We start from the raw sequence: 1,153,433 nt of genomic DNA, 5'->3' as shown, positions 1-1,153,433 counted from the left end.
AAATGAGCTACAAACAGCATTTAGCTATGCTTATCCAAGGGAGCGCCCGCTCATTATCTGGCCAGCAGGGAAAGATTCCACAAATACACCGCCCACTGACAAGTTACACAATTAGCCACAAGACTGTGATGGTGCATCTGCGGGCTTGCCCTCCCTCTCCACATCCTCCTCATCACTAGGCCAGCATACCTCCCTAGCTGCCACCGCAGCCATACTCACCCTCTTCAGCCCAAATTTTAATGAAGAGAAAGATTCCTGTGTATTTGCTTGGGAAAGACTGCATGTTATCTCATCAAGTGGGGTGTGATGATCTCCTTTCTCGAAATGTTTTCAACTCTCATGGGTATCTTTCCTTACTTTGACACACACCAAGACACAAACCTATCCACGCGTATATGCACACCGACTTCACCAAAGTGACTAGTTCTGCCCATCTTTTAATTTCATACTTAATGGTAATGAGTTCTTTCAAACAGAACCAGTAAAATGTGAAGCTGACATTGGTTGAAATTTAGGGCATCCTGCTTTCCTATACATTATTCCTTGCTTCTAAAATATTCATAACCACTTAAAGATGATTTATAGATGCATATCTAGAATTGTATCCTGATAATAAGAGCTTTACATATTTTTATTTCTCAGAGTATGGATATGTTTGGTAGTAATTGGAGACCAAAATGCAGTAAAATATTTGTATGTGTTTAATTATGTAATATAAATATACATGTAATACATGTACATATATATTGGCCAAAGCTCTACAATGAGAGATACCATGTCAAAAAGCAGTAAACTGTCAGGAATCTATGAATATAAATAGTTTTTAGCAATAGCATATTATCAAGGCATTCTTAACTACATTTGGCATTTTTGGAGCAAGAAAAATGCTGGGGTTTCATTAAACTGCAGTGCAAAGGAAATAGAGAATTTGGATCCTATACGGGAATGTCCTTGAAATGAATAGATTGCATAGAAAAGCGGAAAGGTTTGTTCATGCAAAAACACTCCCACCCCCCACAAAGGAAATCTCAATTCATTTTTAAGTGATCAGAAATTAACAGAAAAAAATGTAGTAAATAATTAAGAGTATGTTTAAATGTCATATACGACATTATTCATGATGAAAATGAAGTTCATAAAAGATTCATTTGTTTTCTTATTCATGTAAGAGAGCAAAATCAAATAGAGTGAAAAACTATATTTTTGTGATCCATCTCAATTGTGTACATTCTTATTTGATTCTGAGAAAATTGCAGATGATGTTTAGTGATTTACTGCTAGGAAAATATGTTTTTTTTCTTGTGATGTATGCTAAGGGTAAATAGCAAATTGAAGTTATAAATGATTCTTAGTATGAAACACCCAGGCGATATTTTTACTGTATTTTGGGTGCCAGGATATCACCCCAGGTACCTCGTTTAAGCCATCCAATCTGTGTTGTTCTCAGAAAAGAAGAATGCATTTCTGGGAAATTCGCCATTTGAAATTCCAATGGTTGCTTATCCCCTTCTGAGGCTAATGGTGCCAGTTGCTAAGAAAACAGGGCTTCTTGGCTGGCCAGAGGAACATAGCTCTTTCTCTGTGTTGCTGCAGGATCAGGGATCAACTCTGAGACACTCATTGTCCTGGAAAATTAGTGTATTGTGAGCCTCCTCAAACTTGGCATCCAAGAGTGTAATCCATATTGCTTGTTTTTTGATCCCAGGGAAGGCACTGATAACAATTTTGAAGTCAATGTGTGCTTGCTCCCAAGATGCTCATATTGTAAAGAACTTGAGGTCTGGCTGGCTTGTGGAAAAGACTTAGGGGAAGAATTTCTTAAGGCAGAGCCAAAGAAGAGGGGCTGGCTCTTAGTTATATTTTAAATCCCTAGCCTTCTTTCTCTCCCAACCACAGTGATAAGGTACATTAGTTTTGGGGTATGCTCTCTATCTCTTTATGTTCTGTTGGGCTCAGTGCTGGGCCCCTGATGACGCTGCTGGAAACGCGCTCTTAAGGAGGGGAACCTTAGTTTCTGTGCCTGCACGGCATGCTGAATTAGGCCAGAAACAAAATGGCTTACTCTCTCAAGATGAGACTCCATTATATGTAACAGTCAGGCTGCCAGAAGTAGTAGTCAGAACTGTAGACAGCATCTTGAATCAAATTTTCTCTAGAACCCAAGACCTCATTTTCACCTATGAACTAGATTTTTTTCTCCAGATCCTTCTGAATGTGAAATTCAAAGTCTATCTATATACCTAGAATTACTTGAAGTAGAGAATATGCTAACTGGCGGAAGTTCAGTTGGAGGGAGAAAGGTTTTAGAGGAAAGCAATGATTTAGAAAGATCTGTGGAGTGAATAGTGAAGGAAAGCAGTGTTGACCAACATCCCCCCCCCCCGCCCCGAAGATTGGTATCTATTCCCTGACAGTAAACTCTAACCTACTCCATGACTGCCACTAACGTCTCCCTTCCTCTGGCAGTGATGTTTCTCCTTTACCTGTTGTCCTCCTTCATGAAATAATACAAATGTTTTGACTACTACTAACCATTTATTATCTAGTATGTTCCAGGCCACATATGTATGCTATCAATAATCCTTACATAGACGGCTCAAAGGAAGTTAAATTTTCATCATTTTACAGATAAAAAAAAAAACAGACTGAGAGAAGTTATGAAATGTACCTAAGACCACAGAGCTGGTAGGTGGCATAACTGGTTTCAAATCAAGTTGGTTTTAAATCCAGCCTGTCAGAAGCCAGCCTGCTCTTTTACCTACTGTACCACACTCATGCCACTCTAGTGGTGTACATGGAACCTTCTTTATTTTCGCTTCCTCTGTCTAGCTCTGCTCAATAGCAGCAGCTTAGGCTCCCTCCCGAACCTGGGACCCCAAATCCAAGTCTATCTGATGCCAGAGCCTCACCATTTTCCACTAAATCTGCACTGTGCAATACTATGGCCACTAACTGTATGTGGCTATTAAGTTATTAATAACTTAGAATGTAGCTACTCCAAATTGAGATGTGGTCTATGTATAAAATACACACAGATCTTGAAGACTCCTACTGAGACTCATACTAAAAAACAATGAATTTAAAATATCTCATTAATAATTTTTATATTGAGTGCATGTTGAAATGAAAATATTTTAAATATATTGGGTTAAATAAAATACCTTATTTAAATGAATATTACCTGCTTCTTTTACATTTTATCATGTGACTCCTAGACAATTTAAAATTAATATGGTTCTCAGCATTTTTTCTATTGGGTGGCATCATACAAGATAGGATCAGATAGTGTCTATATGGAACTGTATAGTGAGAAGCTGCTGCCAACCTGATCAGGAACTTTACTATTTCCACTTTTCCAAGCCCTCAGCTCCCTGCCTCAATATCTTGTAAGTAACTGCTTCCCATAGAAACACTGGTGAATCCTAGAATAACAGAATTTTAAGGTTAGAGGGAAACTTACAAGTTATCTAGCCTAAATCACCAAAGCAGTACTTTTATCACCTCTCTTTATGGCACCGACATTGTAGTAGATTATGTCGCTGTTCCAGAGGTTTGCTGCCTTTCATACTTCTTCACCCCATTGATGCGAAGGTTGGCCAGAGGACTTATTATGCCCCTTCCTGGTGGAGGACTATATCTCTCCCCTCTTTGTAATGTGGGAGTAGCTTGTCACTTGTTTTGGTCAATGAAATATGTATAGCAATGTCACTTCTGAGCCAAGATTTTAAGAAATAATTCAGGATTTGCCATGACTCTTTTTCCTCTGACATGAGACCTACAATGTCCCAGGTAGGGGCTGCTTTGTCAGCCTGGGCCTCCAAGGGAGGAGGATACAGAAGAGATTCATGGCAACCATGATGGATGTGTGACCTGAGTGAAGTTAAGTGAATTGTTGCAAGCCCCTGAGGTTTTGGGGGTCTTTGTTACTGCATCAAAACTTAGATATAGATGCTATCTCCACCACCAAATTGTCAAACAATTACATTTGAATCCCTCCAGTGGCAGAAATCATTGCGTCTTTGGATGGTCCTGACTACTAGAAAGATCTTCCTCATATTGCACCGTAATCTGCTTCCTGGGACAAGCCTTTTCTTGTACAACAGATTGGGCTCCCTTCTAGCTGTCAGCACACGTGAAGGAGTAACAAGCCAAATCCAGAAGTTGGCTGGGGTCAGACATCAACAAAAGCAGAGGAGGTCACTGCAGCTTCCTTTAAGAGAAAGAAGAAGAGGAGGATGAGCCAGGGGACCATATTTATAGCTGGAGGGGAGAACAAGAAAAGCTGAGCCCAAGAGACAGATGAGCTCAGATCCATGGAGCAGATGAAGAGGAAAAGCAGGGGGAAGTAGGAAATTCATTCACAGCTGGTCTGCTGGAAGTTGTCAGGAGGCCTGTGGCACGACAGGCTCTTAGGAACACTCTGCCCCATTGCACATGCTCTGGTAATGTAAGAGACTGGAACTCTGAACTTGACATTGGCACCCTCAGTCATTTGCTTACTGGTTTCACCCTTAGAATAAAGTTTTCTTCTGCCACAGGACAGTCCTCTGTCTATTCATAGACATAGGTACATTTGTGGCCTGAGCAGACTAACATCAATATTTTGTAATTCAGCTAGAAGTATGGTGAAGTTTAGAACTTGCATTTCAGAGTCAAATTGGATCTTTTTTTTTTAAAGATTTTATTTATTTATTCATGAGAGACACAGAGAGAGAGGCAGAGACACAGGCAGAGGGAGAAGCAGGCTCCACACAGGGAGCCCGACGCGGGACTTGATCCCGGGACTCCAGGATCACGCCTGGGCCAAAGGCAGGCGCTAAACTGCTGAACCACCCAGGGATCCCCAGTCAAATTGGATCTAATTCTTAATCTTGACCCCCATCAGTTGATAATGGCATGGCTTTCAGCGATTTTTAACCATAGTAAGCTTCATTTATCTGTTAAATGGGAATACTTCCAGGCTTGAAGGGCTATTGCTCTAAGGATTAAATGAAATAATATAAACTGCATGCTACTTTATCTGTATCTGCCCTTCAGTAAATGGCAGTTATATATTTTCCTCTGGTAAAGCCAAAGGAAATGCTTTTTAAAAGATCCACTATAAGGTAGTAGCCACATTGATAATGCATTATACCTTTAGGGACTCATTTAGAGTCTTGCAAATTGCTCAGTAACTATATTGGTCCTTATATTTTAGGACAGAATCATCTGCTATTGAAGTTTTGCCACATGACCCCTTGAAGGTTCATTTGAGGTAATTCAGAAAAGGGATGCATTCCTTATTTCTATTTGCGTCCTACTTTCTGTTGTATTTCCTTATCTAATTTCTCCCTTCATTGAAGTCAATGCTGAGAACCAGCACCTTACAGGAACATTACAACAAGGAAGTGTAGGAATTCCACAGCCAATTTCATATAAATATTTGAAAGCACAAGAGAAGGAAAAGGTGAACAGAACACTTATCATGTACCGTGCAGTCACAAAAGCATCAGAAATATTGCAACAGAACTGGTCTAGCCGTCCAGCCAGCTCAAGATACTATCCCTGGCACCCAAGGTGTCCTTCCCCAAGTCACCTTAAGGAGTTTGAGTCTGCCACAAACAACTTTGCTTTACCTTTATATCCTAGTAAGCCCATTAATGAAGCATAATACATGGTTTTTAAAAATTCCTACTTCAAAAAAAAATTCCTACTTCAGTGTGTGTGTGTGTGTATGGAGAGAGACAGAGAAGGAGGGACAGTGGGACAGAGGATGGGGGTAAGGAGAGAGGGGGAATGAATGAATGAATGAATGAGAATATCCTTTGGCCCTCTTGAAATCACTATGTGTCATTAGAACTTACTGTCCCTTTTCACCAGGTCTTCCCCAATCCTGTGAGCAGGAGGTCTGGTTGTCTCTTCCTTTAGTCACTTCACATGTCCTTCTCCAACCTTTTTCAGGGTGCTTACATTTTAGTGAGGCCCAGTGACCAGAAATGCTTTGGGTAATGGGACACATTGTGGTACCTGATTTTCCCTGTCAAACTTTAATGCCCTGTTGATGATATTCAGGATGCAGACCTCCTTTGGGGCGCTAGTGTATCCATCTTATGACTCTAGTCTACAATAATTTGTGTACAAATTACACAAATATTATAGCTTATAAATAATACAAACTTGGGTCCTATAGTTCTAGAAATACTCTGAGGATCTTATATTTACATAACCCATCTGAGGGTCTTATATTTATGTAATCAATTTGTAGTATATTTCCAAATTTCTAACCTGATTTAAACTGTTATAGCTATTCTCCATCTGTTAACGGAACTTAGTCCTCAATTACATTGTGCTTACTTACCTTCGGGGGCTACAATAAAATAAAGTGCCTACATTTTTGTACAATTAGGGTTTTTAATTCCCTTGTACCATCTTCAATTAGCCCATTTTCTGTCTTTATTCATTACAGACTTTAAACTCTGATACACGTATATTATATATGTGAGATTTTGAAAATGTACTTATGACTCTCAACTTCTGAGTCGTCATAGTGGTAAATTGGATGTGCCCTATAAACCTTCCCCCAATTTCCTATTAAAATGCTCCAAAAAACATGTGAAAAGATAGATACTAGTAGAAGAATTATGAACTAAACTTGCCATGGTCAGAGATTTACATTAACTGAGTCATTGGTGAAAATGGATTGAGAAGCCTACTGTAGGACCAGATACCACAAACTACACATCCCACCCTGTGAACTAAAGCAAGGTGGGTACTTAGCAAGAAGGCTGTACTCATACCCACTGTCCAGGCTCACTGCCCTGCCCTTGAAAGAAGGGAGGTGCAACCCTATTCAACACTGACTTCTTAGCCCAGAGCGCTACTCTTCCCCACCCCCATGAGTTGTTTTCCTATATACATTCAGTCACTGTAACTCAAAGCTTACAACATGAAGTAAAGTGAAGTAATAGCACTTAGTTGTCTAAGGAAAAATCTCACAGGAATAATGACAGAAGGAGATTTATGGATGCTGGATGTTGTTTCAAACTGCAGTATTGTCTAGGTCATGTCCAAAAAGCAAGTATCAGATCAAGGTTCAACTGAACATACCCTTACACTAGAAGAAGCCTGTCTGTGGCAAACTGAGCAAGGGCACTGCATATCAAACTGAACTGAGTAGCAGGAACTGCCAAGTGAGCAGCAGGGAGAGCTAAGGGCACCCTCTTTTTTGGTGATGAGACACTAGCCCGAGAGAGCATTTTCTCCGTGTGGATGAATAAAGAAAGATGGATGAAAGGATAGATGGAGGGATGGAAAATGGAGGGAAGGGAGGGAGAGAGGGAGGAAAAAAACAAGGGAGAGATGGAGACAAATGGAGGTATAGATATAGGTGTAGACATAGACACAGATATGAATATATGTATTATGAATTGATAGTAAGACATAAAAAGACATTTTCTGAAGTCTTGGAGGAAGAGATTATCTTTAAAAACAGAACAAGAACAGGCTGTCACAACAGAAAATGACTAAGGTAGGGATAAATATGCCAAAAGGATGCAGTCGAAACAAGAAATAACTACAAAGCAATACAAATTTCAAGATTAGCTTAAAAATTCTTATGGGAAGACACGAAGCACGGCAGACTATACAACATTCTGGTACTACACAAATAAATGGAATCAGCGGTGTAAAGACAAATACAAATAAATAAACCATCCCAAATACATATGGAAAGTTCAAGATAAAAATCAATGACTGAGAAGCTGTTCAAGAGGAGGTCAGAAACTGACTTTACAGTAAAAGAACTATAAGTGATTTTGAGGATTAAACCCAAACAATAGAAACAGAGATAGTAATCCGAGATATGATAGAAGGTAATTTTTCTGTGCTAAGTAATGAATTGAAAGAACATAAATCAAACAAATAAAAAGAAATTCACACATTTGGCTTATCTAGTTAGCTAGCTAGCTAGCTAGCTTAACATCCTAGCAATGTTTCCAAATTTTGAACAAAAAGACCTCACACACATCAAGGAAGTAAAACAAGTTACCTTTAAGTTAGGTTTACCTCAAACTCCACCTTCAAATAAAGCAAAACAAGTGAAAAGCCAGAAAACAATGGCGAAATGCCTATAGATTTTTAAAAAGGAAATTTTGTGGTACATTCAGAACTCTTAACATTTATAAATGAAAGCATATAAAGAAAATTCTAGAGATACCTCAACAAATAAAATATATCATTTTCATCAAAATGAAACCAAGAATTGGGAAGTTATAAGACGTAATTGTGCTGGGCATTGAAACACCTGAAAAATAAGGGGAATAAGTGATCTCACTATGAGTCTATCTTTTTGAAATTGTTAAACAGGTTCTTGCTCTCACTTCTCATCTCCTAAAGCAGAATCTTTGAGAGATGGAATCTAGACATTTGTGTTTTCTAAGGGCTTCACAAAAGATTGAGATATGCAGGCAAATTCGGGAATCCTTGTAGTAAAGGGGCAATATTTTTGCTTGGACTTCCCTTCTTAACCAGTAATAAAGTAATACTTGTATATATTTATTAGCTATTTTCATTGCTTCTTTTGTGAATTATCTGTGTCTTTGACAATGTTTCTTCGAACATGTCAATATTTTTTTCTTACTATTTTGAATTTTTTATTGTATATTAAGAAAATTAAGCATTTGCCATAAAAGGTGCAGATGTTTTTCACAGTTTATCATTGCCTTTGAACTTTTGCTTGAAAGTATGTCTGGTCATTCACTTCATAATCATGGATTTTAACTATTCTAGAGTCTCTGGATCTGTATAACATTTTTAAGTTCTTACACATCTTTTTTGAGTGCCTGGCATTCATACATCAAGAAAAATAAGTAAAGAAAACATGTGTTTCTATCAGACAGCCATAGCACTATATGTAGAGGAAGGGCAGTAAGTAGTAGAGATTTTTAGAAGTAATTGTAACAACAGGAAAATCTCTGCATGCATTTGGCCTTTTAAGGCCATTCCATGTTGAGGAATCCTAGTTCAAACATAGAAAGAAGAAGAGGTAATGACTTTTCAGGCCATGATTTCACACAACTCACTCAGTTCTAATTAAGAACTTTTTTTCTAAACCCTCAGAGGAAGACTTGTCTTTTCCTCTTTGCTTTTTTTTTCTTTGTTGCACGTTTAGAAAAGCCTATCCCACCTAAAGGTTAGGGTTTTTTTTAAATTGATCTATACTTCTTCTAGCCTTATGGATTCACTTTTCACCTTTAACTAACAAAAAATGTGCAATTGGTGGATTATTTTTCAGGTGACAATATGAAAGCTCAGAAGTGATTTTAAAAACTTGGCTCAGAATCAGGTCTTCTGATTCTAAATCGGTTTATTTTCAGCAACCCTAGGATGTGAACTTGATTTTCAACCATGATAGTCTCATACAACTCCTGCCATCGTAGGAACTGTGTTAAAGAACATGATCTAGAATGGGCCAAAGACACAGGTGGAATAATGTCTGGCTCATCAAGCCCCTACCCCATTCAGTGCAATAAGAGTGATGGGAGAGATGCTTTGATACTGCACAAGGCAATGAGGTGTCATTGATTGGTCTTTGGGACCAAGTGGGAGCCACCATCATGAGTGTTCAAAGTTCAGCCATAAGAGCCTTTTCCAGAAGGGACCTCTGGAGCCTTCTCATATTTTGGCCCTATTATTTTTCTCCATATCTTTTTAAGAAACTATAGGACTAGGGTTTTCTTTAAATATTTTTTTTTCTTGAAGTTCTCTTTGGGGACTACTGTTTTTTTAATGATAAAAACAAAATTGCTTCTCTATATAGTAGGTACAAATCAATCAGTCTCAGTGGTATGAGTTGAACATTTTATCCCAGTGTTTGTTTTAGCCTATTAAATGAAAAATAATTACTGTGATCTTTCAGAAGTGTGCTTGTTTCAGCTTGGGGAATTATTGAGAAACATTATAACATCGGAGAAAAATATGCTAGATAGTATCACAAATTTACTTCTACCTTTCTGACACCTCTTCAGTTACTCTAACTCTGAAATGTAGGCACCCACTCAAGTCCTTTTGAGCTAAAGTTAAATATTAAATACATTAGTTTGTTAATACAGAGATTTACAAAAGGACTGAGAATTTCTGTATGTTGTTTGAAAAGTAAAATTCAAGATTCTAGTTAATAAATCCCTACTTGGTAGAGTGGATTTTTTATTGAGAAGAAAAGTAATGCCAATGTACAGTCTTAATTAAAACTCAGTTTGGCAATTGTTCTTTCTTTAGAAAGACAATGAGAAGTAATTTAATAAAAAGATTCTGGTTTATGAACATCCACATCTTTTATTGATATCTCATTGATAAGAATACATGGTTCTCAGAGTATAAACTAACTACTCACCTTTCCTTTCCTTATTTTTATTTTTTTATGGTAGGGATAAATTGCAAGCACACTTTTCTGAGATTACTAAGATAATTAAATGAGTTAAATGTAATTTAACACACCATGGCCAGTGTGGCATAAATACTTAGATAAGTTGGGCATTCTACTAGATACTTGGAACATAAAAATGAGGACCTCAAAGAGCTCACAGGCTAAAAGGGACTATGGTGAGTGACATCATTGCATATGATGTGATAAATGCTAAACAGAGCATGTGTAAAGTATTAATGCAGAATAGAGGAGGAAGAGGCCAATCTGCCCATGGGAATTAGGGAAGGCTTCACAGAGATGATAATATTTGGATTGAGTCTTAAAGAAAGGAAGTTTGCCACACAAACAAAGTGCTCAGAAATAAGTGATCTTAAAGAACAACGAATGTTATGTGTAGAATATAGTTAAGAAAATCAGTCTGGGGATGCCTGGGTGGCTCAGTGGTTGAGTGTCTGCCTTTGGCTCGGGACATGATCCTGGAGTCCCGGGATTGAGTCCCCACATCAGGTTCCCTGCATGAAGCCTGCTTCTCCCTCTGCCTATGTCTTTGCCTCTCTCTTTGTGTCTCTCATGAATAAATAAATAAAATCTTAAAAAAGAAAAGAAAATCGGTCTGATTTCAGAATATGGGGAAATAATGTTGGGGGCAGTTAGAAAAGGAGACCGAAAAACTGGCTGGAGGCCTAGATCTGAGTCAGCAGTTTCTTTTGTAAAGATAGTAAACATTTACAGCTTAGGGGAGACTTACTCAACTCTATCCTTGTCATGTGAATGCAATTGTAGACAATATGTAAATGAATGGGCATGGCTGTGTCCCCATAAAACCTTAACTGTACTTACAAAAAAAGTTGGTGGGCAAGATTTGGCCCAGGGGCCATACTTTGACAACCCATAGACTAACATGTGAAGGGTATTTTAATGTCATATTATAGATTTGAACCCCATGCTATTGGCATCTTTAGGCATGACATGATCAGACTTTTTCCAGGGAGGCTGTTTTGTCATCATGCAGCACAGTGGGAGTAGAGATGGACATTTGGAAAATGGTCTGGGTGCTGAGGGAGAAAAAGAAGGGCCAGATATTTGAAGTAGTTCCAAAGTCAGATGGACAGGAAATTAAAGGTAGAGTGGGAGGGAGAGACTGGAATTAACTTTACTCTGAAGTCTCCCCTATGAGTCTTGATAATCAATACAGAAAAGATGGGATTTTCCACTTCTGTAGCCCAGATATCCTTTTTGTCTGTTTTGAAAATGAAACTAGAAGATAAGACAAAAAGATCTGTATCTGAGGTAGGAATTGTCTGATTTTAGGTCTCAGGTCTTCTCCAGTTCTCAAACTCTAAGTAATAAAATTCTTGGAATTGGCCTCAGACCTGGCTATACCCAAGATCAGCAGATCAGTTCTCCCACTGAATGCCTGATAGTAAAGGCCTTGGTTTTTTTTTTTTTTTTTTTTTTTTTTTTTTCCTAAAGAATCCTTGGAGATCTTAAAATCTAAATATGCAGTACAAGGAATAAACAGAATGATGAAAAATTCAATTTTTTTTCATTTACATCTTGTTTTACATTCTCTTCATGGATGTTAAATGTTCCAAATGGTTGTATCTTGACTATGAAATGTCCAAAGTGCATTGGAACTTAAAAATAAATCACTGCCATGACTCAGAATTGAAATAACCGTATCATAAATTTCTTAGTAATCTGTCTATCCCTGGGCACCTGGCCTTGTCATCATGTGTTTAAATCCTGTGATTTACTCCTCACCCCTCCTTTGCTCTCCCACCCCCACGTTGGCTGTAATAGACCAGAGTCAACTCTTCTAGACAGAACATTATTGCTCACCATTAGTGGTTTGGCTTAGCCTTATAGACATAGATCAAGTCAGAGGTCTCCTGAAGCAGCTTTTAAAAACTGAGATACTTGACTTTGTTTGGTCATTGTATTTAAAACATGACTTATCAGTGAAGCTCATCTGAACACTTTTTTCTATATCCTTATCATGACTGATTGCTGGCTTTCAGAACTCAGTCTTCCCTTGTGCTGGGTTGCATTGTGGGGCCATCTTGCTTTGTGGGATTGTTGAGAACCCCAAGACTTCTCTGCCTCCTCAAAGTATTGCCTGGTAACCCTGAGATTTCCATTGCTGCAGGTGGATGTGTTTGACTGGCTTGTCTTTTTTTTCCTTTGAAAGTATAGGTAATCTCACATCTCCAACATAAGTTAAAAACACAAAGTGATAAATGAATATGGGTAGAATTTCTACTCCAGAGATATTCCTTCTGAACATTGTTTGCATGTTAATAAGGAAATCGCAGCTCATTTTTACGTGTGTTCTGGTTTCCTGATTGGACATATGGGCAAGCCAAGTACTTTTTTCCCAGGGATTTTGCTTTCAAAATGAAGGAAAAAAATCAAACACATTCTAGGCTTTTTAAAAATTTTTTTAAAGATTTTATTTATTTATTCATGAGAGACACAGAGAGAGAGAGAGGCAGAGACACAAGCAGAGGGAGAAGCAGGCTCCATGCAGGGAGCCTGACGTGGGACTCGATTCCAGGTCTCCAGGATCAGGCCCTGGGCTGAAGGTGGCACTAAACCGCTGAGCCACTGGAGCTGCCCCATTCTAAGCTTTTAAAAAATAGTTTAGCTTGGGCAGCCCCGGTGGCTCAGCAGTTTAGCGCCATTTTCGGCCCAGGGTGTGATCCTGGAGACCTAGGATTGAGTCCTACGTCAGGCTCCCTGCATGGAGCCTTCTTCTCCCTTTGCCTGTGTTGTGTCTCTGCCTCTCTCTCTCTCTCTCTCTCTCTCTCTCTCTGTCTCTCATGAATATATAAATTTAAAAAATTTTTAAAAATAGTGTAACTTGATTCAAAATAGTATGTATTAGGATGACTTTTAGAATGGCATATATTAAAAATATTTTATAGAGAAAGAGCCTTATGTAATTAAAGCACAGTTAAGACTTAAGAGAAGTAGGTTCTTGTTTGGATCTCAACCAGTAATTGTGTGCTATGACCAATTAAGTGATTATTTATTATTTATTTATTTATTTATTCATGAGAGACACACAGAGAGAGGCAGAGACATAGGCAGAGGGAGAAGCAGGCTCCCTGCAGGGAGCCCGATGTGGGACTCAATCCCAAGACCCCAGGATTAAGACCTGAGCCAAAGGCAGACACTCAACCACTGAGCCACCCAGGTGCCGCCAATTAAGTAATTTCTTATTTATAAAATAATGAACTTATATTAGGTGCTTCATGTCCCAATCAACTTTAAAAACATTGTATGTGTTTCTTTTGGCTCAAAATGAGATGCTTGACAGTTTGGCATACCTCTTATGACACTATGTCATCTTTCTAAAGAAGGAGCTCTGTCTGGGAATTGGGATATAGCTTCTGAGGCTGGCTCCGCCATTATGTTATTGTATGCAGGGATAGGATTGCTGTTCTCTCCCATCTGTGGAAAGGAGAAGATGAGCCTTCATGCCTTCAGAGAACCTTTACTTCCCTTTCTTTGCTGGATCTAGAGTGGAGAGCACATAGGAAATTCTGGATTATGCCAGCTCTTTCCCTGTTCTCACTTTCTTCTCCTTCATCTGGAAACAAGAGAGATGGATGCTGTGGTCTCTCGGGCCTTTTCAAGTCCTGAAGTTGAAAGCTAGCATATAATTTACTGTTTTGAATCATAACGTTTACTGTTTTCGAATCATAACGTTTAAAAACTTAGAGATAAGGTTTGCATGACATTCAGTGACATACGATCTCTGTGGAAACTGGTGAAGCAGAGAGAATCAGAATGATTTGGGAATATTGGAAAATAACATCAAGTTTTGTAGATCAGCAAGCCTCATTTCAGTCCGCATGTTTCAGCTGGCCTAAAATACTATTGTGACAATATGACTAGATATAGCTGTGTTGTGCCATATAATAATACAGCAATGCCAGGGAATGGTTTGGGGTTTTGGTGGGGGGAGGTTGTTTGTTTTTCTTAGCAATAATTTAGTCAGGGAACTTGACATTGAGATTTGTTCAATGTTTTGGGTTGGGGCTCCCTAGAAGCAGGTTCAGAGATGTGGTTTCTTGTCAAAGTGATTTATTGAGGAGGATCGCTCTCACTTGAAACTTGCAAGTGAGTGAGAGGATCAGCAGAGGGCAGGGGAAGCAGTGAGGCAAAGATATGGCCTGAGCTGACACCTAGCCGCAGTCTGATGCCACCAGGATCTCTGGAAGATACTGGCACCTTCCAGTTGTCCTGCCTAGATGCAACATGGCCTGTCTTTTCTAAAGATCAGTCAGTCATTAGCTATGGGTCAGCATCCCTGTCCCCACCCTTGTGTTATTCTTGACCTAAAAGTATTTCATCACTAAAATGTTTGCCCTACGTTGTTTTTTTTAAGATTTATTTAATTAATTTTAATTAATTAATTAATTAATTAATTAGAGGGGCGGGGATAGAGGGGCAAAAGGAGAGGGAGAAGCAGATTCCCTGCTGAGCAAGGAGCCCAACATGGGACTCCATCCTAGGATGTTACGATCATGACCTGAGCCAAAGGCAGATGCTTAGCTGACTGAGCTACCCAAGCGCCCCTGCCCTACGTTTTTGATAACTTTTTAAAGTTGATGGTATTTTTCCTTTGTTCCTACTTTTCTAAGAATTTTATCACTAAGTGTTCAGAATTTTATAAAATGCATTTTTATACATATTAAGACAATTATGTATCTTTTTTCCTTTAAGCTGTTAATGGAAATTAATAGTTTTTCTCCTATTAAACCACCCTTGCATTTTAAAAATAATCCCTTCTTAGGTAGATTATATTATTTTAAAACATACATGGTCGTATTCAGGATGCTTATATTCTGTTTGGTATGTATGTATCTATTGTCATAACTGAATTTAGCTTATTTGGTATCAAAGTTTTACCAGGTTCATACAATGAACTGCAAGCTTCCTCTTTTTTTCTCTATCATTGAGAATGTTTTTCATAATATTGGGATTCTCTATGTATTAGTTTCTTGAGGCTACTATTATTGGGTACTACAAATTTGGTGAGTTAAAACAACAGAAATTTGTCCTCTTATAGTTCTAGAAGCTGGAAGTCTAACATTAGGTTGTCAGCAGGGCCATGCTCCTGCCAGAGACCCTAGGAAACACTCTTGTCTCTTCCAGCTTCTGCTGGCTATTGCTCTATTACTCCAATCTGCTTCTGTGGTCACATGTCCTCCTCCTCTTCTGTGTGTCCCTCCTTCATGTATCTTTTGTAAGGACACATCATTGGATTTAGGGCCCATCTAATCTAGAACAATCTCCTCATTTCAGGATCTTTAATTATACCTGCAAAGGACCTTTGTTTTCACATTCCCAGGTGCCAGTGATTTGATGTAGGCATACCTTGGGGGGAGGCTACCATTCAACCTGCTACTATCCATTTCTTAAAAGTTTAGTAGATTTCATCTCTAAAATAATTTGCCCCAGGAGAGGGATTTGGGGTTAAATTTTTAAATACCATTTCAACTTCTTTAATGATTTTAGGCCTATTCATTATTTCTTCTTGAGTCTTTTTTGGCACTTACTTTTTTTTTTCTAAAAACATATCACTTTGACTGTTTTCAGATTTACTGACATGAAGTTGTACATTGAATTCTCTTAAGATTTTCTAATCAAAATGTATCGTAATGTACTTATGTACCAGAAGCTGGAAGAGACAAGAAAGAATCTTTCCTAGAGCCTCTGGCAGGAGTGTGACCCTGCTGATATCTTGATGTTAGATTTCCAGCTCCTAAAATTATAAAAGGATAAATTTCTGTGCTTTCCCAATATTGTTTATAGCTTATTACCATGAGTATATATTCATAGTGATATAATCTATTTTATTACTATATAAATACTTATCTATTATAGTGCTAATATTATTTCAGTGTGCTCTGTTGCTCTCCTTTTATTAATTTTTGATCATATTTTCTAGAGGTATCTAGTTCCATTCATTTTTAAAAGAACAGAAGGCATTTTCTTTGAGATTTTCTGGAGCCATCCCCTCTAAGATTTTTACCTCCCAGGTCCCATGCAATTTCATATTTTTTTAAGATTTATTTATTTATTTGAGAGAGACAGAGAACATGGGAAGGAGTAGAGGGAGACTGAGAGCCAAAATCTCAAGCAGACTCCCCGCTGAGCAGGGAGCCTGATGCAGAGTTTGATCTCAGGACCCCAAGATCATGACCCCAGCTGAAATCAAGTGTTGGATGCTCCACCTACTGAGCCACTCAGGCACACCCATCCCCCCATGCAATTACTGTATACAGCTTCCTTTCCTTATTTTTTCTCCTTAATACACATCACCATCTAGCATACTATACATTTTGTTTGTTCACTTTGTTTATTGTCTATCTGCCAAGTAGAATATAATTTCTATATGAGCAGAGATTTTTATCCATTTGGATCAATACTGAATCCTTAATATCTATAATAGTTAATAAATGTTCTTTGAATGAATGAGCAAAAACTTATCTTAAGTGTGTTAGTCTCTGTCATTGCTTTGTTTTCTGGTCATTAATTTCTGCTCTTTATCAGTTATCCTTTTTCCTCCTTATGTTTCAATACTTTTTATTTGTTCTCATTCCAACTTCTTGAGTTGAATATGTAGATCATTAATTTTTTATCTTTCTTCTTTTCTAATTAAGCACTGTAATATTTTTTTCTCTTGGTACCTCCCTTAGCAGTATGCTAAAGTTTTTATTTGGAGTATTTTCATTGCCATTCAGTTCTATATGTTTTATTGTTTCTTTATGATTTCCTCCTTCACCCATAAATAATTTAGTAAACTGCGGGTTATTTTGAAGGCTCTTAAAGAGAAACAGCTCTCTCCTTTTTAAAGATTTTATTTATTTAGAGAGAGAAAGAGAAAGAGATAGCATGTGAGTGGACAGACGGCAGAGGGAGAGAGAACATCTCAAGCAGACTCTGAGCTGAGCAGGAAACCTGTCATGGGGCTCAATCTCTCTACCTTGAGATAATGAGCTGAGCCGAAATTGAGTCTGACATATAACCAACTGAGCCTCCCAGGTGCCCCCCAAAAACCAGCTCTTATTTTGTTATTAATTTATATTTTATTGTACTTCGGTGGAAAAAATACTTGTAATATGAATTCACTGAAATTTGCTGAGATTTGCCATATGGCCTACAAACATAGAAATTTTTGTGAATGTGCCATTTGTGTTTGTGATATTACAGATATGATAAATTCTTCTATTACTTTTACACTTCCTTGACCTCAGGCATATGATTCTCGTTAGTAAAAAGTCTTGAACTTCAAACCCTATGAACACTTCCATTAACTCATAGATTTGTCTTCCTGACACTCTGATCACTGTGTTGCAACTATCAAAATCCATTTCCTTTAATAAAAACAATATTTTTTGCACATACACAAAGAGAAGTTAAGTTGTAGTTGGACATTACTCATCTGATTATTAAAATCAGCAGTATTATATATTACTCCAAAGTGTCAGACTTAAATTTCAGGACAAAAGTGTCTTAACATTTTTCAAAAAATAATGTGAAATATCCACATTGGCTTTCCTTACTATATCAATTGGAAACATTCTCATAAACTTTATTTCCTCTATTCTGTAAAACCAGGAACTGAAATTTTTTTAAATTGGCTCTTCCTGTATGCACATAGTTCCCTACCTCTTAAAAAGTTTGTTTTCAACAGAGTCCACTTTTTTTTTTTTACATTAAAAAGTTTATTCTTTTCTGGGAGAAAGATATTGTCATGCCAAAATGAGAATGTTTAAACTTAAAGAATGTCTCCTTCAACTTGAAAAATATTTTTGTCAGTGTAAGAGTTAAAATGAAATGTCAAAAAAATTAAACATCAAAATGCCACCAGCATCTCCTGACCCAAAATGTGGGTATTTGAATATATATGTCATGTATTATAATATCCAAGATAGTATAGGAAGCCTCAGCTCACACTAAAAGGTACCTTATAAAAATGTTCCTTTATAAGTCAGTTTTTGGAACTTGAACCACAGTGGTCCTCAAATAGTGTTAAAGGAAAAAATGAAATCCTAGCCTAGCCCCATTCCTAATGATTTGCTAAATCCAAATGTACTAGGAATACGGTGTAATATCACTTAATCGCCGATGAAATAATGTTCTCCCCCAAAAAACAAAAACATGTTTAGGGTTCTAGCTTTAGTGGGTCAGGCACCCATTCTGCTATTCAGTAAAGAGTAGAGACTCCCCTTCTCCTGCCCCCCTCAGCCTCAAGCTGCCAGTGAGGGACTGATGAAAATGCTTACAGGATCAGAGTTTGCTTGGGAGCTTCGGCACATTGCTGGTAAAATGAATTAATGCAAAAGCACAAGACTGAAAATAGTAGTAAAGACCGGGAGAAGTGCAACATTGCCTCGTGATTGGAATCTTTCCTCTGCTCCTTGCCTCTTGTCCAATCTTGGTTTTCAGTGCTTGCTCTGAAGCCAGCTTTCTCTTTGAACAGACTGCTGCACTATACTTGGATCAGATGCTTTCCGGGCCTATACTAGCTCTTTGAACCGTAATTCTCTTCCCATGACTCCACTTCTACCAGCTTGTTTTTGTGAGCCCTTGATTGCCAGATTTGTGAGATTCAGATTTCATCCAATTCCTGATGCCCTTGACTCTTGGATCTAACCAAATACGAGCAGCTAGTAGTCCGTACATTAGTCAAGGCACTGAAATAATACTGTTTTGTTCAACTTTGAATGAAAATTTCTTTTTTTTTTAAATATTTTTATTTATTTGATGGAGAGAGAGAGAGAGAATGAGAGAACGAGCAGGGGAAGAGATAGGTAGAGGAAGAGAGAGAGGGAGAAGCAGGCTCTCTGTGGAGTGGAATGGGGAGCTGGATACCAGGACCTCAGGATCATGACCTGAGCCAGAGGCAGATGCTTAACCGACTGAATCATCCAGGTGCCCTGAATGAAAATGTCTTAACTATAGACCACACAAGACTCAGAACAAAGCAGAGATTTCTAGATTCTCCTAATACCAGTGCCTGACACAAAATAGTGGTTGCATCAGTTGACAATGTGTTGGTCTCTAGTGATAGAAAATCTGACTGCAGTTGCTTTCACAAATAGGGGTTTATTTTTCTCAGATAAGCAGTCCAGGGGTAAGCATCTGTCTGTGTTGATTCAGCTGCTCACCACTGGGAATCCAAGCTTTCTTTCCTCCATTTTCCATAGCATATTGGAGTTTTGTCCTCATGCTTAACCACGTTCGCAAATGCCACCCCCCGCAAAGCCCAGGTATCACAAGGCAACATGATTGTCCAAGTTCACCCTCATCTCCCTCCTGATATGTTGCCACAATCTCCAACGCATCTCTCTGCTTTCACTCTGCCACTACCCCCAAGCCCATTTGCAATGTAACAGCCAAGATGATCTTTTTGAAAATAAAATTAGGTTGTATTTTTCCCCCTTACTTAAAACACTCTTATGTTCCTGAGATTTAAAGGAAACCCCAGGCCCTTGGCCTGCAAGGTGCTAGTGATCCAACCACTGCCCCCCTTTGCACCTCATCTGCTGCCATTAGACCTCTCTCTGTCATTATACTTGATTGCACTGCATTCTTGTTGTTCCTCAGAAGTATGCTTACTCTAGGCCCTCTGCACTTGCTCTTCATGGAATGGAATGTTTTGCTGCTTCTTTTTATCTGTATCTCAGCTCAAAGGCCATATATTTAGTGAAACCTTCTCTGACCATACACAGTAAATAGCCCTGCCCTCTGCTTTCCACCTCCCCCCTTTCCCAGGCAGTCCCTTTTTCTGTTATACCATGGCTACTTGGCAGTTCCCACTCCAGACTGCATGTCTGAATCACCTGGAATACTTTTTCAAAATATTGCATTGCATTCAGCTCCTATTCCATAGATTCAAATTTAATTGATCTGGGATGGGCCCCAAGCACTGTATTACCTTTAAAACACTCTGTATGATTGTGTTGTATAGCTAATATTGAGAACTACTGAAATACATGGTTAGAGGTAAGAAACCAGGAACAATAATTTTGGATAATCCTATAACACTGACTTTTTTTTTCTTGATATGATTTAACTTGATAAGGAGTCATTAAGAAGATATTCATTCTCAGTATATATTCCCTACAGCATCTAGTGGGTATTTGTGTTAAATCAAAACTTATAGTAAAGAATGATTTTCTTAGAAGAAGGTGATCCAAATGAGATAACAGTGTTTGCTGTGTATGTGTGTGTTCCCAGAGAGAACATGGTTTCTTGGGCTCAACAGTTGAGCATCTGCCTTTGGTTCAGGGTATGATCCCAGGATCCTGGGATCAAGTCCCACATCGGGTTCCCGGTGGGGAGTCTGCTTCTCTCTCTGTCTATGTTTCCATTTCTCTCTCTGTCTCTCATGAATAAATAAATAAAATCTTAAAAAAAAAAACAAAAAAACATGGTTTCTCAGTTTAGCTCACCCTCTGCACCCCTCTAGTCTGATTGCATGGGAGTTGTCAGTTTTAGGGAGAGGGACTGTGGAGGCAGGGACCTCAGGGGGCTCTCAGCAAGCCTGGAGCTGGCCCGAGTGGTCTGTGAGAGGGAAGGCACGGGTCAGAGCCTGACAGATGGTCTTTCTGCCACACGGACTGCAGGCAGATGGCTCTGACAGTTTGGACAAGGCCACAACTTTGGGTCGCTAAGGCAGAGCTCTGAAAAGATGCTTGAAGAAGCTTCCGATGACATCCCTCTTTCTTTCCCTGAGCAGACACTGAGCTTGAAGATGCAGAAGAGGTGGGGAGGAGGAGGAGAAGCAGGAGGAATAGGAGAATGAGGAAGAGAGAGAGATAGAGAGAGGGAGACCCTGCCACTTGCTTGCTCAATGGACGCAACTCTTCCACTCACCCTCTCCCTCCATGCTGCAGAAAGCCAGAGGAGAGCCAAGCACCCAGGCTGGGAGGCGGGAAGAGTAGTGGTTAAGTTCATGGGCTATCACCATGCACAGCTGCCCTACCTTCCAACTCTGCTGCTCACTGTACAACTTTCAGAGGTTATCCCAACATCTTGTTAATTCCAGTTTCCTCTTAATAATTGAATCTAACTCAAGGAATTGTTTTGTGGAGGCAACATTTATAAAATACTTGGCATAGGGCCCACATGAACTACTCCTGGCCAGTGGGCTCTGACTTGGGTGCCCCAAGGCCTAAAAGAAAGTAAACCCAAATGGTGGCCTTAGTATTAACACACCCAACATTTTTTCTTCTGTTATGTGACACCAGCCTTCTCTTTTCCTACCATATGCTTTATTTTAATTTACCAATAAGGTCCATTTTTACTGAAAGCAGGGAGATGAAGTGTAATTAGAAAGGAGCTCCATGAGGAGAAGGAAGCCTAATCTCATTTCTATCTCTTTTTAGCAGGAGGCCCAGGCACCTTACTTAATCCTGTGCAACAATTGTTGCCATTTTGTAGGATTTCTTTGATTCCAGTCATCTCTTTCAAAGTTCAGGTGAAGGTTTTTATGACTCTCCCACTTTGGTCTGTAGACATCTGGGCCCTGCGGTAAGCACGCCTGTCCTCTTTTCCCCATGCACCAGATTTTGCAAAGCCTCCTGGCACAGAACTACAGTAGACATTTAATTAACATAAAACACTCTATAACACCATTAAGACAGCTAGATTGGGAAGCTGGCAATTCCCCAACCCCATGCAGCCAAGTTCCCAGACACAGGTATGTCCTTCAGCTTGCTCACAGTAGTTGAAGTTGCAGGACGTCTTTCCCATTCCAGATCTATCACCTCTGAAGCTTTGCCACCAACATTTTCTGGTGTACGCATTTGGGGCAGCAGTTAGGGGGCACTGCTTCATCCCCTTCTTCCACCTATCTTTTGGGATCATTCCTTTGTGGTCATTGGGTCACCACAGCTGTATGCTGAATAACCTCTGAAAACCCACAACTCCAATTCAGAACACTTGGGGAATTCAGAGTCCCTTCATTTTTCCTTGCTTATGTCAATCTGCCTTCTTCACAGCTCGTTCCCAAGACCCCACCTTACAGTTTCCACCTATAATGTGACCAGAGCCTGAGGTCCCCTTGGAGGCTTTTATCTCTCACCTAACTTTGTGCCACACCTTCTTCTCCAATTAATTGTATCATCCTCATTTTAACTCCTGTCACGTGTAAAAAAAAGGAATTTGTCCAACTGCTCAACAATTGAGCCCTTGCTGTGTGTCCAGCAACTAAAAGCATAAGGCTGAATAAGATGTGTCCCTTGACACTGAGAGGACGTGTGGTCTGATGGCTAGGGCCACACATGCATCTCACTTTAACGTGATGTGAGAACCAAGCGCTGCTGAAGGGGAGACAAAGGACAGTCAGACTAACCCCCTAGGCTGGGGTGGCATGGAGAATCAGAAGACACCAAAGGATTTGTTTTAGCCAAGTTTCTATGACGGCCACACCCAGCCTTCTTCCTTGTTCCGGGCACAGCTCTCAGGTCTTACAAACACATCCAGTTGGATGATTAGGGATGTCAGAAGACCTCCCTCTGGGGCCTGGTCTACATCTGAGATGTCAGTGTTGGAGATTTTTTTTTTTTAATTGACATCCTTTAGGGAGTAAACACTCCTTGAAGAGGGAGCACATCAAGCCTAGAAGATGCTGTCCTTTTGAATTAATTGAGCCTCCTTTTCTTATTTTGTTCCTCTTTGGTTATTCTTTATTCCTAGAAGGAGAGAGTGACAACATGTGATTGGAAGGTAGAGGTGTGCTTAGAGGTTCCCTTAGGGTTGGGCCTTCACGTGGGTAAGTTTCCTCTTCTTCTTAGTGTAGCCAAAGACACTATATGATTTTCCAAAAGTTACTTTCTGAGGAATTGGGTGACTGGGATGGGGGAGGCAGTGGTGCATAAGGGAGGAAACAGCAGATGAAAGCATATAGCCCAAACCAGAAATAGTAGCATTTACAAAGACGGTCTGATGTGGTAGGGCACTGGTGGTTTTTTGTGTTAGGAGGCCTGGACTCAGGTCCGAGGGTAACTACTTTTTGGTTTGCAACTATCTTTGAACTTTAGCTTCCTCCCCTACACTTATCTACCTTTCAGGTTTATTTTGCATGTCACATTCCACACTGTTACTTGAGTGGCCACAGCATGGTTGGATAGGCACAGCTTATTTCACATGGATCCCCTTCAAAGTGTGTTCCTTGAACCAACAGCATCAGCCTTACCTGGATACTTGCAAGAAATGCAGACTTTTAGGCCCCGGCCCCAACCTAATGACTTAGAATCTGTATTTTAACAAGATCCCTAGTGATTCATTTTCGTACAATAAAGTTTGAAAAGTCCTGGTCTAGACCACTAGTTCTCAAATGTGGTTTCACATTAGAATCACGTAGGGAACTTTAAAAATACTGGAGGTTGAAGTGTCTTTCTCAGAGATCTTCATGTAGCCAGCCTGGCCCTAGAGGTTTCTAAAAGCTCCCCAAGGTGATTTTAACATGAAATGGTTTTTGAGGACCACTGTTCTCAACCAGTGTTTCTCAAACCATCTCTGGAAAATGATCATTTTGCTTGTACACTTCCAGTCCATCTGGTTGTAAAATTAAAAAGTGCTACCAGCTTTGCATATTGCAGTAAAGTCAAATTGGTATAAAGGTTAATAAATAATTACTCTCAATTTGTTCCACTGCCTGTCATAAACTTGTAACAAAAAGTTCTCAGACCAACAACGGTCCTTGGGGAACATTTGAATTGAGTTGCACTGTAGTCCAGGGCACCTGTCACCCCAACCAGGAAACCAGTCCCACCCCACCTCATCCCCATTGGCTCCCCTCTTCTAGGTCAGAAGTTAGGGTAGACTTTATTTTATTGAACACACACTTACATAGCACCTATCTTCTATCAGTGCTGTTCTAAGTTTTACAAGTCTTTACTAATATTAGTATTAAACTGATGTATCATTACCCCTTTCTTTTTATGGGAGCAGAAATGGAGGTCCCAAGAAGTTAAGTTACTGGCCCAAAGTCAGAGTATGTGGCAGAGGCAGGATTCTGAACCTAGGTCATCTGGCTCTTAAACAATAAATAGGCTGCCCTACCCATTAGTGCTTCTGAGAGAAAGGACTAGTCTCCCACATATGCTACATCTTTTTTTTTTCAAGATTTATTTATTTATTAGATAAAGAAAGAAATAGAGAGAGTAGGCAAGGGCAGAGGGAAAGGGAGAGAGTCTTAAGCAGACTCAATGCTGAGTACAAGGTCTGACACGGGGCTCAATCCCACAACCCTGAGATCACAACCTGGGCTGAAACCAAGAGTCAGTCACTTAAATGACTGTGCCACCCAGGTGCCCTTGCTATATCTCTTTTACCCCTAAATGTTTCTCAGTGCAATCCCTCCATCTCCATCCCTTTGTCCTCTTCCCACCTGCTGCCTCCATCCAGGCAGGCTCCCATTGTTTCCTGAACCATTGCAATAATCTCATCTCTCCCTTCTAATATACCTTTTGAAACTTTATCAGTATGATCGTTTTAAAATGCAAAGCAGGCCAGGTTCTAAATCCTTTAATGGCTCTAAATCAGTAATATTCCTTAGCACTGCAGAGCAGCCTCTGTGCAATGGAGCTTTACCTTTCTTGTTCCTTCTCCTCCCCTCCAGCCATACAGAACCAACCACACCTGCCGTGGACTTTGCCTCAGCCACTCTTGCATCATATCCTTTGTGCATGTGGCTTCCTGGATGATGGAGGTCCTCTGGCTAAAGTGAAGCTTTAACTCAAGCACTGCCTCCTTCACAAAGTCTTTCCTGAATACCCGCTACTGAAACCACATCTACTGATAGCCTACCGGCTTCTCATTCCTGCTTAAGCTTCTCCCATTGCATTTGCAATGCTGCTTCACGGTTCCTAGTTTCTGTGTTAGAATCTCTTTTGACTGTGAGCTCCTTGCAGCAGTGACAATGTTTTAATCAACTTTATATCCTTAAAACTAGTACAAATCCAGGATCATAGCAATTATTCACTATTTATTTGGAATGATTGAGTGAGTGAGTGAATGAATGCAAGCAGACTATTATACCACTTTAGAGACACAGTAGATGCCTTGTTGCTTTCTTCCTTCCCTCGCCCCATTCCCTTAAAACCCCTGCCACCCACTGCCTTTGAACAGGATACCTATGTGTCATCTTTTGACTTTGCTGAAGCTCTTTAACTGTCAGGTTAGGGAATGTACCCCTTTCCCCTAAGAGTGTCAACTGTTAGGCAGCCAGCACCAAACAGTGGTCTAGCTTCCTCTTATCACTTCCTTGCTCTGTGTGCCCTGGAGAGAATATTAAATGTGTCCACAAAGTACATGCTAAAATATTCATGAATATATTCAGAAGGTTTTTACTTAAGCCCCCTTTGTCTGAAAATAGAGCAGAAGAGACAAATAGGCAAACGTGACACACACAAGCATGGAGAGAAATATATAATAAGCAATTTTGCAACCGATCACTTTGTACTAGGCTACCGATCACTTTGGTACTAGGCTACCAAAGTCTTGAAACATACTTGAACATCGAAGGAGAGATATCCCCCCATTATTGGAAGAATATGCTTTTTTAAAAATGCATGTCTTCTTTCTGTCTTTATGACCCTGTGATCTGTCACAGTATTGTTCTACCTCCCCCACCCCCCAGCTTTTTAACATCTGCCCCATTTCTTGAGACCAAGCCCTCATGAGCATGGAGAATTGGATCAGTCTGGATGGCCTTGCCTCAACTTGCCTGGAGTTGTGCAGGGATGGACTGGGGAGAGACCTTGGGGTAGGCAGCCGGATGGTGATCCTAGGTGGTGACTACAGCTGGTGTTGTCAAGTAATCTTAGACAGAAGCAAGAATGAGTAGCCTTACTGGAATGTGGGGTCGAGGGCTCTCTGTCCTTAAGGGTCTCACACCTATGTTCCCCATCTCACTGGTTTGTATAGAGAGACCCAGTTCCTTCACCAATGCCTTGCCAATCAGCCTTGTCCCTGGGCATGTCCCACACTCTGACGTATAATGTTAATCCCTTTTACCATTCATTTTCTCCCATTTCTCTTTCTTTTCCTCCTTCCCTTCTTCTTTCCCTTCCTTCCTTTTCATTTTTTCCTACTTTCCTCTGGTCCTCTTTTCCTCCCTCTGAAGAATCATCTTCCTATCACTACCAAACCTGGAACAGTAGATATTTAGTAAGTGCTATTTTAACATTTAGTACATGATTTGGAAGTTAAGCTTCAGTAAAGAGTCTCAAAGCCCACTGTCCACTAAGATACAGCTTCTTTTAGGGGCTAATATGATGATACTTGTATAAAAAGATGACTGTGCTAACATCAGACTCAGGCTTTGGGAAATGCCTGGTGTCAGACTTAGACTGAGCAAGTGGCCAGGGTGTGAGAGAAAGGCCAAACTCTAGGAGTGGAGAAATAAATGTGTTTCGTTGTTGTTGTTGTTGTTGTTGTTGTTGTTGTTGTTTTTATTGTTTTTTCCCAAAGAGCATGAATTTTTTCTATGTCACTTCCTGGAAGGACAGTCCTAAGGTGGGAAATGAGAACTTGAGAGACAGGACTCAGGCTGAAATAAAAGAAGATCGAAAATGTCCCCTTTGCCTAGCACAGGGGTTGGCTCAGCCCTTAGGCCTACGGTGGTTTTGCACTGGGAAGCTATCCTCCTGGCCTGGGGAAGCAAGCAGTAGGTCCCATGAGAAGTCTCAATGTTTGTGATACTGCTCTGTGTTCAGTATATCTGTTTTCCTAATCTTTTGTTCAATTCTCACTTGAGCTACTGTTTGTGTTGTGTGGGGAGCTAGGGAGAGACTAGTGTCCACCCCTGTGGAAAAGGAGTATTGTGGGAACAGGGTCCTCTCCCTGAGGCCAGGAGTGGGGGTAAAGCAGCTTCATCGTGCTCAGGCAGGGCCAGGTCTCAGCAGGGCCATGGGAAGCCGGTTGGTGGGTGGTGAGGTGTCCTAACCAGGAGATCCAGATAAAGAATTTAAGTGCTTACATCCTGAGCAATGAAAGGTGGGGGCCTGGACTAAACTCTTCAATACAGCTGAAGGCTTTTGAGAGTGCTGACTTCCAGCCTAGTGTCAGCAGGGGCTGTGCCTCCATCATTGGTGGCCAGTGTCAGTTTGAACTCAGATAACAAAAGCTCCAGCTTAAAGGAAGACAGAGCCTGATCTGCTGAATGAAATGAGGGTCTTTATATTAGACAAAGCAGGGTTGGAATTCCAGGCCCACTACCTTAACTTAAATTCTAATACCTTAATAACAATTTCTACCATTTTCAAAGTGCCTCTCAGAGCCAGTATATTATCAGTAACAATAGGGATTAGTCAATGAGTCTGCTTGGAACTCACAAAAATAAAATCAAAGTGGAATAACCACAGTGCCTTGTGTGTATTGTTAGATGATCTAGATTATCATGAAAGGTTCTTTTCCCCTATATCTAGGGTTTTTATCAGCATTTTCACTTGACAGTGGGAGCTTGCACAGCTACTGGTAACCTGGCACTTTCATTCTCATTCTGTTCTTGTATCATGTGTGAATAGCATTCTCAGGGTAGGGAGTGGAGGAAAGTGGGGAAGAATGATTATTGGGAAAGGATATAATTGTTCCTGGGTCTCTAGTAAAAATCACATTGTAGTGGACAAAACTCTATTGTAATGCTTAATGATTATAAAAAGGAAATCGATCCAAGTAAGGATGAAGACCACTGTGGGAACCTGATCTAGACCTGAGATTTAGGGTTCCAACTTTCCTTTCAGATCAGAGTCTATAACCCTTCTTCATATGTTCAGTTATTTATCATTCTCACCTTGGCCTATGAAGTCCCAGGTCATATGCTGCCCAATACTGTGTTCTGACCTTGAAACCATTTTATTCAAAGGGATTATGTTGGGGGGCCAGATGTGATGGCCAATCCTAACTATTTTGTTAGGGCCTAAGGTTAATACAGGTTATGTTCTGCTCAAATCCTTTGAGGGAAAGAAAGCAGTAAACTATGTATGAGTAAAATGGGGTGTTTGATGTTCAAGGGAAAAAAAAGGATTATTGGAAATTATTGCACATTGCAAGGCACCATGCTGATGTCAAGTACTCCGATTACCGTAGAGGGGAAAGCATGGGTTCTAGTGGGAAAGACTCGAGTTTAAATCCCAGCTCTGTCCCTACCAGTGATGCGACCTTGAGCCACTTCCTCTTCTTTCTGGATATCTGCATCTTCATACATAAAAAACAAAACAGGGAATGACTGTATCCGTCATGCCTGAGATAATATATGGAAAAGAATTTTATAAACCAGAGCACAACGAGGTATTTTAGAACACAATGTTAATTGAGGGTCCTATGTATGTTTGTTGTTGGGGATTGGACTTGCCCTGTGAACTGACATGTGGAGAAGGGGCCCATGAGGAGAGCCCACACAGAACCATGAAATCAGCAGGGTCCTCAGATGATTCCTCTAAGTGTTTTCAACTGTAAGTGAGTGCCCTGGCTTCTAAGCTCCAGATTTTGCTAAGTCATTTAGAAGTTACATGCCTGCCAAGGTGCCAGAAGAGCGTAACTTGCTACACTGCTCTTGTGAGTGTGAACTACACTTCTCAGGTACGACAGGGCTGGCAGGACTATTATAATATTTGGTGTGATGTTGCCTTCTATTATCACCACCTTATCCTCTCCTCTTTTCCCAAGCTGTGAGAATGGGAGAGGTGCTATATGGTTCATATGACTGGGCTGTATTTGGGGGTTTGGAGAAAAGATCTATACATGCATTGTACCTCAAAAAAATGTTATTCATGCTGTTAGAGTCCTTTACATAGAATTTGGTGGTACTGGGACCACCCACAATTTACCAGAAACCTGAATATATATTTGTTTGGGATTTTTTTTCTCACCTCAAGACAAGTACTATATCTTTTCTCTTCAATAGATATTCAATAAATGTTGAATAAGTTATCTCTCAGTTGGACTTAGCCAGTTCACAATTGAAACAGCTATTCAAATGCTTAAGAACTGAACCCACCATCATAGAAAATCACCAGTAGGTATTGGCAATACTGAGTGTGGTGGTCAATATCAATAGAAGGCCTAAAACCAGTGGTTCTCATCCCTATAAACACATTTGAATCTTCATTCCAGAAGATTCTTGTTTAATTGGTCTATAAAGGACTGTAACTAAGCCTTGACATCTCTAGTAATCCACTGATACTGAGGCTTGGTTTTACTTTCAGTAGAGGATCTCAACATTGACTATATGTTAGAATCACCTGGGAAACTTTAAAAAGTGCTGATGACCACCAGGGTTTGACTCTCAGAGATTCTGATTTGATTGGACTGTATGGCCTGGGCATCAAGACTTTATAAAGCTCTGTACATACTTCACGGAGCCATGATTGAGAAACAATGACTTAGAGGGAGAAGCAACTATGTCTTTTTCTGACAAAATTACAACTCATACTTAACACAGCCAAATTTTAAATAATAAGATGTATAGGACTACCATTACACTGTTGTTCCTTATTCAGTGTTCACTCAAGTACATTTTACAGAAAACATTTTAAAAAGTCAAATACCTCAACCTTTTTGCATAAATCTTAGCTGTGAATATAACCTGAGACTTGAATAAATTACCTCTTTCTTAAATCTTGGTTCAGACTCCTGCTGAGATGACTCATGACGTTTAGGCCAGTTTGTTGTCAAAAATTTCTGGGAATTTATTCTCAACCTCCTGGCCCCTTTCTCTCACCTTAGCCATAAAGAGACTACTGCCCTCTAACCAAATGGATTTATAGAGCTATTCAAAGGCACCGCTTTCTGTCTGAGCAACAGTTAGGAAAATCACCTACTCCTCTGACTTCCCAGAGTTCCCATACTCTGTACAGCTAGAACACAGTTGCCAACCATATACATTATAGTATCAACTTTAAAGTTCAACCCCAAATCCTGTCTGGATTTCAATTGGGATGCATTGAATATATTGATCAAAATGGGAGAGGATTAATATATTTGCTGTATTAAGTGTTCCAATATATGGAGACCATTTTTTATTTAGGTATTCTTCAGTGTCATTCAATAAAGTTTTATAATCTTCTCTGAAGGATCTTGATATATATTTTCATCATGTATATTCCTAAGTTATTGAGGCATTAATTGTATCTTTTAAAAATTTATTTGTTGCTAGTATATGATTTTTGGAGTATTGATTTTTTTTTTTTCAATCTGGCAAACTTACTGTACTCTCTTATGAATTCATATAAATTTTCCATGGATTTTTTTGGGATTTTCCAAATATAGAATCACATGTTCTACAACAATGACAAAAAATTTTATTTCTTCTTTACCAAAAACTGTGCTTGTTGTTTCTTTTTCTTCTCTAACTCCGTTAGCTAAGATCTCTGGTGTCCAATGAAAATATCAAATAAAAGTGGTCATGGAGGCATCTTTATGTCCTCCAGTCTTAAAGGGAAAATGTTTTTGTGTTATAGTTAATATGGTATGTTCTGTAGGTTTCTGTTAATTTTTTGAACACCTTTCATCTGTTAAAAAAAAAATCCCTTTTTTTCTAATGTGATAAGCTGCATTATTATTCCTAATTTTCCACTTTTCCCTGCATCCATGCTTTCTGTCATGTGACATTGCAGTTCTTCCCACTTAAAATGGCATCTGTTTCCCTACCCCCATTGATAATTGGGCTTGCCAATGACCGTGACCAACAGAATGGTGATAGAAATGACTGCTAGTTCCATGCCTAGGCATGAAGGGATATCGTATGTTTCCACTCACTCTTTTGTTGTTTCTGCTATGACCACAAGAAAAACACATCCCTAATAGCCTATCCTAATCTCCAAATATGGACAGACTTGAACTTAACCTAAAATTTAAAACCAAGCCCAGACAAAACTGAAGTAGATCAGCCAACCACGAACTGACCCGGCATTGTGTTACATTGCATTATTGTGTCATTAGCTCACAAATGCATCTAATTTGCTAATAATGTTTTTAATCATGAATGAATTTTAAATTATATCAAATGTCAGCACCTCCTCTATTGAGATGAGCATTTTCTCCTTTTAATCTGTTAATATGATGATTACATTAATTTAATTTGTTTTCCTGATGTAAATCAGTCTTGCTTTTCTAGAATAAATCCTACTTGGTTATGATGCATTCTCATTTTTATAAATTACTTTATTTGGTTGGTTAATTTTGTTTTGGACTTTTACATCAATGTTTATGACTGGAATTCCTTGCCATTTTCTTTTCTTGAATTGAAAAGCTGGGTAGCTAGGTAGCAAGGCTATGGTAGTCTTATACAATAAAAAATAAGGATCACTCCCTTTTTTTTCTGTTATTTGGAAGAGATCATATAAAACTTGTATTTATTTTCTCCTTGAATATTTTTAGAACTTGCCTGTAAAGAAACTAGACCTAAAATTTTCTTTTTGGGAAAATTTTTTACTTCTGCTTTACTTTTATTTATGGCTCTGAAATAGTCAGGTTTTATGCTTATTCTTAAATCAGTTTTAATATAGTTTTTCTAGGAATTTGCCTATTTTATAAAAATTATTAATAATATCTACTATTATTTATTTAATGTCTGCAGTGATTATTATGTTCTCCATTTCATGCCAGATAATGGTTATTTGTGCCTTCTCTCTCTTTTAGTAAATATTGATCAATCTCACCAGTTTTAAAGTTTTTAAAATCATCATCTTTTTAAAGAACTAACTTTTGGTCTTGTCAGTATTCTCATTTTTTCTCAGTTTTATTAATTTCTATTCGTCTTATTTCTTTCTTTCTACTATAGCTTCTACTATAGCTACATAATTTCAGTACTTTGAAATCAGCTGGGAATTGCTTTGTGGCTCAAAATAGAGTAAGCTGTTAATATTTTACCTGTCTTTAAGGAATGTATGGTATGCAGTGGTTGGGTGTAGTGTTCTCTCTTTGTCAATTAGACCAAGTCTGTCAATCACATCATTCAAATCTCTTCTGTCTTTACCCATAATTTTGTTGTTGCTTTTGCCATCAGTTACTTTTACAAGGACTGTAGATTTTTCCCTTTCTTCTGGTAGTTTTGTCAATTTTTGCTTTACATAGACACATACAAGTTTCACATTGTTGTATCTTCCTGGTCAATGGAATCTTTATCATTATGAAAATTTCCTCTGTCTTCAGCATTTTTTTTCTTGACTTTAGGTTCATTTGGTCTGATGTTAATATGGTTACACCAGCTGTCTTTCAGTTAGAATTTACTTCGTCTATCATTTTCTATCCTTTTACTTTTAACCATTCATTAGTTTTATGGTATAGATGCAATTATAAGTTGTTAGCTTTTTAAAACTCATTCTGACACTTTTATCTTTTATTTGGAACATTTATTCACTTATATTTAATGCAGTTGCGTGTATATATATATATATATATATATATATGTATTTTTTACCATCATGTTTTGTACTTTATGTTTGACTCTTGTTTATGACCTTCTTTTCCATTAGTTATTTTAATCTTATTCAAGTTTTCTCTACTACTCTTTTGTTTTTTTTGTTTTTGTTTTTGTTTTTTGTCTCTACTACTCTTTTGGATTTGTGTTCTATGTTTCTATCTTCTGTGACTACCTGGGATATTACAGTGTATTTGTGTAATCTCTCAGAAGCTAAAATTAATACCTGTATCTTTCCCCAAGACAAGAAAAGAAACTAAGAAAAGTTAAACTTCCTATCTACCCACTCCCCAACTTATATGCTATTTCTGTAGTGTGTTCTAATTCAACCTTTTTAAAATAAAGCCCTTAGTAAAGATATTAGTTACATAGTGCTAGGCATTATAACAAATAAATCCAGGGATCTTAGTGATTGTACTATGAAAGTTTATTTCATACTCATATTCCAGTCCCATGGGGGATGCCTCTGATGGGACATTCTTCCATGGAGTCATTCAAGGATCTAGGTTCCTTCCATTCTGTGGCTCCACCCTCCTTTTAGTTTTTGGATCATTCTCCATTAAGCCACCAAATGGGGAAAGAGATTTTGGGAGAAGGTATGGTGATTTCCTTACCAGCTTATTCTAGAAGTTACCCATATCACTTTTACTCAAGCACTAACAGCCAAAATGCAGCCACATCACATGCCCATACGTAATTGCACTTAACTCAGATTCCTCATGATGAAATGGAGAGAACAGTGGTAACTACCTGACAGCATTTTATGAGCATGCAGGTGAGCATATGGATGAGTATCTAGTTAAGTGCTCACCATGTGGTAGGTACTGGGCTAAGCGCATAATCTTGTGTAATCTTCACAACTTGCAACTGAGGAGCTAGTTTATCTCCATCTTCAGAGAAGGCAATCAGGCTTCAGGTGAAGGGACTCTCCCATCTACAAAGTGGCCTGTAGCTACTTCTCTCCTATGCCAGTCTCCTCACAGCAGGAGAATCCTTCAAGGCTGAGTACTCCAGGAAGCCTCTTCTGACTCCTCTAGACCTTATGTATTTTCTCCTCTTTTCACATCTCAACTATGCCATTTGCATTTGCATGAGCCACCGTGCGTGATTCTATTGGTTCTGTGTGAATCAATGTTGTTTCCTCAATTAAATGGTAACTTCGTTGATGACATGTACCATGTCTAATGTCTCATTTATCATCTCCAAAACTGAAAGCACAGAACCCTGCACATAGTAGGGTCTTAATGCCTGTTGTTGATAATGCCTAACACCCTTTTTTTAAAAAATCCTTTACAATTCTTAACACAGTACTGAGCACATAAAGGTTACTACATAAATTGTGTTGATTGACAGATAAGTGTATCTTTAAGGGCAGGATTATAAATGTCAAGGTGGCCACGAATAGAATGGACTAGAAGCCATTAACTAATTGTGTGATTTTGGATTTTAATTCCCTGGGCTTCACCTTTCTAATTTGTGAAATCAGGTATCTGAGCTCAATATCATTAGTTTAACTCTAAGATTCCATAATTTTGTGGCATTTGGGGATGACAAAATTTTTAAGTTCTTACATAATTAATTCATTGAATACTCACAACAAATCTATATGGCAAATAATAATTATCCCAGCTTTATAGATGGAGAAACTAAGCCCAGAGAAGCTGAATAACTTGCCTAAGGTCACACAGTCACCAAGTAGAAGACTAAGGATTCATGCCTGAGTCCCACAGAAAGCAAAGCACACATTCTCCCTACTTCACCACTCAGCCACCTAAAAACCTCTGCCTTAGCAGTAATGGAAGATTTTTATCAAATTTCCTTTAACTGCTTTTCCTCTAAACGGACTGTCTCAAGCTTAACTATGTCAGAGAAAATCCTAAGCCTATTAGATCAGCAATCAGTCTCTGGAAGCCCCTCCTTGCAAGATGCATGTTTGGCTCACTTCAATTTGTCATTCATTAGGCCTGGAGGAATGGAAGGAGAGACATCTTTGACTTTGCAGGAGCCAGAAGAACAAAGTTATTACCCAAACTCAACATAAGCACTTGGGTATCATTTGGGTTTGAGATTTTGGCAAAGGTTCAGAGCTTTCCATTTCCTGTGAAGCCATTGCCCATTCCTGTCAGGAGATCAGTAAATTTTGAAAGAGATTCCAGAGCTGACGGATGAGTCACAGACGTCCAGACTCCATACAGCCTTGCTTGCACAAATGAAATGACCAGATAAGGCTTCTTTGTGTTGCATGGACATTTGCCATCAAACATGATATAGGACTGGATTTGTAATGCCAGTGGACAAGAGGACAGAAAATTATAAATGGCCACTTAGAGGAGTGTCCAGAGGATCTCCTGAGACTTCAGTCTGATTATATCTTAAGATACTGTCAAGTGCTGTAGAATCATCAAAGGTGCATCAGGTACAGTGCAGAGCAGTGGGTGAGGGTGTGGAATTTGGAATGGGCTGGCCTGGAGTTGAATGCCAACTCTGCCAAATATTCTGGAACTTGACAAGTTACCTCACCTCTCTGAGCCTCCGCTTTCTCATCTACGAAATAGGAATGATATCAGTAGAATGAGCTATTGTACAAATAACAAGAAATAACATATATGAAGAAGTTAGCACAATCCCCAGCACACAGTAAGCACCCTAGAAGTTGTAGTGTCTTTGACATTAAAATATCAAGTGTGCAAAGCCTTAGAGACCATGTGGTTCACTATCTTTTTGGAGAACCAAGGAAACTGAGGCCCAGACAGATGAAACAAACAGCACTTCACTTAATCAATCATGCAGAGGCAGGGTGAGAACCTGTGTTTTTTGACATAGAAAGTATTTCCCCCTATTGCTTGACTGAGCCACCTAGAGAAAGCTTCTGGAATGTCTTTACCAGTTCATCTGGCCCAAGGTGAGCAGGGAGCAGGAGGGTAAGAAAAACAGGACAGCCCTGGGTGTCTATGAGTGTTTGGAGGTCTCTATCAGGCTGGGCAGGTCAGACTCTGTGCTTATTATACCCAGCAGGACTTCAGTTTCTGACTTCATACTGTTCATTTGTTATTGCTTGATCCATGTAGAAAGCTGGGCTCTAAAAAAGTCTCAGAGGACATTTTGGAAGAGAAAAAGTCACTTTCTGGTCGGGCCTTAGCCTTTAGCAGTCTGGCTAGGACCTTCAGGTGCCTGACATTTTCAACCTGGGATAGAGCTGAAAGGCAGGTTGCATTTGCATTGGGAGAAATTGGCTTCCGTTGTCAAGGCTTCCCAGAAAACTGGAAACTGAATCAACGTTTCATCTAAGTAGCAGAGAAAATGTCATTGGAATCCAAATCCTAAGATAATAATAATGAAGAAATCTCATGTGTTGGATTTGTTTTCAGACTTTTTCATTACAGCCTGGGGCATCAGCTGAGTAGATGTCCATGGCTAGAAGTACTAGCTCTTTGCCCTCAAGTTTCACTGCAAAGAAAGGTACCATTGATAGCCGTAAAGAAATTCTGTCTTCTCATAAAAGACCTCTCATGTCAGTACCCCCTTCATCTTACACTCAGTGTCCAGGATGCCCAATAACTATGACAATAGAACTAGGCAGTTTATAAATTTGATCAGTCAAAACATTTTCCCCATGAACTAGAAGAAATGCAGTGATGATCTATATTACAACTTATATTTTATATTAGATTTAGAGGGTTTTTATTGGTTGTTATATCCCTGTGTGTATATGTTTGTACCACAATGTTCACTTCAAATTGATGCATTATGCATTCAATAAATATGTATTGAAGGCTTATTATATTCCAGGCACTCTTCTATTCCATTTTGTTGCTGTCTTTGTTTTATAGATAATCGTGACCCTAAAATTTCTTCCACACCATTAATTGACAGAGAAATTGAGAATATTAAACTCATTTTAAATAAATGTGGTAGAAGTAAAGTCTGCTGAAAGCTAATATTTCTATTTCTCAAGATATGTTCCTTCAAATGATAAGATCAGTATGTCCGGGGCACCTGGGTGGCTTAGTCAGTTAAGTGGCTCAGTCCTGATCCTATAGTACCTAGATGGAGCTCTGCGTTGGGCTCTCTGCTCAGCAAGGAGTCTGCTTCTCTTCTCCCTCAGCCTCTTACTACACTGGCTCACTCTCTGTCTCTCAAATAAATAAATACAATCTTTAAAAAATATAAATAAAGTTGTTTTTTTTAAAAAAAAAAAATAAAAGAACATTATGTCCAAAGCCTGATCCTTCATAAAGAGGGATTTCTTAAAAAATCTAACTGTTCAAGGGAGCAACTACTAGATTTCTAATGTTTAGTCAAAATTAAGGTATTCTGGTCATGATACTGTAATTTCTTCAAAGAAAATCACTTCTCCAAATATCTGAAGCTTCTATGAATTCATTTAGTTTTAAGGGGACTTGACCAACAAAATGAAGTGATAAATAGTTCTTTTTAATGCAACTGTAACTTATATACCAAAATATGTATCCACTACTAAAATAACCCCCAAACCACAACATTTTTATGCTCAATTAAATTTAAGTTTTGTTGTTTTTTTTTTTTAAAGAAAACTACCAAACATTCTTGACCTTAAAAGAACACTATTGGATAAAAGATACATAGAGGATACTGGTTTATGTGCTTTTAAAAGTATATTAATAGGGACATCTGGGTGGCTCAGCGGTTGAGCACTTGTCTTTGGCTCAGGGTGTGATCTCCGTCCCGGGATCGAGTCCCACATCAGGCTCCCTGCATGGAGCCTACTTCTCCCTCTGCCTACGTTTCTGCCTCTCTCTCTGTGTCACTCATGAATAAATAACTAAAATCTTAAAAAAAATAAAAGTATATTAATAGTTATTAATATTTTTGAGCACTTATTATGTGCCAGGCACTGTCTGGAATTCCTTGCATCCACTACTTCGTTTGTTTAATCTTCACAAATCACAATGAAATAGATACTATTCTTACTCCTTTTTAGCAGATGAGGAAAATAAGAGTAGAGAAGATAAGTAACTTGCCCAGGGTCATGGAGCTTATCAAGTGATAAAGCCAGGCAGTCTGTCTCCTGAGCCTGCCCTCCTTAGAGCCACAAAATAGAGCAGAGGAACATGGACCTTGAAGATAGATACTACCTGGGGATAAAATCTAGACTCTACCAATAACAGACTGTGTCACCTTGGGCCACACTATGTATTCAGAATTGCTATGTTGCAGACTGCTTGGCTGGTAGACAACACTATATTGATTAGGAATTATGCCAACTGAGTCACTGTGTGTTGCTGCATATCAGATACCTATAATAACTCATCAATACGGCCAGGGATGTTCTGGTAAATGTTTAATTCAGGCCCTGCAAAGGAAAAGATTTTCCTGATTGATAATGTTTGCTGATTTCCGTGGTGTAAATACTACTCCCATGGCTGATTTCAGTGTGCTGTAACTAAATACTGATTTGGAAAGATATGCACATAATCAGCTTTTCCAAGCTGACCTAGCTGGCTCCAGCACACCACCAAGTAGACTCATTCTCATATTCAGCAAGTGAGTATCTTGAGTGCATAGTTCAGGTCTTGAGGGCTAGATAGAACATCTGGACATCAGTCAAGTTACTCTGTGATTGTGATGCAATTTATTTATAAACCCACTAGGATATTCATCACAATGTTGCTCAAAATAGCAACAAAACAAAACAAAACCCTTAGACACAATTTAGTCACACAAAGTATGGGATTAGGAGGTACTACATTCAATGCAATGTAGAAGCGCTTAAAATATTCATGAAAGTGTTGTCAAATTTAGATCAATGCATACAGTTATATTTCTGATGCAATTGAGGGAAATACTATTATGGATACATTCAACAGCTGGAATGTTGTATTGGATGGGCACCTGAAATAGGAATAGAAAGGTACAACAAGGGATGCCTACATGGCTCAGTGGTTGAGCCTCTCTGCCTTTGGCTTAATCATGATCTTGGGGTCCTGGGATCAAGTCCCAAATTGGGCTCCTTACAGGGAGGCTGCTTCTCCCTCTGCCTGTGTTTCTGCCTCTGTGTATCTCTCGTGAATAAATAAATAAAATATTTTAAAAGGGTGGGGGGGGATGCCTGGGTAGCTCAGCAGTTAAGCAACTGCCCTTGACTCAGGGCATGATTCTGGGGTCCTAGGATCGAGTCCCACATGGAGCTTTCTGCATGGAGCCTGCTTCTCCCTCTGCCTACGTTTCTGCCTCTCTTTCTCTCTCTGTGTCTCTCATGGATACATACATAAAATCTTTAAAAAAATAAAATAAAATAAATAAAAATAAATTTAAAACTAGGTACAACAATTCAGAGGTAGGAGGAGGAGTAGCATCATGCCAAACTGATGCCAAAGAAAGACTTAGAGTTTACTGTAAAATATGAAAACTTGGTCTGTTGGCAATATAAAAGAATGTTGTAATGGCAATTGATATTGTTAAGTAGTTTCAAAGTGATGAAGGCTGACCAATTCCCTTCATCATTAATGCAAAGCTCTTAGCACAGTGCCTGGTACATAGTAACTGTTTGACATACATTGGCTGTGATTATTATTGTAATAAACAACAGCATCCCATATGGTCTAATGGTCATTAGATATATTTTATAGAAGATATATTAACATGAAAAGAAATTCACAATGCATTTTAAGATAAAAAATAAATTTTATTCTATTTTTATAAAATATGCATGCCCAGTTTTGGTAAGAGAAAAATATCCAAACTATCTAATGTGTTTTTTTATGGATGGCGTGATATTGGGTAATTTAAATTTCTTTGTTGTGTTTATGAAGCTATCCAAGTTTTTCTACAATGAATATGTATCATTTTTATTATTCAAAACAATTTTTTAAATACAAACACCTATATAAATATTTCCTTATTTTCCTGGAAGGAGATTCATGACCTGTTTATATGGTTCAACACCAGACAGCTAGCAAGTCTTGTCTTTGTTAATTTTGTTGAAAAAGAGGGCCTGAATTATATTTTAAGTGTTGTACTACCCCATGAACCTGGATGACTAAAATCCACAGCAGGCCCAGAGAATGGGAAATGAAGCTAGAAAAAAAAAATAAAGAACACATCAAGAGTAACCTCGTATCTTTTTTCCTTTTTTTTAAAATTTTTATTTATTTATGATAGTCACACAGAGAGAGAGAGAGAGGCAGAGACACAGGCAGAGGGAGAAGCAGGCTCCATGCACCGGGAGCCCGACGTGGGATCGGATCCCGGGTCTCCCGGATCGCGCCCTGGGCCAAAGGCAGGCGCCAAACCGCTGCGCCACCCAGGGATCCCTCTTTTTTCCTTTTTTTTAAACTTTAAACTATATCTTTATATTTAAAGTAGATTTTTTTAGACCACACATAATTGCTCATTTATCCAGTATGTCAATCTCTGTCTTTCATTTGGAATGTTAAGGGCATATTCATTTAATAAAATTATTAGTATGTTTAGGTATAAATATATTATCTTGCTATTTCATTTCTGTTTGTCCTATTTGTTCTTTGTACCTTTTTACTTTTTCTACCTTCTTTTGCACTGAATAGTTTAATAATCTATTTTGTGTCCTCTATTGGCTGATTAGCTATACCTCTTTTTCTATTTTTTATTTTAGTGGTTGCTCTGGGATTTACAATACACATTTTAACTTACCAATGTAATTTATTCTTCATTAAAGCTGGAAGCAAACACCTCATCACTTTTGTAGCATAGGTAGTATATAAGTCAACTAAAATTAAGGAGTAAGACATGTAACAGTAAGACAATTAAAAATACAATCATGAATCTAATATAGATTATGTACCAACTTTTCATGAATCTAATATAGATTATGTACCAACTTTTCATTGTAGGAGTACCTATATTGTCTGTGAGTAGATGTTATGCACAGTTTAAGAGTTTTCCTCCTTTGCCTCTTTCTACAGGGTTCTAAAGAAGCAGCACAATGTAATAGAAAGAGCATGTGCTTTGGAATTAGGATATCTAAAGTTAGATACACTGTGTTACCACTTTGTTTTGTGACTTTAGATTACTTAAAATCCTGAGCCTCATTTATAAAAAGGACATAATAATATTTATTCTTTAGGGACTTTATGAAAATAAAATGGTATTATGTATGTAAGCATTTTGGGAAGGGAGAACACATACTTAGTGAATGACAGTAGTTTTCAAATAGCAAGATAGGTACATCCTCATTTCGTAATTTTTAAATAACTTCTTTTAATCAAACTTATCTTGGAGTCATAATGAATTTTTATTTCTCTGCAGCTCAACCCTATCACCTCCCTGCCCCCTGCCAAAAAAAAAAAAAAAAAAGTCAGGCTTTAAATCTTGGCTCTCACACTTACTATATGAAGCTGGGTAAATGACAAACTTTCAAATTTTTGCTTCCTTCTCCATAAAATGGAGATTATTTTGTCATAACTTTTTCAAAAAAGCAAGTGTTAGATTGACTAGAACTCTCTTTTATAAATAATCCTACCACCAATAGAATGTTACTATCCAAATGTATAGTAATAATTGCTAATAATGCTTTTAATAAAGATGATAGTGATAATAAATACTGGAGTTTTTTTTTTACCACGAATTTATCCAAAACATATGACATGGGTTCTTCTCCCAGTGAACTTGCAGTCTAGCTGGAGGGAGATGGATGACAATTCATGAGATCATGTTAAGCATAATGGGTAGTGTGTCATCACCAAATGAGTAGTAGAAACACCAATGCTAAAACATTTCAGGGAAAGGAGAGTTCATGGACCCAAAAGATAAGAAAAGACTTGCATCTTAGGGACGGGGAACATGAGTAATCATAAAAATGGGGAGGAGTCATATGAGTGTGGGGAGGAGGGGAAGGCCAGATGGAGGACATGAGCCACACCAAAGGGTCAGGATGAGAAACACAAAGGCTGATGTGCTTATACCCAAAACAGAATATCCACTGTGAAATGGTTTTGTGGTGGTAACTAGAGCCAGACAGGGATACCAAGGCCTTGAATTTATCTGTGAGGAATCTAAACATTTTTCTGTAAACCAAATGCATTAGGAAGGGAGTAGACTGGAGTGGTATTGGGACTATATATGGAAAGAGGTCTTAAATTTAGTCAGACCCTATATTTGCTGTTCTGTCAAACTAACATCTAGCGATCTACAAACATACTTTTCTAAATGTAGAAATTTGTCAAGAATATTGCAAAACAATTTTATATAACCCTATTTATCTGGAATAGTCAACCAGTTTCAAAACTAAGTGTGCATATTTTATATAAAATAAGACTAGAGAATGTTTATGCAGAAAACAATATTTGTTCCACTTCATGGAAACCTTATGTAAGGGCCACACACCCTTTCGAGTTAGAATATGGAAGCTGAGGAAACTTTACAGGCTGCTCTCTGTAAATGATCCACTCTGGAAGCAGAATACTTTAGGACAGGATTTGAACTTGATTTAAAAGACAATGTGCAGACTTTCTTTTCGACTTTTTCCTTTCCACAGTTTTTTTGTCCATTCTTTATTGACTAGTTTTTTCTTCATAAGGGAAAATGTGGGTAGCAAAGTTTTGCAGGTGAAGTAAAAGTTATTTTTAGCCTTTTTTTTTTATAAGCTACTGTGGGAAATTGCATTTCATTTACCATATGTCATAATGGCTCTAGATAAAATGAAAAACGGTTAGACCTGAGCAATTGGAAGATCCAGGCCAGTAATACACATTTTGTCAATTCAAAAAAACTCTAGGATAGTACTCACTAGAATAACTATTTTACTTAAGCTATAACTAGTTCAGTTAACTTGGCAGGCTTGGATTCAGTTGAAATCCAATTCGGTTTTAAAAACACTCAGGCTGGCTGATGGAATTAACTAATTATTTGACTAAATTGACTCACAGTGTGAAATGACTAGTCAGTTTAATAAAAAATGTTCCTACTAGTTGTGCATGTTGATGTAAAAGTAGACATTTCAACATTCTCTCCCGGCTATTCTTTATTCAACAAAATGACAAATGTACAGAGTTTTATTAAGTATAACATGAATAGCAGATTATGCAAAATGGTCCAGAAAGCCAGCAGTTTTTGCCCTGGGATTAGCAGTCAGCAATCTCACAGAGTTTGGATCCTCTATGTGCCGGATTCCTGCTTAAACTCACATCCCATTCTCAGCTTTCCTTACTATCCCTATGATACTTCTGTTCATTCTCTGGACAAATAAAATGTTTTGAGGATCTGTTCTGTTCTTTATACACTGTTATACTTTACTCTTTATGCATACAAAAATTACATTTTCTATTTGAGGGGAAAAAACAGATCAAATCATCTATAACATGTTCTAACAATGGACCAAAACATTTTCTGCCTGGGATGTGTAATTGCCAAATTACGTGTCACAGGAAGAAAGACAAGTAGGGAAGAAAGAAGGGAGAGACGGAGGGAGAATGGAAGGAAGGAAGGAAAAAGAAAATTCATTGCATATTAGAGAAAAAATATTAAATGGAGTCAACATATAAAATGAGTTTACTCATATAAAATGAGTAAAACTTTACTTTACTCATATAAAATGAGTAAGTAATTGAACCAAATTAAAATATGGAATCAACTACCTTCTAACTCTAAGAACCTCTCGGTCTTTAAAACAAAATCATTCCTTAGCACAATTCATCCTTTTTGCCAATATTTTATTAAGATGCAGTGGTGCTTCTTTTTAAAGAAAAGGACAGATTTTAAAGATACAGCATATATTCAACAGCATGCAGGACTCTGGAAATTGGAGTTCTGAGTGCTGAGCCTGAATGTTACTGTCTTTTGGGAAATGGGTTCAGTAGATAAGTCCTCCTTATTGTGGAGAAAGAAAAGTTGAACAGTTTGAACACTTCTTAGCAGTGAAACCTCACTCTGAAGAGCCTTTGAGGTGAGTGAAATGAATCAGAAACATATGGATTACATTTTGCTTCAAGTGCCTCAGGGCTCAGAGTGTTTGGCTAAGTACATTTTAGGTTTTTCCCATTACAGAATTGAAAAAAATACTATTGCCTGAAGCACTTTCCCAAGCCCAACTTGTACTAGGATTCAGCTGAAGGAACGTCCTGCCCCTCTCCCATTAGAAATGCAAATGAGCCCAAAGCTTGAGTTTTTTCAGAATGCTCTCAGGGAATGCAAGCCTGATCTATAGGAGGCATCTGCATAGATGGCATTATTTATGAGGGAAAAAGGGAAGGGCGGGGAGGAGAAGGAGAAGGAAAAGGAAAAGAAAAGGGAAAAGAAAAAAAAAAAAGACCTCAGATCCTCCCAAAGAGGGGTGAGTAGTACTTTTGCTAAAATGGATATAAAAATATATATTACCTTCCTACTGCAAGGGCAGTAAGGATTTTGGTAGTAGATTTCAGTTGATTCACCTAGGATTCAAATAATAAAGGTTAAAACGATGCCAGATATTTATTTTATATGGATAATCTTATTTCAACAAATTTTATGATCCCATCTCTAAATTCTGTTTTAATTTTCTGGGATAGAGTATGGATATTTAGTGTCCAACAGAGAACATGTGCACCAGGAAATGTGTTTCAAGACTGGAGTAGTATTCTTTCTGTAATTGAAAGAACAAAAAACCTGAAAACAGCCCAAATGTTCCTTAAACAGCAATATGGAAAAATAAACTACTCTATTGCCGCACAATGGAAATTCTCTACAGCTGTACAATAGACTATGGACAAAAGCTTTGAACACATAAACATGGCAACATCTTAGAAGCACATGGAGGGGACACTCCCACTGGAGCAGCCACTCCTCTTGACTCTGAAGACCAGATGTGGCTGCCATTGCTGCCGCCTCCCATTGTCAACACAGATGTTTGCTGTCCCTGGGGTGATGGTATCTGACGGGCACACCTGGCCACTGCTTCCAAGACAGCAAGTATCTGTTACTTTCTAATTCTTTAGTGGTACGTAGATTAAGGTCTAAATCATCAGGTAGGAAATTTCTAAAATAGAGGAAGAGAGATTGGATAGGCAGCTGAAAAAAATAGGAAACGTTATTATAAACCTCAAGAAAAAAATATGAGATACAAGAAGCAGGAGTGAATCAAGAAACCAAATTCATAACTCTTTATTAAGTCTAAATAAGCTGTACTTAGTAAAATTTAAAAACGCTAACAATAATCTAGAGTTTAACTCCCAGATAGTATCTTATGGGAGATGAAGACATAGGGAATTAAACATATGCTAAGCTTTTTGTTCACTGAGGAGAATAATATAGATAATAATTAACTCTAGGCATTCACAGAAAAATATGTTTAAATAATTACACTAAAAGTATAAGGACTGGGGAGAGGGATGAATAGGTGGAACACAGAGGATTTTTAGTGCAGTGAAAATAGTATAATACTAAAATGATGGATACATGTCATTATACATGTGTCGAAACCTATAGCATGTACAGCACCAAGTGTAAACTGTCATGTGTCATGGATTTTGAGTGATAATGATGTGTCAGTGTAGGTTCATCAGTTATAACAAATGTATCACTCTAGCAGGAGATATTGATAGTGAGGGAGGCTATGTATGTGTAGGGGGGGCAGGGGACATATGGGAAATCTCTGTACCTTCCTAAGTTTTCTGTGACCTTGCAACTGTTCTAAAATAAAAAGCCTTTTAAAAATTGTAAGGGTAAAGTCTTGGGCAGTAATAATTGGAATGGACTGCAAGAAGGATTTCAGAGGTACTGGTAATATTATTTATGGGATTATATCAGTGTGAAAATATAGCATGCTGTACATTTGTGACATATGCACTTTTCATGTCTATATTATACTTCAATAAAAAGCTTTTCAGATTTTATGGGTTCATCCTAAAAAAAACTTTTTAGGAAAGTATAGAAAGACATAGAGTAAATAGTAGGTCTCCCTCATACCTCACACCCACAATCTCCTGATTCCTACCTAGAAGCAATACTGTAATAATTTCTTCTAAATCCTTCCAGAGATATTTTAGGATTATATACTGATGTTTATGTGTGTTTACATTTATGAAAAAATGTATATACATATATATTTACATGTATATGCACACATATATGTTCATGTATATTCCCCCTTTATTACATAATCAGTATGCCAGTACACTATCCATATTGTTCTGCATCTTGCTGATTATGTTGTCTCTTCCTTTTCAAGGGCTACACAGAAATCAGGGATTCTATTGTATAATTACTACACCACAGTTTATTTAGTCAGTCTATGGCTACTCAAAGTATTGCAGCAAAAAATATCTGTTTAAGGATTTCATTGCATAATACATGTATGAATGTATTTTATATAAATTATACATGAAGGTATGAATATATATACATGAACATATGGAATTTCTAGGACAAATGGCATATGCATTTCTAATTTTGATAGATATCACTGAATTGCTCTCTGAAAAGACTGTACCCTTTATGTTCCACCAATAGTGAATGAAAGTACTATTCCTCCCTGTCTTTACCAGCACAATATGTTATCAAACTTTTTTAATATGGATAGTCTGATAGGTGAAAAATGCCACTTGTTCATTTTAATTTGCATTTCTCTAGTCAGCTAATTTATTTACTAGGATTCCTTTCATATATTTAATATCCATTTGTATTCATTTTTCTGTATGTTCTTGTTTTGCTCATTTTTATAGTGAGTTGACATTTCTTTATTATTTCTATTGTGGCAAAATATACATAATATAACATTTACCATTTTAACTATTTTTAAGTGTACAATTCAGTGGCATTGTAATTTCACATTGTTATGGAACCAGTGGCACTACTCAGCTTCAGAACTCTGTCCTCATCTTAAATTAAAACTGTACCTGCTTTAGTTATTCCTTATTAGTTTTATGAGCTCTTAATATAATTTTTTAAAAAGATTTTATTTATTCATGGGAGACAGAGAAAAACAGAGACATAAGCAGAGAGAGAAGCAGGCTCCTCGCAGGGAGCCCAATGTGGGACTCGATCCCAGGACCCTGGGATTACACTCTGAGCCGAAGGTAGATGCTCAACCACTGAGCCACATAGGTGTCCCTGAGCTCTTAATGTATTAATGTAATTCATGATTTTGTTACTTAAATCCTGACAATAATCCTGTGAAATAGGCAATCCTTTTATGATTCACTCTAGTTGGACTTTACCCCCAGCACTCAACTAAAACTGCTCTTGCCGTGGTTATCAATGACCTACATATTGCTAAATCCAATCATCCATTGCAGTTTTCATCTTATTTGCCATATCAGCAAAATTTGATAAAATTTATCATTTCTTTTTTTGATCCTTTCTTATAGTGCAACTTTTTCCATCTCAGTCTCCTTTGTCAACTCTTCTTCAAGTTTCCTAAACTTTGGAGAGATCCAAGTCTCCGTACTTGCATTACTTTTCTTCTTTTTCTATACTCACTCCTTTGATGATTTCTTCCAGCCTTACAGCTTTAAATAATATCTATATGCTAAGGACTACCAAATTCATAACTCTAGCCCAGATCCCTCCCCTGAGCTCCACACTTGTGTAACACTTGTGTTTCTAACTGCCTCTTCAATGTTTTCACATAAATATGTAATAAATATATCAAGACTAACAATTTCAAAATTTATTTCCTGGATTACATCTTCTAGTAATAGTAAAACAATTTGGTTGTACTGTCCCTCTTATGAATGGCAACTATAAAATATGGGAAAATATTTTAAAACACACTTGAAAACAAATGAAGAAAGAAACTGTAGAGAGATTGACCCTTAAGGATAGTAATTATACATGGCAATGTATGCATTCTTGTGGCCATTTGCCTGAAGGCACTCACTGAATAACATGAGGCAGAGCTAGAGAAAATCATAGATTTACGGAATTGAGGTGTCAGAAGGCAGGCACATGGGCTGGCAGAGTTACCTGAAAATAAAAGAAGGGGAGAAATACCAGAGATGAGGGAGCTACAGAGGGGTCAGACCCCAAAATTATGAATATGACTCTTTAAACTATTGAGTAATAATTGAATTGTGTATGTTCTGGAGATATCCCAGGAGTCATCCAGAAATGGCATATGGAAAGTTCAAAGAACTGAGAGGGAATCTCAGCTGCTTCCCACTGCAAGAAAGACAGAGTTTTGAGTTTTGTCAATATTCTTCATGGTTAGATAATGGACTCAAGAGTCTCTACAACATATTTCATAATGTCTAGCATTTAGTAAAAAATTACTAGATAGATAAAGAAACAGAAAAGAGATCTAACTCAAGAAAAAAAACTATCAATAGAAATGACCCAAAGATTTTTCAGATGTTAGAATCAGCAGATAATAACCTAAAAGATGCTTTGTATACAGTGTAAGGAATTAAAGGAATAATGAATAATGATGAAAAATCTGGCAAAGTAATGAAAACTATTAAAAAGAATACAATAATTGAAATAAAAATTTTGAGTTTAGAAGCATATTGTAGATGGCAGAAAAAGAGCCAGTGAACCTGATGATGGATCAATAGAAATTAACCAACTTTAAAAATGGAGGAAAAATATGTAAGTATTATGCTCATCAACCTATGAGAATATTTTAAGCAGTTTACTATACATACAAACTGAGTTCCCAAAGTGAAATAGAAAATAGTGCAGAAAAAAAATTTTTTGGAAGAAACAATGGCAGAAAATTTCCAAAATTTGGTGAAAAATACTAAATTTTCAGATCCAATAAGCTTAGTAAACCTCATGATAAACACTATACCCAAACACATTATAGGAAAACTGCTGAAAGCCAAAGAAAAATATTGAAATCAGGAATAATTAAACAATACATTACAAATGACAAACTGATTTTAAATAAAAAATAAGACAAAGAAGATGATGGGATAATATTTTTAAGAAAAGGGCTATCAACTCAAATTTTTATATTCAGCAAAGCTACTCTTTGCAATGAACACAACAGAAATACATTTTTAGAGTAATGAAAACTGAATTTGTTGTCAGCAGCTTTGCCACTATAGGAAATGTTAATGGAAATTCTTCTAAATGGAGAGAAATGACACCTGATGGATAATAGGTAGAAAGGAAGAACATCATAAATGGTAGACATGAGAGTAAATATATAAATATAAACATGGAGTAATTACATACCTATATATATGGTGTTTTTATTTTTTAAGAGATATATGACAATTTAAAAGAAACAGCTATTTAAAATAAAAATTATGATACTATATAATGGAATTCACAATGAGTATAGATGTTTTATATATATAGCAATAATGCAAAGGATGGGGATAAAGGAAACTACACTATTGCAAAATTTATATATTTCATGTGAGGTAGTACATTATAAACTCTAACACTTTCCTAAATTAAAGATACATATAATGTTTCCTGAAGGAACTATTAAAAATAATGCAAAAAGGTATAGTTGAAATTTTAATAGAAGAATTAAAATGGAATACTAATACAATTCTATTAATCTAAACAAAGACAAGAAAAGAGAACAAAGAAACAAAATTAGATAGAACAAATGAAAAATACATGACAAAATGGTAGACCTAAATCTAACTATATTGATAATTATATTACAGGTAAATTGGTAAAACACTACAATTAGGAAGCAAAGATTGTTGCATTGTTTTTTTTAAAAAGCAGGACCTAGTTGTATGATGTCTACAAATGATACACTTTAGGTACGAAGATACATATGATTTGAGGGTGAAAAGAAAGAAAAAGACATAACTTGCAACAAAATAAACTTCAAGATGAGGGGCATTATCAATGATAAAGAGGAACATTTTTCAATAATAAAATGATTAGCTTATTAAGATGACATAACAAAAAAAAAGATGACATAACAATTATTAATATACTGTAGTGACAAATCTACACTTTGGTGCTTCAAAACATATGAAGCAAAAAGTGACAAAAGTAAAAGGACAAATAGATTAATACTCAATCACAATCATAATTGGAGATTCTCTCAGCAATTGAGAGAACAAGGGAAAAAACCCAGTTATTAGTATATAAAAGATCTTTACAACAGAATTAAACACATTGACATCATTGATATTTATGTAGTAACTACATTCAACAACTACAGAATACATTATTTTTTCAAATGTACACTCAACATTCATCAAAAAAGACAATATGCTAAGACATAAATAATATTTCAAAAGATTTCCAAAGTATGTCATGTGATCACAGAGGAATTAAATTAGAAATCAACAAGATATTGAGAAAAGCCCCCACATATTTGCAAATTAAACAATATAGTTTTAAATATTGCATGAGTCAAAAAAGAAAATAAAAATGAAAGTTAGAAAATATTTTGAAGTTAATGTTCATAAAAATACAACATGCAAAATTTGTGAGATGCAGTTAAAACAGTGATTGGAGGGTAATCTAGAGCTTTAAATGTTTATATATTTTTAAAGTGTTTAAAATCAGTGATCTGAGTTTACACTTTAATAAGCTACAAAAATAAAAGCAAATTAAACCCAATAGAATAGAATGAAGGAAATAAGAGCAGAGATTAATGAATTGATAAACAGAGAAAAGATTTGAAGTCAGTTGTGTTTCTGTATACTAGCAACAAATTAGCATTATTCATTTAGAATATCTTCAAAAATAACATATTCAAGAATATTTTTGTTTATGTAAGACTAATATCCTGAAGACTACAGAACACAGCAGAGAGAAATTATTGAAGATCAAAATTAGTGGCAAGATAGTTATATCATGTTTATCAATCAGAAGACTCAATATTGTAAAGATGCTCATTCTCCCCCCTCCATATTGATCTACATAGATATAAGAATTCCAGGCATAATCCCACCAGGTTTTCTTATAGGAATTAAGAAGCTAATCTTAAAATTTATATGACAATGAAAAGAACATAGATTAGTCAAAGTAAAGGAAGACCTGACCTCAAGACATTTTATAAAGCTACAGTAATCGAGACAATGTGATGTTTAAGTATAGATTAGCAAATAGGTCTATTAAAAAAAAGAGAGAATCCTAAACATTATCTCATATCAAACACAAAGATCCATTTGAGAAAGATTATTAGCCAAAATAGAAAAGCTAAAAACTATGAAGACTTAGAATAAATTATGGGGGAATATGTTTGTTACTTAGGATTAGTCAAAGATTCCTTAGAAAAGGTAAGAAAGGAAGTTTACCATAAAACAAACAGAAAGAAAAATTAGACCTCATCAGAATTTAAAACATTTGATAATCATGAAGTAATATTAAGAAAATTAGTAAATAAGCCAGAGATTGAGAAAATACTTGTGAAAATATATATGATAAAAAGAACTCTATAATCAAAAGACAAACTAATTCAAATATGTAAAAGACTTGATTAGACAATACACTAAAGACAATATAGGAATGGTAAAGCACACGAAAATGTGATTAACACCATTAGTCATTAAGAAAACGCAAATCCACATGACTTAAGCATTTCAGACCATTAACATGGCAAAGGTTAAAAAGACTGTCACTCTTCTTGTTGAGAATATAAATTGATATGCCACTTTAAAAAATCTGATAATTTCTTATAAAAGTAAACATATGTGACCTTGACCTGGCAATTCCTCTCCTAATCCTTACCTAAGAACCAAAAGCGTATATTCACAGAGACTTGTGGAAGAATGTTTACAGCATCTTCATTTATTATAGCTCCAAACTAGAAACAGCCCCATTTTTCGTAGGCCGAATAATGATATACCAAGTGTGATATGTTTACACAGTGAAACACTACAGAGCAATAAAATGTGGTATATTCATATCATGGAATACTATTTAGCAATAAAATGGAACAAATTAATGATTGATGTAACAGCATGGATGATTCTCAAAAGCATTATGCTGAATGAAAGAAGCCTTGCACAAAAGAGTACATACTGTATGAATCTCACAGATATCATGCTGAGCAAATGAAGCCAGACAAAAAAAGAGAGACACAAATGATTCCATTCATGCAGGCAAAATAAATCTATTCTGGAAAAAAAAATGCAGAGAAATGGTTGCCTCTGGTAACTGAGAAGGGACAGGGGGACTCTTGGGTGATGGAAATGTTTCATGTCTTGACAGGAATGTAGTTTAACAGGTGTATTCTTTTGTCACATCTCATCAAGTTGTAGAGTTTAGATTTATGCATTTGAGTGTATGTAAATTTTAGATTAAGAAAAAGCTGTAAACTAATAATTGAACTCAAATTAGTAGATTTCCTTTTTCACTGCCTTTTGTGTATTTCAGGCTTCAGCAAATGAGGAAATATGTAAAGGATGAAGAAAGTCAGGTTTCTCACTGTTTGGGAAGGGAGTTACAATAAAAGGAAGGAAAGGCAAGAATGTACCCAGTGCTTCTGGATTGGAATTGGAGATACCAGTATGAACTCATGGATATTAAGGTGGGTAGGCAGACGAATAGATGGAGAGATGAAGAGAGGAGAAAGATTTTATATATGACATATGAAACATATGGTATATAGACACATTGGTACTTATGTGTGTATATACACATGTATATACAGTTAATGTTTGTATTTCATACACACACATATCTATATGCCATAGCTATGTGATCCATACTATCAGCCATTGTTTGCTACAGGGCTCAGAAGCAATGACATGCCCATGGGAATAAATAGGAATAAAGGTAACTAGGGTCCAGATCGTGGTTTATGCCTGGACTATATCCACATGGCTTATCCCCTTAAACCCTTCAAGTATTTTCTTAAATGTTGTCTCAGTGATGCCTAGGCTAATCTATTTGATTTAAAATTGTAACCCTTCACCCAATCTGTACCCATCAGCCATCTTTGCTTTTTGTCCGCAGTGCTTATACCACTTTCTATCATGTTATATAGTTAATTATTTTATATATCTTCTCTCTCCCTGCTAGGGAGTGAGTTTTGGGAGGGCAAAGATTTTTGATTCATTGATGATTTGTCAGCCCTTAGGACAGGGTCTGGTGCATAATAGGTACTCAGTATAAGTATTTGTTGAATAAATGAGTGACTGACATTGTTATAGATAAGGAAACTGAGGTTTGAATTCATGGCAAGTAAGTGACACAGGTGGGGTGTATACCCATCTCCTGAACTGCAGAATTATTTCACAAAATGCCTTTATAGTGTGAAAGATTGTGATGTGGGACCAAATCTGACTCCAGAACCTAAGCACTACACCCTCTATGGCAGTGAAGATAAATTTTGTTGGCTTCCTAGATGGGTCCAGGCTAAGTCAAGGCCAGTGCAGTGATTATACTCAAGGTCTCTTTGTCTGGAATGTCCATCAGACCAGGCCTTTGAAATAGGTATGGTGGTGCCTACCAAGTGAGCCCACCCTGGGGACAATGCTTTCGTCAGCCCCAGAATTTCCTCAGGCCTCAGGTCACATGTATCCTGTCTCTTTATTCTCACTCTCACCAATAGCCTTGTAAGAGTATGCATGTAAATTCCTAAGAATTTGTCTATCTAAGGGGAAAAGGAATTGAAAATAAGAAAGATGTCACATTTAGAGAGTTATCTGTCAAGAGAAACAAAAATTAACATCAGAAGAAGCAGCTATTAGAGGCTAAAGGGTAACTGTTCAAGAGAAAGAAAAGACTGGGTTTCTCCTTAGTAGAACCACAAAGCTAAAGTCAACAATAAACAGCTAAACCAACAAAACAGGGAAAGCTATGTCTGGAAATTTTGGTTCAGAGCAATTGGAGGCTGAAAGAGGAAAAAGAGAATATGACCATTTAAGCATCATTCAAGTTTGTGGAATTGTGAATACAAATCTAAAGGTGCAGTTACTTTAGGTTTGGTTCCTCAGCCTGTTGGGTTCTGAAGGGGCTGCTAATTACATGATTTACCCCTTTGGTCATAGGGAAAAAAACATATTATTCTTGCCTGGTTGATCTTAATACCTAGAATCCTTTGTCATGGTGATTGGCTGAGAAATGATCTTATGCCTACATAGGCAGGATTTTTTTTTTTTCCAGATTTCATGTAGAGACTGAGATAAGCCCTCACTTTCTCCTGGGTTTCCTAAGGTGGAATGGTAGAAACTTGACCTTGTTAGTATCCCTGCTTCACTCCTCTTGCCAATAGAAAAGTCCATGGACAGGAAAAAACAAATGAAGCCAAAACCCAGTACTAACAAGATGGAGGGAGTAAGAGAAGCACTGTCTGAATTCCTGGTAGCCTTTATAACTAATCCTATTCCTGGACTTTCCAGTTGTTTGAGTTGTTTCTAGCTACTTCCAGCAAAGAGAGTCCTGGCCAACAAACACACCCCTCAAAAATCTCATTTGTCTTTTTGTCAAATGTTTCATGATACCATTCTAAGCAGTGTAAAGAGGGGAAAACTGCCATGAAGCCAGTACTCTGAAAGTTGAAAATATAAAGCATGCAGTAATGGCTATTTGGATTCTAACAGTCCCTCATTGTGCTTTAGTAAAACTCAGATGGGCTCACAGGGATCTAAGCAGCATTGATGAGGGGGACAAGGGAGGACATTTTGATGAGACCAAGTTCAAGAGGGACTTATGTAACAATAGGATGGACTGTGAGGAAAGCACTCAGAAGATCATATAAGAGCTAGATTTGGGCCAGTCTCAAAATCAAGGGAGATCCAATATAGGAGTGAGACAAATGACAGAAGCATAAATAGTGGATGAATCTGTGAGTCAGAAGAGATAGGAGAATTGTGGTTCCAGGCAATTAATCAACGGGAGGGAGAGATAGTGTTAGCCAGAGGCTGGAAGTGTGAGAGGTGGTGCCAAGATCCAATTGGCCAGAATTCAGCAGAGTGCCAAATAGGCTGTAGTTCTTTGGAGATTTGTTTTGCCTTTTCTGTGTGGACAAGACACTAGCCAAGTAGTCAAATTTCATTGTGAGAACTGAGAGCTTAGAATTCATAGAGGGCTCTGAGTCTTCACTGTAGGGGGTGAACCAATGATGAGTATGCACAATCATAGAAAGGGTCAAAGCATGAGCCAGAAACTGAAGTTGGGCATTCGTATCCAACGGCTTGTGAAAAATCTAGAACTGGAAATGGGAGACCAAGCAAAGTGGTCCAAAGCTGAAGAACCAAAGGAACAGAGCATGAGGCAAGAGAAGGGATGAGAACAAAGTGAATGCTTCTAAAAATTTTTCCCAAAGGAGATTGCGGTTCACCCAGCATGTTTTTATTAAAGGACTGCTAGGTGAGATGTGAGTAGGTCAGCCTGTTTTAAAAGTGTAGGGGCTGGTGGACATCAAAGGATAAGGAGATCGAAGGTAGATGTCAATGATGCAGAATGAGCAAACAGTGAGGCTCTGGGAAAGGCAGCATATCAGTAGGTATGCCGGATGCCTGGCTTCTTCCCTGGACAGTATTGGGGTGGAATAGTGACATTATTTACTGGATTCTGAGTCGGGGTCCCAACAACGGCAGAGTCCTGTTCTGCCATCCACCCCATTCACTCCAATAGAAGAACATAGTATAATCTGTATGAGCAGACTGCTTGAGTTCAAAGGCAAGGTTTACTATTAACTACCTCTGTGACCTTTAACAGGCTATGTATTACCCTAGTCTTCGTTTTCCTCATCTGTATAAAGGAGAATGTTTTGGTACCACCACATAAGATTATTAAAATAGTAACATTAATAAATACACATGAAGCACTCAGCACTGTCCCTAGCAAGTATTAAGCACTCAATGTTAGCAATTAATACTGTCTCTCAAGAGAGAAATACAGGGGAACAGTAAGCATATAGGAAACAAAGGACCACTTTGCTGTTAGCTTTCAAGAGTGCCTAAGAAGCCCAATGCAGAGCTCTTTAAAAAAAAAAAAATTATTTATTTATGAGAGACACAGAGAGAGAGAGGCAGAGACATGGGCAGAGGGAGGAGAAGCAGGCTCCATGCAGGAGCCCCATGTGGGACTCGTTTCTGGATCCCGGGATCCCGACCTGAACCGAAGGCAGCCCCCCAACCGTTGAGCCACCCAGGGGTCTCTCAATGTAGAGGTCTTAAGAACAAATGACTTGGCTCAAAGTCAAGGGATTTTCACCGTTCTCTAAAGCTTCAATCCAAATCTTGGATCTTAAGCAGTGTCTGGCCTGGCTCATTATTAAAAACTAAAGGAATGAGCATCATATTTGGGAATATGTGAGAAAAAAAAAGGCAAAACCTAAGTCTCCTTTTTCACCAGTTGAGTAAAGAGAGGACAGCAAAACGGGGAGTGAGCCTGGGGTTCTAACACTGAGTGACAATGCTCCTAGTAAATGCAGTCCAGCAAATTCCCCAGGCAGCTACACAATCATATTAGCAGCCTATTTTCCTTTTTAGGCAGAGGTAGTAGAAAATGGGAGTGGGGTGAATGCAGGCAGTAGAACCAGGTCTCTGTCAAGAGAATAGAAGTATGTACATCTACTTTCATAGATAGACATCTAGCCAATTGTAATAAAGCTACTTCCAGAATCCACAGTCTGGTGGGTCTGAGCTAATTTCAAAAAATCCTTTCATTTTTAAGATTTGCTCAAGAACGGGCTCATAAGAAGCAACTCATCATAGGCCAAATGGGCACTCTGGCAATTCACGGAAACTTTACCCTTGACCATACATGTCTAATTTCTAATGATGAGTGTACAAACTGGGATTGATACTTTCTAGAATGATGAGTTCATATTTACAACATTCTCTCCCCATCTTTTAAAGAAGCGCTTTTTTTTTTTTTTTACTACTAATTGGCTCAGTTAAAGCAATTGAAGTGTTAACAGTGGGCTCTTTCAGTGAGTGTCCTGCAGTGCTCTCCAACTCCTTTATAGCCTAAAGCACTACTGCGGGCTGCTTTCAAACTTATGGTTCCTGATTCTGAGGGCAGCCCCCAAAGCAAAAACCATACAGAGATAAGACACCTCCTTGGTGTGCACCCCAATTGGAAAGGATGAATACACACAGGAGGAAATCTGTAAGGGAATATTAAGAAATGTATACAATTAATATTTCTGTCATTATGAGGCAAGGGCATCTACTAGAATGTGATGATTGCATCTGAGCAGCGTAGTTACCTTCAAATCCAAGTCTCTCTTCATTTTTGGTAGATTGGATTCTATAGAGAAGATTTGTGGCAAACCTCCTACGGTGAAATATTGTTGTTAAATCTAGAAGAGCAGAAATTTTATTTTCCCGCTCTTGCTTTTTTCTTACTCCAAAATAGTCTCTTTTGATTAAGTACAGACAGAATCACATAGTCTTTCAGATCTGGAAGCAATTTCTTTGGTCATTGTTTTTTTTTTTTTTTTTTTTGGATACATATATCCTTTTCAGGATCATCTTTCTTTTACTTAAAGTACATGCTTTAAATATTCCTTGAGGATAAATCTGTTGTTGGTAAACTCCAAGTTTGCTTATCTGAAAATGTTTTGTTTCATCTTCATTTTGAAAAGATATGTCTCCTTGGTAAATAGAGGCAGTTATTTTTCCTCATAATTTTGAAAGTAATATTTTCCTGCATTTTGATTTTCATGTTGCAATAAGGAACCTGATATGGACCTAATTGTTATTTCTTTGAAGGTAATCTTTTTTAAAAAACTACTTTTGGTGTTTTTATTTATCTTCCTTATCCTATGACTTTATTTAGAGATACACATTTCTTTTGTGTTTCAGGTTTGTTATGGTTCCTGAATGAGACTATGTGATTTTCATTATTTCTGGAAGTTTTTCATTATTTTTTCAAATGTTACTTTTTCTACTTTTTCTAGTCTTTTCTTCTGGAACTATTAAAAAGTGTTTCCTAGATTTTTTTTCTCTTTTGATCTTCCATGTTTCTTTAAATTATCCCAGCACATTTTCATCTTTTTCTGTAAACATTAATTGTTTCAGTATACAGCAAAGTACGTAAGTGATTTCTTTAGTGCTATTTTCAAGTTGAATAATTCTTCCTTTAACTCTATCTATTCTGCTCTCTGGTCCATCCACTGAGTTTTTAATTTTAAGAGTTATAGAACTTTTTTATTCCTAGGTGTCTATATGTTTGTTTTTTCAAGGTTTCCTGGTGTATTTTTGCAAAACACATTGTTCCTTGATCATATTTTCAATTCTTTTTATTTCTTTTACAAGTTTTAAACATACCAATTGTTTATTATTTTTTTCTGAGAGTTTTTCCCTAAAGTCCATAAGAATGTAAATCTTTGTTTGTAGTTTGGGTTTGTTAGTGATTTTGTTTGTGGTTCTTACTCATTTTGGTTTGATTCTCAAAATTTTATACTTTTGCTATGTGAATTCTACAAAGTCCACTTTGAGAGTGGTGCTTTATAGGAAGAATTTACTTTTGTTTCTGCCCAGAATTTGTTACATGATCATTGTAAATTAATATTTTTGGCTTGAGGCTTCCTAGATCACCTAAAGGTATAGGAATAAACCTGAAACCCATGTGAGCACAGACCTGCGTTCACAAATTCTCAAAAGAGACATTTTTTCCTCGCAAGAGCTTACACCCAGATTAACAAGTTTATCATCTTGCCAGTAGGCTAGTGTTTACTACCTTTTCCTAAAATTAGACTGCTTTTAAAGCTCTTTATTCTGTATAGGAGTTTTAAATTTAATTCTATACCTTGCACAGTCCCAGGACTTCTCTCTTGTCCTCATATGCAGCCATTAAACCCCACTGTGTTCCAAGGACCAGCAAAGGCCAATAGCCTAAGCTTCAGTCATTCTTGATTTCTTTTCCCTTTGAGGGTTTGACACCTTAGAGTTTTCCTTACTTTGTTATAAACTTAGCCAAACCTATAAAAAGTCTTTATAAAACTTATATTTTATCCTATTTTTCTAGGTATTATTAAGCAGGTAGGGTTTTTCAAGATATTTAACTAAAAATTCCCTGATATGGATCATAAGTTTAATTAACCTAGGTCTGTTTGTTTGTATCTTTGTTTTAACAACACCACAACTCTGACTTCAAATGATTTGCAGAACTTCAATATGTTAAGATAAACAACAAACTAGAATAGAATAGAATACTAGAGAATGGAGTCAGTGTTTCTCTGGCTATAGCTGGGCAAGCCCAGAATTCTGTTTATTTGGAGTTTTTCTTGTTCTTCATGACAGCACCCAAGATACCTGCTGGGACCTGTAGGACTATACAGATCATACCTTGAGGAAAAGTCCAATGTTGACCAAAGCCCTGATTTTCAAAAGAAAAAAATCCCATATTCATATAGCTTGCCATAGTCCGACTTCTCTCCGAACTGAGTCCATCCACAGATGGAAATGAGGAAAGATGATAAATTCAGGATAGCATCTCTGCTATTGAGGCATTTGTTTTCCTATTTTTTTTTTTATGATAGTCACACACACAGAGAGAGAGAGAGAGAGAGAGAGAGAGGCAGAGACACAGGCAGAGGGAGAAGCAGGCTCCATGCCCAGGAGCCCCATGTGAGATTCAATCCCGGGTCTCCAGGATCGCGCCCTGGGCCAAAGGCAGGCGCTAAACCGCTGCGCCACCCAGGGATCACTTGTTTTCCTATTTGTAAATACAAATAAGGCCTAAAAAAAAAAAAATAAAAAAAAAAATAAGGCCTAAACATAACCTTAAGGCTGATGTATTTATATACTTCTCTTGTTTAAATGCACAGTAACATTGATTTCTAAAATAGCTACACTCTTGGGATGCCTGGGTGGCTCAGTTGGTTAAGTGACCAATCCTTGATTTTGGCTTACATCATGATCTCAGGGTTGTGAGATCAAGCCCTGTATCAGGCTCTGCACTGGACATGGAGCCTGCTTAAGATTCTTTCTCTCCCTCTGCCTCTGTCCTTCCCTACCTTCTCCCTCTCTCTTAAAACAAACAAACAAAAACAAAAAACCAAAACAAAATAACTAAATAAAATAAATAATAAAAAGTAAAATAGCTGCACCCATGAAACATTCAATATAAACCAAATCCTGTTTTCCTACTTACTTTCATTGTAGTGTCAGAGCTCTCTTCCTGTGAGAAAAACAGTATGGCCCCAGGATGCAAAATTACCTTAAAGAATGCAGAAAATCTAATATAAGTGCATGTTAATTTATATAAATCCCTTATTATAAAATATTATCTCTTAATAAAATATTAAGCAAAAAAAGGAACATTGTAAATTAGATTATAAATGAAATATAGAAGAAAGAAGCCTCATTTCATTAATCAAGCACTCCAGTCTTTAAAATATTTTATTTATTATATCCACCAACCCCATCACACTCAAAGACAGCTGCACTGAGCATATTTTGTCTGATTGTTCACTGAGAGTTTCTGGTTCATGCTTTTCCCAAGTGTTTTTGGACAGATGAAACTGTAGTAGAGTAAAAAGCTGATCGTAGACACTTAGCCTTGGATTTCTGCAACAAGAACCTTTATCATTGTGAAGCCTTCACTCTTTCTTTTCTGGCCACAGATACAAGCCAATACCTTGTAGTAGCTCATTTCAGAAGTCAGAGCCAGAAAGATTTGTGATTGAAAAGTTTGGAAAAGTGGGATTGGGTAAAATGGCCACATGGCTTGGAGGTTGGTTTGTTTCCTCAGCAGGATAACAAGAACAAAAACAAAAATGTAAAAGTGAAGAGGATCCCTGGGTGGCTCAGGCACCTGGTTTGGCACCTGCCTTTGGCCCAGGGTGTGATCCTGGAGTCCCGGGATCGAGTCCCACATCAGGCTTCCTGCATGGAGACTGCTTCTCCTCTGTCTGTGTCTCTGCCTGTCTTTCTCTCTCCCCCTCTCTGTCTCTCATGAATAAATAAATAAAATCTGTAAAAAAACAAAACAAAACAAAACATAAAAGTGAGGCAGAAAAGAAGGAAGAAAGACAGACCAAAGGAAAACACAAAGCAAGAAACAAAAAAGAGTGCCTTTCCTCAGATGAGCAGAGTCAGATTAAAGAAAAGGCATTTGCACCCTTCAGCTCCTCTCAAATCCCTCACTCAGTGGCCGGTATTCTCCACATTTTCTGGTATGACTTGTTTTCCTGACTTTAAATTTCTTAAGAGCAGGGCATAAATAATAATTATTATTTTTTTGTAACACTTCAAAGTTTATAATGAGATTGCCTCTTATATCATCTCACTTATTCAAATTAGGAAGGCATTTATTAAGATTATCTGCATTTTACAACTAAGAAAATTGAGTTTTAAAAGGTTAGGACATTTGCCAAGGGTCACATATCTAGTAAATAACAAAGCCAGGAGTTGCACAAAGTTCTTTACCAATGTTCCTGCGTTCTTCCTACCAAAGCAATACCTATGTTATATTTCTGTGTCAATCATCACATCTTCCATAGGATTTTAAGCATAGCAGATGTTTATTGGGTGAAGGAATAAATATTTTTGGAAGATAACAAACTTCACATTGAAGAGTCTTATAGGAATCATTTCAAGTGAGTCATGATAAACACTGTCCTATCCAATTTGACTCTCCATTTATACTTCATCTAATGTGTTATATGTGGTTAATCTGTGTCACATTGATTTTCCAAATGTTTCCAGACCTTTCTCCCATATGGTTGGAACCAATTATAGGATTAGAGCCTTTATATAATAGCTTACATTTCATGGTCTCTTCTGGAGGCTGGAGTAGGCTTCTGCCATTGGGAGTGATGGTCAAACTGCTAGAACTAACTAACATTTGTAAGCCATCCATCAGAGGCCAGGACAGTGGTTAGCATTTTGATTCTATCATATCATTTAATCCACTTAAATATGATTTTGTGAGATAGGATTATAACCAACAAGACTTAGAGGCATTTCTCAGATTAAGTAACTTTCCTGAGATGATTGTGCTAAGTGGGAGAGTAGGGATGCAAATTGAGGTTGATGTCATTCAGCAACATCTATACCAAACCCACTCTGTTCCAGTGAATTTTTAATTGAGCAGAGGAAGAAGATAGGCAAGATTGTAATCCTATGTGATAAGGGCTATTTGAGAACCAAAAGCAATGTACCATAGCAGAGGGTTTTAAGGAATAGCAAAATGAGATTTGGGGGTCAGAAGGCTTCTGGGAGAAAATGACCTTGAACTGAGTCTCTAGGGATGTTTGGAATTTAATCATATGCAAAAAGGGAACTAAACACATTAAATACAGGTGCTGTATTATGCATTAGATATAGGAAAGCAAAACATTGTAGGTCTTTGGACATGATGAATAGTCAATAGTAATTTCATAAAAGAATGAGTAAGTGAATAGATGGATGGTTGGTCTTCTCAGAGAACTGTCAAAAAGCCAAAACTGAGAGTGTGCAATGGAACTATGGAAGTAATAAAAGTTTTGCATCAAGCTAAATAGTTTGAACTTTGTCCTGGAGGTAATAGGAAAACCACAGGAAAATTTTGAGCAGGGTAGTGATACGAGATTTATGTTTGGGAAACACCACTCTTGCAACAGCTAGTGTATATTGTGAAAGTGAAGCGAGCCCAAACTCTTTGCAAAGAAAAGAGATAGGAAGCTCCCATGATAATACAAGATATTGTAAGAGGTTAGACTAAAGCAGTAATGGTGGAAAGGGATGGAACAAGACTAACTTGAGGAGACTCTTAGGACAAAGAACCTATAGGACTTGGGAATGATTGGATTTGCAGATGACTTGGCAGTGCTATTTCCTTTTAATGATGATAATAGTGACAGTAGAAAATTTGTGTAAGGGGAGTAGATTGTGTTAAATTTGGTGATGAACACCTTGAATTTGAGACCCCTATGAAAACATTGGAGGACACCTAGTTGAAAATGCAAGCTTGGAGTTCATGAGAGAAATAGACTCAGAAAATGGACTTGGGAGTTACCAGCTTATAAGTGGAATTTTAATCATGAATTAGAATAATATCACCAGGAGATAAGAAAGGGGAATCCAAGGATACAACCCCAAAGAACACTGAATATAAGAGGCAAAAAGAAGAAGAGCCCAAAATGAGCCTGTAAAGGATAACCCAAAAGAGGAAGAAAACCAGGAATATAGGAGGGAAAGTTGATATGGACACCAAGACTAAGAGGGAATGGTCACTTTTCCCAAAGGTCAGAGAGAAGACACTTGAAATAAGGACAGAAAGTTGTTCCATGGATTTCACAACAAGGAGACCCTGGAAGGAATGATATCTGGGTGGAGTCATGAACCACAGTGTGAGGGCTGCAAGACTGTGTGAGGAGTGAGACAACAGTACACATTCTTTCAAGAAGCTTGTCTGTGGAGGGACGAACTGAAATAGGACAGTACCTGAAGAATGATCAGATAAATGTATCGGGAATATTTTCTCCTAACCTGAGGATTACTAGATAATATTTGTATAAGCATGTCTCTTAATGAACATTTTTTTAAATGATTTTAGCTATTTAGAAAGAATGGCCATAAGGGGCAGAGGGAGAAGGACAAGCAAATTTCCCACTGAGCAGGGAGCCTGACATAGGGCTCAATCCTAGGACCCTTTGTTCATGACCAGAGCCAAAGGCAGATGCTTAACTGACTGAGCCATCCAGCCACCCCAAGCAGTTTTTTAAAATTTTGATGGAGTTCAGTTCATCTTTTATTTTTTCCTTTACGGTCAGGGCTTTCTGTGACTGCTCACTGAAATCACTACCAACCTCTTGGGTCATGAAGATATTCTCCTATGTTTACTTCTAGAAGCTTTCTAGTTTTTTAGCCTGATGTTTAAATCTATCATCCATCATAAATTAATTTTTGTATATAGTGTGAGTGAGGAGTTGAGTTTCATTTTTCATATGGATGGCTATCCAGTGGTTCTAGCACCATATTTGAAAATACTTTCCTCATTGGGTTTCTTTAGTCAAAGCAAAAATTATCAAAAATTATTTGACTGCCTAAATGTGAGGGTTTTTTCTAGCTTCTAAATTCTCTTCTGTTATTCTATTTGCTTACCCATTTGTCCATACTTTATTGTCTTGATGACTGCAGCCATTCTAACATGGTTCCAATTATTCAGTTTTTAAGTAACTAGTAGTTCAATTGACTCGCCATAATTATAGAGACATTTGCCATTGTTTCATTCATTCATTTTTTCATTTATTCAATACATGTTTATTGAATGCCAGCCTTATGACAGATGCTGTGGTTGGTACTGGGAAATAGCAATGGATAAGGTAAATGTAATTCCTATCTTAAGGAGCTACCATAGTAAGGGACACACTCACACAAACAAGTAACTATTATACAATGTGCTAAAAGAGATCACTCAGTCAATAAATATTTATTGAGCATATGCTATCAGCTTGGCAATGTGGAATCCTGAGCCCATGTCAAATTTCAGCTTTGCTAACACAAGTGTGAGCTTCTCTTCCTAACCTCAGGTCGCCCACATAATATGTTTTCTAAGCTACACACTCTCTGCTAATTAGTTAGATCCTTCTCTTTTGAACATTTTCCCACCACAAAAGCACAATAATATGAATAGTAATACCTTGTATTAGCATACTGCTTTCAACTTTTCAAAGTGGTTTTACATCCATTATCTTGTTTTTTCTTTTCACATTTCTCCTGTGCATTAGGAAAAGCAAACATTATTATTTTTATTTGACAGAGACAAGTAGATCACAGAAGCGGTAAGTGATTTGCTCACTGTCACACAGCGAGGGCCCCAGCCTTCCCCTTTCCCGCCCCTCACCACAACTCCCTTGCATCTCCTTGCCCATTATTCTCTCTCTTCAGCATCTTATCAGTACATACTGTACCTGGAAGGCTTCCAATTTCAGGTACCACTCCTGGGCTCCCAGTTAAGCTGCCACAATGGTACCTTATGTTGAAAGACTACAATAGATTGTCAGTGTTATCTTCAAGTGTTGACGGAGATTTATGAATGGGGATGGAGAAAAGAATCATGATCATTTTCACCATTACAACTGCCTGCAGAAGATTCATAAAATTTCTGACACTTTCTTCATCCTTTTTGCCAGGCATCAGCTGTCAGGGGAAGGTCGCCCCTTCCCATCCAGCTTTGGAATGAAGTGATAAATGTGTCAGAAAGCTCATGCCGGGTGCAATTCTCTGCCTTGTAAACAGTTTTCATTGATACATACATTAAAGTTTGCTTTCTTTTTTTAAGCCTCCATAAAAGTGCTTGGAAAAGGGAGTGTTGTCACTGATAAATGTCTCGCTTATTGTGGGACTTTTAAGGATGTGGGTTTGTTTAAAAAATATAAAGATGTATAAGTGGCTGGATATCTGGTCTTGTTTGACAGCAGGCCAACCGGGGTGTCAAGGTTGGTGCTTTTACATGAGGAAATTTATACCAGAGTTCTGAATTTTCATGAGCTCATTCTCTTCTGCTAGCCCCTCTCTTTTCCACCTCCAATATCTTACAAAAAAAAAAAAAAAAAAAAAACCACCTTATCAAGTCTCTAAAGACATGGAAATATTGAATGCATTTTTTTTTTAAAGGATTTGTAGGTCAGTTTTTTTTTTCAGTGTTTAATGCAGAAAAGGGCCCCATTTTGCATTCCCATCGGCAATGTAGACAGAGTGAGGAGTGTGTAATTGGGATCACGGCAGGAAGTGTGCTAGGGACTGAGAGAAAGTTTTGCAAAATTAGACTATCAAGAGGGTACAGTGGGGAAAAAGGAAGAATATCTCTTTGGGCAGAATACAGGATATAGCATGTGCCCATTTTTCAACAGAAGATGAAAGGGATGCGCTGTCCCTACCAAATCAGAAAACAAATAAAGCTAGCAAAAACAGAACATGAAAATGATCCGTCTAGCTCCTAGGTCTTCAACTCCTATTATTCTTGTTATTATTAAATCATATATTACCCAACCAAGCTTCAAGGTAAAGAGAATAAAGTCAAAATTGGATCAGAATGTTTGATCAAGGGACACCTGGGCCTGGATGGCTCAGTGGTTTGGCGCCTGGCTTCAGCCCAGGGCGTGATCCTGAAGTCCTGGGATCGGGTCCCGCATCGGGCTCCCTGAGTGGAGCCTGCTTCTCCCTCTGCCTGTATCTCTCCTGTCTCTCCCTCTCTGTGTCTCTCATGAATAAATAAATAAATAACTTAAAAAAAAAGAATGTTGGATCAAGCATACATCTACAGGACTCTCCTTTTCTTAGTCACCCAAACTCATCATCTTGGGCCCCACTGATGGATGAAGTCAAGAGAAACAGAGAGACTAAATGGTTTTCCTAAGGTCACACAGCTAGGACACCATTCCAGCAAGAAACTGAGTCTTTTTGAGTTAGTCTTCCTCTTCCCCATTCTTACCCAGTCTGTTAGAGTGCCCTGATGGTTTTTCTGCTTTTCTCCTTTTGTGTCATTTCTGCTGCCTCCCTGGTCACCCAGTCTCTCAGCACTTTATCAAAGGTCCTTCACTCTGGGCTCCTCCTGTCTTACATGTCTTAGACTCTGACCTTCAGAAGCATGGCTGTCACCATGTCATTCCCAGGCAGGTCTGCTCTCCTTCAGCTTTCTCAGTGCCCGTCAGAATCCCTCTAACCCATGCCCTTCTGTATTCATTTCCTACAACTGCCATAACAAAGTACTAAAAGCTGAGGGGTTGAAAACAACAGAAATGTATTGGCTCACAGTTCTGGAGGCTGCATGTCCAAAAATAAAGATGCCAGTAGGGCCATGTTTCCTCTGACTCTTTCCTTGACTCTTCTTGGCATTTGGTGACTTGCCATCAATCTTCAGTGTCCCTTGGCTTGCACCTACATAATTCTAATCTCTGCCTTCTTCATCATTTGGTGCTCTTCCTGTATATCTCTGTCTTCACATGGCCCTCTTCTTATAAGGATACCAGTTACGTTGGATTAGGGGCTCACCCAACTCCAACAGGACCTCACCTTGACTAAGAGATCTGCAATGACTCTATATCCAAATAAGGTTTTCATTCTCCAACCCTAATGATATCTACAGCTTGCATACCACAACTTTGCACTTACTTGTGTACTGCCCACCCTCTCTGCACCGGATGTGACGATTCATTCTCTGTCCCCCAGAGGGAAAAGACCTAGATGAACAGTTGGATTGCTGGAGTTCTTTAGAGCTAGATGGAGCTTAGACACCATCTATTCCATGATTTCTTAAAGTATGCTCAGGGGAGCCACGTGGATGAGCACAGTGAGAGGGGATGTGAGCCTGGAAGGGCTTCAAAGCCAGCAACCCCTCTGCAATCAGAATCACCTTCCTTTGATCCATTTTTTTTTTCTTAGAGGGAGCTGTATAAAAACATCATTTGGGTTTTAAAGAGTTCTTCGGCTAAAGAAAAGTTTGGAAACACTAATTTAGTTTCCTCATTTTACAGACAGCTAAACTGCAACGCAGGCAGGCTAAATGTCTCATCCACCACGACACAGCTAGTTTGAGAACCAGAGCATATTTTCCACATCTTCCTGCTTTCTATTTTCTTCTAGAAGTATATCTATTTCATCTTGTATAATTCTCTTGACAAATTTTTAGAACAGGCATTCTTATTTCTCTTTTAAAATTATCAAAGTTTAATGCAAAATAAAATTCACATGGTTTGCTTGAGCTATGCCAGTTAGCAGGGGTGAGAATGCATCCTAAATTGCCTGCTTATTCTCCTGGACCACACTGAATCAGAAGAATCCGAAACTCTTGGAGCTAAAGCATGAAGATAATTTAGTTGAACTACTCTCATGATGTTTGTGGTAGGAAAAGAACCCGGACCTCTAATCAGAAACTCATTCCACAATGGCCATCTCATGGCGGGTGATACACATTAGGGGTTCAGTGAAAATTGATTTCAATAAGGCTGTCATTTGGTCATATTTTAAATATAGACTCCCCCTGAAATTCATGTATTCAACTTTGTAATAAAAGTAGTATTCTGTTTCTCTATACCCCCAGTAAGACTGGTATATAATAGATTCTTATTTAATGTATGCTCCTGCTGAAATTGCATCATAGGGAGGCATTTACTCTATTGGTATCTTCTTTAGTGCATTATATGGAAAGACTTTAGTTTTCTTTCATATTCCCTCTCCTTTGTGCCTCTTTTCATTTCCAAACAGGCTGGCTTCTTCTAGAAGCACAGCCATAACTGCTTTTGGAAAAGTACTTCAGTTCTTCTGTGAAAGCCCACTTACAATCCACAGAGACTGAGTGAGGCCATATTAAACTAAGAGTCTACAAAGGTCCTGGTTTTTTTTCTGTCCTCGGGCAAGAGGTCTTCTTTGAAAACAAATAAGGATTTCTAAACTCTCCCCCTGAAACCAAGGTGCTGTAGAAAGTTAGTATATAAGAAAGCTGAGGAAGATATCTTTCAAGTTTCAAATAGTTGTTCAATATTTTATTTTTGCACACCTTTAAAGTTGCCACAGGGGTGGCTAGTGTCTCTCTGTGTTAGTTATGGGGGACACAGAACTGACCAATGAAAATTTAAAAAGGATACTTTCACTCTTGTCTGCTCTAGATGATATTTCTTCTCAGGAGGGTAGGCATAGTGGAATTTCTGAATTCTGATGATATGTTGTGGTATTTTGATATAGGGAGAGTTAGAAAATTGTCCCCAAAGTAAACATCCATTTAGAAAAAGAGTTAAGAGTAACATGAGCCCTATAGTGTTGTTGGATTATAATGAGAGGTATCAGTATGAACTCATGGTTTTATCATATATATACAAAATGATAGATATGGATATAATTATAGATGTGCATGTATGTATATATACATGACTATATATAAATACATATACATATATGTATTTCCTGGCTCTGTCCAGTGAGAGGATCTAGAAGAAATGGCATTCCAGAAGGAACAAGCACATCTGGTGCCCAGATCTTGGTTTCTAAATACCATTCCCCAATAAAAGGAAGAACTTGGACTCCTTGGAAAAGTGGTTGAGTATAGAGTTGGGGCAGGGAAGACACAAGAAGAGCCTGGAGTATCTGGGGTGCCAAAAAGTAAGTGTTAAACACAGGATGGGGATGTGCTGAAAGGTCAAGAAGTTCTCAGTGGCCAAAGTCAGAACAATTTGACAATAAAAAATAATGATAATATTGAATGATAGCCCATAAAATGAAATAAATATTCATAAGTCTATGCTACTGTAAATGAATAATTGAATAAATAAATACATGGAAAAGAAGGGACAATTTCTCCTTACAAAGGAGTTCCAATTAATCATTGTAAATGAAATATGCAAAAGACAAAATCAACATTAGAACCCCATAGTAATAATTGTTTCAGACAGGATATACCAGTGGATGCTAAAATTAGTGGGCAGAAGTTTGAGATGGAATAGGATATTTGCATAGTCTAAAAGTATCTCTCTCAGAATTTTTATTTATTAGAGAAGGGATAATGATAATAATTTTACAGTGGTGAAATCCTGCAGGGCACCATCTTCACCCAAGTGATCGAGGTCAGCTTTGATGTCATGCAGCTATGATGCATGGTGATGCACTTGCCAAGTTGGCAAGTTTTAGCATTTTTTGCCAGAAATGTATGATCCCAGTCTCATCATGATAGAACATCAAACAAATCCAATTTGAGAGACAGTCTACACACTAGCTGACCACTACCCTTTACAAGTGTCAAAGTTGTGAAAGACAAGGATAGTCTGAGGAATTGTCACAGATGGAGGGAGGCTAAGAAGGCATGAGAACTAAAAGTAACGTGGGATCCTGGGCTGGATTCTGAAACAGAGAAAGGTTATTAGAGGAAATACTGGTGAAATTTGAATGAAGTCTGGAGTTAGTTAAAAGTACTCTGCCAGTGTTAATTTCCTAGGTTCAATCATCGTACAGTAATTATTTAAGATGTTAACATTATAAAACTGGGTGAAGTGTATACGGGAGCTCCCTGTACTATTTTTGCAAATGCTCTGAAAATATATAATTATTTCAAAATAAAAAAAAAACTAATTGTAAGTAAGCATCCAGCTAGGACATTTTCTTTCACAGTGGAATTTGATTAATTGCAACTCAACTAACTGGAACCTGAAAGCATTGGAAATGTTTTTCTCTATACTTCTGCATTTAACAGAAAACCTTGCAAATAAGCTGTTACATGGGATTTATTCAGAAATTTCATTTCCAAGGGGAAGTCTGGGGTTAGTGTAGATCCAGTACAGTCCACAGTTCCAAATTCTGAGGTGAGCCCCACCCAACCTGTCTGTCCAGCGTCTTCATACCTGGGTAGCGTACTCTCCAACTGGTTTCTGAACCGAGCAGGCACTTCCACATCCCTGTATTGTCCACAGTCTTTCCTCAGCCAGAAAGTGATTTTTCCTTCATCTATGCACTGGCTTTGGAATCAGCCAGAGCATGGTTTAAATGATGGGTTGTCCTGGCAAAAATTAGTTATATGAGTGTAAGTGAGTGACTTTATTCTCTGAATCTCAGTTTCCTCGTCTGTAAAAAATAGGCACTAATCTTTACCCTACATAAGTTTTGAGGCATTTAGCACAATGGCTGATCCACATAGACACTCTAAATGGTAGCTCTGCAGTTGGTATTCATTAATGATGGAAAGCTCAGCTGTGCCACCTTTTCTGAGAAGTCTTTAATTGATTAATTCATTTACGTATTAATTCAACAAAAGTCTACTGAAATCTTCCTTGGGCCAGGCTCTGTGCTAGAGCTTAGAAATACAGCAGTCGGCAAAGCAGACTCGTTCCTGCCCTGGCACAGCTTACAAAGGTTAATACAGGACATAGGTATTAATAAACAAGTCATTCCCATGAGAGCTGTGCTGGAAAAGGGGAAATGTTGGTTTTGAAACCCGGTATACTCTAACTAATTAGAATCAATTACTCCTCCCTCTGCTTTCAGATAGCAAAGACAAATTCCTGATATTCACTGATTTCCTCTGGTTAAACAGGAGGAAGAGCAGGCAAAATTAAGATTATTTATGACTCGATATAAGAAATATCGAGTTTTGGGGAAAACTTCATTTAAATAGAAAGTGCCACTTTCCATTCACTGAGTGTCCTAGTTAACTGCAAATTAAGTCTAATTCTTTCTCAGTGCTACTCCATCTATGCATTCAGGTGAAATCTGCAAGGGCTTAGTTTTGGCCAAGTATTTTGTTGGACTTTGGCTTCACTGGAGACATCAGGATACCTAAATATTATAATGCAGTGTTAAAACCCAAAGGTGGGAGCATTAAAATCTGTCTTGAGGGAGAGGTCAGTGAAAACTTAACTAAGGAGGTGATAATTCATCGGGGTCTAAAGGAAAACGAGAGCACTTTTTTGAGAAGGACAGTGATATCCTTATGCAGAGGAGCAGAGAAGAATAAAATATTATTAACTACACAGTAGTATGTTCCCAGACCAAAAAGTTATGTTGTTTCTGCCCCACTGGATTTTCTAGGCCAGGAGGCAAGGACCAGTTAGAACTCTGAGAAGGAATACACTTGATGCTCTTTGCTGACTGTCCTGAGTGCCAAACTTGGGCTAGGTTTGGTTATGTTCACCGAGCTGGCACCAGTTCTGGGTGATTTTGTTCTTTTTTCAAGTGTTAAGATTCTTTTGATTAATATCTGCATATGAGTCACTCCCTAAGCTCTATCTTTCATACTCGTCATACCTCTTGCAGTCATTTTCAGACACCTCCCCTCCTCTCAAACGCTTCTCTGCTGTGGGTGTTTTTGCAGAGAGCAGATCCTCCCCCAGAAGCCCCGGGCTCCCATGTCTGTCACCAAATATACCAGCAGTCTATCCACAGTGAAGGTGGAAATTCCTGTCCTGGAGGGCACCATCTAACCCTCAGGGATGTTTGCCAGAGGTTCCATAAACTTGGTTTCTCAGAAGAGTCAGGCAATGAGATGTGCCAGAATGGGCATGCATATACTGCACCTGGAATCTTCTTCAGAGTCTACTTTTATTTTCAGAGCATACAATGGGGATGCTACAGCTGGGGTTATAGAAAGAGCTTTAACCTAGGAGTCGGGTGATTTGGATTCAGCTCCAGTTGTATCTCTTATGAGCCACTGTGAGTAAGCTTTAACCTCTCTAAATTTTAATGTCCTTTTCTGTTAAATGGGGAGAATGATAATTGAACATGCCCATCTTCTTGTGAAAGCCATATGAGATAATGAACAGGAGAGTGCTCCATAAACTATAAAGAACTGTACAAATTTGAGCAAGGTATTATTAATTTTGATGATAACCTTAAATAATCCTGAATATGATGAAATTATTCTCTGTTGACATTTTCAGATTTTTAAATTAATTAGCACCATTTTCCTAAGACAGATTATTATGATTATCACACTGTATAAGAAGAAATAAGTTGTCATTTATCTGAGCTTTTCTAGATACATCACTTTTTACCACGTATGTTCAGTTTGTCATATACTTCTAAACTCTTACCAAACTGCAAAGTTTTAGCATGAGGTGATGCATTTGGACAATATCCCTCCCACCAGAGTTTGCCTGTGAGGTCAGAGGGAGAAAAAGGCTGAGAAAGCATATCCAGTGCTAAGAGCTCAGGCAGGGGGGTGACCAGACACCTAAAGTTTGGGTCCTGGCTCAGCTGGGTCAGAGCTGGGTGACCTGGGCATCTTACTTGACTTCTCTGAGCTTCAGCTCCTCGCAGGAATAATTACACATCCTTGTTAGGTTAGAATAAATATTAAACAAGAGAATGCATGTGGAGAATTCTTTGTAAACTCTTCAGTACTTCAGAGAATTTGTAGTTCCTGTCATTAGGTGAGAGATCTTGTATTCTTCTCTAGCTTGACACAAATCAGTCATGCCTCTGGGCAGCCATGCATGTAGAACAGTGCTCCACATAATAATGCATTAGAAGGTAATGGAGAAGATGGTAAACAACAGTCTTCTTGAGTTCAAATCCTATCTGGCTCTACTCTGACCAGCTCAGTGACTTGGGGCAAGTTCTTAAACCTGTCTGTGCCACAGTTTCTCTTTTCTAAAATGGAAATGACAACTGCTTTGGCTTCATAGAGGTCTTAGGCAGAGAAAATGAGCAAGAGAATGAATGAAGGGCTTGGCATGTAACGGTGAATTCTTTTTAAGACTACGTTTTTTTGTCTGTCTAGTATTTCAAAAAAGCCTCTTCTTTCATGTTCAGAGTACAGACCTGCCAAAGGAAACACTTAAATACTGTCAGTGGGCAGCAGCTCTTCTATCTCAGAAGTCATTTTTCCATCAGCTGGTTTATTTATGCAGGGTTTCCATTTGAGAAGACTTGTTTTTCCTCATCTTTCTGCCTATGCCCTAACTGGCTGCAATATCCAAAAGCAAGATTGGCATTTTCTTGGAAACCTGCTGTCATGGGATGATGCATCCTCAACTCAAAAGGCTCGTTTGGGTTTTGCTTATCATGATTTAGATGCTGCTGTGTGGGAGATGGGACGCTGGTTGGGGAGTTGCCATGTTCTGACCCCAGCTCTGCCACCTACTTGCTGTGGCCTTGAGCAAGTTGTTTCAACTCTGTAGCTCCCTGTGTCCTCCTGTGTGCACTGAAGAAGAGATACTCCATTTACAGAAATGCTCTAGTTACCAAAATACCTTCTGTCTACATTTGTGTAAAAAATATGTTATTATTATTATTTTTATTTCCAAAACAACACACACACAAAAAGATGGCGGGGGCAGTGGAGTTATTTGGAGATTGTTTATTTTTTCCTTCAAGTTTTTTATTTAAATTCCAGTTAGTTAGCATACAGTGTAATATTAGTTTCAGGTTTAGAATTTAGTGATTCATCACTTTCATGCAACACCTGGTGTTTATCACAAGTGCTCTCCTCAATACCCATCATGCATTTCACCACCACCCCCACTACTTCCCATCCAGTAACCATCAGTATATTTTCTACAGTTAAGAGTCTGTTTCTTGGCTTTCATCTTTTTTCCCCCTATGTTCTTTGTCTTGTTTCTTACATCCCACATATGAGTGAAATTGTATAGTATTTGGCTTTCTCTTACTGACTTATTTCGCTTAGCATAGCACTTCTAGCTCCATCCATGTCGTTGGAAATGGCAAAGTTTCATTCTTTTTCATGGTTGAGTAATATTCCATCGTGTGTTTATACCACGTCTTCTTTATCCGTTCATCAGGAAATGGACATTTAAGCTCTCTCCATAGTTTGGCTGTTGTAAATAATGCTGCAAAAAACATCAGGGTGCATGTATCCTTTGAAAAGATTGTTTTTATGACCATTTTGAGGCAGAAGTAAAGCTGGTAATTCTCCATTGCTATGCATGTGTACTTTTTAAACCCCAATTTGAAAGCAACTGCACTAGTTCAGATTTGGAGGCCTGCACTAGTCCCTCAGTGCTGACTGCCTGATAACTGAGCCCCTGCTTCCTTACCTCGCCCACTGGAAGGAAAGACTTTGGGCATTCCACCTTGCCATCATTCATTAGGAATAATGGGCTACACTCCTGAGTGTGTTTCAGAGTTATTATTCCCTGGGAGCAAAGTAAACAAGTACAAGGTGTTTAATGAACAGTCACAAGAATGGGTAGTCACTTTTCATTTTTCTTTTTCCTTTCTCCCAGCACCATATCCCTCATCATCTCCTAGTGCATTAATATGTCTCCTCTTTCTCCTCTTTAGACCAGAAGCACCTTCCTTTGTGGGAGGGTTTTTTTTTTTATCTTATTCTTCTTTGTGTCTTTGGTGACTAGGACCTGACTCCACACATCCTAAACACTTAATAAACGTTAGTTAAATGAATGAGTGATAAATGATGGGTGTGTGATCTCTAAGGTCCTCCCGGCTTGCACATTTTGATTCCTAAACTAAAATAGTGGCTAGTTTATTTCAAATAGTCTTTTCCCATTATTTCTAGCATAGTCCCCTTGTCTATGAGGACAGCACTAAAGTATAATTTATTAAATATGGAAGCATGTCCTTTCTCCTTGCCTTCCTTTGATCTATAACAAACACTGTTAAGTACAATTGAACGGACATAATCCCTGCCTTCACAGACCTTACAGTCTTACAGTTAAGGAGATGATTGTTAAACAGATAATCCCAAAATAGAAAATCAATTACAGTTGAGGATGGTAGGAAAGCAGAGGAGAAGGCATGAGGGCAAGGGAAAGTGCATGCTTCCTAAAGTGGAAAACTCTGGGAAGCCAGCTGAGATCTTTCTGTTGGCATTTCAAGAGTTAAAGTAAGCTATGTCATAGATTGACTAAAGTGCTTCTCCTGAGACCATCCCTACTTAAATTCATCTCTGCCAATCATAATGTCCTACTTACACGAGCTTGCTCGGGTATTATCTCTGTCTGAGTAACGTAATCTTTTACCCTCTCCTACCTACCTGTGCTGCCATCTTATTTTTATCCTAATGGATCACATTTCCTTCTCTGTGTGACTCAACATAATATTGTTTAACTCCTTCACTGGTCAACACTCTCATTTCCCTCTCTCTGTTTTCCAGTGTTGATATTATCTGCTTTGTAGCTAGTCTTTCTACTACTTGCCCTATTAGCTAATGGGAAGCGAAGGATTATAGAGAAGAGAGTCTAGAGCCTGGGCTTTGAAGGCAGACAGACTTGAGTTCAAAGTCCAGCTTTACTAATTAGCAGTTATGTAACCTTGGGCAAGTGGTCAGTAGTTCCAAATACTCAGAGATGTCAAGTAAGATAAGGAAATTCAGAAAAATGTCTCCCTAATAATTTCATTTAATCTTGATTGGCTGAATGCCTTTTATAATAATACTTCTAATGGTGTGTTAGGCACTTTTATAAATGCCTTACACATATTCATTCATAAACCCTTCATAATGCTCCTAGGAGATAAAATAATAAACCAATAAAAACCTTCAATCTCATCTCTATTCCCATGTTACACACAGAACACAGAAACACAGGAAATTGAGGTGTGTGCCCAAGCTGTGACAGCTATGAATATCAGAAGCCTGCTCTCAACACTGACATCTCAGTTCACACCCATGCACTGTGGTGCCTCTCTGTCCCTAGTACACCTCTCAGTTCTCTCATCTGTAAAGTGAGACTAATAACATACACCTCTTGGAATTGTCATGAGAATTAAACAAGATAATGTATAAAAAACCCCTAATGCTCTGCTTGCCATTTCGTAGACAGTAGACAAATGTCCATTCTGCCTCCCTCCTTTATTAAAAACAAATACATTCTGTGATTTTCCATTTGTCTTCATTTTGTTAACATGTGCTCACTATGTGTTACCTATTCTTCATTCTGCATAGAAATGTGCCATGATTTTTCTTTTATAAATATTATCTTTTATATATTCATCCATTATTAAATTTCCTGACATTCTACAGCCTTTATTTAATAAAAATTATCTGTATCAATGTAACCACGTATGTAGTTCAAAAAGGCAAACAGTAATAAAAGATTTATCCTGAATGATATCAGTGCTCTAACCACTGATATCATACCAAGTTCTGTTCTTAAGAGGCAGTTACTTTCATCTCTTTTAGTCTATTTCTAGAGTTTAATTTTATATTTTTAAAAAACATACATATGCTATGTATCTTGGCTCTTCAATTTTTTTGAAAAATAACTTTTCTATTGACATCTTCCCATGGGGGTTAAAGAGCCACCATTCTTGGCCATATGCACAACAGCCACCATTCCTAGCCGTATGCACAACTGCCCCACAACATCCTTGTCTTTAAATGTTATCACAATTTTGAAAAAAAGTAATGTTTTATCTCTGTGTCATTATAAATACAGTTAAATATATTAATGTATGTATATAGATAGGTGGAAAATGTGTGTACGTGTATACATATATATTGTTTATAGCCTAATATAGTAGGTTACTATGATTACATTTAATTTATCATTCATATTTTTGTTTTTCTTAGAGTTAATAACTACCTTTAGTTTTCTGAGTCCTATCATTAAATAATCTGACATAAGGGAGATGCCAGACTTCTGACAGAAGGTAATATTTACTCTTAGCAGACCCAGGGCAAGAGTACAAATGGAAGCCCACATACCATATGTTTATATAGTTAAGAGTTATCAATAAAGCTAGTAAACTGTCACATAATTTCCTATGACCTCCTGCATTGAAAAATAATCAAAACAAAATATGTGTAACACAGCCAGTTTGTTTCAAATACTTGAAAAACAGTAACAAATTACTTTAATTTTCTGTCCAAGAGCAGCAGAGGTGGCCATTCCAAGGTTAAAGGAGGGAATAGAAAGAATTTCTTCTCACTTGCTGCTTTTCCAGAGCTGGCATCGCACATGTCCTCTTCCAACCCTTGAGAAATCTATAGGGTCAGTACACACTTTTTTTTTTTTCTTTTTCTCCTGTTGGAGGCTCAGTGGCTTGCCCATCCATCTCTCCTTGGGCAGCTTCACCATCCTGAGCAGAGAAAGAGAGCTGGGATTCTGTATGTAGACCTCCTCTCCCCTCTTGCTTTCAGTACAGTGCCTCACCCCTCCCTTTTCAGTGCTTCCTGTTCCCAGGTCTGGGGCTTTTCTGTTTCACCATATTCATAGAATAAACCTCTACTTCCTTTTTGGGTAGAAAACATTAGAGTGCCCCTAAAGGGATGTTTGGCAACATCTAGAGACATTTTTAGTTGTCACAACTGGAAAGGGAGGACTATTAACATCTGGGGCATAGCGGCCAGGGATGCTGCTAAATCTGCAATGCCAGATAGCCCCCCACACAGAGAATTCTCCTGCCCAAAATGTCAGTAGGGACAAGGTTGAGAAACTCTGCTTTAGACAGAATTTCCAGCAGTCATCCTGTTTGCAGTCCCTCTGTTGTCTCCAGAGGAACCTGGCATCTCTGATCCCTGAGCTTTTCCAAAGCACTAAAGCGTGAATCAGCTGGCTTTACACGAGTACCTCTCTATGCAGGCATTCATGTCCCAATTATCCTTCATCCACAACTTTTCTACCTTCCAAAATACTTTTTAGCATCTCTGGTCCATTGTTATCTCCTGTCCTATTCTTCTTGTCCTTGTAGGCTTAAAACAGTTTTATTCTTTTACTATCTTTTAACTGAGTTTTGAGAGAGAGCCAAAAAAAAAAAAAATGTTCAATCTGTCAGGTTTGACCGGCAGTCTAGAACCTTCCCAAAACTCCAAGAACTATTTTCTTACTTTCTCTTTACAATCCAGTGTCGTGAACTACAAATTGTTCCTGTGTTTATCAAGTGAAGATTCTGGGAGCCATAGAGCCAGGTGAATTGTTATATAAGGAGGATGGATGAGAGATGTCTAGTTCTTCTCTGTAAATGTGTCTGCATTATCAATGGAAACAGCCTTCAGTGGGCTGAGTGAGAATGCCCAGATTTGAGTGCTGGAGAAGCTGTTGGTGGCATCAGACTAGGGTTTCCTACCTCCAGTCATTCTGTCTATATCTATTTGCCTCTTGTACAAATAATAATACTCATTAGACATACTTCTAAAATGTAAAATTTTATTTATGTTCAAAGAAAGCATTGTGTTCTAATATTACCAGAATACCAGGATTACCTGCCATCATTAGAAAGTGACTTCAAATTCAAATACCATTGGCAGGAGCGGAGGGGCTATGATATTTGAATTCTAGCTAGATATTGCTGCCTGCCAAAGGTTCTGAGCTTTGGGTTTGTTTTGAAAGAGAAAGAAAGAAAGAAAGAAAGAAAGAAAGAAAGAAAGAAAGAAAGAAAGAAAGAAAGAAAGAAAGAAAGAAAGAAAGAAAAAGAGAAAATTGGTAATTTGGTAAAAAATCAGAGAGGTGTTAAAGATATATCAGCACCAAACTGAGGTCTTCTCCATGATATAATGCAAAGAAGAAAAAAAAATACTGAAAGAAAGTTACAAAAGAGATTAACATTTTTATTACGTAATGCCACATTACCAAATGTCACCCCAATCCCAGATCAGCTGTGTTAGGCCTCTCCTCCATTGGGAAGCCCTGGCCTAGTCTAATCATTCTCTTCATTCCTCAGATGATGAGGGGGAAACACCCTTCACCAGGGTCCCCAGCTAGGTGACAATAGTGCTGGGACTCAGGTCCAGGACTTCAGACTCCCTAGCCTGTGTTCTCTTTCCCGTATACCACCAATTTCCTGCGGAAGTATAAATGTGAATGAGGCAGTGTGGAAAGAACTGAGTGACAAAATAAGAAATCAGAAAAAGTGAGGCCTGTGTCTCTTCCCCCCTCTTTCTGTCAAATAAGGATGGTTAAATTTACGTGAATATGTCATGAAAGCTCTCTTTGTTCCCCTCTTCCTTTGGATCATTTTTCAGTTAAGGATTGTTTTTCTTTTGAAAATATGTTTTAGCTACTCTTTCACAACATTACCCACACTCTACAGAAAGGAAGCTTATTAAAAGTTAAAAAGGAGCACAGAAAATAGCACCTACGTTTCCGCTGAACAAAAGAATGCATATGGCGGAAAACTGAAAACTCCTGCCTTTATTAATTAAATGACAGGATCACAAGTTCTGTTTTCATATACATTTTTAACCAGACAGATTTAGAAATAGATATTGAACAGTCATGGTCCTGAAAATATGAATCATATTTTGACTTGGAGTTTTAAGACATGTAAAGAGAGGAAGGCAGATATCGGGCATAATTAATCTGCAATAGAGATTCTTACAAAGAAACAAAACCAAAGAAACAAAGTAATTCCCACAAATTCCTGGGCTCTTATTTCTCCAGTCTTTATTCCTAGATGCATTTCAAAGCCGACTTTCCCTTCCAATTAAGCTATTTTTGCCCTCTTAGAATGCCCCCATAATATGGGATGCTGGGGAATCTAACAATTGCTGAACACAGTTTTGTGTAATGCAAGAGGGCATTTTTTGTAATGAGGTGGGGTTCATCTAAACATATTACCCCCTACATGTTTTACATGTCTTATTTTATTTGCTACCATCATAACAGCATAATATCAACCCTAATAGATAAAGTATTGGCATGTTAGTCTTTTCCTCCCTGGAACCCTTTTTATCTTAACACATGGAGCCCCCTCTGGCCAGGAAAGCAGGGTTGTGCTGCTCTTTGCACAGAAGTGGTCCTTGACAGAGGCAAGATAGTCACTTGACCCAAGAAAGGCCTCCAGTAGTGGTCAGCAACCAGTGACCTGGTAGGAAAAGCTTTCTCCAAATGCGATGACAATAATGAGATAATCCAACCAGACTATCTCCTTCCTCTCTGATAAAACAGAACTGCAGTCAACACACAGCAATGGAAATGCTATGCAAAAGAAATAATTTGGACCATAGAAAAGTGCAAAGATCTGTAGGCTTCATTCTGAACAGCTTCCTACTTTCAGGTTAATCTGCTTGCATTTTGCAATAATTCCTTTTTTCTTAAGGGGGTTCAAGGGAAGTCTATTGCCTCACTGGCAGAAGTAGGTAATAATAGGCCCACTTTATAGATGAGGATGCTAAGGCTATGAGGTAGTCTATAAAAATCACTCATATAGTTCAAAGTCAGGCCTGCCTTTGTCTCAAGCCAGTTTACATGCCATGCCACTTCCCTAGAATCAGCATCAAAGATCCTCTTATCCTAGGATCTCGCACAAGTCCAGGAACATTCAGAAGAAATGAAAGGAGTCCTCTGTCAGACATACCATTAAAATACATCCCCCATTCTTCTACTTTGCTTCCTCTCCTCTTTTTACTCCCTCAGTTAGGACCTGGCTCTATCGTCTTGCAGTTGAAACAGGTGGACCTAAATGGACTCTTACCTCTGGCTTTTGCCTCCCAAACTCCTCTCCACTAGTTGCCAGTGATTTGCCTAAAATATCAATTGATGTTCAACTGATGTTCTGCTTCAAGATGGTGGATTGAGTATACCTCTTAAACTACCTGTCACCTACCCCACTTTCTAAATCCACTGGGATTAGGAAACATAGAATGAAGCACATTTTTTTTTTCAAGTGTTGAGAATGGGAAGTTGGGGAGATATATCTATAGTAGAGATTTTTATAAACTTCTGGAGGCTATAAGGGGGATGGAATTGTGTTAATTGGTAAACCGGTGAGAAGGGTGATCCAAGTCAGAAAGGCTGCAGGGAAGGCAAGAGTGCTCTTTGTGTGGAGTCCCCCAAAGTGGCTCTGGGATAGGAGGCAGCAGGCCAGAATTCTTCCTGAGGATAGAAGCCCAGAGAGGACATTGTTCCTAATAAGTCAGTGTTTAGTGCTGTTTCAGGTCAGATGCTCAGCATGATCCTTCATTTGTAAATATGGAAGAATGACCAAAGGCCACCAGAGGGCAGCCCCGGTGGTGCAGTGGTTTGGCGCCGCCTGCAGCCCGGGGTGTGATCCTGGGTACCAAGGATCGAGTCCCACATCGGGCTTCCTGCATGGAGCCTGCTTCTCCCCCTGCCTGTGTCTCTGCCTCTCTCTCGCTCTCTCTGAATGAATAAATAAATAAATCTTAAAAAAAAAAAAAAAGGCCACCAGACAGCTGAGGCAATCCAAAAGCAAGAAGGTCAACATTCGCAACAAATCACCTAGGAGGTAGGTACAGAGAGAATCCAAGGAAGAGAAGGAGCCTTTTAAAAAATTCTTATTAGAAAAAAAAATAATAATAAAATTTTAAAAAGTTCTTATTAGTATCCTCAAAGAGACTTAAGAATATATTTCACCTATAAAGCAAAAAAATAGGCCATTATGTAGAAGAAGCAGTCAAAAAACAAGAAAGAATTCATGGAAAGGAAAAATACATATGCTTGCCAACAAATTCATTTAAAGAGCTACTAGAAAACACTTACCAATTTCCCTACATGTGGAACAAAAACCACAAAAATAGAAAAAGAGAAGGGGAAAAAGGTTGGGACACAGAAAATCAATCTATAAGGGCCAACATCTATCAAAGAAAGAACAGAGAAATGGAAGAGAAATAATAAAAGAATAATAGGAAAATCTTCCCAGTACTAGAAAAACTCAAGTCTTCAGAATGAAAGGCTTCACTGAGTGTCAATCAGAAAGAGTAAAAAAAGAACCCCACCTAGACTCATCCTTATGCAATTTCAGAACATTAAGAATAAAAAGAAGATCCAAAAAAAGGGTAAAGACTTTCAAGAAAAAAATATAAACATATAATACACACAGGAAGATGATAGGTAGGTAGGTGGATGGATAGATTGATGGGTAGATGGATGGTTGGATGAATAGATAGGAATCTAGTTATAAGATCCTAAGTACTTTCAAATGGAAATATGAATACAGCCAGGCATACATCTGTGCTCACACACACAAAAAAAGAAATATCGGATTAGCATCAGACTTATTAGCAACATTTAGTCTCATCTGGCCCTTATAATAACTGTGAGTTATAAATGAATATAAAAAGCTAACTCCCTAACAAGGTAACCTGTATCTCTAATTACAGTGACAATGGAAAATCACATCTGAGTAATACTTTCTTCTCCAGATACATACCTTTAACAAATACAGTTGAAAATCAAGAAATTAAAAGGTCACGGCTGGATTAGAGAATTCAGTGTTTCTGTGAACTAGAAACAGAAGAGAAAATCCAAGTGACAATCAGAGAGTGAGGCTGAGACTAAATTGCTCCATGTCAAGAAGGGGACCAATGCTAATCTCCCTTCTTGAAGCCTGGGGTAGGTATACGGCTGCCCTACTCATGATGATCCTGAAAAAATGCTTTTGACCACCAGCTAGGGTTCTTTAGCCTTTAAAAAGCTACAAGTTTTTGAAAGCAGGATGGCATGGAGATTGTTCACAAACAGGATCCGACCCAAGTACCTCTGTCTCTCCATCACTTGATCTGTAGTGACCCGAATAGCACCTTGAGAAAGGAGCCCTAAAATGTCATAAAACAAGTCTAAACTGAGGCATACAGTGTTCTAAGAATGAGCCATAGGATAAAAAGGAATGTGCACAGAGGGAGAAAGAGGAAGAAGAAATATATGAACTAGAAACCCCCATTCAAACTGAGCCTACCCACTTAAGTTCAAAAACCAACAAAGAAATCTAAGAGTCAACAAGATCAGTAGCCAGCTATCAAAATATGACTTCATTCTGGATAGAATTAATCATATAATCTGCCAAGACTTTTTTAAAAAGGGATATTTAGAATGCACAAAGAAAAAGCAGAAATTTTTAAGAAAGAAAATTAAAACTCAATAGATGAGATAAATTTTAGATTGAACGGTTTAAGGAAGAATTAACAAAAGAGAATAACAAAAGGGCACTAAGATTAAAAGATGCTCAACTTCTGTAGTTATCAGGGATTCACAAATTAAGGCAATGGGATACTATTTCATATCCATTCTGTTGGCAAAAATCTTAAAGTCTTAAACCACTAAATATGGATGAAGATATGAATATAAATGGGAAATCTCATATACTGCTGAAGAGTATAGATTAGCACCACCCAGTTATTAAATATTTAGCAAGATCTAGTAATGATAAAGATGCACACACCCAACAAACTAGCAGTTCCACTAGTTAGTATCCTAGAGGGAATTTCATACATGAACATATTTGTAAGGAGATATTTGTAAGGTCTATTGCAGCCCTGTTCGTGGTAACTAAAAATTGAAAACAACTTTAATATACATCAACATAAGAGATAAATTTAGAAAGGGCTATACTGTTGAATACTTCATATTACCTAAAAAATAATGAACTACAGTATCCATGTATCAACATGAATAAATCTCAAAAATTCTGTTGAAATATGCATTATGATACTATTTATATAAATTTGGAAAAAATGTGCAAACCAATTCTATATATTGTTTTGGACATGTATGTGTACTAAAACTACAAAGTTTTGGAAGAGAGTGGAAAACACAATATTCAGAATGGCAGCTACCATTCTAGGGAGGAAGAGAGGAAGATGGGATTAGAGAAAGTTACATCGGAAACTTCAACGATATCTACAGTTTAAAAAGATATTCTAGAAAATCTCAAATATATACAAAAGTAGAAAAAACTGTAAAATGTACGTCCACATACCTAATATTCAACTTCAATAATTAGCAAATAATTAGCAAACACTTTGCTAATCATATTTCATGTATTTTCCCTCTACATGTATCTACTTATTTTTCTGGAATTGTTTTCTTTTTTCTTCTTCTTTTTTTTTTTTCTGGAATTGTTAAAGCACATATCAGACATCGTATTATTTCATCCATAGATATTTCGGCAAACATTTGTAACAAATGAAAACATTTAAAAAACAATAAATGTACTATCATCATATTTACCAAAATTATCAGTAACTTGTGGTGAGCTGAATAACGGTCCCCCGTCCAAACCCCTGAACCTGTGTATCTGTTACCTTATATGGTAAAAGGAACTTTGCAAGTGTAATTAAGCCAAGGATCTTGAGATGGAGAGATTATCCTGCATCATCCAGTACAAGAGTACTTAAACAGGGTAGGCAGGAGATCAGAGTAGGAGGTGTGATGAGGAGAGCCAAGTGAATTTTGAAGACAGAGGAAGGGACTGCAAACCAGGGAATTCAGGTCGCCTCTAGACCTGGAATGATCAAGGACACAGATTCTCTCCTAGAGCCTCTAGGAGGAACAGAGTCCTTCCTGACATCTTGATTTTAGCCAACTGAAATCCATTTCAGACTTCCAAGTTCTAGAAATGTAAGAAAATAAATCCATGTTGTTTTAAGCCACTGAATTAGTGGTAATTTGTTATAGCAGAAATAGAAAAATAATATAATTCTTTACTACCATCTGATGTATAATGAATACTTAAATTTTCTCATTTGTCTCATAAGTATCTCTTTAAGTGCTTGTGCCTACTCTTTCAACAGAAGTAAATTAGGTATCAGAGGGTAAGATTTCTTATTATTTGACTTTGGGCAATTTGCTTGCCCTCAGTGCTGTTTCTGGGGTGTTCTTTTTAAGTTATGTAATGGAAGTTTTTTAATTAACATCCCTGTCACAGGGAATGAATTAGCAAGTGTAAACATTTTTAAAGAGGTTAAAATATTATGCAACAATAAGGTAATTGGTTTATAATACCAATTGACCAAATATTTATTGAGCAACTATTTTTTTAAGATTTTATTTATTTATTTATGGGAGACACAGAAAGAAGGTAGAGACACAGGCAGAGGGAGAAGCCCGATGTGGGACTCAGTCCTGGAACCCAGGGATCATGCCCCGAGCTAAAGGCAGAGGCTCAACTGTTGAGCTACCCAGGCGCCCCTATTGAGCAACTATTATGTGCAGGACATTTCCAAGCAGAGATGGGACACCAGTACGAAGGGACCTGATTCCTGACCACAAGAGGCTTGCCATTTAATTGTGAGAAGCATCCTAATGTCAGGGAAGGCAGTATAAATAGTAGGAACACCAAGGTGTGAGAATCAAACAGAGCTGGGTCCAAGCCAAGTCACATTTCAAGCTTGACCAAGCCAGGAATTCTTTGAAAGGTTATTTATGTTCCAAGAGTTGTTGGGTCCTTTATAGGGTTGATAGAATGAGTAAAGGTGTGAAAGCCTTATAGAGTTATGGACAGATAAAATGTGTTCCAGGTGAGCTGATTTCCCTTCCAGGTGTTTTAGCAGTAGATAAACGTTACTCAGTCTAGATTCATGACTTAGCAGGATGACATTATTTAAAGGATGTACAAACCCAAGGTGTTACCAGTTCAGAGAGGGTGCGGCCACTGTCAGGTAGAGACTGAGGAAGCCAGTGGCTTAAAGGAGACAGTAGGCTTTGAGCCAAGCCTTGCCAAGTGTGGCCTAGGTGGGTTGGGAGAAAGCAGAGAGGAAGATATCCCAGGTGGGAAAGGACAGGGAAGGAAGAGTGGACCGGTGTTAGCCGTCAGACAGCAAGGAGATGGTCTTAGTGGCAGGGAAGGTTCCCAAAGGGCAATAGCAGAAGAGACGATGAGGATGGAAGCTCACAGCCAGATCATAGGAAGTTCTTTATTAAACATTCCTCATTTGTTACGTGTAAGTCCTAGCACCTCTATGTGCCATTATGACTCCTTCCCTTTCTGGCTGCTACAGCTTCTACAGAGAACCTTGAACCCCTGGTTTGTCTTGTCTTTTGGAATTCTGTAGCTTAAAAAAGAAATAAATAAGCCCAGTACAAGCAAAATTCATAAATCCCAGACAATGGCATCATGACAGAGAGCAGAGTATCTTGAGGCTGCTGCCAGGAGCCATTTCACAATTTCTGCTCTGAACCTTTCATTAATCCTTACTGTTTCATTTAATTTGAAGGCCTGAACAGAATGTCCCACACAGAATTGCTTGCTGTCTTTTTCACCTTCATTTCTGAGTTCCTGTTTGACCCTTACATTAGCATATATTACCAGTCCCATACCCTTCATGGTTTTCCATTTGAGGGACTGACTCTGAGTAAAGCCCTTCCTGGGACATATGCCCAAAAGGAGTCGAGTGGGCAGATGTAGGAAGGGGGAATTGCCTCAATGTTAAATTAAATACATGTTTCCTTTCCCCTTGCTGGCTGTAGGTTAGGAGGCTGGATAGGGAGTAGGCCCGCTAGTATTGAGAACAGCAAGCAGAAATTCCCTATGTATTTCCAACAGAACAAAATTCAATAGAGGGAATTGACTTATCGTTGAGAGGGTGGGAGGAGTGGACTCTAGGCTGACTCCTCCCTGCCAATGACTCCCAGAACATGGCAGAAGTGACCCACCAGGGTGCCACCTTCTCTGCTCCAATCAGGAGGCTGTGTCTGGAGCTGAGAACCACTCCAAGATCTCTGAGATCCAGGGATAGAAAGCCACTGCCACCACCACTGAAATTTGAAGCCCCTAAACAATCTAGGATGGACTGCATATCCTCTATCGTTGTTTATCAGTAGAAACCACCCAAACTGCCTCACTTCCTCCTTCTAAATCTTTTACAAATGTGAACAATTGATAGAACTAGGCAAAACCCTAGCTGCAAAGGATCTGAATATTGTACTACAGTTTCCAGCCTCTGTAGTGTGGAAAGATATATCAGAAGAAGGTGGGAATGGGTACTACGGGCCGTTCGACTTGATCTGATATGAGAAGGGGTCCAGAAAATGTCCTCAGTCAGAGATAGTGAAATAGGCAAAGGTTAAGGTCTGGATGTCTAAGTCTGTAACTAATTCGCAGCTCAACTCCTAGCCAGTGTGTGATGCTGGGCAACATACGTAGTTCTCTGAGACTCCATTTTTCTCCTCTGAAAGATGTATATAAAAATCCAATCAGGATGGTGTTGGGAAACTGGACCACTTTCTTACACTATATACAAAAATGAACTCAAAATGAGTAGAGGACCTAAATGTGAAACTTGAAATGATAAAAATCCTAGAAGAGAGTACAGGCAATAATTAATTTCTCTGGCATTGGCCATGGCAACACTTTTCTAGATATGTCTCCTGAGGCAAGGAAAATAAAAGCAATAATAAACTATTGGGACTGACCTGAGAGCCAAGAGGTCAGGATGAGGGGCAGGGACATAACCATCTGAGCAACAGCAAGTTTCCTGACACCCAGAAATGGTGCCATCAGCACACTTAGACCAGAAAGATTCAGGTGCAGCTCAGTGGACAACGGAGCAGGAGCCCGAAGCACAACATGCAATGTCACATGTCCTCTCATGGGGGAATCAGGGTAGAGAATCCAGAAAAGCAGGTGCACTACCTCCTGTATTCTGGTGCCATAGAAGAAGGAGATTGGGATAGTCTGTTTGAAAGGAGGGAAAAGTACAGATAGGGAGTTTGAACTTTGAACATTTATCAAACGAGAAACTATTTTAAGTCATAGAGTCACTTAAGTGGGAATGCGAAGTTTTTTTTTTTTTTTTTTTATCACCATCACTTGGAATCAAGGCTCCAGAGCAAGGTAAAGACAGTTATAGTAGGTTTTGAAATTTCTGTATTAGCAGAGCATCTTATTTGTGAGCATAGATTTTATACCCATTACAGATATAAATATAACTATAGATTTGGGTAAGAATGGAAAGAAATTAACCTAAATGTCAATACTAGATATCCCTGTTTTGTGAGAGTAAATATTTTAACTTAATTTTTTGAAATTTTCTCTCTTCCAATTTTTCTACAATGAGCATATATGACTTAGAATAACACAGTTAACATTTTTTGAGAGTTCAGGAGTCTCTTCATCTGATTCCAAAGGCAAGCCCTAAGAGCTCCTTTCCTGCCTTCCCATTACCCATGGCCCCCTTAGAGCACTTTCCATGCTGTATTCTAATTATCTGGCTTCCTCACAAGGCCAAAAACTCTTCAGAACAGGGGCAGTGTCTTTTCATCTATATATTCTCAGTGCCAGCCCAAGACATATAACCACTGGACATTTAATAAGTATTTGTTGAATAAAAGATTAAGAATCTTGAATGAGAGAGTCATTCTTTCAGCTTCAGACATTGTATTCTAAGGACACTTTTGCTCAGTTGCTAATTTCCAAGAGGAGAATAAATCCTTCATCAGCAATTAACATGCAGTATGGATTAACTGAATAGAGCCTAGAAAAACAACACAGCAGTTAGTAAATTGGAATTGTCAAGGAGGAAATAGAGACCGAGTCATGGGCCAGTATGCCTGGTGAAACGATACAAGGTGGGGTGATGGCAAGGCAAGGACAGGGTGAATCACTGGCCTTGGGTGCACAATTTCAGAAAACTCAGAGATCAAGATAAATCATATTTTAGTGTAACATTTTAAAAAATGGAATTTTTGCAAAAAAAAATCCATGATGAACAAAATATCAAAATTTTTTAATAAAAATAGGATCAGTATACTAATTTTTCTTTTTGCCTCAGGCTCCAGTGTGGCTCAGCAGAGCACTGCCACTGATCTTGTCTATGCTGAAAAATTTGGTATTTTGTTCATTCTGGATTTTTTTCATTAACTTTAATATTTTTTTTTCAGTATTGCATGGGAATATTTATCTTGATGACTGAGTTTTTGTTACCACCTTAAATTTCTCACACTCTTCCCCTTGTCCCAGCTATGTACTACCAGCTAAGTACTACCAGCTATGGGGAATATATGAGCAGGTCCACACTCTAGGGCAGAAGAAGGGATCTTGCCTGGCTCAACACTAAATGTCTTAGTCTGCTGGGGCTGCCACAACAAGATATCACAAACTGAAAGGCTTCGACAACAGAAATGTATTTCTCACAGTTCTGGAGGCTGGAAGTTTGAAATCAGGGTACCAACATGATCAGTGAGGACTGCTTTCCAGGCTGGCAGAGAGCTGCCTTCCCCTGTGTCCTCACATGGTGGACGCAGAGAAAGAGCAAACTCTCTGACGTCTCTTCTTATAAGGGCACTAACCAATGTAGGGGAGCACCCTCCTGATCTTATCTAACTAACCTTCATTATCTCCCAAAGGCCCCTTCTCCAAATACCATCGCATTGGCGCCAGGGTTCAATGTATAGATTTGGGGCAATACAAACATTCCATCCATGGCATTAAGGATCAGCATTGCTTCTGATAATAGTGCCTATAACAATAAGACGATTAAGAATATTAGTAATGTCCAACTTAAACCATATCCCAGGTTTGCTTCCATTGTCCACTGATCTTCACAAGAAGTCTGTGAAGGGTGAGACATTGTCCACACGCTTACAGAATGAGGGAACTGAACAAAGGCAAATTGTACATCAATAACAGAGTTGTTATTTGAAGCACAAGTTCTGGTTCCAAAGGAATATTCTTCTTAGCACTACAGTATCCTCTCCCTCTTCTGTGACCTGTGAAGGACGTTTTATTTAGCGTGGAATTTAACCTCTATTGACTCCTTAATGATTCTAAGAACAACTCTGTGAAGTAGGCAGGATGGAGATTCTTATCCCCACTTTACAGATGAGTGTGCGGAGTCCAAAAAGTACTGTGCTGGTTTAAACCATAGAGCACCTAAATGGGAGAGTCAGCTTTCAACCTCAGGTTCTCCAACCATGCCTCCTCCCTGGTGGGGAAGCACTCACGCCCCCACCCTTTCCCATTATGAGGTATGGGATCTCACCTGCTTGCTGAGCCCAATCTTGCTCTAATAACAGAGGGCCTTGCAAACCCACTAAGTCTTCCTGCTAAGGCATCATGCAATAGCATCTGGCTTCCTGGGATAATGGAATGTGTGGGTACACAGGCAAGCTGTTCACATACCACTCCAGCATTTACTGGAGGTCCTGCCAGTGCCTGTGATCTTCACAATCATCCTGCGGATGATGGCAGATCCCAGACTCACAATATGCAGAAGATCCCCAGAGCAGGCTGTGAGGGGCAGGAGAGGAGCCAGACTTGGGTTCCTCATTTCAGCAGCACTGGTCAACAAGTAGGATAGGGGCCTCTAGGGGCTTCCACAAACCATAGTTTCCTTAAAACAGGAGGCAGAACAAAGACCTAGAGCCCAGTTAAGGACTGTAAAAATACCAGCACCTGGCAAGTAGACCACAAATCTTAAACTTCAATTACAGTGACAGGAGAAAAATACTGAGAAGAGAAATTTGATCCCAGAGAAAGACATTGAATCAAAGAGTAACAAAAGGAAACCTCCTTAGGAAGAACTCAAGGGGTACCCCATACAAAACCCAGCTCTTTGAAACCCAGGGAATCAATCACCAAAGACCATCATGAGCTTAGTGGATTGATGATGAGTCTTTAAAAAGAAGGATGTGAAATTAATGTGTTTGTGACTCAGAATTAAGAATTAATAAGTGTCCAAAGGTCCAGTGGCCATAACATTAAATATGAATGATTGAGAATAAAAATGTCAGAGGCTGGTGGTGTGTTGGAAGCTGCCAATGGGACCAGAACCCAAGGAAATTTTTATCTTCCTTAGAAAGCATCTATCATGTAAGAATCTAGAGTAGACATGTTTAATCTGAAAACACCAGGTGTTGCCTCTTCCTCCTCCTCTCAATTCCTCCTCCTCCTCCTTCTCCTCCTCCTCTTCCCTTCCTCTTCTCTTCTTCTTCACTTTCTCTTTTCCCTTTCTCATCTTCTTTCTCCCTTCCTTTTCTTTTTCCTTCCTCTCTCCCTTTATCTCTCCTTCCCTCTTCTTTTAATCTTTCTCTTTCATTATTTATTCCCTTTCCCACTTTGACTTTTTCCACGCTTTTCTGGAAGATTATTCTGCTCCCAGATGCCTTTGTCTATGTGATCTGGGGCCACCTGAAAAATTCAGAAATCCTCCTGGAAATGAAAAGGCTATACAAGAGGCTCCTCGGCACAAGAACGGAGAGCATGTGTGTTGCTTGTAAGTTTTCCAAACTGGAATGTTATACAGCCATTAAAAATGATGGCCCCAGAAACTATGAAATGGCATGAAAACCGCTTATCCATTATATTTAAATGAAAAATTCAGGATGCAAAATTGTATGTGTAGCATGATTATGATTTTGTTCAAAAACGAGCCAAAATCTATGCACAGGCAAAGGCTAGAAGGAAATATGCCAAAACGTTAAGAGCCATTTTCTTGTAGTAGGGAGACTGTAGTAGGATTGTTTTCCATTTTTTACTCCTTTCCAGGTTTTATTTAGTAAGCACATATTGTCTTTATAATGATAAAATAAGCACTAAAATGGTCTTGCCAGACACTTGCTGTCAAGGCACAGCCATTCTGCAGCTTGAGGCTACACTCTGTAATGGGCAATGCTTGGTGCCAACTGAGTGAGAGGCAGCTATTAACAAAACTTCATACCAACCCCCTCACATTGAAAATTCATGGAACCCCTACTTGGCTTTTCAGCCTTGGGACAGGAAGCTCATATTCATTGGTTCCCTCTACTAAGGAGCAGGCATTGTTTTGGAAGCTTCACATGCTGTGTCATAGCTCATTATAGCCCTCAGGGAGAGGGGCTACCATCATTCCCATTGTACAGATGAGAATGGGATTTCCCATTCCCAAAACTTAGAAATGGTAAGTGATTCATTCGGCATCACACAGACACTCAATCATAAAATAAGTTTTACCTCAGTTTGGTCTGAATTCTCCATGACCCAAAATGATTATTCCCCAGGGAGTTCAAGGTTCCGAAAGAACCAGAGGAGAAAGCATCGAGAAAAGCATCTAGAAAGTGAAAAATTATAGAAACCAGTAAGGTTTGGGTTGAGAAAAGAACTAGCTAAGACTCCAGAGCTCCTTGGCCCTGAGTATTAAATGTTATTTGTTATCACAACTGCCTTCTGAAAATATATTTTCTCTTGACATCTTAGCTCAAAATGTTTCTATATGTGACCACACTATTTATATTAAGGACCCTAAGAGTTCTGCATTCAGTGCACATTTCCATGTACTACAAAAGGTAGATTTTAAAAATATTTTTCAGTCTGTGTCATTAGTTATTTTTACTTACTCTCAAGACAACTTTACAATATTCAAAAAGAAAAATTAGGATATAATCTGGCCACCCACTGCATTAACTATTCACATTTTTCATTGATTTATATAGCTTTTCATACATTATATGTGTTTATGTAGTTGCAATTATACTTGAATACAGTTTTTGCCTCAGTTTTGTCCCTAACATTTCATACACTCTTTTCTGTATTCTATACCTAGTCTTTTCTTTATTGAGGTATAATTGATACTATATTAGTTTCAGGTGTGCGAGGTAATGATTCACTATTTGTATACATTGCAAAATGTATTTTCCCCACACTACATCCAGTTAACACCCATAATGTGCTTAGTCTTGATCATTTTCAGTATGTCTCTAGTGTTCTTGGAATGAACATGCCACAATTATCTTAATTCCCCTATCATTGGGCATTCAGGTTTTTTTAACCATTGCAAATAATGCTGCTATAAATATGTTTTACATACCACTTTTTTTTCATCTGAGTTATTACCTTAGGACAAATTCCCAAGAGTCAGATTAGTGGTACAAAATATGTAAAAATAGTAATGACTCTAAATATGTACTGCTGAATTATAATCCAAAAGGATAGGCCAATATATAGTACCCAGATCTCAGTAGGTACTTAATAAATGTTTAATGAATACATGAACAAATGCCATCAGCAACATATGTAAATCTTCTTTTGAATATATAAACTGTTTGAGAAAAAAAGACTTGGCCTTACTTTATTAAATGCATGTATTCTAGTCACAATGAAACCAGAATTCCTGAGAAACAAATATTCTTCTCATTTATTTTAGTTTTTCTAACTGCAAATTTTCAAGAAAGGAGGGTCCTTCAGGACACTAACTTGGAGACCTCTGTGAGGGAAAGGGGGGAGGTAAGCCCCATCATCGTGACCACTGAGAGTCTGGATCTCGATGGGAAACACCTGGTTTCCATGGTCCCTCCACTCTCCAACCTTTTCCACATCCCCTTGGGCTCCCAGATCTGTGAATATTTCTTCTACCTCTTAGCATCTCTTGAGTCTAAAGCTCCAGTGCTTTCAGTTCTCCTTTTTTGATTCTCAACTCGAGCACAGTCTTAAAGAGTAAATATACCACAATCCGCCCACATGAAGACACATGAAATGAAGAAATGCACCAAACAGAATGCAGAATCTAAGCCCTGAAACCAATGTGTAAATTTGTGGAAAGTAGGAAGCAGTCTTTGATGAAGCAAACTCATATTACAACTCCAGAGAGGAATAGAAAGCCAACAAGAACACAGAGAAGACACCAAGGATGGCAGAGTCTCCCTAAAGGCAGCAACAAACATCTGATCATAGCCCCTTTGATAGATAATAGAAAAAAGAAAAACTGCGAGTGGAACCTTGCAGGAATAGCAAAAGACAGAACTGAACTTGTAAATGTGATAACAGAACCAAGGGCATCTATGGAGACCTTTCCATTGGAGTAAAGTATTGGCTGTAGAACCCTACACATACCCAACCAAAATGTCACACAATGAACAGACATTTGATGCACTGCAGGTGAATGAGAGACCTGGGTAAAAGAATGAGGAGAGTTATAGCAAATGGATTAAAAAAAATCCCAAGACCAAAAGCGCCCATGATGAAGAATGTAAAAGCTGGGGGCTGGGGGTGAGTTCAAGCAAAATGTCTGGTATGTGTGCTAAGAGAGTATCTCTCAACAGCTATCCTTAAAGATAGATTCCCCAGAAAGTGACCTGTCAGAATTGAAACTGAAGGACAAAGGCAAGCTCTATTAAGTAATCAGATGCAAAAATAAGAATTATGTCACACTTCACCCATCCACATTTGGCCCAGAGCGAGGGCCCTTGGAGGGACATCCACCCGGAGCTAAGAGAAATCACGCTAGTACACACACAGCTTCTTGCCAAGATTATAGTTCTCCTTGTAAGCACAAAGAGAATGTTCCAAGACCCACCCACAGGACGTGAAATGATTTGTTAACAAAGTCTCACAGACACAAAGATCACTTCAGGAGGTAATGAAGATTTAAAGCTCAGGAGAGTATAACTTTTTTTCCCCTTAAAGTTATCTACTAGCAATTAATATTCATTTTACCAAAATTTGCTATCTCATGAGTGATGTTCTGTAGCAAAAGTGCTTCTTGAGTTTACAGCTCTGGTTAACACACAAAGAAGTGTTGACCCTTCTTTTTCAACTTATCTTGTAGGGTCAAAGCTTTGAACTTCATAAGATGAATTTATTTTAAATGATGCTTTCTTCCAACTTTAGAAGCAGTACTTAATGCGCTGCTCTGCAAATTTTGGACATTTTGTGAGTGTTAGTAATAATAAAATGACCTGTGTCAAAGCTGGGAAAAAATTGTTTTCAAGGGTGTTGTATCATCTTGCACTGAACTTGGATTTTTTTAATTAATATTTATTTTCTCAAAATAATACATGCACATACTTTAAAATTCAAAAAGTCTTTAAAAGCTTAAACAATTTCTTAATAATTCCCTGTCCCCATCATTCCACAATCTTTCCAGTCTTCCTCTTCAGAGACAACTATTTTGTTTCTTTTAGTTTTATTTCTGGCATTTAAGCATAAGCAGTAAGCATTTTTAAATTATACACATATATTACTCTCTTTGGATTAATGAGTTTTAAACATTATCTTCTGATTTTCTGTTATCGTAGATAAGGTCTTAGCTCTTTCTTCTCTGCTTCTCCTTCCCCATCATATTTGTTTAAATCAATAGTCAGTCATTATCACAGATTCCTATGCAAATATTTCCAGCATTACACTGTGGAGTACTGTTTGCTTTCTTCCTTATCTTTTTTTTCTGAAGCGGATTGGTGTGTGTGTGTTTTCATATTATTAGTCATCTTTTAATATAATACTAATTTTCCCTACAATTTTCTTTCTTTATTCCCACAGTTTTCAAAAGTTTTTCAATATAGTCTTCTACAAGTCAACTACATAAAAAAATTTACCTTTTTCATTTCTTTTTCTTTGGTATGTCCATATGGAATACCTCCATCCTTCTTCTATCTCAGCTGAGTGCTATCTAAACCAGTGGAACAGTGTCATGCTGGAATTTTCCATTGGTTTTCTCCTAGGTTGGAGTCCCTGCTCTCTAGTTTTTTATGATGCTGTTTAGAAATCTGAACTTATTCTGCTGCTTCTTTTTGTGCACTTGTTCATTCTTATTGTCAGCTTGTAGTATTTTTTCTTTCAGCCAAGCACTCTGAAATTTCATAATATTGATGATAGTGTGTTTTCTTTCCCTGCACCCTCAATGGGCCCTTTCAATCTGGAAACTCAACGTTCTTCAATTGTAGGAAACATGCTTGAATCATCTTATTGATTATTTCCTCTCTTACACTTATTCTATTCTCTCTAGAACTACTATGTTTTTTGGAGTTGAAAAAAGTTATCTCAGTCTCTGATCTGAAATCTTTTTAAAAATACTTTTACTGAGATTTTTATTTCTGCTATCATATTTTAACTTCCTTAAGTATGGTGTGTGTGTGTGTGTGTGTGTGTGTGTGTGTGTGTGTGTGTGTTCTAACTGTTCCTTTTTCGCTGCATTCTACTTTAGTTTAATGGATATACTGTCTTTCCTTATTTCTGAGCATAATGATGGCTGATTATATATTTGTTTTTCTATTTTACCTGTAGAATCCCCATCACCTCTTATTTGCATGTTCTGCATCTTTCTTTTGGCTTCTATCTCCCATGGTAGAGGCAGTCCTCAGATATCAGGCAATCCTTATTTCTTCATGTTTAAAGAGAATGGGATAGTTGATTAAATTTGAGACCCATGAGAGTATTTTGGGGGTGAGCTGTTTGACCATGTATGTGATTATTTTTATGCCTCTTTCCTTGGGCTTTTCATGTATGCCAAGGAGTAGTCTTCTAATACCCAGCCTGAAGGGCAGAAATCTGGCTGCCAGCATTCTGGAAGCTGAACTACAAAAATTGGTTGAAAGTTCTTAGCATTGGGTATGTGATTAACCATTCAGTGCTGTCAATTATACCTATCTACTCCATGTTCAAAAGCCCTTTCTTATCTTCTCTAGAGTATAAAGCTCCAAACTTTTCATGAGATGGGGAAGGGACAGTCACCCAAGAATGAATGGGGGAGGAGAACTCCTTCAAAGGAGTCCTTTTACCAATCATTTTGATTTTTACTTTTCTACCTCTTCATTCCCAGTTCCAGAAGTTCTTCTGCTGATAGCTCCTGAGCCTTTTGAAGACTATTATGCAGTGCAACTTTGGTTGATCCTCAGATTTCTTCACTTCATTTTATAGTTTTATCCCACCTGCTAGATTTGTTATCACTTACCTGCCTGCTTTTGAGCTTCCAACATTTTGTAATTGTTGTTGCCTCTCCTGTTTTCCTTTCTTTGTAGGCTTATATTTTTAAAACAATCTGTTTTCCTTGTTTTAGCAGGATTTTAGGAGTGAGTAGAATTACTATAGGTGTTCAAGTATTTGCTTTTTTAGATTTGAACCACATAAAGCTGCCATCTTTTATAGGCTAAAAATTGATTGGAAATCAGTAATTTCATATAATTCACATTATGTATGCTTCTTTTCTGTGCCCATTTGAAGACTTCTTTTCATGGGATGGGAGAAATCACAGTGTATTTATTTTTAAGTGATACTACACAAGCATAGGATCACCCTGAGAAATCAACCTGAGTATTTTTGACTGAGTAATACCTGCCCACATTCTTACCCCTCACATTAATTGCTCTTTTTCCAGCTAGATAATTTCAGTGTACCTTGCCAGGGCAAAATAAGCCAAGCTTTGATATATTGAAATGAGCAATGGTGTTGACATTAAAAGGCCCATTTCTTACCTCCAGTATTTATTCTCTGTGTAATACAGATTCCCTGACCCTCAGTGTTTTCTTTAATAAAATCCTCTGTTTTTGGCATTAGACAGCACTGGTTTTAGAAATTGGTTAGCTAGGTGACCTTGGAGAAATTTGTTAGTTAGGTGGCCTTCATCTCTAAATGAGAATGATTGCATACATCTTAGGAGAACTAAATGAGATAATGAAAGTAAAGGTCTTAGCATGGTTCCTGACATGCAATAAAGGTCTCAATAAATGTTAGTATTATCATTATTACTGCTCTGTAAGATGTAAGAATCAAGTGAAACAACTTATATAAAATCTCGAAGTACATGCTATCTTTAGTGTGCTTTATTTGCAGACCATTTATCAATACCTTCCTTTGAACTGGCTAATCAAAGGAAGCTGCACAATGTGGAAGGGGACTGCCTAGTGCACCTGCCCATCAGACAGATGTATCTTCTGTTGCTCTTGTGCCTCTCTGCAGCGGCCCCCCAAACCACTGAGATCCAAATGGCGGAAGTGACAAAAGTCAGGCAAACCAAATCCTTTCTACATCCAAATATATTTTAGTTTTCAAAATTTAAATTGGTCTCAAAGAATAATCCTTTCAACTAAAACTTTCAAGAAATGTAAAATTAAGGGAAAAATAAATATTAGGCTTTCTTTTCCAAATGTGATCTTTCCTGTTTGTTTTTGATATGAGACCTATATGACTGACCAAAGCATGACTGCTTAGTGTGGCTTTTAGTTACACTCTGTGAAACCTACTGTGATCTTGTACAATTTCATGAGATGTGAGTATATGAAGAAACTGTAGAGGGATCAAAGAATTAAAAAAATTTCTAAGGTTATCTTCCCATTGGTTCGATATGATTTCTCTGGAAATGTCTCCAAAAAGGATATAAGTCTTTGGTCAATTTGAAAGACTGGAGTATGAAAAGGGGAAAGTCATAAAACAAATTGATTTTATTATTGCTAGTGACTTGTTAGGAGGAAATGACTTACAGAATAAAAGGATTGTTCAAATCATTCAATAGTCTAGTTTTTGGAATTATGGAATACTATGGTTACAAAACAATAAAAATGGAGGGGAAATTAAGTTATTGAGCACCCACTTGGTCCTCTGGAGAAGGAAAGGTGGAGATTATTAGCTCTCTACTAAAAATATGAGTAAACACAGGCTCAGTAAGATTAAATAATATGCCCAAGAACTCCCAGCTCTTTGTATTGATGCATAACTAGAACTCAGGACTGTCCTGTTCTAAAGTATTAGCTTTTTATTCTCCACTTGATAGATGAGAAAGCTAAGATTCAGAAAGGGGAAGTAGTAAGGTTGAGGTTTCACTGCTATCACAAAATGATGAGCAAAACACAGGTCTCTCAACTCAGTTCAGTTCACCATCCCCTACTGTGTATTGCCTTTTTCACAAGTCACCCATAGACTGTCTTTGGATAAATAATTCTCTCATGTTAAGAAGTGATAATGGATTTTCCATGGTCTCAGGCTTTAACAGAAGGTTAGTAGAGAGAATAGAGATGAGACTTGCTGTACCTAATGATGGTACTGAGTCCCACCTTGGGAAGAATTCATAGATGGCCAGGGGCCTGATCAGCAGAGACTCTTCGTAGTCTCTTGACTTGGTCAAATAGTGACTGTTGAGATTAATTGTCTCATTACTTCTCAGAAGATGTCTAAGTAATTGAGAACTAGTAAGACCCCTTTACAAGAGTGATAGTGGGGCAAAATTATGAGAACTTACTTTGTTTGACTTTGCATAAGGGAAAGTTTATTTGTCTACAGGAATAATCCCTTTAAGCATGATGATTCAGGCCATCATTTCTCTAAATCCACTCTAGTAATTACAGATTCCACAGGCCTGGTGTGGCAGAAGGACTTTAAATGAACCCTCTGGAAATGTTTTAAAGGGATATCTTGATAGCTAATTTCTGTACTTAATGCTAGGATGCTGGAAAATTTTGTTTTAAGTAATGGAATGTTTTCATGCAGTGAAAGAATTGCCTTACTAATGAGCTCCATGTTAAAACATATTGAATACCAACTCCAGATGTATGATATATATATATATGTATATATATCATATATATATATGACAAGAAAAATTATCATCATAAAAGCTACTGTCAACCTAGAATATTATAAAGGCAAAGAATAAATGAAAGAATATATTGAAGAGATCTGTGGAGATTATTAGCAAATAGTAACATGCAATGAAATTAGGATTGTTTTTCATTTTCACTTTTAACTTTATTGAATTATTAAAGTATTTGTCAAATATAACATATGTTTGCATGTATACTCTGTATAAAGATTAACAGGAACGCAGGAGCATATTTTGGTGAATTCTGATCTCATGACAGAATGATGTCAGATTTGAAACCACACAGACCCTTAGTAAGAGATGTAAATATTTTGAACTGTCTATAGAATCAAGATAATAATGCCTACCCATTAAGCATAAAGCTCTTAGATGAGTGCTTAGCACATTTTATAGATTGCATTATTGCCTCAAATTCTTCAACCTTTCCTGTGTTCACATTCTTTGCTATGTGCCTTTATACTGCTCTTCCCTCCCTGAGTAGGATGTACTCCCTTGCCTCTTGACTTGGGTTTGGACATGCAGTATGCTTTCTCAATAAAATGAGGCAGATTGTGATGTGTGCCAGTTCCTAATCAAAGCCTCAAGAGGCCTTATCTTTATGTGTTTCTGCTCTTCTCTTGTTTCTCCACCATCACTGTGAGAAGGTGTTAGAGTTAGGTTGCTATTCTCAGGAGGAGAATAAGAGACATGTAGGGTGGAAATGCCCTAATTAAGCTGCCCCAGGCTAAAGGAGAGCCCTCACCACTCCTCTGCCACAGCCAAACCCTAGACACATGAGTAAGTTCACCCAGGATGAACAGAGGCACTCAGACAAGCCAGTCTGTTACTCAACCCCCAGAAACATTAGCTATCATAATGTATTATTTATAAGTATATAAAATAAATTGATTTAAACTACTGGCTATTGAGGTGGTTTGTTACATGGCCATTACTAACTGATACATTCATAATAGATACCTAATAAGATCTTTTCTAATAAAATCTATAGTTGAAAAACCATAACACATGAATCTCTCAGCCACATGCCTGTTTGTACCAGTTTGGTTTCTTAACACAGTTCTTTGTGCATCCATGACTAAGGCTATAGGCACCCAAAAAAAGAAGTGTTTGAAGATTCCCTCTAGCAACTCAGAGTTGATCTCTAGTCCTCCCTTTATCTGATAAAATATCCTCAGATTCCATTATTTAGTACCTAGATTCTTGCTCTTGGCCCAAGTAAGCAGATTTAAATCGTGCTCATTCCAACAACTTCACTTTTTATTTTTTATTTATTTTTTATTTTTTTCTTCCCTTTTTATTTTGATTGCAGCTGGACACTCTGTCATCTGATACTCAGTTTTATGCCTGTAGCTCAAGGTGTCTGTCCTACCACATCTCCATACTCAGCCCAAACCCTGAGAAATGAGTTCTAACTTTCCTTTATTCTAGGAAGAAAAACTAAGCAAGAATTACCCAGTATGATAATGGCTTAAGCAGCACTCTCATTGTAACCTTTTTTGGATTCACTTGGCTAAACAATTCTTATTGTAGTGTGAGAGCAAAATAAGGTGTTTAGCTGAATTTTGTCAAAATTCTCCTCTCAGATAAGTGGGAATCCTGAACACTGGAATCCCAGAAGCCTGCTCTAGGCAGAGGGTTTAGGGAACCAATATTTGGGTCCATAGAGAATAGAAATAAACAAAGTCCAAGAGACAACATCCACAATTAAAACCAATATCAAAAGCCAAGTAGACAGTTCAACCAAAGTGCCAGTACAAAGGACTTATACAAAGAATAATAATAATAATGAATATACAAAGGAATAATAATTCTTATACAAAGAACAATAATAATCAGAATAATAATTTGTGAGGCAACAGATCAGAAACCAGGAACCCTAGTCCATGTGCAAGTGAAATGATTTCCACTAGAGAAGGAAAGGGGTCCTGGAGAACATCCATAAACTTTTCAGAGAGTACCTGAGAGGTCAAAAATGGCAGGGGATAAAGCTCTCCATGTCACCTGCCAAATCCAACAGCACCCTCAATGAACTATAAACCAACTAATCATTACTGTCAGAAGACCTCTAGTGGTTCTTGGACTGTGTATACAATACACATTCAAAAAGTGAGTCTCAGCCAACCATCTTTCTCCCAATTGCTCTCAATCATTCCACAATAGGAAAGGGAACAAAACAGTTGCCCTCACTCACCACACCCTGAAGACAGTTCAACTTTCTTATTTCCCAGGAATCCCATCGGTGCAGGGAGGTGTAGTTGACAGAGGGGAGAATTGCTGTCTGTATATGAAGGAAATTGTTCATATCTGTCCATGGGCCATGGACATGTTAAAATTAATAGAATTTTAACAAAAAAGTAGGGAGGAAAAAAAAGAAAGCTATACAACCAGGAAGGGATCAATCTCTCAATAGCTTGAATTAGTGGAGACCTAGGTATGAATGTAATTTCAAATGTCTAGTAAATCCTATTGCCCTTCAAAAATATCTCTGCCTGAAACTGTCATTAGAGATTCATTTCCTGGGTTAAAAGAATACCTTAAATATTTCTCCCATCATACTCTTTTATAATATAGTGGTCTTTGGGAGAAGTAAGAATCCACTAGTCATTTAAGCCCTAGTGGCAATTAGCTTAATAAAAGGAGGTTGGGGGGGGGGAATCCCTGGGTGGCGCATGGGTTTGGCGCCTGCCTTTGGCCCAGGGCGCGATCCTGGAGACCCAGGATCGAATCCCACGTCGGGCTCCCGGTGCATGGAGCCTGCTTCTCCCTCTGCCTGTGTCTCTGCCTCTCTCTCTCTCTCTCTGTGTGACTATCATAAATTAAAATAAATAAATAAATAAATAAATAAATAAATAAATAAATAAATAAATAAATAAATAAATAGAGGTTGGGGATAAGCAGGCAGATCTATTGGAATTCCACAGTGGCTATTGTAAGACCCTGATCACCTGGCTGTGAAAGTGATGGTAGGGATAGGAGACAAAGAGTAGAAAAGTAAGAAGAAACACAAGAAATGAGTAAAACTTCACACATTATAATAATTAAAATGTTGGGAACAAATAGAAAGAAAAAGGACAAGCCAGTGTTCTAATGTTAGCATCTTCCTCAGAGGACTGTCTGGAGGACCAGCCAAAATAATGCATGTAAAACATCTAGCATAATACTTGATATACACCAGGCACCCAATAAGCAACAACTATCATACTGTTATTTTAAGTTTCATTTCCCTAAGAAAATGTCTGTGTTCTTAAAACAAGTGCCAGTCTTTGAGGTCAGATCCTGAATCTCATAACTTCATCCACATCCACTCTTCAATCCTTATTTGATGCAATTCTCCTACTAACATATCAGCTACTCGTTTCCCATATAAGCCTTTCCCTTCCCTTCCATTTGGATGTACCATCTGGTCCCATGGTCCTTCCTTCTTACCTATTCTCCTTTTACTTCCTTGTTCAGTGTTTACATGGACCTAACTTCCTTTCTAGAGTAAACCATTCTCCAGATTCTCCTCCTATATACTGTTCCCCTTATGAAGAGCTTTCTAGTCTGTCTTGGATTCATAGACACAACCTTATAGAAAGAAACTAATACTTTTAGTAAACCTGAATGTCAGACCTAGTGTTGCCCTTGGTCACTGTGTGACTGTGAAAAAGTTATTTATCATCTCTGAGCCTCAATTTTCTTATCTAAAAAACATTTCTTGTCCTTTCTATTCATTTGGTATTCGACCCACATATACTGAACAGTGAAATAAGTACACTGTAGTGAATGAAAAATAGACATGGTCATTCTCTCCACAGAGCTTATAGTCCAGAATAAGAGGAAACTATTTCAGACATTCAAATAATGTAAATAAATACAAAATAATAAATGAGATTTTAAATAAAAGTAAAATAGGAACTGCAGCAGGTGCTATAAAGAAAGGATGTTGGGCATATAAGAGAAGAATTTTACATAGTTATGGGATCAGGGAAGATTGACTTTCCCTGACGAACTGAATCTTCAGCTAGGGTTTAAAGAACTAGTATGAGTAAACTAGACAAAAAGAAGAGAAATTATTCTGGAAAAATGGAACAGCATTTTGAAAGGTTCTTTATTTATGTGGCACATTGATAAGACTTGGTATTAGATTATATAAAAAGTTGGAGGAAATGAAAATTTGATAATGGCCTCTTTTCTTTCTAGTGGACAAATGGCAGCCATGTGGCTGTCAAAAACTTAAATCCTTAAAGCGTCTAAGATTTTACCCTACCGGAAGCTAACAAGTTAGTCTACTACAGCATCTTTTTTTGGAGGCTGGCAGCAGATATGAGGCTCCTGGGTCATAGACAAAGGACTTTCCTCTCATGGAATAGGCAGTTTCATGTTTGCATCAGTTTCCCTTGCCTCTAAATGTCATGGGGGTACATGGAGTGGCCCAGGTGGGTGCTGAGCACACCTTGATTCCTATCCCAGCTGAGGACCTCAAAGCCTAAGAAATGCAAATCCTTCATAATAGGTTGACACAAATCTTCCCTTTGCCCTGGGAAGAGACATTCTTTATTTTACTGGACAATAAGCAAATCTGCTCTTTGTTCTGGAGGTTGACACTCAGTATAGAAACATCCTTAATAAGACAGTCCACAAAAAGGACTGCAAGTGCCCCTGCTCACAAGATGTGCAAAAACACAAGAGACCCAGAGGGAATTGCTTTGTTACAGTGGTAAACCCTGGAAAAGAACTTGAGGTTCTATGGCTGAGGTTTTCTATGAGGATCAAACAACACAACGTGAGCTAAACTGACTGCAAAACTACAAAGAAAGAAGCAACCCACTGAGCCACCCAGGCGTCCCCAACCCCAGGACTTGACTACACTCACATAATATGCCATTTTGCTACATTGATCTTCACACAGACTTTATAGGGTTGGATTATCATCTTCATCTTTCACAAAAGAAAACTGAGAGCTTGAGATGTTCAGTAATTACCTTGACTTCACATTTGGTGAGATGCAAAGATCTGATGGGCCCACCTTCCTGAGTCTCACCGATAAAAGTGCCAGTAAGCAAAGAAGAGGGGTCATGGCAGGGGCTGCCTGTCCTCTGTCAATAAAGGCAGAATTGGCATCTGTATTGGTTCATTATCGGCTACTTTTTAATCTATGATAGTCCTGTGTAAGTTTTAAGCGAGTCTACTAGAAACGATGCTTTCTCTGATATTTCTTGGAAAATAGATAGAAAAGCCTTTCTTAGAATTTTTGTTACAATAAAGCATTGTAAATATGTCAAATATCATCATTAAGGTACTAGCTAAACAAACTACGGGATATCCATACTATGAGATACTATTTTTTTTTTAAGATTTTATTTATTTATTCACGAGAGACACAGAGACACAGGCAGAGGGAGAAGCAGGCTCCCTGCAGGGAGCCCGATGTGGGACTCGATCCCAGGACTCCAGGATCATGCCCTGGGCCAAAGGTAGGTGCTAAACCGCTGAGCCACCCAGGGGTATGTTAACATATGAGATACTATGTTAGCCTCGTATGTATGTATGTTATGGCATCCATAGGGATCTTTACATTTCATTTTTTAGACTTTAGTACTGTTTGAATCTTCTACGGTAAGAATGCTTTTCTATGTCACTTACACAACTGAATGTAAAGACGAAAAAATCTCAATCACCACTTATATTTGTCACTTCCAAGTGTCTTCCTAGTACACAGTTTGTGTCACAAAGACACATTTCCATTTATTACCACATGATCTACATTTAAACCAAGTGCCTGAATTTTGCATGGCCCAAGTACCTTTTTAACATTGCCCATGGAAGGATTGTCATTTAAAATATGTTTTGTACTGCTTTTGAAACACATTTAATCTTTTCTCCATTAATCTGCTTTCCCTAAACCTTTCCCTAATTCTTCTCAAGGATTTCCCACCTGCTGTGTAGGATATACAACAGAGTGACTCTAATCATGTTTGGAATTATTTTTATCAATTTAATCCATATTTGGCAGTTATTTTCATTCTAAAGTCTTAGACATTTTAGGCTGTATGCTGATCAATTTCTCAGTGTTATGTGACATTGGCAACAGATAAGATAATAAATGGATAATTATCTTCTGAAAAATATGTTAGCACTTCACATAGGCTAAGCTAAGCTTAGATCTATCCACTGAGTATGTTTTCAACCTTCCAGTTGTGGAGGTTCTCTACAACCCAAAATAATATCTTTTCACCAGGTTATATACAGACTGCATATGTTTTAAAGTCTTTTTTCATGCAGGCTTACAGGTTCATTTTTTGCTGGTTTATGGGTTACTTTCTGATGCAAAATCCAGTTTGAGACTTTAAATAGAGTCAGAAGGTCAGATGGATCATTTGAGACTCCACCTCCTTAGATTTGGCCAGAATTCTCTTTTGTCTTTGAAGGAAAAGACAGTCAGTTTCTCCTGGGATGGCCACCCCATTAGCTGCAGATGCTGGGTCTTCCTCCTAACATTGCATTCTATTGGTGGCATGCCCCTCACTATCTTTTCATTTTCACAGAATAGCAGCCTTTGGGAATGTGTGGGTAAAGCAATGAGACTGGCGTCAGAGAGCACAGCCACTGGGCACCAGGTGAGCACAGAGCTGCCAGGGGACAAAGCAGGCACCATTGGATTCATTGTTCGATTTTGTTTGTTTGTTTATTGTTCTTTTGTCATGAGAGGAAACCCATGAAATGATACCTGGTAGCTGTGATAGGAATGTCTGTGTTTTGAGCTATTACAGGCTTCATTTCCAATATTCTGACCTTCATAAAATGGAAATGATACCCATATACAGTTCAAATGGTGTCATAAAACATGAAAAAATCCTTTACAAAAGTGAAATCTCACCAAATTATAGTATTTAGTTACTTTCTGTACCTAAGGCTTTATGAGTTTGACCCTGGCTCTGCTACTTATCAGCTTGTATGACAAATGATTTAACCCCCCAAAAGCCTCAGCTTTTCCATGGATATGCCCTGGACTTCCCTCGTGAAATTTTCATGAGAATTAAGTGAAATAAAAGTAATCAACCTTGAACCCACCCTACCTCTGGACTTCTCAGCATGTGAAATAATTAATGTCATTACTGTTTAAGACACATTACCTGGGGATTCTTCTACTCAAAATCAAGAGCATCCTACTCAGTGTGCCACACTTGATTTTGCTGCTTCCAGCCCCTAGAGTTAGTTATACTTCAACAGCTGCTGCCTTGTCCTCAGGATTCTCCTGTGGCACAGTGGCCATCCATGGGTCCTTGTTTCCTTATATCCTGATGATAAAACATCTGGCAGAAACTGGAACTTTTCTTTTTTAAATTTTTCCTTTAATCACCCAGTGCTCATCACAGCAAGTACACTCCTTAATCCCCGTCATCTATTTCACCCATCCCCCACCCCCCCTTCTTTGTCATAACCATCAGTTTGTTCTCTACAGAAAAAAGTGTTTCTCAGTTGGTTTTTCTCTCTCTCTCTCTCTTTCATTTTTTTCACTTTATATTTGTTTTGTTTCTTAATCTCCACATATGAGTGAAATTATATGTCATTCTCTGACTGACTTATTTCATTAGCATTATATTCTTTAGCTCCATCCACATCATTGCAAATGGCAGGATTTCATTCCTTTTATGGCTGAGTAATGTTCCATCGTGTATACATACCACTTCTTCTTTATGTGTTCATCAATTGATGGACACTTTGGGCTGCTTCTATATCTTGGCCATTGTAAATAATGCTGCTATAAACATAGGAGTGCATGTATCCCTTTAAGTTAGAAATTAAATTTTGTATTCTTTGGGTAAATCCCGGTAATGTGATTACTGGATTGTAGGGTAGTTCTATTTTTAACTTGTATAACTGTTTTCTAGAGTGGCTGCACAAATTTGCATCCCCACCATTTTCTGCACATCCTTTCCAACCCCTATTGTTTCTTGTGAGTTTGATTTTAGCCATGATGATAGGTGTGTAGTGTTATCTCATTGTAGCTTGATTTGCATTTCCCTGATGGTTAGTGATGATGAGCATCTTTTCATGTGTCTGTTGGCCATCTGTATATCTTCTTTGGAGAAATTTCTGTTCACATCTTCTGCTCATTTTTATTTTTTTTAAAGATTTTATTTATTTATTCATGAGAGACACAGAGAGAGAACAGCAGAGACATAGGCAGAGAGAGAAGCAGGCTCCATGCAGGGAGCCCGAAGTGGGACTCGATCCTGGGACCCCAGGATCATGCCCTGGGCCAAAGGCAGATGCTCAGCCTCTGAGCCACCCAGGCATCCCTTCTGCTCATTTTTAAATTGGATTGTTTGTTTTTGAGATGTTGAGTTTTTTAAGTTCTTTATATAATCTGGAGCTTTTCTTTCTAATTCTTAGATATTAATTTCCTGAATTCTTACCCTATATTCTTTTTAATTGCCCCAAAGAGGCAAGTCCTTGGCTCCTTTCTCTTAACTATTCCACTTGGAATCTGAACCCTGGGGCCGAGTGCCTCCTTATGTTTGTCTCAGACCTGCCATTGACATGAAGTTTCTGTCCCATGGTTTCCATCATACCTGCAGCTGCGACTTTCCTGGTGAAGATCCCCTGCCTGCTACACTTCCTTTCTCAGCAAATAGGACAAAGCCTCTAAATGCCAAGTTTTACAGTTTCTCCAGAAAGGTGGATATACCCAGGGAAACATTTATTTATTTATTTATTTATTTATTTATTTATTTATTTATCTATTTATTTATTTACGTAAAGATTTTATTTATTTATTCATGAGAGACACAGAGAGAGAGAGATAGGCAGAGACATAGGCAGAGGGGGAAGCAGACTCCTTGCAAGGAGCCCAATGTGGGCCTTGATCCCAGGACCCTGGGATCATTCCCTGAGCCAAAGGCATATGCTCAACCACTGAGCCACCCAGGTGCCCCACAGGGAAAAATTTAACAAACGATTTTTCCTTTCCAGTTTCTTTTTCTTATATTCTTTTTCTCTTTCCAGTTATATATTAATACAATAACATTGATATATATGAAACACCTAGACTTCAATTTTCTCAGATTTCAAAGCTATTTTGTTGAATTTCTTCAAAGTTTACACTCCTTTATCATCAATACCTCATTCACCTGGATATTGTGTGAAATTGTCTGATCCTGATGAATATGCTCTAAACCACTATATTTACTTAGAGCAGGACTAGGTTTCCTGACTATTGAATAGATGAGTACCTTTCTTTTGCCTGATATGATAGCTACAGCCTCATGTGATTTTTAAATATAAATTCACTGAAACTAGACACAATTTAAAATTCAGTTCCTCAGGGGTGCCTGGGTGGCTCAGTTGGTTAAGTGTCCAACTCTTGATTTTGGCTCAGGTCATGATCTCAGGGTCATGAGATGAGCCCTGTGTTTGGCTCTGCACTGGGCATAGAGCCTACTTAAGATTTTCTCTCTCTTTCTTCCTCTCCTACTCTCTCTATAAAACAAATAAATAAATACATAAATAAATAAAATTCATTTCTTCAGTCACACTAGCCACTTTGCAAATGCTCAGTAGCCACATGTGGCTAGTGGCCACCATACTGGACAGTACAGGTTATAGAATATTACCATCATTACAGAGAGTTCAGTTATATAGCACTGCTCTAGGTTATAAAGTGTCAAATTTTAAAAGCTGAGTGTCAATATTCCAATTTTGGAAGGGATATAAGCTTAAATATGATGGTTAATTATTGACCCTCAGATTCATACCTCTGTTCTACCACCTAACTAACCATGTGACTCTGGACAAATTAGTTTACTTCCCTGAAATGTATTTATTTCAGATCTATAAAATGGTAATAAAATGTATTACCCATTTCCCTCAGCTATTGTATATGAAAGTACTTTGTAACTAAAAAAATGTATTACCTATTTCCCTCAGCTATTGTATATGAAAGTGCTTTTTAACTAAAAAAGTCACATTGAGTTTGGTTGGAGATTACAGGTAGGGCATGTTAGTACAAGTGATCACCATGTGTCTATTGCCAACACAATAAAATGGGGGAAAGTATTTCAGGGTTGACCTTCATAACAGGTAAGAAAAGAGATATGGTAGTGGCAACAGCTCCACCAACCCCTGGGATTGGCCACATGCTGTTTTTGACAGGTATATCTAACTCTTCTCACAACCCAGCTCCACTCAGGAACATATACTGATTGCTTGACTGTGTTTGGCATATTTCATCCAGGGCCCACAGCCTTTAGGGACAATTCCCAACCACCTTTTCACCAGTGAGGATCTTATTAACACAAAGGGGCTCTGGTTCTAATTGGTGGCTCTCATTGACCTTCTTGAGACCAAGTGTAGAGATTCCATTCTACTTTTTGATGCAAGTGCAGAGGTCTACCACTCACCCTATGATATTGCTGTTGTATAGCATTACTGAGATGACTCAAATAATCTCATCACAAACAATGTGTAAGCCATTTGCAAACTCCCACATTTTAAGCCATTTTCCCATAGAGGAGGACATTAGAAACTCAGCCCCATCTCATTATCCATTTGAATAACTTTTTCAATTTCGAGTTTGCTGCCTAACCATGAAGGCTGAATTATGACTAGATTCTCCCTTTCTCTCTCTCTCCCTCTCTCTTTCTCTCTTCCTTGCCTGTTGGGAGCACTAAATAGATAAATAAAAATCTCTGCAGATTAATTGTAGGTACTGTGGGCTAGAAGCCAGACTGGGCTGATCTGCAGCGTCTGAGCTTTGTCTGTCTGTGTCTTTTTTTTTTTTTTTTTTTTTTGGCTCATCATTATAGGGGATTCAATTATAATCTTTCTCCATAAGCACAGTAGAGGTTTGCATACACCAGCCCTGGGGCATTATTCATCATAATGCATTTTGAGAGTGAAAGAAAAAGTAGATGTCTCTGGTTTCCCCTAAAGCTGTATTTTTCATTTGGAGACTTGGTCAAATTTTAGTATTTTTATCCCTCCCCTAAGTCCCTTTCTCAAGCATAAGCTATTCTCAGAGTATTCTCACAAAAATGCTAGAGGATACTTAAGTATAAAGGCAGGGCTTGTTGGCATTTGCTTGGGAGGTCTCTCAAAAAAAAAAAAAAGACAAAGAAGTATAAAGAAATTTAAGCTTGGAAATTTGTCTCCTTCCTTCCATGCAGACTTCTGAGACTTGGGATAATCTTGGGGAAGTTTCCACTGAAAGAGAATCAACCAGACCTATAAGAGTCTGTTTTCTGTGGCACCCACAGCCTCTCCTGATAATGACAGCTACCGCTGAATGCTTCCTCTGGGCCAGGCACTATTCTGAGTGCTCTACAGGCATTAACCCATTTAAAATCCACAGAACTCCTTTGAGAAATATAGCATAATTATTCTCATTTTGCAGAGACAAATGTAGAGAATTTTTTTCTTTTGAAAACTTAGTTCTGTTCACAGAACCAGTAAATGGCAGAGATGGGATTCAAAATCTAGATAGCTAGAGCCTATGCTTTTAGCTTTTTATGTACACAAATAGTTTAATTTCAAAATAAGGAAAAAATACTCAAAACTACTACAGTCTTCACATAGTCAGGTGGCTGTGGCTACTATTTATAACTATTTTCTTCATTAATCATTCTGTATTACATTCAGCAATTGTGTTGACTGGCATGGTTCCTTGCCTGGTGGAGTGACCCAAACCTCTGTTCCTGAGGGATGTTGACCATAATCAGTCCTGTCTATATTGGGTTGTTATAGTTTTAATCATAGGACTGGGGAGTATTAAAAGGCTCCAGAGGATTTCTTGCATTCCAAACATATTCCTTCTTTCCCTCAGGTGGCAGCAAACCAATTTCCCTCCAGAAATTAGGTTCAGTCACCCTAGTTAGTAGGAATAAAGCCCTTTTTTGCCTCTTCATTCAGTGACTTGAAGATCCCCAAATGACCAGGTGGAAGTATCAGCTTCCATTTTCAGAGAACTATTGCTGTGTCCCATGGTAGAAGCATTCCTCCTTTGGAAAGTGTAACCTCTAGCAGAGTATATCCCACAGTTGTGGGGATTGATGAAAAAATATTTCTAGTGGATAACTAATGAGAGGAGTCTCTGCATTTTCATTCCTGATAACAATGCCATGAAACCTATCTATGGGAAAAGCAGCACTACATATCATTTGCTGATTTAAAGCACATACTGTCTCCTGGAATACAGTGTCCCAAACCTACAAGGTCTTGTTACCCATATGTCAGTGCATCTGTGCCTTAAAAAGCCATGCCACCATTCTATCAGGCCAGCCATTTTAGGGGAAATTGGGGAACATGGGCCCATTGTTATACTGCACTTGCTATAGAATGTGTTCTTTGATCAGAAGCTAGGCTATGTAAGTTATTATATTAGTGAGTGTGGCATTCACCAGTCAATGGGTGGTGGGTTTGCCAGAAATATTACAGATATGGGAAACAAATCTATATTCATCATAAGTGCTTATTCCAGTGAGAATAAAGCTCTCTGTTCCTTCCATGGTGGAAGTGTTCCAGTGTAAACAACCTGCCACCAGGTAGTTGGATGATACCCTTCGGGAATGATGCCATATCAGGAGCTCAGCAGGTTGTTGGCAGATTAGGCACTCTGTAAGTGTAAAAGCCAGCTTGGACTTCATGAATAGTCTGTGTGAAGGAGCTCATGCTTACCCTCTATCTATGTCGCCATGGCTACTTTGTAAGTTCAGTGGGCAAGAATAGGGGTGGCTGAGGAAGGAGATTCCCTGAGGTCCACATGGCACTTCATCTTATCCACCTGATTAAGTTTATGATAATCCACAGTTATTCTAAGACATATATATCTTCTGCATTGGTGAATGAAAATGTGGTAGGAATCATCCTCAAGTCCTCGATGGTGTCACTAATCTCTATAATCCATTTAGAAATATGATTTTGCTTTTGACTCACTATTTTGATAGATAGAGACAGTTTTAGTGGCTTCTACTTGGCTTTTAGTGGCTTCCTACCATATCTCTTATTTAATGGGTCAATGAGCCAACATGGAAATTCTCCCAGTTTCTTAGTATTTTTATTCCAGTTATGCATTCTAGGTCTCCTTTAGTACTCACTATTATTAATGACCTTTAGAGAACAACCACCACAGATCTCTTAGAGGAGGATGAAGCCCACTAACCTGGCAAATGTATTTTTCATAGCCTTAACAAATAGAGTGTATTTATAACTCTGCAAGGGACATGATGGGGGAGTGGGTGAGCATGTCTTACCTTAACATGATAAATCCATTCTGGCATTCCAGTCCAAGACTTTAGACACTTTCCTCTACAACATACTAAGGAAGTTCTGGCATTCCAACTTCATTTAGTGTTGGCTGCCTTAACATCCAGTTTTCATTTAACAAATTAAGCAAATTGTTAAAGCTATCCACAGTGACCCAATCCTGCACTTGTACAACTCTGAAGTTTTATGTCTAGGTGCCTTGCTTAACTCACCCTAGTCCTGAACCCAGTAGAACTGAAGAACAAAAAGAATTTTTCAGTAACCTAAAAAGGTATGTGCAAAGGTGTGGGCTACTAAGCAAAAGGTGCAAAGGTGTGGGCTGCTAAGCAAAGAAATGCTTCTTTAGAAGTATTCAGAAAGCTGGAATGTTGGATGTAAAGCATAAAGAGCTCATCAGAAAGCTGGAACTTTATAAAGCATAGTCCAGAAACTCTAGGCCTTGCTGAAAGGAAACTCCTGGGTTTGCTCTCAAAATAAAGCTGGTGGTAATCTGAATCTAACTAATGCTGTATCAAATTATAGAGCCATATAAACTACTTAAGAGATTAAAGAAGTTTCCTCAACTAGTAGTTTTAATGGAAAAGAGACATGCTCTTTTCTGAGAGTAAATATTGTTTAATTAATTCTCTACAGGGTTTTTATATACAATATCTGGCATATGATAATAATAGTAAAGATACTGGCAAAGAAGCAACGAAGTGTGAGCTAGTATAAAAAGAGGAGATGGTCAAAAAAGCATTGCTAGAGATGGTCAAAATGTTGGAATTCTCAACAAGGACAATAAAATAACTACAATAAATATATTAAAGGAAAATATTGACAATACATATTAACAGATGAGAAGTCTTTGCAGAAATGTGAAAACTTAGAAAGAAACAATATGGAAATACTAAAGATAAACATGATACAAGAAAAGAAGAATTTTTTTCATTTGATTATTTTATTAAAAATTTTTTAATAATAAATTTATTTTTTATTGGTGTTCAATTTCCCAACATACAGAATAACACCCACTGCTCATCCCGTCAAGTACCCCCCTCAGTGCCCGTCACCCATTCACCCCCACCCCCCCGCCCTCCTCCCCTTCCACCACCCCTAGTTCATTTCCCAGAGTTAGGAGTCTTCATGTTCTGTCTCCCTTTCTGATATTTCCTACCCATTTCTTCTCCCTTCCCTTCTATTCCCTGTTTATAGCAACTGGAAAATCAGAGGTAGTAATCAGTAAACTTGAAGAGAGGTCAGTAGAAATTAACCAAACTGAAATGTAGAGAGAAAAAAAAAAGAATGAAAAAAAAAAGAGAAAGAAACAAAGCAAATAAGAACTAAGAAACAATATCAAATGATCTATACATCTGTATTTAAGATTCTAGAAGTGAATGAGATAGAGGACAGAGAAGTATTTGAAGAGACAATGGCTGAAGAACTAAATTGTCCCAAATTGATGCTTTATAAATCACAAGCAAGAGAAAGAATTACAGCAAACCTAAACACATCATACTCAAACTGATATAAACTAACATTAAAAAGAAAATCTTTAAAATGACCAAATTGGAAATACACACACACACACACACACACCACAACACATTACATCCTCAAGAACAATTATAACAATTATGACTGACTTCCCATCAGAAATAATAGAGGCCAAAAAACAATGGGGAGACATCTTTGAAAGTGCTGAAAGGGGGGAAAATCTGTCAAACTAGAATCTCATATCCCACAGATAATATATACCTTAAAAATAAAGACAAAATAAAGACATTTTTAAGTATACAAAAGATGAGAGAAATAACTACAGCATACCTACATTACAAGAAGTGCTAAAATAAGTTCATCAAGCTAAATGAGAAATTATGCCATATGGAAGCTCAGATCTACAGGAAGGAATGAAAACCATCATAGGGAATAAATATAAATTTCTTAATTTATATTTGTACGTGTATTTTCATATCTTTAAAAGGCCATTAACATTTAAGCAAAAATAACAGCAGGGCTTTGTGGCATTCATAGTATATGAAGAAAGTAAAATATATGATGAGACCATAAAGAATAGTAAGACAGTAACATGAATTATACTGTATTAATAGTCTTATATTGTTTGGAAAGAAGTGTAGGTACATTGTTATGAATTAAAGATGCATATTGAATCTCTAGAGAAGCAACTAAAAAAAAACCACAAAGAGATATATCTAAAAAAATTAATAAAGAAGATAAAGGGGAATACCTAGAGTCCTTCAGTATACTCAAAGTAGGCAGGAAAGACCTAACAAAGGAAAAGAGTAACAGAAGAGACAAATAGAAAATATATACTGATATGATAGGCTTACCCAACCCTATCAGCAATTACATTAAATGTAAATATACTAAACACTTCACTAAAAGGTAAAGACTGTCATACTATATTAAAACACAAGACCAAATTTATGTCTTTTGTACGGATTAAAATCAAGCAAAAGAAAATAAAAAATAAAATTATAAGAAATAAATTGGATAAATACTAGCCATCAAAAAGCTTTAGCAGTTACATTAATATATGGCAAATATTAATAAAAGTATTATTATAGATAGAGACATATAATAATCATAAAAGGATAAATTCATCAAGAAGACATAATAATCTTACATGTGTTGGTCCCTAATAACTGTGTTTCAAAATACATAAGGAAAAATTTTATTACTAAACAGAGAAGTAGATTAAATCTCTTTCATAGTTGGAAGTTTCAACATTCCTTCTCAGTAATTAATAGAATAAGTAGTCAAATTATAAGTAAGTCTGTAGAAGATTTGACAATATTAATCATCCAATCGACCTAGTTGATATTATAGAATAACATATCCAACAACTGTATAGTACACATCCTTTTCAAAGGTTGATCAATAAAATAAGTATCAATATATATCAAAGGATATAAATCATAATATGTTTTCTGACCATAAGAATATTAAATTAAAAGTCAACAATTACATGATATCTAAAATTTGGAATATTTGCAAATAGAACAACATTTAAATGCCTTATGGATCAAAAAAAGATAGCACAAAAGAAATTAGAATTGCAAAATGAATTATAATGAAAATATAGTATATCAAAATTTATGACATGCTGCTAAAGTAGTGTTGAGAGGAAAATTATGGGTTTAAGTGGATATATTAGAACTGGAGAAAGGTATAAAAACAACAATATAAGTTTCCTCCTTAGAAAGCAAGAAAAGAAAAGAATAATTAAAACAAAATAAATAGAAGAAACTAAAAATTCCCCAAAACAAATGAAATATAAAACAAATAATAGAGAAAATCAACAAAGTTTAGGCTTGTAAATGACTGTGCATAGTATCTTTATTCATAATAGCCAAAAATTGGAAGCAATGTCAATTTCCATCAACAGATAAATAAACAAATTGTGTTATATTCATACAATGACATATGGAGTGAACTACTGATACATGCAACAATATAGATAAATCCCCAAAACATTATGCTGAATGATAAAATCAAAACAAAAGAGAAAATATTTTATGATTTCATTTATATGAACTTTAGAATAGGGAAAACCAATCAATCGGTGTTTGCCTAAACCAGAGGATGAATAGGGATTGACTAGGAAGGAATACAAAGGAGCTTTCAGGAGTGAGGAAAATGCCTGTATCATGATCTGTTTATTCATTTTTAACTATTTCATTGAAGTGGAAATACCATATAGTTCTTCCGTTAACAATGTTAACATGTTGTCATTTACAATTTGAAAATTTTGTTTTTATTTATTCATGACAGACATAGAGAGAGAGAGAGAGAGAGGCAGAGACACAGGCAGAGGGAGATGCAGGCTCCATGCAGGGAGCCTGACCCAGGACCCGATCCCGGGACCCCAGGACAGCGCCCTGGGCCAAAGGCCCACGCTAAACCGCTGAGCCATCCAGGGAACCCGTCACTTACAGTTTGATAATTTTTAGTAAATTGAACAATTCCATCACCCTAAAAGAATTCCCTTTCCTATTTGTAGTTTTTCCCCGCTTACATCCCTATCCCTCATAAGTTACTGATCAGATTTTTATTTCTACAGTTTTGCCTTTTCTTGAAATGCCCTATCAATGCAATCATAGAATACATAGTCTTTTATACCTGACTTCTTTTAATTAGCATATTTTTGAGGTTCATCCATGTTTTTGTACATATTAGTAGTACCTACCTTTTTACTGCTAAGTAGTATTCTATTACATTAATACACTACATTTTACTTATCTCTTCATCTAATGATTGACATTTGAAATGTTTCCACAACTTGACTATAACAAATCAGCTGCTGTTAACATTTGTATGTAAGTCTTCATGTGAATATGTGCTTTCTCTTGGGTATGTAGGAGAGGAATTGGTGAGTCACAGAATGACTCCATATTTAACTTCCATTTGCAAACTTCTTAAGAGACATTTTAAGAAACTGCTTTTTGGGGCTCCTGCATGCCTCAGTCAGTTCAGTCAGTGGAACATCTGCCTTTGGCTCAGGTCATGATCCCAAGGTCTTGCTTCTCCCTTTCCCTTTTTGCCTCCCTCCCCACAACTCATGCTCTCTCTCTCAAATAAATCAATAAAATCTTTTTAAAAAGAAAGAAATTGCTATTAAAGAAGCATCATTGAATTGGAAAATGTTTAGATTAGAGGCCAATAAACTTGCACTAACATCCTGTCCCTGGTTTGTAGCAGCTGAGTGACTATGGATAAGTCATTTAACCCCTGTGTTTCCTCATCTCCAAATGGGAGTAAGAGTATATTTTATCAATGTTACCAGAATTCATTGAGATAATGTTTATAAAGTGACCAGTAAAATACAAAGGGAAGGCTACCCATTAAAGGCAGCTAAGCATAATAGTAGTAGTGGTAGTGGTAGAAGTAGTAGTAGTAGTAGATAATGCCTCAAATACTTTGTTATTTGGGGAATTGAGTTAGCATAAGCAAAGTCCACTGATCATTCTCAAACTTCCAACCAGATCAAACAACAGGTATATGTTGTTTGAAGCATTTGCAGATATTTTCATTCTTCCTTCTTTTTCTGAGCTTCACTTGGCATAGGATCAGTAAACCCACCCAAATGCAAGCCAGCAGATAATGTTGTTGACAGGAGAGAAACTAGTACAAACCAGAAAAGCATGAGTAGTCTTCTAATTGTGGCTAAGAAAAACTTTTTCAGTGGCTCAAGACCTCAAGGGCTATCATATAGGAGAAATGTTTCTTTACGTAAATCTGTGCAGTGCAAAAAATTTGTCTCTCTACCTAATGTGTGCTTAGCAATAGGTTGTTAGGGGCTCATGGCATTTGGAGGAATACAAACATTCTTTGGCTTCAAGAAAATTGCCATCTAGTTAAGAGAATAAGGCCAACATCCAAGAAAGAGTCAAAAAGTGTAGTTCGTTGCTCTGTCATGTGGTCCAGATTCACTTACTATGGGAGTCAGGAAGGGAAAGAGATTTACAGATATGATGGAAATCTTCTTGAATGATGTAGGGTTTGAGATGGGTGCAAATCTTTCCTCTTTTAAGTTACAGAACTTTAATAAGGATTCAGAAAAAGAGTAAATACAGAAACTATAGGCAGATGTTTGGAGGACAAAAGGTAGATGAAATGGACATACTGTGAAATGACCACTCAATTCATATAAACTGACACTTCTGAGACAGATGGATACTAATATGGCCATTAAAATTTAATGTTCATAAATCAAATAGAAATGTCCCTTACATTCAACAATTTTGAGGTGAAGTACCCAGGAAATAGTCACCTTGCAAAAGAGAAGATGGCAAAATATCTTATAGTTATATACAATCTATAGCATTTCACAATTATGTCCAATTTATCATAGAATATATCCTGATCGTGTGGTAAATGCAGTGTGCACTCTGGGAACTTTGAAAGACACAGACACATACACATACACAAACATACAAAGGAAACTCATTTGGCCACAATCCAACCCTCCAGAGAATCTTCTTGCTAACATGTTGTCATTATCTTTTCACAACTGTCTATATGTGTGATTGAAAGTGTGCAGTCTCACAGAGCACATTAAAGCTCACTCATCCTCCCCCTCAGATAAAAACCAAGTCACCTTAGATAAAGAGAAGTCCTTCAGTCACTCTAGGTCACAGAACAGTTTGGGTCAGTAATTAATGTCCATCCCGGAGTAATAATATAAACTTCAATCTTCACTTAAAGGCCAAGCCCCTCCCACATTCTTTGCCTTTTAGTTGATCCACTACCTGCAGTGGTTAGGGGGCCTTTTCTTCTTTCATCTTTCCTTCTTTCCACCTTCTACTTCTCCTCTGACCTGCCCACTTGGTTTCTAATCCCACATAGCTGGAGTATTAGGAGTGAGAAAGGGAGGGGGACACAGCAGAATTCTTATTTGACTGATGCTGGTAAGTTGGCCTCAGCTCTATCTGGTCTTGGCAAGTATTTAAGCTCATTCTTTCAGTCATAGAGCATTTCTATGGGTTCTTTGGATATCCCCATACCATCCTTTTGTTGGGAGTATCTCACTTGGTACAGGTGGATGCATTTTTCTGGCCGGTCACTTAAGATGCTTCTCTGAGCCTCTAAGATCTGACAGCCATCTCCAGCTTGCTTCACTGCAAGTCTCGTGTTTGGACAGCATCTGAGACAACTGCTCACCAGTTCTCCCTGGCATACGGCCCTCAAACCTCACCCACAAGAAACAAATCTTTTTGTGGAGGGAGTGAAGTTACTCCCTATGCTGTAACCCCAGCCCTCCTTTGTCAGCTCCTTACTCCAGTGTTTTTCTTTTTAGGCTTCTCAAGCATGAGTCAGACACATTCAGGAGGACATAAATTAAGTTCTCCAAGTTGTCTCATTGAAATCTCTTTCCTAAGCTTAAAATTGGGGAGGAGAAGGATTGGCCTCATAGAAGATCAATAGCTCTCTTCTCTTTCAATAAATCCACTTTGCATCTGTAACTTAAGATTCTTTTTATACGAGAGGTTGAGTTGCAAGATTGTTTTGTGAACCCTTTCTTTGCAGATTCTACATGGTGCTTTCACCTCTGCTGTCTTAGGGTGATGGCTTAAATTGAGACTAATCTAGTTCTGTGTGTTTATGTGTGTGTGGATGTATATAAAGGAAATTTGGCTCCTATAAGACATGTCATTTGACTGTGACAGAGACTAGATACGTGTTCACCAACCATTTCCTCTTTTTCCTAGACACACAGCTATATAATATTTTTAGTTTCCTTGCACTTAATTATTCCCATGTGAGCATGACTTAGTTTTAACCAACAGAATATAAGTAAACATGACATGTGTTCTTTCAGGCCAGGCCTACAAAAACTCCCATACATGAACCCTCTAGATTTTGCCTCTTCCATTGTTTGGTACCCTGGAATGCAACGATCTTGGAAGCCACGTGTTGAAAATAACAGAGCCACAAGTGGAAAAAACTTGGGCTCTGAGTCTTTACAGGGAGAAAAGCTTTCCACCAATGAGGAATATTTACATGTGTTAGACTTTATGAGAGTAAGGAAGAATTTCTATTGCAATAAGCCACCGATATTTTGCTGTTCCAACTGCGAGCATTACCCTAATTAATATAACTTTGTTAGGTTAGAGTATTGGATTTTTCTTATTGATTTGTAAGATCCCTGTATTTATTATTTAATATATAATCTGCAATCTTGTCATGAATTTTGCAAAAAAAAAAAAATTCCCAGCTTTAATTTACATTTTACAGCTGTTTTCACGGTATTTTTACTACAAAAAAATGAAGTTTTTCACAGTGAGATCTGGCAGTCATTATTTTGATGGCTTGATTTTTTTGCCATTATGTTTTAGAAAGGTATTTTTGTATTTTTGGTATGTTGATAATTATAAATTTTGTTGCCAACCTCTCCACTGATAGATATGCTGGTATACTCAATAGCTCTTAATTCCTGGTTTGGAGGCTTCTCATCTAGATTCTACACTAAGATTTTGAAAGGGTCATTTGAAACTTACTTTGAGATACTGAGTGGAAGGATCCTCAACCAAAGAGGAAAATATATATATGTAATCAGTCCTGGTGAATAAGATCAATCACAAGAAAAACATCGTCAAAATTCACATAAATTCAGCTTTAGAGTTTTGCTAGTCCATCTCCTACCTGACACTCAACACTCCCAGGATAATTCCTTGCTGGTTAGAAATCTTTAAGAAATCTTTTGTTATTCCTAGCCTTTGAGCCATGATTCATTCACCCAAGTTTTATGATGCCACCCTCTACTTTGTCTCCCACATAAAAGCTGTTTTGACCTATAATCTATTTCTTAGGGCAATGGAAAACAGAATCTGATTTAATATGAGCCCAAATTATGCACATTTACATTACATATACCACACCAAAGCAGAGAATGGGAGAACTCATGCAGCCTTAGGGAAAGAATCTCCGAAATCCTGTTACTTTAGGCACTGCCACTCCATTTAGGAGCAGTGCTGACCTTAAGTCAGACAGTGATCAATATAATTATTTAGCCTCTGATTTGGTCACATACTAAAACATCTCCAGTGTTTAATAATCTGATTTCCAGCATTAGTTTACTCATGATTTCAGTGAAATACAAGGTGTTATTAGGGAAAAATTACGTGTCAAATGTGTCTTTCTTCCCAGAACTTAATCCAGTACCTGGCATATAAATCATCCAAAACATATGTATTGAATGAGTGAAAACTTTTGTCATCCTAGGACACAGAAATGGTTTGAAGGTATGATGTACAAGTTTACCTAAGAAACAAGAGAAACTGGAGGAAGAAGAATCGTGCTTTGCCATTATTTATATCTATTGTCCAAGAGCATGGGAACCTGAAGAGAATGTAAGCCCCAAGAAGAAGAAATAGTGAGCCCTGGGTGTGATCAGCAATTTCTTTTTTTTTTTTTTAACTTAAGTTTTCAGTAGTTAGCATACAATACAATATTGGTTTCTGGAGTAGAATTCAATGATTCATTACTTATATACAACACACAGTGATCATCGTAACAAATGCCCATCACCCATCTAGCCCATCCCCCACCCACATCCTTCTATCAACCCTCAGTTTGTTCTCTATGATTGAATCTCTATGGCTTGTTTCTCCCTATCCTTTTTTTCTTTCCCCCCTTCCCATATGTTCATCTGTTTTCTTTCTTAAATTCCACATATGAGTGAGATCATATGGTATTTCTTTCCCTGACTGACTTCACTTAGCATAATACACTCTTGCTCCATCCATGTCATTGCAAATGACAGGATTTTATTCTTTTTGATTGCTGTGTGGGGTATATATATATATATATATATATATATATATATATATATATATATATATCTTCCTTATCCATTCATCAGTCTATGGACATTTGGGCTCCGTCTATAGTTTGGCTATGTTGATAATGCTGCTGTAATCACCGGGACACATGTATCCCTTTAAATTTGTATTTTTGTATCTTTTGGGTAAATACCCAGTAGTACAATTAATTGCTGGATTGTAGGGTAGTACTATTTTTAACATATTGAGGACCTCCATACTGTTCTCCAGGGTAGCTACACCAATTTGCATTCCCACCAATAGCGCAAGAATGTTCTCCTTTCTCTGGATTCTCACCAACATCTGTTGCTTCTTGTGTTGTTAATTTTAGCCATCCTGACAGGTGTGAGATGGTATCTCATCATGCTTTTATGATTTGTATTTCCCTGATGATGAGTGATGTTGAGCATCTTTTCATGTGTCTGCTGGCCATCTGAATGTCTTTTTTGGAAAAGTGTCTATTCGTGTCTTCTACCCATTTTTAACTGGGTTATTTGTTTCTTGGGTATTGAGTTTGAAAAGTTCTTTGTAGATTTTGGATACTAACCCTTTATCAGATATGTCATTTGCAAATATCTTCTCCCATTCTGTAGGATGCCTGTGATCAGGAATTTCTATATGTAAAAGGGGACAAGGGCTGTCCAAGAAAATGGCACCAATTTGGAGAACTCCCATGTGTGAGAAACCAAGAGAAAGTTCCAAGGGAGAAAGAACCTAGGAGAGAAGCATATGGCAGAGAGCCATTCCAGAAGCCTCATAGAACAGAGACAGGAAGATCCCCACCCCCTCTTTATTTCAGGGACTGAGTACCTTGTTGGTGAGCCACATGAAGAGAATGTGAAAGTATTATTTTATAGCTGAGGTCAGCCTTTGACAGAATGGAATGATGGGCCCTATATTTGGGAAGAAAAGGAAAGCCCCTGGCATTGTCATTTGTCAGTAGACTTTTGCTGTCTTAATGGAGGCAATGAGAAGTTGAGGAGTCATCCAGGAGGGAGAACAGGAGACAACATATTTACTTGCTCTTAATTCCTTAGGCAAATAAGGAATTAAGAGGCAATACTTACTTGCCTCTCCAACTTATTCAAAGAACCACAGAGCATCACTGCTATTATAGAGAGCTTTACACAGACAACTGTGGTTTGTCCTCTAAAATAGAGCTTCTCAGACTGTAATATGCATATAAATTGCCTCACAAGCTTGTTAAAATGCAGATTCTGACTCAGTGCATCTGGAGCGGGGCCCTAGATTCTCATTTTTATCCAGCTTCCAGTGATGCCAATATTGCAGGTCAGTCAGCCATTGAAAAGCAAGGATCCAGAAGATGTGTTCATGATATGACACTAAATTGGCTTAACGTTGAGTGGAAGGTGGAGCTATTTAAAAAAGTGAGGAACACCTGGAACTAATTGAACAATAATGACAAATGGAGGCACCAAAAGCACAGAAGGAGAAAATATATTAGCTATAATTAGGAAACTGTAACCTGTCACCTGTTTTTGTAAATAAAGTTGTATTGGAATACACACCCATTCATTTGCTCTGTGTAAAACTTTATTGGAAACAGAGATCTCATGGTCTACTATCTGGCCTTTTGTAGAAAAAGTGTTTACCCCTGAGCTAGAGACATCTGCTTCACTCCCCTGGATCATAAGATACTCTTAAAAGAAAGAGGCCTGTTTATTTCTTCATTGATGTTCAGTCCTACACTATGTAAGAATTAGAACCAGGGCCAAGGAAGATGAATAGTGTGCATTTGATAATCATAGTTGTGTTTACTGTGTGCCCAGTCCAAGTTAAGCTCTTTTGGAAGTGTAAGAAAAGTCAGAGCAATATCTTAGTTTTAGGAAGCTTAACATCTCATTGAAGGTGATTTTCCCTTCCTCCTTTTGAGTTTTCTGTAGATCCTTTTTCAGAAGTTCAGGCATACCAAGCAATTTGACTAAATGGCCAATCCCCAGGTACTCACGAAAAAATAGTTCCTCCATTATTTTACCATTTAAATAGGATGCATTTTATCATGTTTATTTAAACTTTCTTTTAATATAAACATTTTAAAATAAGTAACAAAGCATATATGTAATTTGGTATTATAATATGTAACATAAATATTTCTCCATGTTACTCTGCAGCTTTTATAATCTTCACTTTTATGGCTGCATAATATTTTACTAATTGAATATCATAAATTTACTTAAACTTTGATGTATTATTGGTAACATATGATATCTCTAAGAGCTTATACATTTCATACCTGAAATAATTTTTGGATATATAGCTTTTTCTAAGTTTTGGGCTTTTCTCTTAGGATAATTTCTCAGAAGAACAGTTATGATACCAAAAAATATAAATACCTTTAAGGCATGCTATATGTATTTCTGAATTACTTTCTAGAAGGATTATATCAATTTACATTTCTATCAGCAGTGAAAAAGCCTTCCAGTTTGCCCATACACTTACTAGAATAGGATATCATTATTTTTGGCTAGTTTGGCAAGTATTACAGGACAATTATGGTACAAATACAGAGGTAATTTAATCCTCATGCCTGAACAGAAATTTCTATTATCTCTTCCTTCCTTGTACTTGAAAATAGAAAAAGAGTTGACATTGCTCATTCCCTTCATGGAACTAGAAACTGGAACCTTCTTATGATATTATTTGCTCAGGAGTCTGAATAAACCATCTCTGATTTGAATCACGTCTAAGAGTTTAGTTAATTTGGTTCTAAAAAGAACTCTTAATAACAACACCACATAGAAGGTGCTATCAAGGTATGATCCCTGAAGTGTTAAATTGAGGTTTCAATATGAAAAAAAGAAAAGAAATAAGAAAAGATAGAGTAAGCCACATTCAGTGTTTATAATTGCTCATATTTATATAAGCTTTTTTACTAAGAACTTTTACATTAATTATTTCATCGATGTAAAAGCATCATAAATTCATCTATAGGTAGAATAAGCACTGTTACTCTAAGTGTGAAGAAGCTAAATAAAACAAAGCTTAGGAAGCTTAAGTGACTTGCCTAAGGTTACAGAACTACTTATGACAGAGATTGAGCCAAAACCTAGAATATCTATTCATTAACCCATCCATCCATTTATTAATTAAATACTTATTGAGCATGCTGTATTTTAGTGCTAAGCCATAACATGAGAAAATTGACCAAAATAGAATAGTTCTTGCCCACACAGAGGTTATTGTCAGACAACAGGAAACAGACAGGAAAGTACTTACTGACATAACACCTAAATCCACCAACTGTATAAATTAAATTGTAGTCAATATTATAGAGGAAGGAAACAGGGAGAGAATAATGGAAAGCTATTTTTTTATTTTTTTAAATAAAACCAAACATTTATTTACACCAAAGAATTCTAACACTGGATCTTTCATATATGAAGGACAAACTATTGTATATGTATATACGCACACAGCAAGGGGTGGCAGGGCTGTAACAAGAGAGTTTATAGTTTTCCCACAATTACAGGTCTACCATTTCAGTTCCACTGGAGATAGTGGCTCTGCTCCTACCTCTCAGATACATTTACAAGACTGAACGGCAGGTCTTCTCACTGGATGGCATCTGAAGGAAGGGGAAGAAAGGAAGAAAAGAAGGTAGAAAGCTTGAGATGAAATTCAGTATGGCCGTATCTTCCATTAGCTCTTAAAGAGTTGCTAACATGAAACCTTTATAGACAATGTTTTTCTTTTGTAAAAAGCAGTAAGTTAAGCCCAGTAAATAACTGAATTCAAAATGGCCAAGTCAAAGAAAACTCAAAAAAGATTTTCCCTCCCTCCTCTTCCTCACCAGCCCAAGGAATAGAGCATGTGGGGAGATGAAAGGGGAGAGAACCAAGGTAAGGAGCCTGGGAAGGAAGATACTCTAATTTTAAACTGAATTGAAACTAAAAGTAAAAGTGAGTTGGGTTAGGGTTAGTTCAGTAAGACATGATTCATATTGAACAGAAGTTTTTAGGACCTGTCTGCACTTTGGGTAGATTTTCAGCATCTCAATGAAACTAAGACATATTTCCACTAGATTCACCAGAACAACCCCACTGAAGCACTTGGCATGAAGTGAGAAAAGTGACCAGCAGTACACTACTCTTATAGGTTGGGTCCTCCTTCCTCCTTCCTTTCCACCTTCTTGAAGAAGCTACATTTTTGTAATCTATGGAGAAGAGCATAAGATATAAACCCCACAAAGTGTGTGATGGTGGGGGAGCAGTGGTGCACATGGGAAGGTATCTCTACCCAAATGCAGCAGCCAGGATTGAGGCTGGTTCTTTGGTTCATCTTTGTTTTTAGTGATGAGAAACTGGATTTGAAAGGAGGGAAAGTTATGTCCTTGAAATATTCCACCTGCAGGTAATTTTACAAGAAATCCCCAAGTTGTGAAAAGTTTGAGTTAAAAAAAAAAAATCAGCCCACTATAAATTTTTTTTTTTTATGACTGAACTACTATAAATCCACAAGCAATGATTCCGACATGGTACTTCCAAGTATTTCAACTATCCCTGACAGGCACAAGCTGCATCAAGGAGGGTGCAGACTCCCCCACCTCTGCTTAGGCATCAGGAGACAGAAGAGGTCATTACTGCTGAGCACCAGCAGCAGCTGGAACAGGCATCCCAAGGGGATTGGCAGCAGCAATCACTGGTAAGCTTCCAGAGGTCCAAGGGGTGATGGGGTTGGCACTGGTGCCACTGACAGGCATACTGCCCCCCCCCCCCGCATATTAGATGAGCCCATTTGAGACTAGTCCTTCACAACAGTATAGAAATAGGAGTACTTCATGGCCTCTGTTGCAGCGAGTCGTGACTGGTGATCATATTGCAGCAACTTATCCATGAAATCCAAGGCTTCAGGGCTGACAAGGTGCAGGTTTTCACTGCGGACAAAGTGTTCCCATTGCTTCTGGGAGTGTCTGCCCAAGATATAGTTGAAATGTGGATCTAATTCAATGTTGTATTTGTCAATAGAGTCCTATAAATCTTCTGTTCCTGAACCTTGGCTATCCACACCAATTGATCATAATTGTCATGTCCGTGGAAAAATGGCTCTTTCCAGAAGATCATACTTGCCAGCATACAACCCAATTTCCACATATCCAAACTATAATCATACATCTGATAGTCTACAAGTAGCTCAGGACCTCTGACGTATGGTGAAGCAACTCTGACATTATATTCTTGGCCATGATGGTAAAACTCAGCCATATCCCAATCTCTTAGTCATAGCTTCCTGTGCTCATGATCAATCATGATGACATTATGGGACTTCACGTCTCTGTGCAAAATTCCTATGCTGTGATAATAATCCCGGGCCTTCAGAATCTCATACATGTAAAATAGAATATCATAGTCTGTTAACATCCGGTACAATTGCTCAAAGTCTGTGTTGTTTATATGTTCAAAAACCAAGGCAAGAGTTCATGACACAGGGTCTTTAACAATATCTGCCATTGTGATAATATTGGGACTGCCTCATAAATTCTCCAAAATCTTTATTTCACCTTTAACTGGCTTGCGAATTTTAACAACTTTTTCATTATTTGTGATGTTGATGGCTTCAAATACTTCCTTGTATTTATCCCAGCTGAATTTTCCAACCAGCTACTAGTTATCCTGATTACCCTACTCCAACACATGTGACTCATAGTCCCAGTACTCTTGGAGTCTATGTGTGTTAATATCTATTTTAATGCTGGTCCTGCTTGGCACAGATCCTGACATGTCAAACAGGTTGGCGAATGAAGGTGGACTTGATGTTTGGAGATGTGGTGGTCACTGTGTTCAAAAGTGTTTGTGGGTAAGACCTTGTTTCAGACCTGTTTCCTTTAAACTGTAGTGGAAGCAGCAATGGCAGCAGCTATCCTCTCTCCTCACACAGAAAATACAGTGGTGGCAGAAGAAATGAAGGGTTCAGCAGCCTGGAAAGCTATTTTATTTAGTTAAGATGGTCAGAGAAAGGGACACCTTGGTGGCTCAGTAGTTGAGTGTCTGCCTTCGGCTCAGGGTGTGATCCTGGGATCTGGGTTCTGGGATCTGGGATCGAGTCCCACATCGGGCTCCCTGAGAGGAGCCCACTTCTCCCTCTGCCTGTGTCTCTGCCTCTCTCTCTCTCTCTCTCTGTGTCTCTCATGAATGAATGAATGAATGAATGAATGAATAAATAAATAAATAAGTAAGGTGGTCAGAGAAAGCCTCTATGAAGAAGTGCTATATAAGCCAAGATCTAAAGGCTAAGAAGGCTTCAGATGAGAGTGTGTGTGTGTGCATTCTAAATAGATCCTGATGTCCAAAGCTTCTGAGATGGAAAAGATCTTGACAGATAGCAGGAATTGAAAAAAAAAAGTCAGGCTGTTGCAATTTTAACAAAATACACCAACTGATAAGCCCTACCAAGCTCACAGAGCTTACAAACAGCTTTTATGAACTGTCTTTTGAGTATAAATAAACAAAAAAAGCAGACATCTTAGTAACATCTCCAAAATGAAAGAAAAGAACAAAATAATTTTTTTAAAGAAGGAGAAGGTGGGAAAAATACCCCCAAAGTCAAATGATAATATTCTTAGAATGGTAAGAAGTGATATGATATCCATAAAACAAGGACAGGATGCTATGAAAAAGGAAAAGGAAATCAAGAAGAATTTTTGAAGATTATAATCTGACAATCAAATTTTTAAAAACGGTAGAACAGTTGGAGGATGAAATAGGGGCAATCTTATTGATCCTATAAAAGCAATACTAAAGATAGATAATAAACAAGAAAAGAGAAGATAATCAGAAGATTAATACAAGAAACAACCATCCAACTAATCTGTTTCAATAAAAAAAACCCACAAATTAAAAGACACATTTCTTCATTTCTTAAAAAGATTTTATTCATTTATTCATGAGAGATACAGAGAGAGGGACAGAGACATGGACAGAAGGAGAAGCAGGCTCCCCATGGGGAGCCCACTATGGGACTCAATCCCAGGACTCTGGGATCATGCCCTGAGCTGAAAGCTCAACCACCGAGCCACCAGGCATCCCCACATTTCTTCATCTTAAAAGGGATCATCATGTGTTCAGCACAATGAATGAAAGAAGACCTGGTACTTTCCATTGTGAAATTTAGAACCCAAATATAGAAGATCCTAAAGTTTCTAGATAGAAAGGAAAAATGACACACAAAGTAAAAATAATCAAGGTGACATCAGCTTTTCAACAGCAACACTGAAAATTAGAAGAAAATGGACCACTGGTTCAAAATTCTGATTGGATGTGATTTTTAACATAGAATTATATTCTATGTAAATTGTGAACCAAAAGAATAAAGATACAATAAATATATTTTCATAATTGCAAGGACTCAAATGGGTGTACTCTTCCTTAAAAAGGTATTGAATGTAGTCAACTACACTTCAGTAAAAGAAAAAAAAAGCTATTGAAGAATGGTCTTAAGCAAAGATTGTAAACCAAGAAAGAGAAAGGGATCCAGTCAGGAAAGATTTCACATAGCACAGGAGGGTGCTGAAGGGGAGTCATGAGATGTCAGTGGTGCTGGAGAACCAGGTTGAATTGATGCAGTAGGGCAGACATTAAGGAGGTAAAGACTCCAGTAAAAGATATGGAACTGTCAGGTTTTCTGATATGTTTGATTTGGGGAGAATAATGCCACTAGACATTTACCAGTATTCTTTGATTTTAAAACTCTGTGCTTAGGCTTCTTTGATAAAAACGAAAACCAGTTTTAAAAAACCACAAGCCACTGGACTGGATGAGATTGTTCAGGACAAGAGAAGAGCAGCTAAGATTGAGTCCTGAGAACAGTGTAACTAAGAGGCCAGAGAAAGGGAAGAACGAGAATCATGTGAGTCAGAGAGAGAACATAGGAAGGGGTGCTGCTACAGAAAAACTGAACAACATGAGGATTGAAGGTTGTCCATCTGATTTGGCATCCTATAGGTCTTTGGAAACTTTGGCATGCATGTTTCCAGTGGAAATCATTGGTGTGGGGATAGGGTCAAAAGCCAAGTTCAAGTGGGGAAAGTTAGCGTGAGGCCAATGTGTGGACAACTATATTTATGAAGCATTTGGCTCTGGACTCAAGAAATGAGGTTGTTCATGAAAAGCACTATGGGACAGCAGAGACTTTTTCTTTTGTTTTGCTTTTCATAAAACACGATAGAGCATGTTTGTTTTTTGGTGGGGCTGATCCAGTCAAGAGAGAGAAAGACTGATAATGTGCAAAGGGGGAACAACCAAAGGGAGAACAGTATTTGAGGGGATGAAATCCAGGCTGCGTGTAGATGAGATTGGACTTTGGGAGGCTGAAAGGCACCTTTTCCATTTTAACCAGAGCAAAGAAAGAGAAAATGGGCTCCAATGAAGATTGCAGGTTTGGTGAAAGGAAGATGATTTTTCAATTTTATCCATGAAATGAGAAGTCATCATCGGAGAGTAGAGAGGAAGGAATGTAGGAGGCTTCAGGAGAGAAAAGAAGGTATAAAATAGCCCTCTCAAGGAAGAGGTAAGTAAGCCAACAAGAGAAAAATATAAGGCCTGCTGGGCAGTTTTGCCCATTTGAAGCTGGAGATCATGTATTTAAATTGAATCTTCGAGCTCCATTGCACTTTTCTATGCACTTTCAGCAACCGAGTTACTGAAATCGGGAATCAGATCGGGGAAGGAGAAAGTAGAGCTCACCAGGAGCTGGGGTTTTATCTGATGAATAAGGTGGAGGGAGTGAGAAGTGGAAGGTTTTGCAAAAGAAAAGGAATACTGAGGGAATAGTGGAAGGCAGATGGCCAAAGGGCAAGAACTGACCCAGTGAGAAAATGGGTGGGGGGGGGGACCCTATGCAGGAAACCTCTCGCCCTGGGGATGTGGTCTTGAGGAAAAGTAGGTATTTGCACAATGTAATTATTTTTTCTGGGGTAGTAATTAGTAGAACAGGGTTGCATGCTTGCCAAGAGAACCTGTGGGGCTTTCTTTAAGGCTGATGTTCCAGGGCAAGACTAAAAGTGCCAACATCTGAGTTACTGCCATCTTCCTTTTTAAGACCCCCCAAGGGAAATAATTCATTTAAATAAGAGTTGATTTAAAGCTGACCCCTCCCCCAGTATTTTCCAGCTCTAATACTCCATGTGCTGTAGAAGGAAAGGTCTAGGCTATGGAAAAACTGGCGTTTCAAATTCTGCAGCTTCCACTTCAAAGGCTTTGGCTTCAGAGACTATTTGCCAGAATATCTGTTGTTTTTCATGTATTTCTTAGAGATCTGATATCCATTCTGAATAAGCAGAATGCACGTGTCCTGCTGTAGCAAAGAGAAAGTCATGCATCATCTTAAGCATAAATGATAGGGTTTTATTATGTCAAACGAGAAGTGTCCAACTGGCCTTGCTGAATAATTATTGTAAAGAGGAAGAGCTATGGATCAATTACTCTGAAATCAATTATTTTGGTTGACATTTCTAGGCATAACTGCATGGTAAATACCGAACCCATAAGATGTGACCATTTTAGTTGCGTATCGCCTGTTCTAACTAGCATGCTTTCTCTGGGTTTAAGAATTTCGTGTTCAGAATGCTCTTCCCCTGATCCACCCATATTTAGAGCTTCTCATCCTGTTGATCTCATTTGAATCCCACCTTTTTGGAGACACCTTCCCTGACCTTATATACCATCCCCATTCTTATTCTCTATCATAGATACACTCTGTTACCTTCCTCCTGGCACTTAGCACCTTTTATAACTATGTATTTTTGTGTGTGTCATTCAGTATCATATCCCCTATATGGCACCCATGATGGAAACCACAAATTTATATGGAATGTTTGAAAAAAACTGGAGAAGGATGCCTGGGTGGTTCAGTAGGTTAAGTGTCCAACCCTTGGTTTCGGCTCAGGTCACGATCTTAGGGTGGTGAAATCGAGCCCCACATTCAGCTCAGTGCTGGGAGTGGAGCCTGCTTAAGATTCTCTCTCTCTCTTCCACTGCCCCACCCACACTCTAAAAGAAAAAGAAAAAGCTGCAGAATCTTAGTATCTTGGGCATGAAGACTTTTTGTGGGATTAGGTGGTTATGCAATTGTTGGGTCTCCAATACTGGTCTTCCACCTCCATTTGGACAGTGACTTCATTTTTCTCTCAAAACGATGCCCAGTATATGACAGGTGTCCTTAAATATGCATTCGTCCAATAAATGAATGGATGGGCAGACAAATGGTATATGTTTCACAATTTTTCAGAAGAAATAACTGCCCTAATATAAGTATTCTGTAGATGTCTTATTGAGATTTTCTTTTAACTGAGTGAAGGCAAGTTACAATGGCCTTAAAATTTTTCCAAGTAAAAATATTTTATCCTTTTTATGGCTGGATAATATTTCATTGTATGTATATATACCACATCCTCTTTATCCGCTCATCTATCCATGGACACTTTGGCTGCTTCCTTGCTATGTGAAGTATAACTTAAGGCCTCAATCATTCATCTATCTGGATTCAGAAGAGCATTTTTGGAAAAGAATCCTGTTCCTACTCAGAATGTTCCCTGAATTTTACTCATCCCATACCAGGGTTGGGGTGGATTTTATTCAAGTTGTGTCCTTGTTATGCAACTGTGCCCAGTTTTGTTAACTTATTTGGGTCTACACTCAACCACTATTCCCTGCCATTTGAACAATGTCTAACTCACTATTACTTAGCATCTTCTATAACTGAGCTAGGAAAATGACACTAAAGGATGACAATGGAGAAGGGGGATTTATTGAAATATAGAGCACTTCCATTTCTCCAAGTTTTCCAAGCTGTGGTTCTGAACAAAACTGGAGTAGCCAGATGCTAGGTACTAGACTATGTCACATTTGTCCCCAAAAGACTGCATTTCTGAATATGCTTGGTTTTGATGCATCAGCCTCCACTGGGGACCATTGTAAACACAACCTGGGAAAAGCCATCCTTAAGTCCATTGTGAGTAATTGTTGAGAAAATCATTCATTACCAGAGCATACCATATCTTCTGTAGGAAAAGCCACAGGAGATATCCTCATATGCTCTGGGTGTGAAGAGAGGTTTGAAAATTGATTTTATAATTACATTATCATTGTGAATTGCTCACCTGATCAGATTCCTCTTTTCTTCTTGGCTTCTGGAAAGTTGATAACTAACTATGGCTTGCCCCTGCAGGCATGCAGTCCTTGGATGCTCATTGAGAACCACATTCCTGGCTTGACTTTGTCTGCACCCAGATTTTTCTTCTTGTGCCTGCATTTAAACCCATGCCTTCGTGTCCTATGTTAGATATTCTTGGACATTGCTTTAGATTATTTTATTGGAAAGTAGAATATGTATATAACGAAGTATTTATAATCCCTTTCTTGCTGAACTTCTTTAAGAATTACCTATAAGGTGTATGCAGAACTTAAAATATAAAAGGTACTCAATTATTGATTCTACTGCTGCAGCTCCATGATGGCACCTTAAATATTCTTACCTCGCCAGCCAAGTGTTGTCTGTAGCTTTAAATAGACCCTGGTTAGATTATTGTTTTAGCTTCAACTCTCAGCTCTCCCACACAATTACCCTAATGGCACATCCTGGATAACAGCTGGAGAGTATTAGAGATGTCAGTCTGGTTTTAATTTCATTAAGAATTACTTGGGACTGCTTCGCAGATCTGGCTACTAACTACTTATTGAGAGAAGGGAAGGTACTGAGCTTTGGAAAGAGGTCCTATTCATAATCCAGTGAGTAATTTGGAAGGGCCAGGTGTCAGCTAGGATTTTGCTACTCCAAGTGTGGTCAGCAAACCAGCAGCATCGGCAGTACCTGAGCACTTGTTTCTCAGGCCCCACTGCCCACCTCCTGAATAAGCCTCTGCAATTTAACAATAGCCCCAGGTGATTTGTATGCGCTTTGATGTTTGAGAGGCACTGAACTGGGACAAACTGTGAGGACAGCGGTGCGGGCAGCCTGCAGTAGCTGAGGGAGAAGTGCCTTGCTGCCAGCTCACTTGGCAGAATTTCCATGGGATTATGGGAAGAGGATGCACGCTGTAATCTGATGAGTGGTTCAGATCCCAGCTCCACTACTTGTGTGTCGTGTGACCTTGGACAGTTTGCCTCACCTTTCACAACCTTAGATTCTTCATTTGGTAAGTAATCACACACCCCTCAAAAGATTGCTCTGAGGATGGAAGGAAATGATGTATGATAAAATGACCCACAAAGAAATACAACAAAGTCTGGCAATTTCTAAGCAATGACTTATGACAACTGGCTGTAGTCTTTGCCTGAAGGACACCGGTTGTCATGGACATCTCTAGATCACAGGGCCTGGAGGGTGGATATCTATGGACCAGATGCCAGAGTCACCACACACTCTGTCTCTAAGAGCCCAGGGCGCTCCAAAATGTGAGCATCTACCATTGAAACTTCTCTACAAGCAAAAAGGAGCCAGGACTTCCTTGCCTGATTCTACCTCAGGGGGAAACCAACTGGGAGACAGTAGCCCATCCTGTAGAGTAGGAATTATGAGTTAGACAAAGAAAGGGGAATTAATTGACTCATAGCCCACAGCTGACATTCATGGACTTGGTGTTTGGACACAGCTCTTTCAAATCTGTGCTTCTTTTTTTTTTCTATATGGTAGTTATTGAGGATACATTGAGATACCCATCATTGTAATTAGGAGTTTAATGATACAAATCTAATAATATCAATCCTGGGGTGAGGTACCCTCCTATTTAATGCATATCTAGGTCCATTCACCAACATAGGGAGTTTCTTGTTTAAGCATTTTTGTAAATATAAATGATGTCTCCTTAATTACAACTCCCTTCTATGCCACTGGCCTTGGGGTTCTAATATGGTTTTATGATCCTGCTCATTGCAATTAGGATCTCATCTCACATTGAATGATCTTTTTTCCTTAAGGACAGTGACCAGTGGCTTACTCTACATGATTAACTTGGTAGTATTTCACCCACATCTTCCTGGGCTAGAAAGTGTCAACATTTCACATCAGGACCTTGATTTACTAGCCATCTGCTTAGAAGTCTGTCATCCACAGGGATGATTTCTTACTCCCTCCAGACTGCAAGACTTTGCCAAGGTTCTAGTGAGTCAAGGCCTGACCTTGAAGGCAAAAGGCATACCGTCCCTCACTCTTTAATTGGTTTAATTGTCTGCCTGTAAAGGTAGGCAGCACGCCACTGGTTTTTCTTGCCAAAATTTTTACACATTGGAGATGTGACTTAAAGGAAACCTCATATGGGATCTCTGAGGAATTTCTTTATTGAGACTTCAGTGTTAGGATCTTTGAAACAGTAATCTTTTAGTTGGAAGAAACACAGATCTGTTCAGGTGCCTCTGGGAGGAAAAAATAAGAGATTAAATGGAAAGATACAGGTGTATGCTAACACAGGAAAAGTTGGAGAACTGGGCAATAGCAAAGTCACGAACTGTGCTATTTTGGGGAATAGCGTTTCTTCACCATTCAATGACTCTTTCATGAGGATGCCCACTGTTTTTATTTCCATCACATTTAGTTGCGACTTCTTAATAATTTTATCCCACTTGCTACATCAAAGGCTGACAGGTCCCTCCACTCCGTGGAAAATCTTTTATACTCAGGCCTCATTAACAGTCTCTCAGTCTCTAAATGGTAGACCTATTGAAGAATAACTCTGATTGGCTCAGTTTGTTTTTTAAAGATCATGTATTAAATTGGTTTTAGGTCAAGTGCCCACCCTCGGTCCATTCTGATCATGACTCCCAGTCTTTTTCTTTCAGGAGGGACCATGGGTGTTTCCCCTGGGAGATGTCATGGGCAGGGCATGAATCTGTAATTCCAGGGCACATCCTAATAATTCCAGTTCTCCAACCCATGCTTTAAGCAGGACAGAACAAATAGTTACTGGAGTCATAAAAACCACCAGTTAAACAACCCCACCCCCTGGTGACCTCAGGAGCACCCAAACATAGCAAGACGACTGAATGAGAGAAAGATAGCAAACACCCTCTCCAGAAGGATGTCTAACCGTATAAGTTTGCCTTCGCTGAATCACTAGGGCATTCCAGGCCCCTTTTTGACCCTCTGGGTCTTGTGTATTCCTCACTTCCTGGCCTTTAGTTAGCCCTAGACTCTGACTCTGTAGACTCAGCCCAGAATTCTTGGTGCCCAGGTTTTGATTTGCAATTGCTGGCCTCTGAAGTTTGCCCTTTTACCTAATTTGTTTTCCTTTTCATCTTCTCATTTTGAAAATCCAACATGAGGACAAGATGCTATAGTGTCTCCCTCAATTATGAGCATCTAGCACAAGTATAATTAATAAAATAGTGTCCATTTAATACGGTGACTCTCCTCTAGAAACAATGTGATTGGGCCATCAACTGTGTGGAGTATAAAGTAACCATTAACACTGAGAAAAAAATTATAATTTTTGAATAAAATTATAATCTTCATAATCTATGAAGAAAGATTCTAAAATAGAATACTAAATAAAAATAGTGTAAAATTATTCTTACATTATGAGTATTCTTATATAAAATATGAGATAATATGGATAAAGAGAGTCAGAAAATTTTTAAAATGGAAACCTAGGGTGCTCACTTTGCACTTTTTCTAAAAATGATTTTGAGTTTTGGTTGCTATGTTGTTTTTACATTTAATTTTACATTTAGTTTAAAAAGGCTGGGGGAATGAAAATGGTGTGAACCTAAAAAAATAAGGAATCAGGAGAAGGAGGTTCATTTTAATTAGCCAGGCCCAACTGGTCATGCAGAGAGGCCCTGCTGCTTCCTCTCTCTCCCTTGAAAACAGTAGAAATGTTTTAAGGTGCATTGCCAGAAGTGATCAATAATTTTTCTTTCAAATCTTCTTTGTTGGGCTGATCTGAAAAGTGGAGAGTGCTGACCAGAAGCATAGAGGCAGAATGGGAGGAAATGGAGTTTGGGACTTGACTTAAAAGGACAGAAGCACGCATTCTGGGCTAGAAGCACCAATAGGATGAAGCAGAATGGTCTCCCAGGATGATGTGTTTGGCGGTTACTGAGATACCCAGAGAAAATCAGAAGATCTCAGTTGATTTTCATGAGTGCAAGGGACTGACATCACAGAGGCCTATGTGTTACCCAAGATTCCAAGGCCCAGGTGACTAAATGCTGGGGGACACTCAGGATGGGGAAATCAACTTTCTCAAGCTAATGTCTGTGCAGCTACTTGAGTTATTAAAGCAGAATTGTCCATCTGTGTGTGGCACCAGGTCTCATTACATCAGCATCTCCACACATGAGTTGTGGCTTCTGGTGGTCTGGCTGCACTGCACTGAATAGGAGTTAATACAGGGAGACTTGTGTTTAGTTTTGTGTTTAGAGATGAAACTGGCCTCTATCATATGTAAGTGACATTAGGCTTCCAAATAGGCAGCCTTTCTGTTGATGAATGTCATTTGTCAGAATCCCAGGGAGCATGCTTATATCACTAGGGATTTCAGATGGAATATTCTAGATCTTGAGTGTATTCCTTTGCATTGGAAGCCCAATAGGCGATAGATAGTGGCTCTTAGGAAGAGGATCTTAGTAAATCTAAATGAGTTTCATTATTCCATAGATGCCAAAGAAGCATGGATGGAAAGTAGTGTGCTAGAGTAGCAAGCGTGTTGAGATAAATGTCCAGGAATGGTATTCTCTTAGCAGCTCCACAGCTCACTTGTATACCTTTGGAAAGGTCTTCCAGGAGCTGAGTTTCTCTTCTATCATATGAGAATAGAGCTATTTCAAATTTGTTTTAAGTTATCTTAATTATTACCTGATTCAGTCCTATTACTCTATACCAGTCAACCCATTCCAGGTTTCCGAGCCAGAACCCAATAATAATAAAACCCTGAGTCTTTTGTCTAACTCAGAGTCACATCCCAAACTGTTTAATTTTGTCCAAGCTTGCTTCTTAGCTGAAGTGTCTTATCAACGGTGAGATGAGCTTCCTGGGGAAGAAGCCTATGACTCCAGTCTGCCCCTTCCCACACACTCTTTTCTTGGACTTGACATTCTTCTAGACCCTCCCATAACAGGCTGGCCCACTGGACCCTCCTTGGAAACATTCCACTGCATCCCCCTGCCCCCAGCAGTAAGAACTACATAGTCATTGCTTACTGCTCTGTGATTTTATTCTGAGCCCTGCACTTAATCAGATAAAGCATGTTAGTATAAGATAGGGGATGGGCCTTGCTTCTTTTTCTCTTGCTGATTAAGAAATATTTAATATTTCATATAGTTGTCCTGACTTGGGAACTGAGTATATTTTTAAAATATAGGTGACAGTAACAACCAAAAACATACAAACAAGCGAAAAAAATCTTGAATAAACCTGAGTCTCTGTTCCAGAGTTCATTACATATAAAATGAGCCCTGAGAGTCAAGAAAAGGTACCTTATAAATGAAAGAATTTTATGAACAATAAGTTTAGAAGATCCTGTACCATGCATGAAAGTATATTAAAAGCTCTGAGAAGTCCTATGTTAAAGAAACATATTTAAATTTGCCCAACTAATATTTGCCACATTAATTCAAACCAGAATCCTTTGTTCATGGGTGCATATGCATATATATCATGGCATTGGAGTTACATGGAGTACATTTAGGGAAACACCCCTTTAGAGAATCAAGATATCTGTAATGTTCTCTATCTTCACCTCTATCTCTCTCTTATCATCATAGTTATTATCATTTAATAAATCTCCAGTTGCCTGCAGGTTATAACACACTAATGATCAGAAAAAAAGCTGATGCAGTGCTGTACAAATATTGTGTTTATATACTGAGAGTAGCTTATGGTGATACATTCCTTGTGTCACTTAGAAATAACTTAGTAGTTACCTGCAGGCATCAAGTTCTAGATATGTGAAATGTATTAGATACTCTGGGAAAATGATCAAAGCAAAAAAGAAAAGACTTTAAAAGCCTTATAATCAAGTTGGAAGAAAATCTATCATATTACATACGAAATAATTTGAAAATAACTTTGAAGAAACCCATTAATACCTGAAAAAATAGTAAAATAAGGTCTATGGAGCTATCTAAGAAAATAATGGTTAGAGTAAAGTGAAATTGATATCAAAAGTAACCTGGAGACAAATACAGTGGTGAATAATCAGAGAGCAATAGAATTCTGGAAGCTGGAAAACTCTTAAGCAAGGCATAAAAAACAGCAGATCTGAGAAAACTCATTCTAAAATTGAAAAGGAAATGGCCAAAAATCTTTCCGATTTCACAGAATCTCAAAAAGACTCAGGAACTAATCCCATCAGTAGCCTCAGGAAGTGAGGATAGAGAGGTTAAAATTAAGGACATTAGGTTGGAAGTTTAAGGAGCATATGATCTCCAGATCTCCTTCCTTACTCCTGACAGCCCAGTAACTGCCCTTCCCTCACCCCTAGTAAAAGATTTTAAAAGGTGAAACATTCTCTGGTTTGGAGGAAGTCAGCACAGTTGAGAATAGGACTACTAAACTGAAACTGGGGCAATTAAGAAAACAGACATAGGGACGCCTGGGTAGTAAAGTCAGTTAAGCATCTGACTGTTGACTTCAGCATAGGTCCAGTTCTCAAGGTTGTAAGATCGAGCCCTGCGTCATGCTCCGTGCTCAGTAAGTCTGCCTAAGACTCTCTCTCTTTCTCCCTCTGCCCCTCCCCCACTAAAATAAATAAATAAATCTTTTAAAAGAAAAAAAAAAAAGCAGACATATTCAATGCCAAGAACTCTAATACTCTCACCTATACTGCAGTCTTTTCCTAAAACAGTGGAGGGCAGTCAGGCAGGTATAATCCAGACAGAGATTAGAAAAGTCATTTCTCAAGGATCTGAACTACCCAAGAGGAAACATGTAAACATAAAAGCAAGATAACAACAAAGATGAAAGATGTCTAGGGAAAGCCTCTAAAATGGAAGATGAAGACCCAAATAAACAGAAATTAGCAACTTGAAGGAAATAGAGACTAAACAGGAAGAAGGAACTTCTAGAATATCATCATCACTGTCCTAAGAGATTTTAGAATATCCTTCAACCATAAAACAAGAACAGTGTACTATTAAAGGATCATTCAAAGAACAACCACCACCATCACTACCTCTTGGAAATTCACATTGAATAGAAAAAAAATAAAACAATTGATAAGAATTTTCAAAGATAAATGCAGGAAAATTCCTAGAAACATAGGCAAAAACAAAGAGGAGAGAAAAATAAGAAAATTAGATAGCCAGCTCAAGAGGTGCAACATCTAAAAATTTAAGAAAGATGAAATAGTAAAAAGGCATGGAAAGAAATAAAGAAGATTTCAAGAAGATTTCCTGGAGATGAAAAACCTGAGCTGTCTGTTCAAAAAAAGGTTATCAAGTGCCCAGAAGAGTGGATATAAATACACCCATACAAAGAACATCATTCTGAAATTCCAGAACACACTCAGCTTAAAGAGAAAAACGTGTAAACTTCTAGGATGGAAAAAACAGGTCACATAGGAAGGGTTAGGAATCAGAATAGCGTCAGATCTTTCAGAATTAACGTTGGAAAATATTAGGTAATTGAGCAAAATTCTAAGGAAATGTTTCAAATCTGGAATTCTATAATAAGCCAAATTAGCATTCAAGGAATAGATGTGAGATGTAATATCTCAAAACATTTGTTCACTACGAGAAGTAGAAAATGTGAGATACAGGAAATGGTAACTCCAATAGAGCAAAGGAGCAAAGGAAATCTCCAAGATGATGGAGAAGGAAAATCCCAGCATAAAAGCTGTCTACAGGGTATGGAGAGCACCAGTCTACTGGGGAGTGGGTCAGGAGTCTACCAAGAGACTTCTTCAGAAGATAAAATTGGTAGAATGCCTACTGCATCTGAGTGTCCTGAAAAGAGATGTAGACAATTGATAAGGAATTTAGTTTGTGACTGAAGTAGTGACAAAACATAGAAACTAAGCAAAGAAGCAAAACAAATAAGAACACAATCATTTATTTTAGGCAAAACAAACATGATGCAGGAAAGGAAAAATGTCTCCATATTGAATAGCACTTACACAGTTTGCATAATAAAACACTGGTGAGGTCACTTCTAACCAAAATTATAACATGACTCCATTGGAAAGTAGATGGAGAGGAGGAGTGTCTATGTCTGTAGGAGCAGAAGAAGTAAAGAAAGATAAATCCTCATCTTTCATAGTGGGAAATCCATACTTATTACTAAAACTGAAGAATCAAGAGGTAGCAATGCAAGTGTATTTTCCAGAAATCTTGATCTAAATATCAAGATAGCTAAAAGATTTTGGACCTAGGGAGAGAAAAATGATAAGGGGAACATGCAAGAGGCGAGGGAAGTCTTTTTTTGGGTTCTGTGTGTTTTTTGTCATGGTTTTTGTAGCAAACCTTAAAGAAATTATTTTACTCTTTAAGATGTGCATTTATAACTTTGATATAAAGCAAAAAAAAAATTTGGAAGCAAAGAAATCTATGAAAGAAAAAATGAGGGAAGATTTTACAACTCATTTTTAAGGTTATTATAAGCTTGATCTATATGAAAATGAATTTACAGACCAATCTCAAACATAGGTGCAGGAATCTTGTATAAAATATTAACACATATTAACACATCTAATTTAGCAGCATCTAAAAAAATATGCCAAACCCAAATGGATTTTGTCCCATAAGTTAAAAGATCAAACAAGCATTTAAAAATTGATCAATTTAACACACTGAACTAGCTAATTAAAGGGAAAAACATCATCATCTTAATAGATTAGGAAAATAATTTGATAAAATTTGATATCTATTCAGGAAATAGATCCTTAGAAAACCAAATTTTGGAGACAACTTCCTTCATTTGATGATAGGTATCTATTAAAAATCTATGTTATACTTTGTATTTAATGAGATATTTTAGATGCAGTTCCACTAAATTAAGAAACATAATAAGAGGGATCCCTGGGTGGCGCATCGGTTTGGCGCCTGCCTTTGGCCCAGGGCCCGATCCGGGAGACCCTGGATCGATTCCCACGTTGGTCTCCCGGTGCATGGAGGCTGCTTCTCCCTCTGCCTGTGTCTCTGCCTCTCTCTGTGTGTGTGTGACTATCATAAATAAATAAAAATTTTAAAAAAATTAAAAAAAAGAAAGAAACATAATAAGAATACCCATTATCACCACTTCTAAAAGTCCAGCTACTGCATTAAGAAAAATAATTGTAAGCATTATACAGGAAAGAGAAATGTCCTTATTTATTATGATTGTTTTTATAGGAAGTCCACCAAAATTGATCAAAAGTTTTCATAATTAATAAGAAAGTTCAATATGAGAGCTGGTATCATTTTACTATTAAAAATCAATAGTGGGGATACCTGGATGGCGCAGCGGTTTAGCGCCTGCCTTTGGCCCAGGGCACGATCCTGGAGACCCGTGATCGAGTCCCACGTCGGGCTCCCGGTGCAGGGAGCCTGCTTCTCCCTCTGCCTATGTCTCTGCCTCTCTCTCTCTCTCTTTCTCTCTCACTATCATAAATAAATAAAAAAAATTTTAAAAAATAAAAAATAAAAATCAATAGTGGGGCAGCCCAGGTGGCTCAGCGGTTTAGCACCGCCTTTGGCCCAGGGTCTGACCCTGGAGACCCGGGATCGAGTCCCACGTCGGGCTCCCTGCATGGAGCCTGCTTTTCCCTCTGCCTCTGTCTCTGCCTCTCTCTCTCTCTCTGTGTGTCTCTCATGAATAAATAAATAAAATATTTTAAAAATAAAAAAAATCCATAGTAAAAATATATTTTTATATATACCAAGAATAAACTATTTCAAACTGAAATGGAAATAAAACTTTTATTCACAAAATAACTATAAATGTCTCAGGTAATTAGTACTATATATTAAATGCGTATTGCTCTGGAGAAGATTTTAAAACATTATTGAATAACATAAAAAGTGTCTGAATTAGTAGAAAAATATACTGTGATCATCAACTGGGAAAGTCAGTATCACGTATATGTCAGTGCTCTCCACATTAATCTATAAATGCAATTTATAAATGCAAAGAGTGTCAATCAAAATCCCAAGGAAGTTCTTAGAACTTGACAAGCTGATCCTAAATTTCATGTGTACAAGAAAAAAAGCCCAAAGTGGCCAATTCAGTTTTGGAAAAAAAGAACAGGATTGAGGTTATCAGTGCTGCTTGCCCTGTCAGATACTAAGATTTTTTATAAAGGTATACTAAATAAAACAAGCATTACAGACATAAAGATAAGAAAATAAACCAATAAAACAAACAGAAACAGCTATCAAAATGGATGATTGATATATAACAAAAATGTTATTACTAACATTTTTATTATAATTATTATTACTAAGTAGGGGAGAGCAAATGGACTATTAAAACATAAGATGTGGGGACAATTGGCTATCTATATGGAAAAAGATAAAATTAGATCCCTATCTCATTCCATACATACGTAAGTTCCAAGTGAATTAAAGACTTAAGTATGGGGGCAGGGCACCTGACTGGCTTAGAGGTTAAACGTCTGCCTTCGGCTTCCCAGGGTCCTGGGATAGAGCCACATTCAGGCTCCCTGTTCAGTGGGGAGTCTGCTTCTCCCTCTCCATCAGCCCAGCCCCTCTCCCCGCTCACATCATGCACACACACTATCTCTCTTTCTCAAATAAATTAAAAAAATTAAAAATATGTCTTAAAAAAAGACTTAAATATGGAGGAAAACTTTAGGTCTTCTATAAGAAAATAGAAGAACATCATTATGACTTAGGGTAGAGAAGGATTTTATGAACAAGACACAAAATATGACTACACAAAAATCATAATATTCTGTTCAACTACAGACACAATAAAAAAAATGAAGAAAACAAATCCTAAGGCTGAGAGATGGTACTCATCATGCACATACTTAACAAAGGATTGATTTCCAGAATCTATAAAGAACTCTAGAAATAATATGGAGCACAACCCAAGGTGAAAAATGGCAAAAAACAACAAAAAAAAAGCAGTTCAGAGAAGACAAACCTCAAATGAGAAACAAGCAAATGTAATCATGTTAGCCCTACTAATCAGAGAAATATGAAACAGAACAGTTTAGAGACCACTTCACACCAACCAGATTGGCAAACATTAAAGGGACTGACAACATCAAATGTTAATAAAAATGTGGAGATATGGGGCTCTCAAGAACTGCTGATAATGGTATAAATGAATACTGCCTTCGTAGAGAGCAATTTGAAAATACCTAGAAAAGTTAAAAACGTATGTGCCTTACAATTCAGCTCTTCTAGGTTTAGTATGAACCCTAGGGAAACAACAACAAATGTGCACAAAGAGCCATACAGAAAAATGTACAGTAGCATTGTTTGTAATGGAAAAAAAAAACCCTTGAAATATGATCTCAGCTAACAATGAGTATTACCCTTTGGACAGAAACACTAATACTGTGACGTATGCTGTGTAGCTGCCTTAAATCTCATCAATGTAGCAGGTCAGAAGTTTTCCGGCCAGCCACTTCAGGTCCAGTACCATGTAAGCTACATACATTTGGGGAAAAAAAGAAAAAACCTTCCCACTCTGTGTCACAGTGATCAAGAGGGCAAAGGTGTATCATCATTTAGAATAGAGTTCAGATGCCTTGGTAGGGACTAGTCCAAAGTTCTTTTTTTTTTTTTTTCTGATTTAAGAGAATACAAATATAATATTTTGGAATATGAACTAGCAAAGATTGACAGCTACGCTAATCAAATATTTATTTGTCAGTTGTAAAAATGCCTTTTAATTTTGTGCATTTGCACTTAGTGAAAGCTACAGGTTCTACAAGTGTAAATGTGGTTGGAAAGAATCGATATAAGCCAATTCCCTGATGATTAGTGGGCTCCTCTGAGTGGTCCCTAGTGACACATTCTCCTTTGAACACTTAGTACTTTTGGCAAGAGCCACCACTTGGACTGGGCAGCTGTGATTTCCAGAGGCTCTGAACATCTGTCCAAATTGTGGCACAAAACCTTCCTGTCCCAAATTGACCTCATTACTCATTTATAAACATACAAATAGATGATGGGGGAAAATCATCTTTGTGCTCCACAAGGGACTGCTCATTATACTCCTCTTCAGCTCTGCTGCTGGCTTGCATTTCTGGGGAGACCTGGAGAGCTTTTCAAAGGGCAGTCTTAACAAACACCACATTACCACTTTGGATGCAGCATGGACATAACAAGCCTGGAAAGAAAGCACAGTCTTTGTCCCTCCTATTCAGAGATGATTCATGTATGTAACGTGAACACATCGTCCAGAAAGCTCGTTCTTTGATGCTTATTTCCTGTTTCCTCTTTTAATGAGCAGCCCAGGTTTCCCTGTGTACTGTGGGCTTTGTGAGCCCCTAAATGGTTTCTAGGGAGCTGCCAGTAGCATTAGCTGGTTTGGTAAAGCATTTGGATATTCTCCCAGTTTCCACTTCACCTTTAGATGAGGAAGAACCCAGTTGAAAGCCCTGATCAGACTCTGTGCTCCCTGCAGTTTTTGTAAAAGCCCAAGGGCAGCTCGAGAAGGATGAATCTTTTCAATTTTCAGATCCAACCCAAGTAAGAGGAAATTAGTAATATTCCCTATTAAGCGCGAGCTCCTTTTTTGTATGGAAGATTCTTTATTTTAGAGTTATTTTTTTTTGTTCTGTATAAGACAAAGTCAATCGACCCATTAATAAGTGTTAAAACATTTATAGATTACCTAGCACGGACCACTTACAGTCAGTGGTCAAGGGTGTGGACAAGCCTGCGTTTGAACCCTACCTCTCGTACCTCCTAGCTGTGTGGTCTTGAGCAAAACCCTGAGTCTCCCTAAGCCTTGCTTTGCTCTTCTGTAGACTAAGGATAACACTAGCAGCTACCTCACAGGGTAGTTGTGAGGATTAAATGGGTTAATACACACAAAGAGCTTAGAATAGTGCCAAGTATGTGACAAATGTTCAATAAATGTTGGCTACTGTGAAAACCTAGCACTATGTTACACATTTGGGGATAAAGGAAATTATACAGCACTGTTGCTTCCCTCAAAGGTATTTAATTGAAAGAGACAAGTACTATTCATATGAGATAATTAGGGTACAAAACATTTTCTTTGTCAGCAGCATATGCTGAGGTCAATTCCTAAGCAGAGTGATGCAGACTATTAGGAAATTGATGGCATCCATTCCGCCAGTTCCGAAAGAGTTAACAGGGTGACTAGATGGAAGAGCAAGAGAAACATGAAAGGAGCCTCCCAGAAAAGGGAGATCTCTGGAAGGCCATTTTAGAAGTAAGAGCCATGTGAGAGAAGAGACAGATGATGTAAATGTGGCATGGAAGGAAATGGGAAGGCAACCCCAAAAATGGGCACCTCTGACTCTTTGCAGCATCGCTTCTGAACTGTGCACCTGCGGTGACCTCGTTCATTGCTTTTCCAAACAGACACCCTAGTTTCTGTCCATGTTATGTTTTCCCCTTAGCCCCTTTCCTTTACCCAGCAGTCCAGACACTTCCCCTCATGACTACAGCTGGAACCTTCCCTCAGCTGAACTGCCTCTGGACATTCTTGAGGTGTCTCCCACCTTAACATGGGGCCTGGTATCTATTCCCCAGGATAGTAGTCTTGTTGGATTTGAGCCAGATGAATGTACAGTAAATAGACATGCTAATCAATGAGATTTGTTGTCAGCTGCTTTGTGAATGCATTTTTTCATGTGAAACCTATCAAAAGTCTTTGTCGTCTTCCATTTAGCTGGAGATATAGCCAACTTATTGCTTAGAATCAGTATTACAAAAAAAAAAGAATCATTATTACAAAATCTCTTAGAGAATTGATAGATATTGTTTTGTAATTTCCTCACCAAATCTCCAGGTAAAAGGTTAAAGAAATTATCTAGAATACTTTCCTCCCCAAAATGCTTTATCTGAATAAAACTAACCTGAGCTTCCTTCAAAGTTTTCTCCCCCCGCCCTCCTATTGTCCTTTAATTGGAAATTTCATGTTCATTATCCATCTTGAGTGAAAACAAAAACCAGCTCGATGCATGCATGCAAGGAGAGAAAATGGTACAACAAAGGAGTGAAAGACTTGCTGGTACTCTAAGAAATGAGCTGGACGTTTGGTTCTTGGTAAGCCTAAGAATGATTCTCCATCTCTAAGTGGGGCTTTTCAACACTTGCCTCACATCTCTCTTTAGAGATTTCCAGGAGAATCAAATCTTGAGCCCTCTGACATTCACCAGCAGCAAGACCTCCATGTAATAGGCCCATTGCACTTGGTCTGCAGCTGAGTGAGGTAGACTGCATTCCTAGAGCGTGTTCATATTGGAGCATGTTCCTTCCAGACTGGTCCACAGCTTCTGAGCTCCAGGATTATGCTTTCATAGGAAAGGGTGCTGGGGAGAGAAAATTCTCATAGGGGAGATTTCCTATCCAAAGCCCAAGCTTTTCTCAACCCTTGACAAGGGAATCTCTTAAACAGTGCTCCTTCCCCCTCTAAAATGCCAGCATCTGGCAAGAGACCTTTGAATCAGAACACAATAATTCTGCACAATTGTATGGCAATTGCAGGCTTACTCTTTGGGAATCCACTGGCATACAATGCACTGGTGACTGGCCCAAAAAAGAAACACAGTCAAGGCAACAATAAAAGGGAAGACATTTTGCCTTTCTATGTTACAAGTCAAAGAATTTGTTATATTGAGTGAAGCAAACCACAAACATGGCTTTAAGCTAAATGTGCATGTGAAGCATCTAGATGATGGAAATAACTCTGAACTGGTCAGAACACCTCAGACGTACTAGATGGAATCTCCTCCAGTCCATAGATCTTTTATCAGTGTCTTACTACCTGCTAGGATTCGTGCAGTGCCTGGCACAGGTAAGTATTTAATAAGTGAACAAAAACTACACATTAATGACTCAGAGCATCTCAACAGAATCAATCAGAAGAGTGAGAGATTGGGGAATCAGGTAGGTTAATGGGGTTATGATTGTTTGTCTAGTCCGTAGGGGAGAAGACCTGAAGCATTCATGATTTAACAGGTCAGTTTCATCTATGCAGGAGAGAGCTCAGTGGTCCACGGTGTAGGGAATTTTCATTTTACTCTGGCACTAATTTGTATTGCACGTGCTGGTGGGTTAATGTGTGTGATCCCATCAGATGGCTCCTGAGTGAGCCTAGCAGACAGCTGGAATCTACACTTGAAACAGATTTTTGTTCTCTACTAGCATCTATGTGTGTGTTTTATGGGAGAAATTGTGTGGGCAAATTTAAAATTTCAAAGTCCTCAAGGGTCTCCTGGGATTAAAGACTTGTCATACAGAAGAGAAAAGAGCATCAAATCTAATAAATGGGCCGATGAGGACCAAAGGGCAAAAAACATAGGGAGGAAATTTCAATACTAGAATAAGTTTCCTTCCAGGGGAGCTTAATGACTTCTAGGGAGTCTTAAATAGCCAGTTTCTCCATGGTTTTGTGGTCAAGGGAACTGAGGACATTTATCTTCATATAACCAGTACTCAGCACAGTAGCTGGCACATTAAAAGGTTCTTGTGAAATCACAGAATATTAGAGCTTTCTCATCCAAGCACGCCACTAACTGGCGAGGAAAACAAGCCCCAAAAGGCTAACTGACTTGCTCAGCATCTCACACTACAAAATGGCAGAGCTGGTACTAGGGCCCAGGTCTTTTAGTACCATTTCAGTGCTATTCCTGATAGAGAAACACTTCACATTTATGTTCATCAAAATACTCTTGAGTGCTAGATATGCTACACATATTAAGTGGTTTCTCAAGCTATTTCTAGAATTTCCTTGAAAGGAAAGGTTGTTTGAGGACATGGGGAACTGAGCTTTCCCTTCACCCCAGCTTCATCATTGTTCCACCATCTCCTCCCCAACAGAGAATTATCGGGAAGGACACAACAAAGGAGCACAGGGAATTCACGGTCTCTGAAGGGTTAGACCCTCATCTAAAGAATTAAAACTTCAATATCTCAGTTGAGGGAGGGTCACTTCTCAATTCACCCACTTTTGTTTGACTCTGGCACATGGAGGAACCTCAACCATTCATTCAACCATTCATTCAACAGGCATGGGACACTGTGTTGGGTGCTGGATGGATGCAGAGAAATGCTGAATGCTAGTCCAGAGGAGACATGAGACCACTGCTTCCAGGCATGGTACATGTATGGAGGGACAAATGAAGTGCTGGGGAAGCTCCAGAGAAGGAAAGACCTCATCTCTTGGGAGGTAATCAGAAAAGTCTTTCTGGTCTTTGAAGGAGTAGGATTTGCAGATGTGGTTAAAAGGTCATTCTAGGCAGAGGGAACCAAGTGGGTGGAGCATAGCAGCTGGAAAATATGTATGTATGTATGTAAAATACTAAATCAGTCTGCCAGAAATGGCAAGCATGGGTAAGCGGTTGGTGCTAAATTACTGAGACTTTGATGTAGTTAAAGAGCTTAGAGACTTTTGGAAGTCATTAATGGTTGCTAAGTAAAGTGATGATTGAGTAGTAATATGGCAGTATTTTGCTGGCAGTATAGTGGAAATCGGTGTAGTGGACACTGTCAATACTCTGGCAAGTGCCCATGTCCCCTCAGATCCCTTTTACTATTTCTCTGTGCCCCTCTTCCCAGCTTGTGTGTGCTTCTAACAGCTCACACCTGTGACTTTATTCAACCGCCTGCATGCCCGCCTGCCTGCCTGCCTGCCTGCCTGCCTTTGGGCAACAAGAAGCACTTTGACAAAACAAGCAGAGTGCTGAGAATGCTAGGGAATTGACATCCCTTAGGGAGCCCTTAGCCAGTGATAGACAGTGTGGAGATATGAAAGCCCAGCTCTCCCCACCCTCCCCCTCCAGTTGGTACAAACTCAGAGGTGTGATTTATACTCCTGAGTTCCTTGTATGATCAGGCTGGAGCTGGGATTTTGTGAGAAAGCTCATCTTGTCTTCTTTTCTTCTCCTTCCCTATCCTGCTTCTGGTGCTCCTACCAGTTTCTCCCAGAAGCACTTCTGGAACACAGTAGTTGCTCATTAATCCTTATATCAGGATCTGCTTCTGACAAATGGGTTGTAGCCAGTTAGGAAGCTACTGCAAAATCCAGGCAAGAAATCACAGAACCCAGTGCCAAGACAGTAGTGATGTGACAAAGGCAGGGAAGGGACAGGTAAAATATTCCAGAAACAAATAGACAAAACTTTTAGAGCATATGGGGAGGAAGAAGTAGGAGTCAAACAAGAGTCTTTAATTTCAAGCTGGATAACATGATTCTGTGAAAGAGTTGGAGAACCCAAAAGGAAGAGTGTATTTAGGCAGGGAGACAGGTTCAGTTTGGAGATGTTGCTTTGCAGTAATAGGAGAAGAATGCCATATGAATGCTGAACAGCTTGCAGAAGGGGTCAGGATTAGGGATCTCCTTTTGGCAGTCATTAAGCATTGAACTATTCACAGAAACCATGATTTAGAGGAAAAACATCCAGAGAGAATCTGGGCTTTGTGTTCATCTGTGGGAGTCCCCAAAGAGGATATCACTGTAAAGGTCTTAGCCTTTGGAAAAAAACAAGTCCTATTCCTGCAGTGGGCATGACAAGGTCTGGGATGGATCTGACTTCTCTACCAATGTCTACTTATAAAAACATTCCCAGTGAGAACTCTGCCTAAGTACTAACCTCTACTCTCAAAGCTTCTTCTTCAGAAAGGTGTCTGGAAGGCATGCAGGGGCCTTGATGCCCACTGGAGAATAAACTGTGACAGTTCTTGAGGATGCCTTTCTAAAGCAACATTGCCTTTGAAGAGTTAATTGGGGAATTGTTGATGAATCTGTTATTTTCACCTAAAGACCTTCTCACAGAATTTTAAAGCTGGAAGAGACTTGAGGGTCTCATTTGACAGATACAAAAACTTGAGCCTAACAGTTGTGTGGTCAGTCATGGTGGGATCATGACCAAAGAACCCATGCCTCCTAAGTCTACCTCTGGGCTCTTTCTTCACCCAAGGTAGTGCCCAACCTCTTACCATGCTCTCCCTCCCTGTCCTGGACTGCCATTTCACATCCTGGTCATGTGCAAAAGGCTTTCTGCATGGAATCATTCTTTCTTGTGAAATAATGAGTTATACATATATATTGCAGCTCCTTAGTATGTCACTGTATTATTTTTAAGGATTTACTATGGTAAGGATGTGAAAATGTTTTAACATAGAAGAATACTATTCAAATGTACAACAATGCAAAATGTATCTATTCTCTGGTGTGGTTCCTCTATAATGAGTATAGATGTATATTGGGATCCTGGCATAAAATGAAGCCACTAGACCTATGTTGGACTAAACACCTTTCTATCATTTTCACTCGCACTGGCCTCCAAGCAACCAAATGAACATCATTTGTATCCATTATAGGGAATTCATGTTTAAACCCAAGCTCCTCATTAATTAAGTCAAGAAAATGTCCCTGCTATGAAATAATGAAGCTCACAAATATATACTGATTAGCAAACATGGGCCAGATATGATATGAGGTTCTAGAGTTAGAGAAATGCAGCACAATATATGCCCTCCAGAAGTAAGGTCTACCAGAGGGAAGAAATAGAAAGTTGGTGCTTGACACTGAACAGGGATGAGCTGGAAGTGAGCCAGACCGGAAAGGCAGGAATGGAGGACATTATTTCAGAAAAGTCAATGATAGCAAAGGCAAGGAAGTAGATAGTGCTTTGCTGCTTTCAAGAACTATAAGAGATTTAGTATCAGGCACATATGCGCTAATTGAGTAAATGAATGAAAGACTGAGTGAATGTCAGTATATGATAGCAATGGATTAAAAGGATGGGACAGGAGGAAAGGGCCAAATGTTTAAGGGCATTCTACGGACATCTAGGGGCTCAGTCAATTAAGCATCTGACTCTTGATTGTGGCTTAGGTCATGATCTCAGGCCTGTGAGATGGAGCCCCACTTTGGGCTCCGCGCTGGGCATGGAGCCTACTTAGGATTCTCTCTCTCCCTCTCCCATTACTACTCCATCCCTCTTAAAAAAAAAAAAAAAAAAGCATTCTATACCATCATGGCCTGCTGGCTTTATATACTCCAGCCCAGTGGTTCTCAAAGTGTGTATCTGGACCAGCAGCAACATCATCTCTTGGGAAATTGTTAACTGAAAATCATTATGTCTAACCCAGGCTTATTGAATCAGGAACCCTGGAGATAGGACCCAAGAATCTGTGTTTTAAAAAGACTGTCCATTCTGATGGATGCTGAACCACTGCTCTAGGCATAGGGAGAAAGTAAAAGTTGAAGGAATATTTTATGGGACAAAGAACCACATTTATTTATTGGGACTAAAAGGGAAAATGAAAGCATTTGCTTCTCTCTACAAAAATGCTAGCTTAATCCTCCAGAAGTGTTCAGCCAGAGTCATCTGGGGTCCTGCCTGGGTCTTTTCAATTGAGTCTTCCTGTCTCATCAGGTAAGTAATCTTGTAGAAACAGCACCTCATTACCCTCCATCAAATGAGCAGTGAGGAAGCACTTTTCATTTGAGAGCAAGATGACTGAAAAGATTTGTCTGGGGCAATCGCGGTAGATGGCAGTGATTTAAGCTAAATTCAGTGCTGGAAGACAGCTGAGCTATGGGACAACTTGTGTAAAGTTTAGGCTAAGGTATCAGCAGGAATGTCTAACAGAGCACTCAAACCCAAAATAGCAAGAATTAAATTCACTCATGGATCCTCTTTCAAACCAATTTATAGATTGAATAAAATGGAAGTTTGCACCTGGCCTCTGATCTGTAAGTGAAGTCAGACAGCCCACGGCTTGGTTGACTGAAAAAGCAAGCAATCAACCATCACTATCACCCTCCCCCAATAAAACTAATGAAAGAGAATGGAAAAATCAGTAGAGAAGCCAAATGATTCATAAAAATCAATTTTAAGCAGCATGAGATAAGCAGAAAGCTTAAATTTTTAAAAATGCAGTTAGGGCATCAGACAATTCCAAATGAAAATAAATATCTTTAAACAGAATTCTGAATAATTTTGGTAATTGTATTGAGCAGGATTTGACTGCAAAATCCATGGTTTAAATCCAGAGCAGTACCCTTGGCAAGGGAGGGACACATAATAGACCAAAGAAAAGGTAAAAGGAGCAATTTGAGGATCAGCAGTCTAAACAAGGGTATAGGGATAATGGACTAATGGACAGAGAGGCTCAGAAGCTAGTTGTATGTACATGTTGGGAGCTTCCCGTTTCACCATGACATGAGCTGCCCACCACCACTCCCTATCCCAACTGCTGGAGCTGGTGTGGAAGCCGGCAGAGCACATAGTCAATAGGCAATTACAGTAATCGAATCTTGGAGGAAGTGACACAAGTGTAAATAGCCTACTCCCAGTTGGCCTGTGATTAACGTGACAACAGCTTGGATGTGATTCCCTCCATGGAAGCAAGGGCAGCGTAGTCACTTGGAATAAAATTGATAAAAGAGTATCCTACTCTATCCATTATGCCCAAACTGTATCAACTAGAAAGGAAGCCTTTGATGAAAGGAATAGGTGGGTGCACTTAAAATAAGAGAAGCATGTTTTGAAAGTATCAAATTTTTACAAGATCTCATATGTCCATTAATTCATTCAATTCTTTATGAAGCAGGTGTTAGAATGAGCCCTATTTTATCCCTTTCTGACAAGGACTTGGATGCAGGATAGTAAAACAATCCTTCTAAACCAAGTGGCAGCACTCAGATTTGAACTCAAGGGCTTTCTGAACCTAGATCCTAAGCTCTTCCAACCATAAGAAGAATAAGATAATTAACTGGGGCTGTGGGTGAGGCAGTGGGATGCAAGGGTGTATAACAGAGGAGATCAATGAAAATCTTAGTAGATCCAACCTTAGGCGTTACATGGCCCCAAAGTCAACAACACCAACTCAATTGCTATGGCTGTGTGCTCATGTGGGTACTCAAAAACATGCAGACCCTTCAGACCTTGGCTGTTAATGTACCCTCAGAGGGAAAAAGACCTTTGCCTTCATTTTGAGATTCAAGAGACAGTAGCACCAAATGAAAAGACATGGAGACTTTCTTTCTTTCTTTCTTTCTTTCTTTCTTTCTTTCTTTCTTTCTTTCTTTATTTATTTATGACATGGAGACTTTAACTGTGGTTTGAACAATGAGGTTTGGTGGAGTAAGTTAGAAGGCAAGCTGTTGATGACAAACATGATGGGAGAGGGTCACACGTCACTTCCCAATGGGGTGGGGATCAGGAACTCCCAAGGTCTTGCTTTTAGTAGAGCTAACTTTAGAGAGAAAAGGGAATGTGATAATGAGAGCTCTCAGAGGATAAGATCAAGTGTAGTGGAACCAGAGATCCATATCAGATAAAAGGGAAAGGATAGAAAATCAAGCTATTCTAAGGGGTGGGGGGATGTCTTGGTAGGCAGGAGAATCTCATTTTCTTGATAGAGGATGAGGTACTAGAGAGACATAAGCATTATCTTGGCACAGGGGTAAGAGACCCAGGGGTGGGCTCTAGTTCTGTGGGAGAGGGAATGTAGGAGAAGCCTGACTGGTGGTGGGTTCAATTTTCCGGGAGAAAGTTTGCAATTGTACCATGGGAAGCCCATAATGCCACTCAGTTCTGCAGCTGGTGATCTGTTGACGCCTAACTGTTTGACAGGGTTGGAGGTGTCAGCAAGAAAGGTGAAGGCCACTCTTCACCCATAAGCAATCAGATCCAGGGAGAAATATCTCAAAAGAAGTGTCAGAAGCAGATGCTTTCAGATCCCTTAGAAGATAGGGGAGGCTGTGCTTGAGTCTGAGGAGACCTGGGTGCCACTGCTTATTTTGCCTCTTTCACAAACCATCACTTCCTTGAGAGAATAGTCATATAATAGTTTGGAAGGGAACAGGGAAGACATTTTATTCTTTTCATTGAGATGGGGAGGCACTCTAATAAGCAGCTCATGATGCAGGCTAAGAGACCAAAAGCAAGCTTGAGAGACCAGGGTGCTCCTATTTAGAAGCCCTTGGTTTACAAGTATCATGGCAGGTTTTGGCATGCACATGCAGGGAGAATTGAGACAAGAGTCCAGTGACACTTGTGAACTACATAATATCTGGGTTGAGGATAAAAGGACATGGCCAAGAAGCCAAAGGGATGTTGGGAGAACAGCAATGTTGAAGGAGGGATTTCACAGTGTTGGCCATAGGGTGATGTAATCCTCCTCTTCTGTGTCCTGTACAAAATCTTTACTAGACTGTAGTTGTTTATTGATGCTTTTCCACAAGTGAATTATTATTGGGGGTCAAGGTCATCTAGAAAATGAGCTAGTTCTGCCATTTGCAGAAACAAAGGAGCTTGAAGATTAGGAAAACAGCCCCCTGGGCTATACATGGATGTCTCATTTAACCATTTTCAGTGACTCTGTGAAATAGATATTATCATCATTTGGAAGTAAGGAAGTTGAACCTCCCAGAAGTCTGGTAATTTGTCAAGAAGCTGAGCCAAAGTTGCACCAAAATCCTAGTGATGTTAAAGCTAACTTACTTTACTTCCATATTAATGGTTCTCAAAGTGTGGTTCTCTCGGCCAGCAGCATTAGCATCACCTGGTAACTTGTTAGAAATGCAGTCTCAGATCCACCCTTAGATCTACTGAACCAGAAACTGGAGAGGGAAGGGGTGGGGGTGGGGACCAGCGTCTGTGCTTTAATAGACCTTCCAGATGATTCCAACGCATGCCAAAGTTTGAGGACCATTGATCTCCACTATAGTGTCTCTCAGAAAGCATGCATAGCATTTCAGGTCTGATGGCTCTGTGACTCACTGCCAGGAGATGACATGCCACTTGACAGTTCGAGGTGCCTGAATGAGCAAAACTTGCAGAGACACAAAATTCAGTCACTCGGCTATCAAATGAGATACAACCCAAAACCTCAGAGGAACTGAAGGGATCCCATGGGTGGGGATTGTGTAGACATAATTATAGCCAGTTTGAAAGTCAAGGCAATGATGTTAAAAGGAAATTTAACCAGCTTGCTCCAACATCACCGTGCCTTGAGACCACCTTTGCAGGATCTATATTTGGGCATGATTGTCTACTTTTTGTTTTGTCATGTCTATAAACCATCTTGGAAACTGGGGGAAATGGGTCTGTCGATTTTTTTCATAAAATATATATATGGCCTAGGAAAACTGAACTGTGTGCTGAGCCATAGAGGTTGGGAATGTGCCTGTGGGAGGTGAGGGCACCTGTCCTGGGCAGTGACAATGAGCAAGCCTCTCCCCTGGGTGCTGATGCAGGCTATTTTTCTGCACCATTTGTATGTGACCAAAACCTACTCCTAGAGCTTTTCCTAATTATATTGTATGGCCAAAGAGTCTGCCGGAGTACAAGTCAATATAAGGCCAGGGAGGAAAATAGATATTCAAGAGAAAGAAATATTTGAATGCAGTGTGTTTAGAATATATTTATAATTTCTGAAAGGAATAGCATGGTGGTAGAAAGAGTGCTGGCCACAGAAAAATGAAGAAAGTATGAATTTAAATATGATTCATAACAATACTAATACTAGTTAATTGACACTTGTTGGGTTCTTACCAAGTAGTGGGTATTATGCTATCGCCTTGTATGGATTATCTCATTTTGTCCTTCAAAGAATTCAGTGGATTTGATAGGAATATCATCCCCATTTCAAAGGTGAGAACACTGAAGCATGGTTATGTGATTTGCCCAAGGTCAGATGCATTTGAGAGAAATCAGTCAAACTCCAGAGCTTGAAACCATTTTGCTCAGTTCTCTGTGCCATCTGCAATGGCCATTCCTTACAAGCTGGGTGACATGGGCCGAATTACTCATCTCCCTGTCATCTGAAAATGTTCAAATCATAATAAGCCAGCAGGCCTCATAGAGTTGTTATGAGGACCAAAAAAAAAAAAAAGAAAAAAAAGAAAATCAAAAAGCACTTTAACTTACTACACATAAAACTAATTACTATTATTGCTAGCTTACTTACAAAAAGAACAAAGTACACATTTATTGTAGGGCAATTAAAATGGGAATAAGAGCGGTACCACGAGGCTAGGCTAATGTGAGTTACTGCAACTGAGCCCTGAATGCATTAGCTTGGAGCTTCCCATAAGTCAAGGCAAGAAAAACCAAAAAAAGAAAGAAAACAATACCTTTCATAGTTCTCACCAGCTTTTATCAAAGGAGGAATATGCCATATTATCAGGAAAGACCAACTTCTTGCCCTAATTCTGAGGACGATTCATTCCCTTATTATCCTATAAAGGATAGTTAAGAACACAGTAGAGATTGCTTATGTGATGATTTTTTTTAAAACTTCAGGGAAATTTTTTGAGTGACCTTCCTTGTAAAAACCGAGGGCTTACCTGTCATTCTCCGAATGTGTTGCAATGAGTTAAAACAATACAGTTAATGCATATGTTGGCTTTCTGCTGCCTTCTTAGAGAAATAGTATCCACCTGATGAAGAGTTTTATTTATTCTCAGCAACAGGGAAGGATTTTAAATATAGAGTCTTTTCCTTTGGGGAATAGGAGTCCAAAATTTCTCTAAGATTATTCCTCCTGCTGCCTTCCACTGTGTGAATAGAAAAGGACTCCTCACCCAAAGAGCTGCCAAGTGGAAGAGGGCACAGGCGTGGTTTCTGTATCCCTGTGGAGCAGACCTAAGATGAGTGTGGAAACTGTCCACAGATCCACTGATTCTATCACAGCATACAGTAGCAGTTATCCCTGCCTGACATGGAACTCTTAGGTGTAGCCTCAGAGGAGTTAACCTGTGCTGATTTTCATGGCTGTGACATCTCTGGGAGTTGGAAGTAGGAGGGGGAAGAGGAAATGGAATATTTTCTCCCCTTTCCACCTTCACTGTGAAATGCCTTTGGAAAGCAGCATAGCATGGTGTTGGAGGAAGGATTTCTGCTACGAAATTCCCTAGGTTCAAATCTAGCTGCTGCTATTTACTGAGGATGCTGGTGATAATACTTAGCTCTTGGGATTGAACTGGCTGTTCATCTACCATGTGAGATCCATTTTCACCCCTCTTTGCTCTGATCAGTACCCAAAAGGTTAAAATGTATGGACTGTATCACCCAGCTCCCAGGCCCTCTGACTTCCACTAGTCTTTGGCCAACAGAAGGTGGGAAGAGAAGGGTCAGGGTACTTACTACTTTCTAGTCTCTCCACACAGTCTGCATTCCCTGAGATCTTAATTTGGGCAGTGGATGCCCTCGACACCCAGACAGCCATGGCTCCTATGGGGAGGCCACAGCTCTCAGCTCTAGATTCTTTTTTTTTTTTTAATATTTTATTTATTCATGAGTGAGAGAGAGAGACAGACAGAGAGGCAGAGACACAGGCAGAGGGAGAAGCAGGCTCCACACAGGGAGCCCGACATGGGACTCGATCCTGGGTCTCCAGGATCACGCCCTGGGCTGAAGACAGCGCTAAACCGCTGAGCCACCCGGGCTGCCCTCAGCTCTAGATTCTAAGTACACCGTTACTGCCCCTTGTCCTTTCTCATTGCTATGATGGGCACTAAGGATTCCCATTATCTGTAGCCTGTGGGCACAGCACTATCCCTAGTTGGTTCTCTTAATCCAAACTACACATTTAGAAGAGTAAATAACTCTTTTTACTAAACTCTCTTCAATTAGACCCTTTGACTATGCCACTGTTTTGACAGGGACACTGACTGATCCAGATTTGTAGGTAAGTTAATGTGCTTAGCACCTGACACATAGTAGGTGCTCAATAATGCTGGGGATTGTTCTGAGCAGCAGCGGTGGTTGTGGTAATGGTGGTAGTATAGGCGGGACCCTCCTTAGCCCCAAGGGAAGTAGACAAGCTTTCTTTCTTTTTTCTTTTTTTTTTAAGAGAGAGAAAAGGAAAGGGGGTGCAGGGTGAAAGAAGGACAGAGGGAGAGGGGGGAGAGAGAATCTTAAGCAGGCTCCACACCCAGCTTGGAGCTCCATGCAGTGCTTTATCTCCCAACCCTGAGATCATAACCTGAGCCTAAATCAAGAGTGGGATGCTTAACCAATTGAGCCATTCGGGTACCCTGATAAGCTTGCTTGCTTTTATTGACTGACTGATTGATTGATTGATTCATTCATTCATTCATTCATTCGTTCATTCATTTTAATCTTTATTGTCTGAGCCATTCTGGGGCATGAAGCTCTGCCTAATGAACCACTGGATTCTCTGGTGGGAACAGATAGGCTGAAAACACTCATTTGATTTGGAGGAACCCAGAAAAGAGGGAGCTGATTTTGAAGGGAGAAAAAGGACAGCTCAGAGTGGAAATCTAAGATGGGGGCCACCACCCTACAGCAAGTGCTGGAGCCAGAGGATGGGGAGAAGGCTGCTCAGAAGGGAGCCCTCTGGACTGGTGGCTCTGAAAAGAGCCATCCCAGACCCAGACAGAGGAGACTCCCTGGGCAGCTGCCTATGCTTCGGGATGTGATTTGTCCACCATGGGTTCAAGGGCAGCATGAATCCACCTCAGAACACCCTAGGTCACTTATGAGGAAAGACTTCTAATGGGGGAGGGAGGAGTTCAAGTATCTGTACTTTGGAAGCAAACTGGGTGCAAGGTGGAAGAACCAGGAAGAGGAATGCCTGTTACTTGTGGAAGAACCTCTGTTGGAATCTGCCCGGGAGTAACTGCTTCTGTGGAAATGGTCCCCTCTCATTTTAAGTGTTTAAGTACACAACTCCCCCCATTTCAGAGGGTTGTGTCAACCAAGGTCCTGAGAGGAAGCAGATGACCCAGTGAAAATGGATCAAGTGCAGAATTGTATTTGGAAGCTATTTGCAAAGGTGTGGGTAGCCTGCAGAAAAAGCAGTGGTGCACTCAGAGTGACCTGTGACAGTCGATTGTGTGTGCCCCCTCCCAGCTCCATCTGCCGTGAGCGACCACGCTGGGAGCTGAAAATTGGCCGTGTTGGAGTATTTGTGTAATGTAAACCAGCAAACATGACAAATCAGGCTTTTGTTTTCGTTACATGTTTTGTGTTTTTGGTTTTTGGAGGGCCAGTTTATCAGCACATCATGGAAAAGAAGCATCCCAGGGCTATTAAAAGGGTTCGAAGGAACTAGGGGAGGCAGAAGTTACCAAAACCTCTAGGCAAAGAGCTTCATGGTTAGGCCTCCAGAAAGGAGCCTGGACTTTGTTGAAGAGACTGGCATAGCCCATGGCAACTCCACAGGGAAGAAGCCAGAGGAGCATTTACCAAACTTCACCTTCTTTCCTGCAGGGTTCCCATTGGCCAAACCCAATGAGAACCACAAGGCCAGGAAGCCAGTGTATAGAATTATAGAGGCCAGCTCCTGGGCCTAAGGATGAGGGCTAGAGGGCAGACCCAGAGAGCAAGCAGCAGTCCTACAACTCCCATGCTAGAGAAAATTCAAGCATTGTGAAGGAGAGGGAAATTTTGAACCTCTGGCAACTCAAGAGTCTAGGATAACAGGGCAGACTTTTCAAGGGTCTAGACAGATGTTTAGATGTTTGAGGTGAAAGGCATGGTATCATGAAAGACAATTAGGGACTCTGGTTGTATGGAGACCACTTTGCCTCCTTGGTTTGGTCCAGTCCAGCCCAGCCTCCAAACTGGAATTTGACTAAGGACTCCCTTTTCCAGAAACCTGGCCCTTAAGCCCTTGGAATTCATCATGAATCCCTTTTCTTTGGTTTCTGTTATTTAGCACATTTCAGACTAGAAAAGAAACACAAACATTTCCATGCCACATCTAATACAATTATAAGGTCATTACACATTCTGTAGCACAAAACAGCTGTTTCAAAGATCCTTATTAGAATTTAACAGAGTTTTATTTGTTTGGGGCAGAAAAAGCAATCTTTTAAATTATGATTTAATGAGACTGTTAAATGTTCATCACTAAGTGGTTACTTATTAAAGCTGCATGGAGCTTGGCTATTTGGGTTCATAGGAGGTTAACTGAACCTTTCTTCTGACCCCAGTCCTGTACACACACACACACACACACACACACACACGAACAAATCTACATGTTATTTTTTTTTTTTAGATTTTATTTATTTATTCATGAGAGACACACACAGAAAGAGAGAGAAGCATGCTCCATGCAGGGAGCCTGATGTGGGACTCGATCCCAAGACTCCAGGACTTAGCCCTGGGCCAAAGGCAGGCACTAAACCGCTGAGCCATCCAGGGATCCCCAAATCTACATGCTTTTATCTAAACCCTCTTTTCTCCCAAATTATGGCCTGTTCTTTCAAAGACAAACTTCATAAAGTTAAATGGGTCTAAGCCCCAAATTTTTATAGCTGAGTTGGCTTTTATATTGAATTTATGAGTCTGTATAAAGATAACCTTGCCTTCTAAAAATCTTTCCAGCACCTTTGAAGAGGGAAATGTTTGCATTGGAACTCACCCAATGAAAGGCACCTTGGAGGCTCTATCAGTTAAGCATCCAACTCTTAGTTTTGGCTCAGGTCACAATCTCATGGGTTTTGAGATTGAGCCCTCATGTTGGGCTCTGTGCTCAGGGCGGGGAGTCTGCTTGAGATTCTCTTCCTCTGCCTCTCTCCCAAGTAAATAAGTCTCTCTTTCTTTCAAGTAAATAAGTCCTTCTCTCAAGTAAATCTTTAAAAAGAAAAAAAAGGGAAGTAGTTTAATGATAAAATGTCTGTGATCAGCACCAATATTTGGGGTTCTACAAATACAGGTTCTTGTGAGTTTTACATTATTTCTTACTGGATTAAGAAACTTTTCTCATGGGCCTATTTTCCAGGGTGAGAGTTGGGGTGTAGAAGGAGGAAGGATTATGCTTGATGACCTACCAGTGATCTAATACAGATGTGTCATTTTGTCAGGCTGCAATGCTGGAGCAGTTAATCCACCAGCATTTCTAATAATTGTGGTATCCTGAGAAGTCGTACTGTGACACAATGTATCCCTGGAATTCATAAGTAGGTTGTTTAAATGCAAAATAATTATTAAGCACTCATTCTTGGAATTCATCCTGAGATAAGTAGCCCTTAAGAAAATGTCTAATACAAAATGACATTTGGGTTTTAGAATATATAACCTTTTGTATTAATGGTATCCCAAGGTGTTTTACATAGTAATTGGATGGTAGTGTGGTAAGTATTTCAGTAAATGAAATGGCTCTTGGGACTGAAGTAGAGGTTTAGCTATTCTTGGATTTCAAGTTGGATTTCATTGACTATGGGGAGGTGAGGTGGAATGCCAGGCTGTTTAAAAGTAGCCCAAGGCCTTCTTAAAACTTCACTGAAAACATCAGGAAAGAGAAGTGGTCTCAGAGGTAAAGAGTACAAACCCCTCTGGGATAGATGAGGGACCTGGGTATAAACGTGAGTTAGTAACCTGCACAGGGCTTGGACACCAGGTTTCCTAACTAAGAGGACCTGCAGTATGATACTCATTCAGGGTTCATATTTCAGCTCTCCCAGGTACTAGCTGGTTAACTTAGAACAAGGTACTTAATACTGCTAGGCCTCCATTTTGACATCTGCAAAATGAAAAATAATAATATCTGCCAGAGTCAGGGGAGAGATAAAAATAATATACATATAAACTAACAAGTACAGTTCCTGGAACATAATAGGTGCTTCCTAAATGACGATTATTATTATAAATCCATGTTGCCATAAATCTTTCCTGCTTGAACATTTGCAGTATCGATTTGCATCACTTATTGTATTAGTGCTGTTCTGTTTTACAATTACAAGTTATAATTAGGCAAATATGACTCATCCAGCTTTCCGTGTCCAATTCTCAGCACTCCACCCGCACATCAAGAAACAAATCAAAATGCAATTAGATGCCGACTGGATGCTAAATAGAAAGTTTATAATGTATTGTCTCATAGAAGATTACATTGTGAAAGTGAATTGATCTCATGTCAGTAACTGAAGGGTTGAGACTAGATCTGTGTCAGGCATGAAGAAGATTAATGTAGATGCCGACTTGACATGTTTTGTGGGGGAATGTCTTAAATTGCAATGGATGGGTGTTAAAAAGTACAACCACACAGCAACAGGCTGAGAGGGAGACTCAGTCTGGCATATTTGAACAGATAATATTCTGCATTTTCTCTATGTGATAATACGTATAAATGACCTTGAGTGTAGACCACTGCCACCCAATTCAGATCCATAGTTCATATCTAACCCCTCCAGAAAATTAAGAGTAATTATTAATTTTACCAAAGGAGTCACAACCAGAGGGTTCTTGAAAGTGGCTCATCTCCCTAGTGTGAGTAAAGTATGATTTGACTCGTTTTAAAATCAATTTACAAGTAAAAATTTCAGGAACACATCTGCTAGGTAAAGCAAGTTCTGCCAGTACCCTGCAATGAAAGTGACAGTGATATGTTCAGTTTTTTTAATGGATAAAATTATGTGAGCAGAGAACATAATTATATATTTTAGAAAGAGCATAGAAATACTTATAAACCTGGTCTTTTAGAAAAATCACTTTTTAAATTTCTAAACCAGTGTATGAAACTGTTCAGCATTTACCAGTTTCTCCAGATATGCCATCCTTGAGACACAGGGTAGGTCAGTCCACAAATAATATGAAAAACCTACTAACGGCTAAACCCTGGGAGCTATTAGATAAGGTGCAGCGTTGGCACACTAGTAACAAAATTTAATCCCTTGACAAGCTGTGGCCAGGAATGTTCTTATTCCCATTCTATGGATGAGGAACTTAAGGCTCAGAAAATGAACCAATTTATACAAGCTGACAAGGTCAATAATACATGGCAAAGCTGGAATTCTGGGCTGACCTTCTATGTATTTCTTAAAACTCGTCACTCCCTCCTTCTCCTACCACTGCCTAGTTCATCACAGCACCATGGCTCACCCCAACCATCAAGCAGCCTCCTCTTCCTTGTCTCTGCCTCTAGCCTTGTTCCCATCCACATATCACAAATCTGACCTTACCATACTCTCTGCTCAAAACCATCAGGGGTTTCTCATTACCAGTGGGTAGAGTCCACAGTCTACCATCTGCTCTCCATATATGTCTCTACTTTATTTTCATTCTTCCCTGATTTACATGTTTTAATTCCAGCCACGTGGTCTGTTTGCAGGTCTCTACAAATGGTACATATGTCACCTCCACTAGCTTGCTCACGCTCTCTTCTCTCTGAAATGCCTTCTTCCCTTCTTCACCTGGCTCCTCCTTACCCTTCAAGAATTTGTTTGGATATCACTTCCAAGGACCTTTCTCTGCCCACTTGCATCTTGCCTTGGCTGGCCTTCTGGGCCTCCCCAGAGCTTTCCTAATCCTCCATTATTGCCCTTGATATATCATCTCATGAAAATGTGATTGACTGGACATGTCACCAGTCAATGGTTCCTTCACAGCAGAGACTCTGTTACCATTTTTTCCCCCAGAGCCTAGCTTGGAGCCTCATTCACATTAGGTACTTGATAAACATTTGCTGGGTTGATAGATGTATACTTGAATAAGTAATAAACACAGTGCGATACTCTTAAATTTAAGTCCAATTCTCTTTCCAATATGCCAAAGCTCAGTAACAAAAAATAACAAGCTCTCTGGACTTCATGCTCAAGAAACTCAGACCAAACAGGCCTAGACACACAGATCTAGAGTTTGTGGGGCATGGCAGCAAATGGTGCTGCATTGAATGTTCAGGGATTCTGTGCGGCATTGTTCCCCCCGAAGGCCCCTCTGGTCTCTTCCTCGTTCCTGGGGGCTCCCAGAAATCCTTGGTTTGTGGCTGCATCATTGCAGTCTCTGCATCACTGCAGTCTCTGCCTCTATCATCATGTGGTCTTCTCTGTGTCTTCATGTTGCCTTCTTTTTATAAGGACACTAGCAATTTAATATAGACCCAACCCTAATCCAGTATGACCTTACCTTAGCTAATTATATTGGCAAAGACCCTTATTTCCAAATAAGGTTACATTCTGATGTTCTAGTAGACTTGAATTTGGAAGGGGGGAACACCATTCAACCCAGTATAATAAATATCTCTCAATCTTTTCTATAGATAGTATAGTTTACAAAGCAGTTACCAAGACCCATCCTTACCCTCTTCCCCAGGCTAGGTTGGAATGTGTGTAGAACTTAGACTGGATGTCTTATCCTTGGACCTCCAGTTTTCCCTGATTTGGATCCCAGTAACCAGTGCCAGACTTCCTTGTTATCAGCCTCTCCAGTCAACTTCTGTTGGTTGATAACGCTGAACCAGAATGGGCTCACTCTGGGCTTTTGTCTAATGGCACTCTGCATCCTTCTGATATTCCTCTCACAGACTGGCTCCCATATTCAGAGCAACCACAGACTCCTGTCTCTCCATGTGTGCTCCCAAGCCCTGCCCTGGCTCCCACACTCTGACTTCTGGCCTTGCCTAGGCCTGCAGCTATGATGGATTCCCGGTCCTGACATTCTGGGCTGGCCCATCTCACCCCTCACAAAGACTTGATTCTAACAAAGAAATATCTTTTCCCTGAAATAATTTTTCTCTTCCTAAAATCCCCTGTGACTGTTGCAGCTCTCATTTATAAACTGAAATAGTCCAGATGACAAGTTCCAAATGTACTAACACTTTAGCATCATAACCTGTTACAAGGGAAAATATCCTCGGTTGTCTTCCTCTCTTTAAGATGTTTTCTGTTGATCAATCTGCATGCTTCCCTCTAGGGCACCTCTTTAAAATACCTATGAAGGCAAAAGCAGAGTATACAGCTATATTTGGCCAAACATTGCTGGCGTGCTATATGGGAGACAGATGTGAATTTCATCTTTTATTAGCACAGTACCTATAGTCTTTTAAAAATGGACTTGCTTATGAATGTGAGGTATGAAATCCATCTGAATATACTCTTCACCTTAAAAAAAACAGCAAATTTCACACCAGTAACTTCCTCCTGTATCAGGCAATGGGGTGAGATGAGGTTTTGACAAAAATGGTAGGTATTACATAACACTCCCGTCTCCTTACAGATGCGTGCGCAGCTTTAAAATAGAAACGGGAAAGCGGTGCATTGTCTGCAGAAGCAAACTATTTGAGGGAGGATAGCAACTTTCCCATTGCCCATAATATGAACAAATTAGAAGGGGAGAAAGAAGATCCCCTGCTGGGCATCTTGGAGTGATCTCAGAGAAATGATGTTGGTTAGACATTATTCAAGAGAGTTTCAGTGGTCACAGGAAGGATTTCCATCCCCTTGAGGGGCCAGCTGTCTTTGTATCAGCAGAATCTGTCCCTGTGTTGGGAAGCAGGGTCTTGGTAGCCACTCTGTAAATTGTACCATTGATAGGATGTATTAAGTTAAATAATGTCCTAAAAAGTCATGTCCACCTGGAACCTCAGGATGTGACCTTATTTGGAAATAGAGTCTTTGCAGATGTAAGTGGTTAAGATGAGGTCATAGTGGGTAGAATAGGTCCTAAAGCTGGCCAGTCGTGTCCTTATATGAAGAGAATCTGTGTGAAGACACACAGGGAAGGCCATGGGATGACAAGAACGAGATCAGAGTGAGGGAGCTACAAACCAAGAAACACCAAGGATCACTGGGAGCCACTGGATGCTGGAGAGTGACCATGAAGGATGCTCTGGTGTTTTAAGCGCCCAGCTGATGATAATTTGTTACTGCAACCCTGAGGAAACAAACACACCACCCCATCCAGTTTCACAACAAGAACAGTCTCTCTGTCTTGCTCCTACCCCTCATGAAGATACCGCCCAACTTACACAAGTACCTTCTCTGTCCACCAGTCCGCCTTGCTTGTTCCCGCCTTTAGGCTCTGGCTTGTGCTCTTGAAATTGCCTTTTCTCCACACCCACCACCAAGCTTGTTCCCTCAAGACCTCACTCCAGGCTCCAGACCTCATCAGACTCAAACTAATTATTTTGGGGTATCCTTCTGCTCCATTAGGTCAATTATTTGTCCACCTCTGTCACCTTGAGTCCTCTTCAAATTCCATGCTCCTGTCATTCCTCCAGACATCCCCAGCCCTGGAAGGCCCTGCATATACAAGAGACAGTCACTAAGTTGGTGCTGAAGGTGTGTTATGTGCCAGGTGGGTCGATACCCCAACAAGAAATTGTGTAGCTTTTCATACGGGGCTTGCTCCAGCACTGCACTGCAGATCCAAACATGCTGTGCACGTTAAGTTAGATTTCAAGGGTGCTTCGGCCTGGCAGAAAGAGAAGTCCCCTTGAAGACGTAAGATGGAAACCCAAAGCCTTTACTGCTTATTAGGTATTTTCAACAAATTAGAGGTGACAGAAGGCAAGCGACTTCATCCACAAATTGGCAGTTCTTTGTTTGAGGCCCTCTTTGTGCTCAGATCCCCAGTTAGAGCACAGGCTCCATCCGGTGCACACACTGCATGAGCAAGGGGAGGGTCAGACGTGCAGCTGAGGCTCACCTCTGGGATGTTTTCCAGTGGAAGCGTGGAGGAGGGAGCGCAGCACGGGGCACAGAACCTGTGAAGCTGATCAGGGAGTGATGTTCTCTGCCTGCCATGGGGTGCCCTGTCACGTGTCTCAGATCCAGTTCCCCACGAGCCCTGCTCCGGCCCAGAGGCTCCCCACCCTCAGCCGGTGCTGCCTGCCAAGAGAGAGGAGGGGACGTACAGAAAGTCAGCAGCCTGGCTGCTCCCACTAACCAGCCTGCTGGCATTCCTGGGCCCCAGCTAGGGCACCACCATGCCCAGAGATAGAGCACTCCACATCCCAGACCTTCATCAGAGAGCTCTACCAGAGGACTTACTCTTCAGTCAAGATTCTACTGCTTTCTTTCTAGTATTTCTCATCATTTCTTCTGGTCTGTCATTAGTTTCAAAATGTTGCTATGATTTGTTCTTTTTCTTTTTAAAGCTTTTTCTTTCATTTCTAGTCAGGAAGCGGAGTCCATAGGGTGTGATCAATCTACCGCCTTGAACAGGAAGCTCCCAGCAAATTATTTAACTTCTCTATGCTTTGTTATTTCTATCTGTAAAATTAGAAAAACAATAGTGGCTATCTCATAAACTTGCTACATGGATTAAAAGAAGTAAAATGCACAGAAAGTACTTAGTGCAATGCCCGCACACAGAAGGGGCATAGACATTATGTATAAATGCGTGACCTTTGATGAATCACCTAACTTCTCTGAGCCTCAGGTTCCTCCTCTATAAAATGGAGTCACAATAATGACTTCATATCTGACACCAGTCAATGTTTTTGTTCTACTTTCCTCCTGAAAAGCCTATGCTCCAGCCACAGGGGCCCATTTGAAATTTCCCACATGATTCATTGTTTCCGGGCTTCTGTGCTTTTATTGAATTATTCTTTTTGCCTCCAGTATTCATACTGGGCCACACTTCTCTGTCAATGGAAACACTACTCGTCGTCAGGCTTACTCAATTCTCACTTTCTCTGGTAAACCTTCTTAATTCAGGCAGAGGTCTTTCAGTCCTTTCAATAATTATTTACAGAGCATCACACTAGGCTAAGAGCAAAGAATTCGTCAGTGAACAAGATGAACAAGGCCGCTGCTCTCATGAAGCTAATTTTTTTTTAATAGACTTTATTTTGGGAGGCACCTGGGTGGCTCAATCGGTTAAGTGTCTGACTCTTGGTTTCAGCTCAAATCACAGGGTTGTGGGATTGAGCCCCACATCAGGCTCTGCATGGAGTCTGCTTGTCCTTCTTCCTCTGTTCATCCCCATACTCTCTCTCTATCTCTCTATATACAATAATAAATAAATAAATAAAATATTTTTTAAATAGACTTTATTTTGTACAGCTATCCCAGGTTCACAGAAAAATTGAGAGCAGAATTACAAAGATTTCCAATATATGTCACCTGCACCCACACAGAAATAGCCTCCCGATTTTCAGTGTCTCCCACCAGAGCATTAAATTTGTTGCAGTTGATGAACCTATACTAATGTTCCTTACCACCCCAAGTCCATAGTTTGTGTTAGGGTTCATTCACTCTTGGTGTTACACATTCTACAGATTTCAACAAATGTATAATGCATGTACCCATTATGGTAACATACTAGTATTTTTCACTGCCCTAAAAATCCTCTGTGCTCTACCTATTTATTCCTTCCTCCCCACTAACCCTTGGTAACCATTGATCTTTTCCCTGTCTGCACAGTTTTACCTTTTCCAGATGCCATATTGTTGGAATCACACAGTATGCAGCCTTTTCAGATGGGCTTCTTTCACTTAGCAATATGCATTTAAGTTTCCTTCATGTCTTTCTGTGGCTCAATAGCTCATTTCTTTTTAGCATTGAATAATATTCCATTGTCTGGATGTACCACAATTTGTCTCTTCACTGACTGAAGGACATCTTGGTCGCTTCAGAGTCTTATAAATAAAGCTGCTGTATAAGCCTCCTCCCATGTGCAGGTTTTCATGTGGAAACAAAATTTCAACTCCTCTGAGTAAATATCCAAGGCCATAATTGCCAGAATGTATGGTAAGAATATGTTTAGTTTTGTAAGAAACTTTGGAACCATCTTCCCATGTGGGAATACCAGTTTACATTCCCAGCAAACAATGAATGAGAATTCCTGTTGCTCCACATCCTTTCCAGCATTTGGTGTTGTCAGTGTTCTGGATTTTGGCCATTCTAATAGGTGTGTGGTGGTATGTCACTGTTGTTTTAACTTGCAAGTCCCTAATGAGGTGTGAGGTGGAGCGTCTTCTCAGGTCAGCTAATACTGTAAGCCCGGCAACTTAGACTCTCCTCTCTGTAGCCCCCGGCTCCAGAGCACAGCCCTCTCCAGAAGCACCCATCTGCCACTATGTCATTGCTATCTCCTGCATCCTGGGAGGCTTTAAATAAGCAGGCCCCGTTAACTCTCATTTGTTTTATTTCCCAGAGCATTTGACACATGGTAGGTGCCCAACAAATGTATGTGAGATATCTACATGTTGTATGACTAGTTGAAAATTTGAGCCATAGACTGATTTGGAGAACTTATGGCTCTGGGCAAGAGTAAAAAGACATGTAGCAGCATTTACAAAGTAATATGCAACAGGCATGTTCTGTCAGCGTCCAAATCAAGTGCTGCTCTCAAAAATTGCAAATTGACTTCTGGCCAGAGCCCTCTTGGAAGTTTCCTTATTTTGCAAGTGCAGCTCTTTTCCTCTGCTTGACAAGGGAATGTATTGAACACTCCCAGATGGGCCTTTCCCCAAGCAGGGCCCACTGGGGCCCAAATGAATCAAGCTGAAAGAGAGTGAGCAGAGTCAGCAGTGAGAGAAAGACTTAGCACAAGGTCAAACCCCATCTGAAAATAGGCATGACGGAAGACAGAAAGATTTTCTTGGATCACTGTACAAGGAAAAGGGATGTTTCATTCCTTTGCTGGTGAATACCTTCTCCCTGTATGACTAAATAATACTGTCATGATTGATTCGGTATCTCCTAACTAAGATGAGACCAGGAGAACTGTGGCAAATCCCAGTGTTAGAAGACCCGGGTTCCAGCTCTCGCACCACCCTAGACAACTGGAGTGATCTGGACTCCTCACTGCTGTGCACCTCAGTTTCCAGAAAAAAATACAATAGGTATGGTGAGAGTACAACAGTTAATATAAAATATATTGAAAAATTATAAAGCACTCTACAAAAGCAAAGCATTTATATTTCCCTCTTAGAAGCAAGTTCTTAAAGTAACTCCTTGCCTAATCAGCATCCTTTTCTCTGTACCTACTATAGGAAGCAGCATCTAAAAAATAGAGAAAAGAGCAGAGAATGCAGAATTCAGAGAACCGATGGCTTCTAAGCAAGGAAAGAAGCAGAGACCAAAGCAACCAGCAGTGGATACAAGGGCACCAAGTCATAGCTGGCTTCTTTATGATGCTTTGCATTATTCACAACACATTTACTATCTTATTCTGTTCTCACAACAGCTGGTTGAGTCCGTCCAAGTAGGATAGATATTCTGTTCCATTTGAGTGGTGAGCAAACTGAGGCCTACAGAGAGTAGGTGACTTGTTTGAAGTTCATGGAAGTTCAGAGTATGGCCAGAACTAGAATAAACATCTCCTAAATCCCAGCCTGACACTTTTTCCAATACAGCACACTATGCCGCAGGATCAGACACAGATGAGTGCACCTTGGTGCTGTTGTCCCTGAACCGAAAATGATCCAGAAGACAGGTATTAGCTTCTTGAGTCTTAAGAAACTGCTTTGATATTCTGATTAATAGCTCAGTAAAATCAGCTTCCAGGAAAATGCATGCACCTCACTCGTGATTTTAGAACACAAGTTCAAGGGCTTGCTTGAAGCCAGTTTGCAGATCTGGAATCGAATCCCTCTTCTAGGGTATACTTAGAAGCATGTTCTAGGGTTGCCTGGGTGGCTCAATTGATTAAGCAACTGGCTCTTCTTTCAGCTCAGGTCACATTCTCAGGGTCTGGGATCAAGCCCCTCGTAAAGCCCCATGTGGGGCTCTGTGCACGCTGGGGAGTGGGGAGTCTGCTTGTCCCTCTCCCCTTACTCCTCCCCCTCTCCCCAACCCCAACTTGCATGAGCACTCTCTTGCTCTTGCTCTCTTTAAATAAATAAATAAAATATTTTTTAAAGAAGCATGTTTCAGGCAAAGGGGTAAAACATTACTGAATATTTAGGGGATAACTGATATGTCATTTGTTTTTGGTTTTGTTTTACATATAATACCTAAATAACTCACAAAGTTTCCAAAAGGAGTTGAGTTTGAAAACATGAAAATAAAAGTAGACTAAGCATCCGTTGAGTCCAAGCACCTATTCCAAGAACTGCCAAAACTTTAGAGATACAATCCAGCCTTTAAAAGGCTTCAAGGAGGCCCACTAGGTTATTACCTTTAGAAATGACTGCTGTGTTACTGTTGTTTTTTAAAATTATTCTTACCGTTTCTGCAGTTCTAGTCATTTTTCCCTCCAGATCAAAGATGTTACCGAAGTAATACTAGATAGGGAAGCTAAATGTGCAACACTGAAATTTTCAAACCTCTGCTCAGGTAAGCATCAGCAGGTGGCTCAGAAGGTCAGCAAGTACTAACAAGAATAGTTGAGTCTCCTGTTTGTAAATGGAAATCATGACAAGTTTGGAAAGAACTACAGTTGAGGCGGTTTTTTTTTTTTTTTTCTACAATGCAGTGTCAATTCCCACAGCAATCCCTTTAAGCCTTGAGGCTCATTTCTGTATCATTTTTTGTGTGTGTATATCCTAAAATCTTAGTTCCGTGGGGTTTGAGTTCCATAACCAAAGTGCTTGGTTCTATCCAAGTGTGAGATGGTTTCACTGATCAGAAATTCTTCAAAAACCGGCTATTTAAGACAATCTCGTCCAAGGCAAGCTCAACTGCTCTCACTGCTAATACACAGCCCCTCTAGAGTCTTGCCAGGGCGTGGGTCCTTCTATATATTCCCTTGAACCCTGGAAGTGCCCTCGAATTCCTCATTGAAAATATTTGAGGCTCAAGTGTCTTCCTCTTGAGACGTTCCTCCTCCTCCAATTCCCTGGCAAGGGGGTGGATGCACCACCGCATGATCCCCCTGGTACACAGGCCAGAGACCGCAAAGCCACCTGGGCTGCTCCCATGCCTGTTCCCCATGCATCCCATTCATTTCAGCCAGGTGCCCGGTCCTGAGTCTATCTTCACAGCAGCTCCCAGCTGCTTCTCTGTCTTCCTTCTCTCACAGGTTGCCTTCTTGCCACCTCTCTGGATAGAGCTTGCTCATTTTCCCCCAACTAACGTCGATGTGCTCCTTCTCACTGCTGGGATTTCAAGAAAGCCAAGAACTACACAAACACACAAGACAGTTCTAAGCAAGTCATTCCTGTGCTCAAAACCTCCAAAGGCTTTCCAGAATATGTCCAAATGACTTAGTATGGGATTTGGAAGCTCTCCAAGACCTGGCTTTTACTAAACTTTCTAGACTTCTCTTCTCTTCCCAACCCAAATTACACTGTCTAGACTCCAGCCAGAGCTCACTATTCTCTACTCCTTGCTTCTGCTTTGCTTCATAAGAGAAAGAGAGTTCTGGAGCTTCACTGCTTGGTTTCCTCCACTCAGCCCATCACAGCTGTTGTGCTGGGCAAGGCACATGACTTCTCCATACCCCTTGGTTGTCAGGGGATAGTAACACAGGCACTGTGAGGGTGACATGATTAAAGTATGGAAAATGCTTAGCAAAATGCGGGGAGATAGAAATAATTGTCAAGTATTGGGATTATTGTGTCCAAAACGCAGTTTTTTTCTGATTTATTTCTATCCAAATTCTTGTCATTTTTCAAGGCCAAATACAGATGTCACCAATTGTTTGAAGTCTTCTCTTGTCCTCTCAACTCAAAGGACAACTTTTCTCCTATGAGCCGTCCCACTGCATTCACCTCCACCTTCTTATGATATATACCATTTTCTAACAGTTATTTGTGTTTATTGTCTCTGTTACCACATTACAAACTCCTTTTTAAAGCAGGATGTATTCATTCAGTTAGTAGCACTCCAGAGCCTGCTATGTGCCAGGCACTGTGCTGAGCATAAGATGTATCTTTTCCCTCTTTCTTTGCTTGCCAGCATCCAGCACAGAGAGACATGTTAAGCTGGCACTTACCAAACATTTCTGTCAAAATAAATGGATTATTATTCCCATTCCATTTATGATTTGGCAAGATCATAAATCATCTCTTTTCCCCAAAATTGGGAGGGTGTTTAAGGCCCAATATGGTGAAATTAGCAACCTCAGACTATTTTAAGTGAACACTTAAAAATCCTGTAATCTTGAGAGCTTTCACCTCTTAAAAAATATTTTTAAAGTCAATATTTTTAGGGGCACCTGGGTGGCTCAGTTGGTTAAGCATCTGGCTCTTGATCTCAGCTTGGGTTTTGATCCCAGGGCTTTGAATTCAGGCCCTGCATTGTGCTGGGAGTAGGGCCTACTTAAAAAAAATTTTTTTAAATAGCTAATATTTTATTTGACAAAATTCCTAGCTTTTCTTCAAACTTAAAAACATGTGCCAGTTTATGGAATAATACTTAGCTATAAAAACAAATGAACTGATAATACATGCAACACCTGGGTTGGATCTCAAGGCCATCATGCTAAGTGAAAGAGCCAGATCTGAAAAGGCAACATTCTGTATGATTCCATTTATACAGCATTCTCAAACTGACAAAATTATTAGGATGGGGAGGAGACCAGTGTCCATCAGGGGTTAGGTATGGTGAGGGGAGGGGGCGTGTGTTGTGTGACTCTATGAAGGGTGGCAGCAGGGAGATCTCTGTGGTGATGAGACGGTTCTGCATCTGACTGGAGTGGTGAGTGCAGGAATGTATACATGTACTAAAATGACAGAACTATACACACACACTGCAGCCTTGGCGGTTTCCAGGTTTTACTATTCTGCTATCGTTACATAAAAGTATGAGCGCTGGAGGGAAGCGTTTGCCACTTGCTGTGAATCTGTAATTATTTCAAGATTAAGAGGTGAAACTTGAGGCACCTGGATGGCTCAGTTTGTTAAATGTCTGACTTCAGCTGAGGTCATGATCTCAGGGTCTTGGGATTGAACTCCATCCACATTGGGTTCCACACTCAGCAGAGAGTCTGCTTCTCCCTCTCCGTCTGCCCCTCCCCCTGCTTGTGCAGGTTCTCCGTCTCTCAAATAAATAAATAAAATCTTTTTTTTTAAAAAAAAAGGTAAAAACTTCACAGCTCTCACATAGGAAATGATCTGAGCTCTTCTAATAAATAGAAAGGAATCACCAAATTTACCAGAAACTCATAAGGGCTGGGACTTGCTTGGAAGTATAGGCAACTTCATAGTAGACTCCTCTTGTGGGTCCTGGTGTCCCTGCTCATCAGAGGTCCTCTTGTCATCAAGCAATATCCCTCTTTCTCCCTGTCGCTGCTTCCTTCTGGCACATACTTGCCTGCTATATGCATTCTCTTTATCCTTTAATTTTCAACCTGGTGTTTCAGGTGTTTCTCATCAAGAGCAGTTTTATTTGATCTTAATGCAAGTTTGAGGATGCATGTGAATATTGAGTTGAAGCCATTTACGTAGTGTATATACCAGTGAGCATTCAACTGGAGAAATAAGACCAGTAGGAGACAGAGATTTGTTGCAAGGCATTGGATCATACTTACCAGTGCTGGCTGGGCAAGTCTGAAACTGTAGGGCAAACCATCAGAAACGTCAGTCTGAACCTCTCAGGCATGGACTGAAGCTGCTGTCCATGGCCTGATTTCCTCCTCTTCAAGGGAAGACTCAGCTCTGCTTTTAAGACCTTTCTCTGATTGACTCAGACCCTCGCAGATTTCTCTAGGATCATCTCCGTTACTTAAAGTCAACTGATTATGGGCTTTAATCACACCGACAAAATACCTTCGCAGCAACATCTCCATTACTGTTTGAGTAACCGGGTACTGTAGCCTAGTCAAGTGGGTAAATAAAACTGACCATCACAAATCGTATATTGTTACCATTAACATATTTGGATCAATTCCTATCAATTTACCTGGATTTTCATTTTACTCTTTTTCAGTTGATGTTCCTGCTACTTCTCTCCTTCCCATCCCCCCCACCTCCCTTCCTTCTTTCTTAATTTCCTGCCTTCTGTTGAACTAGGAGTTTCTCAGTTACCTTTTAGCGATTTTCTAGTTTGCAAGTTATGAGTTTCCCTCTTGACTCTTTATGTGATTGCCCTTAAAGTTTTTAAGTCTCTGTTTTTCCAGCAAAGTCTAAAGTTAATCATCTTCATTTACCCAGACAGCACAGGAAAATCAAATTTTCTAATCCTGTCTGAACTACTCCCCACTAACAAAATAATTCATTTTGCATATTTTAACTCTGACATCATTTATTATTTTTTCACTTCAACCCTCGTTTTTATGTAGGAAGTGGCTTACTAATGTTTTCTCATCACTGCTACTTGGTTTCTATTCCTTCCTTCTAGATTCCCTCATCAGAAAGTTCTTTCAATGAATAATAAACTCTCTTTGAATATCTTAAAATACTTTGATTTCATCCTCATTTTGTTTAAAGTAGGCTCCATGGAGCCCAATGTGGGGCTTGAACTCACGATCCTGAGATCAAGACCTGAGCTGAGATCAAGAGTCTGATACTTAGCCAACTGAGCCACCCAGGTGCCCCAATTTCACCCTCATTCTTGAGTGATAATTTGGGTTAGCGCTGGATTCTGGATTGGGTGTTATATTTGACTCTTCAGACTATGAAGTCATTATTACATTTTCTTTCAGAATACTTCCTTACTGATGTGAATTCCATTGTCGATCTAATTGTTTTTACTCACAGGTTATCTATCTTATCACTTCTAGTGGTTTTTAAAATTTCTTCCTTGGATCAGATAGACTATAGTCTCTCATTCTCTGTCTCTATGTTTTCTTCAGTTGGGATTTGGTGTGTAGCCTTTCAATCTGAGAATTCATATCATATTAGAAGATTCCCATCAGGGAGCTGAGTGACTTGGTGGGTTGAGCGTCTGACTTCGTTTCCACTCAGGTCATGTCTCAGGGATGTGAAATCGAGTCCCAAGTTGAGCTCCATGCTCTGCAGGGAGTCTGCTTGGGATTCTCTCCCTCTACTCCTCCCCCGTGCACAATGCTCAGACTCTCTCTCAAATTAATTAGTTAATTAATTAATTAATTAATTAATTTCTTCATCAACATATTTCCATGTTACTACTCCCACATTCTTTCCCCTTCTGGAATTCTTTTAGACACATTTGAGTTTTTAATTCTATTTTTCACATCTCTCATTGACTTTCTTATATATCTTTTGAGATCTCTAGTTGTATTTTTAAGTTCACCTTCCAATTTATTAATTCTTGCTTTGGTTTACTTTGACATGTTATGTTGAATTTTACAATTGTGACAGCAGTATTTTTCATTTCTAGAATATATACCTGTTTTCAAGTCTGCTTACTCCGTTTTTACAATGTCTTCTTCTGACATGAGTTCAGTTGATTCCTTTATGTCTTTGAACGTTTTTGAAACCACTTATTTTGAAGCTTTTTGGAAACTGCTCTATTTTCTTTAGTTTCTCAACTGGAAATTCTCTCATTTGTTGTGTCTGCTGACTCTCTCTTAGGGGAATGGATTTCCTGATGTGCTTCATATCTCTTTACTATTAGCTTACTTTCAACAGTGGTCTTCCATGGTAGTTTCTCAGTGGTGTCCTGGATTGTGGAGGTGATCTCTTCCAGCAGGTTAGCATTTGCTTCTGACAGTGTCTTCTACATTTACCAATTCTGGACCCCTTCAAAATTGTTTTATATTAAAATATTTCAGAAATACAAAAAAGTATAAAGAATAGTGTAGTGGATACCTCTGTAACCATTAACCAGTTTAAAAAATAAAATGTTACAAATACTTTTGAGGCCTCTGTGTATCTTCTTTCATTTGCAATTTCTTCTTGCCTCCCACCTCCAGAGATAAACACTGTGCTGAATTTGGTGGGATTTGTATTTTTTTTGCTACTGTCATTTTTAATTAAAATTTTTATTTAGTCATGTTAATACAAAAGTCTCTATTTTCAATTTGGTATTATATTCAGTGGTATGAATATATTATAATTTCATTATAGATTCTGTTTATACATATTTAGTTTTTCCTAGTATTTTGTAACTACCAAAAATGCTGCTGACCACTTTCTTCTGCTTGCCAACTTGTGCACATGTGCAAGAATTTTTCTAGAGAAAATCTCCAGGAAAGGAATCATTAGACAATAGGGAATCTGTGCTGCTAAATTAATAAGTTTTGTCAAACTGCTCTCCAAGTTGCAAATAATTTACCTCCCACAAGTTACAAAAGTCACCTGCTTTTTCTTCAATTCCTAGAATTATCTGCATTTTGATAGTTGTCATTCTAATGGATTTAAAATCATATTTTCTTGTGATTTCCATTTGTGTTTTATTTCTGTGGTCCCCAGTAAGATGAAGCATCTTTTCATGCACTTACCCTTTGCCATTTGAGTTTCTCCCTTTTATCCCTATTCTTTTTCAAATTCCTTTTCTTCTTGATGTGTGGAGTGCTTTAAAATTAGCAGAATGCTAATTCCCAGGAGGATGTATTTTCCCAGTCTGACTTCTCTTTCACTTTTTTAAATGATGACTCTTGGTTTATAGAAGTTTTCATTGTAATATAATCAAAGCTTTCAATCTTTTTAACATTTGTGCTTATTTGCTTTGTTAAAAGAATCCTTCCATTAATTACCAAAACAAAACAAAAAATCCTTTCACACTGAGTCCTAACAATATTTTCCTATTTTTTTTTTTAATTTTAAAGTTTTGCTACCTAAATTAGCACTTAAACCCACCTGGAATTTATTTTGAGTATGCTATAAGATAGGATTCAATTTTATTTTTGTACACGAATAATTAATTAGACCTGTAACTTTTATTAAATTTTCTTTTTTCTAATTACTCTACAATTTCACCTCTATTCCATATCAATTTAGTATTCATGTATAGGTCTGCTTCTTGTCTTTTATTCTGTTCCATTGCTTTATCTGTACACCCTGTGCTAAGTCCACACCATTTTGATTATTAAAGTTTTATAAAAAGACTTGACTTTCAGTAGGGTAAACCCCATTTAGACTTACTCTTCTTCAAAGTTGCCTTAGCTATTTGTAGCACATTACTTTTCTCTATAAATTTTAGGATCAATTTGTCAAGTCCCACCAAAGAACTGTCCACTTTAATTAGAATTGTATTGAAATATCAGTGTAAATTATGCACTTTACACTAGTTATATTATGTAATTTTGTAAATTAATGTAAATTATTATATAGAATCTTCTAAATTTGTGATGCTCAAAGTGTGATTTGTGGACCAGCATCGTGTGGGAGCTTATTAGAAATCCAGAATCTAAAGAGTACCTCGCTAGCTCAGTCCAAAAAGTATGTGACTCTTGATCTTGGGGTCATGAGTTTGAGCCCTATGTTAGGTGTGGAGATTATTTAAATTTTTTTGAAAACGTTTTAAAAAGTAATATATAGAAATGCGGAATCTAGAACCCCACTCCAGGCTTACTAAATCAGAATCTGCATTTGAGCAAGATCCCAGAGCCTTCATAATCACATTAATTAATTAATTAATTAATTAATCAATCACATTAATCACATGGATTCCACCAGGACATCCACAGGGATGTCCTGGTGGAATCCATAAACACAGAAGCCATCTACAATTATTTAAATCTTTATAAATTTGTTTGTAGAGGTCTTGTACCTCTTTTATTAGATTTATTAATAGATACTGTGTTTTTAACCATACTTTATATTCTATAGGTATTATAGATATATAGAAATGTAATTTGTGTTTGTATATTGAACTTACATGAGTTTTTTTTTACCGACATCTTACAATTCACTAATCTTTTCTCCTACTGTGTCTAATCCACTCTTAATCTATTAAATTCTTAATATTTGTCATTATACTTTAATGTGTAAGTTTTCTATTTGATTGTTTTTTAGAGTCTCTGATGCATCCTCTAAGGAAACACTCCATCTTTCCTTCCATTTTCTTGAGTGTATAATGGTATTATGATCACCCATGAGACAGTTTCTATTTTCTTATATTTCTAACTTTGCTTTTGGTCATTTGATTCTCTTTCTGCCTCTTTATGCTAGTTTTTACTGAATGTTGGACATTGTGTATAACAATAGAGAACTGTAAAGGCTCTGGATGGTGTTCAGAGAGGATGTACATTTTTTCTGGCACGTGCACAGAGTGCAGACAGATCACACTGATGCAGTCAAGGCAGGTTTCTGGCTTTTTTCGGGACAGGGGTCTCTATTTTCAGCTTGCCTTTGCTCCAAGGCACAGTCCTGATGCCTAGGGCATCTGCTTCAGATGTCTCATGTGAAGACCTGGGATGTTAACCAAGGCTTCTCCTCTTTGGTCAGTCCCAGCTCCAACCTCTTTCTCTCCAACCAAAGCCTCTCATCAAGCTCTTCAGCCTCACAGAAGCTGCTTTCCACTTATATTGTTGTCACCTTGCCCTGTGGTTATGCACCTTAGGGGCTGAAAAAAAGCTTTAAGGAGAAGTACACATCAAATTTGAAGCTCGCTTTTCAGCATCTCCCAATTCTCTGAGACCTGGGCCTCTCAGGTCAAGCAGCCTTGGCTACCTGAACTCTAGCTTCTATCTCTCCAGCTCAGTGAGACTACTGCAGACCTCATGCTGCTTCTTCTTTCTTCTCTTCCTTGTTCCATAAATTGGCAAAACCCCTCAGGGAAACAAATGGAGGCAAATGTGATGTTGCCCTCAGTGGACTTTACCTACTCTCTAAGATCTTGGATTCTTAAGTCCTGTTTACTTGGGTTGATCTCTGATGCCTTCAAACAGTTCTTTTTAAAATTTTACCCAGTTTGTATAGTTATTCTCGGTAGTGTGGTTAGTGTTATGTAATCTTTTTCATCATAGACAAGAATAGAAGTCACTTTATACATAATTTTAGTTTATTCTATTTTCCAGATTTTGAGTGGATCCTTGGCTCATTGGTTCTCAATTTTTTTTAATAGAAGCATTTAAGGCATGATGTTTTTTATACACCATTGTAGCTGCACCCAACAAGTTTGTATATATCACGGTTCCATTAGTATTTGGTTCTGAATATTTTTAATGTCCACTATGATTTATTATTTGACCTATGAGTTATTTGGAAGTGGGGTTTTAAGTTCTCAAATATTTGGGCTTCTTTGGTTTTCTTTTCCTTATTGATTTCTAAGTTACTTACCCTTTGTCCAGAAATGTGATCTGTATGATATCATTTCTTTGGAATTTCCTGGGACTCACTTTATGGCCTTGCTTTACAGAGCAGGCTTCATGGTCAGTTTTTACTGAAGATCTACAAATGCCTGAGAAGAATGTGTATTCTCCTGTTGTTGGGCACAAGATTATATTTCCATCCATGATGTCCAGCATGTTGATTGTATTGTTCAAATATTCCATATTCTTACCAATTTCTAATTTTTGGAGTTATTATAGTGAGTTGTATATTAAAACCTCCAGCAAAGATTATGAATAATTCAGTTTTTCTGTGTAATTCTGTCAGTTTTTGCTTTTCTTTATTTTTGGGTATTCAAATTTAGAATTACTATATCTTTCTGGCGAATTACATTTTTTATCATTATGTAGATAGTATCTTTATCTCTGATAATGTTTTTTGGTTTTAACATATCTTCTTTTTGTTTTTAATAAAATTTTTATTAAGGTTTTATTAGGTCAGTGTTTTCTTTATAAATAAACTTTTATTGCATGTATTATATGTATTATGTTATTATATATATTATTATATCATATCAAATAATATAAATTATATATTAAATATGTTTATTTCTATTAATATGTATTACTTTTTATTTTTATTCTTTGATTTTCAACTTTTTAGTACTTATAGGTTTTTAGATATACTCAATTTTTATTTTCTTAACTAATCTGGCAATCACTATGTTGTTTTTCTTTTTAAAGATCTTATTTATTCATGAGAGATACAGAGAGAGGCAGACACATAGGCTGAGGGAGAAACAGGCTCCATGCAAGGAGCCTGGTGTGAGACTCTATCCCGGGACCCTGGGATCACAACCTGAGCCAAAGGCAGACGCTCAACCACTGAGCCACCAGCCAGGTGTCCCAATCACTATGTTTAACTACTGTATTTAGACCATTTATAGTTATAACACATATATTTGGACAGATTTATTATTACGTATTTTATTTACCTTTTCTTTCTTTTTGTCTGTTTCCTGAGAATTTTTTAATTGGTCAAGGTTTCAGAGGTTTTTTTTTTTTTTTTTTTTCTCTCCCATTTTTCCCTCTACTGTTTGGGAAATTATATGTTCTATATTCTTTTAGCGATTCCCTTACAATTTTAGTAATGGAACATTTTAATTTTGAATTCTCAAAAGAGGAATCCCTGGGTGGCGCATCGGTTTAGCGCCTCCCTTTGGCCCAGGGCGCCATCCTGGGGACCCGGGATCGAATCCCACATCCGGCTCCCGGTGCATGGAGCCTGCTTCTCCCTCTGCCTGTGTCTCTGCCTCTCTCTCTCTCTCTGTGTGTGTGACTATCATAAATAAATTTTAAAAAAAATTGAATTCTCAAAAGAGATACCCTCCAATAATTTTAAGTGTAGGCCCCCATGACTCCTGGTTATATGAATTTGGCCCCCATGGGCATATTGCACATAGCACCTTACATGGGATTCCAGTTTCTTTCTTGGGCAATTGTGTTATCACTAATAGCCCAACATGATTTGCGTGCCACCATGTCACTTCTCAGGCTACTGATCTGAGTTTTTCAGAACAGCATCCACTTGCCCAGTACCAGCTTCCTGAGTCTCAGACTCTGCCCTAAGTCAGACATTTCATTCCCTGTCTGAAGGCACTTTGCAGGTTCTGCTAATTTAGTTGTATGGCCTTTCGTCAAGTTCTCGTGGCTTTAGTTTTGAGTGTCCTCCTTATTTATGCCATCTTGACATTTTCATTTCTTGCTTTCATACTTAGTTACATATTTTAATTTTTAAAAATCCTATTTATAATTTATTTTTGGAGTGGAATGGTAGCAACCAAGTTTAGTTCATTATACCCAGTTCAATTTGCTCTATATATTGAGAAAACTTGTAAAATATAAAAAATTTTCTATTCTAGTTTGAAAGATCCTAAGATCTGAATCTCCTTACCATTACAGAACATTTCTACTACCAGATGGGGGAGGTGGCAGTGTGATATACTAGAAATTCAGTTAGTAGGTAGACAGACTGCTTTATTATGTGTCAAGAAGTTCATGTCTGAGTTCTGGTTCTACATCTAACATTGTGACAGATTTAAATTCTTAAATCTCTCTGAGATAAACTTTTTGCCATTGTATAATGTAGATTATAATGTTTCCATCTACCACCTACCTCAAAGAATTGCCCTTAATATTAAATGGAAGAATAAAAGAGTATTACATAAATTAAAGTCCTTAATTATTTTTAGAAATGTCTATAGACAGGTAATTATTACTGTTACTGTCATAATCAATGACTAGCTAATACCATAAAGGATAAAAGAGTTGAAACTTCTGGAGGGTGGAAACTATATTTCAGCTACCCTTTGTTTTGAGCATAGTGCCCTGAACAGAATAGATACTTAGGCATTACGGATGGATCAATGTCCAGCAGAGAATCCAGTGAAATTTATAGAGTCTTTTTATTTGTGTTTGAAAGTTAATACATTTAGCTTTAGCCCCTATGCCATAATTTGAGGTATTAGGTCAGGAAATACTGTCAGAGTATTGCTCCCTAGAGTAGAATTGAAGCAAATCCAAACATACTTTCAGTTATTGGTAAACACTTAAGCTTTTAATAATGAGCCAAAAAAAAAAAAAAAGAAAGAAAGAAAAAGAAAACATTTTACTCAGAAAGAATGATTGCCCTTGATAGCTAAAGTGTAGTAAAGTCTTAAATAATACATTAACTAATTGCTTGTTCTCTCTGATGTTTGCTGTTAATGTTTTTTAATTGTAACATATGAATTTTAATTAATTTTCTCCCAGAAACTGGAAAAAAAGTGAAGGTAAACATGGTGACTGCTACCCCCTCCCAGGAGCTAGTTAGGTACACTCCATGTTTCACCTATTTGGATGATATAAATTGAATTCTCTGCATGAGTCCTTCAGACAAGTTCTTTACGATGGAAACCCAAAGTGAGAAAGTTGATTGCATCAGCCACCCTGGGCAGAGTCTTTCTGAACAAGCTATTGCCCACCATTGTCAAAAAATGTACTTGTCAATCTCAGTGTGGCTTTGGTCCCAGTGGGATATCATAGGTACAAGGTTTGCCAGCAGTACAGGAGGACAATATTAAGACCTCTCCATTATATTTATAGATCTGACCAAATGTGGGAAGCCATCAGGATGGCGGAGTCTCTAGCCATAGCTAGTTTGAGTTCACCAGTCACTCCTGGATGGGGATGGCAGCATTGCCATTGCCTGGAGAGTGAAGGAGTGTGTTTACTCACCTCTTGCCTTACTCCATTTGTTTAAGCTCCCTCTGGTGAGGCTTAGCTTAATTCACTTAGCTTAATTTTCTGGACTGAAAAGGTCCAGCAAATCTTGCTAGTTATCCTCTGCCTTGGTGTTAGAACACCATCTTTTGGTACGAATCTCCTACTCAAACATATGCAATGCCTCCCCATTGTTGAGCCTCTAAATTCTCCTTTTCTGCATTCAGAGCCATCTGCAGACCCATCCATTGCGTGGTTTTGGTTCTGGTTTGGGTTCTGATTCTGGTTCATCTCTCCCATTATCTACTACTGCAGGCCCTTGCTCTGACAGCCTAATTTATACAGGGGTTTCGATATGTTCTACTCATTCCCTCTGTGTGCCCGGACTCCTATAGCAAAAGAGGCTTCTCTCACACCTCCATTTATCTGAATCCTATTTTCTGACTAAAGACAGGTGCTCCTCTATTTGGAAGGCTTTCCCTTTTTGACCAAATTCTCAGCTTTTGAAGGGCTCTACTTGGAACAATGTGAGATGAAGGACACCCTTTAGCCATCCAGGTGAGCCAAATCAATCTAGAATCACCTGGTTGGGGAGTGTTGTAGCCAGATGTCACTCACATTCTGAATTCTGCATCTTTTTCAAAGCTAGTCCAAATTCCACCTTTCCCAGCCCATCTTAATGGGATCTCTTTTTCCTCTCAGTGGTTATAAATCTTGTAGATTTAAGATAAAACACATAAAAGATAAAAACTTGCCTGTATCAGTATTTTTCCAAACCTGAAAACTGTATCAACCCCTCAGGTGGAAAAAAATCCTTTCATATCCCTAATGTTAACTTAAATTATTTTTATGATGATACTTAAAATATCCAGTCATAAAGTAAGGCACAAATCTTTTATAATTTTATATCTTATAAAAAGTTATAAGTTAAATAAAACAAAACTTCATAACCAAAATCAAGTTCACAGCATGTCATAGACAATGTCCTTTTGCTGAAATTAATTCTGACAGATGATGTCATTTCGCTGAAATTAATCAGCAACAAAACAAATGAATGTGGTTCTGAGTACCGTAGTGCAAGTTCTTCTGGCTTTAGCCAGTCTGTTACTTTTTAGCAGTTGTAACCATGGGCATATAACCTCTCTGAGCCTCAGTTTCCTCATCTGTAAAATAGATCAGTGGCTGCGTTGTAAAGTTATTATGAGGTTGAATATATCTGGAAAGTGTTTAACTATAGGACAATTATGAAGAATTAAGTTAAACATGCAAGTAAATTAAAAATTAAGTAAATTCCTCTGCAGAGTGTCTAACACATGATAGGCATTCACAACTTGTTACTGTTTATTATTATCATTGTTGTAGTTATACCACTGATCTCATTTTTAATGAAAAAAAAAACAGATTCTAATCAATTAAGTAACTTTCCATAGGCAACACAGGATTCTTGCTCTCAAGATGCTCTGGTAAGAGCATGCAATATAGAGAGGAGACATTACAAACTTAGACTTCGTTCTGGTCATAGATTGAGTCAATTTGAACAAAATTCCAAATACTCCAGAGCATAACATCAGTGTTACAAGAGTATTTCATTTCATGCTATTAATTAATTTACTCTCAACCTTGTTCCTGAAAGGATTTGAGGCAACCTTTGTATGTGTAATGCAAAAACATGATAAAATAATCTGGAAGAGAAAACAAAAAGTAAATAGAGCAACTAGTAAGAAAGTCAGGGTTAATATCAGTTGGACATGTTATATGTTTCAATAAAGTCGCTATAGGTAATGCAAAAGTTTCCAGCTTTTTCAGGAACCGAAGCATGAGGGATTTTTCCTCCTATGAGTCCTCAAACAAGAATGCTATTTGACAAAGTGGCCTTAATTTCTTTCTTTCTTTTTCTTTTTCTTTCTTTTCTTTTTTTTTTTTTTTTTTGAGTGGCTTTAATTTCAACACTACTTTTGCTTAAACTCATTTGTGAGTTTCATGGAAGTGGTAGCTGCCGTGTTCCCCAGTACAACTGAATAACGTAATACCAAAGATACAGGCAATAAAAATCTACTTTCACTCTAGGATGGCCCACTGTCACTCTTCATGAAACTTTTCATAGACATTACTTCTTTCTACTTGGTCTTTGGCAAATATTGAGTAACAGATATTTTTAGGCTGATAAAGATAAAAGTAGCTATATTTTGAGTGACTCCTATGGTAAAATCATCAAAAGTTTTGTATTATCTCTTAATAGTAATGGCTGCCATGTATTTGGTGCTTTCTATGTGGCAGGTTCTGTGAGACTATGACTAGTTATTGATTTGTATCCTACAAGTATCCTGTTTTACCTTGAGGAAAACAAGGCTCAGAGAAGTTATTTAATTTGTCTAAAGTCATAGAGCTCCCAAATAACAAAGGCGGGATTCCAATCCAGGTTTGTTTGAGCACAAAGTCAATGTTCTTTAATCACCATCTTGTGGCTACAGAGTACAAGCTCTTTTCAGAGCTGCTGGGAGAAGACAGGAGGCAGGACCAGGCAGTTCAGTCCTGTTTTTGTATCTTTGTCTGCTGGATCATATTATAGTAATAATTGCAAACATTTACTGAGCCCATTATGCACCACACTTTAATTGCAATAGCTTATATAATCGACTACACCTGTAAATTAGGTACCAATATTATTATCTCCATTTTATAGATCAAGAAACTGGATTTGAAAGATGAAGTGACTTAGAGTCACAGAGGTGGCAGTGCCAGAGTTTAAACCCAGGTCTAGCTGTTTTCAGGGCTAGTCCTATTATGTTGTACCACTGCTCAGAAATGTGCAGAAGGCCGTGGGAAGGTATTATCATTATAGATCTTCCTATCTATATCTCAGATCATATGGCCATGCAGCTGTGGGTACTCAGAAACCATTCACTGACGGGCTGAGCTGCCAGGAACACCATCCCGCAGGAGCTGCTTGCTGATGGCTCTATACTAATGGTGTACGTAGAAGGAGGTAAAAAACCATGGATGCAATGATGCCCGGTGATAGATGATACACAGATAGATTTTCCAGTACATCTTGATGCAGAGATCCTGTTCACAGGTGTGTCATCTTCTAAAAATTTGACCATCATAACTCTAGCCCAATGTGCCAAAACAGGGTGCTCTTGTGGTAAGGCTAAAGAGTCCGAATTTTATGTCAGTGATTTTGAACTGGGGCCTTTTTCTTTTCCCTGAATAATATAATTTTTAACCCAATATTTTTAAACAATGAAGTCAGATGGTAAAAAATTACGTTTGGTGCTCATTTTATCAGGAAATGAGTCCCAATTCTCCACTTCTCTTAGTAAGTATAGACCTGGCCAAGTTGTCCTCAAACATCCTTTCCCGGCCCTGAATGCTAGCCAAGCTCCAGGGCAGAAGGTAACAGATTTCCAGAATGAAACCTTTCAGCACCAGCAGCCAATCATGTGGGAGTGAAGGAGGCTGTCTCCTACAACTGAAACCACAAGGGAGTTAGAACAGGAGGCAAGATAATTACCTACCTGGACAGCAGCCAGGGAAGCAGCCCGGGCCTCTTGTGAAAATGCCATGGGAAATGTAATGACCACATGTGGTAAGAAGGACCTGGGTTTCCTACCTGATCTGATAAGCAAGGTCAAGGCAGGACGCTGATCCCAGGAACAGAAGGGACTGGTATTTATTATTTATCCAACACTAGCAGCCAGGCAAGCTCTGCACAATTTGAAGATCAGTCTGAGCACCTACCTCAGGGCTTAAAATTTTTCTCTGGGGACCTAAATTTCTGGAGTCCTAATGTTCCCCAATTTCTTAAGCCTAACCCTTGAAGTCCAGGGGTCCTCAGTGATGTGCATCAGAGCGGGGGGCGGGGATGGCTTCACAGATACTAGAAATTGATACATGTCAATTCCCTGGGCTTCTATTCCTCTCTCCCTCCCATCTTTCTGTTGCTCATCCTTCAGGACATGGCTTAAGTGTCCCTTTCCTGATGCCGCAAGAGTGGGTATGGCACTACCTTGGGGGGATGCGTCTTCTGCTCTAGCACTCACGGCACTGAACTGTAAACTGTCTCCCCCAGACTGGAAGTTTTTTACAGTCAGGGACTGTTCAGTACTTTATTCAAAGGTGGTATCCCCAGTACAATCTCTTCTACAACACGTGGCTTCCGTGATGCAAATTAACTTGTACACAAGTCCTAGGTAGGGATACGATGCCTGCATAATGTGCAAGTCTCACTGGTTTGCAGACAGTTTTCTCTAACACTTTACTCTCTTGTTTCACCAAAAAGCAGCTGATGCAGACTAACACAGCACTTGAGCAAGTCACGAAGGAAGACAGTACTGAACCCAAGGCCCAGTACCATCCCCATTTACCCACTCACAGACCTTTAGGTTCCTGCCCCTATCCTTTCAGCCCACCCACTTCTATTGGGGTTGCTTGCAGAAGATTTCAGGACCTGTCAGTCACTTTCTACCTCTTTCTGACTGAGGGTATTCTCTGGCTTCCAAGAAAAAGGTTGCTTGGTTTGCATAAAGCAAGAAGTGCCAAGGAATTAGAGGCCCAGGAATAATCTGCAACCTGATTCTTTTTTTAAGATTTTATTTATTTATTCATGAGAGACACACACACACACACACACACACACACACACACACAGAGAAGGGCAGAGACACAGGCAGAGGGAGAAGCAGGCTCCGTGCAGGGAGCCCGATGTGGGACTTGACCCCGAGACTCCAGGATCAGGCCCTGGACTGAAGGCGGCGCTAAACCGCTGAGCCACTAGGGCTGCCCTGCAACCTGATATTTAACCCCAATCTCACTTGGAGTTAAATCCCAGTTACGCAGGGTGGTTCTGCTCATTGATGCCACTGAGTAAGGTGAAGTGACTTTCCTCTCTCCCTTGTCTCACTATTCTGCTCCCTCATTGTGCTTCCTGGGATCACCTCCTCATAAACGACTTGCACCAAAATCCTGATCTCAAGGTCCATTTTGCGGGAAAGTTAAATGAATACATCTCACTCTTTCTCTTGTTTTTTTTCTTCGTGCTATCTTGCAAGTGCTCCAGTTCCAAAACTGCCTAGGTTTTGAGTGGTCTGATCCAGCATTATTTTACCTCCAAGTCCTGTTATCCTTTTAGTTATGAGTTTACAGAATATTGAGGTTTTTTGGGAATACAAATATTGTACTGTGCCGTAATCATCTGTGTTTAGCAATGTACCTGACATTCATAAGTTGATCAATAAATATTTGGTGAATTAATGAATAGCTAAGTTGCTGAATAAGAATTCTAGTTGTCCACTTAACTTTAGAGAAGCCTCAATTTTCCATGTGATATTTGTAACTAAGACACCAATTCCTATGTCCATCAGAGTTTTCAACAATGTTTTCATTACAATGCTTACCCATCTTCCTGGATTTAATTACGTATCATCAAGATATTGGAAGAAACTTTTAAATGCTTAAGGAGGGAAAATATTCAAACATAAACTTCTCCAGAATTTAAATCTATGTAATTCGTTATCTCTAGCTACATATTTATTTCTGTAGAAGTACCACAACCTATAAATTAGATGGCAACTATTTCGCTGTCTGCATGTAAGTTGCCCTTATTCCTGCTATTTCTAAATTTTAAAGATGTCATTCAATGATGACATGCTATTATAAAGAGTATGATCAATTTATTCAATTTAAAAAATAAATTTCAGCCAACAAGATTAAAATGATCCACTTAAGTCCATGGCATAGTCAGTTAATCAGCAAGTATGGAACTGAACAAACACATTTTACATGGAAAGGACTATGCTATAAATCAAGGGAAGATACCGAAAAGTAGAAAAGAATTGTAATTTAGGTTTTTCATGGTGACCTTCAAATATTCTGCTCTCTTGTGCCCAGAAGTACATGAGCCCTATTTTGGGGTTTGAATGATGTGGTTGAATGATGTGATTGAATAATAATAATTTAATAATAATATATAATATTCTCCACTTTCAAAGGGCTTTCATTTACTTGGGAAGATAGACACATATGGGAAGAAAACAAACTGATATGATGATAGAAGTGGGACAGATCAGTTCCCTTCCAAACTCTGTGCCTTGTGTGTTCTAAAGGTTCTTTGGGAGAGAGGAGGAGTGTCGAATGTGGGGGCATAGGACATCCCAGAGTTCTATTTGTTTTTTCAAATTAGATTTATACATAATTACATAATATTTATTTTTCTTTTCTTTTTCTTTTTTTTTTTTTTAGGGTCCACTTCTTGCAGAAATGTTGAGAACCACAGACAGAATCAATAGGTCAAAAGGAACAGTGAATTGTATGGAGGGACTGGGGCTGGGGCATCTCTGTGAGCTATGATTATGTAGGAAAACCTTTCAAGGGGGAACAAGGAGAGTCTCGGGTGGGTCTTGAAAGAAGAGTGAAATTAAGACAAGTGAAGAACAGGGAAATGATAGGCCATTAATGAGGCACATCCTTATATATACACACAAGGACAAGGGCATGGAATTGCAATTAATAAGTTAATGCTTCCCCCTCCGAAAATACCACACCAAACCAAAACAAAACTACCTGCCAACTGAAATATCTAGAGATCCAAGGCCAAGTGTGCTTAACCTGAATTTTCCAAAAGTTTTCAAAAATTACAAATCATTTCACTCAGTTTACAATCACTGCGTACTTGGAGGCAGAGGGCAAAAAGCATAGGTTTGGGGAGTTAGACGTTCCTGGGTTGAAATCCTTACCTTTGAAACTTACGAGTCTTTCAACCTCTTAAGACATTAGTTTCCTCATTTGCAAAATGCAGAAATACCATCTAATGTGTGCTATACTTATGCACATAAGGGATGTGAGTCCCTGCACAATAAATACCAGCTTTTCAAACATGAGTGAAAGTAAGTTAGTATGTTGTGACTTTTATGTCCCTAAGTTTTAACCATTCTTCAGTATGTAATTCCTGCTAAGTGAAAGTGATGCAGGCCCTCACACTTTCTGTAATGGGGAGAAAAATAAAAATATATGCAAAAAATAAAGTGCGAGGTAGTGTTAATGCTATGTGTAAGAGAGGATCAAACGAGTGATTGATTTTTCATAAGGAGCCCGCCATTCTATTTTGGGTCACTGTGCATTTATTTGCACTTGCCATTTCTTTTATTTGCTCTTCTCTTTTCCACCTAGACCAGGGCTTCTCAGATGTTAATGTGCATATGAATCACTGGAAATCTTGTTAAAATGCAGATTCTGGTTCTGTAGGTCTGGATAGTGCCCTACCTTCTGAATTTCCAGCAAGCTCCCACATGATGCCATGTTATTGGTCTGTAAATCACACTCTGAATAACTGGGACCTAGGTACTAATTTCCAGACCACCTTTTAAGAGGGTTTCTAACTTGGCATTATCTCAATCTTGGGTAAAACGCTATACAATTAGAACTTCAAGACAAGTCCTCTACCACTAGGGTCGCCAAGTCAAATCTAAGATCCTCAGGTACATTTGAATTTCAGATAAATAGCCAAAAACTTTTAGTATATTGCATGGAACATACTTATGCTAAAAGAATATTTGCTGTTTATCTGAAATTCAAATTTATATCGATATCCTTTAGTTTTATTTGCTAAATCTGGCAACCCTACGTACCACCTACCTCTCCCACCCCACTCCAGCGCTTGCAATTGGATTGTTACTCCTCCACTTCTTTTAAACAGAAATCCCAGAGCAGGGATTGCTTTACAGTCCCTTGTCCATGCCACCATGGTAACTTGGGGGTACTTCTAAGTTTTCACTTAGTGCACAAAGATAAGCCCAGTGTTCCTGTACATTCGTCTTCCTGCAAGCCCCTTAAGCATAAATAGATCTTCACCTGTTTCTCCCCAGTTTCTGGCAGGATGAAAGATGCACAATAAACACTTGCCAAATTTAAGTGAGCTGAATGAACTCAGTTCCTGATTCAACTGCTTTGGTTGATGGTAGAAAATGGTTTTGGCAGAGGTTAGAGGGCTCTGAGGCTTTGGGGTCAGCGCAGGGCCATGGTTCAAAAAGAAACACATCAATCCTCTTTTTAACAAAGATCTCTGTTTCCCCCCCCCAAAAAAAAATCTTGATTAATTCAATCAAAGAATATCTGTCTACATATTAGAACCAAGCTTTCTCTTAATTCCAACTAGACTACGTACACACTCTATCACACCCAAAATAAATTGTCCCCACCTCTCCACTTCACCTTTCTCCTAAAGGCCCCTCTGCTCATCATTCCCTTCCTCCCTCTTTACTTGCAGGGTGGATAAAATCACACTCACTTGTATAATTATTGTATGACACTTATTTTTTGCCCCCTTAGTGATCTGCAGTGGAGATCGGCCCGGCCTTATCAAATTGAACCAAATTGAAGGATGAGGGACCTTTGAGCACCTTCTGATGGATATTGGCTAACGTGGCTTTCCCAGACCCGTTCCACATGTGCTTCTGAAAGCTTCTTTGCTAAATACGAAAAACCCTTGAGTGTGTCCGAAGAGATGTAACCATTTCCAATCTGTGCTGTCAGCATTCAGCAGCTATGCCTCCCAGATCTGAGAGTACCTCTGAGGACCTTGTCCTTGTGACAGCTTCTCCTATCCCAGGGCCACAATTTGGACAGCCCATGTCTGCAGGAAGGGAAAGCTTGGAAACGAATAGTCTCTGCTTATCTCTAGGGCTGTCTCTGTCCCCCCACCAAATGGGGCTGTGATGATGGGTGCTCTGTGGCAATTCTGGCCTTCTTCACATAAGTTGACACAGTGACCATTTGCCTCCAAAACCACATGAAGCCACGGAAAGCCCATCACAAGCAGCAATTTCATTTTAATTCATTATTCAACATTTACACAAGCTTAGGTTCATTTGGTATATATAATAGCTAGCAAGCCAAGTTTCTTTTATGAAAACCGGGAATCCAAACACAGAGTAATTACTCTGAGGAGGGAAAAACCACCGCCAGTCAAATAGTGCCACTCTAAATATTGACACTATATACTTTCTGCTCCAGGTTAACCATTTGGATCTCACTGGCCTCCACGTTAACACCAGCCCTGTGTGCAGAAGAGAAAGGCATTACATGTAGGGAAATAATAAGGTGAAGGTTGGAAGTCTGAGCAGTGACTCAGGAGGCAGGAATGAAATGTTCAGGATGGTAAGAGGGAAGAAAAAATAATGTAGATCGCATTTACAAGCTACCATGGTCATAACCACCGTTTACTGAGAATAGGAAATACCCTCTGGTTATCAGTTCCTGTGCTATGTGCTTTATATATGTTTTTTTTAAATATTTTATTTATTTATTCATGAGAGGCACACAGAGACACAGAGAGAGAGAGACAGAGACACAGGCAGAGGGAGAAGCAGGCTCCACGCAGGGAACCCAATGCGGGACTCGATCCCGGGTCTCCAGGATCAGGCCCTGGGCTGAAGGCAGGCGCTAAACCCCTGAGCCACCCGGGCTGCCCTGTGCTTTATATATGTTCACTTCTTCACTACTCACAAAAAGTCTTCTGTAAAATTGTACTGTACCCATTTTACCCATCACCCCTGATGTCTACATGAGCAGACCATGCAAGCTACTATGACAGAGTAGAGCGCTTTATGTCCCAGGGAATGAATTTCTAACATCCCCTTGCTCTGGACATCTCTATCAGCCCATTTCCTAAAGTGAATCTCTGTTAACATTTGCTTTGTATCTTGTTTTTCCCTCATAACAATTTATGTTGAGTGTCTCTCAAGTCAAGAATGTTCATGTGAGAACTTCAGACCCTGGCTGAACCCAGGGTGGAAGTACTGGTTGCCTGTCCTTAAGGCAGGAATGCTTTCTGATCCCAGAGAGGCAGTGACTTTGGGTGAAAACAGTCATCTTCTAAAACAATCAGTTCTAGTTTTTTTGCTTTAAGAAGTCAGATCCCCAAGGGGACATCACAGTTGAAAGAGAATCTCAAAAACATTTATTCCAAGAAAAAACTCAGTGATCACATCCCCTCATTATATCAATGAAAACTCAGGCTCGGAGTTGTGAAAAGCAAGCCCAAGTCCACATAATCAGTTAGCCTGAAACCTAACCTGTCCTGTGCTCCACCAGTCTGCTACCTGGCTTCTCTCCTGAAGCCAGTGGTAAGTGGAGAACCAAACTAATTTGAGTCTCAAGACCCAGTGATTATATATTAGTCCTACCCTGGGAAGAACCGAAGACTTAGCATGCTCTGCACTTAATCCCATACAGATGTGAAAACCCAAACAACAGGCTCAGAGCCTGAGTGCTGTCTGCTTCCTACTGAACAAAGTCTCCCTCTTTCTCCTCATTACTTAATTTCAGGGTTACCAATCCATAAAGATGTAGTGTCCCCCATTGCCAGCCACGTGGGGCTGTTGAAACGTGTGACATTGATAGAGAAAATAAGAAGAGCGTTTCTTTTTTCATCTACCAGCATAAACTTTTATTGGAAGACACGCATGGTTATTATCTAAATTAAGAAGATAAGGATAGCAAAATAAAATTTAAAGACATCAAATTCTTACCACTCAGAGACCAGTACTGTCAATATTTTATCTATCTTCCTAAGTATTTTTCTTTGGATATTTGTGTGTATCTATGCTTCTCTGTACTTAAATATATTTCTCCTATATTAGTCATAAAACCCCAAGATAGTGTTTTGTTTACTATTTTAATCATTTTTCAGTTAATAATAGCAAATGTATCCCCATGTCAATAAATACATTTCTATAACCTATTTTGATGACTTTAGAACATTTTATTACTATTATTATCATTATTATCATCATTATGTGTTAAGTTCATGTGGTAATCATTTACTGAGTGCCTACTTTGCCCCAAATACTATCCTGGGTACCAGGGACACACAGGTGAATAAGGCAGTCAGCATCCCAGCCCTCATGAAGTCACATCCTACACAATACTCCCAGCTTGCTTCCTGCACCAGTTGGAGTTCGAAGGACTGAATTCTTAGACCTGTGGAGTAGGGACAGTAGCTGGCACCTAAGATGCTGTGACAGAAGCCTGAGGGCACAGTTACCAAAGGACCAGAGATCTTTAGAATTGGTTTCCAGAAAACATAAGACTGTCTCACGCCTCACCTCCGCTTATGATCCTTTTCTTACTATAAAATCTGAAGCAGAGCCAAGTACACAGTAAATTTTATAGATTGATTGAATGCCAATTATTGTTATTTGATACATAAATCTGCAATCTGCTTTTTAAAAGTGTATTTTAAAATATCTTACTCCCCAGCAGTTTCATGTCAGCAAGCAGAGAACACTACAGAGATTTCCTTATTATATTTTATACTATACTAGTCTATTCTATACTGTGTTATGCTATAATTGGAACCATGTGAATAGCTTGTCACATAATTGGTATACTTTTGCCCCAGCATCAGGTCTACAAAAAAATGTTTTTCTATTCACTATACCCTGGGTGGGTAAAATAGCATTAGTCCCCTTTTAAATATGGGAAAGCCAAGTCCAGAAGCATAAGGCAACACGATGATTATCCCAAACTAGTAGTGTTAGAGCCTGAGCCAGAATACAGGCTACTGCTTTGCTTGTTACTTTAGCTACAAAGCATGAGTAAAAAGCAGTTAAATTAAATAAAAACAAAGCAAACATGCTAAAGTGGAAAAATGAGTGATAGCAGAACTTTCTCAGTTCAGAGTGTGACAGAAAGAATGGGAGTTTCATTTTTTTAAAAAAAGATTTTACTTATTTACTTACTTATTTAGAGAGAACACTTGAGCAGGGGGAGGGGCAAAGGGAGAGGGAATCTGAAATAGACACCCCACTGACCGAGGAGCCTAATGGGAGCTCAATCCCACGACCTGAGATCATGACCAGAGCTGAAATCAAGAGTCAGACACCTAACGGACTGAGCAGCTCAGATGCCCCAAAGTAAGAGTTTTAGAATCACAGGGAAATGGGTTCAGCTGCATCACTTACAAGCTCTGTTACTGTAATAAATCTTAACTTCTGGGACTCAGTTTCATCATCTGTAAGTAGGGACTTGCAAAGTTACGGTGAGGATTAAAGATAATGTATGTAAAAGTGACTTACATGGGGCCTGTGCATAATAATGCTCAAAAAGAAGATGGTATTGTTGATAGCATCTGCATCATTATTGCTGTTATTAATAATTTCCAAAGAGGGAAGATATTCCCTTCCACGATCCTTTATTAGAATATTCAGAAGCTGAAGAAGTTTAGTACTGCTCATCTGCCATGGGGCTCTGTTTACATCTTGAATTACTCAAATGAAATGTAAAAACAGCTTCACTGCATCTTAAAGTGCTCATTACTTTAATTCAAATAGCACAGAGTTCCCCTCAAAATAAATGACTCTGTCCATCTGTTTATTTCCCTCTGCTAAACTGATTTCCTGCTTTTCTTGGGCTGGTGAGAAACACTTTCAAAGACAGCTGATGTAAACTAAGTAGGGAAGTCTACAGCCCACATCCCTGGGCTCTGGAGAGCCTCAGCCAGCCTGAGAGGCGCAGGCGTCAGCACATTACCCAGTCTATGCATGTCACGATGTCCACAGTCCAGGGGCTGTGTCACCCTGAAGGTCCACTTTAGGGAAAAATTTGTTTGGATGCCAGTATTGCCAGCTTTTGCATCAATTTCATTTTGTATGCTTGAATGTAATTTTGTTTTATTTTTGTAATCCTTAACATTATTAGTGGCATAGGACACAATTTAAATCAGAATCTCTATGGTAACACATGATTAAATGATTTTGTATGAAGGCCAGAAAAATAAATTTTATGAAATTGATGCATAATAATTTATGGAATGTGTGTGTCAATATTTTATTACTCTTCTGAGCCCTGAAAGCCCATCAACAGATCACACAAACATGTACAATAATTAAATTAGTTGTCTTCAGTAATTTTCTTATTTTTAGACATATGAAACCATACATTTTCATATATTTTTAAGTGATGTCATTATTTGTCAAAATATACTTGATTTAACTGTTTGTTAAACAAATTGATCCCTTTCATTTTTTTTTTTTTGAAAGTTTTATTTATTCGAGAGAGAGAGAGAACAAGCAGGGGTAGTGGGAGAAGCAGGCTCCTCAATGAGCAGGGAGCCTGACATGGGGCTGGATCCCAGGACCCTGGGATCATGACCTGAGCCAAAAGCAGACATTTAACCAACTGAACCGCCCAGGCACCCCACAACTGATTTCTTTAAATACAGATAGTCCCCAGCTTTAGCCATGGTTCAAGTTATAATTTTTTGACTTGACTATAGTGCGAAAGTGAGACATATTCAGCAAAAACCATACTTCAGATTTTGAATTTGGATCCTTTCCTGAGCTGGTAAGATATGCAGGATCCTCTTGGTGATGTTGGGTGGGGTGGCCACAGTTTTCCAGCAGCCATGCTCTCACAAGGATCAACAACCCTTACACTTAAAACCATTCTGTCCTCAGACAACTACTCTGTTTTTAATTTCAGTACAGTATTCAGTAAATGACGAGACATTCAACACTTTCTTATCAAAGGCTTGTGTTGGAGGATTTTGCCCAACTGTAGGCTAAACTAAGTGTTCTGTTTCACGCAGGTGAGGCTAAAACTATGATGTCCAGTAAGTTAGATGTACTAAATGCATTTTGACTTAAAATATTTCAACTTAAAATGTGTTTATCAGGAGGTAACTCCATCTAAGTTGAGGAATATCTGTATTTAAGCTTGTTGTATATGGGCTTCTAGTTATATTTTTGCCCCAGTCCCAGCAAATGTTAGGGACTGGTGCCTAACAGTGATGACAGTGATTATATAAGTCCAAGAGTCTGATGGGGCAAGGTTTGGACTGACCAGGAAGACTGAGAGGTTCTGACAGATTAATTGCTTCTTTTCTGATTTTTACAGAGAATTGGCTCTTTTATTCTGGATTGTAAATCTCAGTAAAAAGTACACGGTTCTCATACTGCTAAATTCTTAAGTGTGGCATTGCTCTATTTGATTTTTAGGCAACCTTGAGTTCACTATCATCCTGGGTCATTCCTAAACACTTTTATAACATGTAGATTTTCCTGTTTGAATTAGGACAATAATTACCTAAAGTCATACCATATTTACAAGTTACTTATTTTTATTTTTTGTTATGCTACCTTACTCCGTATCATTTGCATTACTGAAAATAACAGTACATTTTAAATTCTCACCTAGTTAGAATTTTTATATTCTTTTTTCTGCTTAACATTAGGTGTAAGTAATTTTTCCGTGTTGTTACACAATCACAAGTGACTACAGAAATTTTATCAACTGGTAGATTCTATTTTATTCAATCCTTTTCCTACTGCAAGTTTTAGTTGTTTCAAATCTTTGCAATTAAAAGCGTTGTAATATATTATTCTCCCTTTCTTTGGCTGGCTCTATTTTGGGGATTACTTAGTAGAACTGGTAGTAACGTAGTAGTAGAAGAAGTATTCCACAATCCATCATAGAGAACCTTGCAATCATTACTTTCTGGAATTCAGAATCACTTAGATTTTAGAAAGGTCATATGGTGAGTGCACCATGTATCATGTTTCAGTGTCTGAAAGCAACACCCCGTAACCAATCCCCTTGATATTTCAATAGTGAGATGTATGAATATTTGCTCTAAGTAGGAGAAATAAAAACTATAAATAGCCTCTTATCAGTGTAGTCAGGTTTTGCTATCAAATGAGTTCAGATCAGGCCAGTTATTGCTACCAGATGAGTTACAGAAATACTTTTCAGAGCTTTTTGGATTTGGAGTTGATATAAGAGGTTGGAGAATAATAGTAACTACAATCCACACTAACTACTATGAATTTAGAATTTATTATTAAGAACCAGGTGCTATGTGTACCTCCTTTAAAACACCGTAGACTTGGATTTTACTTCATGTGAAAATTTGTAAACCTTTTTCTATTAATTAGCAAGAAAAGTCTATTCATATTTATTTTTATGAATGTAGCTTTTGGTCTCAGTGCTATGATATGATCTTATTTGTAATTATTGGGTGTATTTTGTTGTAGTTACTAAGTTTCTCTTATTGAAGTATCCTCTTTGTTTTTTTCAAAAATTTTATTCTAGTATGTCAGAAGGACAATATATTACTATATTTTTAAAGAGTATTTATTTGAAAGAGAGTGTGTGAGGGTAAGTGGGGGGAGTGGGCAACAGAAGAGGGAGAGGGAGATACAATGTTTGCATCGTATTCTTCAACCTACGATGCCATTCTCCTTCCAGTCTTAGATCTACAGCTATCTATGTGAAACATTCACCATCTGTTCCTCTGCAACGTTTTCTATTTATCATTTGGGTTGGATGATATGCATCTTTAAAATCAGATGTTAGTAGAAATTTTCTATATGTTACGGACAGAGAATAAATATTTTAGGCTTTGTAAGCCCTATAGTCTCTGTCATAACTACTAAACTAAGCCATTGCATCACAAAAGCAGCCATGGATGATATATAGATAAATGGGTATGGCTGTGCCCCAGTACAACTTTATTTTTAAAAATGGGTGGTGGGCTGAATTTGGCCCATAGGCTATAGTTTGAATCTCTGTTCTGAATACACAGGAACAAAATATGTGTCCAGTATTCTGAGCACTGGCACATTGAAAACTATTCTCATATGGCCTTGATATTAGAAGGACAGCATAGCTGGATACAATAGCCTTGGTTTGAACTTTCTTCCTCACGCTTAGAGAAAATGTTGATTTACTGTTGCCCGGGCTCATAGTTTTACGAAATATGATAGCATCCTGTTACTCTTGCCTTTGTAATTTATTTTATCTTTTTGCCTGAAGGCCTTAAAGAATTGTTTTTATCTTTACAACCTAATAGTTTTACTGAGGTCTTTCTCAGACTTGTAAATCATTCTCCAAGGTACTCAATGAACCCTGATTCAGGTTTTCTTTTACTTATGGAAGTTTTCTTGGGTTTTAGTATTAAATATTACATCTGATCTGTTGTTTCAAGTTTCTTCTTCAGGGACACTAGTTATGCTTACATTCAACCTCCTTTGCCTGAATTCTATTTCAACCACTTCCTCTCTGTACTATTTCACTTCTTAATCTTATTTTCATTCTCATTGTTCTTTACCTGATTATTTCATTGCCCTTTATTAAGTTCTTATTTCTGGTTAGTTTTTGCTTTTTTTCTCCTATTTCTTTCCTGCATTGCTATAATTCATATTTCATTCTTCCTCTTTCTGTCCATTTGTGTTCCTAGTTTTTGTATTTTGGATTCAAGTTGGGCTATTTTTTTTCATATCTCTGAATCTTGTGTGATGTTATTTAATTCCATTTAGAATGACGTGTTGAAGTTTTATTCGGCTTCATGGCTCATTGAGAGAAGTTTCATCAACAGCAGTTTTATTCACATCATCTGACTTTTTGCAGTAAATCTGTGTAGATGTGGTATGATTTTTGGTTGGTCATATGAATATCACTGACAGAGTTCCTACTTTGAGAAAAATTCTTCCTGTTAGTTTTGTCTTCTTTGAAGTAGGTTGATTTAATGATGATTTTGTTGTTGGTCAGAAGAAGGACAGGAGTTGTGTGTTTTGTTTCTCTTTTATTTCATCAGAATCCTTAACTTTCCTCTCTTCCTTCTTTCTCTTCACTGCGCTATCACCAAGGGATACCATCTTTTCTCTGTTTATCTGATTCTCCCCCAGAAGCACCATTTCTCCAAGTCTGATACTTCTGGTCCTCCACTTTCTTAAGTCCCTTCCCTGTAGCCAGGGCTGTGAACAACCAATTCCTGACCTGTGTTCATGTTGTTATGCTCTCTTTTTCTGCAAATGATTTTGTCAGACCTTCCCAGAAATCATTCACTCCCTCTGCTTTTATGACCATGTCTTTTAAGTCTCTCCTCCCCCACTCTGCATCTACAGACTTGAAGCAGTGGATGGGCACCAAAATCCCTGTTGGAATTCCTTTGTTTTTCTAATCACAATTCATTTGAAATTTGTAGAGTTCTCTTTTTCCTACTAATGCAGAAGATGCGTTTTTGTGTATTTTTGTTTCTTCTCTTTGTTGATTTTCTGTTTGAGGCTGAAGAAGGAAAAGAAGATTTATAATCAGGTATTTAACATTGTTCTGCAAACCTCCAAGTCCTACCTACTCATTAGGACACTCTTGAAAGTGTAACACATTTTTAATTCACCCAACAATGAAGCTCAGAGAGGTTCTTTTTTTTTTTTTTTTTTTTTTTCAGAGAGGTTCTTAAAGAGATAATTCTGTATATACTGGGTTCATAGTTATATCATGGATATTTTCTTAAATATTAATTCCCAATGATATGAAACACCTACTAGCCAACCCTATTTTCCTTTAGATAGAAGTTGCTGGCATGATTTAACATAAATTTGTTTATGATATAATGGAGTATCATACTCCATTCTTGTTGTTTGCTTTTGTTATTCAGCTAAATACATTAATTTCTAATTTAGTAGCTTTATAAGGACTTACTGGATTCTTATACTTGAATACATTTGTGCAAGTTACAAAATCACAGTGTTACTCTAGCAATTCAGAGGAAGAGCAAACAATCTGATGGAGTTTCTTCAATTCTTATAGGCTCCAAATTTCCCCCATGCTGCCTCACCAATAATTAATGGTATTAAAGGTTAATGTTCTTAATTTTTTATATTAATGATATTAAATATATCTGTTATAAATATATTATCAGGAGAAGAGGCACCATAAGTTATTAATATCAGTAAACACTCCAACTCCCAAGCAAAGCCTCAAGAAAAATGAGGCTCAGGACTAGTAAGCCTGTTCTGCTAAAAGGAAAACATTGAAGGGACTAAAACCAATAGCAAAACAATGGCAAATAGCAGTAGCAACAGCAATAGTATTGGCTAACATGCATTAGGTACCTACTAGAGGCAGAAGCTATATTAACCACTTTATAGAATCCCATCCCTTTGACATTCCTATGAGGTAATTAGTATCATTCCTATTTTACATATAAGAAAACAGAACTTTAAAGAAACAAAATCACTTTTCTAAGACACAAAAGAAATGTAGAATTGATAGCTATAAATTATCTCATTTAAAGGTCCCTGGGTAGTTCACTCAGTTAAGCATCTGACTCTTGATTTCAGCTAAGGTTATGATCTCAGAGTCCTGAGATTGAGCCCTGTGTCAGGCTCCATGCTGGGTGTGCAGCCTGCTTGAGATTCTCTCTCTCCTTTGCCCTCTGTCCTGGCCCCCCACTCACACCCTCATACTCTCTTTCTCTCTCTCTCACAAAAATATCTCATTTAGTTCTCATAATAATACTATGAAGAAATTACTATTATTATTCCCATTTTACAGATTAAAAAATGGAAACTCAGATGATAAAATGTCCAATTTGAGAAATTTTAGAGTTAATTAAAAACACAACAAAACAAATAGCACAAAGGCATGTTATAAAAGGAAAATTTTTAAATCACTCATATTTCCACCATCCCGTGGTTACTATTGTCAATATTTTGCTGTCTCTCCATCCAGTAAATACACAAATGTGCACATGGGACCATACTAAAGGCAGTTGGTAGACTGTTATAAAAACTATATTGGGATCCCTGGGTGGCGCAGCAGTTTAGCACCTGCCTTTGGCCCAGGGCGCCATCCTGGAGACCCGGGATCGAATCCCACGTCAGGCTCCCGGTGCATGGAGCCTGCTTCTCCCTCTGCCTGTGTCTCTGCCTCTCTCTCTCTCTCTCTCTCTCTCTCTCTGTGTGACTATCATAAATAAATAAAAATAAAAAAAAACTATGTAAAAATCGTATGTGCATGGATTAGTCCTACAGTCTTCCATTGTTGATCACTCAGGTTGTTTCTTTTCTATTTGTTTGTTTTTAAATAATTCTGCAATGAATATCATAGGAGACAAAATTTTTACACATTCCTAATTATCTCCCCTGGATTTCATCCTGAAAGTTTCTTTCTTATTCAAAAACTATTGCAGCATTTAAGATATTTATTATATAATACTTAAATTGCCTTTCTAATAATCTAACATGTTCCAGATCAGGATGATGCCACTTTATATCAAAGTTTTGAACTTCACCCAATATATTGAGATGTGTTGTTATCAGAGAAATCTATATATGCTTGCACATTCTTATTCCAAATGCATAACAGTGGTTGATAATATATTTCCATTGAAATAATTTTAAAAGACCTACCACTTAAAAATTAGACCAACATTTCTGTAGATCAGAAATATCCAAAGGCAAATGGGAGGTGAAACCGTAGTCCTATTGGACTTCCGGAATAGAAGCAGACAAAGGGAGCCTAGGATCTGTTGCAGGAGAAAGGAATCAAACACACCATTCATGGTGATAGATCATATTTGGACTCACTTTATGAAAAAGATTCTAGGATAAGGCTTTCCCAGTGAACTGAGATTGAAAGGGGTTTAAACTCCTACCTGCATCTGCTAAATGGCTAAGTAATTAAGGATATAGTCCCATGGAATTAAGGGGTTCCAACTATGAGATCTGTTTCTGAACTAGGAACTCTATGTTGGGGACACCTATGAGGGCAACCAAAAAAAACTTCCAGTAGAGTAGGTTGAGTGCAGAGAGAAACGTAACAAAACTGCCACACAAAACAAACTTGCTTGGAGAATGTCAAAGATAATGTGGAACGTTGAGGTATGAAGGGTGCCTCATCAACCAGAAATGATTTAACTTCAAGGAGATGGATGCAATAAAGGATTCTGAAAGCAATTTCCAAATAAATATGTGTAAGGTCTATGAAAAGATTAAGGAAGCACAACAATCATAAATACAGTAAATAAGTCACAGAGGACTGTAAAAGACCCAACTAGAAATCCTGGAAATGAAAAATACAGCCACGGAAAGGAAGAACACACAAGGTAGAATAAACACCACACTCACTGAAAAGAGAATTAATGACTGGAAAGAGAATACTGAGAAATTAGTCCAGACTGCGGAGAGGAAAGATAAAGAAAAGAAAAATAAATGAAAGAAAACTTAGGAGTCACAGATAACAAAAAAGCAGGCTGTAATATACATGAGCAGTTCAAGAAATAAAGGACAGAATCACAGAAAGGCGGTGCTGAATGATGTTAACTGAGATTTTGTAGAATTAAAGGAAAACTTCACTTATCGGATAAAGATAACTAAACTGTACTGAGGACAAATAAAAATATGATGGACACATTGGTGGGAAACTAAGGAACATGAGGTTTTATATTATATTGTGAAGTATTTATTTTATGACAAATTTACTTGCTTTATTCTAATACCTTGATTACTATGATTAGTGTTGCTTCTCTTGAAACAATTATAAAGCTTACATGGCTAAATAATGCGGGGGCAGGGAGGGAGTGCCTTGTGATATTCCCAATACAACGAACTATATGATGTAGAAATTTTTCCTCATGAAACATCAAGAACTTCAGCATTTGGCTTAATTTCTCCAATTTTTGGCCATCAAGTACCACTTAAAGGCTATTTTTCATATATAAAGACAATCAATGTGGGGATTAGCACTGGCTGTTGTATGGAAGTGTTAAATCACTATATTGTACCCCTGAAACTAATATTACACTATATGTTAACTAACTGGAATTTAAATAAAAACGTTTAAGAAAAAACCAATGTTAATTTTTAAAAGATTTACCATAAATTTTATAATAAAATATTAACATTTACAATTAAAACAGTAATGATATTTTTATGTCTGTCCACTTTATGTCAACTGTGTATTTACAATATATCAACAACTTATCTGTATCAGGCTCACCACAAACTTTCCCAGATCTATCCATTCCCACTTACAGTGGCCACTTGCCTTCCCTCCTGGCCAAAGCTGCTCTATCCACACCATATTCTGCTCCCAAGATTTTAAAGCCTAGCTTCTGCCGCCAAGTCCACAATTAAGGATGCCCTATGTATGGTATCAACTGAGAAAGAGAGGACTGCATATCCATATACTGGCCTGAGTGAAGCCATGAAGACTTTGGCTAAGGCAAAGTTTCCATCTTTCAGGTGGACTTTTTGGAGAGACAAAGGGAACCAGAAGCTAAATTTGTCAACATCTCTCCCCACTCCATTCCTCTTGACCTCCTTCCACCCAGCGTTGTTCTGAAACAACAAAGTTTCATATGGCCTCAATGATACCTCTCTAAGAACAGTGTTCTGGAATTCAGTCATCTCAGTTACATATTCCTTTGTATTGGATCTCTTGCCTTCTCTTAATTAATTCCCCTTTTCCCTCATTGTTAATTCCTTGGAATTGTACTTCCCAATAAAATGTTAGCAGATAATCTTTTGCCTTGGGCTCTTTTTCCTAGGGAACCTGGGCTAAGACCGCTAATTAATATCTGACAGATAACTAGATAACTTGAGCCATAAGCCATGTTCTGTAACCAGTCGATTTCTCTTTGCTTTCTATTCACTATATTAGAAACTCCAAATGTACAGTCACAGGTTGTCAGGAATGGCAGCAAGTTTTTGGTGGCTCTGACAAATGGTTCTGGATTGAATATGGACATGGAAATTATGAAGAGATTTCCCACTGAAGACTACTTTTATCATTCAGTCGGATGCTAAATCAATGAGTATATCCTATTCAAAAGCTAGAAGGTTGAATATTTCAACTTGAGACATAGCAGCAAATGGATTGCCAATTTTGCTCTTACTGCATTTGATTTTGGAGAGTATTTCTGCACATCCTTATGGTTCTCATTCTCTGATGAATGAGAAATTCATTTGATTTGTAGAAAATCAAATGATGGGAAATGTCAAATTCTTGGTGATCCTGTTATTTGCACCACCCTCTGGTATTTGTAACATATCATCCTAACTTTTATCCTTGACATTAAAAAGCATTTTTAAAAACCCTGAAATAATGTTTCTCTTATTTAAAAAACTTAAATTAGTGCTAAGAAATGCCACATTATTAAACACCTGAAATCATAGAAATGGGTCTCTTTTTTTAAGATGGATTTATTTTTGAAAGAGAGAGAGAGTGAGAGTGAGTGGAGTGGGGGGAAGAGCAGAGGCAGAAGGAAAGAGAGAATCTCCAACAGATTCCTGCTAAGTGCAGAACGCATTGCGGAGCTCACTGCTAAGACCCTGAGATCATGACCTGAACTGAAAGCGAGAGCCAGACACTTAACCAACAGAGCCACTCAGCTTCTCCAGAAACAGTCTTTATAAGCATTATGAAAACAATTATTTTATTTATTTTATTACATATTTTTAATATTTTATCATGAAAATTTTCATACAGAGAAGTTGCAGATTGTACTGTGAGTGCTCATATATTACCTAGATTCTATAGTTAAACATTTTACTGTATCTGCTTTATCATCTATCTTCCCATCTACCCATACTTCTATCCATCCACTAATTCATCTCATTTTTGATACATTTCAAGGTAAATTACAACATGCTTATCATTAATTAGAGTTCAAAATATTTTACAGTCCCTTGTAAAAATAAAATGCATCATATATACCAAATGCAAAAATCTTAAGTGTACTGCTCTATGAGCTTTGACAACTTTAAATATTTATGTTACTCAAACTCCTATTGCTATTTAGGAAAGAACCATCATCCTAAGAAATTCCTTCATATCTCTTTCTGAAAATTCCATCCCTATCTTCCAGAGATAATCACATTCTGATTTTTTAAAGATATTACTTATTTATTTATTCATGAGAGAGAGAGAGAGGCAGAGACACAGGCAGAGGGAGAAGCAGGCTCCATGCAGGGAGCCCGACGTGGGACCCAATCCTGGAACTCCAGGATCATGCCCAGGGAGAAAAACAGGCACTAAACCATTAAGCCACCCAGGCGTCCCTCATTGTGACTTTTTTTTCACTATATGTGAACTTTGCCTGTTCTAGAACTTCATATAAGTGGAATCATAGAGTATATACTATGATTTTTTTGTAAGAACTTTTTCACTCAGCAGAATGTTTTAAATATTCATCCCAACCATTGGGTATATCAGTAGTCCATTTCTTCATATTGCTGTGCTCTATTACATTATACAAGTATACCACAGTTTAATTAGTTATTCTTCTGTTGATGAACACCTGTGCTGTTTCCAGTTTCCAAGTATTATGAGCAAAGCTACTATGAAAAATTTTGTATAAGTCTTTTTGTGGGTGTGTATTTTTGCTTTTCTTGGGTAAATACCCAGGAATAGAATTTCTGGGACGTAAGGTCAATGTATATTTACTTTTATAAGAAACTGCCAGACTATTTTCCCAAATGATAAAAGCCCTTTACAGTCCATCAACAATACATGAGGGTTTCTGTTGCTCCATAGCCTTGCCAATATTTTGTGTTGTCAGTCCCTTTAGTTTTAGCCATGTTAGTTGGTGTGCAGTGGTATTTCATTATGACTTTAATTTGCATTTACCTGATGATGGTGAGCACATTTTCATGTGCTTATTAGACATTTAATATGTATCTTCCTATGTAGAATATTTGCTCAAATATTTTACTCATTTTATACTGAGTGGATTGTCCTTCTTTTATGAGGTTGTGGAAGTTCTATTTACTGACTACCGATTTTCTGACAGATATATTTGTGAATATTTTATCCTAGTTTATGTCTTATCTGTTCATTTTCTTTATAGTGTCTATTGTGGAACAGAATTATTTTTATTGCAATCAAATCTAATATATCCTTTTTTTTCTTTTATGGTTATTACGTTCTGTGACTTTCCTAAGAGAATTTTGTCAATCCCCAAGTAACAAAAATACCGTTTTAGGGGATCCCTGGGTGGCTCAGTGGTTTGGCGCCTGGCTTCAGGCCAGAGCGTGACCCCAGAGTCCCCGGATCGAGTCCCTCATCGGGCTTCCTGCACGGAGCCTGCTTCTCCCTCTACAGGTGCCTCTGCCCCTCTCTCTCTCTCTGTTTCTCATGAATAAATAAATAAAATCTTAAAAAAAAATACCGTTTTATATTTTCTACTATAACTTTTAAAGTTTTAGCTTTTACACGAAGCTTATGACCTACCTTGAATTAATTTTCAGGTATTGTGTAAGGGAGGGATAGAAATTCATCTTTTCTATATGAATATCTAATTTTTCTACCATCATTTGTTGAAAAGACTTTGTTTTCTTTATTGAGTTGCTTTGGTACCTTTGTAAAAAATCATTGTAACCTCTATAGAGCATTCCATACAACAATAGCAATATACATTTTTCTCTACTGCATGTGGAACATTTTCCAGGATAGACCATATGTTAAACCACTACTAGTCTCAGTAAATGTTAAAATGTGAAAATCATACAAAGTAAAGTCTCTAATAACAGTGTAATTAAATCATAAGTCAATTTAAAAAGGAAATTTGGAGAGTTTACAAATATGTGGAAATCAAACACAATTCTAAACAACCAGTGGATCAGCGAAAGAAACTATGAGAAAAATTAGAATATACTTTGATACAATTTAAAACAAAAACACAGGGATCCCTGGGTGGCGCAGCGGTTTGGCGCCTGCCTTTGGCCCAGGGCGCGATCCTGGAGACCCGGGATCGAATCCCACGTCAGGCTCCCGGTGCATGGAGCCTGCTTCTCCCTCTGCCTGTGTCTCTGCCTCTCTCTCTCTCTGTGTGACTATCATAAATAAAAAATTTAAAAAAAATAAAAAATAAAACAAAAACACAGCATACCAAAACTTATGAGATGTAGTAAAAACAGTACTCAGAGGGAAATTTATAGCTATAAAGGCCTATATTAAAATAAGAACTCAAGTCAATACTCTGCTTTCCATTTTAGGAAGTAGGAAAAGAAGAGCAAACTAAACCCAGAGCAAGAAAAAGGAATGAATAGTCAAGATTAGAGATAAACAAAATAGAAAACAGAAAAAAAAATTTCAGAAAATCAACAAAGCCAAAAGCTGGCTCTTCGAAAATATCAACAAGATTGGCAAACCCTTAGCTACACTTTATTAGACGGAAAGAAATTACTAAAATTAGAACCAAAAGAGGGATCCTACTGCTGAACTTACAGAAATAAAAAGGCTTCAAAAAAATCATTATGAACAACAGTATGCCAACATACTAGATAACCTAGATGAAATGGACAAGTTCCTAGAGACATACAGACTACCAAAGCTAACTTTAAAAAAGAGGAAGGGGAAGAAACTTGATTAGACCAATAAGTACAGAGATTGGCTTAGTAACAAAAAAATTTCCAACAAAGAAAAGTCTTTGACCAGATGCTTTCACTGGTGAATTCAATTTCAACCAAACATTTACAGAGGAACGAACACCGATTCTTCTCAAACTCTACTAAAAAAACAGAAGAGGAAGGAATACTTCCCAATTTGTTCTGTGAGGCCAGTACTATCCTAACATCAAACCCAGACAAACACATCATATTAACAGAAAACTAAAGACCATTATCCTTTGTGAATGTAAATGGAAAATCTTCAAAAAAAATATTAGGAAACTGAATCCAGCAGCATATTTTTAAAATTTTATTTATTTATTTATTCATGAGAGACAGAGACAGACGGGGGCGGGGGGCAGAGACACAGGCAGAGGGAGAAGCAGGCTCCCTGCAGGGAGCCCGACGCAGGACTTGATCCCGGGTCTCCAGGATCAGGCCCTGGGCAGAAGGTAGGCGCTAAATTGCTGAGCCACCCAGGCTGCCCAATCCAGCAGCATATTAAAAGGATTATACACCATGAGCATGCAGGATTTATCCTAGGAATGTATGGTTGATTCAACATACAAAAATCAATCAGTATAATTCATCATATAAAAAGAATAAAGAAAAAAAAGATCATCTCATCAGATGCGGGAAAAAGCACTTGAGAAAATGTAATGCCCTTTCATGACAAAACACTGAACAAACTGGGAATAGAAGGGAACTTCCTCAATCTGACAAAAGCTTACAAAGAAAAATCCACAGCTAACATCATACTTAATGCTGAAAGACTTAACATTTCCCCCTAATAAAAATAATACAAGGATGTCAGCTCTTGATATTTCTATCTGAAATTATACTGGAAGTTCTAGCCCAAGCAATTAAATAAGAAAAGGCAGTAAAAGGCATCCATATTAGAAAGGAAGAAGTAAAATGATTTTTAATTGTAGATGGCAAGATCTTATATATAGAAAAGCCCAAAGAATCCACTAAAAAATATACTAGCACTAATGAATAAGTTCAGCAAAGTTGCAGGCTACAAGATCCATATAAAATATCAGTTGTTTTTCTATATGCTTGCCATAAACAATAAAAAAAAATGAAATCAAGAAAACAATTCCATTTACAATGCCATCAAAAATAATATAATACTTAGGAATAAGTTGAACCAAGGAGATACATAACTTGTACACTGAGAACTACAAAACATTGCTCAAAGAAGTTGTAGAAGACCAAAATAAATGGAATTATAACCTATATTCATGAATTGGAAGGCTTAATATTGTTAACATGGCAATATTCCCCCAAACTGATCTGAAAATTCAATGCAATCTCTTATCAAAATTCCAACTACATTTTTTTTGCACGAATGGATAGGCTGATTTTAAAATTCATATAGAAATGCAAGGAATCCCAAATGACCAAAATAATCCTGAAAAAGATTAGAGGACTCATTAGAGGATTCACATTATCTGGTTTCAAAATTTCCTTGAAAGCTACAGTAAACAAGACAGTGCATTATTGGCAGAAGGATAGATAGATAGATCAACAGATAAAAGCGAGAGTCAAAAACAAAACCCAGATATCTATGGCCAGTTGATATTTGACAAGAGTGTCAAGATCATTCAAGTAGCCTTTTTAACTAATGGTGTTAAGACAATTGGACATCGGCATGCAAAGATGACTTTGGACCTCAACCTCACACCATAATCAAAAATTATCTCAAAAAATCAGAAGACCTGAAGAGCTAAAATAATACAATTCTTAAAAGGAAACATAGATGAAAATCTTCATGACCTTGGATTAGGCAATAGTTTCTTAGGTGACACTAACAGTATAGACAACCAAACTAAAAATAGAAATTAGACTCCATCAAAATTTAAAACTTTGTGCATCAAAAGACACTATCCCAAAAATTAAAGATGCCTACAAAACAGAAGTATTTGTAACTCATGTATCTGATAAGGGTTTAATATCTAGAACATTTAAAGAATCCTTATAACTCAACAATAAAAAGACAAATAACCTAATTAAAAATGATCAAAGAACTTGAATAGACATTTCTTCACAGGAATAGCCAACAGTCACATGAAAATATGCTCAATGTCATTAGCCATTAGGGAAATGAATATCAAACCTATAATGACATGCCTCTTTAAGCCCACTAGGATGGCTGTAATCATAATAATTTTTCAATGGAAAATGAGAAGTATTAGCAAGGATTTGGAGAAATTGGAGCTCTTATACCTTGCTACTGGAAATGTAAAATGGTACAGCTGGAAACGGAAAATGGAAAGCAGTTTGGCAGGTCCTCAAAATGTTAAACTTAGAGTTCCCATATGATCCAGGAATTTTCTCCTTAGGTATATAACACAAGAAAATTGAAAACATATGTTCATATAACAACAAATGTTTATAGCACCATTATTCATAATAACCACATGATGGAAACAACCCAAATGTCCATCACTAGATGAACAGATTAAACAAGTGTGGTACGTCCATAAAGTGGAATATTATCAGCCATAAAAAAGGAATGGAGAAGCACTAATATATGCTAAAACATGAATCAGCTTGGAGGACATTACACTAATTGAAAGAAGCCAGGCACTAAAGTCCACGTATTATATGATTCCATTTATATGAAATATACAGAATAGGCAAATCCTTGGAGATAGAGCCTAGATTAGTGGTTACTAGGGGGTGAAGGAGAAGGGAATGAGTAGTGACTGCTAACAGGTTAAATTTTGTTTTGGAATGATGGAAATGTTCTGGAATTAGGTAATGGAGATAGTTGCATAACATTGAAAATATTACCCCCCCCCAAAAAAATCATACGTGTTAAATTGTACCCTTTAAAACAATGAATTTTATATTACGTAAATGTTACCTCAATACAAAAATGTTTTTTAAAACATCAGTTGATGGCATAAGAGTGAATCTATTTCTGGGCTTTCTAGTCTGCCCCACTGATCTATTTGTTCCTTACTACAGCACCACGCTGTCTTGATTATTGTAGCTTTATTGTAAGCTTTGAAGTCAGAGTAAGCCCTCTCACTTTACTCTTCTTTTTCTTTTTTTTTTTTTAATTTTTATTTATGTATGATAGTCACACAGAGAGGGAGAAGCAGGCTCCATGCACCAGGAGCCCGACATGGGATTAGATCCTGGCTCTCCAGGATCGCGCCCTGGGCCAAAGGCAGGTGCCAAACTGCTGCGCCACCCAGGGATCCCTACTCTTCTTTTTCAAGAGTGCTTTGGATAGTGTAGGTTATACCCTTTGCTTTTAAAAACATGGGTGCATGCCTTTTCCTTTAACATCAAGCATACATCAGTATAGAAGAGCATTCTTTTACCTACTGCCATGTCTTAACATAGCAAATTGGAAGACTAAAATAGGCAGAATGAGCATTGATGGCTCTGATTTGCTTATATTCACAGAAGTCAATATTTCCTTCAGGATTTAATCAAGGTCAAAAGGAATAGTGTTTGTTCCTAATTGCCTTTTTAAAATAAATTGGTCTCTGGATTGGTGTTCAGATAAAATGTCATTGTGTGTATATAGGAGTGCCTTTTTTGGTTATTTCCATGTGTGGTCCTCCATCAGTATTTATCATACTGCACCTTTTCCATATTTATCATAGTCCAAAAATGCTATGATCTAAATTCCTATGTGCATTTTTTAGTGATCAACAAACAAAAGCTCATCAAGCACTTGTCCCTCCTACATATACCATAACATTGGCAAGCCCTGATCTGTGCACTACATATTGTCAGTTTTTTCCAATCGTAAGCCTGACTGTGGGAATGACCGCTTTTTCACCTTGTATGCTATAGTTGTTAGGCTATGTCCATCCATATCATTTGGTAAAGGAATTTTACCAAGAGCTGTTCTTCCTTCTAAGTATGATATTTTTTATATTGGGGATCATTTTATAAGGTTTTTGGGAGTGACATTTTTTTTTACGTGTAAGGAATGTGACTTGAAGGAGTTTCTATGGTTTTTGCCTCTTCCTGGCCCTTAGCAACAGTGTTATCAATTTTGTGCCAGAAAACATCATTTTGTGTTTATTATGGAGAATCTAAATGTATTGACTAGAGAAGTCACTGTATTGAAAGAGATTTTTTTTTTTAATGTGGTGGTTTCATACCACTATTTGACAGTTTCTTATCAGAAAAACACTTAGAATTGAGAGTGAATGACTGGTTGGCTCAATAAAATTTAATTTTCATATTTATCACAATTCCTTCTATCACCTTTTTTCTTTTTTGACTGTGAAAAATCATCGCACTTGTACCTACATGTGTCCTAGCACACAGAGACTCACAGTTTGTGTTTGCACTGGAGCTGCTCACTCTTGATCTTTTAGACATTATTTTGAATTACATCATTTTATCACCACTCATATACTTCAGTCAGTGACTTCTGATTTAGTGACCCTTTCAATTTATTGAGAATATAATCTAACAATAGAGAGACAACAATAAATGCAAATTTCTCAAACAAAAATAACATATAAGAGACATAAACATTTTAGCTGACATTAACTACACTGGTTATCTGAGATTAGCCAAGACGGAATAACTAATTCTAGTACTGAACAACCAGCATTTAAGAATATAAAGATTATCAAGATTACAACCAGATTTCTCAAAAATGATAACTCAGCTCCTATTTCAAACGTGTAAACAGGATTGTTTTGAATGTTTTCCTCTGAAACCATGAAAAGACTAGGAGAATATTTGATAGATTATCAGAGACTGCCAGTATACCCAAGACCAATTAGGGGAAATTCTGGTTTATAATCCTCTTTGTTGAGATACATAACCAAAATGTTTAAATATAGCCAACTAACAAGCCTATCTTCTTGAAATGCTTCACTAATTTGTTACCCAACTTTGCCAACAATCTGTCCCCTTGCTTGTTGAACAAGCTACAGTTCTCAAACACCTCCTGGGCTGTCGAACTTCATGCATTGCCAAATTACCATCAAGAAAGCTTTTATCAACTTATATTTCCCACCAGCTGTGTGTGAGAAAGTCTGTCTCCCAAGCTCCTCATCAGTTCTGAATAAAGAGAAGTTGCATTGCATATGATGTTTAGATTTTAAAGATAGCACTTAGAGCAGAAAATCAGATAGGACCCTGACTCTGGCAAATCCCTTACATTGTCCACGAAGTACAGAGAGATAGGTCCAAGTGTCTTAAGCGCAGTCTCGGGTTCAGGCTCACGGAGTGGGCTGGTGGACAAAATCACCCCAACTGTTTTCATTGTCATTTTTCTCTCACTTTACATTTGTTTATTTGTTTTTGTCTGAATTATGTTTGAACTCATGTAAATTAAATATAATTGCTCTGCAAATTGTCTTTGTTATTTTTAATTTTTTTTCATTTTTATTTTTTAAAGATTTTATTTATTCAGGAGAGACAGAGAGAGAAAAAGGCAGAGACACAGTAGAGGGAGAAACAGGCTCTCCACAGGAGCCCAATATGGGACTCCATCCTGGACCCCGAGATCACTCCCTGAGTCAAAGGCAGACGCTCAACCACTGAGCCACCCAGGCGTCCCAGCCTTTGTCATTTTTTAATTTGGAGTGGTCATCTTTCTTTCTTTTTTTTTTTTTTCATTAAGGGTATGATTAAAAAGAAGGGGGGATATGATTATATTTTTATTACATATATTTTAAAAATATGTTTTCTAATATGCCATCTTTGTGCTGTTGTATGTGTTTGTGTGTGTGTGTGTGTTCTCTTTATGGCCCTCCCCACTAGATTAAGTATGTGACATCTTAAATTAATTGTAGAATACTTCCTGATTTTATGTTCGAATTTTTTATCTTTATGGAAGTCCTTTTTATATACTGCATGAAGTAAGCATCTGAGTTTATTTTTCCTCAAGAGCTTGACAATTATCTCCTGGAGGGACATCCTGGAAAGTTCTCTGATATGTTTATGTTTTCCCATTCTGGTTTTCATACAAGACTTTCAGCTGTTAGTAATCTGAAAGACAGGAAGAAAATTGAGACAACTTTTTCCGTCACACACTTGTGCCCAGGGCTTTTCCTTCCTCTTGGAAAAGAACGGTGCTACTTCAGTGATTTGGTTATAAATAAGGCAATGGAAAAAGCAAGCCAGCTCCTTAATCCTGTGGCAAAAGCTGTTAATTGTACCTCAATATCATTTTTTGCTTTCCTCCTTAGAAACACAACCTTCACTTCTTAGTTGGGTACAGGATCAACCAGAATAAAGACTATATAATTATGAGCTTCCTTGAAGCTGGGAAGTATCTAGTTCTTGTGAAACGTCCTCAGAGGAGGAAGGCATGATCTTTCTTTCCTTACTTTTTTTGTGTGTGGCTCAGCTGTGGAACACGTAGCCAGAGCTAACACAGCCATTGTGGACTATATAGCATTATGTTAGAGAGGCTAGAGCAACGAGACAGATGTCCTTGATTGTGTTGGGCTGGCATTCCAGTTGTGGACTTACATGTAACTGAGCTTGATTGATACAGAGGCACAGGGAGGGCTTATGTTTTATTCAGCATTATATTCACAGGACTTGACACTGGACCTAGAATGTGGTACATTTTCAATACGTATTTGTAGGAGGCATGTATTTCCATTTCTAGGTGAGATGGTGGTAATTCTGAGAATTTCAGGCACATTGATACTTATTCATTCCACATCTCATCTTTTGACTTTGGACCTGTGAGCTGGAAACCTTAAACAACGAACACATCATACCTTCTCAATTATGTTTTCCATAGCTATCATCTTTCATAGACAACTCTTTTGACAGACCTCTTTTACTTGACTTTCATTTGTTAAGAATACACAAATCTGAGAGCGCTCCTCATCATTTTGATGCATGTTCCCCTGGACCACACCGTGAGTGGGGGATGGTGACTTATCTAGAATAGGTCCCAGCCAAGCTCTGCCCCTGAGGTGACAGCTCTCTGCAAGGTTTATGCTCCTATTTAATTGCAGTTACATCCTTCTCCATCCCCTGGGGGCCCATCTTTATGGAGAAATAGGCAGTTGGCTGATAATGTTGGAACTGAACATTCCTTGCTAATTATTTAATTTTCGTCTGGCACAAAGTGAATCCTCTTAAGTTTAGTGGGAACTGTAAGTCAATTACCTTCCTTTGCTACCAAAGAGCTTACCACGTATCACTAAAAACAAACACATGGCTCTATTCTTGCCCTCGTCCTCAACCCTGGCCAGTGAAACTGCTTTTCGCTTCCACTTGCTGTTCATGGAGTAATGACAGCAAGCATCTCATTCTTCCCATTATAAAACTGAGGCATCGGTAAAAATGGAGTACAGACAAAAGCCCTGGCATCTCACACCCCTATTCTTTGCACGTGCTCTAAGCCTTCCTTTATTTCATTTACAATTTATCGAGTCCTGGCTTGGAATGCAGTACCCGGCACAACCCAATGAAGAAGGTGTCGGAAAACTGGGGCCTGGCAAGGTAAAGCTACTCCCCCAAGGCCACACAGCAAACAAAGGGCAAAGCAGAGGTTTGAACCCAGCTCTGGGTTATGATTTAGGGACCTATCATTTAGGTCCCGGACTATAGGTATTAGCTTTACTGCTAAGAGGGTCTTTAACCTTCTTGCTTCTTTAATGAACTGCTATTCACCTTTCAAACGCAGTGCAGTTGCCACTTTCTCAGGAAATGATCTCTACTGCCCTGGACCGAGGCCCCTCTGGGTTCCTGCAACATTCTGCTTCCTTATTCCAATAAAATGTTTATTTTGAGTATTGCATTTACTATGTGCTATAAATGTTTTACATGGATTACCTACTTCAGTGCCCACAAGCCTTCCCAGGGAAGCTGCTATGATTAGGGACAGTCTGTGGAGAAGGACCTTGAGTAAATAGAACCCGGGGTGCAAATTCAGTTTTTTGGCTGCTGAAGGCCCCACACCTAACCGTTATTCCATAATGCATTCCAATGCCTTTCTTTTTTAATTTGACGGTGTCCTTCTTAGACTCCAAATTCTTCAATACCAGAGAGTTTCAGACTCATTTCATACTCTCAGCAGGTAGTACAGGATGACACATAACAAGTACCCATTCGTCTGATTTAAATCTCCCTTCCCCTCTGTTGGTCTTTGCATGGGTTACTGCCACGTGAGATGGGAATATTAATTTTTTGGAATGGACACAGTTCCAAAAACAATACACATATTATCAACTTGACAACTGTAGATTCATCTCCGTGTGGCATACACAGGACTCACAATTGGACTGAACTTTTTTTCCGGAGACTTCCAAATGTGTAATGTGAAATGAAAAACATCTTTCAAAGAAGTTCACACCCAGGAATGTTCTTTATGATATGGTCATCATTAGTGCTGATTTACCATGTTCCCGTCTGGGAACGTGTTAGGATTTCCTTTCTCTGCCCCCTTGAGTCAGGTAAGACCATGACTTGCTTTGGCCCATGCAGTGTGGGCACAGTGGCAAAATGGTACCTCCAGGTAGAAGCTGTAAGCATGATTTCTCACTGGTCCAGTGACAAACAGGGTTTGAAATATAAATATGGCTGTGAAGACAGAGCCCCCGCTTCTGACCTGCAATGAGCAGCAAAGTAAGTAGGACGCAAAGGTTAGTTATTCTAAGCTACTAAGACTGGGTGGTTGATTGTTAGCACAGTATAACAGTCTATCCTGCCTGAGATGCTCCTGACAGTCTCCGGTGGACTGATTCTTGGCATTTTTCTTTTCTTTTACCCCGCAGAATGAGGAGAGTCATTAAACTGAGGCTTAACCTCAAAAGCTCTAAACCCACTAGAAGCTTAATAACTATCATCACACTTAAGAAAGTTCTGATTGGGACGGTGCTACTGATTGTCCTCCATCCCCACTGGAGACAGAGAAGGTTGAAATGAGCCCCAATGAGCACTGAAGGGACTTAATTAGATGCTCAAAAATATTCTGAAGGTCAAAGAGTGGGATGGCATTCCAGAATCTCCTTCCTGATGTTCTTTTGAAATCAGCAGAGCTGTCACACTTGCCTGAGACTGTGCAGTGAGAGTGTGCCAAGAGGGTGGGAGTGAACCTGTTGCTCCCAGGGAGTGCCTTCTGGCTTTATGATTTTATATCTTCAATCTTGGCTGGTTAGAAGATTCATTTATACACTTAACCAGATTTTCCCAGGGTGTAAATTCCCCCCAGAGATAAATTAAACACTTTTAGGGATACAATCAGTCTGTGAGGCCACCAGGGTACCATTCACTGCTTCGCAGCAGCAATTTACCAAATGGTACCCTGGTGACTTAGGGAGTGAGCGCACATCTGTAAAAGGACTTCCTTCGCATCCAGGGATGCACTCTCAGAATTCTCCCTGCAATGCATGGACAGCCAAGGGTGGAAAATGGAGAGAGTGAGGCCCCTAGTTGCTCCTCTGTTCCCATCATGCTCTCAGCTGGGCTGCTGTGTCAGTGGAAGAGAAGGCACGGTAAATTAGTGAGGGAGGGGAACTTAGCTCCTGAGCACATGCCATTTCCCCTTGGTTAGAGCCAGCTTCCTTGGGGACACCCACCTCCCTCCCCCACTGCCCGCCCACCCCTGGGGGCCTGCTGTGTTGCCCAGGATGTCAAGTGTCAAGGGCTTTTCCTGGACCACCTTTCCATGCTTTAGTCCTCCCTTGTCTCGCTTGCCTCATCAACATATAATTTATTTTTCCTTCTTTTAGGGTATTAAATGTATTCATCCATTCACTCAAAAAACAATTAGCAACCACTTATATTCAGGATCAAGGTTTTGTTAATCACACCAGTTCTTGGCTTAGATGGCTCTGAGTTCAAATCTAGCTCCACTATTTGTTGGCCTTCTGCCTCTATGCCTCACTTTATCCATCTGTATAATAGAGGTAATAAAAGTCCCTCCCTCATAGTGTTACAGTAAGAATTAAATGAATATATGTAACACGTTTAATAAAGTAGTGAGCACACAGTAAATATTAGCTAGTATTCTTTACCATCTACTGTATATTCCAGGCACTAAAGTGCTAGAAATATAAGTAAGACCTGGTTCTTATCCTTAAGACATTCATAGTCTAGAGCAGTGATTCTCAAAATGTGGTTCCTGATCACCATCAGCAGCATCACCTGGGAACTCGTTAGACGAATTCTCACACTCCACCCAGACTTCCTGCATCAGAAACTCTGGAGCCTACCAGTCTGTGTTAACAAGCCCTCCAGGGAACTCTGACCCTCACTCCGTTTGAGAGCCTCTGCTTTACAGTAGAGGAATACTAGCATCTTACCTCTGCAGGAGACCTAAAGTGTACAAAATATTGCTATATGATTTTATTTCTTACAGTAGCCCTGGGAAGAAGGAACAGTTATTTCCTTCATTGGAAATGGAAAGATTCGTAGGAAGGAATGGAAGACTTTGTAGCATAAATGGCTTATTCACCAACAGGACTGCTCTTGTGCTTGGGTATTCACCTCCTCAGGGAAAGTGACCATCCAATAATTTAAAATAGGTCTCACTTAGTGTAAACCAATTCTGGTTATCCCAATCCCTTCTTAAGTGGTTGGTTTAGGAGTGGACTTGTGACTCAGTCTGACCAACAGGCATGAAGAAGATCTGTTGAGGTATTTCTAGGAATTTTCTCTCTTAAAAAAAATAGAGAAAGAGAGAGCACACAGACAAGATGGCCTTCTCTTGCTGGACATGATATCAAGAGCAGCAGCGGCCACCTTGTCACCATGAGGAAGGAAGCACAAGCCCAGGCCGACATTCAGAGAATGTGGAGTAGGGAGTTCAGAAGGCCCCTGCTGAGATCATTGAAACGTGGTATCAGGCAACCCCAGTACCATCCTATCATAGGACCTCCTGTTCTATAACAAATTCCCCTTTTTGTTTAAGCCACTTTGAGTTGGGTTTTCAGTTCCTTGAAATGAAACATAACCACATGACAAAAGATAATAGAGCTAGCCATGTGAACTCATGTTCTGAGGTTCTGAACTCCTGTTCCTTTCACAGTGTAACTCGTTGACTGATGATGGATCTGATGGATGGGGCAAACTAAATACCTCATAACATCCCACACCCATTCCACCACCTACTCTATCTGCTATTTTCTTGAAAGAAAACTCTAGGCTATCACGTCTTTATCCCCAGTACCTAGCAACATGCCTAGCCCATATTAAGTGGTAACTAATATTACTTTTACAATAAAAATAGAAATAAATACAAATTTTTAAATGTTTGTTAATGGATGGAACGACCACATAATTGCATGAATACTGAGGGATGATGGCCTATATACATTAAATGTACTCCCGCTCTATAAAAGTTTCACGGTAGTCTTACATGCCTTAAATCAGACTGTAAAATGTCAGAGTTCAAGGGAAGCCATACAGGAGAGGAGAGAGGCCTACACTTTCCACAGAATCTCTTTCTGTAAGACTAGTAAGGGACTTTGTGGTTACTGAGACTATTATTTTAGAAATAAGGAAACTGAGAAACTCCTCTTCCTCTCCTTTCCCTTCTTACTCTAGTTTCTTTCCACTTATACATTTTCTTCAGTCTTCCTTTCTCGCACTGAATCAGCAGATTTTAGATTTGGGAAGGACCCTATGAATCATCTGGTCGAGCCTCCTTGTTTGATTGATGCAGAAGCTGATGTCCAGAGAGAGGAAAGTGACTATCTAAAGACTCTGAACAGTTCTAGCAGGTGCACTGGCAGGTGATGGACAGGTTTGGAAGTGGAGAGTGTTGTCCCTTATCAGCTCTGCCATCATCATAAGTTGCATGATCTTGGCCATGTTACATATTCTCTCTCCATGCTTTAGTTTCCTCAACCAGAACATGAGAATGCTAGCAGTAGCCACTCATTGCATTGTCACAGGAAATACGTGTACCATTCAGGAAGTATGTTTAAAGTACTTGAAGTGTATGTGCTCGGTAGCTGTTGATTATATAATATCTAATATGTGCTAATGAGGAGAATGGGATGATGACCAAAAAGAAAGACCTGGAATTTGGACTCAAATTTCCCAATTCTTATGTATTTCTACTAGCCTGTCCCCTTTTCCCCCCTTTTCTCTTCTCTCTAGCCAGAAATTTAGGTTTCATTTTTGTTTTCCACTTTATTACTGTCTGCAATAGAGAGAAAATGTGTCATAGAAAGAATATGGACCCTGGAATTAGACCTCAGTTGAGAGCTTGTATTTGCTGGATGTTAATATAGAGCTTTGGTCAAACCCCTTACTAATCTGGGCTACGTTTAGAGATGCCATCACCCAGTTCCTAGCACTGTGATAAAGTAATACTCCTTGTATAGTTCAAGACCAAGACATGTTGACTTTTTCCCAAAACCCACAACCCAGTAAGCATGTAAAAGTTCCAAGTCTTAACTGTATCTCCTCTGGGACACTCCCCAAATTGAATAGTGACACTATTTACCCAAATGAGCCAAGTCCCAATTAAGTGGAGTCCAGCCTGATCCTTCGGTTTAGGCTGAGGCTGAGGCTGATTGCTGACCGTGCAGAATCATGTGGTTAAGGTGTGGCTGACAATGAATATAAAATATTGACCACACTTGGGGCCGCATTCATTGGGATAGTATTGTCTCCCATCTTAAAGACTAGGTTTGTCCCCAAAGATCCTTTTGGTCACACTAAAACAAATAGTGCTTTAAAGTGACCTTTCTGTCGGCCAAATGAGGAGAGCTGCCAGTAAAGTTCCGGGCTGCTAAACTTGGTTCAGTGAAACAGCCTGGGGCAGAGGAAGGGCACTAAATGGGGAGTTGGGAGTCCCGGGTCCTTCTTTCATTCCGCTGCCAACTCTCTGAGTGACTTTGGCCGAGTCTTCACTGACCTCTCTAGTTGCCTCATGATGGCTAAGGCCCTTCCGGTTCTCTGAGTCCACAGTGTTATTTCTCTGTTTAATGAACTTCAGCAACAGAAGGCTACTATACATCATCCATGTTGGACATCTGCTTTTTATCCAGCTCTTGTAACACAAGCTCCCTCCAACACCATGTCCTTTGTAGTGACAAGTTTTCTTTTTCTTTCTCTTTCTTTTTTCTTTCTTTCTTTCTTTCTTTCTTTCTTTCTTTCTTTCTTTCTTTCTTTTTCTTTCTTCTTTCTCTTTCTTTCTTTCTTTCTTTCTTTTCTTTCTTTCTTTCTTCTTTTCTTTTCTCTTTTCTTTTCTTTTCTTTTTCTTTCTTTTCTTTCTTTTTTCTTTCTTCTAGTAGGCTCCACACCCAGCATGGAACCCAATGAGGGGCTCAAACCCAAGACCCTGAGATCAAGACCTGAGCCAAGATCAAGAGTCGAACACTCAACCTACTGAGCCACTCAGGTGCCCCATTGTGCCAAGTATTCTTTAGGCACTTAAATTGAATTGCAGAGGGACCTTGAAAATGATTTGGTTATCAGATGAGAAAACAAAACCCAGAGAGGATAAGCAACCTCTCCAAAGTCACACAGCTTTTTTGGCAGCTGTCCTAAGACTCCTGCCTTCTGCCCTTGCAATGAAACGGTGGTTGCTGCATGATGATGCATCCTTTTTGGTCATATTATCATGGAATAAATGTTAAGAGTAACAGCTGTGTAGACCCAAGGCTTTATTTTCTTTATTATGACAACATGTCCCTGGGAAGAAAATATTTGTAGATCTAACGTTTGGATGTGAAGTAAGTGTCAAAACGAAATGTTATTGACTCAATGATGCTTCCTACTCTGATAAATGTATCCAATATGTTCCCAGTGACTCATCTGCAAGGGCGAATGTATCTTTTTTCCTTCTTCCACACTGACATTTTTGTTCTTCTACACAATGCTGCCCCTAAAATCTGCGTGCGCAGCATTATACAATTTCACCCCAAAATTAATAATCTGATTGGTTATTCAAAATCTCAAGCATCCTGACAACCAGCATTCGAGGGGGGAAATAATATGCAAACTGATGATTTATCTTTGTCCTTTCCCCAACAGATGAGCTCTCTCTAAGCCAGACAACTTACTGGAAAGTCATGAGAGGATGTTTTACTTAAGCACTAGATCTAGAAGATCTCTAAAAGAAATGAAGGATTTTCTAAAACATAGGTAGGTCCTTGAAATATTATCTTTTTTACAGAAAAAGAAATCAGAAAGGGGTCTACAATGCAATAGCTTTATTTTCACAGTATTAAAAGAGATTTAGAAAGTTTCAAAAATGAACATCACTAATTTTATTGATGGAATAAATGAAATGAGAGTTTTAAGATTAAAAGTATGCTGAGATGGAGTGCTTGGGTGACACTGTTAGTTGCGCAGTTGAGTGATTGACTCTGGATTTCAGCTCAGGTCATGATCTCAGAGCTCAGGGTGGTGTGATTGAACCCTGCTTTGGGCTCTGCATTCAGAATGGAGTCTGCTTAAGATTCTCACTGCCTCTCCCTCTGCCGTCTCCCCCAAAATGTTCATGTGCATGCTCTCTCTCTCTCTTTCTCTCAAATCAATCATCAATCAATCAATCTTAAAAAAAATCTGAGACACTTAAGTGGAAAACTCTATGCTGGGAAGAAACATGGTGTACAAAAAACGAGGGCTGGGATCCCTGGGTGGCGCAGCGGTTTAGTGCCTGCCTTTGGACCAGGGCGCGATCCTGGAGACCCAGGATCGAATCCCACGTCAGGCTCCCGGCATGGAGCCTGCTTCTCCCTCTGCCTGTGTCTCTGCCTCTCTCTCTCTCTCTCTCTCTCTGTGTGACTATCATAAATTAAAAAAAAAAAAATTAAAAAAAAAAAAACGAGGGCTGCTGATTTTATTTTATTTTATTTTATTTTATTTTATTTTATTTTATTTTATTAATTTTTTGGCTGCTGATTTTAAATAGCCTCAGGTATCCTTTTCCCAAAGTGTATGACAGAAAAGAAATCCCCTAGAACGGATCTTTGTAAGAACCGTTATAAGGTCCTTTATAACTTCTATGTATTTACAGAACATTTTGAGGGGGGAAATAGTATGCAAACTGATGATTTATCTTTGTCCTTTCCCCCAACAGATGAGCTCTTTCTGAGCCAGACAACTTATTGGAAAATCATGAGAGGATGTTTTACTTAAGCTCTAGATCTAGAAGATCTCTAAAAGAAATGAAGGATTTTCTAAAACATAGGTAGGTCCTTGAAATATTATCTTTCTTACAGAAAAAAAAAATCAGAAAGGGGGCCAGAAGGCACACACACACACACACACACAAAAACCAGGAACTCTTTCTTGATGTACATATATACAGAAAATATGAAAATAAATGAAATGCAAAATAAATATGTACATTATCTTTGCAAGTGTCCTATGCCTTGAGACAGTAGATCTTAACTTCTAATAACAGCAGAATTCTCTACCCCTAATACACAGGTTCTCCAGAAATGCAGACATTTTGCAATTAGCACATATGCCAGTGTTTTTACTTTAATGATAGATAAGTAACAAACAGAATCACCAGCAATTCATTAGCTTTCAACACTACAAAAATCTCTGATGATACCTTTTTATGAATTTGACCTGAGGCTGCTCGCTGGAGGGAACAGAAATTGCATCTGACACAGTAATGGGCTTTAACTATAAAAGGTCTTAAAAGATAGGGAGTTCCCAAAATGAATAGGAAAAGGACCTCCCCAAAACAGTGGTCAAAATTTTGTGCATGCTTAATCAATGGCATTTGGTTTAACATCAGTAGTTCTAAGACTTGGAAGCTCATTAGAATCACCTGGAGAGCTTTTACTGCTCCCAGCCTGGGCTGTACCCCAAACCAATTAAACCAGAATCTCTAGGGGTAGGACTCCGGCATCTGTCTGGGAGATGACAATGCGCACCCAAGCTTGAGAACCTTTGGTCTACAGATAAACCACCTCTGATGACTGTATTAATGGTGTCAATTGTTCACCCTCTTGTGTTAGAGCTACACATTCACATCCTTGAGCTACTCACTTAGTGGGCAAGGGTGCTTCCCCACACCTTGACTTTGGATTTGGTCACATGACTTGTTTTGGCCAATGGGATGTTAGCACATGTGATATGTGCAAAGGCTTGACATGTTCTTGGTTGATGGGCTTGCTCCCTTGTGCACCTATCTGCCTTTGGCTGTGAGCAGAGTAGGCCTCAGTCAACTCCTGTCTCAAGAAGAATAGGGCATTCAGCCAACTGGAGCCAAGACCAGCTGAATCCTCACTTGCTTACAGACATAAAAATTGGAGATAAATGTTTGTTGTGTACACCACTGATTTTTGGGATGGTCTGTTAGGCAGCATTTTTGTATAGTAGGTAACGAGATATGTAAAATAGAAAAAATGTTTAGTGAGGCCAACTACATTTGGGGGCCACCTGTGTTTCTTCTGGCATGAGAGAGAGGGACAACTCAGAACTATTTCTAAAGGTAAAGTTTGACCCATAATATCTACTATGATGTAGCTTTTTGGAACAGCGCTACTGTCTTTGTCACCCTTCTGATCTGTTAAGCATAAAATATTTCCTGCTGATTTCTTACTCAATTTCACACAGGCCTTCCATCTAAATATCTATCTTCACCAGGGCAGAACTGGCATTCTGAATCATCAGTGCCCCAGGCTAGTTTGACAGCATTTTTTTTTATTTTGCTTTTTCTTTTTTCTTATGTTTAATTTTTAAATTTAAGCTCCATCCAAGTTTTTATGGAAGAACAGAAAAACACTCCATGTAACTACCACCCAAATAGTGAGACAGGCATAGACTTAGGTATGGTAAGGTTCCTTAGTTGGGGCTGGGAACCCAACCACTGGGTTGGGTTGTGCTGGAGTCAGAGGCCAGGTTAGGCACACAGGGGTCTGGGTCTCTTCTCCCATAAGAAGAGTCCTCCTTTAAGATTCATAGTTGTTCATCTCTGTGCATTCATAAATTAGTTGGGCTTGAATTTAGGACAGTGGTCCTCAAGTTGAGAGTGTATCAGAATCACAAGGAAGGCTTGTTATAACACAAATTGCTGGACTGCACCCCCGAAGATTCTGACTGCATGTGAGACCAGAGATTTGTAGTTCTAACAAGTTCCCAGTGATGCTATGCTTATAATCTGGGTCAGGATCACTGACTACAATGAAAAGTATGTATGTGTGAGATGTCTTCCATATGGGACATTGCCTTGCATTGGGAAGATTTTTATGTTCTTCCTTAGTGGAAAAATGTCTGCACACAACATTAAGAATAGGTCTACCTGGACAATATAAATGGAGTCAGGGACCTTATCTCTCTTTGCCAAAAGCTCACCTACTCTCATAACCACTTCCCAAATGTGTATCTTTATTCCTAACTGCAGGAAAAACAACTCATGAAATACCTTTCTTTGTGTGAAGCTTTCCTTGATTTCTCCAACACTGGCTCTTTTCTCTGAAGTTCTAGAACTTTATCTGAACCTGTCCTAAGGCATTCAACATTTAATATCTAAAGTATAGGTACTGGGGATCCCTGGGTTGCTCAGTGGTTCAGCGCCTGCCTTCGGCCCAGGGCACGATCCTGGAGTCCCGGGATAGAGTCCCACATCGGGCTCCCTGCATGGAGCCTGCTTTTCCCTCTGCCTGTGTCTCTGCCTCTCTCTATGTCTATCATGAATAAATAAGTAAAATCTTAAATAAAATAAAGTATAGGTACTGATGGATTTGTCTCAGCTCCTTACAGAGGATGTACAATCTATCTGATTCATCTTAGAATCTCTTGCAGCATTTTTCCTAGCAGGAAAATAAATATTTGTAGAATCAAATCAGATCTGTGTGTGAATATCATGTGAGGGTCTCTTGGAAGTTCAAAAGATTAAAATTTGAAATGAAAAGCCTACACCATCAACATGATAACCATTAGCTACACATGGCTATTTCAGTTAATTGATGTTAAATAAAATTAAAAATCCAGTCCCAAGTTATAGTAATCAGGACAGTGTGGTATTGGCAAAAGAGCAGACAAATAGATCAATGGAACAGAACAGAGAACCCAGAAATAGACCCACATAAATTTCAACTGATCCTTAACAAAGGAGCAAAGGCAATACAATGGAGAAAACATAGTCTTTTCAATAAATGGTGCTGGAACAGTTGGTTTTTACACAGACCTTACAACCTTTCACAAAAATTAACTCAAAATGGATCATATGCCTAAATATGTAACATAAAACTATCAAACTCCTAAAGTATAACAAGAGAAAATCTAGATGACTTTCAGCATGGCAATGTCTTTTTAGATACATCATAGGCATGATCCATGAAAGAAATAATTGACAAGCTGGATTTGATTAAAATTGAACATTTCTGCTTCGCAAAAGATAGTATCAAGAGAATGAGAAGACAAGCCACAGATTGGAAGAAAATATTTACAAAAGACGTATCAGATAAAGAACTGTTATCCAAAATATAAAAATAATACTTCAAAATCAACAATCAGAAAACAAACGACCCAATTTAAAAATGGGCAAAAGACCTAAACAGACACCTCACCAAAGAAGATATACAGATAGCAAATAAGCATATGAAAAGGTGTTCCACATCAGATGCCATTAGGGAAATGCATGTTAAAACAATATTGAGATACTACTATACATCTATTGGAATGGGCAAAATTCAAAACACCAACATAACCAAATGCTGGCAAGGAAGTAGAGTAATGGGAATCCTCATTCACTGCTGGTGGGAATGCAAAATGGCACAGCCTCTTTGGAGGGAGTTTGGTAGTTTCTTACAAAACTCAACATACTCTTACTATGTAACCCAGCAATTAGGCTCCTTGGTATTTATGTGAAGGAATTGGAAACTAATGTGCATGCAAAAACCTGCACATGGTTATTTATAGCAGTTTTATTAATAACTGCCAAAACTTGAAAACAACCAAGATGTCCTTCAGCTGATGAATAGATAAACTGTGGTATATCCAGACAATGGAATATTATTTTATGCTAAAAATAAATGAGCTATTAAGTTATGAAACTACTTGGAGGAAATTTACATGCATATTAATTACTAAGTGAAAGAAGGCCACCTGAAAGGGCTACATTCTGTGTGTTGTTCTGGAAAAGGCAAAACTATGGAGCCAGTGAAAAGATCAGTGGTCGCTAGAGGTTAAGGACGGGGAGAGATGAGTAGGAGAAGCACAGAGTACTTTTAGGGCAGTGAAACTCCTCTGTTTGGTAATATAAAGATGACTACATGTCATTTATACGTTATCAAAACCCAAAGAATGTACAACACCAAGAGTGAACCTTAATGTAAACTACGGACTTTGTGTGTGTCAATGTAAGTTCATCAGTTGTAACAAATGTACCACTCTGGTGGGGGATGTCATGGCAGGGGAAGTAGTGAACATGTAGGGGGGGCAAGAGATATATGGGAAATCCCTGTACCTCCTGCTCAATTTTGCTGAAGCTGCTCTAAAAAGATAAAGTCTACTTAAAAGGGAAAAACACAGTTTTGTAATCACATTAGCCATATCTCAAGTGTTCAGTAGTCACATGTGGCTAGTGGAAATCATATTGGACAACACAAATATGATTCTCAGGGAGACTCTCCTAAGAATTTCCATGTCACTTTAGTCTATGTGATCTGATCTTCACCAACTCTCCTGTGAAGTAAGTAGTTGAAAATGAAAAGGTCATCATGTCCATTCTACTTAACTTTAAGGAAGTGAAGTAAGTTGTTTCACGGCAATGTGGAGGAATCTAATCTATAAAATAACCATGAGACAAGAGAAAGTATCTAGAATCTAACAATAAATGGTACTCCTTTCTTTGTTGATGTATTCAGTTTCCTTTTTTTTTCTGAGCGATATCTCATCCATTTAATTGACAAAAATTGCATTTATCATGTGCTGGACTCAGGGCTTGCATAGATGAACAAGTGCCACAGAGTTGCTGCTTTCAAACAAGCTTACAATCTAGCCTTCTTTACCCTTACGTTCGTCAAAGCCAGCCAAAAATATTTGTGAGCTCAGTATCAGTAGGATCATGAGGGTTCCGTGAAGGACATGGAGCCCAGCACATCACTTCTCTTCACCCAGGTGAATCTTACATGTTTCAGGATGAAAACACTGGGCTGCAGGAGACCTGTTCCATAGACATTTGCATGTTGTCAAATGCCTTCCTCTTATTGGAGTCCACAGACTCAGTCTGTTAGCTCAGAAGCTAACAAAGGGACCAGCAGCTGCCCAGGGCAGGGCCCCTTGCCTTCCCTTCCCTGAGAAAGACTTTTAGCAACTTAGATACTGGTCTCTACGGCAGTTGAAGCCTTATCACTGAATGCCACTTGGTTTTTGATGTGTACTTCTTACCTTCTCCGTGAGGCATGATAGTTTTTTGTCTCTATTTTCCCTAGAATGCAGCTCAATACCCTGCAAATAATAGGAGCACAATTAAGATTTTATAAAATGATGATATAGATGTTATTTAACTCATGACCCAGTGGTACCCTGGATGAATCCTAGCAATTACTCTAATTAAATCGTCATAATACCAACTATGTGCCATATATGTTCTGTGTTAACACTATGCAATAGATGTATTAAGTAAAGCACATACTAAATTTATATTTTCAGTTGTCAGATTTTCTTAAAGTTAAATGAGATGAAATTAACTTTCATAGTATATTTTATTTAACTCAACAGATACGAACTATTGTCATTTCAACATGCAATCAGTATAAGATTATTAATAAGACACTACATGTTTGTTGTGTACTGTCTTTGAAGTCTAATGTGCGTTTTAATGTATGTCATATATTTCAGTTTGGATTAGCCATAGTCCAAGTACTCAATAGCCACCTGTAGCTAGTGGTTACTGTACTGGACAGGGCAGTTTTATACAGTTTTTTATTAAACCCTACAAGATGATTAAGAATAATAGCAAAATTCTGGGTGGCAAGCATTCTAGAGGAATCATCTCATCTACCCTCCTAACAGCCCTCATCTATAGATGAGGAAACAGACCTAGAATTGATTAGTGACTTATTGTCGACCCCCTGCTCTTATGCGGCAGAGCTGGGTCTGGAATCCCTGCTCTGAGGCTACCGGGACAGGCCCCTGATTCACTGGGTGGTCTTGAGCAAGGCAGTTCTCTGCATTTTAGTTTCCTCCTTCACAAAATGGGAAGAGAGTCGCAATGGATCATCCAAAGTGAATCTTCCTCCTTATTTCCTGGCATCCAACAAACCTGGCTCTCCTCTTCCCACCCAAGAGGACCTTGGGTTTACATGGTTCCTGCTCTGATCTCAACAGCAGGCTCTTCCTGGCCAGGACTTTCCTGGCTGGGGCTGGCCTGATGCCGAACCTATAAACCTTGCAGCAGGTTGGAGCCCCTCCCATACCCAAAGCAGTGCTGCGTTTTCATTTGAGTTTCTTCTATTACCAGCATAGAGTTCAGCTTCAGCTTCTTGATGTTTTTGTAAAAGAAACTTGTTGTCTGGGCACTCGGTTTTAATTTTCTGTCCTCTTTGTTCTTAGGCATGTTGTAGATAGCTCCCCTCTCCCAAGGATATTCTACTATACATTTCCATAATTTTCCTGCTTTCCCTCTCCACGAAATGCAAAGAAAATAACTGTCAACTTTTTTGCATATATAAATTTTAACAGCCCATACATGTCAACTAATCTTTTATCCAGGAAGGAAAGGCTTATTTCAAGTGATTGAAAGTTGAAATGCTTAGGTTTTTATTCTTGTTGTGTAATGGAACACTGTGTGGACATGCCACATTATGATTAGTTTATCAGTTCCATTCTCCAAATCCACTAACTCTAGTGAGTGCCTACTATGTGCAAGGGAAGAATCCCTATTTTCAAGAAATGTATCTTTTACCAGGAAGAGTAAGGCAAATGTTCAACCAAGGACAGCACAAAGTAGACAAAGTATGCCAAGGGCCTTAAGAGGGGTACCAAGTACAGCTGACCCTTGAACAACACAGGTTTCAACAACACAGGTCCACTTATCTGTGGATTTTTTTTTTTGATAAATGTAGTACAGTACTCTATATTTTCTCTTCCTTATGATTTTCTTAATAACATTTTCTCTAGCATGCTTTATTCTAAGAACACAGCATATGAAACATATACAAATTAAGTGTTAATTGACTGCTTACGTTATCAGTAAGGCTTCCAGTCAACAGTGGGCTATCAGTAAAGTTTTTGGGGAGTCAAAAGTTATACGTGGATTTTCGACTGCACGGTGGGTCAGTGCCCCTAACCTTTGAGTTGTTCAAGGGTCAACAGTACTAAGTTCAAATATTTGGCTTGGGGTAAATCAGAGAAGGTTCTACAGAAGAGTTGCCTTTTAGAATGGACCTTGAAAGAAAGGTAGGGTTTCAGTAAACAGAGAAGGCAAGAAGAGCATTTTGGGAGACGAGGCAGAGGCGACTGTCCCTGTCTCCTGCACGACAAGCAGGAGGAAGCGTAGGAAGCAGCACGTGGCATGGTCTGAGGATTACACATGGATTGCAGGGATTATGTAAGGATGTAAGGCAGTTTGGCAAACTCTGCATGAGTGTCACACTCCCAATCCTCCACCCATGGAAGACAGCATTAATTAATCACAGCCCACACCTTTCCAACCAACCTCAGGAGTTCCTTCATGAGATGAGATCGATTTGCCATCCCTGGTGCAGGAGTGCAGAGATAAGTGAGGTAGAGCCTTGAATACCGTGTTGACTAGTTAGTAGTTAATTGGATAGGCAATGGGGAGCCATTAAAGTCTTGTAAGCAGGGGAGTGACATGGTGGGAAATGAGAGCTGTAGTTCAGGGTAATTAACTTGGCAGTGTTATCTGGGATGGATTAGAACGGTTGTAAGACTGAAGGCCAGTTATTTGGAAGGTTACTTTCATGGTGTAGGTGAGCCATGCAGTCTGGAATTGGAGTGGTGGCTGGAGAAGGGAGGGGCACAGGTCACAGAGTAGAACTTAAAGCCCTTGGCAAGTAGGTGAAGATGTGGAGAGCTAGGGCCAGTGGTGAGAGAGAGTCAAAGCTCACTCTGAGGTTCCCAGTAATTACCTTGGACTAAGAGAACACCAACTAGTGTTACCATCAACAGGGGAGCCTGGGACTGGCAAGACGGTAGGGAGAGTCCTGGCGAATTTGGGAAGGGAGAGAACAGTCTGCAAAAAGTGGATTTAGGCTTGTCTCTTCTACATAGCAGAGATTTTCCAAGCCATCCTCTGACAGGGAACTCAGTAGTGCAAAAGTAAAATAACCATTTTTAAGCAAACACTGTTGCCCTTTGTCAACCAGATCTAAAGAAGGCTTCCATCTTTCCAAATATTTGAAAAATTGGAAAGCCTTAATTAGTAAGCAGGCAAGGGGCGTGAGGGAAGGAAAATATATAAGCCTAATCACTGTGCTTTCCAGGTTTCAAATGCTTCCCGAATCCGGGTAATTTACACTTTAGTAACAGTGATTGACAGTCAAGGAATGTATCTAACTCACTTTTATTTTTCCCTTGGGGAAAGCACTTTCGGTCCCAATTGTTTTAAATTGCAGAAGCAGTCATTGTTTTAGAGAGTTAGGAGGAATGGCTTTTTGGAGCTGGAATTTACCGCTGAAGGGAATATGGATTCTATCTTAATTGACTAAGGTCACTAGGGCCATTTTCAGGAAGGTCTTCCCAGGGTGAACAAATACCAGCTCAGTCAAAGGAGAACAGCAAAGGAACCAATTGAAGGAAGGCTCAGGGGACTAGACCTAAGCAGAAAAATGTTAATGCGTTACTACTGGTACCTGAAAAGGAGCCAGGGGTATTTTTTTGAGGCACTTGTATCCCAAATAGAACTGTTGGTGAAATTAATACGAAAAATTGCTGTAAAATGTTTTAGAATAAATATGGAGCAGTGGATATATTTTGAGATACTCACTTCCCCAGAGGCACTCGCTTATTTATTAAACTATGCACTTTGATATATTTGTTTACTTAGGAAAGTCAAGAGTGACAAGCTAGGTCAATTGCATCAAGAACATTATTAACAGGCTAACCAATTGTAAATGGTGTGAAGGCTGTTCTGGAAATCTGTGCTTTGATGTATGGGGAAACCCACACATCTGATTTGGGATGGAGGAGACAATCGTGGCATTGTCTGTAGGCGCCAACAGACAGGCTAAAGCCAGGGATCCTTGCAGAGACTGGATTAAGGTATCAGAACCGTTCACATCTCATTTACATCACTCCGAAGAGTGGACCACAGGTTTTGCTGATTAACACACAGACCATGGCAAATAGCATTGTGTATTTGAAATCAGACCAAGATCAGTAACATTAACACAAACCATGTGTGAAGTTTGGCATATGGAGGTTCCACTTAAGCAATTATCTAACTAGGTTCTCCCCCACCCTTGTTTTCAAAAAGCATTTTTTCCAAACTAGGAAGGTAGAGAAAGCAAAACGTTCCCTACTTCTTTTTCCCATCCCAACCCCCTAAATACACATATTTATGCCACCTTCTGGTATGTAATAATATTTTTTATCATCAAAATTTGTGAGCTTTCTGAAAGGAAGGTGGGAGTGTGTGTTACAAATGTACTGATTTCATCGGTGTCTGGGCAGGCAAAAAGAACTGGTGAGTTGAGTACCGAGGCAGAGGCGGCAGGCTACTACCCCCTGAATGTTTTCCACTCACCCAATTTATTGTCCCTCATACTGGAGTTTGGGGTCAAGGTAATAGGGATGCAACTCTCTACTGTCCCTGGATTTCATTAAACGCCTACTATGGGATGGTTGTCTTTCCATGGAAGGGAGGTGTAGAATGACGTCTACAACGATGTCACTTATTAGGAGCTGTTAATTATCTGGATTTTATCGTCGAGGCATTATTAATGCCTCTGCAGCGTATCTTTTTACGCACGAGACTGTACATTTAATAGCAAAATTACCGGTGGGAATTGACAATTAGCAGCCGCACAGGAACTAGCTGCCGAGTGGCATATTTCAACCCGCTTAGATAGTCACCAACCCAACAGGCCAAAGTTTTCTTCGGTGGAAACTGCCCTGCCAAGTGGTTTCTGGATCCTTCTCCGAGGAAACAGCGAAGAAAGCTGAGAGCCACCTCTTTCAACCACACCAGAAATTGCCCGTCCATGGCGATTCTAGTCCCCAAATGGGTTTTAGACACAGATGTCTCTCAAACCACGTCTGGAAACCCACTGGCCGTCCCAATCCCCGAAGTAAGAAGTGCCACGTCCCCCCTCCCTCCACCACCTCCACCTCCACCTCCACCCCCACGTCCACCTCCACCTCCACCTCCACCCCACTCCATCCTCCTCCTTCCTTCGTGTACCGGCCCAGGTCGAATTCCTTTTTAGTCTCATCCTCAGTCCTGGGCGGGCCGGCAGGGAGCTCCCTGCGATTTCCCCCAACGTGGATAATCCCATGTGGCTGTTCCCAGGCCGGCTGCGTGCAGAGGGGCACGAGTTCTGTTCCCGAGAGAGAGTCTCAGAAGTAGGCACGCAGATCACCTCGCTGATCTCCATTTCGGTCCCGGGGCCGGGTCGGGGCCGGGGCCGGGGCCGGGGGAGGATCGGGGCAGCAGAGCCTCTCCCCTGCGGCCCCCTCCCCCGCCCCCCGCCCTGCCCCCACTGGCAGCCAGTCTGCGGCTCCCGGCCTGGGGTCTGGAGGGTGGGGGCGTGGGCGTGGGCGTGGGTGTGGGTGTGGGGGCCGGCTGGGAAGCTCTCGCTAGCGCTGCCTGTGGCCAGACCCGCCTCCCAGCCCCTCGCGGGCGCACACGGCCGCCCGCCCGGACACACTCCGCGCGCTCCCTCGCGCTCCCGCCCGCCGCCGCCGCCTGCTCTCTCCCTCCTGCTCTCCCCGGTCTCTTTCTCCCCCCCTCTTTTTTTTTTTTTTTTTTTGGTACCATAGAGTTGCTCTGAAAACAGAAGATAGAGGGAGTCTCGGAGCTCGCCATCTCCAGCGATCTCTACATTGGGAAAAAACATGGAGTCAGCTCCGGCAGCCCCCGACCCCGCCGCCAGCGAGCCGGGCAGCAGCGGCGCGGACGCGGCCGCCGGCGCCAGGGAGACCCCGCTGAACCAGGAATCCGCCCGCAAGAGCGAGCCGCCCGCCGCGGTGCGCAGACAGAGCTATTCCAGCACCAGCAGAGGTAGGAGGCTGCGAGAGGGGCTGGGGAGGGGGCGGCGGGCGCCCGGGAGCGGAGCGGGGGCCGGCCGGGAGCGGGCGCCCGGAGAGCGGGGGCCGGGCCGCGCGCGAGCCTGCGGCTGCGCCCCGAGCCCGGAGAGCCCCCCTCCCCTCCCCCCTCCGCCCCCCAAAAATGTTGCAAACTTTTGCAGCCCGTCCTCGGGTCTGCGGGAGGAGAGGGGGGCGGGGGCGGCCGCCAGGAGGGTTGACAGCCGGCGGGCTCACCCCCTGGCTTGGATTTTTCTGCAAAGAGAGGAGGAAAGCCGCGTAGCCCGAATGAAATACGCTCCCCCAAAATACGGAGAACCGGGGAGCGGGGGCCCGGGAAAGAAACTTTTAAAGCGGCAGTGTCCTTTTAAGAAGGAAGGAGGCAAAAAAAAAAAAAAAAAATCCGTTCGTGGCCACCCTCCTCCCGCTTTACCTCTTCTCCTCTTGACAGTTTCGGCCCCGGCTGCCCCAGACCGGGCGTGTTTTCGGCACCCCCCGCCCCCCCGCCCGCCGCCCGCCGCGGAGCTGAGGGGGTGCGGGAGGAGTGAGCGACCCGGGGAGTCCCGAGGGTGGAGAGGGGGCGCTCCTGGATCTGGGGGCGACGAGGGCACCGTCTCCGGAACGCGGCGGGTGGGTTTGGGGTTTGGAGGAAGGGCTGGAGAAAGCGGGGTGCGGGCGCGCGAGGCGCTCGCCCGAGTTGTCCGGCGGGCGCGGCGAGGGCAGATGCGCAAGTTTGCAGCCCCCGGGGGTGCGCAGCCCCGCGCCCGGGCCGGCGGGGGGCGTGTGCGCGCCAGCGCGCGGAGGGCGGCGGTGCCGTGGGGCGCTCCACGCGCCTCCCGAGTGAGCGTCTGCAAAAGCAAACAAGCAGAAACGGAAAGCTCGAAATGCACCCAAACTTATTTCTGCCCCGGGAATCCTTCCCTCTCCGAGGTTCCAGCGTTTCTGCAAGAACCTGGGAATGGTCAGCGGAGAGTTGGATGCTGGTTGGATAGATAGTGCGAGAGATGCGCCCCCCCTCGCCATCCCCCCCCCCCCCCGCCCAGCCTCGCCTCCCAGCGATCTTTACACTTCATTTTGGAGAGTATGAGCCGGGGTAGGGGTGGGGTGGAGGGGGGAGGCTCCATTGCCCCCTCCTTGCTTTTTCCTAAAGTCGAGTTACTGGGGGCGGGGGGGGGGGGGAGCTCACTCTCTTTCTTAAAGGTGTCAGAACCTGATGTAGGTTTTTTTTTTTTTTTTTCTTGGAGGTGGTGGTGGGGGGATTATTTATTTGATTGCGCCTGGAAGTTTGCAAAGAACAGGAGGAAGCTACGGCTTTAATTACTGTTGTAAATAATGTATAAATCACGCCTGTCACTCCGGAGGAAGCGGGCTCGCGCCAGCAGCCCAGGGCCGGGGATCCGGGGATGGAGGATCACCGGCCCCGCGCGCCCCCTCCTCCTGCCTCTCGGCTCCTGGCGGCGATTGGGGGGGGCCGGGGAGCGGCGAGTGGGGGCCCGGGAGCCGCTCCCTTCCTCTCGGTGTTACCGCTGGAGGTAGGAATATGGCTGATCATGTGCTGGCTGTTTTACAGTATTTCCCCCCCCCCTTTAGCCACACCCCCTGTCCGGGCGCTTTCCCATTCACGGAATTCGAGTACAGTAAAAGCCATCAGGATGACACACACGAAAAACATTTAATTAAAGGCGATTTCCGAGGAGTGAACACGCCGAAGCGCGGTTTCAGCGGGAGGGGGTGCAGTAAGGGCCGGGAAGGGAGGATGGGGATCAAGGCTGGGGGCCGGGTCCTGCCGCCAGCTCGGTGAGTTTGTGTGTGGAGAGCTTTTGGCTGCAAAGAGTATATTTAGACCCTGAGACGGTGGATTTGGAATGCGAGCGGGTTATGTAACAGGGTTAATCAGAAACACTGGAGAAAATCCCCTTCATGTGTTTTCTGAGTTTTTTTTTTTTAAAGGAGGGGGGTAACATAGTATATAGGAAGCCACATTAATTTCTAGTTTGTGCTGTCACCCCCCTCTCTCTTAACCTCCCCCTTCCTGTGTGTTATTAGCATCTTCAGGTGTCATTCTTGCCAGGAGGTGTTCTTGCAGGAGATCAGGGTGGCAGGCTGCAGAACCGACTAACAAATCCGTAACTTGCTGTTCTTGCAAATTATATAACGCTGGGGCATTCAGTACCACTAGCCCCCTAGGCTTAGCAAAAAGGGGAGAGGGACAAAGTAGAGGTGGAATGCATCTTGCCCAGCTGACCTGTTGACCTTTGTCCCCTTGCCCCCTACAGAGTCACCCTCCACTCACTCTTCTTTGAACCAACCCGTGCCCCATCTCTCCAGAGATTTACTAGGGGGAGGGAGAAGAGGTAAGGCCCAAACACTCAACTCACATCCTGCACGCAGGCAGTAGGTTATGTAACAGTCTGAATGGAAAAAGGAAGGTCAGAGATGGAGGCATCCTTTAGCTAACACAGCAGTAGTAATAGCTTCCAGAAATTATGTGCATTTGCAGACTTTAACCTCAGATGTAGTGTCTGCTCCTCAGGGATACCAATCTGTGCGTGTGTGTGTGTGTGTGTGCGTGTGTGTGACCTAGGGAGAAGAAGAGAGAATGTGTAAGTATGCCTGGTAGATGAGAGTGATTTGAAAATGGGAAATGTTTGGGTTTTCAGATGATGTAATGGTGTTGGCAGAAAGTCGGCTCCCAGAGTGTAAGCAGCAAGAAAATTGGAGCTGGCATCCAGTATTAATGTCGCATAAATTACAATATCGGAAAGAAATTAACCTACACACTAGGTGATTACGCCTTTTTAATACTTAAAACATAAAGGCACACAACTCAAAAGGAAAAGCAAACATCATCACCTTATAATTAGCATTTTCAACCTCAAGGAGGATTGAATGGAGTTCTTGGCATTGGGTGAAGTGGGAAGCTTTTGGATTTGGGAGGTGCTTTCCAGAGAGGTAGAGGGGTTAGCAGCTTCCAGCCAGCCGGTGTTTGCAGTCCGCAGAAATTGTGGTCTGGATTCTCATGACATTGAGGTGACCTCATGAGACATTACCTGGGTAGACTCGAAGCTGTTATTGAATGCCAGACTCCTGGGAATCCCCGTGTGAATGGGCCGCGTACCCTTAGTGCCTGCGTTGCCAAAAATCAGTTGCGAGACTTTGTGATCTGAAAGACACGCCTTCCTTCCCCCTGTCCTTAAGACTAGCAGGGAATGGTTAGCGGTGGTCACGAAACTGTCCCGTTTTCTAGGTGGTATTAATGATGGCTGGTGTCATTCAGTACCAACTTTACAGCACAATGAAAGGCAAGAAAGGCAGGAGGCAACACGGGAAGTAAGAATGAAACGGAGAAAAAACCACAGCGAATCTTTAATTTAACAAGGCTTACAGGGACTTCAGGGAGCCATAAGCATTGTGACATAACTGTTGTTAAAAACCCTTTTCCAGAATCTCGTTATTATATGCATGCCAGAAGCTTACATATTTTACTTCCCTAAAGTTATCCTCACAGGGCTGCGTGGCACGCAGTTGGCTTGGAACACCAGGGTTGTAGGTTGAAGGCTTTTAGGGCAGGCCGACCTCAGGGAAAAATCGAAACCAGAAGATGGGATTAACACTGAAAAGCTCGGTTGGGTTGAGATTGAACCCCCTGGAAGCTCAGTTAGATTGACTTAAAATCAGTTAACAAGGCCTGTAGTTTTTTGTTGCCCTGTGAGGACTTCTAGAGTCACATAACCATAGTGCTTTGCCTCCAGGACCCCTCTTCCAGTCTTGGCTGATTCGCTTTCTGGTAGGTACCCTTCTTGCCTGGCAATTTGTAGCCTTTTCTAGAGATTGATTCTCAGATCAACTTTTCTAACATAGACCTGGCTCTCCACAGTGAACAAGTGATGCCCCATAGTTTGAAAAGAGCTACTGGCTGGGATAAAATCCTTTGCCAGAGGAACGGAATGATTATTTTTTAAACTAAGGGACTTTAATTTTCCGGTAAATTGCTCATAAAAACATTTGTAATTATACCCTCAAAAAAATGTAATGGAATAATTTTAGGAAATGCATTTGGTGATAGTTATGATAACCTCTTCTGTTGCTTCCCCCTTATTTCTTAAGAAGAATTGTGTTCTTAATCCAGAAGTCAAATCCTGAGTAGCTAAAAACATGTACAGCAGACTCCTTATATGTTAGTCACCTGCTGGAATTTTCCAGAACCTACTAGCGTCATGAGGAGCCTTGGCTTTAGAGAATGTCTCCATTTCCAAAACTGGAAATATGGAGTCTTCATGGAAGCCCTCACCATGAGACCCTTCAGCATGTGTTTTCAAGGCAGCAGAAGTGGTGGTGTTGGTAAGGGGTGTAGCACATGCTGCTAGTTCCACACCAGGCTCCTAAGTGGGATGTAGGGAGGTGTGAGGACATTATTTGTTGTAGTTGTGCCTCCAGGTGAAACGTTCTGGGGATTTTTGGTGACAGCCGAATTGTTTTTGGAAGCCATCTGACCCCTGTCCAGAGCTAACCTTTGGAACGCAAGTGAGACAAACCCGTGGGTGCTTCTCCTTGGGCTATACTCTTGTCACTTCTGACTTAAGATGCACATTTTTCTCTACATTTTCCCATTTCTGATTCCAGAAAGTTGTGGTGTGTTGTTGGAAGGGCAGACTGAGTTGGATGTCACTGGAAATTCTGTTTGTGTGGTCTCTTACGGCAGATGCCATTTTTTCTTTCTTTCTTTCTTTCTTCCTTCCTTCCTTCCTTCCTTCCTTCCTTCCTTTCTTTCTTTCTTTCTTTCTTTCTTTCTTTCTTTCTTTCTTTCTCTCTCTCTCTCTCTCTCTCTCTCTCTCTCTTTCTCAGATTTTATTTATTTATTCATGAGACACACACACACACACACACACACACACACACACACAGAGGCAGAGACACAGGCAGGGGGAGAAGCAGGCTCCATGTGGGGAGCTTAATGTGGGACTCAAACCTGGGACTCCAGGATTGCGTCCTGGGCTGAAGGCGGCACTAAACCGCTAAGCCACCCAGGGATCCCTAGATGCCACTTTTTCTGAGAGCACTCTTCCTCTCTGCCCTCATCTTCTTAGTCTACTTGATGAATTGTGCTTCTTAGGTTACCTGTGTCCTTATGTGTTTATGGAAGCAAAATACATAATGACATTTCAGGTGTCTGGGGACAGATTGTAATGTGACCTCCATGTGTGCAGAAGACTAAATTTGGTAGAAAATCCAGCTCTCTTCATATGACTTAACGTGCTGCTGCTTCCCCTCTTTGTCTTCCGTGAGCCATTGTTCAGGTACTTTGAGGTAGACGTCATCTACTCCCTTGAGGAGATTCCTGACCAGTTATCCCAGATTAGTGATAGATTCTTCTAGAGCAACAAGAGTCTGCTTTGAAAGGCCTTCAGGTACCAGAGTGAATACTAACCTAGAATGTAGAATATCTTTCTGAATATGAAGACTGTCATCCTGTTGAGAATATTAGGAACAGTCTCTCTCTCTCTCTTTTTCTCTATATGGTTCTCTTTTCTATCATTAAAAAAAATGTCTTGTTTTTTTTAGGGGAGGTGCCGATTGTGTGTGTGTGTGTGTGTGTGTGTGTGTGTGTGTGTGAGATTCATAATCGGAAGTGTTGGTTTGAAAACGAGCTGTTCCATTTTTCACCCACCTTACTAAACCGTATGTTAAGAGAAATAAAAGTGAATCATTTTGAATTAATGCTTTGAAAAAAAAACTCCAGATAATCAGTGTTCAAGTGTTGATTAATATACAGTAAATCATGATTTTTCTATAAGGGTATCAAGGCATTACTAATGAATTAGTTTTTCTGGCTAACAGTAGATTAACCAGAAATCTTTTCTGTCTTTCTCGTTTTGAATTTTTTTTTTTATTAATGTGCTAGTCCCCTTTCCTACCCTAGAAAGAACATTGGGAATGTAATTGAATCTTTCTTTGAGGTTTGAGGATCTTACAGTGCCACAGGGTCACTGTTCTGAGGATGAATTCTGATTGTACATTATAGAACTGTGAATGGAGACAGTGCCAGAGATTGGACTAAATCTGCCCTGATCCCAGCTTGGAAATTGTTTTCTTTTTCTGTTAAATCCTCGATGTCAGTATGTTTTGTTAGTTGCCTTCCTTGGCCTCTGACTTGCAAGGAGCAAGGCAGACATTCACTTTAATTAGTTGACTAGTTACTTGAGGTTTGTACTTTCTAGGAAAATTTCAACCTGAATCGAGAACCTTAATTTTTTCCCTGCAGTTATGGTGGATGTAAAATCACTCTCAGATGTTTAGGAAGGCTGTTTTATTTACAAAGAAGTTATGTAAGGTATTACCGTAGCATTATGTAACTTCTCCCCCTACTTGTAATAATGGCAAATAGAAATATCGGCTAATTTTGCCTCTTCCTTAGATATGTTGAGAGGGTATCACAAATCCTAAAAACTAACACATTCTAGGGTTTGAGGGAAGACTTTCAAGAATATCAATAAAGAACGTTTAAATTCCCCCAAAGGAAATTCTCCTTTCAAGTTTGGGCCTTTGTTCCCTGGGCCAGTGTGGGAAGCATGCCCAGGAGGGCACCATCAGAGGCTGACTTTCTCAGGGCCCTCCCACTTGACTTAATGATAGTCTGTGGTTATCTTCTGGCATCTTTGATGTCACAGCATTGCAAATTCATCTTAGGAGTCGTGGCGTTCTTTTGTGACAGCCCAGTTATTATTATTATGATTATTTTGTTTTTGGAGTAAGGACATCAAGGAGATTATCTAGAGAAGTCCATAGGAGAGGGGAACGGGGCGTGATGAGGAATAAATGTGCCACATCTTGTGGCTCGCTTTTTGCTCCCCCTTTAAATGCCAATGTGACAAAGGAGTCACAGGTACCAATTCCCATGTGTTGATAGAAGAACGGTCTCTTGTTGTTTTTTCCTAACAGACGTTTATGACTTCCATTGACAGGTCATTATTACAGACTGTCCTAGCACCTTCCGTGCTATGGCACATTGACAGTGGCGTGGCCCTGTGGTTTCCTGGTGATTGTCTCGTCCACAGAAGTGAGACCCTGGTGGCCAGCTGCAGGGCCCTCTGCAGTGTCCACCACCAGTCGAGAGTACAGGTCTCCCACGCCCTGAAAGGTGCCAGAGGACTGCAGGCTGTGCCAGGAAGTTTCTGTACCAGCACTGTTTGCCCCAAAGCTCAATCGGAGGCTGGAACTGAGTAGGAACCCTTATGGCATAGAGGATTTATAGTCTCCCAGCCTCGAGTCATCTCTAGCAACATTATTGGGCATTTGAGTTTTGATTATGAACTATCTTAAAGTTGTTTTTTTTTTTTTTTTTTTTTAAATAATCAGGAAGTTCCTCCATCCATGAACAGACCGTAATAGATGAAACTCTTCTGGGGTGCAAGGAAGGGTGCCACTTAGTACAGGATCCTCAAGCCTGTGAAAGAGGCAGCGCACTGTTAAAAATACCTAGCTTACTTCGGGGGAGGATTTGGCTGAATGCTGATGAAGTTTATGAAATATGAATGTAGTGAAGTTGCTGTACGTAAGTGGTAGGCGTGTGTGAAAGAAGTAAGAAGAAATAAAATTGTGTATAAATGACACTCTGAAACTTGATGGAATTGTATACGTGACAGGAATGGTGACGTTTGGGTCTGTGCTTAATGGGGGAAAATAAACTGGCTTAAAGTCTATATGTCAAACTAGATGGGGGGCTAAAAATTATAGAAGATAAAATTATTGGACTTATTTTATGAGCAAAGGATGCTACCAAGGATAAATAGGCAGATTGCAAGTGGTAGAGGTGAAGCAGAATAGGGGGAAAAAAATGAGGAATCAACACTTGAATTTATAACGAGCTATGGTAATCACTGTTTTAAATAATCCCAACCATTAACTACTGTGCTGCTAGACAGAGAATTAGTTATAGCCAAACAAAAGGCATAAATATGAATTTTAGGTTGTGTGGGAGAAATCCTCTTGATCCCCAAAGCATAAATGCATGTACTGAGAAGCAAAGCTACACACGATGTAATTTTTTCTGTCTTATCCCAATTAATTGACAGCCAACTGTATGCCTCTTTCCTGAAGGTGACTTTACAATCTCCAGACACAGACATTTCTCTCAGAAGTGGAGTGAAGGAAGGAGAACCACAAGCTAAAGTGTGTGTCACTGGGTGAAGTATTTTGGGGGGAGAGATAAGAAGGGTACAGTAGGGGATCGGAGCAGTGCATACAGGGATGAAGAATGCCTGTTTGGGGCTGGGGAGTGGGGGCTGTGAACGAGGAAGGGAATCTCTAGAGGGAAGGAGACTTCTGTGCAAAGGAAAATGAAATTAGCATTGACTCTGAAATGGCTCGGAATGTGACTTTCTAATTTTAAATTATCTTTAACAAGGGCAATGAAAAGAGGAAAAGTTGACACTTTGAGAAGTTATGACGAACTTGTCGAGAATGCCAATTGACAAAGGCAGGTAAGGGAATACTTGGAAAAACAGAACAAGAACAGGTCTGAAGGGCATGCTGATCTGCTTCCTAGCGTGTTAAGGGAATTGGCGGGCATGTTTATTGACTCTTCCAATTAGTTTTAAAGAAACCTGAAGAAATGGACAAAGACGGAGAAAAGACAACCAGATGTGATTCTGCTCTTCCAGAAGCAGAGAGGCTTTTCTCATCCCATATGATCGATGCCAGTCCTGGGGAAGACTCACTGTATAGCAGTTAATGGATTTTCAACATACCAATCACAGAAGAAACAAGGGTATATTTAGCAAGTCTAAAAACTCTTCAATAAACTGCATTGCTTTTCATTTTCACTGTACAGTCATAAAGCCAGGGGATGGTAAGAAGGCCATGGTAATGATACAGCGTGTACTCCCAGGAACGTTTGTATGATGGGGATATTACGTCTGAAAGGACAGGGCATCTGGGAGGATGAACTGCCCATAACTCTCAATTGTCCAGGTAATGAAGCATTGGAAAGCAAACGCAAATGAAATACTTTGATAATCAAAAATGATTCTTCTTTTAGTGATCATATTAGTTGACTGATGGTGACAGGTATGAAATTGCGAGTTGCGTGTAGCCATTTCTGGCACTCGTGGTCCACTTCTGATGAGCATGTTGATGTGGAAAGTGGGAACCCGGACGGTTTCTATAGACCGGGCTGTGAACCCAGAAGATGTAAAATTTGACAGCGTGAAGGACAAAGGTTGAAGATTAGTGAGCCCTAAAATTTCTTGAGGCCTTACAGAGAATCAGTTGGAGAACTGACGCTACACTGAGAAGCTCTAGCAAGTCCTAAAGCTCATTTTTCTCACCTCGAGCTTGAGGGTGTGTGCTAGGTGTGTGCTAGGTGTGTGGTGCTCACTCACCATGCTGGTGCCGGTGCTGTTTTATTAGCCCAAGGCCTGTTAGACGCAGAAGCGGCCTTCTAAATCATATAGCCTGGCCCTTCTCCTTTAAACTGACACTCACAGAGATCTAATAATGTGTCTGAGTTCCCATTCCTAGTAAGTGGCAAGACTGTGACAAGAGTATGGGTCATCTACTTTGTAGAAGCGTTCCAGTGTTCCTTGCCTTTGTGTGCTGTGCCGAGATACTCGGAAATTCCAGCAGGTACAGAATCAATTTCCTGAACCCCCTCTCCCCGTCCTGCCAGGTAACCCCCCTGAGGATATTATGATGCATACACAAGTTAATCCAGCATGAGGTAGCTGACATCTCTGAAACTCAATGCATGTGACGTTGGTTGTGCGTCAGTAATGGAGCATTATCAGTAATTGTTATGTTTTCATATCCCACTGGGCATTTTGAATATTATATGAAAATTAGCCCATGAACACCAGTCATGGCCATGTCAGTAAAAGCATTCTGAAGCATAGTGAAAATAGTGCCTGTATCTTATGCACTGCTGATTGCGTAGAAAGTAAAATAGAGGCTCTGGAAGGGACCGTCTTGTCATCGGTGCCAGCCTGAGCGGTTATGCTCGCTAGAGCTGGATGCAGCCAGAGGGTGGAATGGAGAGGCTGGCTCTCAGCAACTGCCCTTTTTCGTCAAGGCAGAGGAAAGGCTGTGTCTTTTATAAGAGATGCTCAAGAGGAAGTGCACCCGTGGAATACTATAATAGCTAGTAAAAATCCTATTCCAGTAGAAAAGTATCTCTTGATAGGGGAAAATGTTTGTCATCTATTAGTGAAAAGTAATAACCTTCATAGCAGTGTGCCCAGAATGACATCATTTTTGTAAAAAACTATAGTGTGTGTATTAATATGGACCCACGTACACCTTAATAATGAAATGATAAAATGGTTATTTTTAGTGTGAGTTTTTTTGTGCCCTTCTGTATTTTTGACTTTCCTGCATTATACATGTATTACTTTTGTAACTAGAAAAAAATAAATCTTATTTTTTTTCTAAAAGAAAGATCGTTTGTATGTTGTGAAACTGGGGGTGCGTTGAAGGAACTAATTCTGCGCTTCGTATGTCACACAGAATTGCTCAGTATTTCAGGATGGGCCAAGTTTACTGGCCCCAAGAGCAGTACCTCTGACAGGTATTCAGCCAGGATCATCAGGAAAACAAGGTTCATTCAGCTTGCATGTGAAAAGAAGCGTCCAATATTGGAATTTATTGCCCTTTAGGACGATATCTTTGAGGTGTTTATACTGTGATCTACAATGAGAAAAACATACTACATTGTGACCCAGTACACACACACGTGCGCACACACACATGCATGCGCATACATACCACAAGTGCATGCAATAAACTTTTCATGTAAAATATTTATCCTTTACCTGTGATGCACTGTTATTTTTGTTCTATTATTTAAAGACAAGATATAAATCATGAGCCACCAAATTGGTTTCATGATCTATTTATGGGCTGTCTCTCACAGTTTTAAAAACCCCGTTGTGGACATAAGGTAGAAGCAGCCTTTTTGTGAGCCATGGCCTGGCTGTAGGAGGGAGGGAGAGAAGGGTGGGAAGGGGAGGTAGAGGGGGGAATGGAGTGTTTCCACAGTAACTGATGTTGGACTCCAGGTGTTACTCATTATGATTTCAGGGAGGAGGTGGGGGATGGAAAATAATGTAAATACTTATTATTTGTAATCATACGGTATCTTTATACCACTTTTAGCACATGCTCATTAATACCCCGTTACCTTTAGACATGCATCTGCCAAGACTGGCTCAGAATGTAGATTCTGGGATCCCCATTGCTTGGATTTGATGTCACTGTGTAAAAGCCCAAGGATGGCGTTCTGGACAGAGGTTTGCTGAGCGCTTTGTGTGTGAACACAGCAAACGAGATTGAGGGCCGATCCCTGCCTTCCTGGATCTTGCATTCTAGGGGTGGCATCTCTCAACGAAGCCCCTGGTCTGGAGGTTCTCTTCTAAGTGCCTCTTGGATGTGGCCATCCTTAGCCCTCTTCCCCATACATGCTTTCACCCTTCCCCTCTTCTTCTTTCCAACCCAGTGCTCCCATCTTCTGTCCCAATCTCTCTTTGCTTCTTGAAAGCCTGCAGTGGCTTTAGATAAGGCTACGAGATAAGACTCACCCTCTCCCTCCTGCAGTTCTCGTGATCCCTGTCTTCTTCAGTTGTCAGGTGGGCCTGGCTCATGCAGTAAGCACGTAACCTCTTCCTTTGCCGGGTTGCTTTATACTGTCTTACAGTGTTATTTCCCGGCTAGGTGTCTAGTCTCCCCAAGAGGACTGGCACCGTGGTTTATCCTGTTACTCCTGCGCAGTGCTTTGCGAAAAGTCAGTGCTCACTAACTGTGCAGAGCATCTCTTTCACATTGCCCTGCCAAGCCGGTCACTTTTTCAGTAGATTCAGCGCTCTACTTCCCAACTCTGCAAGCACAGCTTCTACTCACTCAGACTTCCAGCTAGGCCTTGGGTATGGACCCAGCTGCCCTTCTTTGTCCCATTTCTGTCTCTCTCAGATCTACCAGTCGTCCCCTCCATGGCAGGTTCAGGCCCGCTCCAGTCTTGAGCAACTCAGATGAAGGCCAAACATGTTGGGAAACAGTATGTATGCGTGTTACGAGCCAGCCGGGAGTCAGGCAGACCTGGGCCAGAGGCCCAGGTGTGCTGGGTGCTGGCTGTCTGACTTAGGTAAGTGCATTCATCACTCATTTTGTTTCTTTCATCACCTGAAAACTAGAGATGTGTATGATGCTGGCTTCCCAAGATGGTTGAGGGTGACCTGTGATTAGGCACGCATGGCACCTCGCAGGGTGCCCATTAGACCTAGACTGTAGCTCCAGTGATGGTGGTGATGATGGAGCACATACAGATACAGGAGCTTCTGTTGCCTGTCTCCTCCTCAGGTCTGTGACTCCCTTTCCTTAGATCATTCCTCCCTGGTTCGGACTGGTTGCTCTATGAAACAAGCAAGGCTATCTGAAGGCATCGGAAGCCTTACCTTTTACTGCTAGTTCCCTTTCCTGACTGGATCTGCCCTAGTCACTCAGCTCAGCCACCATGGGCTGAATCTTTGTGAAGACAAATCACTTAAGCTCAACCTCATCACTCATTTGGGCTTCCTGAGCTTCCACCTCACACCTTCCACTGAACCTGAACAGGGCCCATTTCTGCCTGTTTCCTCCCCCCACTTTTACTCTTCCTTTTGCCCTGCTGGCTACCCCCTCCAGCTATTGAGGCTGTGGGAGTGCCCTCCTTCCCACTGTGCTCCAGAGCTCTCTCTCCCGCCTCATTTTTCAGCAACCCATCATCATTCCTTGCCCTCCCTTCCCCTTTACTCACTTTCTCCTCCCTGCCAAAAATCACATTGGAGAAGCTTGTCTGCGAGGGTTCCATTCAACTTGTTCTACATTAATGCTCCACTACGGTGACCCACTGCTGAGTCTTTCACTTGTAATGTAATCTAATAATTTACATGCACTTTGCAAGCAATACTCTCAGAGACTCACAACCTGCTTGAAATTGCTCTGCTGTTACAGTAGTTGAGCTGATGAGAGAGAGCAGTGTGAGAAAGAGTAGTTATGGGTACCACAGTGGTACTGGGTAAACCCAGGAAAATAATGTTAGCATAAGGTGAGAGTGTGCTGATGGATTATAATATCCTTTCTTAGAGAATCAATTAAGTTTGCAGAGGGTCTTGTATTGATTTTGGCTTATAATTGGACGAGGCTGGGTCAAAGTATAGTAGGTAGAAGCATTAGCAAGGAAGAGGAAATGAAGCAAGAGTGGAAACCTGTCTTTCTGGGATGCTGTGAAAATATTTTAGTTTCAGTATCTTATATGACTTTTACAGAATTAATTGACACTCTGATTAGGTTGTTTTATTTCTTTACTCAGAGATGTTGGAAGCCAGTTCTAATATCCAGTAGTCATGAAAATAGAGTAATGCTGTAGTAATAGTGCCATTGTAAAGTGAATTACACCATTAATTACGCATCTATTTTGTCTAATTTGTATTGTGATTGTGTGGGTAATACACACATTTATAGGCATAGAGTAGCTGGTTTTTAAGAAACAGACTCTAGCTGAGAAGCCCCTATCCTATAATATTGAACAGTTAGTGAAAATAAGCCATTGTTCAGTGAAGAAGTTCATCTTTATATATATATTTTTAAAGATTTTATTTATTCATGAGAGAGAGAAAGAGGCAGAGACACAGGTGGAGGGAGGAGCAGGCTCCATGCAGGGAGCCCAATGTGGGACATGATCTTGGGATCCCAGGATCACACCCTGAGCCAAGGGCAGACACTCAACCACCCAGGCGTCCCGACATCTTTATATATTTAAATGTGAATGTATATCTATGTATATACATACACATACACACATGTCCATATACATATATGCACAGGCACACACATATATTGTGCCAGTCAAGCAAATCAAGAAAATACATTATAGGGGATCCCTGGGCGGCTCGGCAGTTCAGCGCCTGTCTTTGGCCCCGGGTGTGATCCTGGGGTCCCGGGATCGAGTCCCACGTCGGGCTCCTGGCATGGAGCCTGCTTCTCCCTCTGCCTGTGTCTCTGCCTCTCTCTCTCTCTCTCTCTGCCTGTCTATCATGGGTAAATAAAATCTTAAAAAAAAAAAAAGAAAATACATGATGACTGTGGCATAAAAATGTTTGCCTTCATTTGTCTTTTAGCAAGTTGACTAGCCTGCATGGGGAGAGATGTCAGTTATGGTAGGCCAAGTCAATATGGTATCAAGGACAGGGTTTGAAAACAAGGGTTTGTGCATTTGTTTCAAAATCTTGGTCGTTATTACCATGCCCAAGAACCTCTGTTAATTGATATCTCTCAGGTTGGGGGAAGAACCATTAAAATCCAGGAATTGGGATCCCTGGGTGGCGCAGTGGTTTGGCGCCTGCCTTTGACCCAGGGCGCGATCCTGGAGACCCGGGATCGAATCCCACGTCGGGCTCCCAGTACATGGAGCCTGCTTCTCCCTCTGCCTGTGTCTCTGCCTCTCTCTCTCTCTCTCTGTGTGACTATCATAAATAAATAAAAATTTAAAAAAAATAAAATAAAATCCAGGAATTAGGGTCATTTTATTTTGTCACTTGTCTCCCAGGGAAGGATACTGGCCAAAGAACTTCTTCCACAGCACAAAGATAGAGGCATATTTTTTATTCCTCAAGTCATTAGCTAACCCTAGAGCAGAGACAGGATCTAAGAAGGCAGCATTCAGTGTGGGTGCTCCCAGTGGAACATGTAAATTAGAAAGTCCATGACTCTTACACTTTGCCATGTTACCAGTGACTTTATCCCTTCACTCCTGGAAGCGCTGATATGGGGTGGGGTTGTTTGGCATTATGTGTGAGTTTCTAACTATTAGAGTGGTATTTCCAGGGAACTTCTGAAGACTTAACCTGGGGCATCTCAGGCTGAATTGCTGCCTCCAAGACTTCGTTCCCATATTTTTATGCAGTGGCCATCTGGAAGGGATTTTATTGTAGTCTCCATGTCTCCCCTCCCCCTGCTCCAAAGTTTTGCTTTTGTAGCATTGTCAATTAGTACTACCACCTGGTAATCTAGAACCTCGGAAGGACCTCATCCAAAGAGGTGAGATTATATTAAGTTTAGAATATATTTAACTTTCATATATATAATGCTTCCTATGATGACTAAAATGTTGAAAGTAAATCTGTGTCATAAACAACTGTGCCCTTGCTGTATTATAGATCAACAATATTGTCTTTAAACTTCGAGTGAACATTTGAAGAGAGAGCATACAGTGTCAATGCCTGCCATGTGGATTAAGAATATATTTAGTGAAAAAAAATAATATATTTAGAGGAGAAATTTTATTGCAAACCTCAATGAAAAAAATCAGTATATTGTGCCTTAAAATATGTTACAGTGAAAATTACCATGGTGTTTGACAACATGCCTTTATTAATTAGTTTTTTCTATTATTTTTTAGTAGCAAACACACTCTGGTTTGATCACTCATTAGGTACAGTTCTTACTGAATTCATATTTTGCCGCTTCGGTGTATTTATCTTTCCACTGGTCTTCAGTTCCTGGAGGGGCGTTGTCATAGATTGTCTTGAGTCTTTTGTCCCATTTCTCTGTCACTTGGGCATTCAGCGAGTGCCCTCAGGATGCTAGTGACCATGCAGTTTAGAATCAATATGTGGAAGACGAGCCAGCTGAGGAAAGACTGGGATAAGGTAAGAAAATCTAATATTCTTTGAAAGCTTCAGATGTTTAAAGGTGAAGCAATACATTGCCTCCTTTCATTCATTCATCAAGTATTTATTGAGCACTTGCTGTGTGCCAGGTCATGTGCTGATCAGTGGAGGAACAAACTGAGTTAGGGAATTGATAGGCAGGAGAGATGCGGTAATTTCAGAAAATGTGGAGAATGCTGTAACAGAGATGCTTACAAAATACATAGCGCACAGAAGAAGGAGAACACTCCTTGTGAGGAGGCAGGGAAGGCTCACTGAGGAAGATAGCCTTGCCTAGTTTTGGGGAAAATGAGGAGAGACTTACCTAGAAGACAAAAAGTGAGAGAGAGGGTGTTGTGGGCCAGGATACACGAGATGGGAGTTCACAGCACATTCAGGTAGGGTGAATGAGGTGTAGCTTGGCTGAGGCATGAAGTCTGTTGGCAAGGCCCAGGAGGTGAAGCTGGACAAAGCAGGCAGGGGCCAGGTGAGCCCTTTGGACACTTTTCCTCTGCAAAATTTTGAGCAAGTAAAAAATACCTGATTTCTTTTCAATAAGGTCCTTAAGCATAAGTGTGTTTGAAGGTTGGGGTGGAAAATTGACAGTGTAGGTAAGGGGCCGAGTTAGGAGAGCTCTGTGACAACTTTGAAAAGAGGGACTGCAGGCCAGGACTGGGGTTGAGGAAGGGGTGGCCTCTGAGGTAGCATTTCCCAAGAGGTGAAATGGAAGACTCACAAGGGAGGTAATGGCAGGAGTCCCTACCTGAGGTGGGTGCAATTATTGGCCGGGACAGACTGGAGTGGGATGTAAAAGGGGAGGAGATCTGGGTCCCTGAACTTAGTTCAAGGTCCTGGGGAAATGTGTCAGGGGCAGTTGGAAATCTGGGGCCGGCAGTGAGCATGTTAGCCGGGGAATCAGGAGAAACAGTATTTGAACAAGGGCCTGAAGCTCAGGGGGGACAGCTGGGCTGGAGGCGTTATGGAACAGTGTTTTTAACAGGGGATTGGAAGGTGAAATTTTCATACCAGGACATGTGTACATGTTTACATCAAGAGAAGTTATGGGGATCCCTGGGTGGCTCAGTGGTTTAGCACCTGCCTTCAGCGGGATCGAGTCCTGCGTCAGGCTCCCTGCATGGAGCCTGCTTCTCCCTCTGTCTGTGTCTCTGCCTCTCTCTCTCTCTTTCTCTCTCTCTCTCTCTCATAAATGAATAAATAAAATCTTAAAAAAAAAAAAAAAAAAGAAGTTAAGCCTAAGGTCCAAGTGGGTGTAGCTGAGAAAGGAAAAGAGATGAATTAATCGATGCTGCGACAGAGAAGAGTATCTCAAAAAATTGGCTTTGGACTTGGAAATTTTACATTTACTAAAGGCATTTAAAACAACAACAACAACCCACCAAGAACATCTCTAAAGTCAGAGTGAGGTTCTAATACACCCTGCTGCTGCAGGTTGCATTTGAGTTTTATCTGCCTTGATGGTGGTCTCCTTCCCATCATGTCTAATTGATGATTGTAGAGTTGTTGCCCACCTCCCCTCCCCTGCCTTTTTTTTTTTTTTAACTTTCTACACAGCTCAGCATTGATTTATCCTGTCTCTAAAGGGAATCTGCCTCACACTTGGCAGAACCTCAAGGTTGGGAGAAATGGAATGAATAGTAGCTGTGGAGAGGTCTCCACATTACCCTGGGAGAAAGGCTTCGTGGGAGAGAAAGTTGAAAGAGGGTCTTGAGAAAGGGTGTGTGATCCTCAAAGGATGGGTCTGGCCACAGAAAACTAAATGGGAGATTTTTTTTTTCCCCTTGTTGTTGAGCGAGACCCAGAAAGGCACAAGTGTTTGTTGGCCGGGCAGACGATGGTGTCGATTATGGTGACAGTGGGACAGCCACCCTGTGTGTATGGCGCTTGGTGTTTCCCGGGGGGCTTGCACACAGGGCACAAGCCCCTGGAGGTCCTGGAAAGGGAAGGAGTCGATGATGTCTCCGGCTGTGGAGGGACTAGAGAAGTGCTGGGTAATTAGGGAGACCTGTTGACTTAAAACAACTCGGGTGCTAATAGGCTGAACTTACCTTTGACTCCCCTGAATGTGACTGGGGGGGGGGTTGCTCTGCCTGTTGGAAGGGTCATTCCTTTGCCTTCTGAGGCGGTCGCTGGGCTCCACATTGTCTTCCATGAGCTCTGACTAAATGCTTTGCCTGTAGATATTCCACTAATATGTCATATGAATTATTTGTGTTATCTCTGTGCTGTGAAATTAGAGGCCTTCACCCACAGTGTGGTAAGTAGATTAAAATGAAAGCCTGTTTTTTATGGTATGGGGGAAACTGGGCAAATATCAGGGAGCCATTTTGTGCGTGTTTGATCTGACAGTGGGGAGGCCTTGGGATGCCAGCGCCTTCTAAAATCTGAAAGCTGAGCTCCGGCTGGAGTTTTCTTCAAAGAGGTTTATATTTTATCCGTTGGCACTTCTAAGGGAGAAGGAGGGTTTGGAGTGGGTGATTTTGTGATGATTCTTTTCTTGCTGCTGTTTTTTTTTTTTTTTTCTTCTTCTTCTTCTCCGTCTTTTTAACTTTTCAGAAAGCCCTTCCAGTTCTACGGTCAGACCCCGTTCAGGACGTTGGTGGCCAAACAGTCCCCTTTTGTTAAACGAGCGTCCTATTTTTGTTTCTCTTGAAAGGTGCCCTTCAGGACAGCAGAGCCTTTATTTGGGCTGTTTAGTACTGAGCCCTGAAGAAACCTAAACAGAAATCGTTCGAAGCCCAGGCCAAGTGCCTCCTTTTGCTAACGAGGCAAAGCTAACCCCACAAGATGAAATCTAACCAGCCGGTTACCTGAGAACCACTGTGGGGAGTTCTCCAGCTTGACTTCTCTTGCTCTGGCCTCCATCCCAAGAGTGAAAGTGGAGGGTCAGGGCTTTTCTGCACAGAGATGCAAGAAGAGAGTTCTGGCCCTTGGTGAGGCTAATGTTTTCAGGGGCCCCATGTCTGCCTGCAAAACATTGAGGATTAACGTTGATTCAATGAACGTTTGTTTATTTGTTTGTTTTTCTTTTTCCAAAGGGAAAGGTATCCGTAGCTTTATTTAGCCTACCTCAGATAGTTCTGTGATTGCCGGTTCTGCCCTTTTCTTCCACAGATGAGGTAAACTGAGTTATTTGAGAAAATTGAGGTCTGTGTGGGATTTGATAATTTAGAGGTTGTGCATATGAAGTGATTTTATTCTCTTCTAACAGTCACGGGCTTAATTAACCTCTGCAATTTGAAACAGAATATTTGTTTCTTAACCAAACCAAAGATCCTCTGGCTGAGAGCTCAGACAGGCCTCACTGCACATGTATTGCCTTCAGTTGTGAAATTTTTCTACCCACTTTAGATATCACCTGGGTCATTCAGGTGGACCGGAGAAGAGTGTTGGTCTTTGTTCGAGAAAGAAAGACTGGCTGGACAAGTTTGATCCCTAGAGGCATTTTGGAGCCTCTTGAGTGTGAGGTCATCGGTATATTTAAATTTTGAGCTTCCACACACATTGGTCAGTGAAGCTCTGGCCCTCCTCGTTAACTGCATGTTTTCCCCTGTGCTTCCAGAGGAAGAGACTTTTGCCTCTTGGGGAACCCCCAGCCTCCTGGGAGCGTCCGTGGGACTGGCCCCTGTATACAGACAACTAAAAAGTGAAGCGGTTCAGAGCTAGGCATCATTTTAAGGCTAAAGTCATACATTTTAGAAAGTTGAGGGCTGGTTCTGTGACAGGGAAGTTGAGCTAAATATGCAGTTCTATTTTAATTTTCACTTTATGCCAAGGCAAAAGCATTGGGAGATAGGCTATAAATGTATAAGTAAGTCACTGCAAGAATAGCCCTTGCAAAATGCAGATTTAGGAAGGCTAAATATTTTCTCACATACTTTAATGCACACGAATAACTAACCCCTGATCCAGTTCCTGAGAAAGGGATGTTGTATAACCACTTAACCTTGATCGCTGTAATGAATAGTACAGAAGTCTGCATAACTGTAACGTAAGTATTTGATTGTCTTCCCTCCAGCTGCAATAACAAAATACCATAGGCTGGGTAGATGAAGCGACAGAACTTTATTTTCGCATGGTTCTGGAGATTGGAAATTTCTAGATTCATGTGCTGGCAGATTTGATGCTTGGTGAGGGGACCTCTTCCTAGCTTGCTGGTAGCCGGCTTTTTATTATATCCTCACATGGCAGAAAGAAGAAATTTTGGTGTCTCTTCCTCTTCTGAGGGCACTAATCTCATCGAGGGGACCCCAACCTCCTGATCTCATTTAAATTTAATTACCTTCCAAATGGCATCACGTTGGGGCTAAGGGCTTCAATATATGAATTTGCAGGGAACACCATACATACAATCCATAAAATCAGTTGATGCTTAAAGCCTACTAAAATTTTTTCAGGGTGGTCAACTTATCTCTAAAAAGTTGTTTAAAATCCTTAACTTGTTCATTTGTTTAAGTAGAATCCTATTTTTCTATGTATGTTTTATCTTAGGCATGGCTGTGTCTCCTCATATTCCAGTACTGTTTGAAAGCTACAGTAGTAAAAACCCAAGGTAATTAAGGCTATGGTATCATTGTTTTAAATTAGTGTGTGATTTTTTTTTTAATTCAACAAGTTCCTTCAGATTCTGCATAATTGGATCACATTTTAATTTTGTGGCAAATAAAGATCTATTTTACATTTCTATTAGAAAGACAAGCCCCTGTGGCTAGGTCTGAATTAGAATGTTTGCTGTTGGTTGTACTGAAGCAGTAAGACTTTCAGAGTTGATTCAGCTTCTGAAAAACTCATCTATGAATCTTTTGGGTAAGAAAAGAATCCTTGATTTAAAGATATACACAGGCATAGAGTTCAGGTAAAAGACAAATACTAGGACAACAAGAAGATGAAATATATAAACATTAAATGCAGGCAAGGAATAACTAAATCATGGATTATCCAGTATGGTATATACTCCCAGACATATCAATCTTTGACTCAAGGACACCTGTTCATGAATACATTTTATTATCTGTGTGGTTAATACCCTGGGAGTTTGCATAGAGCACAATAATAAAGATCTCAAACCAGAGAGTGCACTGGACAAGTAATTAAGAGGCCTAGGTTCTGATCCTAGTTCCACTATTAATTATGTAAGCGGCTTTGAGGAACTGGCTGTGGCTCACCCCCCACACCTTGCCTCACCTTTTTCAGGTGAACTCCAGGTGTAGTTCAGGGACACACTGAGCTACAAGGTCCTACCGTCTCTGTCATTCTGTGACCTTATGACAAAGACCGAACTTTCTAAAGGAGCTAGCAAGGAATACACTTTCCTTATTGTTTCTACCATTTTTAAAAGATGAGGCATAATTAACATCTCATAAAATTCACCCTTCTTAATTGTACAATTCAGTGATTTTAGTAAATTTATGGAGTTGTACAACCAACATCACAATCTAGTCATAACGCATTTCTGTCATCCCAAAAGAAGCTCTCATGCCCGTTTGCTGTTACTGCCCCTTCCAACTGCTAGTCTAAGATAGCCATTCATCTACTCCCTGTCTCTGCAGACTTGCCTTTTCTGGACATTTATTTAAATAAATCGTATAATATATGGTCTTCTGTGTCTGTGTTCTTTCGCTTAGAATCATGTCTTTGAGGTTCATCAAAGTTGGGGCAGGTTTGGTTCCTCGGTCCTTTTTTTATTGCTGAGTACCTTTTATTGTATGGATATACCTTATTTTGTTTATCCGATCATCAGCTGATGGGCTCCTTTTTCTTTCACTCTTATTTTTTTCCCTGCGGGGTACTTCTCATGGTAGCCTACTCCATATGGGGAAAAAAACGGGTCTTTTTTTAGAGAAATGCTAATTCTTTATCTCATGCCTTTCTTTGTCGAGGAGGCTGGAGTCTTGTGTTTTAAACCATTTGAAACCTCCCAAGTCAGTGGACTTAGCTTCTGGGTCAGTGAACGTGTGGTTAAGCAGTATGGAGTAACTATCAGTAAATGTGAAAGCACTCGCCATACAGCCTGTTCTGTGATATATAACTACCATAAATGTGAGGCTGCCCCATTAGGGAACTCAACTCAAGAGCTTTCCCAATGATGGCAGGCTTGTTGTTTTACATTTGTTTTACGCATTGGGTGATGAACTACTTGGAAGCAAGAGTTAAGGACACTGGCTCTTAGCCTGACTTTAGTAGTGTTACTTTCAGCGTTTTCCTCTGGAAGTCATCAGAATCCTTATGGGTGGCAACAAATCTGGAGAGGGAAATACTTGCAGAGAAGTCTGTGCTTTGCTTTTCAGCTGTGTATCAAAAAGACTACTAAATATTATTGTGAAGAAAAGGTAGGTAGCAGGAGGAAAGGACTAATCTAAGTGTTCAGGCTGTTGACTTCTTAAAAGAGATGCCATAGGCTACACAACTCTAGTAATTTCACTATTTGCTGTTCTTTTTTGTGTGGAGAGTGAAGATGGGCTGTGCATTTCCATTTGGTAAGCTCTCAGCTAATGGAGGGTAGCAACTTAGTGTTCTGGATGCTCCTCAAATGGTTCTCCAGTTTAGATTTTACTCTGGAAATGTGGTGAACCTGCAATATGCTTCCATCTTCATCTGCTCCCAGGTCCATTCAATTTCCTGGAATTTGTCCTTGGCTAGTGTGTTAGGCAGAGTGAAGGAGAAAGGCTATTCTTTTTGCCTTCCTCATCTACGTGTGGTAAACGTGTTTTGTAACTGTGCTCTATTCTACATTTCGGAAAGGTTTGAATCACAAGAAATGTGTGTGTGCGTGTGCGTATGTACATATGTGTCTACACATACGCATGTACACACACACACACACAGATTCTTCCAACTGCATAATAGGGGTGGACCTATGAAAGCCAGCAAGTTGACTCATTTTATTTAGCATGAAAATTATAAATGGCATCAGTAATATCTTTTGGAATTTAGATGTTAGACTGTTTACTATTCCCGGTGATGGAAGTTATGTTTAGAGCATCACACCCCGCCTCTTGGGTCCTGGGAAAGCTTTGCCTTGGTTGAATCCATATTGTAGGCTGTTGTACAGAAAGATAAACTAGGACATTCTGTAGTAGACCCCAGACTCTCCTTTGTTCAGAGCTTCAGATATGGTAGCTGTAGGCAAAGAGGGCTGCCCAGGGCTCTGCCTCCAGGCCTTCCAGAAAATGAGCAAGCTGCATCCAGATGTGACCACATTCTCATCCTTCTCTCCCATAGCTTTAAAGAGGGAAGATTTTCCTTTTCTCAGTCAAGAAGAAACCAGTTTGGAAAAAGCATCCTGTTTCTTTCTTTGGTGGTGTGATGGGGCAGGCAGGGAAGGCCAGCCTTCCTTACTTGGAACTGTGTATGATCATGTTGATCATTACTAGGATGTTTACATATGAGTCTTCATCTAACTTGTGAAATCCTTGAGAATGGGATGCAGTGGAGTAAGTTTTGTGTTTACAGGAAACTCAGCACAGTGGTTTGCATGCAACAAGCCCTCAACCATAGTTTTGTGAATAAGCAGATGACGAATAAATACTTTCTGTACAGCGAGCAGTATTTGTGAATCTGTTGGTATTCCCAATAAGTGCCTAGCACGGTTGCTAGGTGCCAAAGACAGAAATGAAAGACAGAGCCCCTGACTCTTTCCCACTCTGCCTCCCTTGCTCCCCCGTCCCTTCCTTACACAACCACATATTCCGTTCCTGTGCTTGCCAGGCGCTGTGCTAGGGGCTGAAGTTAACAAAATAATAAAAATAGCATGTGTATCTTCCATGCCTTTGCAAGAACAGTTCTCCTGGAAAGTGGGATGTAATTTGAGAGGAGTTCACAGTAGTTAGAAGCTTCTACTTCTTGAATACTCACGCTGTTCCAGGCACTAGACACACTGACCTCATCCTTAAAATTCTCTTGCATCCCTAGGAGGTTAAGAGTTATGACCCCGTGTTGCAGATGATAAGACTGAGGCTCCAAATAGTCAGTCAGAGTCTAGAATGCTGTACCAGCCGATCACCACAGCCTCCCCTCCCGTCCCCTCCTCCTAACCAAGATAAATGTGTCTACCTAACAGCCCCCGTGCCCTGGGGTCCCTTCCTATCTCTGTTTGTGCTCTTCTCCATTTGCGGAGGCGGGTGATTGTACTAGGCAGAGGCTGCTCCGTGGAGTTGTGCAGTGTTCAGCCAAGTCAGCTGACTACGGCTGCCCCTGGAGATTGCCTGTTTGTTTTGTTGTGTGTGTGTGTGTGTGTGTGTGTGTGTGTGTGTGTGTGTGTGTGTATTTTAACTTTCTTTTGCCCCCTGTAGCAGCTTCTTTATCCTTCCGGTTGCAAGCTTTCCTTTCTTCCTTAGGTATCCTGTTGCCCTTCCCAGTCCTGAGATGGTCATGCCAGAGAACTCCTTGAGATTTCACAGTCTTCCTTACTGTCTTAGCTGACTTCCGGCTGACTAGACAAAGTGAAACCCCGATCTTGCTGGAGGAACTCCTGCGTGCAACTCTGACAAGTAACTTTAACCGATTGTTGAAAGCAACCTGTGCTTGCAGCTTGGCAGATGTGTGTGCCGTGGATGAGTATTAAAGATGTGGATTTTGCCATACGGCAGAACCGTGAACACAAGGTCGACACATCTTCAGAGCTTCCCCAGCTCCCCTGGTGTTTTGTAGCCCTAATAGGAGCTGCCAGCTGAGAAGTTGCTGAACTTGGCATTGGCTGGGGCATGGTTTTATTCAGCCAGACTCTTATGGGCTTGCTGCCCCTTTTAGGAGACCGTCCTCACGGGAAGAGTCATAATTATTACCATGGACACTTCTCTGGTTCATTGACTTTTTTCTGCAAGAAGTGGGGAAACTCTAACTTCATAAAAGTTAGTAAGCCTTGCCTAGGCCCACATGTGACATGTAGATATTTTGGGGCAAGGCTTGGCCCAGTGTAGGGCAAACAACACGAAACAGCCACGGTGCCGACCAGCACATTGAAGTTTTCAGATTGAAAAGCCTGAACAGAATGTTCAGCTGGAGCTGGGGACATATTCCTTTCCTATTTTATCTCTGCCATAAGCCTCGGGGCTGATTGGAAAACACACCCACTGCAGGATTTGGATAGCCAGGATTTTATGTTTATTTCTTAGACCTGCTCACGCAGTCTCTCTCCTTCCCTCCCTCTGTTCCTCCTTTCTCTCTCTCCCCCCACCTCCTTCCTCCCTACCTCTCTCTCCAGCTCTTTTGAGTAGAAATCTGAAAGCTGCTCATCGTATTACTGGTGAGGAAGTATTCTTTCTCTTTATAGAACAGTGCTAACGTCTCTGACATTGACACTAGGACCCAAGTGATTTTTGCAAATGCAAATCTAATATATCTCTTCCTTGCTTAAACCCTTCATTGAATTCTTAGTGCGCTTAGAAAGAAAAGCAGCCCCTTTAATGTAGCCTAAATTGGCCCTTGTCGAGCTTTCCAGCCTTATCTTTCACCTGTCCTCTCCTGGCTTACCTGCATACGCTGTCCTCTAGCCATATGAACTGCGCTGCTCAAACACACTGTGCTTCCCCTCCACCTCCACGTGTGTTCTCTTACACCTATATTCTAGCCACTCCATTCATTCATTCATTCATTCATTCACTCATTCAGCATTGATCAAGCACCTCCTGGGTGTCAGCTACTGTTCTGAATCTTAGGGATACAGTTGTGCACAGACAAGCCCCTGCTGTCCCAGGGAGTTTACAGTCTCAACTTGCTAATCCTGTTCATCTGACAGATCTCCGCTTGGATTTTCTTCCTCCTGGAAGCTTTCCCTGACCTCTCTCCTCTGGGGTAGACAGTTTTCCTCTGCCTCCTGGAGCTTCTATATTTCCCCCTTACACAGCACTTACAGTTTACCGGGATTCAGCGTTTGAGGCTTTTAAAGAGCAGGAAATTTCCTTCACCAGGCTGGCACACAGTGGGTGCTCAGGAAAGACCTGTTGAGGATTGAAAGACGGTGCATTTAACAGAGAAGGCCTTAGTGGAAAAAAAAATAACATTCTGTATGCAGTCATTTCAAACAAAACCCATTCTCCACATTTTCAACAGCTTTGCAGTGGCCTTTGACCAATAGGAGGCACTGAGTGTGCAGATGATAAGTTTGCTGTCAGCACATCACTGCTCCTTTATAGGTAATTTGTCTTCCTGGTTGCTTTTAAGATTTTCTTCCTCTGGTGTTCTGCAGGGTCATTATGATATGTTTAGGTGTGGATTTATGTATGCATTCTGCTCAGGATTTGGTGTGCTTATTCATTCTGATAACTCATGCTTCCCTTTCGTTCTAGAAAATTCTCTGATGTTGTCTTTTAATCTCTCTTTTTGAAACTCCTTATGGATATATGAGTGTTCTTATTTTATTTTCTATTTCTCTTCTGTGTCATAGCGATTCTGTTTCTGTCTGTTCAACATTCTGGACGATTTCTTTGTTTTTTCTTCTTCAAGTTCACTCATGAATCCTCTCCATCTAATTTGCTACATAAACTTCCCATTGAATTTTAAAAATAGTGGTTTAGTATACATGCAGTGCAGTAATGATGGCTTTTCATGTGAACACACTTGTGAAACCATCACCCGAGTGAAGATAGAGGACATCGCCTGCTCCCCCGAACAGTCCCTCCCAGGTGGTACCCTACCAGAGCTAAATGCTTTTCTGACTTCCGTTATCATGGACTAGTTTTGCCTCTTATTGGATTTCATATGAATGAAAACATACTAAATGCATTCTTTTGTGTCACACCCTTAATTTTAAATGACTAATATGTGTCCTTTATAGGATTTTTCCCCCAAATTTGCCTATTTTTTCCATAGTATTCTGATACTCTATTATGTATCCTTATTGCTTCTTTATTTTAATCTCTTTAATAATTTTAGAGTTGCTTATTTTATAGAGCCTTCCATAATATTGTACTGTGTATCAAGATCGTGTGGTGCTGATTTTTGTTATTTGTGCCCTGTTATATCGGTCTTTTCCTTATGTGACTCTAATTTTTGACTGCAAATTAGTCTTCATCAGGATCGTTTTTCCCCAGGGAGTCCTGTGCAGCTTGAATTTGGAAGTGTCTTCATCCTGCAGCACAAGGATGGTGTAAATTCAGAACCTGGATACATTTGAACGTTGCATAGGTTCAGGATTTCAACTTCCTAGGGGAGACTTTTTTCTTTTGTCCTCATCTGGAATTCTAGGTAGATGATAAGTTTCTTTGTTGTTTGTTTCCTTGGGTAAAGAATTGAGTTTTTTTGGTGTTGCTTTCACGAAGGGGGCAGCCTTTGGTGGATCTCCGTTTCAGTAGGGATCTTGATTCTAGCTTCTGGCCTAGCAAAAATGCATCTCACATCTCTGTTCCCTGTGAGGGGTATTAGCACCCCAGCCCCACCACGCCCCTCCCCTGGGTATGGACAGTTAGGGTGTGTTCCCCTCTGCCCCCAGGTCATTTTTGCATCATGAAGCCATCACTTTTCTGACTCTCACGTTTTTGCTTTGCTTCAGGCCTCTGTGTTTTATCCTCAGCTTTGGCCTTCGTGAGTTTGTGCAAAAGAATAGATTACTGCGGCACAGCCTCAACCTACTAAATTTAAGACTCTACAAGAAAGAACCTAAAACCCAGTGTGTTTACGAACAGGTAGCTATTGAAATGAGGCAAGTTTGAGAAATATCACATATGGTAAACCTCTGAGGTTCCATTTCGGCCGTGATGTTGTGAGGACCTAGTGGTTCTTTCTCTGTTTCTGTCTCTCTTCCTTTATCCTACCTCTCACATCACATCCCTACAAAAGTGGGCATTGAAATGTCTAATCTGGCCATTCAGGCAAAAATGAGTTGGTCTCATTCTATTCTGAGTTCCATTAATCTTCCCTGGCCCGTGGCTGGAGGAGGCCCTCTGAGACAGTGGTTCGCTACTTTCTGTCTCTGTCTCATCAGAAATCCAGTGATAACCAAGTGGTGTGCAAATTTCTGAAGAACAATAGAATTACTGAACACTTTAGTTAATCCAGAAATATTTCTTGGAAAATTTCAAGTTAATGTGCAGTGTTTGGGAAATCTTGCACAGTTAAGTACCCATGGGACCAAATCTGACTGGAGGAATATCACCCAGTTATTGACTGAAATCGTGTTTACAGAGACTCCTTCAGAATTCCACCTGCCTCTATTTCATTTCTTTACCTCTTTTGTTGTTTGCAGCATGACTGTGTTGCTTTGGGGGCCCGGTTCCAGATTTCTCTCTCTGTAGATGGTTTCACTTGCCTCCCTACGCCCAGTCTTTCCAACCACCATGACTACCGTGGGATACAGAAACTGCCTGTGATTCTTTCCCTTTATTTTGAATAAGCAGCAGGTTTGTGGATGTGCCAACAAATTCACAGGGACTTAGACATTCACAACATTTAATAAGATTGGTCAACCCAGTCTGACCTTGAGTGGGTACATGGGTCTGAAAACGGTAGCTACCCATCCCTTAGGTTTGTGTGAGGTGTTTCTGCGAAATGCCTCAACTTTCAGAACAAAAACCCAAATGTAAATTTTGAGAGTGGCATGGAAGATAATAATTGTTGTGAAGCCTAATTTAGAAAAATCATTTACTGAGCCACTCTATCACTGTGAAAATATATGTAGTCTCTTGCATTTGTTAAAACAAGTTGGCTTCTGCTTTCTGGGCTCAAAACACACTTTGCATTTTTTTTTTCCCTGGGACCGTCAATTTAATTCAGGAATGATCTAATTATGAGGAAGTGAATCCAGTCCTCTGGATGATAAGTGTTGACTACCCCGGGAGAAGCCCTGGCAGATGGTTAGTTCAGAGTGAATTTACCCTGGGATTGGGGCTTTAGACTGACAGCTTTTTTCACTCAATTAAGTGCAACAACTGCCAAAAGGACAGCATTGTACATGATGCAAATCACTACTGTCGCTGGCGTTGATAAAGTTTAAGCCTGGGCCCTGAGTCAGCCAAGAACTTGTGAGGGTGTTTCGAGGCACCACACTGTGAACGGAGAAACAAAACCCAGTGATGCTCAGAGGACTATGAGGCCCCGCCTTTAAAATGCAGGTATTTATTTCCTTTTCCAGGTCAGTTGCTTTATTTAGGGCCTCTATTTTGGTGTCCTGTCTGTCAGTGATTCATGAGGTATCTCCAGCAGTTTGCTTTTTGCTCTGGGCCCCACGGATCCTGCAGTGGCTCTACGTTCCAAAAAGTTAATTTATTACTCTTTTATTTGGGGTACAGAATGACCCCACTCCACATGCCCTGCCTACCTACCCTGGATGGCCAGCAAAACAGAGCTGGCCTGAGAGCTCAGGAAGCCCTGCATCGCTTTCTGGGCCACTCCTCAGAAAGTCACTTTACACCAGAAACTGTGCAGGGCACCTCTTCCCTGACTCTTCTCCTGGGGTGGAGTTCTGATCATCTCCAGTCCTCACCGCAACGTGCAACTTTGACTCCGGTCTGTCTCTTTCTGCTCCCAGAAGATTCTCCTGCCTTAGTGCTATATTTCTGTGGTGTCCGAGGTCAGGACCCATTAAGATGTTTTTGAATGATGTAATGAGAAATGGCTTCTTGCAAAACAAGGTCCGCGAGGCAGGCTTTTCAGAGAGGCTCCTTCACTCTCCCCTGTGCCAGGCTTTCCTCACCCTCCATCCTTGGCCCCAGAGGCGCCCAGGTGCCTGGCGGTGCTGCGTGGCTTGTTCTGGGTTGTTATTTCTGTTTTACAAGCCTGGGGAATCTGAGCCTGAAATTTCTCAGTCAGGTATATGCCGTTGTCAGCCTGTTATCAGTTTCCTGATTTACTGTGTAAGCAGTTTTGATAATCCCTGTCATATGTGATTACATTTCCCCCCCTTCCCAGAACATCTCGGTGTAATTGGTTTGATAAACTCAACCTCAGTCCAGTAGTTTGCTTGGAATATACTTTCACCTTGTATCTGTGTGACTAAGATGGTTTTGAATTGCTCTGCTCTGGGAAAATCAGAGTGCTCTGCCTTGAGCACCAGGCCCTTAGCGGCAGGAGCAAATCACCCTGGGCAGGCCGCACAGGCCTGGGAGAGCTGGGGGCTCCAGTTAAGGTTCTGGAGTAGAAATGAAGTATTTCTTTCCTCCCTGCATGGGCCAAGGAGTGGTGTGTGTTTCCACGTGTGAGTTCTTCAGGATCCAGAGAATATTCATCTTGGATCTATATCTGGGGCTATTGGATGGACCTACTTTTCATGCTTGGTCTTTATTGGAAGTTGGATGTGTTTATTTATTCTTTTATGGAATGCCTACTTTGTCCCAGGAAGAGTCTGTGAGCAAAAGGAGCTTTAATTGTGCCCATGTTTCCTTTTCTTCCCTTCTTTCAATGTCACTGCTCCTGAGGACAGTCAAGGAGTAATCAGTGTTTGACATGGGGATATCTTTTGGTAAATTCACTGTTTTGATTAATTTGGGGTTAAACTGAAATGTTAAAGCCACTTGGAGCCATTTCTTAACATTAATTTGTCCTATAATTTAGTACCCAACAGAGCTCCGAGGCTTTGTGGAGAAGGCAGTTTTAGAATGGAGACTGGAAGAATAAGAAAGATTTGGAAGAGGAGAGATGAGTTGGGACATATGGGAGAAGAGCCTTCCTTCTCTTAGCAGGAGGAGCAGCTTCAGCAAAGGCAGGAGATCTGGAAAGCCCAACTGGGGGTGGGGTGTGGGGGAAGGCCTGCTGGCATGTGAGTGGAGGAAGAGGAAATAAAGCATGTGAGTGGAGGAAGAGGGAATAAAGCAGACCTGGCTTAGTGCAGAGAGCAAGGCTCCTCGTTGCTGGGCTTTGGAATTTGAATTCAAGTCTGTAGGCAGTCAGGAGCCACGTAAGGTTTTTGAGCAAGGGGTGGCATTGTCCCTCCAGAAAATAGACATATGGTAGTACCTAGAATCATCTTTTTAGAGGAAAATATGATGTAGGCCAAGGCTTTATCACTACTCACATTGTAATTATTTTAAAGAATTACCATTCTAGAATTTAAAAAATCTTTTTTCAGACAATATTTCCTTCTAGGACACGAACTTTTCTGAGGGTATCCCTCAGAAACTCTGCCCAGATTGGTCTTTGAAGATGGAAACCAGACATACTCCCATTGGCCTGTCCCACTGTGGGATTCCACAGCGGTAGTGCACTCTCCTGAATATCCACGACTGAGATGTTTAACAAGTGCAGATGTGAATGTGACCAGGATGAGAACATGAATAAGTCTTCCACATGAACTTATCCTGGTTATTTTCCTAGATCTAAATTTAAAGTGGGATCAGAAGATATTTTGATGGTTTACTTCACACAAAACAGACCTACTCTTTTGAAAGCACCAAGCTGTCTGGTCATTCCTAAACTGCAGCTCTTTCTCTTTAAAATTTTGATATTTTACTCATAATGCTTTTTTTGCATTAACCTTAACTTTTGAAATATTGTATTAAAATATGATTTATCTTGATTACTGAATTTTGGGGCACCTTTAATTATGTGCCTAAGCTGAGTGACTTTTTTGCCTTGTACAGTCTAGTCCTGTTGAGTTCAAAACAGAGTGGAAAATCGTGGAAAATCTTCTTGATGGGGTAGGTTTTTTTTTTTTTAATTCCTCCTTCCAATCTACTTGCATCCTTGTAAAATATGTCCCTCACACCACACAAGACAAATAGCAAACAAGCCGAAGCAACTCTCAAGCCTCCCTTGAGCTCACTGGGGGTGTCTTGCCTGCACATGTGGTGGTGGGCTCTTCCCGGGATGTACCCCTTACCATAAGGTTTTGAGCTGTGCATGGTGAGCACATCTTATGAATGGGAACCTCCTTGTCGAGTCTGACTTCACCAAGTTTTGTTTGGATGGGGTCCAGGACAAACCTGCTTCATAATGAGTTCTGCTGGGGAGTGAAAAGGATTGGAAACATGGTCCAGTGGATTTATGTTTTTTGACATCTTGACAGTTCCCAGTGAATGTCCTTCTCTTAGCCTCACCTGACATAGCCCAGTTTAGAATGAGAGGTTCCTTGCAGAGTTATTCCTTGTCTGTAATGAATAAAGATCCGCCGATAAATGCAGAAGGAGAAATGATGGATTTGGAAGGGCCTCTCGGAGAGTTAACCCTTGTCCCTTATTTTGCACCAGGCACATCTAAGGCACAGGGAGATGAGGGGTCCTGAGCCTTGGGGTCTGCCGTGCAGGGGCAGGCCTAGAACCCAGGACACAGCCCTGCTCTCTGCAGGCTGTACCACGCCAGGGCACGTTAGAGCCCTCGCCTCGAGAACGCTGGCATCCGCTCCATCCTCACCATAAAGTGGCCTGTTACTAAAGCTTCCCTCTGATTCTAGGCTTCAGCGCCTTCCCTTCAGAGCCACATTAGGCCCCCGAAGTGCCTTTATTGCCATGTAGGGAGAGGGAAAATGCAGACAGCTCTGTAATTGAACAACCATGCTCTTGTCAGTACCCATTGTTTTCAAACCAGCTCTTACAGGGGGCTGATGCCCTGGCCCGCTGCACAGGCAAGCCGAGGTGGCCTCCTCCACCTCTCTGTCTGAAACAAGCTCCCAGACCACTTTCTTCCTGTGGTCCGTGGGGCGATGTGTCTTTAAATTTTCGTTGTTTCCTAAGTTCTGCTCTGGCAAGCCAGCTCTGCCTTAAACCTGCAGAGTTAAATTTACCCAGACTGACAACTGTATATGCAGGGTTGAGTTACATAACGGCAGTTGCTGCTTTTCACTTTGTGCTAATCCAAACACCGTGCTCAAAGAGACCATGAAAAGGCAACCTTCCGTTTGGTACGCTACATGGGTGACTGGATTGTGTGTCTTTAATTTTTTTTTTTAAACACTGTAACAATTATCCCATTATCCTGACTTTGGTGCCATTAGGTGACTTTTTAAATATCTTAATTATTGGGTTAGCAGATGCTGCGTGCACATGTGCAATTTGTTAATTTATGCCGTTTGAAATGAAATCCAGTTGTTTTCGATGTATTTCATAATATTATGGCTAGCTGAATCGTAGTGCTACTGGAATTGTGAAGCTGTTAGCAGGGAAAATGTGCGGGTGAGCCTGCACACTCTCGCTGGTAGTCGTCTTGCGTGCAGCTCATGTAACTTCTGTGATTGTTGCCTCCCCAGTGTTCATCTGGGAAGATCTTCAGATCCTTGCGAGCTGCAGTGGGCTGACTGGCCAGGCCTAGTGGATTCAGAGCTGCCTTAGCTGGGAAAAGGCTTTTCTGTCTTTAAGTAGCCCTACCTTGTTGGGTGGACTGCTGAGCTGCGTAAGGTGTCACACAGAGAATCAGGGGATCTGAGGATTGGTGACACATCCAGCTGGTTGGTTGATGGTCTAATATTGCAGATGATCAGTGCAAGCTGCCCCTTAACTATTCAAGCAACACTTTAATACCTATTGAAGAGGTAGTATGTGTGATGTTAAATAGATAGGCTTTAATGGGGTAAAAATCCATGACCTTTGTGGTCTGATTTGGTTTTGAATTCTGGCTTTTGGTTTATCTGCAATTAGGCCTTGGCCCGATAATCTTATATCCTTAAGGCTCAATTTCTACAAATGGAGGAGAAGTAACCAACTAATAGGACTATTGATGGAGATTATAAAGTGAACAGCTATGTGCTTGACACATATCAGATGCTCAGTAAATGGTCAGGGCTCCCTTTTATCCATCTTGTACACTCCTATGGGACAGAAACATAGAAGTAGCTTCAGGAGACCACAGTGTAAATGGAGAGGCAAAGAAAGATACAAAGTGATAATGCGAAATATGTCACAATCAGTCTGGAACTCATTGGCTAGTTATTGGTACAGATGTAAAATTCAATGAGTTCAGAAGAAGAGCTGGATTACTAGTAAGGTTGAAATGCAGAAGTGCTTTGTACAAAGGAGGACTTTGAGCAGTCTTCGAAAGATGGAAGGAATTTAGGTAGATACAAAGACTGCTGGAGAGTGTGTGCATGTTTGTGTGCATGTGCAAGTGCATGTGTGCAGGAGGTGTCAGTTGCTTATCAGCGGGGGCAAATTATGGAAAGGCACAGAGATAAAGAGGATGACGGCCCATTTAGGTAACAATAAGAATATGTTTTTGTTTGAGACTGATGGTTTGTGTATGGTAAATGGTGGAATACGAGGTTCTAAATATAGATCTGAACCCCACTGTAGAGAGCTTGGAGTACCAGGTTAAGGAAATCATCGAGTTATGTCATGTGGTTTGGTTTATTAAAACATGGAGCTCTGGAGAGACCAGCAGGCTTCTGGGCAGCCCCACACAGCAGTGAACCCATGAATGAGCGGTAGACCTCTGGTGGTGGAGAGAGTTACTGCAAAGCTCAATGGTATGAGTCTTGTTTAATGCATAATTCTCACGAGCTTGGCTATATTATAATTTGGAAGCAGAATGTAAATAACGTCCAGGCTGACAGCAGTAATGTCTCACAGCCGGGGAAAACTTAGAGTCAAAGGAGCTACAGAAAGCAGGAAAAAATGGTGAAACAGCCTGGGGCCGGTTAGGGATAGAGTAAACCTCTGCATACCACTGTAGATCCCAAAGAAGTCACTGTCTTACAAAACAATAATTGATGACCTGAAAATAGCAGCACTAACAGTATTATTATATATAACAACAAAAAGAGCACTAATATTTTTTGGCCCACACAGTGCTAAGCATTTTATATCATTATCTTATTTAATTCTCACAGCACTTCCATGAGAACTGTCTTGCTCAATTGTCCCTGTACACAGACGTAGAAAATGTAGCTTAAAGAGGTTAACTTGCCCAAGTCACAACAGTTGGAAAATTGTATGACTGGGGATACAAATCCAAGCAGCATGGCTCTGCCTTTTAAAAAATACTCCGTATTCCCTAATAACCCTCTTGCCTTAGGTTATGATGAGCTAATGTTCAGGAAACCCTTTTGACAACACACTGAAATGTCCAGTGTTTCATTCAAAATTACTTACAGTGAAAAAAATAAACAGTTCTTGTTATCTGTGAAATCACTTATGTGGAATACCGCCTTCTCCAACAACATGGTTGAAGTGAAAAATTATTGCACATTTATGTCAATAGAAAGAATATGTGTTGGCTTGTGCCTAACCTCCCCCCTCACTGCCCTGCCCTGTGTGTTTTCTTTCTTCTCTGGGACCTTGGAAGAGCATAGAGTCACACATCTCTGGAAGGCATTCAGTTTACCTTCTGCTCTAGAACTTGAAGCAATTTCATTAGTGCTTTCATTGATTCACATTGGACTTCAGCTTGCTTCCCACTGGCCATTCATTATGAGTCTTGGTCTTGCTGCAAGGGTGCGTGAAGGGCAGCGAGAGGTACATTTCGTAGAAGTGCACTTCTCTGTGCTATAGGAAAGCATTACATCCGTTCTTGAATATGGGGCCATTGTAAGACCAGCAAGTCTTCTTCCTACATGGCCCCCAAAACCATCCACTAAGGTTAATGTCTCTGGGTGGCTTAGAGTGGAAATGAAGTATTAAGCTGGGGGTCTTGACACTTGACATTGTCACTAGTTGTGTGACCCTGGGAAAATTCTTGAACCTATCTGGGTCTCAATAGACTAACAACCGTAGAAGTGAAGAATTGAAAAATGTTATATCTATAAAAATGTTATATCTATAGATATCTATATCTATCTATATCTATAAAGCAATTAACATAATGTAATTCATACTCAAATGGAATTGCCATTAATATTGGTATTGGTTATAATTATTTGGTGTTCAAATGAGAAAAACAAACTCAACCAGCAAAAAAAATGGGAATTAATGGGCTTACATAACTAGAAAGCTTCAGGGGAAGAGCAAGAGAGTCAGAGAGTTTCTGAGTTGGCCTTTCTTCTCAGGCAGCTCCTCCCCAGCAAGAGATCCAGGGGCCCCTCCCCTGGGCCCTAGATGAATCCTGTGACCCCCACACCACCCTGCACTGTTAACCATGTGAAGGAGGGGGCATATGATACCCAGTGGCCAGCTTGGGGCTTGTGCCAGTCCTTGTGGAGCACATAGTAGAGTATAAAAATATATTATTGGTTTTCAAGTGAATAGAATTTAGATAGGCCAAGCTGAGATGAAAACAGAGGTATTTCAGAATGATATAAATACAAGCTTAAGGGGTGGGAATTGGCATAATGTGTTCAAGGGTGAGTAAAAAGTGTATGTTTGGAATGGATGGTTCATCCTGGGAGGCAGGAAGACGGGAGGGAATATGGGCTGGGGTGGGTTCTGATAGCAGGGCTTGAGTCTGGTCGTTATTCTCTTGGCAATAGAGAGTTGTTGAAGGTTTCAGTGCTAAGAGGTTATAAGATGATAGTAATAACAAGTAACTGATATTTGGGAAACCTGTTCTGTTTGCCAGTCACTGCCATAGATACCTTGTCTGCTTGATCTCACAGCAGCCCTGGGAGGCGGGTGTTAGCTCTTTTACAGACATGAAAATACGTACTCTGAGGTTTTAAGGGGCTTGCTGGAGCTCTCTGATAGGCAGAGTCGCAGAGCTGAGAGGTGGACTGGTCTCTGCTCACCAGATCACACACTCTGGGTGGGAACATGGTGGGTTTGGATGCGCACTGGCAACTGCAGGCATCAATCATTGATTCATTCCCTAAATCACTGAGTGCTAAGCACTAGACTCACTCATTGCCTGACTGTCTTTGGGTCTCAGGCAGGTGAAGAGCCACTTTACATCATGGCAGACACCTGTATTTGGGGTGCTTCCAGGTAGATGAGGTTGGGCCCAGCATTGAGCCACAGACGAGGCCCCGGGAACTGGGCATGTTTCCCCTTACTCTGTAGCAGGTTTGCCTTTGGTGGTAAATGGGATACGAGGGCCTCAGGAAAGGATGGTAGATTTTTTTTTTTTCATTTTTGTGCTACCCATTTAGATTTTCTCCTCTATCTTGGGTGGAGCAGGCTGGATCCCTCGTAATGGGTTGGGAAGCCAGCTGTCCAGAGTCGTTCCCCTTACAGCACAAGCCAGTACAGCATGTCACTTTTAAAATAAAACACACTAATTTACAGAATGACTGTTTTATGGTGAAGAGCAGCCTGTCTAAATGAGAGGAATTAAAGGCCAGTGGTCAAGTCCTCCACATTATTCACACCACCCTCCTCAATAAATCACAATTGCTAAAACTGCAGGTTAGCACTCAAACAGCAATGTGTTAGTTAAGGACAACGTGTGCTGACGTGACCTCCGTTTGCACACGACACCGCTCTGTGGCAAGCAAACCCCCCAAGATCCCCGTGCATCCCTTGGCCATCAAAGGTAGTGCCTTGTACACCATTAAGCAAGGTTTAGATTGGGCCTGGGCCGCAGCTGAAATCTTCATTCTAGGCAGCCTTTTCTGAGAGAAGCGAAGCTTGAATGGCAATAGTGTTTGGCATTCAGACCTTATAGTGCTGTGCAGACCTGATTTTTAAATATTCCTGTTGCCACTAGGTTTTCAGAGCAGATGCAGGATTGCAGAATGTGGGGAAGTAGAATTCATAGACCACCATCTCTCCCCCACCCCCTAGCCCCATTGGCACCTTGGGTCTTGCCGAAGCTGCCTTGATGGACCTGGTTGTACTTGAGTTAGCAGAGTGCATCCTTGGGTTACTGCGTGTGTAATGTCTGCCTGAGTGGCACTTTATTGTTTTTATTGTTTAGAGAAAGCCCAGATAAGCAGTCACCCTGTCAGTACCACTGGAAGGGAGGATGGAAGGGGAAGATGAGTATTTTAAAGGCTGACAGTGTGTTCATCTGCAAAGCGTAGGTTTCTACTAAAATGGTTTGGACACAGCCTCAGAAATACAGTAGCCCGCCTTTTAGTCCTCCTCGGACACATCTAAATGAAAGAGGAAGGGGCGGCCTCGTGGCATCATCTTCCCCTTTCACTTTTCACGTTCAACTACGAGGTGTGCCCTTGATCAGAACTGATTTCTATGTTTTTGCTACGGTGAGAAAGATGCAGAACCGATGTGCTTTCCTTTAAGAAATTTCAATTTGTGAAATCATAATGTAGGTGGCAATTACCGCGTGCGTGCTCTGTGCCCAGGGTTGTACCAGAGGCTTCTCGTATAGGGTTTGCATCCTGCATGGTGATTGTGCAAAGCAAGTGCTGCTGTGCCTATTTTTAGATGAAGAAACAGAGGTTCAGAGCTTTGCCCAGAGCCACAGCAGTAGAGCCAGCTTTTCCACAAAGGTCTCTGCGACTCTAAAGATTATGTTCTTTCTACTACGCAACACTGCTTCCCAAATGAAAACCCGGACATACAGGATATTTCCCCGATGCATTTAGTCTTTGTTTATAGACCATTAATTTATCAGCTGAAAGGCTAAGAATCTCAAAACCACACTGTTATAAGCTATCAGGTGTTGTTGTTTTTTTAAGGGAGCCAGTGAGGGAAAAAAAGATTCCTATGTACAAATGAAAGTATTTATAATTGGGGCACCTGGCTGGCTCAGTGGTTCAGCGTCTGCCTTCGGCTCAGGGCGTGATCCCAGGATCCGGGATCAAGTCCCACATAGGGCTCCCTGCGGGGAGGCTGCTTCTCCCTCTGCCGGTGTCTCTGCCTCTTTCTGTTTCTCTTCATGAATAAATAAATAAAATCTTAGAAAAGCAAAACAAAAGAAGAAAAGTATTTATACTTTGTATAAACTATATATAAAATTATGTACACACATACATATATATGCAAGCATTCTGCAATATACCCATCAGGTGATGTACAGGTTCTAACTTGAATTGTTTATTTAACCTATCTTTCATGGTTTTATTTTGTAGTGAAAGCATCTTCTGATATTTAAAGGTGAGCTTCACTGTGTGCAAACAATGTCTCTGTAAAGTTTGTGTCTGTTTAGTTTCCATGAGGAGATATCATGCTTCCCACATCCTCTGTAAAACATTCCATTTCAGGGAATCCATTGGTGTCCTTTCTGTGGATGGGAAAGCACTCTTTGTAAAGTAAGGAATTACAGCTAGTTTTTTTGTCTGTGTCTCCTAATTTTAGGTCTGAGTATACCAATGTTCTAAAAGCAGGACACACTAATTTCTTTTTTCTGGACCCAAGTACTAAGTGATGCAGAAAATAATTTTTATTGATGTGTGAGAATTTGCCTTAACAGGCTTTTGGGGTGAGGAACAGATAAACTTTAAAATGTATCATCGAGGGTGCTTGGGTGGATCAGTCGGGTAATTATCTGACTTTGGCTCTGGTCATGATCCTGGGGTTCTGGGATGGAGCCCCACTTGGGCTCCCTGCTCAGTGGGGAGTCTGCTTCTCCCTCTCTCTCTGCCCCTCCCCTGCTTATGCTCTCTCTCAAAGAAATAAATAAAATCTTAAGTAAAATGTATCGTAGACTTCAAGTCAATAGATATAAATCTAATTTATTCGTTTTAGTAAGAATTGCAAAATTTCCCATGGTATGGACATACATTAATTTATTCATTCCTATTGATGAATATGTACATGGTTTATAGTGGTTTTTTTTTTTTTTTAGTACAAACAATGCTAGAGTAATTATAGATATCAATTCTATCTTTAGTGTCTGGGGCCCATTTAAGGCAGTAGCTCTTCTTACTGGGTCATTGACATTGTGCTGGCCCCATATGGCTCTATCTTCCACCATCCTTTTTTCCAACCTTTTTTTTTTCTTTATTTACTTAAGAGAATTAAGAGAGAGAGAGAGTATGAGTGTGAGTGGGGAAAGGGGCAGAGGGAGAGAATCTCAAGCAGACTCCCTGCTGAGCAGAGAGCTGGTGGGGCTCAATCTCATGATGCATGAGATCATGACCTGAGCTGAAACCACAAGTCTGCTGCTTAACTGACTGAGCCACCCAGACTTTATTTTTATTTTTTAAAAAGATTTTATTTATTTATTTGAGTGAGTGAACTAAGAAAGAGAGAGAAAGAGAGAGAGTGCGCATGAGCAGGGGGAGGGGAAGAGGGGGAACTTCCTGCTGAGCAGAGAGCCTGACACAGGGCTCCCCTCTATGGGGCTCCATCCCAGGACCCTGAGATCATGACCTAAGCAGAAGACAGACACTTGACTGACCGAGCCACCCAGGCGCCCCTCCAGTAGCCTTTAAAACCATGTACTACGGATCTGTTAGGAGCTGGGACACCAGATAAGCAAACTGGCAAGGATCCTTGAGAGGCCATGGATGCTGAGTGGGAACCTGCCAATAGAGTGGCTGCATATAAATGCTGTGTATTATTTATGTCTTCGTCCTTTTATGTTCCCCATTATTAGGCCATTAACCCTAGGAAAGCAAAGATCATCTTATATTCATTTTTAATCTTTTATAACATCAGGCATGGATGTAAAAATTCATTTAGTCAAGAAACATTTAAGTACTACTGTGTTAACACTATAAAGACAAAGATGAAGAAGATAGAGTTTTTAGAGCCTGTGGATTGCCACCTGTCACCCAGCAAGTGACCCAGAGAACCAAAGTGTCCTTGCTTTTGTTTTCTTTTCCCAGGGCTGTGCATTTTTTTTTTTTTTTAAATCTTGTTCTGGAAAATCTGAGACTGGGTTCGTAGTGCCTTTAGTTCTGAGGAGTTTGTAAGATATTTCCCTTCCCAGTGAGTACTTCAAATATTAGTTCTTAATAGTGATAATAATGGTAAGGCTTTTTCACACTGACTTATGTTACTCATGTGTTGGGAGATGATGTCCTACTTCATTAAAAAGTATTTTGAGCTACTTGAGGGAGTCTTCTATAGAAACACGGGATGCTTTTGAGATGCACTGTTAGCTCACAAATAGGAAGGTCATTTTTATTACTTGCCATCTCCCCATCATGGACCTCGTGTTTTCAAAGATTTTGATCATCCAGCTGTATTTGTTAACGATTATTTCCCAATTTTTGTTACTCAGACAATATGAGGTAGTTCCTGTCAAAACAAGTAGCTGATACGATTCCTGCTGAGAGATTTGGGTTAACCTGTGCTAGTGTAGTAAAAGCAAATGCACCTTTTCTGTCAGAATTTTTGAAATATTTCATGCAGTTTTACAGAACTCCTTAGTACTTGGGATCTTGGATTGGGCAAAGCTACATTAGAATAAGAGTCAGCTGACTACAACCCAGTGGTCAAACCTGCCTACCTACTGCCTGATGGTTTCTGGAGAGAGAAAGTTCTCTTAAAACAGTCACACCCATTTGTTTACATATTGCCCATGGCTGCTTTCCAACTACAAGGGCCGAGTTAAATAGTTGCTGCAGGGACTTTAGGGCCTATGAAGCCTAAAATATTTACTCTCTGGCCCTTGGCAGAAAGCATTCCCCCATCTCTGGTCTGGTCTAGAAGAATGCCACTATGGTACGTGGAATGGGAAACCCTCTTCAAAGCAAAACAGCTTGGGGTTGGGTTATAGTGGAGTTGGGGGGCACCACAGGGAATGTGCTGAAAGCTACTGAAAGGTGTAGGAAGTCAGGCTTCGCCCAGAGCCTGTCAGGATCTTCCCGAGGGGCAAAGGAGGAAGGTCTGCTAGGCCTTAAGGCAAGGAGTAGGGCTGAGTTAGTTGAGCGTTGTGAGAGAGGATGTTGGGGAATTTCCTTTGAATTCTTTCCTTAGGACCAGCGTGAAAAGAAGCAGAAACATTGACAAAGTGAGACATTGGGCAGTTCTGTCTTCTTCCTCACAGAATGTTCTCCGGAGCCCCCCAGGGTGCTTCTGGGGAAGCAACCAGATAAACAGCGGCTCTTGCCAACAGCGCAGGCTTGTAAACTTTTTTTCCCCCTTCCTTTTTATGCCTGTGGTGACAAACATATGCTTTGAAGCATGAGATTTGATTATCCTGTCTTAGCGCTTATAAATACAAATGTGATTAATGGTCATAAAAAAACAGGTTGACAGTGTAAGACTAATTCTCAGCAAAGTAGCCCTGCGCTGCTCTCTAGAAGTGCCCATTACTGGCAGAGGCCTGTTGATCTGTGTGGGCGATGCCTGGCCCCCTCCCTATCCCCACCGTCTCTTCCCCTCCTGTTCTTGGTTCTTCCCTCTGCTCTTCCCATCCTCCCCTCCCTGATAATTAAAATTGGTGGATTTTCCCCTAGAGAGCTACCTGAGGTAAGAATCCTAGTCTCTTTGTCATGCCATTAAATAGTCCGGAACTCTGCAGAAAGGCATTTGGCTGCAGCCTCCATTCCCCACTTGGGCCTGGCGGGCCGCCTGTACATGTTGGGGAACAACACAACCTAAATCCGGACAATTTGTATTTTAGTAGTGACGGGGATATTCGCTCTCTCCCTCTGTCATTTTGCATTAAAGACCTGCCACTAATAAAACTAATTAATAACTGCTGGCTCGGTGTGGAATAGTTGGACTTCTTAAACCTGGCAGGCTGCCACTGCTGCTTTTGAAAGAAGCACTTCATCTCTGTCATGGACAGGATGAATATTTCTCCACACTTCTAATTGGACAAAGTGCCTTTCAAACTCACTGGCATTTCGGAGAGAGCAGATAAGTAGTTTGTGTGCTCTCTAGATACAATCACCTCTCAGCTGCCTCCGACATGGGAAGCCTGCTTGGAGGACCTTGAACTTTCTCTTGCTTAGCGATCACTTCTGATTTTACCTCTGACCTCTGACCCCAGGAGGAGAGGGCAGGGAAGGGCACACCCAGGACCAGAGTGTCTCAAGCCCTCAGTGTGTGGGAGCAGGTCTCGTGTTTGGGAGCAGCACAGTTAACGGACAAGAGTGGGGAAACTTAGTGGAAAATACAGATTTCTAGGACTCTCTCCAGTCCTCTGAGTCCAAATCAGCAGGGGCAGAGGTAGGGCATCTGCGTTTTTAACAATCTTCCCAACAGATTCTGATGCACACCAGGGACGAAGAACCATGGGTAGAATCTGGGTGCTTTCATCTTCTGGAATAGGGCGGATTTTCTCTTCAGCCATTCATCAAGACATTTTTTTAAATGACCCAAGTATGCAGGGAGCTGTGCTAGGAGAGAGGAGGGAGGGTGGAGCTTGTAGTACAAAGACGCAACACAAACACACATGAAAACTGAGATGGTAAGAGTCCAACAAACAGATTATGCTCTGCAGAGGGGTCACAGGTGGACAGTTCTCCCCCTTCTAGTAGGTACCAGCCCTAGGGAGAACTTTAGTATTGAGTACTAAGCAATGTAGTATGTTTGTCTTTCCTCTGGGGAAGGTTAACCTGCGCACTTTAAAGCTGGGAGATGAAGGATGTGTAGGAGTTTACTGGGTGGAGAAAGAGAATGGACATGTCCAGGTGCTTGTGTGGTAAGAGATCAGAGGGAGGGAGTGACTGCAGACCACCCTCTTTGGTGGGGCCATCAGAGCTGCGATGAGGAGCGGAGTTGCAGATCTGGATGGCCCAGAGCTAGGACAGCCATCAAGACCTTTGTCCCAGCCTAGGCAGGAGATGGCAAAGGCTGGGTTTTGGGTCCTGCTGCAGTCTGGACAGGAGCATTAGTTTTGGTTATTTCAGTTGCTCAGCATGCCATTTTCACTTGGGTGTATGGACTGAGAGAGGGAGAAGCAAGAACAACTGTAAGGTTTCTAGTTTGGGGACCAGAGAGATAGTAGTGCAGCAGCCAAAACATAGGAGCTATCATAACACATGCCAACAGGGGAATAGAGGAGAACCACTCTGAGCACAGACTTGGCTGATATAGAGTTTCTGATGAGAACATTCTGGGCAGATTTCACTTCTTTATACCACAGCTGCCCTGGTTTCATGAGAGACCCTTCCAGTCTGGTTGCCCCAACTCCTTTCCTATGAAGTGTTAATGCTCACAGGGAAATAAAGATCAGATCAGCAGGTCAGGAGGCTCACTACCATTCCGTTTGCTGCAGAGTGTCAGTGAAGTGTTGGTAGTGATGATGACTTCATGGTTCCTTGGAGCCTGCGAGCTCACTGCAGGGACCAAAAGACGTGTGGAATGTTTTTGCAACCTGTGTTTGCTTGTTGCAGGTAATGCTTGCATGTTCCCTGTGGCTGCCACCTCAGTAAGTTCCTGAGCAGTAGGAGCCAGAGAGTGAGAACAACACTCATTCTTTGATTTAGCAAACATCCATTGTATCACTGACTACGTGCCAAGTACTGTCCTTGGGGCTAAGGATACATAAAGCAAAGTTACTGCTCTCAGGGAGCTCCTGTTACATGGTTGGATCGGGAGATGGATTTGTAAATAGATAATTAAAATAGAGTGTTACAAGTACTGAAGCAGAATTATGTACCAGGGACATGGGTACAACAGAGCAGGAAGTGATTAAGCCTGAGGAGGAGGTTTGTCAAAGGAAGAGGCTGAGGGGTGTCCAGGGTAGGCTTCCTGGAGGAGGTGATATAATTTATGAAGTTTGGAAGGATGACTGAACACTTGGTCTAGTCAGAGAGCACAGGGAATACTGAACAGCACGCGCTCCTTAAGTGTTTAGTGGGTGAGGGCAGCATGCTGTGTTAGATGCTGTGAAGACACAGAAAAGTGACTTTGAATACAGCTGGTATGTTTTCACTTACAGAATGGGCAATTTGAGGCAAAATCATGAGATGCAACAGAATACATATAACATATCCGTGGGAAGCAGGTGCATTCTAACATCACCTGTTCAGAGATGTGTTTGTGAGTTCTGTGGAGGTGGGGATGGGGCTTTAGTAGGAGATGCTCTGTGTCTGTTCTACCCCAGAGGAGGAGAGTCGTTGTGTCAGGGAGAGCGGTGTGGGAGCACCGGAACCCTTCCCTTCTCCATGAATTCCAAGGATAGGCAGGTTTATTTATTTATTTTTATTTTTAAAAAAGACTTTAGTTATTTCTTCATGAGAGACACACAGAGAGAGGCAGAGACATAGGCAGAGGTTGAAGCAGGCTCCCTGCAGGGAGCTTGATGCGGGACTTGATCCCAGGACCCTGAGATCACGACCTGAGCCAAAGGCAAATGCTCAGCCGCTGAGCCACCCAGGTACCCCAGATAGCCGTGGGTCCGACATGCATGCAAGGAGAGGTATGAAAAGAGAGCATGGGGTTATTGAGTATCTCTTATTCATGTAGCTGATTCCCCCCACCCCCAGTCTAATTGAGATGTAATTGATTTATAGCCCTGTGTAAGTGTAAGGTGTGCAGCCTAATGACTTATATTTATTGTGCAATGACTAACACAATAAGTTTAGTTAACATCCATCCGTTCATATAGATGGAAAAAAAGAAAAAAAGCCCATTTCCTTGTAATGAGAACTCTCTTAACAACTTTCAGATAGACCAAATGGCAGTGTTTACTGCAGTCACTGTGCTGTACTTTACATCCCTAGTAGTACTAATTTATCTTATAACTAGAAATTTGTACCTTTTGACCATCTTCCTCCAACCCTTCCCCTGATAACCACAAATCTGATCTCTTTTTCTGTGAGTATGTTTTATTTATTTTTAGATTCCACTTCTAAATGAGATCATACAGTATTTATCTTTTTCTGTCAGCATAATGCCCTCAAGGTCTATCCATATTGGTGCAAATGGCAGGATTTCCTTCTTTTTATGGCTGAGTAATATTCCAGTGTATATGTACAACAACTTATTTATCCATTTGTCCATCAGTGGACACTTAGATTGTTTCCGTGTCTTGGTATTGCCTACTTTTTAAGTGAGGACTTATTTTGTGAATAACATAGGATGAGGTCCTCTTAGCAGTGATGAAGATTCTTTCTGGTCTCTGCCCTTCAAACTGTCATTTTTAAAAGACGCACAAATAATCAGAATAAGTGAGAAACAAAAGAGCTTGTGTCATGTGCTTTTGAAAGGAAGAGGGAAAAGTGATTTTAACAAGGAGCTGAAGAGGGACTAGAAAGTCTTCAGCTATATGACTCCTGCCCACCATGAGCCACTTAAATTTTTTTTAAATTTTGAAATAATTGTAGACTTGGAGAACCATGGCAAAGACAGTACAAAGAGCTCCTGCTCACTCCTCAACCAGCTCACCCAAGTTAATCTTCCACACAGTATCCCCATGGGGCAGTTATCAAAACCAAGAAATCAACGCTGGCACAATATTGCCACCCAGACTATAGAACTTATTCAGATTTTATCTGTCTTCCCATCAGTATCCTTTTTCTGTTCCAAAATCCGGTCTAGGATCCCACATTACATTTGGTGGCCTTATCTCCTGGTCTCCTCCAACCTGTGATAGTTCCTTGATTTTTCTTTGTTTTCGTGATCTTGACCTTGGGAAGAGCACTAGTCAGGTGCTTCACGGACTGTCCCTCAGCGTGGGTTAGCTGGTGTTTTCTCATGGCTAAATGGAGGCCAGGACTTGGAGGAAGACCAAGAGGTGAAGTGCCCTCTGTAGCATATTATGTCAGGGGGATGGGATGTTGATTTGTCCCGTTTCCGAGGATGTGAACCTTGATCCCCTAGGAAAGGTGGTGTCTGCCAGCCTTTCCACTATAGAGTCACTGTTCTTTTCCTTTGTAAACAACTGATACTTTGGGGAAACACTTGGAGGTGAGGCAAGGATCCTGTTTCTCCTTAGACTTCAGCAGGGGCCACTTTCAAGTCTGTGCCTTGGCTCCCTCCAACCTCCTCTCCTTCCAGAGTCAGCACTGCTGCTTCATGGCGATGCTCTTTCATCTTCCCACGGTCGGCTGGAGGGAATAAACATGCACACCATGGATGTTCCCGGGGTGACGGTGGCAGGTGGAAAGCATTGCTTTTATTTATGTAGGGAGGAAATGGTGCTCAGGGCTAGCAATTTGTCCAAATGCACTTTTCCAAATGAGCATCTATATTTCTTTGCTTTGGTATCGTGGAAACAGCATTGAACTGGAGGAAGGGAGACTGAGGCCCTGTCTGCTTCGAACAGTCCTTGGCTGTGTGACCCCGGGCAAGGAACTTCAGTTCTCTGGGCCTCGGTTTTCCTAAAGGTGAGGGGGTTATATTAGACAGTTCCTGGGGTCACTGTCAGCTCTAACATTCTGCGGTCTCATGGTGGGATTTCCCCCTGGGCTAAGACTCTAGCTCTAATGAGGAAAACGGAGTTATAATAGAATCAAGAAAACAGATATGGAGAGCATCTGGGTGTTATATGACCTTGGAGTCTCTGATAATTGAGACATCTGATAAGGGTGGTTTGAAATCAGACTAATGAATGAGAAATAAATTGCTATTTTCAAAGTCTAACAAAAGGATACACATCCAATTATATTGGATGGTTGTAAGAATAGACAAGCCCTTTATGCTTCAAGACCTTTGCTTTCTGTAGCTTTTCGGAAGATTAGATTGCCTGTAGCTACCCAATCTCAAATTTTCACTTCATTACTACTTGTGATGTTCTCTTCCTTTGGAGGTGTGTAGATACCTCTTACATAGTAGATTCTGGGCAACATGTTCATCCCTATCATATGGCCATATTCTTAAAGCTAAATATGGAAACGACTTACTTTACCTATTTCTTTGCCAAAGCTAACCCAAGGCATACAAATTCTTTCTTTGCTCTGCTAATGAAAATGTATGTTCTTTGCTGATGGGCATGTCACTTGAAAGATGGCAACAAAGTCTGATTGATTTTAGAGCATGACTTTCCAACCTTCTTTGATGTCGTCTAAGTATTATGAGATTGTTAGCATTTCCCTTTTTCAGTCCTTTTCTTATAATTTACTGCTTTTCACTTTAGTGTTACTTTTGGCCTTGTGAGTTTTTACCTTGGTTTAATTTATTATTCAATAGTACTTGCCTATATCATTTGCAATTTGTATCATTTCAGAAGGACGAAAAGAGCTAAATGTTCCTACAGATTTTTTGGTTCTGTTTTTTTTTGAGAGGGCTCTCTTTAAATGGGCTGCTCTTCATTCTCAAACAGGGCAAGACTAATTCACCATCACTAAGAGACAGGTGCTGGGTTGCTAGCCAGGCTGGAAACAAATGAAATTTCACCACTTGCTTATTATTCTTTGGCATTTTATTTAATTCTGGTAATTCTCCTATGTGCCTGTTAGATGACTGGCTGGAGTTCGAGTGGGTTTTTGAAGTGGCTCCCATATTTTGGCACTGCAGTGGGTACTGGAACAGAAAGGGAGACAGTGCATGGAACTTCCATCCTCAAGGTGCTCACATTCTACCAAGGAAGACAGTGCAAATAAAGAATTTCAATAGCCACGTGCTACATGCTGCCACAGCCATAGGCACAAAATACAGAGGTAAGACAGAGGGAACCTTCTCTGGGAAAGAACTCGAAGCTTTCTGGAGGATGTATTATCCAAGGTGGATTTTGTATGATAAAGATAATATCACCAGTGTTCTTAAAATCATGCTGTAAGCAAGTGCAGAGGACCTGAAGAAAGTCATCCAAGGGTCTTTACTGGCTATATCCATTTATTGAACTCTGACATCTCTTGCACATTTAAAAATCATCATTAAATCCCGTTAATCAGACAATTCACCCACATGCATTGAACATTTACTGTATGTCAGGCATTGTGCTAAATCACTTGTCAAACTTCCTGGTTTCAGTTCTTAAAAATTATTGAGGCCCTTCAAGAGCTTTTGTTTGTGTAAATTATATTTATTGATATTTGCCATATTAGAACTGAAAATGGAGAAAAAAACTTAAAATATATTTATTTTAAAAATAATAATAAATCCCTCACATTCTTACACAAATAACATATTGTAATGAAAACAATAACTGTTTTCCAAGATGAAAACAAAAGAGCAGCATTCTTTTTTTCTTTTCTTTTCTTTTTTTCTTTTTTGCATATAATCTCTTTTATGTCTGGCTTAATAGAAGACAGCTGGATCCTCAGCTCTGCTTCTGCATTGGGTCTGTTGCCATACCACACATCATGAAGCCTCTGGAAAACTCTGCTTCTTGTGATAAGTATTATTATGAAAATAGTTTTGACCTCCTGGATTTCCTTGCGAGAGTCTTGAGGGCTGCCAGGGGTCCAGAGGCCATACTTCCGGGAACTGCTGTGCCCTCCCCCCACCATAGAGTGGAGATGCTAAAACACCAGGGATGGCTTGAAAGGAGCCCAAGGATGCAGAACTGCAGACTGCTGACCTCCCGTCAATGTTGCACTCCAGAAGATCAGTACACAGATGTTTCACGTGGCTATGTTTCTTTAGGTTTGAGTCCACATAAGAAGAGAGACTGCCTGTGTGTAGGTTTTCTTCTGCCAAAGGAAAAAGTATGTGGATGAGGGAGGGTCATGGAAAAACACTAAATGATGGGAGATACCAATATATTTTTGTCCCATCTAAAGATATTTCAAAAGTTGTATGTATTCTATACAGTTAGACATTCAAGGACTGTGTTGGTGTGATGTTTCTGTTTAACAGATTATCTCTTGGTAGTTCTTTGTCAGCTATATGAAGGCTTGTTTTCTATTTTTACCAACTCATAAACTGTTTTTTCCTGTTTGTGTGTGTGTATGTGTGTCTGTGTGTTGGTAAAGTGTTGTCACTGTTTGTAGTTTCTTCATAGAGAGTGCCTGTTATCTTTAAGAAGTATTTTAGGGTAATGATTATAAATTCTAGAGTTAAACTAATCAAATGATCAAAAAGCTCTTTCCAGTGGTACTTTACAAGCATTTCAGTAGACACTGTACTGTCATTATTTAACCAATATCCATGAGAGAAATGGGTATGAGTATTCTAGATAAAATTGATATATTTATCTGTACTCTCTAGCTCATAAAGTGGAATTTGATCACTCTTGGATTATATTTTGAAATATTTAGGGCAAGGTATTTAAAATGTTTTAAAAGTTAACTAGGGAGAAAAGATGAAAGACTTAATTTCCTTGGACTGAATAATTCAAGTCGAAAGCCTCTGTATTCAATTTTCCTTTACTTCTGTTGGTTAGTTTGGGGTTTTTCTTGGCTTGGGACTGAATATTCTACGTCACTTTAGGAAAGTCAGGATGTATCTAGCTTTTGAAGTAATAACCCAGATTTATAGTTGAATGGATTTAGAATCAAAGGATTTTGAAAAACACACATTAGGTCTGTTGCTCTTTTTTTTCCTTTTCTTTTCCTCTTTTTTTAAAAATACCATTAGCAGAGAATCAGAGTATTCTAAACACACTTTCCAGTGGAGCTCTTGGAAGTCCTCCTTAAGGCTATAAATAAGAAAATGAGGGGAAGATTTTTTTTTCCACCCTTACTCTTTCCCCTCCCGTCTTCCTTCTTTCTCTCACTTTCTTATTCCTTCCTTGTTTTTTCTTTTTAAATTTCTTCACGCTTTTCCCCGTCAGATTTGCAATAATCAAATGCCCATTAAAATGCAAAAGCAATGATGTGATGGAAAGCGGGCCCTGGTGCTGACAGCAGTATTTTTCACATGGTTGTGAACATGTGTGCAACCACAAATTAGTCTTTGGCTCAACTATCTGTAGTAATGATACAGTGATTTATACAGTTCCCCTTTCAAAACAAAGTCTGGAGTGTGCTGACCACAAAAATGACAAACATATTCAAAGATGTAGGGTGAAAAACCCAAGCCTATCAGCATTTTTAAAGACATATTTCTGGAAACACGTGTCTCCACTTACCTGCTTTTCTAAGTACTTTTTCCTCGAAGCCCTCTTGTGCTGTCTTAGAGCAGCAAATCCTCTTCCTCTGCTGGAAGGAGCAGTATTGGTGGCTGCTGAAATGTTCTAGACATAAACATCAAAGCTCCTTCCATCATTTCACAGAAGGTGGGTTATAAACACTGAATGGTCATGTAGGGATTATCTCTAAAGTGTCTTTTAAATTTTCAACTGCCAAGATCCATCTAAGGCCTACCAACCAACCCTCTGCCCCCTCACCTGAGGCAACAGGCATTCCATAGATACAGGGTGATGAATATTCCAGATGCTGGTAACACGTTAACAGGTCAAGACCTATAAAGCATGTGCTGTCCTATCAAAACCTGTGTTCTCTTTTGACCATTTGTGGATGCCAGCCATCATTTCAGAAATAGCAGTAATAATAGTAGCCATTGCTACTGAATGCTGTTGTGTGCCAGACATCATGTTAGCCACTGTATATTAGCTCATTTAATTATGAATTGCACAAGTCCATGAGGTAAGTAGTAAGTACTGTCATTTTTCCATTGTACAGATGAAGAAACATCAGCTTGCCCAAGTTCATGGCACCGAGCAGGTAAAAATATTTCATTTTCATAGACTGGTTTACTTGAAGTGTTAGCCTTCTGATGTGCTAGGGAATGGAACCAACTCTCTGAAAACCAATTATTTCCCTAGTCACTCCATTTAGACTGGGTTTTCATTTTGATCCAAGTGAAACTAAATGAGTAAGAGTTCCCCCACCACCCTAGTATTGGCAGAGCTCATTACTTAAACAGGATTAGGGGGCTGAGCAGAAGGCGAGCCTGGCAGTCAGACCATCCACCAATAAGGGAACGTGTGAGTATAATTGTGCAGCCTCTAGACCGTGGGGCCTTGGGCCTCACTGACCTGGGAATGTATTCAGCATATGTTAAGTGCCAAAAGTTTCAGAAATGGATAAGTGTGTGTGTTTATTCCATTTTTGTTAAAGAGAGAGAGAGAGTGTGTGTGTGTGTGTGTGAGACAGAGAGAGAGAGAGACAGAAACAGACAGAGAGAGAAACAGAGATATTAGGAAATACTGTGATGACATACGACTTGTACAAACCCAGACATTAACATTGGCGGTCTCTGGAAGGCAGGGCCTAGGGTCAGAGTGAGACAAGAGGACAGTTTTTTCTTTATGTAAGCCTTTGTTTTACTGCTACAGTGATTCTGTTTTCTTTTGTGATTGAAAAACAAGTTAAGGAGGGGTGTCTGGATGGCTCAGTTGGTTAAACAGGTAAGCATCTGCCTTTGGCTCAGGTCATGATCCCAGGACCCTGGGATGGAGCCCCACATCTCTGGCTTTCTGCTCAGCAGGGAGCCTGCTTCTCCCTCTCCTTCTGCTCCTTCCCCTGCTTGTGTTCTTTCTCTCAAATAAATAAAATCTTAAAAAACAAAAAAACAAGTTGAGGAAAAAAGACAAGCCTGACTCAGCAAGTAATGTGGGTTTAAGCCTCCACATCATGGCCCATGGGCTGTAGGACCTGGATGACACTTAATTCCTGTGGGTTTTGGTTTCCTCATCTTAAAAATGAGAGAGTGAGACCAGGGGTGTCCCGAGTCTCCCTGGCCCTTCTGTTTTGTGAAACCCCATGAGATGCTGTGCTGGCGAAGCAGCCAGGCACCTGTGCTCACTGAGGCCTAGGCATCCGGTTCCCATGAGCCCAGCATTCTCAGGACTGAGGGGACGGCTCTGCTGGTGCCTCCAGTTAGAAGTGCCCCCTTAAGGCAGGCTCCAGCTTTTGCCCCGTGAGCAAAACAGTACAGATCTTATTAAAAAATTAACAGAGTAGTTAAGAACATGGGCTTTGCAGTCAGGGCCATTTGAATTCAAATTCTGGCATTGCTGTGTCACTGTAGACAAGTTATTTAACCTCTCTAGGCTCAGTTTTCTCATCTACAAAATGGTGATAATCATACCTCAGGGGGCTATTGGGAGAATTAGATATTATGTGTAAAAATAGAGGCTTCAGTGTCTGGAACGTAGTAGGTGCTCAATGAACATTAGCCATTCATCAGTAAAATTCTGTTCTCCTGGGGAATTGATGCAACTAGAAAATGTGGAGTAGGGTGGCTGAGGCTTACCTGGGAAAGTACAGTCGAGTACAGAAAACAGTTGCTCCATTTCTGGTGTGGTTGAAGTTGGTTGATAATGATGATAGATGCAAATATTAACACTTTATGTCAGAGTTTATTACAGAAAGTTTTGATCATCAGTAAAATACTGGTTCCTAAGAATTATTTGTGGATTCTTAACTCTGGCTCATTTAAGGGAAAAATGAACCATCATTTGTTTTTCTTTGTTTTGTTCTTATATGAGCACCTCTTTCCTTTCCCTCCCCCAACCTCCTTCCAGCCAGTGAGGGGGAGAAGTCTGTTTCCAGTACAGTAGCTACTCCTGGTCTCTTCTGGCAAATGAGACCTGCTAATCCTTATTAAGAACCTTCTATGGCCAGTGCCTGTATTAAGAGCAAGGGGAGCAAAGAAGATCAGTGTGAACTTGTCCTCTTCTTCTTTTTTTTTTTTTTAAAGATTTTATTTATTTAGTCATGAGAGACACACAGAGAAAGAGAGAGAGAGAGGCAGAGACACAGGCAGAGGGAGAAGCAGGCTCCATGCAGGGAGCCTGACGTGGAACTTGATCCCAGGTCTCCAGGATCACGCCCTGGGCCGAAGGCAGGTGCTAAACTGCTGTGCCACCGAGGCTGCCCAACTTGTCCTCTTCTTAAAGAACTTACTGTCTACTGGGTCAGACAAGGGGACAGCTCAGCTCACCACAAGAGAAGGAAGAATGTAAGCAGGGGGCTGTGGGGGCGTCCGAGACATGACAAATCCTAACAGTAGACAGCAGGCAAGGCTTCCCAGAGGAGGCCTTTGAGTTGGGCCTGGGGGAAAGGGTGAGATCTGCATTGCAGGCTGGGAATAGTCAGGAGCAAATAGCACAAGGGCTGAGAGAGTAGGTCGTGTGCTTAGTAAGCAGTGAGTTGCCCTAGATGATTAGAGTTACCAGGTCTGAAGAGCCATGATTAGTATGGAAATCATTTTCAGTCTTACCTGCCGATGAAGATCTCTAGGGGAGCTTGCTAACGGTTTGGATTCCCTGGCCTCCCACCTATTGACTCAGATTCAATGAGAATAATGCAGTTCTGGAGGATGGATTTGAAAAGCTCCGGAGGGCCAGTTTAAGAAGAGCCTTGAATGTCATTTAGAGTTTTGATTGTATCTGACTTTGTATCCCAGGGCATCTGACAATATTTTTAACTAACTATTTTTGTGCAGACCTAGAAGGTTCACATTGCAAATGCTATCCAGGTGGTTCTAGGTCAGTGGTTCCTAATATGAGGTCTGGAATAGTTTGGGGTCCATGAAGACTTTAATGGATCTCTTCAAGCTATCTTGGGTGTTTCTTAAAACTCAGTGCAGGGGGATCCCTGGGTGGCTCAGAGGTTTAGCGCCTGCTTTCGGCCCAGGGCGTGATCCTGGAGTCCGGGCATCGAGTCCCACGTTGGGCTCCCTGCATGGAACCTGCTTCTCCCTCTGCCTCTCTCTCTCTCTCTCTCTCTCTCTCATGAATAAATAAATAAAATCTTAAAAAAAAAAAAAAAAAACCTCAGTGCAAGTTATGCGTTGATCTATTCTTCCTAAGTTCATAACTGGCTGAACTAGTCCTTTTTTTGGTGTGAAACTGTATTAACACAGTGTGGTAACATGGATAAGGTAAGGTAGCACAGTGCACTAGTTAAAAGCATGGATTTGGGAGGCAAATCTGAATTTTTAGATTTATGTCATGCCCTTCCAACTGTAAAATCTCAAGTGACTTCACCTGTGTGATCCTGTTTCCCGTATGTAAATGAGGATAATACTAGTACCCAACTCACATGATTGTGTTGAGGATTCCAGGGGAGATACATGTACAGTGCCTGACATGAATAAAATGCTCAAGACATGTCATTCTCATTAAGCTGTTTCGTGGAAAAATAATCATATATCACTATGTTTAATTTTGCTTGGGAGCAAGACTCAGAGGAATAGTAATAACACTACAGGAGGCTTGCAAGTGAAATCTTGGAAAGCTTCTCAAAGGGCTTCTTTTGGACATGCATCTAGAGCAGAGAGCAGACATGCCTTTCCTTAGCTTCCCCTAGTCTAGAATAGATGCTCCTTGGAGGACTCTCACGCTTAAGCTCTGCCTCTGGAGTGTGATTTATCCTGGAAATGGTTCTAATGGAAAATAATAGAAAATTACTTGCCAGGAGAAGAATCAAATGAGACTGTGTATTTACTTTGGGCGATTTTCCCATTGCACTGTGTTAGACTGCCAGGAAGTTAAAAATAGTGGTGATAAGCAATCTGTGAATCAGTCCCTCTTGGGGTGGCAAGGGTCAACTGAAAGTAGAATTGTTCCTCTGGGCCCCTGAGAACTCCACTTTATCCCCCTTTAACTGTTCCAGAGCCCCTCTTACGGCTTCTGTTGGCTGCTCTCCTGCGATCCACATATCCTGCCCAGCTTCCCCCACCGGGCCCATCCATTCCTCAGACTTGTGCTAGGCAGCCTATGCTAAACTGACTGGTTTTGGATGGCCTCATGCTTTATATACACTATTTATAACCAGTAATTTATGTTTTCATGATGCTTCATGTGGCAGCTGGTCTTTGTGGCACTGTAATAAGGGAATAATGAAATACATGGTATTTATACCGGTTGCTGTAGTGTTTGTCACTTTGTCTACGGATTGCAATTGTAGGAAGCATGTAAAATTCCAAAGGGTATTTTTTTTTCTCTTAAAGATAAGCCCTGGTGTATTAAATATTCATCTCCCGTGTAAGAACACTATACTATCTTTTTGTTTCCTTCATCCTTATTTTCTCATGGAAATATATTCAGATGTCTACAATATGTATTGTTCTCATAAAATGCTGCTCATTACAACTAGTCCCCTGAGCAAAACTTAAAAATCCTCATCAACAGCTGTTCTAAAATATGCTAATAGGCGTGCCCTTCAGCCTATGGGGTCATGTCTAAAGAATACCACGGAAGCACAGTTGCGCACCTGAATTCCTTGAACCCTGGTAAAATTCATGACTTGGGGCTATGGGTGAGGTCTTGAGGACTGGAGGCCTGAGGAACTACTCTTTTAAAGATTTGTTCTTCTTCCCGGCTGCCTCACTTCCAAAGGTGATGTTTGGTGTCTTGTGTTGTTTCTCATTGTTTGGCTCAGGTGCAGAGACTGGGAGGACAGGTGATCCAGGCCTCTCTTCTGAAGACATGATAAAGCCAAGGCTTCTGTTGGAGGTCACCAGGAGGAGCAGTGGGGGAAAGTGAGCCATGTGTTGTAGCTTTCGTGAAGAGGACCCCTCTGCCTTCTGCTCTACTGGGCAGTGTTAGTCAAATGACCCAAGCAGCTCTGTGGAAATCAGAAAGTGGGAAGCGTGGGTGGGGACCACTGAACACTGATACCACACATCTGAGCAATGTGTTGTGTTCTCATGAATTTGCCTATGTATTGCTGTAGAATAATGGTTCTCAAAGTGTGGGCCCAGACAAGCAGCAGCAGGAACTCCTGGGTGCTTCCTCGAAATGCAAATTAAGACCTCCTGAAGTCTGGGGCCTAGGATGAGTTCTTTGGCCTTGCAGGTGATTCTGATTCTTGCTCAGAGTTGAGAGGCACTTACTAATCTCGACTGGGCTCTCTGGTTCCTTGCAAAATAACAAGGGCATCATGGCCTACGTCCTGCATGCCTACCGATGGGTGTGGAGCTATGGTGGATAAAGAGAGTCACGATCCTGCTTCCTGTCCTGGGAGGGTGTGCTGCTGACAGCGGGGCAGCGTTGGTACAGTTCTGATGGCCTGGGTGCAGAGGAACTGGTATGTTGCTGTGTCCTGGTGCTTGGAAGGAGCATTGGCTCTTGAGTTGGACAGAAGTAGGATCAAATCTTGCCCTTGCTTGTCACTAGCTGTATGAGCCAAATGAACTGTGTAACCTAAGTCTTACTATGAGGAATGAAAAGTAGTGCCTAGGAGCTGTCCCAGTGTTTTAAAAAATATTGAGGGTATAAAACTGTGAAGGATGTCTCTGGGTTTTAGCCCCAGTAATACTTTCTTTTGCTCCCATTAAAATGTGAACCACATGACCTCACTTTACCTCAGTAAGCATTACCATCCACTCCTCTTACCATTGCCAGTGCTACTATACTGCTGTAATCATGTCCGATATATCTTGAGCTCTTTCAGTGTGCCAGGCAGTGTTCTGAGGACTATACCTGTGCTCTTCTTATACTTTCATAACAGTGAGAGAGGGTGGTAGGCAAAATTATGCCCTTCTCACTATGTCCCCACCCTAATCCCTGGAACCTGTAAATATGTTACTTCCAGATGGGGTAAACTAAAGTCAAGATGGGAGATTATCCTAGATGATCTGGGTGGGCCCAGTGTAACATGGACCTTATAAGGAGGAGGCCTCTCAGAGGCAGTGGAGAGTTCTCCTGGGGGAAGCAGAGGGCAGGTTGGGGGAAGAGGTGGCTGAGTAAGAAACTTGAAGCTGCTGCCCTACTGACTTTGAGGATAGAAGGAAGGGCCATGAGGCACGGATTGCAGGTGGCCTCAGAAAGCTGGGAAGGGAAGAAGATGCATTTTCTCCAGAGCCTCTGGAAGGAACACGGCCGGCCAACACCTTGATTTGAGGGCTTCTGATCTCCAGAACTGTAAGTAATACATCTATGCTGATTTAAGCCACTGAGTTTGTGGTGATTTGTTTCACTGGCATTGAAAAGTGATATAGAAAGTCTTAGACTATCCCCATTTGACAGGTGGGGGAACTGGTGTTTGGAAAGACCGGAGCCACTCCCCTAAGGTCACTCACTCAGCTAGGAAGAGGCACCACAGGGAACCATGCCCAAGTCTGGCTCCACAGCCCAGCTTGGAATTATGATGATACTCAGCACCTTTCCAGGAGTAGTGTCTGGCTTAGTACACTGCCTTCCGGACTTTTCTGTTTTACTGTCCTAGCAGAGTCGGCAGAAAGGTTCACATCAGACTGAATGTTGTGGTGAAATCAGGTGAATTTTTCTTCCCAAGGGTACTGTATCCTTAATGTGAGCTGTCTGTTTGCGTTTTTTTTTTTTTTTTTTTTTTTTAAAGAGGGCGAGGGAGAGAGAGAGAATCTTAAGCTGGCTCCACGCCCAGCACAGAGCCCAACACGGGGCTCGATCTCACGACCCTGAGATCATGACCTGAGCTGAAATCAAGAGTGGGACGCTTAGCCAACTGAACCACCCAGGCTCCTTTGTTTACTTTTCTCAAAGGCAGTTTGTAAGAAAGGCAGTTTCTAGGGGTGGTGTTGAGGGGAAAACAGGAAGTGGTTTTAGTATCCAATACAGATCCATCAGCTGATTGAAAAAGAGCCAAAAAGAAAGTGTGTTTTCATGAAAAGGGGGTGGAAAAAACAATAAGAAACACTGAGGTCAAGAAATCCTTACAAGGCTGAAGAAAGCCTTAGAGTGGTTTAGCTCCCTACCAAAGTTTCCTGGTGCAAGAGCCTGGCAGAGAGGAGATGCTGTTCTTCCTCTCACTTTGCAGGCCTGTCCTCTGGGATCAGAGAGACTAGGAGTCTTGAGAAGAGGCAGCAGGACTGGCTGCCAGGAGAGAAGCTGCTGGGCTGGTGGGGGGAGGATGATGCCCAGCATGGAGGCACTGTCAGGAGCCAAGCACCAGACTGTTTTAATATTAAGTCAAGGCCAGGCCCCAAAGAATCCCAGTCTTTCTTTGAAGGTATGCTTGGAAATGTAAGAGGGAAGAGCCTAGAATGGTGGTATTTAAGGTAAAACAAGACCCAGTGCAGGGAACACCTACAGGGTATGAGCTTTGTGCTAGGGGTTACAGGAGCCAGTGGAGGAATCTAACCAGGCCCACCCTCAAGAATTGTCTTATGCCGTGGTAGGAGGGTACAGCATGTTCAAATTTCTTCTATAGTAAGAACCAGGAAGATAGAGTCCCAGGGAGGCATAAAGAATAGTGGAAGTTGGAAGTATAACGAAATCACACTAAGGGATGCCTAGGTGGCTCGGTGGTTGAGCATCTGCCTTCAGCCCAGGTCATGATCCCGGGGTCCTGGGATGGAGTCCTGCATCAGGCTCTCCTCGAGGAGCCTGCTTCTCCCCCTGCCTAGGTCTCTGCCTCTCTCTCTCTGTATGTCTCATGAATAAAAAGAATCTTTAAAAAAAAAACACATTAAGGTGAAGAGGAAAAAAATGAATAATTGAGGGTCACTCTGAGGCTGGTTCCCTGCTAGACATAGTCACATAAATTCTCTCCTATAGGCAGCCAGAGACTGAGGTAAACATTGCGTTGTCATGTAGGAGGCGGCTCAGAGAGGTTAAATAACTTGCCCAAACACCACAAGTACATGTCAAAACCAGCACTGAAACTCCGTGTGTTGGTTTCAAGCCCAGCGTACTTTCCACCACTCTGCATTGCCTCCTGGGGAGAAGGAATCCTAACATGCCTCATGTGTTTTTAATGACATGGAAAGATGTTCAAAAGATATAGCTAAGTGGATAAAGCAGGTTAGGTGACCCAGTTCTTAACACACACACGCTTACCTTAAAATGCCAAGATAAATAGATAATATACCCTAATACCATCAAGTGGCTATCTCTGAGTCTTGAAGCTGCAGGCATTTTGTTAAAATTCTTTTGGCTAATCTATAGTTTACAAATTTTCTACAGAGAACAACATTTAATGTATTCACAAATGCTAACAGAACGCTGGGCTTTACCATCCGTTTGGAGGAGTTTTGTCTAAGCCAAGATTTTGGAGTACTTTCTTGGTGCCTGAAAGGATGGGGTGGCTGTCAGGGCACTTGTGAACACTTGAGAAGAGCAAGAGCAAATGCATAGAAGCACGAAATGTTAGGAACGTTCTTGAGTCTGTGTGTATGCACAGCAGCCTGGACTCAGGCATGGCTGTGATAGGAAGACTCTGTAGGAAAGTAGTGGGGGCTGAGTGTGGTGTGGGCGGCGTCACTTTGGAGTATCCAGAGTGCCAAGCTTAAGACTTGATGCTGAATTCTACAGATGGAGGAACCTAATGCAGAGGTGGATTTTTGAAATGCTGTACTCAGAGAAGTAACACTTCAAATGTGGTAGGGGATTGGGCGCCTGGATGCCTCAGTGGTTGAGCATCTGCCTTCGGCTCAGGGCACGATCCCAGGGTCCTGGGATCAAGTCCTGCCTGCATCATGCTCCCCGCAGGGAGCCCACTTCTTCCTCTGCCTAGGTCTCTACCTCTGTGCGTGTGTGTCTCATGTATAAATAAATAAAATCTAGAATGAATGAATGAATCAATGAACAAATGTGGTAGGGGATTCCTGAGGGCTTTAAGAGGTGGTTTTTGTTTGGATACTGGAAACTACTGAGCCCAGCTGGATTCATTCTGGGTTGTGGCACACTATCGCCACCTAGTGCTCTCACAGCCAAATTGTAGGGCTAGTTGACTGGGAGTCTTGGTTGTAGACTTTCAACTTCCCAAGCTAAAAAAGATAGCTGAGTAATCTACGCCTCCAAAGACCTCTAAAGGTTTATAAATATCTGGAAAAGGAAGTGAATATCTTTGTGTTAAACTAGACCTCTCAAATGATGTGGACACTGCTTCTTTGAGTACCTCAAAATTGTGGAAATCCAGTAGACAGAGAAAGAACATTTATAGCCTCTGGAATACACAAATACCTGGTTTCAGCTGGAGATTGAGAGCACTCATAGCTTTGAGACTTGTAATGAAGAAGAAAATTTTCTTAATTCCTACCAGGTTGGCATTTAAGAGACTTAACTGCTGAGTACGGAATGAGCAGTGATTTTTACAGAAGCCCACATTTCAGCTGATTCCACAGCCTGATTAGATGTCATTATAACAAAGACTGGATTTTGAATGGAAGAAGAGTTGGAGATGGAGCCGATTCTGTGTGTGTGTGTGTGTGTGTGTGTGTGTGTGTGTGTGTGTGTTGGGGGGGGTTGGCTAAGGTGATCCCTGCAGCCAATTCGAGACATCTTCTGGCAAATAAGACATTTTTATTCTCTGTAATTCTAAGGAGGGCTTAGAAGAGGTGAACATACCTTAGCTCAGATAACTGTTGGTAAGGAGGGTGTGGGGGAATCAATCTGGTCATGGAGATGTGAGAGAAAACATCCTTTATGACTGTGTTAGCTTTTGGCAGACAGTAACTGTGGATAACAACTTCTCCAAGTTTTGATCCTGTGCTTGCACTCTCAGGGTTCTGTACGTCTGTGGCTAGTGATCCATAGAACCCTAGGGTTCTCCAAGGTCGAGGCTGGTAGTGGGATTCCAATCCCAGCTCTGCTCTAATCAGGCAGCCTGCCTTTGATCTGTTTTGAATATTGGAGTTGGGAATGGTATTTCCCTGGGGTCAGGGTTGTTTTAGAAAAGAGAATTTGGAAACACCAGCCATTCGCCTTGGTTTAGGATAAAAACATCAAATCAAAAGAATGAATGAGACGGAGATCTAGACTCTGAGCGGTAGCAGCTATAAAATCACAGAAGTGCTCTGAGAATAAGAGTAGACCTAGATACACACAGCTGGTTTTGAACTGTTTGAGAAGATGAGGCTATAACTCCCGCAAGAAATAACCCTAAAGGATGACCATTGGAGTTACATCCATAATCAGTTTGTGATTGAAAGCCCCCCCCACCCGAAGCTGGTGGAAAACTGACTGCTATCCCTGGGTGCCTGGGGTGGTGTTGACATGGGGATGCTGCTCTCTTCCACCCCCGCTCACCCCTGCCCCCGCAGAAGCAGCAGGAAGGTGAAAAGAAATGAAACTGTGCTTTCTACCACACACAAATGCTGTGTTCACAATTAAATACCGTTACTCTTTGGGGTTTGTGAGGAGGGCCTGTGAAGAGAAAGAGAAATGGGAAGCCTATCTCTGTGGGAGCTTGGGGGTGGATGTGAAGGCACTGTGGGAGGGGGAGGCCGTACAGAGTGCAGGGTGACATGGGGCAGGGCTCCGAGTCCGTCTTGGAAAAGCTTCTCTGCTGTACAGGAAGTAGCACAGTAGTCTTTATATTGAGCACTCAGGACTTTGTGGTGCTTCTTTGGAAAGCACTTCATAATTGCCTGCAACAATGGAATTTTTCTGTTACCCCTCCATACCTCTGCTCATTTTTCAGGAATCAGTCTTTCAGCTTCCAGATCTTTAGCCCTTAACAGGAAACCTCTGTATAATCTGCAGATCTGGTAAGGGGGGAAAAATGTGTGAATTGAGGCTTTACTGATGCAGAATTGGTGATAACTGTGTGAGAGGTAGAGCCAAGTGTCACTAGCTCTGCTCAAGAGGAAAGCGCCCCCCCCCAAAGCAGGTGCACAGGAGCAAAGTGCTAGCAGGTATTTAAGCGTGTGCAAAGTGATGTGCTAATTACAAATCCTTCTTGCCTTTTCATTAAAGCAGGACCTCTGCAAGGCAAGGCTGTGTTATCTGGGTTTGTATTCTTGATAAAAAGAGTGACACCTGATGGTTCAGGAAAAAGCAAACTTTTTTTTTTTTTCTTGTAATCTGCTGATCTTCCACCCCCTTACTGCCTAATTAGTCTAAAGTAGAGAGGATTTACTCCATATGAAAATCAGCGGCCTGCCAGCAACTCTGGCAATTTCTGGGTTTGGAGACTACAGAAAGACAACAAATGTGGGGAATATCTTTAAGATGCTGAGGAAACCTTCTACTCTGTCAGGAAAAAGCACATGTTACTAAATTAATGATAATTAAGAATATACTTTCCACATGTTTCTGATCTGAGAAAGGTCACTGAGCCACGGCAAGCACATCGGCTGTTGCAGTAACAGGGACATCTGTACTTTCTTGAGAGATGAGATCTCCCATCGTAAGAATTTTTTTTTTTTTGGCGGGGGGGGGGGAGTTACTTTGGTATCTATGTACTTAGATAATATAGCAGTTAATTGAGCCCAGCCTCTAATCCTACTCATTTGGATCAAGTTAGTCTGTGTCACCTTGGGCAAGTCATTTTTCTCTCCATATAAATGGAGAGAAATTTCTCGATATAAATCATGAGATAGCAGCGCCTTTTTGGAAAGAGCCGATCTGTAAGGAGCTCAGGGCAGTCCTTTGCATATCAAAGGTTGTCCATTAATGTTAGATACGGTGGTAGGCCAGCTGTGTGAGGTTTTGAGACGAGATGAGGACAACCGATTTCCTGTGAGAAACTCTGTAGAAGTCATCTTTGCTTCAGATCAAACGAGTAGCTGTGATTGCTCTACTTCCTTGCCAGCTGCCATTGCTTTCATGTCTCACCTGTGTATCCTGCTTGCCACACATTTGGTCCCTATTTCCTCCTGTCTCTTCCCTTAGTCTCCCTTCTCTAGCAGGAAGTGCAAAGGACGAGTTGCTTTCACTTAAACGTTAGGCTTGTGTCTATGTGTTGGTTGCTGGTGCCATTTTCTTTCTTTGTATATCGTCAGATTGTACAGCCTTCTGCATGTCCTGCTCTTCCTGGCTTTTGGAATGCTGACTTGCCTCCGAATAGAGTCTTAAGTGCCCTGTCCTGTCATGGCACTGGTCTTCAGCCTCTGACAGCCTGACCAACTGGTGTGTCCTGGAACACTAATCCCCGTGGTTTCTCTTTGAGGACCCAGGACCCTGGACTGTTGAATTCCTAGGTAGCCTTCCATGCTTTGGTATACTGATATTGAAGCAATGGATATATATGAGCATACAAATAAATGGAGAAACAGATAATTGGAAAACATTAAGTAGAATTTTGATGAAACCATTGAACTAGAAGAAATCACAAAGTGGAACTACGTTGAATGTGTTTCTCGAGCTACCTGCAGTCATTCGTTCATTGGCTGACCATCCATCATCTGTTGGGTCTGTGCACTCTAGGAGTATTCCACTGGGTGTATTGAGTGACATATAGATTGGAAGGTCTGTTCAGACCCTATTGAATGAAGCATAAGACCATTCTGTGTCCTGTCATGTTCCTCAGTAATAGTGGCCTTGTTTCTGGTGTTAGGTTGAAGAATTGGAAGGTAGATTTCAATAGCTGGAAACTAGCAACAGAAAGCCCAGCTATGGAGCTGGCCAGAGTAGTCTGTATGCAGCTGAAGAAGGACTGGATTATGTGTCTGGAGACCTTGTTTATGGTTTCTGCTCTTTCACTAATGGTGGGACCATAGATAAAACACTTAACTTTCATCTTGGACCTCTGTTTCTTAAGCCATAAAAACGGTACCTGGCCTAGGTGAGCCAACCCTTGAATTCTGTTCATTTAAAAAATTTTGAGAGGTGCTTGGGTGGCTCAGTTGGTTAAGCGTTGGACTCTTGACTTCAGCTCAGGTCATGATCTCAGGGTCATGAGATCGAGCCCTGTGTCGGGCTCCACACTCATAGTGGCGTCTGCTTGAGATTGTCTCTTTCCCTCTGTCCTCCCCCCACCCCCCGCCCGCCAGCTCATGCTAGCACTCTTACAATAAATAAATAAAATCTTTTTAAAAAGCCATCCTTAATTTCTTTCTGCTTATAGACAAATCATATTCTCATCTTGGAATATAACAAAATATCCTAGCAATGAGCACTTCTAATATTTGTATATATAAATATATGCATTTCTGTGTTTGTGTATTTATATTCTGCCCTTTGCATTACATATTCTAGCTTAAGCATTTCCCATATAGTTAAAAATAGTTCAAAAGAATGATTTTTCACTGGCTGTGTATACAATCCATACTGGTGGTACTATAATCTTAGTGTTGCCACAGTTTATCACTGTGGTCTTATTCGGACCTCAGGAGTTGTTTCTTGTTTTCAAGTGGCCTTAGTAGGTTGGAGAACCGAATTTGTCTTTGGACTAACAGATTTGAAGTTCATATGTGGTTGTGAGAAAAGAATCCCATCTAATTTGCGTATTCAGTTTTTCTATTCTAGCCACAATCTAAGATGTTTAATGTTTAAAGATTCAAGTAATACTTACGGACTTCCTTTGGAGATTCTATTTTTGTACTTTTGTGTGACCAAACCCAATAGTAGAGACCAAAAACCGTTAAAACAATGAAATGTGAAGAGAAGACAGGAAAGGATGGAAACTGATATTTATGGAGCACATGCTATGTGAATTCACATACATTATCTCATTAAGGTCTCAGAACCAATCTGCGAGATAAATGTTACTTATCCTTACTTCACAAAAGGCAAGCTGAGCTCAGAGAGGTTTTTGTACTTGCCCAGGGTAATCTAGCTGGAAATTGGCAGGCCCAACTTCTGAACCCAGATCTGTGAAATTCAGAAATCCAATTTCTTCTTCTGTTATACCATGCTGCCTAAATACAATTAAATGCTGGTTTGAGGTAGTTGCTGCCTGCCTCTCTGCACCTTATCACTATAAATCAGTAAGAGAAATTCAGAAAGATAACTGTTGCTCTTGCAGATTTCTTATTCCCTGGAACCACTAAGGGCCTGGGAGGGTGGGGGTTCCTAGGAAATCCACAGTCCCCTTAGTCCTTAGCATCTACTCTCTTGCTTCAGCCAGAACAACTCCTCTTTCCCCAGTTTTACAGATTGGACTTCCGAGTAAGAAGTTGACCCCCATGTTTGTAGCCCCCCAATATAGCAAAATGTATACCTTGTTGTTTCTTTGGAATGCAATGGCTTTTTGTAGGAACTCGGTTCAAAGCAGATCTGTGCTTTCCCCAGTACAAAGTGCCTTGTTAGCTTGGTATATTTCCCAGAAACGTCCTTTCCAGATTTCCAGTGGAAATATTCACTCATTGAACAACTCATTGCTCTGGTTGGGCCTCAATGAAAAAATAATTTTCTTTGTACTAACTGACTTTTATGTCTTCATTTATGACGACCATTCTCTTCATAACCCCCTAAGACTTCTCACTCAGAATTGTCTTTGCTATGATCAATTATGATAGCTCTAAAATAGCATGCAGTTCTGAAATTCTCCACTTGCCACTGTTTCTTATCACCTCTGCAGTGCATGCACTCATCCATTTATTCATCAAGCTGTCACTGAGTACCAGCAGTGGACCAAGCACGAGGCCTGTGCATCCTCTCCAGTGTGCCTTTCTCAGCATTTGTAGAATGCCGGGGCTTTTTTGCAGGGATTTTTGTTTTCTTTTTTTTTTTTACATTTGTTTGAAGTACTAAGAACAAGCTTATTTACTGAATATTAAAGCTCAAAAAGATACTATAGTGTGAAATCTGGTTCAGTATTAAAACAACAATGCTGTGAAAATATGTAATGTAACATGAACTTGTAAATTATAAAAAAGTTATCTTTCTCACCTCCTAGTTACTTTACATATGTTACCTTAGGCTAAAGACCTAACAAGCTAATGTCTATAAACAGGAAACAGTTTTTCCTCGCATTGGTAATTGGAGGCAGGTTTGTTACTTGGCTGTTGTTTTTTGTTTGTTTGAACTAGGTCTTGTCTCTTCTTGGATAAGTGAGCCCTGTCAGTAAGAGTAGAGCATATGCTTTAAGTTGAGAGAGCACTTTCACTTTTTAAAAAAAAAAAAAAGATCTTCCCAACAACCTTCTGATGTAGGTCCGTATTTAGTGTTCGCATTTCATAATTAAGCTGAAGAGAAGGGATAGAACAAATAATTTTGAGTCCATTACATCATTGTTTGATCTCTCCCCTTCCCCTAGAATTATGTAGGAATTGTGTATTTTATCATTTGGGTGTACCCATCCTCAGAGCCTGAAATGAAAATGAAAAATTCTGTGAACATAGTACGTATTCCTGCACTTTTCATTGACAATAGAAAACAGCCTCACAAAATGAATTTGGTAATAGCTGGTCCCTGCTTATGGCCTGCTGTCCAAATAGGTAAAACATCCATAATGTATACACCTTATTGTCATGACACATTCAAAATGCAGTATGATTGATGTGAAGGTGCATTATTATCCTTTGTCAATATGTTGCCTAAATGTATGGATGCAATACAGTGTGGTATTTTGGAACACGACGTTAGGTTTCCTGATTGGAAGTGTTCTTGAACTAAAATATCCTCTGTGAAAAAGCTCTTTTTTTTTTTCCTGTGGTTATAAAAAGAGATCAGCATCTCGCAGGTTCCCCGATTTGCTAATTACTTAGAATTCAGATCAGGTATTTGTGGGGAAATTAGCATGCAATAGCTATCAGCTTTTGACAAGGGCTTCTGATGGAAGAAAGGGATGGCTCTAGGTGATAAAGGGATCAGAAAGTAGCAAGTAGATTTTCAGGGTTAAATTTGATCACCTCAGTTAGATGATGGCTTAATGTTTTAATGTTCAGCAAGAGTGGCTGGATAAATAGAAGAAAGGCAAAGCCACCTTTGAGGAGATGTGTCACAAAAGGTGTGGCCTTTTCTTCGAAAAGGCTAATAACTGGAACTCTTAATGTGAGCTGAGTTACCCCCCTCTCATTCTGCGTAGGAGGACCTGTAAGAGCTGGTTATTTTCCAATTAACGAAAGGTAGGAGGTTCTTAATAGATCAAACAGGGCCTCTGTGTAAATATATCTACTTCTATCTATAGATCTCTCTGCCCATTCGTATATCTATCTGTTCCTCTATGCTCGCAGCATACCAAGGTCTACTTCTGGAATGACTTAGGCTGAATCGGCCAAGAACCCCTACTATGTTTGGGTCCCCTGCTAAAGATGCTGATAATAATGCAAATACAATATTAACAATGTACTTTATTCCTGTGGTCCTCCCCTGTCCAGCCCTGCCACCATCCTCTAAATGCCATAGAGAGTTTCAGAATGACTCACCCCTAAACAGAAATGGAGCTATTTTATTCTCCAGACTTGAATCAAACATTGCTTCAGCTGACACGGCAGTTCCCACCACCATCCAGACCATGAGCTGTTCCTTAGCCTCTTTGGGCCTCAGTTATTGCGTCTGCACACTGGGAGAAGCAGTAGTACCTACCTCAAAGGCCTGGATGAGGAGTAAGTAAGTGGATATGTGTACAGCCCTAGAAGAGTGGTTGGTACATAGCAAAGGTCCAAAAAGTGTTGATTTAATAAAGGCAAAGATTGTTGCCCAGGAAGTAATGAGGGACCTAGCCATCAAGTAGGTCAGAAAAATGTGCCTGTGAGAAGTATTGGCTACCCTCAAGAAGGAATGCAGACCTAATGTCCCGGTCTGCAGCTTGTCCATCCCCCACCAGTTCTAGAAAGTGGAGGACCCAGGACTGGCAAAAACATCCTGGCTCATCTCCAGTAGAGATGACCCTGCCAGGGAAGAGACTGTCAGACCTTCCTTTAAGCCAAGTCATCTCAGCACGTATTTTCCTGCTGTCTAGAGGAGTGGAAAAGTCCACACTGTCACTTGAAGCACTCTGGAGATCACATCTGTCAGGATGGGATTGCTCATCCCACACTCCCGTGGACAAGGACTTGGCATCCAAGTCTGACATGTGATCAACACCCCATTAGGGAGAGTAGTCATGGCAAACTCTTTTTTTGGAAGGGGACTGGGTGAGTTTTCCTACAAGTCAATGTGCAGCTGGGTTAGGGCTTTGGCATGGCCTCCCACGAATTGAACTGTGGCTCTCCTGCTCTCCAGGGGATGGGATTTGGCTCCAGGCAAGGAACATACACATGCCTCCGAGGCCTGACATTGTTGTTCTCTGCAGCTCCACGGATCATGGAATTTTACTGATGTGGGTGTGAGGCATGGGGTGACTGGCCCAGTGCTGCTTTCATTTTCATCTATTCTTCCATGCATGCCTTTCTAGGTCCACTTACTCAACAGCCGTTTAAGCATGGCCTAGCATGTGGCAGTCATTAGGCTAAGGCTACTCGCTGTATACACCAGTGGCACAGATCTATGTAAAATCAGTCACAAAGACCTCTTATTTCGTGTGGGAATGCCTAATGCCCATAGTGCATAGCATGTGGTCTGGAGAGGGGGATCCCTTCTGTCCTGGCTATTTGAGAATGATGGGGTAAGTGGTAAAATGAAGCTGGTACAAAGTGCCAGGAGAACCAAATGGTATTTGTGTAGCACAGATACCTAGTTCTGTCTGGTATTCATTTTACAATTTGTTTTCATAATCACCAATTGCTTAGTTGCCACATATAACATTAAAAATACTTTTCTTATTGATAGGTAAAACAGAGTGGTGTCAATTCCCCAGCATCACACAATTCTTTAACTGTGCCCATCATGGAACTTCTCTGAACTCGTCTCTTTCTATATTCACGGCATTGCCTGGATCCTCTGATGCCAAAGGGGTGCTTACCCCCCGCCCCCCAGAGGTGGTTAAAACCTGATGTTTCAGATGATATAATGTATTGCCTTCTGACCAAAGCATTTGGTTTTGGTCATTTATCACACCAACGTAATGAGCACCTACCACGTACCAGGCCCTAACTTAAGTATTCTGTTTAAGATTTACTATGTGTGTTCTATGGGTTTTTTGTTTGTTTGTTTTTTGTTTTTCTGAAGCCTGAGAAAAAGGATCAATTTTACCTTGAAAATGTATTGATCATACTATTGGTCGGGTGATTTAGAGGGGACTTGAAGCTCTGACAGTCCCTGGATTCCTCACTATGAATGTCCTTCTTATCGTTTATTACAAAAGATGGATGGTGTTGGGCTCAATATGCACTGGTGGTATTTTACGTTCTGGAAAAATCCTTCTCTTAAAAAGCCAAGCCTTGATAAGGGCCAGTGCAAAATCCTTGAAATGTGATATTGAACAAGCTTATTTAATCTCTTTTCATCTCCTCCTTAGCATCCTATGTAAAGTGGACAAATCTGGAGAAGTTGATCCCTGAGGGTCTTCACAGTTCCAAGCCTCAGCCATATTTCCTGGCCCTAATATAAACGATAGCCTCTTAGAATGCCATCGTTACCCAGATTTTCCTCCTTCCCAGACCCGCCTCTACCTCCTGGGGGCTCAGGCTTCCTGTTTGCCTTTCACGCCCACCGATTCCTGCTGGGCTGTTCTCTGGCGCCACCTCTCCCGTCTCTGGGGAAGATAATAGAGAATAGCTGAGGAGACTTCATGGAGCTGCCTCTTCCATGAGCTATTTTATGACTCATGTACTGTAGGGGGTGCTGGCCTGTGATGAGTAGGGGGGAAGAAGGCAAACTTCCCCTTGATTTCTTTTGCATAAAAGAAACACTCAAGGAACCTATTTTCTCCAGCCGACTCCTCTTCCCCATATAGTATTGGGTCATTCTCAAGAATAACAAAACTCCAGAATTATCTTAAAAATGGTAACAGGAACAGATATTTAAATGTTAATACCTTTCTTCTGACTCCTTACCCCCCTAACCTTGTTTTATCCTGTTTCCTTTGCTTCATACTCTTAACAAAAAACAAAAACAAAACAAAACCCCAGGAAACTGGCTTCTCACCCAATAAAGAGTAGGAACAGCCCTTTGGCTTTTGAGTAGCTTATGAGATTTTTTTAAATCAAATGTTTAAGGGAATTTGTTCCAAAAAAGTCATAGGTAAGGAGGGTGAATAGTTGCAACTGGATTAACACCCTGCCTGTTGGGTTCTAAGGCATCAATAGCGTCTTTCTCTGTATAATTAACCTCAGTTTCCAGAAAAACGAAGCCCAGAAGGCACGCTTGCCCATTTGTACTTTGCCTTGATGGAAATGCTAGGGTCTCCCTTCGCCTTGAGTATGAGAAGAAGAAACAGCTGCTTTTGTGAGGTGTTTGAATCCTTGAAGCTGTGCCCAGTGATTCACTACATTTGCTGTATCTAAACACATCATCAACCTTTGTCAAGTTTCTGCTGTGGTTGGGCAATTAATGTTATTGGAGGAAACTAGGAATTTTTCCCTTCACAGCTGAAGAGGAGACGAATTGTCAGGAATCCTACACAAGTGTATTTTGTTTCATCTTACCCATTGGAATGATTTCAGTCACCTTGTAGCCCAAGGACTGCCTCCAAAGATCTTCCCAGACCTGAGACTACAACCCCCTAAATTGCCAGGATCCATTTAAAGAAAAACTATTGTGGCTTTGATCTTTACCTTCTCTCTCTCTCTCTCTCTCTTTCTCTCTCTGCCTCTCAATGTGGAAACACTTGGTACCTTCATTTGAATTTGGGTGTGTTAGAGGCTTATATGCATGCCTAAAATATTTCTTCCAACATTTTGAACTAGGGAAGTGATAGTGTCTGCATCATTGATTTGCCCAAAGATCTCCGTGCCTAGGGTGGATACCCCCTTCATAATACGTAAAGCAGGACCATCATTTTTCACATTTCTCAGATCACTCCAGCCAGCCAAAGGTCTCAACATGTATTTTCTGCTGTAATACATGGCAGACATAAGAACATAACTAATGACCTTTCCATGTTGCATACACATGCTCATGGAGGCCTAGATACAGTGGGTGACCTAGCTCTAACCACAATTTTCTTTCCCATTGGAGGAAACCTAACAGAATATAGGACTGAGAAGAGCTTTATTAGGTAATGACCTTCAATCCCTCTAATTTATTTTGGAATCTTTAATTATTTGAAAACTTTAGAAGGCATACTATTTCTAGCCATGAATGACTCATGACATGCCTGGAATGACCAGTCTTCTAGAGTCACTGAGAACCACTTCTTTCCATTCCAGATACTGTCCATAGACCTTTTGCACAGAGGTTTGGTTAGTAATGGAGTACTGTGGTTTGCAGTTTCTTGTTAATGGGATTTTTTTCACCTGGAAAACTAGGGCATGACAAGGCTTATGGGTCTGACAGAGGAGCAACCTGTCTGGTTGCAGATGGTCTTAGGGATAGGGATGTCTGGTATATAACTATTAAAACAGCTTATTTGTGGGTCCTACCTGTATTTCCTTTTCCTTTTGTACCCCTTCCCATTCTATAAACAGAATATACTAAGAGGAAGAGTATCCTTCAAAGACTCCACAAAGAATAAAGCCAAATGTTTGCAGGGAGCAATATCTTCAAAATTAGTTATGGGCTTTGGGGAGGTGGAAGGGTAAATTGAGTGAGAGAGGGGGCAGGCTAAGGCCTTAGTATTGGGAAAGGAGGGAGAAATTGAGAGTCTTATTTAGCAATTGTAGGATGTAAGCATTTGAAATCTGCCTATCGAGCAGAACTACCTGCTTTCTGTCAATAGATTATATGAGTGAGCCCACTATGGGCAAGATGTCCAAGTGGCTGGAAGTGGCTTGGTCCTACAAAATCTCCTCTACTATGAAGAGACCACTAAATGTTAGCCAACCTGAGTGATAAAGGCTGAGTCCCACTCCAGCCTAGGCCTCCATGTCATTGTGTGTCCTTGTATACCATGTTACTCCTGAGGGTTCTGAGCAATTGAAGAGGGAGCCCATGCATGAAGAAAACTGCAATTCAGAATACCCAAGGTCATTACTGATGCGTGTAGCTATAGAGCAGAGTCATGGAGTTTAGAGCCAGAAGAAAATTTAGAGTATGACATGCCCAAATCCCCTCATGAAAATCAATTAACAAAAATTATATAGCCAAACATTCACATTGGTGCCCTGTAATTAGTAACTGGAGTTTGAGGTACTCAACAAGGTAATAAAGCCTATTAACAGCCGTCAGATCCATGGAGTCTCTCTGGCACAGCTAGTGAGTTAGCAGCTGCTCACTGGGTGAAGTGGTTGAAAGGAAGGAAATACTGTGGCTCTGAGTCTGTTGGGCCCTATCCAGCCTGGGCCAGTCACACCCACATTTCCCTTTCTGGTAAAATTGAGCAGAATTTCTCTCATTCATCTGGGGATTGAAGGAGAATCAAATATTGAGGGACAAATCACCCCATTCCATTTAAGAAGTAAGAGCATAAGCTTATTTGAATATTAACTAGAGATGGGTTCATCATGCCATTCACCCAGATTAGTGAGCAAACCACCTGGACATAGCATTGAGACCCAGCCCTTTGAAACTTCAGGCTGTCCTCCAGAATTCTTTCCTCCAGATTTCCACCTATGCCCCAGTGGGTCTTCCAACCCTCTCTGTGCTCAGGAACTCTTTTTCTGATGTGGTTCTCTGTCAGGAAGCCTTTTTTCTGTAGTCTACTACTTCCATAGTATATTCTATTCATCCTTCAAAAGCCAGTTCAGCAGGGACTTGTTTTCTAAAATACAAGGAACATTGATCACTCCTTTGCCCATAGTTCTGTTAAAGCAGCCCATTATTCTGTAGTGAATTGCTTGTTTATCTGTAAGTGTGTGCATGTTAGGATCTTGTGGGGGGTTTTGGGGGTTTTTTTGGGGGGGGGAGAGGGGGTTTCCTTCCACCTTCACATAGAGCCTGGTATGAAGTAGTTACCTAACAAATATCCCTGAGTATATGGATGGACAGATGCATAGACAGATGTCCCAAAAAGCTGCTCTCCTGGTCTTTTATGTAAATGTAAACTCTGTAAGGGCAGAGATGTTAGTCTGTTTTGTTCACTGCTGAATGCCCTAGCACCTTGAATAGTACTTAGCACATAATAGGTTTCAGTAAATACTTGAATGAAACACAATTTTTTCAAAGTTTTAGGAAGCTATTGGACTTGTGCTCACCAAGTGTGGTTAAGAAGAAAGTAAGCCTTCACATCCATGATGATTCTTTACTTTGCAGTGGGTTGGCAACGTTGTCACCTTCAGAACTTGCCTATTGTGACTTTCTTCTGGTCCCTTCTTATCAGTGAGAGTTGGTAGGAGCTCAGTTATTTCTCCAGTTCAAGAAATAGGGAATTTTTAAGCGAATGTGAGTTTTAGGTGTCAACATCAGAACAGATGTCAGTTTAAAATGTGTTTATAGGGGCTCCTACATGGCTCAGTTAATCATGATCCCAGGGTCCTGGGATGGAGCCCCACACTGGGCTCCCTGTTCAAGGTGAGACTGCTTCTCCCTCTCCCTCTCCTGTGGCTTGTGCATGTGCTGTCTCTGCCTCTCTCTCTGTGTCTCTAATTTTAAAACTTAAAAAATATAAAATGTGTCGACCGCATTTACTTTTCCTCAGCTGTCTTTCCTGGTGTATCATTTGCTACCAGGAAATTGTGGCGAGGGGCGAGGAGGTGCAGTTGTTTGTTTTTAGTTTGCACAGAAAGGAGAGAAACTATTGAGTTGCAGAGAGTGTTTGAAATAGTACTGGGATTTTTCCCAAGCTACTCTGACTGACAGCTTGATGGAGAAAGATGAACAGTTCTTTTTGCCAACTCCAAAGCAAACCAGGCCTTGTTTACGATGAGTGCGGCAAGTGGCAGGACAAAGCTTGTGCTAATAGTGGACACAAGAAATGGAGGGGAGTGTCCCTGTTTTGTTTAATGATCTTTGCCTTGTACCTATCAGCGCTCTGCTTACAGTAGGCTATTAAATGCTGGTGGTGCATTTAAATGTTTAAATGTTTGATGAATTGTATCATCAAAAAAGGTGGTAGAGATCAGATCTTTGAACCTCTCCATTTAACACTGAAAATGACAGTTCCTGGAAGGGGAACATTCAGCTTCAGGTGCCTATAGTAGCAATGTCCGGACTGGTGTGCAATGTAGATCCTGTGGGGTTTAACTTGTGGGATATTGGGATTGGTCAATCATGAGATGTGTTAAAGTGGGATTTTCAGTATTTTTGAATCCAGGAGTAGGTTTTAGTACTTATTGTTTGTCTACTGAGCTTCATTTGGTACCCAAATATATGACTTAATAACAATTAGGATTATTGGTCCATACATGTCTTCTGAAAGAAAAGTGGAAGGCACTAAAGAACACAAGGGACATGTTGATTTATTCACTTGTTCCACTTAGAGATTGCATATTAAGTGTACAGTGCTGCACTTAGTGTCTAGTGGAAGAGCACTGTGTAAAGAAGTATAGCATGTGGGGTATAATCCTGGCTCCTTGCTTAACTACTCTGCATTTAACGAACTAGGAGTTTTGTGTCTTCACCTCAACATTAGACTTGGAGAACATCACAGAATGCAGAAAACATTCACCTAGTGTGCTATTGATATTAACTGCCTGAAGTGCTCTGTTGAGAAGAAATGAAGCCACATTGAAGGCATAGAGTAGATCACTGCTATCTGTGATTGGCTGTTGATGTCTGTTATTGGACAATGGGTTGAAGGTTATGGTGTGTGTGCAATTTAATTGCCATCCTGGGCCAGATAATCTGGGAAGTTCCACTGCCTGTATACTATTGCTCCATAAGGTTGAGTCTTTGCCTTCTAAGAACTTAAAACTTCTGCAGATGGGTATTCTGTGTCATTTAATTTAAAAAACATTGAATGGCAACTGAAGCAACATAATGATTTTGGACCCCTCTTTAAGTGGAGAAATGGCAGATTTCCTGCAAGCACCTCCCCTCCCCCAGGTCACTCGCCTTAAACAGAACAAAACAAAGGTATGGTTCTCCTAATCAATCTTGTTTCCATGTATTTTGATAAGGGTACTGACACTAATCCCAGCGCACCAGTAAGATTCTTCCTGAGTTACTATTTAGCCTAAATGAAAGTTTAGTCATCTATGCCTCATTTCAGTGAAAACCTTGAATCTTTAAATAAGTCACATGAAGTTTAAAAATATAAGCAAGAGCCTTTTTGTATATTTTGGTCTAGGAGACAGATTTAACTCTAATTTGAAATTGTGTTTCATTAGGGATGTTTTCTTTTGACTGTGGGGTTTAAATTAAGGTTGTTATACATAATAGTGTTAGCCTAGGGAGGGCTGGGAAAGGTCGTTAAATATGGACCAAATTTATAAGATGATCTGTTTGTATGCATATATGCAATCAAATGATGGCTCTAGAATAATTATTTTTAAATTGTGCATTCCATTTTAAAGAATGGCAATTGATACAGAGCTTTAGAAGCCTAAACAGAATCAACCAAATGAGGCCAGTGGATGCTTAACAAGTGATTCTCTAAAGTGTTTTACTTCTAATAAATGTGATAGAATGCCCCTTGTCACACGTGCCTTATTGTGACCCAGAAGTACACTCTTAAGTCATATGATACCTCTAAAAACGTAAAAGCGGGGTTAATTGAAGAAGAGAATTTAGTCCTGTTTCTCCACATATAAAGGGGTTTCACCATGTGTGATATTCCTAAACTCTCTAAAAACAAATGATAACAAACCATGTCCAATTGGAACTAGAAAGTTTTTATGTTGTTCTTGCCTCTTGTTTTATCCTGGAAAGGTGAGGCTGTTTGTCGTAAGGATCCCTGGTGAGTCATGGCAGAGCTAGGCATCCCATCAGGAACTCTTGACTCTTAGTCAAATGTCTGTTCTTTCCTCAAATAATTAAGACAGTAGTATATAAAACAGGATGAAGTCATGTGAATGTCACAGAAGAAATGGGAGTTCTTAATGATTTGGCTTTTGGAGTCCATGTCCTTTTAAAGCTGTTGTGAAATCTTCTCTGGGATATTGATATGTTGCATCATTTCTGACCCTAAGAAATAGATGATTTTTCCCTTCTAGTTCTTTCCCTTCAGTTGCAGCTACCCAAAAGCTCCTGGCTAATGCTCATGTGGAGTCTCTACAGTTGTATTGATCAATATGGGTTCAGTATATTGGCTTCCTCTTTTCTTCAGAACTGACTTTTTTTTATGGCATATCTGCCCTTTGCTGTAAGTTTCTTCAAATCCTCTCTGGAGGAAAGTAGGAGAAATTAATAAACACAAAAACATTATTTTAGAGCAAATAGTATCTTCCTAGCAGCTGTAATAACTTCTTATCTAGAGGTAGTGGTGGCATTCTTTCAATGAACTTGAGCTCTGATGAGCTCTCTAGATGAGAGGATGAACCCTTTGGAGGACCCAGGGTTCAAACTGAAGATAAGATCTCTGTGTAGATGAAGTGGGACAAGGAGGACCATAGATAATTAAGCTGAGCACAGATGTGGGGGGAGGTGGTCTCATGGGGACTCTTCCCTCTGGCTCCACAGATCGTCTATAATATGAATGATCAAGAGAGGGTGAGGATGGTTGAATTTCTCACAGAAGCTGGTGAGAAATTGGGGCTGGTGAAAATAGGGCTGTCTTTTCTGTAGGTGATAGCACAGGAACAGAGTCAGCTGACTAGATGAAGTCCCAAACACTGGAGTTACATGTGCTTAACAAACCACACCTTGGCATTTGGAAACCCCAGATGGAGCTTCTGTTCATGTGTTGGAAGCATCAAGGGGAACAGAGCAAGTTACCTAATGTAAATCCCAGCAGAGCTAGCAAGGGGAAAGTCTCCATCTAACAAGCCCTTCCAAAAGATCATCCAGGCCTCTTTCCCCCTTGGACTACTCAGACTATGTGATGCCATCATAATCTGATTTTAAGTTAACTACTGAGTAGAGTTATAAGAACCTTTTAATGATACTGAACATTGGGTTCAGGGTATTATCTATTCCACTTTCTGACCTGAATGAATCAGCCATGAAATTGCAAGAATACTATAAGATTTTTAGGCCGTGCCTCCCCATCCTGTTTCTCTTGTTCTCTTTTCATTTTTGGGAGAGGAGAGGTGGTTTTAAGAGGCTTTTACATTTTTGGGAGAGGAGAGGTGTTTACAGAGGCTAGTGACCAGCCTCCTGATAGTGAGCAGAGTGATTTGATAACTAGGTAACAGATCACTCTTGTTTGCCTTTGTAGTTGAGTGGACTATATAGTATCTGGGAAAGTCAAACTAGGAGCCAGAAGCCCAGCACTGGCTTCCAAACACTTGTGTTTGGATGTACGTTAGGCACGTGAAACCCAACACGTGCAAAGCAGAGCTTGTGACTCCCCTCAGGTCTCCCCCCCCCCCCACACACCCTCTACTCTTCTGTTTACCTCCAACCGTTAGAGACCAGCGTCCTCTTCTCCCATGCTGTCATGGCCTGATCACTCCAAACCTTGGTCCTCCCCTCGCAGGTCACTTCACTCCATCCCCACTGCTACAGCCTTGGTCCACACCTTTGGCCCTTCTCATCCAGATTGATGTGACCTCCTTGTGCATCTCCATCCCATTCATATCACCTTGTTGCCAGAGTGATGGCTCCAGGAAGCAGATCAGACCCTGTCTCTCTTTGTTTGAAATCCCTCGGTAGCTTTCCTTAACCTTCCTGATAAACTGCATATTTCTTAGGGTGATGGTGAATGAACTGCCCTTGTTTCTGCCCTGTCCTTGTTCTCACCATATCCTCCACATGATTCCCAGGCTGGAAGCGGGATGAGCTTAAAATGAAGCAGGCAGGTTATTAAAAAAAAAAAAAAAAAAAAAAAGTGGAGACACACACTTGCTGGGAACTCCTATGTGAGAACTGAAATTGTGGGTGCCTCCCTCACTTGGGCTTAGGAATGGGAAAGGAGGGTCACCTGGTTAAGAAAGCCTCCCTGTCTCTTTACTCTCAGTACCTTCCTTTCTAATAGAATAAGTTACTAATAGAAGGCCCCTTTTTTCAAATAATTTCATCTTTTTTCTTGATATCCAACTGTTCTGTTTTCTGGGAGGCTAGAGCCAGGATTTCCTCATCCAGAATCTTCCAGCTTCTAGCCAGGGCTAGAAACTTCCATGCTCTGTGTCCAGTGTCCTTTTGTTCCTGTCAGGTGTAACCTTCCTCTGTCTTCCTGGAACGCTAGGGAGGGTGGCTACGACTTGCTGTACCTGAGCGACTTGGTGTCCAGGAGGACCTGGAAGAGGCAAGCTCAGGTGGTCTGGTCAAATACCATGGAGGGCCAGAGTCCTAGCTGCCCAGCTCGTGGGCTCCTTAAGTGCCCCTCCCCCCCATTTCCCTCAGGTGGTGAAAATGTCTGCTTCAGGCCATGGCTTTGTGGTTGACTCATCTGAAAGTTCTGGGGAATAAAATAAGACAGCCTGAAAATGGCCAGAATGCATGAGGCATCTGCCAAGATTGGACCTATTGTGATGTTTGGCCTGGTTGGCTCTCTCGAGTGCTCAGGGGTGGTAGAGGAAATGGAATCCATTTAGTTCCCCCGTGACTGCCCCCCACCATGAATAGCCTGAAGAGGGTTTTCTTGTGAAAATGTCTGCTTCAACCTTCTGTTTCCAGCTCGTGTTTTATTGTCTCCCCCCTCTTCTGCTGCTGCTATTTTACTGCCTCTACCCTGACAAAGCACCAGGTTTATTCTCTCGCTCTGTGTGTTGGCCCGCTTGGGTGTCTAACCAATGTATCAGCCTCAGCTAATACATTAGAATTTGAATAAATGTATAACAGCAGGTAGCAAGTGACTGGTGACAGGGTGACATATTGACTTAATATCTTGTGTAATGTGATATGAAGGATGTGCCTTTTGGTGTGTATTTTCATTTTAATTATTTTTTGTTGCTTTTCTTAGGCAGACACTTGTAGGCAGTTTTGAGTAATTGTCTGAAATCATTAACATGTTTATTAAATAAGGAAGCAGAGTGCATTATCTAGCGAATCAATTATGTAAATGCACAAAAAGCATAAGAAATTAGTCTTTAACTGTTGCTGAACTGCATCCATTTTCTAAATTATAGATGAAAGTTGCTGTGTGCCTGTGCCCGCATTTGGGGGGGGCGGTGGCAGTGAGAAGGGAAGGATATTTAGATGCATTCCCCTTTCTCCAAGTTTTAAAGCCTCAACAATTATGTTTTTTTGGTTTTGTTTTTTTTTTTTTTTTTTTGAGAGGGGGTATTCCTGAGGTACAACAACTAGTAGGGATTTATGTAGATCCTTGGTGTAGATGACAACAGATGGTCGAGAGTGAGAAATAGAGCAGTCCCCATTGAAGGGTCTGGGTGAAATGATAAAAACAGTGAAGCAGAAGCAATAGCATCGTTCCTCTGGATAGCAAAACTATCTAGGTTCAGAATTCTCAATATATTTTTGTAAGACAAACCATTGTTCATTCTGAAGACTTATAATTAAAATCTTAAAAAAAAAAATTCCTGTTTTCTCGAGTCAAATGTTTGGTAGCATTGGCATTTTTCATTAGGGAAGCAGTTGCCCCAGATAATTGGGAACACGCTCAAAGTACCCCCTACCCCCTAACTCATTAGACAAATAAATTATCTCAACATTTAAGAGAAGCATCATCCTTCACTTTATCTTTTTACTGTATTTATTGTATGGTTTTCTTTTTTTTTTTTTTCTTTCTTTCTTTCTTTCTTTTTTTTTTTTTTTTTGTCTGTCTCTCCCCCTGACAGAGTCAAATAGTCACCCAAACATGCACAGGCTTCCATTTTTTTTGATCTTGAGTTTAAATGGCTAAAACAAAAGTACTGAACTCCTACCTCTGCTCTTAGCTGAACAGATTTCTTCTAAGACTCCTGATGGAAATCCAAAGAGGAAGACTGGAGCAGAGATCTCACCTGCTTTGAATTCTTTGGGAAAGGTTTAGGATCAGATTAAAGCCTCCTCAAAAGGAGATGGTAGGTAGATGAAGGCTAGAGTATCTAGTATGTGAGACTTTAGCTTTCTGAGCTAGGGAGAGACATTTGCCTGTTACTATTACTGTATCGACTTTAAAATGGAAATCAGGGCACGTGGCTGGCTTGGTCAGTGGAGCTTGCTACTCTTGATTTTGGGGTTGTGAATTTGAGCCCCATGTTGGGTATAGAGATTACTTAAAAATAAAATCTTAAAAAAATAATAAAAGGAAATCCTAGGTTTAGACTTAATTACACCAGCCATTTAGGTTACCAGGCGTTGCTGACAAAATACTTTGGAAGCCAAAAGAAATATAATGGGAGGCAGAAGGATCTTTTAGAAAGAGGTAAACACAGATAATGGACTGGCCATGGCTACTTTTAAGTAGTATTACATATTACTGGTCATTTAACCTTTGTGTACTCTGTTGGCATTTTGGTAATCTGGAATAAGACATAACTCCTAGGATTTTGGAATTAAATTAGAATCTATATCAGGGTCTCTATGAGCCCTCAATATAATTCATACAACAGTAATTCAGTAGTTCAGTTTCCTTTCCAAAAATGTTAATAACTGCTAGGATTTAAGTTAAATTGGTGTAGTCTTCTCTGCAGAAGACATACATCTAGAGACTTGATACAGATTTATGCATGTAGGAGTATGTTTATGATACTATAAGAGAATCCAGAAGATAGTCTAGCTATAGTAGAATGCAAACAAGAAGGTTCTTCTCAATACAGAAAATAACTTAAGGCATAGGCTATAAACTTAACGTTATGGGGAGATATTTTGACTTCAGGTTTTCTTTTCGGCCACTATTAAAAAGTAATACATATACATGGTAAAAAAAAAAATCATCACAGTTTTTAAAATTTATTTTTTTTTAATTTTTATTTATTTATTTTATGATAGTCACAGAGAGAGAGAGAGAGAGAGGCAGAGACACAGGCAGAGGGAGAAGCAGGCTCCATGCACCGGGAGCCCGACGTGGGATTCGATCCCGGGTCTCCAGGATCGCGCCCTGGGCCAAAGGCAGACGCCAAACCGCTGCGCCACCCAGGGATCCCCCCATCACAGTTTTTAAAAGGATGAATGAATGACAATGAAACATGTGACCTATCCATTCACTTCCAGATTGACTCCAAAGAAATAACTGGTGGTAATAGGCTTTGTGACTATTTTGGGTATGCATAAGAATTATTCCTATAGATTCAGGATGTAACGATGCTGGGCCAAAGGGTATAGGCACTTTCAATTTAGAAATATAAGCAAATTGTCTTCCAAAGAGGTCTTGAGGATTGGAATTCCTCAACAATGTGGGAGTATCAATATTAACAATGCTGCGTTGGCAATCATTTTTATCTAACAGGACAAATGGTTCTTACTGTTGTTTTTAATTCGGGTTTTGTAAATTGCAAAAGGAGTTGAACATCTTTTGTGTGTGTTCATTAGCCATTTGCTTTTCTTTTTCTCTGAATCTGGTCTTACTAACCACTGAGGCCTCTGAGCTGTGCTACCCAGATTCCCTTCAAGAAGTTCCCTTGGGAAGCCTGGGTGGCTCAATGGTTTAGCACCGCCTTTGGCTCAGGGCATGATCCTGGAGTTCTGGGATCGAGTCCCACATTGGGCTCCCTGCATGGAGCCTGCTTCTCCCTCTGCCTGTCTCTGCCTCTCTCTCTCTCTCTCTCTTTCTCTCTCTGTGTCTCATGAATAAATAAAATCTTAAAAAAAGAAAGAAAGAAGTTCCCATTCCCTATGCTGCTGCATAGGCTCTAGCAGAAGGAGCTCCATGACCAGAGCCCCTTTTGGGATCTTCAGCTGAAGAGAACCTACTGCCCTCAAGTCTTGCTCCTTTCCAGAGAATATCCTTGTGCAACTATTAGGCCATTTGGGACTCTAAGGGCTCATCTCCTTGCTACCAGTGTGTCAATGCCTGTCTCTGCCCCAATTCCTGAACTCTTTGTTATGATTTCATTGCTGTGTCCCAATTTTGTGCAGCCTTGGCTCTTTCTCTCCCCATGGGGCTTGACCCTCAGAAACTCCTGCCCCCTCTCCTGCATCTCTAATTCTGTTTCCTGGAGAGCCTCATGTGTAAAACCAACCTCGCTCATTTTGACACCAGGGTTTCTTGGTCCTTTCCTAAATGACTTGAAGGCCTCTGTTTGAGAGAAATTCACCTTTTGACTCACTTAGGAACTGCAAATATTTTTCCCCTTTCTCATTTGTTTTTCACTTTGTCTTTGGTACTTTTTGCCTTTCAAATGTTTCAAAGGTGAAAGCGAATTTATCAGCTCTCCTTCCTTGTATTTTATATTTTAATTTATGGCATTTGGTTTTTGTCCCTTGCCTTGTAGGGCCTTCCTTTTGGGAAGATTTTTTGTTTCCTTTTTCTTTTTTTTTTTTTGTTCTAACAACTTTATTTTTTACATTCAAATTTTTGAGCCATCTGGGATTTATTTTGATGTAGGACATGAGAATAGAACCCGCATTATTTCCCCCCCTAACTGGCCAATTGTACCAACATATTTATTGGACAATCCATCATCCTCCCACATCTGAAATGCCAACTTTTATTATATAATAAATTTCTGTGTGTATTATGTCTATTTCTGAAATAAACTACCCCATTTTTCTCACTATTCTTTTCATAGTTTTAATTACCTTAGCTTTATAATATGATTTTATATCATATATAACATATGTTCTATATATATGTTTAATAACCCCATATTTCTTGACCATTCCCAAAGGTTAATTTCCCAGGCACATTTTAATTTTTTTTTTCATGCACGTTTTAGAATTAACTTCCCCAGTTTCAAAAATACTCTAGTTGGCATTTTTATTGGGATCACACTAAATTTACAAAGTATTGTGGCAGGGGATAACCTATTTAGTTTGTCTGATCTGTGAACAAAGTGCATAATTCCATTAATTTGTCACTTTTTATGGCTCACTGTAGGATCTTAAGGTTTTTTAATTCTATATGCTTTAAAATTTTTCTTGAAAAATGTATGTCCTTCTGCTCTTGTGAATTGTACCTTCCCTATACTTAGTTGGCTTTGGTTTGTATAAGAAAAGCTATTGCAGAGGAGTTTTGTGACCCTCTACTTCAAATTTCTTAGTGTTTTCATTCATTTAATAGTTGATTCTTTCTGGTTTCCTAGGTAATACAGGTATCCTCTGCAAAAAATAATAATTTTGCCTTTCCCCAATTTTTTAATTTGTGACTGTATGACTCCTTGGGCTGCCATAACAAAATACGATAGACCGGGGGAGGGCTTCATAACAGAAATTTATTTCTCAGTTTTGGAGGCTGGGAGTCCTAGCTGAGGTGGGGGAGACAAGGGAAAGTAGGAACTCTTCCTTATCCTTCTGTGGGGACTAATCTTGTAAGGGCAGGGCCTCACCCTTGAGACCTCTTTTAATTTTAATTACTTTCTTCAAACACAGCCACACTGGGAGGGTTAGGGCTTCAATATATGAATTTTGGGGGTGGCGGGGCACAAATACTCAGTCCATAACAAAGACTTTCTCCTAATTGCATTGGCTGGTGCTAATCGGAAGGTGTAAAATTGTAGTGTTGGTAGCACCCACTCTTGTCCTGATGACAGTGCTGCTTATGTGGTACCATGAAGCCTGATTCTGGCTTTTGAGCTAAGATCCAGCTATATCAGTATATTTGCCATAGTTAGCAGTATTCATAGATTTCTATTTTAACACATTAAATCATAGTAGACTTTATCAGTTGCTTTTTTAGCATATATGAAGATCATAATGTCTTTCTTATTTAGCTTATTAATGTTATGAGTCATAGAAGTAGAATTTCTGTTTTCAAATGATCATGGTATCCCTGAAATTAGTCCTGGTTTGTTGTTGTATCTTAATGCTCTTAATGTGCTGCCGGATTATTTGTTAACGTTTGAGTTAATATTTTTACATCATTGTTTATAAGCTAGATGGATCTGAATTTTCTTTCTTGAGTTATTTTTGTCAGGTTTGAAATCAGTGTTAAAGCTGTTTCAAAAAAATAACTTGGAAGTTTTATTTCCTGAATACATATATAAGCATTTCAATGTGAATCAGTATAAAACAGCTTATTGTCGGTGTCTTTCTTGGTGTTGCCCTAAATGTTTTTGGAGGAAAATATTTGAATTAACAATAATTTTCAGGGTTGGGCCTGCCCTCTTGGAGCTGAAAAAGAAAGATGGAGAGAATAATAGATATATTCCCGAGGAACTGAGAATTGTGCCTGCAGGTGCTATGAGAAGGTGGGGAGCTGTAGACTTCAGCTAGAACACTGGGAATCCACAGAAAAATCTTGGAGATATTTAGGGTAAGAACAAAAACAAAAATCCTTTATAAATTGGTCTATATTGGATGTAGTCTGAGATGATGAATCTGGATGTATTCACACAGTTATCCTGTAGCACAACATGAGAAGGGTAAATGCTGTCCTAGTTCCTTGTGCTTCCCTCTTTGAATCTTATGTTCCTTGGTCTTAGCTTCCTGTCCCTGCACCTTCCCCACAGAGCCCAGGCAGGATCCACCTGTTGGCACTTACTGGCTGTAAGTGCCAACAGGCACTTTTTTCTTATTTCTCCTTCCCTCAAAGGCCCACCCTTGGTGTGGCAGCTCCTTGCTAAGAAAGTGTTAGGTTGATCCGAGCTCAAGTGGAAATAGGTGATGATGGTTGTTTCTCTGCCTCCAGAAGGTGATCCATTTGTATTTTTCAGGGTGATTTGACCACCCTTAAAGCAAAGGAGTGGGTGGTGACCTACTAGGCAGGCCTGCACAGTCTGTGTGTGTGTCTGATGGCTTTGGCTTCTAGCTTTGGCTGTTATGGGTAGGGTTGATTTTTATACTAAAGACACGAAGCCATGATACTGCCTGATTCAGCCTTAGCAGTCTTAATCTTTAAAGGCGTTGTCTGCTTTTGTAAAGTCTTTTTCTGGTTTCTCCTTCGGTAATTTTTTTTTTAAAGATTTATGTATTTGAGAGTGAGAGCAGTAGTGTGTGCCTATGTGGGCAGGGGGAGGGGCAGAGGGGGGCAAGCAGAGAGAATCTCAGGTCATCTCTGTTCTGAGCACAGAGCCCAATGCTGTGGATTCCACAACCCTAAAATCATGACCTGAGCTGAAAATAAGAGTTGGACACTTAACTGACTGAGCCACCCAGGCACCTCACCTCTAGTAGATTTCTAAAATTTAAGGCCTTATTTATTTATTTATTTTTTTTAATTTTCCTAGTTTCTCTTTCCCTCTTTCCCATGCTGGACAGTGAGATTAAATTGGATCATTCTTCTGCCTTTTTTTTTTCCCCCTTCACTTTCTGGGTCTCTCTCTGCTAGTCCTGAGCAATTTTGTTAGACTTTTTAAAAGGGTGGAAGATTATGTAATATGTATGGTTTAAAACCATCCCAGTCACAAATTATTGTGATTAAATTCTTCTAAATTCTACATTCATTTCCAACTTGTCTTAAAAATTTACTTCTAATGACCTAGACTGAAGAACATTGTGCATAAGACCAATCTGTGAATACTGCTTCGACCCTGGAAGTCAATATGCCTCTCCTTTCTAAATATATATAAATCTCTAAAATATGAATATAGCCTTGTGAAGTATGGATGGAAGTACCTGATCAGTTTTTTGGCTTTAAAAATAGGGTTTTTTTGGGTCCAATTTCCACTTTCCCGTTGTGATACTAACAGATAAGAGGACTGCAAATAGAAGGAAGTTCGTAGGATTTAGGGTTCTGAAAGGAGGTTTCTTGTGTGAAAAACAGCTTTTCTTGACAAGCTGCTTGTCAAGGTTTTCAGCAGCCTCTCTTCTCATTTATTTATTTGGTTTGAGGGAGTTAGGAAGGTGTTTGGTGTATTTTGTGCTGGCAGCTCACACGTCAAAAACACAAGACTAAAATTATCCTCCACATATGAATATACAGTAGTTTCTTCTTCCTTTCCCCCTCCCCCTAGAGCACCAGTGCTAAGCCCTAGAAAAAGGACCGACCCCTGGGAAAACTGCCCTGAGGTGAACCCCTGTGCTTCTGCTCTGGATTTCCTGTGCTCCTGCTGGCTATTCCTTAGGAGATTGCCCATGGGGGTTCCCTGCCTCACCAGCCCCCTCCCCAGTGGTTTCTCACCTCTGCTGTCAGCCATTGGAACTTCTCTTTCCTGGTTCCATTGCTTTTAGCATTGAAAGAGTTTGGGCAAAAATTGTTTTGCGTCTGGCAGTGCTAAACTGGAAGTGGGTAGGAGCTCCTGGTTGATGGGAACTAGGATGAAGACCTATAGAGAAAATGTGGAAATAGAGAAAGAAAACTCCAGTTGGCTGTCACTTAAAGCCTAATGGGCTATTGGTGATTGGTTGTTCTTATTATTGGTAGCTTAAAAAATATATATATATTTGAGAGAGTGTACATGAGTTGGGGGGGGGCAAGGGGAGACAGACTCCAGCAGACTTCCTGCTGAGGGGTAGAGCCTGGTATAGAGCTCTGTCTCATGATCCTGAGGTCATGACCTGAGCCAAAACCAAGAGTCAGACACTTCACCAACTGAGCCACCCAGGCACCCCTAGCATTTTCATTTCTTAACCTTGAGGCATTTACACACTTAGATGTTGGTTTGTTTAGTAGACTGACCACTGCATTAAAGCGATGTCAGTCTAATGGCCTCTTTATTTAACTTAACACTTTCAGGGCATTGTCTGGGAGTTCTAGCAGAGAACCATTAGAGCATAAAGGAGAATATGTGTTAGAGATGACACTTAAGCAGGATCTTTAAGAGGAGTAGAATTTTGACAGGGAGTTATCAGGCACATGCACCTATTTGTGCTGGTCAGTTAAGTTACCTACCAGGTAACAGAATTCTTAATTTACTTGAAAAGCACCTATACACACAGGCCTTAAAGAATCACGGTATTGCTGAAAATTTTAGGCACTGTGGCCTTTTCCCAAAACCTAAAGCAAGTGAAGTCAGAATTGACTCCCCCCCCCCCCCCCCCCCCGCCGTCTTTGCATTTTTGGAAGTGAACAGACATGGGCAAAATGAGACAATTGACATGTCAGGGAGAAATTTTTTCTCAAAAAATAAGTTCAACATTGTACATTCAGTGTACTGTGAATGTATATGCATAGCAGTGGTTTCATTTATAGCAATACAACTGAAAATGTGCAAATGAAATCTGGGAAGTGCTAAATGGTGTCCTCTAGCATCTAGCAGAACTTTTCTGATCTGAGAAACTTCCATTCAGGTAACCGTTCCATTTGGTCCAATTTATCTAACTATATTTTTAAAGAAAATGTAGGAAAAGAAGCTAAAATGATGGGAAAACAAAATGAAAAGCTTCTGAGAAAACATGTTTGTATTTTTTTGTGATTTATTTTTAGATTATTTTTTCCCCATCAGATCTTAGGCTCACTCTGTCCCATCTGGCCCCTGGCACCAGCCACTGAGGGTAGGACAGAAGGTGAGTGCTGTCCTGTGGTCGGATTTCTGGATTTCATCAGAGATTGAGGAACAAAGGGATTCACCTGAAATCTCCTTGCAGACTCCTCTGCAAAGTGCTCTACTTCTGCTAACAAGAATGCAGTCCCTTAAAAGCCACAGGGTTACTGTCGAGCTATGACGTTAGGTGGCCCCTGGGTTGATTGATCACACTTTCCCCTGAAAATCAGAAAGCTTTCTGTGAATCTATCCACAAGTTGACCTGTTCAGATCCTCCTCATACCTTTGTCCCGGCCTGACTTGTATTGAATAGATTGTTCGTATGTTGGCATGTTTCTGTTTAAGAAGTAAACAGGAATTTGGGTCTTTGTAGGCAAAATGTTCTAATCTATACTACTTTTTTATTTATTTTAAAGATTTTATTTATTCATGAGAGAGAGACAGGCAGAGACACAGGCAGGAGGGCTGTGACACAGGGAGACACAGGGCTCCCTGCAAGGAGCCCGACGTGGGACTCGATCCTGGGACTAGAGGATCATGCCCTGAGCTGAAGGCAGACGCCCAACCTCTGAGCCACCCAGGCGTCCCTAATCTATACTACTTCTTATCTGTTAAGTTAGACAAGTGTTTCCAAACTGATCTCTGTGGAACATCGGTGATTGGTGAGGGTGTTATAGTTGTTCTGTAGAAAATCTTGCCCTGGTCAGTTGAGTTTGGCAAAACACTACCTGCTGTGTCTGCCCTTGGTTGCTTTCCTGTGAACATTGGCATATTAAAGGCCAAGAAATTTGTCATTAGAACAAAGTTTTTAACTTGTCTGCAAAAACTTTTTCTGCTTAGAATGACTTCCCCACCCCCTCAGTACCTCTTAACATCTGAGGGACACGGGTATTCCACAGAACAGTCTAGACAATGCAAAACCAGACCCTCCCCTGCTTCTTGTAGGAGTTTCTCTTTCTGTGGCTCATGAGCTTTTTGCTGATGGTAGTAGTTTGATCTTGAGTCATGAAGGGACTGGGATTTCTTGCTGTAGAAAGGCTCACACATTTTGCAGAAGGGTTTCCAAAGATCTGTGCTTAAAACAAGCAACTGTTGCAATTGGAGCATTTTCAGAGTGGTCTTCTTTGCCCCAGGGGAGTAATGACAGCCAACCTGAAGCAGTAAGTTTTCATATTGTGTAAAGTCTGCTCTCTGAATATTTTTATTCATACATCACTCAGCATACACAGAACCATCTAGCTCCATCCCACGTCTACGTGAGTCACTTTTTTTAAGTACTTCTTTTTTAAAAAGTGTCTCATGCACATAGATAATTAGAGAAGAAAAAAATGAGTAAAAATAAATCATGTTGTTTAATTTTAAAAACTCAAATGGAGCTTAAGAACTGAATACATATGTTTCTCACTTTCTTGGATTACCAAGAATTACCACCTTTGTTCTGGTCCTATTCCAAGCTTGGGAGTTAGCATTTTTTTTTTTTTACCATAAAAATGAATGATAGGAAAACAGGATGTCAAAATAGAGGCGATACTGTATTAAAATCTCTTGAACAACTCAATATAAATAAAGCATGTAAAAGTGTATTACAACCATATGCTTCAGGTTAACGGCCCCTTGTATTTCTCTTTCCAGGGTAATTATGTTGTCTGGATGGACAATAACTTTTCAGTTTATATGCTCCTCTTTCAAGATTGTTGCCCAGGAAATGGAATGTTTAAAGTTATTCATTATTGTTGAGTGAATTTACTGATTGTGTGATATTTGTTAGAATTGTAACTTGTTATTACCAATTATTTCATCATTAAATTTAATGCACGAAATGTGTAATTTTATAGCTGTCCATTACTGCATTAATTTAATCAGCAAGAGTGGCACTCATCTATGCACACATTTTATATGGTAAAATGCTAAATGTAGTTTAGCACTGTTCTGAATGCTGAGAGAGGAGGTGCATTTTGTGAATTTGGAGAATGTCTGTATTTGGGAAGACCCAGCCCACTAACTGAAGCACAGTGATTCACGGCTGCATGCTTATGCCACTTTAACTATGAACTCTATCTAGCTTCGGGCATACGGTGCCTAGGAAGGGGACGTGTTACAAATGAGGACAAGTGTGTGTGATGAATTAATGTAACAGGAAAGAGCTTAAGATCTATTTAAGAAAGTTTAAAATTCAAAAACACAAAAGACAATTGACCTTCAAAGTCCAAGTACGGACTTTATCTATTGAGAGAGAATATCTTTGACAGACCAGTAACTGCTGTAGTTGATATTTTGTGTTGTATATGCTGCACATTACATGAATGATGATGGGCAGCCCGGGTGGTTCAGTGGTTTAGTGCTGCCTTCAGCCCAGGGTGTGATCCTGGAGACCCAGGATCGAGCCCCACGTCGGGCTCCCTGCATGGAACCTGCTTCTCCCTCTGCCTGTGTCTCTGCTTCTCTCTCTCTCTGTCTCTCATGAATAAATAAATAAAATCTTTTTTTAAAAAATGAAGAAGAGCCTGCAGAGAAATGAAACCTGTTGGGAGTCTGTAGTATTCAGAAGTTTTAGAGTAAATCTAGATTTTGCTAGAATCTTACGTTTTATTTGTATTAAGAAATGTTGGTCTTGTTTATTTGGATCTAGAGAGAGAACTGCTCCTCCTTCATTGACTCTTGGTAGCTTTGGTCTCCAGTCATTGGATGTTGGACTATGCCTTCTTGGAATGGGTAGATGCCAACATGGCATATCTTAAGAACTATCATATGCAAAGCAGAGGCCATCTTATCTTTGGACTTAAAATTCATAAATACCACATTTATTTTAATAGCACAACTTGAGGAAGGGTTGATAACCTGTATGTGAAAGCACTGAACAAAGTTTCAAGTACTTTATAGGGACATTGGGTTAAAATTGCCATTATTGTGATCACCATCCTCAGCGTCAGTCTTGGGTAGGTTCATCATTCCTAGTTGTCTCTGAATTGTGTTAATTGGAAGTCATTAATTTAGAGAAATGCTCTATTCCATGCCATGAGTGATTTATTTTTTTTCTGTTTTATTGAGCTATAATTGACATACAGCATTGTTTAAGGTATACATGTAATGATTCACATATGTTGTGAAAGGTCTGATGCAGTAAGTTCAGTTAACACGTATCATCTCCTATAGATACAAAAAAGGAAAACTTTTTCCTTGTGATGAGAATCCTCTGGATTAAGTTAGCAATTTTTGGATATACCATACAGCAATGTTAACTATAGTCATCACTTTGGACATTACATCTCCAGTATCTACTTCTCTTGTAACTAGGAATTTGTACCTTCTGAACACCATCCTATTTCCCTCTTTCTTCTGCCTCTGGTAACCACAAATCTGAACTCTTTTTTAAATAGGTTTATTTATTTTTAAATTTCACGTAATGTGAGAGCATAAAGTATTTGATTGATTTCACCTAGCATAATGCCTTCAAGGTCCATCCATGTTGTTGTAAATGGCAGGATTTCCTTTTTTTTATAGTTGAATAATCATTATATATGTGTGTACACAAACCCACAACTTCTTTATCTTGTCATCCATCAATGTACACTTAGGTTGTTTTCATGTCTTGGCTCTTGTAAATAATGCTGCTATGAATATAGGAGTGCAGATACCTCTTTAACATAGTGTTTTTGTTTCTTCCTGATGTATTCCCAGACGTAGAATTGCTGGATAAAATGCTAGTTCTATTTTTAATTTTTTGAGACCTCTCCTTACTGTTTTCCATGGTGGCTGCATAGCTTACATTCCCACCAACAAGGTGCACAAGGGTTCTCTTTTCTCTACATTCTTGCTGACATATTATCTCCTCTCTTTTTTGAGAATAGACACTCTAACAGGTATGATATGATATCTCAAGGTGGTTTTGATTTTCTTTTTCCTGATTCATGATGATCATGTTTCCAGGTACCTGTTGGCCATCATCAGTATGTCATTCTTCAGAAAAAATGTCTATTCAGAATCTTTGCTCATTTTTTTAAAGATTTTTATTTATTCACGAGAGACACAGAGAGAGGCAGAGGGAGAAGCAGGCTCCATGCAGGGAGCCTGATACGGGACTCGATCCCGGAACTCCAGGATCACGCCCTGAGCCAAAGGCAGAAGTGCTCAACCGCTAAGCCACCCAGGCATCCCTCTGTGCTCATTTTTTTTTTAAATTTATTTTTTTTAAATATTTTATTTATTCATGAGAGAGAGAGAGAGAGGCAGAGACACAGGCAGAGGGAGAAGCAGGCTCCATGCAGGGAGCCCGATGTAGGACTTGATCCCTGGTCTCCAGGATCACACCCTGGGCTGAAGGCCGTGCTAAACCACTGAGCCACCTGGGCTGCCCTCTGCTCATTTTTTGTTTTGTTTTTGTTTTGCTGTTGACTTGCATGAATTTTTGATGTATTTTAGATGTTTACTCTGTATCAGATATATGGTTTCCAAATATTTCCTCCCATTCAGTAAGTTCCTTTTCATTTATGCTTTCCGAAAGCTTTTTAGTCGATGTAGTTACATTTATTTATTTATTTATTTATTTATTTATTTATTTATTTAATTGCTTATCCTTTGGCTGTCCTATCTTTAAAAAAAAAATTTGTTCCTAAGACCCATGTCAAGAAGCTTTTTTTTCCTATGTTTTCTTCTGGGAGTCTTATGGTTTTAGTTCTTATATTTAAATAATCCATTTCAAGTTGATTTGTGTGAGTGTTATAACGTGGACTAGTTTCATTGTTGTACATGTGAATATCCAATATCCCTGGCACCATTTATGGAAGAGACTGTCTTTTCTCCATTGAGTATTCTTGGCTCCTTTGTCAAATATTAGTTGACCATATGTGCATTGGTTTATTTCGGAGCTCTCAGTTCTGTTCCGTTGATCAGTGTGTCTGTTTGTATCCCATACCATACCCTTTTGATTATATAACTTTATAATATAACCTGAAATCAGAGGAATGATGCCTCTTGCTTTGTTCTTTTTCAGTATTGCTTTGGCTTTTTAGCATCTTGCGTGGTTCCATATAAATTTTGAGATTGTTTTCTACTGTGAAAAATGCCATTGGAATCCTGGTAAGGATTGCATTGAGTCTATTGATGGCCTTGGGTAATATGAACATCTTAATATTCCCCAGTCTATACACATGGGATACCAATGATTTGTGTCATCTTGGATTTCTTTCATTAGTATCTCACAGCTTTCAGCGTAGAGATCTTTTACCTTCTTGGTTAAATTTATTCCTAAGTATTTTTTTGATGCTGTTATAAGTGATAATCCTTTATTTCTTTTTCAGATAATTTGTTGGGGGAACTGCCCTTTTACTGTGTGTTCATTTATTGTTTATAAGAAATAAAATCTCTTTGCATCCCCAAATCTGCATTGTGATGACAAGGGCCTCATTCTTTTGTCTCCTTGTAGTCTATTGCATGCTTTCCCCCCTTAAACTAGTAACCACATTTAAGAAAAGTACTTAAATAATTTTGCTTGGATTGTTGATCATAACTGTGATTGAACCTCAAGCATTAGATACTGGCTATACATTTACTCAACTATGAGCTTTACAATCACCAAAATTGGTCATGTCTAGTGTCAAGTGTTAGAGCTGGTTAACAGTGCCCATCAGCATCACATAACCATCTAAGGAAGTGGAGGGGAGTTGGGGAATGGTATACTGGAGCATGACAGGGAGAGTAGGATTTCTTAGAATGGTGTTGTGGACAAATCTTTCTGGAGGGAGTCAGATTCTGGGGAGAGGGAAACAATAATGAGCCATAAACTCTGAGCTTGTTTGACTAGGAAATACACAGTACTCCTTCAAAAATAGTCGAGGGGATAAAAAAAGAATCGGGAGAATAAATTCTGCAAGTGGTACACTACATTGAAGTTCTAAAAAGGATGACCGGTGCATAAGTTTGAAACAAATACTACTCAGACCATATGGTGGTCTTTTTCCTTGAACTTTTGAGGACCTAACAGCTACTCCCCTCTTTCCTGCTCTAGCTTTCAGTTGGTCACTTCTTCACTCAACCTGTACACACACAACCATGGGATGGCTTTGCTGATGTTTCAGAGGTGGCTGATTGGGTCAAGATTACGATACTGCTTTATCTTCTTGGCTCTCTTATTTAATCGGAGTTGATGTATTGGGTCTGGCTCCCAATGTCTTGGCATCTGAGGTTTTCCAGTGGACCAGTTTATCACTTTCACCTGCCTCTTAGTTTACCACCTGTTGTTGTAATTGCCCTGTTCTGTGTTCCTGGTGCTTGGCAAAGCACTAGGGCCTAGGGATATACTGGTATTTTGTAGCTACATGGTTTTAGGATTTGGTGGTAGGCTTTAATTTATTTTTTGAAATGTGGAAATACATTGACGTTACAAATGTGAGAATAACATCAAAGTGTGAGAAAAGCTCTCACATTTAGATATTACTCTCACACTCTAGAGAACAAAATAGGCTTTATTGGTAGGTTGTGTCTGCACTTGCTGTAAGTGGAATATATCTTATCCCTCCAAAGTTATGATATAAACAGATAACACCAAAGTTTGGTTAAAGCAAACAGTTAACTATTAACATCTGCCAGAAACAAAACATTGTAAGGAAGGAAATGAACTTGTTACTGTGGGGGGGGGGGAATGGGGGCTGCGAGGCGGATTGGGTACTTTTTGGGGATTGATGAGACGTTCTTAGGCTGAAGCAATGGGAGGCACTGTTGTAAATTCTGACTGAACTAAGGAAGTAGTGACTTAGATCAAGGTGCTCTCAATGTGGTTCATTCCAGATTAAAAAGGAATGAAGACACTAATTTTGTTTGTCTTTAAAAGTTGGGTATTAAGTTTGAAGAAATGACTTTAGGCTCATTTCACAAATGGATGCGTATCTCCTCGCCAATTTAGTTTCTCATCTGATTACCAGTTTTGGTGTCCATATTTCTGTTCATATGAAGGGTTCCCATCTTTATAAGGAAGCTAATGGCTGATGGAATATTTACTTTCATGTGTAGCCTCCAAAGCCAAGGAGGGAATTAAATAATTATACAGATACCTAAGAATGAAAACACATCCCCCCTGATAGAACCAGGTAGTTAAAACCAAAAGAAGAATTATTTTTATGTGCTTTTTCTAATAGACCAAATAATTGTTTAAATTTTCAACTTTATTACCCTAGGAAAAAAATAACCCTGCATAGTGAGTTTTCCTGAAATCTTGCAGGACAGCGCTCCATTGGCAGGGGCCATGTTTCTTGAGGCAATCATCAGTGAAGGATGGGGTTTGGTGGAGTAAGATACTGATGAAGGAAAAATGCCTGCTTTCCAGAAGGCCCATAGAACTCTGAAAAGTCTCAAGGTGTGACCACACCTGTCAGACACTTATGTTTTGTTTGTTGGGTCAAGGGCAATCAGAACAGGTCTGAATTAGTTTGAAAATTGTGTGTGATAATCCGAAATGAGATGTACAGTGACGTTTTTATAAATCAAACTTGGGCCATGGCATAGTTTTGTATTATTTCTACCCAAGGGTTTAAAATAGGTATTTTTGCTTAATTCCTTATTGGTTAATTATAAAAGCCAGTATTTACTGAGCACCTGCGCTCTTCTGGCACTCTTCTAAGTGCTTTACATGTATTCTTTTGGTCTTATAGAGTGTTTGAGGTACTACTTACTATCCTCTGGTCTTGTAGAGGAGAAACTGAGGCACAGGAAGTTATTCACACAGGATGCTGAGAATAAAACCCTGGCGCTAGGCTGCAGAATCCATGCTCTTTCCTAACAAGAGACTAGCTATTCTTATGGGGAAAGGAAATCTGTTTTGTTTTTAAGACAAACTGATCAAGAAACTGTACATAGGGTGTATTGATGATTAATAGTGTTCAACATACTTACAGTCCAACAGACCATGCTGCATTTTCAGACTGACTCAGTCAAGCCAATTCTCAGACTTTGGAAGGTATTTAAGGGCAGGATGTAAAACTTCAATGAAGTATCAATGGTTAAGTAAGGGTGGTTAAATCATTTAAATGTGGGTGCCAAGTAGGAGTTCTGTTGCTGAAGGAAAGAGCCCCATTGCTGCTTACCTAGCCACCTGGAGTTCCAGCAATCCATGACCAACCTGCCTGAGCCTGCAAGAAATCAGACCTATTACAAAAGAAACCAGACAATGGGTTCAAAAAAACCACCCTAGCTTTTCCTCTCTGTTGCATTTTGGTAAGGTGTTTTGGAGAATATGCCTTCCTGTGAGGGAACTGAGGTCTATTTTGCTGGAGTCAGAGATTTATTTTCATTGAATGTAATGATGCAGTAGGAAGAAGGGTGGGTGTAGAAAAGATGGAGGGGGCGGGGGTGGCATCAAGGCAAATGTTCCCAGATTCCTGGAACTAAAAGGGAACCTTAAATATGATGCCAGAGCACCCAGTCCATTTTAACAAAAGCCTGGTTTATTTCAGGTTGGAGAAGAGCAGAGACTGTAAGTTTACAGAGGGAATGTGGCTGTAGATGAAGTCATGGCCCAAGTACCTCCCTGGGAGCCGAGGAGCTGTTTGTGTCGGGGCTCTCCTTGGCCACTCTGACTTTGAGTCCACCCCTTGCCTGGCTGGCAGTGCCTCCCTGTCTGCTGGCCCTCTCTTCCTCCCATCACTCAGCATGCTTCAGCTTTTTGGTTTCTCGATCTTCACATTGGCTGCTCAGAGTCCTTTTGCTTTGTCATTCTTGTTTGAGTTTGTTTTTCACAATAAGATTGTAATAAAAACCGGCCGAGAGAGTACATTTAACTTATCTTGCTGTTACTACAATGATTACCTTAAGTCTTGTGAGAATTATGCAATGCAAGTGTGTGGCTATCTACTGTGAAAAGATTCAGGATGATGTTCAGACTGCTACCTCTTTATACTCTGAGAGTTCATAGTTACTGTGCAGAGCTTTACATATTCTCTGGTTGATTTTAGTTAATGGATCCTTTAATCACTTGGCTAGTACTTCCTTTAAAAAGAGAACTTTTGGGACTCCTGGGTGGCTCAGTGGTTGAGTGTCTGCCTTTGGCTCAGGGCGTGATCCTGGGATCCAGAAGCGAGTACTGCATTGGGCTCCTTGCTGGGAGCCTGCTTCTGCCTGCCTTCTCTCTCTCTCTCTCCCTCTCTCTCTCTCTCTCTCTCATAAATAAATAAATAAATAAAATCTAAAAATAAATAATAAAAATAGAACTTTTGTTTGGAGATGAGAAACAAAGCTATGGTTTCTTCTGTACATCTTCTAGTATTGACTGACTTGTGAAGAGTTTACCTTTGGAAGCATAAGCATGCTTAGTTACTATTAAACTGTTCTGTTTCCATAGTTGGAGGAATCTAATAAAAAGCAGGTTATTTTTATTAACTGCCAGATTTCACAACAGTGGAGTGTTCCGTTTTGATACAGAAAGATATATAACAGGATTTATTCAGCAAGTTCTTTATATTTATAAAAGTGTCGACAGTGAAAACAGTATACATTTATACGGGTCAGTCATATAAATGTACCAAACAAATGGTGGTACCAAGCTTCTGGGCTGTGTCTCCCCGGCTACCAGTACAGTTTGACCTTATTTATAGAACAGTAGGTAAAGTCGGTGTGTGTTCTTTCACTTGTTTGCATTTCTGACAGCAGTACTGTTACAACAGAATGTACCCAAAAGCCAAAGGAAATTCTATTTATGTTTATAATTGCTAAAGAACAAGCCCTTAATTATTGCACTTCATTTTTTTAGAATTATAATTATAGCACATTGAAATTTACATTTTCATTATTCATCTTTGACATTATTTATTGCAGTCTCATGAGATTATTAAGGATAACATTGGAAAGAAGGAAAAAGGTCGGAACTAGGATATCCGATGCCTATAAAATAGGAACAAGAATGATTATAGTTCATTGTGGGGGGAGGGGAATTTTAAACAGTGATAACTATCTAACCTGAGATACTTGGCTGAATCGTCTCTGTTTGCCATGATAGAGGTCATGGTTTACTGATCATGGAAACATGGGTTAAGATCTAAAATAATAATAATAATTTTTCTGTTGACATATATGCTAGCATGTAATGTGGTTATACTTTGGGAAAATGAAGATGAATTGAATTTATTTCTCCAGAATGGCATGGTTTCTGTAAACCAGTCTGAATTATGCATTTCAATGTATTTTTACTTCTATTTTATATTGAGAATAGATTAATGGCAAATTGCTTCTTTTTTTAAGGACTTGAATGCAAATCTGATTTCTCTCTTAAGAAGGGGAGAGAGGGCAGGAAGGAGAAAGAAAGGGAGGTGATGAGGAATGCCCAGAGGGACAGAAGGCTACAAATGTTCCAGATCCCCGAGGAATCTGGGTCTCTGTGTCCAAACCCAGTGCCAGTTGAGTGCTATTTTCCTAATGACATTTTCTTGATTTGCCAATGATGAAACTTTACAAAAGAAAAGTGACTGGCCTAGAAACTTTTGGTGGCAGAGCTGAGGAGTTAGTTCTCCAGTTTTTTTCACTCCTTCTCCTTGACTCCCTTGCCAGGACTGGGACCTCTGCTCGATGCGTGTTTCCACTGTACCAACTCAGTGTTCAGATTTTATTTTATTTTTTAAGGATTTTATTTTCATGAGAGGCACAGAGAGAAGGCAGAGACATAGGCAGAGGGAGAAGCAGGCTCCCTGCAGGGAACGTGGTAGGACTCCATCCCAGCACCCCTGGATCACGCCCTGAGCCGAAGGCAGACGCTCAACCACTGAGCCACCTAGGCGTCCCCAGTGTTCAGATTTTAGACTGTTAGCTTTCATATTTTATGAATTAATACATGAAAAGTGCTTTGGATACCAACACTAAATAGTAGAGCACATTTGCTATTAGTAATATTATTTTACTAATATATTCTTATATATACTATATAGTATATTATTCAAAGTGTATATTACTTTGAATAGAAGTAATTTGATCTTAGTTTCTCCAGCTTTCCAGTGAGTGGCTACTGTGCCCTGTAATCTCCCTCCAGCCTTACTCAATAAGCTCTCAGCCCCACTGCACCCAACACATTCACAGCTTCCAAAGATACTGGCCCTGTGTTGTCTGCAAAGTGCTGCTTAAGTCTGTACAAGTCTCTTGGACAAAGAGTCTAGTCTCCTTTTTTTCCACAGATGAATCAAAAACTTTCAAGACATGTATTTATTTTTAATGGGTAAATATGCAAATAGCAGAAATATTTTGCTGAGACATGAGCAAGATTGGCTCATTGGGAGAGTTACTGAAATAGGCCCCGGTAAAAGCAAGGACAGGAGTGTTCGTGATTGTCATATTAACACCTAATGTTCAAAAATGGTATGACCTTGCTGACCGAGCATAGCACATTAATTCTTCACTCAAAACACAGTAGTGAACTAGCTCTTTAGTGATGTGTGTTTTTACCTCATTGGATACTACAGAAGGGGCAAATGGTGGGCACATCCTAGGAACTAAATACATGTACTCAGGTTATTGTTATCTATGGCATATTGGGGAAACATGTATTTTTGAGGGCAGGATATGTGGGTTTCAGCTACTACTGATGAACTGAGCCTCAGTGATACCATAATTATATTGTGAAGATGGCCAGCTTTCTCTGCTTTGTTTCTTCTTGAAGCCCTGACTTGTTTTTGTTTGTTTGCTTGTTTAAGCATTTCCTGACATTTCATTATGAACTGGTTGAAACGCACAAAGTAGTTGAAAGAAATTTATAAGGAAAACCTATAGAAATCTATAGTCTAGATTGGATTTCAGTAGTTTGAATGGCTTGACAACTATCACGTACTGAGTACTTAGGTCCAAGTTCTGTGCTAAACGTTTCACCTGTAGTGTCTTCATTTAATCCTCTCAGTGACATTACAGGTGAATAGACTTATCTCTGTTTTATAGATGAGGAAATAACGGCCAAAAGAGAAGAAATGATTACTCCTAGTACTTTCCTCTATTAAACGGCAAAAGCAATCTGAACCCAAGTCTGGTAACTATAAATTCTAAGTGTCTAGCCACCACCCTGTTGCCAAAACCGCTTATGCTGCTAAGGACAAAGCTTTCACTTGATTCTTGCATTTTTACAGAATCGAAATCTTCAAAGCCCACCATAATTTAATGTCTTTTCAGATTTTCAGGGGCCTTACTTTATCTCCCTGGGCTCTTTATCCACCTGTGAGATGAGAGGATCACAGAAGGTTTCGAAGCCCTTTCCAGCTCTAAGATCATGTGTTAAGATCAACGACCATTACCAGTAATCAGATGTGTCTATAGGTCATCCCTTCCAAAACAAATCGAGATACTTCCTTTTTATGGATGGAAAGCCCAGTACAATGTTGTTATAACCAATATCATTAGATCTCTTCACATCAGTGAAAAAATATTAGTCACTCAGGATTCAAAGAGAAGATTTCTACAGATGATGTCCTCTCTTCTCGTCTCCATCATCTTTCTGCTTCTCTTGCTCCCTTCATGTTGTTCTCCTTCCTTCTTGATGAGGGAGAGGAGGATCAGGATGTAACTGTCCAGAGCATTTTGGAGTTGATAAGCCGTCATCTTTAATTTCCTATTGTTTGCAGATACTCTTAAGAGACAATACTTCTGAAACTTTGTTAGCTGACTGTGGGTTGATCATCTGCTTAGTTGGACTCTGCTTATCACTTGGACTGTTTGTCCAAGAGGGGAGGGGAAATAATCTGTCTCCTCATTACTCTTCTCTCAGTCCTGCTTCTTTTGGATGCAGGCAGACCTCAGGATGAGTTTAGAGCAGGGAAGCAGGTAGATGGAGGCCTTTCCTTCTGGAATCCTTCATGAAGACAGGTAAGCAAAGTGCCCGCAGTGTCTGATCCTTCAATTCATTTGACATTCGTTAAACCCACATTTCAAATTTTACCACCTAAGACCTCAATTTTTAAATTTATTACCATGAAATTTTACCTATTTATCCATTTACATACCTGTAATTTGGTGGCATTAGGTACACCCAAAGTGTTGTGTGAGACACTACAGTCTAGTTGCAGAACTTTTTCACCTACCCAGATAGAAACCTTGTGCCCAGTGGCTGTCACTCCCCATAAACCCCTTCCCCTCCACTACCTAAGCCCCTGGCAACCACCAGTTGCACTATTTTCTATGTACTTTGGACATTTCACATAAATGGAATTACACAGTATGTGGCTATTTCCATTTAACCTATCTTTTCAAGAAAACATTGACCTTTTAAGTCATCAGGTATTTTATTTATTTTTTGCCCTCAAATCACAAATGGTACCTGATATTTCTTAGCCTCTTCAAATACCTTCTGTAATGGACAGTGAAGGAAAATCTCTAGAAGTGAAGATTATCTAGAAATAGATCAAATAAAGAGTAGACATATTTCCATAATGACTTGTAAAACTGCCAAATACAGATTTTGATTTTCTGCCCAGCTGGAAAGTCATTTACTGTTAACGAGACATGTGAATTCTTAAATTATTCATTTTTTAAAAAAATTATTTTCAGCTATTTTAATTCGTGATACTAAATTATTCTAAAGGGTTGGGGGCATTCACAAAGGGAATGGGACTTAGGCAGAGACATAGTCCAGGCCAGTGTTTCATCTTTGGTGGCATGTAAGTTATCGGGTAGGACTACCTGGGTTGGTCTCATTCCTGGGGCCATGGTGTGCTCATGCCAATTGGACTCTGCTTATCACTTGATTTCCTTTCTCTCTGGATACGCGCTCGATGTTGGATAGTGCCCTGAGAGAATAGGTCCCTTGTGATCTTTTACGACCCTAGGAGGAAATTCAGAAGTAGTTTCCCTCACTCCTTCCCTGACAGATATCACAACATTCATATGTGTTCCTGGCAGTTGAGAAGGAGAGAAAGAACATTTCAACCCTTCCATAAAGCTGGAAAGGCCAAGGGAGTATATGTGACAAAATCGATTGCACACCCCAGGATTTCTCTCTCCCTGTATCCCTCAGTTATCTAACATAATCAACAGCTTCATAGGTCTGTGCTCATGGTATCTGTAATTATATTCATTTGTACAGGTGCCCAGGGAATTCCAGTGATGAGCCCTGTGAGTGGTTAACTACAAACAGGAACCTGCTGGAATTATAGCATCATTTGGGGTCTTGCACATTTCATGTGATGAATCTTAAGTTTAGGTAGTATTTGGGTTTATTTTTTTTCTTTTTTTTCAATTGAGAAAATAAAGGTAGGTCAGTCATTCTCAGGTCAGTTTATCGTTTTTTTTTTCTTAGTGCTTTTTAAGTATACCGCTGGAGGTGTGTGTGTGTGGGGGGGGGGAACCCATAGCAATTGGGATATAGGGGAAATAGAGGAATCAATCCAACTTAAGCAGAAATGACAAGTAAGCTGACTCCTGAAATTGTTTCAGTGTGAAACCAAAAACATTTTCCCTCTGTTCCCCTTCCCTTTTTTCTTCCAGATTTAGAATCCTATGGGTAAGCCTTTTCCACCGATTGCATAATTAGGTAGATTAATTAGCACCTGTCCGATAGCTGGTGCATACAGTGTAGACTTGTAGTCTCTGCCAGACCACTTAAAAAGAAACCGGTTGGGGGGGGGGTCTGATGTGTGGCCCTTAGACATTTTCATAAATTAAAAATATGGAGAACCAACCCTAGTCCTGTCTTATGGAGAGCTGGAGGGATGAGTGGAGTTGTGCTGGGTGACCTGTCTGAATGGCCCATGTTAACGATGACAAATGAACTTAAAGCCAACTGTTGAAAAATACTGGAAGCCTGAGTTCTGTAGCTGAAATGTTCTGTCAAATTAAAGAAAATCAGCTCAAACGCCAGCAGTGTGAATCTTGTAGAAAGCAACTGGGAGGAAATTCCTGGATCATCAGATATTCAGCATATTTGACATTGCCATTAATTAGGTTTGTGAATCATGAGATAAGAAAATCTTGGGTAGTGGGGAAATGACTACCCATTCCTTTGGATAAATATTTGCTAAATATTTCAAGTCAGTGAAATAACAAGTTGTTTAAACAAAGGACTTAAAGGGTGTGAAGGTCACACGTGGACCATTTGTAGTGACCCTGTTCCCTGACCTCACACAAATTCCATCTCTTGAATCCCACCAATTTAAGTGCTGTGTTTAATTTGTTTAATAATCTGCATGGGGAAAGACTTAATATTCCTCACTTGTCATCCTCGGAAATAAATTGGTAATAATGTTGTTATTAAAGTTACTCCATCATGAGAAATAAACCAAGTCCTTTTCTTCTCAGAGAAAGGCTGCTAGGCATTGTTCAACACACACTCAAGGTTAGAGGGCACAGTCAGAAGTACACATGGCAGCAGTTTGAAGACTGTGACACACTGCCTTTCAGAGAAGGTCCCCTGCTGGATCTTTCCTGGGTAGGTGTCTAATATCGTAATATATTTATAATTGGATTTTAATTGCAATCTGATTTTCGCGTGTGTGTTTCAGTTTGCTGCTACAGAAGGACAGTGCTCCAAATGAAATTACACAATACCTCTCCCAGGGCAATTTATTCTCCGCCAAAAATATATCGGAAGAATAAAATGCACGTAGTGTTGTTTGCCTTCGTTTATTGACTTAACAACCTAAGCGCCTTTATTCTTGGGTGTTTTATCTTGCTTTGTGGTTCAGCCCAGCAGCAGCGTGGCATGGTGTTGGGAGCATGGCTGTGCGGTTCCGGTAGTGACTCTGCCCTTTCCTTGTCTTAAGTCCCTGCACGAGTTACTTGGCCTCCTGAAGTTTCCACTTGCTCATCTGTAAGATGGGAATACAGTCTTTACCAGGTGTGTGTGCTGGCCAGGGGGGTGTTGAGTAAATCAGATAAGGCATGTGAAGAGGATCTGGCATCTAGAATAGAAGGTGACTTTTCTTAACAAGTAGTAACTTGTTAATTACAACTGGATAATTTCTCATTTAATATTCTTCACTGTCCCCATGTGTTAATCATGAAAAAATTCCCCTGAGAGCCTTTGTTGATTCAGTGGATATGGAGAATCAGGGTCTGATTGTTGACCAGAGGAGTGGCTAATGATAGCCAAGGATAATTTTTAGGGCCTCAGAAGAGAAACTCTCTGAAGGAAAGTGACCAGAAATCCTCCCAGCTCTCATTATTTAGCTGCAAAACTATAATTTAAGGTAATTTGAAACTTCAGAAGGATCGTAATATTAATACTTGGGTCAACTGATAGTGTAGTATGGCTTCTCAACGTGAAATTTAGCTTTTCTGGCTCCTCTACCACAGTTCCTGTGGCTCTAATAGTGCTCACAGTAAACATGACAGTTTTTCACTACCTTCTAGCTAGTTGACTTTTTTAAAATTTACTAATGGCACTGGTTTTATTCAAATCAAGAGCATTTGATAGCACGGTTTCGGTGGAAAATAGAAATTTTAAGTTCAACCTTGTAGGCAGTTTTGATTCAGTTGGGAAGAGAAATGGGGAAAGAGCGAAAACAAGCAAAATTGTAACAAACACATTTGCCAAACAAAGGAAATTAGAAGCTTTGCCAATTAAAGAAAAAAATGCGTTCACAGAAAGATCACTGAAATAGTATACTAAAGATACTTTGATCTAACCTAATTTTTAGAATATTTGGGATCAAATAATACTGTCTCACATTCCTGATATCCTAACCAACAGAATGATTCGATATCATTAAAATAAGCATGAATTCAAACGAAACTAGTATACCTTCTGTGCCCTGTTGTTTGAACACCATTCAGAATAGTAGAGTGTACATATTTTGTGATCTGATAGTACCAATAAAACAACTGCTCTGCAAGTAAACAATAGCAGAGGTCCCCTATTGTGTAATTTGATAAAGCCTGTCTTCCTGCAATATCAAGAATACACCAAACTCCATTAGTTTACATAAATATACATATGGTGTCAAATGTCACATTTTATAGTATTCCTCATCCCTTTTTGTCCTCAAAAGGTGTGCTTTTTTGCAATAATGGGATAATTGGCTTTTGATATGAATACTAATGTTAACAGATGTAAAATAGGACATTTAGTGTGGAAAAAGGCAGTGTTATATTTTATAGCTAATTTATTTTCGTGCCACCAGTGTTGGAATAGTAGGAAGCGTTGATAATGATTTTTTTAAAATTTTGAAATATTTTGATCCTTTCTCTCCCACCAACCCAAGCAGATACCATTTTTCAAGGATGGGCAGGGATGGAAAGATAATAATGCTAATGCTTGCTATGGATTAGATGCTGGAAAGACCTAAAGATTAGAAAGGAATAAAAAGGGATGACAGTCTTAGAGTCACATGAGGTCAGAATGAAGATGAGCAATCCTCTAATGAAGTGTGATCTCCTTACTGCATAGGAAGACTTGAGAAATTCAGGGTTACTCAGTTATGAGGCTCATTAGCAGCAGGTCCTGGGTTAGGATCGAGGTTTTCCTGCAGTCAGGCTAGATTTGAAAAGTTAGAAGCATTAGGGGGAAATGATGCTGAGGAAAAACAAAAGGTTAAAAACTGGTCCAATACAGACGAGGCATTGCTTTCAACCTGTGTCAGAAGCTGAAGGGTTATTCTTGAGATGGTCCAACCAAAAAGCCATGTTCAGGTTCGGCCTTGTGCTGTTGCTCCTTCTGAGCTGCCTTGTGAGAAGCCAGACCTGTGAGGCCGGTCCACGCTCTGCTCTTAATGGGACAGAGGGTGCTGGATGGGCATCGAGCCTCTGGCTGCCTCCAGCTGTATCCTTTTTGTTCCTGCCTGGAGGTAGACTGCAGTCGGGACCCGAATACATGGGAAACAAAACCTACCAGCATGAATTATTATAAGCTGCACCCGCTAGAATATAGAAACAGCATTTTCCTAGTGATTGCATTATCCCTGAGCCCAGATAAGAGAATGGCTTAAAGGAAAAGAAGCCGATACCTTAATGGTGTTGGGGAGGGGGGCGGGCATGCCAGGCTGCATCATGGGCCAGGAGGCGGGAGGCTGGCCTTGGGGAGCAGTGAGGGAGCTGTGCTTTGAAGGGAGTCAGCAGAGGCCGCCTGCTGCTGGGCTCCTGGAGGTAAGGAGCCTCCAGAGGCCTCCTACAGTTTTTGCCTGTACTCAGGGGAGTCTGAAGCCTGATAAGCATTTTAGTTAGTACAATGAGAGACTTGGAGGACTTTGAAGCAGTCATGAGTACGTTATTCCGGGTTGCTCCTCAGCATCCTACTTGGAGCCTTCCAGTGCCTGGAAAGGTTGGGAGGAGGGGAGGGACAGGCTTCCCTCTTCCATGGTAGGGGTGGATGTGGATGGAGGGAAGACATGTGAGGTCCGTGGCAAGCCGGGAGATCTCCCTTAGGTCTAAGCTGGAGCTGTGCTTCTCAAACCTCCTGTGTATTACAACCTCCAGGAAGGAGAGGAAGGGGCACTTAGCATCCCAAAGCCTAGGGGCCCCTGGGTGGCTCAGTAGTTTAAGTGTCTGACTCTGGATTTTGACTCAGGTCATGATCTCAAGGTTATGACATGGAGCACTGCATGGGGCTCCACGCTTAGCGGGGAGTCTGCTTGAGGGTTCTTTTTCCACCTCCCTCTGTCCCCCCAACCCCCCACCCCCCAGCCTCGCTTCGCTTCCTCCTGCCTGTGCTTGCTCTTGCACATGCATATTTTCTCTCTTTCTCTCTCTCTCTCTCTCTCAAAACAAAACAAAACAAAAAAAAAACAAAAAAACACCCAACCCCTAAACTGCACCCCAGACCAACCCCATTAGACTCTGGTAGGACTAGGGGAGTTCAACCCATTTTGTTTTTGTTTTTTTTTTTTTTTGACTACCAGGGTGCTTTCAGTATGGATCTAAGTTTAAGAATCACGGTAACTCGGGCAGCCTGGGTGGCTCAGAGGTTTAGCATTGCCTTTGGCCCAGGGCGTGATCCTGGAGACCTGAGATCGAGTCCCATGTTGGGCTCCCTGCGTGGAGCTTGCTTCTCCCTCTGCATGTGTCTCTGCCCTCCCCTCCCCCCCTCTCTGTGTCTTTCATAAATAAATAATAAAATCTTAAAAAAAAGAATCAGGGTGATTGGGAGGGGGGCACTGGACGGGATGAGCACTGGATGTTATACTATACATTGGCAAATTGAACTCCAATAAAAAAAAATACACACACACACCACACACACACATATACAGGGAAAAAAAGAATCAGGGTGGGTTGAACATTCCCAATCTGTAAATAGTTCTGAGGAGGGAGTTTTGGGGAGATTCATTGTCTGGGTCTACAGGAAACTCCTTAAAGGCTCTGCATATGCCCCCCACATTGTATTAGACACCCTGATTTAGCCCAGGGGAAGGAAGAGGAGGAAGAGACAGACAAGAGGACACCTGCTCTTGTATTATTTGGGATGATGCATTAGCTGCTTTGTTTTGACATAACTGGGCTGTGAGTCAGTGAAAGCTTTGTCTCTACCCGAAGCTCTGTGTACACACGCGCGCACACACATCCCAACAGTTAAGTCAGCCTCTGGTGTATTAAGAAAAATCCTCACTATCCGTGTAGGGAGCACCATCCCCCGTGAGAATAGGGCAGGGCCGAGACAGAGGAGTGGAGCCCCAGGAAAGAAGCCTCATCATGAGTCGATTAAAACCCCAGCCTCCTGACCTCCAATCATAAGTTCCTGGCCCTGGGAAATAGCTCTCTAATGGGCTTTAGGCGATAAAGCAACAAGGTTGAAATTGAGGTTACATTAAAGCCTAATTTTCTTATGAGGAAAAATGTGCAAATGAATATGAAAGTGATGTACCTTTGTAATACAGCTTCTTGCCGGCGCCCAAACACCCGTAGCCTTTGTCTCCGTTTTCTCAGTACAGCATGTGCCTGCAGCTGCCCGAATAGATTTTACCCAGTCATGCAGTCTCCCTTAACTGGGATGTGAGCAGAGGACAGTGGCTCGGCTCACTTGGGGTGAATCAGGACTAACGAAGCCTGGTATGGGGATGGACATCTGCCTGCAGCCTTACCCCTCACAGGCAGCCCTCTGGGTATCAGAGGTGCCACACACCTGGCTTGAAGAAACAGCCCTTACTAGTTGTATAAGCTCAGGCAAAACTCAGATTTCCTTCACCTCAGTTTTTCAATTAGGGGAAAAAAAGGGGGATGTTCATGAGATCCTATCTGGGAAAGGGCTTGAAGAATTCTGAAACCATATATTAAATATAAGTTTAGGGCTTTATTAGTCCCAGTTCTGCCAGACCAGCTCCGTAACCTCAGGCAAATCCCTTTGGTGCCCTAAGCTTGGTTTCTTCCTTTTTCAGATCAGTCTGGAGCGGACACCTTTAAATATATCCCAGTTCTGTAATTCCCATGTTGGCACATACCTCCTTTCCTTAGGATGCACTTGGCCAAAAGCACCTCTTTGCAAGTGCTTCTCTTAGCTCCCAACCCCTCTTCCCCACTCTGTTACCCATTGTGAGATCTTAGAATAGGGAGGGAAGGAATAATGGGGAACAGACCACCAGAACTTCTCGGCTCAACAGCAGAGCTTGGTTTGAGAAAGGAAGCGGTGTGAGTGCCAAGAACTGCTGAGGTGCCATCCGGAAACCCTGTTTACTCCCTTGCAAGCACCGAGAAAGGTGATCAAGAAACTCCAAGTGAATATTTTTCTTCTTACGTGCAGTTCTTATTTCCCTGGTGTTTCTAGGCAGTATTAGCCTTTATGCTTAAGCAACCCATCTTATATTGTCCGGGATTTCATACACACTAGGTGACATTATGCTCTCACCACTTTTAATGCTGCAGTAATTTTCATCGCATGCAGTACGTATATGGAGCCTTATTATAACTTCTGCTTGGGCCCTTTTTTTTTTTTATAAGGAGTCATTTTTTTCTTTTGGCAGCTACATTGCTAAGGGCTTTGAGGATTTCCTTAATGCCGTCACTCTATGGGTGTGTGTTCTGAATAGTCCTTTTTTGCTTCTGTGCAGATTTTTTTCTGTTGTTATCTGCTCATGAAGAATATGGCTCTTAGGAAGTTGGGGATGGCAGGCAGCCCTAGTGATGCTCAGAGTGTTGGGAGGGCATTTCTTCTTGCCCTTGACATACAGATCTGAGATTCTGGTATAGACTGAAGCTGAAATGAATTACTAAATACCACAAAGACCAAGAGATGCAAGTGGCACAGGGCTTTAAGGGGGCAGCATAATCGTTGCTGACTTCAGGCTTGCTGGTTTGCAGAAATCATTCTGGTAGCAAAAAGCTCCGACTTTGAGAAATTGTTAGAGATTGAGCAAGAGAGGTAGTGGGCTCTGAGTCATTGGGTGGTATTTAGTAATTCCCTTCTGAAAGGATGCGTGGGTTACTCAGGAGAAACATGCATCCCTGCACTACCCACAGCCTTGCAGTGTTTGGCTTATTACTAGCTGTGTAGAATAACCTTGGGCTAGAGAATAACCTCTCTGCCTCTGTTTCCATGTCTGTAAAATGGGCCTCCTAGGACCTAGTTTATTTTACCAGGTGGTGCTAAAGGATTAGAGATAATGCTTGTTCCAACAAAGGTCAATAATAGGACCCCTGTAAACTTATTTTTATTAAATTTTCCCTGGCAGATACTGGAATATAAAGCTTTGATTCTTGTTTAAAAAAAAAAAAAACTTTGGCTTTTAAGTGGAATTTTTTTTTAATTTTTTTTATTTTTTAATACTCTGCATAGGACAATGGTCTTTAGTCTTCCTTATTAGATTGACTTAGTTGGTCTGGAGTGGGGCCTGAGGACTAATATTTTAACTTTTTTGAGGTGTAATTTAAGACAGTTAAGTACACATAACATTGGTGTATGGTTTAATTTTTTACGTAGGAATATATTCCTATAATCCCCACCCCTGTCAACATGTAGGATATTTGGCATCTGGGTGTGTGGGTGTGTTTTCTCCAGGTGTTTCAAATGGGTAGCCAGGGCTGATAACCACAGCCCTATCAGGTGGGCACCCACCCAGGATCTGACACTGGCTTTTCCTCCTTCCTTCAAATGCACAGGGTGTTTACATAGCCCTGTGCCATGTTCTCTCCTACCATCAGCTCTTGTTCCTAAATCTCTTGTCCCTGCCCAGTGGCATGCCCCCAGCATGTGTACTTACCTCTTGTTGCCTTGGCACTGCAGAGGGAGTGGGTTAGGTGTCCATCTTGGTGCTAGGAACTTCTCCAGTACGAAGACCACATTTCTCTGGCTTCTCATATTCCCAGGGTGAGCACATTGAGCATGCATAGAATAAATGAATCCTTTCTGGAGCATGTCTACCACCTATTGCCATTTGCTTCATTCATAAGAATGAATTATGAGAGGAATACAGGAAATGGGTGTGCTTAAGTCTGATTTTTTTTTTTTTTTTTTTTTTTGCTTGTGGCCGTTGTGGCCAACCTGTGGAGCAGTCGCGGGGCAAGCTGATTGCACATTATCTTTAAGGACATATCTGGGAAGTTGTCCTTTCTCCAAGCAGGCCCGTGACTGTCCCTGCACCCTATCTCCTATCTGTTCTCCCTTGTGGTTATCCTTCCTCGTCTGTGGATGGGATCTTCCCAGACCTCAATAGGCAGTTTGTGCCGACATTGCTTCTTTACAGTGTCTTCCAAGGATGCCAAGCCCCATAGGACTCCTTTTTTAAAATTTTCTCTTTATTTTTCTCTTGTGCTTAAAGTCCTTAGAATCACTCATGACAAGCTTTGTCAGTACCACCCTCAGTTCACGTGAGAGATGAATTGAGCCTTAATACCTGCTCTGTCTGCGTTGGAAAGAAGTGGAGAAAAAAAATGTTTTGAAAATATTTTGAAAGTTTTAAATGTTGATTTTGTTTCCTTACTGACTTGTTTTTATGAAGGAAAAAAAAATCACCAAGAGAAAATCAAAGCTTCTGTTTATGGCAGGAGGAGAGTGTAATGGAAAGAAAATACTCTCCCACCATCGGGACACTGGGTGAGCTTCTCTGGGATCTCTAGCTGAGGTTTCCCCACCCCCGCACAGGAGAGTCTTCTCTGTCTGGGCCCTATGTCTAAATCTTCCTCATCTGTGAAATGGAGATCTACACTCCTTTCATTTTAAGACCTCTGTAAATACAAATAAGCTTGAGAAAATAAGCTGAAACTGTTTTTTTTTTTAAGATTTTATTTATTCACAAGAGACAGAGAGAGGCAGAGACACAGGCAGAGAGAGAAAGTGGGCTCCCTGTGGGGAGCCTGATGTAGGACTCGATCCCAGAACCCTGGGATCATGACATGAGCCCAAGGCAGACGCTCAACCACTGAGCCACCCACTTAACCCTGAAACTGGGTTCTTAAAAACCCTCCTCCAAATCATGTTTGGATGTTTTTCTCCGTAACCAGAGATGCAGAAGAACTCGCTTTGTGCTGCAGCTTCCTTCTCACTGTGGAAAATCACTCCAGGCCATCTCCTGGTGCTTTCATTCATGAGGTCCTTTTCCAAACTCGACCTTAGGAGAGCCCCATAACTGGCCTGTGAAACCAAGACAGGTGCTAAGACTCTGGAGAGGCATCACCTTCTTTAAGAAAGCTTGAAACCCTGACCTTGCCCCCCCATCTCCCTCACCCATTTTTATTGCTAGTGCTCTTTGTCAGCACACTCCTGTTGTTGGATTATCTACCACTGTGGATCTTTCTCCCCTGATCTGTGGGCTCTGTGAGAGCAGAAACTGTCTTCTACCACCGGTCAGTAACCAGTGCTCAGCACAGTATTGTCAAATACTTGCTGTCAAATTCACTATGTCCTTTATGGAATTAAACAATGAATAAAAGAATCAGTAAGATTACCAGGTAATGGAGTGGAAGAGGGACTAGACTACTGTGTCCTGAGGCCACTCAATTTGAGGACATTGAACCTAATTCTTTTATGATCTTCTGTTGTAAACTTTTGAAATCTTAATTTTTTATGTTAATCTCTGTGATGGTATAATATCAGCAACTAAGAATACGTATATTCTTATTTTGAGGGGTTATAGGATGCTTCAAAATAGAAAATAAGCATTTTGGAAGCCACCAGTACAGTAGATGACCTGAAATTACTGACTCAATTTCTTTTGTCAGGGAATGACTTTGAAAGATTCAGGCAGTTTCAAAACCCAGGTTCCCGGTATCGGAGGCAAAATATTTCAAACATGTTTGACAGTCAAAACAATTCTATAGGGTATAAGAGATGAAATGATAGCATTTCTATTTCAAAGTAAATTTTGTTAATTCTATGAATGAGGAAAACCTGGGTAACTGGTAGCAAAGTCTTTTCAGCAGGAAGGCATTTACCTTGGGAGGTAGTTAGGCATATTGTACTAATATTAATGTACAACAAATTCAGCAACTCCTAGGAAAAGAAAGGACGTGAATTAAAGCAAACAAAAATTTTTTCCTCTATTAATACCTACATGTTAAAGAGAAGGAAAGTCTGTGAATATGAACTTAACCAAATCATGGTAGATAAACAGTTATGAGGATAGAATCACTGAATGGTTTTATTTTTCGATTTACTTACTGCCATTAACAGAATCTTTGTGCCTGCAACCCAGTGGAGTTTTATTTTGTTTTAATCGGATTTGTTGACTGAGGCAGTTATGTTGTTAAAAAGAAAATGTAACTTTTAACATCCAGCTGCTTTTCTGAGAATTACCCATCTATGAAAAAAAAGTGGCACCATTAACATTTATGAGAAACAGACTTAACATTATCATAAATTATACAGTAAACTATCTTGGCCTTGGATTGAAAGGTGTGTGTTTGTCTTTGAAGCTGATGTATTTTGACAGCACACCAGGAGGCAGCTCACTCTGAATAATGGGCAAGATGAGAGCCTCAGAGGAAAGAAATCACTCCCTTAAGTGAGCGTAAACCAGATAGGGGGTAAATGAACTTCCCCACCTGGACACATCGCAATTTTAGAAGCATTGATCACACAAGAAGTTAGTGCTAGCAGGGACCTAGAAGCCATTTAGTTATATCTTTTCTATTTACAATGCAGAATCTGGGGCTCAGGAAAAAAAATAAATTCTCTTAGCTTTATCCAGTGTTTCAGCAGAAAAGCCAGGAACAGAGCTCACCGAGCATCACTGGATCCAGCTCTCAGGGACTGGGGAAACCATAGCCGCTTGCTCAGCTTCTGCCTCGGCCTCCATAAAATGAGCACATTGTTTGAGCTTTACATCCTCTCCAATTTGAAAATCTCATGTTTCAGTGATACTGGTAATTATCTGGGTGATTGGACTATTTTACTACCTTGTTCTATCAGTTCACCTTCAAGGAGTAACTGCTTGATATGAGATGAGATGTCTGGGGATAGCTGATTGGGCTGTGAGGTCATTAGGAGAAGGAAAGTGAGGGTCCTCCACCTGCCCCTCTACTCTAATTTTAGGGTACCAATAGGTCCAATTTCAGGCCAGTGGTGCACATGATCAACCTGTGTCCTGTTTGGTCTATACCTAAAATTCTGAAATTGTACTCCCCCCCCCCCCCCCCCCCCCGGTTGACCAGTAGACCAGTTCGCCAGTAGGAGACCATCCCTCAGCTGCTTCCATTAATTTACATCTCCTTTCTAATGCCATATCTGCATCACACTTGAAAGATTACCACCAGTTTATATGTAGGCATCTTGCCTTCTCAGTTCCCCTTTCCCATCATTGCTAAAATGGCTCATCCTCCATCATGATGGCTTTTTGAGAAAGTATTGAAGGACCCACAGTGGATTCTTGTGAGTCGCCTCTACATTGCCTGCACTATAAAAGGCTATTTCTCTAGCGTTGGGTCTTTGAGCCCACCAAGGTACCTTGTATCCCACACATGTGGCTTGCTATTTCCCACCCTACCCAAGTAACTTCCCTCTGCTACTGAGAACTTCCCTCGGCTTCCCTTAGAATTGAGCTTATGATGCCTACCATCAAGGAAGCCCACCTGTTCATTGGCTACATCCTAGATTTCTGGCCCTTGGGTGCTCCTTGTAGAACAATGACTAGATTGTTCAATTTTGTACCACAGTTGTCCAGGTCTTCCTGGCTTCAGGAAAGTTGGGGCCCTGAAATGGTTTCTTCTTTCCCAACGCTCTTGGGGGTCAACTTAAGTGTCCCAAACCAAGTGGTACCTTAACAGAGGCACTTCCCTTCCTGATGCATTTCTATGGGGAGGCTGACTGAGACTGGCATTCTACGAGGGGAAAAGGAGTCCATTTAGCAATGCCATCTCTCTCTAATAAAGAGAAACCTCACTTCACTCTGAAGCCACAAAAATGTACTCTTGGCTTTGTTGGAGAGAGTCTGTTTTGGAAATTCCATGGTCAGAACCAGCAGGACTGTGGTGGGGGGCCGTGTGGAGCAGCATGTCCAGGATCAAGTGTCCTGTCTCTCAAGTCAGCCAAGCTCCCTTTAAAACTTTAAAACCAGTGGTTTGCTGAGAGATCTTGTGTGGGTTTTCATTTTAAATGGTGCCCTTGAGTGTGGCTTGTATTTGCATTTCGTTGAATATCCGTTACAAAGCCTTCATAGTGGAGCACCTCCCAGTAAAAGGGACAAAATTGAAAGACTTGAAAGCCAGCTCCTTCGTGCTTTCTGGAGATATGAAAGAGAGCAGTGTCTTCATTGGGCCAGACCCAAGATTCCAAACCTGTGGGTGCTGGATCCCCACGGACCTCTGACTCTTCTGTTGGGGTGTGGGAATCCACATACCTCCCACCATCAAATATCGCCTGGCCGTTTTACACGTAATATCTTCTACACTGCTCTTTTGCAAATAAATTTAGATGACTTTGGGACTTAGAAACAAATATTTGTTTTAAAACACTGCTAAATAATTTTTTATTAATGGGCTCAAATTGTATGTTGAGTAATGTGGGAGTTGACATATTTTTTTGTTACAAAGGAGTTCTCACACCCTCCAGGCAAAGAGCCAGTGCACAAAGACCCTGGGGCTTGTCTATGGCCATGTGTGTGGACAAATATTGGCCAAGACTCTCTATCAGAAGGGGTGAGGAAGCTTTGGCGGATTTTCATGACAAGGGCAAGGTGTAGGGATAGCTGTCCTCACCGAAAAGCCAGTTATGTAACTAGCTTCATCTGACCCGAAGCTTGTGAAATCATTTTGCAGGTGTAGCATTTGTCTATAGGATTTTTTGCTGGTGGAAACACAGGAAAGTTCTGCTAGGCAGCAGAGGTAAATGTTAATGCCCAATTTCATTTAGTCCACAGCAACAGACACTTCGGTAAATAGGCCTAGTTCTTCTCAAATTTCTTACTGCATTCCTAACAGTGGATTTTTTTTTTCTGCTAAAAATCATATTAATTTCCTCCCTTTCATGGAATGGATGCTGAAGAAACAAGTGGTCTAACCTTTATTTTTATAAATTTTTTTAAAGCTGAAACTCACCTAAGTATTAAAGCTCTGAAGCATGTGCCACCCGTGTTGTTAAAGCTGAAATTTAAGCCCTTTGTTACTTTCTCCAGAGTTCCTTTGGGTTTCGGGGAGAGGGAAGTAGCTACATGGGATAGAGCAATGACATCAGTCTCCAGGGTTGCTGGTTGTTTGTTTGTTTGTGTGTTTTAAGTCTCTCCAGTCGTCTCTGTGGTGAGCCAAATTTTGAGTCTCACAGTTAAGTTTAAACCCAAAGCTGTGTTGGCTGAAATAAGAACTTTTTGGAGTGACATTTCTGTTTTAAGAGCTTCTGTTGAGACTTTATTGCTGGCGTAGGAATTCAGCTTCATGGGGCAGGAAACAGTTTTCAGGCCCTAGTGAGTAATGTTCCCCTATTTTGAATGGAAAAACATTGAAAATCTTGATTTTTTTTTTTTTTTTTTTTTTTTTTTTTTTGGCCCTCAAAGAACAGCTCTTCGTGGCTGCCATGGTGAACTCTGTCTCCAGTTTTGCTTTGGCAATGTTAGCCAATTTACCAGGAAAACGGGGACTTTGATTTTACGGTGCTTGACATCTTAAAAGTTGTCGAAGTGCCTCACCAACTAGTAAATAGACAAGACCAAATATGCCTCCTCATGTGCAGGATCTTAAGGATAGTCCACCTCCAGCTGGAATTGTATGTATTTATGTGTGCTTGTGTGTGTATATATTTTTAATATTACAAATTATATATTATAAAATATACAATGCATAAATTTTTTAAAGTTTCAGGAGCTCTCTAGCTAGACATTTTAAGACCCTGCCTGTATCATGTGGACTTGGGTTTAACTGGAGATCCTGTAGGCACCTGGTTTAGAAAGAGCTGACTTGGTTATTTCAGCACCCCCCCTCCTTTTTTTTTTTTTTTTTTTTTCCCCTCAAGAGGATCAGTGACCTAGGTCCACTTGAATAACTTTCTCATTTGCTGTACTATCTTCCTGTTAAGCCAAAGAATGTTCTCTGGGAAGGTAAAGAGCCTCCCATAGGATTTTTATGCCCCATCCATCTGCATTAGCCCACTACTGTCTTTCGGCTCCAAGCCCACATCCCAAGCCCAGAGCTGGGCCTCGAGGTGTCTGTTGGCCTCCACCCACCATGCCAGCTTTACTTCCTGCCTCCCCAGAGGCAGCCAGGCCTGAGTTCGAATCATCTGTATAAATCACATTACACTTAAAAGCAAATGCAGAATTTCTGTAGCAACTGGTAAGAGCAGAACACACATCTCCTAAGATGAGATTAAGTTCTATATTTAATTATTAAATCTTACCAAGTCCAGGTGGCAGGAACCAGATGTACCCAGCTCAGTGGGGCTCTCCCTAGTTCACTCAAAAGGGAAGTGCAGCAAAGGGGGCCTTTTCAGACCTAAGAAGCTCATGCTTGTTGCTCACCTGCTCATTCTTCCTTTGGCTCACATCACCATTCTAAACCTCCAGGACCCCTTTCGGTCTTTGATTTAAATAGATTATTTATAAGCCCGCCTCAGTCCCACACCCTCATCCTGGAGGAGACAGTCAGTGCCGCTCTTTCTGTGAATGACATTTGTCTCCTGCCTTCCCTGGGTGCACCCTCACCTCTGATTTGAGAGCCACATCTGTCTGGGAACTGTGTTCACAAATCCATGTCCCTGCAGATAGTTGGAAGAAACCAATAATTTCCACCATCTTCTCAGCACAGAGCCAGGCTTACAGTAAGTATCAGATGTTAGTCACATTGTTACTCGCCTGCCCCTTTGCTTTACAGGCACTGAAACAATGCTATAGCCTATCCGACCCTTTCTTTCTGGCCTCCTCGTTTCCCTTGGCCTCCAAAGGCCCTTTCTCCTGTCCTTGCCTCCAGATTCTGCTCTCTTACCAGTTTTTGTGCAAATGCCACTCCCTCCAGGAAACCTTTTTGGACTATTCCCTACTTCCCTTTTCTGCTTGAAATGCACTTGCTACCTGGCTCACTAGCTCTCCTGGGCTTTATGCTGCTTTTTTCTTGCTTCTGGTGAGGCTCCTCAGACTCCCTTTGTGTTGAGTCCACTGTGGATGAATACTTTCATAAGATACAATGAAAAAGAAAAAAGCAACTTAAAAATACAAGCCCTCATTTTTTTTTTAAAATTGAAGTTGAGACCTAAAATAATAATGTCAAGTATACCTGAGAGGTTTTAAAGGCTTACTCTTAGTTCCTGAACTTCTCTTGTTCCACACCAGTAATGACCAGTTGAGGATCATCTTGGTGCTCTGAAAAGCACAGGGTTATGTCACCCCGGTTGGCACAGTTACTCGGGTACATGTTGATGCCAGTGACCTCAATCTTATATACCTGGCAGGAGACTTACACAGAGAGGGTTCTTGATAAATTAGTTGAGCTGAATGAATGAATAAATGGATGCACAACAAATATTAGTTGAATTGAGTGAATGAATACATGATTGAATGTGGAGAGCATATTTAAAACTCATAATCCCTAGGAAGAATTTTCTTAATGAATGGCATGCCAAAGGGATTATAATTTTTTATCTTTGGCTTTTATAAAATTTACTCATTTGCATTGCATATTAAGACTCATTCTTTTTCCTTAGTTTTTAAAATTTTCCATCTCCAATAGCTAAATCAAGATAAGGTTTATGCCTTCCCCAGAATATGGGCATCCTTGATCATATCCTGAGAAGTTAAGACAGATGCGACTCCATAGAGAACGCATACTTGTGCTTCAGTGAGAATCAGAATTTCTGAATTTAATAATTGCTAATTAGAGAGCAGAAGGAGGAGAGTATATATACTTCTATGTATATGAACTTGACAAGAGAAGTTATGACTCAAGAACCATATATGAAATACCAGGTAAAAGTTTATTTTATAGTACTGCCTTCAATCACCAAATCAACATTGAAAAGATGAAAAGCAAATCTCCCTACCAACGTTTTCTTCCTTCTTGAGAAATACACTCTGGTAGTTCTCAGAGACATTAAAAGGAACCAGTGAACAAGCTAGCAGGATGCTTTCCAGTAATCTCTGCTTCTGTCTGAACAGAGACAAACCCAACTTGACCTCCTCCATAACCACTTAAAGGAGGTTTTGAGATTTGAGGATAAGCTGTATACATTCTTCTCTAGATATAACATCTCATTGTTGTTTCTTACCTTAAAAAATATATATATAAAGACCTGCAAACCATTCAGCTTTCTTCATTTTATTCCTGCACTACCTCTGGTCTTAGACTCAGACTTTTCAAGGCCATAGAAATCTCTCCTTTACTCAGGGCCCATGCTGTGTGATCATTCAGTCCACACACATGTATGGAGGTCTCCTATGTATAAGGCAGAGAAGCAAACAGCTACACACAGGTAGTTGACATTCTGTTGCATAAGTGATTCCAGGAGTGATGCTATCCATAGATAGGAAATGCAGAGTATAGGACGTATGGTGTTTGTACAGTGGATCCTGACCCAGTGGGAGAAGGGATTGATCAGGGAAGTAGCATTTAAGTTCAGACATGAAAAGGCATGAAAGATGGGTAGAAATTAACCAAGAAATGTATTGGGGGAACAGTATTCTAGGACTTAGATGATTCTTTTCTCTAACCATCAGCCCTGGCAACACATTGGGTTATAAAATAAGATACTGTGTTTCTCACTCATAAGACCATTTCTTATTTTTTCCAATGAAAATCATAGAATTGAATAAATATGTCACTGTGTGTATGTGTATATATAAAAAGTACTCACCATGTGACAAGTACCATAACTGCAGCTGCCCTCTCTGCTAGATACTATGGTCATCTCCATTTACAGACAGAGAAACTGAGGCAACCAGAAGGTTAAATGCCAAACTTCACATAGCCAATAAGTGATTGAGTCAGGATGTGAACATTGGGAAGTCTTTCGGTGCGCATGCTTTTAACACCTGCACCATTCCGCATGTGCCACAGGCAAAATGCGTCTTCTGTTTCTTTTTTGAGATTTGTGATTTCTAATACAGTACTAAGTAAATCACCCCCCATAAGTGCTTACTATTTAATCAGGTTAGATTTAGTTACCCCTTTGCCAAAGGGTCTTTTATATAATTTGAAAAGGAGATGGGCTGGAGGAGGGCTTGCTGATTGAACCACGTATTAACAGGAGTGGTGAGGTATTAAGAGATTGAGGCCACCTGGTTTCAAATCTCTCCTTTGCTACTTGGCCTAATACGGGACGAACCCTGTGGCATTTTTATGAGGACTGCCTTGCCTTCATTCCTCAAATATTTATTGGGTAACTCTAAAATGCTCCTCACTGTTCTGAGCATAGAGGATTCAGCAGTGAATGAACAAACAAAACCCAGTCCTTGCAGAGCTTACATCCTGGTTACATGATAATGTGTGTAACATGCTTAGCACAGGGCTGTGGTATCGGTTAATTCTATTATATGGTGCTGCTGTTTAGTGCTTTTTATGGGCAGTATTGGGCACATTCCTAATCTGATGAGGCACGTCGAATGAGATGGTAAGAACAGGATTTGTAGATGCCGATGGCAAACTGGATCGTAGGACAAGGTGATTATGGAGATCTGCTGATGATCACTGTTGACTTAATCATATAGCCGTTGGCCTCAGTTTTTGAGATAAGCAAAGTGTTCTTTTGGGGTATTAGACTAGTGTTTTTGATACTGTGCATTGTGGCTGTACTGTTTTGATGGTAACAAAGGTGTTACCTTTGTTAGTAACAAAGAATATATGTAAATGGCTGGATAGTGAACATTATAGGATTTATGGGCAATGTGGTCTTTGTTACAGCTACTCAGCTCTGCTGCCCCTGCAGGAAGAACGCAGCCACAGATGATATGTCAAGGAATAGGCATAGCTGTGTTCCAGTGCAGCGTTATTTATAAAAGCAGGCATTCAGCCCATAGGTCATAGTTAGCCAACCTCTGTTCTGGAAGACAGTAGAAATTCTGTTACTAAGAACACAGCACACAGCACTAGCATTTTAAGAGACAAGAAAATGTGAACTGATGCAGCAAAATGGCATTGACTCACTTCACACCTTAGGCACTTTGAAGTTTGCATTGGATTTTTCTTGATGATTTAAATTTCCCATTTTGTATGACCTTTCCTGATTGGTTCAAGACCAGTGCAGAGAAGTTTCAAGAACTTGGAAAGGGCATCTTTCCTTGAATAGAATCAGAGTTAAATTGTCCCATGGGATTTATGTTGGGTGCAAGGAAGACTTCAGCAGTGAGGGCTTAGCACTATCGAAATAGATTACTGAGGAGGGTTGTTGCTGAAAAAGCACCTTCCATCTTCTAGGCATTTTAAATTCTACATAGGACTCACTCTGGCGGCTAATCAGTCACTGAGGTGCTCAGTTCCTGAACCGGACAGAAGGCTGAGGGTGGATGAACTTAATGGACTGTATGCTCTCCCTGGGTTTGGGTGATCAGCTTTACAATATTAGCCAACTGGAATGAAGCCTCACCAAATTACAGTAAAGGGAGAAGCCACTCTGAAATGGAGAAAAAGAAGCATTTCCAATGTCTTTCAAGAATGAAATTTGATTCAAGAGGCCAAAAAGAAAAAAAAGAAACCAGTCTTAGTCATGTGACCAGGACTCAAAAACACCTATCCTAGATAAAAGTAAAGCTAATTAACATATCAATAGTTTGTAGATCTTAGGTGCTTCCAAAGTGCTTGAGGGTGTTTGACAACTTTTTCTTCCCTTAAGCTCTTTTGCTTTCTCTTTGAAGAATTATTTTAAACAAAGAGAACCCCTGTTCGGATCTATTTTAATCTCAAGGATGTCTGATTTAATATAATTTTTTCACGTTCCTATCAACTTGCCAAGGTGAGGAATAATTTACTTTGCTCGAGCAAAAGAACAAAGAACTTTGGGGGAATTGGAGAAGAGTGGACTTCCTTAAAAAAAAAAAAAAAAAAAAGTACTGTATTTCAGTCCATTTGGACAAAACTGCCACTCATTTTTAAACCTCTACATTTTTAGATGGTCTTGCGTTGTGAGGCCTCTGTGAATTCATTCACATAGGCAGTCATGCAAAAATAGCTGTGTTCTCCATCCCTGGTCTCCGATGTATTTAGACGTGGTTGATGGGTATATTAGGAACAAGCAGAGCAGAGGTGATTCCAGCTCATTGGATACAGCAAATAATTACTTCTGTGATTCTGGAAACCATTAAGTACACGCCCACCCGAGAAATGAATGTTGCCAGGGCCAAGGTGGGCAGGTGCTGGCTGTTCAGTGACCATGCTCAGAAAGATGTGTGTAGGAGTGAAAGAACGGTTCTGGGAAGACTCAGTACTCTCTCCTAGGATTATTAAGTCTTAAATGAGTCTGAGGAAAGGACCCAGCATATAGCTAGTTTTCCAGAGAGGTTGCCTGACATTCTCACTCCCTCTCCGCTTTCATTTGCTTTCAGAAAGACATACTGTAATTCAAATAAAAATATATTTGTTGTAAATCTGCAGAAGATGGAACGGCCACGGCCTCCTAGAGTTAATAACCAGATGGAGGAAAGAGATGCTGAGAAAAAGTGCAACGAGAGCCATGCTGTAAAAGATGGCCGGTGGACAACACAGGCCTTGCCAATATTGAGTTGTAAAATCGAATCCAGTATAGAAAATTCTTTTAAAGGGGTAGATGGAGTGCTCGCTTTCACAGCACATATAAAGGGGTAGATGGAGGAAAGTGAAATGGGTCTAGAATGGTTAAAGAAGGCTTCATAGGGGAGGTGTGATTTGACCAAGGCCTTGATGGGTGAGCCTGGATTTGGATGGATGGGGAGGAAGGGATCACAGGTTGTGAGAGTACCCCCCCGCCCCACTGGGATCTACTTAGTCCTAGTGGGAGTAAACTTCTATATTTGTTATTAGGGTCTCCATGCCACTTAATGGAAATAACCCTTGAGTTTCCTGGCAACTAATTCTGCGTTTGAACTTGACCCAAGCTATTTCTACAGTAGGGATGTGTACTTTAGTTTACAGTGGTTTAACTTGAAGAATGGAAGTGTTCTCTTCATACTGTATAGGGAGCTAATTATTACCTAGTCTCTACCACGTGCTGGGAGACATGTTCAGTGCTTGAACATACCATTTTATTGAATTTCCACAATGGCCTTGGGATAGTGCTTTTCCATTTTGAAAGAGAAGCTCAGAGCTCTGATGTGGCTTGGCCATGGTTATGCAAACAGTAAACAGTGAAGGTTGAATTTGAATCAAGGACTCTAGTTCGGAGTTATATGCTTCCCACTGGATTATGCTGCTTCCTGTGTAACTACACTTTCATGGGTGATTAGGTGTGAAGAGGTGGAGGGGAGAGAAGAGATCGTTTCAGATGAGGTGCAGCGATCTGATCGAGGCTGTGACCTTGGCAGGAGAGAAGAATACTTGGGGTGGAGGGGAGTGAATAATAAATAATCTTGAATTATTAAAAATTTGCAGGATGACAGAGGATTCTGAAAAGCTTAAGACTTCATGAAATGTCCTGGAAACCACTGGAAAATTTTTTACTAGAGGAATGACATGATAAAATAACCACTTACTGAACACATATTATGTGCCATGTTCTGTGTTGAAGCAAATTATACATTGTTTCTGCTCTCATGAAACTTTTACTCTGGGGGGAGAAGATTAGACCTTAAATAACCCTATAAATGCTATATATAATTACCAACTGTGGAACATGCCTCAAAATGTGTAAGAGCTATGAGAGAGTAAATGGGAGGTCTTCAGGTGACACTTGAGTTGAGACCCAAAGGGATCAGAAAGGGTTAACTAAGTGAGAAAGAGGGCTCCGTGCAGAGGAATAGTATATGCAAAGGCCCTGTGGCAGATGGAACTTGAGAGTTTGAAGAATTGAGGAGACATCCTTTGGTGGGGCAGAGTAGAATGAGGGAGAGAGAGTGGGGGGAGGATATGGATGGAGAAGCAGACAGAGCTAAATGTGTTCAGGATCTTATAGGTAATTGAAAGATGCCAGTATTTATTCAGTAAGGTGGCAGCATGCTCCTTAGGTGGCAGTGGGTGATATGCAGGGAAACGAAGATAAATGTGAAAGCGGCTAGCAACTGTAATGCTGATACTTCATCTATTTCCAAAGAACAGGTAAAACTCAGAGGCGCCCTCCTCCTGTTGTGTTTGCAAGCTGTTGACACACCTGGAAAGGTGAAGAGTTTTCTGCAGACTTGTCAGAGTTTGTGTTCTATGGAAACTGACGGAGCCTACAGGCTGAGGGGCTAATTTTAATAGAAATAACCTACGTGGGTTTGTTAATTTTCTTCATTCCCTCGATGACCTGTCTGCATAGCGTGAAGGTGCTTTGATGTGACTAGGAGAACAGAAGGATATTTTGTGCATAGCCAACCGTGAGAGGAGTGCTGGTTTTGCAACAAGGAAGTGCATGATGATGACAGGTGAGTTATGTGGAAGGAGGAGATCCGAACAGGTGTGGCTTTTCCCACCTTCCCAAATGCAACCTGGTTTATCAGAGATTCATCTTTCTTCCAGCACAGAATTAACTTTTATGAACTTGGAGTGTTCAGAGTTCCAAGGAAATGAAACAACCTGGCAAATTATTGGGTAACTGGCACAGCACGAACATCAGAGGAGGGGAAGAAGCCCCTCCCTTTTGCTGTCACTGCCTGAGTTTGTTGTTGTTCTCCTGGGGTTCCATAAAAGTTGTGGTGCTTGTAGAGAGCCTTTTAGGTTCAAAGCCCAGGGCACATTCTGCCTGTGTAAATGGACGGGGCTGGGGGTAGCCTCTCCCTTGCATGCAAATGATCTTGGTGTTGCCTTTGTGGAGTTCTTGGCTGGCTCTGGGATCTGTTCTGGGGGACGAGTTGCCAGGCCAGTGTGAATGCCATGGGAATTAGAATGGATCCCTGAGCCATCTGTACCCACTGCCTTTGGGTATTTGAACAGTGGCAGGCAGTCTCCATAGGGTGGACAGGGCCAGACACTGAGGGAGGTATAGGTGCTGACAGCCGCCTCGGTGGTCCTTCTTGCAGTCCTGGCGTCTGTGTTGTAGTGGTGGTCAGCTGGAAATGGAGAGGACTGTGCTTCTGGGTGTACCATCCTCCCTTTGAGGGCTTGGACAGAGCCCTCCACCTATGGTTTGTGTCCTACGAGTACAAGTCCTTGGAGTCTCAGCCTTCAGTGTACAGGGACTGAGGGAGGGGATGGGACAGAACAGGGCCTGGATAGCGCCAAGTTGGCATGCAGTTAACTCTGAGTTGTCAGGCTGCTGATTACCCATGCAATCATGGTTCTGCCCCCCTGCTGTGATGCTCACTGCTGGTCCCATACTGCCAGATTACCCAGCCCTGTCCCCAAGGGGAGGGCAGCTCACATCCTTCTGTGCCTGCCTGTGGTTAGCCAGCATGCTGCTTACTCCTGCTCCAGAGTGTGCTGTCACAAGTTAACCACCTAAAATCAGGGGGAGGACTTCAGAGAACAGACTAGATCGGAAATAGAGGAATGGGGTCTTACCCTGAAGCTTCGAAAAGTGACTGGTGGTTCCTCCTAGGAAAGCATCCGGTCTGTTCACCGGAAGTATCTCCTTGTGTAGAACCCTGCCATGGAGGGGAGCGAGTGGTCCAGCAAGGAGAGAGAGAGAGAGAGACAGAGACAGAGAGAGAGAGAGAGAGAGAAAAAACTGTTTGGCATTAACAGAAGGAAAAGTGGATGCATCTTACACAGTAGGAGGTGGCCCTGGGGAAAGAGCAGTTTGGAGGACTTGGGTGTGGGGAAGTAGGAGCAGAACCAAGCAGAGGTGGTGCACAGCCAAAGAATTTAGACTGGTCCTCTGGCGAGAAAACAAAACTGTGCTTTTGACAGTAGGGGCCGTATAAAAGGGAAATTGGATATGAAAGGATGTTTTAAGAAGAGCTTTGGATGTCAGGGGGATGGAGCAGAGGGAATACAGAGCAGAAACGAAAAGCCTGGGAGGCCAGAGGTCCTCAGCTATGGCCCTGACAGTTGGGGCAGCCGGGGCCAGAGCTCACAGTGGGAAGCAGAGCTTTTATTTTGTTATTTTAAAGGAAGGATGTTTACAGGCCGCTGAAGGAAGAAGAGAGATGCGATTTCACTGCCTGTGTGACATTTCATAGTCTGTCAGGGCAACACTGAGCATGTCAGGTTTGGTCGGGTTGAGGAGGGGGCTTCTCCTGTGGAAACCCCAGGCATGGAGTTGGGCACCCTCCTTCACAACTGTTGACAAGGATGAGTGGTTCTTTCAAGCAGCCATTCTTCAATGAGGTCGGGACCTGGACCAGAGTCTAGAACCTTGTGATGAAGCCTGGGAGACATGTGTATGGGCAGATTGTGCCAGGACTGAGATCCAAGAGGATGATCTGGGGCTTGTTGTTTGTTATGGAGCCTTCTCAGCTGAAGCTCCTCTCCCAGATGTGTGTCTGGGAGATGGTTTGAGAGTTGGGCCTGCTACCACTTGCCCTGGTGGGCTAGGTTAGCTGTGAGAATGCGTAAACCCACAGACACACATTGCCCTTCTGTCTCACTGCCATTTCAAATCTGTCGCCCAAGACCTTGAGGGTTACCTCCAACATACGTAGTGAGCCTGTCCATCATCTCCAGTCTGGCCCACACCCCAAGGACTTCCGTGACCCTCTGGCCAGCCTCTTGCTGTTGCTCTTACTCCCTACCTTTTCTTCCACTGAGATGAACAGCAGGGAGAATGTTCTTTTGGAAATGCTGATCTGGTTCTATCACTCTCCTGCTTGGAAGGCTTGCTTTTAATCTGAAGATAAAATTTAAACCCATTAACAGGTCTGCAAAAGCCGTGTGGGTTTTATTTTGTTAGTTTAAAGAAAGAATACGCACTGGACACTAAGGAAAAAGGAAAGAGGACATTTCCAGTTAGTCCTGCGTTACCTTTTTATCGCTAAATTTTAGCCACATTGATCTATCCATTTCTTGAATGTGTCAAGCTCTTTCCCACCCTTGGGTCTTTGCACATGTTGTTCCCACTGCCAAGAAAATGGTCGTCTCGTTCTTTCTACTTTCTCCCTCCTCTCTTCCCCTGGCTAATTCCTACTCATCTCTCCAGTCTCAGAATAAATAGGATTCTTTCCTCAGTTGTCTCAGTCTCTCATTTCCCTTACTTACCCTTCCATTCTCTCTGTTGCATTTTGCAATTGACTTTTCATTTGCATAGTTACTCAGTGTCTGTCTTTTCCATTAAGCATAAACATCCTGAGAGCAGGGGCCTACAGGTTTTTGTCATCTCGATGTATCTAGTGCACTTTAAATACTGATTGAATAAAAGAATGATTGAAGGGATACATTACAGCATGTTACTGTGTTCCTGTTTGTGCTTCCATGTAGACAAATTGAAACTTTTATTCATTATCTACTTAATTTTTTCTTTTTTTTTTCTACTTAATTTTTTCATACTGCCAGCATTTGATGTGTGGTGAGTAAGGTGCAAGCCCAGGATAAGGCATTTTTCCTGTCTTCAAGGAGACTGGTGGAAGTAACAGTCTTACAATAAGCTGGTATCCCACACTGTAGAGACTTCTAGGGATGCTAGGAGACTTATAGATGAGGCTTGGGTTCACAGTCTTTGTCCTGATATTTCAGGTGGGTTATTAAGTATAATTTTCTGGAATTAAAGCTGGTACTGACTTGTACCAGAAAAGTGATCAACCATTGCCACATCTCTTCAGAAAGACATTAGCCTAAACTGTAAGGAGTGTAAGATAAGCTGTGATATAGTTAGTTGTAACATAAAGGCATGTACTGGTGACAGATTACATGGTGGCTGATAAGGAATATTGAAAACCAGAGCCTGGGAGAGCAGGAATGTGTCCTTGACCTCTCACCCTCTAGAGAGGTGGAGACTCTCCCTCCAAGTGAATGGTGCCCCACTCTCTGGATATAGATAGCCCTGGAGTAGAGAAGGACAAGCCATTCTGCTTCCTTCACATGGAACCTCAGTTCTTTTTTTTTATTTTAAGATTTTATTTATTTATTCATGAGAGACAGAGAGAGAGACAGAGAGAGACAGAGAGAGGCAGAGGAAGAAGCAGGTTCTACGCAGGGAGCCCGACGTGGGACTCAATCCTGGGTCTCCAGGATCACACCCTGGGCCGAAGACCGCTGAGCCACCCGGGCTGCCCGAACCTTGGTTCTTTGAGCTTTTCAAAATGCTGTTACAAATTGGGAGACATTTAAAAACTAACCACTCATAACATATGATGGGGAGAAGAAAGAGCGTGGCTTCTGGCTCTTTTGAATTTTGCCTGTAACTTAACATGATTGATGATTTTATTGGAGTTAGTAAATGCAATGTGATTCTTCTTTTTAAGTCATGTATGGCAAGAGATAATAGTACTGAATCCAAGTTTACTATTTCTAGAATTCTGTTCACTAACTCTAGAAAAATGACCTTGAGATAGTTAACCTGAGAGTGTCCTCCAAACAAGTTCCCTTCACCTAAGGGTAGAAGGCTTTGAACTTTATTTCCTGACTTGATGAGTATTTCATGATAAACCAGTTCTGGCCCATTAACTTCATTTCTCAAAACACAGGTTTTAAAAGACTGTTTCCTAAAGGAGTTGCCACTAAAAAGGGAATGAATCAGACTTGATGGAAATAAGAATGGTCAGAGCCGAACATGGTACACAATCTTGATGAAAAAAATTTTTTTTTCCTTGTAGGAAAAAATTTTTTTTCCCCAGGAGTGTGTTCTGGTTTTCAATAACATCATATAAATAACAGGCAACATATGTCTGATTAACAGCCCAATGTCCAATAACTATTAAGAATTCCTGTTAAGTACGAGCCTGCCCTCCTGTTCTCCTTGTATCTTTTCTAATTTATCTAGAAAATTAAACTAGCGAGGTAATGTTCCAAGAAAGCTGTCCCCTCCCTGCTGGGGATTTAGTGGAGGACATGATAGACTGTCCTTTTGGAGAAAACTGTAACTCACACTTACAGGGGCCTATGTGCAGACAGTCCCCAACTTCTGATGGTTCAACTTAGCATTTTCCACTACCGTGGTGTGAAAGTGATACACATTCAGTAGAAACTCAATTTTGAGTTCTGTTGTTCGTTTTCAGTACAGTCTTTAATAAATTACACGAGATACTCAACAGTTTGTTGTAGAACAAGCGTTGTGTTAGATAATTTACCCCAACTGTAAGCACCTTTGGGACAGGCTAGGCTAAGCTATCATGTTCAGTAGGTTACGTGCCTTAAATGCGTTTTTGACTTGAGATACTTTCAGCTTACTGTGAGTTTGTGGGGATATAAGCCATCATAAGTTGAGGAAGATCTGTATGGATACATGTATGTAAAATGAATATGCCCAAATCCAGAGCTGGCATGTTATGAACTAGAACTACATCATGGCATTTCCTGTTGTGGGGCATGATCTCATTCCATTTGAGTAAACAGGCAGAGATGAGTAGTCCCTTGAGTAAATCACAGTTAGGTGTGTTCTTGAGAGTTTTGGAGAGATCCTTTCAGACCTTTTTAAAATCCACAATATATGAAAGATAAATTCTCCCCGCAGTTGTTTCAGCTAATTGTTCCTTCTAGGTAAAGAATGGCCCCATTTCTTGGTCTGATGATGACTTTTCATTTTCTGCCATAAACTAACCTAATTTGCAAATGAAAAATTTCACCAAAGCATAGGTTGCCTGCAAGGGAATTATAGCCCTGCACCTTCGGAAGTGTTCAGAAGAATACACGATTGCATTTTAAACAAAAGACTTATGATCTTAATTCACAATTAAAATAACAATTGCTCCTAAGTGGTACTTAGTATTTTAAAAAGTTTAGACATTCCAATAACAGTAATCAAGTGGAGTTATGTTCACTTAAAAGCAAAGCAAATGAGGAGTAATTGAGAAAACTTGCTTAGTATTTCCTGTTTGTAGGAGGGAGGTTTTCCTCAAGTCACGCCATATTCCTTCGTTGATACATTTCACTGATGTTTTTTTTAGATCGTTGGTGATTGGAAGCACAGGAGTACCAATTGTCTTCCAAGTCCAGCGTGTCCATGGGGCTAAGTGAAAGCAAATAGGATTTACACCAAAAGACTTGCGTTTGAGTGTTAATTTTTGTATTTACTGACTTTGTAACTACGTAGAAGGTTGTTTGCTTTTTGTGGATCATTTTTCTGAACTGTGAAGTAAGAACTAAATGTGGTGGCTTTGGGGTGCTTGGGTGGCTCAGTCAGTTAAGCATCTGCCTTCAGCTCAGGTAGTAATCTCAGGATTCTGGGATCGGGCTCTCCCCTCAGGCGGGTGTCTGCTGCTGCTGCTTCCTCTCCCTCTGCCCCTAACCCCACTCATGCTTGCTCACGCACTGTCTCTCTCAGATAAATGAATAAAATCTTTAAAAAATGTGGAGGCTTTTTGTGTGGATTCCAGGGCCACAACAGAACCAGACAAATGAAAGGTAATGGTGTATTATGCTTAATACTTATTAAAGCCCTTGTGGTTTAGGGCAAGTGAAATGATTAATAGCCCAGATAGATTTATTTAAAATGAAAAAAAAAATCCAAGTGAGTTATACAAGGAGAGCTTCTACTTTTGTTGGCTCTTTTCTACTTTGGAACTTTATTTTCTCTATTTATTCCAAAGGTATTTATGGAACTCTGATTTATTGACTGCCTGTGTGCTGGGCACTGAGGATAAAGTGTAAAGGAAGAGACAGAGGCTCTGCTGAAGGAGTTCACTGTCAGATCAGAGGGGAAGACAGTGTGTGGGAAGTCTTGGAGAAGCTGGGAGGGCTGGGTGGCCTTAGTGGAGGGGAGTGGGTGGTCAGCTCTGAGGTCCGAGAAAGAGGGAACAAGTGGGCCTTACGATTTAGCCAAAAGTGTTTGGATTTTTTTTTTTTTTTTTTTTTAGATTTTATTTATTTATTTGACAGAGAAAGAGAAAACAAGCAGGGGGAGGAGCAGAGGGAGAGGGGACAATCAGACATCACGCTCAGCACGGAGCCCAGTGTGGGGGCTCAATCCCACGTCCCTGAGATCATGACTGAGCCAAAATCGAGGCTCAGATGCCCAACCGACTGGGCCACTCAGGCACCTCAAGGGTTTGGATTTTATTCCCGGTTTGTGGCATTTGCTTTTATTTACTTAGCATGCAGAAAGTCCTTTGCAATGGTATTGAGATGCAACTCCAGTGTGCCTGAGCAGCGTACAGCACAAGGCAGGAGCCTCTCTCGTTTGTTTCCTGTCTGTCCCCACTTCCGAGTTTTGCCCATCTTTCTGGACCCTGCCCCAGACCAGACGATCCACCAGGCTTTTCTGTAACATTCTCCCTCCTGTATGCCTTTGACTTTGTGTTGCTTCTTACATTCCTCCTTGCTTTACATTCTTAGTGTTGGCCCCCTCTGGTAGAGGAGCAGCCTTGGGATGCTGGGGCCTTATGTTACTCACGTTTTCTCTTGCATCTATTGCCACGCACAGGAGCCTTCTACATGGGAGATGCCCAATAAATATTTATTGAGTTGAGATAACTCAAATCCGGATGTGAGGCTAGCAGGGAATGGTTTTCCAAAGCATTGCATGGGAGAGAGGCTGATCTGAGAGCACGATGGGAAACGTGTCCTCAGCACTGGCAAAGTGGTTTTGTTCTTTTATTTGTTTTCACTTTCCAAGGAACTTAATGGGTCCACTATAGATTGTTTCATTTACTTAGATGGATTGGATTGAGGGGATTGTCAACCTGTACACTTTTAGAATTAAATTCCACTTCAAAGGAGGGCGTTTTGCTCATTTTAAAAATTCTACATAAAGCATGATTACAAAAATTGAAACAAGTAAGAAAATAGTTAAAGTAAAAAAAAAAGTAAAAGCCTCTCATCCTCCCAGTAGCACCTTCCCTTAGAGGTAATTATTGCTAATTATTCCTTGTTTATTCTTCAAGAATTTCTCACCTGATCCATTTCCCTTTGTCCATGTCTGTATCTATAGATCTGCTGCCTTTTATTAATGATTGCATAGTCTTCCCTAATGTGGTATTTCATCTACATTTCCCTTTTTGAGATCTGTTGAGATTGTTTCCAGTTTCTTGCTATTACAGTGATCTGTGTACATCATTACACCACCCAAATGGCACGTTTAGCTTAGTCCAAATATGAGCGCCTTCTCCATTTTTAACGTTTCTGACTACCTACTGTTTGTCTGGTACTTAGCTTCCATGGTTTTCTAGATGACACAAAACTAGATACTGCCTGTGCTGTCAAGGAGCTCATAGTCTGGTGGGGACAGCTGACTCTACATACCTAACTATTCACAGTAGTGGAAGCTAGACTTGAGAGATGTGTGAGGTATCATGGTTACCAAGTGAGAATCTGAGATGGGCTGGTAAGTCAGAAAAGGCTTGGTCAAAGAGTGGCTGGGCTTGAAGACTGGGCTAGTGGTCAAGAGAAGGGCCTCCCAGGACAGAGGAAAGCACCAGCCAGTTTGTAGGATGGAGCAGCCAGTACATAGGATGTTGAGAGGGGGAAAGAGAAGATGGGTCCAGTGTTGGGCCAGGACCAAATCACAAAGGCCTTTGTGCTATATGAAGGGATTGAAAGAAACCTCTGCATAGGAAAGAGTTGGAAGTCACTTTCCTGAGTGGCTTTCTCACTCTGCTGCATTTAATGCAAGTATGCGAGAGATGCTGCATATTCAAATCCATGGCATAATGAGCTGTTTTGAGAAAGAGTTCCTTGGTATTTCAAAGAAGCCCTGCTAATAAGCCATTTGGAAAGTAGAGTTGTGTGCAATATACTGTGCTTTCCAGCAGGACAGCCCCTGGGTTCTGGTGACCTTGCAGCTGGGCTAACATCTTTCTTGCTCTCTCCCCACTCCCGCCTTCCTCTACCTCTGTGTGGAGACTGTGCAGAAGGGCCGAGCATCTTTTGTGGATTCTGCACATAAATGGATAGGATTGGTCCCCAAGGATGTCAGCCTGGCAACCTTTAGAGTGTGAAATCCATTTAAAAAGGGATCAGGAAAAGAAAATCAGAAAGAACGGGAGAAGACTGTTTAGATGGGGTGGTTTATACAGTTAGTGGGTTTAATTTTTATTTCCTGGAAAGGGTTTGAGAGAAAGACATGTAAGGTAAATTCTCCTGTGAAGTGCTTATAGAATTGCTCCTCCATCAGCAAGGAAACCGCAGACCAGGGCATAAGTACTGTGAATTTAAAGCAACCTTGGATTAAATTCCTCAGGTAAGCCTGCTAGTCATGTCTCCCCAGTGCATATTTATCCAGATGTCCTTTTGGGATGGGACAGGACCGATTGCTAATGACTCTGAACCGCCTTCCCCAGGCACTGGAGGCTGCGTTTTGCTGAGTGTGAAAGCTCTTTGTGTGAGCTCACAGGCTGCTGTGTGTAAGAAAGAGTCCGCTCTCCCCTTGTCCCTGTGAGCTTGCATATGTCAGTTTCTCCATCTCTGAAATGGGGATTAGAACCTCGCACCAGGCCTTTGTTGCAACAGATAATTTTGTTAAGAAAAATAAAGATTTATGGTTTTAAAATATGCATGTCTAAAATAGCTTCTGGTGCTATTTGGCTGTCTTTGCCTGAATTTCTCTATGCCTGTAAGTGAGATTCAGCATTTTCTTGTGGACTGTGAATTGTTGCTACTAAATGAGCTTGTCAGTCTCTGCTAAAGAACAAAATGTCCTTGGATTTACCCCACACTGCATTGCTTTGTGCACTTATACCGGAGTGCTAAATACGGAATGTGCCCAATTCTGATTTTTCCCCAGAAGGCTGCATCCATTAGGGACACTGGTATACACAGCCACTCCCCAGAGCCCTGTAGAAGCCTGGAGAGCCTTGGGACCTGGCTCTGCTGCTTCAGACTCCCCCCGACCCCCCAACTTGAGTGTGGGCCTGGGCGAGATGCTGCCCACTGGTCTTGCTTTCTCAGCTGTAAAATCTCAGCTCTGGGACTCGTCAAGAAGAGCCGATCTTTTGCTATGTTACCTTCTCTCACTTGGCATTGCATTTTTGGAGTTTTTCTTTGCGGCTCGTGATTCATAATTCCAGACCTTCTGGTTATTATAAAATAGGCAGCAGGGACAATCTAGATGCCTTTGGGGTATAACTCCTCATTCTGAGGAATAGATCTTTTGGTATGAAAGGTGGAAGTTCCCCTGACTTTTGGGTAATACTTTGTGTCCCAGAAACTACTGGGGGTTCAGGGCCTCTCTGGGCTGCCTTCAGGAATGAGGAAGAGACAGAAAATAATAGACCCTGGGTCCCCGAGCCCCTAAAACTTCATTCAAGCAAGCACCCTTATTTGTTAACTGATTTGCTTGCAGGATTTTGCGTACGATTTAAGAAAAGTGCTCTGCTGCCTAAAAAAAAAAAAAAGTTTAAAACTTCTAGATCATGTACTCTGGGGTTTCGTATCCTTGCACAGCCTTGACCCAGTCTTATCTCATTCTTCATGAAATTGAAAAAGCATTTGTCACAGGGGCCTGGACTGAGTTGATATTTACAAAGTTGCCAAGATTCCATAGATGGGTAGCCATTTGTGTTGTTTAGTTGTGTGCAAAGCCTTTTTATGAGCAGTTTTGTTTATGGCTTCCTTTAAAATTATTAATATATGTCATTAAAAGCTCTTTTCAGAAAATAAGGCTTTAAAAGGTGTTCTCTTTTTAAAAAAAAAAACCAATTTATGAAAAGTGTTTTCATGGTAAACAAATTCCTATTATAAGTGTCTAATAATAGCTATTGCTTGGAAACTGCCTTAGGATGATCTCTGCATACCCAGGTCTTCCCGGCTCTTTAGATCCGTACAGCATTCTCCTACTGGGCACTCTGACAGATCCTTGGGTAAGCCAGTTCAGTTCCCTTCTCCAAACTCCTGGAAAAAAATCATCTGGCAATGAGGAGCTGACCATTGACTCCCCTGATCAGAGCTTCATGCCAAAAGGGCCGTCTGTCCATGCTCTGAATTCTCTGTTTCCTTCAGTAACCTTTATTCAATGCCTGTAGTGTTCAGGCATTGTGCTAGGCCCTCAAGAATCAAGGTTCATGGAGGAAAAAAAATAAGAGTGCCGAGGGGCACGTAGTGCCTTCTCCCTGGAATCCACTTCTCTGCTTGGAGAAATATGAGCTCATTATTCAATAACCAGCTCAAATAGTACCTCTTGTGAATTCTTCACTTAGGCAAAGGAGCACCTTTTTCTTGTCTGGCAGATTCTTTACCCATTTCTCCATTCCTCTACATCAGGATTATGGTAGCCAGTTGTCTATTGGTGGACTGTGCCCCCACAGGGCATCAGCAGCATCCTACTCGTCATTGTATCCCCAGCATCTGGTCTAGATCCAGATACCTCCTCGTTGTTCAAAGAATATTTCCTTTCTCTTCCTGAATCTTTTCTATTTGTGTTGGAAACGATTTATTCCTCCTCTTATGACATTTATTTCTTTTAAACTAGCTGTTTATATAGCAGTCTTCTCTTTCTCACGGGAGTGTGAGCTCCCAGAGCCTGGTCTCTTGTCTGATTCACCTCTGTCTTCCTCACAGACCCATAAACCTAAACTGTGCTTGGTATGTTTTACGGGCCTGGGCACATCTTGTTTCAGAGAGCTGGTGTGACTGCGGGGGAGGCTCCTTCTCTGCAAATGTGAGCTGCATTCTTGATTTGTCCTATCTCCAGTGGATGGACATCATCTGAGGATGAAGCAGAGAAAAAGCTGGACCCTGTCCTGGTGACTCTTAGACTAGGTGCTGGCAGCTGGAATATCTGCTATATGATTCTGCTTGTTTATATCTTGTGGGCATATTTGATTAGAGTGGGTCAAAGGAAAATACCACTCTGAGGTCAATTTAGTGGTCTAGATCTCCCTTCCTATAACTGAAGGGTGAATCTCTGACTCATAAATCTGTAGGTGTTTTGGGGGGACAAGAATTCTCAGTATCCTGAGATCTCCTTGGAATCTGTAGAAATCTCAGTATTTTTGTTCACTGACTTAAAACAGTAATCACCCTAGGAATGGATGTCTCTTGATCCTTTAACCTTAGGAGAAAAGGCTAGGTCTTTTTAATGAATATCATACGGTGACCTGCCAAGTTCATCAGCATGAGGCTTTCTGCTGTGCCCAAGCCCCACAGGTGAGAGGCATGGCCCCGGGCCATGGTGAACTGTGGTAAGGATCTCAGGCCACTATGTGCGTCATAGGACTTGGCAGTGGAACCAGGGAAGTGTGTTGTTCTCCTCCTGAAACAATCTCTGTCCTCTGTCGGCCTGTGAGTGTGATAGACATGGTTTCACTTTCATTTAGTGCCTCTCTGCTCAAACCCCATTTCATGGAGCTCTGCATTTCTGTCGACTGTGAGTGAAGGATAACCGTACACAGACTGCTTGTAAACCTTGTGGAAAAGAGAAGGATAATGCCTTGCTCCTTCCTTGCCTTCTGAGTCTGTTAGCTCCAGAGATGGCTGTCAGGTTATTGGTCATGACGAGAACAGCTTTGCTATAGCCACTACCTCCCGGAGGTTGATAGGAAATGTGCTTTCCTCCAGAAAAGCCCCAAGTCCAAATGAGCACTCTGCCTTACTGTCGACCCACCGGTCATCACCACCATATCATGGAGTTTGTTATGTGTGGATCACTCTCCCACATGGTTCTCTATGTCCCCACTGTCCAAGATAATCTCTGGTCATAAGAACAACAAAAAAATCAACAGCTTGGCCATTGGTGGAGAGAGAGAATTGTGTTGTTTGCCTGCATCTCCAGGCTTAGGGGATAATGTCCAGATAATCTGTCATGTGGCTTCGTGCCTACATCATTTGTTTGACTGATGCCCTTGGCAGACCCATATGTGATGGACACCTAGTGCAGTACCTGAAGCCATGTTTGAGGAAGCGCTCAGTCCAGACTGGGCTCCAGTGGCACCCTTTGTATTCATACTGAAAGGAACCTAGTCATAGGAAAGGAAGCTTTTCTGTCTAATTGGAATTTAAGAAGAACCAGAGAGTCAAAGAAAAAAGCAAGAGTAGTATATCCTCAGAAAGGCGTCTAAGAGAATTAGGCAGCAGTGTTCACAGCAAGCGAAGGAGGAGGCAGAGAGGGGTGGATCTGAAGGTGGAGAGTGCTTAAACAGCAAGGGGGTTGGGGGTAAATGTTCCAGTAGATCTGCACCTACTTCATTCACCTACACAGTCACTTAGTTTCGTCTGGAGTTTATCTGGAGAGAGGAGCTGTGCAGAAGCCCCCAAATCTCTAGTTTGAATTCCCTTAGCACATTGATTCCAAACCTCAGATGGTATCTGTTGACTGGAAGGAAAGGAGGTTTTGACTGTGGTTAGTACTCACCATTCTTTGCTCGGTGCCAGCACCACCCAGGACGATTCGTGACGTTTTACTTGCCACCTAAAATGTGCTTTGATTTCATTTTGCAATATATAAGCTCATCTGACTGTAGAGATTTAAGTAAATGGGGAATGTTACTTAAGTGGAATCTCATGGAAGACACACCCAGAGATCCTTTTCATTCATATTTTTTCATTTCTTTTGGCAGCAACAATGCAGTATTTCTGTGTTTCATTATTGTGTAGTGTTATGGGGCATATTCTTTGTGGGTTTAGATTCCAGAGTAGCATAACTGATTTCTACTTGATAAAGCAAGTGTTTGCCAAGTAATTTTGCTGAAAAGCAGCCGCTTCAGAAGAAAGGGAAAAGCCTCCTGTAAAAAGAACAGAGCATATTATTAAGCTGCCCTGGAGTTCTTTGGGACCAAGAGATGTTGGCTGCCAAGGGTCTGGAGACTAAAAGTTTACTTGATTTAAGTTTCAATTTGATTTCACTTTCTTTTTGGGACAGTCTCTCAAACTTTAAGTGAGTTTCATGTTTGCTCATCACCAAGACATTTGATCCCTTCTTCCCTGTAGGACTGGCCACACCGAGCTAAACCGTATAGGTGACTGTGTATCATAACCATGGAAACTGTTGTCGATGACTTACTAAGCATTCTTTCTCCTGATCCCAAACACTACACTGTATTGGCCCAAGTTCCCTGGAGGGTTGGCTTTTCCCTTACAATATAGACCAAATTTAGCCTTATTTTCTCTCTTGGTCATTTCTATTGTTGGACAATGCTGTTGGCTTCTTGAACCATAAAAGCCAGTCTTGGGACCACCATTAAATGTTTAGAAGTCTTTTAAAAATGAGTTTCGAAGACCATTTTAATATGTGCCATTTTATTACAAATGACGAAAAACTGAATTTTCCTCGAGTCCTTTTTTTCTTTCTATTGAATATGGATCCATAGAAACAGTGCCTGCATTTCTAATGACAGATGGGTCTGGTGGCCCTCAGCAGTCCAGGGTACCACTAGACACTCAGCAAGGGCGTGTCGACTTTTCCTGGTGGTGGTTTCTTCATGTGAAGTTGCTGGTAGATCAGCAGAGAACATCTTAGGAATGCTTCCGATAGTTAGTTTTAAGGCTGTCAGACTGAAGAAGCTGGCTGGGGGTAAGTGTCTCAGTCCGGGTACCCTCCCAGGGGGCTTTGTGGTGTCCTTTGTTGGAGTACCATATGCAGGCCTGCCCCTGGGCAGAGGGAGTCTTTGTGCAAGGAGCCCAGCGGCCTTGGGCCTCCTTCATTCAGCAAGCCCTTGAATTGGGCTCAGGCAGCGGCAGTTGTAGCGGTGCTAACGGACGCCCATTTTGATGGCAATTTGGCAGGGAGTCAAACTTTGGCCTCGAAGCAGAGGTGGTGCAATTAGACAGCTGAGATGCATTCTCTAAACGCACACTTTTAATTGATTTCAGCTTGTTCGGTTCACAAAGATAGAGCTCTGACACACAGCAGCCGCCTTAGAGAGGCTTATTTTTACTTTTCCTTTATTCAGCAGCGTAATTCAACAGCAACAGAAGCAACAATAATACAGAAGCTCTAAAGAGTGCGTATTTGGCATGGCTGGGATACAAAAAGTATTATTAAGAACTAATGAGTGAGATAGTTAGATGTTAACCGGAAAAGCATTAATGAGCAGAAGAGAATTCTGGCATAAACATCTGTTTCTGAAGCAGATGTTTGTTACCTTGTAAATCTGCTGCAGAAAAGCCTGAGTAAATGGAACAGTGGACTGTTTTAGGTAATAGGAGGGACCGAAGGATACTGTGAGGTTTGCAGATGCTGTTTGTGGCTATTCTGAAACTCACAGATGACTGTGTTGAGGCAGTGAATTTGGGGGTGGGGGGGACACGCACCATGGGGTGACAAAAGATATCAGACAAAGATGAATGATAGTAGTTGATGACAATGAGCAGGACGGATTCCTGCTTCACAGGGAGAGATTTTGGATTCTCAGTGAATAGCTTGACTCCTGTTCCACCTCGTCTAGGGCTCCATAGTCATTTCAGTACATATGGATTGTGGCTGTTGTCATCTTCTTGGGCTAGAGATTTAAGATCTGTTCTGGCCCTAACAAAAATTATCTAACCTTTGGCTGACTTACTGGTAGTTTAATTTATGTAAATGATGCAATGGCTGGTAATGAGTTAATGGTCACATATTCCAAGATTACACAATGACTATGCTTCAGCAGCTTTCAATCCTTCATCCAAGAGTCACTAGTTGGCAAGATTTTCAGGGATCCCCAACGGAGGCTTGGGTATTTTATCAGAGCCTTCAAACGATCTGTTGGCAACTGCCTCATTCACATCTACACAGGGATAACTTGATACGGGTTATGTTCACTTAGTATCATAGAACAAATATTGAGCTGAAAGGAAGCTTTAGGATTGCCTAGTTGCCCAAACCCCCCAGGGATCAGACTGAAAAAAAAACGGGAGGCCCTAAAAGTGATTCCACCAGCATCATTCAGCAGTTGGTGAGAGGGTTGGTTCCCAGAACCCAGGCTCATGTCTGGAGCTTGTTCCACTGTACCTCATTCTAGAACAAAACTCCTTCATCCTTCTCTCGCCTACTTAAGGTCAACCATGGGGACAGTTTCTTTAGGGGGAAAGGTCTCTTGGGAGAAAACCCTGGCTTGCTCCATTTGATAGTTTGAAAGAAGTAGGGGCTAGAGCTGAAGTGAATTCTAATCCCCAGACCATATAGTTGGGGTTACCTTTCTGAGGCTTCTTTGTTTATTTGTATCTGCCCTCAGAATGGTCATAGGCATGGATGTTGTTGTTGTTCTGTTAAATTTGAGAAAGCTGTGTTGACCAGCAGTGTGACAAGGCAATTTGCTCCCTGAGCGGCATACTTGGAGCCCATTGCGGGCTGCAGAGGAACCCAGCAAACCAATCCCAATGTCAGGAACCCAGAGCCTGCAGTAGTGGTTTTGTTGCTGATGGATGGGTCTACTTTCTGCCATGAAAAAGGGTAGCTCTGAAGTTTTTCCAGAGAATTTCTTACTTGGGGGGATCTTACCCATTTGCGGCTGTCCTGGGACTCCCTTCCTGAGGCCCAGGGGCTTCTGCCTAAAGACTGTTTATTTGTAAGAACTCTACAAGGATGCCCTGCATCCCTTTCACCATGTTACCATCTTTATGAGAGAGATAGGCCTCAAATACGCATATGTGAGGATTCCTTTCTCCCCCCTGTGGGGTGTGTGTGTGTGTGTGTGTGTGTGTTGCTCATGCAAGAAAAAGCATGAACAAAGCCATAATGGCATGAAACGGGATGATTAGTTAGCAAGGCCTGTATTTTTCCGTGGAATTCCCTCTCACACAGAATTAAAGAAGACCCTAGTGAAGAATAGTCACTAATACATGACTTTTTCCCAGAGCACAAGCATTTACTCCTCATTGTCAGGGGCTTTTTATCCTCCCAAGGAGGAACCAAAAAAGCCCCTGTTCACAGGATATTCTAAATTAATTCCTTTTGTTAGACTTGAGGTGCTGATTCATTTCTCTTGAAAGAACCTTTGCATCTGTCATGTAGCTCCTGGCGAGTCAGAAGTGGATTTTGTGTTACTTCAAGGGGAAGTCCGTTTGACACCTCGGATGGTCTGGGGGACACATGACGCGAACAGAGCTTGTGTTGAGCTGACATTGCGGGGTGCTCATGGGGCTGCCATTTTGAACAGCGTCAGTTGTATTGGTGATTCATCGTCTCCCTGACAGCATTTCTTTCACCTGCATGACGGTGACACAGGAAAATGGGAGATGTGAGCAGTGTTGCTGCACCTTTGAGTTCCTCTCTTGAATGACTCTTCCCATCATTATTCAGTGCTGAGGGAAGAGGCCACGGATAGAATAAGAAAAAAAAAAAAGAAAAGAAAAAAAATCTTTTCCTGTTCTTGAGCATGGGTGTGCTTCCTCTGGTGGTTTTGTTGTTCATTAGTTTACTAGCCCCCTTGCTCCCAGCACCTAGCCATTATCTCCCTTGATCCTCATATCAACCACTGAGGTATGTATTACTAATGAGTACTTGGAAGGGGAAATTCTAGAAGGTACCCAAGGTCACACTGCTAGTCAGTGATACATTATAACCTGAACCAAACTCCAGCCTCTGCCCAAGCCCATACTCTTTTCACACTCCACAGTTGTGTCCCTCAACCCCCACCACATGAGGCTTGACCTGTGGAAAGCTTTGTGAACATTCCAGAACAAATCATCTTGGCTCTTGCAACTGTGGCTTTGTTCATGCTTTTCTCTCATGAACAACACATGTGCTTACACAGAGGCACATACACAAACCCATACAGCTTGCTTTGCTTAGATTCCTTGTACTGATCTTTCAATTCTTGGCTCATGCATGACCTCCTGCAAGCGAGCTTCTATGAGCTGCCCTCTTTACCCCTACTGTTCTTCTATGGCACTCTGCATAGCTCTGTTCCAGCACTTAGCATGTCCTGTTGTGTGTAGGGCCTGTCACCCTGGCCAACATGTGAGTGCCTGCAGGTCAAGGGCCTTGTCTCAGATCCTAGCCCGGAACTTGGAACATGTAGGCCTTGCTAACTCTCTGTATATCTGAAGTGAACCAAGTCAATAGTGGGAGGTTTCAAACCTATGTGGCATTGATAATACAGATAACCTGAACTTGAGGAAGTGGCATAGCCTGTATACTTGAGCAGGTCTAGAAATGGCGGCCTAACAGCAGACATCTGTGTCTTTCTACTTTCCAAGCAGTGTGAAAATCTCCACAAGCAAAAGGTTTGAAGAACTATAACATTTATGGCTCCCTAGCCATAAATTCACTGAAGAACACATAAAAAACGCCATTCCCACAGGGTTATGGCAAAGATTCAGTATTGCAAACATCTGCATGTGAGCAGTAAAGCTAACCTCTGGTGTGCAGTGCTCGACTGTTATCGACATATATTAACATTAGTGACAATCAGATGTGATTATCTGAGATGGCATTTTATCTGCCAAGTGCAGACTTATGGCTTCTAAAAACCCAATTTGCCCCCTTTCTCATATGTTGTTTTTATTTGACTCAAATCACATGCAGAAATTCGTGATTAGTGTGGCTCTGCTTTTATTTTTTGGTGAATATGGGGTGTGTACGAATTTTCAGTATTTAAATTGATTTTTTAGCATCCTGGATCAAATAGGCTCTCAAAAGTTTGTTAAACAGCTCAGTAAATTTTAAAGCATTATTACCTTACATTTGAAGATACTACTGAGAGCCAGGACAAAAAGGATGGATGCTGATAGGGTTTTGGATGCAACAGGTTTATAATTTACAAGGTAATTGGTTGGAGAATATACATTACACAACAAATCTTAAGGTTTCAATCATTGTCATTTTTTCCTCTTTATTATTTAAAGCAGGGTTTGGCAGAATTTTTCTGTTGAGACCTAGATAGTAAATATTTTAGGCTTTGAGAATCCTGTGTTCTCTGTAATAACTACCATCTCTGCCATTGTAAGGTGAGCATAGACAATACGTAAACAAATGAGGGTAGCTTTGGTCCAGCAACGTTTACTGATTAAAAATAGGCATGAGCTATAGTCTTCTAACCTCTGCTTCAAACGGTATTTTTTTCTAGAAGCTATTGGGTTAGGAAAAAAAACATTTTAGACCTTTGGCAAATGGACCTTTTATCTGGCTCCCTCCATTTGGCAATGTCTAACGTGGCCAAATTAGATTTTAAGTTTAAATATAAAACTTGAAATCAAAAATTTATTCTCCATGCTAGCACAATGATTCTTAATACTTATTTGATTTTAGTTCATCTAATGCATATAATGCATTTCTAGTAACAATGACTCACTATAGCAAATGTCTTCAGACGAGAAGGGCTAAGAAACACTGGTTTGGTGGCAATGCTCTGAGTTCTTTTCTCTAAATTCCCTTTTAAAACGGTTTTGCATGAACCGGTAGGATTCAAATAAGTAGAATTTCAGATGGGAAGAAACATTTAGGTGTCAGAAAGCAAGAGCTTAGACGCAGAATTCCTTCTGAGACATAATCCCAGCATCACTGACAAAGTGCTTTCTCCATTTCACACCGAGCCACGGAACTCCCTGAATAGACGTAGGCAGGAGCTTGCAAATATCTCAGAGGTGATGGTCAGATTTCTGAATGGCAGAAAGGTTTCTGGTTTCACAGCTGAGAAAGGTTTATAGAGCTAGGAGCAAGGGAAATATCTGAGAGTGTACCTTATAATACTTGTGTTTCTCTTGGTTTGAGGTTATTGTTTTATGCCTCTCCAAACAGTGCATGAGACCATCAAATGTGCGTGGCACTATTCCAGGTCACTTCGGGAGTTGGCAAAACTGTGACCCAGGGTCACAACCTAGGCAAGTGGAGTCTATGTCAATAATTCTTACTCCTTATTTGTTACTTCAAAGCAGCATTTCCACTTCGTAATTTGGAATGGTTTTAAAGACATCCTCACAGGTATAGCAACTGCTGACATCTGAGAGTTAAGCCACTGGCCCTTCCCCACCAGATCTTTGCTGCCTGTCTTTGCAAATGGGTGAGCAGAAGTTGGGGGCAAGAGAAACACTCCGTGATTGTGGGAGAGGCCTGTGATTTGTGTAGCCCTTTATGGAATTCTTCATATGGTCAGGGCCAGGCAGTTAACTTGTCATGTGACCAGTGTGGGGCTGCAGCAGAGGGATGTTTGGAGTGGAAGATACCTTCTGCTAGTGGTTTTCCACGTGTAGCCCTCACATATGCAGCATCAGCTTTTCAGGGATGCGATTTCTTGGGCCCTATGGCCATCCTACTAAATGCAGAATCTTTGTACGGGGGCCTAGGAGTCTGTTTTAACCTTGCCTCAAGTTGATTCTCCTGCCTAGTAAAGTTCGAGAAGCACTGCTTGATTTACCAGCCGGTTAGCTCTAATACTTTTTTATGGTTGTGAAAACTGAGGGCAAGTGACTTGTCCAACATCAACCAGCCTCTTGGGGGTAGGGACCCGGTGGTCTGACTCCCAGCCCAGAGTCCCGTGGGACCAGTGTCTGTGCACTCTGCCATTCATGCTGTGGTGGGGAGGCCTGGTTGGAGGAAAAATGGAAGAGCCTGTGACTGCCAGTTCTCCTCCTACCCTGGGCAGCCTGTCTCCATTGAAAAGCCTGGTGACCCTGCTGTTGAACTTCCTCTTTTCAATAAACAGCTCCCTAGAGCATCTTTGGCTGAGCTTAGCAACAGGGGAGGAGGGAGTGAGGAGGGGCGGGCGGAGAACAGGCTCCCCCGTTATCATCATGTCCGTGCAATCACTGGGAATTACGGTTGAGGATTAAGAGTCACTTGGGGATAATTCAGCCAGGCTGGAGAGAAATACACACGCACACACCCGCACAAACACACACACACACACACACCGTAAACATATTGCTAAAACTCATGGCAGAAAACAAACAGCATAGGAAAACAAGTATGGGCAGAACTGAAAGGGCCTGAATTTTGAATAGGTGGTATAGGCTCCAGAATGATCTGTTTCCCAAACACTTTTGGTGAAGTTGTATACACAGTGACTAGAGCAGAGCAGCTGCTTCCCCAGCTCTGTGCATTGCTCTGTTTCAGAACTAGCATCCCTCTCCTCCGGGCATCTGTTCCTGAGAACACTTGAAGGTTCTGCCAAGAGAACTCAAACTGGCAATAGAATCCTTGAAATGTAGAAAATGAGACACACACACACACACACACACACACACACACACTCTTCTAAAAAGATACAGCAAGTCCCAAGGGGAAGTATTGCCTATTTCCCACTATCTAGATACCTCTGAAAAAGGTCAAATACACCATTTATCTCTTGGGATTATCCCTGGGCTTGACCGGGAGACCTCAGCAAGTTAGTGTTTGGCTTTTCCCAGAGAGGCAGTAGAATCTGCTCGCACTTTCTGACTGGGTCTATATGACTAGTACCTAGAACGTCTTTTCTCTCCCTGTAAGGCGAATGTCCAGCCTGATGGGATTTCCCAAGCATGGTTAATGGAATCTAGAAGAATCCTGTGCTTTTCCAATCAACCTTGAAAGAGCTAAATAGACCAGAGCAATCTAAAGTAGCAAGGGGAAATAATTTGTTCCTGCTCACTGAGAGGCTTGACAGAAAATTCCAGTGAGGGGCATGACCTGGACCTCATGGGGCCCACTTAAGATGAGAGCTCCCTTCAACCCTTGGGTGGGTTTCTTCAGGTTGCCTGCAGGGTAATTATCTGCAAGATAGAGGTCTCTTACCTCTTTTGCCCAACCAAGTCCTGGGCCATCAACATGGATTAAACCAGGAAGGAAACAGCCCCACCCCAAGCTTTCCATGTGTGGGTGCTCTCAGTATCACTCTGAGCCAAATAGGAATGATTCTTAAGTTATTCCTTATTTTTGTATTCTTTCTCCAGTCATCTTTATGCTTTTGGACTCGACCACTGAGAGAGATCTGGGTACTCCCATCTTCTATTTGTGCATAATGAGACTGCATTTTATTTCCTGGGGAGAAGTGAGAGGGTGAGGGGAGTTGCGGGCCAAGGGGGCTTCCTCTCTCTTTCCAAATTCTCTGTTAGCGTGAGAGCACTACAGGATCCCTTTCCAGATGAACAAACGCTGCAAAGGATGTGTCAGCAGCCACGTATTCTGGGATTATTTGGGTTTGTTTTAGATTGAGCTTTCCCTGCACCAAAGGATTTTGTGGAAATAATGTTGTGGTTTTTGGACACGGAGAGATTTTCAGCCTCAGATGTGAAGGGGCTAAGAGATTAATGACCCCATTCCAGAATGTCCTCAGCAAGTTAGTGTTGCAATGTCCGAGACCGTGCATGGCTTTGTCTTGGGGAATTACTGCTTCAAGGCCAAAGAAGCTAAAGGAACACCTCTCCTCTTTTCTTTGATACCTACTGGCACTAGACGTCACATAATCTTGATCTTCTTGCTCAGGATTCTGTGTGGGGTCTTACTGACACGGTCATGATTAGTGAGGCTAATGTGACCCGTTCAGATGTTCTCAGAGTTGGGGAGGGGGGGACGTGTTGGGCCTTGGGAAAGGGGCACCCGTCGCATCTTCCTGTTGTGGGAGGTACAGAGGAAGGACCCTGCAGTGAAGAGTCAGGCATCACCCTCAACTGCCAGACGCTGCTTTCACAGCAATTCCCCACCTCTGTGACAGGAATGCTTTTGTGGTCTCAGACGCTGACTCCATGTGGAAAGCTGAAAAGGAAGGGTTTTGTGGCACATGGAGCACTGAAGACTTGGAGCACCGTAGGAGTCAGGATACCTTCCATCTAAACCTGGTTCTGAAGGGCACCTGGGTGGCTCAGTGGTTGAGCACCTGCCTTTGGCCCAGGACATTATCCTGGAGTCCCAGGATCGAGTCCCACATCTGGGTCCCTTCATGGGAGCCTCCCTCTGTGTCTCTCATGAATAAATTCTTAAAAACAACAACAACAACAACCTGGTTCTGGGATTCTCTGTGTCATCTTAAAGAATTCCTTCAGCCTTTCTCCGCCTCCCTTTTCTCCATTAATGAGATTGGATTAGGGTGAGATGCTCTGTCAGCATCTGCTGATGACAACACCTTCTAATTGTTTGACTCCCTATTACACTGTTCAAGTACAGGATTCATACTCTGCCCTCTCTTAGGATCCTCGAAGGTCCTCGCCAGAAGAAACCAAAGAAATAATTGATGGAAATTGACTTATAAATGGGATTTAACATTAGACAGAGATCTTGTCACTCTTGCCCTGCAAGAGCAACCCCATTGGCATTTGCCCTTCAGCCTTGATGAGGAGCTAGAAAGACCTCAATTACTAGGGAGAAGTACAGCACTTGACAAAATTCTTTGACCTATTATCCTCACAGCTAACCTGTGAAGTGTCTGTGTGTTATCCGTGTTTTGGGAAATGTAGTAAGTGGTAAAGCTGAAACCCAAATATGGTTCTTCTGTCTCCCAATTTTCGTTTTCTTTTAAAGATTTTATCTATTCATGAGAGAAAGAGGCAGAGGCACAGGCAGAGGGAGAAAAGCAGGCTCCATGCAGGGAGGCCAATTTTGGATTTGATCCCTGGACCCCGGGATCCCACCCTGAACCAAAGGCAGGTGCTCAACCGCTGAGACACCCAGGTGCCCCTATCTCCCAATTTTCTAGAATTCTAGTTATCCTAGATTATATCCAGTGCTAATTCTAACTAATTATGTATGATAAATCCTGGTTACTCTACTAATAGAGTAAGTTTTTAGCACCTGCTATGGACTCCCGCCTCCCTCCACCCCCTGCTCAGTTTTCTTTGGAAAGTAAAATATAACCAGGGAAAGATATATATGGTGAGAAATGATTAATAAGACTGGTTTATATTCAGTGTCTGCAAATATATATATTTTTTGGTCCCGAGCTTGTAAATAATTTTATAAATGAGTCACTCTCTTGCTTTTTTATAAGCTTTATCTAGTTCATTTCCCTCTTCCAAATATAAATCCCTAAAGGTTAAGAGTACTCTTATTTTTAAGGCAATAAGGAACAGACAAAGTTAGCCTTTTCAGGTATTTTCATGTAGTCAGGGAAGCTCGCCAAGGGAGTGAGGCTAAGATGGCCCAGTGCCCTTGGGCCTTTAGAAACTGTCTCATGGGGGTAGATGCTTTGATTCCCAGCAGTGCAGGAGGTAACAGATGTGAGGCTCTCCATGGTGCTTACCAGAAATATGTATGTACTGTGGGACAGAACAAGGTACTTTGAAGATTGGAGAATTTGTCGGCCGTGTGACTGTTCACTTTATTGCTTTCTTCCTGTGCAAAATGTCTCCAGACCCAGAGGGAGAGGCACCAGCCAGACAGTGAGTCAAATGACAAGTTGACAAAATGGTTGTAATTCTAGAAGCTACAGTCCCATCCCACTCTTTTTATGTAGGGGTGGGATGAAGCCAAAATCTGAAACAGCTCTCAGGAGAGCGCGAAGATATTGTTACTAATGGTTGGACTGACCTGAATTCTTCCCACATTTATTTATGCCAGTCGTTGGAATAAACATCTGAATCGCATCCACATTGACACCCTTATCTAGCAACCGTGTTCTTATTAAGAGAGAGTCAGCCAAGCCTCACGACATACTCTACCCACTGTGTGCAGGACAAGCAGTTGATGTCATGGTAGAAAGGCCTCAGAGTGACACCATAAATATCTCTACTCCTTATCCAGAGATTTAATGACACCAGGAGCAAGATGGGACAGCAGAATTTGATGCCCCATTTGAGCCATGTACTTTTTATTAAGGGCAGATTTGTGCAGGTTTAGACATGGTATCTATTTGTGTTCATTCATTCCTCTTCTAAACAAATAGGTACTGAACACCTGCTACTATCCATTATTGTACTAGAAGCTATAGGGAGAGCACTGGCACATGGTCCTGCCTTCCTCTTTCTTACACTCTGGTAGGAAGTATAGATTTTTTTTTTTTAAAGGACTTTGAAATGGAGTGGCAGGTCTGAGCTAGAGGTAACCTTAGGTGTTTTGGGAGCATGTGGGTTGAGTCCTCAGTCTTTTTCTTGGGGGGGGGATTGGGGTACGGAAGAAATGGGAATGGAGAATTAGGTTAGGTAAAGGTGATAGAGGTGCACCAGGTAAAGTTTGCACAGAGTTCAGAGGTAGAGAAGTGGAAGTTGCAGCCAAGTGAAGGAGTGCAAAGACCTGGGAGGTAAGGGGGGAAATTGTGAAGAGCTGATGGCTTCCCGAGCTGCCTGTCATGTGACAGAGCAAGCTAGCCCCCTCTTGCACAGCAGCCTGCTGTCTGTGACTCTACTCATTCTTATTTGGCGCTGGTCACGTGCTTGCCTCATGATAGACAGGATTTGTTTACTCCTTGCCTGTAAGAAGTATTACTGCCTCCATTTAAAAATACAAAACCCGAGTCCTCAGGAGGTTAAATAGCGTGCTCATAGTTGCACAGTAAATGAAGCAATAGAGCCAGGTTTTAAACCAGGCCTAATTGAAAACATGAGCACTTCACCACTGCCACCCAGGGGTGTGCAGGCCAGAGAGTGCAGTTTATGGAACCTGATAATCAGTTTTGTCTTCTCTGGGTATCTCCCTGCCTCAGCAACCTGCCAGCTCTTTGAAGATGAGCAAGGTGGTTCAGGTAGCACTATGGTGCCTGTGACCGAGCAGGTATATTGTACTGTCTCAGCAAACACTTGCTAACTCAAGCACCACTTGACCACGTACTCCCTTTCCATCCTTGTTGTAAGAGTTTAGAAGGAATTCAGTGCCCACCAACATTTGGACTTAGGTACTTCTTACACAATTCTTTGAAACTGGGTAGGTGACTTAGCAGAAGATGAACTCATGGACGTATGAGAGATTTAGCTATTATTAAGGGACCCTTGAAATCCTCACATGCTCCTTGGTTATGCATGTGGGATTATTACTGCTCAAGAGGAAGAGAGTATGCTCTCTCTTCCTGCTAGCAGAGAAATAAAGTCAGGCTTATGGCATGGAGAAAGTTTTATAAACTGGATGAGCAATGTAGAACTGCATCAAAGATCTGCTAATGAAATCGGTCATTTAGATCTCTTTAAATGATATATTAACATGTTTCAATTTTATTGCTTTTTTTTTTTTAAGTGAGCGCTTTTTAAATAACTTGAAGATAATGTCTCAATGAACTGGGGCCATCATTTCTTATGCTCAGACTATATAAAATCTTCAAGGATTTGGTTTTAGAATAGTATGGATTAAAGTTAGTATTTTTTTTTTACTGGTTAGAAGGAAGATAATAACAATTGATTAATAAGGGGATATGGACAAATGGTGCCAGTAAGGCAGAGTGGGAAGCATGTGGGCTTTTTAATTCAATCTCCTGTACCTACCTATGGAAGTGGAGGTGAGTTAGTTTCCTGAATACTAGGTTTTCTTGTTAAGTGAGGACAAAATAGCTTGCCTTTTAGAGTTATTATAAGGTTTTGAAGTAGTACATAAAGAACAATCAGTTCATTACTCAACCCGTAGTACAGATTTAAGCCCCTAATTCTGTGAAGTAAGTGCAAACCCTTGCCTTCCTTCAGGTTATCCCTGTGTAGGATATGGCCTGATTGTGGCATGGCTTCAGACCATAAATAGAGCAGAAGAACTTGGGCACTGAACTCAGAAAGATGGGTGCTCAAATGGCTTTAATACTATCGCTTTGACTTCTGCAACTTTTTCTCTGTGCATCATTTTTTTTGTCCTCTGTAAAATGTGGAACATGATAGTATCTACCTAGCAGGGTTATTGTTGGGATTGAATGAGAGGAGCTGTTGAAAGCCCTTAATATGGACTTGGTGCATAATAAATACTCAACAGATGCTAATTATCATCAGCTACCTATTATCCAGTGTTGCTTTACTAGGAAGTGGGTATCAGGCTCCCCCTAGAAAAGGGCTTGCTCTCTTCACTGAGGCTTGCTCTGCAAATAAGCTTGCAGTTCAGTGTTACTGAGGGTGTGAAAGCCACTCTGGGAGGGGAACAGAAGTGGGAGCTTTGCTCTACCACCCCTCCCCCCCATTCAGAGGCTGTAGGGCACTAAGAGAAGAGGCCAGATCTGCATGGGAGGTTATAGAAATGGAAGAATTATCCACCTAGGGCACTACCACAAATGGGGGTTAAAGAAGAGATTCCTCCATATGGAGTGGGATTGGAGGCTTCAGAGAAGTGCTGGGCGTTTATTTTTATTTCAGGGGCCTGAAATAATAGCACAGAATTAAGAAAGCACATTTGTGAAAAGGAGATCTCTTTGGAAGACCTGCATCTTTCTTAGATAAATGCAGAGAGAAGTGTTGACAGAAAACACGTAGCTGGCAGTACACTTCCCAGGGCAGGTATCCCTTTCTTATGCCAGTGCTGCCCAGGATAGAGGTGGCCATGACTTAGCACAGAATAGCTGGGGCATCGAGCAGTATGGGCAGTTTCTGCCTCCCACAGACTGTAACCCTTCCTAGGTACAGGCAGCCTACACTGAAGGAAATGATTCAGCCTTCCAAGAGATAATCATTTACCTGGGATGTGGATGTAGAAAGATGATAGGTAGCAGTTGACCCAAATATAGAATTCTTCAGTGTCTTCAAACGCGATCCTCTTCATGAGGAATGTGAATCAGCTATGTCATCCATAGAGGGCTATCCTTCTGAGATGAGTTCTTACTCTCCATTTGTTACTCCCTCTCACCTCCTCCCCACTTAAAAAAAAATAGATCCCCCTTGATCACACCTGGTATCATCTACAATTAAAGATTACTTTAAATGCTGACAATGCCCCAAGCTGTTCTTCAAGACGATCTCATTCTACTTAGCAGTGCCCTGTGCCTGCTGATCCCACCGCAGTGTTTTCTCCGTTGAAGACATTGCCTCAACAAAAATCTGTTTTAGAGTTTTCCTTGCTTCTCCATGCTGAATTACAGTCACAGTCAATGGCCCACTTGTGTGTAGTTCAAGAAGCAATTAAGGGCTCTTTTCTTCGAACAAGCAAGGGAGGGGGTAGAGAGAAAAATGATCATTACTCTGATGAGTCCTCTGCACAACTGAACAGTTCACAGATCTTTGATAGCATGAGTCCCCCACGCTGAAACCCATCTCTGTAACTGCCTTCTGCAGCCTCTCTTGCTGTCAGATACTCAAGGGTGGGTCAAGAACTCATATGTCATACAGTTGGAGCAGCCCAGCCTGACTTAGGATTCTGATGAAATACAGTTGTACCAGCTTCACAGTAATCCACAGCAGGATCATGGTGTCATTGGAAACTTAAAAAGTGCCAACTTCAGAGACCCCCCAAGTAACCTTGCAGTCTCTCTTGTAAGCCTTTTGTTTTATCCCGGGGGGATTTATTATAATCAGAATATGGTTGTCTTAACTTTCTGTGCTTATCTATGTGAATTGTGTCTGTCTTTAGCTTGTGTGTTCATAGAGGGCAGAGATCTTTATCTATTTTCTATCATACCATATACCGTGTCTAACACAGAGCTAAATATAGATATTTTTGTTAGGGTGATCAATGGATCCCCTCCTTGATGTTTCTTAACAAATATCTGCTATGTGTGGAATAGTATGCCAGGCCCTGGGAAAAGACAAGTCATCACATGTCAGTGGTTTTTGAAGAACAGGTACCACTCAGCTAGTAGCATTATTATCACTTGGTAATGTGTTTGAAATGTATGTCTCTTGGCCCTCCTCTCAGAAACTCTAGAGGTCACACCCAGCAACTGGTGCTTGCATAAGCCTTCTGGCACATTCTGACATGTGTTCATGTTTGAGAAACACTGGTCTAATAAACCACTTCTGGTCCTCTGGCACCTATGAAGACTGTTAAATGAAGAGGAGACCTTGGGTCCTAGCAAGACTACAGAAGTGGGGACTGAGCTGCTTTGAGGTGAGGATAGGCTTTAACACAACCTCCCAGCTGCCTCCACAGGGTAACAATATGGCTTCCTGCCTTCAAGGAGCCAAGGAGTTCACACAATCTCATGATGTGATAGAGCCATTCTTGCCTTGAAGAGCATGTCTCCCTGCTTCTGTTAAGATAGAAGGGCACTGACTCTTGATCAAAATCTAAGCAGCTATGGTATGAAGAAAAGTTTAGATATGGAAGACTTGGGTCAAGGCACAGGTCTGTTGCAGTAGCTTTGGGACTCTGGGAAAATCCATTAACCTCGCTAAACTTAGATGGACCTGAGTTTCCCCATCTCAAAAACAGAGTTAATTATATTTGCCCTATCTATTTCATAGGACGTTCTGCTCAGTGGAGATAGGGGTCAAGATAGGATTTTGCCCAAACTCGCTTCTCCACTCAGATTTCTGGATGAAGGTGCCCTACCAACAAGAATAGCTCAATTGGGACATAGTATAGTTACTCTATTAATCTGATGCATTTATATTTGTGTGTGTACAAGTGCACATGCACTAGATTGCTTCTCTGACAAGGGATGATAAAACATAAGGCCAAGCATGTCAACCTAAATGAGACCTTCCATCTCCACCTGTGGCCAGACTCTATGTCCAGTTACCTGCTCAGACCAGGCATGAGCAGCTGGGTCCCCAAGCATGACCAAGGTCAGAGTGTGATGATCACAGGAACCTGAATTGAGCCTGCCATCTACAAATGCCAGAACAAGAGAGGGTTGGGAATCTAGAAGCCTGCATGAGAGGAAAGTAATTCTGTCAGCTGTGATCATGATCCAGAGATAGTTGGGCTACAGTGTATTGAGCATGCTCCCTCCTGTGGGAGGAGCTAGCAAGGAGTGGAAGGTAGAGATGCAGGTCTGAACTAATCCCTACAAGACTCCCCTCAAACATGAGCATGCTCAAACTCTACTTTCTAGAGTAGGAATTCTTCCTTAAAGTACAAACACTGGGAGAAAACAGAAGTTCTCTTCTTCCTCATTAGCTAAGCAATCACTCTGAAAATGTTAGCAATTCATATGTGTGAGATACTGTATTTAGTCATTCTTTTCTCCAGTTCCCCTGTGCCATGACACCCAGTGGGCCCTGAGGACCGTCGTTAGCAGGTTTGGCCCTTCGCTGCTTAGTGGGCAGTGATGGGGATTGGTGGCAGGAGTAGGTAGAAAGCTAGCTCAGCTTGATTGGACTCTTGCTGCTGAGGGAATTCAATGGAGTGGGCAGAAAGGAAGATAGAGTGGAAAGATTGGAGGTCAAGAGGAGATGTAAGTCATAGGAAAAGACTCCCATCAATACAAGATGGGAGGGGGTCTATGAATGAATGCTTCAAACAGTGGCTGGTATTTGTGACTTATGTTGTAGGCCTAGGTCTGTTGAATGTGTAGATTTGCTAATTCTAGGATGTGGAGATAGGACACATTTTGGCCTAACCTTGCAGTACATCGGAAACCCTAATCCCACCACTACTATGTGGGACCTGATTGTGGTTTTCATGCTACCCTGTTCCTCCTCTTCCTCCCCAGCCTGCAAACTGTAGCCACCCAAGGCTATGTATGTGCCTGGTCCCCACAACCACCCTTTTTTAAAAAAAAAAACTCTAGTGCTCTGCCACCTGCCAGGGCTGGAGCTTCCTCCACCCCAGCATACTTGAGCGAGATCCTGAGAGCCCTTTCCCATGGTGGTTAAACTCTCTGTTCTCTCATTGCATATTCCATTTTTACAATTTCTCCAGTGCTAACACTCACGCATTAATAAACATAACCTTTGACTGGAGACCCTCATCACTCTGTTCCATCTATTGACAGAATTATAGGTATTCTGAGCAGGGCAGCAGCATCAGGTTGTGTAGATATTGCTTCTAGACAACTTGAAAGGGTGCCTTCTACATGGTAATCTATGCATGTAATATGTGAACACACCTGACAGCCCTGAGTTCCATGGATACGGTATTATTTGGTCACACTTATTTGCTTATTATAACTTAGACTGACAAATTCAACCTTGCTCAGCTCCATGGCTCCTTGCAACAATTGGCTTTTAGGGTGAAAGTGAGAAAAGAATAAGTTCAGACATAGTGCATAGTTTAAGTCAACAACTAAGTCTGGGTGGAGTTCATAATGACAACCATTACTCTCCCATCCCACCTCACACCACTAATGCTTGCTTATTGAGCACCTGCTATATGCTGGTCACATACATGGTTGAAGGACATTCTAAGACTTTCTCTAACTGCAATTTGGCAGGACCATTGCTTTTTTCTAAATTCAAAGTGACATGTTACACAAAGATGAAATCTAAGCAGCTCCCTTAAAGGTGGCCTTGAGGAGTAGACTTAGGCCTGCTGAGGACATTAAGATCTAATAGAGAAAGCTCTCCCCCCCCACAATTTCTAAGGTTCCCAAACTTGCTCAGCTCACAGTACCTTTGTGCATCAGTAAATTTTTCACCATCTAGGCCAAGAAAAATACCTAACATTTATTAATAGTTCCAAAAATTCAATTATTTGTAGTCTGTGCTCCCTAACAGAGGTCACTGTGTGATCCTGGAAGTTTAAAAATACCTGTGGCTTTCTAAGAGGTTGCCACAGCCCACAGTTTGGGAACCAAGACTTTAAGCACACCTGAGACAAGGGAGGTGGAGCTTAAACACTTGAGTCTACCAGATGTCTGCCACTCTCATGACGTTTTCCCCTGGAATAGTCCAGTAAAATAATGAAAACTTTTACCCAGTCCATTGGGAAGGAAGACAGTTTGGGGGAAAGAAGGTGATTTTGATAAGTTTTAGGGAACTGGTAGACATTGTCTGTTTCCTTACAAGCATTTCAGTATCAGGATCAATTTCAGGCTGGAAGACAGAGTTTCTGGCTAAGAATCCCTCTGTGCCTATTTGCAGATGTGTTGCCTACAGTTCAGTTTAGAAGCAATATTCTCTATTTTGGAATAACAGAATCATTGCCAAGTCTGTTTCTGAGTCTGTATCACTCAGTAGACCTTTGGCTACTTTAGGTTAAGGTCCAATATACAGTAAGTGTTTAACGTATGACCTTGAATTATATAACTCCTTTATGGCTTCTGTATATTTTTATTCCTCAAGTGGTTTCCATAATGAACATCACTAGTGTCATTCTTTGGTCTTGTTTTTCTAGGGTTGCAGATAAAAGGTAGCATGAATACATCAAGCCTTGCAGTTAAGGCTGCATTTAAAGGCACAGGCTTATTCTTTCAAGAGCTCCCAAAGAGAAGTGGCATCAAGTGTACTGGCATGGCTGTGAAGGTCCTGATGCATGATAAATAGCAAGCACACCATTCCTAAAATGTCCCTAGGCTCTGTTCTGTAATTACCATTGTTCTAGAGTAGGAAGCCTTTGAAGACTTAATGGCATCCTACATTTTATAGTTAAGTTCAATTCTGAGTAGAAAGGCAAAGTTTTGGTGTAGGAAACCAAGAAACAGTATCTTGTGTTCATTGAAATGGACTGCTTGATATTTTGGAAAATGAGTGCGTTGTATACCATTGAAATTTAGCAATGAACTTAGCAACAATTGTCATTTGTGGTGGGAAAACACGGTTGGGAAATTGAGGAACTCTAGCAAACCCCTCTTCTTTTAAAGTAGGTCTACCATGGAATGTCTGTCCCTAAAGATGGGTGAAGCATAATTATATTGATGTAGGAGGTAGCTTGAGGAGGTGATACAGGACAGCTTCTATTTAATATTTACTGTAAGTCTGTACCTGATGAGATGAGAACTTCAGCTTTGGGATTTTTTTTTTTTTTCCTGATTCTCTCCACAAGTCCATTTCTCTTTATCCCCTAGGCCAACATCATCAAAAATCCTTTGGGCTGAGGCAAGTCACAGCCCTGCAATATAAGCAGTGGTGCTATTGCTAGGCAGTTCATGCCATCTGAGAAATTGGAACCACTGAGCAATGAGTGATAGTGCTGAGAGGAAGTCGGCCCGGACAACCTTTAATAACCATTCCAACCCTGAGAGAGTCCATGCTTTTGAGATGTGAGCTGTTAATAATCCCACAGGGTCGTTGAGTGTCTTGGTTTTAAATAAAACAGGAGCAGTAAGGCAGCTTGTTGTGACAAATAGTACACCTGCTCACTGCCCTCTACCTTGCCTCACAATCAAACAAAAGCCCTTTAGCATATGAATCTCACCAAGCTGCTCAGAGGAGCCATTTATAGCACAGACACAAGAGAGAAAAGAGCATTTCCAAGCCTTTGCCAGTTGTAGTTCAGAGCAGGTATGGACTCTCTACTCTAGGTCTACTTCTTTTTTGCAGTGAGTTGAGAAAAGATGCATATGGTGATAGTAAGGAGTGGATAGGAAGCCATACCTTTATAAAAGTCTTTTCCTTATTTGCTATAAACCACCTTGGGTCTGTCCAGACCGAAATTCCTGGAACTCCCTCTTCCTTGAACTCTGAAATGAAAACACTGACTTTGAACACTTACCACTGTCCCAACACTTCTATGATCTGTGTCCTGTTCTGAATGCTTTCCATGTAGTAAAAATTCATTTAATCCTCAAAAACAGTATTAGAACTGAGAAAGGGGCAGCCCAGGTGGCTCAGTGGTTTAGCGCCACCTTCAGCACAGGGCCTGATCCTGGAGACCAGGGATAAAGTCCCACGTCGGGCTTTCTGCACGGAGCCTGCTTCTCCCTTTGCCTGTGTCTGTGCCTCTCTCTCTCTCTGTGTGTCTCTCATGAATAAATAAATTAAATCTTAAAAAAAAAAAACCTGAGGAAATTACCATCATTGTGATCCCTCAGTCCTCATTAGGGTCATATGATAGCCTGAGATGTCTATCTTGATCATTAGTTCACAAAAATGCTATTTCTAGGGGGCTGGGGAGCTAGGCTTTATAAGGTAGAAATTGTTTATAAAAAGATAAAATATAGCTTACATGACTTCCTAAAGATTTTATTTTAGAAAGAGGGAGAGGGAGGAGCAGAGGGGGAGAGGGACAAGCTGACTCTGCGCTGATTGCTGATTGGAGCCAGACTCGGGGCTCAATCTTACAACCCCAAGATAATGACCTGGGCAGAAATCAAGAGTGGGACATCAGCTGACTGAGCCACCCAGGCGCCCCACAGTGACTGTTTCAAATAAAAATGTGCAGAGAACAGACCCCACCTTACACAAAACATCATTTATGTACTTTAAGTTTGAGTTTTTTTGTTAAATGGTAGACCTTTTAAGATAGATTTATTTGAAGGTCATAGATGTATATAGTTCTTGGGACAGATAATCTCTCCATTCAGCACTTAGTTATAATCTTTCTACTCTGATTCTTAGAGTATTTTGAAATATGGAAATGTGAGTGATTTTTGCTTTTTTCACTCTGGGTATTATTCGATCATGACATAAAAATAGAAAGTACTGTATTTCTTGTAGGTTTATGCCAATGTACACAGTGGGGACTGAGAGAAGGGGGCAGGATGCAGGTAATACTATCTTTTCAAGAAAAAAATTGAAAGTGTTTTGGCTTTCTTTCAGTAACCTATCATTTGTAACTTCTTCCCCTCATTTACAATCATGTCCATTTATAAACAGTAATTTGCTCTTACAAACATGTACTGTAGTTAGAGTTCTTTTGGGAGCAATTGGTGCTCTTTCTCTGTGACATCATGAGCATTTAAAAAACTATAATTATAAATATCCTCTCGTGTAACAAAAAATAGTAAAAAGAAAGACTTGGGGAATCTGTCTAGAGACTAATTGTTTCTTATTGCTTTGTCTCTGTATCTCCTGCTCCCACCCTAATCTTGGTAAATGGAGACACCTCCAAGATTCTTCAAAACTCAGTGTAAATGTTGCCTACTACAAATCTCTGAAAATATTCCTACTGTTTTGAGAACAGTATTTAGTATCAGTATGCTATTAATGTTGACCTTCCAATTCTGAAATCCAAAGAGTAAGCTTGGATTCCTTTGTCTAACACGGTGAATTGTGGGTTGTAGGCTTTTTTTTTTTTTTTCCCCCAAGTCCAAGGATATATCAACAGAATCAAGGTTTGTATCTCTCTGAGTGGTTTGAATTAGAAACTACTGGTCCTGGTGATACTGATTAGTGGTAGAAGACATAAGCATTAAGTATTTGGAGGAAAAGGATCAATATATCAAAGACCTACTCCAGTTTCATAACACTTGCAGTTACAGAGTGGCATTTCAACAGAGGAGACCATTAGATTACTAATGGGGTATTTAGAGAGGAAGGAGCAAAAGTAGAGTGTAATCTGAATATATAAACCGCTTATGTTCTTAAAGTCCAATTTGTACCTAGTTTTTTTTGTAACTCGGAATGTATTTCCCCGTAGGAGCTATATTTTGCATGCTTTTGGACTCCCCGGCTAGCTTATAGAAATCTATGTCAAACATAATGTCATTTTCTTCCAAAAGAGCACAGAATTAGTTATCATGTGGCCCTGGGTTTGAGTCCAAACTGTAGGATGTACTAGTTGTTTGGCCCTAGGCAGGTCACTAAAGCTTTCAGAGCTTCGGTTTATTCATACACAGAATTGACATGCTGAGACCCAGTGTTTGATATGGAGTAGATGTTCAATGAATGTTTGCTGACTGAATGAACAAAGGAATAAGCACATATTTTATTTCTGTGGGCAAAGTCCATACAAAGGATCAGAGACTTCTACAATTTCTGCTGCCTCACGGTGGCGATTTCAGGCCAGAATCTACAGAAACAAGGCTTCTCAAGGAGCCTTTCATGACAATTTATATGGTGGGGTTTTCTGTGAAGCACCTAGTAGCTGAATGTCTAGCTCCAGTAGCTTCAGAGGCAAGGCCAAGGCTTCACACACACCTCTGCAGGCTCCTGTCCAACTAGAAGGCACATTGATGGGATATGGTGGCCATCTGTATGTTTGACTCAACACAAGTCACATATTAGCAAATAAAGAACTTTGTGGGGATCCCTGGGTGGCGCAGTGGTTTAGCGCCTGCCTTTGGCCCAGGGCGCGATCCTGGAGACCTGGGATCGAATCCCACGTCAGGTTCCCGGTGCATGGAGCCTGCTTCTCCCTCTGTCTGTGTCTCTGCCTCTCTCTCTCTCTCTCTCTGTGACTATCATTAAAAAAAAAAAAAAAAAAAAAAAGAACTTTGTGCATACATCTCCCCCTGGGAAATGTGACAAAGGGTATTAAAAAGATATCTTTGTTAGAAAATATATTACCTGTATTTTGATTGGCCCAAAGGAGGTAGGTGAATATATTTAAAATAATGAGATGGGGAAAAAAAATAGAAATGCATAATGTTATTCCCAGAAAGGAGCAGAAAGACACAGGGTATTACAGACTTTGAGGCAATTGTGCTCTGATTTGAGGAATGGACTCTGGATTTATCTTAATATGACCACTGCTTTTCTAATTACAGTCAGTCCCCAAACCAGAGGGGAGGAGCAGTTGTGAATTTATCTTCTATTTCAGTGGGCACAGCTCTGGAAAAAAAAAAAAAATCCTTAAAATTTCAAGAGGAAGAACTTTCTTATTTATTTATTTATTTATTTATTTATTTATTTATTTATTTATTTATTTATTTATATTTTTCTTAAGGAATTGCTATATTTTGAGCTCCAAGGGCTGACAGCTGTTCTAGTTTTGCTTGGGGACTTTTTCACAATGTGGATTAATCAATGTTATGAACTGGGTCCATGGGGTTTTGGGAATGTAATTGGTTTCAGATGACACTTTGCTAGTCAATCTGTGAAACAGCCGAATGTTGACACAGCTGAACAATTCCAGCTGTTTCCACTCGCCCCTTCCTCTTTCCCTGGACGCTACATCCTTTGCCTTTATTTTGTCTGCCCTCTCTCATTGTGACTTTGCTAAACTAATTTGTTATCCTTTCTGAAATTCCGTCTTGCTTTTCTCTCCTTCGGGATATCCTGGCTCCCCGTTTATTATATTCACCACCCAGTTTGATTTTGCAAAACTTTTTTCTTGGCTTGTATAGTTCTTAAGGAAATCATAGTTTTACCATGTAAGTTCCTTTTTTTTTTTTTTTTTTTTTTTTTTAATGTGGTGATCACCGTGGCTGTTTGTTGAAGGGTACACAGCAACAAATTTAGGTTTTACACAAGTGCTTGGATTCCCTGAATCTGTGGTTTCACAACTGCTTGATTAACCTTTTTATTTTTTTAATTACCAGAGGCATTCCATTGGATAAACAATACAAGTCATTAACTTCATTCAATGTGTAGCTGTATTTGTTACTGTATGTCCTTCTGAAACAGTGAAAAAGAGATTCAGGTGTCAGTATTGCTGCTAGAAAGACATATGATTAGAAGGAAGGAATAAAAAAAAAAGACCAACCCTGACTTATGTACGGTATATTAAGTGTTTATATACTGTCAGGGGAATGGTTTGCAAATGGCTTTCAGTGGTTTTTCATTACTGAACTAATTTCTCTTTGTTTTTTCAAGATTACTTGTTTCTACATCTTAACCCAGAGACGAATGGCTTAACTGCTTCTGTGTGCAATAAAAATTAGCTATTTTGTTGGAGGATGGGTTGCAGATCTAGAGCTAAATGAGCTAAAACCAAAGGATAGGACACCCAGATAGATACATCGGTCAATGTGATCATTCCCAGTAGCTGAGACTCTTGATAACAAGCAAAGTAATCCCGTTGTGCCCAAAATGGTCTGTATTGACTAAGTGGTTGGCTCATATTCACAGTACAATTATGCAGCCACCTACTCTGCCTTGCTTGTGTAGATTTAGATGCACAGCACAATGATACATTCTGAAGTCAGAGGCAAGCCTAAGATGTCAAAGAATGTGGAACAATTGAGCAATTATCATGAGAATTTGGCAAATAAAAGCAATTGACATAGTGAATTTTTTCACATGTTTCCTCTCGCTACAGTTGTTAATGAATATGGTATCAGAGGAAACACTCTCAGGGGTGGAGACTATCTTACAGACAGGAAACAATAGATAGATAGATGATGTCCTTTCTCTGGATGGAGAGCCATAAACAGTACAGGCACTTAGGCATTGCTGAGGAATGATCCAGGTTAACTCTTACCTAATTGTATGTGTAGTGAAACTTCCAGATCTTTTTAGCAGAGAAATACTAAACTATTATGGCCCAAGTGTGCTGAAAAGAGGCAGAAGAACATCTGTATCAACAAAGCATATGAAAAAAATAAAAGAAATTGCACTTGGGGATAAGCTGCCAGAATTTTAGGTGCTAACCCAGGAAATGGGTTTCTAAGTCATTCCAGACAATTCTTGGAAGACTGACCAAAAGCTGGTTATGGCCAAAAAGACAGAACAAGTGCTGAATGTCATCATGGAGGTCTCTAGAATCAAAAGCATGTCTGTGGCTGTGCATAATGTAATTTATAGCTGGACCAGTACGCCTTAAGAACGCTGAGCAAACCAAGGGAAGTTCTAAGAGGGATAATTAAAGTAACTAAGGGACTTGAGGCAAATAAATATACTTTATTTAAGAAGTGGCGAACGAATGGGGAGATTTCTAAGATTAGAGTGTGAACCCAGGCTCACCAAACATGGCAGCAGTACATACTCTGAGGGTAAAACCAGAGTGTATTGGATTAAGAACACCAGTGTTCAAATCCTTGTTCTACCATTCATTTGCCTGACCATAGGCATTTCTAATCATTCTGATTGATTTTTCTTATCTGAAAAAGGAAGAAGTCACAATCTTAAATAGTTTTACGATTATCAAATAAGATGTATATGTGGAATGCTTGCCATAATTCTTGAAATTCATTGAGGCTGCCATCACCCCCATGGGTCATCAATCACATCATTGGTGTTTTATTTTTAATAAAAATTAAATTTATTATTTGGTTAAATAAAGTTGGTTAGAAGTCTATCTAAATGCTATTGTACAGGTTAAAAATTAGAGTTTACAAGTTTGAGATTAATGTACACATGTCAATAATGGTTAACTAGGGAGAGCTGGAAGTATGGTGGCTAAATCTTTGGCCTTTTGATACTGAAATAGAGTGTGGACTCATTCCCTTCTACAACTGTACCTTAATGTGAATGCCAGAAATGACCGTGCCTCAGTGGAGTAAAGGTCTATCCTAGCCACCATTTTTTCCTGGTCTTATTAGCTCCCCCCCTTTTTTTTTCCATGGCATGTAGATCTAGGAGAAGGAAGTTTGGACTTCTTGTCTTGTCTTGAGAAACCATACTTTTACCTACTTGGATCTAAACAAAACAACAACATAAAACAGAAAGGGTTTTCTATATTCTTGAGAAGTATGCCACCTTTTCTCACTATCCTGTAGGTCCTAGGCTGTTTAGATCTTTATCATTTGCTCCAAAACAAAACCCCAAACCGTTTCTTCTGGTGAAACCCTAATTTTGTAGTAAATACTTAACATTCTCAAGTTTTTGTCCTGAAATGTTATTAAGGCTAAATAACTCCTGTCTCTTTCTGTTTCCATAGTGCCTGTCTACCACTTTGGAATCATTAACCTCTTTTAAAAACTGATAGATGGCTTGGAATGTAGATGAGAGCCAGTGAAGTCCTGCAAAATGAGTGCTTACAATAAAAAAATATATATATATTAGACTTAGTAAATTTCTCAGACAAGTAAGCACAAGAGAAAGGCCCAAATCCTACTCCAGAAGTGGAGCATTGATTCAATCAACTGCTTTCTACTAGGATACTTCAACCAAGTTGCAACCAATCTTGAAGGGAATACCAGCCATGGTAGAAAAATTCTTTGCTTCCTGGGTAGAACAGAGAAGCCATTGGAGAATATGAAATATAATCAGACTAAACTCTGAGCAGAATCTTGCATGAAGGAAATGGATTATGCAGGCATACCATTCTTGTGCTCTGAGATCCTTTGTCACCCAACTTTACAGTCAAACTTGTACCAGCATGAGGTATATGTTAGATTTCTTGAATGGAAGAGCAGGAAGCCTCTAAGATCAAAAAAGCCTGTCAGAGTTGGCACTGTCCAGATATCTAGCTCTTACTAGCTTCCACAAGGGCAACCTTATCGACCTCTAAATCCTTTCATTCATTCAGAGGATGGTTTTTGAGTATTTTCTTTATGTCAGTCCCCTTTGTTGCCCTCATGGAACTTGTAGAGGACCAAGACCTTGATCAACCAGTCACTAAAACACTGGCAAATGGCAGCTGCATTGAGTGTTGCAGAGGAGAGGAGGGTGATGCCCTAAGCAATAGTGAGGAGCATTGACTTGGGTCAGGGCAGACTCTCTTGGGGAAATTGCAGTGAAACCCAGATCATTAAAAGCGAAACCTGGCTAGGCAGAGGGGAGCTGAAGATGTAAAGTTTATATGGTGCCTACCGGCAAGGAGCTCCCAGTCTAAAGCAGTTGTTCATTAGGGTACCTGCTACCTTTGTTTCAGGTTTTCCTAGGGATATTTTGTTAGCCCCTAGAAGGGAGATGAAAAACAGTATGGGGGGAGGAGTTATCTTCAAGGGCAGTGACATCTGAATGGAGCTTTGAATGATAGCACTACTGATAGTTTGTGAAACATCCTGGAGCCTTAAATACAACTTTAACAAAATTGCTTTGGACTCTGATTCTCCAGGCTTGATGTACTCCCGAACACCGAGTGATTCTTTTTTAGTATCTACGGGGGCAGATAGGGAAGAGTGAGTGAGTAACTAGCTCAGGGCAAGCAGTGAAGCAGTTTAAGGATGAGGGGCCATGGGATGAGGTGGAGAACTTGTGGAGTGCTAATTGCTCCTACGTCAGATTGCATCTTAAATTCTAGAATTGTACTTCAGTGCCAGGAAAGGAGATGAGCAGATTGTGCAATGGTTTTTCTTGCTGCCTGATGACTAGGGGAAGCCTTAGTGTAGGTAAGGGTGGTCACTCAGCCATCTGCATGGTCTCTCCACCACTATCCATGATGAATCCTGAAGAATGTTTTTTTCCCACTGTGCACCACTGACATCAGAGGAATCTGGGGAGGTTGTTAAAACGACACTCCCTTGGATGCCACCTTAGACTTGCAGAGTCATTATGAAGAGAGAAGTGTCTGCATTTTTAACAAGCTCCCTACGCACACTCTCACATAGTCTCAAGTTTGTGAACCCTAAAATTTGCACTGGGATTTTAGGTTATGTGTGAATACTGGGTTATAGCCCAAATATGATGGCACGTAGCTCACTAATATAAAGCCAATAAGATTGGGCCATGCAAATGTGCCCTCTGTATTGCAAAAATAAAAGGAGTTGTTCAAATAGTTGGTGCTAAGAAAGTACAGACTGAAATTACCTAGACAGCCTTCTTAGGTAGAAACAGTGGCTCTACCTGATACTCAGGGGTATCAAAGTTGTTCTCAAGGATGTGATGTGAGTCCGCACCTGTCCCTTCAGAATGTGATTGCATAACTGCACACAGGCACTCCCTCCCTCCAGGCAGAAGGCTCATTACGTAATGCTGCCAATAGGCCCCTATCACTTTGTCTTCTGATTCCGTTCATAAAATGTGCTGTGTTGACCTTTGCCATCACAGTTGCCCTCGAGGTCGACTCCAGAATGCTGGCTGAAAGAGATTTGAGACATCACCAACACTACAAGTACTAACACTTTGTATGGAAGCAAGAGGGAGGTGCAGCAAGGTAAAGAGATGGGCCCAAGGCATCAGAGAAATGGAGTTCAGGTCCAGGTCCAGAACTGGGCCATGTTTTTCCATTTACAAGAGAGCTAGGCCAAACCTGCTCTCCCTTTATTTTGTAACACTGGTTCATTTTTCAGTTTTCACAGGAATCCTGATCTGAAATGACCTGGGATTTTTAAGGTGAAAAGCTGCCAATTAGTGTTCTTACTATTCTATAACCACAGTAGTTAATATTTACTGAGCACATACCATGAGGGAGGCAGTGCGTTCAACACTTTATATACGTTAGCCATCTGATCCTCTAAGCAGACCTACGGAAGTAACTATCCCTATTTTAAAGATAAGGAGACTCGGGCTTGAGAAATTTCCAAGAACCCTTCCAAGGAGATACAACTGGCAAGTAGAAGACCAAAGATACCAGCCAGGCCAGCCTGACTCCAGGATATTATTTTATATCTTATTACACTGTTGATCATGTTGATAAACCACAAAAATTCCTTCTGTACAGATACAAGTTCAGGTAACCTTATCTGAATTCCTCTTTACATTTAGATGATAAAAGATATTAAGCATTTACTTGACACTAGGTTCTAGATTAAATAACTTGTTGCTTCATTAAGTTTTATGAATAGAGTATAAATACTCCAGTGTGTTCTCCCTCTATGCCTCCTCTTGCCCCGCCCCCCCCCCCCCCCCCGCTGCCATGTTTTTTATAAGCTTTTTTTTTTTTTTTTTTTTTTGGTAAAAGAACCTAAGATGAAGAGAATCTGTGTTTTCTGCGGAGCCAGATTTTTTCAGTTAGGAACAACAGCAACTCCACAAAGACATTGAATATTAGTTAGTCTCTAAAGGGAAGCTACATTGGTGGTGGTGCCATTTGGTGGTGTGCCTTGATTTATGGATTTCTCGAGGCCAGCTGGTGCGTCCTGCAGGTCAGCAAGCACACTGTTCAACACATCTGATTTGATTCCTCACTCTTCACACCTTACATTACTATCCTCTTGTGCTCTGGGTCTCAGTCTCACATAATCTACTCAAGCTCTGTAAATTCTTTTTCAGATGATTCTAGTAACTTAAAAAAACTAAGTATGGAAAAAGAGCTGACATGAGGTGGAATGTCTTACTCTACCACATATTTCCTCCTAGGGTTTTTTTTTTGTTGTTTTTTTTTTTTTTTTTTTTTTTTTTGTGGGGAGCATCTCCTTAAACCTCGAAAGTCAGCGTGTAAATACCCTCACTCAGAGATGGAAACCGTATTTCCCTGCAGACACAGAGCTCCTGTCTGTCCCCATGCATTTGGGAAAGAGTGTAATCACTGTCATCACTCCAGATAGGAATGCCATGTGGACACTGAATGCATAAATTATTATACACATGAAATGCAAATCCTGCCCAGGGACTCCTTGAGGCTGCTCATCTGAGAAGCAGTAGTTACAAACATGCCGAGCCTTTATCCAAGCTGTTCCCTCTGCTCGAAACACCCTCCCAGCTCTGCTCTGCTGGGCTCACTGCTCCTGATTTTCAACATTCCACTTGAGCACCCTCCTCTGCTCTACCCTGATTCCATCCTAGCTGGATGGGGGATTCCATCCTCAGCCCCCAACTGCTCTCCTGACCTCGGGCAGCTTCCATACTGGACTTGGTTATCAATTTTTATTTGGCCAGGTGTGGTTTTCAGGGTTCCCAGAAGCCTCTCCAGAGAAACACCAGTCCAAAGGAATGCCCCTTTCCAGCCAAGGAAGCAGAGATAAATCCCTTGCTGCTGCTTCTCATTAGCATCTGCATCACTTGTTTGGGGTGTGGGGACTGGGATCATCAGCATGACTGGCCAGGAGCCACTATGTGGCACTCCTGGAGTTCATCACCTAAATGGGGAAGGGGCATACTCTAAGTGGGGCCAAAGGGGCTGCTTGCTCTACCTGGGAAGTTGCAAATGAAATGCAAATCAACTAGCAGTGCAGCTTTGCAGTTAAGGGGAAGGTAGCTGAAAGCAGGGGGCTCTGAGAAGAACCCGAGCTGTATCTTAAGTACAAGGCTAAGAAAGAGACAAGGAGTGGGAAGCATGGCCCAGTGCTGCCTCCTCAGTTCTACACAGAACAGTCAAAGCCCTGAGTGTGGGCACATGCCTTTGTCCCTGCTAAAGATGTGCCATTGGCCTTGTCCACAGTCACATATTCAGAGCAGGGAAGACCTTGTGAAGAGGAGGAGTGTCCCCTCTGATGCACTTACTCTATGCAAGAGCCTGATACAGTGATTCATAATAGCCTATCTTTTTGCAGGCCTCCTCTGCCCAGCAACTAAAGCAGTGGCTTAAATTTCCTTTTAATACTTGCAATTAGAGAAAGGCTATGTAAAGCTGAATTATTTTCACTATATCCAGGGATGAATAAATCACAAAGGGCTTCAGGGCTGGTACATAAGAAAACTTAAAATCTGGGAATTACGCTGTAGAATGAGGGATGAGGCCAGAAGCTTGTCCACCTTGTGCCAGCAGCACCCCGCTAACACCATCCATGCCTCACATCTGCACAGGACACCTGTGAGCCTGCCATCTATACCAGCATTACCCTAATAGCACTTCCTTCCCTGCCCTTTAAGGCCAAACTCCAGGGGGAGGAAAGATAGCTCCTCCTTCTTAAAGACTTGGGGGATATCCACTTTTAGATTCAGGCAGGGTATTTTAAATTATCTTTGATGTTGAATTCTAGCCTTTTACTTGTTTTAAAAAGTGCTAGAGGGGGCGCCTGTGTGGCTCAGTCAGTTGGGTGTCTAACTCTTGGTTTTGGCTCAGGTGGTGATCTCAGGGTCGTGGAATCGAGCCCCAAGTTGTGCTAGACAATCAATGGGGAGTCTGCTTCAGATTCTCTATCTCCCTCTATTCTTCTCCCAGTTTGGGTACTTACTCTCTTTTTCTCTCAAATGAATAAAGTCTTAAAAAATAAAAAATTTTAAGAGGTGCTGAAGAGGTGACTACTGACTTCCAAACTACTTTGGTCATGGGCTCTTTGGGTGGGGAAAGCCTAAAATTCTGGTGATAGAGTCCCCAGTTTGAGCAGCCAGTGGTGGTCTATGGCCAAGAAAGGGGTTGTCAACTCTGGTTGGAATCTCCTCACTTCTTTCCCTACTATGGGCCTCTCAGAGTCTGCCACACTCCCTCCTGCCCTGGCATGTCCAGGGAAGGCCCTTGTCAAGTGCCTGCTCTTAGGGTGTGTTGTCATGGCAACCACCTGGGACCAGGCCAGGGAGAAGCAGACTGCTACAATGCATCAGCTCTAGCTGAGCAGAATGTGGAGGGGAAGGTGAGCCAAGAGGGTGCGTGAAACGGGAGTCTGGACACCAGAGGACCAGGGAGCATGGTTGTCAGGTGCTCACTTTTATATCATGGGATGCCAGGTGTTGCTGGGGGGAGCCTAAGAAAAGGTGAAAACTGCAAGAAGGTAGTTTCCAATCCATTCCCTTAACAAGCATTAACTGAGTACCTCTCTGGAAACACATCCTGCAGTAGAAGATGAGTATTAGTCAGATAATATGGTCATCCCTCTGCCTCTAGAACTAATAATCAGATGGCACTAATCAGAATGACATATATTGGTTTTTTTCAAATACGGAACTGTGGTGTTTTGATTCCATCTTTTATATTTTGTGAATTACATCATTATTGAAAGTAAACACCCCCCCCCTTTATTTTTCCGTAATTAGACGTGTTGGTTGCCAAAACTGGATCTTAGAACCTACTGATTTTTCTCCTCAATACCATTTGCTTGACCCAGCTTTTTGCTTAATTCCTATTTAGGGACAGGAGAGGTAAAGAAAACTGAGCAGCCCATAAATAGCAGGAAATTCTGAGCTCTAATTTCCCCATGGGAGGAAAGATTCTGTTGAGGTAAATTACAATAACGTATCTCAAAGCAGATTTTGAATGGAGTAATGGAAGATTTCCACAAACCTCTGTTCTTCCAGAAGAGAAAGTAATTGCTCATACAATGTCTTGTAATAAATAGGTGCATTGAGAAAGCTTTTTGATAGGCAGGGAACTTAAGATGAACTATCCTTCACCGTGACAATTAGATATGACTTACTGTTGGTAAACATCACTGTAAGGTATGCAGTGAACATCTAACTGGACTCGTTTGCCAACAGTTCAGATGCCCTGCATGTTAGGTGTTGTTTAGTGGGCAGGGATTGTGGTGGTTCTGACTCAGTGAAAGCAACTGGGAATTCTTCCCTCCCCCCTTGCTGCCAAGATGTAGACATCCCCTGAGATTCAGTTACTGGCTTTGTTTTTCCTCTGCTCTTTCTTTAGGACACTGTTACGTCCTCATAGCCATAACCTTCATCTGCCCATCAGAAAAGCAAGGATGTAACTAACAGACATTAGGAAGGAAGATGCAGGAATAACTATGTATTACTGGGGTGGCGGTGGGGGGGGTGGACATAGTAATTAAGAAATCAAAGATTGGGACGCCTGGGTGGCTCAGCGGTTGTGCTGAGGTCAATGATATGACCAAAAGCAGCGCCTTTGGCTCAAGCCATGATCCTGGGTTCTGGGATCGACCCACATCGGGCTCCTGTGAAGAGCCTGCTTCTCCCTCTGCCTATGTCCCTGCGCTTCTCTCACTCTCTCTGTGTCTCTCATGAATAAATAAATAAATCTTTAAAAAAAAAATCAACGATGAGGGGCACCTGGGTGGCTTAGTTGTAGGTGTCTGACTTTTGATTTTGGCTCAGATCATGGTCTCAGGATTGTGAAATTGAACCCCAAATCAGTCTCCCTGCTCAGTGTGGAGCCTGCTTGAGATTCTCTCTCCCTCTGTACCTCCCCTTGCATGCACACTTTGCCCTCAAGAAAGAAAGAAGACCTCTGTTTCTCAAATTTCAACGTGAATCACCTCTATGGGAATGCTTTAATCACTATGAATTCACTTACTTTTCCAAACGACTGTCTCATCTTCCTCCAAACTGGAGTGTGCCCTGTACCAACAGGTTACTTATTGAGCATTTCTTTTGTGCTAGACATTGTGCTTCAGGAGCTTAGAACAAAGGCCCATTAGATGCAGTTTTTGTCTTTGCCTAGTTGACACTACAGTGGACCACCCTGACTAATCATAATACAGTGTATATTATCTGGTTAAAGTATGAAGTGCTGAGTCCTGGAAGTAGAGACAAAGTGCCTCAGGATTCCTTGTGTCACTACTGGCATCATTCTGCTGGTCACCCCAGTGTAAAATCTAGTTTATCATTTATTTCTTCCTCTGGTCCCCAGCTCGCTCTGTGCTCTTCAGTGAGTCTGAAACCTTCCTGATGTTCCTCATGTTACTCTCTCACCTGTTTCTGCCACTGTTTACACCCCTGGCTTTCCGACCACTTACCTATGTACTGTCTTCCTTGCTTCCGAAGTTGATTTCTTTGAACTGACTCTTCCTGGTCCATCCTGGACCCCTGTAGCACAGTTAGTGTTTCTTAAAAACATTTCCTTCCTCCCCAGCTGGCATCTCATGTATAGTCACTCATTTCAGCAATTGCTGAAGGGGTGCTTAGAATCACTAGATGCTTCCCATGCCTTTGGGGATGAACTCCCATCCCCAGCCTGATTTCCAGTCTGGCTGCACTCTTCTTTCTGACCTGTATCTCTCTCCACTGTAAGCATGACGTTCCAACCAGCACTTTTTTCTCATGGACTCATGCCATGCCTTGAATGTTCCTGTCTGCTTTGTTCTTATTCTGCTTCCTTCCAGGCCATCCAGATGCCCTATCAAGGTCTAGGTGAAATCCATCATCCTTGAAGCCCCCCTGACTCCTCTAGCCATAAAAGAATAGCACTTTATCCAGTCAGTAGCAAACCATATTCCTGCAAGGATGGCCCATATAACCCCTAGTCCCCTTAATCTGTTATTGAATCTCTTCTTAAACTTTGTTTAGAACTAACCAGCCATCGTTGAGCTTCCCTAGTCATAGTGGGTATGTTTTTTCATAAAAATGGATCCCTGAATGGAGAGAGAAATTGGGGGAACACTTGAGTTCCAAGTACCTGTTAGAACAGTGGGTGACTCAAGTTAGTGATGGGTCCAATAGGAGGCCTTGGACAAAGACAGATGTTTGTTTTGTGCTTTCTCATCCCCAGAATTTCCTGTTGTAAGAAAAGTAGAAGGGGCAAAGAAACTGAGGTTTCTACAGATGTCTGTGCCTCCGAGGTGGCCATTGTACACTATATGTGGGGTGCCTTAAAGATGAGCATAATTGTTGTTACTTTCATTATTATATGCCAGTGTTGTGAGTAGACTCCAAATATCATGTGTTTCCAATTTAAAAATGCTTCATGTCATCTAAAGAAATGCTGAAGGCAGTTACCCTCCCCATCCGCCCCCAGCTGAAAACACTAAACATGATCATTCTGAGAAATGCTGTTGGAAAGATCAAGATGGAGGTGTGTGCAGGGACTAGAAGTCACATGTTTATGAATTTCTGCTGTTGGGGGCTTGGCAGTCAAATAATATTCTTGGGTTTTTCTTTTATACTTGAATATCAGAAAGGCAGGCCTAATGAAGTGCATAAAGCTGAATTAGAAGTGGGTTAAAATACCTTCATTTTATGGAGAGTATCCAGTGTAGAGTACCTTGCTTGTGCTTCCTTACTCTGTCTTCCTCTGCCTGTCGAGTCTAAGGAGACGTGGCAGCCTGAGATCCCCTTGGGTGCTCAGGAAGATCGGTGGAGGCAGACGCCTTTGATGTGCTCACCTACCAAAAATGTCACATCGCCACTGCTTCTGTTGTTTCACATTGAATGTGAATTATTCACTAAAAGGTTAATTTCAAGTCTTGTCAAGTGTAGATCATTAAAGGCCTTGCCTTTTCATGGCACACCAAAAAAAACGTCAGGGGGCATGAAGGAAGGCAGATGCAAAGGTTGAACAGGCCGGATGCTGTCAGAATCCCTTTGGACAACCACGTTCGGAGTATTTTTATCTCGAGTCAGCAGAAGTAGTGATTGGTGACTTTTTTGCAATCGGAAACTGAATGGGTGTCTGCCTCTTTTAATGGTAAAACAGGCCCAGTCTACTCTAGGACTGACTTTAGTAATTGTTTTTTCGTTCTTTGCCTTTATTCTAGGGCAGAGAAGGCCCATATTTTTTTTTAAAATGTTTTTTATGTTTCTATTTGTTTTGATTTCTAGGACCGTGTTTAGATGACAAAAACACCAGATTGAAAGACAGTCCATCTGGTATCTTTGGCTTTCATAAAAGCCAGTTTGAATCACATCATAGTTGATCCAATGGCAGGAAAACACATATTTACTCAAAATATGGTTAATTTGATGTCTCTGAAGAGTCCTGGATATTGTCGCCTTGGACAGGTTAAGCTTTAATTTCTCCCCATTTTAATTTCTTATATTTGAGAAGCCTCATGAGCAGTGGAAGGAACTTGGGATTCAGAGAGACCCAGGTAGGAGTTCCAGGTTTTCCACTTCAGAGCTTTTGTCCTTGGGCAAGATGCTCAACCTCTGTGAACCCTAGTTTCTTCTATTGATGTCAGGATGTTAATACCTACCCTAGGATTGAGGGGAGGGCTAACTCAGCAAATCTACTCCTACCTGGTTTGGGAGCCAGCAAAGCAATAGTACACAGCCTCAAACTGGTGTCTGCCATTGATGTTGTTTCTTATTTTTTTAGTTTTGTTTTTCCTTGTTTTCGTTCAATATTTCCCTTTTCCTTTGCTTTAAAAAATAATGGAAGAAGGATATGGCTCTTCTTACGCGTTCTCATCGAACACAGAAAATTGAATATTTAAGAGTTGTTGATTGCTTGTAAATAGCATGGTTTTCTAAGACAAGTATTAAAGTGTGCTTTTCCATAACAGTACAGTTATGTTGAACAACTTGGAGTTATGGCCTCAAATAAAGGAGTGTTACCTGTCAGGAGACATTTTACTCTACTGGATAAAGGGAGGAGAGTGCCACGATGTTAATTATTTAAAGCTACTTTTCCTGAAAACATCTTTCAGACCCTTGTGATTCTGTTTGTTGCCTACAGACATTGCCGATGCTATTGTAGACTTTCATTGAGATGGTTCTAAAAATGTATAAAAGGAAATTTTTGATCAGTGATAAAAGTTCAGGATGATCAGCCTTCTCTGCCTCTGCACTTTCGTTCAATATTGCTTTCAGACACCAGCTGGAGTATTTATTTGAAGCAGCCTTTTTCTCTCCCAAGTTATTTTGCACAGTGAACCTAAGAATGGCCCAGCAGATGACCTGAACGTCCCAAACACCTGCACGGGCTTTACCAGGGAGGTGGCATGAGAGGTAAGTAGGCACAGATGTTTTCTTTGGGAACTGAAGTGATTTTCTGCCAAACAATTTAAGGTACTCTGTAAACATTAGCCACAAAATAAATATTAATCCCCAACGTGGCCCCGCTCGCTCAGGGAAGCCATGCTAACGTTAGGAACATCTGTAATGAAGGGGGAGGAGAAATCTGAGGGACAACCAACCCCTACAACATAGTGAAACCTACAGTATTAAACTCCAATGTAGAAAGAATGAATTCAGACTTCAAATCAAATAAGAGAAACCAAGAAAGAGAAGAGGAGGCCTAGCCTGGGCAAGGGGGCAGTGTTTGTCACCCTGTGCCAGAGCTCAGATGAGGATTTGATATGTGACATAGTTAAAGGGAGAGCCAGCCATGACTTCAGTGGCACAGCACGGCGAATTTGGCCTTTTTTCATAAACCGTGTGTGGTTTGATGGTGTCATTTACCCCTCCTGTTCATATGCCTCAAGCTCCTCAAAAATGCAGTATTGAAATAATACAGTTAATAACAGGAGATATGCAAATACTCACTGAAGGGACTTTGTTGGGCTGCTGAATCTTACTTGGAGCAGAAATCAGAGGGCCACGTGTTGTGCCTTGGTGGGATGAGAAGAAATGCAGCTGGAGTCCTGATGCTGTGTGCCCCCCACCTCACTGTCCACATTACCCTGATTTCCATCTCAAAGGGGAGACTCCAGATACTGATGGATGGAGACATTTTAGAAATAGAGGATGGCTGTGGGGAGAAATGATGAGGTACTCTTCTGTATATACGGGAGAACACTTGGCTGGAAAATGAAAGTTCAAGTGTCTTGAGTGGCCATGGGAGACACCACAGCCGATGGTTATTTCTGCTTCCTGCCGTATTGCTTCTTGTGACAGTTCCTGTTGTCTTCAGGAGAAACTGCATACATGTAAACAGACAGCCACGTGTGATGATGCTGGCTGAGTCCATCTTTAAACCTTTCCATCTGCCCATCACCATGCCTTTCGCTTTATTTTTTGCCCTTCGTGCGCAACTCACATGTGTTTGCTTAAAAACAGACTAGCGATTTCCAGGCCCCATCTACCACCCAGCAGCTTTGTGTTAAAACGTAATAAGGTTCATTTTACTTTGAAAGTGTTCCTTTTAAAGAAAAAAAAAAAACTTGGCAGGAAACAAAGAAAATAAAAGTCAGCTGTCTCCCCTCCCCCTTTTCCTTAAGTGTTGAATTTTCTGAAGGAAACCCTCCCCTGAGGATGCAATAGGTGCATGATGCTCCAGGAGTGTTAAAGGAACAAATGAAGTCCAAGCCTGCCTCGCTATTGTATAGATTCCGACAAGTGCCTTCCAGGAGAAGCGTTTGTCTGAATACACGCCCAACTCTTACTTGCTTGTTTTCTGGCTACAAAAATAACCATCAGCTGTGTTGTCTCCCTGGAACCCCTAAAAAAGGGAGAAGCAAGAATTTTGTTTTTGAGAGGCGTTCTCAAAGACTCTGCTGCCCAAGCTTTGTTACCCAAGTCGGCCTGCCCCGTCTCAGTGCCTCCCTGGACACCAGCTTCAGGACCAGCAGTGACAGGGGAGTAAGGGTCACCCTGGCGTCTGTCCATTTGTTACTGCCCAGAGCCTGCGTGGTGGCTGCCGTGGAGCTGTGTCCCTAGCAGTGAACCCTGTCCTTGAGCTCTCTCTGTTGCCAGTAGGTCACCTGTGCAAGGCCTAATTACGTCTGGATGGAGAGGGAGCCAAGGGAGCCTTTTGTTCTTTTTTGTCAGTGTGAGTCAGTCGACCACCATTGAGTCTCGGGGGAAGAGGGGCAAAAGCCAGATTTTTGTTTTTTTGTTTTTTTTTAAAAAAAAACTGTTTTCACAGCTGACAGCTGTATGCAAACAGTAATAGTACATCACGATGAGCATTTTAAAATATGAGGAGTCAAGATTATTGGCTTTGGGTGAAAACCAGGTGATGTGGGACCAAGTGATGGAGTAGGTCCAATCACATCCGTCTCCCTCTTACAGCACGGACATTGGTCATTACAGGGACAAGAGCAGAAGCGATGTAGTTGGTTACGTCTTTAATCATATGAAGTGATGAGCAAGAATTTGAGATTTATTTTTCTTTAGGACACTGTATTTATGACACATCGCCATTTATCCCCCAAACGCACATATAGTGACTTAGGAAAAGATGTCCCTTTTGTAATCCTGTAACAGATACACAGCTAGGTAAGTAGGATGCAGACTGGACACTTGTGCAGGATGCAACGTAAGCAGCTATCTGTGGCATGCTGCCTGAAGTTTCATCTGAGCCTCTGTTTTCCCTGTGGGCTCTTTGTATGTATCTCTTGTGCTTTGGTCTTCCTTACGAACTGTATAAAGAAAGGAGCGCATGGAAATATACTGTGACCTAGAAGAGAAATAATCAGGGAACCAACCCGGTCTTAAAACATACACTCAGAATATCTGGAATGGTTCCTACAGAATTGGCGATGATGTGTAGAAATGGGCTGTCTTTGATCTAGTGAAGCAAATCCATTTTCAGAAACTACAATCTGATAAATGTCACTTACCCTCCATTTCTCTCCTGGACTGATGTTTTCCTTCCTTACAGAAAACACACAGCCATAGTTTATTATAATAGCCTTGGATCGTACTAGAACCACTTCTGGAAAGCACTGTTAGTGGCACCACTATCGTTAGCTGTATTTTGAAGGATGAAAAGCATCACGCATGTGGCTTTGCCGTCCCGACTTCTAGAATCCTAGCTCTTCAGTGGGCCTCTTGCAAGGAATCTGAAAGAAGAGGGGGGGAAAATAGTGTAATTTGACCCTCGTGTTTTCTCCAATGCCGTGGTGAGGCTTAAAAGACCGTCCCCTCCACCACTGTGCTTGGTGGAGGAATGGTCCCATTTAATGAAAACACGGATGGTCTCTGTGTGCATAAACTACACCCACATGGCACTACTGTTTAGCACCTCTAACTCTTGCCACTGTGGGATGAGGAACAGATCCTCACCACCCATCTTGTGTCTTTTCTGTTTCTGACTGCAGATGATAGCATTTCTGTTTAGTTGAGAAAGCAGCAGATGCTGCATGCATAAGACTTCCAGGATGTACCATAAAGGAAACAGGTTATTGCATCCACATAAGGCTGTGGGAGAAGACATTTCTTCCATCACTGCTGAAAGGTGGGACGGGTGAGTGGGTGCCTGCTGATATTCTTTCGTAATTAGTGCTCCTGGTTTGGGCTGCTCCCTTTAAGCACAACGTCACTCATATCCTCTGAGCCTCTTGGGGACTGGCTACTGCAGCTACAAGGAATGTCTCAAAGCCAAGACAGAGACTTCAGACTCTCTTTGAACGTGGAAGTGTTGGCCAGGAAAAGCAAATGCCAGGCCTCCCGAAGCCTCGCCTGCTCTCTTCAGGATGAGGACAGTACATGCAAGCATCACTAGGTGGCATAGCTGCCCTGGTGTATTATTCTTGTGGAGCCAAGCTTGTAACTGCTATGGGATGCTTTGATGATATACCTGATAGGATTCCTATCCAGAGGCACCGATACAATTCATTCTGATCAAGTTGAAGATTCCATTAGCAGTGGATCATTGGATTGACTCCAGGAGAAAAAAGAAGGCATGTGTGGAGGATCTGTCACCACAAACACCTGCGCAGCACAATTCATCTTGCCCAGGCTGCGGCTGAGACAGAGCTGCTGAGCAGAGCTCAGGCTTTCAAGTTCATGAATCAATATGCCCCACCCGTGCCAGCCCCTACCTCCGCCCCCCAAATACACACACACACACACACACACACACACACACACACACACACACAAAACTCCTCAACTTGGGAGGAATCAGGAAGGTTTTGAGAAAAGAGAATACATAAATATGTATATGTGTGTATATATTTGATAATGAGTACTGTGACAATGAAAGACTCTAATCAGAATAACAAACTCATTTGATGTGTCCCACAACTCATTTCCCTGAACCACACTTTCTATCATCGCTATAGCTAGAGTCAGATCTGGCCCCTGCCTGTTAAGTTTTACTGGAACAGAACCAGCCTTGTCCATTTCTCCGTTGATCGTCAATGGCTGCTTTCACACAGCAGCAGAGCTGAGTAATGAGACAGATACTGCATGGCTCATAAAGCCTAAAATACTTACTCTCTGGCCCTTTACCGGAAAAACTTGCCAACTCCTGCCCTCTAGAATACAGTTTGGGGAACCTTTATCCCTAACATCAATATTTCTAAAAAATTTCTTAAGTCCATATTGAGACACTTACCATGAATAATAGAATTTTTGTAATAACGATAGTAAATACCTTTCTCATTGACCATAAAGCATTTTGGCAATAACATAGGAAGACACTGTGACATTTATATATGCTGTCTGTCTTCAGGGAGCTCACAAGCTAGTATGAGATGCATATTCATGAAAAAGAGCACACAAGCCCCTGCAGAGTGGAAAGCATGCGGGAGTATGGGAGGGAGAAACATGGAATTTAGAGCCAACGGAGTTAGGGTTTAGTCTTGGCTGTGATGCAGTCTGCTGTGATAACCGTAAAACCTACCTTTTGCTGAGCACTTACTATGTGCCAGACCCCATCCCAATTGCTTTACATGATGAATTTCTTCTAGGCACAGTGAGGTAGGTACGATTATTATCCCGATTTATTGGTGAGGGAAGGAAGTCTCAGGTTAACTACTTGTCAAAATAAAGCACACATTTAGGAAGTGATAAACATGGAGGAAAACAGGTATGTGTTGGCAGGTAACCACCGTGTTAATAATGACCCCTCCGTAGGGATATCACTTAACCTCTGCATTTCCCCATAGGTGGCAGGATGCCACAGCACACCCTGCTCCCAGATATAGTGCAGAATGTCCTGTTCTCAAAGCTGTGACACTCATGTTCATTGATGGAACAACCACCCAGTGAGCAGCAAGACCTATAGGTGGTGGGAAGGTTACTTGGGTTGGACTCATCACACAGAGGCCTGCCTCTGAGCTGGGTTTAGGAGAGGTGGGAAGCAAGGAGGAACACAACCCTTTCAGGATAGATAGAAAATGTGATAGGGCCACATCCTTGATTTTGAAGGAATCAGGAAGGTTTGTAGGAAAAATACATGAAAAAAACATAATTTGAGCCTTTTAATTTCACAGTACTTACTCCTTGGCATATTAAAAGCTCTGAGCAGTCCTGCAATTAAGCACTCTTTACTACAGTTTTCCTGCTCCTGGGGTGTGCTTTTCATAGCATATCAATGATCATTTTCCTACCAGTATTCTTTACCAGTTAGAAATGCTGGATTTTTAAATTTCCACTCACAACCATCAAACCTGTACTCTTAAAAAGATTTTATTCATTAGAGAGAGAGAGAGTGTGTGTGAGAGAGAGAGAGAACACGAGCAGGTGAAGCTGCAGAGAAAGAGGGAGAAGCAGACTCCCCCCTGAGCAAGGAGCCCGACACAGGACTCGATCCCAGGACCCTTAGATCATGACCTGAGCCGCAGGCAGATGCTTAACCAACTGAGCCACCCAGGCACCCCTCAAACCTGTATTTTTTTTTTAATGGTAGGCTGTTTGCATTTAAGCAAGCTTTATTTTGGTTTGAGGATGCAGGCTGGTGTGCTGACCCATTCTCGTGCAGTTCCGTGTGTGTCCACTGAAGGAGTTGAGCCCCTCATCGGAACTGAGCCGTGTGTGCTGAATCCACGTGGGAGGATGTTGGAGAAGGGTGTATCGCAGTGCTCATCTCTGTGTTGAGCTCCAGCATAAGTGGGAGTTCTTAGAAGCCGTGTGGTTTAATACATCTGTCTCCTTGGCGGCTGTGCCAGCTTTTCATGACAGTGCTTTTCATCATCTGAAACATGTAATTGCTTTTGACGACAACAAGAGAATTATGGCGAGACAACTCTCTACAGTTTCCGAAAACACTGAGCCGCCAGTGCTTTTCAGGCCCAGTCAAGTTCAGCCAACGTGGTGTTGGGACAAGGGAGTTTGCAGACCCATAGGGGCACCCGGCAGGGGCACGATCTGGAGTGACTACCTCCATGGGTGTGTTCTTCAGGGTAAGGGCTGTGGATGGAGTTTCCCTCACCACCCAAAGGCACGAGGGGAAGTTGAAGTGATCCTGTGTATTCGGCGGGATGGCCTCTGGCTGCATTTGGGGCCAGAAGTGGGTCTTGCCTCCCAATAAGCTCTGGGGTATGGTGTGTGCTCCAAGAGCCAAGTCTGAAGTGGAAAGACTGTAAGCAGGAAGCCCAAACCCCACCCTCCACCAGCAGCCCCCATTTCAGCTCCCCTTAGGCTTCCCCCACACACAGGAATTGTTTGAGGGGACCCTACGGGCCTTCCTGGGATTGACGTCAAAGTCTCCTTGTGTCCTGAGCTTCGGAAACGTCTGCAACTACACAAGCCAGAGGACCCTCTCCATCAAGCAGAATAATGAGAAACAGGCCAGCTGCTGGGCCATGATGCTCTGTGGGTGAGGCCCGTCACCAGCAGATTTGGGGTGTGGGGCCAGGCGAACCCACCCCCCAGGGGAAGGGTCATGGGTATATTTTCACAGAGGACAGAGAGCCTGTAGCAAGGACAGGTCTGGGTCTTCTCACTTCCTGGTCTCGGTGAGCTGCTAGCCTCTCTGGAGGCTCATGGGAAAGAGGAATGCAGGATGCGGTGCTCAGCTATCATTTCCTGGGGGAAAGTGGGCACTCAGGTAAGTGCAAGCAGTTAGCTTAGGAACAAATTACCAAAGGCTTATGGATGAGAAGTTGTAGAGTAGACCTGTATATAATTTAACCAGCGATGCTGGCATCCTCTCATTTCAGGTGTTGCGGTCGTCATTTGGCTTTAATATAAAGAGAAGAAGCCACGAAAGATGCTGATTTAAAGTGCATGTCTGTCAGATGAATCTCTGAGCAGCTTAGAGCCCACGGGACACACCCTTTATTAAGAGGCCAGTAGTCCCTTGTAGGCCTGTGCTCTTTTCCAAAGCCCTATCTAAAGCCCTGGTTACATAAACACATGAATCACGTCTGCCTTCTGGGGAGTTTTAAAGTTACTCATTTTATCACTGTGGGAGCAAGTATCTTGGTTTGGATGGTCTGTCCTGGAAAATAGGTCTGCAAGAAAGGCTTGCCGAGTCAGTGACTATCCTCTTTTTGTAACTGGGGAAACCAAGGCAAAAAAAAGTTGTGACTAGAGGGACCCATGTTTCCTCTGCTTTTCTTCCCAAGTCGATTCAGGATACGAACGGTTACGGGGCAGCAAAGAAGTGAGGTGTTCTGTATACTGTCAGACATGGAAAAAAAGGAAAAACATCAAATGAGCAGTTTTTATTTTTATTTTTGTGCAAGGAACAATGCAGCCAAAAAGAGGCCTCTGATTTTTCATTGAATTTTTTTCTTGACCACTCTCAACACACTCATTCTGATTTATTTCTCAAGAACAAGGCGAGAGACACTCCAAGCAGAAGTTCCAATTGCCCTTTTGAGAAGGCAGAGATGCGTTGGAGGCTGCTATTACCAGGCCCTCTAGAGGCACTTCTGTGGTCTTAATGCATTTTCTTCCTTCCTACTTGTGAAAACCTAAAGCCTGTTGTTTTCCTCTTTAGGAAAAATGTGGGTAATGGCATAAGAAAAGTGGTCTTCCGTTTGCAGTCCTTCAAAAGCCAGGGGACACGGGTTGGTCCCCTGATAAAACCTCCCTTATTTCCTAGTCCTGTGCAGAGGAGGATTCTGCGGGGGGACCCAGGCCATATATCAGCTGATGGCAAGAGAGGTGATTCAGATCCTGGGCATGAGGACAGATAGAATGCACTGACTCATGACATCAAAGACCCTCTGTGCTGCCCGGACAAGGTCATGTGGTGCCACTTCTCAGCAGGCTAAAGAACCCCCACCCCTTCTAGAATAAAGAGAAAATCTTTGTAGGTTCACACCACAGTTGGCTACAGTATGGCTAGCTGCCCCATTCAAAGTAAGAAGTTAATTAAGGACTGTGTGTGTTCTGGGCAGAGTGGTCTAAAATGAGCACGTCAGGCTGTCCCAGCAGATTCACTGAAACTGAGACGACCATTTTGAGCAAAAGATGCTCTCAAAGAAAGGCCTTGAGCTTGAAAATACACTTCCACCTTCACAAGATGTGCCTTCTGGCAGGAAGCTGGCTCTGAGTACCAAAGAGGGTCTTTAGGGATTTTTTGGGGGTTTTTTTGGCTTTGGGGTTTTTTTGTTTTGTTTTGTTTTATGGCTGTTGTGTGTGTGTGTGGTTTTTTTTGTTTGTTTTGTTTTCTTTTGTTTTAATCAGATCAGCCTCAAAGTCAGAAAAACTTGGAAGAGCTCTTACCAGATGAGACTATTCCTTTCCTCTCTGTTGAAGACCTTTTGGAGTTTATGCTGAGAGCTGTTCTGGCTCTGTTTCTCCTGTACTGGTCCTACTACATAACACCCCACCCAGTCCAGCTGGAGTTTGTTGATTTTCTTAAAATATTGAGCAATAGCTGGCAAAGGAGTCTTGCTGCTTGCTGTGAGGGTCTAGGGAGAAACCACCTCCCACCCCTGGTTGGATCTGAATATGTCTGTGATGATCTCTCTGGCTTACCGCTGGCTCGTTCAGGTGGAACTCTAAGCTGCCCCGAGTATGGCGACAAGCAGGGTGGCTGTGACACCCATTCTGTGTGCCCAAGTCCACCTTCCCCTTCATAAGAGGCTTATCACTAATTGAAACCTACTGACTTTATCCCACTGCCTCTCCTGAGGGATTGTGTCCCCTAGGACAACTGTCAGAATAAAGAAAGAGCTGGTAATGTTTTGCCAAAATGGAATGGAGGAACAATGAGCTTGCATAAGGGTCATTACTATTTTGTACAGCCCTCTGGCCGCAGAAGACCCCTCTTCTTTCTCATGCTAATAAAAGGGAGTTTTATTTAAGACACACCTTCACATTCTCCTCCCTCCATCTGTCCTCCCCTCCTGCACACCCAGCTTCCGATGGAATTTCCAGGGCCTGACTTGTTCTCCTCAATTCTTCTTCATCCTTTCCCTGTTCCTTGAATTCCCAGACTCTGTGGTCTCTTCTCTCCTCTACCACCGACCCTCTAGCCCTCTGTTTATCGGGTGTGAGGTTGGCTGGGTGGGGTTGTGCACGTCTGGGGGAGAGTGCCAGGAGACAGAGACAGTGGTTTGTGCCTGTTGTTCTCTGCATGCCATGACATCCTTTCCCCTGAGCATTTGCTTCTCATTAAAAGGAAGAAAATGAGCTTTATGAATTTGTTTTATAGCTAATGCCATCAGACATTCCATTTGTGTCAAGGATTTTAGGTCTAGAAAGACAGAAAATGGAGGGTTGAGACAATAGTCCTTTGTCCAATCTTTGTTTGCCAAATGGTTTGCTGTGGTGCCCAATGTGGTCCCTTTGTTCCCTCAACCCTAGGGACTCCTCCTCCCCCCGTGTTTGTTGCTAGATGGTCTGGGTACCTTGAGAGCCCAGCAGAAAATATTCGCTCCAGCTTGGACTCCTCAAAGTCCTTACTTGCCCAATCTGTCCACATTGCTGCTCTTAACTTCTTGAGAGTCCCTGTTCCTTTTGCTCCAGCCTTTCACTCATGAACATGCTTATGTCTCACCCTGGGGGTCTATTTATAATCCAGATTCCAAATCAGTATGTCTGGAAAGGATCCAGTGTTCTATATTTCTGACCAGATCCTAGGATTTTTGGACTGCGCTTTCGCGAGGACCACATTGGGCCTGATTCCGGGGTCATGCTAAAGTGAAAGGTGATTAATCTAATGAGCACATCCGTATTAATGAACTAAAGAAAAAGCCACGGAAGGGCCTTCCCCTTTCTCCAAGTGTCCTGTGTGCGGAAGCTTCCTGGAGCGAACTCCTTTATCCATTCTACAAGCATTTCTCAAACTCCTGTAGAGGGCCAAGTAACATTCCAGGCCCTAGGGCTCTGCCTCTCAAACTTGAATGTGCAGTGCAGGTTACCTGGGGATCTTGTTCAAATGCAGATTTCTGATTCAGTAGGTCAGAGGTGGGACCTGAGAGTCTTCCTTTTTAACAAGCTCCCTGTCGATGCCAACAGTGCTGGTCTGTGGAGCACATTGTAGCAGGGAAGAATCTAGACTAGAGCCGCCCCGTGGAAGTCAGGTGTGAGCCAGATACGATAACCTCATCTACAACTTTTAATTTTTTCATGGCCAATCAGAACAGTAAAAAGAGGTGAAATTAATTTTGAAGAAGTATTATTTAACCCAACATGTGCGAAATGTCACTTCAACATGTACTAAATATGAAAATTATGGAAGTATACGCATTGCTTTCAATACCAGGTGTGTATTTTGCACTTAAAGCCCATTTCAGTTTGGACTAGCCACATTCCGAGGGCTCAAAGGCCACATGTGGCTGATGGCTACTGTTTTAGATAGCGCAGGTCCACATGATGCTCTCATCTCTGGGTGGCTCAGCAAAGTGACTCTGAGAAGAGCAGAAGGTGCCACCACGGGGCCTGGGTCTTCCATAGCAGAGCCACATGGTCTTCTCTTGTGAGAAGTGGCATCAAGGACGTCGATCTTGGACTAGCTCGCTTCCCTCACCCCCCCCCCCCCCCCGCCTCAGTCTTTTGGGGAAAAAATGAAATCAAAATCTCTCCAGTCAAGTGGTTTCTTTCTACCAGAGGAAGCTAACTGCTTTCTGGTGGGTCAGATTTCCTTTCCATCCCGAATGTCGTCCTCCTGCTTCATTGCAATGGAATCTCCTTCATCCCCACTCGTGAGCTAGGGAGGAGGGTGCAAGAGGAGCCAGCTCCGCTTCTGCAGCGGGCTCGCACCAGGTTTGTTTTTGACGTCAAACCCTTTGAGCACAGCTTTGCTCTAGGAACCAAATTCTGCCTTTGCGTTACTGCAGATTCTCTTGTCACTCTAGCCTGCTCTCAAAACCGGGAGCTGAGAGCAGGGTGCGTGGTGCTTATGAGTCACTACCTCCACCTGTCCTACCAGCTGATCAGATGAAAGGGGCCAGGTTGGAGGGTTTGGGAGACATTTAAAAAATAAACTCCTTTGGCTCTCTTGACTCCTGCCCTCTGCTGTATTCCTCATGCCCTGCGCTCTGTGTCTTCATAGTGTTTCGGAGGCACTTCATCCTGGAGTAAATTGGGACGTGGCAAATGTGGCTGCCTGAAAGATAATGTGTGACAGGCATTGCCCAGAATGCTGTGCGTTTCCATGGAGCTTGGGGTTCGTCTAGGCCCTGGGCCTGATGTCCAAGGATTAAATGGCTCTATTAGAGGAAAATAACTCTGAAGTAGGGTTTTAAGGGCTCGTGCAGTGATAGTGGTTAACATTTGTATAGCACTTCTTAGTTCATGTAGCTTTTTGACCTTCTCTCATTTCATTTTTACAAAGTTCTTGAAAGGTAAATATTTTCTGAAGAGGAAAAAGGACAAAGCTGGGGTCCTCATCTTTGAGGTGAAGTGGTAGGAGGCTGGATCTCTCAAGTTCCATTTGACTCTGATATTCTGTTATCTGGGGTCAATTTGTGCATTTGAATGGTCGGACCCTGTGGTTGAGTGTTCACTCTGGGGTCAGGCTGCCTAGATTGGATGTTGTGCAGAATTTTTCACCTAGGTCTCAGTTTCTCTGTCGCTAAAATGGGAATGATAATTGCACCTGCCACACAGCATTAGTTGAGATAATCTACATAAAGGACTGGGTAAGTCAGTGGACTGTGTAAGGTATAGTTGATCCCTGCCCCCCTAGGCCTAGTCTCCACATCTGACTACAAACCTTTCCTGTTAACAAGGAGAAGGATCTAGGTACCCTTGTTCTTGCTCACTCCTCTGCCACCTTTGCAAGCCATGCACTTTGATACCCTGATTCTTCCCTGCATTGTTTCAAAATGGGAGAGTCCGGGTGTCTTTGCTAATATTTCTATTTCCACAAGAAAAAATGGCTCATGAGGAAATTTAAAACAATAAGTCAGAATTCCTCTAGGTAGGCCAAATGAGGTGAGTAAAGGGCTTGGCCAGCAGTTCCTAAAGGAGCGGGCTTGAGAGGGATGGAGTGAGGCACAGGTAGGAACACTTACACGGAGAAGCCGCTGGTCCCCACACTGCCACCATCTGCTATTGAGATATCACTGTGTCTGCTCAGCCAGCTAAGTACAAATTAATCTCTCGTGGCTGACCAATTACGCACAGTCTTTTGTGAGAAAACAAGTTAAAAGAAATGCGTTAGGTTAAAAAAGGGCTAGCTGCTCTTAGAGTGGGAGGAGGGAGAGGCTTGCAGTCAGAAGGCATTTAATTTCCAGCTGTAGTCCAGCTAATCTTATCAGAAGGTGTCGGAACGTGACTATCTCTAATCGTGTGTGTATGAACACATCTTCATGAGCAGGCTAGCCAGGCACCCTTACACCTGGGTCAGTTCCAGATTATAATTGCAGTCCTTGAGTACTTTTTTTCTCTTTTGTTTTTGTTTTGTTTTAGAAAGGAAAAGAAGGGAGGGGCAAAGGGAGAGAGAGATAAAGAATCTTAAGCAGGCTCCACACCCAGAGTGGAGCCTGGCATGGGGCTCGATCTCTCAACCCTGAGATGATCACCTGAGCTAAAACCAAGAGTCAGAGGCTTAACTGACTGAGCCACCCACGTGCCCCCTGAGTAATTATTAGTAGCATCCACTTTCATTCTTGGATGGGTATTGGTTTGGACAGTAAAGTATATGGTTGCCTTAATTATAACCACAAAGTATGTCTGTATATATAATAAAAACACGTGATTTATAGTGCTGGAAGAGTCTAACAGACTATTGTTCAGATATGCCTTTTTTTGTTTTCTCTAGAAATATCAGAGTTGTATCCTAGAAGGAAGTTGGGCTTTGGAAAAGGGTCAACCCAGACCCTATTAGAGAGAAAGGTTGGATATGGTAGTTAGGGGAGTAGAGTCCAAACCTGACCCTCTGGGTTCCAGCTCTAGCTCTGCCACTTACCAGCTATGACTCCTTGGGCAAGTTACTTAACCTCTGTGTGTTTGTTCTATGACCTCTAAGAAGGACACAGAAGTACCTACCGTATAGGGTGAAATGAGTAGTAAGTGAAGTTAATAGTTAATGCACATGAAACAATGACTGACATTGAGTAAGCCCTCTGTAAATATTTATTATTACTTTAGTCCTAGCTTTACTGTTTTTCAGCTGCTTGGCCATGGGGGATGGAGCTCTCTGAGCCCCGATTCCCTATAAACTGAACATACTGCTTTGTACCTCCTGGAAATGCAAGAAATGTCTAATGGGGTCATGCACGTGAATAATTTTGTGCAGCACCAGGTAGTCAATGGATTTTCAACAGATGTTAATTTATCCTCCCTCCCCCCCCTTTTCCTTAATAAGATGGAAAGGTCTCTGATAGCTCATAGAGCTCATCTCTCCTCTTGTTTGTTTATTATATAGGAAATTTGAAGTTGTCTTCTGTGATGTCCCTAGCATGAGGCTGTGAAGCCCACCAGTGAGATAAGTAAATTTCCCCCGGCTTGCCTCTTTCGTCTGAGTGATGCACGGAGGCTGTGAGCCTGGGATAACTGTAGTGATGATAGCAAAGAGAGTAGTTGAAAGATGTCTGTGTTTTTATAGGCTTCTAGAATACCCTGCACTACATACTCTGGTGTGGTGTGGCTTGTTTTTCTTTTAATATTCCTTCTCCCATCACTCCCCCAAGGTCTATGAGTTATTTTGATTTCTAATAATATTTCTGTTGAAGTGATAGCAAATTGAAATGAGCTGAAGACTGCAAAGAAAAATCTGTATGGGAGCTGGTATTACAAAGGAAGGCATATTCATATACTATATTTGGTTTTGGTTTCTGTGGGCTAAAGAGTACCTAATCAAGAGGTTTTTTTTTTTTTTTAAGATTTTACTTATTTATTCATGAGAGACACGGGGTGGGAGGGCGGGTGGCAGAGACACAGGCAGGGGGAGAAGCAGACTCCATGCAGGGAGTCCGACAAGGGACTTGATCCCAGGTCTCCAGGATCAGGCCTTGGGCTGAAGGCGGCGCTAAACCACTGAGCCACCCGGGCTGCCCAGAGTTTTATCAATAAGGACAATCTTTGAAAAAATAGGTAGTCAGTGGTTAATTCTATAAACTATGGATCTTCCAAACCAGCTTGATTTATTCAGACATTATTCAGATAGGTGAGTTTCTGTCTGTCATTCAGCCATCCTTCCATTTATATTTTTAGTGAACATTTATTGAGTACTTAATACATGCCAGCCAGTGTGCCATGTTCAGGGGATACAGCAGTGGAAAAACAAGAAACAAAAAGCTTGTCTTCAGAGCAGAAGATCTACATAGTGTTTCTACAATATGCTTTTTATCATTCAAACGCATTCCAAGGCCCATCAAATGTCCTAAAACACATAAGTAAAAGACACCAGTATTACTAGTCTAGAAATAAACAAGCAAAAGCCTTTCATCAGTGTTTTGCAGGAAGATAAAGTGGGTAGCTTGGGCTGAGGTCATGCAAGCTGACTAGACCAGAGAAGTGAAGCAGCCATTTCGCATTAAAGCTTTCAAATAGTTCTTGCTGCAATTACTGTTCTCGTCTGAGGGCTGAACCTATATCCCCTTTGCTTTTCCACCTCATTTGCCCTAGACAAATGTAGATGGGTATATTAGAGTGTCCCACATGCCTTCCACCTGTTTAAGATAAAACCTACTTATAGCTAATAAGAAATGGTATATACGTATAAAAGCTTGTGACCATAGCCATTAAAACTGTGTTCTTGTGATACAGGTGATAGAAGTCATGAAGTTGAAAGTGGCTTGGAAAAATGTGACTGAAAAACGATGATCAAAAAATGACGCAAATCCTTTACCAAATATCGTTAGTCACCAAAGTTTTCTAAGGTGGTTGGCAGACAGAGTGCCTCAGAAATACCTGGGCACCTTGCTAAAGAGGCATCTGCTCAGTGAAGATTTTTAGAGGAAAGGTCTGGGGATCTGCATTTGTTTTAACAGCTTTGGGTAGGTTTTCGTGCACATAGAGCTTTGAGACCCATCAGGTTAATCCACTTTACTAAGAAAGAATGTAAGCATCAAACTCAGAAAACTGAGAAATGGGCAAAGCAGTAAAGCAGTACAAAAGAAAAAAAAACTAATAAAGCAGCATTTGAGGAAATACAGAGGAATCTTGGAATATTTGGAATTTCCAGAACTGAACCTATATTTATAATGGATCGTTGAACTAAATGCCTTTCTGTTTCTTTAGAAGTCCAAAATGACTTTTCTAATGTTTGAGGTTAACAGGAACCCAAATATATTTGCCAGAAGCAGATATTCCCCCTCAGATTTTATCTCCCCCTCCCATGCATTTTTAGGGAAATACAATCCACGTGTTCTTGAGGACTTGCCCTAAATTGATCAAAATATCATTTTTGTAACAATTATTTGGTAGCCCTGTAGTATTTCAAAGTCCTTTGTTCCCCCTCAGAAACCGGAAGTTGCATTTGGCCAAAGACAAACTACCCCAAACAGACAGAAGTTTGCATTGGCTCCGAAACACAAGCCCCACAAGTATCCTGTGAGTCTCCCACAGGCTCTGGGCACTCTGCTTAGAACTGGAACCTAACCTTCAAATAGTTTTCTTGCTTCAAAAAAGAAGGCCTTTAGTAATGGCAGCATGACATTCTGGAAGAGCAGTGGGCTTGGAGGAAGCTCATACTTTAGTCTTGGGTTTTCCACCAATTAGCTGTGTGGCTTTGGGCACATACTCTAACATCTCCAGTTCTCTTTTTTCATGTTTAAATGAGAGGATTAAATTACAGACGGTACTTGACTTAGGATGGTTGGATTTGATTTTTTGACTTTGGGATGGTGCGAAAGCAATGCACTCAGTAGAAACCAGGCTTGAAATTCTGAATTTTAAATCTTTTTCCAGACCAGCAGTAGGCCATAGAATGCTCTCTCATGATGCTGAATGGTAGCAAGTGAGCCTCAGCTTCTGGGCAGCCATGTGATCACGAGAGTCAACAAGTGATACACTTAAAACTGCTCTGTACTGGGGATCCCTGGGTGGCTCAGTGGTTTGGCACCTGCCTTTGACCCAGGGCACGATCCTGGAGTCCCGGGATCGAGTCCCACGTTGGGCTCCCGGCGTGGAGCCTGCTTCTCCCTCTGCCTGTGTCTCTGCCTTTCTCTCTCTCTCTCTCTCTCTCTCTCATGAATGAATGAATGAATGAATAAATAAATCTTAAAAAAAAAAACTGTTCTGTACCCCTACAATCATTCGGCTTTTCACTTTCAGTACACAATTCAGTAAGTTACATGAGATAGTCAATGCTGTTTTATGAAACAGGCTTTGTATTAGACAATTTTGCCCAACTATAGTCTAATGTGAGCATTCTGAACATATTTAAGGCAGGCTATCCAAAGCTCTCGTGTTCAGTAGGTTAGGTGTATTCAGTGCATTTTTGACTTAAGATATTGTCAACTTATGCACTATTGGGGCATAACCCATCAGAAGACACAGAAGATCTGTACGTGTCTCAAGTATCATACCAATTATTGAAATTGCTCCCTCGATTCTTCCACAACTAGGGTGTATTTTGGTTGGCCTCTCTGTTTATTGCCTTTGCAAACACAATGCATTGCTGTGTCTCTCTGGCTTCTTGCCAGGAAAGACGAGCCAATTTGATGGTGTTGCTTCTGGATGTCAAAACATTCTCGTCTGCCCATGCCACAGAAGAAGTTTGTCGAAAGTGTGACTGATGACATAATGACTGATTGGCTGATAACAGCGGCTGACAGTGATTGATTGAGTGTAAAATTATCTGCTCTCATTACTTCTGAAATTGAATTCAGATTGGTTCTATTGGAGGGTTTCCATGGAGACCATCACCCGCTGTAGCAGGTGTTTGTGGATGCAGTGGCTTATTGTGATCAATACCTGTTTCCTGTGCCGGTCTGAAGAAATTATTAGTGATTGTAGTGGAAAGAGGCAGCCCTACATAGGGGAGGAAAAGCTCATGTTTTGTCTAACTGCAACATAAAATGTAGGCCTTCTCGGGGTTCTGCTTCGGCCGACTAGTCCATCACACCTTCACTAATTTGCCATTCTTATTTTATTGGGAACTTGGAGGCTTTGCATTTACAGAAGAAAAGTATTCTAGGATTTTTTTTTTCTGCTTTGAAGAAGATCAGAACAGTAGATAAATGTTCATACTTGGTTTAAAAAATGTGATAGATTACAGTAACAACAAACATTTAATCAAGTCTGAAGCACACACATGTTAATACAGAGACAAGGATGGTCCCTCAGGCTTTTTCTGGGTTGTTTCCATGAATGAAGAAGTCATTAAACAATTTCGTAGGCTTGCTTATTGATCTCCTTCAATGGCGTGCTATGTCTGCTCTTCAGGGAAGCTTTTCCTGACTGCCCCCATCAGAGTTAATTACTCCTTCCTCTGTGTTCCAGGGGCATTCTCCATCTCCTGTACTATCTCCTGTTATAGCCTTCATCTCAGATGACCTTGCCTTAAAATTGCTTGCATCTCTCTTGCCCTCTAGATTATGACCTCCTTGAGGACAGGCTCACTTTCTTTTTTCTCTCACTATCATCCTCAGCATCGAGTGGAGTTCCTGAGACATCACAGAGGTTCAATAAATGCTTGTTGAATTGAATTAACTGGGTTTGCATTGTGAGGTCATCTCTTCTGAGACTGGTGTTTAATGGGATTCCCACAAAGTGAGGCAGTGGAGCATGTACCTTGTGGTTCAGTTGCTTTGTTTCCTGCCCCATAGCTATGTGTGTGCCCGTGAGGGTTGTTAGGGAATATTGTGCTACGGGAGGTTCATATTATAGAGGAAGTCTGTATAGTTTCTAGAGCAGCAGTCACCTGACCCTGCTGAGGTGATGGTGATTCAGTTTTATGCTGAGCTGCATTCTTTCATTGGTTCAGTTGGACTCTGCTGCAGCTGACCCTTTTCTTCCCAAATTTGGCTCATTAAGTTGGAAGCACTTCTGGATGAATCCACCATTAGTAGCAACTAACATTTTGGGGGCACTTATTACCATGTGCCTGGTACTATGCTAAGTACTTTATGTATTTTTCAATTCTTTTGCATTGCTACCGTTATCCCATTTTGAAGATAAGGGAACTGCATGCAGCACAGAGTGGGTAAGGAATTTCTCTAAGATCACACAGGAAGTGGTAGAGCCTATTCTCTAGCTCCAAACCCTACTCCTAAACCATTTATCATGTTGCATCTTGGCAAAATGTGTGTCAGAATTTGTTTCTTAACCACCTGCATGGAAGGATGCAGGATCACATAGAGAAATTCTGTTAAAAATCACAATCAAAGCCACCTAGCGTGTTTATTAAAAATACAGATATCCCCATACCTACTAACTCAGATTCTTATGACGAGACTGGTGGATCTGCACCAAGATGACTTATTCTGTTCTGCACTTCAGGCTCTTTGATGTTGGTTAATTTTCCTGTTTTGTGAGAGGGGTAAGGGATCTCAATATCACAACTCTGTGAATCTCTGCTCTAAGGTAGACCCACTCCTTGAGACTTCCAAATGAAAGTCAAGGCTTTAGGGCTTTTGTTTCTTTGTATTGCCTAACTTTATAAATAAGTGGCGGTGGGAACGTGAAAACATTTTTAAAGGAAATTATTGGGCCTTTATTTTGAAAGAGAATGAGTGTTTAGTGGAACAGTCCAGAGAAGTCATCAAAGATGTTCATTGCAAAATACAGACTTGCTCCAAATAAGGGCGCAACCAAGGGTGTGAGCCGCAAAGAGACTGTTTGAGGGGCACCCTCCATAGGATCCTCCTGACTACAGGCACTTCGTTGGTGGCTTATCCATGAACTTGATGGCCTTATCCTTGTGCTTCCTGAAGTATACATCCTGTTTTGTATTTTCCTCTCTGTGGAAATGCAAACCAGTGGAGATTTGAAGCAACCTCATGTCAGCAAGGTAAATCTCTACTTCATCTGGTGGATTGTTTCTTCTTGCTTTGTCTTTGCCGATGCTCTCTCATGGCCCATCTTTATCATATCTTCCTCCCTGTCTTTCTAGCAGAATCTGCCTGCACTGATCCTTGCTCGTTCTTGTAGGAATTTGCCAGGTGCCGCCCTCAGGAAGAGGCTCCCCACCTGAAAGTTTTAAGAGGTTTATGCCTCTGGGGTTAAATCTGTCCTTGCTCTTACCTTGCTGACTCTTGCTCCTTATCTTCCTCTCACTTGTTTCCTGAACTCCTGAGGGGTAGAGGAAGTGGGGGCAGAGACTGTTGAAAGTCTACTAGTTCTTACCTCTCTTCCTCACCCTAGTGACAACCACACCATCTCCATATACCAGGGCTGCCATTACCTCTTAGAATTTCTTTCGTTCCCCACACCCCCACCCCCTGGATTGATTGAGCTATAATTGATGTATAGCGTGGTAGAAGTTGACGGTATACAATGTGATGATTTGATAATGTGTATATTGCAAAATGATTCCCACAGTAAATTGAGTGGACATCCATCACCTTGTATAATTAGAGCATGTATTTCTTTTTCATGTTGTTGTTGGTTTATTTTCTGCCTTCCACAATTAGAATATTTATGGAACCAATGAATGCTTATGAAGGTTAATGGATTTTCTCCATGTCCCCTTTCCCCAACTTTGCCTCTCTCTCCCCAGTCTCTTAGAAGGGCTTCTGTTCTTGTATGTAGCCACCGTCCACAGGAAGAGTCACAATTCTCGTCTTCATGCTGACAGTGGTATTACAATTTGTTATGTAGCGTAAAAAAATGTTTGTTATATAAAGAAAAAAGCCTTTTCTTACATGGTATTTATTAGTGATTCAGATACCTGTCATTCATTTTACCTACTGTGGCCTTTCAAGGTGAGCAGGAGACCTCTGTTTTGTTCTCGAAGCCAATCACAGTTGAAAAGCCTCCAGGTGGCTTTGCCCCAGGGGTCCAGTGACCTCCCTGCAGTCCCAGAACGGTTCTTGTGACCCCAGCTGTGTGGTTCAGGCAGGATTCTTAGGACTCTTACGTGAAATGGAACAGAAAATTGCTTGATGTATTTTGCCACGTGAAGTACCTTTAACAGCCGCTTGGTTCTTTATACTCTTTCGAATAAGAACTCTACTAACATTGTGTGGGTAAGTAAAAGATTCTTTTTATTTTTATCCTGTTTAAAAAAAAAAAAAAGAAGAAAAAAAATCCAGGCATTGTCAAAATATTTGCTTAATCTTGCAGAATCGGGAAGTTGTGTAGCTGCTTGCTCTGACAGACCAGAACAATGGTCATTAAATGAGAAGCAGATGTAACGAAGTCCGCGGTAAAAGCCTTCTATTCCGGGCTGTAAGGGGGAAAAAATTAGTTGTTAGCAGAACACAGTAAACGTTATGGAATAAATCAGAACAAAACCATTCCCAATTACTGTACAAAGATAATTAAAGTCTACAACGCTAATTAAGGTCTGTTTATATCTATTTCTGTTTGTGTACAAACATATGCACACAGCTAAATATTTTCTATTGTTTTTTTATGCGATGCTAACTTCAGAGTCGAGTCTCTCTGAATTTAACTTTTGTTTTTATATCACCAGGAAGTACAATCTCCAGAAATTGAAACTCCAGCTTTTCCTCCTTGATTTTACTTTGTTTTTCTTGGCTAACTTCAAAAAAATTTTCAAGTATGTAACGCTCCTTCCTTGAGTGGACTTTTTTGGTCTACTATGTTTTCAGTGGGATCAACCAGATTTTCCCCTGCCGTTGTACAAAGGAAAAAGAGGTTTTCTTTGAACTTGACCAATATGCCAAATTATATTCACACATTAGTGCTACATAGTATTACAGAATGTCCTTTGGATATGAATCTCAAGAAAATTCAAACTTGAAGAAAGAGAAATTGATAAATAATCCTCCCTCCTGGCAGTTCCACAGGGTTTTCTTCACAGGCTATAAATATCACATAAATATTCTCTAACTGTAAGCTATAATTTTTTGGATGGATGTCAATGGTTTTTAAGAGGAAACAACAATGAGCTATAATTATCATTCGAAAGTGATTAGCTAAACAAGTGGAAAGGCAGTATCTTTCAGCTAAGGTCCAGGAATAGCCTCTGCATATTACTGTACTTGGCTCAACTTTGTGAATTAGGAAGGAACTTCATTCTAACTTGCTATTGATCTTCTTTTGAAAATGACTTTAGGGCACCACACAGAATCAGCAATTTCATTTTTTTAAAAAAAGTACATGGTTCTCCTTTGACTTCTTTTTCTTTCCTTCTTTTCTCCAAACCCACCTATGTTGATTGTTCTCTTAGTCTCTATCCACCATAGATTTAATACGGCTGCAATTTTACTACAGTTCTTCCTTCTAGGATTAAACTAAAACAAAAATCTGTATATGATTCAGAACTCCAGCAGTCTTTAAACAGCATTGGTGAGACTTCATTCCAGACTGGCATTGTCCAAAAGAACTGTAATGCAAGTGGCATATGTAATTTTAAATCTTATTTTTTTTAAATGATTTTATTTATTCAAGAGAGACACACAGAGAGAGGCAGAGACATTATCGAAGGGAGAAGCAGGCTCCCCACAGGGAGCCTTGATGGCGGGACTCAATCCCTGGGATCATGCCTTGAGCCGAAAGGCAGAGGTCAACTACTGAGCCACCCAGGTGTCCGTGTAATTTTAAATGTCCTAATAGCTATATTTTAAAAAGTAAAAAGAAACTGTTAAAGTTAATTTTGATAAAACATTTTGGATATGTTAGGTTAAAAATACATTAATTTTCAGATGTTACCAATATAAAGTAATTGTTAATAAGATATTTCACATTCTTTTTTTTTTCATACTAGGTGTATATTTTACATTTGCAGCACACTTCAACTTGGATAGCCACATTTTACCCGCTCAATAACTACATGGGTTGGTGGTGACCCAACTGGACAGCACAGCTGTAAATAACAGTGGGAGAGGACCTGGTATGACATTAACCAAGCCTAGGGGCTTGAGTGTCTTATTTATATGGAGCTACTTAACTAGGTCAGTTTGGAGATGAAGGAAGAAATCACCCTGTTTCTCACTTGGGTGGTGATGGATTTGGAGAAAGGAAGTGTTAGGGGGTCATGGAAATGTGAAGGGTGTGATTGATACAGAATGACTTGATTTTGGAGCAGAAAGCTACAAATGTGGAGCTGAGTTTTACTTGCATGAGAACTGTCTCCTTGGGCTTGACATTCTGTTATAAGCCAGCTAGGACCTAACTAGACGGATCATGAGAAAGAATTAGTTCTCTCTGAACAATTTCAGAACAGAAAGAACATTTGAATTGAAGGAAGGCTCAGCACTCCTCTCTGCTGCTTGCCTAAGGCAGCTCCTGCTGCCCTGAAGACTCACATTGTCTCTTCTGTCTTATATCGTACCCATAGACTGGAGCCTAAACTCATTCCCAGCTTAGTGATAAACACACAGATTCTTTGAGGTGTAGCCAAAGAGAGAGTGGACTTTTAGAATCTGATAGCCCTCCGTTTGAACAGCTCCATGATTTGAAGCAAATTGCAGATCTGAATCTGTTTCCAGCTGTAAAACAGGAAAGATAATGCCTACCTTACAGAGTTGTTTGAGAAATAAATACCATGAAGTGTAGAAAGCGCTTGGCAGAGTGCCTGACACATAGTAGGCAGTCAATAAAAGATAGCTATCGTCATAATATAAACATAAGTATGCAGTGTTTATATACACATAAATAATCTACCATATTTAAATACCGTCTCAAGCTGCTGTCATGTTCCTATGTAGAAAGAGCTCTTTGAATTGCTCTCAAGTCTACAACTGAAAACAGTGTTCTCTAGCTTATGATCTGCCTGAAGATAATTTTTGGTGGAGCTGTGGTAGGAATCTTCAGTTATCTAGGCTGTTAGAAAACTCCTAAGTATGTGTCAAAGTAAGCTCTTGCCTCTTAGTTTTTTTCACAATGACTTTAAGTGTGAACGCAAAGTGTTTCCAACATCCATACGTGGTCCAGCCTGAGTATATTACTGCGTGATGCATATCCTTATGGTTGTCATCCGAAAAGATGGAGCATGCTTTGGTCTACTCTGTTGACCAAATACAGATAAAATTCTTGGTTTTTACACTTTAGGGGCTTGTCGTGTTCTTGGAAACCAATTTTTTTTTATTATTTCTGTTCTCATTAACTTTCAAGGTTGAGAGTTCAGCAAAAACCTCATACTGACTCATTCTTAGGGCCAGAAAGGCACTATGTGCAGGATTCTCTTTCATTTGTGGTGGAGAAGGTGGTGGGGATCTTTGTTCTTTTGTTCAAAACTCTTTGCTTTAGATTTTGTTTGGGCCACATTTTATAGCTTAGTTTATGATCCATCAAAGTGGTAACCATAATTGGTTAAATGTGAGGTGAGCCACTTGGAAGGATTTTCTTTGTTATTCTGCATAGTTTCAAGTGCTCTGTATGTAATTTTGCTAACCAGCCTATTAACTGAAGAGTTCTTTAAGAGCATGCGCGCTGAGTTTGATGTACATGTTTTGTGTAAAATGTATCCCTTTCGCAGTATACTTCTCCTGCAACACAAGATACTATTGGAAAGGCAGACCCTTTCAGGAGATCAGTGATAAAGTGACCATTCTTGGCAGGACCAGTCAGAGGAACAAATATCCTCCAATTCTTCAGAAGGGAAGTCAGTAATACTGAGAACAAAATTAAGAACATCTTTATCTGTTATACAGAAACATCTACATTTAATATTTTGCATCAAAAATTTCTCTAACCATTTTTGTGGTTTTTGCCCTTGTGCCCTTGCCCCCGCATCATGACGGAACAAGCAGTAACAGACTGTTATCCTTTCACTCCTTTTCTCCTTGCTAATACAAATGTGTATTTGCCTGGATCTATAGTTATAGGGGGTCTCTCAGGCGGTTTTTTGGTATGAAAATAGAATCATACTACGTATTTTTGTTTTGTCTTTGACAGTGCATCCTGAACACCCCTAAAGCTCAGTAGAGTTCTGACATTTTCCTTTCCCCCCTCTAAATTGCCAAGAAGATCATTAACTGCCTCCTATAGGCACATTTAGAACACACACATGCAACCAAATTATATTCCTAATCCTTACTGACAGTAGTCCTAGAAGTTGGTTGCTTGCTAAGCCAAGTTATATGTCAGTTTAAAATGCACCTGAGCTAAAACCAAATCAAAAGAGTATTTCCATTTGGTATATACTAGAAAAGAAATAATTCAAATAAACTGGAGTCATTATGTCTTATTCATCCTAGATGAATACGTGTCATATAAGATGGAGACTAGCAAGATCTGGAAAAGAAAGAATATAGAGTTTTGTAAGTATCTCATTTCACTGAGTTGGTATTCAGAGAGAATTTTTTATGGAGTTTCAGCTGGCCAATAACTTTGGATTTAATATTTTTATTTGGTTGTATCTTTTACCCATTCTTTGCCTAAATATTGTTGGGAGGCTACTTTATAAATAAATTCAGTTTTGTGCAGAAACTATATAGTAAACAGTTACTAAAGCAAATTAACTGTTGATCTTGAAGTAAGTGTTAGGATGATAATTTAAACAACCTTAGGTGGTATTTTGTTAAAATGAAATATACATTGTGTGTATACATATGTATACACACACAAAATTTAACTGTTTTGAGTTTTAGATACATTTTTCTAATATCTTTCAAAACTGTTTTTCTGAAAGGAAATTGAAGAAATGACATAAAATATAGTTTTAGACACAACGTGTTTACTGGGATGTGTGTGTGTGTGTGTGTATATATATATACACATACATATATACATATACATACATATATATCAAGCCAAGGAATATAAGTCAAGGAATCATTTTTAAATGCTACATTTTTAAGTCCTTGAATGGGATTCAAAGGCATGGATGGCTTTTTGTCCGTAATCATTATCTTGATATGAGCTCCAAACTTTCCTGACAGTCTGATTCTACCTCTCTGAATAACTCATTGTCCCATATAATACAACCATTTTGTCTTTCCTCAAACATCTTTCTGCACCACTGCATCATTGATTATTCCCCTCTTTTATGTCTTATTCCCCCAAATGAGTCATGCCCATTGAAAAAGTATCAAGACTAATACAAAGAACCTAATTTTCTTCTGAACCATTTGAGAGTAAGTTTCCAACCTCTTGCCCTACCTATCACCCTGGAATACTTAGTATATAATCCCTGCATACAAGGATACTTTCCTTGCATATCCATGATATAACCATCAAAAATCAGGAAATAGTCACTGATATATGACACTTATATATCACTGATATATGACCCTTGTCAGTTTTTTTTCCTTGTCAGTTTTTGACCCTGTTTTACTAGTTTCCCCAATCTTTATATGCGTATCTGTGTATGTGTGTGTATATGCATACATATATACATATATATTTAATTTTTTAAAGTAAATATTTTTATAAATAAATTTTAATGAATGTAAATATATATTTATATTCCCATATATGCATATATATAATGCCCTTTTATAGCAAATATTTCTGTTTAGAATTACATATTATGTTTAGTTGTCATGTGCCTTTGGTTTTCTTTCATATGGAGCAATTCCTCAGTCTTCCCTTAACATAGTTGAAGATTATAGGCCAGTTATTTCATAGAATGACTCTCAGTATGGGTTTTAGGATTAGGTTCCATTTATGCGGTATTAGACTATTTGGTGTGGGAATTCCTCACAGTCCAGTTGCCTTCTGCTTGCCCCCTTGCTGAGCCAAGTTCACGCACACCCAGGGTTCCACTTATCTATCTTTAGGTGATTTGCAAATTCATATCTCAAGTTCAGGTCTCTCCAGGGAGTTCTAGGATCACACAACCAATGGTCTCCCTTGCTTCTGCTCTTAGATATTGAATACTGATCAGTCACCTTGTTCTGTTGATATAACATCTTACACATCCTAATCTGTCCATCTCTGTCCCTCAGTGCTACCCTGATCCTTGCCTTGGACTCTCCCAGCCCTTAACTGGTCCGTAATATACTCTCTCATCTCCTCCGGTATATTCTGTTATTTCAGCTACGGTGATCTTTTCAAACTAGACATTTGGTTGTCATTTCCCCCTTGCTACTTAAAACCCTCCAGTGGTATTCCCATATGCTTTGGACAAACAAAATGTTAACATGGCCACTTGGGGTCCTGTATGGACTGGGCACTGACTCCCTTTTCAGCCTGATCTCATGCCAGACCTTCCCATTTTGGGCCATACTGGCCATCTTTCTGTCTTTCCAACCGTGTGTACTGTGCTTCCTCCAACCACAGAACCCCTGCTCCCCTCAGTTCATCATCTTCCCGCCTCCTAGTATTTTTAAATAGCTATTGAGATGTGATTCATATACCACTTAAAGTGTGCATTTCTGTGCTTTTTGATATATTTAGAGCTCTGCAACCATCACCGCTATCTAATTTCAGAGTAATTTTCACCATTGCAAAAAGAAATCCCCTACTCATTAGCCACCACTCCTCATTCACACCTATTAGCAGTTACTTTTCATCCCACCCACCCCTACCTGCACAGCCCTAGGCAGCCACAATCTACTTTCTGTATAGATTTTTCTGTTCTGGACATTTTAATAAATGAAGTAGACAATATGTAGCATTTTTTGACTGACTTCTTTCATTCAGCATAATGTTTCATTTGGCATAAAGTTCACACGTGCTGTAGCATGAATCAGTACTTCATTTTTTCTTACGACCAAATAATATTTCACTCTGTGAATATATCATATTTATTCACTCATAAGTTGATGTTCATTTGGGCCAACTTTCAAATCTTGAATCAAGTATTCTGTCCTCAGAGAATTTTCCTTATCAGCATAGCCAGTGTAGATCCTGCTAGATGCAGTTTTGTTGTTCTGTCTGTCTTTCTCTCTCTGGTAGCATTTCTCAGAGCTCCAGTTTGTGTCTGCATATTTCTTGGTCTAAATAAATGCTGGTCATTTCCACTATTACTGTAAAATAAAGAAGGTGAGGACCATATCTGTTTTGACTTACATGGTATGCCAACAGCTAACATGGGGACATGCACACAGTAGGAACTGATTAGATATTTGTTAAATGAATAAATCCTAATTCTGTTCATTGAAACGATTGTTTCTGGCACTCTGGATATTTGAACCATTTGTATGAATTTCCTTGGCATAACTTCTATTATGCCTTAGATCAGAGGGGACCTCCATAAACCATTCATTTCTTCCTCTTGCTTCCAGCACGCCTTTACTCAATTGTATTTCTTAATAGAATTCAGCATTTATTGTATATATTTATTTGAGTTAAGTTGCAAAAATACAGAGTGACTGTAAGAGGCAAAAACAGAAGCTTGGGGAAGTGAATGTGTTGCAAGTCAGTAGCAGAGCTGGAAAGGTCTGGGTGACTGTCAGCTGTGAAGAATAACGGGATTCCAGGGACGAGCTTCTGTAAGCATCTGGGGAAAAACTTTTTGGTGAGTTTCCTTTTTGTCCATAAAGTACAGGAAATAGTTCATGCTAAACATTTTTTGCTTCAACGAGTGATTAGCTGGAATGACTAGGTTCTCTTCCTGAATCACTTACCTTGGGTTAGGCATGGTGCTATGAATTTTAGATGTGGAGGTTCATTTAATCCTGCCAGTCACCTCATGCTCTAGGCATTACTGTCACCATTTTACAGATGAGTAAACTGAGGATTTGAGAGGAAAAAGTAACTTCATTTTAGCAAATGTGGGGTCTCTTTTTACCTGGAAGATTTAAAGTAGAGAATTAAACCAGAAAATCACAAGCTACTGATGATTGTATCTCAATTAAAAAAAAAATCTGTTAGAAATCTATCCTCTGGAGTTGGATAGATCTGGATTCCACACCTACCTCTACTGTTCACTAGTTGAGGGCATTACTTACTGTCTCTGGACCCCAGTTTTTAAATTTTATAAGTGGAGATAATTATATCAGTCTCAGTGGTTAGTGAGGGTTTTTAAATGACAAATCTCCAAGCCAATGCCTGGCACAAAATATGTGCTTTAAAAGAAGAGTCCTAAAAAAAATAAAATAAAATAAAAGAAGAGTCCTCCTCTCCTTTTCCTTTCTTCCTCTTCTATGATATGCAAATGAATGGCTTCGGTATGAAGTCTTGAGCAGGCTCACCCCAGCTAACACTTTTTTTTAGGCCCAGATATGGAAGAAATTAGGTACTAAACAGTTAACCCGGTTGTTGGGAGAAGAAACTTCCCTTCTCACCTGAGATAGTCTTCTCTTCTTCATCGAGTGAATGTCCATTCAACAAGTACTATTCAGGCACAGAAATGAATATGATACTAACGGTCCTTTGCCCACATTGGGCTCAAGTTCCAATAGAAGAGAGACGAACAAACAGGCTTTTACAATTCAACCAAATACAGCTCACTTACTACGACAACGGATGGCTTTGAAGCAGCATGGGGAAATTTGACAACATTTTTTGCCAGCTAGGAGGCTTTCTAAGCTTACTTCTGATACAGTTAAGACTCAAAGGCCTCTGGGAGCCTGTGAAAATCATCCCCCCTTACTGCAGTGTAATTACAAGGGAGAGAAAATGCAGCGTGTTTAATGAGGCCAAGTCTCCCATTAGGTGCTAAAGGACAGCATTGTTCACGTGTCCCACCTAACAACTCGTGCAGGAGCAAAAGGTCCTCAGCCACAGGTACTTCTGTGTCTGGTTTTTAAGCGTTTAAAACAGAAATAGGCTAAGGACAAATTTGGAGGCCGACTTGAAAAGTTTAATTCTATTGATAACACATTTCTAATTGCTTTCTTGCGAAATAGAACTTGGGAGGCCAGCAAGTGGTTTATTTCACCATTTATGAGGCAAGCATATTAAATATGACAGAGACCAACTGGACTCGTGGATGGTATTTCACACAGTAGTGTTAAATATTGGGGGCAGGGCAGATCGGGAGACGAAGTACACTTGATTTTTTTTCTGGAGTCACTTTGTTCTTAAATGCCCAAATACCCGATATTTAAACACATTTTCATGTTTCCTTTGAATAAAAAGCAAACAGAATGGCTACCATTGTAATTCTGCTGCTTCTAGCAATTCGCCAACAGAATACATCCCGAAATAGCAGATATACAATGCAGCATATGCTTTGGTGAATCTAATAATCTCGTGAACTCCTTCGCTACTGGGTTAGTAATCTACATAGCTTTAACGGTGAACTTTATAAAATTTGGAGCCTCATGAATCAGAAGGGGAAAAACAAAAGTGGACAGTTTTAACAATGATGGATGAGTTGCTAAGGAGTAAAATTAAATGGTTGATAATAATTGTGGTAGCTCACAAAGACTGATGTTATTTACAAAAGCTCCATTTTGCATGTAATCAGATGTCTATTCCCATGAGCTGGGTCATAATTCATATTCCACTTTAATGTTCGTGGAAAATGTGCTTCTCTCTGTGTATGTATTATTTTTAGGATGTTATGTTTCCTTGGTGCATACACAATGAGCCTGAAATCCTTTAGGAATGTGTTTAATTTGAAAGTTTTATCCTCTGGGTCTGGTTAATTCAAATACACAGCTAGGAACATTACGGTGGGGTCTGAAAGAATGTAGGCATGGCAAATTATGTGCACAAAGGCAACCCCAGCCAGTGTTGCCAGTGCTCATTTGGTGAAAGGATGCAGGGAGAATTTTCTTCCCCAAACTTTTTCTTCATCTATTCATTTAATATTTCTGAACTAATTCCTTATCTTAATCAGCTTGATTTATGCTGGACCATATTTCTTCACTTTTAAACTCAGAACCATCTCTGGTGGATCTTCTGAATCAAAATATGAAGCCCAGAGACCTTTTATAAATTTATGTCTTCTACCCAATAGCTCCAGGGTGTCCTGCTGTCTCTCTTAAAGTATCTCCCGGCCTTGGTCACAAAGATGGTCTGAGCTGCATTTTCATTTCTAGAAGTTGGGAAAAGTCCTAAGAGCATAACTTAAGGATCACAGCTCTCAAAAATAAGATTTGTCCCACCATCTCAGAGATGATATTTCTGAATCATGTCATTGTGTCATGGAAGAACAGTGGGGGCCTGGGAATTTGGCCCAGAAGCCTTCCAAGGGGATGAGTGGCTCTCTGGGAGCTGCAAGGTCTCTCAGGAGAGAATTTTCACAGGGCTCTGTGATATTCAGTCTTACATATGGACAGAGACACCCGTCTTATGATTTGAGAGGTCTGAGGAGAAATTGTCTTGTCCCAGTGTGTAGTGTTCTGCCGAGAGAGTGGTCAGAACATTCCAGAGCATCTCAGGACTGATAAGGATTCTATACATGGTGGGGCTTAGGAGTGGCACAGACTCAGGTGTGAGTCCTGGCTACTCAACTCATTCCATGTGTGATCTGGGCCTGGACTGAAAATTTGGACATCTTCAACAACCAAAAAATTGTGATGCAAAAATATGTAATTCATCCATGTTATGCAAAAACGTAGTTAAACCAGAAAGTGAGTATAAGGAGATCCAACACATTGTTACTTTCCCCTCCCAAGAGAAATGCAATTTGATTTTTTTTTTTGACTTTCAAATTACCCCCCCAAATCTGCTCTTGCTCTGCTGGTATCCTCAGCCTAAGTTTTGTGTAGAAACCCAGCTTGTGGGATTGCCACCTCCCTCTCAGGGGGTTACGCATTTTTCTTCCTAAAAAAGATCCAAGCACATACGCAAGAGCTGGGGTAAGTTGTGGGAGGGGCAGAGGGAGGGAGAATCTTAAATAGTCTCCATACCCAGTGCAGAGCCAGACCCAGGGATCAATCTCAAAACCCCGAGATCATGACCTGAGCCAAAATCAAGAATGGAATGCTTAAGCCACTGAGCCACCCAGATGCTTTTGGGGTTATGCATATTAAATACACAGAAATGTGTCATGAGCCTTGTATGGTGCCTTGCATGTAATCAACTCTCAATGTAGGTTACTTTTTTTAAAAAATCATTTCTCATCTCCCTTTACCTCTCATAGACTCTTTAGAGACCAGTTTAAAGGTCCCCCGGGGCAATGCAACTGGGCTTGATCCAAATAGGTAGGAGAGTACCATGGTTATATATCAGTGTGTACTTTCATCTTTTTTCTCTAGCCACAGGGAGTTAACTATTGATGAAGACTACACGTGGAATGAGATTTCCCATCCCATGTAAAATCGTGAATGGGAAAGAGTCAAGTTTGTGACTGTGACCAGTAAAGTTGTATCTTCCGTAGATTGTTCATTTGTTTTAGTGTCTTCCCACTCAAGGGAATTTACTTAGACAAAAATTGCCAGAGCTCTTCAGTGGAACAATGTAGGGATACCGGTAGCAAATCTGCCATCTCTAAAGTTCAGAGCTGATCCTGTGGTCCTGACTCTTCATAGCCCTATAAACATGGAGCATCTAGTTCTGTCATTTATTAAATATTGGTTACCGGGGATCCCTGGGTGGCTCAGTGGTTTAGCACCTGCCTCTGGCCCAGGACGTGATCCTGGAGTCCCGGGATTGAGTCCCGTGTCAGGCTCCCTGCATGGAGCCTGCTTCTCCCTCTGCCTGTGTCTCTGCCTCTCTCTGTGTCTCTCATGAATAAATAAATAAAATCTTTAAAAAAAAAATTGGTTACCACCAGAAGGACTGCTGCCTCCCTATATGTCTTCCCTGAGGAGCCGAAGATAATTTGCAAACTCAGGCTCCTGTTCAAGACCCCATCTTCTACTGCCCTTATCTAGACAGCTAAACCACAAACAAGGCTTAGAATGAAATTAACCAGTTAATGAAATCTGAATTTCACTGTGTCACTGAAATCTGAATGGTCCTTGCTGTGATGCATTTGAGGGGTTGTAGTTTTACCCAGCTTTAAAATAAGAAAACACAAAATTACAGGGAGGTGTCTTACTTAACCAGGCAGGACTCTGAATGTGACCCTATCTCCCAATTCTTCGTGCTGAGCCCTATCAGTTTTATTGTGGCTTTTGTTCAGTTCATTTTGAAGGCCTCTTGAAATGGAATGCATTAAGTGTATTGTGTTTATGCCTTGCTGAGTCTGTAGCAGATGTCACATTAACACAGTGTGTCTGTGTGGGCACCATTGACAATACTGGCACAAAAACAAAGATGGCACTCTGAAATCTGATCTCTGTTCTTAAAAGTATGGGGAAAATGCTGTTGCCCTTCAGGCCAAGCTCAGTGGCCACACATCTGATCCAGACTTCTCTTCCTGCGACATCTTATCCTGGAACACAATTGCCATGCACGTTTCTACTCATACACATTTGTTCACACAAGTTAACATCTTTTAATTAATGGTTCCTAAGATTTTGAATGCTTCTGTGTCAGGCGTTTTACATGTACTAGCTCACACAGTGCTTCTGACCACGTTATAGAGTGAGTGCCTTTGCCATCATGATTTTACAGATAAGGAAACCAGGGCAGCAAACATTGGTACATTGTCCCAAATCATAGATCCTGCAAGCAACTGACCTGGTATTTGAATACACGCACTCCGACTGCAGGGCTTGGACTTCACCCACTCCTTGTAAATGCCACTCTGTGGTCCATTGCCTAAGCAAGCACTACTCCCCTTCTACCGCACTTCCTCAGCACAGCACATAGTTCATGGACCAAGAACACTCACTCTGAGCAGGGTACCACATGAAGCATACCAGGAGACCCGCACACACCATTCACCTCTGGTATCTGCCCACACGACTGCCTTGTACAATTTAGTTGCGATGTGATGTGTCTGTGAGCACTCTGCTGGAGGTTAAACATCCACAGGGAGGATGTTCCCACTTTCTCCTTTGCCTGAGGATATCATGTTTTCTTGGTGTAATTATTAAACGTGCTTCCGTTCACTCTCAGATGTGCCCTGCTTTGGATAGCATCATTGCTCTGGCCACAGAAGTACATCCATGGTGTTTAAGGAAGGAGAAGGGTCAGGCGACTGCATACAAGGCACTCTTTATGGAGAAGGCTGTACTTTAGCTATTTCTTGCAAGGCGGTGTTCTGTTGTGTTGTGCCTAAGAGAATAGATCTAGAGGCAGGCTGCCTGTTTTCAATTCCGTTTGACCTCCATGTCCTCACCTGGGAGATGGGTAGAGTTATGCTCTTACCTCAGGGTTATTGTGAAGAGTGAAAGCTAATAACCATAAAGCATTTGAACACTGCCTGGCCTAGAGCAAGTGCTTGCTAAATGCATACTGTCATTATTTAGGTAGAAGGAAGGATGTTCCAAGTTTAGGCAGTGACATCTAGAGTGCATTTAGGGAACTCTCACAGCCATTCACAAAACTGCCTTCTGCCTCTCCAGTAGAGTCCAAACAATAAAAACCACTTTGCCAGCCTCTCTTGCAGCCGTGTGACCCAGTTGCAGCCAATGAGTCAAGAGAGAGGGGCCCTTGTGGAGAAGCTCTGCGTGCAGGCCCCTCCTACTTCCTGCGTTGGAATGTTGGGTGGACTGGATGCCTCAAGGTGCCTCTGTCATCTCTCCTTGACGGGAAGACCAAAAGAATTCCTGGCTGTAGCCTGGAGTCTTGACCTTGTATGACCTCTAACGCACAGTATGAAGTCTGCTGCCTCCAGACTTTGTGTTGTATGAAGATAAATGCTTATTTGTTTAAGCCACTGTCAATTGGGTTTCTGGTACTTGTACTAAATTCATCATAACTGATAGGGAATGAGAACCTAATTTGGCACGAGGATCAGTTGGCATTTGGAAAGTAGAGAAGGTAGCTGGGGGTAGAAGGGGGGGGGAGTGTCCTCAGAAAATGATAGCAAGCCCTTGAAGATTTCTTAGCTTGGGAATACTATGACTTGAGTTATGCTTTAGGAAGATAATTCTGTCTTCAAGGTCTATGATGGATTAGAACAGAGTCTCCAAAATCTAATTGTGCACCAAGATCCCCTGAGAAACTTTTCAAAATACAGATCTGAGGGGCCTTTTGTCAATATTCTAATTCAGAATCTTGGAGGGTGAAGGTGTAGGGGACATCTGCATTGGGGGAGGGAAATCTAGGTGGTCGTAACAGCAGCCAGGCATCTTTATTTTCAATAAGCCATAGGAAAGGAGCCTCATTCATATTGTAGAGATGGGAAGGTTGAGCCTGAACAGGATTAAGTCAGTGTCCAGAGTTAATCTGTGAAGAGGCAGCTATTGTGAATTAGATTCCTGGCTCATCTTTGTGCAGTGTGTGCCTTCCCTTGTAGGATGCTCCCTTCTGAAATGAAGAGCTCTCTTATTTTGGGCTTCACGTGGGAAGGTCTGAAGGTGAATGGTGAGAGAGAGGGTGGCATATAAGTAACAGATGTGAGGAGCTGTGTGGAGGTGATTCTTGGAAGCTGACTTAATGTAGGAGCCAAAAGTGGAGGAAACAGACGCACACAAGGCATTTCACACTTGTAGAACTCTGGCAGTGGTAGCCCCCTGACAGTGGATCTGGAAGGAAGATGCAGCATTTGGACCTGGTTTACTGACATTTTACGAGAGGACATGCCTTAGTGATGTCCAGCAGACACTTGAGGATGTGAAACTGGTGCTCCCACGAGAAGGTGGAAGATCCCTTGATGGTAGTGCCATTGGGAGGGGTAGTGAGGGACACAGGGAGAAGAGAGCGGGTCAGGGGTGCCCCATGGGAGTACACTCACAGCCAGAACAGGAACCAGAAGGGGATGTTTGAGATGTGGAGAAGGAGCCAGGAGCGTGCTTTCTGTGGGGGTACAAGGTGGGCTATAGGCTCAGGGCGATGGACAGACCATCGGAGAGGGCAGTGAGGCCAGGATCAGGAACCTCATCAAGAAGGTTAGTCGACATTAGTGGAGTGGAAAAGAGGCAACGTTGGGTGTATGAAGTTAAGGGGAGTATTCCAGGAGACTTAAAGCTGCAGAATGATTTTCCCTCTTGAGAGCAATGCTCAAAAAGGTGGGGGCGGGGGGCCGTTTCCTCCCTAACCACTCCTGCCCCGAACGACCACTATGGTTTCTGAGCATCAGTAGTGGTTCCCATCTGAACCACCGCCTTGAACGCTAAACACTGAGTCTCCCGTTGGCTTGTGATTGTCTGAGGTGTGAGTCTTCCCTCTTCAGGTCTGAGGACTAGCTAGTTAGTGGCCAGTGGTGTTTACTACATACTCGATACCTGATTGACAAACAGTGCAGGGAATTACTGCACAAGGTGGAGGAGGAGCCCAGGGGACACTGTTTCCTCTCTCTAAAGAAAGGGCATGATGAAGGACAGACATGGGGAATATTCTTGTTACTTTAAAATGTGGGAAGCACAGCCTGAGAACAAATGGGGTTATCATGACAATGTTAGAAATTTGGGGCGAGTGATGCCGGCAATATCAATTTCAGAGGAGCTGTGTGGAGCGGTGTGTAATGTATTCCGCTGGGCATGTTCTGTGGAGCTGTGAAGCCAGTGCAATTCTTGTGCCTCGCAGCAACTGGGTCCTTTTGTATTAGAGAGCTTTGGAGATGTTAAGAGCATTTGGGGATCTTAGCAGAACTAAAAAAGATCTTTCCTTTCAGAGGGTGTATTAGATAAGATGGAAGAAAACTCAGGGGGGAACAGAGCTGGATAGGCTGTGCTTGCTTTAAGCTCTTCAGCCTGAGCACATAGGTCTAGATTTAGTCGTGGGTCATCTCAGGTAGCCTCTGTTGCAAAGGGCACAGGCTAAGTGGCTCAGATACGTCCACGTTAATGTGTGTATTGGCACATACAGACATATATGTACGTAAGTATGTTTTCCTTTTTTTGACATATATGTACGTAAGTATGTTTTCGCGAGCTTATATGTGTATGATGAGTACATACATATGAGTACATCCTATATGCACAGGCTCATATGTGTTACAAATGTATCTTTGAGGTCACTATGTATTCATGTATACATCTGTACTTGTCCCTGGGTCCCTATACGTATATGTGGTATGCACCGGTATATACATGCATGCAGAGATAGATGATAGATAGATAGATAGATAGATAGATAGATATAGAGATAGAGATATAGAGATATAGAGATATAGATAGATATACACGCACACACACAAGTGTATACAAGTGCTATAGAATACTCATTTACTCCACCTTACACATATCTTCTCATCATTTGGAGACCTGTGACATCTTGCACTTACAAAGTACTTTAGATACTTGTCCAGATTGTTTTGGCATCCTTTTCTCCCTCTTTTGATTTCCTAAAGCAGTCCTGGAATGTTAATGGGGCGAGAAAGAAGGAAGAAATGCCCTGAGGCTTGTGGCCTCTGAGCTGTCGGAGTACAAGGAGCAAGTTGCAGCTAGCACCAGACGGGAGAGGCCCCAGGAACTTGTGACCTGAAGCCCACTGCGCTTTGCGGAGGACTCAGAAGGCGAGGCCCCTCGGAGTTAAAGAGACTGGACTATAGGCACATAGAACGATATGCAGTTTTAGGACTTTTGTGCTAGGCATAGTGAAATATCATGAAACAGACCAATAGAGTATTCCATAGGAGAGTTCTTTGGGGGAATCCATTGTAATAAATAGAAAAGGCAGTTGAACAGCCTGACCTGCTTTCTATATCAACAATGCTCCTAAGTGCTTGAGAAGAGCCTATTTAGGCTGAGTATGCCTGCTTCAGGACTTGTTACGGTACTCACTTGCTTTGTCAACCCTTTCACCCATCGGATAAAAGTCGACTTCTCCCCTACCCCCGTCGAAATGATCAACATGGAGAATTAGTGAAACTGGAATCCATAAGGTTTAACTGTAACAGCAATTAGGAAGGAATGCACATGTGCTTGTCTCTGGGAAGGTTGGGAATGGAAATAAATGCAAAAATATGCTTTTCTGGCAAGTCATCATTTTTAATACGAAGACGGAAAGCACAAGACAGCTTTGTTTTGCCTTTTTTTCGAGGGTTGTGGTTGATTTTCTTTTCTTGCTTCCTGGTTTTTGCTAGAAAGAAACTTGTTTATTTCCCACCCACTCCACACCCCCTCTCCCAAGCTAAAATATCTGTCCAAGATCAGCCTTTTAAGTGCACAGTCTTAGAGACGAGAGAAGAAAAAGAACTGTGATTTAAAATATATATGTACATCTTTTTTTTTAAGCTTGCAAACTGGGATTTCTAGACTCAATTTGTGTTCTTGAGACATTGGAGTCAAGTTTATATATAGTTTTTGATGTAGGACCTAATTAGGCTCTCAGCATATCTTAATACTTTCTGCTACATCTGCATTAAAGATAACGTTGCATACATTTGCATTTCATTTACATAAAAAAGTTAGCCATGCTGTATGTAACAATCACTTTAACCAAGTACCGTTGACAGCAAATATTTTGAATAAGCATGTGAAAATCCATGGCTACACAAAGCCTGTCCTGGATTCTATTGCATTTCTCTCATTTGGAACTTGTGTGTGTCTAACACATTCCAGTGGAGCCCTGGAGGCTAAGTAAGCCAGCAAATAAGGACATAGGAATCAAAGAGGGTCTGATGTATGTGATATACTTGTGCCGGGAAAGAAAGGCTCAATTGACACTCTGATGCTTTTATAATTTATTAACAATGTCGATCAGTAGTAATAATGCCACGATTTTTGTGATATGTTTTAAAAGAGAGGGGATAACCTTGAAATAAAAGTATTCATTCATTTCTTTATTCATTCATGTGTATTTGGATAAGTCTATATGGGGCAACCTTATTTCTAGGTCTCTCATTTAATGAATCTCAGGTTTATCTGGGCCAATTTACTGTAAAAGTGAGCTTTTGCCAGGGGACTGCCCCACTATTTTTTTTTTTTTTCAGAATGACGAAAGCTGCTTGCCTTGTGTCCTGTGTCCACCAGACACGTGTGCTGTGTTCTGACCTGCCCAGCCATTCATTCAACTCCCAAGTTTGTCACACCAAACTGTTCTTTCCCGCTTAAGGAGGAAACTCTGGGCTGACTCTCTGGGGTGTGGTTTTTGAACATCAGATGATGACAGGCATAGCTTGGGATGTGTGGGCTCCTCTATAGTCATGGAATCTGAAGCTTGTTTTCTAAAAAAACACACTCTTTCCAGGGAATATTCTTTAAAAATGGTTCTAACCAAACCCATCTGGGAATTGTTACATACTTTTATCTCTTCTTGGAGGATCACAATGTCGAAAGTAAAAATCTTGCTTAATTTTCTCTCAGTTGGTATTTCCCAAACTTTTGGGACCATGGAAACCTTTGTTGGCACAGCACTTATTTATCCTGGGAGATGAGTTCGTACTGTCATTTTGGAATCACTGTTCTATTTTAAGGACAACAAGGATAGCGACAATAATAGTAGTTGCTAGCTTTTGCTAAGAGCTTCTCGAGTGCCTCCTACTAGGGTAAGTGCCGTACTTACATTATCTCAGCTGATTCCCTCAAGAACCCTAGAAGGTTAAAGTGCCTTATTAGTGCTGAGAGATGAGAAGACTGAGACCAGGGAAGTCAAATAACTTACTCTACTTTGTGCCATTAAGAGAAAAAGGTGAGACTTGAACCCAGGGCTGTTCTCTTATTTGCTAGGCTTTTTGTGAGCTCTCACAAAACCCGGTACTCTTCTTTTCCAGGAGGCTGCTACTTGTTCCTTCAGTTATTTCCTCACATATCCTGACTCAAGTCCCCCCTTCCCCATGTCAGCCATTTTGCCCCTGGTTTATCCATATCCCACATAAATTTTGCTCCATTTACTGAACACACAGCCCCAGGTGGATGCTCAGGTCTGAGGAGTGAGGCAAAGCCATCGCCTCCCTTATCCTGGACTCTCTACTTCATGTAATGCACCTAAGACTTTAGTGGCTCTTTTACAAGGATATAATTCTTTTGTATCATTTGAATTATGTTCCCAAAATTGTTCAATGAATTTTCCCATACATGTCGCTGTTTTTTTAACAACTGAGATTTGTGATCTAAGGCAATTTGTCATCCTCTTTGAAAAGGCTCCAGTTTTCTGGTGAGTAAAACGGAAAGAATAATGGTCCCGACCTCCGAAACTTGTGGGTGCAGCAGATGAACAGGTGCAGTCCTCAGTACATTGTCTTACATGTAGTAACTATCCAATAAGTATTAACTTGAGTATAATTGTGGTGGTAGTTGTTAGAAAATTAGAAATTTGTTGAGGAATTTTTTGGTGTAATTTTAATGTAATTAAATTCTCTTTAAAATTTTTGAATTAATACCTCTATTTGTAAAAGCAGCTTTGTCAGTATATTTGAAATGATTCCCACAATGCTGATTTAGGCATTTCACATTTTTACATGCATTTTAGCTGGTTTTCAAAGTGTAAGAGTCTAAGGGGGTGGGGGGAGGGAGCCCTAATCCTTAGTTGGCAGAAAAGTCCCCTCCCCAAATCCTTGGATTAAAATAGAATCTGCCACCAGGGCTTTCCTTGTCTCCTGTGATTGAGATCTGTCTGAGGCAAGGAGGCATCTAGTACCTGTGCATAGCTAGTACATTCTTTAGAGGTAGAATTTGCGACTTTAATATTTATCGAAAGGCACACTAATTCTCTTGATGATGGTAATTAATGAAGTGCTTATATCTTATTTTGTGGTAGTTTAACAAGCTTCAGGCTAGCAGGGAGATCTGGTGCTTGCTGTAAATGCTAAGAATCAAAGATGCTGGAGGAAAATGCAGAAAATGGAGCAGAAAAATTAAGGTCTTAGTAGATAAAATGTCTCAGATTAAAACAATCTTAAAACAAACCTTGTTTAAGGAAGCAGCATTTAGAAATCAGTGAGAACCTTCTGGGGAGAAAAGTCATATGTTTGCCATTCGTTTTTCTCCAACCATGCTGTTAATTTTGACCACCCATTTGTCTTTCTACCCGTTAGGTCTGGTCTGTGTTAGCAGTGTGCAGTGAAAAATTGAGAGGAAAACATACTTTGCTTCTTAAGGCTTAGATAGTTGCAGCCAAAACAGTTTGTTGTATTGTGTTTTGAATAATTGCTCCAAATCTACACTTAATTTTGCCATAGACAGCCTTATAACCCTAGTTAACCTGTGTTTTCTCTTGGTCTTTCATCCTTTAGAAATGAGGTCCACAGAATACAAATTCAGAAAGGCATAAATTCCAACTCCTCAGAAGACAAGAATAGAAGTCAAAGTGACCTCAATAAATCAAAAGCAAGTTGAAGTTCAATAGGGACAAATGTAAGGTAGGATACTTAGGTCCAATAAATGGACTCACAAATTTAAAATTGTCTGAGCCCATTGTGGCAGAAAAATGTCTTGGTCAGCAATGCGTGGAGGGCCTTCATAGCCTTGTTCTAGGACCTACTGTGTGCTGGCTGTTCTGCATAAGTCAACTTCTTCACAGATAGACTGTTGTAATCTCCCTCCACAAGCTCTCTAAGCTCCACATAATTTGTTCTCTCGTTTTATACATGTGGAAGCTGAGGTTGAGGGAGGTTAAATAATTTGCCCACGTATTCACAGTTAGTAAATGCTCTATCTGGTTTTGGACTGTGTTTTTTCTACTTGACCAAGAACACTTCATTACAGAGCTGTTATTTAAAAAGCCAACCCAGTTCTTGGCTGTATTAACTTGGATTTCACTAGAGAGCCAGATAATAACCTTTCCAGTATACTATACATTAATTAAAAATTTAAAAGAAAAATGAACAGGAGAAACTGGAGCAGGTCCAAAAATACCCCACCCAGCAACAAAGGCGGGGAAAGAAATTTAAAACTGGCCTTGTAGGAAAAGACTCAAGGTGTTAGGGATTGCTTAGCTGGGAAGAATGCAGCTGTGGGGTAAGTGGCATGCTAATTGCCTATAAACATCGAAAAGGCAGTAATAAAGATTTATTTGCATTTTACATAAATATTGCAGTTTACAAAGCACTTCCAGATCAGTCATTTTATTGGTCTCTCACAACAGTCTTCGAGAGCCGGAGTTGGCAGACTTTTTCTATAAAGGGTCAGAGGGTTAAATATGTTTGGCTTTGCAGACCGTGTGGTCTCAGTCGCAACCACTCAACTCTCCTGTCACCCCACAGAAAAGCAGCCCAGATGGTTCCTATGTAAGTGGGTGTGGCTGTGATCCAGTAAAACTTTATTTGCCATAAGAAGTGGCAGGCCGGATTTGGCTGTTGGGCTATAGTAATTGACTACACATTATTGTTCCTGTAGTATAGGCAAGGAAATTGAGGCTCAGAGAAGTAAAGTAACTTGTCTGATGCAACTCCGTGAATAACCAATAGCTCTGGAGCTAGAATCCAGGTTCCCTGGTTCAGAGTTTGGTGCTTAATGCACTCAATAGAATACGTGACCCCAGAAAGATTTCAGAGAAGGTCATCAGCCTAAGGTACCATTTGCCTGTGATGGTTATTGAAATTTGGAGCCAACTAATCAGAAAGCCAAGTGCCTACCTGATGTGATGAAATGTTACTTGCCAAGCACTTGAGAAGGGGTATCTCATCAAAAAACATTTCCCATCATGCCTCAAATTTCCATTATTAAAGCAATTACTTAAGGATCTTCCTAAGACATGTGAATTTCCAGTGGATTACAACATTCCTGTACCTGGGAGAGAAATTAGATTAGATGGCTAATGGATTAATTTATCTGGTTATCATATTGATGCTGGTTTTTAGCTAGTAAACAGTGGGATTGTGAAGGAATATGGCATGAAAATAAGTTAGCATTTATAGGGTTTGGGGTAGGGAATAAGATTGTAAGCAAAGATTTCTATGCTAGTGTGGGTGTTTTGTATGAGCAAATGGGGAAAATATTGCTGCAGTTGGCTGGACCAGGTGATCCTCTAGCTGTTTCTGTTTCTTTGATAGAGATGTAAATTGAGGTAAGCTACGGAGAAAACAGAGGGCACATTCTCTGGAAGTCAATGCATCATTCCTGGCCAGGCTGGATGGCCTGAACTATGGCTGAAGAATGTTTCCTCTTGTTTGCTGAAAGAATCCTTAAGTGGGCACTTGTAGCAAGCTTGGCTAATCTCTACCCCACTCAGGGGTAAACCCTCATAAATCAGAATAGCTCAAGTGACCTTAGTAGATGCCAGGTACGGAGCAATGGATGGAGTAATTCAGTCTACTTGTAAGTATCAAGGAGCATAATATTTTTTTTAACATTTTTGTGTATGGATATGTGTGTAGGAAAACTTTTGGAGATACGCTCTCAGTAAGAGTTTTTTTCCAGTATCTCCGTTGAGAAAACAGAATAACACTTATTTCCTCTTTAGAATACATTTTTTTTCAAACCATTCTTCTAACATACTTAAAATAGATGAGATTTATGGATTTAAAAATAAACAATGCAAAACCTTTTATCATTTTTTAGATCTTGATGTCATTAATTTTAAGATATTATTTTCAGAATTTACCAAATATCTATTCTTCTCTTAGGTTTCAGGAACTTTAATACCTATACAATAGAGAAACAGATTTAGTAATGAGATCCTAGATGCTTATTATAGAGGAAGAAATAGAGGAAGAGAATGTGAGAGATACAAATTGTAGGAAAGGAAGGAAAGAAATACAAAGTGGAGATGGGAAGGAAAGGTAAACCAGATGTGTGCATAATGGAATGAAGAAGCAGGAGGGAACACTGGATTTGGAATCATGGAATCAGCAGATTTGAGTTCAGTTCCCAGCTCTGCCCCTTGCCTGCTGACCTTTGACTTGTCACTTGACCTTCATCACATTCCTATTTTATATCATGTGGAATAACCATGTAAGCTCTAAGGGATGTTTAAGTGACATGATGTGAATGAAGTCACTTGGCTTAAGAGAGTGTTTGGAATCTACGTGTCTTGTAATTACAGCAAAACAGAACAAAGGGACCAAGCTTATGATGGTAAGATAATGGGAAAGAATCATCTCAGGAAATAAATTCATTTGGGTGTTCCCAACCAACAGTCTTCATTTCCAAGTTCTGAAAAGTCATGGAACAGTTATTGTCTACTGTGCATTACACAGCACCCCTTTGCCATAGAGTCTTATCACCAGGTCACAAACTTTGACCAGAACCTTACAAGACAAAGGCAGGAATAGGACCTAGAATGTGTACCGTCTAATAGATGGATATCTTAAGAGGTGATATTGGTATTTCAGGGACCTTGGGAGGAGCTCAAGATGAGTCTACTTGAAACAGAACCTGTTTGTGACAGTGTTAGATTCCAGTTCGCCTTGAACAATTCTACATAGAAAAGTATCCCCAATTTTCTCAAGGATAGGTTGTTTTCTCCCCAAAGCCAGGGATTTTCATAAGCTAGATTTAAATTTAATTCTTCTCTCCCAATGTCTTTTCTTTTTAACTCACCATCTGACAGGGAATAGTTAGTATATAACCCAAAGCATATGTGGTAAGTTTGTTCCTCTCTGCCTAAATATGAGTTTAATAAAAAAAAATAGCAGTTAAACATATGTTAAAAATGAAGCAGTACAGTTGGGGGCAAAGACTAAAAGGCGACACAACTGTTTATTAGTTGTGTTTTTCATTTTCATGTTCGGAGATTTTTAAAACCCGATTTTTTCCCCCCAAGCTGCAGCCAGCCAGATCTGCACAGTTATGTACCCTATTTTGGTCTTTATTTCCTACAGATAAACACTAGACAGTGTTGAAGTGCATGTCCAAAGCAGTGAACATCAGTTACCAAATTAATGAGTTAGGACTCTTTTATGTGTCAATTGTCCAGGTTAATAATTTCAGGGCTTGTACTGTTTTACCGCAAGAGAGAGCTTTGGGATTATGTATAGAAATCAGCGTAAGGGATTGCTAAGTGATCTTGGCTTCCTGGATTGCTGTTCAAGATTTGTGAGATCTAACCAGAGTGAGGACAAATCAGATGGTTCCTTTTCTCATTGTCATTGACAGCTTTATTGAGACAGTCTATCCGACTTAAAATCAGTGATTAGTCTTGACCTTGTAGGCGAAAGTTAATTTGCCAGTTTTTCTTTCCTGTGTCACAAGGATGAATCCAGGTAGAGACATCTTTTATCTTGGTGTAATTGCCTCTACCAAACTGTGGTTCTTAAAGAATAGAACTGTGACCAGAGTCCTGGCTGTTTGTTTTATTATCATGAAACCAGGGCTGCGAGCCCTGACTTTTCATTGCAAGATGAATTCTCCCTATAATAAATCTTTTACTCTGTGTGCATGATATCAGTGATTCTCTACACCCATCCTTCTACCTAACTGGGCTGCTTTATAGGAAAAGAGAGGTGACATCAGGACAGGGACTAGGATGGAGAACACCAAGCCAAGGTTCTTCTTCCAATAGTGTTGGCATAGAAAAGCTTTTTGGACTCAAAGTGATGAATCAGTAATGGTGTCTAATGAACTTTGGATTCATACTCTAATTTGCTACTGACAGAAGTTTTGTGAAGTGGTAGGCAAGGTGTCTATTTTGAACTCCACTTTAAAGAGAAGGAAACTGAGGCCCTCGTGGTGAAAAAGTTGAGATGGAGAGTCATAGGACCTAGTTCCTTCTACACCCTAGTCTTTCTAATTGTGTTGAGTGGGTAACTTCCCATTCCTAATGTTGCCCCTGGTCAGAGTTGACAGAGAGGAGGAACGATAGTAGGTGTGTCCCCCCTAATTCTTCTGTGTCATTTATTTCAAGTCTTTTTCATTGTTTGGGTGTGGCTGTATGCATGCACCTTTCTAAATACCAGAGTGTACACAAGTTGTGAATTTTTTGCCTAATGCAATCGATAAAGCATTCAAAGGTGATAAATAGCATGGACAAAAGAAAATTCCATCTGTGTGCTAATTTTTTCATAGGATTTCTTCCATTCTTGCAAATGATAAACATAAATTACTTGATTGTAGCTGTAAGTCACAGTGGGAGATTTAGTTTTCCTTTTCTTTCTGGGAGTCAGATGTATTCGAGCCATCAGGGAACCACTCCCAGTGTTAGACATCACCCTTGTACTCAGAGCTGGTCCATGCTCATGCCTGTTGATGTGCTCTGAGCACCTGCTTGGTGAGAGAACCACCCAACACATGGCCTATGGCTGCAGGTAGAGCATGGCCAGATCTCTTGAGAGGACTAAATCAAATATTTTCTTTAGTCTCCTTAAACCCATTAACATGAATATCATTTTCTCGGATCTCAGAAGTGAAAAAATGTAGCCTTGAGATGTAGTAGACAGTAAATTTCAGTTTTTGGTCATTTACCAGCGGCGGCCCCCTCCCCCCAAAAAAAGAAGTTTGAAATTTGTTGTAGCCCTTTGCACATGCTTTCCTAAAATTTGACATTTAAAATTTTTCATCGTAAGTTTAAGTAGTTGCAAAGGATATAAATTGCTGGCAAATTATATTGACATTTTAAAATAAAACTGTTTGATCACTTTTGAAAATGCATGCAGTGAAATCTGAATGCTATTTTGAGTGAATATCCACCATCATTCTTTTTTTTAAATACATGAACAAGCTGTTCTTTAACACTCAAAAATTATATATCTTTTTTTCTTTGAACTGTATTTTTATTATATTTCCCCTGTGTAATTTTATACTAATGTTATATAATTTAATGCTTAAAAGTCTTTTTATTGATTTTGCTGTCATAATCCTTTGCAATAAAAATATGTGTAAAAATAAATTTAAATTTTAAATCCAATGATCATAAAACCCTAATAAAAAGTCTTCTAGATTGATTTATCATTGCAGTGATTTTTTAGTACGGAGTTGATCAAAACAACATAACTGAAACATTTTAATTAATAATTATTAAATGTAACAAGCAAAAATTTATTGGAAATGTACTTCTTAATGAGATGAATGGGGCTTTACTTCCAGTTAGTTCAGTCCATGGATGAATATTATTTATTGCTAAGGGTTCAATGTCAATTCCATCTCTAGTTTTAGTTTCTGTTATATAGATGGTGAATATCATACATATAAATATAAATTCCCTCCATATTATGTGATGGGAACAGATGGAGTCCTGTTAGAGCAGTACCATTTCTGTCTCTAAACTTCTGAATTATAAGCCAAAACAAACAACCACCCGCAGCAATATTTAGTGAGCTCTTGGTAAATCAATTTAGATCCTCCTTTGATTTTGTGAAAAGCAAACAATTGGTTACAGACTCCAAAAGCATTTGTAACCATTCATTAAAGTCATCTCCTTTCTTAATGTATGCTAAACAGTATATCACATTTGCTTTGTCAAGATTTCAAATGACTAAAAATTATATGTATTCTTTCACTTGGTGACATGCTCCTTGACCTGATCTATTTAGAAAGTGTTGGTAATTAGGAATATTGGAAATTTCAATATACCTTTGCCTGCCAAACAACATTTTTTTATGCAATAATGGTAAAAATGTTTTTATCACATCCTTGAGATGCATATTCATCAAACCTTGGACCTGCAGATTTAGCTCGTTCAGTGCATAGGTAATATACCCTAATCGTGCTCATCGTTTAATCAACCAGCCAAGTCAGATTTACTTTGTTGTCAGAAAAAGTCTGACTTCATTTTCCAATGAACGTATTTTCATTGTTAATATGCATCCCTGTGACAACCGTATCACTTCTGAATTTGAATTTTAACATAGAATTTTAACTAAAATGTACCTCTACAGGGACAGGGTTTTTAAAAATATATATTTGGGGGGTAATTGCACAGTAATTATTTGTGGAGGGGAGGGGTGGGAGAGGGAAAGAAGGAGGAAAATTGAGAAGCCACAAGCCTGGGTGTGATAAGGCTGCACAATCTTCTCCAGTTCTTACTGACCCTCTTTGTTCTACAGGGGTCTGTCCTAATAGTCTAGGGGTAGAGGAGAGGTGGTGAACTGCAATCATCATCATCCTTACCACCTCACTCCACCTATCTGAATCTCAAAAGAGGTCAAAATACACTACTTCTGACTCTTTACAAAGGACCCAAAGACCTACCCACCTTGATTACAGGAGGCTGACTTTTCACCCACATATCAAGTTGGCCCTTTCTGGGCCATGCCAGTGCTGTTCATAGCTCCAGGCAGTGGGACACAGAGACTCTGCAAGGAGTAAAATATCTTTTCTGCTGCGAAGTAGGAGAGAAGCATGATTGTAGGAGGCAGAGGAGTAAACCAGAAGGCACCCTTGAACACAGATGCGTTCTCAGACAAGCTTAGGAAAGAACCTTAGGCAAATGGAAATTTGCAAGTTTATTCCCTTGAAGTTACCTGTGTCTATGTATTTCTTTGAAGGATTTTTGTGATTCTTTGGGTATATACATTCCCTAGTTTGAAGACCACTCTAGTAGAGAAAGAGATAATCTTTAACACCACCACCACCACCACCCCCACACACAAGAACTATAATTCAGAAGCCACTATCACTTGGGAGGGGAGGGACAGGACACACATGTAAAGAGCACCCATAAGGCATTCTTCAGGCAGAAAATATTTCCCTTTGATTTGAATCAATGGCCTTCCCTAAGACAGTGAAAACCATGTGTTAGGCAGAACCTGGAGAAAGGCTACTCCTGGAATTGGTGTGTTCCAGAAAACTGGCAGGAGAAAGGGAAAAGAGCAGTTATTGAACAGGTATTATTGGGGGAGGAGGTTGTATACCTTAACCCATTTATTTTTCACTTGCGCTGGAGAGTTTGAATTACCTTTCCCAGGGCATGTGGTCCGTAAGTGGTCATGCCTAGCTCCAGGGTCCTTCTGGGAAAAAGAGTTTGTTAGCTACTTTCTGCCTCCTCTTGAATCTACCTGAGTCCCAAAGAGTCAGGTGCTTAGAGTACCATCTCAAAAGAAGAGCTAATTTAATTTTTTTCTTAGTTGCAAAAGAAATACATGCTCATTGTAGAAATCACAAAATATACAGAAAAGCATGAAGCAGTAAGCAAAAATCCTCTCTGAGCCTACCATGCAGATAACTATGAACTTCTTAGAGTGTATATATTCATGGGGAAGGACACATGTACACAAGCATACATTTTCACAGCAGAGACAGAAAGTGTGTGTGCTTTAGCCCTCCCCCCCCCCCCCCACACACACACCTGGGTTTAAATTTACACTTGGGCATTTACCAGGCTCTTTATCTGTGGAAAGGCAATAATATATACTTCAGGGGGGGAATTGTGTTGCATGAGATAATAGAAGTATGCTTAGCTAAATGCTTTGCACACAGTAAGCCAGATGGATGGGTGGATGGACGGATGATAGATCCTAGACTTTTTTTTTTTTTGTAAACATTTCCTGAACATTTATCCATCTCATTAGTTATGTATTGCTGTAAGCATGACTTTTAATCACACACATTGTATGAATATAACACAATTGACTTAACTAATTATCTTATTGTTGGGCTCCCACATTATTCCCAACAATTTGCTGTTCTAAACAGTGTTGCCTCAAACATCTTGCTGCACGGGACTCATGCAATAAACTGCTAAGAGTGTAAGTGGTGCATTGGAATACACAGATTTAAGACATTTCCAGCACGTTGCCTAATTTAACTTCAGAAAACTCTACTCATTTATATTCCATTTCTACATAGATGTGAGAGTGCCTGTTTGCATAAACCCTCGCCAACATAGGTATTACCTTCCTTTTTCATCTTTGCTAATTGGATAAGTTTTAAAAAGTGTACATGTTTTAGTTTGCATTTCTTTGATTATAAGTGAGGTTTGACGTTCTCTATTATTTGGATGGGCGGGGTGGGGGGTTGCTCAAGAAACAATCTAACAGTGAGAATGTGTGCAGGTGTTTGTTCTTAGGATGCTTAGTGTTATTTCCTCCCAGCCTGTATCCACCTCTTTTCTGGAGGAGGCATAAAATTAAAGTTCAACTTTCCTGGGACAGGTGTGTATGCCTAAGAGGCTTAATCAATAACTGACAGAAGAAGTGGGGGCTCAGAGTGCCCTCCCAGGTCTCTGTGGATTCTTCCTCTTTCAATCTGGCTGCTGCTTCTCTGACAGGTGTACTTCTTAGCTCCGGGGACCTGGACCAGACAGCCCTCAGCTCTTCACTCTGCCCAGTGGTGCCTTGGGACCCGGGATGTTGCAGAAATACACATGGTCTGGAGAATGCAAAAGGTCACAGGCTTATTTTTAGATGGGAAAAATGAGACTCCATTTTAAGCATAAAGAATCCTATAATAGGATGTGTCCTCTTGCTGTGTCATTTATATTCTAGTATTTCTCTCTGTCTCTGTCTCTCTCTGTCTGTCTCTCTTTCACTCCCTTTCTCCCTGCCTCTCTCTGGCAAATTATACTTTTCCATGACAAGACGTACTGTCAATAAAGAAAGCAAATGTATAACAAGGAATTTAAATAATAGAAGAAAATGTCCTAAACCCAGAACACCTTGTTTGCAAATTGACAGGGTGAGAAGGATGTTTCTCACTTTGCAAGGAGTTGAAACCCTCTCTTGTCTGAGCTCCCTTCGCTCTGGGATCTGAAGGCTGTGACAGAGCTCCCTGTTGCTTTTGTTCTAACCCATTGGGATTTGGAAGGTGTATTATCCCCCCTTAAAAAATTGTTTTGTGACCCTGAGAAGAGATTTCTCATCGAAAGAGAAACACTGGGGGAGAGTCTGTGTGTGAGAGAGACAGATGGGAAAGGATCTTCTTCAAAAGGTGGTCTGGGATAAGCATAATTTCTTCCTAAAAGCTGGTTCTGTTTCCCCCACCACCACCACCGCCACCTCCCAGGCTTGACCTTGTTTGGCCTTTTTGTCAAAAGGACAGGAGATAAACTTTCAGACTTGCCTGATGAAATAGATGTACACAGGCCTTGCAGATACTGCCCCCCCCAACTCACAACGTCGGTGTGACCACGCCAAGCAGGGGGAGGCACCAAAGATGCAATCTAGTTTGTCTTTGAGTTTCAAAAGTTTGCATCTCCCAGCTGGAACCCTCGAGTGGGCTGCATTCATATATATTCAATACGAGCATAAACGGGATCCTAATTAATGAGTTTGTTAATTCTGCTTGCCAGCTGGGAACAAAAAACATTGTTCCAGTCTCCAGCCATTGTGTGTGTGTGTGAATTTGGAATCTCCAGATTTCAAATCACTAGATCAGCAGATCAGATAGTCTCTTCCATCCCTCAAGATTTTTTAAAAACATAGACATTCTTTCTTATAATGTCTAATAATCAAAAACAACCCATTTCTTTTAGGCTACATACTAGATAGCTTATAATGGATGAACAGAGTGATAGATGTTAGATAGTTATGTCCTTGTATTTTCAAGTGATTTACAGAAAACCAGTTTTGTGACATTGGTAAGCACGAGGTATTTATATTCCCTGGCTGGGTGCATCCAATAACTCCTTTTCAAATTGGAGCATCAGCTCCAAGGATGAAAGGATCACTTCTCAGAGTTTAAACCCTAAAGCAGCATCATTCATGAGAATGATTTGCTTGCGGAGATTAGCTCCCTGACTAGATGATGCTTTGGATAAAGTCAGAAGTGGGCTGACTAGTTCCTAAATTACAGGTAGGCTATGTTCAGAAACACCAAGGTATTTTTTCAATATGATACAAGCCCTTTAATCTCTCTGCCTGGCATTGTTTTAGCACTGAGCACGGCTCCTCAAAGCCCAAGATTAAATTAGGAGAAATCCCCCTGCTGCTTCTATTGAATTGAGTTAATATAATGAGTTTATTGTTAAATTAAACAAAATGAAACTTGCCATGTGGAAGAAATATGACAGAGATCGCAGTGGGATGTTGTTTTTTTTCCCTTCCTACCTTACTTCTGTGCCACTGAGAGGTGGCTCGTTGGCTCAGATGCTGCAACTCCAACACACTCGCTCAACTTGCCCTGGGAGGTGGGAGCTGGGACTTCAGGTTCATGCAGGAAGCATAAAGGAACTTACTAAACCTTTGTGGGGTGGTAAGGTGGTATGATGCCCAGCCTTCCTGCAGCAGCACCTTCGGAGACATGGTGCTCATGCAACATGAACATGGCTTCTGCTTCCCTCCCATTGCTCTGTTAAGACACAAGGTTGAGACCAGCCAGCCCACCTCAACAGGCAGCAGAGAGAGAAGCTTATTAGCGAACAGCCATCTTCCCAGCTGCCCCTTCTGTCCATCAGTTGCCTCTTCTGGCTCCTTTCTCTCTGACGTCTGCTGTCTACACAGCATAACCGGCACCCTTTCCTCTTGCTTCCTCAATCTGACCCTTGCCCATATCTCCACATGGTTGGGTCCTTTATGTTCTTCTGTTCTTGGTTTAAATGTCATCTCAGAGAGCTCTCTTTCCCCTTCACCACATGGAAGTAGGCCCTCAGTCACTCTGTCGTATTTCTTGATTTTATTTTTGTCACATTGTATATCCCCATTTATTTCCTCTCTGTTACCTTATGTGTTTATAGCTGCTCACCTCTCCCTCCCATAGTAAGTAAACTCCATCAAGGCAGGTGCCATATGGGCTTCTCCCATTGTATTCCACAATTTCTAGAACAGAGCAAGCACTCAGTAGACATTGGACGAAAAGGTGTCTCCTCACTGTCCCACATGACCCAGAGTAGTCTTCTTGACCTCTCTGAACTTACGACGAGGAGATAATAAATGCCCATCTTCCTGTGGCATATGAGAATTAAATCCATTGCAAGCAACCTAGCCCAGAACAATGAAACATGGTAATTTCCTTCTTTGGTCTCTCAGACTTCAGCTTCAGATGCTTTCTCTTGCTTCTTGGGGCCCATACCTGAGCCACCCAGCAACTGTTACACAGTCAATGTTCCCAGGCGGGAAGCTGAGCTCTAAGTTATTAATGACTTTTCTATAGCATGTTCTTTCTATCCCACAAAGATTTGTAATTCATTTTTCAAAAGCATCATTTCCTCCAAAATAACCATGGATCAGTAAGTATCATCTGTGTCCCAGGTGTGACTGATATAGTGAGGAACCAGCAACTCAGTAAAAGAGCAGGCTTGAACCAGAATGTTGCGAGGACCTCCAGAAACCATTCGGTCAGGGGTTTGTCTTTTATTAAGGAAATGGAGTATCCTCAGCAACCTCCTTGATAATTTATCAACCTTCTCATTTGAGACAGAGGTTGTTTGTTGTTTGCTTTTTTTTTTTTTTTTAAAGTTTATTTTTTGAGGCACCTGGGTGGCTCAGTGGTTGTGTCTGCCTTTGGCTCAGGTCGTGATCCCAGGGTCCTGGGATCAAGTCCCGCATTAGGCTCCCCATTGAGAGCCTGCTTTTCCCTCTGCCTATGTTTCTGCCTCTCTCTCTCTCTCTCTCTCTCTCTCTCTGTCTCTTATGAGTAAATAAAATCTTTTAAAAACAGTAAAGTTTCTTTTTCATGAAAAGATCCTCTTGAGCTGGGCAGAATCTTAGAAGCTATTTGCTGCATCCTTCTGTAACAGATGTGGAAACTGAGGCCTGTAGCAGTTAAAATGCTTGCCCAGGGCCACCTCACTTATTAGCAATAAACAGGTCCACCCAGGCTCCTACTTCCCTGGCTGATCCCTTCCCTCTGGGCCAGCCTCCCTCCCATGATGCCCACCTGAATTTTTCTCACTGTCACCTAATTTCCCTAAATCCTCTTTTCAAAAGATGCCCTATTTCTTCTGAAGTCCACTCTTCCCACTGATCTTGCCTCACTAGGTCTGTTTCCTACCTGGTTAGCAGCATCCTTACCTGTTTTCACCCCTCCCTGGACGGCAGTGGCCAGCCATCTCTTCTCCCTGTGCTCCCAAACATTCTCTCTAAGCAGGATCCTCCTTGCCTCTAAACCTATGGCCATAGGCATCCCTTGACTTCAGAGTTCTCTGACCAGCATAATTATTATTTCTAGTTATGAAAGGGTCACTTTGCATCTAATGTCATTTCTTTCCTGATGCCTCTCATCTTTTACATTGGTTGCTGCCCAGTAGGACAATCTATTCCCCAACCTTAAACTGTCTTTATTTAGCATCCTAAAATGTCCAGTGACTCTTAGGTGAATCTCAGTTTTGCATTAAGCTGATTAAAGTAAGATTGAGTATAATGAACATTTTAAAATTTCTTGCCATCATCATCAAGAAGTACTAAACATCAAATGTATTTTCCAAAGAGATCTTTTTTAGCTAATAATAAAAAAAAAACCCTAAATGCTAAGTATATCCTATAATTTTACATCTGTTAAGTGATTTGAACTGTGAAATGTTCACACTAAAGAACAGTTTGCCTTTCCAGCTGTTGATCTGCTCCAAACACTGAGCATTACTGTACAGGAAGTCTTCCTTGCAGGCTCGAAGTAGTTCTGTATGGATGCTTTTGAGTGGGGAGTGAGGAGCAGATTAATTTTTTGTCTGCAATTCAGCTGTTTTCATTTTTCTTTTAACATATAAAGTCTGCTTAGAACTTGCCCCTAAAATTGGATGCACTAAATAAGCCAGTTTTTATGGCCCTCTATTCGGAAAGGGTTAAAGGCAGCAGAAAAACAAGAATCTGGCAGCAAATCCCTTCTTTCCCATCTTGTCCACATGCAAAGTCAAAGACACTCTGGGTCCTTTTGAAGGCTAAGCCCCCAGAGTCCACATGTACAGGAAACCTTAGTAAGACTTGCAGTAGGGCCCAGAGGTGGTTTAAGCTTGAACACCTGGGTGACAGAGAGGGGACGTGTACACAGCTATCTAATGAAGGGCATGTCAAAAATACAACATACCTGTTGCCTCTGATTATGTGAAAGGCTCTCCATGTGAAATGGGGATATGTTATTTTATTGGGCCTCTAAGGGTAGTTAACATCCATGACTATGAGCTACCACGTTATAGACTTCAGCTCTGTGCAGGAGAGAAATCCTTTGAGGGTCTAGGCTATCTGTGGGGGAATGGCCCCAGTGGTAAGAATCTCCCTGTCATTCTTTTGAGAACCTCCCTGTGCACTTGTGCTCTGGGAAGCCTCCCAAAGCAGTGTTTGAAGGCTGCATAAGCAATGAGCTGAACCTTTCCATCAAACAGTAAGGAATTTTAACTATCCAACCTGTTCCTCAATTTTCATTGTTTTCTATACCAATAGTCCTTGTAGATTTAATTTCAAAAGGAACTAAACCTAAAATAATAATAGTAATAATTCACTTGAAAAGCACCACACTTCATGCTTTTTCAGCTCCCTTCTAGCTTTGGGGTGCTATGGCTATAGCAGAATCCAGGATGGTTGGTCATCAGGTTCTAGGCCCCATCAGGTTCTAGGCCCCAAGCACCACCCTGGATTCATGGCCCTCAACTTTTCCTAGAAGTTCACCTCCCTGTTGACTGGAGGGGTAATAGTTCTGCTACAGTGGCCGTTTTTTCTCTGAGCCTCCTTTCATAGCTCCTTGTCTGGTTTTGACTCTGTCAGATGAACATGATCACATCTGTCTCCTGGGGAGGGAGGTGTCCAAGGTGTTGAGACCCACAGGAGGGTTTGCACATGGATGAACGGCTGGGGCCCGGCCAGACTCAGAGAGATGTTTGGGATCTATTGAGAATATTACAGTGATCAGCCTTCAAAATCCACTGTCAGCAATACCCACAGTGAAGGTAGTGTTGGCTAAGAGGAACTGATAGAGCAAAGCAAACCCACATGGAATTCTGAACTTTCCTCTAAGGCTTTGAAGGCCATGCCAGGGCCACACCAGTTTCAAGTCTCTTGAATGGGTTCAGTTCTGCTCATGGGCAGTAAGTCACCATGTTCAGTGTGGCTGGTGGGGGCACAGGCACATCCTATTAGCTTCTGTTCATGTGGCTCACTCTCTTCATGAACAATGTGTTGAAGACATGAACAAGAGTGTTTTGTTTTCTCTATTAAACATAATAATTGGTTTCCATGGGATTATGGCTCTTTTACCTTATCACTGCCAATTCTTACAGCTCCAGAGAGAAGGATGACTTGCCCAATCACGGCAGCAAAGTTAAAAGAAACATTAAGGTCCAAGCAGGAGAAAATGTGAGTTTGCAGTGATAAAATGCCTTTGAGAATCTTTTATTCTAGGGATGGGATATCACTAAGTGTCAGTAAATGTTTTTAAAAGCTGTAACTATTGTAGGGAAGATATACACAAGTACTTTATACAAAGTTAAACATGAGTAATGGAGTATAACATTAGACTATCTAATTTTTCTAGATCCTTTGAGGAGGAACCATTCTGTGGGGGGAGCTGGGGACATATTTCTGAAGATGCTTTACAGTATTATTTAGTAACAATATTACATCATAGGAAGTCGATGATAGATAAAATTTCATACTTGCTTTAAAATACTAATAGGGGATGGCATTTACTATGAGAATAAGGAAAACTGGAAGGAGAAACAGACTCGAGAGCCAGAAAACTTGTGTTTGGCAGAAAATGGCTGTGTGTTCTTTGGAAAATTGCTTTTCCTCTCCGAGCCTCAGTATTTATATTGGTTTCATGAGGGGGTTAGACCATGTGATCCCATGCCTTTTCACTTCTGAAGATCTGTCATTCTCTTCCTGAATTGATCACATGTTCTCAGTTCATCTGCGAAGCAGTATAAACAAACCAATTTTGTTGCCCTCCCTTCCAATTTCTCAGTCAGAACTCCCCACATCGAAATGTTTGAGGCTGGATGATTCAAGCACCCAACGTATTTTACTTGCAGATTTACCTGATCAACCTGTAGGTAACGCAAACCAGTATCCTCTCTCCCTTCAGAAAAATCTTTTTGAGCTACTCTGGATTATTATAGGCTCCTAAAATGTAATTATGGATCATGTAGGGATTACTTTGAGATCTTTTGAAATTACTCCATATGTACTGGATAGCTAATGAAGTGTCACAGTGTATGTTTTATTTCCTTTGCGTTTTCCCAGTAGTCAGCTGGTGTGGATGCTGTGATAGATACTATGAGTGTTACTGGAACATAAGCACTTGAACTTTAAGTTTTTATTCAGAGAGAGTTATCACACAACAAGACCCACAGATCTTAGCGTGTTCGGCTCAATGAGTTTTGGCAGTTGTACACGCTCATGTAACCAGCACTTGAAACAAGATACAGAACACTTCCATTCCTCTAGAAACCCCCTTGAAGCACTTCTTTTAGTACCTTCATTTCTCATTTTTGTCGTTTTTCTTTAATTACCAGCTAGTCTGTGAATGAGAATCAGAGGAAAAGTGGGTAAGTTCACAGAAAGGGAACTTGTACTTCTACTTACAGGAACACTCTCCTTACCTTGACCTTGGGTCAAAGTCTTACTTTTCTGAAACTGAGTGGCCAGATGTGCACTCTTTCATCCATGTACCTGCTCTGTGTGTAAACATAGCCATGAACAAATAAAGCTGTGTGCCATAGTAGTCAGTGTTGGTGAACACTTACAGAGAAGCCTTCCCTGCCATGTGGGGAGCACCAGGCTATTCTACCAAGGTGTCCACAGGGATCTGCACAGGAATCCCCAGGAGGCATTTTCTAGGGGTTGAGGTGAGCCATCAGATGTGTGCTCGGATACTTGGGGACAAGAGTCATGTGCTACAGGCTTTTCAGTGAGTGGGCAGGAGGAAACCCCACGACATGGAAGGAAGAAGGAGAGATTGTCAGTCGGGAAGATGTTGGGGGAAGGAGGAGGAACAGATAGAGGGAGAACCCTCTTCCAAGGTCACCTTTCCAGGAGCACAGAGCCAGGAGGTAGAAGGGGGCGCTGGTGAGATCCTCAGGGCCAGAAGGCCACCACTGGTGAGACTGAGCAACAGCTCCGGAAGATTTGCCACCACACCTGAGGCAGCCCCTCATTTATCTGCGCCTCTGTGCCGGGACTGCTAACAACCAGCTCAAATTGGCTGATTTTTCCACATTTGTCAGGGAGCCAGCTGCACTGGCTCAGCTGCGCATCTGCAGAAAGGGAAGCAGAGAACCAGAAAAAAAAGGCTTTTAAGTCATTATTCTTATTCATTTCCCTATTCTCTGCCCCTCCCCCTCGCAGTCTCCACTGCCATGCCTCTTTCTTCTTCTTCTTTCTTTTTTTAAAAAATCTTTTTATAACCATCTTTTCCTTTATGTGGCGAGAGCCCTTGGCATCCTTCCAGTGACCTGTCTATAGAGAGATACTCCTCCCTTATAATTAAGCCTTTGTTACCCCACTTCCTGATTTTCCTCTCTTTCTTTCCCTTTTTAAAGCTCTGGCCCCTGACACCCCAGTGCCCCGATGGAATAACCACACTTGTTAAAACGAAGGGTCTTCAAAAGGGTGATAAAGTTGGCTTCCTCAAGGATGCCCGTGAGTTCATTCAGGCCTGTGGTGACAATGGACCGGGGCATGGAAGGACCCAGAATAAGACGTGTGTTGAGATGTCTTCATTCTAATCACAGCCTCACCTGCTGAGCTCCCTCTGACCACCCTTCTGAGAGCCCTGGGAGAATGGGGTCTTCGTGTGTGTGTCTCTGGCTCTCCCTGTGTTTCAGGGGTTTGTGCTTTCAGGAGTGTTTGACAGTATGGAATCCCATCCTTCTGCCTGGGAAACCTGTATGATTATAGCCTAGGAATGGTGGAATGTGGAAACTGTGATCCGGATGTGAAGATTAAGATTAAGATTAAGATTAAGGAGTGGCGAGCAAAGATGCCCTCACATAGACTGAAGTGTTGCAGTCACTGAAGTCATCAGAATATAAAGAAGAAATTACGAGAGACCTTAGTTCTTCCCTGTCATGATTGATGTTCCGTTCAAGCAGGCTAGATAACCACTCTTAGTGATGTCTCTTTCTCTCATGTGGCTTTTAGAGATCAAACTGTTTGTCCAGTCCAAACTTGCCCAAAATATTGGATTTTTTTCCTTCTCATATTGACTACCTCATTAACCCAAAGTGTTACCAGGTGATTCTGGTAGGCTCAAAACAGATGAGGGTAACACTCAAGTGTTGTCCCCAGTTTTATAGATTTGGGGACTTTTAGATATTGTATTTCATTTCCTTTTGAAAATTTTATATCTAGAGGAATATTACAGGCCAAAGTGTTTTTATCAGTTTTGCTATTGTCGCTAAATGGAGATCCAGCCTCAAAGTTGTCATTGTAACCAGCCTACGGGTAGTGCTGTTCATTGGTTCCTGGTTAAGAATACCAAAGGCTCTTCATAGTGGTTTAAAAGATTAAAGTTAGGTCCCCTGGAAAACACTTGAACTAGGTTGAATGAAAATTAAATGGGTTATTGATTTAATGGCTTGCCTAAAATACTGAAGCTAGATTTCAGGTTTATAACTTGTTTTATAAGTTATTTAGCTAGTCTGTGAAAGAGGATCATTAATACCTTCCTCACGATAATGTGTAGATTAATGAGATCCTGGATATGAAGTGCCTGGTAGGACATTTGGCATATGGTACATGCTAGAGGTATGCATAGATCAGCCATTTTCAAAGACCTGCAGTGTGATTTTTCAACTAAGAAAAGTTATCGTTATCCAAGAGCTGAGCTTAACTAAGAGTATTGTAGGGAACTAAATACTTGATTGTATGCCAAGGATAGGTAAGTGTTGCCGGAGAGCTTGACCGGAATCTCATGCCTTCCATTTTATACTAGTTCAGTAACTAGAGGAGATAGTGGGTGGGACACCTCCCATTGATGGACCAATTTCTGCCACAGCAACTGAAAGTTTTTGGTTTTAGTCCAAGAAAGCTTTTTCTTGTCAGGACAGTGGGACAATATTTAAGTATTAATTAATACCCAGGGGCATCTGGGTGGTTCCGTCAGCTGAGCTTCCAACTCTTGATTTCGACTCAGGTCATGGTCTCAGGGTTGTGAGATCTGCCCACATCAGGCTCCTCCCCCTACCCCTCCAAGCTCACTCTCACTCTCTCTCCATCTCTCAAAATAAATAAATAAATCTTAAAAAAAAAAGAGTATTAGTTAGGCACCCAAGCCAGCCCCAGAGTAGTCTGTAGACTTTTCTAGCAGCACAGATTGAGTTTTGACTTGCTTAGTACCTACTGTATTTTTTTCTGTGAAACACTACATTCTGATATCCAGACACACATCATCCCTCTACGTCTCCACAACCTGTGTGAGTGGTTGTTTGACCAATCCTATGGTGTCATAGACTCTAATTGTGGGACAAGATATGACAACGTATGGGTAGGTGCTGGTGAGATAAACTTATACCGTCTCAATCTCTATGGTTGCAACGGGGGAGCAAAACCATTCCACAGTAGCTCCCCTTCTAGATCTAAACCTAGTCTTTCACTCTCCCTGGAGAACAGAAGAGTCCTACTTACAGGGACTCTTACAGGGGGAGACAGATCTGGTCCTGACTATTCTGTGTTCCTGTTCTTATATTTGAGTCATACATATGTTGAAAGTGTGTTGTGTCCATCAGGACCCACTTGACCTGAGTTGGAATGGCAGATTTATAATGCAGAGGTTGGATGGATCTTTTACCTATGTCAGAAACTCTCATTGTAGAACCCAGCCCTCCAAGGATTCCAGTGGATACTAGAGTTTGAGGATTACTGGTTTAAGCATTAAATGGCATTCCTGTCTATATTGTAGGTGTTGGGGCAAGGGATGCTTGTGGAAAATGGGGTGAGGAGAGTCCCATGGACAAGATAGGGGCTCAATAAATGTTTATGGCTTTCTTTTTTTGGAAGATTTACTTCTGAAAGTAGAGCTGCCAGATGAAACAGACATGTCCCATTTAAATAAAAAAGTAATTTTTTATTATTGGTATGTCTCATTTCATGTCCTGTGTTTTTATTTGCTGGACCTGGCAACTCTGCGTGACAGTAAAATTAGGTTGTGTAGAAAGTTGGCAGACACCACCTTACACAAGGGATCAAGGTTAACATCGCCAGTGATCAGCCGTGTTAATATTATGTGCCCCCTGATAAGATGTGGTAAGAAGGGCACTTCACCTCTGAGCTACATTTTTTTTTTTCAAAATTTATAACCTCAGTCTGATCATTAGGGAACATCAGACAAACCCAAATTGAGAGACTCTTCAAGTGTCAAGGTCATGCAAAATAAGGAGAGACTGAGAAACTGTCCCTGATTGAAAAAAAAAAAAATTAGGATACACGATAATTGAAAGCAATGTGAGATCCTTGATGAGACCTTGGAAAGAAAAAGCCACATTTGTGGAAAAACTGGCAAAATTGGAATCAAGTCTGAAGCTTAGTTAATGGTAATGTACTAACATTAATTCCTTAGTTTTAATAACTACTGTGGTTATATGTGATGCTAATAATAGGTCAAGCTGGCTAAAGGGTATATAGGAACTCCTTACTATCTTTGCAATTCTTTTATAGGTCTAAAACTCCTGTAAAATGTATGTTTTCAAATAAGCAGTTTGGGTCCACCTTAGCTTTGCGAGTGCCACCTACCTTCGTTTTCTTATGGGAAAAGATATAGTTTGCTTAATTGCTGAATTGTGTGAGAACATGCAGATAAATTATGAACACATGCAACATAGCTCTTCCAACATGATGGGGGCCAGAAATGTTGCAGTGAATTTAAAATCTGCTGTGGTCAAAGAGAGTCTTTTCCATGCGCATGTATTGTGTCATACCTGGAGATGATGGGAATCCATATTTGCTGTTATGGCTAATTCACCCCAGAGCTGACTGAGACAGATTTTTAAGAAGGAAGAGGGGTCAGCAGTGGGGTAGCCGTGTAAGAGGACCTTGTACAAGGATGGCTGATCAGAATGGCTTCATCGTGTCAGGAAAATTCTGTTGTTTCCCCTGTTTATATTATCTGCAGAGTTTGGTCTATGTGAGCCCACGAGCTTAGAGGATGCAACAGCAGTTTCTCAGCCAAAAAGATTTTTCCACAGCACCAGTTTGCAGATGGTTGACCAATTTGTTCTGGAATTAGTGGTTTCAGATAAAAATCTTTTAGCAGGGCTTCTCCTTTTAGGCATTTAGAATCAGGCTGTGAGTTTAGATCATTCCCAGCCCACCCCCTACTATATCTCCTCTCTTGCCTTGCCTTGGGGATGCCTCTTAAATTGTGAAGATTCCAAACCTTAGGGACTGTGGTGGCTTCTTCCCGGGGACTGAAGCTCTCTCCACAGCAAAAGGTCTGAGGATTGCAGTTAGCTTCCCTGTGGAGGCTTAGGTTAACTTCAGCTCAACTCAGCTCTTAGCCAGAAATGAGTGTGGCTAAATCCCAGTCGGAAGGATCTCTGTCTCATTCAAGTTTTTTTTTTGTCTTCACTCTCCTTTCTGTCATTCCGTGGGCCTCCTAGGCTCCATTTCTCCCAGCAGGAATCCATTTTCCTTCCTGGTATGAACTCTTGGGTTTACTAAGAAAATAATATTTAAAAGCAAAATTAGAATACTTAAATATTTTTTATGCTCCTTTTTTTCACTGAACATGGCCTCATATCTGCTTCTCCTTGAGTCCAAAGACTTGATTTTATTTACTTATCACAATTTTCTTCCAGTTTTTTAGATTATAATTTATTAATGTTTATATCAGATGTTTAATATTTAGTAATAATTTCAGTTATTTTTATTGTTAAGTTCTTTCTAATGTTTTACTGTTTTAAATGACAGTGGGATTTATATTTTTAAAAATTTTACTATTAACTTTTTTCATCTTTTGAGTCATTTTCATTAGGAAAAACTCTGTTATAGTATTACTGGGATGCAAAAACTCTTAAAACTTCTGGACTTTTGATATGCATTGCTTGTCAGTTTAATTTTTACATGCCTGAAATGACCAGAAATGTCCTTTTTTATCCTAATGCATGCCTACAATCTCATGGAAAGCCCACATTGAAACACCCCTCACCCAATCCATAGTTTTGAAATAAATTCTATCTACTTCTCTATTCTGTCTGTGGTCTTTCTTGCATCCATCCAGCCAGCCAGCCAGCCAGCCAACAGTTTCTACTTTATTGGTGTTATTAGTTTTGTTCTTTGGTCTTTGGCTAGAAGTCAACTTGTACAGGAAGTTCTACTCTCTTCCCACTTTCTTTTGGGAAGAATGAGGTGGTTATTATCTCCTGGGTTTAACTAATGTCTTCTTAGCAGGCACTAGGATTTCCATTCATTTACAAAATGTATATTTTTACAGTGAACATCTAGTAGTTACTGAATAAATGAAAATAAATAAGGTTGTTTTTCACTCACTTGAAAAGATTTCCTTATTCAGTAGACATAACATAGACAAGGATCACCTGAACTTTGGTGACACAGAGAAATTTTACATAGTCATCTGAAACTCACTTTAGCTAAGTAGATCTTAGGCTTGTAATTTAATTTCTACTGGCATCGTATTTTGAGATTCCATTTGTTTTAACTCCGTTATAACATCTAGTGTTTACTACCCTCAGGTGTTGAGAGTAAAGGCATGTTAGAATAATGGTCCATGTGTTTTTGCTTTTGGGGGAGCGTGGGAAACCTCATGTTGTTGGTGGATATTCAAAGTATGGGTGGGTGTACGTTCGCATGCAGGTTTGTAAGGAAATTACTTCGTATACATATTCAAAAGTATTTGTTACCTATTCAGAGAACCCAAAATCTTCCAGAATTCACTGTTTTGCCAGTTTACACTCTTGATGATTTTTTTCAGGATAAACGTGTTGGCTGTTTTAGTCAGCCCTTTCTTATACAGGAGCAATGAGGAATTTGAACCACTTCTTAACAGTGCATCGACTCACCATAATATTTTACTTTTTATTTTCACAATTAACTACAAAAAAGCACAGGAGTAGAAATTCACTCACTTTCTACCTTTTAATAACTGAATTACTGCCCAATCATAGTGTGAGACAAGTATATCTTAAAATAGTGGCTAATAAAAGAAAGAGAAAATCACACACAAGCTGTACTAACTCCAAAGTATCCTAACACTTTTATACTATTAATTGTCAAATTAAAATTTCATTTATTATTTCATTAAGCCCTCTGAGTACATAAACTCTGCATTAGGGCATAATTGGAGCTTTTTAAAATAAAAGTTATATTTGATCCAACAAGATAAAGTCTGTTGCTATTGATTTGTCTGGGAAACAAAAAGCTCAGATCTCAGCATGAGCCAAATGAAACTTCTGGTTCCATGAGTTCAAATTAGTGTTATTAATCATATGACCTCCGGGTGTTTGAGTTGAGCTTAAAAGCAGTAACACTTTACCAAATAATTATTCGGTGAATTTTTAGCCCAAGTAACTCTAGGTTTAGTGGCTGGGCTAGAACCGGGTATACTTAGATCCCAATCCTGGCTCTGCCATTAATGAGCTGAATGACCCTGGGAAGGGTGCAGGGTGCCTTCCCTCTTAGGCTTAGTTTCCCCATCTTACAGCAGGCTTAAAGCAGCAGTTCTACTCCTGTGTGTATACCCAAGAGAAACAAAAACATTTCTACACAAAAAACTTACGCATGAATGTTTGTAGCAGCATCATTCATAATAGCCAGATACCAATCCGTTGACTTATAAATGGATAAACAAATTGTGGCATGTATGTACAATGGAATATTATTCAACCATAAAAGAATGAAGTCCTCATGCTTGCTGCCACTTGGATTTATGTCAAATGAAGGAAGAAGCCATACCCAGAAGTTCATATATTACGTGATTTCTTTCGTATGAATCTAGAACAGGCCAACCCCTAGTCAAAGAAAGCAGATCTGTGACAAGGAGATAGGACAATGGGCATGATTTCTTCACAGAGAAGGGATATTTTTAGGGGATGATGAAAATGTTTTGAGACTAGAGAGAGAGTGGTTGCCAACATTGTGAATCTGGTAAATGCCACTGAGCTGTATATTTTAAAATGCTTAATTGTACAGTATGGGGGTTGTACCTTGATAAAAAAATAGTACAATGAGAATACCTCACCCTGAAGGTTTTTAGCATTGAATTTGGATGACGTGCACATAGTAGGCATTCAAACAATACCCTTTCATTTCTTTATTCTGCCTTTATCGCTCCTCTCTTTCCAGATGATTCCTTCATCTCTTGAATGTTAAAAGAGTGAGATAATAGCATTTTTGAATAGAGAAGTGAGTGGAAGTGTCGTGGGAGGGGTGCAGATCCCAATTTCTGTGCATCTGGAATACATCAATCTAGGACAACCCTTAAGGTGTTAATGTCTGTTAAACCACGTTGTGTACCTTGCTTAGAGTGTTTCAGGGGGCCTTAACCATCCGAGAGGGATGGGAGGGAACAGAGACAGCTGCAGTGTCTGGAGCACTTCATCTAGGGCAGGCATTTGCCAAAGAAGCAGCGAGTCATAATTCTAATAGTTTAGCAACAGAGGATTTGCCATGGTCGGTAGGCTGTTTGTCAGTGAGGCAAGTGTTCTGCCTTTGGCTATGACTTTTATATATTCTTTCCAACAGAGGCAGAACAACAAAAGTCCCCAAACAGTACATTCACTGGTTGAAAAATAGGTGTTTCCTGAGCTGAGTGAAAGTAATTGCCTTCTGACCTATGAGGTTATCAGTTCATTTCCAGAAGCATCAAATGTGCCTCCCCTGATATTAGCATGCTGTGACTGATGGCCAGTGTATTTGCTCCTGATTTCCCACTCCCAGGGGAATTAATATTTCTACTTGATTCTAGAAATAGGTAATCTGTCATTGGCCCCTCGTATTGTTTCTCTCCAAGGCCCCCTTTCAACCTCCCCAAACAGGCTTGGGAGTTCTGCTTGCCACCAGGTTCTGACTCTTAGCACTCAGTTGTCCCCGGAAGGATGGTTTGCTGACTGCATGGGTCCTTAGAGCTGTACCGCATTGTGCTGATGCTCAGTGTAATGGCAGGTATGGAAGCGGAGCCAGAGTGGGTGGGCGCACCTCAACAGCACAGAAGACCGCAGGTAAAGATGCCATGGAGAGAAGGCTGCGATCCCAGGTGGTCTGAGTAGAGTCCAGGTAATCAGTCAACCAGTGTTTGCCCTTGGGCACCTACTACATTGTATTGTTTGGAGAGCACTTGGTGCACTTGAAGAGGATGTGAGTTCAAGGCCAGGAGTGCCAGTTACTAACTGTATGGCCTCCGGAAGTCACCAATGACTCTGGACCTCAGTTAACTGATCCGTAAACAGGAGGTAAAAATCTCCTCAGGGACAGTTTGAGAATTAAGTGAAAGCAGCCTGGTACCTCTCAGAAAGCAAGTGTTCCATAAGCAGACACTCGACATAACTGAATCTCTGCTTCAGAATGTGGGAGACCTTCACTGCCCTCAAGGATTCTTAGGGCGATAGGCCAGAAGTCCTGAATTGTTGCACAAGTCACGCAAGTGCTAAAGGAGGTAGGTCTGATTCTTATGTTTTTGATTTTCATGAGAGAAGGGCTCCGGCCAAAAAAGAGGATTGGAGTAACAAAGGTTTTAATACTCACCAGTTTTTTTTTTATCCTCGATCCTCACAATGACCCAGGATTTTACAGTATAGAATCTGTGGCTCAGGGTAGGTACTTTTCCCACCTTAGGTCTGGTCACCCTCAAAGCCCTTGGTTTTCTTACCACTCAGTACTGTTTGGGAAGGAAGCCTTTGTAGAAGGAGTAGAATTTGAGTTGGACCTTGAAGAATGATCAGACTTGGATAGATCGTGAGTCTGTCTTGAGTAACCATAATTGGATGGACCATCCTCCAGGCAAGGAGGAGCAGCTGGGACAGAGGCAAAGAAGAGGAGAGTTACATTGGCCAACATAAGGAAACACAGTCCTAGTGGAATGGGAGGAAATAATGAGCCCTCACAACCCAAGTCTTCAGTCTTTAAATCTGTTCTGAGCATTTTCCCCAGCTGACCACAGCATGTTGCCAGCATCATCCTGTCCCTTTTCGTGTGATTACAGTCTTTCCATGGAGAGGCTACGTTAGCATCCACTAAAGGAACATTGGGCATTTCTGAACATTAGAAGTAGCCGAATTCTAAGTGCTTTAATCAGGCAGTCTGAGGATTGTGCTCAATGAGAGTCTGAATGATTTGAGGCACTTCTGTGTCCCCCTATGCTGAGAACAGATGTTTCAAGGGAAACTAGAAATCGAACTGTGCTTATGTAACCCTTCTAGCTCCAGCAGACCTGCCTGTACCCGGCTTTGAGAATGTTGTCCTGCAGTTTGAGGCCAATATACATCAGTAACGATGACCATGGCGTGTGATCTGCTTGATGATCCAAGCACTTTGAGAGCCTTTCAAAGACTCCAAGTTTGTGTGTTGCTGGGCAGAGCGAGCTTGAACAGAAGTCTTCACTGGGCCCCTAAGAGCTGTGGATTGCCTGTAGTGAGCCTGTGTCTTAAAGACCTAGTGAGCCCATGTTTTAATTTAAAGCTTTAAGTAAATTCTTGATTTTGAAGAGCCCCTTGATTTGAGTAAAACATAGCAAGGTAAGCTCCTTGCTTAGTCTCAGCAGTAAGATTAATTTTTCACATATGAGAATAATATCTTTACCCATTTCTAAACAGAATTATGGCTTTTGAAAATACAGGTACTAAAGTTCAAGAAGGATTTAGTTTTTCTCAATTTGATCAAATATTCTGATTTCTCTGAGTGCCAAACATTTTAATTTAGTTCTTCTTTCTCTTAGGCAAGCTTTTCTAATTTTGAAAATGAGAAGACACTTAATTTACGTTTTCTCCTTCACTGGAAGAGTCTACCAATCACGCTATTTAAATTCTAAATCCTTTCTTTAAGGACTTCAGAGTCAAGAGGAAATTAAAAGATTTTAATCCATTTTCTGATTTTGCCCATCATAAAAGAAAGAGATGCCTATATTAGACAAGAGAGATATAAAGCCGTAGGAAAATTTACATACATTTTATTTCCAAACCTCAGGAAACCTGATTCTGGGGGTTTCCTCCCATTTCTCACCTATAATCTATAACAATGTAACTCCTGTTCCATAAATCCTGCTCAAACCACTGTAGCCCATCGTGATCCCTCTGTTCCTCTAAATCTGAATTTACATAAATGTCTCCCCGACCTGTCATTTCCCAAACCAAATATCATAGGTTGTCTAAACTAGCACTTCTCAAGCTATCTGTAGTGAAGGGCTAGTTCCTCCGCCTTCTAGTTTATTGCAGACAGATGCTTTTGTTTAAAAAAGAAAACAAAAATGAATTGGAAAAAAATGAAATAATACAAAAAGACATACAAAATACAAAACCACATTCATTATGAAATTTTACATACAAGACTTCATTTTGGAGAGGATGCACCCCATTTTCAAAGTGCTTTAAGTTTCTAAATAGTACTCTCAATTTCTATACTTGTCTCAAACCACTAACAAGTTTGCATATCATCTCTAGCCAGGGGACTGTACTTTGAGTAGCATTCAATATTATGCGCGGTGCCTCATTTTTGCAAGTGTCACTTTGCAAACATAAAATAGAGAAATATGAAACTATTCCACTTAAAATAGCATCAAAGGATAATACTTAGAATAAATTTAAACAAGATAATATATGTCCTGTATACTGGGAATTATAAAAAATAGTTTTGAAATAAGATATCCTATATTCATGGATCAGAAGATAGAATATTATTAAGATAGCAATACTCCCTAAATCTATAGATTCAGTGCAATCCCTATCAAATTCCAACTAATTTTTTTTTTCACAGAAATGGACACATTGACCCTAAAATTCACATGGAACTGTAAGGGACATAACCAGAACATTCTTGGGGAAAAAAAGAACGAAGTTGGAAGACCAAGACTTCCAATTTTAAAACTTGTTATATGGGCATCTGGCTCACTAAGTTGGTTAAGCATCCTGATCTTGGTTTCAGCTCAGATCATGATCTCAAGGTTGTAAGATCAAGACCCGAGTGGGGCTCCATGCTCAGTAAGGAGTCTGCTTAAGATTCTCTCTCCGTCTCCCTCTGCCCCTCCCTTCATTCATTCATGCTCTGTTTCTCTCTCTCTAAAATAATGAGAGACACAGAGAGAGAGGCAGAGACATAGGCAGAGGGAGAAGCAGGCTCCCTGTGGGGAGCCTGATGCAGAACTCAATCCCAGGATCGTGACCTGAGCCAAAGGCACACACTCAACTACTGAGCCACCCAGGCACCCCAGCATAAAATCTTTTAAAAAAAAAAAAACCTGTACAAATCTGCGGTAATCAAAACAGGGTGATCCTGGCATATAAACCAATGAAATAGAGTTGAGGGTCCAGAAATAAATTTTACACGCGTGGTCAATTGATTTGCAGCAAGGTGCCAAAGAGAATTTGGTGAAGAGACAATAGTCTGAACAAGTGTTTCTGGGGTAACTGGACAGCCACATGCAAAGGAATGGAGTTGGACCTTTACCTTATGCTACATATAAAAAAACTTAGTTGAAAATGGATCAACACTTAGATGTAATAAATAAAACTATAAAACTCTTAGAAAGGAGGATAGGCATAAATCTTATGACTTAGGATCAGGCAATGGTTTCTTAAATATGACACCAAACGGACAAGCAACAGAAGGTAAAAATTGCTAACACTTGATGAAAAACGACCCAAAGTTTAAGAGAATTTTTTTTGCAAATTATATATCTCCTTAGGACCTGGTATCCAAAATATATAAGAACTCCTACTGCTCAACAATAAAAGACAACCAAATCAAATCAAATGGGCAAAGGATACAAAGAGACATTCCTCCAAAGAAGATATACAAATGAGCACTGTGAAAAGATGCTCAATATCCACTAGGGAAGAAAACCACTTCACACTTACTAGGTTAATGCTCTGCTGCTGTCGGCAACAAATGGAAAATAACAACTGTTAAAGAGGATATGGAGTAATTGGAACCCTTACACATTGCTGGGAGAATGGGAAGTGGTCTAACCTCTGTGGAAGGGTTTGGCCATACCCTGGTTAAACACAGAGTTCCCATTTGACCCAGTAGTTCCACTCCTAGGTATGTATGTAAGAGAATTGAAAATGTGTTCACACGAAAACTTGAATGTGAATATTCACAGCAGTATCATTCATAATAGCAAAGAAATAGAAACAAACCCAATGTCCATCAACTAATGATGGATAAACAAACGGTGAAATATCCATACAATGAAATACTACCCAGCTAGTATTTCCTAGGAAAAGGAATGAGGTGCTTCTACATGCTACTTCAAAACATTATGCTCAAAGAAAGAAACTGTACATGAGATGTCACATAACCTAGGATTCCACTTATATGAAATGTCCAGAAAGTAAATAAGTGGTTACCACAGATTGGGACAATCTGCTAACAGATATGGGGCTTCTTGTTGGGGTCATGGAAATGTTCTGGAATGAGTCTCGATGATTTCACAAAACTGCCGAATGGTGCTTTTTAAAATATGAATTTTTATCATGGAAAAATATTTTTTAAAGATTTATTTATTTACTCATGAGAGACACAGAGAGAAAGAGAGGCAGAGACACAGGCAGAGGGAGAAGCAGGCTCCATGCAGTGAGCCCGATGCAGGACTTGATCCTGGATCCTGGGATCGCGCCCTGAAGGCCAAAGGCAGGCGCTCAACCACTGAGCCACCCAGGCATCCCGGAAAAATAGTTTTAAATGAGCGTGAATGAACATTAACTTACTTTTAACACAAAATTTTATTGTTAAGCTGACAACTGACATCTGTTTTATAAAAAGGCTACAGGATATTGTTCTTGCTTGTATAATCTTAAAACAGCAAGTTGCATTTCCTATTGTCCCCTCTCAACCCATACCTCCAACTAAATATATAATAATGGCGATGGGCAAAAATCTTTAGTCTTCATGATACTGGAAAAGTAATTTTACAATTTATTTATGGTTTTGTAGGGATTTTTTCTTCCCTCTAACAAATTTTGAAAGTAACTTGGTGGAGCCTCAGTAACCAGATTATTTATTGTCCAAATAGGACATTTTTGAACATGGCACTAACCATATGGGATGCTGGCACAACCAGCATAAACCAGACTGTCTTGGGCCAGCCAGGACATATGGCCACCTAAGCAGAGGTGACATTAAATTCCAAGCACAGACTCATGGCTGGATACTCAACAGAAAATACTTGGGGTGGGTGTGAGAACTGCTTCCAAATAATAGCTGTGCTGCAGGTGGTGGTGGTTAGCTGTGAGGCGTCTTCCCTCCGAAGCAGAAAGGACTGGCTCCAGTGGGCGCCGCTGTCATCCCAGCTCACTGGGGCCAGGATTTCAGTGGAGGTGGGGAAGGGTGGGGATCTGCCTTGTAGATAGATGCCTGTTTGGGGTCTCTTCCTGAGATTATCACCTCCTCTCCTGTTTTGCATCTAAATAAAGACTTCAGATCTGCCGGGCTGCTGTGCTAACATTATCAGCAGGTGTATGTGAGTGAGAACAGCCATGGGGTCAGGTCAAATGGCAAGTTTGAACTCTGGCTGTGGATGTTGGCAGTCCTGGGCCATTCAGACACAAGCAGAATGGGCAGGTATCAAAGAATCCATCTTTAAGCTCTGTTCTGATCTACATTGGCCTGAAGACATTTGGGGATATTTAATTTGATTCCTCGTTGTTTCAAAGGAGAAAGTTGAAGCTCAGAAATGGTTCGGGTTTTTCTATCAAACACCACCTCTTCTGGGGTAGGAATTGTTTCCTATCTATTCAGCTTCCATTTTTCTGGGGATGGGAATTTGGAGGGGTGGGGTGGGGGTAGGGCTCTTGAAAGAGGTTTGTGGAAGTGCTGGGTGAGAATTCAGAGGCTCCAAGGCATTCTTCCTGCAGGGGTGTTGCTGTGCCATCTGCTGGCTGGGAGGTGGGGGGTGTGTATGGAGGGAGCGTGGGGGTGCTGCGTGCTGAGTGTTCTGCTGCCCAACCTGCCAGCACCTGCCCTGCCCTGGCCCAGCCCACTGACCCCCAGCTACAACTCAGCAGTCTCACTAGGGAAATGGTGACCTGCTGTCTGCCTCCCTGGGCTAGCTTGTGGATTAATTGCTTCATGTTCAGAAAGTATCTTAAAGAAGGAGTGGTTACCTGAGCCCTTCTAACATATGTCATCCCTCAGGCCTGGGCCCTGCTTTAGGTGGGGAGAAGTAGTGGGGTGGGTTTTGTGGGATCCAAGGCCCCCAGCCCCAGAAAACCTCCCAGATGGCCGATCCTCCTCACTGAGGTTGAATCCGATGTGGGTACACGAGTGTGTTTATCTGTGGTGTTGGCCGCCGAAAAGTAACAGGGGCACATTCCAGACACATGAGAATCAGGGAGGCGTGCTACGGATGTCACCATTTTCTGTGCCTCATTTTGCACCGGATCAGTTCTTTTATACCCATTCACTCTTGTAACCCTCGGAGTCCTCAGATATGTGCGTGGACGAGCATGAGCGAGCTCCCAGATGGGGTGGGGGGTTCAGCAGAGGCAGCCCAGATTCCACACAAAAGCAAACCCCGTGCCTGGGGTACGATCCCACATGTGTATCTCAAAGCCTTTCATAATGAGCTGTGGGGGTCAGCTTTTCTTATTGTCTTTGGAGTTTGGCAAACCGGCAAAGGACTCCCTCCAGAAGGTCTGTAAGAACCTGTTTGACAAAAATCCAGGAAGATGTCCTGCTGGTGGCAGGACTTACAAAGCCTGGGACGGCACTTGGCAGGCTGTGGCGACTTAGGAACAGGAATCCAGTGTTTGGTTTGCCCGATTTCTGTCTTCAGACCTCACTGGTGAACTCTGCCTGTCTTTGCACTCTGTGGCATGATAGATTGGAATTTGCTTTACCCTGCCCAGATCACTGCAGTAGCTTCCAAGGGGCCTCCCCAGGGCATCTGCACTGTCTGCCTTGTCCCCTTCTTCCCTCTGCTTTCCCCCCAGAGTGACCTCCTCACACCCCTCTTCTGACTAAGCCCGGGAGTCCTCCCACCTGCCCTCATTCCCCCTCAGGCTCTCTGCAGCCTGGCTCTGGCCCACCTTTCTGGCCTTCTGTCTCCAGGCTCCTTGTTTACCAAGTCCAGCCAGACGTGCAAGCCTTTCCCATCCTCTTAATGCCTAGGATAGCCACCCACTTTTCACTAGCTGAGTCCTGGCGAATCTCAAACTAGCTCCAAGCTTCTCCTCCTCCAAGAAACTGTCAGATGCCTTGACCCCCTGACCCCCAGACTAGGAGTGGAGATTGTCCTATGGTAAGACCTTGCCCTGGCATTTAAGTTACATAGTGCTGCCCCTAAGCTATAGGCTCCACGGGGGCCTTGTTTGGGATTTCTCTCTACCCATCACCTGAACAGAGAAGAGAGACTCAGTACATGTGGCACAAATGAAGGCTTTCAGAGGGCTGAGCCCCAGAATATCTTTCTCTGTATTTTGACTCTTATGGGGACTGATAACTTGAGAGTCACCAAAGTAAAGCACGGAGTGAATAACGTCCTTGCTACCCAAGAGGGTAATAGATTTTCCTTAGTAGGGCATAGAGCTCTAGGCCAGAATCACCTGGTGACTATAAAGGGAAGAGGTATGTGAGGCAGAGATTTTCCCCAATTTATAGACCAGGAACTTGAGAGGTACAGCACCCTGATTATAATGAGCTGGCCAGGCTGGCAAAGAGAGATGCTTGGGGGTTCAGGTACAGGGACAGTCTCTGTACTTCCTACCACACCTCCCTTAATAGCCTGGAAGGAGGTGAAATAACCCAAGCTCATTATAGGATTCAGGAGGTGACTAATGGCGAATCCGTGCTTCCTTACAGGGGCCAGCTCCATGGGGGCCAGGGTAGAAGCTGGGGCACCGGTTCTCCCACGTCGTGCAGACTTCCTTCCAAAGGGTCTTCATCTGGGTAACTTTCCCCTAGGACTCAAGGAGCAGCTATCAGGGATAGCTAAATGAAATCCATTTTAAAAGAAGTTTGAAATGCAATGTCTTGCAACACTCGTACGGAATGCTAAAAATAAGTCCCCATGTAAGATGACCCCTATCAGCTAATTGTCGATAGATAGGGATCCCATGCAGAAGAGTCTCACATCTCCAATGCGGAGTTACAGAACGGAGAGGTTGCAGGAAGCCGGATTGAGCTGCTGGCGGTTCCCAGGCCCTCAGAGCCAAGGTGACTTTTCTCTTTGTTCTTCGCGAGGCCCAACCCTGGCAGCATCACCTCCTCCCTGGGCCTGGCTACAAGGGTCTTGAGGGCAACTTCTGTTGTAAGCAGAATAATGTTAACAGCTGGGACGTGCCAGTCTGTCAGAGGTCACTGCTGTTACAAGTTTCAGAGTGAACATTTTTAGTAGAAGGTGAGACAGGAGAACTGCAGGCTACGCTTTGAGGCTGCAGACTTGAAAAATCAGAGCATTTTCAGAGCAGCGGGCTAAGGCTGCCCAGCCACCCTGTTCGTACCTCATAGGCCCTGGAAGTTCAGACAGAGCCTGCTCTAAGGGAAATTGGACAGGTGGTAGGGAAAAGTCAGTGGACCCTGAAAAACGGGAGACAGAAGCTTTAATCTTGCTCTTCTACCAATGAGCTGGGTCACCTTAGACAAGTAACGTAACCTCTCTGGCCTACACCACCTGTAGACTGGGGTTCTCATAGATCTTGTTTTGCCGTTCAGTGAACCTATGAATCCAGAATCTTCTGGAATCTTCCATATTCCTTTGCATGACTCTCTCGACCTCTTCTTTGATGTCCCCACCCACTGAGACATAGAGGGCTTTAATTTGTGTCCTCCCATGCCCAGCTGCCCAGAGTACCTCCCTTTTCATCCTAATCCCAGATTTCCCGTGAGTCATGGGATGATTTAGCAAAGCTGCCTGTTTTTGATGCTTCTTCATCAATTAAAACAAGTCCTCATCTATTATCTGAAGAGAGACAGGGGTAATGGAGTGCGTGCTGGTCAGCTGTGTCGGGGCATCCTCAGATCAGAAAATAATACCAGAACAACAATAGCAGCAACTACGAGGAGGATTCATTCAGTGCCCGGCTCTGTGCCGAGGGGATTAACGTGGCTTACTGCATGTAAATCTCCCCCCAAAACACTACAAGGTAAATAATAATATTCTTCTCATGATGAGGAAACTGAGTTTAGAGAGGTTAAATGATTTCCCTGGAGTCCCACACCCAGTAAGCGTTGGAGCAGTGTTTAAATCCAGACTCAACACTGTGAAGCACTGTGTTTCCTCTGAAGACTACCTAGAGGAATGCTGGACTTTGGTTTTAAAGCAGCGAGACCGAACACACACATACACATACACACGCATGCACACACACACACATACACACACACACACAGCTAGACTCCAACCCACAGGAGAATTTATGCACACGAGTGAGCTCCAGACTTCAACACCATCGCCTTATAAGTTCGGTTTATGTGCTGCTTCCAGCAACGTCACGCATGTGAGGTGAGGGCTCCTCGTTTCTCCTTCACGCACTACACACACGTACAGTACTTTTATCTCATGTCTCTAGTCTGCATTTGACTCTGTTATTGTCTTTGTTTTATCTTCCCGTGGCATTCCATGTGCTCAAATAGCTTTTCACCGGTCTGGGCTCCAAGTGTTCTTTGGCCCTTTCCAAAATGCAAATCCAATATGCCCTTAAAGAAAAGATTTGTGACCATTCAGCCATTCCGACTGGCTCTCGGTTTCCCCACCATTTCAGGGGTTCACTAAATGTTTTAGCCATGGAACCTTTTGATTTCTGCTGGAATTTCTTAGAGTAGCCCAACTTGGAAGGCAGATAAAAGTAGAGCTTCTGTGTTTGAAGCATAAACTGAGGCGTGACCCTCTTCCACTCTTCTCCTCCTTGGCCTAAAGGGGACTACCAAGGAAGCTTTGAGTTCCAAGGGACCCGGTTTGAAAACCACTGCCCCGGCCCAGGCTGCCCGGTGACGGGAGGGGCAGTGTCAGGAGCCATGTGCCCTCTTGCTGGTCCAGGGGCAGCAAGGCCTGTCTGTGAACTGAAGGAATATATTGGTGTCTCCTTAATGTTCTCACTGGCTTCAGGGAAGGCGAACATGACTCCTAGGTGGACACCTCCTTGGAGTCTTTAATCCACCATTTATATTTGTAGAAGAGCTTTAAGAGGTTTGCAGAAATGCTTTAAGGAAGGAAGAAGAGGGAGCTCGGTGGCTATAAATAGAAAGGCTAGTTCTGAGGTCAAGAATGATAAAAGAGGAGAGAAAAAATTTAAGGGCTGCAATGGAATGAGGAAAGAATCATAAAGATATTAAGAAAAAGCGTACAAAGTGGGGATTTCCAGCAGAAAGCAAAAAGCACAGTGTGTCTGAATCCCAGACTGAATGCTGGACGTCTGATGTGTCCAGCCTCCCACTGCAGTTAGGGGCACGCGGACCCGGGAGGGATCCCCGCTCCGTGCCAGGTCCTGGGGCTTCCAGCAAGGATCCCTCTCTTAACGAGCTCACTGTCTAGTAGGGGACTTACTCAAAAACTCGAAATCCAAAAGGAGATCCGGAATAGCAGTAAGGGAGATACGAATGGAGGTGAAGGGAGGTCAGAGGAGGGGTCCTCTGTGAAAATACCCAAGCCCCAGTGAGCTTCCTCTCATGCCTGGTATTCCTTTCAATGCTGAAGTATGAACTTTGGGTGAAATTTTGGCTCTTCAAATTATGTCTTACCAAACTTATTTTGACTCCTTCATCCTAACTTCATTCTCCACCCCTTCCCCCCGCCCAAAGAAAGAAATGGCTTGTTTCTACCCTCAGAAGAGGTGTAAAGTCATAATCCTGTTTCTTCCAACATGAGTCAGTTGGACCCTTGCTCTCTGGTGATTGCAGGTGGCTCAGGAATTATTCTGTCCTCCTGACTGAATTTCACTGGAGCAGAGCAAGGCCTTTCCACTTCTTGCCTAATTGCTCTCAAGTCGCTTTCACTTAAAAGCATTATCTAGTACCTCAAACCAACATGGAGGGCAAAAAAAAATCTCTGACCATCAAGGGGAAATTAAAGAATACCCCAGTTTGTTTGGAGGACCCCAGCCAATCACTGGTGCGCTGGGAGAAGCCATTGTTACCAGACGAATGTCATAAAGCTAAGCGGGGAGCGTGGAGGGCTGTTGGATCTAATCCTGTGATTTACTCATTTTTGCAGCAGCCCGATACTGGGGAAGGCATTCCAAACTGAGTTCCGATTTCTTTTGTGAACTGGAACTTTACCAGTGGAACTTGAAACAATGTCTAACCTAGGCCGGAGGCGGGCGGCACCTTCGCTCTTGGCTTTGGACGTGAGGCAAGGCTGTGTCACACTGTCTACTCCCAGGGCCTAGGACAGCGCCTGGCACACAGTAGGGACCGCCAGATCCTACCTGTGAAAACTGGACTGCTTATGACAAAGGCAGGGCAATGGGAGCGCACAGGCTGTGTTCGTGAGGAAGAGAGATGCCTGACACTTAGCAAGCATTTACTGAGGGCCGGTAGTTCCATGCTCAGTACTTTGTTTTCTTCTCCTTTGACCTTCTGCAGATCTCCAGGAGCCGTTTCCCAGGTGGGAAACAGATAAACAATGCCTTAGTTTGTGAGGGCCACCATAAAAGGTGCCACAGACTGGATCACTTATCACATACTTATTTCTCACAGTTCTAGAGGCTGAGAAGTCCAAGAGATCAAGGTGCCAGCAGGATGGGTTTTATCCTGAGGCCTCTTCTTTTGCCTGGTAGATGGTGACCATCTTGCTTTGTGCTCCCATGACTTCTTCTTTGTGCATGCTCTTGGAGGATGGAGAGATCTGGTGTCTCTTCTCAACAGGACAGCATCCTCAGGATCAGGGCCTCCATCCCCCTGAGACTACATTTCATTTTACTTCTCTAGAAGCTCCCTGTGTAAACACAGCCATGCTAGGGGTTAAAGCCCCAGTGTACAAGTTTTGGGGTAGGGAGGCACAAACATTCAGTTCATAACATGTAACGGGCTCAAGTATGCATAGCTAGGAAATGTTGCAACAGGAATCTGAACCCCCTTACCGAGAAACCTCTTCTTTTCCACCTCAAGGCATCATTTCCATGACATGTGGAGTTTCAGTCTAGTATTGTTGGAGATGAGAATGAGGAGGTAGTCTGGACTTGGAGGAACCCTAAAAATGGAATCTTGTGCCACCTCATCTATACTCTGCCCACCACCCATACTGAAAACCATGCAGTTCCCTGAGCCTTCTGCTCAGTGACTCACTGAATATGATGCTTTGCTCTGCCTTACAGAAGGGGTCCTCAAACTCAACTGGCCATTAGAGCCACCTAGCAGACTTTAGAGAAACCAGGAGTCCGAGCCATGCTGAAGGGCTCCCACGAGCCTCAAACACATCATGAGAGTGACAGATTATACGCTAGGGGTTCAATGAACAAAATAAGATAGGTGGATGGAACTGGAGGGTATTATGCTGAGTGAAGTAAGTCAGTCGGAGAAGGACAAACATTATATGTTCTCATTCATTTGGGGAATATAAATAATAGTGAAAGGGAAAATAAGGGAAGGGAGAAGAAATGTGTGGGAAATATCAGAAAGGGAGACAGAACGTAAAGACTGCTAACTCTGGGAAACGAACTAGGGGTGGTAGAAGGGGAGGAGGGCGGGGGGTGGGAGTGAATGGGTGACGGGCACTGGGTGTTATTCTGTATGTTAGTAAATTGAACACCAATAAAAAAAAAAATAAGATAGGTTGACTTCATACCTATATAAATTACCTAGTGTGAATAGATCAAAAGTCTGAGATAAATGGGATATTTATCTGAATATCAAGCACCTCACCAAACAGGACTTATAAAATCCAAAAGGAAAAATGAGTGAATTTACAGTGGAGAAGCCTGCCAGTCACCACCTTAATCGAGTGACCAAAGCAGACATCATCAGTATTGGGACAAATAGAAACCATGTGCCATTTCACAGGTGACAATAAGAAGGCACCGGGCACTGCTGTGGCAGCCCTATCACAGATGCATAACCTGAATCTCATCATAATGAAATCAGATGAACCAAAACTGAGCAACATCTCCACAGAGTTACTGGCTTATCCTCTTCAAAAGTGTCAAAGTCTTGAAAGCTAGGGGTAAGCTAAGAAAGCTTTCCAGAATCAAGGCAGCTAAAGACACATGACAACTAAAAGTGATTTGTAATTTTGAACTAGAGCCTCTGACTATTAAAAAAAAAAACAAAAAAAAAACACGATCTAACATTCGGCAAAACTTGAACGATCATAAGGTATCAATATTGATTTCCTGATTTTAATGGTTGCATGGTAATTATGTGGAAGAAGCTTCTTGTTTGGGAGAAAGCCCCCTCTGCAAAGGGAGTGATGGGACACCTAATCAAATGACTTCCAAATGGTTCGGTCTTAAAAAAAAATGTTATTTATACTGTAACTTTTCTGTAAGTTTGAAATTCTTAAAATACACACAAAATATGTCGTGTCCAGTTTGTGCATCAAACCAATTAAAACAGAATCTTCAAGGAGGAGACCAAGGGTTCAGTCAGTAGCTGTGGAAATTCCCAGGTGATTCCACTGTGAGCCTGGGCTGAGATTCTCAAAATATGATCCCCAAACCGGTGGAGTTAGAATCAGTGGGATACTTGTTAGAAGGACAGGTTCTCTGGCCCTACTCCAGAACTCTTGAATCAGAAAATCTGAGGATAGGGCCCAGCAATCTGTATTTTAACAAGCCTTCCAACCGGTTTTGGTTCACGCTTCAGAACCATTCATCTAGAAATTTCCTCATGTTTCTCTCCACCTTTGCTCTCAGTTATCCTTCCAGAGTCCATTCAGACCCCCTTCAGACCCATCTCTGCAGCTACCTCCCTATCTTAGTGTAGTCTCAGGGTTTTGAAATGACCTACTTACACATTGGGTCACCCCCACCAGAGCTGGTCCAAGTGTTGTTCAGCCGGTACCCAGCACAGAGTGGGCACGGATGCATACCTGTCTAATTAATGCTTATCAGATGAATGGAGGGACATTCAGTGGTGTCCCCTATGCCACATTTACTTCCATTTGCATGCCCTTTAGAGGCACGCAGTGATGCGTCTCAAGTCGTTCTGTGATGGGAATAGGATAAGGGGCTCTATGGAAGCAGAGAAGATGACAAACATTTGAAACCACATTCAGAAGTACCCCCACCCTTAGGGGAGTTGGTTCTGAAACCTTTTACTAAAAGGTGCCTGCGAACTGCTGGGCTCTCTAATTAAACCAGATGGACTGGATGATAGCTGATTAGATTCCTGACTTACCGATCCTCCTTCTATTTACTCACATAAATACGTTGATGAGCCAGAAACCATTTCATTCAGGGAAAGCACCTCGCTGAATATTTTTAGAAAATTAAACTTTTATGGATGACCCAGTCTGTGAGCAGCTAAAATGCCAAAGCCTGTTTCCTATAGCACTCAGATGGTTGAGCTTTCAGCAGGGGAACTGTGAACGAGTTTGTTTCCACAAACGTATGCCAAAACAACAGCAACAACAAATTACAGACCCATCAGTCATCTTGGATGGAGAGAGCAGCATGTCACAGAGACCGACACAACCAGGGACTTGGGCGTTTCTTTGCTGGAACTGCTGCTGCCTCTCCTAGCTCTGTTTGGTGGCATCACATTTGTTGATGCTGACTCCTGATCCACTTGGCTATCTTGATTGGTAGCATTTGGGGGTGCGGTTGACGAAGTGAATACTGAAAAGGACACACACTACTTTGAAACATACATTTATAAACACATGTAAATACAGCTACATCTCCATGCATAAATACATATGCATTTGTGTATCAATAATTATTTGTCACACTCTTTGAAAAAATCTACTCCAGAGAGAGTTACTCAAGTAGCAAGGATCTTAAGCAACCGTGGGGTTGAGAGAGTCTTTACTTCAGGTCCTGCCACTGATTTGAATCCATATCCATGCCCTGTAGAAGACATGGAGGTGGCCTAGATCGAACCCAAGGAAGATCATTTTGTGAACTGCATTGCTTAGGATATTTCCAAGACAGTTCTGCTGAGATGACAGAAGAATGAGTAGAACATTCTAAAGGTATGCCATGAGATGCATGGCCTTGCAGAAACATCACTGCACTTGAGAGAGGACAAATCTCAGTCCCAAGTGCTCACATTGGCTCTGACCCATGAAAATTGGTGCTGGTCTTCCTTAGCTGAACTGTATAATCAGAATTCTGTTTAATCACACTCAAAGAGTATTTTTGACTGATGGATTGCTAGCAGGTGTTTACTTCCATGACTGATGCAACATATTTAGAACATATCAGGTTTACCAAAAATATAGAAGCATCCCCTCTTGAAGTAAAAACCAAGATCAGATTGTTCTCTAAAGGCATGGTAGGTCTCTGGAAGGTCAGATGGATATAATCCCAGTGTGTAACTTTCTGCTCATTTATTTATTCATCTAGTATTCAATACATTCCTACCATGTGCCAGATGTTATTCTAGGAGTAAATAGTGGTTAATAAGACAGACATATTATCTTCTTTCATGGAACTTAAATTTTGTGTTCACCATTAAGTTTGGTGAACATAGAAGTGAATGGGATAGGTAGAACTTGCAGAGTAGCTGGGAATAAGACTCATCTTCCAGAAAGCCATCTCCACCGAATATTGTTATAGAATGAATTGTGTACCCTCAAAAATCCATCATCCTCAGTACTTCCAAGTGACACCTTATCCGGAGATAGGCTCTGTAAAGAGATAATGAAGTTTAAAATGAGGTGGTTAGAATAGGCCCTAATCCAACATGACTAGTGTCCTTATAAGAAGAAAACCAGCAGGTCTCTTTGCAAATAGCTTCATCAGTGTGAAAGAGGCTTCCCCCCTCTTCAGAGAACACATTCCCCTAGATGTCATGTTTATTGATTTGTTTTTCAGCAAAGCAAAATGGCTTCAGGTTGGGCTGGTTCCTTCTTCTGTCCAGATATGTTGAGTTCTTCCATTGTAAGACCCTCTTTGTCCTTTGTAGTTAGAGACTTGGATATTTCCTTGATACTGGGATTTAGAGCTGAGGCCCAAGGGTCAGAAACCATCCCTAATTCTGCATTTCGATTGTGTCCAACCACCAATGGTCCTGAGGACATCAGGACACATACTAGGCAAGAGAAGCAATAGAATTGAGAAGAGGGTGATGCTTTTCAGTGTTGTCCTATTACTGGTATGCTCAGTGATAGTGTGTTGATGGTTAAGCTGTGGAGGAAGATTGGGGCTTGAGCTCAGAGACTTGAAGTCAAACATTAAAAACACTTATGTATGATGTGGTACAGTCCTGGTGCTCAGAAGGCATAGAAATGGCCATGGTAGCTGAGGTCCCTGCATTGGTCCTGCCAGCCCAGAAAGCTGTCTTCATGGAAGGCTCTAAAATGTTGTGGAAGGGGCTGATGACCTTAGCACTAGGTGGAAGTCCATTGTCCCTCACCACATAATGCCACAGCTCCTATTCCTTCTGTGTTTTGAACCTCTGTCCCACTGGTCCCCAGAAAGACCTGCCCAAAGGTAGGAGGAGTTACTCCAGCCTCTGAAAGGGATGCATGCTGGTAGGAGCAAAGGGGCCTGTCACCACTTACTCCTGTGTCACATTGGCTCATCACCTGTCAGTCTCTCCTTGGGTGGAAGACACTCACTGACAGGGACCCTCCTGTAGTTCTCTCAGTATTCTCAGAACCTATTCTATGCTTACTTTTATAGCTGGCACTTAGTAAATGCTGGCTACAGGGAGAAAAGGAAGAAAAGAAACATTCTTTTTGGTCTGAGCAACACCCCTATGTGGCATAATGTGGCATAGTTCAGTGTAATTTATGTAACTTATGGATTCCAAGAATCTCAAATAGGATCTCTCTCTACCCCCGGCCCCCTTGAAACTGCTTCACCCAGAATGTGACTCTGGTGTGCTTCTGAAGCCAGTCCTCCCGGCTGCCACTTGTAGGCCACCAACATCTGGGGTGGCCCTTGCAGCTAGGACTGCAGTGCCTGGAGACAGAGACCAGTGCTCTACCCCAGTTTCCCCTGGTCCTTTGGGAGTTTGTCTGGCAGACTGCTCAGGCCACTGTATTCTCCACCAGCAGGACACTCACTGCACGCCAGCTCCTGCTGGGTGCACGTGCTTCCACTTGCCAGGAGGCAGCTGCCTTCCTTACACTTCATGGGCCCCAGAAGTCTGTACTAGCTCCCTTATTCTCCTTTCAGGACATAGGTATGAGGTCACAGTGTATGGGACTGAGTAAAAACATAGTAAAAGTAAAAATTCTCTCCCCTCTGACCCTGACCCTCATCCTTAATACTCTGGCTATCTACGCCCAATCCCTTGGGTTGGGGGCTTTCCCTGGAAGCTCCACAGAGCCTCCTGCAATCAGAAAGCCTCCTCACCCCACCCTCCACCAGCCAAACCTGAATCCCAGGGTGAGTTCCAGTTAGGCTTCCTACGCCGGCTAGCCCAAGGGTATCCTCCTTGGCTAGAGGCCACACCTCATCTTACCCAGATAGGCATATTAAGGTTTTAGTTACCAAAAATAATCCATATGGCTCCAGAAAGGCTTCAGCAGAGCATGAAAGCCCTACGGGGGTGGGAGTCAGATGGACTTCTGTTTGAAACCAGACTGTACCACTTACTAGCTGTGTGACTGTAGACAAGTTACTAAGACTTCACGGGCTACGTTAAATGGGATAATTCCTATTTCACGAGACTCTAAGAAGTTTACAGGAGTGGAGATACGAAATGACGGAAGGGCATTTCTGGCAAATAGTAGGTACTGAATCTACCTTGCTTTTCCTGTCTTCCTCTTCCCTTAAGTTAAGAGTAAGGAATAGCTCGATATAAATCTTTGACTTTAAACCACCCACTGGTGAACCTCCCCTTGAATATCCTAGCAGGAGAGCCCCATCAAGGGATACCTGTCCCTGCAGTTGGAATGCATAAGTATCTGAGCTGCTTCATACTAACCAGGGCTGAAATCCACAACTGCCCACCGAGCCTCCCAGGATGTGCTTGCGGAGCTAACTGGGCCATTCCTGCTGAGTTCTGTAGTGTTCGGTAGAAGTCTTTCATTACGATGCTCAGAAAGGGCTTCAGACGAAGCTGAGGGAGGTACCAGAGGCAAAGTGAGCTGAGCAGGGAGCAGAGGAATGGAAGGGAAACCTCACACATAAGTACAACCTCTTTGCCAAGAGGGCCACAAACCAGAGGAGGCCAACTTCCTTTCCAGCACCTCCCAGAAGTGGTTCGTTGCTCTAAGTCTAAGGGAAATTAACGTCAACCTCTTTAGGTCTCTTCCAAGCTTGGCAGTTTTCAACCATTTGCTCCCACTGCCTCCCTTCTCCATTCCTTATCCCTGCTATTCCTGTGAGAGATCTTTGCATAGTGGACGGTGCCTTGTGACCCATGACCCCTGCCTGCAGTCCTGATGAACAGAGGCCCTCCTGCACCATCAGCACTTGCAAAGGACAAGCACACTCTAGTCTCTGACTGCCATGCCATAGGGCTGAACAGCATAGACTTCAGAATAAGAGCCAATCTCCCCTGTTGGCTGTTCAACATGGGGGCAAGTCATTCACCCTCTGAAAGCTTCCATTTCTAATAAGTGTGAATAGAGCTCATTATAGCCTCCTCAGAAGTAGAGATGGTACAGGTAGGCATCTTATTGTCTGACACATGGTACGGTCGCTGTTTATAGGTGTCCTTGGCAGTGGGAGGCATGGCAGGTGTGAGATACATTCACTCATACCAGGAACTCATACTCTCCCCACCTTTTGAAACCGTACCTATGCTTCGTGCCTGTGAATGGCATCATCTCCATATTGTCTTCACCATCTCCTGCAACCATCTAATTTCCTAATGCTTGGCACACCTACATTCTTCTGTTTCTTGGCCTCTTGTTCCCAGGTCTTCTGAGCAAGTCTTATATTTCCCCAGGGTGACTATAGGCTCTTTCAGACCCAAATCACCCTTTCTAGTGAGTGTTTCAATAATGGCTCATGGGAGCTGTGAATGTCAGTGAAAACCCACGTTTGAGCAGGTGGACGTATTAAGGTTGCCAACATTCATGTCATGGTGTCCGAGACAGTGTACTCGTGTGTTGAAGATAGTTCAAAAACAGCTAAGATAAAGTGGGAGAGAGAGAAACCATATAGCCTCAAATAGAACTCCCAGTGCCGTGTCCAGGGGCAATACTCAGAAAAGGCCAGCTTTGATTTGCACCTTCCCTCTGGGGGCAAGGTGCCAGGTGATTATAGCTTAAGGTAGGTTTGGGAATTTCCATGCTGCTGGAGACATCATATGAAAACCTTCCTAGTATTTGGGTCCGACAGCAAATGCTGAGACAGAAAAAATATTTCCATCCATCTGCACTAATCTCTTGTTTCCCTAGCAGTTAGAAAGAGAGAGAGGGGACGAAAAAATAAATTAAAGGCTGCATCAGAAAAAAAAGCTACAGAGCCAGGCTTATGCTCAGTCTGCTGCCAGGTCATTTTCTCGTCGGTACAGGAAATGCCAAACTTCTGCGGCTATTGGGCGGAGGTGCTGGGAATATAATCATTTGAACTGTGATAATTGAAGGCATTAAAGAAGAAAGCCCAACTGAAAAACTTCCAGAAAAGCACAGGCACTCAGAATTCAAAGCAGGCCCCTCACACCCCCCAGCCTGTGGCCACACGCGGAAGAAAGCTGCACTTGGTGAGGATTGGGTCTCCTTCCATGTCCCGAGAGAATCCACCCATCTGCAGCGGGTGCTCCATGCCAAGCAAAATCCAAACCTCAGCACCTTTCCACATATTTATGTGCAGACCTTCCGTGTTTGGATGTGCAAATCTGCCCACGTGGTGCCTGTATCAGGTACTGTGTTTAGGTTGGGACCCCAGGGAACACAAACCCGATGAGGGCTTTGCACTTTCCTTCAGTTTTACAATCTATGTCTTGTTACGCTGCCCGTCGGCTTAGCATGTGCTCGCAGTTGGCTGGAGCTGGCGGTTCTCAGTGCTCCTGGAGACAGGCCAGGCTGACAACATACATCCGTGGATTAAACCATTAAAGCCATAATGGCTTCTTCCCCTTCCTCCCTCCTCCTTTCTTTGGCCCATTCCTAGCCAGAGACATCTCTCCAAAGGAAGGGACCTCTGCCCGTATATATCCTAGGCCAGATCTGACGTAGCAGATCTGACACTTCATGTCACCCCAAGTGTGGTTGCTTCGTACAATTGGTCTCATAGATCATTGGGTGATAAACATTTTCTTCTTGGTAGCTTAGATTTTTTTTTTTCCTTGTGGATCTTGGCTTCCAGGACCAGGCGGTAGGACTGGGAAGGTTGAGAATGGTCCAGTGCCTTCACAAGGCCATCAGAGAACTCACCTGTGAACAGGGTTCTGTTGAGCACAATGTGCTGTGCACTTCATACTCTGTCAGGCATTGTAGCAGAGGTAGAAGTAATATTTGATCCCTGACTTCAGGAGGCTCACAGTTGGATTAAGAAGCCATACACAAACTGGAATTAAAATTTAAAAACTTAAAAAAAAAAAAAAACTAATGCAACACTGTATGTTAACTGACTGGAATTAAAATAAAAACTTAATTAAAAAAAAAAAAAAAAGCCAGGGACACCAAAATCAACATGACACAACTTGAGGCAGAGAAGGTAAGAAAGAGTAACAAAGGGGGGGAAAGGGGACAGGGGTATAGGGCTAAGAACTCTGAGAAAGTGCTTTCTGAAGGAGGTGACATTTGCACTTGACCTTGATGACAAGGTGAATGAAGCTTCTATAACCTAGCAGTTAAGAGTAAAGACTGAAGAGAGAAGGCTTGGTCTTAAATCCCATCTCGGCTTCTCCCTAGCTGTGTGATCTTGAGCAGGTTCCTTAATCTCTTTGTTCCTCAGTTTCTCTACTTGTAAAAGGATAATAATAGTGTCTGTCTCACCGGGGTGCCCTGAGGATTCTCTGAAATAAGACCTAAACTGGGGTGATGGTGGTGGTGTTGCAAAGCTCATGGGAGAGCAAAGAGCAAAATTGGCCGGATATGCACTTTAACATGGTGAAAATGATTTTGAGGGGAATCTAGTGGGTCAGTGATTCATCTTTCCTGGCCATTTGAATCTGCAGTCTCTACCCCTTTTATTAGATCAGGGGGGCAGACATCTAATCAGCCATCCGAATGGGCCAAAGCATCAGTTAGACAACTTTTGGAGTGGGTGTTTTATTTTTAATCAGATGGGCAAATGTGTGACCTAAATTGGTACATAAAGTGCCATGACAACTCCAGCACCTACTTCCTAAGAGGATCAGTCAATGTTGTGGCTGATAGGCTTTAGGAAAACAGGGGAAACAACGTGTGTATTTGCTTCTGGCAGCTATTTTAGTCAGAGGGATTTCATAAGAGCAACATGTTTGTTAAATGCATCAGCCATAAGCTGATGATTTTATGATAAAGTAAAAAAAATTAAAAATAAAACTTTCTTTAACTTGTCTCTATGGAGTCATGTAATTTTGGAGTGGGGAGGAATCGCCCAACTAATCTAGTCTTTGGAGCAGTGAGAGAAATATGGAGCCAGGTGGCTCCGTAAACTGGGAAGAAGTGTCTAGAATCTCAGATCCTAGTTTCAGAAAATTTCTTCCTCATTCCACAGAAAGTCTTATTTCCCTTTACTTTGGGGACTTAGGAAAATTGTTATGATCCTCATTGGCTGCGGGAAAGTAGAGAGGGCAGCCTGTCATATGGCAAGCCACACAACGCCCATTTCTAAGCCAGTGGGTGATGATGAGGTCTTAAGTGCTGGATGGGAGAGGAATTGAGAAAGATGTTCACAGGTGTGTCTCTATCATTAACATATATGGCAAAATGAAACCCTCCTCGGGGGATCATGGAGGTAGAAGGCAGCTTCAGGATCACTTAGTATTTCCAAAAGTACGTTCTCCATTTCTCAAGCTGTTCAAAGGTGTTGCATATCACAGTCCACTAAATTCAGAAATGATGATTCGAGCAACAATAATAGATCTGTTTGCCACAGGAATTTCAGAATCCGTAATATGCTTCCATTAGCATTGTGGCTTTCAAGAAAGGGATGTAAGCATGAGCCCAATTTTGTGGTGCTTTGTTGTTGTTGCTGTTGTGTTTGTTTGTTTTTAATTTTTAAAAACAAACTGGCCCAAAGTGAAGAACCCTTTTTGTTATGGCTTCTGGCGATCTCCCTCAGCATTTGTGTTCTCTGGAGCTTCAGGACATTGAGATTTTGTCTAATACCTAAGTTTACAGATGAGGTTATTGGAGCAAAGTCACTATCAAGTTCATGGTTGAAGTAGGACCCAAGCCCAGGTCTCCTGAGCCTCTCCTTGACAGTTGCAGAACTCAAAGTAGGCAGACCAAACTGCCCACTTTACCTGCAGTTATCCGAATGTTTCAGGAAAACAGTTTTTAAAAAATACTTCCCTTGGGCACCTGAGTGGCTGAGTGGTTGAGCATCTGCCTTTGGCTCAAATTGTGATCCCGAGGTCCTGCGATCAAGTCCGGCTCTGCCTCTCTCTGTGTGTCTCTCATGAATGAATAGGTGAAATCTTTAAAAAAAAAAAAAAAAAAAAAAACAAAAACACCTCACCTTAACTTCTTTGGATCTATATTTCTCTTTGTCCCTCTGTCATACAGAGCAGGAAGTCATAGAATATATGATACAATCCTCTGTCCAATAGACAGAAAGAAAAGGAACACTTAATTTCTATTCCTTTTTCACAAAAGTGCCCAATAGGATTGGCTCTGCGATGGAAGCTGGTAATCCTGGTTTTTGTAGTTTCCAAAATCCTTTCATAATTAACCTGGGAATGTGTCCATACCGATCTATTAGCAGGCACAGTTTTAATGGGTGTGCCCATTTGCAAACTTCAGCAGTATCTGAAGGGTTTTGATATTCTGGTTTGTTGGCAGAGAATCGGGCCCCTGTGGCTCAGAATGCTAAGGGTCCTTGCTTCCCTCGTGTTGCCAGCCACCCAAGAATGTGCCTGAGACAAGTTGCTGTGCAAATCTGCTGAGCAGACAGCTAGGATGGTGTTGTATTGTAACCAACAATCAGGAGGGCTCTTCTTACACAGTACATTTTCCAAGTGATACATTTTGTAGACATTAGCAGAGTTTGATTTTTCCTAATTAAGGCAATGGCCATCATTATTGCTTAGCTATAAGTTACCATTTTTTTTTACATATGTTTTATCTCATTTCTCATGACAACCATTCCTAAGTCCTACTTACCTGACCTTGAATAAGACATTTTAATCCCTTTGTGCTTTGGTTTCCTTGGGGGAGCTTGGGAAGGTTGAGTACAATGAGGTATAATTAAATGAGTATCTAGCTCATGTTTGCATATACTAGGCACTTTATTGTCCTTTACTGGGGCAAAATTTATATTATGTATGATATTATAACATCCCACTTTCCTCTTTCTATACCTCTAGCTAAGACAATTAGACCATAGTAATATTTTAAATAATCCAAAGTTTTGGTAAAGAGGCTGTAGACCATGCTAGGCTGCTAAATCCAGAATGACTCTTCTTACTAGGATGAAACAGAATTTGATTTGCCAAACATGCAAAGGCTCAGGTAATATGAGTGTGATGTTTAATCCAGTAAGAACATCCTTTGTATTAAATCACTGCCATCACCACTTTAAGAAAATTAATATTTATATCAAACATCTTCTGTAATGAGATACGAACCTTTGACCATCAGAAATCTAGCTCAGATTTTTAGATTTGCATGCTCTTGCAGTCAGGTTTCTGAATGATTTATTTATCCAATTGGAGAAATAAAGTAGATGCACTCTTTCAAAGGAGACATTGAATCAAAGCAGATCACTAATTATTCCCTTCTTAAGGTATTCTGGTTGAGGAAAATAAAAGAAGACTCTGAAGTCAAACATACTGCACAGATAATTTTGAATATTAGTTATGTTTCTAAAGCTCCTTTTAAGACAGACCATGAAAGGTAGGTGACATAATGTGATTATATTTTGAGACCAAGTATTTATATTTGAGAAGAAAATAAATCCTTTTACTAGAATAAATGGTTAACTCTTTCAGAGTAGTCTCTACTTTCTGTTGACGCTTCTCCTTTTTCTGTCAATCTCCTCTTTTTCCCCATCGAATGAACTCTTACCATCTGCAACTAAGATAAAGTGTCACCTCTTCCAGGAAGCCTTCCCTGGTCTCCCTTTCTCCATTTTAATGTTGAGCCCTTTGCCTGCCTAGATCTCAGTCATGAGCACCTTATTCTGGAATAATGAGTATGTGAGTCTGTCTGGTCCACTGAACTGCAGCCCCCGGCAGGGCCTCAACAAAATGTCCTTTCTGTCTTTGTTTGCCAAAATAACTGGCACAAAGTAGGTATTCAGTAAGTGTCTGTTTATAAGAACTAGAGGGGCATCAGGGTGGCTCAGTCAGTTAAGTGTCCAACTCTTGGTTTCGGCTCAGGTCATGATCTCAGGGTCCTGGAATTGAGCCCTGTGTTATCAGGCTCCTTGCTCAGTGGAGAGTCTGCTTCTCCCTCTCCTTCTGCCCCTGCTCATGCTCTCTCATGTTTGTGCTCTCTCTTGCTTTCTCTCTCTCTCTCTCTCTCTCTCTCTCTCTCAAATAACTATATCTAAAAATAATAATAATAATAATAATAACTACAACACATCCCAGACAGTGGCCTCACCATTGTATTGCTGGGAAAAAGAGCCAAGGTGTTAAATAGTGTCATGGAACTCATGGAACCATAGCTAAAAAGGCTTCTAGATTTACATTCTTCCATGCTGGAAGAAAGATGACAGGCACAGTGCAGTCCTCACCTGCCTTCCCTGGCAAAGTTCCCAAATGTGGGTGTTGAGAGGATGTTAGTCTTCTCTCCAACAGGATTGTAGGCTGTGTTCACATTTTTAAGTGCTCCTCTAGCCCCCATGGTATCTATTTCAGTAATAGGCACGTTGTAATAATACCTTACTTGAATCCAGTCATAGTATATAGTCAGTCATTTATCACCTTACATGTCTGTCTCCCCTGCTATCCTACCTCATTTTTTAATCACTGCTGTTTAGTACAGTACCAGGCACTTGGCAAGGATGCTAACAGTCTGTGAATGAATGAATGAATGAATGAATGAATGAATGAATGGTAAATGAAGTCATTCGCATCGCATCATACCTTATAGACTTCATGATACTTTCTCTTCAGATCTCACTTGATTTAATCTGCACAGCAACACTATAGGGCTCATATGACTAGGGTTATTGTCCCATTTCATAGATGAAGGAATTGGCCATCAGCAAGATTAGACAACTTGCTCATGACTTCATATCTGATAAAAGAACCAGGACTTATGCCCATGACTTCCAGTGCTTGAGCCACAGACTCATGCTCCTAACCCAGAGCTTCCTATACAATTTCTAATAGGTGGGATATGTGTTTGATGGTTGAAAAAAATGATGAGACCTGCTAAGATACTTTTCCCAGGATAGAAGGTGTAATCATAATAACAGCAGTTACTATTTATTGAGTCCTTAAGATGGGTACCCAGTAGATGCCTGCCAAGCACTTGACACAAGCCATCCTAACTAACACACCCCAAGGTACCTACTGGTATTACTATCAATTCTCACAGGAGGAGACAAAAATACAGAATGCTTACATAACATCTGCATGGTCACAGAACTGGTCCATAGTGGAGGCAAGATTGGAAGCCAGACAGTTTGAGGTCAGAGCCCTGACTCTTAACCCTCTGCATACATCTTCCCCCGAAAGGCCTCAGTTTTCTTCTAAATTGTCATTGTTTTCCTAAAAGGCCAACACTTTGGGGATAATTTTGACCTTGGAAAGATTATCCAACTTACCGGGGCCTCTGATTCCTCCTTTGTAAAATGAAGAAATTAATATCTACCTTTTGGAATTGCTGTGAGAATAAAATGGTAATACATGAAGAATGTGCTTTGTAAGCTGTAAAGCATTATACAAATGAAAGTTATTGCTTAGTGAAAAATAAAAGGCAACAAGCTATTGTAATAATAATTTGATTGAACAAGTGTTTATCGAGTTCATACTGTGGGCAAGGCATGGTCAAAATAAGAGAAATACTTCTATTCATCACTGAACATAATGCTATCAAATTTCCAGCAAGAGAATCTACTTTCCCTGCTTCTTTTTGTTAGAAACCTGCTGGTGAAAATATCTAACAAGAAAGAAAACAAAACCAGGTAAAGCAACCTTGTTTAAAATTGTGCCAGTGATTAAATGTGCTTTATAATTTTGTTTTCAATAATGCACCATCCTATTTAAAAGCTTGCCTACCCTTCTTGTAATTTCAAACATCATCTGGCCCCTTTGGAGAGTATATGTATGTAAACTGTTCTGTTCTCAGTGGAATAAACAAAATGGATAAATTAGGAACAGTGCCTCAAGGAAGAACTAGAGAGGCATTGGAACTGTCAGGATTGAAAGTCAGTATTCTTGGTTGGATCTGATTCCTCCTTCAGATCCATCCTGGCCTCGTGGCCTTGAGTGAGACAGATACGCTGGCTGAGCCTCCATTGCTTTACTAGGAAAATACGGCATCTGAAACTTTTTAAGAATGGTTTATGAAATCTTTCTCACTGTAAAATGTGGGTTCTTGTTTTATGTTGAATTCACGAAAATAATTAGCACCTTTTAAAAAATATTTACACGATAGCAGTAGGGATTTTAAAGACATAAAGTCAATGTCTGGTTAAAGTTATATATGATAAGAGTTCAACAGTTCAACAGAGAACATTGAGCATCTACCCTATAACCAACATATGCTTTACACACTGTTCAATAATGTTGACAGTTCCTAATCTGAAATCCCAGCACTCTGAAATAATACATACATATAAAGATTGTCTTTAAAGAATGTAAAACCCACATAAACATGGCAAGTTAATGCGAGAAAAAATTGAAGAGAAATGTCCAGTTTTTTCAATAATTACCAACTGAACTAAAATCGACCAGTTACTAAATGGTTGCAGGGAGAAACGAAACTGGTCCTTGCCCTCGAGGAACTCACCATTCCACTCAGAATATGATAAGAGCTGAATAAGACTCATAAAGTAACTTGAGGATCCCAAGATAAAATAATTAGTTCTGCTGGGGGTGTCATAGAAGAAGTTCCAGAAGAGGTGACATTTCTCCTGAAACCTGGAGGTCAAATAGGATCTCCCTTTGAATTTTTTGGCAGCAGTCTGCTTGTTCACTTCTATTAAATCTATATAAGTCAGTAAGTATGGATAGCAGATCCAGCAGGGACCAAATCAGGACCCTTCTCACAAAACATATTTCAACAGAGTAGAAGCTTTCATGATTCATGAATGAGGAGGACTAGAGTCCAACCCTTAGGTGTAAATAGAAAGTCTCCCCTTTGAGTATGTTCAGATACTCTGAGTCAAGATATTTATCTTCTACTCTCTTATAGAGCTGGAATCTATCCTGAGAGTTCCCATAGTCTTGAAAGATTCTTCCCATGCCTTTTGCAAAACCAGTTTTTGTGGCACATAATAACTGGTATGAAATGGAAGCTTTATCAGTCTGTTTTACTTATAAACTAAGTTCACAAAAAGATATAAGGAGCTGCTGAGTGGGAAATTTAATGCTGATGATTTGTAGGAGCATGTCAGTACTGTTTCTCAAATGCAGGATCTGTGGCAACTACGGCATGGCACTAGGCGACAAGAAGAAGGTTAAAAAGCACCCCTTCAGGGCACCTGGATGGTGCAGTCATTTGAGCATTGGACTCTTGCTTTCAGCTCAGATCATGATCTCAAGGTTGTGAGATTGAGGCCTACATTAGGCTCTGCGCTCATTGTGGAGTCTGCTTGAGATTCTCTCTTCCTCTCTCTCTGCCCCTCCTGCTTGTGCTTGCTCACTCTCTCAATCAATCAGTCAATCAATCAAATAAATAAATACATCTCTAAAAAAAATAAAAAATAAAATATAAAGCACCCCCTCAACCTGTTCCTTATATCCTGCAGTGGAGTGTCCAGCTCCAGAGTTCAGATGAGGCTGCAGCAATTAGAACAGAAGTGGAGGGGTCTCTGTGTTGCTGCTTTGTGTCCCCACACTTCACAGCTGCTCTGTGATCAAGTCCAGAGTGGCGTGGCTTTCTCTTGTGTGTAGTAATACTGGATGCCAAATGGAGTGGTGAGGGAACACTATTTGGGCAGTTTATTTTTACATGCTGAGCTCTTTCCCCTTTAGCTCTATATTGAGAGGTTTCATCTCTGTGAGGCAGTCCTGATCAACAGCCTAATTGGAGAAGCCAAGCAAGACTTGGACTGGCAACTTGCAGCGTTTTCATCGTAGATGGTACGAGACAATTTGGCTGGCCTGGGAATCATGTGGGGTTCAGCTGCCTCACCACAGTAGGCTAGGAGCATCTCAACGAGAGACCATGACCTACGTCTGTGTACAAAGTGATTGGCACATGCTAGGTGCTTTGGAGATGTTTGTAAGAAAATAAATGACTGGACAGCACCATCATCCTGTATTCCATCGTGCCTCTTCTGCTTAGAAAGACTGTTCATGTTTCTTCTCATTCACTGCTCAGAATACACTTCAACTCAACCTTGCCTGTTCGCTACTTGCCTATTAAACTTCTCATATCTCACCTTCTCTAGAACAACTCTCTGACAACTACAGGCTTTATTGATCTCTTCCTGCCTGAATTATGGTATCATTCCCTTCAGCACCCATCTGTTGGAACTAGGGGAAAATACAACCAAGTTCTAGTTTCTAATTGTTTATATTGAGTTTGAGTCTCATGACTTCTTTTTTTATTGAAGTAGAGTTGAACAATATTACATTAGTTTCCGGTGTACAACATTGCGATTTGACAATTATATACATTGTGAAACGTCACTATAGTGAACATAGTTAGCATCTGTCACTACACAGAGTTGTTACAGTATTACTGATTATATTTCCAGGGCTATGCTTTACATCCCCATGACTTTTTATTTTATTATTGTAAGTCTATACTCTTAATGCCCTTCACCTATCCCCCAACCACCTCCCTCTTAGCCACTAGCAGTTTACTCTCTGTATTTGAATCTCTCTCTGGTTTTGTTTGTTCATTTGTTTTGTTTTTAGATTCTGTATATAAGTGAAATCATATGGTATTTATCTTTCTTGGTCTGACTTACTTCACTTAGCATAATACCCCGTAGGTCCAGCCATGTTATCCTGAATAGCAGGATATCTTTTCTTTTTGTGACTAAGTAATATTCCTCTGTGTGTGTGTATGTATGCACGTTGCATATCTTCTTTATCCTTTCATCTTCCAATGGACACTTAGCTTGCTTCCATAATTTGGCTATTGCAAATAATGCTGCAATAAACATAGGAGTGCATACATCTTTTCAAAGTAGTGTTTTTGCTTTCTTCAGATAACTACCCAGTAGTGGAATATCTGGATTATATGGTATTTCTATTTTTAATTTTGGGGGGAATCTCCATTCTGTTGTCCATACTAGCTATACCAACTTGCATTCCCACCAACAGTGCACAAAGGTTTCCTTTTCTACACATCCTCACTAACACTTGTTATTTCTTATATTTTTAATAGCCTTTCTGACTGATATGTTATCTCATTGTGGTTTTAATTTGCATTTCCCTATGCTTAAAATGTTGAGCATCTTTGCATGTGTTTCTTGGGCATCTGTATGTCTTCTTTGGAAAAAAATGTCTATTCAGGTTCTCTGCCCATTTTTAATTGGATTATTTATTTTGTTATTTGAGTTGTATGAGTTCTTTATATATTTTGGATATTAACCCCAGTATGGTATGGCAGTAGCACAAAAATAGACACATAGATCAATGGAACAGGGTAGAGACCATAGAAATAAACCCACTCTTATATAGTCAATTAATCTACAACAAAGGAGACAGAATATTACAATGGCGAAAAGATAGTCTTTTCAATAAATGGCCTTGGGAAAACCAGACAGCTATGTGCAAAAGAATGAAACTGAGCCACTTTCTTACAGCATACACAAAAATACACTCAAAATGAATTAAAGACCGAAATGTAAGACCTAAGACCATAAACATTCTTTAAAAAAAAAAAAAAAAAAAAAAACACAACAAAAAACCTGGGGAGTAATGTCTTAGACATCAGCCTTAGCAATATTTTTCTGAATCTGTCTCCTCAGGCAAGGGAAACAAAAGCAAAAATAAACTACTGGGACTACATCAAACTAAAAAGCTTTTCCACAGTAAAGGAAACCATCAACAAAATGAAAAGGCAACCACTGAGTGAAAGAAAGTATTTGCAAATGATATATCCAACAAGGAGTTAAAAGCATGGTTTCTTGAAAGCAGGGAGTAAGTAGGACCATGCCTTTGTACTCCACATGGGGGAATGGTTGTAGGGGATGAAAAGAATCTGGAGCTAGAATTGGATCCAAGTGTGTGACCTGGTTCTGTCCCTTGATATTTGGATGATCTTGGCCAAGCCACTTAACTGCTCTAAGCCTCGATTTTCCCATCTTTAAAGTAGGAATAGAGCTTGTCACAGTGGGGTCATAAGGATTAAATGAGGTTGCTTGTGCTAAAATGTCAGGCATAAATTGTTTTGTTACTTATCCCTGACAGAGGCTAGCGCTAGCTGGGAACTTCATCTATTTTTAGTGACTATTAGTTTAGCGACTGAGGAAATGAACCATGGAGAGTATTTTGCCTTCCAGAAGTGACTCCTATAACTCATTTGTAAATGTTGGCATTTTGGAGTGGAAAGAAAAAAATGAATTTTGTTTCTTTTAAATGGATGATGCCTTGCATTTGCATCACAAGCAGAAGGAGAGACATGCTTTCATTCAGTTTTATTTTTCTTCTTTAACACCAGTGACTTGTATTTCTTGGGTCATATTTGCCTGGGAGTAAAAAATAGGGTAGCCAGATAGTTTTGTTCCCATCCATTCTGGATGGAACTGGAATCCCTCCCCTTCCCTCAAATCTTTGAACTCTCAGGGCATATTTCAGGTGACCTGGGCATTTTGCCTGCCTTCACAGTTCCCTGTGGCTCCCATGGTGACATCTTCTGAAGCTGCTGATGCTGAAAACAGCAGCGTGGACCTAATATCCACTACCAGAGATGCCCATGGGGGGGCGGGGTGGGGGTGGGGGTATTGCTGCTGCTGCCTGCTGACTCACGATGCCCACAGATGGCTGCCCCAGAGGCCCTGAGACTCTGTGCCCTGGCATTCAAAGCGCCATCACCACTGCACTTCCTGCCAGTCCCCTTGCTTGGGTACCAGCTCCCACTAAGGCTGCCGGCAGCAAAGCAGACAGGATACCCTTGTTTTCACTAGGTGCCGCTCTTGGTTTGGGGGAAATTGCTCTTTTTTTTTATTCCGGTTGTGCTCAACCATGCAACTGTGGCTGTTCTCCCATGAGGCACAGGACAGCTGGGGCAAAGAATGTGCTGCTCCACTCAGAATCACCCCTCCTTCTGATTCTGGCCCATTCTCCAAAGGTGCATTTTGATTCACTCTCTCTTTGGAAAATACATCTCCTTCCTGGAGCCTCCTTGACTCCTCCTGCATATAACCCTCACTAAGTGTCACTTCCCCTCTACACCTGCCTGAATCTGGGGTGAGCCCTACTTGAACTCAGAGTGGGAGACCCTGTTACAACCCTGATCCTTCATGTCCAACGGTGCGGAGAACCCCCGACCACCATTTCCTGGGTGGAAAGGGGCAGGAAGCAAACCCAGTCCATCTCACGGATTGGAAACTGGGTTGACAAGCAGGTTTGTGTCTAGCTCTTTTGGCCAGTGGGGTGACTTTAGGTGGCCTTGGCTTCCCCACATACAGAGGTGACCTCCCGATTTCAGGGCTCACCACATGCACTGTCATGGATGAGCACATGTACCAGTGTGAATTGTCTTCATTTGCCCCTTACCTGAACCACTCATTTTCCTTTCTCCCAAATACAGTTTTGACTGTATCCCTTTATATCTGCTAACACATCTTGATGGAACATCTTTTTGTGTATGTGGCCAGGGAGTGGGGGAGGGATATGGATTAAAGGGAAGGAATTTGAAGAAAGAGCCCCTTTTCTCCCTGAACAGTGAGGAGCCTTATTTCTTCTAAGTAGCTCTGTTTTTGGCAGTCGTCACCTGGAGAGCCTCATTCTTTCCCTTACCTTCTCATCTGCAGAAGCCACGATATAACAACGTTTCCCCTGACAGGAGCTCAGGCAAGCCACTGTCTCCTGGAGGCGAGCCAGCCCCATGTGCTGGCCAGTTGGCACTACTTGCCTGCATGCAGGAAGCCAACGTTCTTCTCTGTCCCCAGAGATGTCAATCCTGCGGTGCCAGCTCCCTCCAACAGGAACCATGGAATCATGGAATACTTACTTCCCTTGAAAAAGAGAGATGAGAATTCCTATTCCTCCCCACCCCACCCGCCACCCCATGACATATAGTTTTATATGGTGATGGGCTTGGACTTTTCAAGAGAGAGTTTAGGGGAGAGAAATGCTATTTTTTTTTATTATCTCTCCACCCCAGCCCAAATTGCTAGATTTGCTGCATTTATTCAGCAGTAATCTTTCTCCCCTCTGCCCAAAAGCTGACCTGCTGTTGGCATTTTTCATTCTAAAACCAGAGTGGGCTGTTGGCTTTTGTTGGTGTCCCATCCTGTACATCGTGCTCATCTCGAGCATCTGTTAGATCTCTGAGCTGTGGACCCTCTGGAAGGTCTGACGTATCTGCCTTTTGCTAAACCCAGGTCACTGTTGCTGTGGGGGGTGGGGGGGTGTTCCACCCACGCTGGGCATGGAGCATCCTCGGCTGTGAGGTCTGGCGTGTGGTTTTAAGTGTTACTCCTATGGCTGACATATTTCTAGCCTTCTGCAGAGAGACCCATTGGAAAGGGTTTCCTGCCCTCTGGAAATAACGGGATTCAAGAAACCTAGGTCGTGCTGTTTGCCATGCACAGCGCTGGGATTTTTGCCACCTACAGCTGTGTCCATTAAAGCAGGTTGTGCTGAGTCCCTCGTGTGGCAGTCACTGAGGCTGGCTGCATCTAGAGCAGGGGGCCTCATTCTAGTTGCACATGAGAATCTCGGGGCGGGGGGCTTTTAAAGAATACTGATGCCCAAGCCCCATTTCAGACCAGTTAAATCAGACTCCTGGGGAATGGGAGCAGGATGGGCTGGGCTTCAGGAAGTTTTAAAGCTCCCCAGGTGCTTCTTATGTCCAGTCTGTGTTGCAGTTCTTTGGTTTATAGGATTTCCCTGACAGCTAGATGACCTTGTGTGAATGTGTGTGTGTGCACGTGTGTGTGGTTTTCCTTTCACCCTGATGGTCGGCCAACCGACCGTGGCAAACGCCTCTGTTTTATGGTTTGTTTAGCGAGCAGCAGTGATATATTTATCCTCATGTTACAGAGGCACTTGCTGGATCCCCGAGATAGCTGGCCTTGGTTAAAGATGTCATACATGGAGAATAGGGACTGCGGCCGGGCAGAGGCTCTCTCCAGTCTTCCCCTCTTTAGCCTTGTTTTCTAAAACACTGGCTGAACCTTCACACTGAAATCAGAATCATGTCAGAACCCTGATCAAGAAATAACATCCCCTTTTAAGTATGACCTTGATTAGAACAGAGAACAAGAACTCCTCGGAAAAGTAACTACAAGAGCCAGAACAAGATGGAATAGATCAGAAATGACGCTCTTAAGCTAATTTAAAATGTGAAAAACATAAGAAACGTGAAAAACTAAATTCCAGCCCTGGCAGTCAGTCCACTTTCAAAGTATCCTACAGAACCTGCCAGTCCGGGGTGTTCTCCTGCAATACTGTAGCGAAGTCACCTTATTTCTTAACCTCTAGCAAGTCTCAAAATCAGAAGATGCTGCTGTGCATAGCTCTGTGCCTTGGATTTGGGCATGAGGCCAGCAAACAGGGATACACGTACCCTGTCTCGATTTGGGTGGAGCAGTCTCAAGTGTGTGCTAAGAACAGAAAGTTGTTATTCATCTATGCTACAAGAAAGTCTAATCAATTTGACCTTCAGTGAGCTGCTACTTAAACCCTAACAAGGCTCTGTAGGCTTGATGGTATTATTAGCCTTCTTTACAACATAATGTGTAAGGGCAGCGGGGGCTGGTCTTGGAGTTGTGAGTTTTTGTGTCTTTTCTTCTCTCGTTATGCTCAGTTTCCTTTGTCCTCCTTCTGCCTGCCCCCCAGTGTATGTCTGTTATCACTTTTGCACATAAATGTAAAGATGAAAGACAGCGTTTTGAAGGAGGGTAAGGAGACCCGGCCTAAAGAGAGAACATGCTTGTGTGTACGTGCACATAAGGTGTACACGGTATTCTTAACAGTTCAGCACTAAGCATCATCGGTAACAGGAAAATTCTTTTAACAGATAATCTTAGGAACTGATTGCAGGTCACTGCTCACATGAATGTATGCCTGAGGCCACATCACTAATGTGAAGCAAAGTACAAGACATGAGAAAACCTAAACACATACCTTTTTATTTATGGGCAAATAATTGCAGAACATCTTACTTAACATACATAATGAGCCTTGTGAATAGAAATGTAAACAGAAGCCTGGTTCTCAAATTTGAAAATAAGCAGTAGAAGAAAGAGCGTTGATTTTGGATTTGGTCTGAACAGCTCTGCTGTTCAGAAGCTGGGTGGTCTTGGGCTTGTGACATGAACTCACTACGACACCGTTTCCACATCCACTTGTAAGGTGTGAAAAAAAACCTACCTTGCGCCGAGTGCCTGGCTATTACGAGGGGCTCCATAAAGAGTTGTTTTTACTATTAGCTCTGGCTTTTCCTGGTATTTTTAGTTTGCAGCCAGATCCATCAAACAAAATCAGTGCTACTGGCAAATTAAGAAGGGTCTTCCCAAGATATTATAGATTAAGTTTTCTTTTTTAAAAAATAATAAATTTATTTTTTTTTATTGGTGTTCAATTTGCCAACATACAGAATAACACCCAGTGCTCATCCCGTCAGGTGCCCCCCTCAGTGCCCGTCACCCAGTCACCCCCCCCCCCAGATTAAGTTTTCATTCAGCCATTTAGGAAAGGAGGGTTTGCTTGAAAGCCTTAGCAGATTTTATACATAGGACATAGCCTGCTCACTGGACTGGTGAATGATGCAAAAATCAATGATTAACTTTGTAGAAACTCTGCTTTGGTAATAACTGCAATGCTAGTCCCCAGTATTGGGGTCTCCCATCTTTAATTTTTTTTTTTCAAGACAAGCATTTAAAGCCCTTCCTTACTTCTGGGATCTTAGAAGAGAAAAAGGTAAATCAGTGATGAGAGGGGCATCTTGGGACTACAAATGTTAATGTGCTGAATGACTTATAATTGCACTTTAAAAAGTGAGATAAAAAATCCTCATCTTAAGATCTGAACATTTTCTTGGGCTCCAAAGTAAGTACTCACCAAGGAACTAAAATAAAGCAGAGAAATCACTGGAGATCTTCCAAGAGTACCTGTGGATGAGAACATAATAGAAACTGGCTACTGTGTCCAGGTAGGAACATCAGCCTGGGAAGTGTCATATCATGAGGGTCCACTGTTGACTACAGGTACCTGGTAATCTTCCCTCCAAGTGTCTTTGAGCCCCTTATCCCATTTTATAAAACTGATATTCAAACCAGTTACGTGTAGCTTGGGGGGTGGAGTGGAGGATCCCAAGAGCTAAATGGAATCATAAGGTGCTAACTCATTAAAGAATTTGCAGAGATCAAAGTATAGCACAATTGTACCACTTAAAAGCTTTAGCAGTCCAACTCCATTCACTTTTAAGGACAAAAATTCTTGAAGTCCAGGGAGGTGAAGCCACTTCCCCGAGATCCCACCCCTGGTGAGTTCTATACTCCGACATTTTAGGGCCTTTTAGACCTACCTCACTGGAATTAACCAGAAGTTGCGCTGAAACTGGCAGGTCTTTTCTATCACAGTGGTGGTGCATATAGTTGATCACCAGACTGCAGAGATTAGGAAGCATTTGGTCTCTGCAAGATCAGGGTCACACGGTTGGCTTGTTCCTTTTTACATGGTGAGTATAGCTCGTTTTCCTATGTCCTATCCTTTCTGTCTTATAGAGCTGTCACAGAGGAAGAAAAGTCAGGGCAGTTCCCCTCAGTCAACAATCTGTGCCCTTCTGATTTTTTGTTTTTTAATTATTTATTCAGATAGTGTTTATGTACAATAAAATTCAACGGCTTTAAGTGTACAGTTTGATGAATTTTGGTAATTGTGTACAATCCTATAACCACCACCAATCAATATATAGAACAGTTTTCTCATCCTAAAAAGCTCCCTCGGGCCCATTTGCTCTCAATTCTCTCCCGCTGGCCTCTGGCGACCACAGACCTGCTTTCCATCACTAGAGTTTTGCTTTTTTTTTTCTAGAATTTCATACAAATGAAATCATGTAATCCATGGTCTTTTGTGTTCAGCTTTTTTTCTCTTAATGTTTTAGAGACTCATCCATGTCGTTGTGTGTATTAATACTTCTTCTTGCCAGAGTCGTATGGAGTCCTTTTCCACGGTGTACAGGATATAGGCCACACAATGTGTTCATCCGTTCACCAACTGATGGCCATTGGGTGATTTCCAGTTGGGGGCCATCGGGAATCATCTCAGCTAATCGACATCTCCTTGATTTATCCGAGCCACTCAATATCTTGACCCGGTCTCTAATGTTTTTGGTCTTAGATTGTCATCACCAGTGCGGTGAAGCCTTTTCCAAAAGTGCTGACAGGGTGGAGGTGTCCTCATCCTCCCATCTGTGACTCTGGAAGTGATCCCCTCATCTGCAAGCAGCAACCCAGGGCCGGAAGCTGACATGATGGCCTCTTTAGTGTGCGAGAATGTAATTTACCATCAATGACAGGCCTGCAGGGACACGGCAGAGAGCAACAAAATGCAGTATCCAATATTTATAGTAAATAGAGTGGAGTGGCTTTTTATCCTGCCGTGCGGAGGAGCGCACACAGTCTGTTTCCCATCCATGCTCGGTGCTCGGGGAGGCCGGAGAGGGAAGCCCGGTGGTGGACACTGCCCCACGCCAGTGCAGCTGACTTGGAACAACCCGGGGTGAGTTAGCGCTTAGACCTAGCAGGAGAGACTCTCCTGAAAAATGTGCTGTCCCCTGTTATAATTCACCGTAATGAGCGGGGAACAAAAGGTGGTGAAGGAGAGTGGTGACGGATGGCCGACACGCCGCCCCGTGCTGCAGCTGGCCCGGCTCCCGCTGGCGAAAGGCGTAATATATTATTGCTCCAGGTCGCATAGTGGTAAATGAACACTTAGGGCCGCCGTGGCAGCCGGATTGATGATTGCAGCTACCTGGGGACCAGCCCGGCCCCGGTGTACAAGCGAGCACGTGCGCCCCTGCCGTGCTCCCTGCCAAGGGCCGCCTCAAAGGCAATTTGTACAAACGGAGATCTCTGATGACTACAAAGTCCCTCGCCCCCAGCTCCCCCACCCACTGGGGCATTTGGGCGACGCCGGCCCTGGATCGTGGGGCCTCTCAGGCTTGAGAGAGCTGGGGTCACCCTGTTAATAGAATGTCCGGTTGGTCCATTGGGATCGTAGGCTAACTTGCATACCATCAAATGGTTGAACTGAGTGGATCCATGGGTGGGATGCCCAGCCATCCCTGAGAGGGTGCCAGGGGCAAGGTGGGAGGTCAGACTGGGTGTCAGGATCTGGAATGCCCACCAGCAGGTCTGACAGAGCGACAAGAGGGAAGCCAGGCCTAGCAAGTTGAAATGGACCTAGGGGCAGCGGCCTGAGCGAATCAGATTGGCCAAGACATTCCCAGGCGACTAGACTTCTACATGTTTCTGAAAGCATGCTCTTCGTGTAAGAAGTGTGGGATGGGCCAGTTCCTTTCCTTTTAATCCACAGATAGGGGCTGGGATTGATACATAAGTCTCCAGTTTTTCCAGGAGCCAAGGGAGAAGGAGCCATCCACATCTCCCCATTGGAAGTTTTAGGCCGAGTTCTAATAATGTTCTAAATACCCTCCATTATTATTTTTATTTTTTCCCAATATTGTACTTAAAAATGTGTAAATGAGTTTTTCTCTCATCTTGTTTGCGTAAATTGATCTAAATATGTATCGTCGAGGGCAAAGGGTGGGTTGCATCCATGGTGCATTTAACTCTCATTTTGGTTGGTAGAAGATATATCCCGTGTAATATAAGTGTGTAGGTATTTTAATTCTTTGCACATGACCTCTAAGCTAGACTATCCACAATGGCAGCTAAAGTGGCCACCACCTTCTTGGAGACTGTGTTTGAACATGGCATGCAGCCTTTCCCTGTAGGAGCCTGGTGGCATGGTATGAATAATAACCTTTATTAATTATGGGAAATAGGAATGATAGAGTGAAGTTAGACCAGTATTTCTCAAATTTCTCATCATTGCTACCTTCTAAGGAGACTTTTGAGGTATTATTTTTTCTAGTTGTCATCCCCATGAAATTTTAGTATCACAGATGTATCATGTATTTACTTATGTGCTATGTGTACATCTGCACTTTTTATATAGAAAGAGATTTTTTTTGGCTCCCAAGAATCAGTTTTCACCCCCTTGGGGGTGATATCAACTCTGCTGAAAATGCATGAGTTAGAAAAACCTGGGTTCAAATTCTCCTTGTGCCAAGTCTCAGCCTCACTTTCTTCCTCACTAGAGAGAAAAATAATTCATATCCACTTAATGGGATTCTGGGGCACCTAAGAGGCAATTAAGAGATGTTTGTTATCATCACTGTAATTGTTATTTTTACTCATATATGTTTTCACATAGAGTATCTTGATTGGTCCTAATTATGAACCTCTGAGGTTTGTGGGTTAATGTCACACTATTACAGATACCATCCCCACTTTACAGATAAGATCACAGATGGTCATAGTGGTTCAGTGATTTGCTCAAGGTCATGCAAATAGTAACATTGGTTGAACTGAGACTTGAACTCGGATTCAAGTTGGAGTTCAGAACTCTCTCGTTTGGCGCTCCCTTGGCTTCATTTTGCTGCCTGTGGAGGTACTGGGTTTAACTGTGTTATGAAGACCCACGTTGGAATGTGGGGAATTAAAGAAATCACCCGTGAAAATAGGCCGTAAGGACCAATCGTACATTTTCTGTCCCCAATGTGTAGAGGCAGGATTATCAAGGCTTGGAACCAAATGGTCACACCCAGTTTCAGGAAATCTGTGATAAGCTTTTCCTGTGTTGCCTGGTAACTCTTTGGTTTAATGAAGCAGAATTTCCCCAAGCTTGGAAGAACTTGGCTTTCGAGCTGGATGAGGGTGAGTCCTTGCTCACCAAGATAAAGCCCTTATGAAATGAACAATAATAATCACTCAGAGAGGAAATACTCTTGAGCAACTACCATGTTCAGGCTCAGTGCTGACTATCTGGAAGCAGTCAGAGAGTGCCTGTGCTGGGCATGGTGTTCCTCTGAGCTCAATGCAAGGCTATGCAGCAGAAGGGGGCAGTTCAGGGCTTTAATTTAAGCTAGGCCATTTGACAGCTGGTGCCTCAGCTTCCTTATCTGTAATCTAACATAAAAGCACTCCATACACTGTCTGGCACATGATAAGTAAATGCTTGCAATTGTTAATTATTATAACATAAGACATACACCCCTCCCGTTACAAAGTATAAGATCTAATGTTACTCCTGTCTAGTCCTTATACTTACCTCAACACTGCCTTTTAATCTTTATTGAAGTGGTTTTAACTTGAATGATTCCAGAGACAGAGCCCTTGGCATCTGGAGATTCCTACCATCTTTCCCTGCCCCATCGAGGCGCCTGTCTTATACATTTCATCATTATCAACTACCCATTGTTCCAGCTCGCTAAGAGATATTCGATTCTCGGCATGTGAAAAAAGAAAAAGGGCATGTTGAGAACAAGGACTTGTTTTTTGAGCACTGCGTGGTCAAGGGCAGTGCCTGTTGCTAAGGGAGAACCATCCATATTGGTCACTCCGCACGGTTGCTCTCAGCGGTAACAGAACTGCTGCGATCTGCATTCGAGGTGCTAGATGGTAGTGATGGTGACGGGAGAACGCTGAGGCAGACGTTCTCACTTCTGTAGCTACAGAGGCTGAAGGCTTGACAGGTGCATAAGGAATGCCCTCTGCTTCTCCATCCAGGCTGTTTCTGGAAACATACCCCTGTGCTGCTAATAACACCAGATCCCTCCAACAGAGCCACTCCATGGGTTGCCTAGCACCAGGCTAAGCCAAGAACTGGATGAGAGTAACTTCGTGTGTTCCAGCTAAGAGAGGGCTGTTGTGAGCAGCCAAAGGAAAAACTGTAAGGAGCCAGGCAAGTGATGTTGCTCCCAGAGATGGGTCTGTCCTTTCCCCAAAGGGCTTCCTGCAGGGCCATTGATACATGGGGACATCGGCTAGGCTTGAATCTGGCGTTGCTTTCTTTCTGCTGGAACTTTGCATGGTTGTTCTGATGATGACTTGCTCATATGTAGACTTCCACATGGCTAGTTTTACCGTGGTGAACCCTCAGGCTAGTGAACTACAGGGCAGGCCATGTGGGGAAACCCTTTGAGGTGACCCAGAAACTTGAGCTGTGACGAATGCACCCAGATAGGTTTACCCAACTCAAAGAGAATTGGGTTCAAACTCCCTTTGCCATCACTGTCTTTCTTTCACAGCAAACAAGAGTATTTCCAAAAAGGGCAAAGCTGAGGATCTTCTGGGAAGACTACACTGCTTGCCCCCAGTCTCAAAGGGTCGCATTTTGCTGATCACTTGTGCAAGATCTGGCTGGTGAAGTCCACTCTCTCCAAAGCAGTGAAGGATGAAGCTACCAGTTTGAGTCTGATGTTTTATTTATCTGTACTGGTAGCTTTATGTATGGTGTGTTTTCTCTGTTTGGGCCTCAAGGCTGGTTAAGCAAAAGGCAGGAAACATAAATAAGTAATAGACAGAGAGGGCTGTCCATTTATAGACTTTCAAAGATGACCTGGTTTTCGGTTCCAATGTAAGCATTAGTGTTGCATTAGAGTAATATGCATTCGAGATGTTTTTGCCGGTGCATTGGTGGTGATAATCAGGAGAGACATATTCAAGTTCTATTTTTATAATAAAAATTAAGAAACCTCAGGCTGCTCCAGGGGCCCTTGTTGGCAGCGTGAGACCATGAGCTTGAGCAGTCCATTTTCCTCGGGTTGTGTGGGATCATCGTGTTCCTTTCTGCTCGTCTCCAGTTTCTGGTTATTATTAAACAACCCTTTGTGAAGGATTAACTCTGGCTTTCCTCCCAGCTAGGAGATGTCTACACAAAGCCAGAATATCCAGCCAATTGCAGGCAAACGGGTTATTTGGTGTAGTACAGGAACAAATAACTGGTTGGCAAGCCAATTCTTCACTTTTTGATGGCTTCCCTTGGCATGGAAACAGCCTTCTGTAGTACATGGTGTAAATGCTTATGAGCATCCCTTTAGCCATTCATTCAGAAAATATTTCCTGAGGGCTCACTGTGGGATTCATTATTTCTGAAATAGGGATAATAATAGTACCTACTGCATAGAATTATGTGGATTAAATGAGTTAATATGTGTAAAGGGTTTAAAACAGTACCTGGCACACAGTTGAGGATTAGTCAATATGAGCTTGGCTGTGGAGGTTTGAGTGTTATTTTATAGGCAAGGAAGAGGCAGTGAAGCCAATGGTATAGACAGATGTGTCCTTCTAAGAGGTGGTTTTGGTGGCAAAATAGAGGGCAGATCTTAATGGAGCAGAGCCTAGAGGCAGGGAGAGAGGCACATGTCTCTAGTCCAGCCTCTTCTGGCTTTCATTTACCTTTCTTGGGATCACCTAGACCAATGCTTCTCAAAGTGTGGTACCTAAACTGGTAACATCACCGAGGACCTTGTTAGAAATGCGGATTCTAGGGCCCTGTCCCAGAGCTACTGAATCAGACTCCCGAGTTTTGGTCCAGCAATCTGTTGCTTTAACAAGCTCCCCAGGTAATTCTGTCCTTGCTGAAGTTTAAGAACATTGATCTAGTCTCTGGAGGGAAAGTGGGAAGGAGAGCCCTATTTAGAAACTCCCCCCGCCACACATTAAGACACCACAGAGTCAGCACGGGGCAGGCGCACAAGCTTTGGGGAGGGTCTCCACGCACAAGGCATGCCAGGTGGCAGTCTCCTTGTTAGCTGGTCATACAGAAGCAGGAGCCTTGTTAACACAAATCAAGGCCACCTGTTGAGCACAGCAAACCCCAAACCTCAACTCTCTGCCTGGCTCACTGCCAAGCAAGCACTGTGACCCACCCCTGTAGATACATATGGCGCAGAGCTGAAGTGGTGCTATGCTAAGTAGGTGTTCTGTTACCAGAAAGACTGTCAGCTGCAAGACTCCAGTGTGCCTCTCATCACATTGAGAATTGGGGGAGCCCAGGTGCTCTAGGCCCTTGCGAAGCACATGCTGCATCCGGTCCCTGGGAGTCCATGCGCACACACCCAAAGACATTGCATGGCCAACAGAAAGGACCACACCGAATGTTTCTGACTGCTCCTGTATGAGAAGCTTGCGGCTGGGCGAGTTTTTATTACTGACATGCAGCCACCTGTGGGATGAAATACCACAGCTGTAGATAATTCTAGAACATCCATTGTGATCGTAAGAATTCATTCATCTTTTTTTCATTAGTACAAGTTCACACATCCTGGCATGATGGGAAATAAACCAAGAATAAGACATCCTCCCTCCTCACCCCCACGCTGTCTTAGGGAGTATGCCATCCAGGAGGAGATAGAAGTTCTCCACACAAGTGCCAGCAATTCAGAATAATGTGATTTGTCAATAGGAAGGTATGAATGGTGTGTGATATTAAAAATCAGGGAAATCTTTTTATTTATTTATTTTTTATCGATGTTCAATTTGCCAACATATAGAATAACACCCAGTGCTCATCCCATCAAGTGCCTCCCTCAATGCCAGTCACCCAGTCACCCCCACCCCCCACCCACCTCCCTTTCTACCACCCTTGTTCGTTTCCCAGAGTTAGGAGTCTCTCATGTTCTGTCTCCCTTTCTGATATTTCCCACTCATTTTTTTCTCCTTTCCCCTTTATTCCCTTTCACTATTATTTATATTCCCCAAATGAATGAGACCATATAATGTTTGTCCTTTTCCAATTGACTTATTTCACTCAGCATCATACCCTCCAGTTCCATCCACATCAAAGCAAACAGTGGGTATTTGTCATTTCTAATGGCTGAGTAATATTCCATTGTATACATAGACCACATCTTCTTTATCCATCCCTTAGAGTGAGTTGGGGAAGCTGCATGTGACAGGAGATAGCATTTGATCTGGGCACAATTTCAAGAGATAGAGAGCAGGGATCTCAAGTAAAAGGAACTGCGAGAGCATGGGGTGTGGGAAACACACATACACAAGGGAGGAGCAAGGGCTCCAATTTGCCCAGGACATATGCTGCAAGTAGTGTACTAGAGGAAGATGGGACTTTGAATACCAAACCCCAGGCTAGGATGTGGACCTGACTGTATGGTGAGGGAGCCTGTGGAGGATTTAGGTTAGGAGATTGTTGTGAGCATCATGGTGCTAGAAGGCAATAGGGCTGAGAGTGAAATTGGGATGGGATTTGAGGTGACTTTCTCACTGATCTAGTTATAGGAAGCAGCTGAATCTAGATTGGACCTGAGTATTCTGCGTTCACAAGTTCATGGCTGTGGGAGGCCAGCTGGATGCTCCTGGAAGAAGGAGAAGTGAGCTTTTAAATTAAAGGTTACCTATGTAGAAAGCCATCAAAACTCTCCAGGGATTGGGAGGAAGAAAGAAGAGCCTCTGAGTGATGTCAGCTGCTTTTCTGGTCCATCCTTTTTGGTCACCTGTCAGGGAAAACATTCTTCCCTTTATAGTTGAACACCAGAGGTCCTCAAGATCTCATGCCAGCCAAGCCCAGAGCATCTCAACAATGCCACGGAGCCTTGGCAAGGGGCTGAGTCACGGGCTTGGTTCTGACTCAGAGGAGTCGGAACCACCTACTGAGTCATTTGCAGGAGCTGTGGTTTCCTGGGAGGCTTCCCAACCAGCTACCCACCCTGCCAAATGGCTGGTAGCATGCAAGATCTAAAGGGAGCCGCACATTCACTGTGCCATGGCTTCAGGCAAACGCAAGTTGCGCATCTCAAACTGTTGCATGGAAATTATTTCCTTGCTCTGCATAGAGAAACTTGGCACTTGGTGGTAACAGATAAACAGATGAAACTTCTTTTTACTCCCTGTTAGTTATTTGATCTCAAGGAGGTCTCCGTTTCCCCGGCTATGAATGAATAACTACTCATGCACAGTTGTGATTTCTGAAAGAATTGTTGGTTCCTAATGGTTTCTCTTTAGGAAGGTCCAGAATGTTCTAAATTTTGCAAGAATTTTGCATGCTAGTTGCCTGAGGGTTCTGGTGGAAATGGAATTTAGTTCATGTTTGTGTACGGCACCTCCATTTCTTATACCTTTATTTACTGCCACTCAAGCAGCTTTGCCTTCTCAGGTCTCTCCACAGTTAGTAATCTAAGAAATTTCAATTACCGTGAAATCTCCCCACTCAGAGGGATACTATAGTTTGTTTTAAAGAGTGATTCAAAGATATTGGTATTGCTGTATTCTTCCAAATAGAAGTTGCCGCTCTACCCAGGGCCACTGGATCTTTGTTTTTATGAAAGTATCTCTTGATTCAATATTCTTCTAGAGATCACTTTTAGAATTCAGGGTTAGAACAGGTCCCATTGGTAAATTCCAGTCCCTAACTTCCAGCATGTAAGCATGAATTTCTAGCATATAGGAAGAGGGAGTGCCATGCTAATACAGTGGTTAAATGGCTCCCTAATATTGAGCTCATGTGTTCTAATGAATATTTAGCTGGAGATCTCAGCCCACTGTTTGAGGTCTACGCTCTTATCATTATAAGGCAGAAAAGCTTGGAAAGAAGGTTGAGATTTTTGCCAGACTACGTCCCTTCTTTTCCTGCCCTTACATATTTGGTTATGAGGAACTCACAGTGCCCTGTGACTTGTAAGGAATTCTCTTGTAGATTTCTCTCTCTCTCTCCCTCTCTCTCTCCCTCCCTCCCTCTGTGTGTGTGTGTGTGTGTGTGTGTGTGTGTGTATTTGGTCCTGTGCAAGATACTTCTGGAGCATTAAATTTTGGCATCAGCCACACAACTTCTGATTACCAATGACTGTTTCCTGGAGGCCACTTGATGAAAAGAAAGGAGAATTGAATGTCGGAGACTTAAAAAGCTCCAGGAGTCTGGGAGATTGGCAGAGCTATCCCTCTGGAAGCTGTAGCCAGATGTCTCCTCTCTAGCTGTACCTACAGCTCTGAACTGGGGTTCTGCTTCCCCAGGAAGCCAGGGGAGTGAGTTAGGAAAAGAGATTGGATAGGGACAGGATGTCTAAGGGGTGTCCAGTGAAGGTTGATGGGCTGCCCCTTCCTTTCTAGAGAGGGGTCTCTTTGCCTCGGGTCTGGGGGCAGCCCGCTTCCCAAGGCCTCACACCTCCAGGGCCTCTCTGGCCCACGTGAACATTTCTGCTGCCGTGGTCAGGCACACCTTTCACATTCTCAAGCTGGATTTCCTCACAGATGGGGAATTTCACCTCAGATCTTGATCAGTCACCCTTACATATGGCTTTTCCCCCCTACCCTTTAAAATCAATGGGTCCCTCTCACAATACTGTCGAGGGAGAGCACCAGTGTCCTTTTATCACCAAAGAACAGAATACTTTCTGCTTCTCGGGGGCCACTTGGCCATCTGCTTGCAGCCTTAAGGAAAATCTAAAGGCCCTCACGGAGGCAAATGTGAGGCCATTTGATTTTAGTTCTTACTGTGGTGCCTTACAAGTGTCTGCCACTGGGCTAAGCCTTGGGTCTCAGAGACGAATGAATCCCTGTCCTCACGGATCTCAGTCTCTAGGATAGCAGGAGAGCAGGGGTATGATGGTCGCACCTGCTAAGCGTGACCAGAGAGGTGGGTCCCATCTTCACGTGGCAGAGATAGTGGGGAGTCTACGTTGGGCACTTAAGGAAGGAATTTAGAAGTCTTATTCTCTCAGTGAATTGGAGATAATTAACTACAAAGACTACAAAGCTGACTCCAAAGTAGGGAAGGAACATCTCAGGTCCGGAGTGTTCACAGCATTAGCTAGGGGAGGAGAGAGTCCTGGCCCCTGGCTTCTTTAGGTGTTTTCTGTTACAGTCCTGGGGCTTTCTTAGAGCACTTATCACACTGTGCCCTCTGATGTTGGGTCACTTACGTATTTATTTTCTCGCCTAGTCTTGGAAAGGAAGGGGCCTCATCCTGAAGGACCAGGCCATATCTTGATCTCAGAGACCCCTCACAGCCCCACATAGAAGGTACTTAAGGAATTGACTCTCTCTTCATTTGTGTAGACCTTGGGAACAGAGGTGAGAGAATATGCTTCTTCCTCTTCCTGTTCCAACATGACTAAATGGGGCACACCTCCAGGGGTTTACAGTATTTATTCACTGCAAAATAATGGGGAGCGGGAGGAGACTGGTATATCAGGTCTCATGCACAGATTGAACTTTTTAGGCTGTAAACGCTGTCCAGAATTCAAATATTCAGTGATTTCTTGAAGTTGTGTTGCCCAATATGGCAGCCACTGGCTACATGTGATGACACTTACAGTTCAATTAAATGAAATTAAGAAATTCAGTTCCTCTCTCACACCAGTCACATTTCAAGTGCTCAGTAGCCACAAGTGATAATTAGCTATGGTATTGGTCAGCACAGAGCATTTCCATTATTGTAGAATGTTTACATGGACAGTACATGGGGATGCAGCATTTCTCCCAAGCAGCATGTCTTGATCCAAAGTATACACCATGAACCCTATCCATCTGAATTACTTGATGGCAGGTAGAGAAATGAGTTTATCAAAATGCACATTCCCAGGTTCCTCTCTAGACTCCTGAATCAGAATTTCTGGGAAGGAAGAGGTTGGGAAAACTGGGAATCTTTTATCATATATCCCCAGATGGCTAGTAGGCAAACTCACATTTCAGTCTCAGCACTCCAAGGGAAGCCAGAAGTTGAATAACAAAAGTGGAAAACCTCTTGGTACAGCAATCCTGAGCATCTGAGATGTCTTATAGCACTTTCCATTCCAGTGTAAGATTTCCCAACCCACCATTTCCAAGAGTGTGAGACTGGAGCTCCCAGATTGCAGCTAAGGGCACAGTCTCAGTAAAGTCCTGGCTGTGCTTCCACCGAGCAGTAAATAATGAAGAAAGAGGCTGTCCTAGCATTATCTCCCTTTCTCCTCTTGCAGAAACAGGAGGATGGAAATAACCTCGCTGCTCCCCTTGAGCATGTTTGAATCACAAGCACCTTCCTCTAAAATAAATTTATTTCCTGCTGCCTTCATCCCAACAAAGACCAGCCAGTGATGAATACCAGACTTCATAGCTTATTTGTCAAAGCAGCACACCTGTGAGGATTCCTGTGGAAGATAAATTTTGGTTTGGGGGAGGGGGACTTGGAAGAGGAGGGACCTGGCCAGGAATAAATCTTAACATGTTGCACCAGACGGTGAATGAGCGTTTGCCTCACAAGGCTCGCCCTCCTGACAAGGTATGATAAATTACCCTCTATGTTGACACCTTCATTGGGTTATTTATGGCTCATTAATTGAACCGAAAAGGGGCCTTGTAGACGCAGCAGGGGCACCTTACAATGCTTCTCCAGTGGACCCAGCTCAAAGAGAAGAACAAAGGAGAGCAGAGGGGGAGGGGGCACACAAATGTGTCTGCTCCTTGGCTTGAGACCCTCTTCACCAAAGATTTCAAGATGTGTTTCAAGAAGGAAGGAAGGAAGGAAGGAAGGAAGGAAGGAAGGAAGGAAGGAAGGAAGGAAGGAAGGAAGGAAGGAAGGAAGGAAAGAAGAAAAGAAAGAAAAGAAAAGAAAGAAAAGAAAATAAAGAAAAAGAAAAGAAGAAAAGAAAGAAAGAAAAGGAAAAGAAAAGAAAAAAAGAAAAGAAAAGAAAAGAAAAGAAAAGAAAAGAAAAGAAAAGAAAAGAAAAGAAAAACAAATCTTGGGAAGCATAGATGAACTTCTCTGTCAGGATGATGAGCTATACACCTCACCCACTGCCTGTCTGGTCCCTTCTAGAGAAACCTGTGTCTAGAGCTCCATGTATGATCACCACTGATGCTTTAGACTTGCCCAGAAAGTCAGTACTGCACAGTGGAGACCACCAGAGGACCCAGACATGGCCCTGGGTCATTCAGGAACTTGCTGTGAGACATTGGGGTGGGGGGCACTTGATCTCTTTGAGCTTCAAATTCTTCCCTTGTGAAGTGCACATACCAGACTGGATGGTCTCAGAGTCTTTTTTGATTCTAAACAGCTTAAGAAAACAAAGAACAGTTTTCTCTTTGCCCATTGTATTGCCCACCTTCATGTCTGGTTATTAATGATTAGCTTATTCATTTGGCAAGTAGTATTTCCAGAGATCCTGCCATGTATCAGGTTCCCAGAGCAGGTGCTGTAGGCATATTGGGTATGTATGGTCTTGTTTTCAAGAGTTGGTTAGTACTTAAGAAGGGATTTAATCCTTAAATTACATACTCAGAAGATAGCCCCTTATAATAAACTCTCCTTTATTTGACAGGAACATGCAGTATTTCTAGCTATTGTGTGTGAACGGCTATTTCTCCAGGGTGCCACTGTGGTCCGTGACTAAGTTGAAAAGGCTCTCTCTTAAAATGCCAGGTGTTTTCCCTGTTGCTGTTGCTTTCTAGAAGGTTTCATCCTTTGGAAAGAACTTCTGGATGAAAGGAATGGCAGCATGGTTTCACTCATGTATCTATCCATTCATGCATTTAGTCATTTTTTCTCATTCCACCAAATTTTACTGAGCACATACTCTTCATCTTTATGTCAAGATCTGTGTTCACAAGGTGACACAAAACTCAAGAATTCCAGTAAGTTACCCTCTGGTGGGAAGCAAAATGCCCTCTGGAATCATAGAGTCATTCCCTTGGAATCTATGTATGGGAGAATATGAGAGGAAGCAAAACTGTGCTGGGGGCTTAGGGAAGACTTCCAGGATAGTTAAGTTGGGTTTTGAAGGAAAGCCAGGAGTTTCCTGGGCAAACCAGTTGTAGAAGATTATTACATAGAACAAAGAGCATGTGTAAAAAACACAAATGTGCATCAGCCGTTTTAGAAATTACAAATAGTTTAGTCTGATTGGAGTAGAGCATTAATTTAGAAGATGGGAGGCAGAGTGTGCAAGATGGAGCTGGAGCAAGACGAGATCTTGAAGAAACTAATGTGAAATGTTGAGGAGACTGGGCTTTGTCCTGAAGGCCATGAGAAAGATTTGATGAGATTTATTCAGAGGAAAGGTAGAGTAGGCAATGTTTTAGGGAGACCTTCTGGTGCCAGGGTGGAGCAAGGTTTCTTGTGTAGGAGATTGGGGGAGGAAAAACCTGCTAGATTACTATTGCAATAGTCCAAGCAAGAGAAAATAAATGGGCCCAAAGCAAGGGTATGGCTGTGAAGAAGATGGAGAGAACACAGGACTGGGAGCTGGAAGGCCTTGATTCTCATCCAGGCTCTGGCAATATCTACCGTAAATTATTTATTTTCTCCAGTATGTGTGGCCTGCTCTGCGAAGTGAGGACATGTGACTGGGTGTTCTCTAATCTGACTCTGACATTCTAGAAGGATTGGGTTTCTTATCTGTAGTTAGAAGCGGGGGAGAGGGAGGAAGATATCGGGTCAGTGTTTAAAATTGAGAGATGTTTTATTTAATGATGGCTAGCATGCCATCAGCTACACCCTGCTAAGGATATGGACGGGCCATGGTAGGTGAATGACAGATGCCCGACAGCTGGCAGTCGGGCATCCCAATAATTCTTTTTCTGGTATTGAAAAAAGAACATGCTCATTGTGAAGAGTCCAAACTCTTCTTTTCTTTAAAAAAAAAAAACTAGAGAATAAAATTTACCTGGGGGCACCTGGGTGGCTCAGTTGATTAAGCGTCTGTCTTCAGCTCAGGTCATGATCCCAATCTCCTGGGATCAAGCCATGAGTCAGGCTCCCTGGTTGCAGAGAGCCTGCTTCTCCCTCTCCTTTTCACTCCTGCTTTTTCTCACCATCCCTGTCTCTCTCTCTCAAGTAAATAAGTAAATTTTAAAAAGTAAATAAATAAAATTTACCTGAAATCTCAAGATCCAGGTAATAAGTTAATATGACTATAAGGATCCTTCCAGTCATCTTCTCTGTGTGCAGTAAATAATCTGGATATATTGACATGCATGGGCTACATCACATAAACTGTTTAATTCAGGCAATAAGATCTTGTGGATATCTTTTGTGATATATTTCTGCATCACCATTTTTATGATACACAGTATTTCATTCATCAGTAAATCATAATGTATTCAACTGATATGTCAGTATTAATGGACATGTAGGTTGTTTCCAATTTTTCTTTTATAAACAAGACTAAGAAATACCGTTGTATGTATATATTTGTGCATTTGTCAACTTAATCCCCTCAAATGAAGCTACAAGGGCAAAGTTTATGTACATTTTTAAGTTTTGCTACATATTACCCAACATGCCCTCTGGAAAGATTTACCATCATACCTAAAATGTAATTTAATGTTTTCTTTCATTGAAAAGCCAGAGTACCAGGGATTGGAGTTGGGGCAGGATTGAGGTGAGGGAAACTGTGAAATCTCCTGCAACTCTCTTCACCAAGCAATGCTGAGTCCATAGACCCAGTGGGGATGTGAGACTTTGCTGAGGGCTCATGGAAAGCTATAGAGAGTCAGGGTGCCAGCTAATGCCAGGTCAAATAGAGTCCCTTCCATACTCTTCTCCAGGATGGCTAACCCTAGATCTAGGATGTATGGCTTCAGAATAGCAGTGTGTCACTAGATGCACAAGCTGCATGAAATGCAAATGCAGAAGAGCTTTTGTGACAATTGGTGTGAACCTGTCTGAAATATTACCTTCTCCAGGCCCTACTACAGTGTTTTCTGGTCTCCAATATGGTGGCCATCTGTCTTTGGTGTTCAAGAGTGGTTCCAGGACAACATACCTCACCCTGCTGCCTCATGCAGGTCAGGCCATGCTGGCCAGATATGGCTTCAGCAGTTTTCCTCATCCCCTGGTACCATCTGATGATTCCTCAACCATTTTGTCTCCATACATGACAAGAACATACAGACACAGCGTTGTTAGTCCTGTGGGACCCAGGGGGTCTGTGGCAAATGGAACAGTGCTTTGTGACCCCTGACAATGTGTGTCACCCGACATCTCTCTGCTGGCCTTGCTGGTCCAGCCATCTCCTTTAGTTTTGAATGTGGGAGCATTTAAAGTGCTCCTTTGGAAGTCAGTTCTACGTAGAGAGGATAGATGGTCTGAAGGTGACAAACTCTGAGCGGGGAAATGTTCCAGTGGAGAGGAGTTGACAACTGGCCAGAACTGCTGTTGTGGGAACATCCTACAACTATGGTTGCAGCTAGGATCCAGCTGCCAAGATGTGATGCGGAAGAGCTTTCTCAATTGTTAAATGACCATCAACTCCTCGAAAAAGGTAACACATCTTATCAATAACCAGTCCTCAGATCTCTAAGATCAATAGACCTTACAAAATATTTTCACCATGTTAATGCTGGGTACTTCCATACACCACCCTGTGTATGAGTGTTTCCTTAATTTATTGTGCATCTGTGCCATACTCATCAGTGAGGAATCTGAAAACAGATCCAGTGATCTGTCCGAGAGCTAGCAAGAGATGGAGTTGGGTTTGTAACCAGATTTTCTTGCTTCCATTTCCCTTCTTCTCCCAGACCTGTTTTGTTGGCTCTGGGCTTGTCCACTGAGCAGCCACACTAATGGCCAGGAGAGTGGGTCAGCAGGCAAAGAGGCCTCTCTGCCTGGAGACTGGAAGGTGGGCTAGGAAAGACCCTCTGCCTTAACAATTTGTCCTTACCATAAAACATTCATTCCTTTGTATCTTAGAAGCTTTCAGTAAATGAAAGATGCCACCATATTAGAATTAAAACATAATTTGGGTAGAAGTGTGATTATAGACACGTAAGAAATATACTCACTTATAAATGTGTGAAAAAAACTACAGTATGCGGTAACTTTAGTTTTCTTCTTTATTCCCATCTGTATTTTTATATTCTTATGCCATGAGCATGTATTAGTGGTAGTGGCACAATAAGATAGTTTTTAAAAGTTAAGAGACTATTCATTTCAGTTGTGTGCTTCATTTTCAGTGAGTAAAAAAGGATGGAGTAAATGGAGCTTAATGCCTCTGTTCCATTCTCCTGGCACCCATGTTGATCACACCTTAAGCCTCAGAGAAGTCATCATCTAACACTCTCAGAAGATGAGTTGTCAACAAGGGCGCCTGGGTGGCTTAATCAGTTAAGCAGCCAACTCTCGGTTTGGCTCAGGTCATAATATCAGGGTTGTGAGATCGAGCTCCACGATGGCCTCTGTGCTCAGCATGGAGTCTGCTTAAGATTCTCTCTCTGTCTTTCCCCCCACTCGCTCGCTCTCTCTCAATGAGTAAATTTAAAAACTTAAAAAAAAAAAGTTGTCAACAAGCTAAGAGCCAGAGTTTTCTTCTGGAGTTGGATAGTGCACAGCGGGTATAGGGTGAGAGAAAGGAGAAAAAATACCAAGGTGAGTGTCACCTGGTGGGCCGACTCTGGCTGTCTTCACCTCTACTTGTGCCTGCAACCTGAAACACAGCACTCTGTGCCCTCACAAAGTAATGGCCAATCATCTGCTCTATTCAGAGCAGAATCGGACATGGACTGAGAGGCAAGACAAGCCTTATTAGTCCCTGCTCACTCCAGCTTCCAAGACAACTTAGTAGAACCGTGTCTAGCACACGGCATGCTGTTGGGTGAGTTAGATGGGAGGGTTCCTTCTAGCCATTCTGGGTGCGGTTGCTGCTGCTGTGATTTGTGGTGGGAACACAGTAGACACAGAAGGTATAGGGCAACCAGCTAAGCAAAGTTTTGTTGCTCTGGAGTGTTTGAAAGGCATCAGTGCTTTCTCCAGTGCTTAGTGTTTAGATGTAAATTAATAGATGGATCAACACAGCAACATGGTAAGTAAAGTAAATACATTCTAGAATTGGGGACTCTCAAAAGAGTTGGAAGAGATCCTAGAAATTGCTGGAAACCCATGGAAGTTAGTGGCTTGACTCAGGTCACCCCCCAAGGGTCAGAGACAAGACCAGAATGCAGGCCTCCAGTACCTAATCCAGGGCTTTTCCCACAAGCTCTCTTCTTCATTCACTGATATATCCCATACACTTTTATTTGGGGACCTACTGTGTACTGGGTGCTGAGCCGGGAAGGGGATCTACAGAATAAAATGAGGGCCCTTTCCTCTCAGTGCTCATAATCTGATTGGGAGGAAGACATTAGCTGGTTACTTAATAAAATGAATAAGGGGCACCTGGGTGGCACCGTCCACCTGGCACGTCTGACTCTTGCTTTTGGCTCAGGTCATGATATCAGCATCAAGAGATCGAGCCCTGCATCCCACTCCATGCTCAGCACAGAGTCTGCTTAGGTTTCTCTCGTCCTCTCCCACCTACCTCAGACTAATAAATAAATCTTTAAAAATAAATTAATTAAATAAAGTGCAGTCAGGTGCCTTCCTGAAAGGAAGAAACACGACTCATGCAATCTGGAAGGCCATCTGTTTTTATAGAATCAGCACAGGGTAGAACCCTGCTTGGGAGTGTGATGCTGCCTCTACTCAGACCCCAGAGGAAGGCATCTGGGCTCTGAGATGGTGAGAGAAGTTAACACAAATGAAGATGAAAGAGCAAAGAGGAAAGATACAGCGGACAGTTTTCCCCATAATCTGGGCAGTGTGTTCATTTCAGGAGCTCATAACTCTCGTTTCATCCAAACTGTTAAAGCTGGATAACACACCTTGTGTCTTCCAGGGAATGCCCACCACAGGGTTTCCTTTGTTATGTGACCATGCTAGCTGCTCTCCCACCTGTGTCCATAGTCTGCATCGACGGGTCTTTCCTTTATCACGTTAGATCCAGTTTTGACCATGATAGCAGCCATCGTGGTTCTAAAGGATTCAGAACTGTGCTATAGACAGAAACTCTGGGTGTTTCCAGGAGGCTTCCTCATGGCACCCCTTCCCTTCTTCCCAAAGGATTCTGTGACTGGTAGCAAATGTCACAGACAGCCTCTCCACCCATTGCCCTTGTAGTCTGCTAAGACACTGAACACAATTAAGAATGAAGACGTACCCATCCGTGTACCTTGTCTGGATCTTAATTTGAGCAAACTAGGTATAAGAAGACATTTTGGGGAGTAATCAGGGAAACCTGATTAATAGCAGTAGTATTTAATGATAATGTATTGTGATTATGGTTTTAAAACTTATGTCTTAGAGATACAAACTGATATATATGTATCTATCTTTAAAATATACTCTTATTTTTTAACGGTTGAGGAGGCAGGTTTGGATAAAATAAGATTGCCCATAGATTGATAATTATTGAAGCTGGGTCATAGGTCCATGGGGTTGTGTTATATGCTTCTCTTCAGTTTTGTGTATATTCAGTAATTTCCATATTAAAAACATTTAAATAATGAATGACTGTATATCAAGCAACTACCATGTGCCAGGTTCAGGGCTGGATGTTTTATATGTGGGGTCTTATTATGTTCTAACAGTATCCTACTTATGTGGTGGGTTGGTTTCTCAGATGCAGAAGCTCTGGCATAAAGCTGAAGTGGATTCCAAGTCACACAGTGAGAGCTGGGAATTGAACCCTGATCTTTTTAACTTTTGATTGAAGTATAACATATACAGAAATGTGCACAAATCACATTTGTACAACCCAGTGAATTTTTATGTGACCATTTCAAATAACCTAGACCCACATCAAAAATGGAATAGTACCAGCATCCCTGAAGCCACCTCATGCCCTTCCTTGTCACAGTCCCTTCTCAGAGGTAACTACTATCTTACCTTCTAGCACCCTAGATGAGTTTTGCATATATTTTGAACTTTGTATAAACTGAATTAAAAAAATAAATAAATTGAATCATATTCTTTTAAGTATGGGTTTTTCCCCCTAACATTATGTGTGTAAAATTCTTCCATGTTTTCATTGCTATACGTTTCATGATAGGGATATGCCACAATGAATCTATCCTGTCATTGATGGAATTGGGAGTAGTTCCACTTTGGGGTTATTATGGGTAGTGGATTCGTGAACATTCTGACACACGTTGTTGGGTAGACAGAAGTACGGATTTCTGTTGGAATGGAATGGAGTGGAATGACGGGGCACAGGATGGGCATGTGTGAACCCAAAGCTCCACTTTTATTGTGTGTTTTTTTTTCCTGTTCTGTCACCCATTTCTCTCTAACAGATTAAGAAATCAACTACGTGAATTCCACTAGACTAGGACGTAACATAGGACCCTGGAAGGTTGTGAGGTAAAACCAAGACTGGGGTTTGAGCCTAGAATATTCTGGTTCAATGTTGATGTATCCCAAGTCCAAACCCAGGCTTCATTGCTTTATGCAATCTTTCTTGAAATAAGTTTAGTGCAAGGAAAACACTGCTCTGAAGTGTCCTGCATCTGTGATTTAACATCATAGCATATCATTCCAAGACAACAGAAATCATATTACATAACATCAGTAAAGGAAAACATTTCATAAAGTGTGAATTTTAATAAAATCCATCTTATCCTTTGGCATATTTGAAGGTTTGTCAATATTATAACAGTGGTCCTGTAACAATCTCCTTTTGAGAGACAAAGAATAGCTATGGGAATAGTCCATGATTAACTGGGAACCCAAGGAAATGGGTTTCTCCACCCTTGGTTAGGTGGTCATTCTCATCCTTCATACCTGTAGCCCCCAACCTGTTCTCCCTGAGAGTCCAGTTTGGGTGCTGGTGAAGCCTGGTGGCCTTAGGCTCAAGAGGAACCTAAAGTGGGTGGCCTACTCATGACAACTTCAGATGACAGGGATTGTCCAACAATGCAAAGGTAATATGGCAGAAAAAAGTGTGGGCTTCAGACACGAATGGGAATGGGTTCAAATTCTAAGTCTACTTATTATTTGACCTTGAAGATAGGACTTAATTTTGAACCTCTGCTTCCTTATCTGTAAGCATAAGGATGATGAAATCAGTTTTGGAGAAAAATTAGAAAAAGGTTACTCAGAAAGGTGAGAGAGGTAGATGACAAAATAAGATAGAGACACAGAGAGGGAGGCACCACATACGGCACTAGACACACTGTACCCCTCCAGGAAATGTCAATTGCCTTTCTGTGCCATTTATCAGATGTGCTCCAAGTTATTATCATAGTTCTCTCCCCAAATTGCACCACTCCAAGGTCTCCAGAAGCCTTAAAAAAAAAAAAAGATGTATTTATTTATTTTAGAAGTGGGGATGGGTGAGAGGGAGAGAGAAAATCTCAAGCAGACTCCCCACTGAGTGCAGAGCCCAATCCTACAACTCTGGGATCATGACCTGAGCTGAAATCAAGAGTCAGAAGCCAACCAACTGAGCCACCCAGGCGCTGCCCCTCCAGAAACCTTTTTATTCTGCTTCCAACTCTTCTGAATGTAGTGGTTGGTGGGGCGCAGTAGTGCTTCTGAGGCTGCGGTGGTGCCAATAAAGGAACTGGCCTCGTGTGTCTGCTCTTCTTTTTCACAAAAACCGAGCCTCTTCCCCCTTGCAGTATGAGTGTGCACAGAAGGCTGTGGCATCCTTCCCAACTTGTCTGTAAATTCTGTAAGATTTTATTTCTTCCATGGTTGAACCCTAAGGTTTAAGATTACTATTTGTTTTTGTATATTGATTGATTGTGTATTGATTGGTTGGTAGTCCTACCTCCATCCAAGAGATTTTATAATAAAAACATAGGTACAGAAAGAGCAAAATAATCCACCTAATGCAAAAAAGCAGGTTTCGAGCAAATGAGAGGGAAAGAAGACTTTAATGAAAACGCTTGCCTGAGGAAATCTGAGCAAAGGAGCACAGAATGAGGCTGCAGCCTCCCAGCAGCTGGGGAGGACAGGGGAATCACTGTGGAGGGTGGAATTCTCCTTATCTTCCAGTAGGAGGCAGTTCAGGTCAGGACCACCAAATGTCTGCTTGCTCTTGACCACGAAAAGCAATTTGTTGCAAGAGTCTTCATATAAGATTATTTAAAAAGGCAAAGAAACAAACATTCCCAGAGTACCTTTACTGTTGGATGGAGAGACACCCCGCCTGTGGTGGTTGTTTATCTCAGCCTCCTCTCGATTTGAGAGCCTGGGTGACCTCTCCCTCAGGATGGAGTTGCATTATGGAAAATCACTTGGAGGCGATGGATGTGCCTTCCAGGCCTGCATCTGACAGGTGTTGGCTGTGTGACTTTGGACCACATGTTCACCCTTCCTGGTCCCTGGGTTTGTCCTCTGTTAAACGAGGAGCCCCTTGCAGATCTAAGAGCCAACAATGCTCTTATTCTGTGTGTGCCAAGCAAGCATGAAGCCCCTGGAGGGCTGAGAACCCATCGTATCACCTGGGGTTCTTCTCTGCATATCTGCTGATACCAGTGAAAATAAGCAGCAAGAACAACCTGAGAAAACAGCTTGGGGGGATGCAGAAGAAGGGACTAGGAGGACACCGTTGCCTAGAAACAGCCTGGGCACCAGGTTTCATGCCCCATATGTGTTACACGAGCCAGTGCCTCTTCAGAGCACCTCTGCTCCTATGTATGGAATCTGCCATCCCCTCTCCTCTGGGGTGACTTTCTGTGACTTCCATTCTCCTGGTGCCCACACTGTAGCTGAGCAAACAGCCTCCTGACTTCTGTGCCCCTTAGCCCCAAAGCATGGGTTCTCAGAGGGTCCTCGCCTGATATGCAACGAGTTGGTAATTCCTCCCTTTGCCCTGGGCCAGCAACTATGGAGATGAGCCTGCTAGAATTGAGTGCTTGCACCCTTTGCCAAAGCGCACGCATCTCTTTCCGCCCCCTCCCTGTCACCAGGGCACCCCAGACATGCCCAGAAACAGGACAAACCTGCACAACTGCATCCTGTCCTGCCAGAAGAAGAAATTTTTTTTAAAAGATGTTCCTGGTGTCTCCAAGGCTCCTGGTTTTTTTTCTATTAATTGGAGATGAAAAGATAAAGTCCCTTACCTATCCGCCTGCCTTGCACGGCCACAGCTAATCGTGTCATTAATGGATAATTCCAAGGTAGCCAGTTGTTGGTAAACACGCACCTCCAACGTGCCTAGTTTCTACCTGGCAATTCCAATCATAATTACCATGAAATTATATAACTGCAAATTACCCTGCCATGCGAGTGGTGTAAATAAGTACATTCCTGCTCCGTGATAATAAATTTGAATGACATGGCTAGTTAATTAGTAGTCACTGGAAATTTACTGATGGGCTACCCAACCAATAACTTTCTCCTGAAGAGGGAGGAAGAAGGTTGGAGTTTATTCAGCTTGGTTTTATCAAGGCCTGAGTGAAGGCACTGATAGCACCTGTTGTCTCTTCTCCTGGTACCTGCCGTTTGAATCTGGAAAGTGAGGGGAGGACCCCCTAGAATGAGAACAGAACTTGAAGACCAAAGGTGATGAATCCCAGCTTAGCTATTGGCTGATTGTGTCACCGACCAAGAGACAGCGCCTAATCCCTCTGAGTCTCAATTTCCTCTGTAAAATGAGAGTGATGCCAGCGACGATGATGATGAGTACTTCCTTCCTAGGGTTGTCAGGAGGATTAGATGGCTTGTGCGTAGGCAAGGGGCGGCTCATCCTAGCCCTCTCTGGGGTCAGCTGCTATCGTTGACCAAGGACGGGAGGAAAGCCCGGCTTCACAGGCCATCACCCCCTGTACTCGGACGGCTGGGTCTGGTTCAGTTGGTTGTGAAACACTGTCAGAGCAGAGACACTGTCACGCTTTGTCAGTTGAGGGTGGCCGATTGAACTCAGCTCTGAACCTCTGCTGTTTTCTAAAGGGAGATTATAATTCCATTTCCATCAGGAAATAAGGGGTGATGCTTCAGATGCGTGAGAGGAAAGGATTACACCCAAAGAAATTTAACTCCCGAGAGATTATGTTCTCAGCCCCTGCCTTGAGCTGGGAAAGAATCAGCCGAGAGTCAACAGTCTAGTAACAGCTCCAGTTGTGCAACAGGAGGGCCCTGACCTGGCAACCGGAGCTGCCCCACAGCCAACTTTTCTGACTTTCTCCCAGGTAGCTCTCCTCCTGGGTGCCTCGCTCAGGCAGGAAAACGCCAGAAGGGAGAAAGGGGGGCAGCACTGAGCAGTTTCCGAGGAGCCTCCACACTAGGCTCCGAGGACTTTCAAATACAATTAGACCGAGAAAGGCCACTTTCCTTAGGACAGAAAACTAATGCCACTACTCAGCTTGCTTTTTTGATGCACGTCGGGGCTGCATCTTGACAAATAGAAAGCTACTCTTGGGGATGATAGATTTATATTTCAGAGGACTGTTAAACGTGTAACCATAGTAACAAACAAAGCTATTACATAAAATGGCTTCACCACGTGAAAGCAATAATTATATTAACCAGATGGGAGGAAAAAGGAGAAGGAAGTCTGATCAACGTGGAAGGTACCAGTAAATTGGATTGAAAATGCATAACATTTTCCTAAATTGCACCTATTTGGGGGAGGGGGCAGGAGCCCAAGGATGAGGAGCAGAGACAAAGTTGGGACCAGCCCCCACCAGGTGGCAGTATGCAGAAGTTGTTGAAGCCACTCTTCGGCCTTTCAGCTCCTCCGGAAGCCTCCTTAATATTAACTTCTTGGAGGCTTGATTGAGAGCACCACCCGCCTGCCCATCTCCAGTTCAGTGGGGAATTTCCCTGTCAACACTAACAATGTGGAAATGGCCCAAATTAGACTTTATTAAAGAGGATGTTGGTTGAGAAATTTTCTAGTGGCGAGAAGCAGTGTGTGCTAAGCGAAAGATGAGCTGAGTGGTCCAGCTCAGAACTCCCCATGTGCTTAACTCCTGAGCTGCTCCCCGGATTGTTCCCTCTAGACACTCGGTGGTTCTCAAACCTTTGAATGCCTTCCAATCATCCAGGAGGCTTTAAAAAACAGCTGACATGTGGGTACCACCCTCACTATTTCTGATTTAATTGTATGTGGTATGGGCTGGGCATTGGGATGGGTTTTTTTAATCCTCCAGGTGATTCAAATGATGTTTTTGGGGTGGGGGGTGATTGGAGAGGTAAGAAGCCATTTATTAAAATGGAACTGAGGAGAATTATTCAGAGGTGACATCTTTGAGGACAAAAAGAGCTGGGGAACTGACTTTCTCATCAACTGCTTTCTCTTTTAGGCTAGTTCTCTGTTTAATACTTCTAACCAGAAGATACCAGCTGACCAGGAGATAGGGCCATCCTGATGTGGCAGGCTGTCTGCGCATTTGTCTTAGAATGTCAAGGACCCTTCCTTTGTTTCTCTTCATCTATGAATCTCAGTAATGATGCCTCCTGTCGCATCCCCAGCCAGTCAGATCTGTTCCTTTACAAGGCCAGGAGGATTGCACCATACAGACGCATCTGAGGGAATCTGAATATCTAGCTAGATCTTGTGTAATTTGACCCAATCAGAGAACCTTGCAGGGACAGCCCTGGGAAAAATGTAAAGTAGGCAAAACTGCCTTTCCTTCCCTCACCCCTCCCTCCCCTGCCACCCCAATCCCCAGGGCCCTGCCCAGTGGATTTTAAACCTCTCTCTCCTTTTGCTCAGTTTTACATGTAAAGTGTTGGTGAAGGAAATAATGGATTAATCAGATTCCATAACCTCTTCATGTAGGGAGCCCTCATCATGTAACAGACAATACACCAAGAGCCTTATCGCCTTCACTTACCCCGGAGCGTTTGTGGAAACCATTATTATGTTCATTCTCAGTTTATAGAAGAGGAAACAGGCTTGAGGAGGGTAAATGTCTTGGGTTTGGCCTCATAGCTAGTGAGTGCCAGAATAGGATTTGAACCTACATCCATGAGAACCTGACCTCTTACTCCTACCGTACACTGCTTACTTCTCAGCTTCTTGGGCTGAAGCTTCCTGCCTTCACTAATACAGGAGCCACGAGCCAAGTGTTGGTATTTATTTTTTTATTTTTTTTTTAAGTGTTGGTATTTAAATGTAAATCTCATTAACTAAAATCATATCAGATTTAAAATGCAGTTTCTCATTCACACTAACCACATTTCAAGTAGTTAGTAGGTAGATATGGCTAGTCACTCTTGCATTGGGCAGTGCAGAAAACAGGGTATTTACATCATCGTAGAAAAGTGCTGAGGTGCTTAGAAAACATCCGTCAAGTCTTTTCAATTTATGAATGAGGAACTAAGGGTCAGGTAAGAAAAGTGATTTGCTCAAACCCATACCATCTTCCACCTGGTGATTAAGGAGGGGCTGTAACCAGGACTTCCTTACACTGACTTCTTGCAACCTTTACACTAGACTATACCTCCCACTCAAAACCATTCTTGAATGTTGAACAAAGGAAGACTGAGACACAGATCAGGGAGGCTGTGTCTCATCTGGGCTGAGCAGCTAAGGTAGTCATAGGGAGGAGACTTTAAATGCTCCTACTGAGGGACGCCTGGGTGGCTCAGCGGTTGGGCGGCAGCCTTCGGCTCAGGCCGTGATTCCAGGATCCAGGATCGAGTCCCGCATCAGGCTCCTGCGAAGAGCCTGCTTCTCCCTCTGCCTACGTCTCTGTCTCTCTCTGTGTGTCTCTCATGAGTAAATAAATCTTAAAAAAATAATAAGTGTTCCTACTGATAGCTCCAGGAGGCCTTCTCTAAGCTGCTAGGATTGTTGCTGCTTAGGGTGGGTTGCAAGAGTCTGCAGAGAAGCCCATGCTCCACCAGTGAAATCAGTGCTGCCCCGGCACTTCCTCCAGGGCCGACAGATGGTAGGTGTGTGCCTTCCTTCAGGTGATATCTGGGCTGTGGTCACACTAGTTACTGGTAAAGAAGTGTCAGGGCCTGTGATCTGGAATGCAGCTTAAGAAACATGGATTAGTCCTTCTTCAGGACCGTACCAAGGAGAGAAGGCTATAGAAATGGAAGAAGACTTCTTTATCTCTGCCCTGTGGGACTCCAAATCCAGAGGAATATTAGGGGCCAGATACATGGTAGCCTGGAGAGAGCTTTGTCTTCAGAGTTAGATGGATCTGTGTTCAGGTTCTGGTAGGGCCACTTTCTAGCTGGACAACCTTGGCTATGACCCTCCCCTCCTCCATTGTAAAGTTCTGATTGTCATAGCCATCTAGTAGGTTCCCTGGTCAGAACTGAAATGGGACATGGGTATAGTTGACCTGATATCTGGCTCAGAGCAGATTCCAAAGAAACCTTAGTTCCCTTCCTTCTTGTCATTCCTACTTCTCCCTGGATGGCTCATCTGACCCCAGAGCCCTCTGACTTTCCGGGGGTCACTCAGAAGGTGGATAATCACTTGAGGACATCTCATATGTTGAGTCTTCACTGCATTTATTTTTGGAGCAGTGGAATTCCCAGGCTTGGGTTCCCATGGATTTCCCTTATTTTCCATTCGCAAATCATGTTCACAGATTGCTTCCTGGACAAGTTGAGATGTCCAGTGGAAAATTCAGGAAATTTGTGTTTTTAGAGCATGGGGCAAAATACATATTTTCTGGAAAAAGAAAGAAGCCAGCCACACTCGGAAATAATCATTCACATCACAAGTATTTACTGAGTGCTTAACTGTGCTCTGAGTACTGTGGTACACACTGGGGATACAAGAGTGGACAGGATAGGCAAAATTAACATTGTGAAAGGCATTTCCATAAACCACAAGTTGAAAGCACGCATTTGCATTTCTTGTTGTAGATCCAGCTCTGATGGTAGATGTTTGTGAGGACGAGTGATTGCTTATCCTCACAAAGCATGGCTGTGGAGTTACAGATTTCTTCTCTTGGGAGCTGCAATCCCCCGCCCCCACCCCCACCACCGCCTTCTCAATGGGTAGATACTTGGGAAAGCCCCTTCCCCCCGAAGCCTCTAGCCCTTTCTCCCGCGATCCCTCATTGCAGTTTACATTTGATGCTTCTTGAGTCCAAAACAATTTAATTCAACAAATTATCACAAATCACTCCCTGGCCATGTAAAGTCTGGCAAATGAGCACAGCTGCCTGCAGAAGGAGATGTTTGTTCTGCGAGTGAGTCCCTCTCTTATTTTTATGGTCCTTTCCTAGTCGATTGAGTACATATCATCTCTTGGGCATCGTCTCTCTGCCAGATGTGGTTTTAGACATCAGGGTCACAAACAAAAATAAGACATGGTCCCCTTCCTACAAGATGCACAGCATGGGAGGGAGATAGACATGGAACAGAGAGACCTGGCCCAGTAGACTAGGTTCCACAGGAAAGAGTGACACGGGAAAAAGGAGCAGTCAGGTGTTTGGGTTTGAAGAACTCTGATATGGAGGGACAGACAAGGAAAGAGGATTCTCAAAAGTGAGAACAGCATGTAGAAGGACATATACATCATTGTTCAGGTTCTCCCTAATAGACTCTAACTCCATAATTGTTACTCTGACCCTAAACAGTAAATCCAGAGTGTTTAAGTAGATTCTATGCCCAACCAAATATTTGCTCATACCCATTCTTTACCCATGTGTGCTACTAACACATGCCATCAAAGCACAGCAGAGTCTTTGTTCTAGCATTTGCTTTAAAATAGGGCTGCCTTTCTGTCTTCCACTTGACTCACAGTGAAACAGAAAGACCTAGAATGAGGTAAGTCATTTGGTGCCCAGAGATAAAGGACAGAATAGCCTATCAGGTGGCAGTCAGTGGGGGTGGAAGGGGCATCATGCTGACAGTTTCTGAGAAATGCACAAACTGTAAGGGGGCTTGGTAACCCAAATGGAATGCCAAGTTGTTAGCCAATTTCCTCCACGCTTTCCAAGGAGAGATGGGTGTAGGAGTCTGGGGTGGAAGAGCTGATCACACTTTTGTTCTCCTGGTTCTGGAAATTGGAGGTGTGGCTAGGAGCTCTCTGTAACTTTCTAAGTAGTGGTCATGGAGGCTATAGAAGTGACGGTGGACCTTCCCATCAACGCCAGGAGTCCCTCCTTTAGTCTAAATACTGGGTGGCTGGGCTCTCAGCTCACCGCCATATCCCAGCTTGCAACTACTTAGAAACCAAGAAAAGGCAGATCTTCCAAAGCATGGTTGCCCTTATGCCTTATTGTTGTGGAGCCTAATTGAGGCAAATGTTGATAAGAAGAAATCCTGCGACATGCTGTGATGGGCAAACAGTATTACCTTTTCAAAGTATTATTTCTTCAAGTGTAACTTCTAAAACTAAATTGTGATGATGGTTATACTGTGCTGAGAATTTACTAAAAATCACTAAATTGTATACTTAAAATGTGTGGATTTCATGGTATGTAAATCTTAATAAAGCTACTTTAAAAAAATTTTTTTAATCCAACCCACTAAAGGATTCTCAGAGCATTTCTCTAGAGCCTAGAACATTTAACAGGCATTGCCTTAAGCAAAATAGTACAGCCAGTGGACTGTCTTCAGGGATCCCAGTATGCTTGTTCACTCCCTTTCCAACCTCTGTGACCTTCCCAACATCAATGTCCTATACCCTCCTCTTCTCTCTCAGCCCCTCCTGGTCCCCAGAAGAATTGCTTCCTATTTTACTTATTCACTAATGAATGAATCCATTGCCCTGAATTGATTCTTTAATATATTTGCACTTTCAACTTGTCTCTCATTGTAGAATGATTATTTTTAAATCCCGCTCAGGGGATTTAAAACCTTAAAGGAGGGGATAGAAGAGAACTGAAGGAAGAGATGCTTTCCCCTAAGAACCTGGAAATCACAACAGGAAGGGAGCCATCTGTTTTGTCTACAGATAAAATCAACTCACCAAGTATGATGAAAGATTGCGTTGGTCTGATGTTCTCAGAACCTGGCCATGTAAATGGCCTTGGGAACAGAGGGTATGTTGGGAGCCTGGCCCAGCCATTCCACCTATTCATCAGTGAATCAGACACAGCCAGGTGCTTCCAGAGCCTGCTGTGGTCATAAAGACAGCTGGAGACTTACAGAGACAATTTATGTCCATGGAGAAGAGCATGGACTCCTAATATTGACATGACTGGCAGGTTGGGGATAAATTTAGTTAGTTATTATAGGGTCGCTCTTTTCAACTTTGAAAAAACCTCTTGCATACACCAAGAAGAAAGCATTGTGTTTCCATGGAGAGAGAAGAGGATGTGGAACTAGCTGGTCTAGGCTTGTCCCTTCTCTGTTGCTGTCCAGCTGCATGAATTTAGATGAGCCACCTAAGCAGCCCTCTGAGCCTCCATTCTCTCATCTCTAAAATGGGACTGTTACCCACCAACTGCACAGGGTTGGTTGGAGGTAGGTGCTGTTCACCTGGTTACAGATATTGCAGGAAGTAATTCAGATGGACTAAAGGAAGGGGTTTTTATAAGCTAAAGTGCTCTACAAAAGAGAGTAGTAGTATTCACTTGAACTTCCCAACAAATTTCAGAAGAAAGATAATGCAGATGGTTATTATCCGTCTACTCTCTGGCGTAGAAAGGCACTGAGATCTAAGTGACTTGCCTGCCCTGGATTAATATTTGCATCTTCTGATAGAAACATGGGTCTTTGTGGAAGGCAACATTTTCAAATTCAGGGTTAGTTTCCACTGTGGTTCATGGAATCTAGACAGGGAACGTCGACGCTGACATTTCGGAACCCTTCCAATTAGTCTCAAGAGTTCAAATATCTCTCTGTTCGATACAACCCAGAGTGTAATCGTTTGTTGGTAATAACCTAGGCCTTGTTTGGCTTCATAGATCTGACTCTGAACCCGGACATCCCATGGACAAAAACACCACTTGCTTTTTATTGGCATGTTGGGTGGAATGGCTCCACACAGCTAGGAAACAATTTTATTTTTCCCCTTTGCAACTCAATTATAAGGCTGAAGGGCACGTATAGATTTTTCTGCAGGAAGCAAAGGGCTTTCAGGCTTACTTTATTGGCAGATTTCTGCATCACCTCCATGGTGAAGGGTTAGGTGCTTTTAAGAGGCAGAAATGCCCAGACTGAAGGAAAAAAAAAGGGGGGGGGGATAATAATACATTCCAGATGGCCTTGTAAAAAGGAGGGAGGTGTTCTAAATCTTGGCCTTTCGCTCCTGTCCCACCGGAGGCCGCTCTCTTCCCAGAGACTCTGTGAATCAAACAAGAAACAAGACAAGTGTGGTGTTAAGAACCCAGAATTAGAAGCCAGCTGCCCAGGCTGGGGCTCCGTCCCCAACTCTGACACGTGCTGGAATTTATGGATATTCTGTGACTCAGTTTCTATAGGTTTTCTCACCGGACATCTTTCTCCATTTATTGGCACATACGGGGATTAAATATTGCAGGAAGGCTCCATCTGAGAGATGGAAAGGGAAGATTAAACTTTGATGCTGGATTGACTGCTAACTTTGACGTTTCCTATTGGCCCACCTCGGTGCTAAGGAGCCAGACTCTGAAGCATCAGCACCACCTGGGCCTTGGCAAGGCACTCTTCTTGTTTCTCTGTTCAAATCGCAGAAATTCCCCCGATGGCTCAGAATAGCTCAGCTGGGCGTCTGTGCCTGACTGAGGCTGGCAGATGTGTCCGGCACGGCATCTGGAAAAGAACCCAAAGCAGGTAGGATATTGGGAGCCCGTGTCCTTGCAGTCTGAATATTTGCAATCATTGTTCTAATCCAGTAGAGCTGTCGATGACTCACATGGCTTCCTGGGACACGTTTCAACTTGCCCTGAGATGAGTGGTGTGAGCAGACCCGTCCACCCTCCCAGCCGCCCTGAGGTAGCGATGTCAGGGAGGTTCATCCAGTGAGGGCACCCCACACTGTGCAGCTCGCCAGGCTCTACTGATGACAGACTCCTTGAGTCTGAGGGGACATCCTTTCTCTCCAGCGCTGGGTGGCTTGTCTACGGTAACCTTAGAATTCTTGGTAAAAAAAGAAAATGAAAATAAAGGAAAATAACTCCCATCTTCAGGATACCAAGCAGCAAGCAGGGCATAATCGCCCCAGTGCTATGGCATGTGGCACAATATTCAGTTGGCAAAGCCACGCTGTCTTGTATGTGTAATAAGCTCAATACTCAGCCTGCATTACTGGGACCCTGGTGAGGAGAGGGTCGGGCGGGGAGACAAAATGGGAGAGAGAGACTGCTATAGGAATGAATATTGAATCCAAAGTATTATTGTTAGAATCTCTGGAGGAAATGGCTCCCGGACATACAGGATTTTCAATACAGTTTAAAAAAGGAATGGCTCTTCTGGTTTTTCCATTTATTGTAGCTTCCCAAAGCTTATTTTTAGTAGCACTAATAGTGCCGCCTACCCCTGTACTCATTTTCTACAGATTTTAAATTTTTGTATTATCCTGTCCCTCCAGAGGTGCCTTCTATTTCTAAAACATTAGTACCATGGAGGGGGGAAAATAGGGCATTTCTGAGAGAAAGGAGCCTTGGATATTTGCATTCCGATTCGATTAGTATTTTTGCTTCTCCGGGTTCATTCTGAATCAAGGGAAAACGTATTTAAATGGAAATAGATTGATGCCAAGGATCTCTGGCCACTAAAGCCCCCCCCCTGCCCCCGACATACAAACACAACATGGTGAGCTCGGGCACCAGTGTCCCCTCGGAGCTCGGCTAACAAAGGGCCTGGCACAGGAGCCTCACCCAGATGGATCAGCTATAAACTACACTATGGAAGGCACCCCCGGCCCGGAGTAAGCTACGGGCAGGACAGAAACCACCTGAGCATGTGTTTCTGGGTGGAGGTGGGAGTTCTGAGCAATCAGATCCCCTGCACAGGCTCAGAGGCCAGACCTTGGCGTCTACGAATGAAGAAGTCAAGAAACTGCCATCATAGGAGGACCCTCGGTGTTGATTGTGCACCTGCAAGGAAAAATCTGATGGCAGAGTCCACTGCCGAAGAATTACAGTACCTGAGTTCTCACTGGAGCTCCAGACCTCACCGACTTTGCACCGACCTCCTCACAAACTGGGCCACGTTGGCAAGTCGCACGCGGGAACTAGATGGAGTGTAGCTCAGGCTATCTTTACCTGTGGGCTCCTGCGGTGGCTGAGGATTCCTGAACGAAAGCTAAATGTGGGCATCCACGTGCCCATCACTGCTTTTGTAAAGTGATGGCTCTGTAACAACACGGTTATCGGGGTCCTAACAGGGACATTGCAAGTCAAGTTTTGAGAAAATAATGCTATGTTAGGTTTCCACCTATGGTCTCTTGTAGCTGCAAGAATTCACAATCAGCTTAAAGTGTTAGATCTGGAAGGGACTTAAGAGATGTTTTATCTAACTCATTGTTACCTAGTTGCGGTCCTTGAACCCAGAGAGGGCACGTCACTGGCTGAATGTCACTGAGCAGGTGTCTTATACAGGTTCACAGATGATGTCTCTGGACTCTTCTATTGTTCTTTCCAGTGACCCTTGAAAAAGACAGAAGGTTACTGTGACGTAATGTACATTTAGGGAGTCAGAGATGCCACTAACCACTCCTGTGACTGCCTCTTAGATCTTTTTGCCTGACTCTTCCCTGCTGGGCAGCCCCAAGCAAATTGCTTTCTCTCTCTGTGCCTTGTTTACCACATGTATATAACGCAGATGCCGCTCACAGTACTGGTGATGATGACCATACCTCCCTCGCAAAGTGATCAAGTGGTCCAGAGTGAGCTGTAGAGTCAGGCAGTCGGATTCAAGTCCTGATGCTCCTTCATTTAGTGCTTGGAGCACTTGGATCACTTACTCTCTCTGAGCCTCAGTTTCCTTAATTTTAAAATAGGCATAAGAATTCCTAACTCATAAAGTCGTTCCAAGGATTAAATGATAAAATATCTATATAAACCTCTTAGCCCAAGTGCTCAATAAATGGCCACTGCTCTTACTGTAATTACCAACGAGTTAGAAAAATACAGGTAAACTTCCTAAAAAAAAAAAAAAATCCTAAAGTGTGATAAAAGTATCAGCTATTATTAACTAAAGGGGCCATAGTATCCATCCCAAGCTGTTGTTAAGATTCCTACATTTCTAGCAGCTGGATCGGCTCGGTGCTGGGTACTTGATTTGCTTGCTAAATCAGCTTAAATCACTTGTTTGCCTCTGATACAGTCTGGCTCTTTCTGACATGGCCAAAGAGACCACAGAGGGCATTAAGCTGCAGCAGAGGCACTACAAACAAGATTTCAGAGAGGGAGAGATTTCCCATAATTGCTGGGACCACCTCCCCGCCAGCTTGATTTCCTGTGCTGATGAGTGTGTTGAAAAGATTGATGTGGGCATGACCTTCAGACCTTGTTTGGAAATTATACATACACGTGGTGCTTTAATGGTACGAGTGGCAGTTGGGGGGGTTGTGTTAATTACATTTGAATAGAGAGCTGGTGATAACTCACTAGCTCAGCCCCTGGTAGTTAATTTTGTTACAACCAGGGGAAAATTCTGTTGGGGTCTATGAGTAGCTGTGGTGCAATTAGGCGGCAAGAAGGTTTTTGTTGGTACAGTTGCTATTGATTAGTATTTACTTTAAAAAGAGTAAAAACTATTCCCTCGTGCTGGAGCTGCCTAATCTGTCAGGGCTGAGGCGGCACGGTTTGGAGATGCATAGAAGGCTTTCTCATAGATCCTGAAACCCCCCGAAAGAGAGTCCAGTATAAAAATCTCCCCAACTGGTTTTAATGATGCTCGAATAAAAGGCATATACCACAGCCAAGATCTCATTAAAAAAAGGGAAGTCTTTTTGTAGATTTGCTTATTTATTTATGAAACGCCTCTGAAATATTTATAAATGCTTCCCTGATATTTGTCTGAAAATACATTTTAGGGCTTCTTTGGTGGAAGGCAGGGGGGAGGGGGAGCATGGAGGAGAGAGGATGCGAGTGGAAGAAAAAGAGGTGAGTTGGGCACAGTTTCTTTCTGCTGCAGTGAGGTGGCTGTGCCGGGGTATACACGTGTGTCACTAGGGGGTGCCCCGAGAACCAGGCAGGCTCTAACCTGCTCAGCACAGGTGACCCAACTTGCTTGGATCCCTTAAACAGAAGCAGTGGCAATCACAAGTGCTCGGTTTAATTTTCCTGACAGAACCAGGGCAGATACAGACGCTCTCGAGGCCTTTATCACTTCCTTCACTTTTAGAGCTATTTATTAATTGAAATAATAGTTATGCTACCCCTTGCCTCAGACCTACTTTCATCTGTTTAGCAACTGCTTTCTACGAAACACAAAAGAGCTCAGCAATGACACTGGTGTCTTAATTAACCATTGAATACCTTATAGAGCAGCTGTCATAACTCTTGTCACTTGAAAGAAAGCACAGTGGTCCCTGTTTTTTAAAAAAACAACAGATACACAGAAAAAAAAAAGTTGATCTAATGAGCTGTCTTTGATGTGTCTTAAGAATTTTACTTTTTATCATCGTGCTTTGCACTCACTTAACAATGTAAAGTAGGGAATCTCAGGCCAAGCTGGAGGAGATCAATGAATTTACTTTTCTTCTCACCTTTCAGAGAACTTGGTTGCACAGTGGCTCAGAGAAGTGGTCCAAGATCAGAGATGATGACACAGCTAAGGCTGCTTGTCAGTTAAAAGAGGAGGAGGGGTTGATGTAAGCTTATGTAACCAAAATATTTCTAAACCTTTCCAGCCTGTGGGGCTGAATAAGTCTCATTAATATTATAAGACCAGAACCTCAAGCCCTTACCTGTTAATGCAGTAATAGAGCTCCTTACAAAGCTCATTCCAAACTCAACGTCCCTTTGACATCCCAACGTGGCATTTTATGTGTGTTTAGGTGTTAGTCTGAGCTTTTACTGATCACTGGATTCTGCTTACTTTTAGGAGTTCTACTAGTGCCATCAGTGTTGGAGCCAAGCCACACCACCCTTATTATTTAAAAAAAAAAAATTTTTTTATTGGAGTTCAATTTGCCAACATATAGCATAACACCCAGTGCTCATCCCACCAAGTGCCCCCCTCAGTGCCCGTCACCCAGTCACCCCAACCTCCTGCCCGCCTCCCTTTCCAGACCCCAACTCCCCCCAACCTCCCTACCCCTTGTTTGTTTCCTAGAGTTAGGTGTCTCTCATGTCTTGTCACTCTCGTTGATATTTTCACTCATTTTCTCTCTTTTTCCTTTATTCCCTTTCACTAATTTTTATATTCCCCAAATGAATGAGACCATATAATGTTTGTCCTTTATGGACTCTGTCTCTTCACATGGTTGATTGCTGGCTCTCACCACTAACACTCTCAAATCCTTCATTATCAGGACAGAAGAGTACCCTATGAGGAACTGAGGAGAAATGTTTTCTGTCTCTGGGCTCATTTGGGAATGTTTCATCTGAGTAAAGCAGTTTGAACCCGAATGTATTCTAGAATAGGATGAGGGAGTTTTTTTTAGTTGTTGTGTACAGCCCCATCTCCCCGAGGTATATATGAGCCCTGACAGCTTACGGCTGGATGGGTTCAACCTCCAGCCAGCATAGTGAAGGAGAACAGCCAACACATCTGAACATCTTCCCTTCTGACTCTCAGACTGTGGCTGCATCTCACTGGCACTGCCAGATTCTCCCGTGGTGATCCTTGTTTTTCAGCCTGAGGCAGCTCCTCAGCACCCCTGTGCAAATAAATATTTAGGGAAAAGATTACTCTGACTCCACCCACCATGTGTCTGAAGCTCCACTCTGCCCCAGTAAGGACCTCCAAATCATAAACATGAACCTAGTTAAAGAGGAGGCCTTTAATCACATGAGCATAAATCTTGGGGAGGGTGAATATGCAGATGGCATAATGATTAGCTCGTCTCAAATATATTTCTACAGTTATATGGTATCTGAGACATGACAAAGAACACGGATGCCTTGTAACTAGTGTGCAGACCCCCTCAAGTGCAAAACACATGCCGTCACCAACACTGAGCTTACGGTCCAGAATTAGCAGGCACTCGATAGAAATAATAGGGAAATGATAGCAGCCCAAGGATTGTTAGTACTGACCTTTAAGTTTTCAAAGCAAACAAGATACTTTATATATCACTATATAAGAATGCAAAAGGTACCCCAGCGGGATTATCACATCGATGGGACAGCAAAGCATTTTATAACAGGGGTTTACCATGGAAATCTTAACACCTTAGAAGACAATCTACTCATTGCTGCCTCATTTAAGTCACTGTTAAGTGAACTCTTAGACCAGCCTCCTGTTTTGCATAATTCTAAATCCAGGGTCCCTGGGAAGGCAGTCACCCCTGTAATAACTATTGTGTTTCTATGTATTTATTTCTGTGTGCACTCATCTGTGAACATGCGTTGGGAGAGCGTGGTACCTTCTCAATGGTGAGTCTCTGAATTACCGCCTCGAATTGCACAGCACGTGGGGGTGGGGGGGAAGAGTTGGTATAATAGTTTTGCCACTTGAACTTCAAAAATGAAGCAGAGCTTTGAGTCATTGCCAGATGACGTGGCTGAGGCCTAGCAAAACTGAGGAGGCCTGATACAAAGTCTGTGTATGGGACTCTGAGGCTGCTGACTCCCCCCCTCGGGCAGAATGATTCCAGAAGATGTTTATATGAAGCTTCTTGACAAACGAGCAAATAGGGCCCATAAATATGTCCAGCAGTGGACAGAGTGGACCCTGCTGGTCTGTGCCAAGTGCGCCCTGGGGAAGACAGTGTCACTTGACGTACTCAAAATTTGCAGTGAGTAGAGGCCGGAGCTGGGTTTGCTTGCTTCATGTGTAAAGAACATCCTCTCCCTCAGTGCAGTCTCCACGGTCTTCTCCTGGCACCTTCCAAAACCGCTCAGACAAATATTGGGCCCCTGATTGGAGCCTGATGAATACCTGTTGACTTGATTCCCCCAAGCAGGCGGGCTTAGCCAGCAAGGTCAGGATAGCCTCCTCATGCCCAGGAGGGTGCCTGAATTCATCCCCTGCATAAAATGCTTCATATTAGCCTGTTTTCTCTCCAAAGCACCCGTTTTTTTTTTTTTTCCTTTCAGCTTTATTTATTGCGTCTGAGAGAAATCCTCAATTAGGAGAACACAAACTCGAACATTTACATATCTTCCTTTTAGCAAAGAATATGTCCCTCAATTCAGAGCATTCTGCAGGCAGCTCTAGAAGAGAAGAAACCCAGAGCTGATGGCATGCGTCTCATCCCGACTCTGAACTCTGGTGACCTTACTCCTCTATGGTGGGGGGTTTGTAACCTAGAAACCAGCCAACGCTGCAAAGCAGGGTTTTTTCCTCTCAGGGAGCCCTTGTGAAGTGTGTGCCGCATATACCCTCTGCCTTATCCTACCTCTCCTCACTGCCGCCCTGAGCAAGGTTTATATCATCTTTTAGCTCTGCACATATACCTATAAAACAAGATAGAATAGAGTCTAAACAGAAGCAGTGGCGAGTCCTGGTGCCTCCCCGGACCTGGGTTCTAGATGCCAAACAGCAAATATACAAGCAGAGTTCTTAGGTGATGAGCTCTTCTCACATGTAAAGGGAAAGGAAGGCCCTTCTTTCATCTCAAATGAACCCATAGGAAGCTGATCCACAGCCCACAAATTCCTATGAATGAGAAAGATCACCTGGTAAACTTTGCACTACTCTATGGTTTTTGAGGTAAGTAAACATTTGATATTGAGATAAGTAGATGTTTATCTGTTCGAATTCCCAGAAGCGTCACTGCAGAATTTATCTGGTGGCCATGTGACATTACGAGGACATCTTTTAATAAGTGACATATTAAAGGCTAAAAAGCGAAATAGAAATACAGCTAGAACTTCGTTAGAGCAAGCCTTGTTATTCTTCAGATGTGTCTATGATGCTGTCCTATTCCTAATACTCTGATACAGTTGGAGAGAAGAATCTGATTTGATATGGGGTTGATAGCCTTCTGGTTCCCAGACAGTGAGCCAAGGCACCCTAGGCATTGCAGGGAACCCAAAAGAGTGCCAGGAAATCTTTTAAATAGTTGGGTAAAGTGTATCAGTTCTTGACATGTGTCAGACATCGTGTGAACTACTAGCTCAAGTCAATTCACAGTTTCATTACTGGAATGCACGACATTCTTTTCAGTGATGTCACACCTTTGCAAAGCTAGGTTTTTGGCAGTTGGTATGATATAAAGCACTGCCACGTGGTACAATGTGGAACAGGAAATGAGGGCGGGGCTTTCCCATCTAATGCCAAGGTTTCAGAAGTTGTGAAGTCAGAAATTGTGATTACCGAACAATGAAGTGAAAATCTTATTTTTATTTTTCTTTATACATGGAAGTCTTTTTTAAAAAAGACTAAATTGGTAAAACATGTTAGGTTATTTGGGCCTAATTAATTAATAAACAGAACCGTAAGACAATTTCTTTTGGCCTAAGAATGCTAAATAAAAAAAATACTGATACATTAATCATGAAACAAGAATGTTTGGGAACTTTTGGGTTAGACAGTAGAGAAGATACATAATCAATGTTTGCTATCGAATAAATGCCAAGAAGTATTTCTTGTGTGCTTATTACATATAGGCATAATTTCAAAACTATAGAGACATACATGTGAGATCTCCCCGCCCAAAGTTGGGGGAGGGCAGTAATAATATGAAGGATGTAGCATGTGCCAGGGCCCGATACTTTACGTGTAATCTTATTATACCTGTGTAAAAACCTACGAGGAAGGTCATATGGTTCTCATTTTATAGAATATAAGACGGTTTCAGAAATAAGACATTTGCCCCAAACCACACATCGGTAGTAAGCGAACAGGCTAGTATCTGACCCAGCTCTGTTTGGTTCCGAAGCATATTCAGCCTTGTGCTATCAGTCAGCATCTGGGACTGTTGTAACAGCAATATCGAAATAGCAGTCCATGTGTTTCAGTATAAATCAGGAAGATGCCATTTTAGGACTCCCGTGACAATCCAAGTAACTGAGGGCTCTTGGGCTACTTACTATGTTTATATTTTCCTGTGTTGATCAGTTTGTGAGCATACTTAATTCTGTATGTGAGTGAATATTTTAATTTTCTTTTCTTTCCCCCTAATTATGTGACTGAACCATTTCACTTTGTAGCCTTCCATTTGGCAGACAATAAATGACCCTTTTAATCTTGGTCTTTGTAACTTATACCCGACAAAAGTTAAAAAGCACCAAATGATGCCAGTTGTACTGTGATTGTCACGTTGTGTGATGTGCAAGCTTAACCCATAGCAATTAAAGCAGCTCAGAGAAGGAATTTTCCATTTAGACTAAGGGGGACAGGCTATCTGGCTCTTTCCAGGAAACAACTAAAATAATTCTGCAGAAAATCTGCTTTCCTGATCTTTGCATAAGGAGAGACAGGCTGTTGGGTGGAAGCTAGCATGACTCTGGGCTTCCCTCACTGTGCTGTATTGGCTGGATTAAGGAGTCCTCAATAGCATCTCAAAAAAGAGTTTGACTTTGTGGTCTGACATTTGTATAATGGATATTCTGTACACACATTCCCCAGATTTTGTTGATTCAGAGATTACTCAAACTCCATCCTGATAAAGCTGTATTTAATCTGGGTTTACTTAGTCGTTTGTTTAGTTTAAAGGGTGGAGAGTTGTTTTGGAAAGTGGGCTGCTACTTGCGCTGAAAAGGCTTTTTGCTGACGTCCCTACCTGGTGAAATGGCAAGAGGTGGTTTCAGTAGATGGTCAAGCATGTCAGATATCTATCAACCTAACCTTAAGAGAACACCATGAAAGAAGTGTGGCTGAAAACTGCTGGGTTCTGCTTGCCTCAGGAAACTCCCTGTCTGGGTTACTTACCTTTCATTACTAACATTTTACCCAGTCATTATACTGGATTTCCCCCTTTCCCCTCAGAAAATTAGTAATCATGTCATTTCCAATCCATATTTGTGCATTCGATCAGTTAAGAGCTGTGAAGGTACCATGTCCATATTGGGACATAGACTTTAGTGTATCACATGATAATCTGCTTTTGATCTGTCCAGGTGGTCTGTGCTCTGTGTTGAGGACTTTTGGAAATGATGTATGCCTATTTACTTACTTCTCTGAGGTTTTGTCTGGGAGATCCTAAAGCAGGATAGAAGAAGATGAGGTTGGGAAATGGCGTGTGTAAAACATGTTTGCATTTTGGCTGCCCAAGGCTCAGCCATAGTTTCAGAGGCAAAGCTGACAACCCCTGGTGGCGTGGGGATGAAACGCTGCTGCTTGTTTCCTCCCCTAAGTAGGATGTGGACGGCTCCTGACCCCACCGCTGGCTTACACATGGCATGAAGGTCAGTTGCTGCCCATGGAACTCCTCGCTAGATGTTTTCTGCAAGTTCCAGGAAATCTCTACCATGCTCTCATCCATCAGTAAGCCCTAGATCATAACTTGTTCCCCACCGCATCCCCCCATGCCCTCCTATCAGATCCCTGAAAACTGTGTACTACACAGAACTTCTTCACAGAAATTTGGAATAGCTGTTCCTCGGAGCACTTCGCCATCCAACCCCATGCGATGTTTCCCAAAAAGCATTGCCCCAGTTTTTGAAGAGTTCTCCCCCATTTGCCCTCCTGCCTCCATTTTAACCCTAGAGGACCTATACAGAGATTTATCAGTTCTGATTATTTCTCTTCCTTGAGCCTAGAACGAAACCCATCCCTGTAGTAAACAGAAGGCCTCCAAAGCCTCAAGATCATCCCGGCTCTGCCCCATACATGCTCTAGAGTTACCAGAACTGGGTTCGAATATTAGTTCTGTCACTTACTGATCTGCAGCTTGACCAGCCTGAGCCTCTCCTTCTTTGACCTATAGAAAAAATAATTCTATTTCATTGTGCTATTATGACTAATGTTAGATGCGTCATTGCAGGTCAAATGCCTAGCATCTAGTAGACGCTCAAGAATTACCACTTCCTTTTCTAAACTTACAGTTTCTTGACAATTACTTAGGATCCATCCCAACATTGGCTCCTCTGGGACGAGGATAGAAGGAGGCAGCAGTGTTAGGAAGCAGGAAATCTTTTCTCTGACTCAGAGAAAAGGCGGCGGTCTTGCCTATTCTTTTTACAGAGTCTTCCTTTCTTTATTGTGGGCACAGTTTTGCTCTCCCCGTTGCATGACTCTGTGTCTAAGAGGTAGCATAAGAAGACTGAAGTGAAATGAATTAAGATGCAGGACTACAGCTGTCAAGTCTTAGGGGATCTGGTAAGCATTACGTGTGTAAGCATTATCTGATCTATGGGCAGACGTCGTAAAATGTCCAGGTTCGTCTCTTTCATTTAACTTGCTTTTTTTTCAGTGAAAGGGCAGTTTCATAAGAACTTCCACAGAAATAAAATCCACAGCTCACTTGGAAAACAAGGGGCTCATTTGGGGGCTCAAAATAATCTCTTTAGCCACCGCAGATCTAGCCAGTGGACGTGGAACACGAAAACACAGTGTGGCAGTTAATCACACCGAGGGAAACTTATCCTCACCCCATGAAAATAGGCTCCCAGACATGTTGCAAAGATCATTAGCTCATGCTCTCCTCTGCCTATTCATCTAGCATTCACACCCCCTCCACTATAGGAACAAGATTTGAGGCACACTGATTAATGTAATCTCTACCGAGGTGGAGACTATTGTAGACATCCTGATTACTCATTAATCCCACAGGCAGAGATCTGGAGATGTCATTTTTGAGATAATGAGTGCAAAGCCCTGATACGTAGTCAAGTTAGGGCAGAACTGGGGGTGAGCGGGGGGCGGGGGGAGGGCTTGTAGGACAGTGAGTAGAGCTGCCTGATCAGCCTTATCGGCTGATGGATAGAGGAAGCAAATGGCTATCCTTATGGGCCTCCTCTGGGCCTCTCTCTCCTTTTTATGACTATAGCTCACCTCTGCAGTCCTCACCCCTAAGTGACTGGGGTTGTCCTCGTTCCCACTGCTGCCACCAAACAACACACACACACGTGCACGCAGCAACCCCTTCCCAAAATTGCCTTTCCCATGAGGTCCCCTGTTTCTTCATCTCTTCTCAACCTGAGGAAGATACTATATCCTGACCTCATTCTTCGTGACCAGCCAGCCTGCGAGAAGGGGAATTCATGTTACTGAGCTCTGTTCCAGATGGCAAACCTCACACAGTGTGCTCTTCCTGTTTCTCTGTCCACTCCTCATGGGTAGATACTCTTATTCCTCTTTTGTAAATGACACAGTCGAACGTCTTAGAGGTGACATGACTTGCCCAAGTTCACAGTCCTAGGAAAGTATGGCTCTTGGATTCCAACTTGGGTCTGTATAACCCCAGGGCTAAATTCTCTCAGCGATGCGACCAAAATAAGACTTGCTAAATTCTCTAGAGTCTTGCTGATTAAGTAGACTAAATGGCTTTCCTCTTGTAATAATTTAATGTGCAAAGGGTACTCCTGGACTTAAAATATCATAAGGATTTTTTAGTGGTGGAATTTTAGGCATAAGGTAGATTGGGAAGAGGAATATTTGGGGGTTGGAATTTTCGGTCACTTCCTCATATATCACACTGTGAAAAGGAATAAATAGCCTAAAACCAGGTCTGTAGCTAAGGCGCTGTATGCGTATCAGGAGAAGTATTTTTGTCTGGCAATGAATTTTTTTTTTTGATGGTCTATTGGTGGAAATGGGAAATTTAGAAATGCAGTGTGTTTCCAAGGGGGTAAAATCAATCCTTATTCACACATGGAGCATTTAGCAAGTATGTTAGCTTTCCATTGATTGGCATTGGTGATGTCCAGGGTGCATTAGCTTTGAGATCTGATATGAGAACAAACGTTTGGGCAGATATGAAAATGGGAGGCAGATATGAAAATGGCCTTGCTGGGTCACCCTCTCGTGGGAATAAATGCCAGTGTCTCTAAGTGCTTATAGTGTGAGTGAGTCTTTTCTACATGCAAGCCTAATGAACAGAGACAGACCTCCCTAATCTGGTGATAAGGAATTCCAGAGACTGCTCAGAACTATAACACAAGTCCTGATTGATGGTTTTAAGAGAGTAAAAAAGATGACCCTTTACTGACAGAATTAAATGTGTACTCTTGGGACTCCTGGGTGGCTCAGTGGTTGAGCGTCTGCCTTTGGCTCAGGGCATGATCCTGGGGTCCCGGGATCAAGTCCCACATCAGGCTCCCTGTGTGGAGCCTGCTCCTCCCTCTGCCTCTCTCTCTCTCTCTCTCTTTCTCTCTCTCTCTCATAAATAAATAAAATCTAAAACCAAAAAAATGTGTACTCTGAGAAGGTTGCCAGTTAAAAAGTTCGATATGATCAATGTTTACCTTTTCCTAATTAAAAAAAGTAACCACCTCCACATGTTTAAGGAAGAAGTTTAAGCTCTTATCCTCACCGAATGAATGAATCGAGCTGCTGAATCTTAAGGAAAGAGACCAAGCGGAAAGAGCTGGAAAGCTGAGGTGGGAGTACTAGCTTACAAGAGCCATATATTAATTGTTCTCAGGAAAACTGCTGAGGGAGGAGGGGGCAGTACTTGAACACGTGTGCTGTATGGGCAAGCCTCTGGACCACGCACAAGGTGCTTGTAATGATTTATTTCCAGCCACTGACTTTGCTGTGAATGACAGAGTTTATTTTATTTTATTTTTTAAAGAAGAAGCCTCAGCCTAAGGAAACACTGTGCTTCCACGATATGCCAAGCTATTGAAAGAGCTGTTCCGGGAGGAGGGTGGGGGCAGGGCAAGTATATTTTCTAAGATTTTCCGATACTAAAACCCATTTACGACTGTTGAGGAAAATCTCTCTGACGGAGGATTTAGCTCTCACTAATCCTTAAGTGACTTGTTTTGACAGAGCCTTTATAGGAGATTTTCTCAGTAACTTTGGTGTGCTCTAAAGGAGCAATTACTGATTTGTCCTCCAGCACCTTCTTCTTTAATTTTTTTTTATTTTCACCCATTTAATGTATGCCAGTTAATGAACTTCATGTAGGATCCAAAATAGCAAGAGAATCCGAGCAGGACTGTTTACTGTAGAAAGTCAGGAACGTTTGGATTTTCTTGGATCTTCCATTCTCTTTCTTGCCTCCGGGTATCAAGGACCTGGATTTCATTTCGTGTGTCATGTGGCCTTCTCAGCAGATTCTTTGACTCAAGCTTGTGGAAATCGAGCCCTACTTCTTATTTACACTGCACTTTCTCTGCATAAAGACATTTTCTCCTGCTTGAGGAACGAGCATGGGGACCCCGGGTTTTTAAGCCTCCCGGTGTTTGCTTTTGCTCACATAGGCGTTATCTTTCTAGGTGACTAAAGGAGCTGGGGCACACTGCTCGCCTCCCCGTTCAAGGGACCGCTCGATGCTGGTGCCATGACAACGGGGCCCTCACATCTGGCGCTTCGATCTCCCACCCTGCCTGCTGCTACGAAGGGATTTTTCAATTCCACCTCACATGCCCTCTCCCAAAGTGTCATTAAACCACACCAAAAAAAAAAAAAAAAAAAGGCAGCCTGGATGGCTCAGCGGTTTAGCGCCTCCTTCAGCCTGGGATGTGATCCTGGAGACCTGGGATCGAGTCCCACGTCAGGCTCCCTGCATGGAGCCTGCTTCTCCCTCTGCCTCTCTCTCTGTGTGTCCCTAATAAATAAATAAAATCTTTAAAAAAAAAAAAAATCTCGCTCCAGCAGAGGCCTCAGTGGGTCCTTCCAGCCCACAGGTTCTCAGAGTATAGGCCCCAGCCAGACCAGTGGCATGGGTACCGCCTGAGAACTCCTTAGAAATGCAGATTCACGGGGCACAGCAACCTGGGTGATTCTGAGGCAAGCTAAGGGTTGAAAAGCTACTATATTCTCGTCCCTTGCCTGTCTTGCTTGCAGGAAGGACTGCAAAGGAACTATCCTCCCAAAGAACTGCTGCCTAGCCCCTCAGAAACCCCCAGATTCGTGACTCCACGAATGCTCAATTTTGGTCTGTGACTTTGAAAGCTTCGGCACAGTGAGGTTTCTGGTCCTAATTTATGACTGGTTTCACTCTTTTCTTTTCTTAATGTCATTAAGCCATGCCAGTGACAGGATGGCTGCTAGGGTGTGGCAGGAGGGATTTATGAGTTTTCACGAAAGTGTACAAAACTCTAGGCAAGCATTAACATATTGAGTTTTAAATCATTCTTGAGACTTTTTTGAAAGCCGCCTGCTTTAATCCTCTTGTCAGGGAGCTGCCAAGGTTAAAAAAAAAAAATGATCGCCGAAGCAGCTTTGCCAGCTTTGCAAAGTCAAGCCATGAGAAGTCTTCACTGGAAGAACTGTCTCTTGTGCCCATTTGGCCAACGGAGATGTTTTTTAGAGAAAGAGAAAAGCCATGACATTGGTTTTGAGGAGAGGAGCATTCTGGGAGGCCTCTTGGGGGCGGGCATGGGGTCACCCTGTAGGCACTTAAGTGTTCACGTTGCTGCTTGACGGGGTGACGGCAGCCCGGTCTCTGTGGACTGGAGGAGAGGACCTGGACTGGGGACCTGGGAAGGCAGGATTCGGGTCCTGGTTCTCTCTTCACAAGTAGCATGATCTTGGGCATTAGTGTTTCTGACATTTGGTTTCTTCATTTATAATATAGAGGAGGTTATACCAGGTGACCTCTAAGGGTCCTTTCAGCTTTAAAATTTATGATTCTGGGATTCCTTCTCCCATCTGACTCCCTGCACCATCCTCCCCCTTGTGTACAGAAACAGCCGAATGTATTGATCTCTCAGAGGCTCCGTCACCCACTTCTCCTTCCTCCACGTCCCCTCGTCCCTTAAGAACCTCTCCCTTATAGGGCTTGAAACAATAAAAAACACATACAGGGGACTCTTGTCTTTTCAGCTGCTCAGAGTTCACCTGCTAATTGGCTTCTTTCATTTCTTATGGAGGGGTGAGGCGGGCCCTGGAAGATGACAGAGTCTGCGTCAGGCAGGGCAGGGGTTTCGTTACCCAGAAATCCTTCGGCGGGTCTTGAAATGAAAACGTGTAATAATACTTTCTTTCCTCAGAAAATCAGGACTCCCAGCCCTAATCCCATTCCCACTTGCCCTGTCCTCTGAAGAAACCAAGCTGCTAAAAACACAGCAGAGGTGAGACAAAGGACATGGTTGCTAATTGCTGTTGAGCATTCTGGGAGAGGGGGTTGAGGGAATGTCCTATCATCTTCTCGCATTTGCCTCCAGTTCTGGGAATTCTCTCCCATCTTTGGTTCGAGCTGTGTCCTTGGGTAACCTGGCCAGGCAGGCCCTTTGCTGTTGAAGTGCATAAAGGCAGACATCCAGACGATTCTCTTCAGCCCATTTCACCCAACTGGAGTTTAAAGGTTAGATGACCCTCTGCTAGCTCGGGCCATGCTTGGAGAATTCATCTGGGCCCAAACTCTCCCAGAAGCCTGGGATGGTGGGAGAGAGGGTCAGCAAGCACGCATCTCACGTCACCACTGAATGTCTCAGGAAAGCACCTTGTAGACTCCTCTAAGATGTTCCAGGTAAATATGAGTACAGTGGTCACATAACAACTTCTTGCAGGCCGAGAGCATGCCAACTTTCCTCCTCCTCTTTATACCTTGTAACCTCCTGAAACTGGAACCCACTAGAAGATTCCCTTTACCCTATGACAGGGAACGAGTTCATCTCATAAAAGGATTCTGAGTATATTTCCTTTTTTTTTTTTTTTTTTAAGTATATTTCCTTCTCAGGAAAGTTTCCAATTCCGTGAGGAGTGAACCACAAAGTCAGGAAAGGTAGCTTTGGCTTCCTTTCTGCTTCTTCCCTGACATGGAGGAGCCTATCTGTGATATGCAGAGAGTCAGCTCAGAAGTCTTCATTTTTATCTTGGGTCATAGGCACTGGCAGTGCCAGCAGCGCCAACTGGAGAAGAGCAGAAAGGTAGTGACTTGGGGAGGATTAGGGAGGAGGAAACCTTTTAAGACACAGGCGTTCAGGTGGGTGGCGTCCAAGCACAATCACCGAACTCTGTTTCCCTTCACTGGCTCCATCCCTATATAATTACTCTCCTCTTTGAAAAAGCTAAGTATCTGTTATGAGTGTCAATATTCCAGGTTTGGCATCTTTGGGAATCGTATCATTTAAAAGGAGGAATTGGGGGACACCTGGGTGGCCCAGTAGTTGAGCATCTGCCTTTGGCTCAGGTCGCGATCCTGGGGTCCTTCGATCGAGTCTTGCTTTGGGCTCCCAGCAGGGAGCCTGCTTCTCCCTCTGCCTGTGTCTCTGCTTCTCTCTCTGTTTGTGTCTTGTGAATAAATAAATAAAATCTTAAAACAAAAACCACAATGATATACCATTTTAAAAAAATAAAATAAAAGGAGCACTGGGTTAGGAATCTCAAGACCTGGTTTTCTATTCTGATTTTGCTGTCAGCTAGCCTTGTGATGCTGGGCAGACATTTCCTGCCTTTCAGCCTCGGGTTCCTCACCCTACTAAGGAGGACTTTGGTCAAAAGCAGAGATGGCAAACCATGGTCCATGCACTGAAGAGGGCCCTTCACTGACGCCTACATCCTTTCCTAGAAATTCCAGATGAGTTCTCAGAATCCTTCTCCACACAGTGCCTTCAAGCAGCCATGACCCCTTCAGAGTTCAGAGTTGACCATTTGTGTAAAAATTCTCTGCCAATCTTTCTTATATGGAAGCATGGAAATTGGCACGGTGTCATCAGGGCATGTAGGAGTGGTACTGAACCCAGCCTCGAAGTCTGGGGAGCAAGGAAGGCTTCTAGGAGGAGGTGACTCCAAAGTTAAATCTTGGAAAATGAGAGATCAGGGGATGGGAGAAAGGGTTGCCTGAGTACAGAGAACAGAAGGAACAAAGGCAAGAATGGAGAACAACACAGAGTCTGCTGCATTTTTATTTTGATGGCATGTAAGGTGTCAAATGTGGGACAGCAGGAGATGAGGCTGGGAAGACCGGCCGAGACCAGATCAAGGAGGGTCTTGGAGACCAGGCTTTGGAGGTGTGGCTTCGCTTGACCTGTCTCTTGTCCTTCATGCCCCCGCCTTGTCCCCTCGTGCTGGCTGGTGGTTTCTGAGTCTGTACCTCTCTGCTTCTGTCTTTTGTTGCTCATTTGACCTTGCAGTTGTCCCTGGCTCTGACTCTCTCTGCAGCTAATACTGTTCCTCTCATGACCTCTGTCCATGTGACCTGGCCAAGTGCTGACCCTTGACCAGAGACCCATCCTGGATGCTCGTCTGTTCTTCCACATTCTGAGCAGCTCCCCATCCAATTTCTCTACTTTCTGTGTGTATCTTATTCTTCGCTGACCCCTTACCCTCTCCCACTGCACACACGCACACACATACACAGGCGCACGCACACACCAGATCTGAAGCTTACATCAAGGGCACTTGCGAAATATTACATAATGACACCTTCCTTCAGATAGAGTTTGGGCCAGTTAGAAAAGGAAAAATGGGCTCATTTGCAGGATCATATCAGCTCACACATGGAAGAGGGTCTTTTGAGGCTCTAATGGGCAGGCAGCTGATTCTGACAGCAGAATTCTCGGTCCTTGATCTTCCCAAGACATCTCCCCCCTGTTTTGAACATTAGCTGTGGTGTGGGTCCTTCCCACGGAGAACTGTGAATCCTATTCAGCCGCCTCCTTGTGATTTGGACATGAACAGGGAGCTTTCTCTGTCTACTTAATTCCCTTTGAAAGCTTTCTCGTCCCACTATTGGGCACTTCAGAGAGAGCACTGCATTAATATCTTCTGCTCTGGTTTCAACTTGGTATGGTTTTGTGATCTTAAAATAGATGGAATTACCACGGCAAGCATTGTTCTGCCTTGAACTTAAAGTCTCAAGAGCAAGTACTTCTGAAAAAGTTAATCCTTTTCTTATTTGCAAGGATTCTGGACTGCAGTTTACAAAGAAATATGCTAAATTATTTATAATCCAGGATTATTACAATACCAAAGATTTCCTTGCAAAACATCCCAGCTCCACTAAAATGGCACAAACAGAACAGCTCTTGGCCACACCTTATCTCAGCTGCTCTCTGCAGGCCCCACAAAGGGTCCCTGAGGCTGATGCCCTGGCCACAGGAACCCACGTTCTCCGAAGCATCACCCTCCTTGGCTCATGTGCTCACAATTGTGCTGCTGGGACCTCTGGTGTGGACAGGCAGCGTATTTCTTAATAGCGGGCATGTTATTTCCTAAAATGTGTACCCTGCATTCTTCTGAGTTGGGATGGTCAATAGTTAAAAGGTGGTATTAATGAGACATTTTAGAAACCCGCAGTTTTCTCGGCCCATTGCCACAATTAGCTTTGAGAAAACTCATTGCGCTCCCATTTTGCACAAATGTCAGGGGGTTAGAAGAAATGCTCATGAAAGCGCCTTCAGTTCTAACATCAGGTAACTTTAAACGAGGACTGGAATAATGCAGGGATGCTTATGTGGATGGTGAAGATCATTGGAAAAGAAGACGGTGACATCTGAGTTATTGTGGAAAGATAGAGCCTGAGAATCCTAATCCCTTCGGCGAGTAGTGAAACTTCCAGAGTATATGTAGCTATGTATAATACATTTTTCTTTTTTTCCAAAATTAGGAAATTACTTGATGCTATTTTATAATCTCTTGCTCTGAGAAAGAGGAGCACTATTCCACTCTGAGAAAGAGCAAGAGATTATAAAATGTGTTTTCCTGGTTTGGCTCCTCTGCCCTTTGACATTATAACTTTGGAGATTCTGTATCTTTGCCTACAAGGGAGGCCAGATCTAAATCCCAGTGGGACATGGGACCTCTCAAGCACCCTCCCTGCACGGCGCTGCTCCCATTTCAGCTCACCATGAGGCTTCAGACCCTCGTCTATGCCACAGTCACTCTCCCCAACTCTCTTGCCTTTGACTGTGTAGAACCGTGCATTTTGTTCTCTGCCAAATACGGATGTGCCTCAGCACTCACTAGCCAGTCTGCCTTGTTAGGCAGGGAAGCCTATTCACTGGGGCGCTGGGAGGAAAATGAACTAACAAATGTCAAATGCTAAGGTGCTTGCCGGTCTGTGGGTATTGCAGAAAGATTGATTTCTCACTCGCTTTCTCTCTTAGCACCCTTTCCTACCTCTGCCAAAGGAGGCTGGACTAAACAGTCAGTCGTTCAGCAAACATTTAGTGACATCCCTCTCTACCCAGAACTGTGCAAGGTGCTAGATGCACAGGGCTGGGGCACCTAGTTCCTGCCATCGAGGAGTCCAGAGTGAAGTGGGAAATAGCCAGCTCCTTCCAGGATGACGGTGGGCAAGCATAGGATGCTCACGGGACCATGGGAGGCAGACTTCACTCCAAGTACAGGGCTGGGGGTATAACAAGGGTCAGGAAAGGTGCCTCGGAGGTGGTCCTCTTATTCCTAAGCACATCTTCCATGTGACCGTCTTCTGGGTTCCAGTGACTGTCTGTACATTGACAACACACTTGTCTTTCTGTGATGAAGTTTCATTCTCTGCTGCCACCCTGCTGTTCCTCTGCACAGAAGGGATGTGAGGATCCAGTCTGGTATCTCTGCCCCAGGCCCTTGTTGCCATCTCAGGAAGGACTGGCCAAGTGACAGGCTCCTGTCACACAGCTTTGCTCTCTGCTGCTCTCTCGAATCGACAAACACCTGCCTGACATCTTAAAGGGAAAGAAAATCTTGAGGTGAGCCAGAAAGGCACCTAGAGTTAACAGAGCAAGAGGACAGGTAAAACAAGAAAACAGCAAAACCAGAGAACACATGCTCAGAGGAAGTGTTGTGAATCAAGCCAGCGGAACCAATGTGTGGCTGGGTGTCTATGAGGCCAGGGGAGCCTGGTTGATGAGGTGAGGGTCTCAGAGCAAGACGGGAATGGAGAGAAGCCATCCTGGACCACCTCTAGGGATAACCTTTCTTGGCGGAGTAGAGCTAATTTTTAGGATCTCTTCATGTTGAGTTCTCACTAGCCGCCTTTTTCGATGCTTGTGATTAGACTCCATGAAGTATTAGACTGTGTGGAGGAAGCTCTGAGGAGTCTGGCTGTTCTTAGGTGAAACAGAATGTCACTGCTGAAGCCTGAGCTTCACCTCCTGCTCATCACCGCAGCCAGGCACAGGCGAGGCAGTGGTGTGGCACTTGTGTGGGGACAGCTTGAAGCCTGCCTTAGTACTTCGGAACGACCAGCCTTTCAAGCTACCACTGTCTTGCGCCGAAGAGAGTGGGCTATTTTTAAAAGCTCCTTCTGTACCCTCTGCCCACCCAAATACCAAATAACCACGAGTGTGCAACCCCAAAGAAAGAAATAGATGCCCCTGAAGTCACATCAAACATGCCTATAAAGATACTTTTTTCTACCTATTTGATACTCCTGCTTCTTTGCCTTTTCCTTCTCTTTCTGCTCCTCTGCTCTTGTCTATAATATGTAGAACACTTTGGTTTGCCGAGCTTGGGTTTAATCCTGGCAAGGGTCTTCAATAATGCTGAGACTTCTGAAATTCCTATAAAACCCCAGTTTGGCTGCCTTTTATCATGAACCAGGCATGCACCCTAGTGACAGCATGATAGTCAGAGTAGGAACAAGAGAATGTCTTCACAACTGACCAAATAACTAGATCCCTTCAGGCCACGAAGGGTTGCAAATCTGATATGCTTAACATCTCTGTGAAAAGATCATAGAGGCACCTGAAACCTTTTTACTAATTCCAGCTCACTCTCGTGCTCCCTTGCTCTCTCATTTTTTCTCTCTCAGCTCTGGCACAGGAAAGTATCTTGCTGACAAAGAAGACCGCTTTCTTCTGACCTGTCTTGATTTTTATTTGCAACAACCTGATGAAGAGCAAATCACTTCCAGAAGCAATACAAACTATTGAGGAATGCAATTTTGTGCTCCAGGGGCGGAAGAGAGATAGTCACAGATGATGCCATTCTAGGAGGCTGTTAGGTTTAAGTGTGGTGACCACAAGTCTCATCTGGTCTTCACAAATGGTAGGGGTTTTAGAGTTTTTAGCTGTCTTCCAAGTCTGTGCCACACTTAGCAAGTGTGCCAGACCATTCCAGAAGGGACCCAGTTGTCTAGGAAGAAGTCATAGCCATAAAACACATTCATTGCAAAACCTAGATGATGGCGTACTAATTTTAGTAATGGCTTAAGTTGTTCTTGAAGAGTTTTAAGCCTTTTATCGCCCTTACAATTGTTTATGCAAGGAAATTTGTTATTTTCATTATTGTAGACCCACCTCAGGTGGAGATCAAAGTGGTCTATATTGACTAAGCAAATGGGTTGAAATATTTTGCAGGAGGCATTGAAATCCATCGTTATAACTGGGTGGCCCTTGGCAGGCTGACTCTATAAGGAGTTTAACATAAGCAAGTGTAAGGAAAGGTTCCACAGGAACCACCCAGGCATGGAATTTGGGCCTTTCATGTGGGATATTCCTTCACTTGGTTGTAGGCAAAAACGTTGCAGTGAAAAGCCTTTGAGACCTACTTATGCCTCAATCCTCATGAGGCTGTGGGATGAGACGGAGTAATTGATACAGAGGAGTCCCAGCCTCACTCATCTGTGTCTTGTCATGCAACTAGATCCCATTAGAACCTTCTAGTTATTTTCTCTTATCTCCATTCTCAGGGCCCCTCTCCATCTTTTGGGGTTTTTTTAATGTCTATATTATGGATGTTTAGATGGTCCACCTCCTGTCAAATCGTGCTGTCTGATTTGGTTGGGGAAATGCTGTCTCCAAATGTAACAAGGTCTTGTCTGCCTTTCCCTTTAAGGACCTTCTGCATACCAGATGGGATTCTTTTAAAGATGCCCTCCATTTGGTGAAGTTCTAACAGTGAGGAGGGTTGAGATCTAAACAGGACAAAGAGTGAGGCCATTGGTCGCCTGGAAAAATCAGAGTGTCCAGGAAATGAGGTGACAGAGAAACTAGCTGAGTTTTGGAAGTAGGAGGCGAGGCTGGGTGAGATGGTGTGGGGATCACGGACCGTGGGAGCCTCCGCCAGTAAACCAGGCACTGTGCTCCATGCTTCACATCTACTTTCTCATGTGACAATCATAACAACCCTGTCAAGTAGGTGGTGTTATCCCTGTTTTACAGATGAGGAAGTTGAGACTCAAAGAGCATAAAAATTGCCTGAGTCATCTACTAGCCAAGTGACGATGCTGCAGTTTGAGCCAGGACAGTTTCTACTTGCATTGCATTGCACTGCTTTCCAGTAAGAGCACCAACTCTATTTTATCTCTTTTTTCAGGTAGACAGGCAGGCAGGCAGATTTCTGAGGCAAAGCTAATGTTGAAAATGGACAGTCATAACCCTCTTGTCTAGACCAGATTATTACTGTATAACATGCTACCCCAAAACTTTGGAGCTTAGAGATAAAGCTATTTTATTCTATCTCACATTAGTTATGGGTTAGGAATCCAGGGAAAGCTAACCTGGCAATTCTGCTATATCACGTGATATCAACTGCAGTCATTTGTTGGTATTCAGCTGTAGCCAGGCTAGTCTCAAGGGGCTAAAATGACTTTACTTGTGTGTCTGGTAGCTTGGCAGGGACAGCTGGAAGTCGGGGGCTCAGCTCCCCTACCCCGTACTGCCTTAATGTGTTCTTGAGTCATCTCTACCTGACCCGACCACACAGTAGCTAGAGTCAGTTCAGGGCTCCAAGAGAAGATGGTGGAAGCCACCAGTCTTCTTAAAGGATGAGCTCCAACCACATACTGCTTCATTTCTGCTGTACTGTATTGATGAAAGCTTCACAGGCCAACCAAGATTCAAGAAGAGAAGAAATCAACCTCATTTTTTACTGGAGGGACTGCCAGGGAACTTACAGCCATCTTTCTTCTACCACAGCCATATAGGCTCTTTGCATGCAATCAAGTGCAAAGACTGCTTTTTAGCACCGAGCTATGAAGAAAGCCACATTCATTTTGGTGGCCTATTAACCTTCAGTGGCTCCCACCTTTGTCTCAACCTCCCCTAAGTCCCTAAAACCTATGTTCAAGAACGATGAGATAGCTAAGACTCACATGCCCTTTGGGGAGGGGGGCATTTTCATTGTGAGCTGTATTTCTAATTAGAGAATGGAAGGATTTTTCTCTTGTTAAAGGAACGTGTTGCTTCTCAAAGTTCTGGGGAGATAAAGAAGGCAAGAGAGAATGGGTTTGGGCAAATGGTCCTTAACAGAGTCAGTACTAACTCCAGACTATTCCAGCAACTGCTCATTCTACCCGAAGACTGATTGCTGGGGTCCACTCCTTCCAGTAAGCTCTGCACACACTCCCTCTCTTTCTATATTCCTCTCTTCTTTTCTTCTCTGACTCTTCTACTCTCTCTCTCTCTCCATACACATATTTGGGTTTATATTTAGATTTGTTTATTTTCTTCGTTCACCCTACCAGGATGACCACAAGTAGTCAAATATATAAAATCATCACACATTTTTTTTTCCTACTTAGGTGACATAAGGATCTAACCATTCTAGGAAAAGGGCAGATGACATTTTTCAGGGTTGCAGTCCCAACGAGGCATTTGTGAAAAGGGGAAAAAAAAAAAGTTCTACAAAGGCTGTGAGAATTATATTCATGGGTCTGGGTTAACACTGGTCTTTTTAGGTTGTTCCAAAAGCTAGCCTCTCATGTCTGTGTCATTTTCTTCTTCTTCTCTCTCTCTCTCTTTGGGATACTTTTTTCTGTTCTATTTTGAGCACCACAGCATAGCTCTTTTATTCCATTTGTCAGCTGCAGACGCACATCCAGTTGAAAAGCACCCCCAGCCTCCACTGCCACAATGCCTCTGATCTTGTGGCCACTGGAGCCTCTGACCACATGAGTCTGTTGATTTGTGGCTTCTCTCTTGTTTTAGCTCTTGGTGTTACCAGTGGGAGAAAAGCTCAAGTGAGGGAAGAATGCTGAAAGAGTAAACCAGTTATAACAAAGCACTGCGGCCAGGCCGGTGGGTTATCATAATCCCCATATTTTGAATCCATGGCAGCTGTATCATTGCATCCCTCAATTGCGTCATGGAATGGGCTTCCCAAGAACCAAATGCCCTTTCGTATGCCCTTGCCTCCGGCATCTTTTTCCTCCTTTACTTAGGTTCTACTATGTTCTTTTATTTTTTTGCAACAGCAGAATAATCTACATATTATTTTCTGGTTATAAAAGTAACACAAACTCATTGGAGAATCTTCAAAAAATAGAGAAAAATCAAAAGATACTGATTATGATGTCATTCATTGGTAATCATATTCATTCATTCATTTCATTCATTCAACAATAATTCTTATGGACCTACCAGGAACACATAAATGCAGAAGGAATCAAAAAGACAAGATCCTTAGACTCATAGACTTTAGTTTAATGGGGAAACCAACACTAAAATAATAAAAAAGATGATTTTTAGCAGCTGCATAGCATTCCATCATTTGCATATATGTGGGGTTCGATTAGCACTGTCTTTTTATATAATTTATTAAACCAAGCTAGAATTTGTTACACTAATCATTGTTAGATATTTTGATTATTTTCAAGGCTTTGTTATTATAAATAGGGCTTCACTTCACATTATGGTATGTAAATCTATGAAATTCTGAGTGAAAGCTTTTAAGACTCTGAATATATGTTATCAATTTGTTTTCTAGAAGCGTCCCCATTTGTGCCATTTACCCAGTTTCACCCTACCACCTCATAATGCTGGTCTTGCCATACTCTTGCCAGCAGGAGATATTAACTAGTCAAGCTAAATTTCACTATATTTCACACAGTCTTTCAAAGTGAAGCAGTGTGTTGTTTTCCGCTTATAAAAGCAATAAATGTTCATTGTGAAAGCAAAACAAAAATAACAAACCAAATAAATCCAGGCTGGACATATCAGAACAAAGGAGAAAAATCAGTGCAATCCACTCTTCACAGATTATCGCAGATTACATTTAGGTGTGTATCCTTTTTTTTCTGAGGTTAGGTACCATTTTCAGAGCAATTCCTTTTATACGTGCCTTGGGGCCTTGGGGAAGACCTATAGGACCAGCTAACCTGGGTGCCATGCTTGGCCTCTGCTACTACCTGGCCAAATTCTCCAATTCTGACTTTCCCTCCCCCTAGGCTTTAGTATCTTTGTCTGCGAAATGAGGTTTGGCCTAACAGATTCGTATTACTGTGTTCCTTTGAGGCCAGGGTTTCTCAACCAGCGCCTCAAACCTTTGGGGCTGGACAATTCTTTGTTGGTGGGTTAATGTATGCATCGTAGGGTAACTTAGCAGCATCCCTGGACTTTGCCTATTGGATGCCAGTAGCCACTATCACCCCCGGATGTATCAATCAAATATGTCACTAGACATTGCCAAACGTACCCTGGGGGCAAAATCACCCGCGTTGAAAAGCACTGTTTTCAGCAAAAAAACAAAACAAAACAAAACAAAAAAACAAAACAAAAAACTATAATTCCACATCTAGTGAATTGTAATGGCTACTGCAAAGCAAAACTTTGGGTGATAGCCAGCATGCTTTGTGTGAGGAGGCAGAAGAGGTGGTAGCTATAAGAACAGCAGGGCTAATTGAAGAGGAAGCACCACCTGGGTACTGGCCTGGATAGCATGCTGGGGACAGTTCTGGAACCCGTACACATGAGGACAATGCTCTGAGCCATATTTACGTCTCAGGTGCCCATTCATGGTCAGTGGGTAGGAAAACAAATTTCTTTTGTAATAGTTATATTGTATGCCAGCAAGGTGATGAATTATTGAATGGGTTCTTTTTTATATAAACATATTTATCATCTTTCCTTTTCATCAGTCCTGTGGTGAACAAGGGAAGGCAGAAGCAGGGAAACATTTTGCAAAGAGCTTCAAATGTTACCTCCCTTTGGTGAATGGCCCCCCTGGTTTGAGGGGTTATTTCCTTCTCCAATGGTTCCTCTGCCTCAAGGACACTTTTTCATGTCACCATTGTTCAGCCTAAGAGCGACCCTGTTTTCTAACCCTTTCTCTTTCACTCACTCCCTTTTTTTTTTTTTTTTTTTTATTTTGGTGGTGAAAGGAAGCCTAGGGGGTTATTTAAAAATGTGATAATGGCAAAGTGGCCATTTTGTGTTTTGCGATGTGCTTTGAGCCTGAGCTCCAATGGCCAGCCGGTAGTGTAAGCAGGGTCTTAGGTTTTTTAGCAATGGTGTTGAAAACGATTGAATGTTAAAATTGGTTGTTTCTTCCAATGGGTGAGATAAGGGACTTCAAGAGAGTGGGATATGTCGAGAGCACCCTCCTGGAGCTTTGATGGGCCAGTGGTGGGGCTCCTCAGCGTGTGTCTGCCTGGGCTCCAGTCCTGGTAAGACCTCTCTCCAGCAGTGACAGTTGCGATGGGTGTGCTCAGGAGGGGTGCTGTGCAGGAGGCCAGGGGAGCTCAGGGGAAATTCGACAAGCAAGTGCAGCCATAAAAGCAGAAGCCAGGCTGACAGTAATAAAGATAGATCAAGGGTCCAAAGGTCGAAGGTCGTGATGAAGAGTCAGTAAGACTCACTGTAGGAAAGGGGAGTGCTGGTCATTGTTTCCACCTCTCTCCTATTTAATGTTTGTTCCTTTAGGTCATTGCTTTTCAAAAGATACTTTGTGAAGCCCTTAGGAAGTGGAGGGTTAAAAGAGACCATAAGAGAAGGGGGGAAACTGAGTGGGGAACAATTAGAGAGGAAGACAAATCTTGAGAGACTCCTAACCCTGGGAAACAAAGGGTTGCAGAAGGGGAGGTGGTTGGAGGGATGGAGTAACTGGGTGCTGGACATTAAGGAGGGCACATGATGAGATGAACACTGGATGTTATGCTATATGTTAGCAGATTGAATTTAAATTTAAAATAAATAAATTTTAAAAATGGAGATGGACAATGGTGGCTGAAGTGTTCAATGAGCAGGTGAACAGCAAAATTTGTATATTTTTACCTGCCTCAGTTTTCATCTAAGGAAAGGAATCCTGTAATTAAGGGGGGGGGGGGGGGGGAGGTTAACCGCATTGGCAAAGTTTTTTGTATTTCTGGTTTTGTCAAACCAGGAATATATGAAATTTAATCTTTTGTTTCATCATTTTAATGCCTGTAGACATCAGACCATATTTTATTATTTTATTTTATATTTTATTTTATTTATACCTTATCGCCTTTTACAGAGGTTTTGAGATGGCCTACAACATAGTTATAAACTAAAAAATGGTAAAGATAGGGGACACCTAGGTGTCTCAGTGGTTGAGTGTCTGTCTTTGGCTCAGGGCGTACGTAATCCCAGGGTCCTGGGATCAAGTCATATCAGGCTCCCCATGGGGAGCCTGCTTCGGTCTCTGCCTATGTCTCTTGTAAATAAATAAATGGAATCTTTTTAAAAATGGATGGGATCCCTGGGTGGCGCAGCGGTTTGGCGCCTGCCTTTGGCCCAGGGCGCGATCCTGGAGACCCGGGATTGAATCCCACGTCGGGCTCCCGGAGCATGGAGCCTGCTTCTCCCTCTGCCTGTGTCTCTGCCTCTCTCTCTCTCTCTCAATCTCTATCATAAAAAAAAAATAAAATAAAAAATAAAATAAAAATAAAAATAAAAATGGTAAAAATAGGTTGAATCAAATGAAGTTGTTGAAATTCAGTAGGTTTTAATCTATAAAAAAGGCAACATCTCTAGCCTCATAGAGATTGTCGTTTGAATTAGGACCAAGGAAAAGTTAGAATGAAGAGAAGAATGTCAAAAAAAAAAAAAAAGAAAAAAAGAAGAGAAGAATGTCTAACCAGTTCCAGGGAGAGGGTTGGGTGGGAGAAGAGAAATATATAGGCCCATGGACCTGCAGGGTTGCTAGTAATTGAGCCTTAAATATTCCTGGAAACTGAAGAGTAAAATGAGATGTAATTGGTCAGAAGAAAGCATTTTGATCTCAGAGGGAGGCAAATCTGCTTCTTACACTTTTATCTAAAAGAAATTCTGTGTGCAGGCCCTCTTAGGGGACCCATGGGTGACAGTGTAGGTTCTTTCCTCAAGCACTCTGAGAGGAAATGCAGTCACAGATTTCATAAATCTCCTTCTTATAGCAGCCCACATGACAATACCACAATCATGATGATGTATATTTGTTTTTAAAGGAAATAGAATTCTAAAATGGCACAGAGAGGTGGAAGGTTTATGTCTGCGTCTTATTCCACAAGTGGTGAAAAAGGAAATTATTTGTTTCTGCCAAATAACATTCCAAAGCATTTCCCCTTAGTCTGTGAGGCATTTCCAGGGCCTGACCTTAAACCCCAATTCTATCAGCCTGTCAGAGAGAGATTTTACTGATCTCTTCTTATGTCTGGTGTCCACTGACATCGCTTCACGTTGTCTTAAAGTGAGTCCTCGCCACTCATTTCCGTGATCTAAATAATTGATCAGAGACTCTAAATGCCCTTTTTGGGAAAATGCTATATAAATAGTGCTTTTTTAAAGATGATCAGGCTGTAGCTAATTAGTTGTTTGATGTATTATCTTATTGACTTTTGAGAGTTGTTTGCTTTTGCTTCTCCAAATAACACCAACGGCTGATATTTCGGAACATTCGCTGTCATAAGGCTCCATTCTAAGGGCTTTTTACAGACATCATCTCACATACTCTTACCTGGTGGTCCTGTGAAGTAAGTCCTTTACTTATTCTTATGTTACCAATAAACAAACCAAGGCTCAGAAAAGCTAAAAAGAAAACAAATAACTTGCCCGAGACTACCTGGCTGACAACTAGCAAAGCCAGGATTCAGAGTCAGTGCTGTGGGCCCTGTGAACTTTGTTCTTGATCATGGTATACTCCAAAGCATCTGCTGCTAGTTAGTGGAGATGAAGCATGTGCTTCTAACACATGGGAACAGTCCAGCTTTGGCACACAGGAACATGGGTTGTAGAGGGACTGACTAGATAGCCAAGAGGGCCAAGGGCACCTGGATCTCAAAAAGCATGACTCCAAGAGCTAGAGGATCATTGGAGGTCTTTGAGTCCTGTTCTAAAACCTGCTCAAGCTAACAGGTGAGTGGCAGAGTTGGGCTTGAAAGAGCAGATAGATACACAGTGGAGGTCTGGAGTTCTGGAATCCAAGGAGCTCAAATTAAGAAAACAAAGACTAAATATGTTAGGACAAGGTCCCAGTTCTGAATATGTAGGGAAAGGCCTGCATAATGAGAATTTTCTTTTACCTAATCTGCTATAGTTACTTGGGACCTTACCTCTGGATACAAGTTACTTCATCTGGAAAAATAAGCATGGTAGGTCACCATAGTAATGTTGCTTCTGATAGCTGCTGTTTCTGGGCGGGGGGGGGGGGGGGGGGCAGGTTTTCAGAGAGAGGTCTGAGCAATGATAGGAAGTTGGGATTGAGCCATAGAGCTAAACAAAGTACTTGTAGAGGAATAGAGCTTTCTTCTAAGCAAAGCCGTTCAGGGACCAGGACTGGCCACAGAGAATGACCCAGACTTGGCCACTGTAGGACAAGTAGGTGGACCCACAAGGGAGCAAGGCTATTTCGATACATTTTAGTTTCTCAGCTCCAGTTTTCCTTCCTTCTGAGTTATACCAGCCACCAACAAAGCAATGCCAAATCTGCAGCTCTGGTTGCATCTCAAGAGGGTGAGTGCCAGTGAGGAGAAAGTCACTCCATCCTCCTTAACATTGGAAAATCTTATGAACTTAATTTAGGCTCCACACTTGGTTCTTCAGCAGCCCAAACTTATTTCAATGGAATCCATTTTTAAGGTTTGTGTACTACAGTGAACCATTAGAAGTAGGGCATTTTACACATTTAGTTTGCCTTGAATAGAAATGAACCCAAATCAGGTCTCATTAGAGCACTGCTGGTGTATGATTTAGGCAATTTTACCATTATCTGCAAAGAGAAGAAATCATGGGTACATTCAGATGTAATTCTGTAGCATCAAAGTGAAATCTCCCTTTTCTTGCCTTGACTTCTGGATTTTAGTTGTTTAGTCATGTTGGTTAGTTGTGCTTCTCAAGTAGTGAGCATGAGTGAGTGTGATCTCAAATTGTTCATTAAATTTTAGGCCTTGGAATGGATTCATGAGTTTTAGGGTGAATTTTTGTGTTTTTGTTAAAAATACTTGGTTATTTCTTGAAGAAAAGACAGCAGCTTTTTGGTAGTAGTCAAAAATTGTTTACCGAATTCTACTCTGGACCAACGCCAAAGAGATAGAAGACAAAGGCTGCCCTAAAACAAAGTCCTCATGGGCTAAAGTTTCAAAAGAAAAATCCAACCAGCAGTTATTTTGTAAAGTCTTCAGCTGGCATGAGTAACTGCTTTGTAGCATTCACCACTGTGATGGTAACAGTGATAGTAACTATGAGGAGACAACATCTACCATGATAATTTTTTTAAAGAATTATTTATTTATTTATTTATGATAGACACACACACACGGGGGGTGGGGCAGAGAGGCAGAGAGGCAGAGACACAGGAGGAGGGAGAAGCAGGCTCCATGCCAGGAGCCCGACGCAGGACTCGATCCTGGGACTCCAGGATCACGCCCTGGGCCAAAGGCAGGAGCTAAACCGCTGAGCCACCCAGGGATCCCCCATGATTATTTTTAAATAGCAGCTTTATTGATATATAATTCAGATATCATAAAATTCATTCTTTTAAAGTTCACAATTAAATGGTATGCACCCAGGGTGTGCAGTTATCACCACCATCTAATTTCAGAGTATTCCTATCATTCCAAACAGAAACCCTGTATCCAGTAGCAGTAACTCCCCTCACTTCCCTGCCTTAAGCTCCTAGGCAATGTCTAATCTACTTTCTGAGTCTATGGACTTGCCTTTTCTGGATATTTCACATAAATGGAACCATACAATATGTGCTCCTTTGTAACTGAATTCTTTCACTTACCCTGTTTTTGAGGTTCATTCATTTTGTTTTACATATGACTACTTCATTCCTTTTTTATTGCCCAATAATATTCTATTATATAGATATGCCATCTTTTGTTTAGCTAATCATCTGTTGATGGACATTTGGATTGTTTCAGTTTTTTACTATTATAAATAATGTTACTATGGATATTCACGTACAAACATTTGCATGGACATGTTTTTTCTGTTCTCTTGGGTAGATACCTACAAATGGAATTGCTGCATTATACAGTAACTTTATGTTTAACATTTTCAGAAACTGCCAGATTATTTTCTGAAGTGGCCGTACCATGTTACAATCTTGCCAGCAGTGTATAAGGGTTTCAACTTCTTCATATTCTCTCTGGCACTTGTTATTATCTCTCATTTTTATTTTAGTCAATCCTAGTGGATATGACATGGTAATTTATTATGGTTTTGATTTGCATCATCACTAATGATATCGAGTATCTTTATGTGCTTATTGGCCTTTTATATATCTTCTTTGGAGACATGTCTATTTAAATCCTTTACCCATTTTTAAATTGAGTTGTCTTCATATTATGGAGTTATAAGAGTTCTTTATATATGCTGGATACAAATCCCTTATCTGATATTTGACTTGTCAAAATTTCTCCCCTTCTGTGGGTTGTCTTTTCCTTTCTCAGTTATGCTCCTTAAAGCAAAAATATTTTTAATTTTGTAGAATTTCAATTTATCTATATTTTTGTTTGTCACTTTTGCTTTTGGTGTCTAAGAAACCAATGTCTTATCCAAAGTCACAAAGATTTATGTTTTCTTCTAAGGCTTTTATAAGTTTTAACTTTCACAATTAGGTCTGTGATTCATTTTGGGTTAATTTTTGTATGCAGTGCAAGGTGAGGGTCCAGCTTAATTCTTTTCCATGTAGACTCACAGTTGTCACAGAACCATTTCAAAATTCTTCTTTGTCCATTGAGTTGGCTTGTAATCCTTGCCTAAAACTTGATTGTTTTTTAAATTACCAACTAAATCAACTAGATCCTAAGATATCTTAGAATCATATAAAAGAGTCCCAGTCCCTAGTCCCAGAGAACGTGCTATCTCTTAGGGAGAAATGCTTGCCAAAAACAGGTGCAATAACATCATTCATTCATTCAACATTATTTAATAGTATCCTTAAAAAATATCAGGCACAATGGTAGGGAGACTGGGATGTGTAAGGATAAATAAGTACCACACTGAAGCAGGTGAAGGAGACAGCGTTGGGTTTTTAATAAGACTGTGTTAGGTCTCAAGGAGTTTTAGCATTTATATTTGTGCTTGTACATGCTCATTCTTCTCCATGTAGTTGTCTTGGAGAACTACTTCTCACCCTTGGATTCAATGGCATTTCTTCTAAAAGGTCTTCGCCATAATCCTAAATTGTATATACCTCTGTAATAACTCTTAGCATATTGAATTGTAACTGGGTGTCTATCTCACTTACCCTTGAGGAAAGAACTGTATTTTCATGACATCACATACCTAATAATTTTGTGACATAGAAGATGACCCATACATGTATATTAAATTAATATTTGAATCAAGAGTGCTAGATGGAGTTGCTCTTTGAAAACTTCCTGGAAGTGGTAATATGCAAATCTTCCAAATGATTTCAGGAAAGAACATCAACAGACATCTCAATAGTACATTGTGTTACAGGTTGACTGAAGTCATGTGACTCTCTCATGTTGCCTTGATCTGATAACAAAAGTTTTAAAAGTGGGTGAGGGGATGGTGCATGTGGGCACCACTGAGGTGATGTATATGACTTCTAAAGAAACCGTTGTCTTTGGCTTGGGAAGAAAGACCTTAAAATCGAAATCAAGGTCAGCGTGACCCAGTTGTCTCTGGTAAGCTAAACAATTTGTCAGAAGGATAATTCTACTCACTCTGTGTGGTGGTCTTTTCGCCCTCCCACTTCCTGTCAGAACCCACAAATGGTAGATCCCAGAAAACACCAACCTCAGGAAAAACACTTCTGTGGGGAGGACCAATCTCAAGAAACTAGTTTTCTGTCCTCTTGCTGTCACACTCACAATTAATTAGCCTAAAGTTCCCTGAGAGAACCGTTATGCTGTTGTGGATTGATTTGCTTGAAATAATAGAAATATGTAGGCCTTCAGAAGAGTGTGGTGTATGACGATATAAAACTCTTGGCTCTCACAGGTCTGGCTTTTCTCTTTTCCTGAGGATAACTTTCATTAAATATACTGAACAACTTGGTCTTCAAAAGAGTTTTTAGAGAACCTGATCCTTAAGTGAAACAAGCAAAAGGTTGAAAATAATTACCATGAAAAATAATATTTCAAAGGGCTCATTGGGTGGTCTCCTGGAGCATACTGCCAGGTAGAAGAAGCCAAAATGTTTAACCTCACCCAGGCATTCTGGTTTACAGTGAATCTACTGAAGTCCTGGCTTCATTTGTGCATGGAGGAATTGGGTTCTTTCATCCACCTTAGGCCTTTACTAAAGAATTTATTCTCTGGATGAGAATATTTTTCTTAAGGGTAATGTCCACTAGTAGCCTTACTATTGAACATATTGATGGGACAACAGTTCTATCCAAAGGTTTGGGATAAATCTATTTTCCCCAAGTCCCTCTCCATACATCAGAAGGCAGCCCTAATATTTCTTGGAGAATTAAACTAAGTCTTGCTACCAGTTGTAGACATATCTAGTTTTTATTAATCCTGGATCCCGTGGTTTAGACAGGATCTAGACTTAGGAGACAGTACCTGGGTTCCCGGTACTGGAACCCAGGACTCTGGTACTCACATACAAGTCATATCTCCTCTCTGAGCCTCCTGTTTTGTTGTTACTGTTATTACTATAATTGTTGTCATGAAAACTAGAATTTGTTGTGGGTTTCCTGTAATTCGTATGCCCTGATAAATATTTATCTGGGTTATCTTAAGAGTCTTCTGAGATGTAGATATTATTATTACTTTCCTCTTATCAATGACAAAAATTAAGCACAGAGAGATTAAGTAGCTTGCCCCAAATCACCTTTGGTAAGTGGAAAAGACCATGACTTGAACCCTGGCAGGCTGACCCTAAAGGCCACGTTGTCAACCTTGATGCTGCCGCATGAAGGGAAAGTAGTGTTAAAAATGTCCTTTTCCAATACTAAATTTCTGTAATTCTATAAGCCATCCCATATATTCAGTACTGCTACTGTTTCATACCAGTGATTTATAAAGAATTTCATGGACTGGAACAGAAGTTGGCAAACAGTCGCCTATGAAGCCAAATCAGGCCCCTGCCTATTTATATCAATAAAGTTTTATTGAATAGAGCCACATTCACTTCTTTACATATTGTCTATGACTGTATTTTTACTACAATGGCAAAGTTGAGTACTGCAAAAGACAGTCTAGGTGCAAAGCCAAAACTACTTACTTTCCTGACTCTTTGTGAAAGAAATTTGCCAACATCTAAGCGAGACTAGAAGACTGTAGTGCTGGGAAGTTTATTCTGTTTACTACTGTGTTTCCAGCATCTAGAACAATGTTTAGTACATAGTAGGTGCTTGATACATAGTTTTGGGGGAAAAAAAGATAAAAAGAGGTTTGTAACTTCATCAACTATGCCATGGTAGACACAGCTGCAGTCTGTAAATAATCAGAATTTTAGAATAAGCTATCACCCCCCCACACACACACAAAACCCATAAAATATGATGTTCAAATACAAAATTTTTTGAGCAGTCAACTCACAAAATGAGATTTTTATCAATTTTCTTGAGCATTTACCAAAGGTGGGGTGGGATACTAACTATAAAATAAATAATTGGTTTAGGTTTTTCTCCACCCATCCTCCTTTAGGACCTGATGCCTTCACTTGGTAAAATTAATATTGACATTGAAAACTAGCTTATTTGTTTTAGGTGGAGTCCCTATAAAGCTAATAGACAAATATGCCTAGAAAGATAGAGAGACTGCTTTGCATTCTGTCTTTGCCCCTTCTTTCATGGATTATTATGCAAAGATCAATTCCCTAGTATTTTACACCTGGCAGCTACCTACAAAATTTGCCTTTTGCTCCAGAATGTATTATTTGGGGATGTTTAAAACAGCATCTGAGTTTCTCTAGTTGTATCCCAATTTAATAGAGCTAATACAGATAATTGGATGTGAGAGTTGCTCAGTAGAAGCTACTTTATATTCCAGAACCAACTTGGAAACATAATAGCTATGGTGGTTTTTTTTTTTCCAGAGTTCTTATAGTCATTTATCTTAGCAGTGCATTAATTAATTTTCTTTCATTATCTGGTACTTAGTCATAAAATGTTGTCATTCTCATTATGTCATTCTGCAAAATGCTGTTTGCATATTGTTAGTACTACTGAAATGTGTGAGCTCACTGCTAGTCATTTGAGTGTATTTGAGAATTAATCTGGTAGAAATAACATTTATATTTAATACTAAGTTCTCCGAAAAACAATTATCAAATGATTTTACTCATATGTGGAATATAAGAAATACTGAAAGAGACTATAAGGGAAAGGAGGGAAACTGAGTGGGGAAAAATTAGAAGGAAGACAAACCATGAGAGACTCCTAACTCTGGGAAACAAACAAAGGGTTGCAGAAGGGGAGGAGAGTAAGGGGATGAGGTGACTAGGTGATGGGCACTAAGGAGGGCACTTGATGGGATGAGCACTGGATGTTATGCTATATGTTGGCAAATTGAATTTAAATAAAATATTAAAAAAATACAAAGTTCTCCTGGCCCTAAAAGTACATGCATACTTCTGGAATAGCTGAGTGGCATGACCATTTATTCATTAATTCATTTATTTCTGTCCATAACCCACTTTGTACTGAATACTTGGTTAAATGATTAGGATGACACAGACACACACACACAGCCTTTACCCATAAAAGACCACCATCTGATGCAAAGGATGTTAGGGTGACAGTATATGGGATGAACAATTTGATCATGAGATAAACATTTTGGTCATGGATGGGGAAGAGGAACCAGCTGAGGTGGGGAGAGGGGAAAGATTAGAGAAGAATCTTTAAGAACTTGACACATGAAACCTGAAAACCAAGAAGGAGGAAAAATGGAGAAAGATGTGAGGCCATAAATAAAGGATTGGGAAAAATAGAAGAGTAGGCATTACCCTGGTGAGAAAGATATAAAAAGGTATTCAGAGAGGACAAGAGCAGGTGAAAGACATATAGCATTGAACAATATGTGTGCTTGTGAAACAGCAAATAGAAGAATGTAGGAGAAGAATGTAGGAGATGAGCAAAGGTTAAGGACCTGTGTGCCACACTAAGGAGTTGAATTTGATAGTCTAGGTGCAGGGGAGCCACAGAACAATGATCAGATGGTCCGCAGCAGGAGGAAACTAATTGGAATGACAATTCAACAAGCAGTGATGCTAGCATTTGGGGCAGCAAGAGTTCCTCTGTCTGTGAATAAACCACATCTTCAGTTACTAGATATTGAGGTGATTCTATGCTGGGGCTCAGACACTGAGCTCCTCCTATACTAGTGTTGTGTTTGTCACACTCCTAGTAGTGAGATTTCCTTGGAGCACTGCCAGTGGGTTACTCTCCAAAGCATAAGTTCATCCATAAAGTTTTTTTTAATAAACTGTTTACTTTGGAATAAGTTTAGATTTACAGAGAGTTGCAAAGATGATACAGAGTTCCCATATGCACTTCACCCAGTTTCCCCTAACATTAATCTCTTACATAACTGTGATTCATTTGCCAAACTTCAGAAATTAACATTGGCACATTACTATTAAGTAAAGTTCAGACTTGATTTGGATTTCATCAGTTTTTACATTAATGTCCCTTTTCCATTCCAGGATCCAATCCAGGATATCACATTGCATTTACACGCCTATTTTTCTGCATTGCATCCTTAAAGTTGTTAATTACACATGATTGTGGTTTATAGAAACTGACTACATAAGAGGCTTTGAACCTGGTAAGACTGGAAAGGAGAGAGCCATTTATGTAAAAGGGGAAGGCTTTCCTTTCTTAGTGGAAAAACCAGCCAGCCTGTAGGATATAGATATAATGTTCCCCTCATCAACTCTCCAAGGCTGAATGGTTTTAACAAGGTAGAAAAGAATTGGATGAGTCAAAATCTGACGTGGCGATATTTATTTGATGAGTGGCATGATGGGTAATCTGGCTGGCCATGACCTCTTGAAACAAATGGTGCTCATAAAATACTTCAAACCTCATATAGATAGAGTCCTCTGGTCCTAAAAGCAATGCTTTGTTTGCTAGGGCAGTGGTTCAGTGAAGGTCATTATATAGTACACCTTGGGCTTTTTTTTTTTTTTTTTTTACTTCTTAAAAATTTATTTATTTATTTTTTCCAGATTCTTTTTTTTAATTTGTTTTTTATTGGTGTTCAATTTACCAACATACAGAATAACCCCCAGTGCCCGTCACCTAATCACTCCCACCCCCCGCCCTCCTCCCCTTCTACCACCCCTAGTTCGTTTCCCAGAGTTAGCAGTCTTTACGTTCTGTCTCCCTTTCTGATATTTCCCACACATTTCTTCTCCCTTCCCTTATATTCCCTTTCACTATTATTTATATTCCCCACATGAAGGAGAACATATAATGTTTGTCCTTCTCCGACTGACTTACTTCACTCAGCCACCTTGGGCTTATAAGCTGAACTCCAAATTTAACAGGAAAGTTACCAAATACTTAAGTGCCCTTGAAGAGTTTGGCCTCCAAATATGTGCTTTGGTGTGGTTTGAGGGGGGAAAAACAACTTTGACCTGCCACAGGAGTGTAATTTGGGAAAATGTATAAAACTTCTGTTGCCTGGATCTCCAGCCCATCTCTCTTCCTAGACCTGAGCAGTCATGCTCAGAAGTCCATTATAATCACCGTTCCCCATGCTTGTTGTTCTGATGTGCTGTTTCCAAAAGTTCTCACTTTGAAAACAAAACAAAACAAAAGTTCTCACTTTGGAGGAAAGAGAATCTGGCTGAACCTTCCCAGATTGAATTTTCTGGCAGACCAGTCAGCTCTGGTGTGTCTTCATGACAGGACTGGTGGAGTAAATAAAAGAACTAAAACGTTGTCTAAAAAAATATTTCCTTGCAGAAGATGGCATTGATTATCTTGGAAAAGAATAAAATGTTAGGACTTGCCTCCCACAAGAACCAGAGGCAGGCGTGTTCTAATGTCATAGGATAGTTAATCAACTCTACAATAACTCATCTGTGACAAGTGATGGTAAGGGTTGAGCTAGCCTAAACTGTCTGTAACCATCGAGAACCAGAATGTTCACTGGTGGAAAACTTGGGTCCATTGGCCAGGTCTTAGGCTTTTCTGATATCACGCAGGTTTCTGTGCAAGAGTGAGCATCACACATACACACACACACGCGCACACACACACACACACACACAAACACACACAGAGTCATAAGCCGACTGCACCATGGGATAGCAAAGTGCTTCCTTAGCCTGAGTCAGCAACACAGACGTTTGCTGGCTAACAACCTCTCTGCCCTGTTATTGCTGCCATTTGTCATGTATTACTACCTTCTCAGGTCCAGGTTGTTTTTATCCATCAAGGGCAAGCATAGAACTGGCCTTTTCATGCATTCTGGGAGCTACCTGTATGAAAAAGACATCGGTGCTCCTGCTAAAATCCCGCCAAATCTCTGCCTATGGCTCTTAGGTGTACTTCTCGCCCTCTCATTATCTAAGTAAGTATCTAGTCTCTCCTCATTTAGGACAATTAATTTGAGCACAGGATTTACATTTAATTCACCTTTATATATCCTGAGAGTGCTTAGCATGCTGCTTGGCCCATAACAGTAATTCAATAAATATCTCAGTAAATAGCACCTGGTTACTCAGCCTACCCCTAGCCTTGCTCATCACCTTATCAGTGAAATTACAAATAATAAGAAGTCCTGGCCAGATGTCCAATTGAATGCTTATGGCACTGTTACAGAGACCATTTCATATAGATCTTTTCTTTGGCCTAATCAACCATGATAAGCTTTTCACCCCAAGTAAGGAAAGACAAGCAGGCAACTGAAGAAGATAGACAGCCTCACAGTCCCTTCTTCTTGACACTGCTACAAATTCAGAGTTGCACACTGTATCCTAGCCAAGTGGCTTCCTCTCTCTGAGATGTAGTGTGGGGAGTATGCAAGGAGGAAAGGCCCCACAAAAAAAGCCGGAGGGGACCAGAGGATGATAACGCAGGTGTCATGGGCCAGCATTCTCCTTGGGACTAGCATCACTTATTCAAATTATTGCCCATTTTATGATTTTCCAGGGAGGAAAGAGAGCAATAAGTTGCCTGATTGTCCTCTAATGGTTCTCTCCCTGTCCCCCAAAAGGCTGGAGAATGTCCCACATAAGAGCTTTGGAAAGCCCTAACCTGAGACCAACTGAGGCAACTTGAAATTCTTAAATATTTACAGCACTTATTATGTGACTGGCCATGTACTGGACACTGTTTGCCTCTGCTTGCCACCAGTCCTGCCCACTCACAGTCCAAGAGGCCCCACCAACAAGAGATTGCCAGTCCTGTGTCCAACCAAAGTATTGAATGACCCAGGAGTATTAAATTGAAACCTGTTCTTCACTACAGAGACCACTATTTCATCTCTGTGTAGACGCTGGTGCCCCTTGACCATCTGCATTGTGGACCACCTGGGGTGACAGCTACTGCCCCAACCTCTATTACAAAATATGCCCCATCTGGGATTTTCATGAAAAAGAAAACCCCATCTTTAAAATCATAAAATCAATCTATGGCCTCTATATCTCTGGAGAATTTCCCACCTCTTAAGTCTGTCCCATTCAGGTGCCTGTCAACTCTTAGACAAAGGTCAGTGGAAGATGGTTACCATGATTGCATTGGGGACCTGTGACTTTAAGATCATTCCACCCAAAATGTAGAGAGCTGATGTGGGTTTTTTTTTTTTTTTTTCCCTTGGATGTGGCACATTTTCTGAAGGACACCACCATCAAAAGACTGTAAAATAATGGGGGTGCATAATAAAGTGATTCGTTGTGAGGTTGACAGTAATGAAACTTGAATGTCCATCACATTTGGCATGCGTTCTAGACAGCTTCATTGTTTGAAGTGTGCTTGCTGTCTATGCCTTAGTGGAAATAATCCCAACCTGTTTTTGGCAAGCCATGGAGGTAGCAACTCTTTACTTGCAGATAGATAGCAGGGCATGAAGCACTCTCTGACATTTTCTCAAGTCTCCCCTCCCCGGGTGTTTTTCCCTGGAAAATGCTTTAATAACCGATTGATAAGGTCCCAAATGAAATGTACACATGAAAGAAGGGAGACCTTCTAATAAAATGACATTACAATCTTCCTTTTCCCCAATACTCTTAGGCCACCTCTGACTAAATGGATTTGAAACCCAAGTATCATTCACTGTGGGATTGAAAGGAAGCCTAAAGGTGACCTCATCCAGCCCCTCATCAGCTATTTAAATCCCCCTCACAATAGCCACTCAAGCAGGATTGGTTGCTGGCTGGGAGTCTCTGAGGCCTCTGATGACTTAGAGCTCACTAACCCGACAGGACAGTCAGGTTTGGAAGTTAATCTTAAACTAACAAGATAGCTTTCAATGCATGAATCCTCTTCAATAAGAATGGCTACTTTTTTTTTTTTTTTTCAAATGCTCACTGTGTGTGTTAAGAGCTTCAGTCCTTGACATGCACCAGCTCATATACTATTCAAAACCACCTCAAAGGGAGATATTATTATTCTTATTTTATAGTTAAAGACACTGAGGTTGAGTTGGCCAAAGTGCTTATTCAGTTTATTCACAGAACCCCTAGTGACAGGAACCACATAGCTGTTCTTGAAGCAGCTCTGACTCTCAGAAACTGCTTCTTTTTAAGGTGAAACGTGTTTCCCTATAAAGCAAGCAGTAGGCATTTATTGAGAACCTGCCGAATTTCAGGCACGATGCTAAGCACTTCACATTCAAAGAAATAATGGGTTTTATTTATGCCTATACCCGTATTTTACCTCATTTTAAGAAATATTTGGGGCAAATTAAAAGGAAACGTCTGATATACAATGGCAGAATATAAATAGGACTAGAGAACCGTGATCAGAGAAAGCATAAGTAAAACAGAGGGCTACCATGACTACATGAAAAATACACTACACACATCAAATGGAATAAGATCAATTTGTTTATATTTGACCTGGGCTTCCCTGAAGCCAGAATGAAAGGGGAGACACTGTCAATTCACAAGTCTTATTAACAAAATGATGGTCAAAATGGGGTAGCTATTTTCCTGAAATTCAATGATGAAAAGAAATCTCTCTCAGAGGACTCCATACTGGGCGCATTGAGCAGTCAACTTAGCTGTAGCCTTAGCAAAATTTCTACAGGAGATGCATAAAAATACTTAGCGCAGTTATTCTTGGAGCAGAACATTAAAATAAACTTGGCGAACAGGGCAATATAGGTCAAATAGGTAGCCTATGGCCTTCCATCTTTATCCTCCCCAAAGCATAAAACATTGATCCTGGCACAAAGGATCTTCATTACAGATCTCAGATATTGAAATGTATAGACATGCCTGAGTCCCAGACTATGAATGTGGAGAACAGAAAGTTTTCAGAGAACTAACTCATCACCGTGGGCTGAGTTTCTAGGGGCCATTTCTAGGAAGGAATGACCTTTGAGCCGAGCTGCATTGAACAAGCATCTGAAGGAGATGGATGAAAGATGAGTCAGGCTAAACGTGACTGATCTGATTTATTCCTTTCACTTACGCTGTGTTGTGCCTCAATTTCATGTGTCTGCGGAGGACACTCACCCTTGGCACCGACTAGAAAGTGAAACTGCAGGGCATTCATGGGCTCTGGCCAAGGAGCCATCAGCAATCCCATTACCAATGCTTACAGTGAGTCTCATAAGACAGATTTGGCTCCAAGCAGCGACCACGGCTCGATTTTCATAAAGTAATTTCACTTGTTTGTCCCAGTTAATATTAATAAGCCCAGGGCTACATGCGTCTACTTATCAGAGCACAAAGATAATAGAATAATGGAATGTTCAAGCTGAAACGGACCTTGGAGATCTTCTAGTCCAACTTCCTCATTTGATAGATGAGGAAATGGAGATGGGATGAAGTGAAGGGCCAGGTTGCAGATAGTCAGATTCACAGACTGGCCGAGCTGGAACCCAGCTCCAATAGGCAGCCCACTGTGTGGTCCATCAGAGCTGTCTGGCATCCTCCTACCTCATCCCTGAGAACTGGAGCATCCTAGAAAGAACCTTGGATCGGGCACTGGGAGAACCAGGGCTTAAGCATATCTTCATTCATTTTTATCTCGAGTTTCTCTAGACTCTTACTTTCTCCTCACGACATCAACTTCATCGTAAAAAATCGATGCCCAACACTATTCCCCAAAGGAGGAGGCGAGATAAAGCAAAGTCTCTGCGACGCTTGCAATGCCTCAGTCCCTTCGGTTTAGCCCAAACTTGGCACAAACCCAGTACTGGTGATACTTGGTGCTTTGTGACTTTGAACATGCTTTCTAATCTCATGGAACCTAAGCTTCACTGGACTATTGTCATTATGATGTGAGTCAATGCATATAAACCATATAGCACAAGGCCTGGCACTGACATGCTCAAACAGGCTCATTCTCTTGATTGTGCTCCTGCCTTCCTCCTTTCTGGTAGATTGTATGTAAGTCCACATGTATCTCCAAGGGATGTGAATCATCCAGAACTCCATGTAGTCAGAATGTAGAGTTATATAATGTTCCTAAGTTACTTACCTCTTTCCGCTAAATAAGTCAGCCTGCAGAGTCTCATTTCCATTTCTCTTCAACTAGCCCAACATCCATTTTCACCTACATGGAACCTTCTACTGGCCCAGCAACAAATAAATCACATTTCAAGTGGTCCCAGGACAATTCAGCTTTAAAGAAAAAGAAAGGATGGCAACATGAAGGACGTTTGCTGTGTTGGGCTGTCACCAGGTCCCCATTGGAATCATGAAAAATTATGGCCAATAAAATAACATTTTTCAAAATGTGACACTACTCTTAAATTTATCTTGGGCAGTAAATGGATTTTGAAGAGAATATTTGAGGGCAGTTCATTTTTCAAGCGCTCAATAACACATCATAAATGAATCGCATTATTAATTTATAATAGAATAATTGTTTTGTTCAGCCATTTTCACAAGCTCTGGCATTAATTTTCTCTTTCTTTTTAATCATCTCAAAATATTAGCACACACACCACCCCAGCATGCCACCCAGTCCTCTCCAATTCCTCCTACGAAGACAGAAATGATTCCGACTGGTTAGCTACAGAGTCTTCCGGCCATCCTTTTGTGACAATGAGAAAGAATGAGAACAAAAGCCACTAGCACTGATTGAGATTGTCTGCCAAATAGTATGCTAAACAGCGTAACTCTGTTATTTTCTTGAGTCTCCCCACAGGTGCCATTATTGTGCCCATTTTACATATGAGGAAACTGAGGCAGAGAATCTTTTTCTCAAGCAACAAAATAAACACCGTTTGCATTTATGAGGTTTCATGAATACAGGTTTCACAAACCAGGTTTGCTTAAACCAGGGTGCATTTGAGTGCTATCGCTTTTATGTAACAGAGCATGTAATATCATCTTTAACTGTACCCAAGTCAAAGTAGTGAAAGGCAGGGGAAAGTTAAGTAAAGTACCTAGAGAGTTAAGACCAACAGAACAAAGTCTTGGGGAAGGGATTTCTTTTTTTAATGAATGATCCAATTGGGTTGCTTGTAGATGTTGTAATGTTAGTCTAACTCTGACATGTACCAGTGTTCCGGCTGTTTTACTCCTGGAGCCTCAGGACACCCAGGTACCAGCCCCAGCTCTATCACTAACCATTCCTGCCATTTCAGATAGGTCACTACATCTTTCTGAATCTTAGTTTCCCCCATTGTGAAAGATTTGCCCTCCAATTTCGACATTCCCAGAGGTTGTATTGACCACAAGGTAGATCCAAGCAACTGTTTACATACTGATCGTGAAGATAATGAGGGAAAAACAGGCCATCTTTAATGCCCGGCATTCGACATACAAAGATTCAGCCTTATATTTCAACCTGTCTGAAGGGAAAGCTATATAATTGGACTTCAGAGAGGAAAAAGCCCATATGAAAGCTTAATAATAACAATAACCCAAAAAAAGGCAGTCTTAAAGCATCACGACGCTAAAAGCTCATTAAGATCTCTGTCCCAGCTATTACACTCCTAATTGAACAGTTACACAAATAGACGTACAATACAATCGTGACTCTAATTAAGGCTCCGACCTCAGAATCTCGTAGAAGCTTGTACAGTTCCTGCTCCCCCCTTTAAATAGCTGTTCCGGGCAAGCTTTGGGAAGAGAAACTGTCCTATTATGGCTTCACTGAAATAACATGAAAACTCATACAAGTGCCTCTTTCTGTTTCTTTTCCTAGCCCATAGCACAGGCCCCGCTCCCCATTTCTTCCCTTCCACTACTGCGAATGTATTCTTTGGTGGGAGAGGACGCAGTTTGCCAACTCCAAGTGTGTGTGTCTTCCCTATCACTGTCCACCTTTTTCTGCAGTGCCCTCCATCAGTATCTTGATCCATAGGGCTATGGGTCTAAGACGTGCCAGGTACTCTAAGCAAGGCTTTCTCCCTATTGGATAATTGGCTTTCTTCCCCATATATTAATTTTACTTTCTCTTGCCCACTTTTTTCCCCCCATCTATACATCCCAGCTAAGAATCTTAACAGATAGAAAGTTTTGAGTTTTCTTTACTTTTCTCTCTTCCTTCTTTTCCTGACCTTTGCAGAAAAGAGGGATGCCAAGACCCACAGGAGGTAACCTTCGGAGGAGGGGTAAAAATCAAGGTCTGCTTTTGAATAATGAAGAGTCCACAGGCTTAGAATAAATTCTAAAGGGAGTTAAAGATTTGTATATAGAAGACATTCCTAAAGTCCCCCAGTTCCTGTCCCCCTGAGCTGATCGCCTTCGATGTTAGTGGAGGTTGGCATATTCATCAACTGGAGCTATGACAAAATCTGGAGTGAAAATAATTTGAACTTAAAGTTGACCAACTCCATGAATTAATTTCTTTCTGTCCTAAAACTAAGGACCTATTTCAAGGGCAGCTTAGTATACCTATTGAGGAGAGCCCAGTGACCTAGAATTCCTTTGGATCCTTTCGTCTCCTGATATCTGAGTGGTGTGGCCTTCTGCAGGGCCACTGAAATGGAAGGGAGTCTAACACACCAGAATACTTTGTGTCAAGTTACATAAAGAGAGAGGCAGTTTAGGGAGACCCTTCATTTCTTGGAATTTAAAAAGAAATATTTCTAACGCTTAATAAATAAGAAGCAGTGCCTTTTGCTTAACCATGAATGCAGTGTAAAAAGAGTCCTCATCTCAATGCTGCACATACTGGTCATGTCAGATTGTGACAAGCCACCAACTACCCCCAGGGTGACTCTGAGAGCCCAGTGAGCAAACATTGATGAAGGTGGTTTTAAACAGAAAGGTGGCTTAACTAGTATAAGTGGTTGAGTCTACAGACAGACCCATTCCTCTAGTGGGAGTCGATTTATAAAAATTAAGAGGTTAGCACATTTTTCTGAGACATGTGATTGACATTAAGCCACCTCTGCTATGGATGGTTGACCTCTTTATCAACTGTGATATGCATGTGATTCCCTCATGCATTTTTTATTCCAAAAAGGATATAGCATTGTCAGGGGAGTCTTTGGGATCTAGTTTTATTGTTGACATCCTCAGGAACAGCCCAAAAGTCTTTCGCAGGGGCTCAAGCTGGAACATGATTGTGAAGGATGTCCCTCCCTAAGGGCCATGTACACATCATTATTGAAAGACTTTTCCCGCCCCATAATTGGTTGATACATCTGTCGCTCCTAGCTGGGACATTAGGGGCTCAAGTACAGAAAAGTCTCCCATTCCAGGCCCAGCACAGTTTTTAGTACCCAGTGGATGGTCACTAAATACTTGAAAAGAGAAAGGCAGTGGGAGGTAAGAAAAGGGGAGTTCTACATTGAATTCTAGATACTCAGTACTTCCCCTAGCACACAGTCAGTGCCCAATAAATTATACATTGAGTCAATAGTTTTGCTATGCAGCAAACAGTTTAGAATTTTGTACTCAGGTAACGTACTTATTTAGTGTGTCACAATTTAGGGAATTTAGGAGATAAGGCTGAGGACTTTGGTTTCACTTCTGAGATTTCAGTAATACCTCCATACCTTACTGGCCATGGCTACAGGTTGCTGTAGCCTTCCAGGGACAGAAGGCACTACTTAGATAGTGGTTGTCCTTAAGGCTCTAGCAAAGAGTTCAGCCATTTTTAAGGGACAGCATAGCTCATACCTGTCTATGCTGAACATTGGGTCAAATGGCCTCTATTTTCCTCTGAAGGCTTGACTGAGAGCCTTTGTTATTGGAAGCTTGAGGTTTGGCACAGTCTCAAAGGTGTCAAGTTTCTTGCAACTTTTGACCTTTGATGCTACACTTAGATTTTCCACTGCTGAGCAAATTATGCATCTGCTATTAGAGAAATGAGTCTATGCTCTTGGATTGTGTTATACGGCAAACCAGAACCAGCGATCAACACATTTAGAATGGTTTGAGAACACAGATTTGGTTTCAGTCTCCATCTAAAAGGTTTGGATGGTTATCTGAACTTGACTCATCCGATCTCAATCTGGACCATTGAATTTGCAACACAAAGCTCAAAACCTCAATAGGAAGACTCCTGATATTTCTGGTCATGCCAGCTTCCCATCAGGCCAGCCACATTTCCGTGAAATGTCCTCAGGCATTTTGGCATGTCCGGTTCTGTTCTAGGTCCAGGTTGTGGTTTCTTTGAAAGTAGTAGGTGTAGGTGGTAGATACATGGAAACGGGCCCCCGAGCTCTGCAGAGTTCACGTATAGGATCTCCTGCAGGGCTAAGGAGAGAGGAGGGTTGAAGAGTTAGTGTTCCCTTAACTCTGTGCCCTCTTGGAGGAGAGAGGACTGTAGCAGGACTAACTGGATTCTTCACAAACTCTGATTAAGTGTTCCACACCCCACCTTGTCTAGTGTCTTAAACTTGAATGTGGCCACAAAGTACCTGGGCATCTTGTTAAATTGAAAATTGAGATGCAAGAGGGCTGAGTGGAGTCTGAGACTCTGCACTTCTCACAGGCTCCAAGTGGTGTCATGCTGCTGCTTCCTAAACCATCGATGTTCTGAGCAAATGCCCCATGTGCAAAGCATTGGACCAAAGGAACACAGAGGTGAATCGATGAGGAAGACAAGGCCGATGCCCTTAGGGAACTGCTTTGTGATGGGGAGACCGACAGGTAAACAGTACCCATTCCCCAAGGGCTCAGGGCAGAGACTGAGGTGAGGAGAGCCCAGTGGGAGCCCTGCCCTGGGCCTTGGAGGTGAGCAGGAAGTGAGCAGGCAGGAAGCCAGGGAAGAGTATTTAAGGCAGAAGCAAGGGCCTGGGTAAGAAGGGAGACCACATATAAGTTTGTGATCTTTCTGCAAGAGCAGACACCTCAAAATTGCCCTGTTCATTCCCAAGCCCTGGAAGGGGGGAGGAGGGCGGGGGGAGGGGGGGAGAAGCATATGAAAGCACAGAACATTCCTGTGGCAAGTAAGCAATTGCTCGCATCCAAGGGCACAGGCCGCCTTTCTGCTGCACAATGTAATTAGAGCGTTGGAGATGTGGGATCGGGAGAAGCACCAAGCTGCGGGGATTGTAAGCCAGCCGAAGCTGCGAAAAAGTCGGGCGTGCCCGTTCTCGGCACCATCAGCAGCCTTGTTGTTATTTCTCGTGGATTGACCAAACTGGGATTATGCTTTTTGCTATTGGGGGAGGGGGAGGGGGGCATTTTTTTTTTCTTTCTTTTTAATGAATCTGAAAACTCAGAGTGAAACTCAGGCAGGCTGCAGCATTTCTCCCAGGATTTTTCCTCTCCTTCCAGTTGTCCCCCTGCTTCCCTCCATCCCCACCATCCCTTGGGATTGCACCCAGAAATGAGACTGGTTTGCATTCCAGTGCTACAGACCTGTTCTCCCTCTTGAGCTCCAAGCTGGCCTGTGAAAACTTTCTGATCCTGGCTGGCAAAGTCCAAGCATTGCAATCCAACAGTGGCCCAGGGGAAAAAACAACAACAACAAAAAAAAGCAAAAAACTCCCAAACCTCAGCTGGTCTTTCTCTTTCACTGTGTATGTTCCCTCTTGACCCTGCTGCTCACCGGTAGGGAGGCCCAGAACATGTCTTGCCGTCATAGTAAAACAATAGGAACCACTTGCTTAGAAATTTACACAGCTCTCCTGGCAAGTAAGAGGGCATTTACTAGCATTCTTATTCCCATTTGACAGATGGGGAAACCGAGGCCCAGGGAGCCACAGCTCATAAGTGGTGGACCAAGGATGCGAATCTAGCATTCTGACTCAATGCAGGAACGTGAAGTATTCACCATGAATACATGGGCCCTGGTCCAGGCAGTCAGTTCTCACAGCAATCCGTGTTCCAGACAGGAAACTGAGGCCGAGCGAGGGCTAAAGAACTTTCCCGAAGTCCGTGAATTCCACCCTTGGATGCAGACTCCCAGATGCCTGACCTCAGAGTCCTCGCTCTTCCCTTGATGGGGGGGAGGGGGGGGAAGCTTCCTTGATTCCGCCTTCGCCCACCCTCTCTGGGCTTTATTTTCTCATCTGTGAAATTGGGGACTGTGTGGTCCCTGAGACCTCTTCCCAGCTGTACGATGCGGTGATCCTGTCATTTCGCCTGAGAGACCGGAGTTCTTCACTGCCAGCTTCCATTCAGTGCTAATCATTTTGCTTAATTATGTTTAACTCTGAGTGTGTTTTACTGCAGCTGTCAACACACTTCAGTTCGTTTTGCTGCTGAAGTTGATAGCGAGACGATAGCACCTGTGTGCCGTTTTGCAGAGCGCCGGTTGCAGCCAGGCAGGCCTTCAGGTTGGCGGCACGCTCCCGTGTTCCGTCTCGGTGCCAGCTTTAGTTCTTCCGTTTGCACTGGAGCGAAGCAGGCATACCTTCAACTGCAAACACCCGGAAAGCTCAAGGTACACTACTGGCTGTATTCCAGTGGGGTGTTCAAGGCGAAGAACGCGAAGACTCTCCCATGCGACACATTTACTTCCATGTCGTGTGCATGAGCAAGAGGGGATGTCAGTCTCAGGCTTCTCCCTGATACCTCCACTTCCTGGGCCTCTTCCCCTGTGATTGAAATCTCTGCTCACTGTTTCCCTTCAAGCCTCATGAGGCGCCACGTTATCTAGAAAGCTTTCCCGGACCTGTTTCGTCTGCACTCATGCTTTGCCCACATGTCCCTGAACTTCCATCCATCATAGCCTTGCCCCACCATAATGAAAATGTCTCTCATTATTCTCCTGGCTGAGGGCACCAGCCATATGTCATTCATCCCTGGATGCTCTCCCCCTAAATGTTTATTGAATGAAGAATGGACGGATGAATGAAACCATTTTCTACGTGTTCACCCTTGCAGTGTTCTGCGTGCGGAATTGGAGCAAGAGTTTCCTTTGTCTTTCTGATACTCTGCCGTGAGGCCTCCTCCTTTCTCTTCTGACAGATTTACTCAAAGTTTACCCAGTTGCCTTTTATCTCCTCTGCGCCTTTTCCCAAGCTCATCTTGATCCCAAACAGCATCCTTTCTCCCTCTCTTTCCTTCTCATACACTCTTCCGAGGGGCCAGTTTCTGTCCTCCACCTCTGAAATGGCACCTGAAACTCTGCTCATTCTCCAATGTTCTCTGGCCGCCACTCTCTCCGTTGCCCTATTTGAAATAAACATGCCATTTCCAGAACTAGTCTGTCTTCACACTTTCCAGAATATTCTTTTCTTTCCCTTTGATCCGTACATAATGTAATAATGTGTGTGTGTGTTGATTGTTTTGTTTTGTTTTGTTTTTCAAGTTGTAAAAGTATCATTTCATTTGCACCAGTGACTTCTAAAATCTGGCTTGTCCAGCTAATATTTTGATACTATCTGAGGATACTTCCAGTTCTACAACAGATTTAAAGTCAGTAATTCTACAAATCACCGATGGACCTCACCCCCAAGAGATTCCATTCAGGAGATCTACTATCAGAGCCTAAATCTTAACAAATGACTTGTTGGTCAAAGGGAGACCTACCCAAGGTGAATACTGGTGGGTGTTCTTGCTAGGGAGAAAACTGGCAGGGAAATAAGACGTGGAGTGGTGGGAAGCATTTGGAGGACTTCCTCCTTGAGAGACAGAACCTATAATGCTACTTACTAGTGGCCTCAAGTATGCCAGGAAGGGAGTTTCACCCAAGCTTTTCTCATTAGGACCCATATTTTCTTCCCCCCTAGATCTGTTTCCTGGGTTGATGGAGGATCTGCTGACCTATTAAGGGCCATGATTGGTGGGGAGGGATCAGCACAGCCATCTTTAACTTCAGTGGGTTTGAGGATCACTTGATATTGCTAAAAGTTTAGGTTTCCAGGACCATCATCAGGATTCCTGATTCATCATATACAGAATAAGCCCAGAAATCTGTATTTTTAGTTCAAATTTAACACAAGCTTTTTTTTTATAAGCAAACATTGCAAAAGAAAAAAACTATAAAATCTAAGACACCACATATTTGCCCTCTAAGATAGAGTCAAATCTGCCCAATGGGAGAAGCGTGAGAGAGGATGCTCAAACATAGCTGTGCTTCTGTTTCTGCTCTTGTCCTCCTTTATGATCCTAACACTAAATCTGACCAGTTCCACCAAGTGGAATTCTGTGCTTAACTTTTAAGGTGAAGTTTGCGGGGGGAAGTTTGGTGAAGAGTGGCACAAACCCCTTGCAAAATCTGGTGAAAGCATAATGATCTTTTTTTTTTTTCTAGAAAGCACAATGATCTTACACCCATGCATGGATTCCTTTGACAAAGGAGAGAGGGGAGATAGGCAATCCTAGTCAGCAGTCTTGTAGTCTTCTCACATCTCAAGTGAGAAATCTTGCCCGTGACAAGAATTGCTCAGGCTCCTCAATATGGCTCCTTGTAGCTATAGAGAGTAGAAGCCCCTAGGGGATGAGTCAGAATTTATGCAGGCGCCTATACAATCTGTCATGTGGTTTCTATATTATCATAAAAGTTGATCCTAAGTTTTAGCTGCCCTGCTAGGCTGTGTCTTTCTCTCTAGTTTGCAACATGAAAGGCCAAGAGGCACTTCATTCCTTTGATACCCAGAGCTCCAGGAAACTTTAAAGAACAGATCTCTCCCACATCTTACCAAATAGCTTGTGTCTACCAATGAGTTATATGCAGGCCAATAAAGCAGACAGTGCCAGGAGCATCGTCAGTGTGGTCAGCCGCACAGAGGAACATGATCTTAAGCTCTGCCCCAGACCCTGAGCCTGAGTCAGCTACTTTTGGAGGATTAAACTATGCTTGAAACTACTACAAGCATCTTTTCCAGACCTTTTCGCCAGGGTCAGGTACAGAGCCTTAGAAAGAAAATCCTTATTGCTACGTTGGGTGATTCTCTGTGTTTTAGAGTCCTGCTGATACCAAAATCAGTTTCCTTCTGGTAAGAAATGAGACACGTATTTTGAACTATCAAACTCATTCCTGCTCATCCTCTGTATTCGGCAGGTTTAAACATCAGATTCTCTAGTACTGATATCACTGATGAATTGAAACATGTCCAATGCCTTTAGCTAGAGCACACTTGGAGGGAGTAATATCACATCCTAATGTTACAGTGTTTTTAGGATAATCATCATAAGTGTTGTTATTTATATATCTCTGTTGCTAGGAAGCTTAGCTGAAGTACCACAAGTTACTAATTTTGTTTCTGATAGCCACGCATCAAAGGCCACATTCAGCCATATGCTCATGCATGTGCTATGTGCCTGGGTTTATTTCTCTTGTTGTGTTTTCGGATTATCCCACCTAAATAGCTGTGCGTAGCATTTCCCAGATTCCATTTAATCATCAACAGCAGAAAGTCTTCTCTCCCAGGAGGGTCTAATACAGAAAAGCAGCATTACCTCAGAGTATATACGGATAACCTCAGATTTGATGTTATCGCTAACTAATAACTATTATTATTTGTACTTATATTGTACATGATCATTTAAAATGGACTTCTCTATTTTTTCTCACATTTGGTCTTTAATTAAGCTTCTACCAGAAGCTGTAGATACTCCTATCATTCCAACTTTCCAGATGCCAAAACTATGGACTCACAATACAGCAATGATAAAAGATGATATAAACTGTACATCCAATGTGGACAACCACTGGGGGCACCTGGGCGGCTCAGTTGGTTAAGTGTCCAGCCATTGGTCTCAGCTCAGGTCTTGTTCTCAGGGCTGTGAGTTCAAGTCCCACACTGGGCTCCATGCTAGGTATGGAGCCTATTTAAAAAATGTATCTATATGGACAATCGTTGAGATTTGAATGCGGGTCTGTCTGACTCCAAGTCCAGTTCGTTCCATGTTTAAATTTCCTGAAATTCTGCAAATCAAACAGTGGTGTTGTTGCTCATGGTAAGCCACAGTGATTGGACAATTCATAGAACCACGTGGCTAACGCCCTGTACTGTCATATTAAGACCTGGCCACATACACTGTGAGCTCGCTTCCATACCAAGCTGATGTCATGAGATGTTTTAATCACTACTTTCTTCTTCTTTGATGTCTTCTTGTTGGCAATGGTATAGCCATTTGTTACGCACCCAATTAAGTCAGCAGTCTTGTAGTCTTTTGTAGAATGTGGAAACTTCTCGTTTTATGTCTTGTGACTCTGCTTCATGGAGCCGACAAGAGATATGGTGGAAAAGGTTACAGTCACTCCATTTCTCTATTAGCATCTTCTCCTGAGAGCTTATCACTAATTTTGGTGTCAGAGCAATAGTCATTTTGAGGCTTCGTGAAAGCCTACATACTCCCCAGAAATGCAGACAGCCCCCCTGACCTTTGCGGCTGGAGATAATGGCCAAGGCTGAGGCACAGTGACCTTTAGGCCAAGAGTGGGTGGCAGCACTTTTCTTTTCTGTGACATTCTGCTTTTCCCTGTCTGTATTTTTAATTGGAAGCATGGACCATGTGAATCTGCCTGGTTCCCCCATACAGACGCCCTGAACTCTGAATCGAAAGATTGTGTCTGGCTGGCTCTTGTCATAAAGGAGCACTCTCACGGCTAGGCTGGGGGCCGTTACTAATTGCCACAGTTATAGACACAAAGGATATTACGGGTGACCTTTCAAGGCGGTGATGCTGTTAGCAGAACAGGGCCTTCGTACCACCTGGCCCAGCCCATGCTCTGCCTCATATTCATTTTACCCCCATGATCTCATGAGAGGAATCTGGCACTCAGCTTTTTTTTTTTTTTTTTTTCCCAAACGGCATTTTGTATAGTTATTTATTTATTTGTATGGAGAACTCTTACTCTTCAAGGGGAACCACCACCACTGAAGCCATTTCTTTAAGTTCCCTCACAGATTGGTTTCCTCCATGAAACTGTTTGCCACAGGTTCATCCGGCACCTTCGGTTAACCCCCTGCACTGTGGGCAGCTCCAGCCCACGCCAGCGATCTTGTCATTTATTCTCTTTAGCTCCCTATCATTTGAGAACTCTCTAATGTCCCCAGATTACTTTCCACATGCTCATTTCATTCCCTCAGATAGATTTTTGAGTGCCTCCTTACCAAGCAGAAGCTGGCCACCAGAACCTCAGGAGCACCCCCTCTGTGTTGGGGCCTGTGGTGCTTTTCACAGAGTTTCATTTAATCCTCACAACACACCTGGGAGGGAGGCATTGCCCTCCTTGTTTTACACCCGAGAGACTGGAACTTATTTACACCATGCACGTTATAAACTTGCTAAGCGTCACCTGAGACTAGTAAGTGGGGGAGCCATGCTGCTGTGCAGCTCTCCTGTGCCAAGGCAGGATGCCAGCCACGGACACCGGTGGGGGACAGCTGGGGGACAGTCCCCAAATACAGATCGCATTGCTTGTGTAGCGTGCTCTCCGCAGCACCAGGCACATGGTTGGTGTTCCTTAAGAACGCCCATGATGGTGTTCTTAAACTCTTCTGCTGAATTATACAGGGACAAGCTCCCAGCCCCCCTGACTGAGGCTTAAGCACTAGTGTATAGCAGGGACAGGGGTCCCTCTGACAAAGCCTGATGGGGATTGTGAGGTGGGAAAACATGTCACAATAATGTTGCTCCTTCATTGGTTCACTCAGTACCTCACCAGAGCCCACAGGAAATATGGCAGGGTCTTGGCCCTCAAGAGTTGACACATTATCAAGAAACAATTCCTCCTCCTTCAGAACCATCCAGTGATCCAGAACAAGACTTGGATAATCTAACAGATTCCAGGGATAGGCTGCAGACATTATTAGAGAACTTAGATCTGGTTGGCACCGTGACATTTTGACCAAAAAGGAAGGAGAGAGGAAAACAGTAGTGAGGGGGAAAAAAATACACACACACACAGAGAGCCATAAACCAAAGCCACTGAATGTCCTTAATAAGGGAAAACTTACAGAATGCCAAGATTTATTTCCTCCCCCTATTTGAAATTGCTTTTTATGTTCAGAAAATTCAGAGTAGGAGACAGTGGTTTTCTCTTACTTTGAGCTGTGTGCTTTGGATAGCCTGGGACCCAGACCACCCCAATCGTTGGTATCTCGAACTTTCCCCCACCGTCCAGGCACATGGCTGCTCCAGGCTCAGGCCGCTGAGGCCTTTCACACACACATGTGAAGGGGCCCTGGTGTGTCAGGTACAGAACGTCATGCCTTCTTCCTGGGGGGGAAGGGGTGGTGTATAAGGGGGATGGCACTTCCCTGGTGGTAGGATTGGCACCTAAAATTGTCGAAGGGTGTGACAAGTCACCAACTTCTTCGAAGAACACTGTGCTTTTATACTCTATCAGTTTTTGAAATCTGGCTCCTGCTCGTAAATCGTTGCGTAACCACATCAAGGATTAGGTAGGAGGGTTTTTGTATTTATATGTATGTGGGCATTGTTGTTCCGAGGAGTCCAGCAGTGGACTAGTGGGGAAGCTTGGTCCACTGTGCAGAGCACTTAGGAGACCTGACAACAGCAATATGTTACCTCTTTTGTTTGTACTGCAACTTCACACCCACTCGCTCAGCAACAGACTGAATGAAATGTGCTCCGGTGCTTTGTGTGTGTGTGTGGGGAGAATGAAAATAATGGCCATTCAGGCAAAATAAAGCTTTCTAGTGCTTTTCAGGAAGCAGCCTTGTCTTCACTGTTGTCCTGGCATTCACGTAATGGCCTGATCCTTGTCCTTCATTGATATACACCCAAAGCAAGGAAGACATCTCACCCTGCACCCGAACAGGTGCATGCTCTTCAAGTCATCAACAGGGAAGGCATGGAGGGGTCTGGGAGAGCTGCTGGACCAGGTATCCAGAGGGTGTGTGAGGAGAGGGCTTCCTGCTGGGAGCGAAGACAGCGGACAGGTGATGTAGGTGACAGGAAGGGGCTTGTTAGGAAATTAGCTTTGGAAATTAGGTTCTGGGGCCCCTGGGTGGCTCAGTGGTTGAGCATCTGCTTTTGGCTCAGGTCATAACCCCAGGGTCCAGGATCGAGTCCCTCATTGAGCTCTCTGAAGGGAGCCTGCTTCTCCCTCTGCCTATGTCTCTACCTCTGTGTGTCTCTCATGAATAAATAAATAAAATCTTTAAAAAAGAAAAACTAGGTTCTGACAAGATCTTGAGAAGGGGAAAACATGCTTTTCACTGTTAGCCCTGTCACTTGGCCCGCTGATCAGATATGTAACTACGGCCTAGGTGTGACACCAAAGTGTCTCTTATATATTATGTAATCCTCACAAAAACCTCTACGGAAAATGTTGTCATAACATTTTAGATATGAGGAACCTAGAGTCTAGAGCAATCAGGTCACCTCCCCAGAGACATTCACCTGGGAAGTGGTGGGGTCAGGATTCAGATCCCAATACCATCTGACCCCACACACCAACATTTTAAACACCACCCTAGGATCCTCAGAATCAAATTGTCCAGGCTTATAAATGAGAGGAAATGACACCTGCATGAAGATGGGAATTTCAGGGAGGGTTACTTTGAGAACCTTGAGTGGGTTGTCCCAAGTTCATTTGACAGCTCGTCTTTATGATAGGACTGGGGGGGGGGTGGCTGCATGTTATATCAATTAATCCACCTGTGAGGGGCAGAATGAATGAGGTCATCAGCCTGGGTTCAGGGCAAAATATCCTCTAAACCAGCTCAGGAAACACAGACTGTTCCCTGTTCCGCCCTGGGTGTTGCTAACTTAAGTGCTTAGCTCTATGCCATGCTCATTAAAATCAGTGCTGGGCTGGAAAGGTCATCGAGGTCCTCCCAACAATAAGATTTTCTGTTCCCACGTCTCTCTAGGCAGCCCTCTGCATGGTGACTTCTAGTGAGCCTCTTATTTCTATTTGTCTCAATGACAGGAAACCCACTGGAGCCACAGAGGCTATTGGTACCCCACTTCACCTGCCCTAAAAATGTTCCTGCCTTTGTGTGTACCATGCCTCCTGCCCTCTTCTGAGTCTGTCCCCATCCCACTGACTCTTCTAGGTTCAGTTGAAATCTGAAGATCCCACTTGACTCTTAGGAGTGCCATACTCAGAGACGTTGCAATGGTAGCTGGAAGGCAGTCACTGTAGGAGTATGTACACAAGATTGGCAAGCACTCCAAATCAGGCTATTGTGGTTGTTGTTTTGAGAGCTAGTGTACCCAGCACATCACTGCTCATATCCAATGCCCTACCACCCATTTGACCTCAGCTATTTAATACCCCACACACCATTGTTTTGTCATGTGTCCATGCATGCCTCTCTACAGAGACTGTAGGGTCATCAAATTCTTTTTTTTTTTTCTTTAAGATTTTATTTATTCATGAGAGAAAGGTAGAGACACAGGCAGAGGGAGAAATAGGCTCCCTACAGGGAGCCTGATGCAAGACTCGATCCCTGGACCCCAGGATCACAACCTGAGCCAAAGGCAGACGCTCAACCACTGAGCCACCCAGGCACACCAGGTCATCAAATCCTTTGTAGCTCTGCAGCACCATGATGGTACCTTATGAGTCCCAGGTAGTAAGCACTGTCTAGTATCTATCAGTGTTGTTTATTTCATTCCTTGGGTGTACTTTTTTCTATCCAATTGGTTGAATGTAGATCTTTTAAATAGCCAATTGCCATTTGTTCTTGTAAACCATTCATTCATACCAAGGAGCATTTGCTGTGTGCCAGACTCGAGTTCAAAAGGCAGAATCTTTAGTGGTAAGTGCGATAGGAGGTCTCTGCCCCATAGGGAGCTCACATTTTAGTGAAGAGAGATTGAAAATAAACAAGCAGACAAATTAATAAATAAATTAGATGCTGTCTGGTAGCAATAAAAGGATAACCTAGGGGTACCTGGGTGGCTCAGTCAATTAAGCATCCCACTCTTGATTTTGGCTCAGGTCATGATCTCAGGGTCGTGGGCTGGAGGCCCATATCAGGTTCCATAAGCAGCAGGCGGGGGTCGGGGTGGGGGTGGTCTGCCCAAGTTTCTCCCACTCCCTCTGCCCCATCCCCAAATAAATAAATAAATCTTTAAAAAAATAAATAACCTAGAAGGATGGAATAGAGAAACTGGGAATTGGGTGGTATGTAGTCTCAGATTGGGACATGTATTAGTTTCCTATTGCTGCTGTAAGAAATTATCACAAGTTTTTGGCTTAAAACAATACAAATTTTTTATCTTAACAGTTTTAGAGATCAAAAGTCTAAAATGAGTTGGCAGAACTGTGTTCCTTCTGGAGGCTCATTTCTTCCCTATTGCAGCTTCTGGAGTCTGTGTGCACTCCTTGGCTCTTGACTCTACCTTTCTTTGCCTTCTGCTTGTGTTGTCACATCTCTGACTTTGTCTTTTTTGCTCCCTTCTTTTCCTTATAAAGACCACTCACCTGCCTGGATAATCTGGGATAATCTGCCCGTCTTAAAATCCTTAACTTAATCATATCTATAAAGTTCCCTTTGCTATGTAAGGTGGATAATCTTTTTTTTTTTTTTTTTAAGGTGGATAATCTAACAGATTCCAGGGATAGGCTGTAGACATTATTAGGGGACATCATTGTGCCTGCTGAGGGAAGCCTCCTTGAGGAGGTTACATTTGAGATGACACCCAAATAACAAAAACATATGAGGGAAAAGTATTCCAGAGAGAGAGAACAACAGCCTGCAAAGATCATGAGTCTGACCTGAGCCTGGAGTTTCTGAAGAAGGTTCCAGCTCACTGGAGTGAGCAACCAGAAGGAGGCCAGAGAGGTAGGCAGGCCCCAGGTACCTCAGCATCATGGGGGCAAGAATGGGAGCATGAATTTCATTCTGAGTGTGATAGAGAACTGTCAGAGGACTCAGGAGTTGTGTTGTTCACTGGGTTGATCCATATTTCAATGGAAACGACTTCTCTGGCAATTGTCTAAAGCAATGCTGGCCAGTAGAAATATAATGCAATCCACATTTATCATTTTAAATGTTCTGGTAGCTACATTTTAAAAAGTAAAAAGAAACAGGGAAAGTTAATAAGACATTTAATTAGCCTCATATATCCGAAATATTATCGTTTCAACATGTAATCAATATAAATAACATAATAATGAGATATTTTACCTTATTTTTTTTTAAGTAGCATGTCTTCAACATCTGATGTGTGTTTTATGCTTAAAGCACATCTCAGTTGTTACTAGCCACATTTCAAATGCTCTATAGCCGCCTGTGGTCTGTGGCCACCATTTTGGACACTACACATCTGGACATGGTCCTCAGAGTCCAGTGCAAAGTCTACTCAGGGAGTGTTTGAAAAAGCAATCAACAGTGGGGTGTCACAGAGAATATGGGGCACATGTCACTGCCATTAGCCATTCCCAACTTCAGAGGCTCTGAGTAGGCCACAGGAAGTGAAGAAAAGAATAGATACTAGAAAGGATTGTGTTCCCTGGTAGGGCCGGTGGGGCTAGGTCCATTCTGAGTGGACTCTTCCCTGGCTGGAACCTCCAAGGAACAGAAATCTCTATCCATTTGATTGGTCCTTAGGTGTGCCTCTTTGTCTACCCTTCATTACTTTAATCCCCTGAGGGCATTTTAGCCAAAACCAGACTTTTCCCATTTCTTTATAGACAGAGCCATTTATTCAACTCATTATACCAATATTACTGAAAACAAGGGCAGAGGTCAAGAACAAAAAAAATTCAATGAAGCAATGAGAGGGTATCAGTTGCTAGGGCAAGCTATACCAGGCACTCCCATGCTCTCTTGTGCTCTCACAGTGACCACCCAGTCCCTGATATTAACCATAAAAGTCTAGCCCAAAAAGCTTAGTACAAAAAGAACACTATGTATATCCATTTAGATTTTTTACAGTGATATTAAATTAAAAGGGTTTATGAAACAGAAAATAAAGATCTGAATTAAAAATGTAGGTCATGGTGGTTACATAAAGGCCAGCTTATGAGAAGCTTATTCAACACTGCACAAGACAGTAAAAATAACAGCAACATTTATTAGAATATCCTACTTAGAGCCAGTGATCTGTACAACACTGCTTTCAGGAAAAAGGATGGCACTGAGTTCCCTTCTGATGGTGGATTCAGTGGGCAGGTACCTCGACCCTGACATCCAGGCTCTGGATACCAGCAGCACCATCAAAAGACAGTTTGGCCATTTTGACACATAGGGACAAAAGCTCTCATGTGCAAGGACAAAGGTGCCTTCAGTGAGTACTTTGGGACTTCAGTGCAGCAGTCAAATTACCAGTGGCTCTAATTAGTGTGCATGCAATCTGGAGCAATCTATATCTGCATTCCAAAAAGAGGTGGGATGTTTCCCTGTGATATCACATTAGCACAAGCCCTTCTTGGATGAGTTTTCCAAAATCCTAAGGACATGATGGTGTGGGGGAGAAGCCACCATGACAGGAGCCTGTTGCCTCGAAAATTGGCGGCGATCTTCACAATCAGTTGATCAACGAATATTTATGTAATACCTATAAAGTACTACAATCCGGAGGGACTTAAGCAGCACGAGGTGCCTAGTTTCCAGGGACTTAAGACCTAGTGGAAGAAAAGATAGCTGTGAGATAATAAATAAGAGTCCGAGGCACCAATGTGGTACCCAGGGTCAGGTTCTGGCCTGAGAATCAGTAGGTCTGACTTCTACGATTAACTCAGCCCCTTTTGAGTGCTACTATCTTCAGACTAGTCATCACCTTGCAGGGGCAATGGCTACTAGATCACTCAAGACCCATTTCCTTGGGACAAGCCACCTTACCTCTTTGGACCTTGGATCTTCTCCTAGAAATCAAGAGGGTTTGAATGGATTATGATGGTGGCAATAATAGTAATAGCTCCACAGAGTAAGGTCTAACTTTGTGCTCATAATTGTGCTCTGTAGTTTTCGTAAATTAACTAGGGGATGGGTTCTGCTTTTCCCAACTTATAGATGAGAATACTGAGACTTAGCTTAAGGAACTTACCCCAAGCCAAAGAGCACTGACTAATGCAGAACTGAGATTCAATACCAAGCCTTTGAGTCTGTCATGTTTGGAATCTAAATGCCCTGCAGGCCACCACAGTCATCACATTCTGTAGTCCTGGGACCTGAAAGAATCATGGGAAGATTACTTGGGGGACTTACAAAGGGAAAACTGATTGAAGAAACCATGTTGTGGTAAAACATGGACCAGATATAAGCAGAGCCTCAGATGGAGACAGCCACCCCCTACCCCATTATCTGTGGATTGGAGAATTCAGACCCCCTTGCCCCAGAACACCATGATGCTGGAATTCTCTCTCTCTCTCTCTCTCTCTCTGGGATATACTCATCAACCAGTGCTGCTGTCTCAGTTTGCATGGAGGCAATACCGGGCCATTCAGCAGGACAGGCCCACAGCAGGTAGGGTCACCAGAAAGGGACTCCAGGGCTGCTACACAAAAACAAGTGTCACCTTTTCAACCTTTTCATTTCACACAAGCTCAGCCACAGGTGGAGGAGCTGTGAATTTCACTTTAGCCGTCATGTTTAGTGAGGACACACACGCATGCACACACATACACACACACAGATTGGCACCCACAAAGGCTTCACTTTGAGACAAGGGTGGGTTCGGTTTCCTTCACTTACACAACTGATGCCGCCCAGGGACACTTTGGTTTAGATGGCTCATTAGCCACAAACTGTTTCGTTATGTGTTGCCCAGTTACGTTGGCTTCCTGCACATTCTCTTGAGCAGATAGTTTATCTCCTTATCTCAGAGAATTGTTTCCCCAAGTAGCCCCTGAGTCCGTAACTTTGATACCATCAAGGCAAGAAGGCATTAAACCACCCTTTTTGTAATTATTTCAGTCGTACCTTTTCATGTCTGCTTCATGAAAAGATGATGTGGTTAGATTCCAGCTGGGCCTTGCTGAGTGTATCATGTATGCCTGGGGTTACCCGCACGGTCACGTGGCTTACCTTCCTCTGCAGCGGGGTGATCTTATCTTCCTTGCTGCACCTCACCAGAGAGCATCCAGCTCCTTTCAGCTTCTGTGTGTGTGTGTGTCTGTGCACACTCGTGTGCATTCAGGTATTCATGGAGGTCTGTTCACAGCAGCAGCTTGTAAAGTGACACTTCACCATCCATCTATAACGAGGCCTTGGATCTCCTCTTAGAAAGGAACACCTTTGATGGCTGTCCACTTGGGAATTTGGAACAAAGTTTTCCTTAAGCAGACCTATTTCTATTTGATTTAAGCTGGTACTTCTGTTTTTCCCCTCTGTGTGCCAGGACTCGAGCTAGCTACTTTGGGTACAAAGGTGAATATGATTGAGCCACTGTCCTGGAGAGATTTTCAGTGTAGCCATAGAGAAAACATGATCCCAGATAGCTAGGATTCAACACAGGAAGGGCCAAGAAGTGCCATAAGTGTAGTTCTGCGGGAAAACTGGTAAGGGGGTCAGGGAGGAAAGGGCCAGGGGAGGCTGTGAAAAGAAGCAGGCATTTAAAATCCATATTTAAAGTCAAGTACAAGTTTTCTAGTTAAAGAGGGAAAAATATTCCCAGCAGAGGGAATAGCAAAAGAAAGAATGAAGATGTGGACACATAGGCTATGTTTAGAATGGCTTGAGTAGAGCAGATATCTAAGGGTGAGGCTATAGAAAGGTGGGCTGACCCGGTGAGAGCGGGACTGTGCATTGTCCTGGGATGCTTAGCACTTGGGATAGCATCCTGGGATCTTTAGCGTTAAGCGTTTTTAGCACTTAGTGTCATGAGATCATTAGCCTTAAGATTTAAAACCCAATGAGTGCACCGGAGACCCCAGGAAAATCAGGAGGAGCCCTTCCAGGACCTTACCAAAATGAAGACCTTGGCCTTCCCCGCAGACGGGGCCATTCCTGTGAGTCTCTCCCTGGGTCTGACTCAGCCTGTGGCTTTCCTTTCACAGGTGATTTAACCTTCCTGGTACCTGGCTTGCCACGGCCAGAGCATGACTCTTTGAAGTGTCCTTGACTCCTGCTGACACCTTGAAAGACACATGGGAAGAATTGCTTTTATATCTCATGTGGCTCTTGGGAAGCCAATGGACGCTTACCATGACCCCCTCAGGGACAGTAGGAACAGTTGTCAGTTTGGGTGGTGGCAGTACAGTGTTGCCAGGCGGGAGGAAGTGCTCTGTGCCTGGGAGACTTAGAACTCGTGGTCTTACACGAGCTCTGCCCCTCCCAGGCTGAGTGACCTTGCACACATGCTTTCTGTCTAGCTTCCAACAGACTCGTCTGTAAAATGAAGAGCTGGACTCCATGGCTTCCTGCCTTGTCTGATTGTGCCTTATCTCTTTAATTTTTAAGAACTCAGGAGTGTTCTATGATGGAAGAGTCTGACCAGGAAGTGTTTCATCTTAATAAGGGGCCTCTGGGAGTTTCAGGCCTTGGACAAGGGGAAAGAAAAATCACCCAGAGGCCCAGTGAGGATGCTGCTTCTTCCATCTGCTAGCAGTGAAACAGAGACGGAGGGAATCCGAACCCACCTTCCTGCCTGAGTAGTCCTTGGGTGCAGAGGTTTGGAGCATACACCTGGGAACGGGGCTCCCGGAGCAAAGCAGTAGCAGCAGGCGGAGTGACAGGGAGGTGGCTGCAGCATGCAGTTAAAGAACCCACGGCTCAGGGACGCCTGGGTGGCTCAGCAGCTGAGCGTCTGCCTTTGGCTCAGGACAAGAATAGGACTTTGCATGGCTCTCAGAGGAACCAACTCAGATCAAGTGTTTAGCACTCTGCCTGATGTGTAGTAGGTACCCCATAAATGACAGCTTTAAAAAGAATCTAGTATTATTAATGTCTAGAAAAGTCAGTTAGGGCCAGAACGTCAAGGCTTCTTTCTGCCAACGCAAGGAATTTGGACTTTGTCCTGCAGCCAGCAGGCAGCCGTTGACAGTACTCCAGCTGGGAATAGGATTAAAGAAATAGATGTTTGGGGAAATGTCCACCTGTCGTCAATTTGGGGTGCATCGGAAGGAAGAAAGAATGTTGGTGTGCAGGCTCCAGTGGTGTCCGGGCGAAATGGATGAGGGCCCAGAGAGGTAGCGGAGAGAATGGGGTGGAAAAACAGAATCAGGAAGATGGCTGAGGAGCATGGAATGGATGCTGGGCTGGGAGGCAGTGGACAAAATGAAGGAGGATACACCAAAGCCGGCATTGGCCCAAAGTGGGGTGTGCTGGCCTCTGTCCTGGGGGTCTGCGGTCATCTTTTTCCGGGGCCCCGAAACTGTTGCTTTTTTGGCACATTGATGGGTTTGCACATTTGTATCCCGCTCTGCCCACAGAGGGTTCCAGATGGTTTTGTACCTGACAGAGGGTGTGGTATCAGGAAAAATGAACTGAAACAATAATGACCGAAGGAAGGAGGAGAGAGAAAATAGAGTAGCAGAGTGAAGAATGAGGAAGAAAAATGACTGACAAAACGGGGATGGCGGTGGGGGCATCAGTCCCACTGCATGGACTCTCCGCCTTAGAACTCAGATTCTGTTATTTCCAATCCACCCCCTTTCTGAGGGAAGACTCCCTCCCAAAGGGACAGAAAAACCAGGTTCTTTGACCTCTTTTCTAACTTCCAGAATAACAGTGGGGTATTTCTCAATGGTATTTTTAATCTTCCTTTTCTTTGTAATGGAAGAAGCAAGGGCAGGTGCCTCCTTTTCCAGAAGCAGTACAAGTCCCAGGAAAGGATGAGAAAGAGGGAGAGAGTGAGGGGGGGAAAGAGAGCAAGAGAGACCAAGGGGAAAGGAGAGAGAACCCATCGCCTAGGCACTGCCAGGTGACCTGCTGGTAGATGGCGGTGGCAGCGGCTGCCACAGAACCATCCAGCTTGTGGCTTTGCTTCCTCTTTCTTTTTCCCCTGTAGCACAGAGTCACTCAGCCCTAGATTCCTCAGGGTTTCAGAACCGAGAGGTCTATGAGGGCATCTTGCGATGCCTGAGGCCCCTGAGAGCGTTCACAACTGCCACAGAATGTGGCATCTCTGGGCCAGCATTCTGGCTGCAGATGGAGTCAGCTGCTGGGTGGCACAGGGAGCAAACAAGAAAAAAGTTGTTTCCTGCAGGTCTCTGCTGAAAATGCTAACGGAGAGTCACTCAACACTCGGTAAGTGCAGGGAACATTCTTGTTCTCAATGCCCAAATTTCTCTCTGGCTTCCGTAAGGTATTGTTATCGAGGAAGAAGGTGGTATTATCGCCACCTCCCTCCCCGTGTGGTGTGACAGCACAGAGATAGTTATCTCTACACCTAAGTCAACATTGCTTTTTTTGGGGTAACAGCTTTCAAAAAACCATCGACTGGGCTCCAGCTGGTCAGGGCAGTTACCACAGAGCGAAAAGGCAGGATGCTTTGTCAAGCAGGCAGGCTGCAGGCCACGGATGCAGGCTTCGGGAGATAGTGAACGCATCTTCTCTTTGTCACAGACCAGAGTCTATACCCACCCATTCCTGGGAGTGGAGAGAGAGGGGCTGGGTGAGAAGTGTGCTGGTTAACCCAGAGCTCCTTTCATGCTCTCCTCTGCCAGGCTGGCAATGAGTGGACACGCGCAGGGTCCCTTTAGGGAGAAGAAAACAGCTTAGCAAACATCTAGCTGTCATGATCTTCTTCCTAATGGGAACCCTGAGGCTGAACGAACTTGCCCAAGGTCAAACCCCACTGCAGCTTAAAGCTACAACAGGATTCAAGGTGTCATGGCTCTGAGGTGTTCAGGGACTTCTTGGTTAAGTGCAAAAGAGCCTGGCTTTGCAGCCAAATGGCCCTGGACCAAAACCAGCCTAAGGACCTGGGAGATTCTGTTTTTACCCAACTCTGTGCCAGGCCCTCAGTGCCCCCAGGGCTGCTACAGAGCCCCCTGAGATGGATGTTGAGGACTTCTAGATGAGAGAGCAAGACACTTGGAGCCAATGAATTGCAGAGACAGGCACCTTTTCCTTCCCCCAATAAGTACACTCTCTTAGGCTTAAATGGACTGCCCCACAGTGGGACTGCCAAAAGAAACTAAGCCCCCCATATTATGGCAACAGTTGGCAACAGCAATCCCCAGTGAGTAGGGTTTACCTTGGAAACAGTTCTAATTGCTGCTGCAGCCTGGGCCTTCCTCTACCTACAGGGAGCCATCTCAGGGCAGGCTCTACATGCTCAGCCCCCTTCCCACTGTCACAGCTCACATCCCTTGGATGGCCCCCCGCAGGGAGGACTCTCCCGCCCGAACCTGTGCCAGCCTGCTAACCACAACAGACTCTTAGTTCACCTTCTTCCAGTCTAGGAATCTTCCTTCTTTATTTACTTTATAAAATGTTTTCATTTAATCAGTCAAGCAGCAAAAATGTCAGAGTACCTCTTGGATGCCAGCCTCCATATAAACCACTGCCAGCGATATAAAGATATATGTAGTCATCCCTGTATGGGATTTTTTCCTCCTGTACTTCTAGTACTTCTAAGAGCCCAGGACAGAGTCACTTCGTTTCATAGCACCAGGAGGGCATCCTTTTCCTTGTCTCCTATGGAGCTGAGCTCCCAACAGGTACCAATTTCATGGAATACCATGAATGGTGCTCCCTGGCATTGTGAAATCACTGTACAGACAAAGAGTCCTCTCTGCCACACGTGCTGTGTAGATGTTTGAGGATATAATGGTGGGTAAATGTGCAATCACCAAAGTCAGGCAGATTAGATTCAAATTTGGGCTCTGGTATCTATCAACTATGTGGCTTTGGGTCATAAGATTTCTATGAGCTCCTGATGAGATAGTAATTGTATTAATTTTTAGGGTGGCTTGATAAATTAAATTAAAAATACAAGTAGATTTTTCATTGAGGCACATAAAGGGTCAATACATATTAGCAATTATTATTATCATTATCATTAATATAATTATTGCTTAGTCTTACTGTCATTGTGTTCATTAAAGGTAGGTATACTATGCTGACAATGCCCAACAACATAAGCACTTAATAAATATGTGCTGGATGAATGTTTTCAAGGATGGTCAGGTGGGGAACCAAATGCTCTCTTGCAAGAAAAAAGGAAGAAAAATTGTCTGGGGAAACTGAATTAGAACCAGAAGACACTGAGCTTTTTAATGTGGTTTTGGTTAAAACGTGTTCTCTGGGAACTGAAAGCAGAGAGGGAAATCTTGACCTGGCCACACTTTTGACACCTTCAAATATGAGGCTGTTGTATCTGGTGTGAGTGGGGTTATTTATGAACAGACTGCTGTTCCCCCCTCTACTTGGCCCCCATGCTTCTCTTCTAAAGAAAAACTCCAGAAGGACAGGCTTTAGGTCTGTAGTCTTCAGGCCAAATTTCATCCTGCACAGATAAGGTCTCCATGGCCAACACAGGGCAACTGGTCAGCCAGGCCCTGGGACCTGCCACCTTTCTGCTTGGACAGCACACCCTGGTGGTGGGGCAGGTGTCAGGATGTTCCCTCTTTCCCAAGACAGACATCTGGGTGTTTAGAAACAGCTGAATAGCTTTCTCTTTTTTCTCGTGATGTTCCAGATGCTTGATGCTATGCAGTTATAGCCAGGGTAAAATCTCACACCCAGACCCTGTCTTGACCAGCCTGTGTTCAAGTGTTAAGGGCAAGATGAAGGTCTAGGACTCTACAGGCCAGGCCAGTCTTAAATTAATAGGTAGGGACCCAGGGTGAGTTGACAGGAAATGAAAATAGCCCCTTTGTGTTCTAGGGTTGTTGGTAGATTACTCAAACAGAGGGTTGTGGTCCCAGAGGAACAGTGTGCTAGGGAGATAGATTGCATCAGAGGAGATAGCAGGGTAGCAAACCCAGATCATCCCATAGCCTATGAAGATCTACTCAGATCTTTGAGTAGAGAAGAAAATCTCTATTCAGAGAAGAGCCAGGAAGCCAAATCTTGAAAAATTTGGAGGGTCAGCTGTGTTCCACTTCACATTATATGGCCTAGGATTTTTGATCATAAGGTCCGTTCTGGAGCATTCATAGACATTTCTTCTGCCAACCCCTGTGCTAGGAAACAAGGTCAGAAAGATGAGGCATCCTTGTCCTTCAGGATGTACCTTCACAATGCCAAATGCCTGAATACAAAGTGAGCAGCTGGTTGCTTCCAAAGGTTTCCAGATATCTCAGTTTTCGGCATCATGAGAGGAAACCATCAGATGCTGGCTTGTTTGATAGGACCCTCTGTGATTTTAAAGCATTACAATGAGGGCTATACCCCTAGTTAGCTCTTTAGAGGAGTAAATGGTGTTCTGTTCCTAACTCTGTGGTCAACTGGAAACCATGGGCAAGGGTACAGGCCAGCATGAGATACGACGTAGGGTGGGTGCACCTCCACACTCCAGACAGGCTCCCCACGGAAGCCAAGAAATGAGGTCACTGTTTTCTGCTTTGTTTTTCCCATGTTAAACTTGTAGTACCTGCTACCAAGCCTATGTTGACGTGTGGCTACCAAGCCTGTGTTGACGTGTACAAGGAGGGATGGGGCTGGCAGAGTGTAGTGCCCATTGATTGATATATGTGCATCCTTGCTGTTGTGTAACTAATATAGCCCCACCTGGAGAGGAGTGTGTTAGCCAAGCTTCATCCCACATCTGGAATCACCTCCATCAGACAGGTTCATTTCTTTTCCCCCTGGTTACTTCATTTTCCTATTTCCATGCATTGACCAATAAATAGGACATACATGTTAGAAAAAGAACAAGGAATATATAGTTTTTGTGATACTAATTCAAGCTGGAAAAATAAGATTGCTGGGCTCTGGCCCAGGATCTGCTCCAAACCTGCCATGTCCCTTAATTGCCCATTGAGGGAGCCTGGGAAAGAGGCAAAGATAAGGTTATAGAGGGTCTGAAAAGTCAAGGTAAGGACTTTGTACTTGATCATGAGCACAGGGAGCCATAGAAGGATTTCTTCAGTAGGGAAGATCCTGGTCAGATTTACCTTTTAGAAGCATCATTGACTGTGGTACATGCAGGGTTTTGAGGTGTTGACTAAGTGGACCACATGGAGGGCCTGGCTGAGGTGAGTGGGGCTGAGAGGGCAGAGGAGGGGAGTCACTGGAGAGTCTATAGGAAATAAACCCTTGAGGACTTAGTGATTGATGAACGTGAGCTATGATAGGATGGGAGACAGAAGGAGCCCCAGCTTTCCTGCTGGGGTTGGATGGAGTGTTTCCAGATAAATGGAGAACCCAGGAGTCAGTACATTAGGCAAGAAGGCCATGAATTTTATTCTGAAAATGCTACATCTAAAGTGCCTACTGGACACGGGGGTGGAAATATTCAGGGAGCCAAAGGAGAGCGAGTCTAAAACTGGGAGGAGAGCTCTGGTTTAGAGATTGACACTGAGGGGTGGGGAGGTTCCTGATTGCCCAGGGGGAGTGTGGAGCTTGGGCCTACCAGCTTGCTGTTGAATGAAACCTGTGGAACTATCATCAGGGGCAGGTGGACCTGGGGGGCCTGTGGCAAAGATGACAAAACAATGGTCAGGGAGGTTCAAGGACAGCCAGTGTAAGCTTTCAAGTCTTGTCATTGTGTCAGTGTGTGAAAAACCAAGAGCAAGACTAAAGTTTCTGTGTTTTGTCTCCTCTCTCAGTCTGCACATAAAGCAAAATGGGCCCGCACAAATTTTTAAGTGGTGTTTCAAGCCACCTGGTAGTGCTCTACACGAGTGTGCCTTTCCCATGGGTTGGCATTGATATGAGCATGATCTGGCTAAATAAGCATCACACCATGTCAACTGTATCTTCAGCTGAATGCCATTTATTTAAAAAAAATTTTTTTAAACCAATCTTGCCTATCAACAGTTATGACCAACATTCAACCATGAGAAATGTACCTATTGATGGACATTTTAAAGAGGTTGGTGTAATGGAATAAATAAGTGATTAAACAACACCGTGGGTATTGGACTGTGCCTTGAGTACCACAGAACTTGACAATCCTTTAGACAAAAATAGATAAGTAGCAGGGAAGCTGTTTGCTTTTTTAAAAAAAGCAAGTTGCATTTCAATGCCAATTTTTGGAGGTAAAAAAAGGATAAGTGAATTTTTTCCTACCTTTGGAGGTGAATCAAATGATGCAGACCAGCCATCTCCTAGGTTGTATCTGAGGATAGTAAACTGAACCAAAGCATCATAGAGATTAAACAGACAGTTCGAGTTTAAGTAAACTACTGAGGAATCTGTGGAAGGAGGTAAGAGTCAGAAGACCTGGGATCAGGTCCCCCCATCACCACCTCTCTCATTCTCAGGCTCTTCATCTTTGGGGGACAGGGGGATGGTAATCACAGTCATCGATAGGTTATCATGACAATTGTGTATGGAAATTGTTTTGTTATGGGACATGTGTTGGGCACAGGTGGTTTTATTGGCATCTTATCTTGTGGGAAAGACTTCACTTTCCGGTATGTCTCAGGTCCCCAAGGGAGTCTTTCTAAAGAGTACATTTTTGAAACCTTCTTTGGCCTGCACAGTTTTTGCTTACCCTCTCCACTTTACGAATGTCAGAAAGATTATATGATTGACTGATAGAACACCAGCAACCCGGAGAGATATTGTACCACGGCCCAGGGCTATACTTTCCATTTTTATTAAAATTCTTATTAACTTATAGCCCAAGAGCTTTTAAGCCAAGCCTGATCTCCTTTAGGGGCCCTTGATTTGATCAGAAAAATTTGTGTGCAGTGTTCTGGTCCTGCTTTTGTGGAAAGGCAGCAAGACAGCAGCCAAATGTTTTTCTAAAGATAGTAGGGTCCTCTCTGCCTCCCAAACCATTTGCCTTACAACCCTGGCCATGAAGAGATGCACTTGAGGTCTACAATGACAAGCCCACTTCCTGAGTTTAAGGCCTTCCACCCCTTTGAAATTCTACATCTTTCTAGGAAAAATAATTATCAGTTCTTTGTAGCCCAGTGGTGATGAGTTGGTTGGCTCCTCTTCTGAATACAAACATAGTTCTTTTGGGGGAAATTATCCTGCAACGGGTCCTGAGGGAAAATACACCTTCATGAGGTGCAAGGGGAAAAGGGGAACATGAAGGGGACCTTGCCACCAGGGGCTGACTGATAGCATGGTGGAGTAGGCGCCGTCTGGGATGCTGTGCCACTCTTTGCTGTGAACAAAATGACGTTCTCTCAACAAATGCACAGTAGCTCTACATGCGTGGTAGGATCAGGTCCATTGTCTGAGCTCTTGGGTAAGGCTGCATCTCTGTTCTTCCCCCATGGGCTTCATGGTGATTTTTATCCTTCAATTGGTGTTTGCTTAAGTGGCCTCCCTGAATTACTCACATTTATCCTTCCATTAATAGGTAGTCTTAAACTTAATGTCATCACCTTGGTAATCTGCTAAGCTAGAGAGCACCTGAAAATAGCAACTCTCTTAGCAGCTTGCTGAGTAGAAGCCATTTCTTTCCTGACATAAAATGTATCCAGAGCCTTTTTAATTTTCCCTCGTGTTCTTGTTGAGATACGGAACACGCGGTATGGAGGCTGAGATGGGTGATGCCCAGTTCGAAACTAACCTCCTATTTCCAGCATTGCTGACTTAGATTTTATTGCCAAGAATTAATTGGTAATGTGGCTCTGAAAAGCCACTCATGAATGAAAACTTATATCTGAGGCCTCATTTTGTAATCTGCCCAGTATTTTGTACCTTCTTTATGCCTGGAGGAGTAGATATCCAGGCAGAGCCACCTTCTTTGCAATTTCATAAAGTTTAAGGAACTGTTTTTATCCTCTTCTTTCTTTCCTTTATTTATTCTACAAAGGTTCATGGAGCTGTCATTCACTGTGTCCCTGGCACGGTGGTAAGCCTGCTAGAGATAACCAGTGAATATTAGAGAGGGGAACGATCCTCAAGAACAATTAACATGGTTATGGTGCTTGAGGGTTGATGAAGTAGCCCCATAATATCTAATCTTACAACAGCACAGGGCAGTAGGCAGAGGAGGGATTATAATCACTGCCACCTTATAAATGATGAAACTGTTACTCAGGATCATGGGAGCCGCAAATGCTGAAATTCAGACTCAAACCCAAATCTGCTAAACCCCAAGCCATGTTCTGTCAACCACCCTGCCTCCCTGGATCTTAGAATTCTCCCAGGGGATGAGACTTAAACATGTAGTAAGATAGATGACTATGTAAAGAAGTCTGTGATTAAATATCAAATGCATGGTAAATACAGTTGTTGCGAGATTCCAGAAATGGACAAAATCATGGTAGACAAAAAATAATGGAGTAAAAGAGATGGGGCTTGATGGGCCAGTTAGCTAGAGAGAAAGAAGAGGCCTTTAACAAAACAGAAGCTGATTTATCTTTCATGTAAAAGTCTGAGCCTATATGGCAGCTCGGCTACAGGAAGCTGGCATGAACCCAGGCTTCTTCTGCAATTCCTGGGCTTTCCCTTCCCCTGCATGCCCAAGAGGGCTCACCATCTTGTCCATATTCCAGGAAATAGGCTGAAGAGATAGTGACCAAACATCCCATTTTTACCCAGAAGTAGGGGGTTTTCCAGGACATGAGACTCTCAATGCTAAGATAAGGAAAGTCCCTGGCAAACAAAAAGGGGGGTGGGGGGTATTGTCATGCCAGTTCTTCTAGGGCCCCACCTGAAAGTTGTATGCTTCACTTGTAGTTACATCCCATTTGCTAGAACTTAGTCACATGGTCACACCTGGCTGCAAGAGAAGCTAGGAAAAATAATCTTTATTCTGGGTGGCCATGTGCCCTGCTCAAGCCTTCCTGTGGAAGAAGGAGTAATAGCAATTGGGCCATAACTAGCTATCTCTGCCATAAGACAGAAATATTTTTGTTGGTAAAATAATGTTCACAAAAGTTAACAAGCATTTGTGTGACTGCTGGTGCTGTGACAGTAATTGTAGCTCTGCAAATACTGACCCAAAAAGTCAGACTGTGTGCTCTGTGCACAAGCTACTCTATAAGCTGCAAATTCACTCTTTTCCCAACCTGGGATGCATATCTGAGAGTTTTATATGAATGACCTTGGACCCTACCAGCTTATTTAAAAAGTATTAGTCACAAATGCTTCTTGTGACATCCTCACAATTGAGTGCGACCCAGCGATGTGTCCAGACATGGAAATTCAGGTGCATTCTAGGAGGTCATCAGAATGGTTTTGAGTTTAGGAGTCATGAAATGGCACAATGAAAAAGGACTTGAGAAAGATTCATCTGGAGAGGTGAGGTCTTTCACTACTGTATCCCAAAATACCTAATTGAGGGGAGGACACATGCATAGGTTTAGAGTTTAGATATCTAACATTTAGATATTTAAATATTATCAGAGACACGTAACTGTGGGCTTTAAGACCCAGCTGTAGAAGTTAGGAACTCGCCTCAACCCTGTCTTCTGGCAAAGATTATCCATTTAAGTTGCTAATTAGCACCCTAGAGTGGCTTTCAAAAAAAGGTCTGCTGTGTAATATCAACCATCAAGCTGATGTGTCATGGTGGAGTGGGGGTGGGGAACCAGTATATATAGGTGTGGGCAGAGTGGTGAGTGTAATTAATTCTGCACTGCCAGATGTGCCATCCTGCCTCGTTCTGGCTGTGCTAGAGTGAGTATCCCATACAGACCGCTCCTAAGTAGAGTTTTAAATTCACCTTATCAAATGCACCAGCTTCAAGGAAAGGAAGACTGAATTGGGGTAAGAAGGGACCCAAGGAGTGAGAGAAGATATGGCAATGTTTGGAAACCAGTTGTCCAATAGAAGAGAGCCCAGGACACAACTAAGTTGACATTTCCCAGTCTGGTAAAGACCCTTCATCACCTCCTCTATCATCCTAGCCTCATGGGTATTCCCCATCTCCACACTGATGTTACAGGCGTGCGACCATGTGTCGACTTTGAATTATTGTTTCTCTTCTTGATGGCCTAAGATCATTATTATTTTTTTTTTTTTAGCAAAATAACTTTACTGTAGGGAATTAATAGATCTCTGTTCCTAAATTGAGGTGTGGTCCCTCATGCCCAAGTAAATCTCAAGTGTTTCGTGAATCAACTAGACTTTTGCCATGTGTTTCTCATCACACTCTAATGCCTCTTTTCTTGTGTACCCTGGAGCTTCCAACTTGAAGAGAATAAACATTCCAAAGGCATTAACATGCTTGTATGAATTAGTAACTTTGAGGAGGGAAAAGCTAAAATGAGATCCAGGCATACTTGCAACAGCTTTACTTGCCTGGAAGTATTTATTTGTCATTTTTGTAAAGGTTTTCAGTCAGCATCAGCCACTGTGATGGTTTCAGAAGCCTGGGAACAATTTTGATTGTGCAGTGATTCAGGGAGTTATTAAGGACAATAAATCTGCATTAGTTAAGAATTGAAGAGCTATAATGTAATATTATGCAGCCATTAAGTGTAACATTTTCAAAGAATATTTAATGGCATGGTAAAATGCTCATGATATAATGTTCAGTAGAAGAACGAAGATCTCATACTGCATAGACAGCATGTTTCTGACTTCGTGAATGTATATATATATAGAAAAAAGACTAGAAGGAAGGGGCACCTAGGTGGCTCAGCGGTTGAGTGCCTTTGGCTCAGGGCATGATCCCGGGTCCAGGGATCAAGTCCCACATCAGGCTCCCTGCAAGGAGCCTACTTCTCCCTCTGTCTGTGTCTCTGCCTCTCTCTCTCTCTCTCTGTGTATCTCTCATGAATAAATAAATCTTAAAAAAAAAAAGAGAGAGAGAGAGAGAGAGAGACTAGAAGGAAATTCTCCAGAACATTAACTGTGTTGGCGAGATTATGGACAATTTGGTGTTGTCCTTAAAACCATGGAACTTTTCTGCATTTTTTAAACAAACAACTATTCCTTCTGTTTTAACGCAAATACCTACTGCATTTATAATTACAGAAAGTTATTTATTTTTAGGAGAATATAGACAAAAATGCCCTCTTCTGAATATGTGGTAATGTTGATGAAATAGGCAGTTTTCTGCAAAATGCCATGGAAAGTGCCCTAACTCATCACCCTTGAAAGAGCTCTGACACAGTCATGTATGTGCTCAGCGGGATCGCTTCAGATTAGGGTGTTTGCTCCTTTGTTGATGCATTTGCCCAGGACACAGTGCGACACTGGCTAAGATCTGGGTCCCCACCTTAACCCTGCACCACAGTCAGGAGACCTTAATGAGGCAATATGTTAATTGTGGGAATAAAGTATGTGTTTACTGAATGAATTGAAAGATGGATCAGTCAGTGGGTGAACAGAAGCAAGAGCTGGTCACCAGTACTGACCTTTCCTGCCAGAGTTTTCTGGCGCCCTGTGAGAGATTTCTCCCATCTCCTTCTGGGGATCTCAAGTATCTGGGCGCTACCCTTTCAGTTGATTGCTTCATAAAATGACAAAGGCAAATGGAAGAACTGACAAGCTCTTTCCATGTGTTGTCCTGGCGAGATTGTACCGATTAGGGAATGGATGACTCTGGAAGGAGTCAGAGTTGGAGGCCTCCAGCTGTGCACAATTTCTCCCTAGTTAATGCAGGCTTCCTATGGGACAAAAAACTCAAGCTAGAGGCATGAACAGACCACTATTTGGGGGCAGAATTGTACCCTGTGGGATATAGAGAAGGCGGCCCTCTGTCTCCCCAGTGTCCACCCCCACCTCAACCCCCATCACTGATGCAGGAACTGAGGACAGAGGTCTTCCACTCCAGTGAGAGAGTTGAACAGGTCAGCACTCCAGGGAACAGCAACCCACTGAATTCCAGTAGCCCTAAGGTAAAAATAAACGCCAAAGGAGACTAACACTTCCTGCTGTAAAACTCCCCGGGGCATATCCTGTCTCCAGATTGGCAATAATCCAGGTGAGCAAGGTGAGGTGAGAACCAGGTTGGGCCTGAGAAAAGACATCTCCTCCCTAGTAGCTTCTTACTAAATGCTCTGACAGTCTCTCTCTCACTCTCTGGGACACACCACCTCCCCCTAGTGGGGCTTGCAATTCTCCTGAAAGTCCTGTGGGGAGGAGGACTTTAAGGTCTTTTTTGCAGGACTCCTGGAAATCCTTAAGTGATCTAAGTAAATGAGTAACTCTTTGGATATTGCAAGATGAAAGTAAATGAGCTGCCCTGAGACCATAATGAATGCAAATGAATTCTGCACCTTTACACAGGTTTGAGAGAGACTAGCAGAACTACTGGTGGCGAGACGTCTGAACATGAGAGAGACTCAAAATCAATGGGAATCTGGAAGAAGAGAGGGAAGGAAAATGCAAAGTGGTAGTCCTTGGAGAAGCCATTAGCCAAGACTTGGCTTTTATTACTTTCTTCTTAAGAAATACCCTAGGTGGTTTCTCCCCAGTGATTCCCTGGAGCTTTTTCTTCGAGGTTCCTACATCCCCGGGGGTCTGTGCCAAGGTTGGAGCTGGGGCGGAGAGGAATGGGGTGCATCCATTCCCCATGAGGGGCAGGGTGTGCAGAGGCTGTGGCTGCCCCACGGTCAGTGAGCTCCAGTCAGTAGCTGCCTGGAGGTGCCCAGAACTGAATAGACCACTGGGGCGACTGAACCCAGACTTGACAGACACAGAAGAGTAAGTATCTCCTTTGCCTTCCCTTCCTTTGTCCTCCTCTCAGACTTCCATCCGGGAATCTCTTGATGCCCTCTGGGCCCTATCCCCAGCCTTCCTTTACCTGGAACTGATCACTAGATTGGCAGGACCACGTTCCTTACCTGCCTGCCTCTCTTCCCCTTCCTGTTCCAGGCTCAGGTCCAAGGCAAGGAGAGGGTGGGGGAAGTGAATCTTTCAGGAGCATCACTCCCTGCTCCTCGCACTTGCCACTGCCTCTCCAGCTTTGCTTCCTCCTCCCTCATACCTTCTTCAGGAAGCCTCTTCAGCCTGCCCTCCTTCCCCCGATACTCCCAGCATTGCCTGGCCTTCACCCTAGCAATCCTTCACCACGAAATGCCTCATATAGTTAGTACTGGGTTGTCTCTGAAACATACTGGAATCTTCCTTACTTCATCTGGTTCTCACTGAGCACCTAACACATACATCCACTAGCAGAGGTTTAGATCATGAACATGAAGGGGCTGTATCTAACTGCCTGTAAGACAATAGCTAGAATATACTTTTCCAGCTGTTATAATGGTCCTGAATCCTGCCTGGAGGCAGCAATAATAAGGAGCAACTGCCCCTCAGGTCCTGGGGAGAAGACACCATGGATGAAACTGGCTTGTTCTCAGGGACCCACACAGACAGCTCCTTCCTACATCCCATTCCTTCAAAGACCCCATTCTCTCCCAGGAAGCAGATCCACATCCCCATAGCCCTGCACCAGGAAGAAGGATATTGGCCTCCTAGCTGGTTCCTGAACATGCGTTCCTCTGGAAACCTTGCCATGAAGGGTGGTTTGGGGATATCCTTAGGATTACACTTGAAGTACATTATGGTTAAAACATACTTTTTTAGACTGTCCTCTGGGAACATAACCACCCTTTATAATTTGCATTTCTGGGGGGAAAGCTTCCAAATAGCAAATGAACAAATGAGTTCGTTTTGGATTTTATATATGCCAGCCATTTTCTTACCAGCCCTAAACTCCTCAAATCTGCCATGCTCTCGAGGCTCCATTTGTACAAGCTCACTCATCTTTCAAAGTCATTTATGTCAAAGTATTATTTGGTTAAAAATGTCACACTCATAAGTAATATGTATTTTGGCAGAGGATTCTGATAGACCAATGCCTTAACTCTCAAAAAAGAAAAAAAGAAAAGATGGTTTTCGTTCCAGTATTTCTTTCCATAGCTCTGGTGGAAAGGAGCTCACATAGATCTTAAGGCAAGTCCGTAATAGAAACATTTGGGACGAGGGGATTGGGGGCACCCTGAAATCGCAGACTTTGGGTCTAGTACCCAATATACATAAACACAGCCTTGATATCGTTTTCCAATTAGGCTTATTGTTATACCCCTTCAAGGTGCTTGACATGTTACCTGCATTGTAGGCAGGGGAAGGGGGGGTGTCCGTCTACCCAATGAGATGCGTCTAGTTCTGAAATGTAATTGACGGTTGTGGAGTCACTGAACTGAGAGTGCACACCTTTTCCTTACTGTGGTTGCGTGAGGGCTTGGGAACTAAAGCGAAAGACAATAAATATCTTAAGTTTGAAATCTGATGGGAAGGAAAAAAAAAGAGTTATATCTTTAAAAAAAAAAAAAAAAAAAGCAGGTAGAATAATGTCCCCAGGCCAGGAAAGTACCAGTCATTTTCAGATAAATTATACCCTCCTCCTCCTCCATGGGAAAAAAAAAATCATACTCAGACTTAACTGTCCCTTTGGCACTTTTGTCAAATGAGTTTTAGTAGCAGGAGCTGCTAAAAATATAAGCCAATTTCTTTCTTCATTTAAATCAAGTGCTTAAAAAAAGTGTAGCGCCTAGAACTGGTGCAGGGCTCAGCATAGCAGCAGCTGGTCTGCCTGAATCCCTGAATAGTCCTCAGTGACAGCCCGGCGCCCTCTCAGAGCTGAGGGAAGTCAGCAGTGAGGCTGGAAATTGCCCCTGGAGAGCGGGGGCTGTTTTTAGCACCTGAGACCCAAGTTGAAAAGGTGTCCTTGGGTACATACTGACCAGGTTAGATGCAGGAGGTGCTCTCGAGAGTGTTTCTTTTTGTTTGTTTGGGCATTCACTAATCTGTCCGTCCTTCCTTCCTTCCTTCCTTCCTCCCTTCCTTCCTTCCTTCTAGAAAAGCAAAAACAAGGAGATATGGGTAGCTTGGTCAGTTAAGTATCTGGCACTTGATTTCGGATCAGGTCATGGTCTCAGGACTGTGAGATGGAGCCCTGAGTGGGGCTCCGCACTCAAGAGGGAGTCTGCTTGAGATTCTCTCTCTCTCCCTCTGCCCTTCCCTCTGTGCATTCTCTCACACAAGCTCTCTCTATTCCTCTCTCTTTCAAATAAATCTTTTTAAAAATGAAATTTAAAAATTTAAAAATCAAAAACAAACACATTTGAAAATACCAAGCGTATGCCAATATCTGTATAGAAACATAGCCCTAAGTCTATGAATGAGACATAATCCCCACTCTCAGGTAGAGTGGGATTTACTCCATCCTGCCCAATGTTTCATTGCCATGGGGACTTTCTCTTTGTCGTGTTTGGGAAGCAGTCTGACCAACTGACCCTGCCTATAAGGTGAGAACTAGTAAAGGTTCGTGTTGCTTTCAGAGTTACCTGCCTTTTCATAGAAGACTCTTGAGAATTTAAAAGCCTTTGACGTCCAAAAGAGTATATTTATAATGGTAAAATGTCAGGAACTGTGATAGGGAGAAGAGGAGATATTTTGGGCAGGAGGCTCCTCATGTTATCTTATGTGGAAGCTGTTTGTTCTCAAGAATTGTGTAAGTTATATCTAAATTATGTATATCAAATACCATCTTAGATTCAAATTTTATGAGTGGAAAGGTCTTAGGAATTAGCTAATCTAACACCCGTATTTTTACAGATGAGGAAATTCTGGAAAAGTCAAGCTCCTGTTGTGCAGTGTGCTGCCCTTCCTCCCTGCCATGCTTTGTGCTAGAGGGAAAGCGGCAGCACACCACTTCACCTATCAGGGCACAATGGAGATGTAAGATGGGGAAGTGGGCCTACTCAGAGCTGACTGTGTATTATGCTAGGATTTCACCATAATGCCTTCAGTACTTAGCCTTGAGACTTATAAATGAGGCCACCTTGAATCAAACCCCCTGTGGAACTTCAGTGATTCAAACAAACCTCCTGAATGAGACTCTGAGATAGCTTTGCCATAGTTCAAATTCTGGTCTCTAATGAATAGTGAACATAGTTATTAATGTCACAGTGACTTCTACAGAATAGCTACGTTTTTACCACTGTATCAAACCTGACTTTTCTATACAATAATTGCATTAATGCCTTCTGTGTGTATGTATGGTGAAGACACAGAAGTACCTAACTGTGTGCTAGAAATAGTGATGGACTGTAGCAAGTATCCCCACTATGCTTTCTTCCAGTTATACTTGATAACAGTGGCACAGAAATTTGGAAGGCTGCCAAATATCCCCACTACCATGGCACAGGAGGGAAGTCAGCTGATTCCAAGTAGGATTAACTCTGCAACCCCTTCTTCTTTGTAACAATGCTCTAATCACCTGAGTTAATCTTGATGTATCAGCACTTGACAACTCTGGAAATTCTTGGATACACGATCCAACTTTAACCTGCTTGGACTCTCTTTATTTATGATGTTTTATATTCCACCACTGAAGTCACCTCAGTGATCTTTTTCGTAAGTGTCGGATTATTTTGTCCTTTGCCAGCTGCTGTTCTGTCCCTCAACAGAGTTGCAGTTTATTTTGGGTGGTCTTTTGGGTAAACAAATAGATCTTAACAACAGATTGCACGGGTTTGAGATTGGGTTTGGTTTCTAAATAATGATTGCTTGCTCTTTTGTAGCATTTCTTATGTGTCAGGCACCGCTCTGAAACTTTACATAAATTACCTCACTTTATCCTCATAACAACAATCCTACTAGCAAAGAATTATTATTAGCCCCATTTTACAGATGGAGACACTGAGGCAAGAGGAGGCTATTTAATTTATCCAAGGTCACACAACTATTAAATGGAAGAAGCTGAGATTTGAACCCAGCCAGTCTGGTTTAATCATTATAGTGTATGGTCACTAGCACACTATGTTTTGAAACATGGATTTTTACCATTAAATGTTAACACCCGTTGCTGGCACTTTAGGATTCCGTTTACAAGGGAAGATGTCTATGAAAAGAGCTAGTGGGCCTCTGTCAGCAAAACTATATTTAAAGCTCACATTGCTTCTCTTCATGTGAACTCCCAAATCACATCCAAGAACAAAGTTTGTCTTGACTTCACAGATTAGGCCTGTTTTCCACACAAAACTAGGGAGAAATGTTGACTCTATTAGCTTCCAAAAGCCTAGTTGAGTCCAGAATGTTTCTAAGTCCCAGACCTTTTCGTCTTCCATAAAGGCCCTCCTGATTACGCCAACACATCATGTGTTCTCCCTCTGGATCTCTTCCTTGGATTTCCCTTGAACCTAAATTAGGACAGCTGATCTGACCAGCACACATGAATGTAAGCAGTCAACAGACCTGCATATTGGAAATAACACTTCCTACTTACTGACTTGATGTTATCCTTCTCATAATTCCACATCGGTAAGCTCTGTCTTCATAACTTAAAGGCCATGAACCATGTCTTAAGCTTCATTATTTCTCACAAAGTGTTTATTAATATACTAGCCACTCCTAGCTACATTTAATAAATATTTAGGGATCTGACCTAAAGAAGCAGCAGTGTTTTAGGCAAAGCTATGCTTTTTGCCAAAGTCATTACATAGATTTTGTTTTCTTGTCAGTAATGTTTGTTTGTTTATTGTCTTTTCCTTTTCCTGAAATTCCTACTTACCTGTTACGTTGAGTTAAACTTTATTTCTAGGGGAGGTAAAGTATGTATTACGTTTGTGTTCTGTCTCTATAAGAAAGGTTTCAGACACACTTTACTGCTATAAATTTCTAGCAGTAAATTCTGAAAAATGAGAAGCGCAATACATACCTAACAGTCATTCATCCATTCATTCATTCGACCTATGTTTATTGAGTGTATCAAGTGCTTTGTATAACACAACAGACCCAATGGGAACTTCTATTCATGAAGCCTACCCTGTGAGGTAGGAGAGGGGATGGTAAGCAAAGGACAGTATATGCATAAATGTATAACTTCACATCTTGCTGAGTGTTATTGAAAAGTAACAATGGAGTGCTATGAGAAAAAAAATGATAGAGGGGAGGGTACCTAATGCAGAATTTGGATTTCTAACAAGTTCCCAGGTGATGCTGATGGTTTGGGGAGCACACTCTGAGAACCATTGCCCTAGGTTATAATGGGTGGAGGACATTTCACGTGCCTTGTGGGTTAGCTCAGTATATATTTGAATCGTTTGGAAGCCTTAAAAAATACTAATGCCTGGCCCTGTCCCAAGAGATTCTGTTATGGTTGGATTGGGCTGGTGCCTGGGCATCAGCATTTTCAAAGGTACCTAATGCAAATGGAAGATAAAGAACACTGATGCTAGATGGCACCAGAAAGGGTGGGTGTTGTTTGCTGAGCACTGGCTAGTGTATATATCCCAGAGTAGTTTGCAACACAAATGCTGACTCACGTACCCACCAGTCAGCCTAGTGGTGAGGAACTCTGCCTCTTTCCAGTGCGGATCTCACAAATCCCCAGTTGCAATGTGATGCTGTAATTCTACCCACCTGTCATATGAAAGAACTGGATCTTGATGGGCTTGCTTGCTGTGAATTTGAGCTCCAGCATGGAGTGTTTCTAATAAACCCAAGTCATAGCCAGTTGGACTCTCTGTTCCTGAGCTGAGAAGCCCAGAGAAGGAGAGTGGTGGGGACTGGGCTGGCTAGCAGGCCAACGGTGGTGTAGCTAGAATCAGGGGACCCAGGTTTACTCCCAGTGAACTCTGATGAGGTAGAGATTTTGACAAGTCATCCAACTCCTTGGCCTACAGCTTCCTACAGTAGCCTAAATGCCCTACAAACTGAGGGCATGGAACTAAGAGATCACCATACTTCTTTTAAATGGTCAAATTCTAGTTGTGGAAGTAAATATGAAACTGAACAATTTCTTCCCTGATAAAATAAGAGTTGGACTCATTGCTTCTAAGACCACTGTCATCCCCAGGTGCTGTGATTCTACTAACAATGACAATAGCTAACATTCAAAGTGTGTGTGTGTGTGTGTGTGTGTATGTGTGTGAGGCACTGTTCTGAGAGATGTGCATTATCTCATTGCATCCTTACAACAAAACAACGAGATAAATTCTGTTATCATCCCCATTTTATAGATTGAGGAAGCTGAAGAACAAAGAGGCTAAGTGACTGGCGCAGACTCACAGACATAGTGGGTGACAGAGCTGTATTCTGACCCAGCCATCTCTTCCATAGTGGGGGTCCCTAACCACCACACTGTTGTACCTCACTTTGTTTCACTGCTGTGACCCTCAGTTTCTCCAGCAATAAAACCAGGGTTTGGACTAAATTGGTCTCTAGGTCCATTTTAACTCCAAAATGCACTGCTTCTGTGAATATTTCCAATTGTTCGTTTGTTCATATTACCTTTGTTTATTCAGCAAACTTTGAATGAGTTCTTAATTGGGGACTTGGGAGTCAGATTGGTTGGATTCCAATCCTAAACTGACCATGTATTAGCTATATGACTTTTGTGAAGTTACCTAAACTCTCTGGCCTCACAAATCTCATTTACTTAAATGAGATTAATAATAGTGTCAATCGTGTGGGGTTGTTCCAAGAGTAAAATGGCATATTGCCTGAAAGCACCTAGCATGCCGCCTGCCAAATAGTAAGCACTCAATAATGTTAACAATGTTTTGTTACCAGTATCATGAGGCCCCATACTAGTTTCTAGAGGTACAAGGATGAGTAAGACACAGTCCTTGGTGTCATAGAGTGTATAGCCTAGGCAGGGAGGCAAGATGGATACAAATAATTAGAATATGATGTGAACCCTAGGAGAAGTGTGTCTGAAACCTTTGGGGAAATGCAGAGGATAGAGTGATTATTTTGGGAATGGGGGGCCTTTTAACATGAGCCCCACTTTCTAGAGGACCAGAGGCTTTGAGAACCACCAGCACTAGGACATGGGCAGCTCATGGAGTGGATCCAGCATGAAACACAGAGTCCCGGCGCCTCTGATCCAAATAGCTAAAGAGACAGAGAGCACCACGCTGATCAGAGGAGCAAGGCAAGAGGCAGCCCGAAAGGGATGGGTAGGCAGCTTGGAGCAGGGAGACAGAAAGGGGCCACAGTGAGAGGGAGTTGGCTAGAAGTGGAGCACACACCACAAGCAATGATCAGAGAGCCTGCAAGCACTGAAGGTGTCTTCAGTGGAAGATAAATCCCTTTAACACCCAACTGGCCCTGCATCTGTGTTTTCCTTTAGGGCTGATGTGAAGAACCAGTCTTGGCCAAGGCCCTTGGCCCAGCAGGGGGGCCCAGTAGTTACCCAGCAGAGGTGAGGTGTACTCTGGCAGTGGGGTAGCTGCAGTTCTAGGTGAGGCTCCTTTCCAAGAGTCTGGGGTTGTCGAGTAGCAGAGGAAGGGTGGCCTGGGGTGGGGTGTAGGGATTCCCTATCATACGTGGCACCTATCAGGGCACAACCTGGTAATCTGCATTTTAATAAGTTTCCCTGGTAGTTCTCACATCTGCAGTCTAGGACTGACTGTACCTTGAGAGACCCGTGGTAGAAGGGAGCTCAGTGATGAAACATGGAGGCCAGGCCGACTGACATATACATTGGGACCTCCCGATTTGCAGTTTTCACAACTTAGGGGAAGCCTGTGTCGTTTTCCTACACGTTTCCTGTAAGACCCAGGCACCTGCCCCCCACTACCCCACTTTCTGTCTTCATTCTCAGTGTGAAAGCTACAGGCCAAAAGGATACCATGGAGCTTACAAATAATTTTTAGAAGTTTTACAGGAAAGAGAATGTACCTTTTTGACCTCAAGTCTTAAACCCCCCTTGACACAGTACAGGCCTGGTTCTCACCAGTCCTTTGCCACATGTGCAATGTTTGATCAAGGGTACGCTTTCCATAGACCTCCAGCAAGCCAAGAGCAAGGCCTCTGTCTCTTCTCTCCTTTTCTCAACCCCTTGAAAGTGAGCTGCTGATGTTGTCTATTCTTTTAAAACTTAAGGGAACTGCCATATAGCTTTGATCAGCAGTGTTTACCCATCTCTGGGAAGAAAAAAAAAAAAGCCTACTTTCAAAACACATGCTAGGACCTGTACTAAGCAAGGAGAAACCCTATAAATTCCCTGAGCCACCCTCAGGTTGCTGGGAGGCAGCGAGGAGCGTCTTCACTTGGCAGCATCACTTGTCAGCTTGTCCCAAACTACTAGTTTCCCAATCACAAGGTGGCAGGCTGGCTTCAGACCACTGTGGCTCAGGGGAGGACCCGACTGTGAAATGCATACAGATGTGCACACACACACACACACACACACACACACTTTTAGTTTAGGTTGTCAGGGAGGAGAGGGTTGTGTGACAGACTTCCTTCCAGGTTACCCTGAGGCATTCACAGGGGTGGAGTCACCTGTCCCACAGCAGACCGGGCACCTCTAAGGTCCTTTCTCCTTGGAGCTTCCCTGCTGCCTCATTTGGGGTGCAGGGTCCTCACTCTGAGAGAGGCCCTGAGCTCCACCCACAAAAAGGCAACCTTTTCATGTGTGTGTCTGGGTTTGACCTCAGTTCCTGGATGACATTCTCAAAGCTCTGGGAAGTTCCTTGTTGGAATTTCAGTACCAAAGGTCCGAGGGAAGAAGGAGGGAGCTAGCAGTGCCTTCCTTTCACTCCATAGACAGGCCCCAGCCTCTGAAGGGCGCAGGCAGCAGCCTAGACCCTGTGGAAATTTCTCTAGGGAAATCTCACAAGCCTGTAAGAAACTTGACCTCATTTGCATTTTCTGATTGAATCACAGATAGGTTTTGGTTCTCTCCCTCCCCTCTACAAAGAAAGGCCCAGGAATGAAGAAAGGCTAAGTTACCCAGTATTTTCAGGAGAAATGTGTTATTATTGATTATAAACTTGGTTCTCTTCCCAGTGGTATTTCTGGGCCTTGACTAATTCCATGGTGGATGTGTGTCTGTATCATGCTGTTTAAAAATCTTTCTTCCCTTCTTGTACATCATTGTTTAATGAAAAGTTCAACAGCATCAGAGCACACTCCTGAAGGATTTATTAGTTAACTGAATCTTCGCCCTCATTATGGTGGTGATAGAATTGCTTTCCAGGACCGCAGTTCCAGTAATAGCATAAATCAAAGACAAGCCAGTTGCTTGCTCTGCGCGGGACTCTTGTTTTTAATCTCTTTCCCCAAAGGGAGGGGAAATTTAGATGTAGAAAACCAGAGAGTGAGACCAAGTTATTTAGATGTCAGCACGCATCTGGACTGCTGGAATCTATTAGTGGGTGTTACAGAGTCTTTTAGAGAGGCCCACGATGGTGTGGAACTTGTTCTTCTGTGTATCTGTTGGGCCTCGTCACGCTGGTTTTGCAAAAGTCCATAAGCGCGGTTCTGTCTGCCAGGCCCAAACTGTGCAGGGAAATACTGCTGGGATGAGGAGTTAACATTTGTGCTGGGCTTATATACACAGAAGGACTTGGAAACATGTATGGTCGTACCAGGAAAGATAAACTGAGAGCCAAGGAAAATCAATTTCCAGTCCCTTCTGATGAAAGAAAATAGGAAATCTTTCTTTTTTTTCCTGTAAAAGTAAGACACCACTCTTCAAAATATATCAGTTAACACCCAACTGGGTGCTGAGTTCCTTTTTCTTCTTAGTTACTAGTTACCGCCTTTCTCTTCTGCATCTCGCAGAGAAAGGATGCTTGAGGACTCCAGAGACCCAAGGAAAAACATCCCATTAGTGGAGTGGACATCTTGCTTTTCCAAATGGGTCAGGTGGGATTCAGGCATAGTTGCATGGCTAGTTAGACTTTGTAGTTTATTAGCTGTGTGACCTTGAGCAAGGCACTCTACCTCTCTGAGCTTCCCTCCCTCCATCCAATGGGGCCCTCACTACCATCTCATAGGGTGGGTGTGGCAGTAAGGGAGATGATATATATATAAAGAATTCCAACATTTCCTCCTGCCTTCTTCTCTTAGATGGACAATTCCTGGAAAAGAAAACTTAAGGATGATTTTAATCTAAACGTATTAAAATCCTTGTACCTGTTCCTGACTTTTATTTCAGGTTCCCAAATATTCCTCTTTCTTTCTCATTTTGCCTTGTTCCAGGCACTGTTTTTAAAGACTCTGTTGAAGATTTAAACCCACCTGTGCTATTTCTCTCCTTTCAGGAATCTACTCCTTTCTCTCCTTCTCTCCTTTCTTAATCCTTTCTACTTGCCTGTGATGGGTATCGGGAAGGATGGGAAATGATTGTTAGGGTAGAGCATAGACTATGAGAGAATGGGATATAAGAAAAAAAGGGTGAGGAACTGTATGCTTTCATGCATGCAACAGATACTGATTAAGCTCCCACTGGGCCCGGGCTCAGTGCACAGGATCGGCACACTTCATGCTCCCATGACCTGTCATGGGCAAACCTGGAAGACAAGAGGCAAGTACGATTCTCTCTGCCAGGTGCTTTGGCCCAAGCAACAAAGGACATTGCGACACCTAAGCAGGGCTTGGGAAGGAGGGGGCATCTACCTGGGAACTGAAGGCAAAGACAAGAAGGAAAAGTATATGCAAAGGCCATGAACAGCATGCAGAGAGGCCCGAGAGAGGGAGAACCTGGTGTGTGTAAAGAAATAAAAGATCAGGAGGGAGGAACATGGTGTGTAAGGGAGAGCTTGTAAAGATGAGGTGGGAGGGGTGAAAGGGGTGTCTTGGGCAGGAGTTCGGATGTCAAGAACTAGAGGAAACCAGTGGAAATAACAGGGGGCAATGGCGATCAGGCTGGTGATATAGGTACCCTGCTCTGGCTGTGGCATGGGGAGGGAGCCTCATCTTGGCCCTGTGCCTATCTTCGCACAGTGGTAGTTTGGGCCCTTAGAATTGCCAACTCCTCAGCTTTGAAAACAAGCCGCCTTGCTGAAGCAAAGTGCTTTCAGTGGTCCAGTGAACTGAGATCAAAAGAGCTCCCCTTGGCCAGGCGCTGTTTTAAGGACTCTGCTGAGGATTTAAACCGACTGGTTTTGAAATGTAAGACAAACCATAATCACTGGGCAATGCTCCCTTGTTTTGCCAGGGAGAGACATTTATAGGTATTAAACTAGATCCAGAAGGCCTCTAATACAGTTCCTTAAATGTAATAATAACACAGAATTATTAGGGGAAACTATTATTATTATTCTAAGTAATAACATAATTTTGTGCCCATGGAGGACATCCAAAGTGCTGAGAGAAATGAGCATTGGTTAATTAAGCCTCACCACTCCTCCCTGAGTTAGACGAAGTATCATTAGACTCATTTATAGAGAAGTAAACTGAAACGCTGTTGGGTTAGTTGACTTCCTTAAGGTCAAACCGTGGGAAGAGAAACTGGGGATTTTTACGTTTTATCAACCCCTTTTGCTTCATGCATCCGCTTCTGAATGTAGATTCAGATTTTCCCAGTGCCTAAGCAAAGAATTCACCTCAAAGGTTGGGACAGGCCTTTGGGGAGAAAAGAAGAAGCACTGAGAACCTGTCCTGGCAATGGTGCCCTCTGCTCCTCTGCCCTCTCATGGGCCCAGATGCGTACAGCGAAGATGATTCACTGCCGTGCCCAAGGCAGCCCTTGGGGGAAGGACCACAGCATCAGTCAGATATGGCAAACAAAGCCACATTGCATGGGAAGGGGGTGTAAGAATGGAGGTCATAGTTGTCGGGGGCTTCCTGTGCTGGCAGCAGGAGTATGCGCCACAGGAATTCTTCAGCATCTGCTAGTGCAGCTGCTTGCTTCTCTTCCCATCCACTTCCTTCAGCTCTGTGCTCCTGCCTCCAAATTTCCAGGATCTGAGTTTGGGAAAGACAACTATGGGATGATTTTGGGCACCTCAGCAAGTCATGTCCTCTCTTCCAGATCATGTATATCTTCACCCCCTGGACCTTTCATATCAGGAACCACACGGGACCCTGGAGATGGAAAGCAGAAAAGCCTTGATTCCTACCCTCAGGAAATCAATGATTTATTTGGCGGGGGGGGGGGAAGATGCCATGCACTTACCACCCCTCACCCCCAAATCAACAACCTTCACAAATACATGATCTGTGCTCCAGGATGGAGAAGACACATGCAGGGCATCTTGGAGAAGGCAGACTGACTAATTCTACCTGGGGAGTTTGGAGAAGACTTTGGGGGAGGGAGTGGCATGTCAGCCAGCAGTAGAAATATGAGATTGTTGGGTCAAAACAAAGAGAAAGTCCTCTGTGCCAAAGAAACATCTCAAGCAAGGACATGAAGACAGGTTGCTGTCTGAGATTTGGGGGCCATTTAACAACTTGTGTCTTCGTTGTGTAAACTTTTTCCCTTGGATGGGAAGATCTAAATTAGTCCCTAATTATATAGTCTCTCCTAATTCTTATAGATTGTTCTATAAAATAAATGTATATAAAAGGCCTCCTTATCTGATAGATTATAAATTACTTAAGTTTAGGGACCTTGTATTCCCCTCCGCTACACAAAACTGAACAGTATCTAACATCTAACTAAGACCTACAAAGGAAAAATCAAAGTTAGACACAACTTGAAAGACCCAGCCTGTAGGGTCACTTGAAGCGCCATCTCAGAGTGATCTCAAATCTGATGCTTCCATTTCCTGAGCCTCAATTTTCTCGTATGTAAAATTATGATAACTCTGCTACTTCCCAGATTATTTCAGTGATAAAATAAGGCAACCAAGATAAAACTACTTGGTAAACTATAATATATTATAGAAAATATTATCATTGTTAAGTCAAATCTAATAAATAATTATAATAAAGATACAAGATTCTCAAGGCACCTGGGTGGTACAGTGTGTTAAGCATCAACTCTTGATTTCAGCTCAGGTTATGATCTCAGGGTCGTGAGATCGAGCCTTGCGTTGGGCTCCCCGCTCAGCTCGGAGTCTGCTTGAGAGTCTCTCTCCCTCTCCCTCTGCCCCTCCCACTTGTGTTCTCTCTTTCTCTCTCTCTCTCTCTCTCTCTAAAATAAATAAATCTTTTTAAAGGAGATATAATATTCTAGAGTAATTTCTTTTCTTTCTATCCCCTCTGCTGTCACCAATTAGAATCTCTAACTTCAGCTATAAGACAGAACTGTTGGGAAGACAGGCAAAGGATACAGTTGAGTGGGGCTCATTTTTAAGACCAAGTTTCAGTCAACAGATTCCAGAGTCCACTCACCACTAGAGGTGGAGCTCCTGCCACATTATCTGCCTAAATTCTCACTGCTTTGAAGAGTAGGAGAGCTCAGAACACAGGTTTTAAGTCTTGGCCACCTCTGGGTTCCATGGGGCTTAAGGAAAGAAAGACTGGCAGCCTACCATGCACAACTGGGGGTGCTCAGTGAAGAGAAAGTGTTTTCAGAAGAAAGCAGCTGGCTGTCCAGGTAGATGTCCACAAAGGGGATGGCCCACATTATGTTTCATACTCTCCACTTTGTTCTTCTTAAGCACACAGGATTTGACATTTCCCCATCTCCTTGCAGTTAGGTTGGGACCATGATACTGAATTCTGGCAAATGAAATATAAAGGTGGTACAAATCTAGGGCAAGGAATTTGAAAACTGGTGTGCCTTTTCCATTTCCCTTTCCCTTCTGTGGGGACTTTGGAGATGATGGGTTCTGGGTGGCAGGAAAACAAGATGGAGAAGGACTATGGATCCACATCAGACTTAGGGGAAATCAAGAAATCTTTTTATGTTAATCTACTGGTATGTAGGGATTTCTCTTGTTACAACAGAGCCCAATCTTTTCTGGTCAGTCCAGTGGGATTGCCTTGGTATTATCAACATAGTTCAGACTCTTAGCAGTATCCTTTTTTAATGTAATAGCAGACCATGCCCCTGGATGATGTTCATCCATCCAGTGTGCACATTCCATCAGTCACACCACACTAGGGCTCTCTGGTGAGATCTCCTTCTCCCTGACTTTGTATATTTTTACTCAGATCCACTTGGTGCTGAATTTACAGTTTAACTGTCAGGTGACGCTCTTATTTTTCTTATATCACTTGAGGGGTGAGGAAGTGTCTCATTATCAAGCCACACTTACATTTACTACATATCTATTAACTTTATTCCTAAGTCATTCAAAATATGAGATAATAATGAATAGCACTAGCTAACATCTACTGAGCTCTTTTTGTGTGTCATTCACTGGAAGAAGTGCTTTATCCATATATTATTTCATTTTCACCATAAATTTATAGGGTAGGTACTATTGTTGCCTCCATTTTATAGCTGGGGAAACCAAAGCACAGAGGTTCATCAGTTTTCTCAGGGTCAAACAGAGGGAAGCAAGGATTCAGATGTAGGCAGTGTGACGCTAGAGGTCATGCTTGTCAACACACTGTGCTTCTCCAGTGTGCACAATTCATCAAGATTAAAGAATGCTATCACTGGATTCAACTTTGGGGTTTAGGGGTTTTTAGACAAGTGGGGAATAGCCATTTCAGCATTAAAATAATGAATATGCAAATGATTCAACTTTCATAAATAACCTGAGGTGGAAAATAGTTCGCTGCCCAAGAGGCAGTAAATGAAATTGACATAGTTTGGTCCTTGGCTGGCTTTGCACATTGCTCACCATGGATTGATGCTCAAATAGATATTTAAAAGGCTCAGATTGCAAATGCATTGGGCAGAACCAGGCCTACAGATATGTAAGTAGGCAGAAATGAGAATTGAGATGTAGGCACTAATAAGTGACATAAATTAACTGTCAGTTTTCCAGAGGATTAAGATTTCTTTTCAGACAATGTTATTATATTGTCAGTCCGAAGTATATTTGACTATCTTACTATGTTGGAGATGGAATGAAGGAGTTTAGACAAAATGATTAGAGATAGCAGATTAAACACACATAGTTAATTCTGTTTTCCCCTCAAAATCTACCAATATGACTCGTAAAGAGTGTTTTTAAGGGACAACCCAGACACTACATATGAGATTACATCAATAATATTTGGAAACTAGGAAGTCATTGCAAGAAAAGTGACTGACTTACCAGATACGAAATCTGAATTCCAAGCCAGTATAGGAGAAAACCCAGAACATCACAGAACCAACCCATCAAGAATTAGTGGCACCATGGGGCATCTGGATGGTGCAGTTGGTTAAGTGAATGACTATTGGTTTCTGCTTGGGTCGTGATCTCAGGGTCATGGGATGAACCCCATGACCACAACCGGCTCCACACTCAGCACAAAGCCTGCTTGACATTCTCTCTCTCTCTCTCTCTCTCTGCCCCTCCACCCTCCACTAAAGAATTAATGGTACCAGTTACCTCTGAAAGTGAGGTACAAGGTGGGCTAACAATAATAGTGAATAAAATCTATTTAAGTAGCAATTTATTCCCAAGTTCCCTCTGGGAAACTGTTCTACATCTTATCTGACTGGAATTATTCTTTGGATACTGTAAACCGATGGTCCCTCTGCTTGGTACACTATGTGCAAATGGTGGGGTTAAGGATATGCATTCATATATTTAATTGAAGACTCCCTGCTTTCTTCCTCCAACTTGGCTCCCACACAATGGCAGCCAGATGTATACCTCTTAGCAGGAGTTGGAATCTTCACTGCAATATTTGATCAGTCTGAGATGAATAAAATACTAAAAAACTCATGTTGGAATTCCCCAAGGAAATTGCCTAATCAGTTATTCTAATAGTGAATGAACTCCTCTCATGCACTCAAAAATCTTACTCAGACTTCCCATGCCCCATTCTTTTTTTTTTTTTTAAGATTTTATTTATTTAATCATGAGAGAGGCAGAGGCACAGGCAGAGGGAGAAGCAGGCTCCATGTAGGGAGCCCAATGCGGCACTCAATCCCAGATCTCCAGGAGCACGCCCTGGGCTGAAGGCGGTGCTAAACCGCTGAGCCACCCGGGCTGCCCCCCAGGCCCCATTCTTAAACCAAGAATTCTCAGGCATCTGAGGAAAGCATCTAATATGAAAGAAAGAGATTTTTTTTTTTTAAGTAGCAAGTTAGAGGAAACAGAAACTGTGAAGGGAGAAAAAAAAATGGCAGAGAGGGAAACACCCCTGTTTTTAACAAACACAGAAAGATAAATGGAGATGTGACCTCCATGAAAGGATAGGATGCTCTTAAAAAAAAAAAAAATAACCCACAAAAACAAAAATGAGCTTTAACAAATAAAACTCTAAGCGTATAAATGAAAAATAAGAGAAAGGAGACTGCAGAGGGTGGAAAGGATAAAATAATTCAAGAGATGATTCAGGAAACTTGGCAAGTGAAAGACATGAGTCTCCCATTGACTCTATCAAATGCCTAGTATAGTGAATGAGATTAGATCCATACTAAGGCAGGATCATTATGAAATTGCACAACACCAAAGACAAGAAGATCCTTGATGTCCAAAGAGAAACAACAGGTTTCACATTAAAGACCATGAATGGGATGGCTATTAAGCTTTGGAGCAGCAACAATAGAAACTAGAAGGTGATGGAGCAAGGTTTTCATAAGTCTGAGAGAAAATGACTGGCAGTGTAGAATTCTGTATCTAAACCAAACCAACAATTACACATGAGGTTAGAATAAAAACATTTGCAGATATGTGAGTCTCCAAAATATTACCTCACACACATCCTTTCTCAAGAGACTACCGAGGGAAGCTCCATCAAATGAGGACATAAACCAAGAAAGACACAAGCTCTAACAACAAGGAAGCCAACAAAATAGAGTGAAAAGAATCCCCAGGATCATGAGAAAGAGAAATCACAGGATCACAGCTGTGCAACATCCCAGAGAAGAACAAGTCCACACTGGAGCTGGTCAGAAGGCTCCTGAAGAAATTGCTTCAAGAAGGTGAAATTAGCAGAATAATTGATGTGTTTCAGTATATTGAAACTTAACTAGGGGAGAGTTTGAGGTTGAATAAGGGATCAGGAGAGATAGGAAGTTAAGCAAGCAAAAACAGTTCATTATTAACTCCACGAGAAACCTAATATTGTACAAAAAAGGAAGCATACTTATTGGCTACAACGTGATCTAGCAGTGAATTGCTTTTTCGTTGTCATTAAAACAGAAGCACAGAGTATCGATCCAACCAAATTGTGAGAGAACTTCATTGGCAGGATGGGGGACAGGAAATGTGCATGTGTGGTGAGGGTGGGAGATCTTGAAAGAAATCAAAAACCTCATCTTCCGTAGTGGAAGGTCAATAGATAAAGCCTAGAACTAAGAAGTCAAGAAGTAGTTACATAAACATGTTATTTAGAGATACGGACGTAAATATCAAAAGAAATCAGCTAAAGGAGTTGAAAGTGGTTGGGCATGGGAAATGGAGGGGACTGTCGGTTTTTCTACAAAACTTTCTAGAATTGTGTCTTTAAATAAGATTCAGATATACTTTTTAGATATGAATTTATTTAAAGAATTGGAGTTAGCTGTGCCTATTTCCACCAACTGATGCATTTCAGGCGGCTATGACCAATGACCATCAAACTGACCAATCCAAATCTGATGTCAGTGTGGCCATTCCAAGGAGGTATAAAATTAGTTACTTTGGAGCTGAAGGACATTGTTTTGTAGATAAGAACTTCCCTACAAAGAAGGCAAGGACCTCCACTCAGTTACAGCACAATCAGAACTGGAAACCAGGGCCTTTCCCACCTGGCCCAGTATTCTTTCCTTGACACCCTCAAGACTCCACTTTCCTCCTTTTCCCATCTGCGAATGTGCTCCTCATAGCGGAAGGGACACGTGATGGTAGTGGAGGAAGTCAGCCGTGACTCCAGGCCTAGCTCTCCTCCTGACCTGCTGCTCCTTAACCTCACTGAACAGGTTGGTTGTTTTTCCATCTGTGAAATGGGCATCATAATGCCCTTGTTGCCTACGCAGTAGCATTGTTGTGGGGATCAAAGAAGAGTATAGAGATGAAACTATTTTATGAAACCGTAAAGCCTTTACAGATACCAGAAGGTGCTATTATTTTCATTAGCATTGCAACTCCCTGGGAGAGACGGCAGTGAAAACAATCTAAAAGTTCCCGTTAGTAATGCCGATGAGAGCTTTTGGGTAGTATTCAAATAATGGTATTTCAGAAGGCATGGCAAGGGATATTTGACCTATTCTCTTGTGGTCTGGCCCCAAATTTGTCCGACGCTGCTGCTGTCTACGTGTGGGTGGATGTATAGACCCCTTCACGCAGGGGCCGGCTTGTATTCAGAGCGTGTGCCACATTGGATGTTTTTTGGTCAGGGACACAGATCGGCCATCCACTGGACCATGGACTTTCCTCTGTCCCTGTAGTTGTTGATTTTGTTTCCTAACCCCCTTGCAATTTTTCCCTCTTGGGTTCTTACCAGGAAACCAAAAGCAGAAGAATTAGACTCCTTCTGACAGTTCTGACTTTCCTACTGAAAGGAAAAATTTCAAAGCAGCACGTCACTGCCTAAAGTGCTTATTAGAGATGCTGTGGAATTGGCTGGAGCACTCCAGAGGGAGGCTTTACAAACAATTCCCAGGCACTGATTCCTGCCCAGTCCACCCTCGGCATTCCTGAGGGAAGGGCAGCCTTGGAGAGAAGAGGACTCTGTGTCCAAAGGACAGGACCAAAAATATAAACTTCTGCCTCTCGTGTGTGACATTTCGGAGTTGGACAATGAGTAGAAGAAACGATTCCATGTAAGAGACAATGGCATTCTAATTTGGCAGAATTGGAAACTGATACCAACTTAGGTGATTGCCTCAAGTCCCTGGTAAGAGGCAAAACCAGGACTGGAATCCAGGCCTCCTTCACATCCTGCTTAACAGTGTGGCAAACAGTTTGCCAGAGTGAGAGGGGCGCTGTGGGTTCTAGAATGTTCACTAATGCACAGGGAAGGCAGACCTACCATATAATCCCATATTAATAATACAATAATATAAATCAGCTAACACAAATTGAGTGTTATGTGCTATGTGTTTTACGTAAATATGCAGAATCTTAGAACAACAGCCCTATGAGTTGGGCGCTGTTGCTATTCCATCCTACAAATAAGAGAGGGCAAGTAACTTTTCCAAGGTTGCATGCCCAGTAAGCGGAAGTACTGGGCTCAAACCCAGTTCTTTCAGACTCCTTACTCCTCCCTCTAGTTGCGCCGCCGCCGTTCTCCCCGAATTTCCTAAGCCCATACATGGGTGACTGCGTTTTAATTGTTTGTAGCAACAGCACTCCCTTGCACTCTGCCTCTCTCCCTCGCTCGCTCTCTGCCTCTCTTTCCTTTTCTGTGACGCTGAGTTCCCCAGCCTCCTTGGATTGTTGTTTGTGGTTTAAATGACACCGTTTTATTTGGGCTGTTGTCAGAGTGATTGGTACGGTGAAGTCACCCCTGGCAGGTATTCCCATGCCTGTCAGAGGAGAGTGGCGTCATGGTCATGGTGAGAGGGGACGGCTGCATATGGGGGGAGGGGGGAGCAGAGAGGACCTTGGGACAACTTGGGCTGCATACTGGGCAAGTGGCTGGTGGAAGCAGTGATTCATCACCCTGGATGTGCTCAGGACTGGATCCATGGGATTCTCATAATTTTCACACCCCGAACAAAACTGGTGCATTTAAAAACTGTGGCTGGGAAGTCATTTTCCTTCGATTTACTTGGGTGATGAGGAAATCATTTTTGAAACTGCACATATAAAGAGGCTATTAAAAAAGAACAATGAACAAATTTGGATTTTAGGTTTCTTCTGTTGAAAGGGAGAGACTTTTAATTTAAGAGCTGTGATCACAGGCTTATAAAGAGGAGTAAACTGAGCCAGGATCTCTGAATCTGCAATTCAAATATATAAACCCTGGCCAAAAGGCAAGGAGACTAGTTTTTGTGTGGCTCCTGCAATCAGTTGTTTAATCGCGGACATATGTAATTTCATAGTCACACCTCTCTCATTTGTGGAAATTCAAAAATATTTGTAATCCCCCTTAGCTACAGGTGATCTTAATCACCAGTGGAACTTAAGCAATCAGACTTACTAAATCACATTTTAAGGGACTGTGATTCATGGACTTGCTTGCTTCTGCACTGTGGAAATAGCACCCATTTGGCAGTCAGATGGCCCTGGGTTCAGGTTCTGATTCTGACATTCCCTTGTGCAGCGTAGCTCTCTGCCTCAGTTTTCTTCTCTGTCAAACAGGATTAATGTGGGCTTCCCTAGGTTCTTTGGAGTATGAAGTGAAATAGTTGTAGTCAAAAAATTATGATATAATACCTAACACAGAGCAAGCCCTTCCTGAGTGTTTGTTAATACGAATGCTGGTTCTCGATAGTATTTTGTCTATTCCTGAGATATATGGAAAAGGAAACAGTGAAGCAGAGAGAGAGAGAGAGAGAACATAGAAAAAACAGAGTAGAGACAGAAAAGGAGAGGCTCGAATGCAGGTTTTCCCACCCAAATGCACAAAGACCAATTCTCCACGTTATGGGTCAGAAACTTCTACTCATCGCTCCCTACTCCCGTCTCTTGGAGGTGCTGGAGAAAGTAGTTACATCATAGGGGTTATAGGTAATAATTGACAATTATCTCCCTCCTCTTGAATGAGAGTCATGGAATGTGGAAGAAGGAAGAAGATCTCTCAGATCTTTTATTTTACTGCTAAGGAAACTGAGGCCCAGAAAGATGATCTGACTTTACGAAGGGGATGCACAGTTGACAGGGAAATTAGGACCCCTACTCCCAACAGCCACTCTGGCATCCTTTGCGCTCTGAGATTCTCCTTTGGGGGTTTCGTATCTCTCCCACTCCTTTTCAAGTTCTTGTCTTAGAGTAAGAAACACTGACACCCATGTTGCCTGCATGTTCTTCCTCTCTAGGCTTGAATTGTTGAACATTTCATAATAGGTTCCTTCTGTAGACAATGAACATGAAGAGATTGAACTAGAGAGTTCTTTTTAGGCCTCACCTTTCTTTCCACCTTTCCTCTACTCCGAGAACGAAGAATCTCGTTGGTTCTTCCCAGCCCTGGGCTGTGCGCAGAGGTCCTAAGGGGCTGCCGCTCGGCATATGCAGTTGGGAGGGAAGACTTCAGCCAACCAGAATTCTAATTTGAGGCGTAAATTAACGCACACCTGAACAGGTGACATTATCCAAATGATAAATTGCTATAGGCACAGGCCATTGTGTTCATAAGGGTGATTTATGGCCCAGGTTTGGAAAGAACAGAGAAAAATATTTAAATGTAGCCATTTAAAAACCCAGCTGTTGGGTTTAGGGCTGTCTTTAAAAAATTGAGGTGTCTTTCCTCTGTCAGAGTTGTCCATATTAATCAAAACAGAGTGGAATAACTTTGTAAATTTTTTTCAAAAAAACAGGAAACGATTGTTTCACATCGGACATGTAAGGCTGTTTGTTCTTTTTTATCCCCCCAGAACATATTGCCCAGAATTAAACCTGCAGGAATCTGTACACATTTTCTTTATGTAGGCCTTCCCTTCATCCTCTTGTCTTTTGAGGCTGAGCAGAAAATGGAAACTTTAATTGATTTCCTGCCTTATTGAATCTGGGCAAAGATTTTTATCTCTGTAGACTCAGAAATATTTGAAAAAAACAAAGATGGTTTGTCAACAACAGGTGAATATCATTTCAAAAGTAGAGTGGAAGAAATCAGCTGGGCTCATCAACACACACACACGCATACAATGCCTTGACAGGCATGGTTTTTCCTTCTGAACACGGAAGCCAGATACTTGAGCTGTCCCTCACCTGCTAAAACCCTCACGGAAGAAAAGAGAGATGGACCTTATGAAATATTTAGAAGAATTCCCACCGAGCAGAGTCACAAAGAACAAGTTAAATTAGCCCCTTCATGGGCCCAAGAGCCCTCTGTAAAGCTAGCAATGATGATCGGTCCTCACAACTACCATTTGATCCCTACCATGAACTGATCTCTGCCCCCCACCACCACCATTTGACCCTAAAAACAGTCTTTGAGTTGGAAGGTTGTTATTGACATTTTCAGATGAGGAAACCATGGTCAGAGGGATCATAGTTGACGCATGATCAAGGGGCCTAACCTTCGGAGCGCTGTGAGGTCTCTCTGACTGCAGCACACGTGCTCGTCCAGATTGTCTCCACTTAAGGACTTAATGGCGGTGCCCCTTCTTAGGGGATTCCCAGCCCATCACACTCCTGCCAGGCATCCTGGAAGAGCTCTGTGTTTTGTTGCAAGACCATTCATCCCCCAGCAACGTAGACCGTGATACCTCTCTCAGCCTTCATTTTCCACATCTCTAATATCAGTGATTTATTCCCTACCGAGCTGATGTGGTTTCTGTGTTAAATAAAATGGGAGAAAATCTATATGAAAGCAGCTTCTTACACTGAGATACACCACCACCACCATCATCATCCTCTTATGCTGTAAGACAGTTCTATTACCCCACACCCGCATGCTTCTATTTTATTAGGAAACACTAAAAAGCCCATGAACGACTATGAAAGTCATCTGAAATGATGAGTTTTCTTTGCAAGGGTCTGCTCACAAATTCCACACTGTGGCGAGCTGCCTCTCCTGGGCTCTTGGGCGGCTGCGTCAGGGGCATTTGAGGCCAGAGAGCTTCATGTCTTTATAACATTATGCATTAAAGTCATCTGTAAAATGAAGAGACATTCCAAATAGCCCTTATGTTTTTCATTTTTTCATTTTGGCACGGGGACACGGAGCAATTTTCCAGAATGTTTTAAATAGGAAAAAAACGGTCATTCTCAAGACAGCCGTTCTGTATTCCTGAGCCTCTGGGTCATATTCACATTCTGAAATATCTGAGCCACTAAAGTCTGTGTTCCTTTAAATGGGCTGTTTCTTTTATTAAAACAAATGAAGGCAACATTCATTCCTTATATAATATTCTTACCTCTGAGCCCTGTGGGCAGGGAGGGTTCAGAATCCTGGAATAAAGCAGTTGGAACACAGTGAGAGAAGGAGGAGTGAGAGGAGGCCACAATTAGAAGAATGCTTTCTGTAGTTCCTAACTGATCCTTTCCACCCAAGGCCTCCAGGTGTTCACGAATTTTGTCTAGCAGCTATGCGATTAAGTGCTTTTATAGGGTCTGTGCAGGCCAAGGCTATTCCTAAGGGTTGGCAGTAGCGTGCTCCCTTTTTTGTGGTCGGCTCTTGATGATAACTCTTTACATTGTAGGTATTGTGATCACAGTTTAAAAGCTCCTTCACATCCAGTTTTCAGCAGTTCACTTTAATAAACATGCAGTCATCAACTACTGGTCACCACGGAGAGTACTGGCAATGCACCCTGAGTGTGGCCCCTGCCCTTGCAGAGGTCACAGAGTGACAGAGGTTGGGGCCACCGCATCTGTAAGCAGCTACACGCAGCATCATCCGTGGCTGGACTTGAGACAGGAGAGATGTGCCGAGGGACCCTTATGCCAACAAACAGGCCCTGTTCTTCTCAAGGAGGCGGACTGGACTGGCTTTGTAAAAGCAGCAGAGAGAACAGAAGCATAGGAACTGGGTTTTAGAGAATGAATAGGAGCTCAGCTTGGGGAGAGTGTGGGATGCTGCAGGGCACGGGGGAGGGGGGGAGGGTGGTAGGCTGCAGAGGTCACCCAGTAGGTTAGGCAGAGGAAGTGTTACTTACTAGTCAATAACAAGGAAACCTGCACCCAGAGAAAGTCACTCCCCATCTTGAGGTCGCAAAGAGCGAAGAGGAGGCTGCCCTACGTGACTGCTGCACCGAGCCTGGCATGCTCCCTCTCACAGCCCCGTCCCAGTGTTCAATACTGTTCTCTTCTGAACATCAAAAGAAATGAGAAACGATGTGAAATCTTCACCTCTTCCTTGTGGGTTTATAAGGTTGATACTTTCCACCAGAGCTGAGTCAGAGACGCTGTTACCAAAGAGAAATTTTGTTTTAAATTAGTCTTCCTGGCATCTCTTTCTCTGCTTCATAAGTAAATCCTAAGGCTTGTCATCTTGTTGTTGAGAAGAATTTACAGAGGGTTTGTGATGAGTAGAGCCAGAGAGGTGTTGGAAGTGGCTAAATTGAATGCGACAGCTCATCATTCTTCCTTTGTTTATTTAGTAAATATTTATGGAATGCCTGTTATCAGTGATGAGCTGATAAAGGTTTAACAACTGGCTCTCTAGAAAAAAAAATTTTTTAAGGCTCTGATTTGTAGTGTTTACCGACTTCTATGTTGTAAATGTTCCCATGACAGACAGTCTCAGGAGACCCATCAAAACATCTCTGAAGGCGAGGTGGAGAGGAGACACAGCATTGGCACAGATGCCAGGGGAGGCATTGGAGGTAGACTCGTGGTGCCTGCCCTCCGTGAGGAATCAGGACCCCCATCGTGGGGCAGGTGAAATCCTAGCATTATTTCTGTTATTGGTTTAAAGAGAAAGCCAGAGATAGGGGCCCAGAGAGACAGGGACAGAGAGCTAGAGAGAAAGAGAGAAAGACAGAGAAAGAAGAGCCTGGGACATTCCAATACACACATCTTGATAAGAGCTATAAAATGCCTCAGCCATCTCTTCTGTGCCCCTCCCCACCTTATCTCCCTCTCTGCTGTGGCAGGCTCCAGCACACAGGTGTTTAAAAGAACATCAGATTGCAGAGGAAAATGAGAGAAGGAAAAAGAAATGAGGCTACTTCTCCATGTTTTCACAGGAAAGCATAATGATAAACTTGGTATTTTGACGGTGGGATCTCATTGGCCTAAGACCTTGTTTTCCTTCATGACTCAGCACACCCCTCCCCAATATTTTTGGACCAATGCAGAATATAAAAAAATAACCTGTGAATCACTCAGATGGGGGGTGGGGGGTGGCGGTGATGATGCTCTGAATGGATACCTGTCAACCTCCGACTCTGACAAGGAACACCAGGTATCTTCAGCAGCCCGCGCGCAGGCCCTGTTCCTGCCCCGGGCTCCTGACAGTGCAATTTCAGGCTGGCCATGCAGAAGGATCTGCTTGCAAGGTGTGATTAAGAGGACACTCCTTTGCTGAAAATGTCACTATTAGAGAAGTATTCCTTTCCTTTTTTTTTTTTTAAGAGTTATTTATTCATTTGAGGGGGGAGGGACAGAGGGAGAAAGGGGGCGAGGATCTCAAGCAGAGTCCACACTGAGGGCTGAGCAGGAGGACATGGGGCTCAGGTCCATGACCCTGAGATCATGACCTGAGCCAAAACCAAGTCAGATGCTTAACCAACTGAGCCACCCAGGCGCCCCAAAGCATTCCGTTCATTGATGGCAGTCCCTCTTGCGAACTGATAGCCTCCAAAATTTGGTTTGCTATTTTCAAGCATTGGCACCTTAGGATAAAACAGTTTATCCAGAGAACTTATAGAAGAATAGTTAGCTATGGACACCTGGGTGGCTCCGTGGTTGAGTGTCTGCCTTCGGCTCAGAGTGTGATCCCAGAGTCCTGGGATCAAGTCCCACAATCAGGCTCCCTGCGAGGGGCCTGCTTCTCCCTCTGTCTGTGCCTCTGCCTCTCTTTCTCTCTCTCTCTCTCTCTCTGTGTCTCTCATGAATAAATAAATAAAAAATCTTTTTAAAAGAAGAAGAATAGTTAGCTAAAAGTAGGTTTTATAGAGAGAAGGAGAGAGTCTGAGCAGGGCCTCAGAGATGGGAAAGGGGTGGAGGCCTGAGGTTTCAGGGGTCCTGGGGGAGGAAGGCAGATGAAGAACTTATTGGAGGGAAGGTCCCTGCCTTTTCCCTGAGAACATGCAGACTACATGTTAGCCCTCTCTGGATGACTCATCACAAACATGAATAACCAGACCACACCATGACACCCTGATGTCCTCAGGTCTTAAAAAAAAAAAAAAAAAAAAGTTTTTTATTGAGCAATAACTAAGTGCCTTTGTTAGCTCATTACGTAATTATCTCATTTTCACAATAACCCTATAAGTTTGATAAGCCTATTCCCACTCTAAAGTGAGGATGTATCATTGTTTTATAGGAGGAAACTAGGGTCAGAGGTGGGAAGTAATTTACCCAAGACTGCACAGCAATTAAGTTGCAAGTTCTGGCCTTGAAACATGGGTCTGATTCCTAAATCTGTGCTCCCCACACCCTATTGTGCTGCCTCTTAGGATGGGTATGGTTTGCTGATACTTCACGTGGCTTCGGGCTATTTGATTGTGTATTACTTCCCTTTGCTTTCACTTCTTTTAGATCTTCCTACTTGGGAGGTCAGTAATCACATGTAGTGGCAGTCAGGGTGCCTTGCCTTCCGTCTACCCCTTCTAAAGAGCCAGCGTTTCCGTTTAGGGACCAGATAACTCAGCTTGTTGTTTCTTTTTAGAAAGAGGCCAAGGATTCTAAGTAGAGTCCTAACAGCTTCTCCAGGTTTGAGTGCTTAATCTTTGACACTTGCCTGGAGCAGGTGTCATCTGATTTGTTTTTTTAATTCTTTGCTATTTTCTAAATAAATGAAATTATGATGTATTACATTTTATTGGTAAAATATTCCATATATATTTTGATTTATTTTTTTAGGTACGCTGCAGGTGAAATGTGTGTGTGTGTGTGTGTGTGTGTGTGTGTGTGTGTGTGTGTGTCTATGGGAAGAAGAGAAGGAAGAGAGAGCTCATAAGCTTAGCAACTTGTTTAGGTTCATGCATTAAATAAAGTGGATTTCTTTTCCCCAGATATAATAATTGGCTTAATGACTATTGCCAGGTGAAAACTTTTGTAGTATGTGTCTCCTTAATGCTAGAATTCAAGCTCAGTTTTTTTTTTAAGATTTGATTTATTTATTCATGGGAGACACAGAGAGAGGCAGAGACATAGGCAGAGGGAGAAGCAGGCTCCCCTTGGCGAGCCTGATGTGGGACTTGATCCCAGGACCCTGGGATCATGACCTGAGCTGAAGGCAGACACTCAACACTGAGCCACCCCGGTGCCCCTCCAGCTCAGCTGATCAAACTAGTCATCTTCCTTATTGGGCTGGTCCTGTGGCACAGCTATAGAGCAGCAATGATCTTATAAATGTTTAGAGATCTGGCTAATTTTAAAGACTTCAGTACAGCATGTCAAAGTGTCACCCTAGCTCCTGGAAATTTTAGTAAAGCCAATTTGCATGGGCAAGACCCCTCGCCTGTCTGGGGGCCTCCAAGACCTCATGCAGAGAGGGAGAACCTGACTTGATGGGCCTGTCTAGATGCACGTCCAGAGAACTGCTTCTTCCCGTCAACCACGTGTTGGTCTTGATGAAAAACCAGAGCGTGCTGTTACTTTATAAATGACTCCGGCGTCCTTAGCAGTGCTAGTAAGGAGTTAACATATGCAGAGTGTGAGGAGCCTTACATAACTCATTCAGTCTCATCTCATGGGTGTTTTTCTGTAAACTCTGCCAGAACTAATTTCACGGTTTTAAAACAACTCATGGTACCAAAAGAATGCGTAATGAGCTGCCATGAGATATGATCGTTTCCCGTTTATAAGGAAAAGACCTGTAGCTCCTTGGGACTTATTAGGAATAATTTCTCAATTAAGCCAACAACCCAGGCCCTTGGAAGGGCAGGCACAGTGCAGCACAGATAGTTTTGGAAGGTCTTCCCTCTACTGGAGCTCCAGAGTGTTCCCTTCCTTTCACCTCATCCCCACCTTTGTCTGGCTTTCTCTTTCTTTTACTTTTCTTTTCTGTTTTTTTTTTTTTTTAATTCTTGTGGTATCAAACATATAAGATTCACCACTTTAGCTGTTAGAAACCGTATGATTTAGTGGTATTCAGCACCTTTACAAAGTTGTGTAACCATCACCACTATCTAGTTTCAGAACATATTCATCAGCCCCAAAAGAAACTCCTTCCCAGGAAACAGTCATTCCCTGTTCCCAGCCCCCAGCAACCACTAACCTGCTTTCAGTGACTATATATTTATCTATTTTGAGTATTTATGTAAATGGAATCATCTGTTAATATGGCCTTCTGGTTCTAGCTCCTTTCACTTAGCATCATGCTTCCAGGGTCAATCCACGATGTAGCCTGTGTCAGGCCTTCATTCCTTTTTTGTGGCTGAATGATACTCTGTTGCGTGGATATATCAGATTATGTATATTCATTTGGGAGTTGAGAGACACTTGAGGTTGTGTTAGCCTTTTGCTGATTGTGAATAGGGGGTCTATGAAGGTTTATATACAGGTTTTTATTGAACACCTGTTTTCACTTCTTTGGGGCATATCGCTAGGAGTGAAATTGCTGGGTTATATGCTAATTCTATGTTTAAAAATACTATGGAACTACCAAAATGTTTCCAAAGTGGCTTCACTGTTTTACTTTCCCACCAGCAATGTATGACGGTTCCAATTTCTCCACATCTTTGCCAAGTACTTGCTGTTTTCCTTTTTCCTATTTAATTGCCATCTTAGTGGGTATGAAATGGTATGTCTGGCTTTCTTTTGGAGGGATTTGCTTCTGAAAACCATTTATGTCATTTCCAGGGGCAGAAAGCTCATACAGGCCAAATCACCGCTAGAGCTTAGCTCAGCCTTCCCCCTGCCCCACCTCTAGATTTAGAAATGGGTTCCTGTGTTTAGGAACACCCAAAAGGTCACCTCCAGGATTGCAGGGCACCTCAGAAACTATCCAGGACTCACCTAGCTTCCTGAGCTTGTGCATCTCTTGGAGTCTCTTCCAGCGTAGGTGGCTTGTGGGTCCCACCACAGCTAAACTCCCAGCCTCTCCCTGGTGCAGAGTCACAGACAGGAGCACACAGAGTGATGGAGTAGCAGAGCCACCGCCAGACCCTGGCTTACTGCTACTCCAGGCTTGTTTCCACTCTGTCATGAACCACAACTTCATTTCACACTTCCTGTTTTGAGGATGCAGAGGTTAGGAAAATATTGTGATGATGATGTTGATGATGATGATGATGATGATGATGATGATGATGATGATATTTACATAAGCTCTAAACATTTTGAGACTCACAATAGTCCTACGATGTAGGCCAGACATCAGGTAGTACTGCCCCCATTTTAAAGCTGAAGAAAGCAAGGCATGGAGCCATTGAGGCATTTGCCCAGAGCTCTTTCCACTATAATATATTGTTCCAAATAATGTTCCATGGTGGTATAGTGCCATACAGCCTATGGGGCATCTTCACATCAAGTAGGCTGGAGAGGGAAGGATGGGGGTCTGAGTGAAACGAATTAGCATATGTGGTCAGGTGGGGGGTCATTAGGAAGGTCTCTTCTGCTAGTCTGAGGATGACAAACCAGTTGTTTCTGCTGGCTCACTGCAGTGGGAAGGTAGGGAGGAAGCTGGTTGAAGTTGTGATCTTTACAGCTCAGTGACTGCTCCAGAACATTCCCTCACATGTGGACCATGTGAATAGATCTTCATGCACCACTGTGGTGTCATACGGTGCCCCGCATCAATAAAGTCAAAGGGTTGAGCCTTCTCTCAGGGAGCTTCAAGTCTAAACAGTTGTCAACTTTATAACTCAAAAAATACTGTCCTTGGGTTTGGCCACCTTTTCTGGGGCAGATCATAAGAAGAAGAATGTGGAAGCAAATTTTATGTCTCAAGCAACCTATCTAAGGGCTAAGGTATTATTGTTGCCACTGCTGTTGCTTTGTGGTGAGTACAGGAATAAAGTGGCAAGTTGCTGCCAGCCTGCAGATGGTGAATAGCTCACGCTGAGCAGTGGGCTTGGGGCACCATTTTGAATTCTCTCTATACTTGTCCCCACCATCAGCTACAGAATCCAGGTTGGCTCCTTAGAGGTAAGCATGCTCTGATTCCTGAGCTGGAAGATACCCAGTGGGTAGGGATTTTGGATACCTGCCAACAGCCCAAGATATGTAGGCCAAAATGGTGATAGGCTATCAAATTCTGATGCTTATGGCAGGGTCTTCTTGAGGCTTTTATGTGGTTGGCAAGCAGTGAAGAGAGTGTCACGTTTTAAAAGCTAAGGCTTTAGACAAACCCCTCTGAGAACAGTCCTTCATTTCTACCTCCCATTTCCCACATTTGCTTGGTTGAAGGACTTGAGGTGGAAAAGCAGACACCACATGTAAGCTTCTCTTGAGCGATGAACTCAAGGATATGGCAGATGGGCCAAAGCGCCCATCTAAACAGAAAGCGGGGAGGGAAGCCAGGTGCTTTGTATTTGGGTCCTAATTAAATGACAACTCTGCACTGTCCGAAGTTCTTTTATTCGACATCCAGTAGCCAATGGCTTAGAAGGTTCTGGTTGTCATTTTGAAAAAATATTGAATTTTTCTGTCAGATGCTCACAGATAGCTCTCATAGATATCAGTGACTCAATTGCCTCTGATGTCATTGCATAGTTGGATATTAGAAAGGAGGCTTTGGCTCACTGATTATGTACCTAGAATTTATCCCTGAGGCTTTGTTACTGTTTTTCCCCAAAGGGCAGCATAAAAGCAGGTGCGATGGTCTTGAGGTGGCAGGGTTCAAATCTAAGAGTCATTCAAAAACACAAATGAGGGGGCACCCGGGCGGCTCAGTGGTTGAGCCCCTGCCTTCGGCCTGGGGCTTGATCCTGGGGACCTGGGATCAAGTCCCGCGTCGGGCTCTCTGCATGGAGCCTGCTTCTCCCTCTGCCTGTGTCTCTGCCTCTCTCTCTCTCTCTCATGAATAAATAAATAAAATCTTTAAAACACACACACACATAAATGATGCGTATTCCACATTGTGTGCTACAAGTTGGGAAGTAGGAGCAAATATTTAAAAAGAAATTTAACCTGGGACTTGTGACTAGGAAGCAAAAAAAAAAAAAAAAAAAAGGTTTCTCAAGAATGGTGTGAAAGAAGCAAAAAATTATTCAGCATTTCTCTGCTCTGTTCGTTAAAGTAATGGTGTTAGGCTTTGAAATGTTCTGTTTTAGTCAGACCTTTATTTCATTTATGGCAGTATTTGTAAATAATTATATTAACATGACATTTTAAGTAGACCTGTTTCCAAACACCATGTTATTCACTGTGGCTGTTTTCTGGGGAGCAAAGAAACAATGGAACACACCGTGCTCGGCAGCATCATAAGGCTACTGCCAGTGGGATCGAATAATCCCACCTTCCCCTGCCACCTGAGAGAGGCTGCTGGGACCCATGTCCTCAAGGAGCTGTTCTAGAATACACTGAGTCAGTCAAGAACCTCCCAGGCCTTGCTTCATGCAGCAGAGTCTCAGAAGTATTGAGGCAGGATGGAAAGGCTCCCCAGCTCAAATGTCACAGAGCATAACTGAGGAAGGCCACCCTAGGGGCCACCTCCTGGAACATGGTAGCCTAGCTTTAGAGTCTAGCCTGGCTTCAGTCCATCTCTGTGGCAGATCACCAGAAAGCTCTTTGAATTACCACAGATTCTCCCCCCAGTGAAACATGGACACACTGAATATTTAATTAACTGTTCCCAGTCCTTGGGGCCTCCTGGCTTCCCTACTCTCTGCTTCTCACACAGGCAGGACTTGTGCAGTGAACTTTCGCGCTTGGCTAAGCACATTCTGATGTGGTTTAATGTAGTTCCTCAGTGTTCAGGATGACTAAGAAACGGCATCCAGCATCAAGAGATTGCAAATGTGAAAGGAAATCTGACAGTTGGGATAATAAAACCACCTTACCTTGATCTGCTTAGGGCTTTACAGTTCACAAAGCGTATGCAACCGTGACTTGCCTCATGTTACCACTTTAGCAATGGGAGTATGTTTGGGGTTACTTTTTGAATTATGAGGCATGAAAGGATTTGGTATGTCTTAAACGCTTCTGAGGCTCATTTGTTCTTAGATGCATTTTCTGAGTTTGTTTGTTAATAAGACTCAGTTGCCTTCACCATAATAATGGGACTATAAATAATAATCATAAAAATTAAAGGGAGAATATTACTAATATACAGCTCCAATTTAGTCATAGAGCTAAAGTATCTTCGGGCCAAAAGGAACTTTTGAGAAGATTCCTTCTGCTCACTTTAGAAATAGAGAATCAAATGCACAGATAAGCTAACTTGGTGCCTAAGTTCACACACCTAGATAATAAAAACAAAGTTTTGTTTTTGTTTTTTTGGCAGGGGGGTTGGGGTTTTAGGGAGGAAGCCAAAAGAAACAGAATTTATAGTATTTATGGGTTCTATTTAGAGGTCATATGTCATTTAGTCCATGCGGGATATATTTGCTACCTCCTGGAAAAATTAATAACTGGTTACTCATAAAATCTTAAAAAAAAAAAAAAAAGAAAGAAAGAATTTTGGGATGCCTGGGTAGCTCAGCGGTTGAGCATCTGCCTTCGGCTCAGGGTGTGATCTCGCAGTGCCAGGATCGAGTCCCACATCACGCTCTCTGCAGGGAGCCTGCTTCTCCCTCTGCCTGTGTCTCTGCCTCTCTCTGTGTGTCTCTCATGAATAAATAAATAAAATCCTAAAATAAATAAATAATAACTGTTTCCTCAAAAAAAAAATTTTAGTGATTCCCATCCTTTTTATAGATCTGACTTGCCATTTGGTGGTGTTTCCCTTCAAACTGAGGAATTTCTTTCATCATTGCTTTTAGTGGACGTCTCCAGGTAATGAATCTCTCAGTTTTAGTTTATCTGAAAATGACTTTATTTTGCCTTTATCTCTAACTGTAGACTTCTGGATTGACAATGTTTTCCTTTCTGTGCTTTTTTTTTTATTGATAATAGATTTATTTTTTATTGGTGTTCAATTTGCCACCATACAGAATAACACCCAGTGCTCATCCCATGAAGTGCCCCCCACAGTGCCTGTCACCCATTCACCCCCATCCCCGCCCTCCTCCCCTTCCACCACCCCTAGTTCGTTTCCCAGAGTTAGGAGTCTTCATGTTCTGTCTCCCTTTCTGATATTTCCTACCCATTTCTTCTCCACTTCATCATCTTCTGGCTTTTGCTTGTTTTTGAAGGCCGTTAGCTGTCTTTCACATTGTTGCTTCTTCTGTAAAGAGTATGGTTTTTTTTCTGGCCACTTTCAGGATTTTTCTCTTTATCCTTTTAGAAAATTGGATATGGTCAGCCTAGGTATGATTTCATTTGTATTTATCCTGCCTGAGGTGTGCCAAGCTTCTTGGATCTGTAAATTAATGTCTTTCACCACATTTAGGAAGTTTCTCAGTCATTCCTCCAGATGTATTTTGTGCTCATCCTCTCTCCCTTGTCCTTCTGAGACTTCAGTTTCATGTATGTTAGACTGATGGTCTACAGTGCTCAGGTCTCAGAGGCTCTGTTCACTTTTCTTCATCTTTTTTCTCTGTTTTTAAGATTAGATACTTTCTTTTTTTTTTAATTTTTATTTATTTATGATAGTCACAGAGAGAGAGAGAGAGAAAGGCAGAGACACAGGCAGAGGGAGAAGCAGGCTCCATGCACCGGGAGCCTGACGTGGGATTCGATCCCGGGTCTCCAGGATCGTGCCCTGGGCCAAAGGCAGGCGCTAAACCACTGCGCCACCCAGGGATCCCGATTGGATACTTTCTATTGATCCATCTTCAAGTCCACAGACTCTCTTCTGTCATCTCTAAGCTACTGTTAAGCTCATACAGTATATTTTTTTTCATTGTAGTCCTTTTTTCTTTTTAACTCTAGGATTTCCAACTGGTTCATTTTTATAGTTTCTGTTTCCCACTGAGATTCCATATGTGTTCACTTATTATGGATTGTTCTTTCAGTTCCTCTAATGAAATAATAGTACCTTCTTTAAAGTTCTTATCTGCGAAATCATCTTCTGAGTATTCTTGGAATTAATTTCTATTGACTGCTTTTCTTTTCCTGAGTATGGATTAAGTTTTACTTCACATATCTAGTAACTTTTGGTTGGATGATAGATAATATTAATAACTGTTGCTGATACTCTAGATTCTGTTATGTTCCTCTGAAGATAAGTTATTTTAATAGCCAGTTAAAGTAGCTGGACTCAAACTCTAGCTCCATCTTCAGGGTGGTCAGCAGCAGCTAAAGTCTCTTCTGTTGTGTCATCTGTCAGCTAGAGCTTTGCATCTGGCCCCCAGAGATCTTCTTCATGTGTGTATAGTTAGCAGCCAGTCAAAAATAATGGGCAGATTTTATATACTGATTTGTGACTCATTCCCCCTTCTGTTCCCACTCTTCTAGACTTTCTCCTCCAACTTGCTTATTCCTCTTCCAACCCTGACTTTATTCTCTGACAGCTTAAGATATCCAGAGCCAAAAACTGACTGGAGAGTAGTCTTGGGCAAAATTTCATAAATCCACAAATTTCATCAAATGGAGGCCCTATCTTTAGAGGTAAAGACTATATTCCAGTTTTCTGTCTGCTTCTGGTTATACTCCATTGTTTTCAAATCATTTTTTAAAACTGATTTTGTGTAGACATTTTCACTGTTATCTGCAGGAGGATTAGTGGACCATTACCAAAAGCTAATACTCTATATATTTACATTTAGGTTTTTCAAAACCTGTTGGTTTCATATCACAGCTCAGGGACGTAAAACTAGTATTACAGATAAGGAAATAGACTCAGAGGGGGTTAAGTGACTTGCCAAAATTCATCCAGCTTTGTACTAGCTGAACTAGCCATGGAACCTAGAGCCTATGACTTTGGCCCACAGTCAATTCCACAGTTGGTATTATTCACATTTGATTCTAAATGAGCCAGATTTTTCCGGTGCCAAAGCTATTGCATTTTCTTCCTACTAAACAAACAAACAAACAAACAAACAAATGACGATCTTGGCTTTTTGAAGTTTTTTGGTCCAAAAGAAGGATCTGGGGCCTCCATGGATCACCAAGATCTCCAAGAAGACTGAGCCATGCTAGTGTTGGAAGCAAAATACCTGTGGCAATCCTAGAGCCAAGTGATACCTGCAAGCCCTGGCATGTGTGATTGTGAAATCAAAGCCAGTCCAGAAATTTCTTTTTGGGGAAGACATATACAACCATGTCAGGAGTGTTATGTGTTACCTATCCAGGAACTGAAAACTCAACCTGTGTTGGCCCTTGTGGTTGGGGAGGGTGTTTTGCTCCCTTCTTCATGGAGACTTAGTGCAAAATATCTGCAGGTTGACATTCACAGGAAGGTAAGAATTGTTCTCAAGCTGAGGTCTGCAGAGATATTTCCAGGAAAATCTACAACTTCTCCACTCCTCAGGTTCTAGATACATGCTTTCTACACCTCTGTCAGTCCTGGATCCTCATCAGGCCATGATACTACTTCCAGTTTAAGTTGTCTTCCAGCTTCTTGAGGGAAATCTCATTCTCTACTAGCCCTCCCAATCAGCTCCCACCCAATCCCTCCCTTTGACATCAACGTTTGCATTTAGTCAAGGTTTCTCAAAGTGTGGTCTTAGAAAAACTGCAGCAAGATCACAAGTGGTTCTGGGGATCTATGGCAAAGCACAAGAGTGTTTTATATAACTATGGCAACTATAGTTAATAACCCTGTGTGTATACTTGAAAGTTGCTATGAGAATAGAGCTTTAACATTCTCACCATAACAGCAACAACAAAATGGTAATTATGTGAGGTGAGGGATGTATTAACTAACCTTATTGTGCTAAGCCTTTATGATATGTATGCGTATCAAATCACCATTTTGTACCCCTTAAACTTCCACAATGTTGTATGTCAATTACAACTCAATAAAGCTGGAGGGAGGGGCGCCTGGGTGGTGCAGTTGATTGAGCGCCAACTCTTAGTTTTAGCTCAGGTTGTAATCTCAGAGTCCTGAGATTGAGCCCCACATTGGGCTCCATGCTGAGCAGTCTGCTTGAGAATCTCTCTCCCTCTCCCCCTTCTGCTCACTCTCTCTTTCTCTCTCAAACAAATACATAAGTCTTTTTTTAAAAAATAAAAAGGCTAGAAGGAAAGATCATGGGTGGGCACACATATTTAAAATGCAGGTTCTCAGGCACCACTCCAATTATAAGAAATTAAAATCAAACACTCTGGTGTTTGTGCCTGGGAATGCGCCATGTGGCAAGTGATCCAAGAGATTTCAGTGCTCACTGATCTGGGTGAAATGAGGAATGCTAAGAGCAATCTAAATTCTAAAGACTGACACGTAGGAGCCATGTGTCTTCTTACTTGAGGGCATTTCTTTCTTTCTTTCTTTCTTTCTTTCTTTCTTTCTTTCTTTCTTTCTTTCCTTCTTTCTTTTTTCTTTTCTTTTCTTCTTTCTTCCTTTTTCTTTTCTCTTTCTTTCTTTCTTTCTTTCTTTCTATTTTTCATTTATTTTATTTTTTGGTCACAGGTTCTCAGATGGAAAAACATGATTCTTAGAAATTACTTCTATCTCCAGCCCTAATCAGCTCTGCATCTGGGCTGCTGTGATACTCAAGGAGACTACCATTATCCTTTCTTTGGCTGAGCCTGTCAGACTGTATACTCAGAAGAAACTCCTTGTCCTATAGTTTCTCAGTTTATGTTACCCACATTTATGAAAGTCTGGGTTACCTACAAGGAACTATGTCTGAGGGGCCAGAAGCACATACCTCAAAGCTAATAAAGCTTAAACCTCCAAACTCCTCACTTGCACAGTTTTCTGCCAAGGTCCTGGGAGGGATCCTTGCAATGTGTTCTCATGGCTATATGTTTTGTAATTTGTAAAAGTTACAGTTTTAATTTATTTTTCTTAAAGAAACTACCCCAACTTGGATAAGCTTCAACCACCATCCCGAATGTATATTTGCCCCTATAAAGAGTTTATAAGTAAGTGGTGAGAGAAGGAGACACACAACATGGATTACTAAAATGCAATATGGTAGGTGCAACATGGACCCTCTTCTGGGTATTTTGAGAACATACCTGTGAGAAGGAAGGTGATCAGGGAAGACTTCCTGGAGGAGATGGTGCCTGATGTTGGCCATGTAGTAGGGGAAGGAAGACTCTTCCAAAGAAATAGCTTGAGCAGAGTTACAGAGCTGAGATATATCATGGGGGAGAGGGGGTGAGATATTAAAACACTTTGTTATTTGAAGGCATTTACTTTGGGTGAGGGGGACCTCCAATAGCAGAATGATGAAGAGATTCCATTTCCAGTAAACTATATAGACCATGAGGTGGCGTTTCCCGAAGTACACCCAATCCTCACATCCTGGAGCCCAGCTGGCCCCTCTACTTGACCTTTAGGAGACCTATTAGTTGACTACATTAGTAATTGTTCTTCAAGGAAAAATAACTCTTTTACTCTTCACATCTCCCACATCCCTCCAACCCTTCTTTACTGTCAGCCTTGCAAATCAATATTTCATTTTGAAGAGCCTTGTTTGATGCCAGTTCTGCTTATTTGCTTCCCAGCCACTGTGGGTAATGCTTTGTAGGTCTGTCAGTATGTAAATTAAACCAAGCATAGATAGCTTTGTGTTGCTTAATGTTCAACTGATAAAAATTAATGTGGTGTGAAATGAGCATTTTATCTGACTGCAGATACAGTGACGGAGTTAATTAGACAGGCAGAGGGAAAATGTTATTAAGCAAGATGGGGGCTTTCTCCTAGAAGGGGGCCCCAACCCCCAGACAGAAGGTTCTGAAGGGCCGCGGGTGTGGCCAGGGTGCCTGGGCTGAGGCAGGCTTAGAGCAATAAGGCAGGGAGGGTGCTCTCACTGAGCAGTCAGCCCCATGTTGCTGATGACTGAGTGGATCCTGCCTGGGGAGGAGGGGAGGGATGCACAAGCCAAGCCAGGCCGGCCACTTCCAGCTCACTGCAAAATACACGTATCAGCATTTGCTGAGGCGGCTTCTTCTCAGTGCAACATCACTGCCATTGGTAGAGAAAGTAGTTTCGTTCTTAAGCAAGGAAGAGCAAGATGACAGGCCGAGCAGCACTCCACACAACAGTCAACCCGGGGAGCTAGGAACCCCAGTCTTAGTCTCTAAGACGTCTTGAGCTTAAAGCATTCCCCCTGCCCAGCCATGATCTGCCTCCCCCACTCAACTGCACACTTCTTGGGGTCACAGATGTCTTTCTCATCATGCTGACCACAGTGTTGAGCACACAGGTGCTTCATAAATGTCAGTGGAATGAATGAATGCACGTGAAGCTCCCTCTGTCTGAGGTCTCTTCCTGCCCTCACTCTAGCCCCTTGACCTCATATGCTGCTGAGGGTCTTTCCCATCTCAGCTCAAATGTCACATCTTGGCCAGAGCTTCTCCTGCCTCCCTGTTAAGAGCAGGCCCCCAGACAGACTCTGGAGACACCTCATACTTCTTTCACAGTACTTCCCAAATTAATGATCAACTGTTTGTGTGCCTACCACCCTCACCAAACTGTGAACTCCGTGAGAATAGGGACCGAGCTGTTTTGCCACAGTTTCCCCAGCACCTGATAGGGTGCCCAGCACAACTAAACGTGGATGGATGGATGGATGGATGGATGGATGGATGGATGGATGGTCTTTCTGATGCCTGGTGGATTCCTATTCTTTCATCAATACCTTGTTTCAGAAAGGTCTCCTAGGCACCCCAGCAGAGTTTCTCCTTCCTCTGTTCCCATAGCACCTTGTGTATTATAGTGACAGGCTTGCCAAAGGGCAGCCCTAATTTTGGTTTATATGCTGTTCTAACCTCTTAGGATATAGCTCCTTGAGAGCAGTCATAGTGTCTCACTCAGCTTTATATCCTCAGTGCTTAGCACAGGCTCTGGTTTTTGTAAGTGCTTCATATGGGACTGCAGAATTAGTAAAAACTAAACAAACAATTATAGGTATCCCTGGGTTAAGCAGTATTTCAGTTAAATGAACAAATTCTTTGCCACTAACAGGCTCTCCCACTCCATACCTCACAAAAGGACACCCAGAAAAGACAACAGGATGTATCCATCCACCTTTTCTGTTGACCACAGCTGAAGGGGAAGGGCTATGAGGAAATGCCATGTTTACTGGATCCTTCATGACTCCTGTTATCATCTGATGAAGGTATAACCTTTGCAGATGGTAAGAAAGGGACCTGTGCAGTGTTTAATCCCATGCCTGCTCCATCCATCTCTCAGCTCCCAAACTTTGTAGCAGCTGCTTGAGCAGCAGCATGGCCTGCTGTTTTGATAGCTCCATGTGGTTACCCAGCACTACTCCCCAGTTACCCTGCTAGGTCTCCTTTGATGAACCTGCCTCTACCTTTAGAGCATTGCATGACTTACTAGAGACTTGCTCTCCACTCATTTGCAAAGTGGTACACAGAGACTGCCATTGAGTTTTGAGAGAGGTAGACTAGAAGGCTTGAGTATCATCAGAATATACTGGTGAGGTTCTGCTCACACCCCACCCAATGGTTCCCAAGTCACCCTATCCTGAGAAAGGCCATGGTTCTCACTCTGATTATGCAGGACTGTCCACACCTCTGCTCATAAGGTTGCTAAATAATTGTCACATGCTGAGACTTCCAAGAGGGAGCTGCCCCTAAGTGAGGGCTGGATCCAGTCAGGTGAGCATTGGGTAGGGAGGAGACATCCTGTTTGTTTGCCAAACCCAGGTGAGACAGGGCCCCAGAACTATTAGAGAAACAACCAAACTCAGGGCAGATAGTTTTACAGATGAATCTGCCCCTTTACCCCTTTCCCCTCGTCCTCTGCCATCAGAAAGCTGTTCAATATTCCTGTTTCAGGGTGGCCATCCTCTGGGTGCCCCTGATGGCAGGAGGATCCTCTTCCCCCACCCCGCCACCCTTGAATAGCTCCCTTCTCTGTCTGCCTGCCACTGGACCGTGCCTCTAAATTGGCCCAACCCACTCCTGCTGTATAAGTTCCATCTCACCTAAAAGGATTGCCTCCATCATGTTTTTCTAGGAAGGCCCAAGACCTTTTATAGAGGTGGCCAGGGAGGTGGTTCCTTGTTGGTAAAAAGTAATACCAATATTTACCTTTTTAAGGCATTTTCCTTTATGTTATCTGGTTTTATCTTCTGACCATTTAGCAAAAGGCACACTGATGGTATCACATTTGAGAAACGGGGCAATGCAGGGACAGAAAGGTTTAGTGATTTGTCCAAGACAGGATGTGCCATCTGGAAGTCACTTGGATTCACCGAAGCTATGAACAGCCCAGCTCTCCACCTCAGTGATGTCCTTTAGTGTGAAAATGATATCTCCAGCTGATGAAAGCCTCAGAGGCCATGCCTTTTACCTTGGTCCACAGGATGCCTTGCAAAGGCAGATCATTAACAAGAGATTTTGGCGAGGTTAATTGACAAGGATTCATTCACTCCACTCAGGTAGTGCTTAAATAGTTACTGAGCACCTGCCATGCAAGGTGCTGGGGATAAGATGGGAAGCAAACACAGACGCAGTGCCTGTTCTGAGGACAAATAGTCTTGTGGGGGAGATGGAGTTCATCAAATTGTCACCAGATAAATGTAAAATAACAGAAGTGAACAAGTGTGATGAAGGCTATGTCCTCTGAGAATACATAGTAGGGGATTTGTCTCACATGAAACAGACCAAAATTCCTCCAAGGAAGGAATAGTCAGAAACATAAATAGGACTGAACCAGGCAAAGGGAATGTCACATGCAAAGGCCCTGTGGAGAGATGGAGAAATACGTGTTTGAGGAACCAGGTGAAGCCATAAGGACGAAGCCCAGAAACATGGGAAACGCAGCATGAGATGCAGCTGGAAAGTAGACGAGGGGTCTATGTAAGCTTTCTGCACGGTAACAGACGGAACATCTGATGTTTCTTTGTGCCACATGTGACATAATTTGCAAGTTAATTTGCTTAAAAGAATACCCGGGATCATCTCGGCAGTTACAAATCTCTCTTTACCCCTTCATGCCTCACTTGCTAACAGTTAAAATTCAAGTCCCTTCTCCATTTACCTCTTCATTTATCTAAAATATTTATCACTGGAAAGGGGAGGCTGAAAGTTGCCCGTCTTTGTTTGCATCAGTGACCACAGAAGAAAAGCACACGGGTTTCAAGCCCACACGGGTCCCCCTGCTGGAGTCTCTGGTAAACCATTTGAGGGTATGGATCAAGCCTGTTAGAAAGATGCTCGCTGATGTTTATGTTTCAAGTGCATGAAACCAGACATTGAAACTGTTCATTAAAAATTCCTGTGCTCAAGCAGACAAAGAAAAATCATTTCAGAAGCTCGGTAATGAATGTACAAGCGGGTACAGGTTATCTCGTCAAACACAATAATCATGAGTAAATGTAAACGGATGCTGCTTGTATTTGATTTTTTGACTTCCACTGAAGCACGCTGACAGCTGCCTCTGGCCCTCCTCCTCCCTGGGTGGGAGGACCTGGCCTTTTGCTCTGTGATCCCCTCTGGCCGGGGCTGAGGTGGGGGCAGCATGTAAATAGGAGAAGCACCCAGTCGGGGAGTAAGATGGAGAGAATGAGGTGAAATTAACACACACGCAGGCCCTTTCACAGGCCCCGTACACAATGACACAGCGAGGATGCCAGGGAGGGTGTGAGAAGTATTGCTGTGCTCTTAGCACTGGAGCAGGCAAGTAGCTGCTCAAGTCCCACAGCTACTACCTGGCGGAGCCAGGATTTTAATCCGGTCTTCTGAACCCACATCGAGAGCTTTCTTCTCAATTCTGGCCTTCAGATTTTACTCCACTTTGTCCAGCTACAGACTAGAGTGTAGCAACAGCACGCTCGATGCTGTGTTAGTCACCAAAAACACGAGGACGAATAAGGCAGTGCTTTCTGGGCAAAGACGTTCACAACTCAGTAGGGCAGGCAGACACATACAGTGAGGGAAGTAAAGCTTTATAATAATCGCACAGCACATTTGAAGAGTCAATGGGACCAGAACTTTCTGTCAAGCTGTTTGGTGTGGCCCACTGAGAATGTGCAGAATTACCCTCTTTCTGTTGAATAGGACTCTAAGGCTAATATGTATAGTAAAGTAGTTTAATTTCACCAACATTTTGGAAGCCAATATACTGTTCCTACATTTTATTGCCAAAAAACAAACAAACAAACAAAAAAAAACCAACAACCAGTAACAAAATAAAACCCCCATCTAGTTTCACCATCTTTTCCCAAAAGGATGGAGTTTCAACATCAAAAAAACTAAAAAGGACATTACCTTAGAGTAAGGAATAATTTTTTACTGTGAAAATATTTAACTTCATGAAAACCCATTATGTTATCCTTATTTTACCCAGCTGAACTCAGAGAATACCAAAACACAGACCTGCCCTCACTGTTTACTAACAGGCCTGGGGAAGTGACTGTTGGGTAGCAAAGAATGGCCACCCTTCGTTTCACTGGAAATCATGGAATTAAACCAGTTGTGCAACTGGTTGATTATCATGACTAAAGATTTACTTCTTTGCTAGTCCTTGAAGGATGATCAGTCACATGGACCCAAGATTCCTTAATTTCAGGCTGGGTAGGAGACAGATTGTTGATATGGAAGGTTCTGAAGTCCCGGCACTGAGAGTTTTCTCAGGCTCCCTCTGGAGGCGCTTCTAGTGCCTGAGTGGAAGTGAACTAATATGGCTGGTGTGGAAGGACAGGGCCCCATTTTAGCACCTTTCCAAGCCATCCCATTTGGAAAAATTAAGAGGTTCTCTCAAAGGTAAGAGTCAAAGGCCAAAGACCTGGCTCAGACCACAATCAGGATGCAACATTTTAAGCCCTCTCCCAGCATATTTTGGTGACCCTCTGTATTTCACTATTTTTGTTTGGGAAATCCTTAATAAAAGCCCCTTTGCACAGATGATCTGAGCAGGAAAATAACTGTCCGATGAGCCTCCTGGTACATTCTCTATAATACTCTTAATTTCTTTTATATATTAAAACAGATCAAGAAAAACATTCAAGTAAATCCTATCATCCAAGTGATATTAGATCTTAAATGTCCCCCTCATGTCTTCTGGAGTTTAATAGTTGCATAATACTCCATTGTCATTCTACGTTCGCTTGTTAAGCCATCCCCAATTATAGAACTCTAGGCTCCTTCTGAAATTTTGTGGTATGTGCGTGATTAGATTTGATCATTAGCGACAGTGCTATAGTTGTGTGGCTTTTTGCTTTTGTCAGATTATTTCTTGGTATAAATTCCCAGGAGAAGGATTACTGGGTCAGAGTAAGCACATCTTTATGATTCTCGTTACACATTGCCTTATTTCTTTCGAGAGGAATTATGCTGATTTAACTTAGTGCCCACAGCATTTGAGTCTATCAGTCTTACTGCAGCCTGACCAGCATTGGGGTATTATTTAGTACGACTAAAATGCTACCTTTTCAAAGTTACTTTAATTTGCATTTTTTATTACTAGCAGGATGAATATTTCCCACATGTTTACGTATTTAGCATTATTCATTAAAGATGTTTCAAGGACACCTGTGGGGCAGGGAGTCTGGATGGGCTCATAACTGGAGGGGCAGGTGACAGCTGTGGATGAGTCTAGATGAATAAACCTTGAGTTGACTTCTGTGTTGTGAAGTGCCTGCATATCACATGACCACCTTCACAGTTGAGAAAGTGGATGGCTATAACTCTTACGGCAGAAGAAACAGACCTCCCCCGCCTCCCAAAGTAAACAGCCAAAGGGAGCACTCATTCATTTACCCTGTTGTCCTCATTGAAAGGTCTCAAGGAGCTTCTGGAAGGCCATCAGTCCACAGTAAGACTTTAGAAGCAAACGAATAGTGGCCAAACCTATGACGAAGTACACTTCCTTCACTGTAATGGGCATTAACCCTCACCTGCTCCTCATCATCAAGTTGGGTCTACTGAAAACTCTTGTACAACAGGCATATTTTAAAGCTAAATAAACTCACTTCCTGAAAGAGTCTGAGCCCTGTTCCCTCTACTGGCCTCCCCACCCACAGCTGACCAGGCTCGAATGCGTGGGATTTGAAGATTGTGGAACTAAATGGGAAACACACGGTGCCAAACTCTCAATTCTCTGGAAGATTTCAAAGTCTGTTTTCTTAACATTATGCTAATAGTGTCTTTCCTGCTCACCAACCCCCCACCCCCACCCCTATCTCCCCCTCCAGGGAGGCACTCAGCCCAGTGGTTATATAACTGTGACTTGACGCCACAGCCAAGGTACGGGAGCTCAGTTCACTGAACTGTGGCAAGGCTTACATTCTCCTCCCTGCACTTGCCAGGGAGGAGTACAGTTAGAGGATAAATAGATGACTTCAGGTTACAGCTCAGCTGTCCCTGACTCCGTGGTCTGGCTGGGCCACTTCGTGCTGCCCAAAAGTTGGTAAGCAGGTTAAGTGGAGTCCCGTCCTGGGGACCTGAAATAAATGGCTCTCAGGTACCACATTAAACCCCAGCATGGGATCCCTGGATGGCGCAGTGGTTTGGCGCCTGCCTTTGGCCCAGGGCGCGATCCTGGAGACCCGGGATCGAATCCCACGTCGGGCTCCCGGTGCATGGAGCCTGCTTCTCCCTCTGCCTGTGTCTCTGCCTCTCTCTCTCTCTCTCTCTCTCTCTCTCTCTCTCTGTGACTATCATAAATAAATACAAATTATTAAAAAAAAAAAAACCCAGCATGAGGAATCTGGTTAAGTTTTTTCCCCGTCAAGAGAGTGGCCTCAAAAGGCACCACTGCCCATACAGCTCTTCGGGCTGCTTGGGTGTGCAAGTTCAAGGGAGGGGGAGATTCCTTAACACCTATTTTGAGAGCTGCAGCACCTGTGATGCCAAGTCTACTCTCATTTGGTAGAGTGTTGACCTATCAAGAGGAAGGGCTGCACTCAACTTCCCTACCTATTCCACCCCAGCACAGCCAGCCAAACTGAGCACCCTATAGGCTGGAGCCCCCACATACCTCTGGTGTCCTTAAGAAGCAGAATAACACAGGTATGTAAATTTGGCATGCTGAATCAGAAAGGCCCAATTCTTAGAGGTTTTGAGACCTCTGAGAAGTTAGTTTAGCCATCTAAATCTCAGATTCCCCATCTGTAAAATGGGTATCATAACACAATCCATCTGATAAAGCTGTTGCAAGGATGAAAGGAGGTATAGATCAGAAAGCTCTTGAAATATTGCATGACCTGTGGAAAGAGGCAAGTAAAGATCACTTTTAATCATAGCACTTTTTTTATTTTAACCTATCCCTTGCTAGACTGGATGACCCTAGAATGCAAGGACTGTATCTGCTCAAATTAAGCACAGTTCCCGATACAGTGGATCCTAAGTGGGTTGGGTGCATGCATGGCTGTGTGGATACAAGCTGTGTGAGGAGACTCAGACCCAGGGATCATGGATGCAGCAGGATGGGGTTTGTTTCATTTCGTTTTTTTTTTTTAGAATAATTTTTTCGTTTTAAGTTATTTTGGGGTCAGTGCCGTGATCCCCAGTCCTGCTCTTCTATCAAATGAATTGTTTCTTTTGAGCCCATTTAAATAAAAATAAGAATAAAGGATTTCTTGTTTTAAAATAGTTTCTCTGTGACTATTGACCTTGGGACTGTGAGTTCGAGCCCCACGTTGTGGGCATAGAGATTACTTAAAAATAAAATAGTTGCTCATGTGAAATATCAAGTAAAAATAAATTACTAATTGAACAGTGATGCTGGTTGGAAGCAATTACTTGAGGAGCCCGTGTCTATTCTTTTTAAAGAAATATCTCTCTTGTATGTTCCCTGGCAGGTAATGTAACTCACATGTCGGTGTTCACAGTCTACACTGTGCTCTTGAGACCAGCCCAGTGGGTCCTAGACCTATCTACACAACAGAATTACAAATGGAGCTTTTTTTTTTTTTTTTTTTAAATACTCCTGTCTCACCCTACTCCTGGGGAGGCAATCTTAGGACTGACATAGACATGAGAATTTTCAAAAGTTCCCCGAATGGTTCTGGTAAGCATCCAGAATTGAGATCCACTAGACTAAACTTTTCCACACCCAGCATGGAAATAAAGAAATCTCAATTTTTCTTTAAATTCATATTCATTATGGCTCAGCTGGAACTCCTCCTACCACCTCCTCACCTAACACATTTAACGTGTATCCTATGAAGTATGACTATTGTTGTTACTTCTTTTTTTTAATTAATTTATTTTTTTAATTGTTGTTACTTCTAAAAGCCCTTAGATGTATAAAAATTTGCTGAAAACCCCCAAGTACTTTGGAAAACGTGTATCCACATGTTTTCTCAATAAGGGAAAGCTGAAATCTGAGTGTCCCCACCCTCTCAACAGAGGCAAACTTCCTTAGTGCATTTAACCACACAGATAAGCCCCCCACCCTACCTCCCTTGGGTCTGGGTCTCACTTGACCAGGCCACAGCAATAGGAAGAATATCAGTGTTCATCAGTTCAAGGCAAGTTGTGGAGAAAATGTAGAACCAGTTCACGGTTGTCAGAAACTCCATTGCTAGAACTGTTTTGAGAAAAAACTTTTACGGTTTCCTACCAAACAACCACCAGTTTGGTCTTTGTAAACGATTAGCCAACGGGTTTATATAATGAAAGGTTACAGGTGTGTTGCCCTGTTCATCTTTCTCTTTATCATCTGTCTACTTAGGCCAACCAGCATTCTCCTTACATAGTCCTACCACTTACATCTCCCATGGCTGCAGGTGCAAGGTGTAGTGAGCAGTCTGGATTGAAGACAACTTCCATGGCAGAGCCAGCCTAGTAAAACTCAGGCCTGTGGTTCACGGAGTCTTATTAGAAGGTGTCAGACAGGCTCAGGCATTTAAATGACCTGCAGGTGAGCCTTTGATCTGAGCTCCTTTCAGTTGTGCTGGAGGAAGGCAATCCCCAAACTGAGCATGGAAATAGGTGGAAGGTGTACCGAGTTGAGAGATACTGCTCTGACCACTGCAGAGAGACGTCTAAGCTGGGCTCAGGTCCGTGATCATGGAACAGGGTTTTCATCAGTTTTTGTGAAGGACAAGAGTCACATGAGTCCTTACTGTACATGGGAATCCAGATGGTTCATTTCTTTCACCGGCTGAAGTCCATCTGGGCTTGAACACTAGTCATTCATGCTCCCACCTAAATTTTCTCATCTATAAAATGGGGCTAGTTCATACCTCACACAGTGTTGAGAGGGGGAATTGATTAATTAACGTTTACAATCTGCTTTGAACTTGAAAAGGATTCCCTAGAAGTTGTTATTAAGCCTGTATCATTTTTACTTTGAGTTCTGGGGTGTGTCTAAACCTGAAATTCAAAGGAAACTTCACAGTTTGTGGCACCCCCCAGAGGGGAGATAAAATGCAATAAGATTAATGCCAATTCCCTGGAAATAGCTACCCTTTAACCAGTACACAGTGTGTTCTCTCTGGTGCTCTAGAAGGATCCTGAAAACAAAAAGGAAAGAAGGGTAGCCATCTTCCAGGCGAAGAAGCAGGAAGCAGTTCTTCGAACTGAGAGGGGTAAGGTGGGGAGGCCTTTGTTCTTTATAAAGGGAACCATCAGTTCTCAGAAAATTTAGTTTTTGGCTGGCCCCTCCACCTTCCTTAAGTCCCTAAAGAAGCCAAACAGAGAGTCTATGGGCAGAAGGGATTGGACGTAAGGTATTGAAGCATACTCAACCTAATTTAGTTTGTAGCTGTCTTAATTTATCCTGTTGTCACTCAGCAGCAAACCTCCATATACAGACACTTGCCTGCAACCCAGTAACTGGGCTGTGTTATGAGGCAAGATTCAATGCCAAAGGAATGCATGGCAGGGAGCATGTTAATAGGGACTGGCTCTTGGGAGTCAGGGTCTTTAACCCTTCTGTTTGAACAGGGAGAGAAAGATGAGTCCTTGTGTGTAGGAAAAACAAAATAGTGATAACCTAATCCTATTAGAGAAACTTTGTAAACCGTAAAGATAGCAAGCCTGTGCCCAGCTCCTCAATAAGCCAGATCAAAAATTATTAACCACATTGATTCCTGAGCACTGACCATTCCCACCAAATGTAGTCTGGGATAATTGTTTCTTACCGAAGAAACAACAACCTGTGATATGTATCAATACCAGGCCTACGTGGTTCCATTAGATTTTTCTTGCCAGAGGCTGTGGCTTGAGTTTTAAGTCAATTGAGTCTATACAACAGAAGCTCGTATTGACTATTGGATTAAACAGTAAGTCAATTTATTTTCCTGGATTCGATATTCAAGGATGCAAGAGAGCAAAGAGATCCTCCAGATGTGCTTTTGTGCAGCAGCTGTAACCCACTCACATTGTTGTGATGCTTTTTAAGCCATTTGAAATAGCATTTGCACACCCCTTGCTCAGCAGTTCAATACGCGCCTTGACTATCAGTGTTTTACTCATTTGCTGTGCTGGTTAGGTGGCGAAGTTTGATTCTCACTTCTCCAAAGTGCCTATTAGAGGTGAGCCCCCGGACTCTGCTGCCCCAGAGACTCTCAGCACCTCACCTTTCAGAGTAAATGCCTGCTCTGCTGAGTAAGGATGTCTAAATGAAGGTGTAATCCACTTGGGAGCTGCAGCCCACAGCGACGAGGGGAGAGGATGCAACTTTAATTTCTTTCCCGTGAATGATCAAATATAGCATCTTAATATCGAGTGGGACTAGATAGGGTTATGCCATATTAGGGCTAGAAGTGATGCAGTGGGCACTCATTAAATATTTGAATCTAATCAAGCTTAACTTGGATGGAGAAGCTGAGCCCCAGAGGGGAAGGGTGATTTGTCCAGCATCACACAGCTGAGTAAGCAAAAGTCTTTAACCAGGGTCTCCTTGTATATACTTAGGGCCAGTGAATTTTCCACGATACCATGAGGCTTCTCCTTATGAAGAGAAGGAGTACCTGTATTTATTAGCTCAGGAGGAAACAGACATGGGTTTGCTTTTAAGTTAATGTTTCAGGTTTGTTTTTCTGTTTTTTTCAGTTATTCACTTAACTAATGGGAGGACACTTTGTTAGAGAGGAGTGAACTATGTAGATGCTTATACTTTTGTTTCATTTTCACTACAGTCTCAAAGGGTCCCCAGTTTGTAGCATAGGAGAACTGCTTTTTTTTAAAGGTTTTTACATTTATTTTAGAGAGAGAGTATGATGGGGAGGGGCAGAAGAAGAGAAAGAAGAGAGAATCTCAAGCAGAATCCCCTGCTGAGCACGGAGCCCAACACAGGGCTCAGTCTCACTACCCTGAGATCATGACCTGAGAGGAAACCAAAAATCGGATGCTCAACCAACTAAGCCACCCAGGCGCCCCAAGAACTGCTTTTAATAACTAACATTAATTCTTTCATTTGGTAAATATCTATTCAGCAGCACCTACTTTTAACCAGGCATGGTTCTGAGTACTAAGAACACATTAGCAAACATAAACAAATATCCATGATGTTGAGGTGTTTATTTTCCTGCAGGGAGAGGACAATTAGCAATAAATACAAGAAATAAGTAAATTACATAGTGTGTTAGAAAGTGATAAATGCTAAAAAGGAAAAAGTATAACAGGTAGGTGAGGCAGATCACAGGTTTTAATAGGGTGGTTGGGATAAGACTGCATCCAGAGATAGTAATTGCACTGTTATTGATAAAGTGTCTAGACCCAGGTTGGTGCAGATAAAGATTCAGGCTCTTTACAATAACTCCCCTCCCTTAATCAGATCTGGATCCCAAACTAAGGGACTTCACACCTGATCTCTGCTTTCTATATCCACGACTCGATCGTACCCCTTTTGGCTGGGGATCTGTGCTCTGCTGTCTCAGTTCAGCTTGCATAATTGAAAAGCAGAAGAAAAGGCACATGTATTTCAGTAAAGTCCATTTGTGAAGTCTTTGGTGGCTCCCTTCTTTCTTTCTTTTAGGCCGTGCCCCTGGTTCCCAGCCCTTTGCTCCCCACCAAGCAGCTTCTGGCATCTCCAAAGACCTGCATAACGTTGCCCTGTTCTTTTTTCCTTTACCTGAAAACTTTTCTAGGCAATTGCCTAGCCATCTGGTAGACTAATGCTAAATGAAGGGAAGTGGCTAATATGCTGCACCACATCCCTCCTGGGTGACATTTGCATTTGAACTGTAATAACAATAGCAAACTCATATGTCTCTTGTGATGCAGGCCAGGTACCGTTCTCATCATTTGATAATACTAACTCATTTAACACAACAGCCATACGATACTGTACTTATCCTCATTTTACCATTAATGAAACTGAGGCACAGAGTAACTTCCCCAGAGTCACATTGCTTTTAAGTGGTGGGGCTGGGATTCAAAGCCTCATAGTCTAGGCTTGCTCAGTGCCTGAACCCTGGAAAAGATAGAATTCAGCTTTCACATTGACTCCAGTTAATTGGTAGTGTCCGCTTGAAGTACCATAGTAAAAAAGATTTGGGATTGTGTTTAGAATTGATGGGAAAGAATTCTATGATTGATTAGCACTGTCTGCCATGGGTTCAGGACAAGAGAATGGACAACTTCCTTGTCTTAAGAGAGTCAGGCTTGTGGCATGGCCAATAAGGGCGATGTTTGGAGGCTGGTCCCTATTAAATCATATGTAAAGTCAACTGCCAATCTACCAGTAGAATCCGATTCTTATTTTCTCACCGTGGTCTTCCCTCCCACCCCAAGTTTGAGAAGTGTAAAGATGCACTCTGAAGTGTATCCATGGCAAATGGTAGAGGCTCGCTCCTGCAAGCTGGCCATGAATCCCTTCACCTCAAACCGGTTGATGATCATAATATCCTGGGTGCTGTCTAAACTCAATTCTAACTGAGCTAGCAAAATACCTTCCCCTTCAAAAAGTTTCAGGTTCCCGTAAAATTACCGATAAGGCCTAAGCTACAGAATTTGAGGTTGAACTAGTTCACAGAGGCGTGCTGACCTGTGCAGATCTGACACAACCGTGGGGGCACTTAGGGATGAAGAAGATGGAGTCAGAGGGTTGGAGTCGAAGCCCAATGTAGGGGACTTTACCCCTGCCACATTGTCTTCCATAATGGCCCAGCCGTGATAGCAAGGGGGTGCTGTACAAGATAATTCTTCTATGTCAGTAATTTTAAACCTAAAGAGGTTTGATGTCCCAAAAGCATATTCATCTTTCCATGTTTATTAAATTAAGCCCTCCATGAATCTGCAACAACATACTGTTCATTAATAGGAAAAGAGACCATCTTTTCCCCCCAGGGAACATGTTGGCTCAGATCTGTTCCAAGGTAGGTATAAATGAAGTGTGTGTATGTGTGTGTGTGTGTGTGTGTGTGTGTGTGTGTGTATACCTTAAGTAGAGATGGTAAGGTAGGACAAAGCAAAGAGGAAAAGAAGGAAACGAGGTCTTAGAGTAGATATATCCAAGAAGAGTTTTTATCAGAACAAAATCTAAGTACTCCTGGCAGAGTGCCTAGCGAGATATTAGTTTTTATAAGGAGAAAACTGAACGTGTAATTGTAGTGTCTCCATAGGAAGGAAACTGCAGATCTGTTCAGGAGAACCCCCCACGCAAATTTGAAAACAGCTTACATATAGGAAAGTCAGTTTTTTCCTTCTAGCAACATTAACATAGTCAAACGACTAAAGAGAGAATTCTATTAACGAAGTCAGTCCCATCAAGTTAAAGCCTAGTAATACTGCCATCGGGGCTCGGTAGGGAATCTAGTCATTTGCAGCTTGGACCAGAATAACATGGAAATCCCATTTGTTTAGAGTTGTGTTACTACTGAGGCTGAAGGCAAATCCAGGAAGTCCAATACGAGTGTAGGGAGCTTAAGGGAGAAGTGTTGAAAGAAGAAAGAAGAGGGTAAAGATCTTCTAGTAGCCATGTGATTCACAGGTGAGAAACCCTATAGGTGTGGGGTGTCTGAGACCCTACTGATAGCTTGTTTCAAGACAACATGCTTTATTCAGACAATGTTACAGTAATACACTCAAAATATCAGTCACAAAGGAAGTTGAGGAAATGTGTTGAGTAATCATGAATTGATACTACAATTACCCTAAATTTTCAAGTTTCCAGTTAAAGCCAAAGGTTGTTTTGTAATAGAATCTGAGGAACATGGTAATAATGTGGGTTCAGCAAAGAGAAAGCTTTCGTCCTCAATTCTTATGTTCTGCTTCAGGAAAATAAGATGACCGTGGGAGGGGGCAGGCTAGAACATTTAGAAAGAGGCTGCAAATGAATTCTGCGCATTCAGAAAGACTAGCGACAAATGTGTATTTCAGGACTTCAGTGTGAGGAAAGACAAAGACTAAGACACTTACGTGGCCTAGATGTGGGCACATCTGTTGAGTCTCTCAAGGGCTACTAAGACTGGTGGCTACTCCGGGCAGTTCGTGGGATAAGGAAACAAGAGAGGGGCTTTTTCTCTTTTCTCGGGGTAAACTCTCCTAGTAGATGCAGTAGTAGCAATTGCCATATGTGAAAGGCATGTGGAAAGGCAAGTCTGGTAGAGGATCTAAGGAGACTGGGGCCTCCATGATCTTTCCATGATCTCTGATAAGAGCCTCTGAAGAGGAGGCAGTTTCCAGTGATAGTTCCTGGATTACGGCAGAGTCTCAACTGAAGACATCATGAAACGTGGCAGCATATTTGAAGATAAGTATGAAGACTGGCCTTGATATTGACATTGACATTGATAAACACTACACTGACTCATCTGATCCAGAGCCTCTGGTAAAAGCTCATCCTTCCAGAGCATGAACAGGATTAGGTTCTCTGGGGCAGAGAGCAGGGAACTGCCCCATTATGAGTCTCCAGAATCCAGGATGCCTGGGGTGGCTCAGTGGTTGAGCATCTGCCTTTGGCTCAGGTCGTGATACGAGGTCCTGGGATCAAGTCCCACATCAGGCTCCCCACATCTCCCTCTGCCTATGTTTCTACCTCTCTCTGTGTGTCTCTCATGAATAAATAAATAATCTTAAAAAAAAAAAAAAAAAGAATCCCCAGAATCCACAACTATGGGGGTCAGTTAGATCTTTGAATCTGAGTCAGGCCCAAGCCACATAGAGTCTTCAAAGGGCCTTTCAGCTATGAGATCTTCATTGTCTTCACATTGCTGCTGAATGATCCTGATTTAAGCCTGCCCACAGAGCCACCCAAGATTTCATAAGAAATTTGAGTCTTAAATCTGAGAGAAAAGATGTATCTCAATGAATATCTCTTTACTATAAGTCTTTATTATATATTACATGAATACTAAACATGGGCCTCGGGGCGGGGGGGAACCTTGAGGAAGACCCTGTAGCTGGGTCAGGGTAGTGTCAGGTCTGCTTAGGCAGATAGCTCTCAATGTTTGGGTCAAGACTGACGTGGCCTTCCTTGAGTCTTCATGTGCTTATGAATTCAGTGACCAGAAATTGGCTTTGTTGTCCTTTTATTTAACTACATTTGCTCCTCAAGACCAGTTTGGAAACGATTTTTCTTTCAATCAAAAATATTCAATGGAATATTTTTCTTCAAAATACAGAGCCAATGGATAGGAGAAGACTGCAGCCATGATGATCCCACCCCCCCACCCTCTGCCTTCTGTGACCTTGGGGTTCCGAAGGACACTGTTGAGAACCCCTAGCAGGATAGGCAAGCTGGCTACGTGAGTTCTGGAGTTTGTCTTGCTGTTGCTGCCAACGTATACTTAGTTTGATTTTTCTGGGTCTCATTTCTCTGGAGAGTTCTCTTATTCCTTCCTGAAAAGGTTATTTTGTCCTCCTGATTCCCACCCCTCTTTTGTAACCAGGTACCCAGGGTGTTATTTAGTGATGTAGATTTCAGAGTAAAACCAGTATTGGTAGATACAATTATCGTAGCACTGTAAATATATGAAGTTGGTAACTCAGTTGTGGTTATGTAAGAGAATATCCCTATTCTTAGGAAACACATATGGAAGTATCTAGGGCCAAATGATCATGCTGTATATACCTCATCCTCAAACAGTTCAGAAAACAAATTATGTATATCCATCTAGAAAGAGAGAGAGGGAGAGAGAGAAGAAAATTTTACATCAGTCATTATGAAGCATAAAGCCAACACTGAGTGTATCAAGAATATTACCCGTCAGGTCAGAGTGTACCATAGATATTTAAAACAAAGAGTCCACCTGAAAGCCCAAAAGCCTGTGGCTCCACGTGCTGCAGCTTTCATAGACTTGTCAAGATGGATCAAGGTTTCATCCCTGACCCTGGAGCCTTCAGGTGCAAATGAGCTGTCAAGAGAGGTTTTCAGAGAGCAATAAAGAGCCTCTTCCTTAGAGGCCAGGAGAGCCTGGGTCTACCATTTTAGTCAAAGGAAGCTAAATGGAACTTGCAACCCAAAATATGTAATGATTCACCCCATGGTAATAAAGCAGCCCTGGAGAACTCCCTAGAGGGATTAATCTTAATCGGCAATTAAGATAAAGTCAGGGCACATGCTAATCCAGGGCTTAATCGGAGACATTTTAATGTGCTGCTGCCGTGTGGATATAAGACTGGGATTCCACTAATTGAGCCTGGAATGTGGGTGTGAGGAGGAGGAACCACAGTGTGCAGATGGCCTGCACATCCAGCGGCTAAATGAAGCTTTGCAAGGGTGCTGGGCAGTCTTGGCTAGCACGGTTACCATGTGTGGCTCGCCCTGCTGTTAAGGCTCACAGGTAAATGAGCAAAAAGGCAAAGCAGGTTCCTGACGACGTCCGGGACACTTACTGCCCCACCAGGCTGTTGTGAAAGCCCTGGTTCATGAGATTATCAATGACATTCTTGCAAGGTGTGGGAACCAATATGAATATAAGCAAAGGCAAAATATAAAAATGAAAAGAATTTTAAAGTTTTCAAAGAAAGTTAAAGCCAATATCGTTGCTGCATTTTTCTCCCTGGAATTCCCTTTTCTGTGTATTTCTGATGTCCCAACAATGATGGGATATAGTTTGTAAGTGTTGACTCCCGGGAACCATGACTTCCTGCTCTCCAGCTGGTTTTGTCTCTGGTTGTGTCATTCTTAAGTCCCACCTTGTCAACCATGGTTTGAAGATTTGATGCTGGCATTAGCTCTGAAACCCTCATGAGGAACCCAAGCATCCAGTTTCAGTGGGATACTTTAGAGACCTTTATTCCACATTTTTATCCTCGTATCTACATGCACACCAGCCACTGTGCTACTTCTGTTTTTCCAAGTTCAGATGGATCCTCATTACCCTGGGAAGTAGGTGGGTACCAGGCCCTTCTCCCAGATGAGACAAAGGTTTTGAATTATTTACTCACGTGTCCATGAGAAATGGATCTGGCCGTGAAACCTGGAATCTTATATATGATCAAGTGCATGTATGTAGGAACCCCCACATGCCAACAGGTTCACGCGGGCCTAAGCCTTCTCTCATTGCGAGAAATAGTAAGAGCAAGTTGAAGCTACAGAGGAAGGAAGCTCAACCTTCCATAGCTGTCTTTTAAATGAGTAGGTATCTTGGAGCAGCAACTATGTGACAGGCCAGCACAGGCATTTGGGAAGTACGCAAAGTGGTGTAAGGCAAAGCCACCTCCGCACAAGGGCTTGTGCCTCCTTGGGGAAAAAAAATACAATATACAGATGAGGTGATAACCCAAGCTTCGAGACGGTATGAAAGGCATCAGACAGGAAGAGCTCTCTGATCTAAATGGAGAGCAAGATGACTTTGGGTATTTGGGGAAGGGTTCCCTGAGGAGGCGTGTTTGAGTAATTCAGGGAGAGAGAAGTAAAGAAGGCATTCTAGTTGGGAAAATAACCCAAACTCAGAGGCTGCTAGATGGCACACAGGATTGAAGTGGGGAGGAGAGGATACCCCCAGATATCCTAGGAAAGAAGGCGGAAAGAAAAGGGTCAGAGTCAGTATTTGGGGGAACCCAGAAGTCCTGGCTTGAGAGTTAAGGCTGGTCCCTTTATACGGTGCAGATAGGGTTGCCAGGCTTAGCAAAAACCCACAGAAAAACAAAACCAATGACAACAAAAGGACGCCTAGTTAGATTTGAATTTCAGTTAGCAAAATAATTTTTGACAGGTGGATGTCCCAAATATTGCATGGGACATACTTATACCAAAAAGGTATTCACTGTTTTTCTGAAATTCAAATGTAACTAGTTATCCTATATTTTATCCATAGAACTCATGAAGGTTATGGAGTAGAAGAGTCCCATGAAGATAAATCTCTTCCAAAAAGAAGCCTAAGGATCAAATATTAAGAACTGTAAAACTTAATTCATCATATGCTTTTCTTTATGAGAAAGCTCAGTGAAAATCTCGTGCCCCATGTCAGGGGTTCCCTGTAGCTGGAAATGCATGAATTACCTGGTCATAAGATGAGCTTAACAGGAGCTGTGAATTCAACAATGTCACCAGTGAAACAGTTGTCCCTAGGAAGGCTGATTAGTGTATAGCTGAATTGGGCTTTGGAAACATCATTTCTTACAAACCCCTGACTCCTGGGCTTTCTACACCTGCCTGTATGTGCGGGACAGTTAAAAAACACAAAGGGAGATCAAACATAATAAGCATGACATAAAAAGCATAATAGGAAAATCATATTGGGCCACTACAATTTTCATTAAAATCTTTTTTCTCCAAGAAAATAAGTAATATAGTTTTTGAACATTTGTCGTTTCTAGAATCTAAACGGGCAGCATTCAGAAACAAAGGCCTTTTAACGAAGGTGTAAATTGTGCCTTTTAAAATGACTTTTCTTCCCTACCCTGGTACCCACAGTAATGAACACTCCTACCCAATCAAAATATGAAAACAAAATTGGAGCTGTGTCAGCATCTTGGCTGCAAATAAAACTCAAAACAGGTTATAGCACATGCTAGGAATACAAAATAAGGTTAGAAATAATGCTTCAGCTGTGAGTTCTTCAGGCTGTGGAAATAATAGAGCATAATTTAGTAGAGGGGGAACTAGGGAGTCAGCATACACAGGAAAAATGAAAAAAGCAAGAAAAACACAAGGGGTGGGAAACAGGGTTGAAAGAAATTTGTGGAGGACAACCGGGTGACTGACTAATCATTAGAGAAGATAGGGCTGGCCTGGTCAGAGAAGGTCAAGAAACAGAGGCCAAACTGGTTGAGTTTTGTGTAAACTGCTCCTATTGGGTTTTTGAGGTGATTTTTTTTGAGGTGATTTTAAATGGACTCCCAACAAGACCAGAAAGGAGGAATCCACTTTTCTTACCTAGTAACTAGAATATTCAGAGGGTGTTTATTTTATTAAGTCTGAGACCATCCCCTGAACCCTAACCAAATTTGCAGAGCCACTCTGTGATTATCTTGGTTTAGAGATTCAGATGTCAGGTCGCACTGTTCAACCAAACAGATTTTTTTACTTTTCTTTTTGCATCTCGGTCAAGATATTACTAGCCCAGATGTCTCACCCCTGACCCCATCAGAGCACCTGACCCTGCTGAATAGAAACAAAAATAGTTAACAGGTCTTCTGCTTCACATTGTACTTGCAAAAGGCTTATCAAGACAGTTATCTTCAATTGCAGTTGGTACGTTCACTTCCGTTCTAACTCAGTGAAAAAGTATTTTTCATAATAAATATTGATCATGGAAGTTAATTTCCCTTTGTACTTTACTTCGTGGTGCTAACAGTTAAGAGTCTGTGTACATGGAAAGGGGCGGCCTTCCTTTGCTCTCTTGTCACACTAGGAAAGATAATTCAAAAAGTGTGATCTCTACCATCCGCCGATCTTGAATCGGGTACCAGATGCCTGATTATGATGATGATGATGCCCGAAGCTTTGCAAGCTCATTCGCCATTCACATTTTAGAAATAACTGCACATGCAGTGCACAGTCAGTGAAGGTTTGTTTGGGATGAGAAACCAAAACATGCCAATTAAAACTCCCCTAAATGTACAACAAGTTCTACTCCCTATTCTCTCTTGAAATAATCATTTCAGGAGAAGACACATTTCTCACCTTTAGTGATTCATTGCCAAAGTCAACTCCTCCCTCCTTCCTGGTCAGTGCTTTCTCATTGCCTACATGTGATGAGTTCATTAGAAAGGATAAAAATTCATCTTATCTGGCCAGTCTTCTACCTTTGTCAGTACACCTGTCCTTAATTTTATCACTTATTTATGATACTGGTGTGGGATAGAGTTTAAGCTTTGGCCTCTGGTTTGGTTTATTCCACAGGTATGCTGTTCTATATTAATTTTTTTTATTTTAATGAGGCCTTTAGTGGTTAGCTGTAGTCGCAATTATTTTGTGCTTTCAAAAATAGTATGAGGGTAGAGAATAAAAAAAGGGGAGTTCATTTGAGGCCTAGCCAATGATTTGGAGGGAAATCAGTCTTATATTCAGTTTCCAGTACCCTGTGTGAGAAAAAGACATTCACTCAGCCCTCGGCTCACACCTGGGCAAATCTGCCATCCTTTCAGGTATTTTCACACACTTTCTTTGGGATTGGTCATTTCCCAATTGGTTTCACAGCCATGTCATGATCCTGCAGTGCCCATATGCCAGTTCTCCCTCACCCCTGCAGTGTCTAGCAAGTTTCTGATGTGTTTCAAATTTGAAGCCACTTGATGAACTTATCTGGGTATGCAAAGTAGTGAGTGGCAAAGGCTTGTTAAGTGAAGAGTGTGGAACATATGTGAGGGTCTGGTAATGGCTCTGAGGAAACAGAAAAAAACATGAATGGAATTGGCCCTTCTCATGTAATTTCACTTCCTGGAGGAGACCTTGAGAGGTGCATGGCCCAGATTCCTCCGCCCCATTGACCACCCTTTGTTGAATTTTTATTGCATGTCAGACACCTGTGTTGGGCATGGGAGATACATCAATGAATGAGATGTGGCCGTGACCTTACGGAACCAACAGTCGCATGAGAGGAGACATGTATGTGGACCTTCTACCATAGGACACTTGAGTAATAATGGAGGTGACAGGGGCTCTAAGGTCAGAATAACTGACGGGTGTTCATGCAGATCTTCATGAGGGAGCTGGCAGTTAAGCTGGGTCTTATAGGATCCAAACGAGTTGCCAGGTACTAAAGGAAAGAGCATTCAAGGTAGAGGGGAGAGAATATGCAAAGGCACGAAGTGATAAATCTAGAATATCTGGTGTGGCTAGACTAGAGCAGAGCTAAATGAGAGCAAAAGAGTGTGGGGTCCAGTAGCATGTAGTGCACCCTCCCCAGGGACCTTGTCGCATTGTAATTGGAAAGAGGGATGCTTCAAAGCCAGTAGCTCTAGTTCTGACACCCAAGCCTTAGCACAAGGTACTTAGAAGCAGAGAGCCTCAATTTGTAAAATGGGTATTAGAATCCTTGTAGGAATCCCTGGGTGGCGCAGTGGTTTAGCGCCAGCCTTTGGCCCAGGGCGCGATCCTGGAGACCCGCGATCGAATCCCACGTCGGTGCATGGAGCCTGCTTCTCCCTCTGCCTGTGTCTCTGCCTCTCTCTCTCTCACTGTGTGCCTATCATAAATAAATTAAAAATTAAAAAAAATAGAATCCTTGTAGATGTGTTGGAATGATCAAATGAGATGACATAGCTCAAGTACCTGCCAGTATCCCCTAAATGTTCCAGTTATCATCATTTGCCTTTGTATGTGTCCTTATCATGGGTCATAAACCCAAAAGGCCAGTGGCCCAACAGGTAACACAAAGATGTCAAGAGAGCCAACTCTAAAGTGTTTACTGGAGTCTGTCACTCAACCTCTATTGAGAAAGAACATATGTCCCATCTGAAACAGACCCATAAAGGAAGCCCTCCCTTCACGATCACATCTTCTAGTTTTCTAGGAGAAGCTGGAAATCCAGATTTCTAAGCAAAAGTTCCCAACATTTCTGTGTTGGCTACAAATCCAAATTTAAGACACAGTAAGGCAAAACAGCACATGTCTCTGGGCCATACACCACCTGTGGGCTGCCAGCTTCGGGCCTTTGATCTCTATCTTCTCTCTCCCACCACATTACAGGTTCTTATGGGGCAAGGGCTGTGGTTGCTAATGATTCGAATCAGGGCTGGCTCATGGCAGATGCTGCGTGGTTGGAGGGCACTGACTTTAGCCACATAGAGACATCGGCACCAGGAGCAAGGCAAAGCCAGCCAACAAGTGAGGTGTTCAAAAATGCAGGATTCAAAGAGTGACCCAGCGCCATAGCACAAGCCCAGGAATGAAAACTTTTAAAACTCAGCCCCAGCAAGAAGCTCCTGGGGGAGGAGCAGATCCTTGGGGAAAAAAAAAAAAATGTGCAGTCTGTGAAGGGCAAAGTTTGGCAGTCTATTAAACATCAAGTTACAATAGGCAAGTGCAGAGATCACAGAGGCTAGGATTCATGTACACACATCTATACAGTAGACTTTGATGCTTTCAAATGCCTGCTCGCCATCTGAAAATCAGGCAGCAGGCATCGCCTACATACCTCCCAGCAGGTCTACCTGTCTGGGTGTTTGGGCTTGACAGCGGGAAGCTCTTTGAAATGAGGCTGAGGCATTTCAAACACTTCTGCTTGAATATCCAGTTTGTATATTCTGCTGATGCCTTTTTAAAAATTTCTATTTTATTTTATTTTTTTCCCTAATTTTGGAACCGTTTACGAAGTCGGAAGTCTGCAAAAGAGCAAGTTACAAAGCTAAGATGCCTTTGACAATCTCAAGTCAATAATCAAATACAGACTCGCGTGCTCACATGCAATCCCATGTAACGAGGAAGGAAAGAAGTTTTATTCACAGATCAGGACTATTTTCAACAACAGTCTAGTAGAAAGTGCCAAATGTTTGAACCATCTGACTCCTGCCCAGATAATTTCATAATGGTTTAGGGAGGGATGTTTATGGCTTTCTATGAGTAATAAATAATTTAGAAGCCATTCATTAAAACCTTCTAAATTACAGACACTGCAGGCAAATTCCTTCTTTTAAGAAGGAAAGGATGACCTGAAAATTGGTCCCCTGTCTCTAGCCTTCTTCCCTTTGATTCTCTTTTGTCCTTATTTTCCTTACTAGCTAAGTGAGTAAAATACCAACATTAGAGGGTTCACACCACCACGGTGCAGGTAAAACTGAAGCTGAGCCACACTGGCCTGGTGAAATTCAGGGTGGAAGTTAGATGACCTTAAATTTCATTCTCAGGGACACAGATTCCTCTTCATCCATCTCTCTGCTCGTTTTTGAAAGGAGGTGCCAGTGCCCTGGCTATAAGAAGGAGAACGTAAGGATTTGCATAAGGGAGGTTCTGTGACTCAGGTTTTCAAAGCTACCATATACGAGGCAAAAAACATTATCCTCGTCTGCATCGTGATGGAGGTGTGGTAGCTTGGCTATCTCTTCTGACACCACATTGCAAGGCCTTGATTGTGGGGTGTGGAGTCTTACACAAGACCTAACCAAACCACAGAGGATTAGTTCTAATTTCATTCAAAAGCTTTAAGTCAGAGGTTGTCAGTACCTCAGGCAATACTGAGAAGCAGGTAGACATGGTGAGACTGTCCTGAGAGTGACAGGAAGACCGTGACTCTGAGTTGACTCAAGCACTCCCAGGCCAAACTCGGTGGGCACACACAGAGCTTATTTTTATTTGGTTTGGTGGTGGGTCCTGGGAGCAAGGAGTCCTAGATCAGCCCATAGATATGAAGGGTAAGAAACCAAACTGTTGACTTGAGCCAGAGTTCTCCCGTTTTGTAAGTAGCCTGTGTCAGCAAGACAGAGAGAAGAATGAGAAATGTGTTGTGGGTTCTAGGATCTTCCCGATGTAAAGCCACCCCTCCCCCAACACGTAGACATATCTGATCCCCGTTGCATGGTCACTTCCCTTGAAATTTGGCACCAATGTTCCCACTCAAATAGAATCAGGGCAATACCAGACACTAGCTTTTGTGGTAACAACCTCTAGGCTGTCCTGCTATGGTTGAGGCAGGCCCCCGGGAGGGCGAGCTTCTGGTTCCAGGCGCAGACGCCATCTCCAGCTACATAATGAACACATTTTTTAAGATGTCCTTTTTATGGCTCCTTAAATGACAAGGCATTTTAAGCGCAATGTGATAAAGGGGCACGATCATAAAGTAACGTGGATGGAAAGGAAGGTATTTTATGTGAGCAGGAGTGTCAAAGCAGAGCTTTATCAATGAGTGGAAGGAATTTCCTGTAAGTAGAAAGATAAATGAATTAGTAACTCAGAGTAATTTTTTAAAAATACATATCCAGATGAAAGCTTGGATAAGTTTGATCCCTTTTAGCCAATGAAGTATGATCTCTAATTAGGTTTCCACGCAGACGGTGCAGGCTTGGAGTACATTTCTGAATCTAGTTGACCTTTTCAGCTGGAGAAGCCAAATGATTTCCATTCCATGCTCTTTAATTCTGGAGGAATTTCTAATTTGTTGCCAGAGATAAAAACTCACTCCAAACAGGAAAAAAAAAGTTTTAAATAGTTCAGAGTCCCATTTATAGAATATTAAAATTGTAGAGTTGGAGAACCCTCAGAGACCATTTTATTCACTCCCCTTATTTTCCTGATAATAAAACTGAGGACCAGAGAAAATCTAAGACTGGCCCAAGGTCACTCGGGGACCGAGGACCCAGGACTAGAACCCACGTCTCCTGCTTCGCACCCGAGGCTCCCTGTGTGGCTGCTTTCTCATTTGCCTGCCAGGCTTTTTGGAGTTGTCGTCCGTATGTTGCCAAACCGAAGGTCCCTCGCTGAACTCCGGTATCAGGCCTGCTTTGGGGAAACTTCCACAGGCCAACACCTACCCTCTTGCCTTTCTTAATTTCTTTTGGAAATTCTCTATTCTCTCACCTTATTAATGTTAAAACAAAACGGGTTCTTTTATTGCCACAGGCAGCAGGAAAGTGAACTTCTTGATGGAGGAAAGTGTCTTCCCTAGTGAGAGCAAGTAAATTAGTTCTGAGGTTCTCTCACTCACTGTAACTGTAATGAGAGAGACACCAGCCCTTCCTCATTAATGAGATGCCAATCACAGAGGGAGCAGCCTCAGAGAGCCTTTGGGGAGGGGGTGGCAGGGGGACGGCGGTGATTGGCATTGTAGCGAGAAGACAGGCAGCAGAAGAGAAGGCCTCCAGAGGTGGGGGACACACGTGGCTGATCTAGAATCGGAGGGCCAGGTCCAGTGGGAGCTTGTGGTCCTCCTGAATGGGCATGTCAGTGTGGTTTACGGGAAGCATCTTTGAAATGGAGCAGGAGAGTGGGGAGCTCTCGTCTGGCACATTTGCCTCACACATGCTTCCCGAGGCCAGGTTGTGATCATGCTAAGCGTGTCCCACATGGGGCCCCAGATGTTTGGTGACAGTCAGGGCTGGTGAACAATCTGGGCCCTCTTGGAGGGTTGGCAGCCGCCTATCTCGTCTCTCTGCCTTGGAACTTGTCAAGAGTCTAACATACTGTGTAACCTCCTAAACTTTGAAAAGGAAACTTTCCACAAAGTTCAGGAGAAGGAGTTTGATACGGAGGGAGTGGATTAATTTCCTAGGTTGGGAATCCTGGATCTAAATTTGCCCAAGGACCAGTTAGCTGAGGGCAGTGGAAGCATCGAAGTCACATCTGTTCAGTAATCGCTATCGAAAATGGTTTGAGAGTCCTGCCCCTGGCAAGACGATGCTGTCTTTCCCCCAGAGCTGCCCAGAACAGCATTTACCACGTTGTCGAGAACATTTGGGGAAAATATCCATCCAAGTGGTCTAACTCAGTTTTCAACATGTGCAGCCTGCCTTTGCTTTAGTAAATTGGTAAAATTCTGTGCATCTTGGAAATGAATACAACTTCCATTTGGAATTAAATGCCCCTTTCCTCTGGTTGTTTTTTCCCCTAAAACATTTATTTTTTATGAATATGGGTCTCTATGAAGGTTAAGAGACTTTCAGCACTCAAAACAACTTAATAAAATGTCTGAGAACACAATTAGGCAGGCTGATGTCCTTCAAGAACCAGGTAGCAGAAGTTCTAATTGGCAAAGCAGCATCTTGAATGTCATTTTCCAAACCTATTAGACCATGTCTGACAGAGAAAGAGGAGAAGCAGCAGCAGTTTACAAAATACCAGGAGTCTCCCTCTCAGGGACATAATTTTAGGGCAGCAGTTAAGACGGTACTGAACCTGTAGATGTTACAGAATTTTGTAGCTGCAAAGCCACACTCCCTTTGAGCAAAATGATATTTGCCAAGATCGTGTGTAGGCTTACCTATTCATAGTAACAGTAGTAAGTGTGTGTGCACGCAACCAAGATGCTTCTGCATTCTGTGTGAGTGTGTGTTTCACATGTTTCCTTCAAGACACTGAGTCGACCACAAGTGCAGGAACGTGACCTCCTTTCTCTGCTCCTTGGCGATCCTTCTATACAGATTGGGTAAGACTGAAGCTTGTCATCTGATAGAAAGACAACACACATGTTTTCAGTTATTCAAGCCTGATACAATAACCTTGATGCCTGACTGCTCTGGGTTTACCACCATTCAAATTTAAGTCAAGAAGAACCGGAATTTTTAAATAAATCCGGAAGAGAGAACCTCCGGGAGACAGTATTTGGCCTGGAATCTTTACATTTAGGTTAGCCCTTTGGAAAATCTGAAGAGCCTCACCTAGGAATTGCATTCTCTGTGGAAGGCCAGAAGGAGGAATCATCACGGAAAATAAAGATTCATAAAGCCAATTGCGTTTTATTTTTGGCGTTGTGTTGCTGCTAGAAACCTGTTTTTCAAAAACTTGTTTGGCAAAGCCTCATTTGTGTATTTTTCCCCTCAAGTTTTAGACACCTGAGTTTTTTAAAGATAAAATTCTTGCAGATGTTTTGGATTAATTTGTTTTCAAAGGTGCCCAAGAACTTGGTTTCCAAGGACTAGATGTTTTTTCTTCATTACCAACCACTGTGGTTTGCAGGGAGGGAGAAGCTCCACTTGTGGTTGGCTTGAGTACACTGGAGTCACCTCCTCCTGGTTTTTGGGAGCATTTGAAACTAAACAAAGCACAAGTGTGCCACCTGACTCTGATTTCTTAAAAAAATAATAATAATTTTGTTGACTTTGTCAAACCAGCTTCTTATCTTGTGATTTGAATTTACTTAGAAGCATCTGTTAGTGGTTAAGGGAGGATAGAAGTTCCCCCTAAAAATGGTTCATGGGAAAATGAGGGGTTTTCAGTTTTACCTACTCAGGCATGTTGTAGAATAGGTCTTTCTCCAAACTGATAAATGAGCCTTGTTTTTTGTTTTTTCGTGGGTTTTTTTGTTTGTTTTTTGTTTTTGGGGGGGTTTTTTTTTTGGTTTGGTTTTTTTTTTTTTTTTTTTTTTTGGTTTTTGGGTTTTGGTTGTATCTGGGCAAGAGCTTGAAAGCAGAGAAGACCTGAGACAGAACAGTATTTAAAAAAAAAAATATTATAAGAGAGGGCTGCCCAGCACTTTCTTAACTAGTACTTCTAGTGAACTGGCTCTTCCACAGATTTACCATAAAATAATTGATGTTTGTTATGCTGACCTGAAGGCACTACAGCATCCCAAAGTGCCTTTTGAATCATCAAAGAATGATTCATTGCATTCTGGGTGGTTTTCTTGTTGAGTTATTTTATTGTATTCTAATCCCTTTGAAAATTGGTAACACACCTATGACAGGTACCAGAGGTTTGCAATCAAGTGCACATAGCCACAACTGGTGAGTGGGAAGTTTCTTTGGTGTATGGCTCATCGCCACCTCTATATCCTCCATCCCGCTGCCTCGGAAGAGGCAGGAGGTGCTGCCCAGGGAATCTGCAGAAATTGGTCTCTATTTGGGTTTCCATTCAGCTCCTCTCCTTTCTTTCCTGCTCAGCTGGCTAGCTGGACCCCACATGTAAACAGAATTCCATATTCCCGCCCCATCCCTCTGCCCAAAGAGCAAACAGCCAGAAACTCAGAGTAGCATTAATTAGGTTGAACTATGTGAAAATTCTTTGACTTCTAGCTTTCAGTCTACAAAAGCAGCAATTTCATATGACCAGTTTCAATGATTACAAATATCAGGTGGCTGTGTGTGTGTGTGTGTGTGTGCCTATGCGTGCAGATATGCATATATCATTGAATTACTCAGAAGACTCAGTTAACGAGAATACCAAAGCTCCTCCCAACCACTCAACGTGCTGCCCCCTCGTTTGTTAAGCAAATGATTTTTCCTTCTGTGATGATCTTTAGCCATTCCAGGAATGGCACCCCAGCGTGTCACAGCACTGCTATGTATTAGGTGAAAATGGCCTTCCTATTTCTTGGTGAGCTCTGTTTATATTTTAATGCTGTTTACAGATGGAATATTCTATAAATATTCATCTAGTGCCTGTTACTGAAAGGCTCCAAAGAGTGCTTTATTCACAAGCTCCCTCAAGTTAGGGTAACTGTGAGAGAGAGAGAGGGCTTTAATCCGTCCTCGTGAAGATCTCGCACAAAAACTGCTCTACCCTCTTTACACATAATGTTGGGGTGACCTGGGATTTACCAGCTAAATTCACAGCTGAAAGTGTCAGCTAATGAATTATTCCAAGTCAATTAACAGACGTAGGGAATCCTTTTGCAGTCCCACACCAATGCTGCTTTCGTTAGCAAGTATTCTTAATGTAGGAGACAAATCAACTGGATGCACAGAGAATCTTCAACCCGCATGTAGCCACCCCCTACACACTTTCCCCATGCCAACAAATTTTCTGTTTTATTTTAGCACCATTATTGAATTGACATTTGTTAGAAGAGTGTTTTATTCTTCCAAAGGAAGCCTGGGAACTAGAAAATTTGAGAGAGAGAGAGGGAAAAAAAGAAAAGAAAAAAGAAAAGAAAAGGAAAGGAAAGGAAAGGAAAGGAAAGGAAAGGAAAGGAAAGGAAAGGATGGAAAGGAAAGAAAAAAGAAAAGAAAGAAAAAAGAGAAAAGAAAGAAAAGAAAGAAAGAGGGAAAGAAAAAGAAAAAGCAAGCAAGCCAAGGGAGAACTTCTGATGAAGCAATATTGAAACAATATTTTTAAAAACTCACAAATTTTCTGTGCTTGAAATGTAAAACTATTAAACAGTCCCAGGTTATACATTACAGATTTTTAAATACTGAGTTATTGAGTGACTTAGCAAGTGACTTAGCAAAATACTGTCAGGCTGACCTTTGTATCAAAGAAATTGAAGTAAAAATAACAAATGATTTGATATCTCCTTGAATGGGGGTGGGGGCATGGGGATGGGGTAGATAAAACATCAAGTGGCACCTTTCCCTAATTCTTGTAGCAAAGATCGTGAAATACTCCTTTCTGTTCAACCAGCCCAGCTTCACTGGCAAGGTCATATCTGGGGTAAAAGTAGGCGGAAGGAAGAATGAAAGCAGCAGCCTCCGGGGCTCCGCGGGGCACCGTTTGGCACTCCCTTCTTTGAGACCTCCCCAGAAGTGGTTAATCAGAGAGCAAGGATGATGTCAGGTTACACCAGAGGCGGGTTCCTCCACGCGTATGGACAAACCCAAGACGGCCACTCTTTCAGGTCTGAAGCTGCGGTTGCACGCAAAATGTGATCCAAAAACAAAACGCCAATATTTAATCCTTCCAGCTACTCAGCTTCCCCATGATTCCCTTTTGGGAATTATGGTTGCTACTGACTCAAAGCTGCTCCCCCTCCCTTCTGTTTGGTGATGTATTCATTGCTGGAGATGGCCCCAGTGCTCACCTCAGCCTGGATTCCAGGTGAGGGTCCTATATTGAGAATTCAGTTAATCTCTAGATACAAACCAGCAACAAGGACTTTTAAGCCTCGAAATGCACGATTCTATGAACGTATTTACGTGTGATGGGATAGTCACTCTCACACAATCTGGGCAGGCCTCTGTGGATCAGGACTCTCAGTATATTCTCTCAAGCATTCCTTGGGGAATATTTCTTGGCAGAGCACATTTTTGTTATATGAAGTCATAGCTACATGTGGCCACTGAATCAACCATTTTGGCATCAGTTAGTTCTTTCCAGTTGTCCTAATGACCGTTCTTTGAACATTTGATTGGATTAGGATAGGTTGATATGGTTCAAGTGAATCTAGGTGTAGGAGGGAGGAAAAAGCACTGGACTGTAAATGCAAAGGATGGTTGCAGCCTCAGCTCAGCTGCTAACTTGCTATGTGACATTTAAATCTCTTGGCCTCTCTGAACCTCGGTTTCTTTGTCTATAACATGATAATCTGTCTAGCCTCTCTTATCCATCTTTCAGCGTTTTAATGAAGATTAAATGAGTTGGTGGATGTGAAAGCTCTTAATCCATATGAGTTATCAGCCTGAATTTTATAGAGTTAGTTGGCATAGAGGCTGCAGAAGATGACTTGAGCATGGTTCTGCAGAAAACTTCTGTGCCACTCAGAAAACATTCTTGCATGAGTGTCAGAAAATGAGGGAGAAAATGAGGGAGTCGTTTGGGTCATGGGGACCCACTTGGTCATCACTACTTTAAGGCTGAGAGAGTCACAGCAGATTCTTTGGGTTAGCTGTTCCTAAAGAAACAAAAAGAAAACTATTCACTCCCTACTTGTATCTGAAAACAGAAAAGTCTAAAGCATTAGAACAAGTTGTGGTGAATGGACAGGATGTCCTAGAATGACACTCTAGGTGTAAATAAATCACTGGAACTCATGGCATCCACCCAAGAGTTTTGAAGGAACTCAAGGGTAAAATTGTGGAACCGTTGGCCAAAATGTGTAACTTGTTACAAATGGGTACTGTACTCCAGACCTGGCAAATGGTCACGGCAATGCTGAAAGAAGAGAAGTGCAAATAGTGAGTCTCACTTGTGTACCTGGCAAGCTAGTTAGAGACTATCTGAGTGGATAGTGTCACTGAATATGTGCTTATCATTACACAAAGCATTTATTGAGTGCATTCACCGTGCCTCAGGCTAGATGAGAGACATGAACAAATGGAAGTATCTAGGAGGCAGTTCCAAGAGAGGGTCTGAAAACTCCAGTGTTCCAAAAATAGATTTGGGGAGATGTTGACATGGAGGTCAGAGAAAGAGCTTTCGTCTGGAGTGCTAAGGCCTTTCAATTGGCAGAGCCTGCCTGGAGCACCACACATACCAGGACTAGACTGTTTTGAGAAGAGAGCTGAACTCCTCTAGTAATGTCTGTCCTGGGCAGTACCATGCTCTGCATTTGCCATCTCCATATATCTAGATGAGTGCTCAGATTCTGAGGGCAGCTGTGATAACCCAGGGAAAATGTGAGAACGGAGAAAGGAAGAGGTTGAAAGGCAGACCCTTACACTCAGCAAACAATTAAGGAGTAAGCACAGAAAAAAGAAACCAGCAAAGGAGGCTGAAACAGATCATCATGTGTTCATCAGTTCATTTATTCAACAAATAAATATTGGGCACTTTCTAGGTGCTAGGCACCATTTCACACACAGGAGTCATATCCAGGAAGGAGGCAATGCTCTCTCTTTTGGAATTGTTCCAAAAATATCAGATGATAATAAATACTCAGAATTGGAAGAGGGTCACGTGGTGGACAGGGGTTGGATGGGCACTGGAGCCAGACTGGTCAGCTCTTGTAGACGTTGAGACCTAAATGGCAGGACTCAGCCAGCTATGCAGAAAAACAAACTAGGTGAAGAGCATTCCTGGCAGAAGAAACAGCTAGTGCAAAGGTCCTGAGGCAGAGGAGATGGCAGAAAAATAGGCTTCCCTTAAGTTCATCTGTGTAAGGTGGCACTGTGAGGAGAAGACAGGGCTGAGGAGGTTTCCTGATGCTTATAGTTTAGAACGGATAGACTTGATAATGTTTGCACATTGAGGAAAAGGAGAAAGACTGTACTGGAGAGAGAAAGGATGACAGGTGGTGTTGAGAAGGACATTCCTCTTGGAGAAGGAGCATAGATGGCAAGAGCAGGGACAGATAAACCAGTTTAGAACAGCACTTTCCAACCATTTTTAAACTTGTAAACTCATTTCTTAGTAATATATATTATTTGGAAAAATTTTTAATCATCTGATCATCTCGCATGCAAAGCAAAATGAAGTGATTTAATGTTTTAAAATATATGTATCATTTTAGATCAGTGTATATTAAAGATTTTATTACAAAATTAATTGAATACAATATTTACTAATATTCATGGATTATAATAATAAATTCTGAATGAGTTCCATCTAACAAGTGATGCACATGGCTTAATTTACTTTAATTATGTAAGAAATGACAATTTATAAAACATACATTATAATGACATCGAATAGTGTGCTTAGTTTGAAAACCAAATAAATATTATTAAGCTGAGGCTTGAAATTTAACTGTGATATGTATCACAGCATCAAATACAGACAAAAACAGAACAAATCTGCTTTCATAAGTAATGTTAGGAAATCTTATGTTCTGGGTTAAAAAAATCAGATTTATTTTTATCCTTTGTGTCTTTTATTTCTACACAGTGAAATTTTTAAAAAGTAGATTTCTGGCCATTATTTATAAACGTTTCTATACAGATAATTAAAAACCAAATTGGATATTGGCAACATCAACTTTTCTGTTATTAACATTGGTTTTGAAATGATGGTGAGATCTCAGTGGGTTATAGGAGAGGTCAATCTATTATATGGAGTTCTGAAACCTAGTAAAGAGCGACTTGCAGAATTACTATCATGTGTACAGTCTTCATAAACTTTTCAGCATTTTACTGCAGAATTCTGCTATTGCCTTTACCCAAAGGCCCATTAGGGGTAAAAATTAGACAGCTTAATCAAGTAAGCAACTAACAAAAAATGAACATGAAAATTATATGACAGTGAGGTGGCCACTGCAGTTGGTGATATTCAACTCACCACCCAGTATTGGAGAATGCCCGAGTGATGAACACCGGTGCCTAGTCCTAAACTCTTCTCTCTTAAATGGAAAACATATTTAAGTAATCATGATCTTTATTCATGAATTGAACACTGAATATTGGTACATTGAAATGTGTGCCATTCTGATTTCCTTCAAGTTGAGAATCGTTACTCAGGAGAGGAAGATAAAGACATTGAGGGATAATAAACACCATGAGGGCAGAAGTCGAGGCAAAAAATAATTTTGCTTACTGCGGCATCTCCAGACCCAAGACGGTGCCTGGCGCAGTTATTTGCTGAACAAGTGAATGAACAGATGAATGAATGCATGGTGAAGCAGAAGGCCAAGTCCTCTGTGGGGATGTAGCATGGAGTGGAGGAGGAGATGGATTGAAGAGAAGGGAGGAACAAGACAGGGAAGGAACAGGGGACGGGTTAGCAAACACCATTAGAGATGAAAAGACCAACTTCCACAGGGGACGTGGTGTCCATAAAGGACCATCATTGATTCCCCAGACTATTTCTAAAACAATTACTATGTGTTTGGGCTTGTGAAAGATACTATACTATTCAGAGATGAAAAAGACTCAACCCTGGCCTTCAGAAGCCACTCACCAAGTCAGTCTATGGGAATAAGGAGATAAATATCCATTCTAGATCATGTACACGCTCTGCTATCCACAGGCATTAGAGAAGAAGCCTCGGTGGGGGGGTGGGGGGCGGCATCTCACAGAGAGTTGGCAGTGCCGACCTCAGAAATCAGGAGAGTGGGATACTTGGTCCGGCTTCAGCATCAACCAAAAAGGCATCTGGCTTCTCTGGACTCTGGTGTCCTAGTCTATGTTAGAAGTGATTAGGCCTGGATCTTTTCGAACGTTCCTGCCCAGTAAACCTCTGAGAGTCCATGGGCTTGGGAGATTCAGAGAGGGATGCTGGTGTTGGCAAGGGTGTTGTGGAAATGCATCCTCAAGGACATGGAACTTGAGTGGGCCTTGGAGAATGGAAGAGGATAGTCGAAGTTGGGGCTGAGCATTTCAGGCAGGACTAGCAATGAACTGAGTCATGAGGATAAAACTGTATGATTTTTTTTTTTTTCTGACAACCATTTTATAAGTTAGTTAGGAGAAAAGAGGTGTGAACAAGCAGGGTGAAGTGATATGATGGATTGCATGCTAAGGCTGGAATTAGCAAGACTCTCTTCATTGTCATGTTTTATCACCTACATACAGGACACAGAGGGTTGGGGTGCCTGGGTGGCTCAGTCAGTTAAGCATCTACCTCTTGATTTTGGCTCAGGTCATGATCTCAGGGTCGTGAGATTGAGCCTGTGTTGGGCTCCATGCTCGGCGGGGAGTCTGCTTGTCTTTCTGTCACTACTCTTACCCCCTCTCCCTCCTCCACCCACCCACCCCCGCTCACTCTTGCTCTCTCTGTCAAACAAATAGATAAATAAAATCTTTTTTTTCTTTCTAAGACACAGAGGGTTAAAACGGTCTAATTGGTAGTACCAGCTTTGGGAACCCCATATATTGACGTTAAGAGCAATCTTACAAAACAGCTAAATGAGAGAATACACCATGAAATCTCCATGCTAGGGAATGATGATGATGTTAATAAAAGGTGATGGGGAAAATGCTACAGCTTCTTATAAGGTAGAATGGCAGCAACTGATTCTCAAAGTGGACAGGTGTAAAAATAGCCCCTGCTGTATCTCTAATGTGGATTTCTACCTAACAAGTGATGTCAGTGAAACCCGAAAGTCTGACACAGGTAGGCAGCATCCAGAAAGCTATTGAAGCCCAAACTGGAAACATCAACCTGCACTTGCACAGACGCACTGAGTCTGGAGGCTGGCAGAGGGGTGCCCGTGGTCCAGGTCCACGTCCGGTTCTGGCAAATTGCTTCACCTTGGCATCTGCATCTGTACAATGGGCATAATAATAACACCTTCTCCATTTGTGTCGCAACACTGTTACAAGGATCAAATGAGATAATGGGAATGAATTTGCTTTAAAAAGAATCAAGTGCTATAATTGCTGGAATGAGGCAACAGAAATTTGTGCATTTTTGATGTCTGTCTGGTATATGAACAGCTTGTGCAAACACACTTAAAATAATTCCTTGTATTTGCAGAATGTTTTAGAGTTTATCGGGTTCCAAAAAAAGATAAAGGGACTTGGTGTGGCTTTCAATCCAGAAAAAAAAAAAAAAAAAAAACACCCTGGGTTTGAATTGCAATCTTGTCACTTGCTAATGGGGTTTGGCATACAGATCTTTAAAGCATGTAGGCTCAATTTCCTCATTTGTAAAATAGGGATAGCGCTACTTCCCTGGTAGGGCGGTTGTGAGACTTGAATGTAATAATGGATGAAGCTTAGCGCCTGTCCACACAGGCCCTTCGTGCACGGTGGCTGGCTCCGTTCTCACGCTGCATTAGGACGGGGAGCTCCTGGGCTGAGCCCCCGTCAGCTGGCTGGTATGCCCAGTGGCCGGCAAAGTCCCTGAGATGGAACTGGTGTTCAATAAATATTTGTCGAATGGATGGGTGAACACCAACTCTGTAATAGAGATGAAAGAAGGTAACATCTGCCTCCCTGGGTAAGAAAACCAAGGCTCGGAGAGTTTAGATGTCTGTCTAAGGTTTAGTGTCAGAGCTGAACACTGCAGGCAGGATTCTTGTCGTGAGCCCCTTCCCCAAGCCATCCACGTGCTGCCCTCTGTTGTAAATCTCTGGCCTTTGGCGAGCTCACAGGCTACGGTTTTCTGAGCTTTTATTGTCCTCTCTTCTAGAAAAGCAGAAGCAATGCTATTTGTACCAATAGCATTGCTTCTGCTTCCCCTCCTCTTAGTGTGGGTTTTTTGGGTTTTTTTTGTTTTTTTTTTTCCCGAATCAAGGCTCAGAGAGTAAAAAATCCAAGTCAACTTCTAAATTGTTTTTCTTGAAAAGGGGCCAAAAGGAAAAGAAAAGAGAAAAAAAAGAAAAAAAAACCATGAGCAGAATCTCAAATGTCTTGGGTTTTGACAGTCCTCTGTTGGCTGGACTAGCTCAAGAAAATACTCTTCACTGAAAGGTACAGTTTGTTTCTTTCTCCAGCAGACGGAAATGGGTGTTTGGGAGGCTGATTCATCCCAGGGCCCTTGCACCAGGCCTGGGACCAGCACTTTTCATTATTTGCTCTGTTCCCTCTTTGGTTTACAAGGTCAGAGTCGATGTTTTGGTTGTTTTCCAGCAGTGCTCCACTGACCGACTTCGCTCTAATCCCTTGATGTCACTTAAATAAACTCGAGGCGGGTGGGGGAGGGGAGTGATTTGAGGACTCCAATGATTTTCTGCCGCTGTTGTTCTCGGCGGCAAATTAATTTGATGCCGTTATGTAAGTGTAATCATCCTCTCTAATCACATCACAGGATTGGGAACTGCCAGAAATAACAGAAGGGAACATTCGCGGTATCAAAGGGGAGCCACTAAAATAGATTGTTTATTTAGGTACCAAATTGAGACGCTATTATTGGGATATGGAAAACAACCCCCGCCACACTCCCCTTTCACACGTCCCTGCGTTTTACATACTGTATTTGTCCGTGTGCATCATCCAGAAGTAAAAGGGGGTATGAATTCGGAGCCTCCAGTGGTGCCATCGGGGAAGGAAGGCAGGGAGTCGGAGGTGTCTGAGCGTCAGCAGGTTTTGGTGGATGCCTGGAATTTTGGAGGTGTGATGCTCTTCTAAGAGGCTTCTCTCCTGGCCTGATGTTCTTTCCTTATGTCTGCCTCCCTCTCTTCCCTGTTCTCCCCCAAACTGCCCCTTTGCCTTCTCTCTCCCCATGTTTTTCTAGCAAGTCAGAGAAACCTCAGCCTAACTCGGGTGGCTCTCTGCAAATCCTTGTTAAGGTCTCCTCCCCCAGCTGAGGGATCACAGGACATGTGCTAGATGGTTTCAGCTCCCCTGTCTTCTCCCACATTCTGTCTGGTTCTCTTTTCTTCCTCCCAACTTCTTGTGCTCTCCTTCCTGGTCAGAGAGTCCTGGATGTGAGAAATAGAATCCCACCCTTCCCTGAGAATGAGTTGCGCAGAGTGGTCTATGAGGCAGGGGATGAGTGGCTTGGAGCCCAACCCTGCTCTTCATCCCGGGCAGGTTATCTTTTCTGCGTGTCAGTTCCCTTATCTGTAAGAGGGGACAGCAGAGCCCACTTGAGCCTGTTGCCACGAGGATTCAGGTGGGAATCCCTATGAAAGCCCAGCACGTGGTGGTCAAGAATACGGGCTCTAGGGTCAGAATCTGTAGCCGGGCTTTAGGGTTTGGGTGCCTGTACTACCACTTACCCGCCCAGTGACATTGGTCATGATGCTGACATCTTCATACCTGGTGTCCTCATCTGTGAAGTAGGATCATGATCATACTGATCAGAAGAACAGAGAGTTAAATAAGATTGCATATTTTAAATGTTTGGCATAGTGCCTGGCTTACTAAATGTTAGCTTCTCAGCATTATTATCATTCTCATTATTGTTATTTATTGTCATAATAGCAAAACCTAATTAAACAAAAATAATAATCATAATGATGATCCATTTCCAACTCTCTCCACCTCTTATTCCCACCACTCGTCTCTGCGCAACTGCCAATCGCCCCTGGTATTATTTGCCATAAGTAATCAAGACATTACGCAGGGCTGAAGGAGGCAGAACGATTTAAAACATGGACAGGTGGTAAGGAGGGACACCCACCATGGGGACAGAGAGGACACTCGACTGAAGGATCTTAGGAGACTCTCTCCTTGGAGCCTCGGTGGGAGGCCTCCTCAGGCTCCCCTGGTCTCCAAGAGCCTCTGCCATGTTCCGTATTTGGTCACCTCCTGCCTTTCTTCTCTGCTCTGATCACCGTCTGCTTTGAAATACCTTCCGCCAACCAAGTCCCCACGTCAGAACCAAGTAATCCCTTTTTCATGGTGTAACAAGAGGCACCCAGCCTGGGGATTAGGAGGCTTGCATCCTTTCCTGCCCATTACCTCTTAGGAGACTTTTGTCCATGGGCCTTGTTGGTTTTGTCTGTGGACATGGATGGCAGGGGTATGGCTCATGTCACCTGGAGTGCCAGCCAATCCCCAGTTTCTGAAACATCTATAGGATATGGAGTGCTGCTTTTCCTTGCCTTCCTTGGATGGAAATAATTTTTTAAGCAAAACATAAAAATTCACCTCTAAGACTATTCTCTGCACACCGATCACAGAAAGGAATAGATCGCTCTCCATAGTCACCTTTCACTATTTTTTCTCTAATCTCATTTTGATTCTTCCCACCCCCACTCCGCTAAAGTTTTTCTCCGTGGGGGAGTCTAATGAACAGGCTGCCCAAAGCAGCTGTTGTACCTGGAAGGAATGCTAACAGAGTTGGGCTCTGTGGCAACCGGGCCGAACTGTGTTTGCAAAACTGTATCAGAAGTAAAAGTTTAAAGGGATTTTGTCCTTTTTCCTAAAGAAAATGATCTGGACAGTTATTTTCTGTGCACCACTTCGTTCTCCATCAGCTCTTCAAGCTGCACACTTTAGCCAGCTGGTTTGTGCCTCCAGTGAAGGTACCACTGGTGGAGGAGACCAGCAGGAAGAGACTGGATTCTTTCTCAGGTACAGACAGACTCAGCTGCAGTCTCTTGGGCTTCAGAGTCAGACTCTAGCTGTGTCACTTTCTAGCTGTGGGACTTTGAGCAATTGAATCTGAATTTCTTCATCTGTAAACTGGTCGATATAGGATCCAGCTATAGGAATGTTGTGAAGACAGTCTGAAATAAGGCACACAAAGTACTTGGCACCTAGAAAGGCCTTGACTGATATTAGCTATTATCATTATTGTCGTTGTTTAGATTTGGATGTTTAGATGCCCGAAATCATGAAGCAGATTTTGTTGTTGTCATATCCCTGGTAAAAGAGATGCCATCTGAATGTGCTCATGGGTATCCTGAAGCACTCATCTGGTCAGTTCTAGCTCATATCCACTTTCTTCTGCTGAACTTGGTCCACTAAGGCAAAAGTTACTAAAGTGATTGTCAACTCTTCTCCTTCTCTTAGCTACTGTGAAAATAGCCTTTAAGTTAACATGCTAAAATAACTAAAACAGTTAAATATTTGACTATATATCATAACTGACTACCATAGAATATTAGGAAAAAAACAAGCATTTACAGAAATCCCATTAATTTGCATTTCATCCATTCTTAGAGCAATTTGCAGTAATTCAGTCTGGATCAGGCTACATTAACTTTTACATCTATGTTTTATAGAAATAATTTACCAGAAGAATTAATGGCGTAAATGAGATGGTAGGGGTTATACTAAACTTTTTTAAGGCAGCAAGTATTTTTCTAACAATGATGCTCCATATGAAAATAAAACTTAAAATTCATACATTGTTGTGGTTCAATGAATGCCTATAGCAACATTTTCAACATTCCCTCAGAGAATTATGGGGAGAGAGATTGCAAGATTCCTGAGCTATACCCCAAAACTTCTGAATCAGGATCCCTGGGGATGGAACCTAGGAATGTGTATTTTAGCAAGATTTCTGGGTGATTCATGAGTTTACTAAAGTTTAAGAATAGCTATTGCACATAATATTGGCATATATATGTATATATAAATATATATAAATTAAATTTTGTTTTATTTATACATACATATATATATATATATATATATTTTTTTTTTTTTGCAATCACGTATGCCTTAATTGAAGTAAACCAGCAAAGTCTCCTTAGCAGTTGCCCAAACTTCCTTTGTGTACTAAAAAACACTGAGGCCTCTTCTCTTTAAAATATTCCAGAATTCACTATTCTATTAGTGCAGACTGATCTTACCCCATAATGGAGAGCTGTCACTGAAACATACTCCAGCTTCCCATGATCACTGGCAAGCTTCCTACACTATAACCCTCTAACAGTCAGAAGACCTCATACCTTCAAAATTATGATGGTAAGATTCGGATTCAAGAAGATTATGAGGAAACGAAAGGGCAGGCTGGGATCCTGGGAGGCCTAGAAAGAGAACCAGGATAGAACATGACAGGGACTCGGTTACCGAACAAGGAGAGGCTTGGTCAAAAGGGACAGGTCAGGAGCCCAGGTATAGGAACAAAGCTCAGAACAGGTTGGCTGCCGTGAGGCTGCCTTGATTTCGAGCCTCTGTATGTACAATCCACCCCTGAGTTGACGCATAAGCAAAGGTGACATGAACCCTTAACACCTCTGAGAATATGAGAAAGAATCTCTTACTCTGTTTGATTTTGACTTTTCACAAGTGGATGGCTTGTTCAGTATTTGTACCCATTCCCTTGTTAATAAAATAATCCCTATGTCTGAAGTTGCTGGTTTATATTTCCTTAGATGTTTGTTTCCCTAACTCTGCCAATCTGGGGTTAGGACCACGTTTTCCACCCATTTCTGTATACAGGATATCATATAGATGTGCACATGTGCACATGCACACACCCACACACATTTCAGACCAGCATGTGTATGTATATACTTAAAATATTTTAAGCTGGGCTTTGATTCAAAACCGGATCTTTGTATCTTATTTTATAATGGCAAAGAATGTGCAGCAAATACAAAATTGACCTAGAGGTCAGTTTATGCCACTGTTTGCCAGAGATTAAAACCACGGGGTGAGCAAGTTTGCTTGTAACTAAAGCACAGACTCTTGGCTATTTGCGGCATTTTAAACTTTAACAAGTGGGTGATGCAATATAAATGATGCTTTAAACATTTATGCATTGGGTGGGAATCCATATTAATTATAAAACAAAGAGCCAAGTCCTAGAAACAAAGAAGTATTCTTTTTTTCTTCCTGAGTGGCTTTACTAAGAATTAGATCTCTAAAGTAAAGGCAAGGAAACAAGAAAGGTTCTACATACTTACCAACACTTGATTTGTGGCTTACCTGGGAGCCTGAGACAACTCATCCAGGAACTTCCCGTGGTCTGTTTACTTTCTACCCTGTGCCTTGCTTGTGTCCTGCAGCCATCACACACTGTGTGTCTGAAGAATGCCTCTGCTCATGCACAGCGCTCCTTCTCATGGTCCATTTGGAAAAGCCTCACCTGTTCTAAGGTCCTGAGAGGGTGGAGGCAAACCTGAGCTATAGGATGTTTTATAAGTGTCTCTGGAAGGTGACTGGGGGCATGTCCGCATTTTTTTCTCTCCGTGTAAAATGCTCCTGTATTTCTCTAACAGGCCAAGATTAAATAAAGAAATGTCAATTATTTTAAGCCTGTGCCTTTATGTTTGCTCTACTTCCAGGTACCAGAACTCTACACCACAGAGTAAAAGCCAGTTCAACCTTATGCTTCTCTGTCTCTCAGGGAATGTTCTACTCCTCCCTGAAACTGATGGATGAGAAGGGTTGAACATGACCATCTCTCAATTAAAAATATCTCTCACCAGCTTGCTTTGGTTCCAAGGATTCTGACTTTCTTTGGAATCTCCCTTAGGGGCCATACCTAGCTGTTCTCACCTCAACAGAAATTTCTTTGTTGGTATCTTAGAGAAGAAGAGAACTCCTGGATAGGTTTTAATTTGAGCAAGGGGCTAGTCCCAGCCTGGGATGCTGCCAAGTTTTACTGAAGGGTCCTTACCATTAGGGTACAAGGAGTGCAAGCAGGGAGGCCACGGGCTGCGAAAATAAATGGTCACCAGTTCACAGTTCAGCCTGAGGCTGACACTAACCAGAGTCGATTGGCGAGGGTGTGTTCACTATTTTATTCAGCATCATTTGATATGGAATTCATCTCTTCCTTACTGGGAAGGAAGTCCCTAATTCCACAGGTTTGACTAAAGTGGGCAACCTGCCACGTAAAGTTAAAATAAGAATGTTGAGTATTTTTTTCAAAGCCACCAAGGGAAAAATATTTTTAAAGATCACACATCTGAGATGGTCAGTGCAGGTTTAAGCGTCCAGTTAATTGTACTGCCCTCCACTTCATCTCGTCTGTCCACACATAGACTTAGCAAGAAATAATCCCGCACATTGAGCCCAGGCCTGGAATCTTTACCTCTTCTGGAAAGTCAGTAGAGGCTTCTGTCTCCTTGAGTTTCTTTTTCAAAAGGTTTCAGTTTTCTCTTGGGAAAGGCTAGCGGGAGTCTGGATCATTGATCACAGGTAGTTTAAGGTCAGAATGTTTTCGCTCTCTCCCTTTCCAAGCTTTAACCATGTTTATCCAGAGAGTTCTAAAGACTAGAATTTATGAATCTCAAGGCTCATAAACCACTCTCCACCCACCATATAGTCATAAGCTTTGGCTGCACACATCTGCAAGGCATACCTGGCATGTTCGGCATCCGAAAAGCTACAACCGGGCAGCAAGCTGGAAAAAATCAAACCTCCATTCATTAAAAATAAAATAAAATAAAATAAATGCACATGGCCCACCACCCCTGACAGCTGGCAGCCTACATTTTTCCAGCTGGGTTTTAGCTTAACACCTTTTGGGATGTTGTCTTCCAAGAGGATGTATTTGTGCTTTTCAAATCTGACATTTGGATTAAAAAATGGAGCCCAGAGACTGTGTTGGACACATATTTATAAATCCATGAAGGCTTAGCCTACAGAAGCCACAGGAAATACTATGATATTTTGGAAAAGGTCGAGTTTCATAGATTCTGTAAGGCACTCAGCAGGTTGTAATTATTTCTTTTATTTAAAAGCCCTCCAGATATTTTTTTCCAGAGGGTCTCTGCAATTGAGGGTAGCAGACATTTTTTTCATACTGTACATTCTTTTTGGCCAAGCGCTGGAAATACACAGGAAATAAAGTGGTTTTGGAAGATCCAGCAGAGGCCAGGCCAAGGCATGAAGTCACTGAGACAAAATGGGAAATCTCCAAATCAGCAGCATCAGGTTTTGGCTGCCTTTGTCCCCCTCCTTGTGCAGGAGGGAAAAAATGAAGCAGGTGAACACACTGATCTGTTGTGTTCTAACAGGAACCAAATGTCGCCGTGTCCGCAGGCCCCGGCGCAGCAGCTGGAATCGCTCAAGAGGTTTAGACATGGGCCGACAAGACAGATGCGTCGAGGCGGCCAGGAGGGTGGAATGAGCTGCCTGTGTCTTCATTCAAGGCCTTCGCGCCACCGTGGGCCTTGATTTGTGCCGGCCGGGCTCGGGGCGAGGCCAGGGAAGGCAGGCCAGCTCCCTGTTGCTCTCGCCCGTGGGCGGCCACGCAGGAAAACCGGGTGCGAGGGTTCTCCCCTCAAACCAGGGGGAGAACGGGCCGGCCTTCTGGTCTCGGCTCCTGGAAACGGAGAGGCAGGATCCGCTTGTGAGGCAGCAGGTCGCCGCGTGCCCGGCTTCCCTTCCGTGGGGAGGTGCAGCTCCTGGTGCACCTGGTGCACCTGGTGCAGGCGCGGGGCCCACGCGGGGAGAGGCCTCCACGGAGGGCGAGCGGGCGCTGCAGCCGGGCCACGGCCACCGCGGTCAGATGGGCTTCTGTGCGAATCCTGGAATCCTGGAAAGCGGCAACAACTCCCCAGGAGACAGACTGGGAACGCGCGAGGCCTCCGCTTGCCACCGGTTCACTGGGATTCTTGTGGGATGCCTTGGGCCGGGCAGGGTTAACTTGCAGCGAACAGGGAAAGAACTTCAGCCAGCATGAATGAAGTGCTCCCAGGACGAGTCACAAAATGGCCTTTCAGAGAGAGCCATCCATTGAGAGGGGAGCCAGCCGGTGAAGTCACCCTCGGTACAGGGTGCGGTGGCCAGGCATCGGCTGGATTCAACAGAACCCTGGCCCGGGCCCATCACACCCTCCAGCATTTCCATTTAATCAGTGGCAGAGGCCCTGGGTGAAATGAGGTAGGGAAGTTGTGTAGTTCCCAGTAGGTTTCCTAGGACTCCACTTATTCCTTCCTGGCTCCCCACACGGAGGAGATACCAGGAAGGGGCAGAGAGGACTCGCCGATAGCCCTGGGCAGAAGCAGTTCTGGGGCCTCGCAGCCCCGTGGTTATCATCAGTTACGGTAAACTTCCTGAATGTCTTGCTGTCCAAGAGACCATACCGAGTGACGATCTGAGTAGGTCTTCGTGGTTCACGGAGCAAGCTCGTATACACTGGACTCAGTTGACCCTCATGGGAGCCCAAGGTGCACACAGATGCCACCATCATTGCTCCCCGTGTACTTGTGAGGACACTGAGCTCAGGGAGGTTGAGTGATGTGTCCCGGGCCACACAGCTAGTAAGAGGGTGAACCGGAACTCAGACTCAGAGCTTTTAGAACTACGACAAGATGCCACCTGGGATATGCTCCGTTCAGCTACATGGCAATGGGACCCTGCCCTCCAGACACTGCAGATGCAAAGCAAACAGCAGAGGGGGATATATATATGTGTATATCTCCCCCATTAAATGGAGCTGCCTTGTGTTCCCAGTGTCGGCCCAGTGTCACTTCCAGAGAAGCACACGGTGACTTCCAAAAAAAATTTAAAAGCAATTTGTATCTTCATTATAGTTTCTCAGAAAATGCTAAAGGAAGGGTTCCAGATACAACTTACAGCAGATTTTCTGACATATCTCTTTATCCATGTATCTCCCCAAAACCCCACTCGTCACAATATGACAGCTGCTTTATCACTCCCCGCTCTGCACATGTACAAAAGTTCCCTCACTCCCTCACCCTTTTCCTCAAACCTAGTGCCTTCTGATTCTTAACTTTTTCACACCTACCCCTTACCTTCCAAATCTGTTCTTTCCTCTTCTTTGAGTCTGGTTTCTCCAGTGTAAACCAGTCGGTCTTGGTTCTTTTTATTCTTCTCCTTCAGCCTGAATCCATTACTCTGATCGGAACGACAAGACCCATGATCAAACTGGACTGAAGCTCTCTTCTCTCTGGAGGGTGGGAGAGAGGGGGAAGCTGGGAGTCTTTCATCTTTCCGGTTACAAATGCATGTGACGTGTATGTGACCTAGCAAGCGTGGCCTCCGACCTTGAAACCAAGGCAAGCAGTGCGTCAGATGTGACTAGCAGAGCCTCACACTGAATTTGGGCTTAGAATCAGATTCATGCTTTCTTATGGTGGGCAGAAAGATTGGCAGGCTCACTCATCATGCCTTGTTTACACTTTTGTCAACCTCGATGATTCTTCTCCCCAAACTAATGCTTCCCTCCTTTGTTAGACTCCCCATTGTCTGTGGCAAAATGACAATGGGATTGAACTTCATCATCCTCATCTTCTGCTTCACAGTAGACACATCTACATGGATAGCTATCTGTATCTACAGAGAGATTCAGCTGGGGCCATGAGAATCGTTTGCATTTCTCTCTAATCAATCTAGAATGGCTTCCTGGAGGAGGTCAGATTTCAGAAGTTACATAAATGCTGTGAGAGAAACTTTTGTTCAGCTGGGAGGGAAGGAGCTGGAAGGCAGCATTCTGAGGAAGCTTGGCAAGGGATGGCTTATTGGTTCCCAAGGAGATTTGTGTGGTTGGTCTGAGGCATGTGGGGGATGGGGGTCAGCTGTGGCCATGGAGGAAGTGGAGAAAAAAAACAAGGAAAGTGAGATTGCCGAGGCCTCCCACGTGAATAAGGAAGAGGTGAAGAGAGTGAGAAGGGCCCCGAGGCTCTAACGATGAGATTCAAGGGAGAGGGCTAGGTCCTCATAGCCAAGTCCCTGGAGTCCCTTAGATCATAGTGGCTGTGCCTCTCCCCCACCCCAGTATCTGCACTGAGTAGAGGTGCCCGCACCTGCTGTAGGGAATTATGGGCATTTGCTCAATGCCCTAGGTGTAAGCTTCCATATTTCCAGGCCCAGACAGGGAAGAAGCAGCAGCAGTCTCGGCCCTGGAACGCTGCCCTCTGAGTAGTGTCGATGAGCATTTTTATAGCTGCTCCGACTCTACCCTCTGCCCTGTTCCATTTCTCTGGGAGCTCTCACCCCAAGGAGGCATTTTCCCATCTTACTGTGCTCTGATCCTGGTTATTGTAGCCTCCGGAAAGCAAGCCTGAAGTCTGTGGCCTGCTAGAAGCCATCTTATCAGAGGTCATGTGGACAGAGAGTAAACAGTCTTGACTCCTTTGGGGGAGGGAGATGTGAAGCGTGGGAGTGGATGCAGTTCCTCCAAGGTAAAGAAAAGCTCAAGGTCATATTAGGCCGAAACCACTGTTCGTCAGGACACTGTCCTCCAAGATCTGTACAGTGTTGCCTGAAGGTACTGGCTGGGAATTGAATTCGCTCCCTGACCCTTCTCTTCCTGTCCCACGTGATTTGCTGATGGTTGGTGTTATATATGGTTAGTCAGCCGAGGTATTTGGAGAGGACTTTGGGATACCTCTAGCCACTTATCGTACACTGACCCAGAGCCTAGAATGTCCATTCATTCTCAACCACACCATTTCTGCTACAGTTGCAGTTGCTGAACACCAGGCAGGAAATATAGATGATCTGAGTGTCTAGCCTCAAAGAGTACCACACTTTCTTTTTCACCCAGGGTTTGCTCAAATGTTGGGTATGTATGTAGCAAAATCATTTCTTTCTTTCTTTCTTTCTTTCTTTCTTTCTTTCTTTCTTTCTTTCTTTCTTTCTTTCTTTCACTAGGATCTAAGAGACTTACAGTTCAGAATAACCACTATTATTATTTTTATTATAACGTGTGCAGAAAAAAAAAAGCCTTCTTGGGGTGGTTTCAGCTGCTCGTCCACGCAAACATCAAGTGTTTCGTTTTTGGCACACACACCCTGAAAGCCATTACTGTTATTTATCCCGGCCCTCTGGAAGAGAACTATTTCACCGGGACAGTTCAGCTTTCAACACAGCCTAACTGGCATTGTCATTGGTGCCTTTAACGATGTCTTAGGCTCCTGTTCACATCCAGGGCTGTGAATGGTATTGCCAGACCCAATTGTGTGTCTGGGAATGAGCTGGAGCTTTTGCAATTTAAATGGACAGGCAAAGTTCATGTACTGTTTCAGTTCTTACTTTATGGGCCCCCTTGGGCTGTGCTGCTTTATTTGGCTGTTTTTGTGGGAGGTGATTTTTCTTCTGAATGTCTGTCGGGGGCCAGGGCAGAAGGTTCGAGGAGGATAGCCACACTTTGTCTGGGTTTATAGAATTCCTATGGGAATCAAACCATTGAACCATTGGTAAAGAATTTGGGATCCTTTGTTGCAATGAGCAATAAAAATTGAAGCAAAACAAGGGAGTGATAATCTCAGGTATCCTTTCCAGTCTCCCTCACTCTTTATCTCTCTTTTCCAATAAAGAAGAGGGGAAAACATTGGTGTCTGGGAGCAGTGGGCAAATCTGTCTCTTCAGAGCAAGCCTCTCCTCAGTGCAAACCTCTTGTCCCCCTCTGTTCTGGGTCATCAAACAAGACCTAGGGGCAAATTAGGGGTGCCTGGGTGGCTCAGTCGGTTAAGCATCTGCCTTCGACTCAGGTCATGATCCCAGGGCCCTGGGATTGAGCCCTGAGCCCCACATCACATAGGGCTCCTTGCTCAGTGGGGAGCCTGCTTCTCTCTCTCTCTCTCTCTCTCTCTCTCCCTCAGCCCCTCCCCCCTGCTTGTGCTCTCTCGCTCACTCTCTCTCTCAAATAAATAAATACAATCTTTTTTTTTTTAATTAGAAAACATTTTTTAAAGAAAAGACTTAGGAGCAAGTTGAATGTTTCTTGCAGGGGAAGCGAAAAGACTAATAATGGGGGGAAAGATCATGAGAAGTATATTGCCTCAGTGAAAATCAGATTTAAAAGAAAAACGAAATTATATCCTTCCTCAATTCCTAAGAGGGCTCAGCTCCAAGAAAGGAGCAGCAAACGTACAGGATGGCAACCTCCCAGTGGAGGAAGCTTTGCTCCTGTTATGGAGGCCGGCTGCTTACTCCTGGAGCTGACACAGGGTGAAGGTTCACCCTGCGCTTGGAAGTGGGGCATTAAAAAAGTTCACTTTTGTCCAGGTTGAGTCGATCCATAGAAACTTTTCCTTGATGAGTTTTTGAATCTTGAAGTATTTCCTTTCAAAACACGGTAAAACAGAAAACACGTCCTTCTCCCCCCACCGTTGGTGCTTCTCTCCTTCCTGATACTTTGGAGACTGTAGTCTTGCAGCTCACTTTCAGAATCCCAGAGAAGGCTTTGCAGGGATGATCTCTCCATTAGACACAGGGCCTAGGCTCCTCTTATGGGTTGCTTTGTCAACCCTCAAAATTCATATGCTGAAATCCTAAATCCCCAGTACCTCGGCTGTGACTTTATTTGGAAATAGGGTCATCCCGGGTTAATTAGTTAAGATGAGGTCATTCTGGTGTGGGTGGGCCCCTAATGCAACAGGACTGGTGTCCTTTTAAAAAAAGGGGGTGGGGGGAATCTGGAGACAGACATGCACACGAGGAGAACTCCAAGTGAAGGCTGGAGTTCTGCCCCCACAAGCCAAAGAACTAGCAAAAGCTGGGGGAGAAATCAAGGGCAGGCCCTGCCAACACCTTGATCTCAGACTTCTGGCCTCCAGATCTGAGACAGTACATTTCTGTTTTTTAAGCCACTCAGTGTATGGTACTCTGTTACAGCAGCCCTAGGAAGCTGCTACAGGCTCGCGGTACTTTTAGGGACCCACCAAAATGTTTCCATTTTAATTCCTTTTAAAATCCGAAGGAGACATGATGATAAGAATAGTGAATATATAATTAAAAATCCAGCCTGGGAAAGCCCGGGTGGCTCAGCGGTTTAGCACCTGCCTTCGGTCCAGGGCATGATCCTGGAGTCCCAGGATCGAGTCCCACGTCGGGCTCCCTGCATGGAGCCAGCTTCTCCCTCTGCCTGTGTCTCTGCCTCTCTCTCTCTCTCTCTCTCTCTCTGTCTCTCAAGAATAAATAAATAAAATCTTTAAAAATAAAATCCAGCCTACATTATATTTGTCTTTATACCAATGCAGCCATAAAATAAAAGTTTTAATTTTTTTTTTTTTTTTTTAATGAAGGAAGGGGGTCTGTGAAGGCAAAAGTGCTCAGGACCCACAAAGGTAAAGCTCCAGCCCTGAGGCCTGAAGTTGATTCAGGACCTGTAACAGGCCTCTCCATTGCTAGAGAATCCCAGATACCACCCCCCACCTCCCACCAAAAGATAAACCACTCAATACCTTGTGTAACTATGATACAAAATATTCCTCAAGCTTTGCTCCTCAACCTGCCTCTTTACCTCCACCAGATTGAGTTGTTTTCACATCTGATTTCTGTGGGAGGAGAGGCTCACGAATGTCTCCATTTGGTAGGTGATCTGCCTGCTGATGTAGCTGAAGCACAAAGTGGAACAGAATCCACCACCGTCTCTGCGCGTCCCCTGTGGAACCGCTCGCTTCACTAAAATGAGAAGGTAGAGCTTCAAATTAAGTCTGGCCTCCCTCATCCAGCTCCCAATAGGTCTTTCTTTTCCACCGTCTCTTCCCATTCACTTTCAAAAGCTCTATTACTTATTTATGACCCAATCCAGTAGAAATAATATGCACTTAACTTGCACTTGTAACTGTTATCCTATTAATTACTCAGTTAAAATCCATGAGAGTGGACGGCTGTCACCGATGTCTCTGCTAAAATCCTCATAAAGGGGAGCAGCTCTTGACACATTCATTAATTAGGATCTGGTATGTAGTTCTTCGAAGTCAAATAGTCTGAGTTTCCAGGAGCCCAATGGCCTGTGAAGATTGTTTCTTGTCCTCTCTGGTTGACAGTTCACAGAGACTATGGAATGAAAGCAAGTCCCTTTTCCTGACAAGCAGCAATAAACAGAGGAAACTTATGTCAAACAAATAGGTGATTTCTACATTGACAAGTGATGTGTACCCATGACCCTCACATCCCTCCATCGATAGCCCAGTGGTTCTCAAATTGCAGTAAGCATCATAGTCACCTGAGAGCAGATTGCTGGGCTCCCACTCCCACAATTTCTGATTCAGTACGTCTGGTATGGAGCCCACGAATTTGCATTTCTACCTAGTTCCCAGGTGATACTGATGCTGATGGTACAGGGGCCACACTTTGAGAACCACTGGTCTGGGCACTAGCCTTCAATTGGTCTTTATCACTAATAGGTGGAAAAGGACACCATCCTACAGTTACCAGGGGACATAATGAATTTTTAACATAGGAAAGGGCAGCCCAAAGTTATAGATTCTTCTTCTCTGGAAATAGGTAGAAGTAGACACTATCGATTTTCCAGAAGGGTTTATGCAGTTTGGCTACAAACCTGTGCAACAGGAATAACATGATCAACATACGGTTGATCCCGCTACCCTCTCTAGCTACCTCCAGTGATGTGTAGATAGATACTCACTGGTGGTAGCAGGATGGCCCAGGGAAAAGGAACTGTAGGGCTAGAGCCATGAAAGCACACTTGGGTGCTGGGGCACTTAGGAAAAGCTGCACAAGGTTGGGGGGGAGTCCAAGAAAAGGTGCAGAGGGTGGGGAAGGAATAGTTAGGAAAGGCTTAGCAAGACCTTAGTCTTCTGAGAAGTAGAAGTATGGGAACAACCTGGCTTCTCTCTGCTTTGTTCCTTTAGCCAAGGTATATTTATTGAATGCTGTCTTTGTGCAAATATCTGAGCTGGGCAAGAGGAGAGAGTGCCAAGGGGGTTCATCCATGGGAGTGAATGTTCTAGTGGAGACAGCGAGGCAGGCACACAGATCATTCTATATGGTAAGACAATGCCACAAAAGCAAACTTTTAAGTGTCAGAAATGCTCCAGAAATCATTGTACCTCCAATGTAGTTATCTTCCAGGAGGGAAAAAAAGAGTTTGTTCAAATCAGATGATACCATATCAGAGTTCATGAACTGAGACACTGAAGCCAAAACTATTAAACTGGCATATGCAAAGGTCCTCCTCTGGGTGCAGGAGTCCTTTTCCTAATAGTCCTACATGCCAAAGGTCCCAGGCTATCGGTGCTGTTGGAAGAGAGAGACAAAAAGGTATGGTTTTTGAGACGTCCATAATGACTCTCACCTCCTGCCATGTTGCTACCTGTCATCTGCCCGAAGAACCTGTACCAGCTGAGATTGCTACCAACCAGAAAGTACCGTTCCAGCATACTTTGGGACCAGGGAAAAGCAGAAGATTGAACGTGGCTACATTTAGCCGGCAGCCTGCCAACGTCCCTATTCATGCTCGCCTGCCCTCGCCACAGCCTGCTCAAGGCCTGCTCCAGACTCAGCCCCTGCTTCTGAAAGCATCTGCTTGTGCCCTCAATGACTTCTTAGAGGTGACATGCAAAGAAGATAATTAGGAGAGGTGACAGCTGAAATGCAATAGATAATACCCTGTTGTGAAGGGCATGGATACACCTAATCTACTATGTGTTTAGAATTGGGAATGGGGGATTAAATCGGGCTTGGCCTGTCCAGTCAATACATCTTTCTCTGATGGTGAATCACCCTTCCCACTGGTGACTTTGCTGCTTCCCAGTATTTCATCCCAAACAGAAGTGAGGAATTGCATTTTATCTTAAAAGCACTGAGCCTTGACTTTGTTGTTCTGCTTTGCTTATATTTCCTGCCAAACATCCTTGTGAAATTTTAGCCACTAAGCAAAGCTCATCTTTTCCACAGAGGTTTTTCCTGCCACATTCCCATTCACATGGACTTCTCTAAACACAAACATTTCGATGCTGAACTTCTGTTTACCTGTCTCTTCTGGAGGCCAAAGTGGTACCTGTCTTTTTCTTTTTCTCTTTTTCCTTAGGATGCTTAGCATAGTTCTGAAGATGGTAGGCCCTCGTTAGTATAACTGTTTTGTTTTGTTTAATTAAGTAGCATTCATTTCTATCCCTAAATAGCAAATTAGGCAGGTAGGGTATAGGTGTGATATGCTTTCCCAGACACAGATTAGAATGATGTCTGCCACAGATTCAATATCACTAACTGGTCTCTCTCTTCTTAAAAGAGCTACAGAAATAGTGTTTGGCAATATTATATAAAAAACAACCTTTTATAAAGCAAGCTATGTTTAGTTAGGGGTCAGATGATGCTTTGTTCAGTATGTCTTGTCACAGATGTCTTTTATCATAAGCAACAAATCTTTCTGTGTTGGTGAACATCTCTGAAGCAGATGTCCTGTGACCCAGGGTGGAGGTTTATCCTTTGTTCTGTGATATATTTGCCTTCTCTTGAATTGCAGGCTCAGTGACTCAGCTTCTTTCTCTCCTCCAAAGAGATGTCAGCGACTGTTGTTTTGCTCTCTGATGCTTTATACCTCACAGGGATTTGCTTTTGTAAACTGCATGGTTAAGGTGCACACCTTAAATAACACCATTAAATAACTCTCTTTTATACCCAACTGTGCTGCCCACAGTTGTCTACAAGTCAAGTCTGAGTGCACACAACAGAGAAAATGAAACAATAAAAACAGTATAGAAACAAACACCAGATCGATGTTTTGGATTGCAGGAAAATGATTTTGTTAGCCATTGCCAAAAGTATTACAGAAATTTCTAGCCCCATCTCTCATCGCCAAGTGGCTACATGATTACCATGACATTATATACAGAACTGGATGGCCTTTTAGAAGAGTGCACTGGACCTATCTGAAGCATGGTACCAAGGTGTGGGTCTCTTTCCAAACCTGGAAACCTACTTTTCTGTCAGTGTTTAAAAATCAAGAAGGACCCACCCAGAACATGGAGAAGTCAGGTGTCCCAAGAAGCCTAATAGGGGGCCACTACCTCTGACTCTCTCCTGTTTGTAGAAACCAGCTTTCAATCGCACAGACTCAAAGACTTGTCTCTGCAATGTTCAGAAAGATGAGGACGGATTCAAATACCACAAGCTCCCATAACTGATGTGTAAAACCAGAATGTTCCTTTGTTTATTTAAATGTGAGGTTTCTTCAGCTGTTTCTTTAGTGGAGTTCTAGAAACAGTGGTTGCCCCATGTTTGGGGCAGTGGTTCTCAAACTTTAGCAGGCATCAGAATCCCTAAAAGAACTTTAAAAATACGAATTGCTGGGCCCACCCCCAGAATTTCTTATTTCCTCGGACTGGAGTGGTCCCAAGTTTGCATTTCTAAAGGATTTCTAGGTGATGCTGATGCTGCTGGCACAAGGACCACACTTGGAGAACACTGGCCATGGGGAATGAATACTATAATTAAATCCTAAAAATCATCTCCAGCACAAAAAGATGTTCACAGGCTCAAGAACTGGGGCTGATTGGAGGATGTGCAGAGTCACGTTTCCTGTATTCATCTCACTCCTCTTGCCCCTCTCCTCCCCTCTGCTTTTCTCTCCTCTTAATTCTCTCTCCTTCCTACTCCCTCCCATCTTCTTTCCCCTTCTCCCTTTCCTGCTCCCTATTCCAACACCTCACCTGTGTGTAGATAGTCAGATACACATAAATTCTGCAACTCAACTTTCCTGCCACTGAGAACAACTGATTGGATCCTTTGGCCTGAAAAACCCCTAGAAGGGCATTGCCCTGTTTGCCCCAGTGACCTTCCTTTCTTTCTGCTTCCTTGGCCAGACTTGATTGCCATACATTCTTTTCATGTATTTAGAAGTTCAAGCAGACTCCAAAATTTGTCTTCCAGAAAGCTCCGTAAGGGAACTATGTATCTCTGCCATGACTTTTTATGCAAGATAATGTGATTTAACTTTCCAGCCATGGTCTTTTCCTTCCCCAGAACTCTGTGATCCCCAAATACTGACACCATTAATACTTTCAGTTGAAGTATAAAGATCCCCTATGTGAAATGTATTCTTTTCTCATAGTAACACGGTTTACTCTTCAGTAGAATTCAGCACTGAAGTGACTCTGTGTGGCCCATACAAGGACTCACTGGCTCACAGGGCCTCAGCCATGTACTGGTCACACTCAGATTATCTAAGTGTGACATTTGTTTTTCCCTTGTCCTCCTTTTCATCCCAGTGTGGCACTTTGTTTGTGGTTGCTACAGTTGGTTGTGTTACTAATTCAAAGAAATCACCCCAAGAAAGCAGCAGAAAGGGAAAAAAAAAAAAAAAAAGATTGAGAAATGAAGAGGGGAGGAGGTTGAGAAGGACATTGACTAATGTATTTCCTTATTTAGCTCCATTTCCAAATTTAGGGAACTCATAAGAAGCATAATTGAGTCTCCTACTTATAAAAGTTCTGAGCCAGAATTCCTCCAGAGGAACAAGCTAATACCATCTCGGTGATAAAGGGGCCAGCAGCAGAGCAGGTGTGCGTTTATATTCCACACAGTCCCCGGGGCTTGGTGTTTATGAGAGTGTCCCTTGACAAGACGATTTCTATCCAGAGGGAGTTGTTTTTGTCTAGAAGGAAATGGTCTGATGGGGAGGGGGAAATACTGAGTCTGCTTCACAGGGGGTTGATAACAGGACAGCGTGAGTAGGTGCGTTGAGTGTATGTGTACGTTAATATGTGCGTCTGATGTGAGGGTAGGTGTGTATGTGTGTGTGTGAGCATATGTGAGTGAATAAGTGTGTGTGTACATTTTCACGTGTGTGAAATGGGTGGGTGGGTCGGTGTGTAAGTGAGTGAGAGAGAAGGTAGATGATTATTGCATCTCAGATAAGCTGGATGGGCTTGCTTGATCTCTTCCTGATGCAGTGGAACAAAGCTGGCTAAATGAAGTAAAGGCTTATTTTATTTACTTACTTTTTTTGATTGGGACAGCTTCTTCAGGAAAGCTTCCTGAAATGTGGTAGTAGAATCTTCAGTGTGCCCCGGGCGCAGGAAGCCAGTTGCTTCCTGAAGGTTCACCGCAGGGAGAAAAATCTTTGGCCTTACTTCTATGCAAACAGCCTGACTTTGCCACCTTGCAGGAATCTGGACAGTGCTGGCTTGCCCTTACCTTTCCATTTTATATAACCCACCAATTTGACAATCACATCCTCTTCCTATTAGATTCATTCCTGTTTTCCTTGATGGTGACTATATTTCATATTTTTATGTAAAAAGTTCTTTTAAAGATATCTAATATGGGTACATATGCAGAGACTACACTATCCAAACAAGATGCTTTAAGGCAAACTTTGCCTTTTTTTAATTCTCAAGATCTCTATATACTGAATGTCTGCTAGAGATGCATCCCATTCCGTTGTACAGTTTAGACAGTCGTTCAACTTGGCACATGCTCTAAGTTGCAAGTTCTCTTGGGCTTTTTATGGGGAAAAAAAGCCCTAACCCACATGGAACCTACAGTCTGGTATGGAAGGATCCTAATTTCTTAGCTAAGAGAGACCTCCTGTTTTCTCTATGACATATCTTCCACAGACAGTTGGCTGAAGAAGAATCCCACCAGCAAATTTAAGCTTATACAATTCATGTCTGCCTGTGAAATTCAAACATTGTGGTTGGTCACAATGGAGATGATGCTTCCCTCAACAGACTGGTTTGCCAAACTGGTTTCATTTTGGGTGCCAACCACAGTCAATTGGTAGTGGCTGCCTGGAGTGCTGAGTACCGAAGAAATCTGAGGCCCAGTCCTGGTTCAGCAGGAAAGAAGACCACAATAGATAAGTGATGTCTGCCAGAAGCAGGAGTGGGGGTGTTAGCGTGCCTGCTGTACTTGCCCCCTCTCTTCTGCTTAACAAAATAAAGACACCACCTTTATAAAATCCTATTTTTATTTGCTTGATAGTTAACTTTTCTCTTAAAAGTTAGAGCCACCTCTAGACAGGTGAATGACATTTCAGCAAATTTGGAACTCTTAATTTTTTTTTCTACTGTTTTCTTCTCCTAGCATATCTCTCTTGTCTTATGCCTGCCCCTCCCCAGTGTTAGAATCATTTGCCACCAGGAACACTGAACGTTTTCTGATTGAATTGTGCTTTCTGGGAAGGAAAGTACCCAGCAAACTCAGTGGTTGTTTATTCCTAAAACATATATATGTTTTAGGATCATTCCTTATATATGTTTATAGGGAATAAAATATATATAGGGAATGATCAGAGCTGGCCATACTTAGACCAAAGGAATGAATTTCTAATGGTGAAACTCAGGTATACTGTCTGGAGGTTTGAGACATGGCCCTTTTCTTGACATCACTCAAATTACCATATTCACCACTGCTGCGTGTTGTTCACCCCAAATGACCCATCAGAGATCTCAAATTTCTTGAGGTAAAATGATGGGCTTTTTCACTGCTTACTGGGTTAGCCTCAGTCTATGCCAGACTATTACCAAAAAGCAATAAAGGGGTACCTGGGTGGTTCAGTGGGTTGAGTGTCCGACAGACAATGTAAATACTCTTCTTCCTCTGTTTTATCTATCAAAAGAAGCATCCGTTTTCCACATAAAAGTAGCTAACTGTTGAGACATAAAAATTCAGACTGTAATATACCTTTTTATTTATTCCATATAATACTACTCAACAGTTAGAAAGAAAGATGCAAACATAGATACAGTGACTTGGAAACCAATTCATGGTGTATTAAGTAAAGTAAAATAATCATAGAATAATGTACAAAGAAAAATGTAAGTCAACACACACACACACACACACACATGCATATTTTAAGCCTATATTTAAGGCATATAAAGTAGCCTAGAAGAAGCTATATTAAAAAGTTGTACCTCAGAAGAAAGGAGAGGGATTAAGGAATGTGGGGGCTGGGGATGGGGAGTGAATGGGATCTTTTGATTTTTATTCCACATTCAAATGCATTTTTTAGCTTTTTATAGCCAGCGTATATTACTTCTATCATTTAAAGAAGGAAAGGTTTAAATTATTTGGAGACAACAGCAAAAGCCATCAGGCCATAAAAGTTTAAGGCCACTTAACCACATACAATTATTCAGAGTGAGAAGAATGGCATTTCCTACTGTCCTTGATAACCTCAGAGTTTCCAGCTGCTAACAATCATCTCCAAGGGTCCCATGCACACATGAAGTGAGGAAGACCTTCCCCTATAGTGAGGAAGACCTTCCAGCACCTTCACTTTAGGCCCTCCCTTGTGGTCACGTAAAGGAAGATAAGCTGCTAGGAGCCTCAGGCGCAACTGCTAACTATTTAAATATGATCCCAAGGTCTACTTTTTAAAAATTGCTTCCCAGACGTTAGCTGTTTATTCTTGTTTAAGGCTTTGTTGATGTTAGTATGACAAGAGAAAAATGTAAAGAGTGACAGATCACAAGGGCCACTTCAATTCAATGCTTATTAGTGTTGCCACTTCCAGAGATGGAACTGGACAAGAAGGTATCTAGCAATTTTTTTTAATGTTGAAGCCAAGTCTACTGTCAGCAACTAGCCTTAAAGCAGAGGTCAGATGTTAGAAAATACTGCATTATTGGCCCTACCCCTTGACTGTATAAAGTGCAAGTTGGATTAGATTTTACATTTTAGATTTAAAGCAGTCAGAGAACAAGTGAACAAGGGAGTGCATTAAACTGTTACGATCCAGTTGGGATGAATTCTATGCGATTTGTTGGGACAGTAGGCCAAACCAAGGTGCTATAGACAAGGTTCTTGTCAAAAAGATTCCCTGTACCTGGCTAAAATTTCCATCCACCACTGGATTAAAACATATATAATTCATGAGAGTTTTGTATTACATATTCTATACAACCTTAAGAATGTCTGTCGTCGAATTTTAACAATAATGAAAATGGAAATCTCAGATAAGTAAATGGGTTTGTCCAAGGTTACAAGAGCAAGTGACTAATCTGGGAATGGAATTCCAGAATCCTGACTCTATTCTCTTTAACCTGGCTAATATGGCATTTCTTTTGGCTCAGGACTCATCCCCAGAAGACCTTGTTAAAATATATATCATTGGAGTTTGGCATTAGGAAAGTAGCCAAGAGACTGAGCCTTTCCAGTTAATGTGTTGCCCTCTTAAATGGCAACACTGGGACTCTTTGGCAATGAAGTTTTGATAAAGCAGAATAGAGGTGGAGGCATCCAGAATATGGGGTGGGGTAAAGGGATCTGGATGAGAACCCAATGTAGGGACCTGCATCCCAAAGGAAAGACACCAAAACATGGAAGATAAGGATTAGCATCAGCCTCACCTCTTCTCATTGGCTTCCAGTTCCTATCTACTAATATTAATATAACCTAGAATAAAGGACCCATCAAAGGGAGTTGTAAATACCCACCTATGGAGATACTAAATTGTCACTTTGTGTTCAAATGGGTTAAATTAAGGGGAGACCCCTGCCAGATGAAATGAATAATAACTTAACATTCATATAGCAACTTTATAATTTTATAAAGTTTTTTTTTCTAATCTGTACCTCTCTTATGGCACGTTTTATACTTTAACCTTTTTGAGGGTGGGATCTGTGTCTGCTTCATCTTTAGCTATGGAGAAATGAATAGCACTCAACATGTTCTTGCATTAATGCATGGATCGGGGATGTTAACACGGATCTTTTTAATTCTCTTTAGTGTATTATACTTATAAATGCATTGTACCTGTAAAGTTTAAAAGTGGGAGACTCATAGTCTATTCTTCATTTTTAATCTCTTTGTTCAATTTTATAAATGAATTGTGTGTCTTTAAAGGTGCTTTGAGATGAAAAGAATGATAGTACTGATATTTTAAAGTTCAAATGTGCCAACATCCTAGGTTTGTCTGTGTTGATGAACTACATTTTGCTGTTCAACTAAATATAACATTGAATAGGTACAGCCTAGTCCCTACACAAGTAGGGACAATATAATCTATTACATTTTGCCTAGGACCAAGGGGGTGAGCATACTGGAGACCATTAATCAATAGAGTTGAATGATTTCTCTCAGTCATGGTTTTTTTCTCTCGGTTATGGTTTCTGATTTATTTTGTTATTAAGTTTTTAATTTTGATTCCAGTATAGTTAACACACAGTGTTGGGTTCTGATTTAAAAAAAAAAAAAAAACAAAAGAGGAAGCATTTTCTTATCTTGGTAAATTCTACATAAAGAATAATCATCCAGATGGGAAGTAGAAGTAAGGTCTGAGTTCCAGTAGCCTGCAAGGCAAAAAAAAAAAAAAAAAAAAGGAAAAATTCCTTTGGCGTGGCCTTCTCTTGAGGCAGAGGAAAAACACTGGGCTCCGTGTCTCACAGACCTTGGTTTCCCCATCTCCCATCTCCAGTTAAAGTGGGGATGCAGCCCATTGTGAACCAGCAAACCTTTCAAATGCATTTGCTGTGTCTTTGTAGAAAGGAGATGAAGCCAGGCCCAGGAGTACATTCAAAGAGGGACGAATATCTTCCTGAGGCCTGTGAATGTCAGAAGCCCTGTGAACCTCTCCTAAGGTTTCACTTGGCAGGCAGGTGCTCCATTGAAACTATCTCCCCGGGGATCTCATGGGATCTGAGATCCTGCTCCTTCTCTTACTGGGTGGGATGAGAGCAATGGCCAGTTCATGTGAGGACAGGGACAGATTCTTTTCATTTAATGCCATTAAAAAAAGTTCCAAACAGCCTATATTCTAGGCGCTTCTCCCTTCATAGGGCTGGTCCCAGGTGCCTTTCCTTTGCATCTCTCTTCCCAGCGATGCCCAGACACCTGAAGCATACAACTGTCTGCATTCTTTTCCTGCTCTGTTTTGCTCCTGAACTTCTCCAGTGGACAATTAGAAGCTTTGGTTCGTAAGGGATCAGCTGTCAGGGTGAGGAATGTGAGGCTCTTGTTTTGGACGAGATTGGGCAGTCTGTCTGAATCCTGGCTTTTGTCTGGAAACGTTGAGAACGATTGGAGCAATGTGTGCCCAGTGGCCAAGGAGCACAGGTAAATCTAAGCAGGGGCCTGTGAGGGAAGGAAGGTATGCTGGGAATCTAGTGGCTTTGCAACCAATGGAGAGTCCGAGGCGCAGTAAAAACTAAAAACCAGCATAGGGAAGCAATTACAGAGAAGTGAAAGGAGGCACAAGGATGGTTAGATTCCAGGCTATTCCTGCCAACAAAATTTTTAAAAAATAAAAAAAAGGAGGGGCGTCTGGGTGGCTCAGTGAGTGAGTGTCTGCCTTTGAGTCAGGTGGTGATCCCAAAGGACTGGATCCTGGGATCCAGTCCTGCTTCTTGCTCCCAGTTGGGAGTCTGCTTCTCCCTCTGCCTATGTCTCTGCCTCTCTCTCTGGGTCTCATGAATAAATAAATAAAATCTAAAAAAATAAAAATAAAAACTAATAAAAAATAAAAAGGCAATGGGCTGAGTTGAGCGGAGCCGTGGAGTGAGCTGGGGGCAGGAATATTTGTCTTCTTCTGGCTGTGACCGGCCGGTGTCATCCCTGGTGGCTCGCTGGGGAGGAGAACTGGCCAACCGGGGCGGGCTCCTGTTTGTGAGCCGTTCACAGGAGTTTGCGATCAAAACGATTGTGAATGTGAAAGTTATTACCGCTCAAAAAAAAAACACTTTATATCAGGGTTAATTATAAGGAGATTCTGGAGTATAATTAGTGTTCTTTCTATGGAGGATTAAGGGGCTCTCCTAAATGGCCTTTTTGATTGCCTTCTTCCCTTTTTTAATTTCCTCCTTGTCCTTTTTTGATTATCTACCCCACGACCCTCAGGGCTCCTCAATGTAATACAATTAAAATAACATTTTTGTGTTAGAGGGTTTTATTTTATGAGCTATTAACCCCCTGCTTGCCTGCAGTCTGGTTCCATCTCCCCGCACAGCCACCCCCCCCCAAGACAACGGGGAGCATCTGCAGCCCCCTCCGCATAGGGGGTGAGGGCGGAGTAGCCTCTATACCGCAGGCCCCACGGGGCTGGAGACTGCCATTGCTGGGTTGTGCCATTGCTGGGTTGCTGAAGACCCGATCCATAGGCTGCTGGTGTTCAAGCAGGAATGCAAGGCCAGAGGAACCCTCCTGGCTCAGCTGGCTTTGGTGTAAGTCACTGGCTGGATGCTAAGATTTTGTCCCAACTCTTTTCCTCCCCACTTTACTGTCTTTGCACCCTGGTAGATTGTCCTTCACACAGTAGGTGCTCAAAATGGTCTGTTAATGACCTGCTTAGAATCATTTGCCATCTTGGTTTTTCCATTTGGACTATAATCAGGAACTGGACATTTCAGCCTCCCTTCCCTGTCCGTTCTGTACCCATTCATTTATTACACTTGCCAGCTAGGCATCCTATTAACCTTTATTTCCTTCATTCTGAGGCTAAAAGTAGGTTCTAGCCAATGCATGCATGGAAGTGATGCTGGGAAATAGTATAAAGAAAAGAGTGTAATTTTGAAGTTAGATAAACCAGTTCCACTCCAGCTTTACCACCTAAGTAGCTGTGTGACCTTGGCTTAGTCACTTAAATTCTCTGAGCTTCATTTTAATCATGGGCAGAAGAGGTGGGGACATTCTATTAACATCTAAGATTTGTTGTGATAATTAGATGGATTCAAGTGTGTGAAAAATTTAGCCCACTACCTGGCCTGTGAGTCTATTTAAGAAGTGAATTCACCCCCCAATCCCTTCCACCATTTACCTGACCCACTACCACCATCCTCCCCATATTCCTTGTTATTCACATTTGACCAGAACTTCTGCCTGAAGACTGCTCTGTAGAACCTGCCTCACTTCACATCTGAATGGCCCAGTAGTGGAGGACATTTATATTCACTTTATTTGAGGGATATAACCTTTTATGGTATTCATGTCCTTTCCTGAAGTACATGGAACCAATAACTTTAGTGTCTAGATTCTAGGAAGGATTCCAAGAGGCACAAGTCACAATGGCCTCTTGAACATAGGGACCTTGGGGATCCCTGGGTGGCTCAGTGGTTTGGTGCCTGTCTTTGGCCCAGGGTGTGATCCTGGAGTCCCGGGATCGAGTCCCACGTCGGGCTCCCTGCATGGAGCCTGCTTCTCCCTCTGCCTGTGTCTCTGCCTCTCTATCTCTCTCTCTCTCTGTGTGTCTCTCATGAATAAATAAATTAAAATTAAAAAAAAAAAAAAGAACATGGGGACCTTGAATGAACAATGCAAGACCTAGGGGCACCTGAGTGGTTCAGTCAGTTCCATGACCAGCTCTTGGTTTTGGCTCAGGTCATGGTCTCAGGGTCATGGAATTGAGCCCCACATTGGGCTCCACACTGAGCACAGAGTCTGCTTGTCCTTCTCCTCCTCCCCCAGTTCACACACTGTCTCCCTCTCTCTCTCTCAAATAAATAAATAAATCTTTTTTAAAAATGCAAGAGCCAAATAATAATTGGATATAATAATATATATCTCTAAGCTAAACATAATGAATTGTCAAATAAGTAGCCCAGGTAATAAAAGCATAGAGGAAGAGAGAAAAGACCATGTCAAAGTAGAAAAGAGAGAGAAGGCTCTGGTGCTGGTGGGATCACTCGAAGGCAAATTGGGGGGAAAAGATAGCATTGAAATGCTTGAATTCATAAGATAATTAAAAGTGTCCATTCCAATTTCAAGTGTGGCACTTTTGAATATACTTAAATTGAAACCGAGTCCATTTTATAAATCACTAATCCAGAAGACCTTTTTTCTTGCAAAGTATATTCTCTCTGTTTGATAAAACCTGATGCCTGTGCTTTACAACTCACAGATCGATAGTTATTTAATTTTAGAAGCATCACCCAGCCATGTAGAATTCTCCAAATACAAGTGGGTGAAGCTGCAGGACCATCATGAAGGGACCAGGATCTGGACATGCATCTCTGGAAGAGCGTTCATGGTCATGAAAAAGGGGGAGCCCTCATTTGTTCAGTCAAGCCACACCAACTTTTAGTAGATATCTACTGTGGCTCATGTATGCTACCAGCGCTGACAGCTTGAAATTGAGGAAGACATAGCCACTGTTCTGAAGAAGCTCACCCTCCAGAGATACAGGGGCTCAGATGAGGGAGCTTCTACTAACCCATCCATGGGGTCAGGCAACACAGAGAAGACAGGGCCAAAATTCAGAAAGACCCCCAAGACTAGGTGAGATACAATATAAGGTCCTGAAGTCAAACAGCAGAGGAAACCTGGTGAGTCAGACCGGTAAGCAAACGGCTTCTATCCCATCAAGAGGCCTAGAGAGCTCAAGTATGTGGATAAACCACAAGGAATTCTTCTACAAGCAGACTGTGTGGGTTCAAGTTCTGGCTGTACTGCTTACTAGCAGTTACATTACTCTCTGAGCTTTGTTTCCCTCTTCTATGAAATCGGGTTAATAATCCAAATAGTCACAAAAAGTTATTGTGCAGACCTAAGAAAATGATTGTAAAGTGCTTAGTACGGTTCCTGACACCACATAGGAGTTCTCAGTGAAAGTCACGTGTAATAATGAAAATGATTATCTTTGTTATTGTTATGGGATGTAGTAGGGTAATTGTATTTATTTATTTGGGGAAGAGGATTTAGACCTCTTTATTTCCCAAGAAGATATGAGGTGGTGTATCCTGATACAGTATACAAGGTAAAAATTCAGTGAATAAGTCATGGTGGAAAGAAAACTCAGGTAGAGATAATAAAATGAAGCCAGGGGTAAAGTAAATATACAAATTGCATGTTGTCAGTTTTGTACATCTGCTAAGCCTTAAGAGAATTAATACGTCATGGGGCAACTGGGTGGCTCAGTCGGTTGAGCATCTAACAAAAGAGAGGGAGAGAATTAACACCTTTTATCAGCTGTACTCAAATTTAAAAAAAAAATTTAAAAAGAGAAAATTAACACCTTTACCTAAGTACATATTCTAAGACAAAGTTAAGCCTCCAGAGTTAGTTGTGCTGCATGGAAAGATCCATCTTGTCTCTGGTGTGGCTGAGGAGAGCCCCGCTTGTGTGCACATACTCTGTTACTTTCTCTCGCCCTCCTTGAGCACTAAGGGCTTGCCTTGGTCTTTCTGGTAACCCCCAAACCCCAAAAACAGAACTTTGCACATAATAAGCACTCAATAAATACTTCTTGATTTGTTGGACAAATGGATGCATGGGTGCATGAGTGCGTGGATGGATGGAATCAGATACAGTCCTGTCTAGAATTTTAACTCTGACCCTAGGAGTTCATATCCTACTTGTTTTAGCTGTGAAAACCTCTAGAAAGAATTATGTGTTTTGAGTCTGTCATTTATTTTTTTCATTCAAATCATTTCTCAAATAATTTCACCAAGAAAGTGCTCACCTAGTCCCACTTACCTTCTTTGCTTTTTTTCTTCTCCTGACCTGAAGAGGGTGTCTTTCCAAAACCATTCAAAGAAAATGGCCATCCATGGGTGTAAATGGTTTGATAGGGTCACGTTGGTCAAATTCAGGTTTGAGGTAAAAATAAGGTCTTTATTTTTCTCTTTTTTCTGGAAACCTTTCAACCTCTGTGTTCATCTAAACCAAGGATAGCTGCTTTTACTCAAGTCAAATGTCACCTATTAATCTATGCATGACTATTAGGCTTTTGATAAAATCTAGTCTCGGCATCATCTTCCTTGGTTTTCTTCCTTGAGTAAGGAGTTCTGTAACCTAAGAAAACGTCTGTGTTTTGCCATAATATGGTTCTTGAAAAAAGTGAAGTTCCATTATATCCACACCCTTCAAGACCTTGGTGACCTAAGGACAGATAATTCAGGGAACTCAGGGCTTCTTGCACACTAATCTTATCCCATCTTTGCAAAGATCTGGTGGGATGTTAAACTCTGTGGTCCGTGGCGACATGTTCACATGCAGGATTCCTGTGGCTCCCGTCTCACGGTACCCTGACCACTTCCCTGGGAGGTATTCTCATTGCTTGTCAGACACAATGAGGGATGAGGAATGAGGAATGGGAAGAAGGTGCCTCGTGTCTGATGTTGGAAACGTTCATCAGAACCAGAAGGTCTGCGTCCACCAAGAATGTGGTCCTCCTTTCTTGCATTCTTCCTGGGTGACTGCAGGACAGGACTGCCCGGGAAGGACCAGAGTCCAGCCTCTCTCAAGGATTAGGCAGACAGGACAGTCCCAAGTCAAGAGGAAATCAGTCCAAGGAAGTCAGCTGAAACAGGAAGAAGAGAGTGGAGGTAAGACCCTAGGTGGGCAGAGCCTAAAGTCCTGGAGGTCAGATAGGTGACAAGAGCAGCAGGAGTGAGCCAAGAACTCTCATTCTTCCAAAAGGATGCTTTCTGCTGGTGTTACCAGCCTATTGCGTGTGGGTACCAGGGTCCCCTTGGGGTTAATCAGAGCTTTTAAAAGAAGTCCAAAAAGCTTCAGGTAAGTCCTATACATGAATAAGGCAGGACAGAAACACTCTGTTTATTTGCACATATGTAAAAGATAAACATTGTAAGAAATAGTGTGGTTAGTGGGTTGTGGCTAATGGGAGGGGGCAACTATTTGAACTGCACCTCGGTTTGCTAGGTTACCTTTGTGATTTTGTTTCCTCTTCAGTTTGCTAACGGCAACATGAGCTCAGTTCTTTAATGGTATGTAGATAATTTCCTGCACTTATGTTAATGATATACATTACGTTGACACATAGAGCTTTCCTTGGAATTCTGAACTTAAGAAAAAAAAATTTATTTGGAAAACTGAAAGGGAAGAGAATGGAGTCAAGCAAAGAAAACGGTCAACAGTAAATAGTGAAAACGTGAGCTAATTTTATTTCTTTGGTAGGGTCTCCATAGAAAAGACATGGTATAATGTCATCAGTGGTGACCATTTAGACTTTGGCTGGGCAAATCCATAACAAAACGATTTGCTAAGCGAATGAATACAGGTGTTGTTTGTTTAAGCAATGGTGCCTTTCTGAAGAGCCATTTGTAATCTTCTATGAAGAATCCCTCAGGAAAATCACCAGCCTATGAGGAATGGCCCCCAAAGACTGAGGCTCTAGAGGGATCTGGTGCATCTTGTTGGAGATGTCCCACTGCAGAAATGATCTTTGCTCAAACTGCAAAGGGTTTTGTCATTTCATGCAGAAGACTGATCCCCTGTTCGCCATATTTCATGTATCTGGTCTGTTGAAATGCCCTTGTATACAGAGACAGTGAAAATAAGGTTTCCAGCAATTGTTTTTTCCTACTAGAAGAGCAACTTGTTTGCCAGCACTTAAGAAATAGCTATTACCAAGCTCTTCAAGAATACCCATATCTGCCTTCCCCATAGCACTTATCATGAACTGCACACACTGGTACTCAACAAATCTGGTTTGTATGAGTAAATAAATATATACTTAAAAATGTACAGAAGAATACACAAATAAGAATACTATTGCAATGGAAGCCCAGCCTCGGTCTCCTCAGAGAGGTACTTGGCTATTGTGGTTTCAATTTCCTCTTATCTGTTTGTGAATCAAAACCTACAGCAGCCAAATTTATTTGTGTAGCTCTTGAGACTGTATATACGATAACAAAACAGTATTTTGATCATTCAACATTTTTTTTAATTTCGTCTGTCCCCTCGCTGACAATTAGTCCTGCTTTTAATGAGGTGATTCTTCTGGATAAAGCTGATGTCTCTGAGACACAGAGTCAAAGAACCCATGGCCTCTTTTGCTCTCCTCTACCCCTGACTCATTCTGTGACCTTCAAGTTGAAGACAGCGCTACCCCAGGAAAGGTGGTTGTATTGAGAACCTCAGTTGAGAACTGAGGTTTCTGTGTTTCTCTCATTTGATTGATGATGTGTGATGCAGGGAAAGCAGCCTTCAGGGAGACTCTCAGGTGTGGGGGTGGAGGTAGTAAGTTCAAGAGTACCACAAAGTTCTGCCGGCTAAACCAAGAGCTGGCCGGGGGTTTTGGTTACGTTGTGTTTGAAAGCCCTCACAAGCCCCCAGACGATATATGGCAAAATCAAACGCAAGGAACACTGTAGAAGTCATACCCACAAACTCTGGGAAATTACAGCCGACAGTTATTAGTCATTCTTACGGGCAATGGAGAGTGTTGTTTTAAAAAAATTCAAATCTGATGCTATGAGTAAAGAGGTGTTCTTTCCTGGACTGGATAATAATATTGCCAGGATTGATTCAAGAAATTAATAGGAGACCTCGCTCTGTGCAAGCTTCGTTTCTTGTCAAGCTCAGCCTGTGCACAGGTGTCTTTAAGTTCATGGGGGAGTCGTCAATATATAGAATCCCAAGCCACTCATTTATTTAGGCAAAAATGTGGTTCCTGAGGGAAGAGGGTAGAGGGTAAATGTGTCGTGAGTGGAGGCAACCACAGAGGGGGACTGTTAAATTTACTACTGATAAAAGGTGATTGGGTCCATTCTGATACTGTTAACTGGAGAGTCTGGATTTTTAAATTGTTGACTTAGATTGTGTTCATTGTCTCCTGCACTTTTCTGCTCACGTTCAACTTTGCACCCCACATAGGATTCCTGTTTGCCATCTAGTTCTAGGGGAGGAGGAATCTGGGTGGTTGGGGTGGGGGCGGACATTGGACCAGCTCTCCTACAAATCACAGCACACGCACTCAGGTGTTCCAGAAGGGACCCAAGAGATGTTCATGAGTTGAAATACTGTGCCCATGTCCCAGAGGAGGCACCCATGGCAGAGTCATCCCCTAAGGTTTGCATTAGCATGTAGCAATAGGGGGACTAATTAAGACTCCTACTTGCAGATTAGCACTTCTTCCACCTTTAAGATGCTGGCTCTCTCCTTTTTTTTTTTCTTTTGACAGTCCCTGGGAGAGGAACAACAAAGGGTAGGGGGAGGCTTTATAGACTCTAAATGCCTCTCTCACAGAGGTGTTATATCTTGCATTACTATAAGGTACTATGGTAGTGTAGCCATGCCTCTACATTCTGAGCCTTCTTGCTACTCCTTCTTAAACATACAAGACATTTATTTTACCTGTGAACACCCACTCCAGCCCCCAAATCAGTTTTGTCTCAACCCAGCACCTCAACCAATCCTTGAAGCGGGAGTCTGCAAGGTGAATTTCCTAACAAGCTGACTTTTCAAAGGTTTTTCAGCTCTCAAAAACATGAAAGCTGTGTTTAAAAATTTAAGGGTCTGATATGTACCAGTTCTGTGGAACAGCAGCAGGATGTCGCTTTTTTGCAGTGCCATGATTCCCCAAACCCCAACTCTTTAAATTAAGATGTTTATGACAGCTGCTTGGGCTTAATGGAATGCACATAGGATTGGCCATTAATTATTGCTCTTGGGTTTTTGCACGTATTCCCTGAATTTCACCACAAAAAGTCAGTATTGTTGTATAAACCATTTTTAGTGCTTTTTAAAGTAACCCTCTTTATTTGGGGGCTGGATCTTTTTTTTAAACTTTTACTGTAAAATTTCCAAACATACTGAAGAGTTAGGAAAAACACACACACACACACACAACCACCCACAATCCTCCAGTGGACCTGTCATTCAGCTTCAACAACCATCAACATTTTACCATAGTTGTTTTTCCTATTCTCTCCTTCCCACACACTCATACACTTTGAGTACACTTTCATCCATTTTGCTGGAATATTTTAATGAAGACCTGACATCACATCATTTCACCATTAAATGTTTCAAGCTACACATTTTAGAAATATTTTATATAAGCATAATTCCATTATCAAAATGAAAGAAAATGAAGAATTCCTTAATATTGTATAATATTGAGTCCATTTTCAAATTATAGTTGGTTTGACCAAATAAAGATCCAGACAAAGAAAAGCATTAAGTTGTAACTGAAGAGATTGCATGAGGTCTTTTAGCAGCTTTCACTGGGTTCACTATCATCTGGAAATTACAGACACACACACACACTTACTCTGTTTTTTTTTCTTTGTTTGTTTTTTGTTTGTTTTGCTTTTAGCTTAAGAAAGGTCAGTCCTTGAACTCTGATCTCTGCACTTCACTTTCAGACTGGATCTGGAGCCCGTCCTAAACAGAAAGTGTACCTTGGTAATGATATAGTGCCTGGTGTCAATTGTGGGAATACCTCAGCTTTGTGATAGAACTGATTATATTCTTGCAGTAAATATTTGTACAATTCCTCTTGATTTTCATCAGTGAAAAGCACTCAATGTTGGTGTGCCTTTGAGAGAGCCCCTTTCCACATATTAATGACTTCCTCGCCTGCTTTCTGCCAAGTTCTGTACTTTGGACTAGAAGGAGGTCAAGACGTGGATGTTTAAATGAATGTCCTGCTACCCCAGCTTTGTGTATTGAGTTCTCAGTATTCCTCTCTGACTCTAGTTATCTATTTAAAGTCTATTTGCAACATTATGACAATTTTGACAGGAAAGTCAAACTTCGCAAATAAGCATTATTTGAATGTGATTAAACCAAAGATGTTCATTCATACCTAGCCAGAAACCCTTCTTCTACAGTGTTTTTTTCCTATTCAGTTTGTAAATCTCTTTTTTTCATTTACGGACCTGTTTATGAAAGTGAGATCACCTTCTTCTAGGTGAATGTCTTTGCTTCCCTGCTGTCACATTCACCTTGAATTCTACAATAGGAGAAAAATTGTTAGGAGGCGGTCAGGTAAGGTGGCTTCACTTGAATGCAGCATCAGCGATGAAGTGAGAAACTTGAACATTCTGGAAAGATTCTCCCATCAGTGACTGATGGATGCGCAGAAGGATAAATCTCTGCCTACTGATAACTCTGACCACCATTTATTTTTGTGTGCATGTCAAACTATTTTCATTATGACAACTTCGCCTTGTTGACATATCTTCATTGATATGAAGGCCCCATCTATAGAACACCAAATACTAGAATGGAAATGCAACATTCTGATCAATTACTCACAGTTTTTCTGCATAAAATCCAACAAATCTGTAGGCTGGTTATATTTGGAGGCTTCATCTGGGTATCTGATTCAGTGTCTGGCACGTAATGGCAGCTTCATATTTTTATATGTTACCTAAGTAATTGATGAGGCCAAAAGATGCCAATTTAGGAGTGATGACAGAAGATAACAAAGCAAGACAGGAGTTTTATAAGTTGCTGCCAAGAGTGGAAGATTATACCTGTACTCCCACCCATCTTGCCTTCTAGCTTCCAACATAATGGGCGGACTAAATCCGCCCATGTATTAACATGCTTTTAGGTATGATAGACCCCACCCCGTTTAAGTCTGTGCTCATCAGGCCATCCATGATGCCCTGATTCTGGGCATAATACTTTAAAGAAAAGAGGAAAAGGCCCTGATACTTGCTGAACTTCTCCAGTATGCAAGACACTGCACTGGGTTCTGTACCTTCTCTCGTTTATCCACAGTAACAAGCATATAGGGTATGTGTTAGCCTCCTATTACAGATGTGGCTCAGAGATGAGAATTGCCTACCTACCAAGTGGTGTTGCTGAAATGGAAACATGAGATCGCATGCTCTTCTTCTTCTGCCAGTACAATAGACTGCCTCCTTTAGGTAAGCAACCGCCAAGTGTATTCAGAAAGGAAGGAAGGAAGAGGGACTCGAGGGAGGTATCTAAATGAGGGAAGATCCACAAGGAACATAGTAACTCCTAGAAGCCTGCTTATACTATAACCGTCTACAGCCCATTTCTTGACCTGGTGAGAACAACTTTAAGAGGACTTGATCTAGAATTTTGCTACTCAAAGTTTTAGTCTGTGGACTGGGAGTTTTGGTATCACCTGGGAACTCATAAGAATTATAGAATCTTATAAGACCTACTGAATCAGAATCAGCATTTTTAACGAGATCTCCAGGCGATTCGTATGCACATTAAACTTTGAGAAGCACTGGCCTAGAGGCTTGTGGGAAATGATAATTAAAGATGCTGACTGAGTAGTTCTAGTGTAGAGCAAGATCATTTCTGGGTATAGGCAATTCTCCTGCATTAGGCTAAAAGGAAGAATCATAATTTTTTTCCTTAAAAAAAAGATAACAATTTCTTCCAATGTGAATCTCAAGATTGGGTTTCAACCAGGAAAATTGGATCTTTCTCTCCTCCGCCATTTTAGACTGCTTCTTGACTACTAAACCAAGAATGTGTACACACACACACACACACACACACACAGAAAAAAAGCTAGCCTGTGAATTTATTAGAAACCATTGTTGAGCACTGTTTGGAAGTTTAATGGAAACTCAATTGTGTTTTCATTATATTCTCTTTCTAAAAATATTATTTTGGTTTTGTTATTTTTCAACATGCAGAAAAATTCGCTCAATTTATGCAAATGCAAACCTTAAGGAATGAATAAAGTTGTGGTTTTCACAGCTTTGTTCACCCAGGCTTCTTCTGGTCTCCTTAGACAAGCCCCAAGGAAGCTCTTTCAGTCAGCCAGGAGATACCATGTAAAGATCTTGGAAAAACAGCTTGAGAATTTATCACCTACCAGTTGCCAGGAAGCTTTACAAGAAAGTTAGCAAAAGAGGAAGATATTTTATAGCTGATTGCCTCATCAGTTTGACAGGAGGGTCTCAGTGTTTTCAAAATTCCCCCACAACTGAGATTCTATTTTGCCCCTTATTTGCTCCTTCCCTTTTCACTGTGTCCTTGTGCATTGGATTCCTGCTCCTTGGAGGGCTTCCTATGGAAATGGAGGCACCATATCTACTGGGAGGTGTGGCCAAGAGCCTGTATCACGGAGCCTGCTAGAGAAGGAATGGAGTGTTTGATTTACTTGTTAAAGCTGCCCTCTCTCACAAGAAAGAGCTAGAACTGGAAAGTCTTGCAAGGCCTCAATAGCACAAGCCAGCCAGATACTGGAGAAAGCCTGACAGGAAGTCACAAGAGTTCTTATCCCACCCTTGCCCCTAACTGGTTAAGAGAGTTTGATTTTATCTCCTCAACTCTTGAGGGTTGGATGGCACTTTTACAAAATGAGGGTCACAGGTGGACACTTCTGGCTTTCGAATTAACGATTCCACTATTTAGTCTACCAGATAATAAGCCCATATTTTGAGGGCAGTGCTGGGCTCATTAGATGTTCTCCTTTTCTATCTGGTCACCACTCACATCAGCACATCATCACACTGGGACAGCAGAAGCCCATTTTAACATCCCAGGCTTTCCATAAACACAAATTTTCTATCTGGGAAGAAAATCCTTCTTTCAAGAAGAAAGAACATTTAAAAGGTGCTGATTTAAAAAAAAAAAAAAAAAAAAAAACTTTAAAAGTTGCTCTTGGGTTTCTGCAGGGCCCAGTTTTGCCAAGCAAAAGCACCTCACCCATTTGAGATGGTTGCAGAGCTTTACTTCATTGCAATATGAAATCTTAGCTTGAGATGGTTGGAGTCAGTGGTTTGCCAGCCGGCAGCTATATTCCACTTTGTAAATCCTGTTGTAAGGTACGTGTCTTAGAAATTGGGTGCTTTCCAGGACACCTGGGTGGCTCAGTCAGTTAAGCGTCTGCCTTCAGCTCAGGTCATGTTCTTGGAGTCCTGGGATCGAGCCCTGAGTCAGGCTCCCTACTCAGCTGGGAGTCTGCTTCTCCCTCTGCCCCTTCCCAAGCTTGTGCACTCACTTGCTTGCTCTCTCTCTCTCTCAAATAATTAAAATCTTTAAAAAAAAAGAAAAAAAAAAGAAAATGGGTAACTTCCTTAGAAAACTAAAATGATAATTGTAGCTGACATATGTTGAGCCCTTCCTATGTGGCAGGTAGTAGAATTAGGGACTGATATTAACCTCACTTTACTGATGTGGAAGTTGTGGCACAGAGATGTTAGGTTATTTACCGCAGGCGACACAGCTAGTTAGGGGATGGGAATTTGAACATAGACCACATGGGAACATTCATCACTCCCCTCCTATGGGAATATTCTTGAGGGCTTAATTCAAATTAATTAATTAATTAATTAATTGGTTGGGCAGGGAAAGGCAGAGAAAGTGGAATGTTCATGGGGTATATTTTAAAACATTCTTTTGATTTGAAATTTTCTCCTCATTGCTGCTGTTCATTTTCAGTTTCACAAAACCCTACAAATATCTGTGCAGTGTTGTCTGAGAACTAGGAATGCTGACGGTAGGAACCAAGAATTCTAAGGCAGAATTAAGCATTCCCTTTGTCCTTATGCCAAACTGATAGAAGGCGCCACTGGTTTTCTTAGTGGGTGAAGAGGGGTAGGAAGAAGCAGGGAGCCATTTCCTCAAACCAGATTACCTCTTTCTTCAGCCTTGTTTGTGGTCTGAGTAATGGCTTGCATGCGCCCAGGGAGGCTTGGACACCCAAATAAGAGGTACACTTCCTAGGCTAACTCTGGCATGGATTCCTGGCATTAGCACATTTGTTTTCTTATGGAAGATGATTGTATTAATGACTATAATCTTCCTACATAATTTAGCACAATTTAGTGTGATCTTTTATTGCCAGTAGAAGCCCTGGCCACAGTCTGAAAAAAGTAAAAGAAATGAGAATCTGTTTGCCTTGCTGATTAACGTAACCTAAATTGTGTTTTTTATTTTGTTTTGTTTTGTTTTGTTTTGAGGCTTAATCCACGTTCAAAGTATCCAGCCTGAGTGAAGAGGGTGTAAGTCCCGTAGCCATGAGCAGAGAGATTTCAGGCTTTCTAGTCTGAGAGATAGGATTTCCATCTTCAAGACTTTCCTCCCTCAGAGGAGAACAGTCTGCCCTCAGTGAAGCAAATGGAAGACAATGCAAATTCTAATCCTAAATAGTATGTTGTTAACTCTAGTAGTGGGATATCCCAAATCAGGGAAAGAGGCTGGGTGCCAGTAGTCAGAAGGGGCATCACAGAAGCACTGTGGAATTGAGGCTAGCCTTCAAGCTTCTGGAATTGCCAAAGCTTAAATTGGCCCCATCCAGCACAAAATGCCCTGCAACAGACAGGGATCCTAAATACAAATGACCATTGAGGTTAGGTGGATACCTTAAGCCAGCTTAAAGTATTTGTCTTTGTTTGAAAAGTCAAACCAAAATGAATCTAAACCATGGTGCAAACCTAATCATAAATGGTAACTGACCCATGACCTCACTTCCACTAGCAGTAGGAAATTGTATGGATTGTGTCAACTAGAGAACTTGTGCTAAAGGCAACCATACATTGAGATCCATCATAATTGTATAATACTAGAATAAAGGCTTTGGGTCACCATATTTTCTTTTTTCAAGAAATACATATATATATTTATTTATGTATATTAAATGTATGGATATATGGATATACATATATATCTCTTAAAGATTAAATATCTGGATATTTAAATATTAGAATATAATTCAATATATTTTAAAGTGCTAGACAACCATGTGTAATCCAAATAGAACATGTAGGGAACCACCCATATGTCACCTCTGAGATAAATCTTCATCTCTAAATCAACACAATGATATTTTCAGCACATTGTATTTAGGGTATGAGTTCTATTTGAAAATATCAGCCGCTCTTTCTAAGATAAGAAACCTCACTTCTAATATTCATAGAAGAAAAATATACTGTCATTGACATTTCAGATTTCATTTCTAAAAAAAAAGTTCTATGTATTATTAGATTACATATCACAAAATAGTTTTATTGTACTGTAGCAGGAAAAAGAAAATTTAAACCATTGCTATTATAATTTATAGCATCTTGAGATGGAGCGTGGGAAGTCTAAGGAATTTGGCATTTTATTATCATATAATTTGTTTCAATAAAGGTGTTTTAAATTTTGGATTTTCCTAGTAAGTCATGAATATGAAGATGTGTTGCTAGAAGCTTTCAAAAAACCTAGAGGACCAATCTGAGGTTAAATCATCTGCCCTAACGTATCATCTCCCCACAGCCCTTGAACTAGAGGGTATAAGGACCAAAGGAGACAGTAGAGTCTGAAAACACTGGGAAAGAACAAGCAGTGAATGGGTGCAGAACAAATCTATCATTAGGGATGCTTCTTACAAGATAGGCCACCTTCAATCTAGCTTCTTCTACCGTAGAACAGCACCCTAAAAATAAGCCCTTCTGGTTCATGATGTGTGTGTTCATGGAAGGCAGGGCACAATAATGGGGAAGAAAAGTCCCCTTCTGTCACCGCTTCTGTAAGCACGTGAATTCTAATTAACCACTGCCTCAAGCTGTCCATCTTCTTGAGTATAGTAGGCAACTTTTGCCATTTATTTATTATGCAGTCATTTATTTAATAAACATCTATTGATTACTTGCTCTGTGCTGGCAGCTATTTGGGCAAAAAGAGGCTGGCAGTGAAGAAAGAGATATGGGTAGTGCCAGGCCCACTGATGTGTGCATTTAGAAGTTAGGGGTGAGAAATGTACGTCGGTGGTAAAGTAAAACATGCACATAGCCTGGAAGGCCCAGAGGCTGTTTGAGGAGCTGCACCTGGGAAGGGCAGGAGTGACCCATCCTTATGAGGCCTTATGGAGGCAAAACCTACTCTGGGATAAATTGGCCTAAATGCGGCTGCTGAGGAAGAGTAAGGCTGGAAAAATCTTGACACTGTAGGGTAAAAGGAGCTCCAGAATTCTGGGCTCAGCATACCACTTTTTAGTAGTGTGACCGGCTCAGCAAGGAGTTTGCTTTTGTATTGCCTCAGTCTCCCACCTGCAAGTGATGGAGTTGAGGGAATCATCCTGGAAGCCCCGTTCTGCTGAAAGGGCTGTAGGTCCTGCCTGTACAGGTGCTCTGTAGCATAGAGGGTCAAGTGTTTGCTTGGATTCTTTTTTTTTTTTTCATTTATTTTTTTTTTAATAAATTTATTTTTTATTGGTGTTCAATTTGCCAACATATAGAATAACACCCAGTGCTCATCCCGTCAAGTGCCCACCTCAGTGCCTGTCACCCAGTCACCCCCACCCCCCGCCCACCTCCCCATCCACCACCCCGAGTTCGTTTCCCAGAGTTAGGAGTCTTTCATGTTCTGTCTCCCTTTCTGATATTTCCCACTTATTTTTTCTCCTTTCCCCTTTATTCCCTTTCACTATTTTTTATATTCCCCAAATGAATGAGACCATATAATGTTTGTCCTTCTCCGACTGACTTACTTCACTCAGCATAATACCCTCCAGGTCCATCCACATCGAAGCAAATGGTGGGTATTTGTCGTTTCTAATGGCTGAGTAATATTCCTTTGTATACATAAACCACATCTTCTTTATCCATTCATCTTTCGATGGTCACCGAGGCTCCTTCCACAGTTTGGCTATTGTGGACATTGCTGCTAGAAACATCAGGGTGCAGGTGTCCCAGCGTTTCATTGCATCTATATCTTTGGGGTAAATCCCCAACAGTGCAATTGCTGGGTCATAGGGCAGGTCTATTTTTAACTCTTTGAGGAACCTCCACAGTTTTCCAGAGTGGCTGCACCAGTTCACATTCCCACCAACAGTGCAAGAGGGTTCCCCTTTCTCCACATCCTCTCCAACATTTGTGGTTTCCCGCTTTGTTAATTTTCCCCATTCTCACTGTTGTGAGGTGGTATCTCATTGTGGTTTTGATTTGTATTTCCCTGATGGCAAGTGATGAGGAGCATTTCCTCATGTGCTTGTTGGCCATGTCTATCTATGTCTTCCTCTGTGAGATTTCTGTTCATGTCTTTTGCCCATTTCATGATTGGATTGTTTGTTTCTTTGGTGTTGAGTTTAATAAGTTCTTTATAGATCTTGGAAACTAGCCCTTTATCTCATACATCATTTGCAAATATCTTCTCCCATCCTGTAGGTTGTCTTTTAGTTTTGTTGATGGTATCTTTTGCTTTGCAAAAGCTTCTTATCTTGATGAAGTCCCAATAGTTCATTTTTGCTTTTGTTTCTCTTGCCTTCATAGATGAATCTTGCAAGAAGTTAGTGTGGCCGAGTTCAAAAAGGGTGTTGCCTGTGTTCTCCTCTAGGATTTTGATGGACTCTTGTCTCATATTTAGATCTTTCATCCATTTTGAGTTTATCTTTGTGTATGGTGAAAGAGAGTGGTCTAGTTTCATTCTACTGCATGTGGATGTCCAATTTTCCCAGCACCATTAATTGAAGAGACTGTCTCTTTTCCAGTGGATAGTCTTTCCTCCTTTGTCGAATATTAGTTGACCATAAAGTTGAGGTTCCACTTCTGGATTCTCTATTCTGTTCCATTGATCTACAGGTCTGTTTTTGTGCCAGTACCACACTGTCTTGATGACCACAGCTTTGTAGTACAACCTGAAATCAGGCATTGTGATGCCCCCAGCTATGGTTTTTCTTTTTTAAAATTCCCCTAGCTATTCGGGGTCTTTTCTGATTCCACACAAATCTTAAAATAATTTGTTCCAACTCTCTGAAGAAAGTCCATGGTATTTTGATAGGGATTGCATTAAACGTGTAAATTGCCCTGAGTAACATTGACATTTTCACCATATTAATTCTTCCAATCCATGAGCATGGAATATTTTTCCATCTCTTTGTGTCTTCCTCAATTTCACAGCTTGGCTTCCCTCTTTTCTGACCCGAGACCAGTGCAATGAGAAGAGCCTTGCTTGCCAGGGGCACCATGGAGTCATCCAGAAGGGCCACTGTGGTCTTCCCACTGCTCAGGAGGAAATTGGGCTTCAGCAATGAGAACATAAGTGAAAGTCTAAGTGAAGGCCAACCAGCCATTAACTGCCAACTCTTCATCTCATAGTTCTTGCCTTTATTAAACACCTCTTATACACATCCTAGATGGATTTTATCTATGATCTATTTGAACACTTGCCATGGAAGGCCTATCTGTTCTGTTTGTCTTTGGCTAATCCTCAGGAGGAATCTATCTCCCCAAGTTCAAGTGCAAGACAAGATAGGGCTTTGTCCAAAATGACAGAGCCTGGATCAGAATCCAGTCTCCACCCTACTAAGCTTCCAATGCCAAAGTATTCCTGAGACAGGAAAGTCAAAGTAAAAACTCTGATCAAACAAACACTTGATATCTAAGTTACTTCTTTCCTCCATACCATAACCCTCACTATCCGCTGGAAATGGTCACGGCCTCATCTGCAGCATGCAAAGACACGGTGGTCCAGAGAAGACTGATAGGTTTTGGAATCAATGGTCCTGAATTTGAATCCCCAGTCTGTTACTTAATAGCTGTGGAATTTCAGGACGTTACCTTGCCTCTCTGTCCTTCAGGAGGTTACTTGCCTCTTTGAACTTCTTTATCGGTGAAACAATTTCTCAGTGTTGGAGAATTAAATGAGATCTGTGTGTAAAATACTTCACGTACAGTAGAAAGTCAGTGAATGGTCGTAGCTATTAATTATTGCTACTTAAGAAGCTTACATATAATTAGTTAAAGAGGAGTTTACATGAAGTTCATCAAGCTAGGGGAGGAAATATTAAGGTATGTTATCTCATAAAATCCCACCACTGATCTTCCTGAAGCGAGTTTTGGGGTGGAGAGACCTCAAGGGAGTAGCTGAAAGCTCAGTGGTTTCTTGAAGGCCTCTGATTCTCCCCATTCCCATGGACCTTCAGAAATGGCCCTGAGAGGATCATGCCTCCCTGCTCACATACCGTTTGCTAACTGCACTGGCCCTACATCAAGGCCTTTCCTCGCATGCCGTGTGTTGTTTGAGGTCTGTAGTGAGGACTACTATACAGCATAGGGTTTTACCTTATATCAGTTCTTGTTTTCAGCCTGACCCCTGGATGCCCTGCTAGGGGATAGATTTCTTGATTCACTTCCTCTCAGAATTCTGCTGCATAAACAAGCCTAAGCTCTAAGATATAAATAATTCTAACTCTGATACCAAACAGACTGAGCCACAGTATTGCTGCTATGCCCTGGGAACAGGGAGGGTGAAAGTGTGGAGAATTGAAAGGAGAATATGCCCTGGAAGGGAGTGGAGGATGTTGGAATTACTATGGAGCGTCTGGGGAGCTAAATGAAAGAATTTTTGTGCAGATAGTATGGAAAATTCCTTCATGGCCCTTTACATAATAGAAGCTATTTCTAAGTATTTCTCCCACCCACCTTGGGACACACACAGGCATAAAATGACAAAGAAGCTCAACTTTTAAGCCCCAGTTGAATGCCACTTGGATGGGAAGTTAGTGATATTTTGGTTTTGGAGAGAAGGCAGGTGACTAGGAAAGTCCTGGTTGGGCCACACACATGCACAATACAAACAGATCTTCTGTGGCCAGAGTGCTGTGGGGAAGTTCAAAGGACAATCTCCCTACCCTCAAGAAGCCTCAAGTTTAAGCCTCAGTCTGAGGAGTTGAGGGTTTCTCAGTTTCAGAAACCTCAGAAACTGAGGTTTCTCAGTTCAGAAGAAGCAGGCTGACCAAACATCCATAAAAAATGGATGCAAATGGTTGGCAAACATGAAATCACATAGGAATGCAACTAGTTTCATGTGCATCCAAAGGGCTGTGGAGGTGATGGGGACGAAGACCAAGTCTGGGGGAAAGTAGTGTGAGCTCCTAGCACGAACAAGGGGAAAGACTCAGCTTGGGCGGACGGAGTGGAATTGTAGGCTTTGAACACACCAGCTACCAGCTGGGGCCCTATGGGAATTTAATGAGAGAAAAGTGGTGGTCAAGGAAGGACCCAAGAAGAAACTTCCAGGAGGATTTATGTGGGAGTAAGGAAAGGAGGAAGTCTTAGGGACTAAGTGACTCTCGAATCACTTCAAGAAAGTGAGGATCATGATGCTTCAAGGGAATTACTCCTGTTCGTATGAGGGGCCCCCAGAATCAGACAGTTAGTTGAGGGATTGGGGGAGAGGTCTCCCTTTTGCAACAGCCAGCAGCCAACTCGCCTGCCATTCAGAGGAACTTCAGTAGATGCCCACCTTCCCAGTAGCAGACCAAGAGCCACAGCCTCCAGTGACCAAGTGAGGGCCACTATGACATATTACGTTTCAAGGTTGAGCAAAGTTGTATCTTCCCTCAGAACACACCGTATACCTCCATTTGCTAAACAAATGACATTATTAGTGTCTTTTTAAAAAATTAAAATAAAAAAAAAGTAACACCTTCTCCTGAGCTAGGTAAAGAAGAATCAGAAACTATTTATTATCACAACGTGTCAAGAAATGTAGTTCACATCAGAGGCACATCAGTTTATTAATTTGACTGAATTTTCTCTTGGGGGGTTTTTCCTTTTTGGGAAGTGATTTGAGCTGAGCCCTAATTCCCCAGAGATCCTGGCATGAAAAGAGCTTGAAGCTTCGGAAGTGCTACTTCGGCTGTTATTTTAAGGCAGAAGCACCCTCTCCAGTCCATCAGTTATTGATCAAGACTCTGGTATAGGCTTCTGTCTTGAGAGAGGGTGTGCAACAATGGGAAGCTGATGTCTGCCCAGGGAATGCTTAAAAATGAAATGGAGCAGGACCTGAGGCAGCAGGGCAAACCCTTCCCTCCCTCCAGACTCCCAGGCTCACACCTCTCCTGATACGAGAGGTGTAGACTTGTGGCATTCTCCTATCAATGTAATAGATAGAGACCACCAAAAAGATCATTCAAGCCCTCTGACCCCTTCTTACCACACTGCCAGACCCCGAAATACCATCCACAAACCTACTTTGCAAAGGACGGTGGCATGAGAAACACAATCACGGCTGCTTGGCTGACGGGCTATTTTAAGGGTACTGTGTCAAGTAGCAAATGGCAAATTCGAGTAATCCACACCATCAGTATTATTGAAGTTTGCCCTCTGAAGAGACCACCAGGCTAACAGGAAATACAGGTTCTTTCATTGGCACTTGCACTAAAGCTCATGCCCCATGAGCACACCTGGGGGGCACTGGCAAAGCAAGCAAATGATCTTGTCCTATTATTCGTTTGTCAACCGGTATCAAACTTGATTGATTCTTCTGTTCAATGAGTTGCTTGGGTGCTTTGAGGTCATGCAGGCCTGGCCTAAATTATAAGGCGTGCACCCTTTTACTACCATTTCCTCACCTGAGACGTGTTGATGGTGGCAATGAACCTTCATAATACCTGCCACTTCCCTTCCACCTGGGGACCCTATGAGGATTAATTAGATAGCATCTATAATACACTTTGCACTCCTTAGAGAAAGATTCTACATAAAAGCAAAGTATTATTATTTCTAAGAGGGATGATACTTATTAGCTCCTTGTAGGATCATTAAGCAAATAGATTATGCTTCCCTTTAGAGAAATTATCTCTCAGTTTCCTAATTCTTACAACTTACAGTCTATAGAACTGAATACACACTCTAAAAGGCGGAGGGGTGGGGTGCAGATTGGTTGATGAAAGAGAACAGGGTGGATTTCTAACCATAACTTGAGACATTGTTTTTTAAGGACTTTGTCACTAAAGAAAATGGACAGTACTATCCCCTTCCTTCTGATTTTATAAAATGGCCCCATCTCCTCAATAATTATTACATAATAAAGATGGCTCCGTATCTCTTAAGTTTGATCATTTTATGGCCTTATGAGCCTACAGTTGTTGAATCCTCTGATTAAATCACAATGTAGTTAAGTAGCTGTTCAGGAATCACAGAGTCATCATTGCACACATACTTGTGGTGATATTTTACGAATGGATAATGTAAGTTATGGGTGGAAAATTTTAAATCTGAACTCCGGCCCAACAGAAATTTCAGGGAAAACTCAAACCAGTGTTTATCGTATAGTTGCCCCTGTTTCCAGATTGTGTCAAAATTCCTCATTCGGCATTTCATAGAAGCCCAGTCTTCAAATAAAAGTTGAAGTTGAAATAAAAGTTGAAAAGGCACACCAGTTCGGCAGTGTGCCCTGTGTTGGGATACCTTAACTACAGTAAGCCACAAACTGCCTCAGTTGTTTCACTGGGTTGGTAGAGAACTGCTCACCTTCTATTTTTCTTTTTCTTTTTCTTTTTCTTTTTCTTTTCTTTTTTTTTTTTTTTTTTTTTTTTTTTTTTTTTTTTGCTGGCCCCAAAATACCATGTTGAGAGTGATCATCTTGCTGGAGGCAAGCCAAACAAAACACAAAGCAAAAATTAAAACCGTGAGCCCTTTGAAGTGAGTTTAGAGTGAGTTTTAGAGGCGAAGACAGGGCAGACGTCTGCAGGGCCCCTACAGGCACACGAAGAGCGGTGCCAGCCCCCAGCCGTCACATGTGGGAGCTCACAGGAATCAGATTTTCATCCATTAAACTCATTCACAGGAAAATGTAATGTAGGTCAGCGGGGAGAGCAGTGCGGTGTGGCGGGCAAGCTCATTCACCCCAAGAACCAGGAGGCAGGGGTGTTCTACCTGGAAGGCTGGAAGCCCGTGAGGGAGAAGAAGGACCAACAGGTAACCGTGGCAGGAACCGAATCCATGGGCCCCAGGCCCTGTGTCTGTGTCTGTGGCCCAGGGCTCTGCGGATTAGCGCTCAACTGACCTAGATTATGCATCCCAGGTGACCGCTGCTTCCTCCCTGTCTCCTTTGCTCATCTTTGTCAAGCTCTTACCTTTTCCAGGTGATTTATTTTATGTTGTGGGAAGGGTTGTGCCTCTCTGAGGGATTTAAACAAAACCACGTGTCAGCCTGTGTGGACAGTAGGGGCAGGGAGAGGAGGGAGAGGACAGCACCCTGGGCTGGAGAGGGCCCTTGGTGGTTGTTTTGTCACCCTTCCTGTCTCAGGCTCCCCCGCCCCACCCGCTGAGAGTGGCCTCCAGCGACTCTGGGGAGCCACCCAGTCGGTATGACAACAGGGTTCGTGGGCTGTGTTTGCTTCTAGGATGGGTGTGATGAAAGCACGATGATGGCAACACCCTGCTTTCCTCGTAACCACACGCTGATAGTGGCCCCTCCCACGACTGGGCTCCAGCCTGAAACCAGGAAAAAGCCCTAGAAAGGAGCCAACATGTAAGCACTTAAAAAGAAAAAGAAAAAAAAACAACCCTCTTGGTTTTGTAGTTTGTCCATTCAAGTTTGGAGTCCCACATCTTTGTCACAGCTGTGTCACCTGAAGTTAGAGGTACAATTCCTTGAGGGAAATGAGGCCTTTTAAAGTCTATTTCATTAGAATTGACCTGTGGTTTTTGTTTTTGTTTTTTTCCAAGAGCTTTTAATAAATTAGCAAAACCAAGTCTATTGTAACGTCCCCTCCATAAAAGTGAAACAATAGTCATTATAAAAAAAAAATTGGAAAAGATACAAAGGCAGAAAGGAGGAGAAATGCTAGATGCAATCACAGTTAAAATTTTGATATATTTCCTTGTAGACCTTCTTCCGTTTTTCCTTTCTTTCCTGTTTTCTGTCCTGTTCTTTTCCTTTCTCTTCTTTCTTTATTTTTTTCTTTCTTTCTTTCTCTCTCTTTCTTTTCTTTTCCTTCTTTCTTGTGCTCAAATTTTTCTGACATCCCAATGCCGTGTTTCCAGGCTCACATTTGTGATATTTGGAAATATACTGCTTTAATCAAAACACAGGGCTGTGCAAGGATGAAATTAAGTGACCCCTTAGCACTCCTCCAGCACCTTCTCCATTCATACTGGACAGAGAGGATATGTGATGTGAGCTGGCATCTTCTCCATCCCTGAAGCAACTGGAAAAAAATGTTAGGATGGCATCAACCTAATTGCCCTTAAGCAGATTAAGCCTCCTAGTTCTCGTGGTAAGACCTGCTGGTGACTGTCCTTATCTGCCCCCCTCTGTAGCCTCTGCGAATTTGCATGCTTCAAGACAGAGAGGTGAATACTTGTGCCTCCTTGGTGTTCTCTGTGCATTTTATGTTCATCAAAGAGAATGGAACCAAATGGGAATGTGGCCAGCAATGCAACTGGCTTTCAGATGCATGTTTCTGTAACACATCCTAGTGCTATATTTGTCAATGGACTTAGGGCCTCAGAGAACTTTCCAAGGTGAAAACCTAACATTGCTTCCATGGACATTGAGGGTAAAGCCCTTAACCCTGCGACTTAATGAGAACAAAATTAAGTGCTTCTTTAAGCAGCTTAGATTTATCTTGTCAATATAAGTGATGGGAGGTTTCTTTGTGTGCTTTGGAAAAGAGATTGTGTGTGTGTGTGTGTGTGTGTGTGTGTGTGTGTGTGTTAATCTAAAGCATCGTCTCTTTGCTTCATTATGTCACCATCCACACTGTTCCTTTATGATAGACAGGGTTCATCTATTCCCCTGCTCTAAACTTAATTACTTTGCAATTAATTCTTTGTTGAAAATAGCAAGGCTCCTAAACTCAGAACATCTCATTGTGAGAAAGGCTGTTTATGGATAGAGGTCAAGAGGACGAATTGGAATATTCCGCAGCACTGCCACAGATATTTTGAATGAAAATGGTAAGAGAGAAAAGGCCCATTCCAAACAAGGTTGCCACAGTATAGGTGAGGGCTTCCTCCCAAACAAACTGAGTTAAGAATTTCGTTTGAAATCTCATTCTAATAATCTGCATGAACTGACATTTTTTTATGACCTACTGTATGGCAGCCATTTGGACATGCATTGTTTGAGTTAATCCTTATAAAAAATCTTCCCAGCTATGTAATATTCATACTATCTTATAAGTGATATCATTTCTTAAGATTATGCAAATAGCATAACACAGGTAACTCCCTGACATTTGTCCTGCATGTTCAATGCTGAGTGGTTTGCAAACTTAAAATCATTGACTTCGTTATGCCAGTTTAACAGATGAGAAAACTGAAGGTTTGAGGGGGAGGTGGCTTGCCTGGTGTTCCACAGTGGCTAAGTGCTGATCCCAGCCTCAGACTCAGTCATCTGCGTGTGCTCTCAGCTATGATCCTAGACTATCTCCCTCACACAGCCCTCATCCTGATCCTCTGCCAGCTTGGAAAGAGTCTTTCAGGGGGTGTCCTTCATGTCAGTTGGTAGAGTGAGTGTTCCTCAGAAGGGACTCAGAGGAAATTATGGAAGTGTGAACTTGGTGAAAGATTGGTGTTGGCTTACGTTATTCTGGGGCCCATGAAAAGTCCAAAAATGAAGAAGTGGTCCCTGCTAACTTCTCAGCCCTCAGCCGATTCACCAGATTTTGGAGGTCAGTGGTAAGCACATTAGTGATACAGACGGAGGAGGGTACCATCTTGCTGTTATATGGAAGTCAGTACATAAGGACAAGGTTAGGAAAAACCAGAGCCCGCTGAGTCAGGGTCATGGACGACAGTGGAGGGTCTGAGCACTGCCAGAGTTTTGCATGCAGTAAGTAACAGATAAACATTGCTGAGTGAGTGAATGAATTCTCACACTTGGAAGGGCAGAGGAGAAGCAGTACATTGGTGAGTTCTGAAATTTTTGCCACTTTCCCAAATGTACAGAAATTAAATCTCCTATTAGAAGTTTCTCTGTGAGACCCTGCAAGTCAATAGTATCTGCTCACCTCCTCTGTGGAAGTTCCACTAACGTCTTCAGACCCCTCAGATCTGTGGTGGATCCTGTCTTAGCCCCTTTTCAGAAACTTAACATATGAGTCATTATTTTATGTGATACGATGCTTACAGGAAGATAAGGCACTCACTTAGAGCTACATGCTTCTTGAAGGCATTCACTCATTTTTTCCTTTTACTATGTTTTTATCGAGGTATAGTTGACAGAAGGCATTCACCTTTGATTCATTAAGTATTCAAAAGATATTTTCTAGGGAGCTACAATGTGCTAGGCATAATGACAGGAGCTTAGGATTCAGAAATAAAAGATACTGTCCTTATGCATAATTGGAAAGAGTATCTGTGTGAGGGAGGATGGTGGCAATAGAATGTGCATGGGGCATGAGTATAGACAGATAGGCAGACAAAAATAATGTGGCGCAATAGCTATGAAAATGGTAAGCACAGAGAGCAGAAGGCCGCTCTGGGGGCATAGGTGGGGGTTTAGAAAGGATGCCTCTTCCTGGAGGTGAATGCAGATCCGCACCTGGGCTCAGCCACAGGTGAAGGAAATATATCCCCGCCCATTCCCTTCGCTACTTCCCTTGAGCTGTGACCAAGCTCAGGCTGGATGGAGGGTACACTGGGGAGAGACCACCAGCTTCGCCTGGATGTGATGATGAAGTGAAGACAGCACTGAGTCTGGAAAGTTTAGTGGGCATTAGCCCAGGAAAGAGAAAAAGAATAGCATTCCTGGTAGAGAAAAAAGACCAAAACGCTCAGAGGTCTTTAAGAACATGAGATCTGTGGGGAGCTGTAAGGCTGAGAAACCAGGTGCCTCTCTTCATTAAGTAACTTCCTTGATGCCTCAAATACAGTGCTGTATTGGAAAAACACTTCTGGCGAATGAAATACGAATGAATTGAAAAGATTCCTGACTTTTGTCTACTGGGCTGTTCTTTTCCCCATGCTAAGCAGAAGATGACGAGTTCATACTCAGTTCCCACTTTGGGAGTGACTTGAAAGTATCCCTTGGCTTCCTGTTCTCTGTGAGTAGAATGAAAGGTTTCCCTTAAGCATCATTGCATTGATCCGGCTTCCTCCAGTTTCTGCAAAGCTCAAGAACTCCAGGATTGGGGCTGTGGCCAGACAGAACCAAGGTCAACCACCCTCTCTTCTTCTCTCTCTCTTTTTTTTTTAAAGATTTTATTTATTTATTCATGAGAGACACACAGAGAGAGGCAGAGACACAGGCAGAGGGAGAAGCAGGCTCCCTGTGGGGAGCCCGATGTGGAACTCGATCCCGGGACCCCAGGATCACGCCCTGAGCCAAAGGCAGATGCTTAACCGCTGAGCCACCCAGGCATCCCAACCCCTCTCTTCTTCTCTTACAGTGGGTTTTACCTTCCCTTAAGGAACCCATTGCTGCTGGAAATCATGTTCTGCCATTATATCTTTGCTGGCAAGTGCCATGGCAAAAGGAAGTAAAGAGGAAGGGTTGTTATATTTTAGATGCTCTTGAATAGAGTGTTAACTTATTATTCAGATCCCACATGATGGCCAGTAGGCACATTATTCTTCCCATGCTCTAGTTTTTTCATAAAATCTGTACCTCCCCTGCCCATCCACCTTCCCCTGCCCCAAACCCCTGTTTCTCCTAATGAGCACAGTTCCCATATCTGGGCAGGCCAGTGCTGTCTGCAAGGTCCTTCCTGTCTCTATGACCTCCCAGCTTTCCTCCTGGACAAAAAGCAAATCACCTAGTGGAATTGCACCAGGAGCGTCATATCATGTCCTATCTGTGTACTTTGTGTAAAATCTGTGAATGGAGCCCTCTTAGCTTCTGGAACATAATTCTGATCTAAACAGACTTTGGTCAATAAGCACACAGAGCTTTATTTGTAGAATCAGCCTTATTTGGAAAACTATTGGTAAGTATTAAAATGTCACCAGTAATTTTCATTGTAAATACTAAATATACTAAAGATAAAAGTGAAATTTCACTTCACTTAGGTATATAGTATATAGGTATATACCTATATACCTTCACTTAGGTATATAGTATAGTATATCACTGATGCCAGTGATACCTATAGAAAGTGCTAAGCATTATGCTTCACTGCATAATCCCCATTTTACATAGAAATCAGGAAACATGCTCAGGTTTCGGTAAAAACAAATTTAAGAAACAGATGCTCCATATCTTAATGTTGCCCTAATTTTCTAAAGAAAGAGCGAGTCAACTCAAATTCTATACATAAAATTTGGGGACTAGAATTTGGCTCAGACCTTTTGATATTCCTGATTTTTATTCTTACATGACTGACACAGGGACATACCTTACTTGGGAGAAGAACAAAGACATGAGGCAGTTTGTATATTATTTGGACTCAAACCACAAGAAGGAGAGTGGAATAATGTACTATTAACTAAGCTAAAGAAAGATAAAAATATATCTAGATCAGTTCATTTGTATTTTTAAATTAAATAAAAAGAATAAAATAATTAAAATATTTTTAATTTTTTTTTAATTTGTGTACAGTTGACACACAGTATTGCATTACTTTCAGGTGATTCAACCACTCTGTACATTATGCTATGCTCACCACAAGTGTAACCGTCTGTCACCAGGCAACACAATTACAATATCATTGACTATATTCCCTATGTTGTACCTTTTATTCTCATAACTTCTTTATTCCATAACTGGAAGCCTGTATCTCCCACTCCCCTTCACCCATTTTTCCCATCCCTCCAGCCCCCTTCCCTCTGACAATTATCATTTTTTTTGTATTTATAGGTCTGATTCTCCTTTTTGTTTATTTGTTTTGTTTTTTAAATTCCACCAATAAATAAAATCCTATGGTATTTGTCTTTCTCAGTCTAACTTATTTCACTTAGCATAATATCCTATAGGTTCATCTATATTGTCATAAATGACAAGATCTCATCTCTTTTATGGCTGCCTAATATCCCTCTGTGTGTGTCTGTGTGTGTACCATATCTTTATCCATTTGTGGACACTCTGGTTACCTTCTATATCTTGGCTATTATAAATAATGCTGCAATAAATCTAGGGGTTATATCTTCTTAAATAATTGTTTTTGTTCCTTTGGGTAAATACCCAGTAATAGAATTATTGGATGACATGGTATTTTTATTTTTAATTTTTTGAGGAACCTCCATACTTTTTTCCACAGTGACTACACCAATTTGCATTCCCACCAACAGTGAGCAAGGTTCCTTTTTCTCCACATCCTCACCAACACTTGTTATTTCTTGTCTTGATTGTAGCCATTCTGACAGGTATAAGATGATATCTCATTGTGGTTTTGATTTGCATTTCCCTAGTGACTAGTGATGTTGTGTATCTTTTCATGTGTCTGTTGGCCATCTGTATGTCTTCTTTGGAAAAATGTCTATAGGGTCCTCTGCCCTCATAAAAATACTTTTCAAAAATGTAAGTGAATATGTTTTTGGAACAAAGTCTTTATAGACATACAAGCAAAGGCAGAAACTATAAATGAAAGACTACTAGATTAGATCCCATTCCTTTAAATAAAACAAAATATTTTTTAATTTGCCCTTGTGGACAAAACCTACATAAAATTTAGAAAGAAAACAGCAACCTATGATTAACTTTACAGAATTATGACAAATTGGTAAGTAAAAGGCTAATACCACATACAAAAATGAGCAGAGATATGAACAGGCAATTAACAAAAAAGGAAATACAAAAATGAGCAAACTTAGGTAAAACAATCTTATAAGTAAACAGACATGTAAATTCAAAGAAGAAACCTTTGAGTGAACTAAGTATCAAGATTTATTTTTCAGGATAATGTTCATGTTGGTGAGGATATACACTAGTTCAGGAATTATAAATTGATAAACACTTTCTATAGGTCACTGTTAATGATATATATTAAATTCTTTTTAAAAGTTAAACTTCCAAGAATGTACTTTAAAAAACGCAAATGTCAACAGAGATATATGTAGCAAGGATATTTATGGTAGAATTATTTTTAATAACCAAAAAAATGATTAAAAGGCTACAATTACTAGTATGTGGTAGAGTTCATGGAAATTTTAACTCTCATAAAATTCATCCCAATGTTCTACAGTAAATATATATTACTTTCATTTTTTTTAATGGTGATATATCTTTCTTAAAGATATTGATAGAGGGTGCCTGGTTGTCTCAGCCAGGTAAGCATCAGACTCTTGATTTAGCCAGGTCATGATCTCAGGGTTATTAGATCAAGCCTGGCATCAGCTCTGCACTGGGGATAGAGCCTGCTTAAGATTCTCTCTCTCCTTCTCCCTCTGCCCACCCCCCCCCCCCCCCCCGGAAGGAAGGAAGGATAGAAGGAAGGAAGAAAGAGACAAACAAACTGGAATACTTTCACAATGGTCTATCAAACAGGGGCTTGGCGGTGGGAGTGACTGTTCCTGGGGGAAGGAATATTTTATCACTGACATTGCTTCAGGTTGTCAGCCCATGGTAATAATCAGAAGCAAACCAGGTTTTATCAGGCTTTTTATTGTTTTTAAATCATTGCCCGCACACTGGGTGGGCAACTGCTCCCCCATCATTTCCCCTCCTTGACACATGACTGTGACTACAGGCGCTTCTAGAAAGAAAGAGGAAGGGCAGACACCTTCACTTCAGCATCTAATATGTAAAAATCACTCGAAATCGGTACTTACACCAGTTTCTACAATAAAATATATAATCACTTCATGGCTACAAACACCGAAGTATTTTTCCAGCTTACCTAGGTGATCCTACTTCAGGAGTGGAGTGGCATCATTTTCACTTTGTAGGCTTTTATATTCTGCGTGTGTGTGGAATCCCACAGGAGCCTCGTTTGTCCTCTCACACAGGAACTTCACAAGTGAGAGTCGCTGGCTGACTGAGCAGCATAACTCCCCATTTCTATCCCGGAGGAACCATGAATGAGATACCATATAATATGAATGGATATCCCCCTAGGCACCCTATAAATTTATTATAAAGCACTGGATTTTGCAATAACAAAAAATAACTTACGGAATTTGAGGAAAATCTAAAAATGAGAAATTTATGTCTCTTCAGGGTCACACTAGACCACAGATTCTACTAACAGGCCTGATTTCACTAACACAAGAGCAGGCCTTATTTTATCCCAAGCAGGGAAAAATACTCCGGTGTGTGGCTCTGAAGCTTCCCATGTTTGGGGACAGAAAGTAGATATAAGTCAACCCACTTTTCTGGAAGGAAATAGCAAATGTAGACAGCTCTGTAGGTTGAGGCAATAAAAACATCTGGTTAAATACGTTGTTTGCTTTTAACATCCACTTTGTAAAAGATCTTTAGAAAGGTAAGATTTGGGGGTACCTGGGCGGCTCAGTGGTTAAGCGTCTGCCTTTGGCTCAGGGTGTGATCCCACGGTCCTGGGATCGAGTCCGCATCAGGCTTCCCTCAGGGAGCCTGTTTCTCCCTCTGCTTTTGCCTCTGCCTCTCTCTCTGTGTGTGTCTCTCATGAATACATAAAAATAAAATCATTAAAAAAGAAAGAAAGATAAGATTTGGGTCTGGAGCTGTACTTGAAAGATTAGGGTGAGGGAAGGCCTCATTTGGGCAGCTATGTGGGGCATATAGCATCTCACTTGGGCTTGTGGTTTTTGGAAAAAAGCAGTATGTTGGGGTTTAGGTAGCTCTTTAAGTGTTTATTGTTTCCACTAGCCTGGCATTTAGTTATCTTTTAAGAAAGTCGTGAGTAGAGCTAAAATTTATAATGCGGAAATTACTCAGAATCCTACGAAAAACCATCCATACCAATTGGAGTTGTTTTTAGTTCAAGAGAGCTGAAAAACCTCTCAGCATTTATCGTGCCAGCCAGTGAAGAGTGATGGCAAGACAGAAAGCCTCCTTCAAAAGTCAGGCCCTCAGTTTTGCTCTGGTTAAAAATCCTTTAGAATCTCAGGAAATGGGTTCTCTCTTTCAATTGTCCCCCCTAAATGCAGGCACTATTTATCTATTCTATCAGTTTAATGAGAGGACCATCTCACGCTCATTAAGTTGATTTGAAAAATGATCAGAAGCATTGAGACTGTGTCCTTGGAGAATATAAATGCCTCCAAGGCTATATCCATTTTAGGAAAATCAGGTCTTTTACCTTTGCTCTTGCTTCACCTCAGCATTTTCTTCCACAGCAGAAATAATACGTTTAGTCATTTCGGAACAACGGTTTAATACATTAATGATTTCAGGTGCTGTTCCTAGAATTTTGGCTCTGCAGATGTTATGTGGTGAGTGGGTCAAGGCAGCCAGCAAGGGTCGCGTAAAGTGAGAATTTTATGAAGCCAGGGTACACTGCGGTGTAAACAGAAGCACCCCACATAATTAAAACAGATGAGGAATACCTGCTACATGGACTGTCAGAGACACATGTGGCTGGGCAGTGGGCTGGGCGTAGGGAAGGGGAAGGGGGGGGACAGAAGGGGCGTTCAAAAGGTACAAAATCAAAGACGTGCAGGCCTCCTGTTCCGTGGCTTCTGGAATGAAGGAGTTGTTATATAATCCATGCCAGCAGCTTGAGGGGATTTGGCTAATAGTTCACTTAATTTTCCTGCAATGTCCTTTTTTTTTTCCTTTTTTTTTTTTTTTTTTTTTCCTGTAAGTCAGCCTGAGTGGAAAGAAAGTGGAGCTCTCGTCAATGAATCAAATGGTGGGAGGGGCCGGCTGGGAGAACTGATTCCCCCTGGATCCTGTACATATTACTCCGCTCCTTGGCTGTACTTCGAGTGCAGGTTAAATGAATTGTTCCCATTAGCAGGCTGATAGGACAGCTCCTCTAGATGAAGGAGACTCTGTACTTTGAATGTCACCGTGAGGGAAAGGTAGCCCTTCTAGAAAAGTTGACAGCACCACTTGTGGCAGTATTTTACTGTCATGGCTAAAAGTCTATAAAGTGATGACTTACAGGAAGGCTCAGTATAATATATAATAATAAGAAGAAGTGATGTCAGAATTCTCTGCAGCTCATTGGTTGATCTGAGGGATGGTGGTCGTGGAAGCAGTACCTGGTCCCAGACTTGCTGTTTGAGGCTGATCCACCCTGATGTGGATGTTCCTGAAGCAGTCACTCACATCCACTATGAGTAGTCACTTCTGCCTTCATTTGCTGCAGCTAAAATCCTGAAAGTTTATTTGTTTCAGCTGTGTATCTTTTGTAGCGATATTTAAAGCATTCTTCAGTAAGTGACACCAAATGTGAATTGGAGGGAAAATATTAAAAATCAGGAGGATGTTGAGTTGACTGAAAGGTTCCTGATGTCTGAGCTCAAAGCTGTCCGACCTTTACCATATTGGCAGCAGGGAGATGGCTTGTTTTATTTGTTCTGTTACCTTGGAAACTGAGGCACAGGTTTCATTTGTGCAGAGACAAAGTAACAGAATCTGTTATCTTCATCATATAGTAGGTGTAGGAATTACCTGGAATATTTAAATCATGCATAAGGATCTTTCAAAATGCAAAAAATAATCTCAAGATATCTAAAGGAGGGGGGAAAAGATGTCTGTAGGGGAAAATATATAAGCAGGAAGAGAGGAAGAGGTCCCTGTCACATGCATTTCTTTGTGGACATAGGCACCTGAAAAAAGTCAGCAGGGCCTCAAGTGACCAAGGATGGAAAGAGAATGTGCCAAGAGTTAGGCTGAATTAACATAAGCCTGCATTTTTTTTTCAGTGCCTCCCAAAACCCTTTTTGCTCTTGAAACTTTTGGATGCGATGAACACTGTTTGAGCTTCATGAAGGAATAGAGATGACTGCTAGGAACGTGGATGGGGCTCATGCAGAATGGATGGCCAGGTGGAATTTAGATCAGGGGTTGAGGCTTTGACAGATACTCCTACTCACCATGAGTACAGGGACCACTGCTATCTTTTGGCCATCCGCAAACCTAGCACAGTGCTTGACAACACGGGGTAAGGACAGAACAAACAAGCATACAGCCAACCAGGGGCAGGAGAGATGGCACGTCTGTGTTTTCCTATTTGAACAAATTCTACTTTGAGCTGAAAGATTATTCATACATTGTTCATTAGTGAGCTGTCCAAATAGTTTCAAGCTGTCTTTCGACTCTAGGACTAAATTAAGTGACAGCTTCGAAATGAGAGGTAACTAAAGCTACCTCCACTGGACGTGGTTGATTTCTGAATTCATAAAGGCATTGAGAGTGCTGTTTTTAATGTTGTGTGAGGGAAAACAAGAGGGTAGAAGCCATAGCTGGTGTGACAGAGTTGATCCACATGTGTTTGGATGATATACTGTCATAGGAAGTCCAGTCTCCGACGGTAGCAGCGAGGAGTAAGAGGCTTGGCCAAGGCTCTCCTGGTCTCTTGTTTGCAAATACAGGAGGCAGAACAGAGGGGCACTGGCACAGCTGTACACCACCTAAACACACTGGTTTACCAACTGCAAACTGCACAAAATGAGAAAGGACAACCAGAATGTAGAGCTCAAAGAGCCTGTTAGTAAAAAAAAAGTTATTGCTGGTGGAAGGGAGGGGAGACTAAGGGAACTCTTTGACCCAGGGATACAGATGTTTGTCTCTGATGCTTTTTGCTAGATGCCTTTGGCTCTTGGTGTGGGCACAGGAGGAGCACTTAAAGGATCTGCCAAAGTAAGAAATAACTACAATGACCACTGAAAATGTCCCATGACTGAGCTTTGGCCCCAGCTCTGTCACACAGGAGCCTCTTGACCTTGAGCATACCCCTCCACCCTTCTGACACTCAGTTTCCTCCCTGAGAAATGGTTCAGCAGTATCTTCACTCCTTACTTCACAGAGTGAGTAAATCAGAAGATGTGTTGAAAATACGTAGGTGGGTTGAAAATACAACTACCAGACCATGAATATGTTGCTACAATGGCACACTGCAAGTTGACCTTGGATGATCTTCAAGGGACTTTGAAAATGTCAAACTAAAAAAAAACAAAACAAAAACAAAAACAAAAAAAACAAACAACGTCATGGGGAAATGGTACATCTTATTTGAATGAGAATCAGATTGCTAGTCTGAATGATGAATTGGAAAGTACCTGCAAAGGGACTCAATTATAAGTTTAAAACAACCATCTGCCTTCACATAACCACACAAGAAAGTAGCCAGGATTTCTTGGGTCTTGTTTGGAATCATTAACCAAGGAACTTTTGATTCAGTTAAGTTTCTATATAGTAGAAGTGGCCCGCTTTTAAGCGTGGATGCTATTATACGTCACTGATGGGACTTTCATCCAACCAACAAAACATGGGCTGCTGAGAACAAAGGGAACCATGCAGAAGATTGTTCAAGAGGGTAGACTCATCCATGTATAGTAAAAAGATGGCAGAGGGACGCCTGGGTGGCTCAGCAGTTGAGCGTCTGCCTTTGACCCAGGGCGTGATCCCGGAGTCCCAGGATCGAGTCTCACGTCGAGCTCCCTGCATGGAGCCTGCTTCTCCCTCTGCCTGTGTCTCTGCCTCTCTCTCTGTGCCTTTCATGAATAAATAAATAAAATCTTAAAAAAAAAAAAAAAAAAAAAGATGGCAGAGAGCCAGGGGAGGGGAAGAGGGGATTCACAGCCAGGTCTTCTGATTTATTTTCCACTGCATATTCCGTTCACGTGGCCATGACAAATTCCAGTACTTTCTCATCAACCAGTGAGGTTATGTTCCTAAAATGTATCATAGTTAACAAACCACCATTGGTGAGATTAAGACCCTATTGAAAGCAAGAATTTAAGGAGGAGGAATAAAAGGCATTAAATGTTTCTTTTTATAAATAAAATAAAAATTAAAATAACATAACATAACAAAATATAAAATAAAATAATAAATAAAATAAAATAAAATAAAATAAAATACTAAACAAGTACCTATTCTGAAGGTATCTGCTCTCCAAAGCATTCAAACCTGCTCTAGGGAGTAACACTTCCTTCAGCAGTTGAGAAGCTATGACTGGCGCCTATTCACAGGCTCAGCAGAACCTCTCACACCGCTTTCTGTAAGCGACACTGGGCCTCTTTTTAAAGTTTTCCAGCGGGTAAGGGCCTTTTATTATGAAAATTTCAGACATACACACAAAGAGATGCAACAGTGCAGTGAGCTCTTGTCTACCAAACACCCAGCTCAAACACTTATCAAGATTGTGTCCCACATGCTTCATCCATCCCTTGTTGCTTTGCTGAAGCTTTTTTAAAGCAGATCTCAGACATTGTATCATTTCATCCCTACATGTTTCAGATTTCAGTCTGCTGCTAAATGCCTGATAAACTCACATTCTCCCCCTGTTCTTTTCAAGGCCACTCAGAAACGTTTTGTGATGATTATTTTGTTTTGTCTTCTGGACCTGCTATGTAGCTTAAACTGATTTTTCCCCCTCTACTCTAACTCCCACTGACATGATCTGGACCAGGTGGTCCAGGAAATAACGCTGCATTTCCCTACTAAAGAAGAATGACCCCAAATCATATATTCAATAATCATCATCATCCAAGGATTTCGTCTGCGGTATACAAATATAGAACAGAGCTATCTGAAAAAAAAGAAATAAATAAAAATCCTGACTTTTATTTTTAAATCACTTGGAATTGAAGGAGATGGCTAAACCCAAGTTAACCTCTAAGCTCTTATATCTAAGAACCCTCAGTACTAAAATCATTTCTAAAACTGCTTTCTCAGTCTCAGAAATGGGAAAGTTAAACTATTCTGAATTGCCATAGGAGAAGTCACGCAAGCTCTTCTTCTTGCTCTAACATATGGTTAAGTGGGAATTTTTTTGTCGGTTCTTTATTATCCCGGAGCCAATATGAGATTAGCTTTACAAGTTGGGTTATAACCTTTGCAGCTTCTGTGTCGGGGATCCGTTAACAAGATCATAAAGATCTTTCTAACAGATGAGGCCTACATGCCCTGTGTTCAGCTGTGGTAATGACCAAATTGATTTTATCAGAAGTGTTTAAGAGCACCATTTTAACTTTTCTATTGATTGCCTGACCTCTGCTTTGGGCTCTGGGGTTACTATGCATTCCCTCCCCCTCTCTCTTTGTATATAGCTTTCCGATTTCTCTTCACCCACGCAAACTTGTCCTTCTGAACGCCCAGACCATCTCATTTAGCCCCTGCCTCATCATTTCTGTTCTCCTGTGTTGTCTATACATTCCCAGAGCACTAGGTTTTGCAGTCACAATTAGTAAACTAGCCGTGTGACTTTGGGAACCATTTTTATTTATGCATTTGACAGATTGTTTTTGAGCTCCTACTATGTGCCAGGCACCGTTTTCAGCATTCAAAAATACAGTGAGAATCCAGGAACGTGAAATCCCTGCCTTTAAGAGTTGGCATTGTTAGAAAGGCATACAATAGCTATTTAATAGAATATCAGTGGGGGGGGGGGGAGGGTGTAGACACTTATGAAGAGTAAAGCAAAGTAGAGAATGTGACGGGAACACAATTTTAGAGGAGCTGGTGAGGAGCGTTCCACCTTAGAGATCTGAGTGGCTGTGAGGAAGGCCTGGGGAGATGTACAGAAAAATTGAACTAGGCAAAGGGCATTCAAACAGGAAGGACGCCTGGCCACAGCTAGCTTAGGGCTTTACAGAAAATTCAAGAAGTCCATGGAGGAAAGCAAGAGAGACGAGGCAGAGAAGAGGCCGTAAGCTGGAGAACCAGGGAGGCTTGTGGAAGACCTCCTGAGCCATGGAAGGAACTTGAGCAGGAGACTGATGCTAACTGATTAACAGTTCAAAAAGTCACTCTGGCCTGAATAACACTTGTAAATGATGCTGGTGAAACCTTGGGTCCAGCTGAGATGTCCTGTAGGATAACAGGGAGACTTGAACATACCAGGCCTCAGAGCCAATAGAGCTGAGTGCTGTTCTCTGCTGTGCCTCTAGTTGGCTGGCTGCCTGGGACTCAGTCACCTAGTCCCTATTAGGCCCAGTTTTCTGTCCTTTTCCAGGGAGAGATACAATTTTTTGTCTCTAGATCTAACATTTCGTGATTCAAAGCTACAAACTAGAGTTGTTTCTTAACCCTATGTATTTGTTAGGGTAATAACAGAGACCCAAGAACACAGTAGCTTATATGAGGTAGAAGTTTGCTTCTTTCTCCTGTGGTGTTTGAAGCAGGCAGCCTTACAAGATCTAGGGTCCTGTCTCCAAAGGCCCAGTCCTCACTGTTTGAGCTGGGACATGGCCTTCTCATCTGTGAGAAGAGAGACACAGGATATTCCAGGCAAGCATTCCTCTTAAGTGACATGGAATTTCCACATACCCCTTCTAGTCACATTTCTTGATGAGAACCTAATATTATGGCTATACCCAGCCCCAAGGGACCCTGGGAAATGCAGTGTCTAACTGGACTGCTTTGTGCCCACCAAAAAGATGCCTGCCATGGAAAAATGGGAGAATGGATTTGGAGGGGAAACAAGAAAACTGCCACACCATATTTTTGAAAGATCCCAGGGTATTGTCAAGATTCCATAAGCTCATAAAATTTCCTGGAGCTTTGTAATCAATTTCCTAGGGCTGCTGTAACAAACTGCCACCAATGAGTGGCTTAAAACAACGGAAATGTATTCTCTCACAGTTCTGGATGCTGAAAAGTCCAAAACCACGGTGTCAACAGGGCCATGCTCCCTCTGAAGGCTCTAGAGAAGGATTTCTAGAAGCCTCTTTCCTAACTTCTGGTAGTTGCTGGCTGGCCTTCCTTGGCTTATTGCCGCGTGACTCCAATTTCTGCCTCCATCGTCACATGACCTTCTCTTTGTATCTTCTGTGTCTCTGCATCCAAATCTTCCTGTCCCTTCTCTTATAAAGACAGCAGTCACTGGATTTAAGGCCCACCCTAATCCAGTATGACCTCACCTTGATTGCATCCATAAAGACCAACTTTCCAAATAAGGCATATTCACAAGTACCAGGAGTTAGGACTTGAACATATCTTTTTGAGGGATGTAATCCAAGCCATTAACAACCCTCTTAATACAAAAAAAAGAAAGAAAGAAAGAAGAAAGAAATAAAGAAAGAAAGAAAGAAAGAAAGAAAGAAAGAGAAAGAAAAGAAAGAAAAAAAGAGAAAAAAACCTAGAAGAGGGGAGTTGTATTAGTTGAAATCAAATTATGACAAGGTACATCAATGTCAAAACAAGGCATATTTTGTTCTGAAGTTCAGTGTGCCACTTCAATAGCCCAACCCAAGGACATAAGGGCCTTTTCCTTTCTCTTTTATAGAGAAGCATTCCAGTCATTGCTGTGAGATATATTGCTCAATTAATGGAATTCAATGACCATCTGCAACTTTTGACCTTACAGTCTATACCACTTGATGATCACAGCAACCCCAAGAAGAAAGTATTCTTTTTTTAATATTTATTTATTTTTATTTATTTATGATATATATATAGAGAGAGAGAGAGGGGCAGGCTCCATGCCTGAAGCCCGATGCGGGACTCGATCCCGGGACCCCAGGATCACACCCTGGGTGTAAGGCAGGCACTAAACTGCTGAGCCACCAGGGATCCCCGAGAAGAAAGTATTCTTACCTCTCTCCTATAGAAATTGAAACTCAGGCTAAGTTACTTTCCTAAAGAGAAATGACTCCAGTGATGGTCACTTAGTGATGACAATGAAGTCAGGCTTACAGCCGGGGTCTTCCTGTCTCCAAAATCCTGCTTTTACATTCCGTGGCATTAAGTCCCAGAGACTTCTCAGGGGGTACTGACCAAGGGTGTCACTCTTGCCTTGAGGGATTTGTGATCAGTCTCTGAGGCTGCACCTACTCTGCAGAGGTCTCCACAGACACAGAGTACAGAATCCCTGTAGTCATCGACATAAACTGAATTTCTATTTGGTAACTAAAGGATCGGTGTTTTCCTAGGAGTCAAGAGTCACCTAACATCAGAGTCCAGGTTTCTTACTGCATTCTGGAACATTATGTAAAACACACCGAACTAGACAAGGCTTATTTTTCAGACCTTTTTCAGCACATGGATTAGTGGTTTGATTACTATTTTGTCAAGTCCTGTCAGACTGTCCATCACCATGGGGCCCTCCTGAAAGATGCCAGCCATGCTGTCACACTTATACTTCAGACTCAGGGTTCCCTGGAAACCATAATGCAATTGGTAGTTGCCATAGGAAACCAGGTCTCCTAATGGTCACAGAGAGATGACGTTTGGGATAATAAAGAAAAAACAAAATTAAATCAACATTTCCATTCATTGTTTCATTTCATCCTCACAGTAACCCTGGGAGGTATTTTTTAACTTTTCTTTCTTAGTCTTAAAATTTTATTCACACAGCTTTTTATTACAGAAAATTTAGAAAGTGGAGACAAAAAAAGAAATGAAAAACCATCCATAATTCCTCCACTCAGAGATAAACACTCATTTATTTGGTGCATATTTTTTACTCTTTTTTCTATATAGTTTTATTTTTTTCTTCTTTTCGCAGAAATGAAGTCATGCTGTACTTTGGGGGTTTGGGATTTTTGTTTCTCTGAAGACAGCTAGAATGTCTTTCTATGCAATCAAGCTTTCATTAGTGTACTGATGGCAGAGTATTTCATTACATATACCATGGTTTATTTAACTCATTCTCTGTACTATTGACATTTGGGTGGTTCCTCCCTAACCTTTTGCTGTTGGCAGCAATGCTGCCATCAAAACTCTTGTACATCCATAATTACTCCTTAAAGCCTATATTTCTAGTTGTCACATTACCAGGTGGAAGAAGAAAACATTTTCCCCCTTATTGAAGAGATGAGGAAACTAAGAATCAGAGAGATAAGTATCTTGGCCAAATTCTCATAGCTGGCAAGTGACTGAGCTAAGACTGGAATTGAAGCTTCCTGACTCTAAATCTCATGTGGGAAAACAGTTTATTCATCTTATCTAGTAATTATCATATTCAATAAATTCTGTGAATGCAAAGGAAATACCTTGGTGGCTACTTTCTTTCTGGAATTATCACCCAGAAGCAGCCAATCCAGACAAACTGCTTACAATTCTGTCATCAGAGGAGAGTCTACAAAATACATATTTAATTGGAGTTATCTTTTTCTTTCAAGATGATTAATGTTGGCACTTTTAGAAGTCCTTTACAGACCTTTAAATAGTATCCTATGTGTTCAGCGGTAATTGAAGACCCCTCTCCACTAAAAATAAATATCAATATTTGATATCCCATTGGATCCTGTGGCTTTTTTTTTTTTAAGATTTATTTATTTATTTATTTATTTATTTATTTATTTATTTATTTATTTTGGAGAGAGAGAGAGAATGCATGCTGGGGGAGGGGCAGACTCCCTGCTGAATGGGGAGCCCAACATGATGCCTTGGGACTCAGTCTCATGATCCTGAGATCACAACATAAACTGAAACCGAGTGTCAGATGTTTAACCAACTGAGCCACATAGGTGCCCCATGATTCAAGACATGAGTGAACCTATGGCATTATCTCCTGTTTTGCCACAACCAGTATGCCCTTGGTCTATCCATGCCTGTGCCACCAGGAGCAGAATTTGGTTTTGGGGTGGCTGCAGACTAGGTGAGATTTCTTCAGTAATCACTTGCCTTACCTTGATATGTGGACTAGGATCCATGCTCCATGAAGTATGATTTACGATGTCTATATAAGGGTAAATATGTGAAAAGTGTATAGAAGTGCTTGACTTGCTCTGGGGCCACAACTCTGTAATCTTCAGGTCATCCTCATCCAACCAGTTCTGGTAGCTTTGAGTTTGGGGATTGCAACTACAGTCATGTGTTTGACAGCATCCAGGCAATTCAAGTTAGTACCTGTCCATATTAGTGTCAAAGATAAACAATTTCAACATATTTCAGAGGTACATAAAGCATTTCCTGGAAAAGCATGGTAAGAGCTGTTGACTTTTACCTGAATTGAATTATTCACTTAGAAAACTACATAATTCCAGGAGGCCAAGCTGGAAGTGTTTGATGGTTGTCAGTTCACATCTCTGCTCAGAGCTCCAAAAGCAAATTTAAGTCAACCGAATAATATTTAATGGGTAGCTTCATTTTCAATATAGAGACTCGATAAAAGGAAATCAATTTGAAAGAACAAGGATTCTCATTATTCTTACTGTCCTTAATGCTAATCATGGATTTGGCACCAGCAAGCCATAATAGGAGAAATTACTCTCCTCAGGTATGGACTTTTCATAATGCATAGATAGTGATCTGTAAGGGACGGAGGTTTCCCAAATAAGTTTCATCTCAAAATTTCTTTCTAGGATAGACTGATGGTGTCTTTATGTTGCCTTTGCTGAGGGACCGTGAATGAGGTTTTGTTCTGGGAACTGTTTTGTCAAAGATAAAGGCTAGGCTAGAGGGAAGGTATAGCTCTGGCCTTCCTGCTCAAAATTAGAAGATATTTCTGGACACAAATGTCAGGAAACGTGACCTAGAGATATGACCTAGAATTATGACCTAGGCAGCCACACACACACAATTTTTTTAATTCAAAAAAAACAGGGGGGAAAGTCCTCTTATCAATGTCCATTCTGTTTTTTACATTAAAACGGAAATTTTTTTATGTTGCCCAAAGCACCTTGATTAGTAAAAGAGCTGAAATATTATTACTGAAGCTCAACGTAGGCTCAAATCAACACAAAAGAAAACTCACATTAAAGTATTATTTATCTTCATAATTAGTATTTCTAAATGATTTTTAAAGGCTTTTTAAGCAATTACAAAATGTTTGATTGTCGTAACATTGCTAATGCTTTGATGCCTTCCGAGTGTTGTCCTTGGTCCCTGCAACCCTGGCACATAATTTATTTCTCTTTTGAGTGAACTCTAAGCATTAGTGTCCATTAAGAATTTTTGAAACAAAGTCCAGAGATTACGTGGAGCACTTTCAGTAATATGTACTGATTATCATTAATAGCTCTTTTGTCCTAGACAAGGACATTGTTTTGTAACATCACTCTGTTTGGTGAGGCCACACTTGGGCTGTGCTCCTGCTCTGCCTCCTGCATAGATTCTCTCCTTGACTGCTTATGGAATGGAGCAAGCGCATAGGACAGCTCAGGATTGGGGGAGGGAAGGCATAGGGCCAGCACAGAGTGATTTTTTTTTTCTTTATGAAACAATTGTTAGCCATTCAAAAACAAAAACAAAACGCCTAAATGCTGGGCTTTGTTTCTTAGCTAGCGTTCATTCACTGCATATAAATTGCTGTTTTAACCACAAGCTCTCTCCAATGAGGAAGTCAAAAAGAAGTACGGGAGGGAGCAAAGAGCCCCAGCAAACTGCAACCTTTGCACTATGCTTGTTGATAATATGGCAGGAAGGAGGTTACATGTTCCAGATTTTATTTTGAAAGTTCTGCCTGAGTGCTCAAACACTCATTTGCCAGATTATACGTCTTTTTAATGACCTCATTGCCCTGGTGGGTATGCCTGCGTCTACCCAAGGGATATCTCTTGTCCCATGCAAAGTGTCTGCAAGGAGAAATGTCTTGAGTAGAAAAGAGGTACTCTGCTACATGCCCCAGGTGAATTCTTTTACTGAAACCTTATTTTAAACCCAACCCTGAGAATTTTGCCCCCATTTTATGGGTAAGAAAAATGGAGACTTAGCGCTTAGGCCATCCACCCAAGACCTCATGGCTTGAATAACCGGCATTTTATTTAATTCGTTCACCTTTTCTAGAAATTAAACTGAGAGTTAATGGGTTAATGGGTGTAGTGTAGATGCAAGAGGTAGCCAATTAAATATTTTGTTATTATCATTTAGCACATCTCTTCCTCCCAGCCATAAAAAGTCACTGAAATATGGAAACATTGACATATTTATTTTTAAAAGACTTTATTTATTTGAGAAAGATAGCATGAGCAGTGGGGAGGGGCAGAGGGAGAGGAAGATGCATACTCCACACTGAGCAGGAGCCCAATGATGCAGGGCTCAATCCCAGGACCCTGAGATCATGACCTGAACCCAAGGCAGACACTTAACTGACTGAGCCACCCAGGTGCCCAAAGAAACAGCGACATATTTAAAAACAAAAGGAAGAAAAAAGAAAACTTCACTGCATCTTATTTTAGATATTCTTTGTTATGTTTGTTTTTCTTTTCTTTATTCTAACGCTAGAGCTTACTCATGTGGAAAATACCTGGATCCCAACTGTTATCTCATTATGAAAGAGAATAAGAGAAGGCACACAGGCTGTATAATGGCAAAGTGGCAAAGGGACACCTCTGTAGTTAGGGATTTGTCTAGAATGCAGGGCCTGTGAAAATGCTAGTTTAGTAATTGGCATGTCTGACGTAGAGGAAAGATGCCATTTCTTAGCAAAAAAAAAAAAAAGGTTAAAATAAACTTGGTACCCAGACAATTGCCTGGAAACCAAGAGACAATAAGAAGTCCATCAAGGAAGTTAATTGGTCCAAGATTTGGCACTGATTGGAAGTATCAGATTACATTCCTAAAGTGCTCTGCTCTGTGATAGCTATAACTCTGAAACTACTGATAACTGTGACAGTGATAAATTTGTGGTATTTTCATGACATTTCCTTTGTTTTACTTTGAAGCATGGTTGGCTAAATAGAGTCAGGCACTCTTGCTGTATTAGAAGTCCTACTTTGGGATCCCTGGGTGGCGCAGCGGTTTGGCGCCTGCCTTTGGCCCAGGGCTCGATCCTGGAGACCCGGGATCGAATCCCACATCGGGCTCCCAGTGCATGGAGCCTGCTTCTCCCTCTGCCTGTGTCTCTGCCTCTCTCTCTCTCTCTCTCTGTGACTATCATAAATAAATTAAAAAAAAAAAAAAAAAGAAGTCCTACTTTGAGTAGAGTATTTGTGGAGATTTTTTCTCTTAATTTTAAGTGTATTAATTGACAATTTAAAACTGATGTTACATTGTTAAATTAGAAATTACTCTTAAAGTGTCACTTGGAAATGTTTCTCTTTTCTTTTCTTTCATGCTCCCATTCTCTCTCTCTCTCTCTCTCTCTCTCTCTCTCTATATATATATATATATATATATATATATATATGATCTGGGTGAAATACAAGGAGTCTTGCAACTTTATCAAAAGGTACCATTTTTCTCTAGCCCAGATAATTTTAAAATATCACCCAAAAGAAGTGTAGCTTTTACTTATATAACCTTTTGTGGGTACTGCCTTCTTTCTTCTTTGGTTTTTAAAGGCAAAAAGAAAAAAGTTTCAGGGGGTTACCTTTGATTGTGAGCTACATTAGATTTTGTACAGTGAGAAATAGATCTGGAAGCCTGTTGCTTAGAAAGAAGAGGTTTGGTCTGATAGCTAGAAAGCAGGGCAAGGAACCATTGATCAAGGAGCTAGAAGGGAAATTAAGAAACCATGCAGTTCAACTATCTCATTCTACAGATGAGAAAACTAAGGCCCAGAGAAGTTAAGTGACTTGCCCGAGTCGACCGGGGAGTTCACCGTTGGCTCAGGCTACTGAGGGCTTGGGCACCACCCCATCGCTCTCCCACGGCTCCTGCCATTGCTGTCTCTGCAGAGAGCAGTATTCTGCTTGGTGGCCTGTTTGCGAATCTCAGTAGAAGGATCTTGATGTTCTTCCCAGTTACTTGGAAGGGAATCAAAACCTTCACAACAGCTGGACTCAGTTTGACACCCTTTGGTGGTAGTGATCAAAGTCCTTTGCCCGTGCTAAACAGCAGCCCACTTAGCACACTTGCCAATGAGCAAGTATCTTCCCTGGATTTCAGAGAGTGAAGATGCCAGTTGAGTTCAGGGTCTTGAACAGGACAGACTTACTTTTAGGAACTTGGTTCTGTCTCCTGCTCTCCTCCAGCAACTAGGAATTTTCAAGTCAGAGCACTTGGTCTGATAACTAGAGTCCTGGGCCCCAGGCAAATGTGATACCCAGAGACATCAGGAGTAGCTATGACATGGCTTTCAGTAGAACATTCTAATTCAACTTCACGAAAATAATACTAACGCGTGTTGTCCACCCTTTTGACATCTATATCACACTTCCCAGTTTATTTTTTTTATTTTTTTTCACTTCCTGGTTTAGAAAGCTCTTTACACATCCTTATTTCATCTTACTTTTCACAATAGGCTTTTGAGTATTACTATGATTATATACAATTGTAAATTCAGGCCCAGAGAAGGTAAGTCACTTGCCCAAGGTCTCTCAGCCAAGAGATAGGAAGTGAATGTGCCACTTATGCAAACCCAGGTCAGCCTGGCTCCAAATCCAGCTATCTTGAGCTACTTTTAAAAAGATTCTTCTTTTCTACTTCTGGGTAGAATTAGAGCTATTTGCCCCTACTATACACTCATGATAATCTATCTTTAGAAAAACCAGTTTTCCAACAATTCATTATGCAGAGCTGCTTCTCCTGGCACTGCTGGTAACATTAGGTTTGGATCTGCTTAGGGATGAAAATGGGCAATGTATTACTGCTGTGGTCTCATTAAGGAAGCATCCTGGCGAGAAAAACAGGACGCTTGCAACCTCTCTCAGAAACAGAAAAGAGAAGACCCACTCCACCCCCAAAGAAGGGTGAAGAAATGGCTGCTCATTCACCCAATCCCTGGTGGGGCTCTCTGGTTGGGATAAGACTGGGGACAGGGCCCCATAGGTTTAAATTATTTGCAGAGCTGACTGCTGAGTGATATGGTCCTGGAACTAAATCTTTTTTGAACATTTACTCTTTTGAGAGGTACTATCTATACCAGGGGTTTTTTTTGGGGGGGGGGAGTAATTTTTATTTATTTATTCATGAGAGACACACAGAGAGAGGCAGAGACATGGGCAGAGGGAGAAGCAGATTCCCTGCAGGAGCCTGATGCAGGACTCAATCCCAGGACCCTGGAATCACAACCTGAGCCAAAGGCAGACACTCAACCACTAGCCGCCCAGGTGCCCCTATACCAGGGTTTTTAAATATGCACTGTGGATGCACTTCCAGAAGGATATTAACTTTCCACAGAAAGCTTTCATTGTGTTAATTAAACTTCCCTGAGCCTCTTTGTTGTATTGACCCATCTGTGAAATAAAGATGGTTTTGCTTTCTTTCTTTTTCTTTTTTAGAGAGAGAGAGAGAGAGATCAGGGAGCTGGGTAGGAAGGGACAGAGGGAGAGGGAGTGAGAGAATCCTAAGCAGGCTCCACGCCCAACATGGAGCCCAACGTGGGGCTCGATCTCATGACCCTGAGTTGATGACCTGAGCTGAAATCATGAGTCAGACACTTAGCCAACTGAGCCATCCAGGTGCCCCTGCTTTTGTTGTTTTGTTTTGCTTTTTGTTTTTTGCTTTCTTTAACACTTCTATGGAGTCAGTTACTATGAAGTACTAGGGCTTCTATAGAGAAAGGAGTCTTATTTTGATCACAAGTCTTATTTTTCAGGATAGAAGAAGGAAGGGAGTTCCAAATAAACTTCCTGATCATTCCGTTAAATTTGTCTTTTGTGTGTTCATATTGTTTTCATTTGTTTGCTTCTTTTGGGTAATAGAATTTTGTCTTCATAATGGCAGTTAAGTAAAAACAATAATTAAATATTATGCATAGTCCCATCTCAATAATTAAAAGTAATGCTCTTTTTATAAAAATACTGTTTTGAGGAAAGGGGTGTGTTTTTTAAACCTTTCTACATAAAAACGTGCTATTAATTTATTGTTATATTCTTCATCGTATATGATAGATATGATTTACATTTTATTTGTATGGGTTAGGGTTGCCAGATAAAATACTGGATGCTCAGTTAAATTTGAATTTTGGATACACAACAGAGTAATATCCGGAATTCCAGTTTAACTGGCATCCTACATTTTTCTCTGCGATCGGCAACTTTTATGTGGGTATATCCTCCAGTTCTTTCTATTGATCACTAAGTGGCAGCTAAACAAGATTGAGAGACTGAGTTGGTGCTGATGCTGGGGCCATGCTTACTCCTGGAGACGGATGTGGGTGGTTTTAGCTCTGTGCTACTGTGATCTCAAAGATCAGGTGGCTTACCTGGAAAGATTTTCAGAATCTTTATCAATGTAATCATCATGAAAATATTTGATGAGAACACCGCATCACGCTGTATAATAAATTTAAGTAGAAAAGTCAAAGCAGTAGTATTTTCATCAGGGCTTTGGATGTCAGGAGAAAATAGTTCCACACTCAGCGAATATAGATAGGTCTGTTTTGGGCTGTGTTAAATCCAATTGTGTGGAGGTTCTGAATAATCAGGAGTGACAGCATAAGCACTTTCTCTTCAAAGTGATTTTACAGAAAGCATTATTTCCTAAGGAAAGTACACATATAGCCCTCATAATGCTGAAAGAGCACTAATGTATCAATTTATTGGTGCTGTTGTCATGAGCTGGAGTTGCAAATTGTATTCAGATATTAAACTTTACTCACAGTTGCTTTTGGGGGGACGTTCCCTTCCTAAGATAAAGCTTATTTCAAAAAATTCTAGGCCAGTTTTGTAGTTCCCATGTGAGAGAGCTTTCAAGGCTCTTTGCAGAAGGTTCTAACTTCGCTTGGAGAAGCCAACTCAAACATGATGAAAAACAATAGTTTAGTTTTCCTCAATAAAAAGGGGAAAAAAGGAGAATTTGAGTTGGGCCTATGTAATTTCAGCTTCCCTAAATAAGCCCTTTGGAAAGTTGTGGGGGGAGCAAGCGTGTGATTTTGGTCTTGGCACACAACTTTGGAACTAACTTTTTTTTTTTTTTTTTAATGTCTACCATGGATTTTCATCATGGATTTCTTCCCTGTATGATTTGTTCCATAGCTAAGTAATGGGTCTGATGTGGGCGCCAAATTTTTCAACAACTTTGACTTTCCAGAGGAGGGTTAAATAGCTCTCTTAATAACTTGAAAGAGAAAAATTTCAAGGTTTACCACAGTTCTTAGTCACAGGCTAAATGTTTTCGAGACTTGTGTTACTTTGAGCCTACTGAGTCTCAAGACTCTTCCCCAAGGAGAACAGAGCATAAAGAGTTCAAAAAGGAGTCCTTCCGAAACCGAGATCGCACTGTTGGCCCTGAAGCATGCGTTCGTGTTGTCTTCATGTGGCCCTGTGTGCCGAATCTTGCTTAGTCCCATTCATCTGTCACCTGCTCTCCGTAAATCATCCTGGAAGCAGCAGCAAGGGTGCTGACTCATGAATCCCTCCTGTTTTTGTACAGTTTGTGTTCCTCCTGGTACTGTTCGCGGCAAGTAGCAGCTATACACCTTCTGGCTGTAATGAGTGTGGACAGATAGGTACATTTGTGGCGGTGTTTTCTGTCACCATAGAAAGTTATGCTTCATGTGAGCAAGCAGAGTCGTTTTCATTAAAAAGTGAACACAGAATCAGTGGCCCTAGCAAATGAATTGCTCCGTTGCTCCGCTCGCTCTTGTCTGAGTAGGTTGGCATCACTCTCTTGTGCCTTAAATCTTCCCCACTCTGCCTATAAACGTGAACATCTCCCCTATTTAAAAGGAAAACTGAGAGTCTTCCCTCACCCTGGCTAATTACTGTCCATGCTGCTGCTTTTTTACCACAGAACCTCTTAAACCAGTAGGCCGTGCTTGTCCCTGTCATTCACGGTTCTGTTGTTCTGGGGTAGGTCCAGGGACGCCACCGGGTACGATGAAGACTAACCTGGCCTTGGCATCGCCGTCTGAACAAATGCATTCCTGAGTGTGCTGTGAATGAGGGGCATTCCAAGAAGTACACCCAGGATGTTTTCTTACCTCTGTCCTTCTTTCTTCTCTTCTAGGTATCTCAGTAACGAAGAAGACACATACATGTAAGTAATGCATTTTTTTTTTATCCAAAGTTTTCTGAAGAGTTGGAATTCGCATATGTCTGGCTGCTGTGACCCTTCAAGTATAAACTAATGTTTCAGCTGTGATCCATGGTCAACAGAGGTCATACTTCTCTACCTGTAGTGGTCGGAAGTGGTACATCTCCACCTGTTTGTACTGAGTGTGTGTTAAAGAGAGTCTAGACATAGTCTGATGAATTCTAGTGATTCAAGTCATTAGTCTTTAGAAAAAATCATAAAATCTAGTCAGGAGGATCAATTAATTACTTACTGATCACCCCTATTCTGGATCCTTCTTAGAAGAGCTGGTATGTTTCTAGGAAACATCACCTTGATTTCTTTTAAACTTTGGTCTCCTTTTCCTCACCACTAGTTCACGATTTAGGCCGTTTTGTACTTGTGTCTGTGGAGCAGAGATACTGATTGGGAATATAGGTGCTGTCGCTCGACCATGAGTGTGGCCCACGAGGGCCCCGGTAAATGGCATCGGTAGTTTGATGTGGAAATGTGCGCTGGATTTACACTCTGTATTCATTCCCACTTCTCAGGTTCAACTGCTTTCATCAGTTGCCTTCATTCGAACTACACCATAAGTTTACAAACTCACGTCAACGTAAAGTGTTGTGATTTTGCAATCCGAGCAATAATGTTTGACTGTGCTTTGAACCTCGGGATGAAACTAATCCGTCATTGATGCAGGCAGTCAACCTTCACTGTACTTGGCCAGCATATTTAGACTTTGAATTAATAGTGTCATTAGAATTCGCTATTTTACACCACAGATATGTGCTACCCACCAGAAGTGTTTGGGCATCCTTCTAACGTAAGCAGTGGAGATATTTATGGCACAATTTAGGGCTGACAACAATGTATCCCCAAATTTTTCCTAATTATGCTTTTAAAAGTTTTGGTTTCATGTGAAACATTTGGGGGAAAAATCTGTGTAACATCAAAGTAGTTTATCTTGTGCCTCAGTTGATTCTTGAAATCTGCTCTCGGGCTTGTCTGTCTGTCTATCTGTATTTGTAGCAAACAAAAAAAAGCAAAAAAACAAAAACAAAAAAACAAAAAAAAAAACAAAAAAAAAACAAAAAACAAAAAAATCCCAAAGAACAAAAAAAACCCCCAAACCCACCAAATTCGATGGTTGCCTGACTTTTAGGACCCCGTCCTGCAGTCTCTCCACCTGGCTCTCCTTGTGTGAGGAAAGATGACAGGTCAGGCCCGTAATGGATACATGATCAGGACAGCACCTCCATCTCCGGATGCACAGTTCCCGTTGGCTGTCCCTCCTTCATGGTAGTCTGTGGCCCTTAGCTTTTTGGGGGTTGTTTTGTCGTCGTCGTTGTTGTTGTTCTTGCTGTTGTCGGTGCATAATTGAGCTCATGATGACTGAGAGATTGACAGTGCAGGAGACTGAAGTCCTCTGTATATCCGCAGGGCAGGCATGGTACAGAGCGCTTCCTTGCACAGCCTTGCCCATGAGCTCGTCCCTGGCCTGGAGGGACCCACTCTAGAGGTGGTAAGTAATTCAGTCTTTCTGCTAGCTCAGTCCTGGGCCTCTCCCGAACAGGAGCGGATGATTGTGCCTACTGTTTATGGCGGTTTGGGGGTACGGACTCCTGGCCACCTGGCAACACACAGAAAGCCACTGAGTATTTGCATTATAACTTGGCTCTTGGATGAGTGGATAAAACCACTAGCTCAACTCCATTGGATACAAAGAGTGCCCCTCAACTAATAAGACAGGGACCATAGATGTCAGCAAATATATAGACCATCCATCCATGAGGACCTTCAAGGAATTGTCATCCCCGAGAATAATTTCATTGGTCTATTGCAGAAACAATAACTTGTGGTGAGATTTAAATTCATAGAAGGATTTGGATGGCCGCATGAGAGTGGTAGCTAGCGAAGAAACGCTGGTGTTCCAGTAAGAGGCGATATAACCAGGTTGGCCTTGCAGCAAAGGCTTAACTAACTCCATCAGATATACCAGCTTTAAAACAAAATCAAGACACAGCCAGAGTGGGTAGATTTTTGATTGCCTCTCTAACTATGGAAATCAGCAGGAAAATTCTTAGACGTTAAGCATAAAGTCAGGGTAGACAGACTTAAAATAAAGCTCGCTTTAGGTAATTCACATATTAAATTGACAAAAGGAGATCAGAAATCACCTTGGTTTTTTGGTTGATGTTTACTTTCATGATTTAGGATAGAGGGCCCATGATAACACAGACCAATGACAAGTTGGGAAGAATAGCAACAGAGAGTTGGCACAAAACTTTCCACATGCCCAGGAGAAATTGAATTGTCCAAGTTACGTGTTAGTGAAAGTCTTCTATACCACTTACATGTGGAGATTGTTTTTGTCACCCAACTCAGCAGACAACCCATCATACTTCTGATCTTAGCATCTCTACAGGGCCTACACTTGTGAGGAGGAAGAAAATCAATCAGTTCTTTCTCCAATAACAGTCACCCAAATGACTTCTTCTTTAGCATCTGTCGGATTTTTCTTGAAAACGGAACTGTCCTAACTTACCTAGAAGTTTTCTTAAGATGTTAAATTCCAGCTCCTCTTAAAGCATCTTGACATCTGTTCTTCAGAAAGTTTCACTATCAAGTGAAGTGCGTGAATTCATTTTTGTACTGTCTCAAGACTTGCATTTTTAGCCAGAGTTCTGGAAACCTTGGTCAAGGCTTGACTACATAATCATCGACAGCTGAAGTCACCCCACATTAGCAATTTCAATCTGGGTTTCCTAACTGCCCTCACCGAGACATGGTTCAACTTACAAATTAACATGTACAGTTGCAGAATATATTATCAGACCGGAGTGTCAGCTCACAGGTACACCAGTCAGAGGTGCAAGAACTACAAAATGAACCTGAATAGATGTGACACCTGATAATATTTTAGGCCACCTTGTTATCTGGAGAGCATAGGTATTGCTTCTGTAAAAAATAAAATAAAACAAAAATAAAGATGCTTTGGGTGAGCGGAGCCAGAAATTCCCAGGAAAGGAGATCTGATTATTAGCTTCCGAGGAATTCATAAGCATGGTCTTTGGAGAACTCAGATTCTCCTGTGTTCCCGAGAAAAGGCACTGGTGGTGTTTGTCATTAACTTTACTTGGCTGGTGGGGGAAGGCAGAGCTTTGAGGCTCCTTGTACAAAGTCATCATGACCAAATTGGTCAAAGAATGCTTTCATTTGTGATATTCTTCAATTGTTGATAGGAAATGTTGCTGTTGGTTTTGGCATGTGAACAGAAAAGGAAGTTTTTACTTGTAGGATAGGGACATATCAGATCAATTTCACACCGTGGTGTAGAATTTCAATTTAATCTTTGTGATGATTATATAGCACCTGTATTTGGTTGGACACTTCAAAGATTGCTTTTACTTGGGATTTCACAAGTTTGTTCTGGTCTCTTTCCTGCTGAAATGGTACCCTGTTGGATAAGTATCTTTTTCGTGGTATCAGCTGCTGTTTTGGTTTTTATTATTTGCCAAGGACAACTGGTCACTTGTCCCCCACCCCCACCCCACCCCCGGCTTTTTAATCTAATTCTACTTGGATAGTTCTGCATGCACTAAAATGTTAGAATATGACAGATTTGGAGGTGAAAAAGCAAAGAATGTAACAGATCATCTTAGCTATTTCCAGCTACTCGGAAGTTTTGCATCATGGAGTCATAACCTTAGGGAATATATCAGGCACCCACCCCAACAAAGACCCAGAAGATGCCAGGTAGGCTCCTGGATAGTTTCCAGAGGCAACAGATCATTGTCACTTCCTTCTCATTCATCCATGTTCCTATTCTTTATTTTTCCTGGGTAAGTCTGTTCTGCTTTCTTCCTTACACACTGAGGAATAGGCACTTAGGAGTGAAAATTGCAAGTGACTCAGTAAGCAGCCAGGAAAATGTATCAATTTAATCCAACTTAATGTCTGTTTCCCCCAATAAATAACAAAGTAAAATATGCTTCTGAGTCTTCTGCAATATTTTAATTTTCACATGAATGGCTATTAAAGGCAATTTAGTACATTTTCAAATGTTTGGTTGCAGTAGGCTAATACCGAACCTATAAAATTAAAGCACTATGTTATTTATCAAGTGGTTTTAGTTCTCAATAGTGAAAATATTTTTGTACAAATCAGAATATTTCCTTGAGAAATAATCCTTTGTATCTGTAAAAAGAAAAAGTGTTTATTGCAGTCATTTAAAGTGGAAGAGGTTAATGTATTCACTTTTCACCCCTAGAGACTTGGCTTTGAATTTGACTTAGAGAAAATTAGTTTTGAGGCCTCAACCTCCTCTCCTTAGGCATTTGTTGATATCACAAAACCAACCCAACAATTTGTCACGATTGTAGCCATTTACTCAGGAGGTCCAAGAACTAAAATAACCCTATTTTCTCGTTTTCTTTTCTTGTCCTTGAGGCCATTCCTTTTGATTGTGGGCTCTTAATACAACACCAAACTTGGGGCTCACCCACATTATTTAAAACAGTCCAGGAAAACTCAGGAACCATTCTTGGCAAAGCTAATGGAAGGTGCTTTGGTTATATAGTTAATAGGTTGCCGTGACAACCCATGTGACTCACGGTATGACTCACGGCAACTATAATTTCAATTGCTGCTGGCAGGATGTATCATTAGAAGAGGCCTGAGAAGAAGCCACACTGAACTTCTCTTAGTAGGCTTTCATCCAGATTGCATCTACCCATTGAGAAACAGAAAAGGGGATAACCCAATGCTCACAAAGTAGCCAGAGGATTGATTTCTTCCTGAGGCTTCCCAAGGCTCCTGGCCATCCCAGACATAAAGCTTGCCGCTGATGGTACATAACCAAAAATAAATGCTGGCCTCTTAGAGGGCTAGCCAATGGACAACTATTTCCTGAGGACCTACTGTGTGCTGACAGGTTCTTTGTCCTCAAGGACCTTACCAATAAGGTTGAAGGTGGGGGTGAGGTGAGTGGGGTTATATAGTCACTGAAAACACAAATGCCTACTGTACCATTTCTAGAAGATTCAGCTCACAACTGGAAAGCAGACTAAGCTGGTAGTGTGGGAGAGGATAAAAAAATTAATCCAGAATTCTGGTACTGTGATCCAAGCACACAGCAGGATGAAGGGAAAGGGAAAGCTCTCCCTGCTGCATATCGCCCATTCTCACCCAGAGAATTTAGGGCCTTTAAGATCAACCAGTCCAAGGAATAAAAATCCCTTGTACTGCCTGAAAATGTTTGCCTTGTTTAGACTCAGCCTGTCTGACTACAGCCAAACCCTGCCTGAGCTTAACAGGATTTCTGTCTCATCATATTAAGATATAAATGGACTGCACTTGGCCCTGCCACTCAGTTCTTCCAAGGTAGAAGATTTGCATAGCCTGTAAACCCATAGTTCATTCCATTAAAAACAAAACAAAACAAAAACACCTAGAATATGTAGCTAGGCATTTCCATTGGAACATCCAGGTGATTCAATTTTGCTCTGTGAGTAGACATCAGATCCATGAATTGAATTTGGAAAAGCATTTGGGTTCCCATTTCATAACACAGGGTCAAAAGGGTGTATTGAGATGGTAAGGGCTCTTTAAAATCCATGATCACAAGTAGGGAGAAAACACAAGTGCCTAGCCTATCAGGTGCTGGCGTGTACTTGATAGATTATATATTTAGTAAAACTCTTACATGTGATTGGGTCAATCTCTAAAGAAGGCTGGGTGTCTATCACAAGTTTTGCATCACTTTTGATTCAGTAATGACAATAATCTAGGATAGGAGTAGAAGTACCAGTAGATGAGGTAGCAGCAGCATAGGAACTGTCACCCCTGAGTGATTAATTCTAATAGTCCAGGTGCTCTATGTAGTGCTTTACCTGCATTATCTCATTTAATCATTTCATCAGCTCCATGAGCTTTGTGCTACTTTCGTCCCCATTTTGGATGAGAAAATTTATCTGAGAGATCAGCAACTTAAAGAAGTAAAAAAAAAAAAAAAAAAAAAAAAAGGCAACAAACTCATCCAGCTGGTGATGGGCAGAGCCAGGACTCAGAGTAGATTGACTCCTGGCACGCACAGAAGTGCCACACCATTATCTCCAATATCAACATGAGGCAATGTCATGGAGCATTTACAAAGTGCTAAATGCTTTTCTAAGCACTTTGTAAGTGTTGATTCATCTAATCTTTACCACAATCTTGTGAGGTAGGTCTTGCTGCTCCCCACTCTCCAGGTAAAAACTGAGGCCCAGCAGTCTACAAGTATCTAGAAGGTGATGCAGCCAGGATCGGAAGCCACTCCACAGAGCCTAAATGCTGCCACAGTAACAAATGCCATTCCTTCAGTGGTCCTTCCGCTGTAAACTATAGGAAAAAAGTGAAGTGTAACATTCATTCCTACAACTGATTCAGATTCTTTAAAGTTATGACTGTTTTACCAATAAAGGCTTCTAAGCTTGATGAGCAAAGTGATTATAAAAAAGGGGGATGTTATTCCTACCAGAGGAAAAAATTCATTTAAACAGAGTCATCTACAGAAAACCGTGCAGCTTTCTGACTTTAAAATGAGTGTTGCAAAATAAATAAATAAATAAATAAATAAATAAATAAATAAATAAATAAATAAAGTAAAATGAGCGTTGCTTCTATTTTTAACAATCTAAGTGAATTTACCAAAGAACTGGCATCCATTTAATATCGTTGTTCATACAACTCAACGGATTCCATAATAAATAGTTCAAAATGGTTGGTTTTTTAAATTATTTAAAGACTTTATTTATTTATTCATGAGAGACATAGAGAGAGAGGCAGAGGGAGAAGCAGGCTCCCTGTGGGGATCCTGATGCAGGACTTGATCCCAGGACTCTGGGATCCTGGGATCCCAGGATCACACCCTAAGCTTAAGGCAGACGCTCAACCACTGAGATACCCAGGTGTCCCCCAAATGGTTACTTTTGCTTCTAAGATAGTCATGTACCCCACACTAGTGGTAATGTATATTACTTATAGCATGCATCTGTTTTCTACTGCAACAAAGTCTTTAATGGACCTTAATGACATTTGTAATAAATTTGTGCCTTATTCTTTTGTCAGACCAACTTGATAATTTGTGTATAACTTTCATTGCCACTAAGAGGTAGTATGATTCAGGATACTGTGGTTTCTCTGAACCCTAACCAAAAACAAACAAAACCATGAAAGCAAAAAGAATGCCTAGGGAGTTGAATTATGTAGCAAAAGCATACATAAGAGAATTAAACATCTAGGCTTTGCGTATGCTTATGCATACCTGAATTTAGACATGGATTTACAGTTATATCAGCTTCTGTCTTTACTGGGATCTGTGTCCAAAGGCATAAAAACTAGGAAAAACATAGACACCATTGTGTTTGAAATATGAGAAAAGTTATTGTTTTACGTTAACTTTCTTTATAAATGTCACACTTTTTTTTATATAGTACCTCTGTCAGCTACACTGCCAGGAAGTTAGTGTATTTGTAGTCACATGGTCCCCTTCGATTACAATTGAGGTCCATCTCTGCATATTAGGGTAACTGAGGTTTTCATTTCCAAGCTATTTGATTACTCTCTTTCCTGACTGCCCAAGATCCCCCACAGTGGAATGTTCCCCACCCACTTCACCACTGCGTCTGAGTAAACATTTTTCTTATGCAAAAGCAATAGCTTTTTCCCTTGTTTTACTTGGTTGACCTCTTAGGCATTCACTATCTCTCCTAATGTTTTAAGTGGTTAACAACCCAGCATAATGATTAGAAGGCATATTGAAGAATAGAAAATGCTAGGATGTTCAGGATTAGGCTTTAGACTCAGTGAAAGAGACTTAGTCCATAAATCTTTTATTTTAAATATTATGTTTGTGGGAGAGAGGGGTGGGGATTGTGTGGTAGGGAATCCAGATCCCTGTAATGCTGAGACCTAAGGAAGGAAAAGCTGGAAGGCAGACCACAGCCACTCCCTGGAGGAAGAGCATGCGGCAGGTAGTCAGATCTTCACTTGGTATGTCTTTTTCTTTTTTTTTTTTTTTTAAGATTTTATTTATTTATTCATGAGAGACACAGAGAGAGAGGGGCAGAGACACAGGCAGAGGGAGAAGCAGGCTCCATGCAGGGAGCCTCATGTGGGATTCGATCCTGGGACTCCAGGATCAGGCCCTGGGCCGAAGGCAGGTGCTAAACCGCCGAGCCACCCAGGGATCCCTCACTTCGTATTTCTAACCCCTACTCTGTCCGGGACTGTGTTAGGCACGGTATAGGCTAGAAAGTGTAACTCATTACCCTCACTCCAATAGCTAAGTCCACACCTGAGGAGAAAGGGCCAAAGAACCCCTTGAGGAAATTTCAGTAATGAGGGAATCGCTGGAAAACGCAGGTTTGATGCAAGTTGGATTATCTGTATGAGTTGGGGATGCTAGTGGTGAGCTGAGCTTAGCCTGGAAGGGTAGCAAGGATTAATTAGGTGGATCAAAGCGTGTTTGAGGGATGATTGTGTAGACCTGTCTGACTAGAATAGCGTATTAACAAGGAAAAGGAAGGACAAGAAGAAGAGATAAGATTTGGGCTTTATCTGAGAACCAATGGGGAGCCGCAGAATGTGTGTGAAAAATACACTGATCTTTAAATAATGCTTTTATTGCCACGGCCATTTAGGGAGTGTTACATAAAGCAGGTGTTCCATACTTCAGTCCCTTCTCCAAAATCAGACAGGATTCTTATCCTTAAATAGGGGTTCTTCTCTGGCCTTTCCTCTGATCAACTGTGTAGCCAAAGTGCTTGTGGAGCAGGAAAGATCTAGTCCAAAAAAAAAAAAAAAGAGAGAGAGAGAGAAGGCTGTTCTGATTATTAAAGAAAAAGAGTGTTTTACCTTTTCTCCATCCTCCCAGTTTTAAGGTCTAATTGTAAGACCAGTTCTTGCCGCCTCGTCGAAATCAGAAGAATGAAATGAGCTTGAAAGATAACATGTGCACTTTGAATTGCGTGGCTCATGGTTCTCCTTGCTGTCTTTCATTCCTGCTGCGAATTGGCTGGAAGCTCCCGTAATACCCCCGGAGCCTCCGTCTTTCCATCCCTTTTTAACTCGGCCACACGGAGCTTTGCAAAAATTTGAGCCCCAAATTCCGAATCATGCTCACCTCTTCGGTCGGCAAAGTAAACTGTGCGGACTATTATTTTTTTCACCAGCACCAAGAACCATTTCGCCCACACAGCTGGACAGTAAGGGGGATAATTCGACTTCCTTTTGTCTTTGTTGCTATTTCTTGATTTTCCAAGGACGGGTCTCTCTCGTTGCAGGTGAAGAACACTAAGATCCAGATGAGGCATTTTCATCGGCTGCATGTTCACAAAAGTCTTCGGTATATCATGAACTATATCGCGCTAACTTATCTGTCTCTCTTACATGGTGTCTTTTTTTGTGTCGACAAAACTGAAAATTCACTTTCCCTCACCAAGTCGGGGCGTCGGGATAATTGATTGTTACCAGCCTGTGCTGTTAGTAGACAAGATAACACCAGTGCCTCTGGAGGACGGGTGAAAACTAAACTCTGTCCCCCGAGGCCAATGAAATAGCTGTTTGGTCCCTTGTGTGAAACTTCCTAATAACTTAACTGGGCAGCCTCTGGGTCCCTGGAGGGTTTCTCCACAAGAGTATTCCCTCTCTTTGTTAAGATTGCTTATTAAAAATGATTTTATAATGAAGTTGCCTCAAATAGCAGCTCTTTTCCTGGTTGTCCTTGAAGCCGTGGTGAAGAATCTCAGAGACAACTGTCTAGGGTTTTCCTCCTTGTTAAAAACTTCTCTCTTAACCACTGTTACTCTTGATTTTTAAGGAGACAAAGTAACTGACACAAGTCCCTCTCCGGTTGATTATGTCGCTTAAAACTCTGTGCAAGGCATTATTGGTAGTTTAGCTTGTCATTCGGGCTCAGGAATCGAATTGATCTACATGGAAGGAGGACATTTAAGTCTGCAGTGAGAACAAGGCTGTCGGGCTTCCCCAGAAGAGTGGCGGCTGGGGAATGCTATTGCTAACTCTGCCCCTGACTCCATCAAAACAGTGATTTCCAATTATTTTCTCTCTTTGGTCCTAGATTTCTCCTATCTGCAAACTAACCAGTTTCCTGCCGTGAGGGACTGTCCTGAAGAGGAATCAAATAATAATAATAATTAAAAAAATAGTATTGCTTTCTTTGCTATCCAGGCACTGTGTAAATTCAGACTTCTAATAAATGTGGGCAAGTAGGAGAAAAATCAGGGTTTTGTTTTTTTTTTTTTTAATTGTCCACATCATCAGCTTGGCTTTGGGCTTAAAGAGGCGTCAATATGCTAGTGTATTTAATATAGAGAATGAGAAAGCAGATGTCAATAGGGCTTACCATTGGAAACATCTCCTTCAGACTTGGTGTCCCAATAGCCAGATGATTTAGGAAAGAGCAAAATGTATAAAGTTGTTAGTGACAGATTGGGCTTGAAATATTTTTCTAACTTTAAAGCTCTACAGACAGTAAATCTACAGAGCAGAGTATTCAAGATGCAGTTTGGCACTGCTTTTGCTTCGCAGTGTGCAAGGGACCACTGTGAATCTTTTAGTGGAGACACCAGCGTGATCTAGTTGTGCTAAGAATTATTGCGTGCAAAGTTGTGCTAAGAACATGCCTTGGCTAAACTCTATTCTCTAAGACCAGGTATATTAGAAAACACTACCTTTATATTCAGCAATTCCTGCTCTTTCTTTTCTCAGAGAAAAGAAAAAGAAAAGAAATCCTGAAATCCTGAAATCCCACTGCCAACAGGATCTTCTTATTCTCCCTCCTTGATAACCTTCCAGTCCTTTCCAATACCCAAAGAGTCTATACTTCTTAATGTGGCACTCAAGGGCCTTTCCAACAGTTTGGAAAGTAGATGTTTTGATAATCCTAGATTACTTCCTGAGTTGTAAGGTAAATTTTGGAAATAAATGACCTTTATTTGTTCAAAGTCAGAGCACGTGACATTGCTAAGCTATGTATGTCTGGTCTGGAATATAAGTGTGTTTCCTTACTTAGCAGCGAGCAATGATTTCAAAACTCTGGCCCACTTCAGAAGTAGCTGCACACAACCACAATCTTGATCTTTCTACTGCTCTTTCCTTGATTTCTATGCTGGCAATTTCTGCCATCCTCAATGACCAGTTTCTACAAGATTGTACATTGGCATACCTCAGTGCCTTTGCTTCTGCTATATTTTGTTTGTCCTGAAACGTCCTTCATCAACTCCTGTACCTGTAGAATTCTTACGGCTCCACCAAAGGCCAACACAAATAGCATCTGCCACCAAAGCCTTCTCCAGCTACCTTCCCCTTGTTAAACTATTACCACAGCTCCTCGGCCCCCACAGTACATTGTTAAGGTGACAGTACAGAAAGTATATTGTGGAATAGTTGTTGTTTATGTAGCTCTGCCCTAGATATGCTTTAATTATCTTTCTATCCCTTAGGCTTAGCAAAATGATTGGTATCTACTATGTGTTCAATTAATATCTGTAGATTTTAAATAAGAGTGTTGTGTGTGTGTACACACACAATTTTATGACCTTGCATCCTTCTTGCAAATTTGAGTCTAGGGAAAAGCAATAATAGTTTCATTGTTAACAGCTAAAAGGAAGAACAGATATTTAATATTTGAAATTGTCTTGTGAGATTTGTTCTATATTATTCTGCAAACCAATACTACAATTCAAAGGGCTTCTTAATGTCTGGCAGCTTCCCCTATGTACCTGGAGTCTCAGTTTTAGGACTGATGGCTTTAAAGTTTCTTTTTGCAGATTTAAGACAGAACCTCATCCAGAAGGCTTAAGAATACTTACTTTTATTCTAAGATGAAGAACGTGTTCTTTTGCTAAGTGACTTCTTAAATAGCATTTGTTTGCATTATCAATACAAGATTTTATAAACTAGATAATCAAATCTACACAGAGAAAAAGAAAGAGACATTTTCAGTTACCGTTGGCATCTATTTAAAGGCAAAGGAGAGGGCACCTGGGTGGCTCAGTCAGTAAAGCATTAAGCATCCAACTTGTGATTTCAGCTCAGGTCATGATCTCATGTGTCCTGGGATCCAACCCTGCATCTGGCTCTGCGCTCAGTAGGGATTTGGCTTGAGATTCTCCCTTCTCCCTCTGCCCCTTCCCCCCACACACTTGTGCTCTCTTTCTCTCTCTCTAAAATAAATAAATAAATCTTAAAAATAAAGGCAAAGGAGATAACCACCTACTAGAGGAAAGAATTGGCCAATCTCTCCTCAAGTAGAGAGTATATTCTATCAAGGAAAATATCCTATATTTGTCTAGTCTGTAATGGGCAAAGTGATCCGAATATGTTAAACAGTTTGGAAAGTAGATGTTTTGATAATCCTAGATTACTTCCTGAGTCGTAAGGTAAATTTTGGAAATAAATGACATTTATTTGTTCAAAGTCAGAGCGCGTGACATTGCTATGCTATGGTTGTCTGGTCTGGAATATAAGTGTGTTTCCTTAACTTAGCCGGGACCAATGATTTCAAAACTCTGGCCCACTTCAGAAGTAGCTGCACACAACCATGATTTCTGTCTGCTTTTCCTTGGAATCCTCTGCCTTTTAAGCTTTATGAGCAGTTTCCTCCCTTTTCTTGTTTGTAACTTTTTCTTGAGTCAAAACAAGAGGAGCCAAATTATCCCCTGCAGTATCAATTCCTTGAGTGGAAACCTTGCTTATAAATGAGAGGATGAGATGTGACCCAATAAAAGAATCTATTTTTATTTTAATTTTAATTTATTTCCTGGTGGCCCTTTATGCCTCCTTAGGCGATGACCTAACCAATTCTATCTTAACACTGACTTTTTTTTTCCTTCCAAGGTCAAAAAGCACTTTGGAATTATTATAATAGGAGAGGAAATGTTTTCTTGCCTCTAATGGAAAGTCCATCTCTTCATAGGAAATGTAAAGTCTGGCTTTCTCAGCTTCACACTCATTCTCTCGTGAGGCTTCTATCACTGAGCTAAAGGAGAACAGGAGGAAGGAAGATCTTTGATTCCTGATGAAACACCATCTCTTGTAGCCTCTTTCATCCCTCTCCTTTCTCAGATGGGAGTCTTTAATAACGAAGTGAGAGGAGCTGTCTTCATTTTGTGCTGCAGTTTCGCACAGCAAAGTGCAATCAAAGTCGAAACTGTCCTAGAAGACACTCAGTCTGTGCCTTTCCAGGTTGGAAAAGGGAAAACTGTCAACCCATCACACATAAATCCATGGCCCCTCACTCCTTCCCCCGCCACACATACTCAACAAAAGAGTTCTGATATCTCTAAATCAAGGAACTTTCTGTGGCCTGATTTGTGGAAGTTACCTAATCCTGCCTATAATTGGGGTGATTTGAGAGATGGAAAAATGTTCTCATTTTCATTATGGGAGTCACTGGGGGACAGTATCATTGAGAAGAATACATGTTGATTGCCCTAAATTGCTTTACCTGAGATACTACTGGTATGTTTCACTTGGTAGTTAGATTTCTAATGAACAAAATGACCAATGTGGGTCCCATTCTCAGAGATTCTCCTAGTGCTTAAGCTACTCTTTAATGGTCAGTGAATTCTTCATTCCATCCCAGAGTTTTACTTATAAGGAAAAATCCTAGAGTGTTGAGTTAATTCGCCCCTGAAACACAGAAGAGGCAATTTCTAACATTCTACATATGGTCAAAGCATCTACACACTGTCCATGATTCATCTATAGTAATACAATAGTAAAACTTCATCATAAAGTTCCTCACGTTGTGTGATCACCATTAAATGGGCTCGCCTTGTAATGCCAGACTTAGAAAACTTGGAACCAACCCTCTTGGCATAAAGGCCAGGCTGGGTCTACCTCACACCAAATAAAGTTCTACCATATTGTCATCTAAAATTCATCATCATTCTCAACTTGTCACCCCTACCTTTAAATAAATGCGTTGATTGGGTTCCCCAGAGAACAGACTCTGAGATTTGCATATAGAAAGTTGATTGGAGTGTGCCCTTAGGAACACACCTGTAAGGGGTGAAGGAAGGGGATTGGGCAGGAGAAACTGAATTGTCATGCATTTGCAGCCTGAGGTCAGCAGATGCCACAGGGAGATGAGAAGCAGTAACCCTTGAGAGATGTCTTAAGTCGAGGCAAATATCCAGTTGAGACTGGATATTTTACCCTGCACCAACCAGCCACTGAATGCCAGCTCTCCACAGGGAGGGGCATGATATTGGGCAAGGCAAGCTCCCCTTAGCCAAAGGCAAGTCTCAGGTGTGAGCCATTGGCAGTCAACACTCCAGGTCCCAAGGATAATAAGAGCCTCGATTCTGGAGGGAGGAATCTGGGTGGCACACCACAGAGTCACTAAAGTGGGGGAGGAGGGGCAAAATAGACATTAAATGTAACTTTTGTGAAAAACATGTTTTCTGTATTTGAAATGACACACATTTTATTGCTTAGCTAGGGTGTAAACTAATAAAATATATGCTTGGCCTCAGCATTATAGTATACCAGAATTGCAAATGCTAAAGAAAAAAAAATGTGGGTTTTTTTTTCTGTTGAATAAGGTTCTTCGTTAGAATTTCTGGTCCTGGATATGTGCATTATAAATCATATGTTTGTGCAATTCCATGTAATGTTTTATTTTTCCACACATGGACATTCCAGAGCGTTAACACATTTTTCTCAATTATAAAAATAAATAACACATTTCAAACTCATGTAAAATGTATTCATAGAGTAACAAAGAGAATGCCTGCAAAGAGCCAGTTAAACATATTACATGTTACTTTTCAGATTTTGACAGTCTCCACCTGTCTTACATTTGAGATATAGTATCTGAAATATTTTCCAGGAACTATTTGTGTATATGATGTCTCTTTTTAGTGGTTTATGGAGCTCTACCCTCTTTTTGCCTGTTAGCAACTATTTGCAAATGAATTCAGGATTAAGCTGGAGATTACTGGCTGTCAAAGATGAGAGCCATCATGAGCCAATAATCCCATCCCCTAACTGTTGTCTTATAAGAAAAAGCTTCTCAGGGGTAATTAGGGAAAAGGTACAGAATGAATTTTAGTTTGATTCCTCAAAAAATTTGACATAAACTCTGATTTAGTGAAATTTTACTTCAATTTCACTTCTAAGAATGGGAGTTCTTAATATAGAAAAATCAACCCAAACTGTTTTCATGTAGTATTTTATCTGGAGAGAAAGAACTGTTTCCACACTTTCCTCCTTGGTTCAGAATACATCTCCCAACACCAGTCCAACATTCTAAAGCCCCAGGTTAAAAAAAAATAAATAAAAATAAAAAAAATAAATAAAGCCCCAGGTTTTTCTTCATGTAATTGTCACAGTTCAGAATACCCCCTATTCCTTCCAGAGTCAGAAGCTCGAGGCACCTTGCATATTTGAACAAGGGCTTTCCAGTTTCACAGATCCCCAAGGTTCAGACAAATATCTGAACCTGTGGAGTTCAGATGGAGTCAGTGTTTATCTAAATGGAATTCAGTCTGTATTGCTTTGCTGGGTTTGGTTTCTGCACCTCTGCCTTGGAAAAGAGGGGCCCTTTCAGGTTGATAGTGAAGTTAATTCAGATTATTTCTTTCCCTTATTCAAAGAGAATCAATAGATGAAGAAACTCTTTACCTGATCTGAAAGCTTCCATGGTTCCAACAGTTCCTACCTGGGAACATCCCCAGCCATTCTTTTGGAGATCCCTGTGTCTGAACTCTGTGAAGGGGATTCTGATGGTGCACGTGGACGTCAGTGGCGGCCTGATCAGTCTGGCCTGGGTATTATCATAATAATCACAAGGTCCTGTCAGCAGCTTTTCAAGTAGCAAAATTATTGGGAGGTCCGTCTCCTGTAACTTACTCTTAGGAGAGGAATCCCCCGTATGCTCTACCAAGTAACCCAACTAAATTTGCCATTTCACAGATGTCTGACCCAACCCATCCGATTACATGCATTGTGTAATCACTCCACTTCCTTACAAGAGATCCTGATAGTGTAAATTACAGTGATTTTTTAATATAAAGGTAGCTAACGAGCTGAAATGTAATATAATTGCTGTTTTCAATGGACAGGATGAATGTGCTTCTTAATTTTTTCCTGAAAAAAACTCCATATATATATACATATATATGTATATATATGTGCGTGTGTGTGTACATATACATATATATGGAGTACACACACACATACACACACACACACACATATATATATATTTTTTTTTTTTGCCAGAATTTCAGTGAGTGATTCACATTACTGTCAATTACACGCCCTTATTATGTATTACAGCCACCAGGCAGCTGTCCAGGAAAACACAAGTCTGAAAATGCTTCTGTTTTAAGAAAATTAAATTCATCATTGCTCCTCCTATGGGCATGTGCAGCAGGCAGGAAGCCTCCACTTTCTTGCCAAAGAAAAGGATAAGGCCTTGCCTACTTTATCTGGATTAAATAGCCACTCTGACATCCTGAGATCTTGATATCAATGCCCAGATGCAGGGATTGGTTTTGGTTTCTAAATATTCTTCTTCTTCTTCTTCTTTTTTTTTTTTTTTTTTGTTTCCGCGTGTGTTACAAAACACAGATCGGTGTTATAAAACAGTATTTCTAGTTATGAGTCACAGCAATGCCTGTGTGTTACCAGAGAGGCTACATGAAGGCTGAATGTAGAAACTGTTCACTTTCCTCCTTCCCAACAGCCAGTCTATGACAGCTTGGGGCTCTTAGCCCTATTTACAAAGCTGGCCTCACTGTCGCTGTATTCAGTCAGATGTCTCTTTTTTGAATTTAGGTAAAACTGCAGCTGAAAATGCTACATCTGGTGCTGGGCTGCTCCCCAGTCCAGGAAACTCAGCTTTTATATGAGCAAAATGAGGACTGCTGTGCTTTCTAGACGTATTCTTTTTGAGAATCTTAAAAAGTTTGACAAAACATGTTTAAGACAGGCAAGTAAAGTTGCCTAAATAGTTCATGCATTTGAGAAAATTATGAGAATTAGTTGATATATCTCCAGTTTAGAGACTTTAACTACATTTGAATCTGATTCATAGAATCAGACATTTCAAATAATGAAATATTTAGTAACTTTGAAGCTGGGCTTCACATTATCTGTGTTCCAGATACATTGTGTCTAACTAATGGTGGAATCTAAATAAATATTTAAAAGACAAAGGATTTTAAATTGAGTGAAATCAGTTTCAACTCTGCCCTTACTTAGATGCAGATGCAAGCCAAAAGTTGGGGGGGGACCTTTTTTTGGGGGGGTGATTGATGGAATGTGGGTATGGACTGGTATTCTAGATGCTATTTAAGGTATTATTTCTTTAATGTTGTCAGGTGTAGTAATGGCATGGTTGTTGTTTTTTAAAAATCTCTATCAGAGATGAAGACTGAAGTAGTTAGGCATGAAATGGCTAACTGATATCTGAGATTTACTTTAAAATGCTCCAGAAAAAAAAAAAAAAGAAATAAAGAAAAAATATATTGAGGTGGAGCTGAGTATAGGTGAAACAAGAGTGGCAAAACATTTGTTTTACCAGGAGGGAATACATGGAGCTGTATTATACTATTCAAGTTTTGTGTAAACCTGAAAAAAATGTTAATAGATTAACCCTTTCTCATCTTCTTGTCTGTGATTTCTAATATGTTTATATTTACTTAGGAGGTTTGACCACCATGGGTAATTGGTGACACCAATGAGCATATCAAGTTCAGAAAGTTGATCATGAACTCTTCAACTACATAAATCCCTGCATCTCTATAAAAATTATGTGTTAGTCATTAGCATATATTTTAATAAAAATGACTTTTTAGAATCAAGTTTTCTCACCTTTGCTTCAGATTGGATAAGGTCTGAGTGTTCACGGCTCTCGTATTTAAGTTCTTTCCAATGTTCTGGTCACGAAGACCCAAATTTGAGAGTGGAGCAGAGAGTTAAGCTGGTGGTCTCCACCTCCCATATTCGAGATGGGGACGTTTTCTCAGGGAGGTAGAAAGCATCTTATTCAGAGGCAGTTCCACTTGCCTTTTACAGAAGTAGAAGCAAGACTGGAACCCTTCGACTCTATCATACCACCTCGATCTTGTCCTTTAAAATACTCATTAACAAGCTACTCTCTGGGGATCAAAGCAGTTTTCTAAATCCAGACCAGTGACTGCGTGCGAGATGTTCATTCCACGAGTGTGGCCCCAAATTATCTTTTCCTTTATTGAACGCCATTTCCAAGTTGTGTGATAAGTCCCAGAAGTGATGGTTTTTAATTGTGTTCTTGTTAATGCTCTGCAGCAGGTTTACAGCGTGTTCCTCCTCCTCTGGCTTTCATAGACTTTCAGTCAGGGAGGGTCAATATACTCAGATGACAGTCTAGGCTGACAGGAGGACACACTTGGCCAAGTGATTCTACAAGGACCGTCAGCCGTTTCAATAATGCCTTTCCAAAGACCTTTTATAATTGAAGCTTAAATTCCAAGCATCACAATGGAAGTAGGGATGTTTTTCTTCGAATGCAAAAATGAATTCTGGCTTACATTTGTGGCCAAATCTTTTAAGTTCAGATTTCTCTGCTAAATTTTGTCTCCTCTGCATTGTACTTAATAATAGCTCATTGGGATCAAGTTGAGGATCTGATTGGCATTTTTTTAAAAGATTTTATTTATTTATTCATGAGAGACACAGAGACTGAGAGGCAGAGACACAGGCAGAGGGAGAAGCAGGCTCTTCGCAGGGAGCCCACTGTGGGACTCGATCCCAGACCCCAGGATCACACCCTGAGCCAAAGGCAGATGCTCAACCACTGAGTCACCCAGGTGTCCCCCGATTGGCATTTATAAAATAATTGTTACCTAGTCTTTTCAAGACTTTTGCAAAGAGAAACCCTTTGATTCTTAAAAACATAAGTACAAATAGGTGGGGAAACAGAAATAGAGACAGGAGGACTTTGCCTTGTTGATATGGTCTGTGAGGAGACCAGCCATGGGGTTTGGTCCTTTCTCCTATCCATTACTTAGAACTCTGGATTCTCTTGTCTATTGGAAGCCCAGGAAATACAGATTTCATGTAGTATTTAAGAATCATCCTGACCTTTACAAACTCCTAATACATAGAAGGCACTGGGGATATAGAAAGAAAATATGGGGGCACCTGGGTGGCTCAGACAGTTAAGCATCTGACTTTTGATTTCAGTTCAGGTCATGATCTCCAGGTTGTGAGATTGAGCCCCAAATCCCGCTCCTCACTGGGCATGGAACCTACTCAAGATTCTCTCTCTCTCTTTCTCCTTCTGTACCTCTCCCTACCTCGCACTTGCATGCTCAGTCTCTCTCTAAAAAGAAAAAAATAATGAAATAAAATTTTAAAAAGAAAGAAAATTTTGACTCTCTACCACCACCACCACCACCACCCCATTTTCTTGGAGGAGACAGGAACACAGAAATGGAAAAGTACACAAGCGCACAATCTAAGGGCTTTGGATACAAGTGCTAAGCTAAGGAGAGATGGTATAGGATCTGCCCCCCACAGGAGAGTCCTGAAAATCATATTGAAGATCTAGCCAAATAATATTTCAGAGCATGAAGGAAGGTGAAGGAATAGTTAGCTGAGAGAGCATTCCAGGCAGAGGTTAATGGAAGTGTGGTGTGAGCACCTGGCTATTTGTCTGTGTCCAAGGTGTACTTAATCCTAAGGATTTGAAAACTCATTTCATCTTTTACTTTTTTTTCAAGAAGACATTTACTTAATTTATTTAGAACTCCTATAGAAGAGTCTACAATTAAACAGATAGAAACAGGGAAATACTTGATTTCCATTTCAGGCTCCCAAGAGGAAGTTTTGAAGAGGTCCCCATTCTTCTCAAGAATTGGCTTTGTTGTCAATACAGAGAGGTTTTTTGTTTTTTTGTTTTTTTTTTTTTCCTTTTTTGGACCTTCAACTGCAGTATATTCTAACAGGGGAATAACTCCTTCTAGTCTTCCAGGGGCAAAAGAATCTGCTTCCCTGGGTTTTGTTCATGGAAATATGCTTTGTCCCATTGTCCAGAGATGCTCCTGGTTTCCTAATTGGTCATTGACATGGAGAGGGCTGGTTTTCTCCGGCAGGTTGATGGAAGCATCATAAGCCACAGTTAGACCCACTAAGGTACATGTATCCAAAATAAGAGGAGAAGAAGGGGAAAATGGGAGGGTAAAGGCAGAGGCAGGGGTGGAGGAGGAAGAGAAAGAAAAGTAGGAAATGCATAGGTAGCTTTGGAGCTCACACAGAGACTTCTTACATGAACTGACCTCCAAGCTGTCAATCTCTAGACAAGGCCTTTTACTTTGTTGGGGAAACTCTGGAGATTTGTGGTTTCTAATATTCACGGTGCTATGTGCCAACCCACATAGCCAATTTTGCAAGCAAGTAGCGCTGCCGACACATGACCCATATTTCTCACAAATCCCACTATTCAGTGGTCTTTTTATTCTTCTAATTATACCAAAAAGAGAGTCTCTAGTGGGTAATAATCTCTCTTTGCTAATACTTTGTAGTTGGGTTCCAAACCAAGACCTTTCCTCTATCACAGCTTGAGTATGTTATTTTTATTTTAGAGCCAGTCACGACTAATGGAGGTTGGGCGAGAGAGTCTCTTGGCCTCCTGGGGTGGTGGTCAATGGATTTATCCTTTACTCTTCCTTCCTTTTCGACCCAGTGCCTCATTTGGTTTGGCTTGCCTGGGCAGACGGGAAGATACCTGCCCAGAAGATCTCATTCAATGTGCATTGTGTGGTCTGACTTGGTTGTTTATTTGTTTTCAAATCAGATACTCAAATAGGATACGTTGTGAAATCCTTTAAATAAATTATAGTGCAAATACTTAGTTTCAAGGAATCTTGAAAGACAGGAATAATTTCACTATTAAACAAGTTTGATTACCATTATAAAAAAAATGAAAAAAAGAAATCTCAAGGGTCAGTGATTTAAAGATTCCTTTTTCATCTATAATTCTGATGTTCAACTTATCACTGTTGACTTTGTGTCATAATTTTTTATGGACTATCTCTGCTAGATTGTAAACACCTTGCCAGCAAGATTGGTGTCTGTTTAGTTTTGTGTGCCTCCCGACTCTCTATACCATCGTCTAATGCAGCAAGGCAGTTGGGGATGCACACTGAATCTGGGACTCAGAACCTGGGTCTGCTGTCTACCAGCTAGCCGGACCTCATCTGCAAAGTGAGGAAACAGGACTAGGTGATCCCCAAGGTCTCTGCCTTCTGAAATTATGATTCAGAGTCAATTAGACCCTGAATGGGGAGAACTGGAGTTATTTTCGGTCTTTATCATTAATTTTTCTTTGTTCCTGAATCTCAGAGATGAATCACCTAAATTTCTCCACTTTGGAGAAGGTATTGATTTTACCTCTACGATGAGTCGAAAAGAATCCTGAATGAGAAGTTACTGTAAATCACTAATATAACCATTAAGTGTTAATATGTTCCTTGGGGAAACTATTCTTCAATCAGCCAGAACAGCTTAATTTCTTTTTTCTTTAAATTAAAAGACCCGTAAGGACTGAACAAGTGAGGGAGTCCCAGCAAAGGTGAGGCATATTGTCATGGTCTGCAGTCTCTGTAGCCAAAATATGTGTGGTGGATGCGTCTGTGTCTGAGGTTGGAGGGTTCTCTCCTTTGTGCCTGTTTAGTTTATTTGAGTAAAATCTGATTGAAATTAACATCCAGGGAAGCACAGAATGCAGAGGTGATGGGAGACTGACTTCCACTGTGGAAGGCTTGGGGAAGGGGGTGTGGGGGGTGGTCACATTTCCACACCGGCTCTGAATGTCAGTCATTCTACCATTTACTTGTTGAGTGCCTGCTATATTCCAGGCATTCTTCAATGTGCTGGTATTTGCTTGTGTTGCATGGTATGGACACCACCTCTTCTTCCTTCCCACCTCCCTAGTATTTGAGTCCCTGAAAGCACTAAATAGGTATTCATAAAGGAATTGCCTCTAAATGCTTTTTATCATGCCCTCTGGTCTCTTCCACCTGCTGCCGGGAAAGAGCTCGCTAGCCCTGAAGAGCTAATACAAAGCTGCCTAAATTCTGGGGCCAAGTCAGGGATAACTGGGCAATCATACACTCAGCTGAGCCTTAAAAAGAAAAAAAAGTTTTTCTCATCCTTGGAAATCAGGAGTTTTTTTAAACCCACAAATGTTGCCATCAATTGGGTACATTATATTTTCATGATATCCTTCCTTTATATTTTCAGTCCATTCAGTAAATATTAATTTATGGGTCCATATTATATGCCAAGCACTACGCTGGTCATGAAAGCTGCAATAAATAGGAAGCAAGTTCTTTAATTTCCTAGTGCCTCTATAATAAATTATCACAAACATGAGGCTCTAAACAACACAAATTTATTCTCTTGAAGTTCTGGAGTTCAAAAGCCCCAAATCAGTTTTACTGGGCTAGAATCTGGATGTTGGTAGGGCTAGTTCCTTTGAGAGGCTCTACTACTTCCTAACTCCTAGCTGTAGATCCACCTGTATGTGTTTCCTCGTGGTGCTTCTCTCCATCCCCAAAGCCAGCAACGTAGCATCTTCCAGCCTCTCTCTCTCTGTCCCTTTGCTTCCATAATCACTTTGCCTCTGTGTCTCTGACCCTCCTGCCTCTCTCTTCTAAGGACCCTTGTGATTACATTGGACCCACCAGGATAATCCAGAATAATCTGTCCATCTCAAGGTCCTTAACTTAATCACATCTGCAGAGTCCCTCTTGCCATCTAAAATAACATAATGACAGGTTCCGGGGATTAGGATGTGGCCATCTTAGGGGGAGGAGGAGCCATTTTTCAGCCTACTGTAACAAAGCACACAGCCTTTGTCACCTCAGAGAGCATAGGTTCTAGCTACATGGGCAAGAAAAACTGGGGTAGGTTTTTTTGTTCACTCGTTTGCCTGCCTGCTTCTTTGTTTTTGATGCTTGATTCTAGCCATAAAGTTTCAGTGGAAATAAATATGGAGAAAATGTGTTTGTTAAATTCAAATTGTGTCAAGGGTAAAAATAAATCTTCCTCTTACAAAATGCTACCTTCGAAACAGAACATTAACTATACCATCAGACATGTAAATCTAAAGTGTTGTATTATCCAAATTTCGGTGTGAAATGATTGGAATCTTTATTTGCAAAGGGAAGAAATAAGACTTCTCTGTCTTTAGCCTGTGAGAAACCTTGATCAACAAGTCTGCATTCAGTAGCTACTTTGATTAAAATGATAGGCATTCTAAATCCCAACTATGAAAGGCAGCTTTCATAGGAGAAGACGGGAAGCCACTTCTTCATCTTAAGTGCTGGCTGCCAACCTCAGGGTTCTCCTGGTAGAACTCATGCTCTCATTAGGATTTTAACTGTCCCTCAAGTTCTTTGTAGTTTTGAAAATTTGAACACGGGGCACCTGGGTGGCTCAGTGGTTGAGCATCTGCCTTTGGCTCAGGTCAAGATCCTGGGGTCCTGGGATGGAGTCCTGCATCAGGCTCCCCGCAGGGAGCCTGCCTCTCCCTCTGCCTGGGTCTCTGCCTCTCTTTCTCTGTGTCTCTCATGAATAAATAAATAGAATCTTAAAAAAAAAGTTGAACATGAAAAGTATTGCCCTAGGGTATTTGAAACATAAATTACATTATTAGGCAAAAAAGAGAGCCAATTTGGAAAGGGAGGATCTGGCTACAAATAGCAAGAAATATACTATCAGAGGCAAAAAAAAAAAGGGGGGGGAAATAAGACCAGGTAGATAAAACATGGTCTGATAGGCAGATATAGTCAGACCCTGCACCAAAAGAATTAGGGTGTAATGAAAAATCCAGAGGCCGAAGAGCATCATCATGGGGTCACATTCTGTCACAGTAATGTGACTGTGAGCAGGCTACTTAACCTTTCTGAGCTTCCTCTGTAAAATGGGGATAACAGTACCTAGTTGAATAAGTAAGATCTGTGGGTGCAAGCCTCTGCTTCCCCAGAATGTGACTGATCAATGGGCAGGCAGCGACGACAGTCATTTTGTAAGCAGGGTGAGGATGGCAGTCCCGGCCTTGGCACTCCCGTCCCTTCCTATGCATGATGGCCTTCATCTTCTGGGGCCCTCCTCTGATGTAAGGCTGCCCTTATGTTCACCTAGGCCAAACAGAAGTTACTGTTTGCAGGGTACGCTTATGATTTGCTTCATGTGCCAGGCATGTTCAAATACACACACACACACACACACACACACACAGTCTTCCAAAGGTCGACCCTGTGTCTATGACTCATACGTGGCAGCCAATTTTCCAAGCAAACTCAAGCACTCTAACAAGGGTTTGGGCTTTGCCCAATCAGTTGGGATTTGTCTGCAGGCTCATAGGTCATTGCCCCTAGCAAGCTAAAAAATTCACTTTCAAAGTGGTTCATAACCTGTAGAAATGAAAGCCCACAGTGTAACATCTCAGGTAAAAAATCCAATGTCACTCAGATCAGGCTTACCAGCTGAACTCTGGTGATTATGAAGTGAACTCTGTTGTTGGAAACCTGCGTGAACATTAAAGTCTGTCATCACTTTTATTGGCAGGTGCCACGGGCTCAGACAGCAAGAGGGCAGGATGGGAGAGTACTGCCGAGCTGGTCAAACAGAAACAATGGAGAGAAGGAGAGCAAGAGGCAGCAGAGAGAATTTTGATTTTTCTAAAAATGGAACTATTTGTGTAGTGGGAAGTAATGAAAACTTATGGCCATGTGGTTTGTGTTAAATGTTAAGTGTTTCACAATGGTTAAAGGTGTTCTGTGCGCTCAGTGGAAATGAGATTCGGTACCAACTAATTGAATGGAGAGAAAAAACATGGGAAGGATTAGTTTTCTAGAAGGAAAATGAATTTGAGAAAAAATAATGTCACTTTACTTTTATTCTCTATTGGGGATTTTGAGAAGATTTATCATGGCTTTTCTGGAAGGACACATATGCAAATCATAGAATCATCGAATTGCAAGATTAGCAGGGAAATTTCAAGAAGTAGCCAGGCTAGATTCCCTTGTATTCCCAGGACCCTCTACCCAGCGTCCAGCTTAGGCACAAAACCTGAAACGGGGGGTATTAACTTCTTCTTCTTCATTTCTTTTCACTGCAGCCCAACTGGTTTTTAGAAAGTTCTCCTGTCTACTAAGCAGGAATTCTAGCTCCCTATAATCTCTCCCCATTGACCATCTCCCTATAATCTCTTCCTAGTGACCCTACTTATACCTTTTTTATGCTATTAACGATCTTTAATAATTTTACAATTGGAAAAACTGAAGCTAAGGTGGGTTAAGTAACTTGTGCATCATTTCATAGCTACAAATGGAAAAACAGACATTTTCAATCCAGGTCTGCCTCCCTGCAAATCTCCTGTTCTTTCTGTATGTCACCTCGCCTTTCAGTCTAGGCAAGAGAAAGGCGGCCTGCTTTCTAGCACGGGGACAAGTCTAAAGACCTAACAAGAAACGAGTGCAGAGGAGGGAGGGGAAAATTGGTGAGCGGAGAGATGGAGGCGGGCAGAAAGACACCCCTCTCTGATCAGGGTTACACTTTCTTAAGCCAGGCCGACTGTGGTTATCTGAGTATAACTCACATCCAGCTATTGACAGCTTTCCACCTGGTGACATGCTTAATGGCCCATGAAATTCTAGCCCTCAGGGCTCAAGCCTGATATTTATGGTTCCCCACATAAACCTAAAGTGGATTATAAATTTATCTCTCTCAGATTTAGGTGACTAAAATGGCTGTTCAAAACTCTGGAAGGGAGAGTCGACTTCATGGACATGTTGTACCAACTTTAAAAAAGATTAGGGTGGGAGGAGTGTTCAGAAAGCTGCTGCTCCCAGAAGCCTCCTGGAGTGGAAGCGTTCTCGTGTGCCTGAGGCTATCGATGTTATGGGGGAAGGAGGGTGAGGTAGGGAGGACGCACATCAGTGTTGTGCCATAGAATAGTTGCACGTTTTGTACAGTCAGAATCTGTCCTATCATGATGAAAAAAGGGAGGCTGTTCCACACAGGTTAGGAGGCTTTTCCTAAGCCCCAGAGGAAGCCAAGTAGATATCTGTGTAGCTAGGCGTGTGCGTAGTAGGAAATAGCTAAATAGGAAGACTTGTTCTCGCTGAAGTGCAGATGACCTTCCTGAGACTCTCTCCAGGTGCAGGTGTCATGCGGCGTTTATGTGTTTAGGCGTGAGCATCTTTCAGACTTGACACTCCTAGAACCAGCAGCTTCCTCCTCTTTGGCTTCTCTGACGTGAGCTTGCACCATATGCAGGATGTGACCTTGCTGGTCTTAAATTTGACCAGCAAGTTCCAACATGCAGGTTTTAAGAGGAAACCTCTGTATAGTCTCAGGAAAGGATGAGGGCAGGGTAACAACAACCAAAGTGATGACATTTCCCTCTACCGTGGGCCCACTCTCTCACCGAAATTCTTTAGTATTCTCCAAAAATCTCTCTCCCTTCTCACCAAATAATAATATGGGTTATTAGGAAGAATGATGTTAGGAGCCGATGTGGCATGTTGGAACTCAGATATTAAGGGGCTCAAAGACCCGAGGTTTGAATCTCAGCTTTTCTTTTTTTTCTTTTTTGAAGATCTTATTTATTTATTTATTTGACAGAGAGAGGGAGAGAGAGCACAAGCAGGGGGAGCAGCAGAGGGAGAGGGAGAAGCAGGCTCCCTGCTGGGCAGGGAGCCAGACTCAGGGCTGGATCCTGAGCCAAAGGCAGGTGCTTAACCACCCAGGCATCCCAGATCCCAGCTTTTCCGTGTCCTATATTTGTTGTGTCCCTTGGGACTTAAGCTCTGGGCCTCAATTTTCTCATCTACCAAATGGGGCTTAAAAACACCAACCAAAACATTGTGATAAGTGACTGACACTAAGACCCGAAAAGAAATAGGTTTATAAAACAAGACTATCGTTTGCAAAGAGCTGGCGTAGTTCCTCCTTTGTTCTGGAAGACAACTGGCTTGAGCATTCAACAGTGTCCCAAATCCTCCTCCCCAGGGGCTGGCAGAAAATTGAGCTCCTTCTGAGTGGAAACCTTCGCTGGGGCTCCACAAATAGACTCTCTCGTCTCCTGGTTTCGCTCACAAGAGAAGGCATTCTCCTCACAGGCATGTTCACACCATGAGAAATCTTTCTCACCCCCTCTCTGTGGAATTCCTCTCCGATTTTTGAGATCTCCTCGCCTCAAGGCCAGAGCTGTGGTCTGGAAACAAGCTCAGAGTTGAGAGCTTCCCCTCCCCTATGCTGGGGGTGGGATTTCCAGGCTTCCTTTTCTGAAGACACTTTGTGAGTAACCTGAAGTTGGAATGCCCTCCTGAGGTCGATGTATAAAAGCCGGCAGCATAAATAGGAACTAAGGCTGAAGTAAGCATAAATGTTCCCCAACAACTTCAATCGAGAAAGGCTCGTTTGATCCTCTCCAAACTTCCTGAAACTGAGCTGAATATTTGTTTGTTTTGCGGTAGCTCCACTTTTTTTCAAGCCTTGTAGTGCACGGCTGTTGGTTTCTCTGTTTAAAAGGAAAGCGCTCTTGCTCAGTAATGATGCTCGCGTTCTGAACTTGGCCATACCCACTTCTAAAGGCCATTTCATCACAAAGATCAAGTTCTGCTAACTCTTAGGACTCCACAGATAAAGGATGTGGCCAGTTACCATGACTTGTGCTTACCTCCCAAAGTGTGTCACTTGGAAGACACAACCCAAAAGTGTGTGGCGGAAAGTGTCTAGATTGATTTTTTTTTCCCCATTTGAAGAGATTGAACCCCGCGAGGGGATGAAAGGTCAACATACGTGATGCCACAAAAAAGGACACTAGCATTCTGACCTTTCAATCGCCAAAGAAACAAGCAAAGGCCAAGCAAAGGTGAGTTTGCTCATTTATTGCCTTTTTGAGGAGCTATTGGTAATTAGCACTGTTGTTTATTATTGCAATTTTTAAAAAGTTATTCATGAGAGAGGCAGAGAGAGACATAGGCTGGAGGGGGAAGCAGGCTTCCTGCTGGGGAGCCTGACGTAGGACTTGATCTCAGGATCCCCGGAATCACCACCTGAGCCAAAGGCAGATGCTCAACCACTGAGCCTCCACCCAGGTGCCCTATTATTTGAATATTCGTGGAACTTCAGCTCAGGCCAAATCAGACAGCCCAAGAACAACACATGGAGAAAATGCCGAGGGGCAAAGCAGGGGAGAGGCATTTACAGGAGACAGCAGTTGGTGGTGAGTCCTTCCTTTTGGACTCCTTTCTGGTACATGTGTATCAACACCATAAAACCAGCATATGATGTGGAGTTGACTGACAGTGCCTAAGACAGAATGTTCTGAAGTTGGAAGAGCTAAGAAATGGCATGTCAGGACTGAGATGCTTGGCAAAGTTTTCATATAGGCGTAGAGTGTTTTCCTATTCCTAGTCTCCAACATGATAATGTCCCCAGGTGTCTGGGTCTTGAGGCCCCCTCAAAGTGTGGGAGGCAGCACTTAAGGCTGTGACAGCAATGGTCAAATCCTGTCTTTGTGGCCTCTGAATACAGGGGAAATTTGCCAGGTGTCGGGTGCAAGAATTGTATATGCCATGGATTTTTTTTTTTCCTGGAAGCAATTGGAAACCAACTTAGTGACACTTAAGTCCTTCACCTGCTGCATCACTGTAGCCAGTGGGTGTGAGCCAGAGTGGTACCAAGAAGGGACCTCATCAGAACAGCCGCTGGAGTTACGGGCTCTGGCTTGGAGTGGAATGTTAAACTATGTTCAGAGTCATGGCAACTTGAACTTGGCAGCCCTCTCTGCTTCTGATATTACAAGTGCCTCATAGCCAAGTGCACCTGTGATGAGAGTTGACCTCAGAGTGGGATGTGGATTGAGAAACTTCTCTTTTGTAGCTAACGATTCATTTGGACTCCTTTAACAGCTGGGTGGTTGAGTACCAGGTTATGTGCTAGAATTACTTGACACTGCTTTTCATCTCCCATGTGTTAAATATAAGATACATATGCAATCACTGAAAGCTCCCCTGCCCCCCCCCAAAAAAAGGGAGTGCTTAGAATTAAAGGGATATTTCCATATTGTCGTTTGTTTCCATCATTAACATATATAAAATTAACCCCTAATGAAACTGAGAGGTTTCATTAGTAAGAGGTTCTCTTTCCAAAAGGCTATTTTTGAAAGGATTGTTAAGTCCATAATTCATGATAGACAGATTCCAATGTATTTGCACCACTCAAAACACACTACATGTGCTTTCTATTTATTTATTTATTTATTTATTTATTTATTTATTTATTTATTTATTCATCAGAGAGACAGACATAGCCAGAGGGACTTCCCCGTGGGGGGTCTAATATGGGACTCGATCCAATCCTGGGACTCCAGGATCACACCCTGAGCTGAAGGCAGATGCTCAACCACTGAGCCACCCAGGCGTCCCTACATTTGCTTTCATGTGTTGTGATTAGCTGGTCTCTGCATTCAATCCTTAGCATGTGGCATTTTTCTACAATAGTGCTTCTATAGAAAATTTTACTCTAGGCATGTGGGAGACAAGTTATAATGCTTTGGTTTAAAAAAAAAATCTGTCCAACGTTTCCAATAGCCACATTTTCCTGCGAAAGTGACCTGCGGGCACCTAAGGTTAAAGTTGCAAAAATTATTTTTGCATTTTCTTCAAGTGATTTTTAAATGAAGTTGAGTAATGGTTTTAACAGCGCATCTAACTTTGATGTAATTAGGATAGATATCATATTCTACTAATAGCAGCCTTCTTTAATGTTTGTAAATGTTTAAAGTAGCATGTGGTTTTTCACATTTTCCATTCATCCCCACATTTTTCAGTGCTCTATCTGGAAGGCACCTTTGTACTGCATACAAGTGAGACCTTGTCATGCTTTCAAAGTCGGTCCTCCCGCCCCACCTCAGTGGGCCTCATGCTAAGTTAGCCAATCAAAGTCAACATTACATCTTCCCCTTTGGCCCATGTTCTCTCTCCTCCTTATATAAGCCCTGGTGGCCCCACACCTTTCCACAGCCATCGCCACACCTGGCCAGGCAACCTGCAATAACTGCCTCACACTTCCTCCTCCTCATCTGATCCACGTGGCTGGACTGACTGACTGCCTCTGGGGTGTGATGCCAGGGATTCTGAAGACAGCTGGGGCAGGATGAGGGTACAGAGGAGGTGCTGTGTCAATAATGGGCACCTTGTGGCCTGTATTCCTCACTCAGCAACGAACACAGCACATGCATTTGTTTTCTCTGTCTCAACAGTTTTGATCTTGGAACATCCCTAGTGTAGGGACAGCCTCTAAAAGGTAATAGTAATAATAGGGCTTTTTAAGGCAGTATCAAACCACTTGTTGGATTTGCTTTTCTCTCTCTCTCTCTCTCTCTCTCTCTCTCTCTCTCACCTTCTCACTCTCGCCTCAGGATCAGTTGTCCTTTTGCTCAACTGTTCAGCCATCGGATCACAACAAAGCTGAAGCTCTGGTGGTGAAGGAAACCCTGAACCTGCCGGGTCTCCAGGTGCTGAGGACAGGGGTGGGCATCACGGAGCCCAGCCAAGTTGGGAGGTCACTTGTGCAGGGCTTTGAAGTCCCTGTGTTTGTACTCAGGGAACCCTCCCCTGTGAGTTTGCTCACAAACTTTTGCGTCCCATCTGTGAACCTCATTGCACAGGTTTGAGAGTATAGAGACTGGGGTAAAAGCTGGCAGCATCACAACCCATCTGAGCATAAAGGAATCAGGGAGAAAGTCCTTGTAGTTAAGGTAGCAAGCTGTACACAGAAACTTGCCACAGAATATACTAGAATAAAATAAATAAATGTATGGTCCATGTGCCCATTGGTACCAAGGGAACCATTTTAGAATGAGAAGAGTAGTTACATTTTTTTTGTTGGGCTCTTCTTCTAGGTCATAAATACTTCCTACCACAGGTTCCTGAGCCCAAAAATAAATATGAGAAGAAAATTCTTTGCGTGTATGAAGCACTTTGTATTTTCTGCCTCCTTCTCAATCCTTAATTAAGCTTTGCAGCCACCCTGTGAAGCCAGTCATTACCACTGGGTGAGGAAACAGAGTCCCACAGGAGCTATGTGACTTGCCCAAGCATACGAGCCAGACAGGCCGGGCAGGGTGAGACTCCCAGTTTCTGATGCCCACGCCCCATGTGCAATCCAGACTTGTCACTCTGGGTCTTGGCGTGGGGAAGAAATAAACAAACAAATGACTATTACACTGCTTTTACTTCTGGGGAGCACTGGGTTCTTATTCAAAATAGGTAAAAGGGGCAAAACAAATGGTCACCAATAGCAAAGCTGTTGGGGGAGACTGGTGCCACCATTGGGGGGCTTGGAGTTCTGCTCTTTCTGAAGCTATATGTCCACTTCTAAGTTTCCCTCTATTACTCACATACTCAGGATTTATTCAGCAAAGGAGCCATCCATATATCTTGCAGATCAGTGGGGATTCAAAAGTGATACCAAGAGGTCTACTTGGTTGTATTCCGGTTCAGTGCCATGTAAGACCATGAGATACGTGATATAATAGAGATATTATCTGGAGAGAGATTGAGGTCCAGGAGAAAAAAATGATCCTCCCTGGTGGTCAGAGAAGACTCCCCAGATAAAGTGACATTTAAATAGAATCTAAAGAAAGGAGTAGGAGTTTGCTAGTTGGAAATAAGGGAAAAGAGCATCGGGGCAACTTTGGTGGAGGTGTGATAAACTATGGCTTCAGAATACACCCCCGCATGCAAATCATGTGCTGTATAACCTGTAGTGTAAAACCAAAACACATAAACTCAGCTCTCAGCTCTGATGTCAGATTAGCTCCCTCTGTCCTTTGAGATGCCTTTCAATGCACTTTCCCCACATCATATGGAAAGGCTAGGACCTTGCCTGGATTTTTGAGAGCTCCAGGGTTTGAGAGTATAAGGGGAAGACACCCAGGCTGTGTGTCCAGTCACCCCTGGCTCTGAAATTCTGTACTCTACTGATTCATTTCAGTTCATCTGATGTCTTTTATACAGTAGGTACATGTTTCTACGTATGTATACACATATATGCACATATACGTATATATGTATATACGTATATGTGCACACATACACATGTATGTGAAACGCATCTCTTACTTGATTTTTCAAAATCTCTTTTTTTAAGATTTTATTTATTTATTCATGAGAGAGAGGTAGAGACATAGGCAGAGGGAGAAGCAGGCTCCATGCAGGGAGCCCGATGCAGGACTCAATCCCGGGACTCCAGGATCACGCCAAAGGCAGATGTTCAACCGCTGAGCCACCCAGGTGTCCCTAAAAATCTCTTTCACTGAACATTTTATTGCATTGAGGGGAAGAGGACTGGGAAAGAAACAATGGGTTTCTCTCATAGAAACAAACTTTACATGGATCCTTGGAGATCCATGCATCTTTCTCTCTCTCTTATTTTAAGGTTTATTTATTTATTTATTAGCAGGGGGAGGGACAGGGGTGGGGGAGAAAGAGAATCCCCAAGAGACTACCCAGTGAGCGTGGAGCCTGAGGCAGGACTAGGGGTTGGCTAGGGGTTGGCTAGTCCTTGGCAATAAGTGGGCAGTCAGTATTATCTGTTTTATGAATTAATCAATTAAATAGTGCTTTAAAAAAATAGTGCTTTAAAAAGCTCTGTCTCATCTTGGTGTTTGACCATACCATCATTCTGCTCTGAATGCTAGAAATAAAGAGGCTTAAGCACCTGAATAAGCCAGGCCCAGTGACTCCCCATGGCACAGTGATGCCCACCAGTCACAAAAGCCGGGTTGCCTAAATACTCCAAAGGCCACATTTGTTAAGCCAAGCTGCTATATGGCCTGCATAAAGGCCAAGGATGGAAAGACACATAAGCTACAGATCAGAGTTTGCCTGTTGAGAAACCGGTGGAAAGAAGCTGAGACCAGGCACAACCATACATTTCGTTTCTTTTAAAAAGAGCCCAAACAGTGATGGCAAAATCTTTGAAATAGTGATGTGCATTGACCAAGTCTCTGCATTTTTATGTGCTCTGTGTATTTTGTAGGTTAAAAAAGATGACAAAAATAAGTAAATACGTAAGAAAAAAGAGAAACCTGTATCAAAGATGCCCATGGAAAATGAAGTTGCACCTGCTAATGAAGAGATATTTCAAAATATGATGTTCTTCCAAGAAGACAAGTACCTGGGGTCCCCAGCACCCCCAAACAGGAGGTAGCTCCCAACCACTGTTATCAGCATTAGGCCAAAACCTCAAGATTCACGAGAAGTCTTTGTTGTTGGAGGTCTTTGTCTCTTACCACTGTTAGGTGATTAAATTGTTAAAGTCCTGTAGTGACTTAAATGGGTGTCCAAAGAAGCATTCTGTGGGTGTCCCCAGTTCTTAGAAAAGCTTAGTGAATTGTCTCCTCTTCTTCCCTCATCCTCCCCGCACAGGGAATGTTACAAAGGGCTTTACGGAATTTTTTCAAACTAGTCCCATGCTTGTGTACTTTTCAAAGCAACACGGAAGTAGGATTTCACAATATGTCCATAAAAAAAAAATCCCAGTGGCTTCCCTGCTATTCTAGTAACTTTCTGGGAAGGTGAGAGAAATGCACAGACATTCCTGCAGCCACTTTGGTTACTAATAAGTCTCAGAGAAGCCCGTCATGAGGTTCTGTCCAAGTTGCCACACTGTCCTGAACCTTCCTTCTCAGTTTATTTATTTATTTGTTCCCATTCTCAGAACAGCCAGCAAATGATTTCACACCTTTTTGTTTAGCTGCTAAAAGCAACACAATAACTCCCCTCAGGGCTGCCTCTGTGGGTTCCAAAAATAAAATGGGCTCATTTTCATGCTAAGCATGCAAAGGCTCATAGGGATTCTAAAGAAAGGCAAAGGAAGGAAAGAAGGGGGAAAAAAAAGAGAGGTCAGACTGGGGGTGTTGCTGAGGAGGGTCAGCCTCTGCCTGGAGTTACCAGCCACCCCTGCCAGAAGGGATAGGTAAAAATAACAGAGAGTTCTTGGGCTACAAAGTGAAAGGTGAGCTCATTCAACCCCAAACTCTCCAGTCTTATTGTCTATCCCTAAACCCAGAGTTATTTTTGGAATACAACCTGTCGTTTATCAAGAAGACAAGAAGAGTAAGTAGTAGCCTGCTTCAGCCTTCCAGATAAGAAGTCTCTTGGGCAGAAATAGCTAGTAATTTGCTGCCAGGTCAGAATATAAAATCATGGATCTATGAGACTCTAGGTTAACTTCTGAAGTTCCAAGCGTTCTGGGCCTGAGTCATTATTTAAACAGCACTCATCATATCCCATATGTTACTTATTAGAAAGAACGCTATGTGATGCAAATCACATAGTATTAGGCCCTGCTAGCCAGGCTAGAATGTGTGAAGAGAATTCCGTGAGAGCTTGCTAGAAGCGTACATGCTGCCCACCTACAGTAAGGAATCCTTGCTCCTCTGCCTGCCCCAAATTTAATCCTCCAGTGATGGCACCTGCTCGGTATATTTCCAGGCAGGCTTTTGCTTTACATAGAAGGCCAGACTGTTAGAAAGTCTCATGTACTGAGTCAAAATCTGCTTCCCCGTAGCTTCTATTCATGGGTTCTAGATTTGCCCCATGACCCGTGCTGCCCAGAATCCGCCTTTTTATGAGGAACTTTGAATATTTGACTATCAGCCTTTACAATCCCCTCTCTTCTTTTATTTGGGCCTTTCCACTTTCTTCTCCGGAACACGGTTTCCAGTTCCTTCCCTAGGATGTGATCCGGTTTGCACACTGCCCCTCTTACAGCATAGACCCGGAAGGGGCCTGCTCTGCACAGAGCACAATTGAATGACTACCTCCCTGAGCTGAAGAAATGCAAGTCACACAGCCTGAGCTTACTGGAGCCATTTCTTTTAGCAGATGTGTTATGCTGTGGGATCACATTCCCTTTCAAGATCTGTGAAGAAAGGATGCGCTAAGCCAACTGTAAATAGGATTGTTCAGAAAAATCTAAATGCTGCTTAAAGGAACACACTTTTTAAATAGTTTAAAAGGATCCCTTTACATACAAATACTCTACATGCAAATTATAAGTCCTTCTTATTTTTTTTTCATTAAAGAAGATACCCAGGGGTGTCTGGGTAGCTCATTTGGTTCAGCGCCTGCCTTTGGCTCAGATCATGATCCCAGGGTCCTGGGATGGAGTCCTGCATCAGGCTTCCTGCTCAGTGGGGAGCCTGCTTCTCCCTCCTCCTGTGCCACTCCCCTGTCTCATTCTTTCTCATTCTCAAATAAGTACATAAAATGTTGTTGTTGTTGTTTAAAAAAAGCAGATACCTAGATACCTAGAGTGCCTCAATCTGGTAAACCTAATATATTTTTTTCTATGTTAAGTATTTGAAAATTTTCTAACTGCATTTCTTTAAAAGTATTCTAGTATTCAGAATTTCTGTTCAAGGAATCATAGAATCTTAGAAACATAGAAAGATTTTCAAATTCAGTCACAAACCTTCAGGAAAATATTATTACCTTATTTTACATATTCATTTAGAATTCATTCACCAAGTGATTTCTGAGTACCTACGCTGCACCATACATTGTTCTAGGCTTATTTGGGGGTAAAAATACATAGTCCTCCACCTTCATGGAGTTTACATTCCCATGTGGAAAATAGTAAAGCAAAATTTGAAATAATTTTAGGTATGGATAAGTGCTATGAAGAAAATAAAATAGGCTACAATAGACACCAGGTCAGGGAAGATAAATTTTAGGAGGGACCATTTAACCAAGCAGTTGGAAAGGTTTCAACCACTGCAGAATCTGGAATAAATTTCTTCCAAGCTATGGAAACAGCAAAAGCAAAGTCCCCAAGGTAGAAATAAACTTGATGTGTTCTGGGAAGTGAAATTAGGCCAGTACGGTTGGAAAATATTAATAGAAGAAGAAAATGATAGCAGATGGAGTCAAAGAAGAAAAAGATAAGCAGGGGCTAGATCGCATGAGCATCAAAGTCGGTGGTGAGAAGCTTGGATTTTATTCTAAGTGCAGTGAGAAGGCACTTGGAGGGTTTTAGATAGGAGAGTGGCAAGATTTAACTTACTTTTTTGTTTTTTTTAGGTTCTCTCTACCTGCTGGGCAGAGACAGATTGTACAATGTTTAGAAACAGAGGGAGAGGGGCACCTAGGTGGTGCAGTCGGTTACTTGGCCAGCTCTTGATTTCAGCTCAGGTCACGATCTCACAGTCCTGACAGGAAGCCCTGCGGCAGACTCCACTGTCCCCAGGGAGTCTGCTTGAGATTTTCCCTCTCTCTCTGCACCTCCCTTGCTCGTGCTCTCTCTCTCTCAAAATAAATTTAAAAAAAAATTTTTTTTTTAATAAAATAAAAAGAGGGAGTGGCATCTGGGTAGCTCAGTGGTTTAAGCATCCAACTCTTGATTTCAGCTCAGGTCCTGATCTCAGGGTCAAGAGATCAAGCCCTGCCTCTGGCTCAGCGCCACACAGAGTGTGGAATCGGCTTGAGGTTTTCTCTCTCCTGCTGCCCCTCTCCTTACCTGCTCTCTGTCTCTAAAAAAATAAATAAATAAATAAAAATCTTTTTAAAAATAAAATAGGGGATCCCTGGGTGGCGCAGTGGTTTGGCACCTGCCTTTGGCCCAGGGTGCGATCCTGGAGACCCAGGATCGAATCCCACATCGGGCTCCTGGTGCATGGAGCCTGCTTCTCCCTCTGCCTATGTCTCTGCCTCTCTCTCTCACTGTGTGCCTATCATAAATAAATAAAATAAATTTAAAAAATAAAATAAAATAAAATAAAAATAAAATAAAAAGGGATCCCTGGGTGGCTCAGTGGTTTGGCACCTGCCATCAGCCCAGGGCGTGATCCTGGGGTCCCAGGATCGAGTCCTGTATCGGGCTCCCTGCATGGAGCCTGCTTCTCCCTCTGCCTGCGTCTCTGCCTCTCTCTCTCTGTCTCTCTCATAAATAAATAAAATATTTTTTAAAATAAATAATAAAATAAAAATGATAAATAAAAATCTTTAAATTAAAACACACACACACACAAACAACCAGAGGGAGAGAAACCAGTCAGGAAGCTATTACAGTGGCCTGGCAAGAGATGACAATGGCTTGTATTGGCCTGGTAGCAGCGGAAATAGAACTGGCTAAGTTCTGGTTATATTTTAGAGGTACGACCCATAGGACTTGCTAAGAGAGAAACAACTGGAGTTCAGGGAAGCTTAAATAACTTGCCTGAAAGGGAAGAAGGAGAAGAATACCAAGAAAGGGATGAGTACTGAGTATTAATAGTGCCATGTACTTCAGTCCTAATATTCATCCTAGTAATCCTGCAAGAGAGATATTATTTTACCTACATCTTATGCATAAGGACGCTGAGGCTCAGAGCACTGAAGTAACTCCAGATCAAACACAGGGTCAGCTTAAGGTGGGATCCAAACTCAGGACTCTGTGTATCTCACAGTCTCTTCCCACTGTTGTTTTCCCGAAGTGATAGTGGAAGGGGAGCCCTGAGTGCAGACTCAGGTAGAGCTCCTACTACGTACCTTTTCTTCAAAGTTATTGATGCTTAATGAGAACCTATACCATCCCTTGCTGCAGATCCCCCAGTAAACCATTATTTTTAACCAAAGCTAAGATACCTTTCTCCAATTTCCTTTCTGCCCCCTTCCTTTACGCCTCATAATCTCTGAGTCAGGGTCCACTCCTCTTTATGCAGTTTAACTGCCAGAGACATGAGCCCCAGTGCCTGCCTCCCTTCCTGAGGAGCTGTAGCTGGAAATTGCTTGTGCAACCCGATGACAACTTATCTATATTTAGCAGAAAAAGTGGTGGCAAGGATCTGTCCAGCTCAATTTTTTTTACAGTTTCAATGTTCAGAATCTCACAGACAATCTCCTGAAAGGCACATTGGTCCTGACAGTATCTGAGCGAAAGGAAGTTTCCTCCAACTCACAGGGTTATCCGCTGGAAGCCTTGTTCCAAGAAATTATGTGGACATCCATCGTAGAGCAAAGATGTGATGTCCCCAGTGCTCCCCCCAACCCCGACATGAAGGGCTGCTGGTACTGTAGGCACTTTGATGACTTTTAAGTGTTATTCTAAGACAGGAAAACAAGCATGAAAGGTTTAAGGGGGAAATGGACTATGATGTAATTGTTTATGCATTTAAATGATATGTATAGCACTTGATTTTTATTTCTTTTCAATGTGGCATGGAAAAGAAATGCAAAGTGCTGCTGATGGTTTCAGAGCAAAGATAAACTTGCTTGGGTGGGGAGGTGAAAAAATTGCAGCAGGTATTCTCAAGCGCTTCATATGATGAAATCATTGCCATGGAGGCTGATTATCGCTTATACTAAAAGTAACTAATTCGAGGATGAGACACAGTTTAGCTTTTCTGGAGCCAGACTAAACCAGATTTAGTATATAGTCCATGACTCTGACCCTCCTCACTGTTGGTCAGCCAGAGAGAATGATCTACTAATGAAAAGCAAATCAATTAAGAAGAGCTAAGAAAATAGGAAAGTAGAGACCATTAAATAAAAATGGGAATTTTCAAGACAGTAAAATAGCACCAATTGTATTGCAAAAAGGGAATTTAGAAGGGGAAAAAATTGTATCCGGTGAGTACTTACTTATAGTCCTCTACTTTTTAACGTGCAAGATGTGTCAATCCTCGGTTGTCGGAGGGGGGAGAAACCTACCATAAAAGAATTTTTTATTTGCTTTAGAAATAGAAATTATAACAAATAATTTTTTCATACCTTCTTCCAGTCCCCAACTTCATTTTGGGTTAAATCTTATTTGGAGGAAAAGCACTTGGTTTAGAAATGTCCTGTCTCGTTTTCACAAAATCTCTTCTAATGAGATGAGTTTTAATGTTGCTGTGTCTATTAAGGAAAAGAGATGAAGAAATAGAAAATCTACTTTTTGTACCATTGCATTTCTTGGTACTAAAGCTTCCAACACTGTATTCCAGAAGTTAATTAACAAATCATTATTAAGAGGGGAAAAACATATGCAATTTGGGGGAAAAATGAAAACAATTTTTTTAAAGGAAGGAAAAAAGACACCCAAAAACCCCATACCCTAAGATTTCACTGTTAACAAGCCTTAAAAAACAAAACAAAGTTATTCGGCACATCCCTTGTTGAACCTAATAGGATGGTTGTAATTCAGACTTTCTCTCGTTTATCATTTTGTGACTATTTCCGGCAATTTTCTACAGATTTATGAGTTGGTACCTTTCCTGGTGCCTTAGAAGCCCAAACAGAAATAATCTTCCAGCACTAAATGTCTTAATCTCCTCCCTGAAAGTTTTCTCTGCTTGAGATGAACAAAAAGATGTATAATCCTTCTTTTTTATATTCCTGTTCCCATGACTATCAAGAAAATGAGAAAGTCCTTCCTGATTTTCTGTGTCATAGCATGAGCCCCATCTTCATAGACATCTGAAGAACTAACACTATCTTTTTCACCTAAGACCTGAAACTTTAAAGGCAGGCATTCTCTTTAAACAATTTTCTCTGTATATCATCTTGGCCAGCTTTTAAGTTGAAGGAATTCAGTATAAGAGCTAAAAAAAGAACATCTAAAAAATAATTAGGGGCGATGAATCTGCTGGTAAAAGAATAAGCAAAGAAATCAGTAGAAAACCCCTAAATATAATCTTGCATATGTAAGAATAACCTGAAACATGTATATATGGAATACATATAAAAACTATGGGGAAAAGTAGTCAGGAAGTGATACCAGGATCATTGTTAGCTTACCAGGGAAAGAATCATTTTTTCTCATACCATATAACAAATTCTAGATAGATTAAAGAAATATTATTTTTGAAAAGTTAAATAATTGAAAGAATATGTTTCTGCATATTGATCTAGTGTAGGGGGGTGAAGATTTTCAATACTTTAAAGCAGTGGAAGAGATGATTGAGTAAAAGGTCAGTAAGTTGAAATGTAGAGAAATATAAAATATCCATATGTCAAAAATAATCATAACAAAATCAGAAGACAAGAAGCAAATTGGTAAGAAACAACCAAGTTAATGACCTAATTTATAAAGTGTTACTATAAATCAATGAGAAAATAGACAAAGGTCATAAACAGACAATTCATAGAAAAGAAAATACAAATAGCTAATTATACAGTAAACAATTTTCAGCCTCACCAGTGAATACAAAGTTAAATAATAAGAACCTAAAAAAATAGGAAAGATTTTTAAAATAACGTTAATCAATGCAGTGAGAGCTTCAGGAAGACACTGATATATTGTGCTAATATAAATTAATGCAACCTTCCTGGTAATATGTATTAAAGATCTGAAAAATGGGGGCACTTGGGTGGTTCAGTGGTTGAACATCTGCCTTTGGCTCAGGTTGTGATCCCAGGGTTCTGGAATCGAGTCCCACATCAGGCTCCCCACAAGGAGCCTGCTTCTCCCTCTGCCTATGTGTCTGCTTCTCTCTCTGTGTGTCTCTCAGAATAAATAAGTAAAATCTTTAAAAAAAATACTTAAAAATGATTATACTCTTTTTTATTATTATTATACTCTTTGATCTGGTGTTTCTCCTTCTGTTAGACTATCCTAAAGAAATAATTTGAAATGCTAAGATTTAGCAGTCACATAAAACATTAATTTAAGTACATCCTAAATATCCAATATTAGAAAAATTATTAACAAGTTATAGTATCATCATATGATGAAAAATTTTGCTGCCATTAAAATAATAGTTAAAGAATTAATAATGACACTAGAAAATATTTTTGATTGATTGAAGGAAAGCATAGTATGTGAAATTCTGTGTACAGAATGATCTCAGTTACATGAAGATAAAGAAATTCTAGGAAAGAATACTGGAACCATTCTGAACTGTGGTTGCATTTGACTAACAAGGTAAGGTTTAGTGATGTTTTGCATGCTTCTTTTAACTTCTTTCAAAATGCCAATTTTTCTACCATGTATATGTATTATTTTAGAATATTATGAAAAGAAGAAAAGTTAATCTTTGAAGAGGTTCTAAACCCTAGAACATGCCAATCTGGCATAAAGCTTATTTTGAGCTGAAGACAACTGGGGAGAAAAAGATACAGGACAAACTCTCTGACCTCCCCCTCTCTATCAGAAAGGGCAGGAGGATTCTTAACCACCAGAAACAATCCTAGACTCTTAACAGCCCAGAGTCTGCACCAGGGGAATCTATGTAACAAACCTTACTAAAACAATCCATATCTTCCACTGGCTTCTCTCATATATTTATCTTCCTACAGTTTGCCACCCTTGGAAGTCTAAAACCCTTTTCCTGTGTCTTGTCACTTCTCTTCAAATTTATCTTTCATGGCTAAGATGCCCTAGAAGCCCAAGTTCTAACCACTTCTTTGAGTTACTCCTCACTAAGTATTCCATGTGTGTGGACTGCATGAATCAACAAACTTGCTTGCTTTTCTCTCCTTTATCTGTCCTTTGTCAAACTAATTTGCAGGACCCCAGCAATAAACCCAAGACAGGTAGAGGAAAAATCTTCCTCCTCTATAAACTACTATAGTAAAAAAACAAAAACAACAAAACACCACCAACAACAATGGTAGGCATCCTTCTTCTCCAGCAATCTTAAACTGCATTCTACTTGATAGTAGGTATCATTGGATACTTCGAAGCCCATGGAGGAACTACTGTCCACTGTGAGTCAGCTTACTCAAAGAGGCAGATTGCCAGGTGTTTTCAGGGAGGGAGTGGATAGCTGTTTTCCTCTCTTCTTCTTTCTCCAGGTTTAGTTTCCACTTCTTTCTTCCCTTCTCCCACACTTGATCCAAGTAAAAGCCAGGGAATATGAGCACCATACCTCATTTCCTTTCTAAAAGTGGTGAGATAGGGTTGCTTTCATCTCATCTTCCAAACCTGCTAAGATAGACCCAAAAAGGAGGATAAGATGGGTTTCCTATATGATGAGAAGGAATGTTCTCCATAAGAACCTGGCCGAACCTCTCCAAACCTCTTCTTGTAGACGGTGCCTGGATATGCAAAGAACACACTTCCTAAAATAGTTCATTTCAGAAATAGAGGGAATGTTTAACCTAAAAAATATATTTTGGTGTTTTAAAATGGTATCTCGGGATCCCTGGGTGGCACAGCGGTTTGGCGCCTGCCTTTGGCCCAGGGCGTGATCCTGGAGACCCAGGATCGAATCCCACGTCGGGCTCCTGGTGCATGGAGCCTGCTTCTCCCTCTGCCTGTGTTTCTGCCCCTCTCTCTCTCTCTCTCTCTCTGTTACTATCATAAATAAATAAAAATAATAATAAAATGGTATCTCTTAGAGTGACAAACCTCATCTCTACTACCGCCACAACCTCTGAGTGAGCCAGATCTGAAAATAAAGGAATGAAAAAAGGCAATCATTCTTGCCTGGGGTTGACTAGGACAGAGGATGGAAGATGAAAAGGTTCAGAATGCATCTCCAGCCAAGTCCAAGGTTTTATTTTGTTCTGTTGAAATTAAAAGCAAAATGCAAAGAGTACTTTGCCTAACTCATTTACTCTAACAATCTTAAGCACATTTCTGTTGCTGAGGAAATGGAGGGCTGAGTCTCTGATTCAGTTCCGTGATGCCACATAGCATCCTTCGATGAAAGCATTGCTGTCTTTTGTGTGTCTGGAAAGCCTTTCCAAATACTCTTTCCCCTTTAAGTGTCATAGTTGCGTTCTGATTGCCGAAGGCATATTTTAAGTCAGTAGGTGCAAATGTAATTGAAATCTATCAAGAAATACCTTTTTAAGGATTATCATGTTATTAATTGTGGTTATCTTTTTCTTTACACCTAGAACCCAGAAACCAGGAAAATCTAGCTTTTTTGGCTTTTTTAGGGGGAGGGATTTGAAGGCCTCTTTTCTTCCCTCACTCCAATAAAAAAAGTATAATGTATTCTAGTCAGACTAAAACACATAATTCAGCAATATGCCACCATCACCCTAAGGTTTAATATTCTTTCCACTGAAAATAAGTAAAAATAGCGCACTATTCTCAAACTTGATGGTTAGGAAGAGAAGCTTATGGGAAGAGTATAACCTAACAGCTATCTTTAAATTGCAATTTGAGGGCCACAGTCATTTGCATTCTTCCACTTTCCCTGAGGCAGTACCCCATGTGCAGAGTCATGGTGGTAAGAGCTTAGCCCCAGTGACAGAAACCATTAAAGATTAGAAGCAGAGGGCCAGGTCTTACTTCATGAGTTTTCATTAGCTGACTTGTGTAGGAAGTAAGGGCTCCAGTCTTTGCTAACCAAAATGTTAATGGCTTATAGACAGCAAGAAATTAGTGAGATATTTATCAAGTACCTGGAACAAGAGTTGACTTTCTGTGAAACATCGCTCTAGAATCAAAGCCAAAATCTCTCTCTTCTCGTCAGATGAGTCTGAAAAAATAATCATGTCAGAATTAGTAAGGCAAACAACACAAGGAGAAGAGTGAAAACAAGCCCATATTAAATAAGACTGAGGGGAAAATACTTCAGCTTCATAATAACAGAAGAGGTGGGATTTAAGAAGGTAAAAAAAAAAAAGTAGTAGCACTGCTTCTTTCAGGAATGCAAATGTCTGGGATCCCTAAGTCATTTGTCCTGAATCTCTCAGGCAGGTTGGGGTCAGACAATGGGGAGGTACAGTTGGGAGATGTTAAGTGGCCTCCTAAAAATTCAGTTTAAAGTGATTATTCAATGAGAGTGTATGTGTTTTTACTTATTAGAAAAGTAATAAACAATTACATTCAAAAATGCTGTCATTACCGAAAAATATAATGTTAGAAAACTGCCCCCCACTGCCCTAATGCAGAGATGATCACTTGTTAAAAATTGGCAGTAAAAGTATACTTTCATATGATTCATATGTTATATCCTTTAAAATAAAGTTATGAATAGTTATAACAGTATGAGAAATATGTATATAATAATATTAAACTGAAAAAGTGAAAAAGATTGGGTACATAACTGAATCAAAAGACATCAAATAAGCCTATGACTGGAAAAAGACAGAATTATGTCAAAATATTTTAAAAGTTAGGGTAGTCTATATAGTTGTTTAAGTACATACTAACATATTTTTAAAAGTGTGTGTGTGTGTGTGTGTGTGTGTGTGTGTTTGATGACTACCTCTTTGCTTCAAAGAGCCCCTTTTCAAAGAAAAGGATACTGAGTTCCCACTTGACAGCCTTGGAGTGAAGGAAAGAATATTTGGAGATCATTGGTAAATAATGCTTTGAATCTCTCTTTGGCACATGAAACTGGATTTCAATCCTATTTAAAGGTCCCCTGGTAAAAAGTCTTTATATGTTTATCGGGCAAGAGAAGGATAGAAGAAACTATATACAAGACTTGGGTCGGGCAATTGATTTTAATTGTGATTTCTGTTCATGACTCAGCAATTTCAGGCAATTCTCTGCTTTTACCCCAGAGTTATCCCTTGTGTAAAATGGGAAGGATGATAGAAAGTCTGAACTTGGGGACTTGGTCTCCCAGCACTGCTATCAACTACACCTGCCTTTTGGCAAATATCCAGCTCTTCTCTGCCGGGGTCACACATTCTACCCATTCACAAGAGCCAGGAGGCTTAATTACCTGGAGTTTCAAAGACCTCTGGACCCTCTGACGAAGAGATTGTTTAAGTTCAATGTCGTATTATCCAATTCCTGAAGTGTTCATTTTACATAGATGGAGAGGAAGAGTACAGAGATCAAGCTGTGCGCCCAAGGAAGTTTAGGAAAATTTGGGGAAAGGTTTTCTATGTCTTGTAAGTGGAGGAAATGCTTCAAAGTTTGAGAAAAGTCACATAATGCTTCCATACACATAAAATGCTTCTCGGATATAAAATACTTAAATTAGAGAGTAACTTAAAGTCATCAAAATTCAAACTGGCTGTGCTCATCTTCTCTTTCCTTTACATGAAAGTGCTCTGTGGTTCTCTCCTAGCAGCATCAACTTGGATGATGGATGACATTGGTCCTGTCATCTTACAGGGCCTACCGTGACATATCCTGGGCTGGGTGTTCTCAGATTCCAGGGCCAGCGCAACGTCGTGGAGGAGTTTTTCACAAAACTGAGGACTGTACGTTGGAAGGCTGCCGACTTTGTTTAAGAAGTATTGCTCTTCGTTCTAAGAGAGTGTCCTTCCTTCTTGGGGATATTCAAATGTCACTTTCTTTTATGAATTAATGATAATTGAAGACGGCAATTGTGGTATCTTTAACATTTTTATTCGATCAGATTTAAACTTGGCAACAGTATATTGATCTTCCACAATGTCAGAATTTCTTTTTCTTTTCTTTTTACATTTTACTGTTCTGTAAAGTCCAAACTTGAAAACATCAGTCTGTGGCTAGTTCTGTCTCTATGGTAATAGGGAAAATGCAGAGAATCACCATTTTTAACCCAGGATGTCAAATTCCTCCCCTAGTTAAAATGTGTGTCCCAGCTAATAAGTAGGACACCCAACGTGGTTGAATTGTATTTCTCTGTCCACCCTCTATTAAGGGTTCCTAAAATTAAGTTGCTGAAAGATCAGAAAAGAAGGAGGCAGGGGGAAGAAAAATCTGGATAATAAACTGGCTAGTTAATGGACTCCATGTAGATTGATGAGAATAAAAGCATGTCCTGGGACGCCTGGGTGGTTCAGTGGTTAAGCGTCTGCCTTCAGCCCAGGGCGTGATCCTGGAGACCTGGGATCAAGTCCCACATCAGGCTTCCTGCCTGGAGCCTGCTTCTCTCTCTGCCTCTCTCTCTCTGTGTCTTTCATGAATAAATAAATAAAATCTTTAAAAAATATATATATATATATAAATAAAAGTATGTCCCATGCAATATTTCCAGCACACTTATACTAAAGAATCATTATTTATTTTTAATTTAAATTTAATTTAAATGTATTTTATCTGGCAATCCTACATCCAAGACTACCTGATCCTCTAGAAAATATATAGGCAATAAAACATGAATTAAAGTAGCCCCTATAATATACACAGCTATTCATGAAACACACGTTAAGTGGCTATTACTGAAATACTCTTTTGGTTGTCTTTATGTTGTCTGGTTTTCTTATCTAAATGTGAAATGTTTAGATGATAGTGTTCTTATAAAAGCACAACCACTGCCAATTAAATCTAGAGAAGAGTAAAATGAGTTACCTGGCTCCCATTCGGCTTACCTTATGAATGAGCTGATAAGCAGTGTTTACAAGTCAGTCCCCGCCGAGTCACTCAGCTGCCCACCTCTGAGCTGGCTGCTCAGGTGCTGCAGAGAATGGTTTCCTCCAACCCACTCTGATGTTTCGGGATCAGAAAGGATGTGGGTGGAAGTAAGGAGGAAAGCCAGGATCCTGTGACACATTCTTAGACATATTCAGCGTGTGCAACCAGCACATTTGTTCTTTGTTTCTCACTTTTCCCTCTGCCTAACACAAAGTTTAAAAGTCTACGTTATTTTTTCATCATGCTACCTGGCAAATGTAGATTTCCTCACCTTAGCTTGAAACAAAAGTAATAATAAAACTGTCAAGTAGCACTAGTAACCTCTCTGATAATATTTGCAGGGAAATTACTTTCTGACTGCAAAGTTGACACCTATTTTCTGTTAGGGAAATGAATTTATATGAGCTGGAGATTGGCAGGGAAGTGGGAGTCTAGGTCAGATACCTGGTGTGCATTTCATTACAATGAGTGTGATTGTGCTTGGTCTTTTGTTTTGTTTTTTCCTTGGCCCCCTCAAGGTTGTTGCAAAAGTAATATGAGGGGGAAAAATATGGTGAACAGTGTTCATATGTCCAAATAAATGGAAAATGAATATAAAAATGTAGAATTGGAGCCGATTGTGTGGTCAGCTCTCAGATGGGCTGCTCAGGGTTGTAAAGGGAAGCTGGGTGAGAAGGTCTCATCCTACTTCAGGCTCTGTCTCGATGAGGAACCTCTGGACATCAGGTTTTTTCCTTCTCAAATAAAGGGATTACATAGGCTAATACATAGGCTAATATGGTTCCTTACAGTTCTGATCTAAGGAGGTACAGAGGAGAGAAGGAATTTTGGAGTTCCAAGTTAGTGAACAGAGCTCATCCACTTACCTTCTGGAGGTTTGAAGGCTAGATTTTTAAAATAACAAACTTGCTCCCTGATCTCATGATCTGACCTTCCAATGTAGAAGAGCAATCATTCTTTAAACCTTCCTCTGCCTACCCTGGCCTTGACAGAGGAAAATCACTTGGACCATGTTCTTGGTCCTCCTGGGGACCCAATGAGCTCTGTCACAGACTGTCCCTCTGGACTCCCATATGCACAGGTCACTGTTATTGTTCTTTTCCAAGCGGTTACTTTGGTTGGATGAAAAATAAGCAGAGTTCAACCATCATAATTATTTATATGGGTACACAAAGACGACATGTCCCATGTTTTTTGTTTCTAAATCACATTCTGGATTCTCAGAGTTTCTTTGCCATATGTTTTCCAGCCCTTTTCCCACTGGGCTTGTTCCAGTCAGAATCTGTATGAAACGCAGCTCTTTTGGTCCGTGTTTTAAAATTGAATTTGGAGGGGAAAACACATACGTTTCAAGGTAGGCGGTATATACGTTGATTCTGTCTTTTGTGACCATGTAGGAAAGATGGTGGAAAATAAAGGTCTCTCTGGGGTCCTCTCCACTCTGAGCCCAGAAGCACATTACTGCATTGTTCCAGATTTCCCCATGCTTTCAAAGATGGCTGTCCTTTCCTGGTACGAAATGCTATCGCAAAATCACAAGCTTTCATCTTCCATTTTATCCAGAGTGCCTTTTTTTTTTTCCTTGGGTTTGTGCCAACACCAGAGAATTTAAACGAGGTACCTCCCCAACTTCTCAGGAGCTCTTGTGTTGGTGTCATTTGTGGGACACGTTCTCAATTTATGCAGACATGCCTCTGGCCCCTGCCCTCCGCTGGGCCCTAGTTATTCCTTATCCCTCATTCTTTGTCCTGTAAGCCCTTGTTGCCCTTCCCAAGGTGGAAAATCACTGGGCAGCCTCTACCTCTGTGCAGCCCACACCTAGAACATTGCTGGCCTTTGCCCAAATTGTGCCACCCCACTTGGGATCACCTGACACCACTGTGATCAGTCTTATGACCTGGCAACATCCCACCTGCCTACCCAGTTCACTCTTGCTCCATTCCAGTGCCTCTTACAAGCGATTGCTCATATGTCTTCTTGTCACTGTCCCATGTCTTGTCAGGCTCATCCAACCCCTTTATTCACTCAGCAAAGTAATTTGAGTACCGCCATGTGCTGCTGGGTAATGTCTCCTGTCAGAGTAAATAAAGATCCAATACTTACCTTCAAGATGCTTAGACTCCAGGGAGGGAGACTGATGATAAAGAAATAAACAATCAACCATTATAAACATTGAGAAAAGCTGTGAAGAAAACAGATGCAGTCTCTGGAAAGAGTGGCAAGGGGAGCCTATTTTGCATAATGTCCCCTGTAGAATGCACATTTAGCCCTATACGTAAACAATGAGAAGACGCCAGCCAATGGGAAAAGAGGGGTTGGATGTGCCTCCCAGAGTTTGGGCTCAGCCTATGAGCAGACCCTAAGGCAAGAGAGAGTTTGGTGTGCTTGAAAGCTGGAAAAAAAAAAAAAAAAAAGCCTTTCTAAATCCTCCCCACTTTTCTAGTCCCTTCTTTCACATAGACCTGGCTGACTGCACCCACTCACACTCATTAGTCTGTCTCCTGAGCTGTCCTAGGTCATTGTCTCGGTTCCCCTTACTTAATACTCGGTTGCATGCTGTCTTGTATCATTCAGCTATGTGGAAGATCTTTACAGGATTTGAGTTCCACACTTCATCTCTCCCAGAGCATCAGTCAGGGTTCTATTTATACAGGACGTGCCAAAGCAACACTTGAATTCAAGTCAATTCAATAACCATGAATCAAATGCCTGGTCTATGCTAGGTGGTACGTGTTAGGTATTTAGCTCAGAGGTGGTGTTTAAAAATAAACAACCCCCAGTCTAGCCATGAGAGGAAACATCAGATAAACCCAAACCAAGGAATATTCTACAATGTATCTGATCAGTATGCCTCAAAACTGTCAAAGTCATCAAAAACAGGTAAAGTTCAAGAAACCGTCACCGACCAGAGGAGGCTAAGGAGATATGACTACTAAATATAATGTGGCACCTGAATAGCATCCTGGGAACAGGAAAAAGACATTAAGGAAAAACAAGCAAGGTCTGAATGAACTATGAAATTTAGTCAGGAATAACATACCAGTGTCGATTTCTTAGTTGTAAAATACATACAACAGTAAAACAGGATGTTAACAATAGGGGAAACTGTGAGAACTCTATTTTTTTTTTTGCAACTTTTCAATAAATCTGAAATTATTCTAAAATAGTTTGTTTAGATTAAAAATAAACGAGAGGCGCCTGGATGGCACAGTTGGTTAAGCATCCGGCTTTTGGTTGCGGCTCAGGTCATGATCTCAGGGTGGTGGGATTGAGTCCCATGTCAGACACCACACTCAGTGTGGAGTCTGCTTGAGACTCTCTCTCCCTTGCCTTCTGCCCCTCCTGCTCATGCTGTCTCCCTCTAAAATAAATAAATAAATCCTTTTTAAAAATTAAAAGTAAATAAATAAGCTATCAAGACATGGTCCCTACCCTCTGTGAGTTTACACTCTGGTAAAGAAAACACATCTAAGTAAATATATGCAGTACAGCATGGTAAAGGCAGCAACAAAATTGCATACCAAGTACAAAAGTAGCTCAAATGAGGGCATGATCACTTCAGAGCTTTTTTTTTTTTCTTTTTTTAAGGCCTCAGAGCATTTAGAGAAGGATTCACTGAGGAGAGAGGCACCTGGCACTAGGTTTTGAAGGATCACTAGGAATTTAAAGAATGTAGAAGACAAGTCTAGAAAAGACTGATTCAGGCCCTTGACACCTTTGACAAGGCATGCAATCCTTTCAAGCAGTTTAGTTTTGACAAAAGGGAAGGAAGAAAAAGAAAAGAGGAGATAAGCTTGAGTATTTGCTGACAAATTATGGCACAATTGCTAGCAATCTCATTGTTTGTGGCTGGAACTCAACTGCTGACAGCAGCTGACCCACAGGGCCTCTGAGTAGTGCCCACCAGGTCTCCTTCCCATCACTCTCCACCCAGCTGTTGAGGCCATCTGTTTGGTCACCGTGGACTCCATAGTACATTGGGCAAGGCACACCCCCAGTTTCCGGAGGTGGCTGGATAACCAGGAAAGGACATGAATGCAGAGCACCACAGGAGGTGGTGACTTGGGGACTGAGGCAAGAGCTCAGTGGTCAATCATGGGCCATTGTCTCCAAACTGGACAGGCCAGACTGTCTGCCACACCCATAACTGCAGGTAAAGGAGGTGGAAGGCAAGTCCATTGAGAGCAAGGGCATTGCTCTGTTGGTGCTGTATCCCCAGCATCCCACTGGTTGGCTCAAGGTCAGTTCTTCAAAAAGAAAATTGTTGAGCGAAGAACAAGACTAACCCCAAGAGACCCAGTGGCTCTCACCACAGATAAATGAAAACACATGGCAACCCGATCTGGGGAGGTGGCCCACGGTTAGGAAGTGGCCGTCCTGCAGTGGAAGAAGGATCTCTCAAATTTTCTCTCATGGGAATTTGAACAGTTCTGAAGTGGAGGAAGCAGTTAGGAGGCAGATGAAAAGCAGAGGGGACCTTGAGGTAGAAGAGCACCTCAAAGGACCCTGTGGAAGCTATGTTGTAAGGGAGCAAAATCAGCGAGTGAGTCCAATAGTGAATAAGCCAACTGCTGTCAGAACAGCGAAGCAAAAATACAGAGAAAAGCAGCATCCCTAAGAGAGAGAGGTCCCTTGCTGCCACAAAGCACTTAGCATAGCGCTGGCACCTAAGTGCTCCATAATTGTTATTTTGAAGTTGTTTTATTCTTATGGGATTCCCATGAGAACTATGCTATTCTTATGACTCCACAAGTATCCTTACAAGAAGCATCCCTTAGCTTAGTGGGTTTTTGTACCTTGCAACCAACAACAACAACGACAACGACAATGAAACTAGTCACAAAACAATTCCAAAATTATCACTGGTCAGAATTGTAGCAAATGTTTGGCATAGCCCAGTGGGGGCCCTAATCCTTAGGGATCATTTTCTCTGTCACTCGTACAGGGAAGGTCCCTGCATCCTGTGACCTCTGTCTGATAGATCTGCTGCAGATCAGGGATTTCCTGGTGTGGGGAGAGTTAGGCCCCAGGCACCAAGCTGACTCACCCTGGATTGAGCTGTAGGCAACTGGAGAAGTCAGAGGCTGGGAAGCTGATGTTGAGAGGAATATAGGAGCGCTCTGAAGACATACCTCATCCAGCTCCACCCCCAGAAAATGGTACAGAGTTCATATTTTTACTTTATCACTTAATCAAGGGTTTCACACACATGAGTATTATTTATTTATTTTTGAATAGGTCACCATGGGTACATGATGCAGTATTCAAAAGGATATAAAAGTAGGGGTGCCTGGGTGGCTCAGCCGGTTGAGAATCTGACTCTTGATTTTGGCTCAGCTCGTGATCTCAGGGTCATAGGATTGAGCCCTGTGTCCAGGCTTCATGCTCAGTGGGGAGCCTGCTAGGGATTATCTCCCCCCCTTCCTCTGCACCCCCTCCTTCTTACACACACAAACTCCTCTCTCTCTTTCTAAAATAAATAAACAAATCTTTTTAAAACGGGATATAAGTAGAGGTAAGCCCTGTCCTCTAGCCAGTAACTGCTTTCTAATGCTGCCTTCCAGAAATAATACATTCTGTGGATATAGGAGCATGATGAATCCAAACATACATCGTGGCATCTACACATACATGCACGTTTAGATACACACACACTGTTCTGCACGTTGATTTTTTTCGATTCCCAGTGGCTCTTTAGAGCTAAATCCATATCAGAGCATGCAGAGTTGCCTTAATCTTTTTAACAACAGCATGATACTCCAATTTATGGATACAGCAGCAGTTATTTAATCCCCTACTAGTCAATTCTGAGTTGTTCTCAGACTTCACTAATACAAACAGTGCTACAATGAATATCCTCAAACATGTACCAGTTTGCACATATGCAGATAGATGGGCAGGATAAATTCCTAGATGTGGAACTGTTGGGACTAAAGGAAAGTATATTCGCCATGTCATTGCATATTACAAAGTGGGCTTCCACAGAGAATTTACCAGTTTACGTGTCCACCAGTAATGTATGTGATTACACCCACACAGAATGCATAGCTTTTTTATTAAAAAAAAAAGATTTTATATTTTTGTAGCAAATATAAACATACGAGTGAAAACCTTTTGCATAGCTTTTTTTCTGACGCCCCGTCTTTCCCTCTAAATGTCTCTCTCGCCTCATCCCCTGTGAGGGTTTGTGCACCCACACAATGGCTTGCCCTCTCCCCAGTGGAGATTGATTTTTAAAGGCTTTCATTCTTTCTCGTACTGCAGTGGGTTTTCATCTTTGGTGATTTTCATTTGCAAAAAAAAAAAAAAAAAAAGAAAGAAAGAAAGTTTTCACTGAGTTTTACATTCCCCAATGTAGAGGGTCTCTTAATCTTTCCAGAAGCAATTGCTGCTGCCACTATGCCAGGACCTATTTCTTCATTAATTTTTCCAAAGCCCTTATAATACTGGGGAGACCAATACCGGGGCCGATAATGCCCAGTAATTCTCGGTATTTACAGAGCTTCTTTGTCTGAGATCTCAAAGCACTTGACAGCATTAAATCATCATTCCCTTGGCTTTCTCAAAAGCATCTTTGAACCTAGAGGGATGATGCACAGAAATGAAATCTCTCCTTTCTATCCAGATTGTCTGAAAGGTGACCGGGGAGAGAATACAAACCAACCAATGTAGTTTCTAGCTAGAGTAGCATGTCTCTTTGGTTATTCCAATTCTTTTTACCTTTTGTGGATGCATTTCCAGTGAATAATCAATCTTCTATGTATAAGCAGCAAATAGAAATGTGGCCAAAGGATTCAACGATGTTGGGGCTTGAGTGCCTAGACGCAAAAAGAGGCATGTTCAGGCCTTCAAGCCATTTATGTGCTCTCTGGTCTGAGTCTCTGCCAGTCTTCTCTATCCAAGAAAATGTATAAATATGACAAAATGCCACTTCCTCTGGCCCATAAGAAAAAAGAAGAAAGGGAGAGAAGGAGGAGGGGAAAAAGCAAAAAGACAAGGGGAGAGGGGTGCCTAATTCAGATCTGATATTTCCTTCCCATGTTGGACAGAACCCTATGAGCAGAAAGCCCAGCCCAGCCCAGCCACATGGATAATGTCTGATTCCACCAGTGAGTAATTGCCCTTTTTTATAAAGAGGTTTTCACCCTCACCCATCCTACTCCTCCAATCCTTTCCCATCCCCTAGTCTTCACACCCTCCATATCCTACATACACCATACACAGACTGTCAACCATAGGGCAAGTATCTAGTGGGGAAATGTTAGCAAACATTATCTTATATTTCAGATACAGAAACCGAGAGACAGGGAAGCTGTAATTTACTTAGTGGCAAAGATTCTGTATTAGGCACACATGTCAAAAACTTCATCAGCTGGGTCAGGAATTACCAATCAATAGAGTGGATATTTTTAAATTTTTAAATTGTTTATTCCAGAAATGACACTGAGGATCAAAACACAAGTAAACAGCACTGCAGTCTCCCCACCCCAACTAAACATACTCGTTTTCTCCCTGTTGCATGTCCTTTGAAATTCATAATCCATATGCACACACAGTAGTAACCAGACCCTACAGAAGTATAATATTTTGAGCAAGAGCCCAGGTAGTGGGGCCAGGCAACTTGCACTTATATCCAATTCTACCATTGACTAGCCGGGCCTTAGATTCTCCATCTGTAAAATGAGAATATTAATAGTTTACACCTCATAGAAATGTTATGAGGAATCAAGGAGTTATCCAAGAATATAGTACATACCTGGTACATGTCAGCTGCTACTAATATTATTAAATTTTGCTTTCTGCTTTTTAAAATGCATCTAAAGCAAATATGACAAAATCGTCTGATAGATCCCAAATCCTTGCTAAGCTGACTGCCCAATCCTAGTGGCATCACTTCTTCTGGGTTCTTGGAGGGCTGGGAAAGAGTCCTTCCTGCAGAGAGCCAAGCAGTATCTTTTAGCTCCTCTCAGGGCCTGTACAGACTGCCCCTGTTATGGGCTTCACTACTGTCTTGACCCTGTTAACCTACAAATCTCAAGATTTCAGGGAAAAAAAAAAAAAGTGGGGAAATGAGAACCATAGAAGACACTTCACTCCTCAGGTTCCCAGGGCCTTGAGTAGCTGTATCCATCTGGCCAAATTATGTTCTGATTATTGCTGATCCTTTTCAAAATAATGGTAAAAGAAGAGGCATTGTCATTTTGGTAATTTTAAAACTAACTTAGCGGTTTTTGTTCCTTTAAAGTTTGTTCATGTGTATTGGTATAATTTCAACAGAAATTTGCAAGCATAGTACAAGTAAGTCCCATAGGCCCTTTATCGTTCTCATGTGTATATATATGTGTGTGTGCGTGTACATAGACATACATGTGTACATCTATGTCTATGTATGTGTAAGAGAGAAAGAAAACGTTTTTCTTTACCTCTTTTCAGGGTAGATTTCCTAAGAATATGGTCTTCTCCTCCAGGACCACAGTACAGTGATCATAATCAGGGAATGGAATGTTGATACAACACTATTCCCCACCCCACAAGCTGTTTCTGTATTTTTAAAGCCTCACTTGAAAAAGCAGGTGTGGGACAAAGATGATAAATGTACATCAGAGCCTAATTAGGCCACTCGTTCACCTGGTGACCTTCTCACTGGAGTCGTTCTTCAAAGCCCTGCGCTAACAAGACTCCCCTGCAAGCCTGCGCGGGCTGCTCTCCCACTTGGCAGAAATCCTTTCTCTGCCGGGCAGCCCTCTGTTGCAGGCCCCAGTGATCACCCTTCATGGGGCATAGCAACAGTTGACTGCCTTGCCTCCACACTGGACTTCGGGCGCTCCTAGGGCCCACCCGGGGTAACTGACACATCACTGGTGCTTAGGAAACGTTTGCCAAAAAACGAATGAGCCAACAGACACGTGCAAGCCTCCGGTGAGCGTTGCACTTGATCAAGAGTTGCGTGGTTTTGTTGAAAGCGTTAACATGGGTCAGATGCAAGTTCCCGGGCAGGCACACAATACAGGGAGGTGGGAAGAGACGTGTGTCTTAGGGCAGGCAAGAGGAAAAAAAAAAAAAAAAAAAAATCAGATGTGGGATCTTGGCTCATGCCTTGCTGCCACTCCCTCGAACTTTTTTTTTTTTTCTCCTCCCTCTGCCCCAAAATATAGTAACTGCTGAAAGAAGACAGTTATGTGCAGGAGACGTGTAGAGACTAGATTCTCAGAAGAGCCGTGCCTGTGAGCATAAGAAACGCAGCCCAGGATTTCAGCACTTGGCAGCCCCGGGCTCCCCATCGTTCCTGCCACGTTAGCACGCAGTAACTTTCCGCGCTGACTCCGGGCTGCGGGGCCCGGCCGGGGGCGGGGCTCGGCGCTGTCCCCCCACCCCCACCCCCCAGCAGCCACGCCTTTGGGTGCCCTGCAACTGCTCCTCCTCCTCCTCCCGCTAACCCGAAAAGCCACGCGTCCCAGCCCTGGGAGCGCGCCAGCCGAGCCGAGCTGAGCCGGTGCAGGAACCTGGTACCTTGCAGGGCCCTGGAACTGGAGCACCGCGCTCGCTTGCTGCGTCCCCAAGGGCTTCGCCTCCTGGAAAGCGCTGTCACCAAGCAGCCCCGTGGGTCCTGGGCGGCCGCTCCCTGCCGGGCCCAGCTGGTTCGAGTGTCACCAAACAAAGAGGGTGGTTGAGTCCTGCCTTATGGTGGGACTGCGCTACGGTAGAGTTTGGCACCGTGATGTTATTTCACTTTTATTTTCGCTTAACAAGTGCCTATGTGGCATTTGCTGCTGCAAGGCCTGGCACTGACTGTGCTGAGCGCTTTGCAAATAGGAACTCGTTAAATCCTCGTGGCAGCCTCTGAAGCAGGTACTGTTATTATTTTGACTTTTTGGCCGAGGAAACGAGACACACGCACCAAGAGGTTAAGTAACGTACACGGGGGAGACTGGGTCCCTGCCCTCGTGTGAACGAATGCCATCACACTCCACATTTTCTTTTTTTTTTTAATAATAAATTTATTTTTTATTGGTGTTCAATTTGCCAACATACAGAATAACACCCAGTGCTCCTCCCGTCAAGTGCCCCCCTCAGTGCCCATCACCCATTCACCCCATTTTCTACATTATTTTCACTTACTTAATTTTCCAATGGACGGTTTTGTCGATCAGCAATGTTACTTGGATCATTGTGTAAATATGCGCTAATATTTGCAGTGCATCCCATACCCTGGGGGCTCCAGGGAAGGCTAAGGCGGATCCTCACTCCAGGAATAGTGGAGTGTGGTCAGGGGGATGAAACAGGGACAGTCTTGCAACAGAGGGAGATGCTGAGAGATGCTGACCGTGGGAGCTCCTGGAGTTGAAAGGAAGGCAGAGGAGAGTTACTGGGCAGGAATGGTTGGGGAAGGCCTCCAAGAAGGTGGATGGAACTCTGTGAAATAGAAGCCGCTTTGGATAAATGAAACAGAGAGGATCAGGATCAGCCTCATGTGGACAATGGCTTCCTGTGCCTAGGCCCAGAAATGCAGGCGAAGCTATGCATCTTCTTCAGAAAGCGCCTCAAGCAATGTCTGTGGTTCTACACCTTAGAAATCATAGAGCCCTAAAATCTTGGGCAGTTGGGTTTGTCCTGCCAGTTCCTGAGCCCCAGTGAAGTGGTCAGAATGGCTGGTGCTTGTGCTACAATCCGTCATGATTCATTATGTTGAAGTAATGATACAAAGAAGCATGGGGGCCAGACAGCTTGCATGCTACAGATGTCGAGGCTGTGAGAGTGATGAAGAAGGAAAGCAGTGTGTTTAAGGTTCAAGGGTTATGAGTAAGTTTCAGGGTTCCCTTATGGGTTATAATATTCTTCTGCAATAAAATTCACATATTTAAGCAAACAAAGCAAAACCAAACATCCCACAACCCCACTGATGATGAATGTACCCAAAAGGAATCATCATAATACATCATCTGTGAAGATGGGTGGCCATATTTGTAGCCCCAAGATATTTTATAACACGGAGGATCAAATCAAACTGGAATGGCTGCTGACAGTGTCTAAAACTAAATTTGATCCTCAACAGTCGGAGGAATCAGAACTTGCCTTTGTCTCCAAAGAAAGATGAGCTACTGAAGAAGATGTGTCCATTTGTGTAGTGGTTTTATTACCATAATCATGCTTTAAATCAAAGAAGCCATTACTGGGTATTGAATTCTGGAGAGTGCACTTTTCATTATAAAACATTACAGTAAGCAGCTTATGTCCAACATAATTGCAATTAGAATTTAGTGAACCACAGGAAGGGACAGTCCATGTAGGATACCTCAGTGTAAACTCGTTTGCCAAGAACAAGTTTTAACCTTTGTACAGCTGGTGAGAGAAAGGTTCCAGTATTCCCTGTGAGAATACCTGTCAAGTTTTCATTTGATCAGGGAACACCTAGTTTATGTTTTTGAAGACCACTCCCTTTTTAAGCTGAGCACCTTTGGGCATGTGTCAGCAGGAGGTGTTGGGACAAATGTATATTTAAAAAAATCGCATGAAAAAAAATTGCATGAGCTTCAAATCCAGAAGATTAGCAAGATTTGGGAAATGGTAACACAAGAAAAATGCCAAAGAAATTGTCTGTTTGGGGAAGCAACATTTGAAGAGTAATTGGGGGAGGGGGAGGTTGAGGAAGAGACTGCCTTTAAAAGATAAGACTCAGAAGATAGGTACCCTGCCTGACTTGTGGTAGAGCATGTGACTCTTGATCTTGGGGTCATGACTTCAAACCTCATATTGGACACAGAGTTTACTTAAAAAAAAAACAACACCTCACAGGAAAGATGACTTTCTGCTATCTTGAAATGAGAAAATAAATTATTTTTACCTTTGTCACCAAAGTATAAAGAAAGAACATACTATCTATGCATCCTGATTCTCACAAAGTTCCATTAGGGAGAATAAATACATGGAAAAAAGTTGTGTCCACATAATTTTATGGTGAGTTGAGGTTTGGTAGGAGCAAATGTAGCATGGAGTAGGTATCCTGCTTCTTACTATTTTAATCCAGTCATTCAACATTTGACATATTTATTGGGCACTGCTGTATGCCAGGTACCTGGAATGCACACAAAAGAATAGGTTTCAAGATGTGTGTGTGTGTGTGTGTGTGTGTGTGTAAGGGCTCTGTGTCAGTGTGTACTCCACACTTGGTCAAAGTTGAGAGAGGATTAAGTCCTGCTACTCAAGCATTGTTCCATTACTGTTTCTGAGCATGGTGCTGCCATCAGATTCTTAGAGTCCCTAGTTAGTTCTGCCAACACCTCGGGAACACAAGAGGAGAAAACCAGCCAAGCTAAGTGTTAATGGCCAAGAAAAGAAAAATACGTAGTAATAGAAGACTGTTGAACAGCTTATCTGTGGTCTATAAGGGTCGTGTCATTGAATGATTATTCATTCAAAATCCATTCAAAATTGCCCTCAGCTATAAGCTCCAGTCACTTCTCTGTGACTTAATAGTTTTGAGAACCAGAGTCCAGAGTTTGACTTCCCATTATCACTCTCGAGAGCACAACACCCTTTTTAAGCATCTCAGTCTCAGCTTCCTCGCTTCCCCCCCACCTCCATGCGCACAGGGCCACCCCAGTCTCTAACACAGTAGGACCCTATGCCTGAAACAACCCTGCTCCAGCTCGGGCTTAGCACCTGTTGTCAAGGACCAGAGGCAGCCAGGCTTTCTGCCCTCTCTGGGGCAAATCTGCCCCATCCCCAGTTTTGCAGACCTAATAAAGACTGGACTTAACGAAGCTCACTGTTAGAGGCTTTTCTATCTGTATATATGTTTTTGCTTTATTCTTTCTTCGTGATTAATATGGCTCATCATCCGCTGCATTATGAAACTCACAGGCATTGAAATTGGCCCGTGACAGCTCTGCCTATAATCCCTCTGAGGGAGCCTGTGGACAGGGTGTCCACTGAGCCAGATTCTCACTCACTTTTCTGCCTCTTGCTGAGTCGTTATCTCAAATCTTGCTGCCTTTCAAGACTCAGTACAGAGTTCACCTTTTGCTCCTGTATTTTTGAGGTAAAAATAGAGGCCCCAAATTTCACTGGCACGGGTATCACCTTTTTGTTTCAATTAGTGGACAAGCGCTGACAGAGGACCAACTAGGTCCTCCACCCTGCATGACTTCTTTATTTATTCAAGTAATCTGAAAAATAAAAAGGCCAACTGTGGTGTGCCAAGCACTGTGGTGGGCTCTGAGACCATAACACTGAGCCCGAAAAAGACTGAACCCATTGGGTTCACCAGCAGAGAATATCTATCAACCTTGCCTTTGATAACTTCCTCTCAGATAGAAAGGAAAAATCATGGGGCTGCCGGGGGGGGTTGTTTTTGATGTTGTTTTGAAACACTTTGATACTGTGGAAGTCTTCCTCAAAATGCAGCGTCTTTTTATATGAAGCCCATCTCACACGGGGAGACCTTTTCCATCCAATCTTCTTCAAGTTATTTTCTTGGAGATCTGCTTCAGAGTTATGTGTGACACTGGGCTGGGAGCAAGGGGCTTTCCTACAGCCTTGTCACTGACTCAGCAAACCTTTGAGCTAATCGTGCCAAACCTGGATTTGCCCCAACCATGGAACGGAGGTGTGGTCACTCTTATTTGTGCAAAGTGCGAGATTATTCAAGGAAAATCAGTTTATTTTTACCTGAGAAGCTTCCTTCTCCAAACTCTTTTCCTGGAACGAGGTTCTGACATATTTGGGGTCTGTTTTGGTTCCAAGATTAGAATCTCTTAAACTCTGTGACCACTGGAATTCCTTGAGACTTCCCCTAAACACGCCTTTGGTGCTCTTCCAAACTCTTGATTTCTTTCTGAACCTTTCTAAGGACTACAAGGGATAGTCTAACTTTTAGTTAACAACAGATACCAGCAAAACAACAAACAGAAGTCAAAATTTCTCAATCCTTGCCAACCAGTGACAGTCCTCGTGCAACTGGGAGGGTGCCCAGCAAGTGTGGGAGACAGATTTTAATAGACAACGAGGTGAGAGGAGAGAGAGCGGGTGCATGTGCTGGCACTAGTCTCATACACGCCGGAGACACGTCATCATACCAGCCTGGAGAAACACACACCCTTATGGGGTTTGATCAACACTTCTACTTTTAATTTTTTAACACTATCGGTTCACATGTTCTCAAGTTTACCTTGCCCTTGTGAATACCCAAACCACAAATACATGTGTGTGTCTGTATGTATGCATACATACATTAAACAGGATGTAAAGTGTCATATGTATGTGAGTGGATTTGTACCTACCAAGTTGTGTGTTTCTAAAACTCTTTATATTGAGAATCAGGAGTCTTCTGGAGATGCATTTGCTTTCCCGCATAGCATTGGCACTTTTTGGATGAAATGAATGTGGAATATAAGAAATAGTGAAAGAGGGAAACCAAGTGGGGGAAAATTAGAGAGGAAGACAAACCATAAGAGACTCCTAACTCAAGGGACAGAAACAAAGGGTTGCAGAAGGGAAGGTAGGTGGGAGGATGGGGTAACTGGGTGACGGACATTAAGGAGGGCACATGATAAGATGAGCACTGGATGCTATACTGTATGTTGGCAAATTGAATTTAAATAAAATATCTTTTAAAAAATTAAAATTAAAAAATAAATGAATGCAGCTCACCCAAATGAGATCTATCCATAACAATGCTCATGGGTTGCCGGATGTGAAGGAGCAGCATGGAGTGAGGAAACAAGACTTCTTTCCAAAGCAGCCAGCCCCCTTCAACCTTGGTCCACGGGACTCCAGGCAGCTAAGGGTTCTCATAGCAGCCAGGCCTCGTCAGTCATTCCTTGCTCATTAACAAAAGGACTTGTCATCTGGAGAACTGGTTGCCATGTGTTTATTGTTAGGAGTTCAGGACAAACAGGTTCCAGCAATGCACAAAGGTTTTTCTGGCAAACAGAAAACACAAACAGTTTCCTTATGAACTAGCTGTATTAGAGGAGGGCAGTTTCCCCAAACCCTGGCTACCAGGGTCTCACATTGTTCCTCTGCCTACCAGGCATTGTCTGTCATGGGTTTTGCTGGGTAAACTCAAGTCCCACGATTAGCCTTCTCCTCCCGGCTGCTGGAGCCCCAGGTACAGAGTTACCTGCCTGCGCCTGGTAAGTGCTTGGAGCCCCATCTCATGAGACTTTGGGGGTGAATCTTCCCTCCCTTTTTCATGATACGTGTTGCTGGTTAGAGAGATACTGGCTGGGGTGTTATTCTTTTCTGTTACCAGCTTCCCAGATGAGACAGGCACATCTTTGGGACTTAGAAACAGTCTCTCCAAGGGCTCAGTAGAGAACAGAAGCTGCCCTGTGCCCCTTTATCTGTATCCCCTGACCCCAAGCATGGGGTATTATAGGATTCAAAATACAGGTATCAAGCCATCAGCTCAGCCAAGTGCTCCAGCCCTGAGATGAAGAAACATGAGAGAGCATGAGGATTTCTGACTGCGGGTAATGGCAGCTAATCCACCACCACATTCTGGGAAGCAGAGTGGGGGCCTGTAGGGTAGTGCTGTCTGTTTTCACCGGCAGCTGTTAAACCCATGGCTCCCGGAGAAGGATGTTCTGATCCCTCCCTGGGCACATAAATCTAGATGGAGCCACATCCTGGACTTTGTTAATTTTCTCATTGTGTTGAGATGGGAGTTCTTATCTCTTCTGCTCCTTGAGCAAGAAGAGATATATTATTTGAGAGCTTACTACGTTGCAGTCATTTTATATGCATGTAGTTATGTGTGTATGTGTGTATAATCTCATTTAAACCTCATGATACCATGACTAGGAGGTGTAACCGTGAGTGTTAATTGAAGAAACCAAGTTTTAGATTTTCAGCAACCTGCTCAACCTGCATAGCTGGTGAGCCACAGAGGTGGGCTTGAACTTCATGCTGTCACACCCCAGGGTCCCTGCCCTTCCTACTCGGCCCTGCTGCCCCCTTCCCCTCAAGGCTCACAGAACCGAAGGCAGAGGCGACATCTTTATAAGTTAGAGTGTCAGTGAGCTATCCTCTAAACTCTCGAATACTTTCTTGGGACTTTCTTAAGAAATTTTGAGCTCATTGGTGCACCTTATGGATGCCTCTTGACTTCAAAAATAAACACATACCAACACATACCAATGCACACACAGAGCAAAAGAATCAACCCCTTACTGCCCACCCACCCTACATTACTTGCCTCGCCCCTGCAACTTTTGCATTTCTATTTTTTCTCCCATCTCTACCTCTTCAAGCTCCTGTATGGAGCTGGCTCCCTCCAAGTCTGCTCCCCTCAGCTGATGGCCATCCTCCAAAATGGTCCTTCCTTCCTCTTCCTCAACGTGATCAACATTTGTGTTCCTTCTGTGCGGTTGGGAGAGAAGTATTCCATTAAAGTCAAATCGTTTTTGAGTTCCATTCCTTAGATATTTACCTCTTGACTAGATAGCCTGTCAACTAAATGGATGAACCCCCATAAGATTCTCTGTTTTCCACCTACATGTCTAACCTCATCTTAAGAATGAGAAAGGATATTACAGAAGAGGAGAACCATATGCCCATTTTTCTCACTAATCTACCAAAAAGATGTTCCAGTGTTCCGTTCTCATCTCTTATCATATGCATGTCACCTCTATGTTCTTGTAATTATAGTATGGACTCAGTGTGGTATTCTTTTTTTCCCCACATCAGATGTCACCTGTTCGGTCTGAAGGACAGGCTTACTGAAGGCCCAGCAGCAAATTTATTGTCCCCTAGATCTGCCTTCTCATGAGTTATCTACATGAGAATCTGAGGGTCCCCCCTTTAATTAACAGTAAAGATCAAGGGTGATGCTCCTTTTTCAGGGGACTTTGGTGACCCTAATCCTAACACAAGACCTAGATATCAAATTTGAAATGTTATGATTATTTGCTCTCTTAGATATTAATAACTTGTGGACTTGGAAAGGAGACCAGAAGGAGACGATGATTGAACACCATGTGCCTGGCACTCTGGAGGGACTGCTGCAGGGGTTGTCGTACTTAAATCACACAACAACCCCATGGGGAAAGTACCGTGACCCTCATGTGCAGATAAGGAAACCAAGGCTCAGAGGGATGAAGCTGACAAGTGACCCAGCTGACCAGCTGACAAGTGACCAAACAAGGTTCAAAGTTAGATCCGCCTGGCTCCCTAGCTCCTTCCAACTTACCAGCTGACTTTCTCTCCTCTTGGAGAAACCTTCTCTAAATTAGGGCTAGTCCAAGGCATACCAGAGCAAATGTAATAAAGAAAAGGGAATGGAGAAGGTTCTCTGGTCAGGGACACACATGTACATTACAGGCACACAGAGAATATGAAACAAATGTAAATTTATTCAAAAATTATGAGAGAGACGGTTGTAGTGATACATGTTAACAGGAGACCTATTACTCATAATTGATTTTACTAATATTTTAGCATCTGACCTGTTTCTCTTAATTGAATTGAAATGACTTATGCAACACATTTGTTTTACTGACTTTGGAAAGATATAATCACCTTCACCTACACTTTTAATTTTAAAATAGAAGGGTTTATTTTGGTTGTTTTTTCTTTTTTTTTTTTTTTTAATTCCTGAACGGTGGCCTTAAAGATAAGTAAAATGCAATTAGAGTTTTCTTCCCTAGGAAATGTCTAGAAAATTGTGGTTACTTTGTTTTAAGGGAAAAAAAATAAAAGAAACAACAAAGAAAGGGCATTTTGCACAAAGATTGGTGAGGTCACCCTGAACGAAAATAAAATGTCCATTAAACTCTTCCCAAGAATCACAGATCGAGTCACTTGGGAGTCACTACATTGCCCTGTTTAACTTAGTCGAAATTAGTCATTCCAAAGCCCTTAAAATATAACTAATTTCATGTTTGCAGAAAATACTTTACCATCGGGAACAGGGTAAATCAGAGAGACAGAGAGAGATCCTTGTGGGAGCAGAAGCATCTCACATCTCAGCTTCTCAGGACAGATGACTTGCTCTGCCAAACTGCAGAGAATACCAGTCTGCTGGGTTTGCTAATGCCTGGGCCTGCAATATACCAAGGATGAGAATTCAAGAACATATCAGGAGAGTGTTCGCTAAAGCAGGTAAAAATTATGGCTCTAACCTAAGGCTCCCACTGGGCGCACGTCCACCAGTCTCTGCCTGGGGTTAGTTGAGGCTTGGAGAAACCTGCCAAAATTAGGGGAGGTTCATTTTTGTTTTTCAAGTTGTCAGGTCTCGTCTTGGAAGAGAGACAGAATCCATATACCAGCTTGAATGGATTATAAGATGATTGGGCGTGGGGTGAGAGCAGGGGGTGGGGGGAAGGCCAGCAAAAAGAAAAAAAAAATATTTTTGAGAACTTGCAAGAAATAGGTGTTGCTGGCCAACAGTGGCCCTGGGTTGACATCTGTTGTATGTTAGTTTAGAATGTGTCTGTTTCTTAATAAATGATCTCATAACTTTAGTGATAGTATCCAAAGGGAAATTGCAAAATGAGCTTGAGGAAACATTTTTCTGGGTTCCTTCTCCCCGTGCCCAACAGGGAAAGAGCCGATAGAAGCCCTGCCTAGTCTGACTTGAGGCCACCCATTGGCTGGTAGGACTAGGATGAAACATTAGCACCTTTAATGTGGGGTTGAAACACGGAATGCCAGGAAGTTAAAAGGACTTAGGGGAAAATGTCCTTTGGCCTTCCGCTGCGTGACAGGATTCTGAAGTGGCAGCTAGTGAGCAGAGTAGACTCAGTTAGTCCAGTCAGAGGAAAAAAGCAGCAAAACCAGAGGACCAACATCAGTAATATCTTTGAGTGCAGTGATGAAAGAGTGAGATGGCTCTGCCAGAAAGGCGGGTCTCTTCATCAGGCTTCCCAAAGCAGTTTGCGCCTCTGGCCAGCTGTCAGAGGAAACGAGCCCTGCCCGATTGGCCGGTATTTATTGAGCACCTACTAGGTGCTCAGAGTCCTCCAGACCCTTCATGCAAAGAGGACTCCATCCTTCTCAATTTTTGCCAAACTTAAGATTGTTTGAGATGGACGTGGATGGTGATTTTGTTTTCTACCAGGACAAAGAAAGTAAAATGTGGGGATAGGATAATGAAACAAACCTACTTATTTTCACATTGATAGGAATCCAGGCATGTACAGACCCTGAAGACTTTGAGAAGGGTTAAAGCCAAGGCGGACTAAATCCCTCTCCTCACCCTCCCCCCTCCATGTCCTGTTCTCACACTGACTCTGTGCTGGACGCCTGGTAGGGTACGGAATGAACACCAAGGGTGAGAGACAGAAGGAAATCAAGAACAAGATTCCGGCCACTTCCATTCTGGAGACTCGTGGAGATCTTTTGAGATCTGAGAGATTGAATGTATTCAAGAGTGAAGAATTTTCTGTTCCCCACTGCCTATGTAATAATAATATCCAGCCCAACAGAGGGAAGATAATCAAGTGGGAAGAGAAATTCTCTTTTCCTTCCTATGCAAACTCCCATTGCCGTATAGGAACTAAGGAATACCTCCTCCCTCTGCTTTGTCCTAAATTAGGTTAGCACAGGAAAGACCACTGGCACATAAACTTTACATGATATGACTTCTTAGCTTTACTACAAATACAGGCACCAACTTTTGGTCATCTGATGATTTTATACCTTACATGAACCCAAACACTCTAAATGCAGACATGTTATGGACAATCACCTGTATGAAAACAATAATTTTTAAAAGACTGTATATTTTATCTCCACAATGCAATTTACCGGCATCATACTTGGGTGAAATTGAAAGTTTTATTCAGGTGATTGCCCTGGATTGGATAGGTTCTTAAGGAGCCTCTCTGATCCTTTAATTTTCTCCTTCACTCAGTCTTTCTCTCTGATCTGGGTGCTATGGCTCAATTGTGCTGTTTCTATCATTACCTACTTAGTAGCAGCAATGGGAAATAAGCCTTAAAAGTGATAACCCATCATATGTTTTTTTATTCTGCTGGTCTCATAAAAAAAAACTACCAGTCGTTTATTTCATCTCACTTATTGTCGATCAGTCCCGCATTTTTTACCTCCTTACCGCGGTTTTCTTTGTGCTGTGGTTCCCAGCCACGGCCCGCTTCCTGCTGAATTAAACTGCAACCCAGACAAAACCAAAGAGCACATCTCTCCCAAAGTTCACTCGGAAGGTCGCCCCTGGTGAGATGGACATTGCAGATGTGCTAGAAAGATTAGAAGCTGCTTTGATAAAACCTGCGTCTGTTCTTTGCTTCGGGTCCTCAGAGTGGAAGATCGGATGGATTGCCATTGCCTTGCATTATTTAAGAGTTTTGATGAGCAGCTCCCATCAAAATTCCCCACAGACTCCAGACCATGTGTGTGTGTATGCGTGTGTGTGTGCGTGCGCGTGTGTTTTAAACAGCACTTTAGAATGATTGAGATGTTCAAAAGGACGTTGCCAAGTGAGCTCTCTTTGCAGGGTTCACATTCCATTAGGTTGTCCTTCCTTAAGGTCTCTTGGTGGCCCTTCTATTCTATTTGATGGCAAATTCTGTTCATTCCAGATTGTGTTAAATCCCTTTAGCGGCTTCAAACAGCTCTCCCGTGCTGCAGGTTTAGCATGTGGGTGCTGATCAAATCAGTCCCCAGACTTTTGTTATTTTTCACTCCTTTGATGGTTTTCCTCCGTTCTTCTGTTTTCGTTGGCTTCCACTTTCATGTCGACTGTCTGTTCTTCGATGGTGTTATCTATTCATTCGAGAGAGTCCAGCCATTCAGCCCTCTGAAGAAAGGGCCGTTCCCTCACTTCTCTGGCCTGGCAGCCCCAGTGGGTAGTCCATGATTTGTGCCTTTTATCCTGAAGCCGTGGAGGCCCCTCTTTGGGCAACACTTTGGTGATGGGATAAGGATTAGTGTATCACGATTTCGTTTTCATCAACCTCGTCTGCGTCTTCCCGTTTTTAGTTGAGATGCGGTGGTGTCTGTTATGGCAGATATTTATATCTATATAAACGGCTTCGTTTCTGATCATTGCAGATGATGAAAGTTAGGCCATCTCATTTCCATGTCAGGGACTTGCCACAGATAGATACCTATTGTCATCTCCTCGAGTGTGGCCGAAAAGTCAGAACACTGAATAGAAGCGAGACCTTGAGGACTTTATCCTGGGTCTTTCCGTGTCTCTACCTGAGACTTTATGTAAGTTGTTTACTCCCATGGCTACCGCATTTTTGTTCTATCTAAATTCCTTGCCGGAAATATTGCATGCTATTTTGCCCAATTAAATATTTCATGTTTTATTTCAAAAGCCCTAGTACCAAATAATATAATTTTTAAAGGTAATATAACCTATTATGATTCCTTTTTAAGCTCGTTCAGTATTTCATACCAAGCAAAGGGTAGTAAGAGCAAAGTTCTGTGGGGTAAAGATGCCAAATGATCATTCCTTAAACGTGGAAGACAGTCAGTGTTAGAATTAATCATAGGAATCACTACCTTATGCTATTGGAAAATACATGTGATACTGCCTGCGTGGACTGCCATTCCCACCCACCCTCCACCCTTTTGAATGGATAACATATTGGAAGGTACAAGGAAAGTTTAAATAAGTTAAATGAAAAATAAATAAGTTAATGAAAAAGACAACCTTAAAAAAGAGAGAGAGCTGTTCAAAATATATTCCTTACTTCTGAGGATGGTGTCATGACGGGTACCAGGCTTTTACAAGCACTCTGTGTATTACTATCACACTAAAGGACTAGAGATTTTGAGACAACTGTCCTATGACCCATTTTGGTTTATGCTCTGCATCCTAGGAGTTTGTTTTCTGTAGACTGTCTCATTAATAAACAATTAACTGGTGATTTATTGGTGGCATACTATTGAAGAACTCTGTGGTAGGAATGAACAGATAATATAAAAATGTATGAGCAGGAAAAAAAAGATAGAATTAGTCACAAAAATCTTCTGAAAAAGTATAAGCTTCCTGTTTCACTTTCAAATATCCTTTTATGGAAAACTTTCCTTAAACTTGCTAATCTGAGTCCCTCAGTATATAAATTCTTAACTGGAAATCAGTTTTCAATATTGAGCATGTGCTAACGTTTATCACACACTAGATTAGGGAATCAGAAACCCTGGTTGAAGTCCCAGCTCTACTGTTAGCAGCATGACCCAAGCTGAGCTGAGAAATCTCTCCAAGCTTTATTTACCCCACTTGTGAGTGGGGTTAACGAGCCCTGCCTGCTTATTCTTCTTCCTGGACATTTGTCAAGTGTCAAATGGTAGCCTTTAAACTCCGTTTTCATTAACAGCCACATTCTACTGCTAATGATGATGATAAATGTAATAGCAAAATCATGGTAATTTTAATACAAAAAGCGTTACTCTGGAGTTGGGACAATATGTGGAGTGAAAGTGATGATAATCCGCAGGTATGGCCCAGAACAGTCACAGCAGTGGCTTCCCCTTGCTCCGTCTAGCCTGGAGCGAAGAGAATTCATCTCAGGACCTTCGGTTCCTGCATCGTAGAGTCTGCACAATGTGGATCTAGCCTGGTAGGTGTAGAGGCAGCAGTTTCCATGACTCCAATAAATTAACTAGTGTTCACGGATGTTTTGCAGCTGCCCTGGAAACAGGCTAGCAGTTTTGAAAAAGAATTGTTGCAGCCATGAAAAAGGTGTTGGTATCATGTGTGTGCATGTATAAAGCGTACTTTGAAAAACCTACCACTTCACCTGCACTGAATGCAACAATGCTAAGTTGTGCTCAGGTTTTTCTTTCTTTTTTATTTCCATATTGAACTTACTTTAACTGCTAACCTTTGCTTCTCCAGAATTCCGGCAGGTTAAACATTATTGTATAAATAGTGATGGCTTCTATATAAATAGCAAGTATCTTAATATAATGATACATATTTAAACCTCAGCCCCGAACACTCAAAATTCAAGTAAACATTTACAAAAACATCGTAGCTTTAAAAGGAGAGGGTATTTGAACAGTTTTTATTTTATTGGTATTTGGCTAATATTAGAATTGAATGAAATTCCACTGTATAAAACAGTTATTCCTACTATGAAAACCTCTTTATTTTTCCACAGGTCCTCAGAGTATTGCTTACTGAAATAACTAAGACCCTAATTGTAAGGTTTTAAGTAATTAGAGTTATTATTTGAATTATACATAGCAATACTGCACTCACAGACATTATTAGAAAATAAGATATCCCATATAAATTAATTTTCTGCAGTATGTCTCTATAAGTGCCTAAGCTACTTCACTGTATTTGGGGGTGAGGGAGGCCTTTTGAAATATATTATGTAAGTCCCTGTCTACTTATTTCAGGGTTAATCCATTCTTAATGTTTCAAAATCATTATAAACATTAATTATTATGGTGTGTATAGTATGCTGTAATACAGGATGTCCTCAGAGTCTCTCTGCAGGTGTGGCAGGTTGTTTGCCCCTATGCTAAAATGGCCCCGTGCTGCCATACTTTTTATCATTCTTTATCTCTTCTTTTAGTATTTATTGTTTCTTCTTGCACCTATGAGCAAAACTCTGAACTCCTTTCTGCTGTGCTTTTTAAAATATATTTTATATACTGGAAAATCAGATATAAAGGTTTGCAAAATTGAGTCTTACGTAAGAGTTAAATAGTCTCTGAATGAACACCCGAGAGACTTTTTAAGAACAGATACGAACTTTTAGTTTTTAAAATTTTAGTGGTATCTTTGCAGATCTTTCTTTCTGTTTTCTTCCATGTTCCATGTCATAATGCTTTTGAATGAGAGGTCTCTAATTATGAAAAGTGGTATAGCAATTATTTATACTTCTTCAATAATTCTAATTTAGTATTACTTAGATAACCATTTGCCTTGTGGATATACTGGAACCTGCATACCTTCTACTAATCCTAACGATTATTTTTTGGTGTGTAAGCAAGGGTAAGATTTTTTTAACTTCCTTTTTCAAATATCTCACATGGTGCCTCACCCACAGTCTGTTCCCAGAAAATATCTGATGATTAACTGAGATTTAAAAATAATTATCATGCACAAGCTACATACAAATGAAACTTTCTAAGAACTATACTTGTCTCTCATGTTCTAGAAAATGCTTATGTGCTTTTCACACTTTGGTTTAAAAAAAAAACCAAGAAAGACCAAGTTGAGCATAGATGATAAAAAAAAATTGTAAAGGAGCCGAAAATTGAATTCTTCATAGATATGAATTCCAAGTACATCGCAGCTTTCCTATGGGATTATTTTGTTGATGGAGGAATTTGTAACTCATAATTAGAATCCCTTTAATTCATTCATTCATTCCAACAATAGCATTTATTGAATGCCTGCTGAGCCCCACCAGGAATGCACAGGCTTATCAGACACAATCTCAGGAAACAGACATTTTGGCCAGAATTTGAAGGTTGCTATGAGTCAGAGCCCAGCTGCCATATGTTAGAAGCATTCCCCCAGCTAAAACTGAAAGCTTTAAAGTGAAGCTTAACTTGTTCTTAAACTAGCTTTGATTCCATTAGAACGATCCCAAATATTTCATGTTGTGGGAAGAAATCTGGAGAAGTGGTGTCATAATGTTTTCCTGTTCCCTGACAAGTCATTCAGTAGCCCTGTCCAAGATCATTTAAAATAGCCTGGAAATAATCGGAAGTGATGTGCCTCTGTGGAAAACACTTGCAGGATGCCTGTCGGCAAATGGTGTTTTAAACCCTAGGTTTAATTTAGACGTGTTGTTAGGTTCCCTATAAGAATCCATGTGTTTAAAAAATGTCGTCTCAAGAAAAATTAATATAAACGTGAGTTAGGAAACAAGAAGGTTTCACATAAAATAATGATTCTTGATTTTACCTACCTGTTCTGCTGTGTAATCAAATGCACAGATGTGACATCTCTCCCTCCCTACCATTAGCTTCCTTTGTCAGTGAATCACCATGTTTTGCATGTACTGAAGACCAATAATCTTATATAGTGTCACTTAATCATATCTGATCATCATAATTTTGTAAGGCAATCATATGTATACATTTTCGGTGATGTAACCACTGCATTATTTATACAGCTTATTTTCCACTGCATTTTACCATTTGTATTGTATCATTGCCCTTAGTTGCACGCAGGAGGATTGTGATAATTTTATAGAAATTATTGATTTGAGGGGTGCCCGGCTGGCTTAGCACATGACTCTAGATCTTGGGGTTGTGAGGTTGAACCCCACGTTGGGTGTAAAGATTATCTAAAAATAAAATATTAAAAAAAGACATTATTGATTTTTATTCCCTGAAAACCTTAAGGGACATAATAGATCTTTTTAAGAAAATATTTCAGGTGGAATCATCATGCATTTATTAATTGCATTTAATTTTTTGTTTTATCAGGAATATTTGAAAGAGAAAATCTTGTTTTCAGAGAACACAAACTCTAATTTTGTTATTGAAAAATCACTTTCAAATATCCAGAAAATAGTTTTGAAGTGGAACAGATAAATCATCAATCAGTTCTTGTGAAGACATTTCATAGAATATGTGATGTACATAACCTTTGATCCTGAAGAGTGGAGTTAGATTGATAGAGTGAGAAAACATCTGCTTCTAAAGTGAATAATTCTCCAAACTATTTGGGTTTCCTAAGTACATACGACTAAATCCATGAAGAGTTGGTACTATCCAGATGGCTGAATAAACTCACTGTTCACACTGTTCATCGGTATATTTTGTGTTGCTCATCAACACCTAGTTTGTCTCATAAACCATTCCAATCCAGTGACTATCGGACATTGCCAATGTGCCAGATACTAATGGTTTTAATGTTTCCTGTCCAACTTTAAGGTCTTTAAAAATCTTGAAAGGTAGATAGATTTTTTTTAAGATTTTATTTATTTATTTGAGAGAGAGAGAGAGAAAGAACACAAGCAGGTGGAGGGGCAGAGGGAGAGGGAGAAGCAGACTCACCACTGAACAGGGAGCCAAACGCCAGGCTCAGTTCCAGGACCCTGAAACGATGACCTGAGTTGAAGTCAGATGCTTCACCGACTGAGCCACCCAAGGTGCCCCAATAGGTATTGTTTTTTCTTTATAAATTTATTTTTTATTGGTGTTCAATTTGCCAACATATAGAACAACACCCAGTGCTCATTCCGTCAAGTGCCCACCTCAGTGCCCGTCACCCAGTCACCCCCACCCCGCTCCCACCTCCCCCTCCACCACCCCTAGTTCGTTTCCCAGAGTTAGGAGTCTTTCATGTTCTGATATTTCCCACTCATTTTTTCTGATATTTCCCACTCATTTTTTCTTCTTTCCCCTTTATTCCCTTTCACTATTTTTTATATTCCCCAAATGAATGAGACCATATAATGTTTGTCCTTCTCCGATTCACTTATTTCACTCAGCATCATACCCTCCAGGTCCATCCACCTCGAAGCAAATGGTGGGTATTTGTCATTTCTAATGGCTGAGGAATATTCCATTGTATACATAGACCACATCTTCTTTATCCATTCATCTTTCGATGGACTCCGAGGCTCCTTCCACAGTTTGGCTATTGTGGACATTGCTGCTAGAAACATCGGGGTGCAGGTGTCCCGGCGTTTCATTGCATCTATATCTTTGGGGTAACCAATAGGTATTGTTTTTCTAAATTTACAGAAAGGAAACCGAGGCTCAAGAACTCTAAGTAACTTGTTACCAGTCACATAGCCACCAGGTATTAGAACCAGGATAAGAAATAAGATTTTCCAACTCCAATTCCAGTTCTCTTTCCACCACACATACTTGTTTCAAAAGAAGTATTTATTTATTCAACAAATCTTTATCCATCTTCTAATATATGCCAGGCACTGTGCTAAACCTTAGTGTTACTAGAGATACAAAGGTGAGAAGATAATGAATTCCCTGCCTCTTAGAGTCTGTAGTAAAGAAGATGTAAAAGAAAGCAAATGATTACCAGGGAGAAAAATGGTATAAAGAATCAGGTTTACAGAAAGGGAAGAACAGAATGCCAGTGGGAACCCAAAGCTCATCTGATGGAGGCTGGCAGTTTGTCCAGGACTTCCTGAAGGCAGTGACATTTAAACTGATATTGTAGGATGGCAAAAAATGATGAATAGATACATACATACATAGAGTTGATTCTCATTATTGGCAGATTCTGTATTTGCAAATTTGCTCACTTACTAAAATTTGTTTATAATCCCCAAATCAATACTGGCTGCCATTTTCAGACTTGTTCACAGGGTGGAGTGTCCTGAGACACATCCCCAGCTAAGGTCTGATGAGGCGCTGCTCTGTCTTCTTGTCTCAGCTCTCATACTGTAAATAAGTGTCCTTCTCACAGTTTACTTAGTGCTACGTTTTCCTATTTTTTGTGCTTTTTGTTAGTGATCTTGCTATGTAAAATGGCCCTCAAGCATACTGCTGAAGTGCTGGCTAGTGTTCTCAAGTACAGGAAGGCTGTGATGTGCCTTACAAAGAAAATACATGTGAAATAAGTGTCATTCAGTGATGCTGGCTGTGAGTTCAATGTTCGTAAATGAACAGTATATCTCATATAACGTATCTTTAAACAAATACACAGAAAACAAGGTTATATATTGATGAGATGATAAAAAGGTTATGAGCACAGACTCACAGGAGTCTAACCCTACATTTCCCCTAGGGGCAAATTGTTCAATATTGGCTGCTTCAGTGGTCCTAGTGACTTTATAAAACCTAACTATGTCAAATAACAAGAACCGACAACATGTAGATAAATATCTGTCAACACCAAGTGCTGGTGTGGGTTCGGGACAACTAGAACTCAGACATTGCTAATAGGAATGCAAAATGGCACAGCTACTCTGGAAAACCATTTGGCGTTTCTTATCATTGAACTTCTATATTCCATACACACTAGCAGTTCTATTCCTACTTATCCAGGTGGAATAAAAACATGTTTACACAAAAATCTGTACATGAATGTTAGCAACTTTATTTGTGAATGCTAAAAAGTGAAAACAGCCTAACTATCCTTCAGTTAAGAAATGAATAAATTGGGATGAAATATTACTGAATAATAGAAATAACAAATTATTGATATGTTCAACAACATGGGATGTATCTGAAATGCACCATGCCAAGTAGAAGAAACCAGAGGTAAAAAGCTATATAATATATTATTCCATTTAAGTGATATTATTTAGAGGCAAAACTATAGGGATACAAAACAGTTATGTGGTTGCCAGGGTTTGGGGAAGGGGAATACGTTGGCTACAGGGGAGCACAGGGGAACCTGGAAGAAAGGAGATGGAGTTTTTCTATATATTGATGGAGTTGGTGGTAATTTAATTAATACCTTTGTCAAACCTCGAAGAACTGTATGCTAAAAAGAACGTGTATTACGCTATGTAAATTATACTTTAAAAAGAGGTGTAAAAGCTGAGATTTGAATCTTGGATCAAAATACAATTCTTCTAGTTTGCTGCAATAATATCAGAAAATACTATTTTGTACAGCATAAGGAATGTAGTCAATAAGATGGTAAAAACTTTGTTTGGTGGCAGATGGTGACTACACTTACCATGGTGAGCCCTGAGTACTATATAGAATTCTTAAATCATTATGTTGTACACCTGAAACTAACATACCACTGTATGTTAATTGTATTTCAATGAAGAGGAAAAAAGAAAGAAAATGCCATTAAAACAGAGTACTCCATGTGTTTTGCTATAGTTCTAGTTGATAAAACACTGTTTTATAAAATAAACACCGTGTAATTCATGTTACACTATGAATTGAGCAGTGGATGCTATGAACATATAAAAAAATATTTTCTGGGACGCCTGGGTGGCTCAGCGGTTGAGCGTCTGCCTTTGGCCCAGGGCGTGATCCTGGGATCCGGGATCAAGTCCTGCATCGGGCTCCTTGCAAAGAGCCTGCTTCTCTCTCTGCCTGTGTCTCTGCCTCTCTCTCTCTCTCTCTCTCATGAATAAATAAATAAAATCTTTAATATTTTTTCCTTTTCTCTTGTTTTTTAGTGCTTAAATTTAACCTAGTTCTTACTGGTTACAGGAAACAGTTTCTTACTGAGTGTTTGACAGTGAAACCTGCGATCTAGGCTATAGTTCTAATATATGTAGTATTCATACTATGGCAAAGCTTTTGTATGATTTGAATTACTCAGTTAGATGGCATTTTGACCTTAGAATAATAGAGAAGAAAATAAGACAATAGAAAAAACATGATAATATCACTTGTCTTGCTTATATGTGATTATTTAATGGCAGGCAACTGTGAGACATAAATGGCTTATCTGCTCACATCCTTGGCAGTAGGAAGACCTACCCCCTGACCTCTTTGAGTGTCTTCCAATTCTGGTATTTCTGTATTTCACTCTTCCTTGTTTATAATGGCTTTGCCACATTCCCTCCATTGTATTTCAAGGATCAAAGATGTAAATCAAGTCACCATTACATTCTAGCTTATAAAAGTCACCTTCACCATACAATATGTACCTAGCCTTTGGAAGAATGAGCAAGTTGGGGTTTCTGAGGCTATTATTGTACTTAAGACTTTACAACAAATCGAATAATATATATCAGTAGCTTCTCAATAATGTGTACCATTAAAAAAATAAATAAATAATGTGTACCATCACTTAAACAAGTCACTCTTTCTTGTATTATGACATTTTAAAAATTACTTTTTTTTTTTTAATTTTTATTTATTTATGATAGTCACACAGAGAGAGAGAGAGAGAGAGGCAGAGACACAGGCAGAGGGAGAAGCAGGCTCCATGCACCGGGAGCCCGACGTGGGATTCGATCCCGGGTCTCCAGGATCGTGCCCTGGGCCAAAGGCAGGCGCTAAACCGCTGCGCCACCCAGGGATCCCTAAAAATTACTTTTATCTATACTTAAGATGTGTTCTCAAAATATCTGAAGACCGTATATGTACTATGTCTTTCTATAAATAAAAGGGTCATGCATGACTATAGTCAATAAATGTAGACAAAAATGTATTCAAATTTATTGAAAATTAAGTGACTGTGCTTAAGATTATTATACTATCAAGGCCATTTGTTAGGTGATTAAATAGGTGAAAGAAATGCTATACAATATATGTTGCAAAAACCATGAAAAGAGTAGCAATGATATGATTTAGAAAAGTGAAACCAGCAAATATCTCTATCTTACGCTTTTTAAGTAGAATAACGTGAAATACAAAATTACCTCTTTTTTTTTGTTTTTAACAGATCTTTTCTTTTGTTTGAAGTCTCTTAAAAGTGCAGTGTTGGCTCTTGTACTTTTTAGTTTCCTTGCAGCCCTATTGAACATTCCATTACCAATATTTGGAGTTGTTTAATTAACCCAAAACAAGAAAGAATTCCCCTTAAGAGTTAATGTGTAGCAAGTGTTTCTTAAATATACAAATGGCAACATTGTTTTCAAACAAGATAATTACCACTGTGTATAGTATGCTTCTTCATTAGTAAGTAATTAAATAATTTACTAAATTGTGCAATAATTCATAATGACACATGCTAACCCTGCTCAATTATAGAAGCTAGGGATTAAAGAATTTCTTGCACACATGCCTAAAATTTACTAGAGTGGTAATTTTTGATTCCTGAAGAAGTCAGCTTGCTGCTTTCAAAATACTGAGTAATGCCCAATTCAAGGAAAATTTTTTTAAAAATTTTGAGAGTCATAACATAATGGTTCAGAGTGCATACCCTAGAATCGGCTTACAAAGGTTGTTCTTAAGGTTGCTTTTTGTTCCTGGCAAGTTACTTAGTTTATTAATTAGCCTTTTGTTCCTGGCAAGTTACTTAATTTCTCTATGCTCCAGTTTCCTCATCTGTAAAAAGAGAGTTTGGGGTGAATTAAGTGTTAAAAAGAGCATCAAATAAGTGCCTGTGACAGAGTAAGTCCCAAGGAATCATTAACCCAATAAGAGAGGTAAAAGAAGCAAGTTGTATAATTATTAGAAAGCCCTTTTGATTTTGGAAAGTCATCTTTGGGGACATAAGGCTTAACTGGATACTCAAAATCTAATGTCGATTTTAGAGTCTTCTGATTTGAATGCCTAATTTAATCTACCTCCATCTTACAAAATGGAAGAGAAGAGCACTGAGGTTTTTTTAAATGTGAATCGAACATAGAAGAATTTTCACATTTTTTATTAAAACAGAAGAACAAACCCAAATCTCTTCTTGTTTCAGTGTTCAAAGCATACTTCCCCAGTGCAGGACTGGACATAAATAATAGGTGTACTCCTGAGAGCAGAGACTTTTCTGATCAAACGCTGTCAGCCAAATGAATCCCATCCTATAAGCTGGAGCTTAAATGTGAGCATCAGAACCACTATTGACATGTGGCACAACTGTCTGAAATGTCAATAGTTATAAAATGAGTATTTCATAATGCAGAATAATTGATTACTCTGCTTGACTGAACAGCAACATATTTTCTCTGCGAAAGCAAAATAATGCCAGCATTTGCTCCTGGAACGCTCCTAGCTGCGAGACTCGGATTTCCCAATGAAGCCCACGTACTCTGCAGCCCTTGATCATGCATGACAAAAATAGAGGGAACCATCTGTAACTGCTTATCTTCTCTCCATTATTTGAAAATATATTTTTAAGATACTTCTTAAAAAATAAAATATGGCCTGTATACAAAGCATCTATATTAGAACTGTCTCAGATAATTTTCAGAACTTAAATGGGTGAGATACAAAATCAAATAACATTCAATTTATCTTGTTCATCCTGAAATGCCTTGCTTAGCTTTCACTCTGATGAAATAATACCCATTTCCAGTTTTATTCTTCCTCTGTGTGCTGTGATGTGGAACTCTTTTGCTCTATGTGTTTTATTAAGTGTAATTTAACTTTATGACTATCAAACCAACTATTAATCCTTACAATAAGACTATGAAATGGGTGAGCAGCAAAGAGATTTATTTTCTAAAGCACAATTCTCTTCTTCTGCCCTCAATTATGTTTTCAAAACTCATTCTTTGAGTGTATATATTTTGCAAAGGTCTGAGCTAGGCACTTTGAGGAAAAGCAGAAGAAATAGTAACAACCTACATTTTGAGCTTTCTCTACTCCTTGTCTTTATGTACTTTCTGTTGCTAGGAATCTTCACTACTAGTTTTGTAAAGTAAGAAATGCATTTTCTTTCTCTGTACTTTCATCCATGTTCTGCCCTCCTGTTATGATGTTCTTTATTCTTTTTCCTATCCACTAGATTCGATTTGTCTTTCAATGTTTAGATCAAATGGTAGCTCCTCCATGAAGTCCTTCTTCTCATCAAATTTAAGATGAACCCTGTACAAAGTTGCCCCTCGTACTCTTGGCTTGCATAGCACCTTATTTCTGGAACACTTATTCTGCTTTACATCGTAGGTATGGCATTCATTTGCCTGCTAGAGGACAAGCTCCTTGAGGGAAGGTCTGACATCTTAATCTTTTTCCTTCCCTCTCAATGTCCTGGCACACATTCTTTAAATTATAACACACAGATGTTTACATGCTTCATTGGATGGGAGCTTCTGCTTTTACAGGAGATGAGACATAAGAAGGTGAGACCATGAGGCCCCTTAGACCAAGGGGTAATTTAATTTGTATTTATCTTTGTATTCCCAATACTTAGGTACTTAATAAATGCTGGTTTAATACATACAAATACACACAGAGACACATGGTTTCAAAAGTGTAAAAAGCTTAGCAAAAGTACATTCTAATAGTCACTTCAGCACGTCTTTATTAAGGTCAAAAATTTATGCCAACCACAGGCTCTGTGTGTACCACAATGTAGGGGCTGGTGGGGACAGTGATGGTATTTCCACTCATAAGCCCTCCAAAGATGTTGTCACTCTATCCTTTCTTTAAAGTGTTTGATCCTCCCAGTAGCCCTTCAAGGTTATATTTGCCTTATTTCACATAAGAGGAAACATAGGTTTATTCAAATAACTCAGCTAGTGAGTGGGATAAAGGTTGGTTCGGGACCTAGCTTTGTCTGATGTGAGAGCTCATTCGGCCATACCAGAGTTTGATGACACAGTGAAGGCCCCTTGGAGAGGTAAGTCGATGTAGTGCAGCAGAGAGAAAGGGATGCTGTTCCTAAGAAGTGGATAAGACGAGATCCTGCAAGTAGTTGTGGAGTATGTGAGTTGCAGGAGTCCTTCAAGCTCTGTTCCCATTCTTTCACTTTACAGATGAGAGACCCGAAGGTGGAATGACTTGCCCAAGGTGGCAAATTAAGTGTGAAACTTGAACCCAAGCTCCAGGTTCTGAGTTTGCTTCTATCATTCATGTTCCTTTGACTAAAATATTATTTCCCGAATGGCCTGTTCTGTGCCATCTGCGGGAAGTGGGGTGAGCATACCCCATGGGAACACAAGGGGCGGAGGTCCTTCTGGCCTCTGTTGTGCATCTCCTTCCTTGCTGCCTTGGCAGGTGTGTGTGTGTGTGTGTGTGTGTGTGTGTGTGTGTGTGTAGTGAGGCACCTGCTACCTACGTATTGTGTGGAGGTTGCTCACATCTGTATGCCTGTGAACTTCACCCTTCCCCTCATTGTGATCATTACAAAACATCTTCCAGTTCTTGAATTTCCCAATAGATATATGAGAAATATGTGGTTCCAGAAATCTCAGAATCCCTTCAAGATTGTCTCAATCCAGCCAAATCTTTCGCCTCCAACATCCCATTACACTAATAGTCACACTAATGATTTGGAGCCGTCTGTCAACTGTGAGGGGCAGAGTGCTGTGTAAACATCTTTTCAATGGACAACCAGACACTGCCTTCCTTTAGGGTTGCTCAGATGACTCAGGGAGCTGACTTCTCTATAGTTTTCAGAGCCAAAGTCAACTGATTAGTGAGGTTGTTCTCGTTTGATTCTCTAGGACAATACCAGGAATACAATACGCATTCAGTGAATGTGCTTGATAATGTGAAATGTGTCTGTATGTGTGTGTGTGTGTGTATGAATGAGTGTATAAAATTGAAGATGTCTCTTGCCACCAAAGAACAGTGTATTTCACCATATTTCATGGGCTATGTATATGTATACACATGTACATTTACATCTACATCTATATTTGTTTTAAAATCATGAGTAGTGGGACACCTGGGTGGCTCAGCAGTTTAGCGCCTGCCTTTGGCCCAGGGCATGATCCTGGAGTCCCAGGATCGAATCCCACACCGGGCTCCCTGCATGGACTCTGCTTTTCTCTCTGCCTGTGTCTCTGCCTCTCTCTCTGTCTCTCATGAATGAATAAATAAATAAAATTTAAAATAAAATAAAATTATGAGTGGCAAGCAAGCTATATTAATCTGTTCATCCTCTCCCCCTTCCACTCATAAATAAGGGGGGCCTCTCTGTCACCCCTGGTTTCCAGATCTCACCAATATTATTCCATTTTATAAATGCTCCTTTATGAGGCACTGGCTCTTTCCAGAAAAACTAAGCAAGTCTGTGAAGTATTATAGGTAAGTTTGTGCCTTCTCTGTGGCTTTCCAAGCAATCTTAGTTAGAACTCTCTGGGTCTGACTCTATCTGGTCTATAGGAGACCTGCTTCTCTGGCTCTATGTCAGTCAGAATGGCCCAAGTCCTACAGATCACAGTGCAGTGGTGGCTAAGAATTCAGTTGAATCAAGCTGCCTAGGACCACATTAACCTTTCACTGATCCCTTTCTTGTTCAGCTAGAAAGAAATTAATTGAATTAGCAAGCTGCCACACTAGAGAGGGAAAATCAGGGCCTGGGTGAGACACAGAGCCAAAATGCCCTCTCATGTGCAGCAGCAGCAAACTTCAAAATCATCTTTGTGCTAGGAGCTCCTTGCCCACTCAGGATAAATCTGTTAATCCATTGGTTTGCCATTCTCCCCAATAGCAGCACTGTAGTGTGATTCAGGGTGGTACACCCCATTTGGTGGTATATTTCCACCATTTCCACCCCATTTGGTGGAAAACCGAATATACCCTCATAAAGTATCATTTCCTTAATCTCTGAAAGTGGGAAGATTGGCACCAATTTTCTGATTACATGCCAGTCTAGATATCCTGTAGAAATACAGCAAGCTTTCCTCATAGACATTTGGGAACAACCTGGCATCAGAAGTGTCTCTCCACTTTCTTGCTAAGTGACAGATCAAATGTGAAACCCAGTATATAGGGACCCCATGTGGGGCTGTTACCTTCTCTAAAGAACTCTGAATTCAATTCCATGTGTTTATAAGTGTGCAGGGTGCCTTCCTTTTCGGAGATTAGCCAACAGAAACATTTGAATCAAAAAGTAATGTATAACATAGTTCTACCCATGGTAAAGAATTCCCATCCTGTTTAATTATCCTTATGTGAGCAATATTCTTTTTCTATTTTCTTTTCAGAACACTTGGTAAAAAAAAAATTAATGGAAAGAATATATCGCTTAACACTGTTTTCCCCTATAGTAGGTACTCCATAAACATTTCCTACATGTTAATAATTATTCCTACATGTAAATATATAGTTGGTAAAGGTTTGCACTGAGATGTGCATCATTTATGGCTCAAATTTGGTAGTATTGGATGGGGGATATGGATCCTTTCATTCCTGACTGGTTTATTTGGTGCAGGATTTATAATTCCATAGAAAGTTTGTATTTCAAGGTTGTTTGGTTTGGTTTGTTTTTTTTTTTTTAAAGCAGCCCCTCATTTTTACTTTCAAAGTTTCATAAGAGCTTTGTGTTAATATAAAGAACAATATTATACCCTGGGTTAAAAGCTGAAGACATTTAATAGAGGCATGTATTACAAATAGCATCTAGCCACACAGGAAGGTTAAGACTTAATATCTGAAATTCGGTCGCTCATTATTTGTAGAACCAGAATGAAATACATTTCCAAGGGCTAAGGTCAGTATTACATTATCCTGGAAATGTCTTTGTTGAATAAATGTGTAAATATTTCAAATAAGTATTATGAGATTACATTTCTATTGGGGACATTATCTATAGGATGACTGATTCTACTACTTGTAATTGCAGGAGCACACATGTCACGTTACATGTCATTCCCGATTACCGATTTCATTTGAAATGGTCTGGAAATAAATACCGATTACTAGTAATGTAAGACTATTTACCTTGGAGTCAGATGCCTGACAGGCAGGCTAGAGCTAATGGATTTGGTCATTTTCAAAGCATTGTTTTCTCAAACAGGATACTGTTTTAAAGTAACATTGTGATTTTTCAAGGATTGTGTTATCTGGATTCATTTGCAATGAGTATGAAGAACATAACCTATCAACATGCAGTCCCTGACATCTTTCCATCCCTCAGTGGTACAAAGGAAATAAAGTTGGACCTCGGACCTACCTACTGGATAGCTTGGCTTTGCTCTTCCTTGTCATGAAGTGCTTAGGACAAGGGAAATCAAGAATCAAACATGAAGGATGGTGTCAATGTAACTGAGGGGCGTTGCCTCATTGGGAGATACAGTTGCATCATGGGAAGGTGGTGTGATTTAATTTCATAATTGTAAACATCACAGTGGGTATGGTTGATTCATTTGAAACTCTTGTCCATTTTGCTATGGCTGGACAGCTGAATTAACATGGGTAGGTCTTGGCTTCCCACTTTCATAATTTCTTGTTTTTGTGGTTTTATTTGAAAAAAATCTAAAGGAAAAACTCTGTTAGGATGGCTTTAGCTGAAATCAAACTCTTATTAAGCTAGGGATTGATTTAAATTAGGATGAATTTTTTTTACCTTCTAAGTCAGGACTGTGTAAATTTTGCCTTGAAAAGGAGGCTGGGGAAGGTGGGGGAGTATATGAATCCTAATTTTCTACAGAGCTGATTGTCTGCCTGCGTTTTTAAATCATAGCCCAACTCAGGGGCCAGGACAACTCAGTTATATGGGGGAAAAAATGCTAAGACTCTCCTTATTTAATCAGCATGAAGGCATCAGCTAACAACTAATATTTTAAGTTGTAAATGGAAATACAGACCATCAGAAAAGAAAGCGGAACTGAAGCTGTGTGAAGGAACAGTAGCAGGTATGCAAACTGGGCTTTTGAGATTTTTGTGCCATTATAGTCAATGTTGTGGACATCCTGGCAAAAATCTTAAATAATGCAAACTCTGGGTATGAAGCATCTGAAATTCGTCCTGAAGAGATTCGTCTGATAATACTGTCAACATTTAAGTTCTCATAGGCCAGGGAAAAAAGGGATTTAGCTTCGAAGTCCAGAGGGAATTAAGTTTCAATCTTAAAATTCACAAAGTCTGCCTTTGAGAGGTATTTATGTTTTCCTGCCCAAGGTGCCACGACGTTCTTGAGTGTGAAAACCAGAATCTTTCCCACCTGTAGATGGGTTCTCTGGAGAGAGTGATGGATGCGGAAGAGCCTGGGAATTTGGTGGCTCAAATCAGCTGGCGATTGGATTGTCGTTGAGGTGATTCACGGAGCGTTAGTTTTCTGCTCTCCTTCCAGGTGACAGTGTTCCTGCGGGAAGGAAGGGGAGAGGGGAAGCTGGTGTGATGGAGAGGACCAGCATCCGTGTGCGCGGAGTCCCCCTGCCCAGGCCGAGTCCCCCGGGGATAGACTTAGGGGACACCGCGCCCCCCGGGAAGGTCCGGGCGACGGCGACCTCCACGGCCCCGCAGGGGACCCTACCTCCCCAACTGGGCGCCGGGCCGCTCTGGGAAAGGAGGGTGACCGCGGTCCCCCCACCCCACCCCCGGGCCAGGCCCCTCTTTTCCACCGACGAGCTGGAGTATTCGACGCCCCGGCAGCTCGGGGAAGGAAGCGGGACAGCGGGAGAGCGGGAGAGCGGGGTGGGCTGGCGCGCCCCTGCCCCGCGGCGTGCGCTCAGGGGCCCTGCGCGCGTAGAGCACCCCGGCGCCCGCAGGTGCCCCGCGGGGCGAGGAGAAGGCTGCGGGCCTGGGCGCGGGCGGGGGGCGCGGCAGGGCAGCACAGGGCCGGGGCGCGCCCGCCCGCCCGGCAGCCGCCGCTCACCTGCCCGCGGGGGCGGGGCGGGGCGCGGCGCCGGGGCGCGCCCGCCTCCCGCCTCCCGCCTCCCGCCTCCCGCCTCCCGCCTCCCGCCTCCCGCCCGGGGAGGAAGCGGAGGGGCGCGGTGTAAACAGAGCGGCGGCCGTGATGTCAGCCGGTCACATGGAGCCTCTTATGGCTCGGGATGGCTCTCGGCGGGCGGGCAGCTGCGGCAGCTGCTGCTGTGGCTCGGGCGGCGGCGGCGCGGCGGCGGCAGAGGGGGCTCCGGGGTCGGACCGTCGGCTCTCCCTGCGCTCTCCGCACCGCGGCTTAAATGATGTATTTTGTGATCGCAGCGATGAAAGGTGAGCCGGGAGCCCCGCCGGGGCCGGGTGGGCTGGCTGCTCGGGGGCGGGAGGAGGGCGCGCAGGGGGAGGGGTGGGCGCGCCTGCCCGAGCGCACGTACCGCCCGGGGCTGGGCGCGGGAGCCCCGCCAGGGCCTCCGGGGCCTCGGCGGCGGCGCCACCTGAGCCGGGCCGCGGGCCCCGCCTGCCTCCTGGAGGGGGCGAGGGCGCGCGGGCTGGACCCCTCGCCCGCCCCCTCCGGCTGCTGTCAGCCGCCCGGGTCCGCCCGGCACCCCGCGGGGCTCTCGGAACAAAGTTTGCAGGGAGTCGCGGCGCTCCCGGGAGGCGGGGGCGGCCGGGGAGCTGGGGGAGGCCGGGGGGCGCACCCCGGACAGCTCCGGCCTACGCGGGGAGGCGCAGCGGCCGGGCCGGGCCGGGCGGTGCGCGCGCGCCGACGCGAGGTCATCCCCGGGGGCCGGTCAGCGCCCCGGGCCGTGCGCCCTGCCCCCCTCCCCCCGCCCCCCGGCGGCGGCCGCAGGCCCCGAGCGCCCGGCCCCGTCCGGCTCCGCGTCCCGCCGCGGCTACTTCTGAAAGCGCCCGGGCCCGGGCTCTGGGGCTCTCGGGCTCTCGGGCTCTCGGGCTCTCGGAGCGCGCCGGGACTCCCGGGGCCGCCGCCCGCAGCCGCAGCCGCAGCGCCCCCCGCCCCGCCCCCCCGCCGGGATACTTGGGGCCGCGGAGGGACGCGGGGAGGCCTCCTGCCCGCAGGAGCCGCGGCGGCGGTGGGAGTGCGGCGGCGGCGAGGGCCCACGCGCGCGGGTGGGTCGCGCCCCGGGTCCCCCCGCCCGGCCCCCCGCCCGCCTCGGGCTGCTGGGGAGGGCGGGCGGGGGGCCGACTCGAGGTCTTCCCAGGGGAGCGGAGAGAGGCCGAGGCAAGTCAGGGAAGTTTGTCGTGGGCGAGCCAAAGTTGGGAGGTGTGCAGGAAGTCGCCGGTGCGGCCCGGAGCTGGCGGGCCACGCTCCTCGGACTCCCGCGGGCAGCCCCGGAGAAGCTCGTCTGGCCCGCGCGCCCGCAGGTGCCCCCCGGAGGTGGTGGGCGCGAGCGGCCGCGGGAGCCGGAGCCGGAGCGGGAGCGGGAGCCGGAGCGGGAGCCGGAGCGGGAGCCGGAGCGGGCTTCGAGCCCCCGGAGCCTGCGGCGCGCCGGGCGCCCCTCGTGCGCAGCGGGTTTGCAGCCCCAGAGCGACCTGCGGCGCTGCCGGTCCGCGCGGGCGCCGGGGGCTCCGAGGGCCGCTGGGGAGCCCGAGGCTTGGCTGCAGCCCGCGATGAGGGACCCCACTGCGGGGTGCGAGCTGCGTTTACTTTCGGTTCACCGAGCTTTGCCTTTCCCCACGAGAGCTTGGGTGGCATCTCTTGTATCAATCATTAACAGGCCGAAACGTGCTGGACGCTCGGATGAGCTGCTTGAGACCGAATCTTTCTCTACGACGTACCCACGGGCAAACGTTTTCTGTCTTCCCCTCGTGGCTTTCGGAAAACGGGATTCAATCATTTTTAGAATAAGCGACTGATGGAGGGGAAAACCTCCTTGTGATGCACGTTCTTAAAGCACTTAACATCCTTCTGTAAGGAAAAAAAATGTTTTTCCTACAGACTATTTTTTTTTTTTTTTGGTAAAAGAAATCTATGCTCCCCTCTTCCCCTCAAAAAACTTTTATGCTATTTCCTGCGTTTTATTAATCCTGCAAGAGTAAAACGACTCAAATAGCCTTTGTAGTCAAAGGCTTTTTTTACCTTTTTACCCCCCTTTAAGTTATAAAATAGGTTTTGCTACTTGGAAGATGTCAATGCCACTCTTTTATCCATTTTACGTAATATGATTTGTGTTGATTGGGGGGAAAGGTGAAAATCTAAAACTGTTTCCCCCAATAAACAGTAACCACCAAACAATAAGGAAAATATATTTTAATGCTTTAATCTAATGTTGATGCTTCCCAGTACGTAGGATTTTGCTTTTGTAGCTCTAGCACAAAGTTAGGTACTATCCCTTACTAATAGAGTCATGAGAATCACACAAACACCAACATCCCCCAAAAGCTGTAGCCCACACATTTGTCTTGGAGTGACCTCTGGCTGCCATTAGATAATAGATTCATAGTAATGTGCTTTGAGAAAAGTAGCTCAGAAGTACTGGCAATGCAGCTTTTCTATAAGCATGAGAGAGAGAGAGAGAGAGAGAGAGAGAAAGAGAATGCATCTGGACAATTAGAATATTTCATTTCCAATATCATAACATCCTGTGTTTTAATGGGATTATCTCGCTTTGGTGCAAATTTAAACTGAAGAAAAATAGTTTGTGGGAAAATGAGGAATGCTGTAAATGTTTCCATATCAGATTTAAGGGGAAAAAAACTGGCCCAGAATCATATTAAATACTTCCCTACTGCCTCTTATTTTTAATAGTTAAATTGGTTCCATATGTAAGAGAGTTTGTATAATTAGATTTTTCATGCAAAACAGAAATACTCTTTATAATATAGCTTTTTCGTACACGTATGCATGTGGATGGGGGAGGAGGGAACAAGCGACCATAAAAGAGAAACATTCTCTTTGTTGGCTGATTACTTATGTTTTTTAAACATCATTAAATCAGGCCTTTTGAACTCACCAAAGAAGAAAATCCTTCCTCTGCGTTAGTTGTCAAATAAGTTTAGGCTTAAAGTGGTTTCATGCTTAGAAGTAATAAATCTTCATTTAAGCAACTCTAGTCTCATCCTTCAGTTTTGTTTTTGTTTAATTAACAACAAAATTCCGATACCATTTGGATTGCTTCTTGGGCAAACAGAGAGAGCCAAGCGATAACATTTATGATCAGGGGAGCACTTGTTCTGCTCATCATAAAAGTGCATTGCCCAAATGTCAGGCGGCAGCCGAGCGCTGAAAGGAAATGCAAGGGCTTCATCAGTTCCCGTAGATTATATGCCCCTTTTTTCATGAGTGCTCAGCCTATGCTCATGTAAATGGAGTTAGAGTGAAGAGAGGCTTACAGAGAATTTCTGTCCCATAATAGATTCTTTCCCCCAGCACAATTCATGTGCAGATGCAAAACCTCACCTTCCTGCTTTGAAAAATACTTTATGTGTTGGTGATTGGTAGTATTTCCAACTCGCATAAATTTGATTTTATACTTTTGAAAAATTTGGCCTTTCTTTTTTACCCAGTGAAATGTGAATTTTATCCCTGGTCTTATTTCAAGCACCCCGTCCATGGTGTCCGTGAGCAGGGATATTTGTCCCATTTTTGTGACCTTTGGTAGATAGGATTGGGAGAAGGGTGATGGCTGGATCTTGAAAGGAGAAAACCCAAAGGGCTGTGCCACCAGACAGAGTTCATCGGGCAAGGAGGGGTCAGTTCTTTTAAAGACAAAGAGGATCTCTGAATCCATCTGTCCATGGGAGGAGAGGGGGAGCTCAGACCCTCTGTGAAGTAGAGAATATTTTTAAAGCACCATTTTCTTGAGTAGCTCCTTAAATTTATAAATTTGAATCACATCACGTGAAATGCAAAGCAGCACCCTACTCGAATAGACCACTTTGCCCTCAATTTGCATTGAGTACCATATAGTTTCTTTGATGCTGCCCAGTTATAAAATAATACAGTTTCTAAATGGAAGTAGTTTGATAGATGGACGGATGGACAGACTGACGGATGGATGGATGGATAGATAGAATGAATATGATTTATATCTTAGGGGTTATTTTATAACTAGTAGATAAATTAGTAAATATATGTTAATAGTTCTCACTACACTCCTTTTTCTCTCACCTTTCCCTTCCAGCCAAATGAATCACAATGAAATGGATGAGATCAGCAAGTAGATAATTGCAAAGTACCTGCAATAGCACCCAGCCACTTTGTAATTTGCTCAGGGGCCTCTAAGAAAATAATATTTACAAATGACCATTTACAAGGAGGAAAAGTTACTAGAGGGAGGGATAGATCGATCTGCAGAGGTAGAGTTGGAGTTCAGTTTTCTTAAAATTCCCTTAAATCATTTTAGTCATCAATAAAACACATTACATGGAACAAATCTAAATACTTCGTCATGGAAGTGTTCTCTGATGCGTTCTAAATATTCATAGTGCTTATTAGTAAGAAATCAAGGCTGCTTTAATCTACATATTTCATATTTAGTAAGTATTAAAACCATAATTAGACTCTCAGAATCAGCAGCTACACCATGTGTGTGTTTCTCTGCTTTAAGAAAAAGAAAAAAAGATAATTTGGAAAGATCCACCAATGACAACAAAACAAGTATGAATTGACATTTGACGTTATCTCAAAGACCATGTTATGGGGAACGGAGAAGTTTCCTCTCTCCCCTTCTAGATCCTCCGCTGAGGATACCTCCCTTCCACCCCAGCCTCTGAGTCATGGACTTAGAGATTCATAGTCAGAGTTTTTTGTATTTGTTAGTATGCATGCTTTTTCCGTAAATTGTCAGAGTAGTATGTCTAGAGATAAGAGATCTAAATAGGCCAATAATAGCATCATATTAGCCCATGGACAAAAATGCAAGAAAGCAGTTGAAAACTTTTATTCCTGGGTTTTCTTTTTAAAGTGATGTTTGTTAGCCCTCATCATACTATAAGGAGGTAATGTGATAATTTTAAAACCTTTGTTCCTGTGAGTATGAAAAGCCATGTCCATCTTATTTCCTAGGTTTGCCAGTGATTTCATTTTTTGATTTTTATTTTATTGCCTCTGAAGTTTACTAGGCATTTCGTAAATACATAGATGGATGAGTTAATCTATATTTGTTTTGTGCTTTATGTTTTACAAACATTCTTATCTCATTTGATCCTCTGTGGAGAGTCACTGATACTCTCATGGGTTTTTGTTGGACAAAAGTGAAGCTCATAGTGGGTATGTGCTGTGTAGCCAAGCTCTTCCAGCTGATAAATAGTGAAGCAAGGACTAGAGCCCTAATTTCTACTATTTTCATGCTGCCTCCCCTGGAGGAAGCTGTGAAAATGTCCCGGATATAACTTTGTCTCTAGTTACTGAAAATTATAACTCTGGCATTTATAAGAGAAAAAAATAGATTCAATTATGTAATGCTTTGCTGAGCCTAATATCTTTAAATTACTATTTAATAAAATCAATTTGGTACAAATGGGGTTATTCTTATTTGCTCATCATTAGCTTTCTTCATCCATGATTTTCATTAAGTCTGCTTGTTAAAAGAGGGTGAAATGTAAGCATTACTTTCCTGAAGAACACAGATTACTATGAAGTGCAGCTAACCTGTATAACCTATCTCCATTATGATAGAATTGAGCTGGTGATTTATCTGTATGTGTTCCACTTATCTTTAGGCAAAGGGAGCATTCACAATTGCATCTTCTAATTTTAATATGCCTTTATGTAGAAAGCTGATGAATCCTTGGGCTTTTGAGTGCTGATCTGGTTGTTTCCATGACACCTAAGGGGCATGGTGGTGGATGTACTCTTGAGAAATCTGTTGTCTTTTAGAAAATCACACGAGAGTGAAAGTTTCCAAGTAGATAGATCTGCAAAAGCTCATTTCTTGATGGGTGTTTACTTTTCTGGGGACTGGCTTGAGATGTGTTTGCCTGAAAGCAAATCAACATTATTTCACAGAGTCTTGGGGAGAGAAGAAACCTTAAAAGTCACTTGGATAGATCTCAGACCCTTGAGATAGCACTCAAAAGTCTTATTGGCATTTGGGTCTCCACGGCATTCCTGCCAAATGGCTGTCTGGTTATATACTTGAACACCTCTTATGATGGGAAACTCACTATTGTAGCTTATTCCGTCTTGAATTAGAGAATTCATATATCAAGCATAAATCTCTTCTTTATATTTTTAATCCCTTGATTCTTATCCTTTCTTTTGGGGCTGTGTAGAACATATTTAATCCATCTTTCAAGTGAAAGATTGCAGCTGTTTGAAGACTACCAGTATGAAACACATACAGCTCTAACCTTAATCTTTGCTGTCCCTCTCTACTGACTGCACTGGTTCCTGGCCAGCCTTCCTGCAATCTTGGTCAGCTCTTCCTCAGGCATACTTACTACGTTTGTCTAGAACCTCTGGAAATTTTGTGGCCAAGAGTGGAACCCAAGTACTAGGGTATGATATGATTGACTCAGCACTTAACCTGCCACGAGGTAAAGAGTAAAGATTTTCCAATTTTGTTTTCAATGTTTACAGATACAGAGGCTAGGCTGTGTCTTTCGGCCATCGCATGACCCGTCTGTGTGATACCATTGTCATTTGTGAAAGTGGACTTTCGGCCTATTTAGAAATGCTTTTAGGTGAACTGACGTTGGCTGTTACATATCTAGGAAAATCAGAGATATTCCAAAAATAATTAATGGAACATAAGAAGCATTTATGAGGTGTTTTCCTCCAGTGTACTCTCAGATCTGAGATAAGGCTGCCCTCTAGTGGTTCCTTATTATTTGGGGAAAGCTAAAACCCTTAATGGTGCCAGTGAATTTCCCATCAGGCTAGTGGAGCGGGTCAAAGGTTGAAATTATTTTCTCACTTGCTGTGGGGCATTCTTCATCAGATTCCAAAGTGTAATGCATTGCTTTAAATGGCTCTTAGCAGTGTAACTGTGGTGGAGATCATGAGTCTCAAAAGTTTGCTTGGAAGATAGTAAGGGAAGTTTTGAAGCTGAATCATAAAATTCTGTTTGGCTGCATATTAAATTTTAAAATATAAATGAGACTTGGTTTGTGGAGTAGACAATTATTGTGACTTCTATGGTGATCATTGTAATTTTTTCTTTTAGTTTCAATCGTAATTCTTTCCCCCAGCCCTCAAATAAAATTTAAAAAGAGATTGTCACTTTGATCAGCATTTTCCCTTTTTAAATCTAGAGCTATTTTTTTTCCAAAAAAAAGATAAACATTTAGAAAGAAACTATTTTAGCTTTTTTTTTTGGCAATAAAATAATTTTAAACATAGATGCAAACTATTAAGCACTTGATTTAAGAAGACTTATGGTCAGATCATTTGATTCATCTAAGTGTAGGCAGTTTGGCCCAAAATGTAGAGAATATGTTACATAGGTTTTTAGAACACTGTATAGAGTTTACACTTAAAACACTGCACAAAAATAGAAAGAATATGTTTCTGTAATTTTTAGGATAAATAGGTAATACAAATGAATTGTAGGCTCAAATTTTGGTGGTGTATCAAGTGTGAAACAATCATAAAACAATCTGATTTCTGTACTGGAATCAGAAAAATAGCTATTGATCCTTAAATGTCATTTAAGGAAATGATGCCTTGCAGAAGAATGAGAATACAGGTTTATATGATTTTTTTCATTGCTCAAGAAGTCAAGGCTTCAGAGCTGGGCTGGAGTAACCAGGATAATAATAATGATAGGTAATCACCAAGATTTTAAAGGATGACAGTGTTCACTTGTTCCTACTGGAAAGGTGAAATTGCATCTTTACGTGAAAAACAAGGAGAGGGGGAGAAAGCAAGGAAAACCTGCTGTTTAAACTTTTCTATCATAGAAATAAGATAGTGGTTCAGAAGTGAAGACTTGTGGTTAAGTTTCAGATCAGTTATTGAAGCAAACCGTTTTTTAAACTACACCACCCAGAAGTGTGATTCTTTCACCACATGACAAATACTCTTTTTCATAGAATGTTATTTTCATTTTTCAGTTGTTGGGGTTCCCCCCCCCCATTCTTTATTTGTTTATTTCATGGCAAATCTTGTGCAGAACATGGGGCATAAATAATTTGTTTCAGCAAATACTTATTAATTGCCTACTGTGTGTTAGATTATACAGGTGCCACCTGCATGCTTTTAAAAAGCTGAGACACCTTCCTCCCAGTTGTGTCTCTTAAGCCGTGAATCAGCGTCTCAAAAATCCACTGAGAGATTGGCAGCCACACTTAGCTAGAGAAGGCTGCTTTAAGACAGTTGCTCTTACAGGTTTGCAGCTTCTGTGAACCACATGCCATTTAAAATAAAGGAGAATTTGCGACACACACGATGAAATGTTACTGTAACTAGATAAAGCCAATCATTATACTTATATGTGGACAGGATTTCCCTCCAAATAAGCCATAGGTTAGTTCTAAAATCCTGCCTAAAGTAGTAGTTCTGAAACCTTAGAGTACAACTCCTACCCCAGAGAGTCTGTCCAAAAGGCAGATTCTTAGGTCCCAGCCAGAGAGAGCCTGACTCTGTCAGTTTAATTCTCCTGGCCCAGGAAGGCATGTGTTTAAAAGTGTCTCAGGTGTTTTCGATTCAAATGGTCCTTTCGCTTTGTGAAGCCTTGTCCTCACCTTCCAGAGCTGGGATGGACACCGGGTCCTCTAGCCCTTCAGTGGTTCCTGAATATTATTGATTTTCACAGTCAACTGGGAAACATTTAAAAAATAAACTCCCATGTTCCATCACCACCTGTGTGGATACTGCTTCCGATTGTCTGGGGTGAGACCAAAGAACTTAACTTGTAAAGACTTTTCTTGTAAAAGATCGAGAATCTGGCAAGTTTGGGAAGCATTGCTCTGGTCTTATGCAGTGCAGAGAGTAAAGCTCAGAAAGGTAAATGGTATTAGGATAAGCACAAGCTTTCCTTTAGTCCACCAAATCTCCTTCCAGGATGCAAGAGATGCCCAACATGAGCCATTTCTGCCATTCTTTGGATGTTGTTAACACACTGGAGATACTCTTCTGATTATCTTGGCCCTTCTATACCAGCATGTGGGACAAAGTGAGCATACTCCAAATCTGCTACCCCAAGTGGCCCAAACAGGCAAAACACCCTGAGACTGGTATGGGAGGTGCCAATGATACTTTCCAAACACTGTATGCCTTTTCTGCATAAATCTTCCTGGGGAGCTCTGGCCTTCTGGCATTTAGTGAACCCCGGGGCTGGGTCTTGCCACCATTTTGACCATTCAGTAGGGGTAGACTGGGGATTGTGTGACAGGGGTCAAGGCCAACTCCAGTGGAAACAGTAATGTGTTTTCTATGTTGCTTTTTCCAGCAATAAAGTTTTTAGCACTCTTGCAGCCTCATCAGTGCTTCCTATTTACAAGTGTTTCTCAGATCCTGTGTACCTGGCCACCTGGCAGTTCTCCCCACTTCCAGGCACTGGAGGTAGCTAAATATGAATGAGGCAGATACAACACTGCCTTCAGACAGCTTAGATTTCTAGTCTGGTGAAACAAATAAAAGCAGAACTGCTCTGGTTGATGCAGAGGGAAGCCTACCCCCTTCCTCACCACAACTGCAGATACTCCTCTTTCTTTGGAAAATGGTAGTGTGAAATCTCACTCTTGTGGCAGGTATGATGCTGTGGACTCTAGGAGCCGCAGTGAACACAGTGGGCTTTGTCTCCGGCCTTTGCAAGTATACATCCTGGTGGGAAGAGGTAGAGATAAAACCTAAGTAAACACATAAATGAACTAGATAAGAACAGACAGTGACAACAGGTACGCTAACAGGCAAACAGTGTGATGGCTTAGAAATGTGTATGGCCTCATGGATGAATGTCTGGGAACACAATCCAAGAATTTTTTCCTATGAATGGTGAATGACTCAAGGGAGCTTAGAGGTCTTCTGGTCCCTTAATTCTCAACCTTGTCTGCACAGTAGGCTGTCTAGAGAGTTTTTTAAAGATACTCAAGCCCAGGCTGCACTCTTAGAGGCTCTGATTTTATTGCTTTGAGGTGGGGCTCAAGTATTGTTAATTTTTTAAGCTGCCCATGATTCTGATTTAGAAACCTCTGAAGTCCAACCCCCTTACTTTACACATGAGTCACTTGCCCCCAGTGCAAGGAACCAACATTGGATGGTGGAAACCACCCTGCTTCGTGTGGAGGGGGGCAGATGTGGGTTCTCCTCCCAGATCTAGTACTCAAATAACTGTCAGATTACCTCAGTTGCTTGCTTCCCCCATTTGTTGGATTAGACTTGATAGCCATTGAGGTCTTTTCCATATCTCCCATTTGATGAAATCTTTCTGTTAAAACTGAAAGATGGTCTGGTTTCTTGTTCAAGACTTGGAGGAAACAGATGAACGCCTTCTAGTTTCCTTATCCCCCGTCTCAACCCTTAATTGCTATAGATGCCTCAATCAGCTAGTCAGTTCATTTCAGAAGTGACAATTTAAGGTAGAAAAAGATGATTACTTTTAGCCAACTCTTTAAATAAATTTAAGAACTAGCTTCCATTAATATTAATAATAAATATGCCCAGATTTAGTTCCGGTAAATTACAAAAATACCTTATTTATCAAATTCTCTCCAAGAGCCTTTTCCATTTTTGATGGTTGAGTTAAAACCAAGGAGGTTAGGGGCAGGGAGGTTGCGTAAAAATGGAAACCCTGGAAGAGTCTTGACTATTGCATACCACAGTAATTTTATTCCTTACCAAATATTCCAGGCCAGAAACCCAACAAAATTGAGTTTTTCCTAATGTAATGTTTGCAGTTTATTAGCAATCAGAAACAGTGTATCTCCTATATTGCCAGCGTACAAAGGGAAAATAACAGAACTCCGCTCTATCATGAAAAACAAACTCATTGTACTTCCTCATTAGAGATCCAGTATCTCTAAGAACTTGGGTTTCATTGAAACATTTATTCAGAAAGGTAGCAGTTCATTATAAACCAGGCTGGCGTGATGTAAGCACCTTAACTTTATTTCCTTTTTGTGTGGAATGTCCCAGTAGGTTTTGATAATATTCAGCAGTTCCAGAAGTGATAAAGGAGCTTGAGAAGTAAATCTGATGGGAGCTGGTAAATGAAATTAGAACCGTGTCTTTTTCAATAGAGCATTTTAAAGATGAGCATACTGCCTATTTTGTGTGTATATATCTAAGAAATTGTACACACATCGTATACAAAGCCATATGTTTGCCTCAGACATTAAATTACGAAAAATCATCTTCTAACTTACATTGCATCCCTAATCAGAAGCAAGCAGCTTCTGAAAACGATACTGTTTAATAAAATAATTGGTTTGGGAGAAATCTATTTCAAAAGCAGTATTTCTATCACAAGCAAAATCATGCGGAACAGAAGTGTTTTGTTTCCACCATTGCAGAGAAACAAAGTTGTTTAGGATGAGTTAAGATGTCTCGAAGTTTTGGCCGACTTTCTGAGCCTCCTGCTGCTGTCGCATTCAGAATCCCTTTTAAAGTGGCTTGGAAGTTTCTCTGTGATTTCAGTGGCCGCTTAGGGGAAATATTGGCTAAACTACTCATTTTGACTTGTTAAGATGGCTTGAGCGTTTTCAGAATGTTTTCATTTGCTAGAAGTATGTTTTGTGCTCAGGCTTCTCTTGTTGAAGGAGGTTGGTTACCAGCCATCTGATGACGCCTCGGGGTGTTTACAGAAATTGTGGGTGCTGTAGTTATATTTGAGCACAGCCCTCCCCCCCCCCCACAAAGATAGTGTGGTAATCAGCAGGAATGGGAAAACATGTATTTAAGGATTGATGCTTGTAAAAGGGGTGCTGTAAAGAAACATGGTTGTTCAGATGTAAGAAATGACTGACAGCTCTCCTTGTAGGCATGCTAGTAACAATAAAGTCTAGAAGTTCAACATCAAAGCGATCACAGCTTACTCCACCAGTGACTTGCACATCAAAGAGGGGAGTGCAAGACAAAGGAAGTGCACTGAGGTATGTTTCTGCCTCATAGCCAGATGCTCAGGGGGAGCTCCCGTAGCTCCTTTCATGAATGCAAAGTGATTTTTTGCAGATCAGCGTCTTCATTTCATAAATGACCGGGAATATATATATATAAAAAAGGCAGGGCAAACGAATGTCATAATTGCTCCCCATCAGTTTAAGTTTGGTTAGGAAAGACTCATTGCCCAAGAAATTGGTCTCTCTGATTTCCTTAAGCAACGAATTCTGTAGCGGTGTGGGCAGCTCTGACTTCACCTAATAGAATACAGGCAATTATTCACAAAATAAGAGAGTACAAATTGGATACATTTCCAGGCGGTTGTTTTGAATTATGCTTGAGAACATAAAACAGACCTAAGTTTGTGGAGTTACCCTCTCTTGTTTGCTTTTTACTTTTTTTTTTTTTTTAAATTAACCTTGTGGGTGGATTTTTGCTGAATCAGGTGTGCATTACTTAACAGGTGTGTGTGATAATGAAATTTGGACCTGTTAAACCGGCTCTTAATTAATCACCAGATCTGTACCTCAGTTTTATAAATCAAATGGCTTCTACTACAAAATCCAAAATGCCAAAAGTAGAACAAGAAGAAGAGTCTAGATGTGACTCCCCACCCCACCACCACACACATTTAATATTAAATTGAAAATAAAACTAACCATGCAAGTATTATGGGTGATTTAAAATAATGTGCCTTTTTTTTTTGCTTGCCTTTGAAATTTGAAGTTCTTTTATAGTTCATCTTCAGTAATTTACTCATTTTTAAATGCTATTGAAAAATAGTAGTGCTCTGTGTAGTCATTAATAAATACAAAGCAGCTCTCTCAAGGCTCTGGGGAGACCTAATAAACACAACTGTGTTACTAATTGATGCTATACAGAGCTGACAAAAGTAGTGCATCGGTAAACAGAAGTTAGAAAGCAAAAAGTTAAAGAACTATAGGGGATTATGTAGACATCAAGGGTTGGAAATTCTAATAAGGCCTCTTTAGGGGAGCGTTAATTTGCATGTGGCTGAATTAGGACACCCAATTATTTCTAAGGACACTACCAAGAGCTCATCTGAAATACCCCTGAAGTAAAAGGTTTGGGAGGGTTGGGTGTTACATAGGATAGAGGGGGGACCGAGCAGGTCGTATTTCCTGCAACTCATGATCGTTTTCCCAGTAGCTTGTTGGAGCAGCTTTCTTTGTTAGGGAGGAAAATGCTGATGAAATCAAGAGTACTGCAATTTCTTTGTTCTATACACACGATTTATGTTGAATTGCCACAATGGAATTTTTTTTTTAAGCAGGGAGGGCAGGAGGGTGGAGACAGAAATAAACCTTTTAAATCTTCTTTATGTGAAGCCCACAAGGACATAAGCACTGAGCAGATTAGAGAGTGGATTTATACTGTTCGTATCCTCTGTGGCAGTGGTCCTCAGCATGGGAACCAGGCACCCCTGGGGGCCCCAAGGCCCTTTGAGGGATTCCTAGAGATAAAAACTATTTGTATAATAACACTGAGATATTATTTGCCCTTTTCACTTTACTGACCATTTGTCATTAATAGCACCAAAGCCTTGGTGGGTAAAACGGGCACATTTGTAGGAATCAAGGCAGGGCCACCAACATGTACAAGTAATCATATTTGTTATTACTCTAGACTTGCTGTTAACAAAACATTGCCAGGTTCATTGGAGAATGTGCTTGATGAAGCAGTAAAAATTATTAAGTGTATTAAATTTCGACCCTTGAGTACAAGTCTTTTTAATATTCCTTATGACAAAATGGGAAGTACACATAAAGCGCTTCTGCTACATGCTGAAGGAAGATGTTTGTCTCCAGGGATAAGAACTGTGCCGATGTTTGAGTTAATAGCTGAACTAACTGCTTTTGGATGGAATGCCATTTTACTTACCAGAACCACTGACTCTAGCTATTCAAACTTAGGTGTAGGTCATATATTTTCTCAAAAAATGAACCAAGTGAGCCCGTCATTTCAAGAAAAATAGTTGGCAGTGTTTATTGCCAATACATTCAAGCTTTTAGGCAAATAGAATTTTGCAATACTTGTATCCAACACCATGCGTTTGATTGCTTCTCAATATTTAATAACTCTTTTGATGATGTAGGTGGTGATATTAATAAATGTGATTGCCTGATATAATCTCATTGAGTAATGAAATATGTCGACATCTGGAAGAGCTGCATAACTCAGTGAACTAATAGTTTCCAAGTGACCAACACATGGTTAGAAGATTCAGTCAACATACGAGGTATACCAATCTATTTGAATTTAACAGAGTACAAGAGATAATGATAGGGTGTGAAGTTTCATATTCCAACCAACCTTTAAGAAACCACCACTTGGGGAGTTTTGGTATAGTATCAAAGAAGGCTCTCCAGAATTATCTGAGAAGGCTATAAAATACCCCTCCTTTTTCCAGCTACATGTCTGTGCAAAGAAGATTTTCTACACGTACTTCAACCAGAAATACACAACAGATAGAATGCAGAAGCAAATATGAGAATCCACCTGTCTTCCATTAAGCTAGAGATTAAAGACATGGGCAAAAATGTAAATTTTTTTAAAAAGGCATTTTTTCTGAGTAACCATTTTTGGGAAAATAATATTTTTCATAAAAATACTTTGTGTTAATTAGCCTGTAATGAGCTTATTACTATTATTTTTAAATTATAAGTAAATATTTTTAAATTTTCTCCATTTTAATTTCTTATACAGTCATTATTGATGTGTAACCCATATAAACAAAAGCTCTTTGGGACCTTTAAATATATAAAGGGATCCAGACACTAGACACCAGAAAGTTTAAGAACCAAAGAAAAGGGGGAGGGGGAGCTGGCTCAGTTGGTTAAGCGTCCAACTCTTGATTTAGGTTCAGATCATGATCTCAGCGTTGTGAGATGAAGCCTGCTTAAGATTCTCTCTCCCTCTGCCTCTGCCTCCCTCATCCCTCTCACATGTGCACACTCTGTCTCTTAAAAAAAAAAAAAAAATTTGAGAATCACTGCCATACAGTTTAGCCTAGGAGATGGAAGATTTCGTGACAAAGCACAAGGTAACAATAGAAAGGGCTTTAAATTTAGGCAAATTTAACAGATAAGCTGTGAATTCTGTATTAAACAAACCCTTTCAAACATGAATTCAAAAACAAATTTCCTAATCTCTATTTTCTTTATAATGTCTTTCCCTTTAATGGCCATGGAAGACTAAAATCATTGCTGATGTTACATTTTCAGAGTTTTTGTTGTTTTCTTTTCTCATACAATAGAGATTTGGCATAAAATTGTGGTTTACAGAGGCTTTACAATTTATCTTTAATCATCTGCAAACTACATTAGCAAAAACTATAGTAAATAACTGCTATTTGTCTTTTCAGTTTGGACTTCTACCGAGGAAAAAATATTTTGTACCATTAGTGTGACTTCCAGAGCTGTTCCAAATCCTGGTTGATGTGAGACTTTTCCACTACTGTGGGCCCTTTGGGGAATTTTATTGTGTATAGTGATGGAAAGAAAACCATCCCAGGTCCTGCCACCACACAAATGAAGGATACCATCACCTGCCTTCCATTGCCCTCCCTTCTCTAGGAGGAAAAAGTTCTGCCCAGGTATCTGTTGGCACTGAGACCATGGCAGGAAGGCTGAGCCCTCGACTAACTTCAGATGTGCTTGGGCAGAATCGGTTCCATTACACTAATTAAATGTATGAAAGTCCAACCTTCCCTGAAATTTCCTGTGAAAAATAATGGGCAGTTGGAAAGCCATGCTGAAATACTTGTTAATTTTATAATCACTTCGTTGGCATCTAGCATATAGGCATTTACATTGTCCTCTGTAGCTGGCCCATCAGCCTCTTTGTTATTATCAAATAAAGGGCACGTAGGTCTTGGTTCCATTTGGTTTTCTATCAACAGGCTGTCAGTTGAATGAGAGCAAATGTGTTTTTGGCACATTCTGTTTTTCCAGGGTCTTGATCCTGACTCCTGTAACTCAGAGAGGAGTTGGTGCCCCTAGAGCCAGATGAGTGTCAGGATATGGGGATATCTCTCTCCTGGCTTGGTTTTAGTAGCCAATTAAAGGTAGAAGCTGAAACACACTCTGTAAATGGAGGTTGTGCAGTGGCCCACTACTAGCCTGGCTATGAGAAAAAGCACCTCATTTCCTCTTGGATCTGCCCAGAATGAGGAGGGCTAAGGGGAGTGAGATGGCCTAGTTTCAGAACAGCTCGAGATGACAATGTGGGGGAAGGACAGGAGTGGAGAGGAAGGAAATGAAGACTGCATCCTCTCTCCTTAGGCTGTTGAAGCTCTAACCTTTGCAAAATGGGTGAGAGAAAGAGCCACATGCCCACTCACAGTGAAAAAGAAAACAAAACTTCCTCCCAATGCCCAAGATAATTATCCTCTTTGAAGTAAAATGGCTCTTTTGAAGGTAGTGCATTTTATTAAATTTCAGGCATTTTCCTGCTAACTGAACTTAAAATAATAAATTTTACACATTAAGTTTGGCGTTATTCAGTGGTTTTGACCCAGGCATGGGGAACAATTTAAAAGCCAAAAGGCATTTTTTTTTTTCTTGATCTGAGGATGCTTGTTCTGTGAAAACTCATCAGGCTTCCATTTGTGATGCCTGTTTCTGGAGGTATGCTACACTTTCAAAAGCTTACTAAAAGGCTAGGGCATTCTAGAACATTTGGAATATAAATAATACACTCACAGTACCGAAAATATTCTCTAGACTCAAGGCTTTGGAATTTTTCACTGTTGTTTAACACACGTTTTGTTTATTCTCAATTCCTTTGTACCGCCAATTCACAAACATAAAATTGAATCTATGACTTTATGGAAGGGAAACTAAAGGCATTTATATATGTCAGGTATGTATAGAAGTCGTAACTGTGTATCACAGAGGCCTGATAGCAACCTTTATGTTTTCCCTTCCCTCCCTCCCTCTTCCCCCTCCTCCCCGCTCCTCTCTCCCTCTCTCCCTCTCTCCCTCCTTCCTTCCAGCATTGGCTCTAGAATGACCTGTAAGGAAGGTAAGGGGAGAAAGTGAATCAAAAGGCCCTATGATATTATAGGAATATGAAGTTCATCTAAGACTTAATGCTGCCTGTGCATTCTTTGTGCTAAAGGTTCTGGCCCTCGGTAAGGATGGCCTCAGACAAACAGACTGTTTTCACAGTCCAGCATGCCCCTTTTTAGTGCTCTCCTGGCTTAGCAACCTAGGGCAGAGTCGCCCTCCTTCCACATAAAGACAGAGTAGGGCACCTCTCTCTCCAAGTCTGCCCCCCATTTCCCTCTCTCCTAACTCACCATTTTGGCCCTGTGTCCCCTTCTCTCCTGGCTCTTCCAGGCGACATGACAGAAATGAATAGGAAGGAATGTGGGGCATTTGGCATAGGTGAAAGAACATGTATAGCTTTGGAATTTTCCCCAAATATAAGGTTAAAGTCCCGGAAATGCTCCATACTAGCTGTTGGGGAAGTCACATACCTATCTAAACCTCAGGGTCATCAATTGTAAAACAATAATCAAATTGTTTGATTGAAATCAATCAAAATTTACTTCATAGGGATTTTAGAAAGTTGAAAGTAACATATAAAAGGTACTTAATACAAAAAAAAAAAAAAAGGTACTTAATACAATCTCTCGGTCATAACAGGTACTTTGGGACACAGTAGACCCTGAATAAGTGTTGTGGTTAAATAATGATATTATCATTATGTTCCTGTGGGGAGTGGTACGTATCATGTACAGAAGTCTGCAGTAAGGGCAATGACTTCACCCAATCTCAGCTCAGCTGGTACACGTTGGCACTTAATAAGGGTCTTTGCTGGTGCCCAAAGATGGGAGTTATGTGATCTAATCAGATGGAGGTTAATAAAAGGGGCACTTGGGTGATATTTCTCATCATATAACATGGGGGAGGCTTCTAATGCTGCATTATCCAAGCCTTCCCACCATAAAGAGTAATACATACCCTAACCCTACCATGTAGGCTGCCTCTGTATCAAGCACTGTGAAATGCACTATTACCACGTTGAGTATTCATGTGAGCCTTTCATCCCCATTTTTACAGAGCTGAGACTCAGAGACAGAACACCTACCCAGGATCACAGAGTTAGTAGCACTTAGGGAGGCCAAGCCTGTTTGGCTCTCAAGGCTGTGTTTCTAAGCTCCTTGCTCTTCTGACCCAAGATCACAGCACCACAGGACTCTCACAGAAATACCTTGTTCCAGACTCTGAGATTAGGTCATCATACAAATTGGGGTTTGGGGCCCTTTCACAACACTTTGGTGGAGTGAGGGTAGACAACAGAGAAACATATTTATTGAGCATCTGTTATGTGCCAGGCACTCTACCAAGTGCTAGACCAGACAGATGAAAAGAGATAGTCCCGGCTGCAAGGAGCTCACGGCCATTTCATAGCACAGTGAAAGTGCCTGATTAGAGCAAGGGGAGATGCCCTCATCACACCTGAAGCAGGAACAGCCCTCTGGAGGAGGAGGAGGTAGAGGAGGGAAAGGCCTGGCTGAGCTTTGAAGTGAAGGAAGGTATTCCCAACAAAGAGTAGAGGTTGCAAAAATTCTCAAAGGCTGGACTGGGGGAGTAGGGTGAGTTGGGGGATGACAGAGAATTGAGTATGGCCTGTAGGGACCACAGAAGACCAGACCAGTGCACTTCAGACCACAAAGGCTCTGACTGTCATTTCAAGGGGGTGGTGGTTCTTTATACAGAGGCAGGTGGAAAGCCACTGAAGGAGGGTTGCCAAACATTTTAAGGCACATGGAATCATTAGAGGAGCAATTACATGTTCTCAGTATCTTCTTTTCCCCCTTAATCATTTCGGGGAAGGGGAAGGGGAAGCTTTTTAGATGTAGCCAAAGACCCTCCTAAGACATGATTTGGGTTTCTATGTGGACACGTCGCCTCTCGTGTGCTCCTGAGAGGTATATGAAAGGCATCCGCCCCAAGACTCCTTCAATGAATGTCTGCACTTTGCTTGTTATAAATTGATTCAGGGACTTCATTATGATGTCGCTCAGATGAATGGGGCAGTGGTGTTTTGGCTTGCGCTGTCAGGAGGAGGGAAAACAAGTTTCTGTGGTGCCTCAGTTCAATCATGCTGCTCGCAGAAGTAGGGCCATGAAAGGATGGAGGAATGTGTCTTTGATACTAGAAACCCCGTAGCCCTGTTGGTGCTACAAGCGAATGCTTAAATTAAAGCTTGCAGCCAGCTTTCAAGTGTTGACTGCCGAGCAAAAAGCTCAGCCCACACTCGTGCACTTACTCAAGCTTGTTAAAATAAAAATACACTCTCGGCAAGGCTCGTGTCACAGCTAGTGTAATTATTACATTGAAGATTGTTGTTTGCATTTGAGTTGCTGTAGCACCCGTTTATTTAAAGATATGCTCAGTAATTTAATACATTAGTCAGGACTTATGCCCACACCGTGATGAAGTAAATATCGTTGCCAGCTGCCTCTCGGGTTGTTTCTCCTTCATGTATTCGAGGTAAACACTGGCACTTGGCAGATTGATCCAGAGTGGAGGTGATTTAACTTCCCCACCGTAGCCCGATTGCGTAACTGACTCACCTCTCATCTGCCAACCAGGATGACGATGGCATCGCCCTCAGTGGATTCTTTTGAGGATTAAATGAGATGATACATTTAAGGGGTTTGGCCCATCAGTAAGTGCTTCATAATGTCATCTTATTATTGGTATTATTTATCGATTTTTTTTTTTTTTTTTTTTTAGAGCATGGGATGGAGTATGACTTCAGTGCCACTCTTTTTGCCTGGCTACCAATGATAAAAGCAGGACAGTCTAGCTAATCTGTAATAGCTGAGGGCTCATTAACCCAAGCATTAAGGCTCCCTGCATTTCTTGTGGTTGGATATGCCCAAAGTATTCAAGTGTTTGGGAAAGTTGTACAAGACTATGCAAATATGAGGCATCGTTCTTTGATTGGTTTCTCATGGGTTTCTTCCCCTTGACATACAGATTTCTAAGTCATTCTCTCTCTTTGCCCTATATTGGCGGTGTGAAATATGGGACATCTTCTCCAACACATGAATCCACTTTAGACGCATTTATTGAGCGGCTTTCTACATTTAAAGCTGCTCAGTTTGCTATGTTGTTTGAAGGGCCTGAAATTCAAATCAGTTAGGGGGTTATACCCCATATCTTCTTTTTTTCTTTTTTTTTTTTTTAATATGGATGGAAGGGCAGAGAAAGAGAATCTTAAGTGGGCTCCACACCCAGGGTGAAGGCTGACATGGGGCTCCATCTCATAACCCTGAGATTATGACCTGAGCCAAAATCAAGAGTCGGACACTTAACCAATTGAGACACCCAAGCATGCCTACCCAGTGTCTTTTCTGCAGATCTGTGGAGTCTCATACATGGAACTTAGAGATCAGGCCTCTCTCCGCCCGCCCCCCCATCTCAGAGTGCTAGGATTGATGGTCTTTGCAGAATGTCTCCTTATGTTTACGTCAGGATATTGTTTTTTTTTTAATATATAAATCACCCCCCCAAAAAAAATATATATATATAAATCACCCTTACACCCCACACTTCTGCATGGATGATTACTTTTTAATGAAGTAACAAAATAGTGGTGAGGTCAGTTTATGTCTTGGCACTGTGTTCTGATGAGTGAATTTTGATAACTTACTAGCGGAGAGCAGAATTTTGATTGTGGAAGGTGATGTAGCTAAAAACATCAGCCCCTTAGCTAGTGGGCATTTTATTGAATGTCAGACCTTTAAGCGACTTCAGAGGCCATCTACTTCAGTATGTTTACCTCACAAATTAGGGAGTTGGGAGATTAAATGCCATGCCCAGGATAAACTTGTGACAGGTTAAGAGCTAAAATCAGAGTCTCCTACTCCTCTGCCACAATTGTTTCACTGTTCATGCTTCATCTGAGTGCCACAAAGCGCTTACATGTGATATCATTATATCAAAAAGGGCTGTAAGTGATGCGTGAGGCCTGTCCCACTCTTTAGTGACAAGGCCATACATTTTTATCAAAAGGTTCGATTGCATAATTATTTGTATTTTCATAGAAAAGGGTGAAAAATTAATTCCAGCCAAGAGTGACAGCACAAAGGACCATATGCACCCAGGCTTTAAGGTCGGCTTTAAAAGCACAGAAAAACACAGGAAACCACTTCAAATATACCATCACAAGGAATTCAAACTGTGTCAGAGAAGCCAGCAGAACGGTGTCCCTTCTTGCTGAGTATTGTGAAAATCTATCCTTGTTGTTTGCTGTGGTCTCCCTGTGAGAGACACATCGAAATTCCCCGCCACCCCCCTGCCCACCCCAAGAAAAAAAATAGCAGGAACAGTAAATAACAAGCCTCAGATAATACAGATGGGTAAACATTTCTAGAATTGATTATATAAAGTACTGTTGACAAGCCACTAGCAGGCAAAATAAGGAGGGGGGCGGGGGGAGAAAGAACTTTTATCTACCATTCAACTCTAGGCATCCAAGGCAGGATAGAGACACAGAGCACAATCCGTGATTAACATGATAATGGCCTTCGTTGCATGCGTGGGATCCTAAGAGGGTCCTGAGAATTATCTAGTCCTGGCTACTCCTGGTACTCCAGAGGAAATGAGAAACTCAGAAAGGTTAAGTGGCTGGCCTAGCATCACACACTTCAAAGCAAAGCCAATTTTGAGATCCTGGTCTCTTGACTCTCAGTCCAGTGCTCTCTCTACTATAGTCTGACCCCCTAATTGAATCTGTGACACAACCAGCGTCAGGGGTACCAGAGGAGGTTCAAAGAAATTTCTCTAAATGGATCGCTGTTTTAAAATCATCATTAGGGCAGCCCAGGTGGCTCAGCGGTTTAGCGCCTTCAGCCCAGGGTGTGATCCTAGAGTCCCGGGATCGAGTCCCACATCGGGCTCCCTGCATGGAGCCTGCTTCTCCCTCTGCCTGTGTCTCTGCCTCTCTCTCTCTCTCTCTCTCTCTCTCTCTCTGTCTCTCTCTGTGTATGTGTGTGTATGTGTGTCTCTCATGAATAAATAAATAAAATCTTTAAAAAATAAAAAATAAAAGAAATAAAATCATCATTAAAGCTGTTGATGATTTTGAGCTTCTCCAAAGCGCAAAAACTTAATCTGGTGTCCTGTAACATTTTACGTTATTACCAAACCTAGGAAGGAAGGAACTTTTCATGTGTATTTAGTTATTCAATAAATATTTGCTAAATGCCTGTGCATGTATTTGTGTGGCCCATGATCAATTCTCCTGTCTTTTCTCTGAGACGAATAAGCGGAGGGATCCTGGGGTCTGTCCCCTTCACTCCTCAGTCTGAGGATGTCATGAGCACATCCTCTTACTCTTCTCTGGTTTTTCCTATCCTTTCCATCTGGTCTTTAAATGTCAGTCTCTGTTCTCGGCTCCTTTTTTTAGCCCGTGTGGGTTTCTCCTGTCTGTCTTGCTCTCCTTTCACTGACGTATTTGCATCTCTGTATTTGCGCTTAATATCTGCTAAATCAAACCATATTGGCTTGAATAGCTTCCATTGATTTGTGAATAAAAGATGCTTCAGCTGCCCAGCCCTGCTCTTTGTCCGTTCTTTGTCACCAGTAGGTTCAACTTACTCAAACCCTCCTTGTCCTTGTCCCTCTTTTACCCCTGTATTGTTCATGCTCCCCCTGTTCAAGCCGGCTCATCCTTTTGAGCTGTCCTTACTATAAACACAGTCTCTGTTTTGGAGCAGGGTGGGGGTGGGGTTGTCACTGCTATTTCATTTACTCATTATTTAGTGAATGAGGCAACTGATTGTCATTTTATCTTTGCTGTTGTCCTGTTTTCACTTTTAACCACCACCTCTCCCCCAAATTATCCTGATGACCAGAATTGCTGTTGTCATTAGCTAAACTGCATTGAGCATCTACTACATACTTGCTAAGCAGCATTCAGAAGACTTGAATTTTGTAAAAATGGAGTCTTTGGCTTCTTTTGAGGAGGGATGGAAAATGAACAAGCCAGTTTTGTTGATTACTTTAATTCAACCAGTTTTCTATATACAATAGTCTCACCGCAGAAAAATGATTAGATACTATGTGCCAGAAAAAAAGAAGTGTGAAAAGGCACTAACCACAAAAATAAGATTTTGTAAGTCATATCACCAGCCTATTTTACACTCCAGGAAATGCCATCATATTTATATTTACTTTTTCTTAGCTCAAAACCAATCCAACCTGAAATCCATATGAAAAATGTCAGATGCCTGGGGATGCCTGGGTGGCTCAGGGGTTGAGCGTCTGTCTTCGGCCCAGGGTGTGATCCTGGAGTCCTGGGATCAAGTCCTGCGTTGGGCTCCCTGCATGGAGCCTGCCATGTGTCTCCCTCTGCCTCTGCCTGTGTCTCTGCCTCTCTCTCTCTCTCTGTCTCTCATGAATAAATAAATAAAATCTTTTTTTTTAAAAAAAGGAAAAATATCAGAACCTTCCAGCCAACTCTTACCTACTACTTGGCTTTGTCATTCAACAACGGCCCACTCATCCCCCACAAAAGAAGCTCGCCTTTTCTTACTAAGAAAACATATAAAATCATAATGATGGCTTGCTAACCTAACAATAATAATGCTTAGATTCAGGATAAATTTCATGACAGGAAACATGAAAGGAACTTTCAGATATGTGAGCTCAGGGGCTGTGTTGCTGGTGGACGGGGAAGCCTGGGAACATTGTCTGAGGTGTTCTGAGATCTTAGCCTGGCCTGCCTCCATCCAGCAGGTGCTCGTAGCAGCAAGTCCTGCTCTCCCAATGACACCTAGACCAGACCTTACCACTGCCTGGTTGGAGAGAAATGGCTTCTCCTGTCTCCAAAGGCATTCTGGTACCACACTTGGCCAGAGCGTACAAATGGGCAAGTTTGGGTCTTGAGAGTAAATCATACAAGTTTCCATCTTCTGTAACTATATCAGTAAGAGAGAGCATTAAAATGAGGAGGCTTCACTGCTGTGCTGCCTCCTGGGTACACTTAAAGGTTCTCACAGATAGAAAGGCCTTTGGGGACTATTTGACATCATTAGCTGAAACTGACCAACTATTCCATCTCTACTTGTTTGGATCAGCCCTTGTTTTGTCATAATAGAAAGTTGCCCAGTGTAGAAGTAACAGCAGGAAGTATAAAGCGTTATCCTGTCCATTTTTCAGCAAAGCACTGTTCTCTACCCAGAGCTTATATTCCTGGACACCTTCCTTCCTGTATAGCCATGGTTCTTAATCGGAGACATTTGTCAATATTTGGAGACATTTTTGATTATCACTATTGGAGATAGAGTGCAACTAGTATCTGGTGGGTAGAGGTAAGGGATACTGCTAAACATTCTATATAGTGTCCAGGACAACTGTCCAAAATAATGAATTATCTAGACCAAAATATCAGTAGTGCTGAAGCTGAGGAATCCTGTCATAAAATATGTTCTTTCCCTCATGTTCTTCATGGGCCCCTCACACATAACTCCTGCATTTTCAACCTAAAAGCATTATATTTAAAAGCGCTTACTTTCACCTTTAAATAAAGGAAAACTCATTGACTTGAGAGAGATGAATAAAGGTGGGGGAGTAATGCGTTAGCAAAAAAAAAAAAAAAAAGAAAAAAAGAAAAAGAAAGAAAGAAAGCCAGAGGTAATCATTATAAATTAACTCATTAAGTTAATTTATGCTGCTTGCAATGGTAGAAAGACTGTTGAAAGAAGACATCTCTTTAGAAGAGAAGGCACACACCTTAATGCTTAATGTTGTGAAGCAGGTGATATGAGTGTGGCAAGTAGAAGAGGCACCTGGACCTCTGGACAGCATGTCTGCCATTTGGAAGGAGCCACCTCCTTTGGCTCTAATCAGCTGTCACCATTTAGAGTAGCTGATCCACCATTGCCAGGTCTTTTGATTTTTCAAGAGAATCTGGAAGTCTGAACTTTAATGTAAAAGTTCCTGGTTATTAATTGTTAGAAACAAATTTTAAAACTGAAGCTTTGTGTGGGTGAATATTGGGCAGATAAAACAAAATCTTTGGTGTAATAAATGGGTTTAAATGGGTTCCCCTGTTTCAAAAACGTTTAAGTGATTTGGAAAATAAGTCTAAACTCCTTAGCAGAGTATTCAAGACCCTTTAAGATTAGGACTCACCAACCTAGCTACCTACTTTCCATCTATTGTCTCTTGTCTACCCTTTCCTTTGAGACACGGTGTGGCTTTCTTTGAACAAACCATGCGTGCTCATACTGGGACTTCTGCTTGGCTTTCTTTCCTTCCCATCCCAACTTCCACTGCCTATTGAAATGTTAGTCATTCTTCATGGCTCAGATCACATAACAAATGATCTTCCTGAACTCCCTCAAAAAGTCTGGTTTTCTAATTATGTTATCCTTACAACTTACCACCACACATTCATCTAATCATCTCCCCACCTCAAGTAATATGTAAGATTTGGAGGCTAGGAACCCACTTTATTTATTATTCTCTCATCCATGTAAATTTAGCTTTTAGTACATTTAAATTACATTCTCCTTAATCATCCACCAGCATGCACTGTCATTAACATGGCAGTTCCTCTCACCAAATTTTCTCTCTTCCCTCCCTACAATCAAATTGTCTCCCCAAATTAAAATAACATTAAAATAGTGTTATTAATGGCAATAATGGAATTACATTTTTTTTCTATCATCACACTCTTATTAAGAGGGAAAAAGTGGGACACCTGGGTGGCTCAGCGGTTGAGCATCTGCCTTCGACTCAGAACGTGATCCCAGAGTTCTGGGATCTAGTCCCACATCGGGCTCCTGCATGGAGCCTGCTTCTCCCTCTGCCTGTGTCTCTGCCTCCCTCTGTGTCTCTCATGAATAAATAAACAAAAATTTTTTTTAAAAAAGAGGGAAAAAGTAAAACTTGAGAGATGAGTAATACTTATTAAGTATTTGGAATAGCATTAAAATAAGTATCTTTAAACAGTTAAGTATTTGCGTCTATACTTAGATGTATAAATCAGTATTTCTTTGAACTTGAAGTGGATTTTGAACTGTGCTCTCCATAATTATAATAATCATACATTTTACTTATATATAGTTGGACTATATAGACATTAACCAATTAATTCTTGATCACATTGCCTAATAAGAAGACTTTCCTCAGTACCCTATTTTTAGAGTACATATATGAGTGTGTGTTAATTATAGACCTCTGTTATTAACTTTGCATCCTATTACCCAAATGCTTATTTAACAATTTACCAACATCAAGGGGTAGGTGGACAAGAAACTTGTATCAAAATTAACTTCAGTTTTCAAGCCAGGAGGCAAGTGATATTTATTAATCCATCAAATACCTGGCCTGAGTTCAAGGACAATTCATTTTCCTTAAGTGTTTGAGTGGTTATTCAAGGGGATGTGTTGACTTTCTCAATTCAGGTCACCTCATAATTAGCTAACTTAAAAAAAAAAAACATATATATATATGTTTGAGCCAAATTGAGTTTTATTATAATCCTGGTTCTATGTAGGTGATATAGCTAATAATTAAGTTATCCCCATTAGATTATGCTTTCAGAAGTTGCTATGGCCTACTGCCTATCCCATTAAAAAACTACCTTTATCACTAATTTTAACATGAAACAGATCCATTTAGAGAAAATCCATTATGAATGAGATAGAGTAGGTTGTTGAATAACAGAGGTTTAGGCTGAAGGCCGAATATAAATGTGATATAAATGGGAAAATATTGAACAAATGCTATTTATCTCATTATTCAGCAGTGAGGTGTTCCAAATGGTTCCACTAATGAATACGTAAAATAGATTACATATAACATGCACACTGTGAGTTGCCTTTGCAGAATTATTCTTGTGGCCTCTACTATGCCTGAAACCAATCCTATTTGAGTAGCAGCAGTACTTGAGCTTCTGCTTACAAGAAACAGCTCCTTTAAAATTTAGACTAAAAAAAAAAAAAAAAAAAAAGGAAGGAAGGAAAGGAAAGTCAGTGTCCTATGTGTGGAATTTACCTTTATGGTAAATTAGAAATGCACCAATTTTATCTAAATCTGCTTGTGTTGTCTTCTGTTAATCCTTGATTGTCCCTTGAAATCAACCCACATGAAAAGAAGGCAGTGTTCTTCCTCAGAGCTCTGATGGGCGAATGCAGAGACTGAGGTTTCAGGAACACTGTCTTTTTGCTGAGATGCTGGTTGAACACAATAGATAATATTCACCGAGCTCACAGGGCAATTATGCTTGCCCATAGGAGTTTGTAAACTGTTGGTTGTGACATTGAATTTAAAAGCCCCAAAGAGTGGGGGGAAGAAAAAGTATAATGATAGTATTATTGCAGTGGTGACAGGGTTTGAACTAGGGTATTATTAGGGTCTTGAGTTATTTAAATATCTGTTTTCTGCTCTCCTAGGATTTTCTTAGAATTAATCATTAGTTTATACTGAGAAAATAGTTTAAACTAGAATTCTCTCTGATTCCCCCCATCCCAAATATATTGGAACAACAGATTTGTCAAAAGTTCAACAAGTCAAAAATGATTTGATTTTACCAGCCGCATCATTTTGGGTGAGAGGATTGTCACAAAGAGACCCAAAGGGTCAGATATATTCTAGCACGGGAGGCTTCAACACAAGGAAAGCAGTATTCTGTAGTCCTTGCTTATTACCCCTGACCCTAGCTAGCTCTCCCAGAAGTGAAGGTAAAAGTAATTGAATGAGAGTGTGGATGATTCTTTACAAATTATCATCACTACAAGAAACACAAAAAACAAAAGCAAAAAGAACAGCTCCAAAAGAAGGTCTTAGTTGGTGAGCCAGATGTGAAGAGCACCAGATTAGGATAAAGTCTGCAATCTTAACAACACAAGCTGACATTTATTGAATTGTTTGTAATTAATATGCATTTTCTATACTTAAAAAATACAAATTAAAAGTTCCCAGGTATAGAAATACTTATGTTATAGAACATCATCACCGATATGTGTGTGTGTGTGTGTGCTCATGTTTGTAAAGATGTGTATAGACAAGTGGGTACGTTGTTAAAGCCTTGCCTATCTCTAAGAATGAAGACTATGAATACATTATTTTCTTTATACTTTTCTGTATTTTCTAAATTCTGTTCAATAAGCCCGTGTAACTTTTAATAGGGGAAAAAATGTAGCCTAAAATTATAGTTAAATATTAGCAGCTGCTGCTAAGGGCAGATGGACACATTGCCCAAGCAGCCACATTAGAGGGAGGATAAGCCCTTGAATACACATATTAAGCATAAACATAACAAAAATGGAATGGCAGCTCAGTTCCTGTGTTAATGAAATATTAAGGGTGTGACGGGGCAAGCTGACCCTGATTATGTCACATGAATTTGACCATTTCAGAAAACACTCTTGAAAACAAAAATAAAGAAAACAAAAAGAAAAAATTTTTACAAAAGCAGTGCTGTCACTTGGTGTTTTTTAAAGTGACATGATTTTAATGTATAGCCAGACTGCATTTTGTGGCTGTACGATCATTTTCAACTGAATCTCCTTAAGAAGTGAGTCAGAATCTCTAGAGAAATCTAAATTTAATACAGTCTCATAGGGAACACAAGCAGAAGTCACTCTGATAAACTTTTTGCTTTGCCAGATATGGATTACACATGATTGGTTGACGTGATCCAAAAATGAAATAAAACCACAAATTCAAATCATTCACAAACTTCTTGTTATAACTTAAATTGGTTCCTTAAGAAAAAACAACCATAGTAACTTTGGACTATCTGTCATAAAAGGAAAAACACCAGCCAGAATTTATAAAGTATAGATATTTGGCTTAGATTATTTGGGGAGATAAAAAAAATTATTTAGGGAGGAGCATAAAATCTGTCTTGATAAAGTAACATTAAGTTAATTTGCCGTTTCTTTTTTTAAAAATTTTTATTTAAATTCAATTTGCCAACATATAGTAAAACACCCAGTGCTCATCCCATCAAGTACCTTCATTAGTGCCCGTCACCCAGTCACTCAATTTGCCATTTCTTTTTTTTTTTTTTTAAGATTTTATTTATTTATTCATGAGTGACACAGAGAGAGAGGTAGAGAGACACAGACAAGAGGGAGGAGCAGGCTCCTCACAGGGAGCCCAGTGCGGGACTCGATCCCGGGACCTGAGATCAAGGCCTGAGCTGAAGGCAGCCGCTCAAACACTGGCCACCCAGGTGTCCCCCGATTTGCTCTTTGTTAAAACATAACTACTTGAAGTCATTGGGAAGAGAACAAGAAACTTTCTCAGACTAAATGTGCTTTCAGTAATTATCAAACTGTAATGGAAATAATGGAGAGGTGATTGCTGTATTGTGTGCACCACATTTTGTCAGGGTAAGTTAAAGAATGTGTTCTTTCAGTTACCTTTTTTTGCCTTCTGCTACAGCAGTATTTCACTTATGATGGATCTGTCCTCTTGCAACTTCTTCTATCAGGAACCACGTGAGAATTTAGGAAGTAAGCAAATAGGCCTGTGGGCTGCCAAAACAGAGTCCCAAAGTTCAAGCACTATAGCTCATGCACTTGACTCAGAGGAAATCCCTTTGGACCCAATACATCCTACTTATAATTGGTTTTTATACAGGTCCTCTGACAAGTTTGGCTCTCTGGTTACATTCCAAGTACATAACAAATTCCAAGCTGGAATATTAATTACAACTAGAAGGAGGACCTCATAAGATCTGGTATATGACTACAGATGGAGAGACAATAACTGGTAAAGGAGAAAATAACTGAAGAAGGAGAAAATAACTGTAAGAAGTATAACAGACTGGGGTGTTTAGTTTTGGGGCAAAATGTCCTATAAATCTTAGAAGGCCTTAAAATCATTATAGTATATGGAATAATTTTGTATTTTTCTGGTAAATTACTAATATGTTTAAAAACAAGCTTAACAATGACACTTCATCAAGAAAAAGCAAATTGTGTTCAAAGTTACCCTAAAAAGAAGAGAAATACGTCATGCTTTTAGAAATACTCCATTAAAAGGATTTAGGATAACTACCCTCTTTGTTTTGTTGTGCTTTCTTGGATAAAATTCCAGCTATTTGAAAATTCAGCTATCCCAGATTATTTATGAGGGCTCTCATCAGCTGGGAGTCACTGCTGTGTGCTTTGGTGATTCTCTAAAATACATAATATTCATGAAGTTTTCGGAGTCAGGAGAATTTACTTCATTGAGTGCTTTGAGAGAATCATCTAGAAAATGAATTGTTTGTTTCCAGTTTGCAAGATGTTTCTCTGGTAGCCTAAAGGAATGTGCTCTTGATGAATGGCGAGCTTGACTAACTGGAGGACCAAGGACAGAATTTCCTGTGTTTATCCTCCCATCCCAGAGTTTGTAACAGTTGACTCTGGTTATTTAAACTCCAGCAAGGCTGAGCTTGTATCTCATTACATAATAGTACAAAGTAATTTAGCCAAAACACACTGTTCACTACACTGGCCCTTTCTGTCATGTAGCCACGACCTCTGTGATTTTTGCCCCTTCCAAATGAGGGCTAAACCCTCTGTGTCATCTTGCACATCCTCCCCTAGGCCAGAAAGCCCCACTCTAGTTTCCAGGTAACTGTAATAACTGTGTGCATTTTAGATCGTAAAAAAGTGGGCTAATTTTAGGTATGACTATAGAGGGATAATGCAGATTCCTCCATGGCAACTTGAAGCTCAGCCTTCACAGAATCAGAGTACTAAGCAGAAAGAAAATGCAGGTAGCAGAAAATTCTTCCTGCCAGCAAATAGGAGGAGGAGAAATTTCTTTAGAACAATAGGAGTAAAAGACATATTCAGTGACAGATTAAACTAGTCAGAGTTGGCTATTTAAAGAGTGTTTACTGGGTCCTTATTGCTGGCTAAACATTTGGGGATGTTCCAACATTTGAGGACAATGCAGCAATATATACTCCAATAAATCTGTTCCTAGTCATTTATCTCTGAGTTGGGGTGGACAGACAAATGTTCCTGGAGGGATAATGGCAAGGCAACATATTCACAAAAGGAAGATAAGGAAGTTCAAACTGGACACATGAATGGTAAAAAGAAACATCTATTACAATGTGTGAGGTTTCTTCGTTTTAGAAGGCTTTAAGGGGGAAGTGAGGTTTGAAGCAAAGATGAGGTCTCCAGTGGAACCTGAAATGATGAAGAGAGGGGAGGCGATGAACTTCCAGGCATAGAGGACTTCCGTTATGGCCAATGGACTCCAGATGCTGATTTTGGCTTTAGGCACATTCGCCCAAAGCACCTTCTCAGAACTGCAGGAAGCCATCAATGGCAACATCTTTACCTGCGGAGTAAATAGAACTAAGAAAATAACCTAGACTCTCAGAGCAGGAAACATATTTCCCTAAGATATTTATAGAGGTAATACAAAACTTATTTTCAGATAAGTGCTTTAGGTCTCTACTTTTATGTGATGGGTTCATAAAAGAGAAGGGGCTTTGGAGGAAGTAAAAATAAATGGTTTAAATGCAGAAGTTGTTGGAGCGCTTGGGTGGCTTCGTGGGTTGAGCATCCAACTCTTGGTTTCGGCTCAAGTCATGATCTCCCAGTCGTGGGATCGAGCCCCACGTGGGATCGAGCTCCACACACAGCGTGGAGTCTGCTTCAGATTCTCTCTCCCTCTTGCTCTCTCTCTCTCTCTCATTCAAATAAATAAATAAATAAATAAATAAATAAATAAACTAACTAACTAACTAACTAACTAACTAACTAACAAGACGAAGTTACTGCTCTGGTCAGATTTTCCTCCTCCCTGTTCCAATTTATAAAATAATTCACAGCATTTTCAGCTTTGAGGGTAAATTTCATTTGGGAGCGAATAGAGAACATGAAGCCCTTGCTCTGCAATTGAGTGGGTCTAGAGGAAGGAGAGTATAAAATAAAAATGAGAGGGACATCTAGGATGGATCCCAGTTTTTTTCACATGAAACTCACCTGAAATGCCGGTTACTCCAAAAGCTTTCAATTTCAGGTAACTTGAAATGCCTCTGCTGTCTGTGCTTCATTGGCAAATAGAAGACCACTCTTTCAAGCAGGAGAAATTTGTGCAACAGAAGGAAAACGCAGAAAATAGGTCAACAAAGTCAAGTGACCTACACAGATGGGTGTTTCAAGATGTGTAAGCTGCGGTTCTAGAATCACTACCCAGATTCACTTATGAATATTGGGAGTCAAGGCCGGAAGTGGAAAAATATTTTCTGGGCAGGTGGGAGTGAAGAAGAGAGAGAAGTAGGTTATCATTCTTCTTTCAAAAACTACCACATGAAACTTTTTTTTAAAAAAGTTTCCTTAAAGTCATTTTGCTCCACAGATGACAGTATTTCTTAGAAAAGAAGTTAAAAAAAAGAAGAACTTCAAACAACATCAGTGCCCTCCTAACCACCACCTTCTTTCTCTTCCCACCTGTGAATCAAGACAATTTCCTTTTCCTTTCCTTTCCTTGGCCCCGTTCTGCTTAAATATCGAGACATCGTGCACTCACTTCTTTCAAACAGTAACCTAATACCAAACAGCATTTTAACATAGCCACTAATTCTTTTGAACAAGGCTGTGTTGGCAATTATGAAACAGGGTAGACGTTGGCAAGCGCTTTCAGAATAATTATAGGGTTCCTCGAGTAGTACAGTATAAATAATTGCTGGTTTAAAAGCGTTATTGTGAGCAGCAATTTATACTAAAATTTATATTTGCTCCTTGAAACCAATATACGTCAAGAGTGCCTCACTTCCACCCCCACATCCCCACACAGAGCTCTCAAGGGCTTTGGAACCTTTTGATTCCATTACACGTTTAACTTAGCAAGGCAACTACAAGGCACGTCTGGGCTGTAGTAAATAAGGTTAAGAGTGATGCATTTAATAAATGGGCATGAATGAAGTAATGAAACTATTCCAGCTCTGGCCACCCAGTGTGCTCCCAGGATACTGACGTCCAGAAAGGCCATTTTGGTACAGAGAGAAGCTAAGAACTGCAGTGGTATCACTTTTGCCTGGCAAGTAGGGCATGCCGAAGAACATTATCACCTCCTCTTTGGCTTATGATGGTGTGGATGGGAGGCACAGAGGACCGAGACACAGGAAACTCATGGAGATAATGCAGCTCTAAAATAGCCACAGAGACTTATTAAAATATATGTTTTTCCTCTCTCAGGAAATTTTCATTTTATCCTACAGCATGTTAAAAATGGGTAGGTATATCAGAAAACCAGGGGGGGTGGGAGAAAGCCTAGAGGGGTTGGGGCTATTTGTGACAGGGCTTCCCGAGAGGGGTGAATGCTAAATAGAGGCCCTTCTTTTCCAAGCAGGTGACTGAATGTGTCATCTTCTTGTCTTTCTGTTGATCCTAGTGGCTTCTCTTACCCAGTGTGAGAACTCCCCTGAGATTTTCACATCCTGAATGTTTCTCACCAAAAGTAGCTAGTGTTCTAGGATAATGTGTTTTTTGTTTCAACTGCTGTTCCTGGTTTCTGTTCTCTAAAACCCTTTTAAGCCATATTTTCCATGATTGTTCAGTGCTGGCTTTGGTATTTAAATAAGCCTTTCAATGGGTCATTAGCTCTGTAATTAATTCCAGCTATTTTTAAATGGTGCCTTGGTTATTAAAGAGCTGCCATATTCTCAACAGCCTTGTCTTTCTTGGAGCATCCCTAAGCATTAGCTGATTTTTTTTTTTTAGTGCCAAAAATATTGTAATTTTTTTCCTTTGAAATATATTCTTCACTGGGAGGAAGAGTCAAAGTTTTTGAATGAGGCCAGAAAATATTTAACTGTTACATTTCTGTTTGATAGCCTTGGACTTTTATTTTTCTTTCAAATGATCTCAACAAGTAACCATTAAGGACTTCCTGTAGGCCAGGCCCTGCCCCTTTCACTTTTACTTACATTTTAAAAAATCAGTATTGGCAAATCATGGGATTTGAATAGGAAGTGACCCTATGAAGAAGTGACTCAAAATCACTTAGCCAATTGGTTGCAGAGCTTAGAATTAGAACCCAGAGCACTTGACTCTTTGCCCATTCTTTCCATTTCTTTGTGCTTTACTGCATAATATTAACATAGCTATTAGTCTCTGTGACACTGGAAGAGGCTTACCAATTCTAATATTAGAACCAGCAAGCCTGGCCCCACACCCTTGGCAGACGTCACAATCAATCACAGCACAATGCACCTCAGCCAGCATCCAAAGCATTCATGAGAAATCCTTCTGACTTAGGAAATGAGCTGAAACCCACTTGCCACCTTGACCTTATAGTAATCCCAGGATAAAGCAGTAATTCTTGGTTCAGAAAAGCAGATGGAGATTAACTTTGATTATTGAGTATTATCTGAGACTAGATAAAAATACCGATAACTCATATAATAATAGTATAGTGGCTACCCCTGGGGGCCAGGCACTGAGCTAATCGCTTAGATGTCTTCTCACATCTGAGCCCCTTAACAACCCTGTGAAATAGTTACTGCCATCTCTGGTACAGAGACAAGGAATTGAGGATTGGAAAGGGTAAATAACTTCCCCATGATTACTGAGCTAGTAAGTAGCTGACTTAGCAGTTGAGCTCGAATTTATCTCTAAAGCTGCTCTTTGACACCGAACAGTACACATGGGGTGTCCAGGTGCTGACCACTGTGGACCAGCCCTTGATGTCAGAAGAGCAGTTACTACTTTTCTCTCTATGATAGTTCCCCTTCTCCCTCACCTCCAGCCCCTGAACTTTTCTTCTTTTTTTAATCCTGTGAACTCCTTTGGCATCTTTGAGTTATAGGTTCTAGTAAATATAGTTCAGAAAAGGATGCTTGCCCAATTGATTTTTTTGTTTCATCTTTTGATAAATGGGGTATCCTTTAACTTACTTTCGTTCTTGCCATAGTTTCCATGCTGGAAGGAAATGCCTAGGGCTGTCTCATATATCTTTAGCAACCTTCTTGTTCCTCTCTAGAGTAATAGAGATTACATGCCAAAAGCAGGTGATGGGGTTCCCTAATTTAATCGTTCCTTTGGAGCACCTGCCCTGTGTCAGACACTGAGCTAGACACTTGGAATACAGGATGAGGAAGACAAGTTCCTGCTCCTTATACTGTCCTTTCTAAATATGTGGAGACAGCCAATAAATAGGAACCATTCTAGGGCATGATAATTGCTAGGAAGAATGAATCCAGGTATTACAGTAGCGGATGACTTGTGGGGAGAGGGTAGGGATGCCTTTGGTTTATTTCCTGTGGTCCCTAGGACAGACATTAAGGGGGACTTTAAAGTCAAGTTTAGCTTCCGTACTTCTAGATACATCTATAGCCTGCTTGTGACTAGGATTGGGGTTGGGGGGAAAATTCAAGTGGACACAACTTTATTTCAATGTAATCTTCCTCTTTGGCACCCCCAGCCATTTTCCCAATCTGTTAGAGTTTTCTCTCCTGATACCTCTCTCCACCCCCAGCTGCCCAGCATTCTACCTCCGGTGCCAAAGCTTGCTGTCTCTCCCTACCACCACCACCACAACCCCACCTCCCTGTGACCCATGAATAGTCCTCTATTTCGTGTCCTCAAGGTCAAGCCCTCTGGGGCTGCCCAGGCCTCAACTAGCCATCCTGATAAACTCCTCCCACATTGAATGATCTGTGTTAATCCTAATTCTGTTTTTTTTCATCTGTGATATGGGGAGGTGGGATAAACCAGTTGAAAGATGGCAAGAGAGTGAGCAGATGTGGGTGGTGGTTTCTCCTGGGTCTCACCCCAGCTTGGTACTCTGGGGACAGTCACTTCGCCTCTCTGAGCTTCGGTTGCCTTGGCTGAAAAGTATTGGGTCCGATTGGGTCATCTCAGAGGTCTTTACAGGTCTGAAATTCTGTAATTCGGTTTAGTTGAGCTCTTTAGAGCAAACTAAACAAAACAGAAACTATGATTCCTGAGAGGGAGCACCTCTACCTTGATTGTCTAAGCCAGGGAGGGTCTTCTGACAAGAAAGGAGGCCAGCAAGTTCTCACTGCAGGACAGTAGGAGAAATTATTCAAGGCCTTTTAACTTCCCTTCCTGAGGACAGTTCTTGTGGGGAAAGGACTTTTACTGTGATTATTAATGAGATGAGAACAGAGATGACTCTTCATATGCCCAAACTATGTTTCATATCTTAAACCTTAGAAATAGCAGGTTTTAATGAAGTCAGCCACATCCCCTGACCTATGTGTGGGAACTGAGCAGGGCCCAGAATGAGCCAAAGCATCAAAATCACCTATTTGTGTAAGTGACTAGCTTCTATTTCCTTGTTATTTGTCATTTTACTCCATATTGAGGTCAGAATGGTAAAGCTATTATGCAGTATACATTTACATTAGATTATCAAGAAGACAACAGGCAAGGGTGCTGAATCACTCTCACTAGTAATTTCTAAATGCTGAAAATAAATGTGCATGATATATTCTACATGGATGCATTGTGTTGTATATTCCCTGTCTAGCCATAGCTTTTACTTAATTGATTTCACTTAGGGAATCCTATGAAATCTCCTTGTAGAAATCTGAAAGATGAAGAAATAATACTTACTTCATTACTAGCTTGTCTTTATTTTTTTAATATTTTATTTATTTATTTATTTGAGAGAGAGAATGAGGGGGAGGGAGAGACAGGGAGAGAGATAAGCAGACCCCCTCCACTGACCGGGGAACCCAATGCAGGGCTGAATTCTGGGATCGTGATCTGAGCCACCCAGGTGGCCCTCGCTCGTCTTCTTCTAAAGGTGTTTGTATGGTGTGATGAGGAGCAAGTGGTCCACACAGTGAATCTTCTGTACAAACTAAAGTAGCAGAGCAGCATGGTTCTGCAAAATGCTTCTTTTGTTTTCTATCAATGTGGTAGTGATTCCACACAATTGAAAACTTATTTTTGTAAGCTGGTATTTGGTGTCATTTTGAGGTGTATTTTCAACCATTAATTGTTTGAACTTTTATTATTTCAGAATTAAGGTAGCCTTATTTAGATTCCTTCCTCATCTCCTTTGAGAGTCAACATTTACATGATAATCTGTACATCCATTTACATCTTTTTCTGACTGTCCTTGAGGAAAACAAACAACATCAAAAAGGATTAATTATTTTCCAGTGAAAGCTTATTGTGTGCTGACAATAACTTTAATCCCTTTAATGTCCAAATGAGGAAGATTGATAACTGATAACACTTCTATTGATATTTTCCCGATACGATTCTGTAGCCAAAAAAAACGAAACTTTAATGTCTTTTAGTAAACACTAAAGGGGGAAACCATAGATACATAGAATACAAAGAATTTGGTCTATGTAATGCAAATATATTTCCCATTGTCATTTCTTTTTCTTTTTTTTTTTTAAAGATTTTATTTGTGTATTCATGAGAGACACAGAGAGAGAGGCAGACACATAGGCAGAGGGAGAAGCAGTCTTGATCTCAGGACCCCAGGATTACTACCTGAGCCGAAGGCAGACTCTCAACCACTGAACCACCCAAGCGTAGAATATGAACAGTTTAAAACATTAATACTTCCATCCAGACTTTAAGTCTCAGACATTCTTCTATACATTTTACTAGGTCAAAAGCAGCTCAGATATAAACAATTATAATCTTTGGCCATGTAATTGTCAAATGTCACTTATATCTTATTTTATAAAATAAGCTACGTTGTCCTTGTGATTTACTTGATGGCTGGAAGAAAATCAGACATTTTATATACAGCAGGATTTATGAACCCCTGGAGGCCAGGTTGTGGCTATTTCACAATACAAGTTAAAAATACATTTTTGTTTGTTTTGTAAATTAGAAAGGAGGTGAGAAGATGGAGAGAGACATTATAGTTTGAATTTATAATTAAAAAGCACGGAAGATGATTGAAATAAAGAGATTATTATCATGAGAGTATCACCAGATGCCCCACCCCACCCCCCAACACCTAGGCAATCTCTTTGTGAGAATTTACCTTGGGTAAATTTGCAATAAAAAAGTGATATTAAAAAGGCATGTAACAACAAGCACAACAGCAAGCACAGCAAGCAAGCACAACACAACAACAACAACAACCATGTGACATCCTGAGAGATTGCAAAATATTTTCTTTTCCCAAGTTTGGTCCCTTTCTCTTAGAGTGTTTGAAACCAAGGAATATAGCAAATACTGTTATATATTTAGCCTATTCCCTTATGCCTTGCTCGTTTCTTAAATTAATTCATGGGCAATGAATGAGGAGAGGAAAATAAGAGCAACCACAAAACACCCAGGCGATATGATAGTGAATACCACTTCCTAATGCTTACTCCCTACCTAAGAAAATAGTTTTATTTTCTTCTCTCTTGTGCCAAACTTGATTGCATTGAGCAAGAAAGTGGATAGCAAGTCTTTTTTAATGTTGTACTATTAATTTCACCCAACACAACAGGTTCCATTCCTCATTCTTTATAACTTTGGGAGTAAGTGTAGTGTTTTGCTGCTTGTTTACAATATAGTCAGGCAGCAGACACCGTACATAAAAGGTGCTACCTATCACCAAACACATCAAGAATGCCAGAGATTTTTCTACTTTCATCGATAAGACTTTGTTTAGCTGCATACCAAGAAGTTCAATAGGAGCGATGTAAAGCTACCCTGATATTTTTGTATTTTTATCCACTGCATTATTTTGAACCGACACTATATACCTTTAAATGTAGTATTCATACTTCTTGCTTTACAAGGTCCAAGGATGTCATTGTTAGCTGTCATTAGCTTTGTGTTTCTCGGAAAGGAACATGGTCTCCCGTGGAAATTCTTGACCATCTCTAGCAAATGGAGACCACCTATTCGTTAAAGAGTGTTATATGTGTTTGATTACCTAGAATGGCTTGCCCAGAGATACTCTTGGAGAAGTACCAGCACAATGTCCAAAATGCCAGAGGGTGGAAAGTCATGGTCTCGGCAGGGGGAATGACTGGAGTGTTCCTGGAGACAGTGTTTTCGCATGGCTGACATTAATGACAACCCAATGCTACACACTCACTAAATGTTTTCATTTCAGAAGAGCATCAAAACCACGGAGTCCTTTCAAGTCGTCTTCTTTTACTGCGAAACCAGAAACCATGCGAACAACTACTTTCAGTAATAACCTGTGTCCCAGCTACAGGCTGTATTAAACTCCTTGTCGTATAATTTTCTAATTTGTGTGTAGGTAGTTGTAGCAAACAACTTAGTTTATTCGGAGCATGACATCAGAGAGCATATTTTAATGCAGCGGTGATGGGTAATGAAATCAGAATTTCCACAAAGTCCACTCTAATTGAACAGTATTGTGAGGAGAAATAAAATAGGAGACTCAGAGTTTCCTCCTGAAGTCATTTACGTTATTAGGTAATGAGGCTGATTTTATTTTAACAAATGTACTAGAAGGTATGCTCCCATGTGGACGTTGCCCCTTCAAAGCACTGGGGAGGCTAAACATCTGTGCCAAAAATGCTGTCACTGCCAAAAACTACTATGTAATCTCTCTTCTGGAATGGCTTTCTACTCCTTTAGCAATGTTTTAGTGATCTCCACTGTGGCCATTGTTCTTCTGGAAAAGTGACTTTGATTTTGAAGATAACCAATGGTTAATATGCTGAGTAAGGTAAGAGAAGAAACCAGGGCAAGCTGTTTTTCTTTAAGAACATTCAACAAAGATGACTACAGAGTCACCAACTTGTCTTTATCGGCATGCTGGCCCTGAGCGTGGTTGCCTAAGAAGCCATTCAAAGAAGTTTGTGACAACGACAGCATCGCTACTTTGAAGACCAGTCCTCATTTGGGGTGAAAGAGGCTGGTGCCAGTAATTTTGTAGGAAGAAAATACTGCCATTAATTCTCTCCTTCCGGGTGGATGATAGCCACAAAGAAAACAGAGGACATTCAGAGGCCATCACTGGCGTACACAATGGGTGTCCCCTATCCAGATGCCACCTGCCTCCTGAGAGTGCTTGGTTGCGGCTCTGTCGAATTACTACTAACAAAACCATAGAGCAAGCAGTGAGTGTGGGAAGCTGGAAGGAGGGAGAAAGAAGGGAAACTCTTAGAATGGTGACTTTCATTGTCATAACCTGATAGTGATCACCGGAGAATTCTGACTTCAGTCCCCAGTTCAGAAATCACTAAGATGCCACCCAGTCTGGTTGTAGGGCAGCTCAGTGCTTTGGCTGCTGGCAGCACAGGGGTGGCTCTTTCTGGGCTGGGCAGGCCTCACTGACTCAGCCTTGGGGTTCAGGACTGGGGCACGCCTGGGAATTCGATGGAAGCCTTAGTGGGGGTACTGAGGCTTTCCTGGTGAGAAGTGCTTTGGAGAACTAGCTGTGTTTTATCCCATTGTGTGGTTTTGTGTTTTTGCATCTATAAAAATGGGTCTTCTCTAGGTTTTACTTTTGAAGGATCATGAGATGCTGCTGAAGAATGAATGCTGCTACCTATTTCCTTATCCCTGTGCCTTTCTCCTAGGGATTGTTTTGACTGCTGCAGTTGGCAGGATAAACAGCCACATGGAGGGAAGCAAGTGGCAGCGTTCCTGGGGAAGCCATTCCTGGATCTGCCATTCATGACCTCAGCAGACCCCTTGGCCTGCTGGCCACTTTTACCCATTGCTGAAGTCTTTGCGATCAATTTCCTCCAGTTTAAGCAATTTCTCTCTCTCACTAGACAGACCAACTATTAATTCAAGTAACAGTTAATATGAATTTAAGTTCCTAGAGTGTTAACATGCACCATTGGTTTAGGAAATTTGTTTGTTAGCCCCTGGGGCATTCCATGTTCTCCTTTCTTATTCTCCATTTTTTAAGTTGTCGCTGAATAAAATGTGGATCCTGGCAAAATCGGCAGGGGTGGAGATGCCACGGGGGCTATCTCTCAGGTTAGGAGGAGAGTGAGAGATTGGGATCCCATGGAACTGAGGGCTCCCCAGCCTCCTGACTCCCTGATGGAGATTAGACCCAGGTAGCCAGATTGCCGCTTTCAAGTTTTGATTTTTCTCTAGTTTCTTTTCCTTAAAACCCCATTGAGAAAAAAAAAAAAAAAAACATTGAGGAAAGCTCCTGGAATGACACATGTAAAAATCAGAGACCGTTTGAAATCATTTTTATCATTGTTCCTGAGAACCCCCTGCCTTACTGAGAACATTATGTTTTACAAAGTGCCTTGAACTTTCATATAGGTTCTCAAGGAATATTTGTAAAATGATGCCCAAAGAAAACATTCTTTGAAATTAATTGCTAATGTCCAAGTCAACAAAGACAAATAATAGATGCACTCTAAATGAACTGTACTGTCTAACTGGGCAATGAAATGTGTCCCCCGTGAACACCATTTAGTTCCTCAGACCAGAATTGGGGAAAGGATTGCCCTGTCATAGATGGGAGTAATTCACTCTCAGGAAACATTTTAAAATGGATTGATACTTGTCTGGTAGAGTTACCTGCCTTGCTATTGACAATGATAAATTTTGTGGTAATCAGCTCATCTTGGCTAACTGACAACTCAAGAAGCTGATTCCAAGAACAGGAAACTGGTTTCAATAGAAATATTTGTTTATTTTAGAGGGTGGTGATGGGTAAGGACCGGTCAAACTTATGATTATGTTTTAAAGGATGTTTTGAATGAATAATTCCTCAGAGGTGTTAGCCGTCTTTCTGATTATTGGCAAGTGTGTTTGAGGCATGGCTGGCTTTTTAAACAACATACTAAGGTTATGCGTCTGAAAAAAATCTTGTCCCATTCAGAATTTTCAGTTTGGAAGCCTGCACACTTATTCACATGATTTCTTTCTAAGCCTTAATTCTCTTTTTTGTGCACCCTGTTTCTTGAATTTGCTTTCAGTGACTGCATTGGGTTTCTTTGAATAACAGTGAATTCAAAATAAAGCGAGGTCAAGGTGAGTAGTTAGGTTGATTTTCCTGGAGCACCTGGGCAGACTCAGCCACCCCTCTGGGCATGGGTTCCTCAACATCTCACAGGGAAGGCTCCTGTATGATGAGATGAAAACACTTTTGTGCTGCCACCAGTACCTGCCTCAGAAGTTTACTTCTGTGTGTCTTAATGGTCCTTGACATGACCTTGGACTTGGCCCTTGCCAATGCCTTCTGATGCCTTTAGACACTTGTTGCTGGGAACCACATTGCTTGAGGTTCTAAAATGCTTTGCTGTTGGAGGTTTTGTTTTGAAAAATAACTGATGGGCAGCCCTGGTGGCGCAGTGGTTTAGTGCTGCCTGCAGCCTGGGGTGTGGTCCTGGAGACCCGGGATCAAGTTCCTCGTCGGGCTCCCTGCATGGAGCCTGCTTCTCCCTCTGCCTGTGTCTCTGCCTCTCTCTCTGTGTCTCTCATGAATAAATAAATAAAATTCTTAAAAAAAAAAAAAAAGAAATGACAATGGGAAATATATTTGCATTACTGATGCTCCTAGCCAAGGGCTTTGGTGCTATGGATTTAAAGCAAAAGCACACAATTACTGGTGTTGTGGGGGGGGGGGGATATAAACAACCTCCCTCTATTCCAGGGCTTTCTATGGAAATTGTTTACCATGAAGGGAAAATAATACTTTACTTTCCATCAATACCACGTTAGCATTGTGTTGTTTTGTCTCTTCTATAATGGCATGGTATTGCAAGGAATGCTCTTTGATTGAGAGTAGTAAACATTTGTTTTTAAATAAGGCAAAAAAAGGAGGGGGCGGGTGGGTAGAAATAAAGTGTTCAAGCTTTGGTAGGAGCTCTGGCAGGACTTTAATTCTGGACTTTGACGAGAACATTTCATTATGTTCCCTTTCCTAAACCAAAATGAGATGAAATAGACAACTTGGTTGCCAGGCAGGCTTCTCTTCCACTTTCTATTACTACTTTTTCCCTGACTAGATGACACCTGCCGAGTTTTGCCATTAAAAAGACGTCCCCCCCTGTTGGAGAAATGACAGGTCAACTCGCCCTTAACCATCAAATCACAGTATCATTCTAGCAGGACTGAATCGGGGAGACTGTCTGGTGCAACAGTGTACCTAAGCACAGACAAGGGAAGCTGAGCCCTGGAGAAAGATGCTCACAGAGGTTCTCGGGGGTTTGGTAGATTGCACTCACTGACATGTAGTTTTAGAAGCTTCCTAACCCTGTAGCTCAGTCTTTTTGCTATCTCACCACACAGCTCTTAGAAACCTCTCCCACTTCCTCTGCTTACCACCTCTCCAAGATGCCAGGCTTGCCATGGGCTTTACCTAGAAAGTGGGTCGCTGGCATAATATGCACTGGTCTCTTTCAAATCTGCTTTATATCTGTTTAGTGTTACTTCTCATCTTAGGCCTCTGCATTAAGAATAAAGCTGCTAGGGGTGCCTGGGTGTCTCAGTCAGTTAAGCATCCGACTCTTGGTTTCTGCTTGGGTCATGATCTCAAGGTCATGGGGCTGAGCCCCTGTGTTGGGCTCTGTGCTCAGCAGGGCGTCTGCTGGAGATTCTCTATCTCTCTCTTCTCTCTCTCTCTGTCTCTCTCTCTGTCTCTCTGTCTCCCCCTCCCTCCCTTTCTGCCCCTCCCCTCTAAACTAAATAAGTAAATCTTAAAAAAAGAAAACACAGAAAGCTGCTGAAGTTTACCATGTCTTTATTTAAAAGGAGTATAATGACCCATTCTTCATTCTTCTGCTAGCTCCCTCAACTCCAGTTACAGCCCTTGCCAGATACTACTGTCCTTAAAACATGCATGGTGATGAAGAGGAGGAGTTTACCTTAAAGGTTATACTCAACTCTTTACTTTCTTCTCCTTTTAAAACAGTTTTCACTTTCATCCTTAATTTGTATACCCTGAAGCTAATGTAACAAGATGAAGTGTGCTAGTGGGTTCTGTGTACCCCCTTTGCATCCCTGGTGGCTAACCATGAAGGTTCCCAGCAAGGAATGGTAGGACTTGCAGCTGGATGGACCTGTGTGTGAGCATGTGGCATATGGTGTGTGTGTGATGATTTAAGATGGTAGCAGTCATGGGCATTAAAAAGGACCTGCTATTCTGAGCCCAGGCTGTGACAGTAAGATATGCCTGCAGCAGCTGTTAGCAATCAGAGTGTGTTTCCATCTGATGTGAAATGTGCTGCCATCACTTGTGAAGTGGATTTCAAAACCTTGCCACACTGAAGTACCACAGTGTGTGAATGGTGCATTTTTACTGCAAATGAGAAGAATTCACTTATTCCCATGATAATGTCACCCTCACTCACTCAAGCTATCTTAAGTGGCAAAAGCGCACGTGGCCAAATGCTGGGTAGCTGATAGGAGTCTGTGCAAGACAGTCATAGAATATCATCTGAAACATTTGTCTGCAGGCAGAAGCAGCTCCTTGGACTATAGGAGCAGAAACTGAAAGTGGAATAAGGACAGTGCCGTGAATCTTCCTATGATAGCGCCACATGATAGCGTCTCATGGCTTTCTTACCTCATCTCTAGTACATGGCTCACATACAAATAGGCAGCTTCAAAATAAACACCCATGATACACTTTTCCTTTTGTTAGGAAAAATGACATTTATTAGGTATTATAGTCTGTAAATTGATGCTTAGTCTGATGTTCAAACCTTCTTAAAATCATTCTGACAATCTCTTAACTTGGTCAGAACATTCCTTCTCCTCCTGCCTCACAACTACGAAATATCCCCAAGGCTCTACTGCCTTTTACTGTATCTCCCTTTGCTACAAAGCAATAGCTACCAGCTCCTGCTTTCTCCCCATGGGAACAGACATGGAAAAAAGTGTGCTTCAGCTATCAGCAGGTATTGTTAACTGTTCTCCAGTTGATTTTATGTAATTAAGAATGGAAATGTTTCTTTAAAAAGCAAGTTTAAAGAGCATACATTTAGAGAGAGAGAAAAAAAAAGTCCTCAGGTCACTTGTCTGGTCATTCCTATGCCTGGCTGAACTGGGTATCTAAGAAAAGCATCATAAAAGATAATTTTTAAAAATACTATTGAACTGCCATTCAGAAATATCTGTGATGTATTTGAAGGCTTAGAACTTGACATAACGGCTATTTAGATGTCATTGACTATATCCTGGAAATTAGAGGTAGAGAACCCAGCAGAATCTTTCTTGTAGGAGTTGATCACTAATCCTTCAAGATCTTACAATCTTAATATGATTAATATGACAATATCTATACTTCTGCTTCTGGCAAGTCTGAATAATTTGCTTATGACTTTTAATAAAAACCAGACCTTTCCCTGGCTTATTGTCCAAAGCTCCATTCTCCCTATTAATTCTACGGAGATTTTGTAAAGTGGGAAATAGCACAGAGGTGAAGGGGGTGATCTGGGCTGTGGAGTAATCCTTTTGACCATAGTCACCCTAGATCTTTGGACCAAGAAAGTTCTGGTGTCACTGACCTATGTTCTCATGACTATGGATGTATTGTCATTTTAGTCCTCTATGGCTTACTATGGAGGGATGTAAATGTATTTCCAAGGCTTAAAGTTAAAAGTTATTTTCAATCTTCTGCCATGAATCCAGACTTGATTTGGTTAGAGAATATTTCTTAAATGACATAATCTACTATTCAATGAATTGTAACTGATCAAAAAACAAAACAAAACAAAACAACAATCCAAGCTAATGGAAAGAAGGCAGTGGATTCCTTGGCCTGGTGAACTTTGATGATGTAACCTGGATTCTTGTTATTTTGACCCACTTCTACACATCTTCATCCAACTGATTTTTGTGATAGCACCCTTGGGTGGTGGGGGAGGGGGGGTCATAGCAATTGTACAGTTGGAACTAGCAATCAGTGGCTGACTTCTTAGGCAGGAGATTTTAGCTCTTTAAGGAGTGTTCTGAGGCAAATAGAATGTTTTGATTGATTTATTCAGTAAACTGTGATGCCATACACTAAGCATACAATGGAGGAGATTCACATGAAGCCATAGAACAAGTAGATTTAAACAAATGTCCTGTTCGTTATAAGATCCATTTCTATGTCAATAGATTGTTCTATCCATGGACTTGAGATTCAATCACCCGGTCTGTTTATTTTTGTAACATTATACGTACATATTAAGAAAAATAAAAACTTCTAAATTGAAATACCAAGATTGTACAATGAGGATAGCCTGTAGTATGCATAAGCAGGTATGAAGTTAAGAGAACTGCCAAGTGGAGTGTTAGGTGTGAGAATTGGGGGATAGTTATGTTAAATAAGATTATTTCATAAAATGCACTAATTCTAATGTTTTTGGTTAAGCAGAAACTAGATAAGATCTTCAGATTTGGTTTGGTTTTAAAGATGTTTTTTTCTGTTGTGAACAACAGACTTTGAATGATGAAAGCAAAGAGCTGACCCCATTGCTCTCAAGTGCAAGCGGAGGAAGATTTAACCTAAGTGGGGTGCAGTTGTTCTTGTTTAGGGGAAAAAAGGAATTGGTATCTAGAGTGAGGTTGATCGCTAGAAAAGATTAGATGCAGTTCTGTGCGTCAGTTGACATTTTTTGGCCTAGTATTATCCAGGAGAATGTAGGGGACATACATCTATTGTTGGAAAATAAGTTGTTAGAGGTTTGCCTTGATCATAGTCTAACCACTTAGATCCTTTTTCCTGCTGATGCGAAATGACAGTTAACCTACACTGAGATTCAAGAGAAGAATTTTTATTAGCTATTTCTGATCTCAAGGCCCTAGAAAATCTTAAAGAATTAAGTATTGAAAAAAAAATGTAGTTAATTCTAGAATCTTAGAGGAACCTTACCCCAATTGAGATTAATTGGCCAAATGGCATTTGCCTTTGTCTTGCTCCCTGATTGCATATAACCCCACACATTCTCAACAAGAAATATGTCTCGCTATTTACAAAGGCAATAGAGAAGTTAGATTAGGGAAGACAAAACAGAGAAGGGTGTCTGTATTGATAATATTAATGGTATCATCCTTTATTGCATGAGAATTTATTCAGTGTTTGCCTGCTGGATGAATAAAGTGAAGGATTAGGAAGCTACTTCTCTTGCCATTCAAGTATTTTATTCAAGGTTAAGTTGGCTATCAGGTAGTTAACCAAAAAGAGGTAAAAAGTCAATTACCTTGATTTAGGTGTTTTGTACATTACTGTGTAGTAGAGGGTTCTAGGTAGAACTGGCTCTAAAAATCAAAGCCATCCACTATTCCTTTCTATGAAAAATCTGTTTCCTTTCTGATTTGATAGAACTTCCCTGTCTAGGGACAGAAGTGCTCTTTTGGATTGGGCTTTTAGCAAAGATATGTATGCATCAGGGAATGTGAGTCAGTTTCTCTGGAAAGCTTAATCTAGTAAGGATAGAAACATATTACAAAGGATTAAAATTCAGTTCCCATTGTCAGAACTACCTGTATATTCACAGAAAGCCACATGAGAAGATATGCCTGTCTTCCTTATTCTTCAGAGATTTCCTAGGTACACAGCTAAGCTCTCTCTGAATTCATATAGGGGATTCTGGCCCAGTGTTTTAACTCTTCTTTACCTAAGTTATACATGCATAAAGTCTGAAGGAAATAGCCAAAGTTCCAAAATTCCACTTTTGTCTTATTTTAGATTTAGTTTGCAAATACTTACTCTCTTAAACTGTTTGAGGTGTGTTTATGTGTATGTATTTTGACAGGTATATGCAATACTTTTTATTAAAAAATCAGTTTTTAAAAAGCTGTTAAATTCTCAGCAGAAACCACAATCAAGTTATAAAGCTATAAAGTTTAGAGCTTTAAATGGTAGGTAAGATACAGGAGTTTTTTGTAGGGATCAGAATAAGGGGCAGGACTTTTTTTTCTTTTAATGGCTGTGATTTGACAAGTTCCTTTGAGTCAGACATCACCTTAATACCAAAACTCAGAGTGTCACAGTGTGAGATGTATGTTTATGATTTAGCATGTGGGAATCATGCAGTTTCCATGATGCCTCTGCAAGACTGCCCAAGCCCTGGTGAAAAGTTTAGTTTCCATGACTTTGCTGTTGACAGCTGCTACAGAGAGGTGACTTCTCCATCCATGTGTTCTCTTTTTCTTCAGTTGAGTCTAAGATAGTAACATCTGGACCTATTAGTCCCTCAGGAAGGCATTTTGGGAACCAACAATTAAAAAAAAAAAACAACTAAGTAAGTCTAGCTAGCAGATGAAAATTACAGTTCTGTGTATTTTCTTTATTCTCTTTGTGGAGGAGCCTGTTGTGGGTAGTGAGGGCACAGCGTCCTGGTCCTTGCCAAGAATGATATGCCAAGCTTCCTAAAGCTTCGCATTTATATAAGTCTTTTCATCTTCAAAGAGCTTTGCGAGCATTCATTTACCACCACCTGCCTGGGAGGTAAGAATTATTCCCATTTTATAGACGGAGGAAGTGGAGGTGTAAGTGACTTGCTTTAGGCCACCCAGCGAGTTGAGGGTCAGAGGGAGACTTGGAAGGATCGCTGACTCCACTTCTTAGCTAAATCAGCCTGCAGCTCTTTCTCTCTTGTGTCATTTCCCCTTGGGAGCCTCAGATCGATGATAGCATAAATCTAAAGGCATCAAATAATCCTGAATAGGAAAGAGACACCAAGTCTGTCTTATTTGTGGCTGCCTCTACAATTGAAACTCTGGGAAATCCAGACATAGAGAAGCCATTTCACTCTCCTGAGATTCACTGTCTGCATCTGTAGAATGGGGTTGATAATACCCAATGGCTCACTTCAGAGTTGTTGTGAGCACCAAAATCAAAACAAGCTAACGAGAACAAGCACTTTAAAGACTCTTACAGAACTCTGCAAATACCAGACATTCTTTGTTGCCAGAAATGACCACCGGGCTGTTGTATCAAAGGGGTAGGGCTTTTCTAATTAGGTGGCTACTTGCTTTGGTGATGTTCAGCGAGGATTACTGAGGATTATGTACTGTTAAGAAAGAATCCAGAATCAGTAGAAGGAAAGAGTCTATCAGAGAAACATACTAGTGTTATGTTTAGTGTATACTCAGCAGACAAAATGGTGGAACAAGTTGATTGTTAATTTGGATAGTATGCAGCTGGAACTCCACCCTCCCCGCCTGGGAGGGTCATTGAACATGCCTGGGCCGTGGAACTTACCTGTGCTGTACACCGAGCCATGCGTCTGGGACAGCTGTATGTGCCAGACTGTTCAAAGCCCACAGTCTATGCCCCTCCTACCGTGGAGATGTAACGAGAGCTCTCTGCAAAACCTATGGTGGCCTGTGACCTCCAGCAGCAGCCCTGAGAGTGGAGGAAAAGTATGTTGCCCCCTGAATTGTTCACCGCTTGTACACACAGTACCTCTGCACATTACAAAGAAGGCATCACCCCTGCAGATGGTTTGTAAAAGAAGTGCTTATCTGGGCAAATTGAAGCAAGGCTCCCTTACCCTGGGCTGTTAGAGCCACTCTGCAGCCCACTCAACAGCCAGATGAATTTCAGCCCCTGCTTCTGTCCCCTCAGCTGGAGCCCCAGTGACAGGGCACAGTGCCCTTGAAACTAGGAGGTGGCCAGACCCCGAGGGGGCAGAGAAATCCAGAAGCCAGGAGCTTTGAAAGCCCCTCCAGGTAAGCAGGTGAAGCCTGCGCCACTCTCCCCCAGCCGGCCTTGACATGCAGGCTCGGCGACCGTCCAGGCAGCTGGAGAAGGCTTTAATACCCCAGCAGTTTTAAACTGGGGATAAAATAAAGTGACTAATCCATAAAAGTCTCAAGCCATTTTGCTGAAAATAAAATCAAATGCCTTAGGGTTTTTCTTTTTAATCTTTATTGGTTTTTCTGCTTGCAAAAGTAATACATGCTGGTTGTAAAAAAACTCAAACATTGGAGGAATATGTAACATAGCAAGTGAAAAGTCTTCCATATTCTCAGCCCTCCAGAAGAAAGACTGTCAACAGATTGGTGTAAAAGATAGTTGTTTCAGGGTTTTGGGTTTTTTTTTGTTTGTTTGTTTGTTTGAAGCAGTAGTTCTCGACAGTTTTTGCAAGACACACAAAATTGCATAACATTCATCTGTGTCACATACCCTCATGGGTGTACCCAAGGTTTGGCCATTTCCTGGCAAGCTAACAGTAACCCTGCCCTGTTTGGTCCAATTCAAGAAAGTATATGGTTATGCAAGTGAGCTAGGATGAAAGATATTATTGGGGTAACCGTAGGTCCCTATTAGTTTATTTTTTATACGAACCAATAAAAATTTTATTTTTTTTTTACTATTATTAGTAACAAATTCCTTGGGACACATACCACAGCTGATCGCAACATACTGCTGGGGTGTAGCAGTTAAGTGCCAATGTTGTAAAGGATTGCAGTGGTAGCTGGTATGAACTGCCTGTCATATTATTTGGAGGATAAGCAGCTTTTCTCTATCCCCACTTTGGAAAGAGCTTAAAGTCTGGAGAAAAGAATTTCATTCCGCTATAAGGCAGGATTTCTTATCAACAATAACAATAATAATAACTACTATTTATTGAGTGCCAAATATTTCTAAGAACTTTGTGATGTGCATATATATATACAGAGAATACATATATAAAACAATCATTTATGTGCTACATTTATACACGTATCACTGAATCTTCAAATATGAAATGGAGCCTCAGAGAGGTTAAGTAACTTGCCCAAGCCTTAAGAATTGTTACATGTTGGTGTCAGTCATCCTAAGATCAGAAACTGTACTTGGAATTTTATAAAATGGAGAAGAATGGTCTAGAAGGTCGATGATTGCTTGCAGTTATAAAGTACTAATAAGGTAACTCCCAGAAAGATATCTTGACATCAGTTCTGTAGTTCTGCAAGTTTAAACAAATTATTTGTGTTGTGTCCTGTGCATCCTTGGTTAATGGTGGCATACCAATAGCAGTCTGTTCCTGGTGTTCTTGATGTTGTTATCGGAGCAATTTAGCTCGGCTGTGTGAAGTAAGGTGAGAAAAGGGAAAAAGAGCTATTGAGCTAAACAAAAAGACGATGTGTCCAAATCCCAGCCTTACCTCATCCTAGCTCTCTGACTTTGGGCAAGTTGTATAGCCTCTCTGAGCTTCCATTTCATCTTCTGAAAAATGCAGATGATGATAATGATGGTACCACGTACCTCATTGGGTGTCAGAGGAATGGATATAATGCCTAACACATTATAGACCCAAATACGTGTTGCATATTATTGGTTATGATAAATCCATTAGATTATCATGATATCACCTTTCATGCATAAAATGGGTACAAGTCTTGTACAATTGTATTTTTTAATTCTCTGGGAGAATGGGTATTTTTCTCTGGACCAAGATATCTCCCCAAAAGTCCTAAGGAATAAATGAGGTGTTAAGAATGCCATTGTCCATGTTCTTGTCCCTTTTATAATTAGAAGTAAAAAGCCAACCTTTTATAGAAGTACAATGCTAAATGACAGCCCAGCCCAAGGACCACTTGGCTAATTAGCACACTTGCATTCCAGGATTTCCTGACTCCCCGCTGCCACTTGTTGTCGGCTCCTTGAAACTGCAGAAATTTGCCTCTGCAGGTGTGGAGAGCCTGCTTGAATTACTTAGGGTGCATGAGAGAGCAAATTATTTAGGCAATAGAGCTGAAAATGTGGGCAAATTAGAATTTTTCATAGCAAGATTGTGCATTGTTAAGCCAATTCATGATTATATGTGTGCGTCTTGCTTCAGATATTCTGCTACACAATAAACCTCTTTGCTGCGATGAATATGTATGTGGACTAATTTAATCAATATACTTGTGACAGTAGTGATGTCTGACAGAACTCATCCTTTGAAATTCTGGCTGAGTTAATGTGTGCAGTATATATATGGGCCAAGACTCATAATTTGTGTTAAAAGAAGATTATTTTGAAAAGACACAACACTGCCTGTTAGAAAATGAAAAAGCCCGAGGGGTAGAAAGCAAAGGGCAAAGGGATTTTTGTCCTCTTCTCTCTTCTTGGTCTGAAAACTCAAATTTAAGGAACTAAACTGCTTTCCTTTTGAAAAAAAAATATTGCAAGGCCTTTTTTTCCTCATTGATACATTTGAATTCTGTAAATTGACTAAAAGGTGGAGGGAAGTGGCTTTAATGCATTGTTGGATTAAATGGAAGGTTGAGTAAGTGCCCTGGTCCAGTCTGCAAATGTTTGCTTTCTGGAAATATCAACACATGTGATCAGATCACATTCAGAGAGTTTGCTTTTTGGAGCAGGTGGGTTTTAATCATTTCCTAAAGAGCACTTGCAACTGAAATTGTCTTTGGAGATAAGAGACCTAACCCAGAGGGTAGGCTAGTAGAATAGTTTGATCTGACCAATCAGAATACTTGAACTTTGCTTTGGAGAACCCTCCTATCACCGTACCATGAGATTCCTGGTGAAGCTTTTCTAATTGCCAGTCTTTAGCCAACACTGTCCACTGGAACTAAGCACAAACACAGTGAGGGTCAAAGATCTAGGCAAATGGCCCCTGTTTGAAAATACAGATCAATCTACAGTGAGTCCATTCATACTAAGCAACTTGGCCTCCATAAATCGTGTGAAATATGTCTCAGCTTGAGTGCCCTCCAGATCTGAAGCCCCTGGAAGCTGACGCAAGGCTGAGTTTGGGAGCCTGACTCAGGCCAGCAGTCCTATGTGGTAGCTGGCACTAAACTCTAGGTCTGTGCTACAGTGACTCTCCTGCCTTCCCCTCCACCCCCACCCCCCTGCCCCTGCAGCCAGGCCATGAGTCATTCCAAGGGTCAAAATGCCAGGCCAGGATCCCAGGGCCACCCCTATCATGATGAGACTCCTCCATGCCAGACCTCCATATCACTTGCAGGATTACAAGGAGCCATTGGCAAACATTTTGGTCCTGCCTTAAATATCATCATTTCACTTCTCATGCATAATCCACTCTGAACCCAGGCAGAATGAACAGCAATACATTACTCTCCATTTGATCTGGATAGTTTTATTTTGTTCCCGATATGGTCTGCCTAGGGCCTTTATACCGTATAAAAAACTAAACAGATGTACTTGATCTCTCCATTGTTAAGCTGGAAGGAAGGTAACTCTTGAAAGTCCCAGGTTCAGCACTGAGGTTGCTTTAATTACCTCAGGTCGTTTTGATGCCGAGTTGAACTACAAGGATTTAGTGAAGTTTGTCTGTGTCTGATTTCTGTGGTTACGGCTTGAGGTAAGACATAAGCAGAAGCTGCTCGGTGTCGGTCTTTTTATTTCACATATAAATTTTGTTTAATAGATGGCCCAGGTACTTTGTGTTGCCTAATTATTCTATTCCTTAGGGGTTGGGGTGGGAGAGGCTGGTTCTCATTACAGACTAGTTAATTCCTGTGGGAAAATACAGGCCATCACTCTCAGTTGATATCACCTTTCAGAATGTCTGTACCACCACTTGGGTTTTGTGTCTCAAAAATGTTGCCTGTAACTCTCTCTCAAGCAGCAGACAACATGTGACACAAAACTTGGCCTTGACTATATTAAAAATATTGGAGGGGCCATAAATACGAAGCGTGATTAGAGTTTGGATTTCATAAAGAATTTCCTTGAACGAATCAAGCCACAAAGGTGAGGCAGACTTAGAAATTATCGTCTTTGTTAAATGTGACCTTATAACACATTAAGCTGCATAACTCAGAATAGACAGTATACAAAGACACCATTACCGAGGCATTGGAAAATTTATCCGTTACAGAAAATATATTGGATGTAAGATTTTGAACAGTCTCTAACTCTGGACAATGAAGCTCAGTATGTCAACACTAAAAGTGATTGACATGAGGGGTGCCTGGGTGGCATAGTTGGTTAAGCATCCGACTCTTGGTTTCCACTCAGGTCATGTTCCCAGGGTCATGAGGTCGAGCCCCGCATCAGGCTTGGCGCTCAGGGTAGTCTGCTTAAGTCTCTTTCTTTCTCTCCCCTTCCCCACTGCATTTACTCACACACACACATACACACACACTCTCTCTCCCTCTCCCCCCGCCACTCTCTAAAATAAATAAATAAATCTTAAAAGAAAAAGTGATTGACGTGTAAAGGACTCTTCCTCTAGAATAGCTTGCACTCCGTAAAAGTCACTACAGTACTTGTACTAGTCCTCTTGAAAGGAAGTTAGCAGGTACACATGGTTTATAATGAGGTCAAATCCAGTAATTTATTATATGCTATTTCTGAGTATTGAATGCAAGTGTCACATCAAATCCAAAGTAAGTCGTGGTGGAAATTATTCCAGGATACGGGATTACGCTGGAAGAAAGAGTAGGCTGTGTGTATGTGTGTCTTACTTATATTGTGCAACATATTCCTTGAATAAGTCATTGCTTTGTATAAAGCATGTGGCCTAGGGAGGGGCCATATGAAAATGAAGTATATTTATGCTCTTACAATTGTGTTTGTGTGTGTGATTTAGCAATCTGACATGATATCCATTGTGAAAACCATGGAAAATAAAACTTAGCATAATGGAACATTCCGTATAAACTGGTGAACATTGCTATCCTGTATATACAGCTCAGTATTGGTCTTTATTTCATATATAAATTCTATTTAATAAGTGGGCCAAGAACTCTGTTTCGCCGAATTACTCCTTAGGTTATTTTTTTAATCCTTAATTATGTTCTTTCCAACCAACCATACTCAAGATATATTGTGTTTGCTGAGAAATGTGCTTTGTCATATTTGAGAACATGGGTATAATATTTATTAGTCATTGGGTGGTCTTCTATATGAGGCATCTTCACGGAAATCAGTGGAATAGAAGCATATGCATGGTGTACGAGGCAATCAGTTTCCAACATCAAGAACTCAGAAGCTACATATACTATTCATTAGGATTCACCATTATTAAATTCAGATAGGATATTAACTTTATGGTTGAAAGGTTTTGATCGTACACAAATGGACTAATTTTTTAACACATGGAAACTACATTAATTAAAAAAGAAGATTAAGGCATTCTTAACTTGCCATCATATGTAACTTATTAATATTTTGAATTGAATCATTTTCCTAAGTAGTCTTGACTTTCTGGAGTATATTTTTTTTCCCTACCAGTGGAGCTACAATGCTCAGCCAAGACAGATTTATGACCTTTTAAAAATAATGATGGAAAATGAGATCGGAGGAAACATTTTAGTATCTGCTTTGCTCTGAGGCCTAAACTGCGAGCTCTCCAGTTCTTGAAGGCTTTGAAATGCTGATTCCAGTCTTCTTGTGGGTTCTTAAACACCTTCTCAAATGACCCATTTTAATAACCCGAAAGCTATTATATAACGAGCAGCCATAATTTAGTCCAGGGCTCTAGGGGGACCCTCACAGTTCAGCAATGAATAGTTAATGCAGTATAATGTTTAGCAGGTTATTAGTTTTCACTATACAAATGCTGATCAGGGAACGCTTTTATAAGGTGTTTAAAAGAAAATGTAATTAACTGGTTGCGTGCTTCTGTTGCAGCTCAAATTGAAATTATTCCTTGCAAGATCTGTGGAGACAAATCATCAGGAATCCATTATGGTGTCATTACATGTGAAGGCTGCAAGGTAAGCCTTTTTAATTGTTGTTGTTTCTGTTAATGTTAGAATGTATCTTTGTGATGTTACTTCTACTATGTCTAAAGAGTCAACTTCTCAGCATTTTGAGTGATGACAAATGATAGAACAGAATAAACATTTTGGTGTTAAATTTCAATTAAGAAAGTCATATGTAAAAAAAAAAAAAAAAAGAAAGTCATATGTATTTTCATGTCTTCCATCAAAATAACAGGAGGCTAGAGAAAAGTATTTGAGCATTCCTGAGTTGTCACTTCCAATCCTAGAATTGATTGAACTGATGAAAAATCCCTTTGGTTATCTTTTTTAAAAGAGAAGTGACTCTGGATTTCTGTGGTGTCCCTGTTCAAAGCTTTGTAAGAAGGTATTTCCAATAGTTTAATCGGGATGTGATTGAAAGTCCTTATTGTTGGCACATGTATGTTGATACATCTGGCTAAATTCTGGCAAAGCTGTTGGAAAGAACTGGGTTCTGGTTCCAGTGCCACCACGTGTCCCTCTTGTTGTAGGCTTGTCTTAATCTTTTAGTGACTCAGTGTCTTGATCTGTAAAGTGGTGTGACACCTTTTCTTCCTACCCCTTAGAACTATTCTCAGGATAGAATTAAAACCTGTAAGTAAAAGTGCTTATAAACTGTAAAGTCCTATTTAAATCTAAATATCATCATTCCTCTGGCTGTTGTTACTATTTTGATTATTACTGATCCTGATCGAGGGCAATACGTACATGCACATGGATAACGTGGGAATGGGAATAGAGATGTTTATCCTAATCATTCTAGACCTCCAAACCCAGATTGCCTCTGTTATTCAGATTTCAATTTATTAAGATTTAAATCCTCCTGCTTATATTGGAAGGGCCTTGAGACAGCTTACAGGATAAAACAGTGCAAAATAAACAGGCGAGAAGCTATTTAAACATGCAGACAGCCTCTGAGACCGTTGATTGCCACTGAACCGGGCCTGAATCAGCCCTGAGGCATTTTTTAGGCCAAGGCAAAAAAATAAAATCCACGAATGTGGTTAGCTTTCCTTCAGTGAAATTAGAAAATATAATGACATAAAATACAAAATCACCTTCAGACACAAATAACTACTGAGAGACTTCAGGGAAATTTGCCTTGTAATTTCCTTAAGTCTTTGTTTGACTGTTAATCATTGTAACATGTGCTGCTTTGTACATGTACAGATGCTTCATATTGATCCCATCTTGGTGACGCTTGAGCTTTCTGCATACCGCCAAACACAATTTTTTCTTTGTAATCACCTGCCTTTTAGGAATAGGGGCTTTCTGCTCAAAGGGGATTTTGAATTCTTCATCTTTAGAACAACCCTCAAGTCCTCAGGTTCTAGATTACCAAGAAAAAAAATTATGTCCTCTTACTTCCCTCAGATTGCCCTCCCTCAAAATTAATCAATTAAGTAAATAAAAGTAAACAAAATGAAATCAACTGCCTGGCTAATGCCATCCCAGGATTTAAGGGAGCGTGATCTGCCTGTGACACCTGTCATCCCATTGACTTTCAGAGTTAATTCAGCTGAAGTGGCTGGGCACCTGTCACACTTGACCCTCACCCGCTCTGTGTTCAAACGTTCTCGTCCCAGTTCAAGATGACACAGCCTTTCTTGGTGAAGGATATACAGGCAGCAGTGCCCTCCTACCAGAAGTTCCAAGCAAACTTGACTCTGTACATGTATATCACCTACTTATTTTCTTCCTTTTTTAAAAGATCTTATTTATTTGAGAGAGAGAGAGAAAGCATGAGCAGAGATCAGGGGCAGAAGGAGAAGCAGACTCAGTGCTGAGCAGGGAACCCAACTTGGGGCTCGATCCTTGGACCCTGGGATCATGACCTGAGCTGAAGGCAGATGCTTAACTGACTGAGCCACATAGTCACCCCTCACCTAGTTATTTTCTTAAGTGGACAGTGTCCTGGGCATTAACCACGTGTGCTTTCATCCTGCCTGAGAAACTGGCCACTCTCTCTGAGTCTTTTAGTAATACCATGTGTGGTTTTATGTGCCAACTGAAGTGAGCACCTCAGAACAGCATCTGAGGCAGGACCAGGGTGGAGGTGAGGGCTATTTCCCGTGAAATACACAACAGTTCAGAAGATTCATGAACAACATGCTATTCAATAAAATCTGAATTGTCTAGAACCACTGGGTTTACATAGGCAGAAACAATGTGTGTTTTCTTTTACCCCCACTGTTTATTTATTTTTTTTTTAATTTTTTTAAAATTTTTATTTATTTATGATAGTCACAGAGAGAGAGAGAGGCAGAGACACAGGCAGAGGGAGAAGCAGGCTCCATGCACCGGGAGCCCGACGTGGGATTCGATCCCGGGTCTCCAGGATCGCGCCCTGGGCCAAAGGCAGGCGCCAAACCGCTGCGCCACCCAGGGATCCCCCCCACTGTTTATTTATGATGAAAATTAAAGCGATAAGAAAATAAAGGACAGCTATTATTTTATCGTTGTCATTTTTCTAGATTCCCTCCCAGATCTTGTATAGCCTCGATGCCAAAGTGTATTTTGGCTATCTGTGGTTCTGTTCTTCTGTCCTATTGACTTTACTCAATGGAAATCACAAAACAAACAATTAAAACTTAATTTTATTAACATATTGGGCCTAGGCCCAGCCTGGGACCTATACAATGGTATGTGTTTGTATTTGATGCATATAGTATTTGCTCTGCAATTACAGTTTCCCTCTGCTATAATTAATAGTTTCACTTCTGGCTGTGGTGAAATCAAGAGATTTCTGTTTTTGCCGTTGATGTTAATGATTTATCATGCTTTAACCAGGTGAGGGTGGTTATAGCATCATAAATTATAAATAATTTATCTCTATGATAGGATCACTAGACATACGGAAAATTTCTAATTACATATATAAATAGATATCTGATGGAAAGAAAGTGACTCAGTCATCTTCTGAGCTAATCATTTTGTGAAGGTATTTTAAATTGCATTTTAAAGTCAGCCACCTGAAACCATAAGAAACAAAAGGACGTATTTCATTGCTGAAATGATTATTTTACCACATATTTGTTCAGGTAAGCATTGCACATAAATAGCAAAAATGATGCAAGTTTGGTAGCTCTTTTCTCTAGTTCCTGGATATTCCCAGCCCACCTTCACCAAGTCTCCTTTGCTACCTGTAGAGAGACAGTACTGCAGCATGCTTGTGCTCTGACTTTGGAACCAGACTGCCTGGATTTGAATCCTATTTCTGCTTTACCAGCTCAACCACCTGCCCAACCCCTCTGTACCTCTGTTTCACCATCTGTAAAATGAGTATAGAAATTGTAGTTACTTCCTGGGGTTATCACATGCATTTAGGTAACGCCCTGAGAAAAGTGCCAGGCATTTAACAATCACTCAGTAAGTGTTGGCTGTTGTTACAATCATTCCTAGCCAAATTCCGTATGCCTGAGTCATGATGCTTTAGTCAGATATCATTTCCAGAACATGTATGGGTCCAGTCTTGATTTTTTGTGATCATTTGCTATTTGTTATGTAGACTCTGCTACTAAAAACAAAAATATGAGCACCCCTTTGGGGACAGGCACTATATAAGTACTAAGAGATCCAAAGACAAAGAAGACCTGATCCTTACCTCAAGTGGCTTATGGTCTAGTTGTAGAGATGAGGTCTGCAAAAGAGCAATGCAAGAACCAAATCCTAGATTTAATAAACTGGAAAAAATTTTGAAAGGGAGGGTTGGGCGGGTTCAAAAAGAGATCCATGCATATAAGGTCAATTGAATTTTGACGAAGATGCCAACTGAATTCAATGAAGAAAAGATGGTCATTTCAAATAATATTGCTGGAACAACTAGGCATTCATATGAAAAAAAATTAACTTCACATTTATACCTCTCACTGAAAGAAATATTAGTTTAAAGAGTATCCTATGCGTAAAACATAACTCTATAATATTTCTGGAAGAAATCATATATTTGTGTAACAATAGACATACCAATATTTCTCAGACCACACACCGAAGTTCTTACCTTATTTTAAAAAATAACAAACTACAGGACACCTGGGTGGCTCAACAGTTGAGTGTCCACCTTTGGCTCAGGGTGTGATCCCAGAGTCCTACATCCGGCTCCCCACAGGAAGCCTACTTCTCCCTCTCCCTATGTCTCTGCCTCTCTCTGTCTCTCATGAATAAATAAATAAAATCTTTTAAAAAATAAAAAATAACAAACTGGACTTAATCAAAATTTAAAATGTGTACCCTTCCAAAGATATCATTAGTAAAATGAAGAGGCAAGCCATATCCTGGAAGAAATAAAAGAAAAAAAAAAAGCAAATACATTTTGAAATAAAAAGACCAAGATAAAAATTAAAATGAACAATAACTTGAACAATCTCTTCATAAAAGCTGGACAAGGAACCAGGAAACACATGGATATATTCGCAGTATCTTTAATCATTAGGGAAATGTAAATAAAATCATAGCGAAATACCATGACAAGGCACCTGGGTGGCTCAGTGGTTGAGTGCCTGCCTTCAGCTCAGGTCGTGATCCTCAGGTCCTGGGATGGAGTCCTGCATGGGGTTCCCCGCAGGGAGCCTGCTCCTCCCTCTGCCTGTGTCTCTGCCTCTCTCTCTCAGTGTCTCTCATAAATAAAGAAAATCTTTTAAAAAATATACCATGACATACTCATCTGAAAGGCTAAAATTAAAATAGAACAAAACAAGAAGAACACTTCCAGTAACAAACATGATGAAGATGCAGAGAAACTGGGGAATTTTCCAATCTTATACATCATTGGCGGGGAGGGGGCACTGTGACGTGGTACGGCCCTTCTGAAAAAAGGTGGCAATATAAGCATCAACCTAAATATGACCTAATGACCTATCCTAGGTATTTACCCAAACGAAACAAAAGGACTTGTCATGTAAAGATTTTTATATGAGTATTTGTAGCACTTTTATTCATAATGGCCACAAGCTGGAAACAACCCAGATGCCCATCACCTGAAAAATGGTTAAAAGTGTGGGGTGGATGAATGAATAAGATCCATAAGTTGGAATGCCTGCCTAGCAATAAGAGAGAATGTACTATCTGTGCACAAAACATTATGGTAAATGAAAGAAGCCAGAAACAAAAGAATAATTACTATATAACTGCATTTATATGTCATTCTAGAAGAAATAAAAACTTTAAATCTATAATGGCAGGAAGCAAATGTGGTAACCTGGAACCCAAGTAAGGAATGACGGCTGAAGGAAGGACACTTTTGTGGCTTGTGGCAATGTCCTATCTTAATCGTGGTGGTAGTTCCACAGGTTAGACATTGTCAAAATTCATCAAGGTGGACTCTTCACAATGGTGTAAGGGTTTTTTGTTTTTGTTGTTGTTGTTGTTTTAAGATTTTATTTATTTATTTATGAGAGACACGGGGGGGGGGGCAGAGACACAGGCAGAGGGAGAAACAGGCTCCATGCAGGGAGCCTGACGTGAGACTCGATCCCGGGTCTCCAGGATCATGCCCTGGGCTGAAGGCAGCACTAAACCACTGAGCCACCCGGGCTGCCCACAATGGTGTGTTTTTGTATTTAATTTATGCCTCAATGAAGTTTATTTAAAATATACATTTAAAAAGAACTAAATCCCAGAGTAAGGCTATAATCTGTGATATGACACAAGCAGCATATACCCACGAGGCAGCAGGAACCTAGAGAAGGAGAAGTCTCGGTTGTCTTTTGGGGACAACATATAACCCAGTCTGACTGGAGCAAAGGGTCATTTTCTGTGGATAGTGGAAAATAAGGAAGGGTATGCCATTCCCAAATTTTTAAAGGCTCTATTTTACCAAGGTTTTTATTATGAAGGTACTTTACTTGTTCTCTCTCTTTTTTAAAGATTTATTTATTTATTTGTGAGAGAGAATGTGCGCCCGCCTGCAGGTGCACATGTGAGCATGCGGGGAGGGGCAGAGGGAGAAGGAAAGAGTCTTAAGCAGACTCCATGCTGAACACAGAGCCCTGGAGAATGGGGAGGGGTTTTGATCCCACAACCTGAGCCAAGAGTCAGAGGCTTGACCAACTATGCCATCCAGGCACACCTACTTGGTTTTTTTTAAATAATGAGGGAACAGTAAGTATATCAGTTCTGGTCATGCCTTGAATATCATATTTCATAAAAACATAAAGTCTAGGTCTGCAGGGGCTTAGGTCTGTCATTAAAGATGTTTCTGAGCTCTTGGAACAGAATTTAGTTCCAGCCCTGGGTGAGCGGTAGGAGGAGGTGAGGGGTAAGCTGAGGCAGGCCTGCCTAGGAGGAGGGGCCAGGCCATGGAATGGGGAAGCAGAGCGAAGGCCAGAAATAAACAAGAGGCTGTGGATGTTAGGCTTGAGGTTCAGTCTTCAAAGTGAGTATAAATACTGAAGTGTTTGTAGAAAAATGACATCGATTGAGATATCCTTTGAGAAATGGTCTTATTTACCGTTCTAGTTCCATTCCTAACTTCACCCTTAGATACAGTGGCTGCTCAAAGGATGATGATGAAAAATTTATCTCACAATAAAAACACTTTATTATCTGTATCCTTTACACTTTTGGGATCTACAATTTCAATTATAACTTTTTAAATGATAATGTACAATCAAGTATTAAGATTGATAGGATTGATTTCTGACTAAGACCTTTTGCTCTTGATTGGGTAAGAACAGAGTAACATTTGTTTGTCAAATAATTATTCATCAATTAATACATTTAAGATGATGTCTTATGCAAAGTTTCCTTTTCCACCCAGTGAAGGGAGAATTTGGAGTAGTTTCTTTGTGTTAACATTATACAAGACTCTTAACTCTAGGGAACAAATTGAGGGTTGCTAGAGGGGAGGTGGGTGGGGGGATGGGCTAAATGGGTGATGGGCATTAAGGAGGGCACTTGATGCAATGAGCACTGTTATAGGCAAATGCTGAATCTTTAAATTCTACCCCTGAAACTAATAATATACTATGAATAAAAAACAAAAAAAAACAATATGCTGAGATTAACAATGAAAACCCTTCTCAAAGATAATCCAGAATGTTGGGCAGCCCGGGTGGCTCGGCGGTTTAGCGCCACCTTCAGCCCAGGGCATGATCCTGGAGACCCGGATCAAGTCCCACATCGGGCTCCCTGCAGGGAGCCTGCTTCTCCCTCTGCCTGTGTCTCTGCCTCTCTCTCTGTGTCTCTCATGAATAAATAAATAAAATCTTAAAAAAAAAAAAAGATATCCAAAACGCAAAATTTGTTTTTCCACCCTTTTTTCTTAAAAGAGTTAAAGCAATTTCTGGAGCTCTATATGTATTAGGCTAAAAAGAAATGTCTATAAATATTTCATTTAGGCTCAAGTTGTTTTTTAGAGAATTCTAATATTTTTATTTCAGTCATGAAATGTAACTAGCTTTGGACCAATTTTGTCCACTTTTCAGCATTGATATATTCATGTCCAACATTTTTATTTTATTTTTTTCCAACCTTTTTATTTTAATGTCTTATAACACTTGGCCCCAGTATTAGAGCTAACCATTTAAAATGAAAATTAGACTTGGCTGTTACTGCATCCTGTAGCATCAGAGTTTCAGTTCTGTTATATACCAGGTGATAAGAAAAAAATTTCATTTAGCTCACTCCTCCAATCCTGTGACGAAATGTATATGTAGTAGGATGTGTGAAACCCCAATGTGCATCAAGATGATTTGTGTTTTTTTCTTTTTCTGTATATTTTGGTTTTTTGTTTTGGTCTTAATTATGTCTCAGTAACTGCTGTCCTCAGTTCATAGACAATGCTGGGCTTATGGCTTATGGCCTTGTCGTCAATATATAGTGTCTGGCTCAGGGCAGGGTTCCTCATGCTTGCCTGGCGATCACTGCTGTTGAATGTGTTCATTTGGATTGAGTCTGAGTGTAGCAGATCACAGTACGGCAAAGCAGACATCTACACTTACCAAATATGACACATGAGGTCAGCTTTAATCAGAGATCATTTGCACATACAATTCTACAGGGAGGCCAGTCATTATTGAAGGGGAAAGTAGTTCAGGAGATCTATGATTCCATGATTTATTGCTGCCAGATGTAGGGGTGTAGAGCTGTACCAGCAAACTTTTGCAAAGGAGGTTGCCTATTCTTTCCTAAAGAACAAATTCCCTTCTTCATTTGCTTCCTAGAGGACTATTATTCCTGCCCCACACACACACATACACATTTTAATTCTATCATTTCCTCTACCTCTTTCTGTCTCTGATTTTAGTCTATTCATGTCCTCTCCTTACCCCTCAGTAAAATTAAATCGACAGTTATTTTCTTTCTTAACTTTAAATACTTCACTCTGCCCGTGTTTATCCAAAGATACTTCTTCCTTTCCCCCATCATACTTCTGAATATTCTCAACAGAAAATTCCCCAGAGAAATAAAATTGTAACAGTTCATCTTTTACAGAAGGGATTCTCTGCTGTGAGAGGGAGACATATATCTACTTCAACAGTCCCCCCAAATTCCAATTTTTTAGTTGTATTGGAAAATACAATAATTCAGGCAAGCATAGGAACATTCATAATAAATCATAGAGTTATGAATAAATCTTGGTTGTCAAAAGCAAATGTGTAGCCGTTCCAAAGCGTCTGCCATTAGAATTCAGCAAGGCAGCTGTCAGCTGTTTTCTTGTAATTAAACAGCCAATGAACAGCTAATTAAGACATATGTGTATACAGAAGTGGAAGTGGGTATGTTAATGAACTGTAGGAATCAATTCATTAAGTGAAAATTGTCAAAAGACCAAACATCAGATCAGCATTTCAGCCTATGCCTTACTGAGAAGGAGCCCCAAACTGGAGGGGAGCCCCCCTCAGAGCAAGACCCTCTGAACACCTTCCCAGCCACACCCATAGTACTTCATCCAGCCAACCCACAATTTTGGGCAAAACTATTAATAACTCCAGTAGGAAATGCCATGTATATTTCAGAGCTTTTTATTAAGTAGATCCAGCAAATGAAAATGTTTTCCTACCCATATATAAACATGGTATTCAATATCCTATGAAATGTCACCTCCCTCTCCTGTGTCTGAACCATTATATGGAACTTGGACTACAGAACTGAAAAATGGGTGTTTGGGGCTTGTTTGGTTTTGTTGTTTGTCTTGTTTTGTTTTGTTTGATCTGCCCTACATGTTTGTCTTGATGCTTTTTTTGGTACTATATTAAGAAGTCTGTAGCATTTGGAATAAGATGCACTCAGTGTTCAGCAATTCAAATCCTGGCTCTTACCCTTACCTGCTGTGTGACTTCAAACACATGACTTAACCTCTCTGCACTTGAATCTTCTCATTGTAAATCATATAGAAATAACTGCTTTGCAAGGTTGATGTGAATTACAGATCAATAATGTTTACCAAGTGTCCTACATGGTGCCTGGTATTGAGCAGGTGTGCAGCATATGATTGTCACCACAGTTTTTAATCAGCACCATCATTTTTCCCTCTGGTCGTTCATTCAGCAAGTATTTGTTGACTTCTCTAAGTACTGGATTAGCTCCTGGGAACAAAGAAACAAAGCTATCAGTGAGGGGAGACCTGGTTATAAGGGTGCACATGGAGGGAGCCCCTCAACTAGCCTTGGGAGGAGCAAAGTCAGAGAAGGTGATTATCTCCATGAATCCTGAAGAGAAAGGGAGAGCTTCTAGAAGTGGAGGCAGCTGCGGGAGTTGCCCCTGAAGAAACTGTGAACCAGGAATTCAGGCTTGGCCAGAGTAAGACTTTGAGAAGAATGTCGGAGAGAGTTGTCTGGACAGGTGGTCATGGCCTGGTCATCAGCAGGGATCCATTGAGGACTTAGAAGCAGGGAAGTGACCCCATCAGGTTGATGTTTGAGAAAAGGTCTCTGGTAACTATTTGAAAAGGAATTGGAGAGAGTTTGAATGTAAGCAGGAAAACCAATTGGGAGGCTATATAATAACCAATTTGGGCTGGGACACTTGGGTGCTCAATGGTTGGGTGTCTGCCTTCAGCTGAGGCTGTGGTCCTGCGGTGCTGGGATCGATTCCTGTATTAGGCTCCCCTCGGGGAGCCTGCTTCTCCCTCTGCCTGTGTCTCTGCCTCTCTCTCTCTCTCTCTCTCTCTCTCTGTGTGTGTGTGTGTGTGTGTGTCATGAACAAATAAGTAAAATCTTTTAAAAAATAACCGGTTTGGGCAGTGGTAGGTACATAAACATGAGAAAATTGCAGTAAAGATGGAGAACAGTGGAAGGATTTGAGAAATAGGAAGATGGCAAGAACAGCCTAATGTGGTAACTGCATGGGTGTGGGAGGGGAGGAGGCAGGGATGAAATGAAGCCTGTCGTTCTGCCTTGAGTAACTTGGATGAAGGTGGTCCCTTGACTGAGCAAGCAAACACTGGAGGAGATGAGCCAGGAATGGGGCAGTGGGCTGGAATATGTCCTATTCTAGAATGAAGACAAAACCATTCTGTCCAAGTGACTGAAGAATGTGTGTACAGACATAAGGATGACAGGGCTATAGAAAGCCAAGCCACAGCTTTGGGTAGAGGTCCGCCTGGAGTAGGGAGGGTTCATTCAGACGATGGGAAGCTGGGGAAGGGCTGTGCTCTGTCCAGTCACGTGCTAGTCAGTTTTTAACAATTGACTTTGGAAAACAGTGTCTAATTGTATGGACATAACTTCAATGTATATTTCACTGATGTATGCCACACAATTAAAATCTATGATATCGTGCACTCTGAACTTCATATCGATATATATATAAACTTCATATCGATAAATGTTCTCAGTAATTTTTGCTGAACTCCTGCATCCATATCTGTGGTTGCCGTTGATGAGAGACTGTAGTGCCAACATGAATGTTGATATTTTCATTTACGTTAATGAATAAGAGGAAAGTGAAATAAGGAAGACGTGTTTTGGAATTTCACTCATGCATCAGTGATGACATGAGCAACCTCTTTCCTGAATCGGATAATAGCTTTTAAATACTGGAAGAAGGGCAGCCCGGGTGGCTCAGCGGTTTAGCCCTGCCTTCGGCCCAGGGTGTGATCCTGGAGACCTGGGATCGAGCCCCACGTCGGGTCTCTGTCTCTCTCTCTCTCCTCTCTGTGTATTCTCATGAATAAATAAATAAAATCTTTTAAATAAATAAATACATACATACATACTGGAAGAAGAGAGACTCCCAACTCTGGAAAACAAAGGGTTGTAGAAGGGAAAGTGGGTGGGGGGATGCTATAATAGGTGACCGGCACTAAGGAGGGCACATGACAAGATTAGCCCTGGGTGTTATATTGTATGCTGGCAAATTAAATTTAAATAAAATAAAGAATTTGAAAAAAAAATAATAATGGAGCTTGTTTTTAACATTAACTATCCTGGAGTTAAAATTTAAAAATAAAAAATAAATACATAAATAAATTAAAACTCAATCAATAAATAAATACTGGAAGAATATTTGAATTTGTTGTGCTGTTCACAGTGTGATGGCTTTAGACATTATATACTTTTACCTTTAACCCACATTATTGTTTCCTTTATCACTTTTTAAATCTGGACAACAAGCAGCACAATAAATCAAGCCCTAATGTAGAGCTTTTGCCAGTTTCCGTGGTATAAATACTCTCAGCACATGGTCAGTTTCAGGCCTCCCAAAATGACATCTTACTGAATGCAGAGCAGGGAAGACATAGCACACCATTATGTAGTATCTCCACCATCCAATAAATATCCTCAGGAACATGGATAATAGCAAAATAAAAAAATAATAAGTTAATTTTTAATAATGGTTATGTTTAACAATTGGTTCACAAAACTCCTGAAATTTTCCCATACACTGTGGCCTCAGTCCCAGTCCTAGGGAATTCCAAACTACTAGGATTGAGGAACAATTTCAGCATTAAGCCAAAAGTTAGGCATCAGAATTTTCCAGAGCACAGAGGGCAGAAACTGGAAATAAAACTCAACAAAAGGCACTTTGAAATGAAAGACAAGGTAAAATAAGGGAGGAACATTGGGGAGTTCTCTTTGAGTCTGTGGAAATCAATACAGATGGTGTGTATGAGCAAGTCGGGATTGTGTGATGTCACTTTTCTTAGCCCAACACTTAAGGAGAGATACTTAAGTGAGAGAGTGCTGTACTTAAAATTAGGACACTGGACTCTGAGTGTCAGCACTAATACTTAACAGGTGTGGGACAACCTTAGACAAGTCACTAAGCAATCCTGAGTTTCATTTTTATTATCTACAAAATAAGAATGCTAGAGTAGATCTGTGATTCCCACAAGGGGAAGGCAGTGGAGTCTTCAGAAAGCTTTGTTAAAATATTTATCATATAAGTTGATATCTTTTTTTTTCTTTTTGTCTGCAAAAATGGCATCTTCATGGAATGCCTGGATGGTTCAGTGGTTGAGCATCTGCCTGCGGTTCAGGGCGTGATCCCAGGGTCCTGGGATGGAGTCCCACATCGGGCTCCCCACTGGGAGCCTGCTTCTCCCTCTGCCTATGTCTCTGCCTCTATTTATGAATAAATAAATAAAATCTTTGTTTAAAAATGGCACCTTCATATTGTTCAGGACTATATCCCCAAAAGCTCTGGTTCAATAGATTTCAAGTGTATTTTGTTTTTTAAAAGTTTCATGGGTGATGCTGATACACCATCTGTTGGAGAATCACTGAACCTGATAATCTCTCAACTTCTTCCAGTTCTAAGGGCCTGTTTGTATTATTCTGATGAACTCTTTGCAGTAACTGCATGTTGGTATGCTGCCACTAGGTGGTGGTAGTGTGCCGCAGTCACACCAAGTTCTGCCACCAGGAAATTCATCATGGCGGCCCTCTGCTGGAGCCCACCAGGCTCACAGTGGCACATCTGCATGTATTTTGACATCCATAAAAAGTGAACTTTTACGAAAGCCGAAGAAATAATTCATTAGCTCATCTTTTGGCAATAAAACTCCAAAATTGTGAACTTATCAGTAGTTTCTCTCTTCTTTATACATACCTCTTCAGTTCCACCCCAAAACTCCATGGACTGGCCTGTGCAGTCCCGGCTCTCTGTATGGCCTCAATCACCCCACCCCCTAGCACTTGTGCCTGAGCTCACTCATCTCTCACTGAGACCCTTTCCAGGATTGCTCCCCAGTCAGTAAAGATCCTGCTTCTATTTATGAGCATGTTTCTACCTTTAGGTGGGAAGATACCTACCATATCTTCTACCTTTCATCCTCATCCTTCTTGCTTCTCTAATCCTCCTCCCTCTTACGTGTTCATAAGCTTTAAATATTTTTCAGTTTAACTTCCCAAATCCTTAAGCCCCTGAGAAATCCCCAAGAATGCTGAAATGAAAAGAACAAAAGGAAGGAAGGAGGAGGGGGGAGAGAGAGAGATAGAAAGAAAGAAAGAAAGAAAGAAAGAAAGAAAGAAAGAAAGAAAGAAAGAAAGAAAGAAAGAAAGAGAAAGAAAAGAAAAGGAAAGAAAAAGAAAGAAAAGAAAAGACAAGACCAAGTCCTCATTATGTCTGAAATGCCAAGTTCAGGGTTTATCTGAGTCACACAGGCTTACTCTCTTCCTCCCTTCGTAGCTCTCACCTTATAACCCTACATGACCCATCCAATATGGTATGTGATAGCTCTCTTTTGGGCATAATTCTGTTGCCTCAGCCCAAAAGCAAGATCTCTTCTGTGGTTCCCTGCCACTCCCAGAACTTTAAGGAGGCATTTGCTCAACTGACTCAGTGTAGAATAAATGGCTTTGTGAAGAGCAAGGTGTGTCTATTTGCTCACCCACTTTCCCCCAAACCCTTCAAAGCTGAGACATCTAAAGAAGTATAGTTCTTTTCCAAGTTGTTAGCTTGGAACCTAGACATTAGTTCCAGCCTCAGTGCTCAAAGCATATGTGGAATGCTTCCCATGAAGGCTTGCAATTTATGGCATAATTAGACATCTTTAATGATAGAGGTCTTTAACGACTCAGTGTCCTTGAAGTAAGTTTGTTGTTGTTATTGTTTTATTTGCTTTCCAAATGAGCCAAAATAATTTAGAAATAAGTAAGGTAAATAAAAAGAGACATAATCCTCTGGTCAGAGATGAGGGAAAATTGTGACATCACGAGACTGGTTTTCTCATGTGACGCTCCCCCACATTAGGAGGTGGCTGTAGAAGAGGAAACTGTAAAATGCCTGGGCAGTGGCCTTTAGCCTGTTAAAAGGGCTCACCTGAAGGAAAACAGCAATTTCAGAGTAGATCAGTCTTGCTACTTTATTCATTCCTGTTTCTTTGGCTAATTTAATGGTTGCCCTCTATGAGAACAACCAAGTAGGAATCCTTTTGACACGCAAGGGCAGCAGAAAAATAAAGAGGATAAAAGTGTGAGTTCTGGAATTAAGCCACAGGAATTCATATCCTGCCTTTACCTCATGCCAGAGGTGGGGCTCTGAGAAAGTCGTTGTACCTAAAACCAAGGAAATGATAGTGCCTTCCTCATACTGCCCTTGTCAAAATTAAGTGATGTCATCCACATAAAGCACAGGGTACCTAGCACATAATAAGCACTGTTTTAATGATAACTGGGATTTGTTTTAATCAGGTAGGTAAGATACAGACACAAAAATGTCATGAAAGAAGAATATTTTATACTCATGGGTCCCTAGAAACAGGGGGTACAGCATGGTGTGCAGGAGGAGCCACAGTGGGAAACACCCAGGTCAGGAGGACGTAGAAGGGACAAGGGGAAAATATGGACAACAGCTTTTGTTGTGATTTCCTGTAGGAAGGTATGGACAAGGAGGGTAAGCAGGTTTAAGATTGGCTAGTTCTAGCCAGCTCTGGAGTCTAAGGGATGCCCTAGTTGTCTCTTACCTGGTCCTGGGATAAAATGGGCAGGACAGTAGTGGCCCAGAGTATGAGAACCTTACAGAGGAGGTGGTTGGGTATACAGGCTCTGGATTGGTTGGTTTGCCTATGAAAAGTATGCTCCCAGGCATGTTATCTGTGATCTCTAGGAATTAGCTAGCCCTGGGAAATGTAATATCTCCTAGGTCACAAAGCCCCAAGACATCAAAGCATCAAAAATATGGAATAAAAATACATGTCATTATCATCATCATCATCATCATCATGCCTTCTCAGCATTCCCTGGTAGCAGAACAAACTGATGGTTTTATATGGCTTCTTTGCCAGCATTCTGGAACTTACTAGTGATGGTTGATGTTAATTGGAGTTTAATAAGTAGGAACTAAAAAGCAGCATGCCTTTTGTTAATGACCCAACCATTACTCAAGAGCTGTATCTAGTTCTGGATTTCAAAGTGGAAAAACCAGAGAGGATTCTGAGAAGAAATACTTTATGGGGTGAAAGAACCTGAAAGGAAAGGTGATAGATGCTGTGATTTGGTCTACAGGTAAGGTATTGGGAGATAGCATGGCAGTCTACAAGTACCGCTTCCCTTCAAATAAAAAGAGATCATTTAGACGTTCTCCATATTTGCTGATCATAGAACAAAATGGAGCAGGTTCATTGTGAAGCAAGCAAAATTCAGCCTTAACTAAAGGCGAAGCAAATAATTCCTGACCATAGGCACCTGTAGGAATAGCAAACACAGAGGGTCTCAATGGTGGTAGAGCCTCAAGAAAGAAATAGATAACCTTTCAGCTTTGACAGAGAAGATGTATCTCAGACAAATTGACAGGTGACCTCTTAGTATCTCTTTCTAAGGATTATCTGCCTCTGTTACCATCTATATTTTCTTGAATTCTCTCCATTAAACTCCAAGGAAAGCTTTATTTCTTCTCACTTCCTTTTCACAGAGGGAAAAAACACAAAACAAACAAAAAAGCCCACAGCTTTAGGTATTTTGAGAAAAGTGAGATTGCTTCACAGAAGAGGCCAGACTTGATATAAAGGAGATTCAAAGCACATCAGACAGCCGGTCTGAGACCCCAGGTCCCCAGCCCTACTTATGTTTAGGCTAGTGAGTAGTTTGGCAGACAGCCAAAAGTAGGTGATAGGTCAGTGCCTTGCCCCTCCTGTTCTAGGTTGGTTTTCAAAACAAAGATATGGGTACTGAGGTTATATCCATCATAGCCATTGACTTAATCCACAGTCACTGACCCAACACAAAAGAAAGCAGATGTACTACATTGCTCCTCCCAAGTAGTTCACATACCTTTTCACCAACATATTGTAGAAAAATCAGAAAGCACAGATAAACAGGAATGTGTTTATTTTTATCACGTTTTTATGTCAATAATTACATTTCTGAAATACCATTTTTACTGGTTTCCGAATGTATAGACCCAATATGACTCTTGTAATTCACTAATGTAGGACATTTAGCATCTTTCTAAATTGTCTTTATATTACAGACAGTGCTTAAGATGAACATCCTTGTAGACAAGTCTTTATACCATTCTTAATATTCTTTTAAAATATATTCCCTAAAGGATAATTAACAATATCTGATTCAGTAAACAGACATATTTTTAAGGATTTTGATACAACTGCCACGTTGATCTCCAGGAAAATCTTTTGGTGAAGGGGCGCCTGGGTGACTCAGTTGGTTAAGTGCTGCCTTTGGCTCAGGTCATGATCCCAGGGTCCTGGGTGGAGCCCTGAATCGGATCCCCTACTCAACAGGGAGTCTGCTTCTCCTTCTGCCCCTGCCCCTGCTCTCACATGCATGCGCTCTTGCTCTCTCTCAAACAAATAAATAAAATCTTAAAAAAAAAAATTTGTGTGTGAAAAAGTACCTTTGTCAAGTGTGCCTTCCATTCTGTCAATTCTTCAGGATATTACCTCTCCCTTCTCCACTAGTGTCCCCTTTATTGGGATCATGTCTCTTTATCATTAAGGATTTGAAGATAATGCTCTTTTGTGCCCATCATGGCTCTGTGTCATGGAAAGGACTCTGGTTACCTTCCTTTTCTTCAATACCTCCCTAGTTTGCAAAACCACTAAGAGATGAGTCATTAATAAAAAAGACAACCAGCCCCCCATATGCTTAGAAATTAATAAATGAGCTTCTAAATAACATATTAAGGAAGAAATGTATTGAAAATTAGAACATATTAAATGAATGGTAATGCTAAAATACTACATAGCAAAATTTGTGGGTTACTTCTAAAAGATAACCAAAAGGAAAATGTGTAGCTTTAGGAAAAGAACACTGAAAATTAATGATGTATTAAGGATCCAGCTCAAGAAGTTAGCAAGAATGAAGGAACGAATAAGTGAATGAATAAATGAAATCCTTGAGGACAGTAGCTCCTTAGGCATCTTTGCAAACCTTCTTATTTCCAAAATAGTGCTTAACAAGTAAATGGAGGGACGGGCTCCACCTGGGTGGCAGCCAGTTAAGCATCAGACTCCTGGTTTCAGCTCAGGTCATGATCTCATGGGTCCTGAGATCAAGCCCTACTAGGGCTCTGCACTCATCAAGGAGTCTGCTTAATATTATCTCTCCCTTTCCCTCTGCCCCTTCCACCCATGTGCACATGCTCTCTCTCTCTCTCTCTCTCTCTCACTCGCTCTGACTCTCTCTCTCTCTCATTCTCTCTCTCAAATAATAAATCTTAAAAAAAAAAAAAAACAAGTAAGTAGAATCGATGAGCATCAGATTGGATTTGTTAAATAAAGGCCATGACTCTGAACACATGGTATTTCCAAAGTCTCAGGGGTTGAGGAGTATTTCCATTCTGATTTATATGCCAAGATAATCCATCCAAGTGTCATTTAAGTTCTTGGAGCAGGAGATTCTGTCTTAGGGAATGCAAGATGCCTGGAATGTGGTGGAGTTAAACGCACTAGAAGAGATAACCCAAGGTAGCAGGATTACAGCCACCATGAGTTACACTAAGGCAGCATTGTCCTTATCTCTGGACATCCCAGAGAAGAGTTTTATGTTTATTCCACTAAAAATATTTTGGAGATAAAGGTTAAAGATAAGTGCATTTGTACCAATCCATCAAGCAGATGGTTTTTGGTCATCAGAAGTCAAGAACAGGGCCTGATGCTGTGCCTTTCACATAGGCAGCCATCTGTTGGAGTTCAAGAAAGTTTTGCATGTGTAAGGGACAGAGGATTAGGCTCTAGAGACCAATTTTACCCAAGAAAAAGTAGTGACTTTAATGTCATTAACGGTCTCCTGGATGATCTGCTATAACTTTAATTCTCCATTAAACATTTATGCAGCTCAGTGCTTAGTATACTGCCTTTAGTATCATATGGCTCAAACTGACACTAACCTGTTTTATATTTTATAACTGAATCACAGGGCTTTTTCAGGAGAAGTCAGCAAAGCAATGCCACCTACTCCTGTCCTCGTCAGAAGAACTGTTTGATTGATCGAACCAGTAGAAACCGCTGCCAACACTGTCGATTACAGAAATGCCTTGCCGTAGGGATGTCTCGAGATGGTGAGCACTCAGTTTGAGTTGTACAGTAGCGTGGGCTTGGGAAGGAGCCTTTTGAGACTTGGACCCAGATCTGCCCCTCCCCACCCCACCCTACCTCCTCTGGAGGCTTTGCAGATTCCACAACAGCTACTTCCTCCTCCATAAGGCATTGGAGTCAGCTGGGGAGTGAGGGTGGCATGGAGAAGGAGCATCTGTGTGGTCAGAACACCTTTGGATTTTTGACATTCAAGACATTACAGGTTAATAAGTTGATTGATGGTGCATGTCATCTGAGGGCCTTAATAAATATACCTCTTACAGGCATTTTCCCCAGTAAGAAATACAAGCCAGAGCTAATTGTTAAGGCTAATTGTTAGTGCTTTACAGTAATTAGTAAAGCTTATTGGCAGTTGGAATGAATTAGCTTTTATGTTAACTGAATATTTTGAATCACTCAAAGTCCTATATTTGGGGGGGTTTAAATTTTTAAATTAAGTTTTTTAAATTTTAATTCCAGTGTAGTTAACATACAGTGTAATATTAATTTCAGGTGTACAATATGATGATTTAACATTTCCATATACTCCTTAATCCCTCATCAGCTATTTCACCCGGCCTCCAGACTCCCTCCCCCCTGGTATGCTTTATTTTAAAAGAGTATCCTCAGTTAAAGTTATTTCTTTTTCCAACAAGAACATTTTTTACTTAGGGCATATTTCAGAATACATGCTTCTATAGGATATATGTAAGATATTCCATCCAAGAAAAATAGAATACACGTTTTCTTTAAGTACATAAGGAACAATCCCCTGGCTAAGTCACATAAAAAAGAGACATAACAAATATTATAAATTTAAGAAGACCGAAATCACAGCATGTATATTTTCCAACCACAATGGTACAAAACGAAAGATCAACAATAAAACAAAGCTGGAAAATCTACAACGTAAATATTTAATACATAAAAACTATACAACACACTACTCCACAAGCAGTGGACCAAATAAGAAATCAAACAGCAAATCCAAATATGTCTCAAAACAAAAGGACAAGTCATGTATTTGTACCTACAGAATGTGTGAAAATAGTGCAAAGCATGGCTCAATGACAAATGTTCTTTTCCTTAAAAGAAGCTATTTTAAGAAATAGAGGCCATCTATCATTCATTTGCAAAACATTTCAAGATCTTCCTGGAAAACTATCTTAAGTGCACTGAATAATCAACACCAGATTTCAAGACAGTTATTCTTATACAAGGAAACTGGGCAGAAAGTATAGCGGGTACATTTTAGGGACTTTTACGAATATACAGGCTGGCTGGCTCTCCTAAGAGATCCCCTTGAAAGAAATATCTCTTCCAATGGAATTTCAGCCTGTGGAAATATTTCAGAAGGCTGGGCAGGCATTCCAAAAGCCTGTCTTCCCCATAATCAGATGTTCTTGGGGCCTGCAGACCAGCCCAGGCACGAGTTGTGATGTACGTCAGTAGTGGTGCACAGGATGGCCACTTAAAATAGGTATGAACAAAAATAAAGTTTGGGGCATTGGGAAGATGCAAGTCACGGAACTTAAATACTCAGAAATTCCGGTGATATGCAGCTCTGCAGATTTCATCTTTCTGTGGCACTACACTCACAAAGCCAGGTATATCTCTTGTAAACTTGTAAGCCAGGATCACAAATTGCATGTGCATTTTCTCAACAACTGATCCTTTCATTTCACTTACAGGATAGTATAATTACTCTTGTTAATGTTAAGGCAAAAGTTAAAACACAATTCAGAGTCACAGCAAAATGAGTTTCACTTATGGTTATTAATCCCTCTGGGTATTCTGGAGTATTCTTAATAAAAAAAAAAAAAAGTATCCCTTCAGTATGCCTCTTGGAGATTTTGCACAGAAGTGGCCACACATATGTTATGGGCTTGATGCGAATACTGGGGCTCGTACAATGACAGGCCTGGAACCCAGAGATCAGAGCAGCCTAATTGCTGCCTAACCAGCCCCAGGTTTGTTTCCAGCCATGGAAACTGGAAATTGACCAGACTCCCAGCCATTTGTTCCCTCTGTGTAAAGGGACAGCACGTCATCCTTGGCAGGAAACAAATCTATCAGCTGACCCAGGTGGTTGGTTGGTCCTGGTTCCCAACTTCACTTCCATCTATCTTGCCTCCTGCCCCTAGATTCATAGAATTATAATGATGGTCAAATGGATGAATTCATCTACCTAGTCAGCTATAAATGTAACCATAATCAATTAGGAGAATTTAGTCCCTCCAGTAGAGGCTTCATCTGCTTACACAGAATTGGGTTGAGAAAAATGGGCTAGTGGGAGAGTTGAGACCAGGAAATCAAAAGGTTTCTTTTGTCAATTATCTGGTGTTTTAGGAAAGATCATTTGGGATTCTGAGTGAACTGGAAAGTTAGTACACTCCCTGTTCTACTCTAAATATGGGGATACATCACAAGGAGAAACACTGCAAACACAAATTTGCCCAACAGGGATCTTACACAATGTTTGCCCTTCCAAAAATTCTGATAACTCTTTTTACTTGAGGGTAAAGCAGAAAGTCACTTAAAGGTGGGCCCAAGGGTTCCACGGGGATGACTGTGACTCAGAGGAAGGGAGGGAGCTTCTGAGGTCAGGTAGACTCAGATATAATTGAGGAAATTGCAAAGGGGCCTCATCCAGTCTCAGCAGTTGAGGTCTCGGCAAAGCCCCAGATTCGGCTGCTTGACTGGGAAGAAACGAATGAATGAGTGAAATGAATGAAAGGTGAGGTTTGGCTGCTTGTGCCTCGATGTACCCCTGTGAGTCTGCATCCCTGCACGTCGGTCTGAACCCTGGGAAGAGAAAGAGGTGGTCTAGGCAAGTGGCATGGGCAGAGAATGAACAAGCCCATTAAGTCATACATCAGTGGTTCCCACTGAGCTTAGGGTTATGTGACAGCAGGAAAACATAAGTGGTCATTGCCCTTCCTCCAGTCCTCGGTCTGTTTCTGAAACTTAGCTCCTCTGGGCTGTGGAGCAAGCCTGTGTGGGGTGTGGGACCATTTTCACCTCTGGACCACGTCCTTATTTTGCAGTGATGTAGTTTTTGATTGAGATTATCTGAGACTTAAAAGGAGCCCCTAAAGCATGCTGGAGAGAATAATAAAGAAAAGCATATTGTATATGGTATGGTCTGGCTTTTCTCTTCCAGCTGTAAAATTTGGCCGAATGTCAAAAAAGCAAAGAGACAGCTTGTACGCAGAAGTACAAAAGCACCGGATGCAGCAGCAGCAGCGAGATCACCAACAGCAGCCGGGAGAGGCCGAGCCGCTGACTCCCACCTACAACATCTCGGCCAACGGGCTCACCGAGCTTCACGAGGACCTCAGCAACTACATCGACGGGCACACCCCCGAGGGCAGCAAGGCGGACTCCGCCGTCAGCAGCTTCTACCTGGACATACAGCCTTCCCCAGACCAGTCAGGTCTTGATATCAATGGAATCAAACCAGAACCAATATGTGACTACACACCAGCATCAGGCTTCTTTCCCTACTGTTCTTTCACCAACGGAGAGACTTCCCCAACTGTGTCCATGGCAGAATTAGGTAAAGGCCTCCTTGTGTCCATTGCAATGCTTTACTCGTGCCCTTTCAAGTAAATGGAATATGTTTGACTACCTTCTAATGAGTTATGTTATTAAAATGGTGCTAGAAGAACAGTTCACCTTGACTATTTGGGCCACTTCAAAGTTCCACCCTGCCCCCTGGCTTGTGGTTGTCCACTGCTTCCCATCACATATCCAAAATATACATTGACCTGTTAATAGCACAGATGGGCAGAGTGAACTTGAAGCCGTCTTTAAATTCCACAGAAACTGTAAACTCAGGGAATGGCCCCATTGGCTTCGTTCATTATTTCCTTTCGTTATATTCCAGATGTTGCTTTACATCTAAAGTTGTAAAACTGGCAGCCCACACACTGTGCTTGTCCATATGCATTTTTTTGACCAGCGCAGACTTTTTAAAAAGTTTCAAATTGGTTGCTAAAATTTTAAGCCTAGACAATCCTGCCTCAGAGTTCAGATTTTCAGCTTCTTGTGAGAGGGGAGAAAATGATCTAGTTTTGCTGAACCAGCATTTGTGATTGGCCACAACTAATTGGTACCAGTTCGGCCCTAACACCTTTATATGTTTTCCTATTTGATATCACTCCCCAGCTCCTGTAGGCATCGAGGTTTTGCAACCCTGATGTATTCTATGAATGTTAAAGGGAAATTGACTTCATTTGCCAAAATGGTTTGGTGATGGATATTGGTGATAAAACTGATATATTTCATAGAAAACTCACCATGTAAAAACAAATAGACCAACAAGCAAATTTGTCATCTCCTCATTCCCGTGTGACATTGTTGCTTTTTGGGAGATGTGACCTAGAAATGTTGATAACACAGACACCGGAGGACTTGCCATTTCGAGGAAGTTGTGTTAACAACCCCTGTTATAGTATTTCATCGATTTTCAGGTGCAACGCTATTCTTAGAGAAACTTTGATAAGAAACTTTGTGGTTTTAGAATCTGATGTGCTCCTCCCTGTGATTCCTCACACAAAGTCCTTTGGGATATTTCAATTAGTTGCTGTGGAGGTGACTAACTTAACACGAGGAGAGAATGAAGACTTCAGATGGAAAAGAACCAGCAGGTTCTGACTTGAGCACAGACATCCTTAGTTCACAGAAATAACGGTTGTGTTCTTTAGATGGTTTCTCCACCTCTGTACCCCATAAAACATTTTTAAGTGAAATTTATATTTCCAGTAAAATCTTTCTCCAAATAGAACAAATTGAATGTTCTTTACGGTTTTTACACAAGCACCTCTTTATGGGTCTAAATTTAAATCCTCAAGAGCAGGGACATTTTAAGCTAGGTCTTTAACCACTGAACAGCATTAAAGGTGTATTGCAGCTCTTTTGATTAACAGAGGAACCTCTGAACTAGAAGCCAAGCTGAGCAGAGGTAGGTTTGATATTTTTTTCTTGAACTAGAACAAAAACCTTCCGTTTTTTGTCGTGAAATCTTGGTTGGCTGAGACTTAAGCAGAACTGTAATGAAAGTAAAATTTTCAGAAATGAATAAGGATTTGATTGAAAGCTGACATGATATCATGAAAAATGACCTGGCTCACTTTCAGTTTGCTTCTACCTTATCATAAATACTAGTCAATCTGTCCTGTTTGCTTGTCAAACAGTCAGCCCTAAAATAAATCCATAGGATTTCGCCAAAGCATCGCCCTTAAATATGACACTTTGGCTAAACACACACTAATACCTGAGGGGCACCAGAAATGACAAAGCAAGTGACCCCTGTGTCCCCTCATCAGTGTCCTCTTCCACAGCTGTCACCTTCCACTGCAGCCTGGGAGCCCCGTGCCCTCGTATGTGTTCCATGCTCTCTTAAATTAGGGGCTTTTCACATGCATTCTGGCATTTTTTTTCCAGGATAAGTAAAATTAATTCATCACTAGGATTAGTCCCAAACCAAAAACTAAATTAAGAATTTGCTGGAAAAGAATATAATTGGGTTCTGATCTCCTTTCCCATTTACATGTACAAAATAGTTGGAAGAATTGAGTAACATAGAAGTGGACAAAGACTTCGGTTTTCTTTCTTCAAAACTATCTGGGGTTCCTTGATATTTCCTTTGGGGCCTTAAGTCCTGCTATCTTTTTTTCTTTAATTCCAGTATAGTTAACATACAGTGTTTTATTAGATTCAGATGTACAATATAGTGATTCCAGTCTTACTACCTTTTCAACTAACAACCTTGACTTCATTGTAGTCAGATTTTAGACAAATGAAACCAATTATATAGTTCAAAAATGAATTGGAAAGTGACATATCCTAACCTCAGCTGTATCTTTCAATAATGGTATGTACAATCCATTATTTTTAGTGGAAATATATCTGCATTCCTGGCTAGGATATTTTGTCCTTGATATACAATTAGTACCTGAATTATACATTCCAGATAAACAACCTTGTTTCACTAAAAAAAAAAAAAAAAAAAGCAAACTGCACATGTCACTATAATTGATGACTAAAGCAAAAGAGACAAAGCACTAGTCAAGAAGTCAGCTTATATGTTTTGTGTTACTAGTTTTGCTATAGGTTGTACAACCCAGTATAAGTCTGCTAGCTGCAGTTTCCCTACTCATAGAATATAAAGATTAAGAGCACAGACTGGCACCAAACTGTGTGTATTTGAATCACTTGCCAGCTATGATACCTTGGAAAAGTCACTTAACCTCACTTGGTTTCATCATCTGTAAAAGGGAGATAATACCGGCACCTTCCTCCTAGGATTGTTATGAAGATTAAAAAATATATATATTCAGAATATATGTGTATAGATAAGTTAGATGGAGCTAGCACATAGTAAATGCTATTCACCATTATCATCATTATTAATGGTGTTATTATCTATAAACTGAGGAAAAGTTGGACCAGATGATGTCTAAATGAAAATCTATGGCTAACTCAGAAGTCAGCATTTTCCATATGAAGTTCTTAGACCTTAGCTGTGTTGAAGAAACACAGCTGAGGGTGAGAAGGTGAACTGACTTGCCCGTCACAAAGTGAGTTATCTGCTGAGGCCAGACCAGAAACCAGGTCTCCTAACTCCTAGTTCCACAGTATTTCACTATTCCAGAGTGTTTCTCTGAGAGACCACACTAACTTAACTTTTACTCAGTCTGACCATATTGTCCTTTGCTGAAATGGAGATTTAAAAATAGTAAAGTGTCTGAAATCTTAAACTTGCCAAATCAACTGTGAATCGTAATCAAATGCAGTTGGTGAGAATGCAGCCACTGCCCTCTACTGGTTCAATGTGTACATTACGCCATTCCTTGTCCGGCTTCGGAATGCTGGGCCTGGATAGATAGGGATGGGTGGAAACAATTTTTAGGATGAAGTGAAGCAAGATGCTGACCTATTAATTGGAAAAGAAGCATGATCTGGAAGGGAATACTATGAGCCTCTTCCCATTCATCACCTCATAGGATCCCCAGCTTCCCTGGCAAGCACTTCATCTTCATTTTTTTCTCATATCTGAGAGATTTGGCTCACTGTTTACACATTTATTTTTTTGTTTCTAACTCCTCGTTGTTTTTGTCTTTACTCCCCTCTTCTCTTCACAAGCATCAATGATCCTAAGTCACATAACTTACTGGCTTCTCCCTCTTTTGGTGGCTCACTGTTTCTTTCTCCCCTTGAATTTTTTTCTTCTGTTTATGTTTTATTTTCATGGTATTTATTTATGTTGTGTTCATGTCTGTGTTGCCAAATAGAGCTGTTAAGATTTATTGTATTCCAGTGTCTCTAGGGAGATTCTAGTTTCAAGCTTCATTTTGGTGGTGAACTCACTCTATTTTTACACAAACAAGTCTGATGCTATTTGCTAAGAGCACTAACACATTTCCACAGACCCTCTTATTCATGTTGCCAAGTTTTCATTCAGCACCTTCCTTTTAAATGGCTTTCCTGTTATATAACCAAGACCCTGGCAAGAGATCACTCTTGGACATGGTTTCATATTCATAGAATCTTGTCAGTCCCTTTAAATGCTTCCATTGCCCTTCCCTTCCGTAACGTTTATGACCAACCTACTTCAGGCTCGTAGTCCCTCAGGTGTGGCCAGCAGCAGCCTTTCACTGCTGCCTTGGGCTCCAGTCTCTGCTCCAGTTCACCGGTCATGACACCAATCATGACACTCCCTCAACGTGTCAGCTTCCCCTTGAGAATTCCACTGACTCCTTTTGTTAAGCGGGTCCAAACCCTTAATCCTAATATTTGAAATTCTCCAGAATGTGGACCTTAACCTACTCACGTTTCTGTTTTGATACTATCACTTTATTGCATCTGCCTGTCCTCTGTAAAGGCCATCATTTTCTCCTTCATCTGTCATCCCTTGAATGTGGAACCAGCTCACCTCTTCACACTGCTGGCCTCTGCCTGCCAAGGCCTCCCCTGCCTTCAGGGTCCACTCCAGGTGGTCCTCTCCTGCCAAGAAGCATCCTCTAACTCTTTTCATCTCTCCCTTCCATGAGAGGACCTCTCTTTCCTCTCTGTTTCTTTTTCTCTCTTTTTTTCTCTTCTGATATAATCCAACCTGATGCTTTATTGTCTAAGATCTTGAGTTGTCCTTTGTCGGCATGTCCATACATGTTCACCAGATTATGAGTTCCTAGAGAAACTTCTTTGGCATCTGTTTCTTTTAATATCCTCAAACTACTTACTCTCCAGTACAAGAAGAACAAATGTTTATAAAAAATTTTAAAAAGAACAAATGTTTATGTAGTGCATACTATGTAATCCTCCCTGCTCTGAGTGTTGAACTCACTTAATTCTCACAAGCCCTGTGAAGTAGGTACTGTTTTCCTCACTTAGCAAATGTAGAAACCAAAGCACAGAGAGGTTGATTAATTTACCCGAGATCATACAGCTAGTAGGCATAAGAGCTGAGTTTCAAACACAGGCAGTCTGGTGCCAGAGTCCACCTCTTAACCACCACCCTATATTTAGTGACATAATAGGCTCTCAGTAATGCTTTTTGTGCTATTTGCTGGAAAAATAAAAGAAATAAGTAACCATTTTCACAAAAGCATACCATTGCCTAATCTTGGGAGAGTAATCCTCTCCAGGTCAACGTACACAGCAGGTGTGTCTTCATAAAAATGCCAAGAAGAAGCTGTGTCAGTCATTTCCCACACCTACCCAGGCTTATAATTGTTCATTCCCAGATATTGGTGTAAAGTCAAGGTCAGGAGGGTCTCTGAGGTCACCAAGATTTATTGCTAAGTATTGGCTTTGCCTGTTCTTCATCTTCATGTTCCAAAATACAGAATAGTTCCAAATTGCTTATTTAAAAATCTAAAGATAAATAAAACTGGCTCAGTGTGTTGCTTTGTACTTGTTACTTTTTAAACCAAATATTAGGCAGAGAAAACCCTGATCATCTGGAGAAGAGCTTGGCTTTTCATGTTTGTGATCTCCTGTTTTCTCTTTAGAACACCTTGCACAGAATATATCTAAATCACATCTGGAAACTTGCCAATACTTGAGAGAAGAGCTCCAGCAGATAACGTGGCAGACCTTTCTGCAGGAGGAGATAGAGAGCTACCAAAACAAGGTACACGCTGAAGAATTTTACCCAGGATTGAGGCAATAGTGGGAAGGGTGTTTATGCAGGAGATCTGACTAAGAATACAGACTAGAGAATGAATGTCTTTCATCAGATATCAGATTTCTCTTTAAAATCTTTCTTCTAGAGATGATCATATACTTGGGGCTTTGTTGTCTTACTGAGGTGCAAGTGTGTGAAATTCTAGCAATAACAAATTCTATTATACCTATGACTATACACATATCTCCTATCATTTGTCAGTGGGGGCTGGATGAAGCAGTGTCCAAAAGCCTGAATGAATTGAGATTTGTCCTGATATCACAGTGGAAGATTTCCCACCAGAATGGGAGGGCAAAGCCGGAAAAGGGGAAGCTTCAGTTACCCATTCTGCTTTAGTAAAGGGAAATGCTGTGGTTTTCCCCAATAATTATAGAGATGTAGGCCTAGGAAGGACGACAGAGATTATCCAGGCTAATCCTCCCTTTCATTTTACATATGAGGAAATTCATATCCCTTGGCAGAATGAGTGAAAATATCGGGACTAGACCAGGACTCCTACCTCCTAATTCAGTGTTTCCTTCACCCCCTCATATCGGTGAAAACAGTCAAACTAAGATTGAGGGAACAAGTGAGCAATGTAACAGATCTAGGTTACCCTAAAACTAAATTAGGAAGTGGGTATGTAGAAGCAATTAAACAGAATAGGTTAGAGAATAACAAAACATCACATTATTTACCTTTGAGAAAGCAGGTAATACCAGCAGCCAGCCAGTGTTGCAAAGGGAAAGCAGAAAGCAGTAAGAAATCGCAAGGCATGCGAAATAGGATTGAGAGTCAGAGATGCTGGGATTTGAATCCCAGCTCCAACACCTCCTAGCTGTGAAACCTCTATGAGAATTTATGTCCATTTATGGAAAATGGGGAGATGAAACAAGACAATGATGTCATAAAGCATCTAGCTCAAAGCAGGTGCACGATAAATGATTGACTCCCCTTTTCTTCCCTTCCTCCAGTAAAGTAGCGTTAAATTCCCCCAAGGTAAAATGATTGCTCAAAAGAAGTTCCTACTTTGCTACTCTCCGAGGCCCAAGGGTAGAGAGTGGCATGTGTTGCTTTCCTGACTCATGTTTTCACCTGCTCATAATATCTTTTCCCTGTCCCTTTGCCACCAAAATGGTAAAAAGAAAAATTGGAGGAGACAGGAAGGGACTTGGAAGCAATCATTATCACCCGAGTGTTCATTTTTAATCCTCTAGCTTTTTTTAATCCATTTCCAAAGAAGGATTTTTTTATAAAATAGGAACAGTTAAACTGTGTCTGGGGCATGGGTAACCGTGACTGCTAATGTGCTTCACTCCTCTTACAGCAGCGGGAGGTGATGTGGCAATTGTGTGCCATCAAAATTACGGAAGCTATACAGTATGTGGTGGAGTTTGCCAAACGCATTGATGGATTTATGGAACTGTGTCAAAATGATCAAATTGTGCTTCTCAAAGCAGGTATGTGCTTTGCAAGTGAATTTTGAGATCTCTTCCTAACCTGCTTTCACCCGCTTATTAAAGAAATGCTTGGTAAGGAAGGTGTCGGGAACAGTTTTTCTCCAGTGATAATAGCTTGGGTTTCTTTTAGCAGAAACAGAGTCCTTTTAAAGGTTTTTGAGCTATCTGTGGGGAAACATTCCCTCCATTTTGCTTCTCCTCTAAGTGAAACGATTAATTTGAAGGGCACTCACATTCTCCCATCTTACCGTCACCTGTGTTTGTTTCTACTGCACCAGACTCTCGGGAGGGAACAGCGAGTTGTTAGGAATGTTATTTGTGGAACTCAAAGGGCCACCCCTGGTGTTTTGGTTTGTTTTAATAAATGTGAATCCATACGTTTTCCTGGCAACTTAGATAGATTCTGTTAGCAAGACAGAAGATTGCCAGAGAAGTAATTTGTAACTCCATCTCTCTTCAGGACTACAGCCTCCATTAGCTTCAGCATGAATCTTTAATTACACTGGTGAACTGGGTCCCTTTAAATAGAGAGCTGGTGTGACAGAAAGCCCCTGGCTCCACTGCATACAGCCCCGCTGTGCTGAATCAGAAAGGGGTCTCTACATTAGTGCCTTCACAATAGATTAATATTCACCACGAGAAGATAATCCACACCATTTCTGCCTTCACTTAGGTTCTCTAGAGGTGGTGTTTATCAGAATGTGCCGTGCCTTCGACTCTCAGAACAACACCGTGTACTTTGATGGGAAATATGCTAGCCCCGACGTCTTCAAATCCTTGGGTAAGGAAATCTGGGTGCTCTTTTACATCAGGGCTGTAGGAAAATGTGGGAGCCCCGCCAAAGAGCTCACTGAACAGAAGGGAAGCTGTTATTTGGAAACAAAAATTAAAGGATTTTATACTTCTGTTACTTTATAGTCACTGCAGGAAATTCACACAGCTCAAATGCTCTTTGTCTATATTACATTTAAAAGTTTAGCGTTTTCGTTGGATCTAGTCGGTGATCGAAGAAATTTATATGGTCTAACCTTCCAGTTCCCTTCCAGGTTTTAAGAACCAGATTTTCCTAGGATAAGTTATTCAGATAAACTAGAAGATGTGATTTGATACATAAAATCAAGCAAAGAGCTAAATGTCTGCCCTTCTGTACTTCTCAATAACAACCATTAGTAAGAATGAAATGTGGATATCAGAGAAATAAAGCATAGCTAAGTGAAAGTGACATATACTATAAAAATTATTTTGGATTTCTGGAATTTAAATAAAGTGGAATATAATCAAGAAGAACAAAACAGTATCCAAGATAAAGTTGTTAGGTGATTTTAAAAACAGTTAAATGACCAAAGGCCATATACTTTAGGAAAGCCCATTAGTTTAAATACATATACATAATATGCAAATCTGAAAGAGTGGATACCAAACTTAACCATTTTTTTAAAAAGATTTTATTTATTTATTTGAGACAAATAAAGTGAGCATAAGCAAGAGGGAGGAACAGAAGGAGAGGGAGCAGCAGACTCCCCACTGAGCAGGGAGCCCCAACTTGGGGCTGGATCCCAGGATCCTAAGATCCTGACCTGAGCTGAAGGCAGACACTTAACCGACTGAGCCACCCAGGCACCCCCAAACTTAACCAATCTTTTGAGGATGGATTATGGATTATGTTATGAGACTTTCACATTCAGAAAAGTGTTTTCAGTTTTGTAAAAGGTATAATGATTTTACCACCAGAATGTGTCATTTGTTATCATTTTTAAGAGTGGTTTAGATCAAATAGAGTAGAAAACAAAAAAATCAGTGAATGTAACATCTCAGTTGGATTGTAGCCGTTTAATTCTTTTAATTCTGTTGGTTAAGATTGTGGGTTCTGAATTCAGGCAGCCTGGTTTTTAATTTCAGGCTGTTACTTCCTACCTGTATAACCTTAAGTACATAATTTTTCTGTTTCCTCACATCTAAAACGGGGGTAATAATAATACCTCCCTCATAGAGCTGTTGTGAAGAAATAAGTTACCCAAAGAAAACCTCTTAGAGTGGTACCTGATAATATACTAACCTTGCCACAAAAGTCCACTCTCGTTATTTTAAATGGTCAGGATTATAGTGAAGGTGATGATAGCTAAATGATTCTTCTTTTTTTAAGATTTCAAACTGTTAAGTTGTAGAAATGTTACTATCCCCTTGTTTTGTTTTCTTTCTAAGATTTATTTATCCATTTATTCATGAGAGAGAGAAAGAGAGAGAGAGAGGGGCAAAGACACAGGCAGAGGGAGAAGCAGACTCCATGCCAGGAGCCCGACGCGGGACTCGATCCTGGGACTCCAGGATCGCACCCTGGGCCAAAGGCAGGGGCTAAACCGCTGCGCCACCCAGGGATCCCTATCCCCTTGGTTCTTAAATTATTAGATCCCTCCTCGCCTTACTCCATATTTTTCTCCTAGGGTAATAACCAAAATCCCAAACTGTCTTTAACTTTGGCAGGTTGTGAAGACTTTATTAGCTTTGTATTTGAATTTGGAAAGAGTTTATGTTCTATGCACCTGACTGAAGATGAAATTGCATTATTTTCCGCATTTGTACTAATGTCGGCAGGTAAGATTATCAAATAACAAAGAAATGGTTTAAAAATTGTCCAGGTAAAGAATTCTTACAAGATACATAACTTTTAATGACTGTAGACTTTTCAGGTGTTACCAAGAGAGGTTGCCACCTTATTAAATCTAAGTTTTATCAAATAGCAACCTTCCCCCACACACATACATGTACATGTTTAAGAAGACCTCATGCCATTCTGATAAAATCTTAATAAATGAGAACTGAGTAAAACCCAGTCCATAATTAACCTCCTGATATCATGAGAAATGCTCTGGTAGAGTAGGGTTACCCTTCTTAACACAAATCTCCCAAGATAACATGGTTTTTAAGATATCCTACTTTTTCTTAAGATTCATTTGGATGTCATCCACAAGTTTATCTGAATTTAATCTATGTTTTCAACTAGTACTGCCTCTTGGGATAATCTGTTTTGCAAATTTACTGTCTTCTGTTTGGAACTTTTACACATAAAGACTAAATTAACAACACTTAAGTCATTTGGAATTCTCTTGACAATTTTAGTTGCCTTGGATTAAAAGCAATTTTCATATTTGCCAGAAAGGCTAGCAGGATTGCTCTGAGTATTTTACCCAGAAATGTAATTATTAGAAAGATTTGAATGTCCAAGGTGGTTTCATTTGCCCTTGTATATGCCTTAGGTTTAAATAGCTATCCTTTTGGAAGGGGAAGACTCTTCCCTTCCCTTAAGCATCAGTAAAAATGGAAAGCTTTATCACTGTACTGTTGTAGATCAGTGTTCCACTGCTTTAGGAGCAGATTTTGAACAAGGATTAAAACTGGCCTATTGTTCTCTAACTCTGAGTTGTGGTATAATAATCTGTGTATAAGAGTCCTAAGGAACTGGGGTGTCCTGAAACCACGTAGGAGGAATACTAAGAAATAATCATTCTTCGTGTGTAGATCGCTCGTGGCTGCAGGAAAAGGTAAAAATTGAAAAACTGCAACAGAAAATTCAGCTAGCTCTTCAACACGTCCTGCAGAAGAATCACCGAGAAGATGGAATACTTACAAAGGTAAGAGGGAAAGGTGTCCAGCTGGCATAGCCTAATCTATCCCTCACCACAGATCTTGCTGTCAGCCACCATTATAAGTCATCTTACCAGCCCCTGAACGTATCCATAAGCAATTAGGCTACTGAAAGAGAAAGAAATATCCATTTCAAAAAATTTGGTTGAGCCAAAATTCAGGTTATGTTCTACTTACTATCACTGGTTGTGAAGTGTCTTGCAATAACAGGGCAATGATGGAATTTTTTTTTTTTTTTTTTTTTAAGCATTGACACATTCTGGAAGTCCTCCTAAGTTGTATATAGAGCAGAGTTAATGTTCTGCGTTGATATAAATTAGAGAGGAATCTTTGAATTTAGAAGGAAGAAGTTTTAAAGGACTAAACAAGCAGGATAATCACATCTTCTAATATTAGTTCTATTTCCATTACATTCATTAGTAATCAACAGAAAGTGACTTTTGTATTTTCTTCATCAATTTCCCATTACTACCCTGTATTCAAAGCATAAGGCCTCATTTTTGCTAATTATTACCTTTTGCAATAAAAATATAATTAGGATGTCAATTTAAAGTATGCTAATATCCCTCAGTGCTAGTGATGGAAATATGTATTTGGTCTTTGAAAAATAAGCCCTATTATTTTTTTAGACTATTTCATGTATTTTATTGTTCACATCTTATTAAGATGGATTTGAGAGGTTTGGGTTTTTCTTCCTGCTTTCTTTTCTTTTATCCTGATAGCTAGGGTTAAGTCAGAGAGGGGAAGTTGGGGGTTAATTCCTGTTTTGTTTTTATTTTGTACCCATTCAATGAGAGATTGAGGCAGGAATGGAAAATAGAAGAACTCTCCAGACCCTTACCTTCTTCTCCATCTTTTTGCCCCAATGCAAGGATACAATGAGGTTCTTTCATTATAGAGAGCACCTAACCCATGGACAAGATCTATCAAATATGTTTCTTAGGATTATTCTGGTAGAGATAATATATCATTTGCACAGTACTTTTGGAGTATAAAAAGCATCGTTTCAAGCTGTTGTATTGTCTTCAACTGGGAAATGGTCAATGCAGAGACTTCCACCCAGGTCTTCTGATGATTCTTTCTTCTGAGCCTTATACTCAGACCCAAAATTGCTTTGTACAGGCAAAGGTCTTTCCAAAAGAAACTTGTTTTCATTGGAGTTGGCTAGTACTGGTTCTGCAAAAAATACGTAGGGGATGCCATCATCTCTAGTTGCAGTGACCTCGCCTGCCCATGACTGCCTCCATGTCTTCTTCTCTGGCACCAGATGTCTTTTTTCTCCAGAGCTGTAGAGAGCAGGGGTGGGGATGGGAGAGCAGAGAGCATGTTGGAATAAGAGAAGGAGGTGAGAGGCTTGGCTTCTTATCTCAACTTTGCCACTTCTGCTCATGAACATCCTCTCAGGTCATTCTATTATTTGTCTTCAAAATTGTCCCAAAAAATTGTATTTAATCTATACCTGGTATTCTATGATATGCCTAACACTTGTTTTTAACCAATCTTCCTATTGGAAGAACATGTAAGTTGCTTCCAGTGTTTCGCCTTTGTAAACAACGGGCTAAACATCTTCCAGATTCCCTGAATTTTGATGCTTGTGTCTGTTCTCTCCTCACAACGTGTCTTTTCTTCCACTTACAGTTAATATGCAAGGTGTCTACATTAAGAGCCTTATGTGGACGACATACAGAAAAGCTAATGGCATTTAAAGCAATATACCCAGACATTGTGCGACTTCATTTTCCTCCATTATACAAGGAGTTGTTCACTTCAGAATTTGAGCCAGCAATGCAAATTGATGGGTAAATGTGTCACCTAAGCACTTCTAGAATGTCTGAAGTACAAACATGAAAAACCACCACAACAAAATTAACCGAGACACTTTATATGGCCCTGCACAGACCTGGAGCGCCAACACACTGCACATCTTTTGGTGATCGGGGTCAGGCAAAGGAGGGGAAACAATGAAAACAAATAAAAGTTGAACTTGTTTTTCTCATGCATATGATTTCCATTATGCCTACAGAAATGGACCCTTTTTCTGTCTCTACTTCTTGATCATTGACCTCTGTTTACAACTGGAGGAGGGTACTAAAGTCGGAGCATTTCCTTTTCTCGTAGCTCACTGCCCACAGACTTTCCGCAGAGTCACCAAGCGGTCATAACCACAGAGAGTCCAGCAATAATCGGTGACTGGTGTGCATAATGGAGGTGGCGGCGTGACTTTGCACAACTTGCTCTTTGTCTCATGAAGGAAGTTTTTATTTTTTCTCACCGATCATTGCCAGTCAGCAGGATGGCATGAAAAGGGTCCATAGCACTAGCAACAATAGCATTATAATATATTACAGGGTAAATGGGCATGAAGACTATATATAGCTAAAAGAGATATTGTTTATATATTGTTTTAATTAATATAAAATGTAGTTACTGGTGTAGCTTTTCCTGTTGAATTGATAAGGCACTTTCATTTTGCACCTTTTTCTTTAAATTAAATGCTAGCGTGTTCACTGTCGCGTCGCATGTGCACCAGAAACACAAGTTTAACTGAGAAGGCTTGGAAAGTACGTCGGGAGGTATTTATGCTGCTGTTTACAAATTACTCTTAAAAGACTGGCTGGTCATATCTAGAAATCACGATACGGATTCTTTTTTTTTTTCTTCTACACTTTATTCGGAATTAGAAACGGAACTCTCCCTAAATTATACTTTGCTTTGGGTAAGTTTAAGGATAGATGTGTTTATGCTTCATACAAAGTGGAATGATCGATTGGTGCTATGGACTCATACCATCATGCACATTTTTTTTTTCTAAGTTTTTTAAATGTCACCTCAAGGAGGCAAGGGGAGGAAGGAGGGGAGGCTCATTTCACAAATTCAGTAGTTATATGGACTCCGTCTCAACTTGTAATTCTTATGCTTGGAGAACAAATCAGTAACCCAAATATTCATTGGGAATTCAGCTTTTATTATAAGAAGGACCCAAAGATCATATCTGGAGCAAACACACACTCCCCATGTGAGGACATGAAGCATTTAATTGTGAATGGTTATGTTCTTGGTATAATCTAGGAATTCTAAGAGTGTATCTCAGAGTGAACTAGTTCTAGACGAGCTGCTTCTAGATGCTATATTTCTAGAATATTGCTCTCCATATTTCACAGACAGTAGATAGAAGGACAAGGGGAGATATGCAACACTGAACTGGTTTCTCTTATTTAAATATTAAATATTTTAAGCATTTAAAGTGAAGTTGATGCTAGCCGCAAACATTTACTCTTGTATTTATCTTCACTAGAAAACTGTGGACTGTAATTTATTTTATTAAATATTTAGAAGATTGTTTGGCTTTTGTGTTCAGGTGAGAAATATTGAATGTTTTTGTTTTATTTCATGTTTGGGGGGCTTTTTTATTTTAATAATTCCCAATGGAATTATTAGAAGGGAAAATGAACAATCTGATACACAAGTGTGCATGTTTTAAAAATAAGTGCCCTTTGGAAATGTAGGCATTTCGAAGATGATTTTCATCAGTTGGGGTGGGACTCAGACTTTGGGTCTGAAAGACCATGTTTATACAGGAAAGGGAACATCTTCCCATAGCGCAAAGGTGGGAGTTTCCAGGCAGCCCTTTATAGCAAAGAAAGTGTCTCTACCACCAGGGTCCTCTTGAATCTTCCCTAGGAACTGTGGCTCCTAATGTCATGTGGATCACAGCACGGGCTTCCCAGAGCCCTCTATTCTGGCTTTAACTCCACTGATTTTCTGATTTGTTTCCTGAGGGACTTGGAAAAGAGGAAGGAATTATTCACACATAAGTGTGTATGAAGCCTAAATAACATCTTAATTTTTTTTTCAAAAACATTGTAAAAGGGTTTAACCATAAATAGAAGACGAGAGTAATATTTACTTAAATTTCTTACAAGTATATTAAACTTTATGTGAGTGTTTATATAGAGAGGTTAACTATCAGCATATAGTATTTATATTTGGGCAGGAAGGGTTAAATCAAATTTTTAATTTAAATAAGCATAGTTCCTTTAATGATCAATAGTATTTATACTCTGAAAAGAGTACCAAGCTTAGTTATTTATTTGTCCATTTTTTTTCCCTGTTGTTTCTCCTGGTGGGAGGGTGGTGGTGTGTTTTTATTTTGGTCTGATTTTTGTTTTTTGTCATTCTGATTCACTAAATTTGGGGATGGTTTTATTAAAGTATATTAACTTCTTTTTAACCAAAGCTTTCTGAATATGACCAGCCTCAGGTGCTAGCGCATTAAAGAGCAACTAAACCTAATTCCAGTGTCCATTTGCGAAACGATTAAGAACTAATTGAACTTCTCTAAGGGTGAGAGAGAGCATAATGTTGAGCTTAAAAGAAATTCCTTTTCCCAGAAAGGATTTTGCATGTACCAAATGAAAAAAAAAAAAAAAAAAAAGATGCTTAATCCCAGTAGTAGTCACACCATGGTGACATTGCTTTTAGAATAAACCAATATACATTGACATGATGCTGCTATCAGGTCTTTCTGAAAGAAAAGCAAGGTGAGGACTTTAAGAGCAAAATACATCAACAGTGTAGGAACAGAGCAGGACAGGTGTGCTCGGTGCACAGAGGGAACAACTATTATTTGGATCAAAGTTGGGATCTGAAGTTAAACAATAAATTCAGTTTAAAAAATGAAGTATAGAAAAGGATGTGAAAAACTTTGCATTTTTATTCTGTTATTATAGTAATTTTTGTGTAATGACACAAACTACTTGGTGATACAGAACAATTATGCTTAAGATTTCTTATAATTAAAGTTTCCTATACTTAAATATCCAATAGTCTTTCAAAGATTGGAATCACATCATTGTTATCCCGGCTGCTATAATGCCTTTTATACAGTTTTTTTCACATAGGGTACATAAGGCTTTTGTACAAAGCCCAAATACCTTTGGTTACAATGGTGTCAGATGGTTGTATTATATTCTGAAGAACCTGGCCTTGTTCACAATGAAAACAAAAGTGCAGATGAAAGTGCTTTTTTGGACAGTTTGCAAATTGTGTTAAAGCTATGGATTTTTTTTAAGTGTTCAGCATCCTAATTTGCGTTAAAGCTATGGATTTTTTGAAAAGTCTTCAGCATCCTAATTCACCCTTCCTAACTTAAGGAAAATATAACTTAAGACACTGCTTCTAAGTTTGGTTGTTCTTTATAGTGTGGATACCCAGATCTCTGTGAGCGTATGGGGGTGGGCTGAGGGCCAGGTGAGGAGGGAGTGTGTGTGTATGTGTGTGTGTGTGTGTGTGTGGTTTTTGTGTGTATGATGTGCGTGTGTCAGACCGCTTCTAGGCTACTAAGTGTCAATGGAAAAGAAAATGTATTCAAAATACTTAAATCAAAACTAGAAGATGGGAAAAAAAAAAGATTTATTCTATACAAAGCCTTGTCTGGACCACTTTAGAGAGACTTCTATTTTTTTAACCCTTCTATAAATATTTGATGGCACTTGAAATATTCCTGCAATAAAATGTGATTTGTGTAAAGAAAAAAAAAAGATTTTGTAATGTGAAACAAAGAAAGAAAGTAATGTAATTTTCTAAAAAAAAAAATACAAACAAACAAACTTTGTATTATTTTCTTGATGGAATTTGTCTATCTGTCTTTGGAAAACTTTTTATTTCATTGAATGTGCCATAGTAGAAATATGTGTTTTTAGTTTTAGACTAAGGAATAGCTGTTTGTGTTCCGACATTCCAAAATGCAAAACAACGTAGTAGAATCTTTAATGAAAAGGTTTAAGTAGGATGTAAGCTTCTCTCATTGTTGCTTTTTTGCACATGTTCTTCATTCCTCTCTAGTGCAATATGTACATAGAGCACTTGCGGGTGTACCTTGATCCCTCAGGGAAAAAATACATATTTGTACAGTTTTGGTTTTTTGGTTTTTGTTTTTGTTTTTGGTTTTTTTGCCTTTTGTTTTTGGCTAAGGAATGTCGATTGAATCACTTGTTATTGTTGAGGGGCAGCCAGATAATAATCCTAAAGCCACTGTTTTCAAACATTGATTGTTTAAATCATGTGTCCTTCCAGTGCTATTATTTTAAGATAATAATAATAATAATAAAAAGTTATTTTCTGACAGTTCTTTGTGCTGATTGGTGAAAAAAAAAAGGGTAAATAAGCACCTTATGATTGACTTACTGTGAATGACAATCCATCTTGATATCAACAATAGAAGCCCTATCACTTTGGAGTCGGGGTTAAGAGTCAGAAACAATGTGCTCAGGGATCTTCTAAAACTCTTCAAACAGGGTGGCCAGTATTACTGGGACAAATTGTGTTTTTTATTATTAATAATAGTGATAATAATACTATCCCTCAAGGCACAAGTGAACTGTGTAGAACTCTGTGTGTGTGTGTAAACTCTTCACTATTGTCTCATTTTGTTGAGTTCAAAATATATGTGTTCTTCAGTCTTGTGTGGTTAAAAGTGTTGAATAGCTTCCAAAGCAGTATAAAGTTATGCCAGTATGTTCACAAGGTAAATTAATAGGCAGTGTACTGACAGAGAGCATCACTTCATGTGCAATCCTACATACTCCATTGACTTCCTCTGATAATTAAAATATTCATGATAAATTCATAGCATTATATATTAGAAACTTTCAAATTCTACATAGTATGCAAAAAATTGTCTAAGACTATAATGAGATGAGAGCTCTGCCTATCAGTGCAGTGAAAGAGGTGAAAATTTCAACACATTTTTTTCAAATGCCAACAAATAACTGTTATTTTCATTGTGTTCTCCTCTAAAAGCAAACCCCCAAATCCCTTTATGTTTCACAGCTCTTTTACTTCTACTTTTATAGTTTTCATCTGTTGAATTAATACAAGAGCTAATGTTTAAAGACAGACAAAACCCACCTATATAACAGCACCATGAATCAGCTTTTAGGGTTATATTTGACATTTTTGCAATATAGTTTCATTTTCATGTTTCCATGTATTTTCATAATGTCAGTGAACCTCAGTATATTGTTGGCTTTGATTCTTCCTTACCTGGAATACACATTCAGAAGGAGCTTTCCATAATTTCTTACAACCATAGCGGAGTATAATTTGGGGAAACTTTCCATGTCGTTTAAATGAAGAAGAAACTTTGACCTTCTTGTTTTTTGATAATGAAGACTATGGAAAATGGCAGAAACCCCTCTCTCCTTCTCTCTCAACATATATATATATATACATACATACACACACCTATACATATATACACCATACATATACATACATACACATATACATATACATACAACATGTACATACATACACAGACACAGGTTATTAACATTTTCACATACTATAACGTGATTGCCATGTCTTACTTATAAAGATATGATACAACAGAACCCTATAGAAACAACTTTATACTGTGGATCAGATTAACAGAAATGTAATTGCAATAGTAAGTCTTGACCTATTGCCAACAGTCTACGATATGAGTTTTCATTCTATCCCTAAACACTAGTATTAGGAAAGTGGTTCCACCAGATTCAATTCAAGAGGCCTTCCTATTATTGTTTATTCTTAAGACATGAGGAGGCTGAAGAAAATGTCTTTCCAAAGCAATCGGTTTCACTTCCGGAGAGGTTGCTTGTTTCTTTAAGTATGACCGACCAGTTTTGTCAGGCTCTCAGAATAATTTTTAAAATAATCCAGAAGCCTGGCTTTATACTAAGGAGATGTCATAGATGGAGGGATCTCTGTGTTTAACCAGACCCTCCGATCTTAGAGCAATAAATACATTCATTCAGTCATTTACTTATTTACAAACCAATGACAAAATATTCAATCCAAATAAAAACAATGCTTTTTCAGCAATGCAATATAACATGGAGTCTTGTGTTAAAAAGCGACTATGAATATTTTAAATAGATGCCTACAGAATCCGTGTTCGCCGTTTACATGTAGTGTGTTCGCCACATTTTCTTTGGCTTTTTTCCTTCTAAGAACTAATGAAAGACAGCTTGCTGTGAGCTTTGACACACTGCATACGCCCTCATGTTCCATGCTGTTGTTCTCTAAGAGCAACTGAATTCTCTCCAGTGTCTGTGTGTTTCCCTTCTCACTCATTATGACTTTATTGTGGATGAAAACTATTTCTAGGAACTTGGTTATTATTGAACAGATTGCATATGTAAATGCAGATAATTCTTGAGCAATATAGTGAATATGATTTCACACAAAAAAAATTCGTATGTACTGTACACATCTTCCTGAATCCAAAATTCTCTTCTTATATCCACAGTGGTTTGAAATCTCATATAAAACAGTGGTAAATTTTTAAACATTAGGACATTAGCTGGCTGCTTCTTTAAATGTACCTGTTCTGTCTGCTTGCTCCTTTTGTGGAGATGTGTTTTTGTATTGGATGTTTGGGCCAATGGGAGGCTTCAAGCTACAACATATTTTCCCAGTTTAAATATATTTAACATATGACAAACCCCAGACAAGGCTTTTAATATGTATAAAGAACTGCAGTGTTAGGTGGTTTATTTGCAAACCGTTTTCAATGTTGTCCATTTTTATGGCACCTTTAACAATATTCTTGTTTCCAAAGTACAAAAAAAAAAAAAATAGGTTAAATAATCTAGCCATAACTGAATGTCAAGCAATAAAACAAATGACTTTTGTGCATAGACTTAAAAAAATACAAATTTTAGACATCTGCATGTAAATGCAATCTCTTGTTTACTGCTTTCTTCAACTTGAGCAATTGATTCCTTATTTACTATTAACTTAAGAACTTGTAATGGCCTGTAAACATTTTCTCTCTTACTCTTCTTTCAAATTTACCTTGGTCCCTGCTTTTAAGTCATAATATTTAATGTTGTTCTGCACATCTCTATACAGTTAACTTTTTGGCTTTCATTCTGTATAGATAAGAAAATGTTATATTATAAACAGCCTACTCAGTGCAAATATTTATCTGTTTATCAAATCCACAATATGCTGTATAATACTGGTTTTACTATATAATCTATTTTAGACATAGCTGTTTAGAACTAGAGTGTGCTATTTTTGTGTTTTTCTGATGTGTGGTGCTAGATAAGTTACTTTTGTGAACAACAACAAAAAAATCCCTTTTATTCCTAGACAATACCACCTTTGGGTCTTGTTAATTTCACTGAGTATAACTATATATTTGTATATATATACATATATATATATATCTACCTGTTCCCAACTGGCAGCTGTATCAGAGTGCTGGATTTGGGACACGCTTTTCTCTTTAAATACATAATATCATTATATAAATTATTCTAGAGTGTATTTAATTAGGATAAAATTACTTCCTTAGTATGGATATTTGACATCTATAGGGTGAATTTGTTTATAAATATGGATATATGAAAACTTCTTAGCATTTACTTTATGTTTGCTACTTGGCTTTATACCATATCTCCTGAGCTGAAAAAATAATTTTCCAGGCCTTCAAGATCCTAAAAAAACACTCTAGTTTAATGGAGTAATACTTTTTTTTTCTTACTAAGGAATCATGTTATTGGCACCTGACTGAGTTGTGTACTTAGCTCCTATTTAGGCATTATATAAAATATCCTTGGTGGCTTGATGGCAGAATAAGTGTTTCCCCTCCTACCTGAGCCATGAGAAGCTTGGAGATATCCAGTATCATGGCAGAGCACGGGCCATAGAGCAAATTTGACAAGGGATGTTCTGTTTTAATCTGACCTCAACCAGTTCCATGAACTGTGAGTGAAAGACCTTCATTTTACAAGTCATCTAACAATGAGCTTAGTTAAACTCTTTCACCTATTCTCCCAAGACTTATTGGCATTGTTAAAAATCAAAAGTATATCAAATATCTAACTAAGGATGTAGTTAACCTTATTAAATATTGATTAGAATTGTTCTGTAATATTACTGAATTTGTAAGATCTTTAGCAAAGATTTTTGAGCAATTTATAAATATAGAGCAAATGTTTCTGTTTACTGCACTTTTTGTAATTGAAGGTGATAAATTCTCAAGCCATGGTTATTGGCTTCCATGCACTGCATATTTACCCACAATTCTAGACATTTTCCATTTTTATGGAAGAGTTGCTGTTACCTTAATTATAAATGCAATCATGTGGTTAATGAGAGCGAATGCTAATAGTTAACCTTTTAAAGAGAATTGGCTACAGTTTAGGGAGAAATCTCTTTAATACAAATCATGTCATTCCTTATTGCTTCACTTAGAGATTGAAACCTGTTTTGTTTTTGTTTTTGTTTTTTAAGCACCACTTAGTATCCTAAACTTCCTGAAAGTAGAGATTGTATCTCTTTGTGTCTACACAATGGCCAGCACATGTCAGCATTTGATAATTGTTAAATGACAAGTGTGCCCAAATTAAAATTTTTTCTTGGGATTTTTTTGGGGGTAAATTTATAAAGTACGTCAAGCCTTATGGTTAACACTTTCTTCTACAACCAAGTATTAAAGCCACATTTAAAACGACCACATGAAATGCTGATTCTAATTGTGTGTAGGTCTTGAAGATTAAGCACACAAATTTCACAAAACTCTGTGAGTAACAAACTCAGCCTTCTGTAAATATACATGCAAGTTTGGAAACAGTAATACTGTACCTATAAATATATGCTGTCTGTTTTGTGTACAGTATGTAAAAACTCCTTTTCTGCCACACTAAAAATGCAAGCCATTTATGGAAATCCTAAAAATAGTATTGTACTAAAACTTTGCTAATGATCTTTATTAGAGGATCATCCAACTTTTCACTTACATTGGGTTTTCTTTTCAATTCACTCTTACAGTAGTCTGCTTATTTCCAGCTGTTTGTTATTTTATTGAGTCCTCAATTTAAAAAAAAATATTTTGATTCATTTTGTAAATACAAGCTGTAAAAAAAAGAGAGATTTAATGTTGTCTTTTAAATACTCCAATTTTCATTCTAATATGAATGTTGTTATATTGTACTTAGAAACTGTACCTTTAATATTACATTACCTTTATTAAAAGTGCATTGAACACATCAATTTTAGATGTGCTTTATGTACTGTTATCCTATAATAAAACTTCAGCTTCTAATGGAACACTTGCCTTGTTTTTATTCTTTTTTCTTGGGTTTTGAGTTTCCTTGTACATAGTTTTCTAGCTCACATTTTGTCTCCAAAAAATGGGCTAGTAGAACCTTGCTACTCAAAGTGTGGTCCACGGGTCAGTAGCCCTGACATCACCTGCAACCTTGACCTTATTAGAAATGCAGAATTCTGGGCACCTTCCCAGACCTACTATATTAGAATCTGAATTTTTACAAGATCTTCAAGTGATTGGTTTGCATACTAAAGTTTGGGAAGTACTGGTCTGTAGTACAGTACTTTTAAAAAAATAATTCATTTCCATTTGCTGAGGGAAAAGTATATAGAAGGCTCAAGATACCCTTTGGATCTGAGAAGCTAAAGAAAGAAGTTTTAACTTGTGAGATAATATCTATTGATTGGTCATAGCCGCTAGAAATACAGTTGAGGATTCTCAGGGTGCTGGCTGTCTCAAAGAAGAATGCCATGACTGATTAGTGGTATCTGCCCTGATGTGCAGGAGGGGAGAAATCCTGAATGCACACCATACTTTGTCATCTTTGCTTTAGAAATCATTAAAATGGAGTGTCAGAAATGATGCCAAAGATGTTTAAAAAAATCTGACTTTCTGAGATGTCTTTGCCCTACCTCAGCCCAACCACCTCTTGAGTAGATTATATAGGAGTAAACTAATAAATTTAATATCAGCTAAGTATCACACTATTTTGATTATGCAAAACATCTCATCATAAATTATTTTGAAAGTAATAAAAAGATGTTAAAAAGTATTTTGAAAGTAACGTCAAGGACATCCAAATTATAAAATATGCTGAGGTCAGAATAAATGCAACTGAGTTGGCATTTTCCTTCACACGCACATACTACGATACCTAAGTGTCTCTTGCACTCAGTACAATAAATGTTTGAACTGATCCCCAAAGTTTTTCATGTGACAGTCCTTAATCCTGCTTTTATTTCCAACTGCTTCTGAGAAGAGGAAGAATGAGATTATGCATGTGAAATATTTGTAGACTGTCAAATTCTATATAATTATATTCACCGCCTTCCAGTATCTCAGGAAATTAAGAATTAATGGAAAAAATGGAATTCATGTAATGAAATCTGTCACCTCCAGGCCTTTGGCCAAACCCATGCCTAAACTCTTTCTGATAAAAACAATGGTTTACACTCACCTCGCCATGGATTAGCTTGCCCAGCTTCAAAGAGATACCAGAACGAGAGTGTAAGAGGGATTTCTTACCATTCTGTATATAATGATCTCATGGGAGATTTAGAAAGAAATGTCAGATTAATAACAAAAACAAATGTCAGATTAATAAACTCTTGGAGAAAAAGCAAAAACAATGATAGTAAGATCTGACCACAGTGTATCTTGGTTGGTACTGTTACTACTAAGGGGTTAACTGCTGATGGGCTGAGATGTAGCTCAGCACCTTCTTTTCCCCTTTTGAACAAGAAACTGGAGATGGGGCCCAGTAATATTCAAAGCCATGGTCTAAAAGAGATTGTTAATATTCTATAAGTCACCAGAAACAAGAAGAATAAATACAGTCTTGCCTAAGAAATTTCAGGAACATGGGAGGAAGCAGGGAATTTTTGTCAAGAGAACACTCCTGGATCCCAGAAGAATCTCATTGTTGGGTACTCAATGTTTCTTATGGCAAGCCTAGACTCTCCTATTGGCAGAAGCCTACTGCAAAATTAACAGGCACACTGTAATTTCACTGTACCACTACTTGTGAGGTGGAGAAAAATCCTTTTTTAATTTTCTAATGTCATTTATCTCTGATGTTGGAAAGAGATAAACTAGTCTTAACAGATTGACTCTGCCTCTGGATTTTTTTTCTCCTCAGGAGGGGGACTATTGACTCCAGTAAAATACAGTCATGTCTCAACAATCCATTTATTGCTTATCCACTTGATAGGCTTCTCAAACAATATATTTAATTCCAGGATCACTTCCTCTCTGCGGGGGAGAAGTTGCTTCAACTTCTTGATTGTTCTGTGCTTAGAGAACAAAAATTAATTTTAAGATTAGCCTCACCCCAAATTATGATAGTAACCTCCTAGCAAATCGCACATCCACCTTTTCTACCATTCTTTCTTTATCCCGCCAATAAATACATACTGTATTCTAAAGATAAATATAAATAACTGCTTAATTATCTTACTTGAAATTATCTCTTCTGTCATCAGCCTCTCTCCATGGGAGAGTTAGAGGCTCCCTATAAAAGACCAGCATTCAGATGAACAGTTAGTTCTGGTTTGTTTTGTTGTTTTTAGTGCAGGGACCATGTTAATATAGAACAGTACAAACTATACTTCAAAACATATTATCTTCTGAGTGGAAAATTTTGACCATGTTAGCCATTCTCCTCTGAAACAGGATATCCTAGGCCTGAGCATTATGCTGGTTTTCAGGACTAATGATAATTTCCTCCCCCCTTGAAATACATTTATTGCTGAAAAGTCAGGTTTGAACAAATTACTACTGGCAACAGTATTTCCCCCAATAGCTCTGAATCAATTCCTAGATCAAAAACTCTTTCCTAGAGAACTATTTATGAATTCTCATTTTGAAAGAATATTATGGATGATTGTTAAGTTCATGAAGTAATTCCCTGAGTGAAGTTGTTACCACACAATAAACTCTCCAAGGCTAAGTTCATCCCAAATCAAGCAGAAGAAGCTCATTAGCTGAATGATAGGAAAATGACTTGTTACTAATAAAAAAAAATAGATGATCATGCATATGCCTCTGTCTTGACTTGGTCCACAAGAAGAAATACACATCTAGAAGCAACTGCAATAACTTCACTTAGCCAAGTGGTTGCCATTTTAAGAAATTCTTTTTGAAATTTAGTCCAATGAAACATTTTATAAACTCAAAAAAAGTCTACTGTTACAAATTCTTTTAAAATGATATTGACTTCTCATTCAATGTCTGAGTTTGGTTTTCAGTTTAGCAAGAATGGAAAACCAAATATTTCCTCTGCATAAAAATCCACAGAATAAAATGATACAATCACTTTGGAAAACAGCTTGGTAGGCTCTTAAAAAGTTAAATTTACGTACAGTCCAGCAATTCCACTCCTTGGTATCTGCCCAAAAGAAATGAAAATACAAAGTTCACACAGTGATTGATATACAAACGCTCATAACAACATGACTCATAATAGCCGGAAAGGTGGTAACCATCTAATGTCTGTTAACTGTTGCATGCACAAACAAAATGGGGCATACCAATAAATTCACTACAATTCAGCAACAAAACTATTAATACCTACTGCAACATGGATTGTCTTAAAAAATATTCTTCCAAGAGAAAAATCCATATTGCATGATTTTATTTATATGAAACATCCAAAAAAGGCAAATCTATAGAGATGGAAATCAGATTTGTGTTTGCCTGGGGCTAGAGGGTAGGAAGAAAGATTAATTGCAAAGAAGCACAAAGGATTTTTCAGAGTAATGGCATGTTTTAAAACTTGCCAGGGTTGACTGTGGGCTGCAAAACTCCATACATTTACTAAAAATCAGTGAATGATACAAATAAAATGGGTGAATTTTATGACACATAGATTATACCTCAATAAAGCTATTTTAGATGTACAGACACAGAGACACACATACACACTGGTTTCCCCATCACCCAGAGAATTAAGTCCAATATCCAAATTCTCTAATATAACATGAAGACCATCTCTGGTTCCTTCTCCCTTTCCAGTCCAATGGCCTTCATTCCCCACCCCCACCCCCCCAACCCCAGCCCACAACAATGCAGTAGCTTTTCTCCTTCCCCAGAACATGCAGTGCTGTTTCAAATTTCTGCACTTTCTCCACACCTGAAAACCCATAGCCCCTTTTCTACCCAGGGAACTCCTACTCATCTTTCAAGATGCAATATAAATTAAACTTCTCTGAAGTGGTCTCTAAGCTGTCTCAGTCAGAATAAGTTCCTTCCTCATCATGTTCCCATAGAATCAATATGTGGTGTGTGTGTGTGTGTGTGTACCATTTCTTATTTGTATTATATACATTTGTTTACAATGCTACCTCCACTATGGGTTTTTGTGGTTTGGGAAGGGCAGAAAAAGTATGTACTAATGGTTATTTTATGTTGAACTCTTTGCGATGTACTTTTTATATGTTACTTCTAATCCTTACAACAACCCTGTGAGATATTACTGTCTTTATTACCCAAATAAGGAAACCAAGGCTCAAAGAGGAGATGCAGCATCTGTAGGATTACACTGCCAGTAAGCAGGAAAACTGAGATGAAACCCATATCAGCTAGACTCCAAAAACCCATGTTCTTTTCACTAAAGTGCTTCTGGTTTACAAGTAGAGCATAAAGAAGAAAGAATACATACATATATTTAATGTATTGTAATGGCGAAAGTTGTTAAGACCTGATTTTTAGTAGCCACTTTGTCACTGATCATTTAATGTTAGAAAAGTCACTTGACAACCTAGGCCCCAGTTTCTTTATGAGGAAAATAAGAGGTTGGATGAGATAATCTCCAAAGTTCCTTCCGGCTCTAAAAATTCTGATTCTATGTGCTATCTTGTAACCACCGGAAATCAAAAACACCAAACCAGAGCATGCTTTTGATAATAATCTGTAATCTCAACACAGGCCATGACTGGTGATGTTACCACCCCGCACCACTATGGGCCAATCCCAGCAGCATATGTGCTTGAACAATTCTTGTGCCCTTTTTTAAGCAGCTGCTAAAGAGTAAGATTGGAGTCCCAATTCTCTCTGCATGCTTTATGAGATAGTACCCCCTAATATTCTACACTGCCTTGATATCCGTCTCTGTCCTAGCACAGGCTGTGAATATCACTTACCAAATAAATGCTACCTGCACAGTGCCACTCCTTGCTCCAACTGATCTGCAAGTATTCACAAGCACTGTCTCCTCTAGCATTCCTCTGCTGATAAGCAACCCCCAGTCCCTAGACCAACATTTCATTTCTTACACAATAAAGTCAAAGAATCCTTAGTCTAGCTTATATGTTCTTCTGTGGCTTAGTCCCAATGTGTTTTTCAGACTCTTCCTCTACTACTCTTTATAGTCCTTGCATCCTCAGCAAAATAAATTACCTAAGGGTCCCTGTATTCAAGGGGGACTTTTAATAGAAGTATAATTTCTGTGTAAACATAGTTTTAAACAATATCATAAATGACGTCAAAATTTAGAACATGCCTTCCTGCTAGCATACAAACTGGACTCTGTTCATGCAATAGGTTTGTGCACTTCCTTGTGCTGATCCCTTTCTAGAATGCCCTTTCCCATCAGCCACGTATTTCAGATTCTTCAAATGAGCTGACATGTCAAACGCCCAATGTAGTAACTGACATGCAAGGATTCAATAGCTGTTTTCCGTCCCTCTCACTAGTGATTTCTGTCCTCTCTGAATTTGCACAATCTCTCTCCGGTAGCTTCCTACTTTGTTGTTTTATCATTATTTAATGTGAATGAGAGTCCCAGTGATCAAAAGCTCTTGGGAAAACGGGTATTCCGGTCTTAGTCCTCTGTGTCCCCAGCACCAAACACACATCGTAGGCGCTCAATAAATCTTCCTTTAATGAATGAAAATAAGATTAGCGGGGCCCACCAGGGTCGCTGCAGGTAGAAAGTGACATCCGGAAATGGAGTGGGGATGGAGTGGAGGTGCTAGTACGTGCCAGGTGGCGTGCTGAGCTCAGCTTTATCCATTACCTCATTTAATCCTTTCAAAAACCCTAAGTAAAAACAAAACAAAACAAAACAACCCCTAAGTAAGTGCCGGTGATAACTCCATTTCACAGATGAGATAACAAGATTAGGAAAACTAAAGATATTTTGCCCCAGATCATAACCAGCTCTGCTGGGGTCTTAGACTGTACTTGTCGCGCGTCCCTCTTTTGACCCATCACTATTCCCTCGAGGTCGGGGACTTTCTAGGACGACACAAGCCTCGAGTCCCTTCCGCGGGGCAAGTCCCGGCAAGGCGGCCCTCGCGCTTTCCAGGCAGAGCACCCGGGAGCATCCGAGGGACGGGAGCACCGGCCCCGCCCGCGGCGTCGCCCGTGACGTCATTACGCAGGGCCGAGGCGGCGCGGCCACGTCCTTTAAATACGGCCTTCCGCGGACGCGCGCGACAGAGTGAGGAGTGGGGTGGAGCATGTGTGGAGCGGGGGCCGCGGCCCAGGCCAGAGCCGCCGCGGACCACGAGGTGGGCGGAAAGGCTGCTCTGCAGCCCAGACGCGGAAGGGAGGGCGCTTCCTCGCAGGCGGGCACGCTCGTGACGGGCGGGAGGAGGGAACATGGCGGCCCCCGCGGCCGGGCCAGCACCCTCCGCGCCTGGTGTTGGCGCGTACCCCTCCCCCCTTTACTCACCTTACTGGAACCTTATTTCTCCTTCCGCCCCCTTTCCCTCAGCCACATCCCTTTTGTCTTCATCGGCTCTCCCTCCCTACCCAGCCCCAGAGGGTCCTAATGCGACAGAGGTGGCTTGGGCGGGGGGTTGGGGGGGGCGGCGGGGACCGAGAGTCCGACTTGCAAATTGGACTGTTAGTGTCTCACGTGGCGCTTCGTCAGTCCGCTCGCGGTGACCCGGGCAGCACAGAACCCTGGAGGAGGGGTCAGGTCCGATGTGCAGCCCTGGCGACCGCCTCTGTTGGAGTCTGTGAAATGTCATTCAAGTCCCCTGGACCTCAGTGTCCTCAAAAGTGGCCATTTATTTATTTATTTTTATTTTATTTATTTATTTATTTATTTATTTATTTATTTATTTATTTATTTATTTATTTATTTATTTATTTATTTATTTTAAGATTCTTGATATCCAGGGCGTCTCTGGCGGAATCTGCCCCATAACCGCGTATGGCTGGGAAAACGGAAGCCAGGTTTATTTGGGCCAGTAAGGGAATGGAGGGGAGCAGGGTCAAGACTTAGAGCCCCGTCCCCTTGGGTGATCTAGTTCTGTCAGCAGCGAGAACAGCATTGTGTTTGGACTCCCTTTTCCACAATGAGTGTCCTGAGAGTTAGGTTATTTACTGGAGTTAAGTTCGAAGGAGAAGAAGGGCTCCTGCATCAGCATTGCTGTTCTGGTACAAAGAACCTTGGGAATAGCCCTCCGCGTGCTGCGCTCTGTTTTAGGTGTGTCCCTGTCAGTGGAGGGCAGGTGTTCCAGGTTCACACCTGGCCCCTTGGCCCAGCCAGCCCTCTGCTTTTGATCTTGACCTTCTGTTTTTCCTCACTTGAGTGTAGATTCTGGAGAAATCCTGCGTCCCTCTGGAGCCCGCACTGCCAGGCAGCAGAACTGTGAGCTAGAGTGAAGCAGAAATCTAGGAATATGAGCTCCATGATGGCCATGGGGGAACCAAGGCTGAACTGGTGAGTCACATCTGTTGGTAATCTAAAGAGGAGTGAAGTGGGACTGGTGGCTGGATTATGAAAGGAGGGTTTCCGGCGTGGAGAGATTTGGAAGAAATAGAAAGGTAACAAATTTGATGGCTCAGAACATAACCCCAGTCTTACCTTCACATACTGAACACTTTTGAGGTCTAGCTGATTGCAGTTACCCTCCTAAAATGACAATAATCCATCACCCAGCTGGCTAGTAGGTATAACTCCATCATGTATTTATTATTTATTTTTGGTGTCTTAGTGAAGAAGAGAAGCTGGAATTTTCTTGTGCCCGATAACCTTGCCCATTTCTGTACAAGTAATAGAAAAGCCCTCTTTAAGAATAGACAAGCTTCATTTTGTTATGTTAGAATCTATATCGAGTGATATTATAAATGCATAGACTGTGTTTTAGAAATGTATGACTCGTTAAGTGTGGTTTTGTAGGAATCTAATACATGTGCTGCTTTAGGTCAATTTAATACAAATGTACTGAGCATCCACCCTTTGCTAGCCAAAGAGAATACTAAAGTTAGGAGAGATTACAGAGGTGATTTAAATAGTACCTGACTCATAAGATTCAATCAGTATGAGCTCCATAAGTATTTTTTTATTGCAAGCAGTGCTTCCCAAGTTGCTCACTGTCCTGGAGTCCATGAGTTAGTTTTTGTATTACAAGCAAAAACCTTATAATTTAATGAGCTTTGACAGATACAGTACGGTAATAGGAAATTATTACTGGTGCATAGCAAGTAAGACATCCTAATTTTTACCATTTATACTTTAATTGTAGTTGTTTTTGTTTTGTTTATTTATCTTTTCTATAAATACTTTTAAAAACAGTAAGAAATGAGTATGGGGCAAAAGCTAAGATTTCCTATTTTGGGAATGGGGCATCCAGAAGTTATCATTTAATAGATTGTTCTATTTTAAGTTTTAGAAGGTGTATACATTTATGCTCATTGTCATAAAGAAGGTGTTCAGATACAGCACAGATGCTCTTAAACACCATTGACATTGTGAAACCAAATGTAGTTTACAGTTTTTGCACAGTATTGTTGCCCTTGGAACTACCTTTTCCCATAGAATCCTAATAATGTTTGTCCTTTCTAGATTATGGTTCTCACTGTTCTTAATTCCTTCAACCAGCATTTATTGGATCCTTCTTATATGGAAAGTGTGACTGTAATATCTTAGTCTCTAATTATGATGTTGTGGAAAATCATATAAGACCTTTGAAGTGGTTTTAGCAGAGGCACACCATTTGTCACATTTGCCAAGTTAATGACAATAGGTAGGATATTCAGTCTTTGTAGTGTCTTGTGGCCTGGTGCAATAATGCATGAAACAAAACTAAGTTGAGAAGCATTTTCTTTCAGCAGCCAAACATCTTCATGTTATGCCACAGAGCCTGAGGTGAGCCCTGATCCTGACAGACTCTTAATTGTACTTCAGTCTGTTCTATCTTTAACTCTTAAGTATCTCTGACATTTAATCAAATATTAAAGGAAAAAGCAAGGCTGATTATTTGAGCTGGGGAATTTCAGAAAGAGCCTAGGCTAAAAGCCAGTCAAGTAAAACATCTAAACTCAGACATCTGATATGTGAAATTAAAATTATTAAGAGGTGATTGTCTGGGAAAGGGGCTGTAAGGGGCATGTAGTTGTAAACTACAATTGTACCATTACGGCTACTTAGTCTAGCATGAGATTTTGAATTGTCAAATGTAAATAAATAACTTTGTTTCACAGGGATGTTTCCCCCAAAAATGGCCTTAAGACATTTTTCTCTCAAGAAAATTATAAAGACCATTCCATGGCTCCAAGTTTAAAAGAACTATATGTTTTATCTAACAGGTAATATATTTATTTATTTGGTTATTTATTTTCACATTTGATTGTTATTTTTCTGGCAGTTGAAGTTTTATATCTGTATCCACTATTAAAATTCAAATTATAAAAATGTAAGAATTAGAAAATGGAAGAACCCAGTACCCAAGGATGACTAGTCTTTGATGTATGTGCATGTGTGTGTATAAATCTTTTTGGACCTTTCTCCACACCAATATAAAGACAAAAATGGGAGGTAGTGCCTGAGTGGCTCAGTCAGTTAACCATCTGCCTTCAGCTCAGGTCAAGATTTCAAGGTTCTAGGATCCAGCCCTGCATTGGGCTCCTTGCTCAGCAGAGAGCCTGCTTCTCCCTCTCCTCCCTGCTTATACCTTCTGTTGCTATATGTCTCTCTCTTTCTCTCAAATAAATAAATAAAAATTTAAAAAGAAAAAAAAGGGATCATATTATAAATAACAGAAAATACTATAAAACTGTTTTGCAGTTCCTTTTTTTCATTTAAAATAATATTTCATGTATCTTTCCATGCCTCTACGTGTTTTAATCTTAACTGTTGCATAGTACTTCATATATATAGTTTTCATTAATTTAGCTAGTCCAATATTGCCAAATGTGGTCCTCTTTTTTTGTAATTATAAACAATACATTGATGAAATTCTTGTAATGTTTATAAGATTATTGAATTGTTTGGTTAGATGGCATATGCCTTTTATATCTTAATAGATACTGACAAATTGCTGGAGATTTTTTTCCTTTCTGGTATGAACATGCCTATTCAGTGATAATTGTCCCTTCCTACTGTTTGCCTGCCCATAACAGCTCTTCTTTCTTTTGTGATTGGCTGTTTCTATTCTGTTGTGGATGAGTCTTCAAACCAAGTAATTGAGTTTACTAGAATGGACTGTAAATACGCCAAGTGAGGAATTGGGGAGCTTCTCTAGAGGAGCCCAATATTTACTTTCATCCTTTCTCCACTCATTTTGCAATTGAGGAAGAATATTTCCAGCCTGTGTATGGAATGGGTCCGTATCTGTTCCTGCCTTCCTCAGTATCCTGTCAATTAGCATCTCTTCCTACTCCTATATTTTCATTTTCTCTTAATCAGTGTTTAAAGGTACTCAAGTTTTTCCTGTTACAATCCCTGGACTCCATCCATGTTACTTTCTTCCCTTTTGTATTGTTTGTACTTAGATTTCTTTAAAAACTTATATATCTGGGAGGAAGTGAGGGACAAAAAATTATGACATATAAAAAACGTTTAACAAAATGACAATAATAAGTCCTTCCTTGTCAGTAATTACTTTAAATGAATTAAACTCTCTACTCAAAAGATAACTTGGGAGAATGGATTAATAAAACAGGATAAAACACTTCCCACTGCATTTGCTTTCACTGAACCCCACTCCAATCTGGTCTCCATCCTCACTGGTCTATTAAAACAACTCCTCTTGGGATCCCTGGGTGGCTCAGCAGTTTAGCACTTGCCTTCAGCCCAGGGTGTGATCCTGGAGACTTGGGATCAAGTCCTACATCAGGCTCCCTGCATGGAGCCTGCTTCTCCCTCTGCCTTTGTCTCTGCCTCTCTCTCTCTCTCTCTCTCTCTGTCTCTCTCTGCCTCTCATGAATAAATAAATAAAATCTTTAAAAACAAAAAAACAAACTGCTCCTCTTAAGATCATCAGTGACTTCTCAACTATGAAGATCTCTTACTCTCCTAGTTTTCTGGTTATGGTGACATTTCTCAGTCTCTTGTGCCATCTTCATTTTCAGGCTTACCATTCTGGCTCATTATACTCTTTGGAGCTTTTAAGAAATACTGATTTTGTACTTTCAACCCATACTTTTGAATCTGAACCTTTAAGGATGTCTGTGGAATCAATTAAATGACTCCATTGATATTCATTTCGGTTGTTTCCATTCCTTTCCTATTATAAACATTGAGCATCCTTTTTATACATATGCTGATATAAGTATGATAAATTCCTATAAGAGAAGGTATGCATATGTTTTTTATTTTGATAGATACTGCCAGATTACCATTAAAAACATTTTTTGAAGTGCCTTTTTGATTCACCAGATGAATAAATAAGTTCATATAAAAGCAAGCAGAGAAAAAAAAAAAAAAAGCAAGCAGAGGTTCGAAGTAAAGAGGCAATTTTAAAAGGAACATTCTTGCCTGGGAGCATAATTATAATGTTTTTGCTTATATCACCTATAGAAAGTTGAGTAGATCCCATATAAATGCATCTATGGATTTTTTAAGGTAATTTTGTTATTCGACTGTACCATTTCGTGAGGATAACTTAATTTCTTTTTTTGATTTCTTAAAACTTATTATCAAATAAAGAATTGCCATTGTTTATTTGAATTAAAGAATGCCTACCAAATCTAGTCTCCTGGAAAAGGAGGACAAAGATGTATATCTTTACGTTTTTCTAAAGGTAAAATGACCATGTATCTTAAAAGCTTCTCACCATTTTATGTACTTTTATCTCAGCCTTCATCTTTTTGGACTAAAAATTTTTAGTATTACTCTTCATCCTGCCACTGCTCCTTAATTATTTTAATGGTTCTTTTCAAGTTTAGTTCTAGTCAGCATGTCCTATGTGGGTTATAGTCTGAATTATGTAAGGGAGAGGGCATCTTGCTGGCAGTTGAGTACAACTTCTAAAGTATTTTCTTCTTAGAATATGCTTGTTTTTCTTTAGATTTCTGCATAACACAAAATAATTTATTAGTATAATTTACCTTTTGGCGTAAAAAAATAAAGACTTGAGGCATTGATTTCATGTATTTCTTTTTTGCTCATGTTAAATTTTATAAAGTTTTATTACAGTAAGGAATGGATTTTCAGACTATTAATTTACAGATATTTTCTTGATGGAAAAATTAGGAAAAGTGAAAAATTTTGATTAACCCTAATTTTGTGGGTTTTGTGTCCTCTAACATATTTGGGAAAATATTGATACTTCTGATTACTCTGCTTTCTACAATAGGAAGTTTTTATTCAACCCTTCTCCCTCTACTGGAAGGTAAACATTTACCTTTTTTTAAATTAAAGTTTCAGTTGTGGGGGATCCCTGGGTGGGTCAGTGGTTTAGCCCCTGCCTTTGGCCCAGGGCATGATCCTGGAGTGTCAGGATCGAGTCCCACATTGGGCTCTCTCCATGGAGTCTGCTTCTGCCTCTGCCTGTGTCTCTGCCTCTCTCTCTTTGTGTCTCTTATGAATAAATAAATAAAAATCTTTAAAAAAATAAAATAAAAAAATTAACTTTCTGTTGTATATACTTCTAACTGGGTTTTAAGCCCACAAGGGGGAAAATAGCTTCAAATAAAAATTATGAAATTTTAACATGTTTAATAAAGAAAAGTATAAGTCGAATTCAGGAGGTACAGGTAGACTTTAGACGGAGGCTAGAAGCACCATTTCCAAATACTACTTGAAGCCACCCAAACCAGTAGACTTAAAGCATTGGAAACTAAAAGTTTGAAATACGCTTTTTTTTTTCTTTTTTTTTTTTTTAGAAACTTTAAAAAAGGAGAATGGGTGGTTGACAAAATGAAGGGGGAAAACTTCAAACCATCAACTAAAATAAAATATAATGCTGTAAATGTGGATAGAGAAACCCTGTCAGATGCTTTTGGCTTGCACCCTGATGAAGATTTTGACAGCACTGCACACGGAAATGATCTTGATGTGCTGCCATTTCATTCTTTGCTGAATGTAGCCAATTTAAACTGCTAGAATTTCTTGACATTCCTACTCTGGCATATCTGAGTCAGCATCTTGTTGCTGCAGCAGCTTAATTAAATTTGCCAGTTTGTGCCACAAGGACAGACATGTTCTCATATTCAGAGAGACAGCTGTGAAGCAGTATTGTTAAGAGTTGCGGACACAATACTGTTAGGTTTGAATAGCTCTCAAGACATTTTCTAGTGAGAAATCAATTTGCTGTAATACATTTCTCTCAAGATCAGCAGTTAATATTCATTTTGTTAACCTAAAATATGCTTATTTTTATACAGTTATTGGAGAAACTTTAGTAGCTAAGTATGTCTTCTTTCACCTGTATTATTTTCAGAGCCACCTAAACATCCTTATTTTAATTTCCAAAGTTATTTTCCCATTCACTAACGAGGTCTCTTGATTAGTTTTCCATTTTTAGTTTAGCTCTAAAAGAGTGGGGTTGGATATTTTGCCTTATTTTGGGGCCCTAAGTTTTTTTCTAAGAATTTTGGCATTTTTAACATAATTATTCTAGCATTATAAAGCTGATCTAAAACAAATTTTCAGTAGTTTTGAGTGAGACTCACTCTTTGTCCAGACACTGATCTAAATTGATAATTCTCAGCCTGATCAGGCTTTTTCATAACAAATATTTATGAAAAATAAGATACTTCCTTTACTACCTGAATTAAAATTCATAGCTAAAAATAGCCACAGACAATATATTTTTAAAGTGTCGTAGATATATAAATGTGAAATCAAAGGAAATAATTTATATAATTGGATATGTAAGTGCATGGATACTGCTACACTAGAAGATATAATGAAGTAGTCGGATGCACCAGCTAAAATGAACAAGATTGGATTTAAGAGAGGTTAATGTAAACTGTGCCATAGAAGAATCGTAAAACTAAAAGAGAATAAAATGTATTGTTAGGATAAATGATAAGAGACCAGATATATTTGTATATGGTAAGAGAAAGCCTAAAGGGACCTTTGAAAGTTGGGCAGTATATTTTCATACATTACAATCCAAGCAGCTAGTATTCCTCACCTCTACGTGCCTTTAATTATCCCCTTCTTTCGTGACAACCCAGATGCTGCCATATTTTTCTCAAATTCCCCGAAGAAATTAATGCTGTCATGATTGAGAACCACAGCTCTGAATATTTCTTGCCCCTCCCCAGTCTCCCTCTTAATCCCTGATCAGGTTATCCGTAGGATTCATGGTCACCTATTCAGTAAGTTCAGTTTGGAAACCTGAGGTTGCCATAGGCTGCCATTACACTGTATTAATATACATACTTACTTTCTTCCCCATTCATTTGTTTGATCCACTTAATTGTAAAGTTTTAGAGAATAAAGACTATATTGTTCCCCAGTTTCTGGCATAAGGCTGGCACAAGGTAGTCACTTAGTAAATATTAACAAATGGGGAGATGAATGAATGAACACCTCCATCCTTCTCGTTAGTTTACCTTCTACTTATGCTACTGTTGTTTAATTTGGAACTAAATGAGAGGGAACAATTACTGTGGTGGTAATTAGAATTGTGAAGGCTAAGAAAGTATAGTTGTGTTCGGTTATGTATTTGTATACTTTAAAATTCCCTTCTTAAAAATGTAGATTACTATAACTGAATACTAGGAATAGCAACAGATTATGAACAAGATAAGAACTTTGTATTCATGTATCTCACTGGTGCAGAAAGGTATTTTTTTTTAAAGAAATTGGGGGTATCGTTTCATAAACAACTATGATAACAGGTTCTCTAGTTATTACTTTCCCCTATAGTGCATTTCATTATGATATGCCAGATTTCCTCTTTTGCATTCATTCAAAGCATAAAGGCATTTCCATGGTCTCAGCCATGTATGAGTGATAGAGGATTGTACAACTTTTCTAAAACCACTATTGCTTCCGTAAAACATGGCATGCAGTGTTGGAATTTTCTTTTTAAATTTTGAGATAATTAAAGGAAACTAGAAAATTTAGAATCTCAGTTTGTGAACCTGTGACCTAAGCATATCCTGCTTTTAGTGGCTTTTGTTCAACATATTAACTGACATAGCTTACTGAATTTAAGCTTTTGAAAACAACTTGCATTATAAAAAAGGTGAACAGGAAATACCTGCATCTATAATTGGCAAGAACAGTTTTCCCTTGTTGAATAAAGGGGGAAAAGTTCCAAATTGAATAACTTGTCTAAGGATTTTGCCTCTCCCTCTCTGTCAGATAATGGAAGGTAAACTTGTAATGTGATCCTATCCTGCAGAATACTTAATTTACACCAAATGGCTAAACATCAAAATGCAGGTGGCAGAGTTAGATAATAATCTAGAATTTACTATGTTAATCACGCTATATTCTCCCTGGTGATTGAGAATCATGAAGTTCCATGATAGTAATCTTCATGTGAAAAGCACATATTTGTAAATTGTATTTTTTTTTCCAGACGTATAGGAGAAAATTTGAATGCCTCAGCAAGTTCTGTAGAAAATGAGCCGGCAGTTAGTTCAGCAACTCAAGCAAAGGAAAAAGTTAAAACCACAGTTGGAATGATTCTTCTTCCAAAACCAAGAGTTCCTTATCCTCGTTTCTCTCGTTTCTCACAGAGAGAGCAGAGGAGTTATGTGGACTTGTTGGTTAAATACGCAAAAATTCCTGCAAATTCCAAAGCTGTTGGAATAAATAAAAATGACTACTTGCAGTACTTGGTATGTATTCTATTCTTCAGTTTCAGTAAACAGTATTTATTTTTTTTAGAAATTTTTTTCTTTTATATGTATATTTTTTTATTGGAGTTCTGTTTGCCAATATATATTATAACACCCAGTGCTCAAATATTTTAACTTTGCTTTTATGTTTTTAGGTGCAATGTATTAACAAAAATGAAAAATTTAAGTTTAATTGACAAAGCATTGGTGCTTCATTCTTTTGTTGGTTCTATTATACTTCAGGCATTTTTCTCTGGTTCTGAGCATATTTCACTCCAGTTCATCTTATGTACTAGCAGAACAATTTTACCTTGATCATTGAGCCAATTTTAAGTTTTTTTTAATTAATTAGTAGTTTCAAGTACTCAGTTATATAAATAATGCTGTGTTGAACATCTTGGTTGCAAACTCTTTGTTCACATCTATAATTGTTTCCTTAAGATAAACTTTTAAAAATATAATTGCCAGATCAAAAACTATACATGTTTTTAAGCCTTTGATATGCACTTACACAGTTAATTGTTCTGCAATAAGTGTAAGCCAATTTGTATATACCACTATTGCATGAAGGTTTTCTTTAAAAAAATAATATCTTCACTACCACTGCATATTACCTTTTAGCCTCTATTTTGATATGGAAAAAAATGGTGATGCCTTGTTTTATATTAATTCACATTAATTTACTAATGAAAATAAGCCTTTTCCATGTGTTTTTAAGCCACTTTTATTTCTTTTGTAACTTGCCTATTCATGTTCTTTGCACATTTTTTCCATTTGAATGTTTGTCTTTTTTATGTTGAGAGCATTTTATGAAAAAGTGTATTAATTCCTAAATAGGTAGTATAATATTAGTCATTTGCTCTTCTATTTTTACAGAGTTTAGGATTTTTTTTTTTAAATCGAAGTGTAGTTGATATGCAATGTTGTATTAGTTTCAAGTGTTACACATAGTGATTTGAGATTTATATACATTGTGGAGTTTTTAATGACGAGTTTGTCATTATTATATAATAATGTTTACTATTTCTCTGATTTCTGCTTTGGATATGATATTTTAGTCTTTAAATACAAATTATTAGAACAGTGACTGAGAAGTGATTGTTTTCAGTCATACTTCTTATTCCAAGATATGTCTACTTTTTTAAAAATCAGGATATGAAAAAACATGTGAATGAAGAAGTTACTGAATTCCTAAAGTTTTTGCAGAATTCTGCAAAGAAATGTGCACAGGATTATAATCTGCTTTCTGATGATGCTCGTCTCTTCACAGAGGTAAAAAAAAATCATTTATTTAAACTGCCAAGTAGTAGGCAATAACAGCATTTTCAAACATGTGATGATCCTGTGAAAATTATATAAAAATATCAGTATTATTAATTCAGAAACCAAATTGTGTGTGGGTCATTTATTCATCGTGTATTTTAATAATGGAAATTCTAGCACCTCAAAATCATATACTGTAATATATTAACATTTGGTGTCTTTTTTTTTTTTTTTAACTGATCCAACTACCAAATTTGAATTAGATTTTACTCAAATGGATGGTTTGATCTGATGCACTGATTTCCCTTGTGAGAGAATGAATGTTTAAGGAGTTACCTTGGTCATTAAAAATCTGAATGGTCATTTCGTATTTAGTCACATAAATTTGTTTTCATTATCTTCATGGTAACTAGCCATAAATAAGAATTTCTAAACTGTGAGTTCATTTTCTGGTACTTAGATTATTCATGCAAATGTATAAGCAAAGCATGTAAATCACTATACTTTGTGCCCTACCATCATTCAGTGGGTCTATGAGAGATTCAGAATACACTACTTAAATAATAAATACTAATATATATTATTGTATTAGTTTATCTACAAACACCAACACCAGTCTGAATTTTTTTTAGTTTTTAAAATTAGTTATTATATACAACAGTGTGATACTTAACAGTGTTGCACTCTCCATGTAAAAATTAAGGTAGTAAGTGTATGTGTATTTTACCACAATTAAGACAAAACAAAACAAAACTGGTCACTATAATTGGGCGCAAGACAGGATATTAGTTTTACCATTTTTTTAAATACTTTTTAAGGTAAAATTTTGCTATTAATATGAACCAGAAGAGTGATTCTTCTAAATAAAAGGAAGAATTGCATTTTTATTTTCTCTGAACCTGCATATGATACTTAAACCAAGGGTCATATTTTTCCCTGTGGAGAAGTAATTGTAGCTATTCTTATTTTAATAGTGGCTTTGAAGGGACCAGAATAATGGTTTTAAAATGTAAACCAGGGATGCCTGGATGGCTCAGCGGTTGAGCGTCTTGCCTTTGGCTCCTGGTATCAAGTCCCACATTGGGCTTTCTGCATGGAGCCTGCTTCTCCCTCTGCCTATATCTCTGCCTCTTTCTCTCTCTCTCATGAATAAATAAATAAAATCTTTAAAAATAAATAAAACATAAATCACATCCCCTCGTATCATTGATTTAAAATGTTTTCTCAGTTTACTCAGAAAGAGAGGGTCTTTACAAAATTGTACAATGCCCTACATGATCTCACTCCCTCAACTCCTCCCTGCCCCCAGCCTCTTTCATCTTCTACATATCTTCCTCAGTTGTTCTTTTCCAGCCTACTGACCTTTTTGTGCTACTTGAAAACTCCAAGCATGATCCTGCCTTAAGGTTCTTGGCTCTTCCCATCTTTCTGGCAAGCTGTTCCCCAGATAAACGCATGGATTAGTTCCTTGATTTCTATAAGTCTATCTTCAGATACGAACTATCAAGATATCCCTAATTATCCTAAAACAAATAGCATCACTTTCAGGGTTCCTTTTACCATGTTTTATTTTACTCTTTTTTATTGTCCTTTGCAACACCTATACATAAATAGGTGCACTGCTTTGTTCCTAATAACTGAATAATGCTTGACATGCAATTAAGTTCTCAAGTGCTCATTGCAATTATTTAGTGAATATTAAAGTGTTTATTAGCAAAGTACACAATTTGATAGCCAACAATCAGCATTAAGTCTTGTTTTTTAGTCAGATTGACTCGGCAGCCTATTTTGTCTAATTTACATTTTACATCTCTACCCTAAAGGTTCACTGATATTTTTCTGATTTTTTTAGTGTTTTAAAATTTCAGTTTTATATTGTGAAATGCAATATGTTTATGGAAAAGTATGTAAAACAAATATATATATGGCTTAACAAATAATTATATAGTGAATACCCATGTAACTCTCCTCCTTTTTTTTTTAACGTTTAAAAAATATATATTTTATTTATTTATTCCTGAGAGAGAGAGAGAGAGAGAGAGAGGCAGAGACACAGGCAGAGGGAGAAGCAGGCTCCACGCAGCGAGCCCGACATGGGACTCGATCCCAGGTTTCCAGGATCAGTCCCTGGGCTAAAGACAGCACTAAACCGCTGAGCCACCAGGGCTGCCCGTAACTCTCTTCCAAGTCAAGAAATAAAACATTACCACTATCCTAGAAGCTCCCTGTGTATCCCTCCTAATAGAACATTCTCTCTCCTTGAAGAACTAATCACTGTCACAGTTTGGTGTTGGCAATTTCCATTTCCTTTATTTTGGTAGTTCTCTGAGCTCACTTTTACCTGTTTTTGAGTTTTATGTGAACAGAATTATTCCTTCACTCATGTTTGTAAGATTCATATGCATGTATGTGTGTAGTTATAGTTCATTCATTCTCATTTCTGTGCATTATTATATGAATAAACTATAATTCCTCAATTCCTTTCTTTCCCTTAAACTTTATCTTTTCAAGAACTTGGGTCATTTGACTTGTAAAGTTTCCCACAGTCTAGATTTTGATGATTGCTTATTCAAATGGTGATATTCAACATGTTCCTCATTTCTCTATGTTTTTTACAAATTATTGATGGGATCTGGAAGCTTGATCAGAATTAGTCTTCGCCAAATGGATTTAACACATAGATGTTGTTTTCTTTATCAGGTGGCACATAACGTCTGATTGTTTCTTTTTTGTGGTAGTTGCAGGTGTTCATGTTCGATGCCTAGGTGTATTCATTCACTTGGGCTTACAAAATTGTAGGGTTCTAGTTGCATCATTTATTTGTATTTATTGGAAAAATTTTATTAAGATATTTTTTCACTCATCTATGTGGTTTCCTAATTCATGTAGTAGAAAAAAATGCTAGATTCTTTCCCTTTATATGCCAGTTTTGAAAAAAAAATTTATTCCAATATTGATCAGTGTTTTCTTTTTTAAAAATATTATGGGTTTTAGTCCACTGTAATTACCCTTTTTGAAGCTCAGATAATACCAGCTTTAGCCGATGACAGCTCTTCATAAGGCTTTTGAGTCTTTTTGAGTCTTTGTGGTAGTCTTTGAGGCTTGTTTTGTACATTTCCTGTTTCAACTCTGGAATCAGCCATTTCCCGGAGCCTTTGTTTCTTCCAGTGGGAAGTGGTATTTCAAGACTACAGTCTGGGTATTGGGGATGCTCATTGTTCCTGGATTGGTCATTGTTTTGGGAATATTTCAGTAGATGAAGCTAGGAAATATTTATTTAGAGAAAAAATATCACATGTGTCTCACTTTATACCACATGCAACAACCTTAGAATAACAGGGCAATCAGTCAATAGGATACTGAAAGCTGGGACGCCTGGGTGTCTCAGCGGTTGAATGTCTGCCTTTGACTCAGAGTGTGATCCCAGAGTTCTGGGATCAAGTCCCACATTGGGCTCCCTGCATGGAGCCTGCTTCTCCCTCTACCTGTGTCTTTGCCTCTTTCTCTCTCTGTCTCTTATGAATAAGTAAAATCTTAAAAAAAAAAAAAAATACTGAAAAGTATTTGAAAAAAATTTTTAGATGTTCTCCCTATTCTCCCTTTTTTAAAAAAAGGTGGTTCTTTATGTTGTTAGAGCATACAGTTATTACACACTAAATAAGCTCTTCCTGTTTAAGCCATATTTAATAAGGATCCATTTTAAGTGCATGTCACTGAGTTTTCACAAGTGCATATACCTGTGTAACCATGACCACAGTCATGACATAGTATATTTTGGTCACACTAGAAAGATCTCTATGTCTCTTTCTATCCATGGTCTAGGAAACCACCAGTATGCTTTTCTGTCTCCATGGATTAGATTTTCCTTTTCTAAAGTTTCAAAACTGAGTCACACACAGTGTATTCTTGTGTCTGGCTTCTTTGATTCAGCATTTTTTTGAGATTCATCTATAGTGACACAAATATGCATAATGTGCTCCTTTTTATTCCTTTTTGTTTTATTGTACAATTATACCAAATCGGTTTATCAGTTCAGCGCTTGATGGGCATTTGTGTTATTTTCAGTTTGGGGCAATTATGAATAAAGCTACTATGAGCATTCTTACACAAGGTGTTTTTTTTTTTTTGTTGTTGTTTTTTTTTTTTTTGGAACATGTGTTTTTATTCTTCTTGGGTAAAGAACTAGAGTTAGAATTTCCAGATCATATGGCAATGTTATTAGAAACTGCCAGACGTTTTCATAATGGATGTACCATTTTACACTCATCAGCAATATATAAGAGTTCCAGTTGCTCTGTGCTTTTGCTAGCACTTAGTATTGGTAATTTTTTTTTGAAAAGTAAAAAGTAAAGTTTTGACCTCCAGTTTCATCTTTTTCCCCATTGATGACCTTGGTCAAACCCATGTAATTCTTTTTTTTCTTTCTTTTTCAAAATTTTATTTGAATTCTAGTTAGTTAACTAATAGTGTGATACTGGTTTCAGGAGTAGACTTTAGGAATTCATCACTTACATATAACATCCAGTGCTCATCATAACAAGTTCCCTTCTTAATACTCATCACTCATTTAACTCATCCCCTACCTACATCCCTCCATCAACCCTCAGTTTGTTCTCTATCATTAAGAGTTTCTTGTGGTTTGTTTCCCATCCTTTTTCTTTTCCCTTTCCTATAGGCTCACCTGTTTTTGTTTCTTAAATTCCACATAAAAGTGAAATCATATGATATTTGTTTTTCTGTGACTTATTTCGCTTAGCATAGTACACTCTAGCTCCATCCACATCATTGCAAATGGCACAATCTCATTCTGATGACTAAGTAGTATTCCATATATATATATATATATATATATATATATATTCCTATACATATATATATGTACACACACATATACACACAGACCACATCTTTATCCATTCATCTGTCAATAGACCCTTGGGCTCTTTCCACAGTTTGCTTATTGTTGATGATGCTGCTGTAAACATCAAGTTGCATGTACCTTTTTGAATATGTATTTTTGTATCTTTTGGGTAAATATTTGGTAGTGCAGTTGCTGGGGCCTAGGGTAGTTCTATTTTAACTTTTTGAGGAACCTCTATACTGTTTTCCAGAGTGGCTGTACCAGTTTGCATTCCCAACTATTGGTAATCTTTTTACATTTTAACAACCTCATAGGTGTGTAGTGGTGTCTCATTATGGTTCTAGTTTGCATTTCCCTAATGAGCAGTGACGTTTTAAAATCTCTTACTGATTTTATTGGTTTTTATTTTTATTGAATCTTGAAAGTTCTTTATATGTTCTGAATACAAGTCTATTATATATGTAGTTTTCTCCTAGTTTATGACATGTTTTTAAGAGTGTTTCCTAACAGAATTTTAATTTTAATGCTCATTTTTCAAAATGTTTTATGGTTGGTGCTTTCATGTGTTGTAGCATAGAAATTTTTGCTGACCCCAACTGTTTCTCATCTGGGATCACTTTTACTTCTTTACCCCTGCCCCATAGATTTTTTTTTTAATTTTTTTTAATTTTTATTTATTTATCATAGTCACAGAGAGAGAGAGAGAGAGAGAGAGAGAGAGAGGCAGAGACACAGGCAGAGGGAGAAGCAGGCTCCATGCACCGGGAGCCCGATGTGGGACTCGATCCCGGGTCTCCAGGATCGTGCCCTGGGCCAAAGGCAGGCACTAAACCGCTGCGCCACCCAGGGGTCCCTGCCCCATAGATTTTAAAATGTCTGGAGACCTTTTTGGTTGTCTCAAGTGGCAGAAAGCTACTGGTACCTATTGGCTAGAGGCCAGGAATGCTACTAAGCATCCTACAATGCACATGACATCTCCCACAACAAAGAATTATCCAGCCCAAAATGTCAGTAATCCTGTGTTGAGAAACCCTGATTGAGGTGTTTTATGGTTTAACAATAATGTGAATGTCCATTTCAAGTTTTTATGGTGCAAGATGTGAGGTTTGGATCAAAATTCATTCTTCTTTCATATGGATAGCTAGTTCTAGAATAATGATTCTCACCTGAGAGCGATTTTGCCTCCCCAGAGAACATTCAGTAATGTCTGGAGACATTTTTCATTGTCAAAACTGAGGAAGGCATACTTCTGGCATCTAGTGGGTAGAACCAAGGATGTTGCTAAATATCCTTCAGTGTATAGGATGCCTGTGCCCCACCCCCCTCGCCAAGAACTATCTGGTCCACAATGTGAAAAGTGCTAAAGTTGAGAAACTCTGCCTAGCACTGTGGTTTGAAAAAGCTGTTTGTTCCCTCACTGAATTGCCTTGTCACCATTGATATGTGTATGGGTTGATTTCCTGACTCTGGTTTATTTCATTGTTCTATAAATCTCTCTCTATTCCACTACCACCTGGTCTTGTAAGTTTCAAAACCATGTGAGGGAAGTCCTGCAACTTTGTTCTTTTTAAAAATTGTTTTGGCTCTTTTTAGTCCTTTACATGGAAATGGAAATTTTGATATCCTCTTGTCAGTTTCTACAAGAGAGCTAGGTGGAATTTCAATAGGATTTCTTTGAATCTGTAGGCTTGTATTTTACAAATATCTTTTAAAATTGTATTTAACTAGATTGCTTTTTTCCTTTTCTTTTTAAATAAAATCTGATATTTCTTGTCTTTTAGCTAGAAAGGTTAGTTATTTACATTCATTATGATAATTGATGTAAATGGGCTTGTTTATGATTTCTTTGTCTTTTTATAAAGTTCTTTCTAATTTTACTTCTTTTGAGGGGATTGACTTTTTTTCTCCTCCTTTTCCTCTCCTTATTGATTTGAAATTTATTCTTTGTTTTTCAGTTCTCTTAATGGTTACCCTTGAAAAAAATTTTTTTAAGATTTTATTTATTCATGAGAGACAGAGAGAGAGAGAGAGAGAGAGAGAGAGAGAGGCAGAGACATAGCAAGAGGGAGAAGCAGGTTCCATGCAGGGAGCCTGATATGGAACTCTATCCCTGATCTCCAGGATCACGCCCTGGTCTGAAGGCAGCACTAAACCCGTGAGCCACTAAACCACTGAGCCACTAAACCGCTGAGCCACGGGGGCTGCCCTACCTTTGAATTTTACAGTGATTTTTCCCCCTCATTGAATTACCTTGTCATCATTGATGTGTGGGTCAATTTCCTGCTTCTATTCTGTTAGTCTATATATTTACAGAGACCATAGATCATTTTGACTTTCATCATATCCCTCCTGACATTTACTGCTGTCTCTTTTTAAAACCTACATTAATTATTTTATATGAACAATGTTTATTTTACCTACAAATTTTGACTATTTTTGGCTTTCCATTTCTTCTTCTCAAGTATACATTCTGAGATCCTCTTCATTGTTCCTGAAATGCTTTGTGTTCTAGGTGTTTCTTTGATGATGGTCTCTTGGTGATGAACAATCTTTTGGTTTTTTTATCGGAAAATATTTTTATTTTGTTCTCTTTCTTATATGATAGTTTTACTCCTTACATAACTCTTAAGTTGACTGTTTTGTTTTTCACTCTGAAGATATAATTTTACTCTTTTTTTGCTCCAGTTACTGTTTTTGAAAAGTGTGTTATCTGTTTCTCCTGCCTTTTAGAGAGTCTACCCTTTCTCTCTGACTGCTCCTTATTTTTGGTGTTTCACAGTTGCATTACTGTGTGTATGTTTAAATCATCCTTTTTTTTTTTTTTAAACAAATCCCTCCTGGTCTTTATTACTTTTTACATTGACAAAGCAATTCTCCAGCTCTCAAGTGGGAGTGGGGTGGTGGGTGCTATGAGGCCATCTGCTGGCACCACACACCGCTGGATTTCCCTCCTTCTTGGTCACTGGGTATTTCCTCCAAACCCAGACACAGGAGTGTCATCCTTGGTTTATTATGTTTCTTGTATCTGTATATTCCTGTCCTTTATCAGTTCTGGAAAATTCTCAGCGATTTTCAGTTACTGCTTCTCCTTAATTTTCTCAACTCTGTCTTTCTAGGATTCCTGTATTCCCTAGGTTAGACCTCAGTCAGTCTTCCATTTCTCTCCCCCTGCCCTCCCCCTTTTCCTCTCTCTCTCTTTCCCTATTTACATGGTAAAATATACATAACATAAAAGCTACTATTTTAACCATTTTTAAGGACAATTGACTAGCATAAAATACTTTTATACTGTTGTGAGTATAATCCTATCCACCTCTAGAACTTCTGTATCTTCCCAAACCGAAACTCTATACCAGTTAAATGACTCATCATTCCCTCTTCTCCCCAATCCCTGGCAACCACCATTCTACTTTCTAGCTCTATGAATTTGACTTTTCTAGGTACCTCACATAGTGGAATATTTATCCCTTTGTGATTTTTATTTCATTTAGCATAATGTGTTCTTCAAGATTCAACCATGTTGTAGAATGTGTCAATTTCTTCCCGTTTTAAAATTTTTATTTGTAGTAAAATACACATAAACCTAAAATTTACTATCTTCATTATCTTTAGTGTGGAGTTCAGTAATATTAAATACATTCAGATTGTTATAAAGCCAGTCTCCTGAATTCTTTTCACCTTGCAATACGGACTCTACCCATTTCTGATCTGTTTCTGCTAACAACACTTCTCATACCAAATACGTGCTTGTTTTTTCCCCACACCAACCAGTCCTCCAACTCTCTGAAAGGCAGCTATTTTCACCATTGTCCACCAATACAAGTTCTCCAACTCTCTGGACAGTAGGCCTAGGGTTCCCCTGACCTCTTCCTCTGGTTGAGTAATTTGCTTCAGAACTCTGGAAACACTTTGCTTGCTTAAAAGATACAACTCAGGAACAGCCAAATGAAAGAGAGATGCATATGGCAAGAAATGTGGGAAGGGACAGAGAACTTCTATGCCCTCTCCAGGCATATCACCTTCCTAGTACCCGTTTGTTCATTAAGTTTTGGAGCTCTCTGAACCCCATAGTTTAGAGGTTTTTATGGAAGCTTTGTTTCCTAGGCATAATTGATTAAATTATTGGCTCTTGGAGATTAGGTCAATCTCCAGCCCTCTGATCATCCCCTGGATTTACTGGCAACCATCCCCCATCCTGAAGTTGTATAGGAGCCATGATTCATCTCAGTAGCATACAAAAGACATTCATTCTTGTCACTCAGGAAATTCCTAGAGTTTTAGTGCCCTGTGTCAGGAACCAAAAACAAAGACCAAATACATATTTATTTTATCACGTGTATTATACAATAACTCTCAGTTCCCACCCTTCTCAGTTTGTAGCAACCTTCATTCTTTCTGTCTGAATTTGATCTTATCTAGGTAACCACGTATAAGTGGAATTTATGGTATTTGTCTTTTTTGTGACTTACTTTACTTAGTGTAATGTCTTCAAGATTCACCCATGTTCTAGCATGTTTCTAAATTTCCTTCCTTTTTAAGGCTGAATACATATTCCATTGTATGTATCTGGGCATTTTGCTTATCCATTCATCCATTGATGGACACTTTAGTTACTTCTGCCTTTTGGCAATTATGAATAATGCTGCTGTGAACATGCATTTACAGATATCAGTTCAAATCTCTGTTTTGTCAGGCTTTAATGTTAGAGTCTCATGTTCAGCTCTTCACCTGATCTTCCCACTGGTGAAAGCATTTGCCCTCAAGACATCTCATCTTTCATAGGTTTTCTTACTGCTCACTGCTCCTGTTTCTTCCCACTCTAGGGGTCCAGGGTTTGCTTATTTACTTAAGGTCGTTGAGATTCTTTTTGTTTTTTACCAAGTCCAAGAATGCATGAAATTGTTAGCTGTAATTTGTCCAGTATCTAGTGGGATTTGGATAAAAGTGCTCTCTCTTCAAAGCATACCTACTCTACCATACTGCCAGAAGTAGGGTCCATTATTTTTAAATTTTGCACATCTATGATACCATATTTTTCCTTTCTAGCCCAAAATAAAATTTAGGGAGCAGAGTCATTTTCACCTTTCTTTGTTATGATAGATCAATATTATGCACATGCATGTGCTTGTGGTGTAGTTCTCAGGATATCTTGAATGTTAAATAACATTTGGTGGTTGGGTGATGGGAAACAACCTAAATCTCTTAATCTTTGTAGCTCTTTTTCAAAGACAAATTGTGGGCGGCCTGCGTGGCTCAGTGGTTTAGCGCCGCCTTCACCCCAGGGCCAGATCCTGGAGACCTGGGATCGAGTCCCGCGTGGGGCTCACTGCGTGGATCCTGCTTCTCCCTCTGCCTGTGTCTCTGCCTCTCTCTCTCCCTTTCAGTGTATCTGTCATGAATGAATAAATAAAATCTTTTAAAAATTTAAATTTAAATTTAAAAAATAAAGACAAATTGTTAGTTAGAAACCCTTAAGTATATCAAATAATGATCCTTTAGTTGCTTAATACCTACCAGTTGTGAAATACCTTTAATAATATATAGTGACGTACCTGAATATAGGAGTAAACCTGTGTTAGATTTTCCTGTGACTTTCTCTTTCCCTAATTACTAAATTAAATGAAACTCCGTTACAAGCACTGTAATATCCGACAGTTGTTACCAAGATGTGTGAGCAAATATCTAACTAGAATAGTCTCTGTATCATATAGTTCTTATATATTGCTTTCTTTTGCACATATGTTCAAATTCTTTTAATGACTGCCACAGGATGGGAATGTTAGAGGTGGAAGTTAACTAGTGTAAATGAGGAGCAAAGATACGATGCAGATCTGACTTTGCAATTGACTAGGATTTTTAAAAACAAACAAAACCTTCCCATGTTAACGCCTATCTGCCTCAGTTGCAAGAAATATCCTGAATAAAATACCAGTGTCAGCAGTGAAAAGCATGGATGGAGGGGGAAAAATGTAAAAGTTAGCAGGAAGTGAGGATTAAGGAAAGGGAGAAGGAGATATGAAATTAGATGAAAAGAGACTGGAGTAAAATTATTAATTTGTAATGACAAATTTTATAAATTTCTGAAGGAAACAGGATATAACGATTACAAAGATATGCTTATTGCTAATTACGTTTGTGATATAAAGTATATTCTAAAAGGTTCGTATTAGATTCATTGACAGAAGAGGAAAAAATGCATTTCTTAGAAGATGAAGTACATGTGTTTTTTATAACCTGACTCCACCCAAAACCACTGTGCATTTTTTAGTTATTTACATGTTATCACAAGTGTCATATATCCTACTTGAGTAAAGCTGTGAATTTTATTTCCTTCTTGATTATATTTCCTGATGAGTTATAGTATTTTTGAAAAGTTTAGAGAGAAGAAAATACTAAATACTCCATCATTTAATTAGTTTTAAAATTGATATTTTTTTTTAGATTATAGATTAGAATGATTTGTAATACAACTACTTTGTTAATCCATTGTGCTTGGGAATCTTTTTAATGTATTAAACTTACTTATTTCTAATTAGTCATGTAACTGCTTTTGTTGCAGGAAAGTGTGTTGAAATTTTCATGTGGCTTTATTTCCTTGACAGTTTCTTAAATAGCACAGAAAATATGATGCATCTTTTCTATTTAATTTTAAATTTTAATACAATTGCTAATTTTAGTATTCTTACATATCAATCTTTTAAGAAATTAGGTTAAAAAGAATTATGAAAATGAGAGAGTAACTCACATAAGGAATATACATTATGCATAGATTATTAGAAGTTTGATTAATGAATGAGGCTAATACTTTCAATGAATAATTATGTAGTCATATGTAACTAAATTATTTTTGTTGTATTTAGAGAAGTGTGATAAAAATGAATTTCTCTTAATTTTTATTTCCCAGCAAATTTTAAGAGCTTGCACTGAACAAGTGAAAAAGTATCCAGAGTTCTATACTCTCCATGAAGTCACTAGCTTAATGGGATTCTTCCCCTTCAGAATAGAGATGGGATTAAAGTTAGAAAAAACTCTTCTTGCATTGGTAAGGTTTACCAACGAAGATATAACTTTCTTTTGTCTAAAACATCACCTATATTTCACATAGATGATATTTATGTTTTAAGTTTTGAACAATGAGATACAACTTCTAAAATATGCAAATGTATCTTTTATTTTGTGGATATCAATACTTGATTTTTTTTTTTAATGTCACTATCAACTTTGTTTCTTGATTTTCTTTTCTTCATTCTCATCTTTCTTAATGTTTCAGAATACAAGCAGGGGACCTTTTTTCTTTTAAATGATTTTACTCACAATCATGGAAAATAAGTATGTATAGAGAGGATATTTTAAAGTTTCTGTTATATTTGTACCTCATAAAATGAGAAGTTAGAATGTAAAGTGATAAGGAAAATTCCATGGCACCCTTGTTTTGGATGTTTTTGAAAAAAACATGTAGGTCGTGTAGCAAAATCATAGAAGTCTTGGCTTTAAGAAGACTAAAGTAGAGTGGAGAATTTTAAGTTAAGAGTTTCATATGATGAAAAGATACTTTTCTTAGGGGGAAAAATACATATGATACTTGCAATAAGACATTCCCTTTTTTCTTACTTAGGGCAGTGTAAAATATGTGAAAACAGTATTTCCCTCAATGCCTGTGAAGTTACAGCTCTCAAAAGATGACATAGCCACCACTGAGACACCAGAAAAAACAGCTGCAGCTATGCATTATGTAAGTAGGAAAGTGCTTTTCCCAAGTAATCTCCTACCTCATAAAGTACATATAATCTTACTGTTACAAGGTCCCCTTCTTGAATTTCTCCCTTCTTTTTGGCATTTCATCAAAGAAATTTCCAATAAATATAATGAAGTAACAAGTTATATGTTGTTTTTCAGGATATTAGTAAAGATCCAAATGCAGAGAAGCTTGTTTCAAGATATCACCCTCAGATAGCTCTAACTAGTCAATCATTATTTACATTATTAAATAATCATGGACCAAACTACAAGGAACAGTGGGAAATTCCTGTGTGTATTCAAGTAATACCTGTTGCAGGTTTGTGATTTGCCATATAAAGTAATGCTCTCAAAAGAGGAGTTGGAACAGTTCTATTTCAGCTGTCTAAACATAGGTGGTCATTTGTCAAATAAAATCTTAAGTTTTGATTTAAGGTGGATGTGAATTTTACATTTACATTTTGTAGAACTTTAAATGTATAGTGCTACTATAGAATTGATACTCATGCATGAGTTATTAGATCTATGGAACCTGTACTCATGTTGGGGGGTGAGAGAGAAATAGTTATGTTATAGGGTAGCCAAAAATACATGAAAAAAATTCTCCGTCTTTCATTGAAATGAAAGGAATGCAATACCTTATTAGTCTCAAATGGGTGAGTTTCCAAGACTTGTCTGGTATTGGAACTCAGAATTAAAATAGGTCTATACTTGTAAGCACTGGATAGGTTTTCTTTGGACTGAGAAGTTAATATCTTCTAGAATAATATTATATGTAATGATTTTAGTAAATCTAGAACTGTGTCTAATGAAACAAAACTATAGAGTTATATGTAATCTATTCTCTGTGGTAAAATTTCATCACTTTTTGAAAGTCCTATAAGAACTGAGTAATAATGACAATAAAAGTATAAGAAATAAAAAGCAGAAGCTCTCTTTTAAAAATTTCTTAGAGAACATGTTTTTCTTGCCAAAATCTCTCCCCTTTTATCTGTAACGCACATTAAAGATCACAAGTTCAAGGGTGGAAAATACATGAGACATGTGCTACGCTTTCCTGTGCTGTATTTCTTTGTTTGGTAATCTTTCTTTCTGTCCTATATCCTGTTTGTTTTAAAATATAACTTCTGGAAACTAATCACTCTCTTTATTTTTCTGTTTTAAGGTTCAAAACCGGTTAAAGTAATTTATATTAATTCACCACTTCCCCAAAAGAAAATGACAATGAGAGAGAGAAATCAAATCTTCCATGAAGTTCCATTAAAATTCATGATGTCCAAAAACACATCTGTTCCAGTCTCTGCAGTATTTATGGACAAACCGGAAGATTATATGTCTGAAATGGATGTATGTAATGCTTGCTTTTTTTTTTTTTAAGGGAATGCACTTTATCTTTTTGAAGCATAAAGTTTTATTGCAAGGCTTTAAATCTAGTAGTTAAAAATAAAGACTTTAGATTTAAAGTTAAAATTGAACCCCCAGTCAAGCTAGACTTTAAGCAACTAAATTAACTTCCTTCAGCCTCAGTTTTCTCCTTTTGTAAAAGAAAAATGATAATACCTACTTCACAAGGATAAGTTAGTTATTATATGTAAAATGCTGAGTAAAGTCTTTAGTATATATGAAAAAACTTAGTGGTGGTGGTAATCATGATAGTGGTTTTATTTAATTGGCCTCATTCATATTCAAGAGTTTTTAAGTATGAAAAGGAATAGATGAGTTTGGTGCAGAAAAGTATTTGGCCAGATTGTTAATTCTTTTCAGTATACTCAGTAGCTGCATGACCTTAGGTAAGCTTTGTAATTTCTGTCTCTGGTTTGCTCATCTGTAAAATGGGTTTTAAGACAGTACCTAATTCAGGATTATTTGGGATTAAATGAGTTAATACAAGTAAAGCATTTAGAACAATGCTTGGCATTCCATAAATACTATTTCTATTATTTTGTGTATTTAAAAAATATTTTTCCATGATTCTTAAAGTTAAGACATTCTGTTTTGGACAAAACTTTATCTGTTCGTTTTACAAATCCTTCGCATTGAGGATACAGCAGTGAATAAAGTCTTTTTTCTCTCACAGCTTACATTAGTGATAGAGGATGCAGATAATTAAACCATAGCAAACAAGCAGGTGCTATGCAGAAAAATAGAGTAGGTTATTGGTAAATTGGTGGGAATTGGATTGTTTTAGATTGATGATCAAGAAGGCTTTTCCAACAGGAGATACGAACAGAGACTTGAATAAAGTGAAGGAGCAAACAAAATTAGAAAATAAAATAGAAACACATTTTTTTTATTTTATTTATACCGAAGAGCTCATACTATTTTAAGAATATTGGCCTTTTGTCTTTCATATTCGTTTATGTTTTTCTCTACCATTTGCCTTTAATATATATATGGTATAATGTCATAAAGTACTTTCAATTGTTTCTTAAGTTTTCTTTTTTTACATTTTTAAATCTATCTTATACTTGGTATGAGGTGAATGTCAGGAAATAACAAGCACTATGAAGAAACATGAAGTAGGTTGAAAGGGATAAAAAGTGACAGAGTAATTTCTTTCTGTAATGGCAAACCAAGTAATTTGGATCTTTACCATTACTTGCTTACAACTAAAAAGTGGGACAAAATATAAAAATTTCTTTCTTAGAGTCATCAAAGAGCTAACAAGATAGGAAATTACAGGGCTGAGATTCTAGAGGAGACCAGAATCCAGAAAGGTAAGTCTTTAACTCAGAGTCATGTTTGCCCTGAATGATATTTGCCATTTCTGAAGGGGCAGCAAAAAATGAACTATGTTTTTTGGCAGCATCACAGGACTAGAGGGACAAAAGTCAGAGTTTATTCTACTAAGTGCTTAAACCCTAGAGGGCTGCACCCCAGGAGTAAGGGTGAACTAGAGATAAGTCCACTTTCTCAGAATTTGTAGTGTGAGTTTTCAGGACTTGAACTTGGATTGAGATGCTTTTGGCTTGCTAGTGTCTCTAGACACCCAGTAAGAGTGAATAAAAGTAATTCTTAGAGGAATATAATGTCATTTTGAGTCTTAAATATTTCTACAATTAACTTTTTAAATAAAACATCTAGAAAGCATAAGGATAACCAAACCCACGAGGAAACTAGATACTGTGAGCAAGAACCATCAGAAACAATGACCAAAGAAATAGACTCACGAAAATAGATCCTGCAATTATCTATCAGAAACTATTAACCATCTCTGTTTGATTATACAGCATTCAAGGAAATTAAAGCCATACTGAAAATTTCAATGAGGAACTAGAAATTTTAAAAGCGATAGTAGATTTGAAAAAGAACTAAAGAAAAAATTTTTAACTGAAAAATATAATAAGTTAAGGATTTTTAAATGGGGTTAATAGCACCTTAGATAAAGCTGAAAAGAGAATTGATAAACTGGAAGATGAGTCTGAAGATGAGACTATCCATAATGAAATACAGACAACAAAAAGAACAGGGTAAGAGATATAGAGGATATAGTGATAATATCTAACATGTTATCCAGAAGGATAGTGTAAAAGAGATAATCAGACCAATAGGTGGAAACAAAAAACGAACTCTTAAAAGCCACCAGAAACCAGCACCTAGGTGGCACAGTCAGTTAAGTATCCAACTCATAATTTCAGCTCAGATAGTGATCTTAGTCATAAGATTAAGCCCAGCATCTGGCTCCTCGCTCAGCATGGAATCAGCTTGAGACTCTCTCTCCCCCACTCCCTACATGCTCTCTCTCCCTCTGTCTCTCAAATAAATAAATAAATCTTAAAAAAGAAAAAAGCCACCAGAAAAACAAAATGTACATTACCATTATAGGACGGTAAGAATGAGAGTTAGACTGGCAAGGAATTTGTCAACAATAGCAATGGAAGCCAGAAGACACTGGAACAATATACTGTACTAAAATAACCCCTACACTAAAATTCTCTAACCAGTGAAAATATTCTTAAAAAAAAAATTAAATATATTTTTAGATAAAAACTGGGTTTACTACCAGAAAACTGCCTCTGTTGGTTGTTCTTTAGGCACAAGGAAAATAATTCCAGACAGAAGGAGCATGGTACACAGATGCAAGAAGGAATGAAGAAAAACAAGTGAAAATAATGTGGATAGGCTATAATTTGTAGATGAGTCCAGGGGCACTCAGGAAATTAAGAGAGTTCTAAGATAACCTGGGCCTTTAAAACTCTAGAAATTAACCAAAGTCCCTTCCAAAACAAAGCCTTCACTCAGACTAGTAGTAGAATTCATATTGAGCAAAACAAGAACATTAAAGGTAAAGAAAACAGAAGTTTTCGTATAACTGAGGAAGAGGAGAATAGAGAAAGCAGATTTCAGAATGTACTTAAGATTTTATGCACTCAGACAAACTTATATGCATACAAACACACCTACATACATACATACGTAATTACATACTTTTTGGTAACAGTGGAGCATAAGCTTAGAGCCATGAAGTTCAGAAAGCTATCATGCCATACCCTTACACGGGATTGTCTTCCCATAGGAGCAGAACCCATCTAATTTAAAGATGAGAAATTGAAGGGTAATGTTGATAGAAGCTCATACAAAAATATTAGAGGAAAAAAGATAATTGCTGTAACATTTCCATAGTCAAATGAAGAAAGATGTACCCACAAAACATGAAATGGGTTCATCCTTTGCCCTAGAAATCTCAATTCTAGAAATATAGCTCAGAGGTACACTAGGGAGGGGCGCCTGACTGGCTCTAACAGTAGAGCATGTGACTCTTGATTGTAGGATTGTAAATTTGAACCCCGCTTTGGGTGTAGAGATTACTTAAAATCTTATAAAAAAACAAACAAAAAACAAAATAAAAAAGTATACTAGGAAAAGAGCAAAACGTATGTGCAGGGTATTCATTGCAGCACTATTTATAGTAGCCAAAGACTGGAAACAAACCAGTCCCTTAATAGGGCATTGATTAAATAAACTGTACATCCTTAGTACCATAGAATGCAGCTATTAAAAGGAATGAGGAAGCCATAGGTCGTTGTAGAGTGATACCTAAGATCTACTGTTAAATGAAAAAGGTAAGGAAGAAAATATCTTGTGTAATATGCTACTTTTTATTTATGAAAGGTGAAGTACAAATCTATATACTTATTTGCTTATCTATGCTTATATTAAAAAGAATAAAAACCCTACATAATAAAAAATAAACCTAAAATTAATTAAAAATTGTTAATTAAATTAACATAAAATTGTTAATTTAATGTGGGGGAAGGATAAAACAAAGTCAAGAAAGCAGGGATGTCAACTAGATTTACTTTATTTTACAGTTTTGACTTTTAAGTCATAAAAATTTTTTCCACGTCTATAAAAAATTTTTTTGAAATGGTATAAAAGCCAACCTAAGCTGAAAGGAAACAAATCAATCGACTGTATATTAAGCTAGTGGTTTAACCACTCAGTGAATTTTTTTAAATGATTAGAAACTAATTTGACTATACATCCCTAAAGATGTATATCCTAAGTACAAAAAGAACTGCCAAAAAAAACTTAAACTGCATTTAGCAACTATATTGTCATTAATAATACTACTTTTGTATTTTGAGCACATTAGATAGTATGATAAAACAAGTAATTATGTGTATATGAGGAACGAAGAATTTCGGAGATAGAAGAGATATAAATGCCAATCAAGAAGTTAAGTAAAAGCCCTGGAATAGTATCAAAAAGATGCCAGAGCCAGTTGAAGGATTTCCTGTTGACCAGAGAGGTGTCAGTTTGACATGACAAAGAATGACCACAATGGATTAAAACATGAAGTATGTTAAAACCCCTGAACCCATAATGATACTTCAAAAAAAAAAAAAGTACTGGTCACTTTTGGAGGGTGCTAGGACATAAAGTCATTCTAAAAACCAATAAAAAGAAAAAATACCAGACAATTATCTTGCCTGTCCAGTGCAAACTATATTACAGGGTTGTGATAGAATATGACTGTCACCATTTTGCAGCTCCTAATGAAATAGTAAACCTAAGCAGTAATCTTCAGTTCTGGCTACTAAAATAATTAGATCAATGAGGAATTTCATAATGGATAGATTAACTTGAGAACACTCAATGAACCAACAGAGTAATTATAATATCACAAGAAGAAAGACAACCAGAAAATTGTTATCCTCCTGGTTGAAGTAGGAAGTACACAGTACCACCATAGTCAGGTTAAAAAACAACAACAAACTACCTGAATCTAATCAAGCTACTACATTGTTTTAATAGGAAACTTAGGGAATAAAAGAATGTGTTAAATGACATCAGAGGGATGCGGAAGTTAAAATCCAGAATTGGAAATTTTTGCAAGACAACTTGTTTTTTTCCTGCAAATATCTGGTATGTGGGAGTTGCCAGAATTTGGAGGAGAAACATTTGAGAAATTAAAGAAAATTGAAAGAGATGTCAGCCAAATACAGTGTGGGGATCTTGATTGGATCCTGATTCCAATAAACAATTGTAAAAAAACATTTATCAGACTGAGAAATTTTAACACTTATTACATATTTTATGACATTAAGGAATTATTAATTTTTATTGATATAGTTAATGACATGTAGAGAAGAATCCTTTTACTCCTGCATACTGAAATATTTACAGATAAATGATATTTAAAATTTTATCTAAGTTATGTTAGAAATTAGACCATTGTTTTTCAATTAATTTTTGGTTTTATAATTATTAAATTTCTTCATTTTATTATTATGATTATGTTAGTATTTTCTTATTTCTTGAAAAGGCTGTGAATGATAGTTCTGATTTTTAATGTCTAATATTTTTTTTTGTTGCTTTTTAACTATTCTGCAGTTACTTTAATTTCTTCTTTTATCCAACAATTTGGAGTATATTTTAATGTCCAAATGTTTGGGATTATGGTTGTTTGTTTACATTTTTTTCTTAATGATTTCTAATTTTATTTCCTTCTAGATAGGGAATAAGATCTTAGCAGATTTTGCTTTGTACTATATTGATGTTTTCTTTATATGTTAATTTATAGTCCATCTTTGGAAATGCCCCTTGGATTCTTGGGAGGGAAAAGGTATATCTTTGCAGTCTGTATATATGTTTTCAGTCATTCGTATATATTGGTTTCGTTTAATAGTATAGTGCTTCTATATCCCTGTTTTTACTCAGAGGTAGTATATTGTTGACCAAGTACAATTGTGTTTCTGTCAAATTTTCCTTTTGTTTTTCAATTTTGACTACATATTTTGACTAAATATTTTGAAGTTATTTGGCATGTCACAATTCATTCTTTAATCATGGATTTCATCTTTTTTCAGTATAGGATCCCTTTTTGTATCAGATGTTTTCTATATTGAATTCTGCTTTGTCTAACACTTAATATTGCTCTCTCATCTCTCCATTTCTTGATGTTAGTCCCATTGTTTTGTTTTTAACCTTTCTGTATAAGAATGCCTCATGTAAACAGCATATGGTTTACTCTTATTTTTACTAAATCCGGTGATCTATTTTATAAGAGATACTGTTTATTGAGAAATTTCTTACTATGTGCCAGAGAGTATGCTAAGAAACTTTCTATATACAAGTTCTCATTTAATCTTTAGAACAAATCCAAGAAGATGACTCTATTGTCATTATTTAAAGATGAAGAAATTGAGGTTCAGAGAGGTTGAATAACTTACATAGGTTGTTCTTTCTCTCTATGTGATTGCTGGTAGAATATTCCTCCCTCAAATCCTAAATTGTATGGCTAGTGGATGTCTATAGCAGATGTAACCAGACTTTTATGGTATTTATCTAAAGTCCTTTGCTAGATTGAGGAGAGATCTATTGCTGCTTGGGAAGAGGACAATTTATTCTTGAATAAATTAAAACTGTCTATAGTTCTTCCATTACTAAAACACTACATGGAAAACTACAACCTCAATGGCTTCATGTCCCAGAATACAATAAAATCATTTCCAGTCCATATTACTAGGAGTTGTTTTCTCTGAGTAGGTGTCAAAAATCACTATTGATGTCAGGGATACATCAGAGGCTGGTGACCCTTCCCCAGCTGCATTAGAAAGCAGCTTCCTCACAGTGGCAAAGAGGCCTTCCTCCTGGTCAACTAAGTACAGGTGTCTCTACAAGAGATTATGGAGTCGGTATCAGTGAAAATATACTGCCTTCCTATTTGGCCCACATTTGTTCTTTATGGTTCTGGTTTTTGATGGAGATTTCTTTGTGGAAATTCCTTGTGGGATATGGAGGTTCACAAGTATTCCCTATTTCCTGTGCTGTTACAATTTGGCAAATTTGTCTGTGTTTCATCAACATTTCAATGGGAAGGCTGGAGGGGAGGGGGTGTGGGGCTGGCACTACCAGATGACAGGCATTAAGGAGGGCATGTGATGTAATAAACACTGGGTGTTTATACAACTGATGAATCACTGAGCTCTACCTCTGAAACCAATAATATACTCTGTTAATTAATTGAATTTAAATTTTTAAAATTTTGAAAAAAAAATCAGTGATCCATTAAACTCTTGAATTCTAAAAAAAAAAAAAATTCAGTGGGAAGATAAGATTGAATAAATTAGTTGCTAGTAGTTTATCTTAAGCAAGAAACTTTCAAAGCCATTAGACATTTTTTTCTGCTTTCAAAGAGCATGAACTATCTATGTGAAAGGGTAGTGACATTCATTAAGAGATAGGTGAGGGGTGTCCTGGAATACCTGCTAATAGTTTACCAATATATTTTCTTAAGATGTCTTATGAAGTTAATGAGTGCCGAAAGATTGAGTCCCTTGAAAATTTGGACCTGGATTTTGATGGTGATGTCACAGAACTTGAAACTTTTGGAGTAAACACCACCAAACCATCAAAGTCACCAAGTCCAGCAAGTATTTCCACAGTACCCAACACGACAGATACTCCCACAGCTCCCAGCACAGCAACCACATCTGTGGTACCAACTGCACCAGACATCTCTGCTCATTCTAGAAGTTTATCTCAGATTCTGATGGAACAGTTGCAAAAGGAGAAACAGCTGGTGACTGGTATGGACGGTGGCCCTGAAGAGTGCAGAAATAAAGATGATCAGGGATTTGTACCATGTGGTGAAAAGCCATCAAATTCTGACAACTTTTTGGTGCAGGATAATAACTTGAAAATGTCTGATTCTTTACAGTTAGAAAGTTCTACAGAAATTGAAACTTGTCATAAAAATGATTTGACTACTGATAAGGTATATGCCCCTGAAAAACTGAATGTTCTAGAGAACACAGACAATTCAAAGGAAAAGACTATTACCTCAGAACCAGTAAGAAGTGAAGATGTAATTCTTTGCAATAGTGATACAGATGAAGACTGTTTAATCATTGATACAGAATGTCAAAATAATAGTAATGGAAAGACAACTGATAAGAATTCTAATTTAAGTTCTAAACCAGCTAGCCCCAATTCTTCCTCAGCACAGGCCTCTGTAGGAAACCAGACTAATGCTACTTGTAGTCTTGAAGAGTCATGTGTTTTAAAAAAACCTATTAAACGAGTATATAAAAAATTTGATCCAGTTGGAGAAATTTTAAAAATGCAGGATGAACTCCTGAAACCAATTTCCAGAAAAATACCTGAAGTGCCCTTAATGAATTTGGAAAATTCTAAACAACCTCCTGCTTCTGAGCAATCTGCTCTTTCAGATGCTTCTAGTTGGCCAAAATCTGTATGGCCTTCTGCATTTCAGAAGCCAAAAGGACGTAAGTAAATATTTACAAAGACCTTTATATTAACTGTTTGCCTCTTCTTTATCCTTAGTTTTTTCTCCCTCAGTCCCTCACTTTCTCTTTGTTAGACCTGCCTTATAATATTACATGGTCATTGATACTTCATTTTTCAATCTAGTGTGTCAGCTTCCAAAATCTTCTCTTCAAATATGTACACAAAGTTGTATGGATTTTTGTAATTTTTAAACTTGTGTTTATCCAACATGTACAGTGGCTACTGTAACTGCAGGTAATGTTGCTCACTGAACTGATGAAGGGGAGATGATCAAAAATAACCATAAACATTTATGAGTCCAACATTTACTAATTCATGATGTTGGACTATAGTTTTATACCTTTCACTTTCTGAGATAATATAATGCTGTAGCTCAGCTCTGCCTGGTTTAGACAAAACATCACTTTTTAAAAATTTGTTTTCTTCTTCATATGTTGTCTCACTAATTTAAACTTGGCTAGGGTTAATGAAAGTGGTAGTTAAAGCTTTGACCTAAGCTCTTGACTACATTTCCAGTAAAAGTAAACAGAAATGGTAATAGTTTAAGTGTTCAACTGAGGAAATGGAAAGTTAAAAATAGTTAATAAAAACTCAAAAATAGATAATTGAATTGTTTTATCTTGAATTATGTGTAAAGAGCTAATGTATTTTAAAATAAAAATGAGAAATATAATTATTTTTAAAGGATTGCCATATGAACTTCAGGACTATGTTGAAGATACATCAGAATATGTAGCTCCCCAGGAAGGAAATTTTGTTTACAAGTTATTTAGCCTGCAAGACCTGTTGTTACTTGTGCGATGCAGTGTCCAGAGGATAGAGACCAGACCACGTTCTAAAAAACGGAAGAAAATCAGAAGAGTAAGTTGTTACTTGGGGAGTTAGGATGTGGTAATATAAGTGGATAATCAAATGTTTCACATGCCATTGTTATGAAGTTTAATTTTAAACTGTTGATCACTATTGGAATTATTCCAGAATGAGCTGGGGTGTTTTGTTGGTTTTGTGTGTGTGTGGGGGTTTTTTGTTGTTGTTGTTGTTGTTTTAGTAAAATACTGAAAACACTTTTAATAAGGGAAAGTGGAAAGTGTTAAATATAAAATTCTTGAATGCCAGTAACATTCTAACATAGAATTTATAAACTTAATGAAAAATTGCACCATCACAGATTTGACCTAGACAGGTACATATATTCCTGCTTTCTGTTAATTTGGAATTCCTTGTGATATTTTAGCCCTTTTTTCTCTTACTTTGGGGATCTTCTTTACTCATTTTAGAAGTCCCACATTTTGAAAGGGGGATTTACAGATATCTTTGAAGTCTTTGCAGAATTGTTAGAAGACCAGGCGTATTCTTTTTCCCCTGTTGGTCTTGGGGGGGGGGGGGGGGGGATTGATGTAAAAAAGGTTTTTTTTTTTTTTTTTTTTTTTCAGTTAAAAAGTTCTTGCTACAGTTTGAATAATTGGTTCTTTAAACGGTTTTCCATACTTGATGTTTGAAGTTCACATTGAGATTAGTTTGATTTTTTTGTGTGTGTGGCACCACTGAATTTGGTAAATAAAGAAGACCCTCTATATTATAGCTGATTATAATGATGTCTTTCATTTTTACTTAAGAGAATTTTTTCTGTTGTGTGTATTTGTCATTGTGTGTGTGTATATTTATGTTTTTTATTTAAAAAGTTACTTGTTTTAATTTTGCTGTCTCTATCTTCTGCTCTCTAACCTACCACTGATAAGTATCCTCAGTGACCACTTTAGAAGTCATTATGTTTGGGGCTAGGAGTCAAGTGATCAAAAATAGTGATGTTCTAGCCTTGACCCTTGTGGATCAAGTCACTGATTACTGCTTTGTCACATTAAGGAATAATTTGGAAAATAAAGGAAAGAAAGGAGGGAGAGCAGATGGTCCAACCTTTCTAAACTGCTAATAGCAGGATCTGTCACGAAAAAACTCTAAAGCTAAACCATCAGGATCTAGGATCTTTGTCCCCTAGAATCCAATAGACTTGGAGGATCTTTTGCTTGATGATACTGTTACCTTTGTCAAATAGAAGGGAGATTGTGAATACATTTTTAAATTCTTAATTCTCATAATTTGGTTTTTATCAGTGGTTCAGACTTTAAATTTTAAAAACCAAATAGTTTTGAATTAAATGTATGAGGTAGTATTTTTTTTATAAGAGAAAGTCAAGGAATGACAAAATACTAAAGATTTTGTATTAGTCTGCTCCTAAATACATGCTAATATTTTCTGAATTAAGAGATTTTACTTTATTTACTGATTTTCCTATCTTATTTATATTTAATTATGATCAGTTTAATGGCTATAGCATGAACATCTTGAATATATGTAGTATCAGTGCTATGTATTATATTTTCAGTGTTTTATTTCTTTAATTTTTATTTGATATCTCTTTTATTTATTTGGAAGCTAACCTGATTTCTTTTACTTTTTACCCTTTGAACCCATACCACTTTGTATTGATGTGCCAGCTCACAGCAGTTAGGAACTATTGATGGGCCAGTATTTCTTAAGAACAGCTTAGGGAAAAAAAAAAAAAAAAAAAAAAAAAAAAGAACAGCTTAGGGATATATTGGATACTGAGTTAATTCTTGAAACAGACAGCCTGTTAAGGACATTGTCATTCTGTTGACTAAAGGCAACTTGTAAGTGTTGGGACAAAACCTTATAGATGTGAATTCACTCTTCATCAAGATATATCAAACCAGTTGAACCCCAGAGAATATCTAAATAGAGGCCTTATGTTTTTGATGATGTCAAACCCAGAGTAAAATTTTAAATTTTTCAGTGAATGTTTATCATACTGTACCTTTTTATTACATGTAATCATTTAGTACACATGATTTAAATCCCTTGTAGAATGAATTTCCCTTGGAATCAGGTCCTATTTACCTGTTTCTCCCAAATGTTTTATATCCTAGAAACACAATAAACAGGTATTAAGTAAATGAGAAGAATTGAGGGGTGAAGAAAGAGGAGGATGTTATTAAGGAAGGGAACTTTAGGATAATTTAAGCACTAGTTTGAGAAGTTTTGAAGTAGCACTATTTAAACTCTAGGTAAGAAAGCATTCTCATTACTTAAAAACCGACTTGTTTAGATAAAGCTTTAAAACACTTAGAAGTCTCTTCAACCTCTGATACTAGCTATGAAATATCTATTTAGGAATGTATGGAAAAGTTTAAAAGGTCTATGTGAAAAATTGGAAGACAGAACCAAGAAAAGCTTTCAGCTGGGGAGAATAAGAGTTACTATTCAAAGAAGAAAGGAATAGTAAATTTAATTTTTATAGTTTGAAACTTTGATTGGAATTAAAATTTCACTCTAATTTTAGAATACTACCATGAAATATTCAGACTTTTCTTTCCCTTGGCTTCCTGGAGGTGGCAGTAGAATACATACAGAAATTAAAACCAGATTCAGGACTTAGTTTTATAGATATAAGGCAGTATTATCATGGAAAAATCAACTCATGATCCAAAAAGGGTATATCTTCTATATCAGTTATTCAACTCTGCTATAAACTGGCTCTGTCTCTGAGCAAATTTCTTAACCCTCTTGACCTCCATTTCTTTATCTCTAGCTTATGGTAGTTAAATGCAGATTACCAATTGCTGAAGAATTATTATATAATAAAAAGCTTTACCAGTAAAATTATCTTAATCACAATTTAATTTTTTTAATTGAGACAACACCATAGAGTCCTTATACTTGAGGTTTGGCCCCTGGAACAACAGCTTACTTATCAAATACACAAAACCTACTATATAGAATTGTTAAATTAAGGCAGCCCCAGTGGCGCAGCGGTTTAGCGCCGCCTGCAGCCAGGGTCATGATCCTGGAGACCCGGGATCGAGTCCCACACCCGACTCCCAGCGTGGAGCCTTCTTCTCCCTCTGCCTATGTCTCTGCCTCTCTCTCTCTCTCTCTCTCTTTCTGTGTGTGTCTCAATAAATAAATAAAATCTTTAAAAAAAAGAATTGTCAAATTATTATAATGTACACTCAAAACTAATATTAAACTGTGTGTTAATTATACTTCAATTTTTAAGAAAGCAAAACATTGTTCTTCACGTCAGACTCTACATTTTAACAAAGTTATTCACCAGGTTATTCATATACACATTGAAATAAAAGAAACACTACTATAAGGTTTTACAACATTCACAGGTAATCATTTGAACCAACCCTACTGTTAACAAAAATTTTACTGGATTTGAATTATTCTTAACCACCATCATTGTTCCAAGCCCACTAAATTTGCCACTTTGTGAAAATCAGGAATTCTGAAACATTTGTGAAATATTTTCAAGTATATGAATAGTGGCAGTTTAGTATAATTTCAAAAGTACTAACTGGTTATATCACTTGGAATATATTTGTTAAATCTTGTATTTCTCCTTCTGCAGCTGGAAATGAAGAGACTACTATTAAGAGTAGAATATTCTTTGACAGAAATGAACTAACATGAGCACAGTGAACATAACATGACATTATTTCACAAGCATGTATTTCCTTGCATATTCTACTTTATACTAGTAATGGCCACAGTTACTTTACTTAATCTATTTAGTGTCCTGACCATTAAACTCTAAGTGGATAATTTACCAGGTACTTAGTGTTTGAAACAAGCTTTTGTATTAATCAAGATAAAGACACTCACAGGTGTTAATGTAGGTTTTAATGCTTATACACTTCATTCTTAGAATGGAAACAAGCTGCCCAGAGTATTTGACCCTGAGATCATTTGTCTCATGCATTAAAGGGGCCAAAAATTCTTACCTTTTTTATCCTCTGAGAATTACTAGTATAACAGTCTTTCTGATATCCAGATTTGAACCTTTGGGCAACTATGTATCATAGGCTCTGTTCCAAGGTTGCTACTGTCAGTTACATTCCCTGATAAAATGTGTAGATAGGGAGGTACAGGGATCTTGGGTGGAGGTGAGGGAGAGCTGTTGGTTCAGGATCTCTTATTTATCTATCCACCTCTGTGTGTTGCCCACATCTAACAAGGGTTTTTTCATCTTTCTGTCTGAATTCTGCTGTATTTGAAAGGATGAAATAAGATTACCTGAAAGCATTTTGAAAGTGGCAAAACTATATAGGCAAATGTATTTGCTATTAAGCATAAATTAATGGAGCTTTGAAAAAGTATAACCCTGCATTTCAGCAATTTCCAGTTTATGTACTACCAAAAGTGGAATATCAAGCTTGTTATGGTGTTGAAGCTCTAACTGAAAGTGAACTTTGCCGCCTGTGGACTGAAAGTTTATTGCATTCCAACTGCTCATTTTATGTTGGTAAGTTATACACCAAGCTTTGTTCTCCTTTTTAATGCCATTGTAAATATATACTTTTAATCAATTATAAAGACTTCCATTCTGTACTTTCTGCAGCTCTCTTATTGTGTTAACATTCCTTTCTATTACAACACCATTCCTACTGCAGAGTTAAATGGTGGGGTGAGACTAGTAAGATCAGATGTTCCATTTCCCTCTTATTCAATGTTTAGTTGTGTTTGAATGTCAACATAATTGTTTTATTTTTGAAATATTTTATTTTACAGTGTAATAAGCTAAAACTATAGAAGTGTTTTCTAACAAGCTTCTTTTAAACTATTGATGTGAACATGTTTTTTTTTTTGATGTGAACATGTTTTGAAATTTTCTTAATATTCTAATGACATTTAAAATTTTTCAAATTTTTTAAACTTTGTTTCTAGTTTGCTGTTTTGGGGGGTTGGTCGGGAATTTGATTTGTGTTATTTGGATTCACGCACAGTTAACATACTTCATATGAAGGATTACTTGCCAGTTGTTACTGATATTGCTCCCTCCCAATGGAATGCTCTATCCCCATACTTTTTAATTCATCCTGTATGTTTCAGTTCAACCTAACTATCTCAAGCTGCCCTTCCATGAAGTCATTTCCTTCTTTCAATGCAAGGTCTTTTTTTTTTTCTTTTTTTTTTTTTTTTTAAGATTTATTTTAGAGAGAGCACACACTAGTGCATATGCGTGAGCAGAGGAGGGGCAAAGGGAGAGAGAGAGAGAAGCAGACTTCCACCCTGAGCCCAAGGCATCCTGAGGCTCAATTCTAGGAACCTGAGATTGTGACCTCAGCCAAAATCAAGAGTTGAATGCCTAACCAACTGAGCCACCTAGGCAACCCTGGGGAGTTTTTGTTTCTTTTTTTCTTTTCACCACTCTTATAATGTGTTACTTTCTATTGTATTGTTCTTTTTTACACTTACCCTATCTTCCCATGAGACAGTAAGTAGTTTAAGGTCAGTGTCTAATGAAACTTCATATTTTCATAGCACTTAGCATGATTCCTGATATGAAACACCTGTTAAGAGCATATTTTTCTTAATCAAAAAGAGTTACTTACTTGAAAATATTTTCCATATTTTGGTTAACCAGTATTTTCCCTTTATTGTATAAGAGTATTAATAAGATAATTGATTTGCTCTCTCTCCATAACTCAAAAGTACTACTTCGTGGTGCACTAGCCCCCTTCTCCTGCTTCATACTGAATGCTGGAAGTTTTTTGTTGTAGTTTTCAGCCACTAACCACAATCACAGTGTTCCTCCAAAAGACCTCATGCCTTGAAACATACCAACAGTCTTCATGTAAGGTACTCAGAAGCAATGGCTAACCACATCCATTTTGGGAAAGGATGAAACAAAAACATCACTTAAATCCTTTTTAAAGGTACTGAAAGAGAATAGAGACACATGACTAAAACAATATAAAATATTTTTTTTAAACATAAGGTATACTTTAACAGATAAAACTGCCATCATCTATATAGCTTACCCCATCTAAAGTATTCTTTGAAGTCCTAAATAATTATTGCTCTATGTGCTCTTTATCCTTAGTAAATCCTACCCACTTGGAAGCCATTCATTTTATTTATTTATTTATTTATTTATTTTTAACTTTTATTTATTTATGATAGTCCCAGAGAGAGAGAGAGGCAGAGACATAGGCAGAGGGAGAAGCAGGTCCATGCACCGGGAGCCCGACGTGGGATTCGATCCCGGGTCTCCAGGATCGTGCCCTGGGCCAAAGGCAGGCACTAAACTACTGTGCCACCCAGGGATCCCCTATTTATTTATTTTTAATATGTTCTTTTTTTTTTTAATTGAAGTTAGATTTGCCAACAAATAGTATAACACCCAGTGCTTATCCCATCAAGTGTCCTCCTCAGTGCCTGTCACCCAGTTGCCCCAATCCCCCCGCCCACCTCCCCTTCAGCATCCCCATCTTTGTTTCCCAGAGTTAGGAGTCTCTCATGTTTTGTCTAGAGAAGGTCTCTAGTTTTTCCCACTCAATTCTCCTCCTTTCCCTTATAATCCCTTTCACTATTTCTTATATTCCGTGTATGAGTGAAACCATATGATGATTGTCCTTCTCTGATTGACTTGCTTCACTTAGCCATTAGAAAGGACGAATACCCATCATTTGCTTCGACATGGATGGAACTGGAGGGTATTATACTGAGTGAAGAAGCCATTCACTTTAATGTAATAGAATAGTGTGGTGGAGCGCCTGGGTGGCTCAGTCAGTTAAGCATCTGCCATTAGCTCAGGTCATGATCCCAGAGTCCTGGGATTGAGCCCTGCATGGGCATCAGGCTCAGGGAGCCTGCTTCTCCCTCTCCTTTTCTCCCTGCTTGTACTCTATCTTGTGCTCTCTCTCTCTGCCAAATAAATCTTTTTTTTTTTTTTTATAAAGGATGGTATATTTGGTTTCTTTTATAGTTTGATGAGAAATTTATGTTATATGGTTGTGTTTTCTTTGGGTTTGGGAATGGGTTTGGTTTTTTATGTGGGGGTGAATATGTTTTGAAATGCTGTTTTAAAAGGTTCTAGATAGGGGGGTACCTGGCTGGCTCAGTCAGTAAAGCATGCAAACTTTTGATTTCAGAGTTGTGAGTTTGAGCCCCACATTGAGTGTAGAAATTACTTAAAATTTTTTTTTAAATCTAAAAAAATAAATAATTGAAAGTATCTGTGGGTTAGAGGTGTTCATTTTTTGTTTTTGTTTTTTAATGTTGCTCTGTTACTATTTTAATTTCAGAAAAATGTTGCAACAAGAAGGGAGTATAGGAGAAAGGGCTCCTTAGTTAAGTTTTTCTTATAGTTACTTTGTGGAAAAATAATACAGAAAATAAATACAGAAGGCAACAGTCATTTTGTCATTGTAGTGTCTGGAATAACTGAATATAATTAAAATATGTTATACATCAGATGTGACTATAAAGTAGTTTGCATGACTCATTACTTAGCCTCTTATAATTATATTTTTAACATAATGTTTTGGTTTTAAGAAGAGTGCCAATCTACAGATAGACAAGAGTTAAAGAAGATATGTATAAAATACTTAGGATAGCTCACTTCAGAAGTATTTATTATTGCCCTTTGACCTCCAAATAACAAACTAAATTCAAAATTATGAGTTCCTAGATAGGAGTTACGGTATGTACCTTTAAAAGAGGTAATGTGTTTCTTTTCAAATATTCTTTGATCCTCTCTGTAATATGTCAGTTTTCCTCTCTATACTACACTCCTCTTCCCAATTTCCTCTCCTTCCAACCTCCCAATGTACAACTTACAGAATATTGTTGGGTTGGTTTTTCTTTTCTCCTTTTGGTTCATTATGTATCTGCCACTCACAAACCAAGCTATATGATGCACTTGAAGTGCTCCAAAATTATCCTTAGGAACTATTAAATATATCTGTGTATGTATGTATATATGTAGGTGTGTATAAAAATAATAGAACAATATTTTTCTTTTCTTTTGTAGGGAGAGAGCTCACAAGCAAGGGGAGGGACAAGAGGGAAAGAAGGAGAGAGAATCTTAAGCAGATTCCATGCCCAGTGTAGAGCCAGACATAGGGCTCGCTCACAACCCTGAGATCAGGACCTGAGCCAAAATTTAGAGTCATACATTTAACCAACTAAAGCACTAAGGCACCCCTAGAACAATATTTCTAACTCAGTTATGAAGTATGCAATGTGGGTCAACTACTTATATTACCCGTTTTTGCTAATCCTCACTATTCTGTAAAATAGGTGATGTTTATCTTTGTTATATGGAGAAAAAAACTAAGGTTCTCTAAGTTTATTGCTCAAGATTACACAATTTGTGGGAAATCCAGAATTTGTATCCATATGTTTTCTGACTCCACAGCTTGTGCTTTTTTCCATTATAATGGAGTAGTGGAAATCATGCTGAATGTGGGAATCAGAAGGTATATGTATGATTACTATATATTTTCTAATTCTTTTACCTTGGTTAGAATCATTTAACCCCCAGGCCTGAACTTTTTCACCTATACATGATGAATATAATAGTATTCTTTTATCCTACTACAAGGATTGTATATACAGATTTTTTATTATAATTATAACCTACTATATTGCCCCAAAAGTAGATTTCTTCTTGATGAAAATAGATACAAGACAATGAAGTAATATTTTGTATACTTTTGTACTGAGGAAAAACTTCTAACCTAGAATTAGGTGAAAATATGGAAGATCATCTTTATGATATGAGAGTTAAGGAAGTAGTTCTTTTTTTTTTAAAATCTATTTGAAAAAGAAAGAGCATGAGTGGGGGGAGGAGCAGAGAGAGAGAGAGAAAGAGAGAGAGAAGCAGACTCCCTGCTGAGCACAGAGCCCAACCAACATGGGCCTCCATCCCAGGACCCTGAGATCAGGATCTAAATTGAAGGCTGATGCTTAACCAGCTGAGCCACTCCAGGCACCCCAAGAAAGAATTTTTTCTTAGCTAAAAATTAAAAGTGGACTAAAACAAAAGGAGCAATAACTTTTCTATATATTTTTTCTTTTCTATATTTATACATAATTTTTAAGTGTCTGCATGGTACTCTTTCTGTTCTAAGATAATAGAATAGTTGTAAAGTACACCATTGATTTGATATGTTTTTCTCTTCCATTTTTAACTTTTTTTTTAAAAGGTATATTTATTTTAAAGAGAGAGAATGGGAGGGGTTAGAGAAGAGTAGAGGGAGAAGGAGAGAGAGAGTCTTAAGCAGATTCTGCACTGAGCCCAACATGGCTAGATCTCACCACCCTGAGATCACAACCTGAGCCGAAACCAAGAGTCAGATGCCCATCTGACTGTGCCAGTCACTCACCCTTTCAATTTTTAACTTTAAGTACATTTTTAGAAATGAAAAGAATATAAATGTACAGCTCAGGGAATTATTTGTTAGTTAACAAAGCTAACACCTCTGTAACTACTATCCAGATCAAGAAGCTGAAAATTTACCAGTGCCCCAGAAGACCCACAAGTGACCTTGCCAGTCATTGCCTTTTTCCTCTTTTCCAATGGCAATCATTATTCTGATAGTTTTGTTTTGCCACTTGATACAAATGGAATCATAAAATAGTAATCTTTTGTTTATGCTTCCTTTCAATTAACATAGTTTTTGAAATTTATCCATGCTTTGTGTAGCAGTTGTTTACTTCTATTGTTTTGATATTCCTTTGTAAGAATATACTATAATTTATCCATTTAACTTCTATTTTTTAAAAAAGTATTATTTGAGAGAACACACACACACACACACACACACACACACACACACGAGCAGGGGGAGGGGCAGAGGGAGAGGGAAATGCAGTCTCCCTGCTCAGCAGGGAGCCTGACATGGGGCTTGATCCCAGGACAGACACTTAACTGACTAAGACATCTGGGTACCCCTCTACATCTGGTACCCCTCTACCCCTTAACTTTGATACACGGTTTATGTAGTATTTAACTTTACATGGAATATCAAGATTTTATTTTCCATTTTTAACACTGTTTATTGAAAAGACCACCCTTTCTCTGCTACTCTTCAATGCTACTTGTATTATAAATCATATCTGTGAATCTAATTCTAGACTATGTATCCTTCAGGCAGTACCTGTTTTAATTACTCTAACTAGAGTAATTACTTAATTTTTCTAGGTACTCTAGCTGGACAATTAACATTGTAAATTACTTTATAAAATGTTCTACTCTGTAAAGTGAATCTTGTCAACTTATTTTTCTTCCGGATTCTTGGCTATTCTTGACCATTTGTATTTACAAATTTTGGAATCAGCTTGTCAGTTTCTATCAACAACAACAAAATTGGGATTTTTGTTAGCAAGTACATTGACTCAATGTAGAGTAAATCGATAGCTTCACAATAACATATCTTCCAATTTGTGGACTTTATAAAATCCTTTATTTATATCTTTAATTTCTATTAGTATTTTAGGATTTTCTATGTAGAGATCTTGTATATCTTTTGTTAAGTGTGTTTTGCTATTTGATATTTTTAAGTTATTATAAATGATATTTCTGACATTTTATTTTCTTGTGGTTTATTACTAAAATATAAAATTTATTTACATATTCATTTTCTTTTTTTAATATTTTTAATTATTTATTCATGAGAGACACACAGAGAGAGGCGGAGAAGCAGGCTCCATGCAGGGAGCCCGACGTGGGACTCGATCCTGGGTCTCCAGGATCATGCCCTGGGCCGAAGGCAGGTGCTAAACCACTGAGCCACCCAGGCTGCCCACATATTCATTTTCTATATTGATCTTCTACTTTGCAACTTTGCTAAACTCATTTTAATAATTCAGGTTTTTTAATTAATCAGCCGTGTCTTCTGCAAATAATGGCCATTTTATTTCTTCTTTCCAATCTTTATACTTTTTATTTTTCTTGCCTTCATTGCCTCACACTTGAATACAAGGTAAATACAGGGGCTTTTTCCTTATTTCTCATCTTAAAAGGGAATGTTTTGTTGTTTTTTAAATATTTTATTTATTTATTCATAAGAGATGCAGAGGGAGAAGCAGGCTCTCTCTCTCTATCATAAATAAATAAATGAATAAATAAATCTTTTTTTTTAAAAGTTCCTTTCTGTACCTAGTTTAAGAATTTTTTTTAAAGATTTATTTATTTATTTATTCATGATATATATATATAGAGAGAGAGAGGCAGAGACACAGGAGAAGGAAGAGAAGCAGGCTCCATGCCGGGAGCCCAACGCGGGACTCGATCCCGGACTCCAGGATCGCGCCCTGGGCCAAAGGCAGGCGCCAAACTGCTGAGCCACCCAGGGATCCCCGTAGTTTAAGAATTTTAATCATGAATTGGTTAAAAAAAAAAAAAAAAAAAATCAGATATTTTCTTTGCTTTTATTGATATGATGGTATGACTTTTATTCTAATGTGATGACTCTTGTTGATTCATTTAAAAATATTAATCCAACCTTGTGTTCCTGCAATAAACCCAGCTTAATCATAATATATTACTCTTTTTACATATTGGTAGATTTAGTTTAATATTAATTTTTTTTAAATTTTTTAAAAATGCTGTGTATATTTATTTACCCATAATACTTGAGCTCAAAGACTTCATTGAGCTCAGTGTATAGTAGCAAAGAAGTATGAAGTAAGTACCTATAGAATCTTTTTATTTTGCAGTGTTTAGTATTTTTGGTGATTTCTTTTTTTTAATAATTTTATTTTTTATTGATGTTCAATTTGCCAACATACAGAATAACACCCAGTGCTCATCCCATCAAGTGCTCCCCTCAGTACCCGTCACCTATTCACCCCCGCCCCCCACCCTCCTCCCCTTCCACCACCCCTAGTTCGTTTCCCAGAGTTAGGAGTCTTTTAATATTAATTCTGCCATCTGTGTTTATGAGTGAGATTGGCCTATAACATCTTGCCGAGGTATTCGTATTAAGATTATGTTTATACTGTAAAATGAGTTGGTATGTATTCCTTCTTCTTCTCTTATCTGGTAGAATTTCTATAAAATTGGTATTATTTCTCCTACAAGTAAATGTTTGGTACAAGTTACCTAGGAAGCAATGGGCCTAAAGTTTTCCTTTTTGAGAAGCTTCTAATTATCAATTCTGTTTTTAAATTAATTTTAGAGCCATTCACATGTTTAATTTCTTGCATCAGTTTTGTAACTTGTGTATGTTTTTAAGAAATTTGTTCAGTTTCTTTAAATTTTCAAAATTATTGGTGTAAAAGTCTTTATAATATCCTCTTACGATCTTTTAATATCTATAGTACCTGTAGAAAATTACTACACATCACTAATAAATTTGAGTTTATATATACCCATTTTAATATGTTTTCTATTTAACTCATAGTTTTAAGGGCTTTTTTTTGTCCTAGTGCGATAATGTGAATTGCATATTTTTTATTCCATTTTTCCCCTTTTTATCAGCATAGTTCTATATTAATGTAATTAATGTATTCTTTTACTACTCTTTTAAGGGTTACTCTACAGGTGTCCTAACGTAGTAGCTCCTAGCCATAGGTGACTATTTTAAATTTATTAAAATTAAATAAAACTTAAAATTCAGTTTCTCAGTCATACTGACCATATTCCAGATACTAGAAAGCTATACCTGGTTACCATATTGAACAGTGCAGTTATTTCCATCATCACAAAAAAAGTTCAGTTGGACAGTGCTACTCTAATAATTATAACATATATCCCTGACTTATCCTCATTAAATAGTGTTTTATTTTTCTGTACATTATTTGTGTACATTTGATATTTGTTTACATTTATTATATATTTACCCTTTTATTTTTTTTTATATTTACCCTTTTAATGCTTTTCTTATATCTCTAAGATTCTATCTAGTATCATTTTTCTGTACCTGAAGAGAAATAATTCATATCTTTTAGTATTATCTTTATTATAGATATCTTAGTGACAATGACTCCTTTTTATTTATCGAAAAGGTTTTTTTTTATTATTTCACCTTTATCCTGGAAGGATAGATATTTCATTTTCTGGCTTTCATTTCTAGCTGTCCATCCTCCCCCCCCCCCACCCCCGGTAGATTTAAATTTTTCTTTCTTCCTGCTTTTCAACAATTTTCCTATAATATACTTAGGTTTTCCTTGTAAATATTCCTTTTGGGGTTTATATTGTTCCTTGAATATGTGACTTGATAGCTTTTAGCAATTTTGGAGAATTCTCAGTCATTATGTCACTAAACACCACTTCTTCCCCATTCTTCTCTCTTTCTCCTCTGGGATTTTATTCACATTATGTTACATCTGACTATAACCCTAATGTCCTTTGCATTCTTTTCCTTATTTACCTTTCCTTTTGGCTCTTCATGCATCATTTTTGATATTTTTTCTAATTCATTAATTCCCTCTTCACCTGTCTCTAACACTATTTAACCCATGACTTGAGTCCTTAATTTCAATTACTGTATTCTTCAGTTCTAGATTTTCCTTTTGGTTCTTTTTTATAGATTATAATTTTCTACAGAGATTCTCTATCTTTCCTTAAGCCTATTAGGCAAAACTCTTTTAAAGTCTGTGTTCAGTACTTCTGTTATCTAGATTTCCTATGTGTCTTTTCTGTTATCTTTTGTTTATTTCTTTCTTAGGGCTGGTGTAACAAAGTACCACAAACTAAATGGCTTAAAACAGAAATTTCTTGTTTCGTAGTTCTAGAGCCAAAAAATACAAAACCAGGGTGTTATTGGGCCATGTTCCCTCTGAAACCTGTAGGAGAGAATCCTTCATTGCCTTTTCTATCTTCTGGTATCTGCCAGTAATTTTTGGCATCTTTGGCTTGTAGATGCATCACCCTCTTCTCTGGTTCCCTCATCATATGGCATCTTTTTCTTGTGTGTCTCTCTCCTCTTCTTAGGACACCAGTCATAATGGATTAAGGGTCCACCCTGCTGCAGTATGACTTCATGTTAATCTTTGTTATATCTGCTATGATCATATTTCCAAGGGAGGTCATGTTCTGAGGTACTGTGGGTCCTTTGCAAAGCACACAATTCATCTCATAACATGTTTCATTTTTTTAATTGTTATTACATGTTTCATCGTATGCCAGGTTCTTCTTTATCAAAGGCCAGGTCTTATATATGAAAAATTGTGGAGATAATGAGAAAGTTAAAATGTTATCTTTCCCTAAACAGGATTACTTTTGATTCATCTTAATTCCATTGCAGGAATTTAGATAATTTGAAGCTTGACTTTGGACCCTAGAAAGACCAGTCTGTTTCCCACTTATTGCTAGGGTATTGCTATTCAGGATCTGTGCATATGTAACCGGACTGACACTGCCAATCATTGAAAAGACCTGTTTGCAAGGCTGACCCTTAGCTGGTATCTAGGAACATGCCTAGTAAACTGTTCCTGTACTGATAATAAGACTTTCTTTAGCTGATAAGGATGGCTCATAGTACCTGTACTGTACAAACAATGTGTGTTTATTCAGCTTATTCTGAACATCTGCTTTCCTTTGAGAGTCTAATTTTGGTATGTGCTAGGCAGAGGGCACCTACATGATGAGCCCCCCAACTAAAAACTTTGAGTGCTGAATTGCTAATGAACTTTCAAAAAAAACTGTTTCTGGAAGAATTAAGTGCACCCTATGTGACTTCAGTGGGAAGGGACTTTTTTTTTTTCATTGTGATAAACTATACATATTTTAGAATAACATTGAATTCACCATTTCAGCCATTTTAGTGTACAGTTCAGCAAAGATTTTTAGTACAATTCAGTGATATTAAGTAGATTCACAGAGTTGTGCAGCTGTCACCACTATCCACTTCCAGAACTTTTTCATCATCCCAGACAGAAACTCAAAAGAGACTCAGAGATTTCACCTGGTTTCCTCTGGATTTCACTCCGCACACCTTTTCCTTTTGCTGCTTCTTCTTTCTTCTTCCTCTCCTCCTCCTCCTCCTCTTTCTCCTCTTCCTCCTCTTCCTCCTTCTCTTCCTTTTCCTCCTCTTCTTCTCTTCCTCCTCCTTCTCCTTCTCCTTCTTTTATATCCTTTTGCTATAAGTCTTAACCATGAGTACAACTGTATGTTGAATCCTATGATCTTTTAGAGATTCACCAAACCCAGGGGACTGCTTTTTACACAAGGTCCCAACTCAGAGCTTAGATGTTCAGTTCGTTGATAGATCCTGAAATCCAGTTTTTGTTCCTCTGATCCTTAGAGACTGTTGAAAGCCCTGGTCCATTTCTTAGCCTTTTGTTGCTTTTTCCAGAGAAAAGCAACCCCAGGGGCCAGGTTGACATCTCTGGGTCTCTTTCTTCTTCTATTTGTTGATTTCTTTACCCTTCACCCACACAAATGTATATCCAATCCCTTTCCTGGTTGCCACTAACAAATTATATACATTAATTGCTTATGATATCTATTGCCTGTCTGTATGTTTCTTGTTTACTGTTAGTATCTCAAGCTCCTAGAACAGTATCTGACACATGGAGATACTCAATTATGTTTAGAATGAGTGAAGTTGCCTTTGATAATTGGTTAAAGGAACAGTAAAAGTCAAGGAGAGTGGAAGTGGTAGAAGACAAACCACTGAATTCAATTACTTTATTCTTTTTACTGTCTTTAGCTGTGCATAAGAAGCCACTGGGATATAGGAAGAGAATGTTATAACTAACTTATTTTTTTCTCCAAATAACAATTAAACATTATTCGTATTAAGTATGTGGATTGGTAAGTGGTACTGTCTCTTTATATTGTCATACAATCCTGTCACATAAAATACTGAAAAAATCTTCACCATCTTCATATAGCATACCCCTAGGGAGACAGTTCCATATGAATGGCCACCCCCAGAGCTATGCCATACAGCATCCTTGGTTATATTAAGTATGATTTTGTTGCCAAAAATAAAAGATGTCACTTATTATAAACAAAAACCTTGTACATCTGTATACTTCAAAAACTTGAAATCAGATTAAGGGGGGAAAAACCCTTTTAAAATCCTCCAGAGAACCCTAAGAATAGGAATGTAGCCCCTATCTTAACATTTATAAGAAAAACTGGTTAACATCAGGGAAGATGGACTTTTTACTAATAGAAATTAGAGAAAAAGCTTTGTGTTATTGGTGTATGATGTTAAAAACAATCGGTGTCACTCTAGTGACACTCTAGTGATAAGGCATTTGTTTTATGTGGATCTTTGTATCATTGTATCTTTTTTAGCTATGGGAGCCATTAAAACCTATAGAAAAATGAATTGGACTTTAAATCCATCCTAGTTGTATCACACAGTTTTATTCTTTTTTTAAGATTTTATTTATTTATTCATGAAAGAGAGAGGCATAGGCATAGGAAGAAGCAGGCTCCCTGCAGGGAGCCCAATGCGGGACTGGATCCCAGGACCCTGGGATCACGACCTGAGCCCAAGGCAGACGCTCAACCTCTGAATCACCCAGGTGTCCTATCACACAGTTTTAAACTAAGATTTCTCAAACAAGAAAGCCTAGCCAACTATACTTTGTATATTATTTTCATTTTTCAAAAGAATTTTGGTCTAAGTGCTACTGATGAACAGTTTTTAATGTGTGTAGACCACAGCTATATGCAAAAAAGAAAAGTTCAGAATAATTAAATGACTTACACATAGATACAGAGTTTATCAGTTGGCAGGACCAGAATTGAATCACATTTTTTAAGTGTTATTAACTTTGCCATAAAACTGAAAAGGCTAGGGAAGAATTGAGGGAGGGGTGAGGAGGTATCAGCTGTAACAAAAATGAAGCATTCTGTGTGACAGTACTACTCAGTGTAAATTAAAACAAATGACTTTGCTGTTTAGAAACTAAATTCTTAAAGTCTTGACCAGAAATTTCCCAAGTGCTTATATTTTCTTTCCCATGCACTCATACACCATAATCCTTCCTCAACTGTGGCCTGAGTTTTCCTCCCAACCATTGCTAGCCACACCTCCATTTAACTTAAGCATTTGTCATTTTTTCCCCATTCAGCCCTATGAGCTCAAGATTTCAAGGAAATTTGGTTAATTTCTCCTCAAAAAATCATATTTAGGGGTAGTACATTAGATCCTTTGGAGTAAACAGTGAGAGTAGAGTTTATCTGCATGATTGAGTGATTCAATCATGTCTTACCTGACAAAGTGATGTAAGATCTCAATTACTTTAACTGAAGAGCAGCACATTGGTTTGTAGGACATGGTTCAGTAATTCTCAAATTTGGTGGTTCATCAGAATCACTTGTAGGGCTTGTTAAAGTAGGCCCTGACCCTGTAGTGTCTGATTCATTGGTCTGGATCGAGACCCAAGACTTAGCCTTTCTAGCATGTTCTCAGGTACTGCTGATGCTGCTAGTTTGAGGACAGCTAATTATTGTAGCTCATAGTCTCTTTTTCATGTAGAATATATGTACTTTTTTTTTTTAATGTTGCTTTGCTTTACTGTGAACATGTTCTCTTCCCCTTGATTGTGGCATTTTTTTTCTTCATGTCCCATAAAAACATTGAGATACTCCTTAAAGAAAATTCCCGAAGTAATCTTTCACAGTAAGAGAACCTTCTAATCCTTTAATTATATCAATTCTACATAGTTGACATAAGCTGGGCCTTGCTTTTGCACAGTTCTGAGATACACCAATTTCAGTTACTACAGTCTATTAACTATAACAAATTTCATAAAGTACAGACTTCACTGCTGACTTTTCAGTCTACATGTCACTAAAAAATAACAGATGCACATCATGACCAGTGACCAGTCATGTCACATTTTCCAAACTCTGTCAGTGGTCACTTTGCACCTCTTACTGAGTTCATACACAGAAAACAGTCTGTGTATTTGTGTTCCCTCCTTATGCCCCAGTGATAAACTCATGTAATTTTATAAAAGTGGATAATCAAAGAATTAGCCAACAATAATTAAAGCACAGCAAGGAAAAAGTGATACTACTGGAAGCAAAATTCAAATTGAACATAAATGGAGTTAGGAAACAGCGGACAGTGGGAATGTTGACCCCACTGATGTTCAAGAGACTCTAGATATGCCACCACAGGAATTTAGTGAAGGCAAACTTATGGACATAAATGAGGACAGTGGTTGTGACATAAAGAGTGATACCAGCATAAGATTTTACATGAAAGGAACTCTGGGAGATATTTCTTGACATGTGAAGCACAAGGATACAATGTTGGCATCTGATCCTAACTCAGAAAGGAGTATGACTATCCACGGCATAGGAAAGATTTTTTGCTTCCTATCATACATTGTTCCAGAAGAAGTGACAAGCAGTGTTCAAACTGCTCTTGAGTTTTTTATAAATAATTTTCAGTGTTTTTAATGTATTAAATTACAGTGTACTAAATAAATATTAGTTTTGCTTTTTTTTATTTCCCTATACCTTTATAATTGATCAGAAATTCATATTTGGATCATGAATCTAAAATTTTTTTTGAAGATTTATTTATTTATTTTAGAGAGAATAAGGGGAGGAGCAGCAGAGGATAGAAAGTGTTAAGCAGACTCCACCCTGAGTGCAGAGCCCAATAGAGGGCTCCATCTTACAACCCTGAGATCAGGACCTGAGCCGAAACCAAGCTGGAGGCTTAACTGACTGCGCCTAGGTGCCCCAACAACAAAAAAAAGTTTTTAAAGATTTATTTATTTATGTGAGAGAGAAGGAGAGAGTGTGCATGCACCTGCATAAGTAGGGGAAGGGGCAGAAGGAGAGGGAGAAAGAAGCAGACTCTCCACTGAATATAGAGTGTGATGAGGGCTTGATCTCATGACCGTGAGATCATGACCTGAGCTGAAATCAAGAATCAGATGCTTAACTAAGCCACTCAGGCACCCTTTGACAAATTTTTTTAAGTTTTGGAACAATTGTAACTTTTCCCATTGTTCATTAAAATTGCCTGCATGGTTTCAGCTTGTATGATTATTTTTATCATCCCATACTACATACAAAGCAAGGACTGTATGTATGTATATGTATATGTATGTATATATGTATGATTGGACATATATATATAGTCTTTAATTGTATTATATAAAGGTTTTATTTGTACTCTGTAAAGAGTGTTTCCCAACCTTGATACACACACAAAAAAAATACTTGGATAGCTCACTGTGATATACAAAAGAGCTCCTGGCTGAAGGGCAGTGGCCAGGAAACTTTCCATCCCAAGCCTTGCTTAGCTGCCCCAAGAGCCAGGGAGATAAATATTTCAACCACCACATGTATGAGTCATTTAAGGCCCACAGGTGAAAATACTCCAATATTGAGAGAATTGTTAACTCCTTGAGGAAGTAGGCGTCAGCACTTAGTATGGTGTTCTCTATATAGTTATTTTTGGCTGACCATGTTTGACATACTATAATACATATTTTTTTATTTGAAATTTCTTTAAAAAGCTAAGACTTGTTAATCTGCTCAAAGGCATATTTAGTAAATGTCTAAATATGTTTTATTGTATTTAATATTCTCTTTCTACAGTTATTAAAGCATTAAAATGTGTCTTACTAGAAATGTCACTGTATAGTGAGTATTAGAAATGTTGAGGTGAAACTGAAACTTGGCATAGGAAATAACAAGTAGGCATTGCAAAAATAGATTCATTGTTTTAAGGAAAAACATCTGGTGAAAATGTTCCCAATTCTTTCTATAAATACAAAGTAATCGAAAGGAGGCTTTATATGAAAATGAGATAAGTGCTTTTTTTTGGTCCCAGTGATTAACATCAGCTTCCCCAGTAATGTGTTTTGATAACTAAATATTACAAGTTCAAAATAAAAACAAAAAATGCTATTATTTTCAGCATGATGAGTTTTACATTCTTTTCATACTAATTGATATTTTTAACTCTAGTACAATAGCATGATTTTTGTATTGACTTGATTATATAACATTTAACTCAGTGCTGTCTTTCATATCATTCTTCCTTGATAGATTTCAAGGCCTAAGTGTACTATCTTAACTTATTTTGTTGTAGAACATACACATTACTTTTTAAAATTGAAGTGTCCTCTTTTGCTACTTTGTTTCTTGGAATTCTGGAATTATGTTTGTAAGAAAGTAGACTTTAAGCAGACTTCTTTTTGTAACCATGTAGAATATTATGGTGTGCTCTAATTAAAAGCCAGATTTGTTTTTGAGCTTTATTGTGGTATAATTGACAAATTAAATTGTAAAATATTTAAAGTCTACATCATGATGTTTGCTATATATACACATTGTAAAGTGATTCCTCTCATCCAGTTAATTAATACCTCTATCCCCACATATTTATAGTTTTGATTTTTCTTTTTTGAGAACATTTAAGTTCTACTCTTTTAGCAAATTTCAATTGTGCAATATAGTGTTATCATCTATAGTCACCATATTATACTTTTTAGATTCTCAGACCCTATGTGGCTGAAAGTTTGTACCCTTTTACCACCTCTCCCTATTCCTTCCTCCCTCAGCCTCTGGGAACCACTTTTCTCCTCTGTTTCTGTGAGTTTGACTTTTATTTTTAGAGTCCATATATAATTGATATCATGTGGTATTTTCTTTCTCTGTCTTATTTCACTTAGCATAATGCCCTTAAGTCTATCTGTTGTTATTAATAGCATAATTTCCTTCTTTCTCTTGACTGAATAATATTTGTGTGTGTGTGTGTGTCTCTCATATCTTCTTTATCCATTCATCCGTTGATGGACACTTAAGTTGTTGCCTTGTCTTGGCTATTGTAAATAATTAAACTGGATTTTTATAATCTAATCTTTATCTTAAGAACCAAGTGTGTTGGGGATCCCTGGGTGGCTCAGCGGTTTAGCACCTGCCTTTGGCCCAGGGCGCGATCCTGGAGTCCTGGGATCGAGTCCCACGTTGGGCTCCCGGCATGGAGTCTGCTTCTCCCTCTGCCTGTGTCTCTGCCTCTTTCTCTCCATGTCTGTCATGAATAAATAAATAAAATCTTAAAAAAAAAAAAAAAAAAGAACCAAGTGTGGAGGCGCCTGGATGGCTCAGTTGGTTAAGTGGCTAACTCTTGATTTCAGCTCAGGTCATGATCTCAGAGTTCTGAGATTCAGCCCCACATCAGGCTCTGCTGGGCACAGAGTCTGCTTGAAATTCTCTCCCCCTCTCCCTCTGCCCCTTCCCTCATTCTCTCTCTTTCTCAAATAAAATCTTTTAGAAAAATAAACACTTTATTTAATAAACTTAATAAAATGTGTAATTCTCCTCTTTTTAGAATGTAAAGTTCCTTTACAGTTGTTACAATTTTGTAAAAACTTCTCTAAGGACCCTGGATAACTTTTGCTTTTTAAATACTGCAACTGTTCTTTTTGAAGTTTGATATTTTATTTTAGGGCACATCGATGCATTTACTTCAAAACTTTTTCTGTTAGAAGAAATTACCTCAGAAGAATTAAAAGAAAAACTTTCAGCACTCAAGTAAGAAAGTTTACTTTGTGGTGGGATTTTTAAAACTTATTAATATAATGACTAATTTTTGTTTATTTCTAAATATTGGGTAAGTTTAAATCATTTATTTTCAAGACTTTTAATCTTTTTCTGCATTTAGGCTTCCCCTGGCCCAGTTTGTGATCCATCTATATTAATCATATCCCTTTTCAAATTAAATCAAATGCCAGTGGCACCAGCCTTTCTACTTCAGACAAAGAAGGCTAGAAAAAGAGTAATAGCCCACCATCTGAGAGGTGCATGGGAGCACCACTTTCAAAGATGGAAAAGAACAGGAGAGTCATAGACTCTTAGCTCTAAAGGTTATATACATTTATTTAGACATCCTAACTTCTTAAAGTTTCCCCTGTGCCACATATTACTGTACATCATATAAATGAGTTTATTGTGCTCAGGACTCCAAATATGTAAATGCAAAGGAAAATAACTTAGGAACATAATCTAATTTATATCTCACAGCTTTCTAGGAAGGACTGGTGGTAGTATTATCCCCATTTTGTCTGTGGGGAAACTGGAACTTAGAGTGACTTATTCCAGAGCACACAGGTGAACTAGAGTGACAGCCTTGGAAGTTAATGTTTGATTGACCATTAGGATGGGAAATTGTCCTGACTTAGACTGGTCGCAGAGTTTCTCCTTTGGAGCTTGACACATTTTTTTGAAGGGTCTCAGATTCAATCTTGAATTCTCTGCTTATTCTTAAAAATGTCCACTTCTATTATAAGGACTGCCTCCTTTGAGGAATAACTTTTTCTTTACACTAATAAGAAGGCTTTTCCATACATTACTCACTGCCCGCCCCACCATTCCCAATGAAACCCATTTTTAAATAAATACTAGGGGAAATAAATTTAAGTCTAGAATAGATACTAAAGAAATACCTATCCTGCTGCCACTCGGTGGCTTCTCTGGCATCACACATTTAAAAGACTTCTCAGTTTCTTTGGAAGCTAATTCACCACCATCTCTAAAAGGCAAACTCTTTTGCAGATTAGTTCTGAATATAAAATAGTGAGCTCTTCGCAACTGCTCTGATTCACACAGGCCAACTACTTTATGATTTTGAAGAGAAATCAGAAAATGGCAAAAATTAAAGATTATAATTTAATCAAATAATGTTATTCTATGTTTTCTATTTTTTTCTTTGTTAGTGAAGGTAGTTCTCTTTCTGAGGAGCAGTAATTGTTAAGAATACTTTTTTGTTTTTTAATTTTACATTAATTTCTTCTGTTTAATAGGATTTCAAGTTTATTTAACATCCTCCAGCACATTCTAAAGAAATTGAGTAGGTAAGTAGTTTTTGGACATTTTGCATTGATATGTGTGATTTTCTTGGGTGAAAATTCAGAGAAAGTTTGAATATATGCTATTAGGGATCATAGAATGTAACCCAGAAATGCAAAATTTATTCTATTTTGTCAAGGTTGCAATTGTGAAAATAAAAATAAAAAATAGAATATGATAGTATCTGACTTGCTTGCAGTTAAACATTTCTCTGTAAGACTCTGTTGTATTGGTTCCCATTTGCTACTGTAACACATTACCACAAATTTACTGGCTTAAAACAGCACAAACTTATTTTATAGTTTTGGGGGTCAGAAACCCAAAATCACTTTTACTGGACTAAATTTGTATCAGCAGGGCTGATTCTTTTTGGAGGCCCTAAGGGAGCAATCATTTCCTTGTCTTGACTTTCACCTTTTAGTGGCTGCCTGTATTCCTTGACTGTGGCCTCTTTCTCCATCTTCTAAACACATCACTTAAATTTCCGCTTCCTTTGTCTCATTGCACCTTAATCACATTTGGGAAGCCATTAAAGGTAATATACAAAAGTTCTGAAGCTTAGGATATGGATATTATGGAGCCTACATAGCTATGTTGTTTACATTTTCAGGATAAGGAAGCAACATAGAACTAGTGTTCAAAAAATCATTAAGCCTGTGAGAAATCTCCGAATATGAATTTTCCACCTGGTTATTTATCAGACTGTTTTATTATGTGAACTTTTGTTCTCCTTCTGTTATGCCCTTACCAAAAGATAAACTGAAAAACAATTCAAGAATCTGAAATAAAAGTGAAAAATCTCAAAGTTCTCAATCTCTACTTATTATGCTTATTAGTTTCCTGATTTATAAAATGATGGTGTTGAGTTCAGTGATGCCCTAGATATTTTTCAGTTCTGTGGCAGAAATTTTGTCTATTGTGTTCTTCATATGAAGCACAATACTTATACATGAAATTTGTCAAATGCTCTTTGAGATCTTATCAATATCTTAGTTTGTATATTTGTTTTCTACTGTAACTAAGGCAGATTACCACAAAATTGGTGTTTTAAAACAACACAAATTTATTATCTTTCAATTCTGTAAGTGTACCAGGTCTTCTGGGTCAAAATCCATGTGTCAGCAGGACTGAATTTTTCTGTAGGCTCTGGGTGATGGTCTCTTTTCTTTACTTTTGTGAATTCTAGAGGCCATCTGCATTCCTTGGTTTGTGGCCCTTTCCTTTTTCAGAGTTTCAAAGACAGGTTGAGTCCTCACATCACATTGTTCTGACTCCTTTCATGGTTGTAATCTCCCCTATGAGTCCCTCCTGCTTCGCTAGTCTACATTGAAGGACTCTTGATTACAGTGGACCCACTAAGATAATTCAGGAAAATCTTAAGCATTTTAAAATCAACAGGTTAGGAATTCCAATTCCATCTTATTCCCTCTTTGCCATGTAATTTAACATATTTATAGCTTCTAGGGTTTAAGATGTAGGCATCTTTGGAAGGTCATTATTCTGCCTACCGTAATCAGTATCCATCCATACACATTACACCGTGTAGCATTTCTAAAATACTCTTCCCTGAAGTTTCTCATTCTCCATGAATTCTCTGTAAACCAAAACTTTCTTCATTTTTAGTGAAGGTAGTTAAGATATATGATTTTGATCAATAAAACCTCAATCTTTGAAATGTTATTTATTCCTACTACCAAATCAGTTATTATTCATTGCCTTATATAAAAATAAGAAAGTGATTGTTTCTGAAGAAAAATTCTCCAGGGGGTAAGAATACTTCTGAACTTCCTTTTTAAGCAGAAAAGCCATTACTTTTCTGCTTAAAAAAATTAATGGAAACATAACTTATCAGGTTTGTAGGCAGATGCATATAAACTAAAGTATGATTAATTCTTATTTTAAATGATATGGGAAAGAACTGATGTTCTCTTTAGCACCTTTGAGCTATGTAAAATAGGAATGTAAAATCCTAAGAAAGCTCTTTATGTTGATACACTGAATTCCTTAAGCTTTCTAAGGAGAAAAGGAAAATGTAGATTTGATATATTTGACAGAAGTGATTATTTTAACAGTAGAGGATCATGATTAAGGGTATGGCCTATGGATTGAACTACTTGGGTTTATATCAGAATTTGGGCAGATTGCTTAGTATTTTTAATTTCTATTTTTCTGTGATATTGAGTGAATTATTAATATTATGCCTTGAAGATTTGTTGTGGAGGATTTAATAATAAAATGGATATAAACAGTATAACAGTAGTTATTTAGCTCATGATAAACATTCAGAAAAAAAAATTTAGTACCTATCAGCTGCTATTGTTGCTATTCTCAGCACCTCATACTGTATTATGATTATTCCTTTTTTACTTCCACTTTATTTTTAAACTAAGTTCTTTTTTTACTTCTACTTTATTTTTATATCTCTTAAGCTTTGTGTTACTGGGTACAAAGCAAGAGCTGTGTTTGTTGAATGAATTAAAATGGTCTCAGTCGGGACACCTGGGTGGCTCAGCGGTTAAACACCTGCCTTCAGCCCACAAGGCGTGGTCCTGGAGTCCCAGGATCGAGTCCCACATCAGGCTCCCTGCATGGAGCCTGCTTCTCCCTCTGCCTGTGTCTCTGCCTCTCTCTCTCTCAGTATCTCATGAATAAATAAATAAAATATTTTTTAAATGGTCTCTGTATAGGAATATTGTGTATGTACACTCATGAAATACTCTGCAGTATATGTTGTGCGTGGATTAGAGAATTAGGCAGACTGTTTCACATTAAATTATTGAATATTTTGAAAAAAGAAACTACGTATCCTGAACTTTGGAGTAACAATTAAAATTAGTTTCCTAAAAATCATGAAAATATTACTAAAAATAAGATTTCTTAAATCTTACTTGGTCATAAAATATTTTTAGAGGCAGTATTCCATTCCCATAATTGTTGTCAATTCTTAAATCATGATTAAGAAAATGCTGTTGAAATTGACACCATGAACCAGTGAGTTGAATTTCCTTGTATGATTTAGCTTGCAGGAGGGTTCCTACTTGTTGTCTCATGCAGCAGAAGATTCTTCTCTCCTGATCTACAAGACCTCTGATGGAAAAGTTACTAGGACAGCCTACAATTTGCACAAAACACATTGCGGCCTTCCCGGTGTGCCTTCCAGTCTGTCAGTTCCCTGGGTTCCTTTAGATCCCAGTCTGTTACTACCATATCATATCCATCACGGAAGAATACCTTGTACTTTTCCACCTAAATCACTAGGTCCCACACCACAGCAAAAGGTATGATTTTTTTTTTTTGCAGTTAAATGTTCCATGAGGTTATTTATTCATGTATTTCATTGACAATACAATATTTCAATTTCATGTCCACATTAATCACAAGATCATCTAGAAACTGTATCCATAAGAAGGGTAGATAAAGTTGTATGCTTTACTGAATCCAGTCATTGTCAGTGGAAGTTTCTGTTTCTGTAATGTTTGTAAGTCAACTAAAGAAAATTCTATGGCTTACCCAGTGGGAATAAGCTAACTCCCTGTGTTCTTGTGAAAAACAAAGTTATATTTTTTTGTGATTCTTATTTATATATGCTGATTCATTTTATTAAATATTTGAGGCAATTTGCAGAAGAATACTTACAATAAAATTATGATACAATTAAAAATTGATAAGTAGGATATAGAAAAATTAAAAAGTGTTAGTAATTAGTGAATGTAATATCTTATTAAATGTACAATAAACTGTTAAGGACTAAATTATTTGCTAAGTATCGTGTAACTCAGTACTTATTGAGTTATAATTAACTTTACTCTGTTTATAGAATCCTTCCCAGAAATACCAGTTGAATGATTTTTCTGAGACTTTTATAAAGCCATGGCTAGAGATACTCTTCACCATGTCACTCATTCTTTATATCATGTAAAATATTCCAATCTGGGTTTAGCTGTAGGAAAAGTTTTGTTCTATAAAAATGAATCTGAATGTTCAGGAAATAAAAACCAAGTGTATTTTCCTTCCATGCTGCCAAAAACCTTGGAGTCAAAATTATTGTTTGACTTCTATAATCTTCTCAATATGTGTTCTCAGAACATCTATCAATTGTGTATCCTGTGGATATCTTCTGTTCTCTTTTGTTTCTATGTTATATTAATCTGTAAATGTTTTCAAGGCCTTTTAGAAATAGCTGGAATGCAAAAACTGAGGACTTTTATTTTATTTATTTTATTTTTTTTAATTTTTGTTTATTTACTATAGTCACACAGAGAGAGAGAGAGAGAGAGAGAGAGGGAGAGGGGCAGAGGGAGAAGCAGGCTCCATGCACCGGGAGCCCGACGTGGGATTAGATCCCGGGTCTCCAGGATCGCGCCCTGAGCCAAAGGCAGGCGCTAAACCACTGCACCACCCAGGGATCCCCCAAAACTGAGGACTTTTAAATAATTTACAGTGAATGAGGTTTATGTTTTTCAGTGTTTTACCCTAATATTACTGTTTGGGAGGATCTTTTTAGGAAGGAGAACTCCTTGTACATTCTTAGCTAACTTCGGCCATGGATATGTATAAATATGGTTAATTAGTTGCGACAAATGAAAGAATGGATGAAGTTGTTGATATTTTAAACCATCTTATCTACAGTTCTGGTTGGCTATTTTCAGTTTAAATTTCATTTGAGTAATGATTTTTATAACTTATTAAGGTAAAATTTTCTTCACTAACTTAAATATAATAATTGAAAACTTTTCTTGAAAGATTTATATTTTTTCAAGTATAATGGTCTCCTTTTAATTTAGAAATTATGGTTATAGTCTATCACCTGTGACATATAATTATATATGGGGATGACTTACTCCTTTTTGGCGTAATACTTTGGCGTATGATACAATACCATATGTTCAAGATTTGGGCACATCAATCCAAAATTAAACAATTCAGTTATATGTATACCACAAAGCAGTTGCTGATTTATATTTTTTAAGGTACTTCATGTATTCAGTGCCAGGGACAAATCCTTAGTGAAATGATCTAAGATCCAGCTGTTAGGTACAATAGGTAGGTAGATAATTAATGCTTGGTTTGGTATGTTTTCAATCCCTTGAAAATTTTTGGTGATTTCCTACACATCTCCCTACAGTCTAGCCCTATGTTGTTGAGCATTATTCAGCCTTCCTCCCTTACTTTCTCCTAGCCAGGCCATGGGAATGGGACTTTCTAAACCAGTCAAGGTAGGATCCCTGGGTGGCGCAGCGGTTTGGCGCCTGCTTTTGGCCCAGGGCGCGATCCTGGAGACCCGGGATCGAATCCCATGTCGGGCTCCCGGTGCATGGAGCCTGCTTCTCCCTCTGCCTATGTCTCTGCCTCTCTCTCTCTCTGTATGACTATCATAAATAAATAAAAATAAATTAAAAAAAATAATAAACCAGTCAAGGTAAGTGCAGTTAGGGTTTTTAGCTTTAGCAGCAATGGGAAAAGACTAAAGCTTCAGGAAACCTGAGGAAGTAAGACCCTATATGAAATAAAAATCATATACACATTTCATGGTGTAAAAACTTACATAACAAATTTTTTTCTTTTTTTTTTTAAAGATTTTATTTATTTGAGAGGGTGAACGAGAGAGGGCATGAGTGGGGCACATGGGAAGCAGAGGGAGAGAGAGAAGCAGTCTCTCAACTGAGTAGGGAGCCCAACACAGGCTCCATCCTGGGACTCCAGGATCATGGCCTGAGCCAAAGGCAAATGCTTGACCTACTGAGCCACCCAGGCTCCCTGATACCAAATATTTCTGTCTTTGATACAGTCCTTTAGTTCCTGTCCACTTGAACTCACTTCTCATGTTTGTGTAGTGCCTTAGGTACTAACCCTGAGAGATACCCCCCAGTAGAGTTTGTGTCTGCCTCCTACTTCATGGAGAAGAGATTAATAGGAGAATCCCATTTGCTTCCTATGCTACTCCTGACGACTTCTACTTCCAGTCCTTTTGCAAAGGCTCTGTGACCATCCCTTTTCTCCTTCTACAACTTCTGTAATAAACATTCATTTTACACACACACACACACACACACACACACAACACACACACACAATCTTACAATGGAAGTTTCAAAATACTTTGCTCCACAATGTGTAGATGCAGTCAGGGTGGTCAGTATAGTCTTACAGTAAATACTAGCTGAGTGGGCAGTAGTGTAGATAATCTAAAAATCAGAGCTCTATTCTAATCAGTGTGTTAGAAAAGTTCATAGGATTCAGACAAATACACTAGCAGACTCCAATCCCAAATGGAGCTTTTCCTTTCTGGTTATCTGACAATAAACCAAAAAATGCCCATGAAGAGATAACATATTAGGTTAGGGAAGCTGGAGTCTGATTCATTCTTAGTGAGCCAGTAACCCCTTGGAGTAATGCTAATATATCAGATATATTAGGAATATGAGGGGATCCCTGGGTGGCGCAGCGGTTTGGCGCCTGCCTTTGGCCCAGGGTGTGATCCTGGAGACCCGGGATCGAATCCCACGTCGGGCTCCCGGAGCATGGAGCCTGCTTCTCCCTCTGCCTGTGTCTCTGCCTCTCTCTCTCTCTCTCTGTGTGACTATCATAAATAAATAAAAATTAAAAAAAAAAAAAAAAGGAATATGACTGTGCTGCAGTAACCATATCACCCGTCACCATCAGATCTGTAATTCACTGAATAAGATGTGAAGAAACAAAGGGTGCAAGATGGCCAGGGAAAATAGAGGCAGAGATGGACAGGCTCTGGGCAAATGATTTTAGGTTTCCAGCTTTGGCCCTTTTCTCCAAGGGCTGACTTTCTCCATCGCCCCTTTTAAAAACTGTGCTCTCTCAGTGGCCACGTAGATGACAGGATTTCCAGATCTCACCTTCAGCAGGACTACAGTTAGCAAGGGATTGTGTCCTAAGAATACGCCTTCTCATATCTGTAGTCTGTATGGTGGGCTAGAAGGTGAGAATGGGCAGTTCCTTGTGTGCTGAGGAGGAGTCGATATTAAGGTAGAACCAGCAGCACCCCCAACAAACTATTCCTCTCATTCTCTTTCTTCCCTTTTTTTTTCCTCTGGAGTCTCCTCCCAGGTGTTTCTTCCCACTTCTTTTTCTTTCTTGCAGGAATCTTCTCTTTTAGTCCCTCATCTTTTCCTTTTTACTGGGGTTCTTTTCTCTTTTGCCTCCCTGTTTTTCACATTTATTTTTCCCCCTTTTTCTATATAGACTACTGTTTTTCTTACTCATTGTCCCTTTCTCCATTTTGTATTTCTTTCTCCCTCTTTACCACCTCAGACCTTTTTCTTGTATTTTCTTCCTCTCCCTTTGTATTATTCATTCCTTCCTTTTTCCTGACCTACGTCGTTATTGCAAACACATTGCTCAAAAAAGTCCTGTTGCTCCACCATTTTCTAATTTAACATTTCAGCCTCTTCCAGATTTAACACAGAGAATGGTTTTCCCCTTCACTTCTCTCCATTCTCCTCTGACCTATTCCTTCTCTGATTGCTGTTTGAAAGTTTAGCACCTTAAACTGTGTCAGATTAAAGCTTGTTTAGAAGCATCCAGGGGGCTGGAGATTAAAAACGTATAAAGGACCATTTGCAAAGTAATTAGTACATGTATAAATAATACAGAGTTGACTGTATATAAATACTTTGTAAACATGTTAAAACTATTCTTTACTTCATCTCTTAGGTTGGTGGAACAAGAATGCCTACACGCAGCCGCAGGAATCCAGTTTCTATGGAAACCAACAGTCTGCCTCCTCAGCAAGTTGAAAATGAAGGAGAAGCTCCAAATAAAAGAAAAATAACTTAAGGACTCTACCATGGAAAATGAAGAAAAACTAGTTGTAACAATGTTCAATTTAGAAAAGTTTGAGGGGGAAATATGCCTAGAAGATCAGTGGATAAGATGAACATTTTTCTTTTAGTGTCCTTGAGAGTTCTTGGAGTGCCTTGAAAAAATATATTGGCTACGTGAAGGAGTGTTTCAGCTAAAATGGAATGTTACACCCTTAACACTTGATGTTTGAGGAGAATCTAGATATGTTTTAACATTATCATGGCAGGGAAACAGAGAAGAGAAGTATTTTTATAGTAGACCTTTTCCAAAAACTGTAAATAGGAAAATAATCTACTTTTTTCAAGAGCAATATTTATCATTGTGTGTTATGTTAATAATATGAATTATCACATTGGCTCAGAAAGTTGAATCTTGCCACTGTCAGAATTCTGAGCCAATATAAACCTTGCTTCTGACCCATTGTGACAGTTTTATATACTATTTCAAAATGATGATTGTTGCAAGTTAATAAAGTTAACATCTTTAAATACTTGATGAAATTCCGTTGCACAAGCCAAATATTAAAATTAAAAATAAACAAGTCCATGTCTCTGAAAAGTCACAAGTTAATGATTTCTTGTTGGTCAATTATCAGTTGAGAAAAAAACCAACCTTCCATGTGTGTTATAGGTTTGGCGATGGATCCCTCTCTCGGCACAAGTTTCAGCCTAGTGTTGAAATATGCTGCTGAAAGCAGAGATGATTGTGTTTCCCAGAAAAATTTCATTATTACAACTGACAAGGTTAATGTATGGTAAAACGTAAGCTATTTTTTCTCATCTATACTGATTAAATGTCCTAGGACCACAAAGATGAATTTGACAAAGCTCGTGAGCACCTGGTGTTACTATAGCCAGTTTGGACTTAAGAAGGAATGGACTTATTCAATTTTTGTATCTTTGTCCATTAATGTGCATTAAAGTTTCAGAAATATGTGCATCATTTGTAAAATACAAGTTTTGTAATCCAAAGTAATATATCTACTTTGTTTTTGGAATTTTTTTATGTGTTTTATATTAATATAAGAAACTGGTCTGAGAAATCTTCTCAACTATTATTATAAGTAACAGTTGAATATTTTTATCTTCAACTACCAAGTTTTATTTTTGATTTTTATAGTCTGTTATAAAATATTTTACATTAATTAGTAAATATTAAGATTTTTTAATATATTTTAACATATAATTTCCTCCTGCCACTCCCTTTTTAAAACCATGAGTTTTTTTTAAATGGACACGATTTTTTCTTTTTGAACTTTGTCTCATATTCTCATATCCCAGAAATATTTTAGTTGTGACTCATTTGGCAGTGAACCAAGGGAGAGGCAGGGAATCCCCTTGGAATTTGCTCTTTTAAAAAAGCTACAGAGGGATTTCTTCAGACTCCTGAATACCAGAAAGATTTGACTTTTGACTTTTAACATTACTTTTTACTTAATAAAATGTGTGGCCTTGCAAGTAACTATTTTGAAATTATCTTAGCCATACATTTGAATAACCCTGATAATATATATAAATCTAGTGTTAGTTTTTCACTTGTACTTAACCAAGCCTCTTTTATAACATGTAGTTGATTATGTTTGTGTTTTTTTCCTTAATTTTTAGTAGGCATACCTCATTTTATTGCACTTTGTTGCACTTTGCACATACTACAGTTTTTACTAATTGAAGATTTGTGGCAACAAAGCGAGTCAGTGTTGGCAAGGATGTGATGAACCTGGTCCACTTATACCTATGGTGAAGATACAATTTATACATACCTCTTGGGAAAAATTAGTCCAGTAAATGTTTGCTTTGGATGCCACACAATCTAAAGTAGGTCCCGGTTGTTACTCTCATAATATTCTTTTTTGCCTATATTGCAGTAGTTTATCTGACTTACTATCTTTCTTCTTGAATAGACTATAAACTATGCAAGGTCAGGAACATATTTGTTTTGTTCACAATTATGTAACAAACACCTAACTTGGTACTGCTGTCTTGTAGTTGCTTAGTAAATATAAGTTGGATGTATGAATAAATGAATATCTGGTTATCAAGGATAGATTTTATTTTTTCCAGGAGCTTACATTCTAGTGGAGGACATGATACTAATCTATGGGTAAGTGCTCTGGCAAAGTAATACAAGAAAGTCATATAACCTGAACCTGATAATTAGGGAAAGTTGTCTGAGATGAAGCTTGAGGTGAGTCTTTTCAAAGTAAGAGTTTTAAAGAATGAAAGATCTTCTACATAGAAAGAAGCAAATGCATAGGTGAAAGATGGCCAGATTGTAGGCTCTGAACTTGGGATTTGAGAGAAAAAGTGATAGGACAGGGACAGACATGCCATACTATTACATTTGAATGTTGTCCTGTGCAATGTGGGAAACAGTAGTGACTTTGGCTGGGGCTGCATTCATCTCAAGGTTTGCCTGGGGCTAGAGAATCTACTTCCAAAAAGGTGGAGCCAGTCTTTCATTGGCTGCTGCCAGGAAGCCTTATCCTCACTGCTTATACCTCTTCATGGGTCTGCTTGAGTCCTCATGACGACAGCAGCTGGCTTACCCCAAAGTGAGCTATCCAGGAGAAAAAGCAAAGAGGAAAGAAACCACAATGTCTTTTTTGTCTTGAAAGTCAAATGCTGTTACTTCTCCCATATTTTTCTCATTAGATACAAGTCAGTAAGTGTACACTCAAGCTCTACCTCTTGAAAGGAGGAATATGAAAAGAATTTTAACATTTTTTTAACTACTACAAATGCCATGAACATTAAGTGGCCAGTATGGAAATCAGGTTTATACACATTTAGGACTAAGTAGAAATAAGGTAGAAACTAATTCTTCTGCCAATTGATCAGCAAAACTTACAGTTTTACTATTTGGATCTTCCTTTGTTACTGCAAAAGAATTAACATGTTCCTTTGCATTACTACTTGGGTTCTGGCTTTGGACACAATAAACATTTTAGACCTATTACAAGGAGGCATGGGTTTAGGGTAAAGAGGGGAGAAAACACTTTAGTGTGGCATTATGAACATGCTAAGTAAGTTTCTGACATGCATATTAAGATGTTCATTATGTGTTATAGGTATGTGGTACCTTTTAATCAAACCGTAAGAGTATTTGGTACCAAGATTTATTGAGTTTCTCATTGAGATGTAGGAATAAAGAAGATGTATTTCGTTGGTTAGTGGGTTGAATTCCTCCTTCCTTTTTCTTAAGAATATGTATTTCTTGGAAGGGATAAGGGGGAAATCTTTTCTATAGTCCCTGTCCTAGGTTTGGCTTGCCCAAAAATGAACAACACAGGAGAGTATGTGCATGGCAATCTTAAGAGTCACGGTATAGCAAGGCAATGCTCACTGATTCCGTGGGTTCCACCTCTCTTCCAAGAACTATGTTAATGCAACATCTGCTCCACCCAGGCTCTACCAACACATAGATTAGCCATCCTAGGCCCTACCTGCATGTTTTTTCTCATAAAGCTATATCTGCTTGGATTTATTATCTATCCCCTATCAAAAGTTTCATTAAAGTGGCTAGTATGGAAATCACATTCATAAAAATTAAGGACTAAGGAGAAGGTGAGGTAGAAACAATGAAATACTTCATTGCCAATTGATCTGCAAAACTTGGAAATGAATTAATGTTTTCTGAGCATTTACTGGGTATAATATGTCAATTTCTTGGGATTTAAAGATAAATAAGACTGGTTTCTGTCTTAAGGGTATTCTGTGATCTAGTTGGAGAAATATGTACAATTAGGTATTACATATACATACACACTATGTATACATAATACAGGTATATATAATACAGAGCAGAATTTAAGGGGCACAATAGTGCATAGAAGCAAGAAAAGGGGGTGCTTGGAAAAAAGAGAAACACATGGTAAAAATGACCTTTAAGCTTGGTTTGAAAGACAAGTAAAATAATATGAGCGAAAAGGCAGAGCATTAATTACAGCATGAGGGAAAAATCCTATGAAAATTGCTGATTTTCAAAAATAACAAATATGCCCATGTTGCAAGCATGGGGGTAAAAGAAAATAAATGAGAGATGAAGTTGAAGAGGTAAGTTGCAACTTGATAGTGGAGGGGCAGCCTGGGTGGTGCAGCGGTTTAGCGCCGCCTGCAGCCCAGGGCGTGATCCTGGAGATCTGGGATCGAGTCCCACGTCGGGCTCCCGGCATGGAGCCTGCTTCTCCCTCTGCCTGTGTCTCTGCCTCTCTCTCTCCTGCTCTGTATCTCTCATGATTAAATAAAATAAAATCTTTAAAAAAAAAAAAAAAAAGAAACTTGATAGTGGAAAGTATTGATTATTATTCCCAGATTGATTTTATTCTGAAAGCAGTGAGGAGACATTGAAGGCTTTTCTAGCAAAGTGACATCAATTTTTAGGAAACTTACAATATAAATGATTATTTAGAGAGAGGAACAGGAGGTGGTAACTACAAATAGCAGAGGGATGGAAAAGGTGTAGATTGGAAAGCCAGTTAGTTAGCAGCTATCAGATTTGATCCTGTCCCCCAAGTGAATGTTTACCTCATGTAACATAGAGTTACAAGTAGTTAACAGACCTAGGTGTCGAGAATACAAAGATGAACTAAAGGTCATGGCACATGAAGTAGCTTCTGTGTGTGGAGTTATGAAGTAGAGGTTCCAAAGACAACTGAAATTTTTAGCCTGAGTGCTGCCACTGACTTAAATGAAAATATCAGAGGCAGAATATAGATGGCATAAAAAGACAACTAGTTGTATTTGCAACCAAATGTCAGCAGTACAATTCAGGTGATGTCCTATGGAATCTGTTAACAAAATGAGAGAAAGTGGGTTCTACCTTTGGGCTGATAAACCAGGAAATTGGAGCTGTCATGTCTGGGACCACACTGTCCTTTTTTTTCTTTCTTTGTTTTTAAAAGTTTTATTATTCATGAAGACACACACACAGGCAGAGACACAGGCAGAGGGAGAAACAGGCTCCCTGTAGGGAGCCCGATCTGGGACTCGATCTCAGGACCAAAGATCACGCTCTAAACCACAGGCAGATGCTCAACGACTGAGCCACCCAAGTGTCCCCACACTGGCCTTTTCTTTCCTCAACCTCCTTTTAGTCGGACCAAGGGACTGAGAGTTTGGTTATATACCATATTAACTGAGCAAATAGATAAATTGAGAATAATGGGAAAGAGGAAAGCAAGAATAAACCCTGTGGTATTGGATAGGAATTGGAAGTATCAGAGTGAATTTGTTGTACTATATATAAGTGGGGGGGGGAGAAGCATACAACCGTGTGTATGTGTACGTATACATACATAATTCCTAATTCTGTTGATAGGGTCTAGAAGCAGTAGCGCTCTCATAACAAGGAACACACCTAGCACTCAGATCCTGGCTTCTAAATTTCATTCTTCACTAAAAGAAATCAGTGTTCCCTGGAGAAAATGTTCCAAGTCTGGGGCTTAGAAAATACAAGATGAACCTGGAACATCGTCTTGCGCCAGAAAGTAAGAAAGTGTCAAAGAGTGATGGATGTACGTTAAAAGAACATAGGAACTAGCTTAAAGGAGTTCTTAGGTCTGGGAAATTTGAACATGAAATAATGATAGTAACATATTATAATGCTTTAAGTAAAATAGTAATCCACAAGCGCATGCTGGCATAAGTGGATAAATGAATGGGGAAGAAGGAAATACTCTGTTCTACAGTAGATTGCCAACGAATAAATCCAGAGGGAGTGATGGAATTAGAAGAATCAACTTGCAGTTATTATAGCTATCTAAGAATCCTCAAAGGATGCTAAATATGATGGGTGAAAATTTGATGGCAAATAGGATATTCACATCATCTTAAAGAATCTCCCTAGATAGATAGATAGTTATTATTAGGTATAACGTACTTATTTGTTTACTTAATCCAGAAGAAATCTGGCAGAAACTATCTTAACTAAGTGGTTAAAATTAGTATCACCAGTAATGAGACAAATCAATGTGTGTTTCTTGCTATGCAGCAAGAAGAGCATGTGACTTAGGTGGCATATTACTACTGTCTGACTCACCCAGTGTTACTCTACTTCATTTTAGAACAAAGGACATACAAATTCAGATTAAACAATTTGAAAGATATCATATTTCAAAACCTCTTGAAACATTCTACCTGCAGCCAAAAGTTGTCTGGACAAACCTGTTCTTCTTCCTGCCGTAGGCAAAAAGAAAGAGGGAGGAGGAAGGGAGGGAGGAACGGACAGAAGAGGAGAGGGGAAGGGGGGAGAGGGAAAGGAGAGGAGAGAGAAAGAAAAGGAAAAAAACTGTTTTACACAACTTTTGAGGCCTCATCATCTGCAGGGAATGTTCTCTGATGCCAAGTAAACGTAAGTCATCCACAGTTTTTCAAGTTGATCTTTCAACAAACCTCTGCCCAACTTAGGCTCCGGAAATAAACTGTAAGGTTTTTTTGGTTTAACCTGTTAGAGAGACTCCAAATAAAGAGGATACTGTGCCCAGAGATAGTCTTACTGACTGCATTATTCTCTATGGGATATTCTTTAAATTTGCTCCTGAAGTTTTCAACTCAAAGTGAGGAATGAGTCCAGAATAAAGGAACAAGTGATTGCAGTCTGTTTAAAGCTCACACTTCAAAAAACAAAAACAAAAAACACACACACAAAAAAAATAAAAATAAAAACACAAAAAACAACAAAACAAAAATAAAGCTGACATTTCTAGATGACTAAGACATAGAATGTATTTTACGCAGTTTGTATTTAGTCATGGGTCCTAACAATACAAAAACAGCAGTTTCACTAATGTGAAAAATAAATAATGGGATACATTTTGTAAGTATAATGTCTGCCCTCTGTCCCACGAAAAGTGATGCAGATTATAGTTTCCCAAGTGCCACAACAGGCAGCTGGAAGTAGTCTGTCCAATTCCAAAATGCGACCTCACAGATTTGCACAATGAGTTCTTTTGAATTCAGGAAGAGGGTGAGGGAAACCGAAATCACAGTGAATGAGGCTTGAAGGTCTCCGGGTATGTGTGCATGTTGGGAGGCTAATAAAGTGGTGGGTCAGTCCTTAATTCAGTTTGGCTTTTTTTAATGCTACACTCTAGTGCCTGAAAACTTTTACTCTTAAGGAGCAAGGGCTGTGTAACTTACTAAGTGCCTAAGGCCAAAATGTCATTTTGCATATAAGGGAGTGCTGAGTTTGCTGTCAGCAAGCCTTCTGCTTCCCAGGAGCCTGTGCTCCAGTTAATTCACATCCAGCAGTTGGGGAAGTCTTTAGCATGTTAAGAATGTCAGCTACAGCTTGAAGAGAAGTATGAGAAGTTGAGTCTCAGAAGTAGGCAGCCCCGAGTTGGAGTTTGTTGGAAGAAGCATGGGGACTGGGAAGGGGAACACGGAGTTAGAGTGTCAACTCCTCCCCTTGCTAAGTCCGTATCTCTCCCCTCTTTGAACTTTGGTCTTTTCATCTGTGAAATTCGGATATTTATACCTTGCCAGCACAGTCCACAGGCTCTAGTGGCCTTCCAGTAAATAATGGATATAAAAGTTTTTTAAACTGTAAGTCACTGTGTAAGTGTGAAGTATTATTGTCAGATCAAATCAATGAGCAATGTCATCTGAGCTAAAACTTGGAAGGGGGGCAGCCCCGGTGGCTCAGCGGTTTAGCACCTGCCTTCGGCCCAGGGCGTGATCCTGGAGACCCAGGATCAAGTCTCACATCAGACTCCCTGCATGGAGCCTGCTCCTCCCTCTGCCTGTGTCTCTGCCTCTCTCTATCATGAATAAATAAAATCTTTAAAAAATAAAATAAAACTCGGAAGGAATTTGCCGGACTGGAAGGGAAATTTCAAGCTTAGGGACAAAGTATAGTCAATGTTCAGTGGTGCGAACATGCATAACATGTTGGAAGGGCAGGTCGTTGGTGTGGCTAAGTAAGACATGACCAGGTTGCCTGTAAGGTACACAAACGATCTAAAGACAGTGTCTGGAGAGAACTTGTCACTAAAAAGCTGTGATTAACTTAGAGACTGTGGCATTGTCTTGAGGTGGGGAATGAGGAGAAGCTTCTTAATGGGGAGTGGCAGTAGAGGGCAACACAGTTAAACTTCCATAATGGAAACTATGGCAAAATATAATATGTAGGATAGATTGGGGGAAGGTGTAGAATGGAAACTAGGGAAGGAATCAGGAGAGGCTATTTTTCAATCTAAACCAGAGGTTTAGGGCACCTGGGCGGCTCAGTGGTTGAGTATCTGCCTCTGGCTCAGGCCGTGATGCTGGGGTCCTGGGATCAAGTCCCGCATCAGACTCCCCCACCACCCCCCACCCCCGGGGCCTGCTTCTCCCTCTGCCTATGTCTCTGCCTCTCTCTCTTATGAATAAATAAATAAAATCTTTAAAAATAAATAAGCCAAAGGTTCTAGTGATCCATCTTACTTGGCCATCTGTCACCTCTGTTTTTGCAGTACCAAATAATGCCTGCCACATTTGTGAGAATGTGGTCAAGCCCATGAGATAGAAGGTATTGATCTTAAATCTGCTGGAGTTGGACAAGTCAGAAATGGAGTGATAAGTATTGCAGACCCTCAAAGAAGCTGGGTCATGTGCCTCTCCTTCCCCCACAGCTCAAAGTTAAATGGAGTAAGGGTGCCTTTGCAAAAATTACTCTTTGGGGAATTAAACTCTAATTATATCATTTGGAAGTACACTCTAAATCTGGAAAAAAAGGTTGGTATCCTCCCAAGCAAGTTACTTAAAAAAGGATGGTTAACTCTTTAAATGTCACTTTTACCTAGTTGGTCTCTTTCCTAACCTTTTAAAACTTGGACTCTGGGGTATAAGAAGGAAAAATAAAATGAGCCAAGTAGCTGAGCCCAGAAACTCAAACTGAAACCTAAGTTGCCCTCCCTTCAGAAACTTGAAGGGTCAGACTAATTTATGCCAAGAGCTCCTCCCCAGAATGTTTTAATGTTTGTGTGATGATTACGTTAATGTTTAAAAGTTTGAATACTACAGCCTTGAATGATAAAACTGGCTTACCCAGTTAAAACAAAATATTTAGACCAGCATTGCCAGCCCATGTGGGTCTCAGGCCATACCGCCTGCCCCTCCTTCCCTCTCAATTTGACATCTGAAAAGGGCATGATGGCTTCGTGTATTTTTTTTTTTCCACAAGACAGGGCAGGTAATTTTATTATGTACATAACTTACTAGCAGACTAATTTATTAAAAGACTAACAGAAGTAACAGAAGTAATGTTAGGGATGCCTGGGTGGCTCAGTGGTTGAGCATCTACCTTGAGCTCAAGTCATAATCCTCGAGTGCCGGGATCAAGCCCTGCATTGGGCTCCCCACAGGGAGCCTGCCTCTCTCTCTGTCTCTCATGAGTGAAAAAATAAAATCTTAAAAAAAAAAAAAAAAAAAAAAAAGTAATGATCCTGAGAATGGATTTCTGTTTATGAAAGAAGAATAACGACCCCTCTAGGAGAGTGGTCAACCTTTCTGAGGAGTGGCTGTCAAGGGTCTCTAGAGAGACTGCATCCACTCACTCTGTGCCTTTTCTTTTTTCCTCTTCAGCTATCCGGGGACATGTCTAAGTTTGCCCCACCTATCCAGAATACTCAACAATGCCACTGGCTCTGGAAGAAGAGGGACTGATGGTGTTAACTGAATCCATTTTGATAGAGACTTACATGATGCTGACGTCATTCATTGGAAACTGTAACCAACTTATTTTCCTGTTTTCTTGCACATGGAGTATTAGTTTTTGAAAGTTTTTGATATATAAGTATCTCATCCATAAGTTTGTCATTATTGAAGATTACATTTCAGTCCACTGTATTTTTGGATATTTTTGCCAAAAAAGTACCTTTTAAATTGTATTACATGATTGTGAATATTTAGTATCTCAGGAGCTCTGAAAACTTTATTTAACTGATAGATATCCACTTTAGACATCATATCAGAATGATCAGACTTCCTTAAAACCAGAAAATCAATATTGCTGATTCCATCAAACAATATAATCAAATGAGGGCCTAATCATGGCTTCATGTATTTAAACCTCGGCTGAAATTCCTACTATCCTCTGCCCACTTAGTCGTGAGCCTTGGCTCAGAATGACCCTTAGCTGTTGTTTAGAACTCCTCTCAGTTGACCAAGATTTACCTTACGCTCTGAGGGAAATAAGTAGAGGAGTTCCAAAAATATTTTCAAAATTTCACACGAGTGGGATTAACCAAATAAATATATATATATATTTTTTTTTTCTTCTCCAGTGACTATTCCTCTTTACCTGTTTTTTTTTTTTTAATTTATTTATTCATGAGAGACACACAGATAGAAAGGCAGAGACACAGGCAGAGGGAGAAGCAGGCTCCATGCAGGGAGCCAACATGGGACTTGATCCCGGGTCTCCAGGATCAGGCCGTGGGCTGAAGGCGGCGCTAAACCGCTGAACCACCGGGGCTGCCCTCTTTACCTGTTTTTATACCAGAATCGTTTAAAAAAACACAGACACAGTCACGCCTCTACATTGACACTGTCCACAGATACAGGATACATTGGTATATGTTACATTTCCTCCCCACAATGACTTCAAATAACTATGAGTAACTGAATGCATTAGCCAAGCAGAATTTCTTACTTCCTTTCTCTGGTGGTTAACTGCCCTTGACAGAATTAGTCATTCTTTTACTGGGCTCTCTTGCACTTTGATTTCTGATACATTGTGGAATTATAATTACTTATTTAACTCTCTTAGACCTTGAGGTCAGTGTTTCCATGTTTTTGCCTTTTAGGCATCTGCTATACAGTCCTACCCGGGTACCTGGCATATGGTGAATATTCAGTGTTTGTTAAATTGAGTGTATTTGTCTTGAGAGTTCCTTGATTTTTATAATTATACTGCCAGCTTTTTCAGAGACATAGGTGATAAAAACCAACTAGGCATTTATCTGTACTACATTAGGCAATTTTACCAATTTCATAGAAAAAGATGTGTAAAACATTTGATGAACAAAAATGTTCATGTAATTGATATTTAAAGAGGAAAGACAAGGACACTGGATGTAGAGACACCTCCTGGGAACAATTTCTGAGTTAGGAGTGAGGCATATTTTTTTCATTCTCTTATAATCTTAACAGTTTTTCTCAGATTCCTTCCTTTTGAGCTACAACATAACCTGAATATTAGAATTGTTTTCTTTACCCCACCCTAGTTGCTATAGCTGGTGAATCATAGAAACCAGAGAAGGGAAAGACCAGTGAAGTCATCTGGTTCATCTCCAAATTAGGGAGTGGAGCCTTGGGATTTGGGGAAGACTAACCTCTCATTTAAAAAGAGAAAAGGAAAAATAGCAACTAGAGCTGATTAGTGCAGCTGACCCATCTGTTTGTCTTTTGCTTCTAACAGCATCCTGAACTCTACCCTATTAGGACGCAATCAGGAATTCTTTTCAAGGTCCCCAGGAACACCAGATGCCAAAGATGAAGGAGTTGAACTAGGATTGTACTGCCCGAGTAATATAGTTGGATTATGAATGTCCCAAAGATGGTTTTAATGGAGTCTGAAAAAAAACTCTGTTTTAGCAAGACGTTACAAATTTAAGAGCTAGCAAAGAACTTACAGATGATCTGGGCTAACACGTGCAGTTCCGAGATGCAGAAACTGGGATGGAGTTGGTAAGAGATTACAGATATGCCCAGGTCAGGAGTAGAGGCCTCTGGATCCTTTTCTTTCTGTGTCATGATCACCCAGTGTCCTCCCTCACAGTGCTGTCTTCTATTGTCTTCCTCTCTTCCTCCTCCTCTCTTGTGTTGTTTGAAGAAATGGCACAGATGATTTACCATCAGTGCCTGCTCTTCATGTCAGCCAAGCCTGACGTTCAGGTACCACATGTCCTTGGACCACAGAGGTAGGCAGATGCCACTTCAGCTCCACCTGCAGCCTGTCTACCACACTCCTTGATTCTCTTCTGCTTGCTTCTGTGTGGTTCCAGCTGCCACACCTTGGCTTCATCTCCTGTCCAGAGTCTGCTCTTGTCCTTTGGAGTTCTGGTGTCCTTTGCCCTTCCCTTGGTATCTAGCTTAGATCTCCCCCACTTCTGATGTCCTCCCATAGCATCCTGCACCACTGCTGCCTCTTGGGGTACAAAACTGGCCCCATACTGCTTGCTCTTTGCTAATGTCCTCTTACAGAATGGAGAATATTTGTACCCTATCAATAGTGACAGCATCTGCATACATGTGTCCCCAGTGTAAATCCTCTTACCTAGTTACCTGAGTATATCACAGGTTCACTTATCAGAAACATAAATTCCTTTGCAGCATTTGAAAAATCAACAGTTTTCTATTATTTTTATGTTGATAATATTCTACACAGACTCATTTATTTTTTCCTCATTTTATTGTTATTTAAATTTTGTTAGTTAACATATAGTGCAATATTGGTTTCTGGAGTAGAATTCAATGATCCATCACTTACATACAACACACAATGCTCATCTCGAGAAGTGCCCTTTTAATACCCATTCGCCCATCTAGCCCATCCTCCACCCACTATCCTTCATCAACTCTAAGTTTGTTCTCTGTCATTAAGAGCCACTTATGGCTTCTTTCCCTCTCTCCTTTTTTACTTTCCCCTTACCCATATGTTCATTTGTTTTCTTTCTTAAATTCCACATATGAGTGAGACCATATGTTTGTCTTTCTCTGACTTACTTATTTCACTTAGCATAATACACTCTAGCTCCATTCTCGTTGTTGCAAATGGCAAGATTTCATTCTTTTAGATGACCAAATATTCCATTATATATATATGTATATATGTATATATATATAATGTATCATATATATATCACATTTTCTTTTTTAAAAGATTTTATTTATTTATTTGACAGAGAAAGAACATAAGCAGTGAGAACAGCAGGGAGAGGGAGAGGAAAAAGTAAGCTCCCTGTTCAGCAGGGCTTAATCCCAGGATGCTGGGATTATGACCTGAGCCAAAGGCAGACACTTAATTGACTGAGCCACCCAGGCACCCTACTACATCTTCTTTATCCATTCAGTCAGTGGACGTTTGGGCTCTTTCCATAGTTTTGGCTATTGTTGATAATGTTGCTAAAAACAACAGGGTGCATATACCCCTTTGAATTTGTATTTTTGTATCCTTTGGGTTAATACCTAGTAGTGCAATTGCTAGATCACAGGGTAGTTCTATTTTAACTTTTTGAGAAACCTTCAAACTGTTCTCCAGGGTGGCTGCACCAATTTATATTCCCACCAACAGTGCAAGAGGGTTCCCCCTTTCTCTCTATTCTTGCCAACACCTGTTGTTTCTTGTGTTGTTAATTTTAACCATGCTGACAGGTGTGAGGGGATAGCTCATTGTGGTTTTGATTTGTGTTTCCCTGATCATGAGTGACGTTGAGCATCTTTTCCTGTGTCTGTTAGCTATCTGGATGTTTTCTTTGGAAAAGTGTATATTCATGTCTTCTGCCCATTTCTTACCTGGACTATTTGGTTTTTCGGTGTTGATATTGGTAAAATCTTTGTGGATTTTGGATATTAACCCTTTATCATATATATCATTTGCAAATATCTTCTCCCATTCTGTAGGCTGCCTTTTAGTTTTGTTGACTATTTCCTTTTCTGCACAGAAGCTTTTTAACTTGATGAAGTCCCAAGTTCATTTTTGCCTTTGTTTCCCTTGTCTCCATTGACATGTTTAATAAGAAATTGCTATGGCTGAGGTCAAAGAGGTTGCTGCCTGTGTTCTCCTCTAGGATTTTGATGGTTTCTTGTCTCACATTTAGGTGTTTCATCCATTTTGAATTTATTTTTGTGTATTATATAAGAAAGGGATCAAGTTTCATTCTTCTTCATGTGGCTAATTTTCACAATACCATTTGTTGAAGAGACTATCTTTTTTCCATTGGATATTCTTTCCTGCTTTGTTGAAGATGAGTTGACCATATAGTTGTGGGTCCATTCCTGGGTTCTCTATTCTGTTCCATTGATTCATGTGTCTGTTTTGTGTGCATGTACCATACTATCTTGATGCCTACAGCTTTGTAATATACCTTGAAATCCAGAATCATGAGGCTTCCAGTTTCGTTTTTCTTTTTCAGAATTGCTTTGGCTATTTGGGGTCTTTGTGGTTCCATACAAATTTTAGCATTTTTTGTTCTAGCTCTGAAAAATGCTGGTGGTATTTTGATATGGATTGAATTAAATGTGTAGATTGCTTAAAAAAATGTGTAGATTGCTTTGGGTAGTATAGACATTTTACTTTATTTTTTTTTTATTTTTTATTTTTTTAGACATTTTACTTTAAAGTGATATTTCTTGGGACGCCTGGGTGGCTCAGCAGTTTAGCGCCTGCCTTTGGCCCAGGCCGTGATCCTGGAGTCCTTGGAGTCCTGAGATCGAGTCCCACATTGGGCTCCCTGCATGGAGCCTGCTTCTCCCCCTGCCTGTGTCTCTGCCTCTCTCTCTCTCTCTCTCTCTCTCTGTGTGTCTCTCATGAATAAATAAAATCTATTTAAAAAAATAAATACAGAGATATTTCTCAATCATAGCTATACATTTTAGTCCCTAGATTACTAGGGACTAAAAGCATGCTGGGATCCCATGATCCAAAGAGTATGAACTAAAGCAACAACATTATATGGATATATGCAGTTACACAAGGAGTAGTATTCCCAATTTGGACAAAAATAGAAAGTAGAGAAAGAAGAAGGTCAATCATATTTGATAAAAATGATCTACTGAGGGGGAGCCCGAGTGGCTCAGTGGTTTAGTGCCGCCTTCAGCCCAGGGTGTGATCCTGGAGACCCAGAATCAAATCTCATGTCAGGCTCCCTGCATGGAGCCTGCTTCTCCCTCTGCTCTGTCTGTGCCTCTCTCTCTCTCTCTCTCTCTCTCTCTGTCTCTCATGAATAAATAAATAAAATCTTTTAAAAAAATAATCTACTTATCTACTTGTAGAGAGATAACATTTTGTTAAAGTACTTCCATTTAGAAAATCTTTTATGCCTGTTTTATTTTTTTAAGAATTTATTTATTTGAGAAAGAGTGAGAGAGAGAGGAGGAGAAAGAAGCAGACTCCCTACTGAGCCCAACCTGGAGCTTGATCTCAGGACCCTGGGATCACGACCTGAGCAGAAGGCAGGCACTTAACCAACTGAGCCATCAGTTTCCCCTACTAAACCTGTTTTAATGCGTAGATAAAACCTGTATATGTCTAGTAATATCCATGTGTTTATACACAATTAATGTTAATTAATTGGTTAATTAAATCTACATTTGCTTATTAAGGATTTTTAGATCTAAAAGAGAACTTGAAGGTTTTCTAGTCAAAGTCCCTCATTTTCTTGCATTTTGGGGATGGCTTGTCTCTGTGCCACGCAGCTTCAGCTGAGATGGCTCAACTGGAGACTGGATGGTCCACTCTCAAGAGAGCTTGCATAGCTGGCAAGTTGGTACTGTCAGCTGTTCATCTTCACATGAAACTCTATAGGTTACTTCTTGGGCTTCCTCATGGCATGATGGCTTGACTCCAAGGCTTGATTCTACCTAAAAAAGGTAGAAATGCATTCATGATGTAGCCTCAGAAGTCACACAGAGTGATTCCCACAGTAGTATATTGGCCAAATATTTCACAAGGAGTCATGGGATGTGGGGATACACTCTTCCTCTTGATGGAGAAGTAGCAAGGTTCTAACAGAGCATATGGGATCGGAAATATTATTGTGATTATTTATAGAGAATATAATACGTTTTAGTTCAGGCTGCTACAACAGACTACCATAGATTGCATGGCTTATAAAACAACAGAAATTTATTTATTTTTAATTTTTTTTAAAAAGATTTTATTTATTTATCTATTCATGAGACACACACACACACACACACACACAGAGGCAGAGACACAGGCAGAGGGAGAAGCAGGCTTCATGCAGGGACCCTGATGTGACACTTGATCCCAGGATCATGTCCTGGGTCAAAGGCAGGCGCTAAACCGCTGAGCCACCCAGGGATCCCCTTAAACAACAGAATTTTTTTTCTTCTCACAGTTCTGGAGACTAGAAAGTCCAGGATCAAGGTCTGGCTGAGAACCCACTTCCTAGTTCATACATAGCTGTCTTTTCACTGTAACTTTTCACATGGAGGAAGGGTGAGGGAGCCCTGTGCAGCCTATTTTATAAGGACACTGATCCTATGAGAGGGCTCTGCTTTCACTTCCTAATCATTTCTCAAATACCCCACCTCCAAATACCTTCACATGGAAGATTAGGTATAAATATATGAGTTTTGAGGTGAGGAAAACATTCAATAAAATACAATTGTTTTTTGTTTTCCCAGAGCTTTTCATTTGATAGTTTTTTTTCTTGACGCTCTCACTAATTCATTCCCAAACCATTCAGTAAAGCTGTTCATTTTTTCTCAATGTCTTCAAACACATGAATTACTTGCTTCCTCTAACTCCTTTGAGGCATTCTTGCTAGAGCCATCAGCTCTCCTCTCCAACCTAGACCAGGTGCTCTCTGTACCTGCTGCACAGCTGTTTTCTGTTCTCTCTCCCCCATCTTTCTGAGAATTCTGTTTACTTATTGTGTATCAAATCCTCAGTTTTCTAGATCCAGTGCTTCCTATTTTTGCTTTATTCTCTAGTTTTGGTGGACCCTATCATTCAAGAGCCTCCTTAAAAAGGGTGTGGGATGTGTAATGGGATGAGTGGTGATCCTCAAATTATGTGTCCATGTCCTAAGCCTCAGAATCTCTGATTATTTCCTCATCTTGAAAAAAGAGTCTTTGCAGATGTAATTAAGTTGCAGATCTCAAAATGAAAGCATCCTCAATTTGGAACCAGGTTGGTCCAAAATCCAATGATAAGTGTCCTTATAAGAGATGGAAGAAAAGAAGGCATAGAAACAGAGAAGAAGGCCATGTGAAGATTGGGAAAGACTGGAGTGATGCGGCCACAAGGAACATTGATAGTTACTAGAAACTGGAAGGGACAAGAAAGGGCTTTTCTCTAAGAGCTTCTGGAGGGAGTATGGCCTTGCTGATGCTTTGATTTCATACTTCTGGCCTCTAGAATTATAAGAGAATACATTTTTCTTGTATTAAGTCATGAGGATTATGGTAATTTGTTATGGCAGCCTTAGGAAACTCACAGAGTGTGTAGGGATACACTACATTTTTGAAAAATGTTTATTCATACACATCCTTGATTTATAGTTTGGATGGGGATGGAATTCAACTTGCAAAATAATGACTTTATATTTCTTTCTTGATACATTTATAAGTTGGCATTCCTCTGTAAATAAGAGCTCTCCTTATCCCATCTTTTGTGTATTTTTTAAACTAGCAGTTTAGATAATTCAGTGTAATATAATCAATTCCTATCATTATTCAATGTGATGCTCAGATTATCCCAAAATTTAACCAGGAGAGGCCCCTTCAAATTGGCTTTGTGTCTTTTGATAAGTTGTTTAGCACAGAGCTCACCATGTATTTCCTCTCCCTCCATTTCTGGAACCAATCTTTTCTCCTAGGAGAACTGTTTCATTTACTGGAGAATGGTATTTAGAAACTAAGATCTGAGTGTTGAGTATAATGCCATTCTTATTTCTTACCCTTCATGTATGACCTTTTAAAATCTCTGGAATCTTTTAGGAACTCCCTGTTTGCATCCAGTGTTTTTAAATTTCATGGTTATGTGCCTTGGGTTGGTTTGTCGGTTCGATCTATTGTGGATTTTTCAATCTAAAAACTCACGGCCGTCAGTTCTAGAAAATTGTCTTCAGTTATTTCTTGATGATTTTATTCCCCTAGTTTTGCCTGTTTTTTTCTTTCTAGAGGTCCTATTATTTGGATGTTGGATTTTATAGTCTTTTGTCCTCTTCTGGCCAAATCTTTTTTTTTTTTTTTTTTTTTTTGGCCAAATCTTCAAATACAAGACATATCAAGGCTCAAAGATATAACAGCTTTATGGCTAGAAAGAGTGTAAACCATATAATATAGAGGAGTTGGGGCCATCCTGTATCTCACCAAACCAAAGATGGTATGTGAAAAATATGGTGTGATGGAAAAAGCAGTGATTTGAGGCAGAAAAATATATTCCAGCCTCAGATGTGTCTCTTACTAGTTTAAGGATTGTGTGGCAGTAGATTGTCTGTACAAGTGGTTGCCAACAATTCCTTCCACTCATGTCAATATATGTCACTTCCTTTATGAACAAGTGGAATCTATTTCCCGTTCTCTTGAATCTAGGTTAAATGACTTGCTTTGACCAGTAGAATACAGAAAACTAATAATGTTCCAGTTCTGGACCTGGCAGCTTCCATTTTCATTCCTGAAAACTATCAACCACCTTGCTACAGAGAGGACCTTTTGGCTCTTCCAGACTCTATTTGGGTATCCCTAGCCAATGCTAAATAGACCAGCGATGAGCTGACCCAGTGAACTCTCCCCTTTGTAGAATCATGAACAACTTGGTAGTTGTTGTTTTAAGCCTCTAAGATTTGGAGGTAGTTTATTTCCTAATAATAGTAACTGAAACAAATTAGTACCCAGATGTGGATTGTTTCTCTAATGAAAACCCTAAAATATGTGACATTGACTCAACTGTAGGCAGTATCCACTCTCTGGTTATCCACTCTCTTCTCCCATTCTGTAGGTTGTCTTTTAGTTTTGTTGAAAGGGTGGTGAGGAAATTGCTGTAGGAGGTTGGAGAAGCGGCAACCTAGGTTATGTATTGGCAAAATGTTTGACATTACCGTTGCTTGTGGTAACATGAATGACAGAAAATATGCCCAGTGAACTCTGAATCTAGCCAAGGAGATTTCTAGGCAGAATCCTGAAAATGCCAATGATCTTTATTTAACTGCTTATGATAAAGTATAAGAGGAGAAAAATGCACTAAAGAAAGCTGTTTGGTTTTTGAGCAGAATTGTTAGGCAGTAAGATTTACAAAGTAAGAAATGGCCTCAGAATAAAGATCAATTCATGTGTGACTATAAAACCTTTTTTTATTTTTAAGATTCAAGAGAGGGGCGCCTGGATGGCTTAGTAGGTTAAGCATCTGACTCTTGATTTTGGTGGGGTAAGTGATCTCATGGGTTGTGAGGTCCAGCCCAGTGTTGTTGGTCTCCAGGCTCAGCACAGGGTCTGCTAGAGATTTTCTTTCCCTCTTCCTCTGCCCCTCCCCCACACTTGTGAGCTCTCTCTCTCTCTCTCAAATAAATAAATCTTAAAAAAAAAAAAAAAAAAAGATTCCAGAGAGATTTAGTGTGGTACTCTGAACCCATCTCAGGTCTTCGCGCGGAATCTTAGGTGCATTGTTCTAGCCTGATAAGCACAAAGTAGAGAAGTCTGTTTTTAGAAAGAATAATACCTGTGAATTTTGGAGCATGGAGTTAAACATCATTAAGATTTACAGAAAACCCGTGATGTTTTTGAGAAAATTGTATTGGTTATAAATTATTGGAGCACAGAATGAACCTCAATAAGATTTATAGAAAATCCACAGTTTTAAAGATAATTGTATTTTTAAAAAAGATAATCGTTGGCAAGTAACGCAGAGCATTTTCTCATGTGCGTGTTGGCCATGTCTATGTCTTCTTCTGTGAGATTTCTGTTCATGTCTTTTGCCCATTTCATGATTGGATTGTTTCTTTGGTGTTGAATTTAAGAAGTTCTTTATAGATCTTGGAAACTAGCCCTTTATCTGATATGTCATTTGCAAATATCTTCTCCCATTCTGTAGGTTGTCTTTGAGTTTTGTTGACTGTATCCTTTGCTGTGCAAAAGCTTCTTATCTTGATGAAGTCCCAATTTGCCATCAGGGAAATACAAATGAGATACCACCTCACACCAGTGAGAATGGGGAAAATTAACAAGGCAGGAAACCACAAATGTTGGAGAGGATGTGGAGAAAGGGAAACCCTCTTACACTGTTGGTGGGAATGTGAACTGGTGCAGCCACTCTGGAAAACTGTGTGGAGGTTCCTCAAAGAGTTAAAAATAGACCTGCCCTATGACCCAGCAATTGCACTGTTGGGGATTTACCCCAAAGATACAGATGCTGGGACACCTGCACCTGCACCCTGATGTTTATAGCAGCAATGTCCACAATAGCCAAACTGTGGAAGGAACCTTGGTGTCCATCGAAAGATGAATGGATAAAGATGTGGTCTAGAAACGACAAATACCCACCATTTGCTTCAACGTGGATGGAACTGGAGGGTATTATGCTGAGTGAAGTAAGTCAATCGGAGAAGGACAAACATTATATGTTCTCATTCATTTGGGGAATATAAATAATAGTGAAAGGGAATAGAAGGGAAGGGAGAAGAAATGGGTAGGAAAAATCAGAAAGGGAGACAGAACACGAAGACTCCTAACTCTGGGAAACGAACTAGGGGTGGTAGAAGGGGAGGAGGGCGGGGGGTGGGGGTGAATGGGTGACGGGCACTGAGGGGGGCACTTGTCGGGATGAGCACTGGGTGTTATTCTGTATGTTGGCAAATTGAACACCAATAAAAAATAAATTTATTATTAAAAAAAGATAATTGTATTAATGAAAGAATTGCCAGCTTTCTTGGACACAGAAACACAACAAAGTGGAGTTTCTGGACCTTTGAGTTTCTACTGGCAGGAAGCAGGTTGAGAAAGCTACTCAGCTACAAATATGGGCCATTCTTAAGGAAAAGGAAAGACCTTTCAGACAGTGTAGTGAAGAGGCCAGAGGGCAAAGCCCAAAACTGATCAGACAATAGATTGAAGCAAGGGTCAGCACACTATAACCCATAAATTCAATCTAGCCTGTCACTGTTTTTGTGTAACCTACAAGCTACGAGCTCTGGTAGCTTCAGGCTTTGCTTCTTGAAAAGCCACACCATTACTACCCTGGTGTAGTGATGAAGAGCTGGAGGATGAGAGACCAGTGGGACAGGAGACCTAGCCTGCTCTCAGACATTCTAGCAACCCAGCTAAGACACTACACAAATGGGTTAAACCACTTCTGATCCTCCAACCCCATTTGAGCTGCCCCACCCAACATCATGTGGAACAGTCAAGCTGTCCCAACTGAATCCTGTCCAGATTGCAAAATCATGAGCAAATAAATGGTTATGTATGTTTTAACCACTAAGTTTTAATGGGAACTTGTTACATTAAGTAACTTGAGTGCATTATTTAATCTCTGGACTGGGCAGAGAACTTTATTTGGGTTCTAGCTTCATCTATAAAAATTAAGGATTAGACGAGTTAGTCTTAAAACCTCTCTCTGCTCTAACATTCTATTACTCTGAATGATTCTATTTTATAATTTTTGTGATGGCTTATCATTGCTAGCTAGTTACTATTAGGAGTGTTCAGATATGGCAAAGTGTGAATAAAATAGAGGCTTCAGAGGACAGTGTGCACAACAGTAGACATAATCTCACATCCATTGTAGTAAACATTCTCCCCAGCGGGGGGGAGGGGGGGGGAGGAAAAAAGAGAATCTTTGCACCAAGAGATTAAAAAGTTCCTTTATACTGCCAGAATTGGCTCCACATTCCTCAGATAGCAAACCATGACTTCTAATAACTTCATTTTTATAACATCGGTGTAAATTTCTGGAGCTTGAAGCAAACTGGCTATTGCACAGATCCGTATGTTTAAGTTTGCTGGAGTCTCAAGATAAATTAAAAAAAAAAAACAGTCTTTTGGAGACTTGGTGACTTTTATGCATTCCGTATGATTTGAATTAAATCTTAACCTTCTGTAGAGGGCCCACCACACCCAAATAGCAATAAGAGGCTGTGCACCCTGCCCTGAAAGGAATAGAAGGAAGGCTGGCTCCTGTCCGCCATTATAGTCTGCCTGTGTTCTCCTTCTGTTCCAGAATGTTCAGAGGAGTAGGCATATAAACACGATTTCTGCCTGTAAGGCTTTCACCCTAAACTGAGGAGCTATAAATTTTAAAACAGGGATTTCCTGGCTGGCTCAGTTGGTGGAACCAGTACTGCTTGATTTTGGGGTGGTGAGTTCCAGCCCAGGTCGGGTGTAGAGATTACTTAAAATCTTTTTTTTTTTTTAATGTAAATCAGAAATTGTATCATAAGAGCGGGTTTATTTTCTATGTGCCCTTGATAGGGCCTATCACGTGTCCATACCAGTGAATGAGCTTGGTAACAGCTCAGGGATGAGTGTCCAGGGACTCCCTTTGTGGCCAGCTGGTTTGGTGATCCTGAGCGTGGCAACCAATGTCCTTTGACTCGGCTTTAATTTTATGGTTCTCTGGAGTGAAACGGTTCTCAGCTAGAAAACAGACCGTAAGATCGGTGGAAAGAGTGAAAGAAGCATCAGGAGTAGGAGAAGAGCTCGGTGAAGCGCCTGAAAGGTGCAGAACAGCGGAGGGAGCTGCGAGAGGGAGAGAGAGAGAGAGAGAGAGAGAGAGAGGGAGAGAGGGAGAGAGGGAGAGAGAGAGAGAGATGGCAGTTAGGGGAGAAGAGGAAACTTCTTCGTTGGACTCGCGGCTCGGAGCCGCCGGCCCCACCCAGCCGCACCCCGGCCGGCCCGCGGGGGAGCCCAGGCCCGGAGGCGTGGCCAGAAAGGGAGAGGACCGCGCTGGGGAAAACGGGCTCCCAACCCCGGGGCGGAGGGGGCGGGGGCGGGGGTGGGGGTAGGGGCCTGGGCCTGGGCCTGGCTCCGGTTCCTCTCGTCCCAACTCCGGCCCCGGGCCTGGCTGTGCGCGGCGAGGCCCCGGCGAGCCAGGCTTTGCAGGGCAGGCCCCGGGGGCCGCCCCCCGCCCCTCCCCCCGCCCCCCTCCCCGCCCGGGGGCTGCAGGTCCGGGCTTACGCTGCTACGTTTGCAGACGGCACCGGGGAGTCTCGATTTACGTGTCTTGGAACAATTCCTTCTTCCACTGCATTGACGCCTAAAAACAAAAGAAAAGCGACTTATCGCAGCCCCGCGTCCCTGAGGCCTTGCTTGTCCCCTCGCCCCAGTCAGGGCTGAGAACTCGACGTGGCGCCAGGAGCGCGCTGGAGGAAGGGCGGGGGGAGGGGCCGGCCGCGGCCCGGGACGCCTCGGGAGGGCGCGGGAGGGCGCGGGGGGCTGGGCGCGGGGCCTCCAGGGCGAGGCCGCCCCGGGCCGGGCGGGGTGAGTCACCGGGCTCGGGTGGGAGCCGGCGGGGGGCGGGGGGGCGGGGCGGGGCGGGCCTCGCGCGCTGCGGGAGGCTGTGGCGGCTATAAGAGCCCCACCCAGGGCAGCCGGCGCCGCTCTGCACCCGGGGACGCTCGCGGCTCTCGGCGCCCGGCCCAGGTAAGCGGGGAGCGCCCCGCCCTCCCGCCTGGCCGCGGGGCGGGGAGCAGCGGGCCGGGGCGCAGCGGGCCGGGGCGCAGGGGCCTGGGGCCGCGGGGCACGGAGGGGCCGCGGGGCTCCGCGGGGAGCGGCGCCGTGGCCAGGTGCGCAGGGGAGCAGCGGCGCCCCGGGTCGGGGGTCGGGCATCCCCCGGAGTGCTCCCGGGGAGCGGGGCGCAGCGGAGGGGAGCGGGGGGGGAGCGGGGGGCCCGGGCGCTGGGGCGCCGCAGGGCGCAGGGTGTGGCTGCCCGGCAGCTCCCTCCACGCTTACCAGGAGCTCAACAGCCTTCTAGAAAGTGACCTCCATCAGCCTGAGGTCACTTTATTTGAAAAACAAAAAACAAAACAAAACAAAAAACAAAAAACAAAAACATTCACCTCGAACCCAAGCCCCGGGGGTTTGTGGAATTCCAACCGACCGGCTGGAGGGAAGCAGTGGGGCGTGGATGAGGGGGGTGTGCGGGGGCAAGGCCGCTCCCCAGGGACACAGCAAAGCCGAGAAACCCTCCGCTCGTGCTCCTCCGTCTAGGTTACCTTGTCGGAGAGCGACTTCTGATTTCCTTGTAATCTGGAGAGTTTCCCACTCGTAGACCATGTTTCGCGTCAGGAAGGAAGTGTCCCCCAGGTGCGGGGAGGGGAGGGAGGAGGGAGGGGATGTCAGTGACTGTGAGTCCCCGATGGTGCCGCAGCGAGTCCGGGACCCGGGTCAGGGCAGGGCGTGGCCCCCGGGCTGCTCCGCGCAGCGCGGCTCAGCCCTTGGGCCCCATCCACCAACTACCTGGCTGTTGAGAAGGTAGGAGGAGGTCCGTCTCCCCTGTGACAGTGGCTCAGGGGTACCTGAGCTTGCCTCCACCTACACAGGTATTATGGAAGATCTCAGAAACCATGTTCATTCAAGAATAAATCTGTAAAGCACACTGGACGCACGAGGTGCCATGCACATGCCCACGCACGTTGTCGCTTTTGTGTTGATTTACCTTTGCAAAACTATGGGGATTCTGAATGTGTCAGAGAGCGGCGGCCCCCTGGGCGCCCACTGGGGCCTTTACCCTAGAGCTTTGAGATCCTAGAGTCTGGGAGTCCCCCGCCCCAGCTCAGACCTACTTTACTGATGGCTTCTGTCCAAAACTGCGGGCTGCCCTGTCTGGAGCTTGGTGGTTTGGAATGCAGGACGTACTTTCTCACCGAAGCAATGTTACAAAGGTGGTTAGGTTCCCAGGTTAGCCCAGGACCCTCCACTCAAAAGGCTCTGTATCTAAGTATTGCCTTGATAATACATGCTTAATTTGGGGGTTGGGGGGTAAAGGTAGGGAGGAAAGGCGGGAGGATAAAGGAGGAGGATATGTGGGTAGGAAGAATACATCACTGAAATATTATTCTGGAACTTTCCTAGTTTTAAGGTTGGCCAGATTAATTAATTGGAAACTTGTATCTTTGCCCCCGCCCCCCTTGTTTTTCCACCTTCCTCCTGTGACCTTAGCATCCCTCTTCTCTGACCTATTAGGAAAGCCATTAGGCTTATCCAGTTCTGCGGCCATCCTTCCTCCTTTTCACTTTGGTGCACTTACACTCAGCTAGAGACCAGCAAATAGAATCAATATTCATTAAGTTAAGAAGGTTGGTGGTCCTCAGCAACACAAAAGAGTTGTGTTATTTAAAAACCCAAGAAAACCTTGTTAACCTAAACAGATCTGTGCTGTATGAAATTAGAGGCCTCGGAATTAAGGAGCCACATAATTATGACATTCAGGCATTGTGAAGGAAGATCTCCGATGAGGCCAGCTTCAGAGAAGCAAACTTGGGAGAGGAGTCCTCTGGCCAGTGGCGTTAAGACAGTCCCGTTTAGCACTTCCCTCCCTTCTTCTGAGTCCATCTGTTACCCAAAAGCTTCAAGGGTTTCTCCGAAAGTATCCATCAACCAACATCTGTAGTGCGAGGATGTGACCATCAATGTGCTTTTCTTTTTAGTTGAGGGTTTATGATTTGGAGACCTCATGGATTTTGTAATTTCCTGCAGTGCCAAATGGCCTGCCTGTGGCAAATGCCCAGGAAATACTGCTTACTCACGGGCTTTGATTAGGTGCTTATTCTTGGATTGCGTCTCAGTTTTTAACATCTTGTGTCTTTGAGCTATTAAAGTACCGTATTGACTGACATTAGGCTGGCTGGCATGGCCATTAGTTTCCTGACTAATTTCTGATTTAAGTAGTTTTCCTGGCAAGGTAGGTATCCTTCTATAATTGGTATTGATCTTGAGGGCTGTAGGCTCTTCCTGCACCATTGGGCCTAGAATCTTGCACTAACACACCCATGAGCCTTGTGCAGGGCTGTGGGCCGGCTGAGGCATTTTTTTGTTAATGAAGAGTGGCTGTGTCCCAGTCTCTACTGGGCTGCTTTGAACATCCATTCATTCCATGATACTTAATAAGCATCTTTTCATGTTCTACTCACAGATAAAGGTACTGGGTATGCAAGAGTGAACAAAAGAGACTGAAAAAAACAAACAAACCAGAACAAAAAAACCCTGCTCTTGAGACTTTCAAGTCTGGTGGGGAGAGAAAATAATAGACAAAGTAAGTGAATTGTGTAGACGGTAATTGGATTCTGAACTTTACATTTTCCCAAATTAATATTTAGTTTCCAAACTTAGCAGGGGCTCATTTCCCCCCCTTAGTCTAGCTGTTCCACAAACCTGAGTGTCATATTTAGCCTGCCTTGTGGTAGTATTTTTTTAAATTATTGTTACTTAACCTGCCTTCCGGATTTGATCATAAGAATTAAATAGAAATGGAATGCTTCTCTTTCTCTCTCTCTCTCTCTAATTTTTTTTTTTTTTTTTTTTTTTTTTTTTTGCACATGGGAATCTACCTCCCTCATTTTCCCTAGTGCCTCACCCCATTCTAGTTGGAGGCTACATCAGGAAATTCTGATTCTTTTAAAAAATTCTTTCCACTCCTTTACTGGTATGCTCTTCCTTCTGTTGCCAGAGGCAGTCTCCGTCTACTTTGTTGGGAGGCAGGTCAGCAGTAGGGGTCAGGAGATGCTCCGGCTTGTTTTGGGTGGTTCCACTGAGATTACCTCTGAATCTCCCTTCTAGGGTACACCCTGAAGCTTAAAGACATCTGTGCTCAGTCATGTCAGGGAGAAGTCAGTATATCCAAGTAGTCTGAGTTCTAATCCTACGTTCTGTGTGGAAAGTTCTGAATCAGAGGAGTGGCTGTGACCTGGAGTCCTTGCTCTTTGTCTCCCTACCACACCCAGGGAACACACTCATAGCTCAGAGGAAATGGGAGTCCCAAGGCCACTTGCAAGTTCTTCCTCCTTTCTGTTCCTTCCTTGCATTCTGTGCCCTAGGAGATGTAGGTCGCATTTCCACGTTGTCCAGTGGGTAGAGCTAGGACCCAAGCGGTCCTGGCAGTAGAAGTAGGGTACTGGGGTGGGAATATATCAAGAGAAGAAAGAGGCTGCCGCTGAAGTGATCTGTGAAGATTTGTAAGGAAGCTGCTGGCAGCTTAAGCATCCAGCTCAGAATGTATGGAAATAGGATGTTCAGTCTGAGGGAGAGAAAGAATGATGGGCAAGAGTGCATTGAAAAAGAAGACATAATGAAATGGAAAGACCCAGGGTGTGTAAACCATCCATAAATGCGAATGGGCGCCTACTGCACTCAGACCTATAAGGAAACAAGTGATTGTGACAGAAACCTGTGGGCAGATAACATGGAAGGCCACTTTAATATACTCATTTTTGACATTTCACAGACACACAGAGACAGGACCATAGAGCAGGAAGAGGTGCAGGAGAAAAAAGTACATTATTTTTTGTATCCTGAAGTCTACCGAGGATGTCAGTTGATCAAGATTGAGTGTTTCCAGAGGGGGGAACTCGGAAGAATTTGGGCCTAGAAGTAGTAGAAGTATGCTGAGTGTATTTAGAGAGGAATTACCACCAGTCCAGCATTCCTGCAATGCCAGGTGTGCATATGCACTTATGTAGGGGGCTGTGGAGGAGATACTTGTGGAAAGGTAGGTAAATTCCAAAGTGTGGGAGATCTTGAATGCTGAGTTTAGGCTTTTTCTGTAGGTACCAGGTTCCTCTTAGAAATACTGTATGTGAGGGGCACCTGGGTGGCTCAGTGGTTGAGCATCTGCCTTTGTCTCCGGTCATGATGCTGGGGTCCTGGGATCGAGTCCCACATCAGGGAGCCTGCTTCTCCCTCTGCCTGTGTCTCTGCCTCTTTCTCTTTTATGAATAAATAAATAAAAAAATTTTTTTAATAAATAAAATCTTAAAAAAAAAAAGAAAAAAGAAACATAGTATGTGGGCCATAAAACATTGACATTGAGCTGTAGATGTGAAGGCCTGGATTTCCCAACCCTGAAAGCGTTCCATGCCAACTGACTTCATTCTTCCTGCCAGTCTCTTTCCACCCACTCCAAACCCATGACAGGGAACCGAGTACCTCGGAGAACAAGAGGCTGCCACGTAGGTCTGTAGGTAGCAAATGAACACATACTGATTCAGATCAGGCTGCAGAAGGGACGAGCCAGAGCAAGTGCTGTTGTGTCCGTCCTGCTCAGTTTGATCAAGGCCACTGGGCACAAGTCCAGGATTTCTGCAGGATTACTTGGCCCTGTGACTCAGGCATTGATCAAGACCATAAAACCAAGGACAAAAGTCTGTGTTTTCAGGAATGTTCTGTTCAATAAAAATGCTTTGAGGGGTGAGGGATATGAATTCCACTCCCATATTTTTTTCCCCTCTTTTGGTTTAAAATTCCAGTTTGACCCTGTAGGCCTGGAACTCTGCACAGGGAAGGTTTTGGTGGGGAAACCCAACCCTCCCCACTGCCACCCCCACACATTTTCCTTTTTAAAAATCCTCATTTGTATCATCCAGTTCCTGATTGATTCATCATGGTTGCTAGGGCTGTGTTTTGTGGTAACACATCAACACCACTTTTAAACTAAAGTAGGTGTGTCCACAAAACTAAAGTGGGTGTGTCCACAAAACTGGTGGAGTATATTCAGATTGCAGATTTGGCTGTGCAGACCAGCCCTGTAGCAACATGTATTTGTTTGTTTGTGCGAATTAATATTTGGGTTTTCTGGAGCTGGTTCTCAATTCATTTCAGTAGAACTTGTTCTTGCTGTTGGCAAAGTGTTAACTTTTGGATTTGCTTTGTTTCAACCCTTTTTGCAAATTTTGTTTTACTTTCCTTTTTCGGGGAGAAGTTAAATCTGTTTCACGTGTACTGTTTTTATTAACCTGTGTTTGAAGTGAAACAATAAAACAAAAAATATATACAGTTTTTAAAAAAAGGACAAATCCTTAAATATCTTTAAAACAGTTCTTATGTTAAATGTAAATGATTGTTTTTCAACAGCTGCACAGATTTCATTAATGTCTAGCTTTGCCCTCCATGGGCTTTTCCAGTCAGGCAGTTAAGAGTCTTTATTCATTAATATTTTCAAGGCCAGAGGAGAAACTGTTCCCTTCATGGCTGGGTGGTGGGCCCGGGGTGGGGGTGGGGGGGGTTGCTGTAAGGCATGAGTGTGAGTCTGTTCTCACTCCAGTGGTGACTTATTTCAACCAGTTCGAAGTGGGTGTGGCTCTTTCACTAAGTCTCTCTGTACCTATTTTCTTAAAGAAAAAACTTTGCCTGATAAAGAACCATTTTAATAATCTTGTTTAGTCAGTCAGCCCTTCCCTGGGAATGGAAGGTACTGGTATGTGCAGATACTACTACTCATCAACAGGTTGAATCTGCTGGCCACCTGCCCCCCCACCCCAACACTGCATCTTTTTTACAAGTTGAAACCAGTTGGAGATCTGGGTGAGGCCGAAGTGCTGGAAAGAGTGATGCAGACTGCCATTTTCACGTTGTCTGCCAGGAAAGGAGCTGCTGTTCTGCTTGTAACACACTTAAGAGTTTTACACTGTGGGGGACACCTGGCTGGCTCAGCCAGTTAAGCGTCTGTCTTCGGCTCAGGTCATGACCTTGGAGTCCTGGGATCAAGCCCCACGTGGGGCTCCCTGCTCAGTGCAGAGCCTACTTCTCCCTCTGCCCACCGTCCTCCACTTGTGTTCTCTCTCTCTTGCTCTGCGTTCTCTCGCTCTCTTGCTCTCTCTCTTAAATAAATAAATAAATAAATAAATAAATAAATAAATAAATAAGTAAATAATCTTTTAAAAAAAGGATTTTACACTGTGATGAGTCAATGGGGGGTGGAATTGTCTCAGGCTCATAGACTTTTATTCTCAGAGTAGTAGGTAAACTGAGGCAGAGCTACAGCTTTCAGTAAGAAAATTCAGCCTCTGGAGCCAGTGTGGTGAACAGTTAACAATGAGCGTTGGGGAACAAATCACTTCGGCTTTCTGGCTCTCTCATATTTCCACAGCCAAGCTTAAATTTGCACCGGTCAGAAACTAATATTTTAGGCCTCCCACAGGGCACTGAGTTAGACACGGCTTGCTTTAAACTTGTCCATCTGGTTCTCCCACCACCCAGGGACAGACATTCTTTCTCTGTTCCTTCTCAGCCTTTCTCCCATGTTTGTCTGGCTGGAGACTTCCAGGGTGAGTTCCCTTCTCAAACCTGCCAGTACCTCACCATTAATCTCTTAGCTGATCTCCCTCGTATTACTTTTATCTTTCTGTCTTGAATCTTAATCTTTCGGAATGGAGAACCATTGTGGTAAAGTTGCAAGGGTGAAGGCTCAAGAGTCAGAAGACCCAGATTCTGGCCTTGCCTCGATTCTCATTAGCTGAGTGGTCTGGGCTAACGCCGCGGGTATCTCACTGGGGCAAGAAGGAAAGAGGACTGGAAAGCCCTGTGGGGGTAGAGTCTTGTGTGTGTCATCACAGCCCTCAATGCAGTGCAAGCCAAGAGTGTGTGCCTGTTAGCGATTTGTCGATTGATTATTTGAAGGGTACCAGTATTTGCAACCTAACAGCACTACGAAGACATTCTTTTTCTGCTTTCAAGGGTAGCACTGCACTGACATGTTCTCATTAATCAAACGGACTGTTAAGCTAATGTTTTACCAAACATTATGAGTGGCAAAGCGGACTGTTTCTTCTAGAGACTAATCAGTCCTCCACAAAATGACTGCATTGCCAGGGGATCAGATGTAGTGAAGAAACAAAGGGCCATTTTTTATCTATAAGATGAAAATGTATTTGCCATTAAGCTTGCATGAAATAGGAAGTATTTATCGGATACAAAAGGACTTACACTGATATGATAGCAAGCTTCATGGAGACCATTTTGTGGCTATTGTGACTTTCTTGCTTTTTCTGCAGGATGATTCTAAGTAATACAAATATAAATGTTAATAATGCCGAATACCAACTTGTAAACTAAGTTTACCTAGCACCTGGAGTGTGCAAAGGCCCTGTGAAGTTTGTGGGGGACCAGGACTCTGTGAGGGAAATGAAATAAAATATACTCCCTGTGCTTTGTATTGTACTTAGGCATTTGCCGTTTGAATACTTGGTACATGCAGGAACTCCGTACATTGTGCTCAGCAAAAGAAGTCTGGTGGCATCAGAAAGTGCTTTTGCAGTAGAAGGTGGGAGAGAGCACGTGGGTTGGCAGACCTGCCACCCTGTTAGCAGATGCCAGAGTAGTGGTGACCTCAGGAATGGACATGGTCACCAGAACTAAAAGAAGAGGTAAAGGCAGGGGGTGGAAAGGGGAGGAAGCAGGAGTCAGGGCACTGTGGATGAAAGGAGCAGTGTTTGGGGAGAAGCAAGTAACTGTTGGGCTCAAGTCCACTTTTATTGGAGGAGTAGATGGAGAGCACTGAGGCTGGGTGTCTGTGCCAATCTTTGAGGGCTGGCCTGAGCCGGAATAAGAGAATGCCATTGAGGGATAGGTTTCGAACTATTTCAACGAGATGAAATACAGGAATTTACTTGATAGTAGTGTGTAGGATTGAGTTGATGAAAGAACGGCCCAACAGTTCACGATGAAACAGAAAGAAAGATTTGTGGGGCCTTTAAAAAGCCCTATTTTTTCCTCTCCTCAGTGTGTTGTGGCTGTGGGAGAAGAATCAGCAGGAATGGAGAGTGTGTATCAGATTGTCTTTGACATGTACAGTAACGAGGGTGCCATGTGGGACAAACTTAGGCAGCTGCCTGCAAAGCCAATGCTCAGGGCTGGAAAGGGAGCTTGAAGGAACTATGCAATGGAAGCTTACTGTGCACTCTGATGTGTAGGAGATTCCCTACACATCAGAACCAATGGGAGGCACCTAATCCACACTTTGGGAGCAGAAACTTACTGATCCTCTCCTTGGGGTTTTGCTTTTATTTTGGCATTTTTATTTCTTAGCTGTTTACAGTGGGGACTAGAATTCTGTAAGACAGACGACAGTAGTTTACCCCTCACTGCAGACCTACTGCAGTTCTGACGGAGGCTCAGGGGTGATGGTCAAGGTCAGGATGGGGTGGTTAGTGTCCTAGGGAATTCATCTCCACTTTGGTGATTCTTAGGCTGATGGATACTGACAAGACCCTTTGGAATGTTCCTTGGCTCAAGTAGAAGTAGGAGATTTCTCACTCTATCAAGGAAGACTCAAACTTATTTGTCCTGACAAGAAATCTCAAACTTAATTTTCACATGACCTTGCCACTGCAAATGTTTTTTTTGGACCAGACTAGGATTGGACCGTGGTCATGGGATAGTCTAGACTAGCACTGCCCAACAGAACTAGAATGTGAGCTTCATATGGAATTGTAAACTTCTAATAGCTATATTAAAAAAAAAAGGGGGGGGGATCCCTGGGTGGCGCAGAGGTTTGGCGCCTGCCTTTGGCCCAGGGTGCGATCCTGGAGACCCGGGATCGAATCCCACGTCGGGCTCCCGGTGCATGGAGCCTGCTTCTCCTTCTGCCTATGTCTCTGCCTCTCTCTCTCTCTCTGTGTGACTATCATAAATAAAAAAAAAAAAAAAAAAAAGGAAACAAGTGAAATTAAATTTAAATTGTGTATTTTGTTTAACCCAACATACCCAACATATCATAAATACAACATATGATCAGTATAAAAAACAGATTTTATATTCTTTTTCTCATGCTAAGTCTTCAGAATCCATTGTATAGTTTACACTTACAGCATATCTCAGTCTGGACAGGACATTTTCCAAGTGCTTGATAGCCATGTGTGGCAGGTAGCTACTGTTATTGGAGAGACGTATGACCTCCCATACTGGAGTGGTATATTTGCTACCACCGATGAACCTGCATTGACACATCACTATCACTCCAAGCACATAGTTCACATTAGGGTTCACTCTTGGTGCAGTACATTCAATGAACTTTGATAAACGTATAATGGCATGTGTCCACCATTATAGTATCATGCCTAGTAGTTTCATGGCCCTAAAAATCCTTTGTTCTCCACTGATTGACTCCTTTCTTTCCCTCTAATTCCTGGCAACCACTGATCTTTTTACTGTCTCCACGGTCTTGCCTTTTCCAGAATGTCATGTAGTTGGAACCATACTATGTATGGAGTATATAGCCCCTCAGATTAGCTTCTTTCACTTAATAATATGCTTTTAAGATTCCTCCATGTCATGACAAATACCCACCATTTGCTTCAATGTGGATTGAACTGGAGGGTATTATGCTGAGTGAAATAAGTCAATCGGAGAAGGACAAACATTATATGGTCTCATTCTTTTGGGGAATATAAATAATAGTGAAAGGGAATAGAAGGGAAGGGAGAAGATATGGGTAGGAAATATCCAGAAAGGGAGACAGAACATGAAGACTCCTAACTCTGGGAAACGAACTAGGGGTGCTGGAGGGGGAGGAGGGCGGGGGGTGGGGGTGAATGGGTGACGGGCACTTGTCAGGATGAGCACTGGGTGTTATTCTGTATGTTGGCAAATTGAACACCAATAAAAAATAAATTTATTATTAAAATAAATAAATAAAATTACAATATAAAAAATAAAATAAAAATAAAAATAAGAAAAAAGAAAAGAAAAAGAACCTGAGATCGTGACTGGAGCCAAAGGCAGATGCTTAACATACTGAGGCACCCAGATGCCCCTGGAACTGGGCTTTTTCTTCATGGAAGGTTTTTTATTATTAATTCAAATCTCTTATTTTGTTATAGATATATTCAGATTTTTTATTTCTTCTTTGGTCAGCTGCAAGAGTTTACCAATTGCTAAGAATTTATGTATTTCATATGTTTCATATTTTATGCCATAAAATTTTCCATAGTCAACATCATCAGCAGACCTTCCTCTACTTGTTTAATCATTTACTTTAGTTCTCTAACCATCTTTATAATGACTACTTTGAAATCTTTGTCTAATAAAGATTACATCTGGCCACTCTCAAAAAAAAAAAAAAATTCCTCCATGTCTGTTCATGGCTTGATAGCTCATTTCTTTTCATTTTGAAGAATATTCCATTGTTCAGGTATACCACAGTTTATTTACAGACCAAGACCTTTTACAATCAGGATTATATCCCAGTGGTGAGACATAGTCGAGGTGGGGGTGTCTGAGAGCTGTAGGAAAGGGGGCAATTGGAATAGGTTTGGTTTTCTTTTTGCTGTGCTTAAAAATCTTCTGTGATCATTAAGAAGAGAGAGGGGTGGTCTAGGAGCTAGCTCAGGGTGAAAATCTTGCAGAAATATATCCATAAGCACAGATAAAGGCGAATCTTCTTTTCTTACATTTCCCCACCTCCATCCAACACGGAGCCTGGAATCTACTTAGTCGAAAGCGTTCCTGTAAGTTAGCAAGTGTCTGCATCAAATATTCCCTCCAAGCCAATTTTATGAAAATATTTAGACCATGCAAACTGTTGGAAGAGAATGGAAAGCTGAATTTGCATGGGCATAATTACCTTGATGAAAAAATATTAAGCAAGAAGAGACCACAGCAGGAGATGCTGTAATTCAGACGTCAATCCCACTGTTTCAGGATACAGTTCCGCTCTATTTTCTTATTTTGGGAGTGATAATGCTGAATGACCTATCTTGTCTCAGTTGAGATAGATTTCCTGCTACTTGGGCACTCTTCATTGGCAGAGGTTGGTAGATCAATTCCGAGAACTGTGTGATTGCAAAGCTGGAAAGCCAATTCATCAGGCTATAGTGTCACTGACTGATTAAGTGTATTAACTGGAAGATGACTTCATTTTAGCCCTATTGAATCTTAAAAAAGAAGAGTCTGGAATGAGTTAATGTCAGAAAATATCTCCATGGTCTTTTTCATAAACTGTCAATATCTTCTAAGCATTGGTAAACTAAGAAAATAATCACAGGTAGTAATAAAGGTTCTATTTAGGAATGGGCCAACCTGCAAAGGCTATTGATTTCAGGGTCCTTTTCAATAAGGTTAATCGCTAGTGAGAAATACAGAAGTAGGTGCTGGTTGGACAAGCTTATCACTTTTTATGAGAAGTGGAAGACTTAGTTTTATCCTGTTAGAACAAGTTGCATGAGCCTTGAGGAGCATTTTGTTTTTGTATTCACAAATCAGTCTCCCCAGGTTCTGTTTACACAGAGCAGGATGGCTACTTCTGTAGTCCATCCGAAACTAAGACAAACCATTTCCCAGCTTTAATTTGCCCAATCATAAGATAGGAATTGCATCTATTTGCAAAAATTACTCTAATATCCTCAGATGCAATGGTCCAAGAAATAGAGATTAGTATAATGAATCACTGCGCTTCGGGGGAAAGGAAGCCTCTTCATCAATACTATTTGTTGTACTTTTTTCCCCAGCTTCCTTCAAAATGTCTACTGTTCACGAAATTCTCTGCAAGCTCAGCTTGGAGGGTGATGTAAGTATATCATTTTCACTTTGTGTAATTTTTGCAAATTAGACATCTCTCTGGATAACTGTGCTACTCTCTTTCCTTGTACATCTAAGGACAACGAGGACAACATTTAGACAATCATTCCCCCCCTGCATTCCCCTTTTCTTCCCCATTATTTTTGCTGTTGCTAGTAGTTCAATTTGACAGATATGTGATGGCTCTAGAAGCTTTTCTGGCATCACATTAAAATTGGACAGGCATTAGTGACACTGGAGTTTTATCCTGCTATATACTTAGCGTGTCAGTGGTAGTAAGTGTCATGATGATACATGAGTTTTAATGTCATGCCCTGGCATTTTAGTGATGATTGGCATAAGCTACAGCCATGTCAAAAATGATCCTTATTTTTTTGGGCTTCTTACAGTGATCAGGAAGTTATTCTAGATTAGGACTTAGACCTTTGTTGTTTTTAATTTAGCACCTGGGAAATCTTTTCTTCAGAAGAACTAGAGAACTAGGATTTTTTTGTGTGTGTTTGGTTTTTGGTTGTGTTTTGTTTTCTTTTTAGCTAAATAAGAAAGTATTCTAATTTATCATGTTTCCTTTTATTGCTTTGGCTATTAGGGAGCTCAGAATTATATCTAATTGTCTTTCACAGGAAATATGTGGACCTGGAAATTCTGATGCATCTGCTTTTTTTTACAGTTAAAAATTTTTTTAAATTATATGTGAAATTATACATAATTGCAAGTACTTTTAGAATCAAGTAGAATTTATGATATGAATAGGTGTAAATATCTAATAATACCATACATCTTTCAGATCATCTTGGCAGAAATGGCTTTTACAAGTAATACTGGTTTGTAGGTATATCATGCCAATACCTCGAAATATGCTCTCACTGAAATCAAAATACATTGAAACACTCAAACATCTGTTGACAGCAGTTTGTATTGGGTAGTACAGAACCCTCTGTATTATCTCTGGTGCTTGCCATCAAATGTTCAGATAGATGATGTCTATGCAAATACAGATTGTATGGAGTAGAGAGCCTATATATTTTTCTTATTTCTTTGAGGAACTTGTACGCACTGTTGTCCAACAAGTCCAAGAGCTAAATGATTTTTTTTTTGTAATGAATCTGATTGTTAGATTGTTTTTAGTATCAGATTTCAGAAAAGGACTTTTTGTGTAGTCTTTGAAGTTACTTTAGTATGATTTATTTCTCTGTGTGGAGAAATAGGACTGCAATAGAAAATTTCATATATTCCCCCATATTTTAGAGGAAGAAAAAAGTCACTTTTCCTCAGTAATTTGATTTTCAGACAAGTGGATTTTACAGCTAATAGGTTCAATTAACTATTTATTGTTGTTTCTAGAAATTAAAAAAAATATGCAAAACTTTCAGTACTTGCTGTTTTTGGAATAAGATGACATAGCACCTAGGAAATGAAGCCATATGTGATATGGCCCAATGGCCAGATTGCCTGCCTTTGCAAATAATTGCTGGTACTGTTAATAAATAGGGAAATGTTTTTCTTAGATTTCCATCCACATTTTGTAGGCACCATAAAACATATAGTATTTCAGAATAGCCCTTTGTCCATACCTTTTCCTGAATGTATGTTCCATTTCCATTGATTTAATCTTACTGGAAAGTTCAGTAAAATTAGAAAATACTTTAATAATCCAGTTTCAGAGTTATAAATATTAACTGGATTCATTATTTGGCCAAGGCCAAGATGGTCACAAGTACATTTTGAAATTCTTTGTGTAGTCCTGAACTTAGATTTCTGGTTTATCCCGGGAAACATTTGAGAGGATGTCACCTTAGTTACTTACCTGTATAACCTGCTCATAAAACCAAATGAAATGAATGCTGGGATGCCTCATAATGTGTTGCCCGTGGGTGGAGAGGTAAGTCAGGGCACCTCAGGCTATGAGTCTTCCCAGAAACTGAACTGAGGCAAAGTCATCACATTACAATGGGCATTATGTACTTGGGGGAGGTTGTGGGGATGGAGGAGTCTTGGTGTTGAAGGTGGATAGTTCCACTGACAACCTAAACCATGTTGTCCATCTTCTTTGGCCTGCCTTTGCTGTGGGACTGGGTAGCAGGGAGGAGGAAAGCTGCAAGAGCTCTAAAGGAAGGAGAGAAGTTAACACTTGGGAAAGAAGAACTTGGGATGTAGACACATGACTGTCCTTACCTTAGTCTGGGGTGGTGGGGTGGGATGGAAGTGGGTCCATCAGATCAGACAGGGTCACTGGGCTTTGAAAAGCATTAGAAAAGGAAGAGAGTATGGTTTAAAAGGTAATTTTTAAAAAAGAAGAAATAGGAAGAGTGGTAGGCATAGGGTTAAAAGCATAACAGCAGAGGGACAGGAACAGAGGAGAGAGAGAGGAGTAGGAACTTCGTGAACACAAAGAGGATGTGGGCCAGGAAGCCTGACCACCTTGGTGTGGTGGCTTCCCTCTCACTTATCTGATAGTCTGAAACAAGCAGTCCAGCATTTTACATTTGCATTTTTTTTTACATTTGCATTTTAAAGAATTGTGAGCTCAGCGATACGGGTCCAGTGGAAATTCAGATGCCTGTAGCAAAAACTTGGCTAAACACACTTGTCATTCAGGCATTTCCACATATTTTCAGCTTGTAGCAAATTGTTGCTGGCCCAATTTAAGGTTTTTTCAGAGCCATCCCAGATAAATGGTGGTTGCAAGTGCCCAGCCTTGGGTTGTCTGCTTTTGAGCTTACACTAGAAGTAGGGTAAGTGAAAGTACAGACAGCCTATTCTAAACTAGCTGAGCTTTTGAAGATGAATTCTCATTAGAAACAGTGAAGTTTCCTATTCTCTCTTTGTGGTGGCATGTTATTACTTACCTAGTTACGCCTAGTCTACGAATGATTTGAATTGTTTAAAGAAACAATAGGAGAAAAATGTATTTTAGGGGTATTTCAATAGGAGAGTTTTAAATGTGTATGATTTGAGTATGTTTGTCTTTTAACCTCAGCATTCCACACCCCCGAGTGCATACGGGTCGGTCAAAGCATACACTAATTTTGATGCTGAGCGTGATGCTCTGAACATTGAAACGGCCATCAAGACCAAAGGTAGGTGACCTTTGTCCTTCTCGTGTCACACTGATAATGACTGAGGCATTTTTAGTTAGTTGTCTCTTTATTTTCCCTCTAATCTTTGTGTACTGGCCATTCGAAATTGTCCTTGAGCTTTCATGGAGTGATTCTAAACCTTCCCCACCTCACTCCATCCTTTTTTCCCACTCTCCCTTCATCCTTTCCTTTCTCCCCTCCTCTTCCTTCCTCTCTTTGGAGGGAAGACTTAAAACATGAGAAAGTATTTTAACCAAGTAGCCTAGTAACAGAGAAATAGGCGTCAGCTGAGAGCAGAGGGCTGATCCCCCAGATGTGTGTTAGGAGCTCAGCTCTTCACTTTGAGACCGCAGTGCCTCCTGTTCAAGGAAGAGGTTAGTCATGGTGATCCCAAACTGGCCTTTCTGGTCCTGAATGCCCCTGAATTTCATTACATATGTGGGAAAAATTTCATTGCTTTGCTTTTAGATCTAATGAACAGAACATTCAGACTTTTTTTTTTGTTTAACCCTACTAGTTAGGCCACTCCTTAGGCCTGTAGCTTGAATTAGAAAAGCTGTCAGGATGAGTGTATTTCCTCGAGTTCCAGGATGAGTAAGAGAGGGCCAGAAGGTATAAGAGCTTCCCTTAGAAATCAAGTGGATAAAGCATTTAATAGGGTGAGGTTGAGCAAGAACTTGTTCAGGTCATCGTCATGCTGTTTTCTGTGTCTATAAAAGTAAATGTTCAGACTCTTTGTCTTATGTTAATGAAGCATTTGTCTTTGGGCTTGTCCCATCCTCCAAATCCCTGGGACATTGTGATTATTGTGGTGATGCTTGTGATTGACCACACTCTTTCCCCTTTTGGACAAAGCACTTCCTTTCACGGTGAGGCTAGACTGAGATGCAGACATGACCCAGCAAACCAGAGCAGCTGCTGTCTCATACCCTTGCTGAAAAGCCATGGACAGTTTTCTCTTTGGAGTATAGTGTTTTAACTTACCGACACACTTGTACAATTCACATAACAGTCAACTGACAGACTGGGAACCTCAACCAGGATGGCCTAGGAACCTAAAATGAGGGTGATCATATGTGCTGGCTTATTTATGTATGTCTTCATTATTTATTGATTGTGCCCCCTTTTCACTCAGAATTGTTTCGTTTTGTGGGATAAATTATAACACCATCTTATCTAAAACCCTTAGAGAAACTGGTGACTTTTGTTTCCAGAGATATGATGGAAAGGAGAAAGATCCTTTACATCCTTTGGCTCTGACAGGACACAAGGATTTGCATCATCTGCCTAAAGCAGCCTCAAGTTCCCTGGGGACACTGGGTACCTCCCAGAAGGACTGCCTGGACAATTGGAGGGAGAATAAAGAAGCATCCAAACCAGACCTTTAAAAAGTCTTCTTTTTTTGATGCTTTTCAAATGACCATGCTTGTTAAAGGCCAGGCTGGGAAGTCAGGAAGTCACTAATCAGAAAAGGAAACTAGAACTTGGAGGGCTTCTCTTACCACACATCATTCTTTTTCGGTGGAGCTGGAGTGTAGTGGATGCGAGATTGTGTAAACATGGCTCTTCACCTCTTGGCTCTGCTACTAATTTACTAGCTATCTGACTCTGGAAAAATGCTTAACTTCCCTAAGCTTCAGTTTCCACATACAAAGTAGGGCTAATCAAGGTTCCACTTTACACAGTTGTGAAGTATGAAGTGGTGCCTGCCATATAGACAGTGCCTGAAACCTGTTATCTTAACACATGCGTGCTTGCCTATGCACACACATGATCCACTTTCCTAAAACTCACCCTGTCTCACTATTTGGGTGTGCCTCCATTCCTGGGGTTTCCCAACACACCACTGCAGAAACACCCTTAACTCACCCAACAGTTAACTCATATGACAAAGATGGTGCCTTTCACAAGCTTGAGACAAAGGCTGCTTTTATCCTTGCATGAGAAAGCTTCTCAGCGCGCTGGAATGTAAAGATTGCGCAAATGAACTCTGCTAACAGCTGAAACTCCCATGGTAATAAAAATACCTTCAGGCCCTTTCTGAGTTAGTAGGAAAATACTGTAGTTTCTAAATAGAAACGTCTGGAGGGTTAAGGTTTGGATTCATGCATTCATTCCACTTTGGTCAAAAGCAGCTGACATCACCCTTATCCTGGTTGCCACTATTTATTTATTGAGTGCTTGTTATGGGAAGGCATGGCACCAAGCACTTTAGGAATGTTCTTCTTAGGTGAAATTCAAATCCATCCCAATGTTATGTTGTATCCTCTCCCGTTTACAGGTGACACAGTATAGGATTAACATGCTCCAGGACTCTTGGCCTTGGTTCAAATTGGGGCTTGAACAACTTGTCCAGCTCTGAGCCTGTGTTCTTAAACACCCCAGTGTTGTGCCACCCACCTCTGGAGGATCAGACTTTTTTCCTTTGTCATAAGTTATTTTCAGACATGAAAAACGTTTTGTAGTTGCGATTCTATTGATGTCAGATACATGTCATATTTGTGTCCCAGCTTTCGGTCTCCAGTCTTCTCTTCACACCTCTAATGCCTAGTGCCTTCCACTTAGGACCACTTATTTATTTTTGGTGCCTAGTAATTTTCAAGAGTAACTGACTTTTCTTGTTAATTCTGTTAGTCCTGTGAAATCATGTCTGGATTGTCAGTATGTTTGGGAACCTTGCATCCTTCTAGGAAACTGTGGAGAAGAAAGAAAATGATATTCACATAGAGGTCAGTGTACCAAAGATATTAATATCATCATTGATTATGGTAGCGAAAAACCCAAGTATCAGCATTGATTATGGTAGCAAAAAACCCAAGTTATCTTCCAGTTAGGGAATTACTTAATAAGTTATGGTAGCTTCTGGGTTACATAGAGTATCTATAGAGTGTAAAATGTGAAAAATAAAATTTATGAACAATTTTTTTTTTAAAGATTTTATTTATTTATTCATAGAGACAGAGAGAGAGTCAGAGACACAGGCAGAGGGAGAAGCAGGCATCATACAGAGAGCCTGATGTGGGACTAGATCCAGGGTCTCCAGGATCACGCCCTGGGCTGCAGGCGGCGCTAAACCACTGCGCCACTGGGGCTGCCCTATGAACAATTTTTAGTGAGGTAGAGTTCACGTACATACAACTCACCTATATAAAATGTGCGATTCAGTCTTTTAGTGTATTCACCGAGTTGTGTAACCATCACAATTGGAAAATGCTCGTCTTAACATGCATTTACCTTAAAAGTTGTCAGTTGTGGAGTTGATTCTTTTCTTTTCTTGTGCTTTCAGCATATTTTTTGTTTTCCAAATTTTCTATGATGACATGTATCAATTTCACAGATGGAAGACAATAAATTTAATTATAAACAAAAATGAAGTCAGTAGTTGGGAAAGTAATATCCCTCTGTCCCTTTCTTCTTCCTCTTGATATTTGTAGATAACTGGTACCACCTTCTAAAATGAGCTAATTGATTTTTTAGCTTCCCGTTTAAAACACCTTCTACCTTCAGTGTAACTAAGAAGCTTGTGCCACACCTTAACCTCCTCCCTCCTCAAGCCCTTTACCTGCAGAACACAATGCTCTGTAACTGCTGTCTCCTTGACCTCAAAGAAAACAAATGGTAAACCTCAAATGCCAATATAAGCGAAGGCCGAAGGACCATGAAAAGATGGCTCTGGGCCTCCCCTTCCTAGAGGGCAGCCCAAGTGCACATGCGAGCGCGTGCCAAGTACAGAGCTCTCTGAGCATTAATTACCTGCTCTGACTGACCACGGACTTCCCCTTTGGTCTGAGTCCCCTCAGGAAGGAGAGCAGGGAGCAATCACCTGTGGCGGAGGGTCCTTCAGCTGCTGTGAAACAGAGGATGGTAAACTAGAGCAGGCCTGGTGTAGGGAGGGATTCGAATGAGGGGCAGAACTGGGTGAGACCAATGGGCTGGTACTGTCTGGACTGGTGAGGAGGACCGGGAACAGTTAATATCCCTCCTTCCCTTCAGCCATATCCTTTCTCACCTGGGTGGTCATGGCTTCTGTTCTCTTTGTGGGTCTCCCTGCCTCCTCCAGGGCAGATTCTCTCTCTAGCTTCATCTCCAGGATCTTCGGAGCCTTTACTGTGACAGGAGTGTACAGCCCCCATGTGGTGGGAGTTCTGACTAACACCCAAACAGTTCCTACTTGTCTCCCGGAGTGAGCCCATACACAGCCTCTTCTCCATGCTTTCTCTGAGAAAGAGGCAGAACCAATTATTCCTTGGTCTAATACTTACATGAAGTATGATACTTCACGTAAGGAATTTACAGCTCTTGTCATATTGTGTTGTAATTATTTATGTATGGATTTTGTTTCTCCCACCAGAATGTGAGTTCCTTGAGGGCAAGGGTTTTACTTCATTAAACTTATTTAATCTTATTTACAATGGCCCCTGAGACTGTGTGAAAAGGTAAATAGTTTAACCTATATTTAAATAGTAGTCAAATGTACACAGATCCTAGACCACACACAGGTGAGTGCACTGAAGAGGGACACATGGCTGGTGAGATGAGGCATCAGAGGACACTTTCAGAATCTTGGACAGTAGCCAGAAAGGATAATAGTCCCTTAGTGAGCTTTGATCTGTTTTCACAAAATGAATTTAGCTCATGCTCATAAGTCTGCTTTGTTTTTAGTTTGAAGAGATCTCAGTATTTCTTGAGTATATTACCTAAACCAAATGCATGGTTGTTTTGTGTATACTCTGGATTGAGGTAGACTATGCAATTACTAACCTTAATTTATGTCTAGTTAGAAACTGAATAAAGCCATGCAAAAGTAGTAATATTGCTTAATTAACAAGAGGTTTCTAAGACTTAAATCTGTAGGAGTCTCTTGGTCTAGATTGGCCTTGGGTTAAATATATACTGTGGAGTGTACAACACAGCTGTGAATGGTTTACCATATGGGTCCAAATAACTAGAAAGGAAAGTCAGCTAAATTAGAAAAGGATGAATCCAGACTACATAAAATAGATTGTAATTAGAAGCAGCACAACCCCAGAGTTAGTGTAAGTGCCAATAGACGGGTACAGCTTTGGTCTATCTCTCTCTCTCAAAGGGGAGGGAAATGAGTTGCCCTATTATTATTGCCAGTTTTGATTTTAGCAGTATTTGTGTTCTCCGGAAGGGATGCAAAAGCGGGTGATATTTTCCCCCCTCTCATAAGCACAAGTAGAGAGATGTGTAACTGCAGCAAGTTTTTGCACTTATTTTTTTTTTCTTATACTTTTAAAATGGAACCAATGTTTTCCAGCATGGCCAAAAATACGAACATCCCATGCCAGTGAAAAGCAGGCCAGGACGTGTATTTTTGGTTTCACCTGCACACCTGGAGGAGTATTCATTCAGCTGAGACAGCAATTAGGAATGTATTTTCTTGGAGATGCCAGGAGGCAGATTGGCTCTGAAAGGTGGCTTCTATTCTAAAAGGGGACTTGGGGGCGGGGGAGGGGCAGGCCCAAACCTACAAGAACCCTTAGGTCTGAAGGACAGCATGCTTGCAAGAGACGTATTTGTAGCTCATGCAGCCCAGCCTTCCCACCCCCCCTTATGGGAACAGGAGGAAGGGGAGCCTTCTCTTCACTGAGGCCTTTCCCTTTGTGATCAAGTTTACTTTGGACTTGAGTTCTCATCTTACAGCACTGCTGGAAACAAAGGGGGACCAGTGCTGAGTCAATGGTCACCTTTACTCTGAGCACAGATTTTCTGATTTTCTTCAAAACCATCTTTGTCTACATGGGTGTATGGATGCCAGACCTGAGCCAGGAAGTCTATAAAACATGGGTGATGGAGTCCCTGGTGCCTTTCTAACGATAGGCCTTAGCTTTTATTGCCTGCCTCTCAGCCTTCTTCTTCTTTTTTATTTATTTATTTTTTTTGTAAAAACTGTTAACCTCTTTCCCCCTGGGGAAATCTGAGTATCAGTGCCACGAAGGGACACTGGGCATAGTAACCAGTTTCTTTTCTGGTGTCAGCAATGGTAAGACAGTAAATATTAACTTCCTTGCTATCAATTGAGTTAAGGATCAGGATGCTGATTTCTCTTGCATCTGTTCAGATTTTAAAATTTTCTGTCCCATGAGGCTAATAGAGTGGCAGGGCACAAGATGGCACTTGCATTTTGCATATCATCCTTCATTTACAATCGGATTTGGTTTGAATTTTGGATGCTGGCCTACTTTGTGTTTTCCTGCTGGTCCTGTGGAGCATTTTGGAACTACAATTATGCATGGGAGGCAGGCAGGGTTCTAGATTATTGAAGTATACAAGGGGATTAACAAATAGATGGCACTTAAATCCTTTCTAAGGGACTCAGCAGAGGTGAAATCAGAGCAGAATGGAAAAAGAAGAAATTTGATTTTTGGGCCAAACCTTCTTAGGCACTTAGGTAAACCACACTTTGCATGAGTCAGTACCACACCTCCACAGTGCCAGTCTTGGGGGAGGTGCCGAGCGCCCCAGCCCCCTGTGACCCCAGGCAGTGCTTGTTTTCTGTCTCATTTCAGGCAGCTGCCACAGGTTATCATGAAACTGGACTAGTAATCTAATGTCTGCTAATGGCAAAAGCGCCCATAGCCTTATTTTCATTGACCCCAAACCAAATGCAAATAAGACCCAGGCCTACACTGGAGAAGCTGAGTGTGGAGAAGGTAGCAGACTTGCTCCAAGTCATTAACTCAATCCATCCTTTCTGCATCCCAGTAAATGTTCTCATGATCTATTTTACAGAATGAGAAGGCAAGGCACAGGGAGCTAACTCAGTTGCTTAGATAGTACAGTTCTGAGCCCTACATGGTTTCTGAAGCATCTATTGCTGACACTGATCTAGATGCCTCCCCTTTTCATCTGTCCCCCATGTGATTATCCAACTCCTGGTAGGACCCTTTGGACACAGAGTGCTCATGACTGCTGAGTGATACCAAGGAGTGACTCGAGAGCAGGAATTCCAGGCCAGGCAGCACTGTGGCTGATGGTGGGAAGGATACTTTGGACAACTGTGTGTGTATGTGTGTGTGTGTGTGTGTGTGTGTGTGTGTACATGTGTATGCTTCTCTGTCCCTGAAGTCACTTCTAGTAGACAGATGGCATGTTGGCATTTTAGTCTTGTTGGGAGGGGCTCCCCTCTCCATGTTATCCCTCGTGGAGTGTTTCTAGGTCTTTCTGTTGGAAAAAACCTCAGTTGGCATAGCTCTTACGTTCAGTGACCATGCACTGTTAGTGGTTGGCAAATAATTATCTACAGATTATTAAATGTGTGTATGTTTGTATGTAGTAAATAGTAAATCCAGTCCTATAGATATATAGACACATTGCTGTGTCCCAAATCATTTTTAGGAACTAGAGGAGTGTGGTATGAAGAAGTTTCAAAGTATAATTTCAAAACGGTACCAACATGACTCATATAGATGGGGGATGAACACGTGTCAAACATTTATTTAACTCAGAGGAGATAAGATTAGTTCAAAGGGACATTTGAAAAACTGGGTGTTAATAGGCACTGAGGGAACAGTGTTGGGATAAGATTGCTGGGCTGGATACAAGGCCATTAATGTCCTGCAGGGCCCTGAAGCCATAACCTTTGGACTATAATCTCCAAGTTAACATGTTACCTCACAGAGCTTGTGCCTGACGGTAGTAAGTAGCAAGTTGAGTGAGAGCATACCCTGGAGAGGCAGTCTTGGATGGCCTTGTTAGCCACACTGGGAGGACATGCTGTCTTTCTCTTGGCCTTATTTTTAATTTTTGGTTACTTTTCTATAACAGGAAGCAAGATAGCCCAATGCAGTGAGCCTGGGTCTTTAATCTTGGTTTGAATCCCAGCTCTGCAAGTGATTTGCTTGTGTGACCTGGGGCATGTCCCTGCCTTCCAGGAGCATTTGTTTCCTCGTGGTAAAATGAGAATGACAGGAGCCCCTACCTCTTACAGATGTGGTGACAATTATATGGCAAAGTTGTGTGAAGCACTTCGTAAGTGCCTGGCACGTAGTAGGTATTCAGTGAGTGGCTGATGCTACTATGATAAAATATGGCCACAAGCATGGATTGCCTCTCTCTGTGGCCTGCTGCTGACCTTCCCTTTGCAGAGATGATTTATTCTGAAGTTTGATACCTATATCCCCCGTAATGTAAGCTGAGGCATGGTTTTTATCTTCTAGATAAGGAATCTTTTTTTTCTGACCAGTCAGCCACACCCTGAGGGCCTCCTGAGCTCTCATCAAACAAAATGAAATCCATTTTCTTTTGTGCAGCCAGTGTGTCTTGGCAGATGTGAGTCAGCATCCTGTTCAGAATGGCCTCTTGGTTCCTTGCCATGGACAATAAAAGACACATTTTCCATGGAATGCCAGATGTGAAGCTGATTTGGGGTTTCCACCCGCAGAGAGGAGGAGGAAACTCAGGAGGCTGATTTTATGATTTTGGAGTTGGCCGTTATTTTAGACTGCAAGTGTTTGTTATGTTTCAAAAATATGGTGGATGGTTTAAGAGACCCAAGACCCCAGAGTATTCTGCTTGAGTCCTGCTGTCAATGGCGCTTTCCTGTGGTATCACTTGGCACAGGTGTTACAGTTTGTGCAGTGAACTCTTCAGGCATTACTTCTTATCTGGGTTATTTGGACGAAGGTAAGCATTTCTGTCCCTAGAATTGCAGTCCACCCTCACAGAAGCGATTGGTAGACGTGACTTAAAAGTCTTCTACATAAGCACCGTGCTGAGTGCTTCATGTTGACTGGCATTTAGAGCAGTGACTGACCTTTCGGATGCCCCGACTAAAGGGTGTTGGAGACGTTTTTGTAGTTAGCTGCTAAGATTCATTGGCCATTTTCATGAAAGGAATGAATGCTTATGAAATTTACTGTGTTGTTTCCCATTAGGAACCAAATAAATTTGTGTCTTAGTTCCTTACCAGTGTTGAAAATTTGAACTTCTATCAGTTTTGAAAATAAATTTTTAAAAATCTGCCTGGAACACAGATTTTACTGTGTTCTCACCCACATTCTGTAGGCTCCCCTACCCTGATTACTGTTTCCCATTGTGAGCCTTTGCTTAGATTACTTTGACCTTCCACATGAAGCACAAAAGGAATGGAATGGGAAAAGAAACATTATTCAGCTTTGTTGGTTTTTTTTTCCTTTATGCTGTTGCCCTGCCCGCATAGTTTCTTTTAGCCCCTGGGCCCCTTCTGCCCAGCAAACACTTACTTATACACTGGAACATAAGAGATCTGAGAGTGTAAATCCAGGAGGGCACAGCCTCATCTCCCGGGCATCTGCACCTATGTTAAATTCGTTAAACTTAAAGCTTTCCTAGTGTCCTGGCACTTGCTGTGCATTGTTGACGATGATTGTGCTGACATAGATGGCTGAGTGATCAGTCCTCATCCTTCTAGCCTCATCCTGGGCAGAAATGGTGAGTAACCGGATGACCCTTGCAGCTTCAACCTGTGCTGAACTATTTTCCACAGGAATAAACTGCCTCACCAATTATGATAGCAGGTTGAGAGGAAGCAGCAGTGTTCTGAAGATAAGGTGGTTAAATCCCACTGGCAGAAATGTGTATTCTGGTGTTACGACACAGGACATGCCTTAAGTGGCTTTGACTAGGCAATTGATCCGGGGCTCCATGATTTTTTTTTTCCTCTTTCCAGTTCAATTTAAAACTTGCAGACAATGGTATGGGAGAAATAGCTTATGTAGGTGATGTTCTTCGAAGGGGGAGGGGGCTTCCACTTGCAGAAATAGCTTCCATTTCTTTGTAGTTGCTGGCATTAGCATTTGTGTAATGGATCAGATTGTTCACTTGTAAGGGGTCCCAGCATGTTGGATGCTGCATCTCAGCAGGCTGTTTGCTTGGTAAATAATTTAGGTAAAATACATTTAGATTCCTTCAGACTATCATAGTTGCTGCCACCTACATGAGATTCAGGTTAACCACTCAGGCTCTTTATGGGGATTTCCAATAATTGGATTGAATTCTGACTCTGTTGACTGGACGCTTAGCTGCTGTGAACAGAAAGGCAAAAGGCTGTTTCATTGACTAAAAGTGTGGACTACACTGCAGTTTGTGCAGTGAACTCTTCAGGTGTTTTTTCTTACCTGGTTTATTTGGACAAAGGTAAGCACTTCTTTTCCTGAAATTGTAGTTGACCCTCCACCTCACAGAATCACTTGGTAGAAGTGACTTAAACATCTTCTACATAAGCAGATTTCTAAAGATCCTTCCATTCCTCATGCTTATCCATCTCTCTTGGTGATTCTCAATTAAAATATGACCAGGGAGCTGGTTGAAATGCTGCTTCCTTGCTCCAGAGTTCTAAGGAGCCTTTAATCAGTAGATCTCAGGTATGGTCCAAGGGACTGTGTGCTTAATACATGCTTCATGTAATTTTAATTCAGGTGGGCTTAGGACCACCTTTTGACACAAACATAAATTTTGCATTTGTTTCCAAAGGAGAATAATTTTTGTGGGTCGGTGTTATTTGTTATGTGTTCAGGTCAGTCAGCAGCCCCAAAATAGCATTCAGGAAATACTAGAATTGAGGTTTGAGGATATGATTTATTTTGTTGTTTTCTAGCATTATCAGATTTGAGGAGGAAAGTTTGTTTTTCTTTTTTAAGATTTTATTTATTTGAGAGAGGGCAAGAGCCGAGCATGAACAGAGGGAGGTGCAGAGGGAGAAGGAGAAGCAGGCTCCTTGCAGAGCAAGGAGTCTTATGGGGGGAATGGGAGACTCGATGGGGGCCTCTCTCCCAAGACCCCCAGCATCATGACCTGAGCAGAAGGCAGAGGCTTAACAGACTGAGCCACCAAAGTGCCCCTTGAGGAAGAAAGTTAAGTGTAAAGCAAAAACACATTTATAAGCAATGGCTGTCCTAACATGAAGTTAGAGCCATAGAATATCTAAAGAGAGAGAGAGAGAGAGAGAACATAATGTGTGTGGGTAGCCTTGCAGGGTTGGATCTGTTAGTGTTTTGTAGAAGCAGAACTAGAAGTCATTATTCAAGTGCTTTACTTGTGCAGATGTAGAAACTGAGACCCAAACAGGCCAGATGTTTATACATGTAACAGTTGTGATCTCTCTGAGCTTCAGCTTCTCTGTCTATGAACTAGGAAGAGGAATACCTATCCTTAACTGTGTAGTTGTGAAGACTAAGAAGGTAGTCTGTGTTAGGATTTTCAGAAACCAAAGAGAATTATATAGATATAGTTTGTAATTATTATGATGCATATTATGTTTATTCTAATTAAAGTATTTAGAACCATGTCAAGATTCTCTCAAGTTGAAGTCACTAGTTGATTCTAGATCAATGACTGTGTGTCACAGTGTATGTAAAGAACCCTTTTTATGCCGTTATGGTGAACTTTGAAAGTAAATATAACCAGAAGAAAGAAAACTTTACAGTGTCCATAATCCTACCACTCACATGATCACAATTAAAATTTTGGTATAAAGGCTTCTAGATATTCTTCTTGTACACACACATGTATTTTACAATAATTGGGTTATACTGCATCTACTGCTTTGCCACCTGCTTTTTGTTGTTATTTTTTACTTAACAGTATATCATGAGCATTTTTCCATGTCAATATTTTATGCCATCATTTAATTTAATTTAATTTATTTATTTGAGAGAGAGAAAGAGCATGTGTATGTGAGCACAAGTAGGGGGAGAGGCAGAGGGAGAGGAAGCAGCAGATTCCCTGCTGAGCAGGGAGCTCGATGCAGGGTTCCATCGCAGGACCCTGGGTTCACGACCTGAGCCAAAGGCAGATGTTAAACCAACTGAGCCACCCAGGCACCACTATGCCATCATTTTAAATGACTGTAGTATCCTATTATATGGATAGAAGAACATTTATTTAATTAGCCTCTTATTGGACATAGGGGCTTTTTTCCCTTTATTTTTTGAGACTATATAATGCTGAAATCATCTTTGCAACTGAATCTCATGTATATAACAATTACATATCTTTGTTGACATTGGTACTCTAAAAGTTGGAGCTAAAGTTATAGATGCTGCACTTACCTGATTTACGTACTGGTATGAACTCCCTCTGAAATGAGTATATAAACACATAAATAAATGTTACTTATTTTTATACCCAGAAAATCTAACTTTATGCATTTTGATCTAACATGCTTGAGAGCTGAGGGTTCCTTCTCTGTCACGTTGCTAATTGCCTCTGCCTCAAAGCATTACTACAATTCTGACATTTCTGCTGCTCTGAGTCTCCTCTGGTTTCCTTTAGGCCAGGCTGTTGGCCATTTGCATGTGACCTTGTGGGCTTAGCTACTGTCTCTCTCACCCAAGAATTAACTATCCAGTATGGCAAAGACTCTTCCCTTTATTAAACAAAGTTCATAATCGGTCAGGAGTTGAGACCCTTTACTTTCTGAATTCTTAAAATCAAGCTTTCTTAAGTTAAATGGTATTTTAGGAATATTTCTGATATAAAATTGGAAACTTTCAGATACAAGAAGGCATTGCTTATCTTGGTAAATACACATGTTCCAATTAAAATAGGTACTAAAATATTTTGGAGGCACTTCAAAACTCCCAATTTAGATTTAATTTAGATTAAAACACTTACTCTTTTTAATAAAGTTATAAAATTGATTATTAAAATTGCCTATTGAAGATTAAAAGCAGTGGAACATTTAGTTTCCTTAAAAAACAATTTAGTCTTCAATAAGTATGATTGTATTAATCAATTATGCTATTAAAAATACAACTGCCATATTAAATCTGACTCATTTGTCATGACAGTTTCTATAATTATAGAAATTATACCTAGCTGCTTATATAGCCGTAATCCTGCAATAAATATAAATAATTGTCTCTATTAATTCAGTTCACAGTTACTGTCTATTAAATCCCCAGTTAAATGGCAATTTGGGGACCTTCATTTAAAATCCTCCTAAATCTTTGTTGTTCCGTCTGACTGCCAAAGCCCCACAAACACCCCTCCTACGGTTGATTTCCAGAAACCAATTTATGAATAAAATAGTTTTTTTCAATGCAGATACTCAAAAGGTCCATTTAGGCTTGCAGTTTGCGGCTGTCAGGATAAAAATTGGGTAAACACATTTGGTGGAGGGTACTGACAAGAGCAACCCCTGATGTCCTGGCATTTCAGTTTGGAAAGCAGTATATACATTTCATTTTGAAAAACTGTTTAAAACCTTCAGCATTAGCCTGAAGAACTAGAGCGCATAGGTGATAACTGTTTACTGCTTGTATTTCCATAGGTGTGGATGAGGTCACCATTGTCAACATTTTGACCAACCGCAGCAATGAACAGAGACAGGACATTGCCTTTGCCTACCAGAGAAGGACTAAAAAGGTACAAGCAACTTCAGGGGCAGAGGGCATTCCTTGTTGAATTTCATTTCCTCAGCCATTGCTTTTTCTTTTTATGGATTCTGACTTGTCCTGGCAAGAGCCTCAGAAACTCTTGGGTATCCGAGGTTTTCCTCTTATAAAGAGTCATCACTTACACACTCGTGGCCCCAGGTGTCCCTGGGGTGCTTGGAGCTTATCCCTAAAGACTATGCCCTCCTCCAACCAGGGGGTGTAGAGGGAATACTGCTGGGAACAGGGTTAGAAGGGACCAGGGAACATGAACAATAACAGCTATCATTTCTAGAAATGCTTGCTTTGTGCCAGGCATGTAGTTCTCTACCTGTAGCAACTCATTTCATCTTTATGACTTCTGCTAGCTCTCGATGTTTCCTTTTTTCTTTTTTTAATATTTTATTTATTTATTCACGAGAGAGAGAGAGAGAGGCAGAGACACAGGCAGAGGGAGAAGCAGGTTGCATGCAGGGAGCCTGACGTGGGACTCCATCCTGGGGTCTCCAGGATCACGCCGTGGGCTGAAGGCGGCGCTAAACCGCTGAGCCACCCGGGCTGCCCTCGATAAGATGTTTCTAATTTAATCTTAGGACACTAGCCTTTAGTTAGTATTGATCCTTATAGGCTCTTCTTACTCTTAAAAAGAAAATACACTTGAATTCTTAAGAGCTTTGCTGCAAATGGGCTTAGTTAGTAGTTCATTTGGTCTACTATCTTCAACATGCCATGTTCCCACTATTTAAAGAGTCTTTGTGTGCTTTTTCCCTTGCTTGTGCACTAGTGGTTAAGGAGCAACCAAGCATTTGTTCATCCTTTATTTTGTTGCAGTGTTAGGAAATTTTATTTTTAAGGACGGGATGCTTTATTTTTAACTTCTTGCTATTAAAAGCTTTTGATTTATTCTTGGACAGTGCAGTAAGCGTGGCTTCCTGCAGTTTCTGTTTGACTTAACGGCTTTCACTCATAGCCACAGTGGAGGTGAGCTGGAAGGATTCTGGAAAAGACATTTCTTTTCTTGGAGTTGACATGACCACCAGGGTTCTGAAAGTTGCAGGTCAAGCCCTGCCATAGCTCCCACCCCCACCTACTCAAACAGTTGGAAAGGACATAGAATCTGGCTCCTATCATCTTATGTGCATTAACATTCTTTTTCCAACTAGACTTCTATAATCTTTTGTAGTGAGGCAGAGAGGGGAGTATTTTATTTCTCCAGTTTTCTAAAAGGAGCTGGGACCTGGTAGGGCTGAGTTCCAGTTGGAGTAGAAGGCTCATCTCTTTGGGGAGTGTGCATATAGTTGCTCCTTCATTTGTCACTTAGAAAGGGGGGTGTTGGAACACACTTGAGTGTGCACACATAAGTGTACACAGAAATATAGAAGCCTGGATCTTGATTTCAAATTCGATAATTGGGGAACAAAGCCCTCACATAACCTGTCGGGATGGAAGATATTACCAGAATCGTATAGAGTTCATTGACCACACAGGTTTTGTGTGAACTGGGAACAGCTTACTGTCCTACTGGTTTTGTTTTGTTTTGTTTTAAGGAGAGGGGAGAGTGGAGGAAGGGGCAGAGGGAGAGGGAGAGAGAATCTCAAGTAAGCTCTATGCCCAATGCAGAGCCTGACATGGGGCTCAATTTCACAATCCTGAGATTGTGACCTGAGCTGAAATCAAGAGTCAGACGCCTAACCAACTAAGCCACTCAGGCACCCCTGTCCTACTGATCTGGATGTCGTTCAGTCTTGGGCTAAGGGAGATTGTCATCCTGTATAGAAAGATACAGGGCAGCCCAGGTGACTCAGCGGTTTAGTGCCACCTTTTGCCCAGGGCCTGATTCTGGAGACCTGGGATCAAGTCCCATGTCAGGCTCCCTGCATGGAGCCTGCTTCTCCCTTTGCCTATGTCTCTGCCTCTCTCTCTCTCTGTCTCTCATGAATAAATAAATAATATCTTAAAAAAAAAAAGATACATTTTTTGAGATAAATTTCCGAAGGAGATTTTGCAAGCAAAGCCTTAGTGTTTTGAATGAGTTGTTTGCATAATCAAGGAGAAAGCCCTGTATTTTAGAGTATGTTGGGGTATGGACTGAGGCTGCCTATGTCACGAGCCTTTAAACAGCATGGGCAGAACTAATAGAAGTGGAGAGGAGCTGGGGAAGAGGATTGATCCCCTGTTTTGTTCACCTTCAAGCAGATGCCAGATTTCTCCAAAAAAGGAATGGTAAAAATGCAAAGCCCTGTGCTAGACCTTATGAGAAGCAGAAAGTTGAACACCGACAGGAGTTTATAATAGAAGTGGAAGATGTCAGTAGGTACTCAAATGCTATTTGAGGTTTGAACAGAGAATGGGTAGAAGGGTGTCAAGGGTAGGCTAAGTTTGAAATTACCTAACCTCAAATTTCCAGATTGGAAAATTGGTACTATAATTGGAAGGTGTTGCTTTTCAAGTCCCTTTCTAAGTGCTGTGTGTTACTAGGGCACCGGGAATCAGACGAGAGTAGGTGGTGGAAGGGGTGGGCCAGGTGATTTCCAAATTCCATCTCAGATCTCACCACCTATGAAGGATTTGAGAAGATTCTTCCTGAAGCAGACCATACATCACCACCTGGCACCTGCAAATACTTCTCGGGGCTAGCTATTATAGATGCCATGGGGCACTGCTGACAAGCAGGGGAGAAAGAAAGAAGGGAGAGAATAGGAAGGAAAAAGTGAAAAGAAAGGAAAATAATTGCAGTGGGAGAGGTCAGGCATCACTCAGTGCTCCTGATATGTAGGAAGTTTAGTCGCCAGTATAAGTGGCTCTAAACAACACCATTGAATTGGGTATTTGCATACATGGGTGCTGACTCCGATCTCTAACTTAAAAATCTACATTGTGACAGTGGAAACCTTTAAAAATAATACAGAGCAGGGAAGCCAGGGGAGTGAATGAGGACTTCAGTCCTCCTTTGCCTCTGTCAATTCTGCCCAGATTTGGTGTGGACAGATAGATGTTGTCTCAGTCTTAGATGAAGCGTTTGGAATAGGAAAATTCCATCATCCAACTATCACCCATGGTGGGGCTTCTGGTTCCTCCGGAGACTTTTAGGACCCACCTCTGGCTCAGCAGCACAAACAGCTTTTACTGTCCCTACTTGCACCACCTTCTTCTTAGCAGAGGCCTTGACCTTGGAAGGTGCCCTATTTTCCATGAGTGGTTATCACTTGCCAAGTGTGTTATTAAGTGCCCCCACATGCCTAGCTTTCTGAGGCATTGCATACTGCCCTGGCTTCTTTTTAAGGACTGCGAGAAGGTGGCTCAGTCAGCATGGATGTTACAGGTTTTTGTCAGAGCAAAGTCTGATCTTTTAGTTTCTGACATTGGAGTCTGTGGAAAGGAATGCAGTTGAGGGACAGTTTGTTCTGAGATTCCAAAGTGGTCGAGGAGTCACAACCCACTTTACAAACATATCCCGCTTGCTTTGGTCTTCGCCAGTTTTAAAGGGAATATTGGTGCCCAACCCCATTTTCCATGTTCTTGCCTGTTTTTCTTAAGGAACTTGCATCAGCATTGAAGTCAGCCTTGTCCGGCCACCTGGAGACCGTGATTTTGGGCCTATTGAAAACACCTGCTCAGTATGACGCTTCTGAACTGAAAGCCTCCATGAAGGTAAACATATGTGAGATGCAATCTCTGTCAAATCTGCCATTAATATTTGTGAATTACAGCTTTTTGAGTATAATTAGGTGATTTTCAGTTTTGTTGAATTCTCATTTGGAACCATTTTTTAAAAAATGAACTGAAGCTATAAGTCTTAGGATTTGTACCAAAAATATTTCAATTACTCTTTTTAAGACTGTAAAGAAATTTCATGATGCTGGGAAGTCAGTTATCCAGCTGCTACTGCTTGGCACCTGGGCAATTGGAATACCATTTGGAAAAACTACTTCCTTGATTACACTTCCTCCTTAAAAAAAGATTTGTTGTGATATTAAGGCAAAAGTAAAACTCAGAGCTTTTGTCAAGTGAAGCTTGCAAATTCTGCCCATGTTCTCTTGGGTGTTTCTTCTGACCCTCTCCCATCAGTCCCATTATTTAATTCAAATTTGGGCAAAATCAGAACATCACAGTACATGCAAAGGGTGGCTTCAGATTGTAAGTGGTACCTGTGTTTTGTTCAAAGTATTACAGCACAAATTACCTCTTTTGTTTGTTTTTGCAAAGTTATTTAGAATTTTAGGTTACATTAGATAATAGAAATTCCAGGTTAGAAACTCCTTGAATTTTGTGTGGGCTTAAAACTTCAAGTGTTATATAAATGCAATAGATGCATAACATAAATGCATTTTACAGCAAAACATATAACCCCTTTTATAGTGTATGCTTCTAACACTTTGAATAATCTCACACTGCCCTCTGCTGCTAAAACTGAGTAAAGCCTCCAGGATAGGGAGGAAAGCTATGGTTTTCATTTTTCATTTGAAGTCCGAGTGAATTTTCTGTGATGCTCCTGTTTCTGAATTATGAAGAGACCAAGCTGTAAGCCTGTCACCAGAGCTGATGTCACAGTTCGTGTCATCTCTTTCCCCCAGAGAGTACCTCAAGAGTGAGGCAGCTTCACACACCAGGCATTTCCATCACCCAGGACTTGATAGCTCAGGGCTGCCACAAGATTTGTTTGGGGAATCTCTTTCTTCCTTCAGTTCTCCAGCCTAACCCAACCTGTGCTCAGTTTATATGAGCAGACTGGCTCTGAGTTTCTTAAGTAGGCTATATTGCGGAGAAGTTAAAATTACGAATGATGAAATGTCAGCAACATTTAATGATCCTGCTTGATAAAAGAACACTCCTGAAAACCAAACTTTGGGTTTTTTTGAGCCATGGATGAGTCAGCCTGTCCTAGGTTTCTCTGACCATCATCACTTCAGATCAGTTTATCTTACTTTCGTCAAAAATCTATTTAGTTGTGATGTGTTCAATTTTACTAGTATCTATTACTAGGTATTAATGATTTGAAATGGGCCTGCTGGAGCTGTCAGTCACCATTGTAATCTATGTAGATGGGCCTAATGAAAGGTGCTTTGACTACTGAATCTTTGACCTTGTGCCAGCTCTTCCATTAGCTATCACAGTTGAGTACCCTTCTGAAATCCATAAAGCTCGAAGTGACATTAACTGAACTACGCTTTAAAAAAAAAAATCTGTTTTGACTTCTGGCAATACCAGTGGCAATATTAGCCATATGTTACGGTAGAAGTTGCCCTTGTGGTGGGAATTGTGGACAATCTGTGGGAAGCTTGGGCCAAGTTTTGGAAATTGCCAAGGTCACCTCTGAATACAGAAATAAAAATACTGTTACAATCCTCAGATGGTTAACACTGGTATATCAGCAATGGAAAAAAACTTATATTGCCATATGTATTTTTAATTTTTTTAAAGGTTTTATTTATTCATGAGACCCACAGAGAGAGAAAGAAAGAAAGAGAGAGAGAGAGAGAGAGGCAGAGACATAGGCAGAGGGAGAAGCAGGCAGAGGGAGAAGAAGCAGGCTCCATGCAGGAAGCCCGACATGGGACTCGATCCCGGGTCTCCAGGATCACGCCCTTGGCTGAAGGTGGCACTAAACCACTGAGCCACCCGGGCTGCCCCGTGTTTTTAATTTTAACAGTGTCAGTATATAACATTTCTTCCAATGCATGAGTTATTTTTAGATTATATTTCTATCATCTTGAGATTGAAAACCTGCCCCCTAAAATATTTGAAGACACTCAGTAGTCATTCTATAACATGTGTACAGAATGTCATGTAGGGCAGCCCGGGTGGCTCAGCGGTTTAGCGCCGCCTTCAGCCCAGGGCGTGATCCTGGAGACCCGGGATCAAGTCCCATGTCGGGCTTCCTGCATGGAGCCTGCTTCTCCCTCTGCCTGTGTCTCTGTCTCTCTCTCCTCTCTGTTTCTCATGACTAAATAAATAAAATCTTTAAAAAATATATTAAAAAAAAAAGAATGTCATGTAGATCTTTCACTCAGATGGGAAGAAAGTTTGGCTTTGCTAGAACCTCTACATATCATGATTAAAAACTCTGGAAGAAGAAGCATTGGCTCATAGATTAAGAATAAAATTCAAAATTAACCGTTAACCTGAGGTTTAGATTATATTACACTTTTCAGGGGTGTATAAACTCTAATAAGTTTAATTAATAGCTGACACATTTTTCGCATGGATAAGTAAGTTTCTTATTGTATTAACACCTTATAATTGATTTACATTTTAAACAGTTGTAATTCTACTTAGTTCAAAGTGGTATTTCCATATTCGGAAAGACAAGTATTAGAGAATCCTGATTATTAAATCTTGACTTTGATCATGAAGCCAGCTTTGAAATACATGTTTCATTGAGTCCTTTCAAGCTATCTGGCACGTTCAAAAGTGTATATATTAAATTTGAATACATCACCCATCAAATTCTTATTCCTTAATAAAGTGTTGGTGTCTAGGTTTATTTGGCACTTCATTATTTCCTTTTGCTTCCCCAAAGTGCCTGAAGAGTGCATAGTAATCAAGCAAAAATGGAAGTACAAGAATGAAATTTTTAACATTAACCCAATTTTACATTTCAAAGAGGTGAAGCTAAAAATTTTATCTTATCTGTACCTTTCCCTGGTAAAAGACTTATTCCATTCCAGTAATGCTGGCTGCAAATGACAACAAACTCTCTATATTCCTTTATGTTAAATTACTGAGCAGATTGTTTAATAAAGAAAAATTTCCCATCAATCAAAATAATTTGAAAAATAAAGAAAAATAGGAAGAAGAAAAAGTCACTCATTTTATAAACTCATCACCAAAAGGTAACAATATAGTTGAGCTCAGACATGTCACTTATACCATCTTTTAATCTGGTAAAACTTTTTTTTTTGGAAGCATTTTTTAAAGAAATAGAAAATAGCATTACATTGTGCTGACAATACGGTACAGATCCCCTCCATAGGATTATAGAAAGGAGTGTGCTAACTGACCGATCCATGTTTGCAATTTACCTGATTGAGACAGAGAAGTAGGTTAAGGGCCAAGAGGACTTTCCCTGCTGATGTTGTCTTGCCTGGTTCACAGGGGCTGGGGACTGATGAGGACTCCCTCATTGAGATCATCTGCTCAAGGACCAACCAAGAACTTCAGGAAATTAACAGAGTCTACAAGGAAAGTGAGTAGCCCTAGTTCTTTGATGCAGCTTCTTAGCCCAATTTCTGTGACCCCATCATGGCTGCCTGGGCTAGCATTGGGAATAGGATGCCTGGATTACATATGCAGAATGCCTTCTGGACTGTCCAGGGGTTTGCCATGGTCTGGGTCCCTCTTCTTCACCTTCTTTTGTGGCTTGTGTTTTGCTAATTATATTATACTAGAACTTCTATAAAAGGATACGCAGGAGGGAAAGGAGAGAAAACCAATTAAAAAAAAAAGAGAGTCTGATGGGAGAAGTAGGAAGCATTGTACATGGATTTCATGGATTGGGTGTTTTCCAGTCTCTGTTTAAGAAGGTCACAATTCGGGGATCCCAGGGTGGCTCAGCGGTTTAGCGCCTGCCTTTGGCCTAGGCGTGATCCTGGAGTCCCGGGATCGAGTCCCATGTTGGGCTCCCGGCATGGTGCCTGCTTCTCCCTCCTCCTGTGTCTCTGCACCTCTCTCTCTGTGTGTGTGTGTCTATCATAAATAAATAAATCTTTAAAAAAAAAGAAGTTCACGATTCTGGATTGTGGATTATTGCAAGAGATGTGTGGATCTGCGTGCACCAAGCACTACGGGAGGCTGTGGGTAGAATAAATGATATAGCTTATATGTGTATGTGTTACTAAGTTTCAACGTAGAAGCTATTTTGAATAATAAAATATAGATTCATTCAAAAGTATTCTTTAATTCTTACAAGTTTTTGCCATTGTACATTTCCTCTTTCAGTGGATAGCAAAGCACAGTTGGGGTGTGTGTGTGTGTGTGTGTGTGTGTGTGTAGCTTTTCACATTTTTTCATGTTCAGAGTGAGCATTCATAGTCAAGAAGTTTGTGAAACAATATTTTAGCTACAAAAGAGGTCACTGATCAAAGGTGAGCTTGAGGATGCCTGATTTGATCCAGCCCCGTCTATCTCCTGTCACTGATAATAACATCTGACTCTGGTTTTATGAGGTTAAAAATCATAAAATAAATCATGGACCATCTGCCCTCATTTGGGTGGATACATCCATGCTGCCACAGCTGTTTTTGCTTTTCAGATGCCTGGTGGGGTGAGGGCAGTTGGGGTGGGTGGGTGGCTGGCTGCACAGGCAGGAAGCCTAAAACCAGATGTGTTGTTTTCAAAGTGTACAAGACCGATCTGGAGAAGGACATCATTTCTGACACATCTGGTGACTTCCGCAAGCTGATGGTTGCCCTTGCAAAGGTTGGTTTCTGGTTTATTTCTCTGTTCTTGTTTCCTCCCAAGGCAAGTCACATACCTCATTTTATACCTGGGAGCGAATGAACTCAATCCTCTGTGCCTGCATCAGAAATTCCAGCTGCATTTCTGACAGTGGGTTTGCACTGTCACTGCAGAGTTGTCATTTTTGTATAATAGGATTTCTTATCCTGGGAAACCGCATGGTCAAGTGGACTTTGGGGCCAGAGGAGGAATAGGGAGCTCTCAAGTCCTGGCCTGGATTATGTGCCAGCCCTCACTGCGTGACTTGGCGAAGGTCACTTTGTCTCTATCTATGGCACATAGGACCCGATGGGAAGTGACCCTCTTGTTTTTCTTTCATTCTCTCTGCTCTCACTTCTTATGAGAGGATTTGCCCAAGTAGTCCTTTACCTGGAAAGGGGGTCTTTGTTTGCTAACATTAACACATAAATGTGGATGAAAGGCTTTTCCTTCTGAGTCTGAGTCCTGACCAGTGTGCCATTTAAGGCCTATGTGGCAGGGGAAGGAGGAGAAATTATTTTCTCCAGGAACCTTAATGACAAATAATTGATTGTATGCTGCCTCCTGCCCACTCACATCTCCATTACTGTAACACCTCCACACAGCCCTCCCTGCCAACTCCTCGCCCTGTGTGCCACCAACCACCCATCTTTCTGAAGTCCACTTCACTATTCCATTCCCTTGATCAAAGCTCATTTCTGCTCCATCAGATCCAAACGCTAACTGCCTTTAAAAAAGTCCCCTAGGCGCTGCCCCTCCCTAACTTCATCTTCCTTTGAGGATTCCCTCCTGCTTACCTTCCCCTCTAGCTGCACAGCCCCTCACTGACCTGTGGCATGCTCCGCCCCTCCCTGTGCTGTTGGTCCCATGGAGAATGGCTTTCTTCTCCCCATTACTAGCCTCATTCATTCATGCCTCAGCGTTCACCTCAGCCTTACACCATTGTCCACAGACAGTGCTGACTGTACTAACAGATCTCTCCCTTCTCTTACATTTTATGTCTTAAGCCATGGATCACTATGTTGTTTTACCTTCTGTTCCATGCTTATTTTTCCATCTGGATTGTAAGCTCTCTGAGGGAAGGAACTAAGTATCATTAGCTTTTTTTTTTGAGGTAGAGATAATTCTAGAAAATGCTTATCCCGGGAGGTGGGTGATGATGGTGAAGCACACACACACAAACCCAACTTCACTGCCTCAAGTATTTTGCCAATTCTTGATCTTGTCTAGACTTCAAAGTGAAGAATTGTAAGTGTGTGGGTGTTCTGTAAATTAAATAATTCTTTACGTGAGTTAGAGAGAAAACAAAATTTTTAACTTTAAACCACACAAAGAAACCTATTTAATATTCTGAATTTTGTTTTCTTCTGTAGGGTAGAAGAGCAGAGGATGGGTCTGTCATCGATTATGAACTGATTGACCAAGATGCCCGGGTAAGTGCCAAGCTTCTTGCTTGAGTTTCTGTTTTCTAGCAAATCTCTAGATACTCTGTACAGTAGTTATTGATACTTCCTGACAATTTACCTCCAAAATTAGTAACTTAAAACAACACTTATATCTCTCAGTTTCTGTGGGGAGTGGCCTAGCCGGGTGGTTCTAGCTGAGGACCTCTCATGAGGCTGGGGCCAAAGTACTGACCAGGGCTGCATCATCTGAGAGCCTGACCACATCAGGAGGATCTACTTTCATGATCACCTTTCCACATGACCAGGAGTCCTGGTATTTCTCCACATGGGCCTTTCTAAGGGCTTGCTTGAGCGTCCTCATAACATGGCAGCTGGTTTTCCCGAGTGAGTGACCTAAGAGAGAAAGCAAGGAGGACCCAATTGCTTATTATCACCTTATCTCAGGAATCTCAGTGTCACTTCTAATATACTCTTTATTAGAAGTGAATCACTGTGTGTAACCTATAGTCAGTTCAAAGGGAAATAGGTGCACTTTTGGAAGGGAGGAATGTCAAAGAATTTGTGAGCTTCATTTTCACTTTCTGGGAACAGTTGTTTTTATGAGATATTCCCTCTTGATACTTGTGTTAATTATAAGATCAATACCTGACTCACATATGCTTATTTAGGCTTTGCTTGTATGGAAGTACCAGATTCTGCAGGATATGATAAGGCTGTGTGCACTGGTGTGTATTTGCCGTAAATAAATACCAATAAACAATATGGCAGAGTGGAAGGAGACGGTAGAGGCACAGCCAGGGATAGGAAGGTGTATTGCAATAGTACTTGTGCTGGTTCTAGTCCCATAATCACTAAGAACTGTTTATTAAGCTGATTCAGATCACTATGAACTGCATACCTTTCCCAGACAGTCAACAGCTATCTCAAAGCATTTTATAAGAGTGTAGAACAAAATTAATTTAAATTCATTTTAGTTTTAAAATTCAGTATGTTTCAGGATACTGGTGTGACTCAGTTGGTTAAATATCCAACTCTTGGTTTCAGCTCAGGTCATGAGATCATGCCCTACGTTGGGCTCTGTACTCGGTATGGAATCTGCTTGAGATTATCTTTCCCTCTCCTCCTTCTTCTGCTCCTCCCCACTTTTTCACTCTCTGTCTCTCAATAAATAAATAAAATCTTTACAAAATAAAATAAAGTAAAATTCAATATGTTTCACACAGCTCTTTTAGCAGGAGGTAGAGAAGCCTTTTATTTTATTTTGTAAAGATTTTATTTATTTATTCAGAAGAGGCACAGAGAGAGAGGCAGAGACATAGGCAGAGGGAGAAGCAGGCTCCCTGCACGGAGCCCAATGCAGGGCTCGATCCCAGGATCCCAGGATCATAACCTGAGCCAAAGGCAGAGGTTCAACAGCTGAGCCACCCAGACGTCCCTAGAGAAGGGTTTTAAATAAAGTAATAGAAGGTAGGTTTTACAGCTCCTAGATAGTGAGTGGTCACTGAATGAGTATCTTATCCCTGTGTAAGTCTTTCTCTGTCCCTCCCTGCCATTTTTAGCATTACTTTTAGCCCCTAAAATTTCCAGAAACTGAAAATGAGACTTCCTGAGGCTCTATGAAACTTGGGTGGGGGTACCTGATTTGTAGCTGTCTTCAGCAGGCAACCATTAGCTTATTTGCTATCAAAAGTAGCAAAGGAAGGAGGGCTGGATATGCTAATGAACATTTGCTTGTCCTTCTCTATAGGAATAGAAGTTCTTGGTTCTTCCTTTGAGATTTAAGCAAGTAGTTGTGTACAGCACACACCTCACAATCTAGTCTCATGCTGTGTTTGTGCCTAAGGAAGAGTGCTCTTGATTAAGACTTTTGACTTAAATACAACATTTTTTTTATTTTTTTATTTATTATTTATGATAGTCACACACACACACAGAGAGAGAGAGGCAGAGACATAGGCAGAGGGAGAAGCAGCCTCCATGCACCGGGAGCCCGATGTAGGATTCGATCCCGGGTCTCCAGGATGGCGCCCTGGGCCAAAGGCAGGCGCCAAACCGCTGCGCCACCCTGGGATCCCTACAACATTTTTTTTTAAGATTTTATTTATTTGTTTACGAGAGACACACACACACACACACACACACAGAGAGAGAGAGAGGGAGGCAGAGGCGTAGGCAGAGGGAGAAGCAGGCACCATGCAGGGAGCCTGACATGGGACTTGATCCCACGTCTCCAGGATCAGGCCCTGGGCTGAAGGTGGCACTAAACCGCTGAGCCACCGGGCTGCCCTAAATACAACATTTTTGCTCGTGTCTTCAGCGCAATCATCCTTTCTCATTTGGCATTTTCAGCGTATGAGTTGTGGGTTTTTGCATAACATTGTTTATGACCTTATCTTGGATTGTGTAGTCAACTTCCTTGGTTGGTTGTGCTTGTAGGATCTCTATGATGCTGGAGTGAAGAGGAAAGGAACTGATGTGCCCAAGTGGATCAGCATCATGACCGAGAGGAGTGTGTGTCACCTCCAGAAAGGTGGGTGTTGTACTGAGGAGGTCTTAGAGCCTAGAGATGGTCGTCTCAGCCAGGTTTACTGGTTATCTGTGTTGAGGCCATGAGAGGAAAAAAAAAACCTAGGATGCAAACATGGACCTCTTCATGGAGTCATACCATGGAGTGAACCAGAACATAGTTCACTCTCTACTTTGTACCTCATAATTGCATCCATTTTCCATCACCAAATCCATTGCCCTTCTCTTCTTCCATTTGGATCCTTCTTTTTCCTAAATATTTTCCACATTTGATGCTTTAGCTTGTTGCTCCTTCTTGTCCAGGATCATTTTATCTTGCCATATTCGTTGAAGTAATGGACATTTCTGGATGCTATATCATTGCTTCCAAGTAGAATCGGTTCCACTCAGAGTTAAAGATGGTCAAAATATGTGACCTAGGCAGTGCCATTCAGGACAGGTACCTGGTACAGCTGTCCCAAGTCAACCAGTGCAGTGTCAGCTCTGGTCCACCATGGCAATCTGTAACTGTCTAAGGTGCTATGATCATTTTCATTTGTTTATTTTTATCATGGTGCATAACCATATGAGTGATTACTGCTTTGATTAGCAGCTCTGTTATAGTAATTGCTTTTTTGCTTTTCCTCAGTATTTGAAAGGTACAAGAGCTACAGCCCTTATGACATGCTGGAGAGCATCAAGAAGGAGGTCAAAGGAGACCTGGAAAATGCTTTCCTGAACCTGGGTGAGCAAACATGGCCTCCCCCATGTTCCCCCCCAACCCTTACCAACCCAGGACATCAACTTTCAGTAAACTGTGCCAGAGCAGAAATAATAAGTGGCCATCCTATTAATTCAAGTGTGTTGGGGAGGTGTGGCTCCTTTACATGATTTGGGTGATTTTATAATCTTCACAGTATAAATTTAAGATGTGAGGAATTGCCCAGGAAGAATAAGATGACAAGTAAATGGGCTCTGCTGGGGAAGCTAACATATCACCTTGTGTGTCTGCAGCTCTCAGGATCCCTTGATTTAAAATGACAGTGGAGCTGAGTTCAGAGGATCCCCAGTTTTCCCTTAGTTTTTCCCACTTTACAGCCCATTCCTCTTACATTAGGTTATCTTGTTTGTGCTCTGAGGCCAGGGCCTCACCCTCACTGGTGAGGAGAGGAACAGCTGACCCCTTTTCTTCTCTCCACAGTCCAGTGCATTCAGAACAAGCCCCTGTATTTTGCTGACCGACTGTACGACTCCATGAAGGTAAGGGCTGTCCAGCTGAGAGGTCCATGTTTCCACCCTAGGCTTTTCTTCTCTCGTGATTCAAACTAAATCTCCTTGACCAGTAGATGGTGGAAGGGCCCCTGCTGTATAGGGACAGGAGTGCACCAGTCAGCTGTAGTTGTATTTGACAGATGAGAAGACCACAAGTCACTCTTCTCTCTCTCTCTCTCTCTCCCAACTAGTTGAAGGTGGGTTTGTGAGCAGGTGGAACATAAAGTACCAGATGGTAATCGTGTCTTATTCCTGCTTAGATTTCTCAGGGATTGCCTTTCATGACCCCAAAATAAAGACAGACAAGGAAGGGAGAGATTACCAAACAACCACTGTGCAACAGACATTGTGCTACTTACTTCATCTGAAATCATTACCAAAAAGCCCATGTGGCTGGCTGGCTGGCTCATTCATTCATTCATTCATTCATTCATTTTATTTATTTATTTATTTATTTATTTATTTATTTATTTATTTATTTATTATTTCCCACAAAGAGAGGCAGAGACATAGGCAGAGGGAGAAGCAGGCTCCCTGCAGGAGCCCAATATATGGGATGGGTTTGGTGTACCCAGGGCCTCAACCCTAGGACCCTGAGATCATGATCTGAACCAAAGGCAGATGCATAACCTCTGAGCCACCCAGGTGCCCCATGTTTTTTTCTTTATAGATCAGGAGACTAGAGCTCAGAAAACTTCAACTAGCCTGATGTTACATAGCCAGATTGGAACTTGGGTGTGTCTGACTCCAAAGGCAGCACTGCGACTATCTCTTGGATGGACTGTCTCTTCCCACCATCTCATCCCATTTTCTTTTTCTTTTTCTTTTTTCATCCCATTTTCTATGCCTCAACTGTTCCTTGTGCTTTGTGGTATCCTGGGTCATCCCTGTCCACACTACCTCTTCCATCTCCCTCAGGTTCTGTGTTAGATATGACCTGTTCCTCAGTGCCTCTGGTCTGAGACTCTGAAAGTAAACTTAGTAAACTCTGAATTCAAAATTCCACAGAACCACAATGAAAATGTGGTGGCATGTGTTCTTTAAGTCCCAAGAGCAGGAACTTTTTTGTTACATATGTAAACTCATGCACTTTTTAAATTGAGCCATGCAGTAGTTAGTGCTTGTACAAGTTTACTGAGTGCACAAAGTGGGGCTTTGTGCTGATTTTATCCTGACATGTTTGGAATTCCAGGATGCTCGTTTTTCTTTTTTTTATTAAATTTATTTTTAATTTCTTATTTTTTAAGAAAGAGAGGGAGCATAGGAGGAGCAGAGATCCTGAGATCTCACAACCCTGAGATCATGACCTCAGTCGAAATCAAGAGTCAACTGCCCAACCAACTGAGCCACTCAGGCCCTAATATAATCATTTTTCTTAAAGGGGTAGTTTCATTGTTACCTTAGTAGTTTCGTGGAGGGCAGCATCAAGAACCCAGATGAGTTTCACATGTAAGAAAACTTACCATATTGGGGATCCCTGGGTGGCTCAGCTGTTTGGTGCCTGCCTTTGGCCCAGGGTGCAGTCCTTGAGGCCCGGGATCGAGTCCTGTGTCGGGCTACTGGCATGGAGCCTGCTTCTCCCTCTGACTGTGTTTCTGCCTCTCTCGCTCTCTGTGTCTATCATGAATAAATGAATAAAATCTTAAAAAAAAAAGAAAAGAAAACTTACCAGATTAACATTGTCAGTGAATTGTAACTTGGAACATCAACTTGACTTTCAGGGCAAGGGGACTCGTGATAAAGTCCTGATTAGAATCATGGTCTCTCGCAGTGAAGTGGACATGTTGAAAATTAGGTCTGAATTCAAGAGAAAGTATGGCAAGTCCCTGTACTACTACATCCAGGTAAGCCCTATGGTGACCTGTCAGCCCTGCCTGGCCATACAGAAGGCCCTGGATCCCCAGGCTGGTGGCCTGTCAGAACGGTGTCCAAAGTGGTGGTTTTCTAATTCACTGGGAAAGAGATGCTGACCAGCATCTCATCAGATAACAAGGGTTTATTTTGAAAGTGCCATTTATGATTTGTCCTAGAATCTAAAAAGAGACAGGCAAATATTTTATATTTCCCACATCTGCTATTCACAGTGATAATTGGTGTTCATGACAATGATCCTGTAAGATTTATCCTGAAGAGCTTGAGATCAATTAAATTTTATTATGCAGTTGACCCTTGAACAACACAGGTTTGAACTGCACTGATTGATTTATTGATTTTTTTCAATAAATACAGTGTAGTGCTATACATGTACTTTCCTTATGATTTTCTTAATAATAATTCTTTTATCCGGCTTTATTGTAAGAATACAGTATATAATACATACGACAAAAAATATTAATCGACTCTTTATGTTATGGGTGTGGCTTCCAGTCAACAGTAGGCTATTAATAGTTAAGTTTTGGGGGAGTCAGAAGTTAATATGCAGATATATGTTGGGGTGAAATAGGGATCGGATTGGCACCCCTCACCCCTGTTTTGTTAAAGAGTCAACTGTTTCCATTTTTTGAAAATCCTGCTATAGGCCTGGCAGTGTTTAGTTACTCAGAACTTCCATCTCTCCCATAAATTTAGTCTCTCTGTTTTGGAGAGATGGAGCCTACGCTCCGGAGAGAGAGGCTACACTCCCAGTGGGCCCTGGCTGTGTACTTCAGACAGACATTGCAGCCCCCCTTTCTAAAAGACCCTGAAATTTTCAAAGGCGTGTCAGTGGTCACCAAGGATGGATTTTGAGGTGCGTTTGGTGTACCCAGGTTTATTAGGGCACGTTTCCTCACTTCACTGGTTTATTCCTCCGTGACCTGAACAGTCCTGGAAACATCCCAGTGAGGCAGGAAAGTACCTTATCTTCTCTGGAAGCATGAGGGCCAGTGAGCAAAGTGGTGGTGCTTGCAGGGCCTCACAGCATTAAGAGCAGGCCAGGTGGTGTGGGTCTGATTCCTCATTCCGTTAATCCCCAGTACCTCACATTCTCTCTGCCCTGTGATCACGTTACTTGAAGGTCTCCCCTAGTCCTCTAGGCCAGACTCCCTGAGGGTCTGCTGATGATGACTTGAGTCTTTGTGTCCGGGCAGGTACCTCAGAGTCTTTTTTTTGCTACTGTTAACTAGGGGAGGCTCTGTGTGCTTTGAGCCTGCTTCTACATTATTGCAGAGTTTGGGTCTTTTTTTCTGATACTGAATTTCTCTTTTTCTCCTTGCCCATTTATAGCAAGACACCAAGGGCGACTACCAGAAAGCGCTGCTGTACCTGTGTGGTGGGGATGACTGAAGCCCACCACGGCATGAGCGTCTAGGAAAGGTGCCCCTTTGTTTGCAGCTAACAGTTCTAGAAAATAGCTTGTGACTAACAGTCCCCATAAGCCCATCCCTGCGAGGATGGTGTTAGCATAGCCCCCTCCCCATCCTTATTTTAGTTACCTAAGCATTGCCTGCCTCTCATGTCTAGTCTCTCCTTTTAGCCAAAGAAATGAACATTCCAAGGAGTTGGAAGTGAAATCTATGATGTGAAACACTTTGCCTCTTGTGTACTGTGTCATAAACAGATGAATAAACTGAATTTTTACATTATAAACAAGTCCTTTATTGACCTTGCCTTCAGCATAATTTTTTAAAAATCAAACATACATAAAAAAATAAAAATAAAAATAAAACATGGGTAAAGCCTGTATTGTTCAGCTGGTAAAGCTGTCCCCTAGAGGAATAAAGCTCTAGAACTCAGCTGTCCGAGATGGTAGCCACTATCCAGATGTGGCTATTTACATTTAAATTAATGTAAATGCAATAAAATTAAAAATTCAGTTCCTCAGTACGCTCTACATTTCAGATGTTCCATATCCACATGTGGCTAGCAGCTAGTGTATTGGACAGTACAGGAACAGAACACTTCCATTATAATAGAAAGTTCTTTTGCACAGTTCTTCATGCCCAGGTGATGATAGTACCTATGGGGGGAAACTCCCATCTGCTCATCTTTCTACAAGTAAATTAGGTAAAAACAAGCAGCATTGGTTGCCTCAAACTGGGAAGGGGGGTGGCATGGTGGGATCTAGCAAATATAGCAAACATATCTATAAGCTGTTAGAGAAATAAGTAACATTCTGCCCCAACCTCAAGGACACACCTGTCGGTGAGTCAGGCTACAGTACTCTTGTAAGAAGATATAACAAAAGTGGAAAAAGGATTGCTTTTGAGAGGACTGAGAAAAATGACCAGAGGAGAAGGAAGCATTTGAGCTGTGTCCAAAAATCTAGGGTGAAGTTTATAGCAGGGAGGAAGCTCTCCATCAGATTCTTATGGTTCCCATAATGGAATAGGTGATTCTGGAGGCACAAAGACTACATACATAAAGAATTGCACAAAGACTATATACAGCAAGAATTATGTCTCTCACACCTCCTAGCCAGTCAGGGGCTGTTCCTAGGACTGCTTGGTTTCTGGTCTGCCCTTTCACGGATAGACTGTAATAAACATGATGTGTATTAATGTATCTCTCTGTAATGTAAAGATGCTGTCCTTAGGCTGCTAGCCCAGGACACTGGACAACTGACTGACATAGGTGCTTCCCAAAAGCAGGGGATAGGGCCGGAGGCAGAGGGAGTTAGTGACTATCCCCAAACCCTTCTATCATATTTCCTCCTGGTCAGAGGATGTTGTGTCAGCTGCTAATTCCTGAGCCTGGCTGAGGTAGGGCACACTTAGTAGTGTGCAGGGAGAATGGAGGTGATGGATATAAATGTGTGAAATGGCTAGTTGGACAGAATGGGAGTGGAGGCAGGTATGGGGCTGATGAAATGAAAAATGCCTGTCCTACTTGAAGCGTTCAAATTCAACTAAAATGACACTGTGTTAACCAAACAAAGTATATCTGTGGGCTGAATGATTTGCTGTTTCGACCTTTGGCACACTTTGGGTAGAAACTTGGGTGGAGCATGGCTCTTGGTGACCTAAGATGTGCTTGTAAGTCCACTAAGCTATTGTTTAAAAATTATTTTAGGCGAAAACAGTGTTTTCTCCAATGTATCCTCCTATGCATATTCAAACTGATGCTCAAATCCCAAAATAGACTTCAGTATGCGCTTGGGGCAGAGTTCAAAGAATTGCATAAGAAGCAGGATCTTCATGGGGCAGATGGGTGGTTCAGTTAGTTAAGCATCTGCTTTGGCTCAGGTCATTAACCCCGGGGTCCCTGCATTGGGCTCCCTACTCAGCGGGGCGTCTGCTTCTTCTCCCCCTGCTGCTCCCCTGCTTGTGCTCTTTTGCTGTCAAATAAGTAAAATAAGTAAGACTTTTTTTTTTTTTTTTTTTTTTTTTTTAAGAAACAGGATCTTTATTTTTAACCCTAAATTATGGTATTGAACTCAAAACTGATAGTGAAGGGCAGAGGCTCTCAGGAGCAATGTTTCATATCAGGAAGATTTGGGGCTATATTTCTTCCAATCATAAAGTTTGTTTCGGGCTGCAAAGGGGAAGGTGATAGGAGAAGGCAAGGCTGTATAACCAGAATGTGGGGAGGTTTCTGCTCCCACCATGCCTAGGGCACTCTGGCCACTGGTCTGGCTGGTTGGACCCTCCAGCAGGTGTAAGGGAAAATCCAGACTGGTACCGAAAAGGCTCTGAGAGAACTGTTCTGAATGCTGCCCGCTGTCTGTCTCCGTATGGAACAATAATTGTCTCATGTTATCCAAAACTGACAGGAAAGGCATTTAAACTTTGGTCTCACATTCTTCTGGATTCCAGTCTGTCTCCTCAGTGAAGCTGTCCAAACCATTTCTTGAAATAACCATCTGGAGATTTGAGTTGTCTCCCAAACAATTTTACTTTGTAAAAAGAAGGAAAAGGGCACCAGGCAGGCTTTAACATTTTGTCAGCTGATAATAAGAACTTTGATTTTATTCTTTGAGGAGTTAAAGGCAGTGAGTGTATGTAGTGTAGCCATGGAAACTTACTGAACTATGACTATGAACAAGAGGATGATCCCTACTCCCCAACTGCCCCGTGTGGTGGGACTGGGCAGGGCTGACATGTTGTATGACTCCAGATGGCACCCTTCACATTGGAGTCTATGTGAATGGTATCTCCCTTTTAATTGTGCAGTGCACGACTTGAGTGGCCATAGATGACATATATGGTGACCCTAGGTGTGTGTGAGATGGCCTATTAGGTCTTTTGTCACAGAGTTGGCTCCCAGAGTAAAGACAAATTTTATTTGGAAACAGTTGGCTAAAACTCTGACGGTCTTGATTTTTCCATAGACTCTTGATCTTTGGATCTGTTTTACTTGGTTATACACAAACGGCTATGCATATGAATCTTCCCAGCATGTGAAGTTCCTCTAGTGTAAATTATTAGTAAAGATAGCTAAAGCAGGGAAAACCTGGCTCACAAAGTGGCTACATTTAGCAAGAAAAATGATTTGAGGACAGAACTCTTTTAAATCAATTTTTAGTCTTTAAATGACTCCAATCTCCGGCCTCTCCCCATGTTTTGACAAACGGCTTTGGCTTCTTATCCACATCAGTTTATTTGACCTCCTTTTTCCATCAACTACCAAAATGAAAACTCTGCTTCGAGAGAGAGGGAGCAATTTTAAACATCCCTTAGCAATGAGGCAGAACATGCTATAGCCATCAAGTTCTAGTTGTTCATTCTATTTATTGAAAAAAGCCTGTAGCCTGATTTCTTTTATGCGAGTACATTTGAGCAAGCAAAGTTTATAGAGATGACTTATCTCATTACATTAGAAGAGTGATTTGCTATCTCAGCATCTATAAGCAATTTTAACAGACATTTCTGGATGAAGAAAAGCTTTTGTAAATATATGCGAAAGACACGATTTCATCAAGCATTAAATTGGAGGTGCCCTGGAAAAATATTACATTTGTGCATTCAATTAGCTTGATTGTGGCTGAATTTTGTCCACTGAAGGCAGCATTTCTGCAGAAAAACAGAAGCATTCCCTACGTCAGCAGGTTTCCTAAAACAGAAAAGCACACTTTCCCCCTTTGCAAGTCTTCTTTTGCATTTGTGCTGTTCCCAGCTATGCGTCCCTAATCAGGCTGCTCTGTCTTGTTCTCCACAGTAAAGCACAAGGGGAGAGTAAGCCAGAAGCCACTTTATTAGGTGGAATCCACACCCAACAATTCCAACCTTAAATAGTTTGTGCCCAGTCTAAAAGCTTGGCAAGCTCTGGGCAAAACTGGGACTGGTCAAGCTGGACTTACGTTCTCTAAACTTTCCTTCCTGGTCTCTGCAGGGCCTCTTCCTCTGTTAGGATCTGTGGGGTACTGTTTTACATCTGATATGGCTGTTAAGCCATGTCCCTTTCCTGGACATGAGTTTATAGGGTCAACCTTATCTTGGAATGAAAGCTTGGTTTGCCTATTATAGGAATGAGAGCAGTTAGGGAATGGATGATGGTTGGGTACAAAAGGGCTTTCTTGGACTCCTAAAATCACAGTGAAGAAATAAGCTAAGTATTTAAGATGATCACCAGCCCTCCCCGATTTTTCTCCTTGCTGATCTGTAGTTAAGTAATCTGCTTTCCACTAAGAAGAAATAAACCAGAAAAGACATAGTATGTCAGTGGAACCTGACTGTGAGGGTGGCTGTTATTTTCAACAGGTGATGACAAATTGGAACTCTCCTAGCTATAATCCATTATAGCCAAAGGCTATATTTGCAAGCACATTTCTAAACATTAATTAAGAATTAGGAAGGAGTTTGGATCAGGAATTGAGAAATTTCTTTAAAAATTTTTTTTATATTCAATTTGCCAGCGTTTAGCATAACACCCAGTGCTCATCCCACCAAGTGCCCTCCTCAGTGCCCATCACCCAGTCACCCCAACCCCCTGCCCACCTCCCTTTCTACTACCCCTTGTTCGTTTCCCAGAGTTAGATGTCTCTCATGTTTTGTCACCCTCACTGATTTTTCACTCAGTGAGAAAGGAGAGAAATCTCCTTTCCCCTTATTTTCTTTCACTAATTTTTATATTCCCCAAATGAATGAGACCATATAATGTTTGTCTTTTTCCGATTGACTTATTTCACTCAGCATAATACCCTCCAGTTCCATCCATGTCGAAGCAAATGGTGGGTATTTGTCATTTCTAATGGCTGAGTGATATTCCATTGTATACATAGATCACATCTTTATCCATTCATCTTTTGATGGACACCGAGGCTCCTTCCACAGTTTGGCTGTTGTGGATATTGCTGCTATAAACATCGGGGTGCAGGTGTCCTTGCGTTTCACTGCATCTGTATCTTTGGGGTAAATCCCCAGCAGTGCAATCGCTGGGTCATAGGGCAGGTCTATTTTTAACTTTATGTCCCCCGACATGGGACTCGATCTCGGGTCTCCAGGTTCATGCCCTGGGCCGAAGGCAGCGCTAAACCTCTGAGCCACCCGGGCTGCCCAAGTTTAGATTGTTTCTAAAAGGTTTTTATGTCAGTGAATTTGCCAGATTTCAAATTTTACCATGGATTCTTGAGTTTGGAAGAACCAATTTGGTCTTAATGGGTCACCTCAGTTCTAGTAGATATGAGCTCATATATGACTAGAAAGATTTTTTTAAAGGTTTATTTTTTTAGAAAGAAAGCATGAGTGAATGAGGGGGAGCGAGGGAGGGAGGGAGAGAGAGAGAAAGAGGAGAGAATCTTTTTTTTTCTTTTTCTTTTTAAAGATTTATTTGTTTATTTATGATAGACAGAGAGAGAGAGAGAGAGAGAGGCAGAGACACAGGAGGAGGGAGAAGCAGGCTCCATGCCGGGAGCCTGACGTGGGACTCGATCCTGGGACTCCAGGATCGCGCCCTGGGCCAAAGGCAGGCACTAAACCGCTGAGCCCCCCAGGGATCCCGTTTTTTTTTTTTTTTTTTTTTTGAGAGGAGAGAATCTCATTTCAACTGCACACTTAGTACAGATTCTGACCCAGGGCTCAATCTCACCACCTCAATATTATGAGCTCAGCGGAAACCAAGAGTTCAACACTCAACCAAATGAGCCACCCAGGTGCCCCATGACTAGAAAGATTTTTAAAGTTTATTTTTTAATTATTTTTTTTATTTTTAAAGTTTAGAAATGATCAGGTAATAAGGGACTTTAGACACCAATGCATCTGTTAACTTACTAATTTAGTGGACAGATATACCTACCATGTGCTGGTGACTGAACCAAACACTGGAGATGTGAAGAACAAGGCAACACTGACCATGTAGAATGAAAGGGTTGGGATTGAGGAAGGCACAGGCGAGGTGCTTGGGGATCCATAGTAGCTAATCCTTGTCCAAGATGAAACATCTGGAAGGTTTCTGGGAGAGGTAATCCTTAAAGCAGGATTTATTTAAGGACTAGTGGTGGTGGTGGTGGTGGTGGTGGTGGTGGTAGTGCTTTTCTATGATGTACAAGAGGAATATAAAATAATTGTAGAAAGCTAGAAAATGAAGAAAAGCATAAAAAAGAAACCAATCATTGTTAACATTTTGGCAGGATGACCTGTTTGAAAACTAGATCTTCTTTCCTTGGCAGGAATAAAAGAGAGACAATTTTTCCTCCTCCTCAAGGGGAAGAGCTAGGCTTTAGACAGTGAAAGTCAGGTTTTCTTTGCTGAAAGTGTTATGTGGCTTTTGATTTTTCAAAATTTAGTTCAAGAAGATGTAGGCCTGGATTGTTCTGGGTAACAGTTCTGGGTTAAAGGAAGAAGCAAATAGCCTATCCCTGGGCCAGCTGGCTCTCCAGAGACTGAGACAGAGAGTATTCAGGTGGTAGGGATGGTGTCTGGCCCTCACACAGTGCCTGAGTGTCTGAAGCTCTGATGGAGGATCAAACACTGCCCACAATAGTATAGGCTATCTCTGAGAGTGTCTTGGTGACTGCGTGTGGTGAATGGGGAATGAGGCCTTGCCCAATGTTAAAAGCTTTTTTCCAATCCTGACCTGATTTTATCCACATCTTTCCTCAATTATCAGAACAGCTCAGGTCCCGTGGAGAATTGCTGGAAGGGAATCTTTTTTATGTTTACTTTCTGACTTTTTCTCCTCCTCCTCTCTCTCTCTCCCCCCCTTCCTCCTTCCCTCCCTTCCTTTCCAACTTTCTTTCCTTCTTGCCCTTTTATGATCTACAAAATCTATCCTAGCTAACTCATAGTAGTATTCTTGATACCTCAGAGGTCTATAATTTAGATCTAACTTTGTGCTTTGAAGAGCCTAAGTTAGCTAAATTTTGTAAGTCAGTAAGGAAAACAGGATCCTATTAGTCATAAAACAAGAGAAGGAAAATGAAGGATGTGCTCTGGATATAATATTCCAGGTTTCTGAAATACAAAGAAACAACAGAAAGTGATTTCAGAGTCTAGATTTAAAAAAAGGAAGGTGTAGAATCAAAACTTTTCAGCTAATCAATGGGATAAGTGCCAGTTCTTTTAATATGAGGTTTCCATGTAGTTACTATCTGGCCTCTAACATTAACAAACACAGAGTAAGATCAAGTATGTCAGTCTTGTTCCCAGCCTCAGAACCCTTGTTTCTCCCCTCAGCCAAGGCTTCCAAATCCCCACATGGTTATTCAGGCCTAGTTTATCTCTAGTTTCAGACCTATGCTGGCTTGAGCCTGGAATATTTAACCAGCTACGTCTCCTTCTTCTCCTGGGCATCTGGTGGCCTCCGTACTGCTCTAGGAGGGAGTAAGCTATTCTTGGGCCTCATGCTCTTTCCCCAACACTGTGCCTGGATCTAATAACCCTGGCCCTGTAGGAGGTGAGATTGTTATAACTTGTCTTCTGCCCTGGTAACGGACCTCATCTCCCAGCTACCCTAAGTCCCTGGCTTCCATGATCCTTCTCCCTATATCATGGAACCATTCCTTTTGATCCCAGTCCTACTTTGCTCAGTCCTTTCTTCAATGAATGTCCATATAACCGGGGCAGCCATTCTTGAAGGATGAGCTCTGCCCAGCAATTGGAATATCCCTTTTATTTGAGTACTACTGTCTGTTTCCATTGTCACTGTTAACTATTTGACTCGACTTACGAACATTTTCCATGGTCCCTTGCTTGCTTTGCCTTACTATAAATAACCAGCCAAGCAGTGATAAATTCAGAGATGGCAACAGAATTTATTTGGCACAAAAAACATGCTCCGCAAGTTCAGAGATCAGGTAATAACTTTTTCCTCTCTTCTCTCATCTTCCACCTGCTGCTCTGCCAGAAACTCCTCCCTTAGCACTAGTCTTTGCATGAAGACCTTGTCTTTATGCAAACATATTAATTGGGAGGGGTGGTTCTAATTAATCCTTTAACATACTTTATAGCTATTTATCATTTCTTCAAAAGAGAATGTGTTTCTAAAGAATGGGGATGTGGGAGGTTTTTTTTTCTTTTACTATTTTTGCTACTTTTCCCTTTTACTGTTAAACAACAACAATCAGTAATATACTGCTTCTCTTCACAGTATGGATTTTAGATTATTGCTTTTTCCCATGGAGAACTAATCTATAGACAAAACAGGAGTAGTACCACATTGTAAAATCTGCAAATCCCAGAAGTCAACAGCTTGAAGACAATCCCCAGAGAAAGGGAAGAAAACAAGTGTCACAAGAGATGAAACAAGCATATATAGGTAAAGCAAGCTAGGGAAGTGACTCTTGCAATGCCACTCATCCAGACAAATAGGTACCTTTTTTCTCCTGGCACCCACTGCTACCACCTTATAGGGGTCATTTTTGGCATATAGGCTGAAGAACTCTTTTCAACTGACACAAGAGTTGCTTTGAGGAGAGGTGTAATGAGAAAGTATGAATAATAATCAAAATCCAAACTCAGGGAAGAACGCACAGTGAAAAGGAAACCCAGAAATGTCAACCTCTTGTTACTTGAAACAACTGCTTCTGTTGGACCCAAGAGGAAGTCTGAAAAACATCTAAGTGTTCAAATCAGCGTATATCTTATGTCCCTACAAACCCTTGGGGGTTACTTTGCTGACTAGATGGTGATCAACTTACACCCTGAAGCAAGAGACAGGTACCAGGACTGCCAAAGCTTAAAAAAAAAAAAAAAAAAAAGTGAAAATTGTGCTTCCTTCTAAATGAACTGGCTTTGAAACTGCCTTTTCTCCTGGTCTAGCAAGTACTGTCTCCCACATTGCTGCAGGTTTTACTGCCTTACGTTTGAAATGAAAAAGTGAACTTTGAGGTATGAGGAATGGGCAGTCCTAAGAGGACAGTGTCTGTGTGTGTGTGTGTGTGTGTGTGTGTGTGTGTGTGTGTCTGGAAGTCAGCACAGGCTGTGCTCTCCTAACGACTTGGCCTTCCTTATATCTCAGGTACCTATCTCTGAGGTCAGTCTGAAGTCCTTTGCAAGCCTGGTGACCAATCACTATCCCACTGGAACAGGGTGAGAGAGTGAGCTCTTCAGTACTGCACAGATATGAAATGCCCATGAATTTGAAAAATAAAATCACAGTTGTATGGGGCTACTTCCCCCATTTCAATTTTAGCAGGATGAGGCTGTGGCCATGGGGCTCCTACAGCACTCTCTGAGACCATCCAGTTGGTAGGCACTGTCAGCTGCGCTTAGGGAGGGAATGTGCAGTAGGAACCCTGCACGTCAGGGCTCAACGTTTGCAATCGGGCTGTACACGTAGAGCTGGCTGCCTCCTCTGGGCCAGAGGGAGCCCGTGTGGTGGGCAGGGGAGGCAGGACCCCAGACTCCTACTGCAGGAGCTGCTGGCCCACGAAGCCAAAGTTGGGCTAGATCTTCACGAGGTGAGTCACGCAGACGGTAGTTGGACGCGGAATCCCGGCCTCACAGTGACAAGGATCTTGCCTCCCGTTTCCCCGACACGGCCGGTGAAGTCCAGGGCTTCCTGCAAGTGGGCGCTAACGTCGGCCACGTGGCCGTCTCCTATGCGGGTCCACTGATTGTGCAGGCAGGCCTTGGGCATGGGCTGTGGGACGTCCAGCAGGGCAGCGACGCGCAGGTGGGCGAGCAACTCGCGCCTGGATACACCACGGGCGCTTCAAGGTAGGCGACAGCAGGCCTGTCAGCGGGCCGCCCCGCTCATCAGCCGGCCACACAGCCGAGGTCCAGCACCGGTTCTGCACACCGGCCGCTGAGTGTCCTCTCGTGAAGTGGGTTTTACCCCCACGCGACACTCACGCTATATGCCGAAGAGCAAGTCTCACAGGCCCCTCCGCGGCAGCGCGCCCACGAGCCGGCGGGCGACGGCGAGCTGAGCAGGGCGCATGCGGAGCTGGTGCTCGCTCAGCGTCCCGCCGCCGCCGCGCAGCCTCCGCGCAGCCGCAGTCCTCCCGTCATCCCGTTGGGCGGCGCGTAGTGCGCAGGCTCCGGGCCTCCCGCCGCCGTCACGCGGAGGGGAGGTTGGCCGCGGGCGACAGGCGCGCGTTCTAGGCTCCCGAGGCCAGCTGGGTCGCGGTCGAGGGCCGGAGGCGCCTGGGTGCCCGTGGGTGCCCGTGGGTGCCCATCGCCCCGGGGGGCGGGCCGGGAGGCCTGCGAGGGCGAGCCGAGGGGCCGCCAGCCGCCCGCCGGGCCTCCCCCTACCGCGAGTTGCCGCCCGTCGCCGCTCTGGAAAGCCAGGCCCCGAGTCGTGAATGAGGTAGGAGCCTGACAAAACGTGCAGCGTTACCGCAAACTAAATCCGAGTAAGGCATTTAACGGGAAGGGCCAGTTAAGGTGGGTCACTAATACACCTCTGGTGTATTTTATTTTCATTTTATTTTATTTTAAAATGTTTTATTTATTCATGAGAGACACAGGCAGAGGGAGAAGCAGGCTCCATGCGGAGAGCCTGACGAGGGACTCGATCCTGGGTCTCCAGGATCAGGCCCTGGGCTGAAGGCGGCGCTTAACCACTGGGCCACCCGGGCTGCCCTCTGGTGTATTTTATAATGGTTTTGAGGGTTCCTCCTCAGGAATGAGTTAAGTACACGCCCCCCCCCCCCCCCCCCCCCCCCCCCCCCCCGCCAACCCAAAGAATCCAGGTGTGAGGGGCCCCAGTGGTTGCGCAGCGTCTGGAGGCAGCAAGCCCCTGAGGCGGCCCGGAGGCACTTAGGATGATTGGCTTGTCCCCAGCACTGGTCGTTTCCCTGGAGCCCGGGGAGTTCACATAAGCTGAATTCTTTCCCCGGGGAGGGGGCGGGGGTGTCTCCGCACAGTGCCCATTAAGTCTGCTCCCCTGGGAACAGTACTGTTTACCTCACAGGGTTGTGATGATTCAATGAGGTATTTCAGGTAATGTCCCTGGCGTAGTCCTTGGTTTAGTGGAAGTATTTAATCCAATAAATCTATTTCATATATAATCAGGTAGGTAATATATACATAAGGAATACTGTACGGTATTATTAGAGAGTTGTCTCTTCAGAGACCCAGGAGAGACTTTTCCACTGTATGGTATTTGCACAGGGCAGTGGACTCTAGTTTCAAGGGTCCTGTGTGGCTTGTCCTCCTTCTGTGGCCTATTTCCATATGGGAATTTAGCCTCCACGGTTCTCTTGGCTTTTCCTCCTGTCCTATAGTTAGCTTGGGATGTGCCTCCTACCTGTGCCTTCCTGTCTGTTAACACATCAGGAGACTTGACTGTACAAGCCCATCAGGGAAATGCGCAGTGTTTGAATCTTAGTATGGGGTGTCCTTGAATTTATTTGATAGCTAGCATCATTCATCTTCTTGGCAGTGAGACAAATGTAAGATAAATACATTGGGGGGAGTCCCCTCCCCCCAACTGCTTTTTCCCCTTTATGTTTCCATCAACTTTGGACCATATCAAGTTGCTGAATATATGTGAGCTGATGATGGCTGGGAAATAATGTTTTGGCCAATCTCTGGTGTTCGTTAAAATGTTTAATTTGATGACCTAACAGATCCTTTTTCTTTTTTTTCTTTTTTCTTTTTGTCTTTTTATTTTTTTAATTTTATTTATTTATTTATTTATTTATTTATTTATTTATTTATTTATTTATTTATTTATTTATGATAGGCACACAGTGAGAGAGAGAGGCAGAGACACAGGCAGAGGGAGAAGCAGGCTCCATGCACCGGGAGCCCGATGTGGGATTCGATCCCGGGTCTCCAGGATCGCGCCCTGGGCCAAAGGCAGGCGCCAAACCGCTGCGCCACCCAGGGATCCCCTCTTTTTTTTTTTTTTTTTTTTTTTTAATTTTAATTACAGTATAGTTAACATAGAGTGTTACATATGTTAGTATGTATAATACAGTTATTCCACAATCCTATGCATTACTCATTGCCCATTAAGATAAGTGTACTCTTGGGCAGCCCCGGTGGCGCAGCGGTTTGGCGCCGCCTGCAGCCTGGGGTGTGATCCTGGAGACCGGGGATCGAGTCCCACATCGGGCTCCCTGCGCGGAGCCTGCTTCTCCCTCTGCTTGTGTCTCTGCCTCTCTCTCTCTCTCTGTGTCTATGAATAAATAAATAAAATCTTAAAAAAGAAAGATAAGTATACTCTTAATCTCCTTCACCTATGTCACCCATTCCACATCCACCTCTCCTCTGGCAACCACCAGGTTGTTCTCTAGAGTTAAGAGTGTTTTTTCATTTGTCTCTTTTTTCGTTTGTTTCTTAAATTCTGCATATGAGTGAAATCATATGATATTTATCTTTCTTTGGATGTGACTTTTTTCACTTACCAGTATATCCTCTAGATCCATCTCTGTTGTTCCAAATGGCAAGATTGCATTCTTTTTTATGGTATATACATACTACATCTTTATCCATTAATCTGTGGAAGGAAGGACAGGTTGCTTCCGTATCTTGACCATTATAAATAATGCTGCGGTAATCATAGGGGTACATTTATCTTTTTGAATTAGCACTTTATATTCTTTGCATAAACACCCAGCAGTGGAATTACTGGATCATATGGTAATTCCATTTTTAATTTTTTGAGGAACTTCCATGCTGTCTTCCACAGTGGCTGCACCAGTTTGCATTCCCATGAACGGTGCAAGAAGATTCCCCTTTCTCCACATCCTTGTCAGCACTTGTTTTTTGTGTTTTTCATTTTAGCTATTCTGATAGGTATGAGGTGATACCTCATTTTGGTTTGAATTTGTGTTTCCCTGATGATGAGTGATGTTGAGCATTTTTTCATGTGTCTGTTAGCCATTTATATGTCTTTGGAAAAATGTCTGTTCATGTCTTCCATTTTTGATTGAAATATATGTGTGCGTCTGTGTGTGTGTGTTGAGTTGTAGCAGTTCTTTATATCTATATACAACCCTTTATCAGATATGTCATTAGCAAATGTCTTCTCTCATTTGGTAGATTGTCTTTTAGTTTTGTTGATTGTTCTTTTGCTGTGCAGAAGCTTTTTATTTTGATGTTGTCAAATACACTACTAGTAGTGTATTTCTGCTTTTGTTTCCCTTGCCTCAGGAGACATATTTAGAAAAATATTGCTAAAGCTGATGTCAGAGAAAGTACTGCCTCTGCTCTCTTCTAGGATTCTTATGGTCTCAGGTCTTACATTCAGGTCTTTAATCTATTTTAAATTTATTTTTGTGTATGGTATAAGAAAGTGGTCCAGTTTCATTCTTTTGCAATTTTCCCAGGACTGTATGTTGAAGAGACTGTCTTTTTGCTATTGCATATTCTTACCTCTTTTGTCAAAGATTAGGCCAGATCCTGTAGGGAGAGGATTTAAGGGCCTACTTTCTGGAACCATGTGACAATGACTGTAATTAAATAATGGTAGTAAAAGCTGTAGGAAATAATCAAGTTGCCTAGATTCTGGGGAGTTTTGGTCCTGCAAGATCAGAAAGCATGGAAAAGGCCAGGAAGCCATCAGAGTGTGTTTTCTATTCTGTATGGACATGTTAAACCATGGCAAATTTTAATTTTAGGAGGTACCTCTCAGGCTTGTTCTTGTGGCCAAGTCCCTGTGAATTACTTCTGGGAATATCACAGAATAATGAACCATCTTGGTGGGATGAGCACTGGGTGTTATGCTATATGTTGGCAAATTGAACTCCAATAAAAAAAAAAGAAGAATAATGAACCATCTTACATGTGTTACATAACCCAGGAGCAGTTTTTTTTATTGAAAATTCTATAATCATATGTGTACAGGTTCCATGCCTCAAAAATGTATACATAAATTATTTCTAGGAAATGACATCTAAAGTGATGGTCCTTCTCGTACCTGTCCTCACCTCCTTTCCTGGAGGCTGGCTTTTACTGAGGCTAGGTTGTAGAAGGAGGCCTGTGGAGGACTTCCCTCTTAGCTCACTAACCTATAAGGTTTGCTAGTGGGAATTAACCTTTCCAAATATAGGGTTTGATTGCCTTTTAGTCCTCTCCATTTTCTCCTCCATTCTCTGGACTTGAACATGGAGCAGAGGGTACTTGCTCCATGTATATCAAAGGAGAGCCATGGAGAGGTTTTGGGGAGAGAAAGGGGAGTGAAGGAATAAATGAAAAGGCAGAACAAAAGAAGGCACAAGGCAAGATGAAGAGAAGAGAGGGGGCAGCTTTTTCAGGGTGTCTGCACAGAGTTAGGGACTAAAAACCCATTTCTATGGGCTGAGTCCAGGAGTCAGACTGAGGAAATTAGAGAAGAAACCCACAAATCTCTCTCACCAGAAAGGCTTTCTGTTAGTTAGAATATATTGTTTGAAACTGGAGTAAATAGCTGTTTGAATATTTGTCTCGAATTGATGTTGGTGTTTTATAGGTTAAGAATTTATCATTCTCTCATACACAATAGAGGACTTGATGTAGAGATTTTGTACATTTTGAGTTTTTCCATGTAAATCTGTTTTACTACGAGGATCTTTGTCAGTCAGTCCACGGTAACTAGCTAATAAGAGCAGTACTTTTTTGAACTTATTCTGTGCTAGACACTGTTTGATATAGATTATGACATTTAATTTTAAAAAAGATTTTATTTATTTGGGAGAGGCAGAGACAGAGAGCACGGGCAGAGGGAGGGGCAGAGGGAGATAAGCAGATTGCCTGCTGAGCAGGGAGCCTGGGACCAAGACCTGAGTGAAAGGCAGATGCTTAACTGACTGAGTCACCTAGGTGTCCCATGACATTTAATTTTTTTGGCATGCCTATGAAGTAGGTTATCCTGAGTCCATTTGACTGAGAAGAGTTGAGGTTCAGGGAGTTTAACTAACTTTCTCAAAGTCCTACAGCTAGTGAGAGGCAGAGAACAAATCTCTTATACCAACACCTTTGTTGGTAATCAGGTCACTCTACTGCCTCTGCATCAGAATTTTAAATAAAAATGGAAGAAAAGTCTATCCATTAATTGTTTGTGTGTGTGTGTGTATGAATTGGGAGAAGACTCAATCTTTTTTATTTTTTATTTTTTTTAAACTTTTTTTTTAAAGATTTTATTTATTTATTCATAGAAACACAGAGAGAGAATGAGAGGCAGAGACACAGGCAGAGGGAGAAGCAGGCTCCATGCAGAGCGCCTGACATGGGACTTGATCCAGGGTCTCCAGGATCACGCCCTGGGCTGCAGGTGGCGCTAAACCGTTGTGCCACCGGGGCTGCCTGACTCCATTTTTAAACTTAAACTTTTGAAATTAGAAGAGTTTTTTAGATTTACAAAATTATTGTGCAATAGTACCTGTATTCTCTATACCCAGGTTCTTTTTTTTTTTAAAGATTTTATTTATTTATTTATTCATGAGAGACACACGCACACACACAGAGGCAGAGACACAGGCAGAGGGAGAAGTAGGCTCCATGCAGGGAGCCTGATGTGGAACTCGATCCCAGGACTCCAGGATCGCACCCTGGGGCTGAAAAGCAAGCGCTAAACCACAGAGCCACCCAGGGATTCCACCCCTCCAGGTTCTTTTTATTGACATCTTATATTAGAATGATATGTTTGTCATAATGAATAAACCAACACTGATACAGTATTATTAACTGAAGTCTATGTTTATTCAGGTTTGTTCAGTTTTCCCCTTATGTCCCTTTTCTGTTCTAGATTCTCATCCAGAATATCACACTATATTTAGTAGTCCTGTGACAGTTCCTCAGACTTTCTTTGTTTTTGGTTACCTTGACAGTTTTGAGGATCACTTGTCAGATATTTTATAGGATGTCCCTTAGTTGGAATTTGTCTGCTGTTTTCCTCATGATTAGGTTGGAGTCATTTATTTTTGGAGGAAGACTACAGAGTAACAAGCCATTTTCATCATCATCTATCAAGGGTCATCCTGTTAACATGACTTATCACTGTTGATGTTAATGTTGATCACTAGCTAAGGTAGTGTTTGTTAGGTTTCTTCCCTGTAAAGTTACTCATTTCCATGTTCCATGTTCTCTTAAGGAGTTGAGAGTTATGTGCCACTTCTTTGAGGATAGAGTATATACACAAGTAATTTAAAATTTGTCATAGTGAATTTGTCTCTTTTCCTTATTTATTTATTCCTATTATTACTTAGTCATTAATTTATATCAGTTGGGACTCAATATTTATTTCACACTTTGGGTTATAATGCAATACAACTTTATTTTATTGCCCAAATTGTTTTAGCTTTGACTACTGGGAGATCTTTCAGCTGGCTCCTGTGTCCTTGTGATACATTAAGTTAGACTTTTTTTTAGAGAACTTTCTTAACTCTCTGGCACTGCAAGATAGATACTCCAGGATTGTCTTGTATATTTCCTACCCCAGTCCTTGAATCTGCCATTTCTCTGAGTAGCCCTAGTTCCCTTCACCAGAGAATTAGTATTAGAAACTGAGATATGAGAAAAAAGAAAAGAAACCAAGATATGGGTGTTACGTACGTGGGCTCATTGCTGTTGGAATGTCATATTTCTGGGCCCTCTCAGCTGAAAGAGCAAGAAAATGTATGTTGTGTATACTAACTTGTATATATACCCATCTATACATTTTTCTGTGTGTAATTGTCCATATCTACATTAAACTAAATGTGAGTTCATGCTAGTGTCTCCAACTTTAATTTATTGCTACATGGATCATTCTAACTTCCTCCCCGTTTATCTGTAAATTCTCACTCCAACAGTGAGAAATGTAGTTCCTGCCATTTTTTATCGATTTACTCAGTTGTTCAATTCTAATGTAGTTTTAGCAGTATCAGAATTTTTAACCCAAATCCCCAAGGAAAACAGCATTATCAACTGGAGTATAGTGCTGTGTGCAATTCCTTTTTACTTTGGTGTTAACAGATTCTACTTATTTCCAAAATTGCTTCAATCATTATCATTTACCCTCACCCCCTTCAATGAGGTTACACATTTGTACTATAATTGGGTTGTTTGTCACATTTTATATTCCATTCTGGGATCCTCTGTCCTCCTTTACTTGTCTGCAAGTATTTTTTTTTCTTTTTTTTTTTTTTTTTTTGCCATTTTCGGACTTGCTTTATTTTATAACCTCACAAAATCATAACTCAAAGAACTGGCACTAGTTTTATTTATTTATTTTTTTTGTTTTGTTTTTGTTTTTTTTTTTGTTTTTTTTTTGTTTTTTTTTTTTTATTGGTGTTCAATTTACTAACATACAGAATAACACCCAGTGCCCGTCACCCATTCACTCCCACCCCCCGCCCTCCTCCCCTTCTACCACCCCTAGTTCGTTTCCCAGAGTTAGCAGTCTTTACGTTCTGTCTCCCTTTCTGATATTTCCCACACATTTCTTCTCCCTTCCCTTATTTTCCCTTTCACTATTATTTATATTCCCCAAATGAATGAGAACATATAATGTTTGTCCTTCTCCGACTGACTTACTTCACTCAGCATAATACCCTCCAGTTCCATCCACGTTGAAGCAAATGGTGGGTATTTGTCATTTCTAATAGCTGAGTAATATTCCATTGTATACATAAACCACATCTTCTTTATCCATTCATCTTTCGTTGGACACCGAGGCTCCTTCCACAGTTTGGCTATAGTGGCCATTGCTGCTAGAAACATCGGGGTGCAGGTGTCCCGGCGTTTCATTGCATTTGTATCTTTGGGGTAAATCCCCAACAGTGCAATTGCTGGGTCGTAGGGCAGGTCTATTTTTAACTGTTTGAGGAACCTCCACACAGTTTTCCAGAGTGGCTGCACCAGTTCACATTCCCACCAACAGTGTAGGAGGGTTCCCTTTTCTCCGCATCCTCTCCAACATTTGTTGTTTCCTGCCTTGTTAATTTTCCCCATTCTCACTGGTGTGAGGTGGTATCTCATTGTAGTTTTGATTTGTATTTCCCTGATGGCAAGTGATGCAGAGCATTTTCTCATATGCATGTTGGCCATGTCTATGTCTTCCTCTGTGAGATTTCTGTTCATGTCTTTTGCCCATTTCATGATTGGATTGTTTGTTTCTTTGGTGTTGAGTTTAATAAGTTCTTTATAGATCTTGGAAACTAGCCCTTTATCTGATATGTCATTTGCAAATATCTTCTCCCATTCTGTAGGTTGTCTTTGAGTTTTGTTGACTGTATCCTTTGCTGTGCAAAAGCTTCTTATCTTGATGAAGTCCCAATAGTTCATTTTTGCTTTTGTTTCTTTTGCCTTTGTGGATGTATCTTGCAAGAAGTTACTATGGCCGAGTTCAAAAAGGGTGTTGCCTGTGTTCTTCTCTAGGATTTTGATGGAATCTTGTCTCACATTTAGATCTTTCATCCATTTTGAGTTTATCTTTGTGTATGGTGAAAGAGCGTGGTCTAGTTTCATTCTTCTGCATGTGGATGTCCAATTTTCCCAGCACCATTTATTGAAGAGACTGTCTTTCTTCCAATGGATAGTCTTTCCTCCTTTATCGAATATTAGTTGCCCATAAAGTTCAGGGTCCACTTCTGGATTCTCTATTCTGTTCCACTGATCTATGTGTCTGTTTTTGTGCCAGTACCACACTGTCTTGATGACCACAGCTTTGTAGTACAACCTGAAATCTGGCATTGTGATGCCCCCAGATATGGTTTTCTTTTTTAAAATTCCCCTGGCTATTCGGGGTCTTTTCTGATTCCACACAAATCTTAAAATAATTTGTTCTAACTCTCTGAAGAAAGTCCATGGTATTTTGATAGGGATTGCATTAAACGTGTATATTGCCCTGGGTAACATTGACATTTTCACAATATTAATTCTGCCAATCCATGAGCATGGAATATTTTTCCATCTCTTTGTGTCTTCCTCAATTTCTTTCAGAAGTGTTCTATAGTTTTGAGGGTATAGATCCTTTACATCTTTGGTGAGGTTTATTCCTAGGTATCTTATGCTTTTGGGTGCAATTGTAAATGGGATTGACTCCTTAATTTCTCTTTCTTCAGTCTCATTGTTAGTGTATAGAAATGCCACTGACTTCTGGGCATTGATTTTGTATCCTGCCACGCTACCGAATTGCTGTATGAGTTCTAGCAATCTTGGGGTGGAGACTTTTGGGTTTTCTATGTAGAGTATCATGTCATCGGCGAAGAGAGAGAGTTTGACTTCTTCTTTGCCAATTTGAATGCCTTTAATGTCTTTTTGTTGTCTGATTGCTGAGGCTAGGACTTCCAGTACTATGTTGAATAGCAGTGGTGAGAGTGGACATCCCTGTCTTGTTCCTGATCTTAGGGGAAAGGCTCCCAGTGCTTCCCCATTGAGAATGATATTTGCTGTGGGCTTTTCATAGATGGCTTTTAAGATGTCGAGGAATGTTCCCTCTATCCCTACACTCTGAAGAGTTTTGATCAGGAATGGATGCTGTATTTTGTCAAATGCTTTCTCTGCATCCAATGAGAGGATCATATGGTTCTTGGTTTTTCTCTTGCTGATATGATGAATCACATTGATTGTTTTACGGGTGTTGAACCAGCCTTGTGTCCCAGGGATAAATCCTACTTGGTCATGGTGAATAATTTTCTTAATGTACTGTTGGATCCTATTGGCCAGTATCTTGTTGAGAATTTTTGCATCCATGTTCATCAGGGATATTGGTCTGTAATTCTCCTTTTTGGCGGGGTCTTTGTCTGGCTTTGGAATTAAGGTGATGCTGGCTTCATAGAACGAATTTGGAAGTACTCCATCTCTTTCTATCTTTCCAAACAGCTTTAGGAGAATAGGTATGATTTCTTCTTTAAACGTTTGATAAAATTCTCCTGGGAAGCCATCTGGCCCTGGACTCTTGTGTCTTGGGAGGTTTTTGATGACTGCTTCAATTTCCTCCCTGGTTATTGGCCTGTTCAGGTTTTCTATTTCTTCCTGTTCCAGTTTTGGTAGTTTGTGGCTTTCCAGGAATGCGTCCATTTCTTCTAGATTGCCTAATTTATTGGCGTATAGCTGTTCATAATATGTTTTTAAAATCGTTTGTATTTCCTTGGTGTTGGTAGTGATCTCTCCTTTCTCATTCATGATTTTATTAATTTGAGTCTTCTCTCTCTTCTTTTTAATAAGGCTGGCTAATGGTTTATCTATCTTATTAATTCTTTCAAAGAACCAACTCCTGGTTCTGTTGATCTGTTCCACAGTTCTTCTGGTCTCGATTTCGTTAAGTTCTGCTCGAATCTTTATTAACTCCCTTCTTCTCTTGGGTGTAGGATCTGTTTGCTGTTTTTTCTCTAGCTCCTTTATGTGTAAGGTTAGCTTTTGTATTTGAGTTCTTTCCAGTTTTTGAATGGATGCTTGTATTGCGATGTATTTCCCCCTTAGGACTGCTTTTGCTGCATCCCAAAGATTTTGAACGGTTGTATCTTCATTCTCATTAGTTTCCATGAATCTTTTTAATTCTTCCTTAATTTCCTGGTTGACCCTTTTATCTTTTAGCAGGATGGTCCTTAACCTCCATGTGTTTGAGGTCCTTCCAAACTTCTTGTTGTGATTTAGTTCTAATTTCAAGGCATTATGGTCCGAGAATATGCAGGGGACAATCCCAATCTTTTGGTATCGGTTCAGACCCGATTTGTGACCCAATATGTGGTCTATTCTGGAGAAAGTTCCATGTGCGCTTGAGAAGAATGTGTATTCAGTTGAGTTTGGATGTAAAGTTCTGTAGATATCTGTGAAATCCATCTGGTCCAGTGTATCATTTAAAGCTCTCGTTTCTTTGGAGATGTTTTGCTTAGAAGACCTATAGAGTATAGAAAGAGCTAGATTGAAGTCACCAAGTATAAGTGTATTATTATCTAAGTATTTCTTCACTTTGGTTAATAATTGATTTATATATTTGGCAGCTCCCACATTCGGAGCATATATATTGAGGATTGTTAAGTCCTCTTGTTGAATAGATCCTTTAAGTATGATATAGTGTCCCTCTTCATCTCTCACTACAGTCTTTGGGGTAAATTTTAGTTTATCTGATATAAGGATGGCTACCCCTGCTTTCTTTTGAGGACCATTCGAATGGTAAATGGTTCTCCAACCTTTTATTTTCAGGCTGTAGGTGTCCTTCTGTCTAAAATGAGTCTCTTGTAGACAGCAAATAGATGGGTCCTGCTTTTTTATCCAGTCTGAAACCCTGCGCCTTTTGATGGGGTCATTAAGCCCGTTCACATTCAGAGTTACTATTGAGAGATATGAGTTTAGTGTCATCATGATATCTATTCAGTCTTTGTTTTTGTGGACTGTTCCACTGAACTTCTTCTTAAAGGGGAATTTTAAGAGGCCCCCTTAAAATTTCTTGCAGAGCTGGTTTGGAGGTCACATATTCTTTTAGTTGCTGCCTGTCTTGGAAGCTCTTTATCTCTCCTTCCATTTTGAATGAGAGCCTTGCTGGATAAAGTATTCTTGGTTGCATGTTCTTCTCATTTAGGACCCTGAATATATCCTGCCAGCCCTTTCTGGCCTGCCAGGTCTCTGTGGAGAGGTCTGCTGTTACCCTAATACTCCTCCCCATAAAAGTCAGGGATTTCTTGTCTCTTGCTGCTTTAAGGATCTTCTCCTTATCTTTGGAATTTGCAAGCTTCACAATTAAATGTCGAGGTGTTGAACGGTTTTTATTGATTTTAGGGGGGGATCTCTCTATTTCCTGGATCTGAATGCCTGTTTCCCTTCCCAGATTAGGAAAGTTTTCAGCTAGAATTTGTTCAAATACATATTCTGGCCCTCTGTCCCTTTCGGCGCCCTCGGGAACCCCAATTAAACGTAGGTTTTTCTTCCTCAGGCTGTCGTTTATTTCCCTTAATCTATCTTCATGGTCTTTTAATTGTTTGTCTCTTTTTTCCTCAGTTTCCCTCTTTGCTATCAACTTGTCTTCTAGGTCACTCACTCGTTCTTCCACCTCGTTAACCCTCGTCGTTAGGACTTCTAGTTTGGATTGCATCTCATTCAATTGATTTTTAATTTCTGCCTGATTAGCTCTAAATTCTGCAGTCATGAAGTCTCTTGAGTCCTTTATACTTTTTTCTAGAGCCACCAGTAGCTGTATAATAGTGCTTCTGAATTGGCTTTCTGACATTGAATTGTAATCCAGATTTTGTAACTCTGTGGGAGAGAGGACTGTTTCTGATTCTTTCTTTTGAGGTGAGGTTTTCCTTCTAGTCATTTTGCTCAGTGCAGAGTGGCCAAAAGCAAGTTGTATTGGGAAAAAGAGAAAAAGAGAGGAGAGAAAGAAGGAAAGAAAAGAGAAAGAGAAAAAAAAAGGGAAGAAAAAGAAAAAAAAAAAAAAAGAAAAAAAAAAAAGAAAAAGAGAAAGAAAAAGAAAGGAGAAAAAAAGGGGGTGGGGGAAGGAAACAAATCAAAAAGCAAAACAAAATAAAAACAAAAACAAAAACAAACAAACAAAAAAAGAACCACGGGGCAGTATCTTCTGATTCTGTGTACTTTAAGTCCCTTGGCTTCCTCTGGAAGTTGTCCGTCCAGCTGGTCTTCTGGGGGAGGGGCCTGTTGTGCTGGTTTTCAGGTGTTAGCAGTTGGGGGAGCTGCTGTGCCCCTGCCTGGTGCAGGGCTCAGTGGGGGGTGTTTACCCCGTGAGGCCGCAGGAGGAACAGCCCCAGTGGCGGGGCAGCTCTGGAAACCTGGATTCAGCTCCGGCAGGAACTCCGTCTGCAGGGCCTGGAGGCTCCGGGGCGGGGCCGCTGATCTGCTCAGCTGGGGCAGGAGCGTCCTCGCTGTCCTGGGCCCTCCCGGCCTCTGCCTGTCCCGGGGGAGGCGGGATCCTGGGCTGTGTCCCGGCGCCCTGTGCTCCGGAGCCTGCGCTGGTGGATTCGCGCTCCCGGGCCGCGCAGCCCCCTCCGCGGAGCCGCCGCCCGAGCCCCTCCGAGCTGCTCCTGGAACCGCGCAGCCCCCTCCGCACGGAGCCTCCTCCTCTGCCCGAGCCCCTCCGAGCTGCTCCCGGGGCCGCGCAGCCCCCTCCGCGGAGCCGCCGCCCGAGCCCCTTCAGCTGCTCCGGGTCCCGCCGGGTCCCGCCGTGCGCGCTGCAGCCCTTAGGGAGCTCGGCGCACTCTCCTGGGCGCGCAGTTGCTGTTACTGTCCCCGGGAGCCCGAGGGCATCCCCGCCCTCCTGAGTCCTGCTCCAACTCCCCGCGAGCCCCTTTCCGCCCGGGAAGGTCGGTGCAGCTCCTGCTCCTCCGGGACGGGGCTCTCCTGTCCTGGGGACACTCGGCCCGGCCTCAGCCCGGCTCCTCGCGGGCCCCTCCCCCTTGGAGGCCTTTGTTTCTTTATTTCTTTTTCCCCCGTCTTCCTACCTTGATAGAAGCGCGAACTCTTCTCACTGTAGCATTCCAGCTGGTCTCTCTTTAAATCTCAGGCCGAATTCATAGATTTTCAGGATAATTTGAAGGTTTTCTAGGTAGTTTGGTGGAGACAGGTGATTTGGAGACCCTACTCTTCCGCCATCTTGCTCCTCCCCCAGTATTTTTTTTTCTAATTTGCATCTCATATACAGTAATACAGAGAATAGTTTCAACACCCCCAGAATTCACTGCACTTCATCTACTCAAGTTCACACTCCTAACTCCTGGCAACCACTGATCTGTTTACTAGCTTATAGTTTTGCTTTTCTAGAATGTCATTTAATTGGAATCATATTGTAGGTACCTTTTCTAGACTGGCTTCTTTCATTTAGCAATATACACTGAAGATATATCCATGTCCTTTTGTGTCTTAATGACTGTTTCTTTTGATCCCTGGGTAGTATTCCATTGTCTGGATGAACCACAGTTTGTTTATCCATTTACCTGTTAAAGGACATGTTGGTTGCTTCCAATCTGTGCAGATTTTTGTGAGGATATAAGTTTTAGTTCATTGGATAAATACCTAGGAGTACAATTGCTGAGTTATATGAGGAGACTATGTTCAGTTTTGTGGGATACAGCCAAACTGTCTTTCAAAATTGCTGCACCATTTTGTATTCCCATCAGGATTGAGTGAGTGTTTTTGTTACTCCGTATCTTTGCCAGCATTTGCCCCCAGTTTTTTTTGTTTTGTTTTGTTTTTTTTTTTGTTTTTTGTTTTGGATGTAGTCATTGTAATAGTTGTTTAGTAGTATCTTGTTTTCACTTGCAGTTCCCTAATGGCAGATGATTTTGAGCACATTTTCTAGGCTTATTTGACATCTATATCTTCTTTGGTGAGGTGTCTGTTCAGACCTTTGCCTGCTTTCTATTCTGCCTTTATAAAAAAATTGTTGACTTTTAGGGTTCTTTCATATTTTTGATATAAGGTCTTTATCAGTGCTGTGTTTTGCAAATATTTTCTTTCAGTCCGTCTTCTCATTTTCTTTCTAATCTTCCAAGCTTGTCTTTTCATTTTCTTAACAGTGTCTTTGACAGAGCAGAGGTTTTAATTTTAATGAAGTCCAACTTACTGTCTTTCATACATAGGCTGTTCTATTGATGTTGTATTTAAAAACTCATTATCAGACACAAGGTCATGTAATTTTTCATTTATGTTTTCTTCGAGAAGTTTTTATATTTTTCCATTTCACATTTAGGCCTGTGATCCATTCTGAGTTAATTGTTGTGCAGGTGTAATGTTTCTGTCCAGGTTCATCTTTTTTGTATATGGACATTGAATTGTTTCAGCACCATTTGTTGGAAATCCAACATTTATATTTTTTATTAGAAAAATATTTCTGTCCAGTTTGGGGAACTAGCATGCTGTGGAAACAGGCTTTGAAGAATCTGGCCCAGTCACTGAAGTCTTCTCCATATGCTGTTTCCTTTTCACTCATCTTCCTGTCAAATCAAATGCTGTCTGCTGCCTACTAAAGATAACTACAAAGACTTTGTTATTTCAATGCACAAGAGAGGAATTACTGTCTGTGTGTCAGAGACCCTGAAGTCCCTTTGGGAGGGGAGTTTGTAAAGGAAGGGACAGTCATGGGAGAGCCTCTACTTTATCCTTGAAGATAGAAAACTCTAAGTTGGATAGAATTTAACTAACATACTTTTTAGACAAACATTTCTTAGGAAAAATATAGAATTATGCAGTATGTACATACACCTGCATGTGAGTGAGTGTGCGTGCATGTGGCGCGCGCATGTGGCACGCGCATGCACGCACGCACACACACAGCCTTTCTCCCAAAGCTTGGCATTCTTTAGGAGCACTATCAATACCCTTTTCCAGGGCTTGGGGAGAGCCAGACAGAAGCTCTCCATCATCACATGGCTCGTCTTCAGGCAAGTGGGGAGCAGATTTTCACAACTGTGATATATGGTACAACATTAAATATGATAGTGTATGAAATTAGCTGCATACTCTACAATCCCATTTATTTTGAGATTGTGTGAAAATCAGACATACATTTATTTTTTGCTTACGATGAATTAAAAATGAAAAAGAGTGCCATCTTGTGGTCGTCCCTGTTACTACTACAATTGCATCGGATCTTGATGGAAGTCCATCAACCGTAGAGAACCAGTCTATAGGAACGCAGCTGTATGTAATGTATCAGTTGAGGGCAATTGGTTTAAGACCTCACTTAGTTCTTTTACCTCTATTGAATCATTCTATGGACTTTTATTTTCATAAGTGACTAAAAGGTATTTCCTATACCTTCCTATACCATAAAGTCAGTCATGGAGGGATACTGACAGTGGTATATATAATAAAAAAAATGGTAAATTAGTAGTTCCTTTACAAACTCTAATTACATTTTGTATAAGAAGTTTGGCTGACAAGTCTTTTAATACGTGAACTCACATGGAATGGGAATTTAAAGACTTCCAGGGAGGATATTTTGTATTCAACATTATATTGAGTTTGGTTGTGGTTTTCAGTTGGTGCTAGTCTTGTTTTAAAAAGTATAGTTGTCATTTATCGAGAACCAGGGCAGACCACTCAGTAACAGGACAGAAGTTTTAGTAGCAATTCAGGAACTACTGAGTCAGATGGTAGACTTCAGGCCAATATAGGGAATTGGATCCTGCTTGGGAAGATGGAGCCAAGTAAGTCATACTATTTATTTATAAGACACCCCTTTCTAATTCAGATTTACTGTTTTTTTACCATGAGACCTTGGGCAAATCCCTACACCTCTTTGTTGGTTTTTTTTTTTTTTTTTAATCTGTGAAATGACAGCTTTGAAATGTATATTTCCCAAGGTTTCTTGAAGGCCTGAAATTTGATATGTCAAAGAGAGGGCCTCATTTCATTCAAACCCGGGTTTCCTGGTTAAGGGCAGGATTCATCACAAAGAAATTTACTTTCAGCGAGGCTTCTAGGTAAAGCAGCCTGAAGTCATGGTTCATATTTTACATAGTAACAAATTACATAAATACTTGACTATAATTACTCCTTCAATATCATTCTCTTCATTGTGAATACCTACAGCCCTTATATGATGAGGTATCAGAGAAAAGTCACACTCACTTCAAGTACTCAGGCTGCTGGACCCTGCTGCATAGGAGATATATTCACCTTGCAGATGCATGCACTTTACATCACAGCATTTTAAGACATCTCCGGTAATGATGGGTGACATTATCCACCTAGCCTGCAGCTACTATATCAACCTCATGCTGTCAGTATCTGACAGTGTTGTTGCTTTTAGGGAAGGAATTCATCCATAGCCAGCTGAAGGAAATTTGGAATGGGTGTCATTTCATGAAGGAACATTGCTCTGCATTTGTAATTAACTGTATGTGTATATTTTAAGAGTTCTCATAGTTTAAGAACTCTCATACATTCCCGTTTGCTTGAGTGGATGCACTTTAAAGTCTTTTGGGGGAAGAGGATGGTCCAAAATCCAGAAAGATTCAACCCCACATTGCATTTTATCTTTGTCAAAATTCTCCTGAAGTGCATTACTAAATGTATCCTTTACAAAAATGTGGAACAGAAATCATGCTGATGGCATTTTACCACAAGAGAGCGCTCTAACAAAACACCTCATAGCTCAAAAAATCTACATTGGCCTCCTCAAACATTTACATGCTGGCAAGTCTTGTGACATAAAGCTCAGTGTTACAAATACTGTTTAAACTTCATGAAAAGAATTTTTTTTTTTTAGAGTTTTAGGAGCCTGGGAAGAGAACCCTGAGCATAAGTTAAACTACTTTGTTTAGCTGGAGATGCTTTCTAATTCTTCCATAAGTTTTCAAAAAAGGGGCAAAAGAGTTTAAAAACTTTACTATTTTAAACAACAGATGAAACAACACGAATTCAAAATACTTGAGAAACATTTCCATTTCCAAACTAGATCTTTTATGGATTATCTTCTGAAGAATTATCTTCTGAAGAGTCTAGATATATGATTGAAAAAAAAAAAAAACAACAAAAGCAAGTAAACAAACAAATCCATTCTCCATCTAGATACAACTGTCAGAGAAAGTGCTGTGTTACCTCTCCCAGGGTATAGATAGTAGAGAAAGAAAGTAAGAGAAAGGCTATGTGAAAGTCTTTGAAGTAAATTAAAGCACCCGGACCATGTTTCCCTAGTGGACACAGATAATACTTGAGGGCATTATTGCCAACAATGAATATCCTTTACATTTAAGCAATCTTTACTGATATTAAAATAATTAGAAAAATTTATGGGCATGTGTGCTATTATTAACATGGCTTTGCCTAAAGGAGATTCAGATGGTTATTCACGGATATTACAAGCTTCTCCCTCCCCCCTTTTTTCAGATGACATGTTTATACTTAAGCAGCACTTCTAAATTTTTAATAGAGATGAAGAGATTTCATTTAATTAGGTAGAGTGACTTGTTTATGTGTAGGTTATACATTTATGAGTTCTAATGAAGAACAGAAAATACCTATTGAGCAGCCTTTGAAGTTCTACTTGTTTAAGGATAATTGTAAACCCAACTCAATGGAAACAGCATCTCAGTCCAGTGATTGGAGAGTAGAGCATAGGGAGTGAAGTCTAGGTAAAATAATCGCAAAATCGCATGTTGATCAATGTTCAAAGGATTTTTTTCCCTCCCAAATCAAAGCTCTTCCATCTTACATTTGGTTGGAATATTGACATTAGATTACAGAAATAAATGTTAAGGATGTCATAAGATTTTTTTCTTTCTTAAAAAAAAAAAATCCCCCATCATTTATATAAAACCTTTCTCTATTCTTTGAATTTTTACTTTTTATATTCTGTGTAGCCTATTTTATTTGCAAATTAGATAACTAAACCATGCTACTGTCAAATGATTTTTCCACATTCATAAATCCTTCCTGAAAATTTAAGTTAATTTTTTCTTAAACTCCCACTGAAGGTAAAAAATCCAAATATTTGTGTGCTTCAGGTGTACTGCCAAAAGGCCGCCTAAATTAATGAGGTTTCTTGAATTGGTGTACAGAAATGCATTACAAAGCTTAAATCCAAGAGATTTCTTGCAATTTTTAAAGCAATATTGATGATTTTATGGAATGAGAAATTGAGCTTTGTGTTATTACTATAGGATTAGTCTTTATTTCCTGAAAGCCAGTCTATTTATGGGTGGTATATAGGATGGAATGAAAGTCTGAAAAGGTTAATTTTTTTTTTTAAAGTTCTGTAAGAGGTCCATTTCCTATCACTTTTTGTTAGTTTCTCTTTCTATTGTAGTTGCGATCTGCATTTGGAGTGAGTCCAGGAGGCTTGAATAATAATGTAATCCTTGGTAGAGGCTCTCTTAGGGGAGGGAGGGGGATCAGTGAAATGCTGCATACAGGTTCCTGACAATATATTCATCTTGCTATTATTTTGGCTGTAGCAAGGCGACTTTTAGGACTTGCATTTGCCATCTTTAGTGTACATTATAATTTCATTGTGAAAAACAAAATGTCAGCATACAAAATAAATAAAGACATCTCTAATTGAAAAGTAGTACCTTAAAAATATTCAGTGAAAGAAGGATACTTGTCTTGTTGCATGGAGCATGGAGAGTAGAAAGCAGAAGACGAAAGAGGAAAGGAAAAGAAACCATTGTACTTTGCTTATTAGCTTGCTGACCACATTGAAGGCTCTCATACATTTTAGTAGGTGCACATCCATTTTTTCTTTCTGCTGTGTGCTTGTCTGATTTATTTTCATAAGAAAACTCTGTTCCTCTTGTCCGGAGCCAGCATTATGTAGTTGAAATCTTGAATGGTGTGGATCTAAGATCAAACGGGACCTAATAAGGTGGGATTTGTTTTCTTATTGATCTTTTTGTTGCTTGGGTCCTGCTGACAAGCTGCAAAGTGATGGGGAGGTATTAGAGTGGCAGCTCTTCAGAGAAATGTGTTCTGGTCAGGGCTCTACCTCAATAGGAGAGCAAGAGACTTAAAACAGCTCAAAACAAGGGCTCAGAGATTGCAGGATGGAAGTGGGTTCAGGGTAATGGCCAGCAGCATAAATATTAAAAGTGGAAGATGCTAGCTGATTTATTTTTGTTTATTGTATTTTATGTTCTGGAAAGTTGGCTGATGTCATTGATTAGAGTTGACCAACATGCCTAATTCAGGCCTAATTTAAGAAATAAAAGCCTCCTGACTTTGTAAGAGAAATGGAAAATAGGATAGGATATCATTTATGTAAAAGGAAAACAAAGGAGTTTGGTATTTTTTTTTAAAAGTTCACGTAAAAAAAATTCACATAAGAGTAAAAAAACTAAAAACTAAAGAGTTACTTAAAGGAAACCAAAGGAAATTAAAATGAGCAAAACAAAAACAAAAACAAAAAAAACCCCAAAAACCTAGTAAATAAATTAAATTCCCTGCTAGTAAATAGAAGCAGGAGAAAAAGGTTGTTTGGGGTGGGGAGAAGAGCACTGTTACTAAAAATAAGTCATTTTGGCTTAGTCTTTCAGAAATAGAGAATTGAATTAAGTACCATTTTTGTGGTCTTATTCGGTAGCTTAATTGAACTGGAGGGCATTAAAATCTGTCTCCTGTTAGGGTGGATAATGCATAGTTGATGTTCCTACAGGACTAGAAGCACAGCATTTTCATATTATTGGTAAAGAAGAAACTATGTCTATAGATTCTTCGCTATTTTAGATAACCAGTCCGCTTAGGCATCAAGGATCATGATCTGCTTCTTCCCACCTTTCAATGTAGCAGAAAAGCAAGGGGGAAAAACACAACAGAAGGGAGTAACCATTGTAAGTGAAATATTTTCGAGGGCAATGGAACTCCTCAAGAGATGACTTCTGGAGACTCTTTGGAAAGGTATTTGCAAATTTAGTGTTTCTGTCAATCTCTTCCCTTATTCCAGTTTTTGTTCTTTATCGGCAAATTAGCTTTAGGTTCTTGTTAAATCTGTTCTTTTTGGGAAGAGAAGATCATGTATGTTGTTATGACCAGACACTACCAGGAGAAATGTCAGTTGGAGAAGAAAGTCGCCTTTTCAGGAATGTTTTTTTCCTTGGGGTGTGGCAGTGAATGTCACTAGCTGCTTGAATATCAGCTCTTTGGTTGGCCTCACTTTTAAGTGCAGTCCTTTGGCATGAAAGGAAAAAGATACTCAAAATTGTTCTAGTGAGAAGAAATATAGGATGCACCTAGTTATATTTGGGGAGAGGAGAACTTCCTTTGATATTGAAGATGGGAAGGAACTTGAAGGGCAGCTACTCCAACCTTTTCATTGCTCAGATGGGTAAACTGAGGCCCTTTGAAGCTTAATGAATTCTTCAAGACAATGCAAGGAGTAGTGGTAGAATAATTTGACTCTTGCAAGGTACTTTTGAGAAGGAAGCTTCTGGGGAAATGGGCGTCTTTTTGGGACTGGGAGGGGCCTCGAGATAAAAGAATTATGCTCCTTGTTCCTCAAAGTGTAGTTCATGGACCATCAGCATTGGTATCACCTGGAACTTGTTGGAAATGCAGCATCTCAGTCTCTTTTAGACCTACTGAATTAGAATCTGCATTTCAACAAGATCTTCAGGTAATTTCTTTGCATGGCAGAATTTGAGAAGCACTGATGCCCCAAACACCAATGAAAATGATTGGGCAGCTCAGAGCTGCCTAATTTCAGGAAGTGTCATAATGACTGCTAAAAGACTGTGGTAAGCAACATTTTTAGCTGAGGTGAGTACATTAAATTTTAAAAACGCAAAGAATAAAAAAGTGATGCTATTCACTCCTATACAGTGAAGGTGAAGATGCAGGGAAATGGTTGTATTAAATGGTACAACTTTTTTCTGGAGGGTAATTTGGTAATAGGTATCACAGTCTTTTAAAAGTGTGCATACCTGGGTGGCTCTGTTGATTAAGTGTCCAACTCTTGATTTTGGCTCAGGTCATTATCTCAGGGTCCTAGAATTGAGCCCTGAGTTAAGCTCCACACTCAACCAGGAGTCCGCTTGAGGATTTCTCTCCCTTTCCCTCAGGCCCTTCCTCCTGCTTACATACATACTCTCTCTCAAGTAAATAATTAAGTCCTTAAAAAAATGTGCATACCCATTTGATCCAACAATTCCACTTTCTGGGACGTTATTTTGGAGAAATAATTGGACTAGTTTGAAAAGATGTGTGACTAAGAATGTCATAATGTTTATGACAACTTAAATTATAAGCAGTCTAATATCTAATAGTAGAGAATAGTTACGGCAGCAGGACAAGATGGTGGAGGAGTAGGGTCCCCAAGTCACCTGTCCCCACCAACTTGCCTAGATAACTTTCAAATCATCCTGGAAAAAAACCCTACAAATTTGACCTGAGATTTAAAGAGAGAACAGCTGGAACATACAGAGAGAAGAGTTTGCACTTGTAACAAGTACAACTCATTTTTAGCCACTCTGCACTGAGCAAAATGACTAGAAGGAAAGACTCACCACAAAAAGAAAAAGAATCAGAAACAGTACTCTCTGCCACAGAGTTACAGAATTTGGATTACAATTCAATGTCAGAAAGCCAATTCAGAAGCACAATTATAAAGCTCCTGGTGGCTCTGGAAAAAAGCATAAAGGATTCAAGAGACATCATGACTGCAGAATTTAGATCTAATCAGGCCAAAATTAAAAATCAATTAAATGAGATGCAATCCAAACTGAAGGTCCTAATGACGAAGGTTAATTAGGTAGAAGAACGAGTGAGTGACATAGAAGACAAGTTGATGGCAAGGAAGGAAGCTGAGGAAAAAGAAAAACAAACGATCATGAGGAAAGGTTAAGGGAAATAAATGACTGCCTCAGAAGGAAAAATCTACGTTTAATTGGGGTTCCAGAGGGCACCGAAAGGGACAGAGGACCAGAAAGCATATTTGAACAAATCATAGCTGAGAACTTCCCTAACTTGGGAAGGGAAACAGGCATTCAGATCCAGGAGATAGAGAGATCCCCCCCTAAAATCAATAAAAACTACTCAACACCTCGACATTTAATAGTGAAACTTGAAAATTCCAAAGATAAAGAGAAAATCCTTAAAGCAGTAAGAGACAAGAGATCCTTAAATTATATGGGGAGAAATATCAGATTAACAGCAGACCTCTCCACAGAGACCTGGCAGGCCAGAAAGGGCTGGCAGGATATATTCAGGGTTCTAAATGAGAAGAACATGCAGCCAAGAATACTTTATCCAGCAAGGCTCTCATTCAGAATAGAAGGAGAGATAAAGAGCTTCCAAGATAGGCAGAAACTGAAAGAATATGTGACCACCAAACCAGATCTGCAAGAAATATTAAGGGGGACTCTGTAAAAGAAAGAGGAAGTCCAAGGAAACAATCCACAAAAACAGGGACTGAATAGGTATCACGATAACACTAAATTCATATCTTTCAATAGTAACTCTGAACGTGAATGGGCTTAATGATCCAATCAAAAAGACGCAGGGTTTCAGACTGGATAAAAAAGCAAGACCCATCTATTTGCTGTCTACAAGAGACTCATTTTAGACCTAAGGACACCTCCAGCTTGAAAATGAAAGGTTGCAGAACCATTTACCATTCAAATGGTCCTCAAAAGAAAGCAGGGGTAGCCATCCTTATGTCAGATAAATTAAAGTTTATCCAAAAGACTGTAGTAAGAGATGAAGAGGGACACTGTATCATACTTAAAGGATCTATCCAACAAGAGGACCTAACAATCATGAATATTTATGCCCCGAATGTGGGAGATGCCAAGTATATCAATCAATTAATAACCAAAGTAAAGAGATACTCAGATAATAATACACTAATACTGGGAGACTTCCATGGTGCTTTCTGCAAATGACAGATGTTATAAGCACAACATCTCCAAAGAAACAAGACCTTTAAATGATACACTGGACCAGATGGATTTCACAGATATTTACAGAACTTTACATCCAAATGCAACTGAATACACATTCTTCTCAAGTGCACATGGGACTTTCGCCAAAATAGACCACACACTGGGTCAGAAATCAGGTCTTAACTGATACCAAAAGATTGGGAATGTCCTCTGCATATTTTCAGACCATAATGCTTTGAAACTAGAACTAAATCACAAGAAGAAGTTTGGAAGAAATTCAAACACGTGGATGTTAAAGAGCATCCTGCTAAAAGATGAAAGGGTCAACCAGGAAATTAGAGAAGAATTAAAAAGATTCATGGAAACTAATGAGAATGAAGATACAACCATTCAGAATCTTTGGGATACGGCAACAGCAGTCCTGAGAGGGGAATACATCGCAATAAAAGCATCCATCCAAAAACTGGAAAGAACTCAAATATACAAGCTAACCTTGCACCCAAAAAAACTGGAGAAAAAACAGCAAATAAAACCTACACCAAGCAGAAGAAGAGAGTTAATAAAGACTCAAGCAGAACTCAGTGAAATAGAGACCAGAAGAACTGTGGAACAGATTAACAAAACTGGGAGTTGGTTCTTTGAAAGAATTAATGAGATAGATAAACCATTAGCCAGCCTTATTAAAAACAAAAGAGAAAAGACTCTAATTAATAAAATCATGAATGAGAAAGGACAGATCACAACCAATACCAAGGAAATACAAACAATCTTAAAAACTTATTATGAGCAGCTATACAGCAATAAATTAGACAATCTGGAAGAAATGGATGCATTTCTGGAAAACCACAAACTACCAAAACTGTAACAGGAAGAAGTAGAAAACCTGAACAGGCCAATAAGCAGGGAGGAAATTGAAGCAGTCATCAAAAACCTCCCAAGACACAAAAGTCCAGGGCCAGATGGCTTCCCAGGGAATTCTATCAAACGTTTAAAGAAACAAAACTAATCTACCAAAGCTGTTTGGAAAGATAGAAACTCGGGATCCCTGGGTGGTGCAGCGGTTTGGCGCCTGCCTTTGGACCAGGGTGCGATCCTGGAGACCCGGGATCGAATCCCACATCGGGCTCCCGGTGCATGGAGCCTGCTTCTCCCTCTGCCTGTCTCTCTTTCTCTCCCTCTCTCTGTGACTATCATAAAAAAAAAATTTAAGAAAGATAGAAACTCGTTCTATGAGGCCAGCATCACCTTAATTCCAAAACCAGACAAAGACCCCACCAAAAAAGGAGAATTATAGACTAATATCCCTGATGAACACAGATGCAAAAATTCTCAACAAGATACTAGCCATTAGGATCCAACAGTACATTAAGAAGATTATTCACCATGACCAAGTGGGATTTATCCCTGGGATGCAAGGCTGGTTCAACACTTATAAAACAATCAACATGATAGATCATATCAACAAGAGAAAAAACAAGAACCATATGATCCTCTCAATAGATGCAGAGAAAGCATTTGACAAAATACAACATCCGTTCCTGATCAAAACTCTTCAAAGTGTAGGGATAGAGGGAACATTCCTCAGCATCTTAAAAGCCATCTATGAAAAGCCCACAGCAAATATTATTCTCAATGGAGAAACACTGGAAGCCTTTCCCCTAAGAATAGGAACATGACAGGGATGTCCACTCTCACCCCTGCTATTCAGCATAGTACTAGAAGTCCTAGCCTCAGCAATCAGATGACGAAATAAAAGGCATTCAAATTGGGAAAGAAGAAGTCCAACTCCCCCTCTTCGCAGATGACATGATACTGTACATAGAAAACCTGAAAGACTCCCCCCCCCCCAAGATTGCTAGAACTCATACAGCAATTCGGCAGGGTGGCAGGATACAAAATCAAAGCCCAGAAATATGTGACATTTCTATACACTAACAGTGAGACTGAAAAAAGAGAAATCAAGGAATCAATCCCATTTACAATTGCACACAAAAGCATAAGATACTTAGGAATAAACCTAATCAAAGAGGTAAACAATCTATATCCTAAAACTAAAAAACACTTCTGAAAGAAATTGAGGAAGATGTAAATAAATGGAAAACATTCCATGCTCATGGATTGGAAGAATTAACATTGTGAAAATGTCAATGTTACCCAGGGCAATTTACACATTTAATGCAATTCCTATCAAAATACCATGGACTTTCTTCACAGAGTTGGAACAAATCATCTTAAGATTTGTGTGGAATCAGAAAAGACCCTGAATAGCCAGGGGAATATTGAAAACGAAAACCATAGCTGGGCATCACAATGCCAGATTTCAGGTTGTACTGCAAAGCTGTTGTCATCAAGACAGTGTGGTACTGGCACAAAAACAGACACATAGATCAATGGAACAGAATAGAGAATCCAGAAGTGGACCCGCAACTGTATGGTCAACTAATATTTGACAAAGCAGGAAAGACTGTCCACTGGAAGAACGACAGTCTCTTCAATAAACGGTGCTGGGAAAATTGGATAGCCACTTGCTGAAGAATGAAATTAGACCATTCTCTTACACCATACACAAAGATAAACTCAAAATGGTTGAAAGATCTAAATGTGAGACAAGAATCCATCAAAATCCTAGAGGAGAACACAGGCAACACCCTTTTTGAACTTGGCCACAGCAACTTCTTGCAAGATACATCCATGAAGGCAAGAGAAACAAAAGCAAAAATGAATTATTAGGACTTCATCAAGATAAGAAGCTTCTGCACAGCAAAATAAACAGTCAACAAAACAAAAAGACAATGTACAGAATGGGAGAGAAAATATTTGCAAATGACCTATCAGATAAAGGGCTAGTATCCAAGATCTATAAAGAACCTATTAAACTCAACAGCAAAGAAACAAACAATCCAATCATGAAATGGGCAAAAGACATGAACAGAAATTTCACAGAGAAAGACAGACATGGCCAACAGGCACATGAGAAAATGCTCTGCATCACTGGCTTTCAGGGAAATACAAATCAAAACCACAATGAGATACCACTTCACACCAGTGAGAATGGTGAAAATTAATAAGACAGGAAAAACAAATGTTGGAGAAGATGTGGAGAAAGGGGAACTTCACTTGCACTGTTGGTGGAATGTGAACTGGTGCAGCAACTCTGTAAACTGTGTGGAGGTTCCTCAAAGAGTTAAAAATAGATCTGCCCTATGACCCAGCAATTGCACTGCTGGGGATTTACCCCAAAGATACAGATGCAGTGAAACGCCGGGACACCTGCACCCTAATGTTTATAGCAGCAATGTCCACAATAGCCAAACTGTGGAAGGAGCCTCAGTGTCCATCTAAGGAGAAAAAGAGAGGAAAAAAAAAAAGGGTGTGTGTGTGGTGGAACCAAACAAAAAACAAGGGGTAGTATCCTCTGATTCTGTATACTGTAAATCCTTCGACTTCCCCTGGAACTTTCCAGTGCTGCTTGGTCAATAACTTGCTTTTCCTCTGTCCTTCTAGGTGGTCTTCTGGGGGAGTGGCCTGCTGTGCTGCTTTTCAGGTGTGTGCCCCTGGGGGAGCTTCCCAGCCCCCTGCCAGGTATATGGCTCAGTGGGAGCTGTTTATCCTGTGAGGCCCCTGCTCAGTCCCAGGTACAAGGTGACCCCAAGAGGAACAACAGTGGCGGCAGCCAGCTGTCCATCTCTGGAGTCAGCTCCCGCAGTAACTACTACAGCTCAGTCCGCAGGGGTCTGGATGCTCCGGCAGCGTGGGGCACTGATCTGCACAGCTCGGGGCCACCCGGTGGCAGGAGTATCCTTGCTGTCCTGTGTCCTCCTGGCCTCTGCCTGTCCTGGAGGGAGCGCTGGATCTTGGGCTGTGTCCCCCAGTGTCCTGGGCTCCGGGGCCTGCACCGCTGAAATCACGCTCCCAGGGCCGCACAGCCCCCTCCATGCAGAGCTGCCGCCTGAGCTGCTGTCTGAGCTAGTCCCGGGGTCTCACCGGGCACACACTCCAGGCCTTTACGGAGCTCGGCCCATGGCGTGTGGCATGCTCTCCCCCAGGGCACCTCCTTTGTTAGTGACCCCTGGGAGCCTGAGGGGATCCCTGCCCTTCCTGGGATCCTGCCTGAGTCTGGGAAGTTTGGTAAAACTCCTGCTTCTCTGGGCCTGGGCTTTCCTGTCCTGGGGGCACTCACCACCCCCTTTAGCCCAGCTCCTCGCAGGGGTCCCTCCCCTTTGGATGCTTTTTTATTCCCCCCCCCCCCCCCCCCCCCCCCCGCCATCTTCCTACCTTTATAGAAGCAAACTCTTCTCACTGTAGCATTTCAGCTATTCTCTCTTCAAATCTCAGGCCGAATTCATAGGTTTTCAGGATGATTTGAAAGTTATCTAGGTAAGTTGGTGGGGACAGGTGACTTGGGGACCCTACTCTTGTGCCATCTTGCCCTGCCTCCTAAATTATTATTTTGGAAGAACATTTTTTTTCTTTAAATATTGAATATTTTGGGGTGCCTGGGTGACTCAGTCAGGCATTTATTAATTCTTGGTTTTGGCTGGGGTCATGATCTCGGGGTCGTGAGAGTGAGCCTAATGTTGGACTCCGTACTCAGTGCAGAGTCTGCTAGAGAGTCTTTCCTTTTCCCTCTGTCCTTATCCCTGCTCTCACATGTGGGCTGTCTCTCTCTCAAAGAAATAAAGTCTCTTTGAAAAGTGTTGCATATTTCACTTTCCAAGCTACATTCCTAGAAGGAAAAGCATTTTAAGATCTTGTGTGCAACTTTTTCGCTATACTGACTACATTATATTGAACATTTCTATTAAACATCTTTCTCTTCCAAGACTGTGAACACTTTGATGACAGATTCTGAGTCATCAGCATCTCTTTATCTGGGGCCTAGCATGGAGCTTGGTGCTTGGCACTCAGCATGCAGTTAATAAATGTTTTAAATGGATGAATAAGTGGATGACTGAAGATTTTTTTTCTTCATGAGTGACTTAAAGTTTATAGCACACTGGAATTGATTACTATTGCATATAGGTAACATGCCTGATGAGATAGTTTGGAGGGCAAGTTCTGCCTGAACTGTTGGTTTAGCGGAATTTTCTACTCGGTAATAAATTGTTCTGTGTGGTGTGGGCTAGGGCTGAACGTGTGAGGACATCAAGCTGTAGAGGCCTCTAAGGGCTCAGAAGAAATGTGCTTCCTAGGAGTAACCACCCTTTGCTCCCATGGGGAATCCTAGGAGATGGCTGTTGTGCCCAAGTGGAAGTTCACAGGCAGTAGAAACTGGGTTTTCAGGTCCTACTTTGTTTGTTGTATTATACTAATTATAACTTTAGGGCTTATCTCATTAGGCAGTGGAGTTTTGAGAGGTTTGAACTATTGCTAACTAGTGCTTACTGTTTCAGCATTATGCTAAGAAGCATTTGCAAACATTCTTTGATCTAATCCTCTGCTTCCTTATGAGGAAGGTACCCATTCTATGGAACAAGAGACTGAAACTGAAAAAAGGTTGAGCTCCTTGCTCCGAGTTCAGACTTGAAGAGGTAGAGTTGGAATCCACATGGGGGGGGTGTGTGTGTCCTGAACCCAGAGCCCAGGCCCTCCTGTTATATAGAAGCTGGAGGAATGAGGTTTTTTTCCTCTGCTACCACACTTAAGTGTGACTGCCCTTGGAGAGATCCCTGGGCCTTTTTGAATTTCCCCAGTTCTCATTAAACAGATTCTGTTTGAGAATGGGTCTCCACATTCTGTAGTCATGTATTTTCTTTTTTACTCTTGGCTTTCAGTGCAGTCACCAGAGAACCTATTTTATAGCTTAAAAAAGGGAGAATAAAAAATATTTAATAAAGTAATTCATGTTAGAGATACTCAAAGTTCAAGAAGGTAGTTTGCATACTTATTTTTTTTTTTTTTTTAAATTTTTATTTATTTATGATAGTCACAGAAAGAGAGAGAGAGAGGCGCAGAGACACAGGCAGAGGGAGAAGCAGGCTCCATGCACCGGGAGCCCGACGTGGGATTCGATCCCGGGTCTCCAGGATCGAGCCCTGGGCCAAAGGCAGGCGCCAAACCGCTGCGCCACCCAGGGATCCCCTAGTTTGCATACTTAAAGGTAAATCCTACCTTTAATTTGGCTTATAATTAAATTATGAATTAATTTTAATTAATAAAGTCCTGAGAAAAATCATGGAAGATTCATTGAATGTATATGACTTGTTTACTGAGATATTCCAGTTTCTGTATTTGGAAATGTTAACAGAATAAAAAAATATGTTCTTATATGTGCAATTGGGGAAACATTTCTGGTATTGAGTAGTATAGTAATGAAATATGATTATTTGCTTAGAGATATTTTTGGCTACTTTACATTTGGAATTTGCATAGTAATATAGAAGGATCTTGAAAAACATTTGGGGAAGGGTCATGATTTGGTCCAAATTATATATCCAGGACTTTTCAAAATCATAAAATGATATAAAAGTACTCTGGACTTTTCTTAGTACCGTACCCTAAATGGGTTATATCTTAATTGTAACAGTTTGTAACTTAATTTTTGCATGATTATCTGATTGATATCTGTCTCTGCCACTAGCATGTGAGCTTCATGGTAGTAGGAAAGCCACACCTGTTTTGCTTGTCATTGTATATGCCTAGCACATAATAGCATGTTATGGCATATAAATAAACAAGAATGATAGCAAATACTTGTTGAGCCCTTACTGTGGTCCAGATGTGTGTGCTTAATACTAATGGAACTTTTGACAAATATTTTGACAAATATTGGTTGAATGACTTTTATATAAATGAAGAAGAAATTTGAGTTTGTGTATCTGGGAACTATTTAGTGTTGTGGAGGTTTGGGAGACTTTTTCACAATGAGAACTGCAGAACATTGGACTTGAAGTGATTCAGCAGAATGTAGCTTTTCTTTCTTATACCTGACAGATATTTAAGTTTTCATGTCTTTATATTCCTTTTTATTTGCTGTTTTACTGTTCCCATAGCAGATTTTCAAGAAACAAGAGAGAAGGCTAGATACAGACTATTTAAAGAAATAGAATGGCAATACCATTAAAATTAGGCTTTAATTTTAATGAAGTCTTTGACTAGCAGCTGTGAATGCCAGTGGTGGGAGGGGAGGATTATCTTTCCAGAAAGTTTCAAGCTGATGCTTATGTTGCTTCTGCAGTAACCTCCACTTAATTTATCGTCATTTACTGCAAAAATTGATGAGAACATAACCTTTGTAAGGTTTTTATGTTTTATTGGCTATAAAACATAAAATATGGAGTAAAAGGAAGTAAAATAGTATTTTGTTAGGTTGGTGGATGGATTTATGCCTTAAGTAACTAATAGAATAATCAGAGGGTCATAAAGATCAGAGTCTCTGCCTCTTATCTCTTTTCTTTTTATGTGTGCATTCAACACGCATCTCTTTGGTCTGTCAGGCTCTTAGGAGCTCACCCAAACACCAGCCCCCCTTTGTCCAAGGGCATTAACTCAGCTGTTGAGGTGAAGAATATTACAGAGGCTTCTGTTGCAGACATTAAGCAATTGGGGTAAGTCTAAATGAATCAGATACTTGACCTGTGCAAATGGGATGTTTGTTCACAAGGGACTCTAGACTGTATTATGTCTTGAATGAACAGGCAAAAGCAAAGTGTGTGAGTTAAATTGAATTTTGCAGGAAACACACAGATACTGGGTCTTCAGGAATTGCTCTTGATTGTGGTATAGAATTGGATGCTGGAAGGGCCCAACCCCACCAATTCCCCTACAAATTTTCCTGTTTCCCCAAAACAAAACAAAATAAAACAAACAAAAGATATCAAAGAAATTTCAAAGTGATTGTATTTGGTTATCTAGGCCCCTGGTTCCCAAACTGTAGCCTGCACATCAGAATCACCTGAAGAACTTGTTAAAACCCAGATTTCTGAGTGCCATACCCAGAGTTTCTGTTTCAGTAGGTATGGAGTGGGGTTTGAGAATTTGCATCTCTAACAAGCTCCCAGATGGTACTGATACTGCTAGGCTAAGGATACACTGCTTTAGGTGCTCAGTTGTCAATGGCATGGCTAGGTAGATGTGCAATTCAAGGAAGATATCTTCTCACCTTAGAAGGAGATGGCCAGGTGAATCTATAGAGGTAGCTGTGTGTTTCACCTGCCCGCAAGCCAGGGCCTGTCCTGAGTGCTTTAATTTTTAGGTTAATTAATTAGCTAAATAATCCATCTAAGGTTGGAGTTAGGAGTAAAATATACAAGTTAATATCTTTTCTTCAGTGTTTTTGTTTTGTTTTGGAGGATTTGCTTCTAAAGTAATATATTTGCTTGGAACTTCTTGAGGGTGCTGGTCTATTTTATTCCTGTGTCCTGGATGCCAAGCACAGTGCCACGCACCAGAACTGCTATAGAATTTGTAGGACTCTATAGAATTTGTAGGACTGGGTGTTATTCTGTATGTTAGTAAATTGAACACCAATAAAAAAACTTTCGTGAGATATCCTTGGAATAGAAAAAAAAAAAAGAATTTGTAGGACTCCACGCAAAATGAAAATGTAGGGCTCTTTGTTCAAAAGTTAAGAATTTGAAGACAGTGACAGTAGGTCATTAATCCCAATTCCCTTTAATTGTGAATCCCATCAATCCTTTCTAAGTGCAGGGCCTTGTGTGGCTACACAGATTGAACCCACTAGGTCCTGCTTGTCACCTAGTAGATACTCCATAGGAGCAAGCAAAGAATGCACCAAAGGACTTTTTTTTTAAATAAATATTTTTTTAAAAAAATTTTTATTTATTTATGATAGTCACACACACAGAGAGAGAGAGAGAGAGAGAGAGAGGCAGAGACATAGGCAGAGGGAGAAGCAGGCTCCATGCCGGGAGCCCGATGTGGGATTCGATCCTGGGTCTCCAGGATCGCGCCCTGGTCCAAAGGCAGGCGCTAAACCGCTGCGCCACCCAGGGATCCCAAATAAATATTTTATTTACGTATTTGAGAGAGAGCATGAGCTGAGGGAGACGCAGAGGGAGAAGCAGACTCTCTGCTGAGCAGGGAGCCCCCCATGACTGGAGCTGGAGGCAGACCCTTGACTGACTAAGCCACCCGGCACCCCCTCACCAAAGGATCTTGACTGAAGATTGACCTAGAAGGGATTAAAATTAAAACGAAGAACTTCTGGTTTGACTTCTCTCCTCCCTTTTTTTGGCAGCATGTGCTATCATTTTATGTAGCCTTTGTAGTTACCCTGGTGCCTTTGCACCTGATACCCCATTGATAGCAGCTCTGTGAGGTAGGCATTATGAGCCCTATTAAAAAAGGCTCAGCTGTGACTGAGTAATTTTGACAAGTTTTTTGAAGTCTGGTGCTTTTTTTTTTTTTAAAAAAATATTTTTCTTTTGCACATTTGCCTCTAAGAGACATTTAGCTGTTTGACATGAAAACACACAACCAGTGACAGTTGAACAGGAATTTAAACCCAGTCTTCTAAATCCTGGCAGAGTATTCCAGTACCTACCCTTGAAGAAAGCCAAGTTTTGGAAAGTTCATTGATTCTACTGTTTGGTATTTTTAAGCTCTGAAAGTTTAGTATTGAGCCAGGAAACTAGTTGATTCCTGGTCTGTTCCCATGTGCTGTTTATTTCTGAGAACAAATGGCTCCCTGGATACACCCTATTATCAGGAGAGTCTGGCCCTTTAAGTTACTGCTGCTGGCTTGGGAGACTCCATCTGAGTTAATCCTCCTAACTCTCAGTGTTCTTCTGTAGTACTACCTATTATTTAGATTAAATAAAAATATTACTTAGTACACTGTAATTCTCCTCTGCCCCCACTCTCCTGATTTACTTCTGTGCACCTGATGCTCACTTCCCTGTTCTCTGAGGGTGTGAAACTACCCCCCAGGACATGAAGCCTGATGGTTAGGGCTGCCATGTCCATGGACTGATTGTCTGAGTTTAAGTCATGCTTCTTACTTGCTGTGCGATGTTGGCCATGTTTTTGATTTAATCACCTTTGAGCTTATTTCCTGGTCTGTAAAACAGGGATAGTGCAATAACTGAGGTTTGATGTGATGATTAAAATGCATAATTTAATGCTTTGGTAATAGCAGTACTGTGTTGAGGGATAACCTCACACATACCTAGGGAGTGGATCATATTTATTTGGTTTATTTTCTGTTGCGTGATTCATACTTTCCTTACCCCCTAGGAGGGGACTGTTGGAATGTTGCCTTGTGGTACATCTTCACTGTAAAATATTGAAGATGTCAAACCAAAACCAACCTATCAAACCAAAATAGTGGAGAGGATAATGCTGCCACAATTTTCAGTGCATACTTTGAAGTAGATTTTTTGGAGGTGAGGAATGCCATGTTAAAAATAATTATACCTTGTAGGTGCCCACGTATTCCAACAGTGTGAATATGAGTATGTGTAAGCAGAGTGTAAAGCACTCAAGAACTTGATTATTAAAATTTCCCTTCCTCCTTGCAAGTTCCTCAGTCTTCCTACACTCCACTTTTGGAATGTATTTTAGATAAATTGAGTGGGGCTCAAGGAAAATAATCTTTCTTCAATGTACTCCCTATAGCTGCTCATCCTCACAGTTCTTTTCATCAGTTGCCAGTGTTTAGAATGTATGCAAATGTTTATCTACCAAGATATTGATATGTTTTTCTACACCCAAAACTATTTTTACAGCTAAAATGTTAAAGTGAACATCAAGGATTGGAATGAAGATAGACAGGAGGTCTAATTCCAGCTGCATTGTTCTGATGACAGTGGGGGGAGTGGAGGCTCTATGTCTTTGAGTTGTAGGTACCATTTCAGCACCTGCTTGCTTCATCTCTTTTGACCCTCTTGTACCTATGCAGCAGCCAGTGGTGCAGCCGTTCTTTATCCTATCCATTCTCCCACCAAAAAAAAAAAAAAAAAAAAAAAGAAGGAACCCAGGGGCCTGGGAAGCCATTCAGAGTCCTTGTAATAGGGAAAGATGCTTTAGATTTTCACAGAGCAGTTTTTTGGAGGATGGGGTTGAGTGAACAGATAACAGCTGCATTGCAAGCATTAAGTTGATACTGCCCATCAAAGCTTAACTGAAGAATTTACTCATTCCAAGTGCCTAGAGAATTCTTTACATTTTTACATTTATTAAAGGCACATGAAATCAGGACCATAATTTGGTCTATATAACTTTACAACTTTATGGAAAAAAAAACATACTGTTAATTCCTGGCAAGAGGCCCACTTCTCTTTTGGTGTTGATGAGATGTGTGCCATCCCCTCTATGATTTGCTGCCCCATTGTCTGGTTGACTTAAATGATCAAAGATGATACAGACACCTAAAACCAGGGATAATCTAGGAACTTATTGATAGGAGATCTGTCTCTTCTCTCATTGTACATCACGGAATAGACCAGCCAGTGGTTTTTCTGTGAATTTTCCTTCTCTCCACTTGAGTGTAGGCTAATGATCATCAAATGACTGCTTTCACAGAACTTCAATGCCAAGTGAGCCATTAGACACTAACTTGGACTCCTTATCTCCAAGAGATAGAGAGGAGTCCCCCCCCAGAAGTCAATAAAAACCATTCAACACCTTGACATTTAATAGTGAAACTTGCAGATTTCAAAGATAAAGAGAAAATTCTTAAAGCACCGAGGAACAAGAGATTCTTAACTTATATTGGAGAAATACCAGATTAACAGTGGACCTCTCCACAGAGACCTGGCAGGCCAGAAAGGGCTGGCATGATATATTCAGGGTACTAAATGAGAAGAACATGCAGCCAAGAATACTTTATTTAGCAGAGCTGTCAATCAGATAGAAGGAGGGATAAAGAGCTTTCAGGATAGGCAGAAACTGAAAGAATATGTGACCACCAAACAGGCTCTGCAAGAAATATTAAGGGGGACCCTGTAAAAGAAAGAGGGAGTCCAAAGAAACAATCCACAAAAGCAGGGACTGAATAGTTAATATGATGACACTAAATCCATATCTTTCTCTCTCTTTTTTTTTTATAAATTCATATTTTTCAATAGTTACTCTGAATGTGAATAGGCTAAATGATCCCATCAAAATACACAAGGTATCGGACTGGATAAAAAAGCAAGACCCATCTATTTGCTGTCTACAAGAGACTCATTTTAGACCTAAGGACACCTCCAGCCTGAAAATGAAGGGGTGAAGAACCATTTAGCATTCAAATGATTCTCAAAAAGCAGGGGTAGCAGTCTTTATATCAGATAGAGTTTATCCCAAAGATTGTAGTAAGAGATGAAGAGGGACATTATATAATATTTAAAGGGTCTATCCAACAAGAGCATCTAACCGTCATGAATATTTATGTCCCTAATGTGGGAGCCACCAGGTATGTCAATCAATTAATAACCAAAATAAAGAAATATGTAGATAATAATACACTAATAGTAGGAGACTTCAACATGGCACTTTCAGCAAATGACAGACATTCTAAGCAGAACATCATCAAAGAACAAGGGCCTTGAATGATACATTGGACCAAATAGATTTCACAGATATATACAGAACATTCCATCTGAATGCAGTTGAACACACATTATTTTCAAGTGCACATGGAACTTTCTCCAGAATAGAACACATACTGGGTCACAAATCAGGTCTCAACTGATACCAAAAGATTGGGATTATCCACTACATATTTTCAGACCATAATGCTTTGAAACTTGAACTCAATCGCAAGAATAAATTTGGAAGAAAATCAAATACATGGAGGTTAAAGAGCATCCTGCTAAAAGATGAAAAGGTCAACCAGGAAATTAGAGAAGAATTAAAAAGATTCATGGAAACTAATGAAAACGAAGATACAATTGTAAATGGGATTGACTATTCTGTTGAGTTTGGATGTAAAGTTCTGTAGATATCTGTGAAATCCATCTGGTCCAGTGTATCATTTAAAGTTCTCACTTCTTTGGAGATGTTGTGTTTAGAAGACCTATCGAGTGTAGAAAGTGCTAGATTGAAGTCACCAAGTATAAGTGTATTATTATCTAAGTATGTCTTAACTTTGCTTATTAATTGATTGATATATTTGGCAGCTCCCACATTCAGGGCATATATATTGAGGATTGTTAAGTCCTCTTGTTGGATAGATCCTTTAAGTATAATATAGTGTCCATCTTCATCTCTCACTACAGTCTTCAGGGTAAATTTTAGTTTATCTGATATAAGGATGGCTACCCCTGCTTTCTTTTGAGGACCATTTGAATGGTAAATGGTTCTCCAACCTTTTATTTTCAGGCTGTAGGTGTCCTTCTGTCTAAAATGAGTCTCTTGTAGACAGCAAATAGATGGGTCCTGCTTTTTTATCCAGTCTGAAACCCTGCGCCTTTTGATGGGGTCATTAAGCCCGTTCACGTTCAGAGTTACTATTGAGAGATATGAGTTTAGTGTCATCATGATTATCTATTCAGTCCTTGTTTTTGTGGATTGTTCCACTGAACTTCTTCTTAAAGGGGAATTTTAAGAGTCCCCCTTAAAATTTCTTGCAGAGCTGGTTTGGAGGTCACATATTCTTTCAGTTCCTGCCTGTTTGGAAGCTCTTTATCTCTCCTTCCATTTTGAATGAGAGCGTTGCTGGATAAAGTATTCTTGGTTGCATGTTCTTCTCATTTAGGACCCTGAATATATCCTGCCAGCCCTTTCTGGCCTGCCAGGTCTCTGTGGAGAGGTCTGCTGTTACCCTAATACTCCTCCCCATAAAAGTCAGGGATTTCTTGTCTCTTGCTGCTTTAAGGATCCTCAGTCCCTGTTTTTGTGGATTGTTCCATTGGACTTCTTCTTAAAGGGGAATTTTGAGAGTCCCCCTTAAAATTTCTTTTTTTTAAATAATAAATTTAATTTTTTTGGTGTTCAATTTGCCAACTTACAGAATAACACCCAGTGCTCATCCCGTCAAATTGCACCCAAAAGAATAAGATACCTAGGAATAAACCTAACCAAAGAGGTAAAGGATCTATACCCTAAAATCTATAGAACACTTCTGAAAGAAATTGAGGAAGACACAAAGAGATAGAAAAATATTCCATGCTCATGGATTGGAAGAATTAACATTGTGAAAATGTCAATGTTACCCAGGGCAATTTACACGTTTAATGCAATCCCTATCAAAATACCATGGACTTTCTTCAGAGAGTTAGAACAAATTATTTTAAGATTTGTGTGGAATCAGAAAAGACCCCGAATAGCCAGGGGAATTTTAAAAAAGAAAACCATAGCTGGGGGCATCATAATGCCAGATTTCAGGTTGTACTGCAAAGCTGTGGTCATCAAGACAGTGTGGTACTGGCACAAAAACAGACACATAGATCAATGGAACAGAATAGAGAACCCAGAAGTGGACCCTGAACTTTATAGTCAACTAATATTCGATAAAGGAGGAAAGACTATCCACTGGAACAAAGACAGTCTCTTCAATAAATGGTGCTGGGAAAATTGGACATCCACATGCAGAAGAATGAAACCAGACCACTCTCTTTCACCATACACAAAGATAAACTCAAAATGGATGAAAGATCTAAATGTGAGACGATTCCATCAAAATCCTAGAGGAGAACACAGGCAACACCCTTTTTGAACTCGGCCACAGCAACTTCTTGCAAGATACATCCACGAAGGCAAAAGAAACAAAAGCAAAAATGAACTATTGGGACTTCATCAAGATAAGAAGCTTTGCACAGCAAAGGATACAGTCAACAAAACTAAAAGACAACCTACAGGATGGGAGAAGATATTTGTAAATGACCTATCAGATAAATGGCTAGTATCCAAGATCTATAAAGAACTTATTAAACTCAACAGCAAAGAAACAAACAATCCAATCATGAAATGGGCAAAAGACATGAACAGAAATCTCACAGAGGAAGACATAGACATGGCCAACACGCACATGAGAAAATGCTCTGCATCACTTGCCATCAGGGAAATACAAATCAAAACCACAATGAGATACCACCTCACAACAGTGAGAGTGGGGAAAATTAACAAGACAGGAAACAACAAATGTTGGAGTAGATATGGAGAAAGGGGAACCGTCTTGCACTGTTGGTGGGAATGTGAACTGGTACAGCCGCTCTGGAAAACTGTGTGGAGGTTCCTCAGAGTTAAAAATAGACCTGCCCTACGACCCAGCAATTGCACTGTTGGGGATTTACCCCAAAGATACAGATGCAATGAAACACCGGGACACCTGCACCCCGATGTTTATAGCAGCAATGTCCACAATAGCCAAACTGTGGAAAGAGCCTCAGTGTCCATTGAAAGATGAATGGATAAAGAAGATGTGGTCTATGTATACAAAGGAATATTACTCAGCCATTAGAAATGACAAATACCCACCATTTGCTTCAACGTGGATGGCACTGGAGTGTATTATGCTGAGTGAAATAAGTCAATCGGAGAAGGACAAACATTATATGTTCTCATTTATTTGGGGAATATAAATAATAGTGAAAGGGAATAGAAGAGAAGGGAGAAGAAATGGGTAGGAAATATCAGAAAGGGAGACAGAACATTAAAGACTCCTAACTCTGGGAAACGAACTAGGGGTGGTGGAAGGGGAGGTGGGTGGGGGTTGGGGGTGAATGGGTGACTTGCACTGATGGGGGCACTTGACGGGATGAGCACTGGGTGTTATTCTGTATGTTTGCAAATTGAACACCAATAAAAAATAAATTTATTATTAAAAAAATAAAATGTTGATTTCCCCCCAAAAATAAAAATAAAATAAATGATGGAAAAAAAAAGAAAACAAAGATACAACTGTTCCGAACCTTTGAGATACAGCAAAAGTGGTCCTAAGAGGGAAATACATCACACTACAAGCCTCACTCAAAATATTGGAAAAAAATTCAAATATACAAGTTAACCTCACACCTAAAGGAATTGGAGAAAGAACAGCAAGTAAAACCTACTCCAAGCAGAAGAAGAGAGATAATAAAGATTCGAGAAGAACTCAAAAGTAATAGAGACCAGAAGAACTGTAGAACAGATCAACAAAACAAGGGGCTGGTTCTTTGAAAGAATTAATAAGATAGATAAACTTCCAGCCAACCTTATTAAAAAGAAAAGAGAAACCACTTAATAAAGTCATGAATGAAAGAGGAGAGATCACAACCAATACCAAGAAAATACAAACGATTTAAAAAAACATGAGCAGCTATCTGCCAACAAATTAGGCAATCTAGAAGAAATTGATGCATTTCTGGAAGCCCACAAATTACCAGAACTGGAACAAGAAGAAATAGAAAACCTGACCAGGCCAATAACCAGGGAGGAAATTGAAGCGGTCATCAAAAACTTCCCGAGACACAAAAGTCCAGGGCCAAATGGCTCTCCAGGGGAATTCTACCAAACTTTTAAAGAAGAAATAATACTTATTTTACTAAAGCTGTTTCAAAGGATAGAGAAGAAATACTTCCAAACTCATTTTATGAGGCCAGCATCACCTTGATTCCAAAACCAGGCAAAGACCCCACAAAAAAGAATTATAGACCAATATCCCTGATGAACACAGATGCAAAAATTCTCAACAAGATACTAGCCAATGGGATCCAACAGTACATTAAGAAGATTATTCACCGTGACTAAGTGGGATTTATCCCCGGGATGCAAGGCTGGTTCAATACTCATAAAACAATCAACATGATAGATCACATCAATAAGAGAAAAAACAAGAACCATATGATCCTCTCAGTAGATGCAGAGAAAGCATTTGACAAAATACAGCATCCATTCCTGATCAAACTCTTCAAAGTGTAGGGATAGAAGGAACATTCCTCAATATCTCGAAAAGCCATTTATGAAAAGCCCACAGTGAAAAACTGAGAGCCTTTTCCCTAAGATCAGGAACATGACAGGGATATCCACTCTTACCCCTGCTATTCAACATAGTACTAGAAGTCCTAGCTTCAACAATCAGACGACAAAAAGATATAAAAGGCATTCAAACTGGCAAAGAAGATGTCAAACTCTTCCTCTTTGCAGATGACATGATACTGTACATAGAAAACCCAAAAGACTCCACCCCAAGATTGGTAGAACTCAGACAGCAATTCGGCAGTGTGGCAGGATACAAAATCAATGCCCAGAAATGAGTGGCATTTCTATACACTAACAATGAGACTGAAGAAAGAGAAATTAAGGAATCAATCCCTTTTACAATTGCACACAAAAGCATAAGATACTTAGGAATAAACCTAATCAAAGAGGTAAACGATCTATACCCTAAAACTACAAAACACTTCTGAAAGAAATTGAGGAAGATGTAAAGAAATGGAAAACATTCCATGCTCTTGGATTGGAAGAATTAATATTGTGAAAATGTCAATGCTACCCAGGGCAATTTACACGTTTAATGCAATTCCTATCAAAATACCATGGACTTTCTTCACAGAGTTGGAACAAATCATCTTAAGATTTGTGTGGAATCAGAAAAGACCCTGAATAGCCAGGGGAATATTAAAAAAGTAAAACCATAGCTGGGGGCATCACAATGCCAGATTTCAGGTTGTAGTACAAAGCTGTGGTCATCAAGACAGTGTGGTACTGGCACAAAAACAGACACATAGATCAATGGAACAGAATAGAGAATCCAGAAGTGGACCCGCAACTGTATGGTCAACTAATACTTGACAAAGCAGGAAAGACTGTCCACTGGAAGAACGACAGTCTCTTCAATTCAATAAACGGTGCTGGGAAAATTGGACAGCCACTTGCTGAAGAATGAAATTAGACCATTCTCTTACACCATACACAAAGATAAACTCAAAATGGTTGAAAGATCTAAATGTGAGACAAGAATCCATCAAAATCCTAGAGGAGAACACAGGCAACACCCTTTTAGAACTTGGCCACAACAACTTCTTGCAAGATACATCTATGAAGGCAAGGGAAACAAAAGCAAAAATGAATTATTGGGACTTCATCAAGATAAGAAGCTTCTGCACAGCAAAAGAAACAGTCAAAAAAACTAAAAGACAACCTACAGAATGGGAGAAGATATTTGAAAATGACTTATCAGATAAAGGGCTAGTATCCAAAATCTATAAAGAATTTATTAAACTCAACAGCAAAGAAACAAACAATCCAATCATGAAATGGGCAAAAACATGAACAGAAATTTTACAGAAGAAGACATATAGACATGGCCAACATGCACATGAGAAAATGCTCTGCATCCCTTGCCATACCTTGCCAAATACAAATCAAAAACACAATGAGATACCACCTCACAACAGTGAGAATGGGGAAAATTAACAAGACAGGAAACAACAAATGTTGGAGTAGATATGGAGAAAGGGGAACCGTCTTGCACTGTTGGTGAGAATGTGAACTGGTGCAGCCACTCTGGAAAACTGTGTGGAGGTTCCTCAAAGAGTTAAAAATAGACCTGCCCTACGACCCAGCAATTGCACTGCTGGGGATTTACCCCAAAGATACAGATGCAGTGAAACGCCGGGACACCTGCATCCCAGTGTGTATAGTAGCAGTGTCCACAGTAGCCAACTGTGGAAGGAGTCTCGGTGTCCATCAAAAGATGAATGGATAAAGAAGATATATATATAGATATAGATATATAGATATAGATACACACACACACACACACACAATGGAATGTTACTTAGCCATCAGAAGAGATGAGTACCCACCCTATGCTTCGATGTGAATGGAACTGGGTATTATGCTGAGTGAAATAAGTTCCTCGGAGAGGGACAATAATATGGTTTCACTCATACGTGTAATATAAGAAATAGTGAAAGAGAGTATAAGGGAAAGGAGGGGAACTGAGTGGGAAAAATTAGAGAGGGAGACAAAGTTTCCTCCTAAGTTTGGGAAACGAACAAAGGATTGCAGAAGGGGTGGTGGGTGGGGGGATGGGATAACTAACTGGGTGATGACGGGCACTGAGGAGGACACGTGATGGGATGAGCACTGGGTGTTATATGTTGGGAAATTGAATTTCAATCAGAAAAAAAAAATACTACCTAATTGTGTGTGTGTGTGTATGTGTGTGTGTGTATTCCTAGGCAATATATTATTTAATTGGGTCTGTTTTTGAATTTTATATAAATGGAATTGTTCTATTTTTATCCGTTTTTGACTTGCTTCTTTCACTATTACGTTTATGAGATTTATTCAGTGATGCGTTGTCATTATTCATTTTTTAATGGTTGTATAAATTTCATTTCACAAATACATCCTGTTTTATTTACTGAATCTATTGTTGATGACTTGTTTCTAGGTTTTGTGATTATGCACAAGGCTTCTCTGAAGGTTTTTGCCTCTGTCCTCTGGCACAGATGTAAGACTAGCATTAGGAGATATATGTATTTCAGACATATATACACAAATACATACATACATATTTGGAAGCAGGACATCTGGTAGAATATATATGGAGATTCACCTTTACCAGGTATTTCCAAACACTTGCGAAAGTAGTTGTATCAGCAATTGTATCTTTTTTATTTTGTCTTCCCGAGTACTGTGAATGGCCAAACATAGTTGCTCGGTACATACCTACTGAGTGAAAAAAGAATGATAAAGTAGGTGTTATGTCATAGCCCTTATGTATGAATAGTTCTGGGAAATAAAGTCAAAGAAAGCAACCTTTCCTGATAGGAAAGCACCTACCTGATAGAGTAGTATAGAATGATACATTTTAATAATGATATAGATAGGAGTGATGTAATTATGATGTCTCATATCACTATTAAAAGGATTCTTGGAAGATACAGGTGAAATTATGACTATAGCAGGCTGAAACTTCAGAGCAGAAGGGGTCCCAACTACAATTAATAATCTTTCCGCAAATTACTGAGGAGCTGGATCTTGGAGACTAACCTGCCTTGGAATGTGGGTCTTTCTCCAGTGCATCCTCTGGAGCTTAGAGTATGTAGATCTTTGATAGAGATTATCAGGGCTTCTAGAGTGGGTATAAAAACCACATATTTTTGGGGATCCCTGGGTGGCTCAGCGGTTTAGCACCTGCCTTTGGCCCGGGGCGTGATCCTGGAGTCCCGGGATCAAGTCCCGTGTCGGGCTCCCGGCATGGAGCCTGTTTCTCTCTCTGCCTGTGTTTCTGCCCGCCCCCCCATGTCTATCATGAATAAATAAATGAATCTAAGGAAAAAACACATATTTTTAATGCTACACAGAGAAAGACACAGATGGACTTTCTGTGGGACCAAACACAGCTAAGCCCTGTTAACATTCAGGTCATAAATTGGGATAAAGCATGAATTTGTGTTCCTTGAAATACCTCTCCATAAAGCAGTATTTTAGGGATTCCCTTCTCTTATCCAAACCTTATGAAATAAGTTCGTTCTTTTTGGGGCACCTTGGGGCTTAGTTAAGGATCTGACTCTTGATTTTGGCTTGGGTCATGATCTCAGGGTTATGAGATTGAGGCCTGTTCAGGTTGTGCGCTGGGTGTTGAACCTGCTTAACATTCTCTCTATCCCTCTCCTCTGCCCCCCCCCTTTCTCTTAAAATTGATTCTTAAAAAAATCTTGTTTAAAAATGATTTCAGGTTTAAAAAAGTTGCAAAAACGAGTTCCTGTAAACCCTTCACTCAGCTTCTGTTGATATTAACAACATCTTACGTAACCATGGTATACTTCCTAAAACTAAAAAATTAACATTGGTGCAATCCCAGTAACTAAATTACAGAGTTTATTCTGATATCACCAGGTTTTCTACTAATGCCCTTTTCCTATCCAGCACACAATCTAGGATACCATTTGTATATAATTGTCCTGTTGCTTCCAATCTATGACAGTTTCTCAGTCTTTCTTTGTTTTTCATGATGTTGGCCTTTTTGAAGAGTATTGGTTAGGTGTCTTGTAGAATGTCCTTCAATTTGTGTTTGTCTGGTATTTTCTCATGATTAGACAGGATTATGGACTTTTGGGAAGAACACAGAAGTGAAAGTATCCTTATCACATCAAGGGAGGGTTGGGTGTTATTAGTATGGCTTGCTATTAGTGATGCTATCTTGATCATTTATTTAAGGTGATGTCTGCCAGATTTCTCTACTATAAAGCTGTAACTTTTCCTTTTCCATATTCTCATCAATAGATGCGAGTCACTAAATCCAGCCCAAAACTCTACTTCTTGGAGTGAGGAGTATAAAAGATTTTGTGGATATGTTAATCTTATTAATCACCACAATGATTAATAAATATTTGGAGAAAAAAATATTTGGGAGATCTTTGAGGCTATGCAGATACCCCTTTTCTCCAAATTGGTTCATTTATCTAAGACAGAAAATAGAGCATTTGAAACCTTAAGAACAGTAATCAATCAAAAGAAAATTTTGACTATAAAAGTTCCCTTGTTTATTTTTTGAGAGAAACTATGTGCAAGGGTGTGGTGGGGAGGGGATAGAGGGCAGAGAGAGAATCTTTAGCAGACTCCCCCTGAGCATGAAGTTTGACTGGAAGACTGAAGCATGAAGTTTGACTGGAAGCATGAAGTTTGATTGCAAGACTAAGATCATGACCTGAGCCAACATCAAGAGTTGGATGCTTAGCTTATTGAGCCACTCAGGCACCCTAAAAGTTGCCTTATTTTATCATTTTTTTTAGTCAGTGGGTAATAGGTAATAACTAACTCACTGTTTTTCCAAGCCTGTGCTGAAAAGGTTTCTTTTGCCTTAAAAGTTAATCAGTTGAAACCCATGTCATAGGAGGAGTGGACCAAAGAAAGACATATTTATATACAAATTATGTGGATTACCTCTAGTGACTTATTCCTCCTTTTATTTAATTGGCATTGATGGCATCCATTCCCAATTGTCTGTTTTGAGATATTGAAAGTTGGAATTTAGTTTTCAAGAGAAATATTAAGTAGAAAGCATGCGTAATTTCTTTAGATAAAGCAAAAGGTAAGCACTTCATTTTCCTGAATTTGTCTCTTGTTGCAACTTGGATAAATTATTAGTTAGGATAAGATTCTGCAGGTTCTGTGGTTGCCAGGCCTTAGGAACATTGTTGACAATTAATCATGTCTCTATTTTTTCTAAGTGAGGAAAATGGCCAAGGATACTCCCAACATACGGTTACATCTTTCCCAAGGGTTTCCTGGCATAAAGCATATTACTAGCTTGTGAGTCTAGACCAACCCTCCATTAATTCTGAGGAAAAGTTCTACTAAAACCGTCTCTTAAATTTTCACCTAAATTTGCCAGAAAATCATTATATAAATTTTAGAAAAGTACTTTTTAACCAGTGATATTTTTATTTTATTTTTTGCTGCTTTTTAAAATTTAAATTCAGTTTGTCAACATATAATGTACCACCCAGTGGTCATCACATCATGTGCCCCCCCCCTTAATGCCCATCACTCAGCCCATCCTCTCACCTACCTCCCCTTCAGCAATACTCCATTTGTGTCCCAAAGTCAAGAGTCTCTAATGGTTTGTCTTCCTGTCTAATTTTTCCCTATCTCCAGTTTCCCCTCCTTCCCTTATGGTCCCTTTCACTATTTCTTATATTCCACATTTGAGTGAAACCATATGATAATCCAATTTCACTCATATTAGTACCCGCCAGTTCCATCCACATCGATGTGAATGATAGGTATTCATCCTTTGTGATAGCTGAGTACTATTCCATTGTGTATATATATATATACACCACATTTCCTTTATCCATTCATCTGTTGAAGGACATCTTGCCTCCTTCCACAAATTACTTTTAAAAAAATACTGGGTTATATAATTGTGTATAAGCCAGAGGTTTCTAGCATGGGGTGTCTTTATCAGTTTGGATTCTTTTTTGCTAGTTTCAGAAACTAACTGCTTCTTTTAAACCAGAAAGGAATCTATTTTTTAAAAAGATTTTATTTATTTGTTCATGAGAGACACAGAGAGAGGCAGAGACAAAGGCAGAGGGAGAAGCAGGCTCCCTGGGGGAGCACAATGTGGGACTCAATCCTGGCATCCTGGGATCTTGCCCTGAGCTGAAGACAGACGCTTACCCACTGAGCCACCCAGGCGTCCCCAGAAAGGAATCTATTAAAAGGATATTGGATAAGGACCAAGAAGAGGTTTGGAGCTGGCTGTGCAGCCAGAAACTGTACCTCCAGTGAGGTTACAGAGCCAATCAGTGAGAACACTGCTGCTGATGCTCTGACCATATGGATCCTGGGCCATCCCTAGTTCTTTGGGTCACTAAGCTTCCAATTCTGGGTCTAGGTCAAATGTATCTTATTAGCAAAGTTTGACTTGTTTCTGTACCATAGCATAAAGGAATCTGGGAAGGTGATTATCTCTTCTGTGGTGGAGTGTGTTCTGACTCACTAGGTATGGAGTTCCTCAAGCATAGTAAGAAGACTCAGATACTGGCAGCCAAAATGAATGACAAATGTTTATTATAGACCTTCATGGATGGGGTCCCTTAAGTAATGAATTTCTTCTGATGCTTCTAAGAAGTCTGTCATTTTTAAAAAATTTATTTATGATAGTCACACACAGAGAGAGAGAGAGAGAGGCAGAGACACAGGCAGAGACACAGGCAGAGGGAGAAGCAGGCTCCATGCACCGGGAGCCCGACGTGGGATTCGATCCCGGGTCTCCAGGATCGCGCCCTGGGCCAAAGGCAGGTGCCAAACCGCTGTGCCACCCAGGGATCCCCGGAAGTCTGTCATTTTTTAAAAGAACCACTACTTTAAATGCTCTACAATAAATGTCTGTTGCATCCTAATGTAAGAAAACCATAAAAAAATTATTTTCCTAAACTACATGCTGATTATTTATATCACTACTGTTAATGCTATCTCAATTTTTTTCCTTCTTTATAGTCTGAATATCTTTTTGGCTTTTCTGGTATTTGTTTCAATTATTTTTTAAAGGAGATAGAAGTTTATTGAATATACCACAGGGGAGCAAAGCAGAGAGGGCAGTGATGGGGGGTTATAGTTAAAGTGAGAAGGTGAGGTATGGGAGCATAGAATGTTCCTTTTTTGGTACCTGTGTCTGGGTGTAAGTAACACATTGGTCGGCTGTGGCTTATGGATATTTTGAGGTTGGTCACTTAATAGGCATGTTTATATTCAGCCAGGGGATTGGGGAGGGGGAGGTCCCTGTGGGCCCTTCTACTTTACTCTGATTTCCATTTTTTAGTAGGTTGCCTAAAATTGGCCTCTGCATTTCCCCTTGAACAATTTTGACCCTTAAATCTTTAAGGTTGCTGTTGGTGGAAGGTCTTATCTTCATGCTGAATGAGGAGTGTAGAAATGTCCCTACCTATGGTTGAACATTGGTCAGTTGGGAATTTAATAGGAGGTATGGAATGCTGAGACAGCTCTGTCTGGAGTTGATAACATATGGGAGTCTCCTTGAACAGAGAGGATCATCTGTTGGCTTGAAGTTATGGCAGTGAAGGTGTCTCTGCTCCAGGCAGAGAGGCATAGGAGAAAACAAAACATGATTAGAATAACACAAAGAAAAAGAAGCCCTCAAAATGAGAGTCCTTTGATAGTTGACAAAAATTCTCCTGCCCAGTAGTTTAACCAGTCAGTAAATAAAAGGGAGGGACCTTTTAGAGCATGCACTTGAGTGTTTCATGTCAGTTAGAAACCCAGAAATATTTTTGTGGTAATCTGGAATGTATACCCAACATTCTATTTTCTATTTTGTAAAACTGATTTACACATTTGTGTTACTTCAGTATTTAATAGGGAACTGCTATGTTGAGTGTCATTTAGAGCTTTGACTATGTACTTACTAAGAGCATCCATGTGGCAAGCGATATCCTCTAGTCCTAAAGAGAGAATAAAGATGAATGCTGGGTGGTCACATCAATGAAACATGGATTGTGTCTACCATTGTTTTAACTTTGGAAGATTGGCTGGGTTGGTAAAGGTGTTAATAATATGTCGGTACATCTGGGCAAAACCCAGAGTACAGTGGCCTATCCAGCCTGAGGGAAGCCATGGCCACATAGCCGTATAGCCATTGGATCCTGCATAGCCATTGAGTCCTGTTAGGGGCCAGCTGTCTAATTCTGAGCCTCTGTCTAGTCAGTAACAAACAAATCAGTGGGCTAAAAAACAATATTTATGAACATTTTTCTGATCACAGCCATCCTAAATGCCATGTGTTGTTTGCTCATGTTTTTAACATATTGTTTCTTTGTTCCCAGCATAGAATTGCCTTTTGACTTATTTGTCCAATTGTGGGGTTAAATATAAATATTCACCCCCCCCCAAAAAAAATAAATAAATATTCACCCCAGATTTGACATATTCTATCTGGTGTATACTGATAAGTTGGGTTTAATTTATAAGTTAGGCATCTTCTGCTTTCCATTTATTTGTGGGTTTTTTTTAAAAGATTTTATTTATTCATTCTTTCATGAGAGACCTATATATATAGAGAGAGGCAGAGACACAGGCAGAGGGAGAAGCAGGTTCCATGCAGGGAGCCTGATGTGGGACCTGATCTCAGGTCTCTAGGATCACACCCTGGGCTGAAGGTGGTGCTAAACCGCTGAGCCACCTGGGCTGCCCCCCCCCCCCCCCACTTTTAAGATAAGCTCTGCCAACTATGTGGGCTATATTTTCTTCCTTTTTTTTTAAGATTTTATTTTATTTATTCACAAGAGGCACAGAGAGAGAGAGAGAGAGAGAGGCAGAGACACAGGCAGAGGGAGAAGCAGACTCCATGCAGGGAGTCTGACGCGGGACTCGATCCCAGGTCTCCAGGATCAGAATAAGGTGAAGAACTTAACTCAGATTGAGCCTTTCTGCTTGGAGACTGACAGAAGAGGTGCTCTGAAGGCACAGACATGGAAGCATCAGCTGGAGGAAGAACTGAAACAGCAGAAAGAAGCGGTTTGCTTCAAGGCTCGTCCAAACACCGTCATCTCCCAGGAGCCCTTTGTTCCCAAGAAAGAGAAGAAATCCGTTGCTGAGGGCCTTTCTGGTTCTCTAGTTCAGGAACCTTTTCAGCTGGCCACCGAGAAGAGAGCCAAGGAGCGACAAGAACTGGAAAAGAGAATGGCTGAGGTAGAAGCTCAGAAAGTCCAGCAGTTGGAGGAGGCCAGGCACCAGGAGGAAGAGCAGAAGAGGGAGGAGCTGGCCAGGCTATGGAAAGAACTAGCGCACAAGGCAAATCCAATACGCAAGTACCAGGGTGTGGAAGTAAAGTCAAGTGACCAGCCTCTGACTGTACCTGTTTCTCCCAAGTTCTCCACTCGATTCCACTGCTAACCTCAGCTGTGAGCTACAGGCACCACCTGGGAACAGGAGCTGCTCTTTTCATGAAACCAGGAGCCTTCTTTCCTTGTCACCAGGGCAATAGAGAGAACCCATTTCTCCAGACTTTACCTGCTCATGTGCAGCAACATACTTGACAAGTGTGGACTCCAGTCTTGTTGAAAATTGTTTTCCTACATTATTGAGGCTAATAATGAGACTCAACTCATGCATATAAAAGAAAATTCAGTCAGAACCTTAATGGTTTGAGACTATGAAATGGTCCGATTGTGGTCTGGGAGATTCCAGGTAGCACTGACCATAGGCCAGAGAGTAATGTTTTGTTTTTATAGACCTGTTACAAAATATAGCAGTATTTGGGTCATAGACCATATCTAAGACATATAAGGAATGCCAGTCTGTGCCCTGAAATGGGGAGACCCACCAAGGCAGACCAGGTGTGCTAGATACAGAGTTCCACATATACAGCATGCTGTTTTGAAGTTCAGCCTAATCCTATGCCCATTGTAAGAAGGAATTATCAGTATAAATTGGGGGAAAGAGGGTGAAAAACAAAGATCTAACCATCATTGTTGTTTGAAGAAAAGTTTGAGGTCTTTCACAGATTCATAGGAATAGGAAAGCACATTTAGCTGACACAGTGGTTTCCACTCAGAACCCTAGGAACATGTTTGCCTGTAGATCAAGGTGGTGGCTGGATCTATGGGGACAAAGGAAATAGGAAAGGTAGCTGAAAGAAGTAAGGCAGCTCAGAGAGCCAGCCAGCATTAGGAAAGGGTCCCAACTGAGTTTAACATGTGCATATTCACTCTGGACAAGCTGCTCCTGCCTATTGCACCACACACTGGGAACAAACCTTGGAGGATGAAGTGAGAAAGCAGAAGAAAGGGGTACTTTACCCTCATGGGTGTGGATAGTCTGACTTGTTCACTCCCAGACCTTCAGACCACTCCAGGAGCTTCCCTGGTCAGAGATCTTCAGTTGTCTGGGAAGTACTAGGATCAGGTTACGAAAGGCCCAGAGAAAGAAAGGAGAGGGAGGGAAGGATCCCTCTGAAGGACAAATCCCTCACCTTTTCTGGCTAAAGTGGTCTGGCTGCTCTCCCTGGGGCTTTAGATCCTCACCAAGGAGTAACCTCAGTGGAGGTTGTCAGTTCCCCAGGAAGTACTAGAGTCTGTTCACTGAGGGAAAATCCTGAATTTCTGGAGAATCTGGGGAGTGACAGGCCACCAAATGTGTCTCCTGATTGGATCGGAGTCACCAAATAGGTGACCCGATTGGGTGCAAGCTGGCAGAATTCACCTAAGGCAGAACAAAGGAGATAGAAGTTTATTGAACACAGTAAAGCTTGTTTTAGATTTTTTTCAGATTTTTTTTTCCAGAAAAACTTGATCTTTTCCCTTAAGAATTCGGCATTCTAAATTTATTTTTCCTTCCTTTTCCTTAGCAGATCTGAGAAATCTCAATCCTAAATTAACAGTGGGGAAAACATTTAACATTCTGCAAACATTTATAGAGTACATACTATCTGCCAGGCACTCTTCTAGGTTCTTCGGGTTAATTAATGAACAAAACCAACGTCACTTTTCTCGTTAAGTTCCCATTCTGGCAGAAGAAGCCAGTAAATCATCCAGATTTGGGCCTCAGAACTTTGATTTATACCTCAAAACTTCCAGAAATGCCTGAGGGCAGGAATTGGGATACCAGATATTTTTTGAATGGCAGTGGATGTGAGGTGAAACATGAGGATTGGTCAGAAGTCTTTTTAAGAAGCAATTAGACTGGCATTGTTCAAGAACTTTTCTGCGTGGTAAAGATATTTTGTATCTCCATTGTCCCATACAATAGCCATTAGCCACATACGGTTACTGAGTCCTTGAAATGTGGCAAGTGCTACTGAGGAACTGAATTTCAAATTTTACTTAAATTTAGACTATTTTAAGTTTACATAACTTCAGTAGCTAGTGGCTACTGTATTGGACAGTACAGGGTTAAATCCTTTGTTTCCTCTCCAACTTAGAACAGCAAGTTGTTCTCCAATGCAACAGAAAGTTGAAGTTTACTCTCTGAACTAAGGGACACATTATGGATGTAGATGGTGGGGATATTGCACTGAAAAGAGGTGGATTACCTGAATTTGAGACCTTGATTTTCTTTTCCAGCTAGACTTTACGAAAGCTGGCATCCATCTTCTACTTCCAGGCGTGAGATTAGGAACACAGTGTTCAATCTGACTAGTCTAAGAGAAGAGATTTAAATATGTTCACATTGGGAGCTTCCTAGTAAAACAACCCATCAGGTCATTAAGGGTAAAACTCAGAATTGACCACTCAATCCATATACTCACAGTTTCCATCAGCTTTTTAAGTTCTCTAACCGGGAGCAGACAGTTAAGGATCGTCAGACATCTGAGGATGACTTGTCTCTAAAATGGAAGACAGATACTTAAACCAAAAACTTTTTTTTTTTTTGAAAAAAATAGAGATAACACAGGGAGAGGAATAAAAAGATTAGATGAGATAATTTTTTTTTATTCACAAGACACGAAATGCTGTAATAACAACCAGAGAAATAAAAACTAGAGAGGTCTTGGAAAAAAATAATACCACAAGCTCAATATTACAAGGTTTGGAGAATAAGTTTTAGAAATCTTCTGGGAACTAGAATAAGAAGGCAAAGATATGTGAAATAGGGGACTAAGAGTTAGGTAAATTAGATCAGACTAGGAAGTCTGTGAATAATATAAATTCCTGAAATTGTTGGGGATGCCTGCGTGGCTCAGTTGGTTAAGCATCTGCCTTCGACTCAGGTCATGATCCTGGGGGCCTGGAATCAGCCCACGTCAGGCTCCCTGCTCAGTGGGGAGTCTGCTTCTCCCTCTCCTGCCTCTCTGCCCCCTTATGCTCATGCTTGCTCTTGTGAACTCGTGAACTCTGTCTCTCTTTCAAATAAATAAATCTTAAATTCCTGAAATTGAGAATTGACTTAATAAAAATGAGGAAATTATCAGATAAATAATTCAAGAACATTCCTAGACTTGAAGGGCATGTGGTTTCAGAATGAAAAGAATAAGTGCCTACCAAAATGGATGAAAATAGAACTATACCAAGGTACATCATGATAATATTTCTGAGCACTGGGGACAAAAAGAAGGGCCTAAAGCTCTCCAGAGAGCAGGGGAAAGGTTATGTACAAACAATCAAGGATCCAAATCACTTGGGACTTTGCATGTGCTTCCAACCTAGAATTCTGTACTTAGCCAAAATAGCTATAAAATATAAGGGTTGAACAAATAATGTTTTTCAGACAGGTAAGGCCTCAAACATTTTACTCCCACTCCTGCACTTTTCTCCTAAGTCAATAAGAAGTGTTCTATCAGAACAAAAAACACATGATGATGAAGATACAAATTTTAAGAAAAGGAGAATTAAGTTTAAGAGAGAGATGAAGATAATTTGGGGGATGATGGTGAAGGGAGATTCCTAGATGAATCTATGCAACAGACCAAAAGAACAACCAGAAGATTGGAGCAAGTCAGAAAGTTCAGAAAGAGAATTCTAAAAGATAAAATCCATAGTGTTTGAATGTATTGGAAGAAAAACTAGGTAACTAGGGGAGAGTCTGAAGATAAAGTAGTAGGAGCTCATGAAAAAACTAAGAAAACTAAGCAAAAAAAAAAAAAACAGCTAAGTATTAACTCTAGGGAAAAGAGTTGTATGAGAAAGAAAAGTGGTATACTTCGTGGGTTAGCAGTGAATAGCATTCACATAATCATCATAATGTAAAATAGAATAAGGATCAGACCAAAAATATAAAAATATGTTGAGTGCATAGAGGATTGGAAAGCATGCTCTCATGTGGTATGTATGAGTTGGTATAGAGAGAAAGCAAAATACCTCTTTTCTTTTTTAATTGAAGTATAATTAACATATTAGTTTTAGTTATACAGCATTGTGATTTGACAGTCATAAACATTACAAAATGCTCACCATAACTAGTGTAGTTGCTATCTGTCACAAAGTTATTGCAATATTATTGACTGTGTTCCCTTTGCTATACTTTTCATCTCTGTGACTTACTTATAACTGGAAGTTTATAGCACTTAATCTCCTTCACCTATTTCACCCATTCACCTACCACTCTTCCTCCTGGCAGCCACTAGTTCTCTATATTTATGAGTGTGATCCTTTTTTGTTATTTTGTTAGTTTTTTTATTCCATATGTAAGTAAAATCACATGATATTTACCTTTCTCTGACTTATTTCACTTAGCATGATACCCTCTAGTTCCATCCATGTTGTTGCAAATGGTAAAATTTCATTTTTATGACAGTCATAGTCCATTGTGTATATATACCACATCTTTATTCATTCATCTGTGAATGGATGGTTAGGTTGCTTCCATATCAGGACTATTGTAATACTGCAATAAACATAGGGCTGCATATAATTTTTTTAAATTAGTGTTTTCATTTTCCTTGGGTAAAGACCCAGAAGTGGAATTACTGAATCATATGGTAGTTCTATTTTTTATTTATTTGTTTATTTATTTTTAGAGAAAGAGGGGCAAGAGGAGCAGAGGGAGAGAGGAAGAGAGAATCTTAAGCAGGGTTCAATCTCATGACCCATGAGATCATGATTGAGTTGAAACCAAGAGTTGGATGCCCAATTGAGTGAGCCAACCAGATGCCCCAAGAACTATTTGCCTTTTTACACTTTTTGCACATATATATACTTTTGATTAAGACAAAAACAAACAACCATAAAGAAAACATTAGAGATTGAGGTGTCCTTAGCTGAGATGGGAAACTTTCTCAACATCTGACAAGTTGTTTGAAGGAAGATTAAAATTCCTTTCAGGAGTCATATTCTTGTCTTTCCTTTTTCAAGGTTGTAGAAGTCAACTTATTTGATGCTGCAAATATCTGAAATGATAAGAGTTGATATCCTTTTGCATAGCTTTTTTTCCCCACCTAAAGCAACTTAGAGGATGAGTTGCCCAAGGCCTTTTTCCCACCTCCTGGTAACATCACACCTTATATTTGAGAAATGGCTTTATTTCCACCTCAGCCAGTACTGGTGGGTGCCTACTGGTTCTCTTTCTTGAGCAGATGACCAAGCCTGAGCTACTTATTGTTCATTCTCCCTTTGGTCACACTGCTGGCCCAGGAATAGGAACATAGCTCATGTTAGGTCAATCAGGATCCTTTCCTTTTCTAACTGGAAATGATGGAGAAGAGCAGTTATTTTTTGTTGTTATTTGTTTGGTGGTTTGTTTGTTGTTTTGGGTTTTTTTTTTCCAGTCTTGTCTGTGTGGTTATAGGAATATAAGCTTGAGCTGCCTGTAGCTATATTCCCAATATATGGAGTTGGTTGTTCAAATAAATTGTAGCAGGTATGTGGGCAGATAGATGAGAAGGACTGTTGGGAGTGTGGGGAGAGGAAGAAAAGTGGGAAGAGGAGGAGATGGGGAAGACTCCCGAGTCTTTGCACCTGGCTGACCCTAAGTCTAGCTCCATCCCTGTCCTTTTCATTGTTGGAGTTCAAAAGCCAACAAATATCTCTCCCTCTGTTTGATGAAATTTTTTAGAATTGAGATTTGTCATTTGGCAACCAAAGGGTCCAGACCGATATGTATAGCCAGCGTGTTTTATATCATTATGCATGAAAAGGTTTTCCATGTTCAAGAAAGAGAGCATACAACATGCCTTTTATCCTCTGCTTTTTTTTTTTAACAATTGGGATTATATCATTGAAAGAGAAAAACTCTTAGATGAGATTGAGTGGTATCTGATGATTTGACATTCAACACATAGAACTTCGTTGTTTCAACCCCAATAGTAAGAAATCTTTAGTTTTTGCAATTTGTGCTGAGATAAATTTGATTCATTTCAAAATGCTACATTATACATTTTATATTGAATCAGAAAGTTTACTTAGTTAAAAACCATATTTAAGAGTTTCATAATCTTCTGGACACTATGTTAGGTTGGCACTTTGGAGAGATTCAGAATAAGTGTAATTTATGACTCATGCTCTTATGTTGCTTCAAATCAGTGAAAGATGATGTAGATTTGTGAAATATTTAAGTATTACATCATAAGAATTATAGGCATTCACCCAAAAGAAAGGAACCATTCTCTTGGTGCAACTTCTAGCCAGTTTAGTCTAGAACTTAAGCTGTAAATGTCTCCAGTATATAGACTGATCATTTTTTCCCCTCTTTCTTTGAACCCAGGCATGGGGCAAAGGATATTGGCTGTGAATAAGAATAGAGCAGCAATTCTGCTTTTCTGGTTAGGCTGTAAATAAACACCCTTGGTGTATATAAACGTGGAAGCCAAAGAAGAACTCGTTTGCTTTGTTAGGAAGGAAGTGAAAAGCTCAGCTGTTCTGTGGGCCAGAAATGCTGAGCCGGCATGTTCCTTAGCAGAAGGAAAGAAACTGCTTTGCAATGGCTCCATGCCTCCAGGGTTGCCCTGTTCTCATCAGATGCTTCCCCTGTTCCTACAGGCAGGCATTGCCCAGAGGAGGAGAGGATGGCAAGGTGCCAGCTGTAAATAATGAATAGCACCCTCATTAACATTCTTTTTTAGTGGTGCCTGTTTGCACATAGCATTGCAGGAACCTGGAGCCTGAGGAAATATGACTTGGAGCTTGCTTGGGCTCCCTCCCTCCAGTGTGCCTAGCTCAGGAAAAGGCAGAGCTCTGCCCGTCAGACCATCTGGCTCTCTTGAATGTGCTTATTAGTAACAGTGGAGGTGGGTCTATTAGCCTGGGACAGCATCTCTGAGACAGATGCTGAGTTTATGTGTAAAATATGGCTTCCAGCCAAAACACTAATCATGATCGCCTCTGAAGTGGTTCCAATCGTCTGGATGAGGCACTCCGGCTCTTATGTTGTTTGTACAAGCTGGTAGTTAGAGGTGTTGTGTACAAGATATTTGTAGTCATAATTTCTCCAAACAGGTTAAGACAAACATTATGAGAATCAGCATATTAATGTGCTGTGTTTCAAATTAGAATTATAAACATACTTTCCTCATTGGAGGCCTAATCTGCTAGGAAGAAGCCAGATGTTTAATGATGAAACCATTATTTAGGAAGACCTATCAAAGTAAAACAAATTGTTGTTGTTTAAGTGGAGGGAAAAACCTGCTTTATGCAAGGGAACTCAGAAAAACTGTTTTGAAAGGATTCTTGATTATGTTGAATTTCCATATACCTCTTGCTGCTGCTCAAGAGCAAGGGTTTACTTTAGAAACACCACTTAGCAAATAGGAATTCAGCCCTCTTAGGACAAACTACAGGCTAGGACAGTGCATATCCTGGTGAAGAGGTGATATGTGATGTGCTACAGTAGTAGTTTGGAAAAAATTTGCTTTCAGAGGGTTTTTGTAGTTGACTTTTGATACTAATTCCCTCTTTCTGTTGTTTGTGAGGCTAGAGTCAGGAAGCAGTTTTTGGTGATGGTTGATATATGTTTTCCACTTGTCTTTTGAGGCACTTTATGTACAACTGGATCCCACATTCCTATTCAGGTATCATTCCATTAGCTCCTTATCTTTAAGGGGGTGCAACCCCACTCCCTTTGCACCTATCTGTGAATATAGCTTTCTTTCCTCTTCTTTCTCTTTCCTCCTTCCCCTTCATATTTGACTCCATTTCTCATATTCCTTTCCTTCCCTTCTTTCCCCCTTTCTTGTAGGAAACACATCTTAGAGGATATATCCAGTTGTTCTGAAGAGCACACCAAAAAGCAAGAAGAAGCACAAAGATGAGCATTGGAGATGGTTTTCTAATGCTTAATGACATCATATGTTTTGTCCTAAATATTCAAGATACTGCCACTACTATTTTTGAGTTCTGATTTATTCATTTTCCCAAAGTTTTCTGTGCTGTGGATAGGTTTTTTGAATTCCCCCAAGTCTGTTCAGAGTACACAAAGCTGTTTCCTGGCAGATTAACTAAGGCCATTTTGACATGAACATATTTTTAGTAATTACAGCAATGAGAGGAATAGCAGCTTGAAGTGTTTAGAAACCCTGGGAGTTTGGAGGCTTCTCTTCTGCTGGATTCTAGAATCTGGGAAGACCTGAGGGAATTCACAGAAAGCAGCGCCTCATTCTGGAATTTTTCCACAAATGCACATGCCCCGAGGGCTCATTGGCCCTATTACCTTTGCCATTCATTATAAGGGACCAGAATGAAATCACCCTATAGAGATGAGAATTTGTTGTTATTAAAGATGTCTTGATTTTTATTAATGCTATGTTGTTTTTCCTGAAATTATTATTTTTCTTCCTCATTTGTTCATGTTCCTTTGTTTCACTCAATCAAGAGCACTTCTTAGCCTTTACTTGTTTATATCTTCTTTTTTATTCCACCAAGTTCTAGAAGGGACCCAAAGTAGAATCTAACTCAATTACCCATCTAATACTTGAATTCTCTCAACAACATCCTCTCATCTAGGGTTTTCTAGCACATGATTGGTCATATACAGTGACAGGATACTTGAAATCTTCCAATCCAATGTATTTCACCTCTGAGTTATTCTCATTTTTAGAATATTCTTTTTTTGTGTTGACTTTAAATAGTTTCTTAGTAACTACAACTCATTAATATCAGGATTGTTGTGACAAATAAATGAGGTAATGAATATAATGTACTTAGCATAGCATCTGCACAGAGAAAGAACACAGTAAAAAATAACTGTATGTATTCTTGCTACTTACTGTTGGTTCTTGTTCTGCTCCTTGGAGTTTATAACACAAACCAATTCCTCCTAATGGAATACCTTTGCGTAATTGAAAACAACTGTTGTCACTTCCTGACACCCGCCCCTCACCAGCTCCCTTTCCCATATTTTAAGCTAAATATTCCCATTAACTTGAATCTTTCCTCATATAACTGGACTTGAGTTTCTTGCCACTTGTCTTGAACAAGCTATAGTTTCTTGTTCTAGGCATAGCTTCTAGAAGTGAAAGCAATATTCATGTAAGGGGTGGTGTGGGGTGGGTTCTGCAGAGGATAATAGCTATTAATGAGGTTTAAGTCACATTATCTTTTCTGGCAGTTATATTAAGTTGATGATTGGATTTATTGTTAACTACATCTCTTAAGTTTTTCTTTTTTGACAGGATAAACCTATACATCTACAATTTCTTTTACAACTTTTTCAACTAAAAGACTCTTCTGTTTACCATAGCTAAATACTATCTTATTATACCTACAGCTCATTATTATAACTTCCAAAGATCTGTTTTGGCTCCATCCACATTGCACGTTGCTATTGGATCCATAGAAATAGTTTTCTTTGCTGTTGGTGAGTTTATTTGGGGAAACCCTGGATTTCTGCAAGATGATGTCTTAACTTGAGCTGCTATAATAAAAATACCTTAGACTAGGTGGCTTATAAACAATAGAAATTTATTTCTCATAGTTCTAGGCTAGAAGTCCAAGACCTAGGTGCCAGCCGGTTGGGTTTTGGTGAAGCCCTTTTCTAGGTTGCAGACTGCTGACTTGTCATATATTCTCACATGATGGAGAGCAGAGAGGGAAGCAAGCCCTCTCATGACTCTTACAAGGACACTAATCCCATTCATAAAAGCTTTCTTATTATGATCTCATCTATCCTTATTACTTCCCAAAGGCCCCATGTCCTACTACCATCACATGGGAGGGTAGGGTTTTAACATATGAATTTTGGGAGACATAGACATTCAGTTCACAGATGAGGAGACTGATAGAACATTTACTAGAAAGGAGAAGAAAGAGTCTGGGTGAGCAGAGTGCCTGGGTGGTTCAGTTGGTTAAGTGTCTGACTCTTGGTTTTGGCTCAGGTCATGAGCCCATGATAGTGAGATACAGAGTCCCACATTGCGCTCTGCACTGGGTGTGAAGCCTGCCTAAGATTTTCTCTCTTGGGGCATCTAGGTGGCTCAGTTATTGAGTGTCTGCCTTCGGCTCAGGTCGTGATCCCAG

At 41.0% G+C, this 1,153,433-nt stretch overlaps 3 protein-coding genes, 6 long non-coding RNA genes and 1 pseudogene across 35 annotated transcripts; 5 read left to right on the top strand and 5 right to left on the bottom strand.

The window, feature by feature from the left end:
- Positions 1-126,122: 126,122 nt before the first annotated feature.
- LOC140622852 (casein kinase II subunit alpha pseudogene) lies at positions 126,123-127,263 on the bottom strand (annotated as a pseudogene).
- Positions 127,264-234,037: 106,774 nt separating this feature from the next.
- On the top strand, positions 234,038-944,727 carry RORA (RAR related orphan receptor A). Of its 2 annotated transcripts, XM_072808955.1 has the most exons (12): positions 234,038-234,139; positions 234,557-234,797; positions 761,044-761,073; positions 900,820-900,905; positions 919,193-919,334; positions 922,514-922,909; positions 928,368-928,489; positions 929,850-929,982; positions 930,656-930,763; positions 932,464-932,574; positions 933,499-933,611; positions 935,263-944,727. In XM_072808955.1, exons 2-12 carry the CDS (start codon positions 234,632-234,634, stop codon positions 935,425-935,427), a joined length of 1,572 nt encoding a protein of 523 aa, XP_072665056.1. In that variant the 5' UTR covers positions 234,038-234,139; positions 234,557-234,631; the 3' UTR covers positions 935,428-944,727. The 2 variants fall into 2 exon arrangements, with proteins under 2 accessions (XP_072665056.1, XP_072665057.1); XM_072808956.1 differs by lacking the exons at positions 234,038-234,139; positions 234,557-234,797; positions 761,044-761,073 and adding an exon at positions 845,525-845,712.
- Positions 239,704-245,251, top strand: LOC140623036 (uncharacterized). The gene is made up of 2 exons (XR_012022713.1): positions 239,704-242,989; positions 243,225-245,251. It is a non-coding gene; the product is annotated as an uncharacterized lncRNA (long non-coding RNA).
- Positions 537,549-592,660, bottom strand: LOC140623027 (uncharacterized). 2 transcript variants are annotated; one of them, XR_012022708.1, is made up of 4 exons: positions 592,414-592,660; positions 581,287-581,429; positions 538,388-540,122; positions 537,549-538,284 (listed from the first exon to the last, which is right to left on the bottom strand). It is a non-coding gene; the product is annotated as an uncharacterized lncRNA (long non-coding RNA). The 2 variants fall into 2 exon arrangements; XR_012022709.1 differs by lacking the exons at positions 537,549-538,284; positions 538,388-540,122 and adding an exon at positions 579,282-579,398.
- On the bottom strand, positions 597,518-601,255 carry LOC140622731 (uncharacterized). 2 transcript variants are annotated; one of them, XR_012022422.1, is made up of 4 exons: positions 600,948-601,255; positions 600,068-600,291; positions 599,088-599,211; positions 597,518-598,665 (listed from the first exon to the last, which is right to left on the bottom strand). It is a non-coding gene; the product is annotated as an uncharacterized lncRNA (long non-coding RNA). The 2 variants fall into 2 exon arrangements; XR_012022421.1 differs by having other exon boundaries at positions 600,068-601,255.
- On the bottom strand, positions 800,008-817,120 carry LOC140623037 (uncharacterized). 3 transcript variants are annotated; one of them, XR_012022714.1, is made up of 4 exons: positions 816,907-817,120; positions 814,117-814,214; positions 804,498-804,574; positions 800,008-803,067 (listed from the first exon to the last, which is right to left on the bottom strand). It is a non-coding gene; the product is annotated as an uncharacterized lncRNA (long non-coding RNA). The 3 variants fall into 3 exon arrangements; XR_012022716.1 differs by having other exon boundaries at positions 800,008-803,064; XR_012022715.1 differs by lacking the exons at positions 814,117-814,214; positions 816,907-817,120 and adding exons at positions 805,772-806,540; positions 807,354-810,779.
- Positions 944,728-950,822: 6,095 nt separating the features above from the next.
- Positions 950,823-1,016,037, top strand: ICE2 (interactor of little elongation complex ELL subunit 2). 12 transcript variants are annotated; one of them, XM_072808901.1, is made up of 17 exons: positions 950,823-950,958; positions 951,996-952,121; positions 953,885-953,989; positions 960,166-960,427; positions 961,580-961,699; positions 973,456-973,593; positions 974,167-974,283; positions 974,448-974,607; positions 975,454-975,635; positions 981,316-981,357; positions 983,032-984,022; positions 984,730-984,905; positions 989,241-989,370; positions 1,006,245-1,006,329; positions 1,007,598-1,007,648; positions 1,010,663-1,010,921; positions 1,015,330-1,016,037. In XM_072808901.1, exons 2-17 carry the CDS (start codon positions 952,081-952,083, stop codon positions 1,015,450-1,015,452), a joined length of 2,982 nt encoding a protein of 993 aa, XP_072665002.1. In that variant the 5' UTR covers positions 950,823-950,958; positions 951,996-952,080; the 3' UTR covers positions 1,015,453-1,016,037. The 12 variants fall into 12 exon arrangements, with proteins under 12 accessions (XP_072665002.1, XP_072665004.1, XP_072665006.1 ...); XM_072808910.1 differs by having other exon boundaries at positions 950,868-950,958; positions 960,326-960,427; XM_072808902.1 differs by lacking the exon at positions 950,823-950,958 and adding an exon at positions 951,606-951,884.
- An 18,884-nt stretch (positions 1,016,038-1,034,921) lies between these two features.
- Positions 1,034,922-1,038,603, bottom strand: LOC140623024 (uncharacterized). Its single transcript, XR_012022706.1, has 2 exons — positions 1,038,318-1,038,603; positions 1,034,922-1,037,879 (listed from the first exon to the last, which is right to left on the bottom strand). It is a non-coding gene; the product is annotated as an uncharacterized lncRNA (long non-coding RNA).
- On the top strand, positions 1,036,995-1,084,375 carry ANXA2 (annexin A2). 11 transcript variants are annotated; one of them, XM_072808915.1, is made up of 15 exons: positions 1,038,674-1,038,782; positions 1,041,274-1,041,393; positions 1,050,578-1,050,636; positions 1,053,628-1,053,727; positions 1,067,004-1,067,098; positions 1,070,644-1,070,757; positions 1,074,202-1,074,292; positions 1,075,445-1,075,524; positions 1,076,916-1,076,975; positions 1,077,617-1,077,673; positions 1,079,385-1,079,478; positions 1,080,103-1,080,198; positions 1,080,655-1,080,713; positions 1,082,447-1,082,569; positions 1,083,930-1,084,375. In XM_072808915.1, the coding sequence occupies exons 3-15, from the start codon at positions 1,050,589-1,050,591 to the stop codon at positions 1,083,987-1,083,989; spliced, it is 1,077 nt and encodes a 358-aa protein (XP_072665016.1). In that variant the 5' UTR covers positions 1,038,674-1,038,782; positions 1,041,274-1,041,393; positions 1,050,578-1,050,588; the 3' UTR covers positions 1,083,990-1,084,375. The 11 variants fall into 11 exon arrangements, with proteins under 11 accessions (XP_072665020.1, XP_072665022.1, XP_072665018.1 ...); XM_072808919.1 differs by lacking the exons at positions 1,038,674-1,038,782; positions 1,041,274-1,041,393 and adding an exon at positions 1,036,995-1,037,499; XM_072808921.1 differs by lacking the exons at positions 1,038,674-1,038,782; positions 1,041,274-1,041,393 and adding an exon at positions 1,037,837-1,037,859.
- A 9,721-nt stretch (positions 1,084,376-1,094,096) lies between these two features.
- On the top strand, positions 1,094,097-1,151,812 carry LOC140623017 (uncharacterized). Its single transcript, XR_012022704.1, has 3 exons — positions 1,094,097-1,094,330; positions 1,120,708-1,120,747; positions 1,151,158-1,151,812. It is a non-coding gene; the product is annotated as an uncharacterized lncRNA (long non-coding RNA).
- The last annotated feature ends 1,621 nt before the right edge of the window (positions 1,151,813-1,153,433 follow it).

This window comes from Canis lupus, chromosome 32 (assembly GCF_048164855.1).
Source record: "Canis lupus baileyi chromosome 32, mCanLup2.hap1, whole genome shotgun sequence".
In the NCBI taxonomy this organism is placed as follows: domain Eukaryota; kingdom Metazoa; phylum Chordata; class Mammalia; order Carnivora; family Canidae; genus Canis; species Canis lupus.
This window is presented reverse-complemented; position numbering and strand designations above follow the sequence as displayed.

Excerpts from the sequence above, each read along its gene's own strand:
- RORA (XM_072808955.1), top strand. The coding sequence starts at position 234,632 with ATGGAGTCAGCTCCGGCAGCCCCCGACCCCGCCGCCAGCGAGCCGGGC. Across the intron at positions 919,335-922,513 it reads CGTAGGGATGTCTCGAGATG|CTGTAAAATTTGGCCGAATG; the intron begins GTGAGCACTCAG and ends TTTCTCTTCCAG. Across the intron at positions 928,490-929,849 it reads TAGAGAGCTACCAAAACAAG|CAGCGGGAGGTGATGTGGCA; the intron begins GTACACGCTGAA and ends CTCCTCTTACAG.
- ICE2 (XM_072808901.1), top strand. The coding sequence starts at position 952,081 with ATGAGCTCCATGATGGCCATGGGGGAACCAAGGCTGAACTG. Across the intron at positions 952,122-953,884 it reads GGGGAACCAAGGCTGAACTG|GGATGTTTCCCCCAAAAATG; the intron begins GTGAGTCACATC and ends TTTGTTTCACAG. Across the intron at positions 1,006,330-1,007,597 it reads GAAAAACTTTCAGCACTCAA|GATTTCAAGTTTATTTAACA; the intron begins GTAAGAAAGTTT and ends TCTGTTTAATAG.
- ANXA2 (XM_072808914.1), top strand. The coding sequence starts at position 1,046,467 with ATGGACATGGTCACCAGAACTAAAAGAAGAG. Across the intron at positions 1,050,637-1,053,627 it reads AGCTCAGCTTGGAGGGTGAT|CATTCCACACCCCCGAGTGC; the intron begins GTAAGTATATCA and ends TTTTAACCTCAG. Across the intron at positions 1,080,199-1,080,654 it reads AAATGCTTTCCTGAACCTGG|TCCAGTGCATTCAGAACAAG; the intron begins GTGAGCAAACAT and ends TTCTCTCCACAG.